At 37.2% G+C, this 1,148,409-nt stretch overlaps 4 protein-coding genes, 2 long non-coding RNA genes, 1 other non-coding gene and 1 pseudogene across 13 annotated transcripts; 4 read left to right on the top strand and 4 right to left on the bottom strand.

Annotated features, from left to right (window-relative positions):
• The first annotated feature begins 126,951 nt into the window (after window positions 1–126,951).
• Window positions 126,952–149,956, top strand: SERPINA7 (serpin family A member 7). 4 transcript variants are annotated; one of them, XM_016942643.3, is made up of 5 exons: window positions 126,952–127,021; window positions 128,643–129,281; window positions 130,333–130,606; window positions 131,336–131,483; window positions 149,644–149,956. In XM_016942643.3, the coding sequence occupies exons 2-5, from the start codon at window positions 128,660–128,662 to the stop codon at window positions 149,662–149,664; spliced, it is 1,065 nt and encodes a 354-aa protein (XP_016798132.1). In that variant the 5' UTR covers window positions 126,952–127,021; window positions 128,643–128,659; the 3' UTR covers window positions 149,665–149,956.
• A 5,882-nt stretch (window positions 149,957–155,838) lies between these two features.
• Window positions 155,839–157,406, bottom strand: LOC107971101 (uncharacterized). 2 transcript variants are annotated; one of them, XR_001714020.2, is made up of 4 exons: window positions 157,278–157,406; window positions 157,018–157,194; window positions 156,330–156,382; window positions 155,839–156,175 (listed from the first exon to the last, which is right to left on the bottom strand). It is a non-coding gene; the product is annotated as an uncharacterized LOC107971101 (long non-coding RNA). The 2 variants fall into 2 exon arrangements; XR_002941580.2 differs by lacking the exon at window positions 156,330–156,382.
• A 272-nt stretch (window positions 157,407–157,678) lies between these two features.
• On the top strand, window positions 157,679–208,848 carry LOC107971167 (uncharacterized). The gene is made up of 2 exons (XR_001714111.3): window positions 157,679–157,763; window positions 208,745–208,848. It is a non-coding gene; the product is annotated as an uncharacterized LOC107971167 (long non-coding RNA).
• Window positions 201,503–337,115, bottom strand: NRK (Nik related kinase). 3 transcript variants are annotated; one of them, XM_016943992.3, is made up of 29 exons: window positions 336,762–337,115; window positions 328,530–328,595; window positions 279,417–279,473; window positions 277,894–277,965; window positions 271,238–271,363; window positions 265,713–265,823; window positions 264,136–264,226; window positions 260,946–261,076; window positions 259,007–259,061; window positions 254,336–254,414; window positions 253,090–253,265; window positions 251,384–251,447; window positions 249,805–250,960; window positions 246,932–247,039; window positions 243,883–243,950; window positions 242,011–242,105; window positions 237,636–237,733; window positions 236,217–236,581; window positions 234,666–235,002; window positions 225,238–225,424; window positions 224,357–224,512; window positions 222,203–222,346; window positions 219,755–219,913; window positions 215,754–215,858; window positions 213,784–213,926; window positions 213,335–213,484; window positions 210,371–210,530; window positions 206,942–207,081; window positions 204,418–204,611 (listed from the first exon to the last, which is right to left on the bottom strand). In XM_016943992.3, the coding sequence occupies exons 1-29, from the start codon at window positions 336,816–336,818 to the stop codon at window positions 204,516–204,518; spliced, it is 4,752 nt and encodes a 1,583-aa protein (XP_016799481.1). In that variant the 5' UTR covers window positions 336,819–337,115; the 3' UTR covers window positions 204,418–204,515. The 3 variants fall into 3 exon arrangements, with proteins under 3 accessions (XP_016799480.1, XP_016799479.1, XP_016799481.1); XM_016943991.4 differs by lacking the exon at window positions 213,784–213,926 and having other exon boundaries at window positions 201,503–204,611; window positions 210,371–210,506; window positions 215,758–215,858; XM_016943990.4 differs by lacking the exon at window positions 213,784–213,926 and having other exon boundaries at window positions 202,839–204,611; window positions 215,758–215,858.
• Window positions 337,116–391,229: 54,114 nt separating this feature from the next.
• Window positions 391,230–960,482, bottom strand: IL1RAPL2 (interleukin 1 receptor accessory protein like 2). Its single transcript, XM_001139071.5, has 9 exons — window positions 960,215–960,482; window positions 921,967–922,153; window positions 888,356–888,509; window positions 676,171–676,245; window positions 442,529–442,658; window positions 419,234–419,379; window positions 410,803–410,946; window positions 404,844–405,014; window positions 391,230–393,218 (listed from the first exon to the last, which is right to left on the bottom strand). The coding sequence occupies exons 1-9, from the start codon at window positions 960,445–960,447 to the stop codon at window positions 392,521–392,523; spliced, it is 1,938 nt and encodes a 645-aa protein (XP_001139071.4). The 5' UTR covers window positions 960,448–960,482; the 3' UTR covers window positions 391,230–392,520.
• LOC112207115 (U6 spliceosomal RNA) lies at window positions 483,621–483,727 on the top strand. Its single transcript, XR_002941586.1, has one exon. It is a non-coding gene; the product is annotated as a U6 spliceosomal RNA (small nuclear RNA).
• On the bottom strand, window positions 747,652–758,413 carry LOC738228 (BTB/POZ domain-containing protein KCTD9-like; annotated as a pseudogene).
• Window positions 935,012–937,032, top strand: TEX13A (testis expressed 13A). Its single transcript, XM_003317605.5, has 3 exons — window positions 935,012–935,366; window positions 935,558–935,998; window positions 936,203–937,032. The coding sequence occupies exons 2-3, from the start codon at window positions 935,564–935,566 to the stop codon at window positions 936,995–936,997; spliced, it is 1,230 nt and encodes a 409-aa protein (XP_003317653.1). The 5' UTR covers window positions 935,012–935,366; window positions 935,558–935,563; the 3' UTR covers window positions 936,998–937,032.
• Window positions 960,483–1,148,409: the final 187,927 nt, after the last annotated feature.

The raw sequence follows: 1,148,409 nt of genomic DNA, 5'->3' as shown, positions 1-1,148,409 counted from the left end.
TATATTTTTTCTGATCCTCTTTTGTACTTTATTTCTGGTAAATTTAAGACCTACTGGCCAAACTTCACAAAAAAAATACGCTAAGTATTTTGATTTGGATTACAGTGAATTAATACTTTATTTTAGGTAGAATTAATTCTTTACAATTTTGAATCTGAACCTGGGACATAATATATCTCTCCTTTTATTCAAGTTTCTTATACTTCTTTCCTTAGGTCATTTCCAAAGAAAAATCCTCAGACAAAATCTGATTATACTGAAATCGAAAAAAAAAATGTATTAAGCGTAAAATCACCATAGGCCAAGTTAAAAAATCAGCCGCAAACTTAGGAGTGCTTTTCAAGTGCTTTTGTTTGTCCATATGATTAGATAAACAAAAATATACCCAAGCTAGTTCTTTCATTTCAATAAGAAAGAAATGAACAACAAAGTAGAGAAAGGGGCAAAGAACACAAGCAGAGAATTCCCAACGTCCTTCCCTATTCCTGATATTTACTTCACTGTGAAGAAAGCTCAAAGCAGTGTAACTTGAAGGCTCTCTGCGTCTTCTAGACTAGAGAAATATGCTTCTAGGCTGATGGATAGTTTTCCTTAAGTCTGGAGTTCTGTTAGTCTCATTTCACTCTCACAAGCAAAGTCCTGCAATTTATCTTCCCCTCTTAATAAAGCTGACAATTTTGGTTTCATCTGCTATTCAATTTATTTTTACCACATTTTCTTCATTATTTTTAAGATATGACAATTGTAAACTTTTTGTACCCACGAGATTACCTCAAAATGTATAATAATGCAAAAATGGATAGAAATACATTATTGGGCAAGTAAGAAAAATTTGATTAGCTCTCATAGAAGTAAAAGGAACTGGTGGTCAGTGCCTCCTCCTGAGGCTCTTTTACCTACAAAGTACTTTGATCTCTCCCAGATTAATGTCTGTTTATTTTGGTCTTGGAATGTGATTTTTTTGTACAACTGACAAAAATTATATATATTCAAGATGGGTAATGTGATGATTTGATATATGTGTACACTGTGAAATGATTACCACAATCAAGCCAAGTAACATATCCATCACCTCACATAGTTACCATTTCGTGTGAGATGAGAACGCTTTAGATCTACCTTCTTAGCAAATTTCAAATATACATTACATATTATTAACTACAGTCACCTTTTCATGTACCTTTTGACCATTTGCACGTTTTCATTGGAAAAAATAACTACCCAGTGTCTTTTACTCATTTTTAAAATCAGGTTACTTGCTAGTTTTTTCTTGACATTGAGTTTTATAAGTTTCTTATTGTGGGTATTAATTTTATAAGTTTCTAATTGTGGATATTGACTCCTTATTGGATGCATGGTTTGCAAATATTTTCTCCCATTCCATGGGTTACCTTTTCATTCTGTTGATTATTTTCTTTGTTGTGCAGAAACTTTAGTTTGATGTAGTCCCACTTGTTTATTCATGTGATTTCTAATAGCAAGTTATCTCAAAAGCTCTGATATAATTTCAAAGCTCAAAGCTTCTCAGTATTGCAACTCTATAAAAACCGCTTCTGTTCATGAAACATTCTGCAAAATTGTGGGACAAATTCTGCTAATGTGTAACAAGGACATAATACTAAGAATAATAGTTTATTGAAATATAACAACATCAAGAACAGAGAACTGATAAACTGTGTTCTATAAAGTCACAAGACCTTGAGAAACATTGCTATTCAGAATGAAAAGACTCTAAAGTGTCTCTTTTTTATTATTGTTGACATTAGTTTTATTTTCTTTGGTATTAAAAAGTGCTCTAAAAAACCAGTGGTTGCACCAGTTAGAATGGCAATCATTAAAAAGTCAGGAAACAACAGGTGCTGGAGAGGATGTGGAGAAATAGGAACACTTTTACACTGTTGGTGGGACTGTAAACTAGTTCAACCATTGTGGAAGTCAGTGTGGCGATTGCTCAGGGGTCTAGAACTAGAAATACCATTTGACCCAGCCATCCCATTACTGGGTATATACCCAAAGAACTCTAAATCATGCTGCTATAAAGACACATGCACACGTATATTTATTGCGGCATTATTCACAATAGCAAAGACTTGGAACCAACCCAAATGTCCAACAATGATAGGCTGGATTAAGAAAATGTGGCACATATACCCCATGGAATACTATGCAGCCATAAAAAATGATGAGTTCATGTCCTTTGTAGGGACATGGATGAAACTGGAAAGCATCATTCTCAGTAAACTATCGCAAGAACAAAAAACCAAACACCGCATATTCTCACTCATAGGTGGGAATTGAACAATGAGATCACATGGATACAGGAAGGGGAATATCACACTCTGGGGCCTGTTGTGGGGTGGGGGGAGAGGGGAGGGATAGCATTGGGAGATATACCTAATGCTAGATGACGAGTTACTGGGTGCAGCGCACCAGCATGGCACATGTATACATATGTAACTAACCTGCACAATGTGCACATGTACCCTAAAACTTAAAGTATAATAAAAAAATAAAAATAATAAAAAATAAAAAATAAAAAAAAAACAGTGGTTGTAGAACATAAACATACCAAAGTATAAAATGTTGAAAATACCAAATATTGGTAAGGATAAGGAGCAATTGGAAGGTTCATACACTTTTTACAGAAATGTAAATTGGAACTCACATTTTGGGAACTGTTTTGGCACTATTTGCCTAAAGCTGAGCATTATAGAGGTTAAGAGAGAACCATTTAGTGCTTTAAGTAGCAGAGTGGAATATCTAAATTGGTAATAGAGAAATGGTCTCCACAGAGATCTATGGGTACCCAGATGATCCAGTGGGACATAGAAAGTAAATGTTTAAAATTCAATTTGATTTATTTTATAAGCTTCTACTTATAAATATGTTAAATGCACATAATAAATACTATAATGTATTACATATTTTATAAAAATATCGAACAATTGGGAGGTGTCAAATTTTTTTTACAATGGTGATAAAAATATATGTGGACATCTCTGCTTTATGGCACTCACACCCCACATAGCCTTCCCACTTGTCCTTTCCCAAACCATTTGCATGGTTTGGGATTATTTTCTCATAAAAGACTAATTAAGCTGAACTTGCTAAATTTCCTGTATACTGTTTTCACTGCTCAGGTAAGCTAACGTTACTCTCATTAAATGTTTAAGGTAATCATGAGAAACTGAATTACAGTAAGCCATGTCTTTGCAAAATGATTGGTTCTCTCAAACTTCAGGTAAAGCCACAAAATATGTGGGTATACAGTTATTCTATTTGGACTATGTAAGTGTTTTCACTGTAATATTATAAAGCCAAAATTCTTTGTTTTAAGTTCAAGGGTACAAGTGCAGGATGTGCAGGTTTGTTACATAGGTAAATGTGTGCCATTGTGGTTTGCTGCACCTGTCAAACTATCACCTAGGTATTGAGCCCGGCTTGCATAAAACCAAAATTCTAATACCAACAGTGATTGCATTTTTCTTTAACGTCAACCTAAATTTAATTTCTTAGTTCTGTAATTGACTTTGAGACCTTGAAAATAATGAGTAAATTTTTTTGGATATCTGGACAATTCCTAAGAAAATCAGAATTCATAAACACAAAGCATCAAACATACCAAATTCCAACTAACAATTTTTATTTAGATTCTTACTTACATATAAAAGTATTTTTATAAAGCTCAAAATAAAACAGTAAAATCAATATTGTATGTGTATCATCTACTAATATGTTGAGAGGTTAATTGTATTTTAAAGCTCATATTTACACCTTTCTATGATATGTGTTTATGTGTGTGTATTTGGGTCTGTGTTTAAATATACGCATATAATGGTACATTAATTTAAATAAGAGTAGTTTAGGACCAATAGAGAGGATTAAATTAAAATGAATAATGATTTTAGAACATGTAATCTGACCTCAAAATGAGATTATATAAACTTATTATTATTATTTTATTTATTTATTTATTTATTTATTGAGACAGAGTTTCCCTCTGTTGCCCAGGCTGGAGTGCAATGGCGCTTTCTCAGCGCACTGCAACCTCCGCTTCCCTGGCTCAAGTCCTCAGCCTCCTGAGTAGCTGGGATTACAGGCATGCACCATCATGCCCGGCGTTTTGTATTTTCGGTAGAGACGGGGTTTCGCCATGTTGACCAGGGTAGTCTCTAACTCCCGACCTCTAGTGATTCACCTGCCTTGGCCTCCCAAAGTGCTGGGATTACAGATGTGAGCCACCGCGCCCGGCATAAACTTATTATTTACATTTCATATATTCTATCATGATAGCAAGATATTTAATATGCCTCACCTTCATGTACATTTTCAATCCACACGAGGTTATTCATATTCTTTTGTGCTACCTCTTGTGCTCACAAAGTCTTCATTTCAGGAAGAGCTAAATTTTTATTTATTGTTGTGCTTCTTTTTGTTATGTTTATTTTAAATATTGCATTGTCACTATAGTTAATGAGATATCCATGGATAAAACTGTTTCTTCCTCTTAGGTGTGTATTTTCTAATTTTAATTAAGCAGCTGATTTCCTCTAGTAGCCTCTTTAGTTATTTTCTTCCCCCAAATTTTATCTTTAATTAATTAATTACCAATTTATTTTTTGTAGAGACGGGATCTCACTATGTCAGCCAGGTTGGTCTCAGACTCCTGGCCTCAGGCAATCCTCCCTCCTCAGCCTCCCAAAGTGCTGGGATTAGAGGCATGAGCCACCACGCCTGGCCTAACCCTAAACTGTCTTTAACCCTAAATTGTTCCATTGTCTTATACACCCAAATCATCTTTGGCAGTTTTCAGATGGCTAGAAAATAATACAAAAGGCATACTCCCTCACCTAATAAAAGAAGGGATGAAAATATACTTAGGTATATTTGGCATGCTATTTTATAAGTAGATTTAGTGTTAGAAGAACGACTATCTCTTTTTAGACACACATTTTGGAAAAACTGCCAAATCAAAAAAAGAAAATCAGCCTCTCCTAGATTAATTTTGTATAGGTAAAGGGCTATTGATATAAATGTTTCACTGACTGTATCTTTTTCAGATAGACATAAGCATGCTCTTATTCATGTGTACATGCTGACACAATAACATTTTACAAATTGATGTACATTATAAGATTTCATTCCTAGGTTCTTATTCCTTGCTTTTTAGTGACAATTGTGGTCCACACTTTATAGGAAGGTTTATAAAGTAGATTTGCCAATCACAGTCCATAAAACATAGACTGACTGACTTACACTTACTTATGGTAATTGTTACCTAAATTCTTTTTTTTTTCAATTTTTGGAAATTTTTTTTAATTTTATTATTATTACACTTTAAGTTTTAGGGTACATGTGCACAATGTGCAGGTTTGTTACATATGTATACATGTGCCATGTTGGTGTGCTGCACCCATTAACTCGTCATTTAACATTAGGTATATCTCCTAATGCTATCCCTCCCCCCTCCCCCCACCCCACAACAGTCCCCGGAGTGTGATGTTCCCCTTCCTGTATCCATGTGTTCTCATTGTTCAATTCCCACCTATGAGTGAGAACATGCAGTGTTTGGTTTTTTGTCCTTAAGAAAAGGTCATGGTTAGGTCCGTATATGTATTATACCCAATAGGGAAATCCATGCTCCTCTATCTGATATATTCAATTGCTCTACTAAATCAACCCAAACCTGTCAGTCTTGCAACTTTCATTGTGACAGTCACAAAGGCATGTGTCACAAATTACAGATCAAAGATTGGGTATTATGAAAGACGGGTCTAAGAAAGTTAGCCTTAGAGCCACAATGAAATGCACTGTACAAAGGACCCAAGATTCAAAATTTCCCAGACTATGTCAGCCCAGAAGCAGGGGACTTCAGGAGGTAGATCACGATTCCAAAACAAATGGAACAAGAATTTGTTACATGAGACTAAGGGAGGGCTGAATGAATGGAGGGGAAAGTCTAATTATGATTATTTTCATGGGGATGTTTTAGATACTGTGTTTATAGGTATTCTCTATTCTGACGGTCTTATGCCATAGTGTTTTTTTTCTTTCTCCCTCTCCTTTTCCTTCTCTTTCTCCTTCTCCTCCTCTTCCTTTTATATTTTAACTCTCCACATCACAGCATACCAGAAATATCTCAGTCTTTAAGGTAAATTTCTTGATCTTTATTCTCTAACTTTGGAGAAAGTAAGTTCATTAAATTGGTAAAGAGCATTTCTGGAGTAATTGGGACTTTTTAAAATAGAGCTTTGGATTTTTTCACAATCTTCGGAGAAACAGTTATCAGGGCTTGGTAGTTTCTCACCATGAAAGGGTTGGCAACAATATAACGAGGTGTGGGTATGTTCAGTAACACATAATGCACTTATGTAAATATATCAAGATATGTAAACAAAATACTCTAAAAGCCCAGGTGAATTGACAAATTAATTTGTTACCATTAAGATTTATTTACTTGGTTATTTAATTTGGAAATTGCTCCAAGATGTTGGAAACTGAGTTAAATGATTAATATAAATAAGTACAAACCTTGCTGATAATCATGGTTCTAATAACAGTGTATAAAGAAAGACTATGTCTAAGTTTCACTATATTGAAAAATTATAACAAACAATCAAACAACATGTTAAAATGTGAATGATTATTGCCTTTTGGAAGAGGAGACCAGAAAAATAGACAGTCAAAAGGAAAAAAAATATTGCCAAGCTAAGAAATGGGCAAACTATATATTCTACATATTTATTCTCGGATTGAAAGAAAATCACTGGCAATAACTTGCTTTTTGGTGTTCTGCTTCCTATCTCTATTGACTTGATTTCAGGCCTTCTTGTTAGATGTCCCTATTCTACACTGTTGCTGGAGGATGAAAACTTTTAATCTCAAGCAGATAAATTCTGAACATTTGCTGCTTAAATACAAATGTTTTTTTTTGTTTGTTTGTTTTCTGACTGATAGCATGTACTGAAGGTGCTTTTTATTTTCTGACTGATGGTCAGTATGAAGTGTACTGCCACAAGCTTCCTTTGTAACATCAGGAAAGGACATTATGTCTTTTAAGACTTTATGAAAGGACACTGTCTTCATTATTATGAAAACCTACTTGTTTATGTAAGCATTCTTAGTTTCCAAATTTTTAATCATTCAATTTCAAAGCCCTTTCCTACCTGGCATGCTCTCTTTTAAATGTTTCTGTTGTTTTGCTGGTTCCCTTGCTGGTAAATTAACAAAATTTGACACATGGTAGAAATAAATTTGTCCAAAGCAAATTTGTATCAGGTGATATACAAAGTATATAACAATTCCGAAGGCATAGACTTTCACCTATCTAACATGCTATGAACAAACAGTATGTAAGAATGCCAGCCAGCCGTGGTGGCTCATGCCTGTAATCCCAGCACTTTGGGAGGCTGAGGCGGGCGGATCACGAGGTCAGGAGTTAAAGACCAGCCTGGCCAATGTGGCGAAACCTCATCTCTACTAAAAATACAAAAATTAGCCAGGCGTCGTGGCGCGCACCTGTAGTCCCAGCAACTCAGGAGGCTGAGGCAGAAGAATCGCTTGAACCCCGGAGAGGGAGGTTGCGGTGAGCCGAGATTGCGCCACTGCACTCCAGCCTGAGCAACAGAGCGAGACTCCGTCTCAAAAAAAAAAAAAAAAAATGCCTACTGGCTGAATGTCTTGCCACCTTAAGCACAAGAGCAAGAAAAGAATGTACTGGAGTTGAGCTTGTGGATACTGAGAAAGGCAAACCAGTCAATCACTGCTAGGGCCAAAGGAGCCTGAGAAATCTCTGGGCAAATGTGTGGGAACAGGGTGGAGAGGGAAAAAGTGCTTCCAGTGAAGAGAGATGAGCTCCCACAAAGAATCTGCTGACACATGACCCACAGGAATATAAGTTTGAGTTTGCCATATTTGGGAATTTTTGTGTTTCTGAGTCAATATGTAAAACCTGCACATTGCCAATGGCTAATAATAATATGAGTTAGACTGCTTAGGTTAATATTATACTAAGATTTTAAAACAAAGTGCTAAGGTTTCTGAAGACCTGACAACTACCTCATCACAGTGTACACATAATTACAAAAAACAAACAATCCTAGCTCTTGCCACACTCTGAGATCACATGTTAGAGAGACAGAGCTTCAGTGAGAAGCAACTCTTCTTGGGATTGACAAGCAAAGAGCAGGACCTTCTGTGATCAATCTTGGTGATTCTAAAGCAAGAAAGAGCCATCTTATTGTCTAGGGGATCCATAAAAGAAGGGCCATCCTGGACCAGAATTATTCCTGTATCTATTCTGCATGAAAGTCATTAACATTTTCTAGTGAGGATATTTGGAGACTATTCACAAGGTGAGCTGTTTAGCTTTAATAAATTGTCAGGGATGCATATACCCAGATGGTTACATTTTTGATTTCTCAATATTACAGGCAGTCTGATAGATATGAATTTATTTCCCAGCTCTACCACTTGTCATGTCATCTTAAGTTTCTTAATTTCTGTGTACCTCAGTTTCCTCATCTATAAAATGTAATTTTAATATCTAACTCAAGTTGATAGAAGTAATCAATACTGTAGTTCACCTGAAATAAAAACATGTGGGAATGTACAGGAAACTTTTGAAAAATAAGTGTAAGTAGGGAAAACTAACACTGCCATATATAAAGCCATATAAGCGAAATTACAATAATTAAAAGTTTTTTGTACTACTAACCCTACCTAGGCATGGAGCAAGCAACTGATGAAGACATAGCGAGAATGGGAGAAAGGGAAAAAGAAATCCAAATGAATCGTAGAGCATCTGAAGATATACATGGTCTGTTGATGTACAGTCATGCATTGCTCAATGACAGGAATACATCCTGAGAAACGCATCATTAGGCAATTTCTTAGTTGTGTGAACATCATAAAGTGTACTTACACAAACCTAGATGGTATAGCCTACTATACTCCTATGCTATAAACCTGTACATGTTACCATATACTATAGGCAGTTGTAACACAATGGTAAGTATTTGTGTGTGTAAACATATCTAAACATATAAAAGGTACTTTTAAATAAAGTATAAAAGATAAAATATGGTATACCTATGTAGGGCATGTACCATGAATGGAGCTTTCAGGACTGGAAGTTGCTCTTGGCGAGTCAGTGAGTGAGTAGTGAGTGACTGTGAAGGCCTAGGACATTACTGTACACTACTGTAGATTTTATAAACACTGGAAACTTAAATTAATTAAAATTATTTTTCTTCAATAATAAACAGCTTACTATAACTGTTTTACTTTATAAACTTTTTAATTTTTTAACTTTTGATTATTTTGTAATAACATTTAGCTTAAAACACAAACACATTGTATAGTTCTACAAAAATATTTTCTTCTTTTATATCCTGATTCTATAAGCTCTTTCCTATTTTTAAAATTTTTTTTTAACTTTTAAAACTTTTAAAAAATAACTAAAACACAAACACATTAGCCTAGGCCTATACAGGGTCAAGATCATCAATTTCACTGTCTTCCAGCTCCACAACTTGTTTCATTGGAAGGTCTTCAGGGGCGATAACAGGCATGGAGCTGTCATCTCCTATGATAACAAGCCTTCTTCTGGAATACCTCCTGTAGGAACTGCCTGAGGCTGTTTTACAGTTAACTGTTTTAATAAGTTGAAGAAATACGCTATAAAATAACAATAAAATGTATAGTAAATGCATAAATGAATAGCATAGTCACTAATTATTATCAAATATTATTTACTGCACATAATTGTATGTGTTAAATTATGCTTTTATACAACTGGAAGTGCAGTAGGTTTGTTTTCACCAGAATCACCACAAGCAGATGAATAATGCTACGACAGCTACTGTGGACTTCACTCAGCCATGGGAACTTTTTAGCTCCATTATAATCTATGGGACCACTTTTGCATATGTTGTTTGTCGTCGACCAAACCATCATTATTCAGTGCATGACTTTACATAAATATAGACTAGAAATCTGTCATAAATTATTTGCATCCTGGGAAAATCCTTGGGATATTGACATGTTTTAAATTCCTGGTTCTCTACTAACGTGAGGCTTTTAATATGGCTCTTTTGTTTTAGGATTACTAACTGATACCAACTTTGGTGCCCTCATCTTTTCCTCCTAAAACTGCAAAGGGGTTTAAACACTTGTTTTGAGTGGGCAATACTTGAAGATACTGGATTAAGTACAAGACAGAAAAGGAGAATCAGAAAAAAAGAGTCATATCAGAAAAAGAATCTTGTCAATGAAGATGCAGTAGAGATATGAGAATAAAAAGAGTGGGGATCATACAGAGGAGATCTCATACATGGAATATATGTTAAAAAAGAACTATAAGAGTACTATCATAACACCCTAAGACCAATATATTCTTATTATTGTTCATTTATTTTAAGTTGTGAGTATATTTGTACTCATGTGTGACAGCAACACTGATGTTACAGAAGCCCACTTGCTCAAAGTCACCTGCCACTTTTGTCATCGGAGCCAAAGCCCATGAGTGCCCTGAAGCTATAGGGATCAAAATATACAAGTGCTGTGCTTCCAAGCCTGCTACAACTCCCACTGCCTCTGTCAGAGCCAGAGCTAGGAGCACACTGCTGCATAGGCTGCCAGACCATCTGTGACACCACAGCCAGGACCATTCTGCCTGAGCAGGAACCCAGGAGACTACATTTCTACTGGGGAACCCACACTCCTGCTGAGGAGTCTACCTCCCCACTCCTACTACTGCAATTATAGGAAACTTATATTGCCAAAAAAAAGAGAGAAAAAAAGAACAATGGCTTCTCTCCTTCTTCCACCTTCCCAATTTCCTACCAGTTTCTCCCATTTACATAATCTAACAGATATCAAGGTAGCAAGGCAGTCTGGGCGAAGTAGTCTATGGGCTTCCATTACTTATAATACAGAAGAATGGAAAAAGAACTGAGAGAATCAGATACAATAGGATTATAATGTCTTTATTGTCAATATTTCTCTGTAAAATAATTATATATGCTCATAGAAAATATAAAAATGCAAAAATACAAGATATATAAGGAAGACAGTATAACACACCAGAGATGCCTACTGTTAATATTTGTGGTTTTTATCCTTCATAAATTTTCACACATATATATGTGAATATTATTTGATACTATGGTTTTTAAATTCAACGATATATTTAAATATTTTTAAATCAAAAGTATTATTTTCATCATTTAAAAGATTATTTTGAACAATACATTCTTTATATTTCTAAAATATCTCATTTTTCTGGTAGCAAAACTCATGTAAATTTTTAAAGAAAAATCGAACCCGGAGAATGTTATAATATAGATGTTGATATAATCCTGTATCTCCATCACCCCTGGTCCGTGCCTGCTTATCCAGCTATGCTCTATTAATTATTGGCATATATTTTATAGATTTTTTTACATACTGTTCAAAAACATGTATTCTGCTTCGAAAATGGGGCCATATGAAACATTCCATTCTGCATTTTGCCTTTTTAAAAACATAACATGACATTTCTATGTCACTACATATATAGCAACTTCATTGTTTTTAGAAACAACATACTGTAAAATCTTGTGGATAGGCTGTCTACTATGGTTTGAAAGTATGTTCCTCCAGAATTCATATGTTGGAACCTAAACCCTAAGGTGATGGTATTAAGAGGTGGGTCCTTTAAGGAAGTGATTAAGTCAGAAATTCTCTGCCCTTGTGAATGGGATGGGTGCCCTTAAAAAGAGGCTTCAGTAAACTGCCTGGCCCTTCCATATCTTCTGCCATGTGAGGACACAGTGTTTCTCCCTTTTGCCCCTTCTGCCATGTGAAGATGCAGCAAGAAGGTGCAAGCCCTCCTCAGACACTGAGTCTGCTGGCACTTTGATCTTGGGCTTCCTAGCCTCGAGAACTGTGGGAAATATTTGTATTATTTATAAATTACCCAGTCTAAGGAGTTTCTGCTATAGCATCAGGAAAGGACTAAGACACCTTACTTACTGTTTAATAACCTGCTTTTTCTTTAAACTGCTTTATTGAGGTATAATTGACCTAAAATAAACCACATGTATTTAAATTACATAACTTAATATGTTTTGACATATGTATAAACTGTTAAACTATCACCACAATCAGCATAACATCTTTTCCTTGCACCCCTTTTTAATCACCCCCCACTCAGTCCCTATCCCTAGTCAACCACTAATCTGCTTTCTGTCACTATAGATTTGTTTTTCCAGAATTTTATATACATACACTTGTACAGTGAGTCACCTTCTTTATCAGCTTCTTTTACTCAGAATAATTATTTTGAGATTCATTCTTCTTGTTATATGTATCAATAGCTTATTCCTTATTATTGCTGATTAGTAGTCCATTGAATTTACACACAATGGATTTTTTAGCCACTCACCTATTAACGGGCAATTTGGTTATTTCCAGTTTGGGGCTGTTACAAATAAAGCTGCTACAAAATTCATGTAAAAGCCTTTGTGTAGTCATATTTTTTTTGCATAAATACCTAATGGTGGAATGATTGGATCATATAGTAGATGTACGCTTAACATTTTAAGAAACTGCCAAGCTGTTTCAAAGTAACTGCATCATTTTACATTCCCATCGAAAATATATGAGAGTTCAGTTCTCCACATTTTCACCAACACTAGGTATACACAATTTTTAACTGGTCTATTAAGTGTGCAGTTGCTTCCTTATTATGATGTTGAACAACTTTCATGTGCTTATTTGCCATTCATATATCTTCCTGAGTGAAGTGTCGATTCAAATATATTCCCTATTTTTATTTGGTAATTTGTTTTCATGTTATTTAATCTTGAGAGTTCTGTATACATTCTGTATAGAAGTCCTTTATCTGATATATCATTTTTAAAAATTTTTCTTGTGGTTTATGAAGTCTTTTCATCCTCTTATAGCTCTTCAAAGAGCACAACTTTTAAATTTTCTTGAAGTCTGATTTATTATTTTATTCCCTTAAGGATTATGCAATGCTGTCATATATAAGAAGTCTCTGCCTAACTGAAAGCCATCAAGGTTTTCTTCTATTTGTTTACAATGTTTTGTGGTTTTATACTTCACATTTAGTTCTATGGTTTAATTTTTTGAACACAATGTGAGATTTTTATGTGTATATTCAATTGTTCCTGTGTCATTTGTTGAAAAGAATGTTTCTTCTTCTGAATTGCCTTTGCATCTTTGTAAAATATCATATCAATTGTTCATGTATGTGTAATATATTTCTGAACTTTCTCTTCTATTTCATTGCTCTATTGTTTATTTTTACAATAGCACTACACTATTTTGATTAACGCACCTTTGCAAGAAGTCAGGAAGTATGTTCTCCAACTTTGTTCCTTATCAAAGTTGTTTTGGCTATTCAATCTTCTTTGCATTTTCATGTGAATTTTAGAATCTCCTAGTTAATTTCTACAAAGAGACTGCTGGGATATTGATTGGAATTGTAGTGACTCTAGTGATCAATTTAAGTGGAATTGAGACCTTAAAAATTGAGTGTCCTGATACATAAACACTAATTATGTCTCTAAAATCTATATTGTTGTATATCAATATAGTCATTCCAGCTTCCTTTTGATTACTGTTATCATGGTATATTGTTTCCATCCTTTCACTTTTACTTTTTGGTGTGTCTTAATAACTACAGTGGGTTTCTTGCGAGCAGCCTATAGTTTAGTCTTGCTTTTTTACCCAACCTTACATTTAGGTTGTTTAGACTGTTTATATTAGATATGGTTGTTGATGTGATTGGGTTAAAACCTACCATCTTGCTATTTTTTTTTGTTTGTTTATTTTACTTTAAGCTATGGGATACATGTGCAAAATGTGCAGGTTTGTTACATAGGTATACATGTGCCATGGTGGTTTGCTGAACCTATCAACCTGTCATCTAGGTTTTAAGCCCCGCATGCATTAGGTATTTGTCCTAATGCTCTCCCTCCCCTTGCCCCCTACACCCTGACAGGCCCCGGTGTGTGATGTTCCTCTCCCTGAATCCATGTGTTCCCATTGTTCAACTCCCACTTATGAGTGAGAACATGAGGTGTTTGGTTTTCTGTTCCTGTGTTAGTTTGCTGAGAATTATGGCTTCCAGCTTCATCCATGTCCTTGCAAAGGACATGAACTCATTCTTTTTTATGGCTGCATAGTATTCCATGGTGTATATGTGCCACATTTTCTTTATCCAGTCTATCATTGATGGGCATTTGGGTTGGTTCCAAGTCTTTGCTATTGTAAATAGTGCTGCAGTAAACATACGTGTGCATGTGTCTTTATAGTAGCATGATTTATGATCCTTTGGGTATATACCCAGTAGTGGGATTGCTGGGTCAAATGGTATTTCTAGTTCTAGATCCTTGAGGAATCGCCACACTGACTTCCACAATGGTTGAACTAATTTACACTCCCACCAACAGTGTAAAAGCATTCCTATTTTTCCACAGCCTCACCAGCATCAGTTGTTTCCTGCCTTTTTAATAACCATTATCCTGACTGGCATGAGATGGTATCTCATTGTGGTTTTGATTTGCATTTCTCTAATGACCAGGGATGTTGAGGTTTTTTTCACATGTTGTTGGCCACATAAATATCTTCTTATGAGAAGTGTCTGTTCATATCCTTTGCCCACTTTTTGATCAGGTTGTTTGTTTTTCTCTTGTCAATTTGTTTAAGTTCCTTGTAGATTCCGGATATCAGATCTTTGTCAGATGGGTAGCTTGCAAAAATTTTCTCCCATTCTGCAGGTTGCCTGTTCACTCTAATGATAGTTTCTTTTGCTGTGCAGAAGCTGTTTAATTTGATTAGATCCAATTTGTCAATTTTGGCTTTTGTTGCAATTGCTTTTGGTGTTTTAGTCATGAATTTTTTGCCCATGCCTATGTCCTGAATGGTATTGCCTAGGTTTTCTTCTAGGGTTGTTATGGTTTGGGGTTTTACATTTAAGTCTTTAATCCATCTTGAGTTGCCTTTTGTATAAGGTGTGAGGAAGGGGTCCACTTTCTGTTTTCTGTATATGGCTATCCAGTTATCCCAGCACCATTTATTAAATAGGGAATCTTTTCTCCATTGCTTGTTTTTGTTCGGTTTGCTGAAGATCAGATGGTTGAAGATGTGTGGTGTTATTTCTGAGGTCTCTCTTCTGTTCCATTGGTCTATATATCTGTTTTGGTACCAACACGATGCTGTTTTGGTTACTGTAGTCTTGTACTATAATTTGAAGTCAGGTAGCGTGATGCCTACAGCTTTGTTCTTTTTTGCTTAGAATTGTCTTGGCTAAATGGGCTTTTTTTGGTTCCATATGAAATTTAAAGTAGTTTTTTTTCTAATTCTGCGAAGAAAGTCAATGGTAGCTTGATGGGAATAGCACTGAATCTATAAATTACTTTGGGCAGTATGGCCATTTTCACGATATTGATTCTTTCTATCCATGAGCAGGGAATGTTTTTCCATTTGTTTGTGTCCTCTCTTATTTCCCTTAGCAGTGGTTTGCAGTTCTCCTTGAAGAGGTTCTCCATGTCCCTTGTAAGTTGTACTCCTAAGTATTTTATTGTCTTTGTAGTAATTGTGAATAGGAGTTCACTCATGATTTGGCTCTCTGCTTGTCTATTGTTGGTGTATAGGAATGCTTGTGATTTTTGCATATTGATTTTGTATCCTGAGACTTTGCTGAAGTTGCTTATCAGCTTCAGGAGTTTTTGCGCTGAGACGAAAGGATGCCTTCTCTCACCACTCCTATTCAACATAGTATTGGAAGTTCTGGCCAGGGCAATCAGGCAAGAGAAAGAAATAAAGGGTATTCAAGGAGGAAGAGAGAAAGTCAAATTGTCTCTGTTTGCCGATGACATTTCCATTTGCCCCAACTTCTCTTTGTTCCTCTTTTCCTCTTGTTCTGCCTTCTTATGAATTAATTGAATATGTTTCATGATTCCATTTTAAATATGTCTTTAACTTATGACAGTGTATCTTCAAGTTATATTATACAATTTCATGCCTTAAGAATCTTTCCACAGTATACTTTTATTTCTCCATCCCCGAACTTTGTGCTATTGTTGTCATACATTTTACTTATACATATGTTTTTAAATCCACAGTATCTTGATAGCATTTAAATAGTCAATTTTGAAGACATTTAAGAAAAAATCTGTTTGATTTATTCATGTGGTTACCATCTCCAGTACACTTGCATTACTTTGTGTAGCCAGATTTTATCTGAAATCATATTCTGTTTCCCTGAAGGACTTCCTGTAACCTATCTTGTAGCAGAATTTTGCTGGTGACAACCACTTTCAGCTTTGTATGTCTGAAAACCTATGTATTTCCCATTTCATTTTGAAAGCTATTTTCACTGAGTTAGGTATTCAGGTTAATTTTTTCTTAAAGATGTAGTTACAATGTCATCTAACTTTTATTGTTTCCAATGAGAAATTGGAGATCATCATTTCCTTGGTACTCTGCACACAATGTGCTTTTTTTCTTGCTTTTAAAATTTACTCCATCACTAGTTTTGAGCAATTTGATTTTGACATAACTTGCTAAATTATCCCTCAATCCATTAGTCATCCTTTTCCTCTTTTTTTCTCTGTTCATTTTGGATAGATAGTTCTATCACTCTGTTGTCAAGGTCACTAATCTTTTCATCTGTACTGCATAATTTGCTATTAATCCAATCTAATGTATCTTCAATCCCACAAACTGTAGTTTTCTTCTATTGAAGTTGGATTTGCACCTTTTTATATCATTCATGGGTATCCTTGACAGATCCAATTCTTTCTCTAGTTTTTGGCACATCTTAATCCATTTTCCAGCACTTATAACAGAATACCTGAAACTGGATAATTTATAAAGAAAAGGAATTTATTTCTTGCAGTTCTAGAGGCTGAGAAGTACAAGGTTGAGAGGCTGCATCTGGCGAAAGCTTTCTTTTTGGTAGGGACTCTTCACAGTCCCAAGTTGGTACAGAGCATAACATACTAAGCATGCTAACAGGGTCACTTAGGTCTCTCTTTCTCGACTTAAAGTGACCTTTTTAGGTGCTCAATATTGAATTGCTATAAATATTCTTGTGGTTTGTTCTGAAATGTGGTTATAGTTTTTGAAAAGAGTTTGATCCTCTCAGGTCCTATTTTTAAACTCTTTAAAACTGAAACCAAAGCAGGGTTTAATCTAGAACTAGCTTTCCCTACACAGGCAAAACTTTCTGAGTATTCTCACTGGATGCCTGTAAATTATGAGGTTTCCCACTCTAACTCACGGGAACAGAAATCATTCCTTGTCCTGTTTGAGCTGTGGGAACAGATCTTTTCCTTTCCTTCCTTCCTCTTTCCTTCCTTCCTTCCTTCCTTCCTTCCTTCCTTCCTTCCTTCCTTTCTCCCTCCCTCCCTCCCTCCCCCCTTTCTCTCTTTCTTTTCTTTTCTTTTGTCTCACTCTGTTTTCCAGGCTGGAGTGCAGTCATGAGATCATGCCTCACTGCAGCCTCAAATTCCCAGGCTCAAGCAATCCTCCAACCTCAGTCTCCTGAATAGCTGGGACTACAGGCACACACCACCAAGGCTGGGTAATTTTTTTTTTTTTTTTTTTTGAGGCAGAGTTTCACCATGTTGCCAAGGCTGGTCTCGAGCTCATGGGCTCAAGTGATCTTCCCACTTCCATATCCAAAGTGCTGGAATTACAGGCATGAGCCACTGTGCCTGGGCCCAAGTGATTCTTTCCTCTGCCAGGGGGAACATGCTCACACACTTGCTGATCATTACTCAGCTAAAGAGTATAATAAGACTATGGCAGGTATGTGGAGTTGTCTCTTTGCAATTGGCTCTTCCCCATAACTCTGCTCTCCCAACTCTAGCCTTTCACATCTGATTCTGTCTTCTTAACTCAGGGAGATTACTAGGATCTACTTGGGTACCTGCCTGCCATACAGGCCTGAAAACTTTCCAGACTGTAAGTTGGAGTAATCTTAGGGCTCACATAATTTATTTCCTATATCTCAAGGATTGATGTCTTTTTTTTTATCCAATAGCCAATGTCTTAAAAAGCATTTATTCATATTTTTTCTGGTTTTATAGGTGTTTCAGGAGAAAGGGTACTCCAAGTCACTATTACTCAATTCTTATCCAAAGTGTAAGTTGCCACATACTTTTTCTAAGTAAACTTTTTGATTTCAAGATAATTGTAGGTTCATATGCAGTTGTAAGAAATCTTATGCACCCACTACCCAGTTTCCCAATTGGTAACATCTTGCAAAAATATAGTACAACATTACAATCATGATATTGACATTTGATACCACCAAAATATATAACAGCTCCATCAGTACAAAGATCCCTCATGATGTCCCTTTTCTAGCCACGCCCAACTCGCTATCCCATCCCATTCTTGACTCCCTGATCACGGGCAATCACTAAATTGTTCTCAATTTTTCATAATTTGGTCATTTCAAGAATGTTACATAAATGGAATTATACAGTTTAAAATATTTTAGGATTGGCTTTTTTTTTCCAGTCAGTACAATTCCCTGGAGATTCATCCAAGATTTTGTGTATATCAATAGTTACTTCTTTTTTATTGACAAGTAATATTTCATGGTGGGGGTATGCTACATTTGTTAAACATCTGCCCATTGAAGGATATCTGGGTTATTTTCAATTTTTGGTATGTTATATATTTGGTATGTTAATTCGTTAAGTAAAGATGCTATAAGGCATGTACAGATGATTTTGTTAATATAAGTTTTGTCTGAGACAAATTCCCAAGAGTATAATTGATGGGTTATGATAGTTGAATATTTAGTGTTATAAGAACTGCCAAACTTTTCCAGAGTGGCTATAACATTTTACATTCCTGGTAGCAATATATCCAGTTTATCTGCATCCTCACCAGCATTTGGTATTATTGCTTAAAAAATTAGCTATTCTGATATACAGATAATGATATCACATTGTGGTTTTAATTTGCCTTTCTCCAATGATCAATCTTCTCATATGCTTATTTGCCATTTCAAATCCTATTCAGTGAAATACCTGCTTATTTTCTAATTGGATTGCTTGTTTGTTACTATTAAATTTTGAGAGTCCTTTATATATTCTAAATATTAGTCCATTATAATATGGGCGTGTGCAAATATATTCTTGTAGTGTATAGTTTATTCTTTCATCCTCTTAACATGACTTTGTCAGAACCAAAGTGTTTAATTTTGACAAGTTCGAATTCTTTGTTTTTTGTTTTTATGAATAGTGGCATTGGTTTCAAGTCTAACAATTGCTTAGCACTAAATACTGAAGATTTTTCCTAAAAGTTGTATAGATTTACATGTCAGACTTAAGATCATGATGCACTTTGAGTTAATTTTCATATAAGGTGTGAAGTTTAAGGTGGATTTTGCTTCTTTGCCTATGGATGTCCAATAGCTCCAGGACCCTTTGTTGAAAAAGATTATCCTTCTCCCCTTAAATTGCTTTTGCTTGTCAAAACTTGATTAAGCATATTTGTTTGGGACTATTTCTGGGTTCTCCATTCTGTCCCATTGATCCTTGTGTCTATGTCATTGCAAATACCACATTTTGATTGTTTTGATTACTGTGCTGTATATTAAGTACTAATGTCAGTAGAGTAATTCAGCTACTTTAGTTCCCTTGCCTTTCCATACAAATTTGAAAATAAGCTTGTCTATGCCTGCAAAAACATGCTGGGATTTTGATAGGAAATCAATTAAATCTAAGATCCATTTGGGGATAACTGATATCTTTATTGAGACTTTCAATCCATGAACACAATTTCCAATACTTTCCAAGCTTTCAGGTCTTCTTTGATTTCTTTAAGCAGCATTTTGTAATCCTCAGCATACAGAATCTACACATGTTCTGTTAAATATATACCTATGTATTTCATTTACTTTGGAGGGGTTGTAAATTATGTTGGCTTTTTAAATTTTTGGCCTCTGCATGTTTGTTGTTAGCATGTAGAAATATTATTATGTTTTGCATGTTGATCTTTTATCTTGAAACATTGCCAAACTCACTGATTAGTTTTAGGAGTTTTAGTAGACTAATTGGAAATTTCTACTTAGATAATTATGTTATCTGTGAACAAGGCCAGTTTTATTTCTTCCTTTGCAATATGTATGTCTTTTGTATCTTTTCCTTGCTTCATTGTAGTGGCTTGAATTTCCAGTACTATGTTGAATAAGAATGGTGAGAGCAGACACCCTTGGCTTGTCCCTAATCTTGGAGCAAAAGCGTTGTCTTTCACCACTAAATATGATGTTAGTTATAAGTTTTTTAATAGATCTCTTTATCAAATTAATTTCCTTGTATTCCAATTTGCTGAATTTATTATGATTGGATGATGGGTTTTATCAAATGCATTTTTGCATTGATTGATATGATCATATGATTTTTCTTCTTTTGTTTATTGATATGGTAAATTATATTAATTTTCAAATGTTGAATGAGCCCTGTATAATTTGAATAAATTCCACTTGATTATTTTTAATAAAGCTTTTTAACGTATTGTTGGATTCAGTTTGCTAATATTGTATTGAGAATTTTTGAACCTAAGTTCATGAGAAATATTGGTTTGTGTTTTCTGTGTCTACTGTGTTTGGTTTTCATAGTAGGGTAATACTAGTTATATAAAACCAACTGGAACGTATTTTCCTCCTTTTCTTTTTTGAGAAAATATTATGTAATATTGGTTTTAATTATTCATTAAATGTTTGATTAAATTATCCAGCTTGGCTTAGATATTTCTTTCTCTTGTATCACTTAACTTTATTTTATTGAAATTTAAAATACACAGCCTTTATTTTCTATTTTATTTTATTTTTTAACTTTTAAGTTTAGGGATACATGTGTATGTTTGTCATATAGCTAAACTTGCATCGTAGAGGTTTGTTGTACCAATTATTTCATCACCCAGGTATTAAGCCTAGTATCCACTGGCTATTTTTCTTGATTTTCTCCCTCCTCCCAACCTCCACCTTCTGGTAGGTCCCGGTGTCTGTTGTTCCCCTCTATGTGTCCATGTGTCCTCATCATTTAGCTCGCACTTACAAGTGAGAACATGTAGTATTTGGTTTTCTGTTCCTTCATTAATTTACTAAGTATAATAACCTCGATTATCCTTAGTAATTGTCCTCTAGCTCCATCCATGTTCCTGCAAAGGACATGATCTCAGTCTTTTTGATGTCTGCATAGTATTTCATCGTGCATATATACCACATTTTCTTTATCCAGTCTACCATTAATGGGCATTTAGATTGATTCTATGTCTTTGCTGGTATGAATAGTGCTGTAATCAACATACACGTGCATGTGTCTTTATGATAGAATGATTTATATTCCTTTGGTTATATACCCAAAAATGAGATTGCTGGGTTGAACGGCAATTCTGCTTTTAGCTCCTTGAAGAATAATTACATTACTTTCCACCATGGTTGAACTAATTTACGCTCTCGTCAGCAGTGTATAATTTATTTTTCTCCACAACTGTGCCAGCATCTGTTATTTTTTGACTTTTTAATAATAGCCATTCTGACCGGTGTGAGATGGTATCTCATGGTTTTGATTTGCATTTCTCTAATGACTGGTGATGTTGAGCTTTTCTTTATATGCTTGTTGGCTGCATGTATATCTTCTTTTGAAAGTGTTCGTGTCTTTTGCCCACTTTTTAATGGGGTTGTTTAGTTTTTGCTTGTAAATTTGTTGAGGTTTTTTGCTGGTCACATTTTATTTACCAAGTAAATATTTGTTAAATAAAAAATTAATGCTATGTTTTCATATACAATCACCATTATAAAACATAAATGACCTTAAGGCAGCACAGTTCTGTGGGGAAAAGCTGTGACTGTGAAGTCAGTCCCACCTGAGTTTGAATGCAAGCGCTAACATTTATTCATTTGTAATCTTGGAAGATTTCCTAACACTCTCAGCCTTCAGTTTCCTCCTCCGCAAAATGAATGTGATAATAAGCTCCCAAATGTTATGTTTAGGTTCAAAAAAAATAGTGGATGTAAAATTCCTGGTATTTACAGGGTGCTCAATACATAGTCTATTTCCATTTGCTGATGAATTTGGTTTTTTTAACTATTGTTTTAACTTTTATTTTAAGTTCAGGGATACATGTGCTGGTTTGTTATATAGGTAAACTTGTGTCATAGGGGTTTGTTGTACAGATTATTTTGTCACACAGGTAATGGTGCTGTAGTCTCAGCAATGCAGCAAGATGTAGCAGTCTCTTGTCTGAGATAATGCCCAGAGTTCTTTGTCCTACCTCCAAGAAGATTAAGGAGTGCAGACACAAAGGTGAGGTTAGAGTGAAAGTTTAATAAATGAAAGAAGAAAGCTCTCTGCCAGCAGAGAGGGGGGCCCAAAAGGGGCAGCTCCTATGATGCTGGGGTCCAGGATTATTATGGACTGGGAAGGGGAAGGAATGTGCTTATTCTGTGGGCTGTCTTGGAGAACAGTGTGATCAGCTTGGCACACGGACTTGGCCCAGAACCAATTGGGTGCTGAAATGATTAATAGTTGCTGCTTAGCTTGGCCCAGGGACTATCAGAAGCTGAAGTGAAAGCTTGGTCTGTGACCTTGGCCCGGGACCAATCAGGTGCTGAAGTGATGATTCTTAGAAGCTGGAACACACCAAGCCCACTGTGCCCATGCCCACAAAGGAAGAAATATTTTTCCTGGGAGCCCACTGACTATACAAAGGACAAAGGCATTTCTGTGTCAGGCCTTGTTCCCTTATCCGAGTAAGCTGGAGGTTTGTGCAAGTTTTTATCCAAATGGGCCAGAAGTTTTTCTATCTGTGCAGCCTGGGCATGTCTCCAGGCACAACACCCTGTGCTAGTTCTCTTATCAGTGCCTGCAGCTTGAATTTTTTTCCCAGGCTGCTTTTTATGTTATGTGGGGATGAAGCACTGACCCAAAGGCTGGAGGCTCTCCAGGAACCCTTCCCTTGTTATCTACCTAAGGCAAGCTAACTAACTCCTTTCAATAAGCCTAGTACCCATCAGTTATTTTTCTTGAATCTCTCCTTCCTCCCATTCTCCACCCTCCAGTAGGCCCTAGTGTCTGTCGTTCCCCTCTATGTGTCCATGTATTCTCGCCATTTAGCTCCCACTTATAAGTGAGAACATGTGGTATTTGGTTTTCTGTTCCTATGTTAGTTTGATAAGAATAACGGCCTTCAGCTCCATCGGTGTTTCTGCAAAGGATATGATTTCAGTCTTTTTAATGACTGCATAGTATTCCATTGTGTGTATGTACCTCATATTCCTTATCTGGTCTAATGGATAAAGAATTAAGGGACATTTAGGTGGATTCTATGTCTTTGCTACTATGAAGAGTGCTGCAATGGACATACACCTGCATTTGTCTTTATGATAGAATGATTTATATTCCTTGGGTTATATACCCATGTATTAGTCTGTTTTCATGCTGCTGATAAAGATCTACCCAAGAATGGGTAATTTATAAAGAAAAAGAGGTTTAATGAACTCACAGTTCCATGTAGCTGGGGAGGCCTCACAATCACTGTGGAAGGCAAAAGGCACATCTTACATGGTGGCAGGCAAGAGAGAATGAGAACCAAGTGAAAGGGGTTTCCCCGTATAAAACCATCAGATCTCATGAGACTTATTCACTACCACGGGAACAATATAGGGGAAACAGCCCCCATGATTCAAATATCTCCCACTGGGTCCCTCCCACAACACTTGGGAATTATGGGAGCTACAATTCAAAATGAGATTTGGGTGGGGACACAGCCAAACCATATCAACACAGTAATGAGATTACTGGGTCGATTGGCAGTTCTGTTTTTAGCTCTTTCAGGAATCGCCATACTGTTTTCCACAATAGTTGAAATAAATTACATTCCCATCAACAATGTATAACCACACCAGCATATGTTATTTTTTTGACTTTTTAATAATAGCTATTCTGACTGGTGTCAGATGGTATCTAATTGTGGTTTTGATTTGCATTTCTCTAATGATCAGTGATGTTGAGCAGTTGTTCATATGCTTCCTTGTTGGCCAGCTGTATGCTTTCTTTTGAAAAGTGTGTATTCACGTCTTTTGTCCACTTTTTAATGGGATTGTTCATTTTTCTTGTAAATTTGTTTAAGTTCCTTATAGATGCTGGATATTAGACCTTTGTCAGATGCATAATTTGCAAAAATGTTCTCCCATTCTGTAGGTTGTCTGTTCACTCTGTTGATAGTTTCCTTTGCTGTGCAGAAGCTCTTTAGTTTAATTAGGTCTCATTTGTCAATTTTTGCTTTTGTTGCATTTGCTTTTGGTGTCTTCCTCATGAAATCTTTGCCTGTTCCTATGTCCAGAATGACATTGCCTAGGTTGTCTTCCAGGGTTTTTATAGTTTTGGGTTTTACATTTAAGGCTTTATCTTGAGTTGATTTTTGTATATGGTGAAAGGAAAGGGTTCAGTTTCTATCTTCTGCATATGGCTTGCCAGTTATCACAGCACCATTTGTTGAATGAAGAGTCAATTTCCCATTGCTTGCTTTTGTCAGCTTTGTCAAAGATCATATGGTTGTAGGTGTGAGGCCTTATTTCTGGGCTCTCTATTTTGTTTCATTGGTCTATATGTCTGTTTCTGTACCAGTACCATGCTATATTGGTTACTGTAGCCCTGTAATATAGTTGGAAATTGGGTAATGTGATGCCTCCAAATTTGTTCTTTTTGCTTAGGATTGCCTTAGCTATTCAGAATTTTTTTTTGCTTCTGTATTAATTTTAAAATGGTTTTCTGTAGTTCTGTGAAGAATGTCATTGGTAGTTTGATAGGAATAGTATTGAATCTGTAAACTGCTTTGGACAATATGGCCTTTTTAACACTATTGATCCTTCCTATTCATGAGCATGGAATGTTTTTTCATTTATTTATGACATCTCTGATTTCCTTGAGCAGTGTTTTGTAGTTCTTGTGGTAGAGATCTTTCACCTCCCTTGTTAGCTGTGTTTCTAGGAATTTTATTCTTTTTGTGGCAATTGTTAATGGGATTGCATTCCTGATTTGGCTCTTGGCTTGACTTTTGTTGATGTATAGGAATGCTACTGATTTTTGTATGTTGATTTTGAATCCTGAGACTTTGCTGAAGTTGTTTATCAGCTAATGAGCTTTGGGGGCAAGATATAGAATCATGTTGTTTGAAAACAGGGATAGTTTGATTTCCTCTCTTCCTGTTTGCATGGCTTTTATTTCTTTCTCTTGACTGATTATTCTGGCCAAGACTTCCAATACTATGTTAAGTAGGAGTGGTGAGAGAGGTTGTTCTTGTTTTGTGCCAGTTTTCAAGACTAATCCTTCCAGCTTTTGCCCATTGAATATGATGTTGGCTGTGGGTTTATCATAGATCTCTCTTATTATTTTGAGGTAGATTCCTTCTATACCTAGTTTATTGAGAGTTTTTAACATGAAGGGGTGCTGAATTTAACGATAGCCTTTTCTATATCCATTGAAATAATCATGTGGCTTTTGTCTTTAGTTCTGTTTATGTGATTAATCACATTTATTGATGAGCCCATGTTGCAATGACCTTGCATCCCAGGGATGAAGCCTACTTGATCATGTGCATTAGCTTTTTGATGTGCTGCTGCATTCAGTGTGCCAGTATTTTGTTGAGGATTTTTGCACTGATGTTCATCAAAGATATTGCTATGGTTTTCTTTTTTCTTGTGTCTCTGCCAGGTTTTGGTATCAGTATAACGCTGGCTTCATAGAATGAGTTGGGGAGGAGTCTTTCCTCCTCATTTTTTAGAAATAGTTTCAGTAGCAATGGTACCAGCTGTTCTTTGTACATCTGGTAGAAATCAGCTGTGAATCCATCCAGTCCTGGGCTTTTTTTCTTTAATTGGGCAGCTACTTATTACTGATTCAATTACAGAGCTTGTAATTGATCTGTTCAGGGATTCAATTTCTTTCTGGTTCTGTCTTGGCAGTGGATATGTGTCCAGGAATTTATCAATTTCTTTTAGGATTTTTATTTTGTGTGCATAGAGGTGTTAATAATATTCTCTGACGGTTATGTATATTTCTGTGGAGTTAGTTGTAATATCCCCTTTGTCCTTTTTGTGTTTATTTGGATCTTTTCTCTTTATTAGTGTAGCTAGTGGTCTATCCATTATTTTTTTTTTCAAAAAGACAACTCCTGGACACATCGATCTTTTTATTGGTTTTTCGTGTCTCAATCTTCTTCATTTCAGCTCTGATTTTGGCTATTTCTTGTCTTCTGCTAGCTTTGGGGTTGGTTTGCTCCTTGTTCTATAGTTATTTTAGTTGTGATGTTAGGTTGTTAAATTGAGATCTTTCTAACCTTTTGATGTGGGTGCTTAGTGCTATAAATTTCCCTCTTAACGCTGCCTTAGCTGTGTCCCAGAGATTCTGGTATGTTGTATCTTTGTTCTCATTACAACTTCTTGATTTCTGCCTTAATTTCATGATTTACCCACAAGTCATTCAGGAGCTCACTGTTTAATTTCCATGCAATCGTATGGTTTTGAGTGATTTTCTTAGTCTTGGTTTCTAATTTCATTGTGCTGTGGTCTAAGAGAGTGGTTGTTATGATTTCAGTTCTTTTGCATTTGCTGAGAAATATTTTATGTCTAATTGTGTGGTCAGTTTTAGAGTATGTGCCATGTGGCTGTGTGAAGAATGTATATCCTGTTGTTTTGGGGTGGAGAGTTCTGTAGATGTCTATCAAGTCTATTTGACCCAGTGCTGAGTTCAGGTTCTGAATATCTTTGTTAATGTTTGCCTCGATGATCTGTCTAATATTGTCAGTGGTGTATTGAAGTCTCCCACTATGATTGTGTGGGAGTCTAAGTCTCTTTGAAGGTCTCTAAGAACTTGCTTTATGAATCTGGGTGCTCCTGTGTGGGGTACATACATATTTAGGATAGTTAGTTCTTATTGTTCAATTGAACCCTTTACCATTATGTAATGCCCTTCTTTGTCTTTTTGATTTTTGTTGCTTTAAAGTAGTTTTGCCTGAAGTTAGGATTGTAACCCCTGCTTTTTTCTGATTTCCCTTTGCCCAATAGATTTTTCTCCATCCCCTTATTTTGAGCCTATGGGTGTCACTGTATGTGAGAAGGGTCTTTTGAAGACAGCATGACATTGGGTCTTGCTTCTTCATCCAGCTTGCCACTGTGTGCCTTTCAATAGGGGACATTTAACTCATTTACATTCAAGGTTAGTATTTATAGAGCGGATTTGATCCTGTCATGATGTTAGCTGATTGTTAGCTGATTTTTCTGCAGACCTGTTTGTATGGTTGCTTTATAGTGTTACCAGTCTGTTTCCCTATGTGTGTTTTTGAAGTGTCTGGTAATCATTGTTCCTTTCCATATTTAGTGCTTCCTTTAGCAGTTCTTGTAAGGTGGGTCTGCATTTCCTCAGCATTTGCTTGTCTGAAAAGGATCTTATTTCTCCTTTGCTTATGAGGCTTGGTTTGCCCAGATATGAAATTCTTGTTTAGAATTTCTTTTATTTAAGAATGTTGAATACAGGACCCCAATTTCTTCTTGCTTGTAGGGTTTCTGCTGAGAGTTCTGCTCTTAGTCTGATGGGCTTCCTTTTGTAGGTGCCCTCTCCTTTCTCTTTAGCTGCCTTTAACATGATTTCTTTCATAAAGATCTTGGAAAATCTGATAATTATATGACTTGGGGTTCATCTTCTTGTGAAGTATCTTACCAGGTTTCTCTGCATTTCCTGAATTCGAATGTTGGCCTCTCTAGGTAGGTTGGGGGAAATTCTCATGGATGATATCCTGAAATATGTTTTCCAAGTTGTTTCCATCCTCCCTGTTTCCTTTCAGGGACAACAATGAGTCACAGATTTGGTCTCTTTACATAATCCGATATGCCTCAGAGGTTTTGTTCATTCCTTTTTATTCTTCTTTCTCTATTCTTGTCTATTTTATTTCAGAAAGCCAGTCTGCAAGCTCTAAGATTCTTTCCTCACCTTAGTCTATTCTGCTATTAATACTTGAGATTGCATTATGAAATTCTTGTAGTGTATTCTTCAGCTCTTTCAGGTCAGTTACATTCTTTTCTATATTGGCTATTTTGTCTGTCTGTTCCCATATCATTTCATTGTGATTCTTAACTTCCTTGGCTTGGGTTTCAATGTACTCTTGCATCTCAATGATCTTCATTCCTATTTATATTCTGAATTCTATTCCTTTCATTTCAGCCATCTCAGCCTGATTCAGAATCCTTGCTGGAGAACTAGGGTGGTCATGTGGAGGAAAGAAGGCATTCTAGCTTTCTGAGTTTTCAGATGGGTTGAAGTTCCTTTAATCTTTGAAGTTGCTGTCCTTTGGATGTTTTTTTTTTATCCTATTTGATGACCTTGAGGGTTTGATTGTAGTATAAGGTGGGGTTCAAACGTTTACTGACTTTGTTACTGGAAGATTTTAGGGGGCCAAGGCTCATCTCCCAACTACTGGACTGCATCCCCTAACACTGGGGGACTTGTATCAGGCCCCAAATCTGTTATCCGGCTCCTCAAAGTTAGGAATGCACTGCACTGGCAGGGGGCTGAGTGCTCCTCGACTGCTTGTTACTACACTGCAATGTGTGTTGCCAGCCAGAGCATTTCATAGGGCAATGGCAGCAGGATCCGTCCTTATTCACACATGCCAGAAGCAGTGGCTATAGCAGTGCTTCTGGGTGCATGCTTGTTGGCTGTGGCAGGGGGCAAGTGGGTGCTGGCCTCCATGCAGGCATTCACAACAGTGGAGGCAGGATGCTCAGGGGGGCAAGGGAGCTCCCACTGGTGACTGTGTGCACAGATGCACTGGTGGTGGTGGTGGTGTTAACATAGGGGCTGGGAGCTGGCAGGCGCAAGTCTGTGTGCACCCTCTGTGAACATTCAGGGTTCACCAGACCACTCAGGGTGAGGGAGGATCCGCTGTTCTCCGTGAATAGTTTCACTCCACCAGCAGTGTTGGCACAGGAGTAAGGCATTGGCATGGGCAGGGCTGGTGGACTCTGTGCCCACCAAGGTTCTGACTGCAACGGTGGTATGGTGGGGGGGTGAGGGAGGGGGCAGAGTGCACTCGGGCCAGCAGCAATGGCAAGGCAGGGTCCATGCACACACACACACACACACATACACACACACTGGTTGAGCATGGAATACAAGATCCACCTACACGTACACCCACTGGCAAGGCAATATGGGGGGTGGTGGCCATGGGCCCAGGAAAACTGCAATCTTGGGAGGGCGTGGGCAGATTGGTGCATGTCTTCAGGGACTGTTCTTCTGGAGCTCTCTGCCAGTGAGTTGCATTATGCCAGTGTAGGAGCTGTGATGTGGGCCCCCAGGGCACCAGAGGCTGCACTACAAGCAGGCACAACCAGGCTGGGGTCCCTGGAGAGGCCTGTAGACTGAGGTGTGCTCAGGCCGGACTGGCCTTGTTTGATGGGCAAGACCACCCACCCTTCAGAGTTCAGGTCCAACAGTTTCTCTAGGGCTAAAGTATACTATGGGAGCAAGTCGATCGTAAAAGGGATGGACATCCCTGGTCATGATCCAGTACAAATGCTCCCGCACCAAACCCTCTGGGCTCCACATCAACTGAAGTGCTGCCCCTAACATTTCTTTAAGCAGCTCTCCCTTCCAACTCAAGTGTCCATGGTGGTCAGGGGGTCTCCTCCTGCCAGAATTTCTTTCTTTCTTCCTTTCTTTCTTTTCTTTCTTTCCTTTTCTTTTTTCTTTCTTTCTTTTTCTCTTTCTTTCTTTCTTTCTTCTTTCTTTCTTTCTTTCTCTTTCTTTTTCTTTCCTTTCTTTCTTTCTTTCTTCTTTCTTTCTTTCTTTCTTTTTCTTTCCTTTCTTTCTCTTTCTTTTTCTTTCCTTTCTTTCTTTCTTTCTTTCTTTTTCTTTCTTTCTTTCTTTCTTTCTTTCTTTCTTTCTTTCTTTGTTTTTTTGAGACAGAGTTTCACTCTTTTGCTCAGGCTGGTGTGCAATGGTGCTATCTTGGCTCACTGCAACCTCTGCCTCCCGGGTTCAAGCGATTCTCCTGCCTCAGCCTCCCAAGTAGCTGGGACTACAGGCACGCACCACCAAGCCCAGCTAATTTTTGTATTTTTAGTAGAGACGGGATTTCACCATGTTGGCCAGGCTGGTCTCAAACTCCTGACCTCAGGGATCTGCCCATCTCAGCTTCCCAAAGTGCTGGGATTACAGGCATGAGCCACTGCTCCCGGCCCTTGCCAGAATTTCAGAGGCCCATGATGAGAGCTGGTTGCTCCTTGCCAGTGCAACTTACTTGTTCCCCCAGAACCACTGGTGGCCAGGAATGAGTCCTAGTGGGAGCCCTGTGCAGGGTTCTCAGCTTCCTCCCCATTCAGCCTAGCTTCTGTGTCTTCGTGCAGTCCACTCTCAGTGCTTTCCCTCTGAAGATCTGTTAGAAGTGCACCAGTTGTACTGGCCCCTCAGTGGCAGCTGTTCCACTTGGCTGTGCCTAGTTGGCCATCTTACCCTGCTCCTATTTTTTACTTTTTATCTCCTCAATGTTTTCTTGAATAAACACCATTTATAGTAGCGTGGAAGAATTTCACCTACTATGGGAATAAATCTCAAAAGATTCTCAAGACATACAGGGAAGAAGGTGGCTGGAGGGCAGGTGGGCCCAGCAAACCTAGAAGGCATGAATGAGCCTCTTGACAGGCAGGGCCAGCCTCTAGCACTAACTGCATCCTCTAGGTTTGGTCAACACAGAGCCACTCAGATTCTTTAGGGCTATGCCAGAACCTCGTCTTTTAATTTTAGATACAGTTTATTTAATGTTCATGGGACTATTGTGAGTGCATATTTCATCTTAATTGAGTTTTATTGTTTTGTGTGTTTTTAGGAATTGGTCTGTTTCTTCTAAGTAATCAAATTTATGAGCATAAAATGTTTCATAGTCTTCCCTTGTTATCCCTTAAATGGCTACAGGATCTGTATTGATATCCCAAATTTTTTTCCTGATATTATTGATTTATGTCTTCTCCCTTTTTAATCTTTGTCAGTCTTGCTAGGGAATTATAAATTATATTGATTTTTAAGGAATCTGATTTTTGTTTTACTGATTTTCTCTGTTGTTTACCTATTTTTTATTTCATTGATTCCTGCTCTTATTTTTATTTCCTTCCCTCTGCTCTTTTGGGTTTATTTTGGTCTTTTTATAGTTTACTAAGGTAGAAAATTAGATTATTCATTTGAGAATTTTCCTCTTTTTTACTGAAAGCATTTTAGTGCTATAAATTCCATCTTATCTTTGCCTTAGCTGTGGATAACATATTTTACACATTGTATTTTAATTTTCATTTAGTTTTATCTTTTTATTTCCTTTGAGACTTCTTATTAGATCCAGTGGATTGCTAAGATATATTTTTGCTAGATATCAAAAGATTTGCAGAATTCCCATTGTCATTCTGTTATTGATGTTTAGTTTGATTCCATAATGTTCAGAGAACATACTATATATGATTATAGTTCTTTTTTTGTTGTAGAGATAGCATCCTGCTGTTGCCCAGTTTGGATTGCAGTGGCATGATCATAGTTCATGCAGCATCTTAACTTCTGGGCTCAAAGCATCCTCCTGCCTCGGCCTCCTTAGTAATTGGGACTACACGTGTGTGCCACCACTCCCAGCTAATACATTTTATTTAAGAGATGGGGCCTTGCTCTGTTGCCCAGGCTGGTCTCTGGATCCTGGCCTCAAGTGATTCTTCTACCTCGGTCTCCCAAAGTGCTGGGATTACAGGCATGAGCCACCATGTTTGGCCTGTAATTCTTTTAAATTTGTTGAGATTTGTTTTATGGCCCAGGATATGGTGACTGTTTCATAAACACTTGAAAAAAATGTGTATTCTGCTATTGCTGGGTGGAGTGCTCTATAAATGTTAATTTGATCATGTTGGCATTGTGTTCTTCTGTTCTATGTGCTTGCTGATTTTCTGCTTAGTTTTTCTATCAATAGCTGGGAGTAGAGTACTGAAGTCCCAAAGTATAATTGTCTATTTGTATATTTGTCCTTTCAGCTCTGTCAGTTTTTGCTTCATGTATTATGAGGGTCTATTATTTGGTGTGTACTCATTTAGAATTGTATCTTCCAAGTAATAGTTCTTTTATCATCATGTAAAGTCTTTCTTCATCACCAGTAATTTTCTTTGCTCTGAAGTCTACTGTATCTAATACTTACACAGTTAATGTCTGCTCTTTGTTTATTTATTATTATTATACTTTAAGTTTTAGTGTACGTGTGTACAATGTGCAGGTTAGTTACATATGTATACATGTGCCATGCTGGTGTGCTGCACCCATTAACTCGACATTTAGCATTAGGTATATCTCCTAAAGCTATCCCTCCCCCCTCCCCCCACCCCACAACAGGCCCCAGAGTGTGATGTTCCCCTTCCTGTGTCCATGTGTTCTCATTGTTCAATTCCCACCTATGAGTGAGAATATGCGGTGTTTGGTTTTTTGTTCTTGCGATACTTTACTGAGAATGATGATTTTCAATTTCATCCATGTCCCTACAAAGGACATGAACTCATGATTTTTTATGGCTGCATAGTATTCCATGGGGTATATGTGCCACATTTTCTTAATCCAGTCTATCATTGTTGGACATTTGGGTTGGTTCCAAGTCTTTGCTATTGTGAATAGTGCCGCAATAAACATACGTGTGCATGTGTCTTTATAGAAGCATGATTTATAGTCCTTTGGGTATATACCCAGTAATGGGATGGCTGTGTCAAATGGTATTTCTAGTTCTAGATCCCTGAGGAATCGCCACACTGACTTCCCCAATGGTTGAACTAGTTTACAGTCCCACCAACAGTGTAAAAGTGTTCCTATTTCTCCACATCCTCTCCAGCACCTGTTGTTTCCTGACTTTTTAATGATTGCCATTCTAACTGGTGTGAGATGGTATCTCATTGTGGTTTTGATTTGCATTTCTCTGATAGCCAGTGATGGTGAGCATTTTTTCATGTCTTTTTTGGCTGCATAAATGTCTTCTTTTGAGAAGTGTCTGTTCATGTCCTTTGCCCACTTTTTGATGGGGTTGTTTGTTTTTTTCTTGTAAATTTGTTTGAGTTCATTGTAGATTCTGGATATTAGCCCTTTGTCAGATGAGTAGGTTGCGAAAATTTTCTCCCATTTTGTAGGTTGCCTGTTCACTCTGATGGTAGTTTCTTTTGCTGTGCAGAAGCTCTTTAGTTGAATTAGATCCCATTTGTCAATTTTGGCTTTTGTTGCCATTGCTTTTGGTGTTTTAGACATGAAGTCCTTGCCCACTCCTATGTCCTGAATGGTAATGCCTAGGTTTTCTTCTAGGGTTTTTATGGTTTTAGGTCTAACGTTTAAGTCTTTCATCCATCTTGCATTAATTTTTGTATAAGGTGTAAGGAAGGGATCCAGTTTCAGCTTTCTACATATGGCTAGCCAGATTTCCCAACACCATTTATTAAATAGGGAATCCTTTCCCCATTGCTTGTTTTTCTCAGGTTTGTCAAAGATCAGATAGTTGTAGAAAACTGGCACAAGACAAGGATGCCCTCTCTCACCACTCCTATTCAACATAGTGTTGGAAGTTCTGGCCAGGGCAATTAGGCAGGAGAAGGAAATAAAGGGTATTCAATTAGGAAAAGAGGAAGTCAAATTGTCCCTGTTTGCAGATGACATGATTGTATATCTAGAAAACCCCATCATCTCAGCCCAAAATCTCCTTAAGCTGATAAGCAACTTCAGCAAAGTCTCAGGATACAAAATCAATGTGCAAAAATCACAAGCATTCCTATACACCAATAACAGACAAACAGAGAGCCAAATCATGAGTGAACTCCCATTCACAATTGCTTCAAAGAGAATAAAATACCTAGGAATCCAACTTACAAGGGATGTGAAGGACCTCTTCAAGGAGAACTACAAACCACTGCTCAATGAAATAAAAGAGGATACAAACAAATGGAAGAACATTCCATGCTCATGGGTAGGAAGAATCAATATTGTGAAAATGGCCATACTGCCCAAGGTAATTTATAGATTCAATGCCATCCCCATCAAGCTACCAATGACTTTCTTCACAGAATTGGAAAAAACTACTTTAAACTTCATATGGAACCAAAAAAGAGCCCGCATCACCAAGTCAATCCTAAGCCAAAAGAACAAAGCTGGAGGCATCACGCTACCTGACTTCAAACTATACTACAAGGCTACAGTAACCAAAACAGCATGGTACTGGTACCAAAACAGAGATATAGATCAATAGAACAGAACAGAGCCCTCAGAAATAACGCCACATATCTTTTTTTTTTTTAATTGACAGCATGGTATATCTTTTCCATATCTTTACCTTTCCATGCCAACCTACCATTGTTATTGCATTTGAAATGAGTTTTTTCTTGACAGCATATTGTTAGGTTATATTTTAAAATCCATGGGCCATTATCTGTATTTTAATTTGTATATTTAGGCCCTTTACATTTAAGGAATTATTGTTTTGTTCTGACTTAAGTCTGCCATGTTGTTATTTTCTTTTTGTTTCCTCTGTTTCTTGTTTCTCTACTTCTTCTTTCTTACCTTCCTGTGAGTTATTTTGAACATTTTTGGGGATTCCATCTTGATTTATTTATAGTGTTTTAGAGTATAGTGCTTTGCTTAGTTTTCTTGGTGGACGCTTTAAGTACAACACTATGCATACGTAACTTATTGCAGTTTACTTGTATCAGCATTTTACCACTTTATGTAAAGTGACAAAACCTTACTTTCATTTCGGTCTCCTTACCCTATGCACTTTTAAAGTATTATTTGCTTAAGTATTTATTCTACATATAGTAAGTACCACATCAGATGGAGTTATAATTTGTGCTTCAACTATCAAATATTAATCATCATTTTAACCCTTTTTTACCTACTAAAATGTTTTTTCCTTTGTAAAATTCCAAACCTTTTTGTGCTATCATTTCATTTCTGTTTAGATAACTTTCTTTAGCCATCTTTTATAATCTTAGATTCACGGGGTACATGTCCAGATTTGTTACATGGGTATATCGCATAATGCTTCAGCCATTTTTTAAGGGTCGGCTTCCTAGCATCACATTATTTTAGTTTTCCTTCATCTGAGAATGCCTTTATTTTCCCTTAATTCATAATGTTTATTTCCCCCAGATATAGAATTTGCAACTGAGCATTATTTTCTTTCAGTGTGTGGAAAATATTTCCCACATCTTTTTGGCCTCCATGTTTTCAGATGAAAAAATTTCTGCCATTTTAATTGTATTCTCTTTGGCTGCTTTTAATTTTTTTTCTTTCCAGTTTTCAAAAGTATAATTATGATGTGTCCTAGTACAGATTTCCTGGAGTTTATCGTATTTGGAAGCATTTCAGCTTCTTGAAATTACGGATTTACATATTTTACTAAATTTGGGTAGTTTCCAGATATTATACCTTTAAATACGTTTTCAGTTCCACTGTCCCCTACTTGAACTTTAGTGATATGAATGTTGGATTCTTTGTTATTGTTCCGCAGGTCACTAGATTTTTTTTTCAGTCTATTTTTTCTCTGTTGTTAAGATGGTGTAATTTATTTATTTATTTATTTATTTATTTATTTATTTTTGAGACAGAGTCTCACTCTGTCGCCCAGGCTGGAGTGCAATGGTGTTACCTCAGCTCACTACAACCTCTGCCTCCTGGGTTCAAGTGGTTCTCCTGCCTCAGCTTCCTGAGTAGCTGGGATTACAGGCATGCACCACCACGCCAGGCTAATTTTGTATTTTTAGTAGAGATGAGGTTTCTCCATGTTGGTCAGGCTGGTCTCAAACTCCTGACCTCAGGTGATCCACCCGCCTTGGCCTCCCTAAGTGCTGAGATTACAGGAGTGAGCCACCGCGCCCGGCCAAGATGGTGTAAATTCTATTGAACCATCTGCAAGTTCACTGATTCTATCCTCTATTTTCTTGCCTCTACTATTCAGCCCATTCAATGAGATTTTTATTTCAACTATTGCATTTTTATTTCAAAAATTTCTATTCTGTCTTATTATAGAACTTTTATTTCTTTACTGGGATTATCTTTCTTTTGTTTCAAGATAATTCTTAGTTACTTATTGAAGCATTTTAATGATAACTATGTTAAAATCCTTGTCAGATCATTTCAACATTCGATTCATCTCAATGTTGGCATCTTTTTATTTTCTATTATTATTCATTTTGTATTTTATTCTGGTTCTTGATATAATTTGAATGGTTTTCAGTTGGATTTTGAACATTCTTCATACAATAGTATGAAAGTATCTATCCTATTTAATCTTTTTGTTTTTATTCTGTGGGTACATAGTAGGTATATCTATTTGTGGGGTATATGAGATATTTTGATACAGGCATGCAATCATTGCATAATAATCATGTAATGGAGAATGGGGTATCCATCCCCTTAAGCATTTATCCTTTGTGTTACAAACAATCCAATTATACTCTTTTACTTATTTTAAACGTACAATTAAGTCATTATTGACTCTACTCATCCTGTTGTGCTATGAAGTAGTAGGGCCTACTTATTCTTTCTAACTATTTTTTGTACCCATTAACTATGCCCACCTCCCCACCACCCTCCACTACCCTTCCCAGCCTCTGGTAACCACCCTTCTACTGTCTATGTCTGTGAATTCAATTGTTTAGATTTTTAGATCCCACAAGTAAGTGAGGACATGCAATGTTTGTCTTTCTGTGCCTGGTCTATTTCACTTAACATAGTGATATCCAGTTCCATGCATGTTGTTACAAATGACTGAATCTCATTCTTTTTATGGCTGAATAGTATTCCATTGTATGTATGTACCACATTGTCTCTATCCATCTGCTGATGAACATTTGGGTTGCTTCCAAATCTTGTCTACTGTGAACAGAATTGCAGCAAACAAGGGAGTGAAGATATCTCTTTGATATGCTGATCTGCACTCCCTTGTTTTTTGGGTATATACCCAGCAGTGGGATTGCTGGGTCATATGGTAGCTCTATTTTTAGGGTTTTTTTTTTTTTTTTGAGAAACCTCCAAAGCATTCTCTGCAGTGTTTGTACTAATTTACATTCCCACCAACAGTGTTCGAGGGTTCCCTTTTCTCTACAACCTTGCCAACATTTGTTATTGTCTGTCTTTTGGATATAAGCCATCTTAATTGGGGTAAGATTGTATCTCACTGTAGTTTTGATTTGCATTTCTCTGATGAACAGTGACGCTGAGCACCTTTTCATATGCCTGTTTGCCATTTTTATGTCTTCTCTTGGAGAAATATCTATTCAGAACTTCCACCCAGGCTTTTATGATTATTAAATTTTTTTCATATAGAGTTATTTGAGCTGCTTATATTTGCTGGTTATTAATTCTTTGTCAGATGATTACTTACATATTGTGGTGATTAACCCCTTGTCAGATGGGTAGTTTGCAAATATTTTCTCCCATTCAGTGGGTTGTCTCTTCACTTTGTTGACTGTATCTTTTGCTGTGCAGAAGCTTTTTAACTTGATGTGATTCAATTTGTCCATTTTTCCTTTGGTTGTCTGTGCTTTTGAGTTATTGCTCTCCCTGTTGAGGTATAATGCAAGGCCCAAGTGAGCACGTATGTTTAGTGTCTATCTTGACTTTACCAACACCACCTGAGCAAAAGTAGGGCACTACTTCATAGGGGAGACATGGAAGCTCAGCTCAACAGTGGGCTCCACTGACACCAGGGAGAAGAACAGGATTGCCAACTAGCCCTTCTTTGCACCTCCTTGTTCACTCTTGTCACTGGTAGGTGGATGTGGATGTTCAGCTATCTACTGGACTTCACTGACACCAGTGGTAGGGAGGATAACCGCTTACCACCCCTGACTTGCTGCACCTTGTTCAGTGTTATTCATGCCAAAATGGGATGGCGACTCAGCTCTATACTTCGCCTCATTGTCAGTGTACCCTGGCAGATGAATTCATGCCAGGAGGTGGAAGATCAACTTCTTGCTAGTCCCTCTGTCACCCATCTAAGAAATAACACTGTTTCTTGCTTTTGCCAAGTTGAGCATAGGTTAGTTTCCAGATCAGCTCCATTGACATCACCAGGTGGGAAAATTGTAGTGTGCAGCTGCTTTCAAGTCATGGTGTGTGGAGTGGATGATCTGCCTCCTGCTTGGCCCCACTGGAGAGGAGTGCAGTTTTTCCATTGGTGTTTCACTGGAGTAGGGAAGGTATTGTCAAAAAGATCTTCTGTTGTTAGGCTATGCTTTACTAGTACCTGACCAGGAGAAATAGGTTTTACTGGAGCTTTTAGTTTACTTTATTTTTTATCTGTACCTGTTGGCATTTCTGAGTTGGAGGCTTCTGCAGTGCACTGCCCAGGACATTTGGGAGGTAATAAGGAAACAAAGAGCCAAGTCACTACTATGTTCTTTATGTCCCAAGGTTCCCTAGTCAATCTGCCTTCTCTCTTCCATCTTTCAGAGTTGCCTTTGTTTTTTACTATCTTACGTCCTAGGTTTTACAGTTGTATGCATAGAGGGGGATGATAATCATCATTAAATGTCTTAATATTCATATGCAAAAATATGTTAAACTATTTTTTGTCAATCATTTTGTTAACATTAAAAGTAAACCTAATATTCTAACCTAGCTAAGGTATGTAGGAAAAGGTACACTCTTGGTGGTATTATAGATTGCTACAATGATTTCTTAGGAAGTCTCTGTCAACACTTAGGGGTATTCAATGTTTAGAAGTATCTTTCATATTTATCATTATTATAATGATTTTCTCCCAGTAATAATTTTATTACTATAGATGTTTTTATATATTACTTTTATTTCATTCTATTCTGCATTTAACAGCTTTAAAGAGAAGAAAAATTAAGGTATTTGTATCTAATGATTGACCCATATGTATATATGGAATGTATTGGTTTTAAAATCAGTAGTTTTATCTTTTTAACTTGTTTTTTCAATTGTGCTTCACTTTTTCAGTTGAGGCATACTTTTCATAAACTATACAAATATTAATTGTACAGACCAATTTTATTTGATATAGATATACACCCCTCTAATACCACATAGTTCAATATATAGACAATTTTCCCTGGTTTTTGTTTATCTTTCCAGTCAGGAGCTACCACTCCTGAGCCAACAACATTTCTGACATGTACCAACATAAATTAGTTTTGTCTGGTCTTGAAGTTTATAAATGGAATTATACAGCATGTATCCCTGTGTGTATGGTTTCCATCATTAAGTATTATCTGTGAGATTCAACCATGTTGAGTTTATTAGTAGTTCCTTCTTTTGTCTTGCTGCATAGTATTCCATTGCATGATTCTAACACAAAGTTCAAAAGGATTAAAATTGCTTTTTGATATATTTGCATGATGGCTCCATTAAAATCCTTGTTAAACAGTTTTAAAATTTAATCTTCATGGTTTTGGCATCATTTGATTATCTTTTCTCAGTCAGTTTGTGGTTTCTTGGTATGATGATTTTAAATTTTATTCTGGAGATTTTTTTAGTATAATGAAATTGGTGATCCTGTTTAATCTTCTTTTATCATAGAAATACCCTTATTGAAGTACAGCATGTGGGCTGGCTAGAATGCTGGTTTACATTGCCTCATTGCAAATGAGTGGGGTAAATGTTCAATTCTCTCTGCAACCTTGTTTATGCTTTTCTGACCAAATTGTGGCCAAAAAGCACATGATAAGATGATCAACATCCTTAGTCTTTAGAGAAATGCAAATCGAAACCACAATGGGATATCACTTCAAACCCACTATAATGCCTACAGTCAAGATTGTAGAAAACAAGGGTCAACAAGAACATAGATAAATTGGAATTCCCTAATACAAATGTATAATAGTGTAGCTGCTGTGGCACATTTTGCTGATTCCTGAAAATATTAAACATCGAATTATCATATAATTCAGCAATTTCACTGCTACATACATATCCAATAGAATTGAAAACAGGTAGCCAAATAAAACTTGCACACAAATGTTTATAGCAGTCTTATCATAGCCAAAAAGTGTAAACAATCCAAATGTCCATCAGCTGATAAATGGGTAAGAAAATGTATTATATTCATACAATGGAATATTATTTAGTCATAAAAAGAATGAAGTACTGATACATGGTATAACATGGATGAACCTTGAAACATTACACTGAGTAAAAGCAGCCACATGCATGTTTCTATTTTATATGAAATGTCCAGAACAGTCAAATCCATACAGACAGAAAACAGACTACTGATTGCCAGGGGCAGGGGGTAGGGAAAAACGGGGAATGACTGCTTAATGGATATGAGGTTTTCTTTGGGGGTGATGAAAATTTTCTGGAACTAGATAATGGTAATGGTTGAACAACACTGTAAGTGTACTAAAACTCACCGAATTATACACTATAAAATGATTTAAATGGTGAATTTAATATTGTATGAATTTTAACCCCCTCTAAAAAAATTCTCATTCCTTTATGCTTTGTAACTCTGCTGCTATTGCATTTTGGCTGAAAAAAGACATGCCTATTAAAAAATTAGGCTGAATTTCCGCAATCAAAAGCCTTACTAGATTCTTAGAAAGTAAAATCCCTCATTCCTTATGCCCATGTAGATTTAAAATATACAGGAGAGACTGGCCTAGCCTCCCAGCCTACATCTTTCTTCCTTGCTGGATGCTTCCTGCCCTCGAACATCGGGCTCCAAGTGCTTCAGTTTTGGGACTCAGACTGGCTCTCCTTGCTCCTCAGCCTGAAGACACCCTATTGTAGGACCCTGTGATCATCCTAAATGAGGTCGCTTCCAAGGTGGCTGAATAGGAACAGCTCTGGTCTACAGCTCTCAGCAAGATTGATGCAGGAGATGGGTGATTTCTGCATTTCCAACAGAAGTATCTGGTTCATCTCATTGGGGCTGGTTGGACAGTGGGTGCAGCCCACAGAGGGTGAGCTGAAGCAGGTGGGGCATTGCCTCACCCAGGAAGCACAAGGGGTTGGGGGATTTCCCTTTCCTAGCCAAGGGAAGCCGTGATATATTGTATGTGGAGAAATGGTACACTCCTGACCAAATACTGCACTATTCCCACAGTCTTAGCAACCAGCAGACCAGAAGATACCCTCCCATGCATGGTTCAGTGGGCATTCTATGCTCATGGATAGGAAGAATCAATATTGTGAAAATGGCCATACTGCCCAAAAGTAATTTATAGATTCAATGCTATCCCCACCAAGCTACCAATGACTTTCTTCACAGATTGGAAAAAACTACTTTAAAGTTCATATGGAATCAAAAAAGAGCCCACATGGCCAAGACAATCCTAAGCAAAAAGAACAAAGCTGGAGGCATCATGCTACCTGACTTCAAATTATACTACAAGGCTATAGTAACCAAAACAGCATGGTACTGGTACCAAAACAGATATATAGACCAATGGAACAGAACAGAGGCCTCAGAAATAACACCACACATCTACAACCATATGATCTTTGACAAACAAGACAAAAACAAACAATGGGGAAAGGATTCCCTATTTAATAAATGGTGCTGAGAAAACTGGCTAGCCAGACGTAGAAAACTGAAACTGGATCCCTTCCTTACAGTGTATACAAAAATTAACTCAAGATGGATTAAAGACTTAAATGTAAGACCTGACAACATGAAAACCCTAGAAGAAAACCTAGGCAGTACCATTCAGGACATAGGCATGGGCAAGAACTTCATGACTAAACACCAAAAGCAATGGCAACAAAAGCCAAAATAGACAAATGGGATCTAATTAAACTAAAGAGCTTCTGTACAGCAAAAGAAACTATCATCAGAGTGAACAGGCAACCTACAGAATGGGAGAAAAGTTTTGCAATCTACTGATCTGACAAAGGGCTAATATCCAGAATCTACAAAGAAATACACAAATTTACAAGAAAAAACAAACAACCCCATCAAAAAGTGGGCAAAGGATATGAACAGACACTTCTCAAAAAAAGACATTTATGCAGTCAACAGACATATGCAAAAATGCTCATCATCACTGATCATCAGAGAAACGCACATCAAAACCACAATGAGATAGCATCTCATGCCAGGTAGAATGGCGATCATTAAAAAGTCAGGAAACAACAGATGCCGGAGAGGATGTGGAGAACTAGGAACACTTTTACACTGTTGGTGGGAGTGTAAATTAGTTCAACCATTGTGGAAGACAGTGTGGCAATTCCTCAAGGATCTAGAAGCAGAAATATCATTTGACCCAGCCATCCCATTACTGGGTATATACCCAAAGGATTATAAATCATTCTACAATAAAGACACATGAACACGTATGTTTATTGTGGCACTATTCACAATAGCAAAGACTTGGAACCAACCCAAATGTCCATCAATGATAGACTGGATTAAGAAAATGTGGCACATATACGCCATGGAATACTATGCAGCCATACAAAAGGTTGAGTTCATGTCCTTTGCAGGGACATGGATGAAGCTGGAAATTCTAAGCAAACTATCACATGGACAGAAAACCAAACACCACATGTTCTCACTCATAGGTGGGAGTTGAACAATGAGAACACATGGACACAGGGCGGGGAACATCACACTCCAGGGCTGGTCGGCAGAGTGGGTGGCTGGGGGAGGCATAGCATTAGGAGAAATACCTAATGTAAATGACGAGTTGATGGGTGCAGCAAACCAACATGGCACATGAATACCTATGTAACAAACCTGCATGTTGTGCACATGTACCCTAGAATATAAAGTATAATAATAAAAAAGTAAAAAAATAAATATGGAGGGAAAAATTCTGGTAATGAATTACCCCAAAATAATAGCATTTAACTTTAGTACCAATACCCCAATATAACCATGACTATAGTGTAGCAGTTCCTTTTTTCTCTTCTTTACCCCAATGTCTGAAACTTCTTGCTATTACTTTGACACTTCTTGTGAGCTATAGCCTTTGGAAAAGCAAAGGTCCCATAGAGAAATATTTTCTGAAATTAAGATTTAGCAAATTCTTTTATTGTAATAAAGACTACATTCTTAATATGCCTTTAAAATTCTGATTCTTGGTTGCTGATGTACCTATACTTCACCAGATGAATTTTAGAATAGCTTATCAAATGTTGAAAGTAATAAACCAAAAGAAGGCAAAATACAATGTTAGATGAACTTAAAATCAAAGTTTTTGCACATACAAGACAATGAATGAGTGATAAAACTATAAAAATTGACACAATCATTTTGGTATATTAAGACATACCTTTGTAAGAAGCTAAGATATTACAAACAAAATTATGTAAGAATGCAAATGAGTAGTAAACACAAATATCAAATGTGATTTAATAGAATCATATAGGCTGGAGTGCAGTGGCTCCATCTTGGCTCACTGCAACCTCTGCCTCAGACTCCTGAGTAGCTGGGATTACAGGCGCACACTGCCACACCTGGCTAATTTTTGTATTTTTAGTAGAGATGGGTTTTCATCATGTTGGCCAGGCCAGTCTCGAACTCCTGACCTCAAGTGATCCGCCCACCATGGCTTCCCAAAGTGCTGGGATGACAGGCGGGAGCCACTGTGCCTGGCCAATCCCAGGTCTTTAGATAAACTCAACTAATTGTCAACCAGAAAATGTTTAAATCTACCTATAGCCTGGAAGTCCCCACTTCCAGTTGTCCCACCTTTCTGCACCACACCAATGCATTTCTTAAATGTACTTAATTGAAATCTCATGTTTCCCTAAAATGTATAAAACCAAGCTGTACCCCAACCACTTTGGGCACACGTTCTCAGGACCTCCTGAGGGCCCTGTTACAGGCCATGGTTACTCATATTTGGCTCAGAATAAATCTCTTCAAATATTGTACATAGTTTGACTCTTTGTTGGCAGTAATTTGGCATCCAAATGCTTGGGGCCCCCAAAAAGACTCAAAACCCCAAAAGAGTTCCCCAAACTTGAAGCTAAGGTGCCATCAGGGGCCCATTGAAACCTTCCCAACTTGGAGCTTCTCCTCTGGTAGAACTGTTAAGTCCTCCCTAGCCTGGACCTCCCTTTGGTTGATGGTCCCTGATTTTGGTTGATGGTCCCTAAGCTATTTTTTTCTCTTGTGAAAGGAAAATAAATGTTGGAACCCCAAAATTACTAAGCCAAAGGGAAAAGTCAAGCTGGGAACTGCTTAGGGCAAAACTGCCTCCCATTCTATTCCTAAAAAAAACATAGCTACTAAGATTTAAAATAAAAAGCTACATAACCTCCATCACAAGGAATTTCCTTGTGGACAAAGGACACACAGAACTCAAAAGTCATCCCTCTGCTCACTGAGATTAATGCATATCTAATCACTTCCTTTGGAAAGGCTAATCAGAAACTCAAAAGAATGCAACAATTTGTCTCTTATCTCCCTAATATGTATAAAACCAAGCTGCTCCCCAACCACTTTGGACACATGTTGTGAGGACTGCCTGAGGCTGTGTCACAGGTGTGAGTCCTTAACTTTGACAAAATAAACTTCCTAAACTGAGACCTGTCTCAGATACTTGGGGTTCACACCCCTAGGAAGTTGTTTTTAAGGATCCTACTTCTAGTTTGGAGATGATTTCTAATGGGTCTTCTCCATTGCTTTTCTTCCCAAATTAATCTCGATTTGGCTTGCCTGTGTACATGTATGAGGAACAGAACTGTTGTTTTCATAGGTAAATGAGAGAATGAGTTTCCTCAGCTCTGAAGAGAAAGGGCATTTTGTTCCTTCCAGCTGAAAGGCACTATGGGTGACTGGGGGCCTTGTGGGAGTGTCTGGGGGGGTGGCCCCTCCCATCACGTGCAGTGGCCCCACAGGGAAACCCCAACAAAATTAGTTTAAAAAAGGCTTGTCCAGGAAGTGCATATGGGAGCTGGTCACTCCATGCTTTGAGTCCTCCTGAAAGTGCTAGGTCTCTGGAGGGGGAAACTGAGACATGTAACAGAATGTGGCAACAACTCAGTGGTGACACACTGTGGAGTCTTCCCACTAGCAGCACACTTCAACCCGCTCCACAAAACCCTAGGCCACAGCTCAGTTCATCTGTTTAAGAAAAAAAAGTAGGAAACAAATAATCTAAGAATGAGGAGAAAACAAGAATGGCCCCCTTTCAGGCACTCTGTTGGATTTCTGGCACCTCTACTTGGCCAGTATTTGTGTAAAATGGAAATATTATAGTCTTTTTGTGCACATTTACATCAAGGAAAAAGAGCTGTAAGGTCGACCTGCAAACTATAGAGTTCTTAAGTTTTCTTTTTCTCTATTTTCTTTTCTGCCTGCTTTGAATCTGCTATTACTTTTGTACTACAATAAAAACCACTGTTTGGATCCAACTATGTTTTTTGCAAGCCAGTAAATTTGTATTAATATCTCATAGCTACAGTTCTGAAGTAAAAGCTGTGGGATCTCTCTCTCTCTCTCTGTGTATGTGTATGTATGTGTGTGTGTGTGTGTGTGTGTGTGTGTGTGTGTGTATTTAACAGGCGTTTATGATAGATTTCTAAAGTTTTATATTTAATTGGCAATTATATCAGTTTTAATTTTCCTCTAGTACATTAAGCTTTCTCTATGTACTTTAAGATGTAGATTTTGCTATCAGTTGATTCCTTTAATATGCCAATTTATGGCTATTTAGCTGACAACTGCCCAGGGTAATGAAACAGGTTATCAACAATTTGAAAGGGTAAGATGAAAAAAAGTGGTCTTACGAATCTGTAAGATGTACTTCTATTAGCATGCCTAATAAATGTCTATATTTATGTGTTGTGTACATAATCTTTCACTACTAAAAATATATAAAAGAGCTCTAATTAAGTGGCTTAAAGAAAAGTAAAAGGGCTTAAATAAAATACTTTATCAGAAATAAAAGACTAGTCAAATGATTTTTCAAGTTCGCATGAGTTAAGTAAAATCTTTAGTAAATAGTCTTGGAAATTATTTGTAAAATAATATTATAAATGTCTTAAGAATTACTAGAATTTTTGTTTGCATTTGTTGATCAAGTGGTTTCATGCTTATTCATGCAGAATACTGTAAGATTTGCCATAAGGGTTATAGAACTATAAAACCCATCCCAAGACAGAATGATCTTTGCATCTGTAATTTTGGATAAATAAGACATGAGATATTGTTGGCTTAATGAAAATAGCTAAATACTGAGTTATTGGTAAAAATGCCCTTATTTTTAACCTTAAGTTTCTTACTTAAGAAAACACCTGAAATTCACAGCTATAAAAATGGCTAGCAGGGAAACAACTTTAAATAATGACTACCACAGTTTTCGTGAATAATCTAGGCAAACTATTATTAAATTAATCAGATAAATATAATGGAATAAATGCTTGTAAACTTGTCATAATTTAGGATCTAAGAGTATTAATAGGTATTAAGTATGAGTCATTTACAATTTAAAAATTATAGGAAAATGTTTTTTAAATGTTCTTATTAAAAGGCAAATATCTTTGTCTAATTCAGAACATATTTAAAGGTTATATATAAAACAAAGTAAAAGGAAAGATGTAAAGAAAGTTATGAATATAAATAGGTATTTTTGGTAAAGAAGTTAAAAAGGAAGGTAATTTTATATAAGAAAGAATCTTACATGGTAAATGTTTGTCCTAAACTAAGATAACTGATTGATCAGGAAAGAGGAATATTTAGTACAAAACAGATAGTCCAAGCTTGTTGTGAATAATCTATGTAAGTAGTAATAAGGTTAGTATAAAGAATTTTTTTAAGAAAAAAGGGTTGTATAATTCAGTTGGCTATGACTAAGAAGAAATTATAATAGTCTTTCTAGATATGGGTGTTTGATATTTAAAAAATACACGAATACAAGCCTAATTTGTAAAAACAAGATTTTATTAAAAGATTGACTTATTCTTAATGCAAGAAGTTTTTAATTTTTAAATATGATCTGTCTCTTTGAAATTCTTCAGATCAATATCTAAAAAGTTTAACTCTTTCTCTTTTGAAAAGGCATTGGATGATAGCTCTCTCCATCACCTTTTGTTGGCTCCCATAACTTTTATAAATTATCTAAAGTAAGAGATGGATTTTCAAAAAAAAAAACAGGCAAGTAAAATCTCTTTTGGACCTGCCCTTTTTATTCTGCATGCTTGTTATATCTTTATCTTTATACGTGTCATGTGGAAGTGATATTTCACTACCAAATGACATGAAAGAGCTAATCAATTGATTTAAAAAAACTAAGTGCTTATTAGATTGGTAGAAACTATCTCAGATGCCTTTTAATTCACATAACGTTAGTAATCTTTGGGAAAATTAATTTGGTAAATTTAATCTCAAAATTCTCTTCAGTAGTTTAAAATAATAAAATTGTGTTATGTTAAAACCTCGGTTTTTTCCACTGGGAATTTGGGTTCCTAAGAGTTAAAATAGTAGGTGAATAAAATATGCTTTTGGCAAAGTTTATAAAACACAAGGATGTCAATTTTGCTTAAAAAACAGAAAATGCTTTTTTTCTAGTTAGGAAACAATTTAAGAGTCGCTTTAAAATGAAGAAAAAATTATACAAATAAAACTAAATAGTTTAAAAAAATAAAAACATCAGGCCAGGGCAACAAAAGTTAACTCTAAGACCTGTGGCTACTAAGAAGATAGTCAATGTAGGGGAAGGGCAAAACCAAGTAACTATTAAAACTAGAGGGCATAATGTAAATGAATTGTTCCATTTTGTAGATTGATATCATCAGCTTCCTAAAAAATCTTTACTATAGCGGATTGTAAAAATAACCACTTTAGACAAAATCCTCAATTTTAAATGCTACAAAACGTAAGAGCTTGTTTGGGTTGATGCAGGACCCATAACTCAGTATTGAACAATTACTGATGAGTATATGTAATCCAAAGGCACAGGAGGTTATTCCTGAGAGAACAATCAGCCTAGTGGACCAGATAAACATCACTGTTTGCTCTGTGAAGGGGACTACCCAGCTCTCCCTATAAAATACCAAGTGGAGTACCGCAAGATGAAGCAGTTAATATGCTTCATGCATGAGCTATGTGGGACTGGCTTTATGATGACTAGGATATCCTCCCACAGAATATGCCTATTACCTAGGTCATGGTAAATTTGGGTGCTAAGGGGACCCCTTTTACAGGGATGCCCCTCCCACAAAATCATATGACTGTTTGAGAAGCCTTATCAAATTTGCTATCCCTCATGGGTCTTACAGATGCAACTCTCTGCTGGGAACCCAAACCCTTTTTCACCAGGAAAGGTAAAGTGGTCCAAGGGTAGAACATAAAAATATACAGGTTAATAGAATTATAAAATTTAAGATGTTTAAACAGGCTTTATGATAGTGGCAACCCTTTTACCTAAATGTCTTATAAAAATGGGTATTGTGTCTAACTTGAGGATGTTTCCCCTATCTAGTACTATAAAACTGAAGGCAGGAAATCTCTTTTGAGAAATGTTAATTGGACATGCTAAATGGGAACTAGTAAAATTGCCTGAGCCTACAGAGTACAGGGTAGAAGCTGGCATGTTAGTCAGGACAAATCCTGAACTTCATAGCCCTTTGTGGAGCATTTATTGGTGCTGATGACAAAAGACTGTAAATACTTCCCAATGACAACTACTGGACTAGAGAATTTCCACCTGAGGGGCATTTACTGCTTTACTGTGGAATGTTAGCTAAAACTACCCCTATGCTAATAGAAATAATGATGCCCAAAGGAGTTCCACGATAAAATAAAACTGGTTTACATAGGATCTTGCTACCTGAGGATACAAGGAGGAGATACTTATAAGCAGAGAGCCTCTTTTTGTCCTTAGGACAAATTCTAACTATATGAGGAGCTGATAGATTCTACAGATAGACAGCTCTCAGGAACTGTTTGGCTTATGAATGGCATTTCCAAGGTGAACAAACATTTGTTTGAAAGCTGCTGCTCTAGTTAAAGAAGGAACAAGAAAATCTTTTTATTTTGAGTTACATGGATGAAGTATGTTTTTTGTAAGCAAATTTACCTCTCTGAGTTCTTCAAAATCTGGATTGTGATTTTATGACAATATAGTTATTTGCATAAGTTCAATAAGAGTCTTTTTAAAACAGAACAATTGGAGACACTGGTTATTTTATCAAAACTTTAACTAAAATAGTAAATTTTTAGGTAAAGTTCTAGCAAAGCCAACTTAAAAGGAGCCTATATGACCATTCATTTCTTGCTGCATTTTATGCAAATAATTAGGCCAAGTATAATAAGCCTGAAACTTATTTTGCACACAAATTGGTCTTACTATAATTTCTCTTTAATAGAAAAGGATGGCTAGAGAAAGATAAATTGTTTCAAAGGCAAAGTGTAACACTTAATACTATATTTCAGCCCTTTTTTTGAGTGCAGATTGAATCATTATTTCTTGGCTACAATAATCCTCTAGAGATACCAGACTATAAATTTTCTTCATATTTTTAGTTGGTGCCCTAACAGAATAGGTTCCTTTTTCTGTTCTAACACACAAATACTCTTTTGATTGTCAAAATATAAATGTTATTTATCTCTCCTTGTTTTACTTCCAAGGAAACCCAAATCATGGTATTCTGAAGACCAGAGATATGAGTCTCCCTCATTTGGCATCCCAATGGGCCCCCAATCTGTTTTTCACTGCAAATGCCCTGCTGCTAAAACTATACAAGTACCCTCCTCTAGGCTCAGGGACTGTCACAGGAGAGGTGGGCATGTGAGATTGTAAGGGCCAGTTTTAAGGAATAGAATTAGGTCAAAGTCAGACTCTCCAAATCAAGGAAGGAAACAAAGATGCCTAAACAGCTGGCCAAACAAGCTTCTAAGCTATTATTTGTCAATTTTGCATCCACCTCAACTACAGAGAATTTTCTGCCCCCCATAGAATTAAAAGAAAATATTTACTGACAGGATACTTTGTGACAAAGCCTCCTGGGTATAATATAATACTCCCAGTTATAAGTTGCAAAGATTATATATATATATATAATGCATATATATATGCAATTATATAAGTAATTAAAATTATATATGTAAAAAATTATATATGTAAAATTTTTAAACAATGCTTATGTTTTGTATGGCTAATTGATATAAGTTTGGAACTATAACCAAGTTTACAGTAGCTCAACACATAAAAGTTAAAAATCTGTCAGTTTTATAACTTTGCCTTTTGTTTTTTGTTGGCTTTTTATTTAAAATAATAATAATTTTCAGAGATAATGGATGCCTGTCTACATCCATTCCTATCTGATGTAGAACAATTAATTGGCTATAAGTCTTTTGACTACTAAGTCCCTCGGCCATAGGGAGTCCCATCAAGGGACAGGATGGATGGGGGTCAGGCAGCCATACCAACCTGGCAATGCTATGGGATAAAATAAAGATTTGCTGGCCTTTGATGTTGCCTCTGGCAAATCTTGGCCAGAACAGGGAGAATATAAACCAAAATAAAATTCTAAGTTCCCTCCCAACCATCTGAATGGACTTCCTCCTTGGCCAGGGCACTCTTAGAATTTATCCTTAAACACTAGTTCAGGCCATGATGGGAAGTGATGGTTGGACATACCTCTCCAGCATTAATATCAACACAGACTTTAAGTCTGGAAAGAAACAGTTTACAACGTGTTCTCTCTGGAGCCTACTACCTGAAGGCTTCCTCTGCAAATAAGAACTTTGGTCTCCACAATCCTTTTTCTTAACCCAGACTTTCCCTTTCTTTTGATCCCAGGTCTTTAGATAAACTCAACCAATTGTCAACCAGAAAATTTTTAAATCTACATATAGCCTGGAAGCCCCTGCTTCCAGTTTTCCCGCCTTTCTTATCCACACCAATATATTTCTTAAATGTATTTGATTGAAGTCTCACATCTCCCTAAAATGTATAAAACCAAGCTGCACTCTGACCACCTTGGGCACATGTTTTCAGGACCTCCTGAGGGCTGTGTCATGGGCCATGGTCACTCACTCAGAATAAACCTCTTCAAATATTTCACAGAGTTTGACTTTTTCGTCGACACCATCTTCATAAATTAAATAACACCAGGTCTACTGATTGGATGTCTGACTTGAATCACTAAGAGTCATATCCTCTCATCAATTCCCATACATGAGCCAATTCACCCAAAGCCCCATGAACTAAGAGGAGGCCAGATTCCCTTGAAAAAAGACTCTGCTACCTACCCAAAATAAATATTGTAAATCTTCCTGGCCTTCTATAAAGCAATTTTTATCCATTTGCCAAGTTGACTGTGCACTGGGGAAGGATGGAAATAATTAGACTTTTCAAGGATTACTAGAAACTGACAGTAATGTAGCCCCAATTCCTAGAGATCCAAAATGCCACTGTGGAGTTTAACTCAGGTTAGCGACACATCTCCTGCTTCCCTGCATTGCCTCCGTTATAAAATGCATAAGTGCAATAGACATACTCAAAAACTGAAAGAATGCCCACATTGGTTTGCTGACTCGTAGAATACAGGCTATTATGATAGACAAGGACAAGTGGAAGCCACTAAAACTGCTTCTATCTACCAATATATAAACCATAAGCAATAATGTATTCCTGGAGGAATTTCAGAGATTAACGCCACTATCAAGGACTTGAGATATTCAGAGTGGAGATTTCTCTCTGCAATCACATTCAACTTTCCTATTTGGCGGTTCAGGAGAGAGATGGATTTCAAGAATAATTGATTATTTTTAAAGTAATCAGGTGACTAATCCAAATATACATGCTATTTAAGGTGTGATTTTTGCAGGAAAAAAAAACCCACATCACCAGGTACCTGATATAAAGCTTTTTCCCCCCTCTATATTTGGAAGTAAAGTCCATATGAAATAGTTTGATTTCAGCTGACAGGGCCAGGAAATTACCTTCACTGTCCTACCTCAGGGCTATATCAACTTTCCAGCCTTATGTCAAAATCTAGTCCTCAGGGAGCTTGATCACCTTTTCATTCCACAGGACAACATGATGTCCCATTACATTGATATCATGCTTATTACACACCTTGGTAAATGTACACATGCCAGAGGGTGAAAAATGAACCCAAGAATTCTGGGAATGGCCTCCTTGGTGAATTTTCTACAGGTTCAGAGGTGTAGAATACATTGAAATATCCCTTTTAAGGGAAAGAACAGTTTGCTGCATTTGGCTCCTACTACCATGCACAATAACTAGTGGGCTTTTTATTCTGAAGTTATCCTGTGCCTTATTTGGGAATGTAAAGCATACACTTTTTACACATTTGCACAGCATATCCATTTACCGAGTAACCTAAAAGGCTGCCAGTTTTGAGTGGAGGCCCAGAACAAGAAAAGGCTCTGCAACAGGAGCAGGCTATCATGCAAGCTGCTATGATGCTTGGTCGATAAGGCCCAGCAGACCCAATGGCTCTGGCAGTGGCTGTGGCAAACTGGGATGCTGTATGAAGCACTGTTCAGACTCCTACAGGTGACAGATCTGATTATATTTCCTTCTAATGCTTATGGCAAATGCTTCATTTGGATTGATTCCCTTACCCAGATAATTGTGGCATGGTAGCTGATATACCTCCCACCCCTTTCCTTTTTTTTTTTTTTTCAGAGTGGGCAAATATATTTTCACTCTGAAAATTCCCCATTAATATTTCTCCAAAGTTAGCAATATAACTTTTTTTTTTTCTAATGAAGAGATTAGAATGTCTAGATGCCAGGAGGCACTTTCTGATAGGTTTCCAGCTTCTTTGCAGTTTCCTTGGTCACGGCTCTATGAAAAACTAAACTATAAAAACAAACTGTTTTGTACCCCATCTCAGTCTTCATGTAACAGGGGAGAAAGATCAAACAGGACATTGAAAGTTCAGGCCTAAGCATGGCCAGAGACCTAAGCATGGTTAGAGAAGCAAAGCATTCTTAAGAATTATGCTGATCAGAAAGGGCTCCACAAAGTTGTGCCTGAACCAGCTGATGGCAGTTAGCCTCCAGGCGGCTATTTGCATGAGTAAGTGGTCGTGAATAAGAGGATTTGTGCACAAAATATAGGAAGAAAGCAAGATGTGTGGGGGAGTGGATGCAGTTGAGCATAGGTAGAGAGGCAGGATGGTTGGTGGTTATATAGTTGGTGGTTATACTTTAGCCTTGCCCAGGGATGAGGTCCATTGCTCCAAGCCCTACAGAAAGAGGGGCTATGGGATCAAGCTGAAGAGGCCATTTCCAAACCAAGGGGCAGCATTGTTCCTATGTTTAGGTAACCAAGTGTGACAGGGAGTTAGGAAAGGGAAGAGGCAAGAGAACAAATATTTAAGCTGGACCACCTGTAACTTTTGTAATAGTTGCAGGGATCTTGGCAACAGTTCATCTGGAGGCCTAAGTGCCATGTATAAAATCATCTGAAAGGTTTAAATCAACTAATCTGTTGGAAACAGGCCCCCAAATCTGGCCATAAACTGGCTCCAAAACTGGCCATAAACAAAATCTCTGCAGCACGTGTGACATGTTTGTGATGGCCACGAAGCCCATGCTGGAAGGTTGTGGGTTTACTGGAATGAGGACAAGGAACACCTGGCCCACCCAGGGAGGAAAATGGCTTCAGGCGTTCTTAAACCACAAACAATAGCATAAGTGATATGTGCCATAAGGACATGCTCCTGCTGCAGATAACTAGCCAGACACATCCCTTTATTTCAGCCCATCCCTTTGTTTCCTGTAAGGAACACTTTTAGTTAATCTATAATCTATAGAAACAATGTTTATCACTGGCTTGCTGTCAATAAATACGTGGGTGAATCTCTGTTCAGGGCTCTCAGCTCTGAAGGCTGTGAGACCCCTGATTTCCCACTCCACACTCTATATTTCTGTGTGTGTGTCTTTAATTCCTCTAGCACTGCTTCGTTAGGGTCTCCACGACCAAGCTGGTCTTGGCACTAATCGACTGTTAAATAAAAAATCTTTCCTACCATGAGGAATGTACCTTCTTACCAATCTGAAACCAGAATTGAATTTAGAATACTTGGTGTATTTTAAAGTTTTTTTTCTATTCTTGTTTAGTGTACCAAAGAAATTTAAAAACATAAAGTTGGCCAGGCATGGTGGCTCACGGCTGTAATCCCTGCACTTTGGAAGGCCAAGGTGGGTGGATCACCTGAGGTCAGGAGTTAGAGACCAGCCTGGCCCCATCTCTACTAAAAATACAAAAAATTAGCCAGGTGTGGTAGCGGGTGCCTGTAATCCCAGATACTCAGGAGGCTGAGGCAGGAGAATTGCTTGAACCCAGGAGGCAGAGGTTGCAGTGAGCCAGGAACGCACCACTGCACTCCAGCCTGGGTGACAAGAGTGAAACTCCATCTCAAAAACAAAACAAAACAAAACAACAAAAAGACCCATAAAGTTGTCAGTAACAGGATATATCAGGAATGGTTGGGTGATACTCAGAATACACATCAGATACCTGAGGTTTCCTAAGCTGCCCTCAGCTAAGCCCAGTGTATTAGTTTTCTATTGTTGAATAAGTTACCAAAAGACCTCTACGTAGAAACATTCGGTAAAACAATAGGCTTTCTAAAAAGATGAAAGGTTATTGTCTCTAAGCAGTCTCAGCGGAAGCCCAGGGTGAAAAGAGATTACCTGAAAGAGATTTATGGATGCACATTTTGTATAATGAAGGGAAACCCAATATGATTTATAGAAGGTTCACAAATTAGTTTTTAATTATATTAGCAGAAATCCTACCAGCATTGACCAATCAGAACCAATGTGAAACTCTTCAAATGAAACTACCTGGATAAATTCCTATTTGGACTCTCCTTTCATTTTAAATGGTGACAAAAGGCCCCATGCATTCTGGCTTACAATGTGGCCCTCCATCTTCTGTCTCTCTTAAGTATGAAACACCACCTGATAATATATTTTTAAATGGCAGCACTGTAACCAAAGTATTGTGGACGCATTAAGGTAACTTAACTGTAACAGATATTTATCAAGCACCTACTCAGTGAAAACCTAGTGCTAGGTACTTTAGGAAAGATAAATAAAACACTTTAAGGTCTGAACCATTCAGAAACTTACTCTCTAGAGGATAGTGACATTGATACATTTATGTGAACAATGGTAGTTAAGTCAGAATAGATGTGCTATCATAGAATATGAGAAAAGGTAGTATGTCTAACTAGAGTACCCAGGAAGCCTTACATAAATGTAGGAGGCCTTCTACCCTCAAAGCTCTGTCTCTTACCCTTCTCTCAACCTCTATCCTTTACCCTTCTCTCAACCTCTGTGACTTCATGCTTTTCCTTAAACACATTCTAGTTATTGGGCCAATTTTCTCCCTTTCCTCTTCTAATTTTTTTTTCATTTTGTTAGGAAATATTGCTGTCCTACATAAAGATATAGAGAAAACTTACATACATGTACTCACCCCTCAAGTTAGGCAATATAATATTACAGTTGACACCCACAGTGTGACCTTCCCCAATGGCCTTCCCTCTCTGTCCAAAAGACATAGCCACTATTCTGAAGAAGTATTATTTTCATACGCAACTTTCTGCATGATACATATGCATGTATCACACACATTAATTTTAATACATATATGTATATACCCACAATCAATTTATGGTGATTGTTTCACATGTTTTTAAACCTCATATACATGATATCATAGTGTTTGTTTCCCTCAGGAACTAGCTTTTTTCTTTATCCAGTTTTTCCACTGCCACCACCCAATCTTTGCCTCTCCAGCGAGTCTTTCTCCAGTAAAAATTTATAGTCTTTCTCCAGAAAAAAAAAAAAAAAACCGCTTGAGAGGCAAAGATTTGTTGGTGGCAGTATGTCATCTCCTCCCCAGTCCAGTATTTACCGTCCTGTTCATTTTACCTGAAACAGTCTCAAGTCAGTGATTTAATGCTGGTCCTACCATAAGTGAGTCTGAAAGTTTTCCCTGCATCACTCTAAGCCAGTGGTTCTCAAACCTTATTGAGATTCAAAAATCAACTAGAGGACTTGAAAAAGTTTGACTGCTGGCCCACCTTCAGAATTTCCTATTCAGTAAGTCTGCAGTGGGGTTTGGGAATTTGCATTTCTTACAAATTCCCAGGTGATGCTGATGCTGCTCATCCAGTGCAGCCCAGTAGCACGATCTAGCCTCCAGGAGAGCTGGATCATCCATTGGTTTCTTTCAATGAAAGGCAGTAGAGGCTAGACCTCCATTTCTTTCTTTGCAGAAATTGTTTAAAGTTGATATTTTAATTAATTGGGGGTGTAATAAAATAACTTAAAACATAGTTGAAAGTGATCTCTTTCAATGTCAGTAGTGTGGGCCAAAACATTAAGAAAGGTGCAACAGACTTGAGTCCATATTATTTATCTAAAAAAGCCCTGAAGCTTATTAGTCATTTTGAAACACTTTTATTTTTAACCTGAAGAAATGCTGTCAGATATAGCTTCCCTTAAAATATAGGAGAAAAGTCAAACAACATTAGATATAACTTTTTGGAACAAAACAATAACTGGAAGAAAACCAGTGTTGCTAAAATTCTCATGTGCTACTGAAAATGAGAAAATCTCAAATCCTTGAAGAACAAATTCACTGTTTATCACTTCATCCATATCTTTTTATGCCTCTGAACTATAGAAAAAATAAGAAAAAAATTAACAATCGTGCACCATTAACATGAACCAATTACTCTTTCTAAAATAACTGTGCACCATTAACATGAACCAATGAACTCTTTCCAAAAGTAAGAAAAGAGTCCATCCTATGTTTGTCTGCTGTCTCAATGGGAGAAATCAACACATTTTCCTTTTTAAAACCAGATCATTGGGTATCAGGCAGGGTGTTTGTGCATCGTTTGATCATATCGACCTCATCTCCCTCTTGCCAAACACTAAAAATGCCTGATGCCTGTTTTTTCCCCCTGAGAGACCATTCAGGGAAATAAATAAATAATTTTTCCCTTAAAATCCTGTGCTCTATTTATAAACCATAATTTCTTAATCTCCCAGACCCATAGGTTCCATATCTATAAAATGAGAAACAGAAAAAAGAGGAAAAGAGGATAAATAAAAGTTGAATTAATTAAAAATTCACTGATAACCAAAATCTTATTAGGACTAATTTTATTTTCTTTTGACTATCACATGAAATACAGAAATTGAAAACTGAATGCATGCTTAGGTATCAATCATTAATTATGATCCTACTTGAAATTCTTAACTTTTTACAACTTTTGTAGGTAGTTGCATTCTCAAAGGCATTGTCTCCTAGTTAGTACAAAATACCATATTTCTGTGGCCATCCAATGAAGCAAGCCTAATGTCAAGTGTATGTTCCAACAGCTTTAGCCAAATTGTTCTAGTAACTGTGTTATAAGCAAATATCAGCCTCAGCTACCAGGTCTCATAAATTTCCCACGTATAGAAGACAGTTCAAAGGACTCGTAACTGCAAGAGTGCCTTTTAGAACATGCTGCATTCTGTATTATCTAATATACACATACATTATTAACATAAAACTGGTTTATGAAACTAAATTTTAAAAAATTGGCCGGGCGCAGTGGCTCATGCCTGTAATCCCAGCACTTTGGGAGGCCGAGGCAGGTGGATCATGAGGCCAGCAGTTTAAGACCAGCCTGTCCAAAATGGTGAAACCCTGTCTCTACTAAAAATACAAAAATTAGCCGGGTGTGGTGGTGGGCACCTGTAATCCCAGCTACTCGGGAGTCTGAGGCAGAGAATTACTTGAACCCAGGAGGCGGAGGTTGCAGTGAACCAAGATCGTGCCACTGCACTCCAGCCTGGGCAACAAGAGCGAAACTCCACCTCAAACAAAAACAAAAACAAAAACAAGCATTATGACTTATTCCCCAGTTTTTACCTGAGACCGTTCATGCCAGTAGCAACAGAGGCGGGGCATGGTGGCTCACACCTGTAATCCCAGTAGTTTGGGAGGCTGAGGTAGGTGGATTACTTGAGGTCAGGAGTTCCAGACCAGCCTGGCCAACATGGTGAAACCCTGTCTCTACTGAAAATACAAAAACTAACTGGGTGTGGTGGTGCACACCTGTAATCCCAGCTACACAGGAGACTGAGGCAGGAGAATTGCTTGAACCCAGGAGACAGAGGTTGCAGTGAGCCAAGATTGCACCACTGCACTCCAGCCTGGGTGACAGAGTGAGGACTCCATCTCAAAAAAAAAAAAAAGGAGTGACTGAGCAATGAAACAATTGTATAGCTCAGATGTCATCAGTGGTAAAAGAAGAGAGAAAATCTGGATGTTTTAATGTTATTAAAGGCACTTAGTACAGAAGATATAAAGTTGAAAAGGACCCAGTCAGTGCAGAGATTTGAAGAAGTGTTAAAAACACGAACTGGAAAGTGTTTTATGGACACTGCCAAATTAACATCAAACCTCCAAAGAATGAATACTGAGAGCAAGACACTTCTTAAAGGCAATCCTTATACAGAATTTAAAAGGGCAGCCTTCCCAGGATGATCTGAGTAAACTAAGACTTTCTGTTGCATTCGGCCACACTAAGCCAAAGACCTCAGATGTAAATAATTTTTCAAATTATGGAGAAAGCAGCTTTTCATATTTACATTGAAAAAGAAAATATTTTGTAAATCTGAAAAATATTTTAGAAAAAATGCATAGCAAATGAATTAGGAAATATCACATTTCAGAAAAATAATACCAGTACATTTCTATTATAATTCCAACCAAATTTAGATGATATTAATTTTACCTACTGTCCCACCCCAAGAAGGGAGAACGTTGTCATAAAACATTGATTTAAATATTAAAGAGAATGTAGAAAGGGCAACTAGCCAGACACAGAGAGTCAATGGCCTTGAGTGGATAGGATGTCAGCCTATCTCCACCCCCACCTCCTGCACCCTTGAGCAAAAACATTGCCAAGGACTGAAAGGCAGTTGCCACAGTCTCTGGAAATAAGAATCTCAAGGTCCAGTTGGAGAAAAGACTGAATGTGAAATGGATTCATAACTTAAGCATCTTTATATGGAATCTATCGACTACAAAAACTATGTAGCTGAAAGAATACAGAGGGTTCACAGTGAGTGGGCTTTTCTCAGGAAGGGAAGGAGGACTTAATGTGGACTTTGAAAGATAGACCACAGACCCCTACATGGGGAGCAGTGTTTCCACTTTGTCCCCCTCAAAGTATGCTTATGGTCTGAGAGTGTCATTGTCTTTCTGCTATGGATTGAATGGTTGTGTTTCCTCTAAGATTCCTGTTGAAACTTAATTTGCAAGGCAACAGTATTAACAAGCGGCCTCTCTTGGAGGTGATTAGACCACTAGGGCTCCACCTTCATAAATGGATTAGTACACTATTAAAGGCTTGAGGGATGGTGAGTTTGCCCTTTCCATTTCTTCTGCCATGTGTGGACACAGTGTTCATTCCCTGTAGAGGATGCAGCAAGGAGGCACTATCTTGGAAGTGTAGCAGAGCAAGCCACAGACAAGAACCCCTCAGACACTGAGTTGTGGAAGGAAAGGGCTTTATTCAGCTGGGAGCATTGGCAGACTCACGTCTCCAAAAACCGAGCTCCCCGAGTGAGCAATTCCTGTCCCTTTTAAGGGCTTACAACTCTAAGGGGTTCTGCATGAGAGGGTCGTGATTGATTGAGCAAGCACTGGGTACGTGACTGGGGGCCGCATGCACCGGTAATCAGAACGGAACAGAATAGGACAGGGATTTTCAATGCTTTTCCATACAATGTCTGAAATCTATAGATAACACAAGCAGTTAGGTCAGGGGTTGATTTTTAACTATCAGGCCCAGGGTGCTGTGCTGGGCTATCTGCCTGTGGATTCCATTTCTGCCTTTTAGTTTTTACTTCTTCTTTCTTTGGAGGCAGAAATTGGGCATAAGACAATATGAGGGGTGGTCTCCTCCCTTAGAAGCAGAGAGCCCTCACCAGAATCCAAACCTGTGGTGCCTAGATCTTGAGTTTCTCCATCTCCAGAATTGTAAGAAATAAATTTTTATTGTTTACAAATTACCCACTCTGTGGAATCTTGTTACAGCAGCCCAAACTGACTTAGACACCTTCTCTCTGGATGAAAAGATTTATAATAGAGGTTTGACCTTACCCAACTGTGGGAATGGTTAAAACAATCCAGATTTAGCTGCTTGTTTAGAATCTAGTGCTGACCCTCAATTCATAAGACATGGGGTCAGAAAGGAAAAATGAATATTAACTAGGAAAATGTAAGGAAAAACAACATGCAAACAAGATGGAAACTATGTCTTTCTCTCACTGGAACACATATCAGACGTTCTCCATCTTCAAGCCAGCAAATTTACTGGCATGCATGACCTGCAAGAGAAATGGAACTCTTGCCACAAAGTCCTCCTGAACCTGGACCAGAAATTACTGAAGCTTGAGGAATAGGATCCTGGTAGCTACAGCTGTCGCCTTTGCCAATGAGGTGAACTAGCAGATGCACAAAATCGCTTGTGAGCCACAAGAGGTTTCTTGACCTATGCCATCTGTATTAGTCCATTTTCATGCTGCCAATAAAGACATACCCGAGACTGGGCAATTTACAAAAGAAAAAAGTTTATTGGACTTACAGTTCCATGTGGCTGGGAGGCTTCACAATCATGGCAGAAGGTAAGGGGTAGCAAGCCACATCTTACGTGGATGGCAGCAGGCAAAGAGAGAACTCATGCAGGGGAGCCCCTCTTAATGAAACTACCAGATCTCATGAGACGTATTCACTATCATGAGAACAGCATGGGAAAGACATCAACCCATGACTCAATTATCTCCCACCTGGTTCCTCCCACAACATATTGGAATTCAAGATGAGATTTGGGTTGAGACACAGCCAAACCATACCATACTGCCCCTGGACCCTCTCAAATCTCATGTCCTCACATTTCAAAACCAATCATGCCCTCCCAACAGTCCTCCAAAGTCTTAACTCATTTCAGCATTAACTCAAAATCCACAGTCCCACATCTCATCTGAGACAAGGCAAATCCCTTCTGTCTATGAACCTGTAAAATCAAAAGCAAGTTAGTTACTTCCTAGATACAATGGGGGTACAGGCATTGGATAAATACAGCCATTCCAAATGGGAGATATTGGCCAAAACAAAGAGGCTACAGGCCCCATGGAAGTCTGAGATCCAGTGGGACAGTCAAATCTTAAAGCTCCAAAATGATTTCCTTTGACTCCATGTCTCATATCCAGGTCATGCTGATGCAAGAGATGGGTTCCCATGATCTTGGGCAGCTCTGCCCCTGTGGTTTGCAGGGTACAGCCTCCCTCCCTGCTGCTTTCACAGGCTGGCATTGAGTGTCTGCGGCTTTTCCAGGCACACGGTGCAGGCTGTCGGTGGATCTACTATTCTGGGGTCTGGAGGATGGTGGCCCTCTTCTCACAGCTCCACTAGGTGGTCCCCTGGTAGGGACTCTGTGTGGCGGCTATGACCCCACTTTTCCCTTCCACACCACCCTAACCGAGGTTCTCCATGAGGTCCTCGCCCCTGCAGCAAACTTTTGCCTGGGCATCCAGGCATTTCCATACATCTTCTGAAATCTAGGTGGAGGTTCCCAAACCTCAATTCTTGACTTCAGTGCACCTGCAGGCTCAACACCACGTGGAAGCTGCCAAGGCCTGGGGCTTCCATCCTTTGAAGCAACAGCCCAAGCTATACCTTGGCCCCTTTCAGTTATGGCTGGAGTGGCTGGGACCCGGGACACCAAGTCCCTAGACTGCACATAGCATGGGGACCCTGGGCCCGACCCATAAAACCATTTTCTCCTAGGCCTCTGGGGGCCAGTGATGTGAGGGGCTGCCGTGAAGACCTCTGACAAGCCATGGAGATATTTTACCCATGGTCTTAGTGATTAACATTTGGCTCCTCGTTACTTATGCAAATTTCTGCAGCTGGCTTCAATTTATCATCAGAAAAATGGGGTTTTCTTTTCTATCACATTGTCAGGCTGAAAATTTTCTGAACTTTTATGTTCTGCTTCCCTTGCAAAACTGAGTGCCTTTAACAGGACACAAGTCACCTCTTGAATGCTTTGCTGCTTAGAAATTTCTTCCACCAGATACCCTAAATCATCTCTCTCAAGGTCAAATTCCACAGATCTCTAGGGCAGGGGCAAAAAACCACCAGTCTCTTTGCTAAAACATAAGAAGAGTCACCTTTGCTCCAGTTCCCAGCATTTTCCTCATCTCCATCTAAGACCACCTCAGCCTGGACCTTATTGTCCATATCGCCATCAGGTTTTTGGTCAAAGCCATTCCATAAGTCTCTAGGGAGTTCCCAACTTTCCCACATTTTCCTATCTTTTTCTGAACCCTCCAAACTGTTCCGACCTCTGCCTATTACCCAGTTCCAAAGTCACTTCCACATTTTAGCATATCTTTTCAGCAATGCTCCACTCTACCGGTACCAATTTACTGTATTAGTTTGTTTTCATGCTGCTGATAAAGACATACCTGAAACTGGGCAATTTACAAAATAAAAAGGTTTATTGGACTTATAATTCCACATGGCTGGAGAGGCTTCACAATCATGGTGGAAGGCAAGGAGCAGCAAGTCACATCTTACGTGGATGACAGCAGGCAAAAAAAAAAAAAAGAGTTTGTGCAGGAAAACGCCCCCTTATAATAACCATCAGATCTCGTGAGACTTACTATCATGAGAACAGCATGGGAAAGACCTGCCCCCATGATTCAATTCCCTCCCACCAGTCCCTCCCACAACACGTGGGAATTGAAGATGAGATATGGGCGGGGACACAGCCAAACCCTATCACCATCCTTTGAATAATAAAACATGGTTACTGTTTCATTTCTGCTTTCCAAATAGTAGGACATTTCTATCATGGACCACCCTAACCAGAAGTATACAGAGAAAGATTTCTGGAAAATGTAATTAGGCTTAGTCAAGTTGACACATATATTACAAAGCACTCACATTCCAGCCCTTGTCAACTTGGCACCCACATATACATCTTTATTGCATATTTCACTTCTAACTAAAGAACAGAGCAAAGCCATAGTTCTGTCTCTTATGATGCAACTATCCTATGTACAGCTGAAAACATGTTAAACCTCTCTACAAAAGAGGATAAAAAGTCCCTGCTAAGGTCTGAAAGCTTGTGTCTTCCTGAAAATGTTATGTTAAAATGTAGCACCCCAGATAATGGTATTAGGAGATGGGGCCTTTGGGATGTGATTGCGCCATGGGTGCAGAGGCTTCATGAATTACATTAATACCCTTATAAAAGAAGCCCAAGGAGAGCCCTCATCCTTTCCACTATGTGAGGACACAGAAAAAAAAAAGTGCCTTATATGAACCAGAAAGGATTCCCTCACCAGACACTGAATTTTTTGGCACTTTGATCTTTGGCTTTCTCTGCTTCCAGATCTGTAAAAAAATAAATTTCTGTTGCTTATTAGCCACTCAGTTTATGGTATTTTGTTGTGGTAGCCTGTTTTGGTAGTCCCTTCATCCATCTTTGGCTGACGTTCCTTATTCCTCTGAGCCCACTTTGACATCTCATAACTTGGATACTGTCACACAAAATGAACTACAATGAATAAACGTTATGTAAATAGAAAGGAATATGGGACTAGGACAGTGGAATAAAAATGGTTAATATAAAAATGGAAACAATGATATCAAAGTAAGAAGGAAACACTCACAGCTATTAAAGTCCTGAGTCTTGCAACTGATCAGGTAGCCATAATGTGCTTTTATCTCCCTTCTTTCATTAACCCATTCCATATTCCCTTTGCCCTCAATAAACACTTTACTTGGTTAAGGTTCTTTGCCTGATGAGGTGACCCAAATCTTCATTTCTGGATGGAATGAGCTATTAGCAGTCTTACTTATTTGGATTGCTGTAGTTCTTCATTGACTTTATTCACAATACATGAGAGTAGAAAGAGACATCCCTGGGAACCTCCTGCATTGTAGACCACCATTTTGTATAGCAATGAAATTTCCTCTTGATTTTCAAGATCTACCACCTTAACTAGTACTATAGGCCATTTTTTTCATATCAATGCAGTGGCAATAAATAGTCCAAAGTGGCCAGGTGGCAATCACAACTATAAGCTTAATGGAACTGTTTTCACATCTTTGGTGGAAGCATTCTTCCACTTAAACTAAGATGTCTAGGCCAGGAAAGCCTAGGTCACATAGACTGGAAGCAAGAATTTTGTAGTGGAGTAATAAGGGAATAATGAATGAGGAGCAATAAGGGAATAACGAATGGATACAGATGCGTTTTCACTCCTTGATTCCCTAACCTGTGAATCCAGGCTATTTGAGAAACAACATCACATTTTGGACACAGATTTAAAGCATATCCTCATCATTGAAGATATGATCCAGATATGCAAAATGTGGTCACATAGCTGGCTCTGTAACTGAAGTCGTCAAAGCCATTCCACTCTCTATTAGGCCAGATGCTTCAGGGTGATGGGAAACAAAGTAAAACTAATGAATTTCATGAGTATTGGCCTATTGCCACACTTTGGTGTGAAATTAATTATTTGGTCAAAATGGTCTCTGTATAAAATACCATGATGGTGGAAAAGGCAGTTAGTAAGTCCTCTGATGGTACTTTTGGCACAAGCTTTGCAGGCAAGAAAAGCAAAATCACATTTAGAGTAATTGTGTATTCTCGTGAGAACAAAACAATGCCCCTTCCGTGATGGAGGTGGTCCAATGTATTCAAGTTCAAAATGGGTAGCTTGCCAATCTTTCTGAAGAATAGTGCCATATTGAAATATCAGTTTTGGTATCTGCTGAAGCAGTAGCCAAATCAACATTGGTTCACCGATGTCTGTGTTTCTGAGCCCATACATAAACTTCATCGTGGCTGGCATGGCCACTTTCTTCATGTACCCATCAAGCAAAGACAAGAGTGTCTGTGAAAGAGGTTGACTGACATCTACTGAATAAATCATCTTATCCACCTAATTATTAAACTTCTACTCTGCTAAGGTTGCTCTTTGGTAAGCGTTCACATGGAACACAAATATCTTCACGCACCATGCCCATTTGCAGAGGGTTACAAAAATACGTTTGCCCCAGACCTCTTTATCATCTATTTTCCAATCATGTCTCTTCTATGTCCCTGACCACACAGGCAAAGCATTAACCAATGTCCCTGACACAAAGTAGATGTAAATCTCTTTCCATGCTTCCTTCCAGGGAAAATGAGCAAGCTGATGCCTTGCTTGATGTTCTGGCCACTGGGAAGATTTCCCTTCACCATCGTCCTTTTAAGAACAGCTCTGGTGTGACCCTGAAGTCTGGAAAAAACTGAGTGCTTGACCATGGGCTACCCAAGCAAGTGTGACCTAAATTGCTCACAATGAACTGAATGTTGCTTATGCCACTAAACCAGAGGTGTCACATCTTTTGGCTTCCCTGGGCCACATTGGAAGAATTGTCTTGGGCCACGTATACAATACACTAACAACAATGATAGTTGATAAGCTAAAAAAAACTTGCAAAAAAATCTCATAATGTTTTACAAAACGTTACAAATTTGTGTTGGGCCACATTCAAAAACATCCTGGGCCGCATGTGGCCTGCAGGCCATGGATTGGACAAGCTTGCACTAAATCATAAAGTTGGAGGTGAACAGCAGCATTTCATCAAAAATTCCAGTGGTCTGGAAGACTGGGCTTAAGCAGGATCTGATGAGACAAGAAAGCTTCATAAATATAGTATAATGGGAATATATATTTGGTCTAAAATGCTTAGAATTTCCAGAGTCATAGGAATTATTTTGCCATTCATAACAAATCTCTTTAAATCGTACTTGAGTTTATGCTAATAGAATGGCTAGTGGCTGGCCCCTAGATAGCTTCAGGATAGGGGCAGGCTGCCAGAAAGAGCAAGTCATGATTAAAGGGTTGGAAATTTCATTCACACCTCCTGAACTCCAGGGATGAAAGAGGGGCTAAAGATTGAGTTCTGTCACCAATCTCCAGTAATTTATCAATCATGCCTACCTAATGAAATCTTAATAAAACCGCCTAAATGATGGGGCTCAAGGAGCTTCTAGGTGGTGAACACATCAACATGCTGGGAGGGTGGCATAACTATGAAGGGCATGGAAGTGCCATACACCTCCTTATATCTTACCTTATGCATCTATTCCATTTTGCTGTTCCTGAATTGTACTCTTTATAATAAATCAGTAAATATAAGTAAAGTGTTTTCCTGAATCTTGTGAATAGTTCTAGCAAATTATCAAATCTGAGAGGATGGGATGTGGAAACTCCTGAATTTGTAGTTAGCTGGATAGAAATGTTGGTAGTCTGGGTACCCCATTTGTGGCTGGCATCTGATGGGGGAGACAGTCTTATGGAACTAAGCCTTTAACCTGTGGGGTCTGATGGTAATTCTAGGAGTTAGTATCAGAATTGTATTGAATTGTCAGGCACTCAGTTGGTGTTGAAGAATTAGAGAACTGGAGAAAGTAAAAGGTGGCCAACTAGACACAGCCAGTAGGAACATCTCCCACAGAGGGATTGACGCATCAGGAAGACTCGCACATTCCTACCAGATCTTCAGAGGAAAGGCATCGAGGGCAATTGGAGGGAAGACACAGAGGTTGGGCTGAAGAGGGAGGAAGCTGGGAGCCCTCCAGAGGGATACCACACACCTAGACTTGTTCCTGGACCCCAGTGACTCCTGCGGAGGGGGTAAGTTGAACAGGCAAGGAGCAACCCACTCTCGCTATGGGTATCTGGAATCCCAGCAGGAGGAGACCCCTCCACCACCATGAACACTTAAGTTGGCAAGAAAATTGCTTAGAGAAGTTGCAGGGGTATAAGTCCAGCTGTGGCAGATCACAGAGGGTTTGGTGCAGGAGCATTTGTAGTGGAGCACAGCCAGAAATGCCCATCCCCTTAGGGATGTCCCATGGGAGACTTTAGACCTAGGGAAGCTGTCATACCTGAATGCTGCAGGGTGGTCTTGCCCATCAGACAAGGCCAGTCCAACCTGAGCACCCCTTGGCCTACTGGCCTCTCTTGGGGCCCCAGTCTAGCCCCACCTGCTTGCAGTACAGCCTCCAGGTACCTCCTGAGGGCCTGCATCATAGCTCCAGCACTGGCAGACCACACCTGACCAGCAGAGTGCTCAAGCTGAGAAGCCCCTGCTGACACCCACCAGCCGGCCCAGCCCTCTCTCCACTTCAGCCTTCTCCATGCTGCTTTGCTTGCATGTACTAACTCACAGCTACCCCCACATTGCTTTCCCAGTATGCGTGGGCATACTTACCCTTCTTTCCCCCACCAGCATGAGTGTGCATGTGTACCCTGCAGTGCCACTGCTGCCAGTGTGAGAGCATCCCACCCCCACCGCCCCATGCCTCATTGCCATTGTCCTCAGAGCACTGGCAGCATGCAGCCTACCAGCCACGCCCTTGCCAGTGTGCCACCCTTGTGCTGGGGTGCCAGTGAAAAAGTAGGTAAGGAAAACAGCAAAGCTGCCTTTAGCCCTAAGCGGCCACTGCTGCCAGCGTGAACGTGTATCGAGGGCTCTCACACAGTCCTGTGCTGACCAGTGCCTCACGCCTGTGCTACCACCACCTCTGATGCAAGTGCATGCACAGTCGCTGGTGAGGGCCCCTCACCACTCTGAGCCATACTGCCACTGCTGCTGCTGCAAATGCCTACATGGAGGCAGGTATCCTGGCACCCACTAGCACCCTGCCACAGGCGATGAGTGTGCACCTTGCCATGCTGCCAATGCTGCTGCAGGCAGGCACAAGCAAACAAGGATTAATCCTGCTGCCACCAACCTACAAAGTGTTTTGGCTGGCACCAGCCATCGGAGTGTTGTGACCAGTGGTCCAACAACGTCGGTCTCTACAACACAGCAGGTTTCTATCTTTGAGGAGCCAGACATCAAAGCCAGGGCCTGATAAAAGTCCCCCAGAATAAGAGCAGAGTCCAGGAGTCCTGAATCATAGAGGCCCCTGAGATCTTCCAGTAATGAAGCCAGTTAACTGAACCCACCTTATACTACAATGAAATACCCAAGGTCATCATATAGGATGAAAGAAAAAATACCCATCCAAAGGACAGCAACTTCAAATATTGAAGGAACATCAGTCCACAAAGATGAAAAAGAAGCAGTGCAAGAACTCTGACAACTCAAAAAGCCAGAAAGCCTTCTTTCCTCCATATGACTGGATTAGTTCTCCAGCAAGGGTTCTTTACTGGGCTGAGATGGCTGAATTCAGAATATGGATAGGAATGAAGATCATCCAAGATTTAGAAGAATGTTGAAACCCAATCTAAGGAAGCTAAGAATCACAATAAAACAATACAGGAGCTGACAGACAAAAGGGCCAGTATAGAAAAGAACTTAAGTGATTTGATAGAGCTGACAAGCACTCTACAAGAATTTCATAATACAATCACAAGTATTAGTAGAAGAATAGACCAAGCTGACAAAAACCCTCAAAAGTTGAAAATAAGCTTTCTGAAATAAGACAGATAATGATATAGAAAAAAAAGCAATGAATGAAACCTCCAAGAAATATAGGATTACGTAAAGAGATGAAATCTATGACTCATTGCTGTCCCTAAAAGAGATGGGGACAATGTAAGCAAATCGCAAAACATATTTGAGGATATCGTCAACAAGAACTTACCCAACCTAAATAGGCAGGCCATCATTCAAATTCAGGAAATACAGAGAACCCCTGCAAGATACTTCACAAGAAGATCATCCCCAAGACACATAACCATCTGATTCTCCAAAGTTGAAATGAAAGAAATAATATTGAAGGCAGCTAGAGAGAAAGGCCAGGTAATATACAAAGGGAAGCCCATTGGACTAACAGCAGACATCTCAGCAGAAACCCTACAAGCCGGAAGAGATTTGGGACCTATATTCAATATTCTTAAAGAAAAGAAATTCCAACCAAGAATTTCATGTCTAGCCAAACTAACCTTCATAAACGAAGGAGAAATAAGATCCTTTTTAGACAAGCAAATACTGAGGGAATTTGTTATCATCACACCTGCCTTATAAGAGCTCCTGAAAGAAGCCTAAATAGGGAAAGGAAAGACCATTTCCAGCCACTACAAAATCACACTTGAAGCCTAAATATGGAAAGGAAAGACCATTCCCAGCCACTACAAAAACACACTTAAGTACACAGACCGGTGACACTATAACGCAACCATGAACAAGCTGGAAAAATAAACAACTAACAACATGATGACAGGATTAAATACATATATCTATACTAACCTTGAATATAAATGGGAAAAATGTCCCAGTTAAAAGACATGGAGTGACAAGCTGGATAAATAAGCAAGACCCAATGGTACACTGTCTTCAAGAGACCCATCTCACATGCAACAACACCTGTTTTAGTCTGTTCTCACATTGCTATAAAGAACTACCTGAAACTGAGTAATTTATGAAGAAAAGAGGTTTAATTGACTCACAGTTCTTCAAGCTGTGCAGGAAGCATAGCTGGGAGGCCTCAGGAAAATTACAATCATGGTGAAAGGGCAAAGAGGAAGCAAGCAGGTCTTACCATGGCAAAGCAGGACAGCGAGAGTGAAGGGGAAGTGCTACACATTTTTTTTTTGGTTGTTGTTGTTGTTATTGTTGTTTTTGAGACGGAGTCTCGCTCTGTCGCCCAGGCTGGAGTGCAGTGGCGTGATCTCGGCTCACTGCAAGCTCCACCTTCCCAGTTCACACCATTCTCCTGCCTCAGCCTCCCTATTAGTTGGGACTACAGGCACCCACAACCACGCCCAGCTAATTTTTTTGTATTTTTAGTAGAGACAGGGTTTCACTGTGTTAACCAGGATGGACTCGATCTGCTGATCTCGTGATCCACCTGCCTCGGCCTCCCAGAGTGCTGGGATTACAGGCGTGAGCCACCGCTCCCGGCCGAGTGCTACACATTTTGAAACAAACAGATCTCGTGAGAACTCACTTACTATCAATGAGAATAGCAAGGGAGAAATCCGCCCCCATGATCCAATCACCGTCCACCTGGTCTCTCCCACAACACAGAGGATTACAATTCCACATGAAATTTGAGTGGGGACACAGAGCCAAACCGTATCAACACCCATAGGCTCAAAATAAAGGAATGGAGAAAAATCTACCAAGAAAATAAAAAACAGAAAAAAAGCAGAGGCTGCAATCCTAATTTCAGCAAGACACATTAAATGAACAAAGATTTAAAAAGACAAAGAAGGACATTCCATAGTGGTAAAGGGTTCAATTCAGCAAGAAGATACCTAACTATCCTAAATACATATGTACCCAACACAGGAGCACCCAGATTAATAAAGCATATTCTTAGAGACTTGCAAAGATACTTAGACTCCCATACAATAATAGTGGGAGACTTTAACACCCCACAGACACTATTAGACAGATTATCGAGGCAGAAAATTAACAAAGATATTCAGAACCCAAACTCAACAGTGGAGCAAAAAGATCTTATAAACATACACAAAACTCTCCACACGAAAACAACAGACTATATATTATTCTCATCTGTACATGGCACATATTCTAAAATTAACCACACAATTGGACATTAAACAATCCTCAGCAAATGCAAAAGAACTGAAATCATGCCATCCACTCTCTTGGACCACAGCACAACAAAATTAGAATTCGAGACTAAGAAAATCGCTCAAAACTATATGATTACATGAAAATGACCAGCTCCTGAATGACTTTTGGGTAAATAATGAAATTAAGACAGAAATCAAGAATTCCTTTGAAACTAAAGAGAACAAATTTACAACATGCCAGAATCTCTGGGTCACAGCTGAAGCAGTGTTAAGAGGGAAATTTATAGCACTAAATGCCCACATCAGAAGGGTAGAAGGATCTCAAATCAACATAATATCACAACTAAAAGAACTCGAGAACCAAGAGCAAACCAACCCCACAGCTAGCAGGTGACAGTAAATAACCAAAATCAAAGCTGAAATGAAGGCAATTGAGACATGAAAAACCAATAAAACATCAATAAAGCCAGTATCTGATTTTTCTAAGAAATTAATAAAATAGACTGCTAGCTAGACTAATAAAAAAGAAAAGAGAGAAGATCCAAAAAAAAAACACAGAAAGGACACAGGATATTACTACTGACCCCACAGAAATACAAATAACCATCAGAAACTATTATGAACACCTCTATGCAGACAAACTAGAAAATCTGGAAGAAATAGATAAATTTCTGCACACATACACCCTCCCAAGATTGTACCAGGAAGAAATTGAATCCCTGAACAGCAGACCAATAATGAGTTCAGAAATTATATCAGTAATAAATATCTTAACAATCAAAAAAAAAAAAAAGCCCTGGACCAGACCAATTGATAGCTGAATTCTATCAGATGTGCACAGAAGAGCTGGTATCATTCCTATTGAAACTATTCCAACAAATTGAGAAGGAGGGACTGCTCCCAATTTATTCTAAGAGGCTAGCATTTTCCTGATACCAAAACCTGGCAAAGGCACAACAACAACAACAACAACAAAAACATCATGCCCATATCCCTGATAAACACTGATGCAAAAATCCTCAACAAAATACTAGCAAAACAAATCCAGCAGCACATTAAAAAGCTAATCCACCATTATCAAGTAGGCTTTATCCCTGGGGTACAAGATTGGTTCAACATACACAAATCAAAAATGTAATTCATCACATAAATGGAAGTAAAGACAAAAACCACATGATCATCTCAATAGATATAGAAAAAGCTTTTGATAAAATTTGCTATCCTTTCATGTTAAAAACTCTCAACAAACTAGGTATTGAAGGAATATATCTCAAAATAACGACAGCCATCTATGACACACCCACAGCCAACATCATACTGAATGGGCAAAAGCTGGAAGCAATCCCCTTGAAAACCAGCACAAGACAATGATGCCCTCTCTCACCATTCCCTAATCAAACATAGTATTGGAAGTCCTAGCCAATGCAGTCAGGCAAGAGAAAGAAATAAAGGCATCCAAATAGGAACAGAGGAAGTCAAACTATGCCTGTGTGCAGATGACATGACTATACCTAGATAATCCCGTAGTCTCAGCCAAAAAGCTACTTAAGCTGATAAACTACTTCAGTGAAGTCTCACAATACAAAAATCAATGTAGAAAAATCACTAGCATTTCTATAAACCAACAACAGCCAAGGCAAGAGCCAAATCAGGAACACAATCCCATTCACAATTGGCAACAAAAGAATAAAATAACTAGGAATACAGCTAACCAAGGAGGTGAAAGACCTCTGCAATGAGAACTACAAACGACTCCTCAAAAACATCAGAGATGACACAAACACATAGAAAAACATCCCATGTTCATGTATAAGAAGAATCAAGATTATTAACATGGCCATGTTGTCCACAGCAATTTTCAGATTCAATGCTATTCCTATCAAACTGCCAATGACATCCTTCCTAGAATTAGAAAAAGCTATTTTAAAATTCATATGGAACCAAATGAGCCTGAATAGCCAAGGCTGTACTAAGCAAAAAGAACAAAGCAGGAGGCATCATGCTACCCAACTTCCAACCATATTACATGGATGTGGTAATAAAAACAGCATGGTACTGGTACAAAAACAGACATACACCAATGGAACAGAATAGAGAGCCTAGAAATAAGGCTGCACACCTACAATCATCTGATCCTCCACAAAGCTGACAAAAACAAGCAAAAGGGAAAGGACGTCCTTATTCAATAAATGGTGCTGGGATAACTGGCTAGCCATTTGCTGAAGACTGAAACTGGACCCTTTCCTTTCACCATATACAAAAATCACCTCAAGATGAATTAAAGACTTAAATGTAAAACTCAAAACAATAAAAGCTCTGTGAGATAACCTATGCAATACCATTCTGGACATAGGGATGGGCAAAGATTTCATGAGGAAGACACCAAAAGCAATTGTAACAAAACCAAAAATGAACAAATGGGACCTAATTAAACTAAAGAGCTTCTGCACAGCAAAAGTAACTATCAACAGAGTAAACAGACAACCTACAGGAAGGGAGAAAATTTTTGCAAACTATGTGTGTGACAAAGGTCTAATATTCAGTATCTATAAGGAACTTAAACCAATTTGCAAGAAAAAAAAGCAACCCCATTGAAAAAGTAGGCAAAGGACATGACAGACACTTTTCAAAGGAGGACATACATTTGGACAACAAGCATATGAAAAATAGCTCAATATCACTAATCATTAGATAAATGAAAATCAAAACCACAATGATATGTCATCTGACAGCAGTCAGAATGGCTACTAAAAAGTCAAAAAATAACATATGCTGCTGAATATTACAGAGAAAGGGTAATGCTAATACACTGTTGGTTGTAGTGTAAATTAGTTCAACCATCGTGGAAAGCAGTATTGTGATTCCTCAAATAACTAAAAATGGAACTACCATTCAACCCAGCAATCTCATTACTGGGTATATACCCAAAGCAATATAAATCATTCTATTATAAAGACACATGCACATGTATGTTCATTGCAGCACTATTCATAATGGCAAAGACATGGAATCAACCTAAATGCCCATCAATGGAAGACTGGATAAAGAAAATGTACATATACACCATGGAATACTATGCAGCCATCAAAAAAGGATATCATGTCCTTTCCAGGAACATGAATGGAGCTGGTGGCTATTACCCTTAGCAAACTGACACAGGAACAGGAACAAAATATTCCACTTATAAGTGGAAACTAAATGATGCAAACACGTGGACACAAAGAGGGGAACAGCAGACCCTATTGCCTACCAGAAGCTGGAAAGTGGGAGGAAAGAGAGGCATAGAATAATATAATTAATGGGCACTAGGCTTAATATATGGGTGATGAAATAATCTGTACAAAAAAAATCCCATGACACAAGTTTACATATATACCAAACCTGCACACATATCCCTGAACCTCAAATAAAATTATCAAAAAAAAAACTTTAAAAAAATGGAGAACTAGTGTTGGAAAAGACATAACTTACACGGTGTCAGAAAAAAAAACCTCAAGTGGCCCCGATTCCCCTTGCCCATATTCTTGTTTCATTGGCTTCTTGCTCTCAATCTTCACCTATTGCCTCTTGAGGAGATTCTTATAATGAGTTGAATAAATAAGAAATCTTTGGGCCTGAATGACAAATGATTCTTGACAATATGAGGGCACTACCTAAAGGTAGATGGGTTCAATACTAAAGCACATTTAGGCATCATGAAGCCAGGAAACTCAGAATTGCAGAAAGAATACCTTATATGGACAACATAATAAAGTGCTTGGGTCTGCTTAATCACATCATTAAGTATAATTCATTTCAAAATCATATTTACCAGAGTGGCCAGCTGAAATCTATGCAAATACTTATGCAAGAGGTTTAATAGAAGTGTCATAGTCCCAGATGTCAGTAGACAGTCCCGTGGAAATAAATATTTTTCTACTTTATGCCTGGTAGGTTGACTCAGAACTTCATCCCCCAAATATCTGAACCCTTAATTTCCTTTGCCTTTGCAAGCCATGGTTCCCACAATTTCCCATTTATCATTGTCACAAGGCACAGAAGCATAAAAGAATCTTGGTTTCAGGCATATTCTTCCCTATTCCCATTATGTAACAGCAATCCTAGCTCTGCATTGTAATCAGGTTCAATTTGTCCCATTAGTGTACTAACTCTTTGCCTACTGATCCACTTCCATGAGGACACTGAAGTGATTAGGTTGTAAGCTTTCACTTAGTGTAAGCATTCTCTCCTGGGAAGCAGGATATCTATTCTGGCAGACCCTAAAATTTAATGAATGATAATGATGTGTGAAAGGAGGCAATCCAGTTTTCACCTCTTTGTTGCCAGATTCACGCACACTAGATTTGAGGACATGGCACCAAATACCAGTTTTGGGTTCAGTGCTGGAGGAAAGTGTCACAACTTTGCAGGGTAACCGGGCTAAACTGATAGGTTAGCTAAACTGTTTCACCTGGCTGGGGGAATTAAGTCAAACGTGAAGATGCTAATGACCATACATAGCCTCCCTGTTAAACCTAAATGTATTCTATGGTAAGACTAATTTCATTAAAACCTACTCAAGGGAGTCTAAATAGGTCTATTGATCTATCTTGTTGGCCATAGTAGCTAAAGGTAATGGATAGGTTCCTGACCATTGTCTCTATGGTGAAGACGCTGATTTTAGGGAGTTGTATTCATGCTGCTGTATGAAATCAGAGTCAATGTACCTACTTGGGTAGGACAATTCTCTTTACTTAGTGGTCCACTAAGGGGTCCAGGGGATTGTGTTGCTATCGCTCATTAAAGGTGGTAATAATATAATAAAATGTCATACACATCCCCAATGTAAAGATGTTCTGTAGCCAACTCTACAACATATAAAACATAAAACTCAAGGTGACACAGGACCCTCCAGTTTGAGATTTCATGTTACACTTGATTTGGATCAGCTTTACAGTGATTTGGTTAAGCCACAAAGCCACAATGGCAGTGCTACTGAGTAGATACAACATTGACAGCCATTCATTAAGTACTCCAAGGCTACTAAGACATCAAGAGATAGACGTGAATTCCCTTAGCATGTAGATGGGGATTGCAAAACCAGAAACAGGTCAAATAATCAGCTACTTTTGCTACTTAACTAAAGGGTTGTTTTGCCATGCTGGTGTGCTGAATCCAAGGAAAAAAAATGTTGATTTCTCCCAATCCTTGCACTTCTCAAAGTCACAAAACTCAAATCTAGGTGCCGGGGTGGTTGTTCTCCCTCCATAACCACATAGTCTTTTCGAACTTATTCGGTAGTCATTACTTCTCCCTTCACCCAGCCATCCCCCACCTATATACAAACCTTCCTAGATGGGTCTAGGAAGGGCTAGCATGGTGGCTGGGGCACCATGCTAACATTTCAAGTGCTCCGTAATATCCTCTATTGCTGTTCAAGTGGACTACTGAAAGGTTCACAAATTCCATCAAAATATTATTATCCTAGTGGTCTGTGATGCACCACATACAACACCTGAAACTAAGTGATAGTAGAACCAGTAGATTGGGGTTGTCATACATTATTGTCTAACTGCCACCCTAAGCTACAAAAGTTCTTTTCATTTCTGAAGGATAAGTATTATATCCCCTCTTTTGTTTCTGATTCTAGTAATTTGAGCCTTCTCTTTTTTAATGGTGAATCTATCTAAATTTTTGTCAATTTTATTGATCATTTCAAGAACAGGATTTGGCTACATTTATTTCCTCTACCATTTTTCTATACTGTATTTTATTAATTTCTCCCCTAATCTTTATTATTTCCATTCTTCACCTTGCTCTGGGTTGAGCTTTGCCTTTTTGTTTTCTAGTGTCTTAAAGTGCAAGGTGCAGTAATTGATTTAAGATCTTCCTTCTCTTTTAATAGAGGCATTTACAGCTATAAATTTTCCTCTAAGCACTGCTTTACCGAAAATCAATAAATTTCACTCTGCTGTGTCTTTGTTTTAATTCTTCTTAAAGTATTTTCCAATTTCCTTTTCATCATTTTTGACTCATTAGTTATTTAAGGGTATGCTGTTTACCACATATTTGTGAGTTTTTCGAATTCATTTTGATTACAGATTGCTAATTTCATTCTATTATAGTCAAAGAACATGTTTTGAATTATTTCTTTTACTTTAACTGTATTGAGATTTGTTTTATATCATGTCATATAACATATCCTAAGGAATGTTTACATGTACATTTGAGAAGACTGTGTATTTTACTGTTTGGGGGTGTTTTGTAGATTTCTATTGGGTTAGATTTTCTGTTGTTGTTTCATTACTTATTTCCTTATTCATCTTCTGTCTAGTTTTTCTATCCAGGATTGAAACTCCAATTATTATTGTTAAATCATCTGTTTCTCTTTTCGTTTCTGTCAGTTTCTGCTTTATGTATTTTACTGCTTTATGATCATAATATCTTACTGATGAATTCATCTTTTATTATTGTAAAATGTTTTTTATCTCAAGTAACATTTTGTTTTAAAAACTATTTTGTCTGTTATTAGTATAGCCATTACACCTTTCTTGAGCTTGCTGTTTGCATGATGTATCTTCTTACATCCTTTTATTATCAATCTATTTGTATCTTTAACTCTAAATTGTGTCTTTTGTAGATGGCATATACTTTAATCTTATAGTTTTATCCAGTCTAAGAATCACTGTCTTTTTATTGGAATGCTTAGTGCATTCACACTCTATGTTATTATTAATATATTTATACTTCTATCTACCATTTACCTTCATTTTGTATGTCACATGCAATTTTTGTTTTTCTATTTCCACTTCACTGTCTTCTTTTGCATTAAGTGAATATTTTCTAATGTAACATTTTAAATTTTTTAAATGAGTTTTGTATCAGGAGCTCAGGTGAGTTGGAGACAGTACTGAATTGTCAAGTATCAGAAGAGCTGATTAAGACAACAAGTCAAACTCAAAGTTACTCAAATTAAAGGTCAAGCCCTTAATTGCTTACTGCAAGAGGCTAAACCAGAAAAGTGCTACCCGCCCCCTACATTCCACTTTTCTGTATGGAATGGTACTGGTCAAAGATCAGGTGGATGAGTACACACATGGGGGTCATCTCACTGTTGAGGGAGCTCTGAACTAAAGGTTCCTGCAGTTTTATGGACCTGTGGGTCATGGAAAGGAGGAGAGGGAAGGGATAAGAGTGGAAAAGTACTGATTACTGAGCCAGAGTAGGGGGGGAAATGACTTCAAGTCTCTTCCACTATCCACCCCTCATAATGAGATTTTGGTTCAAAACCAAAGGAAGCCCTTTGCAGAAGATCCCCAATAAAGAGGATTCCAAATGGAGGTGGCTGGACTAGGAATGCAGGTATGTATAAAAGCATGTCCAGTCAGGTAGGCATGAGTCCTTGCTGGCAACTCCTTTCTGAGATTACAATGCATTGGCTATACTCCACATTTGTGTTGGGAAAACAGCTTTTTCCTATGAGGTTGGCCAGGTAAAGCCATTGCGGTGCCTGTGGTCAGGCTTGAAAAATTGTATGTAGGTTTTTAACTAAGATCTGGACTCTTCGACTTCACTCCTTGATTTTTCAGGACATGATTAAGAAACATGGGCTTCCCATCATGGACCTGAATAGGGTAGACTTTGAAGGGCTGTGACAATCACCTGCTAACTGCTCTGAGGCAATATTACCAAGGCCATGATCAAGATCACTTTAAGCAGGATGATCAGGCTTGTATGGAGGAAACATGAGCCTCAACTGTTGTCCTGCCAGAAAAAAATATGTCCCATAGCCCATTAAGGTCCATGTTAGAAAGCCAGGAGGTTTATTTTGAAAATTTCTATATAAAGATTTTTTAAACCTTTGCTGAGGTATCAATTAAGGCACAGCACAATTCTGGCCATTAAATTGAAGCTGACCTGAATCTGAATGGCTTTCAGGGCTGAGGCAGTGTCATGAAAGTCACGGTATGTGCATAAGAAATACAGTCCTAGAAAGTACACATGATATCTTTGAAAATAAAGAGTTCACAATGTTAGGTCATACTAAGTAGGACAAACATTAAGCAGACAATTAGGTTAACAGAGCTTTCAATGCAGCCTTCCATTGCAGGGCGTCTTGCCCAAAGATCCTCAGTCCAGTCTAAATAATTTAGATTAGTTCTTGCTTTTAGAGGTATTTCCTGAGGCAGTCAGTTTTAAAGTTTTGTTTGTCTGTGACCTCAGTTTATCAGCCTCATGAGTGTGGACAACATCTGGAGGTGTCTTTTCTTAGTTAATACTATAGAAGCTACAGTTTTCTTATAGTCAACACTATCAGGTATGATCACACACACACAGTAATCAGTCTGAAGCCAAAGCACTCAAAGTAGCTTGGAAAGGCAGTAGGAAAGTGTTTTGTTCGTTCCTTTTGGTTTTTCAGGAAAAGGGGAAAGCTTTCAGTCGTGATTCTGCAAAATAAATGACGTTAATGCCCTTTTCCATCCTGATCAGCTCCCCAGGTACCAGGGTTAAGTTTTTTCTTCTATTGTTGCCAGGGTGTCTCAAACAGTAAGCAAAACTTTACATTAAAAAAATCATTTTAAAATTTGTATCTGAACATTTTCTCCAGAAGGACTGTATGCAAGAGAAAAAAAGCATTTTTCTAGAAAAATATTTTTATACCATAGCCAGAAAAAAAACCATGTTTAACAATTTGGTAGACAAGGGCAGTGCAAGATGGCTGAATAGAAGCCTTCACCAATCATCATCCCCCACAGGAACACCAATTTAACAACTATCTACACACAAAAAAAGTACCTTCATAAGAACCGAAAATCAGTGAGCAAACACAGTAGCTGATTTTAACTTCATATAGCTGTAAGGAGCACTGAATAGAGTGGGAAGGACTATGTTGAATTGCTGAAGCCACCCCTCCATCATCCACCCCAGCAGAGGCCACATGGAATGGGGAAAATCTGCACTTGGGAGAAGGAAAGCACAGCAATTGTGGGACCCTGCATTGAATTCAGTGTTGCTCTATCGCAGCGGACAGCAAAACCAGGCTAAATTCTGCCAGTGCCTGCTCAAGGAGGGAGCATGTAGACTGGCCATAACCAGAGAGGAATCACCCATCCTGGTCAGAACTTAAGTTTTGGCAAGCCTTGCCACCATGGGCTAAAGTTCTCTGGGTTCCTAATAAACTTGAAAGGTAGTCTAGGCCACAAGGACTGCAATTCCTAGGTAAGTCCTAGTTCTGTGCTGGGTGCAGACCCAGTGGATGTGGGATACCAGATGGGGTGGCTAAGGAAGTGATTGTGCCACCCCTCCCCCAAGCTCAGGCAATGCAGCTCACAGCAAGGGTGAATCATTCCTTCTTTTTGAGGAAAGGAAAGGGACCAGTGAAGAGGACTTTTCCATCCTGGATACCAGCCCATCCACAGTAGGATAGGGCACCGGGCAGAGTTGTGAGGCACTTATTCCAGGCCCCAGCTTTCAAATGACATATCTAGATATACCTGGGCCAGAAGAGAACATACTGCTTTGAAGGAAAAAACCCAATCCTGGGAGGATTTATCACCTGCTGATGAAAGAACCCTTGAGCCCTGAGAACCAGCAGCAATTACCAGGTAGTAAGCTGTGAGCCTTAAGTGAGGCTCTGAGACATACTAGCTTCAGGTTCCAGCTTAGTCACAGTGGAGTAGAGCACAAAGTGGGCTCTTGGGGTCCCTAATTCCAGGCCTTGCCACTTGGATGGCATTCTTAGACCTGCCCTGAAGGGTGAGTCACAGGCTTGGCAGCATTCACCACAAGCTGACTGAAGAGTCCTTGGGCCTTCAGTGAACATCAGTGTTAGCCTAGAAGTACCCCCTGTAGTTCTGTGGTGGTGGCCATGGAAAGAGCCTTCTCTGTCTATGGAAAGGGGAGGGAACCATGAGAAGGACTTTGTCTCATGGTTTGAGCCCCAGGTTAGCTGCAACAGAATAGAGGGCCAAGGAGATTTCTAAGGTTTTTGAATGCTAGTCCCTGGCTCCTGGATGGCATCTCCTGAGCTGCCTCGATCCTGGGGGAACTCACTTCCTTGAACGGAAGGATAGAAGCCTGGCCGGCTTTGCCACTTGGTGATTGCAGAGCCCTAAGGACTTGAGCAAACACAGGCAGTAGATAGTGATTATAGTGGGCTGTGGATAAGACCTAGTGCTATGCTGGCTTCAGGTCTGAGCCAGTGCAGTCCAAGTGGTAGCTACAGGGGATCTCATGTCCTCCCACCCTCAGCTCCAGGCAGTTCAGCACAGAGAGAGACTCCATTTGTTCGGGAGAAAGTAAGGGAAGGGAACAAGAGTCTCTGCCTGGTAATCCAGAGAATTATTTTGGATCTTTTATATATATATATATATATATATATATATATATTTTAAAATTATACTTTAAGTTCTAGAGTACACGTGCACAACGTGCAGATTTGTTACATATGTATACAAGTGCCATGTTGGTGTGCTGCACCCGTAAACTCGTCATTTACATTAGGTTTATCTCCTAATGCTATCCCTCTCCCCTCCCCCCACCCCACAACAGGCCCCAGTGTGTGATGTTCCCCTTCCTGTGTCATTGTTCAATTCCCACCTATGAGTGAGAACATGCGGTGTTTGGTTTTTTGTCCTTGTGATAGTTTGCTGAGAATGATGGCTTCCAGCTTCATCCATGTCCCTACAAAGGACATGAACTCATCCTTTTTTATGGCTGCATGGTATTCCATGGTGTATATGTGCCACATTTTCTTAATCCAGTCTATCCTTATTGGACATTTGGGTTGGTTCCAAGTCTTTGCTATTGTGAGTAGTGCCACAATAAACATATTTGTGCATGTGTCTTTATAGCAGCACGATTTATATTCCTTTGGGTATATACCCAGTAATGGGATGGCTGGGTCAAATGGCATTTCTAGGTCTAGATCCCTGAGGAATCACCACACTGTCTTCCACAATGGTTGAACTAGTTTACAGTTCCACTAACAGTGTAAAAGTGTTCCTATTTCTCCACATCCTCTCCAGCACCTGTTGTTTCCTGACTTTTTAGTGATCGCCATCCTAACTGGTGTGAGATGATATCTTATTGCGGTTTTGATTTGCATTTCTCTGATGGCCAGTGATGATGAGCATTTTTTCATGTGTCTGTTGGCTGCATAAATGTCTTCTTTTGAGAAGTGTCTGTTCATGTCCTTCGCCCACTTTTTGATGGGGCTGTTTGTTTTTTTCTTGTAAATTTGTTGGAGTTCTTTGTAGATTCTGGATATTAGCCCTTTGTCAGATGAATAGCTTGCAAAAATGTTCTCCCATTCTGTAGGTTGCCTGTTCACTCTGATGGTAGTTTCTTTTGCTGTGCAGAAGCTCTTTAGTTTAATTAGATCCTATTTGTCAATTTTGGCTTTTGTTGCCATTGCTTTTGGTGTTTTAGACATGAAGTCCTTGCCCATGACTATGGCCTGAATGGTATTGCCTAGGTTTTCTTCTAGGGTTTTTATGGTTTTAGGTCTAACATTTAAGCCTTTAATCCATCTTGAATTAATTTTTGTATAAGGTGTAAGGAAGGGATCCAGTTTCAGTTTTCCACATATTGCTAGCCAATTTTCCCAGCACCATTTGTTAAATAGGGAATCCTTTCCCCATTTCTTGTTTTTGTCAGGTTTGTCAAAGGTCAGATAGTTGTAGATGTGTGGTATTATTTCTGAGGGCTCTGTTCTGTTCCATTGGTCTATATCTCTGTTTTGGTACCAGTACCATGGTGTTTTGGTTACTGTAGCCTTGTAGTATAGTTTGAATTCAGGTAGCGTGATGTCTCCAGCTTTGTTCTTTTGGCTTAGAATTGACTTGGCAGTGTGGGCTCTTTTTTGGTTCCATATGAAGTTTAAAGTAGTTTTTTCCAATTCTGTGAAGAAAGTCATTGGTAGCTTGATGGGGATGGCATTGAATCTATAAATTACCTTGGGCAGGATGGCCATTTTCACGATATTGATTCTTCCTATCCATGAGCATGGAATGTTCTTCCATTTATTTGTGTCCTCTTTTATTTCGTTGAGCAGTGGTTTGTAGTTCTCCTTGAAGAGGTCCTTCACATCCCTTGTAAGTTGGATTTCTAGGTATTTTATTCTCTTTGAAGCAATTGTGAATGGGAGTTCACTCATGATTTGGCTCTCTGTTTGTCTGTTATTGGTGTATAAGAATGCTTGTGATTTTTGCACATTGATTTTGTATCCTGAGACTTTGCTGAAGTTGCTTATCAGCCTGAGGAGAATTTGGGCTGAGACAATGGGGTTTTCTAGATATATAATCATGTCATCTGCAAATAGGGACAATTTGACTTCCTCTTTTCCTAATTGAATACCCTTTATTTCTTTCTCCTGCCTGATTGCCCTGGCCAGAACTTCCAACACTATGTTGAATAGGAGTGGTGAGAGAGGGCATCCCTGTCTTGTGCCAGTTTTCAAAGGGAATGCTTCCAGTTTTTGCCCATTCAGTATGATATTGGCTGTGGCTTTGTCATAAATAGCTCTTATTATTTTGAGATACGTCCCATCAATACCTAATTTATTGAGAGTTTTTAGCATGAAGGGCTGTTGAATTTTGTTGAAGGCCTTTTCTGCATTCATTGAGGTAATCATGTGGTTTTTGTCTTTGGTTCTGTTTATATGCTGGATTATGTTTATTGATTTGCGTATGTTGAACCAGCCTTGCATCCCAGGGATGAAGCCCACTTGATCATGGTGGATAAGCTTTTTGATGTGCTGCTGGATTCGATTTGCCAGTATTTTATTGAGGATTTTTGCATTGATGTTCATCAGGGATATTGGTCTAAAATTCTCTTTTTTTTTGTTGTGTATCTGCCAGTCTTTGGTATCAGGATAATGCTGGCCTCATAAAATGAGTTAGGGAGGATTCCCTCTTTTTCTATTGATTGGAATAGTTTCAGAAGGAATGGTACCAGCTCCTCCTTGTACCTCTGGTAGAATAGTACCTCTACGAGTCTGCAAGAACCACAGCATTACTGGGCTAGGGGTCTCCCCTAATGCAGATATGGCTTAGATCACAACACCCAAGTCCCCTTGAATACCTGGAAAGCCTTCAAGAAGGATAGGTACAAATAATCGGAGAATGCAAAGACTAAAATAAGTACCTAACTCTTCAATGCCCAGACAATGACAAACATCCGCAAGCATCAAGACTATCCAAGAAAACATGACCTCACCAAATGAATGAAATAAGGCACCAAGAGCCCATCTGGGGAGACAGAGATATGTGACCTTTCAGATAGAGATAAAAAATAGCTGTTCTGAGGAAACTCAAAGAAATTTAAGATCACATGAGAAGGAATTCAGAATTTTATCAGATAAAATTTCACAAACAGATTGAAAAAGAGAATCAAGTGGGAATTCTGGAGTTGAAAAATGCAGCTGACATACTAAAGAATGCATCCGAGTCTCTTAATAGCAGAACTGATAAAGCAGAAGAAAGTATTAGTGAGTTGAAAGACAGGCTCTTTGAAAATACAGTCAGACGAGACAAAAGAAAAAAGAGTAAAAAACAATAAAGCGGCGAGGCATGGTGAAAGAAAGAAAGAAAGCCTACAGGATCTAGAATATAGCCTCAAAAGGCAAATCTAAGAATTATTGGCCTTTAAGAGGAGGTAGAGAAATAAATAGGGGTGGCAAGTTTATTCAAAGGGGCAATAATAGAGAACCTTGCAAACATAGAGAAAGATACTAATATTCAAGTACAAGAAGGTTACAGAACACCAAGCAGATTTAACCCAAAGAAGACTACTTCAAGACATTTAATAATCAAACTTTCAAAGGTCAAGGATAAAGAAAGAATCTTATAAAAGCAAGATAAAAGAAACAAATAACATACAATGGAGCTCCAATATGTCTGGCAGCAGACCCTTCAGTGGAAACTTTACAGGTCAGGATAGAGTGGCATGACATATTTAAAATGCTGAAGGAAAAAAGAAAACTTTTAACCTATTATAGTATATCTGGTGAAAATATCCTTCAAACATGAAGGAGAAATAAAGACTCTTCCAGACAAAGGGTGAGGGGTTTTATCAATGTCATACCTGTCCTACAAGAAATGCTAAAGAGAGTTCTTCAATCAGAAATAAGAGGATGTTAATGAGCAATAAGAAATTATCTGAAGGTACAAAACACACAGGTAATAGTAAGTACCAGAAAAAACACAGAATATTATTACTTTGTAATTGTGGTGTGTAAACTACTCTTAAGTACAAAGATTAAAAGGTGAACAAATCAAAAATAATAACTACAACAACTTTTCAAGACATAGTACGATAAGATATAAATAGAAACAACAGAAAATTTAAAAGCAGGGGGATGAAGTTAACCTGTAGAGTTTTTATTAGTTTTATTTTTTGCTTATTTGTTTATGCAGGGACATGGATGAAGCTGGAAGTCATGGCTACAGCAATCAGACAACAGAAAACAATAAAGGGCATCCAAACTAGAAAGGAAAGTCAAATTATCCTTGTTTGCAGATAATATAATCTTATTTTTGGAAAAACCTATAGACACTGCCCAAAAGCCCTTAAAACTGATAAACAAATTCAGTTAAGTTGCAGGATACAAAATCAACACACAAAAATTAGTAGCATTTCTACCTGTCAACAGCAAAAAAATCTGAAAAATAAAAAATTAATCCCATTTACAATAGGCACAAGTAAAATTAATTACCTAGGAATAAACTTCACCAAAGAAGTGAAAGATCTCCATGGCAAAACTATTAAACACTGATGAAAAAATTAAAGACGATACCCCAAAATGGAAATATATTCCATGTTCATGAACTGGAAGAGGCAATATTGTTAGAATATCCACAGTACCCAAAGCAATCTACAGATTCAATACAATCCCTATCAAAATGCCAATGACATTATTCATAGAAATAGAAAAAACAATTCTAAAATGTATATGGAACCACAAAAGCCCCAGAATAGCCAAGCTATCCTGAGAAAAAAGAACAAAACTGAAGGAATCACATTACTTGGCTTCAAATTATACTACAGGCCTATAGAAACCAAAACATCATAGTACTGGCACATAAACAGACACATAGACCATTGGAACAGAAGAGAGAACCCAGAAACAAATCCATGTGTCTTTAGTGAACTCATTTTTGACAAAGGTGCCAAAAACATGCATTGGGGAAAGGACAGTTTGTTCTAAATGGTGCTGCGTAAACTGGATATCCATATGCAGAAGAATGAAACTAGACTCCTTAAGTCAAATAGATAAAATACTTAAATCTATGACCTCAAAGTATGAAACTACTAAAAAAAAAAAAACTTTGAGGAATCTGTACAGGACACTGGTGTGGGCAAATTTTTTGAGTACTATGCAACAAGCACAAGCAACCAAAGCAAAAGTGGACAAATGGGATCACATCAAGTTAAAAAACTTCTGCACAGCCAAGGAAACAATCAACAAATTGAAAAGACAACTCACAGAGTGGGAGAATGTATTTGCAAAGTATCCATCTGACAAGGGATTAATAACCAGAATGTAAAAGGAGCTCATACAACTCTACAGGAAAAAAAATCTAATAATCTGATCAAAATATGGGCAAAAGATCTGAATAGACATTTCTCAAAAGAAGACATATGAATGGCAAACAGGCATATGAAAACCTGCTCAACATCACTGATCATCAGAGAAAAGCAACTCAGAACTGAAATGAGATAGCATCTCGCCCCAGTTGAAATGGCTTTTATCCAAAAGACAGGCTATAACAATGCTGGTGAAGATGTGGAGAAAAAGAAACCCTGGTACATGGTTGATGGGAGTGTAAATTAGTAAAACCACTATGGAGAACAGTTTAGAGGTTCCTCAAGAAACTAGATAGAGTTACCATGTGATCCAGCCATCCCACTGCTGGGTATAGACCCAAAAGAAAGGAAATCAGTGTATCAAAGATATACCTGCACTCCCATGTTTGTTGCAGCACTGCTTACAATAGCTAAGATTTGGAAGCAACCTAAGTGCCTATCAACAGATGAATGGATAAATAATATGTGGTATATATACAATGGAGTACTATTCAGTCATAAAAATAATGAGATACAATCACTTGCAAAACCATGGATGGAACTGGAAGACATTATGTTAAGTGAAATAAGCCAGGCACAGAAAGACAAAAATTGCATGATCTTACTTATTTGTGGCAGCTAAAAATCAAAACAATTGAACTCGGACATAGAGAGTAGAAAAATGATTACCAGAGGCTGGGAAAGATAGTGGGGGATTTGCAGGGAAGTGGGGATGGCTAATGGGTACAAAAAATTAGAAAGAATGAATAAGACCTACTGTTTGATAGCACAATATGGTGACAATAGTCAATAATAACTTAATTGTATATTTTAAAGTAACTTAAAAAGTGTCATTGGATTTTCTGTAACTCAAAGGATAAACTCTTGAGAAGATGGATACCCCATTCTCCATGATGTGCTTATTTCACATTGCATGCCTGTATCAAAACATCTCATGCACCCCATAAATATATACACCTAATACATATCCACAAATGTATCTATCTATATATTTATTATTGAGACTGAGTCTCTATTCCCCAGGCTGGAGTGCAGTGGCGGATCTTGGCTCAGTGCAACCTCCATCTCCTGGGTTCAAGTGATTCTCATGCCTCAGCCTCCTGAGTAGGTGGAATTACAGGCGCCCACCACCACGTCTGGCTACATTTTGTATTTTTGGTAGAGACGAGGTTTCACCATGTTGGCCAGGCTGGTCTGGAACTACTGACCTCAAGAGATCCACCCGCCTCAGCCTCCCAAAGTGCTGGGATTACAGGCGTGAGCCACTGCTCCCAGCCAAACTTTTTTTTAACACAATAAGAAATAAATAAAGAAAGAATACTGATACTTCCAATATTTAAACCATTTTAATATTATGTATTCCAAAAGGTAATTTCCACTTCAGACTTCACTGTGCTCTACAATCTTTAAGAAGAATGAGTGTGGCCACCTGCTGGGCTTGACGTGGTTACTGTTGCCCTCAGTTTTCTCTAGGAATGAAGTATTCAGCATAATAACTGTGTTTTTAGTTATTTTGCATGGGCTGGAAGTATGTTTATTATGCTCTTGGTTACAGTCAATCTAAAACTCTATGTAATAGTCTTCACAACTAATAGTACCTATACACAATCCTGTGGCACAACTCTCTCTCAAGCCACAAATGCAGTTAATATGCTCTCATAGTGGTTTTTGATGTTGTATAAAAATAGTCTTTAAGGCTACGTGCTTAAAGCTACGTGCGTGAAGCTACCATAAGAGGTTGAAATTTTTATAGCAGTATGTAACCTACTTTTGGGGGAGGCTTTTTAATGGAAGGTATAATTTGTAAAAGTATGATTTGCTTCTCAACTGCATTAACTTGCCACAGGATAAGACTATTTTTGTATAAAGGATTTCAAAGAATGGCATGTTTTCCCTAAAGAGTATTTTGATATTTTGTATGCTTGTGAAGAAAGTATAGTATTGGAAATTAAAGGCAGACAATTGATAACTGAGGAGTATGTCAGCTAATTTTTATGTATATTAATGTTGCATTTTTATAACTTATGTGTACATATAAATGCAGCTTCATTTTAAAATGAATGTTTCAAATAAGGAAGTCATATTAGGCAAACATATAGCTTTTGTATTATTTATTTTAAAGATGAGTTATGCCAATTTTCAGTATATTAATGAAGATTTTAACATTCCATCAAGTTGAGTGTTTTCCTGTTTTATTATATAGGGTGTATGTAGTTAGCATATTGTGTCACTGAATTGTTTTAAAATTTAGCACATAAACCAAACTTGTTTTATGGAAAATTTTTATTCATTAAAAAAATCATGGCAGATTTTCTGCAAGAAACAAACTAAAGCATTTATAATACAGAATACATATTACCAGCAACATGTATGGGTCTTGGGCAGTGCTAGAGGAAGCTATTGGACATTTTTAGAAGGTTTTAGCAGGTTTTTACATAAACTTTTCAGTTCCAAGGTGACTTTTAGTCTCTTTAGTCCCTGACACCTCAGCTGAGCTGGACTGGTTTGTCAGAAAAGGGATACAACAGGGAAATTTAAAGAAAAGCTAGGGAAGCGGCATCCTAGCCACTGCTTAGGGATTTCTGATAATAGGACTAGAAGTGTGGGTGGGGACTACCCAACATGCTAAGTAACTCTACATATATCCTTGGTACCAATAAACATGCTGCGGTGCATCAAGTTGTTGAAACTTCAAGAGAAAAATATAGTTCCCTCCTAGTTTTGTGCAGTATCTCTGAAGAGACCACAGAAACTTAATTACATCCTCTCCAGAGGTACTATTGCTAAAGTTAATAAGGTAGTGTCATGGTGTGGGGTGTGTTACTACAAGCTCCTTTCTTTAGAGTGTCCTCACAGCAGCCATTGCCAGAATAACAGAATGCAATCAGCAAGAGCAACAGCAGCTGTAGCCATGTGGGTGCCATCCCCCTCCAAGGAAGCCCAGGCTCTGGTTGAACAGGCCTGCCTTGCATAGCTTTAGAAGTCCTGGCCAGCAAACAGCCGTCCACTCCAGTCCATAGTTCCACCCACTCTCTGCTCCCTCTCTCCCTAGAAAACTTATGGCCAAATCAAGGCAGGTGGCCCCACTTGGCTCTATACATTGGCAGCCCCTGTGACTCATGCAGGATTTGCTCCCTCCACTCCTCCCTGTAAGCCTGGGGATAGATGAAAAGGCTCAACAGTTTTTGCCCAGACCTCTCAGCTTTAAAAAACAAACAAGACTAGGGATTAAACCAATGTCTCTCTATCCACAGTGAGGCTGGAAGTCTCTATGCCAAGGTTAAGATTCAATTAAAAAGTGAAAAAGTTAAACTTCTTGGCCGTCTAGGTATTGTTTCATAGGTGACTATGGTCCTCACACCTGACACCTGAGAGAAAAGTAGATAATACCTTCCAGTTTGAAGCCTAAAGCTACCACCATAAAGCTCGACTGTAGGTAGGTACCAGTGGGCTCCTACAAATCTGTTTTTATGGACTGCACTACTGAATGTGTTATTGAAATTGATATATATATTGTGTGTATATATATGTGTGTGTAAACACACACACACACACACCTCTGCTAGCATTCACCTCTAGGTTCTTATGGGAATTGCTACTTTAGTGAAAATAGAAAACTGTAAACCTATCTGATTCATGAGTTATAGGTAATGGCATGGTCATTTGATCAGGCTACTAAGAAGTCTCAGACTGGCATATAAAACAAGCTTCCCAGTGAGACCAAGGCATTTAGAGAAAGGTTAGTTCAGCTCCTAATAAACATTTTGTTCCTTATGTAGATATTCAAAAGAAAGGCCTCTAGGCTGATAAGGGAAACACAATCAATGAGCATACTGTGCTTGTCAGCTAAGTGCAGGGACTAAAATGTCCTCTGCTCCAGAGCAAGTAGATGTTTGGTAGATCACCTCCTGGATACACAAGAGGATGACCCATAGGAATTCTGACACTATCCCAGACTTGACCTACACAGATGGATTGTCACTATCATTAGAAAATGATGAAGCAGAATGGAAAATCTCTCCTGCCTGCTAAACCTTGCTCAAGGTTTACCAGTACCCAGGGACAGATACCCCAAGCCAATCAGACAGGAAATTCTCAACAGTTTCATCACATTGGGGCTTTGGGCCCATCTAGAGGGTTTCAATGGATTCTGAGGACAGATGAAACTTAATTTGGAGTTTGTCTTAGCCATCCCTGTCTGCTCCACCGACTTAGGCTAGGCTATCCCGGACCTGGAAAACCACATTTATTTCCTGTTCAGGTTTCCTGAACACATTGCATCTAATAATGGCTTCAGATTTGTGACCAAAGCTATAGTTTTGTGTCCACCAGTGGACACAATCATAAGTATATGATGGACTCTCTGTGCTTCATATCATCCCCAAGCCATAAGGGTGGTTCAGTGATTTAGAGGACAGGCTTAAGCAGCTGGCAAGATGGGACAAGATGCCCCCAGCTTAGACTACATATCTCAGGGAAGCAGTTTGTGGTCTCAGAGCAGCAATTATTTAAAGGGTACTTCTCATTTGTGTTTTGCATTTGATCAGGCTGCCTGCCCACTTTCTCCAATTGTACACCCTTCTTTAATACTATTGACACTTGACTCTCTGTGGTAGATCCTACAAAGGCCTGGCATCCCCTTCTACCTTATTGTAATAACCGAAAGGGGAAATCAAAATGGCTATCAAATAACAAGGAATGAGAGGCTATATAATCAATTTTAAAATCTTATAAATGTCAGAATTTTGTGCTACCCAAATCTTTTTTAATTGGTTCTCTATATTTTTAATTTTTAATATTTGTGGGTACATAGTAGGCATATATAATTATGGGATACATGAAATGTTTTGATACAGGCATGCCATGTGAAATAAGCACATCATGGAGAATGAGGTATCCATCTTCTCAAGCATTTATCCTTTGAGTTACAAACAATCCAATTACACTCTTTGCGTTATTTTAAAATATACAACTAAGTTATTATTGACTATTATCACCCTATTGTGCTATCAAATAGTAGGTCTTATTTATTCTTTCTAATTTCTTGTACCCATTAGCCATCCCCACCTCCCCGCAAATCCCCAACTATCTTTCCCAGCCTCTGGTAATCATTTTTCTACTCTCCATGTCTGAGTTCAATTGTTTTGATTTTTAGCTCCCACAAATAAGTGAGAACATGCAAATTTTTTGTCTTTCTCTGCCTGGCTTATTTCACTTAACATAATTCTTCCATTGCCATCTGTGTAGTTGCAAATGACTGTATCTCATTCTTTTTATAGCTGAATAGTACTCCATCGTGTATACGTACCACATAGTCTTTATCCATTCATCTGTTGATAGGCACTTAGGTTGCTTCCAAATCTTAGCTCTTGTACACAGTGCTGCAACAAACACAGGAGTGCAGATATATCTTTGATACACTGATTTCTTTTCTTTTGGGTATATACCCAGCAGTGGGATTCCTGGATCATATGGTAGCTCTATTTTTAGTTTTTTGAGGAACTTCTAAACTGTTCTCCATAGTTGTTGCACTAATTTACATTCCCTCCAACAGTGTACATATATTCTTATCTATTCTAATAGAGTTCACCTACAGTAGATTACAGAAAAATATACAAATGTACATCTTTCCAAATGAAATTTTCAACGACTAACATTTGAGAATATTTAAAAAACAAATATGCAGCATGCAGGAAAACAAAGCACAAAAATGGCATTCAAATGGGTAATAAAAATTTATTAGGTCCAAAAAACTATGAAGTGCCCCAACTAAAGAGAATACATAATGAACTGCTAATTTAATACAGGTCAAACAGGTTAACAAGGTTATAAAATATAGGGAAAAGAAAACTTACTGGCACTATCTGTTGAAATGACAATTGTAAAGTAACAGAAAAGTAGCTTCAACTCCACTTAGGGCACAAAGCAGATATGAAAATCCAAGTTCATTTTCATCTCTTATTATAAAATCCTGTTTGACTATGGGTCAAATTGCTTGTGGAAAAAATAGAATTTTTAATAAGCTGTAGACATCCTATATATTAAAAAAATACAATAGTTGCACAAGTTCCAAAGACTTCTGTTTGTAGTCTCCTGCTGTATATATTCAATCTGAGATGGATTTTTGTAATCATTATTATTGGACACTGAAGAAGAAAAGCAAGATGGGGTACAAAACACAAAATTTCAATTGTATTGACAATATTTTTATGTTAGTCCAAAAGGGCCCTAACTTCTCTCTTCCTTAAGTGATTTAACAAGTCTTTGTGTTTAATCTGATGACAGCAAGTGATGTAAGTGAAATCTTTCTCTGACATGAAGTCAAATATCTTCATTCAGTTCTACAAGATTCTCCAGAAATGAAATCAATTTAAGTTGTTCATTGGCATTTTAATCTATAAACCGCAATTCTATAGGGATTCCATTAGAAAGCTAATATGCAAATGCTTATGGTGGGTTATTCATTATTTTAGTTTTTGAAAGATCTCTTTCAAGGATATTTAAGTCCTTTATATAGTTTCCTTGTCCACAAACAAAATATTTTCAGAAGGGCTGGTGCCTGACCAGTTACCTAGTCACATTTTCAGGTCTAATATATTCAGTAACTTGTCTGCATATACCTTCTTAGAAGCAGTAGAAACATTGATACCGCTGAGAAATTCATTTCAGCAATTATTCGAAGCATGATCTTAATCTCATATAAACCTGATAAAATCTTAGCATGAACTGGAAAAATAAGTGATACATCTTCTTACTCATTTAGATTGACTGCAGTGTACTAGTGTTTCATTCAGGTCTAAAAATAGGCAGAATTCTGGTGTGCAGCTTTCCTATTTAGTTGTTTTTTTTTTCTTTTTGAAATTCTTTTAACTTGTTTCCTTTTTAAGAAAATTTATTTTAGGTTTGGGGGTACATGTGAAGGTTTGTTACATAGATAATCATGTGTCACAAGGGTTCATTGTACATGTTATATCACCCAGGTACTAAACTCAGTACCCAATAGTTATCTTTTCTGCTTCTCTCCTTCCTCCCACCTTACCCCTCAAGTAGACCCCAGTGGCTGTTGTTTCCTTCTTTGTGTACATAAGTTCTTATCATTTAGTTTCCACTTATAAGTGAGAATGTGCAGTATTTGCTTTTCTGTTCCTGCATTATTTTGTTAAGGATGATAGCCTCCAGCTCTATTCGTGTTTCTGCAAAAGACATTATCTCCTTTTTTATGGCTACATAATATTCCATGGTGTATATGTACCACATTTTCTTTATCCAGTCTGTCATTGATGGGCATTTAGGTTGATTCCATTCCTTTGCTATTGTGAACAGTGCTGGAATGAACATTCATGTGCTTATGTCTTTGTGTAGAATGATGTATATTACTGTGGGTATATATCCAGTAATGGTATTGCCAGGATTGTCGGGTTGAATGGTAGTTCTGCTTTTAGCTCTTTGAGGAATCACCATACTGCTTTCCACAATGTTTGAACTAATTTACCCTCCCACCAACAATGTATAAGGGTTCCCTTTTCTCTACAACTTCACCAGAGTCTGTTATTTTTTTTTACTTTTTAGTAATAGCCATTGTGACTGGTTTAGTAATTAGCCATTGTGACTAGTTTAGTAAATAGCCATTGTGACTGGTTTTAGTAATAGCCATTGTGAGATGGTATCTCATTGTGGTTTTGACTTGCATTTTTCTAATGATCAGTGTTATTGAGCTATTTTTCATATGCTTGTTGATGCATGTACTTCTTCTTTTGAGAAGTGTCTGTTCATGTTCTTTGCCCGCTTTTTAATGGGGTTGAAAAAAACAAGGAATGGGAAAAAGACTCCCTATTCAATAAATGGTGCTGGGATAACTGGCTAGCCATATGCAGAAGATTGAAGCTGGACCCCTTCTTTATGCCATATACACAAATCAACTCAAGATAGATTAAAGACTTAAATGTAAAACCCCAAACTATTAAAATCTGGAAAACAACCTAGGCAATACCATCATGGACATAAGAACAGGCAAAGATTTCATGACAAAGACAGCTAAAGCAACTGCAACAAAAGGAAAAACTGACGAATCGGATCTAATTAAACTTAAACAGCTTCTGCACAGCAAAAGAAACTATCAACAGAATAAATAGACAACCTATAGAATGGGAGAAAATTATTACAAACTATGCATCTGACAGAGGTCAATATTCAGCACCTATAAGAAACTTAAACAAATTTACAAGTTGTTTTTTCTGTTAGTGATGGAACATGCTTGATGACATAATTAGGGTCAAATACTTTCTAGTCTTATTCTTAGGCAGCTTCTGCATGAGCTGATGAATAATCACTGTCTAAGTTATTTGCGTTCAAGGGGTGGGATATCACAATGAACTGTGCCTTCTGCTTCTTCTAAACCATAATTTATTGATAGCCTCCCTTGAACTGCTTGATTTGAAGAAGCTGCTCCATTATTTGATTCTGTCCTACCAGTAGTGATTTCACCCACCGGTTTCATATCAAGTTGTTTTAGTATCTCTTCAGCTTCCACAGCCTGTCCTGGAGAATCTGATCTTGATGTTACATTTTTATTTCCCAGTGAAGAAATAGTTGAAGACAGGAGAAAATATAGTCCCCAGCAATGTAGTCCTTGGGGGACTGCCAGAGGAAGGAGTATCTTCTACTTCTACATTTTGTTTTATGTATTAACTTATCATTTCATAACTACCAGATTTCAAGATATTTGTTAGGCTTTTCTCCTGCTCTAGATGTTGATGTGATCAAATTATTATATATATCATGTCCAATTCTACTCTATTTTGAAAGATTTTCTCTGTCTTGCTCTCTTGGGTGAAGAGAAAAAACTGAAGTCAACAGGCAGTTTCATTCTTTGGTGGTTTTCCTCCTCCTGAAGGCAGGGTATTGTAAACCTGTAAATATTTCCTCTTTTCTGTCAGTACATTGTATTTAGATTTGATTTGATTGCTGAGAACCTTTGTATGTTCTTAGCCTCATCACTGATGGGTGCCTCATATAAAACTAACTGTGGCAACAAAGAAGTGTCCTCAGGCCCTGATGATGATCCTAACTGCTCAATGTGTGTATCTTTTCTGCTTAGCCTGCAGCAGCAACAGAACCAGCTCCCTCAGCCAGTTTTGATTTCTTACCTACTGCCCTGCTGCACCGTATGTACAGGGACCTGAATGCAAAGCCAGCCAATTTCTTTTGACCACTTTTTCCCCAATGTATGCGTATGTATTGCAAGGCCTCAAGTTCCATGTGCTGTCTTGACATCTTTGAGCCTCATAGGACCTCAAAAGTCTAGCCAGAATTTATTTTACTCTTGCCCTATATGTTCCTCCACCTCAGAAGGAAAGCCTCTCCACCAAGCTAGTTTCCCTATCAGCCAGACCAGCTATACTCTTCCCAGTCCTCAGCCTAAAGGGCTTCATTTCCTTGCCAGGCTGCAGATTATTCATACAAACCAATAGCATCTACCTATAAAACTTGGAGTTAGTTACCTCAGTCTGTTTTTACCACAAAGCCTTTCTCCAAAGGCCGTGCTAATTCACTCTTTTCCTGAGTGCAACCTCCATATGGACCTGAATGGCGTGCTATGCCCTCCTTCAGAATTGTATGTTTGATTGATAAACTTCACTTTGATTCCATCTGTCCAGTGTTATGTGTTGTGTGTTTGGCTATCTCTTACTATTTAGGGTGTAGGATCCCTCTCTCACCAATAGAGTGAATAGGAGTAGACTAAAACCAGGGTTAAATTTCCCTGTTTCTTTGCAAGTCTTATAATTTTTTTTTTTGGTGAGAAACTGTACATTTTGTACAATATATTGCAGCAACTCTGGGTATTGGTTCCTCCTCCCAACTTCGGGCCTATTATTGTTATTCACTTTGTGATTTGTATAGTGACTGGTTGTATTATTTAGCTGAAGTCTACTCTCCCTCTTCCAAAGTGTGAAACCCCTGATGTTCCTCCTCAGAGAGTAAAGGCTTGGGTATGCCCACAGTCACTGTGGGATGACAGTGTATTTGCAGGATGACAGTGTATTTGCAGGATTCCTGAGGGGGGCAAGGATCACCTGGTGATCAGGCAGGCCCCAAAGACAAAAACTCCTTATTTGAGGAATTTCAAAGTAATTAGAATTCCCTATTATCTAAAGCACCTGGTTCCAAGCCTTATTTCAACTTAAAATTTCTAAGTAACTATAATTTCTATACATCTCTGGAATGCATGCTTGCCGAAACTATTGTGCAATCCTTGCTGACATTAAGGCACCAAAATGTATAAAAAAGTAATCATTTATCATGCACATTACCCTTCAGCTCCCACTTTAAGGTCCATAAATACCCCTAAGGAAAAAATCCACCACAGTACGCTCAGTCCTCTCCTGCTGAGGCACCCCGTTGCGCTCTTCTACAGTGTTCTTTCTTTCTAATAAAACTTTCCTTTTTCAAGCCTATACTGTTGTCAGTAAATTCTACTTACCAACCAACGAGTTGACCACTTCCCGATGCTGGGGCTCCGACACCTTGCCCTGCAGTTCCTTTGTCTGGTTCCCTGACCACACTCACCTGTTAATCTTCACCAATTGCTGGGTAGGTCATAAATTGCTTAACAGATTGATCCAATTAAATTCAGGCTCCTTGGAGTTAGAGCAAGCCAACTAGAAGCAGCCAGGTGGAAGAGCTGCCACGCAGAGACAAAGACAACTGGTGCATTCCTAACAATTCTTCAGAGAGAAGGCACTGAAAGTGGACAAAGGGAAGACACAGAAGCTGGGCTGAAGGAGGAGGAAGCTGGGAAGCTTGCATGGGGCTGCTGCACACTGGGACTCATTCCTGGCCCACTATGTCTCTGGGAAATGGGTGAATTGAACTAGAAAGGAGTAACCCATTTTTGCTATGGGCCTCTGGTATCCAGGCAGAAGGTGACCCCCCAACAACCACAGACACTTGAGTTGGGAAGAAGAGCTTCTTAGAGAAGTGGTAGGTGCAGCACACCAGCTGGTGTGGAGCCCAGATAGTTTGGTGCAGGAGCATCTGTAGCTGAGCTCAGCTAGGGACGCCCATCCCCTTAAGCTTGACTTCATCCCACAGGAGAGTTTAGCCCTAAGGGAACTGTCGAATCTGAACTCTGCAGGGTGGTCTTGCCCAACAGACAGGAACAGTCCAACCTGAGCAGCTCTTGGTCTGCTGGCCTCTCCCGAAGCCCCAGCCTGACCACATCTGCTTGCAGTGCAGCCTCAGGTGCCTTGGGGGCCCGCATCATAGCACCTGTGCTGGCAGACTGCACCTGAGTGGTGACAAGCTCTAGCAGGGTGGCCTGCAGGACCACATACCAGCCTGCCCACACCCTCCCCACACTGCAGCTTCCCCTGGGCCCACAGTAACCCCACACATCACTTTGCTAGTGCTTGTGTGCATGGGTGGATCTTGCCATCCCTACCTTGCAGCATCCATGTGCACATGCACACTGCCCTGCCTCTACTGCCGGTGGGAATGCAGTTTGTGCCCCTCCCCTGCTGTACAGCCATTGCAGATGGAGCCCTGGTGGGCAGAAACAGTAAACCCCACCCTGCCAGCACCTTGCCCCTGCCCCATTCTTGTGTCAACGCTGTCACCAGAGTAAAACTAGACACAGTGGACCATCCCCCCAACCCTGAGTGGTCAACCCTGCCAACATAAATGCACACAGACCTTTGCCTGTCAGCGGCCAGCCCCTGTGCTAATACCATCACCAGTGCAATTGTGAGCATAGTCACCAGTAAAGGACCCCAGCACACCTGAACTGTGCTGCTGTAAACACCTCCACAAAGGCAGGCACCTGGCACTCACTAGCACCCTGCCGAAACCAACCAGCATGCACCCCACCACACTTCTGCTGCCACTGGCACATGAGAACAAGAATGGATCCAGCCACCACTACTCTATGAAACATTTTGGCTGCCATTACCCATCAGAGTGTAGTGACCAGCAGTCTGGGAGCATTTTGCCCCCCCACCCCTGCCCCACACACACTGCAACAAGTACAGTAGGTTCCTAATATCAAGGATTCAGATAACAAAATAGGGACCAGATACAAGTCCTCCAGTATTAGAGCATGTGATCCAGGAGTTGGGAGTTGAGCCTTGACCCCCTAAATCTTCCAGAAACAGTCAGTTGACTGAACCCATCTTATACCAAAATCGAACCCTCAAAATCATCAAATAGGATAAAGGAAATAAAACCCATTCAAAGAACAGCAACTTCCAGATTGCAGGAACACCAGCCCATAAAGATGAGAAAGAACAAGCGTAAGAACTCTGACAATTCAAAAAGCCAGAATGTCTTCTTTCCTCCAAAGGACTCAGTAGTTCTCCAGCAAGGATTCAGAACTGGGCTAAGATGGCTAAAATTACAGAAATAGAATTCAGAATATGCATAGGAAAAAAGATCATGGAGATGCAGGAGTATGTTGAAACCCAAACCAAGGATGCTAAGAATCACAATAAAATCCAGAAGCTAACAGAAAAATATAGCCCTTATAGAAAAGAATGTAACCAACATGATAGGGTTGGAAAACATACTTCAAGAAGTTTGTAATGTAATCTCAAGTATTGATAGCAGAATAGGCCAGGTGCAGTGACTCACACCTATAATCTCAGCACTTTGGGAGGCCAAGTCGGGTGGATCACTGGAGGTCAGGAGTTTGAGACCAGCCTGGGCAACATGGGGAAACCCCATCTCTATTAAAAATACAAAAATTAGCCAGGCGTGGTGGTGGGCACCTGTAATCCCAGCTATTTGGGAAGCTGAGGCTGCAGAATCGCTTGAATCTGGGAGGCGGAGGTTGCAGTGAGCTGAGATCATGCCATTGCTCTCCAGCCTGGGTGACAATAGCGAAACTCTGTCTCAAAAAATAAATACATAAATAAAATAAAAATAGCAGAATAGACCAAGCTGAGGAAGGAATCTCAGAGCTTGAAGACAAGCTTTCTGAAATAACATAGTCAGATAACAATAGAGAAAAAAGAATGAAAAGCAATGAATTAAACCTCTGAGAAATATGGAATTATGTAAAGAGACCAAATCTACAACCTATTGATGTCCCTGAAAGAGATGGGAAGAATGAAATAAACTTGAAAAACATATTTCAGGATATTATCCATAAGAATTTCCTCAATCTAGCTAGACAGGCCAATATCCAAATTCACAAAATACAGAGAACCCAGTAAGATACTTTACTAGAAGATCATCCCCAAAACCTATAATCTTCAGATTCTCGAAGGTCAAAATGAAAGAAAAAATGTTAAAGGCAGCTAGAGAGAAAGGTCAGATCACCTACAAAGGGAAGCCCATCCAACTAACAGAAGACCAATCAGCAGAAATCCTACAAGCCAGAAGAGATTGAAGGCCAATATTCAACATTCCTAAAGAAAAGAAATTTCAACCAAGAATTTCCTACCTGGCCAAACTAACTTTCATAAGTGGAGGAGAAATAAGACAAGAAAATACTGAGGGAAAATACTTTACAGACAAGTAAAGAAAATACTTTACAGACAAGAAAATACTGAGGGAATTTGTTACACCAGACCTGCCTTATAAGAGCTTCTAAAGGAAGCACTAATTATGGAAAGAAAGGATTGCTACCAGTCACTACAAAAACACACTTACATGTGTAGACCAGTGACACTATAGAGCAACCACACAAACGAGCCTGCATAACAACCAGCTAACATGATGACAGGATCAAATCTGCACATATCAATACTAACCTTTAATATAAATGGGCTAAAAGATCCAGTTGGAAAGGCACAGAGTGGTAAACTAGATAAAAAGCAAGTCCCAATGGTATGCTGTCTTCAAGACACCCATCTCACATGCAATGACACCCAAAAGCTCAAAATAAAAAAGAGATGGAGAAAAATCTACCAAGCAAATGGTAAACAGAAAAAAGCAAAGTTGTAATCCTAATTTCAAACAAAACAGACTTTAAAGCAACAAAGATCAAAAAAGACAAAGAAGGGCATTACATAATAATAAAGGGTTCAGTTCAACAGGAAGACCTAACTATCCTAAATATATATGCACCCAGCACAGGAGCACCGAGTTTCATAAAGCAAGTTCTGAAAGATCTTCAAGGAGACTTGGACTCTTACACAATAATAGTGGGAGGCTTCAATGCCCCAAAGACAGTATTAGACAGATTATCCAGGCACAACATTAACAAAGATATTCAGAACCTAAACTCATCACTGGATCAAATGGACCTAATAGACCTTTACAGAACTCTCCATTCCAAAACAACAGAATATACATTCTTCTCATTGTCACACAGCACGTACTCTAAAATCAACCATGTCATCAAACATAAAACACTCCTTAGCAAATGCAACATAACTGAAATAATAACAACCACTCTCTTGAACCACAGCACAAAAAATTAGAAATCAAGGCTAAGAAAATTGTTCAAAACCATACAATTACATGGAAATTAAATAACCTCCTTCTGCATGACTTTTAGGTAAGTAATGAAATTAAGGCAGAAATCAAGATGTTCTTTGAAATAAACGAGAACAAAGATACAATATACCAGAATCTCTGGAACACAGCTACAGCAGATATACAAGGGAATTTTATAGCACTAAATGCCCACATAAAAAAAGTTAGAAAGATCTCAATTTAACAACCTAACATCACAACTAAAAGAACAAGCAAACCAAGAGCAAACCAACTCCAAAGCTAGCAGAAGAGAAGAAGTAACCAAAATCAGAGCTGAAATGAAGCAGATTGAGACATTCAACCATTCAAAAGATTAATGAATCCAGGAGTTGTCTTTCCAAAAAAAATTAATAAAATAGACCACTAGCTAGACTGATAAAGAAAAGAGAAAAGATACAAATAAACACAATTAGAAATGACAAAGGGGATATCACCACTTACCTCGCAGAAATAGAAATAACCATCAGAAAATATTATGAACACCTCTATGCACACAAGGTAGAAAACCTAGAAGAAATGGATAAATTCCTGTACAAATACACCCTCCCACAATGGAACTAGGAAGAAACTGAATCCATGAACAGATCAATAACAGGTTGTGGAATTGAATCAGTGATAGTTAGCCTATCAAACAAAGAAAGAAAAAAGCCAAGAACTAGATGGATTCACAGCTGAATTCTACCAGATGTACAAAGAAGAGCTGGTACCATTCCTACTGAAACTATTCCAGAAATTTGAGGAGGAGGGACTCCTCAACTCTTCCTGTAGAGTCAGCATTACCCTAATACCAAAACTTGGCAGAGACAAAACAAAAAAAGGAAACTTCTTGCCAATATCCTCGACGAACATAGAGTCAAAAATCCTCAACAAAATACTGACAAAGCAAATCCAGCAGCACATCAAGAACCTTACCCGCAAAAATCAAGTAGGCTTTATCTCTGGGATGCAAGAGAGTTTCAACATACACAAATCAATAAATAAGATTCATCATATAGATATGACTAAAGAAAAATACCACATGATCATCTCAATAGATACAGAAAAGGTTTTCAATACCATTCAACATTTCTTTCAAATCAAAACCATGATGAGATACCATCTCATGTCAATCAGAATGGCGATTATTAAAAAGTCAGGAAACAACAGATGCTGGTGAGGATATGGAGAAAAAGGAACACTTGTATACTGTTGGTGAGAATGTAAATTAGTTCAACCATTGTGGAAGACAATGTGGCGATTTCTCAAAGATCTAGAAGCAGAAATTCCATTTGACCCAGGTATCCCATTACTGGGTATATACCCAATGGAATATAAATCATTCTATTATAAAGATACATGCACATGAATGTTCCTTGCAGCACTACTCACAATAGCAAAGTGCTGGAATCAACCCAAATGATAGACTGGATAAAGAAAATATGGTACGTATATACCACGAAATACTATGCAGCTATTAAAAGGAATGAAATTATGTCCTTTGCAGGGATATGGATGGAGCTGGAAGTTGTTATCCTCAGCAAACTAACACAGGAACAGAAAACCAAACACTGCATGTTCTCACATATGTGGGAGCTGAATGATGAGAACACATGGACACATGGGAGGGGGGACAACACACACTGAGGCCTGGCAGGTTGTGGGGTGCAGGGGGAGGGAGAGCATCAGGAAGAATAGCTAGTGGAGGCTGGGCTTCATAGCTAGGTGATGGGATGATCTGTGCAGCAAACCACCATGGAACATGTTTACCTATGTAACAAACCTGGACATCCTGCACATATACCCCAGAACTTAAAATAAAAGTTGAAGAAAAATTCAACATTTCTTTAGGTTGATAATTCTCAAATAACTAGGTATTGAAGGAACATACCTCAAAATAATAAGAGCCATCTACAACAAACCCACAGCCAACATCATACTGAATGGGCAAAATCTGGAAGTATTCCCCTTGAAAATTGTCACAAGAAAATGATGCCCTCTCTCACAACTCCTATTCAACATAGTATTGGAAGTCCTGGCCAGAACAATCAAGAAAAGAATAAAGGGCATCCAAATAGGAAGAGAAGAAGTCAAACTCTCCCTGTTTGCAGATGACAAGATTCTATATCTATAAAATCCTATAATCTCTACCTATTAGCTCTTTAAGCTAAGAAACACCTTTGGTGAAGTCTCACATTACAAAATCAATGTATAAAAATTACTAGCATTTCTAAAAACCAACAAAAGCCCAGCCAAGAGCCAAATCAGGAATGCAATCCAATTTGCAATTGCATCAAAAAGAATAAAATACCTAGGAATACAGATAACCAGGGAGGTGAAAGATTTCTACAATGAGAATTACAAAACACTGCTCAAAGACATCAGAGATGACACAAATAGAAAAACATTCCATGCTTATGCATAAGAAGAATCAATATCGTTAAAATGGTCATGCTGCCCAATTTATAGATTCAATGCTATTGCTGTAAAACTACCAATGACATTCTTCACAAAACTAGAAAAAAACTATTTCAAACTTCATTTCAAACCAAAAAAGGACCTGAATAGCCAAGGCACTACTAAGCGAAAAGAACAAAGCAGGAGGCATCATGCTTCCCAACTTCCAACTACGCTACGGGGCTACAGTAACCAAAACAGCATGGTACTGGTACAAAAACGGACACATAGACCAGTGGAACAGAATAGAGACCCTAGAAAAAAGGCTGCTCACCTACAACCATCTGATCTTCAACAAAGCTGAGAAAAACAAGCAATGGAGAAAGGACTCCCTATTCAATAAATGGTGCTGGGGTAACAGGCTAGACATATGCAGAAGATTGAAACTGGACCCCTTCCTTACACCATATACAAAAATCAACTCAAGATGGATTAAAGACTTAAGTGTAAACCCCAAAATGAAAAACAACCCTGGAAGACAACCTAGGCAATACCATTTTAGATATAGGAATGCGCAAATATTTCATGAGGAAGGCACCATAAGCACTTGCAACAAAAGAAAAAATGGACAAATGAGACCTCATTAAACTAAAGAGCTCTAGACAGTAAAGGAAACTATCAACAGAGTAAACAGACAACCTACAGAATGGGAGAAAATTTTTGCAAACTATGTACCTGACAAAGGTCTAATATTCAACATCTGTAAGGAATTTAAGCAAATTTTCAAGAATCAAACAACCCCATTAAAAAGTAGGCAAAGTACATGAACAGACACTTCTCAAAAGAAGACATACATGCACCAACAAACATATGAAAAAAAAAGCTGAACATCACTGAGCGTTACAGAAATGCAAATAAAAACCGCAATGATATTCCATCTCACACCAGTCAGAATGACTATTATTAAAAAGTCAAAAAATACCAGATGCTGGTGAAGTTATAGAGAAAAGAGAACAGTTATACACTGTTGGTGGGAGTGTAAATTAGTTTAACCATTGTGTAAAGCAGTGTGGTGAATACTCAAAGACCAAAAAACAGAACTACCATTCAACTCAGCAATTCCATTCCTGGCTATATACTGAAAGAAATTTAAATCATTCTGTCATAAAGACACATGCACGTGTATGTTCATCACAGCACTGTTCACAATAGCTGAAACATGGAATCAACCTAAATGCCTATCAATAGTAGACTGGATAAAAAATGTGGGACATATTCATTCTGGAATACTGTGTTAGCCATGAAAAATAATGAGATCATGTTTTGTTTTGCAGAAACATGGGTTGAGCTGGAGGCCATTATCCTCAGAAAACTAACACAGGAACAGAAGGACAAATAACACATTTTCACTTACAAGTGTGAGCTAATAATGAGAATACATGGACATATAGAGGGGACCAAGAGATACTGGGCCTACCAGAGTGGGAGGGTTGAAAGAGGGAGAGGATTGGGAAAAAATAATTAATGGGTACTAGGCTTAATACCTGAGTGATGAAATAATTTGTACAACAAACCCCCATGACAAAAGTTTACCTATATAACAAGCCTACACATGTACTCATGAACTTAAAATGAAAGTTAAAAAAATAAGTAAGTTCAGGCTCCTTTAAAGGATAGATTTTTAGTCTGTGTTTGAGGTTTGTTCTGACCCTAGGAGGGCTCTTCTTAGTTGTTTCTTTCCCTGGTTCTTTTTGGTAAACTAGCTTGCCTATAGTTAGCTTTTATTCCAATTATTTTACCAAGTTCCTCTTAAATGCTTTTAACCACAGCTCCATTATTTTTGAGAGAGCCATAGGCTTCAGCTTCTTCACACTGTTGCAAATGGACTCATTTCCTTTGAGAAGAGATGCAGAGCTCTCTGTTTTCTGGTCTGCTTTTTCCCCTGAACAAATCTCTGAGCTATGGATTTGTATCTGGAGACAACTGTGTGCTTCTCAGTGAATGACACTTGCTTTAGGAGCTGGGCATTCAGTGGAGGGTGGCAGTAGTCTCAGGTTTTCTTTACTTGCCTCTCCCTGTGTCGAACTGCTTACCCAATTGAAAGCCCAATAGTTTCAGCAGCATTGTGTCCAAGGTAGATCCTTCATCCTATGAATGGAGGCTGCATGGAAAATAAGACCCCACCTCTCCACTGTACTCACCTGGAATTCAGGTTTAGTGAAATGTAGCTGTAAATAGGATGAAAAAATGCTATTGACATACTTTTTCTGGAAAGATTACTCTGGAGCTGAAATGAGAGGGGGTCCCTGTTTTTTTTGACTGCACCAGTCTGAGGTTTCCATTTTAATGACAGAAGGAGGCAGAGAGGATTCAGGTCTTGGTTCAAATACCACAGACTCTTGCTTTTCTTATCAAGTTTCTGTAGATTTTCCTGAATAAATGTTTTTTTCACTTGCTGTGTGTCCTTAGGAACATATCTAGAAAATTTAAGTGGTTGAGTTTTTTTTATTATTATTTTTACCAGTTTCACTGAGGAGAGGATCTACAGAGCTTCTCATGCTATTATGTCAGAAGTGAAACTTCTAACAATCTTCATTACCAATTTTTTAAAAGGCCATTTTACCTCTTGAAAATGCCAGCAGCACAAATGTTAAAAGAAACATGAAATGGTCATTGAAAGCTGTGTCTAGTAGTGTAGCGTTAGTTCTTCATCATAAATAGAATGCCATTGTCTGAATGTAAATCTCCTAGTTACCCAAAAATATGGCAGAGCTTGGACTCAAGAACCAGCATTAAGTGACCAGATTCTGCTGTTGACATAGGAATGGCAACTTCATAGCTGGAGCAAGTTTCAATGCCTGTTAGACACCAGTGGTAACCACAAAATTGAGGCAGAGAATACATGTAGTCCAGTTGTCAGGAATTGGCCCTGCCAATTATTTGAACTATATGTTTTAAGTATTTGTAATACTTTTATGAGGGAAGTCCCAGATGGAGAATACCATGATTGGGACAATGATTAGTGGACATATGGACAACAAGGAGCACATCTGGTTTCTCTAACCTAGTCATGTGGTTAGCATAAACCATCACAAAACACCAAGAGAGAGCCCAAAGGCTCGTGGAGGAAGAAGTAGACAAATATTTAACATGACCCGCCTGTAACATTTGTAAAGTTTGCAGGGTTCAAAGCAAGACTTCGACTGAAGGCCTACATACCATATACTAAATAATTTAGAATGTTTTAATCGACTAATAACTGTAAAATAAAATATTATACATCTCCTTCCATAACAAATACACATTTATAATGACTAGAATGGTCAGGTTTTAATTTAGAATCCCTGAAATGCTCTACCTTCTGCACCATGAGTGTGAGAAGAACTACTACCACCTCTATAGGCCATGGTCCCAGATAATCCTGTTCTTTCCACTTTCTACCCTGGATTTCATCCCTCACCATGAGAGGACTCATCTGTACGTGCATATGGACACCCCAACCCATTCTTTAACTGTTACCCATGTATAGCCACTCCATGGCTAGCTGGGCATATGTAACACCAACAGTGCTGTTAGTCCTCAAAATGACAGACCCAGTGCAGAGGAGCATGTAGGTGATGGAAGCAGGCTTGGGGCCACTGGGGTAAAGAATTCAGGGGTCATAGGTATCTTAAGGATGCACCACAATGGGCAAGAACTCTGAGTGTGTATACATTCTTCTGGACCCACGAACTGGGCTCCTGGTACTATAGGAAGGGCATAGCAAGAAGAAAGCCAAAAGGGGTCTCTAAAGCATGGAGTTCAGAACAAGGGCTTTTCTTGACAGGATATAAGACAAATACTATATTTAACCCTAACTATCAGAAACAAATTGAGGGTCTTCTAATCATACTACATGGGTAGTTGTCTATTTAGCCTGATTTTTCCATTTAAATAATGGTAAAAAAGGGCCCTGTGCCTTCTGTCTCACCATATGGTACTAGCCATAAGGAATAGATACCACATGATAATACATTTTAAAACGTTAACACTGGTGACAAAAAGTGTGTTGTATTTGCATTACATTTATTTCACTTTATTTAATAGGTTGAGCTTCTGAAAAGGAGAAAACAGTGAATTATACTTCAGGAAAGGATAAATAAAACCTTTTATAGTTACAATTATTCAGAATTTCATAACCCATGGGATATTCAAAGGGGTAGAGGAGTAAATGTATAAATTTTAAAATAAAAATGTTAGTTAGAATATTAGTTAGAATATGAGAGCACCTAGGCAGCCTTACATAAATGCAAAATCAAGGTTGTCTACCACCAAATCTCTGGCCTTTATCTTTCTTTGATTCTCTACTAAGGTCAACTGAGACTTCATTTTCCTTAAATGGCTTCTAGATATGAAGCCTATATTCTCCCTTCTCTTTTGATTTTTGTCATTTTTTCTTAGGAAATATTTTAAACCTACATAAAGGTATAAAGGATATGTCAAGTACTTGCCACACTACCTAGGCAATATAATATCACAAGTACAATTGAAGTCCCCTGTATCCTTATAGTAGGTTGAATTTCATTTTCCAAAAAATAAAATGTCAAAAGTTCTCATCACCAGTACTTGTAAATGTGATGTTATTTGGTAGTAGGGTCTTTGTAGATGTAACTTCAGTAACAAACTCAAGAAAAAGTTATGCTGGATTTAAGGTGAGCCCTAAATCCAATAACATGTATCCTCAGAAGAGAAAGGAGAGGGAAAGACACAGGGAAGAAGTTTATATGAAAACAAACACAGAGATTAGAATTTTGCTGCCACAAACCAAGGGCTTTCAGGAGCTACCAGAATCTGGAATAGGCAAGGATTCTCTCCTAGACCTACGGAGGGACATGGCTGTGCTGGCAACTTGATTTCAGACTTGTGGCCTCCAGAACTGTGAGAGTATACCTTTCTGTTGCTTTACATCACCCAGTTTGTGAAACTTTGTTATGACAGATATAGAAAGCTGAGCATCTTCTCCAATTGAATTATATTCCCTCTTTCCACAATACATAGCTATTATCTTCAATAAGATGTTTATCATTCTCATAAATGCATTACACCTTCTACATCTGCATACATCCCTCCTATGCATGGTTTTTACTACATATATGAATTCATAATCAATACATAATTGTTTTGCATGTTTTTGAACTTTGGATACATGGTGTATTAGTCTGTTATCACGCTGTTATGAAGAAATACCCAAGACTGGGTAATTTATAAAGAAAATAGATTTAATTGACTCACATTTCCTCATAGCTGGGGAGGTGTTGGAAAACTTACAATTATGGTGGAAGGCATCTATCTCTTCACAGGGTGGCAGGAGAGACAATGAGTGCCAAGCAAAGGGGAATGCCCCTTATAAAATCATCAGATCTGGTGAGAACTCACTATCATCAGAACAGCATGGGGGAAACTGCCCCCATGGTTCAATTATCCCCACCTGGTCCTGCCCTTGCCACATGGGGATTATTACAATTCAAGGTGAGATTTGGGTGAGGAAACAGAGCCAAACAATATCACATGTGTGATGGTTAATGAATGTCAACTTGATTGGACTGAAGGATGCAATGTATTGATCCTGGGTGTGTCTATTAGGGTGTTGCCAAAAGAGAATAACATTTGAGTCAGTGGGCTGGGAAAGGCAGACCCACCCTTAATCTGGGTGGGCACCATCTAATCAGCTGCCAGTGCAGCCAGAATATTAAAGCAGGCAGAAAAAACATGAAAAGACTAGACTGGCCCAGCCTCCCAGCCTACATCTTTCTTCCATGCTGGATGCTTCCTGCCCTCAAACATCGGACTCCAAGTTCTTCACTTTTGAGACTTGGACTGGCTTTTCTTGCTCCTTAGCTTGCAGACGGCCTATTGTGGGAACTTGGGATCATGTGAGTTAATACTTAATAAACTCCCTCTTCTCCCCTCCTCTCCCCTCCCCTCCCCCCCTCCCCTACCCTCCCCTCCTCTCCTCTCCTCTCCTCTCCTCATTACTTGCATGTTAAAGAAAACAACTCAAGTGAAAATCAGATAGCAAAATATATACCATATGGTAAATAAAGAAAAAGTCTGTTGTGCTAGAGGGAAATTGAAATGGATTAAATTGCCAATTAAACACAAAATTATAGAAATTATAAAGGCCTTTTAAAGATACACACACACACACACACACACACGCACACACAAACACAAAGATTCTATAGCTTTTACTTCAGAACTTTAGCCATGAGATAAATACGAATTCACCGGCTTGTGAAAAGAACCTTTTGGATCCAAACAGTGGTTTTTATCTTAACAGAAAAATAGCAGCAAATTTAAAACAGACAGAAAAGAAAATAGAGAAAAAGAAGACTTAAGAACTCTATAGTTTGCAGGTGGGCCTTAGGGCTCTTTTCCTTAATGTAAATATGCACAAAGACCATATTACTTCCATTTTACATAAACTCTGGCAAGTAAAGTTGCCATAAAACCTATGGAGTGCTCGCAATGGGGTCATTTTCATTGTTTTCTCCTCATTCTTAGATTGTTTTCCACTTTTTATTTTTTTAAAAGGAGGAACTGAGCTATGGCCTAGGGTTTTTGTATTGTGATCGATGTGTGCTGCTTGTGGGCAGGATTCCACAGTGTGTCATCACTGAGTCATTTCCACCCTATTATGTGTCTCAGTTTCTCTCTCCAGAGGTGTATGACCTCTGAGAGGGCTCAAAACGCTGGATAATTAGCCCTTATATTAGTTTCCTGGATGAGCATTCTTTAAAATTAATTTTTGTCGGGGATTTCCCTGTAAGGCTGCTGCACGTCGTGGGGGTTAACCCCCCAGACATTCCCACAAGGCCCCCAGTCACCCAGGGGCACTTTTTGGCTGGGAGGAGCAAAATGCCCTTTCTCTTCAGAGCTCAGAAAACTCAGTATCTCATTTATCTACGAAAACAACAGTTCAGTTCCTCACACAAATGTGCACAGATAGGTTGAATCGAGATTAATTTTGGGAGAAAAAGCAATAAAAAAGACCCTTTAGAAGGCATCTCTGAATTATAACTAGGGCCATTAAACAACAGCTTCCTAGGAGGAAAAAAACCAGCCAAGACTACTTCCTGTAAACTGGGCTCAGCCACCCCTAGTTTGTAGCTCCTGTCCACCATTACACATGCCAAGGTCAAATCCTCTCATGGTCTAAGGTCATCTCTGGCACCCCCAAAGCCAAAGAGGTCAGGTCATGCTATGCAGGAAAACAGAGCTTTAGACCTACAAAGAATCTTCTCATGACTCTTGAAAATCCACAGAGAAAACAGAACACTTCAAAAAGGTGAGTGGCACCTTTGTTCTGAATTCTTTAAAGCGGTTCAAGTCATTAGAAGCCTTCTCTAGATTTTTTGGTACTCCAGATGGCAAACGGGAAAGGGTATCAGGTGGAAGAAAGTAAATGAAAAAAACATTTGTTTTTTAAGACAGGAAGCAAACACAGAAACCAAGCGCATTTTGTTGTTGTTGTTTGTTTTGTTTTGTTTTGTTTTGTTTTTCTTTTCTGCAGCTTTGAGGAATTTTAGCCATATTAAAGAGGTTTTGTTACCCATAATTTGGAATTCTCACTCGGGTTTGATCAAGTCAGGTAGAGTTGGTCAAATCTGATGGGAGAAAGACCAGAACAAACAACAACAAAGAAACCCCAACAATATGATCACTGAGTGCTTAAATGGGAAGGAGAAATTAAGACCAGCTGGTTGTTAAACTTTAGCCAAGGCAAAACCCCAATTCAGCTACTTACCTAGGGATGGGTCTCAGGCTGAAGACTGCTTTCTACCATCCTAGAAGCAGGAAAAACAACTCATACTTGTCTTCCCTGCTGGGAGCAAGCTCAAACTCCATAAAGGAGTTATTTGCCTTCCATCATTATGAAAGCAGGAAATCTTGCCTTCCTTGTTGAAAGCATGTAAAACTCCAAAAAGAAGGGGAGTTGTACAGCAAAATAAACTTTAGATCTCATCCAAATTTTGGGAGATTAGAGATTCTCTGGATGGGGCCCTCCCAGACCTCAGCAAATTGTCCTATTGGTTTGAGCCATAAAGTTAGCTCATGCTGGTACCAAGCACCAATAGGAGATTTGTCAAAGGTCAGGAACATCTCCATTCAGAATCCTTCCATGGTTACGAAGATGTGAACCCCAAATATCTGAGGCAGGTCTCAGTTAATTTAGAAAGTTTAATCTTCCAAGGCTGAGGACAGGTGCCCAGGACACAGCCTCAGGAGGTCCTGATGACATGTGCCCAAGGTGGTAGGGGCACAACTTGGTTTTATACATTTTAGGGGGACATGAGACATCAATCGATATGTGTAAGATGTACATTGGTTCAGTGCGGAAAGGTGGGACAGCTCGAGCTGAAGGCAGGACAACTCAAAACAGAGAAGGGGCTTCCAGGTCATAGGTAGATAAGAGACAAATGGTTGCATTCTTTTGAGTTTCTGATTAGCCTCTCCAAAGGAGGCAATCAGATACGCATTTATCTCAGTGAGCAGCAGGGTGACTTTGAATAGAATGGGAGGCAGTTTGGCCCTATGCAGTTCCCAGCTTGACTTTTCCCTTTAGCTTAGTGATTTGGGGGCCCAAAGATTTATTTTCCTTTCACAGGAGACATGCTTATTCAGAAAAGGAAAATGTTTTCTAACTCTGAAAATGCTCTTTGCAAAAGCATAGTATGACAAATGACTTAATATTACATCTCAGAAAAGTAATACCAATACATTCCTTTCATCACTCCCACCGAATTTGCATTGTTTTCAATTTTGCCACTGGTCCCACCTAAAGAAGGAAGCATGGAATAATCGTAAATTATTGCTTTAAATCTGAAAGGAAGTGTAGAAAATTTCTAATTCAATCTCTTCATAAAAACTTCAAAACTGAATCAGAATCCCAATCTGTAGTCTAGAGTTGGTTTTATCACTTGCTCCTTGATAGGACCTTAGTGTGTCACTTATCATTTCTAGGCTTCACGGTTTTTTTTTGTTTATAACTCAGACATAATTGTACATGTTTATAGGCTACATTGTGATGTTTCAATATATGTATACATTGCATAGTGATCAAATCAGGGTAGTTGACATGTCCCTCACCGCACACCTTTATCATTTCTTCATGGTGATACCTTTCAATGTCCTCTTTTCTAGCTATCTTGAAATAAATAATACATTGTTATTAGCTATAGTCACTCTATTATGTAATAGAACACAACAATTTATTCTTTCTATCTAACTGTAAGTTTGTTCCCATTTACCAACCACTCCCTATCCCCCTTCCTTCTGCAGCCTCTGGTAACTACCGTTCTACTCTCTGCTTCTATGAGATCAAACTTTTTAGATTCCGTATTTGAGGGAAATCATGTGGTATTTGTCTTTCTCTGCCTGATTTTAGTAAACATTCTGTCCTCAAGGTTCATCCATATTGCTGCAAATGACAGAATTTTATTATTTTTTATAGCTGAACAGTAATATATTGTGTTTACATATTACATTTTTTAAATGTTTATTTTAGGTGTAGGGGTACAGATGCAGGTTTGTTATATAGGTAAATTGCATGTCACAGGGGTTTGGTATACAAATTATGTCACCACCCAGGTAATAATTGTAGTATCCAATAGGTAGATTTTTGATCCTCACTCTCTTCCCTCCCTCTACCCTCAAGTAAGCCCCAGGGTCTGTTGTTCTCTTCTTTGTGCCCATGTGTACTCAATACTTAGCTCCCAATGAGGTAGGAGATGGAACTCAACTCCAGAGGTGGAACTCAACTCTGGAGACAGGGCTGAGACACCGAACCAAGTTGAGGACTAGCTAAAACAGGGACAGGGCAGAAGCAGCTTTCCATAAGACATGCCCACTAGTGTGTCATGTCAGTTTATCATTACCCTGGCAACATCCAGAAGTTACCATCCCTTTCCATGGCAACGACCCGACCACCTGGAAGTTATCATCCTTTTTCCAGAAATTTCTGCATAATCCTTACCTTAATTTGCATATAATTAAATGTGGGTATAAATATGACTGCAGAGATCCTTGGAGCTGCTACTCTGGGCACACTGTCTGTGGGGTAGCCCTGCTCTGCAAGGAACAATACCTCTGCTGCTGCTGTACACTGCTGCTTCAATGAAAGTTGCTGCTTAACATCATCAGCTCACCCTTGAATTCTTTCCTGGGTGAAGCCAAGAACTCTCATGGGCTAAGTCCCAGTTTTGGGGCTTGCCTGCCCTGCAACACCACTGACAAGTGAGAACATGTGTATACCATATTTTGCAATCCATTCATCCATTGATGGACACTTAAGTTGGTCCCATATGTTGGCTATTGTGAACATGAGATTGCAGATAGCTCTTCCCCATGCTGATGTCAATTCCTCTAGATATATACTCACCAGTGGAAATGCTGGATCATATGATAGTTCTATTTTTAATTTTTTTTGAAGAATCTTCATACTGTTTTCCATAACAGCTATACTAATTTACATTCCCAGGAAGAGTGTATAAGTTCCCCTTTCTCTGCATGCACGCCAGCGTGTGTGGGTTTTTTTGTGTGTGTGTGTCTTTTTGATAATAGCCATTCTAATTCGGGTGAGGCGATAGCTCATTGTGGTTTTTGTTTGCATATCTTTGATGATTAGTGATACTGAGCATTTTGACATATGCCTGCTGGAAATTTATGCGTCTTCTATTGAGAAATGTCTGTTCAGGTATTTTGCCTATTTTAAAATCAAATTATTGTTATTATTATTTGCTATTGAGTTTCTTATATATTCTGGATATTCTTTGTTGGATGCATAGTTTAAAAATATTTTCTCAAATTTTGTAGATTGCTTTTTCACTCTGTTGTTTCATTTCATGTGCAAAAGCATTTTTTAGTTTGATGTAATCCCATGTGTTTAGTTTTGCTTTTTAGCCTGTGATTTAAGGTTTTACCTAAAAAAATTTTCTGAAGCATTTCCTTAATTTTTTTTCTAGTAATTTCATTGCTTCAGGTCTTAAATTTAAGTCTTTAATTCATTTTGATTTTTGTATATGGTGAGAGACACAAGTCTAATTTCATTATTCTGCATGTGGATACCAATTCTCCCAGCACCATTTATTGAAGAGACTGTTTTTTCCCCAATCTGTGTTCTTGGCACCTTTTTTGATATCAGTTGGCTGTAAATGCATGGATTTATTTCTGGGTTCTCTATTCTATTCCACTGGTTTATGTGTATGTTTTTATGCCTGTGCCATGCAGTTTTAGTTATTATAGCTTTGTACTGTATATTTTGAAGTCAAGTAATGTGATACCCCCAGTTTTCTTCTCTTTACTCAGGACTGCTTTGGCTGTTTGGAGTCTTTTGTGGTTCCATACAAATTTTAGAATTTTTTTCTATTTTTGTAAAGAATGTCATTGGTATTTTGATATGGATTTCATTGAATCTTTAGATAGTTTTGGATAATGTAGACATTTTAATGATATTTATTTTTCTAATCCATGAATACAGGACATTTTTCCATTTATTTGTGTCTTCAATTTGTTTCATCAATGTTTTATAGTTCTCATTGTAGAGATACTTCACCTCTTTGGTTAAATTGATTCCTAGGTGTTTTATGTCCTTTGTTGCTATTATAAACAGGATTGCTTTCTTGATTTCTTTTCTGGACACAAAAATGCTACTGATTTTTGTATGTCTGATTTTATATCTCACAACTTTAATGAATTCATTAGTTCCAAGAGTTTTTTTGTGAAGTCTTTAGGATTTTTTAAAATCTATGATCATATCAGCTGAAAGTGGACAATTTCACTTCCTCCTTACTAATTTGGATGCCCTTTATTTTTTTCTGTTGCCTAATTGCTATGGCTAGGACTTCCAGTACTATGTTGAATAAAAGAGGGGAAAGTGGCCATTCTTGTGTTGTTCCAAATCTGAGAGGAAAAGTTTCAAACTTTCTCCATTCAGTATGATTTTTGTTGTGGGTTTGTCATATATAGCCTTTGTTGTGTTGAGGTTGTTCCTTCTATACTTAATTTGTTAAGAGTTTATCATGCAGGGATGTTGGATATTATTGAATGCTTTTTCTGCATCTATTGAAATGATCATATGGTTATTTATGGTTATTTTCCTTGATTCTGTTAATGTGATGTATCACATTTATTGATTTGAGTATGATAAATCAAACTTGCATCCCTGGGATAAATTCCACTTGATAATTAGGAATGATCTTTTAATGTGTTGTTGTATTTGGTTTGCTAGTATTTTGTTGAGGATTTTTGCATCTATGTTCAGGACTTGGTATTCTCAATTGTCAAGTTAGGGAAACAAATCCTAGCTACCTCACAAGGTTATTCTGACAATCAAATGAGATAATGAGTATGTAAGCACTTTTCATAGTTTGATATGATATACATGTATAAATTATATCAATATTTTTGTCCTGTTAACTAAAAAAAATATTGACACAGAGATCAAAGGAAATAACATTTATTTGGAAGATGAAGAATTGCAATTCCTGTACCCTGAATCAGGGAAGCCCTGAATAGTGTCCCATAAGACAAGCACAGGAGAGCTTTTTTTTTTCAGGGGATTTTCAAAAGAAGGTGATTTTAGAGGCTGTTCATTGGCTAGGCAGAAATCCTAAATTGCTAACCCATTCTGATTGGTTAATTTGGTACACCCTGCTGAGAAATATTGGAGTCTGGTGGATACTGACTTCAGTTGTTTATCCAAGTCTATTGGAATATTCTGTGGTTGACCTTTAGCATGTGTGAGTGCAATCCTCTCAAAATCTCCCGACTCCACTTTAGAAAGCCTTAGCCTTAATTACTTCATTTTCTTTCAGATTTCTGCTTTTTAATCATGATTTTTCTCCAGACACTCACAGATCAATTGACAAGTCTGATTTTGTCCCTTGTCACCACATTTGAGTAACGAAGTGGTTATGAGAGGAGAGGAATCAAGCCTGTTTAGGACCTAAAAAAGTTATCAGAGGGGAGGTGTTTTTTCAATAATATGCATGATTGACCATGTTGATCTTCTAAATGACTGTTACTTTGGTTGTTATTTCTAAGAAATATTGGGTAAGAAGTATCATAGGTAACTTACATATTACAATAATAGCAACAACAACCACACAGTGAGTAACAAGAGTTGAAGACTGGATTTTACTTACTTTCTGACTTTAGAGGGTAGTCAGTTGAAGAGATTTTAAAAAAGGCAAACGTATGGTAGGTACTCTACTTAGCTAATTAGCATGTGCATAGATTTTGTTCAATTCAGGTTCTACTTTGTTAGAAGTATTTATTTAAGTGTAACAGGAGTTATTGGCCACAGTGCAAACACCTCCTTGCTCAGCCAAGATATAATTCAAGGTATTTCTTTTGTGCAAGGCAGTAGAAGTCAAAAACCAAGAGTTTCAAGAAAGCTATATAAAATAAGTTGATCATTTTTAAAAGGGTAGTAATAGCATATCCAGCATGATATTTTCCTTCATCATCTGTTACATAGGATCCATCAGTAAACTATGATAGTTCTCCATTTAGTATAGGAATTTTTTTGTAAATCACCTCCAGGTTTGAGTGGCTGGCCAATTAGATTTAGACAGTCATGAGGTATCCCCTTACCAGGTATGGTAAGAAGGGTTGCTGGATTAAAGTTGTTGCAATGAGAAAGAATTATATGAGGAGAAAGGAAGCAGCAAGATCTCTTAAGAAGTGAGTCTGCTTGCAGAAAGATGTTAAGCATGATGAAAGTTCAGTAAGGCTTCTACAGCATAAGGAACGGAATGTGGGTAATGAGAGGAGAGCCCATGACTATCTCTTCTACAGATTTAGTTAAAGCCATGGAGGCTGTTATCACTCTCATGAAGGGAAGGAATCCCTTAGCTATGGAATGTAATTGCTTGCAATAACAGCCCTGTGTTGATCTATATTTTTTTGTATAAGGATCCCCAATTCATTTCCTTCTCTTTCATGAAAAAGAAAGAAAGAAGAAAGAAAGAAAGAAAGAAGAAAGAAAGAAAGAAAGAAAGAAAGAAAGAAAGAAAGAAAGAAAGAAAGAAGGAAAGAAAGAAAGAGCTCATAATTGGCATACCCTAAGGCAGGAAGACTTAGAAGTCCTTTTATTGATAGAAGCCTATACAGACATTATCTTCCCAGTCCGGGGATGCTGGTTTGTTAAATTTCAGAAGAGCATTTAAGGGTTGAGTTATCAAAGAAAAATCAGATATCCAGTTTTGACAGTACATTGCCAGGCCCCCAAACCCTCATTATTTTCTCAATCTGAGGTTGAGGAAAGTTTAAAATGCTCTAAGGATCTAAGAGAAGTCACTGGTTTGATGTCAAGTGTCCTAAATATTTGACATGAACCTGAGTAAATTGGAGTTTTTCTCTGGAAACGTTAGGCTTTTGTCTGCTACAAGTTTAAGAAGATGAACATTATCGTGTTCACAAGCCTGTTTAGAAGAGGAAAAAAGAAGGTCATCAACACATCAACATACTGCAAGAGAGTCGATCCTTGGGGTATGACTGCTAAATCTGCTTATAGTATTTATGAAAAGTAAGAGGGTCTTTCAGTATGCTTTTGAGGCATTACTGTCCAGATATATTGTTGTCCTTTCCATGTGAAGGCAAATAAAAATTAACTCTCAGGGTCCACAGTAATGCTATAAAAATGCACTACGAAGGTCTATCACTGTAAAAAATTTACTTTCTGTGGGAATGGAAGTTAGGAGGGTATAGGAGTTTGAAAAGGCAGGATGTCAATGAATGACAATGTTATTAATAGCTTTTAGGTCTTGTATAAATTTCCATCTTCATTCATGAGGTTTCTTCACAGGAAGGATAGGAGTTATTTCAGGGGCTAGTGCAAGGCATGATGATTTTTTTTTTTTTTGCTTTGTATTCTTCTATTATTTGTTTAATTCCTACAAAAGTTTAAGGGCTTATGGGGTTTTTTCTGATATTAGTAACAGGCTTCTTTGGGTCAATTTGAATCTCTATTTGGGGAGCCAGGTGGATATGTCCATTGTCTGTTGTGGATTTAGCCCAAAGTTGCTTAGGAACCTCTTTTAAAAGACTTAACACTCAGCATTTTTGTTATTAAGGCTAAAGGCAAAAATGTGCAAGGATGTTGAATAATTTTTACTCTTGTCAGTTAAAGCAGGGGTTGAGTCAATTTCAAGAATTATCTCCCCCTTTTGGGAAAGAAAATGACAGCATGATATTTTTCTAAGAAATCTTTTCTAAGTGAGTAAACTGTGACTAAGGGAACTATTAAAAAAGAATGACTATCCTGGAGAGGACCTATTTGAAAAATCAAGGGTAAATATTTGTAAATTGTTAAAGATGTATTAGAAACTCCCACAATTTGCATTTTTTCAGTACTCCAAGGAATGGTTGCTTGAGGCTGGTGGGGCTAACCACAGAAAGGGTTGCTTCAGTGTCAATAAGGACAGTGAAACCTTCCTCTCCAATCATTAGGGAAGTTTCACTCAAGTGATTAAGAGGCAAGATCTGAAAGATCTCATGTGTTTTCTCAGAACACCCTCAATCCATAAGGAACAAGGAGGGCAGTTTATTAAGGTATCCTTTGGCATGTTTTAATTGTACACAATATTTTCATCAATGTCCAGGTCTTTTTGCTTTGGTGGAAGACCCCTTTAAGATTTGGATTCCTAATGTTAGACTGCCATGTTTTATTATGGGGGTTGAAAATTATTGTAGATTCATTATTTTCTTTTTTATTTATTTGTCTTAGAAATTGGTTGGGCTAATTGGTTGACCAGGTTAACTAAATCAGAGGTGAACATTATTTCCCAAATAAATTGAGTCCCTTTAACTAGAATTACAAGATCTTTATCTAAGACATTTATGAATACAGAATTAAAAGCCACTTTGGTAGATTTGGTATCTGAGTCAAGTCCAGAGTTTTCCTTGAAAACTATTTCAAATCTATGGGAATAATCATGTACAGCCTCACCTTCATTTTGGGTGCAAGCCTGAATCTTGTTACAATCTACTGGTTTAGGGAATGCTAAAGAAATAACTTACTAGAAAATTTTGGCTCTTTCTTGGACGTTTTCCTCTGTTGGAGAATATACTGAATTGGAGGCCCATAAGAGGATTGTTTCAGCCTGCTTTAGCCATCCAATGTGTGCCTGACCTTCTCCAATGAGTGTTAATTGGCAAATAGTAGAGAAATCAGTTTCATCAGTTTAGATAAGAATTTAAAATTCTTCAGCAAATTTATGACAGTCCTCAGTAACCTTGAGGAAATCTTTAGCCATAGCCCTAAATTCGGCTTTTGTTCAGAATACATACGAAATGTTTAAGAGAGTGCCCTCATTATTTGGGCAGAGTTTGAAAGAATAAATTTAGGGAATCAAGGGAAACTTTGGGATCATAAGAATAAAAGGGAAGTTCAGCAAGTGTATGATATAAAAACAGGGGAACAGAAAGAGTCGGGGAATGAGATTTGGTGGAAGAAATTTGAGTCTCAAGGACAATTTCCTTCTCTTTCCATTTTTTATTAGTGAGTTTACAGACTGTTTTGGAGACAGGCAGTTTTAGAGTCCTGAATGCATTCAGATGCCTCTAAATGCCCATTAAAATATGCACCATATTCAGGTTGTTTTGTTTTAGAACCATAGTCTTCTAATTTAGTTTGGAGAAAACCTCATTTTGACATATCAAAGGAACCTCAATTTGGCCACTGCAGTTCTAATGTATCTTTTGTATATAATGTGCACTGTTCCAAATAAATACAAGAGGAGGGCCCATAATTTTTGGACATATTACCAGCTGGAGTCCCAGAAGAAGGAAAATCATTATGAGATTTAGAATTAAAGAATATCACACTTAAGATAATAATACTCACCAATAGGAAAACTCACATTTTGCTTGCACAAATGGAACAACCATCCTCAAATTCCCAAATAAATGTGCTGACCTCAACCAAAGGGAAGGAGGTAGGAGCCTGAGAAGATTTATGAGAGAGGGTGCCTGCAATTCAAGAAAGCAGAGAGCACAAGGAGCTCTGTTCCAGAAAAATGCCAATCTACTCCAACATAAGATCATTTTGAGTTCCACTTCTGACATTAGCTATGTTAACTTTAAAGAAAAAAAAAAAGACTGACACGGAGGTGAAAATAAATAGCATTTATTTTGGAGACAAAGAAGTGTAACTCAGATACTTGGAATCAGGGAAACCCTGAATAATAATAGTATCACATAAGGCAAGGACAGGAGAAGATTTTTTTTTAACAGGGGATTTCCACAAAAAGTTTGTTTTGGAGGCAGTTCATTGGCTAGTCAGAAATCCTATATCCTAAATTAGCCCATTTCGACTAGTTAATTAATTAGAGTACTCCCAGCTGAGAGATGTCAAAAGCCTAATACTGACTTCTGTTGCTTATCCAAGTCTATTGGAACATTCCGTGGTTGACCTTTAGCAGGTGTGAGTGTGCATTCCTCTCAAAAGGATTTCTTGACCCCTCTTTAGAAAGATTTAGCCTTACTTACTTCATTTTCTTTCACAATCTCATTGTTTATTTATTGGAGAGAAGTTACTGATTAGTCTCTCGGGCCTTCAGAATGAATCTTCTAATTTGACTTTGGAGCAATCAATTTTTCCCATGTACATGGGGTTTAAGCAATTATTCCCTGGATAACTGTGTTAAGAATTCATGCCTTCTCTTTAGTCAAGGTTTGAAATAGGATGACATAGGATTGTATTTAGGCTATTCACCACTTGCCTAACAAATATTTCTCCTGGTTTGTTTTTTACATGCTAAAAATATTAATATATCTAAGTACACAGTTTTTCAGTTTTACGTTTCAAAATCTATAAACAGTTTTTTTAATGTGTTCATTTCCTTTATTTATAAACTTCCAAATTATCAAAAGGTAAAATATATCTTATTTTATATTTTCTTCTTATTTGGAAGTTTTCTGAACTTTTCCATTCAACTCCTTTATGCATCTGGAATTAACATTGGCACTTGGTATAAGATTGAAATCTCAGATGATTTAAAAAAAATAATTAACGCACAACACTATTTGTTGAATAATTCTTCTCCTCATCCCTGGTTTGTGGCTATGCACTCCTTTGCATTTTTTATAATGGGAGGGCACATGAGAGAAAAATTTTAGATTCTCTCAGAATGCCAGAGCAGGAATGTGCCTTAGAGATGTCATCTAAGCCCATGCTTTTTCAAATGGAGAAACCGAGGACCAGAGCAGGTAACTGGCTTGCCAAATGTCATGCTAGTTAGTGGTGGAGTCAAGCCTCAAACTAAGATTTTATGACGTTCAATTTGCATTTGAGGCTGTATTCCTTTTTTCTTATCCAGCTTCTGGGGCAGCTTAACAACTTAAGGTTAATTAACCAGCCACAGAGGAACTCAATACCCCCAAGTAGAGGGATACTGAAAGGATCATTTCAGCTTGTCTCTATCCCCCTACCCAGCTCTTGATCACAAACATGGTCAGACTGAGAAGTGGGTGCCACAGTCTCTAGAAATAAGGGGATCAAAGCTGGGGGGAAATGCTGAATATGAAATGGATCCATGATTTAAGCATCTTTACATGTAATACATTGACTAAAAAAAATTGTGTAGCTGAAAGAATCAGGAAGGATCTCAGTGGGTGAGCTTTTCTCAGGAAAGACAGAAGGAGAACTTAAGGTGGATTTCAAAAGATAGGCTAAAGACCTCTGAATTGGGAGCACAGTTTTCACTTTACTCTCCTCAAAATGCACTTGTTGTCTGAGAGCTTCCTTTACTCTCTCTCTCTTTCTCTCTCTCTCTCTCCCTCTGTCTGAAATAAGGGATTTATAATAAAGAAAATGCAAGATATTAGGAGGTGGGGCCTTTGAAAGGTTATTAGGTCAGGGACATAGCCTTCAAAAATGGGATTAGTGCTCTTATAAAAGAAGTCCAAGAGTGAGCTTTCATCCTTTCTACCATGTGAGGACACAGCAAAATGAGCACCCTCTATGAACCAGAAAGCATTTTCTTACCAAACACTGAATTTGTTGGCACCTTGACCTTGGCCTCTTCAGCCTTTAGAACTGTAAGAAATAAATTCCTGTTGTTTATTAAGCCACGAGGTTATGGTATTTTGTTGTGGCAGCCTGAATGGTCTAATACAGTCCCTTTATCCATCTTTGGCTGACATTCCTTATTCCTTTGAGTCCTCTTTGACATCCAGTAACTTGGATACTGTCATATAAAATTAATTACAATTAACACATCTTATGTACATAGGAAGGAATAGAGGAATAGGAAGGTGGAAGCAAAATGATTAATATAAACACAGATATCTTGATATCAACATAAGGAAGTACTCCTAACTATTGTAGTATTGGGTTTTGCAACTAGCCAGAAGATCAAAATTGATGTTTTTAACAACTTTCTTCCTTAACTACCTTCTTCCATTAACCCATTCCATATTGCCTTTGCCCTCAACAAGCACCTTACCTGGTTGAGCTTCCTCGACTGGAGATGTGACCCAATCTTCATTTCTCGAGTGTCTGAGCCATTAAAAGTCCTGTTTGTATGGGTTGCTATAATTTTCCATTGACTTTAGTCACAGAATATGGAAGTACTAAGAGACATCCATGGGGAACACCTGCATTACAGATCCTCATTTTGTGTAGCAATGCAATTTCTTCTTGATATTCAAGATCTACCATAACAGTAAGTACTGTAGCCCCCTTATTTTGCTATTTATTCAGTGGCACAAGTACTCAAAGTCACCAGATGTCAATCTCAGCTATAAATTCATTAGAAGCATTGCTGCAACCTGTGGTGGAATCATTCAACCATTCGAATTAAGGCCTCTAAATCAGGACGACCTAAGTTACAGGGATGAGAAAAGTAATTTTACTAGTGGATCAGTAGGGAAATAATGAGTAGATCTAAAATTAATGTCATTCCTTGATTCCCTAACCTAGGATTCCTGGCTATGGGAGAAACAGCACCACATTTTGGACACTAACTTAGAACATATACCACATTACAGAGGACATGGGCCAACCCTGCAAAATGTCATCTAGCTGGCTCTGTAACGGAGTCATCAAAGGCATTCCACTCTCGATTGGCCAGCTATCAGGGTGATAGGTAACATGGTAAGGTCAGTGAATTTTATGAGTTGGCACATTGCCACACTCTGGTATGAGATCAGTTGTTGGACCAGAAGGGACTCTGTATAAAATACCATGATGGTAGATAAGGCAGCCAGTAAATCCTCAGATGGTAGTTTTGGCACAAGCTTTGCAGGCAAAGTGGTAATGTCACATTTAGAGTCATTGTGTATTCTTGTGAGAACAAAACAATACCCCTTCCAAGATGGAAGTGGTCCAATGTAATCAAGTTCAAAACATGTAGCTTGCAAGTCCTTCTGAGGAATAATGCCATATTGGAATCTTAGTTTTGGTATCCGCTGAAGTTGTAGCCAAATTGACTTTGGTGCATGGAGGTCCATGATTCTGAGCCCACGCACAAGCTTCATCCTGGCTGGTATGACCACTTTCTTCATGAACACATCAAACAAAGACAAGAGTGTCTGAGGAAGAGGCTGCCTGAAATCCACAGAATGCATCATCTTATCCCCCTGATTATTAAACTTCTCTGCTGAGGTTGTTCTTTGGTGAGTATTCACATGAAACCTGAATATCTTTGTATTATATGCCCATTTGCAGAGATAGCCACATATACCTCTTCCCTACACTTGTTTATCACTTATTTTATAATCATGTCCTTTCCAAAGGACTTCCAGCCAAACTATTAACCATTGTCTATGAAGTGGGATAAATTCATACCTCTGTCCCCATGTTTTTCTCCATACAAAATGAGCAAGTTTCTTTGGCATTCCTTTTCATTTTGGGTAAATGTATATCCTTCAATAAGTGTCTTTTATGTTAAGGTTAGCAACAGCAGTTACTGTTGTTTAGAGCCAAGTACTATAACTAATACAGACATTGATAACAGAAATTAGGTTTCATGCAACAAAATTTAAGGAAATTGGGGAATTTTGAAGTTGATTTTCTGCCCCATTAGGGCTAAAGGTAGTTGAAAACTCCATTTGTGTTCTAGAAGGGGAATATGGCAGCCCATGAAATGAAAGAGCGTATCATTTAATTAAGTGGTTCTCTAAAATGTAAAGCCTTTGGAAGGCCTGGCTTTAGAAGACCTCATTGCTGCCATAGAGAAGTCTGAAAAATGTAAGTAGTTAATAGATTGTGAGGTGAAGTGGATGCTTATGATGGCACTAGAAAGCTTTTAAAAAGAAGCCTAAATTCTTGCTCAGAAGCCTAATTTCTTGGCTCAAGTGCTCCAGGAATATATGGAAGACAGGGAACATGTAAATATAATTTCTGGAGAGCTAAGTTAGCCAAATCCTATGCTTGCCATTTGATCCTGTGTATTACCAAATTACAGAATTTGTTGATTTCTCAACATTGATGTCGGTTTTGTCGAAATTAGTCACTGAAATGCAAAGAGTAAAAATTCAAGAATAGGACAGTTGAGAGAGTTAAAAGAACCTCAACTCCAAATCCCCACTGAGCCTCTCTTGCCAGCAAAAGCAGTCTTTCTCTTTGTCCAATGCAGCTGTTTCTCCTTTGCTTACACACCCGGTAATTTCCTTGCCCGTGAGACTTAAATTGCAAAAAGAAGCCAATTTTCCTAATGCCACCATCTCACAACTATTGTTGTCTCCAGACCTGTAAGCAGAGTAAGATCCCATCATTTCTCTCCAGACTAGGGTGGAGGATCAAATATCAAAACAATGAGAAAAGTGTTTACAAACTGAAAGAACTGTGGAACGTTGAACATTTCTAAAATAAAATTTTTGTGGGAATAATTATGAGGGTGTTCATTCAAAAAAGGAGATATGTAATTTTAGATCTGATTGAATTTATTGATATGGTAAAACTTCCTAGAGAGTCTTTATTCAATGTGCTACTCTAGCAGCTTTACACAAGACTGAAATTATTGTGATAAATATAAGTTTGCAAGATCTTACACCTTCTCAATCAATTGCATCTGAAGGAGAATGTATTAGCAGAAAGCAGAAATGAACAGCAGTAGGGGGTAGAGATAAAGCCCAGGGAATATGGAGACTTGAGGTGAGGGAATATATGATAACAGAAGAAAGGGAAGAGAATTATCTGTTTCTGGATCCCCACTTTGTACAGGGCACTATTATAGGAGCTTCTGGACACCACCTCTAAATTTCATTTTATACTCTCATTAACCACATGACATGGGAATCATTATTATTTCCACTTTAGAGGTGAGAAAACTGAGGTTCAAGGATACTAGGTAACTTGTCCCAAATTACACAGTTACAACATAGAGACATGGCAGGGGCACAGGTCTAATGCCTGTGATGCCAGAGCACAGGGCAAGGGAGTCTGCAGAGGGAAGGGTACCTTTCTCTTATGTCGGAGATAAGCCCTGCTAGCAAAGCTCAGCTGAATCAGAAGCAGCAGAAAACAACCTGTGCCATTGTCTGACTATGCCACCAGAGGGCACAGGTTTGGAAGTTTTCTTTTTACACAGTCTTTTGCTGTTTTCTCTGCAGGGACTTGCTGTAGCTGAGAGAGCAATGTGTTATATTACATGGACTAACCTCGCAGTCTAGAGACTTGAGCTTGTCACTCCCTTTCTTTAGGACACATGTACTAGTGACCATCACATTTGTGAGGTGTGCCTTCTTCAATATGGGCAGCGGGTGTCAGGTAGTTAGAAAGACCTCTTGGGTTCAGGACTGATATTTACCAACCAGCTCTGAAACCTCAGTGCTGACTGTGGTTCTTTCCACACAGTGGGAGCTTAGTCTATGTTTTGTTAAGAAGAAATAATGGTACACAGAGTCACCCTCTGTCTATCCCCCAGTGGCTTCCCAGTGCCCTCAAGGTAAAGTCAGTACTATTTGTCCTGGATTATAAGTCCTACCATAGACTGCATCTAGGCTTCGCTCGAACTAGCTCCTCATTCCTTGCCTCCCCTCCCACTACAAATTAACACATAGATTCTTAATGTAGTACTGAAGCTGGCAGGGTCTGGAATCTGATGCTTCACAAAATGTCTGTAGTAAAATGCTTCACATGCCTGTAGTAAATACTCAGAAGCAGGAGTTGCTGTTGCTGCTACTGCTACTGCTACTACTACTACTACTACTACTACTACTACTAGAGCTGGAAACTTTCAGAAGCAGGTTGAACTCAAGTCTCCTGACTGAGTCCAGTTCTTTTTGTTCCCATTGCTTCTTTGCATATAATCAGTACACAATTAATACTGGACAGTGGAATCTTTAATTTCAGTCTCCTTGACGCCTTCTGCATCCTCTTTTGGAGTCCTGTGGCCAGGGGACGGTACAGGGAATTTTAATGACGAGAAGACAGGGCTGGTTTCCCCCTTAGCAGACATATATGTTTGCAGCATCAGAAGTCTAGGGCTGGAAGCTACCTTTGACATCATTTCCTCTGCGAATGCATGTATAATTTCTACAGAACCTATTAGAAAGGATCACCCAGCCTCTGCTTTTGTACAACTTTCCCTTAAAAAACTGCCAATCCCACTGCTGTTTGGCCCAATAGTGAGAACTTTTTCCTGCTGCCTCTTGGTGCTTTTGCCTATGGCCCCTATTCTGCCTGCTGAAGACACTCTTGCCAGCATGGACTTAAACCCCTCCAGCTCTGACAATCCTCTTTCTCTTTTGTTTTACATGAAGGGTCTGGCAGCCAAAGCAATCACTCAAAGTTCAAACCTTATCATTTTTTGCTTTGTTCCTCTTGGCCTTGGTTTTGTACATCAGCTTTGAAAATACCATCCCAGGGTTAATGCTGGGGTTAATTTATAACTAAGAGTGCTCTAGTTTTGCAATACAGGACATGCTATAAAAATGGAAAGATGTTGCTTTCTGAGAGATGCAGGTGGATTCTTGGGCATTTGCTGTAAGTACTTTTTTTCTCTTTGGAAACTTTGAACATCTCTATCAGCAAGTCAGAGTCCCAAATAACCAAGTTGGCAAGTCAGAGTCCCAAACCAAATTCCTGGCTCTAGGGGCGAAGGTCTAAGTGTGGTCATCTAATAATTGACTTTCTACCAGCCTCAGTGACTTTTAAAGAAAGAGGACTCTGATGATGATATGGAGATTGGATAGAGTGGTGAACAAAGGGGGTTGGTATGGAGGATATAGGAGATGGTGTGATCTGTTAGGAGCTGATATAGTAGCTCAGGCCATGAACTGAGAGGCAGAGGCAGCAGGAATGAAGAGAAGGGAGAAGTTTTGAGAGTTATTTAAGAGTTAGTATTCATAAGACATCATGCTTCATTAGATATGGGGAATGAGAATAAAAGGAGGCTACGATTATTCCCAGGTATCTGGCTTAGGTGTCTCTATAGACAGTGATGTGATAAACCGAGATGTGGAATGAAGATGAGGGAGCAAGCTTAAGGTGTAGGGAGATGATATGTTTACATCTGGCAACTTTGAGATTTTCTTATTGAGACTGAGGTCTGTGTGGACCATCCTGGTGGTTATATCAAAAAGAAAGCTGGATAAATGGCTAGGAGCTCAGGAGAGCAATCTGAGAGAGATACAGTTTCTAGCAATTGAGTGCGGAGGGTAAGATCACTCAGGAAGAAGACGGAAGGTGGAGGAAGGATCCTTTTTCTGAGTTCATAGACCTCTTCCTTCTAAGCACACATGTCCACTTTCATTGGATTTCCACACCTGACTTCTTTACTCCATTTCTTTGCACTCTTTCAGGATCAGAAAACCTTACACCTTATCTTTCTGGCTTTCTTTATAATAATTAAAAGTAACATGCATAGGTGTAAGAATAATAGTGTTAAGATGTCTTACAACTTAGAAATGACTGTTTAGATGTTACTAAGATTAATGGTGAAAGAAATGTAAAATTTAGAAAATTATTCTTTCATTTTCTGGTTGTTCGAAAATACCTCTATGGCTTCCATGCATTGCAAAATGCATGAATTTCAGCTCATGACCTTGTACGTGGCTCCATAAACCACCACTCGTCCATTCCAACTAATCATATATTGTACAAATTACTTTCATTTTGTCTTTTAGCCAAATAAGATGCGAGCGTTCTCTCATCTCATAGATTTTATCTTAAGAAAATGCCAGATGAAAAAAAAATCTAAAATTCTAATCTACAATGAATAATGTATACAGAGGGAGTACTAGTTTAACCTAAGAATATCCCCTCTCTCCAAAAGGCTGCCTCTAGTTCAGATAAAAAGTGATTCAATTTCCATAAATTTAATTTACTCACAGCGTTTTTATAATGTTGCTATAACATCTGAATGACAGTCCATGGCATTATTTCCGTGGTTGCAGCAAGCCACTTCTCCTACTCCCTGTCCATATTAGATGCATCTCCTGTTTTTCAAGGGAGAGAAACCCCTGCTCAGCCCCTGATGAGCACATCATCAAATATTTACTATTGTTTTATTAATCAATGTGGGTGGTTATTATGTGTCTCTGGCTCAGGGAGTGTTTCATCCAACTGAGCTCCCTCAGTGGTTGTCTCACTTCATCTCTTATAGATTAACTTCCTTCCAAAATGTCACCATTCCTGTATCTGGTTCTCTTGGTACTTGGGCTTCATGCTACAATCCACTGTGCATCACCTGAAGGCAAAGTAACAGCCTGCCATTCATCCCAACCAAATGCCACTCTCTACAAGATGTCATCCATTAATGCTGACTTTGCATTCAATCTGTACCGGAGGTTCACTGTGGAGACCCCAGATAAGAACATCTTCTTTTCCCCTGTGAGCATTTCTGCAGCTTTGGTTATGCTTTCCTTCGGGGCCTGCTGCAGCACCCAAACTGAGATTGTGGAGACCTTGGGGTTCAACCTCACAGACACTCCAATGGTAGAGATCCAGCATGGCTTCCAGCATCTGATCTGTTCACTGAATTTTCCAAAGAAGGAACTGGAATTGCAGATAGGAAATGCCCTCTTCATTGGCAAGCATCTGAAACCACTGGCAAAGTTCTTGAATGATGTCAAGACCCTCTATGAGACTGAAGTCTTTTCTACCGACTTCTCCAACATTTCTGCAGCCAAGCAGGAGATTAACAGTCATGTGGAGATGCAAACCAAAGGGAAAGTCGTGGGTCTAATTCAAGACCTCAAGCCAAACACCATCATGGTCTTAGTGAACTATATTCACTTTAAAGGTAAGACTTTCAGATGTCAATTTTCAGTCTAGGGCTCAGATACTTGGGTGGAGTGCTGAGGGGAGCTCATGGTCTCTTATTACTGGCATCAGTAGGTGTCCCTCATACCACAGTGATCTGCTCCACTGGACATAGCTGTGAATAGTATTGGATCTTCCAAGATGGACACACAGCTCTGTGAATGAGTCCAGGAAATTTCTAGGGAGAGCGCCCTTTCAGAGAGGTGGGTGACAATGGTATGAACATCTTGCTCATAATTGGCTAAAGATTCATGGTTTCCAAAAGATTTGGTGAGGTGGGACAAGCTTGCACTTGTCAAGTAGACATATTTTTATGTAAAGCCTACTGTGATTCTCACTTGCTGTACATACTTAGGCATGTTACATACATAATTTTACCATGTATTATGCACTCACTGTGTACTAAACACCATCTGACATGTGTGGTATACACACACTGTCTCAATCAATACTCATAAGTGCCCAAGTTTACACAGTTAATAAGTTTTAGAACTGATATTACCAACAAGGTCTGTGTGAGTCTAAAGCTGGTGCTTGTAGAAACAAGAATCATGTGACTATTTCCTAAAGGTACTGTGCTCAAATGATTTCTCCTGGTTCTATAGTATATGTCAGCCACATTTCTTGGAGGAGTAATCAATTGTCGGCCACAAACCACACATAGATAGATTGGCTAAAATTGCAGAACAGATCTGTTTTCTCACTTCTCCCTAGTGTGTTGGATGTCGTTATACCTTTTTATGGAAGAGGAAACTATGGCTCTGATGGGCTTAGTGTGGTATAGTAGTTTTGAATACAGACTGTGGAGCCCAACAGCCCTGGGTATGATTCCTGGCTCTGCCACCTGTTAACTGGGAGACCATGACAAATGACTTTCTCTGCCTGATCCTCAGTCACTTGTAAAACTGGTTGACTGTAGGTACCTAACTCTGTGGTGATCTTAATTTCTAAATGAAATCACTAATGGAAAAGGTCTTGTTGGTACTGATACCGGTTTAAAATAAACACCTCTCTTTTCTTTGTATTTTAAGCCCAGTGGGCAAATCCTTTTGATCCATCCAAGACAGAAGACAGTTCCAGCTTCTTAATAGACAAGACCACCACTGTTCAAGTGCCCATGATGCACCAGATGGAACAATACTATCACCTAGTGGATATGGAATTGAACTGCACAGTTCTGCAAATGGACTACAGCAAGAATGCTCTGGCACTCTTTGTTCTTCCCAAGGAGGGACAGATGGAGTCAGTGGAAGCTGCCATGTCATCTAAAACACTGAAGAAGTGGAACCGCTTACTACAGAAGGGGTAAATGCCTTAGAGGATGTGTGGGTGGAAGGTGGGCATAAAAGTGCAGGTGAGACAGAGTTCAGCAGAAACCCAGAGGCAGAAGAATCACCCTGAACTACCCAACAGCTATGTATGATCACTAGAATATGCCAAGAAAATACTGTCTACCAGGCCCTTGGCTGGGCATTCTACATACTTCATATCATCCAAGCACATCAACAAACCTACAAATGAGGCAGTATAATTGGCATTTTTCAAATTAGGAAGTCTGGTCTTGAAAGATAAGATGAGCTCCCCAAAGTCAGCCTATTAGTAAATTGATGGCTTCCTGTAGACCAACTAGAGCTCAAAGAACAGGTTGGATTTTGATGTTGAAAGGTGATTGGGCAGCCACTCTGTACTGGAAGTGCAAGGCAGAAAACTGTGAAGCTCCTGGGTGCTACCCATTAACCTTCATGCCACTAGCTCCCCAACCTTGGTCGTCACCCCAGGGATATTTTCTCTTGATTATAAAGGAGTTACATCTCCCTACTCCCAGTGCTTCAGTCCAACATTGGCTGTACCTGAGTGCATTCCTTTCAGAATAACTTCTGTGAGTTTGGCGCCATGTATTGACTTACATAATAATGGTTGTCAATACTCAGGGAAGAAGCAGAGTCCAATATAATACCATCATGAGAGAGAGAAGGAGAGAATCATAAGCTTGATATGGTGATTGCCATGTGTTCCCTTCCTCTTTTCCCACAGATGGGTTGACTTGTTTGTTCCAAAGTTTTCCATTTCTGCCACATATGACCTTGGAGCCACACTTTTGAAGATGGGCATTCAGCATGCCTATTCTGAAAATGCTGATTTTTCTGGACTCACAGAGGACAATGGTCTGAAACTTTCCAATGTAAGTTGATAAACTAGAGTTCTTAAATGTATGAACTGGAAGAGCAATTAGGAGTGAATTGATTCAACTTTCTTATTTTACCAATTAGCAATCTGATGCCTAGAGAGGCGGTGTGACTCCTCCTAAGCTAGAATCACTCCAGAGTCATTCCCATTACTCCAAATAAGTAATTGTATCAGTTTCTTCCATCCTTGACCTTTATGTCCCAGAATTACTCTGATAGAACAGCTTAATGATCAGAAGTGACTCTGGTGAGATGCAGTTCTGAAGGAGGTGTGAGGAGGGAATGCTTAAGAGGTGATTCCTGGCGGCAGCAGGCCATAGTGAATGAGGTGTTTCCCAATGGCTGGCCGTAGAATCGCCAGAGAATGATTGACTACATTTAGCAGAGGAAACTTCATATTCTAGCACCATCAACATAGTATAGCAAAGGGGCGGCCCCACCTTTCCTTTCCCTTTCTTACTTCTAGACCTTCCCAAAGACTGTTCCTGTTTCTTCAGAGACCCGCAGGATTTGTTCTCCCCACACAGGCTGCCCATAAGGCTGTGCTGCACATTGGTGAAAAGGGAACTGAAGCTGCAGCTGTCCCTGAAGTTGAACTTTCGGATCAGCCTGAAAACACTTTCCTACACCCTATTATCCAAATTGATAGATCTTTCATGTTGTTGATTTTGGAGAGAAGCACAAGGAGTATTCTCTTTCTAGGGAAAGTTGTGGACCCAACGGAAGCGTAGTTGGGAAAAAGGCCATTGGCTAATTGCACGTGTATATTGCAATGGGAAATAAATAAATAATATAGCCTGGTGTGATTGATGTGAGCTTGGACTTGCATTCCCTTATGATGGGATGAAGATTGAACCCTGGCTGAACTTTGTTGGCTGTGGAAGAGGCCAATCCTATGGCAGAACATTCAGAATGTCAATGAGTAATTCATTATTATCCAAAGCATAGGAAGGCTCTATGTTTGTATATTTCTCTTTGTCAGAATACCCCTCAACTCATTTGCTCTAATAAATTTGACTGGGTTGAAAAATTTTCCCTTTTCTGTCTTCTGGGGAATAGCTAAAAAGCAGGTCAGGTCTTCGTATCCCAGTACTCCAATAAGATCAATGGACATAAAACAATGCAGATGCATTGTCTTATATGTGAACTTCTCAACCCCCTTCCCACTGTCCTATTAGTAGGATTCTCTGAGTTCTTGCCAGATCTGACACTGGTAGGTTGAATAAAGGAACTCCCACTATGGGGATGAGTTACAGACTGAGAGGGATGTAGCTTTTCTTACTGAACAAGCATGGGACAATACAGCAAGAGATAAACTTGCCTGTCCAACCCCACCTTCCCCCCAAGAAAACATACTTCCACCTTGCCAATGTATAAGCTGGGAGTGGAGAAAGAAAGTAATTCATTCATGTCATATCTCATAGACCCTCTTTTTCTGTATCCCAATCAGACTCCTTTCCATATATAGCACCCCTGTCCCACTTGTTTAAGTAGGAATCTCCTTTTTGGCTCTAATTTCACTGAATATTGGTACTTTTGTATCCCTAGATCCTTCAACAACCTTCCCTCTACCTGTACATGCCAACTCATTACCACCTACCAAACTAGATTTTATCTCAGACACTATGTATTTAAAGCTTGAGTATAAATGGCACAGTGAGTGGTAATGATGTAGTATCTGAAATTCTAGCCCTGAGGTAAAACACTTCAGTGACAGGAAAATAGTAAAAAAAATGCATAAGTACTGTTGCAGATGTTGTACTTCCATATTGAAATAAATATTTATGTTTAGAAAAGCATGTGTATTACAAACATTCTAATTTTTTCTGATTAGACCCATTTGCATGGAAGTTTGTTTATTCCTGGTATAGTTCACACTTTGCTTTTGTGTAAGCAATTTTTGAAGCCCAGAGCAGAATCTCTGGTACAAAAATTCATTGTTAACATGGAGTTGTGTTTCACTAAAGTTACATTACAATCCTGGCCCTGCTACTTAGTGTTTGGTGATCTTGGACAAGGCACTTAAACCCTGTACCTTATTTTCTTCATCTGTAAAATGGGAACAATAAGAATATCCATGTCATTGGGATTTTGTGAACCTTCAATGTTGCAAAGCAGGTAGCATGTAATATGCTCATCACAGAGCCTGAGACCTGATAAAAAGCCCTGTAAATATTAGTTGTTTCAATCATGTTGGTCAACACCAGACAGTGGGCTGGTATCAGAACCAGGATTGTAATGTGAGTCTCTTGATTTGCGGGTTTCTGTTCTCTAGCTCAGGCTCTACCTCCAGAGGCCAGAGTAAATGTAAATATCAACTCCTTCCTACCCCCTACCGTCCAAATGAGTTCCATCAGAACTTGTTCTGGAAGGAATATCAGTATCTTCAGAGGGAAGTCAGGGATTAAAAGACATTATCCCTCAAGTAGTTCATGTGTCTCCTTAGAGACTAAACCTCATTCAGTCATTCTTTCCTGTGGTCAGATCATGAAGGGCTATCACTGTTTGTCCTGTGACAAACTAAGAATAGCAAACTAAGAATAGAACATAACTTCCTTAACCTCATGAAATTTACCCACAAAATAACTAGAACATGTATCTCACTTAATAGAGAAAATTTGTAGCAGAATTTTTACTAAATTGGGAATAAGACAAGGATTCTATATATTATTGCTTTTATTTAAAATGATATTGGAGATGTTAGTGCAGTAAAACAAGAAAAATAAATAAACATTAAAAGAATAGAGTGGAAAGGAAGAAAAATCTGTCTACACAGAAAAACCAAGAAAATATATTAACGAATTCTTAGAACAAAAGACAGAAAACTTATCTGGGAACCAGCCACAAGAAAGTAGTGGTATGGATTGCACGGAATTTATCAATTCTGCTTTCCTTTCTACATTGTGATAGAATTATAGACACATGGCTTCCCTGATAAACTACATGTTCTAGCCTCCCTAGCAGTTAGGTGTGGCCTTGTAAGTAAATTCTCAACAATGAAATATGAATGTAGGTGACATATAACATCTATCAACTAGGGAATTTCAATAGTTGAGTACTTCCTCCACTCTTTTTCTGCCTTTGTTAAGCTGGATTGTGGACTTACTTATGATCAAGTTTGACCACAAGCAGGTAAAGAGCTCCTTGGCAGTCTGGTGAAATCTACATACATCTTTTCAGAATAATTCTTTAAATGCTAAGAAAAAGTAGGATTACAATGCTACCGATAATGTAGAAATATAATTATTAAAATAATATTGAAATTACATCAGCAAGATGGCAGAATAGGAAGCCCTGGATCCTCCTCCCCCACTTCCTTGACAAACACCAATTCAACAACAATACACAGACAAATTCCCTTTGTAAGTATACCCATTATGGAAAAGAGTATGGAGGTTCCACAAAATGTTAAAAACAGAACTACCATATTATATAGCAACCCCACTTCTGGATATTTACCAAAAATAATTGACATCAGGATCTCAAATAGACATTTGCACACCAGTGTCCACTGCAGCATTATTCACAATAGGCAAGATATGGAAACAACCTAAATGTCCATCAATAGATGAAAGGATGTGTTTCTACATACAATGGACTATTATTCAGCTTTAAAGAAGAAGGAAATCCTGCCATTTGCAACATAGATGAACCTGGAGGACATTAAGCTAAATAAAATAAGCCAGTCACAGAAATAGAAACCTGTATTATTCCACTTATATGAAGTATCAAAATTAGTAAAACTCCTAAAAGCAGAGGATATAGGACAGTGATTGCTAGAGACTGCAGGAAGGGGGAAATGGAGAGTTGTTATTAAATGTGTATCAAGGTGCTGACAAATTCTGTTTCTAGTGAGGGCTCTTTTCCTGGCTTGAAGATGGCCACCTTCTCATTATGTTCTCATATAGTCTTTCCTTGGTGCATCATACAGGGAAAGAGAGAGAGAGAGAGAGAGAGCAAGAGCTCTCCTGTGTCTCTTCTTGTAAGGACACTAATCTTATCAGATTAGAGCTCCATCCTTATGACCTCACTTAATATTAATTACTACCTTACTCCAAATACAGCCACTCTGGGGATTAGGACCTTAAAATATGAATATTAGGGGTACAGATACATTAAGCCCATAACACTAGCCTTACTCCAAGTAATACAGAAGTTGGTAGTAGTAGTAGTGGGGATGTTGCAGGTTTGATTATCCAGGAAGCAGATCCTGAAGCAGAGTTTATAGTACAGAACATTTGTTAGGGAGGGCCCTTGGGATTGATGCCTATAGAATGGAAGGGAAGGAAGCAAAATTAGGCAGAGGCTGAAGTCAAGCCAACATGCAGGTCCAAATAGCAACAACCTTGGTTGACTGCACAAGGAAATCTGGAGCTAAAATGGCCAGTTAGAGTTGTTCTGTTTTAGGCCAAAATAGCTGGACCCTCACACATCTACCTTGGTCAGTCATTGAATATGAGCTGACCAGAAAAGGTAATGATTGAGGGCAAGACATCTCTGCAACTAAGGCAGCCCTTGAAGGGACTGAAAGCTGAAGCCTGTCGGCTGACAGGACTCCTAAGCATCTAGAACAACAAGTCCTTTCTTGAAGAGAAATCTGTATGGCACACCTCCATGTCCAACACAGTCAATTCCTTGTCTGCTGAAATCTACTTCTTTCTGTAAGTTTTGGAAGTATTTACTCAAGGATTCTGGTGAATCTTTCTTCCTGGAGGAAGCTTAGAAGGAAACATTTGGTAGAATGAACTACAGCTTCTGCTGCTGCAGCTGGTCTCATTGTCACAACTGATAATGCTTCATTCCCCTCCACTATCCATTCTAGATTCTCCTTCCCTTTTAGCTGATCTCCATAGCTCACCTGATGACATTATTAAAAACCACATCCATGACAAGTATTGAGCCACCAGTTACCATAGCATTCTTTGACCAAGATTACTTCATATCTCCACTTCCCATCAAAATTGGGCAAGGAATTATAAAGAGGCACTCATGTGGATCACTTGAATGTCAAACATATTCTACTTGTCCCATTATGTAACAACATATCTTCTTCCTTCTAATGATTGGGATCAATTACCCTTGACTAAATGGTGTAATAAAGAGTCTAACTCCGTTTTCTTAATATTTGACATCTTATAAGTCTTATTTCTACTTCTTTCCTTTATGCCCTACATCTGGGTATGCTGATAAGTAAGCCAGTTCACCCACTTCTTTGGTGCTAGTGAGAATTTCCAGCCAAACAAGCTGCTGCCTATACAAAGAAACCCTCACAGTTGCCTCAACCCCTAACAATCATAAAAGCCCAAGCCTATTTCCTTTCCCTCCTCTCTCAAGCCATTTTTTGACCAGCTTAGGAGGCCTGTCCTGCTTTCCTGGTGTGTGTGTGTGTGTGATGTAATCAGTCTTGACACCTGACCCAAGTTTTGGGTGAGAATCCACCCTTTGTCTGTAGGATGGCCACAGCAAATGATGTGATTCCTTTTCTTGCCTGATATTCCCTGACCATAAAGATCCTGAAGTGTTCAGGCAGCATCCATAGCTTATAGTTCAATGGGACACTTGCTGAATTTCATGGCAGAAGTGTTTTTCCTTTGGTGATCATTACTTGCAACCCTACAAATCCCAGAATTGTAGGGACAGGTTGCAAAGTTCCCCAGTGGGTCATTGAGAGTAATGCGAGTGTGGTCACTCCATTTTCCATCAATTGCTTCCTGACTCATGAATTCTTCCTATTGGGAGCACAACATCATGTAGTGATCTCTGATTAAAGTTAGTATACTGTGCCTTGGAAGAAGGAATCCAGTTTTGTGAAGTATCACCTCTGAGCTTGTGCTTTATGGAAGCCTTCATCACGTCTTTCTGATGCTCTTTTATGACAGCAACTTCCAAGTGTTACTATAAATGGTCCTTGACTTACAATGGTCTGATTTACAATTTTTTAATGGTATGATGGTGTGAAACAATTCTGTTTTTCACATTCAGTACAATATTTAATAAATTACATGAGGTATCCAACACTTTATTATAAAATAGGCTTGTGTTACATGATTTTGCCCAACTGTAAACCAATTTGATATATGATGGAATTGGAGTAAAAAATCTTTGAGGAAGTGATGATTACATCTATACTGGCAGTGTAGAAAAAATTATGAGAACCCTACATTTTGCCACATACTAGAATAAATTCATGATGGATTAGAGATCTAAATGTAAAAAGTAAACTTTAAAAGTATTAATAGCATATCTTATAAAATAATAAATGGGGAAGGAGTTTTGAAATAATAACAAAAGTAAAACATATACAGAAGCATACTGGAAAATTTAACCTCAAGAACTGACAAAATACATCTTAAACAAAGTGAAAATATAATTATAGACAAGAATAAGATATTTGCTATAAGTATACCAGGCACATGATTAGTGATATAATAAATACCAACAAAAGCAATAAGAAAATGGCACATAATCTAAGAGAAAAAATGGGCAAAAATTAGAGAAACCAGTGCTGATGGAAAAAATTATATTGCCCAATAAACCTATGAGAAGTGCTGGTAACTGGACCTCCCAAGGACTAATTGAAACCATATCCCTGGAGGTGGGGCCTGTGCATATGTGTTTATTAGTTGGTTGGTTGTTCTGTTTATCTTAATTTTTATCTCTCTATTGTAGTATACTATGCATACAAAATGTACACAAGTCATAAGTATTTAGCTCAATGAATTTTAACAAAGAGAATATATCCATGTAATCAGCACCCAGATCAAGAAAGAAGCCGCTTTCATGCCACCTTATGCTTAGTAACCTCCCAAGTGTAATTATCCTGATTCCTAACATCACAAATTACTTTGCCTGTTTTTAAATCTTTATATAAATTAAATTGGCCTGGCGCGGTGGCTCACGCCTGTAATCCCAGCACTTTGAGAGGCCGAAGCGGGGGGGGGGGGGGGGTCACAAGGTCAGGAGATCGAGACCATCCTGGTTAACACGGTGAAACCCCATCTCTACTAAAAAATACAAAAAAATTAGCCGGGCATGGTGGTGGGCGCCTGTAGTCCCAGTTACTAGGGAGGCTGAGGCAGGAGAATGGAGTGAACCCGTGAGGCGGAGCTTGCAGTGAGTGGATATTGCGCCACTGCATTCCAGCCTGGGCGACAGAGAGAGACTCCATCTCAAAAATAAATGAATGAATAAATAAATAAATACAAATAAATACAAACAAATTAAATCATATAATTTATACTCTTTTTGTGTTTTTCTGCTTTCCACTCAACACTGGATGATTGCTTATAGTTACAGAGTTTTCAGTCTCATTGTTACATGGTATTTTGTTTTATGAAAACACATTTTGTCTATCCCTTCTAATGTTGATAGATATTTAGGCAATCTCTAGTTTATGAGCTTTGATAAATAATATCTCTCTAAGCATTCTTAAGCAGGTCTCCTAGTGAATAAATGTATGCTTTCCTTATGGGTATAAACCACGGGATGGAATTGCTGAGTGATAGGGTGTGCATATAATCAGCTTCCATAGACATCCCTCTATCTTTGCCTGAATCTGGATTGTCAGCATCTAAGTGCATTCTGGTTGATTGGCAATTTTCCCCTGGGAAAGCTGCTGAAAATTCAGCACTCCCTTTAAGATTTCCAAATCTTTCCATTTGGGTTCTTAGCCACTTTCCCTGAGGTGTCTTTGTCTCCTTACATGATAAGTCTATGTCTCCTAAGACTCTCTGGGGAAGTCTTTGTCTCCACAGAGTCTTAGGAGACAAAAACTTCAGAGTAGCCTTGAGAGAGTATATGGAATTCCATTCTGCTTTTCAGAGGACATTTCTACTTATATTTAGCCTCCAATCCTGTACAGCTTTGGAAATCAGCAAATGCCTTGAGCAAGGTTCTGGTTGTGTGTTTGATTCCCCCCATGTCTTCGAATTTGTCACTCATTTTCCTGTGAACACCAAAAGCCCACCTGGATTATTAATTCCCCAGGTGCTGCCCTTGGCTGGAACTGGCAAAATCTTCCTGGGGTGGTGGTGGTACGGGGGAAGGGGGGGACAACAAATTACAGATACTCAATACAGCTTGGAAAGATTTTATTCTCTGGAATCTTTTTCCCTTTTATCCTAATTGCTTCTGCAGTTTTCAGATACATTTAAAACTAGATTTTAGTAATCTATCTGGCTTTTTTAGGTGTTCTTTATAGGAGCATTGACCTACCACGAACTACTCCATCTACGTGAAATGAGAAATGTTTATGCGTTCTTTAAAATTTTCCGATGTTATTCGAATGTGTAGAACCCGTTGAGAACTACTGTCTTAGAGATACACTTGCAAGTGTATATCTAGAGACATGTGCCAGGAAATTCATGGCAACAACGCTATAAGGGAAAACTGCAAACAACTGAAATATCCATCAATAAAGGAATGGATGACTAAATTGTATAATAGAAATGTTCATATGATGGAATATTGTTTGAGCACCCAAATTGCTAAATTAGAACTACCTGTCTAACAGGTATACAATTGCATTGTATACTATAAATATATATTTATTTGCCAATTTTAATTCAAAAATATTTTTTAAAACAATACCTAAACAATTCATGAATACACATATATGAAGTAAAAGTATAAAAATGTGAACTGGAAATACATGCATCAAATTTATGTTAATGCTTACTTCTAGGGGAAGGCAGGTGGTGATGAGATTGAGTAAAGGAATAAAGAGGAAGTCAACTACATCTATAATTTTTTATTTCATTTTATTTATTTCTTAAGGAGTAAAATAAAATATAAACATTTTTTAGTACTGTGTGATTGGCATCTGGGTGAGGTTATATTATTCTCAGTACTTCTCTGCAGGCTTGAAATTTTTGAGCCTTAAGAAAGACAACTCAGTTTAAATATAACCTTTCTGGTGAATGATTACTGAGTCCCTTGAGAAAACTCAATAACTCTCGTCTAGCTATGCCCACAGGTTTTTCTCCCTGACATTTATTTTTATAGCACTAATCGCAACCTATTTTAATCTATTTGCTCACATGTTGCTACTTCTACATTAAAAATTATATGGGGAACTATCTCACAATAAGGTGAGTAATTTAGGCCGGGTGTAGTGGCTCACGCCTGTAATCCCAACACTTTGGGAGGCCAAGGCGAGTGGATCACCTGAGGTCAGGAGTTTGAGACCAGCCTGGCCAACATGGCAAAAGCCTGTCTCTACTAAAAATACAAAAATTAGCTGGGCATGGTGGCACACGCCTGTAATCCCAGCTACTTGGAAGGCTGAGGCAGGATAATCACTTTTACCCGGGAGGCAGAGGTTGCAGTGAGCCAAGATCGTACCACTGCATTCCAGCCTGGGCGACAGAGTGAGATTCTGTCTCAAAAAAAAGAAAAAAAAAGAAAAAGAAAAAAAAGTGAGTAATTTAAGAGAATTGAATCAGAATAACAAGAGGTAGTGTCCAGGCATGAATATTTTTTAAGCCTCCTAGGTGATTCTAAGGTGCAGCCAGAGCTAAGAACCACAGGTAGTCCTGAAGAGAAAAAATTGGGTTGCCCTTGTTACCTTTTGTGTCTAATACATATTACAAGGAATGGCATAAAGCTAGTTGTTTGTCCTCTGTCATCTTGGAACAGCACCTGTGGTACTCCTGTTACTATTAACTTGCATTCATCCATTTCATAACTTCGTGAAAGCAGCATGCTCCTCTGGAAGGTCATGTAAGTCACAGCTTCCCTCCTTGTTCCAGGGGGCTACATCCTTGAAAGGTCTGTCCTGGTTCTGATCAGAGGTTAGCTGATCATTGCCTGCTTTGCATATAGCATCTGCCTTGGGAAAGGTGATGGATTATAGCATAAAAAACAAATGTGACTGTATTTTCTGCGGCCAAATAACTTTCACATGTAGTTCTTTGAAATTCTTCTCTCTTACGGTGAGTATGTTGGCTAATTTTTTGTCAACTTGACTATGATACTGGTTTTTGTTGTTGTTGTTGTTAAATACCAGTGTAGATGTTGCTGTGAAGTTATTATTTACATGTTATTAACATTTAAATCAGTAGAATTTGAGTACAGCATATTACCCCTCATAACGTGAGTGGGCCTCATCTAATCAGTTGAAGGCCTTAAGAGAAAAGATTGAGGAACTCTTTCCTGGGTCTCCACCTTGCCAGCCCTGCTGAGTTCAGATTTGCCAACCACACAATTGCATAAGGCAATTCTTTAAAATAAATCTCTCTCTCTCCCTTTTTCTCCACATATGTTTGTCTCGAGCAACCTTAGTTTGGGGACATCTCCCTGAAGTAGCTTATGGAAGTTTAAAAAATGTTACTTTATTTTCCTATAACTGCACTGAACTTCGCTCTTGACCACACAACCCTTTTAATAGCATATCAATGTATCTAGTCACTTCAAGGTTAAGTTAGTCATTTACGAACTCTTCCTCTCTCTTTTGGATGATACAGTGTCACATTCAAGGATTTCTCCCACCTTTTTCCTACTTCCCAACCTTCACAATGATTTAAATAACATAGAAGGAGGGGACTTGCTCATGTATTGCCTTCATGTCAGGGGAGAGGCTTTTTGTCCAAAGTGGGTAGCCTCTGTCCACATTGACTTCTGCTGCTATTTCCTTTCCATGCTGGCTGCTACCCATTCCTGCTGGCATTGGCTCAGTTGGTTCCTGTCCTGCCATGATCTTTAATTCATAGAGGCCCCCGTATTGCATTGTCCTGATGCCAATATAAAGTTTTCTTTCAATACTCTGGCTCTCCAACCTTTGAGGAATCCCCTCCCCTAGAGACATGAAGACTGAGAACGGCTGTCCCCATACCACATAGGTATGCCAGCATTTTTATGAGGTTGTTCTAATGTACATGCACCTTAATACTTCTCTCAGCCATTGCTACTCTTTTGAAACACTGTATTGGACATGTGGCTTATCCACACAGGTTTTTAATTTCCAGGATGACATTCTGAAATTAAAACAAGGTCCCTAGACTTATCTGGAGTCTCTTTTGTCCTCTCCACCTGGAACTCAGCCAAGGAAGGTAAAGGAGGCAGGGTAGGAATAAGTTATAGATTTCTTTCTCAAAGAGTGGTGTGTCTGCTAACCTCTGCTGCCCATAGTGGGTGTTACACAAAAGCAATTTATGCATACAGTCTCATGCTTCCTGGAATATGGGAACATATGCTATCCTCAAGAACTGAGATTAAGGAAGACCCTCAGTAGACGCCATGCCTGAGACTCATAACTGAAAGGAGAGCGTCCTTAGATAAAAACAAAGGCTTTTCAAAGATAATAGACCTGTCCTGATAAAAGATGCATTATAGATCATAGTCAATACTGTTGTGTACATGTGCCATAGACACTGAGCTATCAGAGAAGCTACCAGGAGAGTATTTGGATGAAAAACTCAAGGCCTCCTAGGACATTAGGGTAAAGGTGACTTTGGAACTAATAATCAGATCTTGGGTAATTAAGACTAAGGTTCTACAAGAAGGACACAAAAGCTTTACTGTCCACTGGTGGAAGGCCTCTTGGTGTATAGAGAACTCAACCTAAGTTAATGAATGAGGTAATTTATATCCTTTCTGAGGAATCACCTTGACTTGACTTTGTGTGATTCCTTCACAGTGCTTCTGAATCTGGTTCTTAGAAAATGTTTCCAAATTCCTTGACAGGTGGGGTTAATTAAGCAGTCTGAGAAAACGACATACCACGCTGAGGCAAGATCAACCAATGTGGGCAACAAGAGTGTGTTTTGAAAAATATTTCCCAATATTAACCCTTGCCCCCAAGAGTCAAGAACAAAGCATCACAGGAAAAAGGTATAAACAAAGCATCACAGGATAAGAGGTAGTGGGAGAGAAATAGTACAAATGAACAGTAGGAGTGACCAAAATAATAGATGATATGCTATATCAAGGTTTAAGTATGTGCCAGGCACTATGCTAAGCATTTTATATATATTATCTCAATTAATTTTATGAAAACCCTATGGAGGAGTGTGGCAGAGTCAAATAGCTGTCCTGCTCCTACCTCCACAGTGAAGGGTTATCTCTGGAAAGTGGCAGCCCAAGGAGGGGCTACGTTTTCTATCCACATCCATGCAGTTAAATGGAGCAATGTGATTATTTCTTGTGATAGACTGAATAATGGTCCTCATAATTACTTCCTAACCTACAGAACTTGGGAATTTTAATTTACATGCAAAAGAGACCTTGCAGATAAAGAAAGTTAAGTCTCTTTAGATGAGGACGTTATCCTGGATTATCCAAGTGGGTCCTAAATGCAATTACAAGGGTTCCTTTTAAGAGGGATGCAGAGAGAGATTGGAAGATGCTATCTTGCTGGCTTTGAAGATGGAGAAAGAGCCTCAAAGCCAAATAATGCAGAGGATGCAGTACTAGAAGTTGGAAAAGGCAAGGAAATAGATTCTTTCCAGAGCCTGCAGAGAGAGCACAGCCCTGCTGACATCTTGGTTTCAGTCCAGTAAATCTCCTTTGGATTTCTGTCTTCCAGAATTGTAAGAAAAAATACATTTCAGTTGTTGTAAGCCAATAAGTTTGTGGTAATTTGTTACAGCAGCCATCAGAAACTGATACCATTCCCACCCAAAAAAATATGAGCCAAAATATCACAAGGCCCACATAGTGATTTGCAAAGACCCTAGGTATTCTGACTTCATGGCTATTTTCCTCTATAAAGAAACAATATATATTTTTTGAGAGGGAGTTTTGCTCTGTCACCCAGGCTGGAGTGCAGTGGCATGATCTTGGCTCACTGCAACCTCCATCTCCTGGGTTCAAGCCATTCTTCTGCCTCAGCCTCCCGAGTAGCTGGGACTACAGGCATACGCCACCACACCCGGCTAATTTTTGTATTTTTAATAGAGATGGGGTTTCACCATATTGGCCAGGCTGGTCTCAAACTCCTGACCTCAGGTGATCCACATGCCTCGGCCTCCAAAAGTGCTGGGATTACAGGCATGAGCCACCACGCCCATCCCATAAAATATATTTTATGACTACATTGATATACAGATGAATATAATCCTGGCTTAATTCACAATTACATGTTTGTTATTATTATGCTCATATTTTTCTTCTGTTTTTAACAGAAGTTAAAATTAAAACCATTTTTTGTGGGCTGTTAAGACTCTCATGAGTTCTAGGTCTTGTGAACACTGTACCTAATAAGGTAAGTCAGTACTGCATGTCACTTCTGGACCATGGATTTTATGAAGCTAGTGTGTCATCTCCAGTTTCTCTTTCTTGAAAGAGGTCTCTCCTAAGAAAGTCCAACAATGGAGTCCAGCAATTGGTGGCTGTCTTAGTCTGCTCAGGATGCCAGCAGCATGCACAAGATTTTGTTTTCTCTGAATCGTCAGGTGGAAGAAAGTTACCTTCTGTCTGGGAATACCTACATTATATTGTTACATAAGTGAAAAATTAACTTTTGTTGTTCTAAGTGACAGAAATATTGTGGTGTATTTTAAACGACAGCTGACACTATGCTAAGGAATACATAAATTTGGTGTTTTGAAGTGGAATTCACCCATAATTTAAAAACTACATTGTATGGCTTTCCCTTAGTAGTCAATTTGTATGAAGTAAGGAAGCTGACATTGGAAACTGGAGATATGGATACCCAAGTTGTACAGTGACAAATACTGGATGAATTTATTATCCATGATAATTTGGAAATCAGACAAAAGACCTACTAAGACTGAATCTCTAGGAAGAGAGATTGAATAACAGAATGTTAGTAGTGTGTATCAGTTGTTACTTGCGCATTTAGCAAGGTGTGTCAAAAAAGGGATGCATACAAGCAAGAATTACCTAGTTTGAGATTTAAAACAGAAAGCAATACAGATCAGCAATTGTTGGTTGTCTTAATCTGCTCAGGATGCCATAATAAAATATTATAGACTGGGTGGCTTAAACCACACAAATGTATTTTCTCACAGTTCTGGAGGGCTGAAGTCCCAGATCAAGGTCTGACAGGGTTGATCTTTGGTGAGGACTCCTTTCCTGGCTTGCAGACAGCTGCCTTCTCACTGAGTCCCCACATGGCCTTTTATCTGTGCATGTGCATGGAGAGACATAAAAACTTATTTCTTCCTATTTTCATAAGGCCACCAATCCTATTAGATTAGGATCCCATCATTATGACCTCATTTAATCTTAATTACATCCTAAAATCCCTGTCTCCAAATACAGTCACTTTGGGGCTTAGGATTTCAACATATAAATTTTGTGTGGACACAATTTTGTCCATAGTAGTGGCCTTGCATGATTTAAAATACCAACTATTGCTGTACTCAAAATAGAAAGAACTCAGGCTGAAAAGTTATTTAAGCAAAAAGGCTCAGTAAAGCTCATCAGTTAGAGTGAAAATGGGAGAATACATAACTCCAAAGTTGCATGTCTACACAAAGGCAGCTAATAAACTGGCAAAACCTGTCACAACCAATTTTTTCTGAACTCTGAAAACTAACCAAAAACCTGTAGCAACTAGGGGAATGCTTAATCAGGAAAAAAACCAGTTGAATATGAACGGGAAGAGAGAAGTTTTTGGAATTTAAAGTTACCTTGATGCCATATCCCATTGCTTAGCTAGATGGTGCCATCAAAGACAACAACCTACATTCTAAGAAGAGACACTGGTGGTACCAGAGAGAGCAGAACAGATCTTTTTCTCAAAAGATTGTGGCTGTTTGCTTTGACGTGTTTGGTGGCTGCCCAGAAGATAGGCTAAAAGGCTTGCCTAACTCTCCCACTGCTAAGATGACTACCCAAGGAACACTTGTTGAAAACATTTAAAGGCAAACACTTTTCCACTGTTGCCTGAGAAAATGGTTAACTGGTGGAGCAAACAATAAACTAATCAAAAAGCTTGGGAAGAGTCTGGGGAATTACATGCTTTGGGAATAAGGACTTTCAAAACTCTGTTATATTCCTAGGAATACATAAGTCCACACATGTGCCCAGGGTTGGTTACATTCTCAGGAAATTCCTGAGGACCTAAACTTCAGCTCTAGCTGACCATCCAGCTGTGTGCAAGCAGGAAGTGAAAACTAAAGCAGAGTTGTGAATGGCCAGGCTGGGTATTGAAGACAGGCACCAATATACATGGTGAGCTCATTTGCAAACACTTTTTTTTTTCCAAGGCGTATAGAGAAATCTGTGTCCATTTACTAGCTGACTACTAAGCTAATGGAGCAAAGATTTTATTGGTACATGAAAAGAACACAGACTTCACAAAACTAGTTCAGAAAAAGTCATTAAACAAACAAACAATAACAACTACAACAAGCAGCATCTACAAATCATGGAAATTGGAGAATGTATGATGTCTAAAATTGCCATGTTATGATAATTCTCAGGTTTCAACTATATATATATATATATAAACATGTATATATGCATATATATATACATATATATATGTATGGCAATGAAATAATAAAATATAGCCAATATGCTATAGACAAAAGAATTACTAGAAACTCTTATTGTGGAACTCAGGCATTAGAATTACTAGACAAAGACTTTGAAATAACTATTGTAAATATACTCAAAGAGCTAAAGGAAACCACATAATAATAACGAAAGAAAACCAAATGATGTCTCATCAATTAGAGAATATCAGTAAGGATATAGAAATTATAAAGGGAAACCAATTAACATTTTGGAGTCAATAAGTACAGTAACTTAAATGAAATTTGCTAGCAGATTTGAGAAGGCAGAAAAAATGGCAAACTTAAATATAGGTCAATCAAGAATCAGAAAGTAAAATAATGAATAATGAAGAAAGCCTGAGTCTTTTAGTACATTATCAAGTGTACCAAAATATTTATAATGGGAGTCCTAAAAGAGAGGAGGGAGTAAAAGGGGCAGAAAGAATATTTGAAGATATAATGACTGAAAATTCTTCAATATAATGAAAGGTATGACCACACATCTGAAAAGATTAATAAATCCCAAATGGGATAAACTGAAAGAGATCAACAGTGTAATATATTACAGTCAAATTATCAGAAAACAATGACAAAGAGAATCCTGAGAGCAGCATCAGAAAAGCAACTCATCAATTCTAAGGGATCTTCAATAAGAGTGAGAACAGATTTTTTATCAAAAAACATGGAGGTCAGGAGGCAATGTGATGAGAAGTTCAAAATACCAAAAGACAAAAAATGTTTGACAAATAATCTTATATCCAACAAACTATCCTTCAAAGTGAAGTAAAAATTAAGATAGTACCAGAGAAAAAAAAAACCTGAGGGAGTTTGTTATTACTGCACCTGCCATACAAGAAATGCTAAACAGCTCAGGTTGAATTTTAAAAAAACATCAGGCAGTAACCATGAATAAATTAAGAACTATTAAAGGTAACCACAAAGGAAAATTAAAAATTCGGTATTAATGTATTTTTGGTTTGTAACTCTTCTGTTTTCCTATATTATTTAAAAGACAACTGCATAAAACAATATTTATAAATCTATGGTGATGGGCACACAATGTATAAAATAAAGATGCAATATGTGGCAATAGTCTTATAAAATAGGAGACACAGCTATATAGAAATTTTTTTAATTGTAAATATGTTTATATTAATCCAAACTAGATAGTTGTACATTAAGGTGTTAATTGTAATCCCAGCAACCACTAAGAAAACAAATAAAATATATAAAGTAAAATAAATTACCAGAGAATTAAAATGATACACTAGAATATAACTGTTTAGCACAAAATAAGGCAATATATGAGCAATTAAGGAGCTAAAAAGCTATAAGACATATAAAAAACAAAAACCATAATGGCAGATTTAAGTTTTTTCTTATTAGTTATCACATTATATAAATGGATTAAAATCTACAATTGAAAGGTAGAGATGGACAGAATGGGTAAAAAATCATGAGCAATCCTTAGGATGTCTATGAAAGACTCAACTTAGATTCAAATACACACATAGTTTGAAAGTAAAAGGGTGGAAAAAGCATTTCATGTGAATAGTAACCTGAAGAGAGTGGGTATGACTATAGTATTATCAGATAAGTTAGACATTAAAACAAAAGTTGTTACAAGAGAAAAGGGACATTATATAATAATAAATTGTCAATTCATTAAGAAAGTATATCAATTATAAACATATATATGCACTTAACAAAAGAACTCAAAATATATGTGGCAAGAACAGAATTTAAGGAAGAAATAAACAGTTCAACAATAACACTGGAAAGTTTGATACTCCACTTTTAATTCTGAATGAAAGAGCTAGACAAAAGATCAGCAAGTAAATAGAAGATTTTAATAACACTGTAAAGCAGCTAGAACTAACAGACATAAATAGAACACACCACAAAAAACAGCAGAATACACATTCTTCTCAAGCCCTCATACAATATATTCTAGAATAGGTCATGTGTTAAATGACAAGGCAAGTCTCAATAAACTTTAAAAGATTGAAATTATATAAAGTATCTTCTCTGGCCCAGTGGAATAAAATTAGGAATCAATAACAAAGGGAAATGTGAAAATTAAACATCACACTACTTTTTAAATTTTCATCAACAAAAATATTTATTACAAGATAATTGAGGGAGCTTTTCTGTATCATGAGATTAAAATGACGTTGAGCCAAGAGCAAAATCACCAGCGAAATCATTAAACAATCATTAAATCAAAGACATTTTCAGCTTGCCCAAATGGAACCTTTATTTCCCCAGATTATTTCTGAAAATATTGCTTAAGGAATACATGAGCAAACATAGCTTGAAAATCAAGAATTACGTAGGCATGAAGCGGTTACTCAATTAGAACTTCCATATCATCTGAAATTCCCTTTACTATATGAAATAGGTTGTCAACTAATAATCTTTTGAGGAAAATATGTTTTTCCACAGAATTTTCTTTCAGTGAAGTAGAAGACATTTTTAAATTCTTATGATTATAACAGCACAAAACTAGCATGTACATTAGACAGAAAACTTACTTGGGGCATCAGAATTTGGTTTCACATCAATTTGGTTCTGATCAAGGAAGTGGAGCCACTATGTGATATGGAATAAGGTATTTATTAGAGGGTGTAAAATTTTGAAGTTGATTTAAACAAAAAGATTCTCTGGAACCCTATTGCTTCTGTATTTGCAGGAGGGCCTAAAGTTGCTGTAGAAAAGTGGGCTGGTGTCAAGAGAAAAGCCCCAAGTGAAGCAGAGGAGAGTGCAGTCAAAATGGAATCCAAGAAGATAAAATGAAAGCTATATCCTTTGGTCATTCTCTCCAACATCAATAGTGAAGAGTGGACTGTAGTAGCAGGCATTCTTTGCTATGGTGCTATGAAACATCACAGCATTAAACAACCAACTAGTCAAAGCAGAAATCTCAAGAGAAATTAAAAAATATTTTGAGATGGGTGAAAATAAAAAGCACGACATATTAAAATTTATAGGATGCTGCAAAAGCAGTGCTCAGAGTGAAATTTATCAGGCTGTAAACACCATATTGGCAGAATGAGGAATAAAAGCACATTATCATCTCAATGGGTGAAGATAAAGCATTTGACAAAATCCAACAACACCGTCGCATTAAAAATCAGCTAGGAATGAAATGGTATGTTCTCAACCTGATAAGAGGCATTTACTGAAAACCCAAATCTAATACTATGACTAATGATAAAGAACGACAGGATTCCCCATAAGAGCAAGACAAGGATGCCCATTCTCACCACTTCTATTCAACATTTTACTAAAAGTTCTAGCTAAAACAATTAGGCAAGAAAAAAGAAATAAATGGTGTACAGGCTAGAAAGCAAGAAGTAAACTATATTCTTAGATGACATTATCTTATGTTAAAAAAATAACCTAGGGATACAAACACACACACACACACACATACACACACACACACAGAACCCTAGTAGACACCAGAAAGGCTTCAAGATGACTTACTAGTAGTATCTAGTACTCAGTTCCTGTACTAAGAAAAATCAAAATAGTAAATAGAAAATATTACTTTGAATAGATCATACAAGAGAGAATACTAGTGTTCAATAGAAAAGTGACAGGAAATGCCTAAAGCAAAGAAGAGGGAAGTGAGGTAGCCTGCTTGACCAAGATTGGCTCGAACCTGGGATAGACTCCCTAGTCCAGAAAAAAGGTAAGTGAGAGACCCCAGTGGACCACATTCCCACAGTGGAATTGTGCAATCCTAGCCACAGAAGAGTCCCCTTGACCCTTACAGGCCCTGAAACCCTGAAACTAACATAAGGAGTTGCCTAAAGATGGTCCAGTGGCACTGCTCCAGAAAGGGACCTTGCACTGGATCCCACACACTCTCCAAGTCCTAAACAGCCACAGCAAGGGGCCATTTTGAGAGCACACCCCACAACAGACTGCACATTGTCCTGAGGCCCAGCAGTGCTGGGGCTGAGGCATGAGTGAGGTGCTGGCTGCCATTGCTGGGGCTGAGGCATGAACAGAGTCCACATTCCTTACCTGCTGGCCTAGGCTGCCACCACTAAAGGAGTTCCTTGCCTCCCCAACAGCAGGGATACTGCATAGCCACTGCTGTTCCCAACCTGAGCATTCCACTTGGGGCCTGATGATAGTCCCACTCCTGCACCTGCACACAACATTGAAGGGCCTGAGGGTAAGTCAGCCTGGCCTGGCTCCCCACACCCCCAAAGCCAGAGCAAGCAGTCTGGGGTCCTAGGAGCTGCCCACCCCAGTCCACCGCTGCTGGCACCAGAGCAATCCTGGAGGCCTGAGGTTGGGCTTACCCACCTGGCCATTATCACCTCAAGGGCACCTGCCAGCAGGTGCCACACGTGGGCCTGGAGACTGGCCTGCCTAGCACATCACAGCCACTGCCAACACCACCACATACCACTCAGGACCTAGATGATTATCCCACCACTGCTACTGTCATTGCCTACACCATACCAGCTTCCCAAGGGCCCAAGAACCCACCCATCCACCCAGCCCACCACTGCCACTACCAGCATCCAAGAAGTTACAAGTATCATCCCATCTACACTTGGTGATACTGGTGCCAGTATATGCTGCCCTAGGGCCCAAGGACAGGTATGGTCAGTGCACTGTGGCTACCACTGTGGCCTGAAGACTGGCTGTATTAGTTTGTTTTCACACTGCTAATAAAGACATACCTGAAACTGGGCAATTTATAAAGGAAAGAGTTTAATTGACTAACTGTTCAGCATGGCTGGGGAGGCCTCAGGAAACTTAAAATCATGGTGGAAGGGGAAGCAAACATGTTCTTCTTCACATGGTGGAAGCAAGGAGAAGTGCCAAGTAAAAGGGGGGAAAAATCCACTTATAAAACCACCAGATCTTGTGAGAACTCACTCACTATCATGAGAACAGCAGCATGGGGGTAACCTCCCCCATGATTCAATTACCTCTCTGGGTCCCTCCCACAATACGTGGGGATTATGCAATTCAAGATAGATTTGGGTTGGGACACAGTCAAACCATATTATTCTGTCCCTGGTTCCTCCCAAATCTCATGTTCTCACATTTCAAAACACAATTATGCCCTCCAAGAGTCCCCCAAAGTTTTAATTCATTCCAGCATTAACTCAAAAGTCAAGTCCAAAGTCTCATCTGAAACAAGGCAAGTCCCTTTTGCCTATGAGCCTGTAAAATCAAAAGCATGTTAGTTACCTCCTAGATACAATGGAGGTACAGACATTTGGTAAATATGCTCATTCCAAATGGGAGAAATTGGCCAAAACAAAGGGGCTATAGGATTCATGCAAGTTCAAAATCCAATAGGGCAGCCATTAAACCTTAAAGTTCCAAAATGTTCTGTTTTGACTCCATGTCTCACATCCAGGTCATGCTGATGCAAGAATTGGGTTCTGATGGTCTTGGACAGCTCCACTCCTGTGGCTTTGCAGGCTACAACCCCCTCCAGGATGATTTCGTGGGCTGGCATTGAGTGTCTGCGGCTTTTCCAGGCACATGATACATGCTTTCAGTGGATCTGAAGGATGATGGCTCTTTTCTCACAGCTTCACTAGGCAGTGCCCCAGTGGGGGCTCTGTGTGAGGGCTCTGATCCCACATTTCCCTTCTCCACTGCCATAGCAGAGGTTCTCCATGAGGGCTCCACAACATGGCAGAAGTCCAGCAAACTTCTGCCTGGACATCCACGTGTTTCCACACATCCTCTGAAATCAAGGTGGAGGTTCCCACACCTTAATTCTTGTGTTCTGCAGACCCACAAGACAAACACCACATGGGAGCTGCCAAGGCTTGAGGCTTGCACCCTCTGAAGCAATGGCCCAAGCTGTACCTTGGCCCCTTTTAGCCACAGCTGGAGCTGAAGCAGCTGGATCACAAAGCACCATATCCTGAGGCTGCACAGAGTAGGGGGCCCTGGGCCCAGGCCAGGAAACCATTTTTCCCTCCTAGGCCTCTGAGCCTGTGATGGAAGGTGCTGCCACAAAGTTCTCTCACATGCCCTGGAGACGTTTTTCCTCTTGCCTTGGGGATTAACATTCAGCTCCTTGTTACTTATGCAAATTTCTGCAGCAGGCTTCAATTTCTCACCAGAAAACAGGTTTTTATTTTCTAATGCATTGGTAGGCTGCAAATTTTCCATACTTTTATGCTCTGCTTCCTTCTGAATGCATTGCTGCTTAGAAATTTCTTCCCCTAGATACCCTAAATCATCTCTCTCAAGTTCAAAGTTCCACAGATCTCTAGGGCAGGGGCAAATGACACCAGTCTCCTTGCCAAAGCATGAAAAGAGTCACCTTTGCTCCAGTTCCCAACAAGTTCCTCATCTCCATCTGAGACCATCTCAGCCTGGACTTTATTGTCCATATCACTATCAGCATTTTGGTCAAAGCTATTCAACAAGTCTCTAGAATGTTCCAAACTTTCCCACATCTTCCTGTCTTCTTCTGTGCCCTCTAAACTGTTCCAACCTCTGCCTGTTACCCAGTTCCAAAATTGCTTCCACATTTTCAGGCATCTTTACAGCAGCACCCCACTCTGTGGTACAAATTTACTGTGTTAGTCTGTTCTCATGCTGCTAATAAAGACATACCTAATTTATAAAGGAAAGAGGTTTAATTGACTGACAGTTCAGCATGGCTGAGGAGGACTCAAGAAATTTACAATCATAATGGAAGGGGAAGCAACCACGTCCTTCTTCATATGATGGCAGGAAGGAGAGGTACAGAGCTAAAGGGGCCCCTTATAAAACCATCAGATCTTGTGAGAACTCACTCACTATCACAAGAACTGCAGCATGGGGGTACCCTCACCATGATTCCATTACCTCCCACTGGGTCCCTCCCTCAACATGTGGGGATTATGGGAATGACAATTCAAGATGAGATTTGGATGGGGACACAGTCAAACCATATCACTGGCCCACCTGGCATCCCAGTCTTCAGCAGAACTTCACCACAGCCTCCACTATTAAAACAATTGAAGAAATCACAGGTACTAGTAATGCTGTTTACAGCCAAAGTAATCATACAGAGATTACACTACGGCACTCATCCAGAATCAAAGCCAAAGTGCCCTACCCAACCAATAATATCAATACATCTTCAGGAAAAAGCCCTTCCCAAGAAAGCAGATTCAAAATACTGGAATAAGTGACTATTATGCCAGGTACACAGATATCGATATAAGGACACAGAAAATATGAAAGAAATGAGAAAATATGATGCCCTCAAAGGAATATAGTAATTCTCCAGTAACAGACCCCAGTCAAAACAAATCTAAGAAATCCTGGAAAAAGAATTCAAAATATTGATTTTTAGGAAGCTCAGTGAGATACAGGAGAATACTGAAAAACAATACAAAGAAATCAGAAAGACAATTCAAGATATGAATGAGAAATTTATCAAATAGATATCATAAAAAGAAGCAAATAGAAATTCTGAAACTGAATAATTCATTGAATGAAATATAAAATACATTTGAAAGCTTCAACAATAAGGCAGATTAAGCAGAAGAAAGACTCTCAGAACTTTAAGATATGTCAGAGATAAATAAAGAAATATTACAGAGAAAAAATAAAGAAAAAAGGAATGAACAAAGCCTACATGATATGTGGGACTCCAGAAAGCAACCAAATATTCGAATTTTCAGAGTCACACAAAAATTCAAGCTAAATAGAAAATGTTCAGAATGAAATAGTCTGTGAATAAAAAAGGCTTATTAAGACTTGTCAGTTAAAAAGATGGACTTAGTCCTTCAGCAGATATCCGATTAAGGTTCTTTCCTTCTCACTTGATCCAACTGGTTCAAATGGCCTCCATTAAGAAAAGAGAGAGCAATAGGATGAGAAAGCAAAGAAATAAGGCAGACAACAATTTTATCAAGGAAAAAAGTGGGGTTAGGTTACTGGCACACAGAAATGGTTGAATATAAATTAACTGAAAGCTTACTGAATTTGAAATAATTGTACTGCCAAAGAAACCACAAACGTAGTCTACAAGAGCCCACCACTGTATAGTAATGCCCTGGTCTCTAAACCTGAACCAGCAGAAAGATGGCTGTGGAAAATTATGTATCCACTAAGGAGGAAAAGCTCCCCCAAACCCACCTGAGATATAATCATGGAGAGGGATGGACAAGAAAGTTTCCCACAGAGAGAAGAATCAGGATCTAATCAGAGAGTCTCCCCAACCGCCCTGGCAGGCTGTCTTCAGAATGTATCTGACCAGTAAGATTCCGTTATTGCTATGGGCCACCAATCATTGTAACTTTCCTTCTGTTTTTTAATGGGAGTTTTTTACTGGGTTTTTTCTGTATCTATTCCACCATCGTGCATTGAGGATTTGGGGGAGACAGATAACTTTTATCTCAATAGGAGCCTGATAGATACTGAGCTGGATGTAGTAACTAGATAGAACTTTGGCTTATCTCCCTTGGGAAGAGAGTGAGTGTATTCTAAGTATGAGAAGAAATGTGCATACAGATCTTTGGTGGCCAGAGGAGCAAACAAAGATAAACGTCCTCTAAAGATCTATGCCCTGCCCTCCATTGGATAAAATTGTTAAGAAACAGCTGGCTATCCAGGGACTATATTTTCCAGATATTTGACAGATATTTGTGGCTTGTTCTTAAAAATGTAATATGAGTAGAAGTGATCTGTGTTACTATGAGCCAAGAGGCCGATATGCTCTTTCCATTATCTCTTTTCTCCTTTTGCCATTTGGAAGTGGGGTCACTCGAGACCCTGAGGGTATGGAGGAATCACAAGACATAGAAGAGCTGGGACCTCTGAATTACTATGTGGAGGAAATCACATATCTATCACAAACAACTACTTTGGACTCTCGTGAGAATGAAATAAACTTCTGATGTGTTAAGCCATGAAAACATTCAGTTTTATTTGATAAAACAGTAAGTGGGCTGGGCATGATGGCTGATGCCGGTAATCCCAACACTTTGGGAGGCCGAGGTGAGAAGATCACTTGAGGCCAGGAGTTTGAGACCAACCTGGGAAACACAGGGAGACCCCCGTCTCTACAATTCTTTTTTTTTTAATAGCTAGGCATGGTGGCACATACCTACAGTCTCAGCTACTCTGGAGGCTGAGGCGAGAGGATCACTTGAGCCCAGGAGTTCAAGGTTACAGTGAGCCATGGTCGTACCACTGCACTTCAGCCTGGGCAATAGAGGGAGGCCCCATCTCTAAAAAACAAACAAACAAAATAAAAACCAGTTAGCATTACCCTTATCTTAAAATGTACCAATACTTTGTACATATGAGGAAATAAAGGCTCAGGGGGGTAAGGATCTTTTACAGAGGTACATGGCTATTTAGGGGTGAAACCAGGATATTTACCCAGGCTGTCTCACTCTTGGGCCTCTGGTTTTGGCTAGGATCTTACTTGCCTCCTGGAAAACGGTAGGAACAAAGGCAATGAAAGCAGCACTGGCCTCTTTCTTTTTTTCTTTTTTAGACTTAGGATTTCTTTTTTATTAATTTTTATTTTTATTTTAAGTTCTGAGGTACATGTACAGGATGTCCAGGTTTGTTACATAGGTAAACGTGTGCCATGATGGTTTGCTGCACCTGTCCATGCATCACCTAGGTATTAAGCCCACTACGCAAGAACTATTTTTCCTGATACTCTCCCTCCCCTTGCACCCCACAACAGGCCCCAGTGTATGTTGTTCTCCTGTCTATGTTCATGTGTTCTCATTGTTCAGCTCCCACTTATAAGTAAGAACGTGCGGTGTTTGCTTTTCTGTTCCTGCATTAGTTTGCTGAGGATAATGGCTTCCAGCTCCATCCATGTCCCTATAAAGGACATGATCTCATTTCTTTTTATGGCTACAAAGTATTCCATGCTGTATATGTACCACATTTTCTTTATGCAGTCTATCATTTATGGGCATTTGTGTTGATGTTGATTCCATGTCTTTACTACTGTGAATGCACTGGCCTCTTTCTGAAGTTACATCCTGCTGCAGCAGGAAACCGCCTACAAGGTAAATAGTAAACAATAAACGAAAGCAGAAAGTTTTACCAGTTTTTAAGAAGGAGCCACGAGTTTCCAAGAAGCCAGTTGGAAAGTTGAAACTGGATGTTAGAGTCCTAACATCTCCATGACGAGCGGGGCATCACGAATCCTCTCGATGACACATTCATTTATTCACATCCAATAAACATCAATGGAGGGCCTACCATATGCCAGGGTGTGTTCCTGTAAAACAAAACAAAAATCCTCATGGAGCCTACATATTAAGTGAGGGGAGATAGACAGTAAACTAAATAAGTAGAATATACCAGATGTTACAAGGTGATAAGTACTATGGAGAATAATAAAGCAGGGCAGAAAGAAAGTACAGCAGTTCAGCTATAATGGTTCCTTTCTGCAGGCTGGAGAAACAAGGGTTACTCTTTCTGTTTGATGCACCTCACTTCCCAGAACCTAGATGAAACGCCCCCACAAGAGGTCTAAGTTGATTTTTGCTACCCCTATCACTTGTTTGTTTTATGTCCCTGCAAATGATTAACTTTGCAAGGTGAGATTTTGCAAGGGCTTGTCTGAGCATGCATCCTCCTCCCCCCACCCAGTTGTGGCAACTGTCTTATCTGCTTTCCATTTTGCTAATACCTAAACAACAGGCCTTCTCTTTGCTGACTGTGGGCCTACCATAGGAACAACTATCTCTGATGTTGCTCCACCTATTTCCTGACTTCTGTCTCAGTCTCTTCCTATGTTTTCAAGGAGCAAGACTAGCATCACAAGCGTGAGTTTTGGAGTCAAAGGTACCTGAGTTCATACCTTGGTTCTACCACTTACTGGCTATGGGAACTCTGACAAATTACTTAATGCCTGAGTAGTATGAAATGGATATAATGCTAAAGAAACATTCTGGAGTGTGACGTAGATTAAGGAGTTGGCATCAGAATGTAAATCAATGAAACTCTTCTCAGTCAGGACATTCAAGGGATCAGATCTGCCAATAATTAAAGTTTGGGTATACCACTGAGCAATGAACCACTACTGAGATACTGGTGAAAAGAAAAGCAGATATTAAGTGAAGAGTGGAGGAAGGAAGTCATAAATGCTAAATATGACCTCAAGACCTGCTACAGTACTGAGAACTTTGGTCTTCACAAACTTGTCCTTCCTTCATGGTCGTGGATATATACCTATATATTTTAATTAATATGTATTCTATTTTTCCTAATCTGTACATAAGTTGTGATTATGGTGGCTAAATTTAGTCCACAGATTGAAGAGTATCAAAACATAATCACAATGGATCTAGAGGGGGTATGAATATTACCCACAGATCCAGGAATTAAAGCTCAATGAAGTGACCAGTGAGTTATTGGGAAGTGGCAGGATTTGTTTTGGGTTGTCCATGAAATAACTGTATATTTTTAGGCAGGAGCATTTTTCAGAGACAGTCTATGGGAGGAAGGTGTGTAGATAATGGGCAGCTGTAAGCATGGGTTCTAGTTGACATGTATGGCTTTTTAGGAACTGGAGCATCATTTTTTCCCTTTTTAATGGTACTCCAATTTCCTTTTAAATAACTACTCCTTGGCCTTTATATTAAGTCTACTTAAATCAATGGCACTTCTCTTCTGTAACCAGGAGGCAGGCACATGACTTAAGTGAGGATAATGTAATGCTCTGTGGCTAGATTTTGAATTTTAGTCATAGGGATAGAAAGACTAAAAATGTCTAAGGTCCGGGCAATTAATGTGTCAGTGTCCTAATCAGACCAATTGTTCTACAACACCACTTTTGTTCATCACTAACTCAGTTCTCTAGTTTCCCATTGGTTCTCTGAAGCCTTATATCATTATGATAAATTTACTTCTGCTTGAGTTTGTCTGAGTTGTTTATTTTATTTTTCATAACCACTTTCAAGGAGTTTAATAGAAAGGCCACATATAATATAAAAATGTTGTACATGAGTACTAACATCAAAGCAAGTGTTTGAATTCTGGCTCTGCTGCTTATTTATCCTCTCTGGGACTCAGTTGTCTCATTTGGGAAAAGGAGATGATAAAAATGGCACCCGCATCCTGGAATTATTGTTTGATAAGTGTCCAAAAAATCTTAACATTAGTAGTATGTAACAGTTACTTTAAAAAGTTAAGTTTTCCTCCTTCACTATCATGTTAAAGGAAGAATGCCCAATTTCATGGGCAGTACCCAGACATGAGATTTTATTGTGCTTATTGGAATAATGGGTAGAACAGTAAAACTGAAAGACACTAAAAGAATCAGCTCTGTTTATATAGGATAGGGCTAGGAGCTACTCCTGGGGGAAAATAATAAATGTTTAAATTGCTTTTCAATGACTTTTGGCTACTGGCCTGGAGTCTTTTTGTATATAACTAACTTACCAGAGACAACAAGGTTTACTTCATATTTATTAAAATAAGTTAGGTGTGCATGTGAGGTGGAGTATTATCTGATACTGAGAGCTTCAGCTGAAGCATTCTTTCCTCTTCCCCTAATGATTTCTTTTCCAGGAGATGCTGATCAATACTTCCCCTTTCTGGGTCTATTTTCCAAATGTTTCCTGTAATCAAATCTTCATCACCAACACATATATAGTCAAATTTTTGACCTAAATACTTCCTGTAGTTCATCACATTCCCATTGGCCTGCCTCAGAGTTCTAAAGCGTTTTATCAGTATTTTTTAACAAGTGTTTACTTTGATAACACTGAGGACCTTTAAACTTTCCCCATTATCCACTTTCCCTTTTACATCTGGCAACTCCAAGTTTTGCTCCTGACAGGATTCAAAAGCCTCTTTCCCTGGTGCTAGAGCAGGACTACCAGAGAAAAATCTCCACTCTTAGTACAATTAACTAACAATTAGAAGGACATCTTTTCCAATTGCTTATTCTAATGTATTTTTCCAGAATTTGATAAATGTGTGGGAGTCTGGATTTATTATTTGTGTTTTTTTAATTTTTATATTTATATTTTATATATTTATATATTATTATTATTTAAAAAGCCACGAATCTCTTTTTATGAATGCAGTCCTTTTACTCTTCAAAAATGCTGTATTTTTAAAGAGAGGGTTTTTAAATCAACTACATTTTTGACGTGTACATATATATACAAAGCTATTAACAGTAGTTGGCCCTGAGTATTGTTGGGGTGGAGGTGGAGATGTGGACGTTGAGCATTGTATACTTCGTTTTCTTTGAACAAGGAGCATATGAGGTTTTTTACAATTACTCACTTTTTTGAAGCTATAGATCCTTTCTTCTGAAGGCATTTTTAAAGGAAGTTCATTAAAATAGTCTCTATATCTAGGTATTTTATTTCACTTAAGTTCCATGGTCAATCGTTATAATAATTTTCTTGCATATACCCTTGAAACTCTTACCCTTCTCTCATTTTGTCACATTTGCTTGGAAAAGCTGCAACCTTGATCAAATGCAACTGTCTTCCAAGCCTATACCTGAGATTGTAACTGGGGAAAAAGTGCACAATGATAAATTAATGACCACACACTTAAAAGAGGGTTGTAACACTTCAAGAATATCTTATTATTTATTCCTAATCCATTAAATCTTCCATTTCACACCTTCTCTGTCCTCAAACCTCCAATATCACCTCCTTCATCTTCTCTTTCAGGTGATGACTTTGCTTCCCGCTTTGCAGAGAACATTTTTAAAAATTAAAGGAGACTTTCCACAGACTTGTTACCCACTTAGCAGCATCAATACCTGTATACTGTAACTTCCTGCTTCTTACAAAGATGAACTTCCTTTACTCTTCTCTAAAACCATTTTTTTGCACTAGATCACATGTCCTTTAGCCCACTTTTGCCTTCAGCTCCAGCAATTCTCCCTTCTCTCTCTTATATAACTATTTTTATTTTTGTACTGTACTGGGTCATTCCAATAAACATACTGATTTCCTGTTTTCTCCCATCATGAAAGAAAATATTCCTTGATCTCAATTCCCTGTTAAATCATACCATATTCCTTTACTCAAGTTGCACAGCAAAACTTTAAAATGTGTCAACACTTGAGTTCTCCAATTCCCCTCATCCCATTCTCTGTCCCCTGCACCTCTGTATCTCTCTCTCCCTCCATCTCTTTCCCTCATATAAGCACATGCACACATTTCATTATAATTTACAGAGTGAAATAATTATATTGAGAGTGTGCAGTTCAATGAGTTTTCACAAATTTACAGCCACAAAATCCATCTCAAATCAAGGTATGAAATATTTGCATCAATTCAGAGTTTCCTCATGTCCCTTTCCAATCGTCACCACTCTCATATCAAGCAAACATTTTCATTTCCATAACCATAGATTAGTTTAATATGTTTGAACCTAAATGTAAATGGACTCAAGAGTCCATAGATGGATTCTTCTATGTCTAGCTTTTTAAAACTATGCTTTTCTTTTTTTTTCCTTGCAGTTGCAAGATTTAATAGGGTGAAAACAGAGCTCCCATACAAAGGGAGGGGACCCAAAGAGGGTAGCCATTGCCGGCTTGAATGCCTGGGTTTATATCCCAATCATTGTCCCTCCCGCTGTGCTCTCAGGCAATAGATGATTGGCTGTTTCTTTACCTCCTGTTTTTGCCTAATTCGCATTTTAGTGAGCTCTATTTCCTACCTGATTGGTCGGGTGTGAGCTAAGTTGCAAGCCCCGTGTTTAAAGGTGGATGCGATCACCTTGGCTTAGGGATTCTTAGTCAGCCTAGGAAATCCAGCTAGTCCTGTCTCTCAGTACCCCCTCTCAACAGGAAAACCTAAGTGTTGTTGGGGAGGTTGGCCGATGACCGCTTTAACTGCTTCCTGCTGAATTGGGACATAGTAGGGGTTGTGCAGTTGAGATTTCCCCGGGAGGGGTGCCTTCGATGTCATTAACATTGGAGCATGGGCTAGTAGGCCCCCTCCAGGGGGCTGCAGTATATCTTAGTCATGGACTGCATCTGGGACTCCATTTGAAGAACCATTTGTAGTTTTATAGCTTTGATTCTGGAAGAGACAAACTTAACAAGGAGGTTAAAGATACAGGGATTGAAATGTATGGCTTGCAGTGCAGGAGATTATTTCTTTGGCACGCTTTACAGGCCCTGACTAACTGCTTGATAGTTTTGAAAAGGCCTGGTCCAGTAAATAATAATTTGGCCATCTGATGGGTGCTATCAATGCCTAAGTGAAAGGTTTGGTGAAGGGTTTTAAGTAATTTCCATTGGTTAGCTGCAGGCAAAAGCATTTTTCCTTCTTTGGTGGCTAGCCATCCTGAAGGGAGGAAAGTATGTCCTCGTGAGGTTCCCCATTTTATTTCTCCTGCTGAGTACTGGGGATTGCTTTCCTGGAGGGGGTTACCCCACACTAGGGGTCCTTCTATAAGCATTTCTAATGGAGGGTCCTGCCTTGCGGCTCTTTTGGCTTCAATATCTGCTTGGTGGTTCCCTTCTATTTCCCTTTCCTTTTTTTTCTGATGACCCCAGCAGTGTAGGACTGCCACCTCTTTAGGTTTCTGTACCACCAATAATAATCTCCTAATGGCTTCCTGATGTTTGATAGGTGTTCCTTTGGAAGTTAGGAATTCCCTTTCTCTCCATATTGCTGCATGGGCATGAAGGACTAGGTAAGCATACTTATAGTCTGTATATATATTTACCCTTTTCTCTTCTCCTAATTCTAGTGCCCGAGTGAGGGCTATTAGTTCGGCCAGCTCAGCACTAGTTCCTGGAGTGAGGGGATTACTTTCAAGTATTCCATTATCACTGATCACTGCATACCTTACTTTTTGAAGTCCTTTTTCTACAAAGGAACTTCCATCAGTATACAAGTTGAGGTCAGGATCAGTCAAGGGAACTTCTAAAAGGTCCCCTAGAGCGGTGTAGGTTTGAGCAATTACTTGATGACAGTTATGTTCTATCTTTTCTTTATTGTCTGGAAGAAATGTGGCTTGGTTAAGAGTTGCACAAGTGCACAGTCACGGCACTGGCCCTTCACGTAATACAGCCTGATATTTAAGTAAATTGTTGTCTGACAGCCACAAGTCTCCTTTAGCAGTGAGTATGCCATTCACATCATGAGATGTCCACACAGTAAGATCTCTTCCCTGTATTATTTTAACTGCTTTAGATACTAAGACTGCTACTGCCGCCACTACCCATAAACAATGAGGCCAACCCTTTGCCACTACATCAATTTCCTTACTCAGGTGTGGCATGGGTTGCAAGCTCGTCCCTCGGACCTGTGTAAAGACTCCTAGAGCTCTTCCTGTTTTTCCTGTGACATATAAAGAAAAGTCTTGCCCCGTTGGCAAACTTAACACTGGGGCTTGGGTTAAGGCCTTCTTTAGTGCCTGGAAAGCTGCTTCTGCTTCAGGTGTCCATCTTACTAAATGGTATTGGCTTTTGAGTTTCCTTAATTGGTGTATATAATGGTCTGGCTATTTTGCTGTACTTGGGAATCCATATTTGGCAGAAACCTGTTATGCCAAGGAACCCTCTTAGTTGCTTTAGGGTTTTGGGATGAGGATAAGCCAGTATAGGCTGGATACATTCCTCACTGAGGGCCCTGGTGCCTTGGGATAACTGTAGCCCTAAGTATTTAACCTGCTGTGAGAAGAGCTGAGCCTTTGGTTTGGAAACCTTGTAGCCACAGGTAGCGAGGAAATTTAAGAGCACTTGGGTGGCTTGATGGCACAAGGTTTCTGAACGGGTGGCTAAAAGTAAATCATCCACCTACTGAAGGACAAGAGTGTCCAGGTATGAGAATTGGCTCAAGTCTTGGGCTAATGCCTGGCCAAATAGATGTGGGCTATCCCTGAACCCTTGGGGTAAAACAGTCCAGGTGAGGTGAGACATTGAGTTCAAAGGATCTTCAAAGGCAAACAAGAATTGAGACTCAGGATGTACAGGGATGCAGACAAAGGCATCCTTAAGGTCCAGGACTGTAAAACACTCTGCTTCCTCTGGTATTTGGGAAAGCAGAGTATAAGGGTTAGGTACAGCTGGGTATAGAGGGACAATGGCCTCATTGATAATCCTGAGATCTTGCACTAACCTCCACTGTCTGTTGGGTTTCTGTACTCCTAAAAATGGAGTATCACAGGGGCTATTGCATGCTTTTACTAGGCCTTGAGATTTTAGGTCCTTAACAATCTTTTGGAGTCCTTGTTGGGCCTCAGGTCTAAGGGGGTACTGCCTTTGGTAGGGAAAGGAGGTGGAATCCTTTAGTTTAACTTGAACAGGATGGGCATTTTTTGCTCATCCATATTGTCCTTCTGTTGCCCAGACTTTAGGATTAATTCCTTCCTCAAGTAGGGGACAACAAACAGGTGTTCCTTCTCCTATGTTCAGGTGTGTAATGGCCCCTGCTTTTGCTAGAATGTCTCTCCCTAACAAGGGAGTGGGGCTTTCAGGCACAATTAGAAATGCATGTGAAAAGAGTAAAGTTCCTCAGTCACAACTTAGTGGCTGGGAGAAGTATCTAGTGACTGGCTGTCTTAGGATCCCTTGGATAGTGACAGATCAGGAGGACAGTTGTCCGGGACAGGAGAGTAAGACTGAGAAGGCTGCGCCAGTGTCCAGGAGACAGTTAACCTCCTGGCCCTCAATGGTAAAGCATATTCGGGGCTCTGTGAGGGTGATGGCATGGGCTGGCGCTTGCCCCAGGCACCCTCAGTCCTGCTGCTGGATCATCTGGTTAGTGGCTTCTGACTCAGAGGACCTTCGTCCCCTGGGGCAGTGGGCCTTCCAGTGATTCCCTTTTCTACGTGCTGCCTTGACATTTTTGAGCCTCACAGAGCCCCAAATTCTTAGCTGTGAGTTTCCCTGTTCTTGCCGGGTATGCTTCTCATTCAAGCAGGAAAATTCCCCACCTGGTTTGTCCACCTATCAGCTGGAACAGATGCACCTCATCAGCTCCTCAATCTAATGGGATTCATTTCCCTGCCAGCCTGTCAAACTAGTTAAATAAGTCAATCACATCCTCCTGTGGGAGCCAGGGGTTACCCCATCCTATTCTTACTAAAAAGCCTCCCTGCCACAACCTCTTCTGGTTCACTCTGCTCCTAGGTGCAACCCCCCACCATGCACACCCAGGTATACTCCTCCCCCAGACTGTGAGTGTATGTGACTAATAAACTGCTGCCAAATGCATCTGTTAAGTGTCAGGTGTCCTGTGTTTGGCCATTCCCAGAACCTTAGGGCATGACTCCCTCCCTCACTGACAGAGTGAATAGGTGATCATAACAAGCTGAAATTAATGTTTTTGCAAATCATTATATTGTTGCCTGTATTATTAGTTTATTCCTTCTATTGCTGAGTAATATCCCATTGTATGAATATGACATAATTCTCAATCTTCATAATAATTGACCTAGTGACAACATTTAACACACTTGATTACTACCTTTTCATTGATAGACATTTTTTACTTGATTTCCAGGACACGGAACTCTCATGATTTTTCTCCAGCTTCATTGGCAACTCCTTCTCACTGTCCATACTAGTTTCTTCTGTTCTCCCTAAACTGTTAACATTGGCATTCTCCAGGGTACATTCCTTATTCCTCTTCTCTATCCATACTCACTCCCTTAGTTACATCGTCTCATGGCTTTAAATACCATCCACGTGCTGAAGACAAAAAAATTTATATCTTCACCATACCCCTCTTTCAAACTCTGGATTCATATATCCAACTGACTCATTGATATCTCTGCTTGGATGTGTTTTATACACCTCAATTCAACTTACCCAAAGTGGAGTTTTTAGTAAGCTACCTGATACCAGGTGCACCCACAGACTTTCCTATCATAGTTAATAGTAACTCTAAACCAAAAAGTTCATCATTGACTTCTTTATTTCACAGCCCATATCCAATCCATTAGAAAATTCTGTGGCTTTAACTTCAAAACACCCAGAATTCGAACACTTCTTACCACCTAGACTGCTACCACCCTGGTTCAAACAAGCATTTTCTCTTCCTGAATTATGGTTAACCCTTTTATGCCTGAGGTTGCAATTGTTTGAATTTTTGCAGTTGGACTTGGAGATGACCTTGAGCAGTGGGATATAAACTCCCACATGCTTAGCATTCCAAAAATAGAACACTAGACATAAATAGTGGCCTCCTTATTTCTCCCTCCTTCCACTTTTACTCATTCCCCTCTACCATATATACAGCCTAATTTTAACATGACTTCCATGGTGATCTTTCTATACACACACTAGATTGTGTTTGCTTAAAAACCCTCCAATAGATTCACATTTTACTCAGAAAAAAGACAGTTTTTACAATTACCCAAAAAGGCCTTTACCCACAATGGCCTATATATTGTGTTTGCTCCACCCACTATTCTTCATCTGATGTTTTATCTTGGTATTATCCTCTTTACTCTCTCTATTCTGTCCACGTTGGTCTCCTTGATTCCTCAAATATGCTAAGTACACTCTCACTTTTAGGGGCTTGCTCTGGCTCCTCCCTCTGCTGGGAAAGTTTCCCCAAGATACCTGCCTGACTGTCTTTCACCTCCTTCAAATCTTTGTTTAAAAAAATCAGTTTTCAATGAAATTTATCATAACAAACTATTTAACGTTGCAAACTGGTTCCTCAAATTGGCATTTTTTTCCAACTTTTAGGTTCATGGGGTACAGGTGCAAGTTTGTTACATGGATAAATAGCATATTGTGGGGGTTTGATGTACAGATTATTTCATCACCCAGATAATGAGCATAGTAAGTACCTAATAGGTAGTTTTTCCATCCTCCACCTCCTCCCACCCTGCAACCTCAAGTAGGCCCTGGTATCTATTGTTCCCTTCTTTGTGTCCATGTGTACTCAATGTTTAACTCTCACTTATAAGTGAGAATGTGTGGCATTTTATTTTTCATTCCTGCATTAATTTGCTAAGAATAATAGCTTCCATCTCCATCCATGTTCCTGCGAAGGACATGATCTCTTATGGCTCCATATTATTCCATGGTGCATACGTACCATATTTTCTTTATCCAGTCCCCTGTTTATGGGCATCTAGGTTGATTCCATATCTTTGTTATTGTGAACAATGCTGCAATGGACATACATGTACATGTGTCTTTATGGTAGAACAATTTATATTCTTTTAGGTATATACTCAGTAATGGGATTGCTGGATCAAACGGTATTTCTATTTTAAGCTCTTTGAGAAATCTCCAAACGGCTTTCCAAGTGGCTGAACTAACTTACACTACCACCAACAGTGTGTAAGCATTCCCTTTTCTCCACAACCTTGCCAGCTTCTGTTATTTTTTGACTTTTTACTAGTAGCCATTCTAACTGGTGTGAGATGGTATCTCCCTGTGGTTTTGATTTGCATTTCTCTAATGATTAGTAATGTTGAACATTTTTTCACAATGCCTGTTGGCCACGTGTATGTCTTTTGAAAAGTGTCTGTTCACATCCTTTGGCCATATATATATATATATATATATATATTTTTTTTTTTTTTTTTTGAGATGGAGTCTCACTCTGTCACCCAGGCAAGAGTGCAGTGGCGTGATCTCTCGGCTCATTGTAACCTCTGCCTTCTGGGCTCAAGTGATTCTCCTGCCTCAGCCTCCTGAGTAGCTGGGATTATAGGTGCCCAAAACCACGCCCAGCTAATTTTTGTATTTTTAGTAGAGACGGGGTTTCACCATGTTGGCCAGGCTGGTTTCGAACTCCTGACCTCAAATGATCCACCCGCCTCAGCCTCCCAAAGTGCTGAGATTACAGGCATGAGCCACTGCGTCCAGCCCCTTTGGCGATATTTTAATGGGGTTGTTTGTTTTTTCTTGTTCATTTAAGTTTCTTGTAGATGCTAGATATTAGACCTTCAGCAGAATGCACAGTTTGAAAATATTTTCTCCCATTCTGCAGGTTGTCTGTTTCCTCTATTGACAGTTTCCTTTGCTGTGCAGAAGCTCTTTTGTTTAATTAGGTCCCACTTGCCAAGTTTTGTTTTTGTTGCAATTGCTTTTAGCAAGTTTGTCATGAAATCTTTGTCAGGGCCTATATCCAGAATGGTATTTCCTAGGTTTTCTTCTAGGGTTTGCATAGTTTTAGGTTTCACATTTAAGTCTTTAATCCATTTTTTTGTTTTGCTTTGTTTTTATTTTTATTTTTATTTTTTGTTATACTTTAAGTTCTGGGATACATGCGCAGAAAGTGCAAGTTTGTTACATAGGTATACATGTGCCATGGTGGTTAGCTGCACCCATCAACCTGTCATCTACATTAGGTATTTCTCCTAATGCTATACCTCCCCTAGTCCCCCACCCCCAGACAGGACCTGGTGTGTGATGTTCCCCTCCCTTTGCCCATATGTTCTCATTGTTCAACTCCTGCTTATGAGTGAGAACATGCAGTGTTTGGTTTTATGTTCCTGTGGAAGTTTGATGAGAATGATGGTTTCCAGCTTCACTCATGTCCCTGCAAAGGACATGAACTCATTGTTTGTTATGGCTGTGTAGTATTCCATGGTGTATATGTGCCACATTTTCTTTATCCAGTCTATCTTGAAGGGAATTTGGGTTGGTTCCAAGTCTTTGCTATTGTGAATAGTGCTGCAGTAAACATACATGTGAATGTGTCTTTATAGCAGAATGATTTATAATCCTTTGGGTGTATACCAGTAATGGGATTGCTGGGTCAAGTGGTATTTCTTATTCTAGATACTTGAGGAATTGCCACACTGTCTTCCACAATGGTTGACCTAATTTACACTCCCACCAACAGTGAAAAAGCATTCCTATTTCTCCACGTCCTCTCCGCTGTTTCTTGACTTTTTAATGATCACCATTCTAACTGGTGTGAGATGGTATCTCATTGTGGTGTTGATTTGCATTTCTCTAATGACCAGTGATGATGAGCTTTTTTTCATATTGGCCGCATAAATATCTTCTTTTGAGAAGTGTCTGTTCATATCCTTTGCCCACTTTTTGATGTTTTTTTTTCATGTAAATTTGTTTAAGTTCCTCGTAGATTCTGGATATTAGCCCTTTGTCGAATGGATAGATTGCAAAAATTTTCTCCTATTATGTAGGTTCCCTGTTCCTTTAATCCATCTTGAGTTGATTTTTGTATATGGTGAAAGGAAGGGGTCTTCTGCATGTGGCTAGCCAGTAATCACTGCACCATTTATTGAATAGGGAGTCCTTTCCCCATTGCTTCTTTTTGTTGACTTTGTCAAAGATAAGATGGTTGTAGGTACCTGACTTTATTTCTGCATTCTCTAACCTGTTCCATTGGTCTATGTGTTTGTTTTTGTACCAGTACGATGCCATGTTGGTTACTGTAGCCTTGTAGTACACTTTAAAGTTGGATAGTGTGATGCCTCCTGCTTTGATTTTTGCTTAGGATTGCTTTGGCTATTGGGGCTCTTTTCTTGGTTCTATATGACTTTTAGAATAGCTTTTTTTAATTCCACAAAAAAATCATTGGTAGTTTGATAGTAATAACATTGAATTTATAAATTTCTTTGGGCAATATAAACATTTCAACAATATTGATTCTTTCTCTCCATGAACATGGAATATTTTTCCATTTGTTTGTGTCATCTCTGATTTCTTTCAGTATTGTTTTGGAATTCTCATTGTAGAGATTTTTCAACTCCCTGCTTAGCTGTATTTCTAGGTATTTTATTCTTTATTGTGGCAATTGTGAATGGGATTGCCTTTCTGATTTGGCTCTTGGCTTGGCTGTTTTGGTGTGTAGGAATGCTAATGATTTTTGTACGTTGATTTTCCATCCTGAAACGTTGTTGAAATTGTTTATCAAGTCTAGGAGCCTTTGGGAAGAGACTATGGGGTTTTCTAGGTATAGAATCTTATGGTCTGCAAAGAGTGATCATTTAACTTTTTCCCTTCCTATTTGGATGCCTATTCTTTCTCTTGCCTGACTGCTCTGGCTAGGAATTTTGGTACTATGGTGAATAGAAGTGGTGAGAGTGGGGATCCTTGTCTTATTCTGGTTCTCAACAGGAATGCTTCCAGCTTTTGCCCTTTCAGTATGATGCTGTGGGTTTTTCATAGATGGTTCTTATTATTTTGATGTATGTTCCTTTGATGCCTAGTATGCTGAGGGTTTTTAACATGAAGGGATGTTGAATTTTATCAAAAGCTTTTTCTGTGTCTATTGAGATGATCATGTGGTTTTTGTTTTAGTTATGTGATGAACCACATTTATTGATTTGTATATATTGAACAAACCTTGCATCCCAGGACATGATACAACATGGAAGAACCTTGAAAACATTATGCTTTGTGAAATAAGCCAGTCACAAAAAGAGAATTGCTACATAATTCCACTTATGTGAGGTATCTAAAGCAGTCAAACTCTTAGAAACAGAAAGTAAAGTTTTAACTGCCAGGGCCTAGGGGGAGGAGGAAAAGGGGAGTTGTTACAGAATTTCAGTTGGTATAGTTTAAAGGTTGCAAGACGAAAAGGTTGTAGAGATCAGTTGTAAGCAATGTACATATAGTTAATACAACTGTACTGTACATTTATAAATGGCCTGTAATCACAGCACTTTGGGAGGTGAATGCAGGTGGATCGCTTGGCGACAGGAGTTTGAGACCAGCCTGGCCAACATAATGAAACCCCTTCTCTACTAAAAATACAAACAATTAGCCAGGCATGGTGGCATACACCTGTAATCCCAGCTACTCCAGAGGCTGAGGCATGAGAACTGTTTGAACCCAGGAGGCAGAGGTTGCAGTGAACCGAGATCGCACCACTGCACTCCAGCCTGGGTGACAGAGTGAGACTCTGTCTCAAAAAAGAAATTTAAAAAAATGATTAAAATAGTAAATTTAATGTTGTGGTTTTTTTACCACCATAAAAAATAAAGAAAAAAAAGGAGTTATCTTTTTAAAATCTACCAAATTAAAGAGAAAAATGTCAACTTTGACCTCTGGTTTCAACTCTGACATGTAAAAAGCTTAGAAGTCATCATTCTCATACATACAAAAAGAAGAAAGCTGGACAAACCAAAAATGAATTACTGTTCTTGGACTTGTCAGAGACCTTCATTTGTAGGGCAAATGTCACCCTTAAATCTGGAAAGACAGGAGAATCCAGCGAGTTGCAGCCAAGTTCTTGCATGAAGCAGAAGCCACTAGAATCCAGAGAGTCATAGCCAGGCTATCCTTACCTGGAGCAGAAGTCAGTAGAACCATAAACTGGCAGGAACTCATAAATGGTTATTTTGATTGTGCAAAAGTGTGAGAGTGAGAAACTTCTAGAGGGCAACAGTCTTAGGGATGCTCTACACTTTCGAGAGTTTTCCTCCAGGAATCCCATTAGCTTATCAGAGTGCAGATCTGAAAGACTCAGTCTTGAATCTGGCAGAAGGAGAAGGAGGGGGAAAGTAACTATTGTTGAGACCAGGAGAAAAGACTTTACCAGAGCTTTCTCCCACCTTGTGTTGTAAGAGCCTTTGCCCTGCTTCAGCCCCTCTGGCGTTCCTGTCTTACCCAAGGGGAGGAAGGCTAAAAACATTTGTAAAAGTCACAGCTCAGAAATACAGGTACACCAAAATCTGATGTTTAATTATAAGATTATAGAATGCTATTTTTAGTTTATTTTTCTTTGGAAACTCCATACAGTTTTCCATAATGGTTGTACTAATTTACATTCCCATCAACTGTGTACAAGGGTTCCATTTTCTCTTGAAGTCTCACCAACACTTATCTTTTTTATACTAGCCATTCAGACAGGTGTTCAGTCATATCTCATTGTGATTTTAATTTGCCTTTCTCCAATGATTAGTGATATTGAACATTTTTTCATATATCTGTTGGTCATTTGTACCTCTTCTTTTGAGAAATGACTCTTCAGGTCTTTGTACATTTTTAAATCAGGTTGTTTGGGTTTTTTGCTATTAAGTTGTTTGATCTCCTTATGTATTTTGGATATTAACCCCTTGTCAAATGATCCTGACATCCTAATGACTTGAAATCAATATGTCAAAAATACATCTGCACTCCCGTGTTCATTGCAGCATTGTTCACAGTAGCTAAGATACAGAATCAATCAAAGTGTCCCTCAACAGATGAATGAGTAAAGAAAAAATGGTATATATGCATGATGGAGTACTATTCAGCAATAAAAAATAATTCTGTCATTTGTGACAACATAGATGAAACTTGAGGAAATAATGGTAAATGAAATCAGCCAGGCACAGAAGGACAAAAAACACGTCTTCTCACTTATGTGTGGAGTTGTTACAGTGAACTCATAGAAGTGGAGAATAGAATGGTGGTTACCAGAGACTTAGGGGGAAGGATGGGAAGATGCTGGTCAAATTGTAGAAAGGTGCAGTTTGACAGGAGGAATTAAGGATTAGTTAATGTGATGGATATGTTACTTACCTTGATCCAATCATTCCACACTGTACATATTATTATAACATTACTGTGTAACCCATAACTATATGATTATAATTTGTTCAAAAAATAAAAAGTAAATGAAATAAAATATTTCCTAATAACTGAAGAAAAATGATTTTAGAACACTTCTGTTTTCCCACACCTTACCACTGCACTCACAGTACAACCACATAATACAATGGATTATATCTAAAACAGCTGCAAGATGCAGACTGTACCTAAGAAAGAGTTCCTAGGAAAGCCCAAAGGAAAAATGAGAGACAAAAACAAAGACACTGGAGGAGTTTGTAGCTTCAGATATCTACAGGTATTGCATATTAAACACAGCCCAATTCCTAACCAGATTAGCATAAAAAACAGACACTAAAGGCTTATTTATCTTAGTTTTGATTATCTGATATATCATGTCTAGATTTCTATAACAAAAAATTTTACAAGGCACGCGAAAACACACACTATTCAGGGACAGAGCAAGCACCAGAACCAAAATTGGATATGGCACAGATTTTGGAATTATCAAGAAATTTGAAGGAACTGTGATTAATATGTTAAGGACACTAAGGGAAAAAGGAGACAACATGCAAGTACAGATTGGTAATATAAGCAGAGCGATAGAAATTCTAATAAAGAATCAAAAGAAAATGAAGACAGATGGAAATTCTAACAAAGAAATTAAAAGCGCTGTAACAGACATGAAGAATTAGTTTTGATGGGCTCATCAGTAAGCTGGGCACGGCCAAGGAAAGTATCATTGAACTTGAAAATATGTCAATGTAAACTTCCTACACTGAAATGGAAAGAGAAAAAAATGAAATAACATCCAAGAACTATGGAACAATTTCAAAAGATGCAACATATGTGTGTGAACCCCGGATAAATGAGACAGGTGTAAGTTAATTTAGAAAGTTTATTTTACCAAGGTTGAGGATATGCGCCTGTGATAAAGCCTCAGGAGGTCCTGACTACGTGTGCCCAAGGTGGTCAGAGCACAGCTTGGTTTTATACATTTTAGGGAGTCATGAGACATCAATCAACATTTGTAAGATGAGCATTGGTTAGGTCTGGAAAGGGTGGATAAATGGAAGTGGGTAGGGGGCTTCCAGGTCATAGGTAGACAACAGACAAATGGTTACATTCTTTTGAGTTTCTGATTATCCTCTCCAAAGGTGGCAATCAGATAATGCATTTATCTCAGTGAGCAAGGGGTGATTTTGAATAGAATGGGAGGCAGGTTGGCCCTAAGCACTTCCCAGCTCGACTTCTCCATTTAGCTTAGTGATTTTGGGGCCCTAAGATTTATTTTCCTTTACTATTCATAATTGAAATATCAGAAGGCGAAAAAAGAGATAACAGATTGGAAAAATATTTGAAGTAAGAATGTCCCAAAATTTTCAAAACTTAAAGACAGACCACCGACCACAGATCCAGGAATTTCAGAGAACAAGGAAGATGAATAGCAAAAAACTACACTTAGGCATATTGTACTCAAACTGCTGAAAACTAAAGACAGAGAGAAGTTCTTCAAAGGAACAACAGGACAAAAGAGACCTTACCCATAGAAGAACAAAGATAAGACTTACAGTGGGCTTTGCACCCTAAACCATATATGAGAGAACAAAGTCGGGTGAAATATTTGAAGTCTTCAAAAAAACCTACACCAATATAAATTTCTATATCCAGCGAAATTACCCTTTTAAAGTGAAGGAGAAATTAAGCTTCATTCAAACAAACAAAAACTAAGAAATTTCATTGCAGCACATTTACCCTTCAAGGAATGTTAAAATATTTTCTTTAGAGAAAAGAAAATTCTATAGGTCAGAAACTTTGATTCATGTAAAGACAGGAAGAGTGTCAGGGAAAGAATAAATGAAGATAAAATAAAATCTTATTTTTCTTTTTCTTAATTGATCTAAAAGGAAATGGTTTTTTGGAGTAATAATAATAAAATATATGGAGGAATTATAATGTATGGAGACATAAAATGAATGGTACCAATGACATAATAGGACCGAAGAATTGGAAATACTCTATACTTGTGCTACAAGTAGCATAGTGTTATTCAAAGGTAGCTATAGATTAGTTTAGAATGCATATTGCAAATCCTAGGGATACCACTAAATGTTTTTAAAATAAATAAAATTTATATGCTATCAGAGGAGATAAAATGAGAAGCTGAATTAAGGCTAGGCATGGTGGCATGTACTTTCAGCGCTTTGAGAGGATGAGGTGGGAGGATTGCTTAAGCCCAGTAATTCAAGGATACAGTGAGCTATGATGGCACCACTGCACTCCAGCCTGGGTGATAGAGTAAGATCCTATCTCTGAATAAAAGAAAAGAAAAAGTAGCTCAATTAAAATTAATGAATGTTGCAAAAGAGCAGGATAAAATAAAGAACAGGTACAGTGAATAGAAAACAGTAACAAGCATAGTAGATATTAATGTGACTGTATCAATAATCACTTATAAATGTGCAAATACACCAATTAAAATACATAGATGGTCACACTGAATAAAAAATAAGACCTGACCAAGTATTGTCTATAAGAAACCCACTTTAAATATAAAGGCTCAGCTAGGTTAAAAGTTAAGAGTTGATGAAAGATTTATACTAATAAAAAAGCCAGAATAGCTATTAATTTCAGAAAAAGCATATTTCAAGACAAGGAAAGTTATTAGGGATAAAGATGGGCATTGCATATGATACAGGGGTCAATTATCCAAGAAGACATAACACCTTTAATGTATATTCACCTGACAATAAAGCATCAAAATACGTGCAGCAAAACTGATAGAACACAAATAGAAATAGACAATTCACTATTATATTTGCTTGGCTGGACCTGGTGGCTCATGCCTGTAATCCCAGCACCAAGGTGGACGGATAACTTGAGGTCAGGAGTTTGATACCAGCCTGGCCAACATGACGAAACCCCATCTCTACTAAAAATACAAAATGTATCCAGGTGTGGTGGCACGTGCCTGTAATCCCAGCTACTAGGGAGGCTGAGGCAGGAGAATCTCTTGAACCTGGGAGGCAGAGGTTGCAGTGAACCGAGATTGCACCACTGCATTCCAGCCTGGGTAACAGAGCAAGACTCCATCTAAAAAAATAAATAAAATAAAAGTAAATATTTGTAGACCTCATAAAATCCTGTCAACAACTGACAGATCATCTATCAGTTGTAAAACATGGGTCCAAAAGTCTCAGGAAACATTTTAAAATATTTCAAGCTAAGTTAAAATGAAAAGAAATTTTATCAAAGACTTGATATACTGCAAAAGCAGTGCTTGACAGAAATTATGGCATTAAATGCATATATTATAACAGAACTGTAATCTAAGCTTCCACCTTAGGAACTTGATAAAGAAGAGCAACTTAAGCCTAAAGCAAGCAGAAGAAAATAAAAAATAAAAATTTGAGCAGAAATTATTATAAAAATTTGAAAGAGGAATAAAAATAGAAAAAAAAATCAGTGAAACCAAAAGCTGGTTCTTTGAAAAGATGAGTAAAATCAATAAACCTCCAGCCAGGCTAAGCATGAGAAAAAGAGAAAAGGCATAAATTACCAATGCAATGAAATGAGATGAAAAAAATGAAATGAAATGAAGTGAAAGGAAATGAAGTGAGAGGTCATCACTACTGGTCCCATGGACATTTAAAGATAATAATGGAACACTATGAACAACCAATTCTATGCCCACAAATTTGATAACTTAGATGAAATAGGGTAATTTCTTGAAAACCACAAACTAAAAAAGCTCACACAAGGGGAAATAGATTACTTAATAGGCCTGTATCCATTGAAGACACTGAATCAGTAATTAACAACCTTTCCCCCAAAATCACCAAACCCGGGTTGTTCTGTGGTGTATTCTGCCAAACATTTAATGGAGAAATAATACCAATTCTCCACAATATCTTTCAGAAAATAAAAGCAGAGGCCCTTAAATTGATACATACTCCTGCTCCCTCCAATGCATACATTTGCCTCCTTCCAATTTCCTAGAAAGTTGTATGCCTGTTCAGCCCATCTTCTGGAATTGACTTCCACAAATTATAGGGCTACATATACATCAGATTTGGGAACAAGAGCATCCTTCCATTCTGCATCTTCCCATCTCTCAATATACAAATGCTGCCACAGCTATACTCTTATTCAGTGTCCTCATTGTATTAAAAAGTGTTCGACATTTGCTGTTTCTAATTCTTCTCCTCCCATTTCTCTTGAACCAACTCCAATCAGATTTTTGTCCCCAAGATCCCACTGAAAATGCTTTTGTTAATGTTGCTAATTACCTCCATATTGCTGTAGCCAATGGTCAATTCCCATTCTTCATCTTACATTATGTATTAGCATTTGATATAATTCCTCACTCCCTACTCCTGGAAATATTTTTTTGCTTGATTTCCAGGACATTGCTCATTATTGGTTCTTCACCTATAACATGGTCCTCTTTCTTAGTCTTTTTTGTTCCTCCTACTAATTCAAATCTCTACAGATTAGACAGCCCCAGGACTCAATTCCTAGACCACTTTTCTTCTCTATTTACTTCATCCCCATGTAATCTTTCTCACTTTGTGTTTGTATTATGATCTATACAACTCTTCAACTGCCTGCTTGACATTTCCTCTTGGCTGTCTGGTAGACATTTTAAATTTAACACATTTGAAACCAGCTTACTGATCTACCGTTAAAGCAAACAAGAAACAAATTACAGCAACAAAAACCAGACAAACAAATACAATGCTGCATCTTTGATTTTCTTCATCTTAGTTGATAGGATTTTTTTCTTTTTGAGACAGGGTCTCACTCTGTTACTGAGGCTGGAGTGCTGTGGCACAATCGTAGCTCACTAGCGTCGATCTCCCAGGCTCAAGTGCTCTTTCAACTTCAGCTTCCTGAGTAGCTGGGACTACAGGTGCATGCCACTGCAGCCTGCTAATTTGCTAAATTTACTTTTTGTAGAGATAGGATCTTATTATGTTGCCCAAGCTGCTCTTGAACTCCCAGGCAAGCAGTCCTCCCAACTCGGCCTCCCAAAGTGCTGGGATTACAGGTATGAGTGCCCATGTTCCTCCAGTTCATGGCAATTTAATCCCTCTAGTTGCACAGAACACAAACCTTGAAATAATCCTTGACTTATCTCTTTCTTTTGCTCTTTAAATATAATTAATCTGGAAATCCCGTTGACCCTCCCTTCATAAAATATTTCAAACTTCTCACTCCTTCCAATGCTACTACCCTGGTCCAAGCCATCATCATCCCTCAACTTGTTCATTGTAATTATCTTTAACTGATTTTACTCTTACTCTTTTACAGTCTTTTCTCAAAAATCCAGAGTAATCTTTTTAATACCTAAGTCTCTTGTATGTTTCTTCTGCACAAAGTCCTCTAATGACATCCATGTCACTTAGAATAAAAGCCAAAGTCCTTCAAACGGTCTACAAGACCTTGCCTTTCTGACTTCCTCTTGTACTACTTATCAGTTCAATAAGTTATAGCCCCTCCGAGCTCCTTGATCCTTGAATATACTGGACATGGTCCCATCTCATGGTCTTTGTACTTGCTATTTCCTCTCCATAGGATGCTCTACTTCCTCATCTCTTTCAAATCTGTTCTCAAATATCACCTCAGGGTGATTCACTCTGCCCGTCCTATTTAAAATTGCAACCAACTATTCCAGCATTCTTCCTCTGCTTTGGCATGCTTTATATTTTTCATAATATATCTTTAAAATAATGTATAATTTAAGTAGATTAATTTGGTTTCTTCAGTGTCTCACACTTCTAGAAAGTAAGCTTCATAAGGGCAAAGGATTTTGTATCTCTTGATCACTGTTATGTCACCAGCGTCTAGTATTAGAGAGCCTAACAAATAATATATACTCAAAAAAAGTTGGTGAATTTTAAATCATGCTACACCTGGACTGATTTCAGGGCTACTCTTATCTAGACATAGAACACCCCTGAATTCATTCATTTTTACCATTTTTATCTCACTGCCACTGAAGTCAGGTGATTCGTATTGCTAATTGACACTCTCTACCTATAAGTCCCAGTTTCTGCTGCCGTCATTTAGGGCAAACTTGTCCAATGCTCACCTTTATGGATCTCTTATATGTTTGAATGCCACTAGTCATTTCTGCAAACTCGGTGCTACAGACCACAACTCATAGTTTACCATCATAGTGTGCCTCTAAATAATGTATCCCTGCTCCTCCTGTGAGGCTTTCTTTCTTATAATCATGTTTTAGACTTAAGTTTCTAAGGCCTATTAGGAAAAGCTTTTTAATCATATCTGTATGCTACTTTAGAAGGGTCTAATAGTAAATATATAAGGAACTCTTATGCTATAATATCACACATTTAATTTTATTCCTGCAACTATTTCATCTCCTAGGACAAAAAAAAAGTGCTTCTTGGGAGTGGGTTTGGGGTGAACTGAAGACCGTGGACTGAGTATGCCTTAATGTTTTTAGAATGCCACATATTGTACCAATACTTACTCTTCTCTAATCTCAGTCTCTATTGCATGGTTTGACTCATGTTGCTAGATTCTATATTCTACCATGTTCTATTCATTTGCAGGGCAATGAAATCATTTCTGTTGTGCTTTCCTCGTATTATTTGACAGATATGCATCTATGCATAGCATGTAAAGTCTTAGTGTACAGATAAGTCAAGTTATTTTCTAGGAGAGGAATTGCATATAACAAGGGTCTTATAAAGGATGACACTGCTAAGGTCTAGTCAATACAGACAGTCTCCTCCACCTATGTGTCAGATATATCTATGAAAGTGTTTGTGTGACAAAGTGAAAGCAGCTTTATTTTCATGAAGCCAGGATTCTTTTTTCTCAGGAAGATTGTGTCCTAACAGTATAAAAAAATAATGAATTCTGGGGTGTCTCTTCAGCTTTATCTGGGGAAATGTTGTTCAAAAAAAGTCACTATACACTTGCAGACTGGTGGCACTGGGAAAGTAGGGTTCTGGTATAGTCGATAAGCTCTGAGACCTGACTGTATTTCACACCTTTAGTTATCCATCTGAGAAACACTTTATCCTTACAATAGTTAGGATCAGGATCTGCTGCAAGTGAATAAATAATTCAAAATTTCAGTTTCTTAAATACTTGAGATATGTATTTTTCTTTCATGTAAAACTCTGAAGCTTCACAGTTCAGGGGTGACATGTCAGCTCTGATCAATGAAATCCTCAAAAACTTAAGCTTCTCCAGCTCATTATCCACCATGCTGAGTGTGGCCCCCATTCCCAGGTTGGAAGCATCACCTGCATTCCAGGAAGTAGGATAGAGGGAAGGGTGAAGAAAAAGATACAAAGTGTAAACTCCAGCACTTTTAAGGAAAGTTCTCAAAAGTTGTCACATAATGCTTCTACTTTTATCTCATTGTTCAGAAATTAATTACAGACAACATGCAGAGATGTTCAGAAATCTATTCTTTATTTGGGCAGCCTCATTCCTAGCTAAAAATACTATTATTTGGATGATTGACTCCAAGAGCCAGAGCTATGGTTTGAATGACTGTGTCCCCTCTAAAATTTACCTTGAAACTTAACCCCCACCACGACAGTAGTAAGAGGTGGGGCAGTATTAAACGATTAGGCCATGAAGGAGCCCTCATGGATGGTATTAGTGCCATATAAAAAGGGTTGTAGAAAACTAGCTAGGCTCTTTGCCCTTCTGTCTCTTCTGCCATGTGATGACACAGAGTTAGTTCCCTCCAAAGGATGCAGCCAGAAGGCACCATCTTAGAAGGAGAGAGCAGTTCTCACCAGATGCCAAATCTGCTGGTGTCTTGAGCTAGAACTTGCGAGCCTCCAGAACTGTGGGAAATAAATTTTGATTATCTATAAATTACCCAGTCTTTGGTATTTGTTATAGCAGCATGAATAAATTAAGGAAGCAAGTAACACACTTAAGAAGAATGGAGCCTTCTTCTGCCACAGTCCTTCTCAATTAAGCTACTTTTCAGTCATATATATGTGTAAGACAATATCAGTGTGCATGTGTGTGCGTATGTGTGTGTGTCTCTAGTAGCCTTATGAGAGAGGCAGTATCCGATGAGATAATAGCTAAAAGCATGGACTTGATTCTGCTCAATTTTGCTGTGAACTTCAAACTATTCTAAAAATAAAGTCTATTTAAAATTTTTTTAAAGCATAGACTTAAGTCAGCACACCTCAGATTTAAACTCCAATTCTTCCACTTATAAGCTCTTTGACTTTGGGCAAGTTATTTCACCTCCCCAAATCTCAATTTCCCATCTGTGGAGTAGAAATAATACTGCCAGCTCCTGGTGCTAGTGTAATTTTCATCTCAGTAATGTATATAAATTGCTTAAGCACATTGTTTAACATATAGTTCAATAAATAGAAGCATCTATTGGTATTTTATTATATACATGTATGGTTATTCACATAAAAACTTACCCAACTATCCATATAGAAGCTGTTCAAACAAGATAATCAAAATTGGCATACATTTTAGAGATTCGGGCAAGATGGCTGACCACATGCAGCCAGGTGGAACAGCTGCCACCAAGGGACCAAGAAGACTGGCACATTCCTAGCAGATCTTTACAGAGAAGGCACTGAGAGTGGATGGAGGGAAGACACAGAAGCTGGGCTGAATGGGGAGGAAGCTGGGAGCTGCATGGGGCTACCACAAACCATGACTCCTTCTTGGCCCCCCAACAACTCCAGGATAATGGGTGAGGGTGAGTTGAACTGACAGAAGTAACCCACTTTCTCCAAGCGCCTCTGGAATCCAAGCAGAAGGAGACACCTCAACCACCATGGACACTTGAGTGGGCAGGGATAGCTGCTTAGAAAAGTAGTAGGGACAGCACACCAGCCAAGGAAAAGCCCAGAGGGTTTGCCGCGGGAGAGTCTGTAGCTGAGCATGGCCAGAGATGCCCATGCCCCCAGGCTCCACTTGCTCCCACAGGAGACTTTAATCTTAGGGGAACTGTCAGACCTGAACTCTGCAAGGTGGTCTTGACCATCAGAGGAGGCCCATCCAACCTGAGCACCCCTTGGGCTGCTAGCCTCTCCTGGAGTCCCAGTCTAGCCATGCCTACTTGCAGTGCAGCCTCAGATGCTTTGGGGGCTCACATCATATTTCCTGCACTGGTCAGTGGTGCCTGACAGGGCAGAGATACTGCAGCGTGGAGACCAGGGCCTCATACCAGCCCAGCCTCTCCCTCTCCCCACTGCAGCTTCCCCTAGGCCCACCTCCAGCCCCCACAATACTTTGCCAGTGTGTGTGAGTGCGGGTGAATTTTTGCCTTACCTGCCCCACCAGGGCGTATGTGCACATTTCCCCTGCCTTGCCTGTGCTGACGACGGGAATGCACTCTGCCGCATCTCTCTGCCTTACCGCCATTGCAGTCTGAGCCATGACAGGCATAGAGCCCGCCAGCCTGGACCTGCCAGCACCCCGCTTCTGCCTCAACACTGCCGGGCCTGGAGAACAGCAGACCCTCCCCCGTCCTGAGTGGCCAAAGAGGGTACACACAGACCTGAGCTTGCCAGGGCCCTGCCCCTGTGCTAACACCACCACCAGCACACATCCACCAACTGGTTTCCTGCCCCCTTGAGCCATGGTGCCTCTACTGCTGCTGTGAATGCCTGGATGGAGGCAAGCACCCATACCTACTAGCGCTCTCCCGTCGTGCTGCTGTTGCTGCTGCTACTGCTGGCATGTGCAAACGAGGAGAAACTTTGCTGCCAGCGCCCTACAAAATGCTTTGGCTGGCACCATCCATCAGAATGTGGTGACCAGCACTCTGAGAGCATCTTGGGCCCCCAAGTGCAGTGGGTTCCTAACCTTGAGGAGCCAGAGAACAAAGATGGCCCTGATACTAGTCCCTGAAGTTAGAACACACAGTATAGGAGTTGGTAGCTGAGCCTTGGCCCCCTAAAAACTTCCACAAACTAAGCCATTTGACTGAATCCATCTTAAACCACAACCAAACCTCAAGGTCATCAAATAGTATAAAAGAAAAAAAAATTCCAAAGGACAGCAACTTCAAAGATTGAAAGAACACCAGCCCACAAAGATGAGAAAGAACAAGTGCAAGAACTCTGGCAACTCAAAAGCCAGAGTACTTCCCTTCCTTCAAACAATTGCACTAGATCTTTAGCAAAGTTTCTCAACCAGGCTGACATGCCTGAACTGAGAGAAACAGAATTGAGAATATGGATAGAAATGAACATCATGGAGATGCAGGAGTATGTTGAAACCCAACCAAGGAAGTTAAGAATCACAATAAAACGATACAGAAGCTGACAGACAAAATAGCTGATATAGAAAAGAATGTAACTGACATGATAGCGCTGAAAAACAAAATATAAGAATTTCATATGATCACAAATGTTAATAGCAGAAATTGAAGAAAGAATCTCAGAGCTTGAAGACTGCTTTCTGATATAAGACAGTCAGACAAGAATAGAGAGAAAAAAGAAAAGCAATGAATCAAACCTCTGGAAACTATAGGATTATGTAAAGAGACCAAATCTATGACATATTGGTGTCCCTGAAAGAGATGGAGAGAATGGAAGCAACTTGGAAAACATATTTCAGAATATCATCCATGAGAATTTCCCCAATCTAGCTAGAGAGGCCAATATTCAAATTCAGGAAATGCAGAGAACCACACTAAGACACCCCACAAGAAAATCATAGCCAAGATGCATAATCATCAGATTGTCCAAGATTGAAATGAAAGAAAAAATGTTAAGGGCAACTAGAAAGGAAGGTCAGGTCACCTACAAAGGGAAGCCCATCAGACTAACAGTAGACCTCTCAGCAAAAATCCTACAAAGCCAGAAGAGATGGGGGGAAATATTCAACATTCTTAAAGAAAAGAAATTTCAACCCAGAATTTCATATCTGGTCAAACTAAGCTTCATAAGTGAAGGAGAAATAAGATCCTTTTCAGGCAAGCAAATACTGAGGGAATTCCTTACCACCAGACCTGCTTTAAAAGAACTCCCAAAGGAAGCACTAAATATGGAAAGAAAATATCGTTACCAGCCACTACAAAAACATACTTAAGTACACAGACTAGCAACTCTATAAAGCAACCACACAAACAAGTCTGCATGCTAACTAGCTGACAACATGACAACAGAATCAAATCCACACATAATTTGTACAACCCCCCATGACATGAGTTTACCTGTGTAACCTGTACATGTATTCCTGAACTTAAAAGTTTAAAAAATTGGCATTTTATATGATTTTTCAGAGAATGTCAATTTCTGAAATGACCTTAAAGTTAGGAGAGCAGAGTTTTAACTTAGATGTCATTGGGCAATTCACTTGCTACTTTTTTCTTTTTCTTCTTTTCCTTTTCTCCCTTCCTCCCTCCTTCCTTCCCTTGCTCTGTCTCTTTTTCTTTTTTTTCATTCCTTCTTTCTTTTTCCATTTATTACTACTTTGTAGTGAGGTATAAAGATCAAGTACTCCCCTCTTTAGCCTCTACCCACTAGATGCCAGTAGCTCCATCCCCTACCCAGTTGTGACAACCAAAATTGTCTCCAGACATTGCCTAACCCCCTGGAAGGCAAAATTTCCTTCCATTTTCACCACTACTTTTGGCAATAAAATGTTGAAAAATTAAATAGTAGATTTATCAATTATAAATGTGAACCATTTAACAAAAATTGTATTGAAAAACAGGACTACTATAAATTTGAGGCATTTTTTCTTTCCAGTCCCAGAGTGTATAAAGTTACGGTATAAATTTGCAATGATCACAGCAGCATAGAGGGATGACAAATGAAATTCAGAAAGCTAGGATTTTAAATAAAAGGACAACGTTCTATAATGCTGCAATTGTTGTATAATCTATGGTCCTATAATTGTTGTAAATAACATGGTATGAAATGAAATAATGAAACTGAATGGCTTCTATGTATCCCACCCCTTCTAAGTGACCACACCCAACCCTTCAAAATCCCAGGTTCTGAATACTTCTTTAAACAAGGAGGTAAAATTTTAGGAGAAAAATGAAGCTGCAATTTTTCATTATTCTTGGTGAACTCTCAGAACCTCATTATATCTGTTTCCACAAAATAATTGAACTCATGCACACATTTCTCATACTTGAGCCTACAGCTCCACTTAGTGGTTTGTATGGTTCATAAGCAAAGGAAGTTTAAGTGGTTTTAAATTGTCCTTAGCCTAGTAGAAAAATAAATGCTGTTTGTATCTTCTCAATTTGGTAAAACATTTTAAATAATCAAGTGCAGTAGAACTATAATCCAAATATCAAACAGTTTTAGTTTCGTTGATGCTTGGGGAAAAATTATGTTCCCTCTGATACATACAGCATTGAAAGCCTAATCTCAAGTATCCAAGTCAGAGAACTCCTTTTCTCCCTATCCTGCCCTTTCTACTCCGATAGCTGTGATTAGATCACAGTAGAGGAGTCAAAGGAAAAAAAATCAGCTGAAATAATAGGATAAAGAAACGTTGGCGAAAGTTTTGGATGAATGACATCCAAACATTCCATGCAGAGTTTATAAAAGGTATTTTTTAAGGATAGAGGCTTTTATTATTTTATTGTTAATATGTCCACATTACAAGTAAGATGACTATAAAGCAGAAGTAAAATCATGTGTATTCCTATATCTATGTAGATAATCACTTTTAACATTTTGATGTGTCTTTTTTTATGTATATTCTCTATATAATAAACTATTTTTCTACCTAAAACCAATACTTAAACTGAAGATCAGTCAATGGTGTTAAAAGTCAGAATAGTGATTACCTCAATACAAGGGTAAGTATTAAATGGAAAGAAGCTAGAGAGAAATTATTGGAAGCATTGGGAATGTTCAATATCTTGATATGAGTGATGGTTACACACACATGTACACATGCATGTATGCATGAGTGTATGTGAATAACTGATTCATTACAATTAATATCTATAGTGTATGTTACATATCAATAAAAATAAATCTAAGAAAAAATAAATTGAAGATTAATTTCAATCCTAATTGAGAAACAATGCCCATTATTTATTTTTTCATAATTGAAAATTAATACGTGTGCATGACTAAATATTCTAAGAGTGCAAATAAATACAAAATAAAAATTAGATATTCCACCCCAGTCAGTCACTGCTTTCTCTCCTTAGTGGTAATATTTATTAATATTAAAGCTACTGTGTAATATAATAGATAATATAGATAATATAATTCTCAATTATACCGTGTATATTTTTGAACTTCACATTATCTCTATAATAAATCTGAGGGATGTTTCTGTATTGACATACACAGATATGCTCTGTTTTTGTTAATGGCATAGTATTCTACTGGATGGATTCACCATATATTTTAAAACCAATTGTTTATTGATGGAAACTCAGTGTTTTATCTCCTAGTCTGGTGCTTTATTACAATCAATGCTGCAACAAACATTCTTGGGTATATACTTGTACACATGTGTGAATATATCTGTTGTATTTATTTCTGGAAGTAAAATCGCTAGGTCAATGGGAATGTGTGTGCTAAAAGGTATTTTCAAGTTGCCTTGCAATGGGATTGCAACAATAGCATATGTAATAGCACATTACAAATGGTATGATATCAAAATCTGTAACCTTTGCCAATCTGACAGATGAAAAATGCGACCTTTGTTCTCATTCCCATTTATTTTGTTATGAGTGGGCCAAACATGTTTTTGTAAGTTTTTAAGTTATTCTATTTCTTTTGATGATAAGTTTGTTCATATTTTTAGCCTACTTTTTATTGGGTTCGTCTTAGTTTGGGTTCCACTGAAAGCCAAGCCTGCTGCAAGAACTTGGATTCAGATAGTTTATTTGGGATGTAATTTCAGAAAACAGGAGTTGGAGAGTTGTAGAGTGAGATGGAAAGGAAGAAAGGACAGTTAAAGGATACATCATGTGGATCACTGCTATAGGCTAAATTCCACCAGGACCTTCTGAGAAGTGTGTACAATGTCTCCAAGCATTGTCCACCTGAGGGTTCAGAGTTTGAAAATATTTCTTTGTTAGTTTCTGTCCCCCACTGATTGAGCATTACTCACAGGTAGTGTTAAATCTGCCATATATTCAGGCTGTGCTTGCCTCCCACGGTATTGGAAAAGGCTGTGAAACAGAAAGTAGAGATAACTCTCTTTCCCTGATACGCCAGAGACTTCAATCCTGCACTGGGAGATAACCAGGGCAGCCTAGCAACACAAGCAAGGGGGCTCCACTCCAATAATCAACCCAGCCTGGGAAGCTTCTTTTTCTCCATGGGCACGAGACACTCCTTACTTATCCAGAGACACTGGTTGCCTGTGTGGCACCGGGAAGAGGGATTTCAACATCAGAACCATTCAGGCTAAAAGTCTCTATACCTCTATAGTCCTGAGATTCCCCTTTCCCACCGAGAGAGACTAGGGCACCAGTAAATGAATAACCACAATGACAAGAGCCTAGCCAAAGAAGTGCTCTTTATCTTCCACAGTCAGGGAAAAGAATGCCACAGCAACCTCCTTGCCAGGGAAGCCCGTTTACCTTCACGGCCTGAGAATCCCTTGCCCCACCCATCAACACCAGGCACCCAGGCCTAGGGAAACCTCTTCCACTCCACTGACAAGTAGCAGTGGGAGCTGCAGCAGCACCAGATAAACTAAGATCATACTAATACTGCAAAGTCTCTAAAAATTAAGCTGTCATTATAACCACAGACCACAAAAGTTGGCTAGCATCTGCATGCTAAACCCAGGCATGATGACTGCCTGCTCACATAAAAGATATAAATAGGAGTCACAAAACACAATCAACATGACGAGGAAGCAATAAAAAGCCTGTCATATCAAGGACTAGGGAAATCAGTAATCTATTTGGAAAAGACAATCAACAGAAACCAACAGCAAGATGAATCTAATGTTGTAACTGTCTGACAAAGATTTTAAAGCAGTTATGAAATACTTCAATAATTAATTAAATGTAAACCTAGAAAATTTCAGAAAAGAAATAAAGTTATAAAAATAAACAAATGGAAATTATAGAAATTAAATATTAGAAATAAAAGGGAACATGCTGGATTGGCTCAAAGACAGAGTAACGATGACACAAACAGAATTAGTGAACTTGAGAAAAGATCAATAGAATTTATACAATCTGAATAATAAAGATAAAATAGATGCAATAAAAATGAACCAAATCTGAAGGACCTGTGGGAGAATAACAAAAAGCTAACATTTGTGCCATCAGAGTTCCAGAAAAAGAGGTGAGGGAGACAGAGAGAGAGAGAGAGAGAGAGAGAGAGAGAAACTGAGATCATTGAAAACAATTTGAATTCTTAATCAAAGGAGAAGCCAAATGTAAAAATTTGGAAAATTCTCAGACTGGCCATGTAAATAATTTTTAAAAAATAGTATTTAGGAGAGAAAAATCAAGAGTGTGGCCAAGATACCTTTGATGATGAGGTTAGTATGAATAGAAGAAAGCCAGATGCTATCTTTTTTTCCTTCATCTTTTATTTTAAGATCTGGGGTACATGTGCAGTATGTGTAGGTTTGTTACATAAATAAATGTATGCTATGGGTGGTTGCTGTACAGATCAACCTATCATTTTGGTATTAAGCCCAGCAACCATTAGCTATTCTTCCTGATGCTCTCCTTCTCCCTACCTCTGACAGGCCCCAGTATGTGTTGTTTCCCATCCTGTATCCATGTGTTCTCATTGTTCAGCTCCCACTTAAAGAGAGAACATGTAGTGTTTTCTGTTCCTGTGTTAGTTTGCTGAGGATAATGGCTTCCAGGTCCATCCATGTTCCTGGAAAGGACATGATCTGATTCTTTTTTTACGGCTGCATAGTGCTCCCTGGTGTATATGTACGACATTTTCTTTATGCAGTCTATCATTGATGGGCATTTGAATGGATTCCGGGTCTTTGCTATTGTGAATGGTGCTGCAATGAACTTATGTGTGCATGTATCTTTATAATAGAATGATTTACATTCCTTTGGGTATATACCCAGTAATGGGATTGCTGGGTCAAATGATATTTCTGCCTCTAGATCTTTGAGGAATCACCACACTGTCTTCCACAATAGTTGTACTAATTTACATTCCCACCAACAGTGTATAAGGGTTCCTTTTTCTCCACAACCTCACCAGCATCTGTTATTTTGTGACTTTTTAATAATGGCCATCTGACTGGCTTGAGATGCAATCTCATTGTGGTTTTGATTTACATTTCTCTAATGATCAGTGATGTTGAGCTTTTTGTCATATGTTTGCTGGCCACATGAATGTCTTATTTTGAGAAGTGCCTACTTATGTCCTTTGCCCACTTTTTAATGGGGTTGTTTTTCTCTTGTGCCTTATAGACTCTGGATATTAGACTTTTGTCAGATGGACAGATTGCAAAAATTTTCCCCCATTCTGTACATTATCTGTTCACTCTGATGATAGTTTCTTTTGCTGTGCAGAAGCTCCATAGTTTACTTATATCCCATTTGTCCATTTTTGCTTTTATTGCAATTGCTTTTGGCATTTTTGTCATGAAATATTTGCCTGTGCCTATGTCCTGAATGGTATTGCCTAGATTTTCCTCTGGGGTTTTTATACTTTTGGGTTTTACATTGAAGTCTTTGATCCATCTTGAGTTAATTTTTGTATAAGGTGTAAAGAAGGGGCCCAGTTTTAATTTTCTGCATATGACTGGCCAGTTCTTCCAGCATCATTTATTAAATGGGGAATCCTTTCCCCATTGCTTGTTTTTGACAGATTTATAGAAGATCACATGGTTGTAGGTGTGTGGTCTTATTTCTGAGTTCTCTATTCTGTTCCATTGTTCTATGTGTCTGTTTTTGTGCCAGTATCTTGCTGTTTTGGTTACTGTAGCCATGTAGTATAGTTTGAAGTCAGGTAGCATGATGCCTCCAGCTTTGTTCTTTTTGCTTAGGATTGTCTTGGCTATTCAGGTTGCTTTTTGGTTCCATATGAAATTTAAAGTAGTTTTTCTAAGTCTGTGGAGAATGTCAATGTTAGTTTAATGGGGACAGCATTGAATCTATAAATTACTTCAGGCCGTATGGCCATTTTCACGATATTGATATTTACGAAGACAATAGGAAGATGACCCAGAGGCATTTCAGAGATCTTGGAGGCTGCCATGTTCATCACAGGCCCAGAGTGCCAGGGCCTTGAGGGCAGAATGCCTTCTAGGGAGAAGCCCAGGTTGCACGTAGGACCTCAGTGCTCACTTCCTAGGGTTATCTCAAGTCTCTTCACCCTGCATTCATGCACAAAAGTCTTCAAATGCCCCAGCTGGGGCTCAGGAGGGCCCAGCCATGGCTTGGGTGACTACTCTGGAGGGTGCAGGCAGTGAGTCTTGGTGGAGTTCATGTAGTAGTACTAGCTCTGCAGACATACTGAGTACATGAGCTACGGAAGCATGGTTACCTCTACCCAGATTTCAAAAAAATGCAATGGAGAGCTTCAGGATCCAGGCAAAGAACTGCCTCAGGGTCAGGGCCACTGCAGAAAGCTCCCTCTAGGGAAAAACTTAGTGGAGCTGTGAGTTTGGGGCCACCACAGAGAGCCCCCACTAGGGCAATGCTTATTGGAGCCACAAGGGCAGGCCTACCCCAAGACCTGTAGAGCCACCAGGATACAATGCCAGCCTGGGAGAGCCACAGGCACCTGACCAGTCTGTAAGAAGTATGATGTGGCTTGCACCCAAGAAAGCCATGGAGGCTGGATTCCCCAGAGTCCTGAGAACCCAACTCCTACCCTAGTGTGTTTGTAAGGCAGAACATGGAGTCAAATAAGTTTAATCTCAATCCTTAAGATATAATTTTGTTTGCTGTACTGGGTTTTGGACTTAGTTGAGTCCTGCGACCTCTTTCTTCTTGCTTATTTCTCCCATTTGGAATTGGAATGTCTATCCCATGCACGTCACAACACTGTACATTGGAAGCACAAAACTTGTTTGATATTACAGGTTTTCAGCTGGAGGGGAATTTGCCTGAGTATGAATCATACCTTGATTCTCTCCCTTATCTGATTTAGATGAGACTATGGACTTTAGACAAGTTTGCGCTAGAATGAGTTATGAGTTTTGGGGCTATTAGGATAAAATGTATGTATTTTACTTGTAAGAAGGACATGCATTTTGAGGGTCAGGGCCGAAAGTTATTGTCTTAACATGTCCCCCCAAATTCATGTGTTGAACATTAACGGCTGATGTGCAGTCAGGCACGGTGGCCCACACCTGTAATCCCAGCACTTTGGGAGGCTGAGGTGGGCAGATCACCTGAGGTCAGGAGTTCAAGACCATCCTGGCCAATATGGTGAAACCCCGTCCCTACTAAAAATACAAAAATTAGCCAGGCATGGTGATGGGCACCTGTAATCCCAGCTACTCAGGAGGCTGAGGCAGGAGAATCGCTTGAACCCAGGAGGTGGAGGTTACAGTGAGCCGAGATCATGCCACTGCACTCCATCCTGGGCAACAGAGCAGCACTCTGTCTCAAAAAACAAAAGAAAAAAAATCAAAGACACTAAAAGTTAGTTTCTTTTTTGAAATAAACAAGATTGATAAACTGCCCCTAGGGTGTGGGGATACAGCCCAAAGCCAGGAATTGGGCAAAGTATGGTGCGTAGCTCTGTGGGGCCCCATGCCACCACTGCTGGCTGGACTAGCACTGTTGGGCATAGCACAGTCATGGGCAATGGCAGGTGGAGGCTTCAGCCCACACCTGCAACCTGCAACAAGGAAGCACCAGCACAGCCTCCACCCCAAAGACCTCTACTACAAACTACTGGGGGCCTTATAACTGTTTGGGACCTCAACCAGACAATCCTGAACTTTTAATCCTGCCTTCTCTGGAGCCCAGCCCTGTTGACCTCAAAACCTTAAAAACTAAGGTAAGCTGTGCTCCCTCCACCCTCTAAATTTCATTCAAGGCACCATATCCCTGACTGAGGGACCTTAAGAAAGTCTAAAAAAAAATGGCCTCCAGACATAAGTTTCACTCAAAGAAGTTAACCCTGTCACCTGCACGCGCACAAGACCAGAAGGATGACAGATCTTTGCCCTTTGCTTCATTATAATACTAAAATCTCCACCCAAAGATGTGCTCATCTGCCATTTTGTAATCATGTGATATATGTGTTAGCATGACTCCTTACTACACTTGTGCACCCTGTATTCCATCACATCATGTTGTAAAGTTCACTTACCTCATGAATTATGCATGTCACCCTCCTTAAGGCACCACAATGCCCCCCACTTGGGGAGGCAGCTGGATAACTTCAATTCCAGTGCTGGCTCCCTTGTATTTGAACAAAAACCCCTAAAAAAAGCCTTGACTAGGAAACTTGCTGGACTTCGTGTCAATTTCCATTACATGAGAGTGTAAGAACCTGTGGTCTGTAACAGTATTATGGTTTGAATATTTGTGTTCCCTCCAAAATTCATGTTAAAACTTAGTACTCAATGCAACAATATTAAGAGTTGGGGCCTTTAGGAAGTGATTAGACCTTGAGGGCTCTGTCCTCATGAATTGTATTAGTGCCTTATACAGGGGTTTGGGAAGGTGAGTTCACCCTTTCCACCCTATTTTGCCCTTGCATCTCTTCTGCCATGTGAGGTCACAGTGTTCATCCTCTCCAGATGATGCAGCAATGCACAATCTCGGAAGCAGAGAGCAGCCTTCACCAGACAACCAAACCTGCATGCACCTTAATGTTGAACTTTCTGGCCTCCGGAAGTATGAGAAATACATTTCTGTTCTTTATAAGTTACCCAGTCTTAGGTATTTTGTTATAGCATCCCAAATGGACCAAGGAAAGAAGGAATGGTATGGGTCTGCCTATACAGGACAGCAACAAGGAGGCATAATAGGTATTATAATCTGATAGCAATAAATTCAAAGGTGGGGGCTATTAGGGAGAAAGGAGGGACAATGACGTAAGAGGGTACAATTGTTTGGAAGCTGCAATGACACAGAAGAAAGAATAAGGGCACTAAGGAGATTATAGAGATGATAAGAGATGATTAGAAATGTTTGGCCTACCTCATCAATAGCAATAATGTCTCATCTTTTAAAGTTTTAATATCTTTGATTACATTTACTTGAATTTTTTTTCATGTGTAGGTGACAGCATAATTAATTATGGTTTTCATTTGTTCTCACTAAATTTCCCCTTCTCCAATTCATGGAGGGTTCGTCTTAGATGGGTAGAGAGGTTACATAGTAGAACCTAAAGCAAAAGTTTTCTGAAAACCTCCTGCTAGACTTTTTTTTTGCACAATTATATTAGGTCATTCTCAAATGATAAGGGAAAGAGGTAAATGCATTTTGTATTGAATGGAGTGGGACAGAAATACAAGAGCTTAGGGGAGAGAAGGAGATTCACTAGGCATGGGAAAGGATAGCAGGAACTATGGTTTTTAAAGCATCAGGGGCCCATGCCCACTCAGCTCCCATGGAAGTAGTGGGATGATAGTGAATATAACACTAGGTGTCTGGGCTCCCTGTCTTGACAAATATTTCCATGGCCACACATGCCTCAGAGACCACTGTAAGAAACTAAGTGAGCAATAAATGTATCAATGTAGACTAGTGTAAACTATAGGCCAGTAGGGCACCCCTGAATTTTCTGATCCGTAAAAGATACCTGGGACCTTTCTATAACCCTAGTGAATGAAAGAAAAATGATTAAAATTAAATTTCCCCCAGACTTGTGGAATGGGTGTTGGAATCCAAATAACTGTTTTTGTTTGCTTGGATTCTGCACATTCGTTTGTGGAGTAAAACTCATAGTTTTTACAATATCAAATGAAGCCCATACTTTCCCAACTTTTTACATAATTTAAATTTTACCTATGGAGAAAAGCTTTTCCTTTCACATGTAGTTCAATTTGCTTTGAATTTCATTCCATTCATTTCCAACTATTTCAACATGTGAGACTCAACTTTATGGTGTTGCATGTTTACTTTTTAGACTTTTGGATAGATGATCCCATTTGGTATGCATTTTAGAGGTATCTACCTACCTGCAAATCAGACAGACTCTTTCAACTGCAAACAAAACAAAACAAAACAAAAAACAAAACAAAACATGCCTTTAGGGAATGCCTGATATCTAGCTGTTTACAGGAACATAATTAAAAATTTTGGATGGAAAAGTATACTGACAAGCTCTGAATGCCCTTAAATATGTCTCGGGATGATACAACATAAATAGTTGATCTTGAGAAAAACAATCACCTTCAAACCAAATGTCTGCATAAAACAGCCAGTTAAATGGCTTGTTTACTTTTTGTGCTATTATTTTACTAAATGCTGTTTGTCATTATTTATGAGCCTCGAGTAATTACTGAAGGGTTATAGTAGCCCTTATGTGTTGTTATAAAGGTAAGTAAGTAAAATTTAGAAAGACTCAATGTCTATATTGACCTATCCTTTGTTTCACTTCAGGTTTGTGGGGTAAAATCTTTTGAAATTACCAATAATAGGTCGTGACATTTTGGTCACCAGAACACAGATGATACTTTCATGAAACAACAAATGGATTCCTGAGTTTTAAGTGGTTGTAGATACAATAGCACCAAAAACAATCCAGGCAAAGCCAAAAGGGCCCATTTCTGCCCCTCAATTCATGTTTTTATTGAACAGTTTCTGTATGTTAAGCACCAAACAAGACACTTTGAAATATGAGGTGGCAAAACTGTAAGAAATGGTTAATCCATATATTTACAAAGTAGGCTGTGGACTAGCTTCTGAAAATATAAATCCATATAGAATCCATTTTACTCTTTCTTGAACTATTATTTTTAGATCAGTTGAGATGGTTGTGAACAATGTAAAATGTGATATGTGACTATGATATCTAAAACATGTTTGACCTTAATTCATTAGTTCCACCATTCAGTTTTTGGAATTAAAAAGTAGCAATACTCAATGGCTTTATTATCCTTAAGACCCTGAGTATTCATTATTTTATTATTATACTTTAAGTTTTAGCATACATGTGCACAACATGCAGGTTTGTTACATATGTATATTTGTGCCATGTTGGTGTGCTGCACCCAGTAACTCTTCATTTAACATTAGGTATATCTCCTAATGCTATCCCTCCCCCCTCCCCCCACCCCACAACAGGCCTCAGTGTGTGATGTTCACCTTCCTGTGTCCATGTGTTCTCATTGTTCAATTCCCACCTGTGAGTGAGAACATGTGGTGTTTGGTTTTTTGTCCTTGCGATAGTTTGCTGAGAATGATGGTTTCCAGCTTCATCCATGTCCCTACAAAGGACATGAACTCATCCTTTTTTATGGCTGCATAGTATTCCATGGTGTATATGTGCCACATTTTCTTAATTCAGTCTATCATTGTTGGACATTTGGGTTGGTTCCAAGTCTTTGCTATTGTGAGTAGTGCTGCAATAAACATACGTGTGCATGTGTCTTTACAGTAGCATGTTTTATAATCCTTTGGGTATATACCCAGTAATGGGATGGCTGGGTGAAATGGTATTTCTAGTTCTAGATCCCTGAGGAATCGCCACACTGACTTCCACAATGGTTGAACTAGTTTACAGTCCCACCAACAGTGTAAAAGTGTTCCTATTTCTCCACATCCTCTCCAGCAACTGTTGTTTCCTTTTTAATGATTGCCATTCTAACTGGTGTGAGATGGTATCTTATTGTGGTTTTGATTTGCATTTCTCTGATGTCCAGTGATGATGAGCATTTTTTCATGTGTCTTTTGGCTGCATAAATGTCTTCTTTTGAGAAGTGTCTGTTCATGTCCTTTGCCCACTTGTTGATGGGGTTGTTTTTTTCTTGTAAATTTGTTTGAGTTCATTGTAGATTCTGGATACTAGCCCTTTGTCAGATGAGTAGATTGCAAAAATTTTCTCCCATTCTGTAGGTTGCCTGTTCACTCTGATGGTAGTTTCTTTTGCTGTGCAGAAGCTCTTTAGTTTAATTAGATCCCATTTGTCAATTTTGGCTTCTGTTGCCATTGCTTTTGGTGTTTTAGACATGAACTCCTTGTCCATGCCTATGTCCTGAATGGTATTGCCTATGTTTTCTTCTAGGGTTTTTATGGTTTTAGGTCTAACATTTAAGTCTTTAATCCATCTTGAATTAATTTTTGTATAAGATGTAAGGAAGGGATCCAGTTTCAGCTTTCTACATGTGGCTAGCCAGTTTTCCCAGCACCATTTATTAAATAGGAAATCCTTTCCCCATTTCCTGTTTTTGTCAGGTTTCTCAAAGATCAGATAGTTGTAGATATGCAGCATTATTTGTGAGGCCTCTGTTCTGTTCCATTGATCTATATCTCTGTTTTGGTACCAGTACCATGCTGTTTTGGTTACTGCAGCCTTGTAGTATAGTTTGAAGTCAGGTAGCATGATGCCTCCAGCTTTGTTCTTTTGGCTTAGGACTGACTTGGCAACACAGGCTCATTTTTGGTTCCATATGAACTTTAAAGTAGTTTTTTCCAATTCTGTGAAGAAAGTCATTGGTAGCTTTATGGAGATGGCATTGAATCCGTAAATTACCTTGGGCAGTATGGCCATTTTCACAATATTGATTCTTTCTACCCATGAGCATGGAATGTTCTTCCATTTGTTTGTATCCTCTTTTATTTCATTGAGCATTGGTTTGTAGTTCTCCTTGAAGAGGTCCTTCATGTCCCTTGTAAGTTGGATTCCTAGGTATTTTATTTTCTTTGAAGCAATTGTGAATGGGAGTTCACTCATGATTTGGCTGTTTGTCTGTTATTGGTGTATAAGAATGCTTGTGATTTTTGCACATTGATTTTGTATCCTGAGAGTTTGCTGAAGTTGCCTATCAGCTTAAGGAGATTTTGGGCTGAGATGATGGGGTTTTCTAGATATACAATCATGTCATCTGCAAACAGGGACAATTTGACTTCCTCTTTTCCTAATCGAATACCCTTTATTTCTTTCTCCTGCCTAATTGCCCTGGCCAGAACTTCCAACACTGTGTTGAATAGGAGTGGTGAGAGAGGGCATCCCTGTTTTGTGCCAGTTTTCAAAGGGAATGCTTCCAGTTTTTGCCCATTCAGTATGATACTGGCTGTGGGTTTGTCATAAATAGCTCTTATTATTTTGAGATACGTCCCATCCATACCTAATTTATGGAGAGTTTTTAGCTTGAAGGGTTGTTGAATTTTGTCAAAGGCCTTTTCTGCATCTATTGAGATAATCATGTGGTTTTTGTCATTGGTTCTGTTTGTATGCTGGATTATGTTTATTGATTTGCTTATGTTGAACCAGCCTTGCATCCCAGGGATGAAGCCCACTTGATCATGGTGGATAAGCTTTTTGATGTGCTGCTGGATCCGGTTTGCCAGTATTTTATTGAGGATTTTTGCATCGGTGTTCATCAGGGATATTGGTCTAAAATTCTCTTCTTTTTGTTGTATCTCTGCCAGGCTTTGGTATCAGGATAATGCTGGCCTCATAAAATGAGTTAGGGAGGATTCTCTCTTTTTCTATTGATTGGAGTAGTTTCAGAAGGAATGGTACCAACTCCTCCTTGTACCTCTGGTAGAATTCTGCTGGTCTTCGACTTTTTTTGGTTGGTAAGCTATTAATTATTGCCTCAGTTTCAGAGCCTGTTATTGGTCTATTCAGAGATTCAACTTCTTCCTGGTTTAGTCTTGGGAGGGTGTATGTGTCCAGGAATTTATCCATTTCTTCTAGATTTTCTAGTTTATTTGAGTAGAGGTGTTTATAGTATTCTCTGATGGTAGTTTGCATTTCTGTGGGATCGGTGGTGATATCCCCTTTATCATTTTTTATTGTGTCTGTTTGATTCTTCTCTCTTTTCTTCTTTATTAGTCTTGCTAGCGGTCTATCAATTTTGTTGATCTTTTCAACAAATCAGCTCCTGGATTCATTGATTTTTTTGAAGGGTTTTTTGTGTCTCTATTTCCTTCATTTATGCTCTGATCTTAGTTATTTCTTGCCTTCTGCTAGCTTTTTGAATGTGTTTGGTCTTGCTCCTCTAGTTCTTTTAATTGTGATGCTGGGTGTTAATTTCAGATCTTTCCTGCTTTCTCTTGTGGGCATTTAGTGCTATAAATTTCCCTCTACACACTGTTTTGAATGTGTCCCAGAGATTCTGGTATGTTGTGTCTTTGTTCTCATTGGTTTCAAAGACCATCTTTATTTCTGCCTTCATTTTGTTATGTACCCAGTATTCATTCAGGAGCAGGTTGTTCAGTTTCCACGTAGTTGAGCAGTTTTGAGTGAGTTTCTTAATCCTGAGTTCTAGTTTGATTGCACTGTGGTATGAGAGACAGTTTGTTCAACAGAAATTCTACATAATTTCTGTTCTTTTACATTTGCTGAGGAGTGTTTTACTTCCAACTATGTGGTCAGTTTTGGAATAGGTGTGGTGTGGTGCTGAATAGAATGCATATTCTGTTGATTTGGGGTGAAGAGTTCTGTAGATGTCTATTAGGTCTGCTTGGTGCAGAGCTAAGTTCAGTTCCTGGATATCCTTGTTAACTTTCTGTCTCGTTGATCTGTCTAATGTTGACAGTGTGGTGTTAATGTCTCCTATTGTTATTGTGTGGGAGTCTAAGTCTCTTTGTAGGTCTCTATGGACTTGCTTTGTGAATCTGGGTGCTCCTGTATTGGGTGCATATATATTTAGGATAGTTAGCTCTTCTTGTTGAATTGATCCCTTTACCATTATGTAATGGCCTTCTTTGTCTCTTTTGATCTTTGTTGATTTAAAGTCTGTTTTATCAAAGACTAGGATTGCAACCCCTGCCTTTTTTTGTTTTCCATTTGCTTGGTAGATCTTCCTCCATCCTTTTATTTTGAGCCTATGTGTGTCTCTGCACGTGAGATGGGTTTCCTGAATACAGCACACTGATGGGTCTTGACTCTTTATCCAATTTGCCAGTCTGTGTCTTTTAATTGGAGCATTTAGCCCATTTACATTTAAAGTTAATATTGTTACGTGTGAATTTGATCCTGTCATTATGATGTTAGCTGGTTATTTTGCTCGTTAGTTGATGCAGTTTCTTCCTAGTCTCTCTGGTCTTTACAATTTGGCATGTTTTTGCAGTGGCTGGTACCAGTTGTTCCTTTACATGTTTAGTGCTTCCTTCAGGAGCTCTTTTAGAGCAGGCCTGGGGGTGATAAAATCTCTCAGCATTTGCTTGTCTGTAAAGGATTTTATTTCTCCTTCACTTATGAAGCTTTGTTTGGCTGGATATGAAATTCTTGGTTGAAAATTCTTTTCTTTAAGAATGTTGAATATTGTCCCCCACTCTCTTCTGGCTTGTAGAGTTTCTGCCAAGAGATCAGCTGTTAGTCTGATGGGATTCCCTTTGTGGGTAACCTGACCTTTCTCTCTGGCTGCCCTTAACATTTTTTCCTTCATTTCAACTTTGGTGAATCTGACAATTATGTGTCTTGGAGTTGCTCTTCTCGAGGAGTATCTTTGTGGCATTCTCTGTATTTCCTGAATTTGAATGTTGGCCTGCCTTGCTAGATTGGGGAAGTTCTCCTGGATAATATCCTGCAGAGTGTTTTCCAACTTGCTTCCATTCTCCCCGTCACTTTCAGGTACACCAATCAGACGTAGATTTGGTCTTTTCACATAGTCCCATATTTCTTGGAGGCTTTGTTCCTTTCTTTTTATCTTTTTTTCTCTAAACTTCTCTTCTTGCTTCATTTCATTCATTTGATCTTCCATCACTGATACCCTTTCTTCCAGTTGATCGAATCAGCTACTGAGGCTTGTGCATTCATCACGTATTTCTCGTTCCATGGTTTTCAGCTCTATCAGGTCCTTTAAGGACTTCTCTGCATTGGTTATTCTAGTTAGCCATTTGTCTAATTTTTTTTCAAGGTTTTTAACTTCTTTGCCATGGGTTCGAACTTCCTTCTTTAGCTTGGAGTAGTTTGATCATCTGAAGCCTTCTTCTCTGAACTCGTCAAAGTCATTCTCCATCCAGCTTTGTTCCATTGCTGGTGAGGAGCTGCGTTCCTTTGGAGGAGGAGAGGTGCTCTGATTTTTAGAGTTTCCAGTTTTTCTGCTGTGTTTTTTCCCCATGTTTGTGGTTTTATCTACCTTTTGTCTTTGAGGATGGTGATGTACAGATGGGGTTTTGGTGTGGATGTCCCTTCTGTTTGTTAGTTGTCCTTCTAACAGTCAGGACACTCAGCTGCAGGTCTGTTGGAGTTTGCTGGAGGTCCACTCCAGACCCTATTTGCCTGGGTGTTAGCAGCGGAGGCTGCAGAACCGCGGATATTGGTGAACAGCAAATGTTGCTGCCTGATCGTTCCTCTGGAAGTTTTGTCTCAGAGCAGTACCCGGCCATGTGAGGTTTCATTCTGCCCCTACTGGGGGGTGCCTCCCAGTTAGTCTACTCGGGGGTCATGGACCCACTTGATGAGGCAGTCTTTCCATTCTCAGATCTCCAGCTGTGTGCTGGGAGAACCACTACTCTCTTCAAAGCTGTCAGACCGGGACATTTAAGTCTGCAGAGTTTTCTGCTGCCTTTTGTTTGGCTATGCCCTGCCCCCAGAGGTGGAGTCTAGAGAGGCAGGCAGGCCTCCTTGAGCTGAGGTGGGCTCCACCCAGTTTGAGCTTCCTGGCTGCAATGAGCAAGACTCTGTGGGCGTATGACCCTCCGAGCCAGGCACAGGATGTAATCTCCTGGTGTGCCGTTTGCTAAGACCATTGGAAAAGCACAGTATTAGGGTGGGAGTGACCCGATTTTCCAGGTGCCATCTGTCACCCCTTTCTTTGACTAGGAAAGGGAATTCCCTGACCCCTTGCGCTTCCCGGGTGAGGCGATGCCTTGCCCTGCTTCAGCTCATGCTCAGTGCACTGCACCCACTGTCCTGCACCCACTTTCCGACACTCCCTAGTGAGATGAACCCGGTACCTCAGTCGGAAATGCAGAAATCACCCATCTTCTGCCTCACACGCTGGGAGCTGTAGACTGGAGCTGTTCCTATTCAGCCATCTTGGCTCCCTCAGACCCTGAGTATTCTTAAATCAGGGGTAAGGGCTCTATTAAAAAAATGCTATTATATCAGATGGAAATCAGTGTTAAAAAACGATTCAGTCAATAGATTTGCAGCATCAACATCCTTAGACCCCACTGCTCCTGCAAGTTACTAATAGCGAATAGCTAATGACTTCTAGTCATGACCTATCCTGTCCCCATGCTTTGATAAAAAGTCCCCAGAATAATGCCCTCTCTCAGCCTTAGGGACTCACCCTGTCTGAGCTAATTCCAATTTGTGATGATACTTTTATTCCTTTGCTCATAACACTGTCCCCTAAAGTAGCTGAAGTCAGTGTACCCTATAATAAAGTTGAGTAAAACAATTTGATTGTAATGAAACGTTTTGAATTCAGCCCTTAACAACCTGGATAAGCATTATGTGATCCAGGTAGCCCAGCTCCAGAATGCCTGGCCACACATGCCAAATTAGGACAATACCCAACAGGCTCTAATGAGTAAGCCTGATGAACACCTCTCCAAAATGTCCCGAGATGACAGGATGTGCATGGGATTATACTTTTAATACTCCACTGTCAAGACCTGCTGAGGGAAATTCTGTTCTTCTGGTCCTAAAGAAAGGACTAAGCTTCTTTTGAAAACCTGCCATGATTACTCTGTCTTCTGTATTCTGCCATCAGCCTGCACTAAAACCCTTCTTAAATGAAAGATACTCTGTGATAGAGTGCTTCACCTTTCCTCTCCTCTGGACTTGAAAATACTGGGGTGGCATGGGAGAGAAGGCAGCATTGAAACTTGCTTGAGTTTTACCCATACCATGTGAATCTATGCCTATGTGTAAAGTCCTATATATTTAGAGGAAAATTAATCAGCTTCTAATTTCACTACTGTAGCCAGAAGGTATTTTTAAAATCAGATTAATATATCCCTCTTTGGCCAGAATTCCAAATGCAACAACAAGCTGAACCCCTAACATATTCTAATCAGTTCATTATTATATACTTTAAAGAAATGAATATTATTTGAATAAGTCCTAATTCCATGGCATTAGATAAGTATATTTCAATAATGACATCAACCGATGATTTACAAAATTTTATTTTTCAAGGTTGAACAATGATTCATTGTAGGCTTTCAGATGAAACAATTAGCAGTCTTGAAGTACACATTGAATACAAATTAATTTGATTTCAGTAGGCACATTTCTTGGAACAAACTGAAGAGTACTTAAAAGATCCCATTGAATGCATGTGGCATTATTCCTAGTTTACGGATACTGTTTGAACTAAATGAATCTTGGGAGAGGGCAGTTAGTAATTAATGCATTTAGAAACTGATAGCGCTAAAATATTAAAACTTATGCATTCCAATGTTTACATGTGTATGTGTGTGTGCACATGTGATTCTGCTTTGCCTGTTTTACTGTCTTAATGATTATCCCTTCTTACTGTTTCCTCTGAGGATCTTACCTCACTTCTACTGACAGTCAGTCAGAAATTTTCTTATCAGCCCTTTTATCCATCATTTTCTAGTTTTCAAATATTTCCAATAATGCCTTTTATTTTAGACAAGGGCTTTGTTGAAAAACCTAAATTACACCAAAATAAAACCATACTTTATCCCTAGTGCTGCTCATAACCTGCCAGAACTTTCATGCTTCCAATCACAAGGGCTAGGGAAATTGTCTAGTCAGGAGCCCCCCTCCACACTTCTGTGACGGGCTGGGGCTTCCAGGTACTGCTGCTACAAGGTAATGTATAGATATAATTTCTTCTGTCTCTTACAAAATAAACTGACCATGAAATATCATTGTCCCTTCACTTTCTTGTTTCAGCTGGCAAAGGATGTAAAGATTCCAGATGGATTTACATCTAAGTCAGAAATATTCATTACCTATGAGCCACTTTAAATATTTTCTGTCCTTTCTAAATGATTACCTAACATTTCAATCTCCCTTTTTGACATGTGCCCAGCTTCCTTTCTTTATTAACACTTTATCCTTTAAAGCTCGGTTTATCATTTACAATCTCTCTTACTTGGTTACTTTGGGACACCATTGTAGATTCAGGTCACTTTTGCCTATTTTTACCAGAATAACTGCCACAGAGTGCAATGGGAGTTGACTTCCTAAAATAGTTTACTGTCTTACTGTCTTCAAATATGATTTTAAGATAAAACTTATTTTTAAGCTTAACTTTGAGTAAATATTATGAAGAAAAAATGAATTATTAAAAGACTTGATTCTACACACTACGTATATGAGGAAATTTTCTGAAATTAAAACATAGCAAGCTCCATTTGCTCAGCGATGAGGTACTTGCACAAAGTTCCCCATGGCCTTTTGGTGTACAAATTTATAATAATGAAGACTACTTCTAAGAAAAAAAATTTGACATAAAAGTTTGTTTTTTTTTTTTTTAAAAACTACTGCATTCAAAAAGTTGTTTGAGTTGTAAACACTCAAGGATAAGCCAGTTTTAGGATCACATTATTGTGTCACAGTAAAAGAAATGTGAGTCACATTTATTTCCTTAATTAATGGATTCAGGCTTTCCTAAATTCTCAATAATGAGCTACACTACATTCTTGATGTAAGTTGTTAAGAAAATCCAAATCTTCATTTCTAGCACTAAGTGTCAAGAAATGTGCTATTATGAAATCACACATAGTCAGCTGCTTTTGTATTTTGGTTAACCAGGTAGTTTGAAAATTATTTTCCCACTAGCACTGTCCTCAGATTTTAGAAGCAGAACTAGAGGAATTATATTGAGGTATACTTTGTGGCAGTTCTGTTGCTTCTCTATTGCCCCAGAATTTACCATGGTATTGAGGATGGATATGCAGAAATTATGCTCTTCATCAGGTAGCAGTTACCATAGGTGACCAAACATCACCTGTCTATGGCGTCTATAACATATTTGGGTGATGGACTAGCATGACTTTCACTACTCTAATTTTGCAGGCTTATATATATGGTGAAAGTTGTATATTTTGTGAAATCTTTTTTTTAACCTTTAACATTAAGTCGTTACACATGAACTTATCACTGAATATGTTTAGATTAATTTCTGATTTTACAAAAAATGAAATCTGAAAAACACAGATATTAGCAAAGTTTTTTCATAGTTATGTTTAATTCTTTTTGTTTAATACTGGAAGGAAGCTTTTGTGTAGTCTAATCTTGGATTGGGCAAATATTTGATGCTGTCTGATAGTCACACTGTTGGCCAGATAATAATTTTGATAAATCAATCTATCTGCTTTGGGGAGTAGAATTTGACGCCTACGTTAAGGTATTAAAAAATACTCATTCTACAGTACACGTGTATAGGAGTTCAGTCCTGTATTCAGGCTCACAACTGTATTATTTGGTGGTTTGTAACAACAGCTATTGCACATCTTTTGGGGGTTCTGAGAAAAACCAAGCGTCTGGGGCTTTCTTCCTTTCTTCTTATCAGGAGAAAACCAGCTTAAAAATGGGTGAAAAGAACAAAACTGGTCTTTAACTGTAGGCTTAATTGGCATGAATCAGTGAGAAAACGAGTGGTGGCCTTTTCCCCTTTGTCGCCATAGTTTTCTCTGGGCATGCAGGTTGTTCAACCTTAGTCTGGGTTATAATAATCTTTAAGATTTTTGTTTCTTGACTAAACCTTTGGTTCTTTATATAGCTTTGGAAAAATCACACACAGTTTGCCGATGTTTTTCTTTTTCTGAAAAATCTTATCCCAGTGCCGATTCTTTTGAAGGCTGCTTGTAATCTAATTCATAACAGGTTTCTTTACTCCATGTTGTAAAATCTGAATACAGATACTGTCCAAACTGTCCAAAGAGTAATGTTTGAATTCACAGTAACAAAAGTTACAAAGTTTGTGCAAAAGACATTGTACACCATTGGAGTACCTAGAGCTTGCTATAGTTAATTTTATACATAAAGCTGCATTTCTCATTAAAACTATTCTGTGCTACATTAAAAGTAAAGTTTTGGATTTAATCTTTACTAAAAATAAAACTGAATACTCATTTAATCTCTGAAATCTGAAGATGCAGACTGCCTATACATGATGTTTATAATGTGGTAATAAATCACTGGAAACTTTTAGACATCATAATTGCTTTGGAGCTCTTCAAGTTTTCCAAGTGTCATGAAGTAAACCCGGCTGTGGTGATTGCGCAGGGTAGAGGTAAAGAACAGCTTGAAAAAGAAAGAAATACACTGTCAACAGATATTTAATACATTGCAACCAGATATTTCATATAACTATAATTTTATCTGCATCTGCTAATTAAGATATTAAGCCTTACTGTTTTGTGGAATAGTTTGTTTTTCAAATGAAAGAATGAGTTTACATTAGTTTGAAGTCTAACTTATACATTTTTAAAACAACCCTTTTACTATAGTCTACATAATTATAATTTATATGGTTAAATAAAATTAGTAATTTCGTAGGTGGCCTTCATTTGCTGAAGTTCTTGATTATTTTTGGGCAATAATTCTTTGCTTTTTAAAACAATAATCTACTTATATTCCAGTTGGCTTTTCTTTTAATATAAGGAAACAAATTATTTAGGTGTTGTTTACCATTGCTGCTTATATTTAAGAAGCCATTGAAATTTTCTACTTGGTACAATTTTCTTTTTTTTCTTTTCATTATTTTTTAATATTAAAAAATTTAACAGACAGATAATACTGTATGTTTTTATCACATACAAAATGATGTTTTGAAGTCCATATACACTGTGGAATTGTTAAATCTTGTTAATTAACAAATGTATCACCTCACGTGGTTATCATTTTTATGGTGAGAGCACTTAACATCCACTCATGCAATTTTCTATCTCAGCAAAATGGACATCAATAGATTGATAAAATGAGTGAAACCCAGTGGCTTAGAGAGGGACATGTTGTGTAAATGTGGTCTGTACCATAAAGAAAATTATAACAAAATATGCACATAAATATCAAACAAATGTCTCCTTGTTAGGACTAAGGCTTTTGACATCCACAGTGGCTATATTTAGGAGATTTTGTGACATAATGATGATGATAAGATACACTAGGTGTGACAAAGGGAAGCAGGGAGTCTCTAATTTGTGATACTGTGAGCTTACAGTGTATGTAACTGTACATTTTGCTTGATAAAAGATAATATTTGAAATTATTAAAATTTAAATATTAAAAATATTTAATATTATTAGACAAAGACAGCAATCATAGTTACTTCAGTTAGTAGTCATCAAGAAAACAAATAATCTTTTAAGAAAAAATTATATGATTATACTGAGTTAAATAAAATTTGAAATGCCCTCGCTTAACTCTTCTAAGATCTGCTTTATACCCAATTAAATAAAAATCTTCATAAACCTTTACAGAGTTTGCTCTATACAGAGGGGGATGCAGGGCTTTAAGTGTATATGAAAACAGTATTTTACATTTCATAGTAAGTAATTTTACCTCATAATAAAGAGACAACATTGTAATTTTTTTAAAAGATATGCTAGTCATTCTTGACTTAACATATCTGATGTTACAGGCAATCTGTGAGATGCTTACAGATATGACTAGTTGTCACAATTGTTCCCAAAGCAGTTATTAATATTTCTATTTTGGAGATGAAGGAACTAAGGATCAGAAAGATTAATCAAACTTCTCAGGTTCTCTAACCTGGTTAGTCCTGGTTAGAGCCAGGACTGCATTCTAGGTCTCGCTGACCTGAAACACAGGTTTTTGCCATTTCATCTCTTCACATTGTAAATTGGCAACTTTGCTTGACATACAGTGCTTTACCCTGGCTGTTCTGATATTAACTCAAACCCTCTGCAATCTCTTCTCAACATGAATGTTTCCCAATCCTATTAGGACTATTTCTTCACACTATTATTTCCTATAATAGGTAGGAATGGTAATAATCTTACACCATGAAATTTTCCATCTAAACTATTTGAATTGGTTGTTAAAATTGATCAAATTATACAAATAATTGCCAGATCTTGATTTTATTTTTATTTTCTGCAAAATAAACATCATAACACCCACTTGTGAAGATAAATTGAGATAGCTGTTAAAGTATCTAGCACAAGGCCTACTATACAATTAAGTGCTCAGTAAACATAAGTACATTTTCCTTCTGTTATTGAATTATGTTGAAAGCTATAAAAGGCAGATTTGCTCAAGCGTTTTGTTTAAAAATATCATTTTAATATGAACATGAAAGGCACTATGAATCAAAGACAATAAAGGATTTCGAACCAAATAAAATAATGGCTAAGCTTTGCTTAAGACATAACTAGAATTTTTTCTTATTTTTTCAAAATGAACTTCTTTTGAAACCAAATTTCATCACTTACCAAATTAGCATTTCTACTGCAAAATATAAAATTGTTTTTTAATCAATAGTATGCCAGTTTGAAAAAATATACCACAAATATATTTATAGCCAGAAGGAAAAGGACAGAAATTTCTTTTGTTGGTTCATTTTCAATGGTTGCGTTATTTTTGCTGTAACTGGAGGGTGTAAGCTATACCTTGTCACCCCGGGTGCACAGGAATCTCAGCTTCTTAATTGACCTGCGCTTCAGCTCACTTTCCAGAACCCTGGATTGCAAAGAGCGCACTTCAATGGCCTTTTGGCCCCATCCTGTGGTTCGCTGTGTACATTCAAAAGCTACAATACAAATGAAAAAAAATCAGAAAAACACAAAATCTTTCTGGCCATCATAGAAAATTATAACTACAGTCAATGTTTGTTTATTAAGAGGCTCATTGTTACAGTTCAGGTTAGCACATCCTGTTTTTCCCTCCTGTAGTCAGTTGTTTGGCCATTTTGCTGCTCAAGAGTGGTGTTCAAACTGGCTATCTAAAGGCACCATTGTAATCAACATTTAATTACCAGGTCTCAATTATTTAATTCTTGTATTCATATCCTCTAAGACCATAGAAAAAGCTAAGGACTAATTCTATCCCATTTGTAGACATTGTGATCTACTCACAGCCACTCTTCATTTTATAGTCTAAGTGACATACAGCATTCCTAATAAGGGCTCCTAATAAGGGTGTATATTTGTGCTCCAGTGACGTACATGAAAACCTGACTCTCAAAAATTAAAATAGTTAAAAAATGACTTGCTCAAATAATGACTGTAGCAACCCTAATGCAATTCAATAAATTATCATGTTATAAGCAGAACCAAAGCTAATTTGATATTCTTAAGGTTTTTTCCTGCTCAGGAAATATTTATTAAGATTTTAACTTTTTTGACTCTATTTTATAATACTTTGTGAAAAATATAGATTATGACAATAATTGCCTTAAACCTAATTGTGTAAACAGTCAGTCAGCTGGTGCTGCAAGGTATTTTTTGACACAAGGAACAGCACTATTATTACATTTTTAACTTTCAATTTAATATTCTTTATGTACTTCATGGGGAAAAATTCCATAAGTAAATAAAATCCTGACATTTAAAATAATATCAAGATTTTAAACTCAAATTAAAATAGTCTAGGAAACAACAAAATAAGGCATCTTCATTCTCATATTAACATGATTAAAATCAGAATTCAATTAATTACTTTGATTTTTCATTTTTTCTATTATAAAAGGAATAAGTTGACTAAGAAAAATGGTTATCCTGGAAGAAGACTTTATAAGTCAAATTTCAGACTAGAATTAAAATAACTCCAGATATAAGGGAAATAAGGAAAATCAGTCTCCAGAGGGTTGGGAACAAGTAACAGATCTAGTCTATCTAGAGTTGAATTTCTTCACCTATGTGACTACTTTATTAAAAATGATATTTTTGTCAACAAAAACATAGATCAAAAATTCTAAACTTAAAGCACAGGCTTTTTGCTGAGTCCAAGTACATAATTCATATGGCATCGCATAATTTCCACCGTAGTCCCAAAACACCTACATCTGCCACTTAACCTAGCTACTGAGCTAGCTTGCTTTCTGAGATGAAACACAATGATTTGGAAGTGGGAACACTTAGTAATACCTGATGCAATTGTTAAGCCTGTACATATTTGTTTGGAAATGGAGAGCAATGATTTGAACACATTTATTATAACTTCAGAAAACATAAAATTTAAATTGGGGAAATCTGGATCTGAATTAGTTTTAAATAACAAAGCAGTTGTTTGTAGACAGAATAATACAGTAATTGATCTCCTTAATATCAGTGTTATATGACAGTCTTTAGCATACTCTCAAAATATCCTTAATATACAAACTAAAATATCATGTTCTTATAGTACTGTAATTTATTTTACGTGTAGCTGTCTTTCAAATTCTAGCAACTTAAAGTAGCTTTTTTTTGTTTTAGGTCAGAAGTTGTCCTGTCTGAGGACAAGAGCTGCACCAGATGACTTCTCAAGATCCCTTTGACCCTTATGATTGTCTACTGGCATAAATATAAGGGTTTGTTCAGTTTCCTATTTGAACTGAATTTCCTTATAACCATTTCTGATTAGCATATCGATCACAAAAGTACCACTGTAAAGGATAGAACATGAGTCATTATTTTTACTTTCTTTTGCCCCAAATCTGTCAATTACACTGTAAGCATTTATCTTCTGTCACTTAAAGTGGTTTTAAACCCTCTGTGAGTTCTTACTTGTTTGAGGAAATTGGAGCAGGTTTTCAGGACAATCCTTAAACTGACTATATATGAAAAAAAAAAAAGAAGAAGGATTCTGCAGATGCAATGCAAAGTGCCATCATCCCATATAAAAAATGTTCATTAAAAAGCAGTTCTTTCAAAATGGTCCTTAAAGCCACATGAGGATCATATTTAGTCATTTTATAGAGATCTCAGAAGCATCTGCCTTCTCATTTGACAGACCATCTCTCTCTCTCTCTCTCTCTCTCTCTCTGTCTCTATGTTGTCAACAACAACATAGACTAAAAATTCTAAACCTAAAGCAAAGGCTTTGTGCTGAGTCCAAGTACATAGTTCATATGACATCGCATAATTTCCACCTTAGTCCCAAAACACCTACATCTGCCACTTAACCTAGCTACTGAGCTAGCTTGCTTTCTGAGATGGGACACAATGTTTTGGAAATGGGAACACTTAGTAATACCTGATGCAATTGTTAAGTCTCTCTCTCTCTCTCCACACACACACACACACACACACACACACACACACACACACACTGCTGCCTTTTTCCTTTTTCTCCATTAAACTTCTCTTTTCTATAATAGCTATCCTCCAGCTAATCATTCTACTCTCTCTAATATATTTACTTTTTGTATGCATTATGTTCCTTATCTAGAATCACGTCTGGGGTCACTGAGCCTCAGAACATATACAAGAATCTCAAATTATTTGGATTTCTCAGATCAGCAGTCCTGCTTTGGCTAGGAAGAAAAAAATATCCTGGTTTGATGAAGGTGAAAAGGCATTTTTCTTTGTTGCCACGTGGTTGGTACCTAACAAGCACTCCAGTCAGTCATATCTGTCACTTTTCTAAATGATTTGATTCTTCACAGGAATATCACTCACAAAATAGAACTCTACTGACTATAAAAAATAGAAGTATTTGGCTCTTTTATACTAGTTGGCAGTCTCCTAAGATAAAGATAAACCCCACAATCAGTGTGATGAAAAGAAGCATTTCCAATATCTGTGTAAAGTCTGCAAGTAAAGGGAGTTAAAACAAAATTATAGATTTTTGTGGAAAGGAATTAGCTCTCATTTCAGTTATACAATATTGCAAATAACTCAGATAACCAAAATGAGTCTCTTTGTGGTACTCTCACGAATTCATTAAGCATAGGACAAATACAGGCATCATCTTACTAAGAGAATAATTATGCAGAACCCCAAATTAATCTTATGTGTCTTAAGAAAATGTAATAATTCAGGAAATCTTTTCTTAGGACACTTTTTTACCCTTGTAAAGTTTCTCTGGGGTCCTGAAGAAGAAATAAATTGTATACATACCTATAGAAGATGGTATGTCTTTCCACATTTCAAGGATCTTCTTGAAGAGTTGTTCATTTGCTTCCACAGAGAGGGCTTCAGCATTGAAGGTGAGCATCATGCCAATTCCCAAGCAATCAGGTAAAATGATGATATTCTGTGGTATAATGATTTCCAGGGGCTGGAATTATGTTTCATAAAGATTTATATGTCCAATATTTTATCACTACTACTTTAATCGAAGCAGCTTGGCAGAGCAATAAAGACCAAAAGAGGTTAAAAGAGCAAGGAGGAAGAGAAACCTCTATTTCCAAAGTAATAAGCATGCTATCCAATATTTGAAGAGAGCTGCTTTCTTTATGTCATAAATTCATAACTGTTAAATATTCTTCTTTATAATTAGGAGAAAGCCTTATTTTAAAAAAGCAAAGATGTATTTCCAACGCAAAGAGATTTCTTGACATTTCACAAATTATTATGTATCATAATAGAAGAAACACTACTTGTTACAGACTTGGGTTTAAGATAACACATTAATAAATACTTTAGTAATTAATGTACAAATCAAATAACAAATATACAATACTTGCTTATCAGCCAACTCACTCAAATTAGAAATAGAAAACTAATCTAAAAAATAGCTTAAGCTTAAAATGTTTACAAGGGACAGCTTTATAATAGTCTTCACAGCTTGAAATATAACTTTAAGTCATTTCCCCCTTTGCAAAAAAGTTAGAATTTCTTTTCCAATTAATATAATTTCAAATGCACTTAAGATACACATTCAAAGACATATTTGGTGACATAATACGAAAAACTAAGAAATATCTAAGCATTTCTAAATTTCATGATGCACAAAACAATGCAATAAAGTTTTCTTAAACTACAGATATTGTCACATTAACAGTATTTCCCTGCAAATGAAAAATTGTGTTCCTCTATGGTTTCTTCAAACTAGCACATTCAAAAAAAAAAAAAGTCAGAAACTATACTTGCCAAACCCAGCGTACTCAGGCCAGGTGCTTGAGGCCATGTCCCAGCAACAACAATCCTTATAACTAAAATGGGGATCCAGAGACGAAAAGCAATTTTAATGCGTTCCCTGGGCACTTGCATGAGCAATTGAATCAGAAAAAAAAGATAAAGGAAGAGAGTAAAAGAAATTGCAGGAAAGAAGGTTGTCTTAATAAAATCTGTTTAGAAAAAAACTGGACTGCTGCAAATCCGTACAGCCTCAGATGCTTCTCAGATGATTCCTGAAGTAACCAGATATTCTTTAGCACACATGGTTCCCTTGTATCATTACATCTTTTGTAATCTAGCACTCTTGGAAAAATAGTATTTTTATTATATTCTTTCTCAGAAGACACCCCCCTCCCTGATATTAGAGTCCTTTCTCTTTAAATGGGTCAAGACACTAGAGTATTTAGCTAAAAATATTTTTGAATATACACAAGGTATCCTAATTGGGTCAGAAAGTGATTTTTAAGAACTCATCTCTAACTAACAAATTGCTTCAAAAGGAAATAACTTTCCTTGCTTATTAATCATGTGAAACACGCAGGTCAACATTCCTGAATTACTTTTCAAATAAGTGTAAACATGGACCAATGCTGCAAAGTTCAATACTGCACTAGCTTCTTAATAAAAGCTATCTGACGCAACATTTAAAAAAAAAAGAGAGATGCAGGAAGCTACGGAAGACACTCCAACTGAAGAGTACAACAATAGCTATATCAAAATTAACTTGACCTCACGTTTAAGTGGCTTTGGCTAAGATTGGTTCAGTATTTTCTACATTATCAACAGTGTGATTTCTATATAATCATGGGCAACAACTGAGTAATAAGCTAATTATCTTTAATATGACCAAAAGACTTTTACAAAATTGTCCCCACTAATGTCCTGACAATTGGTTTATGTAATTTGTTAGAGACATATGAGACAATTCTGAGAGCTGTTCAAAATATCACACAACTGTAGTAATTTGAAAATACATCAAAGTTTTCTCCTGGACTTTTTGTATAATGTTAAACCGCCAAAACTTTGGTTGTCTAAAAATTGGGAATTTAAATATAGTGAAGCAGAGAACTGTTGGTTTAGGCCTTCCTTTTAAATAAAAATTTCAATAGGACAAACATCATTGCCAACATCAAATTTGAGACACAGTAGAATTATATTTTGTATGGTGTGTGTGAGGGATATTACATTATGTTCAAACTCTTTATGTAAATGATGTGTATAATATTTTTATGACAATCTATATTTTAGATGTTGCACCGTATTTCACAAAATATAAGCATTTAAGAGTTGAGGAGTATCTGCTTTTAAAATGCTGAATCTTTTGATCAGAAATTCTAACTATAATTAACCAGATAAGAGAACATTTTATGATAATTTGCTGTTATGTCACTGTTGAGGTAATATAATAAAGAATAGGAATACACATAATAATGCTGCAATACTGGTGTATTTTTTAAAAATTTGTTAATGCATTGTGAAGTGCAGAAAAACTAAAGCAAGTACTGCAAAATCAAATACACTTTATGGTCAGTTATTATAAATATATAAACATAAATGGGTAGAGAATGTAGAGCATATATCCCATCTAAAAGGAGCTATGAATGAATAAATTCCAATTGATAATGGCTAGATAGTAATGTGGCACTGATGCTATCTAGTCTTCTGATGTAGCAATAGAAGTCCAGAGTTTAAGTGTAAACTTTATTCATTAAAAATAAAAAAAAATTAGGCAAGACAAGCAAAATCAATCTGCAGAATATACTCAGCTTTCTAAACTAAGGAATCATCAGTGTTTTTTGTTTATGCAAGACCACTTTCTGGCACTCTATACTTACCTTTTATGTCTCAGTTCCAGTATAGACATTACTAATCATATTTTTAAACCTTTCAGAGTTTTGACAGTTGGAAAAACTCAAATGGTGGTATACAATAATTTCTAGGAATCTGAAGGTGTTATCTTACATTCTTTGGCAGGGTCACATCAGACATAACCTCAGATTCTGCATCGATGAGGTGATATCCATCTGCTGAGCTGAAGAAAATCTTTAGTCTTTTTTCAGAACCAATAGCCAGATCAACTGTCACTGGCTTATGATCAAGTGTTGGAAATACCTGTGAATATAAAACCAAATATGGCCAAAAGGCCAAAAATGACATTCTAACTAAGGCAAAAATTCCCTCACTCTTTTGTCAGGTTTATAAGTGTACAAAACCCAGGTGGATTTTTAAAATGGCATATTGTATTTAGAGACCTGTGTATTACAGTTTTTCTTAGATCTGTTATTACAACAAAGAAATAATTATGTTCAATAGCTTCAAAATATTGAGTTTCTCTTCAAAGGTCAGATTGGCAATGATCATAAGAGCCTTGTATGGCCCTGCATTCTGTTTGCTGTCTTCAAGTTCCTTGCCTTGAGCTTCAGCAAATGAAGGAGCTCATCTGGTCTCTTAAACCGGTTCGCTGGATCAGCTGCCTGTATTTTTGCCAGTATTCGTATATAGGCTTGATAGGACATGTAGTCTCCTTCAGAGTCTGCTGATTGATCAATGCATACTTGGTAGGGAATGAAAAGGGCCAGACATGTTAACCTACCATATACTGGGTATGTACTATAGGCTCCTATGGTTTCTAGTCCAAAACAAAAGGCCAAACAGGATTCATTGCCAAGATCAGATCACGGTAGAGGACTGAGCATCACAGGATACACCATACTGTAGTTGTGAGGTGGGAGTCAAGAACTGCAGTGAGGACTTGGACAAGAACTGTGTATCAGGCTAGACAGACTGTTGGTACTTATTTCTTCGCTTTCCAGCTCCATACCAGGCAGCTCTGACCAATCAGCAGACACCCAAGAATAAACCCATATCCAAATACTGACAGCTGAACCAAGGCCCAATTTAGGGAGATCAGATCAGGGATGTGATGTGATTTGTCTTAGGGTTGACTCAGACTGTATATACAGTCATCTGTATAATTTATAGAAGAACATAGTTATTATGCAAATAGACATTGGCAGGTAGTCATAAGAATTTGCTCATCTTTATTGTATACATGTGATGTGTTCCCTTACAAAATATACCATGTAAACAGATCCTGACTTAAGATACAAAAGTATTTCATGAATACCTTGCTGCATCTGTCAGGATGGGTCCCTATCAGTGCTTTGTTAAAACCTGTCTATGGATCAACTAGTTAAAAATCACCTGGAACATCTGCTAAAAATATCAATTCCCAGACCCTACTCCAGACCCACTAATTCAGCCTGGTGTTGGGTCTGAGATCTAAACCTTTACCAAATGTTCCAGCTAATTCTGATATACATCCTAGGTTAGAAGCTACTGGACATGATAGAATGCTGCCAGTTCTTTAGTCAACCCTCATTACTATGGAATAAATACAAAATAATTCCATTTAAGTAGAATTCTGGAGCATTATAAGTAAGTTACTCTAGATAAAAACAGTCCCTCATTTTAAGGTTAGTTGTTTAAGACACTCAATTGTTTATTTATGTGGCCTATCCATAGAAGTTCAGCCAAACTGTAATAAAGTTAGAAAGAGTACTGGTAAGCCTAACCACCATGTCTCACAATATTAATAGATATAGAGAGAAATGTGTTTAGAGTTCCAGCTTGGAAAGAATATAGACCCATCCAACCCCTTCCCATACCCACATATTGTGGCCATGGTAACTGGAGCAAAGGCTTTCTTTTCCCTCCTTTTTCCTCCAAGGGTGTTCCCCCTCTATCATTACCATACCTTTCTTTACCTTCCCTCTGCTCTCTATCCCCCACTAAGAGAAAACAGGGACTTTCTCAGCTTCAATTTATTGGGGTGGCACCCAAAGCCTGTGTTTGGGGCTCTGAAAGAGAAGGTCTTCATATTGACTACAGGAATTGGGAGTGAGGCGCTGGTGGGGAGGTCCTATAAGGGGAGGGGCCAGGGATTTCCCTCGCATTCTCCCTTGCTGTGGTGCCTGTGAATTGTCTAAAAAAGGGTTAAACAGTAATTACTGACATGGTATATTCAAGTTACATTAGTGAGACCCCATCTCTACAAAATATTAAAAAATTAACCAGGTGTGATGTATGCCTGTAGTCCTAGCTACTTGGGAGGCTGAGGTGGGAGGATGGCTTGAGCCCAGGAGATCAAGGTTGCAGTGAGCTATGATCATGCCACTGCACTCTAGCTTGGGCCAGAGTGAGAGAGTGAGACCCTGTATCTAAAAAATAAACAAACAAACAAGCAAGCAAACTAACAACAAAATTTCATTAACTATAGAAGAATGGTATATACTTCTGCATCTGTATTCCAAGGTACGATTCTGTTCACAATTTCTTCTCAAAATAAAAAATCATATAATCCAAAGAAAAAGGAGATCACTCACTTTAATAGCAGTGCTTTCATCAAAGGACTTTGGTGCCCATGCATAAAGGTGAATTGATGATTTCAAAGCAATTGCAATATATGTTGTTTCTTCATGTTGGACTATAATGATAAAACACAAAAAAGTAACGATGCCACAGAGTTAACAAGAACACTCAAGTATTTGTATTTGTCATAAAAAATGCCATAATCACAATTTAAGAGCACAGACAGTATATTTTTGGGGAAGCTACTTGGTTACAATTTGATGCCCACAAAAAGGTAACAAAATTACTGTATAGTTTTATGGAGTATACATATTCGCCTTCAAGAGCACTCTAAATTGTACACCAAAACATTGATGAAAGAAATTAAAGAAGACCCAAATAAATGAAAAAAGTTCTCCTGTTCATAGATAGGTAGATTTAACATTGTTGAAATAGCAATATGGTCCAAAATTGTCTCCATAGATTCAATGCAATCCCTATTAAAATCCCAATGGCCTTTTATTGAAGAAATGGAAAAGTTGATCCTATATTTCACGTGGAATCTTAAGAAGCTCCTAATAGCCAAACAATGTTGAAAAAGAAAATCTAAGTTGGAGAACTCACACTTTCCAATTTCAAAGCTTACTGCAAGTTACAGTAATCAAAGCAGTATGGTACTAAATAACATAAGGAGAGACATATAGATCAATGGAATAAAATTGGGAGTTGGCAAATAAACCCATACATCTATGGTCAATGGTGTTATACCATTCAATAGGGAAAAAACAGTCTTTTCAACAAATGGTGCTGGGACAAGCGGATATATCTATGCAAAACAATAAGGTTGGAGTCCAAATTTCACACCATATACAAAATTAACTCAAAATTGATCAAACACCTAAATGTAATAGCTAAAACAATAAAACTCTTGGAAGTAAACATAGGGATAAATCTTGATGACCTTGAATATAGCAATGAATTCTGATATTTGACACCCAAATATAAGGCAAGAAAAGGAAAAAAAAGATAAATTAGGCTTCATCAAAAATTAAAAATTTGGGGCACCAAGGGAAACTATCAAGGAAGTGAAAATACAACATACAGAATAGGAGAAAATATTTGCAAATCATATTCTGATGAGAGTCTAGTATATGGGCCGGGCACAGTGGCTCACGCCTGCAATCCCAGTACTTTGGGAGGCCAGGGTGGGTGGATCACTTGAGGTCAGGAGTTCGATACCAGCCTGGCCAACATGGTGAAACCCCATCTCTACTAAAAAAAAAAATACAAAAAATAGCTGGGTGTGGTGGCAAGCACATGTAATCTCAGCTATTCGGGAGGCTGAGGCAGGAGAATATCTTGAACCTGGGAGGTGGAGGTTGCAGTGATCTGAGATCACTCCACTGCACTCCAGCCTGGGCAACAGAGCGAGACGCTGCCTCAAAAGAAAAAAAGACTCTAGTATATGGAATACTTAAAGAATGTTTACAATTCAACAGCAAAAGGATAAGCAAACCAATTAAAAAACAGGCAAAGGACTTGAATAGACATGTCTCCAAATGGTCAGTAAACATATGAAAAGATACTCAACAACATTACTCATGAGGGAACTGCAAATTGAAACTTTTATGACATCCCACTTTACACCCATGGGGATGGCTAGAATAAAAAGACAGATATTTACAAGTGCTCACAAGGATATAGAGAATATAGAACTCTCATACTTTACAGATAGCAATGTGAAACGGTGCAACCACTTTGAAAAACAGTGTAACGATAGTATCCAAGAGAAAAAAAACCATACATATCCACATATGAAGATGTATGAAATGTTCGTAGTAGCATTATTTTTAATAGCCAAAAAGTGGGAAGAGTGCAAATGTCCATCAACTGATGTATGGATAAACAAAATGTGGTATATCCATACAATGCAATACTACTCAGCAATAAAAAGGAATTGCTGATACATGTTATATATAATATAACATAGACAAACCTTGAAAATATTATGCTAAGTAAAAGTCCGTCATAAAACACAACATAATATATGGTTCCATTTATAGTAAAAGTCCAGAAGAGGCAAATCAATAGAGAAAGAAAGTCCTAGGTAACCATTTATCAGTTTATCAATGGATACCTAGGACTTTGAGTGGTAGAGGGGGAAGTAAAGAAGGATGGAATGGGGGTAACTGTTAATGAATATGGGGTTTCTTTTGGGGATGATAAAAATTAGATCATGGCGATTGTCACACAACTCTATAGACCTCCTAAAACCCATTGAATTGTGCACTTTAAACAAGTGTATTTCATGGTATGTACATTATTTCAATAGGGTTATTTTAAAAGGTAAATTAAAAAGTATAAATAGGTATATGCTTGCTCTTGATTAGCCCTTCTGGTTCTTATGGAATATGTTGTCTTACCCGATAGATTTATACTTTGTGCTATAAAGCCCTTTCTTGGCTGCAATTTCTTCTGCCATCCCTACGCATTCTCTCTCTCTCTCTCTCTTTCTGTCTCTCTCTGGGTCTAGCTTACTCTTGCATTTTCTTTTGCATTGCTCCCAAGTAGGTCAAAGGAGCATGATTACTAATCCTCCAATAATAAAAAATATTCTCTCTTAAGAAAACACTTCCTATATATTTAATATAGGGTAGTAATTGGTGCCAGTTCACTGTCTTGTGGATCTTGGAAGGCTATGAAAATACCAGGCAAGTATGATTTGTTCTTGTCTTCCTATGTGAAGATGCTACTAATTCCACCTGTCAGTGGGACAAATGCTTTTTGCTGTTCTGAGAGCTTAGGTGGACTGGAATGGGGTCAGCCAGGAAAACTAAACTTAACTAGTCCACCCCTCACAAAGAGCACAGATTTGCAATATGAGTAACTTTGTGACTATCTCTTACTGAACTAATATTTTACAAGTTAGGAGGAAGTAGTTTTGCTATATAAACTCCTGAGTTAACATCTGGGGATATCTTCCACCTGTAGGACTATCGCATTTGCATAATATGATTTGGAGGGAAGTAGTGATACCTAAACCTGGAAGAAACTAGTGTATTTATTTAATGCTTAAATTATCTGGGTACTCATTTCCCTCTTTAGTGATGTATGTGTACATATGCACACACATACAAAAACCTACCCTGAGAAAGTCACTTTATATGCAGAACAATAATGGTCAGTCAGGATAGAAATATCCCATTGCAATTTATATAATGTGATTCCAGCTATTTCTCACCTATGCCACCAGTTCTGCCTGAAGAGGCAATTAATGAAGAGGGAAAGAAGCAAAAGAAGGCCGAGAGTACAGGGGGATTTGCTTCAGAAATAGAACAGAATGGGATGACATTAGCTCACGGTTTTTTATAGCCGAGAGCAGGATTCTGAACCCCTAGGGTTGTTACATCCTTTCACAGTGGATGGTTGTGAAGAGACAGGGTATATGAAAACATTCTAATCAGATGGAAAACAATTAGTGATTATATTCATTAATATCAACAGTGGGAGTGAGAGCCAGCAGATCATAGAATTTTCTTTCTGACTCATCGTTAAGTTTCCTGGACAGTATTAGGAGGGATTCAATCTTACTGTTGCTCCAAAGAAAGAGAATATCATATGCATCTCCCCAAGTTTGTGAAGATAAATCAAGACCATTTATATAGCTGAAGCTATATAAAGGCAAGAAAAAAAATCGGTTTATCTGGAATATTCGGGGTGACTGGGAAAGAAAGTAAGGTGAGGAGGTAAACCAAACCTAACATCAATAACTATTTTAGTCAGTCAATGTTTTCTCAAAAAAAAAATCAAGATTGTAACATAGAAGACCTGGAAGATGTGTCAGTGAAATTTACTCTTCTTTGATTTGAAGTTGCTGTCTATAGCCATACCACCCTGAACGTCCCTGATCTTGTCTGTATTTGAAACTGCAAATTGTTTCCTTTCTCTGCTTTGCCTTTCATAATTATGTAGTTCACCAAATGAAAGGATGCAAAATTTATATAGCTGTAGTAAACATGAAATGTGGCTTACGGACACTGAAGTGTTCACAGCCTGTTAACTTATCAATAGCTTTGCAGGCTTCCTCTGTCTTCAGCATTTCTTCTTGCCTTCTTTTACTTTCTGGATCATTATTCAAAATCTTGTTCCTCAACCAGGTCAGATGATACACCCGAAGTCTGTTCTTATGACCTGATAGATAAGAAAAGATACAGTATTTAAAATCAGTCTTTCTTTTCATATATTAGAAGAAAAAAAAGTAAAGATATTTTGCCTTTTAAAAATATTTTTATTAACGTAAAAAGCACCTTAAAAAAAAACTGCATTGCAACAGAATCTCCCATTCAGGATTTGGAAATATGACAGATTATTTTAGTCTCTCAATTCCAAGAGATAGTCAAAGTATCTACCTATGTGCCTCTCAGAGGGGGATCTAAACTTTTTTTGGGACAAGTTAAGCCTTCCACTATGAAGGCAAGATAATTACCATCCATTCATTTGTACCTTGGCTATTCATGAAGTCATGACTCCTCTGGAGTTCAGAGACCTAAAAGCTGTCCCTGGTAGTGTGTTTGTACGAGAGGGGTGGCTGAATATTGACTGTTAAGGTATTCAGGGACAGCAATATGGGTATCTTTGTGTTCTGTCATTCCAGCATGCTTGTAAAATAGTTGAACAGTTTCATTATATTTTCCTCCAACTAAATCTATCGTTAATATTAATTTCCTAATTGTAAATTTCATCAAATTCTTACAATTCAGTCAGGAAACACAGGCCATGAAAAAATCACACATTTCTTTTCCCCTATATAGTGACTTTATAATCATTTTTCTTTGTCATTTTTATGGTTTATTATTACATGATTTCTAGGCCCAACAATAGGATTCTTACTTATATGATTAATCTTTCATATGTTTTTACACAACATTTTTGAAGCAGTGTTAGGGTCCAGATATCTACATCTATGTGATATGGTCTCGAATTTTAATCCAAATAGTAATCCCCATGTGTTGAGTGAGGGACCCAGTGGGAGGTAATTGAACCATGGGGCAGTTACTTTCATGCTTTTCTCATGATATTGAGTTCTCATATGATCTGATGGTTTTATAAGGGGCTTCTCCCCCCTTCGCTCTGCACTTCTCCTTGCTGCTGCCATGTGAAGAAGGACATGTTTGCTTTCCCTTCTGCCATGATTGTAAGTTTCTTGAAGCCTCCCCAGCCATGTGGAACTGTGAGTCAATTAAACCCCTTTCCTTTATAAATTACTCAGTCTCAGGTATGTCCTTATAGCAGCATGAGAATGGACTAAAACACTACCGCTATTCTATTTCTTAAATGGTAAAATGAATTTGTGCTTTAAACTACTGAGTACCTTCTTATACTGATGTTCTCAGTACTGTTTGATGGAAAAATATTCCACATTTGAGAGAAGCTCAAGAACTACAGAAGAACATATTTGGGTTAGAGGAAGTTGGATAAAACGTAAAGAAATCTGTTATACAGATATGTGGTCTATAAGCCACCCAGATGTTTTCAAAAAATAAATATTACTTCTACGTACCTTAAACAATTATAAGCAACTGACTATAAAACATGATTTAAAAAATCATGAAGTCTGAGCATACCTCTAAAGGGATTTCTCCTCTAACCAAAATGTAAAGCCAAGTTAATCATTTTAGGAATAACACAAAATCATTAGTGTGCAACATGGCAATTTGTGCACTAATTATATATAAAGCATGTTATATATAATAAAATATATAAACGCATATAAGTGTCTGTGATTAGCATCATTTTATTCACATAGACAAACCATATTTTCTTACTTTTCCTCCCTTTTGTCAGTCATCTTTTGCCTATAGTCAGCTTTAATGTTGGTGCTTTCCTGATACTAAATGCTGTTTAGTAATCACGATCACTCTTAACACTCATTTACTTGCTTTCTTGTATTCTAAGTTTCAGGCTCTGACTGACCAAAACTAAGAAATTTAACTACTATTTGGAAAAGGTGTAAAGATCTTTAGGGGATCCATTCTTGTTACAAACTCTACCTGTAGGCCCTTGTGATAAGGCTATATACTAAGGACAAGTCTCTTTTGTATCTGATTATTGTTCACTTTGTTCTTTGTTGCTTCTAACACCTCACAAGAACGGGACATGGTGGATGTTGCAGTCCTGTGCATGAATGGATGAAAATTAGAAATCTGAAGTTGTAGGAGGCTGCACTGGAGAGAACATGCAAGGATGCAAATGTTGTGGTTTTTCTTATCAGTAACCTAGGTTAGGTACTTTACAATAAAAGGAAGTTACTTTAAATTGTAAATAGATAAGATAATACAAGTAGGAATGTCTGGTGTCCCAATTAAAGGTTATATTTAAAGTGCTCTTCTAGGAACACTTTAACCTGAGAAAGTCTTTAACCCAGTTTGCAGACTAATTAATCTGCATAATTACTCAGCTAATTTTAGTTCTTAAACAAACCTGAGATGGTAATCAGCAAATTGAGTGGCTCTAAGACTTGAATCTGGCGGAATGGTCTTCGCCTTATAAGTTTAGTAATGTCAGCCTTTCCACTTCTGTCCATCAGATATAGATTAGATCGGGTTCCCAACAGCAAATTGACTCCTGTTCATATATAAAAAGTGCTATATTAGCTCAGATTATTTTTCATAATTGCATCTATATTACTATTTTTGCTATTCTAGTATGCTGATCTATGTAAATATGACTTATCAGTTTAGGCTATAATCACCTCATACTGTGTAACTATGTACTCTCTACCAACAGAACAAATTTCAATGAAATACATAAAACTATAGAACATAATTCCCTCTGGCAGTATTCCACTGGCTGGCATCTCGTATGCCATCTCACAAATGGAAATTTATGGATATATTAGCACCCTTTAGTAGTGTTCTGAACTTTATCAAAATCAATCAACCTTTTTGAAAATTATCATTAAACATTCTTAGTCTAGCACATACAAAGAGTTCAATTCAGCTCATTTCTCATCTCTAAACATAAGTAAATGTTTGAATGATTTTAAAATAATTATATGTAAATAATTGTTTTTAAATTGAATGATTCTATGTTCATGCATATATTAAAAATTTACTGTTGCCAAATGCCTATGAAATTAGTTCCTGCCTTCATGGATCTCAATTTCTACACTCTCTTTTATTTGCTGACTGGCTCTATTTGTTCAAATATAAGCACTGTTTAAAGACCAAATAAGAGGACTGAAATAGAAGACAGAACTAAAGTTAAATTACACTTCAAACTACTATGGGAGCTTTTCACCATAAAGTGACATAGGAAATAAGCAGCCAACTAATGTAACAAGATAAAATTTCACAGTCCTCCTTGCACTTGGAGCATACCTGTGCTCCATGAGCATAAGGAGAAAACTTAAGTGATTTTGCCTTCATTTTCTCACTCTGTCTTTAACCAGTTCTCTAACTCATGGCCAATGGCATGTTTAGGAGCTGCATCTTCTTCTCACAGGGGAATCAGAGAAGGAGGAAGAAGTATAGCCAATTTTTACAATAATCTTTTATTTTTCAAAATATAAAATTACACGTTATAAGAATGGATTATTAGACATTAACTACATTTCTAGGTAGTTGCCAGACTGAAATATTCATGCTATCTTGTTGTTTGACACACTAAATTAGCAGAACTTTGAGATGATTTTTAAAAATTCTTTAATCCATATAATTACAATGTTTATTACCCTTTTCTATTTTTAATTTAAAACCCTGTCCTTTGTTCAATCATACATTAAGCAAAATCTATGAAATTGCAAGACAGAGGTTGGCATTTACTTTGGATTTCTCCCTTTCTTGAATTCATTTATTTTGTTTCATTTGTGATTCAGATTGGCTTGCGGTAAAATATTGTCTCAGCATTGCCAATGTGGTTATAATTCTTCTGAAAAAAAGGATTTTAAAAAGTCTATCAGAGTTAAGACATTATAGAAGGAACTTTCTCTACAAATTTCCAAGGCTTTTTAAAAACAAGATCCTGCAGAAATATTTCTTGGAATACCTCATAAAGTATCACATGTTGAACACTACCCTAAATTAGAAATACGAAACTTAAACTTTCAAACAATCATAAACTAGTCCAGTTGTGTATATATATATATAAAATATAATAAATATAATATATATAGAGAGAGTCTTGCACTGTCACCCGGGCTGAAGTGCAGTGGCGTGATCTCTGCTCACTGCAACCTCCACCTCTCAGGTTCAAGCAATTCTCCTTGCCTCAGTCTCCCAAGTAGCTGGGATTACAGGCACCTGCCACCACACCCAGCTAATTTTTTTGTATTTTTAGTACAAAGTTTCACTATGTTGTCCAGGCTGGTCTCAACTCCTGACCTCGTGATCCACCTGCCATCCAAGTTAACTCAGGTTTAAAAGAAATAGAATACAAAGGTGGGGGCCGTCAATTCAAACATCAAACTGCACTGAGTGAAAAAAAAATCAGCAAAACCAATTCTGAGCAAATTAACTACTATAAATATATTTTTATTGTAATGACTTGGTAAGAGTAAACAAATATTTTATGTCTATGATTTTCACAGGTTTGCTACATAAAAATATATTCTTTAAGAAAACAAAACAAACTCACCCCACAAAGAACCACAGCAGATCTCAGAAGTGAACTCCTTTTCATACATGTGGATTAGTGGTTTTTTACATGCAGGAGAGACATAGAGTGGGTTAACATTGACTTCAGAGGGTTGCTTAGGTGATTCCTCAGGTACTTCTACGAATCCAGCGTATACTGCAAAGATGTAAGGGGAAGATAATAAGAGAAATTAGTAGTTCTGTGCATGATGGAGTTACAGAATTTTTTTTTAAAGAAAAATCTGCACCTGATGGAGTTATAGAAAAATTTTTTTTAAATTACTCCACTGTACAGCTTATATGCTACAGTGCTTCCACAAATGAGACACGACTTAGCCAAATTTATTTTCTTTGGCTAGATGTCGTGGCTCACACCTGTAATCCCAGCTCTTGGGAGGCCAAGGTGGGAGGATCATTAAGAATCAGAGGTTGAGGCTACCATGTACCATGATCATGCCACTGTAATCCAGCCTAAGTGACAGAGCGAGATCTTATTTCAAAATAAAAAAACAAATAAATTTCTTTCCTTTTATTGTATTTTATTTTTTACTGGAAGTATAGTTTCAGTAACTCTGAAACCATCAGATAACACAAATCGTGATGGCTAAAATACATTGTTGAACACGAATATATTTTAAGTTATTGTGATTAGAAAACACACATAAATCCATATAAGGGACTCAATTTCTCAATTGTAGCTCAAATTTAGGTACCATAAAGATTCAGTAAAGAGTAGATGTTTTAAAAGCATATATCAATCTGAATTTATTTCAAGTGAATGTGAGAATAATTTGATTCCTAACAGATCATGAAGCAGTGGTTAAACACTATTTAATATGTGAACAGATAGTAGCATTTAGAGATTATATTGAACACACTCACAGATGGCACTGGCAAAGTTAGCATCAGCAGACATCCCAGAACCTTTGGAAGGAGATGAGTGATTGGCAGAAAAATCTGATTGTGTTGATGATTCTGATATGTCCTTATTGTCACTCTCATGATCAGGTGCTGACGGTGCAGCACCTGAGTCAATGGCATTTGAGGCCTCATTTCCACCACCTGGCTCCTAAAAGAAGTCCAAAAACCAATTTTTATTTCATTAGTAGGTTAACAGTGGGAGAAATATGCCTAGTGAGGGGTCGTTTGAAAAACACAATGCAAGATCTATAACATCTACATTCTTATAAAATCCACATTTACTAGAAAAACTCAACAATGTCATCAGAAGGAGAAAACTAACCTATTATTGAGATGACTGATGGTACAGGAGAAAAGCAAGGAGCTATAGGTTCCCAACTGTACAATTTGAGACCTAACATTTGTGGAATTTTTACCATGTATCAGCTACTGTGCTAAGCATGATATTTAGATATCTTTGTGAATCCTTACCATAGCCCAACAAGTAAGTATAATTATCTCCAATTTACTTATACAAATTTAAAATTTAGAGACAGTAAATAATGTATTCAGTCATAGTACTAGTAAGTAGGGGAAGCAGAGTTTGAAGCCAAAGTCTGTCTGATTCCAAAGCATATATCCAGCTATGCTATGCCAAACAGCCTCTTGAAAAAATATAAAGCACAGTGTAGGGGTGTCTGTTCTACTGCTTTAAGGTATCTTCACAAAACTGAAAGCATGAAAAACCTGCATAAATAATTTTCAAATGATAAAGAAAATGAAGGCAAATCAACCAACACAAATCCAAGAGCGTAAACATGCATCACTGAAAATGTAACTGGCTTCCATTAACTTACAAAGAAGATACTCAAGGATAAAAGCCACGAAATGTGACAATTTATGTGGTATGCCCTGTCCTGTGGGAAAATATGTCAACTATTGTTGGTAAGTTCTTCTGTTGATAAGCTCATCTTTGTGTCTAAACAGTGATTCTTGGCACTGAGAGAGCTGTGCTATTCTGCAAAAGACTGGTTTTTATGACCTTTTCAACCACAAAAACATGGTATGACACCATGTCCTTTTTAAATTAAAATGAAAGGAAGATCCACTTCCTCTATAAATTTCCAAAACATTCCTTGAGATAACTGGAGATAACCAGGGTTGCTATGAAACTTACGTTGGGACATCCTGTTTTAATGTCTTTAATTAAGATAGATAGATAGATAGATAGATAGATAGATAGATAGATAGATAGATGATAGATAGATAGACAGACATAGATATTTTCCCACTGACACTGCTTTCCCATTAGAAACCATCCAGGAAATTTCCTTCCTTCCTTTTTTTCTTTCTTTTCAAACTTTATTGATTTATTCCATAATTACTGTGTGCCTATCATATGCCATGTCCTTGGTTAGACACTGAAGTTGGGTGAGTTGGTAGACAAATAATCATGGAAGGATTAGACATAATTATTTCCTTTAAGAGTTCACAATATAGTGTGAAAGAAAAAAAATAAAATAACTAACAATAATACCATAAGTACTAAATTGGAACTATGGACAAAAGGTTTGTAAGTAGAGAGGAAGGGATATATAACTCTGCCTTGGGAAGTCAAAGTTGATACTTGATTTGGCCCATGAAGGATTACTAATTTACCAAGCAGAGAAGAGGTGAGGGGGCAGCCTTCCAGAGGAAACAGCTTGCACAGGAGCGCTGATTCATGAAAGAGCATGGCATCTCCAAAGCCAGTTTGTGTGACAAGAAAATAGGCTAGGGGAGTAGACTGGCATAATCTTTTTTCTGTCTGGAGTTCCACCTGTGTTTTCAGATATCCAGATACTCCCCATTTCTCAAGAATGAGCTCAAATACCACATGGTTCAGAAAATATTATGTGTGATAATTTCTATTGATGTAGCATCTGTCAACTACTTGAGTATTTTAAACCTATTTATAAAGTCAATAAATGTTTTGTGAATGACAAAATCATTGTCTAAACACAGTATATTTCTTGAATTAAAATTTTATGTTATCAGTTGCTCCAGAAGTTAAGCATAGCCTGATTACATGATATAGCAATGCCTCTCCTAGCTATATACCCCCCAAAAACCTGAAAGCAGGGACTCAAACAGATACTTGTACATCAATGTTCACAGCAGCACTTTTCACAATAACCAAAAGGTGGAAACAACCCAAGTTTCCATCAGTAGATAAATGGATAAACAAAATGTGGTGAATGCATAAGATAAAACATTATTCACCCTTGAAAAGGAATGAAATTCTGATACATGCTGCAATGTGGATAAACTCTGAAAACCTAAAAAGTGAAATAAGCCAGACACAAAAGGACAAATATTGTATGATTCCACTTATATAAGTCACCAAGGAAAAAAAGTAGAATAGAGGTTATCAGGGGTTAGAGGAGGGGGGAAACAAGACTTAATTGTTTAGTTTGTTTGGGATGGTAAAAAAAATAAGTCCTGAAAATGGATAGTGGTGACAATCCCACAACATTCTGAATGTAATAAATCCAACTGGTTTGTACACTTAAAAATGGTTGAAATGGTAAGTTTTATGATATGCATATTTTACTACAATAAAAAAAACTCAGAAAAAATAATCGGTTCCAGTTGGAGTGATGTCAGTAAGATAGCTTATTGGTGGCACCTGGTGCTTGTCCCCCTCACAAAAAAAGGACAAAGAGAATGAATAAACAGAGTTCAACTGGTGTGTCTGAGGGAGAGTGTTGGAGTGCAGTGATGGGGTGGTGAGGTCACTGTGTAGCATGGAATCTCAAAATGGCAGCAAAGAGAGGGAAGTGAGGTACTCTGCTTCTGCTGCCCCATCTCCCCTACCATGATCAGCTCAGAGCCCGGAATAAATTCTCCTTATTGGGAAAAGGTAAGCAGAAGACTCTCATCAGCCCCAATTGCCACCACAGACAACTGTAGTACTTACTACAGGAGAATCTCATAGTCCTCACAAGCCCTGAGTTCATTTTGGGAAGGTGCCTGAAATTCATGTGTCTGCATTGCTCCAGATAAGGAGCAAAAGTTGTGCATTTCCCACCAACCCATGACCTAAGCTGCTGCAGCCTGGTGCCATCTTGAATCTAGAGCCACTGCTGAAATACACTATGTTCTGGGGGCCAGTAAACACTGTGCCTCTCCAGTCTTGCAGCTCCACTGTCATTTCACCAAGCCCCAACTGATGGCTGAAATGCTGTGACCCTGACTGCTCAGATCTTGGGCCCAGGAAAGGTCAGCCATAACTCCAGTACTGCACATTGGCGAAGCCAACTCTAGGCTGGCTTAACTGCTGTGCACTTGCAACCTTGGCCAGAGAAACAGCTCAGCAGCCTTGATCCCAGTAAGCCAGACCCCAAGCTAGCTGTCCCACCCTGTGTGACCACACTCTTGCCCAGAGAAGTAGTCTGATAGCTCAACACTGGAGGGCAAATTCCTGAGCCACCCAACCCACCGCATGTGCACTTTTGCCTCTGGACTGAGAAACAGCCTGGCAAGCCCACCCCTGGCAAAGGTGTGCCACCTCTGCCACAAACTTTTGCAGCCTGGGCCAGTGAGGTACTATCAAACATTGCTAATGTATATTACAGCATAGAGACCACACTGCTGCATCCACCCAGAACCAAAGTCAATGCACCCAACCCAACCAACACCCCAGGACCCATCTATGGACTAAGTCTTTCCTTATGAAAGCTACTCCATAACATTATAAGAAGCAATTGCTCCATCAGATGGACAGATATCAACACAAGGACACAAGAAACATTAACAAATAAGGAAACATGATACCTTCAAAGGAACATAATAATTTTCCAGTAGCAGACCCAACAGAAAAGAAAAAGTGAAGTGCCAGAAAAGGAATTAATAATAATGATCTTAAGGAGATTCAGCAAGATACAAGAGAATACAGATAGACAAATCAATGAAATTTTAAAAAATCATGATCTGAATGAGAAATTCAACAAAGGAATAGGTATCATTAAAAAAGAACCAAACAGAAATATTGAAGATAAAGAATTCAATGAATAATATTAAAAAATACAATACAGAGCTTCAACAGCTGACTAGACCAAGCAGAATAAAGAATTTCTGAACTTGAAGACATGTCTTTTAAAATGATTCAGGCAGAAAAGAAAAAAGAGAAAAAAAAAGAATAAAGAGAGCCTATAGAACTTATGGGACAACATTAGGAGGACGTATTTTTGAATTACGGGGGTTCCAGAAGGATGAAAAGATGTAGAAAACTTATTTAATAAAATAAAAGCTGAAAAATTCCCAAGTCTTGGGAGAGAGATATGAACATCTAGTTTCAGGAAGCTCAAAGGTTATCAAATATATTCAACTCAAAAAGTTCCTCCCAAAGAAAATTACAGTGAAACTGTCAGAAGTCAGTGACAAAGAGAGAATACTAAAAACAGCAAAAGGAGAGTCTTATCACATATAAGGAAATCCTCATTGGACTAACAGCAGATTTCTGAACAGAAACCTTACAAGCCAGGAGAGAATAGGATGATATATTCAAAGTGCTGGAAAAAACCTGATAGCCCAAAATAGTATCACCAGGAAAGCAATCCTTCAGAAATGGAGAAATAAAGCCTCTTCCAGATAAGCAAAAAGCAGAGGAATTCATCACCACTAGAGAGGTCTTACAAGAAATGCTTAAGGGAGTCCTACATCTGAAAGGAAAAACACAATAACAACTATCATGAAAACATGAAATTATAAAACTTGTAAAGCAGGTATAGAAAGGTGAAATAGAAAGGAATCAAACCTTATTACTACAAAAGATTACCTAACAACATAGATTAACAATAAGAGAATAGAAAAAAAAGGATACACAAAACAACCAGAAACAATTAACGAAATGACAGGAGTAAGTGTTCACATATCAATAATAAACTTGACAGTAAACAGACAAAATTCTGTAATTAAACATATAGACTAGTAGAATGGTTAAAAAGTAAAAAAATAAAAATAAAAAAATAAAAATACCCAATTATATGTTGCCTATAAGAAATTCACCTTGCCTGTAATGACACACACTGATTGAAAATGAAGAAATGGAAAAAGATATTCCATGTAAACAGAAATCAAAAGCAAGTGTGAATAGCTACACTTATATCAGATAAAACAGGTGTTAAAAGTCAAAGAATGTAAAAAAGAGAAAAACACGGACATTATATTATGATAATAGGATCAGTTCAGCAAGAGGATATAATAATTATAAATACTTATGGACCAAACACTAGAGTACCCAGATATATAAAGCAAATATTATTGCATCTAAAGGGAGAGATAAACTACAATATAATAATAGTTGAGAATTTCAACACCTCACTCTCTGCATTGGACAGATCATCTACACAGAAATCAACAAAGAAACATTGGATTTAAACTGCAGCATAGACCAAATGAACCTAACAGACATTTATAGAACATTTCATCCAACAGCTGCAGAATATGCATTATTTTCATCAGCACATGAAACATTCTCTAAGACTGACCATATGTTGGGACACAAAACAAGTCTCAAAACATTTTTCTATATCAACATTATTATTGAGTATCCTTTATGACCAAAATAGAATAAACTAGAAATCAATAACCAGAGAAACATTCAAAACTGTAACAATATATGGAAATTAAAAATATATGCTCCTGAACATCAATTAGCCAATAAATAAGAAGGAAATTAAGAAATTATTTGAAGCAAATGAATATAGAAACACAGCACACCAAAACTTATAGGAGACAGCAAAAGCAGTATTAAGAGACAAGTTTATAGCAATAAATGACTACATTAAAAAAGTAGAAAGATTTTGAATAACAATCTAATGATGCACCTCAATGAACTAGAAAAGCAAGAACAAACCAAACCCCAAACAAATAGAAATAAAGAGATAATAAAAATCAGAGCAAAAGTAAATGAAATTGAGACTCAAAAACAACACAGAAGAAATACAACATGAACATTTGGCTTTTTGAAAAGATAAACAAAATGGACAAACCGTTAGCTAGATTAACTAACAAGAAAGTATAAAAGACCCAAATAAAATCAGAAACAAAAAAGCAGACATCACAACTGATACCACAGAAATACAAAGAATCATAAGAGACTATTATGAAAAACTACACAGCAACATATTAGAAAATCTAGAGGAAATGGAGAAATTCCTGGACACATACAACCTAGCAAGATTGTACCAAGAAGAAATAGAAAGCCTAAACAAACCAATAATGAATAATGCGATTGAATCAGCAATAAAAAGTCTCCCAACAAAGAAAAGTCCAGTACCCTATGGCATCAGTGCTGCATTCTACCAAAGATTTAAAGAGGAACTAATGTCGATTCTCAAACTATTCCAAAAAAGTTGAAGGGAAGGGAATTCTTCCAAACTCATTCTGTGAGGTCAATATGACTCTGATCTCAAAACCAGATAAGGACACAACAGTTACAACAAACAAACAAACAAAAACTACAAGCCAAGATCTCTGATGAAGATAGATGCAAAAATAATCAACAAAATACTAGCAAACTGAATCCAATACCATATCAAAAATATTATACACCATGATCGAGTGTGATTTATCCCAGGGATACATGGGAGATTCAACATATGCAAATCAATAAACATGATACATCACATCAATGGACTCAAGGACAAAAATTATATGATCATGTCAAAAGATACCAAAAAAAGCATTTGATAAAATTCTACATTCCCTCGTGATAAAAACTCTCCACAGTTTGGGTATGGAAGTAACATACCTCAAAACAATAAAAACCATATATGAAAAACCCACAGCTAACATCACACTGAATGAGAGAAAGCTGAAATTCTTTCCTCTAAGAACGGGAATAAGACAAAAATATCCACTTTCACCACTCTTATTCAACTTAGTTCTGGAAGTCCTAATCAGAGCAATTTGGCAAGAGAAGGAAATAGAAGACATCCAAATTGGAAAAGAGGAAGTTAAAGAGTGTCTGTTTGCAGATGACATGATCTTATAAATAGAATATCCTTTGACACTACCAAAAAATTCTTAGAATTGATGAACAAATTCAGTAAAGTTGCAAGATACAAAATCAGCATAGAAAAATCTGTAACATTTGTATATACCAACAATAACCTAGCTGAGAAAGAAATCACAAAAAAATCCCATATACAGTAGCTACAAAATAAAATACTTGGAAATAAATTTAACCAATGAGGTGAAAGATCTCTACAAGAAAAACTATAAAACATTGATGAAGGAAACTGAAAAGGACACACACACAAAAGGAGAGGCAACATATGCTCATGGACTAGAAGAATTAATATTGCTAAAATGACCCTACTATCCCAAGCAATATACAGATTCTATGCAATCCTTATGAAAATACCAATGACATTCTTCACAGAAATAGGAAAAAAATCCTAAAATTTGCATGGAACCAAAAAAGACCTAGAATAGCCAAAGCAATCCTGAGGAAAAAGAATAATACTAGAGGCATCACAATATCACATTTCAAAATATACTACAAAACTACAGCAACCAAAAAACAGACACACATACCAATGGAACGGTATAAAGGACCCATAAATAGATCCACATATTCATTTATCTCATTGTGGTTGATTTTTGATAAAGGCATCAAGAATATTCACTGGGGAAAGAACAATGTCTTCAATAAATGGTGCTGGGAGAACTAAATATCCATACGCAAAAGACTGAAATTAGACCCCTATTTCTCACCTTATAAAAAAATCAACTCAAAATAGATTAGAGACTTAAATGTAAGATCTGAAACCATAAAACTACTAGAAAATATAAGAAAATGCTTGTGGACATTGGTTTGGGAAAAAAGAATAGGACCAAAGCACAGGCAACAAAAGCAAAAATAGACAAATAGAATTATATCACACTAAAAATCTTCTGCACAGAAAAGGAAATGATCAACAAAGTGAAGAAACAACCTGAAGAATGAGAGAAAATATTTGCAAACTATTCGTCCAACAAGGGATTAAAATCCTGAATGTAAGAAACTCAAACAACTCAACAGAAAAAAGCAAATAATCCAACATGTATACATATGTAACAAACCTGCACGTTGTGCACATGTACCCTAGAACTTAAAGTATAATAAACAAAATGGGCAAATGATTTGAATAGACATTTCTCAAAAGAAGACTTAGAAATATCCAACAGATAGATGAAAAAAAATTTCAACATAATTAATCATCGGGAAAATGCAAATCAGAACCACAATGAGATATTATCTCATCCTAGTTAGAATGGTTATTATCAAAACACAAAAAATTAATGTTGGTGAAGATGTGGAGAAAAGGGAACTTTTATATACCGTTGGTGGGAATGTAAACTACTACACCCACAATGGAGAATGGTATTGTGGTTCCTTATAAAACTACAAATAGAACTACCATATGATCCAATAATTCCACTACTAGGTACATATCTTAAAAAAAGAGGAAATCAGTGTATCAAAGAGCTATCAGCACCTCCATATTTACTGCAGTACTAATCACAATAGCCAAAATAAGGCATCAGCCTAAGCATCCATCAAGAGATGAATTGATAAAGAAAACATGACATATATACAGAAATAAATGCTATTTAGCCATAAAAAAGAATGAAATCTTGTGATTTGCAGCAACATGGATGAACCTGGACTCAATGTTAAGTGAAATAAACCAGGAACAGAAAGATAAAAACCACATGTTCTTACTCATATGCAAATGCTAAAAAATTGGTCTCAAGTAACTAGAGAGTAAATAGTGGTTTCTAGAGGCTGGGAAGAGGAGTACAGGAGAGTGATAGAGAAAGGCTGGTTAAAGGATCCAAATGCATGACTAGATAGGAGATATAAGTTCTAATATTCTATAGCACTATAGGGTAACTATAATTAACAATAATTCATTACATATTTTCAAATAGCTAGGAGAGAGGATATTGATTGTTCCCAACACACAAAAAAAAATGATGAATGTTTGAGGTGATAGACATGCTAAATACCCTGATGTCATCATTACAAATTGAATATATTAAAATATCACTCTGTACCCCATAAATATATACAATTATTAGGTGTCAATTAATTTTTTAAAATATTTTTAAAAAGTGTGTGTCAAGAGACACTACCTCAAATATGTGATCTGAGTAATAAAGGCAAACAAATAAGAGATTTTTGTCTTTGGAAGTAAATAGGAACCACCCAAATTAGAGGTAATAAGGATCCACCTACAAACCTATAATTAAAAATGTTTAAGGCCTTGGGGTATATGATGAAAATCTATTTGGAATGGCTAGAAATGCTACATGTCCCATGAAGAAACACATTCGCAATGAGAGGAGTTCAATCTGCTTTTCAAATGGTGCATTACCTCCTGTAGATATTCAAAGTCCTGAGACGCAGGTCTCTTCAATCCTGGACCATCTGTCTCTGAGCAATTTTCTTCTCCATTGAGTCCAAGGGCTCCACTCTCTTCACTGGTTCGAACGACTCCCTTACCTCCATCACCCTCACTGCCTCTTCTTTCACTGCCTATATTGGCTGCATGTTCTTCCTGATCTCCAATGGCTGCATTGTCCTCACTGGCTGCACTTCCTCCATGGCTTCTATTGGCTCTATGGCTTCTATAGCCTCTGTAGGCTTCCTCTTTTCCACGACTTCCATCATAACCATCTTGCTTGCAGCTTCCATCTCTGCCATAGCTTGCCCTGACAACAAGCTCCAATTAATGAAAGAAAGTCACGCAATAAAAACACATTTGAAAGTTAGCAAGTAGAACAGAATTAGGATGTGTCTTATACATATCTACCATGCCCAGGCTTGTCTTTGTTCTATGTGAACACTACTGGTATGATAAAGAAAATAAAAATGCCCCTATGTCTTCTCAGTCTTATGTAATGATTAAAGCCATAGCCACCACCAATTTCTCAGATGCATTTGGATGGCAGAGGGAAGAGAACTTGTATTCTTTGTTAGGTGCATGTATTAGGTTAACAGCAAGAATATGTAGTTTTTTTCTTAAATATATACTATTTCATGCATTAGCAACTTCACAGACACATGAATGATTAAGCCTATGTTTTAGCCCAACCACAACATGATTAATTCTTCTTGCAGTATATCTAGTTTGTGTTCATTTCAACATGTGCCTTGATTTTCTAACATGTGTACTGACTGCTTTGCTATAGAACTCCATTGGTCTACTACTCCCACCAAGGAAGTTCAGCAATACATACCCCATGTCTTGTGGAACTAAGTTATTTAATTAATTGCTAAAAATACTAAGCTTAACAAAATGTGTCAATGCTCTCTTTTTGCATAGGAAACAAAATTAAACATGCGTGCCTGTGGTAATTCTAAAAGTAAATTTATTTCATAATGGAATTCTTGATAGACTTTTTTGGTTGGAAAAAATTAAAAGAGCTCTTGGTAATTTCTCCACCAATTAAACAGATAAAGATCATCTTAAATTTCATATATATATATATATATATATATATATATATATATATAGTGATATCACAAAAGTTTGAGAAATGAATAGCTATGTTTGCAAATACCAAGACTTCATCTTATGCTTGTTAAGTTACACACTTTCTTTGTTGTCCTTTCTCATACTCAGTATAGTTTTATAGAGTAGGATGATTCAGTGGCAGTAATTTTAACAGAAGCATCTAGACAATTCCAGTTATAAAGAAACTAATAAATACTTGAATGCTTATTTTAAAATACGCAAATGACACAAAATTAGATGTTCTGCATTAGAACAATTTAAAATACATTATTGACAATCAAACTATTTACTAAAATGCAAGTGAAATTAGGTCACTCTCTTGGTAATAAATTTTGAAAATAAACCAAAAATGCAAATAGCTCTGCAGTCATAAAACATGGAGAGTATAAGTAATTCAAAAAAACCAACCTTGGACAACTAGGCGCCTCATAATAATTATTATTTACATCATCAACAAACTTATTGTTGTCATCATCATGGTCTTTACAAACATCATTAGCCTGATCAACCTGGTTATCCAAGTCATCATTGCCATTGGCATGATCATAGGTATCTTCAAAAGTATCATTAGACTCATCATCATCATCACCATCAGTATCAGCACTGGCATCATAGAGTTCAACATAATCACCATCCTCTTCAGGTGGCTGAATGACAGGTGCAGGAGTTAACCAATCATTCCGGAAGATTTCAGAGAGTGCATTATAGCCTACCCATTCGTTTGTCAAGTATACAGGGGGTGATATTTTTCCTACTTTAAATCCATCTGGAACCTGTGTGCACAAGAAAGGTTAATGTAGCCTCTAGTAGCTTTCATTTTCTTCTAGATTGGAAAGTTTCCAAGCTGACAACATTTTGAAATATATTTTAAACTGAAACAAGTATGTTCACTCATTAGATGGAGCCAAAATTTTAGTGAGGATGAGATGTCAAAACCCAAACATCAGACTGTGATTATTAGTGGCCTTTCTGGATCACATAGGGCAAAATTTACTCACTTAAAAAAAATTACCCATACTTGTCAGCTCAGGAGTGGACACTTGCTTTTGATGCTGGAGAGAACAGGAGATTTGATGCTCCTTAAAAATGGTAACTTTTCCCTTTTGTTTTATCCCCTGACATTGGGATTAACACACAGCTCTTGAAATTGACATGTTAATTTCCCAGCTCTGGTTTTACGTGCCATGGGTTGTCTTAAAGTATCTCAAACACTTCCAAAGTGCAAATTAATCTAAATCCATCTTTTAAGTATGGTATGTATCATTTAACAACTTTTGGGCAATCTGGAAGGGATGTGTGTACGGTAGCATAGAGGTAATTACAAAATTGAAATAGAATAATCTGAAAGCACATTGCATTAGGACAATTTAAAATCTGCATTAGAACAATTTAAACATGTTCACAAAGAGCTGGAAGACTTTTTATTTATGCAGTCAGAGGACACTCTGTTTTTTACTAAATGTTTTATATTTATGCATTGCCTCATCACTCAAGGAATGCTATTAAAAGTTGGACATCTAACCTGTACCCCTCAATCTGAGATTAGGTTTTACAAACAGCTTTTTATCACTACTCTCCCAGACATGTTCTAACTGACACAAGAATGTGAAAATAAAATATTCTCTGATTGATTGTTTTCCCATTTCAATTTTAATTTCTAGATTTTGTGTTCTATGTATTCACAAAGCAATGAGAATCTATCTTTAAAATGTTAATTAAAAAAATAAACTCTTTAACCTTTCCCTCAAGTGAATATGAGAATGTGTAAGTCAAAATAAATAGAAAATAAAAAATAATAGACATTAATGTGTTAAGATGGAAACTTACATGGATGTCAACCAGCAACTTCTGATCAATAGTAGAATAAGGTGGTGATGACTGAGACCTCCTTCCAGTCACAGGACTTTCTTCCTCAGAAGAAGATTCTATGGAATGCCAAAAACACATTAGTAACAATGGTGATTACAGCCATTGCCTTCATATGTATAGTGTATCAGTTAAATCCCTTGGTTTTTTTTCTTTTTTTTTTTTTTTGGTCATTTTTATGATTCCATTCAGGAAGTATCACCTGAAAATTCTCATGGGGCCAGGATCTTAAATTCTCTTTTCAGGGGTATTAGCAGGGGTTCAAGTTTTCTTCCATCTGTAGACCTACATGGCTGCTCTGTTTTCAATATTAAGTGTACACTTACCAAATATCTCTATCTATGTAAGAAGATACATAGTCCAACTGATAGCCAGGTAGATACATTTAAAAAAATGTATCAAGAGTAGGAAGGACTGGGAGTACCACTGGCCTCACATACTGACCAGTAGAAAAAAAAGCCCGAGAGTGTATTTATTAGAAGATGATAGACTAGCCAAAACCCTCAAGAGGAGAGTTCATTCTTCAATCTTTTTTTTTTAATTATACTTTAAGTTTTAGGGTACATGTGCACATTGTGCAGGTTAGTTACATATGTATACATGTGCCATGCTGGTGCACTGCACCCACTAACTCGTCATCTAGTATTAGGTATATCTCCCAATGCTATCCCTCCCCCCTCCCCACACCCCACAACAGTCCCCAGAGTGTGATGTTCCCCTTCCTGTGTCCATGTGATCTCATTGTTCAATTCCCGCCTATGAGTGAGAATATGCGGTGTTTGGTTTTTTGTTCTTGCAATAGTTTACTGAGAATGATGATTTCCAATTTCATCCATGTCCCTACAAAGGACATGAACTCATCATTTTTTATGGCTGCATAGTATTTCATGGTGTATATGTGCCACATTTTCTTAATCCAGTCTATCATTGTTGGACATTTGGCTTGGTTCCAAGTCTTTGCTATTGTGAATAATGCCGCAATAAACATACGTGTGCATGTGTCTTTATAGCAGCATGATTTATAGTCCTTTGGGTATATACCCAGTAATTGGATGGCTGGGTCAAATGGTATTTCCAGTTCTAGATCCCTGAGGAATCGCCACACTGACTTCCACAATGGTTGAACTAGTTTACAGTCCCACCAACAGTGTAAAAGTGTTCCTATTTCTCCACATCCTCTCCAGCACCTGTTGTTTCCTGACTTTTTAATGATCGCCATTCTAACTGGTGTGAGATGGTATCTCATTGTGGTTTTGATTTGCATTTCTCTGATGGCCAGTGATGATGAGCATTTTTTCATGTGTTTTTTGGCTGCATAAATGTCTTCTTTTGAGAAGTGTCTGTTCATGTCCTTCACCCACTTTTTGATGGGGTTGTTTGTTTTTATCTTGTAAATCCAACTTACAAGGGATGTGAAGGACCTCTTCAAGGAGAACTACAAACCACTGCTCAAGGAAATAAAAGAGGATACAAACAAATGGAAGAACATTCCATGCTCATGGGTAGGAAGAATCAATATCGTGAAAATGGCCATACTGCCCAAGGTAATTTATAGATTCAATGCCATCCCCATAAAGCTACCAATGCCTTTCTTCACAAAATTGGAAAAAACTACTTTAAAGTTCATATGGAATCAAAAAAGAGCCCGCATTGCCAAGTCAATCCTAAGCCAAAAGAACAAAGCTGGAGGCATCACACTACCTGACTTCAAACTATACTACAAGGCTACAGTAACCAAAACAGCATGGTACTAGTACCAAAACAGAGATATAGATCAATGGAACAGAACAGAGGCCTCACAAATAATGCTGCATATCTACAACTATCTGATCTTTGACAAACCTGAGAAAAACAAGCAATGGGGAAAGGATTCCCTATTTAATAAATGGTGCTGGGAAAACTGGCTAGCCATATGTAGAAAGCTGAAACTGGATCCCTTCCTTTCACCTTATACAAAAATCAATTCAAGATGGATTAAAGACTTAAACGTTAGACCTAAAACCATAAAAACCCTAGAAGAAAACCTAGGCATTACCATTCAGGACATAGGCATGGGCAAGGACTTCACGTCTAAAACACCAAAAGCAATGGCAACAAAAGACAAAATTGACAAATGGGATCGAATTAAACTAAAGAACTTCTGCACAGTAAAAGAAACTACCATCAGAGCGAACAGGCAACCTACAAAATGGGAGAAAATTTTCGCAACCTACTCATCCGACAAAGGGCTAATATCCAGAATCTACAATGAACTCAAACAAATTTACATTCTTCAATCTTAACCCCCACATATTTCCACCCAATGATATATCCAGATGTAGTTCAATACAGTTGAGGAGTGAACTACTGAAAAGAGATAACACCCGTTTCTATAAAGCTGGGAACCTTTTTATAGCAGCAATGTACAACAAAACTTTCTGCAGTGATAGAAATTTTCTGTATCTGAACTGTCCATTAACAGTGGTCATTAGTCACCCATGACTACTGAGCATTTGAAATGTGGCCAGTGTGCCTGAGAAAGTGACTTTTAAATTTTATTTAATTTTCATTTTACTTTTTATTTTAATAGCTACATGAGGCTAGTTGCCACCACAATGAACAGCTTAATTCTATAGTGTAAATATTTCCATTTAAAATACAAATGTATCTGGTTTGGAGATTAGGTTTTAATATTGAGTTGTGGTATGGTAAATAACCCCTGTGATTAAAATCTGGTGAGAATATTTAACAGGCTCAAAATTCAGGTCTGGGTGAGTGTACTTAGAAAAAGCTTCACTAAGAGAAAACTCAGGTCCCTGTTTAATGTTTTTGTGTGCTTAGATTTTCAAGATAAATACTATTGTCCCTCTTATTTTCAGTCTTGGTATACATAGCCAAAGTATAAATACTCCAACTCCAAAAGACATATATTTGCAAATACTGCTGTCCTTTGAGAACATTACACTGAACACATGCTAAAATTTGTGTCCCCATCGTCTGACACTGTTGTACTTGTGCTTTTTTTTTTTTTTTCAGGAAACCATTTTCTTTTAAGTCTTTTGGTATGTTAGTAGACCAAATAAGTTCAAGTGAGTGCACTAAGATTCTGAGACAAATTTATAGTAAGGTGCTCTGAGATTTCCTCCATAATGAAGCATATAATTTCATGAGAATATCAAATGGTCTATGTAGCATAAACAATAAAATAAAAGAAATTTGGAGCTGAAAAGACATTTAGCTATTATCTGCACAGATGCCTTCTCCCTTCTATCAATGCTATGACTGCTTTGGGATCTAATCCAGAATTTCCTTATTTCAAAAATGTCACATGAATAAACCTTAAATTTTTAGTTGTTTGCCCTGTATTAGCAAAATTAGCCATAGTCAAGCCAGAAAGAAAAGACTCTGGGAAAAAAATTTTAAAAATTTGCTTTTCACTCAGGCTTATCTAATTTTCACAACATAGTATTTGTGTATGAGGAGACAGTGCTATTTAAAAGAACTCTGCCATAATCTGAGTCACTTAAGAAGAATAATGTGTTTTAAGTTTTGATCTTCAAATATTCACTTTTCAAAAAGTGAAGTACATCTGTATCATTTTTATTATTAACATTTTAATAAAATCAGTATACTATATTTTTACATATCAGCAACTCAATCAGCCATTTTTCCCTTGCTTAACTTACCTGGATTGCTTAAAACTGGATAATGCCAGATTGCATGATCCATGGCACAACTTTTGGCTTTGTTTATCCTAATATTCCATAAATCTATAATTCATTTAAACTCTCTCAAAAGCACATCTTAAAATACTTTTTTGAAATTCACATCACAACTTTTGAAGTTATTTTCTATGATTTGATAGATTAATTGTTCATGTATTTTGAGTAAAACCATCACTCTAACATTTAGGGATATTTATGAGATATTGTCCTGTTTTGGAGAGGTGAAGTAACCAACTGATAAATGAAACACACACAACTCCTCCATACAATATTCTAATTGCTACCTATAAATTTTAGCCTGCTGGAGAGGTCTCTCTCAAGTTTCTTTACCATACTTTTCTTACGTGGTATAGAAACCTAATAAAGCTGACTCCCCCCGCCTTCTTAGACACATTCCTAACTACTACCCAACAAAAAGAAGAAAATTCAGAAAAATTATTTTCCATTTCTCAAAGGCCACCACTGACCACCCAATTGCCAAATACAATGGCCTTCAGGTCCTAATCCTACTTGGGCTCCCTGACACTTTTGATTCATTCCTTCTTGAAATTCTTCTTTCTTGACTTCTGAAATATAAATTGTTAAACAGTAGCTCTGTGTTTTGCCTGCTAAAATTTTGTGCTTTGAATCACCTGATGCTGCCAGCCAATTTTGACGATTTTGCGAACTCCTTTGTCTGATGTCAATGGGCTTCTGAGCTTGTTCCAAAAGAGACCGCTGAGGAACGCTAATGAAAAGACAGAAAAGCATGTGCCATGTCCTAACATTCATAAAGGGAATGTACAACTCAACATAAAGTCCAACACAAAGTTTTGTTTAAATATATGGGTACATATCAAACTGAAAAAGAAGTATAACTTGAGTAATAATTTCCAGTTTCCATTTTCCCCCAAACTTGCTATTTTGTCTAGAATAGAGTAACGATTTCCAAAATAAGAAAAATATGTTTTCATAGAGTATATGTTTCCTTTATATATATATTAATTTCTAAAAATTTCTGTAAGCTTTTAAAGCTAACATTCAGACAATATTTTACCTGAGTAACACAGCAATAAACATAACCTTATAGTGTATGTGAGTATTTTAACATAATAAACAAGTTACTGTTATGTCATATATTCTATTGTTATTATCCAGATTTTAAATGCTTGAAATTAATGTTTTTAACGTCCCATTCCGGATTTAGATAGCTACACTGACAGAAAAATAGAGCACTTTCATTCTTACTATTCAAATTTAAAGAATATTTAGAGAGTTTCTTTGGACTAATGCTACTAAATTTTACAGTTATTTTGGTATTTCTATATGGGAAGGACTTTGGTTATTGATTTAGGCCTGGAATAGACAAACTTTTTTCCACGGCCCCAAATTTCCGGAAAGATTTGAGTTTCATTTAAGTTAACTTTTTAAATTTAACTATATTTAAAGGCAACGTATTTGTTATTCATAAATTCAAAATCCTTTTGTAAAGTGAACAGTTACTCTGAGTTTAACACCAAGTATGGATTTTATATATTGGATTTTATTAAAGTCATGTTCCATGATACCAAAACCAACTACTCAAAACTAAACTGGTTTCTTTCCTTTGAGGTCAGATCGACCATGACAATCCATTCATTGAGTGCAGAGAAAAAAAGTTCGCAGTCTTGCTTTACAATTTTTCAAGATTTCTGCACTCCAGTTAAATCTGAAGACATAATTGTATGGGGTTTTTAAAGTAATCAAGCAAGAAAATATATACTACATAACATTAACTGTATGCCATCTGGCCATACTGTCCAATATCTTGAATATAGTGAGTGTTCAATAAATATTTACTGACTAAGTGAATCAATATAGGCTAAGTTCTCTCTATTGTGAGTTGGGGCTGGAGGGGGTGTGACTTTCTTAAAAAATCTACCTTAAAATTTAGTTTTCAAATATAACAGAATGCACACAATATCTGACATATGGAACGTGATCTTTGAAAATTATTGAAGATCACCAATATTACAAAGATTAAAAAATACAGTGACTGGTATGAATATTATATATGATATTTTATTTATATAATATTGAGTTTTAGATTTGATTTTGACTATAGGACATTTTTAGGCTTACCCATTCTGTGGCATTAGCTTCTGAAGTTAAAGACAATTGGTGTGTGTGTTTTATCATGCAGCACATGTGTGAAAATTCACTTGAAATTTCATGTCTTTTTATCATCGACCACTAATTGAATACTGTCAAAGTATTTGTTATTATTGTTTCTTTTTAAAATTGTGAACCTTGCCATCTATTTAGCAAACTAAATATCACAGAGACTGCAGTATGACCAAATACGAAAGATATAGGTAATGGATCATTGCAGTTAAGGTTTTCAATGTGGGCCAATAAAGTCAATGGTGATGATGTTGTCACGGATATTTTAGTTGACTTCACAAAGTGTATTATCAATGAAATAATTTTTAATTTTCCATTTGATAATTATGAATAATTTTAATATAGAAATCAAAGACACATACCTTGAAGAGAACTTGACATGATGTGCATGATCCTGGTTGTTAGGCACAGAAGGAGATCTCTCTCGAACCTTAAAGACACAATGCAATACTTCAGTAGAATTCTTGATCATAAATTGTACTGAGCTATTAATTTGTGGGAAAATGCCTGTCTTCATATATATTTTCCTAAAATCTAACTTATAAAATATGATTTTAATAAACAGATTCTATTTCATAATGACTTACAACATTAGACTTGCTTAACCATAATTTCTGATGGTGTATTTGATCTTTAGTATAGGAACAGATTCTGGAGCTCATATAATCAAAATCTTAATTTATTGTTGAGGAATCTGTAGCCTAAAGAGGGAAAATGACTTTTCTAATAATTTTATGTCAAGTGAAAGGAACGTCTAAAATCAGAATGCAGGTCTCCCAACTTCTAATTTAATGTTCTTTCCATGTTATCACATTGCTTTTTATATCAAGTTTAAACTTCTTACTCAGAATTTAAGTTCTAATTCTTACACACTCATCCTTTTAAGCTAACCCTAGATTTTCAAAAGTTGTCACACACACATACATACATTTCATTAAAATCTCTCTAGTCAAAAGTGTCCCATCTTTAAGAAAGTAAGAAAGTATGTTTTTCTGCTTTACAATTTGACTGTACTATCATAATTAGTGTTCCAAGTACTGTTTCAACTCTAAATAGATTAATTTGCATTTTACTAATCATACAATCATTGAATATAGCCAAATACTCAAGAAAGGGTGCATATAATAAGCCAGCTTCCACCAATGGGGGAATTTTACTTTCTGCCAACATTGGTAGACAGGGCCAGGGAATGTTGCCTTGCCTCACTAAGACTTGTATCAACAGGTTTCTACTCAAAGAAGTTTTAGCTGCCCAAAACATAGGTCATTCTGACATGCAATAAGGCAGTCATACTAGATTCTTTAAAAAGGAAATTTAAGAGTGTTACTTTTTTAATCTAGCATATGCATGCTGATAAACTCATTCTTTACTTTCTAGAAACTAGAGTAGCCTTAGTACACTATTTTTTCTTTATGAAGTGGCTTATCAAGGCTCTCTCTACACTCCGAGAGACAAGTAGGTGAGGGTAAGTATCTGCCTATTTTTTTCCACTTTCATTTCATATAATTGGTATCATATGACCCAGTCGGGGACTTTTGGCTTATGAAGCTGATCTTAGGAAGTTTATTGTCACTACTGGAGGCAAAAATTACTCAAAATAGGTAACGGCCAAAAATAAAAAATATAATTCCTAATATAAATTGGCTGTATTTAATTTCAAAACTGGGGAGAAGAAAATGATTAGTAAGAATAGCATATACTAAGGTAATGATGTATTTGAAATCAGACACAGCTCATTACATTTCCTGCTTAAAGTGTCAGGCTTAAGGTAATAATTATTACCTGTGAGTTTGATTAAAGTCATTTAATAAGGCAAAGAAAAAGACATATTGCCTCTTCTAATTATATAATAAAGTCTGGCTTATGTTCCTTCTGCCAGTGGTTAGTATTTATAAAACCATACTCTTTGTTATTAACTTCAGAGGACTGTTAGTATTAGGGGAATTGTACTTAAAAATGAGAGTTGTCCATAAAAGACTTCATAGTAGACTCCTGTGTAACATCTTGTGCTGATTAGGAGCAACAATGAGGCTCCTGACGCACCATCAATAAGGCAAGAGTTTGAGTTCTTCACACACTCACCTAATCTACTTGATTGTTCAAAACAATCTACAAAAAGATTGTTTTAGATGGCTGGCTATTAGGAATACTGGCTATGATGATGATGCTATCTTTTCTAGACAAGAAAACCTACAACTCCGGCCTCACCAATATATGTTCTAAATAGGATACTATTAATATAGTCATGAAAACAGAAGTCAAAATGGACACTAGGACTAACTTAATTATTCTTATAATTGTAAAACAAAACAAAACCAAACAAAACATAGATTAAATGTCCCAGACCCTGTCACAAACTGCATTCCAGACCAGAGCTAATCAAGGAAAAATATCTGTGTGTTTGTGTTACAAAACGAAACTGCCAGAATTTTTCATGTACAATATTTTTGCTTAAAGAAAGACTGACAAACTATGATTATTTAAACTCTGGGTATTTGGTAGACATTTTATTTTTAATGAATAAAGTAAACCTGTCAATTTAAGGGGAAAAAATGATGCTGCAATTTAGCAATGATAAAATTTGAGCTTGCAAAGGAAAATTAGAATTTTCAAACATATCTCCCACCAAGCACTTGACAACTTAACAACACTCAGTAACTTTTATGATGAACTTGATGGTAACATTAACAAATGCTGTTTTTTGATATTGTATAATGAAACATGTAAATGTCTGGGAAGATCTATATACAAAGTGAACCAGTATTTTCCAACTGATCAATGCATGAAGTTAAAAATCATGCATAAGCAAAACATCTATTCATAGCATAAGATAGATCAATGAGTTTTATTATTAACTGAATATACAACATTTCATTGATATGGTTTTAGATTCCACTTCTCTAGTTTTGGTACATTATTCAATAATTTACTCAATTATCTAAGCAATCTATGAAAATTGACTCTTTCCCACTACCTATATGTGAGAAGCCAGCTTTTATTCGTATACTTCAACCAAAACAACACATGGCAACAGATTGAATGCAGAAGCAGATGTGAGAATCTAGCTGTTTTTCATTAAGCAAGATAGATTTAAGAGACTTACAAAAAAGTAAAACAATGTCAATCTCTCTAAAAGTTTGTTTTGGGAAAATACAGTTTTTTCATTAAAAATGTGTTTCTTATGTTAACATGTAATAGTTTCATTCCTTTTAAATGAATTAATATTTTAAATGTTTTTCAGTTTTAACTTTTAATAAATTAAATATCAAATGATACAACCCATGTAAAAAATGAAAGCTTTTTGAGGTCCTCAATGTTTAAGAGTATAAAGGGACACTGAGACCAAAAAGTTTAAGAACCACTGTTCTGGGTTCTTACTAATGTCACAACAACTCATATTGAAAAATTTACCTCAATTTTTTTAGGATTTGAAATGTATGGCTTCAATGGCTCTATCTGGACTTCAGCCTGAATCGAATGAAATACTTCATCATTGTCTGATGATTCATCTTCTTTGTCCTTTGAAACAAAAAGGAAAGTAATTGTTTTAATTGTTGTTAAAATGCAAGTGATAGGAACAACTTCATCATCTTAATGCTGAGTTGTTTATATGTATTATATAATATATAATTTAAAATAATACACAATTTAAAAGAATAATATCCAAATATTAAAAATGATTTAAACCAGTAGTTTCTAATAGTGTTTGGTTCTGGATCCCTTTCAGAATCTGAGAAATGCTATAGACTGTCCACAGAAAATTGCATATAGACATACCTATTACATATATTTTCTGGTGGATTGCTGACCTCCTGAAGTTCATCTACAGGGTCCAGGTTAAGAATCTCTGTCCTAAAACTTGATTGACTGATAACACCAAACTAACTGTCACATTTACCAAGCTATTATAACCAAAGTTTGGTCTTCCTGAGCAATGGAAGTTCTGTAATACAGTGGTGCAAATATTTCTCCCTAATTGAGATCTAGGACTTTAGGAAACTGTTTTCCCCTTTAATCCAATCAATATTATCTCTTCAACTGAAAGATTAATAAAAATGCATTTTTTGTTTCCTGCTGGTGACTTAAAGCACCCACCTATGTCTCTCAACTCTAATAAAATTTCAGGTATCATGAAGATCTGTGACTTTGACTATATTATCAATAATTTTCTTTTCCTTTATATTTTCTTCAACGACCACATATAAAGATATAAATGCTTGTACAATATCCTAGAGTCATGAGATTGGTAACTATTATTTATTGACTTTTAAAAATTTTAGAATGGCTTTCCACATATATGTTTAAAACAATAAATGACAATAAGTGTGTGCCATGCTGGTATCACTGAATCTTTCAGAGATCAATAAAAGTCTTATTCATAAATGCAAAACCCATTAGATCTAATTGATTACTAGGGTTCATCGAGAATAATCATTAGCATTTTAGATGAGCTAGTTTTTGCCAAATGTCACCATTCTAGACTTAAACCTCCCTTTTCTCCATCTAGTTTCTTGCTCTTTATAGTTCCCTTTTTCTCTGAGAACTAGACATCCATTTTCCCTTTTGGGCCTTGCTTCTCTTGCTGCTCCTACCTTTTCTCATGTTAAACATGTCAACAAATTAGCATTTGTTTAATTGGCTCAATGTGCACAAACTCAAAGAATTCCTTATCTAGATACTCAGATAAAATTCATTTGTAATTATTACAATGATTATTATTGGGTAAATAGATGTGGATAAAAGGGTATAAGTTAGGATCATCACAATGATTCCTTTTACACAAATGGATGTGGGGAGTATTAGAAAACAACTGCTCCCCTAACCTTATCTAACCTCATTAATTTGTTATCAAGCCCATAATTCTTCATTATCACTTTAGAATCCACCAGATTAAATTCAATAACTCCAGTAAAATTATATTCACTTTTTATTAAAGGATTTTTGAAACAATTACGTTTTAGTGACTGTTCTTAGATAAAATGGAGTTTAACACACTGTATTCCACATTTCAAAAGGGTACAGATGAAACCACCCTTATTAACTTATAAAATTAATCACAGAAGAAGAGAGGGGAAGAAACAAAAATATACCAAGCTTGCAGCACGTTTAGCATTAATCCTTAGGTCAGCTTGCTCTCTGACCTCCTTCCTCAATAGATGTTTGTTGCCTATTTTCCTAGAATCACGTAGACCTTGTTGCAACATCATCATTCCCCTTAACTGCTCTGTAGATAACAACTTGAACATTATGAAATGTTGTTTTTCCTTTGAGATATTTCTTCAGGTCTTGCATACCAGTGAAACTATTGTTAATCAACTGGTCTGAAGGACCCCACTGACGCCAACTGGTCTGAAGGACCCCACAAGAGGCTGACTCATCAAAAAATGCAGTTTCCACATCCTGATGATTTCAAGGACCATCAAACTTACCCTGACCAATCAACAACTCCAATTATCCAGCACCTCACCCTCTACAATCCCCTTAAAAACCCCATCCCAGAACTCCTCCAGGAGATGGATTTGAGGGTCTCCTCCCCACCTCCTCACTCCATGCCCTGCTGATCATTAAACTCTTCTGCTGCATTCTTGATGCATGTGTAATTGGTCTGTTACTATGCAGTGGGCATACGAACCTGTTGGTCTTCTAACACAGAGAATAATTTGTAAATTGTTTCACGTTCTGTGAGTCCACATAATTGATTAATTATGTAAAACGGGCAGCAAATTAGTGAAACAAGTCATAAATATGGTAACCATATACAAAATATTTTGGAAACTGCTTTGCCTTCTCATTTTAACCTTGATTTAAACATCCTGTAGTACAAAAATGAGTGTAATTCACTCAAATAGTATAGTTTGGCATTCTATTGGAAGAAAGAATAAACTAACTTAAAGGTTAGAGTAACAAAAGCAAATTTTGTTTTGTGCTTATTTTTGATGAGTTATCTTTGAAATTTTAAGCTATGAAAGTAATTTTTAAAGATCCAAAATAGTAATTTTTAATGTGCATTCGTTGACACTTTATTGGTTAAAGAATAATAGACAGAAAACTAATAATTAAAGCTATATTTCAGTAGAGATACTGAAAAATATTTTTCTCATATTTAGTTACAATTATCTAGAAATTTCATGAAAATTTATTTGAAGTACAAATTATTTAGTATATCTTCTGTAGAACACAAGGAATATTTATTTCATTTGGTTTTACTGAGAAAAAACATCCGCATGAGCTATCACATTTTCTCTTCATTTTTGACTCAGAGTAAAAATATCAAAAATTCTTACTTTATCAACTTGTCTCAATTCTTCCTCATGCTGATTAAAGATATCTTCCCATCTGCGTTGGTGCCTTTGCCTGCGGGCTTCTAAATCCGAGAGTTCAAGCTTTTCAGGTCTCCATGATGACTTTGCCCTGAACCTCTTTGGTGATAGTCTTTTTGCCAGTGCTTGCCTCAGAGTAGAAACTTTTGATTTTTTCTCCCGTGCCTGTTCTGGTTGTGAGTAAAACCTATTTGATGACAGATTTTCCATCAGGGTTTGCAACGGACCAAGTGGCTTTGAGTTATTTGAGTTTGGTGCCCGAAGCAAGTCTCTTGATAGTCCCTCTATCAGTGCTTGAACTGAGCCAATTGCCTGTGGGGGTTCTAGTGTCCAAGCCTGTGCCTGAGGTGATCCTTCAGTTTGCCCCTCTACTGGAATGAGCACCTGAGTATCCAAATGTAGTGGCAACAGCACATGGTGATCTTGTGATAGCAGGGGCAGAAATACCTGGGCATTTACTCGTAATGACTCAGGTTCCTCTGCCTCAGTCTCTGCCTGCGCAGGCTCGGCAGCCTGTTCCTGTACCTCTGGCTGTTCAGGTGCCTGGTTCTGCTCCAGCTCTTGTTCAGGCACCTGGTTGTGCCTCTGCTGTTGTTCAGGGGCCTGGCCCTGCCTTTGTTGTTCGGGTACCTGATCTTGACCCTGAAATTCCTCTGGTACCTGGTCCAGATCTTGTGGTTCTGATGTCTGGGTCTGGGCCTGCTGCTTTTTGGATACCTGGGACTGTACCTGCAGAAGCCTAGGTGCCCTAACCTGTGCCTGTAGTGGCATGAGCACCCTGGCTGCCCTCCGTAGTCGTGGAGGTGCCTTAATCTGCATTTGTAGAGGTTTAGAGGCCTTAGCCTTCACCTGAGCCTGTAGTGGCATGAACACCCGAGCTGCCCCTTGTAGTCGTTGAGGTGCCTGAGCCTGCCCCTTTAGAGGCTTAGGTGCACTGTCCAGAGCCTGCAGTGGCATGAATACCCTGGCTGCTCCCTGTAGCTGCTGAAGTGCCTGGACCTGTGGCTCTTCTCGATCAGGTAGCCACCTTGGCTGAGAGGGTTCCCCATGCAGGACTCTAAGTGGTCTGCATCTGCTGCTGGTTGGCAATCTCAGAAGCTCGTGAGTGCAAGAGGGTCCTCTAAAATAAACACACAAATGATTGGCATACAATTAGAATTTTTAGTGGAATGGAGCCATTCAGGGGCATTGTTTTTACTTTAAAAGATGGACATTTTCTGCAATGAAGATACCTTCAGTAAACCTTTCTGAAATCATTCCCTTGATGTCTGAAATATTCTTCAGGTAACATTTGTATTACTAATGTATTCAATTATTAATGAAATATGATATCTACTTGATCTTCACTTGCCAGATATTAAGGAGTCTTTGGGTAGTAATAAAGAATTCTCACATTTTCACTCAATATCTCTTAAAAACAGAGATTTCTTATTTGTTGTATCAGAAAGAATTAAGTCTTTCTGAACCAAAGGCAACAGTATGGAATCAACGGCCTTATGTGAATTGCTATCATCAAATTATATATGCAATTTGTGGAACGCACCTGAATCTTCTCATGGTGTACTGTTCCTTAATAGCTTCTTCTCTTTCAAAGATCAAAGGTATTCCTTTTTTTACGAAAGAGAAAAACATAATGCATAAACAGTCAGCAGATAAGCATGTTATCCACTTAATCACCTTGTTCCCTCTGCTTCTTAGGATGTGGAGTGAATTACAAGGGCAAGAAGGTAGCCCTTCAAAAGTACTTGGTTTGTGATGTAGACCATATTCTAGTTTCTAGGCCCACTTTTGCAGCACAATATAGCTATTGCATGCAGATTAATTTCTCTGAACAGAGAAAATTTAGCAACTTGATTTCTGCAATTCTAAAGAGGAAGAAGAGAGAATGGGACAAAGGGAGAATGAGACAAGAGAAACTCTAAATAGTGGTGAGCATGGCTTACAGCTGTGGGCTCTAGATGTAAGGACTTTATGGCTTGAGGTTGATATTTGGTCTTTTCAATGAGAAGGCAAATTCTTAATTCTGTGTTTTACACTAAACACATTGAAAACATTCAGCTTCTTTCCTATCATCAGCTGTACTGTGACTACTGAAATATAGAAGATTACAAACAAGAGTTTTATTTTGAATTTCCTATATTAAAATGTTCAGGGCAACTATATTTATATCTTTAGTGTAACTTCCATATAAATGGAACTTTTCCTACAGGTAACATTTTGGAAATTTTGCAATTCTGGAAATTAGCAAATTACCAAATAGATGTGTGGTTTTCCTGAACCCATTTGAAACTGGCTGGCCTCTGTAAAGTTGGCTGAATAACTTCATTACCATAGGTAAATAAATTCTTGCTGCTCCTTGCCTCAAAACATGATACATGTATAGATACAACAAGCCCCACTACAATCAATCCCACAGCTGATCTGAGGATGCCTGCTTTTTCAAGTTTTCCCTTTTACATTCCATTGTTACTCTCAACTCTGCCTATGGTCCGCAAAATCAAATGTGGAATATGTAACATAATATATAAAGTTAGGACTTCCCAGGGGCTTCTTCTGGACTTGGTGAAAATCCATCCTGGCACTTTTATTTTTATTTTTTTGAGGCAGCGTCTTGTTCTGTCACCCGGGCTGGAGTGCAGTGGCACGATCTTGGCTCACTGCAAATCCTGCCATTTTTAATAGAAGTTCACTTTTATTAATAGACAGAAGTTTATGTTTATTTGTATAAATCGGTTCCTTTAATTATATTTTATATTTGGAGTTTAGTACATAAAACAAGCTTTGTATGGTGCACAAATACTACTTCAAAATTAGCAGTGAATAAATGGTTAATTACAAATCCATTTATCTCTTGTAGAGTCAAAATACCAGCTGAAAAAAAAGCAAGATATACATTTTGTTACCTTTTATCTTTTATTTATTTTATTTAGTTAGTTACTTAAAATTGGCATATCACAAAACTTTATTGGATGCTTTCAAGGTCTTCGTAAATATGAACATTTTCCAGGTGTAACTGGCAAGAATTAGTAACTATACACACACACACACACACACACACACACACACACACACACGCAAGAGAAAATTAAATAAGAGCACATGGCATATTATTGGCAAAACTAAATATCAAAGGCCTCAGAAGTTTTATTTTCAATCTAAGTCTTAAACAAATATTACTTTTTCCTGGAAACAATACATGAATAAACTCTGAATATTCGTTTCAGTAAAATAAAACTTAACAGATTCTACCTTTTTTCTGTCTTTTTTTAATGATTCCAGTAAGATGCCTTGTTAATGACTCAACAACATGTCGTTCATTTTTTATATCCCGAACAAATGGGTGTTGAAGCATGTTTGCAGAAGTAGGACGAAACAGGAAATTTTTTATCGTACACTTTTCCATGAAATTGTGGAACTTACGGGACCTAAAAAATGAGTCAAAGAGAGGAAAAAAAAGTGTTCTCAGTCCTGTCAGACCTCTTCCCACCACCACCCACATGCCTCTCTGAAAATCATATTTGGAGAGAGTTGCCTTTAGGTATTATTGTCTTCTCAATTGCCAAATATCCTGCAGTTTGGCAACATACGTTATAAAGTGAGGCCATTTAGACCTCAGAAAAAGAAGCAAGAGTCAATAGCATATTCCATCTAAATTACAGTAGAAGTTTCAATGAGTTAACTGTCTGTACCTGGTAAAAACTCAAGTGCAGATATGATGATTAAATGGTTAATGTGATATATGTAGTCTGCAAGACTAGATTGATCGGCCCACAGCAGTCATACTCTGTATTTTTCATTTGACTATATGCAGTTTTAACTACAGAGGACTGAATATAATGATCCAAAAATAGGATGTTAAAAGCACCAGGACTAACTAATCTTGTAAAATGACCCATGGAAACAGATGTGGCCATAAAAACTGAATCCATGGAAAGGGTTAAATTGAATTCCAATGCAGAATGTTAACAATCAAATCACAGTCACCACTTCTACCAGGGAAAGCAATAAAAACTAATAATAAGCAAGAGTTTCAGGTACAAGATCAACAAGCTTCAGAGAGAAGGATTCCCAAGTTTAGCTGGCATGTAAGTGCCCTGGGAGAACAAGTCTTCTGCTCTAGGTCTGTGTGTGTTTGGTTTAATGTACTAATCAACAGGGCTGCATATAACTGACTGCCTATACAAGCAACACAAGAAACTTCACAAATAGTTGCCATCAGTTCATCCCATTACTGGGGAAACAACTGAACATGCCCATTAATGGCAGTACAGTAATATCATCAGAAAATACTATAGAGGATATTACTTATTTATAGTTGGCTAGCTACCTCTTAATGAAAACTGGTCATTTAGACCTCCCAGTTAAGATATTAGACTTTAGGAAATATTGTCCAACCAGGATGGTGCAGCAGGACTGACCAAATGAATTAAAACTTCTTTGCTAACATAAAAATGTCAAGTCAATGTAATTAGGAGATTAAGACATTCATCTTTACCATCCGCTGGATTTGACTGTGGGAGCAGATTCCCGCAAAATAACGAAGAGAGCTTCCAAGGGTTGAAGGTTACACAGAGCTGCAAAGGGAAATAGATAAATTTAGAAAGAATGAGAAGGGTAACTAAAGAACACACTCCTTATTCCAGAGGGGATTCTCAGTGATCTTTCACATATTATGTTGAGTAGACACTAAGGGACAAATAGATACAAAAGAATGTATTTCAAAAGAAAAAGAAAAGCTCGTTTTAACGCAATGTTGCAATATATAAGATTCTCAAGTTTCACTATCACCAAGTAGGATAAATTAATAATAAACTAGACAAAATATTTGAAATGTATAGTTGATAATTTATATCTAGAAAAGTTAACTGAAAGTGAAACAAGCACACTTCTATGTTTTTGTATTGCAGGTATTTAGTTATAAAATTGGAATATGTAATTACAGACTGAAAAATTCAACCAGACTACTAGCTTAGTACAATAATATTTAAAGAACAATGATTTAGTAGTTTAGAAAGCTTAGAAGAATCTGTTTTGGAAGCTGAGAGTTCTAGAAAAAAAAATAGGTATAGTGCAACTGTTAAGAATACACCCCCTAGAGTAAGATCATCTGGGTTCAAACCTAGCTCTACCTTTGTGACTGGGCAAATTACCTAGCCTATTTGTATCTTGGTTTCTTCATCTGAAAAACAGGAAATGCAGCAGGAGGAATCCCTTCAAAGAATTGTTGTGAGGATTAATTAGAAACTTACAAGTAAAAGTGTATTTACCTCATAAATATATATACCTATTATGTATGCACAAAAATTTTTTAAATAATTTTTAAAATCCCCCCAAAAGTATCTGACATGTAGTAGATGCTAAATAAATATCAGCTATTGATATTATAACAAAGATGTTAACTCTATGGCACTTTGAGACTGTGCCAAATTACTGGACATTCATTCTCTCTTTCATATACACAGGCATAAAAATAAAAACCTATTCCAATATGTGCTATATAAATTAATTACCTCATTGGTTTGGGAATTTTGGTTTTTTCTATAAGTGTTTAAATATGTCTCACTTATTTCCTCTTGTGTTTTGATTAAAGAAAGTTGGCAGTGCAAAAAATCCCCAATGGAGAACCACAGTGTCAATTTCATCTAACATTACAAGTGTGTCATTCTTGTAAGGATAATTTGATATTAATGACTCTTGATAGAGCCATCCTTTCTCTCCCAAAATGCATCCTCAGAAATACCTAAAGTGACAAACTGGCCTTTCATAGTAGTAGACAAAAACTCCACAGAGTGATTTTATTAGGGCTATACAAAGGCAATTGTTTAAAGGCCAAGCTTTGTTTTCAATTACATGGGTATAAATTAATAGAAGATGCATTTTTATAACTGAAGCCAGAATTAGCTCCAAGTACAAAGTATCAGGATCATATTTAACCCTTTTTATTCTTTTACTATGTCCAATCAGTCTCCAGTTTCTGTCCTTTAAACTTATTGTAAGGGAGTTGGTACAATATTAAGCAGTTGTCATTTATTAACATCTGGGCAACAGTTAGTCCACTGACAACATCTTCAGGGGTCAAGAGCTAGGACACAGACTAGGTAAGTTTTCTTTAACGGAAAGGAAAAGTTCACAAAGGAATGGAGCATAGGGTGGGTACAAGAGCTATGTCAACAGTAGCTGTTTATGGTTTCCTATATAGTCTAATTTCAGGAATGTCAGTAACTGCCCCCTCCAACCTATATCTCATAACACTACCTAAATGTTCATCATTAGAGGCTCATTCCTTTGAAACAGCAAGCCTCCCTTAAAAATCACATTATCTCTTGAAGGGTTGGACACATATTAAACTGGGCTTAGTCTGAATTAGGTTAAATAATGTGATTTATTCTTAACACATGTTGAGATCTGAGGGAATCTTCTGAATATTGAAGGAATAGGCCTCTTGATGGGACAGGGGTAGATTTGAGCCACAATGCACTCAGGTAAAGACAGACATGGGGTATGAGAGAGTGACACTACAAGGGATAGAAGTAGGACTATAAAGAAGCATCATTGAGAATATTTAAAATGATCTACAATATCAAGGAGAATGCAAAAATAGGGGAAAATATGGTCCAGGTTAAGGCAAGTTGACTAGTGTACAGCTTTGCCAAGAAAGGGGTGTCAGGGTTAACTGTTGATCCTATCCCGCTTCTCCTCCAGGCACAGATTATCTTTTCTATAAAAGATAGAGACTAAAAACCACATCTATTCAAAATTAACCTATGATACTCTGATGTTTGGATGATTACTATAAATGTTCTGGCCTTGGTATAAAGGTCCCCATATTGTTTGAATTCCTACCCAGAAACTAGGGACTGAAGGGGTTCCTGGTTTACAAGTGTCCAGTTCTCTCTTTCTAGAGCCACTACAACAGTGGTCCCCAAACTTTTTGGCACCAGGGACTAGTTTCGTGGAAGACAATTTTTCCATGGACCTAGGGGTAGGGGGTTGGTTTGGGGATGAAACTGTTCCATCTCAGAACAGCAGGCATGAGTTGGATTCTCATAAGAAATATACCACCTAGATCCCTTGCATGCTTAGTTCACAATAGGGTTCCCACTCCTAGAAGAATCTAATGCCGTTGCTGATCTGACAGGAGTCAGAGCTCAGGTGGTAATGCTTGCTCACTTGCTCGCCGCTCACCTCCTGCTGTGTGGCCCAGGGTTTGGGAACCTATGCCCCATGGCATCCTATCAGGGAGAAGTTATTCTTTCTCTCTCTTTACTTCTCTGGAAAAGACTCACCAAAGGAAGACCAAAGGAAGAGAATTTTGTTATCTGGAACTCAGAGGATATTATCAGATAATTGCCACTTTGGAAGGCCATCCCTTATGAGATAATAATTATCATAACCTGGAAGATTTCTGCAGTTAAACTGATGACAATTATTTCCATACAAAATTAATATTCCAGGCAACAAAGGACACCGGTAAAAGAGAAATGTTTTAGTAGGGAGGCTATTTAGGGCTGCTCTTGACCAAAGTTGTATTACTCCAATTACTGATCCAGGCAGGCCAGCCCTATTTTCTCCCTTTGTGAGTTCCAAATCTCCTGGCCTTCACTTATCTTTTGTAAGAAGCTTGCCATTTGTGTAATCTGTGCAAAACTCCTTCTCTGCACTCCTGTGAGTTTGCTCACCAATACTTTTTCCCGTAACTTAATATTTTGGAATGAAAAAAAAAAGTGAAACAAACAAAGGTGACCCAGGAAGTACAAACTGCAAAACATAGAACGTTGGTTTCCCGGAAAGGCATGGTGAGGAGCATTCAGAAACAATGGAAAAAAGATACTACTCAATGCAGGCATGTATCCTAACCAAATCCATGCATCAATATTAATATGAAATATTAGTTGCTGCTGCTCAATTTAACATAATCTAAGTATGTTTCCAAAACAGAAATAATCAGGAGATGATGAGGAATAGTCCACATCCCCTCAGTATAATTTCAATTTTATATATGTGTCGTATGTAATCTTCTTATTGTTTAACATTTTCCATTATTAATTTTTTATTCACCCAACTTAGCTACTTTGCTGATTTGGGGGCATTCTAATACAGGCAAGAAGCAACATGATCTCCACAGGTGTCCTAGCTTTATCCCAGCCCCTCTTTAATATTCCAAGGGATACCAGGAATTTTCAACAATTATGTTACCATTATTTCTATTTCTTGAAATTCCTCTCATTGGCCTTGAAACAAAATGCTAAGATAGTTCAAGCTCATAAAACTTGATGGGTGGACATTTTGCAGATAGAGCATACAAGAACATGGGAACCTATAGGATCTGCTTTGGAGAGGGGAAAGCAAAGCAACCCTCCCCATACCTCAGAAGGCATTACTTTACACTTCTCATCCAACAATACCAAAGATGCATTGTCATTTATACTTTTGGATTTTAGGTACTAAGGACAGCAAATATGCCATGCTCTGGAGTCACACATTAGATGGTTATCAATCACTTATACCCAGTTTACATTCAATTTTTACTTTCCTATCAGAAAGCAGTGCCTTGAGAGAACAGGATGCTAACAGGTCATTTAAATGATGGGGAGGTAGAGAAAAGAAGATGAAATGGGCACTGAGGCAGCTGAAAGGAGTAAAGAGGGCACAAAGGTAAGTTGAATTGACTCCAGAAGAAAAAAAAAACAGGCTTACTTCTTGACATTAGCTCAATTTCAATGAAATGCTGGAGAATTTTCTCAACTATCACAGCCTGAGGCAGTAGCACTGTGTGACTGTAAATGTTCTGGAATCTAAATATTCCACCAGGAAATATAGACTGGAATGCCAACCAGAATCCTTATTCTGGTTGCTCAGGACTGTCAGGACCAAATACTACTGAGACTAAATGGAAACAACACTCAGTCAATGTAAAATAAGATATTATAAGAAAGAAAAGTACAAGCTGATTTATATACCCACATCTAGCTATTCTGAAGAAAGCATTTGGTAATCACTGAAAAGGCCACCATTCGTAGTTTGGCACATAGTATGACACCTGTGTGGCCAGTGAAAGCTGAGTGGTACCAGTGGCAATCTCATCTTCTTCGACAGAGAGAGATTTGTATGATTTGTACAGTACGTTTCCCTAATCTTTAACAAATATCAAACATTTTTTACTCACGAGGGGCTCCTTCAGCCATTTCAATGGCAGTAATTCCCACAGACCACACATCACTCTGCAAAGACAAAGATGACAAAAAAGTCACTTAAAAATAGGAAATTGGTAGTATTTAGAAACTCAAAACAATGTTTAGCTGGGGGTGTGGATGTCAATGCCAGAGCTCTTTTATGGGTTTCCCATAATGAAGCTTTATTATAGAGTGACATTATAGGAAGACATAATCTGAGCTACTGACCAGCCAGTACCTCACTACACAACAGGTTGATAGGGAATGGAGTTAAGCGCAAGGAAAGTTCATCTTGGATGCATTGATATTATTGTTTTACCTGAAATACCAAAAGAAACTTGCCATAAAGACATTTTATTACATAGACCCACCAGTTGTATCATCTTGGACAAATGTTTTAACTCCCTGTGCCTTAATTCCACTCTAAGTAAAATGGTGATAACAATAGCATACACTTACATAGGACTGATATGTGTGTGTGTGTGTGTGTGTGTGTACTTCAGCAGTTCCTGGAATATACTAAACTAAGGCTAGAAAAAGACTCTAGAAAATTCTCTTCACTACCAACTGTTTAGTACTTTTTTTCTTCAGAGTGTGGAAAGGGCACAGGGCTAGAGATACAACGGCTGGCTAAATGACTCCTAAACAGGTTTACTGAATTCTCTTTTTTTTTCTTCCTTGAGACAGAGTCTCACTCTGTCGCCCAGGCTGGAGTGCGATGGTGTAATCTCGGCTCACTGCAACCTCTGCCTCCTGGGTTCAAGCGATTCTCTTGCCTCAGCCTCCCGAGTAGCTAGGATTATAGGTGCCTGCCACCACGCCTGGCTAATTTTTTGTATTTTTAGTAGAGACAGCATTTCGCCATGTTGGCCAGGTTGGTCTCGAACTCCTGACCTCAGGTGATCTGCGGCCTCGGAGGTTAACTGGATTTTTAGAACCCTAGTTTATAGATTTCTTAGCTTGAGTTGTGATAGTCTATGCTTAAGACTTCTTTCAGTTACATGGTGCTAAAAACTAAAAATAAATAACGAATACAGGTGAAAGTCTTGGAAGACTGCAAAAAGTATACAATTATAAAGCATTATTTATAAAAAGCCACTTGAAGAACATGCTTCCATAGTCTTCGTAGCTCCTAACAGCACCGAACATAATAGACTGTCAGTAAATAATTATTTTGCAGATCATGTAAAGGGCACTTAAGGAAAGGGAAAAGAGATGAATCTTAATCAACTTCAAGTATTGAGTCCTAGGTTCCACTCAGGGAGACCACAATTAATTGTTTGGACTTATGTGGAGAGTGAGTGAGGTTTTTCCAGTCTATAGCAAATGCAGAGTTTTCTTTCCACATCAACCTTTTGAAATGTGTACATGGATATATGTATATTGTTCAAATTGCAGTTTCAGTGGAAATTTTAATAAATAGCATGAATTGTTACTTAATTTGTCTATTACACTGATTTTCTGTGGTTTTGGAAGTGAAACATGCCAAGGATTTTCTCCATTACCCTGAGTAATCAAATTATTTTTTGTCTTTTCTGGAGCTAAGTTACTGTGGGGGTTAATAATTGGCTTTACATTTATTCATTTTTAAGTTTACAATGCCCTTTGCTCCTGGAAGTTAAATTTTTATATACATATAAATCCACATTATATAATATTTTTACCAATAGGTTGCAAGCAACATAAACCACACATTCTGCCTCAAATGCAGGTAACTCTCAGTGGTATATACTTTGTCCACATTCTTAGAAAATATTATTTTATGAATATAATCAAACCACTTACTGAAATAGAGGCTTGTATTTCCTACTAGCATTTAATGTAAAACGTGGAGCTGCCTGCTTTTTATTTTTTGTTTTATCATTAAAAATAAATGTTAATCAGAAATCCTTTCCAAATTGTAATTTCCACTGTCTGAATTCTCACACTCACTCTGTAATCATAGGAGCGTCTTGGGTCCTCATCACAGTCAATCACCTCAGGTGCCATCCAGTATGGTGTCCCAATGAAACTATTCCTTCTTCCATTAGTTCTGCTCACCTGGGCACTCACTCCAAAATCAACTGCCAAAAATCATTATATGTCAAAATAATCAATCAGGAGAAAAAAGCTTAATAAGTTATTGCTTTAACTTGGAAAGCTGATACAAAAGCCACAATGGATAACAGATTTTCATCCCAGCCTAGCAAACTTTACCATGAAGTCTACTCCAGGAATACTGGGTAATAAGCTTTTCCTGCTATTTATTTTGGAATGAGACTCAGCAGTGCTATTATAAATCTACAGTAGGTTTGGCTGAATGTTTACCATGAATATTAAAAATAATGTTCTGTCGGGACACTCTGAACCTCCAAAATGATAACATATGTAGTGTTTGGACCTGGGAACCAAGCTGGAGGAAGACCAGAACTATAAGCAAGATCAAAGAAATCTAAAACTTATTAGCAGTTGATCAGGAAGCCTCACACATGATATGAGAAGGCTCTATCACACTGATAAAGAAAAATGAGTTTTTCTGCTAGAATTTAGTTTAAATTCCTACATAGACCTTTTGAATCAGATGCAGGTATTTACTGTGGTATCTACATCTTAGCTTAGATTATAAAAGTTCAGTCTTCTATTCATCTGTGGGATACATTATAAGAAAATATTTGGTATGGTATCCTCAGAAACAGAAAAAAGGCTGAAGTAGGCTGGGGTTATTTATTCCAGAAAAAATAAAACAGGGATGAAAAATGAAGTAGGTTTTCTAATTTAGAATGGTTTCCAGGAATCCAGAGGATGGCGAACAAAACTGACTAAAAAGAAGCTTCAGGAATTTAGGGGAAGAGAAGAAAAAGGAAAAAGAAAAACCTAAGAGTTTAAGGCAGTTTTAAAGGATCTAACAAGAACGACAACAACAAAAAAATGTCCACAATATTTGTGAAGATCACCATTGGGTGTTGTGCCATGTTTTTATCTAGATTTTTAAAAAGAAACAGGTTAAATAATTGCCCAGCATTCTCACTATCCCTGTGAACTGGCATTAGGGGCCAAGAATTACCTAGGAAGGCCGTAAGTTGCTATATGGCACATATCCAGAGGAGAAAATGAAAGGAGAAAAGACTAGAAGACTGATTAATAGAAGAAAATAAAAAAGAGCAAGAGAAAGAGAAATGAAAGCCAAGACGAGATGAAACCTCAACAATGGCATAATTTAAAGTTTTCTTTCATGACCTTACAGGCTGGAATATGAAGATTATCAAGCAATTGCAACTGCAATATAATCATTTTTCCATCTCTTTCCCTTCTATCAGTTCCTTTGGCTGTCATTAGGTTTGCTTTCTGAAACTTTCTTCTTATACTATGTTGCTTAAAAACAACTATAATCTTAAAATTTTAAAACAAATTGTACAAGAATTAAGTGCAAAATATGTGTGATTAAATTTTATAATGTGTTACTTCAAAATAATGATAATCTGAGAAATCTAGAACAAACTGTACAGGGACTACATGTAAAGTAAATCTGATTAAACTCTAATCCAGCAGTAGAAGGTCTCTCCTCCAGAGGAAGGTACATGAACTTTAGTGCATGGACATTGTGACAGATATTTCAGTGGTTTTTCATTTACGTACAATTTCTCTTTTGTGCTGTAAATGTTTGCGTTGACCAGCAACTTGACCCAAGTATATGACGGTGTTGCTCTATATGCGAACACAGTGTTTAGCCTTGTGATTAACTATCTATCCTGCGTATTTAAATGTGAAATATGTATGCCCTTCATGTATTTTTTACATTTTCATTGTTTATTCATTTATTGTTTAGAGACAAGGTATCTCTCTGCCACCCAGGCTAGAGTGCAGTGGCACAATCATAGTTTACTGCAACCTCAACATCCTAGGCTCAAGTGATCCTCCTGCCTCAGCCTCTCGAGTAGCTGGGACCACAGGTGCACACCACCATGCCCAGCTAATTAAACATTTTTGTTTTGTAGAGATAGGGTCTTGCTATGTTGCCCAGACTCCTCTTGAACTCCTGGTCTCAAGTGATCCTCATGCCTTGACCTCCTAAAATGATGGGATTATAAGTATGAGCTACTGCACCTGGCCTCTCCTTATGTATTTTAAAATTGTGTTTCTAGCTTTATAGCTTTTAGACAGACACAAAAGAAATAATACATTCTCTTGAAACTACTTTCACTTATTCCAAGAATAAACAATTACTACCTCATGCTTCTTCCACAAATGTTCAGTGAAAAATGTTCCTAATGAATGAACAAAATCTCTACTCTTGTTCTATCTGTTTAGCAAGAAAATGGGAAATATCTTAAGGTCATGTTCAGACACATGTTTACAAACTGTTGAAAAATAATGCAAGTGACTTATCCTCTATATCCATGGGATTATCTGCCACTACAATGTACTGACATGATTTTTATGGTATTCTTCTAAAAACTATTGATATTTATTTTACACATTAAAGGGTACAATATATTGTTCCCTATGAGCTTAAGGACAAGAAAATCAGAAAGTATGTGTGGTTATTTTCAAGTAAATTATATAACTCTGAACTCTGGCATAGAAAGCTAGGTACTTCCAGTCTTTTGATTTATAATTCTGAACTTGACTTGCATATTATTGGAGCATCGATTCTGATCAATATCATTTCTTTACATATCTGAAAAAATCCAAAGAAGCAATTCATCCTTACATAATTTAAAAGTTATTTGATATTCTTGAGAAATATGACTCTGTCATGTGAAATAATTTTTTTATTTTTTTAAATCCCTTCCCTTGGCATCGAAATTTGCACATGGTAAATACTCAATTCAATTGTTGAAATAAATATAATAGCTATTTCTAATAGAGGGTAAAGCAATGGCCAAAAAGTAAATCCCCATTATAATTCAAAAGTTGTTTTATCTACATGATTTCAAAGAAGCAGGTATGTGCATCCTCTTTCTTTTGCCCCGCCTCCTCTCCCAAACAAATTTTCAAATTTTGACTGGTTTTGCAGGCACGGAAAACCCAGCTCAAATAAGTAGAGGATATTGGCAGGGACATGATAGAAAGCATAGTTATCTTAAAGGAGCTTTCTCCATTAAGATGTTTTGGACTTAAAATACTATAAGAATAAACTTACCCAGTTTTACTTCAGCATTATGAGTCAGCAGCACATTCTGACCTTTGATGTCCCGGTGAATTACTCGGTGTGCGTGAAGGTGAGCTAAGCCCTGTATATATTTTTTAAAAAGCCACATCAGTATATATTTCTTTCTTTCTTTCTTTCTTTCTTTCTGGTACAGTTCTTAGTATTTTTGGAAAAACTTTTGATAAGAGAAACAGCTTAATTTTGATGTTTCAGACACAATTCTTTCTTTAGGCTGGAATCACTACAACCCGTTCCCAGAAATATGACTTTTGGCTATAAGGAAAGGAAAATAAATCAGGACACCCACGAAAAAAAAGAGCACCAAAAGTAATGTTTGTATACATTGGGCCACTTTACCTTCCTTTTTAGCCTCCGTATTTCCAACTAGCCATAAGAGTAAAGATCTGGACATCTTGAATATCACAGCTCAGCTATAGTTTTGCTCTATTTCTTACCCAACCATTTGTTTAGTCCAAAATATTTTCTAGTCAGCTTTGTAGGCTGAGAATTTAGGGGAATGTGGAAATTCATTTTACAGCATTTGTAATCTGTGTTGGCTTAACACTTTGGCTCTAGCCCATTCACCACTAAAATTTACCCGTGACCTGGCTAACCGATGATGTGGTATGCAATGTTAAGCTGTAGTGAGACTGCCTCAGACACTAACTGGAGATTCATAATAAAGTAACAATAAAACTGCTAACATTTATTGAGCCCTTATTCTTTGCCAAGGATTGTACTAAGTGCTTTACATGGAATAAATTACTAATTCTTCTCAGAAACCCTTTGAGGAAGGTGTTAATATCACCCTTATAATATAGATGAGGAAAGTGAGCCTTGGAAATATTAAGTAACAGATTCCAAGTAATAAAACTTATCCATAGTAAACTAAATGTAAACTCAGCCCAGAGTTTGAACTCTCAACCATTTACACTATTATCACAAGTGAATCCAACCAAAATGACAGGAAGGACATTCTAACATTGTATGAGTAGTACTGTTCAATTCTGTTAATATCCTTCTTGGATGACCCTAAGAACTGAAGTCACAAAAGATGGAATTTGGTAGATCAAGAAGATTGTTGCTCTCATCCAACTGGGTGTGGAAAATAAAGAAATTTAAAATGGGGGCAGTAATCAAAGAAAATGTTTGTCTGCCAAAAGGCTACAGTTGGTTTGAGGCCATTCCATAAAATACTGACTTCTTCTGACTCATCTTCATCTTAATCTATGATGCTTGTGCTATGTTTTTGTTTAAAGAACTCTAAAATAATAACAACATAATAAATAATCCAAGTGGTCATTTCCATGATCCACTGAACACAGTAGTCTTAATCCGACAGAGGTATTAAAGGCCATGATTTCAAAGGAGTTTGTTACCCAGCTTATTTAAAGGCGTCAGCTGCAAATCGGCTTTCTCAAAAGCTTTTTGGCCTTTTCAGATATCCTGATGCACAGGTTATGTTTGGAATACCTAAACTATCTGATGTGAGCAGGTATAAGGTGCATTGTATATATTACTCCCAGGTTCTTAAAAGATCAGAAGAGAATGACTATATGAAGACTCACCTGAAGGATTTCTCGGCAGATATAAGCAATCCAATCTTCTTTTAAACTCTGATTTCTGGTCATTCTCACTACATCAGTGACCGAACCTGCTGCACATAACTCCATCACCATCTGCAGGAAAGCCAGCAAAGTATAAAAAATTAGTGTCCAATTTTCTGAAAATATCTGGAGAGTTTTAGTCCATATGGCTTGTATCTATATGTAATGTTTGGAGATTAAGGCACTGCAAGTACTGCCTCAATTGTCTGATGGAAGACTCCAAAGGCTAGCGAAATTAGAGAGAGTTGGATTAAAACCAAAGATTTGTGGAGGCAGAGAAGCCAGGTATTTCACCAGAGATATTTAACTGGAAGTTGGGGTTTGAGCTATGTCTTGAAGGATAGGTGGTGTTTGTATATGCTTAAAAGGAAGAACATTCCGTTTATGGAAAACTAAATAAACACATGCTTTTAGAAAGAAGTTTGTGCAAGGAACAAACCTAAGTGACGACTGGAATGGGAAGGAAAGGATGGTCAAGGAAACAGTTTAATCAGGGGTGAAGAAGCAAAATATGGAGGGTCTCAAAAGAGTTTACATTTCAACATTAAGGCTAGGTTTGGTTTTTGTTGTTTTGTTTTTATTTTCAAATTCCAAACTATTTTCTCCAAGATACTGGCAAGCTACAACTCCAAGGTGGAATTTGTCAATTGCATTCCTGTGGGATAATTTCATCCAAATGGGATTGCTACTAAGGAAAACCTATTTTAAAACTAATATCTTCAATAATATTTCATTCAGATTTTATTGTATTAATAAACTCAGTTTCTCAGAAAGTTTATTTTTGACACATATAAATTGAGGGCCCAACTAGTAAATTTTCATCCAGGTTATATGAGTTAACTAAAGAGTGATGTACAAGAGCATATAACTATTATAATTATCCTAGCAATATTTTCTTTGAGTACAGGTTTATGTATTACTGCCCACTTCAAAAATACTTTATCAAAAGAGCAAAATGTCTTTTTTTAACTTTATGCAAATTAATTATCACCATAGATGAATGGAAGCAAAAGGATAAACTCAAAATCATGACTATTCAAAAAGTCTACCTTACTTCCTGTGGAATATTAAGATCTTCTTTTCAGAAAACTACTCCCCTAATTTACAGTTATTCACCATTGATATTATTGCATGTCTTTCACCTGAGTACACTTTCACCAAAAAGAAGAAGAGACAGCCAAACAAAACGAAAACAGATAAGCCACAAAAAGTTGATTTTCACGTGGAGAATTAAGCATTGACTATATTGAATGGGCACAACATGTACACTGTGGTAACTCCTCATTTTGAACCATGACAAACCAGAATTAAAGCCATTCAACTAACATAAACCCTGGAAGATCTTGCTTATATTATGTGAGTCAGAAGAGCTCAACTATAAAAGGAATGTAAGACATTCTCAGTAATTTTCCTAACTTTGTAAGCATGGTGCCTGGTACATACACTTCTTTATTAATGGTCATTATTAAGCTATTTACTTACTTCCTATTTGTTTTTCTGATTTATATAGGCCAAAATTTGTGAAGTGTCCCATGAAAATTCTTATCTTCACAAATAATTTATGCATTAAATGTTTATTCATCCTTCAGATCTCAGTTCAAGCTTTTATTCCTCAAGGAAGATTTTCTCATTTCCCCGCTTAATTAAGGTTTGTTATTCACCCACAGACAGCCATGATACTTCTCTTCTGACCAATTATACATTTATGTGTGTGATTATTTGATTGACGCTGGTCTTTGCAAATAGATTGTAAGCACCACTGGGTCAGAAGCATGTCTATTCAGCTTACCATTTTATCCTCAGCATCTAGCACAACACCTGACAAATAGATAGTTTTCAATTGATATATGTTGAATGCCTGAATGAATTGAGTACTAATACATATCCAGTAAGGAGACTGCAAAATTTCTCACACTTTGCTATACTATCAAGATGAAAAAAAACTTGTAAGTGAAAATATATAAAAAAGACAAATGGTATATGCCAAAAAAAATTCCTCAGTAACTAAACTATGCAGCCATATTTACTAAAATCTCAACTGGAATTGTCAGAGAATAGAGGATGCATGTTAACTGGACATTTGAGAGAAAACAGAGTTAAGCTGAAGGTCTATAAATTTGGTGGTTCTCAAAGTGTGGTGATCAGTCCAGCAGTAGCAGCAGTATCACATATGAACTTATTAGGAAGGATAATTTTTTGGACCCACACCCCCAAATCTACTGAATCAGAAATTCTGTGAGTGACGCCCAGAAATAGGTGTTTTATCAGGCTCTCTGGGAGATTCTGATGGCTGCCAAATTTAGAGAACCACTGTTTCAATTCCACCCCTTGTTGAAAACCATTCTATAATGTCCACTGTCCTATTTTCTGAAGTCCATTATTTAGAATGTAATAGAATACTTTATTGTCACTTGAAGATACTGAAAAGCTTTAGTCATTATTTTGAAAAAATACTACTAACTTGGACATGGAATGGAAATGCAGCAAGTATAGAGATCCAAGTGTATACTAACCCCACCTTATATTCTAAATATTCAACTTTTAATAAAGACATCCTTGACCAAAACTGATTTTCTTGTGATTTAACTATTTTTACCACAGTGGAGGGCAGCAAAAATTCTGGTAACTGTGACTTAGGTAGCATAGGTTCCATTTATCCTCTACAATTTATATCTTATTGATCTAGAATTTGTGATACACCAGGCATAATGACTAAGAAAAGGATAAGTCAACTTACCATTTGGAAAAGAGTTTCTTAGGAGTTATGTTTATCCATAAGTGCATATACTTTGCAAAAACTTAAAATGCACCCATATGCTCATGTCAAGTGCTAATTAGAATTTATCCTTATCCAGTCATTATTTATTAGTTCATTGGGTAATTTCTGTAATAGCAACCATAGTAATTACATAAAATATTTGAAAATATTTATGTTGACTATTTCCAGTATTCATTTGAGTCCTCCCCCATCCCACCAGTAATCCCCTTGCCAGGCACTTAAGTTATTTTCCCATATTTTATCACTCTCATCTCCAGGAATCAGAGTATATTTTGCCACATGATATGGTTTGGCTGTTTCTCACCCAAATCTCATCTTGAATTGTAGCTCCCATAATTCCCACATGTCATGGGAGGGACCTGGTGGGAGGTAATTGAATCATGGGGGCAGGTCTTTCCCGTGCTCTTCTAGTGATAGTGAATAAGTGTTACGAGATTTGAGATTAATGGTTTTATAAAGGGGAATGCCCTTGCACATGCTGTCTTGCCTGCCACCATGCAAGACATGACTTTGCTCCTCCTTTGCTTTCCACCATGATTGTGAGCCCTCCCTAACCATGTGGAACTGTGTCAATTAAACCTCTTTCCTTTATAAATTTCCTTTATAAATTATTAAGGCTCAGGTATGTCTTTATGAGCAGCGTGAGAACAGACTAATACAATAAATTAGTGTCAGTAGAGTGGGGCACTGCTGTAAAGATACCTGAAAATATGGAAGCAATTTTGGAACTGGGTAACAGCCAAAGGTTGAAATAGTTTGGAGGGCTCAGAAGGACAGGAAGATGTGGGAAAGTTTGGAACTTCCTAGAAACTTGTTGAATGACCTTGACCAAAGTGCTGATAATGATACGGACAATATGGTTCAGGCTGAGATAGTCTCAGATGGAGATGAGAAATTTGTTGGGAACTGGAGCGAAGGTGACCTTTGTTATGTTTAAGCAAAGAGACTGGCGGCATTTTGCCCCTTCCCTAGAGATATGTGGAACTTTGAACTTGAGAGAGATAATTTAGGGTATCTTCTGGAAGAAATCTCTAAGTAGCAAAGGGTTCAAGAGGAATCAGAGCATAAAAGTTTGGAAAATTTGCAGCCTGATTATGCAATAGAAAAGAAAAACCCGTTTTCTGAGGAGAAATTCAAGCCAAATGCAGAAATTTGCAAAAGTAACAAGGAGCCAAACGTTAATCACCAAGACAATGGGGAAATGTCTCCAGAGCATGTCAGAGATCTTCACAGCAGCCCCTGCCATCACAGGCCCAGAGGCCTAGGAGGAAAAAAAAATGGTTTCATGGGCCAGGCCCAGGGTCCTCTTGCTGTGTGCAGCCTAGGGACTTGTTGCCCTGTGTCCCAGCCACTCCAGCTGTGGCTAAAAGGGGCCAAGGTACAGCTTGGGCTGTTGTTTCAGAGGGTGCAAGCCCCAAGTCTTGGCAGCTTACACATGGTGTTGAGCCTGCTGATGCACAGAAATCAAGACTTGAGGTTTGGGAGCCTCTGCCTAGATTTCAGAAGATGTATGGAAACTCCTGAATGTCCAGGCCGAAGTTTGCTGCAGTGGCCGGGTCCTCGTGGAGAACCTCTGTTAGGGCAGTGTAGAAGGGAAATGCGGGGTTGAAGCTCCCACACAGAGTCACCACTGGGGCACTGCCTGGTGCAGCTGTGAGAAGAGGGCCACTGTCCTCCAGAACCCTGAATGGCAGGTCCACCGACAGCCTGCACCATGTGCCTGGAAAAGCCACAGACACTCAATGTCAACCCGTGAAAGCAGCCAGGAGGGAGGCTGTACCCTGCAAAGCCACAGAGGCAGAGTTGCCCAAGACCATGGGAACCCACCTCTTGCATCTGCATGACCTGGATGTGAGATATGGAGTCAAAGGAGATCATTTTGGAACTTTAAGATTTGACTGCTCTGCTAGATTTTGGACTTGCATGGGGCTTGTAGCCCCTGCGTTTGGGCCAATTTCTCCCATTTGGAGCAGGCATATTTACCCAATGCCTATACCCACATTGTATCTACAGTAACTAACTTGCTTTTGATTTTACAGGTTCATAGATGGAAGGGACTTTGCCTTGTCTCAGATGAGAATTTGTACTGCAGACTTTTGAGTTAATGCTGAAATGAGTTAAGACTTTGGGGAACTGCTGGGAAGGCATGATTGGTTCTGAAACGTGAGGAGATGAGATTTGGGAGGGGCCAGTGATGAAATGATATGGTTCGGCTCTGTGTCCACACCCAAATATCTTGAATTGTAGCTCCCATAATTCCCACATGTCGTGGGAGGTAACTGAATCATGGGGGCAGGTCTTTCCCACGCTGTTCTCATGACAGTGAATAAGTTCACGAGATCTGATGGTTTTATAATGGGGAATTTCCCTGAACATGCTCTCTTGCCTGCCGCCATGCAAGACGTGACTTTGCTCCTCCTTTGCCTTCTGCCGTGATTGTGAGGTCTCCTCAGCCATGTGGAACTGTGAGTCAATGAAATCTCTTTCCTTTATAAATTACCTAGTCTTGGGTATGTCTAATGGCAAAAACCACGATTATTTTGCGCCAACCTAATAGCATTGTGAGACCAGATTAATACACCATACTACCTTAACAGTTGTGTGCTAAGTTTTCCTGTAGATGCACAAAAGTGATAACTCACGAAAACATACATCCTTGGGTAAAACTTATTCTTATAGAATAAGAACAGTGTAATTAAAAACATACCCAAAGTTGGTGCCGCTGACCAGGGGGACTCAGCTTGAAAAATGCACCATAGAAGGACACAATGTTTTTGTGGAAAGAGTACTTCCTCAGAAGGTTGAGTTCAGTCCTGAGATCCTCTTCCTCATCCTATGGAATAAGAATAGACAGCAAAGCTCCTAAGCTGTGCAATCAATGACTATAAGTCCCTAAAGTACAGTATATCAATGAAGGAGAATCCTATGGCAACTAATTATATCCAACAGCAATTTATAATAAAATCTCAACTAAAATTGTCAGTGAATGAAGACCTCTGGTTAACCTGGAGTCTGGGGGAATAAATAGGGTAAACTGAAGATCTTTTAGTTCAGTGGTTCTTAAGGTATGGTCCCTGGACCAGCGGCACTGGCCACTGTATAAAATTTTCACTGAGTGGAGTCATTATATTGTTGTTTCTTTTGTAACAGTTTTATTGAGATATAATTCACATACTATAAAATTCACCCATTTAAAGTGCAAAATGCAATGGTTTTTAGTATATTTATAGAGTTGTGCAATCATCACCACAATCAATTTTAGAACATTTTTATCACTCCAAAAGGAAACCCCATATCCTTTAGTTATCATCCCCCAATTCTGCCACACACACACCCCAACTCTAAGCAATCACTAATCCACTTTATGTCTCCGTAGATTTATCAGTTCTGGACATTTTATATAAATGAAATCATATAACATGGTCTTTTGTGACTAGTTCTTTTCAAAGTTCATCCATATGTAGCATGTAACAATGTTTCATTGCTTTTGGTTTACCATTCATCAGTTGAGGGATGTTTGGGCTATTTCTACCATTTAGCTATTATGAATAATGCTTCTATGAACAGTCATGTCAAGTAACTCTATGTTTAATGTTTTGATGAAATGACAGACTGTCTCCCACATTGGCTTTACCATTTTGCATTACCAAGAGCAATGTATGCAGGGGTTCCACTTTCTCTATACTATCACCAACACTTGCTATTTTCTGTTTTATTATTATAACCATTCTAGTGGGTGTGAAGTGGTGTCTCATTGTGGTTTTAATTTGCAATTCCCTGATGACTAATGATGTTGAGCATCTTTTCCTGTGCCTATTGCCAATATGTTCTTCAAGAAATGTCTAATACAAAATTCTTTGTCCTTTTAAAAACTGGGTTGTCATTTTATTACTGAATTGTAAGAGCTCTTCATATATTCTAGATACAAGTGCCTTATCAGATAGACAACTTGCAAATAATTTCTCTCATACTGTGGATTGTTTTCTCACTGTCTTGATAGTGACCTTTGAAGCACAAAAGTTTTTATTTTAATGAAGCACAATTTATAAATTTGTTGTTTTGTTGCTTGTACTTTTGGTGCCATATATAAGCATCCACTGTCAAATCATAGGTCACAAAGCTTTATCCTTGTTTTCTTCTAAGCATTTTATAGTTTTAGCTCTTATACTTAGGTGTCTGATCCATTTTGAGTTAACTTTAATATAAAGTAAAAGTCCAACCTCATTATTTTGCATGTGGATGGACAGTACCATACTATCTTGATTATTTGGTAATCCTTTACATTTTAAAGGTATTGGTTTGTTCTGTGCTGATCTTTTAAAAATTTTTATTATTTTTTCACATTTTATTTATTTATTTTTATTTTTTTCGATAATTTATTTTTATTAATCACAACAATGGTACATGCATACCAAATATAGAGAAATATACTAATAAAATATGTAAGGGGTCTACTCTCACTGAACATTTTCCCCAAGCAATATTAACGGTTTAGTGTATATTCTTTCAGACATTTGTATATGATAATGCAGTAGCTAGAGCTATGACAGAGATAAATGCATAAGGATATGATCAACACACACACACACACATACACATACACACACACGTATATATATAATTATCAATATATAATATATATAATATAATTATCAATATATAATATATATAATATAATTATATATATAATTATCTGTATATATAATATATAATTATATATATATACATGTGTGTCTGTATGTGTATGTGTGTGTGTTGATCATATCATTATGCATTTATATATATGTGTGTGTGTCATTTAAAAAATCCAAATAAGCTCTTATTATTTTTAATATTCTGCAATTTTCATGTTTTAATCAGTATATAAAGCACATCTTTCCATATCAATAAACAAATGCACTTCCTTCTTATGGCTGCACAAGATTGCACAGAAAGGATATATGGGTCTGGCACTCAGGGGACAAGTCAGGTCTAGAAGTATTGTTTCTGAGAATTATCTATATAGTGATAATTGGAGCCATCTGGTTAGATGAGATCACCGAGGTACAATATATAGCTTCAAGACAGCTCTAGCAGAAGACAGTGTGATGTCAGTCAGAAAAAAACACCTACCATGGGCATTAGGACACCGAGGTTTAGCACTGATAGCCCAGAGTAGGAAATTCACTTAATCTTCCTAAAGTTCAATTTATTTTAAAAGAATGATAGAAGATAGCAGCCATTACCTATCTTCATGGAATGTTAGTGGGACCAAATGGGATAACATAAATAAAGTTCTTTGAAATCTTTGAAAAAAATTATATAAATGCAATGTATTATCACAAAATATCATTGTTACTTGACTTCTTTGAATTACTCCGAGCGCTATCAGAACTATACACTTCCCTCCACTGTTTACCATAATCTACAAACATCAGCCTCCTTCATTCCCAGCATATTAATTATAGTGGAGTGACATGGAAAGCAATTCTCTCAAAGTTTCAGTGATGCCTGCTTGTACCATGATAGCCAAGTGGTTTTGATATTCCTTCTGTAACTCTTATTTCTCAGCCAATCTAGAAAAAACTCTTTGCTTCTTAATAATTTGAAAACAATTACACTTTTGTGTATACAGATGCAATACACTTGAGAAAAATATCTTAAAATGTTAACTTACAAAAAGACAACTTAAATTGTTAAAATTTTCAATGAAAATATAATTGGTTTGTGCATTTAGGTATTATGATCCTAACTTAAAGGAAATTACACATCAGGAAATAAGATTCACATATGTGAATGACACAACCAACGGTGAATACAAAATAGTTGAATACATAATAAAGTTGAAGGTGATGTGAGATGACTCAGGAAGTGATTCTGTACTTGAGAAATGGATTCCTCACTGACCTCCTTTGAATTCATAGTAGCTCTAAATTTTATTTGATTGTAAATTAAAAAGCTCTCCTATTTCATCTATAATAGTTCAATTTATAAAAATTATTAAGAAATATTCTTATTGTTGAAAGTGAAATATATTTGTAGAGTGTAAAGAAAAGAAGACTTTTGGCCTGGCGTGGTGGCTCACACCTGTAATTCCAGCACTCTGGGAGGCTAAGGCAGGTGGATCACTTGAGGTCAGGAGTTTGAGAACAGCCTGGCCAACATGGTGGAACCCCATCTCTACTAAAAGTACAAAAATTAGCCAAGCATGATGGTAGATGCCTATAATCCCAACTACTCGGGAGGCTGAGGCAGGAGAACCACTTGAACCCAGGAGGCCAAGATTGTGCCACTGCACACTAGCCTGGGCAACAGAGTGAGACCTTGTCTCAAAAACAAACAAACAAACAACCAAAATCTTTTGAATTAAAGACTTCCGGTTCTGAAATCCAGTGAAAAAAAGATTTCTTTAACTCTTTTGACAATGACCTAGGAAAGGGACAATTGACATGGAAAATAATTACGGGATTAACCACCAATTTTCTTTAGTTCTCCCCAGCATTTTCCTCAAACTATACTGACTTAATGACTGAAATATAGGGAAATAAGTCTCTTAGCTGAAATGAATTGGTAACTAAACATAACTCAGTTATTACCTTCTCTCTTAGCTAATTCTCTAAGAACCAGCAGGAAAAATAGGCAACTACTTTCTATATTTAGGTATAATGTGGCTAGGCTTTAAAAATACTTATGACATAAATATAAAGCAGTGCACTAGGCTCTGTAGTGTCTCTAAGTTGACTTAACTTTTAGTTATAAATTATCTTTCCTCCCCTAAAATGCCCGGTATTTATATCTCGTAAAAAAAAAAAAAAAAGTTTGCAATGTCAGAGAAAATGGCTGGCAGTTGCAGAACATTCTTTAGTATTTCCCAAGGATTTTCCACTGGATTTACCTATAAACATTCAACTACTGGAAAATAAATCTCTAGACACCTATTTGTCTTATGGGGGAAAAGGATAGGTCCTGATATGTGCAGTTGAAAATCTCAGTGATAGGTTCCCTCTTTCTATTTATTTGTGTAATAAAGTCATGACAACTTGTGGTATGAGAATTGCATGAAAGCTCAGGCTAGAGTCTCATCCCAACCTCCCAGCAAAGTTCAGTTAGTAAGTTCCCTTCAAATTATCTTAATCTGTTTTCTAGAAAGGTAAAAATCCTGTGGCTTTAATTCTTGTCATGTAAGATCCTTAAACTTTCTGCTTCCCCTGTGATGTGGCCCTCCTTTGAAATGGTAACAATACCTGGCACCGCATAAGACTAGCAAACCACAGGGACTAGCTATTATAGAATATTTGTGCGTACGCACTCTCAGTTTCAATTAAGTTGCCAAGGTTCTGCTGAGAGGAATATGAACTCATAAGTAGTGCAATAAATAGGAATGAGAGGATGGTAGGAGGTTAAGAATACAAAGAACAAGTGAAAGAGAAGCAGGGGCAAGACTGAATTCTTTCACTAGTTTGGTAGCTTGATGTTAAGGTGATTCCTTTTCTTTTTGAGTTAGAAAGCTTATGTGTCCCGGAAAGAACAAGAGATGCGCTGGGCTCTGGGCAGCTATGTAGTTGCATTTGTGATGTCTCTTTTTCTATGAGGAACCTGAGACATAGAAAGGTAAACCACTTTCCCAAGCACTTTTTGGCTATTTAGTGGTAGACTTGGGATTTGAACTCATGTTTCTGGACTTACATATTATTGCTATTTCCATAAACCCCTGGCATCTAAGAGATGTGTGTGCAAGTCACATACTTTTTATCCTAAAGGATTCAAGATAATTTAGAGATACTGACTGGATGATTAGCTAGCAGTTATTTTTTCTTACTAAAATACATAATCAGATAATTCAAAGTCCCCAACTAGAAAAACCTTTTAAGAGTGGGTTTCCCACATAAATGTAAACTCCCCCAAAACAAATAAATGAAGATCAGATATGTTTGGGAAGCGTTAGTGTGTTTGCCACTCTGAATTAACAGGAAGCTGAGCTTGTGAGAAACACATAAGTACATTATATCCATCAGACCAAGTGGGTAATTTAAAACTCTCACACATCTTCCAGTAATATGATGCTACAGCATTTCCTGGCTTAGGGCCAGTTGATCACAGACTGGCCTGAATACCCTGCGTTTTGTCAAGAGGAGGCAGCTCAAGGATGCCAGAACTTCCTTTGTAATTTCATCCAATTCTAGAATCAAAATCCTTTTCTCTAAGGAAAGTGTGCCAGAGAGGGTTTGGGACAGGTCTTTAAAAAAGTTTTATTAGCACAAATGTTTGATGAAACCAAAATTAATAAAATAATCATATTTTCCATACCTTATCTTCTGCGGCTTCCTAAGCTACAAAAGCATGATACTATCTGTTTTAGCTGGTCCTCTGGATATGCTTAGTCTCCTAACATGAATTATAGACATAACAGGAGCCTAGTACTTAATAGATGAGTCATGAGGTTGTTTAGTAATATCTTTCTAATATAACTAGAAAGTTTCTGAATGTGATTGTGTTAGTAAAAGGGTTATTTTTAATGTGCCTGAGACATATTTACTAAGTCACAAAATGCTAGAAATATTTGAGTCTCATGTATAGCTGACTGCAGGAGAGAAAAGTAGGAAAAAATATATCAATTCATTATATTGATAAGAGCAAAAATTCAACTTTTGGGCCCATACAATATTTTATAGATCACCAATATCTACTGAAAAAGAGAGATTATCTTTGGTTGGTTTTATTCTGGAGCCAGAGAATTGTTGGTATCAGAAAAACTGCTCTGAAGGTAAGTCAAAAAGCTGCACATAGAAAACATGTTCATATTCTTTCATGTGTTCAAGTATGGTACCAGATGTCTGAAGACCTTGAGGCTAAGTGGTTGGTTTGTTTTCTGCCTGCTATTGCTCTTACAAAAAGCCGGGGGGCGGGGGGGTGGGCGCGTGGGGCATTCCTCATTTGGTACAAACACGATGGTAATGTTTGTTAGAATCACAATGGAGGAAAAGCAATTAGTCCAGAATGTCATGATAAACGTGTGAAAAGGACCTTTCCAAGGCCAATTTTAGGCAAAATTTGCTGTAGATCGCATCACCTCCTTTCTTGTTGCTATTCAGCCAGAGGGTTCTATGCTCTGTAAATTTACGCAATTCCTCACCGACAGTCAATGCATTCCTATTCAAGGGCCCTTTTCTCCTATCTCCTACTCTCTGATATATGCTAGTGCTCATATATGATGATTGAATCTAAGTGAATATATTAAAAGATATAAATATGTTATCACTTTCAGGCAAGAATACTTTTAGTAGCAGTCTTCTAGAGATAATGACACAATGCAAAGGGAGAAGTTAAAAGCTGAAAATGAAAGGAAAGACTACTTGGGTATTAATGAGAACTTTTAGTACTCACGCTGTATCTCCACCCAACAGATTTTTGATATTTATTCACTCTCACTCGCCTTCCTATTTCAGGTAAAGGGGTCTGTAACCAAGAATAAAATGTTATTAGATGTACTGGTACACTCTAAAAATGATTTATGCTTAAGTACTTTAAGCTACGTTAGCACTCAATGGAAAAGTAAGATAACATTATTCCTCTCTCAATTTTCTCCAATAGTTTTAATTTTAAAAACCAAATTCTTATGACATACAGAAATTTGGCAACAAATTCATGGTAGTAGATTTAACTGCTGTAATAATGGGAAAATTACAATTTGTTATTAGTAAAGTGCTTTATCCTCCTTACAAAACCAGTTAATTGACACTAAACTTCCATGGGTTGAACATGATTTTTAAATATTTTAAAAGTCAGAGTATCTGAAATGTAGGTTAAATGTATGTCAAGGTCTCTTAAGTTAAAACAAGAAAATAAGTATTTTAGAGAGTCTCACTCAAAAAGTAGAAGTTTGATTATTTGGAAGCCATGGATTGTAGGGCAAAATAAATCTACAAAACCTCAAAATCCCTCGAAACTCACATTGGTTTGCAACTTTTGACATTTACTGGCAAAACTAAAAGCACACAACTTTTTTTTTAATTCAGCTATCATTTCTTTTTTTATTATTATACTTTAAGTTCTGGGATACATGTGCAGAATGTGCAGATTTGTTACATAGGTATACATGTGCTATGGAAGCACACAACTCTTTAAACAGTTTCAGCAATTCACTTCCTGCACAAATTGGAAAAAGCACAGTTTATGGCCTTGACAACAGTTCAGTGAATGTGTATAGCTTTTCAAACACAAATTTCCCTTTAGGGTATAGTGAAGTAAAATTTTTTTGACCTTTTCTATGTTTATGATAATATTATCTTGAGAAAGTGTGGCACTCACGTTGAAGAAAAAGAACAGAAATCAGTGCTAGCAAATTCTATGCCAATATGTTATGAACCGTGACACAACTTTATGAATGTTACCAGGAACGGTGCCAATTAAACTGTCTCTTTTGCTCATCTGTCAGAAAATACATGAAAAATGTGCATTTCTGATAAGTCTCTTCCTTCTACCTGTCATTGAGAATCTAATGGCCTCAATTATGAGAGGAAATCATTGGAGAGGGAAAATAATATGATGGAACACAGCAGGATTAACCCAATATTAGAAGCAATCTCTTCTTTGCTATCCCTGGAAACAAATAGTCAACTAGAAACAGAGAGGAGTACAGATATATTCCTCAGTGTTATAGAATACCAAAATATGTGGAACTTCTGCTGTGAAACAAGCATTGTTTTATGTGGATATATAATAAAGCAATAGATATAATACACTAATGAATAAAAGTAATATTAAATGATAACTATAATAAATCCAGATTGATGTAATAATTATTATATAAAATAATGATTTAAAAACAAATACAATATTTTCTGAGTTGTGTATCTCAGGAACACAGTCCACTAAGGGAAGAGAATACAGGCAATTTATAATATTACCTTACGAGCGTTCATCACTTTAACAGCTGTAAATGCACCAGTCTTCTCATGAAGTCCCTGAAATACAGGATAGTGATAAATATCAAATGCTGGCTAGGTAATCCAGCTATCAAGAAGCAATCAAAGTAGAAAATATTAAAATTAGTGTCGAATACATTGTATGTTATAAAATATAAAATATATACAAATGAAATATATAGTATTATATAGAAAACAGAAATATTAAATTATCAACATTTTAAAGAAATCACCATCCCACTCAAAACACTCGACGAAGGTTATGGAACAGTTTGGCTGTTTACATCTGTAGTAACTAGTGGACATAATTGCCTATTTAAAGTTATTGCTTACTTAGTGTCTTTAATCTAGGTTTGCATGGCACCAAAGCATTTAATCTAAATGAAAATTTTCATTTAATCTAAGTGAAAATTTTCTATTGAAGATGGCAGAAAAGGAGTTGTTGTACTAAACATTTTTTCAATTGATTATGTGATACTATGCAGACATCTTTCCACTGGACTCTTCTTCAAACACAAAATATTTACCATGTTAGCAAAAATATTAGCCATGCATTATCTCCATAATGATCACTTAGTGTGAGTGATTCATAATTAATTCAACAGCCTCTAAACTGTTTAATATGTCCTGAATCATATGAACCAAAAATATTTATAAAAGGAATAAGTTCTAGAACATTCTCTCTTATTGAAAAGATGATGAGTTATAAGAGCTTAGATCTTACCCTAAATGCAAGTATAAGCTACAGATTTGTAATTTTTAAAGGTGAACACATAGGTTTGGAATCAGATCTCCTATTTTGTGGCTGGTACCTTCTAGATATATTCCAAACTGTAGTCATAGAAAAAATCAGTATAACATTACTATGAGTAATAAATAGAATGCCTTATCTGATATTTCTCAGCAGAAGGTTTGATCTGGGGGCTGTACTTGGTTGAACAGTGTCCCCTCGAAAATTGAGGTTCACCTGGAACCTCAAAATGTGACCTTATTTGGAAACAGGGTCTTTGCAGATGTAATCAAACTATGATGAGGTCATATGGATTTGTTTGGTCAATGTCCGGTTTCTTTATAAGATGAAAGGAAGGGAGATTTGAACGCAGAGACACAGAAAGGGGTGATAGTCATGTAAAAGACAAGAAGAAATTGCAGTGATACAACTACAAGCCAAGAAATGTCAAGGATTGTTGATAACACCAGAAGCCAGGAAGAGACAAGGAACAGTTTCCTCCCTAGAGATTTCAGAGAGAGAATGGCCCAACAGACACCTCAACTCAGAATTCTTATGTCCAAAATTGTGAGGGAATACATTTTGTTTGTTTTAAGCCATCCAGTTTGTAGCAATTTTTTACAGCTGACCTAAGAAACTAGTACACAAGGCAGGAAAGACGGAAACTGAGCAAGGTAATGTGCTTGACTTGGGATAGGGTTCAGAGACTAGTAATCAAGGTACAAGGAAATGTCCAGAATTGGGTGAGCAGTTTAGGGCAGAGCATGCCAGCCACAGAAGACTAGAATTTTTAAAGGAAAGGTTATTGATTTTTAAAGTTACAGGTTATTGATTGATCAGAGAAAAGTAGGAACCCAAGATCAAGACCTGTCTGTTTAACCTAAAGTCTTGGGAAACAAATGCAAAGGCAAAATCAGATTTACATGAGAAGTGGAAATGAGGCAGAGTTTGTAAGGATCAATCCATGAAGTAATACTATCAAGTTCTAGAAACAATTTTCTCTTTTATCAGACAAAAAGCATTATTTTTGCAACCTCCTTAGCTTCTTTTAAATTTTTCAAAAGAACATGAGCTTGTGTTATCTTCTGTCACTTGTCTTAATTGGGGCAGCCTGTTTGGATGGAGTCAGATTACTTTTGCTGGACAGTTATAATAAAACAGTTTTAAACTGTTCTTTTTTGTAGGATTGTAATGACACCTGAACTTAACCGAGTTTATAAAAATTATTGAGTATGTTGGATACCCTTCAGATTTATTTACATCTCTGGGAGGAATTATATATTAATATTTTTATTTATTCAGTCCTTATAACTTAGGAAGCATTGTTTTCATAATTATTCACACAAACACTTGCTAGTAAAATTTTTTCCACATCTGTATGCACAAATACAACATGTTGGAAACTGATTTGCATGCATCCCTTTAAAAAGTTACAATGCTGCCTTCCTTGATTCTAAGAGATTATTTATGAGCCACTGTTATTTTGGGCAATACAAAATATTTATCAGGTTATCAAAAATATTAGCCATACATTATTTAACTGATGATAAGTAAAATACAAAATTTTTGAAGTCTAAAATCAATAGATTATGACATATTAGTGAGACAACTGAATGTCATTAAAAGATTCCAACCATGGCCATAAAACAGAAAAAAAATCAGCGTGGTTCTACCCTCATTATCTGTGATTTATTCACACTTGAAAATTGAATGAAGTTATTTCGTCAGAAAATGTGTCCTAATATTGGGTTTGAAAAATATGCTCACTGAACCTACAGAGGAATAAAACTCCAGGTCTCGGAACCATGTACTGAGTTAATATGCCAAATCATTCTACAAGACTCCATAGAAGTCTGGCATATACAGACAATAGATCATAGAAATGTGCTACTGTTAAGATAGCATTTCAGAAGAGTTCCCCCTGTACCTTGACTCCTCAAAAATTTTATTTTGAAATAATTTTAGACTTATAGAGCAGTTTCAAAGATAGCACAGGGGGTTCCTGTATATCCTTTCCCCAGTTTCTTCCAATGTTAATATCTTAGATGGCCATGCTACAATTGTCAAAATGAAGAAATTAATATTGGTATAATACTCTTAACTAAATTTTAAAATTTATTCTGACTTCCCAGTTTTCTCACTAATGTCCTTTTTCTAGGACCAAACCTGGATCCTACATTCTATTTAGCTATCATGTCTTCTTAAACTTCTCCAGTGTGTGACAAGTCCTCGGTCTTTCCTGTTTTTCATAACTGTGACACTTTTAAAGAGTACTGGTCAAGTATTTCGTAGAATATCCCTCAACTTGGGTTTGGCTGATGTTTTCTTATGATTAGATTGAGGTTATGTGAATTTTTGGGAAGGATATCACAGAAGTGAAATGCCCTTTTCATCACATCATATCAGGGGTACATGATATCTCCATGTTGATCAATGGTGATATTAACCTTGAGCACTTGGTTAAGGTAACAACCTGCCAGGTTTCTCCACTATAAAGTTGTTATTTTTCCCTTTCATACTCTATTCACCAGAAGTGACTGATTAAGTGACTGATGTTCGTTTTGAAGAAGTATAACACTATTCTCGGGCACCTATCTAGAGAACCTAGAAGCCACCTTGAGATAAGCTAATTGTTCAGTGGTGCCATCTTGTGGTTCATTGATTATACAGAAGCTGTTTTGCGATCTTAGCTGAAGGACTTGTCATAAATGAGATGCTGAACTAGGACCTATGAATCCAGTTTTTAGGATGTGCCCTTTTTCAGTTAGAATGTGAGTTTTATGGCAAATTACGTTAAAACAACATTTGTGTTAAACACACAAACGAACACTAAGAAAGGAATTTAGTTTTAGAACGTTAAGAAAGAAATTTAGTTTTAGATTCTACATTGAGTGTTAAATAATCTCACAATTGCCTTTAACCTCAGTGAATATTATTCAGGAAAATCACAAGGACAGTAGTAAATTATAAATGTGGATTTTTTGGGCTGTTTTTCCTATCAGTAATATCTGGAGTATCATACAGGAGCCACTAGCTCCACAAGATTAATAATGCTTCATTAACTAGAGCTTGAGTACAAAGAATGACCTTTACATTTTTAATTGATAAATAAAAATTGTATATATTTATGGTTTATAACAAGGTGGTTTGATATATGAATACATTGTGGAATGGCTAAATTGAGCTAATTAACATATGCATTACACTGCATGCTTATTATTTTTGTGGTGAAAACACTTAAAATTTACTCTTTTAGTAAATATATTTATAACAATATATTGTTATTAACTATAATCACCATGATGTGCAACAGATCTCTTGAACTTATTCTTCTGTCTAACTGAAATTTTGTGTCTTTTGACCAATATCTCCCCAATCCCCTGTCCCCCACCGCCACCAACCTCTGGTAACCACTATTATACTCTCTGCTTCTATGAGTTCAACTTTTTAGAATCCAGATATGTGAGATCATCCATTATTTGTCTTTCTATGTCTGTCTTATCTTACTTAACATAATGTATTCCAGGTTCTTCCATGTTGTCACAAATGACAGCATTTCTTTCTTTTTAAATAATTTTCAAGCATTACAGAGCTAGGAGAAAAAAATTCTCTTAGCTCTCATTCTTATCGTAAAAGCAACTGCTGCTTAAATACTTTGTATAAGTTCATAGGCTCTTTCGTATTTGAGGAACAGAAGACAATAGGTAGTAACAATGCTTTGTAGTCATTCTTGACTCTAGATTCAAGTCTATTGGCATTTAGAATCAAGAAGTCTATCATCTTCACTTAAGAAAACTCTTTGTCTTGTTGTCAAACTCATTCCATGCATTCAAGTTTAGTTATTAATAATAATAATAGTAATAAATAGTTCAGTTATTGATTTGGGGGGCAATAGGTCAACTATTCAAAATACTTCCCGGGTACTCCACAACCTACAACAAGGTATAAAAATTATTTATTAAGTCCTGTCCTCCATGTTATTAAGATAATGAAACTCAATATTAGCTAAGAGAAGGACACATTAATTTGTCACTAACATTTAAGCATGAGTTAGACTATCAGATGAGGTAACTAAAACAGTGGCAATGAACAGTTAAGTACTGATGGAATGAGAAGGTGGAGTAAAGAAAAGGCTGGAGCCTGAGGAGTTCCAGAAGGGGTTGTTCTTCAGCCATATTGAAAGAAGCAGGTTTCTGGAATGGAGAGCAGGGAAACCATGAGACCATGAGTGAGCGGGGAATTTCAAAAAGTGAATGAAGTTTTAAAAAGGGGAAGAGGATGGAGAGTTGGAAAGATAAACTGTTCTATTCACAGTTTATTGGAGAAATTTATAGTTTGTAAGATGTATACACCAGAAACAATTAGAGAATAGAACCAAATGCAAAGTCTAGTTATTAACATAAATTATTGGATCTCAAATACAGTATGTTTAAACAGTTCTAGAGAAAAAATATATGCTACCATGTGAAGGACTTAAATAAAGTCCTAAAAAACTTCCCTGATTAATTTATGCTGACACAACTAAATCTGTTTTCTGGGGTTGCATTCCAAAATATAGTAATTAAGATGAACGTATATTCTTTTTGCAGTATCATTTCAAACTATCCAGGGAGAATACATATCCCTTAATGTGTTGATTTCAATTTGGCAAGGATTTGTGTTCTTAATTAATTAACTTAGATAATCAAATAAGCAGCATCATTTAGTCCACTTCCCCTGGGAAAAACATAGTTTATTATGGTGCTGTTGTTCTTCATGACTCTAAAATTAATATTAGCATTTTAAATCTGTCCTACGAAAAGAATATGTTGCATGTCCCTGAATTTAAGATACTGCTCACATACAGGGCATTGTTAAGAGGTATATGTGCCTGCTTTTAACAAAAACCAATGCAGGAAAATCTTGTTAAACATAACAAAGCAAATAAAGGAACAGTCATAAAACATTTCTACTTTACAAAAGGACTTGCATTCATGCGACACCAAATTCCCCAAATTTAGTTGTATCTCAAAAGTAATGAAGCAAGGTCAATTTTTACACTGGGGACCCAGAATCAAATACAGGTTACCCAATAATTGTAAAGAAGAGTTATGAATTGTCAGTGTCTTGGTCACCTGAGACTTAAATTTGCTGACTTCTAACTGATCAACAAGTCTACCATAGTCTTTAGCCCCTACTTCCTTTGGGCACACAGCATTTGAAGATTTCCACTTTTGTTTTATAAGTCTGTCCTCTGCCTTTGGGCATGCTCGGATAGAGGTAAGTGGTTCTTCCAGTTACTCACTATGATTTCTGTAAGCAGATCTACGAGATAGATGTAGGAGTGTGGGGAGAGATGAGAGAGAAGGGTAGGAGTAGAGCAGAGACCAGGTGATGGCCCTAGGTGGAGCTTAGTCTTCTCAAATCTGGACCACACTGACAGTATTGAGTAAGGTATGTGGACAAATTTATTAAATACAGAAAATGTCAGAAAAAAACCAATAGGGCATTAAAGCGTAGTTATCAAACACATCACTGTATCAAGGATTTAGTCACTCTATCAATAAAATCAGGTGAAACATAAAAGTCCTTAAAGTCTAGTAATATATTTATTTTATCTTGGTATCTCTAGTGCCTAGCATCATAGCTGGTACATAAGGCCCTTTTAATGAGTACTAGTTTAGTGAATGATGAATAGAGTAACTGGGAAGACTTCACAGAAGAGGTAAAATGTCAAATGGACCCTGAAGATGGCATAGCATTTGAACAGATTCAGAAGCAGAGGTTGGGCCCAGTGGATGGGACATTATGAACAAAGGCTATGAGGTAAATGCTGAGCAGGAAGGCACAGACACTAAAGAAGGGAAGAAAGGAAAAAGGGGGAAATGTCATAGAGAGAAGACAGATGAAAAGGAGAGAATGCAAGAGTGCACCTGTTTTTGTCATGCCAGAAATTTCAGTGTAAAATTTTTTTAAATGAAATCTTGTTTAATAGAAGACAGAAGTCATCACTGAGATGAGCCATTAGTAGTTTAGCACTTTATGACTGGGTTTTGTTATTTAATGGTCTGATGCAAAGCCCAGGGTTGTTAAGGCACTGAAAAACCAGCATTGAATTGTAGTAATGATCAATTTCTTGGGGATTACACATTTTAAACCATAACAAATGATTTAAAATAGCAGTTGTGACAGCTGTGTTGGGAAAATCCACCATTCTGCAGCAGTTAATTACCATGTTTTTCTCTGGAAAGAATACAGGACAGTCCTTGATGGCCTTGTAATCTTGATCAGGCTAATTTTTTAAAAAATCATGCAGTTAAAGAAACTGTTGTAGGAAGACTGCTGATCCTTCAGCAGTTCCTACGTAGTCCTTCCCGTTATTTGCTTTGCTTTCTGTTGGCAAATCAAAACCACATAATCCCCCAGGGCATTCTTTCGTTCTTTTCAATCGGTTTTCTGGTGGCAGAAGGCCATGAGGCACTTACTACACTCACGTCCATTCTGTAACCTCGTTTTTCATTCATAGAATTTTGTCCTTCTAGTCATTTGCTTGGGTGCCAGCTTTCTCATAGCAAACAAAGTGACCCTTCGAGGCCACAGAGAATGCGATTGTAAACAGCACCTGGGAGTACTTGATGCTGTTCCAGGGAGGGACAAGACAACACGGCTAACAAGATGGTTTTTGTCAGCATCAGGTCCATGCAGAAAAACAAAGACATGTGGCTAGAAAGGACTTTGAAAGGCTAACGAGTCCTTATCAATGTCTCTAAGCAAGGCCTTTCCTTCACCAGTGCTTGAGATGGGAAGTAATGGTGATTTGGTTAGTATTCGAAAGTTTTCATTTTGCTTCTTCCTTCTTAGTCTGCATCACCATTGTCAAGCTCAACAAGCCCAAAGGGACAGATGGGATCAGAACATTCAGGGTTTGGAGGTGTGGCTGAGATTGGAGTGGATCTACCACAGATTGGTAGTAGTGGTGGGAGGATAGGTTTGGGGACATATAAGGGAACATGGCAATTACTCTCCATCTCACATCTTATCCATCAGGAAGATTTACTTATTACTATAATAACAATTGCCCAAAGAGGAGATGTAGCCTGTTTTTGAGATCCTCAAAGTTATTTTACAGACATCAACTTTAGATTTGTTTTAAGAAGGTTTAAGCAACTCAATGATGTTTAGATGTTTGACAGGCGCTATTTGGTAATTGACAAGATTATTAAGCTTCACACTTATTAACTCCCATAAAGCCTTGTATATACTGCTAGGCCATAGGCTGTACTCATTGCATTAGATTGAGGGACAGTCATTTAGCTGCCAAAGGACACTGAAGAGAGTCTGTTATTTGATATCTGTATAAGCATCCCATCATTACAAAGTTTTGATACACCTAAGTGTATCAAATTTGGGAAATTCTTCTTAGGTGTGATTTTTTCCTTTTGGAGAAAACTCAGAACAGGCAGGAGTAGATATTTCTGACTTTCAGCAGATGGATCCTGGAGTTGAATAAATACTATTTTAACCTTGACACTTTAAGATCAACAAAGGCTTCTATAATCAAGCTGCTACAACTTTCAGGTCAAACATTGCATGTTAATGGGGGAGGAAGAACAGGATCGCCTCTTCCTTCAAGAATAGTAACAAAGAGATTATTACTAGACTTTATAAATATTGCTTATGACACTGCTGTCACTTTTAAACCTCTATGGAGAAATGTCCTATCTTCACATATATCACGAGGGTAAATTTGCACTCAAGCTGTTTTAGCAACATAAATGAAACTTACATGATCAGTTGGCACTTTATATTCCTGAGCCATCTTAAGTTCCTTTTGCCACCGAATCTATTTGCCTATCTATCTCCCCTACTGGATTGGCAGCTCCCTAAGGGTAACTTTCCTCTCTAAATTTAGGGTCTAGCATAGTACCTGGCACATCATAGGCACTCAGCACATATGTGCTGAACTGACCAAGTCAATTGCAACATGGAGCACTAAATAAGGAAGGAGTTGCAAAGGCAGAGGTGTGTGTGTGTGTGTGTGTGTGTGTGTGTTGGTGGGGTGTACAAAGATAATTTATATACCAAACAATATGGGAGAAGAGTTAGAGGGAGCCCAAAGCCCAGTGGGCTCCATGATATGCTGGAATTCCCTGACAAAGGCTGTGAAAGTACTGTGGCTAAGTACTCCAGGAACTCAAGGGCCATTCTTTGTCCATAAGTAAATGGTATTTTCATTGACCCTAGGTTGCACTGTGATGCCATCCAAAATTTTTCACAACTCTATTCAGTCAGAGGGCCTCAATGAAGAAGCTAGTCACGGTCAGAGGGCATGAGCTCACAAAATAATCGAAGTGCCAAGGCTCTTGCCAAATTGACAAAAGTTTGTCAGGTAACATTACTTAATGTTCATCCATGCTTCCCCTAACCTGTGGCTACTACTCTGAAATCTTCACTAAATACTTGCAGTTGATACCCTCTGTAGTTATATCAACTATGGGGACATGTGATAGTGAGAGCTAGCTCTAAGTTCTTTACTTCTACATTTTTTTTTCTTAACATACCCCTAAATTACCCAAACCTTTGCTACATGTAGTCAAAGGATTTGTATGGAAACAGATTTTTGTAGCTAAAAAGCTACAGAATCACCAGAATAATCCAACAGAATTATGTTTTTCCCCTTCCAGAAATCTGGGACAGTCATGGTCATGCTTATTAGAACTGTGAAAGGAGTCGGAAGACAGCCTTCGTAGTTTCAGTGGCTTTGTAGCTTTGAAAGTGCCCTGTAATTTGAGGCAGTTATGTGTGCTTATACAGCAGCTTTGACTGAGTTTTATTGCCCTTGTTATTACTCCTGCAGGGAAACAATAGGTCAAAATACGTAGTAACATCATTTGCACATAGAGCTGCTCTCTATTACGCTATAGCACTCAAATGACGAATTGTACAAAATGGACAATAAAGTTCTGTGTTCTTGGCTGTGGGATACATACAACATTTGCGGGAAATAAATGAATAGCTACTAGTAGGCAACTAAGGAAAGACTGCAATATACTGCTATGTGGCAAGCCAGATCTACAGGGGACAAAAGTACAAAGCCATTGAAGCTTGCTGTTACAAATGGGTGACACCATAAAACCTTCAATGCTGGTCACTAATTCAAATTTAAAGTCACAGGCTATAACTGCACATGCTGAGGAAACTACATAGGAACTCCATGAGACTAGGGCCCACACTATTTCAAACCCTCTGATAACACTTCCAAGCAGCATTGTTTACCAAAGTATATGGAAAGCATGATCAAGTGATTGATGACTATTTAGTTCTCCATGTAAGAAGCTTCCCCACAATGACATTCTCTTTTTTTCCCTCCGAATGACAATACACTACAAAAATAAAAAAGAACTCATCTATTGGAATGACTTACATATTCAGGATTTTTTTTCTTTCAGTTACTATTTTCTCCCACTATGGTAGATTGTATACCTTTTCCTTTTAAGGTTTGTCTGGGCTTAACCATGGGGCAGTGGGTGAGGGTATGGCAAGAGCAACAAAACCCTCCGTAAGCAAACAGGTTTCAGCATACAGCAGATAGTGCTTTATTGCAATGTCACAATGTTTTAACACAGATTGCTTTCTTTATGTAATGCATGAATCAGTTAACACTCATGCAAAATGCATTCCATCTGCTCAGACAGATGTAAGCTGCAGTGTTTCCAATTCTATCAAACAGCACAACTAGTTGAAAGAAAAGCACTGAGACAGATGGGTGATGACTGAGAAGAGGGGTTCAACCAAAAGAAGCAACTTTGTCTTAAAATCTACACAGTCAAAATGGAATTCTCAACTTTTCCAGGTGTGTCCACAGAGGTACAAACACAACAGCCCTTAATATAAAGATAAGGTGAAGAGGATGTTGATGCGTTTTTTAAAAAGTCTTTATAAACTGAATTGTCTCTGCAAACCATAGCAGTAACTAGTAGTACTCAAAGGCACTTTAGAAGCACTGAAGTTGACTGGGATGGCTACTAAGAATAAGGGAAATGCCAAGGAGGAGGGAAAATAGAAAAGGAAAGAATAGAAGAGAAAATGAGAGAAGCAGCAGGGAGTAGAAAAAGACTGGAGAAAGACGATGATGAGGAAAAAAGCATAGTTTACATTTAAGATAGTACAAGGCCCTTAGGGTCTAGTCAATGCTTTTAAACATAGACATGAGAGAGCAAAAGGACATCTTCTGTCAATATCAATTTACCTCTAACTTCCAGGCCCTGCCACCCTCAAAAGGTATGAGTCCTCATTGTAGCCCCTAAGTTGACTGAAAACTACTTTTACATGTAGACTGTTGCCTTGAATTGACCTTTATGGGTAAACTCCATGCCTCACACATTCCCTTCCTCAACATTCCACCCTGCTGTCCCATTCCTTCAGCATCTGGCTTTGGCCTTTGCAAAGCCAAAGCACTAGCTAATCTTCCCGTACTAATGTATTGCAAAGATCTTATCCAGTGACCTCTTTTCTCATCATGGTACAACATGTGCATTTTAACTAGGGCTGTGTGTGTGTTTTTTTTTTAATTACGAACTTGAGTTTTTAAATTTAATGCTTATTTTGAGAGTGTTTTTTAACTCTAAGGAATTACCAAGGCAGTCGGAATTTCAGAACATTTTGGCTACTATAATGCTGGATTTGCCTATGACATGCTGTTTACCTAAAGCCTGCAGAAATGAAATATGAAGAGTGTGAAATCAACTGAAAGTCTCAGAGTTAAACCCCTCAATATATCCCTTACAGTTGTGTGGCGAACAGAGTGGTGGGGGGCGGAGGAAGTGGATGGGGGGAAAGTATGGTGGATATAGCCACTCAAAGAATGCCAAGCTGAAAAATGCAACATGATAAAAGTAGAATGGTACTATTGCACAGAATAATAGAATCCAACTACAGGAAGATTTGAGTTAAGGCTACCCAAACATAAAAGTCACTGAGGTAGGCAAGTGAAATCTAGCGAGGCAATGTGGAAGACTAAGGCAATCGTCTAGATAAAACTACATATTTATAACAATTATCTGGTTGTTTCAATAAATGTGTGTATATGTGTATGCATGCATGTAGGAGGAGTACGTGGAGGGAGCAGTGTGTATGTGTAGCAATGACAATTCCCAGATTTGGAGGAAAGGAAGGAAAGCGATCTAAAGGATCATGGAAGCACGTAGAAACCAACTTTGCCTTGCTCACAACTTTGACTTTTTTCTTTCCTCCTTCAAATAGTTTCACCATTTTTTTCTGCGGAATTCTCCACCACTAATTTTCCAAATTCATTGATTCCCACTGTCCAAAGGCATAGAAGTAGTAGCAGAGGCAAGACTAAGCCCAAGACCCTGGTGCTCTTTAACCCTTTCACACTACCTGCATATGTAAGTATTTATTAAATACTACCTATATGATATGTAGAAAGCAAGGAAATATAAAAATTAGTTATAGTTTTTATTTTTAAGGAATTTTTAATATAGATAATAAAGTTACACAAACCTCCAGAATGCAAGAGACAATGTGGCAATTTTCACAGTAAGAGTACAAGTGAAAATTACAAGGTCTTTGAAAGTATTAGAATGATATTTAAGATTTTCCTATTGAAAATGTTTCACAAATCCAGGTCAGCAGTCTACCAAATTAGAGATATTCTAGTTATTTGAATATTTTCAAATTCTCAGTTTATATTTTAATTCACACATAACAACTACATTTTGTTAGTTCTTAGGTTCTGTATTTTTTCAAATTGATTTCATTGCCATAAATTACTGCTATAATAATAAGCCTCTGGATGGAACCATGATTAAATCCTATGGAACAAACTGCTAATATTTGGGAGATATAAGGAAAATATCTGGTATAACAAGCTGATTGAATTATTTTAATGTTTATGCAAAAGGGAAGAGAGAGCTTCACCTATAAATATCTCTGTGAATTCAAATGCAGGCACAAATGCAGTCTAAATATTATTTTAACCATTTATGTGTTACTCGGACAATGCTCAAACTTATTAAAAGATAAAAATATGTTTGATGAAATTTATTTTCACTTTGGGCTTGTATAAGTCAGGAACTGGGACCTAATTCTTAGTCTGGAATTAGAAGTAAATTTAGATGGTCTATCTATAACCTTAGCAAGTTCACCCTGGCTAATCAGTTTCAAAAACCATGCATCCCCATCTGGCTTAGATGACAGATTATAGAGTCCAGAGAAGATACTTCACCCACATCTGACCGAGGCAAGAGAGAATCTGTGGGATGTGGCTTTGAGATTTACTTTGTCTTTTTGAAAAGATTAACCAATTACGTTATGCTTCGTTTATTTAGCAGTATTATCAGGAAGGTCAATCTGAATTAATTTAAAATCTAAATTGAAGCAACTTCAATATATTCATCCAGGCTGCCTAACAGAGAACCTTAGAGAACCTAGTATATTGATTGAGCAAGAATAATTTTTAATTAACTCATCAAGACTATACCAAGGTATATGTTTTCACTATCCTCTACTGCAACCAATTCAACAAAAATTCACTGAATGCCTGTCTGCAACACACTGTGTTAGGAAGTGTGTGATAGAAAATCTAGGGCTACCAAAGAACTTGAAAAAAAAATGTTGTCCTAAATAGATTAAATAATCTTTTTACAATTTTGTCTATTATATTAATTTGCTCAACAACACTTTTTTAAAAAGCCCCCACAAATATTTATGAATTATTATGCTATTTGTTTAATCTTATCATTTGATATGTGTGAGAGGCCCCAAAAACTATTTTCCTCTTTAATCAAAAGTATTAATGCATTAGATAAATATCCAATAAAGTAAATACATTTTTTGAGTTCACATTAACATTTTCCTTTTCCTATAAATCACTCAGACATGTATGTGTTCAACTTCTAAACACTTAAGGATTTTTGGTTATCATTTTGTTGTTCCTTTCTAAATTGTATTGAATTTTGGTCAGAGAATATGTTCCATAGGATACGGATTCTTTGGTATTTAAGATTTTCTCTACAGCCAAGATTATAATCAATTTTTCAAAATGTCCCTTACGTGCTGGAAAAGAATACAGCACATAAGAAACATTTTATTTTCTAATCTTGATTATTTTTTAGTTTATTCTCTAACTCTTGATTCAGAATTCAATATATTTCCATGGGTCCAAGCTTGCTAATTGCATTCTTATGGAGGTTTTTGCCAACTTGATCTATAACATTCCGAGGCAGATGTTAAAGTCCTCCAGTCTGTGATTATGGAAGTATCAATGTCTTTTGTAATTCTATCAATTTAGCTTCACTTAGTTTTAGGGTATATTTTAGGCATATATGCACAGAAGTTCTGATATTCTAATAGATTTTTAATTTCATTTATGAAATAAACCTCCTCTATCACTAATAAAAATAAATTTAAGGTAAGAAAAAACACTTATTTGAGAATTCATAACAGAGATTAAAACCGATCCATGAAAAAAGTGTACTGACTTTTATGTTTTTTTTTTTGCTTTGTTTTGTTTTATGCACCTGACTTACATTCTTACATTTTTTGAGAGCTATGCCACCTCGAGTGCTCCTGAGGCTAAGCAGTGTTCCTTGGGCTAAACTTTGAACACAAAGTAACTGACTGAACTGGTTTTCCCCTGAGCTGACCGACAAATGGCTGTCTTGGCAGAATCTAAATGAGAAAAAAATTATCTTGATATAGCAATGCCTACAAGGCTGTATGACCAATATCTTCATCCTAAATAAGTCTTTAAGAGATACAGAAATCAAGCTAGAGGCCTGCAAAGAAAGGTGGTAAAGATAGATGGTTTATTTTCTTTCTTTACTCCAATTTTATTTATTAATATACAAAATATAATTCCTTTCAGGCCCAAATTACAATATTTACATAAATAGCAGCTCAGCAGCCTTTGCCACTTGTGTGGGTTTAAATATTTGCTGCACCCCTTAACAGCTGCTGAAACACTGCAGGGTTTCCACTTCAGCAAGACCACTACAAAAAAAGATCTCACTATCTCTCTAAGCCCACACCTGGGAATTCACACAACCAAAGTACTCTGGCTCCAAGGGTCTTTTCTGGTGCTATGGTCATGAGTCACTGTCACTGTGGTAATTTAGAGTTTGTTCTTATTTATTCCTTTGTGAACTATGAGAAGTCAGAAAATGCCTATACTCTTCATGGAGAAGTACCCAAAAGAGTGTGAACTCAGGGGCCTCCTTAAGGAGGATTCTGTTCCTGCCAAAATTAAGGCTTTCCTCTAAGGAATACACTGCTACTCTCCACTACTTCCTCCCCCACTATCCCCAACCCACCACCCCAGGTGCGGGCTTAGGAGATAGTGAGATTGTTTTATAATTGTCTCATCAGAGTGGAACCCCTGCAATACGTTTCAGCAGCTGCTAAGGGGTGCAACAAGTATTTAAATGCAGGAGAGATTCACAGTTTAAAATAAACATCAAAGGCAATCGTGAAGGGAAAATACAATCCCCAACAGGAGCCTGAAGGGGGGCATAAAGAGTTGTGTATATGGCTAGAAGAATAGAACCCTACTTTTCACTGGGTGATATTAAGAGTGCTAAGGTGCTGATTTGCTGTAAGCTGCTTCCAGCCCAAACTGTTGGGGTGGGATAAAAAGAGAAAAGGGGAGAGAAGGGAGAGGAGAGAGAAGAGAGAAGAGAAAAGTTTATTCCCCTGAAAATTCATCTGATTAATCCTTTTTGCCTAAACTCTGTGAAGTTTACCTATTGTCTCTGCAAAATTCAGACACCCTAAATTACCTAGTTATATTCTCCCAAATTAACTGGGACATGACCAAGTCTTGCCTTACAGAAAGCCAAAGGGAAACTAGTTTTTCTCTCCTGACAAGTTTAATCACCAAATTAAATCATAAAATTATTCAAGTATTGAGAACTATACATATGTGTGCGTGTCTGTGTGTGTGTGTGTATGTGTATGTGTTTTACTTAAGATGTCTATATTCATTTAACTTTACAATTTGATCCATCTTTGCTACCAGTTAAAACAAACAGTGATTTTCTGGAAAGATCTGATTTCTTCCTCTACTTGGTGCATTTGATTATTTCAGAGTTTGTTCATTAATTTTTTTTTATTTTAAAAGATTTAGAAATTTCCAGCTCAAACAAGAGGGAGAGATTTTCCTAATAAATAGAGTGAGTCCATTTACAGAATTGGCAAGTTGTAATAGTGAAGTAGCCCACAGATATCTCAAGACCTCTCCCTATGTTTTCAGGGTAACTAGATGTACTATACAATATTGCAGGCCAAATATCTGTGTTTAGTTGGTATCTCATTTAGATTTTTGATACTAAGCAGCACTGAGAGCTGTGAAATCCTTTCTATGAAGATTTATAAGTGTACACTCTGCCTCTCATTATATGAATTAAACTCAGCATATCTCTGCATTATACATTCCAAATAAAGTCATAGCAATAGAAAAAGGTCTTTTAAATCAAATTTTTATGTCTCCATCTGAATTACAACTTTTTATTATTTTCATGCAACTGAATTGCTTTGGATAAGATAAAGCTTGGAAGATTATCCTCTTACAAAAAGTGACTTAAACAAGTCATTCCCATGAGTTGATGGCCAAATTGACTCCAACAGCAAAAGCCTTTGGGAACTGCTTTGGCATAAGCCTTGCTTATAGAATTTTCATAAATTACCACATAAGATGATGGGAAATGACAGTCTGAGAAATGTCAGTGTAAGAAATGGAAGTCTCTTAGATAGAATTCTGAGATTGTCAGGCTCCTTCTCTTATACAAAATGTATAAGAAGTGCAAAATCTCCTGAAGAAACTCCACTTAAGTCAATCTGAGCATTATTACCTTTAAAAGAGAAGAATACTCTTCTACACAGAATAACAGAAATGATTGAAGTAATGGAAAATGAATCTTTCTAGGAAAGTTTGCAGGCATTAGTGTTGTTAAGCTGAGAGAAGAGAAGGCTCAGTGGTAACTTGGAATATTATCTTTGAATATTCAGAAATTTAAGGCTGCTGCTGTGACTACAGAAAACTGATAAAAAGGAAATGGGCTTTAATGAAAGTGGAAAAGATTATTAACTAAACATTGGCAAGGATTCCTTGACAATTAAAATAACACATGGGAATGGGTAACTTCCTTTTCACAGAGACTTTAAAATAGTATGTGTGTGTGTGTGTGTGTGTGTGTGTGTGTGTCTGTTACTATTTAACCTAAAAGTTTGAAGTTTGGCCAGTCTAAATAAAGGGTGTTAAAACAAAACTCTTTATTCTCCAGTAGTAATAGTATTCAATAACACAACTGCCTTCGTACCTTCTGCAACTTCAGCATCCTTAAAACCATCCCTAGTGTCTTCACAGTGGCTTTACTTCTTGCGTTTCAGAAAATGCAATCAATTTGGTGCAAAAGCCTGGGCTGAGGTTTCATAAAAATCATATACCATACCATCCCACAGCTTAAGTATTATTCCTTGTCCACCATTTATACAATATTGGTTTTTGTTTCTCTCAGGCCTGTCTAGAAGATAAATAGTACATAACTTCTCTTGCTACTTTCTAACTTTTTAGTGACTAAAATCTTAATTCTCAAACCAGCCACTCATGATATGGAATATTTAAGAATTGTTAAAAGTATAAATTTGCTAAACTCTATGCAGGGCCTCTTTGCCTCAAGTGTATTGCCCACTGGAAACAAATTTAATCAACTTGCTGAGACCATTAAGAGCACAATAAGCACAAGCCCCGTCACCTTAGTTTTAACATCAGCCACTAATTGTATCCATGGTAAATATTGACTTTGGAAAGTTAAAGTCACAAACACACCCATTTCAAAACCAATATATTCTCTATATAGTTTGTACATCAAATGGTCCATATCATAGTACCAAAATATTTTGTTGTCCATTGCTATTATTTGAAGGAAATCTCTGGATAATCTCAACCAAAATAAAATCATGAGGAAGAAAGAACTTCAGAGACCTGAAAATGTATTTCTTCATTTTGGAAATGGATGATGACTTTCCTATTATTTTTGTTTTTCAAAATGTCTTATGATTAGCTTTAATTTGTGTAGGATAACTTCCTGGCTGGCTTTTTTTTTTCTCATTTGAAATTTTAGTGGCTAACAAGTAAAAAAATTCTTAGATTTCATGGAAGGCAGCCAATGAATGATGACATTTATATATTACCTTATTCAAAACTAGCTCTTGAGTAATCTAGTTCACAGTTAAAGTTAGGCTGTAGTAGAGAATACTAATTTATTATGATAAAGACTCAATTATATTTATTTTCAAAGTAATAAACCATTCACTGTTGCTTCCTTGATGACAAAATTATTTCAATAACTGTTTTACAGCAACTAAGCACAATTTGTATCTTATCACCATCTTGTTTTATGTGAAACTCAAATATAGATAAATAGATAGATAGATAGATAGATAGATAGATAGATAGATAGAGTCTTGCTGTGCCACACAGGCTGGAGTGCAGTGGCGCAATCTCGGCTCACTGCAACCTCTGCCTCCCAGGTTCAAGTGATTCTCCTGTCTCAGCCTCCTGATTAGCTGGGATTACAGGCGCGTGCCACCACGCCCGGCTAATTTTTTTTTTGTATTTTTAGTAGAGATGGGGTTTTATCATGTTGATCAGGCTGGTCTCAAACTCCTGACCTCATGATCTGCCCGCCTTGGCCTCCCAAAGTGCTGGGATTACAGGCATGAGCCACCGTGCCCAGCTGAAATTCAAAAATTTAAATCAAATTCATGGTAAGCACAATTAACAATATTAACCTTTCATAATTTGATGAAAATACATTAAATAAACCCTTACATTTATATTTATGGGCAATTAATCTTTAACAAGAATGTCAAGACAATTCAATGGATAAAGATTAAGTCTTTTAACAAATGGAGCTGGGGCAACCTGCAAAACAAAATAAAGTGTGCCCCTCCCTTCTACCACACACGGAAATTACCTCAAAATGGATCAGCTACCTAACTGTAAGATGTAAAGCTATAAAACTCCTAAAAGAAAACATAGCAGTAAATCTTTGTGACATTGGATTAGGTAATGATTTCTTATATATGATATTAAAGGCCCAAATAACCAAAGAAAACAGATAAACTGGACGTCATCAAAATTAAAGTGAAAAGACAACCCACAGAGTGGGAGAAAATATTTTTAAATCATATATCTTATCAGGGACTTCTACTGGCAAATGATCTGAATGGATTTATCCAAGGAAGACATAAATGCCCAATAAGCAACTGAGATGTTCAGCATTATTAGTTGTCAGGGAAATGTAAATCAAAACCACAGTGAGATACCACTCCACATCCACTAAAATGGCTATAATAATTTTTAAAATTGGAAGAGTGTTTTGGTGCAGGTGGGGAGAAATTGGAACTTCATATACCCTTGGTAAGAATGGAAAATGCTGTGGTAATGGTGGAAAACAGTCTTGCAGCTCCTCAAAAAGTCACACATAGAGTTACCATATGACCCAGCAAATCCGTTTGGAGGTATATACCCAATAGGATTGAAAAGATCCATCCCCACACAAACTTGTATATGAATGGTCATGTCAACATTATTAATAATAGCCACAAAAGCTGAAACAACCTAAATGTCCATCAAAACTGATGAATGAATGGATAAGCAAAATGTGGTATATCAATAACAATGGAATATTATTTAGCTATAAGAAAAAATAATGTCCTGATTCATACTACGACATGAATAAACTGAAAACTATCAGGTTGGTGCAAAAGTAATTGCAGTTTTTGCCAATAAAAGTAATGGCAATTACTTTTGCACCAACCTAATATATGTTAAGAGAAAGTAGTTTGTCATAAAATGTCACACATTGTATGATTCCATTTATGTGAAATGTCCAGAATATGCCATAGAATAAATTAATGGTTGCCAGTGGCTGGGGGCAGGGGGCCTGGGGGATGACTGCTAATGGTTAGAGGGTTTCTTTTGTGGGTAATGAAAATGTTCTGGAATCAAATAGTTATCATGGTTGCACAGTTTTTGTATACACTAAAAACTACTGAGCTGTATACTTTAAAAGGTGATGGTTATATAAATGATATCTTAATAAAGCTGTTATTTTTAAATGAAAATAAGTTAAATAATGACTGTGGAGATGTTAAATATGAATTTCCTCTAGTCTTAAAAAATTTTTTGAAAAGATACATTTTAATAATAATACTCATATATTAAAGGTACAAATTAATGCATGGTCAATCTCTGGACACTGAAGCAAGCTCTGGTATGGTAAAAAAGCATTTTTGTCTTTGAATTCCAGCTGTTTATCATTAGCTAACTCTGTGACTATAAGGCAAGTTACTTGACCTCTCAACTGTAAAAGGGGAATAATGATACCTTCCCTCACAGGATTGTTTTAGAGATTAGAAGAGATAACCTACAAGAAAGAAGTAGCATAGTGCCCGACACATAGCAAGCAATAAAAAAATACAAAGCCAAACAGAGATAATTCATTTAAGGCAGGGTACTGGGTGAGAGCTTCAAAAACAAATTAAGTCAAGGACTTCACCTTCAAGGGGTTCAGGGTCATCTAAGCTATTACAAAATTACCATTGACCGGTTTTATTATTCTTTTCAAGCTTTCTGTATGGCAAGAGACCCCAACTGCACATCTGCCTCCTCAAAAGGCTTCTGCACCCCTTTCTCTCCCTGCCCCAATATACATGTGATTGAGGAGGCATTGCATAAGGTAGTGCAAAGAATTCTATTTATGTGTGGCTATTAAGTGAACACTAAAAAGCAGTCATCTCTCACTGGGGATAGCTGTGATATATTTTCCAAAAGCATTGTATTAATATATTAAAAGCCTGGCTTCCACACACTCTGTTGAGGAACATATTCCAGTGTATTTCTGAGATGTAGATTTCTCAGCTGCTGCTGATTTCTAGGTTCAAGCAGCATATTATGTTAAACACACCCTTTTTGGGTTATGAATCATAAAATCATGCAGATACTGGCTATATACAATAATTTGGCAAGTCATTGGCGTAAGAGTAGTCTAGTTTATCACTGGAGAACCTTATCTGGCAGGTTTCATTTATTGATGCTCCTTGCAGGATGAAAACAACCAAGGTCCATCATAGAACATGGTTTACCTTGGCTCTTATTATTTCTCTTTCAAAATCATCATCTTAGCAATTTTACTATTCTATATAGGTCTGTTTGTGCTTGGAAGTGGAAATTCAGCTCCCCCAAACATAATCAGGTTATGTTATAAAGCACATATCAATATTACTAAACAAATTACTCTTCCCCATTCTGTATTTATGCAATCAATGATCCAGGTTTTTCTCTTTTATCTAACTGAAAGAGATCTATTTGAGCAAGCAATTACAGTAAAGCAAGACAGTAAAATATTTAGAAAATAATACCTACTCTTCTTAGAAGGCAATCTTTACTCTTTTAAGGTGAGTATATTCTCTTACACTGAGATCAACTTTATTAATTAACTTTCCCTCTTCCCCAGCTAGCTCCAAAAAATAACAATTCCCCAGAAATTAAAGAAAGTGAAAAAACCCTAAAAACTGTAAAACTGATAACAGTCTTGTTTTACACTGGCCAAATCATCTTGGGTCAACTAGACACTGATTTTGGCAACCTGATACATCACTTCAACCCAGGTGGCTCCATCTTGACCCAGACACTAATATAGGCGAACAGATGTTTCTCAAATTTCACATGACATTATCCATTCCACCTGTTTTTGTGATAGATGATTTATTTTCTGACACTCAAGCAAATCTGCCTACTTCCCCCTCCTACCCTTCCCCCAAATCAGGCCACCTCACCAGAGGAATTGCCTGAGCTTAATCAGATACTAGTGCAATGCTTTCAGTTTATAGAGGCAGAAACAAATTCCAGAAAGGGAAAGTAACCTTACTGGTGACACTTTGAGAAGAGAGTATAGCTGGCAGTATAAGTGAGCCTGAAATTATACCTCTGGGGTCTAAGTCTCAGTGCTTTTCTATAACTACACAATTCTATCTCTATAGCATTTTGGTTATCTATCCATTCATCCATCCACATATCTTTCAAGTCTCTCCCTTTATAATATAAAAAAGTAAAAATAAAAAACTGGAGATGGCACACATTTTTTTTGGTCAGGTTTACTGAGGTACAATTTACATCAGTAAAATTTGCCCATTTTAGTGTGCATTTCTATGAGTTTTGACAAACACATGCAGTCACATAATCACCACCACAATCAACATGAAGAATAGTCTCACTACCCCAGAAAATCCCATCAGATGGCACTTTATTCTTATTATACTGACTGTGCTGGTAATGGACTTATCAGTTAATGGAAAATTCTATTTGACTAAATGTTTAACTTAACCAAGAGGCATCTAAAACACACTTTTTGCCCTATTTTTTGCTGAAAAGTTTTCTAAAATGCTAGAGTTATTTGCTGCTTTATAGAGAAGATAGAGAAGAGAACAGTAGGATATATCAGCCAGCTTGGTCAATCAGGTAGGGTTCCTCAGGTGACAGGCCTGGGCGATCCAGGGATGCAAGGGATGGATACTAGCAAGCAAACAAACAGCAGAGAGAGAAAGAAGACAAATACAGAGAGAGAGAGAAGGAAAAAAGTGGGAAGGAAGATGAAAAGGAAATCTTGTTTATGCACACATTTTGCAGAGTTAGTTTTAACTATTGATTATAGACACAGAAGATTTGTGAAACCCTGCTGAATATGTGCCCACGTGTCTGCAAATGCCTGGAAATAGCTTTTTAAATTTGTCTGGTTATTTTCTTAGTCATGCTATTAGCTATGTGTGTAACAAAGCCCCCAGTAAATTAAGGGTCCCTTTGAATTGGCTTAACCAATCAAGATCTGACTGCAAAAAAAAAGGGGATTTTTTTCTTTAAGAAATAAGGTTCTCTGCAAATTAATATAAATACTATCATAGGTTTTGGGTATTTGTTTATTTGGCCTCAGATGCCAGGAAAATCTGATCTTTATTATTCAACTGAATTCAGTTTCGCATCTTAGATTCTTGGGATCGTTATCTTTATTCCCCTCCTGATTGGTTTCTGATCTCTCACCTCGATCTCAGCAACGCATATTAACTTTACAAATTGCCTCAAATCTTCTGACAAAAGGTGGGGTTTAATTTATAAATTGTTTGCATCTGGTTGCTGGGTAACTGGCTAAAAGAGTAATGTGGAACATGGATCTGTACCAACCTTTTGCTTCTTAACTGATAGCCCATATTTTAAGAGGAGTGTGATTCTAATCAGAGATTATACAGCAATACTATTTTCTTAATAGTAGAATAGAGCAATAAAAAATAATGATTGTTTAAGAAAGAAAATGAATCAATTGAAATTTCTTCAATATGCTGGTTATTGTCTCAAAATTACTCCAGGACAAAGAGCCATTAGACTCAAGTAACTAATAACAATGATAAATATAAATGCAAAATTGTGGATGACTTATTATGTAACAGGTTCTAGGAACCTCTTACATTGACAAACTCAGTTAACTTTCACAACTATCCCATAGGTCAAAGAGTATCATTGTGCCCACATTGCAGATGAAAAAATTGAGAGGTCACATGCCTGAGGTACTTTAAGTGGCACAATCAGGATACAAATCCAGAAAATCTGACCCCAGATCCCATGTTTTTAAAACATTATACAATACTTCCTTTCACTACATGTTGGGTCAAATAACTTTCTTAACTGACCCTCAAAAACCCGCTCACTGATCAAATCTATTTGATTAGCATCTATTCGAAACATTCTCATATATATGTATAGAGAAGTTTAGATACTGCTGTACCTAAGAAAATCAGGCCCTTTAATCTTTATTAAGTGGTCTTGAGGTCCCTATTTCTGTCCCTAAACAGTCAGCGGTCCTGTGGTAGTGGTATCCTTAGCCTGGTATATTATGTTCTTCTCCTTTACTGAAATTGGAATGACCTACAAGCATACTAAATATTGATATTGCTTTCTGCTGCTGTTGCATCCATAAAGATTCTAAAATAGCATGCACATTGGCAATAACAATATGATGCTATAACATTCAAATGTTATCAAATATTCAGATGTTTAGCATCTTATATACATGAGCACTAACCCTATGACATAATAAACTAAAATGAGATTTTTCATGACATTCAAGGAGCATTAGTGTCACTTTATTACAGACTGTTTACATACCATTGAAGATCAAGTGGCAAAAGTGAAGAACAAACACAGCCCCAAAATTTAGAATTCCTTTAAGGACAAAGATTCTAATGAGAGTTCTTTGTTAGGTACATAGGCACTTCCTCACAGAGCTTTCTCTTAAATGTCTTGGTTGTCAAGTTTGTTGTAAGCAACTGTTAATGTAACTAAATAATATATTTAGATATATTTTCATAAAATATAAATTAAAGGATTTAGCAAAACTGTCAGAAGAGTTTTTTTAATCAAAGAAGGAACGATTACAGGAAACTGATCAATAGAAGCAATAAAAATGTTACAACCACAAATTTTCCTTTTGAGTGTGGTTGATAAACATCAAACTTGAAAAGAAATTGGTAAGGTAAAAATTATTTTCCTTACAGGAAAACTATAACTATTGTTGATTGTCTAAGAACTATAAAGAGACTATCCTACTGATCCTTAGTTTATTTAGAAAATTTGTTGTACACTTAATGTTAGGTACTTTAGAGTGGTTTTAAAAAGTGAAGCATGAGTTGATATCTTACATATTTTATCTTTCACATAATATATGGCATCTACAGTGGTTTAGTGGATCTCATCTTCTTTCTGTCAGTGTCAGAGCAAAATTTAAAATATTACTGTCTCCAAATATCTATAGGTCCCTACTGCCAATAATTTCACTTCATTCTTTTGTTTTATAAATTAGAGATAAAGATAATCATTTATGAGACCATCACCTGAGGAGATAATCAATTATGTATGCTGCAAATGCAGACTTGTCTCCCAGCTAGAGGAGGTGAGAGGCCCTAAGGATAAAGCTTTCAGAAACTGCCTCACCCCGAATCTTCTCAATCAGAATAATTTCAATATGTCTCTCCTTCTTTCTCTCTCACATTCCCACTGTCACTTGTAGCTCCTTAATAAGATTTCTTACAGTATGTATTGTATTACAATTATTTCTTTATGCTCTTCTAGTTCAATTATGAAGTTTCTCCTATTTATCCTAACTCTAGTTTTTACTTCTTCCATTAAAATTATGTACTTCCATCTTACCATTTAGTATTGTTTCCTCTATTGAATAAAAAATCCTTTTGGACTTGTTATTAAATCAGAACACAGAGAGGCAACCTAAGGCCCTTTCCCTCTCTTCCCCTCTGTTCAACATCTTATGTGATATCTATACCCACAGCTCATGATTGACCTGGTAAAGGCAAGCAGGGTACTTCCTCCAGGTCACTGGTGCAACTCCATGTTTATGCCTCTTAACTAAGATTAGATTCTCAAATGCAACTTAAGTCCTTTGCCTGCAAGGGGATAGCTAACATTTACTGAGCATTTCTTATGTACCAGGCACTATGTCCTGTGAGGTAAGTATTATCATGCTTAATTTAATAGATGAGAAAACCTGAGGCTCAGCTAGTTTAAGTAATTTGCCTAAGGTCACACACAAAGTGGCAGAGTTAAAAGTTAAAATCCAGGTCTCAGCGATTCCAAAGCTCATGCTTACGGTAATACACTACTCAGCTTCCCAAGGTAATCTAGGTTTTATTTATTTCAAATAAGAATAAAAGGAGCCAATTACAACTGAGGATTCCCTTGTAAATACTGAAACCCAGCCTCAGAAAGAATAGAAGAACATTTATCACCTGACATATCCACTTGACATGTTATGGACTAGAACACAGCGAACCTGGGTTCAGTCAACTTGGGCTGAGATTAAAAGAAATGTAGGTGAAATATACTAACTTATAAATGTTTGCTTCCTATGACTCAAATAATTATGTTTAATCTGAAGTCCATTGACCAAATATATAAAATTGTATGCAAGTGGCTTGTAGATGTTAATATTTCCTCACTTTCTTAATAGGAATATATCAAACTTAGGCTGTATCTTGAGGCTATGTGTCTTCAGTGAAATAATCAGCCAGTGTTTTAAATAACCAAGAGTTAACTTACAACCTAGTCAAACAACTGGATTGACAAGGTTTATTTATTGTTAAATTGACCAAGTTGACTGGAAGAGACCAGTTAGTCTGTTTGGCAGCAGACTAACAAAGGTCCTCAAATCATCTGCAAAGTATCTCACTACGTAAATTCTATCAGGAGAGGGAATCCTACAACTTTCTACATCACCATCCTTAATTTCTGCCCTTTCTGAGAAATCTTGCCCAGGTTTCCAGATCTGAAAGTTCTGCAGAAACATTTAGCAAATTCTAAGCCATCAGCACTGGGAAATTTACTGCAGAATGCTGTTACAGTACTCCAAACCATTGTACTAAGCTGCCATCACCAACTTGCCAAAAAGGAACTTTGTGAAGGCAGCCCCCAAAATGCTACTCAACTGTGTATTAAGATGTAAGGAACAAATAGCTTAAGTTTCCAGTTCACTAACAGGATACATATGCAAAACAAGGAAAAGTACCTAATTCTATAATCAAAACCAGTTCTACATGTATTTCTAAACTTTTAGGGATTTATGGTGTGGGAGTAGAAGACTCAGGATATTTGCTTATATTAATTTGCGAAGACATGCTTTCATAGTTTACAGTATATTTTCATTGTGAAAGAAAGTCTTAAATACCTTCCTCAAATCTATATATCCTAAGAACTTAATCTGAAGGATAATCTATATAAACTTATATGCCTGACATGGGGAAATTTTGCCCTTTCCTGGGATTCACCCAGTGGGAGAGAGATATGCAGCTCACTATCCCCTTCCTGGAATATTCAAGTAATGATTAATATTTTTATTTCCTAAATTTGTGTGTGTGTGTCTGTGTGTGCTTGCGCGTGTGCACACATGGTTGGTGGGGCAGTGTCAGGAATCAATGTCACCAAACCACCTTGAAACTCCGATGAAAACGTGATTTTCTCATGTTAGTGCCTGGTTCTAAGTGAGGATAATATGCACAATGAAGCAACAAAGGAGCACCTCAAAGGATGGGCTATAACTGAGGCAGTGACTCTTCAATCTGGTGCATGCATCGGAAATACCTAATCTGTTAAAACACAGATTGCCTGCTCCCCCAACCAGTACTCCTACTTGGGTTTGTTTCTGCCTTACTATTTCTGGAGTGGCTCCCAAGAATTTGCATTTCTAACAAGTTTCTGGGTGATACTGACACTGCTAGTCAAGAGGCCAAACTTTGAGAACCACTATGCTAAGGGAATTAACATGTGAAAGTAGAATCTGTGAATCAACCATACCAAAAGGTCATAAAAGAAAGATTAATGAGTCATTCCAAGGACGACAGGGACATGGCACTGAACTTTACAGGAAGAAACTGGTAAGCCAGAGGAGGCGGAAAAAACCTAACTAATTTCATGACTTGGCTGACAGATTTGAAGTTCACGAGAGTGTAATAGGAAATTCAAAAATTTTTTAAAAAGTCACTCCATCCTCCTTTGCCATCAAGACTGTTAAGATATAGGGGGCTTGGGGAGGTTTGAGCAGATTTCCAGTAAATCTATAGTGACTAGATTTTAATTCCACTATATTATCTGCCAAGACTTTTGTTCTGGCTTCTGAGCTTCTTTTAAGAAAGTGGTGCACACTCATGCCACTTCAACTGGCTTCCTTAATTGAAAACATTGGTACTGTTTTAAGGAATGGATGCTAACTTTAAAGGGGGAGGACTAAGAAAGAGAGTTCATGCATTTGGCTTTGTTCAAATCCTGCTGCTTAGATCTGATATGTGCTTTAATCCCTCCATTAGATGGCCAAATATAAAAAAGAAAAAAAATGAAGGCCAAGGCTCAAGTTATCCAACCAAAGAGCAACTGGATAATCCAAAGGCAGATTAATCAAAACCACATTTTTTAAGGGAACACAGTCTCTTAACTATATGCTGCTCTAAGGATATGTGGACAAATGGGCTTTACTGAAATCTAGAGAGATAAAAGGAATAGTAGAATTAGTGGTTGCTAATGTCCCAAGTACCAAAACTTCTTTTATAGCCATGACCAGAACTTTCACCATTTCCCTATTTGCAAGTTAACTTAAAACAGCCAAATCTACATGACTATTTTCCCTATCCCCTCAATCCTCCCTTCAGACTAGGATCCTGTGCTTGCTACCACTTCAACATTCTCAACATATTGAAAGGTTCTGATAATATTTGACCCGAAGTCACTTCTCCTATCCACCAGAGGACTTAGAAGGCTCCACAACTCTGGCTAAGTTTCAGGTGAGCAAACAGAAAATGGCATTTGCAAAAAGATTGAGAAAGTCGTTTCTCCATTTATCTAATATGGTTTAACTGTTTTCCCAAATAAACTCGAACAGTTGCTTTGAATGTACAGTGTGTGCTTTCTCTTCACTGAATGGGCCAAATCAATCAGCTGTTTAATACTGTGTAGCCTAAATGGTAGGATTAAATCCCTCCAGCCTTTCCCCTTTTGTTGCTTTGCATTTAAATGAACCAGGGTCAGTGGAGGGTCATTGTAACCAAGAGAGACTTGATCCTGTAAGAGAGAAAAGCAGCCTCCCTTCATCAAGGGCAATTGGATAACCTCTGGCAGAAGTGTACCTTGCCTTCAACCCCCTCCCCTCCCATGGTGCCCTTAGGGTTCTCTCCTTTTACAGAGGTGCTACATCTCGCTTTGCATTGTTAAGGAACCACTACCCTTGTTACAAAACTCTCCTCTCAACTGTCTCACACTCATCAAAAATAATTTACCTGCCATGTGCCTCATTTCCCTTGGGATTAAGGTGAGACCCACTCTTATCTGTGCTAAAGTATTAATTAGTTGTTTAATGCATTACTTAATTTATAATATAGACTTGAACAGGTGATTTCTAATAAGAAGTCCAAAAGAATGACTCTAATAATTGGAATTTTGAGAAATGTGGAAGGCTGGTCCGTGGAACATATTTTTGGTCTGAGATATCTTTCCTGCAAATCACACCACATTAAGTCCAATCTCTTCCTTCCCAATACATATGCGTAATTTTTTCACCATCTGAGAAAAGTAATAAACCCTTTCTGACATTTCTAGTTTACACATAGAATCTCAAATTCAACTAAGCAGTGGTTCCCAATCCGAATCTTTTAGGGTGGGTCATGAGCATTTTCATTTTCAAATGATTCCTCCAGAAGATTTTGGTGTGCACCCTTACTTAAGAACCACAGAAATACAGAAATAAGGGCATTTTGTTCCATCAGAGGGCAGCAAGACCAGGCCTGCTGCTACCTCTGCTCACAATGTTGCTGACTTTGCTCCAGAATCATGTGGAACTGTAAGTCCAAGTCTAATTAAACCTATTTTTCTTCCCAGTCTTGTGTATGTCTTAATCAGCAGCATGAAAACAGACTACTATTGCAGTAAATTGGTACCAGTAGAGTGGGGCATTGCTGAAAAGATACCCAAAAAGTGACTTTGGAACTGGGTAATAGGCAGAGGTTGGAACAGTTTGGAGGGCTCAGAAAAAGACAGGAAAATGCGGGAAAGTTTGGAACTTCTTACAGACTTGCTGAATGGCTTTTCCCAAAATGCTGACAGTGATATGGACAATGAAGTCCAGGCTGAGGTGGTCTCAGATAGAGATGAGGAACTTGTTGGGAACTGGAGCAAAGGTGACTCTTGTTACATTTTAGCAAAGAGACTGGTGGCATTTTGCCCCTGCCCTAGAGACTTGTGGAACTTTCAACTTGAGGGAGATGATTTAGGGTATCTGGCCAAAGAAACTTCTAAGCAGCAAAGCATTCAAAAGGTGACTTGGGTGCTGTTAAAAACATTCCATTTTAAAAGGGAAACAGAGCACAAAAGTTTGGAAAATTTGCAGCCTGATGATGCAGCAGAGAAGAAAAACCCATTTTTTGAGGAGAAATTCAAGCCGGATGCAGATTTGCATAAGTAACAAGGAGCCAAATGCTAATCACCAAGACAATGGGGAAAATGTCTCCAGGCCATGTCAGAGACCTTCATGGCAACCCCTCTCATCACAGGCCTGGAGGCCCAGGAGGAAAAAGTGGTTTTGTGGACTGGGCCCAGGGTCCCTGTGCTGTGTGCAGCCTAGAGACTTGGTGCCCTGTGTCCCAGCCACTCCAGCTATGGCTTAAAGGGGCCAATGTAGAGCTCAGGCTGTGGCTTCAGAGGGTGCAAGCCCCAAGCCTTTGCATCTTCCACATAGTGTTGAGCCTGCAGGTGCACTGAAGTCAAGAATTGAGGTTTGGGAACCTCCGCCTAGATTTCAGAAGATGTATGGAAATGCCTGGATCACCAGGCAAAGGTTTGCTGCAGGGGTGGGGCCCTCATGGAGAACCTCTGCTAGGGCAGTGCAGAAGGGAAATGTGGGGTTGGAGCCCCCACACAGAGTCCCTACTGGGGCATCACCTAGTGGAGCTATGAGAAGAGGGCCACCATCCTCCAGACCCCAGAATTGTAAACTCACTGACTGCTTGAACCGTGCACCTGGAAAAGTTGCAGACACTCAATGCCAGCCTGTGAAAGCAGCCAGGAGGTAATAAATATGTACCCTGCAAAGCCACAGGGGCAGAGCTGCCCAAGACCATGGGAACCCACGTCTTGCATCATGTGACCTGAATGTGAGACCTGTAGTCAAAGGAGATCATTTTGGAGCTTTAAAATTGACTGGCCCACTGGATTTTGAACTTGCATGGGCCCTGTAACCCCTGTGTTTTGGCCAATTTCTCCCATTTGCAACAGGTGTGTTTACAACAATTCTGGTACCCTCCTTGTATCTAGAAAGTAATTAACTTGCTTTTGATTTTACAGGCTCATAGGCAGAAGGCACTTGCCTTGTCTCAGATGAGATTTTGGACTGTGGACTTTTGAGTTAATACGGGACTACGGACTTTTGGGTTAATGCGGGACTGTTGGGAAGGCATGATTGGTTTTATAATGTGAGGACATGAGATTTGGAGGGGCCAGGGGCGGTATGATATGGTTTGGCTGTCTCTCCACCCAAATATCAACTTGAATTGTATCTCCCAGAATTCCCATATGTTGTGGGAGGGACCCAGGGGGAGGTAATTGAATCATGGGGGCCGGTCTTTCCCATGCTATTCTCATGATAGTGAATAAGTCTCATGAGAGCTGATGGGTTTATCCAGGTTTCTGCTCTTGCTTCTTCCTCGTTTTCTCTTGCCGCCACCATGCAAGAAGTGCCTTTCACCTCCCACCATGATTTGGATGCCTCCCCAGCCATGCAGAACTGTAAGTCCAATTAAACCACTTTTTCTTCCCAATCTTGGGTATGTCTTTATCAGCAGCATGAAAACAGACTAATACACAGGGCCACATAAGGCACAATACAGAGAGATATTTTAAGGCAAGGCAGGAAGGCTAAGCTTTCATTTGATTCAGTGCTTTCAAATGTTCATCACCATCTAATATATCAGGGACAAATTATCAAAATTTTACATAATAATAAAAAGCATATGAAGATAAGAATGGTGGAAACAGATTCTGGAAAATCAACTAATAAATCATTAACATATCTCCAGATTCTGTCCAAAAATATTGAAAAGATTCCTATCAGTCACAGTTGTTAACCACACTGAAATTGTCAGAATCTAAAGCCAGAATGAGGAGGTGAGATGTAAAATTAAAATGAAATAAGAAAAAGAGATGTGAAGTGGGGCTGATGTGAACTGAACATAGAGGGTTCATTTGTGAAAGGCTGCAGTAACTTAAGGCTGATTTATGAGATATTTTTCTCCTTGTATTTTGATGAACATCAATAAGCCTCCTTAACTTAAATTGAATAATATCATTTACTCAGAGTTGTCATTCATAAGATTCTGTAGGTACATCTGAATCATTTCTGATTTGAAAAATATTATAGTTTCACTGTTATAATAAGAATAGCTATTACTATCAATCAGAATTACCACCATTTTAATTATTCACAATCTTATGTGAGAGGGAAAAGTAATGAGATATTTCACCTTCAGATTCCTAGAAAGAAGTAAGATACTTAGAGGATAACTACCGGGAAATTAGAGTATTAGGTAATATCTGGGAAACCTTGAGTGAGTGGGAGTGAGTTAGGGAAGGAGAAGGACGTGGTATTTCTATAGCAAAGGGATGCTCTACATCTTTAGTTATTTGACCTAAAGGAAGTCACTTCCCCTCTCAGGGCTTGAGTTTTGTTATCTATAAATAACGGATTGACCTACGACCTGAATGGAGTCCTATCAGCTCTGTCCTGTGGTAAAGTTTGATTCTTCCTCATCTGCCTCAGCTTCAGAGTAGTGAATATTAAAATAAACTTTGTATTAAAGATATTCATCTACCAATTTGTCCACTTGCAATGCTAATAACATTTTAATACTGGTCTCCATATTGATAAAAAACTTTTGCCTGTTTTTTCATAGGATGATAAGAGATACATTGCATAATGTGTTTTATTGTCCCCATTAGTTTTGTGAAACTGTGGCTTACAGAAGTTAGGCAACTCACTCCCTGGTCACTCACCTCATGGAGCCATGAGTTAAAATCAGATTTATGTGATGCCAAAGCACATGCTCCCACTGTGGCATGGCAGGGGACTAGTATGACATGATTATAGAAAGATGGAAGCTGCATACTCTAAACTTGTGAAAATAAGTCTCTACATGAATTTTTAGCTGATGACCTAGAATGTATTCCATGAACCTAAACTGATACCTTCCTGGTCAGGGCTCTTGTCAAAGCGATTAGTCTTTTAAATGCTTCAACTGTCTAGCTTTTTTGAGAGAAGAACTTTCCCTTTTGAAACTGTGTAGCACAATATCAATAGCATGTCTAATTTATTCCTGTTCTGGTTGGTTCCAAAACCTATATTGTGCACTGGGCATGCTGCTGTTGAAATATTTTACATAAAACTGATTCTGTAATAAAAAGCTAGCTACTAGAAAATTTAATTGAATCTTTCTTAAATATTTACTATTCAGAACAGGCACTTCATGAATTGCTAATTATTTTTTCAAGTAGTTTCTAATATTCCCCATATAACGTGCCATGTAATTTGGCTTTGTCAAATGACTGAAAATATAATTCATTAATTCTCTCTGTTTTCATTAGAAAGTCTCTTTGACACAGACTGGAGGAAAACAATAATGGTACTGGAACTGGGAGAGTTGTAGACATTGGATCCTCATTATAAATGTTCCTTGGGGGCTTGGTGGAACTACCTTCCAGTTCCTCACTGATTTGAGTATATCATGTACAAATGTACTGCTTTTTTAGAACATAACAATTCTCCTGTAGTTTTATATGGCACAGTTAAAAGTGAGGGCTTTACAGGCCAGGGATATCTCATTACAGACCTGGCTCAGACATTTACTGCATGACTTTAGACAAGTTATTTAACTTCACTATGCCTCAGTTACATATACAAAATGAGAATAACATTGATAAAAACTACCTCATGGGATTCCTATGAGGATCAAATGACTTAATGCCTATAAAGCATATAGAATAGTATCTGGTATACAATAAGCTCTTAATTAAAGGTATCTTGAATTGTAATTGGCTAGAATCTAAGACTTATTTATTTTGTATCTATACATTACAGCAAATAGTCTCCCTCACTTTTTAATGAGAAACTAATTTTCCTGAAGAACTAGAAAGAGAGTTGATGATGGTAGAAGGTACAGCAAATGAAGTTCCCAAGGGCTGAGAGATGGTGACACTGTTTCTGGCTCTATCTCTCTCTCCACTAAGACTCTTAGCAAATTCAGAGAGGACATAAATAACAGTGTTACATCACCTGGAGATCTACAGTGTATTGCTGCCTCTTTTGTAATCTTTTTAGGATCTACAGAAGTGTTATTCCTTTGCAGATTGTTATTTATCCTCGAAGAACATTATTTACAAAATGGAAAAAAAAACAGTATATTCTCTGGGCTATGTTAACAGAATTAAGAGCAGGGTGATGTGACAGTTGAATTTAAGCAGTTCTGCCGGCAGTCTGCCTCAATTCCACTCCACACACTGACCATTCATGTCCTACATATCCTTCCTTAAGGTAAATTTCCCAGTACCACAGATAAAATGAGTAATTTAACTTAAAAATCACAGAGATGGACTGCATGCAATGGGGCTCTAAATGACACAAACGGTCTTTCTGTGAGAAATCTATAGATTAAAGCCAGTGATAGCCTGGCCTGTGAAACAGAAGAACATAAGGTCTTTCACCAAAAAAATTAACATCATTGATTGATATTGATTGCAATCACACTAGGGGCTTGGGCCTATATTAGGTATAATAAAACCGGAGAGTGACTAATCAATTCAAGTCACCAGCCCTGAGCCCTTTCCCTTATGGAGTAGGAAAAAATAAACCCAGAGTGACCTTGATTCTCTTCTACAGCCTAGGGGACTGAGCAGGCAAAGGCTCTCCTTGGCATGTCAAGGAGAAAACTCTTCTTTTTTTCTTGACCCAGCCCCTCAATGAGGAGAGAATTACTCACCTGGAGTCAATGATCCCTACAGCTGCCAGCAAAGCCGCATTCCTATGAAGCTCTGAAAGCACTACAAAACATTTGCCAGAAGAAGCAGGGAGGAGTAGCAGCTGTTCTGGGACCAGAAGACCACCTCCTCCCCACCCTTTGGCAGCTTCTTAGATAGGCTGATCTGGGATTCTCTGCCACACCACAGCAGGTGGGAGAGTCAGTTTCTTTCTTGTTTCTTAACATGACGTTGTCAGGTGGCAAATCTGTGATGGGGGTAAAGTTGATTCTGTGTAAGGTTGGCAAATAAAGTACAGAACACGCCCATTTACATTTGAATTTCAAGTAAACTTTTTTTAGTATAACTATATGCTGTTGGGACATACTTACATTAAAAATGTATTTGTTCTTCATCAAAATCAGATTTAACTTGGCATCCTGTATTTTTATTTGCCAAATCTGGCAACCCTAGTTCTAAGGTCTCTTGCATCCTATTTCTCTCTTTCCCCACTTACCAGGCTCTATTCCTTCACCCCTCTATCTGGTCATCATGGCCCTGGAATATAAGATTTGAATAAGGAAAACTACAAAATATAGAATTAACCAACAAAGTTTGATTCAGCACAGTGCTACTGCAGGGAATATAAAAGAAACAATGAATATTATCTAGTCCCTGCCCTCATAGCTTTTTTTAGAACGAAAAAATTTGATTGAGGCTAAGTAAAATTGCTTGGGTCCACATCTCATTCTGCATGTTTCAATGCAAATAGAGGGCAAGTGGCATCATTAGAAACTCAAATGGCTTTTGCTTCCCTATAAACCTAGAGACACATCCTCAGGCACTAAATCTCTGTTACTGTAACTCAATTCACAATACAATTCATGAATTGTAGTTTTCTACCAAGTGCATAATGATATATAAAATGCAAGTAAATGGCAAGATGATTCACAACACCAACAGAACTCAAAAGATATGAGCACTTACAATGGAGCTGGAAGCACATTACTATATACACCAGCTGCTGAGAGGCAGATACTTTGCCTATTTAAAAATCATAAATTCTCCTGTTTTGTAGAGTGAGGAAGGCTTTACAGCTCAGCCTCAATGGAATTATGAAAATAGCTACTTTGCTATTTATTTCTTTAAACAAATTTTCTTGTATACATTAACCAGCCATATGGATTTCTGTAAACCCTCTCCTATGCAACTCACCTATCACTCATACCACTGCCAGATTCAAAAAAGGAGAGGAAATGGGGGGAGGTTTATCTGGAACGTTCTGGCCTCATTCCTAGGTATCCCATCTGAAGGGCCTCAGAGAAGTAGGTTGACAGTGAGTTATACTTCACTAATCTTCCTCCCTTGAATCCAGACATTCAGATCTGCCTGAGAAGTCCCGAAAAGCATTTGGATGTAATGTAAAAGATTCATTTTCCATTTTAGTAAGGCTATGTGTTCCAGATTCCAACAAACATTTTGGTAATTTCCATCAAATAACCAACTAATTCTGTCTGTATATTTTGGGGTGGGGGCAGTAGTGGTGGTGGTGAAGAAATCAGTCAAACCAATTTTCACATTGCACTGGCTGGGATATACACAGACTCTGCTCTCTACCAGTATCATCTCTCTACTTCACACTTCTTTTAAATTAGTAGGCACCTTCCTACTCATGTATGTTCCTCCTTGCTCTTAGTGCAGCAGAGGGGAATATACCACTAACTCTTATAGAGTATAATATTTTGTTAAGTATGAAAGGGCATAAATCAAGCATATACATATGGTGACCAACTGTTCAGACTGGCAGTGGTTTCCTAGGACATGGGACTGAAAAAGCACCCCCACACACAGACACACAGACACACAGACACACACACAGACACACAGACACACACACACACACACACACAGAGTGCAGGACCTGCAAAATAAACATTACTAAAGCTTTTAGAGTTTAACATTTCAAGCCATTAATTTTTTTTTTTTTTTGAAATCTACTAAAATGTAAGGTAGTTAAAAAAAACCATTACAGCAACTGGGAATTGTAGGTAGAAGGCCACAAGAAGCAAGGGCATTTGTAGGCTCTTATTTATATGTGTTTTTCTTTCTAACAGCTGCCAATCCTCCAAGTCAGGAAATATTTACACATGTTCTAGACATCTTCCTGATGGTATGAGACTCTCTTGAAGCCATCCTTATACTTGGCCATGCCAATAACACTACAGCAAACTACACTACCCAGAGAAAAAATATACTCTTTCAAGCTTCCTAAATGACTCATTCAGCAGAAAGTAATAAAAAAGTAAGGCTAATATTTCCATCCTTTGGAAATATTTATCTCTACACAGTGCCACCTTTTTATAGTCAGAATAGAAAGTTACTTAGGTGGTATAATTTTGAAAGGCCGACCTGTCTCCAGCATTGGCTTAACAGGGTGTCATTACTCAGTCCTTTCCATCAAGGCACATCTGCAGAGAGCCCCTGTAAAAATAGTCATTCGGAGGGGTCGGGGTCATTTTTGCACATATCGTTTTAGTTCCAGAAGAAATTGTGTCAAGTACCCATATGTATAAGGTATTGTGCTAGTCCCAAAGAGATCACAAAGGTGATTAAGATAGATTTTTTGGACATAGCCAATGTTTCTCATAACATCTACTTGTAGAATGATAATACTACTAATAAAAGGAGTATATGAGTGTGGGCAACAGAAAATATACAAAACAGTCTGCATTGAAATTTCTGCTTGCCATTTATCCCTTATGCCCTGCTGCCTAATATGTACAATGCACTTTACTAGGTATTCTAAGAGTAGATTTGAAATGAAACAGTCCAGGTTCCTGCCCTTAAAGAAATTCATGAACTAAAGACTAACGAATTCTTAGGCATCCACCCCAAGCTTTGTAACTGGTTTTCTACCGTCATTGAAACACTTTGTTTTGTGGAAAGGTGGGAGGAATTCAGCTGCTTGCAAAATTCTTGTAGAGGTTAACCACCAGGAAAGTCTTAAAGCTGTAATTTCTGTTCAAACCTGCATGCTCATCTGATGAGAACAATATAAGAACAATTTTACTTAAATAGCACACCTTGTATTTACCTCCTCACCTGCAAACCCCTACTGTTTCCATCCACCTGCTTAACTCTCTGCCTCTGCCACCCTCTAACCTTCCAAGCTATAGCCACTTAGACCTACATGTAATTTATTCAGCCCAGACTCTGGGATCTCTGTTCTCAGGCAGGGAACAAATGAGGGTCCCCTAAGTTTTACATATTTTAATATTCACTCATGTTTTCAGAAATACATTCATTAGAAAATACACAAATTGTTTTTTAATGTGTTGATTTTTAAAATTCCTACCAATCAGAAACCAATCATGTACAAGCAAAGCACTAACTTTCATTGATCCTTTGTTGTTTCCCTCTTTTCCAGGGCTCCCAGGAGAAGCAATAAAACAGGAAAAACACCCTTGCCTCAGAGATGGGCCCCTGCCCACAACAAGAGAGTGAAGAGGTTGACAGTAAGTACTTCTCTACCTTCTCATGGCTTCCAGGAGTCTGAGTAGAAATTTAGTCATCAGCTTTGAGTATCCTGTAAAGACTATCTGCTTGTCCACATCCATTTCTGAAATCTATTACGTTCCAGAAAAAGACCCTAAGACTAGACTGTCTTAGTGCCCATCATGAAGGAAACAAATATGTTGGAGGGACACATCATTAAAGATCTTCATTACCGACCTCAGCTCATTAGTTTCTTGTAAATTTTTGCACTTGGGCAGATTGTTTTTTCAATTGGCTAATCTAATTGAATGTTTTTTGACTTTGGTTTATATCTGTTGAGCTAAATATACTATATTATGATTAAGATACAGACCTCGGGCCAAGCAAATTTTGGTTTAAATCCTGACTTTGCAAGGCAATATCTTAGCTTTGTGAACCTATTCAGTAACTCAGGTTCTTGAATCCTGTTTGCTCGTTTGTGAGATGGTAGGATGATGAAAACAATGGTAGCTACCTCATAATGCTCTTATGAGCTGTAAGCACTCAGTAAATGTTATCCATTTTTAGAACATTGAGGTCACTATTTCTAAAGTGACTAATATTTAAATCTCCATCTTTTTCTCACCCAGTTCAAATACTCAATAATTTTATTTATTTTATTTTATTTCTCAGAGTCAAGAAAAGCTGTCTTTCTCTGAGGACTCTTAGACTTCTCCTTTTAGATCATGGTGGTATTTTTGTTTTGTTTTCTCTTCAGAGTTAATGATTTATACAAAATGTTACTGGCAGTGCTTAGAATATAATCAATCTTCTTTCCCTCAGGGGACCCTGAACAATCTAACCTTCTTTCCCTAGTCATAAAGGGACTCTGGCTAAGAAGGACAAACCCAAAAGGAGCTTTCTTAGTTTTCTAACACAAATTACACATAAACTACCGTCATATCATAATTTCTACAATTGAAATAACACAAAATTCCCACTTCATTTTCCCTCTCTTTATGCTCTGGTAGAGGAGGAATTTATTACAACCTGGGTGTAGGTAAGCAGGAAAAAATAAAACTGCAGGATAAAAATCTGTTTATGTCTTTTTATATTCTTTGATATTTTAATTTAGTCTTACTGATAAGCTGCTTTTTAGAAGCCTGCCTTCAGAGTAGCCTCAGCATCATAAAATTATAAGAGCTTCCACTTTTCTTTTGACACCCTCAGAGAGCTACAGCAGCACATTAATCTCCAAGTGCGATTTTGGCACCACCCACACAACTACCTTAGACACAGATGCACAAGTATGGTAGAATGTTGGAAGTCCTAAAATCAAGTTAGGACTATTCTTATTTCAAGAGTAACAACTGTTGAAGTGCTATTTTCCAAAGAGTGTTTCATGAAATGTGATGAGGACCTAGTTAACTAGTTTTTAGTGGTCAACTACTAGACGATAAACTAAAGCAAGAACTTGTGATACTTCAACCACCTTAACAGAATTTACTCTGAAAATCTGACCATAATTATATAACTCTCTCTCTCTCTCTATGTATATATATATATATATATACACACACACACAGACACATACATACATATATATACGCAAAAGCAAAATAAAACAAAATTTGCTTCTTGATATATTAAAACGTACATTATTACTTCTAACACTGCCCAACCCACCCTCATCACTCTATAAAGTGGTTTATAAAACATTGTACAGATAAATTTTCCTAGGACTAATATATTAAAAATAGCATTAAATATATAAGCTTAGCAGCAATCAGGCAATTTTGTATGCCTATTTTTAAGGAACTGCATTATTTCGCCATGGAGATTTATACTTACATTTCATAAAGATTTTCATAATTGGGATGTTTTTATTTGGTTGACCAAAGCCACCATGCTATAAAGAATTTATTAGTTTTGGCTTTTGTTTAAAAATGTGTATTTGTCTCCAAATATTTAAATTTATTTTTCCTGCTCCTGGAACAACTTTATAACAATCAACTGGATTAAGCATCTGCAGAAATGACATAATATATTTTGTGTTACCCCAATACACCAAATACATAATTTGAATTACTTCCCAATATATATCTGTGAACATATTAAGCAGATTAGAGTAGTTGTGAAAAATAATTATGACTTCTTGGGAGCAAAAATCCCATGACATTTACTTTCCCCTTTCATACCTGTCAGCTACCAACTGCTTCATCCTCCCTCAAGATTTATTGGGAAGCAAAAGAAAATTTTGGTATAACATAATAAGAAAAAGTAAAGCCTGCAACTCAGAGGCCTGGATTCTATTCCACAGTTGGAGAGTTGTCACGGCCAAGATAGAAATATTCCATTTTTCTCCAAGGCCTGTAAGCCTCAGCAATTTCCACTAATTTGGTCCCCTGAGTCTAAATTTATTTAGCCTATGCTGTTTTTTTCACCCCCATTGCAAATATTCAACCTGTTTTCTTATTGAGGAAAAACTTGTTCTTGGAGTCTCATTCTTTAGAAGCTTCATTAGACTTTCTACATCCAGGAACAAAAACAAAAAAACTATGTCCCAATTTCCTCTTTTCATTTTTTCCAATCTCTCTCACTCCTTTCCATTACCCATCACTCCCTCTTCAAATAAAGCGGTCACGGTCATACAGAAAATACTTCCTTCCTTATCTCTACTAAAACTAACTTAATAAAAATGACTGCTCCTAAAAAATGTATTCTGATCATTCTAACTAGCAACTAGTATGTAACATGGTACTTGGGACATACTGTGCATTCAATAAATGTATTTAAAAAATTTTTATTACAGAATGGTTTACATATTCAAATCAATGTTAATAGGTAAATTTAATGTTTTCTATGCTAGAGCAGCTTGAGGGTTCCTTAAGAAATATCAATCCCTACTTTTGAGGCACATTATCACAATGTCACAGGATGAAGGTGGAACCAAGACATAGCTCTGGACTTGTGGCACTGTACTATGAAGACACAATAGCCTAGTATGCTTGTGGCCTCAACTCAGCTTCAGCTCCTGCTTCAGAAACTTGCAATGTATAATGAAATGCATAGTGCTATGTGCTTTAAGGGTGCTCAAGCATTATTTGTTGGCTGACTTAATTAAGCTATATTTGCAAAATGGCAAGGATGTGAGGAAACTTTTCTACCTAAAAAGAAAGCATTCACAGTGCTAGACATTTGGTAGGCAAATAAACAGTGTAATTTCAGCCTAAAAGGAAAAATACTCAAACCCCCATCCAATAGGCCTAGTGGCTAGGCAACCCAAATGTCAGCACTGTGTTTCTGAAATGTAATTTAAAATATCATAAATTGTATGTCATCAACTTTGAGGACAAAATTCCTTTCCTTCCTTTCCATTCCCATTCCCTGCACCAACTTCAAATCCAGAAAATATAACTAATAAACATAAATCTCAACTGTCTGGTGAGGTTTGCAAATAAAAGCAATGTTGTCAGGCGGTGATTTATAAAACCAAATTTAAGGGTGATGCATTGTTTTGAAACGAAATTTCCATATTTAATTGTATACTTTCAGAGTGCAAACAATTCAGGAATTTGCTCCTGACTGTGACCTTCATATACCTCACTTAATCTACTGACCACCAAGAAGACAGATGACTCCTGTGATCTCTTTCAAGGATGGATGCTCACATATGGCCATGGTCGGTTTTTAGGTGTTAGAACAATAAGAAACTTGGGGTGGTCCCTTTCTTCCACCAGCATTTAACTGAGTTTCAACTAGGCATCAGCGTACATGGCAATTAGGCTGTATGCCCAACTGTAGAAGTTTACTCTATTTCAGGTGAATTTTTCCTTTGCTTGAAATGGTTGCCTTGAATCCTTTCCCATTCCTTTTTCTGTCCTCACCACCTGCAAATGGTAACGTAGGAGTAGGTGATTGATATTAGGGGTGTAGTCAAGACCTCATGAAGGGCCAAGGCAAACTCATTCATTCTGGATATCCAATTCATTGTCTCACCTCACTAGTATTAACCTTAACAAAATGGTGTTAGATAACATATATAATGAAGCATTCCTACCTTCCCAATATACCAGCTACCCAGTTTTACATTCACATTGAGTGTCTTATTAGTTACTGAGCTAAAAATCAGGTCTCACTATCAGGTGGCAAAACAGAAGAAAAGAATAGAAAAACATGTTGAAAATAATTTTATTTGGTAAAAAGTGAAACTACTCCAGCTAATAGCCAATAATCAACTTCTACTGTGTAAGGTGGAGAAGCGACAATAGGATCACTATAATTATGCTGATGACAGTAAGAATAAGAATAGGTTACATTTTACTGAGTGCCAGGCACTGTGCTAGGTGCAATATCTCAGAGCCAGAAGAAAGCCTGGAGATTATAGAGTCTAATACATTTGTTTTATTGTTGAAGAAATGGGCCCAGAAAGTCAAGAAACACGTTTACTCTCAGTTACTGGGAGAGTCAGGTTGCCACCTCCAATTTTGCCACCCTAAAGGTCTTGGTCTCTTTCTTAATACTGTGGTCTTTCTGTGTCTATTGCTTTTGGGGAAATTACTTTTTTAAAAAAGTACCATTAAAAATGAGTTCCAACCTATTTTCTTTTTTCTAATATGGCCTCACATGGTCAAATACTAAACATTCCTCCAATTAAAATGACGACCCATAAACTATGAGACTAGCAGTTAAAGGTGAGGAGAAAACTATATTCTCTAACTCTACGGGGGCAAAAAAGGGAAGACCAGTACTTTCTCTCCTAAAAAGAGAGAAAAATAGAACCCACAATTTCAAGTGAGGCTTGAACTGGCAGGAGGTGGGAGAGGGTGAGAGGATAGGCATCTAATTAGAGGAAAAAGAAGGAAAGGAAGAGGATTACAATAGTAGTGTGAGACTCAGCCTTCATTTCAATGTGCACAGACTTCAGCAGACAGCTGGAAACCTGCCAGGGAATGAAGCCTTGGAAACAAGCTGGAAGACATTGGAGAGACTTTAACCAAAACAAACTCCAGCAGGGGATGTGGTTGGCAGCACTGAAAAAGCAAAGGACTCTATGAGTCACTCTGACATTAATTTTGAATGGTATCATGCTTCTATTTTGCAGTACAGGTTATTTATGCAACATTTGGTACTGTCTAATACACACATATATATAATATGTTAAATATACATACAGATATATATGTTCTGTACTTAAATATTATATTACAGACATTAGAAAAGAAAAAAATCCAATATCTCACTATTCTAATCGTTAATTCACCATTTTTTATCTGCATATTTTAACATAGCTGTAACTGGGGCACAAATATAATAAGGAATACTTTACTTAAGATCTTAAACATAGTTCTATGCTGCTAGATAACTTCATAAATATTGCTTTATAGGACAATGATATATTAGCTGGTTAAAAAGTAATTTACTTCCATCTTTTTAAACTATTGTAATTGAACTTTTAAAAAATAATAGCAACAATAATGATGGCAATAACTGCCGTTTAACAGGTATTTACCATATTCCAAATATTACAAATGTGTACATATATGTATATTGTTTTGATATTTTATAGCACCTCCCAAGGTAGGTATTATTAGCCCCATTTTATAAATAAGGAAACTTAAACTTAGGTTAAGTGACTTGCTCAAGGTTATAGCTAGTTAATGGCTAAGTAAGCACTGAATCAGGTCTGCCTGGTTCAAAGCACGCCCTTTTTTCACCACAATATGCTACTTTTCTTCTGCAATGTATATCTACATGTTTGTCTATTTCTGGGATGTTTATCATATATTTCCAAAAGTTGAATTATTGGTATAAAGAAGATAAACATTTTTAAGTGTTTATTTACATACTCCCAGATTGTTTTCCATGAGGGTATTGTCAGTGGATAGCACCACCATCCCAAATATTTTTATAGTAATTAGAGGTAGAAAAAAAGAGGTAAAGTCAATGAGTGACAGAGGGAAATCATTCTGGTGTAAATGACGTTTTTTTAAGCATCTACCTTCTGTAACAAGGAAGTTTGTACTTGGAAGATCTGATGTTAGAAATTGTTCTCTATCTCTGGATCTGAGTAGGTACACAGAAAATTCTTAGGATTTATAAATGTGTACAGGAGGATCTAGCATATGGTATATTCTTCATGAAGAGTCAGTTAAAAGGAATTAACATGGACTTTTTGCTTTTGATGAGGATGTGAAAGTTGGAAAGTGTGCCACATCCACCCTAACAACAAGAATAAGCTGAATAATCTAGCTAATCGTAACTTTTCTTCAATCTAGAGAGAAGTCTCAAGGCAACCAACTAGGCTGAGGTCTGGAGAAAGACAAGCACCTGCAAAAAGAGATGGGACATGAGCACTAGCTCACCTGTGGCTGTAGAGGGAAGACAAGGTCACAACGGAAGCAGGTATAAAGAATTCAACTAAATTTTTCTTTGTTTTTTAATTTTTGTGGGCACATAATAGGTGTATATATTTATGAGGTGCATGAGATATTTTGGTTGCAAGCATGCAAATTTTTAGTGAATTGCTAAAGAGCAAATGTGGGTTAGCATGAGAGTATAGAACCCTTGGAAGCCATAGACACAGGACAAATTTATACAAACATACAGATTTATGGTACAGATCTGATGGAGATGAGAAGCCACTGCAGTGGGAAAGGTAGGAAACCAGGTCCAGTTCCTTTCCCTTTCATGAATAAAAGTCTTAAGCCCTAGGGGAAAGGCAGCAAAGTGTATTCTCCCCAGGGTAAAGATGAAGACCTACTGCAGCTGGGGAAAGGTAAAAAAAAAAAAAAAGTCCTCCAATTTTGGGGGAAGAGCAAGAATTAGTTGTGGGCCCAAACAATTAGAAGTATCCTACCACTAGAAGAGGGAAAGGATAACTAAGAAAGTCTCACTCCTGTGACACAGAGGCCCAGGATCTTACAAGACTGAGGTTGAAGCAGAAAAACAGAGCATTTCTACCTGCCCACACCACCAGGCCAATGAGAACTTAATAAGAAGCAATAGCAGTATACCATTAGGGGAGGGCAACAGCATGGAGCAAGAACCTCTTTGAAGCACAGATACACAGGGAATATGGAAAGTTGAGAAAAGAACAGGGATATTAAGAAAAACTCTCCAGAAGACCAACCCCCACATATGCACAAGGTATTAGAGGAATCTGAAGCTGGTAGTGAACTGAGAGTAACCATATCAACAATATAACTCAAATATAGTTTATCTTCTTATTAGATTGAGTGAATTCCCATATAAACAACCTAGCTGAAAAAGTGTGCCCATTTCAAGAAATAAATACTATTTACTTTAATTTCTACTGTTCTACATACTACGTCATTTAAACAAAAATTGTGAAATAAAGTAAAATAAAAAACATTCTCAAGAGACAAAGCAATCAACATAACCAGCCTCTCGGAGATGACTTAGATGTTGAATCCATCAGACAGAGAATTTAACATAACTATGATTAATGCATGAAATGCTTTAGTGAAAAATATGAAAAACATGAATAAACAAATAGGGGATTTCAGTACACATGTTAACTATTAAAGAGTCAGGTAGAAATGCTAGAAATGAAAAACAGTAATATAGTTGAAGAATGTCCTTGACTCTCTCATAAGTAGACTTGAAACAGCTGAGAAAGGAATCAATGAAAGTGAAGATAGAAAAAAAATTGATCAAAACTGAAACACAAAGAGAAAAAAAAGAATGAAACACACACAAACACACTCCAAAACAGAACATTTAAGAACTGAGGGATAATATCAAAAGGCCTAACACATATGAAATTGGATTTCCAAAAGAAGAAGAAAGCAAATAGAGTAGAAAAAATATTTGAAAAGATAAAGGCCAAAAATTTCTCCCAAATAATGAAATATGTCAAACCACATGTCCAGGAAGCTAAGAGAACCCCAAAGATCTCTAACCATTATCTCAGATAAATATCCTTTCAACACACACACACACCTCCAGACATTTCATATTTAAACTGCTGAAAAACAAAGACAAAGAGAAAAATCTTAAAGGAAGCCAGAGACAAAATATAAAGGAGCAAAGGTAAGAATTACAGCAGACTTCAGAAACTATGCAAGTCTGAAGACAAATTGGCATGTTTAAACTGCTGAGAGAAAGAAAAAAATAATAACTCTCAATCCACATTTTATACACAGTGTGAATATCTTTCAAAAATGAAAGAGAAATTAAGACTTTTCACACAAAAGCAGATAATTCATTACTCAGAAGCCTTGGACTATAAGAAATATTAGAGGAAGTTTTTCAGGCTTAAGTTGTACACACCAGAGAGAAAGTTGGATCTACACTAAAGAAATGAAGATTCCAGAAATGGTTAAAAGGAAGATAAACATAAAAGACTCTTTCTGACTTTTAATTGCTGTAAAAGATAATTGATTAGCTAAATTTTAAAAATAGTAGTAGTGAAAACAGGGAAAAGAGTAAGTATAGGGAAAGTACAGTAGTTTTGTGGGTTTGTAGCATATGTAAAAGCAAAATGCCTGACAGCCATAACCCTAGAGTACACCAGTTGGGAAACCACACAGTGAAGAGGTAGAATACTCCTTGAATCTAGACTGTGATTAGTTTAAGATGTACATTGAAAATCTTGATTGTGGTGGCAGTTATATGACTGTATGCATTTGTCCAAACTCATAAAGTTGTACACTTAAAAGAGTTAATCTTACCAAATATATATTATATCCCAATAAACCCTGAGTTTTAAAAAAGGATATTCACATGCATAACTTACCTTTTTACCCTCTTACTTTTCTTCTTTTGGTGCCATCACAGTTCATTATCACATGAATGATAATGAGTAGCCATCTTTCTGTGTTGTCTAATTTTAACCTTGCTTCTTACCTTATATGACTCTGAGCTTTTATTTCTCACATCTGGTGGCTCTATACATTTGAATCAGAACAAGTATACACACACACTTACACACACACCCTAAGGAACTAAAATGTGCATACAGCCATGGAGACTGTAAATGTACCATAAATATTTTGTCTATGTATAAGATGTAGGTATCTATGTATAAGATGTAGGTATCTATGTATAAGGTGGCAAAACTGACCTAGATCGCACAAATATTAAATAATCGTTCAGTACAGGATGCAATTGAGGTAGCATAAGCAATATATTTCAGTCTATATCATATCACCCTCTATAGCTTATTAGTTCTGTTAATAGATATGATCAAAATGGTTTGAAAAGATTTGGTCATGAATACTAGCATTCCCTCTGTTCCCTATATTCACCAAGGTTCTTTCTGTTTTTAAGACCTGTCCACATGCTATTTCTACTACTCAGTTTCTATGCTATGGGTGCTTTATTTAGTTTATTATTTTATTATTTTTATTTTTTAAGCGATAAGGTCTTGCTCTGTCACCTATACTGGAGGGCAGTGGTGTAAACATAATCCACTGCAGTCTCAAGCACCTGGGCTCAAGTGATCCTTCTGCCTTAGACTCCTGAGTAGCTAAGACTACAGGCGCACATCCACTGCACCTGGCTAACTTTTTCTTTTTAATTTTTTGTAGAGCTGGGGTCTTGTTTTGTTGCCCAGGATCATCTCAACTCTGGCTTCAAGCAATCCTCCTGCCTTCATCTCTCAAAGTATTGGGATTACAGGAGTGAGCCACAGCACCAGGCCCTATAGGAGCTGTTGTGCAAAGTTTAAAAAGCATCCTCCTTTCCCACCTGGGCAGATGAATAAGAAAAGAAGCCCCTCTGGGTAGATGTAGTCCCAAAGTTGCAAGACTTGGCAAGAAAAAAGGCACCCTTTTCTGAACTAGAAAGAAGCCCCTTCCTCTGGGCTTATACTAGGACACCTCTATACAACCTATATGTGGAGGACCTGTGATCAGTCTGCTGTAAGGATCAGCCTAAGGACAGTAATCTGGTTTTTGAGCAACAGGCCTGGGGAAAAAGAACACTGCAATTATATAGAACATTACACAAGATTGAGAAAATGTCAGTTCCCCATATTAGAGAATAGAAAGGTACCTGATCAGTGTGATACGGCTACTAAAGCACCCCATCCCCAAACCAGCCCTTAACACTGTCCATGCCTCCACCTAGAATGTATTAACATCATCCTCCACAACCACACCTTTTCTTGGTTACCTCATATTTATCCTTCTGATATCAGTTTAACGGTCACTTTCCCTTTCCAGGGAGTGGGAGATCAACACTGACATTTCAATCTAAATTAAGCCCCCTTGCTTTATGCTTTTATATCACTAAGAATTTTCTTACCGATCTTATATTACAGTTGCAATTACAGTCATCCTTCAGTATCTGTGGGGGACTGGATTCAGGGCCTCCCGTGAACACTAAAATCAGGGCATGCTCAAGTCCCTGATATATAATGGCACAGTAGTTTTTTTTTGCATATAACTTACACATATCCTCCAGTATAATTTAAGTGATGACTCGATTACTTATAACATTTAATTCAATGTAAATGCTATATAAATAGTTGTTACACTTTATTGGTTAGGGAATAATGACAAGAACAAAAGTCTGTACATTACGCATTTTTTTAATTTTTGATACAATGTTGGTTGAATCCATGGATGTGGAACGCACAGATACAGAAGTATACAGTTATTTGTGTGCTTACTTATGTAATGTATGGCTCCCCCAACAACCCCAACACATATAACATATACATACTTACTCACATACATTTCTCAACCATAAGCCCCAAAAGAGAAGGGACTTTATCTGCTTTGTTCATCATTTTATTCCCAGAGACTATCACAGCCTCTGCACATACTTAGTGTTTACCATAAGTAATCACTAAATAAATTCAGATTTTTTCTTGTTAGATTCTTTAGCAAATTTTATCACACATGTGCACACTCAAGTACACAGTATGATATAGAATGTTATGAAAACATTCCTTTTAATAACATTCAGTTTTCAGTTGAATGTGAGTATTTAGAATGGTATGGATGTATACTATAAGACAAGTGATATCTTATTTGGGTATATCTTATTTGAATTACTTCAATTTTCCATTGGTGACTTTATTTTCTGCTAATTTTTAGATGTTATGTTTGGTTGGTTGGTACACTATAGATTAGCCAATCCATTACTTTTGTGATAATAAACAGTAATTCTTACAGGTGTCACTGGGCTATCTAATTTGATTTCTCTCTCAAAGTGAAATGCCATATTTTGGCATTATGTGGTTTGCAGTGTCTGACTCACAATCTTTGTTGTCATTAGAAAATGAAGAATGAATAAATAATGTAAGTCAACTTACCAAATAGATTCTGCCGTAAGTACCAAGGCCAATGGTTTTATCTAGTGAGAATATTCCAGTTGGATCCTGCAAAAAAGTAAAATAAAAATTGTTAATCTTCTTAGGAAATTAGGTGAGCATTCAACTATCTTTTTTTAATATATATACTTTAAGTTCTAGGGTACATGTGCACAACATGCAGATTTGTTACATATGTATACATGTGCCATGTTGGTGTGCTGCACCCATTAACTCGTCATTTACATTAGGTATATCTCCTAATGTTATCCCTCCCCCCTCCCCCTACACCACAACAGTCCCCAGTGTGTGATGTTCCCCTTCCTGTGTCCAAGTGTTCTCATTGTTCAATTCCCACCTATGAGTGAAAACATGCGGCATTTGGTTTTTTGTCCTTGCGATAGTTTGCTGAGAATGATGGTTTCCAGCTTCATCCATGTCCCTACAAAGGACATGAACTCAACCTTTTTTATGGCTGCATTCAACTATCTTAAGTGGTATTTCCAATCTGCCTTGTTCTGTTAAAATTTACATGGGAAGAACCTAAATGTCATTTACGAAAATAATAGACATGTCACAATCTCCTTGAACTGACTATACTCATTCATAAAAAAGAATAAGCAGTATGGACATTAAGTAGTCGTGTAATTATTTATCATAAAACTGTAAAATGCACACAATTATGTAAGGCTGAGGCATATTAATGATGTAATTAGAAAGATAAAATAGAAATAAGTTCATTTATTTGCAATGGAAGTACTCTTTTAATATTCTTCTTCTTTTTTTTTTTTTTTTTTTTTTTTGCGACGGAGTTTCACTCTTGTTGCCCAGGCTGGAGTGCAATGGCGTGATCTTGGCTCACTGCAACCTCTGCCTCCCGAATTCAAGTGATTGTCCTGCCTCAGCCTCCCAAGTAGCTGAGCTTATTTTGTATTTTTAGCAGAGATGGGGTTTCTTCATGTTGGTCAGGCTGGTCTTGAACTCCTGACCTCGTGATCCACCCGCCTCAGCTTTCCAAAGTGCTGGGATTACAGGCATGAGCCACTGCGCCCAGCCGATGTTATTCTTTTGAGTGATAACTAGACAAGCAGAAAATTTAACATGCAACAATGATGACTAGATGTTGGATACAAAGTTTAGATTACTTATTTGAATTATAGGTTGATGCAAAAGTAACTGCGGTTTTGGCATTAGAATAGTGGCAAAACCGTAATTACTTTTGCACCAACCTGTAACAGCTCTTAAAAAAGAAATACCATCACTAAATATGAATAACAAAGCGAGATCATGATATTAAAAGAGCATCATTTTAAGAAAATTAGACAATTTTTTAAAAGTTAAACTTTGCATCTGCTAAATACCTGTTCATGGCACAAAGTGACGTTTTCTGTGGCTTAACCCTAAATGTGGCATCATAGGAAACAAAACATAACATGTTTTGGGATAGAGTTATGAGGCTTCCATATTTATCTTCAAGTATTGTTTTCTTACCTTTAAATATGGGTACTCCTTGATTGTTCACCACAAAATATGGTTTCTTGAATTTTATCACTGTTTGAACTTTTAGTCTAGCAGCCTATTTTGCTATTTTAGCAAAACTTATATAAGGCATGAGTAGATGCCAATTTATACACAAAGTGGTAAGAACATTGGCAAATTCCTGGAAATTCACATACCTTATTGAAAGTTTATTTTATATACACAAACGTTGTTTAATCCTGTTTGAAAACATTTTTATTGCTGTGATAAATATAAGCTAAACAGGAAAACTATTGAGCATATGCAACTTAGATGAATGAAATTATAAACTCCTTAAAACTGCCATGATATTTGTGTAATCTAGCAAAACTGTCATAGGAAAATGACACAGCTTTGGGATTACATCATTCAATAAGTATTCAACTGGACAGAGAGTCAGAAGACTTGAATTTTAGCCCCAGCTCTACCATTAATTAACTATATGACTCTGGGTAAGTTATTTACTCTCTCTGGGATTCAGTTTTCACATACATAAAATAAAAGTCTTGTGATAGGTGATCTCCCAGCTCTAAAATTCTACAGATAAAAATCATAGTCTATCAGTCATTCCAAAATCTAGATGTTTCCTCTGAATTGATAAAAGCATTGTTAGATAAAGCAGCAGCCTAGCAGCTTAGTTTTTCAAAATGATCATCAAAGTTAAGATCACAATACACAGTTATCATTTCAAAGAAATAGTTCCAGAAATATACTCCCAACGAACATGTAATTTATCTAAAATGATAATTTTTAGGATCTAAGAAGTAAAAATAGATCATTATATTACCCTTATTATTAAGCATATCACTTTTGTTACAACTCATTGAAAGATTTATGAGAGAAAAGCCAACAAAAAAGTTACTAGGGACTGACTTGAAGACTTTATCACTGTAGCATATTTATGTGATGGATATCATTGAGGGATTTATTTTAGACATTGTTAATTCTGGAGAAACAGTCTTTGGCCATCTGTCAAAATAATCAAACATGTTAGCTGATTCCTATTGGTAAACTATTCTTTGCTATAGTTAAGGCTGCATTTTAGCTGGAAAAGATACCATATATTAGAGAATTATTGTAACATCTGTACAAGCTTTATTTTTGAATCTTTGAGCACAGTCTTAAATTTCTTTATTCCTTTCTCTAGTCCTCAATAACATAAATACTTTACCCTGATTTGAATACAGTTACCTAATTATTCAAAAAAGACACCAAGGAAATGGACTAGAATAAAATGCCCGTCAAAATTCATGGAGGCCTCATATCTATGTTGGGAAACTTGATTTCTGCTCTCGAATGACCAAACCATCTTTCATACTCATGTTTAATAAAAGAACATTTTAAAAATTTCCTCTTAAAGGCAGCTCAACTTAGTATTCATATATTCTAAGACTATATTGTTTTCTTTAGTTCTATATGCTATTTTTGTTCCCCATCTCCATGCTACTCTCTTTCAAGACTAAACGTTAAATTGGGGAAAAGAGGAGAAGGACTATGCTTAATACTAGGTTAACAACGCCAAATTCCTCATATATTTTGCACTTACAGTCAGAGCAACTTTATTCTGGGTTTCCAAGGAAGGAAGAATTGGAAAGGAACAATCTTTTTGGTCACTGTGAAAATAGAAGTTCCACGTCAGAGGGGTTTCCATAATTATTTGGTCCTTTCCTCTGCCCTGCCACCTTGAGATAAGAAAACCAGAAGGTAGATGTTCGTATCTATGACTGCTATACCAATTTGGAGATTATTTGGGGGTTTGGTATGTCTTGATGTCCAATTTGGGTATACAAAATGGTCAGTAAAGAAGAAACTAATTTCTAGTTTGTCTTACAATAAATTACTAAAAATCTAAGTCTTAAAACATTTTTGAACCATAAACTGTTAGACAAACCTGTTGTACTTTCGTTATCTCTTTCTATGCATCTAAATTATCTCCTGCAGTTTAAAAGTCCTAGTCTGGCTGCCCACTGAAATCTCAAATTCTGGGGAGTCGTTTCTGTCTCCTGAATTCAAGGGCAGGGAAGAAAGACCATCTTGATGGCTAATTTTAATAAAAGCCAGGGATGGGAGTAACTGGAAGGAAAAGAGCCAATAGAAAGCAGTGTTAACTGGTCAAGGGAGAGAATTTCAAAGCAGAAGCTGATCCACAGAACCAAATATGGCAGAGACTAAGGAGAAAAAGGAACCAAAAATGGTCAACATGAGTAGCAAGAAATTTCAAATTTAGGATAGTAAAGGAGAGTGAAGAAACACGCTCCAGCAGTCAGGCTGCAAAAAGAAGGAGACTGCACAGTACCTTGAAGGAGACAGCAGAGGCTTTCCTCCTTTTTTTTGTAATATTAGAAACAGCAATTTTATGAAAAGAGTTTATGGAGAGAGAACATGAAAGGGATGGATATGGCAAGATGAGTGCCTGAGTGAGTTTCAGAGATAGTCAGAGGAATGGGCTTCACAATTTACAATGGCATTAAAGGGGAAATCTCTTCATCCAGACCAGTGTTTCTCAAACTGTAGACTGTATAGACTCTCGCTACATGAGAATCATCTGGGTAATACTGTTAAAAATACAGATTCCTTGGAATTACGAAATCAGAATTTTTGATCATGGGTCCCAAAATCTCCAAATTATTCTTGATTTTTGTGCACTGTTCTTGTGCACTACCATATGAAAACCATTGCTCTAGAAACTGGAAAAAAGACTGAGAAAATAAACTGATGTGCAGTGTTATGCAGAGGTGATGCTCTATATATATGTAATTGAGGATTATGCTGAATATTTCAATTATAGTTAACTGAAATGAAGGTAAAACTGCTTCTAAACAGGGGGCTAAGGAACTTGGTAAAGTGGGAAATTTCTCATGACCAAATGTGGATAGCAGGCCTGGTCTGGGTAGAGCTGGCAGTTATATTTAAATATAAGCCTAATGTATTTCAAATATAGTTTTTGGATCATGTGCTATTTCAGATAACCTCTGCCACTACTGTCCCCTCAAGGCCTGTCTAATCCTGACCCCAATATAGATTAGGACTGCACATGGCAGTGTCAAATACCAAGGCCACAGCCGTGAGGAATGTCATTACCATACTGGGCACAGAAGGCAAAGGGGATAGTCATAGTGAAAGACATGACAGATTTGGAGAGGAAGAAATAGTTTCCAGTCTCAAGGACACAGGCATACTAGGAATATATATATATTACATATATATTATATATATATGATAATATATATAATATATTATATATAATGTATATACTATATATTATATATCATATATTATATATATTATCTATTATATATATGATAATATATATCATATATATTATCTATTATATATATGATAATATATATCATATATATTATCTATTATATATGAAATATATACTATCATATATATTATATATAATAATATATTATCACATATATTATTATATATAATATATGATAATATATTATCATATATATATCTTACCATATATATTATCATATATATATCTTACCATATATATATATCACCCAAACATATATATGTGTATATGTGTGTGTGTGTATGTGTATATATATATAGAGAGAGAGAGACGGAGACAGAGAGGCATACACGCACATCCCTAGGTATTGCTGGTGGGCAAGGTGAATATACATACACACATATATTACAAAGATATATATAAAGACATAAAGCTTTGTACTTCTCTTTTCAGAAAGGAAACACAAACCACAAATCTCTGCACTTTCTTTTTTGTTTTTTCACCTATAGAAAATATTTATTCAATAGAAAATCAGAAAATTACAGTAACCCATTAATTAACAAACATAATGGAATTGATCTATTGTAATTACATTGGCTCCCTTATTTTGTCTCTGATTTTAGTGCATTACGTGAAAAAGTTATATCATTGTATAAAAGTGAATGTTTTAATGTTGAAAATTATATAATTTTGTCACCGTTTCTTGTTTCCTAGCTTTCATTCCTGTTTATTCTTTTAGGTTTAAAAATAATATCTATCTAATAACAAAAATACCAAATAACCTACCAATTTCTTCAATTCTCAATTTGTAAAGCAAGTCTATCCTCCCTCAAGGGTCTTTGTCTTGTGGTCATTTAGCTGGCTAGGCCTGCAAAGGACATAATGTATCAATCTTAAACTAGAGTCATATTTATTTATTCTTCCACATTCTGAATGTTTTTTCTCAGTTTGCAACTCCAAGGTTTGAATCTTCCCTCATTGTCTAGCTGTTGCCAAATTGGTATACTTGGTGTTTACAGATGGCAATTTTCTGACCTCCACATATGTCCTATTGAGGATAATTACTGCAAGGGATACCATCATATGAAGGTTTCTTTACTTGCTTTATCAACTCTACTTTGCATCAAAATGCAAACTTCAACACAAGTGATTAAGATGTCTCGTCACCTCTTCATTTGGTTTTATTTCTTCAAAGAGTCAGAAAATAAATCAAATGTAAAGAAACCCCAAATCGCTGAAAAATATAACTCAGTGACCAAAGCAACAATAACTTTTCCATGACTAAAAATTTGATAGTAAAGAAAATTCTAAAGGGCATGCTACTGCTCTTCTGCTAGATTTCTTAGGGTTTGAATCTGGGTGTTTGAGGACAGGGGAGAATTATGCATAATTTGCTCAGAGAGTGAAAACCCACACATGAGACAAAATGGCTAATGTATAAAATTTAGAAATTGTTAGAATCTGAGGACTTTATGAGACTTTCATTAAGTCTGTAAAATGAGGCCAAGCATCAATGTCCTGAAGTTTTGTATCTTCTCGCTACTCCCCTTACATTAAAAACCAATCTTATCTTTCTACGCTCCTCACACACCCACTCCACCAACCTCCAGGAAACTAATATTCCACTGAACTGCAATGTAAAGACTGCAGACTTTCCTCTTATCTCCTGGGCTCCACCAAATTCTTATGTCCCAGGGCCATGACCGGGTCAGGTAGTCTGGGCCATTTCCCCACATTTTTTTTTTTTTTTTTTTTTGTGGCAGTAAAACCTTTTCTTCTTTTTTTCCTTGGGTTTGGAATTCCCTGTCCTATCATTTCTATGAGGTCTTTACCATTCACCCATTTAGTCATATTTAGAAGGGAGTTTATTTCAGTTTGCCCACCTGCCCGCAACAGTTTCACATATCTGCCCTAGTTTGCTTTTTTTCTCTTTTCCCAACCATAGGCAGAGAATGTTGGAGGAAGGGTAACATTTTATTCCTTGGTTTTATACTTTTACTTGGGTGCAAATCTAGTCTGAATATGAAAGTTCTGCTTAGAAAGGAAACCACCAATTGAGGCCTCCATTTTCCGGAAATCTCATGTATGCACACTGAAAGGAAGAAATTCTGGGTGCATGCAGAATGAGAAAAGATTTAATTTTAAAAAGTTCTGTGACATATTTTATGAAGCTGCATAAATAATTGCAACACTAATATCTGTAATTCAAGTTTGCACTGATTTTTTTTAAATGGCAGAGAACAATTTGGTAAAATGTTACCCATGTGTACCACCTTACCTCTCCACATATAGCATCTAATGTAAAATTATATAGGGAAGGCTTTGGGAATGCCCTATTTTTGAGGGAGGCAGGCTTCTGTCATAATCAAAAACACATTCTTTAAGTGCCAAATATGTGTAAAATTAAGTCAATCGACTTTGAATAGTCCTATAACCTTAAGGTTAATATTTAGCTTTTTTCAAAGCAAGCAGGCCACTGCCCTGAACTACAGTTGCCTGGTGATCATTCCAGCGCGGTGCCTGCTTATTCCCTTTCGGAGAATCCAGGGGCCTTTTGCATTCAAGACAGGGTGCGAGTGAAATGCCAATCTAAAAAGGGAACTTGAAACACGGATTTGGGTGGGATCCAATATTAGCCAGAAACCAGATGCCAATGAAATAAACTGCGCTGCCAAAATAATAAGTCTACTAATTACGACGGCGATAATAGCTTACCAATCAATTACAACTCTAGAGGAAAGCTGGGCATTCGGGAAAAGATGAGCCCACAAATGAAAACCACAAGAAAAAGCTAAATCTGGTTGGGTAAGGAACACAATATTAAAAAAAAAAAAATCGAGTGTGCAGAATTCACTCCTTCCCCAAAAGGCGTCGAGTTCTTTCACTCTCACAACACTAAATCAGGAACATTGCCCTGGCAAGAATAAGGTTTTAGAAAGTGTATTAGAAAATAAGAAAAGTGGGACTCAAACGCCTTAATTTTCTAGTCGCTGTCATCTAAAGTAAAGGTCACCCCGCAAGTAAGCATCTCCCATGGCAAAAGAAGCAGCAAACGATGGGGCGGCGGGATAACAGGGAGGAGGAGTACTCTCAGGGAGCCACCCGACGTTGCACTTTTTGACCTCTGTTGGAACGATCGGGCTAGGACAGGTACTGGAGCTCCGCTAGACAAGGCGGGTCACATATTTAAAATGCCCCGCTGTTTAGGGTCCGCAGCACCCCACTGCCATCTCTTTCTCTGTCTCTCCTTCCCACCGCCCCGTGCCTTTGCCTTTCCTTGGAGTTTGGTGCGGTCCCGGTGCCCAGGGGGCGCCTTTTCCGCACGCCGGCTCCCAGGGTCCCCTTCCGCGCCCGCGGGACCCGTCGAAGTCCTGGTCTAGCCCGTTTTGAGGGCGTCCGCTCCCTCCCTCTGGTACGCAGAACCCGCCAAAAGAGAGCATTTCGGGGGGCGACGGGCGTCCTCTACTCACCGGCAGGTGGCCCAGATCCGTGACCTCCCTGTCCCTCCAGCCCCCAGGTCCCGCCATGGCTTCGAGGAGCCGAACGGGAGATGGCGACTGAATTGGGTGCGCGCAGAGTCTGAGGTGGAAGCGGATGAAGAGTTGAAGGGAGGAGAGGGGAAGGAGGAGGGCGGGAGAGAGGAGTTTGGGGATCGGGGTTCGTGGCGTGGGAGATAGAGGAGGGGAAACGTGTAGTGAAAAGAGTTGGGAGTGGAGGGAAACCGGAGTTTGCGAGGCGGGAAAGCAAGTTGGGCTAAGGCGAGAGAGGAGCCTGAGCGTCCGTCCTGGAGACGAAGAAGCTAGAAGGGTGCTCCGTGTCGAGAGCGCTGTGCCTGCCCCGTCAGGGTGCGCCTCTTTCAGGGTGGGGAGGGGGGCGGTGCAAGGAGAGGGGACCCGGGAGCAGCTCGAAAGGGATTGGTGTAGCGTCACGTCGCCAGGTGGGCAGCCGCCCGGCGGGGAGGCAGGCTAGGAGGGCCACCGGCCGAGGGAGGTGCTGAAGGACTATAACGGTTTGCGAGCAGGCCCTTCGCGGCCTCCCCCGGCCCTCCTGCCCCCTCCCACGTCCACTGCTGCGCCAGCCGCCCCTGCCCCCGCCCCCGCTGGCGAGTGTTCCACAGGAAACTTTTTCCAGGCAGCTGCCAGCCCCGGAAAACCGGTCCCGCTCCGCGCCGCTCCCAGTCTGGGCCCCACAGCCCTGCCACAGTCCAAACAACCCGCGCCCTAGACTTCCCAAGAAACACTTCTGACTTTTCTAGTTGGCTGTTTTCTCTTTCTGTCCCTCTGATTTTATCGCTCCATTTCTTGCAAAGACCTACCGAATTACAGAAGGAAATGACTTGCCATGGGTTGGGAATCAGTCCTAGGCGAGCACCTATTTGAACAGAGGAAGGCACCGAGTACGCCCCGGGGCTGTCACAGCTTGGCCTTCAAAGCCATTAGCCGAGGGCAAGAGCAGAATGGACTGAGCCGCTGGGAACTCTTCTCCCGGCAGGCCTTATCTCCTCTGGCCCCAGGCTAGTTCGTGCCAGGTCCCAGTCGTTCACTCAGAACAGCACCTGTTCTCAGGTGCGCAGGGTTGAGTAAAACTGACTGTCGTCTCCAAAGCCCGGCCTGCCCTGGGTCCTAAGTTTTGCATATGCCGTATTCGCAGCGCGCGGAGAAAATTCCTGCTTCCCTTCCAGCCTCCAGCGTTCCGGCCGGGTTTCATTCATTCGCTCATTCATTGCAAAACTTTTCCAAGTGCCCAAGTTGTTTGCTTCCGTTTTCCTTTAAAGCGCTGGGGGACTGACATATGGCTTAAAAGAATCTCACAAACGTGATTCAGCTTTGAGAAAGAGCCCCTTGAAACATTCCTGGGAAGGGGAGTCGGTGCATAAACTAATCGCATTCTAAACTCATGCTCTGCAGAGAGCACTTTAGTAAATGTCCCGACACTGCTTACTTTCTCTGGAGCTCCCAGACGGCATTCTGCGCACCCTAACTCCGGGGTCGGAAAGCGATGTGGGGGGACTTGTTTCCTGTTTCTTTCTTTATTTTTTGATTAATAATTACCTACCTCTTCTAAGAAGATTTATACGAATAATTCTTCCCACTGACCTCGAGCTCTCCATTTCTGACTCATTCTTCTAATTTCTGTAATATCTTTACATATTGGTAGATTTTGTTTATTTCCTGTCTGTTTCAATGCCAGAGTTTGACCTCTTTACATTCCTTAACTTTCAAGTCTCAGTGAGCTGTGTAATGGCCACAGCCTGTGTGAGGAACCGGGTCTCGCTAAATAAAGAAAATTCTCTGTTAACGGTTGCAGAGAAAACCAACCACTACCTTCCCCCAAAAACAAACCCGGGTGTGCTGGATCGAATTTTCTCGATAATTCAAATATGATACATATTTGAAATTACACTTTCAGATATTACACTTTCCAATAATTCAAATCTTGACAATTTTACCACACAAAATAAACCGTTTTAAAACACACTTTAAGAATTCCTGGATGATCAGTAAAACTCTACTGAATCTTCCTAAATGTGAGTCTGAAATTAACATTTCTTAACTAGAGAAGGGCAGGTGAACTAGTTAACAGAAAATTACACTTTTACATACACATTTAGTTTTTAGAAATAAGACACGGAGTCAAAAAATACAACATTTAAAGGAACTCTGAAGAGAATCTTTGCTAAAGGGAAGAGCTGTTCATAAGTCAAAGCTTTTTTTTTTTTTTTTTAACAATACGATTTGCTGAACGTGGGGTGTAGGGGAAAATGCCCCGTGGCCCCTAATGGCAAAGACCGTTTTAGCCTGTCTAAAGGGCAAGTCCAGGCCAGGAAAACAATCCAGGCTAGATCATTGGGCTCACTAGTTGCAAGGCTCTGTGGGAGGCTAGCCACTTGGAGACTCCATAGGGATTAGCCACATGGCTCTTGGGACCGCCCCCCTCCCCAGGTGCGGGGAGGGGAAACTACGTGTTTGACCAGAACTTGACAGGGAACTTACAGATTTTTAAATTTATTGTTATTTTCAAGGGAGAAAGAAGGCATGGAAGAGCATGGAAACTTTACCTTGTAAGCTGGCATTATGGGGATTTTTGTGGCCAGCTTGGGGAAGGTCAGCTCCTCTAGCAGAAGAGAAGGCAAATAGATGGCCTCCAGGCATGGGGCTGTGACCCGAGCACAGCCTTGAAATAGGGCATTTGTTTTCCAACTTCAGGACTTCTTTTCTTTTCACCCTATTAACCATCATCTCCCTGCCTCCTTCCAACATGTTCTTATTTCTCTCTCTCTTTCCTGACTTCAAACTTTATGAAAATAACCCTAATCTGTCCATGGTCTAGGAATTTCTCAGATAGTGTTTTACCCTGAAACGATCTCTCTGCCAACATTACACGTCCCATATTTGTACCATACCCTTCTTCTCCAATCCATTCTGTTATCTTAAGGCCATTAGCCCTTTGGAACTTTTAATTGTTGGTATATTTTAATAGCTAAAATTGATTAAGAGCTTACTGTATGCACCAGACTAAGTGCTTTGCATGTATTATCTCATTTAATTTTGTTGACAATTATTCTAGGTTTTAAATTATTGCCCCCAAGTGTTTAGTCAAGGAAATTGAGGCACAGAGAGATGAAGCAACTTGCCTAAAGCCTCACAGCTAGTAATTGGAAGAGCCTGGCTTCCAACTCAGGCAGTCTGACTCCAGAGTCCACTTGTTGATGACTGTTGAAGGGCCGGTGCGGTGCATATTTTGAGATTGTGTGAAGAGGAGCCAAATGCAAAAAAGCCTCGGGGTAAGAGAGATCAGATGACATTAGCTAGGCCCCTGAGCTATCCAGTTCCCCCTTCCCCCTTTCAGCCCTCAAGCCCTCCTAACAGAAATAACAGGATTTATAAAAAGAAATGGAACCCAGTCATAGCCTAAGAGTAGGTAGTGACTGCTTAAGCAGATATCACCAAGTGGATCACCTCAGAGCGCAAAATCACGGTTTTTCAAGCTAAGAAACTTCCAGAAAGTAAAACAGCAACTTTTAATGCTAAAAAATTAAAATGTATTCCCATTCCTTCCTGTGAGTTTTTTTGGCTGGGAACAAACCATATTCAGTAAGGACTTGAAGGAGGCTGTGTTTGTGAGCAATCGTGCTTAACAGAACTGAGATGTTACATGGCAAGGTTACAGACAGTAGCCCAGTTGGTAGGAGTACCATGGACATAGTGCCAAGGACATGGGTTTGATACCCTAGAGGATCAGGATGCATCTCTCTGCTCTTTGGCCCTTAATAGCACCTCCTGCCTTGCCAATTCGCATCCCTTTTACTGGAAAAACAACTCCAAAGTCAGTACTTCCATCTTTGTACACAAAGAACCACATATTCATTTTGATATGTAAGTTGCTAATCACGTAATCTGAAGAAATTACACTGCAAGGGCATGTGTGTATTATGAAAAATATAGATTCAAAATATTCTTGGTTGTTTCTTTTTTCGTTTACACATTTAAGATTGGCAATATTTACCTTAATAGACACTTATTCAAAAATTTTATTTAAACTTGTTTAAAATCTCATAAAACACTTTATTAAAATTTTCAAGCATATAAAAAGGGTCTGCCATTTACTGGTTTTCCTCTACTTTGACACCTCATATATGAAAATTAGTTCTTCTCTTAGCACAAGCTTGCTGTGTACATCAGAGGGCCCTGGGTGGGAATGGTGACATAAGGTTACATAGCAATCTTTTTGGAAAGAAGAGTCCCACATCTGTGATTCCAAACATTTCAGGTCCAATATCTTCCAATATACTTGTGAGTGGCTGGGTAGCCTCTCTGAAAGATCCTCCTAGTAGAGGGAGGAAACTTTTGGGAACCACTAGGCTAAAGGACCTTCTTGAGGTTTTCTTTCTTCTTTTTGGAGACACCTTTGCAAACTGTAGGATTTCCACCACAGTTCGTAACACTCCTGGCACCATTACTTTTGATTTTTCTTACATGCCACTTCTCTGGGGACAAAGCAACAAGCTACCTAATGTTTCTCAAGCTAGAGGTCATGAAATGTGCCTTCTGACCATAGTTTGAAAAGCTTCTGTTGCTTGTCATGGAATGCTCTTAAGCTCAGCATGATTTGAGCTATGCTTGTTTCTAAAATGAGGCCCTGGAAACCCTCAGCATAGCTGAACACGGGTCTTCTTGCTATTGAAAACCGGAATGCTACTCTAAAAAAAGACAATTGTTTTATGAAGACAACTAAAACAGGGAAATTAAGGCCAAAAGTCAGATAGATTTCTGAAGTTGGAAAGAGGCTTCCTTTTTTTTTTTTCTTAGTGTTTCCTATCTTTGGAGGCCATACCATCCTCTTCCAGGAATTCCCAGCCCAGCAACTTCAGGCTACCCATTCTTCCTCACCTGGCACAGATGCACATGGAAATTTATTTACTGTGACACTAATGAAGCTTAAGCTTCAAGGCCTCTCACTTGCACTTCCAATGCCCTAGGAGTGGCCCTAGTAATTCTGTATTGCTAATTTTATATTCCTTACTTTGATGTGGGCTCCTCAAATTATAAAAGCTTCAGACTCAACAAAATTCAAATCTGTCCCTGAATGCACAACATCTAGAGAACACAGTAAACTTGAATTATGTGTTTGTGTGTGTATAATCTCCATAAATCACTAAGGCTTGACAAAGTAGGAGTTGCAACTAGCAATCCACAACTAGAGAATATGTACTTTTAAAAGAGAAAAAGCCCAGAGTAGCAAAGGAGGAATAGCACTGAATGTTAATAAGTTATCCATCTATGTAGAAAGGAATATATCACTTAAGCAGGATAGATATCCTTTCAATTGAGGATAAAATGGAAAGAGGAAACAAAAGTAATATTGTTATGAGTGTATGTTACAGACTGATGACAAGAACTATATGGGCAATACTTCTTAACTACAGATCACAACACTGTGGAGGAGAAAGTAATAATGATAGAAAGCATATTATATCTTATATTATTTAATTAGAAAAAATTACAAAATAAATATATGTTTATTTTACAAGTCAAAAAAGTCAAAAGTGAATGCAGAAGAAGGTAACAATAGTCTCTACCTTCTCCATCCAATCATATACCACCTGACCAATACTCCCTCGACCAAAATACTCAAATTTTGAAACAGGAAGAAAAGATTCCAGACAGTGTATATCAGCAAATTTGATGTTGCTTTTAGGGGAAATTGTAGCAGAATATTATACAGATGGCTCCTGAAATATGCTTCCCAGGAGCAAGTAGTTGTTCACTAATAATGAGCCATGGCAAACTAGCTCATTTCCTACTTTGATTTTGTTTTGTTTCATTTTGTTTTGTTTTTGTTTGTTTTCGGTTTTTGAGACAGAGTCTCACTCTGTTGCCCAGGCTGGAGTGTAGTGGCGTGATCTCGACTCACTGCAACCACTGTCTCCTGGGTTTAAGCAATTCTCCTGCCTCAGCCTCCCAAGTAGCTGGGATTTCAGGTGCCCATCACCATGCCTGGCTATCATTTCCTATTTTGAGTGGTGATAGCAAATTCAATGTAACCTCCTCGATGTAACCCCCAATGAACCAGTCATCATGTTATTCACTTTGTGTGGTCTCCTCCCACATTGAATCAGGACTGACCCTTTGTGGCCAATAGAATATGGAGGAAGTGATAGTGTTGACTCATAAGGCTAGGTCATAAAAGAAACTGAAACTTCTGGCTAGGTCTTTCAGATAGATTGATTTAGGAGAAATCACTTGCCAAGCCTTGAGGACACTAAGGTAGACCTCTGTTAAGGCCTACGTGGAGAAGAACTGAGGCCCATGCTAAGAGCCAACACCAACTTGCCAGCCACATGAGTCAGCCACTCTAGAAGTAGATTTCTCACTTCCATTGAAACATTAAGATAAAAACATTCCCAGACAACATGTGACTATAACTACATGACAGACCCTGAGTCAAGCCACTCCCAAATTTCGGACCCATAGAAAACCTGAGCTATAAGAGAAGATTATTGTGTTAACCAACTAAATTTTGGGGTGACATGTTAAAAGGCAATAAACACCTAATAAATGGGTTTCTCAACCAGCCTGGGCAACATGGCAAAATCCTGTCTCTACTAAAAATACAAAAGAAAAGATTAGCTGGGAGTGGTGGTACATGCCTGTCCTTCAAGCTACTCGGGAGGCTGAGGTGGGAGGATTGCCTGAGCCTGAGAAGTCGAGGCTGCAGTGAGCCGAGATCATGCCACTGCACTCCAGTCTGGGCGACTGGAGGGAGACCCTGTCTTAAAAAAATGTTTTTTTAAAAAGCATTCTCAGCAATTAGACCAGGGTATTACTGTGGTCAATGTATTTTTATTTCAGCAAAAGATTTTATGATATCCTTTTGGGCAAGATAGAAAAATGTGAGCATGTAAAGCAAAGATAGACATATTCATGACTAGTTGAACAAAACAGTTAACTAATGAATCAATGGCAAAATGAAGAGTACTTGCAATATTGTTATAAGGTTATGCTGGGCATAATCAAATAGAATTTTCTATGGTGGTGAAAATGTTTTATATCTATATCATATATTTATTATAGCCACTAGAACTGTGTGGCTACTTGAAACATGCCATCTTAGGAACTGAATTTTTAATTTTAATCAAAGGAAACTTAAATTTATATAGACATATGGCTAGTGGCTATTGTATTAGTTAGTGCAACCCTGTACAATTTAAAAAATCAGATTCATTAAACTTTAGAGAAAAAAAGAAATAGAAAACCAAGGACAGATACTCTAAAAGGAATGTGGTACAGATTTTCTGTCCTTGGCTCAGTGTTCAACTTACTTATCAATGTTTTATGTGACAACATGAAAGACATGAACATAACTTTTGTTGATGAACCCCAATAGGGAACAATTATTAATTTATATATTGACAGTATTTTTCCCGGGTTTGGCACTCCAAGGTCAGAGCAAGAAGGGAGTTGAGCTAGGGAAGTGATTGGGCTGAAACATAGGTAGTTTTTAGGGTTAGTTCAAAGGAAAGGGTCCCAAGGCCAGAACAGGGTAGAGGAGACAAGCAATAAATTGGGCATATAGGCTTGGGAGGCAGCAAAGCAGACAAGCTGAGAAGATAAAACTAGAGATGAGACTGGAGCTGACAGGAAGCTAGAATGATGAATGAGCAGGGGGTTAGGAAAAGGAGGCAGGGGCCAAACTGACATGGATCAAGGAATAAGCATAGATGAAGGCCAGTTCATGCTTGTTTATGGCTGCCTGGTTCCTCCTGTTGTTTTTGCTTTTGGCTTTTTGCATTCCCTCTGGGCATGGGCTGAAGCATTAAAGAAGCAGATCCATTCTTCAGAGAAACAGATAATGCAGGAGCCTGGAATTGTTAGCCTAAACCAACCAGATGGCATTTTACAGTGATAAGTGTGAAACTCTGCAGCTAAGTTAAAAAAAGAAAAGAAAAGAAAAGAAAAAAAAGCAAGCAATTGATTCTGTAAGCATGGGATGTGAGAAACCTAGCTTAAAAAGTAATGTTAATCTGGTGCTACAGTGACACCAGAGAGACCAGTAAAATATCCAAATCAAGGGCAATCATCTTAACTGCACTCTATACTAGGCAGACATTTGAAGAGGTGTAACTATTTCAGAATATTACATTTCAAACAAATTCAATAGTTTCCAAAGTAGTAGGATGGTGAATAATTCAGAAATCATGACATAATTGGAAAGTTTTGAAGAATGAGTACCATGTAGAGTTTTGGAGGGGAAGGCTTAGGAGACAGAGTAGCTATTTTCACATATTTTTAATGGGAAGTCACAAGGAAGAAGGATCAATGGATAGGGCTTATAAAAAGGTAAAATTCAGAGTAATTAAAGAAGAGTATTATAACAATTATCCCTGTTCAGAGCAATTAAAGGAAAAATATTCTAACAATTATCACAGCTGCTTTCTAAAGGAGAGAGTTCTAACTGGAAATAGTTCATGCATAGACTAGATGATCATCTGCACCAGATTTGCATTAAAAACTCATGGATTAGAAGACAGATAAAACTAAAGCAATTCTAAGTCCTTTCCAATTCTGAGAAATTATGCAACTACTATTCTTTTCAAAGGGCATTGCTCTTCTGTTTCCAACATAGGGGCATGTACTATTCTTAAGTCACACCCAGGAAAGTACGTTTTATATAAGGTCACAGAACAAATGCGACACTTGGTTAGAATGCAAAGGCATAGCTAGCTATTTTTATATGTGGTGCAAGTGCTGAGCAATGCAAACATTGCTACCACTCCTTCCGTCTCCCCTTAGCCCTCTCCCACTCCTATGCATTACCATGCAAAATGCACTATCATTACGGTCTGCAAATATCTACTTCCATCTCCGTTTTTCTCTTTGTGTTATTTAGCATTGAGAAGAGTCTCCAAGGTCAGATAGTGTGTGTGTGTGAGACGGGGGGTGGGTATTGTGTCAATCTCTGGGAATGTATCTGAGAGATTGTGCTACTCACCCAACCATAAGTTATGGGACATATCCAATCAATTACTTCTCTTTTAGTGATTCCAAGGGGAATCTGTGAGAGGGTAGTTCTTGCCCTACATGATATACATTCTCCTCCAAGGAGGATGATGAAATTACAGCAATATTATTCTTTAAGACTTTTTTTCTTTACTGGAATTTTTAACATTACAATAGTTATACAAACTTGTAACAAGTCAAATGATACAAGGATGTGTAAAGAAAAAGTTAATAAATTGCCTCCTCCCATCTCACCCCACTGTTAATGTTAACAGTTTGGGTTTTTATCTTTCCATAGCTTTATATTTGCTAATACAAATATAGGCAAATATACACAAACATATTTCCCCTATTTTTCAAAATAGGAAGAGAGGATCAAACTATACATATCATTCAGCAACTTGCCTTATTTTACTTAATATGTTATGTACATCAGGACATATAGGAGTAAGTTACTCTTTTAAGAGCTACAAACAAAGATTCACAGATTTGATCACATGAAAACTAAAATGAATCAATGAACATGAAAATATATTTGCAACACATATGACCAACAAATGCTTAATATCCCTACTACCCAGGAACACCTACAAATTTATGAACTAACTAATGGAAAAATGGGCAATACCAATGATCAGGCAATTCACAGAAGAAGACATATAAGTAGCCAATAAGTATAAGAAAACTTGTTCAACTTTACTAGTAATCAGGGAAATGCAAACACAAAGAAAAAGCAAATTTTATTAAAAATTACAAAAGTAGTAAAACCTCATTTTATAAACAGGGTAATAGTCAAATAGAGGTGTATAAAGAAAAACTTACTAGTTTACCTTTGCACCTGCTGTCTCATTCCCTGTGAGGTAATCATACTTACTAGCTATGACACAATTTTGTATGATCTTACAAACATATACAAACTCACAATAAAGGTCTTTTAAATAAAAATAAGATCTCCCGGGCGAGGCTGGCAAGATGGCCAAATGGGAACAGCTCTGGTCTGCAGCTTCCAGCAAGAAAAATGCAGAAGGCGGGTGATTTCTGCATTTCCAACTGAGGTACCAGGCTTATCCCATTAGGACTGGTTAGACAGTGGGTGCAGCCCATGGAGGGCAAGCCAAAGCAGGGAGGGGCATCACCTCACCTAGGAAGCACGAGGGGTCAGGGAACTTCCTCCCCTAGCCAAGAGAAAACCTGAGGGACTTTGCCATGAGGAACCATGCATTCCAGCCAGGATACTACTCTTTTCCCATGGTCTTCGCAACCTGCAAACCAGGAGATTCCCTTGGGTGCCTACACCACCAGGGCCCTGGGTTTCAAGCACAAAACTGGGCGGCCATTTGGGCAGACACTGAGCTAGCTGCAGGAGTTTTTTTTTCATACCCCAGTGGCTCCTGGAACGCCATTGAGACAGAACTGTTCACTCCCCTGGAAAGGGGGCTGAAGCCAGGGAGCCAAGTGGCCTAGCTCAGCAGATCCCATCCCCAAGGAGCCCAGCAAGCTAAGATCAACTGGCTTGAAATTCTCGCTGCCAGCACAGCAGTCTGAAGTCGACCTGGGACGCTGGAGTTTGGGGGGTGGGGGCGGAGCATCTGCCATTACTGAGGCTTGAGTAGGTGGTTTTCCCCTCACAGTGTAAACAAAGCCAACGGGACGTTCAAACTGGATGGAGGCCACTGCAGCTCGGCAAAGCTGCTGTAGCCAGACTGCTTCTCTAGATTCCGCCTCTCTGGGCAGGGCATCTCTGAAAGAAAGGCAGCAGCCCCAGTCAGGGGCTTATAGATAAAACTCCCATCTCCCTAGGACAGAGCACCTGGGGAAAAGGGTGGCTGTGGGCACAGCTTCAGCGACTTAAACATTCCTGCTGCCGGCTCTGAAGAGAGCAGTGGATCTCCCATCATAGTGCTCGAGCTCTGCTAAGGGACAGATTGCCTCCTCAAGTGGGTCCCTGACCCCCGTGCCTCCTAACTGGGAGAAACCTCCCAGCAGGGGTCAACAGACACCTCATACAGGAGAGCTCTGGCTGGCATCTGACAGGTGCCCCTCTGGGACGAAGCTTCCAAAGGAAGGAACAGGCAGCAATCTTTGCTATTCTGAAGTCTTCACTGGTGATACCCAGACAAACAAGGTCTGGAGTGGACCTCCAGCGAACTCCACCAGACCTGCAGCAGAGGGGCCTGACTATTAGAAGGAAAACTAACAAACAGAAAGAAATAGCATCAACATCAACAAAAAGGACGTCCATACACACACAAAAAAACTCATCCAAAGGTCACCAACATCAAAGACCAAAGGTAGATAAATCCATGAAGATGAAGAAAAACCAGCTCAAAAAGGCTGAAAAATTTCAAAAACCAGAACACCTCTTCTCCTCCAAAGGATCACAACTCCTTGCCAGCAAGGGAACAAAACTGGATGGAAAATGAGTTTGACAACTTGACAGAAGTAGGCTTCAGAAGGTGGGTAATTACAAACTCCTCTGAACTAAAGGAGCATGTTCTAACCCAATGCAAGGAAGCTAAGAACCTTGAAAAAAGGTTAGAGGAATTGCTAACTAGAATAACCAGTTTAGAGAAGAACATAAATGACCTGATGGAACTGAAAAACACAGCACGAGAACTTCTTGAAGCATACACAAGTATCAATAGCCAAATCAATCAAGTGAAACAAAGGATATCAGAGATTGAAGATCAACTTAATGAAATAGAGTGAAGAAAAGATTATAGAAAAAAGGATGAAAAGGAATTAACAAAGCCTCCAAGAAATATGGGATTATGTGAAAAGACCAAACCTACGTTTGATTGGTGTACCTGAAAGTGATGGGGAGAATGGAACAAAGTTGGAAAACACTCTTCAGGATATTATCCAGGAGAACTTCCCCAACCTAGCAAGACAGGCCAACATTCAAATTCAGGAAATACAGAGAATGCCACAGAGATACTCCTTGAGAAGATCAACCCCAAGAAACATAGTCGTCAGATTCACCAAGGATGAAATGAAGAAAAAAATGTTAAGGGAAGCCAGGGAGAAAGGTCGGGTTACCCACAGAGGGAAGCCCATCAGACTAACAGTGGATCTCTCTGCAGAAACCCTACAAGCCCGAAGAGAGTGGGGACCAATATTCAAAATTCTTAAAAGAAAAGAATATTCAACCCAGAATTTCATATCCAGTGAAACTAAGGTTCATAAGTGAAGGAGAAATAAAATCCTTTACAGAAAAGCAAATGCTGAAGAGATTTTGTTACAACCAGGCCTGCCTTACAAGAGATCCTGAAGGAAGCACTAAATATGGAAAAGAAAAACTGGTACCAGCCACTGCAAAAACATACCAAATTGTAAAGACCATCGACACTATGAAGAAACTGCACCAACTAATGGGCAAAATAACCAGCTAGCATCATAATGACAGGATCAAATTCACACATAACAATATTAACCTTAAGTGTAAATTGGCTAAATGCCGCAATTAAAAGACACAGACTGGCAAAATGAATAAAGGGTCAAGATCCATTGGTGTGCTGTATTCAGGAGACACATCTCAGGTGCAAAGACACACATAGGCTCAAAATAAAGGGATGGAGGAATATTTACCAAGCAAATGGAAAGCAGACAAAAAAAGCAGGGGTTGTAATCTTAGTCTCTAATAAAGCAGACTTTAAACCAACAAAGATTAAAGGCAAAGAAGGGCAAAGGCAAAATGGTAAAGGGATCAATGCAACAAGAAGGGCTAACTATCCTACATATATGCACCCAATACGGGAGCACACAGATTCATAAAGCAAGTGCTTAGAGACCTGCAAAGAGACTTAGACTCCCACACAATAAAAGTGGGAGACTTTCACACCCCACTGTCAATATTACACAGATTGACAAGGCAGAAAATTAACCAGGATATTCAGGACTCGAACTCAGCTCTGGACCAAGCAGACCTAATAGACATCTACAGAACTCTCCACCCCAAATCAATAGAATATACATTCTTCTCAGTATCACATCACATTTATTCTATAATTGACCACATAATTGGAAGTAAAACACTCCTCAGCAAATGCAAAAGAATGAAAATCATAACAAAGAGTCTCTCAGACCACAGTGCAATCAAATTAGAACTCAGGATTAAGAAACTCACTCAAAACCTCACAACTACATGAAAACTGAACACCTGCTCCTGAATGACTACTGGATAAATAACTAAATTAAGGTAGAAATAAATAACAAATTTGCAAGAAAAAAACAAACAACCCCATCAACAAGTGGACAAAGGATATGAACAGACACTTCTCAAAAGAAGACATTTATGCAGCCAAAAGACATGTGAAAAAATGCTCATCATCACTGGCCATCAGAGAAATGCAAATCAAAACCACAATGAGATACCATCTCACACTAGTTAGAATGGTGATCATTAAAAAGTCAGGAAACAACAGGTGCTGGAGAGGATGTGGAGAAATAGGAACACTTTTACACTGTTGGTGGGACTGTAAACTAGTTTAACCATTGTGGAAGTCAGTGTGGCGATTCCTCAGGGATCTAGAACTAGAAATACCATTTGACCCAGCCATCCCATTACTAGGTATATACCCAAAGGATTATAAATCATGCTGCTATAAAGACACGTGCACACATATATTTATTGCGGCACTATTCACAATAGCAAAGACTTGCAACCAACCCAAATGTCCAACAATGATAGACTGGATTAAGAAAATGTGGCACATATACACCATGGAATACTATGCAGCCATAAAAAATGATGAGTTCATGTCCTTTGTAGGGACATGGATTAAGCTGGAAACCATTATTCTCAGCAAACTATCGCAAGGACAAAAAACCAAACACCGCATGTTCTCACTCATAGGTGGGAATTGAACAATGAGAACACATGGACACAGGGAGGGGAATGTCACACACTGGGGTCTGTTGTGGGGTGGGGGGAGGGGGGAGGGATAGCATTGGGAGATATACCTAATGTTAAATGATGAGTTAATGGGTACAGCACACCAACATGGCACATGCATACATATGTAACAAACCTGCACATTGTGCACATGTACCCTAAAACTTAAAGTATAAAAAAAATTGATGACCTAAATAAAAAATAAATAAATAAATAATGAAAAAAAAGAAATAAATAAGTTCTTCAAAACCAATGAGAACAAGGAGACAACATACCAGAATCTCTTGGACACAGCTAAAGCAGCGTTTAAAGGGAAATTCATAGCACCAAATGCCCACAGGAGAAAGCGGGAAAGATCTAAAATCAACACCCTAACATATACATTTAAAGAACTAGAGAAGCAAGAGCAAACAAATTCAAAAGCTAGCAGAAGACAAGAAACAACTAAGATCAGAGCAGAACTGAAGGAGATAGAGACATGAAAAACCCTTCAAAAAATCCATGAATCCAGGAGATGTTTTGAAAAGATTAACAAAATAGATAGACTGCTAGCCAGACTAATAAAGATGAAAAGAGAGAAAAATCAAATAGACACAATAAAAATGATAAAGGGGATATCACCACTGATCCCACAGAAATAAAATTACCATCAGAGAGTACTATAAATACCTCTACACAAATAAACTAGAAAATCTAGAAGAAATGGATAAATTCCTGGACACATACAACCTCCCAAGACTAAACCAGGAAGAAGTCGAATCTCTGAATAGACCAATAACAAGTTCTGAAATGAGGCAGTAATTAATAGCCCAACAACGATAAAAAGCACAGCGCCAGACGGATTCAAAGCCAAATTCTACCAGAGGTACAAAGAGGAGCTGGTACCATCCCTTCTGAAACTATTCCAAACAACAGAATACGAGTGACTCCTCCCTCACTCATTTTATGAGGCCAGCATAATCCTGATACAAAAACCTGGCAGAGGCACAACAACCACCAAAAAAAAAAAAAAAAAAAAAAAGAAGAAAGAAAGAAAAAAAAGAAAATTTTAGGCCAATATGCCTGATGAACATCGATGTGAAAATCCTGAATAAAATATTGGCAAATCGAATCCAGTAGCACATCAAAAAGCATATCCACCATGATCAAGTTGGCTTCATCCCTGGGATGCAAGGCTGGTTCAACATACAGAAATCAATAAACGTAATCCATCACAGAAACAGAACCAATGACAAAAACCACATGAGTATCTCAATAGATGCAGAATAGGCCTTCGATAAAATTCAACACCCCTTCATGTTAAAAACTCTCAATAAACTAGGTATTGACAGAACGTATCTCAAAATAATAAGAGTTATTTATGACCTACCCACGGCCAATATCATACTGAATGGGCAAAAGCTGGAAGCATTCCCTTTGAAAACTGGCACAAGACAAAGATGCCCTCTCTCATCACTTGTATTCAACATAGTATTGGAAGTTCTGGCCAGGGAAATCAGGCAAGAGAAAGAAATGAGGGGTATTAAAATAGGAAGAGAGGAAGTCAAATTGTCTCTGTTTGTAGATGACATGATTGTATATTTAGAAAACCGCATTGTCTCAGCCCAAAATCTCCTTAAGCTGATAAGCAACTTCAGCAAAGTCTCAGGATACAAAATCAATGTGCAAAAATCACAAGCATTCCTATACACCAATAATAGACAAACAGAGACAAATCATGAGTGAACTCCCATTCACAATTGCTACAAAGAGAATAAAATACCTAGGAATCCAACTTACAAGGGATGTGAAGGACTTCTTCAAGGAGAACTACAAACCACTGCTCAAGGAAATCAGAGAGGAAACAAATAAATGGAAAAACATTCCATGCTCATGGATAGGAAGAATCAATATCATGAAAATGGCCATACTGCCCAAAGTAATTTATGGATTCAATATTACCCCCATCAAGCTACCAATGACTTTCTTTGCAGAATTAGAAAAAAAAAAACTACTTTAAATTTCATATGGAACGAAAAAGAGCCTGTAGAGCCAAGACAAACCTAAGCAAAAAGAACAAAGCTGTAGGCATCACGCTACCTGACTTCAAACTATACTACAAGGCTACAGTAACCAAAACAGCATGGTACTGGTACCAAAACAGATATATAGACCAATGGAACAGAACAGAGGCCTCAGAAATAATGCCACACATCTACAACCATCTGATATTTGACAAACCTGACACAAACAAGCCATTGGCAAAGGATTCCCTATTTAATAAATGGTGTTGGGAAAACCGGCTAGCCATATGCACAAAACTGAAACTGGACCCCTTCCTTATACCTTATACAAAAATTAACTCAAGATGGATTAAATACTTAAACATAAGACCTAAAACCATAAAAACTCTAGAAGAAAACCTAGGCAGTACCATTCAGGACATAGGCATGGGCAAAGACTTTATGACTAAAACACCAAAAGCAATGGCAACAAAAGCCAAAATTGACAAATGTGATCTAACTAAACTAAAGAGCTCCTACACAGCAAAAGAAACTATTATCAGAGTGAACAGGCAACCTACAGAGTGGGAGAAAAGTTTTGCAATCTATCAGTCTGACAAAGGGCTAATATCCAGAATCTACAAGGAACTTAAACAAATTTACAAGGAAAAAAAATCAAAAAGTGGGCAAAGGATATGAACAGACACTTCTCATAAGAAGACATTTATGCGGCCAAGAAACATGAAAAAAATCTCATCACCACTGGTAAATAGGGAAATGCCAATCAAAACCACAATGAGATACCATCTCACGTCAGTTAGAATGGCAATCATTGAAAAGTCAGGAAACAAAAGATGCTGGAGAGGATGTGGAGAAATAGGAACGCTTTTACACTGTTGGTGGGAGTGTAAATTAGTTCAACCATTGTGGAAGACAGTGTGGCGATTCCTCAAGAATCTAGAACCAGAAATACCATTTGACACAGCAATCCCATTACTGGGTAGATACCCAAAGGATTATAAATCATTCTATTATAAAGACACATGCACACATATGTTTATTGTGGCACTACTCACAATAGCTAATACTTGGAACCAAACCAAATGCCCATCAATGATAGACTGGATAAAGAAAATGTGGCACATATACACCATGGAATACTATGCAGCCATCAAAAAGGATGAGTTTGTGTCTTTTGCGGGGACATGGATGAAGCTGGAAACCATCATTCTCAGCAAAATAACACAGGAACAGAAAGCCAAATACTGCATGTTCTCACTCATAACTAGGAGTTAAACAATGAGAACACAGGGACACAGGGAGGGGAACATCACACACTGGGGCCTGTTGGGGGTGGGGTTTAGGGGAGGGATAGCATTAGGAGAAATACCTAATGTAGATGACGGGTTGATGGGTGCAGCATACCACCATGGCACGTGTATACCTATGTAACAAACCTGCATGTTCTGCACATGTATCCCAGAACTTAAATTATAATAAATAAAAATGAGATATCCTATATATATTACCTTGCAACCTGCTTTTTTTTCATTTTCCAATTTTCATGGGCATCTTTCCTGATCAACATGCAAAGATCCAGCTCATTGTTTTAAATAACTACCTAATATTCCACAGGCTACATCCTACATCACTATTCATCCAATATATCAGACTTTCAAGTAGTTGCCAGGTTTTAGTTGTTTTATAAATAATACCTCAAAATTATTGTATAGACGTATTCTATGTACTGATGCTTTTATTATCTAGTACAGATTTCCAAAACTGCAATTTCTGGATCAAAAGATATGTGTGCATTTCAAATTTTAATAGCAATTACCAGATTGCTTTCTAAAATGTTTAGTAGGAAACACATTCCGAACAGCAATTTACAAGGATATTCACATATCCATACTTTTGCTCCAACAGATGTTGCCAGTCTTCTTTCTTCTTTCCTTCCTTCCTTTCTCCCTCCTCTCTTCTCTTTCCCCTTCTTTTCTCTTCCCACCTCCCCTCCCTCTCCCCCTCCCTCTTCTCTTCTTCCTCCTCTTCCTCCATTAATTGCAATGGGATTTCCATGCTGCTTGGTTCATGAATTATAAGCCTACTTGATTATGGCGAGTATTTTACAATGTATCAGTTTGGCTTGTTCTTCTGATTTTAAGATAAAGCCAAATAGAAAAGTTACATGTTATTCAACTGCATGTGCTTAAATCATTTTGCATGATCTTGAATCGTTTTATCTTTTTCTTTCAATTGTGTGGGATTATAGGAGGAGGTGATGATGGTGGTAATAATTATTTAAATATAGCAATGTATTATTATACTATGGCCTGTCACTCATTTCATTTTATCTGACTGTAAGATTCTTGTTTCCACCTTATTCTTTGGTGTATAACTTAACCTCAGCCCTCTGGTAGACCGATGAGAAGACTTGCAATTAACACTGCCAATGTGCCAACTAAAATTAAAAGTAGCTATTTTTGCACCCCATCCAGCCAGACTAACATGATAATCATCATCCCTTACAAATTAAATTACCATTGTAGTAGTATGCTTTTATGGAGATCATTGTGAAGATTAGCAGCCTACTGAAAACATGGTCCTAAAGCTAAATTTGGGCTAAAAGAAAGAACAGCAAATAGTGATGTTTTCTCGATTTCAGTGCAGAGCTTCTGGTCAGATGTATCAAAATAAAACCATCAGAACTGCCACCTAGGACTCTTTCATGGTCCATATTTCCCAGCATATGTCTCAAACCTAGAGATTATTTGTAATAGGTTTACTGAATGCGTAAAGCATGACAGGCACTGCGCTAATGTTTTACATTTATTATCTCATGAGGGTACTATTAACATCTCCACTTTTCTGGGAAAATTGAGGCTCACAGAAGTTAAGTAATTTGCTCGAGGCAGAGTGAGGACTTGAACCAAATTCTGTGAAACTTCAAAGCTACTACAGTCTATGACAGAGGTCAGCAAACATTTTCTGTAATGACCAGGTAGCACATATTTTTGGCTTTGTAAGTCACACAGTCTCTGTTGTAACTACCTCACTCTGCCATTGTAGCATAAAAGCAACCAGAGACAATATGTAAACAAATGAACACGGCTGTATTCCAATGAAACTTTATTTGCACTGAAATTTGGATTTTCATGTGTCATGAAATATTATTTTTATTTTGATTTTTTCAATCATTATAAAATTTAAAAATCATTCTTAGCTTGTGGGTCATACAAAAATAGGTGATGGGCCAGATTTGGCATTGTGGGGCCTCAGTTTGCCAATCTCTAATCTGTGCCATCTCAAAGGGTACAGAGCCTATCAGTCACATAATTGAAGGACTTAACCAACCACTCTACTTTCCCTTTAATAACTCAATATGGGTCAGTTATTCAGGCACACGTATGAGCCTTTTTTGGATCTATTTGTCTATTCAGTACCATATATGTATTGATTTTATCTGGCAAAAGTAATCCTTTTCTAAAGATCCATTCAAATATTTTAGCATTCACTGAACAAGCCTGTATTTATTAGATTCTTTTATTTTTTTTTAACCTGGCTCTCCTTTGCTTCACATACAATGCCAAAGATTTGTCTACTTTGCCAACATTTGTTCTATAACATATTCATCCTCCAACAGCTTAGGGGCATCTTCTACACAATAATTAATAACTCTCATAAAAATAACAAATATGCAACTTTTTAAATATTAAGAGTGATTGAAGGATTATACTATTTTCAATGATTTCAACAATGGACAACGTTACTAAAAAGCTCTTAGACATTGCAGTACATTCCAAGGCATGTCCTTTTTTTCTTTCCTGATCCCTTTAAACATTAGTGACAGGGGGATCCATGAGAGCAAAAGTGGTGATCACCAGTGCCTACCACAGTGCCTGACATATAGTAGGTGCTTATCTGTTGAATGACTGAATCATTAGGACTCCTTGCTTAAGGGAGTAAATGTAAATGTGCACGACCATCAGAAATCATGGACCCTGATGATTTTGGTGAGTTACAATATAAGGTAATTAGTCTTCTCTTTTTTATTTTATTTTATTTTATTTTATTATTATTTTTTATTATTATACTTTAAGTTTTAGGGTACATGTGCACATTGTGCAGGTTAGTTACATATGTATACATGTGCCATGCTGGTGCGCTGCACCCACTAACTCGTCATCTAGCATTAGGTATATCTCCCAATGCTATCCCTCCCCCCTCCCCACACCCCACAACAGTCCCCAGAGTGTGATGTTCCCCTTCCTGTGTCCATGTGTTCTCATTGTTCAATTCCCACCTATGAGTGAGAATATGCAGTGTTTGGTTTTTTGTTCTTGCGATAGTTTACTGAGAATGATGATTTCCAATTTCATCCATGTCCCTACAAAGGACATGAACTCATCATTTTTTATGGCTGCATAGTATTCCATGGTGTATATGTGCCACATTTTCTTAATCCAGTCTATCATTGTTGGACATTTGGGTTGGATCCAAGTCTTTGCTATTGTGAATAATGCCACAATAAACATACGTGTGCATGTTTCTTTATAGCAGCATGATTTATAGTCCTTTGGGTGTATACCCAGTAATGGGATGGCTGGGTCAAATGGTATTTCCAGTTCTACATCCCTGAGGAATCGCCACACTGACTTCCACAATGGTTGAACTAGTTTACAGTCCCACCAACAGTGTAAAAGTGTTCCTATTTCTCCACATCCTCTCCAGCACCTGTTGTTTCCTGACTTTTTAATGATTGCCATTCTAACTGGTGTGAGATGGTATCTCATTGTGGTTTTGATTTGCATTTCTCTGATGGCCAGTGATGATGAGCATTTTTTCATATGTTTTTTGGCTGCATAAATGTCTTCTTTTGAGAAGTGTCTGTTCTTGTCCTTCGCCCACTTTTTGATGGGGTTGTTTGTTTTTTTCTTGTAAATTTGTTTGAGTTCATTGTAGATTCTGGATATTAGCCCTTTGTCAGATGAGTAGGTTGTGAAAATTTTCTCCCATTTTGTAGGTTGCCTGTTCACTCTGATGGTAGTTCCTTTTGCTGTGCAGAAGCTCTTTAGTTTAATTAGATCCCATTTGTCAATTTTGGCTTTTGTTGCCATTGCTTTTGGTGTTTTAGACATGAAGTCCTTGCCCATGTTTATGTCCTGAATGGTAATGCCTAGGTTTTCTTCTAGGGTTTTTATGGTTTTAGGTCTAACGTTTAAGTCTTTAATCCATCTTGAATTGATTTTTGTATAAGGTGTAAGGAAGCAATCCAGTTTCAGCTTTCTACATATGGCTAGCCAGTTTTTCCAGCACCATTTATTAAATAGGGAATCCTTTCCCCATTGCTTGTTTTTCTCAGGTTTGTCAAAGATCAGATAGTTGTAGATATACGGCGTTATGTCTGAGGGCTGTGTTCTGTTCCATTGATCTATATCTCTGTTTTGGTACCAGTACTATGCTGTTTTGGTTACTGTAGTCTTGTAGTATAGTTTGAAGTCAGGTAGCGTGATGCCTCCAGCTTTGTTCTTTTGGCTTAGGATTGACTTGGCAATGCGGGCTCTTTTTTGGTTCCATATGAACTTTAAAGTAGTTTTTTCCAATTCTGTGAAGAAAGGCATTGGTAGCTTGATGGGGATGGCATTGAATCTATAAATTACCTTGGGCAGTATGGCCATTTTCACAATATTGATTCTTCCTACCCATGAGCATGGAATGTTCTTCCATTTGTTTGTATCCTCTTTTATTTCCTTGAGTAGTGGTTTGTAGTTCTCCTTGAAGAGGTCCTTCACATCCCTTGTAAGTTGGATTCCTAGGTATTTTATTCTCTTTGAAGCAATTGTGAATGGGAGTTCACTCATGATTTGGCTCTCTGTTTGTCTGTTGTTGGTGTAGAAGAATGCTTGTCATTTTTGCACATTGATTTTGTATCCTGAGACTTTGCTGAAGTTGCTTATCAGCTTAAGGAGATTTTGGGCTGAGACAATGGGGTTTTCTAGATATACAATCATGTCGTCTGCAAACAGGGACAATTTGACTTCCTCTTTTCCTAATTGAATACCCTTTATTTCCTTCTCCTGCCTAATTGCCCTGCCCAGAACTTCCAACACTATGTTGAATAGGAGTGGTGAGAGAGGGCATCCCTGTCTTGTGCCAGTTTTCAAAGGGAATGCTTCCAGTTTTTGCCCACTCAGTATGATATTGGCTGTGGGTTTGTCATAGATAGCTCTTTTTATTTTGAAATATGTCCCATCAATACCTAATTTATTGAGAGTTTTTAGCATGAAGGGTTGTTGAATTTTCTCAAAGGCTTTTTTCTGCATCTATTGAGATAATCATGTGGTTTTTGTCTTTGGCTCTGTTTATATGCTGGATTACATTTTTTTTTTTGGATTACATTTATTGATTTGCGTATATTGAACCAGCCTTGCATCCCAAGGATGAAGCCCACTTGATCATGGTGGATAAGCTTTTTGATGTGCTGCTGGATTCGTTTTGCCAGTATTTCATTGAGGATTTTGCATCAGTGTTCATCAAGGACATTGGTCTAAAATTCTCTTTTTTGGTTGTGTCTCTGCCTGGCTTTGGTATCAGAATGATGCTGGCCTCATAAAATGAGTTAGGGAGGATTCCGTCTTTTTCTATTGATTGGAATAGTTTCAGAAGGAATGGTACCAGTTCCTCCTTGTACCTCTGGTAGAATTCGGCTGTGAATTCATCTGGTCCTGGACTCTTTTTTGTTGGTAAGCTATTGATTATTGCCACAATTTCAGATCCTGTTATTGGTCTATTCAGAGATTCAACTTCTTCCTGGTTTAGTCTTGGGAGAGTGTATGTGTCAAGGAATTTATCCATTTCTTCTAGATTTTCTAGTTTATTTGCGTAGAGGTGTTTGTAGTATTCTCTGATGGTAGTTTGTATTTCTGTGGGATCGGTGGTGATATCCCCTTTATCATTTTTTATTGTGTCTATTTGATTCTTCTCTCTCTTTTTCTTTATTAGTCTTGCTAGTGGTCTATCAATTTTGTTGATCCTTTCAAAAAACCAGCTCCTGGATTCATTAATTTTTGAAGGGGTTTTTTGTGTCTCTATTTCCTTCAGTTCTGCTCTGATTTTGTTATTTCTTGCCTTCTGCTAGCTTTTGAATGTGTTTGCTCTTGCTTTTCTAGTTCTTTTAATTGTGATGGTAGGGTGTCAATTTTGGATCTTTCCTGCTTTCTCTTGTGGGCATTTAGTGCTATAAATTTCCCTCTACACACTGCTTTGAATGCGTCCCAGAGATTCTGGTATGTTGTGTCTTTGTTCTCGTTGGTTTCAAAGAACATCTTTATTTCTGCCTTCATTTCGTTATCTACCCAGTAGTCATTCAGGAGCAGGTTGTTCAGTTTCCATGTAGTTGAGCGGTTTTGAGTGAGATTCTTAATCCTGAGTTCTAGTTTGATTGCACTGTGGTCTGAGAGATAGTTTGTTATAATTTCTGTTCTTTTACATTTGCTGAGGAGAGCTTTACTTCCAAGTATGTGGTCAATTTTGGAATAGGTGTGGTGTGGTGCTGAAAAAAATGTATATTCTGTTGATTTGGGGTGGAGAGTTCTGCAGATGTCTATTAGGTCTGCTTGGTGCAGAGCTGAGTTCAATTCCTGGGTATCCTTGTTGACTTTCTGTCTCGTTGATCTGTCTAATGTTGACAGTGGGGTGTTAAAGTCTCCCATTATTAATGTGTGGGAGTCTAAGTCTCTTTGTAGGTCACTCAGGACTTGCTTTATGAATCTGGGTGCTCCTGTGTTGGGTGCATATATATTTAGGATAGTTAGCTCTTCTTGTTGAATTGATCCCTTTACCATCATGTAATGGCCTTCTTTGTCTCTTTTGATCTTTGTTGGTTTAAAGTCTGTTTTATCAGAGACTAGGATTGCAACCCCTGCCTTTTTTTGTTTTCCATTTGCTTGGTAGATCTTCCTCCATCCTTTTATTTTGAGCCTATGTGTGTCTCTGCATGTGAGATGGGTTTCCTGAATACAGCATACTGATGGGTCTTGACTCTTTATCCAATTTGCCAGTCTGTGTCTTTTAATTGGAGCATTTAGCCCATTTACATTTAAAGTTAATATTGTTATGTGTGAATTTGATCCTGTCATTATGATGTTAGCTGGTTATTTCGCTCGTTAGTTGAGGCAGTTTCTTCCTAGTCTCAATGGTCTTTACATTTTGACATGATTTTGCAGTGGCTGGTACTGGTCGTTCCTTTCCATGTTTAGCGCTTCCTTCAGGAGCTCTTTTAGGGCAGGCCTGGTGGTGACAAAATCTCTCAGCATTTGCTTGTCTGTAAAGTATTTTATTTCTCCTTCACTTATGAAGCTTAGTTTGGCTGGATATGAAATTCTGGGTTGAAAATTCTTTTCTTTAAGAATGTTGAATATTGGCCCTCTCTCTCTTCTGGCTTGTAGGGTTTCTGCCGAGAGATCCGCTGTTAGTCTGATGGGCTTTCCTTTGAGGGTAACCCGACCTTTCTCTCTGGCTGCCCTTAACATTTTTTCCTTCATTTCAACTTTGGTGAATCTGACAATTATGTGTCTTGGAGTTGCTCTTCTCGAGGAGTATCTTTGTGGCGTTCTCTGTATTTCCTCAATCTGAATGTTGGCCTGCCTTGCTAGATTGGGGAAGTTCTCCTGGATAATATCCTGCAGAGTGTTTTCCAACTTGGTTCCATTCTCCCCGTCACTTTCAGGTACACCAATCAGACGTAGATTTGGTCTTTTCACATAGTCCCATATTTCTTGGAGGCTTTGCTCATTTCTTTTTATTCTTTTTTCTCTAAACTTCCCTTCTCGCTTCATTTCTTTCATTTCATCTTCCATTGCTGATACCCTTTCTTCCAGTTGATCGCATCGGCTCCTGAGGCTTCTGCATTCTTCACGTAGTTCTCGAGCCTTGGTTTTCAGCTCCATCAGCTCCTTTAAGCACTTCTCTGTATTGGTTATTCTAGTTATACATTCTTCTAAATTTTTTTTAAAGTTTTCAACTTCTTTGCCTTTGGTTTGAATGTCCTCCCGTAGCTCAGAGTAATTTGATCATCTGAAGCCTTCTTCTCTCAGCTCGTCAAAGTCGTTCTCCATCCAGTTTTGTTCCGTTGCTGGTGAGGAACTGCGTTCCTTTGGAGGAGGAGAGGTGCTCTGCTTTTTAGAGTTTCCAGTTTTTCTGTTCTGTTTTTTCCCCATCTTTGTGGTTTTATCTACTTTTGGTCTTTGATGATGGTGATGTACAGATGGGTTTTTGGTGTGGATGTCCTTTCTGTTTGTTAGTTTGCCTTCTAACAGACAGGACCCTCAGCTGCAGATCTGTTGGAATACCCTGCCGTGTGAGGTGTCAGTGTGCCCCTGCTGGGGGGTGCCTCCCAGTTAGGCTGCTCGGGGGTCAGGGGTCAGGGACCCACTTGAGGAGGCAGTCTGCCCGTTCTCAGATCTCCAGCTGCATGCTGGGAGAACCACTGCTCTCTTCAAAGCTGTCAGACAGGGACATTTCAGTCTGCAGAGGTTACTGCTGTCTTTTTGTTTGTCTGTGCCCTGCCCCCAGAGGTGGAGCCTACAGAGGCAGGCAGGCCTCCTTGAGCTGTGGTGGGCTCCACCCAGTTCGAGCTTCCTGGCTGCTTTGTTTACCTAATCAAGCCTGGGCAATGGCGGGCGCCCCTCCCCCAGCCTGGCTGCCGTCTTGCAGTTTGATCTCAGACTGCTGTGCTAGCAATCAGCGAGACTCCGTGGGCGTAGGACCCTCTGAGCCAGGTGTGGGATATAATCTCGTGGTGCACCGTTTTTTAAGCCCGTGGGAAAAGCGCAGTATTCGGGTGGGAGTGATCCGATTTTCCAGGTGCCTTTCGTCTCCCCTTTCTTTGACTCGGAAAGAGAACTCCCTGACCCCTTGTGCTTCGCAAGTGAGGCAATGCCTCGCCCTGCTTTGGCTCGCGCATGGTGCGCGCACCCACTGACCTGCGCCCACTGTCTGGCACTCCCTAGTGAGACGAACCCGGTACCTCAGATGGAAATGCAGAAATCACCCGTCTTCTGCGTCGCTCACGCTGGGAGCTGTAGACCGGAGCTGTTCCTATTCGGCCATCTTGGCTCTTTCCCCGGTAATTAGTCTTTTCAAAAGTATTTACAGATCACCAAAATACTATAAAATCATGGGTTTTCTAAAGGTTTGGATGAGAGAAAAACAGTGGATGTTTTCCAGATTTTTTTCTTTGTCAGAAGAATCTCTGGGAAGCCAGATAACTACTTAAGAATGGGACTGTCTCATCTTCCACACCTGCTGGTTGCTGATGGGATGAGCCGTCCTTCAAGCTAGTCTATACTTTAAGATCAGGAATTGAGCCAGAATTTCCCTTTGGCGAGGAAAATGGCAAAGCTATTTCTTAGTACCCGTGGGTTTGGCTTTTTAGAGTATATAGCATATACTATATATATATGCTCTATATAATCTAGCATCTGAATAAATGTGTGTGTGGTGGAGGGGGTGGTGGTTAATAAGATCAAAATTATGGGTGTAGTTTCCATGTGGTTCTTTTAGCTTTGTTGTGTTCCAGAATTGTAGGCTTCAGTACTAACCATCATCAACTCTGTGGTGTAAATATGCCTGTTATCATAAGATGGGCAAAAAGAGTGTATGTAAATAGTTCAATACAAACTTCTCAGTACTACCTTAAAATAAGTTCAAAGCCTATGTCTTTCTAGTCATGGTGGGTCCAAAGTGTCCATCACCCTGGAAAATGTTTCCAAAGGTAAATACAAGTAATTGGGGAATCAGGGAAAGTTATTATTTCAGCATGCAAAATAAGGCCACTCTCTGCAATATGTCTAGGCACAGATGTACAAAGACAAATAGAAAAAGGTCACAGATGACATTTTATTTGCTGGGAAAGAAGTAGGATTCATTTATTCAAGCAATATATATATAATATATGGAGCACCAATTATTCGCCAAATAAACAAAAATAAATAAATATTTCTTCTGACAAGTGCCAGAAAAATTATAAAAAGGCTTTGAGAAAGAGAATAATAATAAAGGGGACTGCCCCTATATAAGGTAGCCATATAAAGTCACAATGAAAAGGGGACATTTATCTGAGAATACTGTCTGCTAATTGTACTTCAGTTTGCCAGATTCTAAACACAAATGTTTTATTTGGGTGGAGAGAAACTTCTCTAAATGACAATTTTTTGATTAAAGGAATAATCCTCCTTAGACATTAAAGAGCAGCTGGTTAAATGCAGAAGGGAAGGGAACTGGCATTTATTGAACATTTTCTCTGAACCAGACCCTTTACACATATCATTTCATGTCATTTTATTCTATGTTATTATTTTTGTTTTGTGGCTGGATAGACTGTGATTCGAGAAGGTTAAATAAGTTGCTCAAGGTAACATAAGAGACTGGGATTAAAAATTGAAGTTTTTGCCTCTGAAATCCATGTTCTTATCATTATACCATGATGCTACTCGTCAAGAATACTAATTGCTACCATTAGTGAGGAAATACTATACTAACAGCTTTGGGACCATTGTGTCACTTAATCTTCAATTAGTTACTAACCCACTTTATATATGAAGAAATTAAAGCCTAGGGAGCTTAAGCAACTTGCTCAAGTCACATGGCTTGTCAATTATGGATATCCACATTCAGCACATGATGATTTTGAGGGGTTGATCTGATTTTCAAGTTTTAGAATTATGACTGGACCAGTCAGATGTTTACAAAGTGGTTCTGCCCTGAAGTCAGCTTGAAGGAAATACTAGTTATTCATCTGGATCATAATATTACTTCAGTCCACATCCAGCTTCTCTGGGACCAAAGAGAGGCAGTAAAACAAGGTCACCCCTCAAATGCAAGCAAATGGAATAAGACATGGAATACTGCTTGCATTTCCCTTTTGCCAAAGAAAATGTCATGGAAGCCAGAGGTCACCTGAGCGTCTCATCAGGAGAGATATTTTAACCTACTGTGAGATGTAAAATGCTCACCTCTGATTTCCTTTCTTTTTTAAATATAGCTTTCAATACATTCCTTCTTTTTTTAGATGTATATTTGAACACTTTCATCATGAGGACAGAAGTTTTGCAGTTCCATCCAGTTAACTGATTCTCATAAACCTGATTTGCCTAAGCAGCTAACAAATATCTGAGAAAAGAGGGAAGGGCTGGGCCTTAGCATGGCAAACATGTGTGGTTAAGGAGATATCTTAGGTTCTGTGTTGTTCTTCATGCATTCCTCCCTTCACCTAGACTGGAGGTGCTCCCCTCATCAAATATAATCTCCTCAATATCGTAGGGTCTTCTATGCATTTTTACCTCCTCAAGAACTACCCTGAGGAAAGGAACTGCTAAACTCATCAGAAAATGACTGATAAAGCTAAATATGATATGTTTGCTATCCATGGGTGTGATTAAATTTTAATAATACTAATAGCTAACATATAAAATTGACCCTTAAACACTAGTTTGAACTGCATGAGTTTATTTACATGCGGATTTGTTTCAGTAAAAATTATACCTACTGAGTCTGCCTCTCCTGCCTCCTCTTCCACCTCTTCCACCTCTTCCGTCTCTGCAACCCCTGAGACAGCAAGACCAATCCCTCCTCTTCCTCCTCCCCCTCAGCCTACTCAATGTGATGATGAGGAGGAGGAAGACCTCTATGATGATCTACTTCCACCTAATGACTAGTTAATATATTTTCTCTTCACTGTGATTTCCTTAATAACATTTTCTTTGCTCTAGCTTACTGTATTGTAAGAATACTGTATATAATACCCCTGCATTGTTCAAAGGCCAATGATATAGTGAACTTAGTCTATTCCTGGCACTGTGCTACCTACATTATCTCATTTAATTTTGATAATCCAGTAAGGTGGTATTATTATTAGTATGCTACAATTAGAATATGGTTTGTCCCTACCAAAATTCATGTGGAGGCTTGCTCCCCAATGTGGTGGTGGTGGGAAGTGGTGCCTTTAAGAGGTAATTAGCTCATTAGAATGGATTAATGTCTTTCTCTGGAGTCTGGATTAGTTTCTGAGAGAGCAAGTTGTTGTAAAGTGAGGTTTGGTCTCTTTGCACGTCTCCTTTCCCTTCTGCTTCTCTGCTATGCTTCTTGAACTTCCCAGCCTCCAGTGCTGTGAGCTAAATAAACCTATTTTCTTTATAAATTACCCAGTCTCAGATACTCTGTTATAGCAATACAAAATGTACTAAGATATAATATCACTCTCATTTTATAAATTTTTAGAAAAATTGGCCCAGAGACAGTCAGTAATTTTCCCCAAGGCCACCCAGTTGATTAGTGGTACAAATATGAGTGGAACACAAGTTTCACTGACTTCCAAGCCTGTATTCTTAACCAATTACTATAGTGCCATAAGACAAAAAAGATAAAGTAATAACTGGGAAATTTAAGTATCAGCAAGCTGGATGAGGGAGATTTTGTGGGGGTAATGGGCAAGTGGGAAGGAGACAGATGGTATCTTCATGATATCCCTGTAAAGACACCACAAATTAGACTGCGTATTCCACTCACTGTTCATAATGATAAAGAACAGCTTTTCCAAGCCCAGTGTCTCTCAGTTTATATCATTACTGAATGCGTGTAAATATGATTTTTAAATACTATTCATGAATAATACTGGCTGGTTCAATTGCTAAATCTTCCCTTTTAGGAAAAAGGAGAACAATATTCTTCCCCAGACAATTACTAGCACATGTCTCATGATATTTAAATCTGCATACAACTTGATAATAACTTTTGATTTATTAGCACCATTTGCAAGTGAATAAATATTGCTCAGTGGTGTGGCAGAATCCAAAAGTGTACTCAAGTCTACTTTTCTCGTTTTGTGGATTCTACTTGCTTTGCCATTGTGCCATGATGAGTTTTCATGTGAAAATGAAATAGTCTTAATCACTCCAAAGAAGTATTTAATTCTGAATTGTGTGGTGCAGGCCTGAATTTTGAGAGTTTAAATTGAATTGATCTTGCATCAACAAGGTAAAAAAAATATTGCTCTTTCTTCTCCATGGATCTACTGACAAAGAAATAGATTCATGGGGTAGATCCATATTACAAACTATATTGCTAATATAGTTGCCATTTAATACCCTTACTTTAGGAGACAATAATTTTAACAACTAGTTTCTCTCAAAATCCTGTGTTTATGTCAATGGATTCTTCCAAAAAGAACCTTCACAAGGAGTTCTCCGTCTCTCCCTTTCCCAGTACTTTATTGTAAAACATTCCCAATATTCCCCATTGGATGAGGCAAGTTGGAAAAGGAGGGCCTTAATACATTAATCATATTATACCCTTTGTCTCCTTAATCCCCTTAGCCAAGATCGTGCTCCAGGTCTCATTCACACCATTTGTTAGTCATTTGGAATGGGACTTCTTGTAATCGTTGTTGTTTTTTTTTTAATTTAAAAATATCACCCCTTTCACTTGTGCAAAAGTAAACTTTCTCACAATATTTCTGAGTTTCTCAGGATGGATATATCTATCTCTCTATCTATCTATATATATAGATAGATAGGTAGATATAGATATAGATATATATAATCTCCCTCATCCAGCTTGCTGATACTTAAATTTCCCAGTTATTACTTTATCTTTTTTGTCTTATGGCACTATAGTAATTGGTTTAGAATATATATATATATATATATATATACCTTATGGCACTATAGTAATTGGTTAAGAATATATATATACCTTTTCCTCACCAGATTAGCCTCCATGCTCAAAGCCTGTCCCACAACATCATGACATTATTTCTCAAGTAATGCTGTTCATTGGAGGTTTTCTGATTACCTTTACAAACATACACTCACACAGTGCATTTCCCTTTGGGACAAATTTCAACAATATATATATTTTTTGCACAAGGTTGTCTAACAAACAATTTTTTTAAGGCTTATTGTACTAGGGTTTGGCTTCCTTGGATCTATGCCCTCAGCTTGGAATTCAATTTAAACTATGCAAATGAGGACCTCAACTAATGAACTTTTCTGTTTTGGGCTAAAATTCTTCAAATAGTATTTAAATATTTTAAATTTATAAATTCAAATTTAAAAATTAGGTAATATTATATAATTTTTTTGAGATGGAGTCTCACTCTATTGCCCAGGCTGGAGTGCAGTGGCATGATAGCAGCTCACTGCAACCTCCTGCCTCCCAGGTTCAAGCAATCCTCCTGCTTCAGCCTCCCGAGTAGCTGTGATTACAGGTGCCCACCACCATGCCTGGCTAATTTTTGTATTTTTAGTAGAGGCAGGCTTTCACCATGTTGGCCAGGCTGGTCTTGAACTCCTGACCTCAAGTGATCCGCTTGCCTCAGCCTCCCAAAGTGCTGGGATTACAGGCATGAGCCACCACATCTAGCCTAAATATTTTTAAAGTGTCTTCAAAGCAAACGATTTTGCCATAACAAGAAATCCCTCAAGCTCATTAAGACAAATACTACATTTTATTGATTTCTAAAGGATAAAAAGAACTTTCAGGTCCATTTAATGCAATTTCACTTTGACATATAGCTGTTTGTCTTCTGGTGTCCATGTTATGAACTTTCACTGACATTGAAGAGCCAAGTCTATTATTATATAATATATGTACTATATGGGATCAGGATAAACCAAGTTGCAGTGAAACTGCTCCCTAATCATATGTCTTTTGTTTTTCTCTAAAACATATAAATTGAATATATCACAATGGTGTCTAAACGTTTTCTGAAGACATTCTGATAGAAAAAAAAAGTCACCCTATTAGTTTTTATTTACATCTTAAATTGAGAGCTTTTAACTTTTTTCATTTTTATTTGGCTGTTTGCATTTTGCCACCAATATCACTTTCTATATGAACTATTTGGTCACTTGGCTGTTAGCAGTGTGGTGACAGCAATTTTATGAGGAAATTATGGGTCGTGATAACCCCCATTGTATATGGATACCTACACATGGCTAGTTAGCTGGCCTTGGGAAGTGAAATAAGAGACTTAGGTTTGTCAATGAGAACATCCATTTAAGGATAAGCACATTTATGTAAATGGGTGCTATGTGTTTTCTACATTCTGGTTAATACCCTGGTCCTCTTGGGTAAAGAAGTTTCCCTTAATTTTCAAAGCCTGATTCATTCATTCTTAATTTAGTATCTTGGACTTCTTTGGAATAAATATTATCATTATTGTTTTGTATTTTTATCTAGAAACTCATGCCATATTTTTCTTTCAGTTACCTATGCCTAGTGATAGGGAGATCAGTACTTGAAAGGGTTTGGGTGAGTATAGGTTGAGAAGAGTCAAGTTGAAGGAGCAGTGCTTATATGTTTGATGGCATTCAGACTGGTCTCTGATCTTTAATCTGCCCACTCATAGTTCCTTACTTCTAGATACTCCTTCTGCTCTTTCTCTGCAGGTGCCAAAAAATGAGTTGTCAGGGACAAGAGGTGAAAAATCTGTGTTATTGGGAAAAATCTCTCTCTCTCTCTTTCTCTCTGTCTCTCTCACATCTCTCTTCTCTCTCAAACCCTGAATAATATTGAACCTGTAAGTTCTCACCTAGTGCAGTCCTTAAAATACTATTGTATTATTGTATTTATTTTGTTTTATAGTTTGTCAACTTTAAAATGGCCCTATTTCTCAGCAATGTATACATTCATAGCAGGAACATCACATGTATAGGCCTCTATAATGTGAACTGAAAGGTGTGGAATCCCTCCCTGACCCCAATTTTTCTCTAGTCGGCCTGGGCCAGTTTCTGAAATTCCCACCAACAGATTATCTTTAAATCCTTTGGATTAAGTCTTTTTTGAAATCTTTTGCTAAAATATACCTGGGGGTTAATAAACCATCCTGAGACTTTAATTCTCTAGCTTAACTGAATTTATCAGATTATATCTCATAGAAAACAGGCTACTTAAAGGAATGGAGCATAGGATAAGGAAGTTTTTAACAGTAAAAACTGGAGGAGTGAAATATGTTGAATATTTCTGGGGTTTGGGGAGCAAACTGGAAACCCAGGTTGGATAATCCTAATAATTTTGTCAATTCATTCTAATTCAAATCACACCCAAATAGGCTAATTCTGTTTGTCTGGAAGAATATTGCATTAAAAATTGCCCATCTCAATGGCTTCTACATTATTGATGTTGCTGTTCTTATTTGACATTTTTTTCCTCTATTCTCATTTTGAAAACCATGTTGGGGGTCTTTACTGCTAGATTTTTTCTCCCTCTTCTCAAAAAACTCAGTTGGATTCTCACCTGAAGGCCATTTAAATCTCCCCAAATGGTTTCTAATTTTGTATAGGAAGATCAGGTTGGAATTTGTTTATGGATAGGTTAAGGCACTCAGATAGAAACTGAGAAAACTTATTTTACTCTGTTTTAGAAAGCTACCTTTTGGACATTTTAAAAAGCATTCATGGACTAATAGTGATTCTTAATTTTTTCTTTTCCTCTCAAACAAAAGAAATTTGATCTGTCTGCTAGTCTCTTAATTCACTGAAGTGAAAAGCTATAGGAGAGCTTAACTACCTCTGTTCAAAGGTTAACATTTTCCCCCTAATCAATAGACTTTACAATAATCAGGCTTACATTGTAGTTTCCAATTTCTCACCTTTCAGGTCATGGCAGTCTCCTTCCAAAGCTTCTTGGGTGGCACTTTTAGTGACGGTTGATAAATGAGAGTAAGTGGTCAAAAAGGGGAAGAAGCAAGTTGAAAAACAGAGTGCTAACTAGGAGGGGTACTTTTTACAAGAAATAGAATGTAATATAATGGAAAGAGAGAAGGACATGGACATTCTAGAAATAACTTCTAAAGGATTTTCTATTTAGCTTTGAGTTTATTGTTGGTAATTATATCACTTGACTCATGGGTTATTGTGGGAATTAAAAGAGAATGTATTTAAAAGCATTTTGTAATAAAGAATCACATAAAATTTTTTTTCCTTGAGTCTTTACTGCTCACTTTTTTTATTTTATTGTATTATTATACTTTAAGCTCTAGAGTACATGTGCACAACGTGCAGATTTGTTACATAGGTAAACATGTGTCATGTTGGTTTGCTGCACCCATTAACTCGTCATTTACATTACGTATTTCTCCTAATGCTATCCCTCCCCCAGCCCCCCACCCCATGACAGGCCCCGGTGTATGATGTTCACCACCCTGTGACCAAGTGTTCTCATTGTTCAATTCCTACCTATGAGTGGGAACATGCAGTGTTTGGTTTTCTGTCCTTGTGATAGTTTGCTGAGAATGATGGTTTCCACCTTCATCCATGTCCCTGCAAAGGACATGAACTCATCTTTTTTATGGCTGCATAGTATTCCATGGTATATATGTATCACATTTTCTTAATCCAGTCTATTGATGGACACTTGGGTTGGTTCCAAATCTTTGCTATTGAGAATCACACAAATATTATTCTAAAAGTAAGTCTTTCAGTCTCCTTCCTCTGTCTCTGTCTCTCTCTTTCTCAAGAGGCTAGAGAAAAACTTCATGGTTCTTTCGTTTTGGCTGAGAATTTTTCAGCGTGAGCATTGGTTCTGTAGTCAGGCTGTCTTGGATTTGAATCTGAATTCTGTCACTTTATAGCTGTGTATTATCACTGGACCAGAGATTTAATGTCTGTGGGCCTTAGTTTCTTCTCCCATAAAACAAAGACAATATCTGCCTAACAGGAGTATTAAGAGAATTAAATAAGATGATATATGAAAAGCCATGCACAGTGCTTGAAACATAGTAGGTACTTAATACAGCGTACACTGGTCCCATTATAGGTGACTATTAAAAGCACAAAGAAAACTTTGTCTAAGTAGAACATCTACTTTGTCCTACTTATCAAATCCCATCTTTTCAAAATGGCAAGTTCTCCTAATTACCTTTGTCTGGATTTTATGTTTTGGTTATAATGATGACTACAAAGGCAAGTAAATTTACACTGGAATCTGCAGCGTTGTTAAGTCTTCCTTGTGAGTCACTTGTGAACTGCACACTTGTTGGAAGAAAATGACTTTGACAGTTCTTTGGTTAAGATTATAGGAACTACGGTGCACCCCTATGGAAAGCTTCCAAATAAATGCATTGGAACTTCTGATAACCTTTTCTCGACATGCTGACATTTCTGTTGGCTTTGAATAGCTCTTGATATTTTAATGCATTTAGGCAGAGTTGATAGGCCATTTCCTAGCAAAGTGGGACTTAGCTACAACAAAGCTTGGGGCTTTCCATATGTGGGCCTTAAAATATTAATTATCTTTCAAGGTTTAGTTTTAAAATGCTTGACAGGCACATAAATTTGCTGATATCACCTCACCTGTAATTATAATTCAGAAGTGAGGTTTTCATGTCTTAGTTATATCGTTTTCCAAGTACCCTGTATATACTCAAGATTTCTTGTCTTTTAGAACCCTCACCTATGCTCTGCCAGAATTAAGGAGCTGTCAAAATTCTACTAAAAACATAGTCTTATTACTAATGTGGGGCAAAGAGTAAAGAACACGTCATAGAAGTTATAGGCAAAGCTAAGACTTCTTACATTGTAGCCCAATTATAAACATTTTTCTGTGATGCTTATAAACGTTAGAAATTTATATGTCAATCCAGCTTTCAAAGATAAATTTGAGGGCTTCTGCAAACAACTAAGTGGAGATGGGAAACTTAACATGCAGGAGTATATAGGCAGATTGATTAGGGGGCTTTAAAATTTTTCCCCTTTAAAATGTCCCAAGGAATTTCCAGAGACCTTTATTCTCTAAAAAGGATCCTGTCAGGTTTAACCAGAACTGAGGAATCATTTAGGCCCCAGACCATGCTCACTGGGTACAACAATGGACATATTTTAGGTTGAATGGACTTGATATGGGGGTAAAAGTAACATGAGTGAGGTTTTTTTCATTTTTCCTTCCTTCTGTCACTAGATGTGATGTGTTCCCTACTGTCATAGGAGGGTCATGCAGAGGAAAAAAAAGAATGGGAGGAAGATAAGGCAAAGGAAAGGTAGATAAAATAAGTCAGAGAATGGAGAAAATATCAAGATAGAACTATGCAGGGTGTCACAATGGGATCTGGGAGGCAAAAGGAAATGAAAGTTGGAACCAGGAACCTTAAGAGACCAGAATGGTTTGAAGCATCTAGGTGGCAAGGGGTTAGTTAGTTTAGAAAAGGATCTGGGAATTTGATCTCATTAGAGAACTATAATTTCACTTTCTTTGTGAAAACCAATTTTAAGTACTAGTTTTTGCTATTTGGTTACAGAGATGACTCTAACATTTTACAGGACAAGACTCATGTACCGAAATCATTTTTCTCTTTTCCCAGATGCCCACTCTGCTGAGTCTTTTAGGGCAGCTGTTTAGTTAATCAAGGTCATAGGTATTTCATCGATAGACATTTATTTCTTTCTCATTGCATTTGTCTGTGCAAATTGTCAATGTGTCAGTTTAAATATCCTGATCAGCTTATAGAGAATAAACCCCATTCCACCCCAAGGCAATTGGGATGCATACTATCACTGTACATTTGGGAATAAAAAAGTAAGTCATGTATGCTACTCTCAAATTTACAATCCATCTGATATTCTACCAGTCAATTAGCAGCTTGTAGAATCTCCTTGGTTTCTCAGTTCTTTTTTGGCTAGGTTAGGACATAATAATATGCCAAAATCACAATACTTATACAATGGCTGACATTTATGCAAGATCTCACAATCATCTGCATGGAAGCTTGAGGCACTTGACCCTCATAGAGGTTAGATTAGAGTGATTGACACTCTTCCAGCAGCGTTGTTCCATCCCTTATCTCCTTTCTTCTCTCCATCCAATCTAATTGGTTTTGTAACTCTGAAAATATTACTTAACAGAGACTGAGTCTCAACATCCTAATTTGTATAATGGGGTAATATTATTTACCTTACAGGGTAATGATGATAACTGATGAGACAAATGTATAAAATGTCTTTGGTAGAAACCATGAGTTGTTCTCCAATATTCTGTACTACCTTTATTTCTTAATAGTAAAATGATTAATTTTATCTTGGCCCATGGCCACCTGGAATAAAGACTTTATTTTTCTTGCTCTTTTGCATTTGGGTATGACCAGGCAATTAAGCTCTGACCAATGGATATCAGGTGGCAGAGGCAAGAAACTGGGGGGCAACTCCAAGCAAAGAACTGAATCCTGCCAACTGTTATGTGAGTAAGCTTGGAAGCAGACTGGTCCCCAGCCAAGCCTTCACATGAGACCACGGCCTCAGCCAACACCTTGAATGCAGCCTTGTGAGAGCTTGTGAGACAGAAGATGCAGCTAAGCCATGCTCAGATTCCTGATGCACATAAAAGCTGCTTAATTTTAGAGTACTTTATTACACAGCAATAGGTAATACAGGGATAAATATGGCAGTGGAACATATGACTTTCTGAAAGTGTCCTTCAATAGAAAGGGTGTGCCCTTCTTCTGTTCCTTCCTCTTGATATCTATATTAAGGCTATAATGGCTGGAACCCCAACAGCCATTTTGAACCACAGAGCAGAGCAACAGGTAAAAAGTAACCTGAGTTCCTGAGATTATTATGTACAATACCATCCTGGATCACCTACACCTACCTTTACAACTTTGGGTTTTTTGGTCACTTAAAGACAAGTCTAGTCCTATCTAACAATTGTGTCTAATATTACTGTTAACATCATATAAATATTTTTTAAAACACTAGCTTTCTTTCTACCCCAGCATCATGGAAGAATAAAAACTAATACAAAATATCTTGTGGCATACTCCTTGTATTTCAGGAATATGTAGTCTAATTTCAAAATGCTTTTAATGGTTTAGCTAAATTTTTCTCACTAAACTCCATCTCCAGCAGACTCTCCTTACTTAAATATATGCAATTCTCTAAAGAATGCTGAATTGTTTTTGGTGATGGGAAACATTTATTTTGTGATGGCAATGTTCACTCCTACTTCTATCCATTGGTGAGAAAATTGAAGCTTTATACATTTTTTTCTTTTTAAGTAAGAAATTTACATATATAATAAGTTCTGGTTTTGTTACTGGCAAGTTGTATAAACTTGCCCAAGTTGTTTACTACCTTAGAGCCTCAGTCTCTCAATTGGCAAGAGAGGAATAATTATATTACCTTCCTCCTAGTGTAGGCTAAATGAGATAATACAACAAAAATATTTAACATAGAGCTCTACATAAGTAATTGCTCCATAAATGGTGACTGCAATTATATTTTTGAAATGTTATTATTAATACATTTATCTACAGCAAAGATATCATGTTGATTCTGGCCTTCTTTGGTTCTATTAATATGTTGGCTTTGAAGTTCTCTGGAGATAATGCCTGAACCTGAAAAAAATTAGTTTTAAATTGAAATTCTCAGACACCAAGGCAGACTAAGAGGGTAGATAATTTTTTTTGTCTGGGGGAGGGCCTTTCCAGGCATCCCTCACATTCTTCTCTATGCAGGGAGTGACCTTTATTCTTATATCTGTGGCAGGCTCAATAATGACAACAGTTGATTACCTTCCTTTTCTTGAATAACTTCACAGCTGAATACTCTCCCCACCTACTACAAGTTTCTTCAGTCCTCCATTATGTGATTCTTAGCTGTTCAAGAAGCTCTTCCTTAAGTTTTGATTTGCATAAATGGACTCACAGAAAGACCTAGATACCTGGAAATTTTTTCGCTAGTTGACTGCTAGTATCATTTGCAGCTATACTAGATATATATTAAGGACAAAATGTTGCCCAGACTTTGGTCTGTCCTGTGGATTTTATGCTGCTTTTTGCCAAGGGGGTCATCTGTTGGGATAATTAGTTTGGACAAATGCTTGCTGATCTAGTTTTCTGGAACTCAGGGCTACTCATATACTCCAGTCCCAGGTTCATATGAATTTTTCTATGCTGCTCACCCAGCTGCTTTGGTTTGCCAGAGACTGTTCAATACTAGAATTTTCATACAAAGCTCTGCTCTCTACCCCACCCAAGAAGCTTAGTTCCCTCAGGGATGCGATCAGAATTGAAATCACTGGAAAAATATTGTAGCTCTACTTGATAAAGAAATCCTGAGCTGGCCCCAGGGTTTAGCAAGCTCAGATATTCCATAAAAATGAGCTTTTGGGCTGGGCGCGGTGGCTCACGCCTGTAATCCCAGCACTTTGGGAGAACGAGACAGGCGGATCACGAGGTCAGGAGATGGAGACCCTCCTGGCTAACACGGTGAAACCTCGTCTCTACTAAAAATACAAAAAATTAGCCGGGCGTGGTGGCGGGTGCCTGTAGTCCCAGCTACTCCGGGGGCTGAGGCAGGAGAATGGCGTGAACCCGGGAGGCAGATCTTGCAGTGAGCCGAGATTGCGCCACTGCACTCCAGCCTGGGCAGCAGAGCGAGATTCCGTCTAAAAAATAAAACGAAAAAAAAAAAAAGCAAATAACATCTATAAGCTTTAATGTTAATGAAGAAATACATCTCTCATTGAAGAAAAATATGTTCTAACTTGTCATCATGAGAGTTTAGTGTTTTTTTTTTTTTTTCTACTAGTGTGGTTAGATCATCGAGCTGCACAATTTCACCACTTAGTCTCCTTGTGAACATTTGGGTTAAGGATACATATCTGTGTGTGTGTGTGTGTGTGTGTGTGTAGTGTGTCTGTGTGTGTATAAATAAATACATAGTTTTTTTAAAGGATTATATTTGTGACTTATTGATCATCCTAGTTTTAACCAATGTTGCTAACTGTCCATGGATTTTAAAGCTCTAGGAAGAGAAAAATCAATGTTTTCCAAGTTGATATGATAGCCCAGAAAAGTTGTCTTAAAGTAGATGTTCTCTATTGTATTGTGGAAAATTCTACCTTGTTCACAGACACTAGGATAATCAAAATTTTTAAAAACTAAAAATAACAAGTGTTGGCAAGGATATGAAGAATTTGGAATCTTCATACATTTCTAGTAAGAAAGTAAAATGGTGCAGCCACCGTGAAAGACAGTTGGACAATCCCTCAAAAAGTTGATCATAGAATTAACGTATGACCCAGAAATTCCACTCCTAGGTATGTATCTAAAAGAATTGAAAACAAGTATTCAAACAAAACCTGTATATGAATGTGCATAGCAGCACTATTCACAATAGCCAAAATGTGGAAATAATCCACATGTCCATTAACTGATGAGTGGATAAACAAAATGTGCTATATTCATACAATGGAATACTACCCAGACATAAAAATAAATGGAATACTGACAGAAGCTACCACATTGTGACCCTCAAAATTGTTATGCAAATGAAATAAGCCAGTCATAAATGTCACATATTATATGACTCCATTTATATAAACTATCCAGAATAGGTAAACTCATATAGACAGCAGATTGGTGGTTTCCAAAAGCCTGGGGAAGGAGGGAAGTAGGAGTAACTTCTTAATGGTTGCGTGGTTTTCTTTTGGGTGCTGAAAATATTTTGGAGCTAGATAAAAGTGTTGGTTGTAAAATGTTGCGAATGTACAAAATGCCACTGAGTTGTACACTTTAAAATTATTAATTTTATTTTATGTAAATTTCACCTCAAAAAATGTAAAAAATCTTATTGGTTTAGTAAGGAAGTCTCCTGGCTTCCTTAAAAGGTAGTAGGCAATCACTATTCATGCTGTTTTCATGGAAATCTGTGTTTCAGCCGTGAGGTTGACATTTTGCATTTCTGAGAAAAATTGGGTTTAGAGAGATAATATATAGAAAAAGACCTCTTTAAGGCATATATTTTTGAAAAGTAGTCTTGTCCATTTTTCAGCCCAATATCAAGTTAAAAGATTCCTTGAAGTTCATCTAGGTCAAACTACTCCCTTATGATAACTCTCTTGGGTATCATAGATCATGGCCATTGAAAATCAATGGGTCTAAGTGAAAGATTAAATTTTCTCCATTTAACTTGTTACATGTTATGCTCCAGTAACAATATCCCATTTGTAGTTCCTCAGACATGCATGTTATTTCATTTCTTGATCCGTTTTTATCTTCTGTCTACTTTGCTTGGAATGCCCTTCTTACTCTTGGCTATTTAGCAAACTTCCACTCCTCTTTCATATCCTAAGTCAGTGTCACCTCCTTAAGCTGACTTACTTCTTCCTTCCTCTGTTCTACCTGATATTTTATACATCTGTTTCTTAATGTGTTTAGAACAATTATAACTACATGCTTGCATGTCTATTTTCCCCACTAGACTTTGAGTTTTTGAAGAATAAGATCCATATCAATTTTACTCTTGGCTATGTTTCTAGAGCATAGAAAAGTGCAGAGCCTATAAGATGAACTGAGAAAAGTTTGTTGAGGCACTTAATTATACAAAAGACAGTATAATATTGACTTTCTTGGCATTAGGAGAATAATGAAAAGACCCTCGGAAACCCGGGGATATCTGAGGGTGATTTCAGCTGCCATAGAATTATTTTTGAGAATTTTATCCACAAGGAATCCTGTCTCAAAGCCTCAGTCATTTATCTGTTCCCAAGATATAATGTCTCTACTGTTTTGTTCCCAGCCTCTCCATTTGAGAAAGGTTCCTGATTATTTTTGCTGGCAAAAGTATTTCCTGTAGATGCTCTTAATGTAAAATACAGCATTCTGAGATCATGGGATCTACACTGAAGAATTTTTTTTTTATTTTTACTTGTATCTGCTGCCATGGCTCAATTGTTCTGAAGACTTGGACACTTTTTTGTAACCTGATTTTCTCCAAAAAAGACAACTCCCTCATCCCTAGAGCCCTTGAAAGTCTCTAGAAGCTTTAGCAAGGCAGATGAGTCCGCCAACTTCAGCACTCTGCCAGTTTCCATCATGTACATGTTTTTAACCCTCAGGGTAGAGTGAATGCCTGGAGATATTCTTTCATAACATTTATTTGGCAAGAAAAATAGAAAAAAAAATGATAGCAGCCAAGGGTCACAGTTTCTACATTCTGCAAGAATATCTTTAAGCATATTCTGCTTTTATTTTTGCAGAGTAAAAAGCACATAACTTTGTGACAACGCCTCACATTATCATTTTTTTGCTTTGTTACTGGTCTGGGGCTATCACAGCCATAATTCTAGACTGCTCACATTTTTTCATTTAAAAGTGTTAAATTATATCCCCTACCTTCCTTTTTCCTAAGCATCCCTCTAACTACATTCAGTTTTCAAATTCTGTAAAGGAGATACTTTTAATTTGGGGACCACTTTTAATGGCACCCATAGATGGGCTTCTGAAGATACACAAACCCCTTCAGATTGTGAGCTGAGCAAAATTATGTACATTTTTATATGTGTGCCTTTATTTCTGAAAAATAAGATCTATAAATTTTAGCAGTTCTCAAAGTAGTCCAAAAGTGTGTTCAAAAGTATTATGACATATAAACCTAAGCAGATATGCTTTAAGGGAACTCTTCAGATAATAAAGTAAGGGTCTGTGACTCAAAAAGAATTTTCCTCTTAAGAGGGATGTCTCTTTGTTTAGGGAGTGAGATCTTTGTTTAGGGAATGAGATTCTCATGAAGTGAGATTAGAACTTTCTGGAATGTAAAAATTGGTTTTGGGATTGAACCCTTATACCTTGATATTGAATCTCCTTATTCAAGCTGCTGAAACCTACAGACCACTAGCTGAGCTGTTGGAAGTCACATAAAAATCACCAGTTGTAGCTCCTAAACGAGAAACAGCAAAGGAACTGTTGCTGGACTTATAAATCTTTTTCAAATATTTGAGGTCCAGTTGTTATTTGTAGGTTGCCGGAGAAAATGTTCCAGCATATTAATATCTGTAAATTTATATGTGTAAACCTGTGTACATTTCTTTATCAATCTGCATTTATTCAGCACTCTAAGATGATTTACACCCTCCCAGTCACTGAAAATCCTGAGGACAGAGTGTTACACATACTCTCAATTATTTATGCATAAAAATATGAGGTTTGGCTATTGGACCCACTGACATAGCTAAACATTTTTGGCCTCCTCACAAGGTAAAGAGTGGAGATGTGGTGGTTTGTGGACTTACATTCCATAGTCTGCATTGGTCTGTGGGGGAAGTGAAGAGTGGGGATAAAAAGAGCTCCTTCAACTTCTCAAGGTTGACTGAGAACTAAATTCTCAGAAACAGGGTTTCATCCTTTGAGGCACAATATCAGAATTGGGATATTTTCAGGTTTTGTCAACTTGGAACTCTCATTTCTGCCCTTAAGTAATCTCCTTTCCCAATATTGTTCGCAATACATATGCTTGGTTTGGCTTAATGGGAGGAGGTTACATATGAAGTGCTTATGTTTCCCAGTTGGTATTCTTATATCAACATTCACCATTCACCTATACTTTATAGACTTTCTGCTCTTCTACATTTTATTTCTTGTCTAGCATTACTAAAAGCAGGGGCCATGACTTATACTTTGGAATCGTGCATATCTGGCACAATGCTCAATATATAATATATACTCAATATCTACTGATTATTTTAATTTTCATGTTAACTAGTGATTTCTGGCCTTTAGTGACTTCAAATAATATCTCTAACTCCTAGAGGTGGGGAGGTTGGATTTTCATTTAAAGGTATACAGCCAAAGAAAAGAGTTCATTGGTCAGATGTGGCTTTGGAGAGACAAATTTGGCCATTCTCTTCTTAGTGGTGGTCAACTAAGTTTGGATCTAGTTAGAGTGGACATGACTCTTGTTAGACTGGACAAGATTCTTGTTAGACTGGACAAAACTGGAAGCTTCCAGGACATACTTTTATTTACACAAGCATGACATATGACCCTTCTAATGGGTACATTAAGACACAGAAAAATAATGCAGTTTCCAAAATGGTTCCACGTGGTAAGTTCAGTGTTGTTTAATTCAAGTCCATTTGGGGGTGTGCAAGAAAGTTTTACATAAGGGTAAGTCAGATAAACTCTACTTATGACAAGCTCTTCTCTTCTAGGAGTTTATTTGCCATACATTAGAATGTAATCTCTATAGGGCATGTATTTGTATTTTTTTATTCACTTCAGTACCCCAATAACTAGAACAGTGCCTGGTAGAGAGGGTTCCCAGTAAAACTTTCCAAGTAGACACAATCAATGAATAAGAGCTTACTGAGCAGCAACCATGTGGTTAATAAAGTGGTAAGTTCTCTGAAGATACAAAGAAAACTTTTAAAATGGAGAAGTCATTATTATTCATAAGTTTAGAATCCACCTGAGATGAAATGAACAGATAACAAAGCAATTGCACGCTAAAGTACCCAGACCAAGAATAGAAAGATTTAAGTTCTCTTTCTCACTTTGCTATTAATCAGCTGGGTTAGCTTGGAAAAGTCACTTTTTTAGGAGCATTAATATTTTCTCATTTGGAAAACTGAGTAGACAAACTTAGATACTGAACATATGATAATTCTATGTTTACAAATGCAGAGGAACAATAAACACAGTGGGCTGTAATAGTAAAAGAATGTGACAGGTAAAAGATGGACCAGAACTTATACGTTTTAGAGAACTGGGCAAAATAAGGTTGCCTAAAAGGAGGAGTTCAGGTAGCAGGAGGTACAAAGAGAGAAGAGATTTGGACCCAATGCAGTCAAATATAAAGTGTGTATGTGTGCATAGTGCTTAGAACAGTGACTGGCACACAATCAACTTGATATATGCCTAAACTATGAAATGTGTATGGGGGAGGGGAGTGGGGAGAAAGGAGAGGAGGGAGAGGGGAGAGGAGGAGGGAGAGAAAGGAGAGAGGAGAGGAACAGATAGAAATAAAAGTCAAGTAGAAAGATGGGTCTGACAGTAGTGGTCAGGGTGAATTAGAAGACAAAACAGCTAGATAGATAATTTCAGTGATCTGAGCAGTCAGGAGCTACAATAATATATATGAATTGGAAATATTCTTACATATCAGTTATTTTAGCCTCACACTTAAACTCGAAATCCTTTCTGCATTCTTCCAGTCAGTCTCTGACGGTTTGCAGTGACAAAGTGTAGGTTTTTCAAGGCAGCATATTTGGTTTATGGGTAGTTTGTGTCCTTAGACAGAACTTTCTGATCCTGAGCCTAAATTTGCCTTCTTGGTGAGTTCCATTCATTATCCTGGTTCACCCCTTGGGGCCACACTGATTATGTCTAATTTTACTTTAACGTCACATTTTGGCTAAATTTTCTCTTTTTCAGGAAAAATATTTTCAATTCATTCAATCATTTATTCCATGGCATGATTTCAGATACTTCACCATCTGGACCATCTTCTTCTGAAATCTCTCTAGACTGGTAAAGTTCCTATTAGAATGTGGGTGCCTAGAAATGAACACAGCCTACCAGATGTGGTCTGACTAGTGCCAAGCTCCTCCCTTGAACTGGGCATTGTACTTGTATTGCTCTGTTCTAACACTGCATTTGCTTTCTAGGCAGCTACATCACACTGTTGACTCATTTCAACTTGTAATTGCCTTTAAACCAGAACTATATGATGGCTTGTTAACCTGGTAAACTTCCTCTTTATTATTTTGGCCTTTCAGATCTGATAAGTTCTTTCTGAGTGGAAAATTCAGGGAGCTTGGCAGGTTGAAAAACTACTTATTTCTTTAAAATATATAGGGTTGCTATTATTTTGGGGGACAGGTGAGTGCTGAGGTACAGTCACAACTCACTAATAATTCTGAGAAGTTGGAGGGTCTATTTACTGAATTAGTGAAAAGTCTGAATCACATTCTAATTTGAAAGAGAATGTTCTTTAATATAAACATATTAATTGGAATAAAGACTGTGATGATGTTTTCAAGGAAAAAACATGCTTGACCAGCTATAATGAATAGGCATGATGAGCAGCACCCTTCCTTGTATACATTTCGTGGTTAAAATCCTTTAAAACTGTCCTTGTAATGCTCAATGTTGGGCATTAATTTGTTGAGCCAACTTTTTTTTCCTCTATACAGCAGAGAATACAAATAATAGCTGACACTTTCACAGCATCTACTATATATACAAGGCTCTCTTCTGAGCACTTTATGTACTTAATCTTCTTAATAATCCTATGAAGTAGATGCTACTGTTATCCTCATCTTCCTTATTCCTATTTTACCACTGAGAAAACTGAGACACTGAGAGCTTTAAGTAATTTACCCAAAGTGAAATAGACAGTAAAAATAAGTGCAGAATTTGAATTCAGGAAGTCTGGCTGTAGAGTTGGTGCTCAAAGCACCTCTCATATCCAAACACTCATCATCTTAGTCAGAATAGTAGAATTCAAAAATGTCTCCAACTTGCTTTAGCTAGCAGACCAAATTTAAGGGTGAGTTAAGCTCCCATATTACAGACTAATATATCTTCTCTCCTGCAAATGATAATGATTATGCAGGAAGAGATTTCACAATTGATTCTACTCCCTTTGCATATGTAGTGTATTTGGTTAAGGGTTTGGGACCTTGCAGATAGATCTATGTGACATAAAGATGTTTGAAAGGATTTAACATTTTATGAATTGGCAAGACATTGTCTGCCCTCCACCTGAAAAGGTAGATGGATGGACGAACACTTTAAGAATTGAGTCTGGCCAGGCCCGGTGGCTCCCACCTGAATTCCCAACACTTTGGGAGGCCAAGGCAGGCAAATTGCTTGAGCTCAGGAGATCGAGACCAGCCTGGGAAACATGGTGAAACCTTGTCTTTACAAAAAAGTATAGGCTAATGCAAAAAAATTAGCCTGGCATGAAGGCATGCACCTGTAGCCCCAGCTACTCAGGTGGCTGAGGCTGGAGGATCGCTTGAGCCCAGGAGGTCGAGGCTGCAGTGAGCGAGCCATACTTTTCCCATTGCATGCTAGTCTTGGTGACAGAGGTCTGAACTTTTATTTCCTAAGAGGATATGACCTCAATTAAATGTACAAGGAGTTAAATCTGAAATAATACATGTAAATCTCTTTTTATGTTTATGAAATATTTGCTACCTGCAAACCAACAGAGAAAGTTAACTATAGGAATATGCAAAATTATGTGAGCCATAATCTTGCCATTGCAATCTAGCCTTGGTGACAGAGGGAGACCCTGTCCAAAAAAAAAAAATCCAGTCTATGATGAAGATGAAGATAGTGGAAAGAGTATGGAATCCTGGATTCTAGTTTCGGCTGTCACTAATATGACTTAATATTTCTGAGTCTCAGTTTCCCCACCTTTAAGAGGACTAGATGATCTTTCAGAGCCCTTCCAAATCTAACATTCCATGTTTTAAGAGAGTAAAGGAAACCAATGGTGAAGAAGGAGAGAAAAAGTTTAAAGAACTTTCATGGATGAAGAAATAAATTCAAGCCTTGGCTTTACCATTTTTAATTATCTTTCGATTGTGGCTGAAATTGAAAAGTAAAGAGGGAGATCAATGACCCTCATCCTCCACTACGTGGCTCAGAACTGGGTTTGTGCACATTAGAGGACAGGAAAAGAAAGAAAGAAAAAGAAATCTTTCAAACCGAGAAAGCTAATTTCATGTGAATTGGCATCAGTGCAAAATAAATTAGATGAATAGTTTACAGTATATCTCTCATAATAATCTGGCTTGTCTTGAAACATTGAGCTTTTTAAACAAATTTTACTGCCTGGCCTATGGCTTTGTGGTTCCATCATGTTCAAGAAAAAAATGCTGACAACTTGTTTTCTGTTTCCACTGGCAGCATTACTGTTTTTAAATTGAAATGATAAATGGTTGGTTATGGTGCAATGGCTGAGCTTTGAATTCTATAGTGATATTCTATATTTCTCTTTAATGCACACACTTTTATTTCTAGGTAGATTTCCACTGTGTTAAGAAAATGCTCATCATGTCATAATTGTAATCAGCAACCTATTACATGAATTTTGGTCCTAATATTTAAAAAAAGATACATCCTAATTTAGGCTTCTCTTTATTACCTAGGAGCGCTTTTGAGAAGACCAGAGGACTCTGAGTAGAAAATTCTTCTTTGTTTTTTTCTACTTGGGGAAACCCAGGTGTGCTGAATATTTTCCTCATTTATTTTTATCCATGCCTTTTGAAGCATTTGAGAACAGTTGATTTGTATTTTCTCCACATACCCTTGCCAAAGACAGTGACAGAGACCTGGAAAGACTCACTTTGATCTGAAGGTAGTTTTGCTTGCCATGTGCTTGTGCAATTGAGTAATAGCTGATAATCAAAACCAACTCCCCAAACCTGAGCTTAGTCTTTGACGCCTTATTTGAGGCTTTGGGAAAAAGCCTAAACCTTTATATTTTTATCTGTCAAATGAGCTTATCCAGGTCCCAAAGAACACTATACTCAATGATTTTTAACCACTGTGGAAGATGGGGCAATCACAAACAGTTGCTATTTGTGTTAAAATGTTGCATATATTAACAAAATTATTCAGAGATGAAGCTTAATTAGGATGCCTACGACTCCTCTTGGTGCCTGCCTAACTTCTGCTCCTAACCTCAGCATATTCCTAACATTCCCCATGTGCCAAGTGTGTTTTTGAATTTTTGAATCCCTCCTACTTTCTGTTTCTATCTCCTTCTACCTTTATCAAGACATAACCACGAGTTGCTTCATAATTGTAGGTTTCTGTACTCCATGTCACCATCTGGTATTTGATCAAGTCACTTGGTCTCTGGGCCTCAGGTTTCCTAAAGTAAAATGAAGGAATTGAAATAGATGGCCTTGAAGTTCCCATTCATTTCTAAAATTGCATGAGTTAATATCTACATTAATGTGTTATCTAGAAAATGTGCTTCCCTTCCTGATAGAGTAGTTTGGTGGAATCATAAAGGCTAGATTGTGGCAACTCCATGGGGACATCATGATTTAACCTAATTAATATGATTTTAGTACACTGGTGATAGGCATTTTGGGGACTGCCTTCCTCATGAATTTTGATTTCCTTCAAAATGTGCTCCATAAAAGGCTACCGATTTTGTGTATTCCTATAGTTAACTCTCTCTGTTGGTTTGCAGGTAGCAAATATTTCATAAACATAAAAAGAGATTTACGTGTATTATTTCAGATTTAACTCCTTATACATTTAATTGAGGTCATATCCTCTTAGGAAATAAGCAATATTTCTGAGGAGTTTCTTTAGCAAACTTTCTTTTACTGTTGGTATCATCCCAGCCATACTTTCCCAGAGAATTCATTGTGAGCAACTCTTCCAAGATATTGTCTCACTCTAAAAGCAATCCCCTCTCACAAGCACTACTCAAAGATCAGACGCTTCTTTAAATTAAAAAAAAAAACTCCTCCTGAAATGTAGCTTATGTAGTGATATTATCAAAAAGCTTCCTAATCAACTTGTAGGCATTTTAAACTTCTATAACAAGAAACCAGTTTGATTTTACCCAGGTCGAGGAAAAAGAGAAACTATGGTGGGTTTTTTTTTCTTTTGGCTTCTCTTTCCTTTAAAACAAAGAACAAAACGACAAATCCAAATTTGAGACATCTGGATGTTTCCCATCATGTGGCTTAAACATCTGTATTTTTTCACTTCTCATCCAGATGTTTTGGTCTTATGTAAACCTAGCTAAAGTGAAGCAGAGTATCAAGCAATCATCTGGGGACTTTGATTAACATGGACAACAAATCTGAATAATCCATGTTCTGAGAGTCCTGGTTTTTGTCTAGCTCAGAACACATTACTAATGAGGTTAAAGTTACTGTAGGTTTGTTCCTTGAATGGGGGCAGTTAGCTGTGATCTTTTCCATGGCCACAAAATGCACCTCTAACCTCAGCCAGCTGTCTTGGAAAATGAGTGTCCTCGGTCATACAGGCAGTCATGCAAGAAACCTAACAACCAATCTCTACCAGTTGGAAAGTAAAATAAAATGTATTTCCTGTGGACAGTAGGTCAGCAGTGACATTTTTGTGTAAAATAATAATTGTAACAATAATTCTTACATAGCTCTCACTCTGTGCCAACAGTGTTCTAAGTACTTTTTACATACATTAACTTACAATGTTCACACTCCTGTGTATTATTGGTATACACATTTTACAAATGAGGAAATGGAGGCACAGAAAGGCTAATTTGCCCCACATAAAAATAGATGACATTTTAATCTTTTCTAGGTATTTTGCCACTCTATCAAGAAAGTTAAGGACTCTCAAGCTTTTGGATGCTTAGAAAATACATCAGAGGAGGACAGAAACTCAGATATCTCTGCATCCTGAATTCATTGGTGGAATTGCTACTGTGCCCAGTAAAGTAGGTTAATCTAATCCCTATTCTTTGACCTGATATGATAATTACAGGCATAAATTACCTTTTGAAAAAAAAAAGAAAGGCAATGTTTTTATTGGCAATGTCAGCATATAAAGTATGTATTTAAGAAAAATCACTATGTGGTTAGGAGCAATGAACTATGTTGGGTGGCCTCAAGGAACTAAATTGTATAAATGCTCTGAAGAAGAATGATTTGTGTGACTGGCAGAATGCTTAGGAAACTTTTATCTCCAACCACAAATTGACTTAGAATCCTAAAATGCTAGACCTAGACAGGATGTAGATAGATAATCTAATACACTATTTTCTCTCTTTTTAAAATGTTGCAAACAATAAAAAAGTTGCTTGCTGAAAGAAGCAAATGGAAAAAATAAACTCTCATATTTTTTAAGGATTGTAGGAATTTAAACTTGACCGTGATCCCAAATCCACTTCTCCATTTAATCCACAAATGAGATGTGAGCATCTACTCTGTGACCAGGACTATTACGGACGCTTGGACTATAGTAAGGAGTAAGATGAGACCACTGGTCTTCAGCAACTCTTCATCTATTCTGGCATTTTCCATTTCAGAAAGTAAAGGGGGCTGGGCCAGTGGTGCAGACCTGTAATCCCAGCACTTTGGGAGTCCGAGGCTGACAGGATCACGAGGTCAAGAGTTCGAGAGCAGCCTCACCAACTTGGTGAAACCCCGTCTCTACTAAAAATACAAAACTTAGCCGGGCGTTGTGGCACGTGCCTGTAATCCCAGCTACTCAGGAGGCTGAGGCAGGAGAATCACTTGAAGCCAGGAGGTGGAGGCTGCAGTGAGCTGAGATTACGCCACTGCACTCCAGCCTGTGCCACATGCCACAGAGTGAGACTCCATTTAAAAAAAAAAAAAAGAAGAAGAAAAGAAAAGAAAGAAAGAAGACGTAAAGGCCCTCTTTCCTACAACTTTCCTGCCTAAATTGTGTTTCATCTTCTGGTGTTATGGAAAACAATTGCTCAGCATCTTAGTAACAGAGACTATGTTCATCAAATCCCACATCCTGCCTATTTCTCTCCCTCCTCAGATCTGCCTTTTTCTGAGTATCCAGGTCACCACCCTAGCTACATCATTTCTTACCTCACACCTGAACTATGATAACAGCATCTTAGCTGGTCTCCCTGTCTCCATTATCTCCCCTTATCTACTTTTTCCTGCATCTACTATCAGATGAATGCTTCACCACATTTCTCAGCCTTAGTTCTCTCTCTCTTTCTCTCAACAGGGTCTTGCTCTGTTGCACAGGCTGGAGTGCAGTGGCACGATCTCAGCTCACTGTAACCTCTGCCTCCCAAGCTCAAGTAATTCTCCCACTTCTGCCTCCTGGGTAGCTGAGACTACAAGCACACACCACCACTCCTGGCTAATTTTTGTATTTTTTTGGTGGAGACAGGGTTTTGCCATGTTGCCCAGGCTGTTCGCAAACTCCTGGACTCAAGTGATCAGCCCACCTTGGCCTCCCAAAGTGTTGGGATTTCAGGCATGAGCCACTGCACCTGGCTCTTATTTCTTATTATGTCCTCACACAGAGTCTGCTCTTGCCAACCAAATGTGCTTGCTATCAGCTAAATAAGACCGTCGTCTTATTCTTTGTTGAATCTTTCTTCTCATGTGCTATTCTCTGCACTTGAGAAAATCCTATTCTTCACCACTGTTGGATCTATTCCAAACTTTTATCTTGCTCCAGTCAGCACTGAATTGCCCCACCTCACTTATTAATTTTCCTACACTTAAATGTGTTTTATAAATACCCCCCACTTTCTTCATGTATATGATGTATAAACTGCTTGAGCACAGGGACTTCAATTTTTTAAAGGATTTCTATTATACTTTATGCAGTGGCCAGTTCACAGTGGGCACTCAATAAATGCTGATTTACTTTAATACCATTTGGAGAAAATGTTGAGCAAACAGCAGTGAGCATTTGGAAAGACAAGTTAGATGAGTGTAGGTGACTTTACAAGTTCTGATCTCACAGTAATTAAATGGACTGCTGAATAAGCTTACATTTCCTGTGGCTGAATCCAGTTCTAAACCAAGACAAGTTTGATGTAAGAGTTTGAAGTGAATGATTATTGTTTATCAAACTACTCCATACATTCATCAGAAAGCCTTAATGCTCAACACTGTGATCTCCTATCAGACATAGCAGAACAAAAATGCATGAGTAATAGAGAAATTGAAGCCAGACCATTTTCAACATCAAATTCTGTCCTAGAAAAGAGCAACAACAATTGCAAGTGTTCAAACTTAACTGGTCACTATGGAACTATTTTCTGTCTTGAATCTGGTTTTATCAGCACACTACCTCAACTTGGGAAATGAATATCAGGAGTGTAAAGATTTATATGTGCAATTTTCAGGATATTTCCCTTGGCCATTACTCAATTTTCTAGAAAATACTTGGTAAAAACCAACCAATTTATTTAAAAACAAAATGTCAAATGGCAGTAAATGCTTTATAGCAGTGGTTTCATACTCCCGTAAGCCCTTCAAATATTACATGGGTCAAAGACTCTCCTTCTCTTTCCTGCAAAAATTTTTTTTCCTTCTCACACTTACCATTCTCCAACCTGTTGTGGAAGTTATCCCCAGGATACTACTCATTCCCATGTCCTCTTGGACACCTCTATAAACTTCTCTTTCATAACTGAACTCTGTTTCACCCTCTGATTGCACTGTTTCCTCCAATGCCCTACCATGTTAACCATCAATCCTCAGACAAAATAACCTCTCACATGATGCTATTTTTGGTTCAAGCCTTACCAGAAACCTGCAAATCTGTACTCATATTTTTGAATAGTGATTGAAAGTGGACCAGATTTAGACCTAATTCAATTAAAGCTTAGAGGCAGTGAGGACAGACATCTTCTTTTCAGGTACCATCCAGCCACTTTTTAGAGTTTCCATAGTTATATTGGAGCCCATAGATTATCAATCCCACCATATTTCATATTTTGCCTAATTAAACCCATGTACACATTGCCCATATTCTTGAGCATTGTTTGTTCTCATGCAATTTTAATTTCCTATTTGTCTATGGTTTTGTACATTTCTCATTTGTCTCATCATTTCTTATATTTTCTGAATGTTTCACCTTAAAAATAACCTGTTTTAAAAAGTATACATTCTTGCATACAATAACATAACAATAAATTTGTTATCATCAATATATGATAACTAGTTCTACCAGTGTTTTTCTAGATTTCCAAAATAAATTTCAGTGAAAAATTGAGAAGAAATGTTTTTCCCCTCTGTGAATACAACTAGGAAAATACTTCATGTTCTAGACTAAATACTTATTATACCCTTATGGGCTATATCTTTTAAAAATCTGAGATGAAAATTAAATTTTGAATTGCCATCTAGAAATAAATTTTTATAGATAGTGTACACATTCGTTCCTGAAAATTGTAGAAAAGCTTTCTTGTCAAATTCCCCAGCACAAGTGTGAATGCTCTGTTTTTGAGTACCTACTAGTAGTGAAAGGACACATTGTGGCCAGCCAACTCAAATTGCTACCCACATTTAATCATTGTAAATAGAGTAAGCAGAGAGACTCACGTTATATTTTCAGAACTTACATGCTCAATACAGAACTATTAGTTTAAAAATACCACCAAACATTCATTTGAATTAATCTAGATTTCTGTGAAAAATAATATAATAAAAAATACAATTGGCCACTTAAACTTATATTACATGAGTATATGAGTTCATGCAGATTTTTAACTTAGTAATTACACATAGCATTAAAGAACAACCACAGTAAATACAACTTTATAACACTTGGAAACAGTTCAGAATTGATAAATTTTCATTTTGAAAGACTTACTTACAGATTTTACGGAACAAAATTATCTTTCTCAGTGGAAAAAGTACATCTATAAAACACCGACATGTGTTGAACAGGACTTTTCAAAGGAGCAACTAATTGTCCCGCTGTGAAATGAACATGTAGCACTGCTAAGCTTTCACCTACTGTTGGTGCAGAATGCATTTTCTGAATGGCTGGATACAGAAAAGCAACAGAGAAACAAGCACTTTGAACAAAACTCGTGGATCAGAGAAAATCAATAATGAAAAAAGATCAAAAGAAATAAAGCATATTATCTGGTGTTCTCTTATACATTTGAGAGTCACAATTACAAGGGGTGGGCAAATTATTCATTTTTACACTCTGTGTACATTTGTCCTTGTTTTATGTTTGTCCAAGAACATGATTTAAGAACTATTGCAAAATGCCAAAATTGACCTTGATTAACAAATGATCCTCACAGGCATCTAGGTGGAGAGCACATCTAATTTGATTAATTGGAAAGAACATAAAGTAGTAATCCATAATAAATACTAGAATAGGAGCACATTCCTTACAGCAAAAAGGCAATACTTACTTAGATTATTTACAAGGATTTTCTGGCATGGTACAGTCACAGTCACTATGTGATGATGGAGAAGTTTAGCCTATCAAATATATACTCTTCGAAGCACCAGGAGTAGACATACTTGTGCAGGAGCCTTGCACAGATGGCCATATACTATATATACAGAATAGTCTGTTTTATAACTACATTGCCGATGAGAAACTGTGCAATTGCTGCTCTACCACTAGTAAACATAAATCATTTAGCACTTCATCTGCGAATATTGTTGCAGTACTTCTTTCCAATTGCTGACACTTGCAGTCTATGTATTTAAATTCAAATGTCAACGATGTTGAAAAAAAGCAGGACGATGTCCATATCTTCATATAATACTTATAGCAGGTCAAGGAAAAATTCCAAATGTGAATTTGTTAGCAAACAATGAAATGTGTACTTCAAAATGTGTTTTCAAAGTTGTAAAACTTTTGGAATTAGAAAGCCACAAGGGCTGTTCAAAATCATCCTAAAAGAACTCACAGCCTGTCTATTCATTTGCGTAAGAAATGCATATTGTTTACCTATCTACCAGTTTGCCTACAGAAGATGTGATTCTCTAATAAAACTAAAAGCTGTTATTATGAGCTGTTGATTTAGTCTACAGAAAGTGTCCATTATGTTGAAGAAGTTCTCATTTTTTCTCAACTGATCTTCCTCTACAAACAGTCTTCTAACTGGAGTGCATCAACATTTCTTTCTTGATAATTCCTGAGTTTTCAGAACTCTATAGAAGTCATTTTTCCCCTTAAACTTGGTTCAGAATTTTCAAATTCAATTAAACTGTTTAAATTTTCTTTATTTCAAATACCATGTGAATACTGAAATCTTTTTAAATATGGGCAAGACAGCTCACCTACTAAGCATGCAGTCCATGTGCTATCATAAAAGCTACTCTAAGACAACAGGATTTTAAAATTTTTGTTTTCAGGAAGAAATCAAAACTGTACATTGGAACAAGGTGCCATACTACAAAAGCAGGTCCTTCTTTCCCCCCACTATTCTGGAAATGTAAACAAAAATATTTAAGTATAAAAGCCATTTTTGTACCTTTTTCTTCAAACACTTTTTTAACACAACGTTATTAGGTGTACTTTATGCTTGGTATAGCAGAAATTCTCTATGCTTATCTAGCTGTTCAGAGGAATTCAGATTTTTCACTACCAAATATCACTGGTAAAGCTAAGCTCTTTGGAGGATAAAGGCAGCAAAGAACTGTTCCTATGAAATTCCTGGGTATCTTTCAGGGTGTTATTAAGGGGTAGCTGTCCGTTGAGTAGCGTCAGAGGCAGGTTACAATAAGTATGGTGGTTGCCTAAGGAAGGTACTGGCAAGGTCGTGGCTGGTATCTCATGTTTATAACCTCTGCAACAGTGCCTCATTTGCACTGAATCTGAAGGGTGGAATTCAGGGAGATCAGCTTGAGATGACACCAGAGTGGCTGAAGTACTGGTCATGGCAATAGAGGGTGTAGGCTGGAGTTCTCCAAAAAGTCCTTGTTCTGCGGAGTCCAGAACATGGCACCGAGGTAGCATTTCTTTTTTCTTGATGGGCATTTCATATACTAAGTGCTTCCAAAACTTAGAATTTAATTTGCTGCTTTTGGGTCCCTTCCACTTGATCAGGGACAGAAGTTTGATGCTACGCTTTAGTGATTCCACTTCCTGGCAATTCACTTTCCCTTTTAATTCTGTACACTCAATCAAAATCACTTTGATTTCTCCACTGACTAGCATGTTATGGAGTCTGCTTTCCAGTTCGAAAATACTCCATCCCCGTCTGAGAATATAGTCTGGAGTTAGCACGATAATAAGTCTTCTGCTTTGTTCAACATATCTTGTGAGATCTTCCATGTATGCTACAAATCACAGAAAGAGAGAAAGAGTAAAACAAAGACATTGCCAGTCTCTAAAGCATCAGGTTTGCACACTAGTATAGCAAAGATCCAGTCTCTCACTAAAGTCCATCACATTTTCTTTTCTTGTATGGTACATTCCCCTCCTTAAAACTGAAAAAAAAAAAACTGCTTATAATCGTTATTTTCTTTTCCCTCACCATTACTTACAGTGTTTTGTTGGCTAACATAAACTCTGACTTCTTCAGAGCTTAGGTGTATTTCAGTGATTTTTATTTATGTAATCATTTATTTCAAGTCAGGCTTCCAAGCTAGTACTCTAAGTGAACAACTAATCAAGGAGCCGATGAAAAGAGAAATGGATCCTTTTAATAAATGCAGAGTTACTGTATTTATGGGTTTTGTTTGCTTTTCTTCTTTAATTTTATTTTTATTAATATTATTTATTGTAATTGACAAATACTAACTGTATGTATGGCCCCTAGTTTTCAACTACTAAACAAGGAGGGGGCTATGTATACTAACTACTTGAGAGATAACTGTGATATAGAGATGGTGGAAAATCTCTTTTAGAATCATAGCTTGTTTCTCCGATTATTTCTGTCATTTGCAAACTTAGGTTCTCCATTATGCCCTTCAAACCCAGAGATAGGGAAGTGGTTTGTGCCCATGAGTTTAATTGGAACTGGCTGCTTTTGTTCCAAGGAAGAGTGAAGAGTAGAGTCGGAGGTGGGGGATGGTGTGAAATGAACAGTGAAGGAGTCTACCAACTGAAAAGTAAGTATTTGCCCTACTTTGTGGAGCAATTCTGAAAGTGAGGTGAATATGTTATCTATGGCTTTTACATGGTAGAGAAACACTCAACTAACTCTGGATTTATTTATCACATGAAATAATCCCTTTGGAATCATGCTTCCCAAAGTCTTATCTGCCAAAAATGGAAACACACACATGTGTTAACAAATGGAGACTTAGACACAGGTGCTACACCAGAGAGCTGTCTTTACGAAGCAGAATACAAGGCCTTGTCTAATGTACAGTGCCCTCTAGCAGAAGCAGTGCTTACAGAAAGAAGCATAGCAACATTTGTCAACACAAATCTGCCCAAGGTTACAGACTGCTTTCAAGGAGTCACATTCAGCACATATTGTGGGGCCACCAAACAGCTCAGTACAAGCAATTTGAAAAGAGAAACTTATTTTACAGATGCATATTTTACAGATGATCTCTCTTTTCTAAGGTTTTATTTTCACTACTTGGCAGCAAGAAAACTTTTACAAGTGAAAATGAGCAAACTTTCTTTATACCCTACAGATAAATAAGAAACTTTTAAGAGATACACATAGAATTGCCCATTTAACAATTTGTTGTTACTGTTCTTTGGGTTTTGACTTAATACATTTCAGGATCTTTCTCATGCAGTAGTTACAATGACTGTATCTGTCGGGATAAGGCAGTGTCTAAGAAGAGAGGGAACTTTTAAGAATTTTGATTGTTTTATTTTAGAGATTATGCATTCAGGGGAAAAAATAAGCAGTGAAATCTGCAAAAACAAAATGAAACAAAAAAAAACCACAGAAATAGTAATTGAGAAGTTATCCCTCTGTAATTATCACTTAGAGAACTGGTGAAACAGAAGGGAAGGAAAGGTAGGAAGTTTCAATAGAGTGGAAAAATATTTTCCCAATGTATCAACAGCTCTGACTCTTCATTTTCTTCCTTTCTTTCTGCTCCCAAAAAGAAAGAAGTTATGTGGGAAGCTTCATCATTAGAAGTTGGATCTGTAAGATACAGTAAAATAAACTATCATGCATTTTTCTCATTATTCTTTTCACCTTTCCTCCAAAACAAAACAGAACAAAACCCAAACCCAGAATCATGATATCAGTGCAGGAGTCAATGAAGATATAGTTTTACCCGGTGAATTATGAATTCATTATTAATTTTATAGAATCATTCTTCACAAAATAATTTACCAAGGGGTTACTTTGAGTAGTATTGTTCCCTAATTAATTACAGCTTGTAATTCCATTTAAAAAAATTAAACCTTGTACAAACCTTGTCAGTAACACTCTGTCACATAAAGTGTACCTCTAGGAACAACAGAATTTTTATGTGTTAGTTTTTAGTCTAAATGTACTTTTATTTTATTTTTTTATTTTTTTGAGATAGAGTCTTGCTGTGTTGCCTAAGCTGGAATGCAGTGGCACAAACACAGCTCTCTGCAACCTCGACCTCTTGATTTCAAGCAATCCTCCTGCCTCAGCCTCCTGAGTAGCTAGGACTACAGGTGCCAGCCACCATGCTCAGCTAATTTTTTATTATTATTTTTTATAGAGGTGGGGTCTCACTATGTTGCTCAGGCTGGTCTCAAACTCCTGGCCTTAAACAATCCTCTGTCCTCAGCCTCAAATGCACTTTTAAACTATGCTTTTAGAAACTAAAGCTATATCTATACATGAGTCTATCAACTTAAAGAAAAGAAATTACAACCCAGGTATCCACACTTATAAGAGAAACTGTACGCACATGTAGTAATTCATTTGACTGGGATGTCATGGGCTTTGGCTTTGCTAGCTTCTTTTTGGGATGAGGAAAGGAACAGGGTAACATTTTCCCTCCATAAGTATGGTTCTCCCCTTTCATCCATCTATTATATTTTGCCATCTGACAGTAAAGCAGTATGCAATATTTAGGGTTCTTGGGGCTTCTTAGAGACTTATTAGACAGAATTTACATTTGCCCCCAGAAGGAATGCCTGTCAGTACAGGTCCCACTATACTTAGCTACACGGGGTGTGGGAGTTAAAGGGAACCTTGGAGAGAGGGAGTGGTCCCTGTCTCCTGCATACTCAACTGGCTGTGCTTATTCTGGCAAAGCCTAGTGGAGAGTTGAGGCAACCATCCAGATAATTCCTGCTGAAAACCTCCTGTAGAAGAAAAAAGGTCTAAATTATCCTGGTTTGCCCTATATATACATTAATCATATGCACTAGAGTCAGTCAGTCAGTATATCAAAATTTTCCCTGGGTAGACACAGCCCCAGTGTCCCAAAGAAAACATGAGCCATTTGCTTGGGCCCTGAATCTCGTATTCCATTTCACTTGGTGAAAAACCAAGTGGAAGTTTTCAGATGTGAAGCCCACATTTCACTTCTTGGGATGATGATCAGTGGCTGGGCAGCAACCTCAATGTTTGAAAGCAGCTGGGGAGGTGCCTCTAAGAGCTGACTGGCTCTTAGGAAAAGAAGGCGAGACTGTGCCCTAGCTTCCATATTCTGGCTTGCTCTCTGTTTTTCTCTCTTTTTCTCCCCCATTTCCCCCTCTCTACCTCTGTCTTTATCCCTTTCTTTTTCTGCCCTTTTATTCTCTTTTCTTTTTACTTCTTTGTTTTCTTTCTCGCTCTTTTTACCTATCCCATTCTTCCTCTCTATCCTATCTCCCTCTGCCTCCTTCCTTCTCTTCTTAAGTTTTCTTTTGTTGTCTTTGGGAAAATATAAGAACCTAGCCATCACAGAAAACAAAAGTAAATGAGGAAGAAATCAAATAGGTAGAGTTCATATTTTTTACTTGCTAATCTTTAGCCAGGGAATTGTTGCTGGCTTCTATCAAGCAAGTGCCCCAGTTTCCCCTTCACCCCGGGGTTGTATGTCTGCATCCAATGACTGTGATCTGGAGACTGATACATTAGGCCCATGTCCTGTTTTTGTATGGCTTGTGAGCTAAGAATGATTTATATATTTTTAAAGAGTTGTAAAAGAGAAGAATAAGAAGATATGATGCAACAGAGACCATATATAATCTACGAAACCTAAAATATTTACTATCTAGACCTTTACAAAGAAGTTTTGCCACCCCTGAATTAAAGACCAAGGAGGGTGGTTGGGTTTGGAAAAGTTCCAAATAATCTAAGCAGAAACAGGTATCAAGTTAAGACATCGCCAGCCCATAGTTAGTAGTAGTCCCTGACAGGCAGTGGGGTTTGCCCTCATAGGGTTGTGGTTTTTTGGGAGACATTTTAGAAACCTTCAGAAAATGTTTTTAAAAGCTTGTTACCACGAAGAGATAATAAAGAAACGTTTTTCAAAAAAAAAAATCCCTAAATCCACAGCACATATGAATACTCACTAAATCTTGCCTTGACTTGTTCCGGCAAATTTAGCAACTGAGTAGCAAGAATCCCTTAAAAGACTTTTTCCACATAAAAATATAAGATATCCCTTAAATAAAAGGTCACTAAGTCATTTCTTTGCAAGCTGTGGTTTGATGTAACTTCTGATGACAGAAAAGACCAAAAGGGGCTGTGTCTGATAGCCTTCTGTTTCTCTAGACCAGTCTGTGAAACCACAGCAGATTATCAGACATGAAACAAAGCCAAGTACATTTAACCTTTTCATAATCTTCAACAATTAGAGAAAGAAAAAAGTCTCCTTGAACACAGTTTTGATAGGGTGCTTAAATTGATATAATTAATTTTTTCACATTATAAGTGCAAATGAAATAAAACTTTTTCTTTTGTCTCTGCTGGGAGTTGACAGAGAGTTAGGAAAATATTCTGGAATAAAATGCCTTGCCACTAGACTCTCCTTGGGATATGTACTTATTAGAGAAATGAAAAAAACATCATGCCAGTAGCACCAGTATTTGTAAAAAGCAAAGAAAGTTGCTACCTAAAGCCTTATTAAAAACAAAGCAAATTCAATTTTAAAATATCTTTCAAGGGCCATTGTATAAAACAAAATTCTAGTGCATTTAGAGGAGAAATAGAATTAGATCTAGAAAAGTGACTTAAAAGCAAATTATGCCATTCATTAACGAAGGAAAAAGGCAAACTGAAGGAGGAAATAGAAGCAGGAAGAATGGCAGCCACAAAAGAAATTGCTTCTAATGGGAGACATACACTTTTCCAAAAGAATTCAGTACTTTCTTAATTCTCAGGCCATTGAGTCTACTGCAGATGTAGGCAAGAAGGACATGGGAGAAAAAAATCTATATTCATGAATTTCTATGTGGTCTTACTCCTGCCTACTAACCATCTGATTTCTCAAACTAATCAATTAGCTCCTTATAAATTATTTTTGTGTTGACACCTCCACTAATGTCAAGGTCATTATCAGCAGCATATAGGATATATTTTTTAAGAAGTTAAAAGACAGATACTTAGCCTGTAAACAAAAGCATAATTTATTACTTTCCAGATTCATATAATAGTAATTTGATATGCTTAAATTCACAGTTATGCACAGCAGCTATTATTAGTTAAAAAGACACACCATTAGGGTGAGACAGGATGCATCAAAACAGATAATACTCCACTAATTTTTGGTGAACGTTAGCTAATTTATAGCTATCAACAATATTTATAAAACCTATAGGTTAATATATCAAGACCTAAAATCAAGCCTACATATGTTTCCTATATATCAAAGAAAAATATATTATTCACCACTACATAGTTGGGGAAAATATCACACATTTGCTATAACTAGAGGCTTACAGTGGGTTACCTTATATCACTAAAAATACTATCTGAGTTTTATATAATGATTCTAAATACTAACCTACTGGCATAGTTACACACATTGACTCTATCTTGGCTGATGTTGCTAAAGATTTTAGGTCTTGATTCTGTCTCTGACAGATGTAAGATTCTGTGTCTGTTGTTTGCCATGGAGACTGAGGCTACATAATGTTAAGTTAGCCGTGTGTGTGTGTGTGTGTGTGTGTGTGTGTGTGTATAGGAAGACTTTTTTTTTCTTTTTCTTTTTTTTTTTTTTTGAGACGGAGTCTCGCTCTGTTGCCCAGGCTGGAGTGCAGTGGCGTGATCTTGGCTCACTGCAACCTTCGTCTCCTGGGTTCAAGCAATTCTCCTACCTCAGCCTCCCAGGTAGCTGGGATTACAGGCATCTGCCACCACGCCCAGTTAGTTTTTGCATTTTTAGTAGAGATGGGGTTTCACCACATTGGCCAGGCTGCTCTTGAACTCCTGACCTCAGGAAATCTGCCCGCCTCGGCCTCCCAAAGTGCTGGGATTACAGGCGTGAGCCACCGTACCTGGCTGGGAGCCTTTCTAAATATGTGTGATATTACTTGTCCTACAAAAACCTTTCCTGCCCTCTCCCCTTCCAAATTCTTGGCTTGATAATTCACAGTTAGCTGAGCTAAATTTCTTAGGCAGGAGTTTTGTTCTCTATAGTATGAGGGTCCTAATTAATTTTGATTAATCATTGACTCAGCAGCTAACATGAATTTGCTGAGACCTGATGACTACAGGGAATTGTGTGTATTTACAGTTCTGAGTTTGGAGGCTATATTGCTAGTAATGAATCCTGTACTTTCACATTTCACCTGTGGGTGAGTGGGGAAGCATGACGGTGTGAAGAATCCACTCTGAATGCTGTCCACATTTCTGTCTTCTTTCTCTTCTCTCTTCACCTCTTCACAGAGAGTAGAGGTAGGGAATGGGACACATTTAGAGAAGATTGAAGGAAACATAAAGTGGAGAGTAGCAAAGAAAGCAAACCTGCAAAATACCCTCCACCTCTTTCTTTCTCTCTTCTGAAGCCCTAAAAGCTTGTAGTGTAACTAATTCTCACTGGTGCAGCCTTAATGAATATGGAACAAAGCCACTTACTACTTACAGTCTTTTCTGTGTTTCCTCCAGTACTTAAGACAATCTTATCCTGGTTTTATACTATGTTTTTTTTTTTGTTTGTTTGTTTGTTTAAGATGCCTGTTCTTTGTGCCACCCAAACAGCAGATTTCCTGAATGAAATTCTACATAATCAACTCTAACCTCTACCTCAAACTTTGATGAGAAATATTATTCTATTGACCTCAGTACATTGCTGGACATATTGAAGTACAGTTTTTTCTCTCTTGACTTTAACATGAAGGGGATGATGGACACGTTCAATTTTATTCCATGTGAGTAAAGTTCACACAATATGTTAAATTTCCATGATTGTTCATGTCACCCCTCCCTCAAACTTTTTAGGTCACAGACATCAGATTGTCTGGAAAACGATTTTATTACTCCCCAAAGACAACTTACTTAAATGGTGTCCAATCTGTTCGGCTATTAGAGGAACTAGTGGCAATGAATGCTTACAGATCCATGTACAAAAATGTTTTTTTGCATGCCTCACTTCAGAAGTGACTAGGGATCATCTGACACCAGATGTATTCTCTAGTCATTTGTCATTTCATTGTCAGCACAATCACATGGCTAGTACTAAGCATTAAAGAATTGAAGATTAGTGAGGAAAGGCTACCAAATGCAAGAATGTAATCAGACATTATACTTTTTCCCTTAAATTACTGAAAGTCTTAGGATTCCTTCATGGAAAATTGAGCATAAAGACAAATGAAAAGATAATTCGACACATGAGGCTAAATTCATGAATATAATTTAAAAAGATGTGGCCAATAAACCATAAGCATGATAATATTTTTAGTTTTCTAGTGTATTTCTTGAATGCAATCATGCATGAACAACTCACATAGGGATCCTCATAGTCTTTCTATAAATAGAAAGGGAAATTGAGGTAAAAGCCTTCCAAGGATTTTTTTCTCTTCAAAGTTCACTTAGACATCTGTAGCTTTTTCTAAAGCTTCATCCAAAACTGGTTTAATTTATAATTGTTAATAAATATTGCATATGCACCTTTCAGCACCTTACTTTCTTACTTTTAAAGGGAAACAAAGAGTACAGGATTGGGTTGTTTCTACTTTTAGTTTTAGAATGCTATTTTCTCCATCTGACCAGTGGCCCTCAGCCTGATTCAATAACTTTTTACATTTTTGGTTTTTATTTAATCTCTACAGAAACACTTAGATAAGATAGGCCCAAAAGCATAAATGGTACTCATCCAAAAATGTCCCCAATCTCAGGATCTCAATTGCACAGCTGGGTTCTGTTGGTCACATGTCAGCTTCAGAGCACATCTGTTCATTCCTCAAGGATCCTCTAGGCCCCATGAACACAATGTGCTCTGTGTAGAGTAGTTTATACCACAAAAACCAGCAGCTGCATGGGTGAGAAAAATCTCTACTTCTCAAGTTTGTGTCTCTAGGCAGTTTGAATAGGGTGTTTTCTATCTGGCTTTCTTCTGGTTGCCTGTCACTTCTGACATTCAGATGCCTATTGGCAACAAAGCTGCTTTCGCTATTCTCAGGGACAGATGTTTCTAGTCTGGGAAAAGACAGACCAAACTTTTACTGGAAAGTAAGAATTCTTGCCATATTTAGGCACCCAACCTGAGAAAACATAAGGAAGATCCTGGCCACAGGCTCAAGAATGGAAAGGTAGTCACTGCCAGGAAAATAATGTCCAGATCGGAACACTCAGTTTCAGCACTTAGGAAAAATATTTGCATTAAATCTCCCCATCTCTGCTGGTTCATAATGGCCAAAGGACAACATATTCCTGGTAGGGCATGGGTGGTACAGACACCCCCAGCTCACCTTGGAAAGTGACATCTTTGTAACCAAGGTTTCTGAGAATTCTTGGTTATATGAGATAGAGAGAGAGAGAGAGAGAGAGAGGGAGAGAGAGAGAGAGAGAGATTTTCATGTACTTTCGAAACTGTGTACATTGGAAAGGTTTGTGTGTTGATGAGGTTGAGTTGGAATACCGTGAGAGTAGTACAAAAAGACTGAAGATACATCAAAAGTGAAGACGTTAAATATGAATGGGTTTATGTCATAGATGTCATTAATTTGATTCATAGAAAATTATTGTTGTGGATCAAGAATGATTTTATGAAGTCTGCTTTCATAGTCCTCAAAGGCCTCATTGCTAGTTTTCAGAGGAAGGAGTAGTCTTAGGTCAACATGTTTTAAATGAGATGTGAGGGACAAACACAGCTTATAATACTGTAACTAGGTTTCCCCCCCAACAGGAATGTGTCTGTATTTATATAATATAAGCTGTTAAATCTGTACCAATGGTTGAAAATACAGACCACAGAAGCTTCTTTAATAGCACATATACACCAAGTCCAAAATGTTCTACTCTGTCATTCATGTGTAAATCAAGTATATTATTCATATACTTCATTGACTTCCTGAATGCGTGCTAAAAATGCCAAGGAAAAACTCGTTAATCCTGACATGGTGACTGCTCAGCTAACTCTAAAATGTTGATGGAAAAGAAAAATTGTCAAAGGGCCTTTTTAAGAGCCTCTGCAGGTTACACTCGCAAATCGGAATTCAGAGAACATGAATTTCCTCGTTCAGGAAGGAAGGATTAAAATCAAACACCCTCCAGTGGTTGCATCTAAAAACTGCATAGTTGTCCCAAATGGCTTACTTGTAAAAGGAGTCTTCCTGTGCACCATTGAGGACCCAAGATCCAAGCCCCTACTCAGTCTGATTTTAAAGCATTAAAAGAATTTTCTATGGACTATAAAATCTCTGCCCATCCTGATGACATTTTTCAAACAAAATCAATAAACATCTATGAAGCATCTAATGAGCTCAAGTCTTCTGCTAGATGACTATAGGGATACAAAAATAAATGAGATATAATCCCTGTCCTCATGGAGTTTATAATCTTGCTGGCTAGAAAAGACATAAATAGATGAAAAGCTAGTAAAATTATTTTAAAATGCAAAATGTCACAGGCGTACAAATTTACTGTCAAATAAGTGATTATACACCATGAATTCTACAGCTGGAGAGATTATTATGGACTTTTCACAGAGGCAGTGATATGGAGAAGGATAAGTAGGATTTGCAAAGTCATAGAGGACTAACATGAACAAATGCATTACAGGGACATACAATGTATATCAAAGGCACAGTTTGGCTAGAGTGGAAAGTATGAGTAGAGGAAGTGGTAGGAGACAAATTTAGGAGATAAATCTGGGCTGGCAAAAGATTGTATAAGTGTTTAGCTAAGGGTTATAAATTTTATCCTGTAGTAAATAGTGAATGATTCATTTGTTGAACACAGAAGTGACATGATCGAGGAGATGTACTTGATATTAGTGGGGCTGAATGGATGGGAGGAAAGATAAGGAAGATAGAGGGATAATTAACATTGAAGGAGTTAGATAATTAGGGCCTACACTAGGATGGAAAAATGAGAATGAAAAAAATGCAAGGGACACTGGATTTGGGAGAAAGACACAGAAGAATGAAAAATGACTCTGAGGTACCAGGATGTTCCTTGGAGAAACAACAAATGTAGAATAGTATTTCAAGTCGTAAAAATGGGGTATCAGGATGTTCCTTGGGGAAAAAATAAATATAGGATAGTATGGGGAAAACTGCAGAAAGAAAAGAGTGAAGGACCATGATAAGAAGCTTGGGAAATTCTTACATTTGTGGAGCAGGAAAAAATAAACCAGTAAATATTGCCTTCTTTGTTCCTTTCCATGCATTTCTAAGTGTGCATACTAATGTGCACACATCAACATACACAGACATAAATGAACGCTAAGAAAAGAGATGAACAATCAAAACCCATTTGTTTCCATTTGTCTCCTGTCAGCTTAGTGACCAAGGCAGCCTGCTGGTAATCTGAATAAATGTTATTGAGGAGCAGCATGATCTAGCAGAGTGAGAACCAAAGTCAAATAAATCTAGGTTCCACTGCCAGCTCAACCATTTGCCAACTGTTTGATCTTGGACGATTTTGGGGTTTGCTTCCTCAGCATGAGGATATAAGTACCTACTCTCTCGCAACACAGGGTTACTGTAAAAATGAAATGAAGTAATGTATGTGAAATTATTTTATACACTGTCAAGTACTGGTAATATAAGCTTTTTATTTTGTTATTATCACATGTTGAAATTAACATGTTATGATTTGTAGTTACCAGTTCAATCTTCCCCTCTCAAGGATATTAGTACTTATATGCAAATAAGTTCTAGAACTTATATTTTCCTCAATGGCATTTTAAGCTCTTCGAGAGCAGGGACTATGTCTTAGATTTCTCTGTGTTCCCCTTATACTTTACTGTGTATGTGTATGCACTCTGGATGTTAATGGGAAAAAACTACATATTTTGCCTTGAAACTGAATTTATTCTGAAAGCCTCAATATAGTCTTCAATGTGTAGCATAACTTAAAAATAGCATTCAAGCCTAGCATTCAAGTGTCTTGAAAATAATTTAAGTACACAGTGAGAGTGCTGTACCCAATGGCCTCATATACCTTTTTAAGTGGATTTTTCCATAAATCTGGAAATAAGTGACAAGGCATAATGAATAACAAGGTTGAAAGGCATAGATTCAAAGCCATTAGTAACAATAATTGTAGGTATAAGTAGACCCTCAGTGACAGAAGACCAGCTTTGCAACTGAAATATATTGAAAAGGCTTTAACTAACTTTTACAGATTTTTTTAAAAGATCATAATGCTTTTCAGGATACTAAGGCAATATAATAAAAATGACCATTATGGCACAATTTAGAAATCATACCCAAAATATTAGTGAGAATGCCTTTAAAAATATTCAGATGCTAGAAAGTCAGAACACAGGCATATGGGAAAAATTTGGATTTAAGAAACTCTACTGTGAGAAACAACTGTCTAAATACTTGGCTCTGATGTTTGAAGCCTTCACATAACATCCTAAAAGAAACAGAATGTTTTAAACACAAAATTTGAAAGTACTTACTTCCACTTGGAATCAGGTCTCTTTCTGGGATGAAGAGTTTATATCCATAGTGTTTTTCCAGGACATCTGGCAGTACTTCAAGAGCAAACTGCTCTTCTTCAGGATTGTCACAGTCTAAAGTATCTTGGTCCACTTTTGTGTAAGAGAGATAGGCATCATATTCCTTGTTGTCTTAAACATAAAGAACAACAAAAGGGTTGTAACTATTAACAGGTTCTCTTTGAGTACTAAGAGGCAGGAATAGCACAATAATTAGTGACCGTCTTTAATAATTGGAAAAAAATAAGTCACATGCCATGTTATAGGAAATCTAATCCCTTTCAAAATAACCTAGTCATATATGAATTGAAACTTATGCAATGGGCCACCTATAGTCAGAACAGAATAAAAGAGAGAATTATTATTTGTGACTTTCAGTGACTATATGCATTTGTAATACTCAATGATGTGTGAATGATTAGCTCAGTGTGTTTGAATGCAGGACTAAATAGACCAAAGTCATGGATTTAACCCCTTTATTTTCCAGTTGGCTTGGCTCTGTTACTTGGCCACAGACTATACCTTGTTTGCACAAATATGTGCAAAAGATCCAACAGGGGCTGGGCCCTAGAGTGTGGAAGATTGAAATAATCCAGCCTTGCTCCTGGAGACACTGTTCACAGCACATGCCATAGTTCCAGTTGGTTAGTGTCGTCATCTTCATATACAAAAAGCAGTTCATTACCAAATATTAGAGACAGCAGCTGGGTTTTATACAAGTGTGTTGCCTGTTATTCTTGTTCAGTTCATGGCCAACTAATATGACACAAGCTTCCAAAAGAAGCCTTTGTTTCAAAATATACATCCGTCCAGTATTGCCAAATTAGATTTTCCCTCCACACATTTAGTCAGGGAGTTAACTGTGCTTTGCAAGTGTATTTTTTCCTCTTTTGCTGTATTGGCTCAGAGCCAGTCTCTCCAGAGAGAAAATGTGCATGTATGCATACAATTTTTTTTCCTGCAAAATGTTAATGAACATAGCTACTTGAGGTATTAGTTTCTGAAGGTTTTAGATGGGCCACATCCATACTGAAAAAGTTATAGTGAGATTTTCAAAATTCCCTTATTAAAAAATTTTTTTTAAAGTTAATGTAGTGAGCACAGACTCATGTGAACTATTCGTAAACCCAGTTACTTACAAATAATAAGTGCGAAAGACTGTCAAAAATTTCAGGATTTGTTTCTCAAACACATCAATATTTTCTATTAAAACATACCTAATTAGAACATATCTAAAACCTGACCAAAAGGTAATTTATAAAATGAAGCAGCCACTCATTTACTTCCAGCATAACCCACACCATGATTTCATTCTACATGCTGAAGGAGGAATAAATGATAGACATATGATGTGCTGTAGATACCCTCTTTTAGGAGTAGATGAGACCTCCCTATCTCTGAAGTAGGATTATGTTGTTCTAATTTTAGTAAGATTTTAGCCTTCACCACTCTGAAACAAAAGAAATTCTGGTTATTTATATTAAGATGGTGCCTGAAGGAAGGAGAAAGGGTTAATACTCTTTAGCGTCTTTTCTGGCTGCAAAAGGCTTCCATAAACCTTGGTTGGATTACTTGATTGCCTGGAAGCAGATGTACATGAAGGACTGCCCTGGGTAGTTGAGATCATTTCGCTTACAAGTTGGGCTCATTCCACTGTTGTGCATAAAATTCTGCTTGGAAGTGAGAATGTTCATAAGCAATGCTAATGTAAGAACCTCCTGGTAATCCTAGCACCTCTGCCCTTGTTCCAATCACATGCAGGATACACCTGCAGGCCCCTGACTTTCTCCAGCTATAATTACTCACCTGGGACTCAGGGCTGCCGATGATACACAGCTGGAAGAATAAAATAGGCCAAAGGACAAATAGCTCCATTCACATGAACAGAATATATTTCATTGTTCTTGATAGATAGTGTTGCTGCCTCAAACTCCATAATGTCAGACCAGACCCTGTTACTCTCTCTGACTTTGATAACTTTCCTATTTCACAAACCTCCCTAAATTGAACCACTTATTAATTCATTCAACAATTATTTGTTGAGCATCTGCAATGGCTACTTGACTTCTTTACCCATCTGACCAGACCTTCTAGACTCCTGTCCTATTGCTTGTACTATGGTTATTTGTCTTCCAAACATACTAAACTCACATATTCTTGGTTCTGTCCTTACTGGCTCCACCTATATTCTGATATTGCAGTTCAATGCTACAAAGACTTACCCCTAGAAAGTACTTCTATACTTACATTTTCTAAGATGTGACAAAGAGCATGCATGTCCTTGGTACGTATTAACACCCAACACATCTGGATTATAAATTTTACCTCGCATTCTAGAAGCACACCATTCGTTGAAAAAATGAATGCTTCTGGTTTCATTCGTGTCCCTTTAAGATGAACTAAAGGTGAAGAGCTTATGGTGGCTGGCCAGAGCAGGAAGACAGCTCTCAAAGCCACCATGTCAGATGTCCCAAAAGCTCTAGGATACCAGCTAGTGAGCCAGCAGTGACACGGATGCTACAGTTTAAATAATGCACTTCAGCCTTATGTAGACAGCCAAGAAAACCTCATGAATAGCTGCAGCTGTTGCTCACAAAGAGGAGCAAGATAGATAAAGCAAAATCAACAACATGATGCAAATAAGGTTAACAGCAAGGCCTGAAAATAGTTTCTAAACCAAAAGGCTGTTCAGCAGCACCACTTTTCTAGGCAAGGCTAATGAGCCTTCCTTTGTGCTAAATCATGCTGGCTAAGCTCATCTGAGGAACCAGGAAATAGAGCACAATGCAGACAGAACAGTGTAAGGAAGAGGGCTGGCACAGTGGTTACCATAGGTATGCTGTTCCTAATAAAGAGAGAAGTTATAAGGAAGATAACGAAACGTTTTGTAGAAGAATTTTCCTATTGTTACGTCTGTCCTTTTCTGTTATAAAATCTGATTCGAATCCTGTTCCCTATCAAGAAGCCATTTGTGTTTATAACTCAGTTGTTCCGCAGCTGTGCTAAACAGAGTGCTAAACTCCTAGTTTCTACAGAGCAAATACTGTGTAATCTTGTTGATTATTATATACCTACTACCTACTATAGTACGTGTGTGTGTGTGTGTGACTGCAGTGTTGATCCAGATGAAGAATATAAGTAAATGCATCATGCATAGTCCCTGCCATTTAGTAGACACTTAAATATTTAATGACTGAAAAACTGAAAGGTTAAATAAATGAAGCAATCATTGGTGGGGTGAAATAAAATGAATTAAATTTTAAACATGGCTAATAAGTTAAAGTTTGTTGGATGGATTTTATTTTATACAAAATCAGGCATTTTTATAATAACTTTTAGGAAATACTATTATAGATATTGTCATAGAGCATGAAGAAAAAGCATATGGTTAAAATTAAGTTGTGTCTATGTTATGTCAAAATATTTCAATAGTGAAATGAAAAACTTGATAGATTATCTGGATGACATTTGGCATTCTGTAACTGTAGATTTCCAAAAGGCAGTTAAAATTCATTTATTCATTTTCACCATATACATGTTGACTTTTTAGTATTCCACTGAAGCTAATACAGAGGTTATATACTTAAAGTCCAAGGTTCTATGCAGAAAAATAAAATATTTTAACCATCTTTCCTAATGAAAACACTTGAAGTGCCCTCTCCCCATATTGCATTTCCCCCCAAACAATGAATTTGGAATCGATACATAAAATTATGTAATCAAAATGCTCTATATTACTGGACACCTTTGAAACCATGAGCCACATTGCAGATAAAGATGCAAAGTGGAATATTTAATTCCTGAAAAATTATATCATATCAGCATAAAATTAATCTTACAAATATGTACTACAACTGATCAGTTAGTCTAGGTTATTGGGTATCAGTGATGAAGGTAATTAATTATTGTAGATTAACATAATAAATTGTATAATCTTAGAGATTAACAAACTGCATATTATCAGGACTCAAAACATATTAATCACAGAAGCCTCCCTTTCATATTTTTATTTATTTTATTCTTTTTTCTTTTAGATACAGGGTCTCACTCTGTCGCCCAGGCCGGAGTGCAGTGGTGCGATCATAGCTCACTGCAACCTTGAACTCCTGGGTTCAAGCGATTCTCTTGACTCGGCCCCCACGACTATCTGGTACCAAAGGCATGCACCACCATGCCCAACTAATATTTTTTAAACTAATTTTTGTAGAGATGAGGTCTCCCTATGTTGCGCAAGCTGGTCTTGAACTCCTGGGCTCAAACAATCCTCCTGCTTAGGCCTTCCAAAGGGCTGAGATTTTGTGAGCTACTGTGCCTGGCCCCTTTTATGTTCTTTTACATAGATAATACATCTTTTACCTTCACAATTGGATACTTTAGCCACTTGCTGGCACCTGGGAACCAGGGACATTTCCCTCAGTAACACATTCTCTCTATTTTTTTTTTCTGTGTACAGATAAGAAGTCAAGATTTTTCAATATTAACTGTTGTATAGAGGAAGAACTGAGGGTAATTGATCATATTTCCATATATATTGTCAATGTATACAATAATTATTGGAATAGGCCTTAATTTTTCATTTCTAAGATATGTCTGAATAAGAGTCTGTAGTACTTTTAAACTGGCTGCTGTAATTGCTGAGTAAATGTGTAGATTTGAAAATGAGCAAATGAGCATGCATATGTACTCATCAAAAAGCATTTCACGCCAGGTGCAGTGGCTAACGTCTGTAATCGTTACAGACAAAAGACAAAACAAAACAAAACAAAAAACACACATTGCTTTGCAGTTAACAAAAAAAAAAGAATTTCTGTAATTTACTATGAAAATATGAAAGTCAATTAAAACCCACCCATATGATCATTCACATAATAGTAACAATAAGACCAAAATCAGATTCCTCAAAAATTTTGACATTACATCTATCACTATAAAATTAAAATCAAAACTGTGAATTTCTCTTTTTTGAGGTAAGACCACCAACTCAAAAAAATAAACAAAAGCCTCAACCTTACTTATTTTGGTACAATGAAAACTCAGTTTTAAGTCTGTCTTTTTAAACTAATGTTTTCCAAATTGGACTACTTTCTAAAAAATTTTTGGCTTACCTGTGGCATTCTATACACATTTCCAAGGCTTACAGCAGTTTCGGGATGAGAACTTTATGTATAAGAAGCTACATGCCATGATTTCTTATTGATTTTGATTGGAAACATGGCAGTCTGTACTCTTGAAAAAAATTAAATCATTTTAAATGTTCAAAGAAACAAAGCTCAGTACACTGCTTTATCGATATTTCACTCATAAGATTTTCAAAATTCATAAACAGCAAATATAAGAAAATTATGAGCTACACTCTGAATTTTTATTCTTTCAGGTCACCTTTGAGAATGGTGCTATAAGCATTCAAAATATGTAGGTACATGTACTTTGAGCTTTAAAAGGATTGTCTCCATAGCTTTCAATCTGTTTCATGCATGATTGCTTGTTTTGTAGATGGCAGCAACGGCTATAAATGATCTGTACTTAAGTTTGCATTTTCTGAAAAAAATTGGAATTGATTCTTAATTTGCTTCTTACTAAGGGGGAGGGATTTGACAGCAATTGTTTTATCTCCTGAGCAACTAATATCTCATTGTTAAACTTTTTATTGGAAATAAAGTCAAATGTATAGGAATATTATTAAAATAAAACTATTTCAAAAAACATACATAGCATTTACTCAGATTTACCTATTGTCAATATATTCTCCTCTTTTCTCTTTTTCTTGGTAAGTCTTCTAAACTATTTAAAGGTAAGTAACTTGCCATAGCCCTTTACCCCTAAATATTTCAGCTTGTACTTTCTAAAAATAGGGAAGTTCTCTTACATAATCACAAATGCATGCCATTTAATGGAATTTGAACAATAGAAGACAGCTTACCATCATTAGTTTCATCAGCTCCAAAGTGCTGCCTGTAGAAGAGCATCAATTCAATGTTGTAGCATTTGTAAATGACCACCAGCAGTACAAGGAGGAGGAAGATTGCTCCCAGGCCCCCTGCAAGCTCAATTTTGTAGATTAAATCTGGAGTGAACAGAATAAACAGGAAAAGGTAATTAAATCAGCAACACTTGGGATCTTCCCATATTTCTAGTATATAAGATGTACTAACATTCTGTTTTCCTTTCCAGAAAATTCTTGCTTAATGCAGTAGCTTTGCTCTTGATACATTTGTATGAATCAAATTTTTGTAAAATAAACTATTTAAAATTTGATTAATTTACTATTAAAAGTGGTAAGTCTATCTGAAAAGGAATAGTTGCTCTCAATTCGTTTTGAATGCATCTAAGATGTCACATATATGCTTTTGCTCTAAATGTATTTCAGGGAACTATTAAAGCTACTTTATTCTGGGTCCAAGGCCAATATTTTCTTATTTCTGTTTAATTATCTTATTGGTTTAGCAAGATTACCATCTAGTACTTCTCAGGCCACAGGCCCTATTCTTTTGCAGAACAACATCATAAAATTACTTTCAGAATCAAATAAAATCTAATGAGTTTGCAGGATTTAACTGTTTCATTTAACCCCAGTAGAACATAATCCAATATAAGGTAAGCAGGTAAAATTAGCTTATCCATTTCCCCTACTTATTTGAATAAATGACTGTAATATATATGTGATATAATATACCCAATGGAGCTAAAACAGAATGAGAAATCCAGGCTAATCACTTGGCCTCTTCAGCCAACACCAGCCTACCTGATAGCAGACTTAGGCTGCTCCAGGGGGGCATCCCTAGAACTCTGAGCATTGGAACAATTAAATCAAAATATAATGGAAGAAGACATAATGTCTCCAAGGCTCAGGGAACAGTGACTTAACCTGTAGTTAATCAGTGATATTAATAAATATAAAGAGTGTATCATCAAAAGACGGTATGGTATCATGAAATTTAGAGAAAATGGGAAGTCAGAGGAGAATTTAGAATGTGAGTTCAGCAATGTCCATAGGAAAAATACTGAATCTGAGAGACATCAGACCAGAGACGTATTTTCCACAGGGACATTATCGGTCTCATTATAATTAGATAAAATTACCTACAAGATTACCTAACCTCCCTTTAACGTAATTACATAATTACCAAGTGACTATTTTATTACTAATTCAGCTTACCATGTAACTGGAAACTGGAAAAGAGAGAGACAATCTAGTTTGTACATCAGTTCCTTGTGAGTTTAGTTGGCATCAGTCAGTCTTCCTGGATGGATCAATTCTGGGGCACTGTCAAAATCAAATTGCTGACCATTGACAGTCTGTCACTCTTGAAAGCCAGACTGTCAACCTTTCTCTAGGAATGTCCCTTATCTCTATACAGGATTATTGCTTAAGAGAAATTACCCAGGCTCAATATAACAATTAAGATCCATTTAGTAGGTTATATTTTATAAAAAAGAATATATATATATGTGTGTATATATATATGTGTATATATGTGTGTGTATATATATGTGTGTGTGTATATATATATATATACACACACACACATATATATACACACACACACACACACACACACACACACACAGAGAGAGAGAGAGAGAGAGAGAGAACAGCCAATCAGGAGAGTCATAGAATGGAAATGTAAGAAACACAAATAAATGTCACTCTTTTTGAGTATGGAGAGAGGGGGAAGGATAGAAAAAGGAAGAGAGTGGGGCTGCTGTGAAGGACAAAATATGCCAACAAGGAATATTGTGAGGGCACACACAATGAATAGGGGTAGGAAATTGGAATCTGTGTCTGTCATGCCTGCTGCAGGAGGTGGTCTTTTAAAAAACTAAGCCACAAAATTTCAGGTAAAAAAAAAAAATTTCACCACATAATTAGCAATGCTTCCTGCCCTCTATGTAAAACGTGGCTCTCCAGGAACCACTACCTTCCTCTGCCTCTGCCTATGTTGGGGATAAAGCAGGCTTTCTTAAGAAATCTCTGTGGGCTGCAAATCACAATTTTTACTTGTTTTCTCACCATCTTATATACACCATCAATTATACATTATTAAAAGCCAATTTTAAATAGAGCAATACAGTTTTCTTTGTTACTCTGAAAACTGACTTCTCTTTCATCTTGGGGCATTAATTGACTTGATTCAAAAGGTTTTTCCTGTTTTAAGATGTTCACTTTATGCTATACATTTTTTGGTCTTTCTGTCTCTCTCTCTGGTCAGAAGAGCTTTCAAATGTTTTAAAAGTCGTGGAATGGGAAGTTTTTCAGCAATTTCTATGTTATTTACAGAGTAGAGTTGCTATTAGGTAGATGGAAAACTTCAGCAGCAGGAACAATTTGTGCTCTCAAGTAGCAGACATTTTTTCAGCAGTAAATTTATGGAAGAAAACCATGGTGAACAAAGTACCTTTGTGATTTTGAGGTCCATTTTATAAAAATGTCTTTGAAAGATATTATGTAATGATGGCTGTTTAAGTTGAAAACTGTGAACCTAGGCCCAGAGACTCAACCAGATTCTTTGATTCAGCCCAGGCAGTCACATCAAAAGGGAAACATCTATCCTATAATCAGAGGGCAGAATTGCCATCACCCTAATGACACCTGGATTTTCTTTTGTCTTCTATTTTCAATTGCAATTTTCAATCTCAGCAGGATCTATACTTCTAGGGACATTTACTGACTAAAAATTGGAAAGTCATTTTAGTTGGGCTGTGTCTTGTATATGCTTCACAAAGAGAGCTGTAGCAAGAACAGCAAATATTTATGGGCTTGTAACTTTTTCTAGGCACCCAAAGTACATGTGTAGCTCTTTTTACCTTCTTAGTTTGAACCCACCTATTTCTTCACTGTGAACACAAAGATCAGATATTATAGAATGGGACAAATAGCAACTGAAGCCAAGGGACTGGAGAGAGGGAATGCAGGGAATGTTTGAGCTTGCTACTCTGACTCACAAGTTGGGAAGCAGGTTAGGAGATCCCACCTGAGGGCTTCTGTCATGGTCTGAATGTTTGTTCAAAATGCATATGTTGTAACCTAACCCCCAAGGTGATTATATAAGAGGGAGGCCTGGCCAGACACAGTGGCTCAAGCCTGTAATCCCAACACTTGGGGAGGCCGGGGCAGGAGGGTCGCTTGAAGCCAGGAGTTTGTGACCAACCAGGTCAACAAAGTGAAGCCCTGTCTCTACAAAAAATTTAAACAATTAGTCGGGCATGGTGGTGTGTCTGTAGTCCCAGCTACTCTGGAGGCTGAGGTGGGAGAATTACTTGGGCTCAGGAGTTTGAGGCTGCAGTGTGCTATGATTGAGCCACTGCATTTCAGCCTGGGCAACAGACTGAGACCCTGCCCTGTTTCTAAAAAAATAAAAAATAAAAAACGAGGGAAGCATGTGAGAGGTGATTAGATCATGAGGGTAGAACTTTCATAAATGGGGCCTGTTATAAGAGATGCCTGAGGAAACCTGTTTGCTGCTACTGCCATGTGAGGACACAAAGAAAGTGCCATCTATGCAAAATGGGTCCTTACCAGATACCAAATCTGTTAGTACCTTGATCTTGGTCTTCCTAGCCTCCAGAACTGTGAACAATCAATTTCTGTTGTTTATATACTATCCAGTCTAAGGTATCTTGTTATAGCAGCCCAAATGGACTAAGACAGAAATTGGTACTGAGAAGTGGGGTGCTGCTGTAACAAATACCTAAAGTTGTGGAACCAGCTTTGGAACTGGGTAATGGATAGAGGGTAGAAGAGATTTGAGGTATATTGCCATGAAAAGAGCCTTAAGGGCAATTCTGGTGAGGGCTTGGAAGAAGAGAGCTGTAGAGAATTCCTCAGTCATCTTAGAGATTGCCTAAATAGTCGTGATCAGAATGTTAGTAGAAATATGAATGGTGAAGGCCATTCTGATATCTCAGACAAAAATGAGGAATAGGCCCCTACCAGACATGAATCTGCTGGTGCCTTGATCTTGGACATCCCAGCCTCTAGGACTGTGAGCACTAAATTTGTAATGTTTAAAAATTACCCAGTCTAAGGTGTTTTGTTATAGCATCCTGAGCAGGCTTAGAAAGTTTTCTATTCAGGTATGGTGGGACAGAGTGAAGCAGCAGCACTGAGAATGAAGAGAGAGAGATTCAATGATATGCCCCTGTTTTATGAGAAAGGAATTATGTGCAGAGAAACAGAAATAATTATCAGAATTTCTTGAACCTAAGTTCAGACTCTTGGCTCACCAAAGAAAAAATTTAGGATGAACTTCTTACTGAAATGCTAGTTGCACTTACTGGCAAATTGTTCACCTGAGAATAAGGAAGTGGTAGGTGCAGACAGAAGACAGATAGGTAAGAAGATGGATAGGTTACAAAACTTGATCCTGTTAATTGGATATATTAGATGTGAGTTTTCATTTTACAAAAGCCCTTTTCACTTAATGAAAGGATGCATCATGTTTCTTCTCCATAATGATCACTTAAGGCATTTTAAATTTTTGACTTACAGCTCATCAAGAAGTTATTGTTCCATAAAACAAGCCATACTAGTATTCCAGGTAGGAATACTACTGCCAATGAGGCCAGGCTATGATGTGATAAAGCTTAAAAGGTCCAACTCCAAAGGAAATATCTTAAGTTTCTCAAAACAAGCCAGAGCTTGTTCTGACTTAAAAAAATTATGACAGTTCCATAAGGATTCTTGCTCTTTCTTGGGTTTCCACTATATTGTCAGAAGCTCCTAAGGAGACCAAGTGAGGGAAGATTAACTGCATACTTTTGTAAAGCACAATGAAATCATTTAACTGCTACCTAGAACGGAGAGTACAAACTGGTATACTATGGGCCAAAAAATTAGTTTTGTTGGATCACACAATGTTTCAAAAATGAATACTAATATTTAAAAATTAAAAGACATCATATCCAGTCTTTCAGCTTCACTTGAAAACTTCAAAGCTCTCATATCCCTGGGCATATATTCCAGCAAAAACAGCAGTAATCTTATAGAACAAAGTAGTTGTTGCCCTTTTAAAGCAAGGCATGTTTTCTCTGGTCTATGTTTTGATTTTGTCTAATATCCAGCCCTCTTCTTAAAAAATTCAGTATTTTCCTGGGACCTGAGGTCTTTTGAGTTTGCGATCCCTGGAAAGTAAACAATACTTGAAAAGAAAAAATGCATTTAGCTAATCCAGGGAAGATATTAGTCATGACAAAATCACAGATCAAATCTTCTTTTTATCAATCCCTGTTATCTATTGCTCACCTGATTGTGCTTGTCCTCTATGAGGAGAATTTTCATTCAAGAAATAGTTTTGAGCACTTATTATGTTTTATGCACTAGAGATACAGCAGTAAATACAGCAAGAAAAGTTCCTGTTCTCCAGTATTCCATATTTTAGTGGGGGGGAAGAAAACAAGAAGCAAACAAATATGTAATATAATATCCAATAGTAATAGACAAAGCGAAAATAAGTAGAGACAGGTTAGAAGAAAAAGAAAATGAAAGGTAATATCATTTTATATAGGATGGACAGAAAATACCTATGAAGAAGGTAACATTTAAGTAGAAATCTGTATGAAGGGAAGGAGGGAGTCATGGAGACAGCTGGAGGCAAGAGTGTTCCAGACAGATGAAACAGCAAGTGCAAAGGACCTGAGGCAGGACTGTGTTTGGTGAACATGAGAAACAGAAAGCAGGCTAGTGTTATAATGTATGAGGAAAATTGTGGTAGAAAATGAGATCAGATGTAAGAACAGATTGTGTAGTGCCTTATAGGACATGGTAAAGATTTGGGATTTCATTCTTAGTGGAAAGGGAAGGAACTGTGAATGGAGGGTTCTGATCAGGGGAATAACATGACCTTACTTACATATTTAAATGATCCTTCTGACTGTTGTGATAAGAATAGACTGTGAGAGGAAAAGGGTGGAAGCAGGGAGACCAGTTAGGCTGTTACCATGATCCAGGTAATTGGTGCTGGTGGCTCAGAAGAGGATGTGGGTAGTGAAGGTGGGAAAAGTGTTCAGAGTCTAAATAGGCCTTGAAAGTTAAGCCATGGGATTTGCTAGTGGAGTAGATATAGGATGTGAGTAGAAAAAAGAGAAAGTGAAGAATGACTCCAAAGATTTTGGCATGAGCAACTAGAACAATGGTCATGGAGATGGAGAAGGGGACTGGAGGATCAGGTTTGTAGGCAGGAGAAATTAGGAATCCTGTTTGGGACAAGCTAAATTTGATATGCCTGCTAGATCTCTAAGAAGAGTTGTTTAGTAGGCAATTGAGTATACAGGTGAGAAGTCCAGGCTAGATATAAATTTGGGAGTTGTTAGCATATAAGTGGTAAGCAAAACCATGAGATGGAGATAGAATGAAATCACCTACTGAATGAGTGAGAAGAGGGGACCTGAACCCTGGGGAACTCCAATATTTAAATATTTGGAAGATGAGAATTAACATTGTCAGTTAACATGATTTAGACCAGTTTTCTTGTAGAAGCCTTGGGTGGTAGCAGAGTATTACAGTGTGTCTTGGTTTGTAGTGTCAAATTTTTAGAAATTTTTAGGGGCTGCCTTGTGTTGCTTTACTTATTAAAGAGAAATGGATTTATTTTAAAACTCAAATAAGGTTATTTCTGTCCACATGGGCTGATTGATAAGACACCCCCCATTATTTTTCCTCATAGCAGGTTTTTAATTATAACACTATGTATCTTTTGCGGAATTTTAAAAAATGTTTAATCTTGGTCTTTCTTTGCATTCTCACTCCTCCAAAGAGTATAAGCTCCAAGAAGACCTGGGTATGTCTATCTTATTCAGCATTCTATTCCCCAGCACCTATCATAGTGCTGGCTATAGCTAAGTCTTCATTAATAAAAGAAAAAATTAGCCATTTATTTGACCAGAATGGGTTCTAAGTGCTTATTACTAGCTAGACACTGCTCAAGTTGATATCTCTGAGGATACAGAGGTATAGCAGCAGGCTCTGATTGGAGGATCTCTAAGCCCGAAATAAGACTGAGATGAACAGAAACAAAGTGATCCTTGCCACAAGGTGTTTGGGCATGATCAATACCTGCCCTTCATGTGGTTCCTAAGTGGTTACCTAGGATAAATTATCCAAGTTCAGTATAATAATAAAGACTGTTTGGTCATGGCATATTTCACACCCATTATATCATTATTATTTGAACCTCAAAGTGACTCTGCAAGGTAGGTATTATTAATCCTATTTTAAAGATAAGAAAACTAAGGTTTAGGGAGTCTAATAAGACAAGTCAGTCCTACTGAACCAGGATCTCCTGAATCTGGGTCTTCTGACTTTACTTTCTCTTTTAGACTTCTTTACACTTAAATATGCCTTTATTTTAAGATAGAATCAAGTCTAATGGAGTACGAAGTGGTGCTAGAGATATAAACACATTATTTTCAGAATAATGATTCCTCTCTGCTTCTTCAAGAGCTGCTGGTCATTGTCAAGTATTAGGGCTGGCTGGAAAATATAAATTCCATCCTGGCCAGGAAGTACAACTAAGTGACCTTGCTGATTGAATCTGTTCTATTATTGCTCTAAAACCTAGGCAACAAGAACACTGATTGAGAACATTTGTTCTGCTACATTTGCAAAGCCTTTGCCAGATGTACATATACAGAAAGTATTTAGCCTTTTGTAGCAATCAAAAGTCATAGCAAGGTAAGAGCCAATTCAGAAGCTACTCTAGCTGCTGAGATTGTTTGTTGTTCGTATATCTGTTTTTTATCTCCTTTATATGTAAATTTAGAGTTTCTTTTCTTTGTTCATTATATACAATTTCCACCCCGTCTGGAACCAACTTGAGAAAGGGATGCCAAAATATTTAGAAATATATGCACCTGATAAAGATCTCTTAATACCAGGTCATATCATAAAATATGGTTTATAATTTTTATGATAACAATTGTAAGAATATTATATGGGATTATTATTTTTTTATTTTTTAGTCAGGGAATAAAAAAGCAACTGTGTTTCTCATCCAATAATAAAATCTCTTGCATTTCATTTAAGCAATATAAGATATAAGAAGGCAAAATATGGAGAAAATATTGAATGTCAAATATATATCAAATTTTATGTAACACTTATAACTAAGGTACAATTTATATCACTGGATTTAACATATGACAATACTTCATTTCATTTATCCACTTCCTAATGGTATTGAAGATCATAGGTATTTTATGCTAATATGCAGAGCAAGAGAAATATCTTTCCTTAAAAAGACAAAATGGTTAATAAAGGTTTACACTACATGATAAAATAAAGCCAGGAAATATCTCTAACTTCAATAGTTGTTGATAGCTAAGCAAACCATAGTTATAGTTATAAAAATAAATACCCTTTTTACGCAGCAAAACACTGGCATGTTTCCGTCCATTTCGGTTTTCAACATGGCAGGTATAATTCGCCAGGTCAGCTTCCACAACTGAGTCAAAGATGAGTGCCAATTCAACTTCTTTTTCTCCAAGATGCTCTTTGAGAAGCCTGAAATAAAGACGGTATTCTTGGCTGAATTGGCTTGATTTGGGGAGAAAGCAGCCATGCAAAGACTACAGATGGTCACACAGCTCACACAGGTCTCTGATGATGGGCGTGGAGAATCCTGGCTGGGTGTATGTGTGGGTGGGACCTTCTACAAGAAAACACAAAAAGTGGCTCTTGACATGAAGATAAGATGGAAAAGAAAAGAAGTGAATAATTCACTTGGCAAAAAGAAATATTATTGCGTCTATTTGATTCTTCTCTCTTTTTTTCTTTATTAGTCTTGCTAGCGGTCTATCAATTTTGTTGATCCTTTCAAAAAAACCAGCTCCTGGATTCATTAATTTTTTGAAGGGTTTTTTGTATCTCTATTTCCTTCAGTTCTGCTCTGATTTTAGTTATTTCTTGCCTTCTGCTAGCTAAAACACATGAAAAAATGCCCATCATCACTGGCCATCAGAGAAATGCAAATCAAAACCACAATGAGATACCATCTCACACCAGTTAGAATGGCAATCATTAAAAAGTCAGGAAACAACATGTGCTGAAGAGGATGTGGAGAAATAGGAACACTTTTACACTGTTGGTGGGACTGTAAACTAGTTCAACCATTGTGGAAGTCAGTGTGGCGATTCCTCAGGGATCTAGAACTAGAAATACCATTTGACCCAGCCATCCCATTACTGGGTATATACCCAAATGACTATAAATCATGCTGCTATAAAGACACATGCACACTTATGTTTATTGCGGCATTATTCACAATAGCAAAGACTTGGATCCAACCCAAATGTCCAACAATGATAGACTGGATTAAGAAAATGTGGCACATATACACCATGGAATACTATGCAGCCATAAAAAATGATGAGTTCACGTCCTTTGTAGGGACATGGATGAAACTGGAAATCATCATTCTCAGTAAACTATCGCAAGAACAAAAAACCAAACACTGCATATTCTCACTCATAGGTAGGAATTGAACAATGAGATCACATGGACACAGGAAGGGGAATATCACACTCTGGGGACTGTTGTGGGGTGGGGGGAGGGGGGAGGGATAGCATTGGGAGATATACCTAATGCTAGATGACGAGTTAGTGGGTGCAGCGCAGCAGCATGGCACATGTATACATATGTAACTAACCTGCACAATGTGCACATGTACCCTAAAACTTAAAGTATAATAAATAAATAAATAAATAAATCGTAAAACATTTCTGGCATTAAAAAAAAAGAAATATTAACATGCCACTAGGCTTTGATAAATAAAGTCAACATGGCTTGTATGGTGAAAAGGAGGAAACACTGGGTTCCATGCTCTAAACTAAGATCATGGAAACTAATTGGATTTTTGCATCATGGCATTAAGGGAAAAAATCTGTAGGAGTATAGGTTTTGTGGTAGAGGTTAGAGTTTTGACAGTAGTGAGGTAAAGGTGTAAAGAAGGGGGCCTTGAATATGGTTGCCTTATGAGAAGCAAATTGAAGATTTTTAGTGGCCTTCTATCTCCATACATTAGTAAGAAGCCTACTCTCTGCTTTTCTCCTGGCTTTTGTCCAATGCAGTAATGTGCTCTGAGCCCTAATCCCCCAATAATGCTAACACCCCCATGACCCTGATTTCTCCAGACACTGCTCCCCATCTGTCCCTCTGCTTTCTGCCCTCACAGGAGAAGCCCTCTGCAACATTTTCTCCTAGCCTTGCTTTTTTTAAAGCTGCAAAGGATCTTGTATGGCCAGGAACAGATGTTCTTTGCAGAGGGGCTGAATTGCTTGGGTTATTTCCTGAAGAGTGCGCCTCCTGTTTCTTTGGAGAGTTATACTCTCAACAACGACCAGCTACCTTCTGGGTGAGATGAAAATGGGTACCCTGTCAACTTTTCTTTTCTTTCTCTTGCCTTTGGCCAAAGAAGGAGCAAATCATGGGTCTACATGGTGACAACCCTGCAGTTTAGCTCCGGAGTAGGTTCTTAAATACATATATTTTTCAATCATGAAATATTTTAGATGGGAAATTGGAGAAGCAGAAGTAATTCTCATCTTCTTTTTGGACACCTGGTTATAAATGCAGGGAATATCCCTATGACTTACTGGCACTCAGCATAAAATTGGAAACATGACTGCTCAGAAAAAAACTGGGCTCTAAGTACCCGCCTCCCAATTACAACAAGCTCAGGCTTGGTCTTTACAAAATCATTAACTCAATGGTGCCTTAATTTAACTCATCTTGAAACTGTAAAATAACTACCATATGTACTTTAACTTTGTTGTAAGGGTAAAATGGGTTAAAGTGATTTGAAAAGTAAATAGCACTATGCATATGTAAAGGTATGTTATTAAACACAAACATTTCATTATCTGAAGGTAGATTGTATTTTAGCTACTCCAAAAATATGTGTATTTACATTTACTGACATTTAAGATTGGCTTGGCTTAACCTCTTCAGCTTCCCATTTGAGAGCAGGAAGGGCTTAAAGTTGGGTTGGTGGAATGGAGTTTCTAAAATCTGAGTCTCTCATACTAAAATCTCAAGCCCTTTACATTTATGTACCATCGCAGAACCAGACAAGTATAAGAATTTTTTTAACTGCATTTGGGAGACCACATCTTATGGTTAGTTTTTCTATAAATTGTTTTTATTTTTCCTGACTAAAGTTGTAGTTTCTCTTTTTCTCTTCTCTCCCAACATGTACCTAACCAAGACAAAATTGGGAATTTACTACTTTCATGGTTTATATTGACTTTTGCTGTTTTTCTCCCTGATGTTGGTAAACAACACCACACTCAATTATTTTAGCTCTGTGTAACCTGCTGTGGAAGAACCCCCTGTAGTTCCAGAAGCTGCGTAGGCACCACAACTTCAGTTTAATTTGAAGCTTCACATGGAGGGCAGCCATAGCCTCTGCCAGGCACAGGGTGGAAAGCTGATCCTGTTCTTCCAAACCAAGCCTTTCCTTCTTCTAATGCAGTTTCCAAAAACAGCTCTTCACAGGCTGCAGAAAGAATCTGGAGAGAGGATTTGAAAAATGATCCTTGGTTCATCTATTAATATATATGAGGTGTCTTAATTATCAGCTCCTGAAAAACCTAGGTGACTTGTGTTTTTTGGAATTAAAGATCAAAATGGTGTTTATGACTACAAATCACTCAACAGAGCAGTCATAATTTTCTAGCAAATATATTATTTTTAATTTTAATTTTAGGTTCAGGGGTACATGTGCAGGTTTGTTTTATAAATTGCCTGTCACAGGGGTTTGGTGTACAGATTATTTTATTACCTAGGTAATAAGCATAGTACCCTCCTGCCACCCTCCGAGACTCTCAAGTAGGCCCTGGTGTTTGTTGTTTCCTTCTTTGTGTTCAAATGTACTCAATATTTAGCTCCCACTTATAAGTGAGAACATGTGGTATTTGGTTTTCTGTTCCTGTGTTAGTTCACTTAGGATAATGGCTTCCAGCTCCATCCATGTTGCTGCAAAGAACATGATCTCATTCTTTTTTATTGCTGTGTACTATTCCATGGTGTATATGTAGCACATTTTCTTTATCCAGTCTACCACTGATGGGCATTTAAGTTGATTCCATGTCTTTGCTATTGTGAATATTGCTGTGGTGAACATAGCCATGCATGCATCTTTATGGTAGAACAATTTATATTCCCTTGGGTATATACCCAATAATCCAATAATGAGATTACTGAGTTGAACGATAATTCTCTTTTAAGTTGTTTGAGAAATTGCCAAACTGCTTTCCACAATGACTGAACTAATTTACATTCCCACCAGCAGTGTACAAGCACTCTCCTTTCTCTGCAACCTCACCAACATCTGCTATTTTTTGACTTTTTAATAATGGCCATTCTGAATGGTGTGAGATGGTATCTTGTTGTGGTTTTGATTATCATTTCTCTAATGCTTAGTGATGTTGAGCATTTTTACATATGCTTGTTTGGCTGCATGTATGTCTTCTTTGGAAAAGTGTCTGTTCATGTTCTTTGCCCACTTTTTTATGGAGTTTTTTTTTGTTTTTAATTTTTTTAAGTTCCTTATGGATTCTGGATATTAGTCCTTTGTCAGATATATAGTTTGCAAATATTTTCTCCCATTCTGTAGGTTGTCTGTTTACTCTGTTGATAGTTTTTTTTTTTTTTCTGTGCAGAAGCTCCTTCATTGAATTAGTCCCATTTTTCGAATTCTGTTTTTGTTGCAATTGCTTTTGGCATCTTTGTCATGAAATCCTTGCCAGATTCTATGTCTATAATGCTATTTCCTAGGTTGTCTTTCAGGATTTTTATAGTTTTTGGTTTTACACTTAAGTATTTAATTCATCTTGAGTTGATCTTTGTATATGGTGTAAGGAGTCCAGTTTCAATCTTCCGTGTATGGCTACCCAATAATCCCAGCACCATTTATTTAATAGGGAGTCCTTTCCTCATTGCTTGTTTTTGTCAACTTTGTCAAAGATCAGATGGTTGTTGATTGGTGGCATTGCTTATTATGTTCCATTGGTCTATGTGTCTGTTTTTGTACCAGTACCATGCTATTTTGGCTACTATATTCTTGTAGTATAGTTTGAAGTCAGGTAATGTGATGTCTCGGGCTTTGTTCTTTTTGCTTAGGATTGCCTTGACTATTCGGACTCTTTTTTGATTCCATATATATTTTTAAATAGTTTTTTCTAATTCTGTGAAGAGTATAACAATCCATAAATGATTCTTTTCCAATATTTAGTAAGTGCCTGGCTCTGGGCTATATATTTGGCATACAAGAAATAGAAACATTAAAAGATGTGGTCCCTTCTTCCATTAAACTTTAAAATTTAAATGAGGAGACACGATGTACACAGTTGCAGAAAATTACAGAAAGAATAAGGCAAAGCAGGGTGGTATACTCATGCTTACAACAGTATGTCTGTTGACTAAGTTATCCAAAAAATGCTTAAGAAAATTCTCACTAAATGAAAAGAAGGGAGGGTTTTCCAGAATAGAAGACAAGAGTAGGTTTTTGCAGAATGTGTGAAAGAGAGGTATTAAAGAGACTGGTTTCAGAGTAGAGGTTATAAGGGAGGAATCCTGGGATATATTTCATATGACCTTAGAAGTATCTCATTCCAAGTATTGATATTATGTGGGAGGGTAAGAACCACATACATTTTAAACTGATTATTGAAACAATAGATATACAAAAAACTCACTTATTTAATATATACAACTTGATGAGTTTGCACATATGCATGCATCCATGGCAAGTGAGGGAGGGGTAGTAACCAGAGGGGTCTAAATATTAACATTAAAGGCAAGTTATAGTAGCAGTGAACACTGGTACAATAGAAAGTAACCAGTTCAGGTGACAGACATCACTATATTCCAAAATTTTATTTAGATTGGTACTATTAGTACAAATTAATACTATAAAGAGTTTGGAAATTGTTCCTCTCATTCTCACAAAAAGAAAAAAGTGAACAAACTGAAAATTATCAACTTTTCTTAAATCCCTCAAATAACAAGTCACAGGGCAAACTTCTGCCCCAGAAAGTTGAGAGAAAGGCAAATGCAGAGAATCACAGCATACTGGAATGAGATCCCCAGGAGCAAAGCCAGTACCACCACAAACACTTATAATGTAATAGATAAATTCCTGGAGACCCACCATGAACTATCTTGAGAGTTAAAAACACCATGAGACCTATATTTAGGGGGACCCCACAATTTTGTGAGTTTTGCCTACATAAGCGCTACTAAGTTCTTACTGTGAAGGTTGGAAAAAGGTTCCCTTATGCTTCTGGCAGGGGGAAAGGGAAAAGTGACCATTTTAAAATGAGCCCAGAGCACTTTGTCCTCCTTTTAAAAATGCTTGTTGACTCAATGTAGTGGTTCATGCCTATAATTCTAGGCCTTGGGAGGCCAAGGCTAGAGGATCACTTGAGGCCAGGAGTTCAAGACCAGCCTGGGAAACATAGCAAGACCCCATATCTACAAATAATAATTTTAAAAAATTAGCCAGGCTTGATGGTGTGCACCTGTATTCCCAGTGAGGCTGAGGTGGGAGAATCACTTGAACCTTGGAGTTAGAGTTTGCAGTGAGCTATGATTGTGCCACCGTACACCAGCCTGGGTGACAGAGCAAGATCCTGTTTCTTTTCTTTTCTTTTTTTTAAAGCTTGCTCTCAAGGGAAACCACTTTATCATGACCTAAACTACTTAGGTTTTACCAAAGCCTAGCCCACCTGGGAGAAGGGAAATGACTACTCTAGCTTTCCTCTCACCTAAAGGGATGGGGGAAGCTAAGAAACACTTATGAAGGTAACATACCAGGGGCACAAGCTCACTAAAGGCAGTGACATCATAGAATTTTGAAATATTTTCCACAACATCAATCAGGCTCCTGTATAATAATAAGGGATTTTATTTGAAAAAAAAAACCTGCAAAGCTCAGGCCCTATTTAAGAAGTAATCTCGAGGAAAATTCAAACAAGACAGTGGAGACAAGAACAAAAACACTAGAGGCAATTTCAGCCTCTGACACCTATAGCTATACCAAAGAGTAAACACAGTCTAACTTTTAGTCAGATAAACATAAAATCTCACATTAAAAGCCTATTTACTTCAGTTACTTTTACCCAATACATCATATCTGGCTTTCAACAAAAAAGTAACAAGGCATATTAAAAAGCAAAGCAAAGCAAAACAAAACAAAAAATCCCCACAGTTTGAAGAGACAAAGCAAACATTCAGAACCAGACTCAGATATGGCAGAGATTTTGAAATTACCAAACTGGAAATATAAGATAACTATGATTAATATATTAAGGGCTCCAATGAAAAAAGTGGACAACATATATCAACAAATTAGTAAGGTAACCAGAGATGGAAACTCTAAGAAAAAAATCAAAAGGAAACTCTAGAAATCAAAATATGTTGACAGCCAACGAAAGAATCAATGCATTTGAAGATATGTCAATAGAAACCTCCTAAACTGAAATTCAAAGAGAAAAAAGGACAAAAAATAATGTAAAAAGTGTCCAAGAGTTTAGGAACAATTACAAAAGAAGTAATATGCATATAATAAATACCAGAAATAAAAGAAAGGAACAGTAGAAATATTTAATTAATAAGCTTGGAAAATTTTCTAAAATTATTAACAGACACCAAACTACAAATGAAGGAAGCTCCAAGAACACAAAGCAGAATAAATACCAAAAAACCTACACCTAGGCATATCATTTTCTAACTGCATAAAATTAAAGACAAAATCTCGAAAGAAGCCAGAGGGGTAAAAAGAAATACCCACCACACCTATAGATAAACAAGAATAGGAAATTCATCAGACTTCTCTGTAAAAATCATGCAAGCAAGAAGAGAGTGGGGTGAAATATTTAAAGTGTTGAAATAAAACAATTACAAACCTAGAATGTGATATTCAGTTAAATTATCCTTCAAGAGTGATGGATAAATAAAGACTTTCTCAGACAAACTAAAACAGGGAATTTGTCACCAGTCAACCTGTGTTGGAAAAACTGTTAAAAGATTTTCAGAGAAAATGAAAGTGATATATATCAGAAATTTGGATCCACATAAAGAATAGTGTTAGAGCAGGGATAAATCAAAATAAAATATTTTATTTTATTATTCTTATTCCGTATCTAACAGGCAACAGTTTGTTCAAAATAATAGCAATCATGTATTTGGTAATTATAGCTTATAAATAGGCAAATTAATGACAGAAATGTTAAAAAATGGTGGAATTGGAAATACTCCATTATCATGCACCAGCACTACTTGTGACATGGTATAGTGTTATTTGGAAGTGGACTTAGATTAGTTAGAAATGTATTTTGCAAACTCTAGAGATACAATTAAAAATTTGAAAATATAATTGAGATGCTGTTTGAGTTCATTCTCACATTGTTATAAAGAAATATCAGAGACTGGGTAAAATTAATAAGAAAAGTTTTATTGGCTCACTGTTCCACAGGCTGTACAGAAGCATCTGCTTCTGGGGAGCCCTCAGGCAGCTTTTACTCACAGGGAATGGCAAACACAGAGCAAGGCATCCTCACATAGCAGGAGTAGGAGGAAGAGAGGGGTGGGGAGGTGCACACTACACACTTTAAACAACCAGATCTCACAATAACTCACTCACTATCATGAGAACAGCACAAAAGGGATGGTGCTAAGCCATTCATGAAGGACCACTCCCATGATCCAATCACCTCCCACCAGCCCCACCTCCAACAATGGGGATTACAATTCCACATGAGATTTGGTGAGTACAAAGAAGCAAACCATATAACATGCTAAGAGAGAAGAAAAAATAGAATAATATAAAATGCTCAATTAAAACCAGAGAAGGCAGAAAAAGCATGGAGAACAAAAAAGGAAACAAATAATAAGAGCAATGAATAAAAAAACCGTTATAAATATAGTAAATGTTTAACCAGCTATATCAATAATCACTTTATTTTCTATTAATACATAATATTTTTAATTTATGTTGTACATTTAATATTTTGTTACATATACAGAATGTGCAATAATCAACTGAGGGTATTTAGGATATCCATCACCTTGAGCATTTATCATTTCAGTGTGTTGAGAATATTTCAAGTCCTCACTTTCAGCTATTTTGAAACATATAATTCATTGTTGTTAACTACAGTCACCCTTCTCTACTACTGAACATCAGAACTTATTCCTTCTATCTAACTATATGTTTGTTTCCATTAACCAACCTCTCTTCCTCCCCCAAGCCCCACACTCACATCCTTCCCAGGCTCTGGTAATCATCATTCTAATCTCTACCTTCATGAAATCAATTTTTTTTACTTCCTACATATAAGTGAGTACAGGGCTTATTTCACTTAACATAATGACTTCGAGTTCCATCCATGTTGCTGCAAATGACATAATTTCATTCTTTTTATGGCAGAATAGGATTCCACTGTGCAAATATACTACATTTTCTTTATCCATTCACTCATTGATGGACACTTAGGTTGATTCCATATTATTGCTATTGTCAATAGTGCTTCAATAAACATGGGGGTTCAGGTATGCCTTTGAGATACTAATTTCATTTTCTTTAGATAAATACCCAGTAGTGGGATTGATGGATCATATGGTACTTCTCTTTTTGTTTTTTTAAGAAGTCTTTATACTGTTTTCTTTGTTGGGAGACATTACTGATTCAATCTCATTACTTGCTATTGGTCTGTTCGGGTTCACTTTCTTTTTTATTCAATCGTGGTAGGTTATATTTATCCATGAGTTTATCCATTTCCCCTAGGTTTTCGGGTTCATTAGTACATAGTTGTTCATAGTAGTTTCTGATAATCTTTTGTATTTCTGTGGTATCAGTTGTAATGTCTCCTTTTTCATCTCTAATTTTGTTTATTTGGGTATTCTTTCTTTTATTCTTGGTTAGTCTAGCTAGTGGTTTATCAAATTTGTTTATTTTTTCAAAATAACTTTTCATTTTGTTGATCCTTTGTAGTTTTTGAGTGTCTATTTTGTTTAGTTCTACTCTGATCTCTACTCTTTCGTTCTACTAATTTGGGGTTTGGCTTGTTCTTGCTTTTCCAGTTCCTTGAGGTGCATTGTTAGGTGGTTTGTTTCAAATCTTTCTACTTTTTGATGTAAGCATAAACTTTTAACTGTATTTACTACAAATTTATACCTATAAACAAGTAATGCTTTTGCTGTATCCCACAGGTTTTGGTATGTTTTGTTTCCATTTTCATTTGTTGTTTCTAGACTTTTTAAATTTATTTCTTAATTTCTTCATTGACTCAGTCATTGTGCAGGGACATGTTGATTAATTTCCATGTATTCCTACAGATTTCAAAGCTCCTCTTGTTATTGATTTCTAGTTTTAGTCCATTGTGGTCTGAGAAGATACTTGATATGATTTCAATTTTAAAAAATTTGTTGAGACTTGTTTTGTGTCCTAACATATGGTCTATTCTTGAGAATGTTGATGTGCTGATGAGAAGAATGTATATTCTGCAGCTGCTGGATGAAACATTCTGCAATTGTCTATTAGATCCACTAGGTCTAAGGTGCAGTTTAAATCTAACGTTTCTTTGTTGTTTTCTGTCTAGATAATTTATTTATTTTTGAGAGTGGAGTGCTGAAGTCCCCAGATATTATTTTATTGATGTCTATCTCTCCTTTTAGATCTAAAAATATTTGCTTTATATATCTGGGTGCTCCTGTGTTAGGTGCACAAATGTTTGCCATTGCTATATCCCTTACCAAATTGATCACTTTATCATTATATAATGACCTTCTTTGTCTCTTTTTACTGTTTTTGACTTAAAGTCTGTTTTATCTGATATACATGTAGCCACTTTTGCTTACTGTTCATTTCCTTTTCCATGGAATATTTTTTTCCATCCCTTTACTTTTAGTCTATATGTGTCTCTACAGGTGAAATGTGTTTCTTTTAGGCAGAATATATTTAGGTTACTTTTAAAATTCATTCAGCCAATCTATATCTTTTAAGTGGGATATTTAATTTGTTTACATTCAAGGTTATTATTAATATGTAAGGACTTATTCCTGTCATCTTGTAATTACTTTCTGGTTGTTTTGTATTTCCTTCCTTCCTTCCCTCCCTCCCTCCCTCCCTCCTTCCTTCCTTCCTTCCTTCCGTCCTTCCTTCCTTCCTTTGTCTCTTGCTTTTTTATATTGTGGTTTGGTGGTTTTCTGTTTTCTGTACTGGTAATATTTGTGTTCTTTCTCTTTCTCATTTGTGTGTTTGCTGATAAAATTTTAGACACAACGACAAAAATGTAGTCCATGAAAAAAACAATTGATAAGTTGGACTTTATTAAAATTATAAACATCTGTTTTGTGAAAAAACAGTTGAAAGAATAAATAGCTAAGCCATAAAATGGGAGAAAATATATGCAAAACATATACCGATTAAGAAACTTCTACATGGAATTCACAAAAACCTCTTAAAACTCAACCATAAAAAAACTAACAACCTAATTTAAAAATGGGCAAAAGTTCTGAACAGACACCTAATCAAAGAAGATACACAGATAACAAATAAGCATCTGAATATATGCTCAATGTCATATGTCATTAGGGAATTTTAAATTTAGACAATGACATACACTACACACCTATTAGAATGACTGAAACCCAGTATTACTGACAACATCAAATTTTGGCAAGGATGTGAAGCAATAGAAATTATCATCCATTGCTGGTGGGAATGCAAAATGGTACAGCCACTTTGAAAGATATTTTGGCAGTTACTTAAAAAGCTAAACATTGTCTTACAGTATGATGCATTAATCATACTTTTTATAGCTACACGAAAACTTGCACAAGTGTTTATAGCAGCTTCATTCATAATTGCCAAAACTTGGAAATAACCAATATGTCAATCAGTAGGTAAACGGGTAAACAATTGTGGTACATCCACACAATAAAATATTATTCATTGATAAAAAGAAATTAACCATCAAGCCACAGAACTACATGGAAAAACCTTAAATGCATATACTAAGTGAAAGAAGTCAGTCTGAAAAGGCTACATACTGTAGGATTCCAAACGTATGACATTTTGGAAAAGGCAAAACTATAAAGACTATAAAGACTAAAAAGATCATTGGTTACCAAGAGTTTTTGAGGAGAAAGGGAGAGATGAATAGACAAAGCTCTGGGATATTTAGGACAGTGAAACTATTCTGTATGATACAGTAATGGTGGATACATGATATTTTACATTTGTCAAAAACCATAGAACTGTATAACACAAAGAATGAACTCTACTGTCAACCATGGACTTTAACAATAATGTATAGTGTTTCATTAATTGTAATAAATGTGCCACACTAAGTCAAGACATTAACAAAATGGGAAACTGGGAGAGGCAAAGGGGCTATATGAGAGTTCTCTGTACTTTCTGCTCAACTCTTCAAAAAAAAAATGTATCCTCTTATCTGTTAACTTCTTTGTAACCCTAAAGCTATTTGTGAAAAATAAAGCTTATTAAATAAATAAATCTCCTTTGCCTCTTCAAAAGGTGTTTTACTGGAACTACTTGTTTAGGGTGTGCTGTAGCTTTAATTTTTGTACCACTAGCAACTAGCATGGTGCTGGTAGCATTAAGAAAACTCAACAAAGGCACATTGAATAAATGAATGCATTTTTTAAAGTATTTTGTCATGAAAAGACATGTAGGAACCTTAAATGCATATTACTAAGTGAAAGAAGCCACTCTGAAAAGGCTATATACTGTGTGGTTTCAACTATTGAAATTTCGGAGAAGGCAACATTTCGGAGACAGTAAAAAGATAAGGAGTTGCCAGGAGTTTTGGGAGAGGGAGAGATAAATAAAGTGGAACACAGAAGATTTTTAGGGCAGTGAAACTCATCTGTATGATACTGTAATGGTGGATACATGTCATCATACATCTGTTGAAACCCATAGATGGTACAACATTAGGAGTGAAATCTAAATGTAAACTATAGATGTTGGGTGATCAGGATGTGTCAATATAGGTTCATGGATTACAACAAATGCACCACTGTGGTGCTGGACATTGATAGTGGGGGGAGTCTTGTGGGTAATATGGGAACTCTGTACTTTCCACTCAATTTTGTTGTGAACTTAAATCTGCTCTAAAAATTACAGTGTGTGTGTAATGCTAGCAAGACACTATATTAACACATTTTAGTACAATTCAATGCCATTAAACAGATGTTTTAAAAGTTATATATGCCTGGCAATGTGGTAAGCTGGGAAGTATTAATAAACAAATACCGTCTCAAACTACTGTGCATTATTTCTCATTATTGACTTCCTCTAATAAATTTAACTAAGGCAATAAAAGGAGAAAGTAAACAAGTAAATACTTTATTAGCAGGCAGATTCCAAATTACTTTCCGGTTTCTTCCAGGGGACATGCTACTTTGAATTTTTTATAAAGATGTTGAACTGCCACCAGAGAGTTTATACTCTTCAATATCTGCCCATATCATCAATATCACTACTAGCACTTCTGCTGTCCTCATTATCAAAAAGTACTTATTTGTAAACAGCAATCTGCTCTACCAGACATTGTACTAATATTTACATGTAGGTGCTCCCTGCTGTCCTAAAGATCATAAACTAAAATAAGCAATGCTGAAGGGAATGATAACATAACATTCAGATAAGAACACAAATGCAATGAAATTTTAGTGAAATCTTGGTTAGTGGAATTGCTCAGGGATGGAAATTCTGGCTAATTGAATTTTCTGTTCACCTGAAATTTAAATAGAAAGTCCTGTTGGTTTCTTAATTGAGGTAAATAATTATAAAATGTCTAAGACCAATTTTCATTCATCGTAAATGGTCCCTTGAACTATTCTGAGTCCTCCTTTGATGGCTAGGTATCTTGCAGAGTTTCTGGGTCATTATCCTGAGTATGAGTAATCATTGTCCAGGAATGATGATTGATAAAATTAAGGATGGGAGGTATGTTTAAAAAAATTAAAATGTTCAATTAAACAAGATCTCTTTCTTGGTGTTATTTGCTCCCCCCCGCCATTAAAGCATTATTACTCCAAGTCCAGCATCATGCCCAGAGTCTGACAAAATCAGATTTATTGGCTCAATGCATTGAGGGAGGGGCATTCTAGAGGAACTATGGATTAATCCTTGATTGAAGGAAGGAAGAAAGTTTTGTAATGTTTACATTTACAGTGAAAGATTCTGATGAGGTTTTAGGGAAGCAGGGGTAAATCCTGGATTGGTTGGAGTTTCTGAGGCAGGATTGGAAAAAATGGGGGTTAACTAGGGACTGGGTTCTCTTATGGGGCAAGGATAGCTTAGCAGTTGGGTATCCCTGGTAGTTAATGTAAGCAGCAAAGCAGGTTTGGGGCATCACTGGTAAGAAAGCAGTAGTCACTCAAAGGAGGAGGGGGTCATTATGGCATTTTACAACTGCTGCATGACCTTGGGAGAAACAGTGTTTTCTGCTAACTTTGCAGCTGGCTTTATCTGTCTGTCCTCCCAGCCTGATTAATAGCAGGGCTGCTTATTCTCAGTCCACACTGATTTTCACTCTTTCAGTCCCCGACAGATTTTGACTTTTTATAGTCTAAATCTGGAGTACAACAAAACATTCTGGACAATTGAGGATTCTTGCTAGCTTTGATGAATTCAGTCTAGCCCTATAGGAACCCTCAATCACTAAAGGGCAGCAGCTCTTCCTCAGTCTCTAAACTTCAGTTTCTTTATCTGCAAAATAAAGCTAATAGTATTTATCTCAGATGGTTATTATGAGTATCCAATATGTTTTAAGATGTGAAATGCTTTTGCAATATGCAGTGTACTATAAAAGGATGAACTGGGATTATTATTATTATTATTTACTAATTATAGGTTTTTGTCTAGAGTAGCTTACAACCCAACACAACATAGTTGAGACTGAGCATCTAAAATCTGCTCAATAAATGAAGAGAAACAACAAACATGTTTTAGGTAGGCTTTTAGTATTTTATGCATAGATCAAGGATAAGACCAACCCTGGAATCATGAATAGTATTCACCACTCCTTCAAAAATGTACCTTTAGTTAACTAGAAATTAAGGACGGCCCTAGGTAAAACTATGCTGTTTATAATGTGTACATTCACATACAGGTGTGATGAGATTTGAAACCTATTTAAATTAAAGCAAAGTGATTGATCTGTATTTCTTCTTCCAGTAGGATGAGCTGAGAGTAGAAGAAAGGAAAATACTTTTTTGAAGCTCAACTTTGGGAAAACCAAGGACATGTGGGGTCCTTCAAGACATTAAAAATTGTGTGAGAAGTTGCCAAAATACATCTCATCATTTTCCCTAGGACTGCCTGGGAGTCCAATTATTTCCTCTGTATTTTAGGGACAAACAACATATTCACAGCTCCATATTGCTTTTTAAAAAGAGTGGGTCTGCACCAGCATGGCACATGTATACATATGTAACTAACCTGCACAATGTGCACATGTACCCTAAAACTTAAAGTATAATAAAAAATAAAAAAAAAAAGAAAAAAAGAAAAGAAAAAAAGAGTGGGTCATTATTAGGTTAGTTTTGGTCTTTAAGATAGACTCACCTTATTTTAAGAATAAAAATTTTCATGCTTATATCACCTTCCCTCTTTATTAGAGCATTTCAGTCATGCAAGGAGAGGATGTTAAGGTAAAGGAATGAAACAGAAGACCAGAAAGTGGTAAAAAGCAGCAGTGAAGAAACCAAAACTAAAACAAACCAGCAAAGACCATATTCAGCTCACAGCCTTTCAGGAACTGAAGGTAAATAAAATTATTTGCATTTTAGTAAGCTTTTCTGAAAACCTTAAGATAAATTGAATATGTTTTTCAGGTCAAGACTTAGAAAAGATTTGGTAAACTGTTTTATAGTATTGCCTGAGGAAGAAAACATTAGGTATTGATAGGGCGATTTGTAAAGTGAGATTTATAATTGAAAATGACTCTCTGTTGGGACAAAGCAATTGTCTTGAAATTCGTGGAGTCTTTTTTGACAATCAGATGCAATGCGTAACCCTGTAGGCAATCTATAATACTATTATTTCTTATTTAATAGGACTGGTTCAATTTTTCTGACTTTTAAAATTAGCTATGTAGAATACATACCTCACTAGCAAATTCTTTAAAACAAAATTCTCAAGCCTCTTGTAAGATTGATTAGAAGGAAGTTCTGTAGTGGTACAGGACTGAGGTGGCCTTCCTAGAATCATTATCCCCAAAGGACATTGTGCGGGTACTCTCTGATCCTCCTTTGCAGCAGTTCCCATTAAGCTTTAACAGAAGGACAGAAAGTAAGAAGTCTTCCCCTTATGATTCCTACTAGGTTTCCTCGAAATAATTATTTGACTTCTCTGAATAAACATGGTAGAGCTTGGCAGAGAGCAGATTGTTGGAATGATTTTAAAATTGTAGAAATAAATAACCAAACTTGTACAATTACATCTTATGTTACTGCACACATAAAATTATTTTACCATCTCTATAAATTATATCTTCTGGAGTTAGTGAAAGGGTTGTGATGCAGTTGTGTGGGATAGATTAGCAGTTGTGAATGGTTACCACATTTGGGTTCAGATTTCCTTGTGGCTTAGTCTCTTAGCAACATCAGAGGCATGGGAGAACTGTGCCAATCTCTGCTTAAAGGGAGATAAAGGGGTATCTGTATGCCCAAAGTGGGGTCTAAGTGCTTTGGCAGTGGGCTGAAAATCAGGAGAGGCTCGGGACCACAGTGGTGAAACTGACCCAGAGAGCAAACAAATGGGAACTCCAAAATGTTAGACAGGATTTGATCTAAAATGCTATTCAAGCAGCAGGGGAAATGCTGAGTACAGACGTTATACTTACTGAAGTCCAAGTGACATTATCTCATCAAGCTCTCAGTAAATATCTAAGCTTTTTTTACTAGGTATTGTTTTAAGTCCTCTATTCCTCTGTGGCAAACTAAGAAATAAAAAGTTGTAACACACATTTCTAGGATCAAGCTGCTGCACAGGAAATTGAGAACCTAGGCAGAGGGGCTAGTTCTCCTGCCAGACCCAGTGCCTCTGGGGAAGCTTCTCCACAAGTCAACTGCCTGAGAGCTATTTATTTACATCCTCACTGCTTGGTTATATTACACAATGCAATTTTGAAATGTGTGCACAACACAAGAGCTATGATTCAATTTTTAAATGGGCCCAAAGCAATGCCCTTGCTATGGTCTAAATGTTTGTGGTCTCCCAAAAATCATATGCTATCACCTAATATCCATCGTGATAGTATTAAGAGGTGGGGCCTTTGAGAAGTGATTAAATCATGAAGGCTCCCCACTCATGAATGGGATTAGTGCCCTTATAAAAGAAGCATGAATGAGTTCCCTTGCCCTTGTTGCCATGTGAGGACACACAGAAGGTTCCATCCACGAGGAACAGGCCCTCACCAGACACTTAATCTGCCAGCACATTGATCTTGGACTTCCCAGCCTTGAGAACTGTGGGCTATAAATTTTTGTTGTTTTTAAATTACCCATTTAAGGTATCTTGTTATAGAATCCCAAATGGACTAAGACAAAAATTGGTGCTGACAGTGGGGTGCTCTGGTTAAAAAAAATACCAAAAAATGTGGAATGGCTTTGGAACTTTGTAATGAACAGAGGCTGGAATAGTTTGGAGGAGCAGGCTAGAAAAAGCCTATATCAACATGAACTAACTGTAAGGAGCAATTCTGGTGAGGGTTCAATAGAAGAGGAGAACTGTAGAGGAAGCTTCAATCTTCTCAGCGATTACTTAAGTGGTCATGATCAGAATATTGATAGAAATATGGACAGTAAAGGCCATTTTTATGTGGGCTCAGACTTACATGAGAAACACGTTATTGAAAACTGAAGTGAAGGCCATCCTCGTTATAAAGTGGCAAAGAACTTGGCTGAATTTTCTTCATGTCCTAGTGCTTTGTGGAAGGTAGAACGTGTGAATGGTGCAATAGGATATTTAGTGAAAGAAATTGCTAAGCAAAGTACTGAGGGTGTGGCATGGCTTCTCTTGATTGCCTATGGTAAAATGAGAGAAGAAAATGAATTAAAGATGAAATTTATAATCAAAAGGGAAGCAGAATTTAAAGATTTGGGACATTCTCAGCCCAGCCATGTTGCAAAGAATGAAAGAGTGTGTTAAATAGGGAACACCAAGAACGTGGCCAAGAAAACATTTGATAAGATTAGTATAGATATAAGGAAGCCAGAGGGTATTCATTAGGACGATAGAAGAAGGAATTCTAGAGATTTTCAGGGCTACCCCAGCCATCACAGGCCCTTTCCAGACACTGGATCTACAGGCATCTTGATCTTGACTTCCCAGCCTCCAGAACTTTGACTAATACATTTCTGTTGTTTATAAATTACCCCAGTCTAAGGTATTTTTTAACAATGTCCTGTACAGACAGAGACAGCACTGAATAAGGGCCATGCATCCAGAAATAAATTTTGTTTCTAGAAATGCCTTTGAGAGGAATCCCCTAATGAAAAATTCTCAGTATCCTGCCGTCAGAACTCTTCCTTATGGAGAAAATATATGGGTTATGAAAAAATGTGAATCTTCTCTTGGTTCACCTAAACAGTATGATTAGCAATTTTTTTCTATTAAAATGCTGGATTTGTTCTAATTTGCTGTGCTGTATAAAATCTTGTATGCTTTGTTTCAAGGACTTTGGAGGCTAGAAGACATGGTTAATTAGTTCCTGTATTAGCATAAATGGCTCTAGACTGAAAGAATTATAGAAACCACACAAGCTTCCAAATAGATCATGGATCACACAAGACATATGAAGTGGAATGATGACATTTTAGTCAATGATATATTGCATATACAAAGGTAGCCCCATAAGATTATAACACTGTATTTTACTGTACCTTTCCTTTGTTTAGATATATTTACATACACAAATATTACCATTGTGTTACAGTTGCCTACAGTATTCAGTACAATAATATGCTGTACAGGTTTGTAGCCTAGGAGCAATAGGCTATATCATGTAGATTAGGTGTGTAGTAGGCTATAATATAGGTTTGTATATGTACACTCGATGATGTTTGCACAATAATGAAATCACCTAATAATGTATTACATAGAACGTATCCCCATCATTAGGCAACTCATGACTATATTACAAAATGAGTGACTGTATCTTAGCCAGGCATGGTGGTATGTGCCTGTAGTCCCAGGCTGGGAATTTCTGCCTTTTTGTTGGCACTTCTATGAAGGTGACTTTAGTTAGCTAGTAGGGTCTTGTGAAATTTTCAAAATAAATTTCCTGGAACTTTCCGTCACTGCTAATATAGTTATTTTACTGGGGGATTTGGTGGAGAAACAGGATGTAACAAAATCAGTTAAACAATGTCATTTTGCAAGTCCTGAAAGGTTGTCTTCCTATAACATTTCCTAGCTGGTTGACTCATTTGGCCCCTAATATGGTGGCTTGTTCACAATTTATCCAACTCATGTATATATGTTTTGTCTCCCACCAACTCTAATCATTTGCTGCTGGAGAGAGTAGCAGTGCCTCACTTTTCTTTTGTAAAATTATAACCAGTTTGGAATACAGTTAGGCAGATTCTTAAAAAGTTAAATAATCCTGCAGAACAAAAGGGATAGTACGCAAAAACTAAAGAAAGGTGTGTAAAGAAATGTCTTTAGTTAATAACAATGTATTAATTTTGATTTTTTTTTTGAGATGGAGTTTCACTCTTGTCACCCGGGCTATAGTGCAATAGCATGATCTCAGCTTACTGCAACCCCTGCTTCCTGGGTTCAAGCAATTCTCCTGTCTTAGCCTCCCGAGTAGCTGGGATTACAGGTGCCTGCCACCATGCCCAGCTAATTTTTGTATTTTTAGTAGAGACGGGGTTTCACCATGTTGGCCAGGCTGGCCTTGAACTCCTGACCTCAGGTGATCCACCCACCTCGGCCTCCCAAAGTGCTAGGATTACAGTCATGAGCCACCGCTCCTGGCCCATTCCTTTTTTATTGCCAAGTATATTCCATTATATGACTATACAACAATTTGCTCATCTATTCACCTGTTGATGGACATTGGATTGTTTCCAATTTGGATGATTATGAAGAAAGCTGCTATGACCATTCATATACTTGTCTTTGTATGCACATATATTTCCTTTTCTCTTGCCTGAATACCTAGACATGAGCAGTATTCTTATGGTACAAAGGTACCATAAGAACCTAAGATGTCGATAATTGGGGAAACGGGGTATGGGGTATATAGGAACTCTATATACTATCCTCATGATTTTCCTATAAATCAAAAATTATTCTAAAAAAGTTTGTTTAAAAATGATTTAAATTTTATTTAAAGAATAAATTAAAAATTAAATTTATGTCTACTATATAATTCAAGTACACCATGTCTAGCTATTCAGGCAAGAGAAAATAAAATATATGTGCATACAAAGATATGTATATGAATGTTCCTAGCAGATTTCTTCATAATAGTCCTAATTGGAAACAACCCAAATGTCGTCCATCAACAGGTGAATAGAAGAGTAATTTTTGTATAATCACATAATGGAATACTATTTGGCAATAAAAATAGTATGAACTATTGACACATATAACAAGATGGGAGAAATCTCAAAATAATTGTGCTACATGAAATAATCCAGAGCAAAACAAGTGCCTATTGTATGATTCTGCTTATATAAAATTCTAGACAAGGCAGACTGATTTATAGTGATAGAAGATCCCTGTTGTTGAAGGGCAGGAGGGAGGGATTTCAAAGGGGCACCAGGAAACATGGGGGTGATTAATATGTTATCTTCATTGTGGTGATGGTTTCACAGGTGTACACATATATCAATCCACCCTTACAAATTGCATACTTTAAATTGTGTGATTTATTATATGTCAATTATACTCCGATAAAGCTGTTTATTTTAAAAGTTACATGCAGTCACACATACAAAAAGGGAGATTATTACCTTAGGCTCATATAATTAGTACCTTTGATCACAAAACATATCTCTGAGCTTTTTGGTGATGGAACTTCTGCTACTAACTATATACTAGTGTACCCATCACATATCCATTTTGGGACCAGTTTCTTGTTCTGTAGAATGAAAAGTGACCCTTAAGGTCTTTTATACACAGATACGTTGACAGTAATCCTAAATATGTATCTTCTATAACAATTTAAAATGAATTCAGTTGTATTGATTTCAAATAAATATTAAATTAAAATTGCCTAATAAAGTGTTACTAATTACAAACTTCAAAGTACAAATGGCAATTAATACTTTAGAATCATTTGTAATATATCCATTATTTATTTCTGAAAATCTGTTCTGTGTCAGGCAATTAATTTCAAGGGTTTTTTTTTTTAAGAAAAACAGCTTTATTGAGATAAAATGTATATGCCACATAATCTATCCATTAAAAGTATACAATTCTTTGTTTTCTAGAATATTCACAGATGTGAAACTATCACTATGGTCAATTTTATAATATTTTCATTATCTTATAAAGAAGCCCCAGACTGCTTGATGGGTACAACGTTTCCTTTTAGAGTGATGAAAATGTTCTGGTACTATAAAGTGGTGGTGGTTGTATGAATTCTGAATGTACTGAATGCCATTAAATTGTGAATTTTAAAATGATGAATTTTATATTATGTTGTGTTCTATCACACACACAAAAACACACCCATACACTTTAGCTATCACATCTATATTCCATTCCTCCCCACTGGCGCTAAGCACCCAGTAATCTACTTTCTGTTTCTATAAAGTTGCTTATTGTGGACATCTTATATAAATTGAATCATATAATATGTGTTTTTTTTTTGTTTCTGGCTTCTTACACTGAGAACATTTTCAAGGTTCATTCAGGTTGTAGTATATGCCGATATTTCGTTTTTTATGGTTAAATAATATTCACTGTATGAATGTACCACATTTTATTTATTCATTCCTTAGTTGATAGACATGATAGGTGGTTTTCATTTTTGTCTATTATGAGCAATGCTGCTATGAACATTCATGGACCAGTTTTTTGTAGATATATGTTTTGATTTACTTTGTTTATATCCCTAGGAGGGCTATTCCTACCAGCAGTATATGAGGTTTCCCATTTCTTCATATCCTTACCAACATTTGTTATAATCTGACTTTTTTTTCTGAGACAAGGTCTTGCTCTGTCACCCAGGCTGGAGTGTAGTAGAACAATCATGACTCACTGCAACCTCAACATCCTGGGCTCAAGTGATGTGCCCACCTCAGCCTCCCAAGTAGCAAGTAGCTGGGACTACAGGCACATAGCACAATGCCTGGCTAAGATTTGTACATATATATGTATTTTTTCTTGGCAGGGAAGCGGGGAGAGACAGGGTTTTATCATATTGCTCAGGCTAGTCTCAAACTCCTGAGCTCAAGCAATCCACCCACCTTGGCCTCCCAAAGTGCTGGGATTATAGGCCTGAATAACTGTGCTCAGCCTATAATCTGACTTTTTAAATTATAGCCATCCTAGTGCATCCTAGTGAGTATAAAGTGGTATCATGTGGTTTTGGTTTGCATTTCCTTGATTACTAAACATGTCAAACACCTTTTCATGTGTATTTTGCCTAGAAATATGCTCCTATAGTAAATATTTTGCATAGACTCTTAAGGGGTTCACAGACCTTCAAAGTTATGAACCCCTAGAAAAGAGTTATTGGGTGGACACAGAGAGAGAAACTGTCATGAGAGTAATTATAAATAACATTTAAACATAGTAAATAATACAAAGCATACTTGTCTCATTTATGCTGCTCTATATTCAATAAGAAAACTGAAGGAATAAACTTTAACATTAGTTATACTGAAATTTTAGATTAATTTTCACTGCATGATTCTTAATGGGAGTGAAGAGGGAAGAATCCCAATTCCTATCAGAATCAGGAACATCTACACATCATCATCTCTGAAACCAAAGAGAAACCTCACAAACTGAGTGAGGCGAGAAAGGTTACCTATATTTTTATATCTTTTTTGTACAAATGAGAAAGTACTAAATAGAATTAGAAAACCAATAGAATTGGTATCTATAAACCAGAGAATTATTTGTGTAACAGGAGAGTGAAAAGAGGTCTAAACATGTACTAAATTGAAGGATCAGTCTTTTCAGGATAAGTATTAGATGTTGAGAAAAATAAACAGTATTCAACAAGAGTTAACAGTTATTTTGGCTGAAGACCAGCTTACCATTGCCACTGCAGTTTTACACTTATGACATATGAAGGTTGTCTGTTCCCAGGTAGAAAATAAACAATTTGCCCAGTGGTCTGAGGAGTCACCTTCAAAGACTGGACCTTTGCTGTGACTGTTGGAGTACCAGTGGTTTTAGCTTTAGAAACTCAAAGGAATTTGCTTAGGCAGCTTTTGGAGGGTCATTATACCCTGGTGACATAATCTTTAAATGGGAGAAAGATCTACTTATGTTAGAAGCTTACACATTGGCATTTCTTAAGGCAGTCATCCTTGGTCTCTCCATAAGATCAGCTTTTAGAGAATGGAATGATTTGGAGTTGCAATTAAAATCCTGAGCAGAATCCCGTAAGACAGCAAAGAAAGATAAGCAATTCAAGCTCTCTACCTTATTTCACCTTCTCTAATGTGACCTGCCAGTTCTTCAATAAACTTTTCTCCTTTCATCCAGTAGATCATTGGCCCAGACTCTCCACTGAATCCGAAGAATGCTTTGCAGGGGATGTTCAGAGGCTTACCTGAGAATGAGAGAAAAAGAAATGAGCAAATGACTCCTGATTATCAGTGGGAGACAGGAAGCGACCATTTAACATCCAAAGGAAAACTCAGAGGTGACCCAATTTTCAACTCTTTTTCTAGTCATCTTATCATTGTACCTGGGAAAAATTTTAAATAGTTATGAGGGCTTCTAGAAAAAAACTTAAATTCAAAGTATAATCAAAAGTGGGAATATAAAGTTACTCAGCTTTCTGTTTGTTTGTTTGTTTGTTTGTTTGTTTTTGAGAAGGGGTCTGACTCTGTCACCCAGGCTGGAGTGCAGTGGCACAACCACAGCTCACTGCAGCCTTAACCTCCCTGGCTCAAGTGATCCTCCCACCTCAGCCTTCCAAGTAGCTGGGACCACACAGGGTCTCCCTATGTTCCCAAAGCTGTTTGTTACACAGGTTTTAAAACTGTTTATTTTTGCTGCCTCCTTCTTATGAAATAATACAAAAAAATCAAATGAAAAGACTATCTTTTTTGTTTATTTTTGAGAATATTAAGCACTGCTAACTTGAACTTGCCCTTGAAACTAACATTAATCAAAAGTATAAGTTAATTTTTGGTTGGTGAGAAGACATATCATAATATACTCTCCACTGTTATTAAGATTACACAGAAATTTGTTTATTCTGATTTTTACATGTCTTAAGAAAAATTAGGTAATATAAACTATAATGGTTATTTTTAGGTGTCAAATTGACTGGATTAAGAAATATTAATACCTAGATAGCTGGTAATGCATTATTTCTGGGTATGTCTGTCTGGGGTTTCCAGGAAAGATTGGTATTTGAGTTTGGTGGCTGAGTGGCAAGATCCACTTCAGTGTGAATGGGAAGCATCCAAGTGGCTGGGGGCCTGGATAGAACAAGAAGTCAGAATGCAGGCACTGTGTAAAATGGGGCCTCCTTGAGGTGGTCTATCAAAAAATGACTGCTCTTTTCTTGGCACTACACATAAGGTACTGACTATTGCTGCAATTTCTCCTGGGAGGAATGTTTTTACTCTCCCATTAAACAGGTTCTTGTTAAATAAACACAAGAGACAGATATTTTTGTAAAGGCCACAGATAACCATCACTGCCCTTTTCTTGACAAACAATTTTTCTCCATTCTGTTTTTCTCTTTAAACAATTTTCAACCTCTTTTAAAGTCTCTTTTAAATTGTCCTATTATCTCTACTTCTTGGTATGCAGTTTTTTTTTCCATTGTGTCAAGGGAAGCGACATCATGGTGGTTAATTTTCTTATGAGGTTTATAATTTCATTGCTGTATTTTCATCTACAGCAGGGATTGTTTTCTGTGGTAGTCCCAGATGCTGAGGGTTATAGAGGAATTCCCTTAGAGAAGTTCCAAGGTTGCTTCTACCAAGGCCCTACAAGTTTCACTGGTTTGGAACCAGTTTTTCTGTCAATTTCTTTGCTTGGGGGCTTGTGTCATATATGAGTTATGTGAATTTAGAGTCCACACCCATGCTTGGTACAGGTTTAGAGTTCCAGTTTCTCTTAAATGTTTCCTTGGATTCATAGCTATGGCCCTGGAGTGAATGTGAATTTTCTGTACACTTTCCTGAATCAATAAGCAGAGTTTTCTAGGCCCCATTTAATAGATTTCAGGGTTTATAAATCATTCAGTTTTCTAGATTTTTGCTGGGATCTGCTCTAACTCCATACTTCACATAGATCCTAAACTCAAGCCCATGTACCCTGAATATCCACATTTGGTTTTGATATCTCCAGGAGATCTTCAATTTCAATTTATACTCCTTTCTCTTACTTTGAGCTCCCTATTTATCACTAAGGCCTGAGAATTTCCCTTACTTGCTTTCCAGCTGGGCTAAGCATGTAAATTATTTGCCTTATTTTGACCAGCATTTCTCTGTAGTTAGAACAAGAGGTGATCTTTACCATTTCAATTCATTCTACCTTATTGACTAGGTGCCTGAAATTCTACCACAAAAATCTATAAATTGTGTATCTTTGTCCTATGTAATCAAGTTAATTTTAATTTCACCAGTCTTACCAAGGAGTTAAACATAGAGTTTATATTAATGTTACTGTTAATGTATCCTTTCTTCCCTGGGCCCACACTTTGATATGGCCTTTCAATATAAGATAAAAAGAAGAATGGATAGTTGTGATGCCAATGTGAAAACTAATCACCTTCCTGCTGTGCTTTATGTATTTAACTTTGTAGCTTCACCTTTCAAGAGGTTTATTTCTTCCTTAAGATAATCCACAATCAGGGCACAAATCTTTTATCTGTATTTGTGAGAGTGCCCTGAACCACATGCTCCAGTCTAGCAGGCCAGTGTCAGAACACATGGAACACTGGAGCATGCTACTTTCAGTTGTAAGACATATTTTAAGAAGATTGTTGCTAATGTAATAATGAAGTTAATGAATTAGTTATTTAAAAATTTACAGGAGAGCTGAAGTCACCATTATATTATGTCACTCTTACACATATGCATTCCAGTATACTTCTTTTTGAATGGGAGTTAAGGGGTAAAGTCATAACTTGTATATGAGACATGTTTCATTGTTATGGTTTGAATGTCCCCACCAAAACTCATATTGAAATTCAATTGCCAATGTAACAGTGTTGAGAAGTAAGACCTTTGGAAGATAATTAGGTCATGAGGGCTTTGCCCTTATGAATGGAGTAATGTTATTGTGGAACTGGGTTAGTTTTTCTGAGAGTGGGCTTCTGAGAAAAGGATGAGTTGAGCTGGATTTCCTCTCTCTGTCTCATATGTGTGCCTTCTGCCATGGGATGACCCTCACCTAATGCCAACAGGTGCTGATGCTCTTGGACTTCTCAGCATCTAGAACTGAGAGCCAAATAAATCTCTTTTCCTTACAAATTGCACCATCTGTGGTCTTCTGTTATAGCAGCAGAAAATGGACTAAGACAGAAAAATTGGTACTGAGAGTGGGGTTGTTGCTATAACAAATACCTGAAGATGTGGGAGTGGCTTTGGAACTGGGTAATGAGCAGAGGCTGAAGGAATCTGGAGGAAAAGGCTAGAAAAATCTTGTACTGATGTGGACAGACCATAAAGAGAATTCTGGCAAGGGCTCAGGAGAAGAGGAGAGCTGTAGGGAAAGTCTGATCTTTTTAGAGATTACTTAAGGGGTTATGACCAGAATGTTGGTAGGAATATGGACAGTAAAGGCAACTGTGATGAGGTATCAGAAAGAAATGAGAAACAAGGTACTGAAAACTGGAGTAAAGGCTATCCTTTTTATAAAGTGGCAAAGAAGGTGATGAAATTGTGTCTGTGTCCAGGGCTTATGGAATGCAGAGCTTAAAAGTGATAAACTAGGGCATCTGGTACAAGAAATATCAACGCAGCAAGGTATTCAGGCTACTGTATGGCTACTTTTCATTGTATATAGGGAGATATGAGAGCAAAGAGATGGCTTAAAGATGGAATTAATACTTAAAAAGGGAAGCAGAATAGAAAAATTTTGAAAATTTGCAAGCTGGCAAGGTAAAGAGTGAAAAGGCATCTTTAGAAAAGAATACAAAAAGTGTGGCCAAGCAACCATTTGTTAAAGGAATTAATATGCATAGAAACAAGCCAGGTGCCATCCATCAAGACAAGGGACAAAAGACCCCAAAGGCATTTTGAAGATCTTTGAGACAGCCTCTCCCATCACAAGCTCAGGGGCTCTGGCAGGGCAGAATTGTTTGGGGTAACAGGCCTGAGGTATCCTCCATGGGCTCTGATATGGTTTGGCTCTGTGTTTCCACCCAAATCTCATCGCAAATTGTAATTGCCATGTGTCCAGGGATGCACCTGGTGGGGGATGATTGGATCATGGAGGCAGTTTCCCCCATGCTGTTCTCATGACAGTGAGGGAGTTCTCATGAGATCTGATGTTTTTAAAATGTGTCAGAGTGTGCAAGCCCCAAGCCTTGGCAGCTTCCACATGGTGTTGGGCCTGCAGGTGTACAGAATACAAGAATTGAGCTTTGGGACCCTCCGCCTAGATTTCAGAGGATGTATGGAAATGCCTGGATGTCCAGGCAGAAGTCTGCTGTAGGAGTGGAACCCTCATGGAGAACCTCTGCTAGAGCAGTGTGGAAGGGAAATGTGGGGTCAGAGCCCTGACAGAGAGTCCCCACTGGGCCACTACCTAGCAGATCTGTGAGAAGAGGACCACCATCCTCCAGACCCCAGAAATATAGATCCACTGACATCTTGCATCATGCACCTGAAAAGGCTAAAAGCACTCAACACCAGCCCATGAAGGCAGCCACAGGGGCTGTACCTTGCAAATCCACAGGGGCAGAGCTGCCCAAGGCCATGGGAGCACACCCCTTGTAATAGCATGCTCTGGATGTGAGACATGGAGTCAAAGGAGATTTTGGAGCTTTAAGATTTAATGATGGCCTGGCCAGGTTTCAGACTTGCCTGGGGCCTGTGGCTTCTTTGTTTTGGCCATTTTCTCCCATTTGGAATGGGAACATTTACCCAATGCCTGTACCCCCATTGTATCTTGGAAGTAACTAACTTTCTTTTGATTTTACAGACTCATAGGTGGAACGGAGTTGCCTTTCCTCGGATGAGACTTTGGACTTGAACTTTTGAGTTAATGCTGGAATGAGTTAAGACTTTGGGGGACTATTGGGAAGGCATCACCACATGTTGAAAGGGAGGGACCAGGTTGGAGGTGATTGTATCATGGGGGCAGTTTTCCCCATGCTATTCTCATGATAATGAGGGAGTTTTCATGAGATCTGATGGTTTTAAAAGTGGCAGTTTCCACTGTGCACTCTCTATCTCCTGCCACCATGTAAGATGTGCCTTGCTTTCCCTTCACCTTCCACCATAATTGTTAGTTTCCTGAGGCCTCCCCAGCCAAGCAGAACTGTGAGTCAATTAAACCTCTTTCCATTATAAATTACCCAATCTCAGGTAGTGTCTTTATAGCAGTGTGGGAATGAACTGATACAGGCTCACTGCTCAGGGCCACCTTAGGACTCCTCCCTGAATCCCAGCGTAGCACCCCTCAGCCACCCAGCCATGGCTCAAGAGGGCCCAGATGTAGCTAGACTTGCCAAAATGGAAGGTATAATCTATAAGTCTTGATGGAGTTAAGTCTGCAGGCTTGCAAAATGCAAGAGTTGTGTGTGCATGGATGCTGTTGATAGCCTAGGGCCCTAGGGTAAAACCAGCCATGGGGCTAGAGCTACCACAGACAGTTCCCACTAGGGGAATGCCTGGTGTGGCTGTAGGAGTGGGGTCACCTCAGAGACCCCAGAACTATAGGGCCACAAGCATATAACACCAGCCTCCAAAAGCTACAGGCATGAGACTACAACCTGTGAGAATTGCTGGGTAGACTGAATCCAGAAAAGCCCCAGGGTTAGGGCTGCCAAAGGGTTTGAGGGTTTGAGGACCCAGCCACATACCCCAGTGTACCCAGGATATGGGACAGGGAGGCAAAGCAAATTATTCTCCAGTTTTAAGATTAAATGTTGTATTCCATTTTGGGTTTTGGACTTACTTGAAACCAGTTATCCATTTTGGTATGGGAATGTCTATTGTATGCCTGTCCCACTATTGTATTTTGGAAGTAGATACCTTCTTCAATTTCACAGGCTCACAGATGGAGGAATTTGCCCCAGGATGCATCATACCTTAAATCTCATCTATGTCTGATTTAGATAAGACTTCAGACTTTAGACTTTTGAGATTATGTTGTAATGAGTTAAGACTTTGGGGCTATTGGTATGGAAGGAATGTATTTTGCATTGTGAGAAGGATATAAGTTTTGAGGGACCAAGAGCAGAATGTCTCCTCCAAAGCTCATGTTGAAATTCAATTGCCAATGTAACAGTGTTGAGAGGCAGGATCTTTAAGAGGTGATTAGGTAATAAGGGCTCTGCTGTCACAAATCAATTAATGCCATTATCACAGGATTAGTGCCATTATTGAGAGAGAGTGGATTCCTAGTAAAAGGATGAATTCAGCTGGATTTCATCTCTCTGACTTGCACACTCATGTTCTTGCCATGTGATGCCTTCTATTACAGGATGACCCTCACTAGATGTTGGTGCCATCTCTTAGATTTCTCAGTCTCCAGAACTGTGAGCCAAATAAATCTTTTTCTATATTGTCCACTCTGTTGTATTCTGTTATAGCAGTAGAAAATGGACTAAGAGACCCATTAATAGTTTTTCTTACAGTACGTATCATCTGTTCTATATGTTAAGAAGGAAAAATCTGAAAGCCAGTGATCCCCGGGTGTAGCTTCACTGAGAGGGAGAGAAACATATATTCTCTCATTTTGAAAATAAAATTCCTATATATTTACATATATGTATATATGTATATGTATGTGTATGTATATATATACACATACATATGCACACATATATATAAATATATATATTTATATGTATATCAGTGTAATTTAATCACAAGGTAGTTCATCATTCCTCACACTGGCCTTTTCTATCAGTCATCCAATATATCAAGTACCCACTTGCAGCCAATGTCGTACTGGTAAAAATACCAAGGTCCTTTCTTTCTCTGAGATTATTATCTCAAACAAACTGAATGAATCATTGAGATTTAGAAACAGGCTGAGATAGGAATTAACTGACTTTTTTGAGGTCAAATTATGAACCAGCTTTGATGTTGTTTTACAGAAATTAATGTCTTCCAATATGTAGTACAGTGTTTAATCTACTAAAAAAAAGAAGTTTGACATTTCAGAGTGATTTTATAAAGCCCTTTTAAATTCTTTATTCTAAAGAAGAGCCCTCTCCCCATCATTTCTAAATTAAATGAAACAGTCACAGAGGTAAATTCTAAATTATAGTTGAGATAAAGCTATTATGCAGCTAAAGGAAGGAAGAAAGAATTTATTTCTTCCAGTAAGATACAAGGGAGATGAAAAGTTGATGAGGCAGAAAGACATGAGTTAGTTATCCCAGATGGTGGAAACTGAAAAAAGAAAAAAAAAAAAGTAGGATTTTCTACCCAGACAACAGTGACCATGAGATAAGACAGTGGCTACCAAAGCTAATTAATCTGAGAAGGAAGAAGACCAGGAGAAAATACTTGAGTAACCTTAGAATAGAATAATGATTTGGGAGAGAGAAAGAGATAGACAAAGAGAGACTGAGACCCATAAACTTTCTACCATTTCTGGTTTCAAAGAATGTATGTGTGAAGCCAGGTAATGTTTCTTGGGGATGGTGGGGAATATGTTCATAGTTATTTGCCTGTGCTAGAGGGAAGTATCACAGCAGCAGACCTCAAAGTAAGATGAGACAGAGCACTGTTTTCTTGGTTAAACGAGTATTGTTGTTGTTGTTATTGTTGTTATTGTTTTGGTACACAATTGGCTCAATCAGATAAGAGTTACAAAGTCCACTGGATGAGGAATTGTTTAGAGTTATAGGACTTACATAGTTGTGTCACCAAGTTGCCCCAGTCCCAATAGAAGTTTCTGTTACTGAATTTTATCTAGGTTGAATGAATAAAACCCCCATTGTTACTACATATCCCCCCCATTAACTTTGCTTACTTTTTCCTTTTTCATTTCCTTTGGACAAGGAGTGTGGCTCAGAGTCTTAAGATCCTAGTTTTCTCAGTCATATCTCACATTTAAGGGTACCAAATGTAGGCAAGGCAAAGACATTTCATGTAAAGAGTTAGTGTTAGGACGTCAACGTTATAGCCCCAGCCCTTCCACTATACTGCTTTGATTTTTTTGACAAGCCCATTCCTCTGATAAGCCACACTTTCTTCCTCTAAAAATTATAGGGTCAACTGAGAGAATCTCTAAGGAGTCTTTCAGGTCTGATGTTCTCATATTTTGTAGCTGGCCTAGAGTGTTAGAATTTTCCAAGTGGGATGAACTGTGTCACTTTTAGTCCTAGCTCTCGAGTGCCAGTCATTAGTTCCTTCTGCAAAATAAAAAGCACGTAAATCTCTGTGCCTCAGGTAGCTTTTAACTTTAGCGTCAAGGTCCCTGGGCCATTTGGTTTTTGGCCTGAATCAGCTTGCTTTCTGTGCCTGGAATCCCAGTTCCTGTGTATCCCTTAACCTCTGTTTACTTCATAGTGGGTTTCCTGCCTATAAACCCTACCTTGCCTTGAACCCTAGGTTCTCTCCACCTAACCTGACCCTGGCTGCTTCTGTTGGCTCTGCTGATCTTGGCTTATGACCCTGCTTTCTTTGACCCAGTGTTTTTCATATCTCAGCTTGACAAAGGAATTTTTAAAAGCTCCCTATGGAAAAGACAAAATCCTTGGATATTAACTCACTATACTAGCAAGTCCAAATTATACTCAGCAAATTGAGATGTCAGGAGAGTTGAAGCAAGCAAATATGTTGTATGTGTGTATTCAAATGTGCACATAGTTGCAAAATAATTCATTTGGATTGAATTAATAGTTCAAAATTAAATACACATGATTCTTTATATTGTGTTAGGTGAAGGAAAGAAACTAAAAATTCCCATATTGATTTAGAAATCTAGGTTTGTAGAGTAGCCAACCTATACAATCATATCAATTGAAAAATGGTTTCAGTCCATATTAAATTCATATTTAAAGTTGTTATTTTCATTTGTTTCAAAAGTTATTTACTTGGCTCTACACTACATGGAATTAAGTGTTAAAGCTTACAAAGTTAGGTCTATTCTAGCAGCTAGACAAGAGAGTAGTAAAAATAGAACACAGAGTAACCATTACTTCCCAAAAAAGAGGTCACCTTTGTCATTTGAGAACATCTGATTGGAAACAGAAATCTTTTTCACTTTCCCAACTTCTGTATCATCAAAAGTACTTATGAATCCCTTACTAATAAGATCACAACTTTTGGTACTAGGAATGACTTGCTAGTTAAATCCTGCTGTACAAGTTTGGAAAAAAAATGAATCAATACAAACATGGCAATTCTTATTGTATATCTGAAGATTGATCCAGGTATTATATGGTGACTGAAGAAAATACTGATGTGTTTTCTGGACATTATTGTGAGATTTAAAACATAGCTGTGGAAAGTTTTTAAAATATCCTCAAAAAATAAATGAATAATACGTGTCTGTGGTTTTAACATAGGTCCCATTCACTTTGATAAGTCTTGTTGGCTGTCTGCACACCGTGACTCTAGAAATGATGTTCAAAATAATCCCACAAGGATCCTTTAATCCTTTAGAAAATGGAAATATCAAGGTTTAATGCCTAGTTGAGAAAATGAAACGCAAAGCTGTCCACATATTACTGATCAGATTCATGTCACAGTATTGATTTTCTGAAGTATTATAAGGGTTCTTTTAGACTATTAATTTCCTTTGACGACAAATCCCTCTGGTCTTGCCATTCATTATACTCTATTTTGTAGCCTACGTGATTGGCATGCCTTTACCCTCCACTTTTGCTCACTTAAAGCCTCATCCATCAAAATATAGCTCAAGTGCCACCTATACCATGAAGCCATCCCTGACTTCCTTAATGCACACTCTGCTTTCTCTGAATCCCATTTTTATACACGTCACAGGAAGTTAAAAGTTTAGCTGCACTTTGCTTTATATAATTATTACAACAAAATAAGCTAAGTGCTTAATGTATTCTGACCAAATTAATCATCACAGAAACCCAGGGAGTAAGGTATTATTATTCTCAGTTCACAATGAGCAGAGAAAAGTAGAAAGAAGTTAACTTGTTTGAAGCCACAAACATTGTAAGTGGGAGAAATATAAAAGCAGACAGCTAGACTCTAGAACCAAAGATCCTAAACACTCCTCCATACTGCATTTCACAGGTGTTTGCCTCCTCTTCCCAAATAAATGTTACAGTCTTTAAGGATGGAAACCATATCTTATGTTTCACTTTCATTTCCTTAGAGGAACTAGCATGCTGCAAGGCATATGGTTGTGCTCAATAGTACTTGTTTGATTCTCAAACGCTTAGTTCAAATCAACTAATTTTTCTTATTTTTAAATTGGTTTTCTCTTGCAGCATTAAATGTATCTTTGCCGGTCTTCACCAATCCATTTTGGAATGAACCAGGGTACAAATAATAAATAATTGCCTTGAAGTTCAAGTTTTCCCCTTCATTTGCTAACCCTTTTAAAGAAGGAGGAGGGAGAAAGGAAAGGGAAGAGGAGCCGAACTGATCTGAGTTGCCTTTTCAAAAATTCTTGCAAGGCAGAGTCAACAACAAAATGGGAGAAAAGAACCTCAATGTTTATATGCCTGTGGAAATCATTCTGAGTGCTGTATTCAGGTGATACCAATCTACGATTGTCACCATCTCTTTTTGCTTGAAATTTGGATTTTATCTTGAATTGTATGTAATCTTTCTTTCCCCATGTCCATAAGTTCCTGAAGAGAGAAGGAAATGAGTTCAATGTATCCACTATGGGAGAGTGTAGCAGTTATATGCCATTTAATAAGTTTGAATATTTTTGTTCTGTTCTTTGAAGACAGGAGGTTACATAAATGACAGAAAATAAAGGATATTAAAGCTAATTATTGCAGTTAGCAATATCATAATAAAGAAGTCACCTCTCCTGCTGCCTCTGCTGAAGGGCATAATTTAAAAAAGTAAATACCCATCATTGCTCACAAGAAAAGTCAGAAGTCAGCTTCTGAGTCTTAGGCAGGAATGGCCTGAATGTAATTCACAAAGTTGGTGAGGTTCTCTTGTATCCTCCAGGGCTTTATCCCCATTCCTTGAGCCATGTACTCTCCAGCTCTGGGTCTTTACATTACTCCTCCTGTAAAACTGAGCCAGCCATCCTGCTAGGAATGGATTCCCAACTCCATCATTGTTCTTGCCTTTCCTATGAGTATCCTTGACTGCCTCTATTCTAGTCACTCAGCCTTGCTAGTTTACACAACCCTTCCTCACTGTAACTTTCCACTACTCTTTGTTTCTTCCTTGGTAAAACAATTGGCTAGTCTCATCAAATAATGCCCAATCATTTTCCAGTATGGGATAAAGCTAATAAGGAAGTTCTCCATTCTTTACCATGTAATGTGCATTTTTTTCTTTGAAAATTAATGTGTATCTTTAGCAGTTTCTCAAATAGTGGGAAAATTGTTAAGCAATAAGAATTGCTTAACGGCGGAGATTTCTAAAATTCCTCACTACTCATCTACTGACTCAAAGTCCTTAAAGCAGTTGCTCAACAATCCTTTCTCTCTCTCCTTCAAAATTCTCTTCCAAATTCACAGGGAACTATCCTGTCTCCTCAGTCATCCCTACTCTTCCTCTCCTCTGGATCTAGTTCTGTCTTCAATAAGTTGTTCCCTGCCCTTTCCTTTATAAGCTTCTATAAAGCTGTAATTTTTTAATATGAAAATACTAAATGCTATAAAATTAAATCACACACTACAACCTTCCAGTCACACTATTAATTACTTCATAAGTATCTTGCATATAGGCTTCTGAAAACAGTGATCTCTCTATTTTGTATTTCTAAGCTTTTATATTTTGTTCCATAAGCATGCCACTTCATTTCAACAAACATATAACAAGTATCTACAATGGGCAAGATCCCTTCTTAGGTGTTTGGGGATATGTTAAATATGTCAGTCTCTGCCTTCAAGGATTGTTGTGTCACTAAGAATAATTTATCAAAGATAGCTTCATAGCATGTCTTAGATTGGTAGTTTTCTTATCACTTGTTTTTGTTCAGTCTTCTGAACTTTTATAAACTTCCTAGGGCCAGGACTGTGCCTTATACTGTTCCATATTTCCCACAGTATGAAGGTTGTAAAATAAATAGACCAGGAGTGACATAGCTGGGGAAAATATCTCAAAGTCAATTGTTCTGTTACACCCATCTCTCTACTTGACTGGAACCAACAGGGACCTCAATATTCTTCCACTTTGGTCCATTTCTCACACTGTCTTTTATTTAATTCTGTAGTCAAAAATCTGATTAAAAACAGCCTCTTTCCCCTGAAGCTCTCAAGTTAAAAAGACACTCACAGTTTAGTTTTCTGCACAAACTGTACAACAAATTCCTGAGTAACTGCGATTTTTCTGTATTTTTTTCTCTTTGGCCTACATATACAGGTACACACACATACACACACATATATATCTACTAGTACAGATATTTTATTTTCTATCTATCTGTATCCCTCTATCTATTCATCTATCATCTATCTATTTATTAGTCATCCCCCCCACCCCGAATGACATGGCATTCTCTCCCTGAATTAATTACATCAGTCTTTACCACAGCCCTCTTACATAGTGTATGTGTGCACATGAGTATGTAGTAGGTAAATCAAAAATTATCTCAGATATAATCTGTTGACCAAAGTTGTACATTTGCTATGTATTTGGCTCTGCTAATCACCTGAAGAGACAGCAAGAAGGAACACCATAGAAAACAGCTCAACGGGAAAAATGTTCTTACAGAATTTGCACTTGGTTACATGGTATATAGTAAAACTTTAACATTAAAATTAGAAAACAGCTCAACGGGAAAAATGTTCTTACAGAATTTGCACTTGGTTACATGGTATATAGTAAAACTTTAACATTAAAATTGCTGCCTCTCCTGCTGGTGGGTGGGGTGGTGGGAGGGAGAGCATTAGGAAAAATAGCTAATGCATGCTGGGCTTAATACCTAGGTGATGGGTTGATAGGTGCAGCAAACCACCATGGCACATGTTTACCTATGTAACAAACCTGCACATCCTGCACATGTGCCCCAGAACTAAAAATAAATAAAATTTAAAAGAAAAGAAAATTGCTGCTTCTTTAGAACAAAGATTCCCAAAGCAAGGGACAAAATAGCATAGACAAGATTTTTTAAAGTATATTTAATATTTTAAATACTTTAAAAAGGAGAATTATTACAAGTTCTTTAAAACAACCATTTAAATATAAGCAATTTGCTTGATGCCAACCATTTTTGTCTACTTGTTAAGGCTCCACTGGCAAATGAGGTTAGCCTATGTATGGTACCATTACAATTCAGTTATATATTACGCAGATATCTTAGTTGAGTTGATGGATAATTGTTTAGCTTGTATTTTTTCTTACTCAAATATTTTAGCAACTCAGTGAAAAAGCTGTGTATGTGTTTTAAATATATATTTGATTATTTTAAAACCTGGATTTAAGCTGTATTCTACATGACTAAGCAATCTAAAAATCAGCCTGTTGTTGTATATAAGACTTGCACATACAATTTGTTTGGAATGTACAACATTCTGCTTTGTATTATCGTTGTGTATATTGCTAACCTCCCTTACTATACTGTAAGCTCTTTGGCAGGTCACATAACTAATCCATCTTGGTAACCTCTGAAAAGCCTAGCAGAGTGTTTTGCACATTGTGTGCTTTCAGTACATGCTAAATTAATGAACTAAACTAGCTTCCAAGAGACCTCGCCTAAGCAATACTTCAACATCTATGTTCTAAGTACTTCATGTACTTGAAAGTAATATAACTACATGTCTTTAAAATGCATTTCGTAATTCATATTTTTCACTATTTCTGACTTGTCATTTCATCCAACTTAATCTGAGACAGTGAGGTTATGCTGTTTATCTTTACACAGAGAAATCAAACACACATTTGATACCCACCAAGATTCTTTCAAAAGACATATGGAGAAGAATGAATGCAGATAAAGTTAGTTACAGCATTGCATATCTTTCTCTAATGCAGTTAGAAGGGAACTTTGAGATCATCGTCTCATCCTCTCATCTTCTCACTCTAGATGAGAAATAGAGGGCACAGTTTTAAATGACTTGTCCAAGAACACACACTGACTGTTGGCAGAGCTTGCAATGTAGTCCAAGTGCCTGCCTCTAAGTTTAATGCTTTTTCCAATATAGCAGCTATCTGTGGCCCTTACATTGTGGGACCCCTGTCATATCTTCCTGAGGGGCTTTTTCTTGGCTTTCAACCTCTTCCCTTTTCCATTTTTTTTTCTGTAGAATTTTGCCATATTTGTTTTCCCTAAGCATAGGTATATTCATTACACAACTTTGCTTCAAAATATGAAAAGGTCCCCATAATCTACCAATTTAAATGGCTCTCAATAGGGGGAAGTTGTGCCCCAGAGGGAGCATTTGGTAATATCTGGGACATATTTACTTCTCAAAACTGAGGGATGTGGTGTTATGGGCATCTGGTGGTATAGACCAGGCATTCTTCTAACCATCTTACAGTGCATAGGACATCCCCCACAACAAAGAATAATCTAGTCCCAAATGTCAATAGTGCTGAGATTAAGAAAACCTATTCTAGAATTAGAGGATTTTCAGGTCCTGATCTTAACTTTCTTTTCCAGAATTATTTCCTACAACCTTCCCACACTTAGAAACATTGATTGAAGTGCTTTCTATTTTTTATAGATGTGCTATACTTTCCTATTGCCCTGATTTTGCTTAGCTTGAAATGGTTTTCCTCATCTGTCTACATTTTTCTTATTTGTTAAAGACTGAAGTATATAACCTGCTCCATAAAAACCTTCTTTGATCCTTACAACCAGATCATCTTTTCTCTTTTCAAGGCTCATAGAAATGTGAATGCAGACCGTTTTTATTTTTGAAAATCTTATATATTATTTTGCCAAAGTCTGATTGTTCGACTCTGAAGCATCTGTGAGAAAACGTACACTAAGTTTGGAGTCCAAAGACTTCTAACTCCACCATTTACTAAATATGTTTAACCTTGCACATGTCATTTCACCCCAGTGGGCCTCATACTTTTCATCACTGAAATGGGACTAATAATGCCTACTTCCTAAAGGTGGTCAGAGGATGAAGTAAAATTTTATGAATAAAAGTGCTTTGTAAGTTTTAAAGCACTATGCCAATATGAGGGGTTGTTATTTTTATTGCAAGGGGAGCTAGCTCTTGAAAGGCAGTTAAAGCTTCTATTTTACCTCGTGTAGGGAATAAGCAATGCCTGTGACCATACTGCACATTTTCTGGCTGGCCTTGTGTGAGGGCAGGACATATGCTTAAGTCAACTTTAATTTTCCCCATGAAGAATACAGTGTGTTCTTTGTGCCTTGCATCTACCCAGTATGGTGGTAAGGAAAACACGTCCTTTTTCTGGAGAAGAAAGAGAACAGGGGAGTGCACCAACCGATTATTCACAACAGGAATGCCAGGGGCAACAAGAGGCCTGCAAAACATTTTTTTCTGCAGTCAAATACACCCAGCTCATAAAGAATGCCATAATTTACTTCTAGTTCCTTGCAAAGACATTTTTGGAAGTGTTGCCTTTGCCATCCCAGAATCCCCAGAATGCAGCTGTACCTTGTTAGCCAAAGTTTAAGAATAAAATATATGAGTAGTAATAAGAAAAAACCTGACTTGGAGTTTTTATTCTTAGATGATAACTTGCCATATTTGTGGAGGTCTTGCTAATTATATTTTGTATAACACAAATACCTATGGAAATTAAGGCTGGATAAGAGGCCCTGGAGCTTGAGATAATAACTATACAGATGTTTCACACTAGAGGTCACTCTTGCAATCTAAGAACAAAATTCTGAAAAGAGGAAAACACAGCAAAACAAAAGAAAAAGCAAACAACCATCAACAACAACACAACAATGCACATGATATCAATGCAAAAAACAAGGATATAGTTTTTCCTTTGAAATCTATGAAGATGCTCTTAAAATGATCAAATAAATTGGTAAGGAATCGAACTGTCATTATGGAGTATGAGAGAGCTAAAAAGTAACAATTGCTCTACTTGGCAGGCAGGCAGGCAGGCAGGTAGGTAAGTGGCCAGTTCCTCCCTGGCTTGGGACATCAATCTACAGCTGCCCTGAAGTGATTAGCTTGATATAGATCTAAGTAGACTGGAATGACATACACATTTTAAACCAACTGAGAAGCTGGTAAGAGGAATTGCAGGAATTCAATGTCGCAATATAGTAAAAAATAAATATTCTTTGTACCTGTTTGTTTAATGAACAGTAGCTGTTATAGTGAAAATTCATTTCTTAAACAGATGGAAAATGTCTAAATGAGTGGACTTAAAATCACCCTTGAGTTGTCTCAAGGGTAGGCACGTATTTGTGCATTATAGATCACTATCTATGTGTTTTATGATGTAAAGGTTTGAACTCTACTCTTACATCTCCATACCCTTCATTCCTTCTGCAAACCTAATTGGCCTGCATAGTGCCTGAAATTCCATCTATCATTCCTTTCTCAGGTTAATGCATTTTACTTTCAGTTGTCCTTTATTAAAATTTTTAAACTCCCAGGGGAAGAGGAATAGCAGATAGTTTTTCCCATCATTCAAACCTCAATTCATTTTTAAGATCCTCATTAGGGCACCTGCCATGAAGTCCCAAAGGGAGATAGGACATGTGACCCTGGAGGAAATATTGATGAGGTCCAGAGGAGCAGGAGGAGAGTTATGGGTGGTAAACCTGAAGCACCACTGGGGAGCACTTGAGTAGAGAGGGGAGCATTGAAAAGAACATCTGGATAATAAAGTTTTCAAATTTTGTCAACCTAGTAGTATGAGATAGATTTAAAAATTTTAGCCTTTCATCTGCTTATCAAATCAACATGATCATTAAGAGATCTTTATCATATTTCTCTATGAAATAAAGGGGTAGTAAAATAATGAATGTTATTACTAAACAGAGTCTAATAAACAAGTTCTAGACCAATAATAAAGCAAAGAAATACTGAAGCAGTAAGTTTGATCTTTCTGACGTATCTTTTTTCTTAATGACATGTTTAAAACAAAAACAATGCCATAGAAGTAGGCTTTGGTTTCACAACCTAGGATGTTTTGTTTACCAAGACACATTAGCAAAATGTCACCATGAAGTCCCACTGAGACTTAAGTGCTTTTCAAGAATTTCAACCCCCATTGCCTGGGAGAATGACAGACAGCTATGTTGGAATGAAGGGAATAAAATTACAGGATTGAGTTTGGAAGACTAGGCAAGTTATTTAGGGAAATTGTTTTTACAATGTACATCTTTGAAGAAAATCAGATGATGTCTAAGCTTCTGTCTAAACATAGAGAATGAAGTGGTTACATGACTCAATTATCTCCAATAATTTAAGCTTAAAATAGACCTCTTTTGCCTCAGTTTTTCAGATTCAGTTCTCTGCCAAATTTATATAGGAAATTGATTTCACCACTCACTTTTCTCTGAATGCAGTGATGGAGCCGAAAGTAATGCAGAAAAAGTGACTCTTACTGAACAACTTAGCCCTCACCAATTTATACTGCTGTTTTTACTGTGTTCTATATCCTTGGGAGAATTTACCCTTTCTTATTAACACCAACCACTTCCACAATTAATGAAAAGTGGAAGAAATTGCCAGCCAGAAAAACTCTGTTGGTAAACAAAAAACAAAACTCAGAATATATTTAAAACAAAACAACAGATACTCCTGAGAAAAATTCAGCAGCTGCTGGAAGACATTTGAAAGGAGTAATTTATTCGCTTTTACCTAGAAGGCAAAAATTGATGGCTAAGAATCTGTTCTCTGCAACATGAGCTGACTGCAACTTGGAAACTCAAAAAAATCTAAGCAGTGACCTAGAGAAAAGGACAAAAAGGCACAGCAAGTTTTATGTTCAGGGTGTGTTTCATCCAAAAGAGATAAAATTGGGCCATGTTAAAAATAAGTAAGCCTCTCTAAGAATTGCATCTAGCTTTGTACTAGGACTCTTGAGAAGGTCACAGGGAAAGCAGAGATGTGTCCAAGCCTAGAAGATGATGGATTACAAATCCCATCCCACAGAGGAATGTGGAAGATGAAGCAAGAGCCATGTAAATTAAGATAATCAAAGAAAGAGAATTTAACTGGAGGGAAAACACCTGGGTTCTAGTCCAAGATTATTTACTCATTTTACATCATATGACACAGAATAAATAACAACTTATCTATATACCTTGTTATAATGTCACTAGAATGTAGATCTAGGAAGGCAAGGATTTTTATGTGTGAAGTTCATCGCTACATCCCTAGAGCATGGAAGAGTAATTGACACGTAGTAGGCTCTCATAAACATTTGCTGAAAGACTGAATGAGTGAGGTGCATCTCTCTAATCTGTAAAGTATAATTTGTCTGGGAATATTGTGGCAGTTGGGTGACAGAATGCATGTACAGGGATTAATCCAGGTTTTGTGTGTCTAAAGTTTATACAAGTCAAGGGGGACTGTCTTAAGAAGAATGCAAGATTACAAATACAAAATTAAGTATAAAATTGATTATTTTTAGGATGAGAAAATAAACTGGTATATGTAACACATTTTAAAAGCTGATAAATGCCACAAACATCAAAAAATCCAGAAAAAAACCCTACATATTTCCATGAATTAACTGCCTGACATACTTCAATAATAACTTTTATAACTTATATTTTTATTGCATATACTTTGTTTTTCTCTTCATATGACAACTTCGTAATATTTTCTATAAACAGAATGGAAAGGTAATTCAATAGTTCCTCTAGCATGGTTGATTGAGATTTGTTTTTTATTAATAAGTTTAGGAATTTTCTTCAGGTTTATAATTGTTATTGCTAATGTCGTGTAAAGTTTGAGAATTGCTGTCAAATTTGGGGAACACCTACCCATTTTAAAAATCAGTTTTCTCTCAATTTTCTTTTAGATATAAAGTATTTTTTCACAGACTGATTTTAGCTCTATATATTTCAAAGCTTATTTCTCTTACATTCACTTCTACTTCTGTTGCCAATCACTTTAGGACATGTTATTATCCTGAAATGACTTCTGGTTCTGTGGCCTCTGGCCCTTGGTTTAGTCAGCACAGTGGGTGGCAGGATGATTTCTTGGAAGTCATTTGATACTGGGGTGGCTAGCATAATCTAACTATATACAGAGGTGACTGTGCACTGAAAATGTCCTACTAAACCCAAATTAAATATTTCACCAACTCAAATTTTACTTAACTAAAGCCCTAAAATTTTCATGGTCACTCCAATGCTACCAGACAAGAGAAAAAGTGTCTAAGTTAAGTTTAGTTAAAATATCTTCGGAAAGCTTTACAAAAACATATAGTCAGATAAAAGCATTGCTAAAGCTACTCTAGGAGGTTTGGAGGGGGTTTGTAAGGCTTATGCCTCATTAGCTTCATTGCAAATCGACCTCTGAAGATAAGAGCACTTTGCAAAGTGCAGAGTGTTATACAAATACAGATAATAATAATGATGATAATGATAGTGGCAATGACAACAATGATGATGATTGTGTAATGTAAAAGATCTTAAATATTGTAGAAGATGACAAGTTATGGCAGAAGCAACACTTGGAGTCAGTCTGATGCTGTGTCTACTCCCCTCCCTTAAACATCTCTGATAGGAACCAAATCCTTATTGTCTGATCTGAATCTCAGGAAGCAGGAGGGAAAACGGTTGGCTTATATAACTACATAATTAATGTAGTGATTCCATAGAAAAGGGCCTCTAAATTCTGGTCCTAACAATGTCAAGAATTCCCTGGATTACCACTCTTATTTTTACTATGCAATTTTGAAGAAAAATATATAATGAGAAAAATAGCTACTAATTCACTAATGCTTTAACATAAATTGGTATTTTATTCATCATAACAGCATTTGTACACAAACATGCCAGTGGTGTATATATGAATAAGACATAATATTGATTCAATCTTCAGGTGTACTTATATGCATGTGCCATAATATGCCTTTGCAGTTTCTAAGCCAATTCTGACTTCAGCAAACAGTACATTAGAACAGTCCATCCTATCCATGGGTGGGTCTGGAATTCATCTTCCTGTCTTGATATTCTTTAAGCTACCATGTCCACTATAGTTCCCAAGCAGTCAGCTGGCATCATATAAACAAAAGGGTCAATCAATCTCTCTCCGTACACATCGCAGCCCTAAATAGCTTGCTTCTACCCACTCTGAGCACTGCCTAATCAACTGCTGATTCCTCTGCCACTTAATGTCATTATTCTTTCTCCCACTTATAGTCCTGCTTCAAACTTCAGGATTGGCATTTAATAATGCATTTTTACCAAGAACTTTGCCTTCCTTCCTTGACTGAAATTTTGGTGTTTTTTTTTTTTTTTTGAGCTATGTTGGTTTAGGCCACTGATATAGTTTGGATGTTTGTCCCCTCTAAATCTCATGTTGATATGTGAACCCCAAGGTTGAAAGTGGGGCCTAGTGGGAGTTGCTTGTGTCATGGGGACAGAACCCTTATGAAGGGCTTGGTGTCATTCTCGTGGTAATGAGCTCTCGAGAGCTCTATTAGTTCATGTAAGAACTGGCTATTTAAAGAGGCTGACATTTCCCCCCTTTTTCTCCTTCCTCTCTCACCACAGGACAAACCTACTCCCCTACTTCCCCTTCACCTTCCTCCATGAGTAAAAGCTTCCTAAGTCCTCATCAGGAGCCTAGTAGATGTGGGTGCTATGCTTTTACAGCCTGCAGAACCATGAGCCAAATAAACTTATTTTCTCAATAAATTACTTAGTCTCAGGTAGTCCTTTATAGTAATGCAAAGTGGACTAACACAGCCACCTAAAGTAAATACCCTGTTTTAGCTACACCTGGCTCCCAGAAACCCGTATCCAGGGGTATCTGGCTAGGTTTTTCCTGGTCCCCGGAGAGGAAACCAGATAACAGGGCTAGCCTATGTTATCCTTAAGGTGAGCCCTAGGTATTCACATGTGCCCTAAGTCACAGTCTTCTCCCTGCCATGTTTACAAAATTCTTACAAATTCCCTCATGGATGGATTTGAACTCCAGTCCATTTGGCCAGGACCATGACACTCTAATTTTTTCTAGTCCCTCAATTTTATTACTTTTGTGGGGGGGGGGGTGGATGTGGTGTCCTATATTTATTCATCGTCAATAAACACATTGTTAGCGCTTCATCTGCTTTGAAGTATTACCAGTCCTAAACACCAGATTGGTGCTCCTTGGCTATTTACCATAGTCCAGATCAACCACATCCCTTCAGATAGCACATCTCTTTAAATAAGACACACTGGAATGATCGCTAGCCATCCAGAATCATGCCCTCCAGCTGTGCCAGGCCCCCTCACCCTAGTCCTGGGCTGACCTATCCTTTCTGCTTTACTGATTTATGTGGCTAAAGCCCCACATGTCTCAAAATTTTAAAATGACCAATTTGATACTGTTTTTATTCAGTCATCTATGATTCTCGTTATTTAATGTGTTATCCTTAATGTCTCTACCTAGATTATGAACTCCTTCAAGAAGGGAACCATTCCTTGTTCTTACATCTTTCCACATTCCTAGTACATACTGAATATTCGCAGGCTGCATTTAAATTTTCCAGAGCAGAGTCAGGATACATGAGGTGGGGAATTAAAAGGATTGGGAGAGAAGTCACAGTTAAGTGGGAATCTATTTCCCAGTCCTCTAACTGTCCTCCTGGCCTTAGATGAAACATCATTAGAGAATATTGTATGCAGACATTGCAGCACAGGTGAAAGAGCAATTGACTAAGAACATGGCATTTGAGTTAGGCAGAAAAGGATTTGATCTCTGGATTCAATTTCCAGCTTTCTCACTTTCTAGTTGTGCGTATTTGGTCAAGACACTTATTCTATTCACCTTAATTTCTTCATTTATACAATTGTGAAGGTAGTAGTATCTATTGTACAATGTTTTGTGATGACTAAATGATATGGTACGTTAAAATGCCTAACACAATGTCTGAGTCATAGTAATGCTCCATAAAGGGTATCTTTTATGTTGTTACTATAGCTACTTTTTTGTAACTTGAGGCCTAAACACACCATGAGTTTCTATGCATGGATAATACATACCAAGGAAGCAGCTGCAATTCTATTTTTAGATTATTTTCTGTAAATTTCCAATTATAATAATAATAGCAACCAGCATTTATTGAACACTTATCCTATATTGGCTAGATTTCCTACCGTAGGAAAAAGTCCATAGGCTAATATCATCTAGCTGTAAGCCTCATGCGAATAATATTCATGCTCTAAAAGACATGATCTTCTGTATTTGGTGGCATGAGGATTTCCAATCTGAAAGTTTCCTTTGGATCTGACACATTTTTCCCTGAAAATATGATACCTCTTTTTGTTGCTTAACTACCTCATGTATCCATTGATTTATAAAATGTTACAGTCCTTGTCTACAATGATTAGACAAAAAATTAGAATAAGTTTTTTACATGGAAATTCAAAGTAGGATCATTTAGAAGCAGTTTTTTGATAACTTTAAGAATGGCACCTACCATATTTGTCTTTGCAATTTTCAAGATACCATGTGGGGAGATATGTACACTGTTGCTAAGGAAACTAGCTACATGATATAATAGCTCTTAAGAAACAAAGCTAACCTTTCTCAACTTTCGGTGTTCGTTGATTCCTCAGCTCACTAATGATTCACAAGGAGATAAAGAGGAACTAGTCTCATTTCCAGGGGAAAAATGCCTTAAAGGTCATTTTTCCTTTACAAATCACAGCCTCCCAAATGAAATCTTAATCAGTTCATCATATTATGTCTAGTGTTCTATTGATGTGATTACTAAAAAGTGGCTTATTTGGATCTGCCTTTTTATTATTAGTTTCTCCTTTGATTTTTCTATATTAGCTGACATGGAAGGTGTTGATATTGCTGTACCAGTTACATAAAGTCACAAGAACAGAAGTGAACAAGGGTACCCATTCCAGATGGAAGAGTAAGTGGCGGCATATGTCCATTAATATGAGATCTCAGGAGGGGATGAGGAAGGGGAAGGGATATGTAAGCAACATAGTCCAACCATAAGAAAAGATCAGGGGTCAGGAATCTTATGTTCTAGTTCAAGCTATGGGACATCAAGCAAATGATTTAACCTCTCTGGGCTTCAGTTTCCTCTTCTGCTAAAGGTAGATGATAATGTTTACTTAACTTCACAGGTTTGATGTGAGGATCAAATATGTTTCATCTTCCTCACCCTCTGCATTCAATTAATCATCAAATTTTGATGGTTTTACCTACTAAGTATGTTTTGAAATTCTCCATTCCTTACCATCCATCCTATAGCACCTTAAAGTCCTTTTCATGTCTTACCTGCGTTACTCTAATTGCCCCCTAACTTGTTGCAGTGCATTTTAAGAGGCAACAACTTCTTTATAGGTCTTCCAGTCAAGAGATGAATTCTATTTTCCTATCCCTGAATCTGGGCTGGCCTTATGACTTGCTTTGACCAACAGAACAGGGCAAAAGTAACACTGTGCAACTACTGAGCAAGGCCTCAGGAGGCTTGTAGCTTCTGCTTTTATTTAATCTCTTGTTGCCCTGAGAATGCCATGTGTATTAGTTTCCTATTGCTGTTATAAAAGACAAAAGCCACAAACTTAGTAGGTTAAAATAACACAAATTTATCTTATAGTTCTAAAAGTCAGAAGCCCAAAACTGCTCTCAGTGGATTCGTCAAAGTGTCATGAGGGCTGCTTTCCTCCTGGAAGCTTAGGGGGAGAATGTTTCCTTACATTTTCCAGCTTCAGTAGGCTGCCTCAGTTCCTTGGTTCATGGCCCAGCTTCCTCGAGCTTCAAAGCCATCATTGTAGCATATTTAAATCTCTCTCCAACTCTTTCACCTCTGCTTCTGTCATCCCATCTCCTTTTATGACTCTGATCCTTCTGCCTCTCTCTTATAAGGACTGTTGTGATTGGATTGGGCCCACCCAGATAATCTAGAATAATCTCTTCAACTCAAGGTCTGTGTTAGTCTGTTTTATGTTGCTATAAAGAAATACCTGAGGCTGGGTAATTTTGAAGAAAAGAGGTTTATTTGGCTCATGGTTCTGCCAACTGTACAAGCATGGACCAGCATCTGCTTCTGATGTGGGCCTCAGGAAGCTTTCATTCATCAGGGAAGATGAAGAGGGAACAGGCATATCACATGGTGAGAGAAGGAGCAAGAGAGAAGGAAGCAAGAGAGATGTCAAGCTCTTTTAAACAACCAGCACTCTTGTGAACTAATAGAGCAACAACTCACTCATTACTATGAGGATGGCACCAAGACCGTCACAAGGGATTCGCCCCCATGACCCAAGTACCTGCCACCAGGCCCACCTCCAACATTGGCAATCACATTTCAACATGAGATTTGGAGGGGACAAAAATCTAAATCATATCAAGATCCTTATCTTAATCACATTTGCAATGTCTCTTTTACCACATAAAATAATATATTCCCAAATTCTGGGGATTAGGACATGAACACCTTTGGGGAGCCATTATTCTGTTTGCCATACCATGTAAAGAAGAATACGCTACCCTTTTAAGGTGAAAACCCATGGGTATAGAGAGGACCAGGAAAGAGCTAGCACAAATGATCAGACTTCTGGATGAGGCCCAGGAGAGAACAGCAGAGGAATAGTCCAGCTGAGCACAGCCCAAATTGCTGATCCACAGAAGAATCTTAAATAAATAGTTCACTACGTTTTGAGGGTTTTGTATTTTTATTATCAGATAACTGATATATTGTTCTCTTGGGATATAGGCTTACTGTCTGTTTAATTCTTTTTCCATACTGCTACTAGAGCAATCTATCTAAAATGGAATCCTGATTATGTCACTTCCCTGCTTAATACCCTACGATAGCTCCCTCTGGCCTTCAGGATAAAGTCAAAGTTGCTTAGCATGGTATTCAAGGCCCTCACCAACCTCAATCCTGCCCACCTCTCCCACCTTTTTTTTTTTTCATTCAGCATTCATTTCTTTGAAATGTGTGCCCCTGCATCATTTAATGCTAGCTTTTGTTATTGAATATTGCTTTGTAATTATCTGAGTACATGTCTGTCTCCATCCCTAGACTGGGAACTCAAAGCCAAGGATGTTGCTTCATTTACATATATACTTCAGGTGCTTAGCACAGCACCTGGGCTATAGTGTTCCTCAGTTAACAATTTCAGGAAATTTAGCTTCTGCATTTTGTAGATCATATTAATCAACTTATTAAAATCCAGGTGAGAGTCTCCAAATAGCTAGCTGACATCTCAGTGGACTAGCTATCAACATTTGCTAGCTCTGTAAGCATGGACAGATTATTTCAGTTATCTGTGTCTTCGTTTATTTGCCTGTAACATGGAGATAATATTAGTGCCTATCTCAGAGTTGTGGGGAATAAGTGAATTAATGTATGTAAAGTGCTATGCAGACTAAGAATCGTTGTAACGATTGTTGTGGTAGTGGTCATAGTAATGGTGATGTTTGTTAACTCTACTATCTATGAGGGTATGTTAACTCAGTTGAAGATTAACCTGTACAAAACCATATTAGGAATGGAATCTGAAATATTCCCAATAAAACTCATTATAAAATATATTCTAAAATAGTTCCAAATTATTTCTATTTGTAGAAAAAATACTGTGTTTCAGTAGAAATCTATTTTTCAGTGGAAAACTTGTGCCCTGTTTAATTCTAGATCTGTTCATTTTCTTTCAGCTATGTTATAACTGGAATTTTTAAAGTCTGTGCTACTGGGTGGAGAATTAATTGACTTTTCTTCACCCCATGCCACCCTTCTTCATAAAAAAAATCAGTTTTGTTTCCATTTGCATTTCATCTCATTACTACTTTATTCTATATACATTTGTGATTTTTTGACTTTAAAAACCAGTTAAAACATATGTCTGGCTTCTTTAATAATATATGAGTAAAATCTTTAGGATATGTTTATTTTTATATCTGTATGAGAGCCATGATTTTACCTTTTTCTGAAAATTATCTTTTAACAGTTTAATCCAAGCATGTCTTTACTTGGCTCTAAGAAGGTGAATCCAAAGTGGCAACAGAACTATGCTGACACTGTTTTTGTAATATTTATTTTGCACTCTACTAATTTTGTTTTGGTTTATGGCCAATAAGTTGCTTCCCATTGAGAATTTGGTCTTGTGGTATGACTATTTAGTGATCTCTGTAAGTGGATTAATGGTTTTTAGTGATCTTTGTTGGCTGAGGGACAATAGAAAATCCGATTTGTTAGTCTTTTCTGCTTGTTTGTTTGTCTATTTTAAGCTCAAGTTCAATTAAGAATTGAAGAATGGGAAGAGACCATCTGATTGATTTGGACCAATGAGTTATATACTTCTGAGTTTACTCTTGGCTCCTGGCTGATATTTTAGAATTGATGCCATAAGCTCTTACTGTGTCTGCATGTCTAAGTGTCTGTACTTCATAAGGAACTTTACTTCTTTTTTTGTAAGGATATGCCATGGACTGAATTGTGTCCCACCAAAATTCATATGTTGAAGCCCTAACCCTCAATGTGACTGCATTGGAGGTAGGTTCTTTTGGAGGAAATTAAGGTTAAATAAGGTCATATGGGTGGCGCCCTGATCTGATAGGACTGTGACCAAAGAAGAGGTCATGTGCACCACAGCAAGATGGCAGCTACCTACAAGTCAAGAGAAGAGACCTTCAGAATAAAACCTATCTTGCTGGCACCTTGATCTTGGACTTCTCAGCCTCCAGAACTGTGAGGAAAAAATTTTTGTTGATTAAGCCACCCAGTTTATGGTGCTTTGTTGATAGCCTGAGTAAACTAAGACAGGGTATAATATTTTGCTATGTTTGGGTGATATTAATAAATTAGAATATAAAGTATCTTAGAGGATTCGCTTATAGAGATGATTAAATTCTTATGTAATTAGAATATTCCTAAAATTCTCAGAAAATAAGGAAATTGAATTTCTAATGTTTTTGGTATGTTAGATTTTAAAACTATTCTCACAGAATTCAGAAACCAATTCAAAACATTTTAAGAATTCGAGTTCACATAATGTAGGTAAGTGCTTGGTGAATGAGACTAGCTTAATATTTTGGCTTAATAAAAGACCTATGTCTTTTCTGATTTATCATTATTAAGTAGAAGTGTAGATTTTATTATACTTCGGCATGTTCTTCCTAAAGTTGTACAGATTTACTGAGGGAATAAGCTAATATTGCATCTACTTAAGGTTGAAGATTATGAAGAATGTACATTTGTGTTTAATCAAACAGAATAATTATTCTGGCAAACTTTATTTAACCAGTAATTATGTTTTATAGTATGTCAGCTTGAAGATAATTTCCAAGATCTTTAGATAACTTAAAACGTTAAGTTGATAACATTTTTAAAATTTTTTTATTTTTATTAAAAAAAATTTTTTTATTATACTTTAAGTTCTAGGGTACATGTGCACAACATGCAGGTTCGATACATAGGTATACATGTGCCATGTTGGTTTGCTGCACCCATCGACTCATCATTTGCATTAGGTATTTCTCCTAATGCTATCCCTCCCCAAGCCCCCCATCCTCCAACAGGCCCTGATGTGTCATGTTCCCTGACCCGTGTCCAAGTGATCTCATTGTTCAATTCCCACCTACGAGTGAGAACATGCAGCGTTTGGTTTTCTGTCCTTGTAACAGTTTGCTGAGAATGAGGGTTTCCAGCTTCATCCATGTCCCTGCAAAGGACATAAACTCATCCCTTTTTATGGCTGCATAATATTCCATGGTGTATATGTGCCACATTTTCTTAATCCAGTCTATCATTGATGGACATTTGGGTTGGTTTCAAGTCTTTGCTATTGTGAATAGTGCCGAAGTAAACATACGTGTGCATGTGTCTTTACAGTAGCATAATTTGTAATCCTTTGGGTATATACCCAGTAATGGGATTGCTGGGTCAAATGGTAATTCTAGTTCTAGATCCTAGAGGAATTGCCACACTATCTTCCACAATGGTTGAACTAGTTTACACTCCCACCAACAGTGTAAAAGTGTTCCTATTTCTCCACATCCTCTTCAGTATCTGTTGTTTCCTGTCTTTTTAATGATTGCCATTCTAACTGGCGTGAGATGGTATCTCACTGTGGTTTTGATTTGCATTTCTCTGATGACCAGTGATGATGAGCAGTTTTTCATGCGTCTGTTGGCTGCATAAATGTCTTTTTTGAGAAGTGTCTGTTCATATCCTTTGTCCACTTTTTGATGGGGTTTTGTTTTTCTTGTAAATTTGTTTGAGTTCTTTGTAGATTCTGGATATTAGCCCTTTGTCAGATGGGTAGATTGTAAAAATTTTCTCCCATTTTATAGGTTGCCTGTTCACTCTGATGGTAGTTTCTTTTGCCATGCAGAAGCTCTTTAGTTTAATTAGATCCCATTTGTCAATTTTGGCTTTTGTTGCCATTGCTTTTGGTGTTTTAGTCATGAAGTTCTCCCCATGCCTATGTCCTGAATGGTATTGCCTAGGTTTTCTTCTAGGGTTTTTATGGTTTTAGGTCTAATATTTAAGTCTTTAATCCATCTTGAATTAATTTTTGTATAAGGTTTAAGGAAGGGATCCAGTTTCAGCTTTCTACATATGACTAGCCAGTTTTCCCAGCACCATTTATTACACAGGGAATCATTTCCCCCTTTCTTGTTTTTGTCAGGTTTGTCAAAGATCAGATTGTTATAGATGTGTGATGTTATTTCTGAGGCCTCTGTTCTGCTCCACTGGTCTATAAATCTGTTTTGGTACCAGTACTATGCTGTTTTGGTTACTGTAGCCTTGTAGTACAGTTTGAAGTCAGGTAGCGTGATACCTCCAGTTTTGTTCTTTTTGCTTAGGATTGTCCTGGCAATGCAGGCTCTTTTTTGGTTCCATATGAACTTTAAAGTAGTTTTTTCCAATTCTGTGAAGAAAGTCATTGGTAGCTTGATGGGGTTGGCATTGAATCTATAAATTACTTTGGGCAGCATGGCCATTTTCATGATATTGATTCTTCCTCTTCATGAGCATGGAATGTTCTTCCATTTGTTTGTGTCCTCTTTTATTTCGTTGAGCAGTGGTTAGTAGTTCTCCTTGAAGAGGTCCTTCACATCCCTTGTAAGTTGGATTCCTAGGTATTTTATTCTCTTTGAAGCCATTGTGAATGGGAGTTCACACATAATTTGGCTCTCTGTTTGTCTGTTATTGGTGTATAGGAAAGCTTGTGATTTTTGCACATTGATTTTGTATCCTGAGACTTTGCTGAAGTTGCTTATCAGCTTAAGGAGATTTTGGGCTGTGACGATGGGGTTTTCTAAATATAAAATCATGTCATCTGCAAACAGGGACAATTTGACTTCCTCATTTCCTAATTGAATGCCCTTTATTTCTTTCTCTTGCCTGACTGCCCTTGCCAGAACTTCCAACACTATGTTGAATAGGAGTGGTGAGAGAGGGCATCCTTGTCTTGTGCCAGTTTTCAAAGGGAATGCTTCTAGTTTTTGCGCATTCAGTATGATATTGGCTATGGGTTTGTCATAAATAGCTCTTATTATTTTGAGATAGGTTCCATCAATACCTAGTTTATTGAGAGTTTTTAGCATGAAGGGCTGCTGAATTTTGTTGAAGGCCTTTCTGCATCTATTGAGATAATCATGTGGTTTTTGTTGTTGGTTCTGTGTATGTGATGGATTACATTTATTGATTGGCATATGTTGAACCAGGCTTGCATCCCAGGGATGAGGCCTACTTCATTGTGGTGGACATGCTTTTTGATGTGCTGCGGGATTTGGTTTGCCAGTTTTTATTGAGGATTTTCGCATCAATGTTCATCAGGGATACTGGTCTAAATTCTCTTTTTTTGTTGTGTCTCTGCCAGGCTTTGGTATCAGGATGATGTTGGCCTCATAAACTGAGTAAGGGAGGATTCCCTCTTTTTCTATTGATTGGAATAGTTTCAGAAGGAATGATACCAGCTCCTCTTTGTAACTCTGGTAGTATTTGGCTGTGTATTTGATTCTTCTCTCTTTTCTTCTTTATTTGTCTTGCTAGCGGTCTATCAATTTTGTTGATCTTTCCAAAAAACCAGCTCCTGGATTCATTGATTTTTTGAAGGGTTTTTTTTTTTGTGTCTCTATCTCTTTCATTTCTGCTCTGATCTTAGTTATTTCTTGCCTTCTGCTAGCTTTTGAATTTGTTTGCTTTTGCTTCTCTAGTTCTTTTGATTGTGATGTTAGGGTGTCAATTTTAGATCTTTCCTGCTTTCTCTTGTGGGCATTTAGTGCTATAAATTTCCCTCTACATACTGCTTTAAATGTGTCCCAGAGATTCTGGTACATTGTGTCTTTGTTCTCACTGGTTTCAAAGAACATCTTTATTTCTGCCTTCATTTTGTTATTTTCCCAGTAGTCATTCAGGAGCAGGTTGTTCAGTTTCCATGTAGTTGTGTGGTTTTGAGTGAGTTTCTTAATCTTGAGTTCTAATTTGATTGCACTGTGGTCTCAGAGACTGTTTGTTGTGATTTCTGTTCTTTTACATTTGCTGAGGAGTGCTTTACTTCCAATTATGCAGTCAATTTTAGAATAAGTGCGATGAGGTGCTGAAAAGAACGTATATTCTGTTGATTTGGGGTGGAGAGTTCTGTAGATGTCTATTAGGTCTGCTTGTTGCAGAGCTGAGTTCAGGTCCTGGATATCCTTGTTAACATTCTGTCTCGTTGATCTGTCTAATACTGACAGTGGGGTGTTAAAGTCTCCCATTATTATTGTGTGGGCATCTAAGTCTCTTTGTAAGTCTCTAAGGACTTGCTTTATGAATCTGGGTGCTCCTGTATTGGGTGCATATATATATTTAGGATAGTTAGCTCTTCTTGTTGAATTGATCCCTTTACCATTATGTAATGGCCTTCTTTGTCTCTTTTGATCTTTGTTGGTTTAAAGTCTGTTTTATCAGAGACTAGGATTGCAGCCCCTGCTTTTTATTTATTTTTTTTTTTTTTTGCTTTCCATTTGCTTGGTAGATCTTCCTCCATCCCTTTATTTTGAGCCTATGTGTGTCTTTGCATGTGAGATGGGTCTCCTGAATACAGCATACTGATGGGTCTTGACTCTTTATCAAATTTGCCAGTTGGTGTCTTTTAATTGGGGCATTTAGCCAATTTACATTTAAGGTTAATATTGTTATGTGTGAATTTGATCCTGTCATTATGATGTTTGCTGGTTATTTTGCCCGTTAATTGATGCAGTTTCTTCATAGCATCGATGGTCTTTATAATTTGTCATATTTTTGCAGTGTCTGGTACTGGTTGCTTCTTTCCATGTTTAGTGCTTCCTTCAGAAGCTCTTGTAAGGCAGGCCTGGTGGTGACAAAATCTCTCAGCATTTGCTTGTCTGTAAAGGATTTTGTTTCTCCTTCACTTATGAACCTTAGTTTGGCTGGATATGAAATTTTGGGTTGAAAATTCTTTTCTTTTAAGAATGTTGAATGTTGGCCCCCACTCTCTTCTGGCTTGTAGGGTTTCTGCTGAGAGATTCACTGTTAGTCTGATGGGCTTCCCTCTGTGGCTAACTCGACCTTCCTCTCTGGCTGCCCTTAACACTTTTTCCCTCATTTCAACCTTGGTTAATCTGACAATTATGTGTCTTGGGGTTGCTCTTCTCGAGGAGTATCTTTGTGGAGTTGTCTGTATTTCCTGAATTTGAATGTTGGCCTGCCTTGCTAGGTTGGGGAAGTTCTCCTGGATAATATCCTGAAGAGTGTTTTCCAACTTGGTTCCGTTCTCCCCATCACGTTCAGGTACACCAATCAAATGTAGATTTGGTCTCTTCACATAGTCCCATATTTCTTGGAGGTTTTGTTCATTTCTTTTTACTCTTTTTCTCTAACCCTGTCTTCTCATTTTATTTCATTAATTTGATCTTCAATCACTGATACCCTTTCTTCTGATTGAATCGGCTATTGAAACTTCCGCATGCATCATGAAATCCTCATGCCATGGTTTTCAGCTCCATCAGGTCATTTACGATCTTCTCTACACTGTTTATTCTAATTAGCCATTCCTCTAATCTTTTTTCAAGGTTTTTAGCTTCCTTACAATGGGTTCAAACATCCTGCTTTCACTTGGAGATGTTTGTTATTACCGACCTTCTGAAGCCTACTTCTGTCGACTCGTCAAAGTCATTCTCCATCCAGCTTTGTTCTGTTGCTGGTGAGGAGCTGCGATCCTTTGGAGGAGAAGAGGTGCTCTGATTTTTCGAATTTTCAGCTTTTCTCCTCTGGTTTCTCCCCATCTTTGTGGTTTTATATACCTTTGGTCTTTGATGTTGGTGACCTACAGATGGGGTTTTGGTGTAGATGACCTTTTTGTTGATGTTGATGCTATTCCTTTCTGTTTGTTAGTTTTCCTTCTAACAGTCAGGTCCCTCAGCTGCAGGTCTGTTGGAGTGTGCTGGAGTTCCACTCCAGACCCTGTTTGCCTGGGTATCACCAGCAGAGGCTGCAGAACAGCAAATATTGCACAATAGCAAATATTGCTGCCTGATCCTTCCTCTGGAAGCTTCATCCCAGAGGGGCAGCTGCCTATATGAGGTGTCTGTCAGCCCCTACTGGGAGGTGTCTCCCAGTTAGGCTACTCGTGGGTCAGGGATCCACTTGAGGAGGCAGTCTGTCCGTTCTCAGAGCTCAAATGCCATGCTGGGGGAACCACTGCTCTCTTCAGAGCTGTCAGACAGGGATGTTTAAGTCTGCAGAAGTTGTCTGCTGCCTTTTGTTCAGCTATGCCCTGCCCACAGAGGTGGAGTCTAGAGGCAGTAGGCCTTGTTGATGTGCGGTGGGCTCCACCCAGTTCGAGCTTCCCAGCCGCTTTGTTCACCTACTCAAGCCTCAGCAATGGCAGACGCCCCTCCCCGAGCCAGGCTGCTGCCTCGCAGTTCAAACTCAGACTGCTGCACTAGCAGTGAGCAAGGCTCCATGGGCATGGGACCCACTGAGCCAGGCACAGGAGAGAATCTCCTTGTCTGCCAGTTGCTAAGACCTTGGGAAAAGTGCAGTATTTGGGCGGGAATGTCCCATTTTTCCAGGTAATCTGTCACAGCTTCCCTTGGCTAGGAAAGGGAAATCCCCCAACCCCTTGCGCTTCCCCGGGTGAGGCGATGCCCTGCCCTGCTTCAGCTCGCCCTCTGTAGGCTGCACCCACTGTCCAACCAGTCCCAATGAGATGAACCAAGTACCTCAGTTGGAAATGCACAAACCACCCATATTCTGTGTCGATCATGCTGGGAGCTGCAGACTGGAGCTGTTCCTATTCGGCCATCTTGGAATGATCACCCCAGTTGATATCCTTTTGGGTTAATTAATAGATAGTCATTGGATATCTAGATCATTTCTAAGTAGGATAGAATGCCAAAATATTGATTACTAATCATAATATTAAGCTTATATACTTTTGCTTCTTATTTGTATATGCTACAGAGAGATGATATATTTGGGTCTGTTAATGAACACGTTCATTTTGCAACTTTGAGAAATCATATAAAGTATGACTGTAGAAAGTTGTATTATGTGTATTCATGAGCTCTGCTAGATTGCAAGGATGCACTGCAAGGAAGTTTACTCTGTGAAGTAGAAATTGCTTTGGTTAAAATTAATATATGTGAATGAGACTATGTAGGAGTAATAGTTTCAGAGAATTACAACTGTGTTTGATGTATTTTTATTTTCCATGGAAAGGAGTAGTTTCTTCCTAAAGGAGTTTTTTTTTTATTCTGTTTTTTCACTCTTCAAATCTCTTTGTGCACTTAAAGCTTATTGAGGACCCCATAGAGGTTTTTTTTTGTAGGTTCTATTGATACTTACTATATTGGAAATTGAAACTGGGGAATTTTTAAAATGCACACTTATTGATGAATTCAAAGATAGCAACAATGAACACATTGAATGTTACTAATAATATTATGAAATTAATTCTGACCTTGTGGACATCCTGATATGGGTCCTAGAGTAAACTGTCAGTTTATTCCAGAATATGAAGGAGTATAATGATAGACAAAAGGTAGAAATACATTTTACTTCCCTTGCTTTATAATACCTGAGTTTGAAAAGTTATGAACTGTGTTAAAAACCTTAGCAGAGTTTGCTTAAATTGATAGGCCTGTCTCCTTGGTTCATTGCCTTCACCTACTATAAGAAAGGTTATTTTTTATTGTTGTAATTGTTGTTGTTTCCCGTTAATCTGCTTAGATAACAAAGATTTGTGTCATACCACAATAAGATTCTATGGTTTATGTTGTCTGTATAATGTCCTTGGTCATTCAAGAAAACAAAGTTTCCCCACAAAAACAAACATTCATTACAATCACGTTATCTTCTAAGTTTTCTTTTAATGTTTTATTGACATTTTGAAATGAATAACCAAGTATTATTTCTCAAGCACCTATGATCCAATTTGTATCTTAAATGTTCAAATACCATGACATTTTTTATTTTTGCCTTCCCCAAGTCTAATCCTGCATATAAAAAAATAAAATAAAGCTTTCACCTTATCTTTTACAACTAAAATTACCTTTTAAGGCCCTGTGCAATGGCACAAAGATTTTTTCCTTCATCTAGTAAAATGAGAGGTGCTAAAAATAATTAGGTTTATTGATATGTTACTGCTGATGAATTCTATGAGAACAGTTTTCAAATCAGAAAAGATGCTGAGCCTTCTGTAAGTTAAATTAGTGTGGCTAAAATATTATTGGTATAAATATTTCAGAAATGGTATACTGCTAGGGAAATTTCAAGAAATTTGTCAAAGCCCTTGCTGTCCATGATATATATTTTTATTTATCAGCGTGCTAGTGGTGTTTTGTCTGATATTAGATGACAGCAGTATAGTGTTATCAGTCATAATTTCAGTTATTTTAAAAAATATTAACTTGGTTACAACTTTGCTACTTTAAATTGAAAATGGCATCTTCTAGGCCACTAGATTTCAAATAGGAATTCACATCACTTAACTATGGAGTTTTATTAATATACAGATGTTTGTGGTGTATTCCATACTTACTGAATCTTTTTACTTAATATTGACATATTTTTGGCATATTCTTACTATATGCTTAGTATATTTATTGCATATTATTTCAGACTTATATATCTCAAGATTTTTTCTCTGTAAAGGATATATTCATCTATTTTTATAATTTAGATGTAATCTTCACTATCTTCTTTAATAATAGATTTAATCACTGTTTATAATTATTTTGTCTAAAACTTTTTTCGGCAGGCTTAACTATCTTGCTTTGCATGTCAAAGAAAAAAACAAATTTTATTGTCAGCTGCATTTTTCTTACAACAAATGCTCATTAGACCTTTCACTTTTGAAAGCTATCAGTAATAACTAACCATAGTCTTTTGTCTTAGATTTTTTTTTGTTTGTTTTACTCTGATCCTTTCTTGAAAGCATATGCAATCAACTACAGTCCTCAGTGCTTCGTCATTAAAAAAGGATGACTGTCTCAGAGCCTCATGGAAAAGGATTACGACAGGTACTTTTGGGTATAGGCTTCTGCTAATACAAGATCTTATGGAGCAAGAATAATTATATAAGACTGAATGATATGATATAATTTTTTTTTTTTTTTGAGACAGTTTCACTCTTCCGCCCAGGCTGGAGTAAAATGGTGCCATGTTGGCTCACTGCAACCTCTGCCCCCTGGATTCAAGCAATTATCTGGCCTCAGCCTCTTGAGTAGTTGGGATTATAGGCACCTGCCACCACACCCAACTAATTTTTGCATTTTTAGTAGAGACAGGGTTTCGTCACATTGGCCAGGCTAGTCTGGAACCCCTGACCTCAGGTGATCTACCCGCCTTGGCCTCCCAAAGTGCTAGGATTATAGGCGTGCACCACCGTGCCTGGCCTATGATGTAAATTTTTAAATAATATTGTTGATGTTTTAATGTTTTCTTTTCAAGATGTATGAGGAAGTCCTTTGTCTTTTATGCTATTGTTGGGGCTCAGAACATGATACCCCGAAGTATGGCACCCTGGCATACTGAATACTTTGAACTGAAGGAAACTAGAAAGGCCTCAGAAGCAAGGTCTTTCTGATCTTTCTTACATTCTCCTATCTCCTCCTCCTTGTTCTCCCCCAAAGCAAGTCATGGAAACCAGAATTCCTCTTCTCCAAAGAGGGTCATGAAAACTAGAACCCCTCTCCCCAAAAGCAAGCCATTAAACCTAGAAAGGTAACTCTCTCCCTGTTCCCCTTTCCCTTGAAGACCTTCATTCCAGAGAGGTCGTGTATCATACTGAGGAAGAAGGAATGCTACACAGAGAAGTCAACCGGTCTCTGAACAGATAGGCCTTGCTGGATCCCCCCACGCAATCTATTACCATTAGGTCATACTCTTTTGTCTAATCACATTTCTACGTGGCTATCCATTCTTTATTGAACCTAAGTATATAGATGGTTTCCTCTAGGTTTTGGGGGTCCTCATTTCCGAAGGCTGCTGTGTCATGTAAAATTTTGATTAAATAAATTTGTCATGCTTGTCTCTTGTTAATCTATCTTTTGTTATAGGAGTCTTGGCTGTTACCCTTATGATTGGTGAGGAAAGGTATCACACTTTTGTACTTTTACACTATCTACAACTTATAATAATTTAGTAGACTCTGCTTTTATAAACTGAAATGAAATATTTATAAATGATATTTTATTCTCCTTGTTGACCCCTTCAGAATTCAGAAACTCTTATCGAACATTTTTATTTTCATAGCAATGTAGTGATTTGCATAGTTGCAGTAAGAATGTATTCTTTTACTGGAGAATAATTGGAAACATTGGTTATACAACCAAGGACTTGCCTAGGATGTTATATGTGAAAATTATGCTTATTCAATTAGATATGAACAGATACTTTTAAGGCACCAAAGCTGACTTTATAAAGCCAATGCTTACAAAGTAAACTTGGGAAAACTGGCATGGTATCTGGCTTCCAGGGTTCTCAGACTTACAGATGAGTAAGGAAGGTCACTTCCTGGCAAGCCAGGGACTTTAGGACATTTTGAGAACCTTAAAAAGAAAGAAATTCAGGCCAGGTGCGGTGGCTCATGCCTGTAATCCCAACACTTTGGGAGGACGAGGCGGGCGGACCACGAGGTCAGGAGATCTAGACCATCCTGGCTAACATGGTGAAACACCGTCTCTACTTAAAATAGAAAAAGTTAGCCGGGCATGGTGGCTCATGCCTGTAGTCCCAGTTACTTGGGAGGCTGAGGAGGAGAATCGCTTGAACCCGGGAGGCGGAGGCTGCAGTGAGCCGAGATCGCACCACTGCACTCCAGCATGGGTGACAGAGCGAGACTCCATCTCAAAAAATAAAAAAAGAAAGAAAGAAATTCACCCACATTTGTAGATACTATTGGCAAAATCCTTGTTTCCTAGCCTCAGGTCCACACATAATAAAGAGCTTTTAAAAGTCCAATCTGAGATTCTTTATGAAAACATCCATCAAAATAAACTTAAGAAGGTCCATATGGCAAATTAGCACACTTGCTGCACTTTCATAAATAATTAGGTCCAGTCTGATGATATGTCTTATTTTTTGATCAAGATAACTTTTCAGGCTTTTCTGATCAAAAAGGAGGGGAATTTTAGTAAAAATTGATATGTTTTGGTGGGAAATGATACATCATCTCTAGCCTTTAGGCCTGATTTAAGCAAAATCATTGTTCTGTTCATTGTTCATTGTTCCTTGTCTGAATTATTTTGCAACTTCTTGTAAGTTGAAGGTAACTGATATATAAATTCTACTCTGTCTGTTAGACATTTGGTTCCTCCACTTCACCTTGGAAAAACCAGTTTTGTCTCCATTTGTCAACATTCCTTTACTCCATAAAAATTTTAGCTCTTTTGACTTTTATTTTGAACCAGTTATAATATCTGCCTGGTTCCCTCATACCATATGAATAAAATAAATCCTTAATCAATTTTTGTGTCTGTATGAAAGTCATGATTTTACCTTGTTCTGAAAGTGAACTTTTAACAAGATATTTAATTCCTGGTTACCTTTCTGAGTTTAAATCATAGAGCTAGTTATGTTCCCCCTAGTAAGGAACTTTATGATTTAACAAAAAGTATTTACAAAAGAAGTGCTTGATCTGCCATGACATATAACTTGGATTATAACTTAAGTAGAGCCTCAAGTGTAGTATCATAGCTTGTTGTTCATGCATCTTTCATTATGATTCCATATAGCAAACAAGTCTAGGGGATTAGAAGCTGTGAAAAGTAATTAAGAAATGACTTTGTCTATCACATGATAGTAAAAAAAAAAAAAAAAAAAAAAGAGAAACTTTTCTGCAAGCCATTCCTTGACATATTTGGAGGCTGTAATCCATCCCCTAACCAAATAATATCTTGCCTTTTTCATTTATGCATTTTTTTATTGTGCATACATATTTTAAAACTAATGTTTCTGCTTGTTATAGAAAATTATAATATGTTTTAGTTATATGCAATATAAATTAGCCTTTGTTACTCTCTAGTTTGCCAAAGAAAGAAAAGAGAATTGTTGCTCTCTGATAAGACCTGGTATCTCCTTAGGGCTCTCCACAGGGATTGGGTGGGGGTTGCAATTTCAAGTATCAGAGACTTTTGATCTTAAACTTTGGCTATTACCCTATTGACTCCTAGTATCAACTATTCAGAAGTCAGGAAAAGACAAAAAAAATCAGTGGCAATAGACTTCATAACCTGAAGAACAGCTATGAGCACCAGGTCTCCTATAAAATGCATTGTGAGTGTCTATATGTTCCATTAAATTTACTGTTCATCTGAGCAGAAGGGTGGTTTACAGAGGCTAGGAAGGGTAATGAGGGTTGGGGGGGATGGGAATGGTTAATGGATACAAAAAGTAGTTAGAAATAATAGATAAGACCTAGTATTTGATAACACAACAGGGTGATTACAAACAAAAATAATTTATTGTACATTTAAAAATAACTAAATGAGTATAACTGGATTGTTTGTAACACAAAGGAAATATGCTCGAGGGGATGAATACCCCATTTTTGATGATTTGATTATTAGGCATTGCATGCCTGTATCAAAACATCTCATGTACCCCATAATACAACACCTACTATGTACTCACAAGATTTTTTAAAAAGTTTATTGCTCATGTGTTACTCATATTTTGTCAGTACTGAATCTTACAGACTAATATTTATGTATTGTTTGTGTTTTCTCTCTTTTTTTATTATTCACCTCTATTCTCTATACATTTGTCAACATCTCTTGGTTTTAGTTACTAGGCACAGGATAATGTAACCATACTTTTGATATCAGGCAAAGAATTGGAGCTTCAGGAGGTCACATAAACTCCCTATTGGCACTTAACTACAAATGGGCAGGGGATACAGCTTTCTTCTCAGGAAATGTTCTTCTGGAATAGCTTCACTTCACTAATAGGCTAATATGTGGTAGAATTTGACTACACTGCAATCTCCATTAGAACATTATTTAACTTCCATTTAATATTTTTTTAGAGGATACATACTAGGGACAATTTTGGCCCCCTAGGGTACATTTGGTAATGTCTGGAGCCATTTTGGGTTGTCACAACTGGTGGGAAATGCTACTGACATTTAGCTGGTAAAGGCCAGTGGTGTACTACTAAACAGCAGAGGACAGCCCCTTCTTCCACCAAAAAAATCTTTCAGATCCTAAATGTCAACAGTACTGAGATTGAGAGAGCTTGGATTAGTGTGTCAACAATGCTGTTTGCCTGCTATTGAAATGCTTCATTTCAAATAAGGATTACCAAGAAAAAAATACTTTCTGACTTTTGTAAAATCAGATTGTTAAAGTTGTCTGCAACTTAATGCAAGTATTTCTCTTTGTTTGTTCTATAGAGCCTGGTGATTAGGAGTAGAGGAAATTACAGAAGTTTAAATAACACAGAATGAGAAAAGTAATGTGAGCTTTAGAATGTGCAGTATATATAGATGCTTATTGAATAAAATCAAGTTAAAGAAGTTTTACTTGTACTGTGGGATCCAATGCTTACATTTCATTCAAAGAGGGTCAATTTCTCAGCAACTGTTAGAACTAGTGACATTTTCTTTGATCTGGCAGTGTTCAATGACAATTTTCCCTTGTAATCTAAGTTATCAACTTGAAAATATCTTCAACACACAGCTGGAAACAGGAAGACAAAACTATACTAAATTATTTACATTATCCAATGAAAGAGTAACATGTCTTTTAAATGTAACAGAAGTGTTAATAAACACTTTTAATAAACAAAAACAAGAATAATAACAACCACAAGAGACACTGGAAACTTTAAAAAATTGGAGGTTTACTTCACATAGCAAACAGCAGAAAATGATGAAATTACTATGTATCTTGTTAAATATAATTTAAGAAGAAATTTCATGTCATACCTGATCATTTAGTAAATAAATATGTCATCACTAAAGCATTATGATTTAGTATAACTGTTTCTCTGATATAATAGCACTAGTTGAGGAAAACAAAAATACTATGTAATTGAGTTTTGACAAGGTGTCATGTAGTTACACATTCAGTTGTTACTATGTAATTATTGAAGAAGACATTTATCTAACACTTTTGCACCTTGGGAAGCAGCCCATGCAATGTGGTATCAAGCAAAATCTAATGGTAAAACCAATTTCCCAATATTTGTAGCAGTAACCTTTAGCAGGTTCCTTTAGAGACATAGATGTTCAAGTGACAGAGATTCCCTTTTGCCAAAGGGGGATCATCAGGTACAAGAGAATACCTTTTTCCTACATTATTTTAGTTAGCCCCATCTTGCTTTCCTGTGTATAGTCCCTAAGCGGATTCTATTGAGTCTGATGCCATCAAGGAAAAGACAAGTTTTCTGTGGTCTCTTCATAATCAGCTCAGTCCACCTAGGGAGACTGAAAAGCTCTCCTGCCTTCCAGCTAACCAATCAAGGAGAAATTGTGTCTAGAAAAATATTTATCATTACCAACAGACTGCATCAAACTACGATGAGATGGAAGCTACTGTGAATGAGCTCTAGTCTGGCCTGTGATGTTTCAGTGAATGAGCTCTAGTCTGGCCTGTGATGTTTCAGTGATCTTAAATGAGCTCATTACTTTCTACCAGTGGAAGAGGTACCCAGGTGGACACAATTCTTATTTTTAAAAATCGTTTTAGAAGCCTTATGCTGTGCTCACTTCGATAGCACATATAATAAAATTGGTACAATACAGAGAAGATTAGCATGGCCCCTGCACAAGGATGTCACGCAAATTCATGAAGTGTTCCATATTTTTAGCTAGACTAATAAAGAAGAAAACAGAGAAGAATCAAACAGACACAATAAAAAATGAAAAAGTGGATATCACCACTGACCCACAGAAATATAAACAACCATCAGATAATACTACAAATAGATCTATGCAAATAAAGTAAAAAATCTAAAGAAAACAGATAAATTCCTGGACACATACACCCTCCCAAGACTGAACCAGGAATAGGTTGAATCCCTCAATAGACCAATAATAAGTTCCAAAATTAAAGCAATCATAAATAGCTTACCAACCAAAGAAAGCCCAAGACCAGTTGGATTTACAACTGAATTCTACCATAAATATAAAGAGGAGCTGATACCATTTCTTCTGAAACTACTCCAAATAATTGAAAAGGAAGGACTCCTCCCTAACTCATTCTATGAGGCCAGCATCATCCTGATACCAAAACCTGGGAGAGATACAACAAAAAAAGAAAACTTCAGGCCAATATCCCTGATGAACATTGATGCAAAAATTCTCAATAAAATACGGCAAACCGAATGCAGCAGTGCATCATGAAACTTATCCACCACGATCAAATTGGCTTCATTCCCAGGATGCAAGTCTTGTTCAACATATGCAAATCAATAAACGTAATTCATCACATAAATAGATCTAAAGACAAAAACCACATGATTATCTCAATAGATGCAGAAAAGGCCTTCAATAAAATCCAACATCCCTTCATGTCAAAAACTCTCAGTAAACTAGGTATTGAAGGAACATACTTCAAAATCATAAGAGCCACTTATGACAAACCCACAGCCAATAACATATTGAATGGGCAAAAGCTGGAAACATTCCTCTTGAAAACTGGCACAAGACAAAGATGCCCTTTCTCACCACTGCTATTCAACATAGTATTGTAAGTTCTGGCCAGGGCAACCAGGCAGGAGAAATAAATAAAGGGTATTCAAATCGGAAGGGAGAAAATCAAAATGTCCTTGTTTGCAGATGACATGATCCTATATCTAGAAAACCCCATCGTCTCAGCGCCAAAGCTTCTTAAGCTGATAAGCAACTTCAGCAAAGTCTCAGGATACAAAGTCAATGTGCAGAAGTCACAAGCACTCCTATACACCAACAACAGGCAAGCAGAGAGCCAAATCATGAAGGAACCCCCATTCGCAATTGCTACAAAGAGAATAAAATACCTAGGAATACAGCTAACAAGGGAAATGAAGTTCCTTTTCAAGGAGAACTACAAACCACTGTTCAAGGAAACCAGAGAGGACACAAACAAATGAAAAAATATTCCATGCTCATGGATAGGAAGAACCAATATCATGAAAATGACCATATTGCCCAAAGTAATTTATAGATTCAATGCTATTCCCATTAAACTACCATTGACATTCTTCACAGAATTAGAAAAAAACTAATTTTTTTATGGAACCAAAAAGAGCCCATATAGCCATGACAATCCTAAGCAAAAAGAACAATGCTGGAGGCATCATGCTACCAGACTTTAAACTATACCATAAGGCTACAATAACCAAAACAGCATGGTAATGGTGCAAAAACACACACAGACCAATGGAACAGAAAAGAACTCAGAAATAAGATTGCGCATGTACAACCATCTGATCTTTGACAAATTTCACCAAAAGAAGCAATGGGGAAATAATCCCTCATTTAATAAATGGTGCTGGGAGAACTGGCTATCCGTTTGTTCAAAATTGAGACTGGACCCCTTCCTCATACCTTATTAAAAAATTAACTCAAGATGGCTTAAAGGCTTAAATGTAAAACCCAAAACTATAAAAACCCTAGAAGAAAATCTACACAATAACATTCAGGACATAGGTATGGGCAAAGATGTCATGATGAAATAACCATAAGCGATTGCAATAAAAGCAAAAATTGATAAATGGGATCTAATTAAACTAAGGAGCTCTGCACAGAAAAAGAAACTATCATTAGAATGAACAGGCAACCTACAGAGTGGGAGAAAATTTTTTCAATTTATCAGTTTGACAAAGATCTAATATCCAGAATCTACAAGGAACTCAAACACATTTTTGAGGTAAAAACAAACAACCCCATTAAAAAGCAGGCAAAGAACATGAACAGACACTTCTCAAAAGAAGACATTCATACAGCCCACAAACATATGAAAAAAAGATCAACATCACTGATCATTAGAGAAATACAAATCAAAACCACAATGAGATATCATCTCACACCAGTCAGAACAGCCATTATTAAAAAGTCAAGAAACAACAGATACTGGCGAGGCTGCAGAGAAAGAGGAACACTTTTACACTGTTGGTGGGAATGTAAATTAGTTCAACCATTGTGGAAGACGGTGTGGCAATTCCTCAAAGATCTAGAACCAGAAATACCATTTGACCCAGCAATCCCATTACTGGGTAGATACCCAAAGAAATAAAAATGATTCTATTACAAAGATACATGCATGTGTATGTTCATTGCAGCACTATTCACAATAACAAAGACATGAAATCAACCCAAATGTCCATCAATGGTAGACTGGATAAAGAAATTGTGGTATATATATACCATGGAATACTATGCAGCCATAAAAAGGAATGAGATCATGTCCTTTGCAGGGACTTGGATGAAGCTGGAAGCCATAATCCTCAGCAAACTAATGCAGGAACAGAAAACCAAACACCAAATGTTCTCATTTATAAGTAGTAGCAGAACAATGAGAACACATGGACACAGGGAGGGGAACAACACACTGGGGCCTGTCAGCGAGTGGGATGGGGGTAGGGAGAGTATTAGGACAAATAGCTAATGCATGCTGGGCTTAATACCTAGATGATGGGTTGATAGGTCCAGCAAACCATCATGGCACACGTTTACCTATGTTACAAACCTTCACATACTGCACATGTACCCCAGAACTAAAACTAAAAATAGAAATAAAGCCTTATGCTTCTGGGAAGATAGAGTTGCTATAATATCTCCTATTTTTCCCACGAGGTACAACTAAGCTGTCTGGATATTATGTGTAAAGCAAACATAAGATGATGCTGAAAAACAGGGAGAAGAAGGCAGACAGGCTAAGGACTACAGGACACAAGGAATGACACAGTGGTTAGGTCCCTGGGTCTTCTTTGTGTCTCATATACACCAGACTTGTTACTGAACAAGCCAGAAACCCAGAAATGGCAACAGTCGCAGACATAAAAAGCCCAACAAAGATCTGCTCTTCCTATCTAAAAGACTAAAAAAGGGGAAGCCTAGAAAGATAGAAAGCCTTTGGATAATAATTATTATAGTCCAACCAAACATCACAGAAAAAAATATGGTACCATCCCTGCCCATGCCAGCAAAGGATAACTGGAGAGCCTAGACATTCACTCTTAGGATGCTGTAACAAGTTGTCTAGCATGCCATTGGGATGGTATCAGAGATGGCCAAATAGAAAGCTAAGACTTAATCCCTGCCTGTTGTTAATGAGAATCACACTCCTCTTGCCCCTTTGCAGTATCTATGTGAGACACCATGTGAGAAGTCTGGACTTCTACCCCGACTCAGCTGTAATGAGACATCCCTCTACCCCCTACAGGGGTTCTGTCGGAGGAGGCCTTTCACAATTGCCAAGTAATAATAAAGCCACCTCCACCAAGGTATCAGTGGAGACCGTGGAAGAACCTGGAACTCTCACCTATGTAGTAGTAGTTAGGAGACTCTCACTTTGGCTGTCAGTGGAAGCTGAGTGGGGAACCTGGGCTTCTACCTTCACCTAGCAACAATGAGCTAATTTCCCTATTTTCCTTGATGGAGCAGTATTAGAGAAAGACAGCTAAAATAGAAGATTTAAATAAGAACATAGTACAAAACGTCTAGGTTTACATTGGAAGCTAGTAGTTATACCAAAAATAGGAAAATCTCAAAAAAAAATGAACAAAGATAATGGATACCAACACCAAGATGACAGACATGTTAAAATTATGTGGCAATTATTTAAACAGTCATAATAAAAAAACTCCAGCAAACAATTATGAAGATACATGAATCAAGTTTAAAAATAGGAAGCCTCAGTATAGTAATAGAAAGTCCCAGCAAAGAATTAGAAATATAAAGAACGAAATGAAAATTCCAGAATTAAAAAGTACAATAATTGAAATAGAAAGCTCAATAGATGGGCTCAAAAACAGAATGGAGGGGATAGATGAAATAAACCATCGAACTGAAAATAGAACAGTAATTACTCATTCTGGACAGTAGAGAAAAAATAGACTAGAAAAAAAATGAATAGATAGTCTAGGACCTGTGTGACTATAACAAAAGGTTTCACATTCAAGCCATTGGAGTCCTGGGGAGAAAAGGAGATGATGTTGGTACTCAAATAAATAATGCCTAAAAATGTCCCATACATGGTATAAATATAAACCTATAGATTTAAAAAGTTGGGTGCACCTCTAACAGGGTAAACACAAAGAAATCCATACCAAGACACATTATATTTAAACTTCTAGAAACTAAACACAAAGACAAATTTTTGAAAGCAGACAGAGCCAAATGACCCCTTATCAACAGCTGAAAATCACTGCTCTTAGTCAATACGTTGCTGGAAGTTCTAGCCAGTGCAATAAAGCAAAACAATAAAATAAAAGACATGCAAATTGGAAATAAAGAAATAAAACTGACTCTAATTCCAGATGACATAATGTCTATGTTGAAAATCCTAGGGAATCTATAAAAAAATAAAAAACAACTCCTAGAATAAGAAAGTTTAGCAATGTTTCAGGATATAATATAAACATACAAGAATCAATTGTATTTTTATAAACTAAGCAATCAATTCATAGACACCAATTAAAAATATAAAAACCAGCCAGGCGTGGTGGCTCATGCCTTTAATCCTAGCCCTTTGGGAGGCCAAGGCCGGTGGATCACCTGAGGTCAGGAGTTTGAGAGCACCTTGGCCCACATGGCGAAACACCATCTCTACTAAAAATACAAAAATTAGCAGGGCGTGGTGGTGGGTGCCTGTAATCCCAGCTACTCGGGAGCTGAGGCAGGAGAATCGCTTGAACCTGGGAGGTGGAGGTTGCAGTGAGCTGAGATCACACAGTTGCACTCCAGCCTGGGTGAAGGAGTGAAACTCTCTCTCAAAATAAATAAATAAATAATAAATATTATATATTATATATTATGTATATATGTATGGTATATATATAATATATATACACGCACACACACACCAAAAAATATTTTAAATATAGTGTCATTTACAATCATTGAAAAAATAAAGTACTTAGGTGTAAATCTAACAAAACATGTGCTGGACTTGTATGTCAAAAATATGGAACACTGAATAAATGAATCATAAAGGATCTAAATAAATAGACACAGTGTGTTCGTGAATTGGATGACTCATCATAGTACAGATGTCAATTTACCCCAAATTGTTATAATGGTTTAATGCATTACTATCAACATTCCAGTTAGATTTTTTTTTTAGATATAGACAAGATTGGCCGGGCGCGGTGGCTCACGCCTGTAATCCCGGCACTTTGGGAGGCTGAGGCGGGGGCATCACGAGATCAGGAGATCGAGACCATCCTGGCTAACACTGTGAAACCCCGTCTCTACTGAAAATACAAAAAATTAGCCAGGCGCGGTGGCGGGCTCCTGCAGTCCCAGCTACCAGGAGGCTGAGGCAGGAAAATGGCATGAACCCGAGAGGCAGAGCTTGCAGTGAGCCAAGATCGTGCCACTGAACTCCAGCCTGGGTGACAGAGCGAGACTCCGTCTCAAAAAAAAAAAAAAGATATAGACAAGATTACACTAAATTTATGTGAAAAGTCAAAGAACTTAGAATAGCTAAAACAGTATTGCAAAAAAAAAAAAGTAGGAAAAATCAGTCCATTTGATTTCAAGATTTATTATATAGCTATAGTCATCAAGACTGTGTGGTCTGGTGGAGATATATATATATATATATATATATATATATATATATATATATACAGGAAACCCAGAAATAGAGCCACACAAATATTCCCAGCTGATTTTTTACAAAAATGTAAAAGTACTTCAAGTACTTCAATGGAGGAAAGACAGGCTTTTCAACAAATGGTGCTAGAAAAACTGGACATCCATAGGCAAAAAATAATGAACCGTGAACTAAGTCTCACAAGTTATATAATAAAAATAATTCAAAATGGACTGAGGACTTAAATGTAAAATGTAGCACTGTAAAAGTTTTAGAAAAATAAACAAATTCAACATTCTCAAAGTAACGTAATTACAGAGATGGAGAGAAGTTTAGTGGTTGCCAGGAGTTAAATAGGGGATAGTGGTGGGAGAGAAATGGATGTTACTATAGAAGTGCAACATGAAGGATTTCTGTCAGGATAGAACTGTTCTGTGTTATGATACTGTATCAATGTTAGTGTCTTGGTTGTCAGATTGTGCTATAGTTCCAGAAGAGTTTACCACTGGGGAAAACTGGGTAAAGAGTATATGGGATCTTTCTGAATTATTTATTACACCTGCATGTGATTGTAAAATGGTCATCTCAAAATTTAAAAATTAATTAGAAAAATTGCTTTGGGTGGAAAAAGAAGAGAAGAATGCAGCAAGACCAGGACAATGTGATGCTTGAGTTTATCTTCTAAGAAATGAAGTCTCAGGTATTTGGCTATGGGGTACCAAGGTGAAATTGTGGGTGGGACGAGCCAGGATTTTCTATACATAATTAATATAAAATGTTTACCCCTTTCACATCCTTTGGGGATATTAAGCACATGTGCAGAAGACGGAGAAAACTTGAACCAATGAATCCCAGAAAGCGTACTGAATGAGAAATAATCAACATGGGAAATCTTTTATTGCTTTTTTGTACAAGGTTAAGAAACACCCACCCTACTTTTTACTCTAACTTATTTTGGAATCCACATAACTCACAAAAATAAGTAATCTTATTTTTATTTAAATATTGTTGAAAACATGGTAAAGATCACAAAGAGATCAACTAATTGTGAGCTGCAGCTTGCTATTAAAATAATGTTAGATAATTTTAAAATGAGATCCTTCTACCCTCTTTAACCCCACAGACTGTTAAAACTATACATATTGGGCCTATATTCCTTTTCCTCCTCTTACTCGAGCCATGACATGGATGGATGCTCCTTTTGAGGTCTATGTTAATGACGGTATTTGGATGCCTGGTTCTGTAGATGATCCTTGTCCTGCCCAACCTTCAGAAGAAGGAACCTCTTTCAATATCGCTTTAGGTTTTAGGTATCCACCTTTGTGCCTGGGACCCACTAATGGATGTCTCTTATTAGATATTCAAACATGGGTGGTCACACTACCGTCTGGTCACTCTGTCCCTCCTTTAGGACACTTGGTATCAGGGCTCTCATTAAAACCTCTAAGGCAGATCAAAACAGGAATCACTGATTATATTCACACATCCCAATATAAGCCTTTAGGACCTGCGTGTCCTCTCAACTTGTCTTCAAATGCTGGCAAATTAATATGGAAGGATTGTGTTAGTTCAGAAGGAACTGTGTTATTTAATTCTTCTCACTACACCATTGTTGATTGGGCTCCCAAAGGTCATATTACTAATGATTGCTCTCAAGGTCACAGAGATTGTCAACATTTTCTCTATGATATTACTTATCAAAAAAGTAGTGACAACCCTCCCCTATTGTAGATTTAACTCCTTTTTTCCTCTTAAGTGGAAAGGGGCAGGGGTTGCCCCTCCAAAGCCAAGGCTCGTTGTTCCCCACTTAGGACCTGAACATTCAGAATTATGGAGATTAACCATAGCTATGACTGGTATGAGAGTTTGGTCTGGAGAAAGTGTTATAAGTAAATCCACCTTGTCACCTCAAAAACTAAGACAACAGATTGATTTACACTACTATTTCCATACAGCCAAAAATATCACTATGGCAATTGTCAAAAGGTCAATTCAAAGATGGGACAGTAAAGATTATAAGGACTTATACCCCCTCGTTCTAATATCCCCCCACCACCTCTCATACAACCCATTCCCCCCACCCCACATTCACAAAAAGGAGTACCATCCCAAAATATATATACTATCTATATGGAGTCCAACAAAACTATACCACTTAAAAGTTGTGTTAAACCACCATATATGTTATTATAGGAAAGATGCATGTTAGTTCAAAAACCAACATAATTACCTGTGTTAATTGTTACTTGTATACTTGTATTGACTCATCCTTTAATCAATATCATAGTATTTTAATAGTCAGAGCCAGAGAAGGTATTTGGCTCCCTGTAGCCTTACACAGGCCTTGGGAATCTTCCCCTTCTATCCATGTTATTAATAATATTCTACAGAAAACTCTTAAAAGGAGTAAACAATTTATTTTTACATTAATTGCAGTAATAATGGGCTTGATTGCTGTTACTGTGAATGCTGCTACTGCTGGAGTTGCATTACATCAATCTATTCAAACTGTTCATTTTGTGGATAAATGGCAAAAAAATTCTACTTGGATGTGGAATTCTCAGTCAGGTATTGATCAAAAATTGGCCAATCAAATTAATGATCTAAGACAAACTGTTATATGGATGGGAGATAGAATTGAGTTTAGAACATAGATTATAAATGCAATGTGATTGGAATACTTCTGATTTTTGTATAACTCTGTTTCAATATAATGAGTCTGTTCACAATTGGGAATCAGTAAAACGCCATTTACAAAGAAGTGAAGACAATTTAAGTTTAGACATAAGCAAGCTAAAACAACAGATTTTTGAGGCCTCTCAAGCACACTTAACTGCTTTACCCGGTCCTGAAGTTTTAGACGGTATCTCTGAGGGGTTATCTAACCTCAACCCCATTCAATGGGTAAAATCTTTGGGAGGATCCACTATCGTTAATTTTGTTCTGTGTATAATTTGTGCTATTGGTTTATTGTTCATATGTAAAATTGGAAAAAAATATTCTTCAGTCGTGATCAGTGCCAAGCTATGATTGCTATGGTTCATTTAAATCAGAGAAAAGGGGGAGATGTAGGGAGACCCCCTGAAACTATTGCTACGGAATAAAAGATGAAATGCTCCTGATTATTGTAAATACAAAGTTGCATGCAGGATTGTGTAAAGACAATGCCAGGTTGGACTGCCAGAATGAGCCAACAGCGCGTGATGTGCTTCCCCCTACAGAGAGCCTATGAATGGACGTGCAGTCAGGGAGGTTTCACATCACCAAGATTCCTGTCCCAGAAAAGCAGATGTTCATAGCTCTGGGAATGGAATGCGACCCTTGTGGAGAGCCTATAAATGGACACATGAGGGGCGCCTGTCCATATGGATAAGATAGAGCTATAAATGCCCTCATCTTGCCATGGCTCTTCTAGGCTTCTTTAGGGTTAAGGCATACTGCCTTCTGAGAATTTCCGGTCTAACTGGTTGTCTAGCTTCAAGTCCTGTTTCTATGGATTGTTTGTAACCAGCTTTTGCTGCAACTGTTACTGCTGATTAATATCTTGCTAATCATAGGTTATGGAAAGACTGTTTTCTGTTTTACGGCTCTGTTAGAAATTACCGATGCACACACTATATTGTAAATTCCTTTCTCTGTATACTGTACTTCTGCATACAGATGTTATGTTAAAGAATTACTTCATCCCCATGTGACCATCTCACCTCATAATCAAATGACACTAAATCCCTCACTAACCTACCCCCGCCCTCACTAAACTTAATAATAAATGCTGGTATATTCAGTGCATTGTTGGCATCACGGGACCAGAAGGCAGTGACCCCCCTGGACCCAGCTTTCACTATCTTGTGTGTGTCTATTATTTCTCGACCTGCCTATCCACCTGGGAACAAAGAGAGAGCCCCGTTGCATTGTGGGCTGCTGGCCAGATCCCGCAATAGATTATAAAGCTATGTGGGTTTTTTATTAGTTTTTGAGTTGGGGAAAGTAAAAATTTCTGTATTTTGTACTTCATGTTTGCTCAAAACAGCAAAAAAAAAAAAACCCATTTTTAAAAACTATTACGGCCGGGCGCGGTGGCTCACGCCTGTAATCCCAGCACTTTGGGAGGCTGAGACGGGCGGATCACGAGGTCAGGAGATCGAGACCATCCTGGTTAACACGGTGAAACCCCGTCTCTACAAAAAATACAAAAAATTAGCCGGGCGTGGTGGTGGGCGCCTGTAGTCCCAGCTACTCGGGAGGCTGAGGCAGGAGAATGGCGTGAACTCGGGAGGCGGAGCTTGCAGTGAGCCGAGATCGCGCCACTGCACTCCAGCCTGGGCGACAGAGCGAGACTCCATCTCGGAAAACAACAACAACAACAACAACAACAAAAAAAAAACCAAAAAAAAAAAAAACAAAAATAAAAACTATTAAAAGGACAAAAAGATAAATCCAGTTCCATAAACACATACTCAGCTAGTGAATTAATATTGTATTTCAGTCACTCAGCAAACAATTTACAGTGAAATTTAATTTCTTCTAATCTGTCAAAATGAAAGAAAACATCTTGTTATTTGTCTTTTTCAGAAAAACAAGTAATGTTAAATAATATTATGGTGAATATAGTTTTCAAAAGATCAAGTGTTTTAAAATTCCATCCATAAAGAGGTAACAGGTTTTCTCCTGTAAGTTGTCTTTTTGTCCTCCCAAATGATAGGAGGAAAAACAGTACAACAAGATGCTTTGTTAAGGTGGCTTAAATTACACACACACACACACACACACACACACACGCGCGCGCGCATAAAATAAAGGCTCATAAAATTTCCTTTTATGTAAGGCTGAGCTCCTTGGGCTATAACTACTCAAGACAAGGGTGAAAGTATGAAAATCCACTATGCTTGATGGCTTGACTGATTATCAACTACAGTTGGACCTTGAACAATGCAGGGGTTAGGGCCGCTAATCCCCCGCCCACACGCAGGTAGAAATCCACATATAATTTTGACTCATCTAAAACTTACTTCTAATAGCCTACTGTTGCCTGGTCCCTTATCAGTAGCATACTTAATCAGTTAGCACATATTTTATATGCTACATGCATTATATACTGTATTCTGATAATTTAAGCTAGAGAAAAAATGTTATTAAGAAAATCATAAGAAAGAGAAATCTTGTTCATCATTTCCTTGATTGGTTCTCTCACAAATTCTGTGAAGTTATGCACAATATCTGGACACAGTTTTCTCCAGCAGGAGTTTATTGTTTTGGGCTTGATTGTTTTCAGGTTTTTTCTATAACAAAGACAGCATCTTTAATGGTGTGATCCTTCCAGATTTCCCTGACACCCTCTTTATTGAGGAGGTTTTCTTCCATAGCATTGACAATCTTTTCCACAGAGTATTGTATGTAATCAGCCTTAAAGGTTGTTATGGCCCTCTGATCCAGAGGCTAGATTGGAGACATTCTGTTTTGGGGAAAGTAGACCACTATGATGCCTGTGGTGTTGAACTCACAGGGGCATCTGGGTAGTCAGGGGCATTGTTCAATATCAAAAGAACTTTAAAAGGCAGTCTCTTACTGACAAGGTGCTTCTTGACTTCAGCATCGATGGAACCAATCCAGGAAAAGGGTTCTCACTGATTGTCCAGGCCTTCTTGTTGTACAATCAACAGACTGGCAACTGGTGTTTATCTTTTCCTTTAAAGGTTCAGGGGTTACCAGCTTTATAAATAGGAGCAATCCTATCATAAACCTGACTGCATTTACACAAAAGAGTAGAATTCACCTATCTCTTCCTGCCTTTAATCCTGGTGCTTGCTTCTCTTCCTTACCAACAAATGTTCTTTGTGGCACTTTTCCCCAGAATATGGCACTTTCATTTGCATTAAAAACCTGTTCAGGAAGATATCCTTTCTCCTCAATGATTTTCTTAATGGCATCTGGAAACTTGTGCTGCCTCTTTGGTTGTCAAAAGCTGCTTCTCCTGTTATCTTGACATTTTTAAAGCCAAACCTCTTTCTAAAATTACCAAACCATCCTTTGCTGGCATTAAATTCTTCAACTTTGTATGCTTCCTCTTGTTTTAAGTTATCATATATTGACTTGACTTTTGCTTAAATCATGTTAGATTTTATAGGTATGCCTTTCTTATAGCAATCCTGCACTTACCTAAAAGCTGCATTTTCAATACTAAATAAAAAGGCATTTTTCAAAAAGTGCAACATTTTTGGTAACTGCAGCAATGGCTTCACAAATTTTCTTTTCTTTTTTTTTTTTTTTTTTTTACAATAATCTTCAAGCTGGATTCTTTTACCTTGAAATGGCAGGCAACTGCAGCTGCAGACCTCAATCTATGGTACATAACAAGCAATTCAGCTTTTTCCTGTCATGTCAAGACTTTTCTCTGCTTCTTGGGGACACTTCCAGCATCACTTGTGGCAATTCATATGGGTTCTCATGGTATTATCCAAAGCTTATGGTATTGCCCTAAAATCAATGAAAACTACATGAATAACACCAGAGGTCACTTTTTTTCTGTGATACTCAATTTACGGGAGAGAGGAATTGCTCACATGAAGATGATTGGCAGCACACAGCATTTTAAGTGGATATTCGCAATACCTGAGCTCACTGCAATAACAACAGGAGGTAGCTACAAAATTATTATAGTAGTATAGTATGGACTACAGTTAATTTTATGCAGTTATAGTTTGATACTGCATATTTACATTTGTTTACATTTCTCTCAACTGGGAATGGCACCATGTATGATCTGTGTTTGTATAAGTTTTGATAAATTTAAACTTTTTTGATACAGTGTCTTTAATTTTAACTTTTCATAATATACTTTTGTATATTTGTGTAAATGATAAAGTAGACTAGGATGTACATATATTTTGTGCATTCATTACATAACTTTTTCTTATTGTTTTGATATTTCTAGGTTAAGCAATTCATCTCCTAGTTTTTACGAATTGTCACAACTCTCCAAAAATTTTCTGATATATTTGTGGAGAAAGACCCACATGTAAGTGAACCAACAGAGTTCAAACACATGTTGTTTTAAGGGTCAACTGTATAGGTAAGTATCATATAGAAAATCCCCTTTACCATTTTTGAAAGATGTGATAGGCTAATTGTTAAAACCTATGAATATCCTGTTACCTATTTCTATGTAACAAATTACCCTAAAACTTAGCGACTTAAAATAATCAACATTTATTATTTCACAGTTTCTGTTTGTCAGATATTTGTGTATGGCTTAGCTGGTTCTGTTCAGTATCTCCTAGGAGGTTGAAGTCTTGACTAGGTCTTCAGGATCCACTTCAAGATGGCTCACTTACATGGCTGTTAGCAGGAAGTCTCAGTTTCTCACCACGGTAGGCCTCTCCATAGGATACCTAAATGTCCTCATGACATGGCTGTAAATTTCCCTCTGCGCAAACGACCTGAGAGAGAGCCAGTGAGGAGGAAGACACAGTACCTTTTATGATCGAATCGCCAAGGTGACACACACCTGCCTTTGTTTTACTCTATTTGTTAGAAGTGCATTAAGGTCAGCCCATACTCTAAGAGAGAGGAACTAGTCTCCACCTCTTGAGGGGAGGAGTTTCAAATAATGTGTGTATATTTTTCAAAAGCACTACCATGGCTAACTTGTTTATTTTGGGCATCTTTCCTTGTATCAGTTGATGATACTCACATTAGTCACACATCCAATAAGAGATTGGGTACACAAAACGCAAGCCATATAACATAAAGGTCAGTGTAAAAATCTAAGATTTTACAAAGGGAGATTCTGAGAGTTCTGTCTAAGATGTGGAATCAGCTCATAAAGAGATGCCATGCTAACAAAGCTTTTCAGATGCTATTCCCACTCATAAGCATGAGCATTCTGTAAGTATCACTGGAAGAGCTTCTGATGTACAGAAAAAAAAAAGCATGAGAGCAGTGAAAATTCTGGCTTTGGTGGAAGATAAAGTAGGAAGAGTGTAGAAGAAAAGGAATGAGAGATAAACACTGATTGAAGATTTTGCTAAGATAGGGAAAGTTTCTGTGAGTGACAATAAAGGAGGTATGCTTTAGATTTCACAGTGTAATTAGACAACTGGCTAATGATTTAATAATCTATTTCTATTGCTGCCATTTTATCTGAAGTTTGTAATGGAATGGATCTAGCTCAGGATTGCCAAATCTACTTTGCAGTAAAGAAGAAAATAGACTTTGAAAGTAAGTCCATATCTTTAGTAAATAAAAGAAAGAAAAGATGAAAAATATTGCATTTATTTTATGGAATACTTTTTAACTAGTTTTAAAGGGAACCCTCTGCAGCAACTCCAGTGTCAACTGGGAAGTAGAAAAAGAATGCAGAATGGCTTTCAAGCTCTTTCTCTTTTGAAAGTAGTAAGCTACTCTGTGAATCAGCGGACAGAAATTAGAAACTGATAAGTATTAGACAGCTACAATATTTGAGATTCTCAGACCGGCCTCCATGTATTTTTATAGTTCCCCAAATTCCTCTTGTTATTGATTTCTAGTTTTATCCCATTATGGTCAGAAAAGATTCTGAATATAATTTCAACTTTTTTGAATGTTTTAAGACTTGTTTTTTGGCTCAACATATGGTCTATCCTCGAGAATGGTCTATGTGCTGCAGATAATAAATTGTATTCTGCAGCCATTGGATGAAATGTTCTGTAAATATCCAGTAAATTCATTTGGTCTATAGTACAGATTAAATTCAATGTTTCTTTGTTGATTTTCTCTCTGGAAGGCCTGTCCAAGGCTGACAGTGATGTGTCGAAGTCTCCAGATATTATTGCATTAGGCTGTATCTCTGTTTATCTCTAGTAATATTTGCTTTGCATATCTGGGAGATCCATTGTTGTGTTCATATATAATTGTTATATCCCCTTGCTGAATTGACTCCTTTATCATTATATAATGATCTTGTCTCTTCTTACAATTTTTGCTTGAAATCTATTTTTTCTGATATAAAGATAGCTACTCCTGCTCTTTTTTGTTTTCCATTGGCATGAAATATCTTTCTCCATCCCTTTATTTTTAGTCTTTGTGTGTTTTTATAGCTAAAGTGTGTTTCATGTAGGCAATATATCACTGGATCTTGTTTTTTTTAAAATCTATCCAACCACTGAACATCTTTTGATTGGAGAGTTTAGTCCATTTACATTCAATGTTATTATTGATAAGTAAGGATTTACTCCTGCCATTTTGTTATTTGTCTTTTTATTGTTTCATGGTCTTCTCTTCCTTTTTTCCTTCCTTCCTGTCTTCCTTTTAGTGAAGGCAATTTTCTTCAGTGATGTGTTTTAATTTATTGCTTTTTATTTTTTATATATCTGTTTTATGTTGTTTTGAGGTTACCGTGAGTCTCACAAATGATATCTTATACCCTGTTATTTAAAACTGATAATAATTTAACACTGGTTGCATAAACAAACATGCAAAATGAAAACTACTAAAAACTCTACACTTTAACTGTGTCCCTCTGCTTCTTAACTTTTTTAAATTTCTATTTATATCTTACTGTACTATGTCTTGGAAAGTTGTTATGGTTATTATTTTTTTATTTCTTCATCTTTTCATCTTCCTACTCAAGATATGAGTAGTTAACATACCACAATTCCAGCATTGTAATATTCTGTGTTTTTCTGGGTACTTACTATTAGCAGTGAGTTTTGTACCCTCAGATGATTTTTTATTGCTTGTTAATGTCCTTTCCTTTCAGATTAAATAACTCTCTTTAGCATTTCTTGTAGGATAGGTCTGGTGGTGATGAAATCTCTCAGCTTTTGTTTGTCTGGGAAAGTATTAATCCTTCATGTTTGAAGGACATTTGCACTGGATATACTATTCTAGGATACAGTTTTTTTTCTTTAGCACTTGAAATATATCATACCACTCTCTCCTGGCCTGTAAGGTTTCCACTGAGAATCTGATTCCAGAACATATTGAAGCTCTTTTACATGTTATTTCTTTTCTCTTGCTGCTCTTAGGATCATTTCTTCATCCTTGACCTTTGGGAGTTTGATTAATAAATGCCTTGAGGTGTCTTCTTTGGGTTCAATCTACCTGGTGTTCTATAACCTTTTTGTAATTGAATATTTATATCTTCTTCTAGGTTTGGGAAGTTCTCTGTCATTAAATCTTTGAATAAACTTTCTACCCCAATATCTCTCTCTCTTTCCTCTTTAAGGCCAATAAGTCTTAGATTTACCCTTTGAGGATATTTTCTACATCTTGCAGGTATGCTTCATTGTTTTTTATTCTTTTTCTTTTGTCTCCTTTGAGTATTTATTTTCGAATAGCCTGTCTTCAAGCTCACTAAATCTTTCTTCTGCTTGATCAGTTCTGCTGTTAAGAGAATGTGATACATTCTTCTGTATGTCAATTACATTTTTCAGCTCCAGAATTTTTTTTATTCTTTTATTTATTTATTTTTTATTTTATTTATTTTTTTTGAGACAGAGTCTCACTCTGTCGCCCAGGCTGGAGTGCAGTGATGCAATCTCGGCTCACTCCAAGCTCTGCCTCCCGGGTTCACGCCATTCTCCTGCCTCAGCCTCCCGAGTGGCTGGGACTACAGGCGCCCGCCACCACGCCCAGCTAATTTTTTGTATTTTTAGTAGAGACGGGGTTTCACCGTTTTAGCCAGGATGGTCTCGATCTGCTGACCTCCTGATCCGCCCGCCTCGGCCTCCCAAAGTGCTAGGATTACAGGCCTGAGCCACCGCGCCCGTCCCTATTCTTTTTAATTACTTCAATCTCTTTGTTATGTTTATCTGATAGGACTCTGCATTCCTTCTCTGTGTTATCTTGGATTCAAAAAACAGTTATTTTGAATTCTCCATCTGAAAGGTCTCTATCTATGTCTCTCCTGGATTGGTCTTTGGTGCCTTATTTAGTGCATTTGTTGAGTTTATGTGTTCCCGGGTGGTGCTGGTGGTTTTTTGTTGTTGCTGTTGTTTGTTTTCTTTTTGTTTTGTTTTTTGAGACAGAGTCTCACTCTGTTGCCCCGGCTGGAGCACAATGGCATGATCTCAGCTCACCGCAACCTCTACTTACCAAGTTCATGTGATTCTCATGCCTCAGCCGCCCACATAGCTGGGACTATAGGCACGTGCCACCACACCTAATTTTTTTTTTTTTTTTTCAGACGGGGTCTTGCTCTGTCACCCAGGCTGGAGTGCAGTGGCGTGACCTTGGCTCACTGCAACCTCCGCCTGCCAAGTTCAAGAAATCCTGGCCGGGCGCGGTGGCTCACGCCTGTAATCCTAGCACTTTGGGAGGCCGAGACGGGCGGATCACGAGGTCAGGAGATGGAGACCATCTTGGCTAACACGGTGAAACCCCGTTTCTACTAAAATTACAAAAAATTAGCCGGGCGTGTTGGCGGGCGCCTGTAGTCCCAGCTACTTGGGAGGCTGAGGCAGGAGAATGGCGTGAACCCGGGAGGCGGAGCTTGCAGTGAGCCGAGATCGCGCCACTGCACTCCAACCTGGGAGACACAGCGAGACTCCATCTCAAAAAAAAAAAAAAAAAAAAAAAAAGAAATCCTCCTGCCTCAGCCTCCCAAGTAGCTGGGACTAAAGGCACGTGCCACCATGCCTGGCTAATTTTTTTTTTTTGTATTTTTAGTACAGATGGGGTTTCACCATGCTGGCCAGGCTGGTCTCGAACTCCTGACCTCATGATCTGCCCACCTCCCAAAGTGCTGGGGTTACAGGCGTGAGGCACCACACCTCGGCAATTTTTTTGTATTTTTAGTAGAGACAGGGTTTCACCCTGTTGGCCAGTCTGGTCTTGAACTCCTGGCCTCAAGTGATCCAGCTGCTTTGGCCTCCCAAATTGCTGGGATTACAGGTGTGAGCCACTGTGCCTATCCTCTGGGGGTTCTTGATGCTTGTGGATGTTAGTCAGTGTCTGGATATTAAAGAGTTATTTATTTTAGTGTTTGCAATCTTAGCTTGTTTGTGTCCACCCTTCTTGAGAAAGCTTTCCAGGCATTTAAAGGATGTGGGTGTTGCAATGCAAGATTTTTGTAACTATAGTCATATCTGCTTTAGGGGGCACCCAAAGCCCAGTTATACTGTGGCTCTTGCGTACTTGTGGAGGTATTGCTTTTGTGGTCTTGGGCATTTCCCTGGATCACCAAGCAGAGACTCTTGTTCTCTTCCCTTACTTTCCCCTAAACAAATGGAGTCACTCTCTCCACACTGAACTGTGTGTAACTGGAGGAGGGGCGAGTTAATTATTTTTTTTCTAACTTCTTAGTCTATGCAGCTTTCTGTGAGAAGGATGGGTCTTATACATTATTAATGTACTTTAATAGTTCACATAGACTAATAGTATTATACTCTAAGGTCCAGTTGGCCAGCCACGTTATAATAATCTTATTAATCAGACTGTGATCTATTTAAGTAGATTTTAGAAAGTCCTTTTTTTTTTTATTTGGTGCTTCCAAACATGATAGATAGCTACTATAATAGGCCATTGGATTAATGATGATAGGCTGGTTGCGGTGGCTGACGCCTGTAATCCCAGCACTTTGGGAGGCCGAGGTGGGTGGATCACCTGAGGTCAGGAGTTCAAGACCAGCCTGGCCAACATGGTGAAACCCCATCTCTACTAAAAATACAAAAAATTAGCCGGGTGTGGAGGTGGGCGCCTGTAATCCCAGGTAGTCAGGAGGCTGAGGCACAAGAATCGCTTGAACCGGGAGGCGGAGGTTGCAGTGAGCCAAGATCGTGCCATTGCACTCCAGCCTGGGCAAAAAGGGCGAAACTCCATCTCAACAAAAGAAGAATGATAATGACTGTGTTGATTCAGGTCTTTTAGTACACCACTACATGCTGAACTCTCTAGTGGGAGATAGAAGCAAAGTAAGACATACCTCTCAAGTCTAAGAAAGTATAGCTCTGAGTAAGGTACATGTTCACAATATCAAGATACAGATGGATGAGAAAACACAAAGTTGGTCACCAAATTATCTGAGACATCCCAAAGAGATGAATTTCCTTAGAAATAATGTTATGAAAATTACACAGAACACTTATACTTCCCACTGTAGGTAGTAGACACACAGAGTTTGATATACCAACTGATGGAAATGGCTGAAAGTACAAGTACAATTAGGTTCAAGGAGAATTTAGAATAAATTTCTAAATGACAGGCTCATAATAAATTAAAGATGGCTAGGAATACATAGGGATGTCTTCAATTTTTTATTTTGACATCACAGATAACATCATTCTACCACTATATATCTTCATGCTCTTTTCAGGAATAGCATGAGTGTGCAGGGTATGTGTTCATGCGTGTGTATGTAGTAGTAGTAATAGGAGTAGTCAGAGTCAGAGTCATAGTAGTAGTGTGATCATAGATTTTGTAGGGCCTATAAATGTGACACGGAGGAAATGGACTCTATTTGCAAAGGTAAAAAGAAATCTAAAATAGTTTGTCATGGTCAAAGATATTAATGGAAAGTTATATGTAACCTATGTGTGATCCATGAGTCTAGAGAAAGTCAGAAGTAGAATAAACAATATTCTGAACAATGAGTTATTGCTTTCTTTAGAACAGAGAATATGTGCTTCTTGTGCAGCTAAAACCAAGACTCTTGATTTGAGAGACAGAGGAACCTGTGATATTCTTTGCAAAATTTGTCAACTGTACACCCTGTGAAAAGAGAGAAGAGAACCAAAAGACCTCTCGAGCAAAAAATATTGCCACAAAGTCCTCCAGAAACCATACCACTTCTTGACAGGTACCCAAATGAGTGATTGGTTAGGGTTTATGGTCTCTTGCTTTGCAGGAAAATAAAACAAAGGTAAAGTGTGTACTAAAAAATGATACAACTACTGGACAATACATTCTTTGGAGGGATATAGTCTGTATCTCAGTTATTTTTGGTCTCCTAGAGCACATTATGTGGTACTTCTCACAAAATACGTGCTCAATAAATATGTTCTTTCTTGTTGAATAGTAGTAAAAAAAAATAACCAAACAGGTTGTGATATGAAGACTTGCTATTATGCAATGGCAATTATTTTCCTTTCACGTATCTACTCCAAAACAAAGATAATACAAATAATGGGGGTATGCATATGTAGAACTCACTTGCTTCTCTTTTCTCCCATCACCTGCTAACCTCTACAACAATAAAAGATTTTTAAAATGGGAAATTAAAATTAAAAGGTACATGACAATCTCCCAATATTTCAATTCCGACAAGAACCTGTTAACTAAAACAATTGAACTCATGGACATAGAGAATGGAAGGTTGGTTACCAGAGGCTGAGAATAGTAGTGGGGGGTTGGGAGGGAGGTAGGGATGGTTGATGGGTACCAAAAAATAGAATGAATAAGGCCTACTGTTTGATAACACAATAGGGTGAATATAGTTAATAATAATTTAACCATACATTTTAAAATAACTTACAGAGTGTAATTGGATTATTTGTAACTCAAAGGATAAGTGCATAAGGGGATGGATACCTCATTTTCCATGATGTACTTATTTCACATTGCATGCCTGTATAAAAACATCTCATTTACTCCATAAATATACATACCTCCTATGTACCCACAAAAATTAAACAAAAAATGTATAAAAGCAAAGACAAGAAAACCTGATAACTGCAATGATAAAGGAAGGGTGCTGTCAGATATACCATGTTGATGCCAATGGTCTAATTCCTTAATCAACAAAATATCACTTTTAGAAGGACTGAAAACCAAAATGAAGAGTGATATAATTGTGACCCATTCTCCTGTCTGATTCATGCTTTTTCAAAGATCCAGGTTTATGGCTAAAATGTTAAATGAATTCTCTTCATCAAAAATGTGTTTTACTTGTACTCTGACATTCAAGTAATACAGATAATTGCAAAATAGGCTAAGACTGTTTATAACATTTTTGCAGCCGAACAAGTCCATTGGAACATAAGAAGAGCAACAGATTACAGAGCTTAATAAGCCAAAAGTCACTAAATAATTGGCAATACAGAAAACAATTTCAGAAATAGAAATGATTATTTTGTAATTAAAGAAATTATATATGTGTACAGAATGAGATGGGTTGGGATGAGATGGGATGGGATGTTATATGGTGGGAGAGATGGGGTGCCCCATAAGTTTCCACTGTCACAGACTAAAGATTGGTACTTTGTGCCTGGGTCCTGATTTAGAGCCCAAATAGATGTTTGCTTCCAGCACAGAAAAGTGATACTTGGACACTTTTTAGGAACAGATCAAGTGTATGACCTAATATCACTTATGTTAGGCTTACGGCAGAAAGAAACATCCAAAGTTTTAAAGTACCAAATGAAAAGGTGTCAGCCAGCATGGCCATATTGAAGAAGCTTCACTCTCAGAACCACAAGAGGATTTTCCACCATTTCAACCAAATCTAAAATTTCTTGAAAAATTCACACTTCCCGGGGGCTTCTGCCTACCCTTGCTCCAGGGATTGTCTGTCAATGGGATAAGTGGGAAGAGCAGGGAGGGAGAATTAAACTGGAGAGTGATCTGTACCTAGGTCTCACAGATTTTCCAAATTCATTTTCTTTCAGCCCAAATTCTGATGACAGGAGAACAAGTTGATGTGTATCTGAAAGCCATAGTGGTGTGTTCTGAAAAGCAAAGAAGGGAAACTATTCTAAAACAGGAAGTCAATAAATGCCAGAAACATGACTTTGGTTGCAGTATTAAAATGGAGCTTATTTGCAGAAAAGCAAATAAAATAAGATGTTTTTAGCCTGTTTGGTAATAGATATTGGTACACAAGCAATGGAGGACTAGAAAGGAAGGCTGAGGACTTTTAAATATTTAATTTAAAATATTCTGACTGAAAATAGTCAAATAGGACCATATTTGATACAGTTTTGAAGGCAAGCCACTTAGCAACTTCTCAAATTACTATAGCCATAATCCATATTATTACTGAATATTGATTATAAACTTTATTCAAAATATCAAAGAAACATCTCATCAATCCAGATTTAAACCTTCATGTTTCACAGGCTAAGGTAAGAGATTAAAGGGGATAAAAGAAAAGTAGAAGTTGAGCCTATGGAGTGTTGACCTAGAGAGGAGCTAAGTGGCCTAAAAGAAAAATTAGCTCTTATTCCTCCATTTGGGTAGAGGAGAGGGAGACCTAATTTCTATCTTCTGCTGGCCTCCAGAAATATTGACAGGAGTTTACAATATTTCACAAAGTTCTTCTGGAGTGTGGAGTTTAAAAGATTTAAGCATTCAGTTTCAGCCATCACCTCAAAGGTCAAAGTATGAGTAACTCACAGCCAAGCCGCTGGAATCTCCAGGGCTTGCTTTTGAGATTTCTGTGGCTTCTTTTTCATCCTTGGATCAAGTTGGGCACTTTTGAAGTATGTTACTTGTAGCAAGTCAATTCTCTAACATAAGGGGTGTGTGCGTGTGTGTGTGTGTTTGTGTGTGTGCACATACACAGACACACACACACAACCACACTTTGTATACATACTTTGACAATCACAAAGGAGACTCAAAACCAGTTTATAAAGAAGACTGATACTCAGCCTCCTGACTGATCCTCCTGCCAAATATATGTACAAGCAAAAACACATACACAAAAAACAGTGGATGGCCCTGGTTCTTTTAAGTCAAAACAATTTAATCTCTGAGAGGAAGGAGTATTTATCTTGAGAAATTTTAAAGATATACCTTCAAGTTAAACTTCATATGAGTAATGCTTGCTTGAGTGTGAGGAAGGGAACATGTTTTTCACTTTTTTCCTAGGGTTTAAAATTGTTCTACTTACAGGGAAAAAATAACACTACTGTCTACTGCATTAAAAGAAAAAGTCTCAGCAAGAAGGAAGAAAGGAAGAAAAAAAGGAAGGGAGGAAGGAAGGAAGGAAAGGAGGGAAGGAGGAAGGGAGGGAAGAAGGGAGGGAGGAAAAATGACCACACAGTCTCAGATGCATAAAATATCATTGCTATATCAGATATAGTTTAAATTTCTTTGCCTGGATTCTTACACTAATTGAGTTTCAAAAATGTTCAATTTTATAATACATCTGTGATGCCATTACTATGCCAAACAATGGGTCGAGGTTCCATTTTTCAGCATCACAAATTCTTTCTCTTATTTTGATGTGTCACATTCTCATGCATTTTTATGTGCAGAATTAAAGGAGGAAATTCAAGTTTCTGAAGAAAACTGAAATTTCCTAAGGAAACTGAAAAAGGAGGATATATTTTAGGGATTTCAGAAGCTATATTTTCCGTATTCCATTACTATATCATGCTGCTCAGTTCAGCACCATGTTGGTATTGTTTCTTTTGGTTTGTTTGGCTTTTGTTTTGTCTTCCTATCTATATTGTGAACAAAAGCAGTATTTTCCCCTTCTCTTTTATCCCTCATAGATTACAGCACAGTATTTGTATACAGTAGATGCCCAATAAGTATTAGTTAATGAAGCGATAACATACCATTGATGCCACAAGGTGCAACTTGACCTGATCCTGGTCACCCTTCCCATCCACTTGTCCCTCTTTTTTTCCCATCCTTCCATACAGTACTATGTTTATTGTGGGTTTATTACATATTTTGCATTTACACTACTATAAAAATTAGTATAAGCCACAGTTCTTCCCTTCAAGTCTTACAGTTTACTCATGGAAATAATATTATGAGAGAAACTGTGAAGTAAGATTAATAAGTGGTAAAGATAATAAGTATTATCCATTCAGAGAAGGGGGCATTACTGGAGTTCAACTGGTTTAAAAAGGTCTCTTGGAAGAGAAGCTATTAGAAATGAACTCTGAACAATAATCTGTATCACATAGTGTCCTTGCAAATACTAAGTGCGATAATGAATTTGAAGGCTTATCACAGTGTCTTAACGTGGTCAGCCACCAACAAGTAGTATCTATGATGACAATGATAATAATTTCAGTAAAATGAAGAGAAAGAAGATTGGATAATTGGAGAGGATGGTAATTTTCAGGTAATAGAAAGCATCTGAGCAAGCAGTGGATTTTAGGATAAGCATAACATGATAGGAACAGTTTAGTTAGAAAAGAGGACACATTCTGAGGAATCAAAATAGCAGAGGAAGGTTCATGTCAAGATTAAGAACCTTGAGTGTGAGGTTGATGAATTAAGAATTTTGTATAGGCAGTGAGGAGCCTCTGGCATTTGATGGGTTCTTGCTAGAATCAAATGGATCTGTAGGTTCTTTTACCAAGACAGGCATATAACATACCTACATGTCAGCCAACACAACTGAGTACAAAGAAAGATTCAGGCAATCAAATGATAATTTTAATCTAAAGTTGCCAATTAAGTGGATTGACAGTTTCTCTTTCTAGCTGAAGCCACCTACCCCCTGCCTTAAAATTACTGAACCAAATGGTTATTTTGACATAGACACTGCAAATGTGGCTCTAAAGGCATATACTCGGTGAAGGTCAAGTGAAAAGTTTATAGATTATATGAGAATATCATTGTGTGGGATCACATTTTCTCATACTGCATTACATTTTGAAATTATAAAACAATAATTAGTTATTAAATTGGCTTAAAACACTAATTGTGCTAAATACTGTGCAAAGCGTGCACCTGCTTTCAGGAGGTCTTCACAGGGGAGTAAACACATGACTGAAAAGTGAGAGAATTAACAAAAGGAGAAAATACAGTATTGGAAAATAGAAGAACAGTGAGGCAGAGTTGCAGTTTTCAACAATCCAAGAGGGTACAAAAGTCACATAATAAATTTCCATAACTAGGAATAACAGAAATTGAAACCCCATTAAGTGAAAATATAATGCAAAAAGCACATTGTAAAATGAGCACCTTGGGGGACATAGTGCAAATAATATATAAAGATACAGATTTCACAGAATTATAGAACTAAGAAGAATCTTGAGATATCATTTTGTCCATTCTCTTGATCTTCATGCAAAACCTCACCTCAGCCATCTCACACAAGACAGAATCTATCCTGTTTGAAACCAAAATGTAAAACAGCCCAGAGGTAATTGTATAATCTCTAAAGTAATGTATTCTTGATGTTTGACATCCTTCATTGCCAGTAAATTCTTCCTTAAGCTTTCTCCTGCTATAGTGTCATTTCCTGTGTCTCCACCCTCTCTGCAGATGGGGAGCATCTGGTCCTAATGATTGTCTTTCAGGTCCTAGAAGACCATTACTAAGTCACCTCTTAGCCAGCTCTTCTACGGGCTGAACAATCTTAATTCCCCTTGGTTTTCATTCTTCGGCTGATTTTCCTGCTGTTTATCATGTCTGTGTGGGATAGCTTTATAATAAGAAAAACAGTCTTGCTGTCTTTCATGCCAAATAGTCACACAATTAAAGCTCTAACTGTTTTAAAAAAGAGCATATATCCGCCTAGGTTCCTAAGGCCAAGAATATTTTAAAAACTAGCTTCTTTTCCTTTTCTCAATGACAAATGCCAGTGGAAAATCTTACTTCACCTAAAAAACAGTATTTCTCTAAGGAGTTGAACTGTGCAGAAGAATTATTTCTGGCGTGGACAAAAATCAACCTTTTTTTCTGTCTTCATGGGTAAATTGCATAGTTACATAAAGGGAGAATTTACTCAAAGTGTCACTGACACAGGAAGCTTTACCAACTTACATAGCCTCAGGCAAAGGTTATGTTCCTGAACTCTGAACCCGCCTTTCCTAGCTCTCCTCGGTAACCCAAATAGAGCTAATGATAGAGGGAAAAATCCCAGGCCTTCAAATGATAAAGTAACATTTTCCCAAAATGTAAGGGACAAAGACTAACTGTCAGAGGGTTTAGAAAGTCATAACCAATTCAAGGTAAAATGCCATGTTTCTTTAAGAAGAGAAGTACAGTGCTATATCTAGAAAGAGAAGATTTGGGGAAATGTCACATTTTTCAAAAAATATCAAGCATTTTCCCCAGCCCCACCAATTTGATTTGGTAAAAATTTGAAGAATATGAGTCCCAGGAACCCTGGTCACAAGCAAACAAACAAAAACACGTAAATAACTTTGGTCTTATTCCCTAGTAGAGTAATAGCTGGAACTCAACCACGCTGTGAAAGTGCCATCGTCCTCCATTACCATAAGGGTATGTCTTCAAATGTCCCTATAAACCAGTGGCTCTCTGTTAGGGGCAATTTTGACTTCCAGAGACCATTTGGCAATGTCTGGAGTCATTTTTGGTTGTCATAACTGGGGATATTGGTGTTACTAGCATTCAGTGGGTCAAAGCTTGGGATGCTGCTAAACAACCTATAGTGCACAAGATGGCCCTCCAGAGCAAAGAATTGTCCAGCCTGAAATGTCAAGAGTGCTGAGGTTAAGAAATCTTGGCCTAAAGAGTGCCCCTTGACCAACACCACTAATTAGGGGAGGACAGCTCCTATTGGCCCCTATGTCATAATCTGCTGTACTCGGAATGCTGGTCTTTTACCAGTGTTCTGCGTGCTTGGCCCTACTACCTCTCTCCTCCTCCTTACTTTCTGAAGGATGGAAAGACCTCAGAAGACTTGAGATATCTTTTCTCTCCTCCTTGGGAAGACAATGCCCAATTGCACCCCTAAGTGCAGTATATTTCCTGTTACATGTCTTTCAATCTCTTGTCTTATGGGAAATTCCAGAGAAAGCATATGACCTTTCCCTTGACATGACAGGAATGTTCCTCTGTAGTTTACAGAGGACAAAGCTTCTTTGCCCCATTCCTTAAACATTTCCATTTCTACCCACAGGCAGATTTCCTACACTCCTTGGGTCTGACCTCTGCCTCTCTGTAGCTTCCATATGCACTCAACTCAAGTATTTGTTGAGAAGTTACCTACATTGTGATTTGAGCCTGGCCAATATGTTTTCAAGTTTGTAGTGACTATTATTTAGTATTGGAAATAATAGAGTCATTCTGGTTAATCAAAGTCTCTAGTTAACTGTGAGTCATTAGAAATACCATAATAGACTAACTGTTTTATCAAGAAGTTGGAAAGAAACCAAATACACTAAATGCTAAAACTATAGCGAACATCATGTAATCTTTACTTGACAATTTAAATGGCTCCTTAGGATCTTTTATTGCCTGTGGGTCATGGTTAGCAGTCTTTCTCTATTTGCCTCTTTTTGCTTGACTGATGCTGGCTAAAGGATTTAGTTCAATTAACAAATTCTGGAAAACAGAATTGGGCCCTGAGTGAATATATTGGCAGACTAAAGAAAGAGGATAAAGGTGACCATGTTATGGAAATTTATTGTCGAAATCTTGACACATTTCTTTTTATCTAGAAACATAGAAAATATGCAAAGCACAAAGTTAAAAATAATGATATAGTGCCCTCAGTTGCATATTGGATGTATAATAACTTTCAGTTGTAGCTTCCTATTATCATCTACCATTAACACAGAAAATGGTACTTAGGCAATCTGAAAGGCTTTAACCCCAGCTTTAAATAGCCTACAGACTCTTCTTACCCTCAGGGACCACTAGGTGTACTGTATTCTTCTTTGCCTTCAGCCTAGGGCTCTGCGACCACACTGACACTTGGGATTGAGTGCACTGGTAACCTTGCCCTGTTATTCCTTCCCTGACCTTTTCAGTGGCTTCACAGAAATTCCCTACACTAGGGCAAGTATGTGAAATTAGTGATCAGCTTGCCTGTGCCTTTTGCCAAAGGAAGAATCACAGTTTTGTTGCCTTGGAAAACAGAATACATTACAATAGCTCAGTGCCAACTACGTTAAACACCTAACAGCTTCTTCCTTAGTATAGCAAACTCTACAATGTAATAGTGATGCAGCCCTGAGGGAAGGAGAATCTGTCCTTTCTTTTCTATTTTTGTGAAGAAAGCACTTCACTTTGTGAAGTGCTCTGCTGATTACTTACAGTATCACAGACCTGGTGAAGTTGTTGAGGGTAGTTAAGCATATCCATTTGATTATTAAGTTGCATCTAGAACTTGAAATTCATTCTTGCTCTCTATTTCAGTTTTTATCTTGTTTTTAAAAATTCTAATTCCATATCAGCCTGAGACAACCTGCAGAAAAGAAACTGGACATATTCCTAGCAAGTTAAGCCACAGGCAGAATTTCCAGGAGCCCAGACCCCTGTATTGAACATGTTCTACTGCTCATGATTTCTATCATAAAAGAACAATACAATTCTGGGTACTAGAAAAATTCCTGATTCCCTTTTGTATATTATCTAGCAGTTTTCTTAATGAGAAAAGGCTGTCATTCATTTAAGAAGCTGCTTCATAAGAACTGCCATTAGTAGGACAGTTATCTTCTCATTAATATGAATGAATGTATCAAGTTCTTACCATGTTATTGAGATTTTGCCTACATTATCATAATTCTTCCCAACAACACTGCAAGATATAGCAAAGGCTTAGAGAACTGAAGTAATAATTGCATGTTCTTTTTCTTACATTGTGCTATGGCTACTGAGTCACTGGACTGCTCATCAGGTTTAACTTGTGACCAAGCAACATTGGCAAGTCAAAGTATAGAGTTGTATGATATATTGGTTCAAGTCCACTAACAAGCAGATGTCATGGCAAGATCAGACCTGCAAGAGATTTGCTGAGGGCTAAAGAACCCGTGAGGGAAAATGGGGAGAGAGACAAAGGAGCCTGGCAGAGCCAAAATATTGTGATACTGTTGTGACTATTGAGGAGAAAGGGAAGAATGGAGAGTTAGTTAATGAGTCTTAAACTGCAGAACAATTCTTAAAAAGTTTTGGCAAAGCCAATGGGAAGTCCTAGAGTAAAAGCCATCCATCAGAGGAGTCCTGCTGAGAGACAGGACTAGCTGGATTTCCTAGGCTAAGAATTCCTAAGCCTAGCTGCTGAAGGTGACTGCACCCACCTTTAAACACGGGGTTTGTAACTCAGCTCACACCTGACGCATCAGGTAGTAAAGGGAGCTCACTAAAATACCAATTAGGCTAAAAGCAGGAGGTAAAGAAATAATCAAATCATCTAAGCCTGAGAGTACAGGGGGAGGGACAATGATCGGGATATAAACCCAGGCATTTCGAGCCGGTAGAGGGAACCCCCTTTAGGTCCCCTCCCGTTGTATGGGAGCTCTGTTTCCACTCTATTAAATCTTGCAACTGCATACTCTTCTGGTCCGTGTTTTTTTCTGGCTCCAGCTGAGCTTTCGCTCACTGTCCACCACTGCTGATCACTGTTGTCACAGACCCATCGCTGGCTTCCACCCCTCCGGATCTGGCAGGGTGTCCGCTACGCTTCTGATCCAGCGAGGCACCCATTGCCACTCCCGATCAGGCTAGAGGCTTGCTATTGTTCCTGTGCAGCTAAGTGCCCGGGAGCTAAACACTAGTCGCTGGGTTCCACAGTTCTCTTCCGTGAGCCACGGCTTCTAATAGAGCTATAATACTCACCGCATGGCCCAAGATTCCATTCCTTGGAATCCCTGAGGCCAAGAACCCCAAGTTAGAGAACAAAAGGCTTGCCGCCATCTTGGGAGCGGCCCACCACCATCTTGGGAGCTTTGGGAGCAAAGGCTGGCTGGTAACACTGCATCTCCCAGAAATGGGCCTGTCCTAGTGTCCTTAGTCACTGGCTGGGAGCAGCCTGTGAAAAGTATGGCCCCTAATGCAGTGGCAGATTCAGAACTTAGCAGCTGGGGCTGTCACTCAAGTACACTCCTCACAGTAAGAGAACTGAGAGGCAGATTTTCATTGCTGTCATGGGGATATAGGCTGGGATAGATTAAGGGTTTGAGGCTTTTGACCTAATTCAGAAAGTACACTTATCCACGTTGTACTAACCAAACTATTTTGAAGGTAGGGCTTTTGCCTTACCTGTTTTTATATCTTCCACTGCACCTGATTGATTAGGTAAAAAAATAGGTATTCAGTGATTGATGTTGACTCAATAGGCTTGACCAACAGCAGTCCGCCTTCCCACAAAGTAATATAAATGGTTTGATGACACTTTGCAAAAATGGGATAATTTCTTTAAATGGCTCGTAAAACGGCTATCTCTAAAAAAGCAAAACTGGCAAATACAGCCAATTGCTATTACAACCATTAAGAAAAAGAATATTAATTATAAGCCTTTGCCGTTCCTAATCCAACCCCTCTTCAGAGAATGAAAAGCCTCAGGGTTTGAACTATTGGACAAAGCTACACAAAATCACTGACAAATCAATGCACACAAATCCAGACAGAGACACACATATGCACACACACTTGCCCTCCCACCAATTGCTATGATGTAATTTCAGCTTCATGTAATACAACCCTGCCTTTACTCTGGAGTGCTAAGCAGCTCTGAACACAACGAAGAGCTTCCTTCAACCCCAGGTTCACCACTAAAGCAAAAAGAACAGCTTAGGAAAGCTTCTGGGTACCGAGTATGGGATCAGGTCCATGTCATGGGCATGATAGGAAAAAAAATCTGGAGTGGGAGACAAGGTGTCTGGGAAACTTGAAGTAAAGAAGGGCAAGGGAGAGCACAAGGGGAGAGAGAATAAAGTTGAACATATGCTGGAGATAGTAGCACAACTGTAATAATGATCTTGGGAGTGATGAGTCAGGCCAAGGCCACAGATTACCCATGCCAGCGACCACAGACATAATAATTCACATGTTTGGGCAATTAACCTGATAAATGCCAACCATAGTATTAGCTACCATGTATTGAATACTCATTATGTGTCAGGCACTGTGAAAAGCACTTTACCTGAGATACCTTTAAAAACTTGTTTAATAAAACTGTGTGGGGTAGCAATAGATATACCCCATTTTCAGATGAAGCAACCAAACCTTCAGAGATATCAACTACCTTGAGGAAGGTCACACAGCTAATAAATGGCAGAACTCAAATGGGAACCAAATACTGTCAGATGCATTTATCCTCCACACTATTTTGTTTCCATACCTATCAAGACTATTCATATTACTTATTTACATATATTGTCTGATCACATTGCATTTGAGACTTTTGGCCCATAGCTAAGATTAGACATGGTCCCTGCTATCAAGGACTACAGATTTTACTATTTGATTAGAGGAAGTACACTCAACTCCTCAAAATATACACAAAAGCAACCCAGGAATACAAAATGACAGTGTATTGGGAGAAGGAAATTGTTATGGCAGGTTGGAGGCTGGGCCCATTGGACAAAGCTTCCTAGGGATATGGCAGCCTTGAACTACACAATCAAAGAGGGAAAAAATACAGCATGATGGGACGTTTAGGACAGAAATTTGCCAGCATGTCATGAGAATAAATGACACAGGACTTGCTGCATGGCTGCCTAGAAAAGGAGTGCTGAAAACACAAACATCAAACCTGAGAATTGTTTCTGAAGCTACAGGTGTGATGGAAAAGCTTGCTTGAGGCACTGTTCACAATAGCAAAGACTTGGAACCAACCCAAATGCCCATCAATGATAGACTGGATAAAGAAAATGTGGCACATATACACCATGGAATACTATGCAGCCATAAAAAACAGTGAGTTCATGTCCTTTGCAGGAACATGAAGCTGGAAACCATCATTCTCAGCAAACTAAAACAAGAACAGAAAACCAAACGCTGCATGTTCTCACTCATAAGTGGGAGTTGAACAGTGAGAACACATGGACATAGGGAGGGGAACATCACACACCGAGGCCTGTTGGGGGGGCATGGGAGGCTGGGGAAGGGATAGCATTAGGAGAAATACCTAATGTAGATGATGGGTTGATGGGTGCAGCAAACCACCATGGCACATGTATACCTATGTAACAAACCTGCGCGTTCTGCACATGTACCCCAGAACTTAAAGTATAATTAAAAAAAATAAGAAAATAACAAGAACTTGAAGAATAACAGTAGAAACTAGCCAAAAAGGAGTTCAGACAGAACAATATAAGGGTCTTGCTTTCACTTAGAAGTTAGTGGGCATTTTGTCCCTACTTCTTTACCAGAAAATTTAGCAGAAACGATTCCTGAATGAGGTTGCTGTGGCTTGCTTGACAAACCTTATGATGTTATTTATCAATTTTTACTTTTAATTTTATGGGGGTTTGGGAGAAAAGGAAATCTTGATTGTCTTAAAAATCTTATCTCTGATATCAGAGAGATCAACTTCTGAGCTGCCATCCTCATGACCTTTTTCCCCTTGCTAATGCCTGACACACCCTTAGTATTGATTTTCTCATCAAAATAAACACCAAAACCCAAGTAATGAGAGTTCTGACATTTTCAAATCATGTGCTCTTGGCCAGACTCAGTGGCTCACGCCTGTAATCCCAGCAATTTGGGAGACCGAGGCAGGCAGATCATAAGGTCAGGAGATCGAGACCATCCTGGCTAACACGGTGAAACCCTGTCTCTACTAAAAATACAAAAAATTAGCCAGGCGTGATGGCACGCGCCTGTAGTCCCAGCTACTCAGGAGGCTGAGGCATGAGAATCACTTGAACCTGGGAGGCGGAGGTTGCAGTGAGCCGAGATCGTGCCACTGCACTCCAGCCTGAGGGACAGAGTGAGACTCTGTCTCAAAAATAAAGAAAGAAAGAAAGAAAAAAAAAAGCTTGCTTTAATATATGCTATTGAACCATAAGACAACAATGTCAATATGAGCCAGACAAGTCATCATCAGAAAGTGTTCCCACTGGGTGGGATCAGATCACCAGCATACATGGCACTCTCTTGAGGGGTTTCAACAGAGGTGCCAAGGACTGACTGGACATGAAAGGTGGCAAATGAACAGTGCCAACAGGAGCTTGCCCAGCCGCTGACACTGTGTAAAACTTTGTCCAGTTGTGAAACTTATTCTAGGCCTGAGCAGATAAAATTCTGGGACCATCAGCTTGCATCTGATTCTTGCAAAGAAGCAGAGAGCCAAAAGCATGATCCAGGGAGGGTACTCATTTGACTTGTTTTCTATCAGCCTGTGGTATTGTTTCTGTCCCTGTCACTAGTCCTTTAAATGGATCTGGATCATCTCTGTAATATGCTAAAGGCAACATGCAAAAGCCCAGGTTCAGGAACAGAATTCTGCCTTGGGTCTTTGCTCTCCTGCTTGCCCGTTTCAACCAGATCTCTTTTCTGACTTTCAGATCCAAATGGTTCTAAACTCTGGTTCTAATGCTTGCCTTAGGCACTTTTTTATTCAACAGTCTATTTAGACTTATTTCTCTGGTTTATTTACCTCAGCTCTCTGTATACAATTTTCAACTTTCAACTTTGTACACACCATCACCATTACAAACACCTGCAGCTGTAGGTGATAGACAGTCCTATCACCCACCTCAGCCCTGTAGGGCCCACACCAGTTATGCCAGCTTACATGGAATCCTTGCCAAGATAAGAGATGAGACACCTGGCATAGAGGAATATTTATCCATTGAAAAGTCAGTTTGAAAAATACAAAAGTTGTATTTGGTTGCACGCTGAGGCTTCTAAAAGCCCAAAGGGAAATTATGGAGGACAGAGCTTTGTCAGTCAAGATAATTAATTCTAAGGTATGTAAGGAGACTATGTTTTGAGCAAAGCATATGATGGCAGCATGCCCACAGAAGCAATTGTTACATAGTAAGAAGAAAACTGGCTTAGGTGTCAGGAGACTTGGGTTCCAGCTATAATCAGCTACGAATAGTTGTGTGAGCTTGGGTCAGTCCTGTCATCTCTCTGGGTTTTGGTTTTCTTTTTTAACAAGAAGGTATGGGTTAAATAACCTTCTGTAGTCAATTCCATTTCTCATCTTCTAGGATTCACTGATTGCTTAACAGGCAGTTACAAGTGAATAGAGTAGAAATTAGTCTTTGTGGACGCCCTGAAGCCTGATTGCCAATGAGGGTTTTACTGGGAAATAAGAGCAATAAATTACAAAGCTGAATAAGAGAGATCAGGAATTAAATGCTGGTTATGTGTTGTGGGTCTGAGGGAAGGAAATGCAGTTGGTGAGGGATAATTCATTTGAAACAAAGACTTCAGGTTGATTAAAAGTCCAAAAGTAGGGTTGTTAAATAACTGAATTATATGTGTGTAATGATGTTTAATGATGTTGTTTAAGAAACACTGAAGGAACCCAATTGACACCAAGTGCTTCTCTGATATTCTACAATTCCACTTGCAATTCCTACATTCTTTGCATCTGTATATTACTTGGGAAGTATGATGCACAAAACCAGAATTGGTCACTTAGGTCTGAGTACAAACTAATTTATTTAGATTAGCCAACCACCTAGCAGGGCTGTGAGGGAATGAGTTGCAGGATAGGTAAATGTTGATGGGGCAGGAGTGAGGGCAGGAGTGGGGGGCTGTGCAGGGAATATGGGGGAAAAGGATCCAGACCATTGGGGGCTATTTAGGAGTAGAGATCTGGTAACATGTTTTCCCCTTCTTCGTCAGTAGGGATCCCTAGGCAGTCAGTGAATACTGTGAGGGAATAAGGAACTTGAAGAAACCTTGCGAGGTTAAAAAGGGACAATACTCAAAAAGGGTCAGAAAGTGAAAGCAGAGGCATAGGCTTTGTAAACATCAGTTATAGGATCACAGTCAAACATCAAGGTCCATGCCTTTCTCTTGAGCTCCACACCCATGTTTTCAATTACATACTGGATGTCCATATATGGGTGATCCACCAAGCACCTCAAAACCAAAATATGAACAAAGAATCAGGTATTACCAATATGTATAAATATATTCCTTCTGTACATATCATCTTGGTTGATGTAACTATCTTCTAATTACCTTGCTGTCCCAGTCAGTCAACAGAAGTCCTTCTGGAGTCTTTCCTTTTCCTCATCACTCCACCTCTATCATCAAGTCCTTAGATTCTAGAGGTTTTCTTTCTTTTAAATAATAATTCAAATATTTGTTACTCCTCTCTCCATTATCTCTGTCATTACCTTAGTTCACATTCACTTTGCTTATTGTCTAGATTACTGAAGTAGCCTCCCAACAAATCTGCCTGTATCCAGCCTTTCCCCGTGTTATGGAGGATCTGCTGTCAGTTATAGTCGTTGTTGAATATCAAGATTGTCTAGTCATGTTTCTGGTTTCTACTATTAATAGATGTGAGCTCCCCAGACAAGGGCTACATCTTATTCTTCTCTGTACCCCTTACCTAGCAGAGTGCCTGGCATAGAGAAAATTTGCTGAGTGAATAAATGAATGAACAAATAAACTCATAGATTTTACTTAAAAATGAATTGTTAGATCCCATATTCTAACCAGCAAAAATAAAATAAAATAAAAAGCCCTCAAGCACAAATTAAGTACTTTTGTGGGTTGACATATCAACTCAAGAAAATCTATTTTCCCAATGGCCTCACGTTTTCATTTGCTGAATAAATTTCAAAACCTTTCTCAGGTCCCCCAATCGTAAGTATTTATACTCTAAATCTAGCTAATTTGTGCTTAATTTTTTGTATGTTTACCATCTACTTTCAATACCATATTTACTCAGTCATCAATTCCCTTTATAAAGAACTACCCAATTAGGACTCCCACAGTGCTTACACTGGCTTTGTTGCAGTTGTCAATCAGTTCCAGCCATTAATAGATTAGTTGGGAAACACAAGAGCCTGGACTTACTGGAGGAGAGGAAAACCCACAAATGGGCAAACCTGTTTGGCACTCTCTCTCGGTCTCTCTCTATATCTATATCTATATCTATATCTATATCTATATCTATATCTATATATCTATATCTATAGATAGATATGTGTGTGTATATATATGTATATATACACACATACATAATTTGTGTACTTTAATGATCAATGCTTGCACTAGTTTTTAAAAACTTTTGGGACTTTTAGGCAAATAGCTTGTTAATCAACCCCAGTCTTTTTTGGTCATATCTGTGCACAGTGAAAACAAACGATCTCAACAGTTTAATATTCAAACACAAAACTCTGTCCTAGAGGATCCTCTTGCAACTGGGCCTCAATGGCTGTGGGTATTTTGAGCCTGTTGCAACATTATTTGTAGCTCCCACACGAAAGAAAATAGACTGAAATAGCAAGAAAATTTTTGTCATGGCTCATACAGAGATGGAAGAAGGGTCCTAGGGTAGGTGTTTGGAAGTAAATGTGTGACTGGTCCCTGCTGATGGTAGGCATTCCTGAGAAGCCAGGCCACTAACTTTTTTGCTAATTCATTTTTTTTTCAAGTGAATTGTCTCTAATTCAAATTCCCAACACAAACCTAAATGAGTTTAGATATGAGTTATAGCAACAGTAACAGCTACTAAATTTCCCTCCTATATATTTCAAAAAACACAAGCAATTCCTATAGTCTTCAGTTAGATAGAAAAAATAATAGATAGATAGATAGATAGATAGATATGCAGATAGGTAGAGTTTTGGATTTTCACAGAATATCTTTGGAGCTTTAGTAGATATTAATATAAATAATGGTAAGAGGCAGACTCCAAGTTTGACATGACTTGACTGGCTGTAATGAGAAACCAATGACCTCACAGAGGACCATGAAAAATAGGAGACCATACGGTACTTGTCATTTCTGCCAATAGGCTTCATGTCTTGGGTATTTAAAATGCATGGCTTTTGGCTTTTTTGTGTGAATGTGTTTTTTGTTTCCTTTTTCCTTTCTTTCTTTTTTTGGTGCAGGGAGGAAAGGAAAGGTAAGGGGAGTAGCATAATAAGGGGATTTTAGTTAGTAAAAATAAAGTTGAGAATGGATGGTTATTCTAAAATAAAGATGAGGAGTGATGATTATTTCTGTAAAGGTAAATGAAATTATAAAATTAAAACCTTTTGTGGAGAGTAATTAATTCCAGTTTTCTACAAGGGTTCATCATTTTTTAGGCTCTCCATTTTTATAAAGTATTATATTTAATTCGAAGCACAGAGCTCCTCTGCTTTCAGATGTGTACTAGATCATCTATTACTTACCCTTTTAGAATTTCTTTTCAGTATCACCTTAATGGTGACATTCTGAATGCTGCACTGATGTTCACATCTTACTTGTGCCTGATTTCACAAGAGCAAGATTTAGCTTGGCTCTGTACAGAAAATGCCCAGTGGAGAGTTATAGCAGGTTGTGTCCCATGCAATATGGTGAGTTCCTGATGGCTCTTAGGTAAGGATTAAAAATTATACAATAATGGTATAAGATCAATTTAAGAAATAAGTGATTTCAAATAGTAAATTGATAAGGCATGGAGATATGCAGAGTGACTTAAATTTGAAATATTTACTGACTTTTCTCCTCAGCACAAACCTGACAACATCCATAGTAGGTCTTAGTATGTAATACCAAAGTGGTTATAACTTAATACTAACTGGGAAATACTCGCATAAAAAACAAAATTAAGGCTCCCCTAATAGAACTTATATTTCTACTTAGAGTTCCTCTATGGCTAAATTATTACACATTCTATGTGCCAGTTAAGATTTAGAGATGAAATACTAATTTGATCATTAATGTAATTTTTTCTCTATTCTTTTTCCACTGGGCATAACTCCTGGATGATTCTGGGAAAAGAATAAGAAAAAAATATAACCCAGGTCAACATAAAAGCCTGAGATGGATCAAGTGAATCCCAGCATATGAATTAAAGAAATCTGTTCTTTTCAGAATAACATCTACCCTGCACCATACATGGTGCCCACAAATGTACAAAATTCCTGATACCAAAACTGAAATTCTTTCATTTTTTTCACAAGATTTAACTCAATTGCAATTTAATTTTCTCCAACAGTTTTAATTTCTTAGAATGTTAATGCCTTCTTTTTCCTTTTCTCTTGAATAGCCATATTTGAAGCAGTGGTTCCTTTCAAATGCTTTCATGTTGATTAGAATTATGATTCTTCCACACCATTAAAGGAATCTCTAAAAGGAGTCCGTCCCTGGTAGAAGAAAAAACTTTCCGCATTGCAGGGCTAATGTGGACCTGAGGTCACCTGAAAATCAGAGAGTAAAATCATATAATTTTTGAGGTAAAAGATTTTCTTCCTCCTTCAGACTGGTAAACCATCCAGGATAAATGGCTTTCTCTTTACCCCTTCAAATTGTCTTTAATAATCATGTGGTCTTTTATGAACAACCCATCTGCCCAAACAGCAAGAATAACATCAAACAAACAAGTAAAAAAAGAAAAAAGAAAAAAAAGAAAAGAAGAAACTTTAAAAATGTTCCATAATGTCTTCTAGTACTGCCAGTCTCAGTGTTGTAGCTATATGATGCTCTTCCTTATGTCTAACTGCAGTCTTTCCTGCTTCAATGTATGGTTATTCCCATTTGCTAAGGAAAGGAATATGAGAGGTAAATTTAAAAGGCAATTTGTTCAAGTTGAGTCTTTGCTATAGTATGTCTGAGTCTGCAAATGAATGGAAATGAGGAGGGGGTGTGGCAAATAATTTAATATTAAGAACAGACAATTGTCATTCAGATTTTCGTCAGAGGCTCAGTGTTATGCCTGGACAGAGGAATGCAACAGAATGTGTCTGATCAGATCGAGGGAGTCACTTCAAAATTTCCTCTGTAAAATTTAAATTTAGTTTTTGATTTCTTAGAGTGACTATTCCAGATGGGCCAAGTGGCTGAGATAAAATAGAAACTGACCTACAATCAGTCTTCCAGCTTCAAGGGAAGGAGAAATAGCGCTTGGTTGAGGTTGTTTTTCCTTATGTCTAACCATAGTCTTTCCTGCTTCAATGTATGGTTATTCCCATTTGCTAAGGAAAGGAACATGAGAGGTAAATTTAAAAGGCAATTAGTTCAAGTTGAGTCTTTGCTATAGTATGTCTGAGTCTGCAAATTAATGGAAATGGGGGGGGCAAATAATTTAATACTAAGAACAGACAATTGTCATTCAGATTTTCGTCAGAGGCTCAGTGTTATGCCTGGACAGAGGAATGCAACAGAATGTGTCTGACCAGATTGAGGGAGTCACTTCAAAATTTCCTCTGTAAAATTTAAATTTAGTTTTCGATTTCCTAGAGTGACTATTCCAGATGGGCCAAGTGGCTCAGATAAAATAGAAACTGACCTACAATCAGTCTTCCAGTTTCAAGAGAAGGAGAAATAGAGCTTGGTTGAAGTTGTTTTTCATTTCTAAATGTCTCTGCACTGAGGTGAGATATATTCACTGCCCTTTTCATGTGGAAAAAGACCCAAGAATAAAGATTGAAACAAAACAATATGAGTGGTGTATATGCAGAGAGAAGGCTTTCTTCCCAGCAGGCAGAAAGATCTAATAAAGAGGTAGCTATTCCTTCCTTCCTTCTTCTAGCTCCTCTCCACTTTCCCTTTCCACTTTCTTACTTTCCCAACCCTGGAAAAGAGAAGGCTATTTATTCAGATTGTAATCTGGAACCTATAGCCCTCATCTTCTCCTATGACCCAATAGCCCAGAGGTTAGACTTAGTGCCATTGTATACTCCCCCCCACCTAAGACTTTTGGCTCAGTGACCTTGATGTCAGACACTGAGGATGAAGCCAGGATAGTGAGTTGCAGCTGTTGCCTGTAATGTGACACCTGGGGGAATTCCTGGCCCTTTTTGCAGATCCCTATAAAAGCAACAGTACAAGGTCAAAACTCATCTCAAATATCACCTCCTTTGGGAAGCCTTCCCTGAACCCCGCCCACTGCCTCCTTATGTAGTTCAACAGTGTTTCATGGTTTTTACCTCAATCACAGCATTCATCAAGCTGTATTATACTGTGTTGATTTCTCTGCCTCATCCACTAGGCTGTGAGATCTTTGGGGATGTGAACTCTGTCCTTTATTTCTGTATCCCCAGTGTGTAGCACAGAACCTGGCATATAGCTGACTTTCAGTAAATGTTTGCTGAGTGAATGACAGTTTCACACTAACATCTGTCTGTATCTAAGGGTCACCTGGGGTGGGGGGTTGTAAATTTTTTCTCTGTTTCCAACATTTCTGTGAAAATTCAACTATCAGAGAGATAAAACATATTTATTATATCATTATCTAATACCCTGGCACCTTAATTCATTCATTACTTATAATTCCTAATTAATTATATTTAGTGTTTCAGTCATCTCACATTTTAAATATTATATTTTTATGAGTAACAGTCCATGTAATATATACCAAGTATAATAAGTAATTATACTTAGGCAACTAAGGTGCTTACTGAATCAGACACATTTTGATGAGATCAGGGAGAGGAGAAAAGGTTAAGAACGTGGGTTACCTAATAAATGTCTTTCTTCTTTCTAATTTGAACCTTCCCCCTTGTCCTCTGAATCTTATTCCTCCTTTCTCTGCCACATTCCTGTTCCATAAATTATGCCCTTTCTCCCTCTCCACTGGCTACTCTTCAGTCAACAATAGGTTCATTCCTCGCCTATTAAAAGAAACTTCCCTTGACTCTTCTATCCCCTCAGGCTACCCACTCCCATTGTTTACCTTTCTTTGCCACTCTCTCTAAACTATAGACAGAATAAGTTGATAGCCATAACCTCCACTGTCTTACCACCCACTCATTTCACAATCATTCTAATATCTGTCCTCTCCCTTCTGGTCAATCTGTGCTCTCTGACTCTTACCCTTATTACTCTGCCAAAAACCTCTCTCTCAAGGGTGAACTCCTGGTAAATAAAAATGAAATGGAAATAGATCTTAGAGATTAAGAACATAAGCTTCAGAGTTAAACAGATTTAGGTTTAAGTCCAGGCTGTGCCTCTTAACTAGCTATGAGGTCTTGATCAAGTTTTTTAAGTTCTATAAATTTCAGTTTCCTCATCTTTAAAATCGGGAAAATAACAGTCCCTACCTCACAAGTGGTTCTGAAGTTTAGGTAGACAATTGCTGTTGTAAAGTGCTTAGCATAGTACCAGAAGCATAGAAAGTGATCAATAACTGGTAGCAAGCTAATCGACTATAAATCCTGATTCTCTTCAATTTTTATAGCATTGACTAAAGTAGGAACTAAACACCTTCTTCTGGCACCCTGACCTTCCGTGGCACCCACCATACTGTCAACCTCTGGTCTTCTTAATATTCTAACTGCTTTGTTTACATTTACATAACTGATGGCTCTTCCTCTTCCTACCCCATCAGTGTGATCATGTCCTAAAATTCTGTTCTTGGCCTATTCGTTCTTTCTCAATGAAGATGAAAATATTGGTGTGAAATTCAGGAGCAAGGTTATTGCATGTGTCAGCCATGCTCATCGTCTTTCCTTCTAAACTGGTTTTCCTCCTTACTTGGCTGTTTCTGTCACTAGCACCACAAATTTTGCTTTGCTCCAGGGAAACTATACCATTTGCAATCCTCTAAACATGCCACATATGCTTTACAACCTATACAGTTTTGCTGGTATTGGTCCTTTTATTTTCCTGTTAAAATCCAACACATTCTTCAAAGACCATCTTAAATGTTGTCTCTTTTGTGAAGTCTTTATCAACACAAGCTCTGGAATAATTCTAGTTCCACTACTTTCTAGTTGTGTGACCATGGGAAAGTTACTAAATTTCTCAGCTTCAGTTTCCTCATAAAGAACATGAGGATAATCATGATCCCTAATGGATCAAGTTTGTATGAGGATTAAATTAAATAAGAAAATTCTTACAAAAGTGCTTTGCATGGCATCTGACATATGATAAGCCTCAATAGATAATAGTAATAATTACTGTTGTTGTTACTACTATTATGACTACTAGTGACATAACTTCTTCACTTGGAACTCCAGAGCAATTAAGTTCTGCCTCTTTTATTGCATTTTCAACTCTAACTTTTGTAAGGATTATTATGTACATACTTGACATCTGTCATTAACCCCCTCCAACTATTAGAATATGAGGGCAAGAACCATTTCTGCTTTATCTGACTGTGTATGGACTCAATATGTTTTTGTTGAATTTAAGTACATCAAATCCTATTTGACAAAGGGACAATCCTGCTTGTCCCTTTTGGCATTTTTCTTTGTTTTTTTCCTTTTTTATTTGGTTCCCAAGGAAGCAGTAGTGATTACTGTAAGAATGTAAGGTACTTCATTGTAACATTTTCTCTCTACATTTGAATAGATTCTGGCATTTCTTTGCGTGGTTTCTCATGGCAAATTGTTTACTTAGGGATTGTGGTGACTGGAGGTAAGTGGGCAGGGGGCTTAGTCTTAGAGTTAATGAGAGCAATTGTAGGCCTGATTATTAGAATGGGAAAATGTACCTTTCCTTTTTGTACTCTTTTCAGATACTATCACTTATCTTTCTCTTTTTGAACTAGGAAAGTCAGTCAATATGATTAATTGATTTATTTCAGTGTACAGACACGTAGACACTGAAAGGCAAATAAGGGAAGTAGAAGACACACTCTCAACCCTAAAATGAGCTCAGTTGAGGCCCATAGTCTTTTTCCTTAGCTCTCAGGGAGAACATTAGAAGATGAAGGAAAGGAAACAAAATCAGAGTAAAAAAGACTTCTGTTGGTGGCATTCTTAGAGTGAAATCTAGGCAAAATCATAAAATAAAGGTATTGGTTATGTATTCATATACTTGCCCCCTGATCTCTCCATGTAACCCCTTCTGTGAGCCTCTTCAGGTGCTGGGCACCAAATATTTTCTCCCTAGGCTCAAATCCAAAACCAAGTATCTACCTCTCATTCACACTTAGGGATAAATCACTAAGAACAGCTTAGGGAGTTTTAGTGGGTGCATGAGTGTGTGTATATATATGTGCATTACATTATATAAACACTAATCAAAACTTTAATGGTGAGATTTTAAGCATTAGCCAATAGTGGAAGTGGTGCGAGAACCCTTAAGTGATAAAGAAGCTTTCCTAGGGCTTTTAAGTCCACATCGCATAGGTCAACTGCTCTGCCTACATAAAAGGTCTATCCTAGTAAACCTGTTGTCAAGTAGGTATAAGGCTCAATAACAGAACTATTAGTGTTGACCTTTCATTTTTAAATTTTCGAGACTCAAGCAGTTGTTTCTGTATTTATATTCTTTGAAGATCAATAAACAAGGGTGGGAAATCAGTATGCAATTAGACAAACTCAACAAAGATGATAATTATTTTATCACTTTGGGTTTATTGTATCTCCCTTGGGAAAAAATAGAGCAAAGAACGATGATCAAAAATCACCTTAAGTAAGAACTTATGGAATTATGGATGGTCATTCTCTAATAGGTTCATAACATGCTGCATAACCTAGCTAAATTAGTTTTTGGTTGCCCCCTTTATCTAAAAGATCTCTTGATCTAAACGACTATATAACAGTAAAGAAATGTTTACCAACGAATGAAACAATAAAAATGGGAATGTAGAAGCAGCATCTCAAGGCTCAATGCACTTGATCTATCTTCATGCTTGGCCTACAGCCCATATTTCTCTTTTCTCTCTGAGAGGCGGGAGAGGAAGCTTCCCTAACTGGGAGGAAAGTGAAATGAATTAATGTGTTGACAGTGTACCTTCACACATGAGCACTAAGAAAAAGTTCTTTACCAAATTCCTTTCCTCTAGGCAGCAAAGAAGATAAACTGGGTTTTGTGTAAAACTTGCACAACTGGGTATGGCTGAAACTCACCTCGTTGAGAACTGGCATGCATGATTAGATTTGTCTTAAATGTTGACTTTCCCAGTTGAGCAAGTTGACCATCTTGATTTGTTATATTTGGAGTCATTTCCCCAATAATGACAAGTTTTACACAAGTTAGATTATATGGCCTCAGTGAAAGTACATTATAATGAAAGGGTAGAAGAGCCCACAGCCTATCAGAACTCTAGTATTAAAACTTCTGTTCTATTCAGCAGAAATAAAACTGAGCTAACATCTTGTTTAAGATTTGAAATCATTTCCTAAAAGTGAGGTGTCTGTATGGGGGCAAAAGAGAAGAGTGATTGCTGCCAAGAATTGTTAATAGAATAAGTTCCTCCAACTTCTTGCTCCACCACCTTCAATAAAAAATGACAACTTTGACTTTCCTCTTGATGCTGTCAACAAATCTCATTCAATACTGATAGAAGAGGAACATTTAAAAAATCTATGGTCTCTCAAGCAGGCCAAATTCTGAGTCCCCATGTCAATGTCAAAACTCTGTCAGCTGTCGAAAGACAAAATGTCTTATTCCCAGAAACACATGGAAGCCTAGAAGAGTGATTCACCCATTACATTTAACTAAAAAGAGTTTATTGACCATTTGCACAGTATCCAGCCCTAGATTCAGTGGAGAATATAAAAGCATGTTGCAGGGACTTTCATCTCAGAGAGTTTATGAGGATCACATGGGACCATCCTGAAGGTCAGGGTCCAGTGTCTTCTTTAGTTTTTTGTGGCTGTCAGCCGAGTTAAGCCATAGTGAGTTCAGACAGGCTTAAGGCATAGGCAGAAAAGAAAAAAAAAAGGGAAAGGAATAAGAGAGGACTGGGGAGAGTAAGGGAAGACAAAGGAAAGATTGTATGAGAATCAAAGAGAAGAGTAAGATACAAAAGAGGAGGGGGTGAGGGAGCACTAATGAGGAAGAGGGAAGACTGTTCTGGGGATCTAAACTTTGGGTTGTCTCCCTTCTTTAATTAATATCCACACTGATTTTAAAACTGCTGGATTCGTTAAGTCAAAAGCCAGAGTCCACAGGTAGATTAGTTGTGGTTTCGTGCTAAGGCAACTCAAGGAAGGAAAAAGGACAAGGATTTTTGATATGCTTGAATTCTTTCCTATCACTCCTACCTATCACAATGTGAAGGCCATGGAAGTGCCAAATCTTGCACTGAGACCGGATCTTACCTTCTCATTTCATAAGGCATTGAAGCTTGAATGGTGCCAGGCCATCTTGCCTTTTATAGAGAGGCTACATTTCCAGTCAATAGGTGACTGGGCTACTATATTGCCCCTTGCAGAAGCAAAGGCTGGGTTTGTTTGTTTATTCGTTTCTGAAAATGGAGGGGATCCTGGTAGAAAGATGGGTTGTGTTCTGAGAAAATTAGAGTCTGTCAGGGCAGCATGCCCTCACCATTTCTCTCCATTTTCTATGAAGAAGGACCAGATGGGATGATGGATGGTTGGGGTGTTTATATCTATTAAATATGCCTAATCTGCATTCTCGGCAATTAGTGCTATTCAGCTTTAACCCTTTGGCTGGGCTATTCATTTCACCAGATGTACCAGATGTACTGACTAAATCTATCTTTACTTCTCTGGCATCTCCTATTTGCCTGAAAACGTTCCCTAACTTACAATGTGTCATTTTAAAGGATACCGTAGACACATTTCAAAGGATAGTTGTGGAATGCACCATTTTTTTTTCTCCCTATCACAATTAGATTTATGTGCAAAAGGGCTATGCAAATTCCCTGGCTGATTTTCTGGAGATTCACATTTCTTTAAGGAATTCTACCCCACAATTGGATCAGATCCTTGCATGAAATCCTCCCATTCAGATTCCATTCTTAAATTCCAGTGGTGAATGTAAAATAGCCTCAAGTTATTATATAATCATGGAATCGCAGCGAGGGAACTTGCAACCATTTAGTTATCCTCATCACTTAAAAAATGAGGAAACCTAGACCCAGAGAAGAAATAGGTTTTGCCCAAAATCACATAGCAATTTATGGCAGAAATAGGGCCTCTGACTTGAACAGAAGTGAATAAATAGGATAATAAAATGGGTCATACTTGATATCTCTGTTCTATTTTTTAGGTGATTTATTCTTCTCATACTTCACCTTTCAATTTTTTGACACTTAATTCACTCAATTGACAATTAATTCTTACTTTTCAGACCATTTTCATTTTTTTTCCCTAGCACCCAGATGAATAATCCGTTCTCCACTTTGTTGAAAACCTTTAAGGGCACAGATTGAATCTTCAACATTTTATTCTCCCTAGCGCCTTTCACTGTTTGCACATAACTCTGATAATTATATGGAGAAGCAACACCCTTTAGTTTAAAAAAAAAAAAAAAGCTCTGAATTTGAAGCCAGACAGACTCAATTTGCATCTTAGCACTGATGCTTACTAGCTATGTTTCCTTGAGTAAACTCTTTGCCATACTGGAGCCTCACTTCTGCATCTATAAAATTGAATGAATAATGGTATCTACCTCTGGGGTTGTTGTGATAATTGAAGTAATACATATAGAGTGCCTAGTAGGGTGCCTGCACTAGTAAGTACTCAATAAATGGTGTCCATTTATATTACTGAATAAAAGTGTGAGTGAATACTTGAATGTTAGAGAGATTTACTCTCAATAGGAAGGTCACAGGGAAGAGGTAAACAGAGGGCCAAGAGGGGAAACTGAATAGCTTCCCAAAATCCCTTTGGGTTTGGGTTTGAGTTTGAGTTTGGATTGCTTATTTGATTTACTGTTGGATTAAAGCCAATCTCTGGAATATTCTGGAATTGTCAGAGCTGAAGGGGGCTTTAGAGATCACTTTGTTCAAATCTCTCATTTTACAGAATTGGAAAATGAGGCTGAAAGGTAAACTGAATTCAACTTGGTCACAAACCTAGTTGAAGTAGGACCATAATTTCAGTCTCAAAGCATTCCTCTCCAGTACTCCAATGCCTGCTTTTATAAGGCACATCTAATTTCAAACATCAGCACACACACAAAACATACTCCAAAGTCCACTACATCATTTGGGCATTATCTAGCATTTTGGATTAGCCATTCCTCTGCTCCGTTTCTTTAGCATGAATAATTTAACAGATGGATACATAATTTGGGGGAAAACATGAAGATTTAATTCTTAAGTGGTGTGTGTATGATACATGTGTTTATGTGGGGTTTTTTGTGTGTATCCCTGTGTACATGCTCAGTGAATGAAATGTACAGAAGAGAAAAATTGAAACCATATCAAATAGAAGACTGAAAGCAAGTTCATCAACTCAAAAGCAAACTGTTGTGGCAAGTTGGCTTCATGGAATGGGAGAGAGTAGCACCTTGGATTACTCCCTTTCTTTGAGGAAAGGGAATAGGCAGTGGAAACTGAATGAGATGAAGGGACTTTTTAACTTCTGGAGTTTTTTTGAAATCTCTACATCACTAATCTCTTCTTCTGTCTCCTTGCCATCACATTGCAACTGTCATAGAACCAAATGGCCATTTCAAAGGATCAAAAACAAAAACAAGAGCCTGACAGGAGGCTGAAGGCATCCTAAAACATGACTCAAGAAATATTTTTCTAAGTTGGCCAGTTCAGGCATACAAGGATCAAGGAGACCTGGCAACAGGGAACCTACTGCTTCTAAGCCCACTGGTTAGTCTCATCAAGACCTGGGCTGTTTTCCCAAATGTAGTGTAGAGAAAAAAAAATTGAATGGAAAGCTATACATGGTTTAGATCACAACCCTTCAAGTTATCTGATTCTAGTCTTTCACTGTCTTTGAGCAATTTTACAACTCTCTAAACTGTGGAAAACTGAGAGCAATGCAGAGTGATTCTTGTCCACAGACATGTAAACTTCCAGTAAATGTTCAAACCCCTGCTCAACTTTTTTTTTTTTTGAGATGAAGTCTCATTCTGTTGCCCAGGCTGGAGTGCAGTGGCACAATCTCAGCTCACTGCATCCTTTGCCTCCTGGGTACAAGTGATTCACCTGCTACAGCCTCCCAAGTAGCTGGGACTACAAGAGTGTGCCACCACGCCCAACTAATTTTTCTATTTTTAGCAGAGATGGGGATTTACCATGTTGGCCAGGCTAGTTTTGAACTCCTGACCTCAAGTGATCCACCTGCCTTGGCCTCCCAAAGTACTGGGATTACAGGCGTGAGCCACCATGCGTGGTCCCCTGCTCAACTTTGAAAGAAGCCAGTTTGCTCCCATTTGCACATTCATTTCAATCTTTCTAATTTATAAATGTGTCTTTCTTTTTTCTTGGGAATTCTCCCTTTGACTGTTTATAACACCCCACACGTTTCCTCATTATTGAGTTAAACAAAATCTTTAGTGTTTGTTCATTTTTATATCTGTATGACAGTCTTAATTTTACAATTTTTTTTGTAAAATTATCTTTTAACAACAGCCATGCCAAGGATACAAAGGCCCCTGTCTATTTGGTATCTAGACAACATACACAGCAGACAGCAGACTGTAAAAGTTAGGAAGGATTTGGCAAGTCATGATTTTCCCAAGCTTCATTGACTAATCTCTTTTTTGAGCTACGGTAAGCAAGCTGGGTCTCTTCATTTTTGAACATATTTAACTAACCTGCACGTTGTGCACATGTACCCTAAAACTTAAAGTATAATAAAAAAAGAAAAAGAAAAAAAATGAAATGGGTACAATACCAATGCACCATGGCATAAAAGCAGCTCCCCCAGGGCAGCCTGCAAGTCTATTTGCAAAAGGAGCAAAAGGCACACTTAGCACCTGGAGAATACTCCTCCCATCCCCACCTCATCCCACCTCCTCCCTCCCCAGACACACAAACTGCAGCAAAATAAAGGAATTCTGCTGACATGGTCTGGCCTGAACAGAGAAAGTAAACTTTCACAGAGATTCTGTACTCGATGGTTTCAGCAATTTAGGTGTCATTCCTGAACCTGCCATATGTAGAATGGCCAAAGAAAGCTGACTTTGTGAAGCCACCTAGCTTCTTTAATTATGAGTGGGATCCTGGGACGCATGCTCAGTGCTCAGTGCACACCTTTGGGCCTATTCACACCCAAGTCACAAAATGATAAGATAAAACTGTTTTCATTAGGGCCAGGAATAGATCTGATATCAAATGGTGATCAGCACAACTTCATGGCATTAAGAGATCAACTTTCTGACATTTCACAAATTTTTAGTAACAACATAAATTCTTAAGGAACATATGTAACTATGGGAAAGGAACTTCAGGATGAAGTAGATGAGGTAGGGTAGGTAGGGATAAGGGGAAATGAAAGTTGGCAGAGTGAGGTAGGGAAACAGTTTAGTATCTGTGGCTCAAATGACAATTCCTAAAAACTCCCATCTATATTTTCTAGTTTGAAAGCAGCGCTGCCTAACAGAATACTGCATTGTGATTCCGAAAATATAGATTCTCACCTTCTCTCTTCGGTGGTTCCTGTGTGACTTTAGGCTAATCACTTAACTTCTCTGCATTTTTTAATTCTACTTGTAATAGAGTTATATTTGTAAAATGGATAACGCTTTTTCGGAATTGGGAAATAAATCTATAATCATAATAAAAGAAGGATCTTCATTAGAAGATAGTATTTAAATATAAGCCATTATGAACTATATAATAATTAGTTATTGTTTTGTTGTTTGATAAAGCAATAAATGCAAGTCTGGCCAAAATTGCAGTTATAAGATTTTCCAAAGGCCATGTAAGCTCCTACTAAAGAAAGAAAGCCTTTTAAAATATAGGACCAGTTTGCTTTTTAATTCAATTCCATTACAGACAATAATAAATACAGTTTTTAAGATGAAATGAAAAGCTTTTTTCCTGTTATTATTGCACTAGGTTTTCCTGACCTGCAGATCCCTGGGCCACACCACATACCAACTGAATCAGAATCTCTGAGGGGGGAGCAAGAATCTGCAGGCTATACAATTTCTCCAGGTGTTTCTGATGTACACTGAAGTTGGAGAAATGCTAGGCCAAGGAGATAGGACTAATTTTAAGGAAAGGTAGAAAATAATATCTCAATGGATTTTAAATGACTAGCTTCGATAACTTTTCAATTATTTATGTTTTTTTGAAATCTAATAAAAATTATCACCTTTTTACAATGTACACTATTTGGGTGATGGTTACACTAAAATCCCAGACTTCACCATTACACAATATATCCATGTAACAAAATTGCACTTGTACCCACTAAATCTATAAAAATTTAAAAAATAAACTTATCACCTCTAAGCACATTTGCCATTGACCATGTTTATATTTAAAATCTTCCATACAAACCAAAGGGTCTAAAACTTCCATTCATCATACTTAGGAGTAAGAAGTACCCGGAAAACCACCATCAGATTTATCTTCCTCTGTTTTCCATCTCTCTAGGCTAGAGAGGGAATTTTGGGTGTGTTAGTACAAGTTCCTCCTGGGACCATTCTGAACTCAGATAATAGATTTACTTCAAAATGGGTTGTTGACCTTCTTCCAACTCATTAATGCCTTACAGCAGCAATCCTCATTTCTCACTCCCCATCAGCTTCTTTCCAAACATACCTTCTTGTGACATTTCTCTGACATAAAATGTGTGTGCACCTCAAAAATTCAAAACACCCTTTTCAAAGGTTCATCTAACAAAAAGCAAGGCTTCAAAGAATTTCATTGCATCCCTGTTTTTTTCTTATGTCAGGTTCCTCCTATGCTGAAATGTATACAGCTTTGAGAATCTGTTTGTCTATTGTCTTCACTAATACATGCTTAGCCTACCTGTCTTTGGACCAGCTAGGAATATTACAACTAAGATTTTTAACAGAATTTAAATAAGGCACTCCTAGATCAATGTGCTATAAATTCAGATTAACAAGCATTGGGAGAGATACTGTTACACTGAACTTGTTTTTCTCTTTTGAGTTATTATGCAGTGGAGAATATTTAAATGAATCTCTAAATATTTGTATGTAGGCAGTTTTTAAAAGCCTGAACTGCTGTTTGAATCTGCCGGAACATTGATTTTTTTTTTTTCTAATTCTTCCAACTCACCCTGAGCTCTCTTCTCTGAACATATTCAGAGGCAGCTCCGTAGTAAATAGTAGTTTATTGTTGGGGGTCTTTTCACTCTCAACTGTCTGGACTTCAGGCACCTTGAGGGTGGGGACAAATAATCTGCTTCTCCTTTATCCCTCACAAGCCCTAGCACAGAGTGGATAGTAAGGAAAGACTTGATTGATTGTTCTGAGAAAAATAAGCTCCAAATAAGAATGAGTTCAGCAGTTAGAAGATAAAATGCAATTTTTAAGTTGCTGTGAAGCAAGTGAGTCTGGAAATGTTAGCATGCATACTAAAGTCAGATACACATAATAAAAGGGCTAGTTGTTGTGACCACATCCACAGGCAGATTTCATTTCTTCCTCTGTGCTCCCACCAAACACCTGAGCCTGTCTTTTAATATAGTTAGTTCCACACATATCTGTCATACCCTTTGGGCAATGAACTTCTTGCGGATATGGATTATGCTTAGTAATATCTGTATCTCCAGGACCTAGCACAGAACGTGGCACAAAGAGATTAATTAGCATTTTGCTACCTGTATGAATGAATGTCTGCATGTGTTGTATATGTTTCAGGATTAGGAACCTTTATCACTATTTCTACTAAAAGGTTGAGGATAAAAATAGTTTTCTAAGGCTCCTTTCAGATGCTAGTACTATGGTTCCATAAAAATACTGTAGAATTGAGGTTAGTAAAACCCAAACAATATATCTATGTCCAAGTATAATATAACATAAATGAAATAAATTTGGATGTGAAGGATCACCCTATGGTGACTTTGTAGAAAAGAAACACTCTGTTGTATATCATAAAGAAATAAATTTATCATTTATTTAGTATCTACTGCCCATCAGGCATTGTGCCAGGTTCTTTCCCACATATTAAGTATCTTAATTTAATTCTCACAACCATCTTTTTAGATAAGTATCATTAGTTTCACATTTCAAATGCAGAAACTGAGGCTGAGAGGTTAACTTATTTGTTTAAGGTCACAGATAATTAGTAGCAGAGTTAATCCATAGTTATGAAATCATGCCATGTCAGTGTGACTCCAGAGCTCAACTTTGAGGCTTGATGTTATCGTTACTGGCAGAAAAAAGGCGGCACGTGGCTATAATAATTACCAACCCTACTCTCAGTATATAGATTCCAGTCCCATATCTAGGGGTGAATGCTACTTGTGCAAATCACACTGAATAGCCTTTTCTTCAATACTTATGTATAGATGATCTCTGATTATAAACAATATCTGGGGAAGACGCGAGGGCACAAACTAGGCACAAAATGGTAACCTGAGGTGGGAGTTGTAGATGTAGATAACAGGTTAGTGGTGATATTAATAAGAAGGTTTTATCAGTATTTATAGGCTAATTGCATGTTAGTATATAAGCCTCAGGTGAGTTATAACAGCAACTGGTGGAGTCTCTGGAGTCTCCTTGCTGTATGCTTTTGAGCTGCCTCCTCTCAAGATACCATCCAAAACACCGACTACAATTCTGCAACATTGTTCTGCTTACTCCTAATAGCAGCATCAGTTCAGCGCAATCACCTGGTGCTATGTAGCTCCAGCCTAATCTTCCAACTTCATTTAGAGTCATTCTGGTTCCCCTTCACTATTTCTCAGCCACAATGGCCTTCTTTTTCTTTTAGGTCCTTGACCAGGTAAAGTTCTTCTTCTCTTCCGGGCCTTCAAAATATTTTTAAATCCTTCTCGAATGCTGTATCCCAACATTTTCCTTGGCTAACTTCAATTCACCCTTTGAGTCTCTGATTTATTTCCATGGACAAGCTTTTCCTTAGCCACCCACTGGCCCAATTTTAGAATAACTTCCCTGTGCTATTGTTTCTTATTACATCCTATTATTTTCCTTCAAAATGCCTTACTATTAGTAATCATACGTGTATTGTTGTGTTTATTTGTTTAATGTCTGTCTTTCACCTGGATTCTAGGCTCCGTGAAGACAGGAGCTATATCTCTTTGGTCATGATCTATTGTATCCACAACAGATGACACCATGCCTAATTTTTAGCAGTGCTCAAATAAATGTTGGATAAATGAATGGGTCACTATAACTTAGGGAAGGTCCTTCATGTGGCCATCAAAGACAAGAGGATTTACTTACATACATCTAGTCCACAACAGATGACACTGTGCCTAATTTGTAGTAGTGCTCAATAAATGTTGGATAAATGAATGGGTCACTATATCTTAGGGGAGGATCTTCATGTGGGCATCACAGACAGAAGGATTTACTTAGATTCATCTAGTCTACAAAGTGTCCAAATGAAACCTGGTCCCAGAACTGAAAAAAACTGCCCCTCTAAGATTATTTGATTACATCTGTAGTATCAGGCCTAAATTAAAAATTTAGGATTTTTAAAAACAGTTTTTCCATTTTTCAAATATATGCATTTATATATGTGTGTGTATATATATATATATATATATATATATATATATACGTGTGTGTGTGTGTTACCTCATTTAATAAAGGTAGTACAGCATAGTGATTAAAGGTCAAGACTCTAGAGCCAGACTGCCTGGGTTCAAATCCTTACTCTGCCACCAATTAGTTATGTGACCTTGAATAAATGTTTATTGCCTCAATATTCTTGTGTATAAATTGGGAAAATAATAATAGCAACTACCTCATAGGACTGTTATTAAAATTAAATGAGTTAATATGTGTAATACACGTAGAATAATGTTTGACCAATAATATTAAAAAAAGGATTATCTGTCAATTTAATTCTCATAAGATCTCATGAGGTTGAAATAACTTCCCCCATTTTACAGGTCACATAATAAGCATCCAGTACTTGAACTAGGTCTATGTAGTCACAAAGACAGAAGGTTTTAAAACAGACTCACATGAGGGACAGACAAACAGATGAGGGAACTAGAGGTTTGAAAACTTGAGAAGAGATTAGTGGGGGTGAGGGCGGTCATTGGTGGGTGGACAGTGGTAGATGTATTCAAAAATGTCTATAGTCATCATGTAGAAAAGGATTAGATTTACCCAATATGACTCAAGAGAGTAAATACATTAGTGATGGTTAATTATAAGGAAAGAGATTTTACCTAACACAGAAATACTTTAAGTCAAACACCTTTTCTAAAACTCAGCACTTTTCAACAACAGAACAGTCTGCTTTTTAAGAATGAGGTTCCTGTCACTGGACACATTCAGTCTAAATGGCTGCTGTGAATATTATTAAAAGGATAACTTTATTGGGAGAGAAGCTGGAAGAGATAACCTCAAAGAATCCTATGTACTCTCAGACTCTATAATTGAAAGATAATAACTGAAATACAACAACACATACCATTTATAACACCCAGAATGAAAATGACAGAAGACAGAAAAATTCCTGCTGAGAAACACATTCTAGCTCCTGTCTGACAACTCCTATGTACTTAGATGTACACTTGCCCGCAGGACATGATGTTTGGCTGAACTGGTAGTTTGAAAATCCTAGGCAGTCTCTGATGCTTCTATTATTATTATTATTTTTTATTGACTTTTAATTCAGCTTATAAAAATGAACCTTATTTATTGTGCTTCTACTGAATACATATTTAATATAAATATAAAGCTCCTAAATACTTTAAAACATTTAATTGTCATGCTAATGTCAAATTTGGTATAATTGTCGTATGATTAAAAAGGCAGGTGACTTGAAATGAGTCAAATGGCATCTTCCAATCTGGAGCACTCTCAAAGTATACATACTAGGAGCATTTCAATTTACTTGATAGTGATGACAGAAGAGGAGTAAGTGCCACTGAACTGAACCATCGTTACTTCCCCATCCCCCCATATACACACACACACATTTAGGTGAGAAGTAATATTTAGATGTATCTTCGTAGCATTACCCTGAGGGAATGTGGTGAGCTACACACATGGGTCAGCTTAATGTCCCCATCACTAGTACCTGAGGTGTACAGTAATAGCTACAGAGAATAAAGGCTTTCTCCTCTCTGGGGAAATAATCATAGCTCAGTATTCACACTCCCTTAAAATATTTTAAGTCAAACACCTAAAATCAGTGACTGGCAACAGCTTAAAATAACAAAACCAAGTAGATACAGATTCTATACATATCCCCCTTCCCTTTTGACTAACACATGCCTGCCTTGTGAAAAGCTTTAGACTTTATTTTCATCTATTCAATATTCACCAAATTCTGTACTGAGCCCTTCAGAACTGTGTTTTTGAAAGGATCACAGGCAATAAGATTTGTTTTACCTTGGGCTTGAGCCTTATTCCAGAGGACAGCCTCACTACATCAAGGAGAAATATCTGGTTTAAAAACAACAAGCTTGTCGCAGTGCCTTAAAATTCACACTACTGAACACTGTTTTGCCTTGAGATATTGAAATCTCATTTATTAAATCAACAAATAATTGTGTCTAGTAAGTTTCAGACTCTGTGCTAAGTGTTGGAGAAAATCAAGCAGATCAATTAAATATCTTAAAAACCTCCAGAGATAAATTTGTCCATCGTAAGTTCTACACACAAGCCTCTTTCAAAATGTCCAAAAACAATTTGGTGTCCCCAGAGCAACTGTTAACATGTTGTGGATAATGCCTGTTAAGATTAGATATATTTATGACATGTTTAGAAACCTCTTCCTTGGGAGCCGAAAGAATGAGTGATAGAAGAAGAGAAACTACAGGTATACTTATATGTTGATGTTATGTTGAGGGATATAGGAACCAATCAAATAAATCTCCTCAGCTTTAGAACATCTCCTGGGCTTCTCATGACTAAGAGAAGAATCTTCAAGTCCACTAAGTGCTTGAGAATTCTGTCCTCAGAAGCCAAGGCCATGGGTCCAATCTTATGTTGGTTGGTGATGTTCACTCTGTTTCATGGTCATAAAACATTTAGATTTAGAAGCAAGATTAGATTCATATTTTTACCATTGCTTATTTAAAGATGACCGCTTTAAAAAGTAATTCAAAAGATGCTTTCCCAATGTCTTGTTGATTTTTAATAATCACCTTGAACTTATTTCCAATGAAATTTATTTTCTTAATACCAATCATTTTTAATGTTATGCTTTCCATCTGCTTGTCATTTGGGGAGATTTATATCACCTTCTAGGGGAATTTTTTTTTCCTGTTCTACTCAGCTAAGGCCAGAGGAGATGAAAGTTCTTGATTCAGACAAATGTGTATTTGAAACCCCACTCTGTCACTCATGAGCTATAAGATTTTGGCTAAGTTACTTAGCATCTCTAAGGACAGGTTTTATCATCTTTAAAATAGGGATAATAAGTAGATTTTTATTAGAATGAGATAAGCCATACAAAGCACTTTATCTCAGGACTTGGACCTACTAGGTGATCCATTAATGGCTGCTATTACTGGGTATTATCATGCACTGCAAGTGGAGGTTAAACGTGGAGGAAATCAACTCCATAATTTACTAACTGTGTAATCTGGATAAAATTGCTTCACTTCCCTGAACCTTGGTTTCTTCATCTGTGACATCAGGATAATAGTAGTGTTCATTTACATGTGTTAAGGATTAAAGATAATATAATGCATACAAATTCCTTAGCACATAGTAGGAACTCTGTAATTATTAGGTTAAAGTATGCAATAGCACAACCAAAAATCCCTTCATTTTAATGAGGACTCTTTCTAAATGGTCTGGTTGCTGGATTTAAGTCATACAGTCAATGAAGTGTTGACTCCTACGCTATTATAGGAGTGAAATTAACAAACACTGTTCTCCATAACTAAGTGACAGAGAACTGGCTTCCCATATTCTAGGGACATGATCTCATCTAGTCCCATGTCCTCATACAGATTATTCCTAAATCTACACTTTTGCCCTTATTTCTCCTCTGAGTTCCAACCTCATATATCTACCTATCTCCTTTAAATTTCTACCTGGATGTCTATTAGGCATCTCAAAATTAATATGGCCTAAAAAAAATCTTCACTACATACCTTGCCAAAAACCTATGGCATATCATTTACTCCATTCTTTCTCTCATCCTAGAGTCCTATTGAATCTACATCCAAAGCATATTCTCAATATATGTACCTATTTTTCTCTGTCTCAACTGGCACTATTCTAGGCCAAGTGTCCATCATCTCTCTCCTGGACAACTACTGGAGCAACTTAACTTTTCTCCCGGCTTTTATGCTGGGCCTTCATATCTTGGCCTCAATCACGTATTAAATGTGGGCCTCTGATAGGGTTAAGGACATGCCATCCCAAAATATAACTGTTGGAGACCAGAATATGCCACTCCAAATTATGCCTCTTTTGCATAAGGATTATTGAGCTGGTTATTTTCAGAAACTGCAGACACAGGAGAAGCTCTGCAAAGTTACCATTTTGTAAGAGAAATTTATATCTATAAAGGAAATCTTATTTTGTAATGGTGTCTCCCTCTTTGTGCCAAGAAGAAAGGGATGACCACATCACTAGAGACTCTTGATCAGTGGAGAAGGCATGGACTCAAATCTGCATAATCAATCTTACCTTTATTTAACAGTGCTTTTTTTTTTTTTTTTATTTGGCCTTCTGGTCTTAACCAGGCCTTTTCCATACCCTTTTTTCCCTGTTTCAGAGAACTGCTGTATTTAAGCCTTAGGTCTAAGACAACTCTTTAAAATTTACTAATTTCTGTTTTTTTTTTTCTCATGTATACGTGAAATATATAAGTTAATAAACTTGTGTTTGCTTTCCTTTTGTTAGTCTGTCTTTCATTACAGGAGTCTGTCCCGACTAAGAACTCTAGAGGGTAAAGAGAAAATTATTTTTCCTCCCTTATACCTCCATGGGAAGAGCATAAGGCAGCTCTTGTGCAGGTGAAGCAGTCTCAGGAGGTTAAAGCTGAAGGCTATCTGCTTACCACACTTCCAGTAACAGGGACAATAAGTCTTTTGTTGAAGGGGAATCTGGATCGCGCAACTCTGTGCTCATAACAACAGATATCCTAATTGAAAGCTCTTACCTGGGTAGTTCCAGGACATAAATTTATAATTCTCTGATATTCCCTTACAGAATTATAGAATATTTAAATGTCACAGGACACTTAGATTTTACAAATATTTTATGGTTTTATTCCAATTATTTCAATGGCTCTGTAACATAAGCATTTCTATACTGATTTTTCACATGAGGAAATTGTGAATCAGAGAGATTATGACTCAAGGTCACACATATAGTAACTGGTGTAAAGGGAACTTAATCCTCTGTTTTGACTCTAAACTCCAGTATTCTTTCTACTATGCTTCACTACCTCCCTAACCAGATAGTTGAGTTGAGCAGAAAACTTCATTTCCAACCATACTTCTTAACTGAAACGTTTTTTTTTTAAATTTAACTTTTATTTTAAGTTTAGGGGTACATGCACAGGTTTGTTATATAGGTAAACTCGTGTCATGGGGGTTTGTTGTACAGATTATTTCATCACACAGGTTTTAAGCCTAGTGCCCATTAGTTATTTTTCCTGATGTTCTCCCTCCTCCTACACTCCACCCTGCAATATACCCCAGTGTCTGTTGTTCCCCTCTGTGTGGGAGCTAAATGATGAGAACTGAAGACTCATATACTCTTTTTTCCCTCTGTTTGTTCTTTCTGCCTAAGGGTGTATAATGTGTGCATGTGATTGTGTGTGTGTGTGTGTGTGAGTGAGAGAGAGAGAGAGAGATACAGAGAGCGAGTATCTTTATTACTGGAAGTGTGGGTAAAATGGACACATACATTAAGAAAATGTGGTCTCCAAATAATCAGGTTAAGGCCTTCTTGGAAAGACTTCTCTGGTTAATAATATGTTTTGAATAGTATCTTTTAAAAATTACTTGTTCTTTATGAAAATTATTTAATGATAATGCTCTAAGTAGGTGTTTATCTATGGGACAGGAGTTAAAATTGCATCTAATCCCTGTCAGATAATCCCTTAAAGAGAGCGTCAAGATATCTTTGAATGCTGAAGCACATGATGAAGACAAACTTCTACATGCAGCAACTCTGCATTTATTATTCACATATAGCAGGTAAGAATGGTAACTAAGCTTCAAAGAACTTTTTCAGTGTCAAAGCCCAAAGCCTTGCCAACTGATTTGAGAGGGTGGTCAAACCTTGTTAATTAGTCAGCCTGTCAGCCTGTCAGAAAAATTATGTGAAATTGTAGGTAACAACTCATAAGCAAGAAATAGCTATTGTTAATTATGACAAGGTCAGGAAAGTAAGAGCTTTCTGAATTTGAGAGGATATTAAAAATAATAAGGAAAATGTCTTAGAGTAGAATAAGACCCAAAATCAAATACAGGAAACCATGTCTGAAGAAATGGGGCTTGATGGTATCCTATGAGTTATGTGATGCCCTGGGACCAAAGAAGCAAGTCCCCAGAATTGAGTAGCTGCTGCTTGAGGTTGTCAGTGGCCACTCAGGGCTCTGTTCACTGGCCCATATGCTCTCCCTTCTTTTCAGGGGAGTATCATCTTGAGTAGCTCATTAAAATTCAAAGTATGTTAGAATCATTTCGTTACACTTCCCTCATCGAGTTGGCCATTCAATATCTGTAGAGAAATTTTCTTGGTTGCCTGAGTAAGTTGGGAGAGCTAAAAAGAGAGGAGATTTTAGAAAGATAAGGTCCCAAAGACAAACATTTGCAAATAACAACAGCTACTGTTTAATAAGTGTTTGCTATGTACCAAGAACATCATTAAGTATTGTATGTATGTTATCTAGTTTGTTCCTCAAAGCAGTTCTGGAAGGTAGGTAATAAAATTATCCCCATTTTATGTATGGGGAAACTGAGAAACAAAGATGTTAGGTCACTTGCCCAGGGTCACGGTAGTGCCACTAGATTAAGTGGTTGTGTCACTAGAACTCAGATCTGAGTAACTCTCAAGTCCATTCTCTTAATAACTCAACATAATAATAATAATGACATTATTATTTCTTAACATAATTTCTTAGAGCCAAAAAATTTGGATCATAAAAAGAAAATTGATGAACTGGACTTTATCGAAAGTAAAAATTTCTATTATTCAAAAGACAATATTGTGAAGATGAAAAGGAAAGCCGTAGATCAGGACAAAATATCTGCCACACCCATATTTGACAAAAAACTGTCATTAAGTATACATAACAAACTCCTTCAACATAATAAAAAGAAAATCACCCAATAAAAATGGGAAAAAAGACTTGTATGTATATTTTACAAAAGAAGATATAGGGATGCCTAAGAAGCACATGAAAGATGCTCAACTTCATTAGTCATCAGAGAAATGCAAATTAAAACCACAATGACATACCACTTTACACATTTATAATGGCTAAAATTTAAAACATTGATCATACCAAGTGTTGGTAGGGAAGTAGAGCAACTGTAATTCTCATCCACTGCTGGTGGAATTATAAAATGGTAAAATTATGTGAATTATTTTTACTTTCTATTTAGAAATAATTTTAAACTTTACAAATAAGTTGAAAATAATAAAAATAGTACCAAGAACACCCATATACTCCTAATCCATATTAATCTATTGCTAGCATTTTATCCTTTTTGCTTCATCATTCGCACTCTTGCTCATGCATATTATTTTTGCCTGAACCATTTGAGAATATTTCATTCACCAAGGCTTTTAGCTCCTAAAGCCTTAGTATGTATTTCTTAAGAATGAGAATATTCTCTTATGTGATTGCAGTACTGTTATCAACTTCATTGAATTTAACATTGATAAGATATAGTTATATAATCTTCCTTTTGTATTCCAATTGTGCTTTTTAAAGTGTTTCATGTGCTTTTTTCACTTTTAATTTAATTTTAATTTTTGTGGGTACATAGTAGGTGCATATATTTTGGACTACATGAGATGTTTTGATACAGGCATGCAATGCATAATAATCACATCATGGAGAATGGGGTATCCATCCCCTCAAGCATTTATCCTTTGCATTACAAACAATCCAACGATACTCTTTTAGTTATTTTTAAATATACAACTAAATTATTTTTTTACTACAGTCACCCTGTTGTGCTAGCAAATACTAGGTCTTATTTATTATTTTAAACTATTTTTGTATCCATTAGCTATCCCTCCAACCCCTCACTACGTTTCTCAGACTCTGGTGACCATCCTTCCACCCTCTAGCTCTATAAGTCCAGCTGTTTTGATGTTTAGCTCCCACAAATAAGTGAACACATGCAAAGTGAATCTTTTTGTGCCTGGCTTATTTCACTTAACATAATGACATCCAGTTATATCTATGTTGGTGCAAATAACAAGATCTCATTATTTTTGATGGCTGAAGAGTATTTCATTGTATATACGTACCACATTTTCTTTATTCATTTATCTGTTGATGGACACTTAGGTTGCTTCCAAATCTTGGCCATTGTGAATAGTGCTATGGGGAGTGCAGATACCTCTTTGATATACTGATTTTATTTCTCTTGGTTCTGTACACAGCAGTGGGATTGTTGGATCATATGGTAGCTCTATTTTTAGCTTATTGAGAAACCCCCGAACTGTTCTTCATAGTGGTTGTACTAATGTACATTCCCACCAACAGTGGACGAGAGTTCCTTTTCCTCCATGTCCTCGCCAGCATTTGTTATTGGCTGTCTTTTGGATAAAAGTCATTTTAACTGGGGTGAGATGATATCTTATTGTAGTTCTGATATGCATTCCTCTGATAATCAATGATGCTAAGCAGCTTTTCATATACCCATGTGCCATTTGTATATCTTCTTTTGAGAAATGTGTATTCATATCTTTTGTCCAATTTTAGTCAGATTATTAGATTTTTTTCTATAGAATTGTTTGGGCTCCTTATATATTCTGGTTATTAATCCCTTGTCAGATGGGTAGTTTGCAAATATTTTCTCCCATTCTACGTGCTGTCTCTTCACTTTGTTGATTGTTTCTTTTGCTGTGCCGAAGTTTTTTAACTTGATGTGATACCATTTGTCCATTTTTCCTTTAGTTGCCTGTGTTTGTGGGGTATTACTCAAGAAATCTTTGCCTATTCCCATGTCCTAGAGTTTCTCTAATGTTTCCTTTTAGTAGTTTTAAAGTTGAGACCTTTGATTTAAGTCTTTAATCCAGTTTTATTTGATTTTTGTATAAGGAGAGAGATATGGGTCCAGTTTCTTCCTTCTGCATATGAACATTTATGTTTCCCAGTATCATTTATTGAAGAGACTGCCCTTTCCCCATGGTAGGTTCTTGGCACCTAAGTCCAAATTGAGTTCACTGTAGATGTATGGATTTAGATGTGTGGATGTAAATTTCTGGGTCCTCTATTCTGGTCCACTGATCTATGAGTCCGTTTTTATGCCAGTACCATCCTGTTTTGATTACTATAGTTCTGAATTATAAATTAAAATCAGATAATGTGACTCCTGCTTTATGATAGTTTTGACTATTCTGGACCTTTTATGGTTTTATATACATTTTATAATTTTCTTTTCTATTTCTGTGAAGAATGTCATTGGTATTTTCCAAGAGTTTGTGTTAAATTTGTAGATTGCTTTGGGTAGTATAGACATTTTAACAACATCGAGTCTTTCAATCCATAAACATGGAATATCCTTCTTTTTTTGTGTGTCCTCTTCAACTTCTTGCATCAATGTTTTATAGTTTCCATTACAGAGATATTTCATTCTTTTGTTAAATTTACTCCTAGGTATTTAGTTTTATTGTTTGCTATTGTAAATGGGATTACTTTCTTGGTTTCTTGTTCAGATTATTTGCTGTTGGTATGTAGAAATGCTACTGATTTTTGCATGTTGATTTTGTATCCTGCAACTTGACTGAATTTGATTATCAGAAAGGTGGTCAAGGTAGCCAGGCTTTTGTTATTCCTGTCAGGGTGGCAAAGCTCTCTCAGGCCCCATGCATGCCCAGAGGTGTCATTCAGAAGCCAGGAACCAGAGAAAAAAAACCTCAGAAGTCTGTCTGTTGTTCTATTTACTGCAGATGAGGTCGCACTCAAACCTTGAGACACAGTCCTTCCTACTCTTCCCTCCCCTTTCTGCAGGCAAAGGAGTTTCACCCCATGGCTACCACCACCACAGGCCCATGGTGAGTACTACGAGGCTACTGCCAATGTTCCCTTAAGGCCCGAGGACTCTTTAATGAGCTTGTGGTGGATGGGGCCTGGCCTGGGACTCTCCTTTTAGGGCCTTGGTCTCCCCTCTGGCGCACAGCAGGTCTAGCAATGCCATCCAAGAGCCAAGGTCTGGAACCATGAACCAGGAACCCTAAGTGCCCACTTGGTGCTCTATCCCACTGTGGCTGAGGTGGTATCTAAGGTGCAAGACAAAGTGCTCTTTACTTTTCCTCAACTTTTTCCAAGCATAAAGAGTCTCTTCCCATAACCACCCCAGCTGCGAATATGCTGAATCTCACTTGAAGCCAGCTAGTCTCAGAGTCTCACTGAAGGCCCATGGCATACTAACTGGGTATCGCTGCTGATTATTCAGGGCCTAACGGCTTTTTAGTCAGCCAGTGATAGGTCCTACCTGGACCGTGTCCTTCCCTTCAAGGCACTGGGTTCTCTTCTGGCTCAGAGTATGTCTAGAAATGTTGTCCAGGAGAGATGGCCTGGAAATGGGCCCTACCCTGCTGTGGCTGAGCCGGTATCCAAGATGGAAGACAAAATCCTCTTCACTCTTCCTTCTCCTCTCCTCAAGTAGTCAAAAGGTATCTTTTTTGGAACCACAAGCTGTTCAGCCTGGGGTTTGGGTAGGGGTGGTATAAGCACTCTCTTAGCCACCTTGGCTGGTATCTCAATAGCTCTCCTGGCCCCCAAGATGCCTAGATCTGAGCTCCATTCAGCACTAGAACTTGCCTACGAGTTGCAGTCCAGGTGGCCTAGACTGCCTTTTAAGCTTATTTAGAGCCCCAGAGCACTTTAGCCCATGGTGGCGAGGCTTGCCAAAGCTCAAGTTCTAACCACTGGGATGGGTGATTCCCCTCTAGCAAAGGCTGGTTTAAATGTTCCCTCCATGGGAGGGCATTAGCAGAGTTCAGCCTGGTTTTGCTTTCTGCCGAGACAGGGCAGCACTGAGTTCAATCCAATGTCTCACAATTCCTGCGCTTTCAAGTGCATGCCACATGACTGCTGTCAGGGGATGGGGGAGGGGTGGCATCAATGATTCAAGACCGTATTTCCTGCCTTCTTCCAGTGCCTCTTTCAGAGATATGAAGTTAAAAGCAGGTACTGTAAGTACTCACTTGATTTTTGTTTTTTATGAAGGTGCTTTTTCTGTGTGTAGACAAATGTTAAATTAGTGTCCTTGAAGGAGGGACAATTGGTGGAGCCATCTATTTGGCCACCTTGCTCCACCCCTTCCACAATTATGTTTTAAAACAGTTTGGTTAGGCCAGGCACAGTGGCTCGCACCTGCAATCCCAGCACTTTGGGAGGCCAAAGCAGTGGATCACTTGAGACCAGGAGTTCAAAACCAGCCTAGGCAACTTGGCAAAACTCTGTCTCTCCAAAAAATAAAAAAAATTAGCTAAGCATGGTGGCATGCACCTGTAGTCCCAACGACTCAGAGCCTAAGGGAGGAGAATCAATTGAGTCTGGGTGGTTGAGGCTGCAGAGAGCCATGATCACAACATCACATTCCAGCCTGGGTGACAGAGCGAGACCCTGTCTTAAAAACAAAAAACAAACAAACAAACAAAAAAACAAAAAACAATGTTTGGTTGTTTCTTATAAAGGTAACTATACCTATATGACCGAGAAATTCCACTCTTTGGTATTTACCCAAGAAATATAATAACATATGCCCACAGAAAGACTTGTATGCAAAGGCTCATAGCCACATAATTATAATAGACCCAAACTAGAGAATACCCAAATGCCCATAAGCTGTTAAACTGATAAAATCTGTGTTATAGTCACACCATAATAAAAAAAGAAAAGCTGCTGATACACACAAAAACATGGATAAAGTTCAGACTTTATGCTGAGCAAAATAAGCCAAACACTAAGGAGAATATTCTACAAGATTCCATGTACATGAAGGTCTAAAATACAGTTATGTGTTGCTTAATGATGGGGATATGTTCTGAGAAATGAGTTGTTAGGTGATTTTGTCTGGGAATTTCAGAGGGTACTTACACACACCTAGATTGTATAGACTACTATATACCTAAGCCATACTGTACAGCCTATTGCTCCTAAGCTACAAACCTATACAGCATATTACTGTACTGAATACTGTAGGCAATTGTAACACCAATTGCAAATATTTGTATATCTAAACGGAAAAGGTAAAGTAAAAATATGACATAAAAGATAAAAAATGGTACACCTGTATAGGGCATTTACCATGAATAGAACTTAAATAGAGCAAGTTGTCTTGGATGTGTCAGAGAGTGGTCAGTAAATGTGAAAGCCTACAACATTATTGTATACTTCTATAGACTTTATGAACACTGTATACTTAGGGTAAACTAAATTCATTTAAAAAATTATTTAACAGTAAATTAACCATAGCTTACTATAACTTTTTTATTTTATAAAATTTTTAAATTATTTGACTTTTTTGTAATAACACTTAGCTTAAAATGTAAACACATTGTATAGCTGTACAAAAATATTTTCATTGTTTATATCCTCATTCTATAAGCTTTTTTCTGTTTTCAAATTTTTAGTTGTTTTTTAACTTTTAAACTTTTTTGTTAAAAACGAAGACACAAACACACATATTAGCCTAGGTCTACACAGGATTATGGTCAGGATAATCAATATTACTGCCTTCCACCTCCACATCTTATCCCACTGGAAGGTCTTCAAGTGCAACAACACATGTGAAGCTTTCACTTCCTATGATAACAATGCCTTCTTATGAAATACCTCCAGAAAGACCTGCCTGAGGCTGTTTTACAATTAACCATTTTTTGTGTATTAGGAGTACACGCCAAAATAACAATTAAAAGTATAGAATAAGTAAATACAAGAAACAGTAACATAGTTGTTTATTATCATTATCAAGTAGTATATACTATACATGATTGTATATGCTATATTTTTATATGACTGGTAGCACAGTCGGTTTGTTTACAACAGTATCACCACAAACATATGAGTAATATGTTATGCTATGATTTTACGATGGCTGTGATGTGACTAGGCAATAGGAATTTTTCAGCTTTGTTATAATCTTATGGAACAACTGTTGTACATGTGGTCTGTCACTGATTGAATCATTGTTATATAGTGCATGACTTATATACAAAACAAATCTATATTTTAAAAAGATAGCAAGAAAAAACTCAGTGGTTGCCTGGGGCAGGAATGGGGGAGGTGCTGGAGATTGCCTACAGAAGGGCACAAAGGAAATGTTTCAACCTTAATTTGGTTGGTAGTTTTATGAGTTACATTTGTCCAACCTCATCAATCTGTACACTTAAAATGTATATTTCCTTGTATATAAAGTATACTTCATTAATGAATGACTTTACAAATTTTATAAAGAGAAAATGGTTTTAAAAGATACCCTGACTGAAGGAAACTCTGGCTCAGTAAAATAAGTGAACAAAATAAGTCACTGTTATTGAAATGGTTTCCAAGAATCAATCTTCTATCCTAAAAACCAAATCCAACCTGCCAACTAGGGAAGTACTTAATGCATAAAGATGGATATGCATTCTTGGCTGTTACACCTACGGATGGTAGCTTTACATTTCCCAGTAAGAGATATTCCCAAATGGGAGACACAGGCAAGCAGACAGCCTCTTTTCCGTTCACATATATTCTCTATTAAAAATAACTCCATGAATTTGATGGCTAGATGGAATGAATCTATCAAAGAAAACATCATAAGGCAAAAAATACCTGAAGTAAAATGAACACCTACTGCAATAAATTAGACCGTTATCTATTCTAATTAGCTTAATCAGATCCCCAATCTAATTGGAACTCACTTTGAATCATACCAGCTTTGAAAATTTGCCCTAGGTCTTGGCCTGGGCACAAGTGCTGTTTGTTGCCTGCCTGATCTGTTGGCTCTGATTGAGAGTGTGGGGCATCAGAGCTTGGCATGAGGCTGGTCACTTTAGGCACTGAAACCTCTTCATCACTCACTCGCTAACTATAATTATTCTCTGATAAAACCGTATCTATTCCTGACTCACAGGCTTTTTCACTTCAGTTTAAACTTCTGGTATTTTTCCTGGACTGAGGATGGAACAGAAACATCTTCGCCATACTCAGGTTCCACGCACTTAAAAAGGAAAAACTAAAACTTAACAAAGCTGGAAATATATAGGATGTATTTTTCTATGAGGAAAATATCTCCTTTGAGGAAACTCTCTATAATTACCCCAACTCTCTCTCTCTCTCTCTCTCATGCACTATTTTTTTAATTGTAAAATATAGATAACACAAAATTTACCATTGTAACCATTTTAAGTGTACAATTCAGCGCCATTAAGTACATTCACAATGTTGTATGACTATCATCACTATCCATTTCCAGAACGTTTTCTTCATCCCCAAATACCTCTTTTAATGAATAATATTACCAATATTTATCTCCTTGCTTAAAAACTTGTAATTTCTGCATAAGCTATTTGCTCCCTACAATTAACTGATTTAAAAGAGAGTTCACCATCAGGCTTCTTTCCCATATTTTTTTTCTTTCTAAAATCTTTAAAATATTTTGAGCATAAAGAACCAACCCATTTTAAGCAGTGGCTCAAAATAGCAGTTTACTCACAAAGAGATTATGGCACAAGGGGTGTGAAATTCTTCCATCTTTCAGAGGATGAAGTTTAAGAACAGATCCTAGAGAGGAGTTGAGTTTCTCCCTACTGAACTCTGCCTTTATTTCCGGAAGTTGCCACCGTGTAATTTGTGGTGAATCATCAAGCTAGAATAGCAGGCATGGCAGTTTGGATTTTCTTAGACATAGACAAACCAAGAAAAAACTGGTACAGTCCACACTATATGCTCACTAATATTTATCTTTAAAGTTATTTTAAGTATAATAAATTCCTTAAAGTTAGTAAATAATTAGGTTAGCCATGCAATTCCACATAGAACAAGTGGGAAACAACAGATATCTGTGAAGGTTTTCTAATTTGTGCTTTATGTATCCTATTTCTCTCAACAGGCTGTCCAATCATTTTAAAAAGAACTCTGGTTTTATCTATCCCAGATTAATCACAGTTTTAAAACAATTACATTTCATGGTTTAAAATGTTCCATTGACACTTTCTTGCTCTTTACTAAAAGTGAGTAGCAGTGAAGTCACAAACATATACTCTCTGCTTTTTTGTTGGATAAAATATTTAATTTCTGCCTAGGTTTTAACTTGAAGTTCTGCTTTGCTTGCCCACTTACTCTTTCCTTCACTATGAGTTTCCAAGCTGCCTTTTAAACTAAAGGTATGTCTGTCCTTAATGGTTTTAAAAATTCTCTCAGAATTGCTTTCTTTTGGTGAATGAAAAATCTTTATTTGACATTTTAAAGCTTGATTACTTAAAAGAGCCACATTGCACCATTTTGTAACAAAGACTACCTTGGCTTGAATTAAATTACATGGGAAGATATCTGCACCTAATGAATATTGGATTTATTTTAACTCACCTGATTCTTAAAAAATATAAGATAAAAAATAATACAAATATAAATTAAATAAACATATAAGAGGTTTCTCCTCCTGAACCCATGAATCAGAGTATTCCCTTAAATTAACCCATCCTATCATTCCTTCACAGTTTAGCAGTTCCCTTATAAAGCTTCTTCTGACTAATCCAGATTGCAGAGCTCTCTTCTTTCTCTGAATACCTACAGCAGTTCCATAAGCTCTTTATACCATCTTCACACTTCTGCCAAAGACAGCTGATTATATTATTCCCCTACTCAAAAGCCTTCAGTAACTCTCCTCTGCTTCAAGAATAATTCCAGAATCTTTTAACAAAGCAATGAAAGACCCTTATATAATATGCCCCAATCTTCTTCTCTGCCCTCAAAACCCACCCTGGACTACTATATGAACTGTCCTCTAGTGATACAACACAGCTGAGAGTCCTTAAATATGCCATACAATTGATTTCATACCTCTGTGTATTGGCCCATGTTTCTTCTAACTGGAATGCCTTATTTCCTTTTTTTTTTTTTTTTTTTTTTTTTTTGTCTGCTGAATGCCCATGTATCTTTTAATACCTGGTCAAGAGTCACTTTCTTTGTGAAAAACTATCTGACACTCATAAGCAAAACTAACATACTATAAAGTTATCATAATTAAAAGAACATGGTGCTGGCTTAGAAATAGACAAATATATCAATGAAACATAACAGAGTTCCAAAACAGACACATATATACATTAGAATTTAATGTATTGGAAAGCAGAAATTTCAATTAAAGAATGCTGATACAATTGACCATTTGTTATGAAATAAATGAAAAAAAGCAAAAACAATCCATACCACGTACCACTAAAAAAAGCCAAACTGATTCTTAAAAATGAATCATAAAATATTATTGCATAAAAATAGAACTGATTAAACTATCTGTATGGCTTTTTAGTAGGGGACAAAGCTTTTTTTAAAACAAGTGAACAAAATACTTCAATAAAAATATTGATCACTTTTTTAAATTGACAAATAATTGTACATTTATGGAGTACAGAGTGATATTTTGGTACACACAATGTGCAATGATCAAATCAGGATAATTAGCATATCCATCACCTCAAACTTTTATCATTTTTTGTGCTAGAAACATTCAAATTCCTCTTTTCTAGCTATTTCAAAATATGGAGTAAATACACAGCTATTTCAAAAATATGAAACATTAGAACTTTATTTCTCCTATATAGTTGTAGGTTTGTATGCTTTAACCAACCTCTCCCTATTCAGCTCTCCCTTATACCCTTCCAAGCCTCTAGTAACTACTATTCTACTCTCTACTTGTAGGAAATCAATTATTTTAACTTCCACATATGAGTGAGAACATACTGTATTTATATTTCTGTGCCTGGCTTATTTCACTTAACATATTTATCTCCAGTTACATCCATGTAGCCGCAAATGACAAGATATAATTCTTTTTATGGCAGAATAGATTCTTTTCTGTATATATGTGATATTATCTATTCATATGTTGTTGGACACAACGTTGATGCAATATCTTGGTTATTGTGAATTGTGCTGCAATAAACATGGGGGTGTAAATATCTGTTTGATACATTGATTTCCTTTCCTTTGGATATATATCCTGTAGGGGAATTGATGAATTATATAGTGGTTCTATTTTTAATTTTTTTGAGGAACCTCCATACTGTTCTCCATAATGGCTTTACTAATTAGATTCCCACCCTCAGTGTATAGTGTTCCTTTTTCTCCACATCCTCACAAGCATTTATTCTTTTACTCTTTTTGATAATAGCCATTCCAACTAGAGTGAGATGATATCTTATTGTGGTTTTGCTTTGCATTCCCTTGATGATCAGTGATGTTGAGCACTTTTTCATATACTGGCTGGCCATTTGTGTGTCTTCTTTTGAGAAATGTCTATTCAGATCATTAGCCCATTTTTAATGGAATTATTGGTTTCTGTGCTAAGTTTTGAGTTCTTTGTATATTCTGCATATTAATTACTTGTCAGGTTAATGGTGTGCAAATATTTCTCCCCATTTTGCAAGTTGTCTCTTCATTCTATTAATTGTTTCATTTGCTGTGCAGCTTTTTAATTTGGTATAATCTCATTTACCTAATTTTGCTTTTGTTCTCAGACCAATGTCCTGAGGTATTTCCTCTATGCATTTTTCTAGTCGTTTTATGGTTTGAAGTTTGATGTTTGTCTTTAATCTATTTTGAGATTATTTTTGTATTTGGTGAAAGATAGAGGTTGAGTTTCATCTTTCTGCATATGAATATACAGTTTTTCCATCACCATTTATTGAAGAGACTGTCTTTCCCCAATGTATGTTCTTGGCACCTCTATTGAAAATCATTTGGCTGTAAATACATGGATTTGCTTCTAAGTTCTCCATTCTGTTCTATTTGTCTATGTGTCTGTTTTTATGCTGGCACCATGCTGTTTTGGTTACTATAGCTTTGTAGCATAATTTGAATTCAGGTAGTGCACTGCCTCCAACTTTGTTCTTTTTGTTCAAGACTGCTTTGGCTATTTGGGGTATCTTTTCTGGTTCCAAACAAATGTTACAATTTTAAAAAATATTTCTGTGAAGAACTTCATTGGTATTTTGATAGGGATTGTATTGAATCTATAGATTATTTTGGGTAGTACATTATTTTAACAGTATTGATTCTTCTAATTCCATGAGTATAAGATGACTTTTCATTTTTTGTGTATTCTTCGATTTCATTCATCAGTGTTTTGAAGGTTTTATTGCAGAGAACTTTCACCTCCTTTGTTAAATTTATTCCCAGGTGTTTTATTTTTTAGCTCTTGTAAATGGAATTGCTTTCTTAATTTCTTTTCCTGCTAGTTCATTATTGGTGTATAGAAATGATATTGATTTTTGTAAGTTGATATTGTATCCTGCAATTTTACTGAATTTGTCTATCAATTCTAAAAGTTTTTTTGGTGGAGTCCTTAGGTATTTATATATGTATAAGATCATGTCAACTGCAAACTGGTACAATTTGATTTTGCTCCTTTCCTATTTGGATGCCCTTTCTTTCTTTCTCTTGCCTAATTGCTCTGGGTAGGACTTCCAAAAATATACTGAATAAGAGTGTTGAAAGTGGATATCCTTGTCTCATTTATGATGTTAGGGGTAGGTTTGTCATATATGGCCTTTATTGTATTGAGGTGCATTCTTTCTATGCATACTTTGTAGGGAGTGTTTTTTTTTTATCATGAAGACATGTCAAATTTTATCAAATGCTTTTTCTGCACCTACTGAGGTGATCATATGGTTTTTGTTCTTCATTCTGTCAAAGGAACATATAACATTTATTGAATTGTTATGCTGAACCATCTTTGTGACCATGTCTTCTTTATAGGCTTTTTGATGTGCTATTGGATTTGGTTTGCTTGTATTTGGGGATTTTTGCTTGTATGCTCATCTGTAGTATTGGCTTGTGGTTTTCTTTGTGTGTACGTGCATGCGTCCTTGTCTGGTTTTGGTTTCAGAGTAATGCTGGCTTCATAAAATGAGTTTGGAATAATTCCCTTAAATGCTTTGGAATAGTTTGAGAAGAATAGATATTCCTCTATGAAAGTTTGGTAAAATTCAGCAGTAAAGCCATCTGGTTCTGGGCTTTTCTTTTTTTTTGGCATACTTCTTTTTAATCACTGATTTGGTCTTTTTGCTCTTTATTGTTCTGTTCAGGTTTCCTATTTCTTCCTGGTTCAATCTTAGTATGTTGTATGTGTCCAGGAATTAATCCATGTCCTCTAGGTTTGTCAACTTGTTGACATATTGCTGTTGATAATTGTTGCTAATAATCTTTTGCATTTGTGTGGTATAAGTTTTAATGCCTTATTTTTCATTTTTTATTTATTTGTGTCTTCTCTCTTTTTTTCTTAGTCTAGCTAATGGTTTGTTGATTTTGTTCATGTTTTGAAAGAAAAACTTTTCAGGTTGTTAATATTTTGTATTGTTTTTTACATCTCTATTTTGTTTATTTCTGTTCTGATATTATTTATTTTCTTCTACTAATTTTGAATTGTGTTTGTTATTGCTTGTCTGGTTCCTTGAGGTGCATTGTAGGGTTGTTTATTTGAAATCTTTCTACTTTTTTTTCATGTAGGTGTTTATTCTTATGAACTTCCCTCTTAGTAGTTTTCACTGTATCCCATAGGTTTTAATATGCTGTGTTTCTATTTATATTTGTTTCAATGCATTTTTACTTCCTTCTAAATATTTTCATTGACTCAATGTTGTTAAGTAGAATACTGTTTAATTTCTATTTGTTTATACAATTTCCAAAGTTTTTCTTGTTAGTTATTTCTAACTTTATTCCATTGTGGCCTGAAAAGAAACTTGTGATTTCAATTTTAAAAAATTTGTATTGTGGTCTAACATATGGTCTATACTGGATAATGTTACATGTTCTGATAAGAAGAATATGTATTCTGTATCTGTTAATGTTCTGTAAATGTCTGTTAGATCCATTTGGTCTATATTGTAATTTAAGACTGATGTCTCTTTGTTGATTTTCTATCTAGATCTGTCCAATGCTCAGAATGGGTTGTTGAAGTCCTCAACTATTATTATATTGGGTTCTGCCTCTCTCTTTATATCTAATAATATTTGCTTTTGATATCTGGGTGCTCTGGTGTTGAGGGCATACATACTTATAATTGTGATACATTCTTGCTGAATTGATCCTTTTTTCATTATGTAATGACCTTGTATGGTTGTTTTTACAGTTTTTGACTTAAAGTCTATTTTATCTTATGTAAATATAGCTACTCCTGCTCATTTTTGGTTTCCATTTTTGTAAAATATCATGTTACATCCCTTCACTTTCAGTGTATGTGTGCCTTTACTGGTTAAGTGAATTTCTTATAGGTGTCATATGACTGGGTCTTGTCTTTTTTTTTTTTTTTTTGATCCATTCAGTCAGTCTACATCTTTTAATTGGGGATTTAATATATTTACACTCAGTGTTATTATTAATAAGTGATGATTTACTCTTGCCATTTTGCTATTTTTTTCTGGTTGTTTTGCATTTCTTTCATTCCTTTCTTACTCTCTTATTTATCTTTGTGGATTGGTGGTTTTCTTTAGTGATAATTTTTTATTCCTTTTTTCTTTCTCATATGTGTATCTGCTCTATCAGTGAGTTGTATATGTTCACATGCTTTCATAATGGTAGTTCTCATCATTTTGCTTCCAGATGTAGGGGTCTTTAAAGCATTTCTTGTAGGCCTAGTATAGTGGTGATGAATTCCTTCATTTTTTGCTTGTCTGAGAAATACTTTATTTCTTAATTTTTGCAGGATAGCTTTGCTGGGTATAGTGCTACTGGCTAACAGGTTTTTTTTTTTTCTTTTGGTACTTTAAATATATCACCCCTTTCTCTTCTGGCCTCTAAGTTTTCTGCTAAGAAATTTCTAGTTAGTCTGATGGGAATTTCCTTATATATGACTTGACACTTTTCTCTTGCTCTTTTTATATTTCTCTCTTTGTCTCTGATTTTTGACATTTGAGTATAAAGTGCTTAGAAGACCTGTTTTGGTTGAATCTATTTGGGAATTTTTGAGCCCCCTTGATCTGAATATTCACATCTTGCCTTAGACTTATCATGTATTAAACTATCATTTCATTGAATAGGTTTTCTATGCCTTTTCCCATGTCTTCATCTTCTGGACTTTTCATAATGCAAAAATTTGTGCACTTCATGGTGTCCTATCTGTCCAGGAGGCTTTCTTAATTCTTTCTTATTCTTTTTTTTTCTTACTGGTTTATTTTAAAAGACCTAATTTTAAATTCAGAAATTCTTTCTACAGGGTGCCATGTGAGCTAGTGCTTGGTCACTGGGGGACATGCACAGAGTGCAGTGTCTCTGCTGCTGTAGGGGGTGGGGTTGCCAGTGGTGGTAGGTGCAGTGTCTCTGCTGCTGTAGGGGGTGGGGTTGCCAGTGGTGGTAGGTCAGAAGGATCAATTATTGGTCCTTGGGGAGTTTGTGCAGTATGCAGAAACTTTACCACTGGAGGTGCTAGGGTCAGTAGCAGTAGTGGACATTGGATGAGCCAGTCATTGGTCACTAGGGAGCTCATGTGGCACACAGCAGCTCTGCGGCTGGAGGAGGGGGAGTGGTGATGGAAGCAGGCACCTGGCAGGCAAGCCCTCAGCTTCTAGGGAGTGTACACATGGGCTCCCTTGGTACTGTGGGCAGCCTCCCTGCTATGCTGGATTACGTTCTACTTGGGGTGTAGGATGCTATGTGGTCTTGTGTGCCAGAATTATGGCTGTACTGCTGGGTCCAGGTGGTGTTGTGGTGTTGCAGCCTTCTGTGTGGGCTCAGTGTGATAATTGAGGGGTCACAGGATGTGGTGATGCATGGGCTATTAAAGTACAGGGAAGAATGTGGTCTGGTAGTGGCTCCTCTCTCAAAATGGTGCCATGCCATAGTAGCCTAGCTCCCAAGGGGCTGAGAGGGGACTTAATGTGAAGTCCTTCCCTGAAGCAATGTAGCTACATGGACTTAAGGCAGCTGCCTATACTTACCTCACAGCTTGGAGGATTGTGGAGTTCCCCTTTAGCTAGGATTGCAGGCATCCACAGCGGCAATAGGTGCTGCTGAGAGCCTCTTGCTTACTTTTTCCCTACAATAGGGAGGGGAGTCTATCATTGGCTCCAAGTGAATCCTGGCTGGGTGCTTCATTTCTGTCTGTATGCTGCCATCTCAAGCTTTTGTGTCTCAGAGAGTCTGTCATTTTCTTGCTGAATTCCAGTGTACTCTCACAGACATTCTACTCAATTTGCCGTTATCTACTTGTTTTGGTCCTTCTTTGTGAAGGAGGTGAGCATTGGGCACTTCTGGACAAATATATTGATGATGTATTCAGATCGTTAAATTTAACTTCCTCAAAATTTTAAACCCCTCTATGACAAGATACTCTAAACAAAAAGCAGTAGACAAGGTATAGTAAGTTAAATTATTTGCAATATACCAGATAACATATTAGTATCCATAATACATAAATAACTCCTGGAATTCAATTAAAAAAAAACAAAATTACCTAATGTACATATGGACAAAATATATGAAAATGCACTTCATAGAACAGGATATACAAATGCCCCATAAATATATTAAAAAGATGCCCATTCTCAAGTAAGAAAATGCGAAAAGAACAGCAATGAAATAACATTTTAAACCATCAGATTTCATTCAGATTGGCAAATAATGAATTAGTTTGATGATATCATATGTTAATGAGAGTGGTAAAACATGTACTGTCTTACCCTTCTAGTGGAACCATCAATTGGAATGGTCATTAAGGCAATTAAACACTAAAAATTTAAATGAAATCAGTGTTCATATCCTATAAAATCCAGCAATTCTACTTCTTAGTAGCTAAATTAGAAAATGGCTAAAACTATGTGTAGATATACCTATATAAATATTATTCATTATCAATTAAATTAATTAAATATTATTCTGTTATCAAATATTATTAATCAAATTAACTAAATTATAATTTCTTTATAAAATATTTATAAAATTATTTATAAGAAGTTTATTGGTGTTTTTATAAATTTATTTATAAAAATGATTAATTATAATTATTTCATTAAATATTATTCATTATTAATTAAATTAATTATTAAATACTCATTATTAATTGATAGTTAAGATTAATAAATAATGAATTCGTTTGATATAATATGTCAATGGTGGTGTGGTAAAACAAGTACTGTCATGCCCTTCTAGTGAGACCATCAATTGGAATGGCCACTAAGGCAGTTAAACATTAACAATTTAAATGAAATCAGGGTTCATATCCTATAAAATTCAGCAATTCTACTTCTCAGTAGCTAAATTAGAAAAAAAACTACGTGCAGGTATAAAAATGTTCACTGAAGCACTGTGTATAATATTGATAAACTGTAAACAACTCAATAAATATCAACGGGGGGACTAAATGAACAAACTGCAGTATATCCATATTATGAAACTCTATGCAATAATTTACAATGATGAGGCATTGATAAGGCATAGTGTTGAATGAAACAAAAGCCAACTTGTAGATATGTTTGTATATCAAGATACCAGTTTCATAAAAAAAGAAAAAAATTACTATCATATGTATTCTATACATACATACCTATGCATACAAATGCTTAGAAAAATTCTAGTTTTAAAGGGGTGCTAACCTTACCAATAATATACCTATATACTATGTATGTAATTAAGAATTAAAAACAAAGAGCAATAAATAGATTAGGTTTCTTTGTATTTGAACATTATTCACTATGGATTTTTTTTTACCAAGACTAAAGGGCCATTTCCTCAATATCACAGTTTATAACTGAATATTCAAGGCAAGGACTACGCCAAAGTTACTTCACTTATTACCTTGTTTAACTTCCTTAACATTCAGGGCCAGGATTAGAGGGGGCCAAGGGAAGCCAAGTCATCCACATGCAGAATTTGATCTTGTCTTTATTTTAAAAATTGATGTTTTCTGCTTTGTGGAGTTCTGCATTAAATTTGATTTTTTTTAAAAAAAGATTGAAATATAATATTATTTGTCTTGATTACTAAGTTCTTTGGTGCCTCCTATATTGTGCACCCAAGGTTAATGTTCCACACACTTCACAGTGCAAGCTTTGTGTAACACTTTGAGTCTGGTATATTACACTCAATTCACAGGTGAGGAAGTTAGTCTAAGGCCACACAGCTAGAAAACTAGTAAATAATAGAGCCAGGTTTCAAACTCAGGTCTATTAGACTCAAAACCCATATTTACCATGTCTTTGAGTTTCTGTGCAATTTAATTTTGTTTTGTTTCATGAAATCAATGGAGCTGTGCTTACTCCCAATGATAATATGCTTCATATATCTTCTATGTAGCTGTGCTTCACACCCTATTAGGCAATTCAGTCTGTCTTGCCACAAAATTTGTGGAAGTGCTTTGTACTTTGCATTGCTCACTATCTGCCAGTGAAATATGGAAAAAATCTAATTAGAAATAATATATGAATTATGTAGGACATAAGTGGCTTGACCCATACTCTTCAAGGTAAGAATCATAAACCTGTGTAGACTTGAATGTAGACTTATTGGTTTCACCTCATTTTGACAAAGTGGTACTTAAAAGGTAAATCAATGATTGCTTATTGTGAATTTTCATGCCTACTCTGGGCAACAATCAATGAACATGTATTTACTGAACACTCACTTAGTTCTCTTCTCAGTGGTTCTTAACAAAGAGCAGTAGATCCCCCACAGGGGAATTTGGAAATGTGTGTGGATGCTTTGGTTGTCCATAATAAGTTCAAAGGGATTATTTGACACAATTTCAAAGAAGAGAGAAAATATATCTCTGATGATGATTAGGTGAGGAGATGTGGGGAATCAGGAACGATTTTGTGGAGGAGGTTACATTGCAGGTAGGTCTTTTGCATGTTTGGGTATGGGGATAAAGGCATTTCAGGCAGAGAGAAGAACTTGAGAAAATAACAAAAACAACTCATATGCACTGACTATTCACTATGTTCCAGACACTGCTATAAGTGTTTTAAAGTTTTGTTACTATTATTTTACTATGTAAAGTTAAGGTGTATAAAATGATGTTTTCATAGATATATACACAGTGAAATGCTTGGTACAGGTTAACAATTTAGCATATCCATCACCTCACATAGTTTCCTTTTTTCAATAAGAGCACCTAAAATCTACCCCTTAGAAAGTTTCCAGTATACAATATATTATTAATTATAGTCCTCATGCTATACTTTAGATCTCTAGATTTATTCATCCTACCAGCTGCTATTTTGCAACCTTTGACCTACATCTTCTCATTTCCCCACTTCCATCTAGTGACCACTGCCCTCTTCTGTTTCTATGTGTTTGACTTTTTGTGTGTGTGTGTGTTTTCACTTATAAGATTTATCATGCAGCATTTTTCTTTCTGTGGCTTATTTTGCTTAATATAATGTCCTCTAGCTGCATCTAGCTTGTAAATGGCAGGATTTTGTTCTTCTTCTTTTTAAAGTTAAATGCTATTATGATCTCCGTATCTATATATTTATCTTTATTCAGCCATTTGCCAATGGACATTTAGTTTGTTTTTATATCTTGGCTATTGTAAATAATGTTTCAATGAACATGGGGGTACATATATGTTTATGAGGTGCTGATTTCATTTACTCAGGTGTATACCCAGAAGAGGAATTGTTGGGTCATATGGTAGTTCTATTTTTAATTTTTTTGAAAAAAAATGTCCATACTGTTCCCTGATTGCTATACCAATTTACATTTCTGCCAACAGTGTATGAAGGATTCCTTTTCTCCACACCCTCACCAACACTTGATGTCTTGCCTTTTTGGCATTAGCCATCTGATATGGTTTGGATCTGTGTCCTCACCCAAATCACATCTTCAACTGTAATCCCCAGTGTTGGAGGTGGGGTCTGGTGGGAGGTGATTGAATCATAGGGGTGGATTTCTCATATATGGTTTAGCATCATCCCTCTTGGTACTATCCTCATGACGTCTGGTCATTTAAAAAAGTAAGTTCTCATGAGATCTGGTCACTTCAAAGTGTGTAGCACCTCCCCCCTCCTCGCTCTCTGGCTCTTGCTTTCACTATGTGACATGCCTACTCCCCCTTTACCTTTTGCCATGATTGTAAGTTTCCTGAGGCTTCCCCAAGCAGCCAAGCAGATGCCACCATCATTCTTCCTGTACAGTCTGAAGAACTGTGAGCCAATTAAATCTTTTCTCTTTATAATTACCTAGTCTCAGGTATTTCTTTACAGCAATGCAAGAAAGGACTAAAACTCCATCCTAACAGGTGTGAGGTGATACTTCATTGTGATTTTGATTTGCATTTCCTGATGATTTGTGATTTTGAGCATTTTCTTCACATATGTGTTTGCCATTTTTATGTCTTCTTTGTAGAAATGTCTATTCAGGTACACTGCCCATTTTTATTCTGATTATTTGTGTTTTTGCCATTGTGTTAGTTACTAATATATTTTTGATATCAACCTCTTATCAGATATATAATTCACAAATCTGTGCTCTTAATCCATAGGCTACTTTTGCATTTTGTTGATTTGTCCCTTTTTTGTGCAGAAGCTTTTTAGTTTGATGTAGTTCCACTTGCTTACTTTTGCTTTTATTGCCTGTGCTTTTGGTGTCCTATCCAAAAAATCATTGCCAAGATCAATGTCAAAGGGCTTTTCTCTTATGTTTTCTTCCAGGAATTTTATAATCTCAGGACTTACTTTTAGGTCTTTAATGCATTTGGAGTTTATTTTTGTGTATGGTGTAAGATAAGGGTCCAGTTCATTAATACCTCCCTTCAACAATGGGTGGATCATCCAGACAGAATATCCATTCTCTGGACTTGAACATTCAACTTGAGCTACATTAGTTATGTAGTTATGCCAAATGAACCTAACAGGCATATACATAACATTCCATCCAGCAGCAGTAGAATGAACATTCTTCTCAAGCACACGTGGAGCATTCTCCAGAACAGATCACATTTTAGGCCACAAAACATGTCTTAACTAATTTAAGAAGATTGAAATAGTATCAAGTATCTTTTCTGACCACTGTGGTATGAAACTAGAAATCAATAACAAGAGGAAAACTGGAAAATTCACAATTACATGTAAATTAAACAAAATGCTTCTGAACAACCAATGGTCAAAAAAGAAATCAAAAGGGAAATTAAAAAATATCTTGAGACAAACAAAAATCTTGAGACAAGACAAAAAAAAATAATGTACCAACATGTTTGGGATACAGCAGACCCAGTTTTAAGAAAGCATTTTATAGTGATGCATACCTACATTAAAAAAACAAATATTTCAAATAAAAAAACAAATATTACCCCTCAAGGAACTAGAAAAAGAATAGCAAAAGTAAAAGAACCAGCTACACCCAAAGTTAGCAGAAGGAAGGCAATATTAAAAATCAGAGAAGAAATAAAGCAACGAAAAATACAAAAACAATACAAAAAAATCAAGAAAACCTGGTTTTTAAAAATATAAAATCAACAGGCCCTTAGCTAGACTAACTAAAAAAAGAGAAGACTCAAATAAATAAAGAGATGAAAGCGGAGATATTAAAATGGTTGCGTATGAAAAGAAAAAGGATCGGAAAGACTATCATAAACAAATTGAGTGAGCTAGAGGAAATGGATAAATTCCTAGAAACATACAACCTACCAAAATTGCATCAAGAAGAAATAGAAATCCTTAACAGACCAATAATATATAAGGAGATTGAAGTAGTAATTAAAAATATCCCAACAAAGAAAATCCCAGGACTAAGATGGCTTTATGGCTGAATTTTATCAAGCATTCAAAGAATTAATACCAATTCTCCCTAAACTCTTTGAGAAGATACAACTAGAGGGAACACTTCCAAACTCATTTTATAAGGACAGCATCACCCTCTTAGCAAAGCTAGAAAAAGACACTGCAAGAAAAACAAACAAACAAACAAACAAACAACAACAACAAAAAACACTACAGGCCAATACCTCCGATGAAAATAGACGTAAAAATCCTCAATAAAATATTTTATGGGTTTTAACTCACTTATTTTTCAAAGCAACTCTATGACATTATGTTAAGGCCATGGAAAACCCTGGTTGTCAGGGCAAAAATTTGGGAAGGGCTGCTGACTTTATTCCTATATTGGGCAGCCTCAATAATATGATCATTAGGATATTAAAGTTTCAGAGAAATTCCAGTGGTAAAATTCTTATTTAATATTGTTTAACCCAGACTCTTACAAACTTGTTTGGTGGAAGAAATATTTTTTATTAATAAACTTCCGTCTACATTAGTGTTTCAACTAAATACATCCTACAAAACTTTGAAGATAATGGGAAATTAAAATAGTTGTAGGGGAAATGGAAAGGAAGATAAAATCTGGGATATAATTTGAAGTTTTTAATGATCAAAAAAGTCCTTTCTTCTACAAGGTAATCAAAAACTCTGTGCTATTGTTATGGTGTTAAAATGGTAAAGAAGTAACATGATATGAAGAAGAATTATTCACCTAATTTTACCCAATTAATTATCAATCTCAGAATGAGTGTGTTACATGGGTATATTGTGTGATGCTAAGGTTTGGGGTGTAAATGATCCTGTCACGCAGGTAGTGAGCATAGTACCCTTTAGGTAGTGTTTCAGCCCATACTCCCCACCTTCTCTCTCCCCTCTTGTATTCTGCTGTGTCTACTGTTCCCATTTTTACATCCATGTGTACCCAATGCTTAGTTCCCATTTATAAGTGAAAATGTGTGATACCTGATTTTCTGCTCCAGTGTTAATTCACTTAGGATAATGGCCTTCAGCTGCATCCATGTTGCTGCAAAGAACATGATTTCATGGATTTCCTTTATCCAATTCACTGTCAATGGACACTTACCCTGATTCCATGTCTTTGCTATTGTGAATAGTTAAGCATAAATTTTTTTAACTTGAAAATCATTCTATATTTCATTTATAGGAATAAACTACAAGGAATAGTTCACACCATTAAAAAAATAAGAATAATAATACTTGTCCTACCAGATGCTAAAATTAACTATTAAGGTAAAACAAAGAGAAGAGTGTGGTATTAGTATGAGAAGTATCAATAGCTGAGACAGATAACCCAGAAACCTACCAAAACATATTTAACAACTGGATTATTTTATAGGTTACATGATAAAATACTAAGACACAGTCATGCCAATTATTCTGCTAATGGTTATGGAGTTATGCCATTTAGATATACATAAATCAAAAAGTTAGATTCTAAACCAAACCTATGCTTTATAACAAAATAAATTCCAGATGGCTTGGAAATGCTAAATGAAGGTAGGAAATCACAGAAATCTAGAAAAGATAAAGGTGAATATTATCAAATTATGATAAAAAGCAAATGTTCTGAGCATAGAAAATGGGGAAACAACAAAGAGGTAAATATATTTTATGCTCTCTTTAGAACTATCAATAGTAAAAATCTCACTGTGCAATCAAAAAACCTAAATTTTTCTCAGGCAGAGATTTTATTAAAATATTGATCATATGCCAGACCATAAAGCAAGATGTAACAAATTTTAAAGAGTAGGTATCATACTGACAATATTCTCTGTCCATAGTACAATTAAGGTAGATGTTAGTAATACAAATAAAATAAATACAAATATAACAGGCTGCTGCTTGTATGTGCACACAAGCACAGCCACTGCCCCAAGAAAGTACTTTGGCTAGACCCCTCATCAGAGGATTGTTGCCAGGAGACTGGGAACACCTCAGTCCTGCCAGTGCAGCAGGTTCCTAACCATAAGGGGCCAGAGAACAAAGCTGGGGACCCAATACCAGAACCCCAAAGATAGACCCCATAGCCCAGGAGTGATGAGTTGAGCCTTGGACCCCTGAAATTTTCCAGAAATGAAGCCAGTCAAATGAACCCACCTTATATCAAACCCACAATGGTATCAAAGAATATAAAAGCGAAAAAAAAATCCATCCAAAGGACAGCAACTTCAAAGATTAAAGGAATATCAGCCCAGGCAGATGAGACAAAACCATTATAAGAACTCTGGCAACTCAGAAAGCCAGAATGTCTTCTTTGTTTCCAACTTCCTCAGCAATGCTTCATAACCAGGCTGAAATGGCTGGAAAGACAGACATGGAATTCAGGATCTGGATAGGAATGAAAATTATCAAAATTCTGGAGAAAGTCAAAATCCAATTCAAGCAATCTAAGGAATGAATCCAATAAAATGATACTAGTGGAAAGACAAAATAGCCATTTTAAAAAAGAACCAAACTAATTTGATAGAAAAACTCACTACAATAATTTCATAATACAGTCACAAATATTAACAGCAGAAGAGACCAAGATGAGGAAAGAATCTCAGAGCTCAAAGACTGGTTCTTCGAATCAACTCAGTCAGAAAAAAATAAAGAGAAAAGAACAAAAAAAGAACGAACAAGACTTCCAATAAACATCAGATTATATAAAGAGGCCAAATCTACGAATTGTTGGCATCCCTGAAAGAGAAGGAGACAAAGCAAGTAACCTAGAAAATATATTTGAGGAAATCATCCAATAAAATTTCCCCAACCTCATTAGAGAGGCCAAGATTTAAATTCAAGAAATGCAGAGAATCCTTGTGAGATACTATACAAGAGGACCATCCCCAGGACAAATAGTCATCAGATTCTCCAAGGTCAACATGAAAGAAAAATGTTAAAGGCAGCTAGAGAGATGGGGCAATTCACTTACAAAGGGAACCCCATCAGGCTAACAGTAGAACTTTCAGCACAAACCCTAGAAGCCAGAAGAGATTGAGGTTCTATATTCAACATTCTTAAAGAAAAGACATGCCAAACAAGAATTCCACATCCAGCCAAACTAAACTTCATAAATGAAGAAGAAATAAGATCCTTTTCATGCAAGCAAATGGTAAGGAAATTTGTTACCACCAGACCTGCCTTACAAGAGATCTTTAAGGGAGTGCTAGATATGGAAAGGATAGATCATTACCAGCCACCATAAAAACACTTTTAAGTACATAGACCATCGACACAGTATTAAGCAACTACACAATCAAGTCTGCATAATAACCAGCTAACAACATGATGACAGGACCAAAACCACACATATCAATATTAACCTTGAACAAGAATGAGATAAATGCCCCACAACAAAAGGCACAGAGTGGCAAGTTGGATAAAAAAGCAAGACCTAGCTTATGCTATCTTCAAGACATGTATCTCACAGGCAATGACACCCATAGACTCAAAGTAAAAGGATGGAGAGAAATCTACAAAGTAAATGGACAACAAAACAACAACAACAAAAAATTGACGGTTGCTATTGTAACTTCACACAAAACAGACCTTAAACCAAAAATGATCAAAAAAAAATAAAGAAAGGCATTACATAATGGTAAAGGATTCAATTCAACAAGAAGACATAAAGATCCTAAATTTGTTTCCATCCAACACAGGAGCACCCAGACTGATAAAAGAAGTTCTTAGAGACCAATTAAGAGACTTAAATAACCACACAATAACAGTGGGAGACTTCAACACCCCACTGACAGTATTATATAGATCATCAAGGCAGAAAACTAACAAAGATATTTGGTACCTGAACTCGACCCTTGACTAAAGAGACATAACAGACATCTACAGAACTCTCCACCCAAAACAACAAAATATTCACTCTTCTCATCTGCACATGGCACACACTCTAAAATCAACCACACAAATGGCCATAAAAAATTCTCAGCAAATTTTAAAAAATGATATCATACCACCTACAATCTCAGACCACAGTGCAGTAAAAATAGAAATCAGTACAAAGAAGATTGCTCAAAATCATACAATTTACATGAAAATTAAACAACCTTCTCCTGAATGACTTTTGAGTTAACAATGAAATTAAGGCAGAAATCAAGAAATTATTTGAAACTAATGAAAATAAATTTACAACATACCAGAATCTCTGGGACACAGCTAAAGCAGCGTTAAGAGGAAAGTTTATAGCACTAAACACCCACATAAAAAGTTAGAAAGATCTTAAGCTAACGACCAGTATCACACCAGCAGGAAATAGAAAAACAAGAGGAAACCAACCCCACAGCTAGCAGAAGATAAAAAACAACCATAATGAGACCTGAACTTAATGACATTAAGAGGTCAATAGCCACACAAAAAATCGAAGACACCAGAAGTAGGCTCTTCGAAAAAGTAAATAAGATTGATAGATCCCAAGCTAGACTAATGAAGAAAAAAAGAGAGAACATCCAAATAAACATAATCAGAAATGACAAAGGAAACATTACCACCAACCCCACAGAAATTAAAAAAAAAAAAAACCTTGGAGACTATCACAAACACCTCTATGCACATAAAGTGGAAAATCTACAGGAAATGGATAAATTCCTGGAAACTTGAAGTCTCTCAAGATTGAACCAGGAAGAAATTGAAACCCTGAAAAGACCAGTAACAAATTTCAAAATTGAATCGTAATAAAAAGCCTAACAACGAGAGAAAGTCCTGGACCAGAGGAATTCACAGCCAAATTCTACCAGATGTGTAAAGAAGACCTAGTACAATTCCTACAGAAACTACTCCAAAAAATTCATGATCAGGGACTCCTCCTAACTCATTCTATGAGGCCAATCTCATTCTGACACCAAAATCTAGCAGAGATACACACACACACACACACACACACACACAAACACACACACACACACAAATTCAGGCCAATCTGTTTCCTTGAGAAAAACAGATGCAAACATTTTCAACAAGGAAACTGAATCCAGTATAGCACATGAAAAATCTAATCCACCACAATCAAGTAGGCTTTATACCTGGGATGCAAGATTGGGTCAGCCTGCACAATCAATAAAGGTGATTCATCACATAAAAATAACTAAAATAAGAAACCACATGGTCATCTCAATAGATGCAGAAAAAGCTTTTGAAAAAATGAATATTGCTTCATCTTAAAAACTAGGCATTGAATGAATAAACCTCCAAATAATAAATGTAATCTATGACAAATTCATAGCCAACATCATATTGAATGGGCAAAAGCTAGAATCATTCCCCTTGAGAACTGGAACAAGACAAGGATGCCCTCTCTAAGCACTCATATTCAATATAGTACTGGAAATCCTATTTAGAGCAATCAGACAAAAAAAATGCATCCAAATAGGAAAAGAGGAAATCAAACTATCTCTGTTTGCAGATAATATGATTTTATACTTAGAAAACCACATGGTCTCTGCCCCAAATATCCTAGATTTCATAAAAAAACAACAACAACAAAGTTTCAGGATACTAAATCAATGTACAAAATCAGTGGCATTTCTGTAAACCAAAAACATCCAAGGTGAGATCAAAATCAAAACACAATCCCATTCACAATAGCCACAAAAGAATAAAATACCTAGTAATACAGCTAACTAGAGAGTCAAAATATATCTACAATGAGAATTATAAAACACTGCTCAAAGAAATCATACATGACACAGACAAATGGAAAAACATCCCACGCTCATGGATAGGAATAATCAATATTGTTAAAGTGGCCATATTGCTCAAAGCAATTTATAGATTCACTGCTATTCTTATCAAACTACCAAGAACACTTTTTACAAAATCAGAAAAAAAGTATTCTAAAATTCATGAAACCAAAAAGAGCTTAAATAGCTAAAGCAATCCTAAGCAAACAGAGCAAAGCTGAAGGCATAATATTACCCATCTTCAAACTATACTCCAAGGCTACAATAACCAACAGAGCATGGTACAGGTGCAAAAACAGACATATAGACCAAAGGAACAGAATAGAGGTCCCAGAAATAAAGCTGCATACCTACAACTCTCTGATCTTTGACAAAGTTCACAACAACAGGCAATAGGGAAAAACTCCCTATTCAAAAAATGCTGCTGGGATAACTTAGCTAGCCATATAGAAAAGATTGAAACTGGACCCCTTCTTTTCACCATATAAAAACTTTCAACTAAAAATGGATTAAAGACTTAAATATAAAACCCAAAACTATGAAAAACCCTAGGAGAAAACCTAAAAAATACCATTCTGAATGTAGGCCCTGGCAACAATTTCATGACAAAAGCAATTGCAACAAAAACAAAAATTGACAAGTGGTGCCTAATTAAACTAAGGAGCTTCTGCACAGCAAAAGAAACCATCAATAGAATAAACAGACAACCTACAGGATAGGAGAAAATTTTTGCCAACTAAGAAACCACCGACAAAGGTCTAATATCTAACATCTATAAGGAACTTAAACAAATTTACAAGAAAAAAAATAACCCCATTAAAAAGTGAGCAAAGGACATGAACAGATACTTTTCAAAAGAAAACATACATATGGCCAACAAATATATGAAAAAAATGCTCAACATCACTAATAATTAGAGAAATGCAAATCAAAACCACAATGAGATATCATCTCACTCCACTTGGAATGGCTATTATCAAAAAGTCAAAAATTAACAGATGTTGGCAAGGTTGTGGAGAAAAAAGAACACTTATGCACTGCTGGTGGGAATGTAAATTCAATCTCTGTGGAAAGCAGTTTTGTGATATCTCAAAGAACTTAAAACAGAACTACAATTTGACACAGCAATCCTATTATTGGGTATTAATACCCAAAGGTATATAAATTGTTCTACTATAAAGACACATGTATGCATGTTCATTGCAACACTATTCACAATAGCAAAGACATGGAATCAACCTAAATGCTCATCAATAGTAGACTGGATTTAAAAAATGTGGTACATATATACCATGGAATATTATGCAGCCATAAGAAAAAATGAGATCATGTCATTTGCAGCAACGTGGATGGAGCTAGATGCCATCATCCTAAATGAATTAACACAGGAACAGAAAACAAAATACTGCATGTTCTCACTTACATATAAGAGGTAAACATTGACTACACATGGACACAAAAAAGGGAACAATAGAAACTGGGCATTTTTTAGGGTGCAGGTTGGGGAGGAGGATGAAAATGAAAGAACAGCATATCAGATACTATTCTCATTAGCTGGGTGATAAAATAATCAGTACACCAAACCCCAGTGATGTGCAATTTGCCTGGATAACAAACCTGCACATGCATCCCTGAACCTCAAATAAAAGTTCAAAAATTAAAATTAAAAATTAAAATATATTTTGTCTTTATCTAAGAATCAACTTTTAAAGTTTTTTATCACAGTTTTAATTTTGAGATATAGATTCACATGCAATTGCAAGGAATAATACACGGTGATCTTGTATACTTTCTACACAGTTTCCTCCCATAGTAACATCTTGCAGAAACTATAGTACAATACTACAACAAGGATATTAACATTGATACAATCAAGATGCAGAACATTAAAATAATAATGAAAAAATAAATTAATTAGAATAATAAATAAGATATAAAATAAATAAGTATAACATCATCCATATATATGGAATTTTTCTTTTTTAAAATTGTAATTAATTAATATTTTGAGACAGTCTCACTCTGTTGCTCAGGCTGGAGTGCAGTGGTGTAAGGACGGCCCAATGCAGCTTCAACCTCCTGAGCTCAAGCAATCCTCTTGCCTTAGCCTCCTGAGCAGCTGCGACTACAGGCATGCGCCACTGTGCCCAGGTATTTTTTAAAATTTTTGTAGAGATAGAGTCTCATTCTGTTGCCTAGGCTGGTCTCAAACTCCTAGACTCAAGCCATCCTCACACCTCAGCCTCCCAAAGTGCTGGGATTACAGGTGTGAGCCTCCACGTCTGGCCTGGAAATTTTTAAAAAACATATTTTCAGGATCAAGTTAGAAATTATAATGGAATTGTAAAAATACTAAAAATTGGGTGATAATGACAACATCACATACCAAAATTTGTGGGGTTCAGTAAAAGCTCTATTTCAATCTAAATTTATAGTGTAAGTGCTTGTATTACAAAAATAATAAAGGAAGAACATTAAAGTTCAACTAATAAAGTAGAAAAGAAACAACAGAATAAACTAAGAGAAAGCAGAAGATAGTAAACTATTAAAAATTGAAGAAAGTAAAAATAATATTAGAAAATAGTAACAATAACAGAAAAGTCAAGTAAACAGAAAAAACAAATAAAAGGCTCAAAGAAAGCAAATTTGTTTCATTGAACAGTCTAACAAACAATACAGAACTTTGGAAAGACTAGTCAAGGAAACAAAAAGTCACATATATATTTCTTATAAATAGAAAAGTAGACCTAACTATAGAAAAGCAGAATTAAAAGATAAAGATAAAATTATTAATTAGCTTATCAATAAATTAGAAGAAATGGAAAAATTTATAGAAAAGTATATATTAATTTTGATTCAAGAAGGAATACAGGACTACTACTATTGTCCATGATAAAGTAATAGGGCCAGATTTAACTTCCTGCCTTAAATACAGGGAGGACTGTAGAAAATATATGCCCTGAGAGTTTTCATATATTTTACAAGAGACAGAACAGGGTAATGATCTCTGGGAAAATAAGTGAAATTAGATGAGCCTTATAATTGTCCAGCTTCCTGCCTGAGGAGAGCATCCAGGTTGAGAAACAAGGAAAGGGAACCCCAAGAGAGATCAGTACTTTCTCTAAATTGAGGAACCAGAATTCAGAATTTGAGGAGGCCAAGGCATATATAATTTTTTATTTAAATACCAGAGAAGAGAGAGCTGCACACACAAAGACATGTGCACATGCACAGAATTCTAGAGGTTTGTAGGCGGTTCCTCTCAAGTTTTTGGCCAAGCACTGGTCTATGCATGCATGGAAGGAAACTATATGAAGCAAAAAAAGAACCAACCACCAAAATGGAGCAGGCAGAAAAGTCTTTGCCGCATACACTAGGCTGGATATAGTGTGTGTTCCTATGAGCCAGAATGGAAATTCCTGCTCACCTATGTATCATCAGATAGAGTTCTCAGGAGGGTATTGCCTTAATCACAGGTACAGATTAAACCTAGGCAAAAGCTTCTCTGGGCATAAACCAAAATTTCAAGATTAATCCTGAAAAGAAGGGTACTGACTCCAAGTTAAAACTGCATCCCTCTACTTCTAAATCTTTGAGGAATCCCCATACTGTCTTCAACAATGGCTAAGCTAATTTACATTCTCACCAACAGTGTAAAAGTGTTCCTATTTCTCTGTAACCTCCCCAGCATTTATTGCTTCTTGACTTTTTAAAAATTGCCATTCTGACTGGTGTGAGATGGTATCTCACTGTGGTTTATATTTGCATTTCTCTAATGATCAGTGATGCTGAGCTTTTTTTTTCTGTTTGTTGGCCACATAAATGTCTTCTTTTGGGAAATGTCTGTTCATGTCCTTTGCCCACTTTTTAATGGGGTGGTTTGCTTTTTTCTTATAAATTTGCTTAAGTTCCTTGTATATTCTGGATATTAGACCTTTGTCATATGGGTAGAATGCAAAAATTTTCTCCCATTCTGTATGTTGTTTGTTCACTTTGATGGTAGTTTCTTTTGCTGTGCAGAAGCTCTTTAGTTTAATTAGATCCCATTTATTAATTTTTATTTTTGTTGCAATTGCTTTTGGCGATTTCATTATAAAATCTTTGCTCAATGCTTATGTCCTGAATGGTATTGCAAAGATTTTCTACCCAGAAATCCCATTACTGGGTGTATACCCAAAGGAATATAAATCATACTATTATAAAGATACACACATGCATATGTTCATTGCAGCACTATTCACAATAGCAAAGACATAAAATCAACCAAAATGCCCATAAATGATAGACTGGGTAAAGAAAATGTGGTACATATACACCATGGAATACTGTGCAGCCATAAAAAGGAATGAGATCATGTCTTTTGCAGGGACATGGATGAAGCTGGAAGCTATTATCCTCAGCAAACTAATGCCGGAATGGAACGCCAAACACCACATTTCTCACTTATAAGTGGGAGTTGAACAATGAGAACACTTGGACACAGGGAGGGGAACAACACATACTGGGGGCTGTTGTGGGACAGCAGGTGGGGGAGAGCATTAGGAAAAGAGCTAACACATGCTGGGCTTAATACTTAGGTGATGGGTTGACAGGTGCAGCAAACCACCATGGCACACGTTTACCTATGTAACAAACCTGCACATCCTGCACATGTAGTCCAGAACTTAAATTAAAAAAAAAGTAATAAAAAAACTGCATCCCTCAACTGAGTCTGACAACATGCAAAAGAAACAACAAACTCTAGTACCTAGGAACATAAAATTCACAATCAACAACATCAAAAGAAGTAAAAAAAATGAGCATAACCACAAGAAAAATCAATCAATAGAAACATATTAAAATCCAAATTATAGAATTAACACACAAGGACAGTAAAGCTGTTATTATAAAAATATTCAATATATTTAAAATCATAAAACATGAACATGAGGAAAGACAGGAGATATGTAAAAAGATACAAGCAGAATCTCCAGGAATTAAAAATACAATATCTGAAATGAAATTGTATTATTTAGGATGAGTTTACCAGTAGATTAAACACTCCAAAGGAAAAAAAATAGTGATCTAAAAGGAATCATACAGAAGGACGAAAGACTGAAAAAGGTAAATGTGTTGGTGTGATGATATAAAAAATGCTATATACATTTCATTTAATTGGAGCTCCAGAAGAGGAAAGAATGAGGGAATAAAAAACATTGAAAAAAAATGATGATTGAAGATTTCCACATTTCTCAAAACCTTTAGTCATATTGCTGAACACCAGTGATCAAGACTCTCAAAAGAAGATAAAAAAGACATAATATTCAGAAATTATGCAAGACACAATATGGTAGAGCATATTTTAGCTGCTGATAAAAAGGCTGTCAACCTAGAATTTTATAGTCAGCAAAATGGTAAATATTTGCATAAATTCCAGGTTTTCTTTCCTCCTATTTAATGCTTTTGAAGACAATTGACTATACAAAGCAGAAACGACAACATATCAAGTGAGACAAGAAAAAAAAAAACAGAAACAACTATGTACTGTCTTCAGGAAACATGTTACACATAAAGAAATAAAGCTTGAAAATAAAAGGATGAAACGAGACATACCATAAAACACAAATTTTGAAAAAGCTGCAATGATAATATTAGTATCACACAAAATAGGTTTCAGAGCAAGGAATATTATCAGCGATAAAGGAGGGCATTTCATGATGATAATATAATCATTTCATTAAGGGAACATAACAAGTCTAACCTTCATTCACTAAATAATAGAGCTACAAAACAGAAAGTAGAAACTAACAGAATGGAAAAGAGAGATAGACAAATCCACCATTTCAGATGGAGATTTCACACTCTTCTCTCAGATAAATAGAACAAGTAGACAAAAAATCAGAAAAAAAATAGAAGACTTGAACAACGTATTCAACTAACTTCATCCAGCTGATATTTTAAAATTTCTCCACACAACAGCAGCACCTTCTTTTCAAGTGCAGATGGAATAGTCACCAAAAGGACCATATTTAGAACTGTAACAACATACTTCTAAATAATCTATGGGGCAAAGGAGAAATCATAAGACAAATTAGAGAGTATCTTCACCTGACCTGAATTAAAATGAAAAACATGTCAAGGTTTGTATGATACAGCAAAAGCAGTACTTAGAGTGAAATTTACATATTAAACGATTATATTATGCAGAGTTCTCAAATCAATGATTTAAGCTTCCATCTTGAGAAACTAGTAAAAGAAAAATAAAGTAAACCCCAAGTAAGAACAAGGAATGAAAGAATGAAGAGCAGAAATAAATGAAACAGAAATCAAGAAAATAAATTAGTAAAACAAATTTTTGAAAAGATAAATGTAATTCATAAAACTCTAGACATACTGAAAAGGAAAAAGAAGAAGAAACATAATTTATATGAAACAAGAAAGAGGAGATATCACTACATAGTCAACAGGCACTAAAAGGATGGGATGTTATAAACAACTTTATGCTAATAAATAACAACTTAGATAAAATAGTCAAATTCTCTGAAAGATGCAAACTAACAAGGCTTATGCAGAAAAACCAGATAACCTGAGTATCCTTGCATCAATTTAAAAAATTGAATTCTTGGCCGGGCGCCGTAGCTCACGCCTGTAATCTTAGCACTTTGGGAGGCCGAGGCAGGGGGATCACGAGGTGAGGAGATCGAGACCATCCTGGCTAACACGGTGAAACCCCGTCTCTACTAAAAATGCAAAAAATTAGCCGGGAGTGGTGTCACGCACCAGTAGTCCCAGCTACTCGGGAGGCTGAGGCAGGAGAATCGCTTGAACCTGGGAGACGGAGGTTGCAGAGAGCCGAGATCACACCACTGCACTACAGCCTGGGCGACAGAGCGACATTCCGTCTCAAAAAAAAAAAAAAATTTGAATTCTTAGTTAAAACCTTCCCACAAAGAAACCTTCATACCTAATATGGCTCCATTGGTTAATTTCCCTAAAATTTAAGAAAAAATAATACCAATTATGTTCAAATTCTTCCAAAAATAGAAGAGAAACGAGAACTTCCCAACTTATGAAGTCCGTATCACTGAATTTCAAATCCAGAAGGAGATATTTCAAGAAATAAAAAGTACATATCAATATTGCTTATGATCATACACACATAATTTAACAAAATGAATTAAAAGTGTATTAAAATGATATCTCATGACCACGTGGGATTTATGCCATGCAGTGTTATTACAACACTGTGAAAATCAATAAGAAATTCACTATAAGAACAGACCAAAATATATTAAAAAATTAATATATACATAAAGTCATTTAATACAATTTAATACCCTAATGATTTAAAAAATAAAACACCTCTCAGCAAACTGGGAAACTTCCTCAACCTGATAAATGGCATATATAAAAAATCTACAGCTAACCTTATACTTGACAGTAAAAAGCTGAAGGCTTCTCCCCTAAGAAATGATATTTTCAGTAGCATAAAAATATAAAATAATTAGAAATATATTTAATAAAACATGTTATTTTATATACTGAAAACTATAAAACAGAGCAATTAAAGATTATTCAAATAAATGGAGAAATATATCTTGTTCTTGGAGTGGAAGAGTTACTGTTAACAGGTCAATTCTCCCCAAATGGATCTATAGATTCAATGCAATTCCAGCCAAATTTCAAGTAGGTTTTTTAATTGTAGAAATTGACAAGCTGATTCTAGAATTTGTAGGAAATACAAAAGACTTAGAAGAGCAAAACAAAATTTTGAAATAAATTGGAAGACATAAAATATTATATTTTAAGTTACTCTATAAAGTTACAGCATTCAAGACAGTGTGATATTTACATCAAGACAATATTGATTTTAGTGATGGTTACACAACTGACCATTATCAGAACTTATCTAAGTTTATACTTAAATACGTGAATTTTATTGTGTGTAAATTATTCCTCAAAGAAGCTGGGGTAAAATTTGCAACAAATATGGCAGATGAAGGGATTATATCCTTGACATATACAGAAATAGTATAAATTAATAATGCAAAAATTAACACCCCAAATCAAAAGCTGGCAAAGTAACTGAGTAGACAACTCAAGAAAAAACACCAGTATCATCCTATCAAACTAAATCTTAACCCAAATCAAATAAATAAAATGATAATAATTGGAATCCTATTTTCAATTTAAAATATTCACATACATGTATGTTCTAGATCTTGGATTATATGGTGAGATAAACAATTTTATATACTGCTTGGATGGTTGTAAGATTATACAGACTTTCTGGAAAGCAGTATAACAATGTCATCAAGAGGCTTAACAAATATACTCTCATTATTATCATAATATTCATATTTTAGACCCTACTTCAAGGAAATAGCAGAGGTGTAGTTTGAAATTTATATACAATAATAATCATTATGTTATTGAAAAATTAGACACAGCCTAAATGTCCAAGAAAAGTGGAAAGATTAAATAAATTATGGTATATTCAAGTGGTTAAAGAACACACATTATCCAGTTTGCTTGTGAAGGATGTTTAACTACATGGAAAATGTTCATAATAAACTATTAAATGAAATAGGAATAAAAGATTAAATATACAGTTAAATCTCAAGTTCATGATCTGTATTTATAATTACATATGAAAACTGTCCAAAAATATAATGAAATATTAACATCTACTGTCTTTAAATTCTAGAAGCATAGGTAATTTTTAATTTCTTCTTCATTATTGATATACCTTCTAAATTTTCTATAAAGAACACTTGTGATTTTTATAATTAGCATATACATAACTATCAATATCATTTTTAAAGTGCAGAAATGAACCTAATTTTTAGTGTGATGTTTAGGCTGTGGAAAGAGAAATTGCATGAGTGTAGCAATACAGTCAAGCCCAGAATAACTGTGTGAAGTTAATCCCCTTTATAGTTTATCTACAGCAGATGGTACATCCTAGATTCTGGGTTAAGCCCTTGCTTCTAGGTTCTCTTCACTATGCCAGTTGGTGTGTATCCAGGGACTTCCAACTACTTCAGATATTAGTCTGAACAAAAACTAAGGTGAGTCCACAGAAGAAAAAAATATTACAGAATGTGTTTCCAAGCCGAATGTAAATTACTTAGAATTATGCCTAAGCCCCTTTAAATTATGTTACTCTTCTCCCTCCTACTCAGCATGGGAAATTAAGAGATTTTCTAAATTTATTTTTTAAAATTTCCGTACAGTGTTTTAAGTTTTATAAAATTGGCCCAGTGAGGCCGAGCAGAATTCATTCTAAAGCAATCAAATTAAAAGAGCTGCCAATGCCTCCTAGGGATTCTTTCTCTGCTGTACTCTCTGAGCATCCTTTCCTGGAGGAGCCTCAAGGTCTTGGTTTGATAATTCTTTGGTTTGACAGATTTGTTTGTTTGTCCTGTCCTGCAGAGCCATTAGGTACTAATGTGAAATCTGCTGCTGGCTCTTAGAATTCAGGCTATTCTGTTATTGTTGTAAATGATCCTGCATTAGCAAAATCCCCAGCTGTCCCTAGGGTTGAAAAGTGAGTCAAGGTGACTGCCCTGGGTCCCTGGTTAAGGTAAATGGGGGATACATGTTGTTGGCAGCTGTACAGTCATTCAGCTGGTGGACACAAAGGAAGTGGCCTTCACCAAAGTATGCAAAAAAAAAAAAAAACACGTGAGGTTCACTTAACATCAGTTTTCAGCCTTCCTCCTCCCACTAGCACCAAGGCATAAACACGGCCTAGGAATATATTTCTCCAAGTCTATTTCTTTATATATAACGGAGGCTGCCCATTGAAAATCTCTTTTCCATTTCTTTGAGCCTGATTTCACTCGATGCAAATGTGCGATTTGGGGCAGGAAAGCACACAAGATGATTTGTTATCAATGCTCCACTGAATAGCCTTAACAATATCACAGATTTATCTACCAACACATCTACTGAGTGTGGAGTGTAAAGATGGTTTTACCTGAACAATTTACTCGCAATAAAGAAGTTGTGAAAGCAATTTGTGCTACAGTGTTTCAGACAGACAGCAATACGGGTCCTGTTCATTGGTGTGCATGGTAAGACAAAAGAATAAGAACTGGGCTACAAGGACTATCTTGGCCTCTTAGCTACCAATGTCTGTTGGGATATGACAGCCATCCCAAATCATGTATCTTGGGCTTAGAAAGGGAGTCTAACATTTTGTTTTGAAGCATTTTATCATCCTATTGATGTTCTGGGGCAATATGGACTAATGGATAATAGGTGGTATTATATAGAGCCAGAATTGAGTACTGGCTTCATATCTTCATACTTACGTGATCTTGAGCAAGTTAGTGTTACTCTTTGGGCCTTGGTTCTTTATCTGTTATATGGAGTAGGAATACCTATTGCACAGATTTCTTGTGAAGAATAAATGTGATAATAGAAGGCAATTAGCTTAGTATCTGTCTCATAATAAAGTCTCAGTGGTTGTTAGTAGTAGTGTAAATGGTAAAAGCAGTAGTAGAATTGTTATTGTTTATTAATAACAACAATAAATTTAGTATTATTTATTCTCAGCCTGATAAATCAGTGATCACTAAATACAGATTACTGAATCCATGGTAGAGCACAGCTTGCTAATGTTGCATATAAAGAAAATATGTTGCATATGTTTATATATTGCATATAAAGAAAAATGTTGCATATAAAAGAAAATATGCTTGGTTTTATATATTTTTCTAATTTAAGACACTTTTAAAACTTTTAACCATGATCTTTATTTAAAGTTTTGTTTTCCTCATGTAAATTTAATTTTACAGGTTGCAAAATCACCATAGGGTTGATCTTTTTTTCTTGAAAGTGAAACTAAAGTCACTGGTATGACAATACAGACAGAAAAATTTAGTTGCAGGGAAAAATATCACTCTATTTAGCACTGATATTCCCAAAGGTAAAGCGTAAATGTAAGTAGGTAGCACTGATATTCCCAAAGGTCAAGTGTAAATGTAAGTAGGGAGTAGAGCTTTTTCCAGCAAAGGAAAGCTCATGCACAAGACATGCAAGCCAAACAAAAGTCAGGAATCTAGCAATACCAAGTCTACCTCTAACATTATTCCCAGGGGAGATGGCTGAATACTTCAGTAGCTAGAGTTTCCATCCAATATGATTCAATTCCTGAAGAGAAAGAAAGCTGTCAACATAAAATGGATCTCAATTACAAGATAGCTTCACAACATGGACCTTGAGGGCAACATAGACTCATTATTTTATTCATTTATTCAACAAATATTTATTGATCGCATGGCTTTAGAAAAGCATTAAGGCAGGGGTCCAGTCTATCTACTATGGAAATCACTAATAGATTTTCAGAGTATCTTATTAATCCTACTGATAGGAACAGTATGAGCTTGTGTGATAAGTATTGGCACTAGAGTTTAGTCTCTGTTCCCTTTGTAATTATTAGTGGTGCACTTTCAAGGGGCCAAGAGCTTTAAAGGCATCTTACCATACACTGAGCTCCAAAAACACTTGCGTCAGGGTTTTCTTGGTTTCTCTGTCTCCTTATCTTTGGTATTCAGAGTTTTAGGAGGTAAATTTAAAAAGTAAATAATCCTATCCCATTGAGGCATTTCTTCAGAAAAAATATTAGTCACAGTGATTTAAAGGGATTTAAAGCATAATTAAAGGTACTTGTAGAAAAATGTCAATTTAAATATTAAAATAACAGACCAAGCTGAGCAGTCATGATCCTTGTCTTATATAACCCTTATGTTTGACATATCACTTAACTTTGAACACAGTAAGTGACCCCCTCCTCCAAAATCTGTAGTTTGTTTTACAAACTATCCCCAATGTGAGACAATACTGTATATTTATTGATCTATAAGCATGTGCATGGAAGCTAGTCAAAAGAACTTACAGCCTTTTTGCTGTTACAAATGATTATAAAGTATGCATTGGACAAAAGACCAAACACCGCATGTTCTCACTCATAGATGGGAATTGAACAATGAGAACACATGGACACAGGAAGGGGAATATCACACTCTGGGGACTGTTGTGGGGTGGGGGGAGGGGAGAGGGATAGTATTAGGAGATATACCTAATGCTAAATGACGAGTTAATGGGTGTAGCACACCAGCATGGCACATGTATACATATGTAACTAACCTGCACATTGTACACATGTACCCTAAAACTTAAAGTATAATAATAAAAAGAAAGTGAAAATTTTCCTACAAATGGGAACATCTTGAACTCTTCAAGGCTCACATAACTTCAGAACAATAGAAACCACATTTTTGACCACGTAAGTACTACCAAAGAAAGGGAAAGAGATGGGATTTGGTGAGGTGAGTGGCAAAGTGTGGTAAGTAAGGGGAGAAACTATTATATTCCAGGACTTTACACTTCTTCAATATAGGGTAATGGGTGAGGGTTGTAGGAGGGTGAGGGCATGCTTTCTCATGGATCAGTATAGTCTGGAAAATATGCTGTCAATTTTGGCTGAGGGAAAATATGTCTAATATTTAAAAAAGAAACTAAGCTATCAATCAAATTAATCACAACAATATTATTGAGTGTCTACTAATTGGGAGGAAAAAGAAAGCCAAAGAGATAGATTCTCTTTGATACAACTATAACCTTGATGCGGTGGCAGAACATACACAGTCTTTGGTAAATCTTGTAACATACTGTGTTAGTGCCATTATCATTTAGCACGAAGGCAAAGATGTGACTTTAGAGTTATAAGGGAAGAAATTATCTGGTTCAATCCTTTTACAAATTGCTCCAACAAGCAATATTCAATGACAATATTAAGGTAAATTTTAGGAATGCTTTTACTGGCAATTATTTCTGGAAGTAATTTTCCGGTAGTATCATATAGGCCCATTTTTAAAAGATGGTGAAATTTTTAGTTTTCAGATCCATTATCAGCTACTAAAATATTCAGCTGTTTCTCCCAGGAATAATGTTAGAGGTGGACTCTTGGTATTGTCAGCTGTCTGATTTTTACTTGGCTTGCATGTCTTGTGGATAAGCTTTTAATTGTGGGAAAAAGTCCTACTCCCTAGTTATAATAACACTTGACATTTGGGAATATCAATGATAAAATAGAGTAATTTTTTTCCCTGCAACTAACTTTTCATGTCAGTCTTGTCATACCAATGACTTTAGTTTCACTTTTAAGAAAAAAGTGCAAACTTTATGGTGATTTTTCAACTCCTAAAATACACTTACATGAGGGAAACATGAAATCCTCTGCCTATACTAGGGACCTGATAGAATTTTGATGAATAAATGAATTTCTGATAGTTGTATTCTCTAATCATATAGTTGGCTTATATATTCTGCAATATTTTCACATGATCTGCTACTTCTGCAGCATTCCTGCAGTTTTTCCTATTAACCCTAACACTGACCAGGTAGTAGGGTCATGTAGGTGTTGCACATAAGTGTTCTTTCATATAACTATGTCTTAGTTCCCTAGAAGAATATAAGTTCTTCAAAGAAAATGACTGGGCAAAGCGTTCTGAATACCCCCAAGGTGACCAGTATGGGGATGTGCTTGTAGAGCATGAGAACACTATATACTGCTGACCTATTGACTTACTAAAAGTTCGGCACATGCACACCTACAACCCTCTGATCATTGACAAAGATAACAAAAATAAGCAATGGGTAAAGGACTCCCTATACAATAAATGATGCTGGGATAACTGGCTAGCCATATGCAGAAGATTGAAACTTGACCCCTTCTTTACACCATTCACAAAAATCAACTCAAGATGGATCAAAGACTTAAATGTAAAATCCAAAATAATAAAAACCCTAGAAGACAACCTACACAATACCATTCTAGATATAGGAATGAGCAAAGATTTCATGAGGAAGGTGCCAAAATCAATTGCAACAAAAGCAAAAACTGACAATGGGATCTAAAAGAGCTTCTGCCCAGCAAAAGAAACTATCAACAGAGTAAACTGACAACCTTCAATATAAGATAAAATATTTGCAAACTATGGATCTCACAGAGGTCTAATATCCAGTATGTATAAGGAACTTAAATTTATAAGCAAAAAACAACCCCATTAAAAAGTGGGCAAATGACATGAACACATGAACAGATACTTTTCTAAAGAAGACATACATGTGGCCAACAAACATGAAAAAAAAGCTTAATATCACTAATCGTTAGGAAAAATGCAAATCAAAAACCACAACGAGGTACCATCTCACACAAGTCAGAATGGCTGTTATTAAAAAGTCAAAAATAGCAGATACTAGCAGGTTGTGGAGAAAAGGAAACACTTATACACTGCTGGTGGAAATGTAAATTAGTTCAGTCATTGTGGAAAACAATGTAGCAATTCCTCAAATAACTAAAAATAGAACTACCATTCCACCCAGCAATCCCATTACTGGGTATATACCCAAGGTAATATAAATTGCTGTACCATAAAGACACGTGCATGTGTATGTTCACTGCAGCACTATTCACAATAGCAAAGACATGGAATTAACCTAAATGCCCATCAATGACTGACTGGACAAAGAAAATGTGGTACATATACACCATGGAATACTATGCAGCCATAAAGGAGAATGAGATCATGTCTTTTGTGGGAGCATGGACGGAGCTGGAGGCCATTATCCTAAGTAAATTAATACAGAAACAGAAAACCAAATACTGCATGTTCTCACTTATAAGCTAAATGATGAGAACACATGGACACATAGAGGTGAACAACACACAATGGAACCCATTAGAAGGTGGAGGGTGGGAGGAGGGAGAGGATCGAAAAAATAACCAATGACTACTAGGCTTAATACCAGGGTGACAAAATAATCTGTACACCAAGCCCCCATGACACAAGTTTACCTATATAACAAACCTGTACTCCTGAAATTAAAAATAAAAATTAAAAAAGTAAATTAAAAAATTAAAAGTAAGAAGAGAGACTCACAGCTTTTACTGTTGGAACTGCAGGTTTATTTCAGGTGATGACAATATTTTGGATGAAATAATATACTGACTTATGACACAAATAAATAATTTTGCAAAAAATAAGTTTGGCATATATATTCAGAAGATTTAGTAATGCTTGATTGATTCCTCACCTACTTACATATCTTTAATTCTAACTTTTCACTAATGGGTGATTTGCTTAATATCTCTAAGAGTTAGAAAATGTTTTAATAAGTTATACCCATTAGCATGTTGTATAGAATGCTGCTTTTTCCCACCACATATCTGGCAATGTATACTGCTGCAATCTCACAAAATCATACCATCTGCTATAGAGAAAAAAAAAGGTCAGGTTTCTACCAAGTCTACGTAACACTATTATCTTACTTCTCTAAACACAGCATTAACATAGAGCTGACTGTGTATTCAAGTGCTGTCACAGACAGCAAAAGGACCATTCAACACTCCACAAAACCACTTGCTATCTAGCTTCCCACTGGACCTCCAGTGATTTCTGCCTGATGGAAAAGAAAATTAAAACATGTTCCTCTTAGTTGATCCTACTAAAGAAAGACAGCTCTGGGAAAGCTAGTGTCATTGAGCTGTGAATCACATTCTCAGACATGTGATTATCATCTAAAGTCCAAATGTCAGCTCTTTTTGGAATAGCCTGGCTGACAGTGACCTGAGAGACTAAAGATGGGACTGTCCCATACAGAGCTTGCTTGGCCTGATAGCCTGGAGCTGCAGTGGGTCTCCTCCTATATCTTCTTCCTCTCCCCTGCAGATTCCCTCCCCTTAGCATAATAAACACAAGCAATTCTTTCCTATCCTCAAGAAACACTCCCTTAAGAGTTCCTCTAACTAGTACCTTCTCCAGTCTTTGACAGAAATATTACTTGAAAGATTAGCTTATATTTACTGTTTCCTTTGCCATCCTCCCCAGTCACTGCTTTCACTAAGGTCACGAGTGAACTCAGTATTTACAAACCCGATGAATAATCTGTCATGATATTTCTTTATAACTTGATCTCTCTTAGACATTTGACATTCCCTCTTAAAATTTTATTTTCTCTTAGCTTTCGTGATGATTCTAACTTGTTTTCTTTTTAACTTACTCATGGGCAACTCCTTTTCAATATCCTTGGTTGTCTTCCCATTCTTCTTCATGGGCTTCCTCTGCTATTGTATAAATACTGGTGTTCCTCCTGTGCTCATCCTTGCCTTCTATTGTTCTTAGTCTATAGAGTTCTTCTGAATGATTTATTCTAAAACACAGCCTAAATTGCTAGTTATATAAGATAACTTTCAAGTCTATATCCTTGCCTCATAACTCTTAATTTTGTTTCAGATATATGTATTCTACTTGCCTAAAAAATATTTCTACCTGGATGTGTCACAAGCATATCATATTCAATAGCTATGAAACTGAACCAATCTTATTTCCCTAAAATTTTTCCCCCTTTCCTATATTCCCCCTCTCTGAGAATGGTACCACTACCCATTTGGTTTTTTAAGTCAGAAATCTGAAAGTCATCTCACACTCCTCCCCTTCCCTACCAACATCCATTCACCCATTCACAAAATCACATTGCTTCTTCTTTCTTGGTAACATTAGCATGAGTTTCCTTCAACTTCAATCTTTCTTTATTCTTACCATCTAAATTCAGACATTCATAATTTCTTTCCTGCATAACAATACTTTCCTAATTGATCTCTGTCCAATCCATCTGCCACACTGATATCAGAGGGAATCATGTAAGTCCACTGAATTAAAAAACCCTCCAGTCAGGTACAGTGGTTCACACCTGTAATCCCAGTACTTTGGGAGGCTGAAGCAGGTGAATCACTTGAGCCCAGGAATTTGAAACCAGCCTAGGAAGCATGGCAAGACCCTGCTTCTTCAAAAAATACAAAAATTAGCTGGGTTTGTTGGTGCATGCCTGTGGTCCCAGCTACTCATGAGACTGGGGTAGGAGGATTGCTTGAGCCCAGGAAGTTGAGGCTGTAGTGAGCCGTGATCACACCATTGCACTCCAGCCTGGGTGACAGGAGTGAGACCTTGTCTCGAAAACAAACAAATAAATAGACAAACAAACCAACCTTCCATGGTTTCTCACTACTCTCAGGATAAAGTTTAAACTCAGCTAAGTGTACAAATCTCTTCATGATATGACCTCTCTCCACTCCACTAGGTTCATCTCTACCACTTCTTCACATCTAAACTTTTCTTCAACAATATCAAAATATGTTCAATTACCGCAAAATAAATAAATTGATGTAATATGAATAACATTTTGATGCACTGTAGTATAGGTCAGCACACTTTTTTTGTAAAGGGCCAAATAGTAAATAATTTATACTTTGCAGGTCATACAAATAGAACTGTTACAACACTGCCATTGTAGTGCAAAAATGGTCATAAATAATCCATAAACTAGATGAATGTGCATAACTGTGTTCAAATAAAACTTTATTTACAAAAACAAAGACTGATCATACTGGTTCCTTAGGTCATCATTTGCTGACTCTTGAACTAAAAGACTATATGCTATGTTAAGGAATTCTGCTTTGAATCCTTTTATAGAACTAAGCACTAATCTTGGTTCTTGTGTCAATTAGAATTTTTCAAAGTTGAGTTTACTTAAAATAAGTTATACCTGTACTTAAGATAATATATAAAAGTCATCACCATCCTCAGAAGGATCTAAAACCAAATAGTAATTAATTTTCATCCATGAACTATCTTCCTGGCCACAAAACTGATTTAGGCTTTCGTATGCATTCCATAAATCTATACTTTCACTTAGAAAATAAACAATCTTCTAGGAATTCTTTGCTTCATTGGATTTGACAGTTTCACCCACTCTTGCAGACCTTTTCTTTTCCCTGATGCTAAAGTTTCTTGTAAATAATTTTCTATCTGTTTCTGGGTGTTTGTGGTTCCAGAGCATGGAGGGGTATTCAGAATTTAATACATATTGGACATGTCGGGGAAAAATTGATGTCACTAAATCTCTATTACCTATTATATAATTAGGTACACAGACTGAGTGTCTTTACTCTGAAGAAGAAGTGAAAATGGACATATTTGGAACATCTTCGTTTCTATTAATAGTTGTAAAATTTACAAAAACCTGACATTGAAATCTGATCTAGACACTGATCATTAAGGAAGGCTTTTTTTTTCTCTTTAGTAGAAGAGAGAAAATTAGAGGCAAAGCAGGGTTTTAATCCTATACATAATTTTGAGTAGGTATCTTTGGATTAGTTCTTGTGGGCCTCTTCCAGGCCTCCCCTACCATACCATCAAATTACCAATTAGTAGACATGTTTTATCATCAATGCTCTTATCTCTCAATGCTCTCATGTACAGAAACAGATCTGATAGGCTTAGTGTGTTAATTATTTTAGGTAACATTCCATTTGAACTAAGGCAATGTTCTTCAAGAATAAGTCAAGTAAAAATAAATTATTATCAAGAAGGGATCACACATGAAGCCATTATCACCCATATCTCAACCACAGTATGAGATTATCAACCATAATATGAGATTATTACCCTCATGTGGATGAGGGCAACAGAGGACAGTGGAGCCACAAGAAGAGAAGGAGCCTAGATCCTTCACAACATGGATTGACTGTATCAGCTCTGGACTACTTACATATTGACTAACATGAGGGGAAATATATGTTTCAATCTTGTTTAAGACACTAGGCATTTAGTTTTCTTTGTTATCACAGCCCAACCTCCTATGTCATAACTAATTGGAATAATTTATAATCATCATTATCATTTATCAATATAAAAAGGACCTAGCTTATGTTTCAAGCTATCAAAAAGACTTATAATTTAGAAACTTGGCTATGAAATACTTTTAGGATTTTATTAAATAGATAGCCATATGTATATGTCTGGGAAATATAGATGGTTATGTATAAACTGAGCCAGTTCTCTTCTTACTGGGTCTCAGTTTCTTCATCTATAAGATAGGGAATTAAACCACATGATTTCTAAAGCTCCTTCCATCTATAAAGGTTATGATTCTAAGGTTCTATAGGCTTTTCTGTATTTTTGGATTTGAATGATTTGGTAAGATCAATCAAGGAAAAAGAATGGGTTTTGCATTTACTTCTATCTTGTCAGAGTGAATTTTTGGTTCTAAAGTGGTGCTGAAGATAAGTATTCTCCCTCCCCAATTCCTACACATTCTCCTCCCTTTTCCTCTTTCATAGATGATACCTGAAGTGCACTTAAGCTCAATAGGGCAAGGCCATCTCCAAATGCATGGCATTGTGATCACTGCCATGTTCTTCTCCTCTACTTCAATTCACAATCTTCCTCTTTCATATCAAATATCTTCCTTTCTGATGCAAACATGTATAAAGGGGGAATAGAAAGTGCTAACCTGCTTAAAAGTGGGAGGTAGAATGGTTGGTCTCATGACATTGCTTCAAGCCTTGAATCTATGATTAGTCTATCACTACTACACTTAAAGAGAATAGGCCACTGATAATTTAAAAATAACAAAAAATAGATGTTGGTGTGGATGTGGTGAAAAGGGAACACTTTATACTGCTGGTGGGAATGTAAACTAGAACAACCACTGTGGAAAACAGTATGGAGATTCCTTAAATAAATAAAAGTAGAACTACCATTCAATCCAGAAGTCCCACTAGTGGGTATCTACCCAAAGGAAAAGAAGTCATTATATGAAAAAGTCACATACACATACGTATTTATAGCAGCACAATTCACAAATGTAAAAATATGGACCAACCTAAGTGCCTATTAACCAACGAGTGGATATACATCATGGAATATTACTTAGCCATAAAATGGAACAAAATAATGGCCTTTGCAGCCATTTGGATGGAGATGGAGGCCATTATTCTGAGGAAGTAACTCAGGAATGGAAAAGCAAACATTGTATGTTCTCACTTATAAGTGAGAGCTAAGCTATGAGGATGCAAAGGCATAAGAATGTTATAATGAACTTTGGGGACTCAGGGGAAGGTGGGAGAGGAGCGAGGGATAAAAGACTACAAGTTGGGTACAGTGTACACTGCTCAGGTGAAGGGTACACCAAAATTTCAGAAATCACCACTAAAGAACTAATCCATGTAACCAAAAACTACCTGTACTCCAAAAACTACTGAAATAAAATTTAAAAAAGAAGCAGAATAGGCCACTGACACTCCTTTTAGGATAGCTACCAAATTCAAAATGCTTCAGTCTGAGAGTGGTCACAAAGTATTACTAATGTGGCTGTGCAAAAATGGTATTGACTCCAGAGGAACAAGGTTTACAGATATGAAGCTATGAGGAAGACATACTTAAATGATAATATACTGGTTGTTCCCATAGAAAGAGTGTATCTATAAGTCAGAATGGGCTAGGTTATGCCATAACAACAAAAATTATGTGAATTTCATTGGCTTAAAACAACAAAGGTTTATTTCTTGTATAGTTTTCATGTTCAGTGTAGGGTATTGGTTTGGAGGCTCTGTCTATGGTAATCACTCAAAGACCCAAGTGAGGGAGGATCCATTTTGAAATATGCTTCCATATCACTACAGAAAGACAAACAAAAGTCTGGAGCTGAGCACTGGCAATTAAATGCTCCCATCAAGAAATTACAGGAGTCACTTCTGTTCACATTTCAATAGCTAAAGCAAGCCATATGACTACCTCTAACTTTAAAGGGGCAGGGAAGTATAATCCTATCATATGGCTGCAAGGGAAACTGAAATAGTTGTGAATACCTTATTGACTACAACAGGGTGTAAGACTGCAAGTCATGAGACCAGGGTTACAGTTTTAATTTTACCATTAGGCATGTGACCTACAGCATTCAAACTCAGTGGGCCTCATAATATTCCACAATGGTTTGTTGTGAGAATCAAAGTAATAATAAAGGGAAAGTATAAATCATTAATTAAATAAAAGGTAATGGTTTAATTATCCATACTTTATAATGAACTTTTAAATCTAAAAATATGGGCATGGCTGTTTCTTTTGTTGGCAGGATGTAATAATTCAATTTGTGGAGATTTGGGACGGCATTCGTAAAATGGCAACCATTCAGCAATAAATTACTATTTATAAAAAAGTATATACACATTACTTTCTTGAGATGGTGTGATATTTGACCTTTCATAAAAAATAAAAATGGTGCCAGTGTATCTCTGGTGTGAGTGATGGTACTCCAGAAATCAGGGTCTATGTTCTGCAAGAGCTCTAGATGCTATGTCAATTATTTTGTGCATTCAAGAAAGGTTGCAACTACTCTTACATTCAGCTAACTTATTTTTTAAAGCCAGCATTCCACATAATCCAGTAATGGAAAGTGAGAATTCAATGAATTGCCACAATTAAAACTGGCCTCATTTGAAACTTACCCAGTTGATATTTTCCACATTGAGATGTATTGGAAAAGGGATGAAGAGTTTAACAAGGAAAGAACAAAAAATTCCCTCTCCTTGTTTCTCCGAAGGAGCCAAGTAACCACCAATCTTTACAACATGTTAAGCTTCAGGGATACATTGCATAAAGTGTTGTTACAAATACATATAAGTCATACCCCATTGCCAGGACAGCCTAATCTGGGTTTTATGACACCCTTCATTTCCCATCAGCTACACCAGGGGTGCTTTCTGTTACCTCTAAAAGTGTCACAATTTTCTAAATAAGAATGTTAAAGTAAAGGGAAGTTAACTGTCTTCTGATTTTCTTTTCTTTTTGAAATAACTCTAGATAGATAGATAGAGATATATTTCACATACCTGATTTTTAAAAATAAATCCATGTTATGTGGTACATCTAGGAGAAGCAGAGAGTATCACAAAATCCAAGTTGTAGTGATAGGGGATGATACTGCTTGAAGAAAGAAGAACAGTATCACCACTCAAGATCTTTTTGAGCAAGACTGTTCTTTCTGAGCAGTCAGCTCTAACATAAAATGATGTGGCTGCTGTGTTGATGGCTGTTATTTGTATGCCTCTGTCTTTCACGTCTTTGACTCTGTCTCCATCTCTGTCTTACACACACACACACACACACACACACACACACACACACACCTGCATGCACACACATAGAGTTTTGACAGTTCAATTATCTCTCCTATTTAAATTATATTAATATGCTCTGGGGCCTGGTGGCAGAAGGTACCCTTTGTAAAATCTAATAAATGAGTGAAAGCACTAAAAGAGAAGTAACTCCATGAAGGCAACTCTCTGGTCTTTTTTTCCTTTTTAGGGCTTTATATTCCTTTGAAGAAAACTCTCTGCAAATCCCTAGATAAATGCCACAGGCCAGACATATTTAGCAAAAATTCCTGCAAAAAATCATGTGAAATTTCTAAGGCACCAATAATATTATATTTAATAAAGTCCATAAATTTTCCAGGCCAGAAAATCCAAGACAAATTGACAAATGTGATTTTATATATCAGTCTTCCAGATCCACCCACAAATAATGGTATGGTCGAAGATACCAGATAATTCAGAATGACATTGCAATGGAATTAAGAATTTAAATGTAAATGGACTCTTTAGAAGAAAGGGAAAATGGATGACTCATTAATCACAGATCTATGCCTTTGTTAAAATGCTATTTCATGTAGCTGGAAGTCCTCTGGTCCTCTTATACTCATCTGACAAAATTCACCACTAATAGTCTGGCTCATCTCTAATCATTCATTAAAATTATTCTGATTCTCTGCTAGAACTATGGTTTAGCAATTAACATATGTGTATTGTTTGTATATAAATACCTCCCTGCTTGTATGTCAGAGTATGGAGAACATTCATGCCTTTCACAGTCCATGGGCCTCCAATCTAAGCTACTTTCCCCATAAATCTACAGCCTTAGCCTTGAGGGAGTGTACTTCTCTGGATTCATGCTTAGTAAACTGTTTGATTCATTGTTTTGCATCTGTCTGTATCACTCCCTTTGGTAGCTTCTTTTATCTTGGATGGATAAACAAGTATGTTCTAAGTTCTAGCTCTTAGATGCATTTCTTTTTCTAACAGGAACTGGCCTTAAAGACATAAAAAATACATTCAAAATTAAAATAAGAATTTTTTCCTTCTGATCTCTATCTCCATTTCTAGAGCCATCAGGGTTAGATAAGTTCAATGACCTGCTGTACCGTTTCCCTAAATGCATCTGCTCAGCCAGATCAATGAGACCATAGTTCCTCTGGGGATATCTGGGGCAGAACAAAAGGACATTTGCAGAACAGATGCTCAGAGGTATCATCTAATCCTGGCCCCTCCCTTCTGGTTGGTGTCTAAATTATTCAGGTCTCAGGATTGTCATATCTCTCCTTGAAGATTTCCTCAGTTTCTGTATAGTTTTGCATTCTAGTCTGTTTCCCTAGAACAGTTAAAATTGCCTTCCTATGCCCCACTGAAATGTTCTTTATTAAAATTTTATCCCTTGTGCTTATTTACTCTTCTGCCTAGATATAAATGAAAAGTTTAAAAGTCTCCTCTAAAATATCTTTCTTATACTTGAAGACATCAACTCGATCACTCTCCAAGCCACAGCTCCTCAGGCTGTGTGGGTTTTCAGACGTCCTTAATGTGTTGTGTGCTAAATCTCACAAACCTCTCTGCAAACTTCTCGTCGAGTAATTATTTGAGTAAGAGAGGAAGGGCAGCCAATGATGAAGAAAGAGAAGGTGAAGAAATAGAGCAGATGGCTTGGGAGGGTGTATACATTTCCAGCAATACCATTCACCCATTAGTCAAAATCAGAAACCTGGATATCAGCCTCTACTCCTTCCTCTCCTTCATGCTACACATGCCATCAGTTACCAAGTCCTGCCATTTACACTCCTAAATATCTCAGAAACCAAGTCCTTCAGTCCTCTTCCACCAACTCTTGTAAGACTCTCTCTCACACACACTGTTTCTCCCTTTCTTTTTTCTCTCTCTCTCTTTTCCTGGGTTGCTGCCAATAAGAAAAGAATACACATGTTCCAGTTGTGGAGTTAGCAATGGTTTTATTTCTCTGAGGAGATTTCTGTAATTAAAGCACTTTGTTTTGTTTTCCTTATATCTGGCCTTCACCCATACTAGCTCCCCCTCCCTCCATCCCCTCGTGAATCACTATAAGCCAAGTTAGGATGGCAACTCTCTGATTCTGAAGCTGACATGACACTCTGAAGATCTTCACCAGCCAAATTACTCTCCATAGATTGCTTAACTCATGGAACATGTTCCACAATCACATTTTTCTCCTGACTACCCTAGAACCTTTTCTTCTCCTTATTTCTTTGCCCCATTTCCTTTCCTTTGCCGACAGCAGGTGGTCAGTGGTGTCTTGGAAAGAGAATCTGGCACCAATTCAATGCAAAACAACAGAATCTGTGCTTCAATTAACTATTATTTGCCAAGTATAGACTTTGATGGAAGAGTAGGCTTGTCCATACTGACTACATAGGTACACAGGGCTAAAGATGGAGGTGCGGTGTGGGAAAGTGATACGGAGAAAATAGCATTCAGCTATGCGACCATTGCCTGTCAGTCCACTGAAAGTTAACTCAATTATTTTGTACTTTGGTTATAAATTGTAATTAGAATTCCTAGAAGACAGTGGCTCTGAAGGCTTATTGTTAAAATGACACTACACATATTTTACAAATGGGCCACTGGTGGTAGATGTCACAGAGGTGATCTACCTTATAGTTCCTTATAGAAAAATTAGAAAATCCATGGTAGAATAGAATTTATTGGTTTCTAGGTAATCAAAGCCTAGGTACTTGCCAAAACCTCCCTTAAAATCAACTTTATTTATAATATTTTGTTGCTATTCAACTTCCAGTTGTAATTCAGTTTTCAAAAGACATTGGGTTATAAGACTATCTCCTGGCTCTATAGAGCCAAAGGAGAATTTCAATGATTTCTATGGTCTAGAGAGCATTCTAAAAAAAAAAGACTACATTTTCCTTTTAAAACACCAATTTTCCCAACACCTAGTGAATTTCCAAACACCTAGTTCTCAAAGATGTATACTGAATTCTTGAAAGTTGGAATGAAACAATAGCCACTGTAATAGCATTTTTAAAGCTGAAAAAAATGGAGGTTTAAACGAGTTACCTGAAGAATACAAATGACGGAGCTGGCTAGCCTCCCACCCTGGGTCTCTCTCAGCTTCCCTTTGCAGGGAGCCACCAAACACTCTGTTAAAGACAGAACAGGTAAGTGTCTTTGCTGCTTTGTTTGTTTTGTTGTCTAATATTCAGAAAAAATCAAAGCTTTGACCATGTGTGGGAAGAAAAAGGAAGGGAATGAAAAGGAAAGGCAAGGCAAGGCAGAGCAGGCATGGGGTGAGAGGCATATTTTCTGCTCATCCAGAATAATGAATGGGTGAGTCAACCTCATCCCACAGTGATCTGACCACATCCTGGCTTTTCTACACCACACAGAGGCTACAGCGTAAGAAAAGCAATGCGCCATTTGGCTTTCTTTGCTAACACTTCTCATCAGACTATTATTTTGACATTCCCACAGTGTTACTACTATACTATTAAAAAGGGAAAAATTGGCAGGCAAGGCATATCTAAAGTTATTTCATTAAGGCTGACAGCTTTAAACTATGCTTCTGAGGGGGAAAAATCCTTGTTATCAAACAACTACATGCTAGCCTTCAAATATTAAATGGTTCATAAATTTTCTTTCATGTCTTTACGAAGTTTATGTTCCTTGCTTTACTGTAGTAGCTGATTCAAAGACAGTAGCAGTTATAAGAAGATGATGCACTACTCAAGGGCTATTCACATGTAAACACCAGGTCTCACTGAAAAACTACACATGCCAATTCCTGAAATCACAAAATCACAGAAATTCTCAAGAATCCACCTAACTTGGTGCTATGGTCTAAATGTTTATGTACCCCCTCAAATTCACATGTTGAAACCTAATCTTCAATATAATAGTATTAAGAGGAGGAGCCTTTAGGATATGGAGCCCTTATGAATGGGATTAGTGTCATTATAAAATAGGCCTGAGAGAACTTGTTTGCCTCTTCTGCCCTGTGAGGATGAAGTGAGAATGCACCATCTATGAAGCAGAGAACAACCCCTACCCAAACAATCTGTTGGTGCCTTGATCTTGGACTTCCAAGCCTCTAGAACTATAAGAAAGAAATTTCTGTTGTTTATTAGCTATTCAGTTTACATTATTTCTGTTATAGCAGCCCAAATAGACTAAGACTATTAGTGTCAGAGAAGAGATTGAGAATGAAGGTGCCATTGAAAGTTCTTTATGCCATTTAAGCCACTATCAGTCCTCTGGCCCTCTGAACCTATTAAGTCTTTACTTTGAGGTCTCTCCTTTCATTTTTTTCTCCATGTATTTTGCTCTGGATTTCCTTGTCTTTCTTTTTCTTCTCCCTGGAGACAGCACAGCATATTAGAAAGAGCATAAACTTTGGTGACAGACTAACTCAAATTCATAATATTGATCCTTTGTTCCCATGAGACTTTGGGCAATTCGTGTAACCACTTTGTTACCTCAGTTTTCTCATCTGCAAAATAACTATCTGTCTGACTACCTCATATTTTTGTTGGGAGAATTAAATGAGACTCTATGTGTAACATAGCTACATATAGAAAGTACTTGAATATTAGTCATTTCATCCCCCTTTCTAAGGGCTTTCTGTTAGGTACCTCCATAACTCTGCTTCAATGATTGCTTCTTTTTGCATAGGTCTGTTAGTGCCTCACAGGACTAAAGAGAAAATGTGCATATCTCCCTGCCTGTAAGCAGAATCAAAAATGCCAAGTATTATAGTGACTACAAGGATGGGATTTGATGCTAGACTGGTTGAGTTCAAACTCTAGCTCTTTCCCTTACTAGTTATGTTTCCTTGGACAAGTTAACTTCTCTTGTGCCCAATTTCCCCATTTGTAAAACAAACATAATAATGATCCTACCTCACAGGATTTTGGTGAAGATAAAATGAATTAATTCACATGGCTGGCACATGATAGGCGCTCAATAAATGTGTATTGTTAAAAATCAAATGTTACCTTCTCAGAGAGATCTCCCACGACTACCCTATTTAAAAGCAGTAGTCATCACCCTTACTGTCTTTTACCTTACCCTGCTTCATTTTTATTCTTAACAATTACTACTGTCTGACAAAATGTGTATTTATCTGTACTTGGTTATTTTTGTCTTGCTTCCTCTACCACTAGAACAGTACTTCCATGAAAGTAAGAACTTTTATTTTCTATAATCCCCAACACCCAGAATAGAATCTGAAACAAAGTAGGCACTAAATATACATTAATTGACTGGATGAATTAACTATGTGTAAAGTATTCCAGTGGGAGGGGAACTTCAGATCTTTCAGATTGAGGGAAGTTATTACTTGAGTATGGGAGCCTCCCTACTGTCTATTGATCCTCTGTCTAGGCAGAGCATTCTGAAAGCCAAGCTAAGCCTTCTGGCAAGCCCTCTGAGTGACTGCAGTACTTGACTACTTCTCTTAAGTATGTGCCTAAACTCCTGCTTACCTAGCATTCTGGCTATTAGACCTGTAATTAAGTTCCCTAAGACATTCCATATTATGTGGTGTGTGTGTGTGTGTGTGTGTGTGTGTGTGTGTTTATTTTCAATTCACAAATAATTGTATATATGGGGTACAATGTGATGTTTTGGTATGTGTATACATTTTGGAATGATCAAATCAGACTAGTTAATATATCTATCACCTCACATACTTATCATTTCCCTGTGGTGAGAACATTTGAAGTCCATTCTTTTAGCTATTTTGAAATATATAATACAATAATGTATTTCATAACAATGTATTATATTGTAATGTATTATATTAACTAAAGTCACCATGCTCTGCAACAGCATTTTCTGTGCATTTTTTATTTTTTACAATTTTACTTCCTTTAAATTTTCTTTTCAGGTCATAAAATATTTGTTAAGTGGTTTATTACCTTAATACAATAACTCTGGCTCTCAAATCTTGCCTGTTCCATTTTAGTAATCAACATCAAGGCATATATAACACGGGTCAGTGACAGTCAGAACAATTCTATGTATAATGGGAATGGGAAGCAAGAAGGGTTCAAGCCAAGTGCCTCCAGGTATCTTCATTGCCCATATCTACTTGTAAATCACAGGAACACTGAAGTGCTACTCCTCACAGTCAGCTTGTTTTCTACTCTAATCCTGAGATCCTCTGTTGACTTTGTACCTAGCTGGGTATTGTCCACTTGGTATTTGTGAAATCTATTTCCCTTTTCTATGCAAAACCCTGCACTGTCCACAAAGCTTCCCTGCTTTTTTTCTGCATAGCCGTATTATTTTTAAGAAATATATTGTAGCAAAGGTCAAGAGACAAGAAGGGATTAAACATTTGCTCAGGGAATAAGCCAGGCTATTGTGCAGTGGTAAAATGAAGCATAGGCACTGTATCTACCTAATTGTGAGAGGAAATAGCTCTGAGGTTTGGCATTACTCATATATGCTTTATATGCATGACCTTCAAATGGCAGTAATGAATATCACTTTTTCTGTTGATAAATATTGATTCCTCTGTGCTGGTGGGAATCTCACGTTCATTTAGATTTGATAACTACCAGCTGTGACTTATTTAGAGCCTACATGGCCCTCAGCACGTATGGCTGCTTAGGTAATACCTGTTCTTACCCACTTACCAAGTCTAGGTCTGGGCTTTCAAAGAAAATATAGATCAAATAAGATTTCTGCCAGTTCAACAGCAGACAGGTGCTAATAATTTTTTTTTAAAGATTTCTTCAAGTGCTTCTTTACTTTAGACCTAGCTCCCAAGGTGAAGGGGAAACTTACTAGCTTCTGAAGGTGAGCTGTCAGCATTATTTGTTTGGCAACGTCTTTATTAATGGTTAGCATCCACATCTCAGTGAACTTATGGTATAAGTGTGTCCCATCTCTCAGAGTACTGCAATACCCCAAAACTGTTCTAGGAGTCCAGGTTGTGGGTCATTTTATGGGTAAGACATTCTGCTACTGACATTTTTCTAAAGAATAGAATCTCTTTCTAGTGTCTAAAACTGACTTGGTTTAGGAATGATGGATTCTTTGTCTCAAGCAAATTATGATGCGCTAACTTTCATAACGTAATATCCTCCATGTTCATCCACATTGCTGTGAACGACAGGAATTTGTTCTTTTTATGGTTGAATAGTATTCCAGTATATACATATATATATATAAAATATTCCAGTGTATATATAATATGAACATATTTTTAAATATACATAAAATGTACATATAAAATATATATGTATTATATATATATAAGTTTTTACCCATTCATTTGTTGATAAACAATATGTCACTGTACTCCATAAACATGTATAATTATTATTTGTCAATTACAAATTTTATAAAAGCCTACATGAGGCAGGCACAGGGACTCATGCCTGTAATTCCAGCACTTTGGGAGGAGGCTGAGGTGGGCGGATCACCTGAGGTAGAAGTTTGGGAACAGCCTGCCCAACATGGCGAAACCCCATCTCTACTAGAAATACAAAAAGTTAGCCAGGCGTGGTGGCAGGCACCTGTAATCCCAGCTACTCAGGAGTCTGAGTCAGGAGAATCACTTGAACCCGGGTGGCAGAGGTTCCAGTGAGCCAAGATTGCGCCACTGCACTACAGCCTGGGTGACAAGAGTGAAACTCCCTCTAAACAAAAATAAATAAATAAATAAAAACCCTACATGAAAAGAGATATCTTTGGGAGTAAAGTCCAGGCATCTAGCCAACAGTTAAAGAAAGAGAGGGGTGCAAGATGTCGCCCACAAGTAGGCATTAGTATTCTCTCTGTTCCCTTGAAATCTTGCCATAGAATATATCTTATTTGAGCTTCTAAGTTGGCCTAGCTCAGAACAACAGAGTCTTCACACAGACCCTTGAGGAGGTTACCTTCTTTAAAGGTGTAGTAGAGATCTCAGCTTGCACCTTGTTATGTCCACTGCTAGAGTTCAGGCAAGTTGGGATGGCAATGGTGCATTGGTAGAGTTAGTTTGCATGATGGCTGAAGGAAGAGAGAGGTTTTTGTCTAATTTTTTCAAAGGTTCCTGAGGCAATAAAGGGAGATGGAGAGGTCAAGACAGTGTCTGGTGCTCCACCCAGTCTCAAAGATTGGGATCGAAGCCCTATGGAGAGCAAAGTTGAAGGCAGAAGCCAAATAAGCTATTTTTACAAGAGCAATAGAGAAAGACAATGACACAAGCAATGCTGCTTCAGTGCCCAGGTGACAAAATGCTATAAATAGGGGGCAGAATGGCATCCTCCCCATTTTTACCCAGAGTGGCACTGACACAGTGAAACCTAAAAAGATCGTGTTGTTTTGGCTCCTTACAAGGTATGTTACTTTGAAGAGTACAATAAAAGATTACCCCAAGCAAGAAATTATAGTCCCCCAAAATGGCATGGCAGCAGTGACAGCAGCCAAGTGATATTTTCAAGTGTCTTCTTGTGGACTGACATCAGCAAAGGCCCAAAGTAGATGAATATAAGAATACTGTTTGTGAGCACATGTGGGGTACCTCCAGAGATTCCCCTATATAACTGGGTGACACTTTGGGGGAAGAGAATAAAGAGATCTTGAAATATGTGAGTGGAAATAACATGAGTAGAAATAAGAAGACAGTGATATTGGCATTTTTATAGCTAATGTGACCTTATTTGTAACCACAGCCTGAGGAAGTCTGAGGTATTCATACTGTATAACAAAGGTTAAGTCTCCTGATTCAGAACTTGTCAGATATGTATATGAGTGGGTTTATTTTATTGTATGTTTTTGTTTGTTTAGCAATAGAGATGGCTTTCTGATTAAAAATCCACAAACTCTCAATGAATCTCCCTTTTGGTCAAAAGTATACATTTGTGGCTATCCTAGTGGAAAAACATAAAGAATCACACCTGCAGCATTGGCCTCATTAATATGTTCCAACCATCTGAATTAACTGGCCATAATCCTGGGAAATAGTTTCCTTCTGAACTCTAGAAACCCAAAAGTCTCAGTAACATGATAAAAATAAGTTGGTTTACGAATAAAAATTAGAAGACTTTCTGAGTCAATGGCCCTAGGCTTAGAGGAGGCAATGTAAATTAAAGATAAATTTCTGCTCTGGGCAGGGATTAAAACTGTACCAAGACATAGAGTGGAATCTATGCCAAGGGAATGAAAAATGTAACAAAACTTGAGGTAAACAGATTTAATTAAAACACAAACTTCCCAAATCTATTTTGTGTGATTATTTGTTATTATTCTTAGGAGCTGATTAAGCAGTAGCAGATGTCACTAATACACAAATCTCATTACACATGTAAAATGTGTTCAGTATATAGAAGACCTTGATTAGAAAATTTCTGAAAGGTACTGCTAACTACTTCCTACTTGATTTGCAAGGAAAATTTTAATTTAGGTTTTAGAAAGTACACAAAGTTTGAGTCAAAAGTTGGGTCACTTTCTGGAAAATCATGAAACCAAATTGAGCTTGTCCTTTTTATTCAGATAGATAAATATTTATTGAGTGTCTACATGGTCACAGAATTCAGAATAGAAAAATAATTATTTAACCAAGTTGGTCCTTGCCTTAAAGAACAAAAGGGGCTAAAAGATGAGAGTGGACTAAAGGAAGTCCTTCCCTTCTGGACAATCAAGAAGTTGCTTCACATAAACAACATTTGAGAATGAAGATAGTAGGAAAAGAAGATTGTGAGATATGTGCCTTCTGCTGTGGGGCACTTCTAGTATATTGCTTACATCTGAGTAGTGCTTATGTGCCACTCATGCTAAGGACTTTGAATGTGTTTACTTGTTACAACAACCCTGAAAGATATGTACTACTATTATCTCCATTTTACACGAAAAGATTTTGAGACACAAAAAGTCACATTACTTGCCTAAGGTCACAGGACCAACAAGTGATAGAAAGAACTGTGCCTTGAATCTAGCCAGTTTGACCCCAGAATCCACATTTTACCACCACACTATACTGTCTTTCAATATACCCAAGTATACTTGGGCTATGAGTTCTTAAATATTCAGAATTACCAGTTTGAATGAGCAAATGCCTTTTTTTAAAACCAGTTTGAAGGAGCAAATCCCTTTACTAAGTATATGTATTAAATAAAATATAAAGCATCCCAAAGAAGGTGTTATGCGTGCTTCATTCTTAACTTCTGAGACAAATGACAAAATAAAGGAGTGCAGATTTTTAGCAAGTCAACAGTTTTCTAGAATGCACAGCAATTTCCTATGAAAACATAACACATTTTTTTTCTACTGTCATGAAGTATTCAAAATTATATGAATTGCCAATTAGAATTTTTTGTCTCTGGATTGGGGAGGGTGACTCTCCCTCTTACTCAGCATCGAGCTACAATTTAAATAAGCTTCAATGACATGGAAGTAGAGGCAATTACTGTTAATGTTTGGAGTTGTGCTCCACGATGGAATAAGGAAGGGAGATTTTTTTGTATTGGTCCCCTTCTATTTCAAGGAAAGTGAATTGCATGAAGACTGAAAAGGAACAGTATAATTTGTTGCCCAAATTAAATGGTACTCACAAGACATAATTTTTGAATTAATGGAGACATAAGTATCAAGAACTTGCTTTCATTCCCTCTAAAACTACTATCATTTGTTTTTATTTGGAAATATGTAGATTCGAGGTATTTCTTTCAGGGTGTGGCAGAATGTAATATTTGTGTCAAAGACCATTACTTCTTTTAGATTCTCCACACACACAAAAAAAGTTACTGGCTAGGATTACATTGTATTATTCCTGTGTCTCTCTTTATTTCATTTAATAGACTTTGGGGCAATGGTCTCTAATCTTTCGAGAAATATGACATCTCACCACTAATAGAAATGCAGAGAAAGAGGGGGATTGTGAACAGAGGGATCCAAAGTTATAACATCTGCAGGATGGCTCTCTGAATCTTCTCTAACCCATAGTGCACAGTATGATATAATTCGCTTTTCTAAAATGTTATGAAAAGACTTTCGACTTCAAACAACCAGACAATAGACAAACTTATTTCCATATGAGAGATCAAAAGGAAATGTATAGCCCTATGCTTTGTAGCAATATAGCAGAAAAGCCATATGAAGCAGACCACTATGTTGTGTATTTTCCAGATTTTCTAAAGTAAGGAATGATTTACTAGTAAATAAGGATTTTTGCTGTCTCATGTTTCCTTATATTAGTTTATTTTTTTGTATTTGTTTCTATAATATTCAGTTACTGACTAAATTATTTCAAACATATTTTTGATATCTATAAAAGAACAGGGTAAATCTTCCACTAAACATTAATAAAATGTGGTGAGCAAATTAAAACTAAAAACAGAACCTTTCCTAGAAAATGCTGATTACTAAGCCAGTCACATATGTGTCCTCAATTTTAAACCACAGTTGAGATTATTATTAATACTTAAAATTATTTTTGTATGCCACAGTGTTTATCAATAGAGACTACTATTCAACCAGTGTAATAAGGGAGTCTAAGGCAATGTAGTAATTTATATTCAACTTACATGGTATGATGGTATTGACAGTGGTATGATGGTGTTGGGGATGGTATGATGGTGTTGAGTATAGGCTGTGTTATTTTCATGAAGAATCTCAGGAGAAAAAAGCAGTTTGGCTTAAAGGCTCAAAAGATGGAGTTTTGTGTTCTAATTCCATTTTGTGGTTGGTGGATGACTCTGAATAAATGTCTTATTTCTTGGATCTCAGTTTCCCTGTGGGAAAATAACATTAAATGGTGGTACTACCAAGTAGTTGTGGGTAAATAAGTCATTTAATAAAATTACTAAAATAAAACTTTGCAAGTATGCATCAAAAGCCTTACAAAATAATTTTAGAAAGGCCAAGGGAATAGCAGGTATACAAAGCTTCTCGTACTGTCCCCCTATGACACAGCAAAATTTGACAGTGATAGTCATTTATTTCATTAGCTCTTTCATGTAAGGCACAATCCTAAATTAGGGTGAGAGTGGACAGTAAATAATGCCTCTGGATTAAAGAAGGATAAACTAAATGACTAACATAATCTTGGCCTGTTTAATCACTTTTTCAAAGGCTTCTGAAGTCCAAATGATTTTACTGATCACTGGCCACTAAAGGCACATCATGCAAATGAGAGATGAATAAAATAAGACCTGCATTTCAAGTTCACAAAGGGCTGAGGCATGCTCTTTAAAAGAGGAGAAAAAGGTCTTGTTCTCTGTCTGAAACTCCCAATAATCTTTCAGACAAAAGGACAACTCACAAATGTTTAGTTGCCCAGTGATGACAACCTAACATACCTCTCATTTGAAGCTGTAATCTCAAAAGCTTTTCTCCAAAACTAAAGCTCTGAGGTAACCTCATAGAATGATGTGGGTTGGTGTGTACAAAAAGACATTGCAAGACACTTGGAGTTTATCTGGATTTCAACTAACAAGGAACAATTATTGTCTGGAATTCTCTTTGATCAAAATGAGACTGCTAAGAAACTAGAATTTTATCCTAAGACATAGGGGGAAGCCAACTCTGAGGAATGACTGAGACCTTTCAGAAGGACTTCTTAGAACTTCCACTTACAGCCACGAAAGAGTAACTGGTACTGGACTCTCACCATAACCAACTAGGGAAGTGGATGAAAGATATGAAATAATGGTTTTCAAACTGAACAATAGACAACACAGGACTTTGATCCCTGAAAGAAGGGAAATAAGCAAGGCAACCCTGATAGTTACCTTAGCTTTCCACCTGGAGTCATTTTTGAACTTCAGAGCAGTTCAGGAGAACCCAAATAGAGCATGTTAGCCTTGCTGACTTGAAGAGACAGAGATTAAAGTTTGGGGAGGCTGAGGTACCTGAGATATGCAAAGCAGAGTGGTGGAGAAAATGAAGTTACTCAGAGAAATAGAAATAAATCCGCCTGGGAAACTCCTTAATCTTTGTCTTAATATTAAACTGCACTTGCACAGGGTAAAAATCTACAAGGCAAGAAAAAAAAAAAAAACAACTACCAGAGAGCTGTAAACTGAGCAATCCCCAAAGCTTTACACAAGGCTTGAAAATGTTTGAGTTATGATCATCCAGAGTGGAGAGGCCTCCTTGAATGCCCAGGGCAATGAGTAGAGAATGTAGAAGGGTCTATGCTTAGTAATAAATGTCATGCTTACCTAGGAAAAAAAATCAGTCAATAGAAACAGATGTAGAAATCTGATAGAGATGACAGAATTATCATCTAAGAACTTCCAAACAGCTATTATAAGTATGTTCAAGGATTTAAGGGAAAATATGAACATAACAGATATATAAATAGAAGATATAAAAATTAAATATATCTAGACCTTAAAAGATTAAAAATTCACTGGATGGTCAATATAAATTTCAATATGGCAGAAGAAGAGAACAATGAACTTTAAGATTGAGTAATACAGACTATCACAACTGAAAGATATTGAGGAAAAAAAAGCTGAAAAAAATTAAACAGATTATCAGCAACCCGTGGAACAATATCCAGCAGCTTAATATACATGTCATTGAAGCTCCAAAAATGTGGAGGGTGGGAACACTGAAAAATTATGTGAAGACATATTGGCTTAAAGTTTTCCAAATTTGATTAAAAGCATCAAACACAAATTTGAGAGTCAGTGAATCCCATGTAGAATAACCACAAAGAATACCACATCAAGATATATTATAATCAAAATTATAAGCAAAATTATATAAATTAAAAATTATTGTAATCAAAATTATAAGCAAAAAGAAAAAAGAAAAATTTTATAGTAGCCAGAGGGATAAATAAGTTTCCTTGCCTGCAGGGGCATTGTATTTCTAGAATCCTTGGTTAAAATGTAAATACTCTTGAGGACAGAACACATTATATAGTACAAACTGTCCTGTGGAGGAGTTTCAGGATTCCTTAGAAATAGGCCATCTGATGTAGGGCAGGGCCCTATGGAGTGGGGCACAGATTACAGAAATATGAATAGGCCCTGGAGTGTGGGGCAGCTCCAAGTAATGTGTTACAAAGAGGAGAGGTAAGACATGACACCAGACATGTTGTATCAACTATTAAGACTGGACTCAGAATGACTGTGGTATCTTAGGCTAGGGGTCCTGGTTGGGTGGCTCAATGTTGAAGATAATGCTTTTCAAAATTGGGAAAGGACCTGTACAATTACAGAGTTAGATTTGTAAGGTCAGTCCTATTGAGGAAAAATAAGCTTATTTGCCCTTAGGCACTAAGCCTAAAATTTCCAAATCTTGCCCCCAAGTAATCAGTGGTACCTTGGGTTATGGAATATAAACCATCTGGTTGGGGCTGCTACAAGTATTCAAGACTAAGAGAGCAAAAAAAAAAATGAATTTCTCTATACTGTACATGAAACGTTTTGTTTTATAAAAATAAATTATGAAGATAATAGCATAAATATTAATTAACTGAACTCTTAATTTAAGTAAAGATATCATGTAAGGTAATTTTAAAATAAATATATATACCTAAAGACAAATGTTGTCTACGTTTGCTATTTAAACACACAGTGATTACTAATCACCTTGACTAAATTGGACTTTCTTTTATATACCAGGAGGAAAATACATAACTTTAAAAAAGCACTGGGCATTAGCTCAGCCCACTCTAAGTCAGTCATTTGTACTTGTAGAGTTAAAATTCCTTTTAGCTACTTTCTCCTTTTCCCAGTGTTAGTTGTCCTAGTGAGTTTCCTCTTGATTGCTTACTGCAGATCCCAACATGCCCTCCTTCAGGTGGTTTCTGGGGCCTAATATAGATGGCTCTCTGCTTCAAAGCCGCTGCCAACTAATCACAAAGAAACTCCTGAAACATGCAGTCACTCATAATCCTTTGGGCCATGTTTTTCTATGATTATCTATTTTTTCTATCTTTACAACCACCCCACTATGGTTTATTCCCTCTCTAAGGAGACTCCAGATTGAGTGAGAGTTCCTTTTCACACAATAGCTAAAGATCACTTATTCACTGAGCTCTGCCACAGACAGTCTAGGAAAATCTACTAGGAAATTCTAGTTAAAACTTCTTCTTACAATTTTTTTCTTACTGTTAACTTTTCAGAAAACAATTTGGCATATATCAAAGCATTATGATAATATGATATTGGAAAATAAAACTTATTAGAGTATAAAGAATACTTAACACAATTTAAACTTAAAATGACTTTTAAATTAAATGATGTTCCAAATAAATTGTGTGAACTGTAATTGAAATTTTTTTTGTTATTGAACAAGTGCAATAATATGTTGATATTAAGTATTATAGACACGTATCTGTTAAAGTAACTGTATCTGTGGTAGCTGTTAAAACATGAAATCTCAATGGCTTAACACAATAGAAATGCATTTCGCACTTATTCAGAGACCCAGGCTGTGCCACCTTCAGCATATGGGTTCCAAGAATACTCTGGGATTCAACATATAGCCAGCAGATGGAGGAAGACAGAGAGGACAGGATTAGGTGGGAGGTTTTTATGTGTCATGCCTGGAAGTAGCTTACATCATTTCCACTCACATTCCACTGGCCAAAAATTAGTCATATGGCCACATCTAAGTTTAAGGGAGACTCAAGAGTGCATTCTAGTTATGTGTATTCTAGATTTGCGAACGCAAAAAAGGAACAGAGTTTGATGTGTAATTAGACTCTCTCTGCCACAAGGTATAATTTTGGTGGGGAAAATGCAAGTGTGGTTAGTTACCAAGAAATGCTTGTTATACGTTTAAGAATACAACTTAACATATATTTATTAAATGCCTACTATGAGCCAGGCAGTTTGTTAAGCATTAAATTAGAGAGAAACTAGAATCTACTATCTTTCATCTTTTCATGGTACAATGAAGGAAAATACACATAAGCTGATTTTTGCCATTCAGAATGATAAATATTACAAGAGAGATAAGTATAGGGAATCAAAATCTTGTCTCCAAAGGGAAATCTTTTTTTTTTTTTTTTGAAATGGAGTCTGGCTCTGTTGCCCAGGCTGGAGTGCAGTGGCGCGATCTTGGCTCACTACAAGCTCCGCCTCCCAGGTTCATGCCATTCTCCTGCCTCAGCCTCGCGAGTAGCTGGGACTACAGGCGCCTGCCACCACGCCCAGCTAATTTTTTTGTATTTTTAGTAGAGACGGGGTTTCACCGTGTTAGCCAGGATGGTCTCGATCTCCTGACCTTGTGATCCGCCCGCCTCGGCCTCCCAAAGTGCTGGGATTACAGGCGTGAGCCACTGCTCCTGGCATCCAAAGGGAAATCTTCTAATTTACTATTTCCCTATGCTTTAGCCCAGGAGAGTTAACATTTTTCATTGCATATTAATGAAATGTAAGCTGGATAATTAGGGGGAAGATAACTTATAATGTTTATCACTTTCTTGCTGCATTGTGGTCATTTTTATTTGCAGCCCAGCAGCTTTATATACTTTATAGGACTAAATTCTTGCTTATTTAACATTCACTGAACATTCTGCTTTATATGCCTTATCAATATTTTTAAGTACATTTAATAAAAATTTATATTAGCTCCTGAATAGATTTTTTCAGGCTGCTGCTTTGAGAGACATGGAGGCAGCTAGGGGTGGGAAGTTGTTCTACTGAAATGTCCACAGGTGAAAGAAAAATAACATCATAAGTTTAATAAAATCGTTCTTATCAAGAATGGAACATCTGAGGTTCTTAAAGTTAAAGGCCTCATTTACCTTCATTATAAAGGAATGAGGCGTATGTGAAGACTGGGTTCTAATGTGTTTTTTTTGTTGTTGTTGTTGTTTTTTTTGGTAAAGTGCATGGATTCTCTTCCATTCCATTAGCATCAGTGATACTTTTAATGGTAAGTATGTTCAAGACATAATGGGATCCTGAAATTTTGAGTAAAATCTTCCTTCAGGCAATTTCTCCACTGCCCTTTAAAACTACCTTAGAGTTGTAGAAAGAACATTAGGCTGGGTATCAGGAGAAAAATTATTATAGACCTGTTCTACCACTATTCACTGTAAAAACCTGGACAGCATGCCACTTAATTTCATCTGGCTTCACTCTGGTTTCGGAATGTGAAAAGTATACTGAATCATGTTAGTCACATATGTATGTATGTATGTATTTATGTATGTATGGAAATGTAGTATGAGGGTTTTCTAGAATGCATATGTTACTTCTTTTAGCATAAAATTTATCACAAAATTGATATGTTTAATATATAGAATATGGTGATGCCAAATAAAAATTATCTGTAATCCCATTATAGAGACAACCACTCTTTGTGGTATATCCTCCCAGACATTTTGTCCCATGGTAAATACTAACTCTTAGAATCTTTGACAATTTAGTATGCCCTGTGACCACATCTGCATTTAAAAAATCTCTTTTCTGCTCATTGAAATTATATTCCATTTTGGGAAACGACCTACAAGCAACCAGAGGAGTACTTCTTTCATTATCAGTACTAGAGGCATCAGCTATTTTCAGTTGGAAAGACTCTGTGAGTTTGCAACAAAAAGAAAGAGAACACACTGATGACTTCAGGGTAAGGGACAGGGATTGTATGGATAGGGCTGTAAATAATATTAAAGCTAGTGAAATGACCTGGATGGGACAGAAAGATTTATTTCATAGTTTATCTCAACACTCTTGGGAGATAGACAGTGGAATATAGACTTAGTGTTCAATTCCATCCCTTTTTATTGAGTCAGGGGATGTTTAAAAAAATTTATTGAGCCCTTTGAAAGTCAGCATTTTTAATAAGTGGCACTGAGAAAAGATTACACTGAAGAAGATCCAGGTGACAATACAGAACATAAGACATGAGGGAATTTATAACGGCTAAGCTAATTGTGGTGGAGGACACTCAGGAAGGCAGACCCCAGGGAATTATCTGCTCATCTTCCTGACTACTGCCTATTCATCTGCCTCTCCCTCTTTATTAATGGCAATTTCAGAGTTCTCGGGTCCTATCTCCTGGAAAGAAGGTGCAGTGAAAAAGCCTTTGCTTTGTAAAGCAGTGCCATTCCCACACCCAGTAATCACTCCTAACATATAAATATATCTCAGTATAAAGCCTGGCAAGTTTCACAAACTTTGGAAACTAAGAGAATCCCACATTTTAGGGAAGCATCTAGAAAAGCAATAAAAATAATTGAAGAAATGGGAAACTGAACCTATGAAGAAAGATTTAATAAAGAAGTTGGCCAGAATGACTGCAGCCTAAGATTTAGAATTAGAGACGGATTCTAGGTTCAGGTCTCTGAGTAATTCTGGGCTTCGGGAGTTAAGAAATGTTGCAGGTTAGGTTCTGTGGAGTAGATACTGTGATGAAATTTGGCATCCTGGGTTTTTAGGATGTTTATACCTATGAAAGGTAGTGGGAAGGAGCAGGAGTGAACAAGTTGAGAAAAACTACCATGCAGATAAACCACATATGGAGTTCTAGAGTATATATGGCTCATCAGCACATTTCATATTGGACTCAGATGGATGGGCCTCTATACCACCATTACACTTAGTCATTGGATAGGAAGGATAAGCCCATGGGTACAACAGTTCTCTGTAGCCAAGACAAACCGTGAAGGGAGGTGACAACAGGAGGCTGTCTGCTCACAACATTCCATATACGGTCCAACAAGTTCTACCTTTAAGAGGGTTCTGGGCAGCACATCTCTCTGCCCACAGCAACAGGGAAATGAGGGGGAAAAATTAGATGAAGGTTAAGGTTTCTATAATTCCTAACAACTTGTTGATTTAAGAATAATGACATATAACAAATTTCATAACAAATTGGGTCATTTAAAAAATTAATCTTTGTTGCTGAAAGAATAACTGCCATATGACAGATAAAAATATTCCAGTCATTGCTATTAACTTGGGGACTATGATTCAATTAGTGATAAACACATATACACATACACACACCTCATCTGTGCACATCAGGAAATAAATAATATGATATTTCATACTGGGATTTGGAAGATAGCACACTAACTGCGTGTTTACCATACACAGAAAGGACCATATCTAAGGCATTGAGTTTATTTTACATAACGGCATGAAAAACTCAAGTTGAATTTATGGATGATCTTCCTAACAACATATTTGAATCATTCTGGATCATCAAAAGAGGATGCTCAGTTAAAACCCATATGTTTAGAATATATTTGGAAAAGAATGATACAATAAGGTGAAGAGACGTAAAAAAGATTGATAATGCTAATAGCTACCATTTATTTGCCATTTACTATGTGTCTAAGACCGTGTTAATCCATTTACATATGTTATTCTATATAACTCACATAGCAACCTATGAAGTAGCAATTATTATCCCCACTTTACCTATGAAGAAGCAGGACCGAGATCAAACAGTAAGTGGTAGAGTGTGGATACTTATCCAGGTGCTCTGATTCCAGAGCCTACAGTCTTAGCTACATCCTATACTGCTATCACATCAAAGAGGGATTTGGATTTGCTCTCTATGACTTCAAGAAATAAAATGACAAAACTCCAGAAGGCCTTACACAATCTTTTTGCTGCCTATTTCTCCAACACTATTTTATAATGCCTTCCACTTTGTTCACTTTGCTCCAACTATACTGGCTTGGAACAAATGAAGTTCTTTCCACCTCAAGGCTTTTGTCTATGCTGTTTACTCTGCCTGAAATGTTCTTTTCCTCACTCTTCACCTGTCTAATCTTTATGCCACTTCTTCAAGTAAGCATTCCCTGACCTACCTCCTCCAGACTAGTTTGGATGTTCCTGGTATAAGTGTTCATGGTTCCCTTGACTCCTTCAAGGCATATATATATAATTTCAATATATATATATTCAAAATGTATTTGTTTGTTTTCTTATTTATTGTCTGTCTCCCTACAGTAAATTATGAATTTCATGACAGCAAGGATCACATCTGTTTTATTCACTATGTTTTTCTATGCTATTTGGTGCTTAACATAGTAGGTGCTTGTTTGCTGGCTAGCCAGGTAGACAGCTGTGTGCTTGGATGAAAAACTGTCACCAATGAATGCAAGTTACCAGAAGCCAGAGTTGAACTCTGATAAAATAGGCTAATTTAGAAGGCACTAAACTTCTTTTCATCAGAGACGTTCAAACAAAAGATGGATAGCCACAATAACAGAATGTGACAGATTACTTAATAGCCACAAATTTTCCCTTTCCTTGCATGCATTGTGACTTTTCCACTTCTCTCATCAAGAGATAGAATCTATTTCTCCATCTTGAAGCTAGGCTTGGTCATGTGATTTGTTTTGCAAAGAGATATTAACAAACATGACAAGTAGAGACTTACAAAGTATGTGCACATTGAAACTTGCCCTCTCTTGAAACACAGTCCCACCATCTGAAGTTTGAAATAACCTCTTTGAGAATGAGAACCACTTGGGAAGGGATGCAGCCAACAGTCAGTACTAGCCACAGGACATATGAATAAGCCCAGATTAGACAATTACTCGATGGTAGAGCCACCAAATCACTGCAGTCACATGAGTGAGCCCAGGTGAATCCAGAAGAACTGCCTAGCTAAGCCTGGCCCAAATTGGTGACCCACAGAATCATGAGCAAAACGGTGCTGGATGTTTTAAGCCCTATATTTTTGGAAAGTTGGTTAGATAGTAACAGCTGAATTAGGGGATGCTGTAGTGGGTCTTCTAGTAACAAGTAAAGGGGTTTACTAGGTGATCTTAAATGGCTCTTTTAATCTTCAGAATCTATGATTGTAATTCACATCTTTTTCAAACACTCAAATGACATTTGAAATGGCTAACAAGTCCCTTTGTATTAAAAATGTACGATAGAGGTTATTCACCCATTTGTTTGGATTTACTATATATTTCCGAATTAAAGATGCATTTCAGCATTTGATTTGTACTTAAAGTTCACATTATTTTAAATACATTCTCTAAATCCTTCCTAGCAAGCAAAATAACATTTATGCTAAAATCTGCCTCATGGCCTGTTCTATGTCTTCATGTACAGACTGCAGGAGGTATAATTCATCTATAAAAGACAGCTGAAATATGCACTGCTTTGAATTGTTTTAATATTGTGCACGAGGGACTGGAGGAGAAAATTAACTGCCGTATGCTGCCTCATTCAAAGTATCAGATGGATAATAATAAAAGAGAAAATGTATAAAATCATTTAAAGCCATTTTAGGACCATATGTTCAACTTCACTGACAATAATCAACTATAATATATTTCAGAAAATAGAAGTGGTGAGAGTATAATCCTGCTCATTATATTGGGTGTTAGACTTCAAATAATTTGAAAATCTTATGAATATATAGCAAACGTAGTTTGTAACTAGCGATAACTAGGCATCTGATAAAGATGAATTCCATTACTCATGGGGCATGTTTCTCCTCTTTTTGCCATAACTAAAGTCTTTCCTCCTTCAAAGGTCAGGCAACAAACCTGTAGTTTTCAGCAGATCCTCCTAGATATACTACAATTCATCCAGATTCCTCCCTCCCATTATGCCCACCCAGTTCTGTGCTTGTCCCATAGATATATTAATAGGTGGTGATTATTATTTTCTTTAAAAAAATCACCATAGGATTTCTTTAAACAGCAGGAACCCCTAGTGATACCTTTCTTATTTTCCTTCCTCCTTCTCTCCATTTTAATGATCTCATTGTATTGTTTGTGTTTATTTGCATGTCTGTTTTCCTAAATAAATATGGAATTCTCGAGGATGTATGAATAATGTTACTTGGGATATTAGATCGAAAGATGGTACATATTAGGTTCTGAAGAAATTACCCGAATGAAGGAATAAATGTAAACTACTATGTTAATTAGATCATTCTCTTTACATTCAACAAATACCACATGAAAAGCAAGGAACTGCACATCCACTTACTTATTTAGACTAATGGAGTACTTTATTTCTGTAGTTTATTTTAGGTCTGCAATACCTTATCTCCTATATAAAAATTCAGTCACCTAAAAATCAGAGAGACAATGCAGGAGATGGGAATTCTGGCTACAGCTAAGTCAAGTGATTGGCAAGTCCTCTTTCCAAAAATCAATTGTAATGGTGGACGAAATTGACAAAAATAATCAATTAAGCAATCTGGAAATTGGCCAAAGAAATACAACAATTTGAGAATCATGTATTCTTGAAAACCTGATGTGCTTACCCTTGGGTAAGAACAGTAGGAATCTGTGGTATTGCTTCTTCCATTCTTATTCTTTCCCATCGCGCCCCCAACCCCATCTCAGCCAAGGCATAAATTTTATTAGGGTGTGGAAGGCCATGAGAACTGGAAGCTGTTCTGCCACTATCAAAGGGGGCTCACCTGATTTGGAAAAGTGAGCACTGGCAACACCCATGCCCAACCGTGTTGTCAGTGGAAGTGATCATCTTGGACACAAGGTGAGTAAGAAAATCTAACAGTTTTACTAACTAGAGGCTGCAGTCATGGTTGGGATAAACATAACTCTGGAATGGAGGCCCAAGCTAGCTACACACTTCTGGCAAACCCTGAGGCTGCACACATGGTAACATACTTCTCAGAAGCAGATTTTGATAAGATGTGAAAGGGCCCAGAAGAAAGTAAAGTCTGCACAGCCTGCACTTTGAAGAAAAAGGAATCCACATCTAGATATATCATAAGCCAATCACTGAAAACAAAATACAAAGAGAAAATCTTAAAAGCAACAAGAGAAAGAAAAAAACTCATAACATATAGGTGAGCATCAATATAATTAAGGCTGACTTCATAATAAACAATGAAGGCTAGAATTACATATTCAAAGCGATAAAAGAAAAAAATTAGCCAACAGAAGAAGACACATAGACATTGCACTCAGCCCAATTCTCGCATGGCTTCCTTAAAAAGTTTTCCTTTTAAAACCCCTGCCTCTCCCACAAAAAATCAAAGTGATTAATTTGGATAAGAATCTGGCTACTTCCCGTTTACTAGTTTTGGTTAATAAAGTCACTTTCTTTCTACCAGATGTTGCTCTTGTTAATTGCACTCTGCAAGTGGTAAGCATCTGGACCTGCATTTCATTACAAAACTACCAAAACAGAATTCTATATCCAGTGAAACTATCCTTCAAAAATGAAGGCTAAATAAGGATGTTCCCAGATTAATAAAGACTGAGAGAATTTGCTGTTAGCAAATCTACCTTCTAAGAAATACTAAAGGAAGACGTTCAATGCTGAAAGGAAATGACACCAGATCCAGAACTACGGGAAGAAATGTAGAGCAACGGAAAAGGTAAATACGTAGGTTAATAATAAAACACTCTATACTTTTTTTAAAGATTAAGATTACATGAAGCAATAATTACAACACAGCATTTCTAGGTTGGTCATATATAGATACAATATATATGACAGCAACAATACAAAAAAGAGGGAGAACTTACTGTTGCTAAATTGCTATATTTTCCTGAAATTATGTTAGTATTAATCTGAAGGAGGTTCTCGTTAATTAAGATTCATATTGTAATCCCAAGAGCAACCATTAAGAAAATAACTAAAAATTAGCTAAATATCTACAGGGGAATTAAATTGGTGCACACACAAAAAATATTTAACTGAAAAGAATGCAGTGAAGGGAAACAGAAACAACCATCAAAAAAGAAAGAAAGAAAGAGGAAGGAGACATATAAAAAAACAGTAAAATAACAAATGTTAATCCAACCAAATCAGAAATTATCTTAAACATGAATTAGCTAAATTCCCAAATTAAAAGGCAGATATTATCATATTAGGTTTTTTAAAAGCAAGATAGAATGATCTGCTGTTTACAAGAGTGACACCTTAGATTCAAAGACATAAATAGATTGAATATAAAAGGATCTGAAAAGGTACACCATGCAGCCAGTAACCATACTGACTCTGAGATACAGAACAGTGCAAAGTTGTCTGCTTTCGCCACTTCTATTGAACACTGTACAAGAGATCCTAGCTAAGGCAATAAGAAGAAAGAAAAAAAAAGAGAAGAATCAAAAGAAAGAAAGAAGGAAAAAACTTAAGACATTCAGATTGAAAAGGAAGAGGTAAATTTGTCTTTCATCTGCAAATAAACAAATCTAAAAAGAGATATGGAATCTACAAAAATATCTATAACTAATAAATACATTTTAAGTTGTAAGATGCAAAATTAATATACAGAAAAATGTATATCTAAATAATAGCAATGAATAAGCCAAAATTAAAATTAAGAAAACAATTCCATTCATAATATTATCAAAAGAATAAAATACTCAGGTATAAATCTATCAAAAGTAGTACATGACTTAGAAAACTACAAAATGTTGTTGAGAGAAATTAAAGAAAACATATACAAATGGAAACACACTCCATGCTCATGAATTAGAAGACTCAACATTTTCAAAATGGCAATTTTCCCCAAAATGATTTAAAAAGTCAACGCAACCTTTATCAAAATCCCAGTGAGCTTTTTAATAGAAATTGACATGTCTATTCTAAAATTTATACGGAAATGAAAGAGACCCAGAATAGCCAAAACAATCTTGAAAAAGAATACTTTTGGAGGACTCACACTTTCTGATTTCAAAACTTACTATAAAGCCCTAGTGTGGCATTATCACAAGAAAAAACATAGATTTAATGGAACAGAAATGAGAGTCCAGAAATAAACCTTTACATTTATGTTTAGTGAATTTTTGATTAAGGTACCACAAGAAGCACAAAAATTCACTCAAAATGAACTATAGACATATGTGTAAAAGTTAATCTCCCATTCTTTGCTTAACTCACAGTAGGTGTTCTGTCACTGCTGTGGTCTTTCTTGGCTTCAGATGTCTCAGGCTGATTATGCAGAAAAGTTCACAGCCTCAGCCAGCCCTCCAGGTTATGTGAACACCAATGCCATCTAGAAAAGAACTTGTAAAGGACCTCATTGTATCTCACATTCAGTGCATTTCACCACTCCAATGTTCTATGAATGGATGAGGAAGCCACTGTGTGAGGTATAGGGAAAAACAAGCAGCATTCATATTCAGATTTATTCTCCAACTCCATAGGAATCATTTAAATACTTTTTCAACCTATTTGATGCACTGCTTTTGAGTTGTAGATATTTTTAAGTGACCATATTTATTTTCTCTGCTTTCTTACAGGGCTGGGCCATACAGTATGTACTCAAGATTTAGTAGTTAATTGACTGATTGAACTTTATAGGTGAGTTTTCACAGGTTTTACATGAGATAAGATGCCAGGCCACTTCCTTGGAAACATATATACAAAAGGAGCTACTGTGCCATGGTTCTATAAAAGGGCAGTATTTACTTACAGAGAGAGGAGTGTTACAAATTCTTCTCAGAAGTCTGAAGGTGTTTCTCTCCCCAATGAACTAATATACTTATTTCATTAAACAGTGGTAGTTATGTAGTGTAGTATAGTAGTTAAATAGAGGATACTATGGAGCCAGATTGCATGCATTTTAATCTCAACTTCTTCAATTCCTAGATTGAATTTAAATCCTGAGTTCTCTACTCACTCTATGCTTCAGTTACCTCATTTATAAAATAGGCATATAAGAGAATCTATTTTATAGGATTGTTGTGAGGATTAAATGACAAATAGGAGATGTTAAACAAATGTTAGTGATCCCACCCTTTCTCTTCCACTACACCTCTGGGAAAGGGAAAGAAAGGACAAAAAACTGCAAAGAGATTTTCACAGTGTTATCGGTGGTATAGAGATGGTATATAGTCTAGCTTCTTAAAACTAAACATTGAAAGCAATTTGTATAGTCTGTTTTCCATAGAAGCCAAGAGGGGGGTTTATTCTACATTCTTTGAAGAGAGATAACTAGTCTGGCTGACTACAACAGGCTATGTCACACAGTCTACAGTTATTGATTGTGCCACACAGCCCTACATTATTGATCTTTAAATGTAGCATCATATATAAAATAGTATAAAGCTGTGTGTTATTCACCTTTCTATCCTCAGTGGCTAATACAATGCTCTCTTACAATGCTCTCCACAAGAGAAGTACAGATACAATATTACGGAAATTCAGAGGAGAGAAATTACTAACAACTTGAGCAGGTGGAAAAGCATTGAAGCTTGGTGGAGAAGATGGTGGAACTGTGCAGCATTGAGACATGTCCAGTTGGAGAGATATGAAGCTGGGTGAAAGTACTACAAGAGGAGGCAACTGAATGTACAACAGCAAAGAGAAAGAAGAATCAGTGGATGTGCAGAGGAAAGAGTGTGCAGGGAGGTATGATTCATCAAGAGGGAGCTAAAGGATACAAAGACAGCAAACGCAGGTTAAATTTCCTGGTGTGGGGGCGGTGGGAATGATAGTGGCTTGAACTACCCTACTATAAAGTTTGGATTTCATCCTGTGGGTAACAGAATGACTGAAGGTTTTTGGAGAAGGATATGGTGTGATCAGCGCTGTGCTTTAGAAAGATTAAGCTGGTGTAGAAAAAGGTTGAGAGAAGGGAAGGGAAAGAAAAGACTAATTAGGAGGTCGTTTAATCGTCCAGGCAAGAGGTAACTTGGGCTAGAACCAGGGAAGAGGAAGTGGGGAATGCAAAGTAGGGGCAGACCCAAGAGAAATTTCAGGAGGAAGCAGAAAGGAGGATTTGATAATCTCTTACATCCCTCCTCTTCTTAGACTAGGACACAGCTCAGTATTCAATGCTCTCTACAATCTGCCCCAACTACTTTGTCCAGATTTACCTTTCCCTAAGCATGTCATATGCCTCATTCTCCAAACTGCACTGGATCACATTCTTTTCTTCAAAGACAATCTGTACTTTTCCACTTACTCTCCTTTTCTTCAAGGATAATCTGTACTTTTCCACTTACTCTCCTTATCTCCAAATACACAAATCTAACCTACCCTTAAAAGTCCACCTCAAGTGCCATCTCTTCCATCAAATGTTCCTGACTCTCCTCCAGCCATAATTAACTTCTCGCTCCTCTGTTCATCCACTTACGCTTTGTGGGACATGGTAAATACTTCAGCTTTTTCTTCAAGTTCAGTAGAAATCCACTTAAGACTTTTAAGCAGCAGAGTAATATGATTTGATTTACATTTTAAAACAATCATTTCTATTGCTCTTTGGGTAAACTAGGTATAGGAATGTTGAATCAAGACCAGGTAGGAAGCTATTGCCCTAGTTCAAGCAAGAGATGATGGTGACCTGACTAAGCAAATGGCAATATATATGAAGAAAAGAGGGCTGATTTTATATATATATATATAATCTAACATATAATCTATATTTATATATCATATATATGTTTATATATTATATATGATATATAATATATCATATATTATATATGATATATAATATATCATATATATGTATATATTATATATGATATATGTATATATTATATATGATATATAATATATGCTTATATTATATAATATATGTATATATTATATATCATATAATATATGTATATATTATATATCATATATAATATATATATTATATATCATATATAATATATGTATATATTATATATCATATATAATATATGTATATATTATATATCATATATAATATATGTATATATTATATATACATATATGTATATATGTTATATTATATATACATATATGTATATATGTTATATTATATATACATATATGTATATATGTTATATTATATATACATATATGTATATATGTATATATTATATATATTATATATAATATATGTATATATTATATATTATATATAATATATGTATATATTATATATATTATATATAATATATGTATATATTATATATAATATATATAATATATAATATATGTATATATTATATATAATATATGTATATATTATATATAATATATGTATATATTATATATAATATATGTATATATTATATAACTAATATATTTATATTATATATATATATATATATATATTCCAAGAAGCAGACTACTCATGTAGGAGGTAGATTTGGAAAAGCAAAGGTAAGGAGTTTTTTATTTTGAGATACCTATTTATACACAAAATGAAGATGTTAGTGGGCAGTTAGATATGAGTCAGAAATTCAACGGAGCAGAATGAGGTGGAGAAAAATATTTTGGAATCAATGGAATAAAATGATAATCAAAGTCATGGGACTACATGAGATTGCTTAGAGAGAGAATCTCCCTCTTCCCTCTAGTAGTCCCCAGTGTCTATTCTTGCCATCTTTATGTCCACGAGTACCCAATATTCAGCTCCCACTTGTGAGAACATGCAGTAATTGGTTTTCTGCTCCTGCTTTCACTTAGGATAATGGCCTCCAGCTGCATCAATGTTGCTGCAAATGACATGATTTCATTCTTTATGGCTGCATACTATTCCATGGTGTATATATGCCACATTTTATTTATTCGATCCACTGTTGATAGGCACCTAGGTGGATTCCATGTCATTGCTATTGTAAATAATGCTGTGATTAACCTATGAGTGCATGTGTCTTTTTGGTAGAATGATTTATTTTCTTTTGAATATATACCTGATAACAGGATTGCTGGGTCAAATGGTAGTTCTGTTTTAAGTTTATTGAGAAAATCAAAATTGCTTTCCACAGTGGCTAAATTAATTTACATTCCAACTAACAGTATATAAGCATTCCCTTTTCTCTGTGGCCTTGCCAGCATCTGTTGTTTTTTGGCTGGCAGAATGACTATAATAATAGCCATTCTGACTAGTGTGAGATGGTATCTCACAGTGGTATTGTGGTTTTGATTTGCATTTCTCTAATGATTAGTGATGCTGAGCATGTTTTCATGTTTGTTGACCGCTTGTGTGTCTTCTTTTGAGAAGTGTCTGTTCATGTCTTTTGTCCACTTTTTAATGGGATTTTTTGTTTTTTGCTTGTACAATTGTTTAAGTTCATCACACATTCTGGATATTAGAACTTTTTCAGAGGTATAGTTTGCAAATATTTTCTCCCATTGTGTAGATTTTCTGTTTACTGTTAATAGTTTCTTTTGCTGTGCAGAGCTCTTTAGTTTAATTAGATACCACTTGTCAATTTTTGGTTTTGTTGCAATTGCTTTTGGAACCTTTGTCATAAAATCTTTGCCAGGACCTATGTCCAGAATGGTATTTCCTAGGTTTTCTTCTACGATTCTTACTGTTTAAGGTCTTAAATTTAAATCTTTAATCCATCTTGAGTTAATTTTTGTATATGGTGTAAGGAAGGTATCCAGTTTCATTCTTCTGTATGTGGCTAGCCAGCTATCCCAGCGCCATTTATTGAATAAGAGGTCCTTTCCCCATTGCTTATTTTTGTCTACTTTGTCGAATATCAGATGCTGTCAGTATGATTTTCTGGGTTCTCTATTCTGTTGCATTGGTCTATGGGTCTGTTTTTGTACCTATACCATCCTATTTTTGTTACTGTAGCCATATAGTATAGTTTGAAGTCAGGTAATGTGACGCCTCAGGGTTTGTTCTTTTTGTTTAGGATTGCTTTGGATGTTTGGGCTCTTTTTTGGTTCCATATGAATTTTGGAACATTTTTCTGTGAAAAATAACATTGGTAGTTTGATAGGAATAGCACTGCATCTGTACTTTGCTCTGGGGAGTATGGCTGTTTTAATGATAATGATTCTTCCAGTCCATGAGCATGGAATATTTTTCCATTTGTTTGTGTCATCTCTGATTTTTTTTCAGCAGTGTTTTGTAGTTCTTATAGAGATCTTTCACCTCCTTGGTTATCTGTATTCCTAGGTATTTTATTCTTTTTATGGATATTGTAAATGGGATTGAGTTCTTGATTTGGCTCTCAACTTCAACATTATTGGTGTGTAGTAATGCTACTGATTTTTGTACATTGATTTTGTATTCTGAAAGTTTACTGAAGCTGTTTATCAGTTCCAGAAGTCTTTTGGTGGAGTCTTTAGGGTTTTCTGGGAATAAAATTATATTGTCAGTGAAGAGAGAGAGTTTCACTTCTTTTCCTATTTCGGCGCCTAGTATTTCTTTCTCTTGCCTGATTACTCTGGCTAGGACTTCCCATCATGGAAGTTGTTGTTAACTTTATCTGTAATATTTTCAGTTAAGTTCAGGAAAATGAAATCAGCCTGAAGAGGTTTGAAGGGTAAATGGAAGCTTACAAAGGAAAGAAGGTAATGTGAATATATCTTAAAATGAACTTGCCTTTCAAATTTTCTTTTCAGCAGAGAAGTGGAGTGATCATTGCAGTAGATGTGGTTGTAGAAAGTTTGTGTCTTTCTGTAAAATGTATTAGAAAAGTAACAGAGAGGTTTTTTTTTTTTTCTTTTTATAAAATGGGTGACTGGAAAATACTAAGGCAGGTTAATGTTGATGGGAATGATTCAATAAACAAGGGAAAATTGGCCGGGCGCAGTGGCTCATGCCTGTAATCCCAGCACTTTGGGAGGCCAAGGTGGGCAGATCACGAGGTCAGGAGATCGAGACCATCCTGGTTAACACGGTGAAACCCCGTCTCTACTAAAAATACAAAAAATTAGCCGGGCGTGGTGGCGGGTGCCCGTAGTCCCAGCTACTCGGGAGGCTGAGGCAGGAGAATGGCGTGAACCCAGGAGGCGGAGCTTGCAGTGAGCTGAGATTGCGCCACTGCACTCCAGCCTGGGCGACAGAGCCAGACTCTGTCTCAAAAAAAAAAAAAAAAAAAAAAAAAGAAGGGAAAATTAGCATTGCAGAAAAGGGAGAAGCTAACTGAAGAGGCACAATTTTTGAAGAGGAGAAAGAGGATGCAAATTGTGAGTAGATGAAGGGTTTTCCTTTAATAAAAGGGGAGATGGATATACCCTCCTTTGGAAACTGTAAGAAAGGGGAAGAATATGTATGCAGATAAAAAGATAGGATTGTAGATTTGAGGACAGGGAGATAGAGGAGTTTCTAGATGACAATGATGATGATGATGATAGAAAACACTTAAAACTACTTATTATTTGTCACCCATTACACATACACATACACAAAATTTACTCAAAACTATCAGGTAAATGCTATTATCTCCATTTTACAAATTAAGAAACTGAAACACATAAAGGTTGAGAAATTTGCTAAAGGTCCTACTGCTGGTAGGTAGTTGAGCTGGAATTCACACTCAAGCAGTATGGATTGAATGTTCATACTTCTAAACATACACTACTTTTTTGATGAGGTATGGTAATCAGATATAAGCAAAGGTAGAAAAACTTGGATGAGGAAAGAAAACATATAGAATAATCATTTTTATAAGTCGGAAGGTGAGCCTAAAGAGGAATATAGTAGAATTACTGGGTAGTGTTTCATTCCTATTTTAGTTTTGAGACCTTAATTGAAACAGAAGCCAGTCAGCTGTGATTAGCAGAAGGTTCAGAAAAGCCATGTATAGGTCAACGTTCCCCATTAAATTATGGGTTCCTGGAAATGAAAGATAGATATACCAGCTCTTGTCTGTGTATTCACCAGAGCATTCTACAAATAATAGGCACCTAATGTCTGTTTAACTGCATTTGTTTGATCTATTGTTCCCAAATAAAATCATATGAGAGAGGCTTGTTAAAAATATTCATTCTCTAAAGGAAAAGACCTTCTAACTATGATTCAAACTTTAGATGCAATAAAAGATTGATACATTTGATTGCCTAAAAATTTCTACATGGCAAAAAAAATCTACCATAAGCAAAGCAAAAAGTCACAACATGATAAACAAAAATGTTATTTGCAACGTGTATCATAAAAGGGCTAATATCCCTAATATATATAGATCTATACTCTTCAAAATACAGGGAAAATAAAAGATCAAAACTGTGTTAGAAAAATAGGTGAAACACATGAACAGATAGTTTAAAAATATATGCAGTTACTCCTTACATATGTTAAAAAAGATGTTCAACTTTACTTATAAGATAAATGCAAATCAAAACTGCACTGAAATATGATTTTTCATACATCAGTTTGAAAACACTTAAAAGTTTGCTAATACACTGTTGCTGAGGCTGTGGTGAAATAGAAACTCTCATGTGTTGCTGGTAAGAGTGCAAAATAATATGATTCCTTCAAGGGGAATTTAAAAATGTACTATGTTGTGCTGGTAAATGTTTGACAACTGGTTCTCCAGAAAAGAAAAAATCAAAACCACACCCAAAAAGTCCTGATGTGTGGCATTTGCTGATTTTCTTTGTGAAATAGTACCACCATGGCCAATTTCAAGCTATGAAGGTGAAGTCACTGAACACATTTTGGGAAGAGATGCACATTAGCACACTATTGTATAGGTTTTTTCCTTTTTTTTACCATATAAAATCAATTAACATTAATAACTTCAAGAAAACAGATAATAGAAAAATGTAGATAAAAAGAATTAAGAAGTAATGATTTTATTTCTTACCTTAATTTTGTAACTTTTATTATTTTAAGATGACTATTTAATGACATATTGTAACATGAAAAAGCAGATTCCCAAATTATAAGTACAGAATGTCATTCTTTCTGAAAACAAGGCAAGATAGAGGTCTGAAGTTATATTCACCAAGATAACAGCAGTGGTTATCTCTGGGAAACTGGTTTAATTTTTTATAATGAACATGTTTTTATAATAAGGGAAATATTTTTTATTTAAAAACCTCACATATTAAGTTCTTATCAGAACTATATATTTGTAAAAAAAGAACTATATATTGGTAGCTATTACTATTCTACACTGATCTTTTTAGGGTTTTGTATTTTTAATTTTATTTTTAAATTAAGTGAATTTTTAATTTACTGTAAAATTTTTAATTTACTGAATTAAAATACAGTAAGCTGCCTTTTTTGGTGTAAAGTTGTATGAATTTTAACACATAAAAATTAGCATAACCACCACCACAATCAGGATAAGAAGAGTTCTATCACCTTAAAAAAATTCCTTCATGCTACTGCTTTGTAGTCACACCCTCCCCTCACTCCTAACCTCTGGCAGTGGCTTGTCTGTTTTTTATCACTATCAATTTATATTTTTGAGAATGCCATGGAAATGGAAGTATATAACTTTTTGAGACTGGCTTCTTTCACTCAGTCTAGTGCCTATAAGATGAATGCAGGTTGTTGCTTGTTTCTATATTTTGCTCCTTTTCGTTGCCAAGTAGTATGGATGTACCATGGTTTATTTATCCATTCACCTGTTGAAGGACATTTCCAGTTTTCGGAGATTATGAATAGAGCTGCTATGAACATTCATGTGTGTTTATGTGTGAACCTAAGGTTTTATTTCTCTACGGTAAATACCTCACAGTGGGATGGTAGAGTCCTATGACAAGTGTATGTTTAACTTTAAGAGAATCTGCCAAACTTTTTTCCAGAATGGCTGTAACATTTTGCATGTCCATCTGCAATAAATGAGGGTTCTAGTCCTGCTGCATTCTCACTAGCACTCAGTATTGTCAGTTTTCTTTTTCAGTCTTGCCATTCTACTAGGTGAGTCGTGGGTCTCGCGATCACTTTAATGTGCATTTCCCTGATGGCTAATTATAGTGAACATATTGAACTCTTCTTTATGCCTTCTTTATGTTGTTTTCTTATTGTTGAATTCTGAGAAGTCTTTCTGGATAAAGTCCTTTGTGGGATGTGATTTGTGAATATTTTCATACAGTTTATAGCCTGTCCTTTTATTCTCTTAACAGTGTCTTTTGCAGAGCAAACATGAATTTTGATGACATCAACTTGTCTATTTTTCCTTTTATAGATTGTGCTTCTGATGGCATGTTTAAGAACTCTTTGCCTATTCCCAGGTCATGAATATTTTCTCCTATGTTTCTTCTAAAATTTTGATACTTTTATGTTTTTGTTTTTATATTTAGGTCTATGATCCATTTTGAATTAACTACTGTATAAGGTATGAGGTTTAGGTCAAGGTTCATTTTTTATTGTTGTTGTTTTTTGCATATGGATGTCCAACTGTCCCAAGGCCATATGTGAAAAATATTATCCTTTCTACATAGAATTGCCTTTGCACTTTTATCAAAAATCAGCTAGCCATAATTATATAGTCTATTTCCAGACTTTTGACTCTGTTAATTGATCTATGTATCCCTTTGCCAATACAACACCATCTTGATAACTATTGCTGTAGAGTAAGTCTTAAAGTTCAGTAGCGTGATTCTTCCCATTTTTTCAAAAATTTTGGGTATTTTTTTATTTTTAATTTTTGTGGGGTACATGGTGGGTGTATATATTTATGAGGTACATGAGATATTTTGATACAGGCATGCAATGTGTAACAATTACATCATAGAAAATGAGGTATCCATCCACTCAAGCATTTATCCTTTGTCTTAAACAATACAATAATACTCTTTTAGTTATTTAAAAATATACAGTTAAATTATTTTGACTATAATGACCCCCTTATGCTATCAATTACTAAGTATTATTCATTCTTTCTGCTTTTTGGCATTACCTTAATTATAAATATAAATTTTTAAATTGTAAGTTTATGTGATTTAATTCTTACTAATGGTTATGTATAACAACCGGCTTGCAAAATTCCTAAGAGTGTAACAATTGAATTTTGAAAGCCAGTATGAGTCAGCTTTAGCACGCCACTGAAATAGCTGAAAAACTAAATACATGTTTATTCTGACCCAACACTTTCACTTTTGGGAATTTACTTTGAAGATATATCTTTGATAATACAAAAATACATATAAACAAATGATCACTGAATAATTTTTACTAATAACAAAATGTTAGCAATAATCTATATCTCTATACATAGGAAAACTGCACAATGAAGTTCTATGTGGCTGTAAAAATGAATGAGGATGGAGGAACTTGTCATAGCAGCTTTATTCTTTTTGGCTGAAAACCAGAAACTACCTAAATGTCTTCCAGTGGGTGAATGGTTAAATAAACTGTAGCACATCCATTCCACAGAATACTGCTCAGTAACAAAAAGGAACAAACTATTAATATATGCAACAATTTAGATAAACCTCAAAAAATTTTCTGAGTGAAAAAAATCTTATCTCAAAGGTATACATACTGTGTGACTCCATGTATGTAACATTTGTCAAATAATTATAGATACAAAGAACATAATAGTGGTTGTCAGGGATTAGGGATAGTGAAGGAGAAGATGAGTATGGCTATAAAGAGGGACTTTGAGGGAGCCTCGTGTTGATGCTATAGTTGAATACCTTGATTGTGGTGGTAGTTACACAAGGCTATACATGTGATAAAATGGCAAAATCTGCACACACATGAACACAAATGGTACACACACAACTGGTAAAGTCAGAACAATTCTGCGGATTGTTCCAATGTCAAATTTCTTGGGATTTATATTGTACTGTGGTTGTGTAAGATATTAACCTTAGAGGAGGCTGGGGAAAGGGTACATAGGACTTTCTTATACATTTCTTTGCAACCTTCTATAAATCTATAATGATTTCAAAATAAAAATTTAAACAATTAGGTTCTCCATGAATTTATCTGTGGTGATTTCCCAGAAATATTGGCAAATTTATTTATTTTTTATTTTTTTATTTTTTTGAGATGGAGTCTTGCGCTGTCGCCCAGGCTGGAGTGCAGTGGCATGCTCTCTGCTCACTGCAACCTCCGCCTCCCGGGTTCAAGCAATTCTTCTGCCTCAGCCTCCCAAGTAGCTGGGACTACAGGCACGCACCACTACGCCTGGCTAATTTTTGTATTTTTAGTAGAGATGGAGTTTCACCATATTGGCCAGGCTGGTCTCGAAATCCTGACCTCGTGATCCACCCGCCTCGGCCTCCCAAAGTGCTGGGATTACAGGTGTGAGCCACCGCACCTGGTAGCAAATTTAAAAGGGTACAAAAAAGAATTAATCTAATATATATATGTATATCTAGAGGTGTATGTATATATGAAATACCTTGTAATACCTTTCATGAAACAAAAAGTAAGAAATTGGAAAAATATGTAACACATGTTTATTTTTTTCAAAATGTAACAAAGCAATAGTAAGGCAGAGAAATAAATGAAATTGTTTATATAAAGGAAGTAGACAGGCATGAGGTGAAAGGGATAAGGAAAGGTATAAAACTTTTCTGAATTCACTATTTTATAAAGTATTGATTTTTAAAATTATGTTATTTTACATATTTAAATATATTTAAAAAATGGGGGAAACTTTAAAATTGAATACAATCAGAAACTCATATATCTAACTGTACATCAAATAGATAACCCCACAAATGAAAAAAAATCAAAGTAAATTTTAAACAACATACTCTGTGAGTATATTCTAAGGATAAAGGTAAATGATAATAAAATTTTAACTTTAAACAGTTTGTTGTTGATATTGGTATGGGTACAGAAATTCCAAAACTGTTTTGTCTATATGTAGGAGTGAACAATTAGATATATTGGTGCTTTAGAGATTCAGGGTTCACACTTTGGGTGAAGGGAGGTGCAAATATAAAATGCAGGAAGAGAGAAACAAATTGTGGTGTTAGATGAGATTTAGAAGTATCAATATAAACTCATTTACCTGCTGAAAAAGTCTAGAATCAATGACACCAAATTAGCAATGAGCAAAGCTGTTGCCCCTATCCCATGGTTTCAAAATACTGTTTTCCACTAAAATGAGCCAGAGCTCCTTCCAGGGCTGAGACAAGTAGAGTACACAGTGAGTCTGAAACACTGTGTTCCAGAAAGTAAGAAAGTGTTCAACAACTAATGGAGGAATTTCAAAAAACTGGAGGAATCACATTACCTGTCTTTAAATTATACTACAGAGCTGTAGTCACCCAAACAGCATGGTACTGGCACAAAAACAGACACATTGTCCAATGGAACAGAATAGAGAACCCAGAAAGCAATCTAGACACCTACAGTGAACCTGTTGCTGGAAAAGATGCCAAGAACAAACACTGGGGAAAAGCCAGTGTCTTTCAATAAATCGTGCTGGGAAAACTGGATATCCATATGTAGAAGAATGAAATTAGACCCCTATCTGTCACCATATACAAAAATAAAATCAAAATGGATTAAGTATTTAAATCTAAGACCTCAAACTATGAAACTACTTCAAGAAAAAATTGGGAAAAATCACCAGGACATTGGTATAGTTAAAAATTTCTTGAGCAATACCCCACAAGCACAGGCAACCAATGCAAAAATGGACAAATGGGATCACATCAAGTTAAAAAGCTTCTGCATGGCCAAAAAATATATAACCAACAAAGTGAAGAGACAACCCACAGAATGGGAGAAAATATTTACATGCTACCCATCTGGCAAGGGATTAATAACCAAAATATACAGGGAGCTCAAACAATTCTATGGGGAAAAACCTATTAATTCAATCAAAAAATGGGCAGAATATTTGAATGGACATTACTCAAAAGAAGACATACAAATGGAAAACAGGTATATGAAAAGGTGCTCAACATCATTGATTATCAGAGAAATGCAAATCAAAACTGCAATGAGATGTCATCTGACCCCAGTTAAAATGGCTTATATCCAAAATACAGATAATAGGAAATGTTGGCAATGATTTGGAGAAAAGGGAACCCTCATACAGTGTTGGTGGTAACGTAAATTAGGCACCTCAAAAAACTAAAACTAAAGCTACCATATGATCCAGCAATCCCACTGCTGGGAATAAACTCAAAAGAAAGGAAACCAGTATATTGAAGAGATATCTGCACTCCCGTGCTTGTTGCAGCACTGTTCACAATAGCTAAGATTTGGAAGAAGTATCCATCAACAGATGAGTGGATAAAGAAAATATGGTACACATAAACAATAGAGAACTATTCAGCCATCAAAAAGAATGAGATCCTGTCATTTGTAACAACATGGATGGAACTGAATATCATTATGTTAAGTGAAATAAGCCAGACACAGAACGACAAACATCCCATGTTCTCACTTATTTGTGGGATCTAAAAATTAAAGCAATTGCACTCATGTACATAGAGAGTACAAGGATAGTTACCAGAGGCTGGGAAGGGTAGTGGGGTGGGGGCGGGGGGGAAGGGATGGCTAATGTGTACAAAAAATAGAAAGAATGAATAAGACCTACTATATGATAATATAACAAGGTGACTATAGTCAATAACTTAATTGTACATTTTAAAATATCTAAGAGTGCAAATAAATTGTTTATAACACAAAGGATAAATGCTTGAGGAAATGGACAACCCATTATCCATGATGTGATTATTACATATTACATTCCTGTATCAAAGCATCTCATGTACCCCATAGATGTATACACCTACTATGTATCCACACAAAAATTAAAAATTAAAAAATTAAAAGTAAATAAATATAAATAAAAAATAAAATGGAGAAAGGAGTTGAATAGATATTTCTACAAAGAAGGTATACAAATGGCCAATAATCACATGAAAAGATGCTTAACATCACTAATAATTAGAGAAATGGAAAGCAAAATCGCAATGACACACCCACTTCATACACATTCTTACCATTAGGAATAAAAATTTAAAAAAGTAAATAAGTATTTGTGAGGATGTGAATAAATTGGCACCCATGTGCATTGCTGCTAAGGATTATAACAGTTCAGCCACTGTGGAAAACAGTTAAGTGGTTCTTCAAAAAATAAATATATATGTACCATATGTTCCCCCATTCCATTTTCATGTATATACCCAAGAGAATTAAAAGCAGGGACTAGAATAGATATTTGCACACCAATGTTCATAACAGCTTTCCATGTTCATAGCAGCACTATTTACCATAGCTAAAACATGGAAGCATTCCAAGTGCCCACTGAAGAATGAATGGATAAACAATATGTGGTATATCCACACAATTCAGCCTTAAAAGGGAAGGAAATTCTCACACATGCTGCAATGTGGATGAACCTTGAAGACATCCTAAGTAAAATCAGCCACAAAAGGACATGTTGTATGGTTCCATATCTAGAATTGTCAAAAAGTATAAAGATAGAAAGTAGAATGGTGGTTTCTATGGAATAGAGACAGGCGGAATGAAGCTTTACTGTTTAATTGGTACAGTTTCAGTTTGGGAAGAAAAAAAATTCTAGAGATGGATGGTAGTGATGGTTGCACAAAAATGTGAATGTTTTTAATGCCACTGAATTGTATACTTAAAATGGTTAAAATGGTAATAAAATAATTCACTGAGCTGTACACTTAAGATTTGTACATTTCAAAATGGACACATTTGATGAAAAAGAAAGAGTCTAGGAGTCTATAGTAATACTAATGAAGGAGGGGGTAATTCCTTTTCATATAAGAATACCAACTTATATGTGTGGAATGAGTTTAAAATAACCAGGTTGCAACCATCATCATAATCACTGGTTCTGGAAAGAAGCATCAGTGAAATATTTTGAGGAACAGAGTATTCAAATAGTCTCTTTTTTTTTTTTTTTTTTTTTTTAGCATTGCCAACAGATTATTAATTTTATTTATAAAGGATAAAAAATGCTTTTATAGTGATTTAATCTGTCAGATATCTCATTAAGCAAATAGTCAAACTAAGAATAACCAATAAAAGGAAAAAACAGAAATCATGTGCCTCACTGAAAAAGACACAGGATCACCCAAATCATATTCCTGTCAAAAATGTATAATGTGAATCTAATTATGAGCAAACAGATGAATTCAAATTGAAGATAATTTTACACAATAACTAGTCTGGTTATTTCAAAAATGTCAATGTCATGAAATCAATTTAAAATAAACTTAAATTACCTTGAATTTATACAAATTTTTATTTGTTAATTGTCCTCAATAAAGCTGGAAAAAATAAGTACAAATAAAATAAAAGGGCTTGGAAACTGTTCTAATTAAAGGCAACATGAAAATATAATGTGAAAATAAATGGAATGCATGATCTTTGCTTGGATTCCGGATCAGAAAAATATTATTAAGGATATCACTGGGATAATTGGGAAAATTTCAATATAGTATATGTGTTAGACATAGTATCTTATCAATGTTAAACTTTTTGAACATGATAGTTATATTTTGGTTATTTAGGAGAAGGTCTTGATTCTTATGAAACACATGCTAACTAATTTAGGGGTGAATTATCATATCTGCAACAGACTCTCAAGTGGTTTAGAAAAAAATACAGACATACCCGTGTATGTAGACATAGTACAAATGTGGTATAATGTTAACAACTGGTTAATCTAGGTAAAAGGCATATAAGTGTTCATTGTAATTTTCTTGCAATTATTTTGTGGGTTTAAAATTTTTCCAAATAAAATAATGTTGTGAAAAATAAAATAAAAATCTTTAAAAATATTCAGTCTCACCTAAAGGCATCTAATATTCTGGGACTGAAGCTGATATATTTGAAGAAAGAAAGGAATGGCTGGATGGCTAGATAAATAGCTTGGAGTCAAATGCTCTAAATTCTAGTCCAAGTTCTATCATTAACTTGTCATTTTATTTGAGTTTTTTCATGGGTCAAATAAGGGGTGATAATACCTCCTTGCCATGTTTACTTTATGGGGCTGTTGTAGGGATTAAATGAGATAACAGATAAAAAAGTACACTGACAAGGGGAAAAGTGCTATTCAAATTCAGAACACTTATATTGTTATTATCAATCTTAGAATACTTTTACAATGGCCACTACCAAATCCATTGTTGGAAACTCACAAGTATTGATTTGCACATTTTCAATGGTATAAATTCACCCCTTTGCTTCTGTAATTCCTGTATCCTATGACATGGGTATTCCCTGAAATGATTGATAGCCCTTGCAGGCTATCATTAGCAATGAATGAGACCAGTGGCGTCCAAGAGGATTCTCCTACATGCCTGCTTTCTGGGCAGCAGTTCTGCATATTTTCCATTTGAATCAGTGGCAGGAGTTCTTGTTAAATCAAGTGTAATCAGAGAAGATGGTGGGCAAAGGGAGGCTTGTAGAAGGAAAGAGGAAGGAAAGGTGGCAGGGTCACAAAGATACTACTTGATACATTTTAAGGGAGAGGACCAGAAAGTCCTGCCACTGTCACCTAAAGATATCTATCTTCTTGAGGTGTTCTGATTTTTCACTAGAACCACTGCTACCAATTTGCCATGTATTTAGTGGTAAAAAAATGATTCAAAGGTAGATATCTCATATACAGTATTTGGAAATACACAAGTCAATTCTGTTTCAATAATTATAGCACGGGGCAATAATCAATTATTGATTTCATATCCTTGGCACACAAATTGTACCATAGTTGCCCTAAGGGTAACTTTTGGTAAAACAACAACAACATTAAAATCCCTAAACTATTTCGGAAAGGAAACACACACACACACACACACACACACACACACACACACACACACACACAAACACACTCTCACATATACTGCATGTCCTTTTTATCCTGTAGGCTTTGAGGAGCAAGCCACATTTGTGACTTATGATCCACAACTGGCCATTATTTACTTGGTAGAGACACTGATTCACATAGAGACATAAATAGCAGAGACCTAGAAATATAGGTCCATTCAATTGTACCATCTTACAAATAATGGCTATTGATCAATCTTATTTTAAATTATGTCTTCTGTCATTCATTCATTCAATTCTTACAACTCACTCTAGAAACTAGTCTTTTGGATTGTGGTTAGGTGCTCTTTGTCAAATTCTCGTTAATAGAATAACCACGTTAAACAGACTAGGAGGCAGCATATTGCACTTGTCCAGAATTCAAGAGAGTTTTCTTCCTGGACTTTGTGAACTTAGAAAATTAAAATAATAATTTTCTTAGCTTCCTTATCTGTAAAATGAACCTAATACATCTTGCTCAACCATATTGTTATTATGGTAATCAAATCCAGAAATTCATTCAAGATAATCCATAGTATAAAATGTAAACATTATTATTTTGCATCAAACTTTGATATACACGAAATACATGTCTCCTGCCCAGAAAGCACTAAACCAGAAAAAGAACCAGACAATACAAAGACAACTTAGTGTATTTTTCAATTATGACTAAATCAACAGCCAAGATGTCTAATCGCACTCCTAAAATTTCTGTGTAGCCAAGTTGTAAAGCTTAGAAGAAAATTTAGAGCCTGGCAAAGAGTAACTGCCAAAATGCCAGAGTCCTTTTTTCCTGGCAGCATTAATGAAGCCCATAATAGCAAACAGTGACAGCAGTCCTGTCAATAACCACCAACACAGGAACAGTGCTTGTCTAGGCATGATGGAATTCATGCTATTTCTAAATGTGATGCTTTGTTCAATATTAAATATTTGACTCAAGATTTGATATTTGATACATGGGAGAACACAATCAAGGAAGAACAAATTGGGAGAAACGTTGATGAAAGCTGTTATTAAATAATTAGGTGCATTTTCTGTATGGTAAAACAATTTGACAAGTCTGATCTTCTCAATGGCAGAGTTTTAATCTGAGTTCTCCTAGAGGAGATTGAGGTGATTAAATCATGTATTTCTTAAAAACAATAGCCAAGCCTTAAATGGGCAACACACTGATCATACCTGATAAAAATTCAAGGAAGTTACATATCATATTCAGAATTATTAAACATTTTCTAAAACTATGAAAAATAAGAAAACACAAAGGAAACAGATAAAGTTACTCTATGTGGGAAAATTGAGAAAAGATTGGGGCTAGTATTTAATATTACTTGTTTTAGAACCACAGCTGCTGATAGAGTTGATACAGTAGTTATTTTAATTACTATTAATACAATCCATTTCAACTGTGGGATTAAGAAAGCTTTGAGTATAAAGTGCAGCTTCCATGTATGAATCTCAAAATGTCTAACAAACATTATCTACCTTTTGTGAGAGGAGTAAAGTCAGCAATTTTTGCCAGTAGAGAAAGAAAGTTATTAACTTGCCTGCAGATGCAGGGTGCCATGGGACAGGGGCAACTTGTATGAGTTTACAAAGTAGAGGAAATTAATTTCCTTATATTCTTTTCACTCTTGCTAACTTGGGAAGAGGCAGGGAAGAGGGAATAAGAGAAAGAGAGAAGTGTTTTCTATCTTTTGTGCTCCAGAGGGAAGAACTAAGCAAATACAATAAAACTGCATCAAGTAATTAACTGACTAGTCAACTCACAAAGATTCACCAAGCACATATACCCATATCTGTGCCAATCATTTATATAAAGAGTGAAATGAGTCATTATCCTTAATTAATACTGTGATTACAAAAGAAAATGTTGTTATCTTTTAGACATAAACGCTGAAGTATTTAGGGGTGAAACATCATGTTATTTGTAATTACCTTAACGTAAATCTGGAAAAATAAAGAGGGAGTAAACACGGCAAAATGTTCACAGTTGTACAATCTAGGTACTAGATATTTGGACATTCATTATATTATTATTTTTGTTTTTCTGTATATTTTCAAAGCCTTATACTAAAAGGTTAGATTTTTTTTACCAATTCAGAGTAATGAGAAAACGCTAATTTAAATCAGAAAAAAATCTGAAAAACAACATATTTTGAAATGAACTATTTTTACCTTTGATCCTTCATAGCAGCTGAAACTAAACTAGTTTTGCCTTATATTGTATCATTTGTTTGGTTGACTAATATATCCCTTACTCTAAAAAGGATTGATACATTCAGACAATTAACAAAATCAAATAAAATTAAAAATAATAGAAGCATAAGAGAGAATCACAACATGCAAGTGATAAAGTCTTTGCCCTTGTATCGAGTGGGTCACAATGTGAACCCAAACTAGCAGCAACAAGAAAATATCCTAGAATGTTTATTTGGAAAAAAATAAACTAATTACAAGGAAAAAACTCATGATACTATTACAGCTAATATTTGCTAAGCATTTATCAAGTGTTTCAGGCATATTTCTAAGCACTTTTCATATATAAATTCACTGGATTCTCACCACAGGGACTACTTTACCCTCAATTTACAGGTGAAAAAACTGACATTCATAGAAGGTAAGTAACTGACTTGCCAAAGGTCACATAGCCAGGAAGTGACAGAATTGGAATTTAACCACAGGTAGTCCTGATTAAAAAAACCACATTTAAATCTCTAATTAATATTGTCTCTTTTCCTGGTAAGTGCAACATTTTAAAATAATGAGACCAGAAGAAAATATATATTCCATAGGTTTTTGTAGAGCAAATAATGAACAACATCCTCAAAAAACATCTTCACTGTAAACACAGTGACAGGTTTCATTAGGCTAGTCATGATGTTTTGTAATTATCATATCTAGTATTTGCAGTAAATAAGTTCTTAGGTGCTTGAAAATGATGTGTTTTAAGTAGCTTAAACACACCTTCCTATATCTGCTAAACCTGTTAATCTGCCGAGAATAACTGCACCCCCAGCTTTTTTCAGAGTAATATGAGTCGTCACAAATTCTGAATTATTGGAGCCTAAATCTCTGACATGTACAAAGTGGCTAGGTTCATTTAGACTTAATTTATACTTATTTTGGATAATATCATGTATTGAAGACTTCAAATGTTGTGATAGATTGAATAATGAAGTCAAATGGTGGGAAATGAATGATGAGCAGCTTGACCAAATATTAAATTCAGTTATGGTAACATACCATGAATTTGGTCTTGAATAAATCAACCAAATGCCCCAGCACCTGCCTACCTATATCTCCTTTCCTGTATTTCTTGCTCATCTTTTAAGTGAGGCCTTTGAGCCGAGAACTTCTACCTAGAGGATATCTCAATGACTGTGCAATAAAAATGATAAGCAAGATACAAATCTGTTCTTAAACTCTAGAATTATCTGATTAGGTAAGATTCAAACCTGAGATGAGCTGTCATTAAATTACAACATAACTGCACTTAAAAGTCTTGGTTTGCTCATTTCAGAAAGCACTGTTCATTCATATACTGAACTGGGTAGGAGGCAGTGGAAACAGGTGGCCTATTACTAGATCCATTTAACAAGAGACTTATGCATTACATATCCATCTCGAGGCAATTAGGCTGATCATTTTTTTTCTTTTATGGCTTCATTGAAAACTCCTGGCAATAAAGCAATTATAAAATATGTATCCTAGCGTTTATCTATGATATCAAATGCAATGGCCTTCTTATGCATCAGTGGTGGACCCCTATAGACTTTTCTCTGAAGAAATTTAGTATTTCCAAGGCAAATTCACTGTTCAAAAGATATGTAAATATGAGGAGGTCTGGTGTATGAATAGCAAATGGGATGGATGAAACAATTTGTTTCAATTGTCAAATCATTGTTTGTTGATTTTAAAATAAATACCAATTATTACCTGCCAAATTTATTATTATTTAAACACAGATGTGTTTCTAATGTGGATTTGAACACTTAGTATGTACCAGGCTCTGTGAAAAACATGCTACAGGAATTATTTCACTTAATGCTCATAGCCCTAAAAATTATTATCTTTACCTCCATTTTATAGATGTGAAAACTGAGGCTGAGAGAGGTTACTTATGTGATCCAAGGTCACAAAACTAGTAAATGGTGGAACCAGGATTTCAATTCAGACACACTAACAGAACTTGCAATGCTAACTACCATGCTAATCATTTTTGGAAGCAGGATGCCAAAATATTTGTGGAATAAGAAAAAAGCAATCCACAATCATCTAGATACTGATGTTGTACATGAAGTTTTAAGTGGTAGGTTGGGGAAGACTAAACAAGATCAGGACTGAAAGTCTAGTTAGAACCTTAGATTTGGTCAAAGACAGAGATTAGAACATGGTGAAAAAATATGGCATTCTGGAAAATAGCAGACTGGAAAACAAAGAATCAGATTCTAAGTCCTGCTGTTTCTAGCCAAGCAGGGTCAGATGAAGCAAGTGATTGAGTTTTAAGAACAAAAAATTGGTAGGAATCCAAGTAGGAAGGTAATTGATATGAGAGAAATAAGTTTCAGGGACCCAGTCATTGAAAACCTCTGGGGAATGTTTCCCAAACAGGATACTGATTATTGAAGAAGCACTGAGATACCATGGGCAGCATTGTACCAGCAGGTAAATCAACAAGATCATGGTTCTTAACTTTGCCTTCACACTAGAAATAAAATACGTAAACTTTTAAAATATCCTGATGTCCAGGTTATATTCCAAACCAATTACATCAGAACCTATGGATGTAAGATCAAGTCAAGAATACCTTTTAAAGCTCCCCATTGATTATAATGTGTAGCCAAAATTTAGAACCACTGAACTAGGCACCAAGTCACAGAACAACTTGAAATCTTTATAGGTCCCTATGTAGGCAGAGAAAGTATCAAAGAAGCTGGGGTGGGTTTGAAACTACAGGAATGTAATTACTGGTCTCAACTTTAAATGTTACAATAATGTACATGCACAAGCATGTCATTTTACTTGTTTCTAAATAATGACAAATCCCAGATGGGGCTAAATTTCATTGATACATGGTTCTCAACATCCAGATGATAGATCTCATACAGGAAATTCATTCTGATAACTAAATAAAATGTGATTTTTTTCTTAGCTGTGCTGATACATAAAAGTACTAACATAGCCATGAAATTTATCATTATATTGATGCAGATACACTTTATGTCAAATCACCTCCCTCAAACTAAATAATTCCAAAGGGTAAAAGTTTGATAATGCTGCCTATAAGCTTACCATAGTCACAGAATAAAGCCTCCAACTCTTGAGGTCCAGGGTTGGATTCAATTAAAATTCACTGATGGTTCAACGTGTACCAAATTATTGACATCTGCTTTAATATATATTAGGGAAGGCTGTATGTAACAACCAAGTGACAGAGTTATTGAGAGGATCAACCAAAATAATATATATGGAATTGCTGGTTCATAATGCCAGAAAACATTAAAAATTAAAATAGATTTAATAAAATTTTCCCAAGCCATGTATGTATTCTGTGGACCAGTGGGTAGTAGTTATACAGACAGGGTCTCTTATGTTACTTGGCGGTAAGGATTATTTACATCACGGTATTAGTCCATTCTCATACTGGTATAAAGAACTGCCCAAGACTAGGTAATTTATAAAGGACAGAGGTTTAAATGACTCACAGTTCCGCAGGGCTGGGGAAGCCTCAGGAAATGTACAATCATGGTGGAAGGGAAAGCACACATGTCCTTCTTCACATGGTGGCAGGAGAGAGAAGTGCCAAACAAAGGGGGAAGCCCCCATGATTCAATTACCTCTCACCAGGTCCCTCCCATGAAACATGGGGATTATTAAAATTCATGGTGAAATTTGGGTGGGAAAACAGAGCCAAACCATATCAATCACCAAGACAAGTGTAGCTTTATCACATATATCTAAACATCAGATGACTGGCTGTTTTCTCTGAATGTCTTGGTGTCATATAATTTTACTTAGAGATTGCTTGAAAATGATATTAATAAAAGTCACAATCTATTTGTTTTACCCTGATCTCATTTCATTGTCACTGTTGTTGTTTTTCTCTCCAGATCCCCATGTGAGTACATGACCCATTTAATGCAGCTTGCAAAATTCAGATGCCCCAAACTTGAATCCCCATGTTCTTAGAAATAGCTATAGCAGGCCGGGCGCGGTGGCTCATGCCTGTAATCTCAGCACTTTGGCAGGCTGAGGCGGGCAGATCACGAGGTCAGGAGATCGTGACCATCCTGGTTCACACGGTGAAACCCCGTCTCTACTAAAAATACAAAAAAAAAAAAAAAAAAAAAAAAAAAAATTAGCTGGGCTTGGTGGAAGGCGCCTGTAGTCCCAGCTACTCAGGAGGCTGAGGCAGGAGAATGGCGTGAACCAAGGAGGTGGAGCTTGCAGTGCCAAAATCGCGGCACTGCACTCCAGCCTGGGCGCCATAGCAAGACTCTGTCTCAAAAAAAAAAAAAAAAAAAAAGAAAGAAAGAAAGAAAGAAAGAAATAGCTATAATATTGCTTCTAAGCCTTTTGGCTAAGATCAGGTGTAAAAATAGCTATAATAGAAAAAATATCTGGCTTAACATCATGAATCAACTAAATCTAATCTAATGGAGGAGTATAAGCAGTTGCAGTTTTAGCAAGCCACGTATCACAGCCATATCCCTGACTTGTGAGTTTCCCTTTAATTCATTTATGCATACACAATTACCTTTGGACTCATTAAGTCTTTTCTCAGTTAAAGTTCTGCATGACTTGGTAACTCACTATCTATATATAAATGAAGAATTTTTGAAATTGGGTGGGCCATAAACAGTTGCTTGAAGAAGAAAAAAATATATGGCACAATTTTAAGTCAAGAAGAGGAAAAATTCATAGTCTTGACTGTGTAGTTTAAAACTGGATAAAAAGGAATTATGGCTTGGGATAGTTTTCTTATGCAGCTGACAGAACTTAAAATGATCTCATTTTTATAAATTAAATTTGACAGGTGATTAATCTATGATAAGTAGTAATTAAAATGCTTTGAAAAACAATTTCAAAAAGTATTTTAAAACATAGCAGAAAAGAAATATTTGAAAATCACCTGAGTATGTGTATCTCAAAATGCAAATGATGGCACCAGTTTATTGACAAATTAGGTATAAGCAATATAGATACAAAGAAAGATTACTCTGGGTATAAAGTGATAGGAAGGTAATTGGAATGATCCATTCCCAACACTTAATTCTTGCAGCACTAATGGGATTAATGGGTTCTCAACTAAAAGCTTCACAACTTGAGCGGTTCTTATCAGGTCAAGTAACACTTACATAGCATACAATCAAAAGAGCCTTGTCAGACTAGCTAGGGCAGTCATCAGAACAGCTACTGTCGTTGGGTAGCTTCCAATTTAATGTTTGGTAGCTTCCATTTAATGTTTTTAGATAATTCACAACTGATCAACTTCTGAATAGGTTCCAAAGAACTACCTCTTATAAAGAGAACAAAATAGAATGCAGAGTTTTTCAGAGTGTGTTTAAAGTAAAAAATAGGGTTCTGTAGTCAGATAGGTGTTGAAAATGCCTGAGTTAAATAGAGTTAAACAAATGTAACTAATATAGGACTACTCTAAGGCTTTAATATACATTGTGAATTGAGTCCCCACATTGTCAACTTCTACACTCAGCCTGGACACTGAGAACCAAAACCATACCTTAGTGTCTATACTAACATGACTTTGCTATTTCCCTGCTTTCATTAGCGTTTCTTTACTCTTCCCAAACTGTCCTACCCAAACCAATGGTTTCATTGCTCATTACAGGAGATTCCCAAAAGACCCATCAACTCTTCAATGGAGAGTGTTCACAGACTGCTTGAGCCCTAAGATTCTTTGAATCCACCCTTCAAAATCCTCACTTTGCTGCTTCCATCAGTCCTGAGCTATTTTATCATGATTGCCACCCAATCCCAGTCCAGAACCTGCACTGAAATACCTGCCTTACATCAAATTTCCAATTCTTAATAAATTATATTCTTACCATCCCCCCTCTGAAGCACTGTCAAAGCTTTGAGGAGGTGGTGAAGCAATAAACTCTGCTTTGTCTTATCTACAAGTTGTGTTGGAGATATCTGGGGAGACTTCTTGACAGAATCTTCAAGAGGATGGTATAGGATCTTTTATGGTCTAGATTTATTTGATTATTCCCCAACATACACATGTATATATGCATACATGAATATGTGTATGTGTGTATAGCACCTTGCACATTCACACACTTTGAGAAAAGGTTATATGGTGGAAAGGACTTTGGACTAGGATGAGAAGATCTGTGTTCCAACTCTGCCCCTGCTTCTAACTACTTGTGGGTTCTTGGGAAAAACCCTCCCTTTTTCTGGGCCTTACTTTCCTCACCTATAAATGATAGTATAAGACTAGATGATCTCTGAAGATACAGTTGATTCTTTATCTTTTTTCTACCAGGGCACTCATGGTGAAAGATGTATAGATGCTTGGGTGGTAGCATAGGTAAGGCAAGTTATAAATGATTCCTGACATACTAACCTTTCTCTCCCATTCAAGAATTTAGATAAAAATATAAGCCAGTGGATGATGTTATCATAGGGTTATACTTGAATCTACTTACAATTTTTTACTAGTAACCAAGTACTTGAAATGTGTCATTAGTATATGGTAACCTAGAAGCTGAGAAATGCTGGTCTGAAACACTTTGGTTCTATGACTATGATTTCTACAAGTAGTGGTGAGAAAAGCTACACCAATCCTAAAGAGACTCGCAGAAGATAAATCTCTTTTCTTCTTTTACTAAATGTAATAATTGAGTTTCTAAAGCAAGATATGCTGCAAAGCTGTCTAATGGAATACTAGCTGAAAACAAAATCCAATACATAATGATACCTGGTACTGAGCTCAATTCCAGCAGATGCACAGCAAGTCATGACATCTGTAAACTGGATCTCTGCAAACTCATTGTTACTAATATTTCTTTGGACTGATGATTGAATGCCTTCTCATTTGTGGAGCTCTTTTAAATGTTGCTAATTATACTATTTTACATTTGTATAGCACTTTATTTTTGCTAGGGTCTTTTGCTTGTATTCTTATCCCCAGGATATAGGTGAAGGAGGTAATTGTAGGTGTTTCTCTCATTTTTAGAACAGAAAAAGAGTTTCATAGAGGTTATTTGCTTAAAGCTACACAGTAGAAGACCCAGGAGTCTAGTCTATATTTTCAGATTCTAATTCTCTATATTTTCTTCTACCCTCAAAATTTCTCCAAGTCAACACTCTTTCCCCACCAAAGACCTCCTATCCGATAAATCCAATGGCCTCACCATTCATGACTTCTTTCACTTGTTCATTCCTTCTTCATTATTTCATTCATTCAACAGATATTCATTATTTGTGCATTTCTCTTTCTTGATGTTTCTGCCTTACTCATCACCATTAGGCATCCCTTTCTCCTTGTTCTTTATTTTTCAGTTCTTTGCTATCTATCTGTCCTCTTCCCTGGCTCCTTTTCTCCTCAACCCCCTAAGTGTGTTTTCCTAACCTCTGACTTTGACATTCTTCTGTTATATCTCTCTATCTTGCCTTTTAGCAATTTAATTTTAGTGTAAGGTTTCAGTTGTTATCTCTGTATGAATGAGACCCAAATCTGTCTTTCTAGTATGAGAGAAGTACAGAAAAAAATGCTATGAAAGCTCGAGTGAAGTAGCAGTCACTTCCAGGTTTGTTTGTTTTTGTTTTTGTTTTTTTTTTTGAATGACAGAGTGGGAATCAGAAATGTCCTGGCTTTTTAGTGGTTCCTTAAAGTCTGGGATAGGATTTGGATATGCAGAAATGGTAGAAAAGGTGTCCTAATAGGGGAAACAGGATGAACACAGACACATTGGTGTGAAATGATAGAGCAAGTGCAGAAAACAGCAAGCATTCAAATTTGCATTATAGAATGAATAAATGCCTGAAAAGAGTAGTAGCAATGTTCAATGAGATTTTGGGAGGTTCTGAGTGCTAGCCATGAGAATTTTGACTATACTTGAACTAGAGATACTAGCAGGACCACCAAGTTTAAACATCCAGTAAGGAGCTGCATACATAAATTTGAAATTAGGGAAAAACTTCATCACTGTGTTTACAGTAGTATATCTAATTGTTATTTGTATGATTGTCTTTTCTACTAACACTAGACAGTGAGTTTCTTGAGAGAATGATCTGTAGACACTTCATGTTGATTATCTACTCCATTCCACTTAGTGTGGTACCTTGGAGTCAATAAAGGAACAAATAATGCCTACTTAATTACTGGCAACATTGCCTTTCAAAACACACCTGTCTTTTGATTTCTATAAACTTACACAACATATCCTTGCATCTAGTGGAAAAACACCCTGTTCTCAAAATCTGGGGCCTGATTTTAAGTTTCTTACTAATACTATCCTAGCTAGTCCCACAACATCTGATCTCTGCCTTCACTCCTGTTCAGTCCTCCAATCCAAGTTAGCTGCTCCTCCTCTAAAATCGTTTAGGACAGTGCACATCCTTATCACACAGTTACTCACTATGCACTTTATTTATTTGTCTGTATCATCTACTTGGATGTGAGCTCCTTGCAAAAAACGTCTATGAAATTTATTTGTGTAACCCAAGGCATGTGGCTGGCACACAGTAGGTGATAAAAAGTGTTTTAGTGACTGTAGGGATGATTGTTTCAAAGTCTGTCCTAAATATCACCACTCACTCTTGTATTTATTTGTTGTCTCCTATGTGCATGACACTCTAATTGGTATAGTGGGGTATCAAATGGATTCTGTTTTCAAAGAGATTTTCATTTATTAGGGATGTGACCTGCACAAAAATATATATGCAAACTGAAAAGGTCAACCAAACCATTTCTAAGCAGGTGCTTTCACTGCCTTCTAAAAGTAGTTCATTGCATCCACGTGTTTGACATCCTGGATACCCAATACCTGGATGACACCTGATTTCTCCAGATGTCATGCCATCTTGTAATCATGGGCAAATTCTTCCCTGTGTTTTGAGGCTGCTGTCAAAGGCAACCCTGAATAACTTGCTGTGACTTTTTAAAACAGTGCAGCAAGTTCAGAATGATGGATTAAATGAAAATTCCCTGTCCAATGCAAGAAGAATAAAGTTCCTTTTTGCTGAATTACTGCTGTGCAGGTTTATTTGCTGTCTAAGAAAACAATATGCACCTGGTGAAAACATGGTTGGCTGGGGAAAACCATCACAACCAGCTGTTTCCAGAGACTGAATTATACATTCAAAAGGAAATGTTTGAGCTGGTCTTTTATTTATTCATATCCCCTTCTCCTTCCTTCTCCTGACTTGTTGGCTTTGTTCTTCTCTCAGAAACCCATTTTTGCACCTTACAAACTTCTAAACCCTTCTGACAGCCATACAACTTCTTCAGGAATAAATTTTCTGTGAATTCAAGCACAGCCCAGAATCTTCTCATTACATATTGAAGCAAGTCACAAGGATAAAGGTGCACTTCTTATAGGTTTATACAGTATTTTCTCTTTTAATTTTACTCATAATCTAGATCTATTTTCCTGCTGCAAAGCCACAAAGCAGATGTCAAGGGATTCAGGTCATAGCTGTTCCACCCTCAACACTCCCTAGTCACAGGTTCATGGTTTTATTTCCCACCACACCCCTATCTTTGCCTAGTCAAGATAGTCTTATGTAATAAAATGAGAAAGTATTGTCTTCCATCTCTTCTGATTCAAATATTAGGAGCCCAGCTCAGATCCTTGAGACTCACTGAAAATTCCTCAACCACTTTAGCCCCCAGTGAGCTCCCAAAACACTTATCATCAGTTGCATTCCAGTTGTGTCCTATGTTGCCAATCCCTGACCTGACAGTTGGTAAATTTTTTTTTTAAGGTCTAAGTGTCTATGTCAGAAAAAAAAAATACAAAACTTTAGTATCTTCACTGATCCTCCTCCTCAATGGTGAAGCTGGGAAATTAGCATATAAGAAGATATGAGCATAGGGCAATGATAAACAGGTTTGCAGCCTGGGATTCAAGATATCATGAATCACCCGAAATTACATGCAGTTTTCAGTTTATGGATTTTATTTTCTCTACAGAGTTTCTTTAGTTACCATCAGATTCTCAAAAGGATCTGTGATTGCCAGATGATTAAGAACTGTAGTATGAGTGTCTTTTGACCTTATCAGAAAAGTCTTGGTCTGTGGTTCTGTCTTCAGCAAATAGATGTTGTGATCAGTGAACACACTTCCTCTCTGACTTCCCAGGGGCTGTGAAGATGGAAATGGCTACAAACTCATGGATGTCCCTAAAGAAAAGAAACTCTGTGATCAGAGCCTAGGAGTAGCATTATTATCATTACTATTTATTTTCTTCCTGACATGTTCATAGTGCTAGACAATTTACAAAGTTCTTCTTACGCACCACCTTTATTCCTGTTTTAATGTTTTTTGTTGTTTTTTTTCCTCTCTCAGCTCCCCTTTTCAACCCTGATTCAATTGATTTGATCTAGCTGGATCAGCCCTGAAGGCTGACAAAAGTTAATGTTTTAAACAAATTAAAGAAAGTAGAACCTTTGTTTACAGTGGCTTACTGATGCTGCTGGTCCTTAGAAAGTTGGTTAAGTAGAACTGTAAAGCAAAACCTCTATTAACTCTTTGCTTCCCTTTGTTGCTGTCTCCATCCCACTGGGCCACAGTAGTTTCTCCTCATGTGCCTCCTTTTACTGTCCGCTTTTGCTTCTTGGGCTACCTGTATACCTCTGGGAAATTTCTGCTCATATATCTTAGCTACACTTAGTATCGTGGGTTGTAACGTAATGCTTATTTATAAATAACAGTCTATGTCTCTGGACTTTTGTTGTATCTGCTTCAAAGTATTCTACCACATATAAGGTTTTAGTTTTTTATTTTTTGTTTTGTTTTGTTTTGTTTGTTTGCTTGTTTTTAGCCATGCCCTAACAGGCATTCCTCCTGCCCCCATTTGGTAAAAGTATAAACTAAGACACAGAAGGATGTGGCAACTTGCTGAAGATTCAGCAGGGTGAGAAACATGCAGTTTCTTGATGCCCCACCCATGTCTAGATTACATTGGATCATGCTGCTTCTCCTGTACTTGATAAACTCAACATCAGGGTTCCAACGTTTATTGCTTGTAAATCTGAAACTGGGATAGGTAGCTTTTCAGGTTGTAATCTAGCGAGACAGTCTTTGGTTAGTTGGCCAAACACTGAAGGTAGAAAATTAGCCAGACACCAATTTTTCTTAGAAAATACCCATTAATAGTAGACTGACATTTGTTAAAAGCAGGCTGTTTTTAACTCATCATTTTTCTGACAACACACAGACTTGTACTTAGTGAACACAAGCCTTCCCCATTCTGCTGCCATTTCACATGATTTGATAGAAAAACTAAATTAGTTTGCAGAAAACTGAAACTGGACCCCTTCATTACACCTTGTACAAAAATCAACTCAAGATGGATTGAAGACTTAAACGTAAGACTTAAAACCATAAAAATCCTAGAAGAAAACCTAGGAAATACCATTCAGGACATAGGCACGGGCAAATATTTCATGTCTAAAACACCAAAAGCAATGACAACAAAAGCCAAAATTGACAAATGGGATCTAATTAAACTAAAAAGCTTCTGCACAGCAAAAGAAACTAGTATCAGAGTGAACAGGCAGCCCATAGAATGAGATAAAATTTTTGCAATCTATCCATCTGACAAAGTGCTAATATCCTGAATCTACAAAGAACTTATACAAATTTACAAGAAAAAAACAAACAACCCCATCAAAAACTGGGCAAAAGATATGAACAGACACTTCTCAAAAGAAGACATTTATACAGCCAACAAACATATGAAAAACTGCTCATCATCACTGGTCGTTAGAGAAATGCAAATCAAAACTACAATGAGGTACCATCTCACGCCAGTTAGAATGCCGATCATTAAAAAGTCAGGAAACAACAGATGCTAGAGAGGATGTGGAGAAATAGGAACGCTTTTACGCTGTTGGTGGGAGTGTAAATTAGTTCAATCATTGTGGAAGACAGTGTGGCAATTCCTCAAGGATCTAGAACTAGAAATACCATTTGACCCAGCAATTCCATTACTGGGTATATACCCAAAGGATTATAAATAATTCTACTATAAAGACACATGCACACGTATGTTTATTGCGGCATTATTCACAATAGCAAGGACTTGGAACCAACCCAAATGTACATCAATGATAGACTGGATAAAGAAAATGTGGCACATATACACCATGGAATACTATGCAGCCATAAAAAAGGATGAGTTCATGTCCTTTGCAGGGACATGGATCAAGCTGGAAATCATGATTCTCAGCAAACTATCACAAGAACAGAAAACCAAATACTGCATGATCTCACTCGTAAGTGGGAGTTGAACAATGAGAACACATGGACGCAGGGAAGGAACATCACACACCAGGGCATGTTGGGGGTTGGGGGCCTAGGGGAGGGATAGCATTAGGAGAAATACCTAATGTAGGTGATGGGTTGATGTGTGCAGCAAACCACCATGGCACATGTATACCTATGTAAAAAAAACTGCATGTTCTGCACTTGTACCCCAGAACTTAAAGTATAAAAATATATATAGTCATCCGGTTCTTTTGACTATATGTTATTATACAGAAAAAGAAATCTGGCATTGCTGGATTATTTCTCTCGTAATTATTTTCAGATATTATCTGACACTCCTTTGAAGAATTAATTACTCTTATTACTTGAATTTTTCTTGAACTGCCCTCATCTCATGAATTTTTTCTTTTCAGTAAATGTGATATGTTAAATATATAACAAAATGCGATTTTTTACACCTTTGTAAGATTTCCACACAAATAAATTCACAAATTAGGGAAAAGACAATTTAGGTAATCATTCTAATTTTTAGTTCAAGAAATATGGTTACTAATACTTCATGGGATTTTATGAGGCAAATAAAAGAAAAGCCACAGTTGAAGTACCACTTTGTTCTCCATGTTTCCAAAAGATATAGAAAAAGGTTTCCTATCTACAGGAAAACACCAGAGAAATGTCATCTTATGACCCAGAGAGCCAGCTCTGTTGGAACAGAATTCACCAATAGATTCTAGAGCTAGTTCTCACCACTGACCAGAGTTCAATAAGAAACCCCGGAGGAGAGTTGAAGGGCCTGTGTCCAATTACAATACCTATTTTAATTATTGTTCAATTGGAACATATTAATAATCCATAAAAACAAAAGCTGCTTGTGACAGTTTTTCACCCAGAAATGCCATATTTCTGGGTGAAATTAGAGAGAACTGAAATTAGAGAGGACTGAAATTAGAGAGAAAAGACATTAACAGTTTGAAATTCGAGTCGTTAAGTATTCGTATCACACAAAGTATTTTAAGCTTGGCATTACTCAAGTTTTTAGTTCCTCTCTTAGGTATTACTCAAGGAGCCAACCACTTGTAAAAGGACCTGTATAAACGTGGTTCCTAATATATAAATAGAGAGGTGTTCAATTTAAAAAACACAAGATATTTTCTTTTTAAAACATTCAGTTGAGCATTAGATATTAACAGAGTCTCATCCATTTGGTGTTTATTTCAAGATGTTTGATAAATGGGAGAGATAGTCTCCTGCTCAATATTGTGCTAACTAGAAGATGCTAAGACAGTCATTCTCAAAGTTAAAGTAGAAATATTTGTTTTTCCTCTTAGTTCATCTGGCTACTAATGAGGCCAAGTTCACGGGTCCAGTTGTTATAAAGGCCATTCAGCTTCTTTCTGGTCCATGGCCAAAGTCACTGTCCCAGTCTGTCATCTTATGCTGACCAATGAAATGCCAGCTATTTATTATGGAGAGGACACATGTGGGTGGGTGGGTAAATCAGAGAAAATTCTTTGTGGCTAGAAAAAAACTCAAAGTACATGTCATACTGGGGCTAGGTCTATAAGAGCTCTTTTTGTATATATATATAGGACAGCACAAAATAGCCTACAGGAAAGAGACTTCCTAGAAAATTCCTTCCAGCTTTCAAGAAGCAGGACCCAAGAATACTTGCTGCAGAAATGAAATGAGTAAAAATAGACATTATTCATACTTATGATGTCCTTGTGGAGCTCCAAAACTGATGTGATAGAAAATTGTTATGTCAACATGACCAATGACGTTTTCTCGAATCATAAGAGCTGGTTAAACAGAATCAGTAAAAAATATGAAAATCCTGATAAGTGAAATGATTTGCCTGCCTAATAAAGCTTAATTAGATCTTGATTTGCATTCATAATGTAAATATGAGTGGTCAACTTCACTAGTGTATCTCAGTCAATGTAGCTGAGGAAACTACATTTCCTTTGTCATATCAACAAAGTAATCCACTAAATGGACTCTCTATATGGTGTTGGTTCCTCTTTCAGTGCAGTGCATTCCTACTCATAAGATGAAGTCTATTAGTTATCTATTGCTGTGCAAGTTATCACAAAGTTTGTGGCAAAACAACACAAGTTTATTGTTTCACAGTTCTGTACGTCACAAGTCTGGGGCGAAAATCAAGTGTTGGCAGGACTGTATCCCTTTCTCGATACTCTAGGTAACAATCTGTTTTCTTGTTTTATCCAGCTTCCGGTAGCTGCCACAATCCTTGGCTAGTGACCCCTTCCACCATCTTCAAAGTCAGCATCAGTAAGTTCAGTCCTTCTGACATGACATCATATCACTCTGACCTATTCTTCTGCCTCTCTCTTTCACTTTTAAGTACCCTTATAATCCATGCCCACTCAGATAACACAAGGTAATTCCAGCTGCAATGTTAATTCACCTTTGCCGTGAAGGTGATATACTCACAGGTTCCAGGGATTAGACTGTGGACATTTTTTGAGGAGGCATTACTGTATCCACCACATGGGGTAAAGTTCAGTGCTACCAAAGACAGAATCCATTTGGTTTTCACACACATTACCAAAACTCATACCTAGCTTTTCATACAGTGTGCTCAGTGAGATGTTGGTGAATATAACAAACATGGATACAGTACATACATACATGCATGCCACCCCGACAGACACATATACACAAGCACATGTACACACACACACACACATACACATTACCATGTAAAGTATTCCATGTTGAAATACAGAAATGATGAATTAAACAATGTTCAACCAGTTTCTTTATTATATGATACTGCGGAGGCTGTTTTAAATTTAAATTTAAATTTTTTTAGAGACAGGGTCTCATTCTGTCACCCAGGCTAGAGTGGCACCATCACAGCTGACTGCAGCCTCAAACTCCTGGGCTTAAGCATTCCCCTCCTCAGCCTCCCAAGTAGCTGAAACTACAGGTACACATCATGACACCAAGCTAATTTTATTTATTTATTTATTTTTGTAGAGATAGGGGTCTTACTAATTTGCCCAAACTGTTCTCCAACTCCTGGCCTTAAATGATCCTCCATCTTGGCCTCCCAAAATGCTAGGATTACAGGCATGAACCACCATGCCTGGCTGCAGAGATTTGGATGGACCAATATTCAATATAAATGTCTAAGATGAAGAGAGGGTGTAAGCCCTTTCCTAAATTTAGTTGATAATAAAACTCTTGCTTCTAAGTGTGTCTTGCTGGATTAGAGGGAAACACTACCCTAAGGTTTTTGCCACCTAGTTTTGGTTGCTTTTAGAGACCAGTGCTAATAAGGTCAAGTGGATAATAGTCCAATTGGTCTATTCTGTGGCTACAACCTACATCTAATCATTGATCTCCCCTTTGCAATGTTTTTCATTGGTTACTTGCTCAATGCTCACTATGGGAAGGACCTAGCATACATATATGCACTTAACATCTCTTGCCTTATGAAACTGAACATAATTTTTAAATTTTAAAACATTTTAACTCGTGGTAAGCTTCTGTTTATTTTCTGGTAGCCAGAGGCTACCAATGAAGCCAATTTCATGGGTCCAGTTGTTATAAAGGCCAATCATCTTCTCTCAAGTTTATGCCCACATTTGTCCTAGTCTGTAATATTGGCCTTACTGGCCAATGAAAGTCGACCTTTCTCATAAGTTCCTCAAGCTTTTTCCAATGTTGGCTCATTCCTACCCTAGTTCTCAGCCTCAATGTGATGTCTTTAGTAAGATGTTCTCTGATGATCTTATATGAAATAGCCTCACCCAGTTATTTTCTATCATATAATTTAGCTTTTTCTTCATAGAACTTTATTAGAGTCCGTGAACATTTTATATATTTGTTTGTGGTAATAATTGTCTCTCAACTAAAATGTAAGCTCTGTGAGGGCAAACTTTATCAGTCTTTTTAAATGCTATACCTCCAATGCCTAGAATTGTGCCTAACACATATCAAGTGGTCAATAAATATCTGTTAAATGAATGAATCCCTATTTTATGGATTAGAAAGAAAAAGCTGAGTTACAGAGGTAAATGACTTGCCAGTATCACCAACCCTCTTTGTGACACAGCAGGGATCTTATTGTTTGTCTCCTGACACTTAGGGAAGTATTCTTTGCTTTAAGAAGGTAATTTGCTAATTATTTTTCTGTGGTTTTACTGTGATTTAATTCATAGTTACTGGTCAATACTTACCCCACTGCTTTGAGAATGAATCTGTAAATGTCAATGCTTGATCAATGCATAAGGCTCCCAGTGTTGAACATAGAGAGGAATGGATAAGTTCACATTTCTTCCTTTTCAGAAGTCATCAGGAAAAAAAAAAAGCTTTCATTTTTTTTTTATTTTCTGCCAGCTTCTGAAGGGCCTTCTGTGGGTGGCTTCACAACTGTTCTTTCCAACTTCTGATGCCTTAAGTGCATCACCTGAGGACTATTTTTTTTTCAGAGCTGGCAAATATTAACTACTTGAGGTAAACCTTATGATATTCAAGTAGCAGTATGGAGGCAATGTGAAATTCAAACAGTTATGTATTGATTTTGATAAAAAGGGAAAGAATTTAATGATTAAGGCTAAGTGATTTGAATAATCTATCCATACATCTATAACTTATGGCTATGAGCTTTGGTTACTGTTTCCGAAACCAGTTATTTATGCTAATTTTAGCAATATGATCTCTTAAAAGGATCCCAATATTGAAGAGTGAGGTTTGTAAGTAGACTGAAGTACTGAATGGAATCTAACCCATGGGCCTAGTATTGTCAAGGTTGCTATAGTGGGTTTAGAAGAAATTTCAAATAATAATAATAATAACTCTCTTTTGTGCTCAGGGAGATCCTGGGTTTCATTCTTCCTTGGGACAAAATAACAAAGGTTTACTTGGTAGAGGGTCAGTTGCTCTTTTAGGCAGCTATACATTGCAATGGAACAGAGGTTTTCAAAAGCCACTCTGCAGAGCTTTAGGAGATCTATTGCAGTGGCTGGGGCCTAATAGGATGGGGATCTCATTAGGGATTTTCTCCTTCGCTAAAGCTGTTTCCCCTCAATGTGTTTTCATATAGGGCTTTGGTTTTAATTTGCTTTTGTAGACATGGCTCCACTACTAAAAGGAGAAAGCCACTGAAATAGGTAATGATTTTTAACTTTGGTAAAGTTTAAACCCTACAATTATTTTGATTTCTGGATATAAACCGTTCCTCTCCTAAGCATATGCTAAGTGGTTTTTCAATATTAACATCAAAATAAATTAAAATTAAATTTGCAGTTAAAATTTTGGATAATTAGAGATAATCAGAGATCCCTGAGAAAGTTTCAAGAGTAGGATTGATAAATGTAGCACTATCAAACCTATTTGTAAGGTGGATCTAGAGTCTGCCTATACGTAGTATAATTCCTTCTCAAAATGAAGTAAAAAAATAGTACAACTTTAGCCATTATATTATTCATTTCTGCATCATCTTATGCACAGGCTTTTAAATCACATTTGCTTGTGCGTGTATGATGGGAGGGGGAAGGGAGTAATAAGACAGATTTATCCTAATTTTAATCCTTGCTTTGAAAAATAGTCTTATGATACATTATTTTGACCTTCTCAGTATTGTATATTTTGAGTTGATGGCCACGCCACCTCTTTTCCACAGTTCACTGAGGCCGTAAACAAGAGACGTGCAATGGCATACCCTGAAAATTATACGTTGTCGAAAAGGTCAAAATAGTATAGCCAAATGTTGCTATTTGTAATTTACAGAATATATGAGGCATTCAAATTCAAACAACTCATTCTCTTGACAGAGTAAGAATAACATAAAATGGCACAACATGAATCTATTTGGGAAAAAGACACTAGAAATAAAACATAGCCAGAGCCCAATTTCTGTCTTGGTTTCCTAAGATGGTGCTCCATTTACTTATTCTTCTACAGGCATAAGAAACCCATGAGGTTCCCTGGAAATGAGTTATATTTCATTGAAATGTTAGCTTGAAAATGTTGAAAGAAAGAGGGAAATTCAAGAATAGATTACATTTTGTTACATAAAGAGGGAGCAGAAATGTAGTCTGAAAAACACTAGCTGATTTGGGATTACTGTACCTGGGATACTATGTACAAAGCAGATGTATGATCTTAAATAGGTCATGTTTTTCTCTCTGGGCTTGAGTTTTCTCATGTGAAAAACAATGTCGATGGACCAGAAGCTCTCTTAAGAGCTCCTCAGTTTGAAATATTCTGACGTCTCATTTGATCTTACGACTTATAATCTCCGTCTCCTTTCAGACTTTTCCATGGTGATGTATTGTTTCCAAAAATTGCCAACAACCAGTATATGCATTTATCTCCTCCTTTTCAGAGGTGGAACCAATTTCACTTCTCCTTAAATTTGGGCTGGTACTGTGACTTACTTTTACCAACAGAATGCAGTGAAAGTGACACTCATTCCAGGCCTAGTCTTTAAGAGGCCTGGAATCTTCTCACTGTCTTAGAAGAGAGAAATGAAGTAAAGAAGCTTGTACCAGAAGAGTGCATAATAAAATATTGTGTGGAGAGAGAAGCCACATGGAGAAAAAATTAACTGCTTCTGTCAAAGGTCAGCATCAAGGCCCAAGAATGTGAGTTATGGGTTGTTCCAGGCCCAGCCAAGCTCTCAGCTGAATGGAACCGCATGAGTGGCCACAGTCAAAATCATGTGCAGCAAGAGAACCACCTGGACACCCATGGCATCATGAGAAATAATAAATCATTGTTCTTTTAAGCCACCATTTGGGGAGAGGGTATTATAGAGTAATAGGTAACTGAAATAACCACTTTAGTAAGTGTTCTTTACTCACTCAGTTGCTCAGTGACCTGAAAGACTTTCTTACATCTACTCTCTTTCTCACCTACCTGTATCCAATCCATTGCCAAGTCTGCTAGACTACAAGCTTCTTAAAGACAAGAAACATGTCTTTTTGGCTCACTACTGCATTTCCAGCTCTCAATAGAGTGTCCGAGGTATAGTAGGTTAATTTCAGGGAAGTACTATTAATCTTACTTCATCTCAAACAATCACTTTCCATCTCCACCAATACCTTAGACTGAATTGCCTTCAGCTTTTGCCTGAAATACTGCAGTATCCTTTTAACCAGGATCCTCATAAAAATTGGTTGGGTGAAAAGGTATATAGGACATCTCTGTGTTACTTTGGCAACATTTCTGTAAGTCTACAATTATTTCAAGATTAAAAGTTAGAAAGTATAAATGTACATAAATTACATCATGAAACTTCTTTAATTAGAACCCTCCTATGATGTTTGGCATGATAAGACTACTCCTTACCTCTCTGATGTCACTTCACACCACTCCTATCTCCATCTTCACAGATGGCAATGTTTAGCTATACTAGACTTAAATGAAGTATCTCAAATATTCTCAACATTTTTTTCTTTCTGCAAGACCTTAATATATGCTATTCTGCCTAATTGAGGCACATTTTTTCTTAATTTTAACTTGGTGCCTCCTCCTCATCTTTTAACTTTTACCTTATGAACTTTCTAAAACTATGCATTTCTACTCATCCACAATGTAATAGATGTTCTCTCTTATTTTCATTCATAACACTTAACAACAATTTGTAATTTTATATTTATGTAAAATGGTAGGTTAATTTATTTAATCTCTGTCTCCCCTGCTAGACAGTAATCACCATGAGAGAAGAAACCATGTCTGTCTCAAATTTCAGTCTTTATAATGGTGCCTGGTACATCACTAGCACTTGATTAAGTGTTTGTTAAATCAGTTAAATCTCATGGACCTTTGCTTAAATTATCTGTGCGTATGAAGTACTATTTAAAATTTACGGAGATTAGTGTACATTGGTAAAGGCCATATTTGTGGACATGAGGGAGCATACTCAGGTAAGGAAGGGAGGGTAGGGTCATTTTATGGCTCTAGACAGAACAAGAACTAAACCATCCCACATTACCATACCAGCACTAAGGATATAGGAATTACAATAGACTTGTATGCTACACCTCTATTTACTGGGGCATGGTAACATTACACTGATTTATTCAGTATTTTTTGATTGTCTATTATCTGAACTGCCTATTATTTATAGTGACTATACATGGAATCTTCACTGCCATGGATTAGATGCTAGGAGGACATGGGTTGCATTATATGCATAGACTTAAAGAAATCCTGGTGGCATCACCCTTATGCAGGAAGAATCTAGAAACTAAATTTATAATTATCTATAATCTATGTACAAGAAAACAATAGATACATGTCAGCTATTTTGCTCTACTTCCCAAACTACTTATTTTCTTCACAATTTGTTTGGCTAAGGTAAGAAAGAAATATAACTCTGAAATTGTACTTGCTTACTATACCACTTCTGAGATTTGTACATATACCCTTAAGATTATATTGACCAGATTTTGCTCTCCTCGGTATTGTGTTATAATGAAAGAATTTTATTCATTTTTTTTCTGATCTATAAACTGATGTTGCTGCATCAATACAAACTCCATAAACACATCAGGATCTCAGAATTGTCCAGATGATGAGTAAATATTTCTGTCATAAAATGAGTAAGCCCTATGGCCTTAAGATAGGAAAGAAAAAATAATAATACTTCAAATAAGGCCCAATTTTGAAAGAAGCTTCATTTATATGCAGGGATTTCCTCTCTTGCACTTGGTAAGTGAGACTTGTAGATTCAATACACAGGTTACAGCCTATTTTTATATAGGACTTCCCTTTTAAGATCTGCATGAAACCTGGCTATGTGTTTGTCTAATAGTGTATCTTTCCAGGAACTCCAATGATATGAAAACTTAAATATCCAGGCATTCAGATTTTAGCTCAGCAAACTTCTTATTTTGAGACTGAAGGTTTTACTTCTAATCCAGATGTTCACTGTCATACAGATCTTGATGTAAGTAGGTATGGTGCTATGACTTGAATTGAGTTCCCTCCAAAATGTATGTACCTAAACTCCGGATACCTGTGAATGTGACTTTATTTGGAAATAGGGCCTTTGCAGAGTTACAATGAGGTGATACTGGATTAGGGTGAGCCCTATAATCCAATGATTGGTGACCTTACATGAAGAGTGAAATCTGAAGACAAAAGGAGACACAAGGAGAAAATGCCATGTGATGACGAAGATCTGAGTGATGCATCTACCAGTCAAGGCACATCAAGGACTGCTGGCAACTACCAGAAGCTAGAAGAGAAACATGGAACAGATTCTCCCTTTTTGCCTCCAGAAGGAAACAGTACTGCTGACAAATTGATTTCAGATTTCTAGTTTCTGGAACAGTGATACAATAAATTTGTTTTAAGCTACCCATTTGTGGCACTTTGTTACAGCAGCCCTAGGACACTCATGCATGTGGTAAGGGAGGGTATGTTGTAGTCATCCACCTCTTTAGAGTACACCACGGTCTCCTTGAGGTAAATATTTAGAGAGATATTTTATTTCAGTTCAATCAAAACTGCTGTGTACTTTTCACTGTCCAATAAGAAAGCCAGCTTCCTTCTTTTTTCTCTTATTTAGAGAACTGGAAATTCTGGTCTACCAAGACCAAAGCGCATTAATATAAATCAAACATTATGTAATGTGGTAGCCATTCACTGATTAAAGTAGTCCAGTTAATTAACTGGGAACTTTTGGGGAGTACAAATAGGCTAAGAAAATAACTGCATTCACAAAAATTCTGCTCCTTTCATTACGGACTGTTAATCCTGGATTTAAGAGATTGCTTTGACTTATGGGCTTGAGTAGTAATTGATCCAGAATGTTCCTAGAGAGGGAGAATAATATGATGGAAAAGTTATGTTTTCCCATATCTCTGCTTTAATTGTACTAATCATACAATCTTAAGGCTGCTATTATTTATGGTTTCTGTGCTTCTGTGTAATTTAAATTGCTCATTCTGTTTGCAAAATTCCAAGAAAAAATGTGCAGTTCTTAACCACAGAGAGCAGTTAATGAAACGAAACCATTAGCTACTAAAGAGGAAATCAAAAGTTTAAGGCCATCCCCACACCAATGCCACAAACTGATTTAAAAGCCTTTAAATCAGGTATTTGTTGTCATGCAGACAAAAAAAAATATGCTTAGCTAACTACATTTGCATTTTTTTTAAAGCACTGATTTTGGTCAAAGTGGTTTGTGTAGGTGGATAGGACCTAAAACTTGTCAAGAATTTTAAATTATTACTTAGCCCCAGAAATCTAGACACCATTAAGCCTATTTTCTCAGAGGCAAACAAAAAAAAAAAGAATGTATTTTTCACTGACCATGGAAGAAATGATTATGGGGCTCTTTCATGCAGTAATTCCTATGAAAAATGTTTGGGGGGTTAGCTGACCACAAGTTTAAAACACTAGCCAACAGTGTGATGTGGCTGCTGAATAAGCTCACACAATCTCAAATTACATTTATAATAATAACGATACCTTCCATGAGTGTGTTGCTTCATATTGTAAAAAGTGCCTTCACACAGATGATCTCATTTTACATAGTGATTAGAATACAGGAAGTCAATATCCTATTCTGTATGAGTTAGGCCACATCTGGTATATGGTCTCATATTTTAAGAAGTACATTAACACTCTTCATTAAGTATATCCAGAAGAGGGTAGCCATAATAGTGTATAGTTCCTATAAGAAATTTTCAAGAATTGTAAATATTTATCCTAAAGAATATAAGAGGCTGGGGGATCCTGCTAGTTTATTCAAATATTTGAAGGACTATATGGAAGAAAAATAGGTTTACTCTGTCTTGCCACAAGAGTGAGATTATAGTTCAGCATAAAGGGAACTTTCTGATTACAAGAATTATACAATAATTGAATAGGCTGCCTTGTGGAGATAATGTGTTCTCCATTGTCATAGAATGCTTTTGTTTTAGACAATATTCTTAGAGATGCTCCCAGAGGAGCAACATCAAGTAGGAATAGATAAATGCTATTGGGACAGCCAGTGCTCACCCATATCCATGTGTTCCTCTATATTATGCAATCTTCCTTGTAATTAGGTTGGTCATGTGGTGAACTCTGAATAAGATATGGTTGGAAGTAATGTGCGCTACTTTCTGTTCTGGAACCTAAAAACAACATTGCAACCCTCCACATTCTCTCTCTTGGCTAGATAAGTGTGGGGGATCCAGCAGAATGGCAAAGCCACTAGGTAGAAAAAGCTTGAACTGCATAGGAAGTCATATGAATACCCAACTAGATTTTGTATTAGCAAGAAGTAAACTTTTCTTACGTTAAGCCACTGTGATTTTGTGGTTATTTATTATATTGGCTGGAGTTTCCTTGCAATTTTAAGACTCTATGGGTTTGTCGTTGTTGTTGTTGTTGTTTGAAAGAGGGTCTCACTTCGTCATCTAGGCTGGATTGCAGTGATGCGAGTAAGGGTCACTGCAGCCTTGACCTCCAGGACTCAAGTGATCCTCTCAGCTCAGTCTCCTGAGTAGCTGGGATCACAGGCACACACTACCATGCCCAGCTAATTTTTGTATTTTTTGTAGAGTGGGGGTTTCACCATGTTGCTCAGGCTGGTCGTAAACACCTGGCCACACACAATCTGCCCACTTCAGCCTCTCAAAGTGCTAGGATTACAGGCATGAGCCATCGTACAAGGCCAAGATCTTATGGTTCTAGATAGCACTAAATTAAATCACAAGGTTGTTTTCTAAAGTAAAGTTGGATTTGTAAAATATAATGAAATTAATGGGAGGGCTGCAGTGAAGGAAGTTGCCAACCATCTGAAATTTAGTTATCATAGAAATTTATTCACTTGTTTTTTCATTCATTCACATATCTGTAAATTTGTTCATACATACGACTGTGCACACATACATAAAATAGACATTTCCTGAGCATCAGGCACAGTGCTTATTGCTGGAAAAGAAATATTGAAGCAAATACTATCAGTTTTACAGTCTAGTAAGAGATACATACATATCAACAAATGAAGATATAATTAAAAACTATACATGCTGGGACAGGATAATTCATAAGGTATAGTAGAGACATAAAAGGGATACATATTTTCTTCCTGGGATTGCAGCTCAGGGATCAGGAAAGGTATCATTGGGAAGTGATGATAAACTCAACATTGGTGTATAAAAAATGTTTGCCAGGAGGTTGGGAGTGAGAAGGGATATGAGTTCCTGTGTGAACAAAAATAAAACAGTTTGGCATAGCAAGAATGATGAGACTGAAGAAGTAGATGGCAACCAGTAATCAATGTAAGGAATTAGTATTTTCTCTTTTGGGCAAGTAAGGGAGAGTTATGTAAGAGATTAAATCAGGAAAGATGCATAAGATTTACATTTTAACATAGAATTTTTTTCTGGTTATAGTGATGAGAATTTATTAAAGATGAGAAAGAGGAGGCAAAGAGACCGATTCGGAATTGATTGTAATACTTGCCCCAGCAAAAATATGGGATCCTAATTTGAAGTTACTAAAGCAATAATATAGAACAGTCTAAGCAGGAAGATCTCTAAGCATTGTTGGCACATTATATAAGACAAGGTAGAGGGAAGAATATACTTTAAGCCTTAGGTTTCTGAGTTAATAGATCTCTGTTAGAACACTTCTCACCAACTGTTTTGTATTTTTGGTTTTTTTTTTCATTGTAGTAACTAACATATAACATGAAGTCTACCCTCTTAACAAATTTGTAAGTATACAGTATTATTATCTATATATCCATTGTTGTACAGCAGACCTCTAGAGCTTTTTCATCTAGCATGACTGAATCTCTATACCCATTGAACAGCAACTTCCAATTTCTACTTCTACCAGTGCCTGGCAACTATCATTCTACATTCTGCTTCTAAGAGTTTCACTACTTTAAAAACCTCATGTAAACAGAATCATGCAGTATAGGTCTTTCTGTGACCGGCTTATTTCACTAAGCATAATGTCTTCAAGGTTCATTCATGTTGTCGCATATGACAGGATGTCCTTCTTTTTCAAATGTGAATGATATTCCATGGTATGTATAGACCACGTTTTATTTATCCATTAATCTGCTGATGGATGTTTAGGTTGTTTCCACATCTTGGCAAATATTCAGAAGTGAAATTGCTGGATGATATGGTAGTTTTATTTTTAATTTTTTAAGGATTGCCATACTGTTTCCCATTGAGGCTGCACCATTTTACATTCCCACCAATGGTGCACAAGCTTTCTGATTTTGCCATATCCTTACCAGCGCTTATTTTCTCTCTTTTTGTTTTGCTTTTTATAATAATAGCCATCTTAACAGGTGTGAGGTGATAGCTCATTATGGTTTACTTTTATTTCCTTGATGATTAGTGATAATCTTCTCACATACCTGTTGACTATTTGTATGTCTTCTTTGAGAAATGTCTATGCAAAGTTTTTATCTGTAGTCAATCAGTTTATTCTTGCAGGTTATTTGTTATTGAGTTGTAGGAGTTACTCAGATATTTTAGATATTAGACTTTTGTTAAATATATGGTTTGCAAATATTTTCTCCTATTTTGTAGGTTGTCTTTTCATTCTGCTGATTATTTCCTTTGCTGCATAGAAGCGTTTCAGTTTTCTGTAGTCCCACTTGTCTATTTTTTGCTTCTGTTGCCTATACTTTTGGTGTCACATTAAAAAAAGGTCACTGCCAAGACCAGTGTTATGATTTTCCCCTGTGTTTTCTTTTAGGAGTTGTATAGTTTCAGGTCTTATGTTTAATTCTTTAATGCATTTTGGGTTGATTTTTGTGTATGGTATAAGAGAAGGGGCCTGATTTCATTATTTTCCATATTGATATCCAGTTTTCCCAAGATCATCTGTATCCCCAGCATTTTTGGAACCAGGTACCAGTTTTGTGGAAGACAATTTTTCCATGAACAGGGACAGTGTCGGGGGGATTGTTTCAGGATCAAACTCTTCCACCTCAGATCATCAGACATTAGTTAGATTCTCATAAGGAGCACGCAACCTAGATCCCTCACATGCACAGTTCGTAATAGGGTTCATGCTCCTATGAGAATCTAATGTGCCACTGATCTGGCAAGAGGCAGACCTCAGGCAGTAATGCTTGCTTGCCCGCCACTCACCTCCTGCTTTGCAGCTCAGTTCCCAAAAGGCCACAGACCGGTACTGTTCTGTGGCCCCAGGGATCGGGGACCCCTGGTTTAAGGGATTATCCTTTCCTCATTGTTTAGTCCTGGTACATTTGTTGAAGGTAATTTGATCAAATATACATGGGTTTATTTCTATTGTTTTTTTAATTTTGTTCCATTGTTCTACATATCTGTCCTTATGCTAGTATCACACTGCTTTGATTACTGTAGCTTTGTAGTATGTTTTGAAGTCAGAAAGTTTGAGGCCTCAGCTTTGTTGTTCTTTCTTTAAATTGTTTTGGCTATCTGGGGACCTTTGTGCTTCCATATGAATTTTAGGATTGATTTATCTACTGCAAAAAAATATGTCACTGGAATTTTTATAGGGATTGTCTTGAATCTGAAGATCACTTTGGGTAATCATGGACATTGTAACAATACTAAGACTTCTAATCCATAAATGTGAGGTGTCTTTTCATTTATTTGTGCCTTCTTTATCTCAGCAATGTTTTGTGGTTTTTAGTATACAGATCGTTCACCTCCTTAGTTAAGTTTATTCCTAAGTAATTTATTCTTTTCCGTACTATTATAAATGGCATTGTTTTCTCAATTTTATTTGTGGATCATTTATTCTTAGTCTATAAAGATGCATATGATCTTTGAATATTGATTTTGTATTCTGCAATTTGTTGAATTTATTAGTTCTAACTTTTGGTGGAATTGGTAGGTTTTTCTACCTACAAGATTATGCCATTTGTGAGCAGTGATACTTTCACTTCTTTATTTCTGATTTGAATGCCTTTTTTTCTTTTTCTTGCCTGATCGCTCTGGCAATGACTTCCATTACTAAGTTGAATAGAAGTGACAAGAGTGGGCACACTTGCCTTGTCCTTCAACTTACAGGAAAAGCTTTTGATTTTTCATCATCAAATATGATGTTAGCTGTGGACTATTTTCATATATGGCTTTCATTCTGTTGAGTGTTTTTATCATGAAAGGTTGTTGAATTTTGTCACATGCTTTGTATGTATCTATTGAGATATTCATGTGTTCTAAAGATTTTTATCTTTTGTTCTGCTAATGTGGTATATCACATTGATTGATTTTCATATGTTGAAACTTCCTTGCATTCTGGGGTTAAATCTCACTTGGTCATAATGTATGATCCTTTTAATGTGGCGTCGAATTCAGTTTGCTAGTATTTTGTTGAAGACTTTGGCATTTATATTGATCAGAGTTATTAGCCTGTAGTTTTCTTTTCTTTTAGTGTCTTTGTCTGGCCTTAGTATTAAGGTAATGCTGAATGAGTTTGAAAGAATTCCCTCCTCGTCAATTTTCTGGAAGAGTTTAAGAGAAGTTGGAATTAATTCTTCTTTAGTTATTGTTAATGAATTTAATTAACATTTATTATTAGTATTGTCAATTAGTTCTTAATAGAATTATCCAGTAATGCCATCTGGTCCTGGGATCTTCTTTGTTGGGGGGTTTTATTACTGATTCAATATCCTTACTCATTATTTGTCTGTTCAAGTTTTCTACATATTTCTGGTTCAATGATAGGTTGGTAGGTTGTATGTATCTAGGAATTTATCCCTCTCCTCTAGGTTTTCGAATTTGTTGACAAAGTTCTTCAGTTTTTATAATTGTTCATAGTAGTATCTTCTAATCCTCACCAGCATTTGTTATTTTTTGTCCTGCTAATAATAGCCATCCTAACTGAGATGATATGATACTTTATTGTGATTTTGATTTACATTTCACTGGCTAATTGCCTTCATCTGATCACTATAGATTATATGGTTTTAAATGTCATATATACCCAATACATATATTTAAGAATTCTTTGTACATCAAAAGAATATAAAAACTAAAATCACAGGAATCAACATTGAGAACCAAAAAGTAAATGCAAGCAGAGTAGTAATCTGTAAAGTTTAAGAGCTACTTTATATACAAAGTGGTCACTCATGAGAATGGCTATTATTAGGTTAATAAGCAAACCACTTGACTGAGAAAGGAAGTGGAAACACAGACAGAAGTGAGTACACACATCATCCCTGCTATAAATTTTACATATATATAATAGCAGTCATATGTGTACATACATAATAGTAGAGTTACAGAAATTCTGATCTGACTAATAATGATCAGGCTAACAATCATTTATTCACTATTGATCTAGCTGATTCCTCACTAGCATGCTCAATTAAACTGCCTGTGGGTGTCACAAAGAACCTTAATCACTACACGTGTCAATGGTTAATGAATGATATCTTACACTCATCATACTTTACAGAACTACCAAAGAAATTAATTAAATGATGCCTGAAAACATGCTTTGAATGCCTTGGAAATACATACTGCATAAATATGAGGTACTATTGTTAAAGTTAACCCTTCACCTTCCTTAATTATCTTATGTAAAGTTAGCATGATTCTCTTTCTTTCTAAAGAACTTTCATTTTCCCATAATTGAGCTAAGAGAGTGTCAACACAAAGAATCAAACTCTGTAAAACATTTGAAAAGATTTATTCTGAGCCAAATGTAAGTGACCAATGGCCTGTGACACAGCCCTCAGGAAATCCTGAGAACATGTGCCCAAGGTGGGTCAGGGCACAACCTTTATACATTTTAGGAAGACATGAGATATCAATCATGTAAGATACACACTGGTTTGTTCTGGAATGGCAGGATAACTCGAAGCAGGGGACTTCCAGTTTATAGGTAGATTTTAAAATGTTCTGATTGGCAACTGGTTGAAAGTTATTATCAATCACAAAGAATGTGTGGGTCACAATAAGGGGCTATGGAGATCAAAGGTTTATCATGCAGATGAAGCCTCCAGGAAGCAGGCTTCAGAGAGAATAGATTGTATATGTTTCTTATCAGACTTAAGGTCTGTGTTGATGTTAAATGCTGGTCAGCTTTTCCTGAATTCTAAAAGGGAGTAGAGTATAATGAGACATGTCCAGTCCTCCCTTCCTGTCATGGCCTGAACCAGTTTTTCATGCTAACTTTGGAACGCCCTGGCCGAGAGGAGGAGTCCACTCAGATGGTTGTGGTGGGGAGAGACGTCTAGAATTTTATTTTTGGTTTACAGCAGTTTTCAAATTGTACCTTGACACAATTTTCCCTCTCCTTTGTTGTAGGCCCCCTCTTCATCACATGTTCACATTATTTTTGTTCTTTTGCCAACAATCAGCCTTAAGACACACCATGATTATCATCTCACCAAGTTACAATTTCATCAAACAACTTGACAACAAATGTAAAATCATCACTATAGTAACAGATATACAGTCAACACCTTCACAACTAAGGAAAATAAATGAAATTGATACAGGCCCTCAGTGAGTCAGAGCTCCTCTTGTTCTTGGAAAATAAGTGTCTTACAAATGTACACCACATTTCAATATACATAGGCTCTATTCCTAGGTTAATATTGCATTTGTAAACAAAATCAAAGCTTTTATGTGGACTTGATGAATATACTATTACTTCAGTTTTTTTGAAATTCAGATATTGGTAAAGACTAGACTTTTCATTAGAACTGGTATCAGGCCAAGTTTATTTTACATTATACTCTTTTTGAAGGAGTTCCTTTTTTCAGCCAAAGGACTTGCTTTAACTGATCTTAATTGCCAGGTGTGCCCTCTTTTGCATCACTCTAAGACCCAGTTCTTTCAAACTTTACTTTTCAGTGGCTATGTTCACAGTGACAATACCTTTCTCTTGTGGGAATCGAGCAAACTCTTACAGGTTTAGTACTATTGTCTTTGATCTTTCAGTATCCATTTGTTGCCTGATTTGTGATGGCTTTCAGCCTTTGACTTTTCCACCTTGCTAGAAACCCAAGATCAGTTTTTTTTCTGACGTGACTTCTTTGCTTACCACCTTGCCGGGGCTTCTGCAACCTCTAAGCTTCCAAACTCCAAGTTACTACTTTGAACATAAACTACTAGTTGTAGTTTCACAGATCTCTGAGTATTTTTTCCCAGATCTCCTGCCTTGTCCTTATTCTGTGTAGACTCTGTCTCAACGAAAAATGTTAAAAAATACTTCACCAGGCATAGTGATGTGTCCCTGTAGTCCCAGCTACTTAGGAAGCTGAGACAGGAGGATCACTTGAGCCCAGGAGTTTGCGGCTGCAGTGAGCCAGAATCATGCCACTGCACTCTAGCCTGGGTGACAGAGCGAGACCCTGACCCCCCAAAAAGGGACCAAAATTTATATCCCACTCTGATATATCTAAGTAATTTCTGGAAAGAGCTATTATTAAAGGAGCAAAAGATCTTCCAAAGTTTAAGCCAAATTTATTTAAATGAAGTATAGAGGACAATTAATGGAATTGTCTAAATGATACAAAGCTACCCTTCTACCTCAATTATGAGAATACCCTTCTACCTCAATTATGAATAAGCAAGATAATAGCTTACTCAATTTTCTACAAGTTCATCTATAAAATCTGCCTTTATTTACATAAAATTATATAAAATATTTGAATTAAAAGAGATCATAAATAATTCTATTTTTTCCCAGTTCATGTGGCATTTTAGACATAGTCAAAATTTGTAGCGTTATTTTTTTTTCTTTTCCAGATCTTTAAAAAGCATCTATAACCCACTGAATAAGATGGGTTAGAAGATGAAGCTGCTGAGAAGTGCTGCAAAGCTGATGGTATTGATATCAACACAGATATCATATGCTTTTGGGGAACAGTGCACTCAGTTGACACTTATTCCTAATAAATTCAAACAGTGGAGAGTTCTCTAACTTATTTTTAAAGTCTCTTTAATCTATACTTCCTATTGTTGAATGATACAAATTAGTTTCTTGATCTCTGTTCAGATACTGGGTTACATACAATTTTGGGCCATTTAAGTATACTGTAAATCCCTCCAGAAAACTTTCCTATATTGTCTTGTGCTTCACAGCTAGTTTTCAGGCATATGTACTGCTTACAAATTAGTTTGGTATTTAAAAAGGAGTTGTGGCTTGAGTTACAAAGATTTAAAGTTAAAGCAATGCTCTTAATAATTTCTATTTTCTCACTGAATCAATTCACACTAGACACCCCTTTAACTTCCATATACATGATCACTCACATTCTGTCCAAAAATCTATTTTAAGAAAGAGCAGAAGTACAAGAGGACCTTGTAAACAATACTACTAATATTAGTAGTAATACGGCAAGGTTTAAGAGTGACAACTTTAGCTTCACTACTTTCAAGCTGCTTACTAGCTGGGACAAGTTGTATAAATTCTCTGAGCCCATTTTCCTCATTTAAAAAAGGGGCCATAGACATTTTTCCAAAGACATACAAATGGCCAACAAGCACATGAAAAGATGCTCAATATAATTAACCATTAGGGAAATATAAATAAAAAACACAATTTCAACCACAATAGTACCACATACACATTAGAATAATTATGTTAAAAATAAAAAAATAACAAGTGCTTTCAAGAATGTAGAGAAATTGGAACCTCTGCATTACTGATAGGAATGTAAAATGGTACAGTCTCTTTGGAAAGCAGTCTGGTAGTTCCTCAAAAGGTTAGACATAGAATGACCGAATGACCCACCAATTCTACTCCTAGGTATACACAAGAGAAATGGAAACATATGTCCACACATAAATTTGTACATGAATGCTCACAGCAGCATTGTTCATAAGAGCCACAGAATACAAATGATCAAAATGTCAATCAACTAACTAATGAATAAATAAAATGTGGTCGATTATTATTTAGCAATGAAAAGGAGTGAAGTACTTATACATGCAATAACAATGACTGAACCTTGATAACACTATGCTAAATGTAAGAAGCCTATCACAAAAGACCACATGTTACATATTTTATTCATATTAAATATCCAGAATAGGCAAATCTATAGTTACAGATAGTTGATTAATAACTACCTAAAGCTGGGGATGGGGTGAGGCTGAGGGACTGAGGAGTGACTGTCAATGGGTACAGAGTTTCTTTCTGGGGTGTTGAAAATGTTATGAAATTCTGGTGATGCTTGCACAACATCGTGAATAGATCAAAAATCATTGAAATGGATGTTTTAAATTGCCAATTGTACGGTATATGACTAATATAATAATAAAACTGTTAAAATGAGGCAAGTAGTTGGGTTTATCACAAAGAGTTGCTGGGAAAATTAAATAAAATAAGCTATATAAAGTATTTAATATAGTGCCTAGTACCCTGTAAGCAATCAATAAGTGACAGCTCCACCACCACCACCACTGCCACTACTACTACTACTGATATTATCACTACAAATAATAATAATTATTATTAGTAGTAGAATTATTATTAAATAAGATTATAATAATAATTGCTATTCTTAGCAGTACTAGAAATGTTATTAAATTATACTAAGTAGAGTAATAACATTATTATTTGTAATAGTAGAGCTGTTATTAAATAATAATTACTATAGTTGTTAATATTATTTAGCTGTCCTTATTAGAATGATAGTTTTTTCCTAGGATAGAGTTTGGGGTCTAGATAATGTTACCATACCCAGTGTGCTATAATAAAAAGAAAAAACTTTGGAGTGAAACAGATCTTGTTGAAATCCCATCTTTGTCACTTACTAATTATGTAACATCATGTAAGCTATTTCACCTGTCTGTGGTTACGTTTCCTCATCTGCAAAATAATTCAACAATATCTACTACTACTTTGAGCTCTTATGAGTAATAAGACACTGTATGTGCAAATACCCATTTTAGTGCCTAGTACCTAGTAAATTCTCAAATAATTTTGGTTTCAAATATATGAAATAATGGTTTTGGCTTTTTAAAAATATGATGAAACACCATCAAACTTGTATCAGTATCTCAATAAGACATAAGCCTAAGCAATGCCCCCAAACACCAATGTATGCATAGAGGACTGGTTAACAATCATGCTATTTAAGAGATGTTCGTAATCACATTGTTAGATTATAACAGACACTATTTAGTAAACTGTTAACTTTTTTCCCATTTCATTCTTAAAAATCTCAAAACAAGCACAGCTGTTATAGAAACTTAGACAAAGTAAGGGAACCAGTTTCAGTCTCACTCAATACTGCAGCCAACTCTTAAGGAAAAGGCTTGGCCCAGATTTTCCAAAGTTGTAAATAATGCACATGGTATATGATCTGGGCAATAGAATGGTTTTCAGTTTGGGGTAGCTCATGCTAAGCTTGTGTGTGTTATCCTGAATAAATAGGTCTTTTGGAAACAACTCACTAACCCTAGAATGTCTACAAGGGTGAGGAAATTCTGCCATGAACTAGCTCCCATTATGTGTGCCAAGAAAACTGAGTTAGTTCATAATACCCTCCTTCTTACTCTCCAAAGTCTCCATAGTGTTCAGTTATTCAAGATTACGTAAAAGTTTTTAAGGAGTTATTTGAAACTAAGAGGGTAAGAATATGATACAAAAATTTAAAAAATCCCTTGCTTCCACCATTATGCACACAATGCATATACCAAGTTATGACTCCAGCTAATGAAATAACCATGTATTACTATTTGCATTAACAATAATTCTACTTCATCCATGTCCCTACAAAGGACATGAACTCATCCTTTTTTATGGCTGCATAGTATTCCATGGTGTATATGTGCCACATTTTCTTCTTAAAGTATAAAAAAATAAAAAATAAAAAAAAAATACAATAATTCTGGTTTGACATTTAGCTCAGTTGTTGACTTGCTTTGGATTGTTCATTTTATTTTAACTTTAGAAGGAGTTGATTAATTTTGTTAAACTTAATTGATTCAAGGGTATCATAAATTTCCATTTTTAGTATTTGCCACATTAAAGCAAATGGTGGACAATTTATGATTTCAAAAGGTTCTATTCTTGGTAATTCTTAATTATTTTCAGATAAATCTAGTAATTGGGTTGAAGCTACAGAGTTTTGTCATTGTATTTAGTGAAAGCCTAAGCATATAGAACATGAGGTCCTGCCACAAGAAAAATCATTTTCCTTTTTCCCTCTTTTGGCAGTTCTCATATTGCGATGCAATTCTACTTATGCACATCTGTTTCCCCACTAGATTGAGAACTCCTTAAGGCCAAGAAATTCATTTAATTCACCTCTGTATTTTCAGGATCTAATATGCTGGCATCCGGTAAGAACTCAATAAATGTTTTTAGGTAAACAATGTTTTATAAAAAACATAAATTTAGTTGAATAGCTTATTTCCTAATTTGGGATTAAACTGGGTATTTGTTTGCCTTCTAGTCCTGAGTATTGAATTAAATGTTATATTTTGATATATTCTCTTGTAGAGTCTTTTACACTGGTCTCTTAAGGGATCTGATATAATTTTCAGTAGAAACTGATATGCTAGGGAAATCGATTTCTGATGAAGATTAACACTTCTTACATATATAGAGACAGTTTGAGCCAATAGCATATAACACACTCATGAAATATGAATTTGAATAGCCTGTAAAAATAAATTCTGAATGAGAATAGAAAAGAAAAAGAATCTTTTATACTGGATCAGATTTGTCTAGAAATGAACTATTGGCTTTTTGAAACATCAAAAGTAACCCAATTAGCTTGGATGTTCTACTTGTCTGGGTTTTTCTGATCTACCTTAGGCCCCCCAGGCCTCCTTTTTGATTCACACAGAAAGACAAAGTAAATGTTTATATGTATTTTCTGCATAATGCTGTCTAGCTTATTTCAGGTTTTAAAAAACTTCCAAGAAGAAAATTATCGGCCAGGCTCCATGGCTCATGCCTGTAATCCCAGCACTTTGGGAGGCCGAGGCAGGTGGATCACCTGAGTTCAGGAGTTTGAGACCAGCCTGGCCAACACAGCGAAACCCAATGTCTACTAAAAATGCAAAAATTATCTGGGCGTGGTGGCACCTGACTGTGATTCCAGCTGCTTGGGAGGCTGAGACAGGAGAATCACTTGAACCCGGGAGGCGGAGGTTGCAGTGAGTCGAGATCGTGCCACTGCACTCTACCCCGGGTGACAGAGCAAGGCTTCATCTCAAGAAAAAAAAAAGAAAGAAAAAGAAAGAGAGAGAGAGAGAAAGAAAGAAAGAAAGAAAGAAAGAAAGAAAGAAAGAAAGAAAGAAGGAAGGAAGGAAGGAAGGAAGGAAGGAAGGAAAAAGAAAGAAAGAAAGAAAGAGAAAGAGAAAGAAAGAAAGGAAGGAAGGAAGGAAAAGAAAATTATTATCATCAGTCAGAAGAACAGAGCACATTTTGAAACTCACCTTTAATTAAAATTAGATAGCAGATCTCAAATCTTTCATGCAAATTTGTTCATGACTTTTTCAAAACTTCCAGGAGTGTGTTACAGTTTGTAAAGCATGCATTTGGGTCTCATGAAAAGAAGTAGTTTATGAAAAAGGGTCTATCTAGCATGAATATATTTCAAATGGGGCACATGTCCTTATAATATTTTAATAAATTTGTATTAAAGGTGTAAAATAAGTTTATATATTGTAATACAGTGTTGTTTTACTTAGAAAAAATTACTGAAAATATTTTTTTTTCAACTGCTGAGAAAAGAATTAGCCCTGGTATAGTCAAGGTTTATTTCTCGAATTTAAAGCTAAATTTACCTTCAGAGAGAGAAAAAATAAAGGATAACAGGACCAAATTGGAATTTTGCACGTATGTGTTGTACATTGTTTTATCTTTTATATATCATACATTACCACAGGGAACGTTAGTTGCATAGACTTGTTTTGTGAGAGCAATAGTTTTCAGATTATTTTGTTAAGAATGTGTTTATCATCTCAAAATATATGGTTATTTGGTAAAGATTAATCTTCTTTCAGTATTACAATGTGAACACAATTTAGCAACAACCAAACTGTCATCACTAAATCAGCAAAAACGTATCTAAATTTCTAGAACTTTGCAGATGACTAATGGCTTCCACTATAGGAGAAAGTCAAGATGTTTATTTTTCTCTAGAGACATAACAAAATATCTGTACTGATGCCAACTCCATGCATGAAAAGTATTTATTTCTACTGAAATTTTTCATTTAATGAATTCCTTTTAGAAATATTCAGAACTGAGAACAGAGTGTAACCCTCAAATGAACACATAAACACTTATTCCAGACCATGTTTTCTAAAACTACCTTGAAGCTGATACTCAAGTATTTCCTAAAACGTGTCTCATTTTGCATAAAATTGCTGCATGAAATTCTTGTCCATGGGAAAAATAAAATTAATAATGCTCTAGATAAACTGATTAATGTTTTTCAGGTTATCTACTAATTACTTAACAAACTACCCCTAACTTAATGGCAAATGACAATCACTTTACTTTGCTCATGAATTTTGGGGTCATAAATTTGAGAAGAGTTCAGCTCAGTGGTTTGTCTGTGATCTACATGGCATAAGCCAGGGAAGCTAGGGCTGGAGGATCCACTTTCAAGATATCTTCTTCACTTATATTGGTGTCTTGGTGCTAGTTGACCTCTCTCTCCCACCATATTGTGTCTCATCCTCTAGTGCCTCTCTATGTGGCTTAAACTTCAAACAGCATGGTGGTTTCAGAGTGGACCAAAACACTGGGACAGAAGTTGCAAGTTTCTTTTGATTCAGCCTCTAAAATTTCAGAACATCACTTTTGCCACACTCTATTGGTCAAGTGTGTCCCGACGGCCAACCCAGATTCAACGGGAGAAGAATGAAAAATCAAGTTTAGATATTAGGAATAGCCAAAAATCTATGGCCACCTTTAATCTACCATGATGTTGTCTAAAATTTTAAGTAATGTGATTTGGGAAACCCAAAGTTGATAATGTGTTTAGCCATATGGATTGGATTTTCGTATTTCTTGGCAGCTCTAATTTTAGTTCTAGCTTGAGGATGTCCAGAATTGAATGTGTTTGATAAACTTCAGAAACTGAAGGAAAACAATTTCCAGTTTTCATTACCTTACTGAATTCTTCAAGTTTTCCAGACATAGACAGAGATATCCAGTAGTCCCAGTTATCTTTCTCTATCTCTTTTTTACACGTGGTGTTTTCTAATGCCTCATGATTCTGACTGCAGAACTCCCACTCACACGGAGGAGCTCTTTGACATTTATAGTGCTCATAATGTCATCTGACTATTGAGGTATGAGAGCAACTTACAAAAGGATTTCCACTTGTGAATAAATGGTACTAAATAAATCCGTGAAAGAGTTAAAATCACTTAAAATTAATCAGTCATGTGCTCCTTGAAACACCAAAGATCTGGTTTGACTGATTTTGCTTTTCTTTCTCTGAATTATATGGTTGTTTAACATCTCAGAGTAACAGCCTTTCTGGGATGAAAAATAAGCAGGTCTCCATCTTTCTGTCAATAAAGTTGTTTCCAATTGTGTTACAAACTAAAACCCGAAAAGTTCAGCCTTACATCTAATGTAAATTGGAAGTAAATTATTTTAGTAATCTTATAGGATGGTAGTATTTGGTAGGGTATTTTGGCATATATATCTATGTTAGAATACAGGTTTATACAAAGTGCATATCTTGTAGATGTCCTGAACAGTACATACAGGTGTTACACCCAGTGAATCTGAATGGAATGTATCTTCTACAATGGTCCTTCTCCTTGCTTTGGATCAATACTTTTCAAACTTTGCTGTTGTGTGCCTAATAGCAGAGGAGAGTACAGAAGGTATTCCTCCAGGGACCACAAACATAAAATTTACTCACATTTTATTTGTGTATCTTATCAAGTACTATTTTTTTTTTTTTTTGAGATGGAGTCTTGCTCTGTCGCCCAGGCTGGAGTGCAGTGGCATGATCTCAGCTCACTGCAAGCTCCACCTCCAGGGTTCACACCATTCTCCTGCCTCAGCCTCCCGAGTAGCTGGGAATGCAGGTGCCTACCACCATGCCTGGCTACTTTTTTGTATTTTTTGTAGAGACGGGGTTTCACCGTGTTAATCAGGATGGTCTCGATCTCCTGACCTTGTGATCTGCCCTCCTCGGCCTCCCAAAGTGCTGGGATTACAAGCATGAGCCACAGGGCCTGGGCTTATCATGTACATTTTATCATGCAAATTTTGCTTTCTACATATAGATAGATAGATAGATAGATGATAGATAGATAGATAGATAGATAGATAGATATAGATATATAGATATATATGTGGATAAATTGTTTTCATACCAAATGAAATCAATTTATCCACTTGAATTTCCATGTAAACTAATGATACAAGACCGTCATATGGCTCCATGTAACCCCTGGAACCACAAAGTTCCCTTGGAATATTTTTATCCCAGTTCAAGGTAGAGAAATGTAAGTAAAATGTATCATACAGTCAGTAAGGGTATCAGCATATCTATATTTGGCTCTAACAAAATATAATGACTGCAAAACAATATAGGGGACATAACAAGAGCCACAGTCTAATACTTCATTATTTCCAAATATTTACCATTTGCACAGTCCACTCTTGATAACATGTTTATTAATTTCTTTTTGTTTTGTTTAAAATGCTTAACTTTGGTACTCACATTGCTAGGCTTATTTAAAAACTACTATTTGCTATATTTCATTTTGGAAAAGTGAACATTAGGAATATAATTTTCTGTCTCTTATTTTCAAGATATAAATAAGCTTTCAACAATCCCAATTGAATTATAAAGATCAAAAGTTGAGTCAAAACTTCCAAAAACTACAAGGAGGTATCATCTCACCCTAGTTAAAATGGCTTTCATCCAAAAGAGAGGCAATAACAAATGCTGGAGAGGATATGGAGCAAAGGGAACCCAAATGTCCACTGTTAGTGGGAATGTAAATTAGTACAACCACTGTGGAGAATGGTTTGGAGGTTCCTCAGTAAACTAAAAATAGAGCTACCATATGATCCAGCAATCCCACAGCTAGGCATATACCCAAAAGAAAGGAAATCATTATATCAAAAAGATATCTGTACTCCCATGTTTATTACAGCACTATTCACAATAGCCAAGATTTGGAAGCAACCTAAGTGTCCATCAACAGACAGATGGATAAAGAAAATGTGGTACATATACACAATGGAATACTATTCAGTCATAAAAAAGAACGAGGTCCAGTGATTTGCAACAACATGGATGAAACTGGAGGCCATTACATTAAGTGAAATGAACCATGCACAGAAAGACGAATTTCACACGTTCTCACTTATTTTGGGGAACTAAAAAATTAAAACAATTGAACTCATGGAGATAGAGAGTAGAATGATAGCTACCAGAGGCTAGGAAGGGTTTTGGGTGTGGTGGAAGTAGGAATGGTTAATGGGCATGCAAATATAGTTAGAATCAGTAAGATCTAGTATTTAATAGCACAACAGGGTGACTACAGTCAACAGTAATTTATTGTACATCTTAAAATAACTAAAATATTATAACCGGACTGCTTGTAACACAAAGAAAGAATAAATGTTTGAGGTGATGGACACCCCATTTACCCTGATGTGATTATTGTACATTGTATACCTGTATCAAAATATTTCATGTACTCTATAAATATACACACCTACTAGGTACCCACAATAATTAAAAATTAAACAAAAACAAAAACCTTTCTAAATGAGTGAAAATTGGGATCAATTTGTCTTCCCTGGCTGTATAATGGATATAGACCACAATGGTCACAAATATCAATAAATCATATATTCAGTGTAAGCCCAATACATTTCAAGCATATTTACTCAGTTCTCTTGTGGTTCTTCTATTTAGAATTGAAGAAATTTAGAATACTAGAATGAAATCCAAGACAGATGAAATCTCGCAAATGTTAAAGGGCATGATTTAAATTAAAGGCCACAATTTGAAAGAGATCCTAGCAGGCCTCTGAGTTTTTAGCTTACAGTACTTAAAATTACAAGGATTAGCAGTAGGAGCTCTAAAAAGAGGCGTAACACCTTGTGTTCTTATTTGAGTGTGTAAAAAGACAATAGCACTCATAAGTCAACTTGTCACTTTTCCCAACATCATATGATTCATAAATATTCAGGATCCCAACCTAAAAACAAGTTTTAAATGACCCTGGATTGTGATATTGAAAATAATATTATCAAATCATTTTAAAGGCGAAACTGAAGGCCTGTATTTTATTTTAAGAAGTGCTTGGTCTCCAGGAGTTAATGCTGTCCAAATAAAAATTTTGGCTGACATGTATGAAAAGTTTTCTGTACCAATCACCAATGCAAGACACTCATGAATCTATCAATCACAGAATTAAAAAGTTCTGTCATACAGCACACTTAATACCCAGTGTAACTAATTAGTATTACCATTTTTTGATGCAATACAAACTCATTTCCTTAAACTGCTATTGCACTGAACTCCAGGGTTATAAATGAGCAGAACACAAATTGATTTGCATGTAATAACAGTGGCAATAAACCTTTCCTGGTTCATGCAATTTTCCGCATCTGTTAACAGAGGGCAAATTTAGGAAGTGTTATTCCAAGGAGGGGACTTACCCAGCTGGACATCTATAACACTTGGCTGATTCTCCATGGGGAACAATGGCTTGGGAGGCTTGTCTGTGAGTAAAGCTAGAAGAGAAAATGAAAGAAAGTAATGGAAAAATTGAGATAAATTACAGGATGAGAAAGATTCTATCATGTATGATATTTAATGTTTGTAGACTTGATGGTGTGTAAACATTTATTAGACAGTGTTCCTACTTCCTACTTGGGTTGTTACTCTATCCATACAATATCCATTTCCCAGCACATTTAGAGCACCATTGATTCACTGTAAATAGGCCATTTTGACAACTACATTTTCCAACAAGATGAAACAAATGGACTATTTTGGGTGGTTTTTATAAATTTGTAAGTATAAAGAAATATATATTTTAAAAGTATAATCGAGAAATAGTAAATCCTCATATATGCTTGGTAGTGGTATTCTCAATGAAATATTACCCTAACGGACATTTTTAGTGACACGAATCTTCTAAACCTCTGAATTATCCCCCACTCTCCACTGCAACCTCCAAAACAATATAATAAAGCAATGATATCTTCATTAGGATAATTGATCAAAAATACCAATTAAGCATCTTTTGTACTCCAAGTCTTGTGCTAGCTACTAAAGGGAAAGAAAGTAAAGTCTTTATCTTTGCCCTCAATTTATAACACAGGACTATGAACACAGGACTAGCACACCATAATAGAGAATGGAACATAGAATGTAGCATTTGAGCTATAAGGCTATATATAGGTGGTAAAGAAATGGAGAAAGGAGAGGTTAATATTCGCTGGAAGGTTTGGGGAAAGTTTTATGAAGAGAATGGATCTCCATACGAAACTTAAGGGATGGAGAAAATTTGGAAAGGCAGAGAGTGGAGAAGATTTGGAAAGGCAGAGAGTAAAGAAGAAAAGATTCTCAGAAGATTCTCAAAAAGATTTTCAAAAGATTATCAGGAAAGATTAACAACATAAACCAAGGCACAAAAGTAGAACTTCACAAGCATAATATGCTTTGAGGAAAATGAGCCTGATGAGAAGGGGTTTTGTGAGCACCATGAATTAAAAATGAAACTAGATAGATTGGATGGGGCTGAATTCTGGAGGACTCTGAGTAACAGGCAGAGGAATTTGGACATGATGTTCTAGGCTGGAGTGTCATTGTAGATCTTGAAACAAAAAATGACTCAAAGGAAGTGATGTCTAATGATGATTGGCTTGATATGTGGAATGGGCTGAGAGAAGAACAAAAACTAAGAGGTTGAGGAAACAATGCTGCAGTGTGTGGGGATGGGTGGTGGTGAGCAGTCACACCAGGTTGGAGTTTGGGGAATTTTTTTTTTTTTTTTTAATGAGAGGACAAATCTGAGAGGCACCTGGAAGAAAGAAATGAGAGGACTCAGCATGCAGATACATAATGTCATGTGTATTGTTGTCATAAAACAACCCTTACTTATATCAAACTATTGTTTATATCCTGAATTCCCTTTAACTGATTCTGTATTTATGTCTTGCTTCAAGTATCCAACTGAACTCTTACCTACTAAAAAGAAATGTTTTATACTTCTTTATAATTCACAGGAGGAATAGCATAGGATTGTGCTATAATGATTAAGCCACCATTAATTGACTAGCTTAGGAATTCCCTGCCAACATGAGAGAAGATCTCATACTATTTGAAGAATATTTAGAAGCGAAAGAGAGAAATAAAAGTTGATTACAGGACAGGTAAGGTTAGGGAACTATACAAATTTGGAGAGATTCCCAAAATAGTTGTTGATAATAAACAAATGCACCAGAAATATACTTAGGAAAGAGCTTTATGGCACATTAGCTTTCTCTTCCTAATACCTGAGCTGCCTGAAGTGGAAAAATTTCAGTGAATTAATTGCCTTCATTTTTCCAACACATCATTCAAGATGACATACAATATGTATTGTCCTTATGGAATTGAACAACATTTTTGTTTTAATTGACTTTGGCATAATTTAGACCTACTAATATAATGTCTAGTCTTCATTTCATAAATACTACAGTTACTCTTAATAATCTGATTTTTAAATATTATTGGAAACATGAGGGATCTACTTTAAAAAAAATGAATATGTTTGAATTTAAAATCCAGTTATATCAGATGTTCAATTTTGTTGTAGTTTGCTATTATGTGTAATAGTAAAATATTGGAAACAACCTCAATTTCTAATAGTAGGAGCCTTGTTACAATTGTGGTGATTTCATATAATGACATATTATGATACTGCTGTTTAAAATAATTAGGTAAATCTGTAGATTAGATATGAAAATATTTCCAAGACATACTGTTTAATGAAAAAAACAAGGTCCCAAATAGTATGCACAGCATGCTATTTTGAGTATAAAACATACATATGCATATATAAATGTTTGTATATGTATGAAATATTTCTAGATGGATACATGTGCAACTGGTAACAGTGGTGTCCTCTGAAGAGAGGGAGTGGATGGCTGAGTAACTGTGGTGGGTAAGGAAAGGGTGTCATGGGCAGGCAGAAGGAAGATTTAATCTTCACTATATGCCTTTATATTTTGAACCATCCCCATATGCTATGTATTCAAAACATAAATAAAATTAAAATTAAATCCAGCCATTTTTCATTTTATTAATTAAAAACCCATTTTGATTTCTTTATAGAATTATTGTCAATTTACCTTACACATCCAAATTATAGACATTTAGTTTGCTGGAAACTATTCTTGGGCAATCTTATTTTAAAATATTTCCTTCTTCCAAATGAATTAACTGGAATGTGATAGGTGGGAAGCAATTGTAAGGAATGTATTTCATGTATGGAAATGACAATCTTGCTCTGCTTTCAGCAGGATGAGTTTGGGGTCATTGTTTTCCCCTTCCCTTATCTTCCGCCATGGACTATGGATGTATTTACCCTAATTTTGTTATTGTTAAATATCAATTGCTGAAGTGACATTCACTAATATTAATGATAATTTTAAGCATCTTACATTTATAGGTGGTTCATAAGTTTCAAAGTGCTTTCAGATACATTAGCTCATATTATCTTCATGATGACCTTGTAAGGTAAAGAAGACAGTTACAAATGTGGCCAATTTAGATATGAAGTTAAATGAAGCTTATATTGTCTTATTTGGTGTCCCCTTGGGACCAAAAGCCCCCACTTGCAAGATGAATAGGAAAACAGGATATAAGTTGTAGGCAGTAGACAGGTAAAGAGCTCAGTACTGAGTCAGTGGTTTTAGCCTCTTTGACTCTACAATAATTACACTGGGGTTCCTAGTCCAATGGGAATGGCTTTGTGGCAAACAGCCAGTTGAAACATGATCCCTGTAGGACACCCCACACATATACACCTTTTCCCCCTAAACCTGTGAATGGAAAGAGATGAACTGGCACTTAACCCAGCACATCTCAATGGGATATAAGGCTATGGTGCCTCTTTAAATTCCAATATCATGTTTAGGCCTGAGAATTGCTAAGAAGTGCAGAACATTTGTGATGATAAAGCAGCAACTGCGGCAGTTCAATTGGATCCTGACCACCAGCCCAGAGACAAATCTATCAGCACCTTGCATAATTATAGCATTTGCAGATTAGCTAGAGTGCATGCTGCCACAGGGAGGCAAGCTCATTTCTTGTTCATTTTTATTTTTAAATCTCATCTGAAACTCAGTTACTAATTGTGAAAGGAAAGAAAGAACTGTCAATACCAAGTCCCCTAAACAACAGGGCAGAGATTTACAATTTTATTAGGAATTTTATCCTGGACCTCAAGGGGGACTAATTGGGGTCTGAGCTAATCTTTGAATTTGCTGCTTAAGCTTCATGCTTTGATTGAAAGAATGGGAGCAAAGGATACATTTTGTTACTAACGTTTCAATGTACAATTTCTCCAATGCACTTTCCTCAGTAGCTGCTTATATTTAATTATCCTTAAATATAATTGCTCTACTGTGTATACCATGACACTAGTCTTAACGTGTTAGTGAAGCTACTACTATTACTGCCTTCTTCTTCCTAAAACTTGGTTTTATACGTTTGACACTAACTTTCCTGAGAAGAATGCTCAAAATAACTTGTTCTTTTCCATGATAGGCAATGATTTTATCTATATATACAACCAGATCAACTGGTTTGACTGAAATGATTGGTCAATTTCCATGAACTTAGTATAAAAAATAAGTAGACTCATTTGTTTAATTGAATAAATGAATTTGACTACATTGCCCAAGTGTTACCTACTGTTATGACAATTTTCATTGTCCTCTTTTGTTGTTGACTTACCTGTTTAATTAGATTGGCCAGAAAGACCAAGTGGGAGGGAGTAGAAGGACAGAAACTCATTAATTTCTGTGAATGAAGCTATTTTGGAATTTGTATGTTATGGTCAATGAAATGGATCCTCCCAAATCCATTCAGCATACCAGCATTAAAATCACATTCTAACATCACTATTTTCGTCATAACATTTAACCATTCAAAACCTACCAATGTTTCCTACATTTACAGGAGGATAAACTCTGAACTTGTCACCTGGGAACATAAAGGCAGTCATAGTCTAGCCTTAATAACTTTCCTGTCATTATTTTATTTTATTTATTTTATATTTTATTTTATTTTATTATTTTATTTATTTTTTGAGATGTAGTTTCACTCTTGTTGCCCAGGCTGGAGTGCAATGGCAGAATCTCAGCTCATCTTAATCTCTGCCTCCTGGGTTGAAGCGATTCTCCTGCCTCAGCCTCTGGAGTAGCCGGGATTACAGGCATGCACCACCACGCCCGGCTAATTTTGTATTTTTAGTAGAGACAGGGTTTCTCCATGTTGGTCAGGCTGGTCTCGAACTCCCGACCTCAGGTAATCCACCCGCCTCGGCCTTCCAAAGTGCTGGGATTACAGGTGTGAGCCACGGTGTCCAGCCTTTCCTGCCTTTTTACCCACCTATCTTCTATTTTATTGATGCTATAGACAACTTACTTTCCTCATTCACATTGCATTAATTTCCAACTATGCATCTTGGCTTAAACTCTTCCTCTAAGTTTGGTAACAAATAAAAACAGCTACCATAGTTATGATTTACTTAATATCTACTGTTCTAGGCTGTTTCAAGACATTTTATATTACATTTTACAAATAACTTGCCCAAAGTCAAGCAGCTTATTCTTGAATCTAAAGAAGGGACCTGAATTGAGTTCTGTCTGATTTCACCAGGCCCACAACACTCTAAGACCTCCCCCTTTCTTTTTTTCATCCCAAGTCCTAGCTATCCTCCAAAAACTTGTTTAAGTCTTGAATCCTCCAGAAAGCCTTCCTTAATAACAGTCCAAGCTAATCTTTCTCCTCTCTTAAATCCTAAAGCATTGACTACTCCTTTGAACCACCCATTTGGTTCATGACATGTACTACTTTGAATACAAATTAAACCTCACATTACATGGGTATGTCTTGTCTTCCTAACTATATTTTTAAGCTCCTGGAGGATAAAGATCATGTCTCATATAATCCAGCAAAGAAGATAGTATGTGACATTGGGGAACAAATAAACACAATCTCCAAATTAACTTCCCGGTGGTATTCTTTCTCTAAAAAAGTGTGCTTCCCATAGCATTCTTAGATTGCAAGGAACAGAATCAAACTTTTGCTAATTAAAGCCAAAAGGGAATTTATCAGAAGTATATCTCAAGGATGGCCAGGAAGTTTGGGGAACTAGGTTTAATAACAGAAAAGAAACCAGGCCAGGTCTAGGTATGCAAGCAAAAGAGACTATACAATAATTTCATCTTGATCCCCTCATTGAATTGAACTGGTTTTGTTGTTTTTTTTAATATGTTTTCTTTTATTGTGTTGTATCTTGGTTAAATTTTTTGTCCTTGTTTCACTTTGATCAAGATTCAAAATCCCAGAATGACAGGCTGAATGAACAAGTTTTGAGCTCCAGGCCTAGGAAAGATTATATGCAAATCATGAAGAAGAGAAGAATCTCCTAAAAGCAGTTTTTTTCAACCTCAGCGAGATAATATTCACTAACAGCAAATTCTTTGTTGTAGGTGACTGTCCCATGCATTGTTGGATGTTTAGCAGCTTCCCTGGCCTCTACCCAAAGATGCCAGTAGGACCTTCCCCCAGTTGTGAAACTAGAAATGTCTCAAGATATTGGCAAAATGTAATGAGGGCAATAACATTGTACCTGCTTAATAACCACTGTCCTAAAGAAAACTTAGGTTGTGTTAGAAAAAGAAATAAATACTAGATGGCCAAAGGTAACAGGCAATACCATCTCATTGCCCAACTCCAGGGGCACACTTACATCAGTTTCCATGTGAATGGCATTCCTGGGAGCATATAATATTAATGGGATGCCCTGAAGTTGTGCAAAGAAGTGACATTGATCACACACATCCATTAATAAAACACAATTTTATTAATTAAAACAATAATATTTTATGCCAAATACTTCTCAAGTTCTGAAATAGTCACTGGATTTTGTCAATGGGTAGCAACCATTCCATGGGCTCTTTCCTCTTCCAAATCACCTAAGCTCATGAGCTAATTCCAAAAGAGAGCAATAGCAGCCTTATGGCTCTTTGTCCGAAAGTGCCCAGATGTACAAGTATTACAGACTGCCTATTGTTCTGAGGGAATTGAGGATTTTGGGAAGAAAGACTTGGGAATAGCTTTCATGTGAGAAGACAAAATGGAGGTCCTTACTTAGCAAATCAGATTTACGGAGAGCCAGAGATCCTGTTAATACCTTAAAAATTTCCTGTAATCATGAATGGAGATTTGCCAAGCTTAGCCTAAGTAGTTGACTAGTTTGAAGATTTCATAAATTGAACACAGAATGAATGCAGAAATTGCTGAGCTCTGAACACATCATAAGTACTATTATTCTTTGGAATACTTGGCATTTTTTAATTGTGATTAGCTGATAATTGCTTGAGGCAAGGAATCTCTCTTTCTCAATTAACTACATAGTCTTCCTAATCCTGTATTATGATGTACACAATTTACTGGCCACTTAATCTAAAGCTCCATACGATAAAAATATTTTATTTCTAGAATTACCAGGCTGAGAGTCCCGTAATTTAGATGATTATCCAGGAAAAAGTATAGAATAATCATGATTATTCAATATCATCCTTGATGTTCCAAACCTGTAAATTCAAGCAGGACCAGCCTTGGTTACAATATATCTCCTTTGCCCTAATATTCCTAATTTTGTGATCTCTATTTTAGAGAAATTTCTTCTCCATCCTGCTTTTAGGCACACAAAGTTGTGACTCTCTGATCAAAACCTGCTGCAAAAAAGCATCTGCCATTTAAACCTTAATGTGAACTTAAGATACTTGTACCTTCTCTCATAATGCTAGCTGCTTTTGAAGGATTGTCTCTAAATGTGGAATGAAAGACTTTACTCCATTATAGGCACACATTGGGCACCAGGGCCCCTTTCTTGACTTACTATCTTCACATTGATGTTAGCCAACAAACAGGGTGGCCTTCTGCAGAAGCCGATGAAGACAAGTAAAGCTGTTTTCCTCAAGATTCTAACCAGCATTACTATGAGTGAATCTTCTAGTTCATAATAACAACTTGGGAAAAGAGCCCAGGCATATGTTAAATTAAAAAATCAATGTTCATTAATAATCAAGCTTTGCTTTTATTTCAGCTTGTTATTACTTCCATCAACTAACCACTGTAGCAATTAATCTTTTATAATTATTTTCTCTACCAAAATTATAATATTGTCTGTCTTATTTGTAACAGGAGGAAACAGATCAGCATGGACTGTTTATTAACTCAATCTAGAGAGAAGATATATTCTCTAGGTGTCCCAGCTATAATAGAAAATTTGTGATAGGCTCACCACAAAAAACAGAACCAGTGATCCCCAGAATTATTTGAAAATTTGTTTTCAAATCACTGATGGCTCCAACTTCAGATACTTTTACATGTATCTCCCTCATCTCCCTACCTACTACAACCCTTTAAAAATAATTTGCTTCATTAAGTCACTGTTACTGATGACAATGGTTCATGTTCCTCACATGTATATTTGGAAGATAAAATTATTGAGAACTGCTGAGAGTCAAACACATGAAAGTTTATATTCAGAGGATTACATTGCTTTTAAAACACATTCCAGTTTCACTAAAAATATCCCTTCCATTATTTAAAGCCACTGAAGTATTTGCCTTTTATTAGCATAGAACTTAAAGTCAGTTATTGTCTTTAATAAATAAGTGATCCTTTACCAAATAGAGGTTAAACTGCTGGGAAAGTGCTGGGCAACTTACCTGACCATTGCCCCTGCAAAGCTTAGGGCCTCCCTAGCAACTGGCTCAGAGCCTGTGTCCTGCCTTGCAATTCAGTGGATGTGCCCTGAGGGTAGTGAATGGTCAGGGCTGCTGTGAAGTTGCCCTGAGTTTCCCTTTTCTCTAGATCCCACATTTATTTCCACTAATATTTGAGTTTTGAGCAGTGCATGAGCTTTGGGAAAGCTTAAGCATAAGGCAGGGCAATTTCTTCTCAATGCCATTTGACACAAGGCCCTTCTCTGGAGAGAACAATGTTTATTCAGCACAAATCTGCCCAGACATAAAGCAACTTCTTCAAACTTGAAAAGAAAACAACCTTGGGGGAAATGGAAACTTAAACAGTGGTTATGATGGTAGTTTTTTTTTTTTTTTCTTCACAGTTCCTGCTTTTTCTTCACTGTTGCCTTTTTCCCCTCAAGTAAGATTTTTCTTTCTCTCTCTAAAATAGTACTCCCTGGACCCTTATATTGTTGATGTCAAACAAATTCCATATATAGTTATTATCAAAGAAATTTCACAAGATAGTATACTTCCAGGTTTCACACAGAACTTGGGATATAGTTAGTATTAAAATAAGTATGAAAGGTTAAACATGGGAGATGGGTGAATTTTTACCTTGCTTAAAGATCATCATTTGGCTCTGTGATGACTGATCTGTCAGGATCTAGAAATTTGGCCTAGATAGTGATGTCTAAAAATATAATATAATACCCAAGGATGGATAATTTTAGAGCTAGACAAACCCTTAGAGATCTAATTCATCTGGCTATTTTGACAGATGAAGAAACTGAAAGGCAGAAAAGGAGGAATGTACTCAATATCATACTGCAAATTAATAATAAAACAGAAGACCCAAACCCAAGTTTCTTGAATTAAAAGTTCAATATTCTTGCTACTGCACCATGGCTAACATTGATTAAGCAGGGATTTCATGCCAAGCACTTTTACATTTATTCTCTCATTAAATCCTCATGACAATGTATAAAGTAGGTCCTACTATTATTAACATTTGACAGATGAGAAAACTGAGGCTCAATGAGTTTAAATTATTTGTCCAAAGTCACATTGCTGGTAAATACATTTTGGGTCCAAGATTCAACCAAAGTCTATCTCACCCTTGAGTCCAAGGTCATAGCCACTACTCTATACTGTCATATTTCTTCCGTGTTTTTTTTAAAGACTGTTTTTTTTTGTGTGTGTTCAAAATACATCCAAAATATCTCCATATAAGCATCACCAAAAAAAAATAAATAAATAAAAAGGAAAGAAAGAAAGAAACCTAAACACTTCACTAAACTGACACTAAACTGATGAGCTTTGGGGATTAATTGACTGAATACCTCCTTTAGCTGTATCCACAAAATTCCACAGGTCAAAGAATGGGATGAAAATTCGATTTTGGATTACTTGGTGTAATTCATTCTTATAATCAGTTAACAAATGTTTGTAGTTCTATTACAGAAAGGTACTCTACCAAATAGTGTGTATATCTTCGTTGGGGGCAGTAAAGTATAAATTTGAAGAATACACAGAGTCAGATCAAAAGGCTTAATCTAGTAGAAGAAACGGAGGTATAAAATGGCTGTAGTAACTGACAAAAAGTGGTAATTGACTGTTTTAACTTTTATTGCTGCTGGTAAGCTATCACACACTTAGTAGTTTAAAACAACATATTTACTATTATCTTATTGTTTGGGAAGTGAGAAGTCTAATGTGGGTCTCACTGGATTAAAATTAAGGTGTCAGCAGGGCTGCATACCTTTCTGGAGGCCCTGGGAGAAAATCAATTCCTTTTCCTTTTCTACCTTCTAGAGTCTGTCTGCATTCATTGGTGCTTGGCCATTTTTCATCTTCAAAGCCAGCAAGGGCAGGTTGAATCCTTGAGACATTATATTATTCTTTCTTTTCTACCTACCTCTTCTATTTTTAAGGAAACCTGTGATTTCATTGAGCTTACCTGGATAATCCATGATGATTTCCCTATTTTGAGGTCAGGGGATTAGCAACCATAATTCTACTTACAACCTTAATTTGACTTTACTATAGAACCTACCATATTCCTAACAGATTAGATTATGGACATCTTTGGGGTGGAGGGCATTATTCTGCCTACTACCATGCCACAAGAAGTAATCAAATAAAATATAGATAAAATTTGAAGAAGCAGAATATGACATTGCGGCTGTCATATGGAATAACATATTGTCTGTATTGTATTTTTATGAAAATAACTTTTTTACTGGTCTCATTTCAGCCAAATCAGTTTTTGAACATAATCTTTGCATTTCAAACCAAAGTTCATAAAGGCAATTATTTGACTAGATTGGGCAGGTATTGATACTTCTGTTTTCAGTCTAATGGTTTATTTACTTATGGTTTTCAAACTAATTAGGCACTCATAACTTGTTAACATGATGTTTTGCAATACAAAAGAATAAGGAAAAGCAAAATATCACGTAAGTTCAGTTGTTTGGATGTGCTAACAGTCCGTAATGAGGATGACAACCGGATATTAAATAAGCATTTTTTTAAAAATCAAAAGTTTCATGACAGGGATAATTTTCTAATTCACAGAATACTTGTTTGGTAAACATTATTTGTGATGTGATATTTAGAGCTCAGGAAGAAGAGAACCATTCTAACATAAAGACTTACTTAGTTTGGGATCTGAGGTAGAAAATAAAGTGTAAATCACAAGGCATTATCACTTTATCCTCCTCCATGTCAGCTTTACATTACCAGAGAACTTTCCATGATTGTGAGTAACCTATTTGTTTACATGACAACAAGCCAAATGCATGGTCATCAAAAATCTATAAAGTGCAGGGTGTTATTTCCACTTTGCAGATGAGGAAACTGAGGTTCAGACAGGTTAATTTACTCTCCTAAGGACTAACCTCTGGCTACTAAGAGCCAGAACCAAAATGTAAATCCTAATTTCCTGACTCCTATTCTGTAGTCTCCCAGTCTCATTTAATCCTCACAACATTCCTATGAGATGAGTACCACTATTTCCATTTTTTGTTGTTGTGGTTGAGGAAATTAAAGGCCAAAGGGGTTAGGTCACTTGACCAAGGTTACCTTGCTAGCAAAGATGGCAGAGCTATCATTCAAATCTATGTCTGTTTGGCTTTAAAGCTGAGATCTTCCCCCAGAATCATTCAAGGATGAATATGTAATAATATTTCAAATGAACTCAATCATACTAGAGCAGTCTCTGAAAATAAAGTAGTTTTACTTTCCATTTCCATCACTGAAGTCAGGACCTGGCTCTTAGAAATCTTGACTCATTTCCCACATGATGGCAGCTCTCTGGGAGGTTTCCAAGCTTGTTCCCTGTCTTCGTAACACTGATGAGAACTAATTTAATTAATCAAATATAAGCTGATGATCTATGATGTTGAAATTGATTTTCAAATGGAGCCAATTATGACTGCTCATAGTTCCAAGGAAAAAATATAAGCTAGGTGATTTCAAGATGTGATTACTGGATACAGAAGAATTGAGAAAGGAAAAAAAATTACTGAATTTACAAAGCACTTTCTCTTTCCCATGATTATCTCATTAAGTCCAACTCGGAGACTAGGAAAGCAAGAATTGTTGTCTCCAGAAACTGAGATAGGAAATCTTGGGAATTTTTCAAAGTAGGATCCAAATCTCATGAAAAAGGGTGACTTGCCTTTTTGAATCAACTTTTTGAGTAAACTTGCCAGTTAACTGTGGAGCTTTGATGGCCCCATTTTCTCTGATAGAATAAGCATTTAGTCAGCTGTGATTATCATTCATCTCCTGATATAACTTTGTCAAGAAATTGGGTTCGATGTTCAAAGGATATCCTGACCCTCTAAATAATACGTCTTTGAAATACCATAAGGCAAGCTAATTCTTTGACAGGGGAATCAAATTCCACCATAGTGTTTTCTGTACTGGTTTAAATGAAGCAGCTTCCAAGTATAGTCTAATTCACCTAAGGGTCTGTACCACCACCACCCCTCCATCCCACCCCTCACTTCCCCAACCTCATCCCATTATTCCCTAGTCTGGACTGACACTTCCTCTGCAGAACATTCAAGTACAGATGGAAACCCAGGTGTGAAAACTGCTCTGAGCTTATGACAAATTGATCTAGTGCCACTGGATGTTTCTACAGCAAATATGCACTTTCTCTGAGAGTATCTTTAGTCAAAAAGTGGTCAGGTCATTTGTGAGAGAACAAAAGGCTTTTCAGGAAACTCTTGTGGGGGTTATTACCTGAGGTTACAAATCAGGGAAAACACTGCAAATAGATCTTGCTGTGTTAGGTGACTCAGTGTCTACTGCTATGCTTTTAACATGAAGGCTAGTTACTTGTCTGACCAAAACCCAACCCTTTAGGATCTTTGTCTATGGGCTAATGACCCATTAGTGCTTTAGCATCAGCCTGACAGCCAGTGCTCACTAGCATATATCCATTTAATTTCAGAGAGCTTGGGAGAAAAAAAAAAAAGGCACTGCATAGTACGTGAGAAAAGAATTCAGTTCCTGGGACAGCAGAAGCTCCTCATCCCCACCTGTCTTATGTGTATCTAGACCTTGGAAATGTCTGTGATGTTCATTAGCATCAGGCTGATCTCAGTCTAATTCAGAGCAAATGGTTGCTTATGTTTATTATTTTATAGGAAAAGCCTTTCTCAACTTTCAAAAACATCTGCCACCCACTATCTAGATCACAGAACTCTAAGATGTTGTAGTTGAAAGCATAGGTTCTGTGTTAACACCTGAGTCTTAGTTCTGGCTCTAGCACTTACTTTGTGACCTTGGTCATGATTCCTAAGCTCCTCTGGGACTCCATTTCCTTGTTGCATAACTGTGGATAATAATAGTACCCATTTTTTAGGATTATTATGAGGATCAAATAAGATCATGCTTCTAAAGTGCTAGGCAGACGCCTGGTACATAGTTTAGTTCTCAATAAATGGTAGCAAACATTGATTTGCCAATTAAAGAGAACATCGAGCTGTATATTCTCCTAGGGATGGAACCCAATTAATTACCCCACAGTAAATGAATGGCTGTAAATATTTAGGTTGGTGCAAAAGTAATTTCACAATAACTTTCGCACCAACCTAATAGGTACACCAATGAGAGGAAGGTTGAAAGGACAAGGGCCAGGTACCGAAGGGAAGAAGTGAGAGTAGGGTAGATAGAGATACAGAGCATCAGGATCACCAAAGCAAGACTCACTCACTTCAAAAATTCGATTCTGCAATACCACGTGCTATCACAGTACTTGTACAAATAGATACAGATCTAAAACTCACATAGCCAGCTTCTGCCTTGGTAAGAGGACCACATATTCTCCACAAGCTTCAAAATCATCTATAATAATGCATAAAAAATGGATTGAGCTGGCAAGTATATTTCCATAGTGTCTGTGTGGATAATACACTCAGCATAAGTCACTGATTTTATTGACTCCCCCTAACCTATGCAAAGCCAAAAAGGAAATTAAGCTGGGTGGCTGGGTTTTCAGGCTGATGTCAATTTTGCTGCAAAGCAAACAGGCAAGTTACTGGCAAAATAATAGAAGCCACTTCATCAGCCTTATGAAATTTCTTCCACAGACTAGATAGTCTAAAAGCAACTTACTACCCATTTGGTTTATCTCTGAGCTCTGAGCTAGAACTTAAGATACATGGGTTCTGATCCTGGCTCCACTAAAAATTTATAGTGTAACCTTGAACAATTCTGTTACCTTTTCTAACTTTTCTATTGCTTAGATTCCTCAACTTCAAAATGGATATGGTAACTGCCCTGTGTAGTTTTATAGTTAATATGAGGATCAAGTGACCTAAGAAATATAAAAAGCCCTATGAGGTTTTTATAAAATCTCTAAATATATAAGCTGGAAAGCTGGAAATGTCCTCCTAAAGTCACAACTTCCAACATTGCATCCCAGAGATATAGCTGTCTTATGCCATTCTCAGGGTGCCTCTGAAGAATATCTACAGGACCACTTCAGTTTTTTGTTTGTTTCTTTTGGTGTTTTAAAGGATTTTGTCACCATAGCATTCTATTTAATGTCTAGTGTAAATTAATCTAATTGTACTAAAGGCTACATTCATTGAAGAAGAGATAGAAGAATTATCACCAATTATATTTCTGGAAAATAATAATATATAACATTTACAAAATGCTTACTATAAGGACTTCACCAGTATTAATTCATTTAATGCTTTCAGCAACTTTATGTATGGGGTATATACTATTATTATCTCCATTTTATAGGAAAAAACTGAGGCATTAAGAAATTAGGTGACCTACCCAAGATTACATAGGTAATAAGAAACAAAGCTTAAGTTTGAATTTAGGCAGTCTGGCTTCATAGTCCTTTTAAAATATAAGACTAACAAGATCCTGATCAATTTGCATCATTTCAATAGTACTTAGTCTTAGACAGTCATAATTACAAAGACTCTAGTCTTCCTACCTAATACATGAGTTCCCTCCACAGTTCCCAGTATTCAGTCTTTGCTTGATAATTTTTCTGCAATAGGCTCACTGCCTCTTGACATCAATCATTTCAATTTTGGAATAACTTTATTAAAATTTCTTCTTTATGTTCAGCTGTAGTTTGTTTCTTTGTATGTTATACCTCTTGGTCCTATTTCTGGTCTCTGGAACAACACAGAATAAACCCAATACACCTTCTATATATCAATGCTTAAAACATTTGCAGACAGATTTCTTGATCTCTTTCACCCCCTTCCCTTCTAAAAGCTCTTCCCCTTTTCAGGCTAAACACTTAGTTTCCTCAATTGCCCACTGTCTTTCAGGTGACATGTTTTCCAAAACCCTTTTCCATCCTAGACAACCTTTTTTGGACACAATCTAATCTATCAATGGGTTTCTTAGATATGGTACAATAAACTGAACACATAATTTCAGATGTCATCTAAAGTGCAATTAAACCAATACTTCTATTGTTCTGGACCCTACCTTTCTGTGATGCAGACTAAGACTAAATTAGAATTTTTGGCAATCTAGTCCCACTGCTTGTGCTCTCAGCCAAATAAAATTCTAAGACTGCACTTTTGCAGTTGGAGTTTTGGACCTGAATGAAAAGCTTTACATTTTTTTCCTATTAAATGTAATCTGGTTAGTTTCAACCCATCATTCCAAACTACTGAGATATTTTAAAAAAGAAATATGTGCTCCAAAGTATTAACTGTCCCTCCCAACTTCCTCTCATCTGAGAATGTGATAAATATCATTTATATGTCATCTAAGTCACAGATAAAAAATGCAGAACAGGATAGCACTCTGAGAGAAGGCTCTCTGGTGGCCAAGAACATTGGTTCATTAATGAACACTTCTGAAGTACAGTACCTGCTGGCTGCCCAAAGTCCTGAACTGTGCCATATTCCTCTGGCTCTGCCTCACACTCTGGGTCATTCTTTCCTAAGCTGTACCAGTTAAATAGGGTCCAGTTTGTAGGGTCCAGTGCAAAATGAAAAGCATGGCCCCTTGTTCAAAAATTATTAAGAAATTTAAGAGAGTAACATCAGGGCATTCAACCAAATTTGAGGCCCTTCTAAGTTCAGGAACCTGTGTAGCTGCATAGGTCACATGGCCCTGAGGCCAGCCCTGTTCCCAAACTTTACTATACAGAAACTGCTGGCTTTTCAGTAAAACTTGTCTCCTTTCTTTCTGAGCACATACCTATACTACACATTTGCCAGCCTCCCTTGCAGTTAGGTGTGATCATAAGTCTGAGTTTTAGTCAGTGCAATGTAAGTGGAAATGATATGCACCCCTTTCAGGCTTGACTCATAAAAATCTTCCACACAAGATGTTTCATGCCATTTTCTCTTCCATGAGCTTGATACAGGTGATAATGGTGACCTTGGAAGATATATGCTAAAGATGATGAAACTTTAAGAATGAAGGAACCCAGATCCTTAAATTAGGAACACGTGCTAGCGTTTTGTATGAGAAAAAATAAATTTCTGTCATATCTCAACCATTCTACATCTTTCGGTTTGCTTACTACAGCTGCTATCATCACTCTAGATAATACATTGCCTTATTACCAGAATTACCTAGAAGGCTAGTTGAAATTCTCATTTCTAGGTACCGCTACTAGAGAATATAATCCAGTGGATCTGGAATGGAGAGTAGAAATCTGTGTTTTTAATAAGCCCTCCCACAGCTAGTTCTGATGATAAGGCGAGTTTGAGGACTTGCTCTATATTTTTCTTTCCATGTTATTTTCCCTATTACAATGCCCCCTGCTCTATGTTCTATTTCCTCCTGGTTCCTGTTTCCAAGGTGACACTTACCACATGTCTTTAATCCGTTCCATAGAGTACAGACTTTATGTCTAGAGCTCCATAGGCCATCTCGTAAATTTGGGATGGAAATCAGATGCAAACAATAGAGGAGCAGTAAGAAAGTAAAAGTGTAGATCCCTGAGACTTCTTGAAGTCACTATACCAACCCTGGACTGCCTAATTTCTCTTTCTTTTTGCTTGAGAGAACCAATACGTGTATGTTTGAACAACTATAAGCAGGGTTTTCTGTTATATGTAGTAGAATCTAATCCAAAATCACAGTGAATTATGTTGGAATATGGTATTCTTTCAGGGTCCATTATATATATTTCCTTAAGCTGACAGTTGGTCTCTGCTTTCACATAGAACCAGGTCTTCCCTGAGTAACTTTGTATAAGCAATTGAGTGGCATGATGGAGATGATGGAAGTCAGTACTTCATTTTGCTAGTACCTCAAATCAGATTGTTATTTATCTTTGGCTAATAAGAAATGTCTCACAGAATGCCAAACAAATCACTGTTAAAGTTTGAAAATCTCAGAGACAATACCCTGTAGTTGATATTTTTCAGTGAATGAAAGCTTCACCTTATTCCAGTTCATGTACTTCTTAATCTGATTGCTATGGTATTGAATGTGTCCCACAAAAGTTCATGTGTTAGGAACTCAGTCCCCAATACAGTAGTGTTGAGAGGTGAGACCTTTGGGAGAAGATTGGGTTATGAGGGCTCTGCTATCATGAATAAATTAATCCATTTATGGATTAATGGCTTAAGACAGTGAATTAGTTATCGTGATAGTGGGTCTGTTAAAAAAAAAATGGGTTTGGCTGTCTTTTGTGAGCTCCCTAGTCATGGGATGCCCTGCACCACCTTGTTTCCTCATCAACAAAAAGGCCCGCGCCAGATGTGGCCTCTAGACCTTGGGCTTACCAGCCTCCAGAAATGTAAGAAATAAATGTCTTTTCTTTTTTAATTACCCAGTCTCAGATATTCGGTTATAGCAACAGAAAATGGACTAAGGTACCAACAAAGAGTAAATAAGTATGCTTTAGTGAAGCAACAAGATCATTGAGACACTTCATTTGCATCAAGGCAATCTTGAAAATCATGTTTGATAAAGGTTCTTTCATTCTCCTTTCTTTTTCCTCTATTAAAAAGTAAAGAAAGAGTGACAGATGAAGTAGGATGTGATCATCTTTCTTGAAGGGACAGTTGAAGTTTTTGCATACAAATGAAAGCTATCATTCTTGTCAACCTTAAATTGGAGCTCTAAACACTACCTCAGCAGCCAATTAATATTCTATAACCAATCAGAGCACTCATGCAGACTGTTCTGCCATCCTGAAACATAATCCCAGTGCCAAGAATTATTAGCTACAGAAGACAGAGCAGTTTTAACTTGTGATTTCCAACCAATTTGAGTCAATATAATATTCATTTATGCTAAAAACATATGTTTTCCAAAAATATTTTGACTGAATATGTCTTAACAATGAAAAGCAGCCAAAAAAAAGGTTGAAATTATTTGAGATTAGGTATTCTGAAAGGTCATATCACCAAGGGGTCTAATTCCACAAATGTTAGCTTCCTATAAACCATACCATGGAAGGGGACTTACAGAGTTCTGATTTCTGATTCAAGAAACAAAATCACCACTTGACTGGGTAACTTGGACCATCAGTTCTTGCTTTCACTGGTGTCACCTCTATCCCTTGAGAATTCTTGGAATATGCCAATTGGGATGGTTTAGAAGATATACGTGCAACAATAATGTCAGGGATAATGTATGCCCGCCAAGCCTGCTCAAGGGATCTTATGCCCTTAAAAGATAGGAAAACTAGAGAACAATACTTACTGACAGCTAACAAGCAGCCAGAAGAACTTTTAAACTGGAGTGAGACAGAGAAGTATTTGCATAAAGGCCTATTGTCCTTGAACAAAGAGAGAAAGCCCCTTGCACAGAAAAGTCAGGTTAATTTTCCCACTCTAAAATGTTAACAGCCCCTTCTTTGCTGGGCTACCAATCTACCAAGTGGGAAAATTATTATTTTCTTAGTCCTTAAATTTGCTTCCTGAGTATTCAGATTCAGGTTAAAATTCAGGGGTAAGTGAAGCAGTCCTAACCAGAATGAATTGATTAGCTGCCAACAAATCCAGGGTCTGTTTCTATACAAAGTTGAAATTTGAGAAGAATATTAACATCCTAGTACATTTATTTCAATGCCTTTAAGGTAAAAGCAAGTCTGTCTTTAAATAATAACAGAGGAAAATAAATCAACAATAGTTTCTAATAATCTATTATTAAAGGATCTGGCTCTCAAAATCTAAAATTACACATTTCTAGGACTTGATAGTACAAAATGGGAATGTGTCTTCTCCACTCAAAGAGATTCTTGATACTAAGTTCACTTCACTTTCTCAGGAAAGAAGACTTTTCTTAGAGTCAATTTCAAAGAGGAAAAACATAGATACCTTTCAAGGTCGAAGATGGAAAAGGAAGCAAATGCTATGTTGTCTTCTTTCTAGATGAGAGGGGAACTGAAGACTGTGGAATTAGACTATGGATTAGTTCACAGAAAATGATTTTGCTTTAATGCCAAGTAGTCAATACAATAGTGGTTAAAGGGTTTCTAGCTAGACAGGTTTTCAATTCCAAGCTTCATTACAGAAGGTCTTCAAATAATGTTGTTTTGTTCAAAATTGTTTTATGATGTTGATGAGGAAAAATAATCAATTTCCGTTCAGGACCACTGTCTATGTGGAGTTTACACATTCTCCCCATGTCTGTGTGGGTTTTCTTTGGGTACTCTGATTTTTCCCCATATCCCAAAGATGTGCACATTAGGTTAATTGGGGTGTCTAAATTGTCTTAGTCTGAGTTAGTGTATGAGTGTGTGAGTGTGCCATATGATGCAATCATGTCTTGTCCAGGGCTGGTCCCTGCTTTGTGCCCTGAGCTGCCAGGATAGGCTCCAGTTACCCATGACTCTGGAATAAGTGTCATGCTGAGAAATTTTACCTTACCTTAAGTTTCAGTTTAAACTAACATTTGTGATTAAGTCACTTTCAACACGATCTTAGTATCTGTCCTCCCACTTTGGTTTTATATACAGAAAGGAATTTTGGATTTTGGGGTTAATAATTATTTTACTTGTTTTTACTAATGTTTCTTAAATGTATGTATAGCTCGCATTTATTTCAAAGTTTAATATTAGAAGTGTTTTTGTATTCATTTAGAAGTTTGATGATGTTTTTGTGACCAGAAATATGCTGTTGAAATTCTTGTTTAGGATTAGCCTATGGTAAAATTGGTTTCATTCTAGGTTGTTTCACTTAAAGTCACAGTTTCCAAGAACCTATTGATGACATTAAGTGAAGACTTATTGTGCTTATTAGCTATATGACCTTATGGAAACTATTTAACCACTCTGTGCCTCAGTTTCCCCCTAAGTAAGTGAGAATAATAGCATTTATCTTATAGTGTTGTTATAAGAATTAAATGAGATAACATATGTAAAATGCCTGGCACATAGTAAGAACTTGATAAATTGAAGCTGATGTGATTTTATTGCCATATCATATTCTGTTGGTCCAATTTATAATGTTTACAAAATTCAAACAGGAATGCCCAAACATTGGTGTCATCTCTCAATATAATTTCCCAAAGACATCTTTGTCAGAAGATTATGAGAGAATATTATGTGCCTGGCATTGTGCTAGGTACTATAAATAAACAGAAGATTTTGAAGTATCTGCCTTCAAGGAGTGGATAGTCAAATTTTGAGTATGTAAACAAGTTTTGGCAAAAGGTTATAAATGGCATCTGGCAGAAGCCAGAAATACTTAATCTATAATGAGTAGGATATGCCAAGTACTAGAATATCAAACATCCAAAATTACTTTCTGTATGCAAAACCAAAGTGGGAGAACAGATACTAAGATCGTGTTGAAAGTAATTTCATCATATGTTTAGTTTAAACTGAAACTTAAGGTAAGATAACATTACTCAGCAGAACCATTACTCTGTACACATAAGTGATGAAATAAAATTTAAATCTTACCTCCTAGAAGGAGCTTTCTTTGACTCATTATTCTCACTGCTGACTACTTGCTTTATATGTCTTCCACGTGGGCACAAGTGTATGTGTGCATGTGTGTGTGTGTGTGTGTGTGTGGGAGAGAGAGAGAGAGAGAGAGAGAGACAGAGAGAGAGAAGTGTATCTAGCCCAATCCCCTGTTTTCACATAAACAGGAGCCTAAAGAGTTATAAAGAGACTTTGCCTAAATCAAATACTTGATTACTAGCAAACCAGAATTAGAACCCTGAACTCTAACTATTAGCACCTCTCTAGGTCCTGGGAAGATTATCAAATCAATAATACAATTCCTTCAAATGAAGGCAAGAGCTTATCCTTGTCTTTATGAGCAGGGTCCACACTGTTTGCATCCTTTGTCTCAATCCACTCTCCCACTCCTTATTATTCATTGGATAAATGGCATACTAAGGGCTCAATAAATACTTATTAATAAAGGGAAAACTTCATGGCTTGATTCAGCATTGGTGAAAAATCCATGGACTCACCCATTCCATAGAAGGCAAACAATGTTTCTAAAGAAAAAAACTAGTGAAACTTTCTGCGATCCCAAAAATATCAAATTAATAAGATTCTTATCTGTTGTTATATTAAAGAATCAAACTTCACAGAATTAATCATTCAGGTAAGTAGATTATTCAGTGATTTCATGCTAGGGGTTTCATGATATCAGACAGAAAACTGAACTTGTCTTTCTAGCACCTATTAGAGGGAAGAGAAAATGGGGGTAAGGACTGCAGATGGAGATTAGAAGAGTGTTGTTGGGATTTGAACCAAAGATGAGTAGTGTGAAGTGAGTTGGGCAAAAGACCATGTGTGCTGGGGAAGAAGAATTTAACCTCTAATTTTGATTTGGGGCAGAAGAATTATATTAGAAAAGAAAGATGGGAAGATAGTGAGGGGGAGCATTGATGTTAAAAACAACTGGGTTGCCTTTCACAGAGGCCCAGATTTGATGAATTATCAGGTAGAAAATAAATTCATAGATTTGTCTCTGAGAACAAACATTAGGACCCCAAATTTTTCAATAGCCATTTTAACAAACTATTCCTTAAAAGTCCTAAACTGATAGCAAATATGTAAGTAAAAGAAGACACTTTTTTTCTCTCTTCACACAATGGCAAAGTATAATTGAAACAAGCAGCTATCTCAAGTGTCTTTTGTAATAAATAAGGCCAAAACACAATGCTGTTTATATATAAATTCCAAGCATTCCTCATTTTAACTAAAATGACATGGGGAATGCAAATCCATAGCTTCGGCAAATTTTTTTCCTTCTAAAAGTGATTCATCACCATCAGATTACTTTGCAATTTCATGAAATGGGCTTCAGTGGCATTTTGAAAAATTAGGAAGAGGGACTGCAACTAGAATGGAATAAGGAAAATATTACATAACCCCAAGTGAGCTATTAATCTCTATCTAGATGGTCATTGTGCTTTCATTATAAGGAAACAAGGCCTCATGCAGCTCCTTAATAATCCCAATTTTGATGGCACTAAGCAGCCCAGTAATGAGATAATTTGGGGACTATCCCCAGGCTGGAAGAATTAATGACGCAGTATGAAAGTTTTGCATGGTGGCAGGGGATAGCAGGGAGGAAGGATTGTGCAAACCAAGAGTACAGATAATGGTGGATGTTTTCCAGCATCCTCCTTATTCAAGAACCAAAAAAGCAGTATCTTTAACAAGATACATAGTGCTTCATTCCTATGCACTATACCAATTTACAAATTTTATGCCCCCACACACATACAAACATGCTCCTATACACATTTACACACACTACTCTACACACACAACACACATATACCTACGTATGGCTTCTTTCTTCTGTGTGTCACATTAAGCATTTGCATACCTCTTGCCTATAGTTTACCTCACCCTCCTTTCTTTCTATTAAATTATACTCTGCTATTATTCCTCTTTATTTCTATTGCAGTGCATTTTTGACAGGATAGGATTGTTCTCTGAAATGAAAGGAAGTAATTCTGATGGAAGGATCAGTGATTTTTTAAAATACAGATTGCCTAAGAGAAGCTAGAAGCTTACTCTTCAGACAGCCTGAGCCTTTGGGCGGGGAAGAAAAGCAGGCTGAAATTAATGTATGCATATGTGTAGGGATTTGTGTTCAGATTTTTTTTAGGGCAGAATATACTCAATTTGGAAATGGCACTAACCCTTTCAAGCCACTAGGGTAACATTTAGTAAGACAGAAACTCTAAACCAAATAGATTTTGGTGATGATAAAAAGACTTAAAGGAAAAGTGTTCATGGGAGAAAGTCACTAGCACTAGCTTCCTCTTGCCCAAGTCCCTTATCCTATCTATATACACAGTTGAGCTGAAGGGGACTAATGTTCTTCTCTTCCTAGAAGGCACTAAGGGCAACTGATACTACAGAAAGAATCTGCAAAGTGTGGAGTGACTCATTTGGGCATCTACAGGACTTGAGACACTGGAAACTCCTTGAATGTCAGCAGCAGTCAGCAGTAATCACTGAGTGCTTACTATGTGCCAGGCAGTGTTTGATACTTTGCATTTATCATTTCATTTAATCTTCTTCTCCTCAATCACCTCAACATAACATAGGAAATTCACATTTTCTACATAAAAAACTAGCAAATACATAAGAGAGAATAGACTTAAGCTTATGTCTGTCTGACTCAAGTGCCTGTGTTCCTTCAATCATATCTCTAGCAACAAACTAAAGTCACCCATTTTAACTACATTGTCCTTGTGTGTACACAGACGTGGCTTTATCCTGGGTGAATGAGTGAATCATTGTCTGTTGTTTATCTGTTAATAGGTATTTGGATCGATAGGTGACTGTTTTAGCTATACATTTGTGTAAAACTTCGTGATCTGAAATAGGTTTCCCAAGAGATATTTTTTAAATGAAAATGAAAGGACTAGAAAACTTTTCTTGCCTATTGGTAACTAAACATTATCAGATACTTTTGGTATGTTTAGCATTGTAATATTCTAGTGAGATATCCCTGACATTTAATTTCAGAGTGAGGGAAGAGAAAGGGTTACAAGAAGCTCATTACACAGCTTGCTAACCACCATTACTTGGAAAAATTCCCAGATGAACAGCATGCCATTATTTACATGCTTATGTGATTAATACTCCATATTTGAGAGACCCAATGTAAAAAGAAGTGGTTCACATGTGCCTGGAAGGAAAGAAGGATGAGAGGGGGGAAGAACAGGGTAGAGAAAGAAAGAAAAGAATGGGGAGAAGGAAGAATAAAAGAGAGAGAGATGTAGAGAGAGAAGAAGAGTGAGAAGGAAAGAAGGAAGGAGACATGAAAGCATCAGGAGGCACTGTTTTACAATAAGACATACGATAAGATTTTTCAAATTGGGGATGTACTTCCCCTTACAGTTTTTGTCTCCTTCATTAAATAAGGTAGTCTATTCTTAAAACATTTTTGTGGTCACATGGAGAGCCTTGTAAAGAGGTGAGTCGCCTGCTTGTCCATTTATTATGAAAGAAGAAACAAAAGGAACTAAATTAGGGGATGGGCAGGTGCTGAAGACATAACTTTGCCTGCTTCACAATTTTGTCAAGATAGGTGCTGAGCAAGTATGACTGGCTGTTGGACAATCTGCTGGCAAAGGATTATTTAATATTCCAGGAGGAATTGTGGCATCCTGATTTAGCATAGCCAAAATAATTGAAGTACAGGATTATACTGGTAAGTTGGTATAGTCATATTTAGGTTAGTACCAATTTTGCCAACTAATTTTTTCCCCGTGGAAATGTAGTTAGTATATATTTATTTTTCATATAATTGTGAATTTTGATGCTTGGTTTGGATAATGATCCCAGCTAGGGTAGCAAAGCAAATTGGAAAAAATAAATTTAAAGGACTTGGATAATAAAAATTTATTTTTGAACAGAAAACATATTCTCACACACATGCCCCAAATGCTTAATGCTATTAATATTGGATTTGTTTTAGTTTCTACATAAAGAGATGCTAAATATATTTAAATAGATCTTCTATTATTATAGCAACCTGTTTTGTCTCTTAAAGTATGTTGTATTATTATCCTTTGTGTCTTGCTCACATGCTTAAGCCAGAAAGATAAAACCAGGAATATTGCACTGCTGCTACTTAATAAAAGCCAAACACAGATGTATGGATGACAATATAAGGAAAAAGGTAGCTGACCTTTAAAGGAGAACAAGAACAATGTTGTAAAAATAACATTTCTTTGAAATAAATATTCAAGAACCAACACACAGACAGAAGGTTTACAGTCAAAGTAGATGAACACAATAAAAAATGTGTACATATGAGAGAAATATTAATACACAGACACAGGCAGACAGATAAACAGGCAGATGGACGCACATGCACACAGAGACACACACACACACACACATGCACACAAACACACATTCATTCTATGTTGAACTAAAGTGTTTAAGATCATTCATCCAAGAGGGCACTTCTGGAATGTTGGAGTAAGGACTTCAAAAATCAACTCTTCCATAAAAGCAACGAGAACACTGGCAAAAATCTGCCAAAGTCAACTTTTTCAGAACTCTGGAAACAAACTAAAGGCTTGCAACGATACAAGGAATGTTTATTCAAGAAAAGTGGCTGAATTTCAGTAAGAACAATGAGCTTCGTGGTGTTTTAATTGGCCCTAATCCCCAGCTCCCTGGTATCCTTAACAGCCAATAGCCTCACTACTGTGGTATAAAATCCTATAGCCTAGCAGCCATTGGAGGAAGCAGAATGGATTTAGAGCAATCCAGAAGCCTCACACACAGAAAATTGTCTCTATTCGACCTGTCTGAAAGCTTATTGAAAAGCTACATTCTCAGGGCATGATTTCTATGACCAGGTGAACAGTTTTATTCACAGAGAATTAGTCAAAAACGATCAGTGTCAATTGTTTGACTTCACAGATGCCTCGGGTGACACCATCAATGGGAATTGATAAGAGGCTGACTGAAAAACGTAAAAAGGAAATACTGGGTAATGAGATGTCCATAGAGGGCTTTGAAAAGCTTTAAACATTTAGAAGGTCAAACACATGAGCAAAACTGTATACTTGGCCCAGAAGAGACCTTAGAAGATTTACTAATGGGTATGGATTTCTTTTTGAGGTAATGAAAGTATTCCAAAATTGATTCTGGTGATGGTTGCATAATTCTGTGAACATAATACATTAGCATAATATTTTAAGGTTTATCTATGAATTTGCTTCATTCTTCTTTTATTACTGAATAATATGCCATTGTAGTGGTATTGGATTTGCTACAATTTCTCTGATATAGCACTGAAAGAATAGGCAATAAAAGAAAAACTACAAATTAAGAACTTCCGTGCATCAATAAACACTATCAAGAAATCAAAACGACAATTGGAGAACGGGAGAAAATATTTGCAAACCTGGTAATGGTAATATCCAGATATATTTAAAAATAGTCCTACAGATGAACAAAAACATTAAAATACAACCCAATTCAAGAGATGGGCAAAGAAATTCGATAGACATTTATCCAAAGAAGATATAAAAATGGCCAATAAGCACATGAAAAGATGTTCAACATCATTAGTCATTAGGGAAATGCAAATCAAACCCACAATGAGATACTACTTCATACCCATTAGATTGGTTATAATTTAAAGAAAAAGCCCAGAAATTAAATATTGGCAAGGATGTGAAGAAACTGAAAATTTTGTGCATTGTTGGTGGGAATGTAAACTGTGCAGCCACTGTGGAAAACCATTTGGTGGTTTCTCAAAAAGTTAAACATAGAATTACCATATGACCCAGTAATTCCACTCCTAAGCATATGTCCAAAAGAACTGGAAAGAAACTCAAGGAGATATTTCTGCACCAATGTTTATAGCAGCATTATTTACAATAGCCAAAAGATGGAACAATTCAAGAATCCATTAACAGATGAATGTAAAGCCAAAATGTTTTATATATATACATATATATAACATATATATAAAACATACATATATATATAAAACATACATTATATACATGCATATACACAATAGAATATTTTTCAGCCATAAAAAGCAATTAAATTTTTATATATGCTATAACATGATGGAGCTTGAAAATATCATGCTAAGTGAAGTAAGCCAGACACATAAAGACAAATATTGTATGATTACACTTATATGAGGTACCCAGAATAGGCAAATGTACACAGACAAAAAGTAGACTAGAGGATACAAGAGGCTGAGGGGGAATGGAAAATTACGAGTTATTATCTAATGGGTGCAGAGTTCATGTTGGAGATGGTTAAAAATTTGTGGTATAGATAGCAGTGATGGATACACAACATTGTGAATACACTTAGTGCCACCGAATTGTGCATTTATAAATAGTTAAAATGATAAATATTATGTTATGTATATTTACCACCATATAAATAGCAACAAATAATACAATTAATGATTACCTTAAATATAAATGTGATATTCATGACATTTCTTCCATGTGCAACAGGGTGGGTCTAGGCAGGCTGTGGTTCCAGTTCTTTTAAGTAGACTGAAACTGCTCTAGTCTCTTTCAGCAGCTCTGTGTGTGTGTGTGTGTGTGTGTGTGTGTGTGTAACTTTAGATAAATAACCAGCAATTATACAGGAAAACTGAAAATATTATCAATCAATCGTTAAGTGAAATCTACAGAATACTCCACCAACCTTAGAATACACAATTTTAAAGTATGTAAAGGATACTTTAAAATGAGACAGACCATATCTTTCACCGTAGTACAAATGTCTAAAATTAAAAATAATTGAAATCTTACATATTCTGTTATCTAGTCATAGTAGAATCAAACTAGAAAGAAAAAGAATTAAAAATACAAAGAACAGAATATAAATAAACATACAACATATCAATAGATGGGATGTAGCTAAAGAAATACTAGGATGGAAAATTATAGCACTAAATGCTTATATTAGAATCAAGAGAAAATCTGAAATCAATAATCCAAGGTCTTACTTCAAGAAAGTAGAAAGAAAAGAGCAGCATAAACAGGACTAAAGAGAAAAACCACATGATTACCTCAATAGATGCAGAAAAGGCTTTTGATGAAATTCGACACCTCTTCATGTTAAAAACTATCAATAAACTAGGTATTAAGGGAACATACCTCAAAATAATAAGAGCCATCTATGACAAACCCACAGCCAACATCATACTGAATGGGCAAAAGCTGGAGGCATTCCCCTTGAAAACCGGCACTAGACAAGGATGCCCTCTCTCACTACTACTATTCAACATGATGTTGGAAAGCCTGGCCAGGGCAATCTGGTAAGAGAAAGAAATAAAGAGCACCAAATAGGAAGACAGGAAGTCAAACTATCCGTGTTTGCAGATGACATGGTATTATATGTAGAAAATCTCATAGCCTTAGCCCAAAGGCTTCTTGACCTGAAAAACCACTTCATCAAATTCTCAGGATACAAAATCAATGTACAAAAATCACTAACATTTCTATACACCAACAACAAACAGGCTGAGAACCAAATCAGGAATGCAATCCCATTCACAATTGCCACAAAAAGAATACAATACCTAGGAATACAGCTAACCAGAGAAGTAAAATATTTCTATAATGATAGCTACAAAACACTGCTCAAAGAAATCAGAGATGACACAAACAAATGGGAAACATTCCATGCTCATAGATAGGGAAGAATCAATATCATTAAAATGATCACACTGCCCAAAGCAATTTACAGATTCAGTGCTATTTCTATTAAATTACCAATGACATTCTTCGCAGAACTAGATGAAAGTATTTTAAAATTCATATGGAAGCAAAAAAGAGACTGAATAGTCAAGGCAATCCTAAGCAAAAAGAACAAAGCTGGAGGCATCATGTTAACTGACTTCAAACTATACTACAGAGCTACAGCAACCAAAACAGGATGGTACGGGTACAAGAACAGACACATAGACCAATGGAACAGAATAGAGAATGCAGAAATAAGGCCACACACCTACAACTATCTGATCTTTGACAAACCTGACAAAAACAAGCAATGGGGAAAAGATTCCCTGTTCAACAAATGATGCTGGGATAATGGGCTATCCATATGCAGAAGACTGAAACTGGACCCCTACCTTTCACCATATACAAATATAGACACAAGGTGGATTGAAGACTTAAATGTAAAACCTAAAACTATAAAAACCCTGGAAGAAAACCTAGGCAATACCATCTTAGACACAGGAATAGGCAAATATTTCATGATGAGAATGCCAAAAGCAACTGCAATGAAAGCAAAAATTAACAAACAGGTTTAATTAAATTAGAGAGCTTCTGCACAAAGAAGGAAATTACCAACAGAGTGAACAGACAACCTACAGAATGGGAGACAATTTTTGCAAACTATGCAATCTCATTCAGACCATAAATTATTTTCCTAAATTAGTTGAATTGTATCAATATACCTGTATTCTCTTGTGTCTCACTGATATTTCCTTAGGATTATTATTTTAAATTCCTTTTCAGGCAGTTTATATATTTACTTTGCTTTGAGGTCTGTTACAGGATAATTATTGTACTTTTTCCTATATATGTATCTTAAAGTATGAGTAGGGCAGGGTGCTTTGGCTTTAATTCTGGGTGAGTCCCACTAGTGGAGTCTTTGTTGTGATTTATTCATCTGTAATTAATGTCAGTGGTATCCGCTAGTGCTTCAGTAGTCTGGGCTGCGGGCAATTTTTAAGACTGTAGCATGGCTTTGCTGGGGATAGGGGTTGCTGGGGATAGGGGTTGCTGTGTAGGCCAGTTCTGAAGTACTTGGGGGTAGGGCACCAGTTGTGGCAGCTCTACTAGTTACAGAGACAGAAAGCATTGCCAGGGGCAGCTTGTACTGGGTGGGTCAGCCCCTGGCCTCTGGTTGCATGCACAGTGTACAGCAGCTCTGGTTAGATCCGTTTATATAAGCTATATAAGTTAGATAAGATAACCAGCTCTGTTGGTTAAGGGGACAAGGTCACCAGCGGTAGAGGGCATTGAGTAGGTGGTTCTCATGCCCTGGAGAACAAACATGTTGGCTCCTTTGGTTTGGGGAGAAGCCTATACTCTGTGCTGGACTGCCTGTTTTTTGAGGTGTAGGGTACTGTGTAGGCTCAAGTGCTGGTGTCATAACTGTACTCTTGGGTCTATCTGGGGTTGTGACATTATAGCCTTTTGTGTTGGCATGGTGGAATGACAGGTGGGACCAAGGGATATGGAGATACAGGGGCTCTTCGGCCTCAAGGCAGGATGTACTCCAGCATGACTTTGTTCTCAAAATGACACCATATTGTTGCAAGTTATGTCCCAAGGAGTGAGAAACACAGCATTAGTTCTGTCTCTGGAGCAATACAGCTGCATTAACTCTAGACAACTCCCTTTACTGGGATCAGGGCCTGCAAGGACTGTGGGGTTCTCTTGTAGATAGGGTTTCAGGCATCTGCATTAGTAACGGGGGGCTGCTGGAGATCTCCTGCTTACTTTTTTATCCTAATGGGGAGTCTCTCTTGGTTCTGAGCTGATCCCAGTTGGGTGCTTTGCTTTGTATGCTGACATCCCAAGTTTCTGTGCTTCAGAAAATTTTGTCCCTTCCTTGCTGAATTCCAGTGTTCTTCCATAGACACTCTACTTGAATTGCACTTATTTATTCATTGTTCTGGTCCTCCTTTGTGAAGAAGATGAGTGTTGAGCACCTCTAGTCAGGCATCCTGATGACATCTCTCCTGGATGTATAGTTTATATTTTTACAATATCTAATCCTAAACAACTTATACTGTATTTAGCATTTGTTTCTTTCCATGCTAATTTTGCACTATAAGCCCACTTCAGAGCAATTACTGGAGGAGTATCATATATATACACCATGAAGGTAAACAGCAGCATGAAAGAAAATATCCAGGATATGACTGTTTTCCTTGCCCTAGAGGAAGGGAATTGGGAGAATGTAAGATGAAAAGGCACTTATTATTAATTTGCATAAGCCTGTATCTTTACTCCTGGCTGGACTGAATGTTTACCAGTCAATTGTTAAGCAATACATCGCATTGCAAAAAAAGTCTATCAGATTTGATTTTTTGGAAATACAAAATCACTGGGATGAAAATTTTGGGTATACCATGTGATTTGACTTCATAATTAAATAGGACTGAACAAGTGGTTTGCATTATATACTGTGTCAATGGTCAGAAAAAATAAATGAATCTCAGATGACTGATTTGACATGAAGTATACAAAGTTTAACTTATTTTGGAATCCTAAATGTAGAACTCTGGACAAATGTAGCCTTGCACATGGGAGAATATGACTAAAATTAGGCCAAAGAAACCTTTATCCTTACCATTAGCCAATATTTACCAAGAGTTTACCCTGTGTCAAAGATGTGGAAGATTCTGTGTGTGCTGTTGTGTCAATGTGAAGGTATAAGACCTTTGATTGATGGACGTTCACCAAAAATAGATAGGGGGAGTGGGGTGGAGAGATTCTAAACACACACTTAAATTATTTTCCAGTTTCACTTCCCAGTGGAGGTAGGGTACATTGAATATCTCAGTGTTACTCCTGAAAGGCAAGTATCAATACCATTTAAAGACTTTCTACAATGGTCAAATTGTATTTTTATAGTGAATGTGCACCACTAATCATCTTACTATCATTGTCAAGTCACTTCAAATCTTTATTTTGCAGATTAAAAAGAAATATCTTCAAAATGCCAGTAAAATGCCCATTGCAGGGCTAAAGGCATTAAAGTCTAAAATCCAACACCAAATCTGTCAGGATTCTCATTTTTCATTCTTTTGTGGGATGGGCAACTGGTACATGCAAGCTACACATGACAGGTAGAGTTGAATATAGAAAAATCTTTAATTGAGAATTCTGGTTCTTTGAGAGCTTAAGATTATTATTCATAATAATAAGAATCTTTAAGACAATCAATGTCCCCCCCCCTTTTATCTATTGGATGTAAGTGAAAAAGAGAGTTCTCACTCTCCCAGCAGCAACAAAGATAGAGCCCAATAAAAGTACAAGAAATATTTCAGATACATCAACAATACCAGGTCATTCCCACAAGTATCTTTTTATGACTGGCATACAAAAGGTCAAAATATGATTTGTTATATGAAATGTCAATTGCTGAAAATTCATGTTTTTACTATGACTTCACTATGGCTTCCATAGGCAGTGTTCCTAAATTATTAGTTGTGCAATTTTATTCACTAGTTTGGGCAGGAAAACAGATAGGATCACCTCTGAAACTTTCTTGAATCTGAAGTTATTATTTCTGATAACTGTATTCTGTTTTTACCTCATCACTAGAAAAAAAGAAGTTAAAAAAGATAAATGGTCTCAAAAATAAAACATAGTTTTATTTGGTTCTAAAATTGGTCAAAATTGCAGGGGTTTCTTCTTTTGTATATGAACTGGTTTTTCCACCCTTCATTTTAATGTGCACGTAAGTTTAGATCATCACTAGATGATGCAAAACTTTTTCAATGGTAATATTTATAATAAAAGAGAGGACTCAACACTGGAGATTTTGCCAGGGATGAAGCATAGTTTTTTAGTATCTCCTATAGAAAAAGGTACAATTGAAAATGTAGGAAGCATTTAAAAGTGTTATAGAGGGTTTTTTAGGCCACGTGACTATATTTATATTAGTAATTATATATTGGAGGACTTTTCAAAGGGCAATCGGGAGATAGTGTCTATAAGTTCATAATTATAAGTAGGGAAAAAACTCTACCTCTCTCTCTGTTGAATGTGGTTAATGGGTAATTCACCAAATTTCTTTGTATCTTCCATTCAGCACACATGCAAAAGGCAGCATTAATTAGTACTTAATGACATGGATACCTGCAAACAATATGTATGCAGAAGTGATTTTAACTTCTCTTTATAGATATTATGCTTGCACACATACCTCATCTTTTCACAGATGTTATTATGGATAGACTAATCTGGGAAACAAGAATGTTTATGTAATCAAAGCACAGATGTTCATGGAAGAAATGGTGAAACTTGAGGCATGCCTAAAGCCAAGGGGAATTACTAAGAAGGCTAAGAGATACTTACAACTCTATCTTTCCTTTCTCTCATTCTCTTTAACACTTTAATATCTGTCTTATACACAAAAGCTACCGTTTATTGTGTACCAGAAACAATGCCAGGCACTTTTGAAGTAATTATCATTCAATCCTCACAGTCCTTTGAAATAGTAATTATTATCTCCAACTGGCAGACAAGAAAACTAAAAGAAATATAAATCTGACACTTTCTTGGAGGAGGGATAAGTCTAAGCAGGCCATTAGAAAAGTCCATGGGAATAAAAGGAGAGGTCAAGAGATAGAGATGTTTAAAGCCACTCGTACAATGAGAGCAGTTTCTATTTCATTCTAACAGTTCACTATAAACAAAATATAAGAGAAATAAGTGCTGTATTTTAGAGAATAAACTAGAAGTGCTCTAGAAGTTCTGAGAGAGAAGATATCCATAGAAAATATCAGAGTTTTTCATGGAGGAGATAAGCCTAGGAGAAAAGGGAGAGAACATTCTGGACATGAGAGTATACTGTGAAACTATAAGGAGATATAAATTAGTAATGCCATTAATTAATCCATCTCACTGGGGGAAAAAACCCTCATATCAACACTAACAATCATAATTCTAACAGAGCAGTAAACCACACACACACACACACACACACACACACACACACACTCGGACCTAAGACTGAGTTGTGGTCTTCGTTATTTACATCTCTGTTGACAAAGTTCATTAAGTTTCTTCATTTGGAAAACAGAAATAGTAACATCTACTTTCCTCGCAAAGTTGTTGTAGAAATCAAATCCACCAGTATGTGTCAATGTTCTCTGTAGAGATTTACTAAAATGAAAGAGATTATTATTCTATATTACTCAAAGTTGATTTTCTTGCAAACATCAACTTTTGAAAAATCCCCAGAAATACATACTGAAGACTTCAATACAAATAGTTGTACTCCTTCCTCCCAGAGTTCTTCACTGGAACTATTTATTACATGCTCAATGAGGACAACTGAGAGACTGAGGCTAGCCTCAGACAAGCAAAGTCTAAATTTATTACTGGTTTAATGGATTTAAATAGTTGCTGATTGGCTGTTAGACTGAATTAGAAACAATCAAGGATGGCAGAGCAAGATGACAGAATAGAAGCCTACACCATTCCTCCCCAATGCTGAAACATGAAATTTTAACTACTATCTGCACACAGAGAAGCACTGTCACAAGAACCAAAAATCAGGTGGACAATCACAGTACCTGGTGGTAACTTAATATCACCAAAAGACGTATTGAGGAGGGCAGAAAAGGTAATCTCGATTTGCCTATGCCACCACTCCCCCATCTCCCAGAGGGCGAGTGCAGTGACTTGGGGACTTTACATTGAACTCAGTGCTGCCCTGTCACCATGAAGAATAAAGCCATGTTGGGCTTAGCCAGTGACTGTGAATGGAGGGAGCATTTGGACTACCCATAGCCAGAGGGGAATCGCCCATCCCAATGGATGAAACAGTAGAATAGAACATCAGGTGAACTGCTAAGGTTTTTGACTCCAATCTCTGGCTCCCAAATAGCATCTCTGGACATGCCTAGGTCCTTGGGGAACTCACTGCACTAAAGGGAAGGGCCTTGGATGAGGCCCAGTGCTCTGCTGGCTTCAGATCTGACCCATTGCAATCCCAGTGGTGATGGCCATAGGGGTGCTTGCATCACCACACTCTCAATTCTAGGGAGCTCAGCACAGGGAGAAAGACACCATTTGTTTGGGATAAAGTAAGGAAAAGGAACGAGTCTCTGCCCAGTAATCCAGAGAATACTTCAGTATTTGTTTGTTTGTTTGTTTGACGGAATCTCACTCTGTCACCAAGCTGGAGTGCAGTGGCGCAATCTTGGCTCACTGCAACCTCTGACTCTCTGGTTCAAGCGATTCTCCTGCCTCAGCCTCCTGAGTAGCTGGGACTACAGGTGCACACCACCACGCCCAGCTAATTTTTTTTTTTTTTTTTGAGACGGAGTCTCTCTCTGTTGCCCAGGCTGGAGTGCAGTGGCGCGATCTCGGCTCACTGCAAGCTCCGCCTCCCGGGTTCACGCCATTCTCCTGCCTCAGCCTCCCAAGTAGCTGGGACTCTGTAGTCCGCCAACACGCCCGGCTAATTTTTTGTATTTTTAGTAGAGGCGGGGTTTCACCGTGTTAGCCAGGATGGTCTCGATCTCCTGACATCGTGATCTGCCCACCTCAGCCTCCCAAAGGGCTGAGATTACAGTCTTGAGCCACCGCACCCAGCCATACATCTGGATCTTATCCAAGACCACCAAAGCAGTACCTCTGTAAGTCTGCACAAACCACAGTGCCATTGAGCTTGGGGCCCAGGACCCTTTGAATACCTAGAAAGCCTTCCCAAGACAGACACAAAAAAAGCCCAGACTGTGAAGATTACAATAAATACTTAATCTTCATTGCCCAGACACTTACAAACATTTACAAGCATTAACACCATCCAGGAAAACATGACCTCACCAAATAAACTAAATAAGACACCAGGGACCAATCCTGAAGAAACAGAAATATGTGACCTTTCAGACACAGAACTCAAAATAGCTGTTTAGAGGAAACTCAAAGAAATTAAATATAACACAGAGAAGGAATTCAGAATTCTATCAGATAAATTTAACAAAGAAATTGAAATAATTTTTAAAAATGAAGCAGAATTTCTAGAGATGAAAATAAAATTGGCATGCTGAAGAATGCATCCGAATCTTTTAATAGCAGGACTGATCAAGCAGAAGAAAGAACTGGTGAGCTTGAAGACAGGCTATTTGAAAATACACAATCCGATGAGACAAAAGACAAAAACAAAGAAGCACACCTACAGGATCTAGAGAAAAAAGCCTGGAAAGGGCAAATATAAGAGTTATTGACCTTAGGCCGGGCATGAAGGCTCACACCTGTAATCCCAGCACATTGGGAGGCCAAGGAGGGTGGATCACCTAAGGTCAGCAGTTTGAGACCAGCCTGGCCAACATGGTGAAACCCCGTCTCTACTAAAAATACAAAAATTAGCCGGGCATGGTGGTGGGCACCTGTAATCTCAGCTACTGAGGAGGCTGAGGCAGGGGGATCACCTGAACCCGGGAGGCGGAGATTGCAGTAAGGAGAGATTGCACCATCGCACTCTAGCTGGGCAACAAGAGCAAAACTACGTATCCAAAAAAAAAAAAAAGTTATTGGCCTTAAAGAGGAGGTAAACAAAGAGATATGGAGAGAAAGTTTATTCAAAGGGATAATATCAGAGAACCTCCAAAACCTAGAGGAAAACATCAGCATTCAAGTACAAGAAGGTTATAGAACACCCAGCACACTTAACCCAAAGATGTCTACTTCAGGAATTTAATAATCAAACTCCCAAAAGTAAAGGATAAAAGGATCCTAAAAAGAATAAGAGAAAAGAAGCAAATAACATATAATGGATCTTCAATATATATGGCAGCAGACTTTTCAGTGGAAACCACACAAGACAGGAGACATTTGAAATGACATATTTAAAGTGCTGAAGAAAAAAACCTTTTACCGTAGAATAGTATATCTGGTTAAAATTATATATTTATACATTTATATTTTTAATATATATTTATATATTTATATAAATATATATAAATATATAAATATATATATTTATATAAATATATAAATATATATATTTATATATTTATATAAATATATGTTTATATAAATATATATATTTATATATTTATATAAATATATAAATATTTATTTATATTTATATAAATATATAAATATATAAATATATTTATATATACTTATATAAATATATATTTATATTTATATAAATATACATAAATATATTTATATAAATATATAAATATATTTATATAAAAATATATTTATATTTATATAAATATATAATTTATATATATATTGAATTTATTTATATAAATATATAATTTATATATATATTAAATTTATATATATAAATATATATATTTATATTTTTATATATTTATATTTATATAAATATATATAAATATATATATAAATATATATATATTTATATATAAATATATATTTATATTTACATATTGATATAAATATATTTATATATAAATATATATTTATATTTATATATAAATATATTTATATATAAATATATATTTATATTTATATATAAATATATTTATATATAAATATATATTTATATATAAATATATTTATATATAAATATATTTATATATAAATATCTTTTATATTTATATATAAATATAAATTTGTATTTATATATAAATATATATTTATATTTAAATATAAATATATATTTATATATAAATATATATTTATATTTATATATATTTATATATAAATATATATTTATATTTATATATATATATAAATATATATTTATATTTATATATAAATATAAATATATATTTATATATAAATATAAATATATATTTATATATAAATATATTTATATATAAATACAAATTTATATTTATATATTGATATAAATATATTTATATATAAATATATATTTATATTTATATATTGATATAAATATATTTATATATAAATATATGTTTATATTTATATATTGATATAAATATATATTTATATTTATATATTGATATAAATATATTTATATATAAATATATATTTATATTTATATATTGATATTTATATATAAATATATATTTATATTTATATATAGATATAAATATATTTATATATATAAATATATATTTATATTTATATATATTGATATAAAGATATATTTATATTTATATATATTGATATAAATATATATTTATATTGATATAAATATATTTATATAAATATATAAATATATATGATATAAATATATTTATATAAATATATATTTATATTGATATAAATATATTTATATAAATATATAAATATATATATGATATAAATATATTTATATAAATATATAAATATATATATGATATAAATATATTTATATAAATATATAAATATATATTTATATTTATATATATAGATATAAATATATTTATATCAATATATAAATATATATTGATATAAATATATAAATATATATTTATATTTATATATATTGATATAAATATATTTATATTTATATATATTGATATAAATATATATTTATATATTTACATATATTTATATAAATATATATTTAGCAGCTCTCTAATCTGTTGTAATTACTAGCAGTTTACGTTGTCCATAATTATGTTATTAATAATAAGCATTGACACTGATTGTATTAGTCTGTTCTCATGCTGCTAATAAAGAAATAACCTAGACTGAGTAATTTATAAAGAAAAAGAGGTTTAATGGACTCACAGTTCCACATGGCTGGGGAGGCCTCACAATCATGGCAGAAGGCAAAGGGGAAGCCAGACACATCTTACATGGTGGTAGACAAGAGAGCTTGTGCAGGGGAACTCCCATTTATAAAACCATCAGATCTGCTGAGACTTATTCACTACCACAAGAACAGTATGGGGGAACCACCCCCATGATTCAATTATCTCCACCTGGCCCCACCCTTGACATGTGGGAATTATTATAATTCAAGGTGAAATTTTGGTGGAGACACAGCCAATCCATATCACTGATTGAACATTTCATGCCCAGATTTTAGAGAAGGTGTTGTTTCTGAACAAAACTGTTTCTTTAGTCCTATTACTTATGTGAAAATTACAGCAGTTGGTGATATTTTTCTCTGCAGAGCATATTTGGCTCCAGCTGTACAAACCACTTAAGTTACTGTTAGTGGCATATACAAATTTTGCCAGGCATTCAAAACTCCAAAGTTATTTCATATCAGAGCAATGTAGCCTTCAGTTTTGCATCTCTGAAGGATGAGCAACATTACTTTAAATGACATCCTTTTGTCAGAGTTCCGTGGTCTAAAGACAGAATGAATCCACTTGTATAAATTGTGACTTCACTATTGAAGGATTATAAAAATATATTGTGCTTCACTTAAACCTAAAACTATTAATATAGTTAAATTATGCCATCTTTTCACCAGAAAAAAAATATCAAGGGCTTAAAATGCTATCATCAATCACAACTAATTCACTAAATATACAATTGAAGCAGCAATAGAAGAAAGAAAACATTGTTGAGCAGATCATCTGTCACTAAGTCAAACATCTCCATTTTTCATTGGATGAAGTGACTAAAGACTCTCAAGGTCTGTAGTATGGATAATTCAAAATTGAATTCCTTTTCCAAGAGGATAACCCTTCACATACTGTCATTTTGTGGGATGTTTTCTGAGCTGGTATATGAATTTATTTTTAAAAGTAAACCTCCATGACCATTTCTGTCTGAGTCTGTATGTTTCAATTTAGCTGTGAAAGACATTCACCTAGGCATTCCTCACCTCATTTCTTCCATCACAAATAGTTATCAACAGAGAAATATACCTGCGGACTCTTGTTCCTAAAGCCCCAAACTATCTTTTAACTCAGATTTAATTTAGTAGTCGGCCAAGGTCATCAGATGTTTTTCATTACCCGAAATAATCTTCAAATTCAACTTCCTATCCCATTCTCATTGATATTTTCTGTCCTTATTGAGCCTGGCTCCTTTCCAGACATACACATACAAAACATCGCTCTGGGCCAGAGAAATTATCCATCCCATGCAGTGCAATGTGTTTTTCTCTGGCCTGTACCAAAAAATATTTTATAAGAGAAGATGGTTCCTGTAGAATAGACAAAATGTTAAGGAGGTTCTCCTAACTTAATGTCTCCTTAGTATCATTTTTTCTTCCATCCTTTTCCTTACCCCATTTTTTTTTTTTTTTTTTGTACAGCAAAAGTTATATTGTAAAGGGAATGGTCTTGGGCACTTCTGATTGAGCCAATATAGTAGGATTAACAAGAATCATAGTAGAGTCTAAAAAAAATGCCAAACATTTGCCCAAGGGGCAATTTGGACTTGTAGTTGTGCTTTTAGGCTCAAACATACAGGATCAATCAGGATCTGAAGTAAAGCACATGCAGCAAAAAGGAAGTAAATCATAAATACACAAGAGCTGAGCCAACAGCCAAGCCAAGATCACAATCAGAAGAGATAAAGTTCAAGCTCACAAATGGCAACAGGGTAGGAACACTATATTAGTCCATTTTCACACTGCTATAAAGATACTACATGGGAATGGGTAATTTATAAACAAAATGGTTTAACTGACTCACAGTTCCACATGGCTGCAAAGGCCTCAGGAAACTTACAATCATGGCAGAAGGTGAAGGGGAAGCAAGGCATGTCTTACCTGGCAGCAGGAGAGAGAGGGAGTGCCAGGGAAACTGCCACTTTTAAGCCATCAATATTGTGAGAACTCCCTCACTACCACTAAAACAGCATGGGGGAAACCGCCCCCATGATCGAATAACCTTCCACCAGGTCCCTCCCTGACAGCTGAGGATTCCAATTCCACATGAGATTTGGGTGGGCACACACAGCCAAGCAATGTCAAACATACAAGCAGGTTACTAATCAACAGGAAAGAGGAACCTCTACATGAACCTGAGGACTGCATAAATTCCTTATGCTCAGTTATTTGTCTTCTCCTTGAGGTTGTGAAGACTAATGGTAGAGGAGGGATGCCACATAAATACCCTGTAATCTTGCCACTCTGAAGTCTTGAAGAACTCAATTTTAAGTAAAGCCAAATCTGTTGGGCCTCACCACAGACGAGCCCATCTAACAGAAGCGAAAGCCACAATGATGTCAGCTTAGTCTAAATTATGGGCACAAAAAGAGATTCTATATTTCCGTGGTTCTTTTTGTCCAACACGCCACTACTCCCTGATGTATTCATATACCACATCCCTAAGTCATCTTCTAATGTAACCCCAAAACAGAGTTTTATAATACTTTGGGTTATCAAGTTTGGTCTTTTACCTCCTTCTACTATTTCCCTCCTGATTTAATATCCCTGATTCTTTTATCTGGAGCTGGTTGCTTCGGGATCTTATATGTTAGGCTAATTCAAACATCCCCTTGTTTCTAGCCAAAGGCTCCCCTTAATCTTTGGCACATACCCATTATCTGGTACTTAACCAGGTCATTATTTCTCACGTCATCAACCTCTGTGCCATTGCTCAAATCTTCACTCAGTCTGATACATTTCCCTAGTTAGAGGGAACAGGCAGAGGTGGAAGTTGTTCAAAGTTGGGAAGCAGGGCCTAGAATGACTGGATGAATGAAGAGCTGATAACATTAATTTTAAAACACTTAATTATAGCCATTTTATTTTGATGAAATGGGAATATTTAGGCTTGTCATGGTTAAGTTTGATGAGTTATGCTCTTTATTAGGTTGAATCCATTTCTTCAGTGGCTTGACTGGCATCTCTGATATTCTATTATTAATCTCATACTTTTAGCCTATAACAGTAAATTTTGATCAAACCATTCATTTACTTAAGTGTCATGCTAAAAACAAAAACTTCTTCCTCAATCAAAACCATTAAAATTAAAGGTTAATGGCTGTGACTAAATATTCATCCACTCAACTATTTTTTTTAACCCATGGTAACACTTTATATTTTACTGTTGTTCTCCTCAGAGAAAATTCTGGTTTGGATTGCTTTTAAACAGAATTGACCAGTAAGATTGAAACTGGGTACATAGAACCCAAGATTGAGAGTTCCTAGCACCTGTTTCTAAATGGGTAATAATGCCATGTTTTAGTTAATTTTAATAATCCCTATGTTTCTAGTACATCTGACATAGACAGTAGCAAAAAAATAAATACAATTAGGAATATATGCTTTATGTATCCTCAAAGTACACCTGACATATTTTTCAAACTTGACATGAAAATAAAAATCAATATAGATAAAGTATTCCAATTCAGACACATTGTTACCGGGGTCACTTTGAAAAGAACTGCAGCTCCAATTTATTTTGAAACTCTTTATTACTCTCACTGAGATCTAATAAACATGAATTTATATGATAGATGTAGAGACACTTTCTACACTGTTTGTAGCATTGCTTGTAAAGTCTGGTTTACCTGTATTTGATATTAATAAGAATAAAAAAGAAGTAAGCAAATTCTATAGTGCTCAAAACTTCCCCATTCTTGTGCAGGTATACCTCACTTTAAGGAAACCTGACATGTAAATGTAGGTAAAAATAAAGTACTGGGTGACATTTTGCTTTAAAAATACTATAATTTACAAATGAATTCTCACTATTACATAAGTTTTAAAGTGATTTATATGCAACTATAGTTGCTCAGCTCTCAGAAAGTGACAATAAATATGGTATATATATATATATACATTTATATTTTTACAATGAGTTTAGTTTCAGAATTTTGATGTAAAAATCAATCAACTAAATGATTTATTAAGAAGTTAAGATTTCAAGACACTTATTTTTATTGTTCCATGTAAGATTTCCCTTCCTGGTCTGAGCACATTCATCAGTATTTGGGAGTGTTATCTACATTTCTATATATTTGTCTATAGTGCCATATAGACTAAGTGATATTCTTATACAACCTCCAAAATTAAAATTTCAAAGCAAATATATCTTCACTTCAGTAATGTAATGGAGGCTGTTCTGACTCTTTATCCCTACAACTCCTTTATCCTTTGGCTGTTGCTTGGCATCCCACCTACTGTTGGAAATGCGTTATTTTAATTTAAGATTTTGGTAACCTGCTCAAATGAATATGGCCCTACTAGAGGAAACACATGTAGCTATTATCAGTCATTTAAACTTTTCTGTGAATTGGTTATTAAATCATATCCTGAAAACTGAGAGAAAGAACTGAGGAAAGACAATACATAGAAAAGTGTCTCTAATAACATAAAAGTAAAGGAAGCATTTATTGCTAAATTCAAACCTCACTTATTTTTAAATTTTGGCTAGAACCAATTTTAACTGTCAGGATTAATGTGTAATAATTATTTTATTACAATTTTTGGATATATATTTCTACGAGTTTTAACACATGCATAGATGACTGCAATGATCACCACAAACAGGATATAGGACAGTTATAACACCCCAGCATGATTGCCCTCATGCTGGCCTCTGAAGTCAGTCTCTCTCCCTTAACCCCTTGGTAATCACTGATCTCTTCTCTCTCCATATAGTTTTGCTGTTTCCAGAATGTCATCTTAGTGGAAAAAATAAAGTATGTAACTTTTTGGGTCTGGCTTTTTCATTCAGCATCGTGCATTTGAGATTCATCAATACTGTTGCATGTATCAGTGGTTTGTTCCTTTTCTTATTTATTTATTTTTATTTTAAGTTCTGGGATACATGTGCAGACGTGTAGGTTTGTTACATAGGTATACATGTGCCACAGTGGTTTGCTGCACCTATCAACCCATTACCCAGGTATTAAGCCCCGCATGCATTAGCTATTTGTCCTAATGCTCTCTCTGCCCTTGCCCCCACTCTGACAGGCCCCGGTATGTGTTGTTCCCCTCCCTGTGTCCACGTATTCTAATTGTTCAATTGCCACTTATGAGTGAGAACATGCAGTGTTTGGTTTTCTGTTCCTGTCTTAGTTTGCTGAGGATGATGGCTTCCAGCTTCATCCACGTAACTGTAAAGGACATGATCTCATTCCTTTTTGTGGCTGCACAGTATTCCATGGTGTATATGTACCACATTTTCTTTATCCAGTCTATCATTGATGGACATTTGGGTTGGTTCTAGGTCTTTGCTATTGTGAATAATGCTGCAGTAAACATATGTGTGCATGTATTTTTATAATAGAATGATTTATATCCCTTTGTGTATAGACCCAGTAATGGGATTGCTGGGTCAAATGGTATTTCTGGTTCTAGATCCTTGAGGAATCACCACACCATCTGCCACAATGGCTGAACTAATTTACTTTCCAACCAATACTGTAAAAGCATTCCTATTTCTCCTTGCCAGCATCGGTTGTTTCTTGACTTTTTAATAATCACCATTCTGACTGGCATGAGATGGTATCTCATTGTGGTTTTGATTTGCATTTCTCTAACAATCAGTGATGTTGAGTTTTTTTTCATATGTTTGTTGTTCCCACCAAACTACCATTGACATTCTGCACAGAATTAGAAAAAACTACTTTAAATTTCATATGGAACCATAAAAGTGTCCACATAGCCAAGACAATCCTAAGCCAAAAGAACAAAGCTGGAGCATCATGCTACCTAACTTCAAACTATACTACAAGGCTACAGTAACCAAAACAGCATGGTATTGGAACCAAAACAGACATATAGATCAATGGAACAGAATAGAGACCTCAGAAATAAGACCACACATCTACAACCATCTGAACTTCAACAAACCTGACAAAAATAAGCAATGGGAAAACTATTCCCCGTTTAATAAATGGTGCTGGGAAAATTGGCTAGTCATATGCAGAAAACTGAAACTGGACCCCTTCCTTACACCTCATACAAAAATTAACTCAAGATGGATTAAAGGCTTAAATGTGAAACCCAAAACCATAAAAACCCTAGAAGAAAACCTAGGCAATACCATTCAGGACATAGGCATGGGCAAAGATTTTATGATAAAATCACCAAAAGCAATTGCAACAAAAGCTAAATTGACAAATGGGATCTAATTAAACTAAAGAGCTTCTGCACAGCAAAGGAAACTATCATCACAGCGAACAGGCAACCTACAGAATGTGAGAAAATTTTTGCAATCTACCCATCTGACAAAGGTCTAATATCCAGAATTTAGAAGGAACTTAAATTTACAAGAAAAAAACAATCCCATCACAAAGTGGACAAAGATTTCTTCCTTTTCATTGTCAAGTGGCACTTCATTGTGTGGATGCACCACAATTTTTTAAATTCATTCACATGTTGAACAGCATTTAGTCTGTTCCCAGTTTTTGGCAATTATGAATACTGCTGCCGTAAACAGTCATGTATATATTTTTACGCAAATGTGAGTTTTCATTCTGAGATTGCTGGTCAATATGACAAGTACACGTTCAACTTTATAAGAACCTGCCAAACCATTTTCCAGAGCACTGTATCATCTTGCATTTCTACCAGGAATGTATGAGGGCTGTAGTTGCTTCACATCCTTGTCAGCACTTGGTATTGTCAGTATTTTTTAATGTTAACTATTTTAATGAATGTTAATGGTAGCACATTGTGGTCTTAACTTGCTTTTCTCTAATGACTAGAAATATTTAACATCTTTTCATGTGCTTATTTAGCATCTGTATATCTTCTTTGGTCAACTATCTGTTCAATCTATTTTTCATTGTGTTGTTGGTTTTCTTATTATTGAGTCTAAGAGTTCTTTAAATATTATAAATTCGAGTTTGTTAGATCTGCAATTTGCACATATTTCCTCCTAGTCTGTGACTTGTCTTTCTTTATTTCATGAAAGACCAGTGTCTTTCACAGAGCAAAGTTTTAAATTTGATGAAGTGTAATTTATCATTTTTTTTCTTTTATGGATCATGCTTTTGGTGACATATCCATATCATTAACTTTTGCATTTCTGTCTGGTCCATCTACTTGCACACAAGAGGTAGAAGGTGAGTATGAACAGGTTAAGTCAAATTGCTTGGAATTCTGTCCCAGCTCCACAACTGTAATCTCTGGTCACTAAACATCTTTGAGTCTGTGATCCCCTCTTTCTAAAATGGGGACAATAATCACGGGACTGTCTACCTCAGCTTTATATTTTCAAAGCCTAATGACACTGTGGACAATTAGTAGGAACTTAGTAAATATGTAAAGGAATAGGGTAGTTGCAAGTCAATTAAGCTCACATAAGTAAATTAGAGAGTGCTATCACATATAAGGCATTATTGTTATGGAGCCAAATCTAAACATGGATTCATAGATGTTTGCTTGAAGGAATATTAGAGGACATAGCTATGGTACCTTATATTCATCTCACCCAATTTCCTAATTTTATAGATGCCGCAACTAACAGAACCATTTAATTCATTTAGGTTTATTTTGCTTCAGTAAAATAAACTAAGAATTCCTACCATTTGACAAGAAGTTTTAATAAGCTAAGATCAATGGAACTAGCTAAATATTTGATGATTTCCAACTCTCAAAGTGTACAAATGTGAGAAATGTGGGGTTTTTTTCCCACTCCGGGAAAAAACACATATTGATAGTCACTATATTGTGCTCAATAATAGCCATGTGTGTCAATTTCTTAACCAATCATAGCTAGACTAGCATATTAAACTTTGAACTACATGGAAAGTAATAAAAGGATAATAAAAGTGTATCTTCTATACCAATGAGCAAGTCATTTATTAAACGCAAAAATAACCTTGTATATTAAAATTCAAGTTGATCTAAAGATTCATGCTCAGACATGGTCTATAACATTACAAGTGTTAGTTTCCCATCTGCCACCAAGACAAAAAAATCAATTATTATACAGACTGGCAAATAATTGTTTAAATAGAGACAATGACTTGATGAGAGAAAACTTTGGGTTAAAAACAACAAATTGGTCATTCAAATTAGCAATGGGTTCCCTGGGTATGGTAAGTAGATTTTCTAAGGCCTGGCTGGCACTCTGAAATTGGTATCTGTATCCTAGGGTTTGCCCTGAACTCTCTGAATTCTCCCTTATCCCACTCCCCAAATAACCTTGTACAAAAAATAAAATATACATTGTTTGTCTAGAAAGTCTTGAGATGAGTCTTTCAGAATTTTCTAGCATTCTTATCAGAGCCTGATTTCAAAAAACTAAAAGCAAATTGAACCAAACAAAAGCAAAAAAAGGGGGGGCTTAATGATAGTTCTAGATCAAACACTGAGAGAGCCAGCCACATTTTTCCTATCTGTATTTCCACAGCCAACCACAGGGAAGACTTTATGAGTGATCAGTGGCCTATAGGACTGTGATTTCAGTGGCAGTAAGAAAACCTTCTATATCACCTATACCTCTCCCATACTGAAGAATGTTCAGAATAGCTCTCATTAGTCATTTTTTGGACCCAAGACACACTCACCTGGGAAAGGCAACATATTAAGCTTTTCACCCATCATTAACACCTTAGAGCAAATGAGCTCACCCAACATTTTCCAGATGTTTTGATATTCCAAAGAGAGTGGCTGAATGCCTAGGGAGGATATTAAGCACAAGATGTGATTGTTGTGGTGGGAAAATTCCAGAGTGAGAAAAGTGAAAAAAAAAAAAAAAGGCAAATTGAAGACACTGAATCTACTACCCAAATTTTCTGGAAGCTTAGTCCTGTGTACTGAAATCTTAGAACAAGAAGGTTCTTGGTTTGGTAAACTAAGCTTGTCAATAGTTGATAAACCTGGTCACAATTTTGGCCAGAACATGTCCAAAACCCACCTGGATCTCATTTCCTGCAGTATTCAAAGCACCCATTACAGATTTCTCAACCCCACTTTCTTTTGCAAGGCCCCCTTTGCACCAACATTTCTGTTCCACTGTCTCTCTTCTCTCTCTGAAATTTGCACGAGTTGCATGTGCTTCATTCTCATAGATTCACTTATAACCCCTCTTTATTTCCCATATCTTCTTGATAAATGTCAAGTATAGAGAATATCTAGAGTAAACAGTTTCTTATGTGTCTCAAAGACAGACATCAGAACTATAAGGATGGGGAACATATTATTTCTGGAGTTGGGTCTTCCCAGAACCTCTAACAAATGCTCTCTCTTTGCCTAAAGCTGTCGAAAGTTTTGTTGAGCAGCTAGAAGAGATTTTTAATGTTTTAAGGGAAGCAGCTTGGTTAAACATAAACAAACTCAGATCCTGTTATGGAGATTTGGAAATATCAGAGGTCAGATCATGTTCCCCAAGGCATAACAGAAGTCTATAGGAAAAGCCTGGAGAATACCTACAAGGGAGGTTATGGTGCTGAAACACCAGTACTAGATACAGAAGGTTGCCACTATCCATCTGCTTCATTTTGGTGTTTGAGTTTCTATCAAATTTGCTAGGTGAAAAGCTGGGTGTCTAATGGAGATGGCCTCTCAGATCACATGCCAGCTTGCCTATGCTAGAAACTTTGTGGCAAGCCACCTAGTTAGACCGTATTCGTTCTCTGTACTTAACTTTTCATCCTATTCTATTTGAGTTTCAGGTCAAATCCTTCATAACCAATCCTGCCAACAGTAAAACACTTGCTACCACCTCAGTAAATATTTAGATAAAGTCATATTACACATGAACTTTATGTGCCAGGATGGAATTGTAAATGCTTTGAAAATTGCTTTGCTTCATTAAATGCTAATTTTTCTTCAAGTTTTACTAAATAAGTTTTACTGAAATAGCTAGCATATGACTTCATGAGTTTGCAGAGTCGGTAGCATGCTGTGCAAGAGAGTCCATTTAATGCTAGAAACTACATTGTGCTTAGTAAGTGAACATTTTAATTATGCAGCCAAACAATTCTTTAACAGTAAATATTAACCCAAATAGATCTAAAATGCTACTTCAAAGATATGCTATAGTTGCAATGATATCTTTCCAGAAAAGAAACTATAGGTCAATTCAATTTACAGATTGCCAATAATGTCAGTTTATATGGTTTCAAATGCCCTTTAGTTAGGTAACTATTAGCAGAAGTTTTCAGTATACTATCATAGTCATGATGAATATAGACATGATGAATATAGAAATTTTAATGAGAAAAGATGATATACAAACCTGGCAACAAGTGTTTCTAGAATGATCTCAGGGTATAACATGATAAACTAGTCACAGTCCTCAAATTTGATACTAGTATTCTAACAGAAAATGACAACCAATTAAAATGTGTATTATGTAACTCTATTAAGCAAGGCTCATAATTATATGGATTAAGATATAGTAGAAATAATACTATGTGCCTCCAAATAGAATAACCCCAGATAATAAAAATTCTATATAGTAAGGCTAGCTTATTAAGGGATGACACATAATTTTTATCTCACATGACAACTCTAGTCTGATGGTAATGAGTACCTGGAATTCTTGAGAAATACTTCGTGGCCATATAGGCACTCAGAAGGAAAGAGTACTACCGGTGATTGGCAATGTCTACTATGGGTGTTGTGAATTGAAATGGCAGCACAAATGCCAGGTATGTTTTGTCCTTGTTCTATCAAAAGAGCTTGCTCAATCTTCCTGCCCCATATTATTGTCATACTGGGGTTAAGAATCATTAATGCAAATTGTAGAGAAAACATGAGCAGGAGAATGTGTTGGTTAACTACAGACAGGGCTTGGTTAATCCAAGAAGATTTTCTGGAAAATAGGTCATGAGAATTTCCCTTTATTTTGTGTAGACAGCTCAAAAAATTTTGTCCTCTATTTTATTTGGTATTTACAATAGCAAATGGAGCCAGACTCTAAAATCACAGTTGACCAACAGATGCTCCTCTCTACTATAAACCAGATACAAAAAGAAAAACCTGAGATTGAAGGTATTAGGTGCGTAACAAGAGTTAATTCTTTATACCAAGGTTCTGAAAAGTATGCTATCTATAGCCCACGGGTTAAACTCAGGCTAAGGCTTCTTTTTGCATATAAAATGTGATTGGAATACAGTCACTCCCATTCGTTTACGTATTGTCTATTGTTGTTTTCATGCTACAAGGGCAGAGTTGAGTAGCTGTGACAGATCATTTGGTTCACAAAGCAGAAAATATTTTACTATCTGACCCTTTACAGAAAATGTCCGCTGACCCCTGGGTTACTAGAGCATTGTTTGCCAAACATAGTTTGTGGTCAACTAGTTTTATAATTACCTGCCTTGTTTGTTAAAGTGCAGATTCTTGGGTCAACACCAATCCATTGAATGAGACTGTTTTTGGTATTAGCCAAAGAATCTGCGTTTAATCAAGCATGACAGTTGATTCTGAAGCATATTAAATTTTGAAAACCACTGTTTAATGTCACCAAATTTGATAAGTATAGATTCTGAATCAAATCTCTGACAATAAAGGATGCCTGCAGTATCTTTAATCTGCCAGATTGATTGAATATTTTCATGATGCTCCTAGAGCTACATAACAGAAATTCTATTTTTCATCCCTTGAACATTCAGCAGTTTGCCCATGCTGAGGTTCAGCTATGACTTATTAAGAACTTGAAGCTAATTTTCACAATTTTTGATCAATGTACTAATTATGTAATCCCATTTTTATTTAGAATCTGCACAGTATTACACAAAGTGCTAAGTGGTGAACGATTTCTTTGTTAAAAAATTTAGTGTAGGACACTGGGATTCTTATTCTAATCTTATTTTTATATTTCAAAGCTTTCTTCAGTAACGTTTGGCATGGCTTTTGCTTCAGATCAAGATATTTCCGGATATTATTTAGTTTCTGTCTTTGGGGCAGAACGTGTCTCCATCTAATCCAGCAGACTGCCTCTGGGGAAAGGAAAATCACAGGTTTTTCAGATTTAGGGGAAAAAAATACAAGCATAGCCTACCTAATTTTCAAGTCTCTGAACTAAATACAAATTCTCAAGCCACCTGACCTTTGTGCACTCATTTTACGTAAAGCATGGTGCTCTTAGGAGTCAGAAAATAAATGAGGGCTAAGCAGCATGAATGATTAGTTCTATAGGAGGGACATTATATCCTCAAAGCATCCAGATCAGCAAACTATACAAATGTACCACAGGTTTAGTATTGACTAAATCTTGAAAGTCTGCTTTAAATCTTTTCTGCCTTGTCTCTTAATTATGTATGTTGGAAATTGTAAATACCATTGATTGTTTTCATTTGCTAAATGCAAAAAGAAGGTGAACACAACTCCCTCTTTTTGCAGAAGTGAATAAAAGGAGCAGGAGATGCAGGGTGAAGGTGGGCTCAGATGACCCCTAGAGATTTAGGGGGAATCTCAGACAGAGTTGGATGTTGTCGGGAACTCTGACAAAAATGGTTTCTGAGATTGTCAATGCAAATGTCATTTGGACGAAGTATAAAGTCTGAGTTAACAAAATCTTGACCTGGAAATGAGAATAAGTCCAGGAGTTAGTAAAATTTAGTTTCAACAGAGAAAAAGAAAGCTACTATATTTGTTTGTATCCCTTGGAGTCTGGAACTGGGTAGTTTTTACAACTCACACAAATTTTATATTAGTACTGTCTATATGTAAGAAATCTTAGGCCTTTGGAAATACTTGATAGTTCAATTTATTTGGTGCATCAAATATTTTGTAGTTTTTTGTTTTAGATATTATTGTTTTCTTCATTTGATAATACTTTCTGAAAATAAAGCTAGATGTTACTATATGATTCAATTTTACTTTCTTTTGTAACATTAATATATTTTATTCACAATTTCTATTTTATTTTCATTTTTCCCATATAGTGTTTTGAATTTGTATATATTCAAAGCATATTTTTCAATATTTTAAATTAGAATCCTTTTCAGAATATTTCAAACCTCCAACATCTAGTTACAATGAATTGTATACATATTATTTTAGATCCTTTGAATAGAAACTGAATCAGAAACTCAATCACCATTTTGCTAACTGTCCCTTCCTGTTACTGATAGAGGCCAGCAGTTAGTCTTAAACCATAATCTAAATCTCATCTACACATGTTGCCCTCACACAAGGAGTTCCCAAAATGTCAAAGAGATGAAGAAGTTTCCTTCCTAGGAAGACAGTCTTTTTGGATTCTTCTTCCTCTAATGGCATCAATAAGCTTTCAGATTTGATCCAATTTGATTAAACAATAATTACTGAATGTCTACTAAACACAAGGATTGGTGCTAGGAGCTGCAAATCAGCAAGGTCTGTACATAGTACACAAATCTGCTGCATTTATAAACATGACTCCAGAAAGTTAAGAGACATGATATTTACTAGGAAGGATACAGAGACAGAAGCAATATATCCTAAAGTAAATAAAATATATGGGGTAGTTCCATTTGGAAAAATCCTTCTCAGGGCCTAGTTATGTAAACCCCTCTATTGAACACATGTCTGATTCAGGGGCAGAGACAACAGCTGCTGAAGTCATAGGGTGTTAGAGAGTTCCAGAACAGGTGAAGATAAAGAATTTGAGGAGAGTGGGAGACAGTATTGTGCTGGCAGCAGGAGGCCTGATCAGGAGCTTGCACAAGCCCTGTCCCCTAATCCAGGCAAAGAAAGCATGGAGCCCAAATAGCAATTAATCCAAGATGACATGATCAAAATGGCTTACTAGGCCTGGTTGGCCAAGTTCCCAAAGGACTCTGTAGCTCCCATTAGGAAATCTGCTGTTTGTGACAAAAATAACATGGTATATTGTATTGCTGCAACTGTGGTGTATTTACAACAAAAATCCAACTTTGAATCCAAACCACTTTGAGCATAAGAAATGAAAACAAAAATGTTTCCCTTCTTTATATTTCTTCCTTTCAAAATAAATTATTTATATAACCTTAATTTCAAATCATTGAAGTGTAATTGGGACTATCCAGGCTTTCCTAGCCCAAGGTTTTCTCTGGTGGGGTCTGAGGGTACATGGCCATGCCAAAAGTATAAAAACACCAGACCTCAGGATGGCATGTCTGAACAATGAGGCGTGGGAGAAGGAACATTAGCAATTCATTTATTCATTTACTTATTCATTTAATCAGCAAATATTTAATTATCTACTCTGTACCAATGATTGTGTTAGATGTTGGGGATACAGAGTTAAGAAAAAAAAAACATAATCCCAGTCCTTATGAATATAACAATGGGAGGGGGCAGGCAATAAAGAAGTAAATAAATATAGAATTATAAATTACAAAAAATAATCCCTTGAAGGAAAGGAACAATGTAAAATGAGAGAGAATAACAAGGAGTAGAATAGGGGCTAAGGAGAGGCTACTTGGCTACTTGGGATGGCCAAGGAGTTTTCATGTAGGTGCCTTTATAATGAGATCAGAAAGATGAGAAGTTGCCAAGCCAGTAAGAGCATCCCCAAATCCCAGGTAAATGAAATCTCATGTATCACACCCTGAGGTAGGTAGAATATAGTGTGTGAGAGGAGTTCAAAGGTCAGAGGAAGAGTAAATTATGAAGTTGCTGTGGTAGGCAGGGGTCAGATGACATAGTACTTTACAGACTAGTGGTTTGGATCTCTCCTAAAGGCTTGTTCTGTCTGTTCAGTGAGCCTCACCATTCATTCATTCATTCATTCATTCAATCAATCAATCAATGTTTATTGAGTGCCTGCTATGTCTGGGTACTTTCCTAGTTCAGAAATATATATGGTAGGGAGCAAAACAATTAATTAATCAATCCCTGCCCTAATGGATCTGACATTCTACTGGGAGGGAGACAGGCAATACATAAAAAAAAACAGAAAAAATAAACAAGAAAATTACAGATTTTGATACATGTTTTGGCAGAAATAGACAAGTGTTACAGACAGTAACAGGAAGAGGGGGCACCTTTAATCAATTTCATTTCCTGACAGGGGTCTGGGCTTAGTCAGGCTGGTTTGTTGATGTTCTTTTTGTTGGTGTTAGGATGGGGTTTTTTGTAGCATTTTTTTAAAATAAACTAAATTAAATCTGGAAAATTGTTGGTGTCATCAGAGATAGCACAATTTCACTCCTTTATTTTCTAGTTCCCCAACTTAAAAAATAAATCCAAAACTTCATTTCAGTACCTTGTGAAAATAATTAGGAGTTGGAAAAGACAAGGTCAGGACACTCTGTCAGCTCCCCTTTGTTCAGATAATGGGTTTGCTTACACGAATCAGCAAAGGAAAAAAAAAAGGATAACATGAGAGGGAAGTTACACTGAGTCAAAAAACTGGCAAGTGTCATTTAATTTTAAACTTCCTGAGTCCTATGCATAAAAATTGACTTCAGGAAAAAAAAAAGTTAAAAGAGCAGCTGCAGTCCTAACAATTCCTGAGGTGGGGGTGGGGAAGGAGATGTTCCCATTCACCTTAATCAAATTCCTTTCCTTTTTCCTGTATACTCAATTTCCCTTTTCCTGACTTTACTCTCATCATCTTTGTTTCCTCCTCCATATTTTTCTTTTTCTTCCCCTGCCTGTCTTTGCATTAAGTTGGCCAGGTCCTTAATTTAGAAGATGACATTTGGCACCCTCATTGCATTCAGTGCAGAGAGTTGTTGACCTCAAACCCAAGTAATCTCCTTTACTATGTCCATACCCTTCCAAGGTTTAGTCAGAATGCTGTTCTCAGTGAGCGGTCTGGGTTGTGACAGCCTCTTCTCAGCAAGGTAAGATTTAAATTTCTCTCCTCTAATTTGACTGTTCTCTGGAATGAAAGATGCTGGGTTATCTGTCAGGACAGTAGCTGCCCTGGATTTCTTTCAAGTCTGACCCTGCTCTGGTGGCTCAGTTGGATGGAGACCCAGAGTAAAGAGCCTGTACTTCCAAGCCCAGCTGGCAACCAAAATAGGACTCCCCTGGGTGATGTCCCACAGAATTACAAGGCATGGCAGAGGTGTGAACTGAGCTAAGCAAGAGCTAAGCTTACCACCAAGAAGGAAGACAAGGTGGAAAGAAAAGGATTATCAGTACACACTTAATCCCTTTGTTCACTGTTTTTTTTAAATTTTTATTTTTTATTTTATTCATTTTTTTTTTTGAGACATAGTTTCACTCTTGTCACCCAGGCTGGAGTGCAATGGAATGATCTCCACTCACTGCAACCTCCTCCTCCTGGGTTCAGGTGATTCTCCTGCCTCAGCCTCCAGAGTAGCTGGGACTGTTTACTGTTTAACTAGCTTCTCCACAGTACCCCCATCCCCAGATTCAATGTACGTCCTCTGTATCATTCCACTTCCTGCCCCATTTGAGTACTGCGAAAGGAAAATAAATCTTGGGGCCCCAAAATCACTAAGCTAAAGAGAAAAGTCAAGCTGGGAACTGCTTAGGGCAAATCTGCCTCCCATTCTATTCAAAGTCACCCCTCTGTTCACCGAGATAAATGGATATCTGGTTGCCTCCTTTGGAGAGGCTAATCAGAAACTCAAAAGAATGCCACCATTTCTCTCTTATCTACCTATGACCTGGAAGACCATTCTCCACTTTGAGTTGTCCTGCCTTTCCAGACCGAACCAATTTTCATCTTTCATATGTTGATTTATGTCTCATGTCTCTCTAAAATGTATAAAACCAAACTGTGTTCTGACCACCTTAGGCACATGTCATCAGGACCTCCTGAAGCTGTGTCACGGGTGTGCATCCTCAACCTTGGCAAAATAAACTTTCTAAATTAACTGAGGCCTGTTTCAGATTTTTGGGGTTCACATTTTGGTAACCATGAAGGGATTCTGAATAAAGATGCCCCTTCCTTTTGACAAATCTCCTACTGGTGCTTGGTACAAGTATGAACTAACTTTATGGCTCAAACCAATAGGAAAATTTGCTTAGGTCTAGGAGCACCCCCTCCAGATAATCCCTGATCTCCCCAAATTTGGTCAAGATCTAAAGTTTATTTTGCTGTCAACACCCTTTTTTTTTTTTTTTTTACTTGTTTCCAACAAGGAAGGCAAGATTTCCTGTTTCCATGATGATGGAAGGTAGGTAACTCCTTTATGGAGTTTGAGTTCGCTCCCAGTAGGGAAGATGAGTTTGAGGATTTTTTCTCCTGCTTCTAGAATGGTAGAAAGCCATCTTCAGCCTGAGAACCATCCCTAGGTAAGTAGCTGAATTGGGGTTTTGCCTTGGCTAAAGTTTAACAACTAACTTGTCTTAATTTCTCCTTACCATTAGAGTGCTTAGTGATCATACTGTTGGGTTTTTGTTGTTGTTGTTGTTTGTTCCATTCTTTCTCCCATCAGATTTGACCAACTCTACCTGACTGGGTCAAATCTGAGTGAGAATTCCAAATTATGGGTAACAAAGCCTCTCTAATATGGCCAAAATTCCTCACAGCTGCAAAAGAGAAAGGAAAAAGAAATCTCTCAAAGAGTGAAGGTTCTCACTTTTTGTTTGAAATCCTTGAGTTATCACTTTGGTCAAATGAACGACTTATTTTACAATGACCTGTGATATCATGTGTTCTAACTTTTGGATATTTGACAAACTTACCAAAATCAAATTATAAATTATGTCTTTTTCTGACCTAATTAATCCTTTAAGATATTAGGTTTCCTGAAGTCCAAAAATGACAATTTGGTTTATTCGGTATGAAAATTATACAGAAAACACTGTCAAATATGAAATGGCTTTTAGTTTTCTTTGCACCGTGTTTGTATACATATGTTATTGCTATGTGTTCCAAAATAATGGGAAACTCCTATAATTCTGATATGACTTAGTGGACATTATCAGTAATAATTATAATTGTTATGTTAAATTATTAACATAATTTTTTGTGTGCAACAAAGGCAACAAATTTCCTTGTCATTTGTGTCCTTGACTCTGGCTGCCCTAAAACTTTTTGTCATCCACAGACAATTGTTGTCTTGTTTTGGTCCTCTTTAGAAGGTGGTTTTATAATCAGCTATAAAACTCCCACAGGTGCTCTTGAATACAAGTTTCTGATAACTTTGAAGATTGTAACATCAGAACAGAAGTAAAACTTTTAGAACTCATGGAGAACTGAAATGTTCATGAATATCAAGCAGAACAGGAATTAACTACATGGACTGAACTAGTAGAAGACGGAAGTAATCTTTTTGAATTTTTGCTTAAAACGTTGCTGATCCTTTGTTTTGTTTTTCCAGAGTCAAGGAAACTTTTCTTTTGAGCTATTGGCAGCTTTTAACAATTTATTATACTTCTATGAACAAAATTTAGAATATATTTGTTTCTCTCTACCTGAATTCTCCAGTATTTGGAAGCTATTTATGAGTATTCTTAATATTTGTTATTTGCACAAGTGAAATAACAATCTGTTTTCCTCTATAACAGGACACAATTGGAGAAACTGGTTATTTTACTAAGGCTTTGACTGGAATGGTGTGCTTTCCTTTAAGGAATCAAACTTGAATTGTGGAGCCAATAAAAGCCCCTTGGGAAAACTGACTTTATACCTTGTCTACACATTCCCTGTACAGGGGTCCTAACCTGGGGTAAGTAAAGAATGTCACTTTCTGACAGGACCAGGAGCCCCCAGGTTTATCTTGGAACCTCAAGAGAAGAGGAATTCACCCAAATCATAGGCATTTGATGGTATAAATCCAAGGCTGGGCTCAGCTTTAAAAGTCTTATCTGAGACTCCTATGAAACAAAATTCCATCAAAGCCAATTTAAAAGCTTCTGTAAAAAATGTTATTCTTGCTGCACTGTATAAAAATAATCAGGCCAAGTATAATAAAACAAATCAGTCCTACCATAATTTGTCTTTAGTAAAAATGGAAAACTGGAGAGAGAAAAAATATGTTTAAAAAACTGTAGTAAACGTGTTGTTAGATTCTAGTCTTGCCTAATGTTTTTCAATTTTTATTATTTTCTATAGTTTGGAATGAATTCTAATTTTTCTTGGCTATAAGTCTTCAAAATAATGTTTTCAGTTATTTCTCCTTCTCTTTCCCCACATTTTTCTAACTTGGAGTCACTGAAAACTAAGCTGTGCTTTTGTAAAGCCCTGTGAACTGAAGCTAGACAACTTAAACTTCAGAAGAAAATAACAGCAACCTATTTACCTACATAAACCATTTTCATAGCTGCCTACTGATGTATGGACTTCAGAGTAATGTGCCTTATATTGATTTTCCAGGATGAGTAAAGACTCATCCTTTGGTTTGTTGTTGTTTTTCTCCCCTCTTCCCCCTATTTTCTCTTCATAAACATGAGACTTCACAATTTGCTAAAAATGAACTTTCCTAATAACTCAGGACCTACCCATCTAGGAATAAACCATTCTAGCCATGATCTATCAGACGAAACCTGAGATCAGAGACTTATTTTCTTCTAAAATGCTTTCTCCAAAAGATTTTTAAAATGAGAAGGGGGAATGTGTGACAGGAAAATAAATATTGGGGCCCCAAAATCACTAAGCTAAAGGGAAAAGTCAAACTGGGAACTGCTTAGGGAAAATCTGCGTCCTGTTTGATTCAGTTACCCCTCTGCTCACTGAGACAAATGCATATCTGATTGCCTCATTTGGAGAGGAAAATCAGAAACTCAAAAGAATGAAATCTGTTGTCCCTTATCTACCTTTGACCTGGAAGCCCACTCCCCACTTTGAGTTGTCCTGTCTTTGCTTCTACTTGTCCCCCACCTTTCTGAACTGAACCAACGTTCATCTTGCATATGTTGATTGATGTCTCACATGTCTCTAAAATGTATAAAACCAAACTGTGCTCTGACCACCATGGGCACATGTCATCAGGACACCCTAAGGCTGTGTCACAGGTGTGCATTCTCAACCTTGGCAAAATAAACTTTCTAAATTAACTGAGACCTGTCTTAGATTTCTGGGGTTCACAGTACTATTCTTATTCCCAGTGATGTGATTGTCTTGGCACAGGTTTCTCAGATCTGTCTTTCGCTTTTTGAGGAAGTTCAGAAGATGGGGCTCTTTTGGTCTGGAGAAGCCTGAGTGTAAGGTTAAATTCAACTGTAACCCTGATACCTGTAAATAGGCTAGTGGGGCTTGTCAGTCAAATTTCTCACACTTCCCAATACTGAATGAAGTGTTGCTGTCATTTAAGTGGCAAATCTTAATCTTAAATACTCAGCCAACATTTAAGTTATTAGAAGCCATTTCTGAGTGAACAGCTCAATCCAGCATAGCTACTAATTGAGGGACATAAACCTGTGGATATTTTGTTTCATCAATATAAATGTAACTTTTAATGCAATTTTGTTTTTTGATACGCACACTCCTTAGGCCCTGAGACAGAATTGGCTAAGCAAAATAAGGAGTCCCTGATGAACCAAGCACATGTGTGACCATGGAAGGGTCATGTGAAGTTGCTGGACACACAATATTGGGGAGAAGTTTCTAGGATTTGGGGTTAATACATAAAAACTTTCTCTGAACTAGAATTGTCCAACAATGGACTATGCTGCCTTGAGTCAGTGAACAGCCACATTTTAAGGTTTTTGTAAAGAGGATTCCGCATTGAGTAAGGAGTTGAATTAGATCAGTAGTTCTGAATAAGTGCATAGACTTGTTGTGGTGACAGTACTTAGTAGGTAGTTTCAGATTTCCTGAATCAAAATTTCAGAGTGGAGCCTAACACTATATTTTCAAAAAGTACTTTAGGTGCTTTATAATGTGAAAGCAGGTTAGAAAATCAGTGAACCAAAGAACTTCAAAAATCCCTCCCAGGCTAACTTTTCCTTTTATCTGTTGTACTCAAAAGAAAAAAAAAAACCTGGGTTAGTTTTCTTATCTCCAACATTTTTTTTTAATGTGGATGAAACTTCAAAACACTGGATCATACATGCCATCATTTATCAGTAACAAATACGCATTTGTAACTATTTCATCCTTTCACAAATGGTCTCACTTTATAACAAGCTGAAAAATTTTTTGCAGATAACATTTTGTATTATTCAATTTACAGTCTACAAAAAAAGACTGACAAGATGAAGCAATGTCTGATGAAAGAAGATGTAACTGGTTTTTAAACTCCTACTTGACTTCATTTACTGAATCAAATATTATCCATCAGATTGGAGTCGCCTCTGGGTTAGACTTGCTGATTCTGCACTCTAGCAGCTTTGCAGACCAAGCTGTCAGCAAAAGAATATATATAATTGTTGGTACAAATTTGCTGTGATACTTGCATTGCTCCCTTGGTTTGTAATAAATATAGAAGTTTTTTCTTTACATCTGTTGCCTTCTCATGCGGATGTGTTTGTGATCATTTGCTCAAAATATAGTAGCATGCAAGTCTATTTCTGGAAAACAACAAACAACATCCCCATTCTCAATTCAGTAGAATTTGTGCTTTGAAAAAGCCTTCTGGAAATAGTGAGACATGGAATCCTTGGTAGATATAGAATGAAGACAGATATTCAAAGTAACTGTGTATGTGGTGACTGTAAAATATACTTGTTATACTGAATGCTACTTCTATCACAGGTCCATCTAATTTTCCTAGAAAATCAGGAAAATATAAATGTAAACCTTGTGGTTTCAAAAAATATTATTAAGATTATACTTCTAAAGTAATAGTGGATTGATAATACATGCCAAACTCTATGGAAAAACGTACCAGTATGATGAAATTTTTCTTTATAAAATAGATGTTTTCAAGATGTGGCTGTTGGCCAACTTGTTTCAGGATAAATTTTGCCGAAACACTCCCTGAGCAATTGCACGTTATAGATGTTCCCTGGACAATTGTTATAAGTTACCAGGTGTTATTCTAAATTTTCAAAGCACTCAAATATAAAACCAATCTAGTTTTTGTGGTTCTAACTAGGTGATGCAGTGTTTTCACTCTCAAGCCAATGACTGTGGAGATTAAGGAAACTGCTAATGTTTGCAGAGTAAACCAGTGATGCTACTGAGGATGACAAAGCATATGATCCATTAGGGACTTTTGTCAGTTGTTGTTGAGCCATTTTCAAAATACCTCCTTTTATCAGATCTCCAAACAACTGGAAAGCAAAAGTAATTGGGGTCTTTTCTCTTCTTGAGTTTTATAACAATATGATAAATGACAAGTATGCTGGGTATTTTTTTAAAGAACAAATTCCCATGTACATCTTGGGATTAGTGTAGATTCAAACCAATCTTCTCCATTCAACTATGTTTAGTATAATTGCAGTGGTGAGTATATTTTACTGCCTTCTAATTCTGTGAAAATTAGTCCAGGATTATTCCCTGCCAAAGAATTAATCAAAATATGCAATTAATTAGAACATGCAACAATTAGTTATACATGATATTATTATGTTTCAAGTGACAAAATCTCACCTATGGTTAATCTTATTTGTTTTTATACATACATCTGTGCTGGATGCTCACGGAATCTGTCATAACAGGCAACGGTTATGGCAAAGTCAAGAACAGACAGAAGGTACAGGAACTGAAAAAAAAGGAGTGAGACTGAGGCAGGGAGAGCTTTAACCAAAAAGGGGGAATTTGAATTTGGCTCTTGGGACCCTACTATACAAAATAACAATCATATATCGGTTTTTTTCCCACTTCTTTTAGGGTATTTGTCACAATTATTCATTGAGTCATTGATCCATTCATTCATTTTTTTTTTCAGTCAACTATGTGTTGAGCACTAACTATAAGCCAGACACTGTTGTAGGCTCTAGAATTACAAAGATCAATTAGATAAGGTCTCACTCTTTTTGGAGTTCACATTAAAGCTGAAAAAATGATAAGTACTTATGATTTAATGTACTAAGAGCTAAGCGAGGTATATGAAAAATGCTGTAAGTGGGCAGAGGAGAGAGGGATTTGTTCTACATGGGGAAAAGACTCAGAGAAGACTTTACTGATAAGATACTATTAAGAGTTGTACCTTGATAAATGAATACAAGTTCCTAAGTGGAAAAAGAGGAAAGGGTATTCTCAGCAGAAGAAATTATGAAAGAGAGGTGTAAGCATACGTGTCATATTCTCTATGGACTGGGTACATTGGGAAGTAGAGGAGAGAAGAGTCTATAAATGTAGGCTAGAATAAGGATTACTACTACTTATGTACACAAGTGATCCTTTCTAACAGACTAGAAGCTTCTTGAGGATAAGATCTAGGTCTCATCTTTTCATCCTGCCATTTACTCATTCAAAAAATATCTTCAATGCCTTCTACAAGACAGGAACTTGAGCAGATAAACAGTATTACTGAGGCACTGACTTTTCCCCAAAGGAACTCATACTATGTTAATGGAGAAAAATGTAAAAACAAATAATTTTAGTACATGTGATGAATGCTGACCAAATGAATACTCTTTCTTTCAGGATTTTCTAATAATTTCATATAAATCATATAATTTATTTTTTGAGACGAAGGCTCGTTCTGTTGCCCAGGCTGAAGTGCAACAGTGTGATCTTGGCTCGCTGCAACCTCTGCCTCCCTAGTTGAAGTGATTCTCCTGCCTCAGCCTCCCAAGTAGCTGGGATTACAGGCACATGCCACCACACCCAGCTAATTTTTGTATTTTTAGTAGAGATGGGGTTTCACCATGTCGGCCAGGCTGTCTTGAACTCCTGACTTCAGGTAATCCACCTGCCTTGGCCTCCCAAAATGCTGGGATTACAGGCGGGAGCCACTGCGCCCGGCCTACTTCATATAAATCTTATACAAATCTAATTTCCTGTTTGGTGAAAGAAGAGGCAGTATCTCACGATTTTGTTTCTTTAAGAACTCTCCCTCATATCCTGACTCCCTAGCACAGGGCTAGATGATCATTAAATGCTTTATTTCAAATGAAATTAACTAACTACAGAAGAAAGGAGAAAAGGTTGCAATTTACAAAACTGAGCTAGATCTGCAAGACATGGAATAGGGGACAAGAACAAAGTATGAAAAAATACTGTCGCCTAGGTGTGGGACCTGAAGGAAACAGAGGACTTATTAAAGAACCAGCTTTGATGTTCTGCTTTATTTTTAATATGTTGCTTTTGAGGTTTGGATTACATTAGCCAGAGATGCTGCTGTTAACCCCGCAAGTCTCTTTCTTAAGACAATGAGAAGCAAGCGAAACAGAAGCAAAGGTGGGGTGAGAAAATAGCTCTTATCTTTCCTCTTTAATACAGGAAGGCTACGGAGAGAAGGATTATTTAAGAACTGATTTAATAAATATAGAGTATATAGAGGGCTGGCAGTAGAGAAAATAGTAGCAGTAGTATTAATCGTATAATTTAAAGGAGTAAAAATAATAGTTTACATTTATTGCCAAGATTATGCCAAAATACTTTACATGCATTACTTTTCATTTTCATAACAATTCTATGAAGAAGTACCATCATTTTTCCTGCTTTACAGATACAAATACTGAAGGACAGAGACGTTAGGTAACTTACCAAGGCTACACAGCAAATAATGTCGTGAAAAGAACACTTGAACTCAGGCAATCTGATTGGAGATGCGATGATTAGACAAGGCACAGAGGCAGAAGTGGGAGTACTTCAGGTGTTGAGACATTGATAAAATAAGTATGTGTGTATGAGTGGATGGGGAAATAGCAGCAAAAGATAGAGATGTATCTAAGGCAAACACTGTCACATATACAGGAATCACGTAATAAGATTTTTTTTATTGTGGCTTATTAAATGGTATCTTATAATAATGGCACACTTCAATTTTTCAATGCTGTCTCAAGTCTGATTTTATCTATATCTATACCTACATCCATATCCATATCTATCTATAACTAACAAATATAAGCCAAAAGGTTTTAGTTTGCCTTTGGTTCTCCAAATTGGAAATGAGTAGATCAATCTTAATTTTGAAAGCATCATTTCCTGGGTATTATTTTTAAAATATCACATTAAGGCATTTTTATTAAAGGTAGAGGATTGGTTTTGATAACTTTCCCCAATAATAAATTCAGTAACTTCAAAAAGAGATGTTTTAATCTTTGTCTAATATATAGAGAGGATATGCCATAAGGAAAACACAAAAACAAAACCTAGAAAAACAACTTTTCTAACATAAGTAATTTTTTTATTTTGTTCTTTTATAACATTCCTATTTCAATGCAGATTGTAATGTGCTACTAAGTACAAGGAAGGCTTTTGGGCTATTAAAATGCTCATTATAAGGTTAACTTTAAGTCAGAAATTATTGTAGAAAAGGCACATAAGTAGGAAATTTTACTTTAAGATCATTTAAGAAAGGCCGTGCTTGAGCTGACTTTGACAGGGAAAAATAAATTTCTAATTAGAAAAAAATATAAAGAAAGTACAGTGCAATTATACTTATTTATAGCAAGACTGTTGAGCATTACAATGAGGGACACAAATTTCATGTTCCTGTTGCAAAAACTAACAATCTCAAATAGACATATAGCTCTGGACAGCTTCACCTAGAACACAAATAATGCTACTCCCATATTTAAGAGAGTAGGTATAGCAGTAACAAATATTTGCACAGTCTGACTTCCTATTATATGATAACCATTCCTATTATATATAACCATCCTAATGCTAGTTTTGCTTTGCTTTCTCCAACACCTACTCCACCACACTCCATTCCCATTGTGTTCACTACTGTGGATATACATATTATGCCTTAGAGAAGGGAACCCGAGTCACCAGCAAACAATTTAGAAAACTTCCTTTAAGAAGAAATTGGGATATGTCTTTGAAAATAGATCTTTTATTTTAAAGCAATGGAATATAGCTACTTATTGTGTTACTTATTCCCAAATGTTTAAAGACATAAGAGACTGGAAAAAAATCTATTAAAAATTGATGCAAAGCAAAGACTTTAATTTCTTACCTTCTTCCTCCCCCTTATCTTCCTCCTTCTCTTTCTATGACTATTACTATTATTACATCTGTACAGTAAATTATAGCTTATAATGTGTTCACATAAACATTATCTTATTTGATTATTCTACATTAATTTAATATTTACTGAGCATCTGTGCTTTGCCTAATACATAAAGCATACACTGAGCTTATCATTTTCAAAGAGAATTCTAGAAATAAACAAAAACTTTATCATTACATGTTGTGAAAAGTGCCATTAACAAAAATAACAGCATGCTATGAATGAGGCAGCAAAATGTACCTACATTGGGATTCCAGAGAAGGTATACCTGAGTGACACTTGAGCTGAGAGGGAAGGATGAGAGCTTTTCAATCAAATGAATAGTGAAATGAAGAGTTTCCTGGGTCTACTGAACCACACATGGAAAGGCCCTGTGCAGAAACAAGCTTGGCCCATTAGAATGGAGTATAAGAGGCAAAAGATGAGGCTAAAAAGGTACCAGAAGCCAGATGATGCAAGATCTTATAAATTCAAGTTAAGGAATTTGAAGTATATTGCATGTATAGTGGGAAGACATTGAAGGCCTTTAATAAGAAAATGATAGTGTTGGCCTGGCGCAGTGGCTCATGCCTATAATCCCAGCACTTTGGGAGGCTGAGGCAGGCAGATCACAAAGTCAGGAGTGTGAGACCAGCCGGGCCTATATGGTGAAACCCCGTCTCTACTAAAAATACAAACATTAGCTGGGCATGGTGGTGGGCACCTATAGTCCCGGCTACTCGGGAGGCTGAGGCAGAAGAATCGCTTGAATCCGGGAGGTGGCGGTTGCAGTGAGCCGAGATCGCGCCACTGCACTCCAGCCTAGGTGACACAGCAAGACTCTGTCTCAAAAAAAAAAAAAAAAAAAGAAAAGAAAATGATAGTGTCTTATTTGCCTTCTGTATCAGCACTGTGTAATAGAAATACAATGTAAGCCATATAAGTAGCTTTAAGCTTTCCTGTAGACAAATATTTAAAAAGTAACATGAAACAGGGAAAATAAATTTTAGTATTGTATTTTATTTAACCAAACATAGCCCAAATATTATCACTTTGGCATGAAGTCAATATTAAAAATTATTAATGAGCTATTTTACATTTATCATACTAAGTCTTCAAAATCCAGTGTGTATTTTACATATACAGCACATCTCATTTCAGACCAGCCACATTTTATGTGCTCATTTAGCACATGTGGCTAATGGTTATTATACTGGACAATGCAGGCCTATAAAGTTTGTTGTGGCTGCTGAGTAGAGAATAAATTAGATAATAGTAAGTGGAAGTGAGTGTATTTGTTTCCTATGACTACTTAACAAATTACCACAAACGTAATGATTTAAAATAACAAAAATGTATTCCTACAGTTCTATAGATTAGAATTCCAGCATGAGTCCTGATGAGCTAAAAATGAAATTGTAAGTAAGGTTGCATTCTTTCTGGAGACTCTAGGAAAAAATCCATTCCTTTGCCTTTTCCAGCTTCTAGAAGCTACCCACATTCCATGGCTCATGGTCCCATGGCTCCATCTTCAAAGCCAGTAGAGCTGGACTGACTCCCTCTCCTGCTGTCATCTCTCTGATTCTGTCATTTCTGCCTTCTTCTTCTTATAAGGACCTTTCTGATTACACTGGGCCCACCTGGATAGTATAGGATAATCACCCTATCTCAAGGTCAGCTAATTAATAGCCTTACTCCTCCCATTTCCATATAACATAACATACTGATATGTTCCAGTGATTATAATGTGAATATTTTTGAGGGGGACATTATTCTGTTTACCACATGGGGAAAAAAACCCATGTTATCGACATTAGCACAATGTTTTAAAATAATCAATTTGATATTTTATAAAAACAATACGTTCTTATGACAGAAATTCATAAAATATAGAAAAGCACAGAAAATAAATTACATATCTGTAATACAGAATCTTACCACACTGAAACATTCATTATTAACATTTATTAAACATCATTCCAGCCATCTATGTAGAGATATAGATAGAAAATTGGAAAGAAAAATAATTTTTAAAAATAGGGTAACATTCCATATTATATTTTGAATAAACGCATTACTTTCAGTAATTTTCCTTGAATTTAACAAAAATCAAAGTCAATTAGAAGAAATTGCTAAACTCCAAATATATTTTTCTTCATCAGAATAATTTTTATTTTTTATTGACATATTGTAGTTGTACATACTTATGGAGTACAAATCAATGTTTAGATGCATAAATGTTGTATAATAATCAAATCATAGTCTTAGCATATTCATCACATCATGTGTTTATAATTCTTTGCAGTGAGAACATTCAAAAGCTCTCTTCTAGCTCTTTTGTAATACACTATACCTTACTGATAAGCATTGTCACCAGAACTTCTTCCTTCTAATTGTATCTTAGCATGCATTGACCAACTTCGCCACATCCTTCCTTCTTTCTCCCACCTCTGCCTCAGTCTCTGTTTCCCTTATTACCATTGTTCTACTCTACTCTTCTATGATATCAACTTTCTTTTTTTAGATTCCACATATGAGTGAGATGGTATGGTATGTGTCTTTCTGAGTCTGGCTGGCTTCACTTAACATAGTGTCCCCCAGGTCCAACCAAGTTGCTGTAAATGACAAGATTTCATTCTTTTTTATGGCTGAATAGTATTCCATTGTATATATATATATACTACATTTTTTCTTATCACTCATCTGCGTTGGACATGTGGGTTGATTCTATATCTTGGCTATTGTAAATAGTGCTACAATAAATATTGGAGTCAGATACTTCTTCTTTTTTGATGTAGGCATTTATCACTATGAACTTCCCTCTTAGAACTGCTTTTGTTGTGTCCCACAGGTTTTTGTATGATGTGTTTTCTATTGTCATTTGTCCCAATGAATTTTTAAGTTTTCTTTTTAATTTCTTCATTGACTCACTGGTTACTTAGGACTATGTTGTTTAATTCCCATGTATTTGTAAGATTGCCAAAGTTTTTCTTTTTATTGATTTCTAGTTTTATAGCATTTTGATAAGAAGAGATACTTGATGTGCTCTTTTTCTTCCTAAATTTGTCAATATTTGTTTTGTGGCCTAACACATGATCTATCCTGGAGAATGTTCCATGTGAAATTGAGAAGAATGTGTATTCTGCAGTTGTTTATTGGAATGTTCTGTAAATGTTTGTTAGATACATTTGGTCTATGATATAGTTTAAGTTCAACGTTTCTTTGTTGACTTTCTTTCTATTGTTGAAAGTGGGGTGTTGAAGTCCCCTACTATTATTGTTTTGCAGTCTATCTTTCCCTTTAGATCTAATAATATTTTCTTTACGTATTTGGGTGCTCTGGTGCTGGGTGCATATATATTTACAATTGTTATATCGTCTTGTTGAATTGATCCCTTTATCATTATACAATAATCTTTTGGTCTCTTTTTACTGTTTTTGACTTACAGTCTGTTTTATCTGATATGAGTATGGCTATTCCTGCTTACTTTTGGTTTCCATTTGCATGGAATATTATTTTCCATTCTTTCACTTTCAGTCTATGTTTGTCTTTAATAGTGAGGTGAGCCTTTTGTAGGCAGCACATAGTTGGGTTTTGTGGTTTTCTTTAATGCATTCATCTACTCTATATCTTTCACTAAGGAATTTAATCTATTTACATTCAAGGTTATTATTGATAGGTACGAACTTACTTCTGCCAGTTTATTGTTTTCTGGTTGTTTTACAGATCATTTGCTCCTCTCTTCCTCTCTTGCTGTTTACCTTTATGGTTTGGTGGTTTTCTGTGGTGTTAAGTTTTGTTTTCTTTCTCTTTATTATTTCTGCATCTGCTGTGATTTCTTTGTTTGTGGTTATCATGGAACTAACATAATGAATCTTAGAATTACAATAGACTATTTTAAGCTGATAACAACTTAACTTTGGTTTTATAAAAATGCTCTAGATTTTTCTCTCCTCCCACATAATTTGTATTTTATTGCCTTAATTTATAACTTTATCTTTGTTTCTACCTTAGCCACTAATTATAGCTGTTGATGCTTTTGACACTTATAACTTTAAACTTTCATACTAGAGGACTGAAATACTTACATAGCAACATTACAGCACTGGGGTATTCTGAGTGTGATTATGGAATTATCTATACTGATGGGTTTTATACTTTCACATGTTTTCACACTGGTAGATGTCATCCTTTCACTTCCAGATGTATGAATCCCTTAAGCATTTCTTGCAAAGCCAGTATTGTGGTGGTTAATTTTCTCAGTCTTTCCTTCTCTCGGGGGGTTTTTATTCCTACTTCATTTCTGAAGGATAACTTACTTTGCTGGATATAGTATTCTTGGCTGATTTATTTTTTCTTTAAGTACTTTGAGTATCTCTTCCAATTCTCTCCTGGCCTATAAGTACCAAGCCTATCCCAGGAGGGGAAATAGTGTGAAGAAATTTCATTTCCTCACTCTATATCCTCTTCTCAATCAACATTAATTAGGCTTCCTTTACCACCACTCAATAGTCTCCACTTTGCACAGTCTGATAGCCATTTCTCAGCTCTCATCCTCATTATCTTCTCAGTAACATTTGGCATAGTTTACTAATCCCTCCCACTTTAAATGCTCTCTTTCTCTTGGTGTTGCCTCCTCCTATAGTCTCTCTTTATTTTTTTCCTACCTCACCAACCAATACTTCTATTTGCTAACTTCTCCTCCTCTGCTTCATGACTTTATATAACATATAGATACTGATGACTCCCATATATGGATATACTGCCTTGACTTCTACCCAGAAACTCAGGCTTCTCTACGTAACTATCTACCTAACATCTTTATATGGATGGCTAATTAATATATCAAACTTAATAAGACTAAATAGAGTTGTTGATGTTTACTTCTTTGTAACCTACACTTGATTTTCCCTCAAGTCTTCCACTATCTTAATTAATGGCACCTCCATTTATCCAGGTGCTCAAACCAAACCTCTAGGTGGTTTTCCAATTTCTCTTTCCTTTACTGTTCATATTCATCTCACTAACAGGTGCTGTTGACTCTAAATCTTAAGCATACCCCAAATCTATATTGTTTGTTTAAAATATATTTTCCAAACCCCCCCCCACACTCTATCTATCTGTCTGTATGTCTGTCTGTCTGTCTGTCTGTCTATCTATCTATCTATCTATCTATCTATCTATCTATCTATCTATAAATCAAAGCCAATTTGGTCCCTGCCTACCTTTCTGACCTCATTTCCTACCATTCTCTACTTCTCCCACTAAGCTTCAGTCTCACTAATCTTTCAATTTCTTAAACATGCTGAGTTCATTTTTGCTTTGGGCCTTCACATAATATGAGCCTGGAATTTTTTCCCCACTCATCTTCATGTGGTTGGCTCCTTCATGGCATTCAGATCTCTGCTTTCCCTTACTACCTGGTCCATTCCATCTCCTCAATTTCTACCACATCACATATGTTGTTCATCTGGGTGGCACTTACCACTAGCTGATAATTTTTGTATGTTTTGTTTTCTTCTTCACTTTCTCTCTCCCAAAAGAGTATAGTCTTTGTAAGAGCAGAGATGTTATCTGTCACTTTTGTATCACCTGCTTCTAAGACAATGCCTAGAACATAGTAGTGTCTCCAATAAATAATTGTTAGATGTATACAATTTTTTTAAAGAACACCTAACCTATAGCATTTTTCATGGCAATGGTAATTTATCCTGAATTTTACATGTGCTTTCAAAAACTTCAATATATAGAAGTTATTTTGACTGGTTTGGAGGCATAGGTTTGGAAAAATTGATTTGACTGGTTTGGAGGCATAGGTACTCAAAAATTAAAGCTGTGAAAAAATTTAATAAAGGTAAACATCAATGTTTTGTTTGAAATATTAAGCTATATGCTTGTAGACATACCTAAGCATTTCTAAAGAGGGAGATTTGGGAAATAAACCTCCTATCAGCCATAAGAAAAATTTTGATATTGGCTATAACTTACAATGATCTATTGTAACACTGCATTTTACAGATAATGACATTAAAGCTCAGAGACAAAAAAATAGTTTTCCCAAAATCATATAGCAAGTAACTGGTAGAGGTATATCTAAAACCTGGGTTTCACTCTTTTTTTTTTCAACACTTTATATCATTTATTAATGCTGTATACATTAGATCTAAAATCTGCAGTTTCTAAGCACACCATGTTTAGATCTTTCAGATCCTTCTGCAGTTTTAGGTTATTTCTACAGAGGTACCTTTAAGTGAATGAATAACACATTCTATAATTCCTGAAAATATAGTACAGAGTGAAATGATTTAAATATAATTTAGGCATATATTGATTATGAAAATAGATTATCTCTCAATACAATACTTCTCTGTCTTGGTAAAAATAATAAAGCAAAGAAAATAATTCATTTCTGAAGTTGCTTTCCTTCACTTGTAAAGGTCTGATCTCCTCCCACTATGCATATGTACCCTTTACTGTTAAGGAAAGCTTTGCATATGTAGATATAGAAGAATAAGCTACGTAAATACTAAAGATATGTCATTCTCCCAAAGGAGACACAGGTGGTTTTCAATGATTCCTTGCCTCATGTTGATGAGTCTGTAGAATTCAGAACCCATTTGGACACAGCTAATATCCCTGCTCTTGGGGTAGAAAATAAGGACACCAGGTCATTGGTAGGGAGGTACAGGCCCTTCCTCTGCTGCTGCAGAGAGATAATGACTCAAGAAAATTGGGCTAAAATTTGTTTAAAAAAACACAAAAAATATAAGTAAAAGAATCACAGGTGCTGACTGATTGGTATTACATCTTGGACCAGCCAAATGCCTTTATTTTTACTTTACATCTATTTTTTGGTGGCTATAATCAAATGTGTGTTTAAAATTCCTCATTCTCCACTGTAGGGTTCTAGCTGCAATTATATTACATTGCCTTTTAGCAGGCAACTCTACCATATTCACTCATATAAGCTTTGATTGCAGTAGCTCTGGATTTAGTATCTATTTCTAAGCTGGCCCTATGTAAACTATTTGGTATTTGAATTAAATGAATATTAATGATGCACCTTGGCTTTTTGGTTTTGAAGTATTTTCCTATGCTTGTGATGACTGTATGAGAAAACTAAGCTAATAGTGTAAATAGATAGAATTGCTTGGTCTGGTGTTGAGTGGAACTTGCCTAGAATGAAATTCTGAGAAATTCTCATTTATAAGTGTTGTAGTGATAGGTAAATTATTCCTCCATCCGGAGTTCCACTGTACCTTTGGAATGACAGTGAAGTACAACGATGTCTTTCTTTCCACTCTGTCGCAATCAGTAAGAACTGGATATTACTTTAATTTAGCTACTGTTTTGTCCTAACCTAAAAAGTAAACATTATAAAAATGAACCTGAAAAGAGTCTTAGGGAGTCTAATCTCACCATATTCATATGGTATGACAGGTATTTAAAGAGGGGAGGTGTCACTAAAGCTATTTATAAACCTGAACAACCTTTTCCAAGTTTTCATAAAGTTTTAACAATTTAAATATCCATACTGCATCTAGGTATTCAATAAATATAATTGCATATGTTGTGCTTTCCATAAATTAAAATCCTCAAATGCATCTCAAACCAAGATGGTATTTCCACATCATGCCTATTTAAAAGCAAATATAATAGATACTATTCCCGGTCATAAAACCAGGTAAACCCCCCTACCCCGTTCAAAAGGCAGCAATATCTAGTTTCCCTACATCTATTAAATGAGTGCTTTTCTGTTAAAAATCAGAATATGGAAAAAAAGTCAGTTTTTTCCCTTATGCACCGCTCAGAACAAGCATAATCCTCTAAATGTGTTTTTTTTTTAATTTCCTTACAGTGTTATTTCTTCTAGACAACTGAGTGAGTGGAGAAAGAAAAGTGATAAGGAAAACATTTTCATCTTGTACATCTTCCTGAGCCTCTAAAATTCTCATCTGACACTTTGTGACATGTGTAGTGGTGTCAGCATCTCTTCAAACACAGCTCCCTTCACGTTGGACCCTCTCAGGTTGGCTTCTTGAAGATCGCACCCAGATAGATCACAATTCTCTAAATCAGTTCCTGCCAGAGTTGCTCCTCTGAGGTTACAGTTCTTCAACTTTGCATCTTTTAAGGTAGCCACTCTCAGGTTAATTCCTGTCATCTGACTTCCTTCCATATCCACACCTTTCAGATTAGCACCTTCTAAATTGGCTTTAAGACCAGAAGGATCCTCAAAATTACACAGTTTCAGGGATGCTCCTTCTGCATTAGAACAGAGCATCTTGACTCCCTGGAGATTTGCACAGTTAAGTACTGATCCAGAGAGATCAGCTCATTCAAGATTTGCACAGCAAAGATTTGCCTGTGCAAGATTACAGCGGCTTAAATTGGCCATTTTGAAGTTAATGTATCGAAGGTCCAAACGAGAAAGATCAGCACCACTGAAGTTCAAATCCTGGCATCGCAGTTCTGACTTGGTTGGAGTTGCTAGCAAAAAATCGGACAAATTCCTTTCGGGATATTGGTGAATGATCCTCCGGTGGTTGAGAATTCTTTATTGCCACTTCTAGGTGTTAGATCAATGAGACAATACCAAAAAATCTTGCTTCTTCTAACACACCCAATAAATTAATGCCATCATTTACAATGAGCTGTCCATGACGCAAGGAGTTCAAAATGGGTTCAAAGTACTCAGGACTTCAGTCAATTAAGAAAGCGCCTCTATGATATTGCTTATTTCCCCAGACACTTTTGTCCTGAAACATGTGGGCCAGCATACTGTCAGGTTCTTTATTCACTAAAGTGCTCCTTAGAATTCAGGGAAAAAAATTGATTTCTCCATTTGTCTTTATAAACAAACACATTTAAGTCAAGAGTATACTCGATCCCAGCTGCTCTCTCAAAAAGATGCATGCTACAACCTGGTAGGAGTAATGCGTGTAGTTGTAAAGTACCGCCCTCCAACATTTAATGTCAGCCAGTCTGTGTGGAATCCTAACAATCCCTCAGGAGGCTTAGAATCTGTCTGAGGATCAATAAATGACTCTCCTTCACAAACAAACAAAACATCATCATCCCTGATCAAAGCAATATCATCAATCCGTCCACCTTTCCCATTATACACACTGGTGGCTTTTATGCCGAGTTTACTGCTGGCCACAGAAAGCAAATCAGATAAAGTTCCATATACAGCAACCACCTGGCTTACAGCAGGTCTTTGATAAATATTTCTTGAATGCTGAGTGTTGAAGTAGGACACACTTTTGTGTGACAATCAGTCATATTCATTTAAGTCTCTTACACTTTCCGTTCTTAGGGCTGCCTTTCAGGAACAGGGTCACCCGCCTCATCGCGCTGCCCCCGCTGGGTCCTGAGGGAGCCGCCACCCTCCCACCTGGTCCTCCTCCCACCTTTTTCTCCTCTCGCCCTTCCCCTCCCTCCACCCACTCGGATTCGCCTCCCTTTGCCACCTTCCTGCCCTTGGCTAAAACCTGGGATTCACTCTTAATTTTCATTCCGTGTTCCAAGCAAATGCTACACTATGTTATAAAAGGCTCCAAATATATTATATTTTCTGAAGCTTATTAAATTTTCATACAATTATAGGATGTTATTGCAAGATTTTTAATTTTAGTGGTCTCAAGTATTTCTTTCTCTAGAGGAACCAAAATTTATATCACTGTTAATCTTATGTTACCAAATCAAATCAAAGTTAAACCTAAAGATATATAAAGGAAGAATGTTTGAGTATTTATATCAAGTTCTGTACAGACATATGAAAATGCATATAAATTTCATTATCTAACTTATTTTATTATTCTGAACCAAAATGATTTTCATAAGCTTTGAAACTCCAAAAATCAAACTAAACATGTCTACAAAATCAAACCTTAAATATAATACATTGTAAAGACACTTACATGAACCATACATCACTTATCAAAAACAAATCTCTCTCTCTATATATATGTATATAACCATATGTGAGAATAAACACTACTGTCTTAGAATGTTTCAAAACATACAAAAAATCTGCCTGTATAGGAAATACATAAACTTGGTCATAGAATATTTATTGGTTAGGGTAGCATATAACCTAGGTGTCTATGTAGTAGCAAATAAAATCTTGTGAAAGTATGGCGAAATAATATGCATTTATTTCATTCTGTAAATGAGAAGAATCTTTTGTTGAATTTTAGATTGAATGTATACTAAGAGCCTTGCTTTAACTTCTTCTCAAGCTATGAAGAAAAATACCTTTTCAGATGACAAATCATCAGTTCTGGAAACTGTAGGGTCCTGTAGGATCCTTTCCTATATATTTGTTGAACCATTTGAATATAAATATGCAAAATATGGAATTGTAAGTTCAGGAGATCCTGCCATCCCTACCAACCACTACATCTGCTCTCCTTTTTGGGAATAAATGTGCCTCATCCCTCCTGTCCCTGAACAGAATAGGAAAAAAAGGGGAGGGAGAACAGAAAATTTCAAGGAAGAATAAAGTATCATCCTTTAATGAAAATGAATTACATATTAGAAATCATCTGTAATAAAAGCAACAAATACTAACAGTCTAATCCAAGGTGGTGTGATGAGGTAACCTAGGGGCTGGGAAAAGAGGTGAGAACATATCACGGCACTACTCTAGTCTAGTTGATCTGTAAGGCTTAACATGGGAAATGAGAATGTGCTTAACATCAACTAGGCAAAGTCATCTAAACCAGTCTCATGCTCTGACAGACAAGGATGAAGCTGACAGTTTGCTCTCTTTTCTAGTACTTTGTCACTAGGTGGGCTCACATCTCTGTGGTTGGAGGAACAATGAGGCCAGATGAAAAATTCCCTGCTCTATTTATCTTCTAAACACAATGTCTAAGACTAGTTGAGGGACAGGACACAAGGATCAATCAATTAATAAGCCAATGATGAACATCAACTTTATAACTAGCACTGTATAAGGCACTTCGGAAGGGAGAAGCACCAGGCTGTATACCATCTATAAGAAGTTTGCCTTCTAAAACACTGTGCAAACATCAGAGTAGGCAGCAATACATTTTTGTTTCCTAAAGAAAAACTGGTTGGTAAATTATTACGTTAACAAAAGAGGGAAGAAAGAGAATAAGAGCAGTAGGAGTTCAAAATTTAATGGCCGTTTGGAGGTGTGGAGGTTTGGATAAATTGGTTAGGGGAAAATGTGGGGAAAGTCTCAAATTTCACAGGCTGAGAAAGGTAGTAGCCCAAACCTTATCACATGTGAGCCTTCCAGGAGTTTGAACCTGAACCACTCTACAGGGATCTGAAGGTCACATAGCATGGCTCTCAAATACTCCCCAAGACATGAACATTAAACCAAAATGACAAAAACATGATTAATGTGACATCCACCTCATGTGAGTTACCTAATGTTTTTGCTTTTATTTTGGTTCTTTATACAGATTCTGTCTGTTTCCATGAGCTTTTCTATAAATCATGAGCATCTGCAACCAAATTGCACCAGTAAATCTCATAAAACAGCTTCCCTGAGACTAGATTCAAGATGTTAACACAACAAGAAGTGTTCCCTCATTTTATATAATGGCTGGGTGGGTCTTTTATACTTTAGAAAAAAAATAATATTTCAAAATGTCATTTACTTGGTAGAGAAGCACCAGGGAAATGGCATTGTTGAATCTCTTTAATAAACTGTGCATTTATAGTCATTCTTAGAAAGCATTTGGAAACAAAAATGTATCTTCCACCTGTTTCACCGAATCACTGATTATTAAAAAAAATGATGCTATTCTGTTTGCCTAGTTCAACAGGTACTTTGAAATACAGAGCCAATTGGAAGAACTTAGAACCCTCTATTTTTTACATGACTATGTGAAGTTGGTTGCTACAACAAATCATGGGAAGGAAAGAAAACTCATAAATCATGCAGTTCTATATGAACCACACAATGGTTCCATCCTCTCCACTATGTTGCAGCACACTTTAATTAGTGAAGTCTCTCCTTTGACATTTTTAGGATTTTCAAGATTTGCAAAGCTTAGAGTAGAACAGGTAATAAGAGAAAGATAAATAAAATAAGCTAGAAATATGAATAGCTTGAGCCTCTGTTATGAGTTCATAAATGCCTTAAATTAGGAAGAATTACAGTGGGATTTAGAGCTATTGGGATATATTTGCATCTTGAGCTAGTCTTTTATCCATTAAGTAGAACAATTTACTGACTCATTCTTTTGTAGGAAACAAAGGCATACTGTTACCTACTGTAATCTGTTAGCATAAAATATTTTTAACGCACCCTAATGTGAGCACATAGAGTATGAGACATATGTTCAGAACTGGAAACTGTACAAGATTTTAATTTTAATCAAAGCCAAAGCAGCCCATGACTTGGGTCACCGTTTGTCCTTCAGGAACAAAGACAGTGTGTATATTCTCTGTGGTTTTGTTTCATCCTATTTTCATCATATAAGAATACAATTACTATGATGGAGACATAAAAGATATGAACAAAAAGATACCTAAAACAAATCAGTTCAGTAAAAAGCTATAATAATACATTCTTACAAAGTCCCTCCCCTTGACCTTTTAAAAATGTATATGTGCTTTGAAAACAGGCTAGGAAAGTACATTTTCTTGTCATCCTTATCTTGCTGAAAGTGTTGCCAGTATTCAAAGTTGAGATGTATGTTTACAGAAGCTCTGGCTTGTAATCATTAATATTTTGAAATTGAGTCTTTCATAGCAGGGTGGTATAATTTTTGAAAGATCCTTATGATTGAGTGATAATGCCTTGCAACTCTGTATTACTTCAGATGAAATAACTGAAGATTTTAAAAAAGGAGTCAAAATTAATGTTAGGTTATTTTTAAATTTTATTTTCATTTTTGAAAGTTGTATTGACTACTTCTCTATGAAACCTTTAGGGAACATCCCCTGATGTAACATGTCCCATGAACAAAACATAGTAATAGTTTAATTTTAGGAGCATTTTTCTTCAAATGGCAGATTAGGAAAGTGACAATTTTTTTCAAGCACCTAAACTTTGCTAGTTACCTTCAGGATACTTTAAAATGTATGCTAATTAATAGAATAAGTAGTTTTCTGTGTCTCCTCTAATAGGACAAAGATTTTAGTCAGGTTTTGGTTAACTCAAAGAGTTAACTAAATTATTAAGAATTTATATTAATGTTTTAATGTCAATTACTTTATATTAACAGTTACCCTAAGATTTCATAAGAATTAGAGTAAATAATCAGAATTTCATATACTTGGCCAAAGTCTTTCTTTTAAAAAAGCTAATAATCAATCACTGATTGATGATCTCTATCTCTAGATACCTTCATAACTTCTTAATGGCTTCATAAAGAAAATCACCAACCTAAGGGAGTCCTAGCTCTGGACTGCCTCCCAGTTGGAAGAAATTTTACCTAGCCTTACTGAAAAGTATAGATGAATTGTTATCCCTATGAAACTCTGCTTTTCACAGAGCATTACCTGTACAGTGCCTAAAGGTTCAATATCAAAGACTATAATACTCACAGAGGAAATTATTTTTGTTGCATTACTTTAATGCTGAGCACATTCCACAATATCCAGACTTTGTATCCATAAACTTATGGTGAGGCTACATTTCCTGTGAAAATGAAATATATCATTTGTACTCTGCTTAAGGATCCTGAGTGTCAACCAATCTCATATAACCTTTTGGCAATAGAAATGTGATTTTTAATAGCTTTGGACATCATATTTTTAGCTCTGTGATGATTGCTATATTTTGAATGTTCAGCCCCTCCAAAACTCATACTGGAATGTAATTACAATTTTAACAATATGAAAGTGTGGGACCTTCAAGTTGTGATTAGGCCATGAAGGTTTCACCCTCATGAGTGAGATTAATGCCATTATAAAGGAATGAGTTTGTCCTCTTCTTATCTCTTTGATCTTCTGCCTTCTGCCATGTGAATATTAATTGTTCCTCCCCTCTGGAGGACACAGTGCTGAAGGCACCATTTTGGAATCAGAATTACCAAACCTGGTGGTACCTCAGTATCAGATTTCCAGCCTCCAGAATTGTGAGCCAATACATTTCTGTTCATTATAAATTGCCCAGTCTCAGATATTCTGTTATAGCAGCACAAAACAGAGTAAGATAATAGTCAAGACCATATTGTATTCAGTTTTTAATTCCCAGTCCTTACTTACACAGTAGCTGCTTCATAATCTACATTCAGTATATTTTTATTGAATGAGTAAAATGCAGATTGATAAGTGCAGTGAAAAGACAAGTTAACTTAGTAAAGTAGTTGCTATGATGTAGCCAATAAAACCAGGTAATATAACTGCATTTTTTATTTTTCAAATGCATGCACTTGTGTCATCACCAACAGCATTAGGATCAAAGTATTTCCCTTAATATATTCTAAGATTTGGTTTATATCAAGTTTCATGGCTCAGTATATCTTGGGAATCCAGTGTGAATCAAGTACTGGGCTATGGATATTTAAGAGGGATTCAGAAAACAAATATTACACAGTCTCTTGAGTGAAAAGCCATGTATGAAATCATCATAAAAGTATAAAGTAGGATGATATAAGAGCCCGCACAATAAGTATATAAACAGTATAAATTTGTGCTATACAATATGAAAGGTTATTCTGTCTAGACTGAACTAATAAAGGAGTCATCTTGAAGGACATAAGACTTGAACTATACCTGAACAAAAAACAAGATTTGAATCAGTGGAATAGGGTGGTGACTATAATACAAGTAGAGGATAGTATGATTAGAAGTACAAAGACTAAGATTTGTGGTTTTGAAAAAGAACAGAAAGACCAAGAATGTTGTAGGATATGTTTTCTGTTGCTTTTAGAATAAAGACAAAAGCTCATTAACATGGTTTGTAAGGTAATACACGATTTAGCACCTGCTTACTTCTCCAGCTTCATCTCTCCCTTCTGCTGCCTGGGATTCTACTGCACAGGAGACTGTTCTCACTTCCCAGAATATTTTCTTTTGATTTCTACTTAACTAATGCTAATTGTCTTTCAGATCCCAGATTAAGTATCACTTCCTCCTAGATTAGGAAAACTTCCCACCCTGCCCCATTATTAGCCTTTACAGCACTGTGTACCTCTCATTCAAGACACCACAGGTGTAATTTTATACTTATTTGTGTGATAATATGTCTGCCTCCTCCACTGAACTATTAGTTTTATAAAAGTAGGGATAATTTCTATTTTTTTACCATTATATCTACAGTGCTTGGAACATAATAGGTGCTCATAAATAAATGAAGTTGAAAAATTAAAATAGCATCAGATTAATGAAGGCCTTAAAAGTAGACTGGCAAATTTGGCTATATTGGAGCATCATACATTCATTCATCCAACAAATATATATTGAATATTTTATTATATGCCAGACTTTGTGTCAGGTACAGGAGATACAAAAATGGAAGATAGTTTCTGCCTGTGGTTCAATATGGGGGACACAGACAAACATAATAGGCAATTACAATATAGGGTGATCAGTTCTATGATAGAGAAAAGCATATGTTTGGAGTATTAAGGAAGCGACCTCTAAGAAGGATAGGGATGGTAAGGGGAGAGACTGCTTGAGAGGTATAGGTAATGTTTACATTGATTTTGACCTATACACTGCTTATAAGGACAAGTACAAAAAGTAACCAGTCAAGTGGCATTAGTAAATAGTAACAGAGTGTCTTTTAAAGTTTATATTTTTTTTTGAAAAAGCAGAGGAATAAAAAAATGGGTCAATGAATTGGAACCCAAAGCATTGGTGGTGCCAATTAGAGAGCAGACAAATTATGAGGATGATATGCACCAGCTTCCTATTCTTGTGGCCCTTTCAAGGGTATTTCTGAAGATTATAAAATTCACCTCATTGCTTTTCTGAATTTTTGTTCAATATGCATGTGAACTATAATGAGCATCTGTTCCACAGATATAACCTTGTCTCCAGACTTAGACAAGAACCCATTTTCTAAATATAGGGTCGACAGGGATAGTCTGAAGGAGGTTGTAGAGGACAAAATGTTTCTGTAAACTGTCAAGTCAACAAGTATGGACTAAGTTTCCGCTAGTTTCTCTGCACTGTGTTGGGCACTGTAGAGAAAACAGGAGAAGATCAGAAGAACAGTCTTGCCCTAGAGGAAGATTAACATGCTCCTTATAACAGCTGGCATTCTAATTTAACTTTCAGTTGCTGTAGAAAGGCACTGAAAAGGAAATAGCATTTTTTTCTTATATTTAAAATGCATTTCTTTCACAGATAACTATTAGAATGTTTTAAAGCATGTATGGAAAGGTTTAAAACTAAACATCTGAATCTTCCTAAAGCATGTTGGTTCATTTCCAAGGCCGTTCCTAAAATTAGCCATAGAGCCTTACTTTGAAATAAATATAGCAAATTATTACTTTGAAAATTGGGCTCTCAGACATCTCTGCTTCTACTTCAAATGGTCATTCCTAATTACATACACACACACAAAAAAATCAAATATATCTTTAGATCGGATTTTTCTCTTAGGACAAAAATACTTACCCTGCTTCAACCTGTGTATAATATACCCTCTTTTATTGTGAAGCTGCTTATATCATTCAGCAAATGATAGGTCAACAAAGTCAAAACAAAGGAAAATCTATTGAAACAGGCAAGCTACTCTGTTGCATTTGGAATCATCATCAAAAAACTCTAATGACCTTCCCAGTCCAAGAAGCTATGCATCAAGGGTTACTTTCTACTGGAAGAACTGAGCAGGTACAAAAATGGAAAGTTTCTGAGGTTGTAGGGTTAAGAAGGGGCCTGCCAAAAATAAAAATAAAAAAATAAAAGGTTGTATATCAAGTGTCTGCAGCATGTTGGAAAACAACCCTCAAATCCAATCCAATTCTACTTAGTGTGGCTCCACGGGAAGGCAAACAGGAAGGGACGGTATAATTAATGATTCAGCATTACTCTGAGTATAAAAGGTCTAGTCACATCTCAACCTCTCCTGCCTCAGAAAAAGAAACTTTAGGCATTTTTGAGATCTCCTGGAGCAACTGAATACAGTGACAAGAGAAGAGAGCTAAGGATGGAAAATTGGGGAAAAAAAAGAGTAAGTGGGGGAGAGAAGAAGCATCAAAGTAAATCAAGAAATGATCTTAATTCATTCAGCAAAAAATTTTTTGAGCCCTAAACTAGGGACTGAAAAAGACTGTGTCTATTCATTTGAGGGGTTCTCAATTTACTTGGGAGAGGCCAATGCATTAAGAGACAATAAAAATACAATATTTAAAGCAAATACCTCCTACTCTGCTGTGGATCTTATCCCCTCACTTATTCTTTGACATCTTATTCCATCAAGTTCTCTGTTTCTCTATGTATCTTCAAATTTTTCTTCCCAATTCACTTTTTCTTTCAGATTGTAAACATACACAATTATCTTGGTCAATAAAAGAAAATTCCATTGATGTTTTGTCTCAATCTAGCTGTCACTCCCTCTTTCTTTCCTTCCTTTCATAAACTAGTAATAGCTAAAAATTCCATTTATTTATTCCAATTTACTCCTTAATGTACTGCCACCTTCTGTTCTCAAAACTTCCTTGAAGTTGTAATTGCTAAAGACAGTGATCCCCTAACTCAATGACCCCAACCTTTTTGGCACAAGGAACTGGTTTCATGGAAGCCAGTTTTTCTATGGACTGGGGAGGTGGCAGGTTTCAGAATGACTCAAGTGTATTACATTTATTAGGTACTTTATTTCTATTATTATTACATTATAATATGTAATGAAATAATTACACAACCCATCATAATGTAGAATCAGTGGAATCCCTGAGCTTATTTTCCTGCAAGTAGATGGTCCCATCTGGGGGTGATGGGAGACAGTGACAGATCATCAGGCATTAGATTCTCATAAGGAGCATGCAACCTAGATCCCTCACATGTACAGTTCACAATAGGGTTTGTGGTGCTATGAAAATCTAATGCTGCTGCTGATCTGACAGGAGGCAGAGTTCAGGCAGTAACATGAGTGATGGGGAGCAGCTGTAAATACAGATGAAGCTTCGCTCACTCACCTGTCACTCACCTCCTGTTGTGTGGCCTGGTTCTGATACTGGTACATGGCCCAGGGGTTTGGAACTTATGTACTAACTAATATAACTAATTAGCTATCTTACTTGACCTATCTACGGCATTCAACACTATTAGTCTCATTGAAATTCTATCCTCCTCTACCAGCATGATATCAATTTTCTGGTTCTCTCCCTTACTCTTTAACCATTACTCAGGATTCCCTGGAGACCTCCCTTAAGTATTGGTCTTATCAAGGACTTCATCCTTGGTTCTCTTCTCACCCTGAAATGCTTCCTTCCTTGGGAGAGAGGTCAGGCCTGTAGATAAGGATTTTGGAGTCAACAGTATACTAGCTGGTAATAGCTACTGTCTGAATGGATTAAATAACATAAAAGACATAGAGGAAAAGATTTGTCTTTTATGTTATTTAATCCATTCAGACAGTAGCTATTACCAGCTAGTATACTGTTGACTCCAAAATCCTTATCGATAAGCCTGACCTCTCTCCCAAGGTCCAGACTCAAGGAGACAACTGTTTAAAAAAATATTTATACCTGATTACCGTAAAGTCATCTCAACTTTATTAAAAAAAGGAAGGAGGGAAGGAAGGAAGGAAGGGGCATTGATGATTGTTCCCCAAACCCTGATCATTATATTTACTTAGTGTGCAAGACCAGACACCTATCACTCCCTCTTCTTTACCCTGTGCATCCGAATGGTAACATAAATTGATCAATTTTAGCTCTTTAATACCTCACAAATTTATCTTTTCCTCTATGTCTTTTATTATCTTATTTTTTGTATTCTACTAACTAGTTCTGTTACCTTTAATTTTGCTCCCTTACCATCTATCTTCCATACAAATACCAGAATGACCTTTCTAAAATGCATATTCTACTAGGTCATTTTCCTGCTTCAAGCCTCTCAATGACTCCTCATTGCCAGCAGCAATGGCTTTCAAACTTTCTCATGCAAAAAAATCCCCTTGAGGACTTGATAAAACAGAGAGCTGGGCATCATCCCCAGGGCTTCTGATTTAGTAGCTAGTGTTGAACTTTAGAATTTGCATTTCTAACAATTTCCCAGGTTAATTTAGATGCATACTTAGCAGAACCTAGCATTTGGCTGTATAGAGAAGAGAAGAAAAAAGAGAAAGTCAAGGATGACATCTGAATTTTTGACTTAAAAAACTGGGTGGGTGGTGGAACAATCACTGAGAAGGAAGATAAAAATATTTGGGAAGGGGATGACAAATGTGATGAGCTCAATTTTGGACACACTGCGATTTTTTTCAAACCACATCTTTTATTTCCCTACATTCACTTGCCTTGAATCAACTTGAGGTTCCAGCCATATTGTACTATTTATACAACACTGAATGTACTGAAGATATATGATGTCTCTTTTCCAGGGCTCTATACATCTGGAATGTCTTTGTTTCTCACCTTTCTTTCTTACGAAATAAATCATTTCTTCCTCATTATACTCTTCTCAGCCTCTACTCATCTCTAAAATGAGTTTAAGAATATCTTTTCTTTTCTTTTTTTTTTAATTAAAAAAAATTAAGAATATCTCTTTTTCTTTATGATGGCTCCATGAGGATATATGTGAGAACCCTTTCAGCCTCAGAGGAGGCAGACTGGTTTGAGAAGTGGTTTCTGGTTTCAAACTTTGAGTGTTTGAATAAAGCCTATATATATATTTATGAATTTTAAAAAGACACAAAGCATTCTAATCACTATTCCTAATTCCATTTAGTCACATTAGGTAATTTAAAATTCACAGAGTCTCTATACTACTTGGCTAATAAACCAATAAAAATATTTATTTATTTAGTATTTACTAGGTAGTATTCTGCTATACTTTCTGGGGAGTTACAGTTTGGTTACAGAGGTAAAACCAACACATATAAAATAATTAGAAGGCAATTAGTTACTAAAATATATGCCACAATTATAATAGGGTAACCAGAGGAAGGAGAGTTGAGCATCACCTGAAGTAGCAGAGAGGACTTCACAGAGGATTCAGAACTTGAGCTGAATGTTGGTGGTTGGTGAAAATTTGGATACATGAAGAAAAGGAGAAAAAACATCACATGTCAGAGCAATACCAAGAGCAAAATCTTGGATGTAGGAATGAGCATAGCTTCTGTAGAAAACAATGAGAAAATCAGGTTAAGCAGAACAGAAGACTAGGGACACAGTGAAAAAGAGACTAAATAGGTGGATAGGAGTCAGTATTTGAAGATCTTGAAAATACTGCAGAGGGATTGGTCTTGATATGGTAAACAATAGAGATCCTTTACAGGTTCCTGATGAAAGAAGGAGAGTTTTGGTAAGGTAAATTTATAAGTAGCAATTAAATAGGTTAGAAGAAGAGAAAGACTGAACATGGGAGAGTAGTTACTAGGCTGCTACAATGGCCCAAGTAAGAGATAATGAGGGCCTAAACTAATGTAATGCCAGTTGACTCTCAAAGAAGGGTGACTGATTCTCTAAGAATATGAGAAGAAAGGAAAAGTCAGTTCTTTGTAGATTTTAGAAATGGTAAATGATTGAATGAATAAATGAGTTCTCAAACATTCAAAATGCAATAAGGGGCCAGATTAAGACATTTAGAGGCCTTCAGTTCTGAAAAGATCATATGCCCAAACATGTAATTCAAAGTAAACACAACTCTAAAATATAAAATAAGTTTTAGCAAATCCAAAAAGATCTTTTTCTAATGGCTACTTTCATGCTTTAAAAAGATTCACCAAGACTTATAGATATGCTGCGTTGCTAATGCCATAAATGCATGATTAGCCTGCCCATTAGGCAATCCAGCACTACTGGTAAAACTAGACAACAAACAAACTTCTCATGACAGTTCAGAGTATCCAAAGCCATTTCACAAACATCATCTCAATTGCTAAAATGATCAACTGTGAAGCTGGTTATACTCACTTTCTAGGAAAGAACAAAATTATTCAATGACTTGTTAAAGACCTTTGATTAAGATAGGTCATTTTAATTATCTGTGCCTCAGTTTCCTCACTTATGAAATAGGGAGGCTGATAATGGCCTCGGAGTGTAGTCGTGTAAATTAAATGAGAAGAGATATGTCAAAGTGCCTAGCATAGTAATATGTATTTTTTTACACTCAAAAGTATTTATTGATTTGAGGTCTTCATGGGATCACCAGAATCTTAGAAAATTTCTCTTAACTAGGGAAACCATCTTTACAAAATTATGACAGTAAGAGAAATATGACATAGTTTACTCAATCTTGCTTCTAATGTCCAAGCTGCTTTTGGTTATTCCTGGGTGTAGATGAAGCTAACTTTGAAAGTAATTTAGTTTATAGATTAACCTTAAAGCAAGGATGATAACAGCCCTTCCCAAAACTAAACCACCTTCGTAAAACTAACAAAAGGCCACAGGTTAGGCTTATAAGAGGGACCTGAATTCTGCTAAGATATAGGTGTGGTTAAACAACAACAAGCCATTGTTCTGAAGGTCACAAGATTTGTAACTTCCCCAATTACTCCTGTAGATAATATCACTTTTGTAGAACCTATCATGGGTCTTCTGAAATATTTTTCAGACTTTTGCATTCTGGCAAATGACTGACCCCACTCAGAGGTAGAATCATGACTCAGGACTCAACTGTTTTTGTGGCCTCCAACCCAGAAGCCGACTCAGTGCATGAGGACCATTTTCCACACTCCTATGATTGCATTCCCAACCAATCAGCAGCACCCATTCCCTAGCTCCCTGCCCACCAAATTATCCTTGAAAAACCTTAACCTCTGAGCCTTCAGGGGGACTGATTTGAGCAAGAACTTCTTCTCCCGTGTGGCCAGCCTTGTGTCAATTAAACTTTCTTTACTGCATTGCTGCAGTCCTAGTGAATTGATTTTGTCTGTGCAGCAGGCAGAAAGAACTCATTGGTTGATTACGCTAGTACATTAGTTCTAATTATTTTCTAGCAGTTATCCCAATTTTAAAATGGATGCAAAAAAGAATCATAGACTTAAAGAGTAGAGCCAATAGACATTTACTAAGATTTGCTAACCCTGAAAAGGGGGTCTATTAAAGATTTTGAATGTTTGTATCAAAGTCAGAATCTGGAGAAAACACACATACACACTCACACATTCAACAACACTTCAGCACAACCAGTGGGAATACTAAATTTATACATATATCTCCATACCTGAATTTGAGAATATTGCACATTGCCATGGCTGATTTATGAAACCCTTTTTCTATGAGGGATAAATGTATTATTAGGACTACAGAGAATAAGGCTCATAACTCACAAATATGCCACTTGCACCTTAAAAAAATGTCACTGTCAAAGTTCCTCATCTTCTCCTGAGCTCTACGGCATGTTGTACAATGTCTTAAACGTGAAAAAATACTTGATGTATATTTTGGTGACAATTCAGTAATTCAAATACTGTTGAAGTGCCAGGTGATTATACCTGGTCTAGAGCTCGACTTAACTTTTATGCACTGAGGTCAAGATTAGAGTGTATAATTTATTGATTTATTCATTTATTCATTTTGGTGTTTTGTGCTTAGGAGGGAAGAGTAACACAAAGATCTTTCTGTACAACCTCTGCTACCTAAGAATATTTCAGACAGGCCCTATGAACTGGTGCTGATGAGGGGTCCTAAATGGACAACTGATTAAAACCTCACTAGCTTCCAATTGAGCCTATTAAGTATTCAGAATAAGTTGCCAACAGGACCTGGCTAATCTTTTTTTTTTATTTTGTATTATTTTATTTTATTATTATTATACTTTAAGTTTTAGGGTACATGTGCACAATGTGCAGGTTAGTTACATATGTATACATGTGCCATGCTGGTGTGCTGCACCCATTAACTCGTCATTTAGCATTAGGTATATCTCCTAAAGCTATCCCTTCCCCCTCCCCCCACCCCACAACAGTCCCCAGAGTGTGATATTCCCCTTCCTGTGTCCATGTGTTCTCATTGTTCAATTCCCACCTATGAGTGAGAATATGCAGTGTTTGGTTTTTTGTTCTTGCAATAGTTTACTGAGAATGATGATTTCCAATTTCATCCATGTCCCTACAAAGGACATGAACTCATCATTTTTTATGGCTGCATAGTATTCCATGGTGTATATGTGCCACATTTTCTTAATCCAGTCTATCATTGTTGGACATTTGGGTTGGTTCCAAGTCTTTGCTATTGTGAATAGTGCCGCAATAAACATACGTGTGCATGTGTCTTTATAGCAGCATGATTTATAGTCCTTTGGGTATATACCCAGTAATGGGATGGCTGGGTCAAATGGCATTTCTAGTTCTAGATCCCTGAGGAATCGCCACACTGACTTCCACAATGGTTGAACTAGTTTACAGTCCCACCAACAGTGTAAAAGTGTTCCTATTTCTCCACATCCTCTCCAGCACCTGTTGTTTCCTGACTTTTTAATGATTGCCATTCTAACTGGTGTGAGATGGTATCTCATTGTGGTTTTGATTTGCATTTCTCTGATGGCCAGTGATGGTGAGCATTTTTTCATGTGTTTTTTGGCTGCATAAATGTCTTCTTTTGAGAAGTGTCTGTTCATCTTTATCTTGCTAATCTTTAGATACAGCCAGTCTTCTTCAAACCCTAGTGGTTTGGTTTTACAGATCAGCACATTTTAAATAAACCAAAGTTATGCTAAGGACTGCGATTCCTTAGATATCATTAATTTCTTCGGGCACCCTATAACATGATTATTATTCATTCTGAAGTCTCATAAATAAGTGAAGCCTAGTTACACTGGCTGAAATAAACGAACAAAATATCATAAGCTAGTTTCATCATATGCGAAACATGGATAAAAACAACTACCTTGCCTTACCTACTTTACAGAGTCTCTCCCCACAATTCCAAGAATTAAATGAAGAAAATGTCTGTAAAAGTGTTTTGCATGCTATAATGTAAAGCATCATTGTGAGATCTGTGATGGTTATCCCAGGTCTTTATTCCAACATTCATTTTCTTATTAATTTTTATAACTTCCATTTTTATCAGTGGGCCTCTTATTCACTAGATTTATCTGATGAAATCCATCTGGAATGCATATTTACCAGGTTAGCTTTTCACCCTAGATATATAAGAGGCCAAAATGTATGCCACAGATACTTGAACTCTGTGAGGATATTTTTCTCATACGGAATTACAAAGATTGAAATATAGCTAATTAGGCCCTAGGAAATGGTTTTCTATTATTAATACATTAACTTCCCTTAAGCATATTAAAGGTCCTTAAGACAGTGGGGGGAATGTTATGTTATAAAGCAATATCTCTATGCTTTGCCTAAAAAAAAAAAAAGAGCCCAACAATATAGTTAACTCTTAACTAAGCAGATCAAGAGGATAATTGCTGCTATATACTCATTCATATTTTAAATAGATTGCCTTAAATAAAATTTCTCTCAGGGCATTTAACTCTTCAATCATTCCTTTATTCAACATTTATTAAATGCCAATTATACGTCAGGCACCGTGCTAGATGATGGGGCAATTTTCATGTGTAGGTACATTTCTTACTATCTAGGATATAACAATATGAATATTTCTATGTCTTTGGAATGCTACTTTGTGAACAGAAAGAGATTCTCGATTGGCAAAAGGAGGGAGGTAGAGAATGGTGGGATTTGGGGCAGGGGCTGGATCACAAAGTCCATAGTAATGGAAACCCACTGAAGTGTGTTACATAGTAGAGTGATATGATTAGATTTACATTTTAGAAAGAGCATGGTATCTTATCTTTTGTCTGAGAGTCTGACTGTTAAAGAGATACAACAGCAGAGGAGGGAGACATGGAAACATAATGAAAAACCTTGTTTTGACTGATTTGAAGATAGATGAGTAGGGGGATTTTTATTTTTTAAGTAATCCCTGCAGAGGAACACACATCAGTATGTTCAAAGATCCCCTGAGCTATATATGTCTCACAGAACATTTTCTTAGGCTGGGGTGTGAGTGGATGGAGAGGGACAGGGTTGGGAGAAGTGGTGGGGAGGCAAATCTCCATGTTGTCCCAAGGTGACAGACCATGTAATACAGTTTGCCTGGCATAAATCCCCAATTCATGCCAGTTCTCCCAGCATAACAGTTAGTAATAACCTCTTTTGTTCTCAAAAGTTTTCTCATTTGAATAATAAATTATATAAGCACCCTACTTAAAGGTGAAAATTCATTCATCTCATTTAAAAAAGAACTATCCTGGAGATCAAAGCTTCTCATCCAGACAGAGCAAAGTGAACCATCCTCTGTATTTATTCCACCCTAGAAAAACAGAAATACCCCCAGTAAAGAACAACATGAGATGAGTAATTAGTTGTTTATCAAATGTATATCTGACTAGCCTCCAGTTCCTATCCTTAAAAACTGAGCACAATTATTCTGAGGAAATGTTTCTAAAACATTCACAACTCCTAACTGGCATTTGCCTAACAACTGTACATAATCAAGTTAAAACCATCACAACCAGTAGCGTTCGGTAATTAAGAGAGGGAGTCAAATGGGCCAACTTTTACAGAAAATGGCAATTTACAGCCTAGCTTCTGGTTATAGAAGAGAGTGAGGAGACCAATGAATGGCAATATCTTTTCTTGGTTATCTGTAGACCAGGCAAATTAAGTGCCAACTGTTGGTTGGTACTAAAATTATAATTGGTTTCAAAGATAAATGAAAATCAACTCATTCTGGTTATCCACTTTATGTCAAAGAAACTATAGAAATCATTTTCTGAATTGCCAATAACAATATAATTATAAAATTATACTACCATCAAGCAAGTTATATATTTGGAATCCATACTAGGAATGAAGTGGGAAGACATAAAATAATCTTCTACAAAACTAAGAAGGAGAAAAACCATTCCTGTGGGCATATTTTAAAAATACATTACAATTAAAACATAATAATTTATGCTGATAACATATCATGCTAGGAATTCCTTTGTAGGCAATTATTTATAATAAAAATATAAGCTTGCATCTCAAGTTACAAATCTCAATTGACTCTAATAAGGAGTGAATTCCCAAAGATTAGTACCCCTTTTATGTAATAAGACACAAAGCAAATCAAGGCAAAATGATAACAAGATGCTATCAGGTTGTATTATATAAAACTAAACTGTGGATAAGAGAGAGATGCAAAAAACCCCTGATAAATCTAGACATAAGAAAACGCAGGATTTGTCCTAATTAATGGGGTGATTTCAAAGAACTAAAGTAATTGACTGAGAGATTGAGGGATGCAAGCCTTCCAGTATTTTTAAGCATAAACTAGACCGTTACTGAGTAGGCCTCTTCACAGACTGTGGTTATTGCTCTGTCTCTCCTTTTTCTTTTCCAATGGTCAAACTGGCTTTTTCTTATAAACCTGAAGAGGTTAAGCTGTAAATTATAAAGATGTATTCACTAATAGGCATAAATATGCCAAGTTTTAAAATAATGTTTGCAGAAAATTTGTGCTCACAACAATTCATTTTGTCTTGTTCATGGTATTAGTGTTGAATCATCATTAGTAAAAAAAAAAAAAAAAAAAAAAAAAAATCTGCTTTGGTAAAATATTTGGTTTGACCCAAAACATCTTGCTGTATTTCTTAATGTGATCATGTATACTCTATATGCTTTGCTTAGGGAGGCAAAATTGTGGCTGCCGACACAGTCAGAGTTACTAATTCACACTTTCATAGAACAGTTTATTTTATTCAATTATCCTTTTTTTTTTTTTTTTTTTTTTTGAGATGGAGTTTCGCTCTTGTTGCCCAGGCTGGAGTGCAATGGCGAGATCTCTGCTCACTGCAACCTCTGCCTTCCGGGTTCAAGCAATTCTCCTGCCTCAGCCTCCCTAGTAGTTGGGATCACAGGCATGTGCCACCATGCCCAGCTAATTTTGTATTTTTAGTAGAGACGGGGTTTCTCCATGTTGGTCACGCTGGTCTCGAACTCCTGACCTCAGGTGATCCCCCCGCCTCGGTCTCCCAAAGTGCTGGGATTACAGGTGTGAGCCACTGCGCCCGGCCCAATTACCCATTTTCTACAGACGCAAAGCATAATGTAAGCCAATCACTTTCTGTTTTGTAAATTAACCTAAATTCTTTAGAAGCTGAAGGAGTCTTAAGTGTTTAAAGTATATAAATGCCAAGTCTGTTATTCCCTAATTTGAAAAGAAGTATTTATTAAATTATATGTAATGATGAAATAATTACACAATGGAACTACTTGTTTCACTTACAGTACAATTTTATATGTTTCATAGTAAAGAAATGGTCATGTGATTGCATAAATAAAATTCAACAGGACTGTCTACTCATAATCATTAAGTTAGATACATTTTTTAGAAAATGCACATAGGGAGGCCAGGCGCGGTGGCTCATGCCTGTAATCCCAGCACTTTGGGAGGCCGAGGCGGGTGGATGACGAGGTCAAGAGTTCGAGACCAGCCTGACCAACATGGTGAAACCCCGTCTCTACTAAAAATACAAAAATTAGCCGGGCGTGGCGGTGTGCACCTGCAATCCCAGCTACTCAGGAGGCTGAGGCAGGAGAATCACTTGAACCAGGGAGGCAGAGGTTGCAGTGAGTAGAGATTGCGCCACTGCACTCCAGCCTAGGCAACAGAGTAAGACTCCATCTCAAAAAAAAAAAAAAGAAAATGCACATAGGGAAAGTTTTTATGAAGTACATGTAGTTTAACAATATCTTATTACAGGTCCAAAAGAGCAGCAAAAAAAAAAAAAATTCTTTATCATGAATTTTGAGTAACACTCTTCCTTGGCAAATGAACTAATACCCATGGTGTTAAGTAAACATTATATCAGTAAGTGCACATAAGTGCATATACATATATACTGAAATGTGTATCATCCATTCTGAAATTCAAATGTATGGTTGACTTGAAAATCACAAGGAGTCCTAATTAGAGATCATGTGGTTCATCCTGTTTCTTCCTCTCCAATTCCCATTTTATACATGAGAAAAATGAGGTCCAGGGAGGTAAAACACTTTCCTTGAGATTCTATAATAGAATAATGGCAGAGCCAGTTTGAGATCTCATGTCTCCTAAATCCCACATTCATTATATGAACACATAGGCAGGATTAAATTTAGTCATGCTAGGAAAATGTACAAGTTTATAAAGCCACAACAAGACAGTATATTTATCTCCTGCCTTCAGATTAATATTTTTCAAACTAGAGTTTCGGGAGGGTAGGACTTTTCTATAATATTTTTGTGTGTATATGTTTCAAACTTTATGTTTGAATTAAAATAAATTAAGAAAATCGATTTTGGGTATTCTAGGTGATCACCTCATGATGATACTATTACATTATTTAAGTGCCAGCTTTTACATATTCGTTTATGATTATATTGTCACAAAGTAGTACTGTATATAAATGTATACATATAAATGTATATAAATGATGCCTTCATGTCACATGAGAACAAAAATACATCATGGCACACTGCAATCTAAGTGGTGGAGACTTAAAAGCACCTCGTAGCACACAGAAATCCAGCCATGTACAACTCAAACAAACCTGCACTTTTCAGTAGTACATAGTCACATTCCAAACAGTGATTTTTTTCAGTAAAACAAATATAATTAAAATTAATTTTAAATTTATTAGTTTTGTGGTTTTATTTATATTTCATTTGTAAGTTTGTTTTTGTATAAAAGCAATAAATCCAAGAAATTTAAAATAGTTCAATACCTGTTCAGAATTTTATAAAACATATAATAAACATAATTTAGACCACAATCGGGGATCACAGGAAATTTTCTTCCTTTGAAGGCATAATTTGTTAACTGGTTTCTTTTCTGAATGGACTGCATCCTATTATATTTTGATGTTGGTGGAGAAAAGTATGAGGAAGCAAAGAAACATCCTAGCCTGCAAAAAGTTAAAACTAAGGTTGAATTGTATTTCAATAATAATATTACTGGAAAAAGAAAGGAGGAAATGTCTACGTGGTGAAAGCCTTTGCTCCTTCTAGGTTCTATCCTCTCTCTTCATACCTCTCTATGGCCTGCAGACTCTGGACAAAGAGTCTGAAGGGATTTGTCTTCAAATTTGAGTTCAGTCCCATATTTCACTTATTTAATAGTTCCTCTACTTGGACATCTTACCATCAACTTAATATCAGAATGTCAGAAACCAAACTATTTCCCCTCCCAAGACTTTGATCTTAGATTTTTTTTAATGTCACTGCTATAATCACTTTCCTTGTCATTCAAATCTGAGATTTAGTAAATGTTGTTGCCCCTTTCTCTAAAATGCCTATTGCATTCATAGCCTTTTTTCTGTTCTCATTGTTACTACTATAGTTTATACATTTATTTTCTCATACCTGGATTTTTAAAAATAATCAATTACTTATGGTATGATGTACTATGTTGTAAGTACTGTCCTGGTGATTATGACAACAAACTCTGGATACTGTCTGCCTGAACTTTAATCTCAGTTCTGCCCCTTATAAACAGAGGATTCTTGGCAAGTTAATTAACCACTCTGTACCCTAGTTTCTCCCATATAAATAATGAAGACAATAATAATAACAGTGCCTATCTTATAAGGTTGTTCTAAGAATTGAATGCGTAAAGAGTATACTGACTACATGATACAGGCCATATACAACAAACCCACAGCTAACTAAATCATACTAAATGGGGGAAAACTGAGTGCCTTCCCTTTAAGATTTGGAATACGACAAGGATGCAGACTTTTACCACTTTTATTCAACATAGCTATAGAAGTCCAAGCCAGACCAATTAGAAAATAGAAAGAAATAAAGGGCATTCACATTTGAAAGGAAGAAGTCAAATTATTCTTGTTTTTAAATTATATGACCTTATATTAAAAAAAAATCCCTAAAGACTCTACCAAAAAATCTATTAGAACTGATAAACAAATTCAGTAAAGTTGTGGGAAACAAAATCAACATACAAATTCAGTAGCATTTCTGTATGCCAACAGTAAACAATCTGAAAAATAAACCAAGGAAGCAATCCTATTTACAATAGCTACAAAATAATTACCTAAGAATAAATTTAACCAAAGAAGTGAAAGATCTTTACAATGAAAGCTATGAAAAATTGATAAAAAATTTAAACAGCACACACAAAAAATGGACAGCTACCCCATGTTCATGGATTAGAGGAATGAATGTGTTAAAATGTCCATACTACCCAAAGCAGTCTACAGATTCAAATTACCAATGATATTCTTCACAGAAATAGAAAAAAAAATCCTAAAATTTATATGGAACCACAAAAGACCCAGAATAGTCAAAGCAGTCCTGAGTAAAATGAGCAAAGCTAGAGGTATCATAGTCCTTGACTTCAAATTATACTACAAAACTATAGTAACCAAAACAGCATGCTACTGGCATAAAAATAGACACATAGACTAAAATAACAGAATAGGGAAACCAGAAATAAATTGACACAGCTACAGGCAACTTATTTCAAACAAAGGCACCAAAAATAGACATTGGGGAAAGGATCGTCTACTCAAAAAATGGTGCTGGCAAAACTGGATATCCATATGCAAAATAATAAAACTAGGTCCCTATTTCTAGCCAAATACAAAAACCAAATCAAAACAAATTAAAGACAAATGTGGGACCTGAAACTATACAACTGCTAGAAGAAAACTTTGGGGAAATGCTTCAGGACATTGGTCTGGGAAAGGAATTCCTGAGTAAGACCTCAAAAACACAGGCAACCAAAGCAAAAAATGGATGAATGAGATTATATTACACTAAGAAGCTTCTGCACAGCAAAAGAAACAATTGACAATGTAAAGAGGCAACCTACAAAATGGAAAAAAATGTAAACTATTCAACTGAATAGGAATTAATAATCAAACTATATAAAGGACTCGAGCAACTCAATAGCAAAACAACACAAATAATCCAATCTATAAATGGGCAAAAAAATCCTAATAGACATATTTCAAAAGAAGACATATAAATGGCCAACGGGTATACGAAAAAAATTCTCCACATCACCAATCATTAGATAAATGCAAATTAAAACCACAATGAGATATAATCTCACTGCAGTTAAAATAGGCTTTATAAAAAAGACAATAATAGATGCTGGTGAGAAAGTGGAGAAAGGGCAATGTTTCTATACTGTTGGTAGGAATGTAAATTAGTTCAGCCATTATGGAAAACAGTACGGCAGTTCCTGCAAAAACTAAAAATAGAGCTACCATATGATCTAGCAATCTCATTACTGGGCAGATATTCAAAAGAAAGGACATCAGCATATCAAAGAAATACCTGTATATTCCCATGTTTATTGCAGCACTTTTCTCAAGAGCCAAGCTATGGAATCAACCTAAGTGTCTATCAACAGATGAATAGAAGATGAGTAGATAATGTGGTATATATTCAAAATGGAATATTATTCAACTATAAAATGAATGAGATTCTGTCATTTGTAACAAAATGAATAGAACTGGAAGACATTATGTGAAGTGAAATAAGCCAGGAAAAGAAAGACAAATATTGTATGTTCTCACTCATATATGGAGGTTAAAATATGATTTCATGTAGATAGAGAATAGAATGATGGTTACCAGAGGCTCAGAAGGGTAGTGGGAGGGGAGAATAAAGACGGGTTGGTTAATGGGTACAAAAATATAGTTAGATAGTAGGAATAAGATCTAGTGTTTGGTACAAAAATAGAGTAACTATAGTTTTTTTTTTATTTTTGCGTTCATGTGATTTTCTTTTTTTTTATTATACTTTAAGTTTTAGGGTACATGTGCACAACGTGCAGGTTTGTTACGTATGTATACATGTGCCATGTTCGTGTGCTGCACCCAGGAACTCTTCATTTAACATTAGGTGTATCTTCAAATGCTATCCCTCCCCCCTCCCCCCACCCCACAACAGGCCCCAGTGTGTGATGTTCCCCTTTCTGTGCCCATGTGTTGTCATTGTTCAATTCCCACCTATGAGTGAGAACATGTGGTGTTTGGTTTTGTGTCCTTGCGATAGTTTGCTGAGAATGATGGTTTCCAGCTTCATCCATGTCCCTACAAAGGACATGAACTCATCATTTTTTATGGCTGCATAGTATTCCATGGTGTATATGTGCCACATTTTCTTAATCCAGTCTATCATTGTTGGACATTTGGGTTGGTTCCAAGTCTTTGCTATGGTGAATAGTGCAGCAATAAACATACGTGTGCATGTGTCTTTATAGCAGCATGATTTATAATCCTTTGGGTGTATACCCAGTAATGGGATTGCTGGGCCAAATGGTATTTCTACTTCTAGATCCCTGAGGAATCGCCACACTGACTTCCACAATGGTTGAACTAGTTTACAGTCCCACCAACAGTGTAAAAGTGTTCCTATTTCTCCACATCCTCTCCAGCACCTGTTGTTTCCTGACTTTCTAATGATCGCCATTCTAACTGGTGTGAGGTGGTATTTCATTGTGGTTTTGATTTGCATTTCTCTGATGGCCAGTGATGATGAGCATTTTTTCACGTGTCTTTTGGCTGCATAAATGTCTTCTTTTGAGAAGTGTCTGTTCATATCCTTTGCCCACTTTTTGATGGGGTTGTTTGTTTCTTTCTTGTAAATTTGTTTGAGTTCATTGTAGATTCTGGATATTAGCCCTTTGTCAGATGAGTAGATTGCAAAAATTTTCTCCCATTCTGTAGGTTGCCTGTTCACTCTGATGGTAGTTTCTTTTGCTGTGCAGAAGCTCTTTAGTTTAATTAGATCCCATTTGTCAATTTTGGCTTTTGTTGCCATTGCTTTTGGTGTTTTAGACATGAAGTCCTTGCCCATGCCTATGTCCTGAATGGTATTGCCTAGGTTTTCTTCTAGGGTTTTTATGGTTTTAGGTCTAACATTTAAGTCTTTAATCCATCTTGAATTAATTTTTGTATAAGGTGTAAGGAAGGGATCCAGTTTCAGCTTTCTACTTGTGGCTAGCCAGTTTTCCCAGCACCATTTATTAAATAGGGAATCCTTTCCCCATTTCTTGTTTTTGTCAGGTTTGTCAAAGATCAGATGGTTGTAGATATGCGGTAACTCTAGTTAACAATATATTGTTGTATATTTCAAAATAATCAGAAGAATGGATTTGGAATGTTCCCAATACAAAGAAATGATAAGTATTTGAGATGATGTATATCCCAATTCCTCTGATTTGATCATTACACACTTGTATCAAAATATCACTTATACCCCATAAATATGTACAGCTATTATATACACATACAAATTAAATATGAAAAAGTATACTGGTTAACACATAATAAGCAGTCAATAAATTTTGTCTATTATCGTATAACATCTCCTATCTAATCTCCCCAAAGCAAACAGCTTCTGCATAGTGCCCTCTCTGTTTAGTGTGTGAGCAAGCCTACGTACATTTTACTTTATCCACATGAATGTATTTTGCCTCTCTGTCTTTGGTTTAATAACTGCATGTTTTCAGCATTATAACCAAAAGGAAAGATAGATACGAGAGGAAGAGAGTGTTGAGAGGAATGGCAGAAAGAAGCTGTCTGATGAAGTAGCACAGTGGGGAATAAAGCTTGAAAAGAATAATAGAAAAATGTACATTTAGGAGTCAGACAGATCTTACATCAACTTCCAAATTTAATATTCCTAGCTGTGTGACCCTGTGCAAGTAACTTACTAACTCTGTCTCCACTTTCTCATTTGTAAATTGAGAGTACTAACAGTACCAAACTTACAGGGTTGTTGTAAGGTAATCCATACAAAAATACTTAGAATGATAAAATATGAGCTCTATGGGGGTAGGGACTTTTCTCTGTCTTGTTCATTACTCTGTCACTTCCTAGACTAGCATTTCGCCCACAGCAAGCACTCAATAAATATAGATGCCTGAATAACATTCCTGGCCATAGTGGGCACATAGTAAATAATAGCTAATATGATAATTCATCCCCCTATTACCTCTGCACCTGTTGTATTTGTATCAATTCTGCAGAGTGAAATGGAACCCAGAGAATTCACACTATAACATTACAGCCTCAGAGGAAGAGATATTGATCTATATTGTCAAATCAATAAAGAAGCCAATCAATACATAGGAGACCTTTGTATGTCAGCTGTCTGTAAGTCCCTAACTTCATTTTCATTCATCTTCTAACAGTGTTTTCTCTCTTTCACTAGAAAAAGTCAATATTAAAATCAGACCTGAGAAAATGTTTTTTTGGACATTGCGGCAAAATCAAGACAAGATGACTATATTTCTTTGATTCAGAGTACAGAGAGCTATGGAACAGAGTCACAAGACTGGGTTGAAATATTGGTTCTGTTACAAGCTGCTTTTTTAACTTGGCTGATTCATTATCCCTCTTTAGGCCTCAGTTGCCTCATCTCTTTCTCACAGGAGAAAAACACGTCATATCCTCCTTTCAATCAGGTATGTTATATGAAAACAATTTACCCATAAGCTCTCAAAGTCTGAAATTCTCTCTGACCACAACTACCTATCTTTCTAAGCCCCTTAAACCCCCTTTTCCCTTGAATCAGAAAGCATGGTGTAAAATACAGTGCTTCTCAATAGTTTCAGCAACAAAGGAGCATTTTATTTTTCTCTATGTTCTCCCAAGCTGAAAAGAATATCTCCCAGATCAACTGCATTTATGATATAAAATTCGTTTTCCTCATTTCTATTCATCAAAGGCATATATAGCTGCCAATCAGTTTCCCATCAGCATGAGATAGCCAGTATTACCAAAATGAGTTGATATAATTTCAGGCAAAAGCAAAGAAACTTGACATTTTAGTCAGGTTGTGTAATTTATCACGAGTAAATTAATTCTCTCTGTTAGGCTTCTTTCAAATATTGAAAATAACTCATAGATTCTCATTATTACCTTCACAGATGCCCCCCAGGGATAGGGTGTGGGCAGAAAACTCAGGTTAGGAGTCACTCTTGTAATAGAAAGAATACTGGATTCTAATAAATGATTCAGAATCTCAGAGCCTCAGTTTTGACTTTCTGTTGAAAGGAAAGAACAATACCTGACATACTACCTCCTAGCTACCCTTTTTGAGTAAGTTCTATGTGTCAGTCCTTTTGATAACTGCTTTAAATACACGATCTTATTTTAATCTTACAGCCATCTCATGGAGTAGTTGTTATCTCCACTTTACAAATGATGAAACTGAGGTGCAACAGGCTAAGTGACTGTACAAGGTTCTACCACTGGTAAATGTCAGAGCAGGGATAGAAACCCAGGTCTGGTTTAGTCCATGTTAAGAGCATATTCGGCCATGCTCTTAACAGCTCTGTCATACCCTCATATCCTGGATTTTTAACCATTATACAAATGTAAGGGATAGTTGCTATTAGCATTTGTGAAGAAATTCCATTTCTATGACCCCCTCCCTATGTTTCATGTTCATCTCTTTTACTTTTACTTCATTGCTTACAGCTCCAATCTACACTCATTGGCTAGTTCGGAAACAGACTGATAAAAATCCTTCAAAGGCTAACTTTCTACTACTTTTGTTTTGCCACTGACAAATTCTGAGTAATATCCAGGATGGAGAAAGCCCACAATAGGAACAGAGTTGTTCTTATGACCCCTATTTCTGCCTATCAAAACCTAATCCCTCAAGGTCACTCCCTCCATGAAGCTATTAATGGCCTACATCACTTTGTAACTCTCTCTTGAAATTACTGATAACATTCCGCTTTCTTTCATAGTTATTTCTGTAATAGTTTCGACCCCCCATAGAATACTGTAAAGTTTTAGGGGAAACAAATGGTTTTACTCATTAGGTTGGATTACAATATAGCTGAAAAAGACCTCAGACATCATTAAATCCAGGACTTTGGCTCTAAAATGAGAAGTGAATCTCTAGGTCATACAAGTAAGTGGCAAAAATAGGATTAGAAGGCAAGTTTCCTGATTCTAAGACCAGTGGCCTCACTCTTGACTTTGCATCCCATACAATGTCTATTGTGATGCTCCGCACATAGTAGCTATTCAAGAAATATTTGTTAAATAGAATAGAAAGTTGGGGAAAACATTGAAAAGCTGATGCATTTTTTACTTTATTAAATGTGAGAGAACATGCTCCTAGTTAGTGAACATGTTACAGAGAATAGAAGGTAAATGGCTGACTGAAATATTTATTTGGAAGGAAAGGTGTACGTCACTAAATGTTTTTCAGTTTAGGTACAAAATCTGTTTCAGAAAAAATATTTTTTTCTCAATCCCTGCTTTCATCTTAACTGCATGTACTCTATGAAAGCTGCTCATTCATTCTGTTATCACAACACATTTCCTCAAATTCTGAATATCCAACACAGCGTGCTTTTCCCTAAATGTATTTTATTAGCTTTTATCACCATATCATTCTGCTTAAATGATTGTATTAGCACAAGGAAGAATCATACAAGCCTATGACCCACCAAAATATTGGATTCTAATCTATACCTCTTCCATCTTTCATAAGTCCTTAAATTGCTAGCTTAGAAATATAAGCTGAAAGGCGTAAATAAAAGACAGCATTCTTCATAAAGTGAAAATGGTGATCTATGTCTCTCAAACCTTTACCCTCTCAGTTTTCATGTATAATATTTCAAACTTCAAGAATCTACCTTCTACCTCAAACCTCATATATTAACAATTAACTGACATCAGCCTATTCTGCTATTTTTTTCTCCTTTGCTTCTCTGAAGTACAGACTATTTGTTATCATCCAATAGTTTCCATGAAACAAGGAGAATGTCCTTTTGAAAACTAATTAGAGTAGTTATGCTACTGTATCTATACAGTGTAGATAAGCTCATATATGCACACTTTGGAGAGACTGTTATTCCATTTTTTGATGGCAAAATGGCCTTGTTATAGAGAAATATTATTTCAATTTGTAAGATTTTAATTCCAGATTTGCTTACTTTTTATAGTCATTTATCTGGGAGGAAAGCGTTTTCATAGTCTTCAAATGGTCTTCAAGTTTGAGTTTAGGTTAAACCTCAAATATCTCCCAAAAGCAGTCTATTTTCCAAGTGTGGTATTCTTCAACTGGCCTACACACACAGTTTACTGCTATGATGGGAGCCTGCCTATTTATAATGAGTACCTAAGTAAGTTCACATTGGAGTTTCTTTTTCATGGTACTCTATCTCATATGATTCACTAATTATTTTACATGAGTAAACCTGGTCTTCTAAACTACAGAGAAAAATATGTATGGGCAGAAACTTTGTCTTATAACTTTCTTATATCCAATAGTATCTAGCAAAGTGCTGGATGCAGCATAAACCTTCATAAATATGTACAGAATTAAAATTACTGATTTTTTTTCTAACTAGCATGACTTTCAAATACCAAGAAAAAGATCAGATTAACAAACAGGAAATCCAGTCTGTTTGGCAAATTTAGGTATAGAGCAATTAAATACTTAAGATTATCTCAGTATTCATCTCTCTCTCTCTCACACACACACACACACACACACACACACACACACACACAGACACACACACATGCACACATACCCCTAAATATTCATCAATTTGGGGAAGGGTCTGACAAAAATAAATTATGGAATACCCATGTAATGAAATTACAGGCAGCAATTTGAAGAAATGATTAGATCAATCTATGCTAATATGAAATCTCTAAAACACATTACGAAGAGGAGAAAACACAAAATGTAGAACTTAATATCAAGTTTGCCCCCTTTTTGTGTAAAAGAAAAAATGTACAGACAACACAGACACATCCTCTAAGCTTGTGTAACTATAGAAATTTGGGGAAAGTTTATACAAAAAATCTGTTAAGAGTGGTTGCCTCTCAAAGCAGGACTGACAGTGTGGGGCAGAAGATGGAATTACTTTTGTTACCTGCAATGTTTATGCTGCTCAAACATTTTACTCACTGTATATATGCATTTGTTTTTGAATTTATAAAGCTGTTTAACTGAAAAAATTAATAAATTAATGTGTCAAATGATGAATGGCATAGCTGATTTGGTAATTTTGTCCACTGATTGACAATCAACATACAGATTGTTCAATAAGACAAAATTACTTCAAATTTCACTTTAGGAATTTCCTATAGGTTGATATCATTAAAAAGGACAATTAGACCACTTCAAAACCCTCTTTAATCAATAACTAGTTTTCCTTGCATACACCTACTCCTATTATGCTGATATGACTTGGAAAAGAATAACAGAAAGACATATTTATTTAAAATATCCAGACTAGGAACTCAGTGGCTCTTTTAGAATAGTGATAATTTCTGAAAAATAAAAAAAGAGTCTAAGGGTTTATCTTTTACTATGAAGAACAACAAAGTCTCAGATATTTGAGAAATGCTGAGAAGCAGATTTAGAAGCTCCAGAGTAAGGTAGCTGCCATTTTTCAGCCAATCAAAGCAGCAGCAGCAGAAAAAGGGATTTTCCCCAGTAAATATTAAAAAATAGGTTAATATAAAACCTTCATGACCAGAGACAAATTTCATATTTCTTACAGGAGGAAGAGGGAAGAATACTTGCCAGAAGGAAAAGTAAATCTCTCAAAGCAAACATGTAAACCATGACTTGGGGGAGCACTTGGCCTAATTTGTGAATGCCTTGTCAATGGTTCACAAAGAGCATGTTAAGGATACATGCAGAACTCTAAATTTACTGGGACCAACTAGCCTCAATAAGTATATTATCTGTATGAACTGAGATACTCACATCTGAGCAGTAGCATAGGACCTTCAGTTTTTCTGTGTAGCAATGAAGCCTGGCTTTTCTTAATCATCTAATCTTCGTTGCCCAGGCCCCATGTGACAAGTCTTCCTAGAAAGCTAGTTGGGGTTAATGGCACAAACTGGAATGTAAGAATTGACCCAAGCTACACAGCCCACATGCAGATCTTGTTTTGTTAAGAAATAATTATTAAGTGCTTATTGTACGAGATATTGTGAGGAAAGGAAAACCATGAAATAAGTAGAAGACATGGGCTTTGGTTTCGAAAAACTTACGAAACAGTTGGCAGGACAAGACTTGTGCACATGAAAAAACTAGAGAACAATAAATACCATTATGTAATCAAGTTCTGGGTTATAAAGAACATTATGAACGTTATAGTTCAAATCATTGATGGATTTCAACAAACTGAGCCAGCTTCTCATAAATGAAGGCATAGAAAAATATCTTGAAAGCAAGCAATGAGGCAATAAATGTTTAATATATTTTCTTCAAACAAGTTAACCAATTCCCAGAAAGTCAAGTCTAGTTTCAAGTAATGAATTATTACTTTTGCCTTTTTCTGAAACAGCCTGAAAAATATAGCAGGTACAGGGTTTTTTTGTTGTTGTTGATTGTTTGTTTGTTTGTTTTTGAGACAGGTCTCGCTCTGTCGCCCATGCTGGAGTGCAGTAGCGCAATCTCGGCTCACTGCAACCTCCGCCTCCCAGATTCAAGTGATTCTCCTGCCTCAGCCTCCTGAGCAGCTGGGACTACAGGCACGTGCCACCACGTCCAGCTAATTTTTTGTGTTTTTAGTAGAGACGGGGTTTCACCATGTTGGCCAGGCTGGTCTTGATCTCCTGACCTCGTGATCCAGCTGCCTCAGCCTCCCAAAGTGCTGGGATTACAGGTATGAGCCACCATGCCCAGTTCAGATTGTTGTTCTTTAGGACACCTGGCAAAAGTCTGACTGGCCTAGGGACTCTGACTCTGTCAAGATGGAGTACTTTTATAGGGCAGAGCAATTAGGCAAGAGAAAGAAATAAAGAGCATCCAAATAGGAAGAGAGGAAGTTGAACTCTCCCTGTTTGCAGGTGGTATGATTTTATATCTAGAAAACCTTATACACTTAGCCCAAAAGCTCCTTAGGCTGATAACTTCAGTGAAGTCTCGGGGTAAAAAATCACTAGAATTCTTTTTTTTTTTTTTTTTTTTTTTTGAGATGGAGTCTCGCTGTCACCCAGGCTGGAGTGCAGTGGCGCCATCTAGGCTCGCTGCAAGCTCCGTCTACCGGGTTCACGCCATTCTCCTGCCTCAGCCTCCCAAGTAGCTGGGACTACAGGTGCCCACCACTGCGCCCGGCTAATTTTTTGTATTTTTAGTAGAGACAGGGTTTCACCGTGTTAGCCAGGATGGTCTCGATCTCCTGACCTCGTGATCCACCTGCCTTGGCCTCCCAAAGTGCTGGCATTACAGGCATAAGCCACCATGCCTGGCCTAGAATTCTTATACTCCAACAACAACCAAGCCAAAAGCCAAATCAGGAATACAATCTCATTGACAATTGCCGCAAAAGAATAAAATACCTAGGGATACAGCTATCCAGGGAGGTGTAAGATCTCTATAATGAGAACTGCAAAATACTACTCAAACAAATCAGGGATGACACAAAAAAAAACGGAAAACATTCCATGTTCACGGATAGGAAGAATCAATATCATTAAAATGGCCATACTGCCCAAAGCAATCTACAGAGTCAATGCTATTTCTATCAAACTACCAATGATATTCTTCACAGAATTAGAAAAAAAAAACTATTTTAAAACTCATACGAAACCAAAAAAGGGCCCGAATAGCCAAGGAAATCCTAAACAAAAAGAACAAAGCTGGAGACATCACACTACTTGACTTCAAACTATACTACAGGACTACAGTAACCAAAACAGCATGGTACTAGTACAAAACAAGACACATAGACCAGTGAAACAGAATAGAGGCCACACACCTACAGCCATCTGCTCTTTCTTTCTTTCTTTTTTTTTTTTTTTTGACAGTCTTGCTCTTGTTGCCCAGTCTAAAGTGCAGTGGTGTGATCTCGGTTAACTGCAACCTCTGCCTCCCGGGTTCAAGCAATTCTCATACCTCAGCCTCCCAAGTAGCTGGGATTACAGGTGTGTGCTACTACGCCCGGCTAATTTTTCTATTTTTAGTAGAGATGGGGTTTCACCAGGATGGCCAGGCTGGTCTTGAACTCCTGGCCTCAAGTGATCTGCCCACCTCAGCCTCCCAATGTGCTGGGATTATAGGAGTGAGCCACTGCGCCCAGACCAGCCATCTGTTCTTTAACAAAGCTGACAAAAGCAAGCAATGGGGAAAGGACTCCCTACTCATTTATTGTTGACAAATGGTGCTGGGATAACCAGCAAGCCATATGCAGAATATTAAAACTGGACCCCTTCCTTATACTATATACAAAAATCAACTCAAGATGGGTTAAAGACTTAAATAGAAAACCTAAAACTATGAAAACCATGGAAGACAACTTAGGCAATACCATTCTGGACACAGAAACGAGCAAAGATTTCATGACAAAGATGCCAAAAGTAATTGCACCAAAAGAAAAAATTGACAAATGAGATCTAATTAAACTAAAGAGCTTCTTCACAGTGAAAGAAACTATCAACAGAGTAAACAGACAACCTAAGGAATGGGAGAAAATTTTTGCAAACTGTGTATCAAAGAAAAGGCTAATATCCAGCATCTATAAGGAACTTAAACAAATCTGCAAGAAAAAAACAAGCAACCCCATTAAAAAGTGGGCAAAGGACATGGACAGACACTTCTCCAAAGACATACACGCAGCCAACAACTGTATGAAAAAAAAGCTCAGTATCACTGATCATTAGAGAAATGCAGGTCAAAACCACAATGTGATTTCATCTCATACCAGTTAGAATGTCTACTATTAAAAAGTCAAAAAATAACAGATGCTGGCAAGATTATGAAGAAAAAGGAATGCTTATACACCATTGGTGGGAATGTAAATTAGTTTAGCTGTTGTGGAAAACAGTGTGACACTTACTCAAAGACCTAAAAACAGAACTACCATTCATCGCAGCAATCCCATTACTGGGTATATACCCAAAGGAATATAAATTGTTCTATCATAAAGACACATGCAAACATATGTTAATTGCAGCACTATTTGCAATAGCACAGAAATGGAATAAACCTAAATGCCCATCAATGGTAGAAGGGATAAAGCAAATGTGGTACATATATATCATGGAATACTATGCAGCCATATTATGGTACGTATATATCATGGAATACTATGCAGCCATAAAAAAGAATGAAATCATGCTTTACAGGAACATGGATGGAGCTGGAGGCCATTATCCTTAGCAAACTAATGCAGGAACTGAAAACCAAATACCACATGTTCTCACTTATAAGTGGGAGCTAAATAATGAGAACACATGGACATGTGGAGGGGAACAACAGACGCTGGGGCCTACCAGAGGGTGGAGGTTGGGAGCATGGAAAGGATCAGGAAAAATGATGAATGGATATTAGGCTTAATACCTGGGTGAAGAAATAATCCGTACAACAAACCCCATGACACAAGTTTACCTATTAACAAAACTGCACATGTACCCCTGAACTTAAACATTAAAAAGTTTTAGGAACCCACATTTAAGCTGATTAAAAGACTTTTTTTTTTTTTTTGAGATAGGGTCTCACTCTGTCGCCTAGGCTGGAGTGCAGTGGTGCAATCTTGGCTCACTGCAACCTCCGCCTCCTGGGTTCAAGCAATTCTCCTGCCTTGGTCTCTAAAGTAGCTGGGATTACAGGCATGCACCACCATGCCTGGCTAATTTTTATATTTTTAGTAGAGATGGGGTTTCACCACGTTGGCCAGGCTGGTCCCAAACTCCTGGACTCAAGTGATCTGCCCACCTCGGCCTCCCAAAGTGCTGGGATTACAGTCGTGAGCCACTGTGCCTAACCTAAAAGACCTTTTTAATAGTTGGTTAAAAAGGACAGGTTGTATCTTAAGAGGTAATAAGTCTTCTGTTGTTAGAGGCATTCAAGTATGAACTTAAAAACCTGTGAAAATGATGCTATGGAGAGAATTCCAGCTCAGGAGGCATGAAGAGAAATGAATTTATGTGAAGCTTCAAGATTAAGGGGTCATCCTAAATTCAGTACCAATCTATTATACCTTCCTCAACTACTTCCATTCCCTGAACGGGATATCATCTCAGATATCAAGGACCATAAGGATTTTAAATATCCTAGTCTAGACTAGTCTACTTGAATCTTCATCACTGGTTTATTGCACCAAAAATTATAATGGCATATTTGAAGGATCTTTCCATGCAAAGCATTAAAACAAATGGTGTTTGTGTTCATCTCTCAGTTTACTATAAAAGTAACTTAAAATCTCATTCTCTGAACAATCTGTCCTCATTGAAATAAGAAAAATAATAAATAATATTGATCTATCATCATTAGTATAAAAATATTCTAAACATATCTGGTTGGCTGGCTGTTTACATACCTACCTACTGATCTATCTGAAAGAATGAACTGAAAAATATATACCAAATATGAAGTTTGGCTGACTCTGAGTGGTAGGTCTATAGATGGTAATTTTTTGTTCCTTACTTTTGTCTTCTAATTTTTTCAAAATAGGGATAACTGGCTAGCCTTATGCAGTGGATTGAAACTGGACCCATTCCTTTTACGATATATAAAAATCAACTCGAGATGGATTAAATATTTAAATGTAACATCATAAAACTATAAAAACTATAGAAGAAAACCTAGGAAATACCATTCTGGACATCAGCCCTTGCAAAGATTTCATGATGAAGACATCAAAAGCAATTGCAATGAAGATAAAATTTGACAAATGGGACTTAACTAAACTAAAGAACTTCTTCACAGCAAAAGAAACTGTCAATACAATAAAGAGACAACCTACATAATGGGAGGAAGTATTTGCAAACTGTGCATCTGACAAAGGTCTAATGTCCAGAATCTATAAAGAACTTGAATAAATTAACAAAAAACAAGCCCATTAAAAAGTGGGCAAAAGACATGAACAGACATTTTTCAAAAGAAGACATACATGCAGCCAACAAACATAAAAGATGATCAATATCACTAATCATTAGATAAATGTACATCAAAACCACAATAAGATAACATCTCACACCAGTCAGAATGACTATTATTAAAAAGTCAAAAAACAACAGGTGCTTGCAAGGCTGCAGTGAAGAGGGAACACTTATACTCTGCTGGTGGGAATGTAAATCCCATGTGGAAAGCCATGTTCAGCCATGTGGAAAGCAGTTTGGTGATTTCTCAAATAACTTAAAAGAGAACTACCATTTGACCCAGCAATCCCATTATTGGGTATATACCTAAAGAAATATAAATCATTCTGCCATAAAGACACATGCATGTATATGTTCATTGCAGCACTGTTCACAAGAGCAAAGACATGGAATCAACCTAAATACCTATCAATGGTAGACTAGGTAAAGAAAATGTGTTACATATACACCATAGAATACTACACACCCATGAAAAAAGAATTATATCATGTCATTTGCAGGAACATGGATGGGGCTGGAGGCCATTATCCTAAGTAAATTAATACAAGAAAAGAAAACCAAATACCACATGTTCTCACTTACAAGATGGAGCTAAAAATTTAGTACACATGGGCACAAAAAAGGGAACAATAGACACCAGGGCCTATTTGATGGTGGAGGGTGGGAGGAGGGTTAGGATAGAAAAAGTACTTATTGGGTACTTTGCTCATAACCTGGGTGACAAAATAATCTGTACACCAAACCCCCATGATATGCAATTTGCCTATGTAACAAATTTGCATGTGCACCCCTGAACCTAAAAGTCTAAAAAATAAGATAAAATAAATATTTATCTCTTGCAAAATAACAAGAGTTCCCCAGCTTATCTGCTATAGAAGTCAGGCTGGCAATATAATTAAATGAATGGGCCAAGGTGTAAGACAATAGGGAAGAGTAGTGACTTGCATAACCTGGAAAATATATTCCCTTTTGAAAAGGCATGGTTGCTACTCAGTTCTAGATGTTATTGGTATAAGGGAATTAAAGTGAAGCTAAACAGATTTTTATGTTAGTCTTAGCTGCTTAAATGATGGCAACTAGTGAAAATTTTAAAACAGAATAGATATATGGACCTGTATATGGTCAGTTTACCACTTTTGAAATGAATATTCTGCTTGCTCTAACAGGAGAGTGGTCATGCCCCACACATTCTTCCCTGGCTTGTTCCAGCAATAAATCCAGGTTTTCAGACTCTCCATGGAAGTAGATTTGGCACAGATAGAGCATCTCAACTTTTATAGCCCTTACCAGCAACTCACTCCTAAATCAAATAGCTCTAGAAGTTGTTGGGTCTGTGCAGTCCTGAGTCTCCTAAACTATAGAAAACAAAAAGATGACTTTTGAAATTACAAACATTCAGCAGCTATCTCCCCAGGTTCAAAATGAGCAGTCTGATCAAGAATACAGTCATATGTCTCAGACCCTCCACTTTGGTTACGGCAGAATAAATGTGAGATAAAATCTAGCCCCCAGCTTCTCTGCAAGGAAAGGAAAAGCTGGAACACACATCTAACACCCCAACCTCTCCAGCTGTATCCCAAAGGACTGGCTTCAATCTCACCTTACTCAAGGCAATAACATGACTTGACACTGTCTAATTTGGGGGAATCCAATAAGAAGAATAACAGCAGGTTGGACAAGCACAAGGAATTTAGAGGCACTAAGAATCTCTGGGTGGGCTGATTGGTGAGAAATATCTCCTCCATGAGACCAGTCTAATAAGACTGAGAGAGGAGAATTTTTATCTAATTCACAGAAAGTATCAGAGAGTCAAGTAAAATGAAGAAATAGAGAAATGTTTTTCAAATTAATGAACAAGATATATCTCCAAAAGTAGACCTTAATGAAATGGAGATATGTGATTTACCTGACAGGAAAATCAAAAGGATCATCATAAAGATGCTCACTGAATTAAGGAGAGCAATGCATGATCAAATTGAGAACTTTAACAAAAAGACAGAAAATATTAAAAAGTATCAAACATGAATAATTGAGCGAAAGAATATATTAACTAAATGAAACAATCCAACAAGAGGTTCAACATCAGACTTGATCAAGCAGAGGAAGACAGGAAGACAGGTCACTGGTAAATATCCAATCTGAGAAGCAAAAAGGGAAAAGAATAAAAAAGATTAAAGACAGCCCAAGGGATTTATGGGACACCATCATACAGAATATGATACACATTTTCAGTGTACCCGAAGGAGGAGAGAGAGAAAGGAACAGAAAAATACATTCAAAGAAATCATGGCAGAAAACTTCCCAAGTGTGAGGAAGAAAATAGAAATTCAGATTCAGTAAGCTTAACAGTCATCTATAATAGGATGAATTCAAAGAAACTCACACCAAAACACTTAATAATTAAACTGTCGAAGGTTAAAGACAAAGGTAGAATATTGAAAGCTGCAAAGAAAAAGTGAATTGTTATATACAGAGAAACTTCTCTAAGATTACCAGCAGATTTTTTCAACAGAACCCCTGCAGGCCAGAGGGAATAGAATGATATATTCATAAAGCTGAAAGAAAAAATATGCCAACTAACAATACTATACCCAGTGTCTTAATCTATTTAGTGTTGCTATAACCTGAGACTGGGTAATTTATGAAGAAAGTAAGTTTATTTGGTTCACAATTTTGGTGCTTAGAAAGTCCAGAATTGGGTTGTTGAATTTGGTAAGGGCCTCAGGCTGCTTCCACTTATGGCAGAAAGCAGAAATAAAATAGACACATGCAAAGAGATCATATGGCAAGATAGGATGCAAGAGAGAGAAACCAAGGAAGCCAGATTTTTTTTTAATAACCTTCTCTCTTAGGAACTAATCTACTCCTATGAGAGTGAGAACTTCCTGCCAGAGAAGGACATTAATTTATTTAAGAGGGATGTGTCCCCACGACCCAAAAACCTCCCACTGGGCCTTCTTTCTCAACACCAACACATTAGGGATCAAATTTCAACACAAGTTTCAGAGGAGACAAACCCAAACCATAGCACCCTGCAATCTTGTCCTTCAAAAATGAAGGGGAGATAAAAAAAAAACTTTCTCAGACAATCAAAAGCTAAGATAATTTTTCACCACTAGACCACCTCATAAGAAATACTAAAAGAATTCCTTCAAGCCAATGGAAAATGTTGCTAAGTAGCAACATGAAAATATATGAAAAAATAAAACTGACTGGTAAAAGTAAATACATAGTCAAATTAAGAACATTCTTATACTGAAATGATGGTGTGAAAATCAATTATATCTAGTATGAAAGTTAAAAGATAAAACTATTATAAACAACCATAGATACAATCATTTGTTAAGGGATATAAACTATAAAAGATACAAAATGTGTCATGAAAAACAAAGTGTGGGAAGGCATAAAACGTAGAGTGTGTGCAAGTGTTCAAAGTTAAGTTGTCACCAGCTTAAAATATTCTGTTATTAGTATAACATGTTTTAAGATTATTTATATAAGCCCCATGTTAGCCATAATGAAAAATTCTTAGTAGATACACAAAATGCAAAAAGAAATGATTCAAGGTAAACCATTAAAGAAAATCATTAAACCACAAAGGAAGATATCAAGAGAGGAAAAAAAGAACAAAGGATCTGCAAATTAACAAGAAAACAATTAACAAATGCCAATAGGTAAGTAAATAGTAATAGGTAATTATTGATAGGTAAGGACTTAAGTTTAAATGAATTAAATTCTCCAATCAAAAGACACTATGTGACTGAATGGATATAAAAAACAAGAACTAACTACATGCTGCCTACAAGACACTCACTTTATCTCTAAAGACACATATAGACTCAAAGTGAAGGTACTGAAAAGATATTCCATAGAAATAAAAAGCAAAGGGGAGCAGGGTAACTATATTTATATTAGATAATGTGGATGTTAAGTCAAAATCTGTAAAAAGAGATAAAGAAGGTCATTAAATAATAATAAAGGGGTAAATTCATCAAGAAGTCATAACAATTGCAAGTATATATATGTCCAACATCAGGGCAACTAATCAAGCAAATATAGATCTAAATGGAGAGATAAATTACAATTCAATAATAGCAGAAGACTTAAGCACCCCAGTTTCAATTTTGGACAGATCATCTAGACAGATAATCAATAAGAAAACATTGGATTTGAACTAGACTTTAGACAAAAACACCTAATAGATATTTACAGACTAGTTCACCCAACAGGAACAAAATACACGTTCCTCTCAAGTACACATGAAGCATTCCAGGACAGATAATCTGTCAGGCCATAAAACAAATTTTAACAAATTTAAGAAGACTGAAATCATATTGAGTATCTTTTCCGACTACAATGGCATAAAACTAGAAATCAATAAAAGGATGAATCTTAGAAAATGCACACATATGTGGAAATTAGACAACATACTTCTGAACAACCAATGGGTTGAAGAAGAAATAAAAATAAAAATAAAAAATATCTTGAGATAAAGAAAATGAAAACAACACAGCAAGCTTTATGGAATGCAGCAAAAGCAGTTTTAAGAGGGAAGTTCAAAGTGACAAAAACCTGACTTAAAAAAATAAAAATTTTAAATAAACAACCTATGAAATTAGAAAAAATCATACACTAAGCCCAAACTTAGCAGAAAGAAGAAAATAATAAAGATCAGAGAAGAAAAAAAAATAAGAAACTAGAAAAAGAGACCAACAATACTAAAAGTTGTGTTTTTGAAAAGATAAACAAAACTGACATAACTTTAGCTAGACTAACAAAGAAAAAAGAGAAGACACAGGCCGGGCACACTGACTCATGCCCGTAATCCCTGTACTTTAGGAGGCTGAGGTGGGCAGATCACTTGAGGTTAGGAGTTCGAGACCAGCCTGGACAATATTATAAAACCCCATCTCACTAAAAATACAAAAATTAGCCAGGCGTGATGGCAGGCGCCTGTAATCCCAGTTACTTAGGAAGCTGAGGCAGGCGGATTGCTTGAACCCAGGAGGTGGAGGTTGCAGTGAGCTGAGACTGTGCCATTGCACTCCAGCCTGGGCAACAAGAGTGAAACTCTGTTTCAAAAAAAAAAAAAAAGAAATTAGCCAGGTCTGGTGGTGTGCACCTGTAGTCCCAGCTACTCAAGAGGCTGAAGCACGAGAATCGCTTGAACCCAGGAGGCAGAGACTGCAATGAGTCAAGATCATGCCACTGCACTCCAGCCTGGGTGACAGAACAATACTGTCTCAAAAAAGAATTAAAAAAGAGAAAATACAAACAAAATCCTAAATAAAAGAGGAGACATTACAATTGATACCACAAAATAAAAAGGAAGATAATAAACTACTATGACAAACTATACATCAACAAATTAGATAACCTAAAAAGACTGGATGATTTCCTAGAATCATGTACCCTGCTAAGACCATATCAAGAAGAAACAGAATATCTAAAAAGATCATTACTGAGTATGGATATTGAATCACTAATAAAAAATCTCCCATTAAAGAAAAGCCAAGAGTCTGTTGGTTTTGCTGCTGAATTCTACCAAATATTTAGAGAACTAATACCAATCTTTCTCAAACTCTCCCCCAAAAAAATTTAAGAGGAGGGAATACTCCCAAAGTTATTTTATAAGAACACCATCACCCTGATTTCAAAGCCAGACAAGGACACAAGAAAACAAAACTACAGGCCAATATTCCTAATGAACATAGAAGCAAAAAGCCTGAACAATGTAGTAGCAAATTGAACTGAACAGCACATTGAAAAGACCACTCACCATGATCAAGCAGGATCTATCCTAAGAATGCAAGGATACATCAACATATGTAAATCAATAAATGTGATATACTATATTAACAAAATGAAGGACAAAAACCACATGATCATCTCAATAGATGCAGAAAAAGCCTGCAATAAAACTCAACATCTGTTCATAATAAAAACCCTCAGAAAAATTGGTATAGAAGGAATGTACCTCAACACAATAAAGGCCATATATGTCAAGCCTATAGCTAACATCATACTCAACAAGAAAGGTTAAAATCTTTTCTTTGATGAGCAGGAACAAGACAAGGATGTACACTCTTGCCTTTTATATTCTACATAGTATTGGAAGTCCTAGCTAAAGCAATTAGGCAAGAAAAAGAAATAAAATGCATCCATATAGGTAAGGAAAAAGTGAAACTGTCTCTGTTTGCTGATGACATGATGTTATACGTAGAAAAACCCTAAAGATTCCACAAAAAACTATTAGAATCAATAAAGAAATTCAGTAAAGTTGCACATAACCAAATCAACATACAAAATAAGTAGCATTTCTGTACATTAACAATGAGCTATCTGATTTTTTTTAAAACGTCATTTACAAGAACATCAAAAAAGTAATTAGGAGTAAATTTATCCAAGGAGGTGAAGTATCTGTACACTGAAAATTGTAAAACATTGATTAAAAAATTGAGGGAGACACAAATAAATGGAAAAATATACCCTGTACAGATTGAAGGAATATTATTAAAACACCTGTAATACCCAAAGTGATCTAAAGATTCAGTGTAATCCCTATCAAATTTCTAACATCATTTTTTCACAAAAATAGAAAAAACAATACTAAAATTCATATGGAACCAGAAAAAAACCCCAAAGAGCCAAAGCAATCTCTAGCATAAAGAAAAAATCTGGAGGCATCATGCTGCCTGATTTCAAAATATACTATAAAGCTATTGTAATCAAAACAGCATTGTACTGGCATAAAAAGAGATACACTGACCAATGGAAAAGGACAGAAAGCACAGAAATAAAATCAAGTATTTATAGTGAATTAATTTTTGATATAGGTACCAAGAACATACAATGGGGAAGAAGAGTCTCTTCAATAAATTGTGTTGGGAAAACTGAATAGCCACATGTAGAAGAACGAAATTGGACCCCTATCTTCCATCATAAACAAAAATCAAATCAAAATGGATAAAAGACTTAAACGTAAGACCTGTAACTGTAAAGCCGCTATAAGAAAACACAGGGAAAAGCTCCAATGATTTCTTGAATAGAACTACAAAAGCATAGGCAACAAGAGCAAAAATATATTAGATTGCATCAAACTAAAAAGAATTTGCACAGCAAAAGAAACAGAGTGAAGTGATAACCCATGGATTGGGAGAAAATATTTGCAAACAATACATCTGATAAGGGGCTAATATCAAAAACATGTAAGGAACCCAAATAACTCAATAGCAAGGAAACAAATCACCAGGTTTAAAAAATTGGGCAAAGGATCTAAATATATATTTCTTAAAAGAAGAGATATGAATGGCCAAGAGATATATAAAAATATGCTCAAAATTTCTAATTATCAGAGAAATAAAAATTAAATTCATAATGAGGTATCACTTCAAAACTGTTAGAATGGCTATTATCAAAAAGATGAATGCTAACAAGTGTTGGCAAAGATATGGAGAAAAAAGAACCCTTTTATACTGTTGGTAGGAATGTAAATTATTACAGCCATTTTGGAAAGTAGCATAGAGGTTCCTCAAAAAACTAAACTAGAATTACCATATGATACAACAATCTCACTTCTGGGCATACCTCCAAAAAAAATTGTAATCAGTATGTCAAAGCAATATCTGCATTCCCTTGTTCATTGCTGCATTATTTATAATAGCAATGATATGGAAGCAACCTAAGTGTTCATCAATGAATGAATGAAGAATATATATATATATATAATATATATACACACATATATATAAACACACGTATATAACATTTATACACACATATACATAATGCAATACTATACAGCCTTAAAAAAATGAGGATATTCTGTCATTTGTGACAACATAGATTAATCTGGAGGGTATTATTCTAAGTGAAATAAGCCAGACACAAAAAGACAAATACTGCATGCCCTCACTCATATGTGAAATCTAAAAAAGCTAATCTCATAGAAACAGAGAATAGAAAGGTGGTTACCAGAGGGTAAAGGAGAGGGGAGGAAAAGGGATAAGACAAAGGGAGATGTTGCTCAAAGGGTACAAAGTTTCTGTTAGACTGGAAAAATAAGTTTTATTGATCTATTGCACTGCATGATAACCACAGTTAATAATAATGTATATTTCAAAGTTACTAAAACAATAGATTGTTAACATTCTCACCACAAAAACATAAAATGGATACGTTAACTTGATAGACTCTTTCTACAATATACACATAGATCAAAATATCACATTATTCCCTACAAATATATACAATAAAAATAAGTAAATCACACTGATCATTAACTGAACAGAATATTTAGATTTATTTTTGTTTTTCTTTTTTACTGATAGCCTGCCTGTTTTTTAAATACATTTTCTGGAATGTTGAGATTAGAAGGCATAAGCGATATTTTAGTGAAATAACAGACCTGCTTAGTCAGAATATTTTCTCTCACTGATAACACTGTAGGGTCCTTTATTGTTGAGGATAGAACCTGTAGTCTTTGGGGGGCGGGCGTGGAGTTTATAAAACTTCCTACCCCCTCAGGCTGTGAAGGAATAAAAATAGCTAGCCTTCTAGGTAGTATATAATAGTGAAATTGTAAAATATATCTTAAAATTTTATTATCTACCTTATTTGAGAGAATTATATAATTCAATCAATCTCCTGCATGATAAAAGTAGTCCTTTCCCTTTTAAATTAAATGGAACTTTGAACAGTAGCTGTGGGTTTTATCACACTGAATTGTAAAGTAAAATGCATCCATCCACCTTCACATTTTCAAGGATTACAGTGAAGATTGGCAAATGATGAAAATCCTACAGCAGGAACACTATTCTGTTTCACGTGTGCTAAAGGAAAGAAGACAAGTATATGTGTTAATTATAAGTTGAAAAGCTTTAAGGACATTCTGAAGATCAATGAGAATCTTGCCTAATTGTTTTTGAACTGATGATTATGTGTCTGGTGATAAAGGAATTCAGCAAATGACATAATTGTTTAGCAGTCAGTAATTACATACTCAGTAAAGGCCTGAAATGTTCAAAGTGCAAAAGAGTGGATGGGTATCATACAAAAGAGCGTCCCATGTAGAGGATGACAGATCCTATTCCAGAATATTTAGTTTGCTACATTCAAGTAGCTCAAAAGCCAATACAGGTTTCTACACATAAGGAAAGATCTTTCAGCAACCTTAAACAATCACATAACCCATTTATTCTGCTTCTACATAGACTTGAAATTAAGTCCTTTTCAAGAAGTAAAAATCTTTATGAAAGTTAGTACCCCAATTCCCCTGGAGGTTTATCCCATCCTCATGTCTTCCCTTGAGAACTAAGGAATGGTTTGAAACAGAGTTTAGTGGCTTAACACAATACAAGTCTATTATCTCAGTTTCCAGGACTCTTTCAGTTGTTTCTAGAAATCTCAGAGCTAAATGTGTGTTGCCTGTCTCTAACTACGACATACAGTTTAGACATTTATTTTACCCAAACTTGACCTTATCTTATTTCTCCTATTCTTATTATTTCCTCCTGATTTCATCTCTTAGTTTTTGTATTGTGGATTATATACATAGCTTTGCAATCTGCTTCAACTCCTTTTTGGAATAACATGAATATAAATGTTATATCAATAAATATTGAATGAATGCACCAAACTAATTCTCCGTCAGAAAACACTTCCAGGCCTATTCACTTTAAAGTCAAGTTCGCACTTGTCTCTAGGACCATTTTATTCATGCAAATGACTCAAAATATGTCAGTAAAGCTGGATTTTTGGAGTAATTTCCCCCTTATATCAGCATCTTTTGTTTAGCTTGAAAATAAAATGGAGATTAAATCTGTTCTGAATTTGCTCAATTCTATTTATTTTTGTAAATTGCTCAACTATTGACTGAATGCAACCACCCTCCTGCCTCCTGCCACCTTCAAACAATTCTCATGTCATCAGAGGCCACATTCTCTCTTGATTAATTTTCTAATTCGTACCTACCTCCTAAGAGAAAGGGAAGAGCTTAGTCTTTAGAAGGCTATTCCACTGCTTCTTTATAAAAACCTTACATGGAACTGCTATAGATAATCATTAAATAGCCCATCTCATTTATTTCATCCTGATGAGTTGGCTTCAAACACTTTAATATTTTCCCATTGGTCCTGTTCCCTCTTTCATCACATTCCAAATCTGCTCTACAGGGAAATACTTTGGAAACGGCTTTTAAATCTTTTATATCACTGGTGAGTCATTTGGCAAAATATTATAATAACATGTCATTAATTGGATCTTGGTGGCTCTCAAACATGCCAGTCAAGCTCCTACCCCTGGGCTTTCACACTTGCTATTCACTTTCTCTGCCTATAACACTATTCCTCAAAATATCTGTATGGCTTACTTTTCTTCCCACAGGTCTCTACTTTTATATCATCTTATCAAAAAGCCTCTCCTGACCACCCTATCTAAATTATCAGCCCCCTTCCCCACCCTATGCCACTTCCCATTCTCTTCCAGGCTTTAATTTTTTTCCAGAGCACCTATTACTATCTTGAGTTATTATTTATTTATATATTTAGTAGTGAATCAACTGTCTCACTCTCTAGAACGTACACTCTATGAGGACAGGACTTTGCCTTTTTTTCACCATCTAGAACAGTGACGGGCACACAGTAAGACTCAATAAATATTTGTTGTAATAAAGGATGGATGAAGAGTAGGCATGAAACAATGAATAAAATCAATCCAATTGACATAGGCCTAGAGCCTGAAAGAAATCAGGTATAGGCCCATTTTTTTGAGTTCACTGCTTCACTCTCTGGTCTCATATAGTATTCCCATTAGCCATGGGTAGGTATTGCTTCACTTGAGTAAAAATTTTAGACACTGAAGCAGACAGACAAAATTACTTATCCCAAGTTGCTAAGGTGATAAGTAATAGTTAAGTATAGTAATAGCACACAACCATGTGCTCGGTGATGTACAAAGGACTATAAAACATACAAAGAGGTAGGCTTAAAATGTAGTGCTTAAAATCATGGACTTTAGGAGTCAGAGAGACCTGGGTTCTAATGTCAGCTCTGTCACATTCTTGCTATGTGATCGTGGACAATTTCTAAGTTTCAGTTACCTCATACATAAAATAAAAACAATACTACCTTTTTCAGATTTACAGTAAAGACTCAATGCAATAATCCACAGAGAAAGAGTGAGTAAATTTAACATAGTATTGGTGAACGATAACCAATGGTAATTAAAACTACTACTATTACTAAATGTATTATTATTATTATTAAATTACAGTTAATTTCTGAGACAACTAGAGACCAAAACAATAAAGTATGGGACCAAGAACCAGAATGTATCCTATAGACTCTCCATAATCTACTGCCACCATTTGCAAGTGTAATTTTCCATTTTTAGACATATGAACATGGTGTAGCAGAAAAAGCAGTCTTTAGAGCTAGGAAACTTGGATTTGAGTGCCAGCTCTAATACTGTTTTCATGGGTGACTTTGGGCAATTCATAACCATGCTGAGATACATTTTCCTCATATATAAAATGGAAATAATATTTAAATCAAAGGGTTATAACAATTAAATGAGGTACCACATTATGAAAATTCCCAGCACAACATAGTACCTTTACAAAGTAGTAATTCAATAAATATAAGCTGAATTAAAATCTGATTTATTTGCTGTCTCCAGTATAGCCTGTCCTTTCCCATACCATTCCCCACCCAGGAATGCATATATGTCAATTCTCCTCTACATCTACTTAAATTCTATCCAGCCTTTAAAGGGCAGTTCAAGTTGCAATGCCTTATAGTAAATGCTCTGGTGCTTGGTCAAGGGTAGGTTCTTTAGGGCCAATGCACCTATCCCACAACTGTTGAGAATATCAAGTTACCAATCCTTGAAGCTAGAGCCACAACAATGGGAATTGTCCTTGGCTATAAGGAGCTGTATGCCCAAAGGTAACACCTTAGCAGGGAGTGGCGTATGGCCAAAGACTGCCTGATGAAGGAATTCAAAAGCCTAGCCCCCTTGTTTCAATTTGGGATAATCATCCAGAGGCCCATCCTAACTCCAGATCTCCCTGTAAGATCTGCTGAGGCCGTAGGCAACTACATTATCGGTCAGCTTCTACTTCTGCTCAATTTTGTCTTTCACTTTTCTTACTTCCTTACAGAGCCAAAGTCTCATACTTACTCCATTTACTCCCTTAGAATGCGACACACCATAGTTATTCGATGAAGATTCTGGATTGATGCTATTGGTTTGCTAACCACTAACCATAGCATTAAAAAGCAACCCATTTTATTTTTCTTTTTTTTTTTGTTTGTTGTTGTTGTGTTTTTTTTTTTTTTTTTGAGACAGGGTCTCACTCTATTGCCCAGGCTGGAGTGCAGTGGTGTGAACACAGCTCACTGCAGCCTCGACCTCCCAGCTCAAGCAGTCCTTCCACCTCATCGTCTTGAGTAGCTGTGACTACAGGCATGTGGGAAAATGCCCAGCTAATTTTTGTATTTTTTGTAGAGATAAGGTTTTACTATGTTCACCATGCTGGTCTTGAACTCCTGAGCTCAAGTGACCTGCCTGCCTCGGCCTTCCAGAGTGCTGGGATTACAGGCGTGAGCCACTGTGCCCAGTTAGCAGCTCATTTTCAAGAAAAAAAAAAAAAAGACTGAACTTTTTAACAATGCAGTTTTGTTTCCTCCTAGATATCCAGTCATAGCATACTGACATAAAATTTATGAGACAGTAAAAGAAAAACGTGTAGAAAAAAAAAACATATAAGGTGAAATTAGAAAATAAATCTGGAGAACAGCAGATGTATCTTTCTAAAGCCTGCAAATTTGCATTGGCTCAATCTATGGATACCAACAACAATTACCACTTGCCTAAACTTCTGTACTGCACTTTCTTCAACTATTCTCCATTCTCCATTGTGGTCCTAGGCAGCAGCAGGCAGCAAACTTTTTTTTTTTTTTTTTTTTTTTTTTTTCAGAAATAGGATATTGCTCTGTCATCCAGGTGCTGGAGTGCAGTGGTGCAATCATAGCTCACTGCAGCCTCAAACTCTTGGGCTCAAGCAATCCTATCACCTCAGCCTCCTCTAGCTCCTCATGCCTTGGCCTCCCAAATTGCTGGAATTACAGGCATGAGCCACCACACCTAGCCCAAACATTTTAATATTGTGAATGTGTGAGTATATGTATACCTTGTGTGTGTATATGTGTATATATACTTTTAGAAACTAGAGAAGATATCTTGGATTCATGAAAGCGAAAATGTCTGTGAATGAATTTGAAATATGGTTTATCAAAAAAAGCAAAAACAATGCAGCTGTTATATCCATATCTTCTTTTAGCCTGTCCTGATTTTTTTTTAGCAAACTACCAGAGTTAGTACAAATAAATGCTTTAATTTATTCATTTATGAACAATTTGCATAAATTATAAGAGCAACAACCATTCCCTTTATTGATTTAAATACAAAGATATCCCATGTCTATACCAAATATTTTAAGAAATAACAATTACTAAAATTAAGACTAAAAATTTGTGTTCAATAATATGAAAAAGTGTAATTTTTGTCACCATAAGCATTCTACTGAAAATAATTTAATATAAAACTATTATGATAGTGATAATTATAATACTTTTAGATAACAATTATTGAATATTTACTATTTTCAAGACACTTAAGTACATTACATTCTGACAACAATGATAACTACCCTCTACGAATACTTTCTGCCAGGTATTCTTCTAAGTACGATAAATGTATTATCTCATCTAATCTTCACCATCATCTTGTGAGGGTGGTATGAGATGATTTCCTTTTTATAAGAAGAGAAAGAAAGACTCAGTTAAGTTAAGTAACTCTCCTAACGTCTCATAGCTCAAATGGTGAAGTCAGGATTTGAACCCAGGATTTTTTGGCTCTTAAAACTGTGGTTTTAATGTAAATATGGCCACCTAATGATGCAAACAAGCATCAATTTTATAGTCTGCATAGTGTGGCTGAGGGTGACAAAATGTGTATTATTCCCAGCTATTTTTTCTTTCAACAGATATTTATTTAGAGCTTACCGTGAGCCAGATAATAATCCTAGGGCCAAGACATTCTTGATTCTTCCTTCTGTTCCTTCACCCACATCATTCAATCCATTACCAAGGTTTGTTGAGTTTGATATAGCATCATAAATTGGGGAGAGAGGAAACTGCCTTGCACAGGAAAGTCAGAGAAGACTTCTTTGAGGATGGGCACTAATGCTTACCACAATTTCAACTCCTGAACTTAATATGTCTTTTTGGCATTGTCCTCTGACATTTACCTGGCTGTCATTCACATAGGTCACTGTTTCAGTTTGCACTGGACTCAACAAATCCAAATGGTCTCAGCAGGTAATGCCCTTCTAAGTAAGAGGAGTGAGCCAGGCTTGTGGCACATCCTGTAAAATAAATATCACCAGTGCTGATGTTTTGCTCACCTTTTACAAAGAACATTATCCATTTAGGTTGAGTCTATCAAAAACAGAAAAGAAGCTTCCTGCCTTATGAGATATTTTGTTGAACAATTCAGGTATTATGATATATCCAAAGAGACTGATATTAGAGCTCATTATGTGCAATATGAACTATCTATGACTGATGATATTGCTGTATGTTCTGGATGTTGGAAAGAGAATCAATAAACATGAAGTGCAAAAATATATTCTCAATTGAAAAAATCTCCCATTAAGAAAAACTGAACTAACTTTTGGATAAAGTGAAATATTTCAATGTAAATCTATCACCCTACCCATAACTTCATGGAAACTCCAGCTGAGTTCAGCCCCCAAGAAACAAACAAACCACACACACACACACACACACACACACACACACACACACACACACCCCACAGCAGTCAAGGCATCATAAGTCATTTTAAGATTTTTACATTTTTTATTACCTTGAAATGTATCAGAATCCCTATTTGTAAAATCGTATTTAACCTTGATGAAACCATAGAGTATTTCCCAATATAAAGCAGGTATTTTACGGTGGTGGGGGGCACCTTTTAGGCTATAAACAATCAATACTAGTATTAGTCCAAACTTCTTAGATTGTATAGCCTATTTTGTTGTGCTGCATTCTATGTTTATTACAAATATGCACTCTAATTCTTACCCGCGACCCTGTAAGAAAAAAATAGATTATTCATCTATTTATCAAATATTTACCAGCAGCCTATGTGTGTGGTGCTATAAAATGGTAGTAATTATAAAAGACTGCCTTCCACTTATAGGAATTTGTAATAGAATCAAGGAAATACCACAAGTATGAAAGTCTCAACAGTATAAGAGGAAATGTAGTATGATATTTTGATTCATACAGATTACATTTATTGAGTACCTACTATGTGCCAGAGCTGACAGTTTGAATGCAATGGTGAGCAAGATAAAGATGATCCATGGCCTCATGGTTCATATAGTCTAGTTAGAAAGGAAATCAGTTAAACAAGAAATTGCAATATAATGTGGTGAGTGCTATGGTAAAGGAAAGGTACTCTGCTACGGCGCACCCAAACTGAAACTTAGAGCCTTAAGGTATGTTTCCTAGAAGGAAGAGTATTGCAGGCAGTGTAGGCTTCACTCCATAGCATGTGTGAAGATCCAGAGAAGTGAGAGGCAATTAAAATCGGCAAGCAAAAGCATGCAATAGTGAGACAGATGCATTCAAGGAATTGAAATCCAGTACAGCTAAAGCAAAGGACGCAAATTAAAAAGTAGGAAGAGATGAGGCTGGAGAAGTGGGCATGGGTACCACATATCTTGTATTAACATGTTGACATTCTAGGCTTTAATCTGAGGGCTATGGAAAACCACCAAAGGATTTTACAAGGAGCAGTACCAGATTTAAAAGCGGCCGGTAGGTAAAAAATGGATTGCATGGTGGAACAAGCAGACACAGGGTGATCTGTGTAGCAGTTCAGTGGAAGAATTAAAGTGGACATATACAGGATAAATTGGGGAGCTAAAGATGACAGGGCTTTGTGATTAACTCAATATTGATATAGGGAACAGAAAGGAATGACTTCAAGGCCTCCAGCTTGAGCAATTGGGTAGAGGGTAATGTCATTTACTGAAATGGAGAGCATAGGAGGGGGAATAGTCCACAGATGATGACAGCTTGAACAAGACATAATATGCTGATAAGTAGCATCCACATATGGAAGCACAGAAAAGCAAAGGATCCCTTCTGACATTGAGGTATGGTAATAGAGTCAGCACTTGAGCTGGGTGGGATTTTAGGAGAATAGGTAGGGTAATGAACAACTGCAAGGCACATTTAAGGAATGGAAAATGATCATGACTGTTTAGAATATAGGTTTTATTTCTTTTTTTGTATTATACTTTAAGCTTTAGGGTACATGCGCACAATGTGCAGGTTTGTTACATATGTACACATGTGCCGTGTTGGTGTGCTGCACCCATCAACTCGTCATTTAACATTAGCTATATCTCCTAATGCTATCCTTCCCCTCTCCCCCCACCCCACAACAGGCCCTGGTGTGTGATGTTCCCCTTCCTGTGTCCATGTGTTCTCACTGTTCAATTCCCACCTATGAGTGAGAACATGCAGTGTTTGGTTTTTTGTCCTTGGGATAGTTTGCTGAGAATGATGGTTTCCAGCTTCATCCATGTCCCTACAAAGGACATGAACTCATCATTTTTTATGGCTGCATAGTATTCCATGGTGTATATGTGCCACATTTTCTTAATCCAGTCTATCATTGTTGGACATTTGGGTTGGTTCCAAGTCTTTGCTATTGTGAATACTGCCGCAATAAACATACATGTGCATGTGTCTTTATAGCAGCATGATTTATAATCCTTTGGGTATATACCCAGTAACGGGATGGCTGGGTCAAATGGTATTTTTAGGTATTGATGGGACATACCTCAAAATAATAAGAGCTATCTATGACAAACCCACAGCCAATATCATACTGAATGGGCAAAAACTGAAAGCATTCCCTTTGAAAACTGGCACAAGACAGGGATGCCCTCTCTCACCACTCCTATTCAACATAGTGTTGGAAGTTCTGGCCAGGGCAATTAGGCAGGAGAAGGAAATAAAGAGTTTCAATTAGGAAAAGAGGAAGTCAAATTGTCCCTGTTTGCAGATGACATGATTGTATATCTAGAAAACCCCATCGCCTCAGCCCAAAATCTCCTTAAGCTGATAGGCAACTTCAGTAAAGTCTCAGGATACAAAATCGATGTGCAAAAATCACAAGCATTCTTATACACCAATAACAGACAAACAGAGAGCCAAATCATGAGTGAACTCCCATTCACAATTGCTTCAAAGAGAATAAAATACCTAGGAATCCAGCTTACAAGGGATGTGAAGGACCTCTTCAAGGAGATCCACAAACCACTGCTCAATGAAATAAAAGAGGATACAAACAAATGGAAGAACATTCCATGCACATGGATAGGAAGAAGCAATATCGTGAAAATGGCCATACTGCCCAAGGTAATTTATAGATTCAATGCTATCCCCATCAAGCTTCCAATGACTCTCTTCACAGAATTGGAAAAAAACTACTTTAAAGTTCATATGGAACCAAAAAAAAGCCCGTGTTGCCAAGTCAATTCTAAGCCAAAAGAACAAAGCTGGAGGCATCACACTACCTGACTTCAAACTATACTACAAGGCTACAGTAACCAAAACAGCATGGTACTGGTACCAAAACAGATATATAGACCAATGGAACAGAACAGAGCCCTCAGAAATAATGCCGCATATCTACAACTATCTGATCTTTGACAAACCTGACAAAAACAAGAAATGGGGAAAGGATTCCCTATTTAATAAATGGTGCTTGAAAACTGGCTAGCCACATGTAGAAAGCTGAAACTGGATCCCTTCCTTACACCTTATACAAAAATTAATTCAAGATGCATTAAAGACTTAAATGTTAGACCTAAAACCATAAAAACCCTAGAAGAAAACCTAGGCAATACCATTCAGGACATAGGCATGGGCAAGGACTTCATGACAAAAACACCAAAAGCAATGGCAACAGAAGCCAAAATTGACAAATGGGATCTAATTAAACTAAAGAGCTTCTGCACAGCAAAAGAAACTACCATCAGAGTGAACAGGCAACTTACAGAATGGGAGAAAATTTTTGCAATCTACTCATCTGACAAAGGGCTAATATCCAGAATCTACAATGAACTCAAACAAATTTACAAGAAAGAAACAAACAACCCCATCAACAAGTGGGCAAAGGATATGAACAGACACTTCTCAAAAGAAGACATTTATGCAGCCAAAAGACACATGAAAAAATGCTCATCACCACTGGCCATCAGAGAAATGCAAATCAAAACCACAATGAAATACCACCTCACACCAGTTAGAATGGCGATCATTAAAAAGTCAGGAAACAACAGGTGCTGGAGAGGATGTGGAGAAATAGGAACACTTTTACACTGTTGGTGGGACTGTAAACTAGTTCAACCATTGTGGAAGTCAGTGTGGTGATTCCTCAGGGATCTAGAACTAGGTTTTCTTTTAAGATATGCTGATAGTAGAGACGCAAATGCATACTGGGATTTAAGTACAGAGGACTTTGAAATTTATGGTAAAGACTTGAAGCTAATATTAACATTTGTAATGCAGCATTCCCAGTATAAGTATGGCCTTAGGTAAGTCATTTAATCTTTCTTTTTTAAATTTTCTCATTTATGAAATGAGTAGCTTTCAGATTTTGGATTTCATGGATTTGTAAAATTTAAAAAGTTCGGGGTGGCAGCTAGGTGCCATGGCTCATGCCTGTAATCCCAGTACTTTGTAAGGCTGAGGCAGGCAGATCGCTTGAGGTCAGGATTTTGAGACCAGCTTGGGCAACATGGCAAAACCCTGTCTCTAGAAAAAAAAAATTTTTTTTTAAATTAGCTGGATGTGGTGGCATGAGCCTGTAGTCCAAGTGACTTGGGAGGCTGAGGAAGAAGGTTGCAGTGAGCTGAGTTCATGCCACTGCACTCCAGCCTGGACAACAGAGCCAGACCCTGTCTCAGAAAAAATAAAAAATAAAAATAAAAAGTGGGGGATGGGGGACATGAAGCAACAAATGGTTGCCAACTTCATTTTGCCAAGTATGGACATTAAAAACAATAAACAAATAAATTATTATCTATTAATGCTGTCACTATATAAAATAAAAGATATTTCAAAACAAAGTTCAAGATTTTTTTTATTATTATTATACTTTAAGTTCTGGGGTACAAGTGCAGAATGTGCAGGTTTGTTACATAGGTATACATGCGCCATGGTGGTTTGCTGCACCCATCAACCCGTCATCTACATTACATATTTCTCTTAATGCTATCCCTCCCCTAGCCCCCCACCCACTGACAGGCCCCAGTGTGTGATGTTCCCCTCCCTGTGTCCATGTGTTCTCATTTTTCAACTCCCACTTAAGAGTGAGAACATGTGGTGTTTGGTTTTCTGTTCTTGTGTTAGTTTGCTGAGAATGATGGTTTCCAGCTTCATCCATGTCCCTGCGAAGGACATGAACTCATCCTTTTATACACCATTGCATGGTGTATATGTGCCACATTTTCTTTATCCAGTTTATCATTATGGGCATTTGGGTTGGTTCCGAGTCTTTGCTATTGTGAATAGTGTCACAATAAATATATGTGTGCATGTGTCTTTATAGTAGAATGATTTATATTCCTTTGGGTATATACCCAGTAATGAGATTGCTGGGTCAAATCGTATTTCTGGTTCTAGGTCCTTGAGGAATTGCCACACTGTCTTCCACAATGTTCGAAGTAATTTACACTCCCGACAGTGTAAAAGTGTTCCTGTTTCTCCACATCCTCTCTAGCATGTGTTGTTTCCTGACTTTTTAATGATGACCATTCTAACTGGTGTGGGATGGTATCTCATTTTGGTTTTGATTTGCATTTCTCTAATGACCAGTGATGATGAGCTTTTTTCATATGTTTGTTGGCTGCATAAATGTCTTCTTTTGAGAAGTGCCTGTTCATATCCTTCAGCAACTTTTTGATGGGGTTGGTTTTTTTCTTTTAAATTTGTTTAAGTTCTTTGTAGATTCTGGATATTAGCCCTTTGTCAGATGGATAGATTGCAAAACATGTTCTCCCATTCTGTAGTTTGCCTGTTCACTCTGAGGATAGTTTCTTTTCCTCTGCAGAAGTTCTTTAGTTTAATTAGATCCCATTTGTCAATTTTGGCTTTTGTTGCCATTGCTTTTGGTGTTTTAGTCATGAGACAGAGTTTTGCTCTTGTTGCCCAGGCTGGAGTGCAAGGGCATGATCTTGGATCACTGCAACCTCTGCCTCCTGGGTTCAAGCGATTCTCCTGCCTCAGCCTCCCCAGTTAGCTGGGATTATAGGCGTGCACCACCATGCCCGGCTAATTTTGTAATTTTAGTGAAGACGGGGTTTCTCTATGTTGGTCAGGCTGGTCTTGAACTTCCAACCTCAGATGATCCACCCGCCTCGACCTCCCAAAGTGCTGGGATTACAGGCGTGAGCCACCATGCCCAACCTCAAGATACTTTTAAATAATTTTTTTTTTAAATTATACTTTAAGTTTTAGGGTACATGTGCACATTGTGCAGGTTAGTGGAGAAATAGGAACACTTTTACACTGTTGGTGGGACTGTAAACTAGTTCAACCATTGTGGAAGTCAGTGTGGCGATTCCTCAGGGATCTAGAACTAGAAATACCATTTGACCCAGCCATCCCATTACTGGGTATATACCCAAATTACTATAAATCATGCTGCTATAAAGACACATGCACACGTATGTTTATTGCGGCATTATTCACAATAGCAAAGACTTGGAACCAACCCAAATGTCCAACAATGATAGACTGGATTAAGAAAATGTGGCACATATACACCATGGAATACTATGCAGCCATAAATAATTTTTAAAATAAGTAAATTTCATTTTATGGAACACTGACTTCATTGTCCTTATTTTTCTCTTTCCACTGAGGACTAGTGCAAACTTCTGGCAGTTGTCCAGAGACCATAGTTTGGCAACTGGTGAATTATACTTCAGGATTCATTCCAACACTGACATTCTAGCATTTCTATGATTCCCAGGAATTTATTCATCAATCATTAGGGAGCCATTGAAGGTTTTGGTGGAGTGAAATGATACTATCAAAGCTACGTTTCAAGAACTCATACGGGAGGTCTTGGAAGAGAAAAAGCAGTCCAATATGTAGCTATCACCAAAGTTGAGGCATAAACTAATAAAGGCATAAACGAAGGCATTGACAATAGAAATTAAAAATTGAAGTATATTGTGTCCAGTGCCACATATTCTGGTAGGGCTGACAGCATGCTTTGTAAGTCAGACCTTGACTGAAATGTTTGGCTTTTTTTAGCCAAAGCCCTGATTTACCTTAGAAAGTTCATTTGTAGTATCCTTTCATCTAAGAGACTTTTCAAAAAGTGGACTCAAAAACAACATTTTTCTCTGGTTCATCATATCTAAACCACAATTTTGAATGTCTCTGGGAGGAAGATAGTTTATTATTCATATTGTGCTGAAGAGACCAATCAAATGTTTGAATGTGATGAATTATGAAGAGGAAGCATATGTTAATGAGTTGCTTAAAATCAGTACTTGGAGAGGTTACAAATGAAAAACAGTCCTCTCATGCCATAAAATGAAAGCCACAGGACTCAAACAGAAAAACAGAGAAAATAGCTCTTTTTAAAATATCTGAGCTATTTCTGCCCCAAACCTTTCAAAAGAAAATTACAAAACAGAATGAGTGGGTCATCATGTGAAATTTGAATGAAGAGCTGCTGTTCTCTAACATTGTTGGGTTAAATTCTCATACCATTATACTTGTGGGAATTACTAGATTCTGAACTATTAGAGAGAAACATGTACACATGTTTAAAACCTCATGATATTCCCCAGAAATTGCCTTTGTTTTATTTTAGCTTGTTCAAGGAAGAAAACTAAAGGACAGCTATAGACCTTACAAGGCCTGTGGACCTAGAAGATGCTGGGATCTTACACATCCAAAAAGGAAATCACAATTTCTAACTGGATTACAATTTAAAACCTTTCCCCTTTAATTTTGATGAGCCTGGTGCAAAGTTTTCAAACCACAGTGCTGTGGACAACTGCATGTCACAAGTCAGTTACACATGGCTAAGATATTGATCACCTCAGTCCTCAAGTGGTCAGAGCCACCACGATTAACTCCAATTTGCTGAATACATATTTAAAATTTTCAATATGTACCATGAGGTGAAAACGTTGGTAGTCTTCCAGAGCACTTGAAACTGGTCCAATTGTCCAAAAGAACTGATGTTTATAGTCTTTTTGAATAAACACAGAAATTGACCCTCACAGTCTTAAATCTTGAATCTCACATTTGTCTTATCTGAGTTCCTTCCTCAGGAAACCAATCTTCAGGCCTCCCTGATACTATCAAGGAACTGAAACTTACCAGATCACCACATTCAAACAATAAGACACTAGACCCCTCACCCATCGTGATTGCTTCCTTTCTCCTCTCTAATTCTTGTTCTCTTGCACATAGCTGCACTCCTTCCCTGCTATATAAACCCCCACTTTTAGTTTGTTGGAGACACGGATTTGAGATTTATTTCCTGTCTCCTTTGCTGCAGCACCTGAATAAAGCCTTTCCTCCCTGGCAATACACATTGTCTCAGTGATTGGCTCTCTGTGAAGTGAGCAATGGGAGCTACACTGAACCCCTGGCGTTTCATAACATACTAAGATGGGGCTTGCAGTTTAGTTTATGTTATGCTAGTAAAGACACATGGGAGTCTTTATGAGAATAGTAATAATAATAGTTTACACTTACATGGTATTTACCATATGCCAGACAGTGTTATAAGTAAATTTTTATTTATTTAAACCACCAAGTCCCACAACAGCTCTATGAAATAGTGACTGTTAATGTATTCATTTCTTGAATGGAGGAAAATGGAGAGGTTAAAGTCACTAAGCTATTAATTGGAAGAGCTAGGATTCCAACCCAGGATATCTGGCTCTAGAGTCCTCTCATTTCAACTGCCTTTTATAAAAACATTTAAAGGAAAGGCTCTAGCTAGATACCAGTGACCTAGCACTAGGGGTGTGCAGATAAGTGCTGGTAGCTCAAAGCAAAAAACAGTAAGTTGTTAGTTCAGAGATATATTAAGGCCAAGAACCGGCTATCAAAGACTTGCTGGTTTGTAGTAAGGAAAATAGACAAATAAGATTTAGTTTCAAAAATCAAGACAAAAACCAGAGAACTCTGAAAATCTAAAGGAGAATTTAAGATAAAGACCAAGATTACTGGATGAAATGAGTCAAACTAATGAAGAGCAATAGATACATGAATGGTAGATACTTTTCATGGATATTTTTAAGCCAAAGAATACCTAGAGTAGTGGTCCTCGACTGGGAGCAATTTTGCTCCCCAGAGGACATTTTACATTGTCTGGAGACATTTTTGGTTGCATAGCTTGACGACAAAGGTGTGGAGTATGTGTGCTACTGGCATCCAGTATGTAGAAGGTAGGGATGCTGTTAAATGAGCATCCTACAGTAAGTATCCTACAAGGCACAGGCTAACCTCTTCCCACTCCAACCAAGAACTATCCGGCTCAAAATGTCAAGAGTGCTGCTATTTGAGAAACTGTGGCCTAGAGGTATGAGTCTATGACCAACCGTAACCAGGTAGCCCAGGTAGCCTCTATAGGTGATGTTGGCTGATGATGATGATGATGATGATGATGATGATGGAGGAAGAGAGGGAAGAGCGGGAGGAGGAATAAATTACAATACCCCAACAAAAAATGAAAGCAGAATCCAGTATTTTTGAGTGTTTACTAGGCACTGTGCAAAGCTCTTTATTACATTACCTTGCTTAATCCTCCAGGCAAAAAATAATCCTCAAGAGTAGGTGCTATTATTAGCTCCACTTTACATATGTGGAAAACTAGGTTCAGAAAGTTAATTACATTGTTCAGGATCACATAACTGTAAGTGATCCAATCAGGCATCACGCCCAATTCTGCCTGACTCCAGAGACCATTATACTCTATAGTATGTGTGCAATTGGCTTAGGGTATACAGTTGGTTCAAGAGTCAGAAGCAAGAAATGGACACAAAGACAAACCCTTTCCAGGTACCTGGAGGTATGGGTGCATGGGGAAGGTGCTATGAAGAAGAGTTTGAGGAATAAAATGACTGATACAAATCAGTGAATTTTCAAAAAGATTGTACATCACTCAACACGCAGGTCTGTATGCAGTTTTATGAATGGGAGCATTGGGAATCAGTTTATTTCAAACTCAATTCCACATTCACATTTCTTCTGGACTTGACATCAAGCCTTTTTTCTCACCAAGGACAATCTATGTGTTATATCTGCTAAAAGTGAAGAAGGCTGTTTAAAATTGTCCCTTTCAACAGTTCTACCTGAAGAAAAAAATAGCTACATTTACTATTTTTCTCAATGTTAAATTATTACACAATAAAGTCTTTTTTTAAAAATCTGCTTTTAAACTACAGTAGCACCACCACCCCCTTAATACTTAAGCTGCTTCTGATACTCAGAGGCTAGGCTGCATCTTGGAAATATAATAGCCCCGATCAGTCAAAGCCAGCTCTATCCCAGCTAGCTTGTATACTGATGTTAGTCCTGTCCCCGCAAACCTGCATTACAAAGGCCTTACAGCCTTCTTCAAGGCCTTCCAAGTCAGATCCTATGTTGCTGTTGTCACAAAATGAAGCTTCAGTCAGTACAACATCTACTTCCCCATTTGGCAGAAGGCTTTCCAATAACAATGAAAATTAAGGTGATTTATTTTCTGATAGATTCTGGAGCTTACTCATAGGGAGAGCTTTTGTTTCCTCATGAGTTATACTAGTACAGGGAAGTGAGTATCTGAGTATGACAGTAGTTTTCTTTTTTCTTGTTTTTATAACAAAAAAATTACTGCTCATAGAAATCAAAAGTGAAATGCCTGTGTTCATCCACTACATTGTGTGTTCAAAGCTCTCAATAATTTCCAACTCTTTTATTTCATTTTATTTTTCTGGGACACAGAATTGTTGACTCCCGGTTTACGGGAGTTATTAAACTACATTTCCTAATACAATCAGAGTTTATTAGGCTTAAGTGAGAGACAGCCCATTCAAACACCTTGTAGGCTTTACACTCAGTGGTATCCACTTAAGACAATGCTTGTTTTTTTTTAAATTATTTTTACTTTACAGCACTACATAAGTAAAGGACAGTTTAAGAAAAGCTTAGAGTAGGCTTGAGTGATGTCGCAGATATTAGGTAAACTCCTCGTCCAAATAATATCTTCCTCTCTCAAGCCTGCCATAAAGGAGACAATAGATATGCCCTGAGATTCAAATGCCTTTTTATTATACTGTTCATATGATTTTCTTGTTGCTCCCTGGAATGGAAATTTAGACAAATAGCTTAAGTCTATTCCTGTGCTTATGCAATGACTGGCATACACCAGTAGTTGATGTCTTTTAATTTGAGACTTAGAAGTGTAGGCAAACAAAATTTCTAACTACCTCCTGAGGACACATTCCGTTGTATATCCCTGGGCATGAAAAGAAGATGGTAACATCTGGAGGAACGAGGAACAACACTTTGTTTGGTGGATGGCCTAAAAAAATGCCACTATCATGCTCAGAGCAAGAAAAGTTTAATTGGGAAATAATGATTTGGTATCCATTTTACATAGGCTATTGAGTCTCTGAAATGAAAAAAAAACTTTCCAGATAATTAGATGAATATTTACTTGTTTTCTTCAAAGTATTAAAGCATCAGAAGGCTGCCAAACACTGTCCTGGGTCTCAGAAGGGCAGGAGGGCTTCATATTAACAAGACCTCATCTATGTTATATAGTAGAAATACATTATAAGTTACACAGATGAAAATCCTGAGCTTAACTATCCGATGGAAAAAATAATAATTATTCACTGCATGAACTAATTTCTCTGGTGATCCCACACAGTGAGCTTCCCTAGTATGCGTATGTGTTTATACTGGGAAATAAAAAGATACGACGTAGATAATTGAGTAGGCATCTGATAAATGATTTTTAAACTAGGGTGATTATGATAAAGGGCATTGACATATCTATTCAAGAATTTATAGATTATTCTCCAGAATTAAATGTAGGTCTCTAGGTAGATTAGTCATCTAAAAGTATTTTAAAAATGAAACTCGGTTCTCATTTTTATATTTACTAATAGATTGTACCTTATAAATCTTTGGTATATGGAAGAGTAAACAAGATATCCAATTTTGCAATGTTCAATGAAACAAAACAATCAATTTTGCTTCGAGGGGAAAGCCATCTTTGAATGACAGAGAGTTGTACCAAGACATATCTACTTCTACAAATGTTCATAGTCATACTTCATGGCATAATATTTAAGTTCAGTGCCTGTCACAGATAAAATTGTAAGGTACTGTCTTTAAAAGTCTGCCTTGTATTTCCCTCTCATTCAAACCAGAGCTAGTTATGGCATATAACCAGGGCTCTCAGCATATCCTGATTTTTTTCTTCAATTAGACTATTCTGGAGAGCACAGAGAATAACGTATACATATAAGACGGCAGAAGGATCTGAGTTTCAGATGCTCCCTCTTCTAATCACTTCAATTCTTAAGTAAAGTCAAGTATACTTGTCCTATGAATGAACTATACTGGATTGAATTACCAACATTAGAATTTCAGAGAGGGTGGCATGATCTGTATGAGGGATAGGAATTTTGAATTGCTGTCCAGTCCCAAATAACAATGATATTGAACATTTATGGGGTGTTTATTATATACCAGACATTGTTTTCAGCACTTCATGTGGATTAATTTATTAATCCTCAACACAGACATGAGGTCAACAGCTTATGTACCATCATTATCCCAATTTACAGACAGGAAAGCTGAGTCCCAAAGAGGTTACTTGCCTAAGATCACAGAGCTAGTAACTAGCTAAGCAGAAATTCAAACCCAGGAGTCTGCCTCTAAAGCCCGAATTTAAGTCAGAGTGTACTTTACTCTGTCTTTGTCCTATTATAATTTCTCAATTTAAAAAGGAATACATATTCACTGTAGAAAATTTTGACAATAAAGGCCAGGAGCGGTGGCTCACATGCGTAATCCCAGCACTTTGGGAGGCTGAGGTGGGTAGATCACTTGAGGCCAGGGGTTCAAGACCAGCCTGGCCAACATGGCAAAACCCCGTCTCTACTGAAAATAGAAAAATTAGCCAGGTGTGGTGGCATGCACTTGTAATCCCAGCTATTCAGGAGGCTGAGGCAGGGGAATCACTTGAACCTGGGAGATGGAGATTACAGTGAGCCAAGATCACACCACTGCTCTCCAGCCTGGGAAACAGAGTGAGTGAGACTCCATCTCATGAAAAAAAGAAAGAAAGAAAAAAAAAGAAAACTTTGACAATAACGAAAAGTAAAAAAGAAAGAAAAGCAACTATTCATTAGTATTTATTTGTAGACCCAGCAGCAGAAATAATCACTGTTAAATTTTAAGTACCTATGTATCTTTCCAGGCACACACTATACTTTTTGTAAAAACAAAATCAAACTGTAATATAATTCGCTAAAAGAGCTATGTTCTTTGACCCAATGATTTTATTTGTGGGTCTCTGCATTAAAGAAAAAAATCCAGTTATGGAGAAATAACTATGGGGGTACATGCCACCAAATAGTTATTTACTATGGTTCAAGTTGGAAATAATTTAAATGTCCATCATGGTATATTCAAGGGATCATTTTACAGATATTAAAATCATGATTAAGAGAATTTCACAACAGTTTGGAAAAGCTTATGATATAATATTAAGTTTTAAAAAGTACCATACAAAATTGTAAGGACAGTATGATTACAACTATGTAACTTTTATGGATAGAAAAAAAGACTGAAATGAAATACATCAAAATATTAATAAAAGTTTTATAGGAATGGTAGCAGTGGGGTAAATCTTTTTAAACTCATTCTATTTTTACAAATATTTACAATGTAGCTTTCCTAATTGTTTTTCATTTAAAAGACATAAAATAAAGAAATACTGCAAAGAACATATTACCTACATACAAAGTTAGCCTTGCCTTGCTTGATGGAGAGTCAGAATTTCGCTAGCTGTGTCTAATGATTTTCTGAGGACAAATGGGCCTTCCAAGGACTTTGCCTCTTCAACATAGCTACCTGACCAACCTTGTGTAGAATGTTTTCTATGTTCGAGGATTCCTCATTTTTTTTTTTAACAGAATAGCTATGTTAGATCTATCGCCTGGGTTTCAGAATGCAGCCAATTGCTGTCCTTCCCTGTTTTCCTTTTAAGATAAAACATGATATATGAGACCTTGGAAAGAAATAAATGAGGTCTTCCTTATCCTGGAGTAGGAATTTTCAAAATTCATCCCCCAAAGTCATATAGTATCAGACCAAATTGCCAGGGCCTCCTGACTTACAAGTTAAATTTAATTGCAACATGCTTCTTATTTCTCATTAATCAATAAATGGTCTGCTGTGTCTTAATTGAGATTAAATAAATAATAAACAGGTTTAACCTTGCTACAGAATTGATATTTTCAACATTTTGTCCCAGAAAGTTACATCCTGTCTGTTTTGATTAACAGTTTCGTAAATATAGCCTGTTGTCTGGTTCATTAATGGTTAAATCAGAATTAACTGAGTTTGCTCTGAGGTTCTCTCTTCCCTTCAATCCTACACTGCCCTAGGAAGCTATCTAGCGATCTTCCATTCTTCTCAGCACAAGCCTTTGAGGACAATTGTACTAGATGTGGCCACAAGCTTCAGCAGGATGTTCTTGTTGAAAGTTGAAAAAGAAATTTAAGAGAAAACCACAGTTAATGATGGGGGAAAATCAGGTACTTAAAAACATTTGTAATAGTTCAGTATAGACCTTTCTATGAAATTACTAAATTATGTTCCCTGCCTGTAAGATACAGATAACAATTTTTTCTTTTCTTTTATTATTATTATACTTTAAGTTTTAGGGTACATGTGCACAACGTGCAGGTTTGTTACATACATATGTATACATGTGCCACGTTGCTGTGCTGTACCCATTAACTCGTCATTTAGCATTAGGTATATCTCCTAATGCTATGCCTCCCCCCTCCCCCCACCCCACAACAGTCCCCGGTGTGTGATGTTCCCCTTCCTGTGTCCATGTGATCTCGTTGTTCAATTCCCACCTATGAGTGAGAACATGCTGTGTTTGGTTTTTTGTCCTTGCGATAGTTTACTGAGAATGATGGTTTCCAGCTTCATCCATGTCCCTGCAAAGGACATGAACTCATCATTTTTTATGGCTGCATAGTATTCCATGGTGTATATGTGCCACATTTTCTTTTTTGACACAGAGTCTCACTTTGTCACCCAGGCTGGAGTGCAGTGGTGAGATCTTTCGGCTCACAGCAAACTCCGCCTCCCAGGTTCATGCCATTCTCCTGGCTCAGCCTCCGGAGTAGCTGGGATTACAGGCTCCCGCCCCCATGCTTGGCTAATTTTTTGTATTTCTAGTAGAGACAGGGTTTCACCGTGTTAGCCAGGATAGTCTCAATCTCCTGACCTCGTGATCCGCCTGCCTCGGCCTCCCAAAGTGCTGGGATTACAGGCATGAGCCACTGCGCCTGGCCATCAATTCTTAATATTTGTCACATGGCTAGCAGTTCTCATAAGGTTGTATAAAAAAGGTGCTTGATTTATACAGAAAGTTAAGTATGAAAGTACTATCTTGTTTACAGGGCAGTTAGAGATTAAAGGTTTTAAATGCCAGTTAAGAGTTAATTCTGGTAACCTTCCAGGTGATTTCTCTTTTTTGCCTTCCTTTTTTTCTCACTGGAAATATCTAGATGGATGAGAGGGTAGGTAAACAATCATGCTTATTTTTAAAAGTTCTATATTATATAGAACTTTCTAAACAATCTTCAGTAAAAAAAAAAGAAAAGAAAAGAAAATACAAACAATAAAAAGTAAATGTGCAAATGTGTAAGAAGGAATTGCAGTAAGTGACATTCATCAAACCAGGGAAATTCTTACAATATATTCTTCATTTAGACTGGCAGAAAGTAAGCAATTGCAAGTATGTATGAACAAGCACTTACAATTTCTGTCAAGGATTAGGTTGTAATCTAAAGGAAACAATACACAAACATCCACAAATGCTTCAGGGAACAAAAAGTCTGTGTTGAAGTGCCTGGTTGTGATGTGTAGATGTGCCCCATGCCTGGTTTCTCTAATTTCAGTCAGTTAAATTACTTCCATAATTAATAAGATATATATAGTTAAATACAATTCATGTATTCATTCAACAATAATTTATTGAATACATACTATATGCCAGGCAGGAACTATTGAGACACTGGGAATGTGTGAGCAAAAACATACACTTACATTCCAGTGAGGGAAGACAGACAATAAACAGTAAGCAAAATTAATAAGCAAATTTCATGAAAAATTAGAAAGTAACAAATGATATGCATCAAAGAAAAGCCTAGATCAGAGTAAGGTGGATTGAGAGTATGGGGAGGTGGGAGTGGAGTGGGGACAAGTTGCATATTAAACAGGCAGGGCAGGATAAACCTCACTGGGAAGATGATATTGGATCAAAGACCTAGAGACGAGGGAGTACAAAGCATGCAGTTATCAGAGTGGAAGAGCATCACAGGCAGAAGAAACTTCCCCAGGATGCTCAGGTGTGTTTAAGGAACATCAAGGTGGCCAATGTGGCTGAAGTGAAGGGAGTGAAGGAGAGAGGAACAGGAGACGAAGTCACAGTGGTATCCAAGTACCAGATATATATGGCCTTGTGGGCCACTAAAGGAGCCTAAGCTTTTATTCTCAGTTTAGCAGGGAGACCAGCCTGGAAATTTTTGCAGTAAATCAGGCAAGTCATGATGATGATGATGGCTCAGACCAGGATGATAACAGAGAGAGTGGTGAGGAGTCCTCAGATTCTGGAAATATTTCAAAGTTAGAGCCAAGATGATTTCCTGATAGATTGGTTGTGCTGTGGGAGAAAAGAAGAATGAGTCAAGGACGACTCCAAGAATTTTGGTGTGAGCAATCAGAAGGATGAAGACCCCATCAACTGAGATGGGGAAGACTGCAGGTTTTATGGAGATACTAGGAATTCAATTTTGGAAATGTTACATTTGAGGTGTTTATTAGACTTCCACTATGTAGATGTGGAGTTACTAGTTGGATAGATACAGATATTTTAATTTGAGAGTCATCAGCATATAGAAGTTACTTAAAGAGTAAATATAGACAGAAAAGAAAGGTAAATCCAAGGATTAAGCCTGGGCACTCCAAAGTGATAATAATGTGCACACCAAGTCAAACTGATTATTAATCACATTTATTACTGCTTTTATATCTCTACAGACAATGCACTCCTTTATTTCCTGTGCCCGGAGTGGACTGCTTCCGTGGCTCCAGCCTTAGTATGCCACTGATTATATGTTGCATAATCTAGTTTAAAATATAATTAAGTAACCTGGTTTTCGTTCTATGTATATTGTCTACCCTGATTACATCTGATCGTCATCTGCCTCAGTTTCTCTTAATTCTAATTAGACGCCTCCCTCACTAAGTTTCCTTTACGCTTTTGAGCAGACAGGTAGTTTCTGAGATGATATATCTGCTCTGTGCTTAGCCTGGTATAAGCATAAGGGCCTCCTAAGGATAACATTAGATTGTGATTAGAAAAATCAGGGGTTTTGATTTTTTAAAATTGATCCTTCATTTTAATGTTTTAGTTTAAAATGTATCTCCCCTTATCCTCCTACCCATATGTTTCATATATCTTCCCAACTTCTCCATCATCTCCCTGTCTTTAGTTTCTTTCCAAATGCTCCATATATTATTAACTATGAGATTCTGAAAATATATCTGCTGAGAGAGTTCCAACAACTAAAATCTGAGATGAGCTATTAATTTGGAGACTTTATTCATACACGATTCCCTATATGTTTTGGGGAAATCCTAGACTTTCCAAAAAGGAACCTACATGGCATATAACAAAGTACAGCATCCAAGAGAAACCATCAAAAACAACACTAGACTCCTGGGTTTGACAGTGATGGGCTAGATACTAGCACAACATCCCAGTTTGGGGCCACATGTCAGTTTGCTGTACTGCTGTTTTGTTTGTATTTATTTATTTATTTGTTTGTTTGTTTGTTTGAGATGGAGTCTTGCTCTGTCACCCAGGCTGATGTGCAGTGGTGCCATATTGGCTCACTGCAACCTCTGCCTCCTGGGTTCAAGTGATTCTCTTGCCTCAGCCTCCCGAGTAGCTGGGATTACAGGCGCACACCACCACATCTTGCTAATTTTTTTTTTGTATTTTTAGAAGACACAGGGTTTCACCACGTTGGCCAGGCTGGTCTCGAACTCCTGACCTCAGGTGATCCATCCACCTCAGCCTCTAAAAGTGCTGAGATTATAGTCATGAGCTATCGCGCCCAGCCTGTGCTGCTGTTTTAAATGAACAGATATTTAAACTGCTTCTGATGGTCAGTTGTAGGAGGAGGTGGTGGCAGCAAAAGATGCTGAAGGAGAAAAAAAAAAGGATGAAAAAGGTCATCCTTCAAAAGTCTGACTCTTTTCAAATGCAGTATTGCTAGGCCCAGCTGGAGTAGGGTAATTGCAATTTAACTCCCCCTGGCCTCACCATAGAACTAGCCTATATGCAATGCTATGATAATGGAATTGCAAGGACTTTCAAAAATAACAGAGTACAACAGGCTCTGAGGAGGAGAGAATAGTGGAAGAGGGATAGGCAGGAAGTAGGTATAACCTGTGTCTGAGGCTAGATGAAGATTCAGGCTCCAAGAAACAAATATTGCCTTTAGATTCAGCCAGAGGAAATCAAAAGGAATTTAGGAACAGCCTCTATGTTTGTTGCATTATTCTAGGTGCTGTGTCTAATAAAAAAAGTAAGGCATGGTCTTTCCTGCTAAGCTGTTTACAGGCTTACCTCTTCATCAGCAAAGAGTATATGAATAATTCTAGTTACAATCCTGACAGTAACATCAACTAAGGCAAAGTCCTCTAATATATATCACTGTACTGTAGGAGAGAATGTAGGTAATGAAAACATCAAAACAGGGCTTCTGGGCCTGCCTGTAGCATGGACAGCCCAGCCCTATATTTAATCTTTAAATAGATAACAAAGAAGCAAATAATAGGAAGGCATGATTACTTTCCAAGCATCTTTTCCCAAACATTGTGGTTTCTCTTAAAACCCATGTCTTGCCATTCATAAATCTATCAAATGAGTTTGTTGAAAGTTCTAAATATATCTGAAGCTATTGATACTTTTGGAAATGTACTTCTTACCCTTTAGAGTAACACCTCCATTTATCAAGTTTTTGTGTCTGTGTGTGTGTGTGTGTGTGTGAGATGGAGTCTCACTCTCTCTCCCAGTCTGGAGTGCAGTGGCGTGATCTTGGCTCACTGCAAGCTCTGCCTCCTGGGTTCACACCATTCTCCTGCCTTAGCCTCCCGAGTAGCTGGGACTACAGGCGCCCGCCACCACGCCCAGCTAATTTTTTGTATTTTTAGTAGAGACAGGGTTTCACCATGTTAGCCAGGATGGTCTCGATCTCCTGACCTTGTGATCTGCCCGCCTCAGCCTCCCAAAGTGCTGGGATTACAGGCGTGAGCCACTGCACCCAGCCTATCAGTTTTATATTTACTCTTTTCAATCATCACGGGCCCTCCCCCCTTCATTTGTCCCATGGTTTGGAGTTTGAGGGAAATAAGTACCCATTCTCCCTCATTAATCCACAGTATTTGCAATAAAGTCCTTACTTAGGATGTAAACATCAAAATAAAGCAACTTTATTTAATATTTCATAATCTCTATCCACTCTTTAAAGCTCTGATCAAATGTCTTTTCCTCTGTGAATTATTCTCTGGTTACTCCCAAAATGATCTCTCCCTTCTCTCATCACATGAAAAACTAATTGTCTGCTCCACTTTTCTTTTACATTCTTCTTATAGTCTGCCTTTGGTTGTTACTAAATCATTTTACATATATATATTTCATGTTTTCCAGCCAGGTTATAAGCTTTCCGAGGACAAGTCACTCAATTCAAGATACTGCCTAACTATCTATTATATAAAAGGTACTGGCTTAGCACCATTGAAGATACAGCAGAAACATGGTGAACTCGAGAGTATATGTTCATTTTAGAGGATGTTACATTTTTAAAAATAAACACTGCTGTTGAAAGAAACACATATGGCCTGCAGGCTGTCAGTTTGTAATTACTGGTCTAAAATAAGGTATTGGAGGTGGAAATGGAAAAAAGAGAGCTCACAGGAAAGGCAGAATTAGTAGGCTATGAAAGCAGACTCAATATATGTGATAGGAAGGAAAAACGGCATCAGAGATGCCTAGGTTTCTAACATGGAGGACAAGTAATACAGTAGTGACATTTACCAATAAATGATATAAGGAAGAAGGAGCAGGTTTGAAGGTGGAGTTGGCGATTAGGCAGAAGGTATTATGTATCACTTGGATCATGAAGAAGGTATCAACAGAATAGCCATGATGACTTTGCCAGCAGAGCATCTGGAAGTTTGTATTTTGAATTCAGGAGAGAAGCCAGAGGTAGAAATTAGGAGACATAAATGTAGAGATTGTGCTGAATGAGAGATGCTACCCAGGGGGAGTACAGAATAAGAGAAGAAAACATGGACAAAGTCCTGGGAAACACCTACATTTTAGAGGTAAATAAGAGAAAGCAAAGGCTACATCTATGACTAAGGAGCAGAACGAGGGAAATGCAATGTCTTAAGACACAAAGCAGGAAAAAGTTTTAAGGAATAGCACAAACTTGAGAGCCTATCAAAGTGCTTGGCACATAGTAGGCATACAATAAAGTTTTATTGAATGCATGAGTGATGCTTTGAAGGATTCATAGCATAGAAGGCAAGAACATTAGGCCACATTGAGTCCTTTTCAGAAAAACACAAACATCTTAGCTACCATCAGCAACTGGGCATCTCAATTATAACTCTTCAGTGTGTAAGTGATGCTATCATTTTATAACTTTATCTTATGTATTCTATAAGGTTCAACAAACCTCCTGACTGGATGACAATCATCTTCTTTTGAGCCGAATGGCTCTCTGATCACTTATATTTTTAAAGTAGAAAATGTGTGGCTATTCATTGATACTATAACTCAGTCAGTTTCAGTCAGTCTCAACGTTTATGAAGGGATGCAGAAATTTTCTTTATAACAACCATGAAAGTTTCAAATGAGAAACATTTCATCTTAACCAATAACTGTACTCATTTGGGTATGAATTTTTATTGGCAAACATTTCTCTGTGTTAGAACAAAAAGATGTCTCCAGAGGAAAGCTAAGGACATTAATTTCTCTCACCCATGGTTTTTGTTGGGTAGTGAGACCAGAATTCACAATGTAAAATTTACTCAAGAAAGACAATATTAAAGCTTAGTTTGTGCTTTCTAGGTGGAATCCTCTATTTTCAGCCCTTTCACCACCATCTACCCCTTCTGATCCTTACTGAAAGGTAGTTGCACCAAATCAGCCCTACTTTTATTAAAAATGGATCCAACTATTTGAGGTGGTCGACTGGAAAGATTTTCAGCTAAGTTTTTGTATCCAGTATAAATGGGTTTCATATGTATGTGTCTATGCCTTCACATGCTTGGATACCCCAGACATTAATTTAAAATCTCTGTCCTGGGCCTGAACTATGTCCCAGTTCAATACCATAGCTTTTTTTCTAAGTTTGAAATGAGTAGGCCAAGAGCTAGGAGCTAAAGCAATATTGTGGCTGCTAGGAGAAGAAAAAAGTCATCTGAACCGAGGACTCACCTTTTCCTTTGCATCAGAGAGACCCACTGAGGACTGGGTCTATGTGACACAGCTCTATGCTATATTATGGCACCAGTTAGCACTGAGTTAACTCAATCATCAGTTGGCAGAAAGTACCCTCTTACATACGAATGTATATGTGTTAAGGGAAGGTATCTGGCCCTACCCACTGAACAGCTATGGTGTACCTAATCTGGGTAAGAGTTAAAAGCCAAGATAAAGGACAAGGGCATCAAGGGCCAAATTCATGGCAAAGACATCAATATAAGGTAACCAAAATGAGGGCAGCCACATAGAAGTCCTTGGAATATGGGAGGTAGAGAAAAAAGGGTCTGAGCAGAAGGGAAGCCTGAGCAGTCACAGGTTTAGAAGATTGTACCTTTAGGCTTTACTCTACCAAGCTGTACCAAGTCATATCTTTGTCTCAAGAATTCATCTTAGCACATCAAGTTACCTTGCTGAAATATGACAATACTTTCCTTTAAAAAAAAACCTCTATATAAAATATATATTTATTTCTTCCAAATAACTAGTTTTCAAGTTTTGTTGCATGTTTTTTATGTGTGAAGGATGGTATATGTTGTGCACACAAGTACATACAGGATTTCAGTAGTGAGTAAAACACCGAGATTCATCCTAGAAGAGAGAAGACTAAGATGATAATTCGCATACAAAGCTCCCAATTCAATATGTGTGAAAACACAGTTTAGTAAGAGAGAGAGATTTCTCCCAAAAACAGGGTCCAGGAGAGCATTTTTTAAATTTTTATTTTTAATGTTTGTGGGTACATAGTAGGTGTATATATTCATGGGATACATGAGATATTTTGACACAGGTATACAATGCATAATAATCACATCATGGAGCATGGGATATCCATCCTTTCAAGCATTTATCTTTTGTGTTACAATCCAATTATACTCTTAGTTATCTTAAAATGTACAATTAAATTATTATTGACTATAGTCTCCTTGTTGTGTTATCAAATACTAGGCCTTATTCATTCCTTATAACTATATTTTTGTACCCATTAACCATCCCTGCCTCCACACCCCACTACCATTCCAAGCCTCTGGTAACCATCCTTCTACTCTCTATGTCCATGAGTTCAACTGTTTTGACTTTTAGATCCCACAGATAAGTGAGAACATGCAATGCTGTCTTTTTGTGCCTGGCTTATTTTACTGAGTGTCCTCCTGTTCCATCTATGTTGCTGCAAATAATAGGATTTCATTCTTGTTTATGGCTGAATTGTACTCCATTTTGTATATGTACTACATTTTCTTTATCCATTCATCTGTTGATAGATACTGTTTCTAATTCTTAGGTATTGTGAACAGTGCTGCAACAAACACTGGAGTGTAGATATCTCTTTGATATACTGATTTCCTTTCTTTTGGATATATACCAGCAGTGGGATTGCTGGATCATATGGTAGCTCAATTTTTACTTTTTTATAGGAGCTTCCAAATTGGACTCCATAGTGGTTGTACTAATTTACATTCCTACCAACAGTGGACGAGGGTTCCCTTTGCTCTATATTCTTTCCAGCATTTGCTATTGCCTGTCTTTTGGATGAAAGCCATTTGCCATTTTAACTGGGGTGAGAGGATATCTCATTATAGTTTTGAGTTGCATTCCTCTGTTGATCAATGATGTTGAGCACCTTTTCATATGTCTGTTTCCCATTTGTATGTCTTTTTTTGAGAAATGTCTATTCCAATATTTTTGCCCATTTTTTAATCAGATGAGTAGATTTTTTCCTTTAGAGTTGTTTGAACTTGTTATATATTCTGGTTATTAACCCCTTGTCAAATGGCTTGTTTGCAAATATTTCCTCCCATTCTGTGGGTTGTCTCTTCACTTTGTTGGTTGTTTCCTTTGCCATGCAGAAACTTTTTAACTTGATGTGATTCCATTTGTCCATTTTTGCATTGGTTGCCTGTGCTTGTGGGGTATTACTCAGAAAATATTTGCCCAGGCTGATGTCCTGGAGAGTTTTCCCAACGTTTTCTTGTAGTAGTTTACAATTTTGAGGTCTTAGATTTAACCTCTTAATCTATTTTGATTTGATTTTATGTATGGCAAGAGATAGGGGTCTTGTTTCATTCTTCTGCATATGGATATCCAGTTTTCCCAGCACCATTTATTGAAAAGATGGTCTTTCCCCAGTCTATGTTCTTGACAGTTTTGTTGAAAATAAGTTCACTGTAGGCGTGTGGAATTGTTTCTGGGTTCTTTATTCTGTTCCATTGGCCTATGTATCTGTTCTTATGCCAGTACCATGCCATTTTGGTTACTATAGCTCTGTAGTATAATTTGAAGTCGGGTAGTGTGAATCCTCCAGTTTTGTTGGTTTTGCTTAAGATAGCTTTGGATATTCTGGGTCTTTTGTGGTTCCATATAAATTTTAGGGTACTTTTTTTCTATTTCTGTGAAGAATATCATTGGTATTTTGATAGGATTACATTGAATCTGTAGATTGCTTTGAGTAGTATGGACATTCTAACAATATTGATTCTTCTAATCCATGAACATGGAATATTTGTCCAATTTTTGGTGTCCTCTTCAATTTCTTTCATCAGCGTTTTGCAGTTTTCATTACGGAGAACTTTTACTTATTTGGTTAATTCCTAGGTATTTGATTTTATTAATGGCTATTGTAAATTGGACTACTACTTTTTAAAATTTATTTTCCAGTTTGTAACCTGTTGACATTAGAAATGCTACTGATTTTTGTGTGTTGATTTTGTATCCCTCAACTTAACTGAATTTGTTTATTAGTTCTAATAGTTTTTGGTGGTGTCTTTAGGTTTTTCCAAATATAAGATTATATCATCTGCAAACAGGGAGAGTTTTACTTCTTCCTTTCCAGTTTGGATGCCCTTTATATGTTTCTCTTGTCTGATTGCTCTAGCTAGGACTTCCAGTACTATGTTGAGTAACAGTGGTGAAAGTTGGCATCCTTCAGAAAAGTATCATTGAGCACAGAACATTTGAGAAGCAAATAAAATAATGAAAGATGAAAAGAAGAGACAACAGCAAGATAGGCAAAAGAACCAGCACAAGTGACAAGTAGACAGGAAGGAGCAATGCATGTTCACAGAATCATCATAGCAATCCAAGTGAATTATAGCAGAAGGTCCCTGTTGGGGACCAGCAACAAATGCAGGTGAACCAAACTGAAGACTTAGCCCAGTGGTTCTGAAATATTTATGAGCATCTGTATTATTTGGGGTGGCAGGGTACTTGTTAAAAAAATTTTTTTGGACCTATTCCCTGAGATTCTGTTTTATATGTCTGCGATACCTGCATTTGCTTCTGGTCCCCAACAGGAACCTTCTGCTATTATTCATTTGGATTGTTCTGGTGATTCTGTGAATACGCATTGATCCTTCCTGCCTACTTGTTGTCACTTGTGCTGGTTCTTCTGCCTGTCTATCTTGCCATTGTCACTTCTTGAAGAGACAGCGGCAAGAAATTTGGAAGTGTGATAGGTTCCAGCAAGGGAAGCTGATGCAGCTTTTCAGAATGCATACTTAAGGAAACCTTAAGTTAGGAGGTGATATCCTAGTAGAATTCACTATCAGATTTCTATAAATTCCTACTTTGTCCAATGACATTTTGGTAGTATTTTATTTGAAGAAATGCTGTTGAACTATATCTCTTCTAGAATGGAAATATTTTATAAAGACAGTTATGCCTGTTATTCTAATTGGAATTAATTATTTCAATTAAAACAGGAGGAAAACACCAAGCACCAGTGATTTAAAACTTTATATAAACAAGCTGACAAAAATCATTTTTCCCCAGTAGTCAGTATCTGTCTGAAGGTCACAAACAAGTTTTTTTTCCTTTGAGTTTGGATAAATTAGGAGACCACCTGCTGTTCTGTTTACAAAAATTAGCTGTTCATTTCACCATCTGGGAAAGCTTTGGTTACTTTGGTTTAAATGTTCATGGTAACGAAATCTGAAATGTTGCCATACATTCCATTTGAGCAGCATCATCCATTTACCAAATGGAATGTGTAAGCTTCCAGCATTAGATAATCATAGTTTAGGAATGTATTTTAATAAGCAAGCATGGAATATAGGTAAATTTTTGCCATCAAAAAGGAGCCATGAAGGCCAGGAACCAACTTGGGGAAAAATGTGAAGTGGGGTTTTTTTCTGGCACAAAAATAAAGAGTATTCTAGGCAGCACAAACAGTGTGACAGACCATGCATAAGCCATAAAATGTTCTGTGTGTTGTAAGAAACTGATAGGACATTGGTTTCACTAACAAAATAGGTTGAGGTCACATGCTGTAAAGAGCCTTGAATAATAAACATAATATAAGCTAATACCTACATATCACTTACATTGTACCAGGCACTATTCTAAACACTTTATATACATTAATTTATTTAATTATTACAAAAAGCCTTTGACATAGGTGCTATTATTAGCCCCATTTAACAAGGAGACTGAGCTACTCAGAAGCCACCAAAGGATTTTAGGCGTGATCAGATTTGTATTTGAGAAAGGTATTTCTGGTTGCAATGTGGAAGAATGTTTAGAAAGGGGAGATAGTACAGGGATAGAAGACTAGATAGGAGGCTACTATAATAATTCAGGAAAGATTTAATGAAAACTCAGAATTAGAGCAGTATAAGTGGAAAGTAAGAATATATTCCAGAGAGAGATGTGAGGCAGAGTTGACTACTTAAGGGGCTAATTGGATTTCAGGTTTGTGTGAAGACGTGAAAGAAGGATTATTAATTATAACTTCCAGGTCACACTTGGATGTATAGGTAGATGGTACTGATACCCATCAGGACAGGAAATATGAAAATAATCATATTTTTTAGGTAACATGGTGAATTTTGTTCTGGACACTTTGCATTGAGATTCTAGTAGAATAACAGAGGTAAATATAAAACAGACAGTCGGCTGTACTGATGTAGAACCAGGAGAGATATCTGAGCAGAAGGGAGATTGGGGTATTAACAGCATTTGTAACTTTCATATTTGGCCTACTGGAGTTCCCACCTTCATCACTGTTGTCTGATTTATTAGTAAAAACATGTTGGTATACGAGGAGGGTAGAGCTTTTTGAGATCAGAAAACCACTGCACATAAAGGCAGTTTAAAAATCTACCAAAGCTTAAAGCCAGAATGTCGTGGGTTGACCTGGCTCTAAATGTCACATATCAATCAGAAGGGATCCAACAAGTTCTGTGTGGAGAACTAGGAAGTATCTGAACAAGGTGTGCACATGCTTGCTCAGTATATATCAAACTTTAATGTCCATGTAAATTACCCTGGGAATCTTGTTAAAATGCAGATTCAAATTCAGTCAGTTTAGCTTGAGTCATAAAATTCTGCATTAATTTCAAGCACTCAGGAGATGCCAATGCTGCTGGTTCATGGACCATACATTTGGTAGCAACACTCTGGACAGGTGCTATTCAATAGAAATACAATGTGAGCCACACCTGTAATTTTAAATTTTCTAGTAGTCACATTAAAAAGTAAAAATAAATTGGTAAAACTAATTTAATAATATGTATATAATTAACCCAATATATCCAAATAACATAATTTCATTATGTATAATATTTACAGTATTAGTGAAATATTTTACATTCTTTTTTGGTACTAACTCTTTGAAATACAGTGTCTAGTTTACACTTACAACAACTATCTCAGTTTGGACTAGGCACATTTCAAGTGCTTAAAAGCCGTATATGCAGTACAGTGCAAGCCCAGATAGTTCTGCATTAGATGTCTTGAATCAATGATCACTGTCATCCTCATAAAAATAGACCTTAATTCTTCACAATGCATTTGAAAGTTTTTATCCCACCTGTTCATAGCCAATTGTTCTTAGTTTTCAATATGAAATTAAACAGTTGCTTAGCTCAATGTTTACTTTTAATTTCCATGTAAGCTACCCAATATATGATACATTCACTTTAGACTAAGACACTTAAGAAACAGAACAGGAAATAGAATAATCACTGGAATAGGAATCTAGAGATACAAATTCAGGCCCAAAAGAGTTCTGCCTCTTTTTATTTGTTATGTGACTTGGGCCACACAAAGTTTCCTCCATAGTAAAATGTAGGGGGTTGGACCAGATAATCTCTAAGATTTCTCCCAATTCTCATGTTCTACTCATTTGTATTTAACACTATGCATCATGAGTACATTCTAATTACAAGTCAACACTTCATGTAACAAATGGGCACATGCCTACACTTCCAGGTCCTGGGTCATCTCAACAATGTATCAGTTCTGTTGATTAATGAACTTTGAATGAGAATCCATAGAAAAATATTTTCTAATGACTGAAACTATATTAAATCAACAAAGAAAAATAAATAGCCTTTGCTATGGCAGCAGTGACCTGCCAGATATAGAGTTGTGATAAACACCAGTCAGCACAGCCATGCATTGCTTAACAATGAGGATACATTCTAAGAAATGTGTCAGAAAATTTTGTCATTGTGTAAACAACATATAGTGTACTTACACAAACCTAGACTGCATAGCCTACTACATAATTAGACTACATGGCATAGCCTATTACTACTCCTAGGCTACAAACCTATACAGCATGTTACTATGTTGAATACTGTGGGAAAATGAAACACAGTGGTAAATATTTGTGTATCTAAACATAGAAGAAGTCCAGTAAAAATATCGTATTATAATCTTATGGGACCACCATCATACACGTAGTCCATCCTTGTCCAAAATGTTGTTATGCAGCACATGACTGTAAATCTATCATAATTAGTGTCTAACCCCTCAGGTGAATTCTGTAGGGTTTTGCTGCAGGTAAATGCAATGCCAAAGCCAAAATGAAGCAAGCAGATAGAAACCAAGAAGGCATAGAAGGTATGACTACTATGACTACATCCATTCTCATGGCAAAACCTTAACAGGTTAAAACCTCTTCTTAATTTCAAGTTGGTAAAATTTTACTTAATACAATCTACTTAATAGAGCTTCAGACAAATATACTGGGATGGGTTAGAGCCATGAGAATAAAGCTACCCTTAACTAAAATGGAATCAGAGCAGTTGAAATCATACAAAGCAAAGCATAATTTTACTTTAAAATGGTAAGGTTCTCCCATGGCTTTCAAAAAAAACTGATAATATTTTTGAAATGTTAATGACTTTCTTGGAGGGTACAAGGCAATGTGAGGACTGTTACAACTTCCTCCTAGGTTCAGAAAAGAATTTGACAAAGGGATCAGATATACTATCTAGATTACACCAAATTCTTTGCCCTGGAAAGTACTCTTGCTTCTTTCATAGTTGTAACATTGATTTCCTTTTTTCATTTTCCTGATTTAAGAACTTTCTACTTCACAACTTATCTCTTACGTCTGCTGAAGGCTGAAAAGACATCATAATGGAAAGAATGCTGAAATCACATGATAGCTTGGGGATCATTGGTAAGTCACTCCCAACAGAAGATTAATTTTTAGAGATATGAAAAAATGAAAACATAGCTGAGAAAGTATGCTCTCCCAAGGTTTGCTGATTTAAATGTATAATTACTACTTACATAAAAAAGGTAAAATGCCACTGAAGTGCCTATATAGGGAATACATCTTTTCAGTAGCCCCCTACTCTACCTACATGCTGTTTCCAAGGTAATGTTTCTCATCTACTTCTTTAAACTAACCCTTTCTATGACATTCATCTCAATGGGTACAAAGTCCATATCTGAAATGAAGCCTTCCTACCAGCCCCTATGGACTTCCCACTCAGTAAACTCCCATGGTATGAAAGGAGGATGCACACAGATATCTAGAAGGAATCTTATACAAAATCTACATGGATAGTTCCATAGCAGAACTTACTGCTAGAATTTAAATAATCAGTATTGTTGAGGTCAAGTCACATCATCTTGGCTACTTCCTCTAGAAACAACCATGATTCAGCCAAGCACATGAACATAGTGACAGTCTGAATGTAGGAGAATCTATATTGCATAGTATTACAGACATTATAAGACTGAACTTCAAGGAAAATTGATTCTGGGCCAGAATGATCAGATCCTTCTTCTGAAGTTCTCCTGGAGAAAGAAGAATGTTTCTTGGTCATGTATTGTAGCAACTATGAGAATCCAACTCACAGACCTCCAACTACAAGGAATGTAACTGACGAAAGGCTCTAGCTTCTGTGCACTAAAATCCATCACCACACTGGTATTGAGCCCGTGTGTCTCACAGGCTTCCCCCAGCCAATGACTGAGCATGGCAGGGACACAAAGGCAGGTCCATTCTTGGGAAACAGAAAACAATTTGTTGGTTGACTTTGGCTTAAAGATTATCAGCCAAACTGTCCTGTTAAACCTTCTTTAGACTGATGGAAGTCTAGGACAATTCTACCCAACTTGCCTTTCATCTCTCTCACTTGGGGTCAGATTGGCTTTATGTTATGATGACTCTCACAGTCTTTTCTAGATCCTTTTCCATTTTTTCTCACACAGACATTCGCCTATCAAAATCTTAGTAGGCTTTTTTTGGCAAAAATTGACAAGCTAATCCTAAAATCTGTATGAGAAGGCAAATGTTCAAGAACAGCCAGAACAATCTTGGTAAAGAACAAAGAACTTATACTTGCCAAGTTCAAAAAGTACTATAAAGTTACAGTAATTAAGACAGTCTTGTATTGGCATAAGGACAGACGTATAGATCAATGGAATAAAAAAACCCTACATTTATTATTAATATTTTTTACATAGGTACAAAGGCATTTCAATGGGATAAAAAATAGTTTTTAGATGGTGCTAGAACAATGCAAAAAGATTAATTCTAACTTCTACCTGATACCATACACAAGTCTTTACTCAAAATGGACCAAAGACCTACATGTAAGAGCTAAAACTGTAAAACTCTTAGTAGAAAACATTGGAGCAAATCTTTGTAATATTGGGTTAGACAAAGATTTTGTAGGTAAGACAACAACACGCAAGCAACAAGATAAAAATTAGGTCAATTGGACTTCATAAAAAATTTTCAAAAATTGTTGTGCTTCGAAAGTTACCATTAAAAAAAAAGAAGACAGGCCAAGTACCATGGCTCATGCCTGTAATCTCACCATTTTGGGAGTCAGAGGCAGGAGGATTGCTTGAGGCCAGAAGTTCCAGACTAGCCTGGACAACATAGTGAGACTCTGTCTCTATCAAAAAAAAATTTTAAAAATTAGCCAGATGTGGTGGTGCACACCTGTAGTCCCAGCTATCTGCAGGCTGAGGTGGGAGAATTGTTTGAGCCCAAGAGTTGGGGGCTGCAGTGAGCTATGACTGCACCACTGTACTCCAGCCTGGGCAACAGAGTGAGATCCTGTATCTAAAAAACTAATAAAATAAAACATAAAATAAGGAAAATTAACATGAATCACAGACTGGGAGAAAATATTTCCAAATCATACATTTGGTAAAAAACATTCACCTTAAATATATAAAAAGTCATAACTCAAATAATAAAAAGACAAATAACCTGATTTTAAAAAATGGTCAAAGGACCTGAACAGTCATTTCTTCAGAGAAGACATTCAAATGGCCAATAAGCATATGAAAAGATGCCCAACATCATTTAGTCATGAGGGAAATGCAGATCAAAAGCACAATGAGATACCTCTCCACAATTACTAGAATGGTTATAATTAAAAAGACATAATGACAAATGCTGGTGATGATATGGAGAAACAGGAACCCTCATACATTATTAGTGCAAATGTAAAATGGTGCAGTCACTTTGGAAACAGTCTGACAGTTCCTCAAAAAGTTGAACATAGAGCTGTCATATTACCTAGCATTTCCACATACATATATACATATGTGTATATATATATATATAAAACCAAGAGAGATAAAATGAAAACATGTTTATTCAAGAACTTATACACGAATGTTCACAGCAATATTATTTATAAGAGCCCTAAAGTGTAAATAATGCAAATGTCCATCAATTGGTGAATGGGAAAATAAAATATAGTATATCTATACTTTGCAATAAAAATGCAATACCGATACATGCTACAGCATAGATGAACCTTGAAAACACTGTACAAAGTAAAAGAAGCCAGGCACAAAAGAACTCATATTGTATGATTCCTTTTACATAAAATTTCCAGAAAAGGCTAATGTATAGAGACAGAAAAGAGATTAGTGGTAGCCTGGGGCTGAAAAAATGTGAGTTACTGCAAATGGATATGAGGGATCTTTTGGGGATGAAGGAAATATGCTAAAATTGGGCTGTGGTAATAACAGTTCCATAACTTTGTAAATTTACAAAATTTACAAAAACCCACTGAACTGTACACTTAAAACAAATGTTATGGTATTTGAATCATATAGCAATAAAGCTGTTAAAAACGTGCATCAAACATCCATGTTAGAAGAAATATAGGGATATGAAACTCAGTTAGACTCACATTTTCCCATAATTTACTTATGAGAAAGATTATTTACACAGGTTGATCTATCAGATAAGCTAAACAGCATTTTCACTGGACATCTGAAGTGAAGTGGCCAAGACTAGTAACATTTTAAATATCAGCAAATTTTATTTCTGTCACCTTCACAGACATTTTACGTACCTATGCACACAAACAATAATCTGGTGAAAACAAAATAAAAAAGATGTATTAGGTGTGAATTCTGAAAACCTAGACTCAGGCCCTTTCTTTGTTACTTACTAGCAGTAAAGCTTGGGGCTTTGTGAGCCTTGGTCTTTTCATCTGCAACCAAGAGAACACTAAAACAATGTATGTGAAATTGCTTTTTAAACAGAAATTACAATATAAAGTAAGGGAATTTTTAAATCAGTGGTGATAGAGAAGATAAAACATGCATATATATATATAACTATGCTAAACAACAGAAAGTGACTTGTGAGACATGTAGATAGCATGCTACAGGATTTCAGAGGAACGAGAGATTCTTTTTGGTCTGAGTGAACAAAAAGGTTTCATGGGGATGCTGACATTTAAACTGGGCCATGACAGATATTTGCATTTGAGTCAATAGGTTAAGGGAATCCAATCAGAAAAAGCAGGGGAAGGCTGGACCACACATGGAGAATGTGCAGTACATCTATTTACCTGAAGTATGGCTTTCTTGCTTCCTTACCACTTCTGACATCCTAAAGCCTTCCTCCCTCTGTACTCCATTTCTATTCACACACTGCAAATTTCAACTCCTCTGCTGTGCTCTTCTCTGACTCATTACCTTGCCCAGCCCCACCCACACTCCCATTAGATGCTACATGTAATCTGATCTGACCACACTGCTCATACCTCTCATTTGGCATTCTCCTAACTTTGTATCACGTTACAATCTTTGGGTTGTGATTATCTGATACTCCTTAGATTGTAAACTTGAGGCACAGAATTTTGTCCTATTTTTTGTTACAGTTCCTACACACAATACCCTCTAAAAATTATTTTCTGAATCAAAGTGAATTCACTCAATATTTATTGAGGGCTGTGTGTGTGTGTGTGTGTGTGTGTGTCTGTGTGTGTGTGTGAGACAGAGTCTCACTCTGTTGCCCAGACTGGAGTGCAGTGGTGCAATCTCAGCTCGCTGCAACCTCCACCTCCTGAGCGCAAGTGATTCTCCTGCCTCAGCCTCCTGAGTAGCTGGGATTACAGGTACCCACCACCACGCCCAGCTAATTTTTGTATTTTTAGTAGAGACAGAGTTTCACCTGGTTGACACCAGGCTGGTCTCAACCTCCTGACTTCAGGTGATCTACCCCTTGGCCTCCCAAAGTGCTGGGATTATAGGCATGAGCCACCGCGCCTGGCTGAGAGCTTATTTTTGACCCAATATAGTGCTATATAGAATATAACACAAGATCTGATTCCTGTCTCTCAAGTTGCTTACAACCTAGCCAGAAGGTCCAAAATTTAATTATATTCCTGTATGGAATATAATGCGCACAGCACTGATGATTGTCTGTCCCCAACTAATATCCAAATTTTATCTGACTTAACCGCTCCTTGCCATTGGTGGAAATGTTATAGGCAGCCAGATGGGGAAGGACGGTGGAGGCACAGTTACACAAATGTGAAAAATAAAGTAACAATGGTAAATTTAAAAAGAAACGAACACTTTGATAACAAAATCTGTTTGGAAATACCAATTATTCATTGATTTAAAAGAAAATCACACACTAAAAGATATATTTTGAATAAAACTTGAGCCACCTCATCTCAATAAACACCACATGAGATTTCTTTAGTTCCTTGAAAAGACACTGGTTAAATTCTTTCAGAAATAAGTATTTGGTTCTAGATCACTTCTTGCCAGTGTATATTATCTGGTCCATCAGTGGTTCTTAATAGGATTTGGGTCACAGACCTCTCTTGATGAATGCTGCCAACTGGCTCCCGGAAAAAATGAACAGTCACAAAAATTTTTGCATAAAATGTTAGAGTTTTGAATATGTCCCTAAAGTTCTTTCATTAATATTATGGTAGGCAGAATTTTAAGATGGCCTCCAATAATCTTGACCACTGTTGTACATACCTTGTATAATCCCTTCTGTGAATCTGATAGGTTCTCACTCCTGTAATTAAGTTATGCTATACTGCAAAGGTGAAAGAATTTTGCAGATGAAATTAAGGTTCCTAATCAGTTGACTTTAAGTTACCAAAAAAAGAGACTACCCAAATTTAGCCTGACCTAATGAGGCGAAACCTTAAAAAACTGGAGAAGTCAGAAAGATTCTAAGTGGCAGAGATGCTATTCTGTTGACTTGGAGGAAAGCAAATGATTATGTTAGGAGCTGCTGATGGAGAGAGACATGTAACTGGGACATGAGAGCATCCTCTAGGAGTTGAGAATGACCTCCAGGTGACAGCAAGAAAATGGATGCCTCATAACCACAAAGGACTCAATTCTGCCAAGAATCTAAATGAGTTTGGAAAAGGATCCCAAGCTCCAGATGGGAACACAACCCAAACAACAACTTGATTTCAACTATGTGACACCCTGATCAGAGAAACCAGCTACACTGTACCTGCGCTTCTGACCTAAAGAAACTGGGAAAATAAATAAATGGCTTAATAGCCATTAAGTTTGTGGCAATGAATTACACAGCAATAGAAAACTAATACAAACAAATTAAAAACCTGTGGCCTAAAGAGTTTATATGGATCACCAGACAATATTGTATAGCAGATGTGGCTTTTAGAAGTCTTATGGCAACATAAGGATTCCAAATAGTGATTACAGACATTTCAGAAAAGCTTTGATTATTCCTTAGGTCAAACCTTCACCAAGGGAGCAAGCTACATACCAATTCCCTAAACAGACTGGATTTAATCAACTCAGATGATTTATTTGCACCCCAAACTATTTCTTGTTAAATATGCACAGTTGTCCAGTAGGCAACCAATTTTATTTTTCTTTTCCTCCCAGCCCCTTGGCCTGCTAGGGCTGCAAAGCCTCCTCCCCAGTCATGGTTGCTAAGTGTTTAAAATCCATTGTTATTACCAGTCAGAGACCCTGTGTTGGTTACTCAGCAATTGCTTATACTGGATAGCCTTTGTAGCAATCTCAATTTGTGTGCAAAAACTCACATAAAAAATCCAAACACAAATGTCAGTAACCCTATGTATCATGTTCCAGACCTATTTTTCTTCTCTTCTTTCCTACACTTCCATCAAAACATATTTATCTAGTGTCTCACTTTCATAGATTCCTGGCAAATGAGAGGTGTTAATTCAATCCATAAATTCATCCGACAAGTATTTATAGAACGACCTACCACATGCAAGATATAGTAAACACTCTTTGTGGGACAGCGTCAGCTTCACAGGTGTATGATCTGTGCAGTTGCACAGGGCTCTGCATGTAAAAGGGCCCTGTGCTTGGTTTAATGCTCTGCTTTTGCTGTCTTGACATTTCTAATAATTTTTTAACAAAGAGCCTTGCATTTTAATTTTACACTGGGCCATGCAAATTATGTAGCCAGTCTTGTTATGGTAATATAATAAAAAGGGAAACATAACTGGACTGGAAAGATAGTGGGATATCTGCATGCTGGTCTTGGTTCTGTCACTAAAGGATTGTGTGATCCTAGGCCAGTAAATTTCCCCTCTCTGAGCTTCAGTTGTCTCTTCTAAAAAATGAGGGGATAAGATTGGGCCAGTGTTTCCCAAACTTACCTGATAATGAGGATCACCAAGGGTGCTTGTTATTAATACAAACTACAAATTCTAAATGTATACCTCTGATTCTTCCTGTCAGTTTGCTCCCATCTCAGTGTTCCAACACTCCTCTACACCCCAGCACAGATGCCCCACCCCAAGCCCATAGCCAAAGGAGAGGTCACATCTGTTGGAGATAGGGGAAATGAAATCATGGAAGGCTTCATGGAGGAGGCTGCACCTGAGCTGGTCCTTGAGGGATGGCGCTACATTACATTACCCAGTCAGAGACTGGAAAAATTTTCCAGAGAGAGATGGTGTTTATGTGCAAAGCTAGGGATGAAACACTGGTGCAGAGCATGGGCTCACCAGGCATGGGGCAGGGTTCAAATCAGGCCTGGTTCAAACTGACCACCTCTCTCCATGGGCTCCAGCCCTCTTCTGCATCAGTGTAAACTTCACTCACAGGCTTATACACTCATACATCTACACATTCACACATACACACATGCATAAGACACTCAAATATACACACTCACACATAAACACATACACACTTATACAACATGCTCACACATATGCATACACATACACACATTCACATGTACACATACCCACACTCACATATCCTCACACACACAAACACACATACACATACCTGCACATATACACGTACACATATACTCACACAATATACTCACACACACTTCCAGGCAGACAGGCCTTTCTCAACTGTAATTCTCTGTCTCTGGGCAGGCAGGCCCCACTTTTCTGTGAGTGTTACCAATAGTCTTCCTCCTCCCCCCACCTTACTGAATGTGTGCAGTTGCCTAGTAGGCAGCCATTTCTTCTCCTTATTGCCCCTAGACCCAGTTAGTGAAGTAACTACAATCCTCCCTCTGAAACGTGGTTGCCAAGTGGTTAGAATTCACTATTCTGACACTTAAGAAATGTAGTTACTTTGTAGTTGCAACCTCAACACACATTCATAAAGTCAAGGGCTAAATATCAGTTCAATGTAAGAGTTCTGTTCCCAGTTCTATCGTAGCTGCCCAGCCCAGTACCCCCAATCTTCCTCATCAAATACTGATGCTTCCCTATATTTTTTACAGTTTCAGATCCTGTTAGTTAACCATGATTATGTTATTAAACTCCATAACTTTACTCACATATTAGTCTATCTCACCAATCTACCACTGACCTTATATAAGTCTGTACACACATACAGACACACACACACACATACACACACACACTGACTCTTCAGTTCTGCCCCCTTCCATTTTTGAGAATATAACTCGTAAGTGATTTTGGTATTTTGTCAGTAGAAATACGAGCTCTGTCATTTTTGCTGGCATTCTTTTCTATGATCGCCTATTAAAACTGCCAGCTAAGGGTTCTTCTGAATCTATCAAGATCAGACTCCCATGCACTTGTGGGTGTATGAGTGTGCACAGCGTTATTTCCATTTCACGTGCATTTTATTTGTGATGTACTGACATCATTAACACATTTTAGAATATTTGCGTATGTTGTACAAGCAGCAGTAAAATTACCAAATACTAAACAGCACCAATTATATTTGATTTGAGTGACATATAGACTACCATGAAGTAAAATAGGGAATGCAAAATCAGTGGCAAGAAAGCAAGCACAAAAGCACCCTTCTTTAAGTTCCCACTATTTTATAATTGCACGGTACTTTTTAGAATCATCTTGCTTCTTTCGGGAACATATTCCTATCACAATGAGTGAAAATAGCCATGTCAACGCCAATAATTCCAAAGTTATGATGTTCCTGCCCTTGAGCTCAATTTCCTAGACCCACTGCCTAATGCTTCATACCAGGCACAATTTGGATGCCTGAATTTGCAAAAGTGGGCACCGACATTTAATACATTGGGAGTTTTGAACTAGCTTGGATCACTTCATGCAATTCGACAAGCTACGGGCTTCGTGGGTGACCTTGCTGTGGCATTAGAGGAAGCTAATCTTACTGATTCCTACCCTCTCACTGATAGCAGAATAAGCTGTGGGTCAAACTGGAATATTTTTCAGGTTGAAATCTAAACATAGCCAACACAGAAAGAAAAAGCTCATCTCAAAGCTCCTTTACTGGGCTGTGGGAAAGATAGTGCAGCCTCACAATATCTAAGCTCCACAAAGTCCTTATTAAGTATGACAGCAACAGCTGAAGCTGCTAGAACTAGCAGAACATTGAAAGAAACACAGGCCCATTAGGGGAAAAGGTATAATTTGAAATAAATAATGTATCTCTGGGCTGCCAGTGGGCATGAAAATCCCAGCAGCCATGGAGTTTTGTATTGCATTGAAGGCGATAGCTATAATTCCCTTTGGACACCTGGACCTGTATTGTCACATTTCTCCTCATAAACATAAAATATAACAGCACTTTGGAAAGCAAATGCAACTCATGTTCTGCTTGATGGATAACAATAGTGAGAGTACCTGAGACAGGCAGAAATTTGCTTATTCAATAAACAGTTCTAAGGCAGAGAGAAAGCCCTGTGGTTGGCATTCAAGGCCTTCTACATAGCTTACCCTGCCACACCAGGCTTCACTTCACTACTCTCCACCATGACTCTAGTATTGTACCAAGTCAGAGTCCTTTCAATACACACTCTGTTCATTTCTCTCTCTGTGCCTTCACCTTATTCTTGTCTCTGTTTGGAATAACCCATGCTCCTGCCTCCAACTTTAATTGATCTACTTCTTATATTTTTCTCTGAGAGCTAGCTCAGGTTCCAACTCCTCCAAAAAAATTTTTTTTTCTCTGACTGAACAAATCCCAGTAATGTCTTCCTTTTATTTATTTCTATAGCACCTATTGGATGTACCATATAACTTGGCCCTTGCTTCTACACGATCTTGCATAGTTCTCTAACATAAAACTCCTAGAGGAGTGCCGAAGTGTTCTCAGCACACAGTAATTTAGAAAATACTTACTTCTGCCTGGCGCGGTGGCTCACGCCTGTAATCCCAGCACTTTGGGAGGCCGAGGTGGGCGGATCACGAGGTCAGCAGATCCAGACCATCCTGGCTAACGTGGTGAAACCCTGTCTCTACTAAAAAATAGAAAAAATTAGCCAGGCGTGGTGGCGGGCGCCTGTAGTCCCAGCTACTCGGGAGGCTGAGGCAGGAGAATGGCGTGAACCCGGGAGGCGGAGCTTGCAGTGAGCCGAGATCACACCACTGCACTCCAGCCTGGGCGAGAGAGCGAGACTTCGTCTTTAAAAAAAAAAAAAAAGAAGAAGAAAGAAAGAAAATAATTACTTCTTAGTGGTAAAATGTATGAACTTTGAATCCCAACTCTAATGCTACCTGTGTGAATATAGGCAAATTATTTAACTGTACTAAGCCTCAGTTTCCTCATTTGTGAAGTGGAAATAATGGTAGCTACCTCACAGAAGTAGCTCTGTCCTGTTCTCATATTTCACTTTTTCCACCTAAGTTATATTAATGCTTTTTGTTCTCAGGGGGGAAAAAAGAAAAATGCCACTTCAGAGAGTCTTTGAGTCTTTGTTCAGTAAAGAAGGCTGTTGAAGACTGACTGGCCACCAAACAGGATTTCTGACCTTAAATAAGGGTCTAAAAAAGGAGCTTCTTAACCTGGTTCATATCTATCATGAACGATCCTTCATGATCTGGATTATGTTTAGCTCTCCAGAATAATCTTTTATAAGGACACTCTTCTCCCAAGTGTGAATTTCAACAACAAAAAATGACTTATAATTCCTCGAAAATGCCTTGGTTCCTCCAAAATCTCAAGACATACAGATAAAATATTGTGGTTTAGGTTGAAGAAATACAAGAAGCTTCTGAGGGCTTTAAGATAAACTAAGAAGCTGAGAGGAGAAAAAGTGAAAACCCCATGCAAATGGATCATCACTGTCAACACTGTTTCATATTTGCAAACCTCATCAAAAACCAGTGTGAAGTATTAGTGACTATACTTTATAGAGGAATTCAATGCTAGTGATTAAGCCCTTAATAAATATTTGTGTCACACAGAAAGGGTTTTTCCCTTATTTTTACAGGTCCAATAAACAGATATTTGTAAATATTCAAACTAAAAAGTTGCTGAGTTCTATTTCAAAGTGTTTTTAAACATACAGCCTAGTTCTACTTTAAAAAAATTATTATGAGCTAGGCAGAGTGAGATGAGAAAATAGGATTAGAATGGGTAAATTACTAGCCTAAGGTCACCAAAGTGATTACTACTGAACCCTGGATTAGGGCCTTTAGTGATTCCTAATTTAGCTATCTCAAGTTTGGCTTTACAGATATTGGGCTTTTTACCTCAAAAAAAAAATTACTGGAGACCTTCAACCTTGAGTCATGGGTTAAAACTGAATGTTTAAGCAATGTTCCCCCGCTCCCCATCAGTATTTCAAGTGCATCTGGTTTCAGGAGGCACTGAATGGTAGAAGGTGAATTGTGTCATTACACAGTGAAGGCAAAATTGGATTTAATCTGTCATTAAACAGCTCCTTCAGTTTATACCCATTGTCACTCCTATTAACCTCTGCCTCCCAACATGCCCAAACATTTGCACATGGATGAAGTTGAACTTTCTTATGAGTAAGATTCTTCATTCAAGGTTTATTTGATTTTGTTTTCATCAAGTTTTCATGTTACATGGGAGAGTAGTGCTTGTACCACATGGTATCCAATTTTTTTTCTCCTTAAGATGGAAAGCCTACACATGTACTCAAATTTCCTGACCATGCTTTTTCTCTGCCTGGTTTCATCAATAACTGTTTTTGCAATGTCTTTATTTTAACTAAATTGTTCATATATTGTTGCTTCATTTTTCTGGTTAAATCTAGATAACTAACGAGTACACAGTCTTGGCCATCACTCATTTCATGCCTTTTTTCATTGATTAGCAAGCAGATTTTTTTATAATGGCCCATCACCAGCTATATTTATTTATCAATTTATTTATTTTTATTTTTTGAGACGGAGTCTTGCTCTGTCACCCAGGCTGGAGTTCAGTGACTTGATCTCAGCTCACTGCAACCTCAGCCTTCCAGGTTCAAGTGATTCTCTTGCCTCAGCCTCCTGAGCAGCTGAGATTACAGGCATGCACCATCACACCTGGCTAATTTTTGTATTTTTAGTAGAGATGGGGTTTCACCATGTTGGCCAGGCTGGTCTTGAACTCCTGACCTCAGGTGATCCGCCGTCCTTGGCCTCCAAAAGTGCTGGGATTACAGGTGTGAGCCACTGTGCCTGGCCTATATTTATTTTTTAATACCCTTCTTATTACAGCAGACTAATTTGCCCAGTGTTAGTTCCATCTGTTTTTCACCAGCCTCATCAAAAAGCATATAGTCAACAAGGAATGCACAACAGAAAACAAATTAATGGTTGCCAGGGGCTAGGGAGAGAGGGAGATGGAGAGTAACTGCTTAACTTTGCATCCTTCAATCACAAATTAGTGAAAAGGAGAGACTGGCATAGCCTCCCAGCCTACATCTTTCTCTCATGCTGGATGCTTCCTGCCCTCAAACATCAGACTCCAAATTCTTCAATTTTGAGACTCGGGCTGGCTCTCCTTGCTCCTCAAGCTTGCAGACAGCCTACTGTGGGACCTTGTGATCTTGTAAGTTAATACTTAATAAAACCATATATATATATATATATATATATATATATATATATATATATATATATCTCCATCCATTAGTTCTGTCCCTCTAGGGAACCCTGACTAATAAAACAGGTATGGGGTTTTCTTTTGTGATGATGAAAATGTTTTGGAATTAGATACGGGTTATAGTTGCACAATATTGTGAATGGACTAAAGGCCACTGAATCATACACTTTAAAATGATTAATTCTAAATTATGTGATTTTCATCTCATTTTTTTTAAAAAAAGGTAATAAATATTATGTGCCAATAGTATTATTTGAAGGACTGTCTCTTCAAAGTTGCCTTTGCCTGATATTAAGTCAGACTACAGAAGCTAAGAAAACATTACCACTTTCTGTCAGGGTAAAAGTGTTCCTCATCAGAGGTCAAGTTGTTCCCTGTTGATGGACCAGGCTGGTTTGTATGGCCAAAGCTACACAGAATAAGGATATCACTCTGGATGGGGGACTAACATTAATTATCATTTAGAACTTGTATTTCCACAAGTGGATGAAAGCATATATACTTTTGGCTGAAATTCCAATTCTCATTTTGGTCATTGTCCATTTTTAATATGTTAAGAGCCTCTCAATATATCAAGATTAAATAGTGAGGAGAAGAAAACTTCAACTTGATTGCCTATTTTCTACTAAATTATTTCTGTTCCAACAAATGGACTCATTTGACAATTTAAAAAATTATTGCAGTCTTTCAGCTTCTCATCCTTTCCCTCCCTTTTCCAGAGGGACTGATATTCTTCCCTAGAGAACTAGAATAAGATGGCCACTGAAATGTTGTAAACATTAGATACTTTTATGCCCTCCCATCTCACTCCATCCTGACCCCAGTTGCTACAGGCTATGTTTAAAGAGGCTCTTCTGTACCTGCAGCTGAATCATATAGCAGCATGATTTGCATTGGCTTACTGACCTTATCCTGGCTCCATCTTAGCTTACTCACCCTTAGTTTCCTTTTCACCCATTTCCACATATTTTATGTATTTTCATAAAATGACTCAGCCTTTTGGGAAATTAGGTGTGGTATAACATAATAGAAGGAAAAAATGGAGAATGATATAGTAAGTCAAAGGAGAACGCCAGATTGAAAAAAGTGCATCTGCCTCTAATTTGTGGTGTGATCCGACACAGTCTGGCTTAGTCTGTTTGGTCTGCTTGATTGTCCGCAGCTACAGAAACTACCCTGTTGATACATACAAAGAAAGGCTCTTTTAAAAGCCCAGAGTATGTCATGCTGAGCATCATCCTTGAAAACAGCAAGATCGACTAGAGGGTAAGTTCACTCCCAAATACCACCAATATTAGTGATTTTTTTTTTCAAGCAAATGGGAACAAATTGTAGGTCCTGGTCTTGGAAGAAGCCACTAAAGGAGACAGTGGTTTAAGAGATAACATTCCACTTTGCCACAGTTAGAGACATTCATTGTAACATTTACTTTTCTCTTCATCTAAGATAATCTAATTGAGATTCTGAAGGCTTTTAAACCGAAATGATTCATAAAAGATTATGATTTAGTGTATTCAGAAAACTCATTAACAGGGCAATTTAGATAAAGGAAGCACAATGCGTCAGATAGATTTTGATTATAATTTACTTGGGCTAAAATCTACATCTGCAAATGAATTGCTACATAATCCTTGCTGATGCCATAAGAACAAAAGTCCACTGCCATAGGGTTTTCTAAAGTAACCTCTCTTTGATAAGAAGTATGGCATTAAAAATGTGAGTGTATGGTGAGCTCTGTGTTTCCCCACCCCTCCATTCCCGCACTCCCTCATGCCATAAATTTATTTACCTAAACTTTGGTGAGTAACAAAGCAGTTATGTTATTAAACTGTACAGTAAATCATCTACATTCACATGTCCTAAAAAAAATCTGTAAAAAAATCACTGCAAAAGGAGGTTATTGAGACTATTGTGAAAGATCGTTTTTGTGTGTAAAGAATAGTTAACCAAAATGTAATATTACTGGTAGGTACCTCTAGTTGCCCTGTGCATGACATGGAAGAATAAACAAATGGAGGGGGGCACAAAGTGTAACAGTGAGATGCATCTCTTTAGGAACTCAATGGTTTAACTGCAAATGTTCTTACCAAGATGCATCAATAGACCTTACAACTCTAATTTTTCTCTGCTTTCTACTAGGAGAAGAAATGTGGCTAAAAGATGGAAAGGATCAAGTCCTGATGTTTGTCCCTGTTTCTGTTGAGGTCATTCTGTGACCTAAAATCATTTCTGATCACTAGGTTTCACAATTATTGACAGAGAATACCTACTGTACTCTGTTTAATTACTTTATCTGTTAAAATTTCACATCAGTAATAACCCTAACTTTTACAAATTCTAAGCAAGATCTTTGAAATCTTCCCATTTGAGTTCAGGCACATCACTACAGGCTGGTTTTGGGAGATAGCAAAAAAAGAGAAAGAATGAGCTATTCCATTCCCAGGAGTACTGTGTACTGGGTCGGAATGGGGAATTGTATCACTGTATGCTGAACTTTTGGAATGCCCACAGCATAAATTCTGACAATGTCAGTGTATTTGAATGAACACAAATTTCAAAGTTGAGTAGTTTGTTGGATGTGGTGGTCTCTCAGCATTCTACTTTCCCATTATTTTATACCTCTTGTTCATTTAATTGGGAATTAACTGTGGTTTAAATCTATGAAAAATATCTTGGGCATATGGAGAAAGAACAAATGTCCAAAGTTGCCTTTTTAAAAGTGTTTCATTTTTTTAAATTGACACATAAAGTTATATATATCTATCATGTACAACATGATGTTTCGAAATGTATATACATAGTAGAATTCCTAACCCAAGCTAATTAACATGTGCATTACCTTACAGAGATTTTAAGTGTTCTCACCACAAAAAAAACTATATAAGGTTATGCAAAGTTGACTTTTATCTTAACTATTTACCATGTATATAAAAGTATGACAGTATATGTACAAGTCTTAAAGTCCTAAATATCCTTTTAAAAAATGGAAAGATTCCATATAATTCCTGAGCTTTCCTCATGTATATTGCTACACAACTTCAGGAAAAATGTCATACCAACTATTTCTGTATCTAAACAGATTTCCCAACAAAAAGAAAAAAGAGCAAATTGTCTCAGGAACAATGGTAGGACATAAGTTATCTGACTGTATCACTTGGGATTGAAAATTAAAGGCCTGTTTCCATAATGGAACTATTTTGAGGAATTGACATTACTGCCGTAACAACAAATAATTCACAGGTATCTTTAACTGACTCTAAAGCCTCTAGATACTGAATTAGATGATGTACACTTCCAATAAAAGAGAATAGGCTGCATCTTGCTGCTTCAGCTAATTGTGGATTTTTATTTCATGTTTTATTAGAGGGAGTATCATAATCCTTTCTTTCCATCCATTCCATAATCCATCCTTTCCATGTTGGGTCAAATTTTCTTATCCTAACCTGAAATACTGCTTTTGTTTCACACTCTGCCCAGGTATTAAGGGAATAACTAAGATTCAGGTAGTCATTTTACTAGAAAGTCATTTAAATGATGTGTTTTAAAAAGAGGTCACTTACCTAACTTAACCATCACCACAAGTGGAAGAGATGTCTGAATTGGTAACTCCTTTGGCCAATTTTCTTGTAAACAATGTCACACAAATGAATCTGAACACAAATACTGTCTCTATATAAATGTGCTTGTACATATATGCATACACTGACAGCAACTCATGAATTATTAAATTAGCAAGGAACACATTTTTCACCTAAGTTTATTAGTCATCATTTTTTAATGATGCCTCTATACTCACTTGGAGCTACCTCCTGGTCTTACTTTTTTAAAGTTTAAACATTATAACATTGTTTTGGGACTACCATGGATAAAAATAAAATATAAATACAAATAAGTATAAATACAATGTATATAAATTATATATATATGTGTCTGTGTATATATATATGTGTGTGTGTGTGTGTGTGTGTGTATGTATAATTATCCACAAAGGGTGATGGGGGATAAATGAAAACAAACTGTTGCAAAGCAAAGTTTCCATATTTTATAAGTAGAAAAACTAACTCTAAGTAGATTGGAATAAATATACATATTATAATCCCTAATAACACCCCTAAAATGAATGTACAGTACTTAAATGACCATAAAGAGATTAAAATGAAGGACTAAAAAATATTTGATTAACCCAGAAGAAAGCATGAAGGGAAAAACAGAGCAGAAAAAAAAAAACCAGATGGGACAAATTGAAAATACACAGCAAATAGAAGGCATAAACTTAAGCATATCATATATATATATTGAATGTAAAGGGAATAAATAGTTCAATTAAAAGGCTACAATTGTCAAATTGGATAAAAAGCAAGGAACATCTATATGTTGTCTATAAGAGATACATTTTTAAATACAAAACACAGGTTGAGAATAAAAGAATGGAAAAAGCTAAGAAAGAAAGATGGAGTTGCTCTATTAACAGAACAGATTATAAAATAAAGAGTATTCCCAAAGATAAAGAAGGACATTTTGTAATGGCAAAGGGGTCAATTCATCCAGGAGACATAAACAACTATAAATGTATCTACACCTAATAAAAAATCTTCAAAATACATAAGCAAACCCTGACAGAACAAAGAAATACACTAAGCCATAATAAAAGTGAGAAGTCAGAGATTTTTACATTCCTTTTTCTGCATTGGTAGAATGATTAGATTAAAAATAAGACATAAAATATGTCCCAATAAATTACACAATGTGAGCTGTTACAGAGTATGCATGTTCTTTGATCACAGTGGAATTAAGTTAGAAATGAACAACAATAAATTATGTTTAAAAAGCACTAACATATGGAAATTAACACATTTCTAAATATACCATAAACCAAATAATAAATCATAATGGTAACTGGGAAATTATTTCAACTAAATAATGATGAAAATACAGCACATAAAAATTTGTGGGATGTGGCTAAGGGAGTTGGAAAAAATTGTATAATACAAATGTTTATGCTAAAAAATGTTTAAAATAGATTATATAAGTTTCTAACCTTAAAAAGATTTTAAAAGACAAGTAAATTAAACCCAAAGTAGGTAGAAAAAAGGAAGTAATAAAGACAAGAGCATACATAAATAAAATTGAAGGTAGGCAAACACTAGGAAAAATCAATTCAGTCCAGCAGTTGACTATCCGAAGAGATCATTAAAATTGATAATGCTGTAGCAAGACTTATCTCAAAAAAGAAAGATGTAAAAACACAAATTACCAATACCAGAAAGAAAGACAGGATAGCACTACAAATCCTATAGATATAATAAGAATATTAAGGCAATATTATAAACAACTTTGTGCCAGTTTGAAAACTTAGATAAAATAAACAAATGATTTAAAAAATAGTCACTGAAACTGCAACAATATGAAATAGAAACTCTGACTAGCCCTAAATCTATAAAAAAAATTCAATTCCTCTCCAAAAACCTGCTCATAAAAAAGTATATCCAGGCCCAGATGGTTTCACTGTGAATTTCATCAAATGTCTTAAGAAGTAATAGCAATGTTTCAGATAAAAGAGTTGGAGGGATCACTTCCTAACTTGTCTTATAAAACCATCATAATCATGATACTCAAACTAGTTAAAGATACTAGAAGAAAACTACAAATCATATGACTCATTAATAGAGATGCAAAAGGCCTTTATATATAAATATGCACACATACACATATGTATACTTGAAAACAGAAAATATTTGCATAATATTTCTGACCTAGATATAGACTTTTACCTAGAATGTATATTTTTTAGATTTCTTGCAATCCAATAATATACAAACCCCCAAAATTTTAAAAACAGATTTTTTTTTTTTTTTGAGACAGAGTCTCGCCCTGTTGGCCAGGCTGGAGTGCAGTGGCAGGATCTCAGCTCACTGAAACATCCACCTCCCAGGCTCAAGCAATTCTCCTGCCTCAGCCTCCCGAGTGGCTGGGATTACAGGCGTGTGCCACCACGCCCAACTAATTTTTGTATTTTTAGTAGAGATGGGGTTTCACCATGTTGGCCAGGCTGGTCTCAAACTCCTGACCTCAGGTAATCTGCCCACCTTGGCCTCCCAAAGTGCTGGAATTACAGACGTGAGCCACCACGCCCAGCCAAAACCAAAAAATTTTAAAAGATATTCACAAAAGAAGATCTATGAATAACCAATAAGCATAAAACATTTAATATTACTAGTTATCAGGGAAATATAAATTAAAAACAGAATGTGGCCAGGCACGATGGCTCATGCCTGTAATCCTAGCACTTTGGGAGGCCAAGGCAGGCAGATTACTTGAGGTCAGGAGTTTGAGACCAGCCTGGCCAACATGGTGAAACCCCATCTCTACTAGAAATACAAAAAATTAACCAGGCGTGTTGGTGCATACTTATGATCCCAGCTAATTGGGAGGCTGAGGCAAGAGAATCACTTGAACCCGGGAGGCGGAGGTTGCAGTGAGCGGAGATTGTGCCATTGCACTCCAGCCTGGGCGACAAGGGCAAAACTCCATCTCAAAAATAAATAAATTAATTAATTAATTTAATTAAATTAAAACAGAATGAGATACCCTCTTTCCCCCACTAGAATGTAAAATAGATGGATGGGAAAGACTAAGAACACCCAATGTGGGAATGATATAGAGTGACTGGAACTCTCATACATTGCTGGTGGGATATAAAATAATACAAGAACTTTGGCAAAATATTTGACAGTTTAAGTTACACATGCACCTACTTTTTGTCCCAACAATTCAATGTCTTGGTATTTATTCAAGAGAAAGGAAAATATATTTTCATAAAAAGACTTGTGCAAGAGTGTTTATAGCAGCTTTACTCATAATTATCCAAAATTAGAAACAATCTAAATGCTCATCAACAGGACGATGGATCTTTAGTAATAAAGGAGAATGACACATGCAATAACATGAATGGATCTCACAGACACACAAACAAAAACATAGTATATTATTCCATTTTATTAACTTCTAGAATAGGCAAAAACAATTTGTGGGGAAAAATTCAGAATAATGTGTGCCTCTGGAAAGGAGAGAAGGATTGACTTGGAAATGACACAAGAGAACTTTCTGGAGTGATTGAAATGTTCTAAATTTTAACAGGGGTGTGGGTTACATAGGTATATTTATTTGCCAAAATTCATTGAGTCGTATACTTAAGATTTAACAATTTCAAGGCATGTACATTTTACCTCAATAAAAATAAACTGTAAACACATATTGAATTCTACTCATTGGGCTACCTTATCATGGAGGAATGGATTAGCAATTCTAAAACTAGTTTCTGCATATTTTAGTCTTAAACAAATGAGTAAATGTATTGAGAATAATGGGAGCCATGTTTTCCTATTTTAGGAAAAATGTTATGAATATGGAAAGGGAAAGGGGAAAGACTAGAATGTTTTCAGTGGTGGTGGATTGAAACTGGAGGTATGAGTATAAACTCATGGTTTTTAATATATCAACAGATAAATTTCACCCTGTTCACTGAGAAGACCTAGTCACCATGATGAAGCTTGTTGGAATGCAGACATCTAGTGCCCAGATCCTAGTTTCTAAACTATTCCTTATTGAAATGAACAAAAGTTCCATGAGGAAATGGCTGATTTCATGTTCAGAGCAGAGAAAGCATAAAATGAGCTTTGAACAGCTTGTTGCATCATAAAGTAAAGAAGTGCTCAAGGAATAGAGGCATGTTAAAAGGGCACAGGAGCCAGTTTGACAGCATTCGTCCTGGCCAATTCTGAGATAATTTGCACATCAAGAAAAGCATTATAAAGGATTGTAACTCACTGAATAAAAAAGAGTTACAGTATCCTGGTGGATACTACCTTCATCAAGTAATCAAACAATATCATATATATTATATATATTATATATCATATATATATTTTATATTATATATATTATAATTATATATATAATATAAATACATATATATATTATAATATATAATATAAAATATATATATGATATATAATATATATAATATAAAATATATATATGATATATCATATATATAATATAAAATATATATATTATATAATAATATATATAATATAAAAATATATATTATATATAATAATATATATAATATAAAATATATATATTATATATAATAATATAGATAATATAAAATATATATATTATATATAATAATATAGATAATATAAAATATATACATTATATATAATATATATATAATATAAAATATATATATTATATATAATATAGATAATATAAAATATATATTATATATAATAATATATATAATATAAAATATATATTATATATAATATATATATAATATAAAATATATATATCATATATAATATATATAATATAAAATATATATATTATATATAATAATATATATATAATATAAAATATATATACACATATTTAGAGAGAGGGTCATCCTGGATCATCCAGGCTGGAGTGCAGTGGTGCAGTTGTGGCTCATTGCAGCCTTGAACTCCTGGACTCAAGCAATCCTCCCTCCTCAGCTTCCCAAGTAGTTGGGACTATAGGCATGTGTAACCATGCCTAGCTAATTAAAAAAAAAATTTTTTTTTTGGGAGAGATGTGGTCTCACTATGTTGCCAATGCAGTTTGATTCTGTGTCCCGACCCAAATCTCATTGACAATTGTAATCCTCACGTGTTGAGGGAGGGAAGTGATTGGATTATGGGGACAGTTTCTCCCATGCTGTTCTTGTGATAGTGAATGAATTCTCATGAGATCTGATGGTTTTATAAATTGTAGTTTTTTTTCTGCACACTTACACTCACACTCGCACTCACCCTCTCTCTCTTGCATGTGCACGCACGCCTGCCACCGTGTAAGATGTGCCTGCTTCCTCTTCTGACATTATTGTAAGTTTCCTGAGGCTTCCCCAGCCATGCGGAACTGTGAGTTAATTAAACTACTTTCCTTTATAAGTTAACCAGTCTCAAAAATTTCTTTATAGCAGTGTGAAAATGAACTAATATAGTTGTCCAGCCTGGTCTACAATGTCTAGCCTCAAATGATCCTCCCACTTCAGCCTCCTAAAGCACTAGGATTACAGGTGTGAGCCACCACACCCAATCTAACCACACCAACGTTCAGACAAACCCACTTTATATATGCCTCTTAATAAGATGCACTTTTTCGAACACAATCTTCGTTTAAATTGTGTTACTCTCAAAGATGTATGACCTGAATCTAATTAGGAGGAAACATGAGGCAATCAAATTGAAGGACATTCTATAAAATAGTTGATCTATACTTTCTAAAAATTTCAATATCAAGGAACACAGTCTCAAAAACCATTCCAGATTAAAGAAAACTAGAGACATGGTACCTAAGAAATGTGTGATACTAAATTTTATCCTTTACTGAGAAAAAAACTATCTATAAAAGACAAGATTAAGAAAATTACACAAATTTAAAAAGACTTCAGATTAGTTGAAAGTAACATATCACTGTTAAATCTTTAGATTTTGTAAACTATACTGGAGTCTTTGTATGAGAATACTCTCCTTTTCTTGGGAAATACACACTGAAGTCTATATGATGAAAGGGGCATGATATCTCCAACTTTAAGATTTTTCTGAAAAAAATACACATTATGTAGTATATGTTATTAATATATATGTTACAAATTAGATGTCTATCTATACCTATCTATCTAAAATAGGTAAATAAAAAAGCAAATAGGGCAAAATATTTTTTAAAATTGTGAACCTCTGCAATAAAATTTGTGAATCTTCATGAATGGTATTTAGGTGTTTCTTGTATCATGCTTTAAACCTTTCAACACAAAATGAAGTAGTTATAAAATGAAGTATAAGAATTGAACCTGCATAATAATAAGGAATATCATCCAATTCCTTAGACATAAATGGAAAAATATTTAAAATTTTAAAAAACCCTGGATTTTGAAAAATTATTTTCCCATCGTTCTTGATAAATACAATAATGACGGGGAGAAAAGGGAAAAAGAATAGTTCTCTGCCCCGAGCAGATGTCCCTTACAGGTCCACCATTTAATTTTGTATCCTAAGCTCTTATAAAATATTTCTAAATTTTATAAATTAAATTATTTACCCTCCGGTGTGGAATATTAGACATAGTAAAGGCTCAACCTTATTATACAGCAAGAGTAGTTTACAGTTTGTGTTTTCTCATAAATTTGGTGCCTTCACAAATATTTGGGAAGAATTCCCCTTCAGGAGGGAATGCTAAGCATTCGAAAAAAATAGCAAAAACTTTTCAAATGGGAATTTTGGCTTTTCTACTGTAGAGCGAAAGAGAGAAAGTTGGGGGAGGGAAGGAAGAGAGAGATGGGGAGACAGAGAAAGGAGTGGGGAGGAAGAGGAATGAAGGGACATAGAGAGAAAAAAGGAAAAGAACAATGAAAAAAGATATTTTAAAGATGAAAGTGTCATTGACAATGCTTAAGGCATAAAGTATATTGAAAAATAGATCCGTGTGTGTGTGTGTGTGTATGTGTGTGAAGAACACCTAAGATGAGATCTATCCTCTTAGCATATTTCAAAGTGCACAATACTGTACTGTTAACTATGAGTACTGTGTTGTACTGCAGATCTCTAGAACTTATTCATCTCACATAACCCAGACTTTATACCTGATATGGTTTGGATTTGAGTCCCCACTGAAATCTCATGTTAAGATGTAATACTCAATGCTAGAGGTGGGCCTGGAAGGAGGTGATTGGAACATGGGGGTGGCTTCTAATGGTTTAACACCATCTTTCTACTGCTGTTCTCCTGATAAAGTTTTCATGAGATCTGGTCATTTAAAAGTGTGTAGCACCTTCCCTCCCCCTTTCCTCCTGCTCTGGCCATGTAAGACATATCTGCTTCCCCTTCTGCCATGATCGAAAGTTTCCTGAGGCCTCCCCAGAAGCCATCATGCTTCCTGTACAGCCAGCAGAACCGTGAGCCAATTAAACTGCTTTACTTTATAGATTACTCAGTCTCAAGTATTTCTTTATAGCAGTGTAACAACAGACTAACACAATATCCATTGAGCAAAACAAGTACATTTTTGTAGGTAATGGATATATTTAGTACCTCGATGTGGTAATGAAACCATCCCCATAAGGTTGACAAGAATTGCATGTCACGTTCTGGACAGAAATATAGTTATAATTAAGCATTTACCAGGCTGCCTTCTGGCCCACTTCATTGCTGCTAAAAGTCATGTAGCACTAGACACTGATCATTTGTATTGCCCTTGTTTCTATAGGTAGGATTTCTGACATTAGGGTCATAAGACTGTTTAGGAACTGATTTGCATCCCCATTGTTCCTGTAGACAGAATCTGACACAAGAGTTTTAAGACTTTTGTTTAACAATTACTTAAGATGTTTTTCAGACCTCAAATTCCAGCAGTTTGAAGATCCCCACAGAGTAATAGGACTAACATGAGAATGCAATTTCCTCATTTCCCTGTCCCATGACTTCACTCTTCACTCTTCAGCTAATCAATGATCTCCACACTTTGGCTTACTCCAAGGACACTTAAAAAATCCTAGCTCCAAACTCCTTGGAGAGATGGATTGGAGGTTCCCTCCCATCTCCTCATTCAGTGACCCTACAATTAAAGCTCTTTCTCTGCTGCAATCTGGTGTCTCAGTGTATTGACTTGCTGTGTGCATTGGGCAATGAACATATTCTGGCTGCTATTTAGTGGCAACCCCACAAAGGGACACCCCTCATGGTTATGTGGCTGTGGCTTGGTGCTCCCTCACCCATTTCTGTGGCCCAGAGGAAAGCCCAAGTGGATGCCTGTCTTCTTTAAACCAGGGGCTGTCCCTGGAGCCTCACTTGCTGGCAGGGCATTGCATACATTTGCTTGCAGCAGAGAAATGGTTTCTGAATCTGAAAGATGTCTTCTGAATCTGGTGAGTACTTCCAAGTGCAACTGACATCTCCTTTCCATTCTTCTGATCTGTTGGCCTCTTCAGAGGTCTTGTGACCTCTTCGGAGATCCTGTTGACCTTCCCTAACCTATAGGAAGGGCCCTGTTTAAGGGGATTTTCCCCAATTGGAAGGAGAACGAAAGGCACAGTTAGAGGGAAGTACGCCAGGACCCTTCTGGTCACAGTTCTGAAATCTGGTTTCAGAATTTTGACTTGTGAGGCCTTATGTTTGTTTTTGTCTTGCCCCATTTGTGTGTGGGCAAGCTGGAAGGAATCACTAGCAGAATATCAGCAGGCCTGACTGGGAGTAACCATTTTGGTGTTTTGTCTGTTTTGCCTGGTTAAAACTTGGAAACTGAGTAGAATAACAGGTGTTTGTGTCTCTGTTATGTGTATCTTGTAATTTTGTCTCTGCTGATATGGGGAATGTTAATTGGATCCCTTGTGTCTTATAAAATTGAGTGGCTTTCACCTATGAACCCATGAAAATAATGAAAATGGTTTTCCTTAGTAATTAGCGATCAGGGTGGTCAAAACTCTGCTCTTCTGGAAGCTGCAGTTGAAGGAATTCAGGAACCCAAAAAGCCAGTAAAAGGGTAAGAATTCCTTCCCAGTTGGCCTCCTGGCCTCTCTTTTTGTGTGGAATCCAGTTGAATGGACAGTAAAAATCATTGTCTCCTCTGAAAGGTTTTAATTTGCAGGCGCAATTACAGTACCTGGTTTTAAGATCATATTAAGGGAAAAGGCACTAAAGAGGGTATGAAAGACAGTCCTGAATCACCAACCCTCCTCCATGCCCTGGCAGCAACCATGTCAAATGGAGAGAGAATCATGTGGTTTGGGGAGGAGAGTGCAGTGATTGTGGACTTTGCATTGGAATTCAGTGATGCCCTGTCACGGCAGAAAGCAATATAGGGCAGAACTCAGTACCCATGGAAGGGGCATTTATACAAGCCCTAGCCAGGGGCAAATCATCCAACCCAGCGGTCAGAAGCTAAGTCTCAACAAGCCCTGTCACCATGGGCTAAAGTGCTCTGGGGTACAAAATAAACTTTAAAACCAGTTTAGGCCACAAGGACTGCAATTCCTGGGCAAGTCCTGGTTCTGTGCTGAGCTTACAGCCAGTGGACTTAAGGTACTTAAGGTAGTGAGACAATCTAGTGAGAGCGCCCAAGGGAGTGCTTGTGTCACCCCTCTGCCAAACCCAGACAGCATAGCTTGCAGCTCTGGGAGGGACTGCTTCCGTCTGCTTCAGAAGAGAGGGGACATTGAGATGACTTTGTCTTACAACTTGAATATCAACTCAGTCACAGTAGAACAGGGTACCAGGCAGAGTCCTGAGGCCCCCATTCCATGCCCTAGCACACAGATGACATTGCTAAACACACTGTGCACCATGAAAGAATCAGCTTCCTTGAAGGGAAGAACCAAGTCCTGGCAGGATTCATCACTTGCTGACTAAAGAGTCTTTGGGCCCTGAATAATCAGCAGTGTTAGCCAGGCAAGACTCACTGCAGGCCTTGGACAAATGGGTTCACATTAAGTTAAGAAGTGTCTGCACAGCAAAGGAAATAATCAACAAACTGAAAAGCAAGCCCACAGAATCGGAGAAGATATTTGCAAACCATCCATCTGACAAGGGATTAATAACCAGGATATATAAGGAACACAAATAACTCTATAGAAAAAAACCTAATAATCTGATTTTAAAATGGGCAAAAGATCTCAACAGACATTTCTCAAAAGAAGACATACAAATGGCAAAGAAGCATATGAAGAGGTACTCAACATCACTGATCATCAGAGAAATGCAGATCAAAACTACAAGGAGATATCATCTCACCCCAGATAAAATGGCTTATATTCAAAAGACAAGCAATAACAAATGCTGGCAAGGATGTGGAGAAAACAGAACCCTCATCCACTGTTGGTGGAAATGTAAATTAGTACAACCACTACGGAGAACACTTTAGAGGTTCCTTGAAAGGACAAATCTAGAGCTACCATATGATCCAGCAATCCCACTACCCAAAATAAAGGAAATCTGTTTATGGAAAAGATATCTGCACTCTGATGTTTACTGCAATGCTATTCATGATAGCCAAGATTTGGAAGCAACCAAGTGTCCATCAACAGATTAATGGATTTTTTAAAATGTGGTACATATACACAATGGAGTACTATTCAGCCATAAAAAAAGAATGAGATCTAGTCAATTGCAACAACATGGATGGAACGGGAGGTCATCATGTTAAGTGAAATAAGCCAGGCACAGAAAGACGAATGTGGCATGTTCTCATTTATTGTTGGGATCTAAACTTCAAAACAACTGAACTCATGGAGATAGAGAATAGAAGGATGGTTACTAGAGTCTTGGAAAGATAGTGGGAGGGCGGGGGGAAGATGGGGATGGTTAACAGACCTAGTATTGACAGCACAACAGGGGTACTGTAGTCAATAATTTTACATTTTAAAATAACAAAAATAGTATAACTGGATTGTTTGTAACACAAAGGATAAATGCTTGAAGGGATGGATACCCAATTTCCCATGATGTGGTTATTATGAATTGCATGCCTGTGTCAAAATATCTCATATACTGCAGAAATGTATATACCTACCATGTACCTACAAAAAATAAAAATTAAAAATAATTTTAAAAGCCTACATCACCAAAAATTACTCTTGCTGCACTCTATGCAAATAATCAAACCAAATATAATAAGACTCAAACTTATTTTGCCAATAAATTGGTCCTACTGATTTTTATTTGGTAGAAATGAGGCACTGAAGAGAGAAAAATTATGTTTCAAAAGAAACTACAGTACACCTTTTATTAGTATACTGTGTCCATTATTTTGAATTTTTCTTATTTGTCTACAGTTTAGTTTGAATCCTGAATTCTTTTCTAAGCATGTCTCCAAACTTATATTACCAAATTTTTATTCCATTTCTCTGACTTATACTCAATTAAATTGCTACTACTGTTTTCCTGAGTAACTGCAAGCATACTTTGTGATACACAAACTACAGTTTGCCTGCAATGCCATCTCCTGAAATGAGATACAGCTGTTTAATGGAACTGGCCTATTCCAGGAATGGGAGACTGGTTTACTAGGATCCTTTGCCACTCAGCTATTTACTAAATTTTTCCACCAACTCAGCTTTTAATGTGTGAAACTTCTAGGGAAGTTTCAGACAGGGGATGTCGGGGCTCAGAAACCTATACCCCCAAATATGGCATGTTGGCAAGAGATGTATGTCACAAACCCTCTTAACGATCCTTTAGCTGGCTTCTTATGGGAATGGGAAACTGGTTTTGGTCCCTTTTATGGTTCAGATCTGTGTCCCTGCCCAAAATCATACTGAAATATAATCCCCAGTGTTGGAGTTGGGGCCTGGTAGGAGGTAATTGGATCATTGGGGTGAATTTCTCATGAATGGTTTAGCACCATCCTCTTCGTGCTGGTCTCATGATAGTGAGTGAGTTTTTGCAAGATCTGGCTATTTAGAAATATGTAGCACCTCCTCCCTCTCTCTTGCTCCTGCTCCTGTCATATAAGACACCTGCTCCACTTTGCCTTCTGGCATGATTGGAAGCTTCCTGAGGCCTTCCCAAAAGCAAAACCCATTATGCTTCCTGTATAGCCTGCAGAATCATGAGCAAATTAAAACATTTTTTTATACATTATCTAGTCTCACGTATTTTTCCCCCAGGTATTTCTTTATAGCAATGTGAGAATGCCCTAATACAGGCCTCCTTACAAATTCTTTTTATTATAATTATTGTTGTATTTCTTTTCTATTTCCAACAGACAACAAGGACTAGTAACAAGAACTGACATTTTTGCCATGCAGAGTCAAAACTCTAGACTTGGCACTCAAGACCATTTACAGGCCACTGCAAAGCAGTTTTATTCCTCAAATCCTGATTATGGTCCCCATCTGTGCCCCTTGTCAGCAAGACACAGCCAGAGAAGTCATCACCCAATTCCCTCCTTATTGATCACAGCTCAGGATAGAGGATTAACAAGACAAAGCAGAACTGAAATCATTCCTACAGGGTTGACAAGAATTGCATGCCGCGTTCCAAACAGAAATATAGTTAGAGTTAAGCATTTATCAGGCTGCCCTCTTGCTCATTTCCTTGTTGCTAAAAGTCATGTAGCATTAGATAACTGACCATTTGCACCCCATTGTTCCTATAGGTAGGATTTCTGGCATTAGGGTCATAGGAAATTAAAAATTGATTTGTATCCCCATTGTTCCTATAGACAGGATCTCTGACATTAGAATTTTAAGGCTTTTGTTTGAGGATGGCTTAAGATGTTTTTCAAACCTCAAATTCCAGCAACCAGTTTGAAGACCCCCACAGGGGAACAAGATTAGCATGAGAATACAGCTTCCTCATCTTGCTGTCCCATGGCTTCACCCTGTACTCTTTGACCAATCAATGATCTCCACACTTCAGCCCACTCCGAGACACTTAAAAATCCTAGCTCCAAACTCCTTGGGGAGATTAATTTGAGGTTCCTTTCCATTTCCCCATTCAGTGACCCTATGATGAAACCTCTTTCTCTGCTACAACCTGATGTTTCAGTGTACTGACTTGCTGTGTGCATCAGGCAATAAAACTATTATGGTTATAGGAACAGTATCACAGTAGAAGCATGCATATGTCCAAACTCATCAAAATGTCTACATTAAATACATGCAATTTTTTCTATGTCAATTAAACCTCAGTAGAGCTTAAAAACAGATCTAACATATTTTTAGAGATCTTATATGTATTATAACAACAAAAAAGCTTATTTGATTCCCCATATCTTCATTTAGCTAACTCCTCGATTTCTCCATCACAGAAAAATTTCTCATTATAGATTCATTGTCCCCTTTTCCTCATTTTCCCCATCTCTTTACAACCTGCTTCTGTTAGCCTATTTTTTCTACCACATCAAAATTAACTTTTGTCAAGGTGCCCAATGACCTACATGTTGCCAAATGCAATGATCTATTCCTAGTCTTCCACTTATTCAAACTCAGCAGCATTTGCTAGAGTTGATCACTTCCTTCAACTCAAAACAGTATCTTCTTTTGGCTTCAGTGACACCCATACTCCTGGTATTTCTTTCACCTAATTGGCGACTCTTTCTCATTCTCTTTTGTTGACTCTTTTCCTACCCAGTCTGAAAATGTTGAATGATTTCTGAGGTTATCTCATCTAGTAGCATGGCTTTAAGTGTCATTTAAATAGTAAAAGCCCTCAAGATTGCATATCCACTCCTGACTTCTCTCCAAACTCCATATTCATATATATCTTTTACTTCTTCATTTGAAACTGAAATAGACATTTTAAACTTATATCACAAACTGAACTCTTGTTTAAATCTCCAGCCTCAACCCTCAAGCTTATTCCTCCTCATTCTCCCCGTCTTAGTATATGGTATCGCCATCTCCCTCAGTTGATTAGGTGACAAACATAAGAGCCATCTCTAATTCCCGCTTTTCCTACACCTCTGCCATATTCAATTCATTAACAAATCTTGTCCATTCTCCCTCCACATTATATTCCCAATCTATTCACTTCACTCCATCTTCACTGTCACCATTTCAGTCTAATCATTCAACATCTCCTTGCTCGTTAAAGGGTACAAAGTTTCAGTTAGATAAGAGAACTAAGTTCCAGAGATCTATCGTACAGCATGGTGGTTATAGTTAGTAATAATGTATTATATACTTGAAAATTGCTAAAATAATAGATTTTAAATGTTCTCATAACAAAAAATGATAAGGATATGAGGTGATGGATATGTTAATTGGCTTGATTTTATCATTCCACAATGTATGTGTGTGTGTGTAGATACACACACATATATATAAACATGTTTATACCAAAAATACATACAAGTTTTGTCAATTAAAAATAAAATTTTAAAAATTTTTAAAAAGAAAAGACAAAAATCTATTTAGAAACACACACACATAGAGAAAATGATAATCTCTTAAAGGGAATATTTTAGCAGCTTCCTAATTAGTCTCCTGGCCTCCACTCTTGCCATCTATTCTCTACACAACAGCCAGAGCGATCATTTTTAAATGCAAAGTAGGTAGATCATATCACTACCCTATGATATGGTTTGGCTCTGTGTCCCTACCCAAATCTCATCTGGAATTGTAATTACCCAAATCTCATCTGGAATTATAATCCCCAGGTGTGGAGGGAGGAACCAGGTGGAAGGTAATTGGGTCATTGGGGCAGTTTCCCCCACCCTGTTCTTGTGATAGTGAAGGAGTTCTCATGAGATCTGGTTGTTTGATAAGTGTCTGGCGCTTCTCCCCACTCTCACTTGCTCTCTTGCTGCTTTGTGAAAAAAGGTGCCTGCCTCCCCTTCGCCTCCCTGCCATGACTGTAGTTTCCTGAGGCACCCCCCAGCCATGCAGAACTCTGAGTCAATTAAACCTCTTTTCATTATAAATTATCCAGTCCTTGGTAGTATCTTTATAGCAGTGTGAAAACGGACTAAAACACCCCGCTTAAAATCTTCCAGTGGCTTTTCACTGTGCTTAGAATAACATTCTCTTTACTCTGTTGAAAAGGTTTCATATGATCTAGTCCTTTACTACTTTTCTGGCCTCATCTTTTATTACTCAACCTCTTGCTGTCTATGACTCAAGCACACTGACTTTTATTTGTTCCCCCAAAGTGCAAAGCACATTCTGACCTCAGGGCTTTTGCATAGCAGCTCCCTCTGCCTGGTATGCTTTTCTCCCCAAATCTTTCACCTCATACAGATCTCTGCCCAAATGTCACCTCTTCAGAGAGACCTTCCTTGCCAATCTCCATCCCTTTTCCCTGTTTTATTTTTATTTTAGCACTTACCACTATTTTACATTATATATTACATTTTATTTATTTATTATTTGTCTCCACTACCTTAATGTCAGGTCCATGAAAGCATATAGTTAGTTTTGATCATTGCTATATCCCCAGTAAGGACTCAATAAGTATCTGCTGAGTGAATGAAACTGGCACAGTAAATAATCTAAGATGAATGTTTTTAGAGTTAGAAAAAACCTTAAGTTAATCATTTCAGTCCTGTATTTTTAAAGGAGGAGTGCCTTATGCTAAAATAACCAGAGAGATCAAATGGCATATTAAAGGTGACAGAATTTTTTGGTGACAGAGCCAAGACTAGTGTCAACGTCTTCTGATTCCTAGCCCAGTGCTCTTTGCTCTGTTCCATTCTGTCTAATGCTGTCAGTCATACTAAGAAAAATATTGGGAAAATTGTTTGCTGAACTATATAATGTCATTCTGCTTAAATGAAAGAAAAAGACTGAACTGTGTCATGAATTCAGCATTTTCACTGATTTGGCAGCTGCATAGTGACCATCTACCTTTTTCAAAGCACTGTTAACATTGCAGGCATAAACAAGAAGTGACCCTTACTCTCAAGAGTTTATAATCTAGAAAAGGGAATAAACCCAACTAATATAATGCAAGACAGAATGTGATGAGTCTCACATGAATGACAGAAAGTATTATGTGGGTCCAGAGGAGGAACTAATTATGTCCAGCTGAGATGATTATAAAAGTCATGGCCTTAAAGGATGACAAGGGCAATAAGTGGGGATTAGCACGAACAAAGGTATAGTAGAGTGAAAAATGCATATATTCTAGGAAGAGTAAGTAGTACAATTAAGCTGATCTATGGGGTCTCTGTGGTGCTAACATAGTTGGAAATACAGTTTGAGGTAAGAATTAAAAGGAATTTGCATATGTGACTAAACAAAGATTGTGGACTTCATTTCTTAGGTGCTTAACTGAGATTTGCTAAATTAATATTAAATAAATGGATTGAGGACCAGTGCATTTTCTGGACAAAGGTAATGACATGATGTGAGAAATACTCTTAGAAAGACTGATCTGGCAGCTGGGTATAAGATGAATTGGTATGGAAAGACTGAAGGTAAACAGATCACTTTGGGTGGTTAGAAATGGGCCAGGAAAAAGGTAAAGACATCCTGAACTAGGTGGTGGGGTTTTTATCTTAATGTTCAAATCAATCATGCAAGCTTTGACAATTTACATGGCAGGAAAAAGGATTAAGTAATTCAGTGCTATACTCCAGATCAGAGACTTATTTTTTTTACCACAAGCCATAGTAATAAATATATTTTATATCATGAGCCAATGTGCATGTATGCACAGATGTAACACAAACGATTGAAATAATTTTTCACAAACACACTTTTTCTTATCACTCTATAGGCACATTGAAAGTTTCTATTCTATTCAATTTTCTATTTCACTTAAAAAACACTATTTGCAAATTTCAACACTGATTTATAACCTACTAATGGGTCATGTAACTCATGGCTTGAAAAATATTGCCGTAGATTTAGTCTAAGTGATTGGGATGTCTAGGTCACAGGATTCACTTTACACCTGTCTAATCATCTACCAAGAGCTAATCAATTTGACCCAAAGCAAATAATTCAAAGCCTAGAGAAAGTATGCTTTTAGTAGCCTGTTTCTTTTAAATGCTTTTATTTAAAAAGATACTCACCTACCTCACATCAAACTATTTCAATAATCTCAGGTCTAGTCACCCTGCCACCAAATTTACCACTTCCAGAGTAATCTGCCTACAAACATTTTCCATATGTTACTCCTTTTCTGCTCAGAAACCTTTCATGGTTCCGTACTGCCTAGTCCAAAATGCCCAAATTATATGTCCTGGCTTTCAAGGTCCTTCATAACTTAGCTTCACCCTTCCTATCCAATCTCATTTTCCAAAACTCCTTAACACACTTGTTCTTGTTAGATTAATTCTACAAACATATACTGCTTATCCCTTCCTCTATAATGAGCTCATATTGTTGCCTTTGTCTTGACCAATTTTTCTTTTTCTTCACCAATCGAAAAATACCTACTCTAGCCCATCTACCCCATGAGGTATCTGCTGCTAATTACTTGGCTTCACTCTGAATCATGTCAACACCCACACACAGAACTATAGGGTGTTTGACCTTAAGTGTGAATAACAGTACTGACTCTACACCTTCTTCACAAGGTTACTGTGAACATTACATGCAATAACATGTGTAAAGGACCTAGAATAGTGCCTGAAATGTGCTCAACAACTACTTACCCCTGCATGTTCTTTCCCTGGAAACAGGTATTACATCTTATACAATATCTAACATAGGGTTGAGTACATAGTACGCACTTAGTAAAATCTGATTGATTTACTGATTAATCAATTCACTCTTCTCCACTATTGTATTCAAATAAATAAAATTTTCCCAGTCATCAAACACAGTCAGCTAAACAGGTCAACCAGAGACAAAGGTTAAACCATTTACTTTTTCATTTGGCTTACTTTTCAGAAATTAGTTATGGGAGGTTCCAGAGCAAACAGACCATGAAAGGCAGTGCTCTTCCCTGACCATCTTATGTGTTGCTGTGACTCTTCCTCTACCCTTAAAATTTCATTTGTTGTATTCTTCTCTGCTGACTAAATTGCAACAAGGGACTCAAAACACAAATGTCAATTCTGTGGCTGTGGCTATTTTTATAAAATCTTCACATCTATGTTGAATGGGAAGTCCCATTATATTAAGCATGATAGTAACTCTAATACACTCCCATTGTCTTACAGAACAGGCTTATTTCTGAAATCACTCCGATTATTAACCTCAAGGTTTTTGATAAAAGTATAAGGAAATTTCCCCTTGCCTCAGCTCCAAAAAAAGCAGAGCAGAGTAAATGGAAACTGGAAGATCTTGAGGAACTTGTCCACTGAACTGTGGGAAATGGTGACAGATACAGAAATAACGTTCCTCATTGTTTTTCACAAAGGACAGGTAAAGGAAACAGCACATCATTTACATATAGAAATAAATGTTTCTTATTACATTATCATCTATTGTTTGCAAATTGCTTTTGCTCAACTTTCTGCTTTTAGTTAAATCATAGTACAAACAATTCAATTACTATGTTGTAAACATGCTAAGCTAACTTCTTGTATAGCTCAAATGTATCTGTTATTGTTTTGAGACTTAATGTCACAGCTTAAAGGGTCCTTAGAGATTGAGGGGCTTAGCTCAAGGTCATTCCATTCAAAGTTGAAGGTTCACATTATTTTTTTTTTCAGAATTATATTTAGAAATTGAAAGATTATCTGTACCAAGGTGCGAGGGTTCTCTTTAAAGAAGTGAAAACATATGGTTTACAAAAAAGTAAAACATAACCATATTGAATTATATGAAAACATGCTTAACACCAATCATAATAAGATAAACCAAATAAACCTATAATTAGATATAATTTTTTCCCTATATGCTCAGGAAGCAGCAAAAGATTTGAGGGAAAACTGCTGACAAAGATTTGGGGAAACGGGTATTCTCAGTCACTGTTGGTGGGAGCATAAATTGTAGGACAAATTGGCAGTCTTATCAAATTTAAAAAGCATATAACCTTTGATCCAGCAATTCTCCTTTCAGGAATTCTGTATGTGTATACCATGAGATACTATGCAGTCACATAAAAGTGAAATATCTATCATTACTGATATGAAATGATGCTCAAACAATATTAAATCCCAAAAATCAAGTCACAGGACAGTTGCACGCACACTGCCTATGTGTATAAAAATAAATATAGACACATAAACACAAATAGAATGATAGAGAAAATAACCAAATGTACACTTTTTAAAATATATCAGCAGTTTGCCAACATTTTGGTCTCAGGACTGCTTTCACTCTTTTTTTTTTTTTTTTTTTTTTTGGACAGAGTCTTGCTCTGTCGCCTAGGCTGGAGTGCAGTGGCATGATCTCGGCTTACTGCAACTGCAACCTCTGCCTCCTGGGTTCAAGCGATTCTCCTGCCTCAGTCTCCCGAGTAGCTGGGACTACAGGCGCCTGCCACAATGCCCGGATAATTTTTGTATTTTTAGTAGAGATGGAGTTTCACCATATTGGCCAGGCTGGTCTTGAACTCCTGACCTTGTGATCTGCCTGCCTTGGCCTCCCAAAGTGCTGGGATTACAGGTGTGAGCCACTGCACCCGGCCAGGACTGCTTTCACTCTTAAAAATTAAAGAGAATACTAAGAAGCTTTTGTTTATATAGGTTATGTATTTACTATATTAAAAATTAAAACTGAGGGATTTAAAAAATATTTAATAATTTACTTAAAATAATGAATTATAATTATATGATTTTATTACATAACATATTTATCACAGAAACTATATTTTGCAAAAGCAAAAAGGCCATGAGAAGAGTGTTATTGTTTTTATATTTTTGAAAATCTGTTTAATGCCTGGCTTATCAGAAGACAACTAAATTATCATATCTGATTCTACATTCAACCTGTTGTGATATATCGTTTTATTGAAATATATGAAGAAAATCTAGTCCCACAAAGATAAGTAGTCGGAAAATAAGGAAGTATTTTCACAGCCTTTTCAAAAAAGTGTGGATGATCTTCTTCGATACTATACCAAACACAAGTGGCAGTTTCTTAAGGATTAGCTGAAGTGTGGAATCTGAAATCATATCAATTATTGCATCTTGGCCTTTTGGCTAAGATCAAGTGTGAAATCATATCAATTAACTTTGTATACCTTGCTACATTAAAATCCACTGACCCATATTGCTCTTTGAATGGATCTTTTATACATGCATAATTTCATAACAACATACATTGGTTATCTGGAAAATACTACTTCATTGAGTTATGTGGATGTTCTAAATGTTGATACATTTTATGATACCTCAATATCAAAACATCATATATATTAATATCATTATTAATTTCATTAGTACAGTTGTCCCTCAGTATATGAAGGGAATTCATTCCAGGACTGTCCCCTATCTCGCCCTGCATATGCCAAAATCCACACATATTCAAGTCCCACAGTTAGCCCTGAGGAACCAGCTTATTAGAAAAGTTGGTGCTCCATATAAGTGAGTTTCATATTCCACTAATACTGTATTTTCTATTCATGTTTGGTTGAAAAAAATCCATATGTACCTGGACCTGTGCAGTTCAAAATTGTGTTTTTCGAGGGTCAACTGTATTATTAGGAAAATAGCTTTGAACTTGTAGAACCCATGAAAAGGTCTTTGAGGCCCTAGGAGTCCTTGGGCTACACTTTTAGAATCACTATTACATCCAACAGAATATTTATGGAAGGATATCCATGAAACTGAAAAAAATGATTATATCTAGGTAAGGAGTTGGAGGCGGAAAGGAGATTTTTTCAATGTACATATTTTTATTGTTTGGATCTTCTACTGGGTGTGGGTATTACATATTCAAAAACAAATAAAGACTGACATAAATTTTCTTTTCACTTCCTTAATAAAGCTAAGTGACTTCATCAATAATTCTTAACAAAACAAAAAAACTTAACTCTGAACAAAATAACAAACTTTGAGAATTGGTTATCATATTCCTGATGACTTTTGTGATCATTTCATAAATGCCACAAATCCATTATGATTGCTTAAAAAACATTACAATTTAGTTTCTGAGACAAATTGTGAAACACAAATTTCACACTGAAATTTCACTTTTGCTTCCCCTCCCTTTCTCTCAAATAGTTGATTAACAGTAAACAAGTATTTAAAGACAGTACAAAAGACTTTTGTCATTAAAAAGATATATCTCTAATATATCTGTCCTGTAATATTTTCATTTCTGTTTTACAAAGCACAAAATGTTTTACAAAACTTCCAACAAACTCAATTCTCAAACATCCTGTTCTATGGAAGAGATTTTGAGAAGTAGCAATTCAGCACAAAATGTAATAATTTATTACATTTTGAAATGGTTTTGATTTTGATCAAGCCTAGAGGAGGCTTTAAATAGGCAGAAATGGCCTTTATGAGGGGCTAAGGGCCCAGCTGTGGATCTCATTTGATGGCCCTTCAGAGCCATGTGTCTCAGCACTTGACCCATTTTTGCCTTAGCAAAAGAGAAATGTTCCTATTAGAAAAGTGAAATTCCATGAACTTGGTTCACTTAAAAGAAAATCTATCTCCATCAAGTGTAAGTGAGGCACCTAGTTATTTAGTAATCAATCACCTGTCTAGTGTCAGGACACTCAACTCAAAACAAATTTGAGGAAGAGACCTGTACTCCTTCTGAAAGACTCAATACTGTAACTTTGATAACCTAGGAGACTTTAGCATAACTACTAACACAATCATCCAAGCAGAAAATAAAGAAGTTATTTGCTTCACTCCTTCTTTTCTCTTCCCCCTTCCCAATTTGTCACCATCAACTCCTCCAATACAGAAGACCCTGAATTATTATCTGGCCCTTGACTTTCTCTCTAGTCCTTCTTCAACTTGTCCACTTGATAAATTACAATCCACCTTTCAAGATAATGTTCAGATGTTTCAGCTCTGTGAGTATTTCTGGATAAGTTGCACATTTGTTTAGTGGACCTTTACTCATTACTGAAATCCCTGTCCAGTCATCTCCTTTGAAAAGCCTTCTCCCACCACCTCCTACCTACACCCAAGATGAGTTCTGGGTTCCCATAATATTTTGTATGTGTCTCTACTATAGCACTATACATGCTGTATTATCATTGTTAATGCATCTCATCTCTCTACTAGACCATGGATCCCCTAAAGGCAGAGACCATATCTTATTTATCTTTGGGTTTTAGTGTCTAGGACAATGCCTGGCACACAACAGGCTGTTAGTAAATTCTATGTAAAGGAGTGAAGAGATACTCTTAAGGACAAGAACCTGAACAAGCAATGCAGTATAATGAAAGGAACCCAGATTGGATCCTGTCAGATCAAGATCCTGTCAATTAGCAACTACCACGTTTCTAAATAACATGACCAATCAACAGCTTCAACACAGTCCTTCACTCCCATCCTCTTGAGAGCACCATCTTTACTTACTTCCTATTAGTTTTCCCCTTTGCCTGATTGAATACTCCTCCTCAATCTTCCTTACTGTTTCTCTCTTATCTCCCCAGCCTCTAATGCTGGCATGTACCCACAGCTCAGAGCTTGAACCTATTCTATCTACATTCTTCAGTGATATCATAGATTTGCTTACAACTTACATGCTGTTCGCTCCCATATTTATTTCTCCATGGTAGACTTCTCCCTTGAACTCACATATCCAACTGCCCATCCAACATTTCTACTTAGATGTCTAAGAGGCATCTCAAATGTCCAAAACCAAACTCCTGATTCCATCTTCCCCATCTCATTAATCAACAACTCTACACTTCTAGTTATACAGGCCAAAAAATCTGGATTTGCCTGTGACTTATTACTTATTCTAGTACCCCATGTTCAATATATCAGAAAACTTGTTGGTTCTATCTTCAAAATATAACTGGAACTCCACAACTTTTAATTCCTTTCACTGCTAAACCCTGGTTTAAGCCATAATCATCTTCCCTCTGGACTATAGCAATAGCCTCCTGATTGCTCTCCCTGCTCCAGTCCTTGCTCCCTTCAGTCTATGTTCTATCCAATATCCAGAGTTCTCCTTGTAAAATAAACCTGGCCATGCCAAGCCTCTGTTCAAAACCCTTCAATGGCTTTCCATCTAAGAGTGAAAGCCAAACTCTTTACAATGGCCTACATAGCCCTACATGATCTGATCCCCCACCATCACCATCTTTCTGACCTCATCTCCTAATTTTCTCTCCACTACTCTCTCTGCCCCAACCACTCCAGCCTCCTGGTTGTTCCTTAAAGTCTGAACTCTGGTCTACATGGCAAATCCTGAGCCCATTCCTATATACTATCACTGACATACGAAAGTTAAAAAAATTGACAGTTTTAACAAAAAAAAAGAGAGTATCAATACATAATGGTAACGTAGTTAGTGAGGAAATGACTGACTGCCTGTAAATCAAGGCCCATAATTTTGTAGCCCCCACAGATTATCTTTTCAAGAATTCTCTCTGTGAAACCACCACCAAAACAACCCCAAAAAGCATACTAAAACAAGCATGATAAGATCAGTATTTTCTTTATAGCATTAAAGTTGGGATATAAGAATTCTAATTGAAATAAAAGAAAGTGGTTTTCCCCTAATATGTGCTCACAACAATATTCACTGGAGGCCATTAAATGTGAGCCCCACCAAGACAAATTTAATGTCAAAAAGCAGATAGGTGGTTGCCTGGGACTGGGGTGAAGGAGATTTACTGCAACTTTTTAGGGTTACACATATTTTTAGGGTACATATTATACATCAAAACTCATTAATGGGTACATTTTTATTGAATGTAAATTATACCTCAATAAAGTTGATTTAAAATAAAGTATGTGTAAAATATATTTAGAAGTTATATAAATAAAACAATAAAAAAATGGGCACTGCCTTAAAGAAAACTGGCTAGCCATATGCAGAAAGCTGAAACTGGATCCCTTATTGCCTTAAAGAAACTTGAAGAATTAAATGGAAATATATGTGAAAAAATTAGAGAATGCTGTTTTTTTTTCAAAAGTAGATATCAAATGACTCAGTTCATTTAAAGTAGGATTTAATTTACCCCAATGTGATTTACACACCACTTTTCTGAAGCCTATTATATCTTGTAAAGGAAGAGGAACATATGAATAGTTCTGCAAAGATTTTGAAATCAGCCAGTGACATCAGGAATTGTCTCCACTCTCAGCCATGGAATATACAACCAGGTTGCTTATTACACTAAGCAGGAGATGAGGAAGGAAAAAAAAGGACTCTTTCTCTTTCAAAATTTAATGTCTAGTGAACAGGTCTGACAAAATATTGCATACCAAGTCCAAAATAACCCAACTCCACTTTTTTGGCTTCCCCCCACAGTTCTGCAACTCTGCCCATTTGCTAGGTGATTCTCCTCCTCTGGACTTCCATAGCACTCTTGGCATTCCTCTATCAAGCTAGCTCATTGTTGCACTGTAACTACTTGTTGATTTTCTGTACTCCCTTCCCTACTAGACTGTGGGCTTCTTGTAGATAAGAACCATAATTTAGAAATTCCTGAATTTCTAACACCTAACATGGTGCCTGATACATAGTAGCACATATAAAGATTTGTGATTGAATGAACCTTGTCATACCCGGACCTGTCACTAAAAGGTACCACAATCCTTCCAATTAGACAAGCAAGAAACCTAATCATCACTTAAGAGACACTCATCTATTTATCTGATACTCCACATCTAAGCCATCACCAAGTCTTGTTGATTTTACCTTCTAACTAGCCCTAAAATGCATCTACTTTTCTCTATAGTCACAACTTCCACCCTAGTCCAAGTTACTATCACCTCTAGCCTGGACTAGTGCAAGCATAACTATTCAGGCTTCTCTTCAATTCATTCTCCACACTGAAACTATTTGATGATGTCACACCCACACCCTTCCTTAAAATCACTTTTATGTCTTCCTCTTACTGTTAAGATGAAGAGAAAATCTTGAATGTGGCATAGGCTCTGCACTGTCTGTCCCTTACCTACCCCTCTAGCCTAAGCTTATTCTAGTTTCCTCCTTCCTCACTTCACTCCAGCCAGCTGTAGTTGGCCTTATTTTAGCTCCTGGTATTCACCATGATCCCTCTACAGGGCACGCTTGCACATGCTGACCCTTTTGTCCCAAAAGCCTCTCCTTCCCTGTCTTTCCTAGTTAATGCTCACTTACTCTTTATATCTCTGCTTAAGATTTACTTCCTCTAAGAAGCCTTTCCTGATCTCACTGATTAGGTCAAACTCCCCTAACACATGTTATTTTAGTCCATGCATTTCTTTCCGCCATAGCAATTTCACAATTAAAACTTCATATTTATTTGTGTGATGGTTTAAGGGCTGTTTTCTCCACTAGATTTTAAGCTCTTAAAGACAAGAACTGTGCGTGATTTTCTTTACCACTTCATTCCCAGGGCTTAGCACAACGCTTATCATATAATAGGAGCACAGATATTTTTCAATAGGTTAATGAATACACTAATGAAGAAACAATAGCAGCTGAATAATACTTATTTTTACCTTTAGGGATTTTATTTGTTCATTCAACAAATATTCTTTCATCTCCAACTCTATGTCAAGACCTTACTAAAGTGATAGGAATACAAAAGGGCAAAATAGATATGATTCCTGTCCTGATGGAATATACAGAGTGGTTTAATGAAAGGGTTATTCTCTTAATAATTTCATTTGTAAAAATATATTTTCCATAACTTGACTAAGGTACTATCTTTATTCAGTAGGTTGTTTGAACTTTCTGGCTGGCAATGTGTTAATAGAAGTTGTTTTTTAAAAAAAAAAAAGGCTGTTTTGTTCTATCGTTGTCTTACTCTGTCTTAAGTTTTTTCTGCTCTTCAGCTGATTCTCATTTTTTTTGCAGGCTACAAAGTAGATTAATGGTGATAGTAGTAGTATAAAGCATCTTCGTTTTTTTTTTTTTGAGGCTGCAAAGTAGATTAATGGTGGTAGTAGTAGCAGTAGTTCTAATAGTACTAGTAGTAGGAACAGTAAATAATAGTCATAATGACAATAGCAAAGTGGAAATAGCTATCATCTACTCTGTCATCTCAAATTCTCCCAACAGCTCTGTAAGCAAAGATATACAAACAGATGAGGAAGTAGAGGCTCAAAGGGGTTCAATAATCTCCCCAAGGTCATCCAGGGAGTAAATGGTAAGAAAAGAATTTGAAACCATGTCTTTCTGACTTTAAAGCCTGTGCCCTTTTCATTCCATCGTATTTCCTTTCAAGCAAGGGAGACTGCTGGAGTTATTTTCTCAGTTCTGCTTCCTGGTATCTCCCTACTAATAAACTTTAATATTCATAAACTAGTTTGTGGGGTAATATTGTAATGCATACAATCATTAAGGAAGAGTGCATGTTTTGAGGATTAAAACATCTTTGAATTAGAAAACTGATTTATGAACCAACCAAAAAGGAATACATATGGAGTGTGCCAAGGTTAGTTGGAAAATTGTCCTCCTTTGACATATATTCTAAGAGTTATTGAAGAACATAAGCTAATGGCTTCTGGAAAATGTCAGAAATCCTATATACTTTCACAGTTTTGCCTGAGTGACTTTTATAAACCAGATTAGCTGAACTCTCTGAAGGCTTTACATTAATCTGACTTAAATATTTCAATTAAAATGGAACATTGATTAAATTTGTCATAAAAAAGCCTCCTAGGCAAGGCTCAGGACTAAGTCAGAAAGACACTGTGGAGTATTAGAAAATGGCAGAAAGCACCATTGTATTGGAGAAAGTATCAACTTAGTTACTGCCAAGCTGTGTCTTTGGGGGCACATAAATTAATCTCTCCAGGCTTCTGCTACCTCATCTACAGAATGAGGGGAATCAGACTGTATGCTATTCAAAGTCCCTTCTAGTTCTAATCTACATTTTAAGCTACTTATAGTTTGAAAATATTACTGGCTAAATCAAAAGTCTGTGTAGCTAGAATTCCCAGCAAGTAGAAATTAATTAATTAATTTAAAAAGACATCTCCAATCATTAGAGATTATTTGGTTAATAGGACAGGATAAACTTATGCTTTCTCTTGCAGGGGCTCCAAAAAAAGACATTGGCTATTTCTCAAGTATCTTTCTTCCTAGACTTTTCCACCTCACAAACCTATACAGGCCAGTTGGTGTGATTACATTTAACTGCATGCTCCCAACAACCAGTGAAGCAGCAACTAGCATAGTGCCTTGGCAGAGAAAAGATACTCAGAAGATCTTCATTGAGTTGAGTTAAAATGAGAAAATAGGAGAAAGAATGTTATGTGAATCAGCACCAGAGAAGGTAAGTCTCTGAGTTTGCACAGGTGCAAGGAGCAGGTGTTACTCACAGCTGTTAGGGCATTCAGCTTGGAAACAGGTACCTGATGTCCAAAAACTCGAACTTCTTTATCAGTGAGGAAAAATCATAGCTCTTTTGTGGCACATATACCTAAATAGGCTAAGTATATGAATTATTCTTCCTGACATTCAAGGCCCTCCAGTAATTAGACCTACTTTCTCTATCTAACGTTATCTCTTGATATTCTCCAATGACACCCCTGGCTTCACTCAGTCATTAAACTTGAGAAATGCATGAATCTTAAGTTTCAGAATCAGAGAGTGGCCTTCAAATCCCAACTCAGTTCCTCATTAGCTGTGTGACCCGGGCAAGTTACATAACCTTGCTGAGTCTTGATTTCCTCACCAGTAAGATAATAATACATATTTCATAGGGATTTTGAGAAGTCGTCATTGCATAAGATAAAGAAAATTATAATAATATTAGCTATCATTTATTGAGAGCCAACTATGTACCAGGCTTTATTCTCCCTTCATTGTACCACACATAGGGAGTTGCCCTCCTGTTGGTGGTAGACCTCCAACTAAGAATTCAGTATGGTATACAGAGGGTTTGAAGCCAGTTGCTAGTCCAGGCAGGCAGTTAACAAGTGATGGGTATCCCAACAGCAGGCTGTGCATGTGCACCAGACACTTACAGACAGGCTTTTATTCAATAGCAAGGAAATCTAGCAGCAAATGTGCATATCTCAATATTTCTTTCTGTTCCTTGGGTTGTAAGAGACTTTGGAAATTGGAAGAATCCAAAAGGAAATGTAGAGTCACTTTTCCTAATGTGTGGAAATGGAATGGGGAAAAGACCCCCCAAAACTTGCTTTGTTGCCTTGGGCAAGTTGTGTAACTTCTCAAGTTTGAGTTCCTTTATCTATAAATTGGGGCCTGTACTATTCAGTACTGTGGTAAAGATTAGCAATAATGTGTGTAAAATGATTAATATGGCACCCAGCACATATCATAAATAGTGACTGTATTTAGTGTGGCATTAGTTATATTCTTCTAGCTCTAAGGATTCAAATGTCAGCTAAATACAAGATATCATCCCCATATAGCAGAAAAAATATAGGTACAATTATCATGCTTAATATTTAACAATTTGATGAGGTTTCAAAAAATCATGACAAGTAGCTTTCTTATACTGTCACGATTCTGGAGAAAATATGTAACATAGGGCCTAGGAGCTGCAGTTTGCATTGATCTCCTATAGTAATCATCAATTGCCCCACACAATTTAGTACTTTATTGCAGCTCATCCTATATACCATACAGACAGCTCCAAATTTTATATATCTAGTCCAAACTTTTCCCTGAATGCCAGATTCATATATTTAACTGTCTACTCTACATCCTCTCTAGAGTATATAAGTATTTCTAAAACATGGCCAAAACAGAACTTTTGTAACCCCTCACAAAATCTGACCTCCCTCAGTCTTCCTCATTTCAGGAAATAGCACTACTGTCTACCCTATTAGTAAAACCAAAAACCCAGGAATCATCATGAGGAAGTATAGTCATTCTATCTCTATAATATCTCTTAAATCTGTCTACTTTTTACTACCTCTATTACTACCCTTCTGACCCAAGCCACCATCATCTTTCTTTTATAGCTGACACATGCTGTTCCCTCTAAAATATTTTTCACCCGCTCTTCATCTAGATGCCTTTTTCTTAACCATCAGGGTCCAGCCTCAATTTTATTTTGTTCAAGTAGGCCATCCCCAATCTCAATTAGTCTTTGTTATTTTCCTTATAATGATATATTACAATATATAATTATACATGTATCCATATGTTTATTCACTTAATCTCTGTCTATTCTCCCCCCTCTCATTATACTTCAAGCTCACTCAGGACAGACATCATACCTTTTTTAGTTTATCTATTTACCCAGAACAATGAGTATTTGATGAATGTTAAAAGAATATCAAATGTATTACATGTGGAGTGAGGGTGAATAACGGTTTCCACTTCATTAGATATTTTTTCACTTGTCCCAAAATGTCCTTTTTACCTTTCACCTCATATGCTCGCCAGGAGGTAAATTAAATAGCATCATGAAGATAATTTTACTAGCACAAAATGTAAGGATAACAATATCAAAAAATGTTGATTTTAAGAGCAAGGGGGATTGGGTAATTAAACTATGATTTAAAATGCCTTTTATCATAAAAAATTACAGCACAATTATTTTTCATTCAACTATTATGCTACAGTTTATGGTGAGACTATGATGTCTTGACCATCAACATTAAGCAAATAACTAGGGTACTGACCCAGTAGCTTCAAATATCATTATTACTGCCCTTCTATCTCATTTTCCCAGAATATAGCTAGAGAGAGTTATCAGACACTGTAAGATGAGCTCCAATGCAAAGGACTCAAAACACACAAAATATGTAAATTCATTCATTCAACAAACATACTAAGTGACTACTATATGACAGACACAGAAGTGGTTATTCCTCCAGGCCAGTCAGAGAGGATCAAGGCAATGTACCCCAGAAAGGAACCAATCTTCTTTCCCTGCAGACCCATGCCCATGAGACTCATCACGTAGGCCTCTGCATCTGGTGGTTGCCAGTTGCTCTTCAGGATCCCCACTGGAGCCCAGTGACAAATCACGGAGACATTTCTAACTATATAAAGTACTTCCAGTACCAAGAAATGATTTACGGACTTGAACTGATTAATTATTTTCCTATTTGATGCCAAAGGAGGCCATTTAACTGCCTTTATAAACCACCAGGGATTAATCATAATGACATAAGGAAATGCTAGACAGGAAAAGTCCAGTTTCCTCAACATGCTTGTCCTCTGGACTCATTTCCACCTCAGCTTTGTCTTAGCAGCTTTTGCTCTTGGCTCATACATCCCTTAAAATTCTTGCTGGCTGCAAAAACTCATTTATACAGACAACAATACTTTCCCTGACCACCTTAATTGACAAATTATTCCACATGATTGCATCTCCTTGAATAAAATATTTCTGCCTGAAATATTAATACCTATTTATATGACTCTTTGCTTTTTAATAGCCCCCTAGTTAACTTTCTATTTTTTTTCCATTCAAGCTCTGTAAATGAAGCACCCTATTAACAAGAGCAATTTGTCTTAGACCATTTGTCAGACTGCTTTCTTGTCATGAAATGGCCATGAACTCACCTTTGAAAGCTTTCCTGTAATAATAATGATGATGATAATAATACTAATTATAATATAGTCATGAATTGCTTAACAATGGGAATACATTTTGAGAAATGTGTCATTAGGTGATTTCATCATGGTATAAATATCATAGATTGTCCTTACCAAACCTAGATGGTATAGCCTCCTACACACTTAGGCTATACGATATAGCCTATTGCTCCTAGGCTACAAACCTGTACAGCATGTTAGTGTACTGAATACTACAGACAATTGTAACACAATGGTAAGGATTTGTGTATCTAAATATAACTAAACATAGAAAAAGTACACTAAAAATACAGTATTATAATTTTATGGGACCACCGTTTTATATACAGTCCATCATTGACAAAAATATCATTATGCATGCATGACTGCAATTAATATGATGTATTAAGTACCTACTATTTCTCAATCATCATACTAAGTATTTTTTTATGATTATACTTTAAGTTCTGGGGTACATGTGCAGAACGTGCAGTTTTGTTACATAGGTATACACCTGGCATGGTGGTTTGCCACACCCATCAACCCGTTACCTACATTAGGTATTTCTCCTAATGCTATCCCTTCCCTAGCCCCCTACTCCCCAAAAGGCCCCGGTGTGTGATGTTCCCCTCCCTGTGTCCATGTGTTCTCATTGTTCAACTCCCACTTATGAGTGAGAACATGCGGTGTTTGGTTTTCTATTCTTGTGATAATTTGCTGAGAATGATGGTTTCCAGCTTCATCCATGTCCCTGCAAAGGACATGAACTCATCCTTTTTTATGGCTGCATAGTATTCCATGGTGTACATGTGCCACATTTTCTTTATCCAGTCTATCATTGCTGGACATTTGGGTTAGTTCCAAGTATTTGCTATTGTGAAGAGTGCTGCAATAAACATGGGTGCATGTGCCTTTATAGTAGAATGATTTATAATCCTTTGGGTATATACCCAGTAATGGGATGGCTGGGTCAAATGGTATTTCTAGTTCTAGATCCTTGCAGAATCACCACACTGTCTTCCACAATGGTTGAACTAATTTACACTCCCACCAAGAGTGTAAAAGCATTCCTATTTCTCTGCATCCTCTCCAGCATCTGTTGTTTCCAGACTTTTTAATGATCACCATTCTAACTGGTGTGAGATGGTATCTCATTGTGGTTTTGATTTGCATTTCTCTAATGACCAGTGACGATGAACATTTCTTCATATGTCTGTTGGCTGCATAAGTGTCTTCTTTTGAGAAGTGTCTGTTCATATCCTTTGCCAACTTTTTGATGCGTTTTTTTTTTCTTGTAAATTTGTTTAAGTTATTTGTAGATTCTGGATATTAGCCCTTTGTCAGATGGATAGATTGCAAAAATTTTCTCCCATTCCGTAGGTTGCCTGTTCACTCTGATGATATCTTCTTTTGCTGTGCAGAAGCTCTTTAGTTTAATTAGATTCCATTTGTCTATTTTGGCTTTTGTTGCAATTGCTTTTGGTGTTTTAGACATGAAGTCTTTGCCCATGTCTATGTCCTGAATGGTATTGCCCATGTTTGCTTCTAGGACTTTTATGGTCCTAGGTCTTACATTTAAGTCTTTGATCCATCTTGAGTTGATTTTTGTATAAGGTGTAAGGAAGGAGTCCAGTTTCAGTTTTCTGCATGTGGCTAGGCAGTTTTCCCAACACCATTTATTAAATAGGGAATCTTTTCCCCATTGCTTGTTTGCATCAGGTTTGTCAATGATCAGATGATTGTAGATGTGTGGTGTTATTTCTGAGGCCACCGTTCTGTTCCATTGGTCTATATATCTGTTTTGGCACCAGTACCATGCTGTTTTTGTTACTGTAGCCTTGTAGTAGAGTTTGAAGTCAGGTAGCATGATGCCTCCAGCTTTGTTCTTCTCGCCCAGGATTGTCTTGGCTATGCAGGCTCTTTTTTGGTTCCATATGAAGTTTAAATTAGTTTTTTTCCAATTCCTTGAAGAAAGTCAGTGGTAGCTTGATGGGAATAGCCTTGAATCTATAAATTACTTCGGGCAGTATGGCCGTTTTCATGATATTGATTCTTCCTATCCATGAACATGGCAAAAGACAAGAAATAACTAAGATGGGTCAGGCGTGGTGGCTCACGCCTGTAATCCCAGTACTTTGGGAGGCCAAGGCGGGAGGATCAGGAGGTCAAGAGATCGAGACCATCCTGGTCAACATGGTGAAACCCCGTCTTTACTAAAAATACAAAAATTAGCTGGGCATGGTGGTGCACGCCTGTAGTCCCAGCTACTCGGGAGGCTGAGGCAGGAGAGTTTTTTGAACCCAGGAGGCGGAGGTTGCAGTGAGCCGAGATCGCACCACTGCACTCCAGCCTGGTGACAGAGTGACACTCCATCTCAAACAAAACAAAACAAACAAACAAAAAATAATAAAAAAATTGTTCCAGTCAAACCATATCATAGTAATGTGTGCAGCAGATAATTTTATAAGCATTTACTAGTGGGAGGGGCTCAGGCTTTGGAAAAACAACCACCTGAGGCTTTATTCCACCATTATCATTTAGTTGCTGTAGAACATTGAGAAAAAAATTAAATTCCCCAAATTTCAATTTCCACATCTATAAAGCAGGGCTAAAATGACAAACCTTACAGGATTCTGAGCTGATCAAATGAGATGATATTTATGAAACACAGAGCCTAGCTCCTAGTTCCATAATTTTATGTTGTATCTAAATAGTAAGGCAAAGCTTTGCATAGGGAGCAGCAGATCTTGAAGAGCCCTAATGTAATTGGTGCTACAAGATCTACACAAAGAAGATCTCTCATAAATTATTACTATAAATTAGTATCAGGCAATGTGGTGAAAACTTTTGCAAAATTATTGAGGGAATTCAGGAGAAAAAATAGGCGATTATAAGATGAGGTTAGTCTGTGATGGCTTCACGAGGAAATTACGGAAATGTAAAACATGTAGTAGCAAAGAGGAGTGGAAAAAGCATGAAGCAGGCAGGCAAGCAGGAAGGAATAGAACTAGCGACATGTATTGAGCAGGACCCATTCAGGTAATTTGTAACAGGGTGCTTTAAGAGTAATGTTTTGAAATAAACGTGGATTCAAATCCTAGCTCCATCACTTACTATGGTGTGTGATCATAACAAGTAACTTAGCTTCTCTGACTGTTCATTTCTTCCCTTATAAAATATAGGAAATAATCACCAGCCTTTTGAGGTTGTTAGAAGCTTTGACTGATTATAAAGTATAATCCTTGACCTAATAAATGATAGTTCTCTGAGCATCTGCTCTACTCTATTGGATCTAGTTCATGGCTGGTCTCCCTCTGTACCAAGCTCCTAGTTTTCATTCCTATGGAAGGGTGCCTTGATAGAATATTCTCAGCTTGCTCAAACCACTGCTTTCAGGCTGGGAGAGAACAAGGTAACTGAGAGTCCCAAGAATATACATAATGGACCTAGGAAAATCTGCTCCCATGGATCTCAGGAAACTACATAGCTAGGAGTCACAGTGTAACCCCTTCCTAAGAATCCCTTCCCCCAGCACTAACTTGGTGTCAGAGAAGGCAGCCAAGGAGTCAATGGTCACCTTAGGTGATGGACGAGAGCCATTGGAGTAGAACTGGCCTGGATTGCACACGTTTGCCATATACTGCTGTCATGTGCTCTAACTTGTTCAACCCCAGCTATCCAAACTGGTCTCCTGCACAGTTGCTTGCAAAATAAGCCCACAGGAATGAATGCTCTCACAGCCCCTGACTCTACAGAAAAATAAGACTGTCTTTCTTCTTATGGGAAAGTTAATAGTATTTGTTCATCTCCCTGTAGGGCATAGAAACATGATACAAAAACTTTCCTGGGACAAAGACTGGCAATCTCTCCATGGCTGTCATCAATAGGGTTAATAGATAGTCCTGTGTCATAGGTTGGGGCAGAATGAAGGAAATAAGGGAAAGAAAGGAGAGACAAAATAAAAATGCAGAAGAAGGAAAAAAGTCACTCTATGGACTGACATCCAAGGCCCTTTTTTTCAGTGATCCTCAGTAGGATTTTTTTTCTTCTAGTTCCCCAAGGTCATGAATATTGTTGACCTTGTTTCTAGAAGGAACAAGCAGCCACCTGCAGGGTAGATTGTGACACTCTGGGAAATGCCCCCCACAGGCCCTGCAAAGTCCCCAGAAATTCCCACCATTAGTTATGCCTATGAGTTACAGAATTGAAATATCTATTAAATTGCAAATATGTTAGCTGAGAAGAGAAGCACTTTTGGTCTTCATCAGTCATGAATTTTTTAGCTCATTGAGACATTAGATTAACCCCAGGAGAAAGCAAGGATCTAAGGAGATGAGCTGCAGAGAAAACAGGTCATTGAAACATTTAAAAGAGGCAGATAAGAGACAAAGATGTCATCCAGGGTGGGCTGGGTAGGCTAGGAAAGGCCAGGGTCGTCCAGAAAAGGAGAATAAAGCCTAGGAGGAAAGACAAAGAAACTGCTGCAAGCTGGTTTTGGTCATGAGATTTCTGCACTGTGCAAAAGAACAGTCAATTATGAAATGCACAGTCAGTCATGTGAATGTTCCCTTAATGCATCCAAGAACTATTGACTGCTGTGGTTGTTCCTTATTAGGTCACACAAAAGGTACAAATGAGGTACATGTTCATGTGATAATCAGGACACGTACATTCAGATCATGTTAACTGCCTGCTCATAGTGAACATGGAGGAGAGAGAACATATGCCAATGATTTGTTCCCTTCAGTGCTTCACATCACACCGCTTCAGGGCAGCTTTAAGGCGGGTGCTTCATCCCCAGGGCTCTTCCTTTATCTGTAATACTGGACACCAACTTGCTTCATCATCTAAATCACTCACTTTTCTAAGGTGATCCATTTGTCAATACCCGTCCCATAGTATTACATCCATAAATTGTGCCCCTTTCACTCTTGTTGGATCGACTAGTCTACTGGATGGTGTGATTAGGATGGCTTCTGAATGCTGTTCCCAGTTTGTCTTTTAACTGCTCTCCAGGCCACTTCAGGTTTTCTTTCTTTAAATTTTTTTCCACTCACTGCTAGAGATGGAAATAGTGGAACAGAGTCTGAGTCAGTCACACAGTCGGTCGCTTGTTTAATAAAAATCCTACTGAACCAAATCTTCAAAGGCAAAAGCCACAAACATGCAGTCCCCATGTTGAATTTAGCATACAGGCTGTTTTATTTGGTCTACAGAGTGCTTTACAATTTACGGATTTCCACACAAAAATCCAGACTTCAGGTGTCTCTTATAAATCAGAGGGCCTAGTAATATTGGATTCTCGATCTCACATGGCAGCAATCAGCTAGGGTTGAGTCAGTACAGCTAGTACTCTCCAATTTTTCCTTCAGTTGTTGCTTCACACACCTGGTCCACCTCACACTGTGGACATGACCTGCCTGGCTGCTGGAGGCATTTGAATATTATTTTTGTTTTGTTTTGTTTGAGTTGGAGTTACTCTCTTGTTGCCCAGGCTGGAGTGCAATGGCACAATCTCGGCTCACCACAACCTCCAACTCCCAGGTTCAAGCAATTCTCCTGCCTCAGCCTCCCAAGTAGCTGGGACTACAGGCATTCGCCACCACGTCTGGCTAATTTTATATTTTTCTTAGTAGAGATGGGGTTTCTCCATGTTGGTCAGGCTGGTCTCAAACTCCCAACCTCAGGTGATCCGCCCATCCCGGTCTCCCAAAGTGGTGGGATTACAGGCGTGAGCCACCGTGCCTGGCCGCATTTGAGTATTGTTAGCAGCTACCTCTGCTGATTTGGTTTCAGACATCAGTAGTAAATCGTTTTCCTTTTAGAATCAGAAATAGTTATTCCAAAAGACAAAACAATGGATTGGTATACCAACATTTTAAATAAAAGGTTATTTCAGAGATTCTTAGGCCTGAGCTCTGGAGTCACCAACTTTGGAATCCTCCTTGAGTTGCATCTCTTCTTCTGGCCTAGTACCCAGGATTAAGGGACAGCAAACAGAGTAACAGTGGGGCAGAGTAGGAAAAGTGTAACTAGGACTTATAAGATGGGGATTCTAGTCCTAGCTGTGCAATTCACCAGCTTATATCCTAGGGTCATTGTTTTAAACTCTCTCAGCCAAGATTAATAATAATGATACTACATTTGCTGAGAATTCCATAAAGTTCTTGTAACAGAATGAGATCCCAGAAGTGAAAGTGCTTTGAAATTATAAGGTGCTCTACAAACACAAAGTTGTCTTATTTGTACCCAATCAAAACACTTACCAATCAAATAAGCACTCAGCCAAAGCAAGCTACAAATAATTTTTGAATACCTATCATATACTCAGCACTTATAGATGTAGATATTAATTAGTCAACAAATCCATTCCCTTAAGGAGCTTACAGGATGGTTGAAAAAATAAACAATGGAAAAAATAAGTGATAATAATCATAACCTAAATGCCAAATAAGTATTTTATTTCAACTGTTGATGTCATAGGCATTAGCAGGAGGCCAATAGAGCCAGATACTCACTCAATTATTCACTTAGCTTTCCTAAAGTTTGTTCTGTGGAAACTTAACATCCTCAGATGCTTTGGGGGCTGGGAATATTATGTGTTCATACAAGTTTAGGAAATGTCCTAAAAATATATCCCATTCCCCCACCGCTTTTTTTTTTGAGATGGAGTCTCACTCTGTAACCAAGGCTAGAGTGCAATGGCCTGATCTCAGTTCACTGTAACCTCCACCTCCCGAGTTCAAGTTTTTCTCCTGCCTCTGCCTCCCAAGTAGCTGGGACTACAGGTGCACACCACCACAGCCAGCTAATTTTTGTATTTTTAGTAGAGATGGGGTTTCATCATGTTGGTCAGGCTAGTCTTGAACTCCTGACCTCAAGCAATCCACCCACCTCAGCCTCTCAAAGTTCTAGGATTACTGGCATGAGCCACCACACCTGGGCTCCAACCCCCTTTTAGAAAATGAGAGTACACATTAGATATTATGGGCACTAAGGTGCCCTGAGATACCCTGCAAAAAAGATGACTGTTTAACTTTGACCTGGCAGATACACAAATAACTACAGAACCTCTCTTCTCCCTTCCCCACTCTTCTCTCTTCCTCTCCTTTCTTCCTCTCCTCTCCTTTCCTCTTCTTTCTCTCTTGGAAATCTCTCTCTTAACATTTCTTAGAATCAGGGTTCCACAAAATACAATTTGAGAAGCACTATTCTAGTGAATAACTCTCTTTTCACAGGTTCCAAAGGAGAACACACTTCTGTCCCTACCTGTCTGCTTTCAGAACAACATTACAAACTTGGATCCTGAACTTCTTACCGTACACAGTAGGCACTGATTTATGTGTTGATTGATCTTTACCAACTGAGCCAACATTGTTAACTAGACATTCATCCATTGCTTCACTTCCACTAGCTTGAAATCATAGTCATAACTGCAATGAACATCATTGGAATATTCTCAATATAAATTATCATACTAGTAGGGCCATATGGCATCAAAACACAAAATTCAGTAACAATTTACCATGTTTCATGCATTCTTAATTTTTCTGGAGCCTCACTTTTCCTTGCTTTCTTCCTGGCACCATACCACATGCAGATTCAATTATTGGCCCTACTCCTAATGATCTTAACTAAAGTGCTAAGACTAAGGACTAAGTTCAAAATGCCAAGTGTGCTTTTTTTATGGATATCTAAATTCTAATAGGGAATTATTGAAGACCAAATTGTGAATGTCCAAAAAGGATATTATAGTGGAATGATAGACATCGTGTCCAATATTTTGGTTTATGTTCTCTAGGTATGCAATACACATTTGGTGAGTGAAATCATGCAGTTTTTTGCCTGGTGGTGATTAAAAAGCTACATCTGAGAATTGGAAAGACCTAGGTTTATATCTGTGTTCTGCCATTTCCTGAGTATGTGACTTTGGGTACATCATTTCACCTAAGTTTTAGTTTATTTCTCTATAAATTGGGACAATAATAGTAACCACCATAGAGGCCCAGGCAGAAAATTCCCCTTGGCCCTCTGAAGATTTGCTGAAAAATCAACTCACAAAAGGCAGAATAATTGGAGAAAAGCATATACATTTATCTAACATGTATACACTGTATACACAGGAGCCTTCAGAATGAAGACCCAAAGATACAGGGAAAATTGCCCATTTTTATGCTTAGGTTCAGCAAAGAATGGACAGCCATGTAGGCATATGATTTGATAAAAAGACTATGATCTAATGCTAATGAGCTGAGTGGGGAAAACCAGCAAGGCCTGTCTGTCTAGATTCTTCTGGGCTTCTCTGAGCACACATTCCTTCCAGGACCCTCTCTGGAATGGGGACCTTATGACCTATAGTTAAACAAGGTAGGTCAAATAATTTCTTTGTGGCCAGTTTTCACACAGAGAAGTGGAGAGAAAGTTAGAGTAATATTTTTAGGTTTTATGGCTGGCTTTGCAGGAAAGGGGTTCTGGTTTCTATGACCTGCTTTGGGGAAGAGGGATTCCAGTTTCTATGGCTAGCCTCCAGGGAGGGTGGGGAGAATGGGACTGAGAGACAGGAGGGCAGGAAAAGGTCAAAGACAAACTTGCTTATGAGTCCTTCATTTTGAAGTATTGTTTTCTGAGCCCCAACACCACCCTCATATGTTGGTTGTGAGGACTAAATGAGAAAATGAATGAAAATCTCTAAACGCAATGTATGTTGCACAGTGAGCTCTCAATAGATAAAAGCTCTCTGGGAGCCCTTTTTATGATTATTATGGAGTTGCTGGCTTAGAGATTACTTCTGTTATATTATCTTTATTCAGTCAAAATCCCCGCTACTATTTATTTCACCAAATCTCCACCATATTGCCATGTTCCACTGTTTTTTTCTAAACTCACCCTCCCCTGCAAAATCTCAGCATTAACAGTAGAAGGATAAATAAACTAAGAGCCAGGACCACAAAAAGTGTGTTTTCCAGCCTGAATGTGAAATTGCTTCCTCTATGTGTAAATAGCTGCCATTTTCCACACCAGAGGAAAGTTTTTCTAACAAGCTATGTAATCTAAATGACACCTGCAACAAGGCACTACAATTAAACTTTGCAAAGTGGAATTAAAAGCATTTGCTAAAGCCATGCTTTTGAACATATTCACCAAAGACTGATCCCAAATCCTACTTGGTAGTTTTACCCCAAGCTTTATATCCAGATTGCTTTGCTACTATTGCTGAATAGTAATCTAGCAGCAAATCTTTGAAGTATTTTCAAGGAATAAATCCTTCTTGCTATCATATTCAAATGCCAATGGGTTAAGAGATTACCCCTAATGTGTGAAAAGTCTCCAACTAGGGACTCTAGAGCTGTCTACAATAATCAGGAGGAGAGGTGTTGTTTGCATATTCACCAGGAAACAGGTTAGTGGTTTCTTCTAAGTAGCTAATGCTCATGTCTAAAAAGCTGCATAAAAGCATGTATTTCTGAATGATTTGCCAGGTGAATGGTGAACTGCCTTCCAAATAAAGATAATTAGTTCTGGCTTCCTTCTTGTGTCCATTTTGAAGAATCCCTATAAGTAATGTCTGCCTTTGACCTTCTTTTTTTTTATTATACTTTAAGTTTTAGGGTACATGTGCACATTGTGGAGGTTAGTTACATATGTATACATGTGCCATGTTGGTGTGCTGCACCCACTAACTCGTCATCTAGCATTAGGTATATCTCCCAATGCTATCCCTCCCCCCTCCCCTCACCCCACAACAGTCCCCAGAGTGTGATGTTCCCCTTCCTGTGTCCATGTGATCTCACTGTTCAATTCCCACCTATGAGTGAGAATATGCGGTGTTTGGTTTTTTGTTCTTGCGATAGTTTACTGAGAATGATGATTTCCAATTTCATCCCTGTTTGCAGGCGACATGATTGTATATCTAGAAAACCCCATTGTCTCAGCCCAAAATCTCCTTAAGCTGATAAGCAACTTCAGCAAAGTCTCAGGATACAAAATCAATGTACAAAAATCACAAGCATTCTTATACACCAACAACAGACAAACAGAGCGCCAAATTATGTGTGAACTCCCATTCACAATTGCTTCAAAGAGAATAAAATACCTAGGAATTCAACTTACAAGGGACGTGAAGGACCTCTTCAAGGAGAAGTACAAACCACTGCTCGAGGAAATAAAAGAGGATACAAACAAATGGAAGAACATTCCATGCTCATGGGTAGGAAGAATCAATATCGTGAAAATGGCCATACTGCCTTTGACCTTCTTAAGGCAGACTTTCTCTTCTTATCCCTAGAGACTCTATCCCATTATGTTGCTCACTCTCTCCTACTCCTCTTCTCCTTTTTCCATTATCACCTGTACTACAATTCTCACCTTCTTATAACCAACTCTCCTGTCTTACTTTTTCACTTCAATTAGCCCTCCGCACAAATTCAACATGAGAATAAAGAAAAAAACTTTAAAATAGCATATAGTCACCTAAAATATGCTGTGGGAAATAAAACTGTCGCTGTAGGCATCATTAGCAAATGACCTAAACATGCTACTGTGCACGTCTATTTGTTGTTAAACCCTTCCCTATGCATCTGCAGCCTTTGAAGGAATAAAAAGAAATTTCCACAATAATATAACAAAAGTCTGCTACGATTTATATAATAAAAGTGTTCCAGAAAAGTTGCATTTAAATCAAATCCTGTTTTAATGCAGAAAGAAAGCTAACTATTTAAAGAAATACTATGGCATATATGGAGAAATAATTTCATTAAAGCAAATGATAACCTTCTAGTTTATCAGTTTTGAATATCTGGATCTTTTTATATTTGACCTTCTTAAAGCAAATAGCACCTATGTACCTTTAAGAAACACTTGTTTTACTGAAGTTATATTTCTCAGAATCATAAATTTAAAAAGAATAGTCAGAAAATAAGCTTTAGAAATTTGACAATCTTTCAAAATTTGCATAAGGGAAATACACCATTTAAAGAACCTCTATTTACATAATTTTGTAATTAACCACCTCTATTCATGTCATATTGAAATTCTTATCCCATGCTAAACCCAAAACAAGTATGAGTGGTTACTCTTTAAATAATCCTAGCCTTATATTTTGAATTATGAGAAGACAATCTGCTTGTTAATTGTTTTCATATTATTGAGCATACAAAGCATGGTATAAGTTATATAATGTTCCAAAAAAGAATAAACCTTCACAGAGCAAACTCTTGAACTTCCATACCAAGTAGCCATTTTGTTTCTACATCAAGCATAACATTTGAACTGTGTGAATAAATACACAAATATGATACTTTCTTATATGAATGACGACCACTGACCCAAGGATAATCATAAACAAATTTTGAATTATCTTTTCCAGCTCCTAGCTTGTTGCCTGGCATGTAACATGTACTCAGTAAATATTTATTTAAGTGGTAAGTGAATAAATGATTGCTTTCCCTAGTTGAAGTCGCTTTTACCCACACACTACCTTGACACATTTTCCTTGGTTACCATGATCTCTATTTTCATGGCAGTTCCTAGAAATTTAAAGGAAACAAATTGGGGCCTATAAAAATCAGTGTGTGTGTGTGCATGTGTGAACTAACATACTCACAAAATAATCAAACCTATGACTTTGACTTGTTAGCACCATTCTCTTCTCTAGTGTCTCTCAAAAACATGATCCTTGGAAAGCATAAAACAGAATCACCTGGACAAAAAGGTAAATTCCTAGTCTTACTGATATACTAAATTAGAATCTAAGGGAGAAATCTGAGGATCTGTATTTAGAGATCTTCATCTTCATCCTATCTGGGTCCCTTTACATGATTCTGATGCACATTAAATTTTGAGATCCTCTGCGAGGTATTCAAATGAAATTTTAGATCTGTAGTTAAAAGAAGTAAACTAACATCTTATAAAATATACAAAATAAGTAGCTCTAGCTCTCTTTTCCAGAACCTAAAATGAAATGAAAGAAGCAAATGCGTTGTCAACAGAACCCATTTGATGTGAGTGAAAAGGAGGTTTGGTATTTACTTTATTCTGGTTCAACTTGAAACTCAAGCCAAATACTATAATGTTACAAGATTCAGCAAATGATCCAAAATGGAAGTGCTCTGCAAGCCTCTCATAAGGATTAGTGACTGTGGCCAAAGTGATGATGCTGCGACGCTTTGTGCATGGTCAGGTCACTTATTAATAATGTACAACTGCCCATGATTGAATTTTCTGCCATAAATGAGGCAGGGAAGTCTAGTTCATGTTGAAGAAATCAGAAACTAATCAAAAGCAGATCTTTGCTATTTGGAATTGGCCCAATATGGTAGTTATTTTGAAAGCTCATGGGGAAAAGAACATGCAATTCTAATCAAAAGAATTTTTAAACTTTCATAGAAGGCACTCTATAAAATCAAACTAAGAAGTAAAACTATCATTTATTAGTACAGAGAGTGAAGTAATATATATGTATATTATATATTGGTTTATTAAAAATATATATTTTGTGTTCCCTGTGCTAACATTTAGAATTTTGAAAAAGACAAAAACAATGAATCTCAAGGATCAAAAACCCAATTAAATATATGGGTTGTAGCAATGAACTTAACTCAGCAAGTATTAATTAGTTGACTGATTTTAACACTATCTCAAAAAGGTCATCCAGACCTTTTTGAACCTTTTTAAACAAAAATAAAATAGAAGAAAAAATGTATTGCTAACATTAGAAAGAGTATGTTATAAATTAACCAACTGGCTGATGTTGGCATTAGATGGTTAAACAAGTAGTGCCCAAGTACATTAATCATAAGTCAATTAATGCAATCAATATTGCAATTGTCTAGGTAATTTCGAAGTTTATCATGGCTTGGATATTATCCACAATAGAAATATGTATGTGTATACATACAAACACACACACACATACTTTTTAAATTGTTTATATTTAAGGTATACAACAAGATGTTTTTGTTATACATATACATAGCAAACTGATTACTACAGTCAAACAAATTAGCATATCAATCTCCTCATATGTTTATTTTTGTGGTAAGAGCACCTAAAATCTACTCTCTTAGCAAATTTTCAACATGCAATATTATATTTATTTTTCATTTTTGAGACAGAGTCTTGCTCTGTTGCCTAGGCTGGAGTGAAGTGGCGTGATTTCAGCTCACTGCAAACTCTGCCTCCTGTGTCAAGCAACTCTCCTGTCTCAGCCTCCCTAGTAGCTGGGATTACCGGCACATGCCACCACGCCTGACTAATTTTTTTTTTTTTTTTAGTAGAGACAGGGTTTCCCCATGTTGGTCAGGCTGGTCTCAAACTCCTGACCTCAAGTGATCCACCTGCCTTGGCCTCCCAAAGTGCTGGGATTGATTACAGGCATGAACCACTGTGCTGGCCTCAGCATACAATATTATTAACTACATGCTGTACATTAAATCACTAGACTTATTCATCCTATATAACTGCAACTTTGTATGCACCTTTTGACCTACACTCCTTATTCCCCATTCTCTGTCCCGTATCCATTTTTCTACTCTCTTTTGCAACACATTCAACTTTTTTTTAGGTTCCATATATGAGATTATAATACACATGACAGATATAATAATAGGAAAATTAGTCAAGATTTGTTTGTGAGCAATAGTAAGTAGATTTTTTTGTCATACAGTTTCTCAGGTTCCATCACATTCATTGTAAGGGATATCTTTTTGGTATTAGATTCTGTCTTATGTCTCTGAAAATTACTTCCTAAAATTCTCTAACAAGTAAGAATATTCTGAGTTTATCCTTCCACTAGTTTACATTTTGTTTGTACTTCAGATTTAAAACACACATGCATGTTCTTCATTTGGAGTTGCTCTAAGAATCACTAGAAGCTCACAATAACATCACTCACTTATGGAGAATTTTGTATAAATGATATTTTGGATGCAGTCTAAGAAGATTTCATTCCAAAAATCTAACAGACTCTCATTCTAAAATCAGCCTTCACCTACAAGGAGATTCCACAAATGGGTTAAGTCAACATTCTAGAGTGGCTCCACTATATATTTTCTGAGATGTTTAGTAATAATGATACCTTGAAGAGTTCAGAACCTTTCATAAAGACAGAGAACAGACACACAGCAACTAGGCCCTTGTTCTCTAAACTCTTTTTTCATATTCCATATATTGCTTTTACTCAGTACAACTTATTAATAGCAAGTTTCTCAACTATTTGATTTGCAGGCAATTCTAAATTCACAGAAAGTTGACTCTTTGAACAAAACTCTTGCTTCCCAAACCAAATTATACTTAAAATCTCATTTGCTGTAATTTTGTAGAACTGATTCCTACCTGTAACTTTCAATTCAGTTGTTCGTCTTACAAGTTTTCCTTCATATTTAAGTTCACATGTGTAATTTCCTCCATCTTCTTCTTGAACTTCTTGGATCAGAAGAGCATTTCCTTTCTGTATTATTATGCTTCTCCACATTTTTGGCTTGCATTCCTGCAGATAAAATATTTGCAAGTAAGCAAAAAATAGAATTTCACAGACTACATCTCAGTACCAGCAAGTTAGTACTTTTACTTTTTTGTATTATTCTCTTTCGTTTTCAAAATATGTAACTAAGGAGTTAAGTCAATGACCAAGAAAAATCACGAATGTGTCCTATTGTATCCAATTCTAAGATCACAACTATTGCACTACAAATCACTTTAAAGGCCTGACCCCAAGAGCAAGAAGTCTTTAGAGGCATTCTGAAAAAAATAAATAGAATAGCATAGAGGCTCCCCAATTACAAGAGAGGTATAGCAGAACCTTAACAGTCACTAAATATTATTATAATGTCCTGGTTCCTTCTATTTGACAAGGATATTTCCTAAGAGTCCTAAGAGGACATGGTTCATTTAGCCACTTAGTATACTCCAGGGGAGTCTTAGGCATTATTAATCTTTCATAATAGGATTTTATATTGGCAATGAAGTTTACAATTGTTTCATTAATTACTCCTTATTATAAAAACTAATACTAGTACTCCAGAATCTCCCTTCTTGTAATCAAGAAATCCATGTGGGGGTAGAGAGGGAAGGAATATAAAAAATTAAGGACTTCTCTAGAAACATAGCTAGGTAAAATGAGGACACGCTTTGTTATAGTAACAGCCTGGAGAAATCATCCACTTACTTTCTGAGTTCAGTGATATATAACCACAGAACAAGTTTTGGGTTTTGAAGCCAATATCTTACTCTCCTGATAGGAATGTGAGGGAATCTTGCTACCAAGATTGGACTTCTCTAGAAAGGAATGTTTAATACTTTTCCAGAAAGTGACAAGGATATAACAATATCCAAGTATGTAAGAATATTCAGGCAATTATCTTTGTCTTTTAGGAATTTTTTTTCAGACTACTTATTAGATATTGCCCCATTCTGGCTATCATTCGCCTCAAATGTTCTACCAAAGTGGTAGCCGAATGCTGTACAAACATCAGTCAAGGTGTAGGGGATAGCTGTTAGGGAGTGCTGAATATTCAAGGCAAAAAATATTTTATTGCCAGGCACGGTGGCTCACGCCTGTAATCCCAGCACTTTGGGAGGCTGAGGCAGGCGGATCACTTGAGGTCAGGAGTTTGAGACCAGCCTGGCCAACATGGTAAAACCCTGTCTCTACTAAAAATACAAAAATTAGCTGGGCGTGGTGTCACGTGCCTGTAATCCCAGCTACTTGAGAGGCTGAGGCAGAAGAATCTCTTGAATCCAGGAGGCAGAGTTTGCAGTGAGCCGAGATCACGCCACTGCACTCTATTCTGGGTGACAAGAATGAGACTCTGTCTCAAAAAAAAAAAAAAAAAAGTATTTTATCATGTAAATTCTGTCAGTTAAGGCAATAAATAAATTGATTTTGAGGTAGATGATGTGAACAATAGTTGAGAGCACTTTTTACTTTCCCCACTATGGTGTATACAACATCTGCATCTACCACTCCTCACCCCTGCCTCCATACGCATATCTTAAACATTCATGTAAAGTTAGAATCTGTGCTGACTCTCAATCCCCAGCTGTGAGTGCTTGTGTGTTTGTGTTCATGTGTATGTGTGTGTACGTGTGTGTGTGTGTAAGTGATCTGAGACAGCGAGTACCCTTTTCATAACATTTTTTTTCTTTCATGTTAGCAGGAATTTTGACAACAAAACACACAAACTGGTGCTTTAATTCACAAGTATAATATTTAAGAGATATGCTTGCTTTATGTTCAATACAACTACCCACACACATTGTCAGAGAGTAAATAAAAGTAATACTATTGAGGGCATGTAGATATAAGGCTGCTTCACTCCCTAGGGTCTTCCTGAAGAACAGTTAAGGGCCTGTCTGAAATTATATTACATACCATGTCTGGCAAGGTTTATCACCTATCTGAGATTTGCTTCTGAGTTAAACCTTGGGATATAAAGTTTCTGGGAAAATGAAGAAGAAAGTCTGAACACAGAGAAAAAGAAACAGCCCAGCTGCCACTGCCGTCATACAATAATAATCCACAATTATTTTCGCATTGTTTCCAACTCTGATAGCCTCAGATTTCTAAAGAATCATTCTGAAGGTCATTAAACAAAAATATGGTCCCTCTGGGCATTTTGAGAGGAAAGGAAAATGAAAACTGAGCTGCTGCGCTTTCACACAACAGTGGTGGGGGTGGGCAAATAAGCCCACACACTCATTCAAAGACAAATGGTGTCATTTTCTAATGTCATTTTAGGGAAAGTCCATATGCAATTAATTCTAACAATTTTCATTTTCTCTGCTCACTGTTTTGCTTTTTTTCCCCAGGAAGTAAAAACTAAAGAGTGTATAGGAATTAGAAAATAACTCCTGATGAAGAACAGCTTGGAATCTTTATATGTTCTTTGGGAATGATCGAGATAGCCCTATGTGTTTTCCAAGCTGCCATCTAGCCTTATAAAAGGTTCTTTGTATCCAATAGAGGATCTTTATGTTTTTTTAACTGTGGCATAAGAAAATGTTGTCTTCAGGTCACCAACATCCCTCTAGAGACAATGTAGTGTAGATGAAAAGGCAAACTGGCTTTAGGGTAAGACATCTCTAGGTTAAAATGTGGGGCTCCCCCAAGTTCTGTCATCTTCAGCAAATTTGCTTATGGGAATAATATTCACTACCATGTGAGCAGCCAGAATCCAGAGGCTTGCAGGTTTATTCATTACATTCTTGTTGGGCAGCACCATAAGGAGTGGTCATACAACACAGACAATTTCTAAAGGTTCCCATCCTGCCTCCACTAATACGCCTTTTGCAAAGTTACTTTGTTGGCTATTCTACCTCAGTCTGGATGCCTATATAGACTCTCAGAAGTCTTCCAGGCTCTTGGTTCCATTATTGGCACTCTTTCTCCCAGTAAGCTGCTGGCTGCTAGGCTTACTGCTGTCATTACTTCTCTCCTGCTCACTAACTTCCTAATGAACAGACAGTATTGCCATATGTATTAGTCTGTTCTCATGCTGCTATGAAGAAATACCCAAGACTGGGTAATTAATAAAGAAAAGAGGCTTAATTGACTCACAGTTCTGCATGGCTGGGGATGCTTCAGGAAACTTACAATCATGGAGGAAGGCACCTCTTCACAGGGTGGCAGGAGAGAGAATGAGTGCCCAGCAAAAGGAGAAGCCCCTTATAAAACCATCAGATCTCCTGAGAACTCACTCACTATCATGAGAACAGGATGGGGGAAACCACCCCCATGATTCAATTATCTCCACCTGGTCCCTCCCATGACACATGGGGATTATGGGAACTACAATTCAAGATGAGATCTGAGTACAGACACAGCCAAAGAATATCACCATACCCCACTGCTCCAGCTGTGTTTAATTCTAGCAACATACTAGGCAAAGAATTTGAAGTGCATAGGTCAAGTCTCAAGATGGTTGTCTGAGGCCACGACAAACCACCAAAGGCTCAAATTTGAGCAGTTCCCTAATACTGAACTCACTGTGTAATCCCCCTACTATTTATTGTCCCTGGGACTATTAAACCTCATCAACTTGAAAATTTTGCTGAGAGCCCGTCTTGCTAGAGTTGCTTAAGTTCAACAATCAGATCCGTTTTGTGGCCTTGCTATCCCCTCATAGAGTAGTTTGTTGCAGGACATCCTTACCCAGTCAACATAATGTCAACACTTAAAGCCCAGCTTTTTTCCCCTCCCTCCCCACCTTCCTAGGTGGCAAATGTCCCATGCCAGTAGTTGCTGGGTTGAAAGCCCAGAATGCACAACTGAGATATCTGTTTACTAAGAACCCTAAAGTAACCTGTTGCCAGCTACATTTGGATCTTGGAGTTTCCAACCTGAAATATTTACCACTGTACTCATAGTCTACTTCTGAGATATCATCATCATACCTACAGGTGTTTTTTAAATCCATTTGATTTGGTGGTTGTGGTTACTTTAGTGCCATTCAGAGCACATGATTCATTCTTCATGGCAAGAACATCAGGAAGATTGATTTCAATATTTCTTCTGATTCTGAGGTTTAAGCACAAAGCAGCTATGCGACCATAAACTAACCATGTAACCTCTAGTCCTCAAACACCTTTGTTTGAATACCCAACATCCACCCCTTAGGGCAACTTTTCTCCTTTCCCCTGGAGACTGTATTCTCCCACAGGGCATCTAAACATCTGTTTAAAAATCTTTAGGGGGCCAGGCACAGTGGCTCATGCCTGTAATCCTAGCACTTTGGGAGGCCGAGGCGGGTGGATCACATGAGGTCAGGAGTTCGAGACCAGCCTGATCAACATGGAGAAACTCCGTCTCTACTAAAAATACAAAATTACCTGGGTGTGGTGGTGCATGCCTGTAAACCCAGCTACTCGGGAGGCTGAGGCAGGAGAATCGCTTGAACCCAGGAGGCAGAGGTTGCGATGAGCCAAGATTGCACCATTGCACTCCAGCCTGGGCAACAAGAGTGAAACTCCATCTCAAAAGAAAAAAAAAAATCTTTAGGGAAACTGAACTGTCTGCAGTTTAAAGATGGAAGAGACAATTAGGAGTACGATTGCAAATTAGGTATGAACCTTGTCCTTTTCAGCCTATCTCTACTCCAAAGGCCTAGGATAACAAACTACAAGGAGCCCTTCCCTTCCAAGCTCTGTTTCTCCAACTTTCTATCTTCACAGTATTAATGTTGATATTGGTAGCCCACAGTGGTTAAGAATATAAGTTCTAGACTAAACACTTGGATTAGAATTCCAAGTAGTATGTTTTTGAGCATGCTACTAAATCAATCTAAGCTTCAGTTGCTTCACCTATTTAAAAAAAACAGGTGGTGATAATATTTACCAATTGGGGTGATTATAAAGATTAACTGAGGTGATATATGTAAATGCCCTGTAATATAGGGCATCACATGCTAAAACTACTCAATAAATATTAACTATTAGTCTATTATTTTTATTACTTTTAGTACTTTGCTTTCAGGTTATACATGTGTTATGATATATTAATAATCATCAGGAGTTAATGTGACTCAATTTTCTATAGCAGTCTAGAGAAAACACTTTAACCTAAAGTTATCATTCTAAGGCTGAGATTAACTTCTGGTTTCTAGTCTGACATGTAAAGGGCTTAGAAGTCATCACTACTATCCTCACAACAAGAAAAAAGCCAAACAAACTGAACATCAATAACCATTTTCAGATCCATCAGATAACTGAGGTCACAAAGAAAACTACTACCCCAAAAACTGGAGAGACAGGAGAATATAGAGAATCACAGCTCACTGGGAGCAGAAGCAGCTGCACGAGCCAGCAACTGGTATGAACTCTTTACCCTTTTCTAGCTTTTGACATGGAGAAGGAAACTATCCAACTCTAGCTCCTTTTAGCCTTTGAAGTGGAGGAAGAAAAAAAGCCAGCTCTAGCCCTTCTAGCCTTCCTGTCTGAAGTAGTGGGTGGAAGAGAAGCTGAGAAGCACTTGTGGTCACAGTTCAGAGACAAGGTTCACTAAAACACTGAGACCTAGTCATAATATTATATAGCACTTACTCTCACCCTGTATCTTACCAACACATCAATTAGGACTCCTGTCTAATAATAGGGCGTCACAGTTTAAAGAACTGCACAACTCACATCTTATTTAAGAAGTCTCTAGGGAAACCCAAATACAATAGAAGAGTGAAAAACAAGGACACCAGAAAGAACTGTAGCCTCTAACACCAACAGTTATAGAAAACAGTAAAAACAGCCTTACTCTTAGCCAGAAAAATTTAAAAACCTCACACTAAAGGCCTATTTATCTCAGTTCCTTTTTACCCAGTCAGTACATCATGTCTGGGTTTCAACGAAAAATTACAAGGTATACCAAGTCAAAAAACAAAACAAACAAACAAAAAAACAGCCTGAAGAGAGAGCAAGCATCAGAAATAGACTAAGATATGAAGTGGCCAGGATGGCTGACTAGAAGCAGCTAGCATGTGTGGCCCATAGAGGAAAAGAAGGGGCGAGTAAATACAATACCTTCAACTGAAACATCCAGGTACTCACATTGGGACTAATCAAGAAAACAACTTGACCTGTGGAGAATGAAGAAAAGCAAGACAGGATGACGGCCCACCTGGAAGCAACATGGAGCCAGGAGAACCTTCCCTGTGCAGAGAAGTGGTGAGTGAATGTGTGACCACAGGAAACCACGCTTCTCCCACGGATCTTTGCAACCCTCAGATCAGCAGATCTCCATATGAACCCACTCCACCAGGGCCTTCAGTCTAACAGACAGAGCTATGTGGAGCCTTGGCAGAGCAGCCACTCAAGCATGTGAGGAGACCCTGGAGTCTTATATACTTGGGCTTTCCAGAAAGGGTAGCTGCAGCTCTGGCAAAGTGGAAGGTTAGACCTCCAAACATACCCCTAGGAAAGAGGCTGAACCCAGGGGGCTGAGCAGCAATAGCCTTCGGGCCCCATGTCCACAGCACCTAACAGAACAAGACTTGGAATTCCAGCTAGCCACCGGTAGGGGCATTGCACCTCCCTAAAAAGGAGCTCCCAGGGCCGGGGGCAGGGGGAATCTTTGCTGTTTGGGTGACTTAGCCATTCCAGCCTTCAGGCTTTGGAGAGTCTAAGCTGACCAGTGGTGGAAGGGATCTCCCAGCACAGCACAGCTGCTCTACCAAAACGTGGCTAGACTGCTTCTTTAAGTGGATCCCCGATCCTACTCCTCCTCACTGGACGGGACCTCCCAGACTGGGCCTGCAGCCACCCCTGCTGGTATTTTCCAACCAACAGAGATTTGTAACTTTCCCAGGATGGAGATCCAAGAGGGAGGGGTGGGCCACCATCATTGCTGTTTGGGTGACCTAGCCATTTCAACCTTCAGGCTTTGGAGAGTCTGAGCTGACCAGGGGCAGAAGGGATTCCCCAGCAAAAAACAGCTGCTCTACTAAAATGTGGCGAGACTGCTTCTTTCAGTGAGTCCCCAATCCCTTTCCTACTCACTGGGCGGGACCTCCCGAACTGGGCCTCCAGCCACCCCTGTTGGTGTTCTCTGGCTAACAGAGATTTTTAACCTCCCTGGGATGAAGCTCTCAGAAGGAGGGCTGGGCCGTCATCCTTGCTGTTTGGGAAACTTAGCTGTTCCAACTTTGGGGCTTTGGAGTGCACGAGGCAACCAGGGGCTAGAACAGACCCCCAGCACAGCAGAGATGCTCTACCAAAATGTAGCCAGGCCTCTTTTTTAAGCAGGTCCCCAATCCCATTCCTCCTCACTGAGTGGGACCTTCCAACCAGGGTCTCCACCCACCTCCTTCAGGTGACTTTGGGCTAGCAACAGGTCCATACCTCCCTGGGATGAAGCTCCCAGAGGGAGAGGCAGGCTGCCATTTTTGCTGTTTTGTAGCCTCCACTAGTGATACCTCCAGGTACTAGAAAATTCAAGGTGACTACTGACTAAAGCAGGCCTCCAGCATACTACAGCAGCCCTAAGAAAAATTGACCAGACTGTTATGTGGGTGCCTATTCCCATATCTCCTTACCGGGCAGGTCCTCCAGGCAACTTGGCAACTTCCTGGACAGAGTCTCCAAGGACAACTGAAAACCTCTGTGCCACTACCTCTGTAGTGCAACGGCCCTTGCTACCCTCAGACTACGGAGGAAATATCCTAAGTACCTTAACCACACCACCAGCAAGCTGCAGTTGACCCAAGGAGAGGAGGCCAGTCCATCTCCCACAGGTCCCACACATCCCCTACAACTTGTCACCAGACATGGAAGTCCTGGCTTGGACCCACAGCACAGGCCCTTCATCCTGGGCTGATTGCACTAAGCCATTGCTGACCTGCACCTCTCTCGAGTGGAGCTCCCAGGAGACAAGCAAATGATCCTTGGCCACAACCACTACTAAGGTCCCTTCCTCTGCTGCTTCCAAGTTGGGGAAAAAACATAAAACACTGAGATCACCCCAGAGCTACTATGAGAAGCCCAGTAGTGCCAAGTTGCAATCTACAGCCAGCACTCAAAGGAGAGAGGAAGCCACACTTTCAGAGCATTGAGAGGGAACAGGGCTCCAAATGTGAGGAAACATAGGAAAGCCACACAACTGAGCAAGAGTGTACCAACTGACCAATAAGCCTATGTGCCACCTGCTGGATCACACCCTAAATCTTCAACATTAAAAATGCTTCATTAACATATCCGCCCTCTGAAACCAGAGACAGGAAGTAAGCTTCAAATAAAGACCATGCACAAAGCCTCAGCCCAGTGAAAACATCCAGAAACACCTATTGACTGTACTCAATCTACACTGCAGTTAAAGGAACATCCACAGGCAGAGATGAGAAAGAACCAACGCAAGAACTCCAGTAACTCAAATGGCCAGAGTGTTGTATGTCCTACAAACAAATGCATGAGTTCTCCCATAAGAGTTCTTAACCAGGCTGAACTGGCAGGAATGACAGAAATAGAATTCAGAATATGGATAGGAACAAAGATCATTGAGATTGAGGAGGATGAAAAAACCCAATCCAAGGGAAAAAATCACAATAAAACGATACAGGAGCTGAAGGACAAAATAGTTGGTATAAGAATGAACCTAACAGGTATGAGAGAGCTAAATAACACAATACAAGAATTTCATAATGTAATCACAAGTATTAATAGCAGAATAAAGCAAGCTGAGGAAAGAATCTCAGAACTTGAAGACTGATTCTCTGAATTAAGACAGTCAGACAAAAATAAAGAGAATAAAAAGGAATGAACAAAACATGCAAGAAATATGGGATTATGTAAAGAGGCCAAATCTATGAATCACTGGCATCCCTGAAAGAAGAGAGGAGAAAGCAAACAACTTGGAAAACATATTTCAGGATATCCTTCATGAAAACTTCCCCAACTTTGCTAAAGAGGCCAAGAATCAAATTCAGGAAATACAGAAAACTCTTGCAAGATTCTACACAAGAAGATCATCCCCAAGATACATAATTGTCAGATTTTCCAAGGTCAAAGTGAAAGAAAGAATGTTAAAGGCAGCTAGAGAGAAAGGGCAGGTCACCTACAAAGGGAACCCCATCAGCTAACAGCAGACCTCCCAGCTGAAACTCTACAAGCCAGAAGAGATTGGGGGCCTATATTCAACATTCTTAAAGAAAAAAAATCTTCAACCAAGAATTTCATACCCTACCAAATGAAGCTTCCTAAGTGAAGGAGAAATAAGATCCTTTTCAGATAAGCAAATGTTTAGGGAATTCATTACCACCAGAACTGCCTTATAGGAGATCTTGAAAATAACAATAAATATAGAAAGAAAAGACCACTGCCAGCTAATACAAAAACACACTTAAACACACAGACCAGTGTCACTGTAAAGCAACCAGATAAACAAGCCAACATAATAACCAGCCAACAGCACAATGACGGGATCAAATCCACACGTATTAATACTAATCTTGAATGTAGAAGAGCTAAATGCCTTACTTAAAAGGCACAGAGTGGCAAGCTGGATAAAAACGCAAGACCCAATTGTATGCTGTCTTCAAAAGACCCATCTCACATGTAATGATATTCATAGGCTCAAAATAAAGGTGAAGGAAAATCTACCAAGCAAATGGAAAACAGAAAAAAAGCAGGGGTTGCAATTCTAATTTCAGACAAAGCAGATTTCAAACCAACAAAGATTAAAATATAGAAAAGGGTATTACATAACGATGATGGGTTTAATTTAACAAGAAGACCTAACTATCCTAAATATATATGCGCCCACCACGGGGGAACCCAGATTCATAAAGCAAGTTCTTAGAGACCTACAAAGATACATAGACTCCAACACAATAATAGTGGGAGACTTCAACACCCCACTGAGTATTAGACAGATCATCAAAGCAGAAAATTAACAAAGATATTCAAGACCTGAACTTAACATTGGACCAAATGGATCTCATAGACCTTTACAGACCTCTCCACCTGAAAACAACAGAATATATATTCTTCTCATTGGTACACGGCACATACTCTAAAGCCAACCACATAATTGGACATAAAACAATCCTCAACAAATGTAAAAGAACCAAAATCATACCAAACACACCCTCAGATCAGTGTAATAAAAATAGAAGTTAAGACTATGAAAAATCACTTAAAACCATGTAATTACATGGAAATTAAACAACATGCTCTGGAATGACTCGTGGGTAATTTATGAAATAAAGGCAGAAATTAACAAGTTCCTTGAAAATAATGAGAACAAAGATACAATATACCAGAATCTCTGGGACACAGCTAGAGCAGTGTTAAGGGGAGATTCACAGCACTCAATGCCTACATCAAATAGTTAGAAAGATTTCAAATTAACAACTTAACATCAAAACTGAAAGTGAGAAGCAAGAACAAATCAACTCCAACACTAGCAGAAGACAAGAAATAACAAAAATTACAGCTGAACTGAAGGAAATTGAGACACAAAAAACCATTCAAAAGTTTTTTGAAAACATTAATAAGATAGATAGCCCACTAGCTAGACTAATAAAGAAGAAGAGAGAAGATCCAAATAAACACAATTGGATGAAGGAAATGTTACTGCTGACCCCACAGAAATAAAAACCCCCATCAGAAACTACTAGAAACACCTATATGTACACAAATTAGAAAACCTAGAAGTGATGGGTAACTTCCTAGACACATACAACCTTCCATGACTGAGCCAGGAAGAAATTGAATCCCTGGACAAACTAATAATGAGCTTTGAAATTGAATCAATAGGCCAGGCACGGTCACTCACGCTGTAATCCTAGCACTTTGGGAGGCTGAGGCAGGTGGATTGCCTGAGCTCAGGAGTTCGAGAACAGCCTGGGCAACATGGTGAAGCCCCGTCTCTACTAAAATACAAAAAATTAGCTGGGTGCGGTGGCAGGAACCTGTAATCCCAGCTACCCTGGAGGCTGAGATAGGAGAATTGCTTGAATCCAGGAGGCGGAGGTTGAAGCGAGCTGAGATCACACCATTGCTCTCCAGCCTGGGTGACTGAGAGAGACTCCGTCTCAAAAAAAAAAAAAGAAAAAAAAATTGTGTCAATAATAAATAGCCTATCCACCAAAAAGAAAAACAAAGGCCCAGGACTTGATGGATTCATAGCGAAATTCTACCAGACATACCAATAAGAGCTGGTACCATTCCTACAGAAACTATTCCAAAAAATTAGGAGGAGGGACTCCTCCCCAACTCATTCTATGAAACCAGCATTGTTCTAATAATAAAACCTGACAGAGACACAACAACAAACTTCAGGCTGATATCCTTGATGTACTTCGATGCAGAAATCCTCAACAAAATACTTGCAAACAAAATCCAGCAGCACATCTAAAGTTAATACACCATGATCAAGTAGGCTTCATCCCTGAGATGCAAGGTTGGTTCAACATATGCAAATCAATAAATGTGATTCATCACATAAACAGAACTAAAGACAAAAACCACATGATTATCTCAATAGACAAAGCAAAGGCTTTTGGTAAAATTCAACACCCCTTCATGTTAAAAACTATCAATACCCCAGGTATTGAAGAACATATCTGAAAATAATAAGAACCATCTACGGCAAACCCACAGCCAACATCATACTGAATGGGAAAAAGCTGGAAGCATCCCCCTTGAAAACTGGCACAAGACAAGGATGCTCTCTGTCACCACTCCTATTCAATGTAGTATTGGAAGTTCTGGCCAGGGCAATCAGGCAAGATAAAGAAATAAAGGGCATCCAAATAGGAAGAGAAGAAGTCAAACTATCTCTGTTTACAGACAACATGATTCTATATCTAGAAAACCCCATTGTCTCAGCCCAAAAGCTCCTTCAGCTGATAAACAACTTCAGCAAAGTTTCAGCAAAGTTTGATTTATACACTTTTATATTCCTCTGGAATATACCCAGTAATGGGATTGCTGGGTTGAATGGTATGAAATTAAGGCAGACATCAAAAAGTTGAAAATATGAGAAAAATGTTAAATCAATGTATAAAATCACCAGCATTCACATACACCAACAACAGGCAAACTGAGAGCCAAATTGTAAAAGCAGTCCCATTAACAATTGTCACAAAAATAATAAAATACCTAGGTATATAGCTAACCAGAGAGGTGAAAGATCTTTACAATAAGAATTACAAAACACTCCTCAAATAAATCAGAGAAGATGCAAAAAAATGGAAAAACATCCCATGCTTATGGATAGGAAGAATCAATATTATTATAGCCCCACTACCCAAAGCAATTTATAGATTCAATGCTATTCCTATCAAATTACCAATGATATTCTTCACAGGACTTGAAATTCATAAGGAACCAAAAAAGAGCCCAGCCCAAATAGACAAGGCAATTCTGAGCAAACAGAACAAAACTGTAGGCATCACGTTAAATGACTTGAAACTATACTACAGGGGTACAGCAACTAAAATAGCAGGGTGCTAGTACAAAAACAGGCACATAGACTAATGGAAAAGAATAGAGAGCCAGAAATAAGACAACACATCTATAACCATCTGATCTTCGACAAAGCTGCCAAAAACAAGCAATGGGGAAAAGACTCCCTTTTCAATAAATGATGCTGGGACAACTGGCTAGTCATATGCAGAAGATTGAAGGTGAACCCCTTCCTTACATCATATACAAAAATTAACTCAAAATGGTTTAATGAATTAAATGTAGAACCCCAAACTATAAAAACTCTGGAAGATAACCTAGGCAACAGCATTCAAGACATAGACACAGGCAAAACTTTCATGACAAAGACACCAAAAGCAATCACAACAAAAGCAAAAATTGACAAGTAGGGTCTAATTAAACTTAAGAACTTCTGCATAGCAAAAGAAACTTTCAACAATATAAACAGGCAATCTACAGAATGGGAGAAAAATTTTGCAAATTATGCATATGACAAAGGTCTAATATCCAGCATCTATAAGGAACTTAAACAAATCTCCAAGAGAAAAATAAACAACCCCATTAAAAAGTGGGCAAAGGACATGAACATACACTTTTCAAAAGAAGACATACATGTGGCCAACAAACATGTGAAAAAAATGCTCGACATCACTGATCATTAGAGAAATGCAAATCAAAGCCACAGTGAAATACTATCTCATACTAGTCGGATAGCTATTACTAAAAAGTCAAAAAATAACAGATGCTGGTGAGGTTGTGGAGAAAAAGGAACACTTATACACTGTTGGTGGGAATGTAAATTAGTTCAACCATTGTGGAAAGCAGTATGGCGATTCCTCAAAGAGCAAAACAGAAATACCATTTGACCCAGCAATACCATTACTGGGTATATACCCAGAGGAATATAAATCATTAATTCTACCATAAAGACACATACATACAAATGTTCACTGCAGCACTATTCACAATAGCAAAGACATGGAATCAACCTAAATGCCCATCAATGACAGATTGGATAAAGAAAATGTGGTACGTATCACCATGGAACACTATGCAGCCATAAAAAAGAATGACATCAAGTCTTTTATGGGAACATGGATGGAGCTGGAGGCTATTGTCCTTAGCAAACTAATGCAGGGAATGAAAACCACATACCACATGTTCTCACTTATAAGTGGTAGCTAACTGATAAGAACATATGAACACAAAGAAGAAAACAACAGACACTGGGGTCTACTTGAAGGTGGAAGGAGAGGAGCAGAAAAGATAACTATTGGATACTGGGCTTAATACCTAGGTGATGAAATAATCTGTAAAACAAACCCCTGTGACACGTGTTTACCTATGTAACAAACCTTCACATGTACCCCTGAACCTAAAATAAAAGTTAAAAAAAACAGACTCAGATATGGCAGAAATTTTATATTTCCCAGATTGGGAACTTAAAATAAGTATGATTAAAATGTTAATAATTCTGATGGAAAAAGTAGACATCATGTAAGAGTAGATGGGTAATGTAAGCAGAGAGATGGAAGCTCTTAAAAATAATCTCAAGGAAATGCTAGGAATCAACACACTGCAACAGAAATAAAATAATGCCTCTGATGGGCTTATTAATAGACTACATAGCTGAGGAAAGAACCAATGAGTTTGAATATAATGTCAATAGAAACTTCCCAACAAGAAAAGGAAGGAGAGAGAAGAATGGAAAAAAAGTGGAACAGAATATCCAAGAACTGTGGAACTACAAAAGGTGTAAAATAGGCATAATGGGAATACCAGAACAAGAAGAAATAGAGAAAGAAAAAGAAGAAATGTTTAAATTTCAATGCTGAGTCATTCATGTATTGGAGCAGACTGGGTCTGGGCAAGGGGATGGTATGCAGGTGGGCTACTATGAGCATCTGAGCTGAGTTTGAACACCATATAAAAGGCAGGGAGGGTGTAGAAGACAGAAGGAACAACATGTGTAGAAGCACACAGATGTGAAAACACTTGAAGTAGACAAAAAAAGTTCCAAATAATTTTGCTTTTTTGAGAGTGGCTGGATTCAAATGTAAAGAGCCTTAAATTCCATTCTAAGATATTTGCACACCGTCAGGGTTCAAATTCAGCTCTGCCACCGTGTAGCCTATCTCATAAGGCTTCACTAATGATTGAGTCATGTAATGCATGAACATATTTGGCACAATGTTAGGCCCTGCAAACACTCAGTAAAAAGGAGCTGTCATCTAAATGATTTTATAGAATCATTAGAGTTCACTAAGAAGTAGCATCCTATGATCAGATATGTATTTCTAAAAGATCATTCTGCTGGATACATTGAAGATAGACTGCAGGAAAGACATTGCTTAAGAAGCTTTAGTTTGCTTTGAACTGTTTGTATCCCTGGGATGCCATTAAAGATATACTCAAGGACCTTCTAAGCCTAGATTCTTAGAACAATTTGGGAAAGATCAAGAGCAAACTCTTGTTAAATTTTAAAAAGGCATGCCTGTTAAAAGATTACAAAGTTGACAAAAACAAATCATGTTGATAAAGCAAGAAAATATAACGTCAAAACCCAATGCTTGTAACAGTTTTATTCCTAATCAAAAAATGGCAACAATCCAAATGGTCATCAATTAGTGAATGGTTAAACAGTGGTACATCTATACAGTGGAATACTACTCAGCATAAAAAGAAATGAATTATTGATATATGTCATAACATAGATGGGTCTTAAATGCATTATACTAAGTAAAGGAAGACAGACAAAAAAGCTACATATCATATTATTCCATTTATATGACATTCTGGAAAATGGAAAATTATAGGAATAGAAACAAAGGAATTTTTACCAAAGACTAAGGCTGGGACGAGAGGATTGAATACAAAAGGACACAGAAGAACTTGGAGTGACAGAACTGTTCCATATCTTGACTACGGTGTATACATTTGTCAAAACGCATCAAATCAAATTGTACATGTAAAAGGGATGAATTTTGCTATTTGTAAATTATACATAATAATTTGACCTTTAAAAAAACCTCAGCCTTAAATTAGAATCTGAGATGTCTTAGGTAACTATATTTCTGGCTTCCACATAACTTTTCCATTTCTATAGTTGTAGCAAATCTCAAGTAAAGACTTTAATCATTAAACTTTTATAACATGTCTAGGGTATATAACAGCTATTAATTACATATATTTTATATGTGGGGAAATTGAGGTCCAGTGATATTTAATTACTTATCCATGTTAATGGTAGTATGGTGATCAGAATCCAAGTCCTCAAACATGGAGCCCAGTGCTTCTTATACATGCCAAATACCCATTCCTATTGTATTAGCCCACCTATTTTATAATTTACAAACAGTTAAAAAAAAAAAAAACCTCCCCACTTCTAATGCCATATCTAGGAACAAAAAGAAGTACAAATGGATCTTAAATCTTGTGTTGCTGACTATGGTTTCAGGGCACACCAAACTGAAGCCTTCATGAGCTTTGCAACTCATTCCTTCTGGATAAATATGTCTTTGAAAATTCTTGTTACAAGATTAAAAATTCAAGGGTTGCATACAATTTTATGGTTATGACAGAAGGCACAGATTAATTTTATTACACTTCCAAAAGGGATTCAAAATCTCCAAGCATTTTGGGAAACCATTTTTTTTTTTCTTTTAGCAAGCAAGTGTTGATCATTCAGGCTGCGGTATTATGAGGTTTCTAATGACATTTTTTCCACCTTTAGAAAAACAGTCAGAACGTATAACAAGATAAATCAATGTAAAGCTCTTTTCTTTAAAAACTTAACTTATTGAAATAAGTGGTAGCATTTAGAAATGGCCATTCCTAAACCACTATTTTTGTAGATGAAATTAACTCTTTACAATTCATTTAGAATTTTTCTTAAACAGGGTACAAGAGTCAGAGATCTAATTTTTTTCTAAGTAGATATTCAATTATGTCCACACCATATTTAAATAAACCATCATTCTCCCTCCACCTACATTAAAATGAAATGTTACCTTTATTATATTCTACATTCTCATACATAAGTATTTTTATCTGTTTCTGGATTCTCTATTCTACAGGTCAATTATCTTTTCCTTAGCTTACAGTTTCAATTGATGTTGTTTTGTAGTAAATGATAGCAACTCATAGAATATGTCCCCTCTCATGAATGCTTTTTTCCAATATTTTCTTGGCAATTCTGGCATATTCATTTACATTAACTGTGTAATTATGTTGTCCAGTTTCAAATAATTTATATTCTATCAAATTGCATTACTTATACATTTTTAGAAAAGCATATCTTTTATTCTTTGGTATCTTCCCATGCAGAAACATGTTGTCTCTTCATTAATTTGGATCATATTTTATGTCCTATAATAAATTTTGTTTTTTTTCTTAATTAATAGGCTTTATTTTTAGTTTTAGGTTTATAGAAAAAATTGTGCAGAAAGTACAGGGTTTCCACATACCCTCCAAACTCTCACATCAAGTTTTCTACATATTATTAACATTTTTCATTAATGTGATAAATTTGGTCTAATTGATGAACGAATATTTATAGATTGTTATTAAAGGAGGTCCAAAGTTAACATGAGGGTGCACTCTGTGTTTTGTACAATCCAATTGGTTTTGACAAATGAATAATTTCATACATCCATCATTACAGCATCATACAGAATTGTTTGCCATCCTAAAAATTGTTTCCCACCCTAAAAATATTCTGTGATCCATATATTGATTCCTTCCTTCATCTTTCCTCCACAACACCTTGGCAACCACTGATCTTTCTATTCTCTCTATAGTACTACCTTTTCCAGAATGTCATATAGTTCTAAGCATACAGTACGTACCCTTTTCAGACTGGCTTATTTCACCTATGGTTTCACATTTAAGGTTTCTCCATGTCTTTTTATGATTTGATATATCATTTTTTCTCATATCTGAATAATATTTTATTATATGAATGTACCACAGTTTGTTTAGCCATTCACAAAGGATGAAGGACTTACTGGTTGCATACAATTATTGGCAACTGTAAATAAAGATGCTATAAACATTTGTGTGTAGGTTTTTGTGTGGATGAAACTTTTCAACTAATTTTGGTAACTGCCTACAAGTACAGTTGCTGGATGTTATGGTAAGCTTACTTTGAACTTTGTAATGAACTGCCAAACTGTTTTTCAAAAGTGGCTGTATTGTTTTGCATTCCCATTTGCAATGAATAATTCTTCCTGTTGCTACACATCCTTGTTAGCATTGGGTGTCATCTGTGTTTTCGATTTTAGCTTTTCTAATATGTAATAGTACCTCAATGGTATTTTATTTTCATGGGTACATAGTAGGTTATATATTTATGATGACATGAGTTATTTTGATACAGACATCCAATGTGTAATAATCACATCATAGAAAATGGGGTTTCCATTCCCTCAAGCATCTATCTTTTGTGTTACAAACAATCCAACTGTACTTTTTATTTTAAAATGGAAAATTAAATTATTTTTGACTATAGACTCACTGTTGTGCTAGCAAATACTAAGTATTATTCATTTTTCCTAACTATTTTTTGTATCCATTAACCATCCCCACCTCTCTGCAACCCCTCCATACCCTTCCCAGCCTCTGGTAACAATCCTTCTGCTATCTGTGTCTGGGAGTTCAATTGTTTTGATTTTTAGATCCCACAAATAAGTGAGAATATGTGGTGTTTGTCTTTCAGTACCTGGCCTATTTCATTTAACATAATGACCTCTGGTTCCATCCATGTTGTTGCAAATGACAGAATCTCGTTTTTTATGGCTGAATAGTATTCCATTGTGTATATGTACCACATTTTCTTTATCCATTCATCTGTTGATGGACACTTAGGTTGCTTCCAAATTGTGGCTACTGTGCATAGTGCTGCAATAAACATGGAAGTTCAGATATATCTTTGATATACTGATTTACTTTCTTTTGGGTATATACCCAGCTGTGGGATTGCTAGATCATATGGTAGCTCAATTTTTAGTTTTTTGAGGAACCTCCAAACTGTTCTCCATAGGGGTTGTAGTAATTTACATTCCTACCAACAGTGTACAAGGGTTCCCTTTTCTCCGAATCCTCACTAGCATTTGTTATTGTCTGCATTTTGGATATAAGTCACTGTAACTGGAGTGAAATGATATCTCATTGTAGTTTCGATTTGCATTTCTCTGATGATCAATGATATTGAGCACCTTTTCATGTGTCTGTTTCCCATTTGTATGTCTTTTTTTTGAGAAATGTCTATTTAAATATTTTGCTCATTTTTCAAATTAGATTAGGTTTTTTTTCCTACAAAATTATTTGAGATCCTTATATATTCTGGTGATTAATCCCTTGTCCGATTGACGGTTTGCAAATATTAATCTTATTTTCATATAAGCCCCTTTGCATCCTTGTTAAATGTATTCTAATGTGTTTTATAGTGTCATTGTTTAAACAAGATCACTTCATTTTTCACCTTTACATGTCTAACTGGTTATTGTTTGCAAAAACAAAAGCTGTTGAATTTTTGTATATTTTTAGGAAGCTACCATACTGAAGTTTCTCATTAGTTCTATTTTTTGTTGTTGTCGTAGTTGCATCCTTTGGGTTTTCTAGGTATGCAATCATATAATCTGAAAATTAAGATTATTTTGTCTCTTCTTTTCCAATATTTATATAGCATATTTCATTTCATTTTCTTATTGCATCAGCTAGAACCTACAAAACTATAATAGTGACAGAGAGCATTTCCATCTTGTATGTCATGGATGTAAGGAAGCATGTATGTTTACAAGGATGTTCCAACACTGCGGTTATTAAAAACAAAAATAGAAAAAAATGCATAAATATCCATTAGTAGAAGAACTGATTGAATAAAATAAGGTAGTTCTGTCCTGTCAACTATTATGCAGCAAAATGAATTAGACCTGTAGAAGACGTGGAAGGATGTTTCTCATACGGTTGTGTGTGATGGGGAAAGCTGAAGCATGATATGCATAGCATGTTCTCTTTTTTATAAAAAAAAATTAGAGAAGGGAAAATATTTGCATATATGTGTATATATGAAAGTAAGTAAATAATGTGTTTTATATATGTATACACACATACACATATATATACACAAAGAGAGAAGGTGGGGAGAGAGAGAGGAAGAAAATGTTAGCATAGAGGAAAGTGAGGAAGTATTTAACAGTTAGCATTAGTTATTTTGGTGGCTGAAATGGAATGGAAGAGAGGATGAAACTAACTTTATATTAATATACCTCTTCACTGTTCGATTTGTCAAAACAATCAGCTTTTAAATACAGACACACACACACACACACACACACATATATATATACACACACTTCTATTCTATTTAGTGGTCTCTTTTTGTAAAATTTAATGAATGTAAAAAAAGAAAGACATGGGTTTCATTAGACTTAAGCAAGTCACTTAACCTCTTTGGGCTTCAGTTTCCTCATTTGAGTCCCTTTCAACACTCAGAGTCATTAAAGAGTCCTTAGAAAGCATTACAGGATTTGTTTCTGGAGTAACAATTTTGATAGAGAATTCTGTTTATATCAGTGATGTGAGTGATTAAGTGCATAACATATTCATGTAGTGGAGCAATCATAGTGAGATTATGAGAACATTAGATGTCAGAATTTCAGCGTTTGAATCTAATTGGCCACATGTTGGATAAGTGATCCTCTGTGAGTTATTTCAGTTTCCTCATCTGTAAAAAGAAGATAACAACCACCAATAAGCAGACTCACCTCCTTTTGCTAACTGATAGAGTTCAGATAGAGGAGATACAACTCTCTCCCACATATGCCTTGCATTCCCAGGACAATCAAGATTAAATTACTCAGTCATCTTTAGATAAAAAATATATATATTACATTTTATGAAAAGGTAAACCAGAGCTTCCAAACCAGTGGGTCACAGCACTCTGGAGTGCTATGTGAGGGCTACCAGTATATGGGCACATTGATTTTGTGTTGTTCAGCCCCAAATCAGTCAGGAGGGCTGAGAGCAACTGAAGCTCTCAAGGCCAGTCTTCCATTCACTTTGATGTGCCATATTATCACTTTCTATGTGTGCTGTTACATAAAAAGATTTGTAAAATTTAAATCGACCCAGTTGTCCTATATAACTGATGTTTATGGTTTCTTTTGAATAAATGTAGAAACTGCCCCCTTAGTCTTAAAACTTGAGAAAGTCACATTTGTCTTATCTGAGTTCCTTTCTCAGGAAACCAACCATCAGGACTCCCAAATGATATCAAGGAACCAAAACTTAACATATCACTACATCCAGACAAGGAGAAATTCAACCCCTTATCCATCATGATTGTCTAAGCAACTACCTGCTTCCTGTTAGCCAACTCCTATTCCTTACCTCTCCCTAATTTCTGTTTACTTGCATTTGGTTACATTTGTTCCCTGCTATATAAACCCCTGATTTTAGTCCATCAGGGAGATGGATTTGATATTGATTTCCCATTTCCTCAGCTGCAACACCCAATTAAAGCCTTCTTCCCTGGCAATACTCATTGTCTCAGTGATTGGCTTTCTGTGCAGCAAGCTGCAGGACTGAAAGTAAACCCTTGATGTTTAGGTAACAAAAGATTGCTCCGGACTATTATGTACCATGAAAATATTAGCTGATCTTATTTAGTTTTGTAATTTTCCTTTGCAGAGATTCATGTCTGTGATTAAAAACAGGTATGTCTGCTGCCCTTTACTCAAGACAAAGACACTATTGATTACAAGTAGGAGCTGTTCTTTTAGATATTTCAATTGATGTAGTTCCTTCTTGGAGTGTTGAGAAAGAGCTATTTACTTATCTATCTCCCTTCATGAGAAAAGAGAAATGTGTTTATTTTGGTCAGTTCAGTATTCCCAGTTCCTAGCATAGTGCCTTGCACAGGTAGGCACCCAATACATATGTGCTGAATGAATGATCAGTTGTACAAATAAGTTTGTACTGAACTGTCCATCATTCCCAACCAATTCCATTTATAACCAATGTCAAACATCTAAAATTGAGATAGTTGTGACAAGAAAAAGGAGAATTCAAAGTGATAGCCTTGACCTTATTAACACCAGACTTTTACCAACTGAGGTAACTAATCACATAGATGAGTGTTTCACTCCAAAGTGTGTATTTGCATTTTTCTTGCCAATATCCTATCAAAATTAGGACATTTAGAAATCGGATAAAATGACTCCACATTTCTGTGACAACAGGGTGCTCAGTGAATAATTAAGTAGGTTTAGTGTTCTTCTTGGTTCAATTTAAAAAAGAATCCTTATCTCTCATTTGTAAAACGTTTTAAAAACACTAACATTATTGAATATTCTGCTCTAATGTCTAAATCCTATTTATATAGTGTCAGAAGAAACTTCTAAAAGTGTAGCCCCTCTCCTTATCTCAATTTGATAACTGATGCAGTTCAGATAGAGAATATACAGTCCTCTTACACATATCCTTTGTATTCCTCAGATAGGCTGGATTGGCTTACTCAGGCATCTTTATGAACATGCCTCCAGTACCACCTGATTCACCTCTAGCTTCCCATCCAGCTGTGATTACGTGCAGGCACAGAATGATAGTCCTTAAAGGCCTACCATAGCATATTTCAAACAGCCCAGGAAACTCAAAACGGACTATGAGAGTGATACAATATAATTAGTTAATTAAGTAAAACACAGAGACTGATGGAAACGAAAGGAATTTAAAGATTCTGTATATTTGAAAAGACACCTGGAAAACGGATCATGCAAAGCAATAGTTTTCACCATTAAAGCCCTGGAGTTAAGACGTTTGTTAAATCAAGTTTAGCCTAAACTGCCTCCTTACATATTTTAAGTATGACCTAAAGGTTTCTCTGTACATCTTCAAGTACAACAAGTGGTGGTGTAAACAGGCCATAGCCTACTCTTGTGCCAATCACTGGGTTTTGACCAATCAAATGTGGCCAACTTCAAAATGTGTTCAAATAAGACAAATGCTGAGCTGTAACCAATCCAGCTGTTTCTGGACCTCACTTCCATTTTCTGTTCATCACTTTACTTTTTCTGTCCATAAATCTTCTTCTAACACATGGCTGCACTGGAGTCTCTGAACCTACTCTGGCTCAAGAGGCTGACTGATTTGCAAATCGTTCTTTGCTCAATTAAAGTATTTTAAATTTAATTCAGCTGAAGATTTTCTTTTAACAGATGGCACCAGAAGTGGGATCCAAAGTAGAGCTTCTAATGACCCCAAGGAGTATTGAATGACCAAGTGAGGTACCCACCAGACCCACTGTGTCCATTACTCTCTTGCAACAACTGGGGATCGTGGTTAAGTTCTCTCTTGGATTCCGAAGCTCCATGGTTTTCTGTTTTGAGCTCTCTGAGTTTCTTTGAGCAAATTTCTGATCCAAACTAGGTTTGGAAGTCATGGCAGAAAGCGGACTAGGTCCAGGATCAGATTGGATCTGGTAATTAACTGGCTTGGATCCAGTTAGAGGCCTCTTATATCTGATTGGGTCAGAAAGAACCTAGTAGTAAATGGCAATATTGCAGGGGGTATAAAATTTGGCTTTTGGAAATTCACAGAGATTTTTGTGTTCTACCCCTTTGTTTTATTTTTCTTGCATGCTTAAGTAGGAAAAAAAAAACACTGGCTAAGTTGATCAAGCGAATCTGAGAAAAAAGACAATATTTGAGGTAAAAATGGGATCCTTAATTTCTGAAGAACTGAGTTCCTTCTGGCTTATACACGCACAAGTATGAGGCCCCTCAAGCAGCAAAGTCTTATTGAAATCGCAAAATCTCACTAAAGATAAGTTAGAGTGGAACGTTCCAAATGAATGACAATGCACTGAAGTGCATTTGATTGAGGGCTCCCAAATTAGTCTCACCTAGGGATGCCTATTGACATGCAGAAGCTTCTAAAAAGATTTCAATATTTTTATCTAAAGACTTTATAAAAGGCAAATACAAATCTTAAGCAACTAACTGATTTTTAAAAATTAAGTCTGCTAACCTTTTGGCTTAGTTATTTTCCCACCCAAAAGGTGGAAAGAAAGTTATCCTAGATAAGATGTTTATAAAAGTTAGGCCCTCAGGTAAAATAGGCATGCTTCTTTTTACAGATCTATCCATGCTGAGTCTAGGCATACAATGCTTTGTTGGCCCTATTCTTTAGTGGGCTCCACCCATTACCCTGAACTCAGTAATTTTAGCTAAGAAACAGTAGCTATGTTAAAAAGAAAACCCTATTGAACTAAAATACATCTTTCTGGAATTTAATTGACTATCTTAAAACTCTTTTGTAAAAAAAAAAAAATATATATATATATACGTATATATATATGAAATCTCCATTTGTAGGGATATCTGCTTATGTACATTAGAAACTTACCATTTGTATTAGTCTGTTTTCACACTGCCATAAATACCTGAGACTGGGTAATTTATAAAGAAAATAGGTTTAATTGATTCACAGTTCTGGATGGCTGGGGAGGCCCCAGGAAACTTATAATCACGGCAGAAGACGAAGGGGAAAAAAGGCACGTCTTCACAAGGTAACAGGAAAGAGAGAGAGAGAGCAAGGAAGTGCCACACTTTAAAACCATCAGCTCTTGTGAGAACTCACTCACTATCATGAGAATACCATGAGGGAAACCATCTCCATGATTCAATCACCTTCCACCAGGTCCCTCCCTTGACACGTGGGGATTACAATTCCTGATGAGATTTGGGTGGGGATACAGAGCCAAATCATATCACCATTATTATTTTTTTTTTGAGATGAAGTCTCCCTCTGTCACCCAGACTGGAGTGCAGTGGCACAATCTCAGCTCACTGCAACCTCTGCCTCCCAGGTTCAAGTGATTCTCCTGCCTCAGCCTCCCGAGTAGCTGAGATTACAGGCATGCACCACCACGCCCAGCTAATTTTTGTATTTTTAGTAGAGACGGAGTTTCACATGTTGGCCAGGCTGGTCTCGAACTCGTGACCTCAAGTGATCCGCCTGCCTTGGTCTCCCAAAGTGCTGAGGTTATAGGCTTGAGCACCCGGCCCATTCCTTTAAATTTACATAATAAATCATACTTTTGGTTGAGATGCTTTTCTGGCCGTCTTCTCTTGATGGAACTTTCATGAGAGCACTGTTTTGTTTTTGTTTTTGTTTTTGTTTTGCCCCTGGTTTGAGCAAACAATAATATAATTTTTAGGCCAAAATCTTGCTCTCTGCTTATGAGATATAAATTTTTATTTTTTGTGGTTCCACCTAAGAGTTGTCCCTTTAGAAATACAAATTTGTTGCCTAGTCAACAATTGCTTAGTTCAGTGAAACCAGTAATTGGAAGATTGATAGACTGAATAGGAGAAAGAAAAGCTATTTTAAAACTGACAAATGAAAATTCTTACAAGTAATGGATTTTCTTCTGTCTGTATGTCTGTATGTGTTGTGTGAGTGTTGTTTATACGAAAAAGCTCTGATTAATTGGTTTAAAAGGAATAAGTGCTTAAATCAAATATTTTGTCAGAAAAATAAAAACTGTAATGTCTTTTAGTTCACATGACTTTAGTAATCTTTGGGAAATAAACACAGTTTTATAAGATTATTGGTAAAATAAAGATATTTGGTCTAAATTAGGCAGGTCGGATATTAGGTTTGCTAAATGCTTTGATGTCATAAACTGCTCCTTTGACTTTTGAAAATTGTTAGACTTATCTGCTTTAGAGCCATTAGATTCTAGATAAGGCCTAGGGACACATGGAGTTAACCACGCCCCTAGCTATGATGGAAAGAGTTGGACTTTATCTGCACTTCAGTCTGTTGTCCTAGGCCCCACACCTAGTACATAATTAAAATCACTTCCTTACCGGGTTTTTCACTAAAAATAAAAATTGCTAAGAGTTGAGATTCTAACATGTAATTGAGACTACTGAAGAAAGAGTTTTACATGCAAAATGTGTGAGGAAAGTGAAGTATGCTTTTGGTAAAAGATTATAAGAAGGCATGGGAATGTGGATTTTTGTGCCTAGATTAAAGGGTTAAATGATGATTTAGGTTAGATAGGATAAAGCTGAAAGTTGAGCAAGTTGTGGAAGATTGTGAAAAATTAAACTTGTAAGAGAAATTCTACATGTGAACATATTGGCTAAATTTAAAGGGGGTATTGTTCAGTTTTTTTGTAAATTGAACATTGAAATAAAAGCACAAAAGGGTTTTCTTGGAGCACTGATCTACTATTTAACGAAAATTTGTAATGGGTTATAAAAGATTTATGTGAATCTCACCTTATGGTAAAACTGATTAAGATTAGATAGATTTGTCTACTAGGTTTTATTAAAAATTGGGGTTGACATTAACAGTATACTAATGCAAGGATGAAATTTGGCTTTCTTTCTTGAATGAGATTTTCATGTAATATTAAAGAATAATGAAAGATTTTTGTTTGCCTTTTGAATAAACTACAGGAAAAAGAAGGGAAAGACAAGAGACAGATTGTTTGGAAAGCTAAGTCTTTCCTCTATCAATGAGTAAAGGTTTTTACATCTTTAAAATTTTTGAGTCATTATTTTGGCAAAATGAATGATTTATGGTGACATGGAATTCTATTTCATAATATCAAGTGTTTTAAACATTTAACATATTTGACAGGCTTCCCCAAGTCAAATTCCAATTTTGAAATTAAGTCTTTTTTGACCACTAACTTTGGGATGCTACAGAGGGCCCCTGAAGCATCCAAAAGAGAGGTAAACAGGATTATTTGATATATTAAGTTACATGGGAAGCACCGTCAAAATAAGAAATTTTTGTTTGTTTATTTGTTTGTTTTGAGACAGTCTCACTCTGTCACCCAGGCTGGAGCGTAGTGCAGTGGTGCGCTCTCAGCTCACTCACTGCAACCTTTCCCCACCCTCCCCTTGTGTTCAAGCCATTCTCATGCCTCAGCCTCTGGTCTCAAACTCCTGACCTCAAAAGATCCGCCTGCCTCAGCCTCCCAAAGTGTTGGGATGACAGGTGTTAGCTACCACGCCCAGCCAGAAATAATCATTAACCTTCTTTAGGTTATATTTTAATGAATTTCATTAATATATGTTCCAAAATGTTATGGGATTTCTAAAATTCTACTGTCTGAGTATATGATATCAATTATAATTATGGTTATTATGTTAATTTATTGTAGACCACAGAAATAACCAAATTTCCTTGTCAACTGTGTCTTTACTTGAAGTCATTGCTAGTTAATTGCTTAATTCTGATGCAGTTTCTGAAAAATTCACAAGCATGCAAAATCCTAGAAATATGGTGTCTTTTAGAAGGTTGGAAAGGACCCTGAAAAGCACTCTTGAATACAGGTTTCTCATAACTTTAGAGTCATATCATTTGGACTGGGTAAGAATTCCTGGAACTTCAATGAAAAGACTGGTTTATATAACTGCTAACCCAAGTAGAACAAAAATTAATTGAATACCAAGAAGACACTTTGCCAGATTATCATGCTAAATCAGCCAATACCAAAATTGTATAGATACACAATTTGAATGAACTCCATGGTCTAAGTCAAATGACCTATGATAACCCATCAGTTATCAGTGCTATGCACCTAAATTGGAGAAACAATTGGTATTCAAGAGGACATAAGACCAATGTTAAGTATGGACTCATGGAGAACCAGGGCAGCTGCCTTGTCCTTCCTGAGTCCTTAAAGTTTTTGTTATTAAAAGTTCTGCATTCCATGACTCATGAAAAAGATAAAATAATCCAAATTAAATATATATTGTTGTGCTGACTTGTACATTGCTAAAATAGTTTATAACCAATGTTTAATTTGTCAAACCCATATTCCTGGGAAGACACTCAAATCTTCAGATACATTCAGCTACCTGATGGGCCATTTAAACATTTATAGAGGGATTTCATTCAATTGTCATTTTCAATGCATGTTTTCTGGTTGTATCAAAGCTTTTCCTTGCGAGAAGGGTGATGTTATAACAGATTATTACGTCACAATGTATTTTCACCAGGAATAAAAGATTTTTACGGTTCACTAACTGAAGACAATCAACCCCTTCACAATCTAGAACTCAAAGATTGGATCTTCCGAGAACATCAGAGAAGGACTTCCTTTGCCATCCACACTGCAGCAAAGCTAAGGGACATTGAACCTTGGGCTTATAATCTCACAACTGAGGGAGGGTTGCTCCACACTTATGGAACTATACACCCATTAGAACCCTTAAGGTAAAGCTACCCAGGGAAGTTTCTCCCCAGAAAAAAAAATTGCATCCTTGATGTGAACAGCTTTTTCCCAAGATCACGGATCAAGACTTTTCTACTATCATGAGACTCTTATTTTTAATTTTTTACTCGTTTATGCCTCTATAAACAATAGAAGTCAAAAGGGGGTCTGTTGCGTACGCTCATAGAGTATACTTTTATTTAAGAAGGATTTTGCAGCCAGCCTTATACATGGATAACCGTATGCCTTGATAGATGAAAAACGAAGGTCCAATGTAGGTGAATAACTTTAATGGTACATACGTTGCCTGATAGTCAGAAACAGAATGTTGGTTCACTCCTTTTAATCTACATCATGGGTTAAAGACAACATTGCCAGGAGTCCTTCATTCTTCTAGAAAGGCATCATTTATTAAGTCCTTTTTTCCATGGTGTGGAGTAAAAGATGGAATAATTAGAAATGTATCCCTTATGATAGGCTCTATAACTGATTCTACTGTAAAGGCTATGGTTACACAACAGATTTTAAATTCTCTTGTGAAAATTATGCTAAATAATAGAATTGCTCTAGATTACTTACTGGCTAAACAGAGAAGTATCAGAAGTATCTGTGCAACTGCTGGCGCTTGTGGCCTGTGGAGAAATATATCCCATCAGGTATTATAGAGATTCAGTGTAGGAGATTAATGAAGAGACTGCTTAGTTAAAGTGAGTAGACGCTTTAGCTCATTCTTTGATCTATTTGATTTTAGTTGGTTTGGTTCATGGTGACCCTAGGTAAGGGGCATACTCCAAACTCTTGGTATTATCCTCCTGACAATCATAATAGTAGTCCCCTTGGTGTACTGTATTCTCTCAAAAGTTTTAAATGTTTGCATTCAGCCATCTCAAGAATGGCAAATGTTGTCTATTCAATTGGAATGCCAATAGCTGAAGGAAATGTGTGACCATGAGGGCATCATAACCTATGAATGAATTGCTGAGACCTGGAAACCCAAAATGCTGGTAACTGAGAGTGGCACACTCTCACCTAAGTGAGAACCTGACAAAAAGGGGGGAATTTTTAAACAAAATTATGGGAGGCCATTGTTTTGGACTGAGCTCATGTCATGCACTAGGCCCCAACAGACCAGACAAAACCAAAAGGGACTCACTTGTGCTAAATGTAACATAATCAAACTAAGACTTTAAGGAAACACATATATCCTAGAACAGACCAGGTTTTGTCTTTTTCTCCTGTAAACAGGATGTTCCAGACTAAGAAGTTATCCTCTACTCTAACCCTTACAAAAAAAAAAAAAATGACCTGAAGTCCTTGTTCACACCTTACACAACCCACTGTTCTGCTATTTTTCAGTGGGTTTCAAGGCCAAATAAGTACATTTATGATGGTGATAGTGACATCAATGACTAAAGTTTTGGTCAATCTCTCAAAATGAGAGGATGAATAAAAGGGGGAAATTGTTAAATCATGTTTAGCCTAAAGCTGCTTTCTTACATATTTTAAGTTAGGCCTAAAGGTTTCTCTGTACACTGTCAACTATAACAAGTGGAGGTGTAAATAGACCATAGCCTACTCTTGTGCCAATTACTAAGTTTTGACCAATCAAATGTGGCCAACTGTTTGAACCGTGTTCAAATAAGGCACAGAGCTATAACCAATCCAGCTGTTTGTGTTCCTCACTTCCATTTTCTGTACATCACTTTCCTTTTTCTGTCCATAAATATTCTTCTACCACTTGGCTGCACTGGAGTCTCTGAGCTTACTCTGGCTCAGAAGACTGCCTGATTTGTGAATCACTCTTTGCTCAATTAATCTTTTAAATTTAATTTGGCTGAAATTTTTCTTTTAACACACTGGACATTTCTAACTTTGAATGAGCACCAGAATAAACTCTGGACAAATGTATCCTCTTCTTTATATTGCTATAGACAGAGCAAAACTTGCTCAGCCTGGTAGAAAATACAGCTTCTGCACAGCAAAAGAAACCACCATCAGAGTCAACAGGCAACCTACAGAATGGGAGAAAATTTTTGCAATCCACTTATCTGACAAAGGGCTAATATCTAGAATCTACAAAGAACTCAAACAAATTTACAAGAAAAAAACAACCCCATCAACAAGTGGGCGAAGGATATGAACAGACACTTCTCAAAAGAAGACATTTATGCAGCCAAAAGACATGAAAAAATGCTCATCATCACTGGCCATCAGAGAAATGCAAATCAAAACCACAATGAGATACCATCTCACACCAGTTAGAATGGCAATCATTAAAAAGTCAGGAAACAACAGGTGCTGGAGAGAATGTGGAGAAAAAGGAACACTTTTACACTGCTGGTGGGACTATAAACTGGTTCAATCATTGTGGAAGCCAGTGTGGCGATTCCTCAGGGATCTAGAACTAGAAATACCATTTGACCCAGCCAGCCCATTACTGGGTATATACCCAAAGGATTATATATCATGCAGCTATAAAGACACATGCACACCGTATGTTTATTGCAGCACTATTCACAATAGCAAAGACTTGGAACCAACCCAAATGTCCAGCAATGATAGACTGGATTAAGAAAATGTGGGTATACACCATGGAATACTATGCAGCCATAAAAAATGATGAGTTCATGTCTTTTGTAGGGACATGGATGAAGCTGGAAACCATCATTCTCAGCAAACTATTGCAAGGACAAAAAAACCAAACACTGCATGTTCTCACTCATAGGTGGGAATTGAACAATGAGAACACTTGGACACAGGAAGGTGGACATCACACACTGGGTCCTGCTGTGCAGTGGGGGGATGGGGGAGGGATAGCATTAGGAGATACACCTAATGTAAATGATGAGTTAATGGGTGCAGCACACCAACATGGCACATGTATACATATGTAACAAACCTGCATGTTGTGCACATGTACCCTACAACTTAAAGTATAATAATAAAAAATAAAATTTAAAAAATAAAAAAAGAAAATACATGGGCTATAAAGTAGGCAAGGCAGACTATCCAAATACTGACTGAAAAAGAAATATTTTCCTAATATGTTGGTACATTTTCTTCAGGTATTTACTTGAAACCTTGTATGAGAACCAAGAGTTAGCAATACATTCCTGAGCTTCAGGTACTCTTTAACTTCTGATTCTAGTATTTTATCCTAATCCGTTAGTATACTGTAGGGGCTAAGAGTGGGGCTAGTAGCCAAACTGCAAGTCACAAACTACTGTTGACTTTTGCTAACCCACTTAGCTTGTCTGAGTCTCCAGTCACTTCTTCTATAAAATAGAGATAATATTACCTTATATGGTAGTTCTAAGAATTGCATTAATCTATCTCATGCACCTAAAACACAGCTTGCCATACAGTAAGTACTTAAGAAATGTTAGCTAACATTATGATGATCATTTATCAACTGTAAAATATTATAGAAATATTAAATATTATCCAGGCAGAGCTGGAAAGGCCTGTTGCTTCACCATTGTTGGTCCATTTCTAAGGAAGAGTGAGAAGTGGCATTTGCCAAGCAGTAAATTGCTTGAGTATGTAAGGATGATAGTGATGTCTAGAGATATGAGAAAAGGAGAAGAAAGAAGTTAGCAGAAAGTAAGATGAGATAGTAGAATTACTCTTATAAGGGAAAGTTGATTATCTGGATTTCACTCCCAGCTGCTAACTCTTTGGGCAGGTCACCTTCCCTTTCTCAACCATAAAATTAAAATAAAACTTTCTTTTTCTTTCTTTGGCCAGGCTCCACTGCACCAGCATGGCATCTTACAAAAGTTCCCAAGATATGACCAAGGCTGGGTTTAGTCCCAGGCCCATTGCCGGAGAGGGTAGTGATTAAGAAAATGAATTCTGGAGTCACACTGCCTTGAATAGAAAATCAGGCTTTGTTCACTGTGTAACTTTGGATAGGTCACATCTCTCTCAGCCTCAGTGGTTTTGTTCTCCATTAAATTAGGATAATAGCACCTATCACACAGAGTTGCACTGAGATTTAAACAAGATAATGTTGAAATCAAGTTTAGCTACAATGAATGGCACACAATAAGTGCTTAATAAATACAAATGAGGTTGATGATGGCATAAACCCACCAAATTACCTGTAGTCTATATGTTTGTGCATAATAAACATTATGTTCCTTTTTATCTGTCACAATATTGTCTTCATTAAGATAATTCCCATTGAGACCTGGACGTTCTAGTACAGAGTATGTTCTTGGTGTCTATTGGTAAGTTTCCCTAGGCGTGAAAATGGAGAGGCTTCCAAATGTAAAGGCATATGACAGCTGTGGGAGTTAGGGATTAAGCTTCCCTAGGAACTGAGGGTCTGTCAGATCCTATAGAAACAACCTGCTCCACCTTTTATGTGTGTTTGGTTCCAACAGTACACACAGCATCTGTGCAGAAAACCTTCCTGGTCATCTACCATCACATCATAAAACTTCAGTGTGTCAATTGCTGTGGTTCAGAGCTGACAGAAGAGAGTTGACTTAGTTCTGTTACAAGACCGTGGGCCCCAGGTTAGCTGCTAGAATATCATAGCTGGAAGGTTGTGTGGTTATTATCTGCTTCTTCCCCTAGATCCAATTATCCACGCTTGTCTGCTCTACTCTATGCTCAGAAAAGCAGAACACTATTGATTCTATCTCCTGCCTCTGCCCCCTGGCTTCTGTTTCAGTTTGAATGAGGGTGGCAGGAGAGGGAAGCAACTAGCAAATAAACAGAGAGCAGGAGTTATAAATGGTTAGGGTATTTATCCTACCCACTCCCTTCCTATCTGCCACCCTCATATGTTCCTTTAAGCCTGTATCTCTTGGCAGCTTCCTCCACTCTTGCCAGGTTCCAGTGACACTGCTCCTTCCCCTTGACACTGCAGGTCTAGGGGTGATAATCAACAGCTTGCTCCTTTATTGATTTCTTCAAGCCTGCCCAAACCTTTGTAAATAATCCTTTCATTCAACTCTCTTCTTCTTCTTTTTTTTTTTTTTTAGATGGAGTCTCGTTCTGTTGCCCAGGCTGGAGTACAGTGACATGATCTCGGCTCACTGCAACCTCTGCCTCCCACGTTCAAGTGGTTCTCCTGCCTCAGCCTTCCAGGTTGCTGGGATTACAGGTGTGTGCTGCAATGCCCAGCTAATTTTTATATTTTAGTAGAGATGGGGTTTCACCATGTTGGCCAGGCTGGTCTCAAACTCCTGACCTCAGGTGATCTGCCCACCTCAGCCTCCCAAAATGCTGGGATTACAGGCATGAGCCACTGCACCTGGCCACAATTCTCTTCTGTTCAACCTTTGAGTGTGGTTTATTTCCAGCTAAACTTAACCTTAGCAGTGTTTACACATCCTGTACTGGGCCCATTTCTCTCCTCTGCATTCACTGTTGTGGCTTTCACAGAGTAGACCATTATGATAGTTGTTATTCTTTATAAGTACTACTACTTGTAATGGCAGGCCTTTGTTCCCACCAGTAAATAATATTTCTGTGTCCCCCAAATAATTTCTTTCAAGTGTTATTTAAATGTTTACCCTTCTTCCCATTAGTTCTTATATGCTGTCAGGCTGGAGGGAGATTCTACTTTTAGCAGTTGGAGAAAGGCGTATTGCTTCTAACACCTGCATTAAAAACCAGTGATACATAAGAGTCACAGCTCTGAATTATTTAGTTATGGATCTGTTGATTCTTCTCAGTGAAATATCTAATACCAAAAACTAGTAAAAAAATCTCCCTTTCCTCATCCCCAAGACTGCTATTGACTGAGGTAAAATATGAATTTGACACCATGCTGAGTTACCTTATACCACACAACATCAGGCTCCTGATCGGACTTTTTAAAGTCATCCATGTCTGGACAGGAGATCTCCTTTCTTTTAGTGACTTCAGATTTTTCTAAATAGCGGATCCTGCTGTTGTAGCACAGGCCTGATTCATTCTCTGCAACAGTCAAGGACATTGACACCTTCATGCAATATGTTGAGTTTCTGTAGGAACAGAGAAATAACAAAATGGCTTTATTGGGTGTTTACAACTTTGTTTGTGCTCTATATATTTCAAGAGTATTGACTTTTCCATTTAGGACCTTGCCTAGAAATCAGAAAAAAACATCAAAGCAACACAGAGCAGTTTTATGCTGCAACTGACAAGAAGATATGAAACTAACTGCTAATGTGGATATTTGTGGCCATGAGGTAGCCACAGAGCTACATAGAGAAGCTATACTCATCTTCCAAACTGTAAGATAGTCTGACTTCTTTCCCAGCAATAAATATTGCTATGTTGAAAATCTGATAATAAAAACCTGTGAGAAAGTCTCTCTATAACTGGAGCTGTAGCCATTTTTGCTCTGTCCCTGTGGCCAGTCCTTTAACAGTTACTACAGGGATAGTTTAATTTTACTATTGGTTTCTCAGCCAATATTTCCTGATACAGAATATATACTAAAAACCAGATCAACATACAGAGGATATCTGTTAGCTTACAGGTTAATTTACCTGTTAACTATTCAGCTTTTTTTTGAGACGGCGCCTCGCTCTGTCGCCCAGGCTGGAGTGCAGTGGCGCTATCTCTGCTCACTGTAAGCTCTGCCTCCCGGGTTCAAGCCATTCTCCTGCCTCAGCCTCCCGAGTAGCTGGAACTACAGGCACCCGCCACCACGCCCGGCTAATTTTTTTGTATTTTTAGTAGAGACGGGGTTTCACCCTGTTAGCCAGGATGGTCTGGATCTGCTGACCTCGTGATCCGCCCGCCTCGGCCTCCCAAAGTGATTACAGGCGTGAGCCACGGCGCCTGGCCAACTATTCAGCTTTTTAAGGTACTCACTAAGATGTGCCAGGTGTTGAATTTTGGGCTTTTATAAAGAAGAAATCCTACTAGAGTCTGGTCAGTTGGGATTAATTGTATCAACCAGCACTAGCATTATAAAGAATTCTCAACACAGAATGTTATCATAAGGCCACTTTAGAAATTGGGCATTAATTGGCTAACACATTACAGAAGGGTATTTATTGAACAAAAATTCTGTCTTCTTGTACTTTGATTAGCACTTTCTCAATAATGTGAGTTCAATAAACATATTTAATTAATCTAACTAACTACAATAAATATAAATAAATACAAATTCTGCCTTTATTTTTCTATGTATAATCCATGACCTTTCTCTACCCTACCTTATCTGGATTCCAGAAGATGTCAAACACAAAAGAAAATGGAAAAGTGTGAGGAAGAAATCAGAAGCAGCCTGATAACACTATGAAGATCAGCTGTAAATCTTGGAGTATTCAATTTTACTTTATGGAAGATATTTCAGGACCATATCTGTTTTAAACATCAAGGGATACGTGCTGTCAAAACTAAAATTGCCAAGGGCGGCAATTCAAACCAAGTGCTTTATAACTGAGTAGTAACAATCCTAACAGATGGGATTAGCATGCCAACCAATAATTTTCAGACAGTACCAAATGATCGGCACTGTTCATACTGCTTAGTAGTCACTCATTGAAATTTTATATCCCCGACATCATGCAAAACACAGGAATCCAGATGGCTATGCCTCTTGGGTTTACAAACTAAGTTAATAAGAATGACTCCTACTTAGGCTTCTGGTAAAGTTAGTTTCCAGCAAGCACCCCTGACTATGCCCAGGCCTGTGTCATCTGAGAAGGAAACTGTCAAAGCACTCCAATTCTGATGTTTAGATGCAACCCCATCACACTATGTAGATTGTGGGATTTGCTTTTCTTTCTTCCTCTATATGGGTTCCTGGAACACAAAGGTCATAAGATATGCCCACTGGGGATTAAGTGAAAGAAACATTTATGTTCTTGTCAGACATTGGACAGCCTCTTTAAATGCCATGAAGCTAAAGCCACAACAGTAGTAATCTCAGAGAAGAAGGGTAAATCAATTTAGCTCAATCAATTGAGCTCTTTTTCACCATTTTTTAAACACTTCAGTGTTAAATATTTCCAAGTCTCCTTGCTTGATACAAGGCCATACATGATCTAGCTCAACATAACATTCTCCCCTTTACTCATTAGGGTGCAGCCACACTGGCATTTTCTCTGTTCATTGAACACACTAAGCCTATTCAAACAATAGGCCTTTGTACTTGCTCTTATCTGATCTTCTAATATTTGTTTATTTGTTAAAGTATGCACTAAAAAGGGCAAGGAATTTGTTGCTCTTGTTAATTACACCATCCCTGGGATCTAAATGAATAGATAGTAGATGCTTAATAAACGTTAGTTGATTAAATGAATGGGCATCAAAAGGTATCTATTTGAGAGACATGTTATTTTTTTTTCCATTTTTGTATCAGTCCCATATGGTATATATCCCCCTTTCTTCAGATGAAGGTATATGGCTTGTCAAATATTACATTCCTTCAGATGAAGGTATATGGCTTGTCAAATATCACATTCCTTGTATAAGTATGACCCGGATAATTTGCAGGTATTTGTGGATAGACACTAGGAGGAAGATTAGCCAAGTTTTGTGCAGCAGCATATTGGCAAAGAATTAAAAATACCGGCTACATCTGAAAGACAAGAATGACCGGCAGGGGCAGGGGATAGAGGGAAGCTAAATGGTCACAGTTATTTAAAAAGTATCTAACACAGAAGAAAGGTAATCATCTCTGCTGGATATCCAAAGTGTTCTGAACAGTTCTTGATGTTACTGACTTTGATCATATCTGCTTCATGGTGTTCACTCATACAGGTGAAAGAGACATACTTGTTAAAAATTTTTCAATTATTATGTTATACCTCCACAGAAGGAGAAGTGTTGACCAGAGATCTCAATAATAGAAGTAGGTGAAATGTTCAGTGCTCTGAAAGAAGCTAACTATCCCAAATGTATTTATCCCTGGGTAGAAAATAGGGTAGACTAAAGTAGAGGACCAATCTGATATAGTGGTTTCTTTACAAAGCATCATCTTTAAACTAAGCCTCACTAGGCTCAACTAGTTCTGTGACCTTGGACAAATTGTTTAACCTGAGTCTCAGTTTCTTCACCTGAAACATGAGGATAAGAAGCTGTTTATGGTGGCTCCATTGAAGGTGGGAGGAAGGATTTCCTTTCATTATAAAACTATGAGTAAAAACAGGTTTACATTTTTATACCTGACCTGTTCAGATCACTGTAAGTATTAAATAAAATAATGTATGTAAAATACCTAATACAGGATCTATCAAAAAGTAGGTATTCAAACAATTGTATCTCTAATTAGAATTGTAGGTATTGCCAGCATTGTTAAATATATTAAAAGATATATATAATAATTATATGTGTATAATTAATATGTATGTATACATATATAACTAATATGCATATATGTATAATATACATATCTAACATATAATACTTATAATTTACATGTGATATAATAATCATGAACAATAGAAAAACAACACACTGGCAGCAGTGGGTTAAAACAGTCTGCTGGGTTAGAAGTGCTACTTGACAGGAAACAGTCTGGAAGAGGTCAGTTGGGCAAAAGGTCTAATACCAGAGAGCCATGTAGGTCTGAGAGGATCAAAAAGATACACTGACTTAGGCACAAAAAGAAGTGTATCAAGAGAAAGCAGCTAAGGCAGGAAGGAACTTCCAGGCACTCTGAGTACTAACTACTAGGCAGAGGCTAGAACCTTGGAGGTCAAAGAGGTAGTAAAAGCTCCACTTAAAAAGGTTTACTTCTGGCCGGGCACGGTGGCTCACGCCTGTAATCCCAGCACTTTGGGAGGCCTAGGCGGGTGGATCACGAGGTCAGGAGATTGAGACCAGCCTGCCTAACACAATGAAACCCCGTCTGTACTAAAAATACAAAAAATTAGCCAGGCGTGGTGGCACGCGCCTGTAGTCCCAGCTACTCCGGAGGCTGAGGCAGGAAAATCGCTTGAACCCAGGAGGCAGAGGTTGCAGTGAGCTGAGATCGTGCCACTGCACTCCAGCCTGGGCGACAGAGTGAGACTCTGTCTCAAAAAAACAAACAAACAAACAAACAAACAAAAAATTTACTTCTGGGAGCTTCTTAGACAAATGCCTTCTATAACAAAGCCCAGAGACCTCAAAGCCAGGTTTCCAGGCACAAGACAAGAGCCATTCATGTGTTCGTTCCCTGACCTCTCCAAAGTATAAACAACGTAGATGGTGTCAGCAGCATTTGTATTGATTTGGGGTGGTGTTAAAGGCAAGGAAGCCACCCTGGAGATGGCTGATGAGTTGAAGGAGGAAGTGTGTCCTTCCTAATCCTTAGCCACAAACAACTTTAAGCCAGGGCCCAGTATGTATACACTCTCATTGTGGTCACTGACATGTGAATAGATGCTGACATGTGAATAGATGCTGACAAACTGCTTTGTTAACTCATGAACAAGTCCTAGTATGAAGTCGTTGAGGATGACCGAGGTCCCTAGAACTTAAAGACAAGGTCTGATGTGAGTCCTGCTATCACCTCAGGTGACCTGGGGGAGGTATAATCAATGCTGCCTGACAGTCTGAAACTCAGGTTGATTTTTATTAGTTGTGTAATCCAGCCCTGGCACAGTTCGTGCTAACAATCTTGCATTATTTAGATTTTATTTTGAAAAATGCCCCAGGCTGGTTCTATTTAAAATATTTCCTGCAACTGGGACCTAAAAATGTTACTTTCATTAGGTACAATTAGAGCTATGTGAGGCTGAGGAGGCAGACTGACGAGTGTGCAAGAATGGAGATGGTATTTTTTCTCTCCCTACTTCACATCCTGAGGAAGACAAGGAACACATTCAGGCTCAATGTAGGCAAAAGGCCTTTGCAATGATACTGCAGCAACAACTTACAATTAAATATGTTAGTAATCTTTCCAAGTACTTCTATGTGTATTATCTTACTTAATTATCCCAATAACCCTGGAAAATGGGCAGGGTAAGTATCCCTTACAGGAGTAAAACATAGACACAGAGAGGACAAAGAACTTTGTCAAGCTGACGTAGCTGGTCAGTAGTTCAGAACCAAGGTTTATTGGCTGCTAGCCCCTGGATACTCTCAGAACTTGATGCTAACATTGCTCAACAGTCAAACTAACTTGTGGTTATCCATACCAACTTGAGGAAGCTGATAGAAAGAAAAGCAGATGTGTAACATAACATCTAAGGAATAATGTTAATTTGCATAGCACAGAATTAGAAAATTTATAAATAAACCTTGCTTTCTATTCCAAAGGTTTAATGTTAGCTTGTTTAGGTCATAATTAGAACTTTTTACCCAGATGTATTTCTAAGGGAAAATATTGATCAATCTTGGGTTCTCTGGGGAGAAAAGTAAAACTCATAATTTAAAATACACATGAAACATCCAAATTCCTTTTCTAACTCGCATTTATAAAACATGCCCATATTATAAAGTTTTGTTTTAGAGTTTGAGCATATGTGAACTTGTCGTATCACCAGGACTAAGCTGGTGAAAATAATCTAAATAAATTAGGGATCTTTCTTGTACCTAAAATCAAAAGCCCTAGATAAAATGCCTCAGGATATAGTTGAAACTTTCCTAACTGATTTATTCGATTGTCTTATCCTCACTTCAAAATACTTTCCTTGTAAATTTCAGAGACCATCTAATGATAAGGAAACTAAAACAAGCTTTACTGTCTGAAATTTTATAAGGTGAATTGATTTGCTACATATAACATCAATTAATCAATCTACAGTCATTGAATAAGACTGACGTTAAAACATAAGAACTAGCAACTGATACTGTAGCAAATTCAAGGAAGGAAAACAAATGAATAAACAAACAAGATCTCAAGCCCTTTGATAAGTTCTATTTCTCAAAAATCATTAGAAAAATAAGATTTTCTAGTAAAGGGGGATAAGGGGGAAAAAAGAATATACATGTATTTATTACAGCTGAACTGTACATTTAAAATGGTAAGGATGGTAAATTACATATGTATATTTTACCTTATTTAAAAAAGTTTAAATTGCAAATATTAAAAAAAGAAAAGAAAGTTTTATTGAAAAATCTTTTAAGCTTGATTGGAAAGGGGACTTTCAGATGTCTGCATAAATAATTACATAAAACTGCAAACTTGCAATGTTAATGCATTAAAAGACCAAGATGGCCAAAGCCCTGAACTGTGTATTATTATTCTATGAAGACCCACAACCCTTTAGAATCATTCAAATGACATTTAATGGGCACCTGCTATGTGTCATGCTGTTTATATACATTGAAAAGCAGATGTAAACCTAATATAAGGATAAAAATATCTATGCTAATAAGAAGTTTGGGGATACAGGATCTATTGAATGAAATTTTTGTCACTTTTAGTCTTTAAGTAAATCATCTTACTTCTAGGCTTGTACAGTTGTAAAGAGCTCAGGGATTTTTGTTTTATTAAGTTGTTTTTTTAAAATAAAACAAAACAAAACAAAGAATGCCATCATTCATAGATGATATCTCTAGCCTGTAAATATGTCAATATAATAGGTTTTAAGTTTATGTACATTTTTTCCATAAGGTATAAACCTGGTAATTAAACAAACAAGGATTTGTGGGGGCATAAACATATCATAATTATTTTATTTTATTATTATTATACTTTAAGTTTTAGGGTACATGTGCACAATGTGCAGGTTAGTTACATATGTATACATGTGCCATGCTGGTGTGCTGCACCCATTAACTCGTCATTTAGCATTAGGTACATCTCCTAAAGCTATCCCTCCCCCCTCCCCCCACCCCACAACAGTCCCCAGAGTGTGATGTTCCCCTTCCTGTGTTTTTTAACTGTTCTTATCTCCTGCTGACATGAACATTCAGCCTTTGACAGGACACTGGTAATCTGCAACCCAGAATTATTTAAGCATAACTTTCTTATAGTTCATGATGCAGTCAGATAAAAGGTTAATCCAAGGACTTGAGTAGCTTACTGCTTGATAATGCAGCTTTTAGAGTTAGACTTGGGTTCAAATCCCAGCTCTATAATGTCTTATCTATGGATCTTTGCATGGGTGACCAAATCTCAGTTTTTGGTATATGTGGAATGAGAATAATAAAAGCAGCTAACTTAATAGGGTTGTTTTATTATGCAAGTGTTAAGAATGGTAACGGGGGCTGGGCCCAGTGGCTCACACCTGTATTCCCAGCACTTTGGGTGGCCAAGCGGGTGGATCACTTGTGGACAGGAGTTCAAGACCAGCCTGGCCAACGTAACAAAACTCTGTCTCTACTAAAAATACAAAACAAAAAAATAGCTGGCATGGTGGTACGCTCTTGTAATCCCAGCTACTTAGGAGGCTGAGGCACGAGAATCACTTGAACCCAGGAGGCGGAGGTTGCAGTGAGCTGAGATCACACCATTGCACTCCAGCCTGAGCAACAGAGTGAGACTCTGTCTCAAAAAAAAAAAAAAAAAAGGGAAAAGAAAGAATGGCAAAGGGTCTGAAGTTTTACCTTACTTATGCACTAAAAATTTAGCCTGCCAGTTTCATGGAAGCTGGTAGAAGACACCAGAATCCTAGGTCAGAAATAATAAACAGTTAATTGGAGCAATGACAGTAGCCAAAGTATCAGTATTTGTGTTGCTTACACAAACTCAATTCCCATAGGATAATACAAAGAGGATCAGGTGATACTTGTAGAAGTATTGGGTTGTATTACAGAAGAACCCCAAGCTTAAGAAACACAAATTTCTTACAATGGGCCATAAGCATGTCGGCCCTTTGTTCCAGAGGCAGATACTAACTGTATTTTCCAAGGCTATAAGCAAACCTGCCTTTTGCTCTAGAGATAGACACTATTTCTATCTTCTAAGGCTATTCTCTGGCCAGGCACAGTGGCTCACGCCTGTAATCCCAACACTTTGGGAGGCCGAGGCAGGCAGATCACCTGAGGTCAGGAGTTCAAGACCAGCCTGGCCAACATGGTGAAACCCTGTCTCTACAAAAATTAGCCGGGTATGATGGCAGGTGCCTGTAATCCCAGCTACTTGGTAGGCTGAGATGGGAGAATCACTTGAACCTGAGAGGCGGAGGTTGCAGTGAGCCGAGATCGTGCCATTATACTCCAGCCTGGGTGACAGAGGAGACTCTGTCTCAGAAAAAAAATAAAATAAAATAAAATAAAAGTATGTTTTCTATACATACACCTTTGAAAAGATAATCCAGGGCAAAGGATACTCTGCTCACAGACATGTAAAAAATGCAAAAGCCCCATGGAGAATTCTCTCCTCACAATGAGATAGTTCATTTAAAGCTCATAGCACAGTGCCTGGCATATACTAAGTACTCAATAAAAACTAATTTCCTTTAACATTATCACCACTATTATCATGCTATCTACCGATTCCCAACCCAACCCATAAAGTGAATCAAAGATGTTTTGTTTTCTTCTTCTTGTAATTGTTTTTTAAAAAAGTAGCTTGTGGACAAGGTTATAGTAAACATTATGTATATTTTAAAAACTACTCACTCAAAATAAAATTTTTGTCATCAAAATATTCTTCACCTTGAATTCAAAGCAAACTATAATTTATTTGGAGGCTGTACATTAAAGTTAGAAACCTACTCAAGAAAAAAGTATACAGTACATATATATGTAGCAATCCATTTACATATAACTAAGAATTGTGGATCATTCTAGTGGTGAGCTCATGTCACCATTCCTAAGGGAAAGGCAATTGCAATATGCCACCTAAGGGTACAGGCAGCTTGTTCAAAATCTGACTACCAATGATTGAGGATGTGGATAAAGGTAAGGTAATAACGAAGGTAAATTTGAAAGGCTCCCTGACACCACCATTGTCCACATCATAGTATGAGTGATTCCTGCTTTCTTGTTTGGATGAAGACAATTTTAAGAATGGTAATCTGAGACACATCATGCTACAAACAGAAAGGTCTTCTGTTTGTAGAAGATAAATCTTTGGAGAACCCTGATGTTTCTATTAAGAACAAGAACATAACTCTCCTCCAGAAATCCTTCCCCAACCAATTTCACTGACTCTAATAACTATTTCTCACTTCCTCACTCTTTCTCTGTAAATATCAGATTACACTGATATTTTTGCATCTGTCAATATGTTATTTCATAGTTATTATCATAGAATTCACAAAGGTTTGGCCTTATTTCCTGGGTCACAATGCAAAACACAGAGTTTTCTTTACATATGATTACCTTTCTTCATACAGTAAATATCAGATTATTTTCCCCGTCTTTGTGTTGAAAATTGTATAACTTAGTTGTCTCACCAAATAAACTGTCATATCCTATGCTTCCATGATCTATTTTCTGACTCCTGGTGGTAGAATTCTCTACTGTGTCAGAGATCTTGAAAGACTAGTCAGTATTCAAAATTTCTACTTGTTCCTCTAATTTCATTCTGTGATCCCCTATCATCTGGCACCTGCCTCACCATTCTATTGATTTTCATCACTTGAATCACTAAGGATATCTTATTAGCTAAATCTAATGACCTTTTGTTCACCCCTCATCCTATGTAACCTCTGTGCATTATATGAAACCAGTAACACTCTTTTTACCTTCCAAATCTCTCCTTAGGTCCAAAATATCTCCCTTTTTTGATTGTCTACTTCTCTGACTACTCCTACTGCTTGTTCTCCCTTATCCTATCCCTAAAGGTATTTGCTACCCTTTCCAAGACCTCGGGATTCCTTCCTCTGTTTTTCTGTCCTGCTTATTCTCTCCTTCCAACCTTCATCTCCAGCAATTTTATTGAAGCACAAGGTCTTAGCCACAAACTGAGCACTGAAAACACCCAAATTTATAATACATATCTCTAGTTTTGTCCTCTCACCTAACTTCCAGCCCAGTACAGCCATTCAACTATAATTCAATATAACCATCACAAAGGCATTTGTCAATCCAAAACTGCATTTATTATCTCCTCTCTATAGTCTATTTTTCCTCATATCTATTACGATTTGAGGCATCACTTGTCACAAAACCTAGTTTCTCAAGTCAAATGCCTCAAAATCATTTTCCGCTCCAACACCCATATTTATTTCTCATATATTAATACAATTGGTTAACAAGTCATGCTAACTGTATGTCAAAAATCTCTTGTTATCTGACATCTCATCGAGGTCCTGCCACAGTTCAAGCCCTAATCATGTTTTGTCTGCACTGTTGAAGGAACCTCTTAACAGGTTTCTCTGTCTTCACTTTCTCCCTCCTCCAGGCTGCTAAAAGAAACAATTTACTTTTAATTTCCTAAAAGTGTTTATAAGCGGAAGTGGGAGAATGGCAGTATAAAGAGAAAACTAATCACAATCTGAAGTTCATGTTTAAAGTATTATAGAGGGAATAAAAGAGATAAGGTAAAAGATGTTCTGAACTTAGTAGACAAGAACACAAAGGAGTAAGGGGGACAACTATAAAATCACCAATGGTAGCACACAGCTGTAGAAAGGAGGAGATCCATGAAGGCAGGCCACGGTTCTGTCCTCAGCCCTCTACTCTTCTTGCTCCATATTCTGTCCCTGAGTTATTTCAACTGCTGCTGTAAATACAGCTTTCACCTCTCAATACTACATCTTGAGCTCTGATGTCTCTCCTAAGTTCTAGACTCATATATCAAACTGCCTACTAAGTATCTCCACCAGGATGCCCAACAGGTATTTTTTTTTTTTTGAGACTGAGTCTCGCTCTGTTGCCCAGGCTGGAGTGCAGTGGCATGATCTCGGCTCACTGCAACCTCTGCCTCCCAGGTACAAGCTATTCTTGTGCCTCAGCCTCCCAAGTAGCAGGGACTACAGGCGTGTGCCATTACGCCCAGCTAATTTTTGTATTTTTAGTAGACACAGGATTTTGCCATGTTTGCTAGGCTGGTCTCCATCTCCTGACCTCAGGTGATCCACCCACCACAGCCTCCCAAAGTGCTAGGATTACAGGTGTGAGCCACCACACATGGCCCCAACAGGTATTTTAATGTTAATATGTCTAAAGGTGAACTCATCCCAAAAAATTCTTCTTCATTCTCCAACTAAGTCAATAACAGGGCTATCTACTTAGTCCCCTATACCAGAAACCTGGGCATTATCCTCAGCATTCCCTCATCCTTGTCCCTGACATCCCTATGCATTCTATCTACCAAATGGCTCTCTACACTCTTCTCTCCATCCCTATTTCCACTGCTTTAGTTTACTTCTTGAATTGCTTTAGCATCTCCCTAATGGGTCTTCCTGACTCCAGTCTCTCCCCATTTCCTCACCATTCTCTTTTCTACATTATCTTCTGGATGCTCTTTCTATAGAAGTCACTCTAGAATAAGCCAAAACATGAACCCTTTCCACTGATGGCTGATAAATAAAATATACAAGCTGAGAAGGAAAGAAATCACAAAACAGCATCTAAAAACAGCATTTAAATGGTGGGACTTTATGCCTCTGGGGTTTAACTACCTTCTTAGGTAATATTTTAATGCTTGATTTATTGTCTTTTTCCTCTCTAATTATCTGACATAGGACCCTTAGAGAAGAAATATTGTCTTTTTAAATGTAGTTCATAGAATAGAACATAATGCCCATATAATAAAAAATGAATGCTCTTATTTTTCAGAAGGGAAAATAACTTAAAACCCCAAAATCAGTGTATCCCTGTATGGCTTAGTCCCTTAGGTACATAAATGATGGTGGATAACAGAGTGGAGAGAGTTAAATTAGAATGGCATCCTGGGGTGAGATTCTAATGTCAGGACAAGGAGTGTGCCACAAGGATCCATCAAATGATTTTAAGCTTAAGAGAAACATGATCATAGGAAAGATTAGGAAGTGATTAGGGATTATGAAGAAATTAAAGACAGGAAGATTATTTGAGAAGAAACATGGACATTCCCTAAGTGGGCATGGATGTCTTAGAAGTTTCTGAGGTCACAGCAACAAGATTTTGTCTCTTAGTTGACTTGTTTTTAAGGGTCGGTATGAAGGGTAGGTAACTTAAAAATTTGATTTTGAGGTTTCTGTATTGGACAACATAGGAATTTAGGAGGGGAATCATCTCCTGCATATATTAAAATAAGCAAGAGGCCATTAGTCTGAAGCTGTTTCCATACTTTGAGTTCCTATCTAACAAACCGCAAACTAACTTAGCATGTAAACAGACTGAAACTTAACAGAAGCTGTATAAAAGACAGCCTAATTTCAGCCAAACACAACTAGCCAGGCTCCAGCTAATTACAGGCAGTCAAGTGACGAGACCATGTCCAAATAAGGCAAATGCCTTGCTGTAGCCAATCAGGTGATTTTTCTCTTTTGTGTCCAAACTCAGCCTATAAAAATTCACTTCTCATGTTGCTGGGAATAGCTCTCTGAAACTCTTCTGGTTCTGAGTACTGACAAATTCATGACTCGTTTTTTTTTTTTGTTTTTGTTTTTGGTTGTTGTTTATGTGTAAACAAACTGTTAACGTTGTCTAACGTTTTTCTTTTAACAGGGAAAAGGGGGAGTCATATCATGAACATTCTGATTGTATGTGTCTGTAGGACATGTATGAAATGTGAATCTAGATTGGGAGTTTGACATCTACAGGCCAAATCATGTCAACTGCCTGGTTTTATAAATGAACTTTTATTAGAACATGGCCATGGTCATTTCTTCAGGTATTATTTATGGCTGCTTTTGTGCTACAAGTAGTTGGGATAATCTTTTGCCCACAAAGCCTCAAATGCCTGCTATCTTGCCCGTTTCAGAAAAAGGTCACTAACCTGTATACTAGGATTTAGGAGTCTGGAAAATGAACTGCAGAATTTTCATGGGTTGGGGGCTTTTTCATGTTCTAGAACATACCCATTATTCCCCCTTCAACCTCTAAGGGGGTCCCTACTAGCCGTTGGCATGGGACAAACCATTGTCAAGAGGGAGGGATACATGGGACTTTTTTGACTTGATTATAAGGGCTTAATTTTCTTGGTTCTAAGTCTTTTCTGACCACTCCTGTTTCTTCCGACCTTTAAGGGCTCCCAACCATGTGACAGGTTCCCTTACATCCCAATGGAGTGGCAGGGGCCTTCCTCACTCACTCCCTTCCACCCCTGGTATCTCTGGAAATTGGAACAGTCCCAGAGTAAAAGCCAACGTTGGCCCTGAGTCTTCCTTTCCCTGGAACCTTAGGAGGGAGAGAGATCTTCCTCTCTCTTCGGGCGTGTTAAGACAGCGGGGTTGGCCTGTACTTCCTCTGGCCCTGGCTGAAGAGGTGAGGCCTGGTGGGAGGTGTCCTAGGGTAGGACAAGCCGGTCAGGGGGTCATTAGGATGGTCTTGTCAGAGTGGGTAGGGTGGGGACAAGAGGGCGGGAGAAGATGGATGAGGGGAGGGGCTAAGGGGGAGGAAAGGAACCTATTGGCTGCTCCAGCCACACAGGGCTAGTGAAACCGTTAAACCCCTAGGCGATCATGACCTTGAGACCTGAGGACCCCAGTAGCGGGTTCCGGCATAGCAACGTGGTGGCCTTCATCAACGAGAAAATGGCCAGGCACACGAAAGGCCCCAAGTTCTATCTTGAGAATATATCCTTATCCTGGGAGAAGGTGGAAGACAAGCTGAGGGCCATACTGGAGGACAGCAAGGTGCCCAGTGAGGTCAAAGAGGCCTGCACCTGGGGCAGCCTGGCCTTGGGCGTGCGCTTTGCCCACAGGCAGGCACAGCTACAAAGGCACAGGGTGCTGTGGCTGCACGGCTTCGCCAAACTGCACAAATCAGCCGCACAGGACTTGGCATCAGACCTGAAGAAGCTCAGGGAGCAGCAGGAGACGGAACGCAAGGAGGCGGCCTCCCGGCTAAGAATGGCCCAGACCAGCCTCGTGGAGGTGCAGAAAGAGAGAGACAAGGTGAGTTGGAAGCCGCTCCATGCAGTAAGATCCCTCAGCTGGTCCCTGCCCAGTACCACTGCCCTGCCCCATTCCCACCCCTCTCCACCCTGCTCCATGGCTTCGCCCTGCCCCGCCCTTCCTACCTGGTAGCTCCGTCCTACCCTGCTTAGTGCTCCCGCCTTGCCCCCAGAACACACCTCAGCCCTGCCCACTTCTCTCCAGGAGCTGGTGTCTCCCCATGAGTGGGAGCAGGGGGCAGGGTGGCCAGGCCTGGCCACTGCCGGAGGAGTTTGCACAGAAGGAGCAGCTGAGGAGGAAGAAGAGGCGGCGGTGGCTGCTGCTGGTGCTGCTGGAGGAAAAGGAGCAGAAGAAGAGCAGAGGGATGTGGAGGTTGTGGCTGCCCCTGTGGAGGCGATGGCTCCCCCTGTGGAGGCTGGGGCTGCCCCCATGGAGACCCAGTTCCCCCACGTGGAGGCCAGGGCTGCCTCCATGGAGACCACAGAGAAGCTGGAGAGAATCCTCCTGCAGCTCCTTGGAGATGCTGATCAGGAAAAGTACACCTATTTGGGGCAGAAGGAGGGAGATCTCAGGTCGGTCGAAACAGCCACATCTTATTTCTCTGGAACCACGAACCCCTGGTCCAGAGCCTCATCAGAACCTCTTCCTGTCCAGCTCCCTGCCTCATACTCATACTCATACTCAAGCCCTTTTTCCTCCTTCTCAGACATACCCACTATATCCCCTCCACAAGCAACAGTCACAGCACCAGTTCCGCCTCAGCTGCCTTCCGACTGGGAGGCCTTTGATACTAGCCCGTGGTCTGATGGGGGGCCCCACAGAATAGACCATCAGGAGCACCCAAGAGACAGGAGATACTCCGAACCTCATCAGCAAAGACCTCCAATATATCGCAGGCCAGGGGACTGGGACTGCCCTTGGTGTAACGCTGTGAATTTTTCACGGAGGGATACTTGCTTCGACTGTGGGAAGGGAATCTGGCTGCAAAAACCTCATTGAGTGCAGAAATGCAAAATAGAACCGAAGCATGTATATCTCAATGGCGAATTAATTTTCAGAGGGCAGGCTTGTGGTGGCGGGGGCCGGGGTGGTAGGGGAAGAAGGCTGGGAAGAGTGGGGGAAGGAGGTGAGACAATGGTACCTTTACGAATAACTTCAGAGATAGGGGTGGTGACTGGAGGAGGGGGAGGAAAGTAGGGGTTGTGAAAGAGGTGTAGAAGTGGGGCGGTGGCCAGGGGAGGTATAGATTGGGGTGGGGAGAGAGAGACACAGAGAGACAGACATGTTTTGGTGACCCCCTTTGTATTCCAGAGCACTTGCACTCAATACCTCAGAAGTGCTGCAGCTTTTATTTGTGTATGTCTCGCTTGCTCTCTCTCTCCCTGCCCTAGTGTCTGGTAAAAGAGGCAACCATGTGTATAACACCCCACCCTCTACTCGCATCTAGGCCTTAGATGATTGGAGCAGGAGTGGATATTTGGCCCATCCAGAGCCAAATGGATTTTTCATGCTAGACACTCTGAACAGAGAGGCCGATTCCATGATGTTGAGCAATGAAGCTGTAGGCCACTTGGAGTTGGGGCCAGGACTGGAGCCATGGATGCTGAGGCCACTGCTGAGGCTTGGCCCTGGCTGTGGAGGAATAGAACTGGATGCTTTCCAGAGGCAAGTGTCTTTGGGAGTCACTGGTACGTGGTTCCAGGGAGCAGACAGGCACAGAGGAATCATCCTGTGACTCCAGAGAGATGGAGAGAGCAGCAGCACAACCACTTTTCACTTCCTACAGTTGTGCTACGTGAAAATCCCCTTTACACAGAACCTCTTTTCTTTAGCTAACTTGAGTGGGTGGACAGATTTTTTTTTTAAGTTCTGGGATACATGTGCAGAACGTGTAGGTTTGTTACATAGGTATACATGTGCCATGGTGGTTTGCTGTACCTATCAACCCGTCATCTAGGTTTTAAGCTCCGCATGTGTTAGGTATTTGTCCTAATGCTCTCCCTCTCCTCACACCCCATCCCCTGACAGGCCCCAGTGTGTGATGTCCTCCTCCTTGTGTCCATGTGTTCTCATTTTTCACCTCACACTTATGAGTGAGAATATGCAGTGTTTGGTTTTCTGTTCCTGTATTTGCTGAGAATGATGGCTTCCAGCTTCATCCATGTCCCTGCAAAGAACATGAACTCATTCTTTTTATGGCTGCATAGTATTCCATGGTGTATATGTGCCACATTTTCTTAATCCAGTCTATCATTGTTGGACATTTGGGTTGGTTCCAAGTCTCTGCTATTGTGAATAGTGCCACTATAAACATATGTGTGCATGTGTCTTTGTAGCAGCATGTTTTATAATCCTTTGGGTATATACCCAGTAATGGGATGGTTGGGTCAAATGATATTTCTAGTTCTAGATCCCTGAGGAATTGCCACACTGACTTCCACAATGGTTGAACTAGTTTACAGTCCCACCAACAGTGTAAAAGTGTTCCTGTTTCTCCACATCCTCTCCAGCACCTGTTGTTTCCTGACTTTTTAATGATGGCCATTCTAACTGGTGTGAGGTGGTATCTCATTGTGGTTTTGATTTGCATTTCCCTGATGGCCAGTGATGATGAGCATTTTTTCATGTGTTGGCTGCATAAATGTCTTCTTTTGAGAAGTGTCTGTTCATATCCTTTGCCCACTTTTTGATGGAGTTGTTTGTTTTTTTCTTGTAAATTTGTTGGAGTTCATTGTAGATTCTGGATATTAGCCCTTTGTCAGATTAGTAGATTGCAAAAATTTTCTCCCATTCTGTAGGTTGCCTGTTCACTCTGATGGTAGTTTCTTTTGCTGTGCAGAAGCTCTTTAGTTTAATTAGATCCCATTTGTCAATTTTGGCTTTTGTTGCCATTGCTTTTGGTGTTTTAGACATGAAGTCCTTGCCCATGCCTATGTCCTGAATGGTATTGCCTAGGTTTTCTTCTAGGGTTTTTATGGTTTTAGGTCTAACATTTAAGTCTTTAATCCATCTTGAATTAATTTTTGTATAAGGTGTAAGGAAGGGATCCAGTTTCAGTTTTCTGCATATGGCTATCCAGTTTTCCCAGCACCATTTATTAAATAGGGAATTATTTCTCCATTGCTTGTTTTTGTGAGGTTTGTCGAAGATCAGATGGTTGTAGATGTGTGGTGTTATTTCTGAGGTCTCTGTTCCATTCCATTGGTCTATACATCTGCTTAGGTACCAGTACCATGCTGTTTTTGTTACTGTGGCCTTGTAGTATAGTTTGAGGTCAGGTAGTGTGATGCCTCCAGTTTTGTTCTTTTTGCTTAGGATTGTCTTGGCTATGCGGGCCCTTTGTTGGTTCCATATGAAATTTAAAGTAGTTTTTTTTTTTTTTCTAATTCAGTGAAGAAAGTAACTGGTAGCTTGATGGGAATAGCACTGAATCTATAAATTACTTTGGGCAGTATGGCCACTTTCGCAATATTGATTCTTCCTATCCATGAGCATGGAATGTTTTTCCATTTGTGTCTTCTCTTATTCTCTTGAGCAGTGGTTTGTAGATCTCCTTGAAGACGCCCCTTGTAAGTTGTATTCCTAGGTATTTTATTCTCTTTGTAGTCATTGTGAATGGGAGTTCACTCATGATTTGGCTCTCTGCTTGACTATTGTTGGTGTATAGGAAAGCTTGTGATTTTTGCACATTGCTTTTGTATCCTGAGACTTTGCTGAAGTTGCTTATCAGCTTAAGGGGTTTTTGGGCTGAGACGATGGGGTTTTCTAAATGTACAATCATGTCGTCTGCAAACAGAGACAATTTGACTTCCTCTCTTCCTATTAGAATGCGCTTCATTTCTTTCTCTTGCTTGATTGCCCTGGCCAGAACTTCCAACACTGTGTTGAATAGGAGTGGTGAGAGGGCATCCTTGTCTTATGTGAGTTTTCAAAGGGAATGCTTCCAGCTTTTGCCCATTCAGTATGATATTGGTTATGGGTTTGTCATAAATAGCTCTTATTATTTTGAGATATGTTCCATCACCACCTAGTTTATTGAGAGTTTTTATCATGAAGGGGTGTTGAATTTTATTGAAGGACTTTTCTGTGTATATTAAGATAATCATGTGGTTTTTGTCATTGGTTCTGTTTATGTGATGGATTACATTTATTGATTTGCATATGTTGAACCAGGCTTGCATCCCAGGGATAAAGCTGACTTGATCGTGGTGGATAAGCTTTTTGATGTGCTGCTGGATTTTGTTTGCCAGTATTTTCTTGAGGATTTTCACATCGATGTTCTTCAGGGATATTGGCCTGAAATTTTCTCTTTTTGTTGTGTCTCTGCCAGGTTTTGGTATCAGGATGATGCTGCCCTCATAAAATGAGTTAGAGAGGATTCCCTCTTTTTCTATTCATTGGAATAGTTGCAGAAGAAATGGTACCAGCTCCTCTTTGTACCTCTGGTAGAATTCGGCTGTGAATCCGTCTGGTCCTGGGCTTTTTTTGGTTGGTAGACTATTAATTACTGCCTCAATTTCAGAACTTGTTATTGGTCTATTCAGGGATTTGACTTCTTCCTGGTTTAGTCTTGGGAGGGTGTATGTGTCCAGGAATTTATCCATTTCTTCTAGATTTTCTAGTTTATTTGCGTAGAGGTGTTTATAGTATTCTCTGTTGGTAGTTTGCATTTCTGTGGTTTCAGTGGTAATATCCCCTGTATCATTTTTTATTGTGTCTACTTGATTCTTCTCTTTTCTTCTTCATTAGTCCAGCTAGTGGTCCATCTGTTTTGTTAATCTTTTCAAAAAATCAGCTCCTGCATTCATTGATTCTTTGAAGGGTTTTTTGTGTCTCTATCTCCTTCAGTTCTGCTCTGATCTTAGTTATTTCTTGTCTTCTGCTAGCTTTTGAATTTGTTTGCTCTTGCTTCTCTAGTTCTTTTAATTGTGATGTTAGTGTATTGATTTCAGATCTTTCCAGCTTTCTGTTGTGAGCATTTAGTGCTATACATTTCCCTCTTAACACTGCTTCAGCTGTGTCCCAGAGATTCTGGTACATTGTCTCTTTGTTCTCATTGGTTTCAAAGAACTTCTTCATTTCTGCCATAATTTCATTATTTACCCAGGAGAAGGTTGTTCAATTTCCATGTAGTTGTGCGGTTTTAAGTGAGTTTCTTAACCCTGAGTTCTAATTTGATTGCACTGTGGTCCGAGAGACTGTTATGATTTCCATTCTTTTGCATTTGCTAGGGAGTGTTGTACTAGCAATTATGTGGTCAATTTTAGAATATGTGCTATGTGGCACTGAGAAGAATGTATATTCTGTTGATTTGAGGTGGACAGTTCTGTAGATGTCTATTAGGTCCATTTGGTTCAGAGCTGAGTTCAGTTCCTGAATATCTTTGTTAATTTTCTGTCTCATTGATCTGTCTAATATTGATAGTGGGGTGTTAATGTCTCCCACTATTACTGTGTGGAAGTCTAAGTCTCTTTGCAGGTCTTTAAGAACTTGTTTCATGAATCTGTGTGCTCCTATGTTGGGTGCATATATATTTAGGATAGTTAGCTCTTCTTGTTGCATTGATCCCTTTACCATTATGTAATGCCCTTCTTTGTCTTTTTTTTTTATCTTTGTTGGTTTAAACTCTGTTTTATCAGAGACTAGGATTGCAACCCTTGCTTCTTTTTGCTTTCCATTTGCTTAGTAAATATTCCTCCATCCCTTTATTTTGAGCCTATGTGTGTCTTTGCACATGAGATGGGCCTCCTGAATACAGCATACTGATGGGTCTCGACTTTTTATCTAGTTTGCCAGTCTATGTCTTTTAATTGGGGCATTTAGCCCATTTACATTTAAGTTTAGTATTGTTATGTGTGAATTTGATCCTGTCATCATGATGCTGGCCGGTTATTTTGCACATTAGTTGATGCAGTTTATTCATAGAGGTCTTTATATTTTGGTGTGTTTTTGCAGTGGCTGGTACCGGTTTTCCCTTTCCATATTTAGTACTTCCTTCAGGATCTCTTGTAAGGCAGGGCCTGGTGGTGACAAAATCCCTCAGCATTTGCTTGTCTATAAAGGATTTTATTTCTCCTTTGCTTATGAATCTTAGCTTGGCTGGATATGAAATTCTGGGTTGAAAATTCTTTTCTTTAAGAATGTTGAATATTGGCCCCCACTCTCTTCTGGCTTGTAGGGTTTCTGCAGAGAGATCTGCTGTTAGTCTGATGGGCTTCCCTTTGTAGGTAACCTGACCTTTCTCTCTGGCTGCCCTTAATATTTTTTCCGTTTCAACCTTGGAGAATCTGACGATTATGTGTCTTGTGGTTACTCTTCTCGAAGAGTATCTTAGTGGTGTTCTCTATATTTCCTGAACTTGAATGTTGGCCTGTCTTGCTAGGTTGGGGAAGTTCTCCTGGATAATGTCCTGAAGTGTGTTTTCCAACTTGGTTCCATTCTCCCCGTCACTTTCAGGTACACCAATCAATCATAGGTTTGGTCTTTTCACATAGTCCCATATTTGTTGGAGGCTTTGTTCATTCCTTTTTATTCTTTTTTCTCTAATCTTGTCTTCATGCCTTATTTCAGTAAATTGATGTTCAATCTCTCATATCCTTTCTTCTGCTTGATCAGTTTGGCTATTGATACTTGTGTATGCTTCACAAAGTTCTTGTGCTGTGTTTTTCAGCTCCATCAGGTCATTTATGTTCCTCTCTAAACTGGTTATTCTAGTTAGCAGTTTCTGTAACCTTTTATCAGGGTCTTAGCTTATTTGCATTGGGTTAGAACTTGCTCCTTTTGCTCAGAGGAGTTTGTTATTACCCACCTCCTGAAGCCTGCTTCTGTCAATTTGTCAATCTCATTCTCCATCCAGTTTTGTGCCCTTGCTGGAGAGGAGTTGCACTCACTTGGAGAAGAGGAATTCTGGCTTTTGGAATTTTCAGCATTTTTGCACTTATTTTTCCTCATCTCTGTGGATTTATCCACGTTTAATCTTTGAGGTTGATAACTTTTGGATGGGGTGTTTGTGTGGGGCTCCTTGATACTGATGTTGATGTTGTTGGTTTCTGTTTGTTAGTTTTTCTTCTAACGGTCACGTCCCTCTTCTGCAGGTCTGCTGCAGTTTGCTGGAGGTCCACTCCAGACCCTTTTCACCTGGGTATCACCAGTGGAGGCTGCAGGACAGCAAAAATTGCTGCCTGCTCCTTCCTCTGGAGGCTTCATCCCAGAAGGGTACCAACCTGATGCCAGCTGGAGCTCTCCTGTATGAGGTGTCTGTCAACCCTTGTTAGGAGGTTTCTCCCAGTCAGAAGGCATGGGGTTCTGGGACCCACTTGAAGAGGCAGTCTGTCCCTTAGCAGAGCTAGTGTGCTGTGCTGGGAGAGTCCCTCTTGTCAGGATCAGCTGCTCTCTTCAGAGCCGGCAGGCAGGAACAATTAAGTCCACTGAAGCTGCACTCACAGCTGCCCTTTCCCTGAGGTGCTCTGTCCCAGGGAGATGGGGGTTTTGTCTGTAAGTCCCTGACAGGGGCTTTTACTTTTCCCTCAGAGATGCCCTGCCCAGTGAGTAGGAATCTAGAGAAGCAGCCTGGCCACAGCCACTTTGCCACACTGTGGTGAATTCACCCAGTCCATACCTCCCAGCCTCCTTAGCACTGTCAGGGGAAAACTGCCTACTAAAGCCTCAGTAACGGCAAACACCCCTCCGCCAACCAAGCTTGACCATCCCAGGTTGACTTCAGACTGCTGTGCTGGCAGTGAGAATTTCAAGCCAGTGGTTCTTAGCTTGCTGGGCTCTGTGGGAGTGGGACCTGCTAAGCGAGACCACTTGGCTCCCTGGCTTCAGCCCCCTTTCCAGGGGAGTGAGCGGTTCTGTCTTGCTTGGGTTCCAGGTGCCACTGGGGTTTGAAAAAATACTCCTGCAGCTAGCTCAGTGTCTGCCCAAACAGCTGCCCAGTTTTGTGCTTGAAACCCAGGGCTCTGGTGGTGTAGGCACACAAGGGAAATCTCCTGATCTGCAGATTACAAAAACTGTGGGAAAAGCGTAGTAACCCAGCTGGGTAGCATTGTCCCTCACAGCTTCCCTTGGCTTGGGGAGTGAGATCCTGGCCTCTTGCACTTCCTGGGTGAAGTGACGCCTCACCCTGCCTCTGCTCACCCTCCATGGGTTGGACCCACTGCCTAACCAGTCCTGTTGAGATGAACTGGGTACCTCAGTTAGAAATGCAGAAATCACCTGCCTTCTTCATTGTTCTCGCTGGGAGCTGTGGACCAGAGCTGTTCCTATTCGGTCATCTTGGCGCCTCCCCATCAGATTATTTTTATGTCAGAAATTGGTACCAGGGGAGCAGTTGCAAATAAGAGACCATCAAATAATATGTTCGAACCAGCTGGGGAGTTGCATCAGGGTATGGTGAGTAGTGGAGATTCCTGCGTTCCGGGAGTCTCTAGGAATGAACTGGATAGAAAGTTCATTCATGTTCTGAGTGAGTTATATCATGACAAACAATCAAAACAGGCCTGGGGTTAACCCCAGGTTTATGATTGACTCAAATCGACATGGCAGTGCTTTGCTACTCCTGAGGGAATCCTTCAGGGCTACATACAGAGGATGCCAGCACCAGCTCCAGGCGAGGACTACTATGACTCTACAGCCCTCATGACAGGAGAATCCTCCTCAATCCCAAGTGAGCAGAACCAGGGACAGTCAGATTTGAACAGAGAACTCCTGCCACTGCCAAGGAGGTGAGTCAGCAACTGATAGTGCTCAGAGGGTTTCCTGGTTTAGACCATGGGCAAAAGCATGGTGCCATCATCCTGAGGGAATTTCTCTTCCAACCCACCACCATGATAAATGTAGGAGGAAAATCTAGCTACAAAGCTCTTAGTGAATTTAGAAATGTGAAACAGAACAGAAACATATCCCAGTGGGAAATCAACTTTCAGAGGGAGGGGTGAGGTGGGGGAGGATAGGAGTGGGTGGGGTCAAAAGGTGGGTGGCAGGTTGGTCTCCTTCTATCCCTTTGATGACTGTAAGCTGTGTTGATCGGGGGTACATGTATGTTTTAGCTCACAGGTGGAAGGATGGAGAGGAGTTAGACCTGAACCAGATTGAGACACAAATGGAGGAGCCTTGGACATCACCTGGGGCCTGTGGACCTAGTGACTAAGAAGCTGTCATGGCCCTGGGACATCTCTGCAGCAGCTAGATGTGACATTAGTTTGTTTCCTGTTGAATCTATGACAGTCATTCAGGACTTGGGGCCAGTTCCCTAACTAGTTATTAAAGAGTTTGTACTTGTCAAAAATGTTCTTGGGCTTGTTTATATCCTTCTAGGGCAGGGTTTCCCAATATTGGCATGCTTGACATTTGGGGCCATATGCTTTTTTATTTCTGGGGGCCATCCTGTGCATTGTAGGTTGTTTAGCAAAATCCCTAGCCTCAACTAACTGGATGCCCAGTAGTAGTGTACATTTCCCACCCCACCCAAATTGTGACAACGAAAAATCTCTCCAGATATTGCCAAATGTCCACTAGAGGGCAAAATCATTATGAGTTACCTAGGGAGGGTAGGCTCAGGGGTCAAATGATGGTAGGCAGTGGGACATTAGGGTATAGGGTGGAGTGAGGTAGAGTAGGGGGCATGAGATAGAGGGCCTTTACTTCTTTATATTCTTGTGTTTTGTGACAGTAAAGTAATTAAATGTTCACAGAAATACAAAACAATATAAAGAAGTTAATTTACTAGGTGGATGGGTTTGGAAAGGCCACTTCTTCCTCTGGAACAGAAGGGAAAAGGAGAGCAGACACTGTGTGGTAAGGGGGTGGGAACCCAAGGGGTTTCCTGCCTTTGTGTCTGTTAGACAAGGCACCTGAAGGTTAGTAAGAACCTAAGGTCAGGGTGGTGGTGGGACAGTGGTACCTTTAGGAATAACTTAGGGGATGGGGTGGAGACTGGAGGAGGGGGAGGAAAGGATCATCAAGCTGCATAAAAAACACGATTGGGGTAGGGCCCAACTGAAAGAAAATCAAAGGGGAGAGCAGTGGGACCCTAGGAGGGGGCACTAGAAAGGAAGGTGAATAATTCCAGGAAGGGAACCAGACACTTATCTCTCTGGTCCTACAAATTGTTTTCATAACTTTTTTTTTCAGTAAAACATTAAATCAGTTTGCTTGGATTCGGGTTTTATATTTGGCAGGATTATGGAAAGATATTAACATTTTCATGATTTCCTGTGTTATGCCTATTAAAGTTTTTTTCTCTGTAAGTCCAGAGGAAAGGTTTTAATACATAAAAATTAATTCTACTTCCATCACTGAATATCCTCTACAAACCCAGCAGAAGCAATCTGACCTGACCTTTGAGCCCTTGAGTAAGCATGCTTAGTGAGATGGGCAGTTACAGAGGAAGACAGCTTTAAAAACAATGCTGCTGGGAGAAAGGCCCAGCTCTGATGGGTGAGAGAAGGGGATGGATATTTCATGGGGACCAATGCCTTGGTCAAAAACAGTGAGTTTTACCTCTAGAAAAGCTGTAATGGTCCTCTCTGGGCTTGCCATTTGAGATAACAACAAGTGAAGTGGTGAAAGGCAAAAACCAGGGAAGCCTCCATTGACCTCTTTTTTTCTGATCACCCATCCACATGCCAGGAAGTCAAACTTGGCTATACCTGTCTCTAAAATAATGGAAAGTAAAATTAAACTATATTTTATTTAGAAACAGCAGTGATTTTTTTTATCTTTGTTTCATGTCATGTGGGATCAAAGTCAAAATTTGAGCAGAGTATGTATATAGTGACATTACCTAATATAGAAGCTTCCCTAAATGCTTAAAAATCAGAATTTTCTGTGACTTTGTACCCTGCTGTAAAATACTGGCATTGCCAATATTATTATTTGGACTGTCACCTCGTAAAATTGCCTTCCTGTCATCTATTTCTATTGGTAAAACAATATACTAAAAAAAGATTCATGTGAGCAAAATGAAAACGTCCAGACCCTACTGATCTGAGGGTTTCAGCCAATAAGTCAACAATCAGTATGTATGGAAAGGCTGCCCTGTGTGTGGACAGTGTGCATGGTGCTTAAGTGGCAAGCTTTAGATTGAGCTTAAAAGGAGGAGAGATCTCTTGCTCAAGAGTAAAAGATAATAATGTAAATATGAAACATGGTCAAGCCACTTTCCTTGTAGGAAGTAAAGGGAAGGCACTGACGGGATCAGGGTAACAGGAATAAAAAATTAAAAATGTATATACTATATCTCTATACTCAGGTAAGTGTATATTGCCTTAGTGTTGAAGAGTGAGATCTGGTCTGGAAACGAGTGTGTAGATTTGTATTGGCTTGGGTCTTGCTTGAATGTGATCAAGGCCCCAAGGTGGAAATATACATTACCCCTCTCACTTAGCTTTTCTCTGTCTCATATTTATAGATACAGACTATACCCATCAAATATTAATGAGTCATCCTACCAAGGTGGATCACTCTTCGGTGTGGTGAGAGAGTGGGGATGGTTCCATGTGAATTTATCAACACTGTGAGAAAACTGGTTGGAGTACATGCTAAGACTAACAACGCTTTAGTCAGCAGCACTGCCTTTCTTTAATGAAGGTCAGGTCATAGAAGGGAATTTGCCTCCTTTAAATATACATTGTCTCTGTGGAAACATCATCTGCAAAAAAAGTGCCTTATTACCTGACTGCAAGTTAAGGTGCTCATTAGTTGAGTCTTTTAGCTTCTTTTCTAAGAATTGCTCAATGTCTAAAATCTCATGTTTCAAAAACATCTGAAACCTTCATAAAGCAAGTATTATTGTTAGGTTCATACTCAGAAAAAAACGCCTCGATAAATCCAGGTTCCGACCAAATTTACCTCCCTGTTTTTCCCTGTGCATGGCCCATGTTTTACTACCTCCTTGCCCTGGGACATTGTTTTATCTGCCTGGGAAGACCTCTACTATCACCACCTGTTTAGATCCTCAAGAGCCATCTCAAACAAGCACGATTCTATAAGACAAAAGCTATTTTTCCTACTTTTTACTGTACTATTACTTTATCTTTCCTATAGCACATATCACTTTCCCTCATGTATGATGGAACAAAAGCCATCAAGTTAAGTGTTTGCAGCTTTTCCCTTCTTCTTGCCTTCTAAACATAATTCTCTTTTTCACTGCATTGGTCTTTTTAAATGCAACAACTTTTACAAAGATCCTTGGTATGGCAGGTTAGTTCCTGAGATTTTATTGTGCAGAATAGGAGTAATGGGCAGAAAGAGCTGAAGAATTGCAAGAAGCACTGCTAGTTTAATTAAATTACATTGGAAAGGGCAAAAAAGAGCTTCTTGAAAGGAAAAAAGTGCTAGAGGATGAGAAAGGGCAAAAAGAGAAGAAACTTGTAGGGGATGCATTCCAGGAAGAGTTTTTTAGCAGGTAACAAGAGGAGCAATGAGAGAGGTTTCCGGGCAGCTGAAACATACAAGAGATACTAGGAGTGATAGTAATGTCAAACAATGACTTTTGTTGCTGTGGGTTACAAATGGGCTTACCTTTGATATTTTTCAAGGGACTATGTTAAATCTATCCTCAGACTTTAAAAAATATGTTTAGTTGCTAGACTATGTTTTCTAGGATACAATTTAACGATGAACCACATGGGAGTTATGCTTGTTTGAGTGTGATTTGTATACATGTCCTAATTCCCCTTTTAATTTGTTATAAGTCAGGAGCCCTATCATTCACTTTTGCTTTTTTTTAGTACCCTCTGTACAGGAGGTACTCAATAAATATTTGTTTAATGAATAATAAATACCTGAGACCTAAAAGAATATTGGCTGAAAAACATCACTTTTATTAAAAACAAACAAAAACAAAACAAAACTGTAGTTAGGAAGGAATGAGATCTCATTTGTGTTCCACCATGAACATTTTCAACTTTAAGGGGAATGGAGGAAGTAGTGTCATGCAATGAGTTTTTGAAAAAGATAACCATACATTTATGACACCTGATTATATTCATTCTAGCACTTTGTCATGTACTGATGTATATGTTTCTCTAGTTGATTCATCACGAGTCTTATATATTAGAGGTTTTGAAGTCAGAGTAAACAGACAAAAAGAGCCATTTAAGGATATATATGCTTCAAAATTCATCTCTATTCTTTGGTGGAAAACAACTTTTAAGCACTTCTGCATATGTAAACTGAAAAGTGATCACAAAGGATTTTAAACTTGGTAAAACAAGAAGACTAGTTCTCTGAAAATTCTTGCTTTAACTTAATCATCACTTCTCATGAACTTGGAATCTCTATTTCATTGCCTTCTATTATCCATCTTTAATCAATAAAATTCTATCCTCATCACCAGACAATAATGTTCACTGATGAAACTAAAAACACACAGAAGCACAGAACTTTATATAGACAAGAATTAATGTAAATAACCATATCTCATTTGTTGTAATATACAAATACAGATTACTATAAAGAACAGTGAAAACAGATAATAATTGAGAAGACAGTAGAGAAAACTGATAATGTGTATGAGCTCTGGAGTCAAACCTTTCCAAATCCCAGCTCCATCATTTACTACCCATGTGTCCTTGGGCAAGTTCTTCACTTCTCTAAGTATCAGTTTTATCATCTTCAATAATATGACTTACCTCATGAGTTATTCTAAGGATTAGCACAATACTTTCATATAATAAAAGCTAAAAAATTATAGCTAGTAGTAGCAGTGGTGGTGGTAGTAAAAGTAGAAATAAGAGATAATGTATGGAGTGCTTACTCTATGTCAGTATTGGTGATAAGTGCTCATCAACATTCTCTGAGGTAGGTACTATGATCTTTGTTCATCTCCAGGTCTTCTCTCTCAGTTAATAGCACCATGATTCACACAGTTGCTTCAGTCAAAAGCAACAGGAGTCATCCTTTATTCAGCTTTTTCTCACATCCAGGACATCAGTATGTCCTATCAGCTCATCCTTCAATATATATCTGGGATTCATTCACGTCTCCCTATTTTTATAGCTACCACCACAATCCAAGCTACCATCACATCTCTCCTCAACTAATACAATTGCTTCTCAACTTGGTCTTCTTGCTTCTCCCCCTGTAGTCCATTCTCGCCAGGCAACCAAAGTAATCATTTTTTCAATGGAAATTGGATCATGTTACTCTCCAGTTTAACAAAAATAAATACTCATTTTATCTCTGATTACTAATTTAAAAATCAACTTTTTATTCTGGTCCACAATATGCAACAGCATCTGTCCTCTGTTCTCTGCCTGCTTTTCCAGCCTTATCTAGTAGCATTATTCCCCAGCTCACCACACTCCAACCAAACTGCCCTTCTTTAGCACTTTTTTTTTTTTTTTTTTTTTTTTTTTTTACAGAGTCTTGCTCTGTCGCCTAGGCTGGAGTGCCGTGGCACAGTCTCAGCTCACTGCATGCAAACTCCACCTCCCAGGTTCCAGCGATTCTCTTGCTTCAGCTTCCCAAGTAGCTGGGATTGTAGGCGTGCACCACCACACCTGGCTAATTTTTGTAGTTTTAGTAGAGACAGGGGTTACACCACGTTGGCCAGGCTGGTCTTGAACTTCTGACCTCAGGTGATCTGCCCGTCTCAGCCTCCCAAAGTGCCGGGATTACAGGTGTGAGCCACTGCACCCAGCCCTTTCTTTAGCTTTCTCGAATCAAGCCTGTTCCCATTTCATGACCTTTACACATGGTATTCACTTTGACTGGAATACTCTACCCCAAGATTTTCACAAGACTGGCTCCTTCTTGTCATTCAGGTCTCAGTTTGTATGTCACTTTCTCTGTGAAGCCCTTCTTGATCACCTAACTGAAAGTGGCCTCTCAGTCAGTCACTCCCCTAACATGACCCTTCTTCACTCTCACCACTGTAGAATTATGATTACCCAGTGTAGTCTTGTGATTGCATTAGTTATTTATATGTTTTCCCAACTCTAGAATGGAAGCTCCATTACTTTAATCTCTCATTCAATGCATTTACTCAACACCTAATTCAAGTGTTCAAAATATTTTAAGTTGAATAACCAAATGGGTCTTTATTTTCTATGTGAGGAAAAGCAAGGCAAAGGTCACACAGCCATAATATACCATCACTCCCTAGGCTAATGTTGGAGTCAGAACCAATAGTTCAGAGTTTGCAAACTGTGAGTCCCCTGGTTGAACCTGAGTAGTCATATAAATTGCTCAAGGTCACACAATTCGTAAGTAATAAAACTGGGATTTGACTCCAAGCAGTCCAGCTCCAGAGACCATACTCCTAATAGGACACAGTAGTATTAATAGTAATATAGAAGATTGCACCACAGTGTTAGGTATAGAAGAGTCCTAGCTAGTTCAGTAACTCTTAGTAATTCCTCCTTTAGTAACTGCTAAAAGGCGGATGCTGTGTCATAATTTTCTCTTGGGTTCGCCATAGTGATAGGCACAATATTAGTCCATATAAGCATTGAATGGATATTTTCACTGAAGTTACTTTTCATGCCTGGGACTAGAGTTATTGCACATCTTCAGTCCTCTGCCCTTTTAAAGAGTTGCTGTTTGATCATTGACAGGAAGGAAGGTGGAGGAGAAGCACCACTTTATAGCAATAGAATCCTCTTGATAGAATACCTATTTCAGTACACCGTAGCTAGCAATAAGGACCCCTATACTGATCAGTGCATTTTTTTGGAGACTCCAATAGCCACGCAAGGGATTAAGCTGGAATTGAGCCAGTTGCCACAAAAAGGGACACCATATGACTACTACTGAATGCTCAAATGTACTCTAGGGAGAGTGGCGGGTTTCCTTTAATCTATCTTGCCATTGGAGTGTTGATTTTCCTGCTTCACTTTGATACAGATAAAACCTGCTGCAGTCCTACTTTAAGATGACTATACCATCGCTATCTAGGTTAATGTTGGAGTCAGAACCTATTAGTTTAGATTATGAGAACTGAGTTCAATGGTTGAATCTGAGTACGGGCTTTTTTGGGCAGGAGGGTCCCATAAATTTAAAAATTGAGAAATTTCACACAATTATTCAGCTTTCAAAACATCAGAAAAACTGGCAATGTTGGGCCTATATCCCTAGTGCCTTCTAACATTAAGGGGTCAGAAAGAATACGAGGAGCCAGGAAAAGAACTTATGAAAGAGTAACTGATAGAGTATGAGGAAAGCCAAGAGAGTACTATTCTCTGGAAGTCAGGTAAAGAATGCATTATCAAAAAGAAGGGAGTGATCAACTATGCCACATGACATTACAGGTCAAGTAATAGGAGAACTGAAAACTGGCCTGCCCATTGGATTTAGTATTGTTGTGGTCATTGGAGACTTTTATAAGAGCAGGTTTGGAAGAGTTTGAAGGTAAAATTTTGATTGGATGGGTTTACTAGAGAATAAGTGGAGAGGAACTCAAAACTGAATGCAGACAACTCTTTTTTTATAAATAGTTTTATTGAGATATAATTGATACACAAATAACTGCACATATTTAATGGGTACAGTTTGAAGGGTTTGGACTTATATAAACAACCATGATACCATAACCAGATAATTCTTTAAAGTAGCTTTTTCCAAATGGGAGCAAGAAACCGGGAATAGTGGCTGTCAGGAAAGTGGAGTAGAGAGGATTTTTTTTAGATGGCATAAATATTGATCTGTATATATGCTGATGGAAATGATCCAGTAGAAATAGAAAATTTCATGATATGGGAGAGAGAGAGAGGAGAATTGCTCAGGTGATGTTCTTGGGTAAGCAAATAGGGATAGAATCTGGTGTACACATGAAGTGACTTGCCTTACATAGAAGCAAGGCCAGTTCATCTGTGGTAACAGGCTGGAAGGCAGAATATGTAGGTATAGATGCCAGTAGGTGGGCAGATGTAGTGGCAGTTTTTTTCCTGACTACATTTTTTTTTCTCTGTGAAACTGGAAGCAAGGGGGAGGAGATATTGGAGATCTGAGGAGTGGAGATGATATAAAATAGTCATCTAGGCAGATGGGAGACTGAATGGTCTAAGAATATAAAATAAAACTACCTGGTAGCATTAAAGGTCAATTTGAGGTCCATGACAATGAATTTAATGTGAAACCAGTCAACATTATTATATATTTTCCTTCAGCCAAGTTTAGCTGCAAGGATGCAGGCATAGTACAGATGGACAGTTAGGTTTAAACAGTGTTGTGGTTTTCACAAGCGAGTAAGATGAAGGGAGAAAGGGTTAAGAGAATCAAGAGGGTGTATATGGGAGTGATTATAATGATTGATCCACTGAATTGGAACTATGCTAGATGGGAAGAGAACAAGGTACAGTGGAAAACATGTGAGATCAATGAGAAAGATGTTTGGGTGGAATCAATAGATTATTGGAGGTAAGGTATAGAAAAAAATGAGCTAGAAAAATAGGAGGTAGTGGCAATAGAGTAGAATGCATGAAATGAGATTATGGAGGGGATTGCTACAACTTCCAACACTCCAAAATGTTTCAGGTGGCCTGCCACACTCATTACATTACCTTCTTGACCTCTGAAAAGATTTTGAGTTTACAACCCTGCATTAGGTTAAAACCTTGATTCTGAGCAAGATAGCTATAAAACCAAGTCACTTAAGATTGTGTAATTATACAAGGGATTAAACTAAAAAGTTCATATAAATAACAGTGTTAACCAACTCATCAGTGACTATTTGAGATCAATTCTTCTTTTGTGGTTATCAAATATAACCTATTAATTCTTACAAAGCAGGTACTCCTGCTGACTAAACTGTAAGCATCTGCTTCCTTCCAGTAAACAAACTGAATGAAGTTGAAATTACATAGTTAATGTACAATAGTATGGTTATATTTCTAAACATTACAACATATCTAATTTAATGCTAATGAAATGAAAATAAAGTAAAATGGTTACTTCTTTGCTATTTAAAAATTTTCCTATATAATTTTATTAACAAGTAGATTATCAAATTGCCATAAAAATAATGGAATCAGAGACCCCTGCTTATAACCAAAAACAGGTAGAAAAATAACTAATTACATTTCATTTCGGGAACGAAATTCCTGCTGTCTCAAGATCCTGCTACACTTTCTTGATCTTTTCTGAGGTCAATTAATTCTATAAGATCCAGGCTTTCATTTTTCTGACAAGAAACTATCTGCTCTCCTGGAAATTGCTACCTGGGTAACCGACTTGTTGACACTTAACTTCTCACGGATCAATAGTTAAGTTGGAATTGAATTATGAGATATGTTCACTGTCCTTGAAAATCTCTAGGTAACTGCGATGGGAAGTAGGGTAGGAGAGTGGAAGGTGCTAAGAGCCATTTCTTTGTGTCTGATGTAGACTAGAGCATCACTTTCTTTTCTAAAGACACAGGTCTTCTTGCAATATGCCATAAAGTGAGTCCCATGATATGTATTCAATGAATGTTTGTTGACTGAAATAAAAATACTCGCTTATATATGATACCTAGGTATTTATAGGCCAGGATCATTTAAGTGACAATAAAATCAAGTAAAATTACTGTATACTTACATTTATTTCTTCTTTTATTTTGTTATGGACTATTTCAAACATGATAAAAAATACACAGGGCAATATGATGAATCCTCATGTACCCACCATACAGATTCAAAAATTAGCAACATGCTACGCTTTTCGTTTCAAATGTATCCACTCCCTCAACTTTTCTTCTGATGCTGTTTTGCTGGAGTAATAATCATTCAACTGTGAATTGATTATTCACATTTGAAATCAAAGCAATTGTGCCTCCTGGCAAGACATATACTAAGGAACTGTTCAGAAAGATGTTGTGAGGCATTCAGATTTTGAGAACCTCACTTCTTTCAATGACTATTAGAGACCAAAAATATTGGGATTATGCTCCCATTTTATAAGGGAACTCCTTGTTATGTTTACCTCGTTGCAGAGGTAAATGGTCATAATAATTTTGAACCTCTAACTGATTCTCTGCACTCAGCCATAATTATCCCTAAATGTTATGTTTTTACAGATGTTCAATTATATTTAATTTTGTGTGTGTGTGTGTGTGTGTGTGTGGGTGTGAAACGGAGTCTCACTCTGTCACCCAGACTGGAGTGCAGTAGCACAATCTCGGCTTACTGCAACCTCTGCCTCCTGGTTCAAGCAATTCTCGTACCTCAGCCTCTCGAGTAGCTGGGATTACAGATGTGCACCACCACGCCCAGCGAAATTTTGTATTTTTAGTAGAGACCAGGTTTCGCCATACTGGCCAGGCTGGGCTTGAACTCCTGGCCTCATGTGATCCACCTGCCTCAGCCTCCCAAAGTGCTGGGATTATAGGCACGAGCCACCGCACCTGGCCAATCATTCTTTTCAATATCTGTGAATTCAATGCAGGATTATATGACTATATCTATCTTCATTCACAGCTTAAGTCACCCCTTGTTCCAAGTTGTTGAGAAAATGATATGTGAGATTTTGTCAAATAAGATTACCTTTATCATTTTTATCCTATTAATTCATGCCTCCATTGAAAATATTGGTGTGATTCTTCGATTGGCACCGTCTCTCACAATATGATTTAATCCTCTACCATTCTCATATTACCAGCCCATTATTATGCTGGGAAATTCAACTAATCACTCTTGAGTCTAGCCAAGGAAAAATTTAAAAATTATTCATTAGCCAAGTGGCCACTGAAAGGTCACAAACAGTAAATTTTTCTTGCTGTCATTCACATGGGTGGAGAATATTACTAAATATTTCATATCTTCATTTTTAATCACAGTGACATCAGTAGAGTAACTTTTAATGAGATCAATAAAACATAGAAAAGTCATTCGTAATTACCTTAAAGTGGTATCTAAATGGAGATTTTAGGTGAATACTGACATTGTCAAATTAAGAGCCCTTTTCACAATAAATGTCACTCTTGGCAATTGCATAAAATCACCTATATGGATGGAATTTCTCACTTGGCACATAGTAGAAGTCAGTGGCCACTACTAGATATGAAAAACAGGTTCATTATTCACAGACATATGCTAGCTATTTCACTTATATACCTGGAATAGATTTATGTATCTCTGAGTTGATAAAAGCCTGGTTGATTCTATTAGAACAGTGATTTGCAAACATTTTTTCCTTACTAAGGCACACATGAGAGATAATATTCAACAGTTCCACCTATCTCTATCAGTCCCAATAGCTCCCTAAGGCTTGCTGCACAAAAGTTAAAAAGTCACAAGTTATGTTCAAATCTTAGTGGAATTCTTTTATCTTCTATTGGTCTAGATGTGAGTTGAGAACCTCTGACTCAGATGGTATCCAAAATAGACATAAAAAAGGCCAATCTGAAATGTACTTGAAAGAGAGAGCCACCTATAGGAAAGGACTTCAGGGACCTTGGGAAGTTCCACTATCCCTAAAGTACTCCTTCACAATCTATGGCTTTGTTTAAAAGCAAATAGACTGTTAGCTGAGAAGACTTAGAAGCAACAACACCCCAATAGCAATGAGCATACCTAGCAACCAAATCTAGGTTTCTAATGCAATTATCCATTAAAAAAAACAGGACTCCTTGGAAAAATGGCTAATTCTAGAACTGGGGCACAAAATATATAAGATAAACCTGGAGCATCTTTCTACAATGTAAGGAAATGCTAAAAAAAAAAAAAAATACAACCACCACTCCACAATGATAGAATTATATCAAAGGGACAAATGAGCCAACTGAAAGAGCTTCCCACAGGCAAAGGTGGAAGAATTTGAGCAAGAAAATTAAGTAGAATTGCATTACAAGCCGGTGTATAATATAAATAAAAATGAGTCCATACTGATATAAATAAATGATGGAACACATAAGTAAGTGGGGAAAGGGAGAGACAAATTTCCATGCAGAAGAATTTGAAATAATTCATGTAGATATTTCTTCTTAAGTGTGGACTGTGAATAACAACTTTCTTCCAAAGACTACAGTATGGAAAGGAAGAAAAAAAAAGTAACTTTACAATGAAAAATTATAAACATCACCTCAAGCCAGGTGATCAAAGTCAACATCAACAGTTATGAGTCATATTGATACTTTATACCCTTGATACAATGTGATGAGGATGATATTCTACCTTTGTAATCTTCCTCCTCAAAACATATTACCCCAGTCTAACCATGAGAAAAATATCAGATAAATCTCAGTTGAGGACCATTCTACAAACTATCTGACCAGTACACCTCAAACTGTCAAGGTCATCAAAAATGAGGAAAGTCTGAGGAACTGATGCAGCCAAGAAGTGCTTAAGGAGACATGACAACCAAATACAATGCGCTACCAGAGATGGATACTGAAACAGAAAAGAGGCATTAAGGAAAAACTGAAGAAATGTGAAGAATATATGGACTTTAGCTAATAACAATGTACTACTATTGGTTCATTAATTGTAACAAATGTACTATAGTCATGTAAGATGTTAATAAAATGGGAAAGCTGGATATAAAGTGTACAGGAACTCTATATTATCTTTGCAATAACTACGTAAATCGAAGACTTCTTAAAGTTTATTGAAAAGCAAATAGTGGATTTTTATTACAGCACCTTTTGTAGGGACAAAATACTGGAAACAAAGTGTATACTCATCAATAGGGAAATGATTGACTGACTTGTGTTATCATAAAATATTAAGCAACATACAATATTATATATTTAACCATTCAACCCAGCAATCTCATTATTGGGTATATACCCAAAGGAATGTAAATCATTATACCATAAAGACACATGCACATATGTATTTATCGCAGTGCTATTCACAATAGCAAAAACATGGAATTAACCTAAATGCCCATCAACGGTAGACTGGATAAAGAAAATGTGGTACATATATATACACCATGGAATACTATGCAGCTGTAAATAAGAATGTCCTTTGTACCAATGTGGATGGCCATTATCCTTAGTAAAATAAGGAACAGAAAACCAAATATTGCATATTCTCACTTACAAGTGGGAGCTAAACAATGAGAACACATAGGTACAAAGAAGGAAACAACAGAAACTGTGGCCTCCTTGAGGGTGGAGAGTGGGAGGAGGGAGAGAATCAAAAAACTACCTATCAGGTACTATGCTTATTACCTGGATGACAAAATAATCTTTACACCAAACCCCCATGACATGCAGTTTACCTGTATAACAAACCTGCATATATACCCTTGAGCCTAAAATAAAAGTAAAAAAAAAAAAAGCTATCAGTTGACTTGGAGAGATTTATACCATGTATTTTTACTAAGCTAAGAAAATGCAGAGAAATCTGTAACCCTCCTTTCATTTTGTAAAACAATGAGGAGAAAATACCCATGTCAGTATGTTTGTATAATTAAAACAGTAGGGGAAATGCATGTAGGGATCACTAAGTTGTTATTATTGCTAGGAGTAAAGGAATGGGGTTAGAGCGGAGAATGGAAAAGAGGGGAGGTAACAAGACTGAAGACATTAGCAGGCCTGGGGAAGTAGCAATAATTTGTTTAATAATTCATTGTAAGCTTAGCACTTGTACATAGTGGACTGATGCTTTGCAAATAAAACTTTAAATTTGTGAAAACAACAAACAAAAAGCAAATGGTGCAGGGGGAGGAGAAGAGAGATAATTTTGATTGGTGGGTTTTTAATGACAGTGTGGGATGGAGAGGAGATAAGCAAGGAAAGAGTAGCAGCACCCTAGGGAATATAGTGTCAGTCACTAAAGCTGAATTACATCTACTTCTCAATTTTGCCAAGAGCTGCCCAAGTAGGAGAAAATACCGCTTAACACTAAGGGTGTGATCAGAATGACTGCTGTTCTCCCAAGATCCTGAAGATCTTGCCTACCACAAACAGAGACTAAACTCACCATTTGCTCCCCCATCACTCCATTTTCTTCCCCTACACATAAAAGTGATTCTTAGAGCATCCAGAAGGCTCTCTATTTATATACCACCTTGTTCTCCTGGGCTTTTGAACAATGAGACCTCGCCAGGGGCTTCCAAGTGCTTTTGATGAGGAAGTGACATAGCTTTGGCATCAAAGTTCACAGGACACAAAAATAGGAAAGGTCTGCATTTCCAAGGAGTTAAAATCAAATAGTAGAGTGCAGGTCCCTGGTGAGCAAGATCAAAGACTCCCAAAATTGCAGAATTGAAAGGTGGCCTAAAGGTCGTCTCAGCTACCTACTTCAATACCTAATCCAGTCTCTATTTGAGATGCTAGATGCTAGATCCTAGATTCTATCACTGGGGTAGAGGGGGAAGGGAGAACATACTGTAGAATCCCTAAGGGAAAAAACATATTGCTTTTTACTGTAAACTTCTTGCAAGCAAGAATTATGTCTGTGATATCTTTCCACTATAGTACCCAGAAACTCAGGATGACTGTGTATTTACAGAGCTCGATGTTGATTATTTAGACACAGTGGACTCAAACTTGCATTGCAAATTCTATGAAGGATTTCAGCAGTAGTACATTTGCTGAGAAATCTAGACGCATTTGAAACTATTTTTCATCAACAAGAAAGGCAAGACCATGGCCAAAATGATATTTTAGATCATTTTCGTGGCCAGATATCAAGATAATTGAGTCAACTAGCTGTATGCAAAACTAATTGTTAATATAAGACCATGCGGCAGGGGTGGAGTGAGGGAAGAAATGAGTCAGAAAATTTTCTTCTTTTTTTTTTTCTTTTTTGAGATGGAGTCTTGCTCTGTTGCCCAGGCTGGAATGCAGTGGCGCGATCTCGGCTCACTGCAACCTCTGCCTCCCAGGTTCAAGCAATTCTCCTGTCTCAGCCTCCCGAGGAGCTAGGACTACAGGCACCTGCCACCATGCCTGGCTAATTTTTGTATTTTTAGTAGAGACAGGGTTTCACCATATTGGTCAGGCCGGTCTTGAACTCCTGACCTCAGGCGATCCACCCACCTCAGCCTCCCAAAGTGCTGGGATTACAGGTGTGAGCCACTGCGCCCGGCCCGAGTCACAAAATTTTCTAAATTAAATAAGCACACACAGTAAATGGGAATCCTATTTTATGAAAATCTAATAGGAATTTGCTATGTAGTTCTGATAGATAATTAGAACTGGAATTTACTGAAGCTCCACATGTACTGCAACCTTTCAAGAACATATCCATTATACAACATGAGGCATACCTACATGTACTCAAGTCCCACTCAAAAGACTATCAGCCATGTGATTGGGCAATGTTTTCACACAACACTCACCTTAAAACACAAGTGTAGAATCCACTGTCTTGTGCCTCAGCTGAGTGAAACCATATTGAGTCTTCCTCTTTGCTCATCCTGACCTCTGAAAAGATGATGGGCTCTTCCAAATCACCTTTGTTTTTGTACCACATAAGCCTGAGCCCAGTGCTCTGGGCCGTGCTATAGTTGGTACGAATATAACTGTAGAAAAGGGCACATTTCACTCGGACTGGTTCACCTGCCAAAGCCATGTATGTCTTGAGATCCACTGACCAGTCAATGCAGCCATCCACTGAAAGAAAATTAGAAGAGGTATAAGATACAGTGAGCATTGTTGACACTAATAGTGTGAGCAGTAATCATCACCAACATGTCCTAAGTGCTCCACATAGATTACTTCATTCAATCTTCCCAGTAATCCTATGAGATAGACTTGTATCTTGCTTAGACCTTAGTAAGCACAGCCCCTGCTCCAGCCTTGTGCCTTTGGGGTATCTTCCAATATTCTACAGCCACCTTCTGCTTGGGGTAGACCAGATTCTTCAAGGAGCTCCAGAACTCATGCCTATAGGGTTGTCCTGTGGCATCATGGCCAGGTCCTAATTCCAGCAGAGTAGCCAGGCAAATTGTTTGCTTCTGCTATCCATCACATTAGCCTATGAAATTGGACTACTAGAATGATGCTGCTGACATACTGGTTTTAGGTGACTCAAATTGTTTATATAGACAGGAGCCCCACAAAACAAATATTTCCAAGACACCTCTACACAGGAGCCCCACAAAACAAATATTTCCAAGAGACCTCTACACAGCCTAGAAGCGGTCCTGAGATGAAGGCTTTTCTTCTTATTTTACAAATGAAGACACTGAGACAAAAGAAGTTAAATGACTTTGCCCAAGGTCGCACAGCTAATAAGTGGTGGAAGACCAGTCTCTGATTCCAGATTGTGTTCTTAACCTCTACCCTATACTGCCTATGCCTATAATTGTGACAATAACAATTGTGCTATTATTTGCCTTTGAGAAAGTAAATGCTCTGGTTGGAAGTAGTAGGCACCTAAAGTGATTATTTGCTGTTATATACATGCCAGTTTTCTATGGTATGACCTATTAATAGCATATATTTAATCATAGGTCAATTTCTCTTTATACCCTTAGGCCTCCATTTCTGCTTAGCTGCCGAGTGCTCATGGGAATATATTATATTACTGTCAGCTGTAATCAAATAATGTTAGGTAGGCAAATCTACCATTAAAGAAAGACATGTACAGTAAATTCCTTATTTTCCAGAACGGTTAAAAATGAAATGCTGTGGCCAATCTCATATGCTGGTCAATATAATTAGCATAGCTATTTTATTTCCAATTTGCTTATTTTCAAAAAATTTCATCAAAATACGCTGTATCCTTTCACTTTTCTTGATTACCCTTTAAAAAACAATCATCTCAGAGAAATGTATAAACATTGCCATTTTAAAATTATATGTTTCACTTATGATTTTGTGAACTGATCTGCTTCCTTTTTTAGATGTTGAGAACTCTAACCCAGCGTGTTTAATCTTTTAACCTCAGTTGACAGGAAGCTCAGAGCTAAATGCAATGTTTAAGTGTAATGACTATCTTACCTCAGGATTTCACTTTCTCTATATGAGGGATTCTTGAACTAGGGTTCAAGGACACCCAGGGGGAGGATGCTTGCATGGGCTTCAAGGTAGTTGGCAAAACAATGTGCCTATTTGCATAGGTATACTTTTCTGGGGAAATCTTCCATAGCCCTTTTTTTTCAGATTTTCAAAGGGTTTTATGGCCCAAGAAAGATTTTGAACTCTGGTTTCTGATCTCTCTCTCTGACTTTGGCTTTCACTGGCCTGCTGCACGTGGGCTGTTATTACACACTGCCTCAACTCCTCTTATAGTATGTGAAGTATTCATTAGAAATAAACAAACAAACAAATAAATAACTCCCTTTAAATTGATAGTGAAGGGCATCTAAACTTTCTTCGAGGATTCAGAGGTATGAGATTCATCACTATGGATTCTGATGATCACTGTACACTGTTAAAGCCAAGAAGGTACAGTGGTTTAGACTAAATATGTACTGATCACTGGTTGTCTCTCAGGAGTCTTTTAAATTCACTCCTTGCTATTGGATCGTTTACTTGTCATTTGTCACTGCAAAACTTTCAAGAAGGAAAAGAAGGAAACTTGAATTTGCTGAACTTTCTGGATCATTATAAATTACTAGTGATACACCTCTGGATCAAATACAACTTTAATATTTATTGTTTTATCATCTTTAAATGGATTTTATATTATTCTTTTTATAAATTATCTGTGATACTGTTTGCATGCATTAAAACAACTGAGAGGTAATGATATAAGTATGTTAGAAAATAAATATTTTCTCATAGCTTGTTTTTCAAAAGTTGGTTAATAGAAACAAACCCCACGGGAATATTTTTTTAAACTGTTTATTATTTCAGTTTTTGTTTTCCCCTAATCCTAAAATGCACAGCAAATATTTTTGAATTAACAAATTTCGCTTTGCAAAATAGCATCAAACTCTATCATTACCTACTTGATAGAAAAAAAAATTGAAATGCTATTTCAATTTGCTTCCCAAATCTCTTTAGTTATCTCTTCTAAGTCTTCTAAGTGATCTATTGCATAATTCTACACTTCTACAATGTTAACAGTCTGCTTTGGCCCATTTGTGATGGGACATGGTAAGTACTGAAGGTAATCAATGTATCTGCTCCAGAGTCACAGCGAGCATGCTCAATGGCAGTGTAAGACATTTAATTGCCATTACAATTAGTTTTATCATGCAGACCTGGAGCGTACACTGATAATTCATTTCCCTTTAAGGGCCATGTGAGCAATATGTATTTGACTTAATAGATTTATGGTCTCTTTTCTTCTGTTCCCTTGCGCCTTAGGTATCAGAGTATTTGTTATAAGGTAGTCAATAGCCAGAGAACAGCAATACAATAATGGAGAAAATAATTTCTAAACTTTATCCCCATTTATTCTTTTCCCTTAGTATTTGCAGTGTAAGGTTACAACATAAGATATTTCAAGAGATCTCAGGGAATTTTCCCATTAAAATGGACCAGAGGTATGATAACACGGATCTATGAATGCCTACATGCCACCAAATATTTTCCCACACTACACTTTCATCAGTAGAAATCAATTTCCATGAGCTAAGGCATTGTAGCCTTAAACCTAAATTAGAGTATTAGACCCCTACTAGATTCCAACAAGTTGGTATGATTAATTTTTATTGGATTGCTATTCTTAATAAACCAAGAGTGGGACAAAAGGAGGTAGAAAAGGATATAGCACATTTATTTTTAGATTTGGGACTAGGGAAGCAACTAAGAAGTATAGGCTGAGGTAAGAGGCCTGAAAAGTCAGGTGATCAGTCAACATGGAGGGATTGAACACTGACGTTAAGAGGGAAGAGCTTAGAGGTGTCAGAAAGTCACAAAAGGGCAAGAAGAGATGAAAGGTCACATATAACTGAATTTGCCAAGTGCCATTAAAAGTAATGCATGCAAGTCAGATTTCTGTCATCAGGAGTTTGCAATCACATGCCATACTTCCAGAGCCCCTTGCATGTAGACTCTCCATACATATTTGGCAAATACTGAATGAATACATCTGTGATGCAGCTGACAAAGGTGCAGGCTACTGATCAATTGGGGCCACAGTGGAACTGAGTAGCCCATAGAGGGAGCCAACTGGTGCTCTTGATCTCATCTGCACAAGCCTGCAATCCACAGGAGCTATCCAGCCCTATACTGTTCACAATTCCAGTGGCACCTATTTAAGCAAGCTCCTTGCAGGGCTCCTGAGAAGACTGTTGACTAGATAGCTTGGCTTCTCCCACAGGTGATTTGATAACTCTATCTCCCTGACCAGCCACAAATGTGAATGGAGGCATTGAAGGAAGGGAATTTCACTACTTCCCCTGAATAGTGAAACTCTGCAGTTGGACTGAAGCTTGCTACGGAACGAACCCACTGAAAGTATAAGTGAATGTATGTCTGCCCTCTGTTTCACAATCAGTGAGTATGATTATAAATATTCTTGTCCCTGGATTTGAAAACACCTCCTATTCCTATATTATCCTTTCTCTGTTCACTCAAGTCTTATGAATAGCAATTTCAGTATTTAAAAGAACAATTGCAGGTTTTTAAGATTCTCATCACTACTCCCTTGACTTAGATTTCTATAAGGCTCAAAAAGTTATTACTCTTGGTTTAGTCTTGTGGGTACCAATGCTTTAATATCGGCGGGGTGCAGTGGCTCACAGCTGTAATCTCAGCATTCTGGGAGGCTGAGGCGGGCAGATCACCTGAGGTCATGAGTTCAAGACCAGCCTGGCCAATATGGTGAAATCCTGTCTCTACTAAAAATACAAAAATTAGCCAGGCATGTTGGCGCGTGCCTGTAGTCCCAGCTACTTGGGAGGCCAAGACAGAGAATCACTTGAACCTGGGAGGCAGAGGTTGCAGCAAGCTGAGATCGTGCCATTGCACTCCAGCCTGGGCATCACAGTGAGACTCCGTCTCAAAACAAACAAACAAACAAACAAAGTGCTTTAATATCTGAGTTCTCCAAAACAATTATAATGGAGTGAAGAAAGCCACTTCTATAAAACTCGTATCTCTAATTTAATCATTTTCATTCTGATCTGTACAACCAATGTATGTTTAGGGAGTTTGACATAAAGATTCCAAAGAAGGAGCATCTAAAGACTAGAAAGGAACATGCCAGCATATATGCAATTTATTTTGCCAGGAGGAGATTCCTAGGAGTAAAAATTAGTGCAGTCCCCTGCAAAGTGCCCTGGGTGTCCCAAGCAAACTCATTTGGCCTCTTTATAGATAAGCCTCCTACTTCCTCTTCAGTACAACCAGGAAGGCAAATCCTGCCGCATCTATCTGTTGTAAAAACAAAACCCTGTGAAAAGTTTATACATACCTGTAAGAGGATAAGTTGTTATTATCAACAATTATAACATTATTTTAGAAAAAAAGAACATTGAGTGCAATAAAACTAGACTCTAATGACTATGTACAATTATTTATTGGGGGACAGGATATATAACTATGTATAGAATTGCTGATTCTGGATTTTTTTTTCCCCAAATTGGAAATCCCTTGTTAGGTATAATGGCTAATCAGCACTTGAGAAAATATGCAAGCATGTGTACCCTATACTAGCTTATTATGTGTTTGTGATTAACAAATTCATTTGTTAAACCAGGTGTTTCAACTATGTAAACTTAATCCCATTCATTTTTACTATCAGTTTTCCTGTGAGCTAAAAGGGCAATTGTTGGGGGGCAATTCATAAAATTACCACTAGAGGGCGAGCTGTCCAAGTTTTTGTTTTACATGTTTTCCCCACATAAGCTTTAAAACTAAGGATTTATCATTGACCAACTGCTGGTTGCTTGAGAAGAATCACAGCACACCTATGGGGATGCACCATTGTAGGTGACAGAAGCCAAAAGTTGAGAATACAGCTGCGATCTTGCTCAAACTGGGGAACCAGGCTACACCCCCATCCCCCCACCCAGTGAATTACCCAGCACAGAAAGGTGTAACAGCAGCAGCAGCTGTGAGTTTCATTGAGCCCTTAGAATAGAACATCCAAGAACTGTGCTAGGTGTTTTGCACAAATTTTTCTCCTTTCATTCTCATGTCAACTTTGGGAGGGAGGGACTCTTGTTATTTCCGCTTTACTGATAAGAAAAAAAGAAAGCTCAGAGAGTTTAAGTGACTTGCTCAAGGTCACTCAAGTTGTAGTGGCAGAATTCAGACTCTAACCCAAACAAGTTAGACACAGAACTTATAATCTTAGTCATTATGTGTTCTATATCCTGCCTCCTATACTCCTCTTCATCCCAGCCCATGAGCTAGTAAAAGATTAAAATTTGCTTGGTGCTATCCAAATTGTCATATGTATTTCACAGAGTTCATGCCTCTCCAGGAGTAGACATTTCCAGGTGAGGGACATCATATTCCCAAATAATAACCATTGTGGGAAGAATAGCCGTAAGATAATGTATGCTAATTATTTATCTATGAATTATACGCAGTGTTTACAGAGTAATTAATTATTAATAATTCATGTTCTTGATGTAACCTCCAAAGGTCAGATCTAGACCTTGGAAAACTTTATCTGACCCATAACAATTTATTTAAAATTAAGTATCTAGGAATGATTATCCCATCCTACCATTATATTTAAGAATATAGTTGTGTGTGAGCCTGTGCGGTGGCTCACACCTGTGATCTCAGCAATTTGGGAGGCAGAGGCAGGCAGGTCACTTGAGGCCAGGAGTACGAGACGAGTCTGGCCAACACAGTGAAACTCCATCTCTACTAAGAATACAAAAATTAGCGGGGCATGCCTGTAATCCCAGCTACTCTGGAGGGTGAGGCACGAGTCGCTTGGGACCGGGAGGCAGAGGTTGCAGTGAGCAGAGATCGCACCACTGCACACCAGCAGAGGTCGTGCCACTGCACTCCAGCCTGGGCAACAGAGCAAGACTCTGTCTCAAAAATAAATAAATAAATAAAATTCGGTCAATTCCTCTTAAAAAAACAGAAATATGGTTGTGTTTATTTTAACATTTGTGTATATTTTACTTATTGAATACAATGTTGTGCTCTTTTTCCTAATATTTTAATGTGGGAGTTGAATGCCTTCTATTTCTGTCTCAGATATGCCCCCATCTAAGAAAAGTTTCTTCCTGTTTATACCCAGCACAGTGGACTCCGTCTGCCTCAAGTGGGCACTCCACAGGCACAAGCAAGTCAAACTCTCTAAAATGTGAGTGGCCTGTGCCCCTGTTGCTACACCTGTGCCTCTTTTCTCCTAGCCTAGAAGTACAGACAGAGCTTTTGTCATTTTTTTAAAAATAAAGTTCTGTCAGTGGAAAAAAATACTGATTTTTAAAATTTCATCTGTGCATCATTGTCCATCAGTAGAAAGATTTCCCACTCCAGCTCTATATATACAATGAATGATTATTGCCTCAAGTTTTTAAAAATACCTTTTCAGAAATTTCTGTTCAGTTTACATATTTTATGAATTGGATTATATGCTTCCCTTTCACACTTTTACCCCCTACTATTCATCAATGGGAAAGATCTGCCTAAATGAAGTCCTTCATCTCATTGCAACCTAGTTATTACACTTAATAATGGGCTGACAACCATTTTCATTTCCCTCTCATTATAGAATCTGTGCAATGCTTTGTCAAGATCACTCTTTTCATCTTTATCCCATGAATGAGCCTCCAATGCATTCTGAAAGTGAAGCCATGGTGAGGCATTACAACCAACTCCTCAACTTCTGATTTCCTGAGGCCTGATGAGTCTCCTTGGGAATTAGACACTAGCCAAGACAATCAGATGCACTGATGTTAATGCTAATGTGCCTGTGGGAGACAGGGTAGTAGCACTGCCCACCAAACCCTGTAACAGGGTTTCTACTGTCCCTTCAAATCCAGGATGCTCAGCAGTGAGCTTCTCTCCCCTATCAAATCTGCCCCACCTCTCATGTCCACAGTCATCCAAGCCAAAAAGTGTGGAGTCATCCCTGAATCTTGACTTTCTCTTCTCACTGACCACCTCCTACCCTTTCCATAAGACATTAAGCCTTGCCATTTCTGAAGTTACTCAAATCTGTTCCCTTCCTTTCTATTCTTAAAGACACTGAAGACTATCTAAGTGCTTCTCATGTCTTGCTTGGATTATTTCAATATTCTTTTTTTGTCTTTATTAAGTTCTAATTAACAAATAAAATTGTATATATATATATGATATGTGACATGATGTTTCTATGTGTATACATTGTAAAATGATTAAATCAAGCTAATTAACATAACCTTCACCTCACATGAATTTTTTTTTGTAGTGATAACATTTAAGGTCGCCTTTCTTCACAATTTTCAGGTATATATTAACTATAGCTCCTATGCTGTGCAATAGATATCCTGAAATTATTCCTCCTGTTCGACTGAAACTTTGTACCCTTTAACCAATATTATCCCATTCCTCACTTTCCACCCCTGTAACCACCATTCTAGTCTCTGCTTCTGTAAGTTCAACATTTTTAGATCCCACATATAAGTAAGATCATGCGGTATTTGTCTTTCTGTTCTTGGCTTATTTCACTTAACATAATATCCTCCAGGTTCATCCATGTTGAAGCAAATAACAAGATTTTCTACTTTTTAAAGGCTGAATAGTATTCCATTGTGTGTGTGTATACAAATATCCATTCCCACCAATAGTGTGCAAGGGTTCCCTTTCCTCCACAACCTTGCCAACACAATCTGTTTTTTTTTAATAGAAGAATAATTAGATGTATTGAAGTAAGCCAACATGGTGGAATATATTATAAGGCCATTTAAATATTTTTTTAATGATGGGATAATGCTCAAAGGATAATGTCAAATCAAATAAAAAACAGAATGCAAAATTTTGTACAATAAAATCTCTATTGTTTAAATAAAATAGGCCTTAAAAGGCTGGAAGGAAAATAATCAAACAGTTATAATGCTCACATTAGGGTTAAGAGTTTATGGTAATTTTTTTTCTATGCATCAGTGCTTTACAAGTTTTCTAGGTGCATTTCTTAAAAGTCATTTTAGGGTAAGCATAGGCTCCTGGATATTGATTAAGCTGAGTCTAAAGAACCAGATAGAGTTCAGCCAGATGAAGAGGACTGTGGTAGCAGAGGTACAAAGGTGAGGAATAGAGTGTGTACTCAAAACTGTAAGCAGTTAAGGATTGGTGAAGTATAGCATGATGGCAGACAGTCATCAGAGAGGAAGCTGAATAGGGAGGCATGTTCACACTGTGGGGGTTTGCTACATTAAAATTATATACTATGGCCAACACAATCTTTTATCATTTTGGTAATAGCCATTTTAATAGGTGTAAGGTGATGTCTCATTTTGGTTTTAATTTGGATTTCTCTGGTAATTAGTTATGGTGACATTATTTCATATATCTGTTGGTCATTTGTGTGTGTGTTTTCAGAAATGTTTGTTCAGTTATTGCTCATTTTTTAATTGGGTTAGCTAGCATCTAACAAACAGGAATAACAAAATAATTTCTCTGCTACAACTGTACTCCAGAACTCATGATTCCATGCTGAATAGTCAAAATCACAAAGTCTACCACCCACACCCTTTCAAATCAGCCCTATCCTATCGAAGTGTCTGTCTACCACTCTCCAAGAGAAACTTCCTGCTCTAGACAGGCTGACTCCCCTCCCTGTCTCACCTTATCCAACCTTGTCAGAAAGCAGTTATGCTGTGGGCCTTTGCTCAGCCAGCTCTTTCCTGTCTTCATCCTCATACCATTTTTCCCACCTTCCATGCATATCCCAACCAAATCCTAGTCATGCTCTGAGCTTAAGTAGGTGTCAAATGGCATCTTGGTTTTCCTACCTTATTGATTTGCACTTTAGTCAAGGTCAGAGACTCATGTTTTTCTTTCTTTCTTTTTACTCTTCATCTCCCCTCAGTACCTCCGAGATCAGAAACTTAGGAGGTCTTACTGAATTCAGGTTTATAGTCAGCCCTCAGTATCCACAGGGGATTGGTTTCAGGACCCTCTCCCCTACATTAAGATAATAAAATCTTTGAATGCTCAAGACCTTGATATAAAATGGTGTAGTATTTGAAATATGACCTACACGCATCGTTTCACATACTCTAAATTATCTCTAGAGTATTTATAATACCTAATACAATGTAAATAGTTGTTATATTCTATTTTTGTTTGGGTTATTTTTATTGTTATATTGTTTTTTTTTTAATATTTTTGATCCATGCTTAGTTGAATCCATGGATGTGGAACCTGTGGATATACAGTGCTGAATCCATAAATTCTCATCCTGCGATAACTCACATAATTAAGGGCTAGTGGAGTGAACTGCTTTGGTTAACTAATTTTCACATTAGCTGGAAATTAACCTTTGGATTTTCAGAAATCTTTTCTAAAACATCTGAATCCACTTTTCTGTCCCAATAAGTAGAGAATTGTGAAGCGAATAAAATCCTTGTGGCTTGACTGAAGATATGTCAGGCTTTTGAGGTCATCATCCTGGACCCAAATGCCAAGGTACTGAAAATAGTAGAGAGCTGGCTGGAGATCAGAAAATCTGAGTTATCTTTCCACCTCTGCCTCATTAACAAGATACCCAATTTAAGGAAAGCCAGTTTCTACTCCTTAAAGAAATGAAGGTGCTAAACCAGACAAGTTCTAACCCAGTACCGGTAAAATGGATTATCTGAGTTGGTGAGTTTCAAGGTTGGGAAGATAAGCTGCATATGTGATCACTTGGAAAGTCTCCTGGTGATTTTATTATTTTTTAAAATTTCAATGTTAACAGAGATCTAAAATGAATAATATTAAAAATTCTCAGGATTTCATTATTCTAAATTAATAATGTTAACTTTTTTCCAATTCACTTTCAATAGCTTTGTTTTATTAAAGAAATAAAACATTGCAGATATAGCTAATGTCTCCTTTATTCAGCACATACAGTCCTATCCTCATTCCTCATATCAAACCCCTGCCTTGAGATAACCACTATTTATTTCAAGTTTAGGCTCTTATATACATAGATAAGTATCTTGAAAAAAAGATATTAGTGACTAAAAGCTTGTCTTACAAGGGAGAGGGTGTAGGTGGGAATAAATGTCAGTTAACTGAAGGTTCTTCTGAGATGTGTTCCAGTCAACTGACGTCTAAGAGAGTGTACGTAAAGGTGTTCACACACCTGAAAGTACTTAGAACAGGGACTGACACACAGATAATGCTCAGTAAGGCTTTCCTATTCCTACTGCTACCACTACTACTGCTTATGTTAATTATATACTTATTTTGTTAATTATTCTACTGTACCTCTCAAGCCTTTACATATAATACATATGAGTTCAAACTAAATTACTTATATTTCATCTTTATATTAAATTCATTACATTTTTTTTCAAATTTAGGTCATAGGTGAGTCATATTACCTATAAATTTCACTTCATGACAGTAAAAGGGCATTATGAAATATTCTAACCTATATTTTCAAACATATTCATTTTACATAATACTACGAAATAATACATGTATAGTATACAGTAATAATACTATATACCATTATCATATGTATACTTGGTATATGCTACATTATAATAACTTATATTCCAATATTTTACAGATTGTACAACATATTCATATTTTATAAATTATATTATTTAAATGTATTCAATTGCATATTATATTCATAGTTTATAAATGTGTATGTATTTATATCATGTGCTCTTCAAATATTTTATGTTGTTATATAATGTATATAATACATATTGTTATAATTAAATATATATAATTACATTTATATGTCAACTGCAATAGTTTAATTATATGAAATTTTTTTTTTAAGTTAAAAAGGCAAATATTCAGGAAGGATTCAAGATGGCTTACTAGAGGTATCAAACACTCACCTCCTCCACAAAGAAGAACCAAAATAGTACATAATTACACTTCAAAGAGAACACCTAAGAGAGAATGCTGAATTTCAACAAAGAAGTGACAGGAAACACCTAAGAAAAGGATGGAAAGGAAAGTGAGGCCGCTTGCTTGGCTAGGATAGGCTGGAAGCCTGGAGAGACTCTCCAATGTGGGGGAAGGGTAAGTGAGTGACCCCAGCAGTCCACATTCCCACCATGATCTCCTGCAACCCTAGCCATAGGAGAGACCCTGAATCTTCCTGGAACCTGGCACTAATGTAAGGAGCTTCCAGGAGACCATGTGACAGCTTGCTCCACAGAGGGTGCTAGCTAATCCTGGATCCCAGACATCCCCTGAGACCTAAGAAACTGTGCCATGGTGCCATGTTGAGAGCCAGCCCTCAAGAGACTGGATTCTGTGCTGACATTAGTCCCTGCATCTCCAAACCCCTGGAGCCCCAGTTACATCCTGCTGCATTCACCTGGAGAGCTTCAGTGGTGCAATGCCAGCTGGGCCTGGCAGTGTGGCAGGGTTCCCAACATTCTAGCCCCTACAGATTCCTATACTCCAGGAAACGGAGCAGTGTAACATGTCAGGGAGACTGCCCCTGGGACAAAGAGAGCCAAAGCACATGCTCCCTAAAACCTGAGAGCTGCCTATCTGAAGCTGTTGACAGAAACCCTGCCCACACCAGCAGCAGGGCCATTGCACACTAGCATGTGACTTGATGACAAGTTCTCCCCACACACTGCTGCCACCACACCTGTGACTCCTGCCACAACTAGACGTTGAAGCATGTGCTCCCCAGAGCCTGAAAGCCACCCACTTGCCTGGGGATGCTGCCATTGACAGCAACCTCTACCCCCAAAGTAGCATGGCTGCTGTGCACTAACACACCATGAGGACAGGCTTTCCCTGCATACAACTGCTGCTGCTGCTGCCACCAGAGGCCACACCGAATATTCTCCAAAGCCTGAAAGCTGCCCACTGGCTTGGAGTTGCTCCAAGTAACACCAACCATTGCCCCCCTGCCTACTCCCCACCGTCCATCCTACAGCAACAGAACCACTGTGTGCTTCATGCACTCTGACATTAGGCTCTCTGCACCCACCACAGTGGGTCATCCTGCCCTGCCTATCACAATCTGCCCATGTGCACCACTGGGGGACCTAGAGATAGGCCCACCCAGTCTGAAACACCACCCTCCACTCGCCACAGTGCCGAGGATGCCATGCAGGCACCTAGGGACCACCATGCCCAGTCCACCCTTGCTGGCATCTATGCATTCCTACCAGAGACCCGAGGATGAGCCCACCCATCCTGCCACTACCCCCACTACCTGCACCCACCTGCATGCGCCCAGCTGGGGGCTGCAGACTGTCCTCCCATCCTTGCTAACAATAGTGATTGCTGCCAGGGAGCCCAAGTGTTGTCCCATCACCACTACTATTATTGCTGATGCCACACATGCTGGCCAGGAGTCCAAGATCCTATCCATCTGTCTGTCCCACTGCTGCCACTATAGAAAACCAACAAACAGCAATGATAAACAGTAAGAGAGAAACAAAAGACCAAGACACATACAAAACAACCAGAAAACAATTAATAAAATGACAGGAATACTCACTTATCAATAATAACCTTGATTATAAACAAATTAAATTTTCCACTTAAAAGATAAAGACTGGTTGAATGTATAAAAAAATACATGACCCAGCTATGTGCTGCCTACAAGAAACTCACTTCACATATAAAGACATAGACAAAGTAAAAGGATGGAAAAGGTATTCCATGCAAACAGAAACCAAAAGTGAGCAGGAATAGCTGCATTTTCATCATATAAAACAGATTTTAAGTCAAAAACAATAAAAAGAGACAAAGAAGGTCATTATAAAATGATAAAGGGATCAATTCAGTAAAAGGATATAATAATTCTGAATACATATACACCCAACACCAGAGCACCCAGATATACAAAGAAAATATTATTAGATCTAAAGGAAGAGATACACTCCTATATAAGAATGAGGGGGATTTCAACACCCCAATCTCAGCATTAGACAGATCATCTAGACCAAAATATCAACAAAGAAATATTGGATTGAAATAGGACCTTAAACAAATGGATCTAACAAACATTTACAGATGACTTTATCTAACACCTGCAGAATATACATTCTTTTTTTCTTTTTTCTTTTTCTTTTTGACAGAGTCTCGCTCTGTTGCCCAGCCTGGAGTGCAGTGGCGCAATCTTGGCTCACTTCAAGCTCCACCTCCCGGGTTCACGCCATTCTCCTGCCTCAGCCTCCCGAGTAGCTGGGACTACAGGCGCCCGCTACCACACCCAGCTAATTTTTTTTTCTATTTTTAGTAGAGACGTGGTTTCACCTTGTTAGCCAGAATGGTCTCCATCTCCTGACCTCGTGATCCACCCGCCTCGGCCTCCCAAAGTGCTGGGATTACAGGCGTGAGCCACTGCGCCCAGCCAGAATATACATTCTTATCATCACATTGAAAATTCTCCAGGATAGATGGTATGTTAGGCCACAAAACAAAGGCTCAACATATTTTTTTAAAAAATTAAAACCACCTCAAATATCTTCTCAGACCACAATAGAATAAAACAAAAAATAAACAAGAGGAACTTTGGAAGTTGTACAAATGCATGAAGTTGTTCAAATGCTCCTGAACAACCACTGTGTTAGTGAAGAAATTAAGAAGGAAATAAAAAATTTCTTGAAACAAATAAAAATGAAAAGACAACATACCAAAACCTACGGGATACAGCAAAAGAAGTACTAATAAGTTTATAGTAGTAAACACCTACATCAAAAAAGTAGAAAGATGCCAAATGAACAACCTAACAATACACCTCAAGGAACTAAAAAGCAAGAACAAGCCAAGCCCCAAATTAGCAGAAGGAAAGAAATAAAAAGATCAGAACAGAACTAAGTGAAATAGAAACTAAGAAATAATACAAAGGATCAACAAAATGAAAAGTTGGATTTTTGAAAAGATAAACAAAATTGATAAACCACTAGCTATACTAACCAAGAAGAGAGAAAACTCAAAATCAGAAATAAAGTGGGGGACATTACAACTGATACCACAGAAACACAAAAGATCATCAGAGACTATTATGAATAACTGTATGCTCACAAACTGTAAAACCTAGAGGAAATACATAAAGTCCTGGAAACATACAAGCTACCAAGACTAAATCAGGAAGAAATAGAAAACCTGAACAGAACAATAATGTGTAGCACAATTGCATCATTAATAAAAAGTTTCCCAAAAAAGAAAACGCCAGGAACAGATAGATTTGCAGCTGAATTGTATCAAACATACAAAGAAGAACTAATACCAATCCTCCTGAAACTATTCCAAGAAAACCAAAGAGGATGGAATTCTCCCTAACTCATTCTATGAGGCCAGCATCACACTGATAGCAAAACCAGACAAGGACACAACAAAACTACAAGCCAATATATCTGATGAACATAGACATAAAAATCCTCAACAAACTACTAGACAATGAAATCCAACAGCACATCAAAAAGATAATACACTGAGATCAAGTGGGATTTATATCAGGGATGCAAGGATGGTTCAACATATGCAGATCAATACACATGATACAACACATCAACAGACTGAAGGACAAAAGCCATATGATTGTCTCAATAAATGCAGAAAAAAGCATTTGATAAAACTCAACATCTCTTTATGATGAAAAACAGTCAACAAACTAGGCAAAGAAGGAACACATCTCAAATTAATAAAGGTAAAGGCCATATATGACAAAACCACAGTTGACAACATACTGAATGGGGAAAAGTTGAAAGCCTTTCCTCTAAAATCTGGAACAAGACAAGGATACCCACTTTTTTCTTTTTTTCTTTTCTTTTCTTTTTTTGTTTTTTGTTTTTTGAGACGGAGTTTCACTCTTGCAGCCCAAGCTGGAGTGCAATGGTGCAGTCTCAGCTCACTGCAACCTCCACCTCCTGGGTTGAAGTGATTCTCCTGCCTCAGCCTCCCGAGTAGCTGGGATTACAGTTGCCTGCCACCACACCTGGCTAATTTTTGTGTTTTTAGTAGAGATGGGGTTTCACCATGTTGGCCACACTAGTCTCAAACTCCTGACCTCAGGTGATCTGCCAGTCTCAGCCTCCCAAAGTACTGGGATTACAGGTGTAAGCCACTGTGCCCAGCTAGGATGCCCACTTTCACCACTTCTGTTAAACATAGTACTGGACGTCCTAGCCAGAGCAATCAGGCAAGAGAAGAAAAAAAAAAGACATCCAAATTGGAAATGAGGAAGTAAAACTGTCCCTTTTTGCTGATGATAAAATCTAATATCTAAAAAAACCTAAAGACTCCACTAAAACTCTTTGATTTGATCAATTAATCCAGTAAAGTTACAGGTTACATAATCGGTGTGCAAAATTTAGCATTTTTATACATCAATAATGACCTAGGCAAAAAAAAAAAAAAATCAAGAAAGCAATCCCACTCACTATATCTACAAAAAAAAATACCTAGGAATAAATTTAAACAAGGAGGTAAAAGATCTCTACAAGGAAAACTGTAAAACACTGTTGAAAGAAATTGAAGGTGACAGAAACAAATAGATAAACATCCTATGCTCATGGATCAGAGGAATTAATATCCTTAAAATAAACATATTGCCCAAAGCAATCTACAGATTCAATATAATCCTTACCAAAATACTGACATCATTCTTTACAGAATTAGAAAAAACAACCCAAAAACTTATATGAACCCAAAAATGAGCTGAAATAGCCAAAGCAATCCTGAGCAAAAAGAACAAAGCTGCAGGCATCACATTACGTGATTTCAAAATATATTACAAAGCCACAGTAACCAAAACAGCATGACACTGGTATACAAATAGACACACAGACCAATGGAACAGAAGAGAGAACCCAGGAATAAAACTACATATTTAAAGACAAATGATCTTTGACAAAGCCAACAGGAACTTATATTGGGAAAAGAACACCCTCTTCAATAAATGGTGCTGGGAAAATTGGATAGCCACATGCAGAATAAAACTGAATTCCTATCTCTTACCAAATACAAGGAGAAACTCAACAAGGATTAGAGACTTAAATGTAAGACCTGAAACTAAAAATACTAAGAGATGACCTAAGGAAAACTCTCCTGGGCATTAGTCTAGGCAAAGAATTTATGGCTAAGACCTCTAAAACATAGACAATAAGAACAAAAGTAGACAAATAGAACTTGATTAAATTAAAAAACTCCTTCACAGTAGAAGTAATAATCAATAGAGTAAAGAGACAACCTGTTGAATGGGAGAAAATATTTATAAATTATTAATCTGATAGGAGACTAGTTAATCCAGAATACACAAGGAACTCAAACAACTCAGTAAGAAAAAAACATAACTCCATTGAAAAGTGGGCAAAAGACACAAATACACACTTCTCAAAAGAAGACATATAAATGGCTAACAGATATATGAAAAATGCTCAATATCACTAATCATCAGGGAAATGCAAATCAAAACCACAGTGAGATATCATCTTGCCCTAATTAGGATGGCTATCATCAAAAAGAAAAATATAATAGATGCTGGCAAGGATGCAGAGAAAAGGAAACTCTTATACACCGTTGGTAGGAATGTAAGTTAATACAGCCATTATGGAAAACAGTATGGCAATTTACCAAAGAAAAAACACAAAACAAAAAGAAACTAAAAACAGAGCTACCATACAATCTGGCAATCCCACTACTGGTTATTTATCCTAAGGAAAGGGAATCTGTATATTAAAGGGATACTTGCATTGCTATGTAAATTGCAGCACTATTCACAATAGTAAATATATGGAATCAACCTAAGTATTCATCAACAGATGACTGGATAAAGAAAATTTGGTATATATACACAATGAAATACTCTGTGGTCATAAAACGGAATGAAATCCTGTCATTTGCAGAAACATAGATGAAACTGGAGGTCATTAAGTTAAATAAGCCAGTCACAGAATGTCAAACGTCACATGTTCTCACTCCTATTGGGAGCTAAAAGAATTGGTCTCGATGGAGGTAGCAAGTAGAATGATAGTTACCAGAGTTGGGGAAGGGTGTATGTGGGGCGAGGTGAGAGATTGGTTAATAGGTATAAACATATGGTTAGATAGAAGAAACAAGATCTAATTTTTCATAGCAGAATAAGGTGACTATAGCTAAAAACAATGTATTTTGTATTTCAAAATAGCTAGAAGTGTGGACTTAAAACGTGTCCAACACATCAAAATGATAAAAACATGAGGTGATGGATATCCTAAATACCCTGACTTGATCATTACACAGCCTATGCATATAACAAAGTATCACATGTACCCCATAAATACACACAGTTGTTATGTATCAAGAAAGGTAAATTGTTTAGAAAGTTCAAATATTGACAATTTTGTATGATTCATCCTAGTATATTTCTTATATAAAATATTATAAACATAAACATTTCTTATATAAAATTGTAATTATACTTAAAAGAGGGAGTAGAGCCAGATAGGGTTGGGAAAAGCTTTGTTAGTTGGTACGTATTTTTATTATTTGTCACAGAAATTTGTATATTCTAGGGCCATTCAGAGAGTTCATAAAACCAGTAAAGCAGCTTCTAGCCTACAGGCCTTTGCAATGGCTGTGCCCCATGCCTAGTTCTACACAGCAGTCCCCAATTTTTGGCACCAGAGACTGGTTTCATGGAAGACGATTTTTCTAGGGACTGGGGGAGGAGATGGTTTGGGGATGATTCTAGGGCATTACATTTATTGTGCACTTCATTTTTATTATTGTTACATTGTAATATATAATAAAATAATTATACAACTCACCATAATGTAGAATCAGTGGGACCTGAGCTTGTTTTCCTGCAACTAGATGGTCCCATCTGGGGGTGATAGGAGACAGTGACAGATCATCAGGCATTAAATTCTAATAAGGAGCATGCAATCTAGATCCCTGGCATGCACAGTTCACAATAGGGTTTGTGCTCCTATGAGAATCTAATGCTGTCCCTGATCTGACAGGAGGCAGAGCTCAGGCAGTAATGAGAGCAATTGGGGAGTGGCTGTAAATACAAATGAAGCTTCACTGGCTCACCTGCCAGTCACCTCCTGCTGTGTGGCCTGGTTCCTAGCAGGACACAGACTGGTACCAGGCCACAGTCTGTGGTCCAGGAGGTTGAAGACCCCTGCTATACACTGTTCCCTCAGATAGCTACATGACTCACTGATAGCTAGTGTTCTTCATGTATCTGTTCAAATAGGTTGGGAGTGAGGGAAATTTACTGATTCTTGGATTAATTCCAGATCTGATTGGACAAAGGGATCAGTGGGTTAAAACCCCTCCTTCATCATCTCAAGCAGCAGCTCCCAGACCCTGAGCGCTTCCTCCACCCTGCAAATTCATTCACATAGTCCACCTGGTGAACTATGGCCTCACCCAGGTTAATGTTAAGGAGGGGTGGTAATGAAAGAGGGAGGACTCCTCCTTGCTTGCCCCCAGAAGCAGCCCCACCCCCCTTCTCTCCCCACAGGTGGATGGGGTGGTGTTGCTGTGGGGTACCTGGGAGTACATGTCAGTAGGTGCCCTTGAGGAGGAAGTGCTTATGCAACTGGCACAGTGGAGGTGCCAGTTGACAATGACCTTCGGAAGGCAGCATGCTCTGTGGATGAAGGCTGAGGTAAGACTGGGGCTCTCAGGATGCCGGTGATCCTGGAAAGCTTCTCGGGGCCAGGACTGGGGGCATGCATTGGGGTGAATGAGAAGTATGGCATTATGAGGCTGATCAAGGGGCATCACCCATGGCCAAGCTGTCCCAGACTTTCCTGCTGGGAAATGGCCACATATAGCATACTTCCTGAGTATAACTTGTGTCTCTGTAGTGTTAGTGCCCTAATCACTACCCAGTATGCTGGCCTCACCTTTTTCCCTCTGGGAAATGGGTGTAGTTACAGGATATTCCATGTTACTATATGCATTTAGGTTGATGTTAGAGGATTAAATATATTTAACTGTGCCCATGTACTGACTGTCTCTGCAGTGAAAGGGGCCTAATTCTAGTATATCCTTAATACTATTATTGGTGGTTACATTAATATCATAATGTTATAATATTAGTTAACCAGGAAGTACTACCAGGAAGGTTTCTATTACGCTTTACTTTTTGTTAACTGAGTATAATTACTCTGCACCCATTATTATTTGTGTTTATGTTATTATTATACTATTTAATAATTTCACCTTTACAGCATCAATTATTATAATTCAGGTCATAACTAAATGGTCATACCATTAATCGTTATAATCAATATCATTATATATTATGTACTGTTATGTATATCATAATCATTACAAGTATTACAGTAAGTACAGCACAGTTTTAATTAATAATTTACTAATAAATATAGTTAATAACAAATTAGTTATATGCTGTTAAAGGAATCCTGATATTACCCTTTCATCTTGTCAGAATCAGAATAAGTGAGGTAAAATGTTAATGCAGTTATTTGCAGTATTTGAATACAGTATTTTTTTTAAAAAAAACCATAGTAACTGCCATTCCTGGTACTGCTGGTATGGTGTTTTCCACTCTGGGAAATGGCAAAATTATATTACCTAGTTAACGTTATCATTATTATTATTGCTAATGTTATTTTGGTAACTATCCTAATAATGGATACCAATATAAGAATAATTGTTTTATCTGCTCTTACCTGTTAAATTAAGATGATTTTGGAATATCAGTAACATACTCTATTGATAGCATAATCATAATTAATACCACTCCTGATAATCTTGGCATGCATCTGTAAAATGGACATAATTATGAAGCATCACTGTTATTTCTATTATTATTTGCATTTGTTAGTACTATAATTGCAATTAATGCTACTGTGAGGATTGAGATTTGCATTTGTTAGTACTATAATTGCAATTAATGCTACTGTGAGGAATGAGAGATTCTTGTAAATTAGGGAGAAATTTACACCTTACAGGGTTTTTGTCAAGTTTAAGTGATTTATAAGCTGGTAAATAGTAGTAATAATGATAGTAATGATGATAATAATAGTATAGTTTCTTAACTCCTCACTGTGTATTAAGCACTGCTTTAAGTGCTTTACCTTCATTGACTCATTTAATCCTCACAACAACCTTATAAGACAGATGTTATAAATATACCCAATTTAATTTGAGCAAACTGAGACAGAGGTTAAATGCCTTGCTTGAGGTCCCACAACCAGTTTGAGTCCAGGTTCCTTTCTCTTAACCGCTACTACTTTCATGGGTATTGATAGGAATAATTATCACACATAACTAGTATTTTATTCAAGTTATAGCGATCTTATTGTTATATCAGTGAAGAAGAAGAGTTCCCCACTTTCTCATGTGTAAAACAGTCAAAGGCACCAGCAGTGGGTGACATTGAAGGTGCTGATGTTCGGGACTCAGCCAGAGCGTACAGGGTGAGGGTGGGGATTAATTTGTCCCTCCTTATGTTGGCAGCAGACTCAGATGAAATAGCTCAGGCCAAAAGCATCTTGTATAGTGTTGGTACACAATAAATTTTCCTCAAAATTTTTTTTAATCATTCAATATGGCTCTTAGCTTCCTACTAGCCCAGGTAAAAAGAGTAAGCAAAATTTAAAAAGGCAAAAGGGTAAAGAAAGATACTCTTCCTTGTACTCAGTAAGTGGATGACAACAGCCCTTTTCTCTCCAGCTGTGGTACCATCCTCCCAATCTTCATCCACCCTCCCTGCCCTCCCTGCTCAAAGGAAAAATGTCATGTCAACAGCCAGTTGTTTATGTCTGTTTATGCAGCCAATATTCAAGATCAAACAGTGGGTTAAGTCTTCCAGCCTGCATGTGTCCAATATATACTTGGATAAGGTCCAGCTCAACTGATATGGCCTGGAAGATTGCCAAGAGAATGGAGTGAGTCTTCATCCGTGGGGAAGCAGGGAATGGGTTATGAAAGGATGAATGATGATGATGAATGAGGGTGAATGAGGAATTGAGAGAAGGAACAAGGGAGATTTGTTAATGGGGTGGAGATTTGAAAATTTGTCAGCTCCTCATAGGAAAGGATTAGAGGCAGGGGTTCCCTCTAGAAGTGGTAGGAGGGTAAAGATGAGACCTAAAAAAAAGGATTGGTTGGAAGTCTGCTTAAGAAGCAGTTAGAGGCTGGGTGCAGTGACTTACGCCTGTAATCCTAGCACTTTGGGAGGCCGAGACGGGTGGACTGCCTGAGCTCAGGAGTTCAAGACCAGCCTGGGCAACATGGTGAAACCCCATCTCCACTAAAATACAAAAAATTAGCCAGGCATGGTGGCAGGTGCCTGTAATCCCAGCTACTCAGGAGGCTGAGGCACGAAAATTGCAAGAACCTGGGCGGCGGAGGTTGCAGTGAGCCGAGATCATGCCACTGCACTCCAGCCCGGGCAACAAAGTGAAACTCTGTCTCAAACAAGAAAAAAAAAAAAAAAAAAAAAAAAGAAGCAGCAGTTAGAACTCTAGGTATAACACCTCAACATCAACTCCATATGCTAGCAGAAGGCTGGGTGAGAAAGCTCTAGAGGGTAAAACCAAGGGAGTATGGGTTACCAGGGCACAACTACCTAGGCCAGGCCACAGCCTCCTCTTGTTAATTATTTATCTGTCATTGAGCATGGGCATCCTGCAGAAACTTTGACAGTAACACAACCCAGACTGCCAAGGTTAAGAACACTGCTACGAGGAGCTCCAGATTCAGTGTACCTTCCTCCCACCAGACAACAGAGGCCTGGCTACTTTCTTTCCCTTCTCCAAGGAAACTCTCCTCCCTCTAGAAAACCAGAGTTAGATATCAGAGACCTCATTTTCCTGTTGGCTTTCGCATTGCTCCTGGCTCTGTCCTGAACCATCCATGAGCAAACCCGCAGTTGTTATTCATCATATCGCTAGGTTGTTTAATGTGACTGAGACATGAGTGAGCCTGGAGAGACATCAGAAATGTCCCTACCACATAGGTCTTATCATGAAATTCCAAGGCCGGGCGCGGTGGCTCACGCCTGTAATCCCAGCACTTTGGGAGGCTGAGGCGGGCGGATCACGAGGTCAGGAGATTGAGACCACAGTGAAACCCTGTCTCTACTAAAAATACAAAAAATTAGCTGGGCGCAGTGGCGGGCGCCTGTAGTCCCAGCTACTCGGGAGGCTGAGGCAGGAGAATGGCGTGAACCCGGAAGGCGGAGCTTGCAGTGAGCTGAGATCATTCCACTGCACTCCAGCCTGGGCGACAGAGCGAGACTCGGTCTCAAAAAAAAAAAAAAAAAAAAAAAAAAAGAAATTCCAGAGGGGTGAATAATATTCCCATGTAGGTGGCCAGGTGGGGAGGACAGCTCTGCATACTCTGTTTTTAGAAGGCTTGGGGATGGGAAAATCTTAAGTCCCAGAATCTTAAGGACCTTCTGTCCTCACCCCTAGTCATTGTAGTTCAGTTTCTGAGGCCCAACATCACCACCTAGACCACAAATTATTAAGAGATTACCATTAACAGGGTATGCCCATCATCTTATCCCTACGCCTATCTCTCCAACCAAAGTTTAAGGTTCTAGACTATTATTTGGCTAAGAATATGGGGTGAGTCTTTGGAGCTTGGTGATCCTAGTGAAATACTAAGTCCCTGCCCTCCAACTCCATAAACACTCTTGTAGCAGAAATTCTAAAATGACCCCCCAAATGCCCCCATTCTCATCTCCAGAACCTGTGAATAGGATATTACTTCTGTGGTAATGTTACATTATATGGCTCAGTTGACCACAAAATAGGGAGATTATTCAGGTGGGCCTGACCTAATCACATGGGCACTGAAAAGCAGAAAGCTTTCTCGAGTTGCAGAAGAGAGGGAAGTCAGAAAAAATCTTAGGTACAATAGGGACTCTATGTAAAATTGCTAGCTTTGAAGATGGAGGGGGGACACTTGAGAAGGAATGCCAGCAACCTCAACTAGGAATAGAGCATAGCTCCTGGCTAACAGCCAGCAAGGAGACAAGAATCTCAGCAATTCTACCAACAACTTGAATGAGCTTGGTAGCGGAGTCTTCCCCAGAAGCCCTATGTAAGAGCTGAGCCTGGCTGACACTTGACTTTTGAAACCCTAAACAGAGAACTCAGGTGAGCCCTCCTAGACTTCTGACATACAAAACTGTAAGCTAATAAGTGGGTATTATTTAAATCTTCTAAATTTGTGATAATCTGTTATGGCAGTAATAGAAAACTAATATAACTTCTTAATCCCCAACCTCCTTCCCTTTCTCCTCCACAGGTTATCAGGCCCCTGAGGGGGCCCCACATATCAGTTCCTCTCCTCATCCATTCAGGAGGATGATTCGTTTTGTCCATAATGTTCTCAGCCTCTTGCCCTTGCTGCCTTTGCTCTGTTCAAACCCTTTACCCTCATGCCTTCCACACATGCCATGGGGGCATTTTGACCATAGAGTTTCCTCCAAATATACACCCAAGACTGGCCAAGCATAGCTGATTCTTTTCTCACTCCATCTAGAGCCAGAGAAGGGGTTGGATTTAAAGGAATCTATGATTTGACACTGTCACATCGTGACTCCTCTGGAAAGATTTTCTGATGCATGAACTGCCAGTGGTAGAGGTGGACATGGAGGGGCATTCCCTGTTCCACCAGCACTAGTCTCCACTCTTCTGGGTGTATATGTTCTGGGCTGACATAAGCAGGTAAGCGGGCCAGGTAAGGTGAGGTAGAGATTAATGGGAGTGTTGTTTAATAAGGTCTGTCCAGCACCCCCACCCCCGCCACCCTCCCACACACACCCACAACATGCAGAGTTTTTGACTATTTGAGTCCGTGCTGAGTTTAGCAGGCTTGAAGCCTGGACAGGAACAAATGGGGATATTAAGATCAATGTTCCCAGCTGTGCCACATTCTATATGATGGAAGGTAAATCAACTGCCTCCATAGACCTCCAAAATACAGGGCAGGGGGGAAAGACTGCCCTTCAGAATATAAACCTAGCCTTACTCCCTATGCTACAGGGGGATGTGGAGTTGAGAGCCAAAGGGAGCAAGCTGGCCTTGAACGGGGGACCTGCTGTTTCTGTCACCTACCACATACCCCACCTTCTTCCTGATTTCCACAGTCCTATTCTCTCTATCCCTGTGTGTGACCATCTTCAGTGACACATGGCTCTTCTGCATTCACATCCTGGGAAACTTCTCCTACCATGGGCCCCAGAGGTCTCTGTCACAGGTTCTGTAGAGACACTGTGGGGATACCTACTCGAAGTGTTGTCTGCCTCCATAGATACCACAACTCCCAGGATCAAATAGGGCCATTTTCTTTCAATTTTGAGACCAAAATGGTGAATTCTCAAAAGATTTGGACATCCTTTTATTAGCAGAGGTGGGGCCTCATAGAGGGTCTTAGACTCCTCCCAAAACTGAACTTTCTTTTAAAATCCTATTGCATCTTTTATCTCAGTCTGCTGGCTCAACAACTCCATGAAGGAATATAAGCTGAACATCTCCAGGGGAAGTCTACCACCCTTTACCGCTGCCTGTTACCTTCATAATTGGGGGAACCCAGGCACAGGCTCCAATCTCTGGCTGCACCTTGACTAATGTTGTGTGACTTCTGGCCAGTGTCTAAACTTTTCTGAATCCTACTTCAAAAATTAAAAATGAAAGAAGCAGGGCTTCATCGAAATCCTCACGAAGTCTAGTTCTTCTTGAACTTTTTACACTACTCTTTGCCTAATTCTACAGATTCTTAAATGGAGTGAGATACTAGAAAAGGCTAGAAAAGAAATTTCTTGACTGGCAGTATAGCATGGGGTTAAGGACTTGGGTGCTGGAACTAGGTCCACTTACTACTCCTGTGATGGCTTAGCTAAGTTTTCTTGGGGAAGTCATATTAACATTTCTGTGCTTCAGTTTCCATGTCAGCAAAACAAATGACACTTGTGACTACTTCATGGGGTCATTGTATTTAATAATGAATACATGTCAGGTACTTAGAACAAACAGTATCTAACATCATCTAGTTAGCTCTAGTGTATTAGTTATTGTCAATAGTAGTAATAGTAAGTACAATTTGATTTATAACTTTAGCAGTGATTATTCTTATTGGTAATATAATTTATAACATTTGAAATGCTTAATATAAGGAATGATCATCTATATTATTGGAAATAATGTATAATATCAGAAGTGATAATTCAGTTCATACTGGCAACCATAATTTAACTATTCTGATAATCTCATCTTAAGATATTATAAATATTTTTATATGCTCATTTGTATTTTTTTCCTATTATCATGATATTTGCCCACTGTTTTTTAGCTGACAAATACAAATGATTCCAAAGACTCTCTCCCTTTGTTTTACATTTTTTTAGAGGGTCATTATTATCAAGCTGCATGGAAGCTTTTTATAACAAGTTAGAAATTGTGGCTATTTGCTTTTGATCCTTCATGACATTGATTTTAATATTATCAGGTGGCTAGGAGAAGGTACCTGAGATGGACACCTTGCTGATGTCCATTGGCTTTCAAAGCTACAGCATAAAAAGCCTGTTCTTCCTGACTACCTAGGACCAACTCAATTTATAGGAGGAACAAGCAGAACCTACCTCCCCACCCACTCCACCAAATCCCTATCATCCATAAAGTCTAATTCAGTTTGAAAGAATCTGGGCCCAGGAGTGATGGCTCACACCTGTAATCCCAACACTTTGGGAGGCCAAAGCGGGCAGATCATCTGAGGTTGCAAGTTCAAGACCAGCCTGGCCAACATGGTGAAATACTGTCTGTATTAAAAATAAAAAAATTAGCCAGGTGTGGTGGCATGCACCTGTAATCCCAGCTACTTGGGAGGCTGAGGCATGAGAATCGCTTGAACCTGGGAAGTGGATGTTGCAGTGAGCCAAGAAGTGGAGGTTGCAGTGAGCCAAGATCGCACCACTGCACTCCAGCCTGGGTGAAAGAGTCACACTCTGTCTCAAAAAAAAAAAAAAAAAAAAAGAAAGAAAGAAACTGAAAGTTTCTCAACCAAAAGTGCTTTACTTGCTTTGTACCACCTTTTAGAGACTTCAGGGATCATGGTTGTTTTTTTTTTCACTGAATTAGAGTGTCTTGTACTCTAGAAATGACAAAACTCCTAGCAGAGATATTATTATTATGTATTAGCATAGACTATTTTATCAAATTAAGCCAATACCCACTATCATCACCCAGTACAAACCTGCTGAATAAATTGTACTCTGGATAGTGACTTTTAATTGGGTAGAGCTGAAAGAAGGAAAAAGGAAAGGAGTATTTGGCCCATAGGGGCTCTCTGGTCCTTATTAAGTAACATCATTCGACAAAAAGTGGCATGAAGGTTATATGGTATAGTTAAAAGGATAGAAGATTTGAAGATACCTGGGTATAATATGAGTTTCTTATTTGTAAAATAAAGAGTAGCTCTGTTTACAGTGTAGAGTTGTTATAAACATCAAAGAAGGGTACCTGATGGGAGGGATCGTTTGTTAAGTCCTTACCACATATCAAACATCATGTTAGTTGACTGTGATGGTTAATATCATGTGTCAACTTGTCAGGGCCATGGGGTATCCAGCTATTTGGTCAAACATTATTCTGGCGTGTCTATGAGGGTGTGTCTGGATGAGATTACCATCTGAATCAGTAGACTGAGTACAGCAGATTGACCTCCCCATTGTGCGTGAGCCTCATACAATCCATTAAAGGCCTGAATAGAAAAAAAAAAACAGTCAGAGTAAGAGAGAATTCCTTTTGTCTGATTGCTTTAGGGCTGGAACAATCTTTTTTTTTCCTGCCTTCAGATTGAACTGAAACATTGGCTCTTCCTCTGTCTCAAGACTGCTGACATTTGGACTGAAACTTACACCTCTGGCTCTCCAGGGTATCCAGCTGGTTGACTGCAGATTTTAGGACTTGTCAGTCTCCATAATCTTATGAGCCAATACTTTTAATCCATCTCTCTCTCTCTTTCTCTCTCTCTCTCTTCCTCCTTCCCTCCCCCTCTCTCTCTTTACATGCACACACACACACACACACACACACACACACACACACACACACCTCCTATGGTTCTATTTCTCTGGAGAACACTGGCTAATACAATGACTCATTTAATCCTCACCAAAACCTTAGCAAAACATACGAATAGCCTCACATTTAGAGGAAAACACTGACACTCGTAGAAATTAAATTTTGCTGCCCAAATTTTTCATGTAATCGTACACATAAAAAACTATAAAATGTATTGCCTCATTGGGATAAAATGACAAGACTTCTAGCAGACCAATGTGGCTGGCCATCCCAGGCCTGTCTGGCCATCCCAAGGGCTGATGGATCAATGTGTTGGCATCACTGTAGCCGATCTCTGACATAATGGTTGTTAAACTCAGGATTATATTACTTCATTAAGTTCATGTATTTGTTAGAGAAACAGAAGAAAAATGTTAAGAATCAGACATACCAATGTTTGAATTCAGGATCTGCCATTGACTTGGCTGTACGACTTTGAACAATTAAGATAACCTCTCTGTGCTTCAGGTTCCCCACCTATACAAGGGGAATTATAATAGTGCCTTTCTCATGGGTCATTACAGAATGAAATGCAAATTATATAAAAGACTTTAACTTAGATCTTGGCACCTACAAATACTCTGTAAATGCTAATCATGCAACTGATAATAATAACAACCATAATAAAATGGCAAAACAGGGTATCTCTGACTCCAAAGTCCATGTTCTTTCCCTGCCTCTCCTGAAGACACACTTCCCCAGCTTTACAGTTTTGCAATGAAGCTGTGCCACTTCTACTGCAAGTGAAGCCACATGGATGTGGGTATGTGGCGGGGTGGGCGGGGGGAGGAGGCATTGCTATGCTCTCTTAGCTTTACAGCCCTTCCAAAGCTGTTTTCAAAGAACTGCCTTTTTTTGGGAATGGCAGGGAGTCATCTCCTGTTAAAGTGACTCACCAGTAGACTGAATCAACCAAATCGACCAGGTGCTTTGCCATCATTAGCTACAATGCAAAAGTGGTTTTGCAAATGGAACAAGTCCATGATAAACAGGTCTGAAGAAGGAAAAACAAAATTGACCAAGTAAAGGTAAAAATATCTCCTGAAAATCTCATCTCAGCCCATATAGCTGACTCACAGAGTTATGAAATCATTCCTTAGGCAGAAATTCCTTTGGCAGGGCCAGAAAATTGTTGGTCATAAAATGATAAATATTCCCATCTCTTCATCACAGAGTGTTGGGCCAACCCTTTCCCCCATCTCACTATATCTGAATATCAGAGTTCAAACTGCTATCTCACTACTTCAGTTGATGATCTGGGGACTCCTTGATTGTAGGTTCAGATAAGAGATGAGAGAAGTTGGACCATTAATCCAGCTTGCCTAGTTATCTGGTTGAAGAAGGGCAAGATCAAATCCCACAGAGTAGTAACGATGACAAAGAGAAATAGATGAAAGTAATGTAATAATTTATAATAAGGCTGATAACATTTGGTGGCATTATAAAAATGGTCTTGTAGTTAGTTTGAATTAAGTTTTTATTATACAAGAGTTGCCAATCAAATTGATGGCTTTTCCCCACTCCACTTTAAAAACACAACCAAGAAGTCTTCTCCTGTGTAACTGTACAGCCTCAAATGTAAGTCAATTTGTCTCCATTTATGTGAAGCAGAGATGTTCTTCTTACTGTGCTGTCACTCATCTTAGTTCATGTGCTTTCTGATTAATCTGCAATCTGGCAAATTCTCTAAATCATCTCTCCAAGTGTCCAGAATGAGCAGGATGGAGCACAGCTAGCTCCATGATTAAGAAGACTTTTCACCGTTTATTCTTTTGTGATTTGCTAGAATTTCACTTTTGCAATAGGGGACAGTATCACCTTTTGATTATTTTCACAAGGTTTAAAGTGATAGTGAAGGCAAAAACTTCTGGCATTTGAAAATGGAGCCAAGCCTGCATACTTTCCTCCAAATAGCACAGTAGATGTTACAAACGTAAAAATAAGGACCAGCTAAAGTCACTAGTCTCTCCCTCTTGCAGGTATATGAAGCTAAATGGCGCTTGGTGGGTTGGGAAGTTAATTGCTTTTGGAGGGGGAAGGCATTTCAGTTCTCCATTTCTTTATTTCATTTATTTATTCCTTCATTTTTCAACAACATTTATCGAGCACCTATACGTCAGGCACTGGAATAGGCCCTGGGGCTACACTGTCAAATAATATATGGGCCTTTGTCTCAGGAAGCTTACCTTCTAGTGGGATTATTAAATAAGTACTTGTGGTGATGATATTAATAGATAATACAATGGGCTTACCATGCGCCAGGTACTATTCTAAGGACTTTACGTGTATTAACTTATCTAATCCTTGCAAGTAGTTTTTATCAATATGATTTCTCCATATAATAGACAAGGACACTGAGGATTAAGTAACCCATCCAAGGCCACTTTACTGGTAAGTGTGAGAGCCAATATTCAAATTCAAGGATACTGCTCCCAAGGCTATGCTTTTAACCATTAAGCATACCAGAGGTATCTTCAATATACCACGAAAGAAAGAATGAGGTGTCTTGGGAGCTACTGAGCCAGATTGGAAGATCAAAGAGGGATCTGCAGAGGAAGTGGCCCTTGAACTAAATTTTGAAAAATGAGGAGCCAATAGCTAGATGAATACAGAGGACAGGACATCCCAAGCAAAGGAAACTACACTTATGAGGTCATGAAGGCCTGAAACAATGTGACATATTCAGGAAATTACAAGTGGTTCCATATGGCTGGAGCATATGGGTAAATGTTAGAAGATACCAGTGAAGTAAATAGGAGACAGATCATTTAAAGGCCTTGTATAGTAAGTCAAGAAGTTTGGAAATTATCCTGAAAGCCATGTGGAGCCATTGAAGGATCTCTAATGATTAGCTTTTTACAAAGATCATTCTGGTAGTAGCGTGAAACAAAGACTGGAAGAGGTCAAGACTAGAAGCACAGAGATCATTTATGAAATTGTCACCATAGTTGAGATAAAAAAGTGAAGGTGAACCAAGGAAGTAGCAAAGAGAACAGTAGAGTAGATAGGGATATAAGTGATGTGGAGGTAGATCAGACTTGTAAGAGATTGCATGTGGAGAACTATGGAAAGGGCTCATGGCCTTTAGGTTTCTGCTTCAGTGGCAACACTATTAAGCTCCCAAATTTTTATGGAACAGTGGGTGGCACTCAAATGTTTTATAATAAAAGGAAGAATATATAATAAAGAATAAATGAATGGTCAGTGGGGAGTATAAAGGATAATTGCCTGTATGTAGAGGGTGAAGGAAAGAAAAGAATCAAGAATAATCTAAGGTTTGCAGAATAATCTAAGGTAACTTCCTTCCTTCCAGAATAATCTAAGGTAACTTCCTTCCTTCACTGAAAGAGCCAACACAGGAGAAGGAGCAGTCTGGGGACAAGGATGAAGAGTTCAGGTTTAGATACATTGAGCTGGAGGTGCCTATGAGACACCTACACGGTAGTGATATGTGCAAAGAAGAATAAAACAGGATTTAAATATTATAATAGTAGCTAACACTAAGCACATACTATGTTCCAGAAACTGTTCAAAGTGATTTAAAATGACGTGTTTAATCTCTCCCTAAGCCTCACAAGGCAGCTACTGTTGTTAGTAACCTTATTTACAGATGGTGAAATAAAGGCAGAGAGTGTATATAATCTGTTCAAAGTCACTCAGCTTATCAGTGGTAGAGCCAGGATTTAAACCCACACTGTCTGATTCCCAAGGCTGAGGTTTTAAGCACTATGCTATAATGTCAATCCATAGCAGATATAGAGCATGAATTGAAAGTACTTAAAGGAGGATATGGTTAAGTCAGGAGCCCCTGAAGTATGCTAACCATTGCAATAACTTAAGAGAGCTCTTGTTCTTGCCCTGTTCCTTTTGCTTAATAGCATTTCTCACTTCTGTCACTAACTGGTATTTCACCTATCTTATTCACATTTCTTTGCACAGTATCAAGGTTGAGCTATTATTTTATCTCATAGTCCCCCTGGGGTAACCAACTTGTTCCAGTTTCCTTGAGACTGAAGGGTTACCCAGAATGCAGGACTTTCAGTTTTAAATACAGACAGTCTTGGGCAAACTTCAACAGATTGGTCGCCCTCAACACATTGGTCACTCTCAACACATTTAACCATAATTCAATCTGGTAAGTTTTGGGATCAGCTCAGGCCAGTTTCCATCTTACCAACATCTCTCATTCAAAGAAGAATATGAGAACTCAATCAAATCACTGCTTCTGAGACACAGCCCGATTACTGAGCAATCTGCTGTCAGCTCAGAATCAGTGAATTCCAAGATAATACAAGATTTCTGCTTGTTTTTTTTTTCCAAAGGCAATTGAAATCATTTTAGGTTATTTTTTCCTACCTTTAACTGTTGACAAGAACACATGAATGTCTTCAACTCATTAAAATAAATGTCTAATTCGTCAACTGCTGAGATACCTTGTAGAGAGTATTGCTACTGTATAAAGATAACCTTTGGAAGAGTTCTCTTAACTCTCCTCTGTAGTACTCAGGTGGAGTGGAGGGGGTGCAATCAAATGGCAGGTCTTTAGATAAAGTTCAGTGACATGACAGACAAGTTTACACAGGAAAGGACCTTGGGCCAGTCTCTTCCTACTTAGGGCCAAGCCTAACTATAAGTAGCTACTCTCTTTTTTGAGCCTGAAATGACCATCTTCTTAGGAATGGGGTGTTGTTCAGCCATACACTCACAAGACCTAGAGATACAGAAATGACAGGAGCTCCCAGAAACCAAGGTAAAAAGCACAGAATGTATTTGTTGTGGTATCATACTTGCAGATTCTGCTAACTCAATGTAAAATATGCACGACATATTAGCAGAGATATCAAAGGTACTAGAAAATACAGTTCACCTTCCCAAAATACTTGCATGAAAAATAAAATCCTTCCAAACTTTCAAGAAAACTCCATTTAGTGAAGATTATCTACTATTCTTATTGATTATGGGGAAAGTTGGGAAGACAAATGGAAGAAACCAAAAGCAAAACCAGGAGTCATGTCAGTTGACCCTTTTGTATTCTTTCTTTTGGCAAAATAAATAACTACAAACCTGGTGCACATCAAGGGGGAAATGTGCATTTCATTTGAAATGGCAAAAGCGAGGGAGGCTTTTTGAGCAGCCTTTTCGGCAAAGCATAGAACGGGAGTCAGTAAACTTTTTCTGTAAAGGGCCTCACGATAAATATTTTCAGCTTTTTTGGCCATAGTGTGCCATAAATACTCAATTCTACCATGGTAGTGAGAAAGCAGCCATAGACAGTATGTAACAAATTAGCATGACTGTGTTCCAGTAAAACTACAAAACAGCTGGTGAGCCAGATTTAGCCCCTGGGTCATAGTTTTGCAACAGCTGATCTAGAAGTTAAAGGGACCCCAAGACAATTGCTTAACTGTCCCTCTGCTATGGTTTGAATGTTTGCGTCTCTCCAAAATTCATATTTTAAAATTGTAACCCCCAACATGATGGAATTACGAGGTGCGGCCTTTGAGGAGGTGATTAGGAGTTCCTTCTACCACATGAGGACACAACTAGAGGGCACTGTCTATGAGGAATGGGAAGAACAGACCCTCACCAGACACCAAATCTGCTGGTGCCTTGATCTTACTTCTCAGCCTCTAGAACTATGAGAAATAAATGTTTGCTGTTTGCAAGCCACTTAGTCTATGATATTTTTGTTATAGAAGACCTAATGGACTAACACACCCTCCATACATGGTGTTACACAGTATCCACGTTTTCCTAAGTATGTGTACGTAAGTGCGTGTGTATGTATAAATGCTTATAAAAAAGCACTCATTATATTTCTCTTATTAAGCATTTTAAAAATATATAATAATTCAGTTACATGAAATGATGAAACATCTTTGTCCTAACATTATTTGAAACTCAGAAATAAATGCTTAAGGAAAGTTGTGTTTATTTTCTCTTTAGAAGATTGTGGCCACTATACATAACATGCCCTGGAATACTGTGCCTGATTTGAGTGCTTTTTAAGTTCCAAAATTTTCCCTCACCACATATACTCTGAATAATATTGTAAAGCAATTGATTTTCAGTTCAGCAAAAAATTAATACCTTCCATTTCTATGGGGCCTTATTTACAAAGCACTTTCCCATGGCTTTTTGTTTTCTTCCTCACAGCAGTCATGGATGGTAGACAGAGAGTTCACGGTATTACAACTTATATAGGAAACTGAGGCCTAGAGGAGCTATGCAACCTACTTATGTCATACAGTAAGTTACAACTCCATGTTTGACTCTATAACAAGTGCTCTTGCCATTGTAGCGTAAGTATGACAACTAGTTTATATTATTGTGTAACTCTGGAATTACAGTGTCATCTAACAATGGTGAGTGGACATAGACTGGGTTGAAAAACTAGACATTTATTCCTGGGCTAAGAAAATGTATTCCAATCATTAAACTTAGTTCAAGAAGCTATGAAGAGGTAAGTCACCTGAAGTCTCCCATAACACCGCTTTTAGGACCAAAGCCAGGAAAGCCACATCATGAGGAAAAGTATCTTATGCCATCCAGTAACTAAATCCCCTCAGAGAGGGTCCAAGTTATATCCACCTTATAATTAACTCTAATTTATGGCAAATAATATTTTAGTGAGATTCGAGTGGCAGATTTTTCTGTTGCAAGCTCCATAATCTTAAAAACTGTTACAAAATGAAGATTTTGACAGATAGGCGATAGCAAATGAAAAAGTTGCACACAAAATTACCACGTTCCAGTGTAATGATTTTATAATGCAGATTACATTTCCCAATTGCTAATAATTTGCCACTTTCTTATTTAAAATAAAACCATGTGGTCTAGGCAAACTCGTTGAATTTTAACATGAACCATAATAATTTATGAGCAATTATAGAAGCACATGTACACAGCCTCTGAGTAATTTGTCATTCTGCTTGCTGTCAAATAAATAATTTTTGTATCTTGAATCTGCCTGTAATAATTTTGCTATGGCACCATCACCTGGAGCAATTTATACCGTACAGTTGTTGTACCCATTTGCCTCATATCTTGTTACCAAAAATCCAATTTTAAATTCAAGTGAATGAGAAAAAAACACAGTAATTTGTTGATGTACTTTCTAAAACAGATTAGCAATTTAAGTAGTGAGTTATCTTAAGCACACGCAATTATTATTATTATTATTATTATTATTATTATTATTATTTGAGACAGGGTCTCATTCTGTTGCCCAAGTTGGAGTGCAGTGGCACAATGATGGCTCACTGCAACCCTCCGGCTTCAGCTTCTTGAGTAGCTGAGACCACAGGCACATGCTCCCATGCACAGCTTATTGTTTTTTATTTTTTGTAGAGATTGTGTTTTACTATGTTGCCCAGGCTGGTCTCAAACTGCTGGCCTCAAGCAATCCTCCCACCTTGGCCTTCCAAAGTGCTGGGATTACAAGTGTGAGCCAATGTGCCCTGCCACCATGCACAATTCAAAGGAACACTGTCTACCTATCTAGAGATTACAATCCAGATGGACCATTGCAAATATTTTCATGTCTTGACCAGAAGCCCAAATTTTCAATAAGATATTCTGTTTAGTTTTCTTCCTTGTATTTGGAAGAATTAAATGGGTAGACTTGTCCAGTTTAAAAGCAGAGAAAATGAGAAACCTAGATGCCTTTTTGGTGACCTCAGATAAATCACAATAAAAATCAATCAACCTCTCAATCAATACCCCCTTCTTTCTATCTCCTTCCCTCTCCCCTACATTCTCTCTTAGATTTATGGTTTATTTTAAATTCTAGATGATTAGTTTTGGGGAGAATGAAATGAAGTGTAGATGGGTAAACTGTTTTAATATATTTTTTTTTCCAGAGAAACTTTTTCAAGCATTTGCACAATTGAAATGGGGAAGGCCTCTAAATATATGAGCACAATAAAATATATATTACACACAATTCTAAGTCCATTCTCTCATTCTTCTTTTGAGTGCCCCTAAATTGTGCAGGCATCCCTGGATGTAGGAAACATATTTACAAAATTTCATCATATAATATAATAAAAATAACATGGAAGAATGCATCCAGGATGCGAGGACAATTTCCATATCTGCTTGTATTGGGCTGTAGAATAAATGCAGGGATCAATGAGTTCTTAAAGCATGGGCAAGCTCAGAATCATCCACGAGAAACCTGGGATGTAATCACACACCCGTAAACGGACTGCAAAGAAATTCATCAGTTATATGGATTCTCATCAACTTTTGAGGGAAAGAAATCCAGGCAACAAAAGTTGGTAAAGGCTTTCTTTGAGCTCGAGTGTTTATCAAATGTTCAAATCATACAGGCCTCAGATTGGATCACTAGGTCAGGCCCCAATAGATTACGCTTTGTGAAAGCAAATATTTTTGTTACAAACAACCACAAAAAAATGGGGGGGCGGGGGGAGGGGGGGCGGGGGGAGGGGGGTGGGTCTTTAAGTCAGCTGTATCTAATTATTAGCTGAGTAACCGCAAGTCACTTAACCCCTGTAATCTGTTTCCTCTCAGGAAAAAGGCCTGGGCTACACGAATTTTAAATTCCCTTCAAATTCAATGTTTCTACTTTTTTGATGACAAAATAATCACCTATTGTCTGGTATCAGATTAAGCCAAATGTCAGAGAGCATGAAAAGTCTTGCAGAAAGCAGAGTGAACAGCTACCTATGTGGAGTGAAGAGAAGGAGTCAGCCTGAAGTGCTTTACATGTCTGCCCCCAAATGGTTCTTCCACTGTTTCAGTTTGGAGCTTAAAATTCCCCATCTATTAGAGTAATTTGTGTGGAAAGTAATATGTTTCCAGAATGTGTTTGGAAATTTATGAGATTCAGGACCTCTTATCCCATTTCCACCAAGTTAGTGCACATTAGTTCATTTCTATACAAAAAGAGTGTCCCATAGGGGATTTGGTACAGAAAAACCAAGCCATTCCCTATCCTATTTCATATCCCATTTCCTATCCCATTCTTTCTGTCTCCCTGCCTTGTTTCCTGTTTTGGTGGTAGAGGAGGTGGGGAAAGACTTCTGTAGGAATCTTCAGAAACAGATGAGGATTTCCAGTTTGCTTGGCTTCTCAATCTGAATGGGAATAACATCAGCACTTGAAATTTTCCTCATCTCCACTCTTGACCTTTATAGTCAAAACTTCCCTCGAAGCTCCAAGTTCTAGAAAACAGAATGATATTCCTTTTACAAACAGCCTGGAAAAGGCTGATCCACTTCTTATTAGCTTTACAACTTGAGTAAGCTGTTTAATGCATCTAGAGCTTAATTTATTCATCTCCAAAATGGGAATAAAACAATACCTACTTCATATAGTTATGGAGAATTTTAAATTAGATAACGTGCATAAAGCACCTGGTATAATGCTTGGTACACAGTGAGCACCATAAATAGTAGAACTCCCTTTCCCACAGTCACCAGCCTGGAGCACTGGATGCTGTGAAGAGAGGGTCCCTCCAGATGGTCAGTAGAAAGCACAGCAGGGAATTCAGAAGCAAGGTGATGAGGGCAAGTATGGTGCGGAATGCCGAGACAGAAAGAGATCCATTAGAAACCCCTTCATGTTCCAGAGAGGTGAACTGACTTGCCCCAGTTTGCACAGCTAGTTAATAGAAGAAATGGGACCAGAACCCATATGTTATGTGACTCTCTAAAACAGTTCCCTTTTCCTATTCAAGCCACCCCCTGAAAATCTACTTTACGTATTTTATTATGTGGCCCAAAACAAGCCATCACACAGACTATTGCAATAGTCCCAGTAAAAGATGATGATAGCTTTGACTAGCGAGGTAGCAATGGCAAAGATGATAAAATTTGGAATATATTTTCAAGAACTGGATGATGAATTGGATGTGGGGTATGGGAGAAATAGAGAAATAAAAAATAACTCAGGTTTCGTGTCTGCACCAAAATGAATGGAATTGCCATTTGGTGGGGAAAGAAAAGAAGTGACAAGGAGTAGATGAGGGAAAGGTAAGAATCAAAAGTTCAGTTTTGGACATGTGAAGACTGAGATGCATTATTGAGGTCCTTGCCTAGATTTTTTCTTTTTTTTTTGAGACGGAGTCTCGCTCTGTCGCCCAGGCTGGAGTGCAGTGGCGCGATCTCGGCTCACTGCAAGCTCCGCCTCCTGGGTTTACCCGCCATTCTCCTGCCTCAGCCTCCTGAGTAGCTGGGACTACAGGCGCCCGCCACCACACCCAGGTAAGTTTTTTTGTATTTTTAGTAGAGACGGGGTTTCACTGTGTTAGCCAGGGTGGTCTCGATCTCCTGAACTCGTGATCCGCCCGCCTCGTGATCCGCCCGCCTCAGCCTCCCAGAGTGCTGGGATTACAGGCGTGAGCCACGGCGCCCGGCGGGTCCTTGCCTAGATTTTTAAGGTTAAGATGTAAAAAACAGCCTTACTGTAGACGAAGCTTTTCCTCCGTGCCCCATAGTTCTACTTTTTTTTTAAACAAGTTGGTTCTATGAATCCAATGCTCACCTTTTCAAAAAGGAAGCTAAAACTCATACATTCTAAAGATAAATAATAACAGCTTGAAGCATATCTTACTTTTACATTGGAATTTATATTTTAACAATAACAAAACTAAAATCTCTCCTACTTGCTGACTAATTCCTGAAATCCTAACCATTAGAGCACCATCTCTTTTGTCATTCAATAAGAAATAATACTTTTTGATTAACAGAATTTCAGTGATGGAAGATGTATTAGGTGCAATTCAGAGTACCTGTTTATCTGTCTAAGTGCTTTTCTAGAATATAACTTTTGCAATCCTTAACTCTCATTTCAGTTCCAAATGAATCAACCTCCCACCTCCACTGGCCACAACTAATTGGACCATTGTGAACAATTCTTACAAATGCATTCATTCTATAGCCTGACCAGCCAATCTATGTTTTACAAGATCTGGCTTTAAAAAATGAGTTGAGTCAATTATTTTCTCTCTTGAATTTTATAATTGAAAATTGAGAGGATGAGCCTGATAATTGTAGCGGCTGAGTTAGAAGGACATGGGGGACTTGAAGATAGAACTTTTCTGGGCCATATGTAAGCTGAAGATACAAGGAAGTCAGCAGTAGAAAGAGAATATTGCAGATATGTGGGGAAAAGGAGAGAGAGAGAGAGAGAGCTTTGTAGTTAGCCAGATCCTGAGACAAAATAACCTCCAATCCTGATGGCTTTCCTGTCCCCCATTCCAATTTCTATGAGGACTGTGTATGTTGGGGCATAATCTGTCCTTAGTTCCTGAAATTTTCATGGCATATGCTTTTTTTAAAAAAAGGAAAGATCTTTTTTTTTTTTTTTTTTTTTTTGCTAACTCGAAACCAAAATTAATGCTAGCATAGAAGGTGATCTTGTGATCTTGTTCAATACTCTTGCTTTATAGATGGGAGAAAGAGACCCAGGAATGCCAAGTGCCTTGCCTAAGTTCTCAAAGAAATTAAAGGGCAGATCTGGCATTGGAATTCAGGGCTCTAATATAGTCATAGGAGAGAGAGTCCTGCAACAGTTTCCTTTAATGGGAATTACTGTCAAATACATTAAATCTTACCAATTTAAGGTAACGTGTAATTGTATGTTTCTAGAAATTCTGATCAGATACGAATAAAATGTATTTGAGAAGGGTCTCGAGATCAAATAAATATTTTGTTTGTAGAGATATTCTTTTCTCTGAACCTTTATAATATTGGGATCATAAAGCAAACTGTATTTTTCAAGCAATAGCAAATTTCTTCTGAGATGAATAGCTATATAATACACTTGAATAAAAATATTTTGCAAATGAAAAGAAATGAACCAAATTTTAAACAGTTTACAAAATTAAACCAACAAAGTCTGTCATTTGTGCCAATACATTCACTTTGTGTAGTGTTGCTAAAATATGCAGATGGAACTAAAGCTGCATTAGCTATGTAGCAGAGCTTATACCACAGCCAAGAATCTTAAAGTAAACCAACAATTAACAAGCACCTACTGAAACACAAAATATGTGATCGTGATCAGACTCAGTAAACTGCACCGGAAAAGGAAAAGAGACTATGAAGATGGGACATGAAAAGTTTCTATAAGTACCTGAGGCTCAGGTGTGGTAATGTATTTAAACTGTAAGTCTCATCAGCATAATAATGGATAGGAAAGTATACCTGTGAGATAATCAATCCAAGCCCCCTAAGAGGATGAAAGGAAACAATCAAGGAAAATATTTTTAACAACTAGTATGGGTCTAAAACTGGACTAGGTAGGTGGGAATCTAAGGAATAAAGCATGATTTCTGCCCTCAAAACTCTCCTGATCTCTCTCACTGTAGAGGTAAAACATCCTCAAATTAAAAGCTAGTTTAGTAGAAATCATGTATGCTAAGTGCTTACTAAAAGTAGAGTCAATAGGTGTCTAGGAGTTTAGAGCATGCAAAGTCACTGCCAGCTGGAGTGGGCTTTTCCTTAATTCTATTTGAGCATCTATTACAGTCAAAGTGGCTTGCTCACAGTGCTCCTTTGGGACAAGTACTCTTAGAGGAGGAAGCACTGAAGCTTGAAGGATGGGAACATTTTGATACATATTCTCCTGGTCACCCAGAGTCCAACCCTCCCATTTCCTCTCCCAACTGCCTGCAAATTCAGCCTCTCAAGGAAACCTTATCAAATTTCCTTCCATAATGCTTTGCACATCTGCATCCATCTCATCAGTTGTTCTGTCATTCTATTCAAAGCCATCATTAACTCACATCTGAACCCTATTACAACCTCCTAACCAGGCCCCCTCTCTGTAGTCTCTCCTCCCACTAATCTACCCTACACACAGCTGCCAGATTCATCTTCCTGAAATGCCAATTTCATCATGTCTCTACCCATTTTCTACATGATACATTTTTAAATTCCTTTGCCTGGTATCCAAGGATCCCTACAATCAGAGCCCAGACTATATTTTCAACCTCATTTTTCCTACAATAATGGTCCAGCTCAGCCAGGCCTACTAAGTATCCCCAAACTTCTTACATTTCCATCCCAAGCTTCTGTTCACCCAGTTTTCCCCAATCTTAAATGCCCTCCTCAGACCTCTTTATTTATATAAATTCTAAATTCCATCCCCTTCCTAAAGCTTTCCCTGATTATCTCAACCAACAATGACAGCTTGCTCCTCTGATTTCAAACTATTCTATTTCTACTTATTTTAACTTTAATTTATTATAGTTATATTCCTTCTCTCTACCCTCAGGGGAACAGATGATGAGGATATGAAATGGGGAAAGACACTAGGGGGTAAGCACCATGGAAGCCAGGAGACTAGTTAGAAGATTATTATACTATTACAAGCAAGATATAATGAGGCCTGGAAAATATTCAGGCCCTGGGAATACAAAGGAATTAATGGATGAGATATATTACCAAAGAAGGATCAACAGGACTTGATGATTGACAAGATAAAGGAACAAGAAGGTTGAATAACAAATGAGTTGGAAGTTTTAAGGCTGAATCGTGCCATTAAAATTTTAAAGGTAGTGTCAAACTGGTTTGGTAAAGAGGGTGATAAGTTTGTTTTAGGCTAAGTGAGCTCATGGCAGGATATAGTAAATGGTTAGAGAGAAAAGAGCTTATAAAAATGATTACAGCTGGTGATAGAGGTTGGCGAGAAAGCTGCTCAGAGGTATTCACTGGAGCCATGATTATAAATGCATTTATAAAGAGAAAGAATGAAGAAAAAAATAAAAGGGAGAACAAGAAAAGAGGATCCAGTGGAGGAGACACAGGAACAATAGAAAGAAATAATAGAGTGTAACAAACAGAGAGTTAAACACAATAAAGGAGAAAACAAAACAAAACAAACTTGACAACTCTGATTCTATTAGGAGATCAAGATGCCACTATTAAAGACCAAAGCCATCTGCACAGGATATAGCATGCCCTGATGGTAAGGAAATGTAGGAAATAGGTGTTTGGCACCAAGGATAGGAGAGGACAAAATGGGACACAGGCTAAAGGGCACAGAGGATCAACCAACAATTCTGATATAATGGTGCTCTACTATAACATATGGTGGCATTGCTGGGTCATATGATTCAGTGATTGAAAGTGTAGATACTGTAAACCAAAAATAAAATTCTAAGCCCCTCAACTGACTGAAGGGATCCCTCTCTTAGCCAAGGGGATCCCAAAGAAACCTGAAAAACTAGTTCAGGCCATGACAGGAAGTGGGGTCAGACATACCTCATTATAGCCTCCTCCCTTTGGAGTTTAGACACAATTGACCAGCATTAACATTAAAACAGAGATCTTAATACCGATAAAACAGAATATTTGTAGCAATAAGATACCAATTTCTAACCTGACTTTGGTATCACATCACATGACAGATAGCAGGCCCTGAAGGAAATCAAAATATTTTACACCCAAATATACTTCTTTGACCTATTTTGAAATGGCCCTGCGAAGCTGTCTCTTGTGGGGGAAATATGCATTCTGTAGAGAAAGAATCTCTTTCCCTTACTAGGTCATTTTTGGAGAGTCTGACACCCTTTTAAGGTCCCATAAGACAAAATCACCATCTATTCTCTCTGAAGTCTGTTACCTGGAGGCTTCATATACATGACAAGAGCCTTGGCTTCCACAACACCCCTTATCTTCACTGGAGCTGACTTCAACTCTTCAGACAGAGCTTAATTCTCTCAACCAATTGCCAATCAGGAGATCTTTGAATCCACCTATGACCTGGAAGCCCCTGCTTTGGGATGTCATGCCTTTCTGGGACAAACCAATGTATACCTTACATGTATTGATTTATGTCTTTGCCTATAAGTTCCATCTCCCTAAAATGTATAAAGCCAAGCTGTAACCCAACCACCTTGGACACATGTTCTCAGGACCTCCTGAGGCTGTCATGGGCCATGGTCCTTCACTTTGGCAAAATAAGCCTCTATTTAAATTGATTAAAATCTGTCTCGGATATTTTTTGCTTTACAAAACTAAAGTCAGAGTGCTTGAGTCTGTATTACAGGTCTGCCACTTTGAACCTGTGCAAACTTGAGCAATTTATTTAACCACCCTGTGATTCACTTTCCTCATCTATTGGAAATAATGAAAACAATGTCTACCTCACTGAGTTGTTGTCAGAATTAAGTTTATATAGGTCATGTGGCTGTAATATAAAACAAGTTCAATAAATGTTAGCTATGTTAAAATGGTATTTACCATTAGCACATAATCTAGTTCACAAGGTGTCCTTTACAGAGACCTGCTCATTTTCCCAAAAGAACTCCAAGTTGGAAGAACTATTCAAAGTCAATCTGGTATTAATATATGTTGAAAGAGAACTAACACACACACGTCAAATTTGCGGGCAACAGAGCAAAACTTTGTCTCAAGAAAAAAAAAATCTTGCAGTCAGCGTTTAAGCTAAATAAACAAAACAATCAACTGATTGTCTTAGTATGATTGTGCACCCATAACAGAATACCACAGACTGGTAATTTACACTGAACAATAGTGTTTTGGCTCACAGTTCTGGTGAGTAGGAAATTCAAGATCAAGGGGCCAGTATCCGGCAAGGACCTTCTTGCCGTACAATCCAATGACAGAAGAGCAAACAGAGGATGAGAGAGACAAAACAGGGGCAAACTCATGCTTTTATAAGAAGCACATTCTGGTAATAACATACTCACTCCCACTATAATGGTGTTAATCCATCTATGAGGGTAGGGCTGTCATGGCCTAATCACCTTTTACAGGTCCCACCACTCAATATTGTTAAAATGGCAATTAAATCTCAATGTGAATTTCATAGGGGACATTCAAACTCATTAAATTAGATTCGTGATATTCAGGAATTTGAAAGTTTTCTGACTAGACTTTTAAGTGATTTTGAATAAGGCCCATGTAAACTACATATGGATAGTCACAAGATTTTGCATGTAATGCTCACCATGTATGATCTAAATGAATTATAGGGCACATAAAATGTCTCAATTAATTTGATTTGAGAATTTACCAAACAACAAAGGAAGAAGTTGTTGCTATGCAGAGGCAACTTAGAATAATGCAGTATCAAATAATAAAAAGTTTCCTTGTTATTTTTATGGGCCATAGAGCACATTCAGTGCACTACAAATAGAATGAGAGTCAACCACCTGAAAATTCTTTCATAAGAAGAATTGTATGCATTCATGTTCAGCAGTATATACCTGAAAAAATAATTTTTCTGGGAATAAGACTTTTTCGTGTAATCATATTGCCCACTTTTTTATAGTGATACCATAGTTTACTTATTTCCATTTTTCCATAGGTTATTGGGGTACAGGTGGTGTTTGGTTACATGAGTAAGTTCTTTGGTGGTGATTTGTGAGAATTTGGTGTACCCATCACCAGAGCAGTATACACTCCACCGTATTTGTAGTCTTTTATCCCTCACCTCCTTCCCACCCTCTCCCCCAAGTCCCCAAAGTCCATTGTATCATTCTTATGCCTTTGTATCCTCATAGCTTAGTTCAGACATATGAGTGAAAATATGTGATGTTTGGTTTTCCATTCCTGAGTTACTTCACTTAGAATAATAGTCTCCAATCTCATCCAGATTGCTGCAAATGTCATTATTTCATTCCTTTTTATGGCTGACTAGTATTCCATCATATATATATATATATATATATATATATATATATATATATATACACTGTAGTTTTTTTATCCACTTGTTGATTGATGGGCATTTGCATATTGCCCACTTTCTAATGAAAACTGAAAGCCTATGTTGAAACAACATAGGTTCTGGGTACTATCCCAATTTTATTATTTATGTTTGTCATCTTGCTCCCAACTTCAATAGTCAATAAAATAGAGGAAGTGGAGTTTTCCTTTTAGTTGAATTATCTCCTGTCTACTACGATAAATCTCTAGACTAAAACAAACAAACCAAAAAAATGAAAAAACAAAAAAACAAAAAAACCTTCTACATCGTAAATGTGCCCGTAGAGTAGACACCATTTTGGTTAATATAATGTCTTTCTCTCTCTCTACCTCCCTTTTTCTCTCTAATTATTCTAATAGAATAAAATCTTAATCAGCCAGATCACAACTAAAAGAACTCTCAAGTCATGTTTTGAATGTTCCACTTAAAAAAAATGTCAAGTCACATAGAAAAAAATCATGGTAGTAATTTTACTAAAAATACTTCCAAGGAATGAAGTGCTCAATGCAATTCAGCTCAATTTCCTAAACCTTTTACATCTCCATCTATGATCCTAGACATATTTCACTGATGATCAAAGCAGTGGTCCAGAGACACCAAGCACCACAGTTGTACAGTAAAGATGCTCAGGGACACGATGAGATTTCCCAGCATTATAGAAAGATTTATTTAACTTTGATCAACTTTTTATCAAGACAGGGAAGTAGACACAATTTAGAAATATTTCCTAATAACTTGAAAATATATAGCAAACTTTGAAATAGTGACACCTAAACAATCTCCTTGGATTTATAGTTGCTATGCATATTTTCCCTTAAAACTACAGTGGATTTCCTCTATTTCTCCACAAATGCAAAACATTCCTATCACTTGATTTTTTTTTCCATTTCCTCACATTCCAAGACAGGTCAAGGAAATAGTTGGGCAAATGATTTAAGGTCTGTTTGTCACGTGTGGTGATTTACTTCAACATTTGGTTGCTATACTGGTAATACAAGTGTTACTTCTAAGTGCATAAACAGAGGGTAATTTATTAAGATCCGTGACAGATTGCGTGCCAAAGCCTGAGCCGTTTATACACAAACCAACCAACAAGAGAAGTGCTTATTAACCTCCATGAAAGACAAATCACTTAGTTCTTTCCCCTAAGGCTGAGGCAGCCTAAGAACTGTCAGTCCAGTCTAGTCTGAAACAGACAGCAAATCTCCTTTCTACTGAGACAGCTGTTCATTTACACCAAGGAATGAAGATGTTTAACAAGACCAAGAAGCAAAGATACACCAAAAAGAATGCACTGTATAGAGAAAGAAAGGCACCTGTGGGCCCTTTAAACAAGCCATTTCTAGCTCCAGTGAAATATTTGAACAGATAGATTTTTAACCCTCAATGGGCCTAGTGGAAACAGATGTAGCTGAAACTAGGCTTGTACCTCAGGACCTTGAAAGTCGAGGTTGCTCCGCTTTGCTATCACTCCACCTCACTGGCAGACCAAAATTAAAGGTTGAACTCTGACCCAGTACCAAAGAGAATAACCAAAATCAAGTCCTGATGACACAGTGTGTCTTTTGATAATAGTATTTGCATGCTCTAGTTCTTCATTAACTAGTGTTTAGTTTGTTTTGATGTCATGTCCCTGCTTGGCTGATGATTCTATATTGATATTGAACTAATCTGATACATGAGTGTCTTCATCTCATATATGTTACTGTGAAGAAGTAAAGGGAAACAAAAGCCTAAATTTTGAAAGGAACTTGTGTTAACTGACGAAAATTTAAATTCATGTAAATCCAGGCTGCCCCTATACCTCAATCCACATACCATAGGACCTTGCTTTCTTATGATTATTAAAATATAAATCAATTTTAAAATAATTATGTAAACACATATTTGTATTATTTATTTATTTATTTTTGAGATGGAGTCTCGCTCTGTCACCCAGGCTGGAGTGCAGTGGCATGATCTTGGCTCATTGCAATCTCCGCCTCCCGGGTTCAAGCAATTCTCCCTGCCTCAGCCTCCCAAGTAGCTGGGATTACAGATGCCTGTTAACACACCCTGCTAATTTTTGTATTTTTCAGTTGAGATGGGGTTTCGCCATGTTGGCCAGGCTGGTCTTGAACTCCTGACCTCAGGTGATCCACCCACCTCGGCCTCCCAAAGTGCTGGGATTATAGGCATGAACCACCACACCTGGCCATGTCTTACCATTTGTATAGCACCTTAATATACATGTTCTCATTTGATCTCCACAACATCATGAGGTAGGTACTATTATTACTACCCCTACTTACAGACGATGAAACTAAGGCAAAGAATAGTTAAGCAACATATTCATTGTCATATACCTAATAAGCAGCAGACTAGGACTTGAACTAGATGTTAAGTCTGCTGCTCAATTTCCTCTATTCTCGCTATTTTTTATAGATTTTGTAGAACTTTCATTTAAGGGCTTTTATTATGTTACTCTTTCTAGGTCCTCAGGTTACTCAAGTGAAATTTCAGTCTAAGGGGATCATACATATAGATATACCTTAAATTCATGTTGGCATTTAAAAAGATTCCATAGATCCTCTCCCATAAAGAAACCAAAGATAAGAGCATCGTACTACAGGAGCAGCTAATTTTTGTTGTTTTTAAAAGCCTTGTATACAGAGCCAAAGAACATGTGCATCTGGTGACCTCTGTCAGTCCATTTGTGCTGCTATAACAAAATACCACAGGCTGGGTAATTTATAAACAACAGAAAATTATTTCTCACAGTTCTGGGGGCTGGGAAGTCCAAGATCAAGGTGCTGGTAGATTCAGTGTCTGCTGAGGGCTGCTCTCTTCTTTCAAGATGGCACATTCTTGCTGTGTCTTCAAATGGTAGAAAGGATGAACAAGATTCTTTGAGCTTCTTTTATTAGGGTACTAATCCTTATAAAAGAGCTGTCATGGCCTAATCATCTCCCAAAGGCCTCAACTCTTAATTCCAATACTTTGAGGATTAGGCTTCAACATATGAATTTTAGGGGGACACAAATATTGAGATAATAGCAAGACCTATGATAATTTTCTTGCTATTCAAGGAGATTTCCTTTTAAAAATGCCTAAGATTCAGAAAAACAATTTTAAATCCATGAATGGATGTGAAATGGCAACTCAGAAACCCTCTTTAAGGAGAAACTATAAATCACTATATTCCTCACCCTTGCACCTGCCTGTAAGAGATTGCACTTCTATTTCTTGGCACCAAAACAGATTTTCTAAATATCAATAAAATGCTGGAAATTTTTTTAAAACATACAGGTTTCATGAAATCTACTAGATGACAAATTCATAACATACTATTCATAAAATCCAACTAGTAAAGTACATTTTCACATATGTTCCTTTGTATGCTGTCAACCAACCACTGCTCTTCAGGTATAAAATGAAAGTTACGACATTACACTTACCACCAGAATTGTAATATGCACAGGCTCCCGAGAATACAGAATATGTGTCACAGCATGGAGGTGGCCATAGGTCCATTTGTTAATTAGCTCTGTCCATATATGGAGAAAAAAAAATAGCTTCCTAGGAGAAGAGTGTTTCATCACTCACTTTGAAACAGGATGACTAGTAATGCAAATGTCAATATATCATTGACTTTTGATAAACACAAAAAATAAAACAATTACCTCCTGACGTGGGGCTTGTGAACCAATAATGCTCTGCTTTGATTACTCTAAAGACAGGAAAAAAGCAACTCTTTTTAATAATTAGGTTTGTTTACCCTACTGATTTACAAGGTGGGAATGGCAAAGCTTTCCTCCCTCCACCCCCACTAGAGAACATAGTAGATGTTTGTTTTCTATAGCAGTCTCGGGTCTTAATTTTAGAAGTAAATTAGCAATTCTCGCTCTAGGTATATACAAAAAAGAAATAAAATCATATGTCTATATAAAAACTTGTACATGAATATTCATAATGGCATTATTCATAATAGTCAAGAAGTTGAACCAATGTAGATGTCCATAAACAGATGAATGGATAAACAAAACGTGATATAAATATGCATATACATACAATGGAATATTATCAGCCATAAAAAGGAATGAAGTTTTGATACATGCTACAACATGGATGAAACTTGAAAATATTATGCTAAGTGAAAGAAGGCACAAAAGTCCACATATATGATTCCATGTATATGAAATATCCAGAACAGGCATAGAAAGAGAAAGTAGATTCATGGTTGCCAGGAGATTGGAGGGGTGTTGAGAGGAAATGGGTGATGACTGTTAATATAGGCCTGGGTTTCTTTTGGGCATGATGAAAATGTTCCTAAATTGACTGTGGTAATGATTACACAACTGAGACAAGCAGGGACCCCTCTTAGGTTCTTCTTGTCCTCCCCTCATGCATGGAAATAAAGGAAAATCTCTGTACCTTCAAGGGAAATTCTAGGCACCGAGCTAACCCTGAGAAGTAAATGAGCAGCTTGATAAGTGAGAAGGTAATAATAGCTTAAAATAATAGCCAAGGAAGTTAGAGTGACAGAATGTTTGGTTTCCTATAGAAACTAAAGATAACATGTTAACATATGTCTCTGAGTTGTTTTTCAGAAACCCAGACCCCCATCAAATGGAAAATGCCATCCACTGGCACATAGACTTCAGCTCTGGGGAAACTGAGGACTAAACCCTGACATCCCTTCTTTGTTCTAAATGTCTTCCTGAGGGGCCTGGAGAAAGTCATACCCATATGCCAGAGCTCAACATTTCTTTCTGCTGACCCCAAGATTTTAGACAAAACTTTGCCTACTCAACCAATCACAAATCAGAAAACCTTTAAATCCAAAATCTATGACCTATAATACCCTTCTTCAAGATGTCCTGCCTTTTTATGCCAAACCAATGTAGCTCCTATGTAATGATTTATGACTTTGCCTACAACTTCTGCCTCCCCACCTTTAAAAACCCTTACCTGTTTTCAGGTAAGCTAAGGTCTTAAGCATTAGCTGTCTAATTCTCCTTGTTTGGTCTCCTGCAATAAATGTCTCATTTTTTCTCACTGCAAATCCCAATGTCACTGTTTGGTTTTGCTGCACCAGGGGGACAGATGCAAATTTGGTTTGGTAAGATAACTCTGTGAATATACTAAAGATCACTGAAGTGTACACTTTAAATGGCAGAACTGCATGGTATGTGGATTATATCTCAATAAAGTTGCTATATTTTTTAAAAAATTAAGTTACTAGGAAGCCAGAAAGGGTAGCTTCTTTAGTATAAGATACAAATATTTATATTAGCCATATAAGAAAATTTGGTAAACTCTAGGCTACTCAGGTAGAAGGAATGAGTAGGGCTAAAAACCTTTTTCTACCCTCTTATAAACCAGGGCTATAAGATGCTTTCTGAAATTTTCTAAGACTTTCTTTGGCCAGCAGGAATAAGAAGGCAAGGCCCTGGGAAGGTCTAGAATGCAAATTTAGAGCCAGAAGAATATGGCATAAGGTCAGTAGGAATGGGAATAGAACCCCCTGGACCATCCTAGAAAGCAGAGTAGGATATATTTAGTTTGCAGGAAGGGGCAGGTCTTAATCCATTCAAGCTGCTATGACAAAAAATTTTAGTGGCTTATAAACAATAGAAATTTAATTCTCATAGTTCTGGAGGCTGGGAAGTCCAAGATCAAGGCACCAGCAGATTTTGTGTCTGGTGAGGGCTTTCTGCTTCATAGATGGTGCCTTCTCACTGTGACTTCATGTAACAGAAGGGACAAAGAAGCTCCCTGAGGCCTCTTTTATGAGGGCACTTGCCTCATTCATGAGGGCTCCGCCCTTTTGATCTAATAACTTCCCAAAGGCCCACCTTTTAATACTATCACATTGGGGGTTAGGATTTCAACATATGATTTTGGAGGGGACACAAACGTTCAAACCATAGCAGGGTAGAACAGGGTTAATGTCATTCACAGCCGGGATTGGATTTTTTAGGATCTGAGTGAGAGGTACTATATAGTTTTAGTAGTAAAGGAGAGGATTCTGACATTAGTGCAGGCTGGATCACTGTAGTAAACCTAGGCCCCCCAAATAAATGATTCGACATCCACAGGGACATAGAGGGGGACTTCCTATCTCTCTGAAAGACTGGAAAGCAGATTAAAAGTAAGTGGCCATGCTGGGAGTATCTGGTGAATCTGTTAAGTGTTACTTTGAGTCTGCAGGGCCACCTTAGCAGCTGGACAATTTTGAATCTAATAAAGTTAGACCCCTGCTAATGCTATTCTTAGTAAATAATCTCAACTCTGACAGTTCTTAACCAACCTGCCTCCTTCTGTGTACTCAACTACCGATTGCAGGGGAATTCTAGGGTTTTTAGGGACTACAGGAAACAGGGGAAGGAAGAAGTAGGAAAGTACAGGGCCCCAGCCTTAATTGGAAGTGGTCTGAGAAGTTTCATTTGACATGTACAAAACAGATAATAATGCAACTCATCAGTATAACACTGTACGGTTCATAATGAAATTTTACATGCTCTATTTCAGTTTAATATCTAAAATAGTGGTCACTATTCAAAGGACTTAAGAGATCTTCTGGCTTCAGGAGACTGGTTTGGTGTTAGAAGAGCAGAAATTAGGTTTTACTTGCCAAGGGATTTGCTGATTCTTATTCACCAAAATAGGAAATAGGTTCAAGAAACATTTAAGTTCAAAAATCATTTACTGAACATCCGTCCTCAGCCAGGCCCTCTTTCATGTGTTGGGGACACAGCAGAATAAAATATGGTCCTTGCCTTTAGAGAAGCTCACAGCATTACAGTAAGTGTTATAAATGGCGGGGAATATAGGGTGATTTGGGGGCAAGAAGAGGTACCTGACTAGCTCCTTGGACTGGTGAAGAGGGTGTGTGGATATACTCAGTGAAAGAATCCCTGAGAAAAGTTGAGAGATGTACAAAAAACATTCATTCATTCAATCATTCAACCAATACAATTTTAGCAGTTACTATGTACTACTAAAATTGGCAGGCATTGGGGATGGGAGGCAGGACTTGGGGATGGATTATTGGCCAAACAATAAGCAAAAGTATATTCCAGATACAGGAAACACTGTGAACGAAGACACAGAGGCATCAAATCACTTGGGTTACATGGAAAAACTAGAAACAATTCTTCATGACTAAAAAGCAAAGTAAGAAGATGGTGAGTGATAGTCAGAGACAGAAGATAGTTACTAAGGCCTAGTCCTGAACATCTTTACCAGGCTAAGGAGCTACACTTTTATCATGTAAACAACAGGGAGTCACTGAAGGGTTTAAGTAGAAGATTTACATCTTAACTACGAGTTTGAACTGTGATTCAACGGAGTGAAAAGAAAGAACAAAATGTCTTGGCCCAGAATCTTCCCATATTGAAGGTAAGTCTGCTCATTTACCTACCATAGGTAGATGGGAGGAAAAATCATAGTAAAGAATAATCCAAAGAAATAAAGTACTGGGAATGATAAAGTATTGGTGTTAGTAAGTAGCTAGATCCACCAATGGGAGAAGGGAAATCAGCCAAGAGCACAGGAAAGATTGGCAGAAGCAAATGGGGGAAGTGAAAAAACGGAGGAAAGACAATGAATTTACCCCCCTACACACACACACACACACACACACACACACACACACACACACAACCATCTGTTGAAAGGAGACTCTGACTGTAATCTATGGAGTACAAGATGTACACTAGGAGACCTAAGTATTTTTTTTTTATTTTTTGTTTTGTTTTTTATTGTTTTGTTTTGTTTTATTATACTTTAAGTTTTAGGGTACATGTGCACAACATGCAGGTTTGTTCCATATATATACATGTGCCATGTTGGTGTGCTGCACCCATTAACTCGTCGTTTAACGTTAGGTATATCTCCTAATGCTATCCCTCCCCCCTCCCCCCGCCCTACAACAGGCCCCTCTGTGTGATTTTCCCCTTCCTGTGTCCATATGTTCTCATTGTTCAATTCCCACCTATGATGCAGACCTAAGTATTTAATGTTCTAAATTAAAGTGTCTCTGTGAGAAAATAGAGAAGGCCCATATGCTGGAAGCATCTTTCAAAAGTCACAGATTTGTGAATAGTGCTGCAATAAACATACGTGTGCATGTGCCTTTATAGCAGCATGATTTATAATCCTTTGGGTATATACCCAGTAATGGGATGGCTGGGTCAAATGGTATTACTAGTTCTAGATCCTTGAGGAATCGCCACACTGTCTTCCACAATGGTTGAACTAGTTTACAGTCCCACCAACAGCGTAAAAGTGTTCCTATTTCTCCACATCCTCTCCAGCACCTGTTGTTTCCTGACTTTTTAATGATCGCCATTCTAACTGGTGTGAGATGGTATCTCATTGTAGTTTTGATTTGCATTTCTCTGATGGCCAGTGATGATGAGCATTTTTTCATGTGTTTTTTGGCTGCATAAATGTCTTCTTTTGAGAAGTGTCTGTTCATATCCTTTGCCCACTTTTTGATTGGGTTGTTTGTTTTTTTCTTGTGAATTTGTTTGTGTTCATTGTAGATTCTGGATATTAGCCCTTTGTCAGATGAGTAGATTGCAAAAATTTTCTCCCATTCTGTAGGTTGTCTGTTCACTCTGATGGTAGTTTCTTTTGCTGTGCAGAAGCTCTTTAGTTTAATTAGACCCCATTTGTCAATTTATTGTGGCACTGTTCACAATAGCAAAGACTTGGAACCAACCCAAATGTCCAACATTGATAGACTGGATTAAGAAAATGTGGCACATATACACCATGGAATACTATCCAGCCATAAAAAATGATGAGTTCATGTCCTTTGTAGGGACATGGATGAAGCTGGAAACCATCATTCTCAGCAAACTATCGCAAGGACAAAAAGCCAAACCCCGCATGTTCTCACTCATAGGTGGGAATTGAACAATGAGAACACATGGACACAGGAAGGGGAACATCACACACTGGGGACTGTTGTGGGGTGAGGGTAGGGGGGAGGGATGCATTAGGAGATATACCTAATGCTAAATGACGAGTTAATGGGTGCAGCACACCAACATGGCACATGTATACATATGTAACAAACCTGCATGTTACGTGCATGTACCCTAAAACTTAAAGTATAATAATAATAAAAGAAAAAAAAGAATGTGAAAGCTAAAAAAAAAAAAAAAGTCACAGATTTAAAGTATCTTCACTGAAGATATGAAGAAACTACTTCCCCCTGCTTCTCCACCCCTCCCACCGCATGTGCCTAATGGTGGAAAAACCACCGCATCCAGGCAGGGCCTCTCCAGCAAGGAGTGGAAGATGGCAGTGCTTCAGGGACTGTTGGCTAATGAAATGAGCCAAGGTGAATGAAGTGGAGGTTGCTGGAGAAATGAACAGCACAAAACATTATTCCTGTTTAAGTGATGAGGAAAAAATGAGACCCCTGGGAAGTTTTTAAAAATGAGCAGTAAGATCAAACAATGGATAAGAATAAAGATAGTTATATGGGGTACTTTACTGTAAAGTCCCCTTCAAAGGTGCAATTTTTCTTCGCAAAAGTGTTGGACACATATGGGATCATCAGGATGGAGATAAAGACTAAGGAGAAAATCTGAATGTCAGAATGCTTCAGTGATCAACTAAATTCTTATTTTTTTTCAGAGTTGTGGAAAAAGAACATATCTGAGAGAAAATGAAAGCAACTTCAGGGAAAAGAGAATTTGTTCTTCCACTTATGAACTCTATGATGAAAGCAGTCATTTCTCTTATTTTGTGTGATGTGCTGGGTTGTAAAACAAAGAGCTGGTATTTGAGTTTCCATTTGACAGTGTAATAAATGCAGTTATAATCATTTGCATATTAAAGGTATTATTATTACTTCATGGCAAGTATTTCCAACAAGATAGAATTGAAAAAATATTCTTTTAAGCAGGCTACACATGCTTTTGTCAGTTTTGACATAATCTGAAGCCATGCTGTGTCAAACTGTCAATTGCAGGAATCCTCCAAAGCTACCATGGATCTTATTTCAATCTCTTAAGATTCATTTGATGCCACATAATTGAAAATAACTATTGGTTGTGATATGTTAATTTTATGCAAAGAAAATAATAGGGTGCCACTGTTACGCTTGTAGCCAACCACTTTTAGAGGAAAACCGTATTAAATTTTTAGTCTCTATGACAGCTTGCCTTAAGCTGCATGCCCTTTATAATGTCATTTGGGGGCTCTATTTAAAACTAAATATTCTGAAACATGGCATCAAAAATGAGATCTGAGGTTGCCTTTCTCTGGAACACAGTAGTGTGTCTTTAGTGCTACACATAAAAAATTGTAACCAAATTTATTTTGAGTTGCAAATTTAAGATGGAGAAAAGATCTCAGCCCCCAACCCCAGCATTGTAAGCTATGATACCACCAGTTATTTCTGCTTGACATCCCTTAAGTAGCCTATAAAGGTAAACCTCATTCAAAGACTTGCAATGCTTGAAGCTTTCTAAACTAATGTTCACCTGTGGGCTTCAAATACTCCTTCCTTTCTATCTAGGGCATTTTTGTAGAATTACATATAGCCTATAGCTTAAAATCTAAATGAAAGATGCAGCTTAGATTGAACTCTGGAAAATAAAGTAAGCAGTTAATGAGATTTAAATTAGTAACATCTGAAAGCTTCTTTTAACGAAAACGTTGATTTTAAATAACTTACTAATGAAAAAGAATGGCATTCATTTAGGCTTGGCCTGAGACACATTATAGATTCATTTATCAGAATAAATAAGGATGTGAATATCAGGGAAAGGGCTTCTATTCTGGCCAGGTCATTCCCTTGCAACCTCTTTTTGGGATAACGAGGTTGGAAGATTTTCTAGTTGCTGTTTGGGCCCCATGATTTCTGATGCTCCTCCCCACCACTGGCACCTCTTCACCTCTACATATCCACATCCATTTCTCATACCCCTAATACTAATTTATTTCACAATTGGTTTCCTTTAAATGCTTTCGTCTCATGAACATAATTTTATATTACAACCCTGCATTAGCATTTGCTATTGAACATCTGAAATTATTCATTTAATCCTTCAAACACCTAGCTGAAAAATTTTTCCATAAACTCTCCTTAGGGTCTTTGCATTTGCATATTCATTTGCACTCTGGGATTGGCTATTCCATGAGTATTGTATCAACTGGTTTGCATTTGGCTTTGAGTAGTAACAGAAAATGTAATCTCAGCGGCTGATGCAAATGGATGATTTTTTCATCTCACATAACAAAAAAGCCAGAAGTAAACAGCCCAGGGCTGCTTTGTGCCAGAATGCCATTCACGTTCCAGGTTCATTATATCCTTTTATTCTATCTTTGGCATTTGATTGCCAGCTTTGTACTTGTCACTTCATGGTCCCAGGCTGGTTGTTCCACTTCCAGCCTAATGTCTGCATTCTAGTCAAGAAAAGAAGGAAAGCCGGAAGAGGTAGTGCCTAATCTCAGCATATGTCATTGGGCAGAAGTCTGTTACACAGCCACCTTAGGTGTAAGCAAATCTGAGAAGGCAGGTTGCTGCCAACAACAAAATTGGGGTTCTAATAGGAAGGTAAAAGGAGAATGACTATGGAGTATTCAATAACATTTTCTGCTACAGTGTTTTTCACTCATGTTAAATGTAGCCACAACCTATTCTTTAATTGAACTATAAACTTCCTCAGGTCGGAGGTCACCAATTTTATTTCTTTTGTTTCTCTCTCCTCCCCTTAGCATATGTGAACCATTCGATGCCTGATGGTAACTGAATGAACCAAGTAGGCAGCTCTACCACACATCCTCCTCTCCCACTGTGTTAGATGACATCTGTCTGTGTGAATGTGAGTTTAGTTCATAAAAAGGGAGAACAAGCAATATGCATCATGTTTAAAAAGCTGGAGTCGCATTCAATGACGGTTTGGCTACTTGTTTTCTATGGAATAATTTCCAACCTCTAATGGACTGGATGTGTCCCTTAAAAATTCATATGTTGAACATCTAATCCCAATTTGGTAGTAGTTGGAAGTCAGGTCTTTGGAAGATGGCTAGGTCATGAGGGTAGAGCCCTCATGAATGGGATTAGTGCCCTTATGAAAAGAGACATGAGCGCTAGCTCTCTTTCCAACATGTGAGGACACAAGGAGAAGCCAGCAATTTGCAACCTGGAATACAGCCCTCATCAGAACCTTACCATGTTGGCACCCTGATCTCTGGCTTCCAGTGTCCAGAACTGTGAGAAATAAATTTCTATTGTTTAGAAGCCACTCAGTCTCTGGTACTTTGCTTTAGCATCCCAAACTAAGAAAAGCCACTTAGTTGGCATTTCAGACCCTCTTCAACCTAGCCAACTTCCTACCAACTTCTGCAGCATTATGTCCCATTGATCCCTTCCACATTCTCCCCCCTTTTTCAAACTCAATGACTCACTGTTCAGAATTAATCTATATATGATTTATTCTGTGTAATATGCTTGATTGAATAACAAAAAAACAAGCAGTGACAACAACAACAAACTTGGCACTTGAATTTGTCCTTTTACACACAGTGTCTTACCATATTCAATATCTACATTCCTCAGTGTCTTCCATAAAATCTTTCTGATTAGATGAGATAATACATGTGAATGCTGGGAGAAGGAGCAGGAGGAAGTGCTGTGCTCTATAGTTCCTTTCCAATCTTACCCCTTATGTATGGTAAACATTCTTTTTAGCACCCCAAGGCAAAGTTTTACACAATAAATTATCACCATTAGTATGAGAGAGATTTATTTCTCTTTATAGATGCCTCATTATCATGAATCTAAAGGCATGTAACCTTATCTCTGTGGAAGTCTGAAAGAACCAGCATGGATCCAGGAATGATAGTCTCACAGGCTTCCACCATATAGGCCACTAGCATGATGGAGCCAGAACTCTAGGAAGACAGCAGAGAGGTGGAAAGGGGAAGAGGTAAGGTACTCCCAAATGCTGATTTGAGGCTGACTTTCTGCAAGCTACAAAGTCAAGAAATGCTATCCACTACCCACGGGACTCTAAGAATATTCATATATAGCTACTACTAAAAATGGATGATTTCCATAACAGAATGAACCTTTTGAACATGGTGAGGCATAACAGTGGAATTACATCGGCTAAAAACCTGGTATATAGTAGGTACTCAATAGCAGCTCTCCTTCCAGTTTCCCAACCCCAAAGGAGTTCTTTCTTCCTCTAACTTCTTATAACACCTTGCCTTTATCTCTCTTTTTGGTGATTTTTCATTTTCTGCTTTTTTTTTTTTTTTTTGGTAATTATATGTCATTGGATTATAAATACCTTCAGGGCAAAGAGTGACTAATTTAACCTCATAAAGTCCACAAGGCCTGCTGATAGTGCCTCAAAGATGAAAGGTGCTCCATTATTGAATAAAAGACTGAAAAAATAAATGAATGCCTTAATTCCTGTAAGGCAGCATTTGAAACAAATTTGTTCAAGCAAATATAATATTTTCAAATTTATTTGAAATAAATGGATTTTCTTCCTGATCAGTTGAGGTAGCCAGGAATGGTGCAAAGGGAGACTTAATACTAGTGGCTGTCATCTGACCAAGCATAGGCAGGCAGCTTCCTTTTAATTCAATAAGGACTTACTGGGAACAACTGTATCACAATCCTTGCCTATGAATAAATTATATATATATATTTTTTGAGACAGGATCTCACTCGGTCACCCAGGCTGGAGTGCAGTGGCACAATCATGGCTCATTGCAGCCTTGATCTCCTGGGCTCAAGTGATCCTCTCACCTCAGCCTCCCGAGTAGCTGGGACTATAGGCACATGCCACCATGCCTGACTAATTTTTATTTTTTATTGTGTTTGTACAGACGAGGTCCCACTATGTTGCTCAGGCTGGTCTAGAACTCCTGGGCTCAAGCAATCCTCCCATGTTGGCCTCCCAAGTTGTTGAGATTATAGGTGTGAACCACCACACCTGGCCTAGATTATATTTTGAGGGGAGTATGACAACTAGTTTCACATAGGAAATGAGACTAAAATAGATGACAGTTTAACAATTAAGTCATTTAGGTGTCTTTAGTTAAAAACATCAGACCAAATCAACACAAATTTTTAAAAAATGAAGAAGAAACCCTCAATCACCTTCATTGAAATATATGGTCATATTTATTCTTCCAGTGGAAAGCATTACAGAGTTGCATTTTTATTTTCCAGGATGGTGAAATATATACCTATTTGTGATGTTGATTCCCACTTTGATACCATTGGTGTTCCCACTTATTCACCAAAAAATAGTTTTCTGGTTATGTCAGCACTCATAGCTCTCTAGAGACCTCCCAGCCCCCAGTGTGTCAAATAGTTATTTCTGCTCATTGCTCTAGAACAGAGTTGTCCAAGGGAAATTTCTGTGATGGTAGAAATGTTCTATATCTGTGCTACTACAGCAGCAGTTAGCCACATGCAATTATTGAGCATGTTAGATGTGACTACTGAGACTAAGGAAGTGAATTTTTAATTGAATTTAATTTTAGCTTATTTAAATTTAAATAGCCACCTGTAGTTAGTAGCTATTACATTGGACAACACAACTCTATATGTGGAAAGACAGGCCATCCTCTTACAGTGCTGTCTACTCTCTCTACCTGCCTTAGGACATCTGGTATTCTGCCCTCTCCTTTCATCAAGATTCTCTTCTCATAAGTCTTCATTCTCCCATCAGAAAGCACACAATGACTCAGATACCACATTCCTAACTTGGCTTACTTGGCAGGGCATGGGGTGGCTTCTGATAGGGAAATGACTTTATCCATATGAATTTGTATAGCTTTATCTCTGCCCAAGATCTCTTCATGCCAAGGCATAAAAGAATGTAGTAGGGCATTTTAATTTGGCTCTACTGCCTCCTTACACATATCTTTCTCATTTTACAAGCTAACATTGAAATGGACTTCTCCAGAAAATTTCCTCACATTAGTCCTACCCATTCTCTATTCCTGCTCCTCTTATCTCTTGCTATGCAGTATACAAAGTCAGTGATACAATGAAGAGGAGTTAGAAGACAATGGGAAAGTTTGTTGTTACAACCTCCTGTCAACTAAAATATTGAGATAATACTGTAATTTTCTAATGATGGCTTCAGTTCTTCCAAAGAATCTGAATACATATACCATGAGCAAATTATGATAACACTCTTTAGAATTAATTTGTGCATATCAACAAACACTATACTTGAGCACACCCTCTTAATGGTGTGACTCACTATAGTCATCCAAGTGCTCATTTATTTCATAGCATTTGTGCACTGCACACAGCAAAGACTCACGAAAATATGATCACATTTACACGTGCCTTTGTGGAGGATATTTATGGCATCCTTTCGCAACTGTCCAGAAAGGAGGGTTCAGGTGGAACAGGAAATAAAGGTCAAAGTAAGCAAAATTAATACCAGAGAAAATCTAATATAAGCCTGGGTCTTATAATAGCAGTTGGATGCAGAAAAATATATAACCATATTCTGAAGTCAGCTGGATCAATGTGAATAAACACTATCCTAATGAAATTTCCTTTCAATAAAAAAAAATTAACCTAGACGCATATTCAAGTGCAATGAATAATCATCTTTTTAACACTTGAATACATTCGATAATGCACAAAGTCACAAAACACTATCTTCTTTGATGCTTGTGATTAGTCTTCATCCCACACTTTATTGGGCATACATGGAGCTGATTTCATTAAAGCTAATGATACTGCCTGCTTGGCCATCTGTGGAACTCTTCTCTCCCATGTTTCACTGTGATAGTAATCCCAAGTGCCAAAATGCAGAGTTAGTCCCAAATCTACACCTTATGTTTTTAGAACCTCTGCTTAAGGTTTCAGTAGAGCAGAAGGACAACCAGTAATTCAAAACCCTAAATCCCACTTGACACAGTGTGCAAAGGCAGTTGTCTTTGGGGGATCTGGGCATCTGCATAACATATCTCCTTGTGGAAGACTATAAAAGGTGGCTATTTCTCAAACTTCCTTATGAAACCCCTAAGCTAGAGCAGGAACCAATTATCAACATAATTATTTTGGTATTTTTGAATCATGTAATAATTTTTGAGCATTTATGTGCCCATCACTGTGCAGTTACTAGGGTTGGAAAATATGATTTAAGATACAGCTCACATTCTCAAGGACCTTACATTTTAATTCTCCAGTCTCATTCTACCATCATATATTAGTAGTGTCAAATATATTTCATTAGCAATTATCTGTATTATGCTATTGCAAAATGAAGCTTTCCCTATCATGCAGCCTGCAAATGGATAATGAAATGCTTGAATGGCATAAAGATTTGCTTTTGACATTCTGCTTTTATTTTAATCTAGATAAACAGCCAACTAATTTTGATGTTTGGCCAGCCTTTGAAAAATTGAAACTAAATAATAGTTACAAGTTTTTGTGGGAGAATCTTATAAACACACCAGATCATTTAATGGCTGCTCTAACTACTGAACCACCAGTCACCCACTACAATAGTTAGAGAACAAGTGAAGTAAAAGGATGAGGATGAGATTTCTCATGCTAGTATATTCCACAAGGTTTGGCAATGCATACATATTAAATATATTAAATAGTAACTACTATTACCTGAATATGTTTAAGTGTATTACTCAGAAAATGGGATGGACAAATAGCAATGTTGCAAGTGGGCATCTTTTTTTTTTTTTTTTTTTAGCTCTGAATCCAAGTAAGATATGGCTTTTCCAAAGTAGCACTCCTTTGTCATCTTGGTTATCACCGTCAGAACAACTTTGATCCATGTAGTGAGACCACAGAGATAGCAAACTCTAGTTGGAGATGCAGGAATACAGCAATTTCACAGTAATTTCTGGAGTTATGGGCCAACGATTAAGTTATAGAATGAAGGATCTTACAAGAAAAGAAAAAGGCAGAGATCAGACTCTGAGATTAGGTACAAACATAAGGCACACACAAGAAGATCCATAATTGGCCAGGACTAGTACTAGCTCCTTTCTGAGGAACAAATGGAAGCTGATATTAGAATTCATTGTATAGACTTTGTAAAATGTATATAGTCCTTATTATAGAGTTTGGGCCTCCATAATCATCTACTTTTTATTGTTCATAAAGTCTCTCCTCACCCTCAGATATCTGGCTCCTGTAGACAGTAGTATTAAGTACCTGAACTAAATGAACCCTACATGGCTATTAAAACCACAATGTTGATAGAGTAGGAAAAACTAAGTGACTACTCTTGAATAATTCTGTGTGTAAACATACTAAAGAGAGAGATACTTACTATATCTGTAGAACTTAGCACAGTGCTCAACTCATAATTGGCAATGAGTAAATATTCGTTGAATGAATGAATGTGCAACATATTACAATAGTTCAATAACATGGGGTAGGGAAGAAAGCTCATAGTATGGCTGTGTCTACATGATTACTGGTTCTACAACTTTTATTTATTTGATAAGAAATTTCATTTAAACCATTGGCTAATTCTATCAAAAAAGAGGTTGAATTGAATTTGCTCACTGAATTGATCAGATAATTAGCTAATATGACTAAATCAATTTTGAATTGTTCTGGCATCACAAGTAAATGTTTAAAGTTAATAAAAGCAGTCTGTGGCATCAGAAATCACAAAAGCTGAAGAGGTCAAACAGAAAATGGAAATAAAATGCAGTCTGAGATTAGAAAGACAATTTTACAAACACAAAGCTATAATGTATCTTAGTAAAATAGAAAAGTGATAGAATGTCTTATTTTCTGATAAGAAAATATCTGCAGGTCTTTCTGTGATGGTATACTATAAAAATGCTATGGTCCGACTACGGGTGTCCCCTCAAAATTCATATGTTGAAACCTAATCCCTAAAGTAGATGGTGTTAAGAGGTGGAGTCTTTGGGAGGTGATTAGGTCATGAGGGTAAATTCTTCATGAATGAGATTAGTTACCATATACAAGAGGCCTGAGGGAGTTTGCCCCTCCTGCCAGGCAAGGACACATAGAAGTCCCCATATATGAGGAACAGGTCCTCACCAGACACCAAATCTGCTGGTGCCTTGACCTTGGACTTCCCAACCTCCAGAAGTATAAGCAATAAATTTCTGTTGTTTAGTAATTACCCAGTCTAAAGTATTTTGTTATAGCAGCCTGAACTAAAACAAAAATATTATAATATTTGTAATTATCGTTATTGTTGGTTCTGTGAGCAAATTCATTTGAAAGACATTTGGGGTGTGTGCATGTGTGCACACACACACATCAGATGCATTACTTAAATGCTAAAATTAAGAACAGATAAATTGAAGCAGTTATTTATATAAAAATTATTTTTACCATACAGAAAATATTAAAGTTGAATTTCCTTAAGTTGCAAGTACATTTATCTGCTTATAATGTGCCATTTGACAAAAATTAGAAATGAAGAGGGAAAAGAAACAATGCTAAGGTGCTATCAACCATAGTCTATTAAAAATCAATAAAAATAATGTTACATATCTCTCTAAAATTATGAAAATCAGTACAGAAAAAAGAATTTGATTCAGAGGTTATATTTACACAGAATATTTCTAATAATGTGTTAACTGAGAAAAATGAAATCTATCATCTCCACTTCAACATTTTGGTATAATTTTTAGACAGTTATAGATATCATCAGATTTACCAGTGGATGCTATAAAAGAAACAACGGTGGTGATTCCGAATCTCAACTGTTGCCAGTGAAATAGGGAAAGTGATGTTACTTCACAGAAACATTTTTATTGAATACATTTCAACACTGCAAGGAATGCTACACATATCACACTTTTAGCTAATTCAAGTTTCTTCTGTTCAGAACAGCACTTTCTATTTTTTGCTTTTTCTCATATTGATTTCAATTAAGTTCCATCTTTGAGAAACCAAGAAACTTCAAATTGTGCACTTCTCCCCCTAGTAAGTTTGCCCAAAAATGTCTTCTCTCTACTTTAATCACAATATAAAGAATAGAAGAAACAACATAATCTCTTCTGGTAAATAGACTCAGATTTTAATTATTTCTTTCATATACATCCCTAACAAGAATACTTTCCTTGGTTCTCTTATAGGATAACTTTATATAAGGGAACTCATTTGTTTTGGAAAGGAAATAGAGTGGGAAACCATCCAGGCACACTGTCCTCTTTTCTTAGCTATCTTTCTGTTGCAGGTGGTTATCCAAAAGCTGGGCAGTCTGTGAAAATATCATACTGGAATGGTTAAATTTGTTCTTGTGGTTTTTTTCCCCTGAAAACCTATTTTTTGAAAGAACTCTGCATTCAAAGTTTGATCACTATTATTATTATAAGGATCCTCACCTCCTTTTAAATGGTGAAATTATCTTAAATGAACCTTTTTGAGAGGAAGCAGCTTAACCACCATTTTCAATAAAACTTTAAAAGGCTCAATGCATTTGACAACATTCTGGTTGAATTTCCAACTGTGTTTTTTTTAATTAAAATAAATAAATATGTGGTAGAGCATCAACTTTGTCACCTGAGCATTGTTAAAGCCGACATTTGCAAAACAACTATGCTAATATGACATTTTCTTTTTCTTTTTTTTTTTTTCTTGATTCTTTGGGATGATCTGACAATGAACCAAGACAACTTTCATTGAAACCTTTGGTATTTGACCAAGTGCCATCTATACTTCAGTTGCTTTCAAACTATTTTCATTTTCCTGCCTCCCTGCCACGAATTAAAGGAATAGGACATATTAAGACTTCAGCAAATTTCCTATACCCACCAGAGAGTAACACAGAGCATGGCAGCCAATTCACAGAAGGCTTTAAAAGAATTTCAATGCCCTTTTAGTCAAAAAGACTACTATGGCTATCATGAAACAAATTGTTCTATGGTATGCCTACCCCTTGGGCTTTACTTTTCCTCTCTGGAGATTAGAAATAGTTCAGCAAAGCAGATATCCCCACTCATAAGCTAATGTGTATCTCTTTCTGACTGTTACATTTTTCCAGTAAACAAAATTCATGCAATGCCACTAATCCTACCAGTGAACTTTGAATAGCTAACTTGTTTTCTATGTAATGTTCAAGAACTACCTGCTCAACTTGAGGATAAATTATATTAGCATTTGGAAGAACTAAACTAATTTACAGGAGGTGTCAGCAAATTATGGCCATTGAACCAAATCCAGTATGCTGCCTGTTTCTGTATTGGCCTATGAGCAAAAAAAAAAAAAAAAAAAAAAAAAAAAAAAAAAAAAAAATATTTACAGGTTGAAATGGTTTTTAAAAAGTGAAAATAATAATATTTCATGATGTAAAAATTATATTAAATTCTAAATTCAGTGTCCACAACCACCCTCATTTGTTTATATATTAATATATTATATATAATTATATATGGCTGTTTCTATACTATGACAGCAATTGAGCACTTGTGACAAAGACCTTATGGCTCACAAGGTCTAAACTGTTTACTATCTGGCCTTTTACAGAAAATAAAAAGTTTGCTAACCCTGATGTAGAGTCCTATTTACTTAGGAAAAACAGCTGTAATTGTTGCCCTTTCCCCTTAAATACAGCTTAGAAGTACAGATCTCCAACACTGAAGCTAAGATGGAATTAAGGATATGCTTTCAAAACACAACCAACCAACCAACAAGAACAAATAAATAAAAACTCCAACAAGACTAGAATTTGAGTTCCAGCTCTGCCACTAATCCCCTGTGTAAATTTAGTTACACTACCTTCCCATTCTTGCCTGCCTTTTCTTACCTGTAAAATTCAGTTTGAATGAAATTGTTTCTCTGGTCCTTTTCAGATCTAGAAATCTAACATTTGCTTTTCCTCTTTTCAAATTTCGTATTTATATAACAAAAAGAATATCCACTTTATTAGAGGACTCATGACAGGCTTTCTGTTTCTAGTAAGCTCTTCTAGGGTACTTGAGTGTTTGTTTAAGAGGTCATCACTTACTAAGTACTTGACTGACAAAGTTGAAGTGGTAGGCTACAAGAGATCTACTAAAAATAAATAATGGTAGTAACTCTGAAATGATCCTGAAAGTCAATGTGAAAATGGAATTCAAGTGACAGAAAAGATTTGTGTCTGAGTTTTTTTAGGGATATATCTATTTGTATAACACACTACTTAACTGAAATATACCTCATTCTTATGCTAAACTCGCATTTTATCACTAAGGCATGTAGTGTAGGACTTCTACCTCAAGTGTAATCTGTGGACCAATAATATTTGCATCCTCCTGGATGGAAGCTTGTTAGAAATGCAGAAAATCAGGCCCTACCCTAATTCTACTGATTCAGCATCAGCAGGATAATAAGGTCACCAAGTGATTTGATTCATACACATATTAAAATTTGAGAGGCATTGGTACAGAATAGTACTTCTCAAATGGTCGGTGGTAATACATCAGAATCACCTGGAGGTGCTAAGTAAATGCACATATTACTTGGCCCTAAATCTTGATCTACTGAATCCAAATCTCTTGAGTGAGGTCTGAAAATCATGTTTTTCTAAAAGCAGTCAATGGGATTACTGTGCACAATATTTGAGGAGCACTGGAATAGTGGTTAAGAACATGGATTTTTTAGTCAAACATTCCTAGTTCTCTCAATAGCCTTGTGACATCATGTTACATAACTTGTTTGAAGCTTGATTTATCCATTTGTAAAATGGGCATAACAAAAGTACCTGCCTTATAGGGGTTTTGTGAAGATTCAAATACAAAATACATGTGTCTAGTATACAGAAAACACTCAGTAAAACATTAGCTGTTATCATCAGAATTATCATCATTATTAGCACCAGCAGCAGCAACAGAAGTGTTGAAAGATTAAGCTGAATACGTAGGTGGGATGAGAAGAGATGATGTGGGAGTCTTGTTTTCAATATTAATCAACTTGCACTTTAATCTGGATGTTTTGGAGAACCACTGAAGGGTTCTAAGCAGAAGAGTTGCCCAAGCTTTAATGAACTTGGCTTTGGTGGATGGTGAGGGCATCTATACCAAAAAAGGTCAAGAAGGATCACCTATTTCACAATAGGCTTGTGGTATTGGGCTGCATACTAAGGAATTCTTTAATCCCAGCCATCTTCAATATATAAATTAGATGATATATCATTTGAGATACCTCCTGGTTCCAGATATTAGCAGCAGTTGCAGAGTTACCTGAGATTAGGAATGACCCCCGATCTAAAAACCCCTGCAGTCTTTCTATTCTGCCAATAAATCAACCATGTTGCCTAAGAGTCAGCAGGGGGATGAGACAAAAATCAATGATCTGAGAGGGTGCCATATGCTATGGTTTGAATGTATATGTCCCTTCAAAATTTACATGTTGGAACTTAAACCCCAAGGTGATGGTATTAAGAAGTATTGCCTTTGGAAGGTGATTAGGCTATGAGGGCTCTGCCGTCATGAATGAGATTAGTGCCCTTATAAAAGTATTTGAGGTAGCAAGTTTGTCCCTTTTTTCACCTCCTGACATATGAAGATTCAGCAAGAAGTTTCCCTCTATGAGGCTGAGAGCAAGCCATCACCAGACCTGGAATCTTCTGGCAGCCTTGATTTTGGACTTCTCAGCCTCTGGAATTGTGAGACTGGAATTGTGAGAAACAAGTTTCTCTTGTTTATAAATTACCCAGTCTAAGGTATCTTGTTATAGCAGCAGCAATGGACTAAGACAACATAAGTTATTAGAGACTAAAAACTTCACAGAATTAAATATCTTCATAGAAGAGATATACTCTCAGTTGGATTTGGAAAAAATTTAGATGTTTGGCAGAAATAACAACACAACAGAAAAGTTAATTAAGGCTCTGAGATTCTTCTATTCTTCCCTAGTCTAGATTCACAGCTCTAAAACTTCTACTCCACCATGGCCAATTTATCAATCTAACACTCTTACTTTGTGGACACATTTTGTTTTGTACTATAGCTAATATTAGATACGAAACATGTATGTCTTCAAGAAGCTTACAATTCATTCATAGAACTAAGGCCTAAATATAAGAAATCACTAGAGGGCAATGCAAGGAAAACTAGAAGCAAGAGCTAGAAGTAGTGGGTCAGTCAGAGCATAAACTATATAGAATCAGAAGAAAAAGAAAGAACACGGTGGGCCAATAACATTATCAAATGTATGGAGTCAGTAAACACCAGGGAAATGGTTGAATAAATTGTGATATACCCAGAGCTCACAACACTATACATTTTTAATATAATGAGTTATATGTATCATACCAAATGACTTGAAGGAATTTCCAAAATGTACCATTAAGTGAGAGTGCAGAGAAGTGTACATAGCATAATTTCACTTGTGTAAAACAAACAAAATTTCCTGTGTATGCTTATGCATATAGAAAGTTGTGTAGATATACACATCATGTTGTTAATATTGTTTCAAAGTAGTGGAAGGCAAGTAGTTCTGATGTAGGAGGGTAGTAAACGGCAACATAATAGGAAGGGAAAGAATGAAAAAAGTCATAACACAGACCAATTTTTGGGCAAGCACATAAAAAATAAACAACAAATAAGGCTGAGCAATAACAGTCTTAAGGCAAAGAGGAGATATTTCAGCAAAACCTGGCAGGAAGAAGCCCAGGGACATAAAAAAGGAGGATCAAGAGTTCTGTCACGTCCTTTCCTTAGCCACTGCTTAAGGGTTGGTACATGTTACTTAAGCAGAAGGAATTAGAGATAGATAGCAGACTCCTTTGGATTATTACAATTTAGTTGTAAGCATACACACCAAATCACAATGCATTCTCACAAAAATATCTCTGAGTACTATATGTATTATAAAATTTCCCACATTTCTAAATGGAATGAAGTCTAGGAGATTAAACTGAATATGTATGTATACTCTGGCTATTTTCTATTTGTAGTTTTTGCTTACCTATTTTAAAATTCTCAATAAAAATTTTTTTCATTTGTCTGTCTCTTCCAAACTGAAGCATTTTAGTTTGTTTGCATTTTCCTTGTGAAATACTGTTAAAGGTATTAAATAATGACCTACATACAAGAAATCTTTAGTTCAATACAACTTATTTGGCAAGGTTCAGATTTGGTATAAAAACCTGAAGAAATTATTTTGGTGGTCTTTTCCATTATTTTTGGATAAGGACTTCTAACTAGAGTCACATAAAGAGTTCTACCACTGTGTTTCCTATGAACCAGCCATGTGAATTTGGACAAGCCAGTTTGTTCCTTTAAGTGTATAATTTTCCTAGTCTAATATAGTTGGAAACTGAAAAGTTCTGTTTCTTCCAATCCTAAAAATGTGTTATCCTACAAAACTACCACATGCAACTTACACTCATGCTCAAACTAGCCACTGATGGTCCTCAGTCACATGACTTATTCAGGACATAATGCAGATACCTACGCATAAATTAAAATAATAAACCATGATAAATATATTGAACAAATACTTGGTTGACAGCCTTTGGGGAGGTAGCTGGCAATACATTTATTCTTTTGCTGGAATAAGAAAGTGTCTCTAAGCCTGTCAATCTTCCAAATATCGAAACCATTGGTTAGAGAAAAAGTTATTGGTCTCTTGCTGCTTTATAACTTCAAAGATTACCTGTTCTTATCTGAGATCTACTCAAGTGCATTTAGCAATTAAATTCCTTTCCTTGCTTGCTCTTTTAGGAGTCTCTATAGCACACATGTAAAAACTGAAGAATCACCAGACTCAATTTTTCAGAGAGAAAAAAGGAAGCAAAGATGAAGCTTTAGCTGATGCTCATACATTTTTGCTATATTGTAATTGATTTCCAACTCTCAACATTTCTGGGCAAAATATCAAAGGTTATAGAGTGGAGGGCTATGCTTCTTGTAATAAGTGGTGATGCTCTTCTGGCAGAAACTGGAAGCAATGCCCAATCAACTTGGGAAGAATACTGAATATCTGGTATGTTGCCTGATTACATTTGTTACTAAAGAAATGTTTTGTTGGCATTCACAGAAAATAATACAGTTGATGCCTACATTATGACACAAACCTTACTGACCTACACATCTATAATGAGAACTAAGATAAAGAGAAGGGTTTTCGCAACTAATTTCAATGGCGTATTAATTCACCTTGATTCACCTGCTATATTCCAATCACTAAAAACATAATTTAACCTCCTTAGCAAATAGCTAAATGGAAATTTTATTTAATCCTTAACAAAAGAAACTAGCTTGGAACTTATAAGAATTCAGAAAGGAACCTTGTTAAAGTTTGCTTTCCAACATATGTAGGAGGAAAAAAGGAACATACTAAACAAATTACTACATAGGGAATAGCCAGTGTCAATTATGCAGGGATGTTTGCTAGCATGATTTCATATCCACATCCTTATGAGCAATGAGTCATGGGAGGTGATTTCCTAGAGAGAGGGCAGATCAGAGAGAAAGCTGTGGATGTACTCTTTAATCTCCAAATGACTTTTTCCAACTGATTCCTTACTTGAAATTTCCCAGACACCAGGTAGTATAGACTGATATAGAATTACATGATAGATCAATAGCAAATCTGTGACATCCATTTGATATAATCAAATACATAGAGCACTTTCAAATGGAAGAGAAAGTACATTGATTCTGTATGGCTACAGAGGCTTAACTAGGAGCAAGTACAGGAAAATTACAGACAACCAGGATTTGCCTCAGTGTTTAGGAAGAACTTCTCAGCAATGAGATAGACTACCTACAAAAATAGCATGTTCTGCCATTACAGAGGGGTACTGTCTAAGAATTTCTTACACTGGATAAAAACTTGAACTACATAGTTTCTAAGGTCCCTTCTAATTCTGGAATTCTATTTTCTAGGACTATTTTTAACATACTTGAGAGAATTATTTTCATATTTATTTATTTATTGCCTTTATTCTCAGAGAGGATTGATTTTAAGTACAGTTTTCCCTCAGTATACACAGGGGGGATTGGTTCCAGGACCCACTCTACTCGAGTTCCATAGTCAGTTCTGTGGAACCCACATATAGGAAAAGTTGGCTCTTCATATACACAGGGCTCACATCCTGTGAATACTGTATTTTTGATATGAGTTCGTTGAAGAAAAAACCATGTATATGTGGACTCATGCAGTTAAAACCCACATTGTTCAAGGGTCAACTGTATTTTGTAAATATCAACTGAGAAAAAAGTAATAAATTATTACCTATTTCTTAAACATAATCAGAGAACTTCTATTGAAACAGTTTTTATTAGTTTAGTTATAATTTCTGTGCTTGAATGAAATACAGTTTCATTCTTTTAAAAATGTTTTGTTATTTTAACTGGCCTTCCTTCCCTGGGATACCTGTCATTGCAATAGCCATTTAGACAGAATTAGTAAAGAGTTAGCACGTGACTTTGGGAAAAATGGATGAACATTTAAGAAGCTTGTGGGATTAGGATAATTAAATGACTTTTTAAAACATTAAGTTTTTTTCAAGGTATAAGCTCTAATGCCTTATTATACGTTCAACACACATTTATTGAGCACCTTTTTTCTGCCAGGCACTGTGCTAAGTTCTGGGAATATATGTGGTAGAAAATAAAACAGACAACCCCTTTCACTCATGGAAATGATAACATTAACCACTGTACCTTTAACACAGAAATATATTGGAACTTAACAAACAGTATTCTCTTTTTTAAGTGCCTGGAAATCAACAACAAGCAGCTTAAAGAAAGTACCATACACAAATGAAATGTCATTGGAACCAAGAATTTCAGACTATCCTTAGATAAATGTATGATTTTGTAAGGTGTAACATACATTTAAAAAAAACTTTAAATAAAATTGAAAGGAAAAGAAGCAAGGAAGGAAAGAAAGAAAAGAAAGGAGGGAAAGAAAGGAGAAAGAAAATGCATTTGGGAATCATAAAAACATACCAGGAACATTTTATTCAAATTTTATACACTTGTCACTGTGGCTAACTTAATGAACAATCACGTTTTTCAAAGCAGGTGAAAAAAATTTAAAGTGAAATTCAAAGAAATGGAAAAAACAGAAATAGACACCTTCTCTTAATAGTCCTAAAAATATTATAATATGATAGTATCTTTTTATAGAAGTAGTAGAAGAATGTGTTAGTCTAGGACCTCTGAGAAACAAATGCCAAGAAAGGATTGAACATGCAAGAATGTCATTAAGGGAAATTCCTGTAATAGAAAATGAGGAGGGAGTCAAAGAAGACTAGAAAAGCTGGCAGACCACAATGCAAATCTGACCCTGAGTGGAGGAAGTTTAGATGGAAAAATAAAATAAAAATAAAAATAAAAATGTCATAACATTTATGAGCCTATAAATAGGCATATATGGGGCTTACTTCAATTAAATATGTTTTCAAATCATATAATCTTGACGCCATGACTTTGTACTCTGAGGTATATGGATGGGCTTCACAAGTTTACAAATCCCTTGAAAGTGTACACAAAACCATATGTTCATGTATATTTTCTCCTGTGTAGAGATTTCTGTTTTCTCTAGATTCTCAAAAATAGCCTATGACCTACTCTAACCCCCCACCACAAAGTTCAAAAAAACAAAATTAATGTTTTAAAGGTAATATGATGGGACATCAGAAAGGCGAGATGGGCTACTGGCAGCATAAAGGCTATGTAGTACAAGGAGGAATAATGACCAGTTAAGCACTTTAGCAGAGTGCCAGGACTGTTATAAGCCAATTTACAAATGACAGGAAGTCAAGGTTGTGCCTTAAAAACCTCTGAAATTGTTCTGATGATGCTACATTTAGATAGGTGATTAATAAGAGTGAAGTTGATGAGAATTTGCTACCTCCAAAAGGAACCATAATGGATTATAGCATTAAACCAAGCCAGGTTTGAGGCAATTTATCTCTAAATCATTTTGGGAGAGGCCCAGGAACAGATATGTTGATAAGAGTCATGGAGGGTCTTTGTTTAAAAGCCTGTAGGTTTTGAAGGAAGACTGCAGAAGGAGATAAAAAGAGAACGTTGATAAATGTAGTCCTATCTCTAGGTTACTTAAGGGAAGAGAAATACTAGTTCACTTATATACCCAGCACATACAGCTTTGAATATTTAAACACAATTTTAAATAATCCTCTCCCATGTTACCACTGCCATTGGCACCCACAAAAAAAATACTATTTAATATGCTTTGTTCCAAAGGTCTGGCAGAATTCATGGTTCTAACTCATCAACTACATCTCAGATCATCAATCTACCAATTATTCTCATGCCTCACTGATCATACAGAAAGAAGATGTGTTTGATTCATTCTTTTTTTCCAGTAGTGTGGAAAATGTGCAACTGCTTGGGATTTGTGGCTGATATTCGTATCATGACTGGTTGGGGTAAAGGGATGGGATAGATTTAAGCTAACTGGTTCAAATAAGAACTGAATCTTTAACTATGATGCCATCCTAACGTGGGGCTCTCACCAACTAAACTAAGCTACTAGGATATTGCCCTGATATGAAAATAAATTCTTATGTATTTAAAGAATATTGCAGGAATAAAGTTTTCCTAACCCTACCTCCACCCCTACTCCCTATTTTTCCTTCTCTGGCTCTGCCCCTTTTTTCTATCTTTATCTTTTAATTAGGCATCATTGTTTCTCTCCAGTGGGATATAAATACCTCAGGTAAAAGTTTCTTGGCAGAATCTAATCCTATATCCTTTTCACCACACTACAATAAAGTACTATATGGACTTGGGCAAAATGAAAGGAAATTTTTCAAACATTATTTCATTGAAATGAGTATATGTGGTCAATTTCATTTTAGCTCATCAGGATGCTCTTGGGTATAAAGTTTACAATTTCAGGAAAGCCTCATAAATATTTATCTTTGAACCAACATCCAGAGGCAAGGCTAATTAATGGGTCCTGGGCCCTGTACAGAACAGATAACAGGTTTGCCTACTGTCTGCCTTCCCACAACCCCCACACTGTAATATTAGCTTTATGAGAGCACAGACTTCATTTTCCTCACTAACACATCATTTGAAGCTAAAATAATGCCAGGGACATATTAGATGCTCAGCAAATGTTTCTAGACTGCATAAGTAAAAGAATATGGTCCTTGTCCCTTGTAGACTTACCTAAATACATTTTACTAAGAAATTCCATCTGGATTTTTATTTATAAATAAGATACCATGTATTATGTGACTTTTCCACATTGGCAAATTAGGTTCTCTGAATTAATTCAGAAACCAACATGCCAATGTCAAGATTCCCCAGAGAGCAATGGGCATCTGTCTGATGATCATCTTTTGTAATTCTCCAGCCTCTTATGTGGGTCAGTCTTGGTCACTCTATGGATACTGTCTGTCTCTGGTATGGCTTGGGTTTTACTTTAAAACGTTTTTAAATTGTAATATATTTTAAACCCATTTTCTAAGCACTCTCTGTTGTATTGCAAGTATAATTTCTTTCTTTCTTCCTTTTTTCCTCCAAGGCCAAATAGGAGACATTTAAAATTCCCTCTAAGAAGTTGAGTGTTTGACTAGAGCAAACCCTCTTGTAGAACTTGTGTTATTTGTTCAAAACAAAACAAAAATGTAATCTTCTAAAGGTCATCCTGGTTCCAAGAGTTACCAATTTTCCCCTTCTGCAGTTCTAATAAAAGAAATATGCATGTACTATTGAAATAGAGACACTCCAGGGACCAGAAATTAAATAGACTGTCACAAGGTAACCTGGATATAAACAGATGGACAAATGCTGGATCTTCAGCTGCACTATTCCGTGGGGTTTCCTTTAGCCAATTTGAATGTCTCTGTGGAGGAGAGCCTTTACACCTGACACATCTGTGCTCCAGATCCCCTGCCTTTAAAATGACTTTTCTGAGTGCTATTGGAAACAAGAACATTAAGATAATGGCAAGAATGACAGTGAGGCATACACAAGGGAAGTAAAATAAATGAAATCAATTAGTATTATAAATATTGGCTCCTCTTTTACACATCTTTTGTGTCAATTACATACACAACATCCTGAGGCTCCAAGAATTAACCACTTTGCTTTGATCGAATAACAAGAATTAGAAGGAAAAAGAGAAGAGTGCCTTTATTTTGCTATTCTTAATCACTGTTTCTTTCTAACACCACTTGAATTTAGAACAAAACAAAACAAAAATGTCTCCAATACAATCAATTGCTTCTGAAAAATAAAAAAAAAAGTTTATTCAGAAAATAAAATATTGGTTTAAATAAACCTATTTAATAGAAAACCACATGCTCCAATTTACTTGATTTAATGGAAAAACACTCGTAGCCCAGTATAAAAGAAGACAAAATGTGCATAACCAACAGCCCTGTTAAAATGGCAGTAGTAGAGTGTATCATTTTGAGGTCAGCTGTCATTCTGTTTGAATGGGTCCCTTAACAGATCACAGAGCAGATGGAAAAGGCCAGTATGACATGACTCTCTGACTTAATTATAGCATTACTAAGACAGCATATGGACCTTGTATGTACTGGAGAATTTTTATTCAAGTTAATTTATTTGCACATAAATTCGGTGATGTGCTTCATTTGGTTTTACATTACCTTCAATATTTATATTTCTCTTTAATTGAATCATTTTTATCTATGGATTAATAGGTCAGGCTGTTCTACCAATTATAGCTGACGCTTGTTGAAGCCCACATTAAAAAAGAAAGGTGTGGAATTTAGATTTATGTCTTATTCAAGATTTCTCAATTTAGAACACTATTACAGTTCTGCCCATAGCTATCATTCCTGCAAGTAGGGGAAAGGGTCTTAATGCAGCAGGCATTTGACACCTCCCATGGTTTAGAAGGCAGCATCCACCTTTTGCTTTTAAGAAACTGATTAGTCCACCAAATGGTAAAATGCACAGCAGAGGAAAAAAAAAAGACACCAAAGAGAACTCAATCAGTTTTGCAGGAAACACATCACCTTACAACCCATTCCAAGTCAAATCCGTGAGAGCTACTGATCTAATTCATTTAAAAAGGAGTTGGAGAGCTCCAGGATTTTACTGCAAATCTGTCACACTCAATTCTGCATAGACACGGTATGCATCACTGGAAAATAATTTAAAACTTCTGCAGACATCGGGGAGTATAGTCTAAGTGCTAAATTTAGGTGACAGCACAGATAAAACAGGAAGTGAAATATTGCTCAAAGAAACCAGCCCATGACTTGGTCAAAGCCTGAATTTAGATCCTCAGTCCACAATATATCAGCAGCTGTAATTTAACTGGATTCCCAGAAGAGCAATAAAATGGTGGCTTGGGAAGAGGGCAGTAACATCACATACATACCAGTTTTGGCTTCCACTCCAAAGTGCCAGATTTTATTCTCGATAGTTGCTAAAAGGCAGATTTAATTTGAATTCAAATAAATATGAAGGCAAAGAGACAAATGGGTAATGCTCTGATCACGAATATTTAAAGGTTATTTCATTTATCTAAAAGTACTAGAATAACTCAGATGAGAGAGTAATTCTTCTCTTTCCACCCACATAGAGACACAAATATTTCTTGAGATCCTAATCCCTTTCTCCCTGGGTAAAGGATATTGGAGGGACTAAATATATATATCTAGTATGTATCGTACAGGTTTTGCTGGTTTAAATGAATTTTCCTTTTTCTTCACAAAGAAGCTATCTTGCAGCCCCACATTTCACAAATTCATTGTAACAGTGTCAGAATCATCAGTAGAGCATCAAAATTCTAGTGTCAGACTGTCTGGGTTTGAGGCTTGTTCAACCACTTAATGGCCATGTGACCTTGGATAAGTCACTTCTTTGTGCCTAAATTTTCCCATCAGTAAAAACTGGGACAGTAATAATACCTACTCCTTAGGGTTGTTGTGAAGATTAAATAAGTCTATATAATAAGCTTATAAAGAGCTCCATAAATGTAGCTGTTTTAATTACTATACAAAATTACTATAGTAATTTAATTACTATAGTCATTGTTATCATCATTATCATTACAATAATGGATGTATTTGATACATTAGTCATTTCACAGTATCCAACTAACTTTTTAGTTTAAACTACATTGCTTACAGCTGTACATTTTTTGTTAACACTTTTTCCCCCAAACACTGCCTAAGTGGACACACATGCTGGGAGTGAATCAATTGTTGACTGGCAAAAGCCAATCCAATTTTCTTGAAAATTTGAACAAAGAGAAACAAAGACTAAATAGTTCAGAAGTTATTGGGCGCCGAAAGCATTAGGTCAAAAACATTTGGGGCCAGAATAGGTGCAACAACAACCTAAAGCTACAGCTGAGCTGGAGGTGTGGGGAAGTAGAAATTAAGAGCCAGGCAGAGGAAGCCATTTTGTAGAATGCAGGATCGAGCCGCTGTGCAGAAAGAAGCAGAGATGACAGATTGTGTTGCTACAGAGAGCAAGAGATGGAAAGATGAGCTAGCTGCCTGACAATTTCTAATCCCCCATGAGTTGGGGTTCCATAAGACTTCCTTTACCCTAAAATGCATTCTCCTTTACTAGGCTTAACTTGTGAAGATTCCTGTTTTTTGCAATCATATAATCTCTAAGACATGTAAGAATATACTTCAATTTGTATTCAAATCCTTCAATTCAAAAGCTTGCTCCCTCATTTAAAAAAAGTATCTAAGTTCTTTCCAACAAGAGATGTATCTGTTCAAATTGATTTATTGAACTGTACAAAACACAACAGAGCCCTGTTATGATGGAGCTTGTAACTAAAAACCTGGCTACATCACAGGTCAAAGTGTGTCCTGTGAAATGTAACAACTGCACTGAGCCTGGTTTTTCTGCAATACTGGGATCCATAAGGCTTGTCCCCAAGACACTGGCATGGCTAACCACTGTATCAGTAACTTACCTACAAAACCATGAAGTTTAGACCTACATAGTTGCAGTTAACAAACAAAAACCAGAAGCACCCGCCCATTTTAATTTCTGCATCTCATTTTTATTGGGGCTGTGTACCATATGTTTTTTGAGCTATGGCACATGATGAACATTTCAGAATACGCTCACATCTCTTCTTACAGGGTAATAACTATCTGTGCATGAGTTTTCCCAAACAGGAATTGTCAGCTATCATTTAAACATCAAATCTGGAGAAATGAAAAGCAATACATTTCAGAAGAACAACAGAAATTGCTCAAAAGTCCATGGAGATTTTAGATTTTTATAATATGTTTTCCTTTTCCTTTTTTTCTTATTAATTTGCTAGTTTGGTATTCCTAAACTTACCCATAGAGCTGAAGTAACTAAAAATGGCTGGCTTGCTAGGACCACTCAAGTGAGCACCTCTTTGGAATAAATTTAATCCTAACACAAATTGGCCTCAATTTACTTGCACATTTGTGAATGGAGTAAATATGTAACTCACTTGGCGTTACCAGTTGCCTCTGAGCCAAGAATACAGAAGAGTGGCTTCCTGGGGATGTCCTTTCCTCTCATTTGATCAGCCCTAGGACCAGAAGCTCTTTGCATTATTTCCTTTTTTCAGCTATTGGGGCTGATGGCCCTGACCTTTGGAATAACAGATTGACTTCTCTGGTGGTTTTTTGTTTCTGGATCATCAAAGACCACATTTAAATTGCTTGATAATGCCACCTCAAATATTTTCTTGACACAGTCACAGTACATACAGACTATTTTGTTCTCTACACTGGGGTGAAAACTTAGCCACTTTAAACAACTATTTTGGAATTTCCCTTTGAATATTTGTTGAGGTTTATGGGTCCAACATTGACTTCAAGTCTGTCAGGCAACAACTAACAGAGACAGTTTAAAAGAAGAGTTTATTTCTATCTTTATTCTGCCTAGTTCTGGAAGGTAGAAAGTGGGTCACTGTACTTCACGTACCTAAATGATATTAATGATCTCAACAATATCCCTTAAGCTCTGGCTTGTTTATACAGTAGTGTAGCTGGGTTACTCTCACTCAGTCCCTCTTATGAGCAATATGTATTAGTCCGTTCTCATGCTGCTATGGAGAAATACCTGAGATTGGGTAATTTATGAAGAAGTTTAATTGACTCACAGTTGCGCATGGCTAGGAAGGCCTTAGGAACCTTACAGTCATGGTGGAAGAAAAAGGGGAAGAAAGGCACCTTCTTCACAGGGCAGCAGGAAGGAGAAGTGCTGAGCAAAGGGGGGAAAAGCCCCTTATAAAACCATCAGATCTCATGATAACTCACTCGCTATCATGAGAACAGCATGGGAGTAACTGCCCCCATGATTCAGTTACCTGCCACCAGGTCCTTCCCAGGACATGTGGGGATTATGGAAACTACAATTCAAGATAAGATTTGGGTGGGGACACAGCTTCAAGGCCAGAGCCCATTCACTCACCTGTTGAGTGTCTGTGTCAACTCTGGGAAAGCAACTTGTTTGTTTCAGTGGTTAAACCCAAATGATTACTACCTTTCCATTAGAATTAATTTGTTAAGAAAACAATGTTTTAGAGACATTTTCCCCAAAAAAGTCAAAAACCCAAAACCAAAAATTTCCATTCTCTCTGCCACATCAGTATCCTCATTCCATTTCTGATCAAATCCACCGGTTTCTCACAAACAACTGCACAATCCAATCTTGACTATCAGACAATAAATCTTCTCATCTGTGCTGGATTTCTGATAAGAAAAAGTGCTATGTTCTTTTTTAAGACTTTGTACTTTTAAATCACAAAATGTTTTGAATGGTGGTTTTGATGTGAAAGGTACACCAAAAATACACAGTAATGAAGTATGACAGTAATACGTTCACCAAACTGGAAGGTCTAAAATGGTGGCAAATAATATTTCAAGAAGATTTCATTGTACCAGATTGCTCTCTAGGGAAAAACTTAACATTTTAAGAGAGTCTTTCCAAAATATATTGGCAATTATTCTCTGAACCTAGGTGAAACTGAAATTATCCTACCAAATACAATTGTCAGCAACATTAAATTGGCCAAGAACTGGGGTTCCAGATAGGAAATACTTTGTAAGCCTGAAAAGAATGAAAGGCATGAAAACCTTGTCTCTACAAGTCTAATTTCCTACCAAAAAATTAGTTCCATATGGGAAAAAATGTTCTTTGCAAAACAAATACTTTTTTAATCTTCAAAAATATACTTATATTACAAAAGGACGTTTCAAACTTCAGTCACCTCTAAAATATTTACATGTAGGTTTGCTGCTCTATGGATGAGCCACAGAAATTCTTACATTCCCAGAATGCTTGCCTTGGGTCCTGGACTTGCTTCTCAGCTACACTTTTACCAATTCAACCCTTGACTATTCCCATTGATAAATGTGAGCACTGTGGCTGCCAAGCCATACAAGCCAAAGCTATGTCAATCTGCTATGGGAAAAAAAAATGCAGGACACAATCTACAAATCAATTTATACAACTGGATCATGATAATGATAATAGTTGCAATTTACTAAGTACCTACTATGCACCAGGCCCTTCACAGATATTTTCTCTAATTTTTACAACTGTGCAAGCTAATTGTTATTACCTTAATTTTAAAGATCAAACAAGGGAAGTTCAGAAAGGTTGGGTAAATTACCTAAAACTGAGAGGTGACAGCGTGCTGGCAGCCCTTGCAGCCCTCGCTCACTCTCAGTGCCCACTCTGGCCGCACTTGAGGAGCCCTTCAGTCTGCCCCTGCACTGTGGGAGCCCCTTCCTGGGATGGCGGAGGCCAGAGCCGGCTCCCTCCACTTGCAGGGAGGTGTGGAGGGAGAGGCGCAGGCGGGAACCAGGGCTGCGCACGCACTTGCAGGCCAGTGCAAGTTCCGGGTGGGCGTGGGCTCAGCGGCCCCGCACTCAGAGCTGCTGGCTGGCCCACAAGCCCCAGGCAGTGAGGGGCTTAGCACCTGGGCCAGCAGCTGCTGTGCTTGATTTCTCGCCAGGCCTTAGCTGCCTCCCTGCTGGGCAGGGCTTGGGACCTGCAGCCCCCCCATGCCTGAGCCTCCCCACCAACCGCCATGGGCTCCTGCACGGCCCGAGCCTCCCGGACGAGCACCGCTCTCTGCTCCAGGGCGCCCAGTCCCATCAACCGCCCAAGGGCTGAGGAGTGCAGGCGCAAGGCGCATAACTGGCAGGTGGCTCCACCTGCGGCCCGGTGCGGGACCCACTGGGTGAAGCCAGCTGGGCTCCTGAGTCTGGTGGGGACTTGGAGAATCTTTATGTCTAGCTAAGGGATTGTGAATGCACCAATCAGCACTCTGCATCTAGCTCAAGGTTTTTTAAATACACCAATCAGCACTCTGTGTCTAGCTCAGGGTTTGTAAATACACCAATCGACACTCTGTATCTAGCTAATCTAGTGGGGAGATGGAGAACTTTTGTGTCTAGCTCAGGGATTGTAAACCCACCAATCAGCACCCTGTCAAAATGGACCAATCGGCTCTCTGTAAAATGGACCAATCAGTAGGATGTGGGTGGGGCCAGATAAGAGAATAAAGGCAGGCTGCCCAACCTAGCAGTGGCAACCGGTTCTGGTCCCCGTCCACACTGTGGAATCTTTGTTCCTTCGCTCTTTTCAATGAATCTTGCTACTGCTCACTGTTTGGGTCCACACTGCCTTTATGAGCTGTAACACTCACCGCGAAGGTCTGCAGCTTCACTCCTGAGCCAGCGAGACCACGAACCCACCAGAAGGAAGAAACTCCAAATACATCCGAACACCAGAAGGAACAAACCCCAGACACACCACCTTTAAGAACTGTAACACTCACCGTGGGGGTCTGCAGCTTCATTCTTGAAGTCAGTGAGACCAAGAACCCACAAATTCCAGACACAAAACCACATGGCTAATGAGTAATGCTGGATTTTGATTCCTGTATTGTCCATCTGAACTTCTATCACGTGCCAGGTACTATATAAGATAATTGGCATGTGGTATCTCATTTAATCCTCACACTAATCCTAGCTGTTAATAAGACAACTCTTGTGCCTCACTGCTCAAGTTTCCATAGAGAAGAAAAAGAATAGGGGAGGAACAATTCCAAGTCATCCCTCACCACTCCTGCCTAACTGAAGAGGGGAAAAAGCTGCTTGGCAACATTGAAAGAAGGGACTGAGCAGGTATGATTCATTCACTTATGAGTTTTCAGTCTCTCTTTTGGAGAACCTGTAAATTCCCAGCCTAGCCATTAGTAAAGTTTTTGGGGAAGGATTTGCCGTTGTAGGGCAAGACCACAGTTGCGCAGTTCTGTCTATGACTGCCTGGCTGGGTAAGTTTAATTCAAGGTGGATGAGTAGGAAAGTAGTAGCAGTAATCAGTCTCCGGTTTAAATCAACTTTATTAATAATGAAATTGACATTTGTATCTCCATTTGCCTGACTCAAAGAGTGGCTCCTAACTCAGAATATGCAAAGGGGAATAATTTTCAATCCTAAAACTCCAAACAGTAGATATTCTTATTAGACTCATTGCCTTAATCTGTTCAGGCTGCTATAATAAAATACCATAAACTGGGTAGCTCATAAACAACATACATTCATTTCTTACAGTTCGGCAGGTTGGGAAGTCCAAGATCAAGGTGCCAGCAGATTCATTGTCTGATGAGGGCTTCCTCCCCCACAGATAACCATCTTCCCACTGTAACCTCACATGGTGGAAGAGCTTAGGGAACTCTTTGAGGTCTCTGTTTTCAGAGTACCAATCCTATTCATGAGGGCTCAGCCCTTATGACCTAATCACCTTCCAAAGGCTCCACCTCTTCATATCATCACCTTGGGGGTTAGAATCTCAACATATACATTTTAGTGGGGGGAGCATAAACATTTAGTCCTTCACACTCATTTTCCAGAGGAAGTAAACAAGGCTCAGAGAACTTAATATGCCCCAAATCAGTTAACTAGTAAGGGATAGTGATAGGATTTCAGTGTAGAGCTGTGCGACTCTAAAGCCCTCCCTTTTTCCACATTGTGCTTTGAATAAATAGCTTTCATGGGCCCCACGATTATCATAGATAATCAAGAATTGTAGCCATTCCTCAAATCTGAAGTCAGAATATGGAGAAGAAAAAGGAATGACAAGCAACAGCAATAACTGACAAAATCTAGTTGGTTTTCATTTCATATATAATCTACAATAAGATGACTGTCAGAGAGGATTCAGGACAGATAGATGGAGACTTGGGGAGAGGAGTTAGGAATACAAAATGATAGAGAGACTTCAAAGCCAAAGCAAGGTACCATTCAGTGGAGGCACAATGTTCTACTCTGAAAAGGCCTGCTCTGAGACAGAGAGAAGTGGAATATACTTTGGAAAACTGACAACATAAAGAATCTCATTTTGCTACTAATGAACTCTTGGTTAACATCCTTATGAATAATAAAGTGACTAAGATTATTTGGCTAGATTGTCCCACCTCCAAATCTCTCTTCTCTCAATCCTCGAAAGAACACTTGGTCCTACCTCTTTAGAAGGACACCCAAGATCTCATAATGCAGTTATATACAGTATAGGAAGTGAGCAGAGAGTCTGAGAAAAGAATGCCATTTCCACTTAGCATGCGCTGCATAGAAGAGTGCCCAGTAGTGGCACATACCATCATCACTGCTATCCTTAATGGAACTCCCCAGGGGGATAGCTGTGCTCATTCAAGGTAGATAGGCTTATTTCCTGTTTACTAGTCATCAGACCCTGGAAAATGCACTGCTAATAGAGCTCTGGTCTCTAAATAGAGATTTGGTATCCTCCCCTATATAATTACAGCCATTTGTCCCTGTATCAATTGCAACAGAAGCAAAGGTAGCTGCAAAGATGCTTGCTTTTGGTTACCAGAGGTGAGATCTGTACAGACTGCCTTTTTCTTTTATTTAATTCTTAGGAAGGCCTAGCAATCTTTTAAAAGACACTTCTAAAGTAGGCCTGGGACCAATAGGGTCTTTCACTGATAATATGATCCCTTTAGAGGAAAACAATGAAGAGTGAACATACATAATTCCCTGGAGGAATACTTGCTGCCCTTAAGGGCACCAAGAAAGCTACATGCAGAATTAATCTACTTTAGCAGTTTCTTTTGTAACAACTTTGGATTCAGGGGATGCCTGCATTCGCACATGTGTGCAGTGAGGATGGCCGACTTGACCCACACAGACTTATGTTGCATTTGAGGATTTCATGTTCACAAAAATGCAAACTGAAACATAACATCAAAAATGTAAGCTGATACATATATTCAGTGAGATTGTTGTACTTTAGATTAATAGACCACACACCTTACATTTCGTACAATTTGTTATTCACTTTTCTGTTCATTTTTCTATATAATACCTTTATGTGAGACACTGTCATTCGTGCATAGCATAAGTCCAGTACCACAGTTTTGATTATCTTTTTAACTTATAAAGGCCCTACTTTAATTATCCAGAAAACTTATTGAAAGGTCAGTCAAAATTGAGTTAAATATCTGTACATATTTGCATATTTGTGTGTGTGATTTTTTTGAGGAGGAGAGGAGCAAGAAAAATTATGTAGTCAATCAACATTCTTCTCTTTAAGCAAGACTCTCTGGCAATAGAAAAATTTGAAAAGTCCTCAATAATTGTGATACAGTCACTTTAAACAAAATTAATGGTTTTCCTAGAGGCAGATACTCCTGTAGTGAAATTGTCTACTGACTAATTTAACTTATCCCAGGCTGCTGGGTAATAGAATTTCTTATGCTTCAGAAAAGGGTGTTCTCCCAATGCTGTGGATATAGACAGTAAGATTTGGGGCCAGAATCACTAAAATTTAAACATTTACATTTGGCAGAGCTTGAGTTGGTTCATTGGCCCGGGAGGTGTCTCAGTAAAGTACACAGATGCCAGAGATAGAAAGCTCTGGATAATTCTGATCAAAGATGAATTCCTCTTATAATAGTTAAATAACATTATTGTCTTAATTTCTTTCTTTTCATGCATGGGAGCATGAAAAATGAGAACAGCCATTAATTTATGTCATCTACAGAAAGATTCAGAAAGAATGCATTAAATATCTACCATATAATTTCCTTCTTTCATTCTCAGTTTCAAAACAACAACAACCAGAAAAAATGCCCAAGGAAACTTTTAAAGTTAATTAGAAGTCAGAAATCTTTTCCCAAAGACTGTCATTGCCAGGGTACTCATTAAAATGCCTTGGAATAGCCCATGTTATCTAATATTATTAGTAGATCAAGAAACATGAGGCATTCTTTAATGCAGATAATTAACTTATCTGGAGGAATTGTTGTCATTGCTCTGTTCTGCAAATGGTCAATACTACATGACTTTTGGGGTTGATATGAAGCTAAGTCCAGAAAGTTAAAAGGATTCTGCAGACCTGGTTTCTTTGTTAGCATACAGTATATAGGGAAGAAGCAGCCACTCTTTCCTTTTTGTCCTCTAGACATCAAGCTTCCAGGTATTTTCAGTGCCATTAGTATCAATTTACTTGGGGAAAAGTTGTTGCAAACTACAAGAGAAGAGGCCACTGTACCCTAGACTTCTCCAATACAATTTTACTTTAAAGAGGTAGTTTGCAACAAGCAGAGAAAACAAATAGAAAAACATGGAAAATGTTGTTAATTACATCCTATTAAAACCACTAGGCTCAAAAGTAAAGTGAATGATTAAAAAACATTTTCTTTTTTTTTAATTCCTGCAATTTTTGTTACATTCTAACCACAGTGCTGGTATTACAGGCAGGAGCCACCATGCCTGGCCACATTTTTAAACGATTTTAAATTAAAATATTATCCATGTTTATCAACTCTTTTCCAAAGCCAGTGTAATTAGATATAGTAAAAAACCTGTAGGAAAGAAAATTTAAACTTTTATTTTTTAAAAAAGACAAGTAAAGTCACTCCGTGTTTTATTTTTATTTTTATTTATTTATCTACTTATTTTTTTGAGGTGGAGTCTCGCTCTGTTGCCCAGGCTGGAGTGCAGTGGCACAATCTTGGCTCACCACAACCTCTGTCTCCTGGGTTCAAGCGGTTCTCCTGCCTTGGCCTCCCGAGTAGCTGGGACTACAGGTGTACGCTACCATGCCCAGCTAATTTTTGTATTTTTAGTAGAGATGGGGTTTCACTATGTTGGCAAGGCTGGTCTCAAACTCCTGACCTCGTGCCCGCCCACCTTGACCTCCCAAAGTGCTGGGATTACAGGTGTGAGCCACTGTGCCTGCTGTCACTCAGTATTTTTACAAAACAGGTTGCAATTTGCATTCTAAAAGGATCTTTCACCTTGTTTCTTTATTCCAGGATAGTGAATGTTACCTTGATTTGTTTCTAAAGTAAATTTACATTCATTTGAGCCAGTAATGTCTTGCACACAGCCCTGCCAAATGCAAATTGCTCAGGAATTGTGGAGCCTCTCAACTGGGGCTAAAGATGTTTATCATGAAAGGGGTTCCATGTGTGGCTATTGTATTCACACTGTACTGGAAATGTTCATGCTGACTTCAGAGGTAACAGCAGAGAACATTGGATTCTTCCAGATCTAAATACTGGCCAATCCAAAATTTTCAGCAAAAGAACTTGTGGCAGAAAATACAAGTTGCCTCCCAAAGGGTCGTTCTCCCTTTCTTCCTTACTAACAGAAACTATATCTCACAGCTTCCCTTGCAGATAGGGATTACTACTTTGTAAACGGAAGTTGTGAAGGGCTACTGGGAAAACTCTTAAGGAAGCTGACTTGGCTGGGTATCATGGAAAGAACCCTGAAATGAGACTCAGGAGACAAAGGCTTTCGTATATGTCTGGTCACGAATTTGCTGTGCGAACTTGTAGAGTCACTTTCCCTCTGCACCTCCATTTCTCATATGTAGAGTGAGATAGTTGAATTACATAATCTCTGAGGTCCTTTCCAAATTTAGGACCCATGCTTTCTCTTTCAGTTGCCGGTTCCTAAGGAGGTAAAAGCAGTTGCATGAAATAAGTGTGTGCAATTCACGAGATGAAGCTTTACTATTTCTTGTTTCTTTGCTCTCTCGTAAATTAAAAATCACTCAGCATTTTTCTACATTGTCAGATCTATAGTTTATATTATTCTCATTAATTCATTTTAACAGCTTTATTGAGATATAATTCACATATGTAAAATTCACACATTTAAAGTGTACAATTCAGTTGTTTTTATTATACTCACAGAGTTGTACAACCATCACCCCTATGTAATTTTAGAACATTTTCACCATCCCCAAAAGTAATTCCATACTGTTGACAGTCACTTCTCATTTTCCCCTCTTCTCAGCACCTGGCAACCATGAATGTACTTTCTGTCTCTATGGATTTGCCTATTCTGGACTTTTTTTTATTAAATGGAATCATACAATGTGTGATCTTTGGTGACTCACTTCTTTATTATATATTTTCAAGGTTCATTTTTGTTGTATAATGAATCAATACATCATTATTTTTCATGGCTAAATAATATTCCATTGTATAGATATATCACATTTGCTTATGCATTCATCAAGTGGCAGACGTGGGCAGTGTCTACGTTTTGGGTATTATGAATGATGCTGCTTTGGATATTTGTGTAAGAATCATTTTTTAAAGATATCTGCTATGTTCCAGGTATCGTGCTTGGTGAATTAGACAGACACAGTTCTGGCCTTCATGAAACTTAAGAGTCTAATGGAGAAGGAAAACATTAAACAAGTAAGAAAATGGGTTCTTAGAGGGAAAAAGAGAGAGTACAGCTTTCTATGGAACACAAAACAGGTAGACTAAGCTAGCCTGGAGGCAAGGGTTCATTAGGGAAGGCTTCCTGGTGGAAGTGATATTTGAACTGAAATCTGAAATGTAAGAAAGGGAGAGAGAAAGAGAATGCTGAAGCACTGAGACAGGAAGCCCAATATGTTTGTAGAGTGAAGGGGGAGAGCAAATGGGAGTAAGGTACAAGATGAGGTCAGAGATATGGACACAGGTCAGTTCATGCAGGGCCTTATAGAGCATAGTAATTATTTGGGGCTTTATTCTAAGGATAATGGGGATCTATTTTAAAAGTTTTAAACAAGGGCATGAAATTATCTAATTTACGTTTGTAAAATATCATCCAGGCAAATGGCAATAGTATATATGCTGAATTCAGTTAAGAGAATGTTGCAGTGGTCTAGCTCAGACACCACTGAGGCTTAGACTAAGGTGGTGGCAGAGAGGATTAAGAGACTTTAACATAGCCAAAGTATATTTTGGTGTAAAAAATGACAGAACTTGGCTGGTTGCCATGGCTCATGCCTGTAATCCCAGCACTTTAGGAGGCCAATGGAGGCTGATAACCTGAGGTCAGGAATTTGAGGCCAGCCTGGGCAATATGGTGAAACCCTGTCTCTACCAAAAATACAAAAAAAAAAAAAAATCCGGGCATGGTAGCACAGGCCTGTAGTCCCAGCTACTCAGGAGTCTGAGACAGGAGGATCACTTGAGCCCAGGAAATGGAGGTTGCAGTGAGCTGAGACTGTGCCACTGTACTCCAGCCTGGGCAACAGAGTGAGACTCCATCTCAAAAACAAAACCAACAGCAACAACAAAAGCAGAACTTGCTGGTGCATTTGATTTGGGAGGAATGAAGAGGAGTATAGTCAAGTACAGTCAAGGGTATTGCAGAGGGTAGTGAGTTGATAAATTCATCCTGTGACATGTCCAGTTTAACATACCTGTAGGATGTGGACATCCAGATGCAGATGTTGACAAGGCAGTTGGCTATGTGAGTCTGGAGTCCAGCAGAGCTTGATTTGGGGCCCATTTATGTATACATGGTAACTGAATTTAGGGAGGGTAGAGTGGTAAGAATAAAGAGGGTCTAGAAAAAACTGAGCTTTGAGGACCTCTGCCATATAATTTTTAGATAATAGAAGAAGGGCTCAAAAAGGAGACTGAGAAAAAGCACCTGTAAAGTGTATCAGGATAGTGTGTTACAGAAGTCCAAGGAAGTAACTGTATCAAGGAAGACAGAGTGGCCAACTATGGAGAATACTACTAAACAGTCACATAAAATCAGGATTCAGAAGTGACCATTGGTTTCATTGACAATAAAGTCATTGGTGAACTTAGCAAAAGTCAATTTCAGTGACATGATAATGGATGGGAGGATGAGATGCCAGATTTGACCTTTTATTGCTTTCTAAATATTCTCAAAAAGAATGAATTCATTAAAAGCGGTGACCCTCCATTGTTGCCCCAGCCAAAAAGCCATCCTGCACCTACCACTAGCGAATCCTCCTGAAGCACTCAGCTGCTTACTTCTCCAAACTCCCCACTTTATCATTTGGGTTCTCTAGGTGTCAGGAGAAAGCTATGTTAATCACAAAATTGCTTTGATATCTTTTACAGTGAGTTCGTTCATCTTACTGACATTCATTAATTCGTCAGTGTCTTGTGTCTTATACTGAAAAAATGAAAGGCTGAATAACTGGAAAATTATTGAAAGCCAGCTGTTTTCCTATTTTCTAGTTCATTTAATATTCTCAGCTACACAGTTTTTAGGTGACTCATCCAAGGTCAATCAATTTGATCAGTGGCAAAGCCCTGTCTCAAACTCAAGATTTCTGACTTCAAGTCTGGTGCTTTTACCAAAGCCCCATAGCTGCACTCCTTTTTATATCCTTCTCAAGGCACCAACTAAGAGTAAGTACTCCGTAAATGCTTTGTGAATGGTTTTCTCATTAAGATAATGTGTTAAATGTGAGATAAGGAGTGAACTTTTACAACTAGTCCTAAAATGGGCAGCTTAACACCATCTGGTCTTTAACATTCTGTATGCTGAATAGCAATGTGATAAAGAGAAAGAGATACATGATGGCAAATAATGCCTGTGGTTGGAAATGCTTACTGGGAATAGACATATCATTATAATCAGTTGTGTATGAGTCTGTGTTCTCCTAGATTGGATACTCCTTGATGGCAGGGGATGCATCTCATCCATCTGTCAAGTGCCTAGCACACTGCTTGGCCCAGAAGGAGAGATCAATAAATGTGAAATGCATGGTAGAATATAAGGAAATAAATTTTAATTTTATGATCTTTCCCCCATGTAATAAAAACTATTATTACCATTTACTATTATGACAGACATTGTTCTAAGCCTTTTATTGGTGTAATCCCATTTAGTACTTACAGAAACTCTAGGTTGTAGGTATTAGTGTGGATAATATTATTTTCCTCAGCACGACTATTTTATCTTATCCCTTTTCTCAGTGGCTTTGAAATTTAATCTCTCCTACAAAGATTTGCTTTCTGAATGGGGCTACAAATATTAAAAGCTCCTTGTACTTTCAGCACCTTAAACTTAACACATGACACTTGTATATTTCTGAGTAGACTCCAATTCTATATTTCATATTGACAAGAAGGAAAATGACCTAAGAAAAACAGAATACATAATATCATATATAATATATAGTAATATAATATTATCCAACTAGTACTTATTTTATAGATGAGGTAACTGAGGTCCAAAAAGATAAAATGACTCCTCCATGGCTGCCAATCCAGTAGATGGAAGAGCCCGGTTTCCAAAGCAGGTAGAATGGCTCCAGAGGCCATGCTCTTAACCATGAATATGTTCTCTCACCTGAACTTAGCTCTTCTATGTCACATTCTTCATACATTTTTAGGTGACAGCTATAGTAATAAATGAACCAGTGACAAACAGTTGGTGCCGTAACCTTTTTATATTTTCTTATTCTTGTTATTTTTACATTTTCAAACTTAAGAATCATACAAAGATAATTTTAAGAAGAAAATCATGGGACTTTCATGCATTGAGGCTCCTGAAATCCATACTGAATAGGGGGTTGCTTTTTCACTATCTCTGCACTGGTGAAACTTTAGTTATTTCATTCTGCCTACCTGTCTTTATACAGTGTGCTTTTGTTTTCAGTCTTTTGGGCTACTTCTCTTCCACAAATCGTCCAGGAACTTATTTGGGGGACTACAAAGCTGAGGATAGATTTTCAGGATGAGGAGAATTTTGATTCTACTTTGCTCAGGTCATTTTCTTCCTTCTCAATGTGAAATATCGAATTGGGGGCTGCTCAGATATATACAAGTGTCATGTATAAGGTTCAAGTTTCTGAAAGTACAAGGAGCTTTTAATATTTGTGGCCCCATTCAGAAAGGAAACCTTTATAGGAGGGATTAAATTTCAAAGTCACTGAGAAAAGAGATCACATGGTCACGTCAAAGAAAACTGGCCTGGAAGCCAGAAGCCCTAGATCTGGCCTTAGCTCTGTCATAAAAGACTATGTAACCATAAGGAACTAACTGGTTCTAGTTTCCTCCTCTGTACTCAAACCAAACTAACAAGCTCAACTGGTAGTAAAGTAAGTCAGAAACACTGTGTCTGCCTGGCATTCTCCTGTAGAACAGATAAAGGCCATGCGAGCACTCTGGTATAGTGGGTGGAGTGAGCCTAGGTCTTCAAAACAGACATTCAAATTAGTTGTGGACTGTCACCCCCTTGATCTAGAATGAGTAACTTTATCTCTCTGATCCTCATACTCCTCATGTATGTAAAGGGGATAATAATAGTATCTATGTCACAGAGCTGTTGTGAGGATTCAATAACATGATCCACACAGGGAACCTAGCACACTGCCTGACACATAGTAAGCATCCAATAAATCATTATTATTAGTAGTAGTTATATCTTAATAAGATGCTGATTCCCAAATCCAGATCCATTCCAAAGCCTCATATCCTTATCTATAAGATGGGCATAATTGATTTTTGTATTTCACATCTAACAGGGTTAACATGAAGATAATAAAAAATTCATCCATTCAATTGCCTAACAAGTAATTATTGAGCACTGAGAAAGACACTGCAGTGAACAAGACATGTAATTGTGAACAAGACTTGTTATCAGGGGGCTTTCAATGTACTTGGAGAAAACAGAAAATAAATATATTATTTAAGAATTAAATCATTTCAAGTAATTAAAAAATGTTAGAGAGTGACAGGGTCTATCCTTGCCTTGAAGTGGAAAGATTAAATCTCCTTGTGCAATGTCTATTTTATGGTCAGCATTCAATAGCATTTATCACAGCTTTTTATTACTGTATTTTTTTCCTACATATTTGTCCATTTCAGCCACTGGGATGTGAATTCCAGGGGACAGGTCACGTTTGTTTGATTCATCAATGTAGACTGAGGCCCCAATACAGCTCAGAGTGACTAATCAATAAATATTTGTTAAATGAATAAATGAATGAAGAATGAATGAGTTGCTGAGCAAATCTTCCCTCTCTGGTCCCCTAGCACCATTGGCCTTTGCCTAGGGATCAGTGAGTTCTTTCTGTCCCCTGACTGCTCCAGAGTCCAACTAAGAGCTCTAGTCCTAGTTTGGCCATGAGAAGCTGTTCATCTTTACATCCATTGTTCATCCAGTTACACTCACCAGATTTCAATAAATTTGTTCCTTACTTTCCAATTCTTATGTTTTTTAAATTTAATTTTTAGATCTTATACCTTCCTGCCAACACACACATGCACACAAAAAATAACAAAATAACTCTCCACCCCCAACATCTGCTACAAAGCTTCGTCACTAGTGTTTTTTTCTGAAACTTTCTCCAAAACAGAGCACAATAATCAGTGGGAAATTTACCCCTCTTGGTGGAGATAAAACGCTTATAGCTAATGACCCACCTTTAATGGCACAAAATCCTTTTCTGAGACTATAGCTGGTCTGGGGCTCAGAAAGAGCTTGAAGTTCTGCTCAGCCCACAACTCTCAGCTAAACTAGAACCCACTAATGAAGACAGGCCCTGAAGCTCAGACTCCTCTGAACAAAATACTGTTTGCCAGGTTCTCATTATTGTGACTACAGTTATTGGACCTGCTAGTTAACTTCCAGTGATTAACGCCATTGCTTCAGGAAAGGAAGCCACCAGAGTACACTTTTACCCAGGCGTTTGAAAACTGCCTTATACAAAACAATTCATTGTTTCTCTTTTATTATGGGACCAGGAACACCCTTTATCTTCAGCTTACCCTCAGCGCAGCAGAAATAATCTTCATGGATGACTGTGCCTCCTTCAGGTTGTAATGACTAGTCTGTGCTAGTCCTGGTTAGCAAATCCCTGTCAAATATCGTACCCTTAGGGGACACTCATACACATTAACTGCCTTTCTTGGTCCCAGTACCCTAGTTCTACTTTGACCACCATCAAGTTGTAAAGATGGCCAATTTTACATATTTATGTATCCATAGGCCCAGAAGCCCACACATATATACTTTTTAACATTAGTGAACTGTAGGACTTTCTGGCTTTGCTATAAATTGGGGAGGTATTCGAATAACTGCAGGAGAAAATTGGGCAGACCATCTTATTACATGAACATTTGCATACTGAGTTCATCAGTCTAGTCAATGTAATTAGTCTTCTCTGTGACTAATGAAAGATGGCGGCATAGGTTTACAATGTAAGTATTGATGCAAGAAGATTAGTAACAGGCTTCCTAGCTGTTTTTCTTGCTCACAGATGGGAAACCAGAGCAAACAGGGCCTTCTTGACACTCCCAGAAAATAGAAAGTATGTGAGACTAAGTAGAGTTATCTTAGAAAGAGGTCAAAGGAAATCATCAGTTGTGTTTTTAGGCTCACTTAACACCAAATGTGAGAATCAGTTATAATGAAGAAGCAGACTAACTTGGTGAGATGATGTGGTTGTAACTGAGAGGAGGCAGAGAGAACTTAAAGAGTATTAATTCATTCAGTTAAAACTATTTACTGAGTACGGGCCTCATTCTGGGCACTGTTCCAGGCACCAAACACATCTAATTTGTATGTTAATATTGAAAAGGTGGCAAACTGAACATGTTTAAAACTGTGCTCAAAATTTCTCCACCCCCAAAAACCTCTTCCAGGCTTCCTCATTATAGTAAGGAGCAACTTGATCCTTTCCTTTGCTTGGCCATGCTATCATCTTTTACTACTATCTTTCTCTCTTACCCCTCATTCCAACCCATCAGCAAATACTGTTGCCTGTGTTTTTAAAATATATGCGGACTCCAACCACATTTCACCACTTCTATTGCCAGCACCAGGTTCATATCACTGTCAGCTTTCATTTTGGGTTATTGCAATAGCCTATTCTCTAGCTTACAGACAGCAGATTATAGGACTCACCAGCCTCCATAATAATGAGAACCAATACCTTATGATAAATCACTTTATATATCTACACATATATACACACATATGTGTACATACATGTGTTTATGTTTCAATCACAAAGAGACTGAAACATACATTCATGTTCAGATAGCCACAAATGCCCTAACATGTAGTCCATTGGTTATGTAAGTGTGTGTACACATATGTATATACACACATACATACACACACAATTGGTTCTGTTCTCTGGAGAACCCTGATTAATATAAGTGGCTAAATAACTAGTAAGTCAGAGAATATGTGGGTTGTCAGAAACAGAATATTTGTACAGGATGGAGGAGAATGATGTAGCATTTGTGCGGTGTGTTGGGGAGGGTAGAGTCAGAATCAAATCTTTTCAAGAGCTGAGGCAACTGGATGCCATAACTTTATCTGCCTTTATTTACCTCCTGGCCTAGCATACAGCTAAACTGAAATCCTTCAGAGAGCACAATTGGTGTGGGTGAAGGGTTAGACTAGTCAGCTAAACTGGAAGAGGATGACATGAAATCAGACTTGTAACACCTGACTCCTCAGAAACTTGGGCCCAGCTAAATGTATAATTTACCACTTTCTGCATGACTACTCTCGAAAACTAGATGGGACTAAGAATTCCCTATAGGTGTTCTTTAAATAGTGTCTCTCTCCACACTCCACACATTGCGCATTTTAAAATATTTAATTTTTCTATTCCACATCATTTCCTGAATTAGGCATAGGGGTCACAATGGTATGGAGGAGTCAAACGTAAAAAAGCCCTGCTTCCTGCGTTCAGCTAAATGATGACTGCAGGCTGAGTGGCAATAACTGATTTTGAAACCAACCTTTTCTAGAGCATACGTTCTTTGCAAAGCAATTACCCCCAGTTAGACATACATGTTTAGAGGGAACATTTAACAGAAGCAATATCTTTAAATCCCTGATTGTAGAGTTCTCAGAGTATGTAAGTGGAGTGGCAACATATACCTGCCAAAGGGGATACACCATTCCTACAGACGCCCATTTTTTTTTTAACGTCTCCAAATTCTCACAAAGGGAGTGAAACATGCATTCATGCTCAGATGGCTACAAATACACTTACGTATATAGTATATTGGTTACACAAATGACTGAACATGACTAAGATCATTACATTTACAACAGCCCAGACCAAGTAGATACTGGTAAGGGCTTAACATGCAAATAGAATCAGAATGACTCCTCAAAAATGTTATCTCCAAAGGATCTCAAAAAGATTCTACATGCCAATTATTCTAAAATGGAGCTAATTATTAAAATGCGGCATCCTTCCCCATAAAGATGTGCTAGTCAACTGGCATTTGGCATCTGTCTGGCATATATGCTAGATAAACTCTTGTCCTTACTTTAGGGTTTTTCTGCCCTTGCTGATATAAAAAGGCCTTGGTTTTTAAACTTGACTTATCCCAGTTTAATGACAGAGGGCCAAGTAAACTCTATCGAAATTTAAAACCTAATCTTCTGGGAGCCCACTAGAGCTTAGGTCTGTGTTGAAGCCATTTTTTTCGTCACTAAGCCAATTAAATCATGTGCCCATTGGGGAGAGGAATCGGGAGTTGTTCATTCCCTAAGTTGAGTATAATTACACTAAATCGAGTTATGAAAACTGTGAGCACCTTTAGGCTGGGACCCTTGCATCAAATATAAGTAATGTTCCCCTCTATGTGAAATATCCATGGGCAGGCCCACAGAGCTAAGAATAAATTGGCACCAGCAAGTACTATTTCAATGCACATTTAAGGAAAGTGGAATTGGCATTCAGCCATTTTTCTAGGAGTGTTAATCCTTCAGCAAGTTAAACGTCACAGAATCTTATACCTGAAGAGATCTGTTCCAGGTCCCCTGCCTTCAGGCTGGTGATGCCTATATCATCCAGAATGAATAGGACCCTGTTCACTTATAGATGTTCTCTAGCCTCCTTCATTCAATCATCCTGATATTTTTAACACCAAGCAATCCAGAATTATTATTAATAGACATTGAGGCCATCCCCTTGCCAGAGAATTAGGTCTGTTATCAGCCCTACCACCTCTGGAGTTCACTAACAGCCTGTTCTTGATCATCATTATCAACCTGTCTCTGGGCAATGTTCAATGAGGACTAGTTCTCACCAAGTAAAATAAGCATAAAGGAAGCTGAGCTTTGGACTGGGAATGAGCTGCATTACACTATTGAGTGCTTTCTTTGGTTGGGGCACATTGTCTGATACTCTAGACCCCAAACTGAGGTCACCAGACCTCTCACTTTATCCCTGAGAAGGAATCCCTCCATCCATTATTTATTTATGCCCTTAGCCTTCATGTACAGAAGGCCATAGACAGCTTTCTGGATGTTTCCTGGCTTTAGTCTGAATAGTAACTTTAGAGTTATGGAAAAATCCAGCTAGACAAGGTACAGTAGTTCTTCTTTATCTGTGGCTGATACATTCCAAGACCCCCAGTGGATACTTGAAACTGTGGATAGTACCAAACCTTATATATACTATGTTTTTCGTCTACATACAGATCTATGATGAATTGTCATTTATAAATTGGGCACAGTAAGAGATTAACAACAATAACTAATAATAAAATCTATAACAACTATAACAATATACTGTAATAAAAGTTACGTGAATGTATTCTCTTTTTCTCTCTCTCTCAAAATATCTTATTGTACTGTACCATGAATAACTGAAACCATGGAAAGTGAAACACAGATAAGGGATGATGTTTGTCATCATCCAAAAATCCATGAGGTTTGGATGTTTGTCTCCTCCAAACCTCAGGTTGAAATGTAATCCCCAATATTGGAGGTAGGACCTGGTAGGAGGTGTTTGGGTCGTGGGGGTGGATTCCTCATGAATGGCTTGGTGCTGTCCTCATGATAGTGAGTGAGTTCTCACAAGATCTGGTTGTTTAAAAGTGTGTGGCGGCCGGGTGCGGTGGCTCACGCCTGTAGTCCCAGCATTTTGGGAGGCCAAGACTGGCGGATCACAAGGTCAGGAGATCGAGACCATCCTGCCTAACACAGTGAAACCCCGTCTCTACTAAAAATACAAAAAAAATAGCCGGGCGTAGTGGCGGGCGCCTGTAGTCCCAGCTACTAAGGAGGCTGAGGCAGGAGAATGGCGTGAACCCGGGAGGCGGAGCTTGCAGTGAGCCGAGATCGCGCCACTGCACTCCAGCCTGGGCGACAGAGCGAGACTCCATCTCAAAAAAAAAAAAAAAAAAAAAAAAAAAAAAAAAAAAAAAAGTATGTGGCACCTCTCCCACCCCTGTCTCCTGCTCTCGCCAAATGATGTACCTGCTCCCGCTTTACCCCTTGCCATGACTGTAAGCTTCCTGAGACCCTCATTAGAAGCTGACCAGATGTTGGTACCATGCTTGTACAGCCTGCAGGATAAGTCAATTCAATCTCTTTTCTTTGTAAATTACCCAGCCTCAGCTATTTTTTAATAGCAACATGAAAACAGACTGATACAATGGGGAACTACTGTATACTCCTTTGTAGCACTATAAAAAATTGTACTTAATGAATTATGTGTGGGAGTCTTTGTTTAATGTTGCTCTCCCTTGTTAGAAATTTTCTGAACGCACAACATTCTTGTACATAGCTGCACCTCTAGTGCGTTGTACAATGCTTGTCATAGAGTATTTGCTCACCAAATGTTTGCTTAATGACTGTATGTGAAAACTGAAAACAATGCACAGAGAATAAAGTTGGCTTCATCACAGTCTTACCTATACATGTAGGTATGCCTTTCTCCTAAACGATCTCACTCTGATTTATCAGCCTTTTCTTGGAAATAACTTTTGCCAAACCACATCTTCAGCGTGTTAAACTTATCCCATAGATTTTTGCCATAACATGATTTTCTGCCAGTCATTCATTCTGGTCACATAAAAAGAACACAGAACAAACCATAATTGAAAATGGACAACTTCCCAAATCAAACACGACTCTGACCCAAATCAGAAGGGGAAGAAAAAGTCATTCATTCTGGCACCTTAATTAATTATCACACAGATTGCGTATTGATTTTCTTGTATTCAGTCTGATGCTTTGTGAAGCACACTCCTTTCATACAAAGCATGAACAGCATGAAGAAGACCTGCAGATCAAAATATATCCAAATATTTGGGAATACAAGATCAGAGATTTTCCTAAGAGTTATTTTAAATTGTGCCCAGGCAGATACTATGTTACTATTTGAAAATATATTTTCCTTGCTTAGGTGATGAAATTTCTGTGACTCTGAGGCAAGACAAAAATACTTCAGAGTGAATGATGTCCCATGGGGATTTTTCCTGGTAGGTTATGACCAGTAGTAGGATCGAGTGGGAATTCAGCCAAGAATTATGGGTAGAACCGGAGATGAAATGAGTGAAGCCAGAAAGCAAGAGACTGATGAAGAAAAGTAGATCTAGTTATAAAAATCCTGCCTAGAAAGTACAAGTGGAAGAATTATAAGCTGTGCTTTAGCAAGGAGGCCTGAGTCTCCTTGAAGGAGATAATATTAAAATTCAGAATTGGCCAGCTATAAAAAGGACATTTCACCTCTCAGGGATCCTGATGAAGGCATAGACACTTCTTCTACTATATGCTATCTCAGAAGTGTTTTTCACACATCTTTCTTGAATGAGGTTTATGTTCCATTCTTAGAGAAGGTGAGATGGACAAAAGGAATATTATAGAACAGAGCCCTTTTCTTCTATGTGATGGGTATATTTCCCAGCTCCACTCCCCCACGGTTCCAGGCATAAAGTCACATATCTCAAAGATAGACCCAACTAGGAGAGTAGGAGCCTTAATAATTTTAAAACCTTGTGACGTAACGGGTACCCTACTTAAATTGCTTATATTTCTATTAAAGTAGCTTGAATGTGGGCCAGGGGAGGATTATGTTATGGTGAAGCAGTCAGAGTTAGAGGAGAGGAAGGAGGGAGGGGAAAAGATCACTGAAAATTCAGAGAACCATAAAAAATGGGATATTTTTCAATTACAGTTAATTACTGCCACACAAAAAACAGCATATGCATGTCAAACTTTTAAACTTTAATGGTGTACACAACTCAATAAATAGGCTTTTGTGTCATCTTAAGTGAAAAATTTTATAAAGTGGCAGCAGACAGATATACAATTTCAGCTGAAATTTAATGTTGCTTAATCTTGAATCTGCAGTTTCATCTTAGCTAACTTTGGAGATATATCACCACAGTACTCTTTTCTGTACTTCCCCTCCTGGAAATGAGACACCCTTGCTCATTTCTGTTGTAAAGAAAGAAGAAAAGGTTCACACAGTCTGAATTAGCTTGGACCTGGGCCAATACTCTGAGGGGGCCCTGGCATGTTTTGTTTTTTGTTTTTTTTTTGTCTGACACTGAGTCTCGCTCTGTCACCCAGGCTGGAGTGCAGTGGTGCGATGTCGGCTCACTGCAAGCTCCGCCTCCCGGGTTCATGCCATTCTCCTGCCTCAGCCTCCCGGTAGCTGGGACTACAGGCGCCAGTCACCACGCCCGACTAATTTTTTATATTTTTAGTAGGGATGGGGTTTCACAGTGTTAGCCAGGATGGTCTCGATCTCCTGACCTCATGATCCGCCCGCCTCGGCCTCCCAAAGTGCTGGGAGTACAGGCATGAGCCACTGTGCCCTGCCAGCCCTGGCATCTTGAAACTGCTACAGCTTGTGAAAGGCTGGCTGGGCAGCCTAAAGTATCACAGATACACCTGGCAAGAGTTAGGGCAAGTGATAGATTTTTGTATTGTTCGTATTTTTTTCTGACACATATTAATTTTTAATTTTTTTCTCAAAGTGCTTTTTGGATTAAAAATTAACTTTTTTATTAATACATAACTCATAAAACATAAAATTTGTATGTTTAAAGTGTGCAATTCAGTGGCTTTGGCATATTCACGAGATTGTGCAGTTATCACCTCTATTTAATTCCAGAATATTTTCATTACCTCAAAAAGAAACCCATGTCCATTAAATAGTCGCAGCCCATTTCCCCTTTCTCCCAGCCTCTGGCAACCACTAACCTAGTTTTTGTCTCTATGCCTATTCTGGACATTTCATATAAAAGAAATCATACAATATGCGGCCTTTTCTGTCTGATATTTGTCACTTAGCATAATGTTTTCAAGGTTTATCCATGTTATATCATGTATAAATTATTTAATTCCCTTTTTGTGTCAAAATACTCCATTGTGTGGTTATAACACATTTTATTTATACACTCATAAGTTGATGGACATTTGGGATATTTCCACTTTCTGGCTGTTATGAATATGAATAATGCTACTATGAAAATTTATGTAGAAGTGTTTGTATAAATACATGTTTTCATTTTGCTTGGATATATGCCCAAGAGTATAATTGGTGGGCCAGGGTCATATGATAACACTCTAGGCTTAGCTTTTTGAGGAACTGCCAGACTGTTTTCTGCAATGGGTATACATTTTTACCTCCCATCAGCAATGCATGAGGGCCCCAGTTTCTCCACATACTTACCAATACTTCTTTTTCTTTTTTTATTATAGCCATTCCATGTGATATTAAATGATATCTTATTGTCATTTTACTTTGTGTTTCCCTAATGACTGATTATCTTGAGCATCTTTTCATGTGCTTATTGTTGATTTGTAGATCTTTGGAGAAATGGCTATTCAAATCATTTGCCTTTTTAAAAATTTAAAGTGTGTTTTCATTGTTGAGTTATAAGAGCTCATGATATATTCTGGATACTAGACTCTTGCCAGATATATGATCTGTAAATATTTTCTCCCATTCTGTGGGCGATCTTTTCATTTTCTTGCTAGTGTCCTTTGATGCATAAAGGTTGTTAATTTTTATGAAGTCTCATTTATGTATTTTTCTTTGGTTGCTTGTGCTTTAGATGTCATATTTAAGACACCACTGTCCAATCGAAGATCACAAAGATTTATGCCTATGTTTTCTTCTGAGAGTTTTATTGTTTTAGCTCTTATATCTACCTCTTTGAGCTAGTTTATGTTTTTGTATATGGCATGAGAAAGTGGTCCAAATTTATTCTTTTGCATGTGGATATCCAGCTGTTTCAGCACTATTTGTTGAAAAGACTATTGATTTCCCATTGAATGCTTTTGGCATCCTTGTAAAAAAAATTGACATAGATATATGAGTTTATTTCTGCACTCTCAATTCTATTCCACTGAACTTTATGCCTACTCTTATGCCATTACCACACAGTCATAATTACTGTAGCTTTGTAATATTAATAAAAAGGAAAAAAATATGATCACCTCAATAGATGCAGGAAAATAATTTGACAAAATCTGACAACCTTTCATGATAAAAAGCACTCAACAAACTAAGAATAGACAGAAACATCCTCAATCCAATAGAGGTAATCTATTAAAAACACAAAGCTAGAAGCATACTTAGTGGTAAAAGACTGAAATGTTTCCTCCAAACATCAGAAAAAAGTCAGGAATTTCTACTCTCCTCACTTCTATTCAACATTGTACTGGAGGTACAGGGTGACAGGCAAGGGAATTAGGCAAGAAAATGGAATAAAAATGATCCATATTGGAAAAAAAGAAGTAAAACTATCTATTTGCATATAGAAACATCTGGTATATAGAAAATACTCAGGAATCCACAGAAAAGCTATTAGAGCTAACAGTTTAGCAAAGCTGCAAGATACAATATTGGTATACAAAAATATATATTAATAGTAGCATCCAAGGATCTGAAAATGAATTTAAGAAAACAATCCCATTAGTAATAGCATGAAAAAAATACTTAGGAATAAATTTAATCAAGGAGGTGCAAGACCTGCACACTAAGTACTGTAAAACATTACCAAAAGAAATTAAAGACCTAAGTAAGCTGTAAGACATTGTATTCATAGATTGGAAGACTTAATGTTGTCAAGATGGCAATACTCTTTAAAGTGATCTCCAGATTTAATGCAATCCCTATCAAAATTCCAACTGCCTTTTTTTTTGCAGAAATGAACAAGTTAATTTTAAAATTCATGTGGAATTACAAGAGACTCAATGACCAAAACAATCTGAAAAAAAGAACAAAATTGGCAGTATCATACTTCTTGATTTCACAACTTACAAAGCTATAGTAATCAGAACAGTGCAATACTGGCAAAAGGATAGATGCATAGATCAATGGAGTAGAACTGACAGTCTAGAAAACACACACACACATACACATTTATGGTCAATTGATTTCAACTAGGGTGGTGCCACTGTTACTCAAGGAAAGAATTTTTTCAATGTATGTATATATTTTTATACATATACATCTTGTATATATATGCATATGTATGATATGTAGTTTACATAAAAATATTTTATTGGATCTATCTGTTTATGAAGATGCTCTTTCTTTGGTCTCTGGAAACACTGTGGAGCATAAGAAAGCAATATATTGGGATAGGTCCTTTACAGAACTTGCAAGCTATGTGTGCTATTACCCATTTTACAGATAAGGAAACTGAGTCGCAGAGAGGCTAAACATTTTCCTGTAGGTCACATAGCTTGAAAGTAGCATAGCCTGGATTGAAACTTGAATGTATTGACCCCATAATGCAAGATATTTCCATTGTACCAAGTAGGATAACAAAGCTTTACTCACATTTTGCCACATCTGAGGAGGTGGCTCAGCACATGCTCTAGTCATCAGACTTGCACCTCTACCCATTGCCAAGTAAGGATTCCAGGCAATACTGACCTCAAAGACCTGGTAACTGACCTCAGAGATACTGTGCATACATTACCTTATTTAATCTCTTTTAAGGGTCCTAGGAGATGTGTTTTAGTATTAGCATCAATTATACAAGTGAGGAAACTGAGGGTTGGAGAAGCAAAATAATTTTCCTATGGCCACATAGTTAATGGTGGAGTTGGAATTTAAACTCTGGTGTGCCTCGCTCTAAGGTCTGTGCTGTTTCTACTGCTAGCCACTGCAGTAGGTTAGCTATAATTTTGCACTCTTTCTCCTCCATCTAAAAGATAACAAATAAAATGGCTGTACCAAACCCTTTGCCTTCTTTTTCAGTCTTCGCTAGGCTTACTCTGGTTTATCTAAGCTTTGGATGATGTTCCATGTAATGTGGCCCCTTGAATTCTGTTTTCCACTTCTGAATAGGTACAGATTACTTCAGAGCTTCAGAGTATCCCTCCTTCCTTTCTTGTTTCCCTCTCCTGTTATTACTTGTCATTTTTCCACACCCTTCTCCAGTTTCTAGCACACAAATGTATGGGATGGCTGGCTATACTGTGATTGGAGACACAGGGAGACTCTATAACCACAAATCCCTATTATAAATCTCATCAAATGATGTTAATTTCTTTGTCATCATAGTTATTCTATGTTTAAGAAGCTCATATTTAAAAGCAAATGGCCGCAGGAAGGATTTCCAATTTTTATTTAACACATAAAATTGAATTTTTTAGACAGACCATAAAAAATAGGCCCCTTTGTGAGTTGAGGTGTGTGTGTGTGTGTTTCTGTGTGTGTCATGCATGTGTGCACATATGAGGGTATTTATAAGCCCTAGTGCACAAGAGGGGAGGTTGGTAGAGTGGAAGCATACCCTAGACAAACTTTCTACCCACTTTTGTCCACTTTGCACTTTTCCAAGTATGGGCCTATGTTATGGTTCAAGGAATAAAGGAAGGTTCAAATTTGAGAGCTATGAGAGGAAAAAGGTAGATGAGAAAGTAGTACAATTTCTGCCTATTATTTTTTTTTACTTCCAGTTAGGCCTTTCTTTATTCTATGTATAGGGTTATACATTATTTTATAGCACATTAAAACTGCATTGTTTTTCAGGCACACAGGGCACACAATGGAAAATAATAGCATGGGCACTAGAGGGAGGCTGACTAGGGTGTACATGTGCCAGCTGTGCAACTTTTGGCAAGTTGATTGACCTCTCTGCACCTTTCTGTAAGAAAGAATTTAAAATTGCTCCAAAAGAGGTCTGGCCTTTGCCCTCAGCTCCCAGGAGGTAATTTTTATTTGCTTAGGGGCCTTATGATAGACAGATACTAACAATGTGATTTGGAGTAGGAGCTTTGGATTGGATGGTATCAGTCTACCCAGAAACTGAGATCAACTATGTGGGCAAATGATCAGTCATGCCTAGGTAATAGAGTCTCAATAAAAACTCTGAACAACAAGGCTCATGTAAGTTTCCCTGGTTCGTAATACACCATGAGGACTGTCACATAAGGATGCCAGGAGAGTAACATGTCCAGACTCCACAGAGAGAGGAAAATGGAAGCTCTATATTTAGTACTTCTGGATTCTGGTATATGTGCTTCTTCCCTTGGTTGATTTTAATTTGTATCATTTCCCTGCAATAAACCATAACTATGAGTATGATAGCTTTCAGTAAGTTCTATGAGTCTTTCTAGTGATTTATCCTACATAAGAGTGGTTTTGGGAATCATCCAAAGTTGCAGTTGGTGTCAGAAGTGAGTGCAGTCTTGGAGACTGTGCCCTCTAGCCTTGTAGTTGGCCGTAATTCTTTGTAACCTCAATCTTCTAATTTCTAAAATGGGGATAAAATACCAACCTACCTATATGAAGGACGATAACAATGAAATAAAAAAAAAACATTGCAAAGGCCTACCACTGAATAGGTTCCTCAATAAAAGACAGATATTATTATCAAGCACACATCATAAGTACCATCATTAATAATGTTTTGTGTATGGTTTACAAAACATACATTGTCTCTTTTACATACACATTGTCTCAATTCCTCACAACTATTGGAAGTAAGTAATGTCTCCATTATGGATGAGAAAATGGAAAACTAGAGCAGTCGTGACTTATTAATTTATTAATTCAATGGATAAGTGTTGAGTGCCTACTTCTTGTGAGGCATTGTAAGTGTTGGAGTTGTAATGGGGAACAAACAAGATATGACTCTAGCACTCATGAGGCTCACCTTCTAATGAGAAAGACAAACACTAAACAAATAAATATCAAATACAAAATTAAAATTCTGATAAGTATTATGAAAAAACAGAAGACTATATGGTTAACATAATAAGTGACAGTAGTAAGACTTGGGCTCAGACTTTTGAAGACCAGTGTTCTTTCTAATACACCATATAGCCTACATGTACATCTGGTAGGGTGACTAACCATCCTGGTTTGCTTTGGGCTAGGGTTTTTCTCAGAACACAAGATTTTCAGTGTTAATCTTGGAACAATCCTGGGAAAACCAGGATGGTTGATCACCCTAACATCTAATAGCCAATGTCTTGGCTTCTCTTGTTCTAAGGCTAATTCTCATACATGTGGACTTTGTCAGAGATTATTTCTAGTGAGTTAGTAACAGAAGAGAATAAAAAGGCAGATGAATCAGACATTGTTAGCATCAAGACCATTCATCGGAAAATTACTGCCAGGTATACATTTGAGAAGAGGCTGTCTTTGCAAAAAGCTTCAGACCATCTCTTGTAAAGGGTCACTCCAGTTGGAGAAGAAAGCTAGAGTATGATCAGGAAACTGATACAAGATTACTTACTTCAGGTTAGTTTCAGAAGGTATAGCCCTCACTTATCCTTTTACTTAGAATACGAGTTTTTGTTTTAAAACCACCTGCAATTTCAAAAGTAACTAATTTATATAAGTCACATACAAACACAGTTGGGGAACTAAACAGAGCTTTTAACTAGCCAAGGCAATTGCCACCAAAGCAGAGCTCAATAGTTTCCCTAAGTATCTAGGGCCAGCTGGATCCTGAGTCCTCACAGTTCATATTAAAGAAAACAAAAGAAATTTTACATTCAGGGAGCCAGAATCATTCATGGCTGATTAGGAACTTTAGATGAAACCAATAAGACCCCAGAGTGTACCTGGGAGAGAGTACTGGATTTGGAAATGAGAAAGAAGCAAAGGTGTAGTAGCAAATATTTCATGGCATTAGTCTTAGGGCTAGAAGAACTCTCATTCCTGAGATAAGGCCACCCTTTCTGTCATTTGGAGGATGTCCTCAACTTTTATATTGTCCACCCACTAATTAAGCCCTAAGAGAATCATACATATTTGTACTTGATAGGCTCTAAGAGAAGTTGAGGTAACCTCAGAGGCCTGCTATGTCTGTATGTATAGAACTTTTAAGGAAAGTGTCCCACAGTTTTTTTCTCACACAATTTGCTATTATTTATATTGTGTGAAACCAATCCTGCTACCTCAGCCACAAGTGATTGGACCAGGAATTTGTGAGTGGATGGGAAAGGGAGATGGGGAATATATTTGATCCTTGAAAAACATGGGTTTGAACTGTACAGTTCTACTTATACATACTTTTTTCCCCCAGTTAAACATAGAAAATACAGTATTTGCAGGAAGCAAAACCTGTGTATACAGAGGGCCAACTTTTCATATATGTGGGTTCTACAGAGCAGTGACTGTGGGACTTGAATATGCAAGAATTTGGGAATATGTGGGGGTCCTGGAACCAATCCTTGGAGATACTGAGGGACAACTGTATTTATGCCAGTTTCATGGCATTACTGGCCTGCATCTTGTCAAGGAGGATAAGAAGCCTAGACATTATATACTCGGATGTTTGACTAAGGCAAAGTATCCATTCTGGCCTGAAAGTCAGTTCTTCCTCTTTATCCTCCTTCCTTTCTTTTCCTCCCTCTTCCTTACTCTCTCCCGTCCCCCTACTTTAAAAATAAGACAATACAGCAAAGTCCGATAATGAACTACAAATGGTTTAGGAGGGAACAACCATTTTAACTTTTTTCAAAATGCTTTCTGGGATATTAACTCTTACTGCTTTTCCTAAAACTATGTAGGCAGTATAGAGTTTTAGCAGTTAAGAGCTACAACAAACAAACAAGAGTGAGTCCTCTTATTCACTGTGGGACCTTAGACAAGACACTTACTCTTTCTAAGCCTCAATTTTATCATCTGTAAAAGTGAGGATTAAATGAAGTACTGGATGTAAAATGCTTGCAGAGTGCCTGGAGCATAATATAACAGTCATTATACTCATACTGGCTATTAGTTTTCCTTGTTATAGTATGATTCCTCCTACTGCCATTACTACTACTAATAACACTCTTGAAAGACAGCAGGGATCTGATAAAATTGACTCAGAACAAGTAAGTTTTGTGGAGGCAGAGTAGGGGATGGAAAATGAGGTGGGGAAGGGGAGTGCAGGCTTTTTTAGGGCATTGACGTAGAAGACCCTGGGCTACAGAGGAAACTACTGGGTTGGGCATGGTTGGAGACAAAGAAGCATATAGAGTAAGAAGGAAAATAGGGACTCACTTCACTGACCTCACAATTTGTTCTATATGCACACATGTTGGAAATTTTTGCACATTCATTTCTATATATTTCCTATTCTCTTGCTTGGCTGAAAAAGGTTTTGGAGTTGAGGTTGGGGATAATAAGGGACATTTAAACTTCCTCAAAGGGGTCAGTGTCTAATTATGCATGTAGAAATAGTATCATGGCTGAAAATAGGTTGGAGGAGTACAGGGCACTCCTTCCAGTTAAGGAAGAAAACACTAGTAATCTGCTTAAATAAAAATCAATTTTAGTGGCTACTTTATTATACTTTTTATGGTCTGCAAAGTTCCATCCTTTTCATACTGTAGAGTGAATGGTATGTAATTCTATACCAATGAAAAATTTTCCTTTAGAAGAGATGTGAAGGTTTTAACTTTTTAAATAATAATTATTCCCCTATTCAGTATTCAAGGTGTTTAATTTGTAGGGCCATATCTCTAATTCACAAAACTTTAAGTGACACTAATGGGGCTCAGCTATTTTCATTATTAATGTACACCAATGCTAATCTAGTGCTACTCAACTCTAGCCATAGCATTAAGGTTTTTCTTCTCCTTAAAGTGGGATTTAAGATTAGCAATAAAATTTAACTTTTTTTATTATCTACTTTATTGATGTTACATTCATTAAGGATTAACTGGCACCAATAAGTGGGTCTCTATTTAAGCATACACATTTAGTTATGGTATTCTCAGGAGACTGTTCTAATCCCAACATCACGTGTAGAGTGGTATGAAAGGTGAAATTTATAATAGAAAAAAACCAAAGCAATTAAATAAGAGATAGCATAACCGATAGCCTGCCCCAGGTTTTGATCTTTATAGATTTATCATTATAATAAGTCCTCATTAATGTGGACCTAATAAACTCAAGTTTTGTGATCATTTGGACCCAGGCTGGGCTTAAGTTGACCTTGCAATATCTATGAAAGGATATATCTATGAAAGGGTATTGCTAAGAAAATTAATGGAATAAACAGAAATGCTAGAGGAATATTCAAACTACTTAATAGACCAAACTGTGCTTTCAAATACTTTAATTCCACTCCATTATTATAGTGATTACAATTACAAATGAATGATATCTCTCATTAAAGTAGGCCCACCATGAGTCTTACTCATCACCAGCTAGCTAGCACTCCTTTATATATACTGTACTCTTTAGATTTATCAGCAGTTCAGCCTGGACTCTTCCACAATTAGCCTGAATTAATAGTGGTTGACCAATTTAAATGATGTTATGATTTACATAGTATCCTTTTCTGGAAGAGTTTAACAAACATTCTTATGTTAATGTTTAACAACTGCCTTTAAAGAGACTCTGACATTTCCAGTAGATCTTAACGAAAGAGTCATGCAATGGAGTATGTCAAAAGCATGTGGTTCAAATGTGTTACAAAAATACATTACTCTAATCGAACTATGGCAGGATTCATAAACCACATAGGCAGAAGTGCCAACATTTTTTTCAGAGATGAGAAAATTGAAGAAATCAAGAACACAAAAGCAACTCCAGCTCTGAATTTCAGGGAAATAGACTTTACATATTATCTTTCCTCAAAGGTTACAAGACAACATGTAATTAGTACATAATTCTAGACAGCTGAGATAACTGAAAGGTAAGAAAATCTCCGGAACTTCCTTATTACCCCCATTTTATATATGAGAAAACAGAGAGAAAGAGGGTAGGTGACTTTCCCAAGGTCACACAAGTAGTAATTATTAGAACTAGAACTTGAACCACAATCTGATTACAAACCATAGGCATTAGCCAATTAATCTGCAGCAGACCAAACTGCTCCTTGCCTTTATCCTTACATTCAGTGTGGTAGTTCCAGAGACTTCTTTGCCCTTCAATTAGCTCAGCTATCTAGAATTCTGTGATAATAAGCCCTGGCCCACAAGGAATAATGTGTTTGCTTAATTTTGATCTGTTTTAATCTCAGTTAATTTTAATCTGTTTCATGGCCAGTGAAAACATCCCCAACTATAGGTAGTTTTGCCCCAAAGGCAAACTTATTTGATAGGGAAGATGGAAGAGGGGGAAATAACATATGATATATTAAAGTGTATATCCCATTGATGGTGAGAAGTATTGCGAGTCCCATATTATAGGTTTTATAATAAAGAATCAGAGAGGATAGGTGACTTGCCTAATGTCACACAGAGTCCAATAAGTGGCAGGATGAAGATCCAAAATTAGTTTTCTCTATACCAAAACTTATGCCATTTCCAGTTTATCACATGATTTCCCACATGCTTAAACTCAGGGGGTACTTTCTGGAGCTATATTGTCTGAATTTGAGTCCACACTCTAATGCCTTCTGTCTTGGACAACTTTCTAAAATTCTCTATGCCTGAGGGTTTTTTAAAAAATCTGTTAATAATAGGATTGTGAAGATAAAGTGAGATGATGCATCTCCAGTAAAACACTGGTACCCTAGTACCCATAGTTATATTTCTCACACTGTTGCTGTTTTCTAAGTTCCTGGTCCCTACTATTTTGATCTGCACTGCCTAATATGATAGCCAATTGCCATATATGGCTACTAAAACTTAAATTTTATTTATTTTTTAATTATTTATTTTATTATAAACTGACAAATTATAATTGTATATATTTATGGGGTACAATCTGATTATACACACACACACACACACACACACACACATATATATACAATATAGAATGATTAAAGCAAGGTAATTAACATAGCCATAACCTCAAATACTTATCACTTTTTGTGGTAAGAACATTTGAAATTTACTGTCTTAGCAATTTTGAAATAGACATGATTATTAACGATAGCCTTCATGTTGTGTAATAGATCTCAAAAAACTTATTCCTCCTATCTAACTGAAACTTTATACCCTTTGACCAACATCTCCCCATTTCCCATTCCCCACCCCCAGCCATTCTACTCTCTGGCTCTATGAGATCAACTGTTTTAGATTCCATGTATAAGTGAAATTATGCCTTATTTGTCATTCAGTGCATAGCTTATTTCACTTAGCATAATGTCCTCTAGGTTTATTTATGTTGTCACAAAGGATAGGATTTCATTTGCTTTTTAAGGCTGAATAATATTCCACTGTGTATGTGTGTGTGTGTGTATATCACATTTTCTTTATCCATTCTTCCACAGGTAAATACTTAGGTTGATAATACTTGGGTTGATTCCATATATTGGTTATTATGAATAATGCTGCAATGAACATGCAAGTGCAGATATCTCTTTGACATACTGATTTCATGTCCTTTGTAAATACTGTTGACACTGGAACGACATGAGTTTGAACTGTGCAGGTTCACTTATATAGAGATGTTCCTCCAACTCTGCAACCACTGGGAGAGCAAGACCAACCCCCTCCTCTTCCTCCTTCTCCTCAGCCTACTTAATGTAAAGATGACCAGGATGAAAAGCTTTATGATGAACCACTTCCACTTAATGAATAGTAAATATATTTTATCTTTCTTATGATTTTAATAACATTTTATTTTCTCTAGCCTACTTTAAGAATATACTAAATAACACATATAACATATAAAATATGTGTTTAACAACTATGTTATCAGTAAGGCTTCCAATAAAAAGAAAGCTATTAGTAGCAAAGTTTGTGGGGAGTCAAAAGTTATACATGAGCTTTCAACTGCTGTGAGAGTCAGCATCCCTAACTCCCATGTTGTTCAAGGGTTAACTGTATACCCAGGAATGGAATTGCTGGATCATATGGAAGTTCTAGTTTTAGTTTTTTGAGAAACTTTCATATAAGTTTCCATAATGGCTGTGCTTACATGCATTCCCACCAACGATATACAAGAGTTCTCTTTTCTGTACACCCTTGCCAACATTTATCTTTCGCCTTTTTTATAGTAGCCATTCTGACTGGTGTGAGGTGATATCTCATTGTGGTTTTAATTTGCATTTCCCTAATAATTAGCAGTGTTGAGCATTTTTCCATGTATTTACTTGCCATTTGTATGTCTTCTTTTAAGAAATGTCTATTCAAGTCCTTTGCCCATTTTTAATCATGTTGTTTGTTTTCTTGCTATTGAGTTTTTTGAGTTGCTTATATATTTTGGCTATGAGCCCCTTATCAGATGTATGGCTTATAAATATTTTCTTTCAATATAGGTTGTCTCTTCACTCTGTTGTTTCCTTCGCTGTGTAGAAGATTTTTAGATTGATATTTTGTGTATTGTTGCTTTATTTGCTGTATTAGTATATTCTCACACAGCTATAAAGATACTGCCCAAGCCTGTAATTTATAAAGGAAAGAGGTTTAATTGACTCACAGTTCTGCATGACTGTGGAGGCCTCAGGAAACCTACAATTATGGTGGAAGAGAAAGCAGGCACGTCTTACATGGCAGCAGGCAAGAGAAGAGTGTGTGTAGGAGGAAACATCAAACACTTATAAAACCATCAGATCTCATGAGAACTCACTCACTATGATGAGAACAGCCTAGGGAACACTGCCTCCATGATCCAATCATCTCCCAGCTGGTCCCTCCCTCGACATGTGGGGATTATGGGGACTACAACTTGAGATGAGATTTGGATGGAGACACAGAGCCAAACCATATCATTCTGCCTCTGGCCCCTCCCAAATATCATGTACTTTTTATATTTCAAAATCAATCATATCTTCCCAACAGTACCCCAAAGTCTTAACTCATTTCAGCATTAACTCAGAAGTCCACAGTCCGAAGTCTCATCTGAGACAACACTAGTCCCCTCTGCCTATGAGGCTGCAAAACCAAAAGCAAATTAGTTACTTCCTACATATGATAAGATTGCAGGCATTGGGTAAATGGTCCTGTTCTAAATGGGAGAAATTGGCCAAAACAAAGGGGCTACAGGCCCTATGCAAATCCAAAATCAAGTGAGGCACTCACTAAATATTAAAACGCTGAACTGATCTTCTTCGACTCCATGTATCACATCCAGGTCATGCTAATGAAAGAGGTTGGCTTACAGGGACTTGGGCAGCTCTGCCCCAGTGGCTTTGCAAGGTGGGGCACCCCCGGTCCCCAGCTGTTTTCACAGGCTGGTGTTGAGTGCCTGCAGCTTTTCCAGGCACACTGTGCAAGCTGTCAGTGGATCTATCATTCTGGGGTTTGGAGGACAGTGGCCCTCCTCTCCCAGCTCCACTAGGCAGTGCCCCATTGGGGACTCTGTGTGAGGAATCCTACCCTACATCTTTTCCTTCCACACTGCCTTAGCAGAGGTTCTCCATGAGAGCTCTTCCCCTGCAGCAAACTTCTGCCTGGATATCCAAGTGTATCCGTACATCCTCTGAAATCTAGGCAGAGGTTTCTAAACGTCAGTTCTTGACTTCTGTGCTCCCGCAGGCCCAACACCATGTGGAAGTTGTCAAAGCTTGGGACTTGCACCCTCTGAGGCAACAATTGTTATGTGTTAATTGAATCCTGTCTTTATGATGCTAGCTGGTTATTTTGCTTATTAGTTGATGCAGTTTCTTCATAGTGTCGATGGTCTTTACAATTTGGTATGTTTTCGCAGTGGCTGGTACCGGTCTTCTTTTCCATGTTTAGTGCTTCCTTCAGGAGCTCTTCTAAGGCAGGCCTGGTGGGGACAAAATCTCAGCATTTGCTTTTCTGTAAAGGATTCTATTTCTCCTTTGCTTATGAAATTTATTTGGCTGGATATGAAATTCTGGGATGAAAATTATTTTCTTTAAGAATGTTGAATATTGGCTCCCACTCTCTTCTGGCTTGTAGAGTTTCTGCAGAAGGATCCACTGTTAATTTGATGGACTTACCTTTGTGGGTAATCCAACCTTTCTCTCTGGCAGCCCTTAACATTTTTTCCTTCATTTCAACCTTGGGGAATCTGATGATTATGTGTCTTGGGGTTGCTCTACTTGACAAAGTAGATACTTGACAAGTATCTTGTGGTATTCTCTGTATTTCCTGAATTTGAATGTTGGCCTGTCTTGCTAGGTTGGGGAAGTTCTCCTGAATAATATCCTGAAGAGTGTTTTCCAACTTGGTTCCATTCTCCCAGTCACTTTCAGGTACACCAATCAAATGTAGATTTGGTCTTTTCACATAATCCCATATTTCTTAGAGGCTTTATTCATTCCCTTTCATTCTTTTTTCTCTAGCCTTGTCTTCTTGCTTCATTTCATTAAGTTGATATTCAGTCTCTGATATCTTTTCTTCTGCTTGATCGATTCAGCTATTGATAATTGTGTATGCTTCATGAAGTTCTTTTGCTGTGTTTTTCAGCTCCATCAGGTCATTTATGTTCTTCTTTAACCTGGTTATTGTAGTTAGCAATTCGTCTAACATTTTTTCAAGGTTCTTAGCTTCCTTGCATTGGGTTAGAACATGCTCCTTTAGCTTGGAGGAGTTCATTATTACTCACCTTCTGAAGCCTACTTCTGTCAATTCATCAAACTCATTCTCCGTCCAGTTTTGTTTCCTTGCTGGCGAGGAGTTGTGATCCTTTGGAGGAGAAGAGGCATTCTGGTTTTTGGAATTTTCAGCCTTTTTGCGCTGGTCTATCCCCATCTTTGTGGATTTATCTACCTTTGGTCTTTGATGTTGGTGACCTTCGGATGGGGTCTCTGAGTGGACGTACTTTTGTTTATGTTGATGCTATTCCTTTCTGTTTGTTAGTTTTCCTTCTAACAGTCAGGCCCTTCTGCTGCATGTCTGCTGCAGTTTACTGGAGGTCCACTCCAGACCCTGTTTGCCTGGGTATCACTAGAGGAGGCTGCAGAACAGCAAAGATTGCTGCCTGTTCTTTCCTCTGAAAGCTTCATCCCAGAGGGGCACCCGCCAGATGCCAGCCAGAGCTCTCCCATATGAGGTGTCTGTCGGCTCCTACTGGGAGGTATCTCCCATTCAGGATACCCGAGATCATAGACCCACTTGAGGAAGCAGTCTGATCCTTAGTAAAGTTCGAATGCTGTGAACCCAGGACCTGGTTTTTGAAAAGATCAACAAAATAGACCGCTAGCCAGATTAACAAAGAAGAAAATAGAAAAGAATCAACTAGATGCAATAAAAAATGATAAAGAGGATATCACCACCAATCCCACAGAAATACAAACTACCATCAGAGAATACTATGAACACCTCTATGCAAATAAACTAGAAAACCTAGAAGAAATGGATAAATTCCTGGACACAAACACCCTCCCAAGTTTAAACCAGGAAGAAATTGGATCTCCGAATAGAGCAATAACAAGTTCTGAAATTGAGGCAGTAATTAATAGCCTACTGACCAAAAAAAGTCCAGGACCAGACAGATTCACAGCCGAATTCTACCAGAAGTACAAAGAGGAGCTGGTACCATTTCTTCTGCAACTATTCCAACAAATAGAAAAAGAGGGAATCCTCCCTAACTCATTTTAGGAAGCCAGCATCATCCTGATGCCAAAACCTGGCAGAGACATAAAAAAAAGAAAATTTCAGGCCAATATCCCTGATGAACTTTGATGTGAATATCCTCAGTAAAATACTGACAAACTAAATCCAGCAGCACATCAAAAAGCTTATCCAGCACGATCAAGTTGGCTTCATCCCTGGGATGCAAGGCTGGTTCAACATATGCAAATCAATATATATAATCCATCACATAAACAGAACCAATGACAAAAACCACACGATTATCTCAATCGATGCAGGAAATGCCTTCAACAAAACTCAAGAGCCCTTCACGCTAAACATTCTCAACAAACTAGGTATTGATGGAATGTATCTCAAAATAATAAGAACTATTTATGACAAACCCACAGCCAATCATACTGAATGGGACCAAGGAGCTGGGGCTAGCCATCTTGACTTGTTTTATACCTTAGAAAGAATTCTTGAATTATTCAATGGACCTTCGCCGAAAGGGTTGTTGAGGTAAAGCAAGAAACAGAAAATCAATCCCAATGAGAATAATAGATTTTAACTTTTAGTTTAAGGACAAAAGTTGATAATGAAAAGGTTCTGATAATTCAACTCCTGTAGGAAGAAAATAATTATTACCCCAAAGCCCTCAAATATCCCTTACTTTCTTACTGAATGGGCAAAAATTGGAAGCATTCCCTTTGAAAACCAGCAGAAGACAAGGATGCGGTCTCTCACCATTCCTATTCAACATAGTACTGGAAGTTCTGGCCAGGGCAATCAGGTAAGAGAAAGAAATAAAGGGTATTTAAATAGGAAAAGAGGATGTCAAATTGTCTCTGTTTGCAGATGACATGATTGTGTAATTAGAAAACCCCATCATCTCAGCCCAAAATCTCCTCAAGCTGATAAGCAACTTCAGCAAAGTCCCAGGATACAAAATCAGTGTGCAAAAATCACAAGCATTCCTATACACCAAAAACCGACAAACAGAGAGCCAAACCATGAGTTAACTCCCATTCACAATTGCTACAAAGAGAATAAAATACCTAGGAATACAACTTACAAGGGATGTGAAGGACCTCTTCAAGAAGAACTACAAACAACTGCTCAAGGAAATAAGAGAGGAAACAAACAAATGGGAAAACATTCTATGCTCATGGATAGGAGGAATCAATATCATGAAAACGGCCATACTGACCAAAGTAGTTTATAGATTCAATGCTATCCCCATCAAGCTAACACTGACTTTCTCCACAGAATTGGAAAAAACTACTTCAATTTCCTATGGAACCAAAAAAGAGCCCGCATAGCCAAGGCAATCCTAAGCAAAAAGAACAAAGCTTGAGGCATCACACTACCTGACTTCAAACTATACTACAAGGCTACAGTAACCAAAACAGCATGGTACTGGTACCAAAACAGGTATATAGACCAATGGAACAGAACAGAGGCCTCAGAAATAACACCACATATCTGCAACCATCTGATCTTTGACAAACCTGACAAAAACAAGCAATGGGGAAAGGATTCCTTATTTAATAAATGGTGTTGGGAAAACTGGCTAGCCATACACAGAAAACCAACACTGGACTCTTTTCTTACCCCTTATACAAAAATTAACTCATATGGATTAAAGAATTAAACATAAGTCCTAAAACCATAAATACCCTAGAAGAAAACCTAGGCAATACCATTCAGGACATTGGCATGGGCAAAGACTTTATGACTAAAAGACCAAATTCAATGGCAACAAAAGCCAAAATAGACAAATGGGATATATTTAAACTAAAGAGCTTCTGCACAGCAAAAGAAACTATCATCAGAGTGAACAGGCAACCTACAGAATGGTAGAAAATTTTTGCAATCTGTCCATCTGACAAAGGGCTAATATCCGGAATCTACAAAGGGCTAATATCCAGAATCTATAAAGTTAAACAAATTTAAAAGAAAAATAAAACAACGCCATCAAAGATCAGGTGAAGGATATGAACAGACACTTCTCAAAAGATGATATTTATGTGGCCAACCAACATGAATAAAAGCTCATCATCACTGGTCATTAGAGAAATGTAAATCCAAACCACAATGAGATACCATCTCATACCATTTAGAATGGTGATTATTAAAAAGTCAGGAAACAACAGATGCTGGAGAGGATGTGGAGAAATAGGAATGCTTTTATACTGTTGGTGGGAGTGTAAATTAGTTCAACCATTGTGGAAGACAGTGTGACGATTCCTCAAGGATCTAGAACCAGAAATACCATTTGACCCAGCAATCCTATTACTCGGAATATACCCAAAGTATTATAAATCATTCTACTATAAAGACACATGGACACATATGTTTATTGCAGCACTATTCACAATAGCAAAGACTTGGAACCAACCCAAATGCCCATCAGTGATAGACTGGATTAAGAAAATGTGGCACATATACACCATGGAATACTATGCAGCCATAAAAAAGGATGAGTTCATGTACTTTGTAGGGACATGGATGAAGCGGGAAACCATCATTCTCAGCAAACCATCACAAGAACTGGATAAAGAAAACGTGGCCAGTCTATCATTGATGGGCATTTGGGTTGGTTCCAAGTCTTTGCTGTTGTGAATAGTGCAGCCATAAACATATGTGTCCGTCTGCCTTTATAGTAGAATGATTTATAATACTTTGGGTATATTCCCAGTAATAGGATTGCTGGGTCAAATGGTATTTCTAGTTCTAGATCCTTGAGGAATCTCCACACTGTCTTCCCCAATGGTTGAACTAATTTACACTCCCACCAACAGTATAAAAGCATTCCTATTTCTCCACAACCTCTCCAGCATGACTGGATAAAGAAAATGTGGCGAGCTCCAGTCTACAGCTCCCAGCGTGAGAGATGCAGAAGACGGGTGATTTCTGCATTTCCAACTGAGGTACCACATTCATCTCACTGGGGAGTGCTGGACAGTGGGTGCAGGATAGTGGGTGCAGTGCACTGTGTGTGAGCCGAAGCAGGGCGAGGCATCACCTCACCCAGGAAGCACAAGGGGTCAGGGAATTCCCTTTCCTAGTCAAAGAAAGGGGTGACAGAGGGCACCTGGAAAATCGGGTCACTCCCACCCTAATAATGCGCCCTTCCAACGGGCTTAACAAATGGCACACCAGGAGATTATATCCCGCACCTGGCTTGGAGGGTCCTATGCCCATGGAGCCTCGCTCATTGCTAGCACAGCAGTCTGAGATCAAACTGCAAGGTGGCAGCGAGGCTGGGGGAGGGGTGACCGCCATTGCTCAGGCTTGAGTAGGTAAACAAAGCGGCCAGGAAGCTCGAACTGGGTGGAGCCCACCACAGCTCAAGGAGGCCTGCCTGCCTCTGTAGGCTCCACCTCTGGGGGCAGGGCACAGACAAACAAAAGACAGCAATAACGTCTGCAGTCTTAAATGTCCCTGTCTGACAGCTTTGAAGAGAGTAGTGGTTCTCCCAGCATGCAGCTGGAGATCTGAGAACGGGCAGACTGCCTCCTAAAGTGGGTCCCTGACCCCCGAGTAGCCTAACTGGGAGGCACCCCTAAGTAGGGGCAGACTGACACCTCACACGGCCGGGTACTCCTCTGAGACAAAACTTCCAGAGGAACGATCAGGCAGCAGCATTTGCAGTTCACCAATATCCGCTGTTCTGCAGCCACCACTGCTGATACCCAGGCAAACAGGGTCTGGAGTGGACCTCCAGTAAACTCCAACACACCTGCAGCTAAGGGTCCTGACTGTTAGAAGGAAAATTAACAAACAGAAAGGACATCCACACCAAAAACCCATCTATACGTCACCATCATCAAAGATCAAAGGTACATAAAGCCACAAAGATGGGGAAAAAACAGAGCAGAAAAACTGGAAACTCTAAAAATCAGAGTGCCTCTCCTCCTCCAAAGGAAAGCAGCTCCTCACCAGCAACGGAACAAAGCTGGACGGAGAATGACGAGTTGAGAGAGGAAGGCTCCAGAAGATCAAACTACTCCAAGCTAAAGGAGGAAGTTCGAATCAATGGCAAAGAAGTTAAAAACTTCGAAAAAAATTAGATGAATGGATAACTGGAATAACCAATGCAGAGAAGTCCTTAAAGGACCTAATGGAGCTGAAAACCATGGCACGAGAACTACATGATGACTGCACAAGCCTCAGTAACCGATGCAATCAACTGGAAGAAAGGGTATCAGCGATGGAAGACAAATGAAATGAAGCATGAAGAGAAGTTTAGACAAAAAAGAATAAAAAGAAATGAACAAAGCCTCCAAAAAATATGGGACTATGTGAAATGACCAAATCTATGTCTAATTGGGGTACCTGAAAGTGACAGGGAGAATGGAACGAAGTTGGAAAAAACTCTGCAGGATATTATCCAGGAGAATTTCCCCAATCTAGCAAGGCAGGCCAACATTCAAATTCAGGAAATACAGAGAACGCCACAAAGATACTCCTCGAGAAGAGCAACTCCAAGACACATAATTGTCAGATTCACCAAAGTTGAAATGAAGGAAAAAATGTTAAGGGCAGCCAGAGAGAAAGGTCTGGTTACCCACAAAGGGAAGCCCATCAGACTAACAGCTGATCTCTCTGCAGAAACTCTACAAGCCAGAAGAGAGTGGGGGCCAATATTCAACATTCTTAAAGAAAAGAATTTTCAACCCAGAATGTCATATCCAGCCAAACTAAGCTTCATAAGTGAAGGAGAAATAAAATACTTTACAGACAAGCAAATGCTGAGAGATTTTGTCACCACCAGGCCTGCCCTAAAAGAGCTCCTGAAGGAAGCACTAAACATGGAAAGGAACAACTGGTACCAGCAACTGCAAAAACATGCCAAATTGGAAAGACCATCAAGGCTAGGAAGAAACTGCATCAACTAACGAGCAAAATTACCAGCTAACATCATAATGACAGGATGAAATTCACACATAACAATATTAACCTTAAACGTAATTGGGCTAAATGCTCCAATTAAAAGGCACAGACTGGCAAAGTGGATAAAGAGTCAAGACCCATCAGTGTGCTGTATTCAGGAAACCCATCTCACGCGCAGAGACACACATAGACTCAAAATAAAGGAATGGAGGAAGATCTACCAAGGAAATGGAAAACAAAAAAAGGCAGGGGTTGCAATCCTAGTCTCGGATAAAACAGACTTTAAACCAACAAAGATCAAAAGAGACAAAGAAGGCCATTACATAATGGTAAAGGGATCAATTCAACAAGAAGAACTAACTATCCTAAATATATATGCACCCAATACTGGAGCACCCAGATTCATAAAGCAAGTCCTTAGTGACCTACAAAGAGACTTAGACCACCACACAATAATAATGGGAGATTTTAACACCCCACTGTCAACATTAGACAGATCAACGAGACAGAAAGTTAACAAGGATATCCAGGAGTTGAACTCAGCTCTGCACCAAGCAGACCTAATAGACATCTACAGAACTCTCCACCCCAAATCAACAGAATATACACTCTTTTCAGCACCACACCACACCTATTCCAAAATTGAACACATAGTTGGATGTAAAACACTCCTCAGCAAATGTAAAAGAACAGAAATTATAACAAACTGTCTCTCAGACCACAGTGCAATCAAACTAGAACTCAGGATTAAGAAACTCACTCAAAACCACTCAATTACATGGAAACTGAACAACCTGCTCCTGAATGACTACTGGGTACATAACGAAATGAAGGCAGACATAAAGATGTTCTTTGAAACCAACGAGAACAAAGACACAACATACCAGAATCTCTGGGACACATTCAAAGCAGTGTGTAGAGGGAAATTTATAGCACTAAATGCCCACAAGACAAAGGAGGAAAGATCTAAAATTGACACCCTAACATCACAATTAAAAGAACTAGAGAAGGAAGAGCAAACACATTCAAAAGCTAGCAGAAGGCAAGAAATAACTGAGATCAGAGCAGAAATGAAGGAAATAGAGACACAAAGAACCCTTCAAAAAATCAATGAATCCAGGAGCTGGTTTTTTGAAAAGATCAACAAAATTGATAGACCGCTAGCAAGACTAATAAAGAAGAAAAGAGAGAAGAATCAAATAGACACAATGAAAAATGACAAATGGGATATCACCATTGATTCCACAGAAATACAAACTACCATCAGAGAATACCATAAACACCTCTACACAAATAAACTAGAAAATCTACAAGAAATGGATAAATTCCTCGACACATACACTCTCCCAAGACTAAACCAGGATGAAGTTGAATCTCTGAATAGACCAATAACAGGCTGTGAAATTGAGGCAATAATTAATAGCTTACCAACCAAAAAAAGTCCAGGACCAGATGGATTCAAATCCCAATTCTACCAGAGGTACAAGGAGGAGCTGGTACCATTCCTTCTGAAACTATTCCAATCAATAGAAAAAGACGGAATCCTCCCTAACTCATTTTATGAGGCCAGTATCATACTGATACCAAAGCCTGGCAGAGACACAACTAAATCAGAGAATTTTAGACCAATATCCTTGATGAACATTGATGCAAAATCCTCAATAAAATACTGGCAAACCGAATCCAGCAGCACATCAAAAAGCTTATCCACCATGATCAAGTGGGCTTCATCCCTGGGATGCAAGGCTGGTTCAATATATGCAAAACAATAAACATAGTCCAGCATATAAACAGAACCAAAGACAAAAACCACATGATTAACTCAATAGATGCAGAAAAGGCCTTTGACAAAATTCAACAACGCTTCATGCTAAAAACTCTCAAGAAATTAGGTATTGATGGGACATATCTCAAAATAATAAGAGCTATCTATGACAAACCCACAGCCAATATCATACTGAATGGGCAAAAACTGGAAGCATTCCCTTTGAAAACTGGCACAAGACAGGGATGCCCTCTCTCACCACTCCTATTCAATGTAGTGTTGGAAGGTCTGGCCAGGGCAATGAGGCAGGAGAAGGAAATAAAGGGCATTCAATTAGGAAAAGAGGAAGTCAAATTGTCCCTGCTTGCAGATGACATGATTGTATATCTACAAAACCCCATCGTCTCAGCCCAAAATCTCCTCAAGCTGATAAGCAACTTCAGCAAAGTCTCAGGATACAAAATAAATGTGCAAAAATCACAAGCATTCTTATACACCAATAACAGACAAACAGAGAGCCAAATCATGAGTGAACTCCCATTCACAATTGCTTCAAAGAGAATAAAATACCTAGGAATCCAACTTACAAGGGATGTGAAGAACCTCTTCAAGGAGAGCTACGAACCACTGCTCAATGAAATAAAAGAGGATACAAACAAATGGAAGAACATTCCATGCTCATGGGTAGGAAGAATCAATATCGTGAAAATGGCCATACTGCCCAAGGTAATTTACAGATTCAATGCCATCCCCATCAAGCTACCAATGACTTTCTTCACAGAATTGGAAAAAACTACTTTAAAGTTCATATGGAACCAAAAAAGAGCCCGCATTGCCAAGTCAGTCCTAAGCCAAAAGAACAAAGCCAGAGGTATCACGCTACCTGACTTCAAACTATACTGCAAGGCTACACTAACCAAAACAGCATGGTACTGGTACCAAAACAGAGATATAGACCAACGGAACAGAACAGAGCCCTCAGAAAGAATGCCACATATCTACAACCATCTGATCTTTGACAAACCTGACAAAAACAAGAAATGGGGAAAGGATCCCCTATTTAATAAATGGTGCTGGGAAAATGGGCTAGCCATATGTAGAAAGCTGAAACTGGATCCCTTCCTTACACCTTATACAAAAATTTATTCAAGATGGATTGAAGACTTAAATGTTAGACCTAAAACCATAAAAACCCTAGAAGAAAACCTGGGCAATACCATTCAGGACATAGGCATGGGCAAGGACTTCATGTCTAAAACACCAAAAGCAATGACAACAAAAGCCAAAATTGACAAATGGGATCTAATTAAACTAAAGAGCTTCTGCACAGCAAAAGAAACCACCATCAGAGTGAACAGGCAACCTACAGAATGGGAGAGAATTTTTGCAACCTACTCATCTGACAAAGGGCTAATATCCAGAATCTACAATGAACTCCAACAAATTTACAAGAAAAAAAACAAACAACCCCATCAAAAAGTGGGCGAAGGATATGAACAGACACTTCTCAAAAGAAGACATTTATGCAGCCAAAAAAACACATGAAAAAATGCTCATCATCACTGGCCATCAATGCAAATCAAAACCACAATGAGATACCATCTCACACCAGTTAGAATGGCGATCATTAAAATGTCAGGAAACAACAGGTGCTGGAGAGGATGTGGAAAAATAGGAACAGTTTTACACTGTTGGTGGGACTGTAAACTAGTTCAACCATTGTGGAAGTCAGTGTGGCGATTCCTCAGGGATCTAGAACTAGAAATACCATTTGACCCAGCCAGCCCATTACTGGGTATATACCCAAAGGATTATAAATCATGCTGCTATAAAGACACATGCACACATATGTTTATTGCGGCACTGTTCACTATAGCAAAGACCTGGAACCAACCCAAATGTCCAACAATGATAGACTGGATTAAGAAAATGTGGCACATATACACCATGGAATACTATGCAGCCATAAAAAAGGATGAGTTCATGTCCTTTGTAGGGACATGGATGAAGCTGGAAACCATCATTCTCAGCAAACTATCGCAAGGACAAAAAACCAAACACCGCATGTTCTCACTCATAGGTGGGAATTGAACAATGAGAACACATGGACACAGGAAGGGGAACATCACACACCGGGGCCTGTTGTGGGGTGGGGGGAGGGGGGAGGGATAGCATTAGGAGATATACCTAATGCTAAATGATGAGTTAATGGGTACAGCACACCAACATGGCACATGTATACATATGTAACAAACCTGAATATTGTGCACATATGTCCTAAAACTTAAAGCATAATAATAAAAAAAAGAAAAAAAAAGAAAATGTGGCACATATACACCATGGAATACTATGCAGCCATAAAAAAGGATGAGTTCATGACCTTTGCAGGGACATGGATGAAGCTGGAAACCATCATTCTCAGCAAACAACAAGAACAGAAAACCAAACATCACATGTTCTCACTCATAAGTAGGAGCTGAACAATGAGAACACATGGATTCATTGTTCCATGTGTTCAGAGAGGGGAACATCACACACCAGGGCCTGTTGGGGAGTGAGGAGCTAGGGGAGGGATAGCATAGGAAAAATACCTAATGTAGATGACTGGTTGATGGGTGCAGCAAAGCACCATGCCACGTGTATACCTATGTAACAATACTGCACGTCCTCTACATATGCCACAGAACTTAAAGTATAGTAATAATAATAAAAAAAAAGAATAAGAGTGATCTTTTCTCCAATTCCCAATAAGTTCCTCATTTCCGTCTGAGACCACCTCAGCCTGGATTTCGTTGTCCACATCACTATCAAAATTTTGGACAAAACCATTCAGCAAATCTCTAGAAAGTTGCAAACTTTCCCACATCTTCCTGTCTTCTTCTGAGCCCTCCAAACTGTTCCAACTCTGCCTGTCACCGAGTTCCAAAGTCACTTCCACATTTTTTGGTATCTTTATAGCAGTACCCCATTCTTTGTGGTACTAATTTCCTGTTTTAGCCTGATGTCACATTGTTATAAAGATAGTACCCAAGACTGGGTAGTTTATAAAGGAAAGAGGTTTAATTGACTAATGGTTCTGCGGATGGGAAGGCCTCAGGAAACTTACAATCATGGCGGAAAGGGAAGCAGGCATGCATTACATGGCAGCAGGCAAGAAGAGTGTGTGTAGGAGGAACTGTCACTTATAAAACCATCAGATCTCATGAGAACTCCCTCATTTTTATGAGAACAGCTTTGGGGAAACTCCCCTGTGATCCAATCACCTCCCACCCAGTCCCTCCCTTGACATATGGGCATAATGGGAACTACAATTTGAGATGAGATTTGGATGGGGACACAGATCCAAACTATATCAGTTGCCTGTGTTTTTGAAGTCATCTCCAAAACAATCTTTGCTCAGACCAATGTCAAGAAGCTTTTCCCCTGTGTTTTCTTCTAGTATCTTTACAATTTTAGGTCTTATATTTAAGTCTTTGATACATTTTGAGTTGATTTTCATATATGATGTGAGAGTCTAATTTCACTCTTCTGCATGTGGATATCCAGTTTTCCTAACACCACGTATGGAAGAGACTAATCCTTTCCCCATTGCATATTACTAGCACCTGTGTCAAACATCAGTTGGCCATAAATATATTAATTTATTTTTTGGCTCTCTAATCTGTTCCATTGTTCTGTATAAGTGTTCTTATGCTGCTACCATGCTATTTTGGTTACTATAGCTGTGTGGTAAATTTTCAGATCAGGTAGAATGATGCTTCTGGTTTTGTTCTTTTTGCTCAAGATTGTTTTGGCTCTTTGGGATCTTTTGTGATTTCATATGAATTTTAGGATTTTTTTTTGTATATTTCTGTGAAAAATGGCCTTGGAATTTTGATAGGAATTGCGTTGAATCTGTGGATTTCTTTGGGTCCTATGGCTATTTTGACAATATTAATTTTTCAACTCCATGAACATATCCTCCCATGTATTTGTATTTTTCATTTTTTTATTTAAATTTTGATAGTTTGTGGTATAAAGATATTTTACTTCCTTGGTTAAATTTATTCTTAAGTATTTTTTCTATTTTATTTTAAATGGGATTATTTTCTTTATCTTTTTCGGATAGTTTATTGTTTGTACAGACAAATGCTACTGATTTTTCTGTGTTGATTTTGTATCCTGCACTTTTACCGTTTTCATTTTAACAGTTTTTCATGGAGTCTTTAGGGGTTTTCTATGTATATGATCTTGTTGTCTACAGAGAAAATTTCATTTCTTCTTTCCCATTGGGTTGCCAATTAAAAACTTAAATTTAAACAAATTCGAATTACTTAAAATTAAAAATTTAGTCCCTCAGTGACACTAGTCACATTTCAAGTGCTCAGCTGTCCCATGTAGCTACCATATTGCATAGCACAGATTTAGAACACTTTCAACCTTGCAGAAAATTTTAGTGGATGCAAAGAAACATCATATATATTTATGTATACATGTGTATGTAAATGCATAGAAAGGGAACTGGAAAGATGTATATCAGACCATTGAAGATGGGGAAGGAAACAAAGGGGGATTTTCATGTTTTGTTCTGTATACTTTCATATTGTTTAAAAGGTGAACACACACACACACACACACATATATATATATATATATATATTATTTTTATTTTTTGAGACAGAGTCTTACTCTGTTGCCCAGGCTGGAGTGCAGTGGCACAATCTCGGCTCATTGCAACCTCCACCTCCTGGGTTCAAGCAATTCTCCTGCCTCAGCCTCCCGAGTAGCTGGGATTACAGGCACTCACCACCATGCCTGACTAATTTTTGTGTTTTTAGTAGAGACGGGGTTTCACCATGTTGGTCAGGCTGGTCTTGAACCCCTAACCTCAAGTGATCCACCTGCCTCAGCCTCCCGAAGTGCTGGTATTATAAAAGGTGAACATACTCTTTATGGCTTTAGAAATTTGAGAAAACACAGTAACTATTTAGAGAGTAAGCCAATTATGAAAAGAAAAATAGACTGCCTTAAGATATGACGATAAGGAAGACCTTCCTGAGCAAACTAGAGAAGCCTGAAGGGTTGGGGGAAGGTGCCCTTCCTAGTGGAATATCTTCACTTAAGGGATTCTGCTTAGCTGTTGCCTCAGTGTATGGCACACAGAAAACATCTTCTGCCAAATAAAGTATTAATTAGAAAAGGCTCTGCTGGGGCCAGAGGCAGAGTAGCAGATTTTTGGTTTTGCCCAGATAATAAGGAGCCTTATGAGATACTATTCTACAATGAGCAAAATAGTCTCTTCAGCCTGGGCTGCCTAGACCAAGAGATTACCAAGGCATATTCAGAGCAACTCTTGAAATATCAGGTAACAGCCACATCAAGAAAATCAAAAGCCATTCTATGCCCAGCAAAAGAAGCTGTGCTGAGACCTTTCTCACCCAGGCAAGGGACCAAGGAGCTGGGGCTAGCCATCTTGACTTGTTTTATACCTTAGAAAGAATTATTGAATTATTCAATGGATCTTAGCCAAAAGGGTTGTTGAGGTAAAGCAAGAAACAGAAAATCAATCCCAATGAGAATAATAGATTTTAACTTTTAGTTTAAGGACAAAAGTTGATAATGAAAAGGTTCTGATAATTCAACTCCTGTTGGAAGAAAATAATTATTACCCCCAAAGCCCTCAAATATCCCTTACTTTTTTTTCTAAAACAAGACTTTATTTTGTTCTAATCTGATGTAAAGCTAAAATGTTTTTGTTGTATAAAAATGAAATATAGAAATATATAACAAAGATAAAGTTATCTAGAATTTCTAGAATTCCCAGCCCTTGCTCCATACAACATAATGTTCCCATTTCTTTTTCTAAAATATACTACATTATTTTCGTAGAATCAAACTAAAACTGTGTTATAAAACTTGCTTGTTTCATTTAACAACATAATTTGAATTCCTTTCTATGTTGGTAAATAGAAAGAAATTATCTTCAGGCCAGATTTATACAGCCAAATCCAAATGAAGGCTTGCAGAGTTTGGAAAAATTAATATTTTGATTCATTTAATATTTTAAAATTATTATAAATGTAAAGTGGATTTTATTGGGTGGGAATTTAAATGTCCACATAATTATTCATGTAGTCCAGATGACTCTGATTTGCCACTGCCCACTCTGTGGTTGCCCACTCTGTGTGATGTGCTGCCCACTCTGTTTCCAGATGTTATGGCTGTTTAAAAGGTCAGGGAAATCAGGAGAAGCCTCCTTCACTTCCTAACCACCACCCCTATCTTTTTTCTTTCTTGGGCCATTTTCCTTAGGAGGAAGCTCTCCTGACATTGTGCCATCTTGGGGAACAGGCCAGGGAGCAATTTGGCTAAAAGCACAAGGCTCAGTTGTGATCACAACCGTGAGGTGTTCCAGAAACCTGTTCTTCTAACCTTGACAATTTTTTAAGGCACTTCTATTGATTATACGACCATATACAGCTTCAATAGCCTCAAAATGAAAGTATTAAAATGCATGGCAAACAATTTTTTGCTTCCTATCAACCATTTTACGTGTTTTGCAGCATCCCAAATTCTCAGGAATTTTAAGAAGAGTGAAATAGACTACCTTTTTAGAACCTTGGTATAATTGGATGTCAACCTAACACTACTTCTGGTACAATCTATCACTGAGCATGATGCTACCTGACAATGCCTAATGAAAGTTGACAGATTCATTTCTGCTGGGTAAGAGAAGTCAGCTGTCCACCAGAGAGCTCAACATTCTTTCTAACCAATGCTCACTCAGAGATCCCAGGAGATAGGCAGGAACAAATTATTACATCGAAGAAACAAAAGCCATGAGCTTCCTGTCACAATAGTTCTTAACGTATTTATAGACTTTTTATACTGGTAGAGACCTTGGAGAGATTATCTAGGGCAAACGCATCCATTTTACAGATGAAGAAACTAAGGCTTTGAGAGGGGAAAGAACGTAGAACACATTAGTCTCAAGGCTGAGACTGGAACCTAGGTGTTTTTGTATCTATAGTTCTGTCTGATTTAACTTTACTAATAAAAGACTGTGTTGTAAAGGTTGACACATCACTATGGATTAATAAACACAGAATACTGAACTTATGGACTAGTTTTCTGAAGTTTTGGTTGCTGAATTTGCTAGTAATAGATCATATCATTATTATTCCTGGAGTCCATTTTAAGGTCATCAAGTAGACCAGGGTTTTTCTTAATTTATAAAAAGGCAAAAAAGGAAGACCCAATCATATATTTTAATGATATTAATAAACATTCACATGTTATAATATGTTTGACTTGTGTCTTATTGCTCCTTTCTCATCTTCTAGAGTGAAGTTTTACTGGAGAGCCTACTCTTTAGCTATTCATCTTGTTTTCAAAGATATCGAAAGTAAAGATGATTCATGTATTCCTCAGTATTCATAAACCAGACCAAGGTGTCTTCTTTCACTCTGGTTAATGCCACAAGCCTCCAGCGTAGGTGGAAAGGAGATGGAAAGGGTCTCTGTATGTGTATTCATGTGCATGCGTGTATGTGTGTGTGTGCATGCATGCACGCGTGTGTGTGCGTGCGTGTGTGTCTCTGCGGGTATTTTGTCTGAGTTTTAAAGTTTCCTAAATACCCTCAGTTAATCATATGTACTTATTTCACAATGTTCACAGCACTTTAATATACAATTAACTTAATAGTATGTTTCAATGGGACATAGTTTTTGTGTCTTTTTACTTAAGATAGAAGATTATGTGTATCTCTCTTTCGCTTGATCTGCAAAATAGGGATGATGATAATACCTACCTCATAGGGTTGGTATGAGAATTAAATGAGTAGCTATTATAGAATGCTTGGAACAGTGCCTGACAAATAGTACTTGTTAAATAAGTTTGTTGCACAATAAAGCACCTACAGGACATCAAACTCCAGACCAAATTGAAGTGTCTGAGCCAGGGTTTTTTCAGTCTTGGCTGTACATTGGAATGTACTATGGAGCATTTAAAATGCAGATGCTCAGGCTCCACTTCAGATCTACTGAATCCAAGCCTCCAGCGTAGGTGGAAAGGAGATGGAAAGGGTCTCTGTATGTGTATTCATGTGCATGTGTGTATGTGCGCGCACACGTGTGTATGTGTGTGTGCACGTGTGTGTGTCTCTGCAGGTATTTTACCTGAGTTTTAAAGTTTCCTAAATACCCTCAGTTAAGAACAACCAGTCTAGAGACTGATGACTACATGGTAACATCTTCTATGCAGTAGGTCTTACTCAGCGGAACTTGCAAAACAACAATTAAATTAAAACAAAGTGCAGTTTTTAACTTTGTGTGGCATGCTGAAACATAAACTTACCAAATTGGTATTCCTTTCCAATTCACCAGTTCCAACCAATCTGCCCAGCTTAACCGAAGTCTAAAATTCTTAAAGCACCCTACTGACACCACTTCCAGGCCATATTTAAAGAGATGGGGCATTAACTCAGATAACATTTCAAAGAAGATTCTGGGAAGGGAGAGTTTTGGCATTCCTTTTAGAACTCTATTGCCTTGTCTGTCTTAGCTTTAAAGCAAAGTTCACTGTAATATTCCTGATGCTATTTGTTATACTCTGCCCTAATTTGCCTCCTTCATGATGAAGAATAATATTTAATAAAAGTCACTTAAAATATGTGTCGACGGAGAAAGGGGAGCATGGTAACAAAGGGAAGACTACCCACCATCAAAGCATTGATTATTTGAGTGTACAGACTTACTGAGAGTTCCCACAAGCCACATTGGTATTTTTTAAATTCAAGTTGGTACTTGAATTTCACAACTCTGAGACACCTATCAAAAACACATTTTCATGGGGCTAGTAAGTCCAGGCATATATGTAACTGACAAAATACACTTCTCCATCCCTTATAACAATCATATTTGTCAGTCAAAATGTCAGTAGCTGCTCTTAGGACACATTTGAATTTAGTCACTATCACAGTTGGTACTACTGTAGTAGGTTTTGTTTCAAGGAACTGTTACTCAGTAAATCAAGTATAATTTTGGATATAAAGTGGTTAAAATTAATAGGCAACAAGGGTTAGATGTGGTAAGTAGGCAGGATGACTGGGGAAACTGATGAAGATATGTTCTGGGACCAGAACAAAGGCAATTGTCTCCCTGAAGTATTAGGGAGAAGCAAGGAAGAGATTGAATTCTGGGAGTGAGGACAGAAAGGAAAATGTTGGTATAAGTGTTTTGAAACAGAAAGCCTTTCATTTCTGAGCCAATGAGGTTCAGCCTGCTTCCCATTCAGAGTCATCACACCTCCCTTCAGCTATAGCCCGTCTCCCACCACCAGTAACTTGCAGTGTTCAGCTTATTCCAACCTCCCTTTTACCCACTGTGTTAAACCAAGACAGATCTGAAAACCACTTCAAGAATCCCCCTCCAGAGTTGGGAAGTAAGGAATGGGGTAGGGGAAGGGAGAGAGATAAACATACAGATAAACCTAAAAAGAATCATCACCCAACAGCTAGGTATTCTGTCTTGGTTACCAAATTTAATGTAACTCCTGCCTAAGGTGACATCTTCTATGCAGTAGGTCTTACTCAGCGGAACTTGCAAAACAACAATTACATTAAAACAAAGCGTAGTTAGAACCCATTTCTTAAAATAGCATAGGCAACACAACCCCACTGCCAGCACTTTATATAAAAGTGAGAGCTTTTAGGTATTTGAACACTGAAAATATTTTGTACGTTTTGCAATGTTCTTCATACTCATCAGTTCTATCTATTTTCCAAGACTACCAGTAGGTTATTCAATTGAGACTCTATTCCCAATCTTTGATTTTTCTCAAAATCATTTTTGTCCTCATTCCATGTTCCTCTACAACTTGCCCACTTTTTATTCTGTCTGGGATCAGATGGGATGCCTAACCAGAGGGAGAAACTAGTGCTTTTTACGATGAGATGCCAATTATAGTATTTGAGCCTAATAGAAATAAATTAATATAAATAATCTATAAACATGGAATGAAGTCTCAGACCACCCAGGAGACGTTTTTGTAACCACAGGTTGTCAGCAAAACCCATCCAAGAAGATCTATTGTATGTCAAAATAGAAACCAAACAGAACCATTTCCATGTCTGTCATATGAACCCTCAAACAATTACCATGTGGTGGACCCTTCTAGTTATTTAAATTTGACTCAATACTCTTCAGGGGCTAGATATTCCATTAACAGCAAATTTTAGTTTTATTTTTCAATCAAATGCAACTATTATATTTGAGCTGTCAGTTTCAGTCTCATAGCTTTGTTTCCAGAAAACTATATAACATGCAGTCCCCTAAATCAGTTTAAAATTATTTAGTGTCAGTACATATGGTCTGTAGGTTTTAGAAGCTTCACAGATTTGCATTCACTCTGAGTCAAAGGGAACTGATCTTGATCCTGCCCTTGCATTTTTAAGATTTGAAGCTGAGGAGGAGGAGATTTTTTTTCAATGAAAGTTACATTGAGTGTTCCTGCTTCTCCTGCCTCCCCTTCCACCTTCACATCTTTCAATTCTGCAACCCCTAAGATGGCAAGACCAGCCCTTCCCTTTTCCTCCTCCTCAGCCTACTCAACATGAAGACAAGGATGAAGACGTTTATGATGATCCATTTCCATTTAATGATAAATAAATATATTTCTTTTCCTTATGATTTTTGAATGATATTTTCTTTAACTTTATTGTAAGAAGACAGAATGTAACACACATAATGTACAAAATATGTGTTAATCAACTATGTTGTCAACAAGGTTTCCAGATATTAGTGGTTACATTTTGAGTAGCCAAAAGTTATACATTGGAAGAGTTGAAGCAAAATGGCTGAAAAGAAGCCTACAGCAATCATCCCTAACCCAAGGAACATCTAACTGAACAACTATCAACACACACAAAAAAAGCATCTTCGTAACAACCAAAAATCAGATAAGAGGCCACAGTACCTGGTTTTAACATCATAATATGGAAAGAACATTTGTGCCAGCCTGGCAGTACTACCCATAGGCTTGTGGTATTGGTGGCCATGGGTGAGACTTTTCTGCCTGTGGAAGGGGGAGAGAAAAGTGGGAAGGATTGCATCTCATGGTTTGAGTGCCAGCTCTGATGCAGTAAAATAGAACACGAGGTATATTTCTAAGGTTTTTGACTCCACTCCTTGGTTCCCAAATAGCATCTCTGGACCTGCCTGAGTCCTGGGGTAACTTATCACCATGTAGGGAAGAAAAAAGTCCTAGATAGCTTCACCACCTGGTGATTGTAGAGCCCTGGGGCTTTGAGTGAATACCGGTGGTAGCCAGGGAGTGGTTACAGTGAGCCTTGGGCAAGAATCAGTGCTGTGCTGGCTTTAGGTCCGATCCAGTGCAGTCACTGTGGGTGGCCACAGGGATGCTTGTATCACCCCACCCCCACCTCCAGGTGGCTCAGCACAGAGAAGGAGTCTCTGTTTGGGAGAAAGTAAGGGAAGAAAACAAGGCATCTGTTTCTGCCTGGTAATTCAAATAATTTTTCTGGATCTTATCCAAGACCACCAAGGTGGTATCTCTGTGAGTCTTCAAGAACCAAAGCATTACTGGGCTTGGGGTGCCACCTAATGCAGGTATGGCTTAGATTACAACATCCAAGTTTTCAAATACCTGGAAAGCCTTCTCAAGAAGAATGAGTACAAAAGAAACCCAGACTACAATAAATACCTAACTCATCAATTTGCAGACACTGACAAACAACATATTAAGGAAATAAGCATTGACGAGGATAGAAGACAGTCTTGAACCACCTACACCACCCCTACCCCATCCCCTGAGGTGAGCACTTGGCACAGAAAGATAATCTGTGTGCTTGGAGGAAGGAGAGTGAAGTCATTATGTGAGCACAAGCATTCAGATCATCCAGGAAAATATGACCTCACAAAATGAACTAAATAAATAAGGCACTAGGGACCAATCCTGAGAAACAGAGACAAGTGATCTTTCAGACAGAGAATTCAAAATAGCTGTTTTGAGGAAACTCAGAGAAATTCACAATAACACAGAGAAGGAATTCAGAATTTTATCAAATGAACTTAACAAAGAGATTAAAATAATAGAAAAATTCTGGGGCTTGCTTGAATTTTGATGCATTCTTTTAATAGCAGAATTGATCACACAGAAGAAATAATTAGTGAGCTTGAGGAGAGGCTATTGAAAATACAGTCAGAGGAGACAAACGGAAAAAGAATAAAAAACAATAAAGCATGCCTCCAAGATCTAGAAAATAACCTCAAAAGATCAAATCTAAGAGTTATTGGCCTTGAAAAGGGGGTAGAGAACAAAATAGGGCTACGAAGTTTATTCAAAGGGATAACAGACAACTTCCCAAACCTAGAGAAAGATATCAATATTCAAGTACAAGAAGGTTATAGAACACCAAGGAGATCTAACCCAAAGAAAACCACCTCAACACATTTAATAATCAAACTACCAAAAGTTAAATATAAAGAAAGGATCCTAAAAGTAGCAAGAGAAAAGACACAACATACAATGGAGCTTCAATGCATCTGGCAGCAGACTTCTGAGTGGAAACCTTACAGGCTAGGCGAGAGTGGCATGATGTATTTAAAGTGCTGAAGGAAAATAAATACTTTTACCCTAGAATAGTATATCCGGTGAAACTATACTTCAAACACGAAGGTAAAATACTTTCCCAGAAAAACAAAAGCTGAGAGATTTTATTAATACTAGATCTGTCCTACAAGAAATACTAAAGGGAGTTCTTCAGTCAGAAAGATAATGATGTTAATATGCAATAAGTAACCACCTGAAGATACAAAACTCACTGGTAATAGTAAGTACAAAGACACACAGAATATTATAATACTATAAGTGTAGTGTGTAAACTACTCTTACCTTAAATAGCAAGACAAAGAGATGAGACAATCGAAAATAATAACTGCAACAACTTTTCAAGATATAGATAGTACAATAAGATAGAAATAGAAACAACAGAAAGTTAAAAAGCAACGATAAAAAAGGTGTAGAGTTTATAGAACTTTTCTGTTTGTTTGTTTATGCAAACAGCATTAAGTTTTTATCAGCTTAAAATATTCAGCTATTAGATTGTATTTGCAAGTCTTATGGTAGCCTCAAATAAAAAAAATACAGTGGATACACAAAAATAAAAAGCAAGAAATTAAATCACGCTGCCAAAGAAAACCACCTTCACTAAAAGGAAGACAGGAAGGAAGGAAATAAGGAAGAGAAGACTACAAAAAACCCCAGAAAACAAATAACAAAATAGCAGGAGTAAGTCCTTACCTATCAATAACAACATTGATTGTAAATAGACTAAACTCTCCAATCAAAAGATATAGAGTGGCTGTATGAATTAAAAAACAAGACACAATTATCGGCTGCCTACAAGAGACATACATAAAGACACAGACTGAAAATAAAGGGATGGAAAAAGATATTCCATGCCAATGAAAACCAAAAAGAGCAGCAGTATCATTGTATCAGACAAAATAGATTTCAAGACAAAAACTGTAAGAAGAGACAGGTCACTATACAATGATAAAGGGGCTAATTCAGCAAGAGGATATAACAAGTATAAATATATATGCACTCAACACTGGAGCACTCAGATATATAAAGCAAATATTAGAGCTGAAGAGAGAGATAGGTCCCAATGCAATAATATTAATAGCTGGAGATGTCAACAAGGCACTTTCATCATTGTTGATTTTCTTTCTGGAAGATCTGTCTAAAGAAACATTGAACTTAATCTGCACTACAGAACAAATGGATCTGCTATATACAGAAAATTTCATCCAATGGCTGCAGAATATGCATTATTTTTCCTTAGCACATGGATCATTCTCAAGGATAGAACATATGTTAGATCACAAAACAAGTCTTAAAACATTGAAAAACATTGAAATAATATCAAGCATCTTATCTGACTATAAGGGAATAGAACTAGAAATAAATAACATGAGGAATTTTGAAAACTGTACAAACACAAAGAAATTAAACAGTATGCTCCTGAGTGACAAGTGGGTCAATGAAGATATTAAGAAGAAAATATGAAAATTTCTTGAGACAAATGAAAATGGAAACATAACATACCAAAACCTAGGGGATACAGTGAAAGTAGCACTAAGAGGAAGGTTTATAGTAATAAGTTCCTGCATTAAAAAGTTGAAAAACTTCAAATAAACAGCCTAATGTAGCATATTAAGGAACTAGAAAAGCAAGAGCAAACCAAGCCCAAAATTACTAGAAGAAAAGAAATAATAAAGATCACAGCAGAAATAAAATTGAAATGAAAAAATAATACAAAAGACCAATGAAATGAAAAGCTGGCTTTTTGAAAGTAAAAACGGTGTAAACAAACCTTTAATCAGACTAAGAAAAAAAGAGAGGTGAACCAAATGTATAAAATCAGAATTTAAAAAGAAGACATTACAACTGATACTGCAGAAATTTAAAGGAACATTGGGGCCACTATGAGCAACTATATGCCAATAAATTAAAAAATCTAGAAGAAAATGAGACATTTCTAGACACATACAACCTACCAAGATTAAATCATAAAGAAATCCAACATGTGAACAGAGAAGCAACATTTAAGAGGAAATAATATTAATCCTACTCAAACTATTCTGAAAAATAGAGGAGGAGAGAATACTTCCAAACTCATTCTATGAGGCCAGTATTACCCTGATAACAAAACAAGTCAAAGACATATCAAAAAAAAAAAAAAAAAGAAAAGAAAAGAATAGAAAAAAGAAAAGTACAGGCCAATATCCCTAATAAACATTGATGCAAAATTCTCAACAAAATACAGCAAAACAAATTCAACAACACATTAAGAAGATCATACATCATGACCAAGTGGGATTTACCCAAAGGATGCAAGGATGTTTCAGCAAAAGCTAATCAATTAATGAGATACATCATATCAACAGAATGAAGGATAAAACCATACAAGCATTTCAATTGATGCTGAAAAAGCATTTGATAAAATTCAACATTTCTTCATGATAAAAATACTCAAAATACTGGGTATAGATGGAGTATACCTCAACACGATAAGAGCCGTATATGACAGACCCACAGTTAGTACCATATTGAATGGGCAATGATATCATTTGTCTCTGTGTCCCCACCCAAATCTACAATTACATATCATCTAATTCCAGTTAAAATGACTTATATCCAAAACAAGATAATAATGAATGCTGACGAGGATGTGGACAAAAGGGAGCCCTTGAACACTGTTAGCGGGAATGTAAATTAGTACAAGCACTAAGGAGAAGAGTTTGGCAGTTCCTCAAAACACTAAAAATAAAGCTACCATATGATCCAGCAATCCCATTGTTAGGTATACCCAAAAGAAAGGAAATCAATATATCAAAGAGATATCTGCATTCCCACGTTTATTGCAGCACTATTCACAATAGCCAAGATTTGGAAGCAACCTAAGTTTCTGTCAACAAATAAACATATAAAGAAAATGTGGGCTGGGCACGGTGCCTCACACCTGTAATCCCAGCACTTTGGGAGGCAGGAAGGTGGATCACTTGAGGTCAGGAGTTTGAGACCAGCCTTGCCAACATGGTGAAACCCCATCTCTACTAAAAACACAAAAATGCCCTGGGCATGGTGACAGACACCTGTAATCCAAGCTACTCGGGAGGCTGAGGCAGGATAATCACTTGAACCCGGGAGGCAGACGTTGCAGTGAGCCGAGACTGTGCTACTGCACTCCAGCATGGGCAACACAGTGAGATTCCATCTCGAAAAAAGAAAGAAAAGAAAATTTGGCACATCTGGTACATCTACAGAATGAAGTAATATTTAGCCATAAAAGAGAATGTGATCCTGTCATTTGCAACAACATGGATGAAACTGGAGGTCATTATGTTAAGTGAAATAAGTGAGAAACAGAAATACAATTATCATATTTTCTCACTCATCTGTCAGAGCTAAAAATTAAAACAACAGAACTCATGTAGATAGAGAGTAGAATGATGGTTACCAAAAGCTCTGAAGGGTACTGGGGGTGGGGTGGAAGTGGAGATGGTTAATGAGTACAAAATCAGTTAAATAGAATGAATAAGATATAGTATTTGATAGCACAATGGATGACTAGTCAACAGTAATTTATTTTACATCTTAAGATAACTGAAAGAGTATAATTGGATATAATTGGATTGTTTTTAACACAAAGAATAAATGCTTGAGGTGATGGATATTCTGTTTGCCCTGACGTGAATTATTATGCATTGTATGTTAGTATCAAAATATCTCATGTACCCCAAAAATATATACATCTACTGTGTATTCACATTTTTTTAAGTTATACGTGGATTTTTGACTGCAAGGGGTGTCACCGCCCCAACCCTCATGTTGTTCAAGGGTTAACTGTAATTAGGACAAAAACTGCCTTTGTGATTACCCTTATTAATATATTTGGCTTCCATCATGGAAACTGACATGGCATCTTCCTCACTTGGTGCCAAGCCTTGTTCATATTTAACAGAAAATTTTTTTCCTTCCATGTGCATACCTTCTCCATGTTATCAATGATATTATCTGAATTGTTCTAAGTCATACATTCCTTTTTTTTCTGGAGAAAAGGAAAAAAAATCTGTAAAATGGCTCTACCTTTATTTCATAAGTTGCCCTTGTTTCCAACATATTCATTTAACAAATTTAATTGAATCTCTACTATGTGTCTTTACGACAGACATTTGTTATCAAAGATTTGGCTGATTTTCTCTTATTGACATCAGGGGCACAGAAAGGAAGAGGTAAGTTTCCACATATGTTCAGGTAACATGTTGTTTCTTCTTGGCTAAAATTTGTTTGAGAAACCTAATGTAAGACGACTACAAAACTGTCCCCGAAAGAGCAATTATTACTCTACCATCTAAAATAACCAATCAGGCCAGGTGCAGTGGCTCACGCCTGTAATCCCAACACTTTGGGAGGTTGAGGCATGTGGATCACCTGAGGTCAGGAGTTTGAGACCAGCCTGACCAACATGGTGGAACCCTGTCTCTACTAAATACAAAAAATTAGGCTGGACGCGGTGAGTCACACCTGTAATCCCAGCGCTTTAGAAGGCTGAGGCAGGCAGATCACGAGGTCAGGAGATCGAGACCATCCTGGCTAACATGGTGAAACCCCATCTCTACTGAAAATACAAAAAAAATAGCTGGGCGTGGTGGCAGGCGCCTGTAGTCCCAGCTACTCGGGAGGCTGAGGCAGGAGAATGGCGTGAACCCGGGAGGCGGAGCTTGCAGTGAGCCGAGATCGCACCACTGCACTCCAGCCTGGGCGACAGAGTGAGACTCCATCTCAAAAAAAAAAAAAAAAAAAAAATTAGCTGGGTGTGGTGGCGCATGCCTGTAATTCCAGCTACTTGGGAGGCTGAGGCAGAAGAATCCCTTGAACCCAGCAGGTGGAGGTTGCAGTGAACTGAGATCATGCCACCGCACTCCAGCCTGGGCAACAGAGTGAGACTCCATCTCAAAATAAATAAATAAATAAATAAAAATAAAATAACCAGTCAAAAATATTCCATTGTTTAGTTTATTCGTCATTTATTAATCATCTACTATGTGCTAGATACTGTGGTTTGTGGTAGAGATACAAAGATGAACAGCTTCACTTCCTTCCCCACAATAGAGATCCTGCTGTTTCCTTCATTATAAGGGGAATCTGATAGATGGAGGTAGCTAGATTATTGTTTGGCATAGGAAATAAGACCAAAAAAGATAATTCATTAATAAATGTTCCTAGAAATAGGTAAGGAGGCCTCAGGATCATTTACTGGATTAGCTGGGAAACTGTATAATCTGGGTATCATATAGCAATTTCAACTACTTCTGCTAAAGCCTGACCATTCTCACCATAAATAAAGTGCCTTTTCCTTAGCCAAGCATACATATGTCACTGTTCATGCAATTTTGCTCCTTACTAAACATAACAATAAAATCCAAGCAGTTACATCAGTGCAGACATCTAGCCTGGCCAAACATTTCACTTCCTCCAATTAATTAACTAACTTGCTAGTTTAAAGAATACACAGTAAAACCTTGATTAACTAGTATGCTTACAGAATAGGATATTGTAGGTAATTGAATTGTCTAACAAAAGTTGAGCAGAAAGCATTTTTGTTGCTTTCAACTCCTGTTTAAAATTATTTTTAAATGGTCCAGGCAAATTGAGTTGAAGCTCAAGTGAATGCAGTCTAGCACATAGGACTGCATTGTTACTGGGCAATAATGGCCATTCAGAACGTCATGGTCATCACCATGCACATCAATATTCACTCTACAGAGCAGGAGATGAAAAATTATAATGTCTGGGACTGTGTTTTGACCTAAAAACATTTCCTAGAAGTCATTTTTTCATATGAATTCCCGATACTAGCTTGCTTGGGGTTTAGCCTCTTTTTCCTCCAAATTTAATTAATAGTAATATAGTCTAGCTAATTTAGTGTTTTACTGAAGTAGAGTCTGCTAAAGTACTGTATAAATGGCTGCTTAACTTTTGGCAGATAGCAAGAAATTGTACATAGACCTTAGATATGAAAGAAGTTTAATTTCTCTTTACAGAGTAGAAAAACAAAGGTCCAGGGGAAGAGAAAGTGACTTAGACAAAGTCTCACAAATAATCTCAGAGCTGAGACTTACAGCCACATTTTCTCCTTCAGGATTCAGGGTCTGATCTACTACATCCAATGGTAATGGTGAGTTCTCTGTGGTTTAGATGATCTTAACTGTTTCTCCCAATCTTAAAGTTCTTGATTTCTTCAAATTGGTACTGTAATTATCATACCTGTTAAGATGCTTATTTTTTTAAACCAGTTCAGAGGTATGGATTTTATAATGACAAAACATATTTTTGGATTTTACATAATACCTCAAAATAGACAATGCAATACAGGATGCTGAAAATTGTCAGAAGTCCTCTTTTATCTCAGAGGTGCATTGAAATGGATCTTTGAAAGATCATCAGTCTGCTCTGTCCGATTATTGATGTTCTTTGATTGAAATGCAAATTTAGATTTTCCAGAATACCTACTAGCACAAAGAAGACTTCCAGTATATGGAGGTGAGAATATTTGCCTTCTTAATATGACATTTTATTATTTTTAGTTGGAGCTACATATATTCATAAGAAATATATGTAGGAAAATCATTAATTTGTAATATTCACTAGAAGAAAGCTGTCATTTTTTTCTTTCAAAATTATAATAAGTGAGGTATTTGCAATTTCTGTTCTGAATGTTTTCTTAAGCACACAAAGAATAGACATTCGAATTATAGGAAGATGTTGCTTTTTAAAGTCAAATGTTTCTCCTTTCACCTTTGAAAGAAGAAAAGTGGACCTAATTGAATGCAGTAGTGTATTAAGTCATTTTGGTTGCTCTTTTCCTGGCCAACTACCAGAGTAGTCTCTTAATACAGAATTTCCAACTAGGCAAACCCACTGGGCTTTTTCAGAAAAAAGCCAGAGTGATTTAGTGAGACTGGGGGCTTTTCCTACAGTGGTTTCGGAGTTGTGACTGTGGGCAATTCTAAAGAATAAGATTTTGCATTTGACTGTACATCAAATTCACAGACAAATCCAGTCTTTTTACTAAGTACTCACTTTTTAGATTTCAATTTAAATATTAAATCATAAAATAGCCAATAGGATGAGATTAGAGTGACTGTGTGTAGTTCCTATATACAGATAAGTATTCTTGTGTTCCTCATTATTTTATTTTTTGCCAGTCAAAACATTCACTGTGTAATGCTAAAAATAATAAGAACCAACTTATTCTTTATAATGCTAAAAGGGCTAACAGATGCCATGAAGGCTATGTATGTCAGCTGTGTTATATCAGACATTAACTATTGCTATAGACTGAATATTTGTGTTTCCCCCAACATTCGTATGTTGAAACCTAATCCCCAGTTTGATGGTATTAGGAGGTGGGGCTTTTGGGAAGGTGATCAGATAATGAGAATGGAGTCCTCATTAATGGGATTAGTGTCCTTATAAAAGAGGCCCAAAGACCTCCCTTGCTCTTTCTGCCATGTGAGGACACAGCAAGAAGACCACTGTCTACGAACCAGGAAGCAGGACCTCACCAGACACCAAATCTGCCAGTGCCTTGATCTCAACTGTGAGAAATAAATTTCTGTTGTTTGTGAGCCACCCAGTCTATGGGACTTTGTTATAGCAGCCAAAACAGACTAAGACAACTACGTAGAATTGAAATATGTCTGACATGATTTCACCAGTGAACTATTCACATATACATAACAAATAGTGTTATAATGAGGATATCTTAATGGGTTGATAATTTTGGAGATAATATTCAAGGAAAATTCACATTTTTCACTTAAATATTTGTTTACAAATGTGAAATTTATGGGGCAGAATGATAAATTCAGATATCTTCTTTAAGAGGCTGCACCTATTTCTCTTTGGCCATATCTACACAGACAGCCAGACAATTTAGGCTAAAAAGAAATCTAGGTTAGGAGCAGGGTTATCTAGATCAGTACTGTCCAAGAAAATTCTGTGTGGTAATAGCAATGTTTCATATTTGCACTGTTCCATATAGTAGCTACTAGCCACGTGTATCTAATTAACATATGATATGCGACTGTGTGACTGAAAAACTGAGACTTTTAAAAAATTAATTAATTTCAATTTAACTGTACATGTAAATAAGCTGGACATGGTGGTATGCACATGTAGTCCCAGCTACTGGGGAGGCTGAAATGGGAAGATGACTTGAGCTTAGGAGTTCAAGGCCAGCCTGGGCAACATAGTAAGATTCTGTCTTAAGGAAGCAAACAAATAAGTAACTAAAAGTAAACAGACATATGTGGTTAACAGCTACCATATCAGATAGCACAGATCTAGATTTTTCCATATACAATACAGCAGTTTCTTGAACATCAAAGCAACATCATTTTACTCATGATGAAAAAAAAATGCATCCTTGCTAGGGCCACTATCTGTGTGGAGTTTACACATTCTCCCCATATCTATGTGGGTTTTCTCTGGGTACTCTCGCTCCCTCCCGCATCCCAAAGCTGTGCACGTTAGGTGGTCTCAGTGTGAGTGTGTGTGTATGCGTGTGTATGTGTGTGTGTGTGTATTAGTGTGCCATGTGATGGGATGGTGTCTTGTCCACAGAGGGTTCCCACTTTGACCCTTAACTGCCAGAATAGGCTCTGGCCACCTGCCACCCAGGACTGTAATCAGTGGGTAAATAATTACCTTGTTTTTATTTATTTTATTTTATTTTTCGAGACAGAGTCTCACTCTGCTACCCAGGTTGGAGTACAGTAATACAATCATAGCTCAATGTAACCTGGAACTCTTAGGCTTAAGCAATTCTCCCACTTCAGCCTCCAAAATAGCTAGGACTACAGGTGCACACCACCATGCCTGGCTAATTAAATCTTTTAAAAATGTAAGTATTGCTCACATTTATTTCATTGTTTAACATTATAAGTGTTTTGGTTTTGTTTAAAAGGTTGTTGATGTTTTTTTGACCAGACGTATGCTGTGAGAACTTTACTCTATTTGTTTATATCAATTAACCTGTGGTAAAATTGGTTTTGTTATATGTCATTTTGCATAAAGCCACCGTTTCCAAGAATCTATTGATGAACATATTAAGGGAGGACATACTGTAATATCAACCAATCAGGGTGTGTGGGAGGAGGAGGTTCTAGACTCTGTTTTCTTAGGTATAAATTCTATACTCAATCACTTATTAGCTATAAGGATTTGGGCAAGTTATGTAATCTCTGTGGGCTGCAGTTTCCTCATCTATAGTCCTACCTTAACGAGTTGTTCTGAAGACTTAATGACACAATGTAAGTGACACCCATAGCATGGTGCCTGGCATAGAGTAAGCACTCAAAACATAGTGGCTATTATTATTATTACTTGATCAACTCCAAAACTTCAATTAATTTGGGGATGTACAGGCAGCTTTAACATCAGCAGAGGTGTTTTAATGTGTGGCAAAAGAAAAAAGCAAAATGGAAAAGAATAAAATTTTCAGGCATTTCAGAAAAGAACTCAGCTTTTTTTCTCTAAATGATACATTATGCTAGGGTGGAAAATTGGAAAGTAACTTCTTCAGGCAGTACAGGAAGTTTTGATGAGAAACAGCTGAGGGGAGGGGACAAGATGGGCGAATAGAAACAGCTCCGGTCTGCAGCTCCCAGCAAGACCAACACAGAAGGCAGGTGATTTCTGCATTTCCAACTGATTCTTCTAGCCATCATCCTCAGCAAACTTACACGGGAACAGAAAACCAAACAGCAGATGTTTTCACTCATAAGAGGGAGTTGAACAATCAGAACACTTGGACACAGAGAGGGGAACAACACACTGGGGCAATTCGGTAGGTGGGGTCAAGTGGAGCGAAAGCATTAGGACAAATACCTAATGCATATGGGGCTTAAAACCTAGATGACAGGTTGATAGGTGCAGCAAACCACCATGGCACATGTATACCTATGTAACAAACCTGCACATTCTGCACATGTATCCTGGAACTTAAAGTTAAAAAAAGAAAAAAAAAAAAAAGAAACAACTGAAATCCAAGGGATTTAAGGTCTATGAGAGGAACAGGAGTTTTAATATGCTGTGATGAGAGGGGCTCTGAAAAAATACCAAACCAGAAAAAAAAAAAGGTAGTTTAAGTACTTCTTTTGGAAAGCTCTAACAGAATCTTAGTTGCTTTCTTTATTTTTCTAACAACAGCTTCCAGGCTCACGGTATAGTCTTTTGCTGACCATGAGTTCCATTCCAGAGAACAGTATTACACAGACACCTAATTTTCTTTCAATATCCCTTGTGTTCCATTATAACAGAATTCTAAACTTTTAGCTGAACACATGGTCACCCAGCATAAATACTATATTTCCCAGTTTTCTTTATGGCTAGTTGTGGCCAGGAGATAGTCCCAGACAATGGGCTCTAAGTGGAAGCAGAGCATGCAACTCCTGAGAATGTCCTTAAAGGGAGGAGTTTGTCCTTCTCTTCCCTTTACTCCTTGCTGGGTAGAATGCAGACATGATGGCTAGAGGAAGGCCTCTTTGACCATGAGGTATGCCTTAGAATATAGGCTAAGCATGGAAGAGCTGCAAGATCAAAGAGCTAGCCCATACCAGCCATGCTGTGTACCTCTGCACTTGAATGCATGAGAAAAGTAACATACGTTGTATAAGTCACTCTTATTTAAGGTTTTCTGTCAGTCATAACAAGGCTAATTCTTTTTTTTTTTTGTCCCTTCATTTCTTCAAAAACAAAAACAAAAATGGGATACATGTGCAGAAACTGCAGGTTTTTTACATAGGTATATGTGTGCCATGGTGGTTTGCTGTACCTATTGGCCCGTCCTCTTAAGTTCCGATTCCTCATCCTCCACCCTCAACAGGCCCTGGTGTATGTTGTTCCCCTCTCTGTGTTCATGTGTTCTCATTGTTCAACTCCCAGGCTAATTCTAATTAATCATAGTTGTTCTAGCTGAAACTGATGGCAGTGGCTGCTGCCATCACACCGGCTACAGCAGGGAGGCATGGCTGGAGCTGCACACTCCATGCAGCCGGTGGGAGGCCCGCCCTTTCTGAGTTAGGGCAGGAGCTCCCCAGATACAGGGGCAGTCGCCCAAACCGTGGCTGCAGACCCAGGCCTCCTGCTCTTTGGAGCAGACAGGAGCCCTGCCCTCCTGGGCGGGGCTACAGCCACCCAAACTGTGTAGTGGATCCGACCCTCCCTGTGCTCTTGGGGGGATCTGCCCTCTCGGATGCAGCTGCAGCTGGCTGACCAGCAGCTGAAGACCTAGGCTTCCCACTCCATGGACCAGGCAGGAGCCAGGGACAAGCAGGAGCCCCACCCATTCTGAGTTGGCTGAGCAGAAGCTCCCTGGGTGCAGCTGCGGCTGCCCTCCGAGGCACAGGACCTGTGCATCTCTGCAGCCTGCACCCTCAGGGGCAGACATGACCCCCCAGTCCCTGCGGGCTCGGGGTGTCTGCTCCCGCTGCCTGGCCTCTGTCTTCTCCTGGCGCCTGCTCTGATGTGGTAGTGGGGTTGGGGCTGAGCCCAGGGCCATGAATGGCAGCAGGAGGCAGACAGATTCCTGGGCAAAAAGGGGTGGGTCCCCAGTAGGTCCCCACATTCAGGCCAGGGAGGGCCTGAAGGCTGAGGGCCCAGATGCCAGTCCTGCAGACCCACTGGAATGGGGACTTAGTGTGCCTGCTCTGGGCCCACCCATGGCTTCCCTTGGACCAATCAGCACGCACTTCCTCTCCTCCGAGGTCCGTAAAAGCACCCAACTTGGAGCAGGGCAGAGGGCAGAGGACGGACAGACAACTGGATGACCAGCTGCACAAAGGAGCTACCCTCTCTGCTGAGAGCTTCAGAGACCTGCAGAGATGTCTGAACAATCTGCCTGCAGAGAAAAGCCACCCTCTCCAAGGCCTCCTCTCTGCTGAGAGCTGAACACTCAGGGGATGACCTGCCTTCAGAGGATCTAGGTACTGCAGGTCTCCTCTGAGCTGTTCTAACAGTAAAGCTCTTCTTTGACTTCTTTACCCTTTACTTGTCTGTGTACCTCATTCTTCCTGGACCTGGGACACAGGACAAAAACTCAGGCAAAGGTGCACTGGCCACAGAGGTTTTGGGAGGAAAATCGACACCCCAAAGATCTTGTAACAAAAATGTGTAAACATCTATTTCCAGTAAACAAGAGTTCCAAGGCAGACTTCTTTTAGGCTTAACTTTTTAAAAGTAAGGAACACACTGTTAGAGAGTACTTAAATAAGAATTTAGGCTACTTTGAGACTCATCCTACAGAGGATTCAGACAACCAGTCAAAAATCAAATAGACTGCTAAAGTATACATAAAGATAGAATATCAATGAAATGTAAATCTGCGAATGCCATAAAAAATGTAGCATCATCTTATAGCAACTACCTGTAGAATAGCAATAGAAATGAAAAATGGAAAGCTGTACTGAGTCCTACTTCCAAAAAGCATACTTTTTACTCCTTAGATGAGATATTGGAATTCACCATGCTGCACCTATGGACAGAAACAGGATTTTTTCTACCACTTGATGCTAGTTAACCTTTGATAATGACTATCTGCTAGAGAAAATCTATTATTGGACACACAGTGCAAGTATTTTGTGGGAAGCAAAGCATCCAAGAGTCTTCTAACAATTTTATTCAATTAGAATGAAAAAGATTCTTTATAATTATTATTTGAAGGATCAGTCTGTGTTGCATTTTTAGGGAGAAAAGGCCATGAATCAGAACCACTATAAGGACAACTCTGACAGTAGTTTCAGAATTTAACAGATATTTAGTTTACTATTTTTTTTTAATTAAGAACTTGTAGAGTTTTGGGGCAAAGTACTTCCACAGGCCTATAAAAAGAAATCAATAGTTTCCCCCCAATTAATACTGGATTCATTATTCAAAGTGGAAGGAGTACTTAATTTTCAAGAGCTATGTGTGAGTATTGACATTTCAACTACATAGAAGTAACTTTATTTACTGTAATAAAAGCATATTAATGTTGATTTATTTAAACACTTCAGTGAAGTGGCAGTTCAGTTTAATCAAATACCAACCTAATTGGGTTATGTTTGATTTAAAAGTTTCAAAACACTATTATGAGATTTGTTAAGGGCTGAATTTAGAAAAGTTATAATCATTAAGAATTTACATTATGTGCTGAGGCTATACTGAGTTTAGTGGTAAATTTCCAAGCAGCAGACCTTTTAAAAGACTAATTGTCTATGACTATGTAATTCCCTCAGCACTGAACAGGCCTTGCCATTGACTTGCAAATACCAAGTTAGAACAATGCTCAGAGCACCCACAAGAAAAAGAAAATCTGCCTAACATGAAGAAGGGGTAAAAACGAATGTTGCTATATGTTTCCATTTCTCTTCTTTTTAATTTTCAAACCATACATTTTACAATTGTCATAGCGCCAGCTAAGATTATAATATTTTCAAAGATATGTCAGCATTTTCAGAAATCCACTCCTCACCACTCTTTACCAGGTTTGCTATATATTCTAAACACAAGATGCCACAGGTCTCTATGAAACTTGAAAAAAAAAACTATAAGTAGTAAGAAATGCTACCCTCATGACTGAATTTTCAGTACTCTCTCAAACAATTTTGCATCCTGCAGGCAAGACCATGGTAAGGTTTTATTGAGGGGATAGGTGGGAACAAGTTGACAGGGCAAAAGGGGATTTTGGAATGAAATGAAAAAGAAGAAATGTTTGTTTTCATCAAGGATGATACAAATTGCCAGTGATTTAGACATTGTTCTCTAATTTTCAGTTTGGAAGATAAAGGCATTAAGTCTGTAAATCTGTGGTGCCTAACAGAGGAGCCACTAGCCACATATGGTTATTGAGAAGTGGAAATGGGGTTAGTGCAACTGAGGGATTGGAATTTTAGTTTTAATTAATTTAAATTTCTACGTGTTGCTAGTGTTGACTGTGTTGGACAGTTCAGATATAGTGGCTTAATCATATTCTGTTTGTTTTGTTTTCAAGACTACTTCATAGGTAGTGATGCAAAAATGAGTTCCTCTAAACGTACACTGTCCACTATGGCAGCTACTGGCCACGTGTGACTATTGAGCACATGAAATAGGACTAGTCCAAATTGAAATATGCTGTAATTATAAAATATACACTGGGTTTTGAAGTATCAGCATGAAAAAAATGTGCAATATCCCATCAATGATTTTTTACATTGATTAGGTGGTAAAATGGTTATTTTTACTATATTGTGTTAAATTACTAAATTTCATTTTACTTGTTTTATTTTATATTTTTTAGTTTGGTTACCAGAAATTTTAAAATTACATATGTAGTGCACATTATATTTCTGTTGGACAGTGCTGCCCTAAACAAATCAGTCCAGTGATTTAGTTCATTAAGCATGAAAATACATTAAGTAAGTGAAATAATATTGAACTAGTGCTGCAAATTTTTACATCTTTACTACTCCATTGTTAAGTGGACTCTTCCCCTGTCATTTGCATCCTGACACATGTCATGAAAACCTCATTAATATCTTTTGAGGAACCAACTTGTCCCCTCACAGCTGTGGTTCCTCTCTCTCTTTTACCTAGACTGTCACAATGGACACTCCTGCTGCGATGTGATCTCTATTCCTTCTTCCTTTACAGAGCTGCTTCCTTACTTGCTCACTTCTGCATTGGCACTGGTCTCAGTGGTGGTCTGGGAAGTCGTTTCTAAAACAGATACTTCAGGCTGTTGAGTCACCATGCTTTCATTGGGTTTGTTCTATACCTTCCATTTCTTTCTATCTCTCTTCTTTTCCCTCAATCTACTGACTCCCAGAAGGAGTTTCTTTTCCCAGATTAAGTTTTTTCACATGGTTAATCTGGGATTTTCTTTAATGTCATCCAGTTTTTCTTGGTAATAGCAAATAATAGTTGTTCTTCAGTTAGCATTTCCATTTTTCATCACATTATATCTCTTTTCAAAGGTATGAATATTGAATCAGAGGAGACTACCTAGCCTGCTTGCATAATCCTGAAGTGTTCACTCTGAGAAGAATTAAGCTAGAGCAGGCACGTTTTAATGAGCAAAAGCTCTTGTTAGAATAGAAGACAAGCAGGTGAGGAGGTATTCACACTTAATTCCTTCTAAAATCTCCCTAGAGCATAGGAATCCTGCATCATTAACAGCTGGACTGAAAACCATTAACACTCAACCTAACATCAAGAATTCTCAATCCAAAGGAAATAGTTCAGGAAAGTGAACTCCCTTTCTTGCCAAAATAATAGTAAGCGAATAAATAGATAAATCAATTAAAACCAAACAGAAATATTTTCCGTTTTAATTGGCTAAAACAGCATGCCAATTTTACACAGAGTAAAATGGCATACCGAGCATACATAGAGGTTCAAAATTAATAGTTTGAATTAATCTGAAAGAAAAAGCCTGAAGGAAATATGAGTTGCTAAAGCTGTGATGCTTTTTGGAATAATATTTAATGGTGTCTACTAGATATGCATCATCTTTTAAGCCAAATTCAAATATTTAAATTAAGTCTACATTCAAAAATAAAAGAACTCTCTATGTAAGGGGTATATGCAACTCCCTGCATGTGATAAGAAAGAACGTAGCTCAAGCTGAATGGAAATCCAGGGAGTTAAGTTCTGTTAGGCAAGGGAGGGTGAGATAGGTGTGGATATGGGATGCTTTCTTGTATGTGGAAGGAATTTTACTGGAATTTCTAGATATTCAGGAGTGAAGGGAGCGGGCAGAATGGGGTTTAAAATCATGTGAAAAGTTCTATCTGCCAAATGGGAGGAAGGCGGCAGAATAAGGGAGATAGAGAAATGCCTGAGACAAATTGCTTGTGTTGGCCCTTTTACTAGGTCTAGCACCCCCCCAAAAAAAAAAAGGTTAGTGCTTATGTAGGTAAAGTAGGCGATGTAGAGAAAGGACAATGAAAAACAAATGGTGTCTAATAGAATAGCAATTAGTAAGAATACAAGAATTGACACTGTGCTCAAACCTACCAGTAAACAGGACTTACACATAATGCTGATGGTCACCAACCTCTTTTATTTAAAATTATAGCCAAGGTTCTTAGGAAGTCAAGTGTAGTTTAGTTTTTAAATGCATTGCACTGGATATAATGCAGGGACTGGACAAAGAGGAATGAGAGAGAGAAGAATCAGCTCTTAGATTCACTAGGAAGCAAAAGGTAGGTTTAGTCTGGAATTTGATAATTACTGCTAGTGATGTCTGTAAGCACTGGTAAGTGATGTTTTTCAGTAAATGCTAAGAATCAAGCAAAGAGAAGGAAATAAAAGTTTCAATCCAGAGAGAAATTCTGATCAGAAAGCAGAGTGCAGCCACTATTGAAAGATAGGGTAAGAGTCATTCATGGGACATAAAAAGTTCTCTCCTGGGTCAGGCTGACACTATTCATGGTGGTTTTCAATTCCTGGTTACTTCAAGCCATATTTGCTTTCCATCTATTTTTCAGGATTAGCATATATGTGGATGTCATGCAATATCCAAAGTAGAAACAGTCATATATATGTGGCAGAAAGTAAATGCACCAAACTAAATTTAAACTACAGTTCAAACAAACCACATGAGTAGCTTGAGCACTTCATGTACTAGGAAGTCTATGAGGATCTGGAAGTCTTAATGTTTTCTCTTCCTAAGTAATATCTAATTTCATGAAAGAGTGTGAGGTTCAAGCTCTCAGAAGAAACTAGTAATGTTTTGCATAGTCATTACATTTTCAAAATAGGAAAGACCAAAGGTTATTTAGCCAAATTTAATAATTTTTTAAGATTAATTTTTTAATCTAAGTAATAAATGTACATACTTTAAAAAGTCAAGCAGTGCCAGGTGTGGTAGCTCACACCTGTAATCTCAGCACTTTGGGAGGCTGAGGCAGGAGGATTTCTTGAGGCCAGGAGTTCAAGACTAGCCTGGGCAGCATAGCAAGACACCATCTCTGTGAAATACATAGAATAAAAATTTTAAAAAGTTAGCCAAGTCTGGTGGCATGTCCCTGTAATTCCAGCTACTCAGGAGGCTGAGGTGGGAAGATTGCATAAGCCCAGGAGTTCAAGGCTGCAGTGAGCTATGATCACACCACTGCACTCCAACCTGAGTAACAGAGTGAGACCTGTCACTTAAAAATAAATAAACACAATAAAATTCAAGCAGTACTACTAGGCTTGTAATGCAAAGAGCAGTCCCCTGCTCTGTTCTGTCTAACTGCTGATATATTTTCTCCCAAAGTAAACAACATCCAACTCTCTGCTCTTTTTCTTCTGGTGTTTACCTCCACATACACATCTAAATTATACACTTACACTGTTATTTTTTAAAATTCAATATTAGGTAGTACCTGCTGACTTCCTATTATAAGAAGAGAATTCCACTTTCCTAAAAGGCCCCTTCTACCCAACACATACACCATAGTTGGTTAAATCAGTTCAGTGTTTACAATATTGTTGATTATGTCACATTATTTATAGCTGAGCTACTCTATTATGATTACCTTTCTTTGCTTGTATGACATTTTAATTTTTCTGGAGCTCATTAATTGGCTCATTTTTTTCAGTTGCTTAGCTTTCTATATACCAGTAATTAATTCATCACCAAATTCTCTGAATAATTGAAAACCTCCTCTAACTACACATTCAAGTTGTCAGCATGCTATCAGGCTCATGTTCCACTTGGAAGTATTGCTCTTAGAGTTATCTGTCGTCTGGCTCCAATCTATACCATGGTAGAAGTTTAGCTACCTGTTTCTGGAAACTGAGTATGGAAAAAGGGCATTGGGACGTTCATTGTTGACTATGTAGACTTTCCCTTATTTTCCCTGTTTTCAGTGCAAGTCATCTTTGATGTCCTCAGCTGGGCCTACTGTTCCTAAGCCTAGAGCCTGAGTAGTTAAGCCTCCCCAAAGAGTAAACCTTCTGTCTCCAATCAGAATAAGAGTGGAGGATTCAATTATCTGGGAGTACAGAGTGGGAAAGATATCTAGGGGTCTAACTACTTGCTTTAAAGACATTTCATAAGGTCACTTCTTTTCAGTCTCAACCTACTTCCCTGCCTGAAAATTTATTTGATATTTCTAACTTTTGAAACTTTCTGGGGTTCTATGGTGGAAATGGGCTTGCTTCTTGCCTTTGCATCTCCCTCCTCTTCAGGCTTAGGCTTAGCTTTCCCAAGGTCAGCTGAGTCAGTGTAACACTTGTCCATCTGCTTTCCAGCTTCCAAATTTTTGTTACCACCCCCTGTCTGATGTCATTTCCTACTCAGTCTTTTTTTTAATGAGTTATACCCTTTTTATTCCTTTAATGTCATTTCAGTGGGGTTTAGGGATGGAGTAGAGATTCAGGCCTATGTTCAGTTCACCATATCTAACCACATTCGTCTTTAAATACAAAACTATTAACACTTGGGAGGATCTGGTAGGCCTAAGTGCACAATGTTTGCAAATGACAGGAACAAGACTTGAGAGAACCCAGAACTCCTAAGTCTTGGTCCTGTGCTCTTTCCACTTATCCCACTGAATCTCTCAGATGCAAAGACTGTTATCTTCCTGATTGTTTTGACATTCTGATAAGTGTTTCAGGCTTTATACAAGTGTTCTGAGTACAAGGTTTAATGCATTTAGTGGCCTGAGCATTACAACTTGGCTTAGTACTCTAAGACTGTTGTGTTTTCTTTTTGCCAAATTTTAAATAGTCATCAGCCTTAAGTATGATCAGGAATATATAATTAAAATACTGTAATTGATACTCATAAAATCAGACTCAATAATTCTAGAATTTTAGTTTGTTGTTATTATTTAGACTTAGCAACTTTTAAGAGACAAGCCTTTGCTAGTGGTTAGTAAACTGGGGAACTTTTCATGATGAAAAGAACAACCTAAATATGGACCAGGCAAATATTCATTGGTCAATTTATGAAGTTTGTAACAATTGACCATTGCCTCCCTTCAACTCAGACTTGTAAACAGTAGTGGTAAGCTAGATGTGTCCTAGAGAACTAGAAAAATGCCTACCTACCTCCTCAGGATATACTGACGATGGCTCTCTTTCCACATTGTAAGGATCTTGGGAGAAATTGTTTGGATTATTATGTCAAAGCAAAACATGTTTTTTTTTTTTCTGCTTTGAGAAGGGGATGAGGAAAGAGAAAGACGGAAGGGACTTATTTCAGTAGAGCCATAAGAACGTAGTGAAACAGGAGGAATAGAAGAAGGGATTGGGAGTTGGGGGTTGGAGACTGGCTGCCTCCCAAGTCTAAATGAAAAGCACAGTGCTTCCTAACCAGTGTGTTGAAGAACACTAGTATGCCAAGATTTGCTTCCAGGTGAGCCAACATATCTATCCCCCCAGTCCTTGGAGTGGTTTAGCAGGGTCAGAGGTAGCCAGAGCCCCTGGTTAGTCTGCCGTGATATCCAGTGTGCCACACAAATACTCACTTTTTCTTTTTTTTAATTATTATTATACTTTAAGGTTTAGGGTACATGTGCACAATGTGCAGGTTAGTTACATATGTATACATGTGACATGTTGGTGCGCTGCACCCACTAACTCGTCATCTAGCATTAGGTATATCTCCCAATGCTATCCCTCCCCCCTCCCCCCACCCCACAACAGTCCCCAGAGTGTGATGTTCCCCTTCCTGTGTCCATGTGTTCTCATTGTTCAATTCTCACCTATGAGTGAGAATATGCGGTGTTTGGTTTTTTGTCCTTGCGATAGTTTACTGAGAATGATGATTTCCAATTTCATCCATGTCCCTACAAAGGACATGAACTCATCATTTTTTATGGCTGCATAGTATTCCATGGTGTATATGTGCCACATTTTCTTAATTCAGTCTATCATTGTTGGACATTTGGGTTGGTTCCAAGTCTTTGCTATTGTGAATAGTGCCGCAATAAACATACGTGTGTGTGTGTCTTTATAGCAGCATGATTTATAGTCCTTTGGGTATATACTCAGTAATGGGATGGCTGGGTCAAATGGTATTTCTGGGTCTAGATCCCTGAGGAATCGCCACACTGACTTCCACAATGGTTGAACTAGTTTACAGTCCCATCAACAGTGTAAAAGTGTTCCTATTTCTCCACATCCTCTCCAGCACCTGTTGTTTCCTGACTTTTGAATGATTGCCATTCTAACTGGTGTGAGATGATATCTCATTGTGGTTTTGATTTGCATTTCTCTGATGGCCAGTGATGGTGAGCATCTTTTCATGTGTTTTTTGGGGGCATAAATGTCTTCTTTTGAGAAGTGTCTGTTCATATCCTTTGCCCACTTTTTGATGGGGTTGTTTGTTTTTTTCTTGTAAATTTGTTGGAGTTCATTGTAGATTCTGGATATTAGCCCTTTGTCAGATGAGTAGGTTGCAAAAATTTTCTCCCATTCTGTAGGTTGCCTGTTCACTCTGATGGTAGTTTCTTTTGCTGTGCAGAAGCTCTTTAGTTTAAATAGCTCCCATTTGTCAATTTTGGCTTTTGTTGCCATTGCTTTTGGTGTTTTAGACATGAAGTCCTTGCCAATGCCTATGTCCTGAATGGTATTGCCTAGGTTTTCTTCTAGGGTTTTTATGGTTTTAGGTCTAACGTTTAAGTCTTTAATCCATCTTGAATTGATTTTTATATAAGGTGTAAGGAAGGGATCCAGTTTCAGCTTTCTACATATGGCTAGCCAGTTTTCCCAGCACCATTTATTAAATAGGGAATCCTTTCCCCATTTCTTGTTTTTCTCAGGTTTGTCAAAGATCAGATAATTGTAGATATGCGGCATTATTTCTGAGGGCTCTGTTCTGTTCCACTGATCTATATCTCTGTTTTGGTACCTGTACCATGCTGTTTTGGTTACTGTAGCCTTGTAGTATAGTTTGAAGTCAGGTAGTGTGATGCCTCCAGCTTTGTTCTTTTGGCTTAGGATTGACTTGGCGATGCGGGCTCTTTTTTGGTTTCATATGAACTTTAAAGTAGTTTTTTCCAATTCTGTGAAGAAAGTCATTGGTAGCTTGATGGGGATGGCATTGAATCTATAAATTACCTTGGGCAGTATGGCCATTTTCACGATATTGATTCTTCCTAGCCATGAGCATGGAATGTTCTTCCATTTGTTTGTATCCTCTTTTATTTCGTTGAGCAGTGGTTTGTAGTTCTCCTTGAAGAAGTCCTTCACGTCCCTTGGTAGACTCCCACACATTAATAATGGGAGACTTTAACACCCCACTGTCAACATTAGACAGATCAACGAGACAGAAAGTTAACAAGGACACCCAGGAATCAAACTCAGCTCTGCACCAAGCAGACCTAATAGACATCTACAGAACTCTCCACCCCAAATCAACAGAATATACTTTCTTTTCAGCACCACACCACACCTATTCCAAAATTGACCACATACTTGGAAGTAAAGCTCTCCTCAGCAAATGTAAAAGAACAGAAATTATAACAAACTATCTCTCAGACCACAGTGCAATCAAACTAGAACTTAGGATTAAGAAACTCACTCAAAACTGCTCAACTACCTGGAAACTGAACAACCTGCTCCTGAATGACTACTGGGTACATAACGAAATGAAGGCAGAAATAAAGATGTTCTTTGAAACCAACGAGAACAAAGACAACATACCAGAATCTCTGGGACACATTCAAAGCAGTGTGTAAAGGGAAATTTATAGCACTAAATGCCCACAAGAGAAAGCAGGAAAGATCCAAAATTGACACCCTAACATCACAATTAAAAGAACTAGAAAAGCAAGAGCAAACACATTCAAAAGCTAGCAGAAGGCAAGAAATAACTAAAATCAGAGCAGAACTGAAGGAAATAGAGACACAAAAAACCCTTCAAAAAATTAATGAATCCAGGAGCTGGTTTTTTGAAAGGATCAACAAAATTGATAGACCGCTGGCAAGATTAATAAAGAAAAAGAGAGAGAAGAATCAAATAGACACAATAAAAAATGATAAAGGGGATATCACCACCGATCCCACAGAAATACAAACTACCATCAGAGAATACTATAAACACCTCTACGCAAATAAACTAGAAAATGTAGAAGAAGTGGATAAATTCCTCGACAAATACACTCTCCCAGGACTAAACCAGGAAGTAGGTGAATCTCTGAATAGACCCATAACAGGAGCTGAAATTGTGGCAATAATCAATAGCTTACCAACCAAAAAGAGTCCAGGACCAGATGGATTCACAGCCAAATTCTACCAGAGATACAAGGAGGAACTGGTACCATTCCTTCTGAAACTATTCCAATCAATAGAAAAAGAGGGAATCCTCCATAACTCATTATATGAGGCCAGCATCATCCTCATACCAAAGCCTGGCAGAGACACAAGCAAAAAAGAGAATTTTAGACCAATATCCTTCATGAACATTGATGCAAAAATCCTCAGTAAAATACTGGCAATCCGAATCCAGCAGCACATCAAAAAGCTTATCCACCATGATCAAGTGGGCTTCATCCCTGGGATGCAAGGCTGGTTCAACATACACAAATCAATAAATATAATCCAGCATATAAACAGAACCAAAGACAAAAACCACATGATTATCTCAATAGATGCAGAAAAGGCCTTTGACAAAATTCAACAACCCTTCTTGCTAAAAACTCTCAAGAAATTAGGTATTGATGGGTCATATCTCAAAATAATAAGAGCTATCTATGACAAACCCACAGCCAATATCATACTGAATGGGCAAAAACTGGAAGCATTCCCTTTGAAAACTGGCACAAGACAGGGATGCCCTCTCTCACCACTCCTATTCAACATAGTGTTGGAAGTTCTGGCCAGGGCAATTAGGCAGGAGAAGGAAATAAAGGGTACTCAATTAGGAAAAGAGGAAGTCAAATTGTCTCTGTTTGCAGATGACATGATTGTATACCTGGAAAACCTCATCGTCTCAGCCCAAAATCTCCTTAAGCTGATAAGCAACTTCAGCAAAGTCTCAGGATACAAAGTCAATGTACAAAAAATCACAAGCATTCTTATACACCGATAACAGACAGAAAGCCAAATCATGAGTGAACTCCCATTCACAATTGCTTCAAAGAGAATAAAATACCTAGGAATCCACCTTACAAGGGACGTGAAGGACCTCTCTTTTTCTGTATGTTCTCTGAAGTGAAAAAATTAAGTGGGTAATCATTGTCTTTAGAAGATCAAGGAATACCTACAGGCAGAAGTTGACCCAGAACCTATTTATAGGTATGTTGAGAAGCATAGGAACTGTCATCCCAATTAATGTAACACAAGATAGAAAACTAGTGTTCTTACATTTGTGCAGACTTGGAGTTGAGGATGTCACTGATCTTGCATAACAATGATTTGTTTCATCTCACAGAGCTGTTTTCCCTTTATTAGAAAAGCTTCCCTTTGCAGAATATTCCATAGCTCACTCTATTTTTATTCTAATATTTTCATGGCATTCTCTCTGTGTTCTTAAAATTTAACTTCATTATTCTTAGTTACAGCACCTTGTAGCTTGTACTAAGCTAAATCAATATTTTCTCTTGCTAATGTTTGTGCAGTTAGAGATATTTGCAGATCTTTAGACCTCCCTCTAAGCCAAGTTATATGTACTTTGTTCTTTTAATCTTCCCTTATAAATTACCACCTCACAGCCCTTAAACAAGAGAAAGTCCATTTCCTAATTCTACTGAAATATGTCATTTTTCCTTGATATGACAACAGAGCTTATAGGCATTGATATTCCCTTATTGAAACTACCTTTCTGTCCTCTCTAATATGCTACTTTAGTTAAGTAAAAAGTGAATTCAGGAGGATAAATTCCAAAGGGCATAGTCCTGTAGGGATGCAAAATGCAGAAAGAGGGCAGAGGTGCAAAGAAGGAACTAGAAGTTAATGCAATATATAAATAAATAATCCTCTAGCACCAGGAGACAGGGCACTGGAGGTTCAGTCACTAATCATATACCTAGAAAGAGGTTCTGCAGCAGACACCAGGGCTTACTTGAGGATGAAGGCTGGGAAGAAGGTGAGGATCAAAAAATAATCTATAGGGTATTATGCTTATTACATAGGCGATGAAATAATCTGTACCCCAAAACCTCCGAGACATGCAATTCATCTATATAGCAAACCTGCACATATACTCCTGAATCTAAAATCAAAGTTAAAAAAAGAAACAGATTCTACAGCCACTGCTCTTCCACCAAAGTGGTATGATGAGATACCAAACACCATGCACTAGTGTGCATGCTTCCTCTGCCCCAGTGGCCTGCAGTTCAAGATTTAAAAGTCAGAGAAAGAGGAACACATAAAGGAAAGTGGGAATGACTAGACAGTAAACTAGGAGAAAAACAAGAAAGTATGATATCCAGCAATCCAGCAGAAATGGTGGTACAAGAAGACATGGTTAACAGGATCAGATGCTACTGAGAGGTTGAGTATAAAGAGGACAGGGAAGTTACCATTGGATTTTGCAAAATGATGGTCATTGGTGACTCTAACAGGAACTGTTTCAGTTTATTGGAGTGGATAGAGGACAGAATAGAGTGGATTGAAGCCAGAAGTGTGGGCCTGATGCTGTGGGTGGATCTAGGTCTGAGGGGCAGAGTTTGTGCAATTAGTGGGGGATCAAGTACATTTTTAAAAGGTGGAAAACCTTTGACTACTTTCTCTGTCTCACGGTCATGATTCCCCACATCTTATTCTAATATCTTTTCACCATGCTCTTAACAGCCATCATGACAACATAATACTTTTAAAGGATTGGGCTTAATTGGACACTTTGGAATGAGTGTCCCCTCCTACTCCTCCTCTAGTTATGTTCAAAAGTCAGTTAGAGGTGTGGAAATGAAGTGATTGTGAAAAACTCTTTCGAGAAGTTCTGCCATGAAAGGAAGTAGAGAAATGGGGCAGTAGCCAAGTGGGAAAAAGAGGTTGATGAGTTGCATTTGCCTGTTTAATAGAAGAGAGAGCAGAGTATGTTTGAATACCATTGAGAATGTTTCAATAAAAAGAAAAATGGAGGGGATGGGATCTAGAGGACAAATGACAGTGCTAGCCTTTGAAAGGGGTTTGAATTCTTCAGCCATTGTAATAGGAGGGGAAGCAGAGCATGGATATGGAATCAGGGATAAATACCTATTAGAGGGCTGCTGTGAAGATTTCAGCAAGGTAATAATTTGAAGCCTGGCCTATTGACTGGCACATAGAAGGTGCTTAATGAATATTGCTTCCCCGCCCTTCTGCTCATCCTGAGCTCCCTCATTCTCTTGTATCCAGTCCACACTCCCCAGTCTGGCATTGCTGTCCCCCTGTAACTACCCAACCCTTTTTCTATCTTTTCCGTGACAAGAATACTTCACTCTGTTGAGGCCCATTTTCCCCCAACAGTACATATTGTTCAGTTTTCCCAAAAAAATCACTTTCACACTACTCCTCAATTTTCCTGTAGCCTTCTGTCAGGTAATATCACCATCTTCTCCATCATTTCTCCTTTATCTTTCCATTCAACAACCAATTCTGACATCTAGATAATGAGCATCATCCCACCAAGTTTCCACTCAGCCCTCTTAGACAACACTTTTATTTGATCCTCTTACTAATTTTTCCTACTCCCTTTGTTTTCTAAGAGATTCTCAAAAAATTTATGTCTGCAAAATTGTGCATGTTAATATCCACAGAAGAATGACTTCATCTTCTAGATTTCCATGTTTCTTGGAAGCATATGGAGAGTTAACTTGTCAGCTAAGATAGAGTTTCTCCATTTTCTCTAGACAAGTCAATATGGTGAAGATAAAATATATAGTAATTCTGAATAGAAGATCTCATTATGTAGACATCTATGAGCTTTGGTTTTTATCCCTTTGTATTGTATATTATTATCATGTTTTGCTGCAATATCTCCAAAAGCACTGTCATGGCTAATTTTTGTGCATCACTGTTGAGAGTTTAAATTCAATGCCATAAAAGTATTATAGTATGTAACGTTCGTGAAATTTGGGGAATTCTTGAACATGTGGGTTATTGACACCAAGAGACTCTTTCAGGCATTCCATGACATTACAGCAGGTGCAGGACAGACAAGCAAGTCTTCTCTAAAAACCTTATGTGGAAACAAAAACTGTCATTGAATTTTCATAAGAAAAATATTTCTGGAATTTTTATTTTATTTTATTTTAGTAAATGGTCCTGTAAGATATCTCACTGATGCCTTTTTCCAAATGTAGTATATGTTTGGCTTCTGTATATATGTAAGTGTCTGCGTATGTTGTAAGAGGTAGTCATTGGCCTTGGAAACTCTAAAATACCAGAGATTGATCCATGAGCCAGAGAAGCCAAGATGTGGTCAAAAATTTAGATTACTGATTCTACATTGCTATTAACTAGCTGTATGATCTTGATTAAATAAATTAAACTTTCTGTGTTCTCATTTCTAAAATCTTAATGACAGGATTTGGCCTGGATCCATGATTGTCTATGCTCCAGGGTGTTTCAGGGGTCTGTGTTCTTGGGTGCTGGGAGTGGGAAAGGGTCAATGAGGTGACCAGAAATTTAGAATTAAGAAGGGATAAATTCAGGTAAAATGTCTTTCTTGTAGACATTGGTCAAATTTGGGAGGAGGAGTTACTTTTGATTTTGTCTCATTACCAAAATAATGACACTGATACCTCATGATCCTCCATAGAGGCCATGGTTGGTAGAGGGAACCATGTAGACTATGAGAGATACTGGATTAAAAACATAAAAGACTCTTATACAAAAAAAGCAATGCTGTGGAATATTTGTTCAGTGGATGACTGTAGATATTTAACACTGTACTAAGGAGAATAAAGAAAAGATGCTCAGCAAACTTAAGTGGAGGATAAGATGCAAGAAGTCAGATTAAATTAATTTCTCATGGAATAAAAGGTACACATTGCTTCTGGTGTAATCTCTTTAAATATAAATATGCTTTAAATGTAATTGGAGTTATGTGATTTTTTCTCCTTTGACCAGTAAATCATTTTTAATATTTTATTTGTGAGAATAAGTGAGATAATGCAAAAACACTTTGGATTATTTGTTTTAATGAACATTAGTTCCATGGGATATAAATAGGTATTAGGTAAAAAGTGAGTTCCATAGTCAAATAAAGCTACATTAAACCATGTTAATTTTTTTTATTCCCCTGTGGGACCTCTCAGAGATTGTTAGTTTCTTAATGTGAATTGTAGACTCTGGCTTACAGTGTTTCCCCAATTTTTTGAAAGTGATTCCCTTTATGTGAATAATTAGATGTGTCACAGAACACACTGGTGAATGTAGTTTTTAATAAGACACTTAACATAAGAGGGTGGAGCCAAGATGGCCGAATAGGAACAGCTCCAGTCTACAGCTCCTAGCGTGAGTGACACAGCAGACAGGTGATTTTTGCATTTCCATCTGAGGTACCAGGTTCATCTCACTAGGGAGTGCCAGACAGTGGGTGCAGGAGAGTGGGTGCAGCGCACCGTGCATGAGCTGAAGCAGGACAAGGCATTGCCTCACTCGGGAAGTGCAAGGGGTCAGGGAGTTCCCTTTCCTAGTCAAAGAAAGGGGTGACAGACGGCACCTGGAAAATCGGGTCACTCCCACCCTAATACTGCACTTTTCCAACGGGCTTAAAAAACGGCACACCAGGAGATTATATCCTGCACCTGGCTTGGAGGGTCCTATGCCCACAGAGTCTCGCTGATTGCTAGCACAGCAGTCTGAGATCAAACTGCAAGGTGGCAGCGAGGCTGGGGGAGGGGCGCCCACCATTGCCCAGGCTTGATTAGGTAAACAAAGCAGCTGGGAAGCTCGAACTGGGTGGAGCCCACCACAGCTCAAGGAGGCCTGCCTGCCTGCCTCTGTAGGCTCCACCTCAGGGGGCAGGGCACAGACAAACAAAAAGACAGCAGTAACCTCTGCAGACTTAAATGTTCCTGTCTCACAGCTTTGAAGAGAGTAGTGGTTCTCCCAGCATGCAGCTGGAGATCTGAGAACGGGCAGACTGCCTCCTCAAGTGGGCCCCTGACCCCCGAGTAGCCTAACTGGGAGGCACCCCCCAGTAGGGGCAGACTGACACCTCACACGACCGGGTACTCCTCTGAGACAAAACTTCCAGAGGAACAATCAGGCAGCAGCATTTGCAGTTCACCAATATCCGCTGTTCTACAGCCACCGCTGTTCTGCAGCCACCACTGCTGATACCCAGGCAAACAGGGTCTGGAGTGGACCTCTAGCAAACTCCAACAGACCTGCAGCTGAGGGTCCTGTCTGTAAGAAGGAAAACTAACAAACAGAAAGGACATTCACACCAAAAACCCATCTGTACATCACCATCATCAAAGACCAAAAGTAGATAAAACCACAAAGATGGGGAAAAAACAGAGCAGAAAAACTGGAAACTCTAAAAAGCAGAGCACCTCTCCTCCTCCAAAGGAACGCAGCTCCTCACCAGCAACAGAACAAAGCTGGATGGAGAATGACTTTGACAAGTTGAGAGAAGAAGGCTTCAGATGATCAAACTACTCCAAGCTACAGGAGGAAATTCAAACCAATGGCAAAGAAGTTAAAAACTTTGAAAAAAAAGTAGATGAATGGATACCTACAATAACCAACGCAGCGAAGTCCTTAAAGGAACTGATGGAGCTGAAAGCCAAGGCTCAAGAACTACGTGAAGAATGCAGAAGCCTCAGGAGCCGTTGCGATCAACTGGAAGAAAGGGTATCTGTGATGGAAGACGAAATGAATGAAATGAAGCGAGAAGGGAAGTTTAGAGAAAAAAGAATAAAAAGAAATGAACAAAGCCTCCAAGAAATATGGGACTATGTGAAAAGACCAAATCTACGTCTGATTGGTGTACCCGAAAGTGATGGGGAGAATGGAACCAAGTTGGAAAACACTCTGCAGGATATTATCCAGGAGAACTTCCCCAATCTAGCAAGGCAGGTCAACATTCAGATTCAGGAAATACAGAGAACGACACAAAGATACTCCTCGAGAAGAGCAACTCCAAGACACATAATTGTCAGATTCACCAAAGTTGAAATGAAGGAAAAAATGTTAAGGGCAGCCAGAGAGAAAGATTGGGTTACACACAAAGGGAAGCCCATCAGACTAACGGCTGATCTCTCTGCAGAAACACTACAAGCCAGAAGAGAGTGGGGGCCAATATTCGACATTCTTAAAGAAAAGAATTTTCAACCCATAATTTCATATCCAGCCAAACTAAGCTTCATAAGTGAAGGAAAAATAAAATACTTTACAGACAAGCAAATGCTGAGAGATTTTGTCACCACCAGGCCTGCCCTAAAAGAGCTCCTGAAGGAAGCAATAAACACGGAAAGGAACAACCAGTACCAGCCACTGCAAAAACATGCCAAAATGTAAAGACCATCAAGGCCAGGAAGAAACTGCATCAATTAACGAACAAAATAACCAGCTAATGTCATATTGACAGGATCAAATTCACACATAATAATATTAACTTTAAAGGTAAATGGGCTAAATGCTCCAATTAAAAGACACAGACTGGCAAATTGGATAAAGAGTCAAGACCCATCAGTGTGCTGTATTCAGGAAACCCATCTCACGTGCAGAGACACACATAGACACAAAATAAAGGGATAGAGGAAGATCTACCAAGCAAATGGAAAACAAAAAAGGCAGGGGTTGCAATCCTAGTCTCTGATAAAACACTTTAAACCAACAAAGATCAAAAGAGACAAAGAAGGCCATTACATAATGGTAAAGGGATCAATTCAACAAGAAGAACTAACTATCCTAAATATATATGCACCCAATACTGGAGCACCCAGATTCATAAAGCAAGTCCTTAGTGACCTACAAAGAGACTTAGACTCCCACACAATAATAATGGGAGACTTTAACACCCCACTGTCAACATTAGACAGATCAACGAGACAGAAAGTTAACAAGGATATCCAGGAACTGAACTCATCTCTGTACCAAGCGGACCTAATAGACATCTACAGAACTCTCCACCCCAAATCAACAGAATATACATTTTTTTCAGCACCACACCACACCTATTCCAAAATTGAACACATAGTTGGAAGTAAAGCTTTCCTCAGCAAATGTAAAAGAACAGAAATTATAACAAAATGTCTCTCAGACCACAGTGCAATTAAACTAGAACTCAGGATTAAGAAACTTACTCAAAACTGCTCAACTACATGGAAAGTGAACAACCTGCTCCTGAATGAATACGGGGAAATAACGAAATGAAGGCAGAAATAAAGATGTTCTTTGAAACCAATGAGAACAAAGACACAACATACCAGAATGTCTGGGACACATTCAAAGCAGTGTGTAGAGGGAAATTTATAGCACTAAATGCCCACAAGAGAAAGCAGGAAAGATCCAAAATTGACACCCTAACATCACAATTAAAAGAACTAGAAAAGCAAGAGCAAACACATTCAAAAGCTAGCAGAAGGCAAGAAATAACTAAAATCAGAGCAGAACTGAAGGAAATAGAGACACAAAAAACCCTTCAAAAAATTAATGAATCCAGGGGCTGGTGTTTTGAAAAGATCAACAAAATTGATAAACTGCTAGCAAGACTAACAAAGAAGAAAAGAGAGAAGAATCAAATAGATGCAATAAAAAATGATAAAGGGGATATCACCAGCGATCCCACAGAAATACAAACTACCATCAGAGAATACTACAAACACCTCTATGCAAATAAACTAGAACATCTAGAAGAAATGGATAAATTCCTCGACACATACACCCTCCCAAGTCTAAACCAGGAAGAAGTTGAATCTCTGAATAGATCAATAACAGGCTCCGAAATTGTGGCAATAGTCAATAGCTTACCAACCAAAAAAAGTCCAGGACCAGATGGATTCAAAGCCCAATTCTACCAGAAGAGTTTCCTTCTGAAACTATTCCAATCAACTGAAAAAGGGGGAATCCTCCCTTACTCATTTTATGAGGTCAGCATCATCCTGATACCAAAGCCTGGCAGAGATACAACCAAAAAAGAGAATTTTAGACCAATATCATTGATAAACATTGATGAAAAAATCCTCAATAAAATACTGGCAATCCGAATCCAGCAGCACATCAAAAAGCTTATCCACCATGATCAAGTGGGCTTCATCCCTGGGATGTAAGGCTGGTTCAACATACACAAATCAATAAATGTAATCCAGCATATAAAGATAACCAAAGACAAAAACCACATGATTATCTCAATAGATGCAGAAAAGGCCTTTGACAAAATTCAACAACCCTGCATGCTAAAAACTCTCAATAAATTAGGTATTGATGGAACATATCTCAAAATAATAAGAGCTATCTATGACAAACCCACAGCCAATATCATACTGAATGGGCAAAAGCTGGAAGCATTCCCTTTGAAAACTGGCACAAGACAGGGATGCCCTCTCTCACCACTCCTATTCAATGTAGTGTTGGAAGTTCTGGCCAGGGCAATTAGGCAGGAGAAGGAAATAAAGGGTAATCAATTAGGAAAAGAGGAAGTCAAATTGTCCCTATTTGCAGATGACATGATTGTATATCTAGAAACCCCATTCTCTCAGCCCAAAATCTCCTCAAGCTGATAAGCAACTTCAGCAAAGCCTCAGTATATAAAATCAATGTGCAAAAATCACAAGCATTCTTATACACCAATAACAGACAAACAGAGAGCCAAATCATGAGTGAACTCCCATTCACAATTGCTTCAAAGAGAATAAAATACCTAGGAATCCAACTTACAAGGGATGTGAAGGACCTCTTCAAGGAGAACTACTAACCACTGCTCAATGAAATAAAAGAGGATACAAACAAATGGAAGAACATTCCATGCTCATGGGTAGGAAGAATCAATATCGTGAAAATTGCCATACTGCCCAAGGTAATTTATAGATTCAATGCCATCCCTATCAAGCTACCAATGACTTTCTTCACAGAATTGGAAAAAACTATAAAGTTCATATGGAACCAAAAAAGAGCCCACATTTCCAAGTCAATCCTATGCCAAAAGAACAAAGCCAGAGGCATCACTCTACCTGACTTCAAACTACACTACAAGGCTACAGTAACCAAAAAAGCATGGTACTGGTACCAAAACAGAGATATAGATCAATGGAACAGAACAGAGCCCTCAGAAATAATGCTGCATATCTACAACCATCTGATCTTTGACAAACCTGACAAAAACAAGAAATGGGGAAAGCATTCCCTATTCAATAAATGGTGCTGGGAAAACTGGCTAGCCATATGTAGAAAGCTGAAACTGGATCCCTTCTTTAAACCTTATACAAAAATTAATTCAAGATGGATTAAAGACTTACATGTTAGACCTAAAACCATAAAAACCCTAGAAGAAAACCTAGGCAATACCATTCAGGACATAGGCATGGGCAAGGACTTCATGTCTAAAACATCAAAAGCAATGGCAACAAAAGCCAAAATTAACAAATGGGATCTAATTAAACTAAAGAGCTTCTGCACAGCAAAAGAAACTACCATCAGAGTGAACAGGCAACCTACAGAATGGGAGAAAATTTTTGCAACCTACTCATCTGACAAAGGGCCAATATCCAGAATCTACAATGAACTCCAACAAATTTACAAGAAAAAAACAAACAACCCCATCAAAAAGTGGGCAAAGGATATGAACAGACACTTCTCAAAAGAAGACATTTATGCCCCCAAAAAACACCTGAAAAAATGCTCATCATCACTGACCATCAGAGAAATGCAAATCAAAACCACAATGAGATACCATCTCACACCAGTTGGAATGGCAATCATTAAAAAGTCAGGAAACAACAGGTTCTGGAGAGGATGTGGAGAAATAGGAACACTTTTACACTGTTGATGGGACTGTAAACTAGTTCAACCATTGTGGAAGTCAGTGTGGCAATTCCTCAGGGATCTAGAACTAGAAATACCATTTGACACAGCCGTCCCATTAATGGGTATATACCCAAAGGATTATAAATCATGCTGCTATAAAGATACATGCACACGTATGTTTATTGCGGCACTATTCACAATAGCAAAGACTTGGAACCAACCCAAATGTCCAACAATGATAGACTGGATTAAGAAAATGTGGCATATATACACCATGGAATACTATGCAGCCATAAAAAATGATGAGTTCATGTCCTTTGTAGGGACATGGATGAAACTGGAAACCATCATTCTCAGCAAACTATCAGAAGGACAAAAAAACAAACACTGGATGTTCTCACTCATAGGTGGGAATTGAACAATGAGAACACATGGACACAGGAAGGGGAACATCACACTCTGGGGACTGTTGTGGGGTGGGGGGAGGGGGGAGGGATAGCATTTGGAGATATACCTAATGCTAAATGATGAGTTAATGGGTGCAGCACACCAACATGGCACATGTATACATATGTAACAAACCTGCACATTGTGCACATGTACCCTAAAACTTAAAGTATAATAATAATAAAATAAAAATAAATAAATAAAAAATAAAAAATAAAATTAAAAGACCTCAACTAAAAAAAAAAAAGACTCTTAACATAAAATCATGATGTCATTATAATCATTAACTTGAAAATTGAGATATGAGAAAACAAGGAAAGTGTGTCTAGGGCTTGAACAAAGACGTTGAATGATAATTAGACTTCATAAATCTAAGATAAAAATTGGTGCACTCAAGCAAAATACAAAGGTACTGCAAACAGATCTTGAACAGCTTTATTTAAAGACAGCACAACTGACCAAGTACAAGAATGAAAAATATATAAAATCTAAATACATAAGTATTTATAAATTCACCATGCTCCAGGAGCATGTATTTATGCTTGTAACCCCTCATATATACAAATTGAATGTCTCCTACTTCTCTAACGTTCTGGACTTATACTTTCTTTTAATATCTAAAGAAAAGAACTCAAGTCCTTGTTCTTATGTAATTGCAGGTAATCCAGCACTTTCTTTGATATGCCCTTATATTTCTTGGTCATTTTCATTACCTTTATTTCGGAATTCTAGCTTCCCAGTCAATCCTTGATCAACTTCAGCAATCTTGGCATCATTATTACTGATAAGTTCTTTCTCTACACTGACTCACTCCAGATGTTAATACAACCCACTATGCATGACTCCTCATGGTACTACTCACACACTGCTTTTGCATGTACAGGTTGAATGTTCCTAATACAAAAATGCAAAATCTGAAATGCTCCAAAATCCAAAACTTTTTGAAAAATTTAATTTTCAATTTGATTGGGTACATAGTAGGTGTATATACTTACGGGATACATGAGATGTTTTGATATAGCCATGTACTATGAAATAAGCACATCATGGAGAATAGGATATCTATCCCATCAAGCATTAATCTTTTATATTACAAATAAATCTAATTACACTCTTTTAGTTATTTTTAAATGTACAATTAAGTTATTATTGACTATAGTCACTCTGTTGTGCTATCAAATAGTAGGTCTTATTCATTCTTTCTAACTATTTTTTGTACCCATTAACCATCCCCAGCTTCCACCCAGCTCTCCACCACCCTTCCCAGTCTCTGGTAACCGTCCTTCTACTCTCTATGTCCATGAGTTCAGTTGTTTTCATTTTTAGATCCCATAGGTGAGAACACGTGATATTTGTCTTTCTGTGCCTGGCTTATTTTACTTAACATAATGTCCTCCAGTTCCATCCATGTTGCTGCAAATGACTGGATCTCATTCTTTTTGATGGCTGAATAGTGCTCTATTGTGTATATGTGCCACATTTTCTTTATCCATTCACCTGCTGATGGACACTTAAGTTGTTTCCAAATCTTAGCTATTGTAAGCAGTGCTGCAACAAACACAGGTGTGCAGATATCTCTTCAATATACTGATTTCCTTTCTTTTGGGTATGTACCCAGCAGTGAGATTGCTGGATCATATGGTAGCTCAATTTTTAGTTTTTTGAGGAACTTCCCAACTGTTCTTCATAGTGGTTATACTAATATACATTCCCACCAACAGTATACAAGGGTTCCCTTTTCTCCACATCCTCACCAGCATTTGTTATTTCATGTATTTTGGATATAAGCCATTCTAACTGGGGTAAGATGATGTCTCATTGTAGTTTTGATTTGCATTTCTCTGATGATCAATGATGTTGAGCACCTTTTCATATGCCTGTTTCTCATTTGTATGTCTTCTTTTGGGAAATGTCTATTCAAATCATTTGCCTATTTTTTATTAGCTCATATTGTTAGATTTTTTCCCTATAGAGTTGTTTGAAATCCTTTTGTATTGTGGTTATTAATCCTTCTCAGATGGGTAGTTTTAAATTATTTTCTCCCATTCTGTGGATTGTCTCTTCACTTTGACGATTGTTTCCTTTAGTGTGCAGAAGCTTTTTAACTTGACGTGATCCTATTCGTCCATTTTTGCTTTGGTTGCATTTGCTTGTCAGGTATTGCTCAAGAAATTTTTGCCCTGACCAAGGTCCTGGAGATTTTCTCCAATGTTTTCTTGTATCAGTTTCATAGTTTGTGGTCTTAGATTTAAGTCTTTATTCCATTTTGATTTGATTTTTGTATATGGTGAGAGACAGGGGCCTAGTTTCTTTCTTCTGCATATGGATATCGTCTTCCCAGCACCATTTGTTGAAGAGACTGTCTTTTCCCCAGTGTATGCTTTTGGCATCTTTGTCGAAAATGAGTTCACTGTAGGTATGTGGATTTTGTTTTGGGTTCTCTATTCTATTTCATTATTCTATGTATCTGTGTTTATGCCGGTACCATGATGTTTTCGTTACTATTGCTTGGTTATATAATTTGAAGTCAGATAATGTGATTCTTCCATTAGAACAGCTTTGGATATTCTTAGTCTTTTGTGGTTCCATATAAATTTTAGGATTTTTTTTCTATTTCTGTGAAGAATGTCATTGGTATTTTTATAGGGGTTGCATTTAATCTGTATATTGCTTCGGGTAGTATAAACATTTTGACAATATTGATTCTTCTAATCCATGAACATGGAATATCTTTCCATTTTTTGGTGTCCTCTTCAATTTCTTTCATCAGTGTTTTACAGTTTTCATTATGGAGATCTTTCATTTCTTTGGTTAATTCCTAGGTATTTAATTTTATCTGTGGCTATTGTAAACATAATTACTTTTTTATTTCTTTTACAGATTGTTCAATATTGGCATATAGAAATGTTACTGATTTTTTAAAATATTGATTTTGTATCCTGCAGCTTTACTGAATTTATCAGTTCTAATAGTTTTTTGGGGGAGTCTTTAATTTTTTTCAAATATAAGATTATATTATCTGCAAAGCAGTATAATTTTACTTCTTCCAAAATCTGAAACTTTTGAGCACCTGCATGATGCTCAAAGGAAATGCTCATTAGAGCATTTCAGAATTCAGGTTTTCAGATTAAGGATTCAACCAGTAAATATAATGCAAATATTCCAAAATTTTAAAAAATCCAAAATTCAAAACACTTCTGGTCCCAAGCATTTCACATAAAGGGTACCCAAACCTGTAGGCTTTCACTAAAGGTTAGCCTAACTGAGGAAGATTGCTGCACAGAGCAGGTAACAACTAGTAGACATTGACTATCGGGCTTCAGTTCCTCTCATGGTTGTATTCCAGTGCTGGCCAGCTATCATGATTCTGGAGCCCATTCCCCCATCAATGCTTTTCTACAGATTCCTGGTCCCAACCCTTGTCTTTTTTGCTGTCTGGTAGAAAATTCAAAATGTTGTTATCTTCATGGGAAAATCAATTAATTCCCATTTATTTCAACCTCTACCCTATGCTCAGGGCCTTTCCTTCATAACTGAAAGACTCATTAATGTGTTTCCTCAAACAAACCAGATGTCTTTATTCTTCCCACCTGGACTGCAGAAACAGCTGCAGTTACTTAAACAACACTCTTTTCTTCCATAAAATAGTTTTTGTCAAATATAAAAGAATATCATGGTTAATGGATTCCTTAAAAAGGGAAGCACTACAAGAAACACTGACAGGCATTTACAAATGGCTTTTTCTTATAAATAATATATGAACACAGTTTTGCAATGTTATTTTCATGTTTATTTTGCAGTAACATAATATAATAAGTTTTATGTTGAGATCAATGAGGTTCTTTGTGCTTTAAGAAATCAAATAAACTTTACAGCCCCATACCCAAAAAGAGGAAAAAGGGAGTATATTGCAATATTGATGAATGAATAAAAAATGTGTAACAATTTTCAACATTAATCCTATGGGCGTTTAAGATTAATTTGACATTTAGGGGCAGGCCAGAAACACACTGAAGTCAAAGATAAAGTCTAATCAGCTTATACTTTGAGGAGAGTATAGCAGTCTAATTATTTAGAGGGCAGAAGTAATTGTTTCAACTTCAATTCTGTTTTACAAAAAACAAAAAAGCTGGTTCTAACCACATGGTTGCCCAATAAGTAGTGCTATAAGTGTTCAAATAAAATTATATTAAAGGATTTACTTGCGACAAAGTTTTAACTTTCTCCTGTGATAATAAGCAGGGAGAACTAGAAAAAGTATTTTGAAACTTCCCTCTTTTCTTCCTTGATCCTACCTAAGACAAGAAGACTAAAGAATGTGTGAAACTGATAATAGCAGGAACAAAAAAAGGTATCTTAAAAGAGTTTTTGTCTATAATAATCCCCCTACAATACACAGTGGAAAATGTTGTAAGTTCATTTCCAAATGTCACCACAGAGAAAATGGTTCAGAAAGACAAAGCCTGACTTGCTATAAGTAGGCATAGAAAATGTATTTCTATCCAAAAAAACAAAATTAATCAAGAAAACAAAAGAAAATTGTGAAAAACACTGTAACAACTGTACTCATACATCAGAAGTTGGAAAGAAGTTAACAGAAAGATAACAACTAATGAGAATCCCTGGACAAATCTGTAACTGATCCATCTCTGTCAACATAAACATGCTATCTTCTTTTACTGAAGTCTGCCCAACACATCTCCCAGAAGCTATACCTTATAAGGAAGTTAGAGAGTTGTAAAAGCTTTCAGTTATTGGTAACAATTCCTCTTTTCTCTTTTGGTTGGAGAAGTATAACAAATATTCTCTGCTCAACCAGTAAATATTTCAGAGACTGCCACTTGCCCTAAACAACAAAACCAGCAATGTCGAATTTTCACAACCTTTGTTACCATCAGTCCTCACCTGTTTCTGAACCTCTAAGAACAGAACTTCTATGCTCTCTTGGGCTACTTTAAACATTGTAAGAGCCTAAGTTCTTAATTATCTGTGCTTGATAGTTATCATAGCTGAATCCAGAGGGTAGACTTTTGAAAAAGAAAGTGTTGTATACATATGATATAAAGATCACCTGGAAGATGAAAGGACTGTTTCCAGTTTCATATTAAAAGCAGAATTTGGTTCTAAGTCTCCCTATATCACCCATTGCCAGAATGCTTCAAAGCAAAATTGTATGATGGGCAGAAAGCAATTTGTCTAGGAAAAGTGCCAAATGAGAATTTGAATTTGACACAAGGGACTATTCTCGTTAAGTGAACTGTTAGATGCAGAACATACAATAAAACAAGACAAATGATCTTTTTGTTGTAAAATATTATTTCTATCTTTTGAATCATACTTTAAAGAAGTATAATAATTGCCAAATACATGAAGAGGCTCATTTCACAGAGTTTCAGTTAATCATGAGCTACATACAGTTCTTCAACTACATCCTCTATCCTCAGCATGAAGCCACTGTCTTTGAAAATATTTTAGAAAATAAAGATAATTGAAATGGAAAAAATCACTTTTAGGCTCCGAGAGTTTTAACTAGTGAATTAATTCAAATAATACTACCCTTTTGAAATAAACAAGTACTTACGAAAACCACCTGCCCCGATAAGAGTAAAATATAATATACTTATGTTGCCAAAAGGCTTTCTTATTAAATGTCTATTCTACTTTTTTATTCTTCTTACCACTTTATTGACTATTTGGAGCAATTAAACCTAGAATTAAAAGAGATTTTTCTTTCCCTAAGCATCTATGTTTAATATTATCTTCCAAACATATCTGATATTATTTGGAATCCAAATATAACAAAAATTAATGCAGTAAAACTACTTGGAAGAACATCCTCAAGCTCTTGGCACACTCTTCAAAAATATTTTTTGAGATGCTATTTTGTGTTGGACACTCTTCTAGGTACTGGAGATGCAGCAGTACACACGTACACAAGGTTTCTGCCATTAAGAGTATTAGATTATATCAGAGAAGACAGATAATAAACAGAATAAGAATTAATCATATAGTATAACTTCAGATAGTTATAACTGCTAGATAGCAAAATAAAACAAGAGGCTGGAGCATGATGGTGTAATTTTAGATAGGGCGATCAGGGAAGACATCTGATAAGACCTTTGACCAAAATAAAGAATGTTGAGAGAAGATTCGAAAGTTTCAGACCCCTGAAATGACATTCCTTTTTTTTTAACCCAGCATTTGCCGAACATTTATTATATATCAGGCAAGACCTAGGAGCAAGTGATACAAAGCAACTAAAATTGGGGTTCCTACTTTCAAAGGACTCACAGTCAAGTGGAGCAGATAACTTGAGAATGCTAATCCTTATATTGTGATTAGCTCTTTACAGGAAGGCAGTGTCAGACCGACAAAATTATAAAATAGGGAAGGGTTATATTAGGTCACTAACATTCTATCTCCTTTCTACACCAATTTCTCTTTCATCTAGTGCCTTATGTTTTTCATTTTCATGTATATACATCTCTGCTTCACAGCTGCTATCAAAAAGTACCAAGATTCAGCAGCCTTAGAATCTTCCGATCTTAAACTGTAGAAATCCACCTGAAGGCATTTCACAGGTTTTGGACCCTTTCTGAGCCGTTCTCCACAAGAGAAAATCTGCTTGCCCACTAACCATTTCCTCCATGAGACAGAACAGTGTAACGCAGCCCTCTAAGAGCAGATATTTGAAATTTAAATACAGTCTTCCAGAGGCCCCAAAGGAGCCACTGTAATAGGGGAGGGCATCTCTACCTCTGAGGAGGCTGGTGGGAGAAGCTTTCAATGTCTTTCACATCCTATTTAACAAGACAGTCTCATGCCAACTATCTGTGTGGTTAGCACCCATGAAAAATCACAGAGCTGAAAGTCAAGGAGCCTAGGATATCCAAGAAAAGACTCTTCAAACTTCCTCAGTAACCTAGAGTGTTAAGTTTTAAACTTCTTCTGGTTCTTGACCAAACTATTCATTGAGACAGAGGAGAGAAGGATATGTCTTTAAGTCATTTAATACGTGTGACTGTGAATCCTTTAGAAAAGAGGCACTTAAAAATAAAATAGCAGAATCTTCAGAAATTATACAATCTGATTCCTCTTTATTTTCTCTGAGAGCAAAATGAGAATAAGAGAATTGTTTGGAAACAGTCACATTTCTTACATCCCCTCATCCTTCTAAGTGCTAGGCTGCCTAGCTTTACAAGAGTTTCAGTAAACTTAGTCTATAAATATTTCAAATCTGTATGTTAAAAAATAAATTTATCTATAGATATATATAATGTGTGTATATATGTATATACATAATGTATGGGATGCTGCATCTAATTATATATTTTCTTTATATTTTTAAAATTTTTCTCATGGGAAATGAGAACTGACATAAATCTTATGAAGGATAAGAACAATATACAGAGGGTTCAGAAGTATACATTAAGCATTACCTCCATACACTTACCAATTCCTACAATTTATATGGTTGATGTGAATGCTCACACCCTAAATGTATTGTCTAAGGGCAAGGGCTATGCATGCATTGATTGCCATTATGTATCTCCAGCTCTATATTCTGCCTTTCTGTCATATGGTAAGCATATGCTCAAATATTATTTACTATTTGAATAAATGGGGTAAAAAGGAAGGCAGAAAGAAAGGGAAGAAATAAGAAGGTTCAAGTTAGCTTCTCATAGGCAAATACCCACGTATTGTTTTGGGCAGTCCAATCCTAGTCATGATCAAAAACACCTAAAGAACAAGTAAACTTAATAGAGTAGGCGTAGTTATGGCAAATGAAAATGGGTTAACATCATAGATATCTGAGTCTCCTGAAACAATCGATATCCTGAAAATTCCCCTGTACACTAAATAATTACTCAGGGCAGAGATGTTGTCAGTGCTGGCTGGTGTTTTGGGAAGAATTGCACTGCTGATGGACTGAGAAGTGACCCAGTGAGGCAAACAGCAGAGCGGTCTATAATTCTTGAGCTTATATGTATATAAGCCCCACGGCCACCCATAAACTCCGAGCAGCATACCTAAGAATGGGCTTTCCCTCCATCTCACTGATCTCTTTTCGTTCTTCTTTTAACCTGATTTCATGGAGATAAAAATATGTAGGACAATTCCTCAGTGTAATTTTCCCTGACCCACACAGCCCTTCAGATGGCCCTAGAGCCACAGCACCCTAGAACTAATATCCATGCTCCTACTGAAAGAATAATCACTAAAAGATTGAAATGACATTTGTGTTGGAGACCCTGACCTTGCATTACAATTGGATGCAAACCAGAACTTTCACTTAAGTACATCTCAAGGGATTTCTGGAATGTTTACATGGATTCTCTGGAAATAATTCAAGTCTATCTCCTTAAGTTAGATCTGGTAATCAGATTAGAACTGAAGAGAAACCAGATGCCAACTGATTTTGCAGTGTGGCTTTGTCTTAGAAACCTGCTGACACTGTTCAAATAACCGTGATAAATTATGTGAAAATAAATGGATATGCTAAAGCAGGGATGGAATATCTTTAAACGTATGCCTAGGCACCTCATTTAGCATAAAGTCTTCATTCTCCCTTATCTAATATACATTATATAAGAGGTGTCGTTTATTTTTTCAGTCCTCTGTCCACCTTGCTGAGTTACTGTTCAAGTCCATGAGAAGTGTGGGGTTTCCCAAAACACTAGACAATGCTGGGGCATCTCTGTCACCTGATAATTACTAGATTCCCAGAGATAGCAATAAGAGCTAACACATATTGAGAGCCTAGGTGCCAGACACTGTGCCAAAACATAACAATAGTTTCTAACATTCATTGAGCCCTTACTACATACATGCCAGGCACTATGCAGGTTTTACATATATAATCAACTTGCATTTTCATAGCCTTATGTAGTAAGTACTAATGTTATGAATCCTCACTTTATAGATGCTAGATCAATCTGTCTCCATGAAATAAAGACATCAGACTGTCATTCAATGTAAATCCCTGGTCCATCCTGTCCAGAATTCTGTCTGTCACAACAACAGCAGCAGAAGCTGCTAAATGCTTGACTGCACTATTTCCTTTAAACCTTACAATAACACTCTGAGCTAGGAACTATTATTACTTCCATTTTACAGAGAAGGAAATTAAGTTTTAATGAGGTTAAGACATTGCCTAGGTCGGGCCCAGTGATACACGCCTATAATCCTAGCTCTTTTGGAGGCAGAGATGAAAGAATCTTTTGAGGCCAGGAGTTCAAGACTAGCCTAGGAAACATGGTGAGACCCTCCCCGCCCCAATCTCTACAAAAAATTTTAAAAATAGCTGGCTGTAGTGGCACACACCTGCAGTTCTAGCTGCTCAGGAGGCTGAGGCAGAAGAATCACCTGAGCAGAATAGTTTGAGCCACTGCACTCCAGCCTGAGTAACAGGGAAACCCCATCTAAAAACAACAACAACAAAAACACAATCAGTTCCTAGGGCCACACATTGCACATGATGCACATGAGATGGGTAAGGCAGAACTTTAATACTCAGGTTTCAGGTTTCTTTGGCTCCAAAATCTGGGACCTTTCCCCTGATCTCCAGGGTCTCTTATGATTCCTATATTCAGGAGGCAAACCAAATATCCTTTATATGAATTTTATATATGAGTTAGAGAGATTTTAAATTCAAAGTTTATTTTAATCATAACCAGAAATCACTTTAGTTAAAAATGAACAGTTGAGTTCTATAATTACTTTTGAGGGAGTCCCTGAACATTAGGATAAGGTTAGAGAAAAATTGTTGCCAGATTTATTTCTAGCCCAATTTTTAAAAATCAGAACTTCTACTATTACAGTGTAGCTCTTTTTGGGGAATTCTCAAGAGTATTTTTAGCAAGCAATAAGACATTCCTTTGTTATCCTTTAACTGTTATGTTTCAAGAACAGAGTATCTATTACCTACTGATTATGAGGGTTGGATATTTCTCTCATAACAGATGGTCTTTTGTTCATGCCTCAATTCTACTGACTTTCTAATTGCTAATATATGTGTTACTACTAATTATACCTTAGTAATCTCATTCCAGTAAGAAGGCACTTATGGCTGATTTTTATAGAGCTAGTGTTTCAATTTTTGTAGCTTTTTCCATGAACTAGCTTCTAGATATGACATAAACTTCACACAATAGTTGAAGGTATGGTTTTCTTCAGATTTCTGTAAACAAAGGAAGAAAAGAAAAAATATATTCTGCAAGAAAGCAAAACATGCTACTAAAGAATACAGCCATATTCTCCCAGGCTACTCAATTCTGTACTTAAATACTCCCATTGCATGCCTGCCCAGTGACAAACCAACCTTGGTTTATAATTGACTAAAAATAGAGAACCATAAACAAAATACTTGGCCTAGTGCATGGACACATTATAAGTAAGCCCTCAAGAATTGGCAACAACTGTGATTAAGATGACTGGCAATTTCTCAGCCATAGCAACACCTGGTATTTCTTAGCTATCTCACTCTGAGAGGCTCCAATCTCCTTTTAGGTTACTCTTTCTATTTAAACTCAATAGTTACATAGGGAATGTAAGAGATCAATATCTTGGCAGTGCGTGTTGGAAATAGAAAAAAACAAGGGCCTTGGTAATTTGCTGGGAATGAAAAGTGAGTTAGTGCAGGAACCCCAAATAGTATTCAAATTTCTTAACTCCTTTCTTTCGTATTTTTCCATATATTTAGGCTCGAAATATCTGAATGGACTAAGGTAATATCGCATGCATGCATTATTTTATTTAAATCTCTCAATAATACTATTTGTTATCGTTGTTGTTATCCCTGGTTTTTAAATGACAAAACTGAGGCGCAGAGAGGTCAAACTATGTTAAACACAGTACTGCCTTACTAGGTGATTCGTGTGATTATGGAATAAGCATAGTTTGGTTTATGGATATGAAACTGTGGTCTAGAGAGGAACACAAATACTGAAACCACTATTTATAATACATCAACAATACTGCTCAAAGTAAGGCATATGTAAATTGCTATGGAAGTACAAGAGAAGGCAACTGAAATGAGGCTTCACAGAGGAGATGCTTTTTGAGCTGCAGTTGATAGAAAGGTAGGAGGAAGGCATACTGAGCGAAGGAATGCACATAAAAAGGCACAGGATAACAAATAACCATGATGTGTTCATTCATGGCTAGAGTGTAATAAGAAGGTAGGGATTAGGAAGAGATGAGGCTAGACAGTTCAGATCATGCAGTGCTTTGCTCCTCTTGGGTAGCTGGCACATTTAAAAGTATTCTGAAAGACCAATCTATGAAGAGTTTATAGCAGATATTAAAGCTCTATGTATTTTAACCCTTCCAGTCTATTTAAATTGCCCTTTAAGAGATGACTTCTGAAAATGCCAAGCCTTAACTCAAAGAAAGAGTCTAATTGTGGGAATTCCAGGCACACGTAGTGGGGGGAACCACTTTTGGTCAAGAGGCCTCTCTTAGTAACCCTTTGTGTTGCATTCAGTAGCTTACCTAAGAACAGGTGAGAATCAGCTTTGTTAATTGCAGTCCACTATTTGCTGGAACATGTGCAATGCACTGGTGTCAGCAATGTTTTTGCTCTTAGTCACTTTTTTCCAAACTTCCTACCGTAAACAGTCTTCCTCTTACCTTTGTTTTCTATTTTATGGTTTTTTCTTCTTTTTACTTTTATTGCTAGACATGTTTCTACTTGCCCATGGCCTCTCACCTACTAGTTCTATTTTGCTCATACTCAGCTCTTACTCCCTCTCCACTCTCTATTATGTTACTCTCTATTATACTCAATTATGCAACCTCTTTGCATTCTTCTCTATTTTTCAATAATACTATAATTGTACACTGAAAGGTTTTGTGTCCTTAGATGGTTAAGATCTAGAGTTTTTGATGTTTTTAAAAGCTATTCTCTCTCAAAGAACAATTCAGAAACATAAAAGTGTGATAGAAGTGGTCAATAATTTTCCTTTGAGGGACAATCACTCCTTCCCCTTAAAAACAAAATCTGACTTACTTGCATAAGTATTTTTTTAAAATCTCAGAGTTCAAATTTATTAAAGCTATAGTTAATTTTCACTTAATAAAAATGTTTTCTTGTGATAGACAAACATTTGTCCTACAATCCTTAAATAACTAAGATCAGAGCAGAACTGAAGGAGATAGACACAAAAATCTTTCCAAAAATCAATGGATCCAGCAGCTGGTTTTTTTTAAAGATCAACAAATAGATAGACCACTAGACAGACTAATAAAGAAGAAAAGAAAGAAGAATCAAATAGACACAATACAAATGATAAAGGGGATATCACCACTGATCCCAGAGAGATACAAACTACCATCAGAGAATACTATAAACACCTCTACGCAAATAAACTAGAAAATCTAGAAGAAATGAAAAAATTCCTGGACACATACACTCTCCCAAGGAAGAAGTCAAATCCCTGAATAGATGAATAACAATTTCTGAAACTGAGGCAGTAATTAATAGTCTACCAACCAAAAAATGTCCAGGACCGGACAGATTCACAGCCAAATTCTATCTGAGGTACAAGTAGGAGCTGGTACCATTCCTTCTGAAACTATTCCAAACAACAGAAAGAGAGAGAATCCTCCCTAACTCATTTTATGAGGCCAGCATCATCCTGATACCAAAACCTGGCAGAGAGACAACAAAAGAAGAAAATTTCAGGTCAATATCCATGATGAACATTGATGCAAAAATCCTCAATAAAATACTGGCAAACTAAATCCAGCAGCACATCGAAAAGCTTATCCACCACGATCAAGTTGGCTTCATCCCTGGGATGTAAGGCTGGTTCAACATACACAAATCAATAAATATAATCCATCACATAAACAGAACCAAAGACAAAAAGTATATGATTATCTCGATAGATGCAGAAAAGGCATTTGACAAAATTCAACAGCCCTTCATGCTAAAAATTCTCAATATACTAGGTATTCATGGAATGTATCTCAAAATAATAAGAGCTATCTATGACAAACCCACAGGCAATGTCATACTGAATGGGCAAAAACTGGAAGCATTCCCTTTGAAAACTGGCAGAAGGCAAGGATGCCCTCTCTCACCACTCCTATTCAACATAATATTGGATGTTCTGGCTAGGGCAATCAGGCAAGAGAAAGAAATGAAGGGTATTCAATCAGGAAAAGAGGAAGTCAAATTGTCTCTGTTTCCAGATAACATGATTGCATATTTAGAAAACCCCATTGTCTCAGCCCAAAATCTCCTTAACCTGATGAGCAACTTCAGCAAAGTCTCAGGATAATAAATCAATGTGCAAAAATCACAAGCATTCCTATACACCAATAGCAGACAAACAGAGAGCCAGATCATGAGTGAACTCCCATTCACAATTGCTACAAAGAGAATAAAATACCTAGGAATCCAACTTACAAGGGATGTGAAGGACCTCTTCAAGGAGAATTACAAACCACTGCTCAAGGACATAAGAGAGGACACAAACAAATGGAAAAACATTCCATGCTCATGGATAGGAAGAATCAATATCATGAAAATGGCCATACTGATCAAAGTAATTTATAGATTCAATGCTATCCCCATCAAGCTAACACTGACTTTCTTCACAGAATTGGAAAAAACTGCTTTAAATTTCATATGGAATCAAAAAAGAGCCCGCATAGCCAAGACAATCCTAAGCAAAAAGAACAAAGCTGGAGGTATCATGCTACCTGACTTCAAACAGTACTACAAGGCTATAGTAACCAAAATAGCATAGTACTGGTACCAAAACAGATATACAGACAAATGGAACAGAACAGAGCCCTCAGAAATAATACCACACATCTACAACCATCTGATCTTTGACAAACCTGACAAAAACAAGCAATGGGGAAAGGATTCCTTATTTAATAAATGGTGTTGGGAAAACTGGCTAGCCATAGGCACAAAGCTGAAACTAGTTCTCTTCTTTACGCCTTATACAAAAATTAACTCAAGATGGATTGAAGACTTAAATGTAAGACCTAAAACCATAAAAACCCTAGAAGAAAACCTAGGCAATACCATTCAGGACATAGGCATAGGCAAAGACTTCATGACTCAAACACCGAAAGCAGTATGGCAACAAAAGCCAAAATTCACAAACGGGATCTAATTAAACTAAAGAGCTCCTGCACAGCAAAAGATACTATCATCAGATTGAACAGGCAACCTACAGAATGGGAGAAAATTTTTGCAATCTATCCATCTGACAAAGGGCTAATACCTAGAACCTACAAATAACTTAAACAAATTTACAAGGAAAAAAAAACCCCATCAAAAAGTAGGCAAAAGATATGAACAGACACTTCTCAAAAGATGACATTTATGTAACCAAGAAACATATTTTAAAAAGCTCATTATCACTGGTCATTAGGGAAATGCAAATCAAAACCACAGTGAGATACTATCTCATGCCAATTAGAATGGCAATCATTAAAAAGTCAGGAAACAACAGATGCTAGAGAGGATGTGGAGAAATAGGAAGGCTTTTACACTACTGGTGGGAGTGTAAATTAGTTCAACCATTGTGGAAGAGAGTGTGGCAATTCCTCAAGGATCTAGAACCAGAAATACCATTTGACCCAGCAATCGCAGTACTGGGCATGTGCCCAAGGTATTATAAATCATTCTACTATAAAGACACATGCACCCATATGTTTATTGTGGCACTGTTCACAATAGCAAAGACTTGGAACCAACCCAAATGCCCATCAATGATAGACTGGATAAAGAAAATGTGGCACATATACACCATGGAATACTATGCAGCCATAAAAAAGGATTAGTTCATGCCCTTTGCAGGCATATGGATGAAGCTGGAAAACATCATTCTCAGCAAACTAACACAAGAACAGAAAACCAAACACTGCATGTTCTCACTCATAAGTGGGAGTTGAACAATGAGAACACATGGACACAGAGAGGGGAACATCATACACCAGGGCCTGTCGGGGGGTTGTGAGGCTAGGGGAGGGATAGCATTAGGAGAAATACCTACTGTAGATGACGGGTCGATGGGTGCAGCATACCACCATGGCACATGTATAACTATGTAACAAACCTCAACGTTCTGCACATGTATCTCAGAATTTAAAGTATAATATAGAAAAGGAAAAGAAAGAAAGAGAACCTTAGCTTGGAACATATACAGTTTTAAGAAGAGAATTATAATCATTACACATTCTATGCATGCCACAAAACATCACATGTACTCCATAAATATGTGCAAATATTATGTAACAATAAAATATAAATTAAAGTGAAGCTATGTTCCCTGGGGAAAAATATTTTTATAACATCAAGGGCTAAAAAAACCTTAAGAAATCATCCTTTCTCATTTATTCTACTTGTCTCTCCACTTATACTCATGATATAAAAAAGAATCATAAGCCATCCACATTCCAGGTACTTCAGTTCAAGTCACTGAATACGCACTATGTGCCTGGTGCTTATAATGCTAGATTTATTGATTCATATCAAAGGAGTCAGGGCAGTTATGCCCTGTTTACCAGTAGCTTATGAGCCAATTGTGGAGATAAAACAAATACATGTAACACTTTTTATGTAAGGCAATATGTACTGAGCCACTGATTATATGCTATAAAACACAATAGAAGAAAGAGATCAATGTGGAAAAAGAGTCATCGTGAAAAAGTTTGTGAAGGAGACAAGGCTAGACCTAGGCTTTGGATAATGAGGAGGATTTTCAGTAGGCAGAAGGGCAAGAAATTAGGTATTTCAAGGGAAGGAAATTTAAAAATTAGATGATTTCTTCATAGAGAAGGAGAATCGTCAGGACAAAGGGCTGGAGCACTGCTCTCCAGAAGCCTCTCTAGTTTCCTCACCCATACCAGCAAGCAAGGACTAAAACTCTCTTGCCCTCTACAATCTAGGATGTTTCTACTCTAGGATCCTGGTGACATGATACCTCTGTCTCTGGTAGGCAGAAAGTATGAAGACCTTATACTTCCTGCCTATCAGAGTATCGCTACCTCTTTCAATGCGGTTCCTCTACATCCCTCTCTAGTACTTGTGGAACAGTATCAGGATATCTGCTCCCTTCCATCATGACAATAAACCCCGAGGATGCAACTCTTTGATGCTGCGGTTCTGTTGGCATAGCTAGAAGCACAAAAGGAATGGAACTCAAGCCAGAGATCTCACTCAAGGTTTCCAATAACAGTTCTTAATCTTTTCTGGGGTAACAGAGTTGTCCAAGACTCTGATGGAAGCCATAGGACCTCTCACACATATACTCTCTTCTCTTTTCTTTAATTATAGCTTACAATATCCCATTGGTTTACTTCCCACCTGTTACATTTAATAAACAGTTGGAGGTAAAGCAAATATAAGAATATCAAGACTCCACTACAGTGTTCCCAAACCAGTGTGCATCACAGTTACCTAGACAGCGTGATAAAAATGGATATTTGGATGAAGAAAGTTACCTGGCCACACTTTGAGAAACCCTGCTCAACGGCCATCTAACCTTACTAAATCCTTTTCACTTGGCACACTGATAAATGAGTTTTACCACCAGAGATCAAATCAGAATACCTCATTTCCTTTTTATAAAAGATGTGGGTAGGGAAATGATTATAAAGCAGAGAAACTACAATAAAAGAAAATGGAAAAAATCTGACTTCATTGACCGATTAACCTGAGTGCTGCAACCTAACTTACCCTTTGTTGAAATTTTATTGTAACATAAATTAGAACTTGATAATTTTGCATTTTATTATTCTCTCTCTCTCTCTCTCTCTCTGTGTGTGTGTGTGTGTGTGTGTGTGTGAGAGAGAGAGAGAGGGGGGGGGAGAGAGAGAGAGAGAGAGAGAGAGAGAGAAAGTTAGCCTTGCCTGTGCTTTGAGGACTAGTTCTACAAACTAGCACCCAGTTGCTACTAAAATACACATTAATAATAGGCCCGCAATATCTGCATTGATTTATTTTCAGGAACTCAATTATTGCTTAAAGTGAGGGCCATCTGAATATGGTCCCTTATCTGAAAACCTAGAAAGCCCTGATGTCCTTGCTGTACATGAACCACTGTATATCCTTCCTTGCCATAGAATTGTATTTCATTCCATTGACAGGCATGAAAGCATTCATCCTCTCTCCCCCTTCTATTAAGGACTGATTTGTGCATCCCAGGGAAAAAAGGTAGGGATGTCACAAGATCTATCTTCCTTGCTTTGATGCACAGATTCAGACACCATTATTTATACCCTGTATTAATCACTGGTAAATCTTTGCCTTTCTGAGGCATCATATGTCCTATTGACATTCAGATGGGTATCTTACAAAAGTGTAGACAAGACAAAACTTGAGGTGTTTGAAAACCAAAACATTATCTTTTGAATTCTCCCAAAAGTGATGTGCAAAAAGTCTTTAAATGATCTATCCTGTGATTAAAGATGGTTCCCATAGGAATCTTTTAATTTTTTTAAGAGCTAACTGATTTATGTTGTTTTGAGGAATGCTCCTCTAAGGGGCATCTGAAGTTACTTTGTTTTGCCATAGGAATCTATGTAACTGTCTAATTGTCAGGTGAATTATGAAATAGTAGTAAATACTACTATTAATATTAATAATAATACCATCACAATTCCACTCCTAGGTATATACCCAAGAGATAAGAACATGTATATCCACACAAGGACTAGCACACAAATGTTCATAGCAGCATCATTAGCCAAAAAATGGAAACAAACCCACATGCCCATCAACTAATAAATGGATAAACAAAATATGGTATATCCACAAAATGGAATATTATTCAACTATAAAAAGGAACGAAGTACTGATTCATGCTACAACATTGATGAACCTTTCTAACATCTTGATAAGTGAAATAAGCCAAATATTATTTGATTCAATTTACATGAATTGACCAGAATATGCAAATCCATAGGGCCAGAAAGTGGACAGTGGATGCCAAGGACTAGTTGTGATTAAAATGCTCTAACTGGATTATGGTTATGGTTGAAAAACTTGGCAAATTTACTAAAAATCATTTAACTATACAATTAAAATGGGTGGTTTTTATGGTATATAAGTTATGCCTCAATAAATTTTGTTTTTAAAGAAGCAATTAAAAAGCAAGAAGAAAAGCTGAAACATTTTTCAGAGATATTTTAATGAAAGGAGAAACCTGGGGGAATCATGATAAATATTGAGAATTAAATATTAATGCCATTTTCCATTTATTAACATTTAATACATAGCAGGTATTTCACTGTTTGATAATATATTTATATAATTGAATTGTTGGTACCACCTTTACATATGAGGAAGCAGGCTTATAGAAGTTAAGTAAATTGCCCAAAGTCACACAACTAGTAAAGGACAGAGCCAGGATTTGGAGTCAAGTCCACTCTCTTAACCAAAGGCCATAAGTTCCAAGTAAATTTTACCCCTAACTTTCATTCAAGAGCTTACTCTTAAGTTTTCAATATTGCCCCCTCTCCACCCATCCTGTGGCAATGGCCCACATCAGCAGGAGAATAACTTATCCTCAGAGTCTCTGTACTTCCTATAGTCTCTACTATGGAGCTGTAAATAAATTGAGATTTTTTTAAGAAATAATTTAAATGCTATGGTCAGAAATTGCTTTGAAGCTGGGACTTATCCAACACCATAAAACTTTGTTAATTCTAAATTTTCTAGTGTTCTAGAATTATCTCATTATTTCAGCTAATTTCTTTTTAGCTCACCTTTCCTCAGGCCCAGTCCGTGCAGCAAATACCAAGCAGCAGGCCTAGAGCCTTTGGCAAGATTATTTGGCAAAGACCCTCAAAAACATTCATGATGGTATAAGAATGGGTGAATCAAAGACGAAGCTGCACAAATGCATTTTGCTTAGCATTGCTATCTAAAGAAACTTTGCTCTGGAATGCTATTAAGGTGGGGGAAATGGCCAATTACCACAGTGACATTCTATTTCTTCTATTAAACTTTCTAATATATAAACATTAAAAGAAGCAGATAGTCTGTAACTAGCCAACTTAAAAGTCTTGTAGAAGAGAAACAAATGATGATAAAAAGCAAAACTGTATCTGTAAAAAAATTATCGTCTGTTACCACCATAAAAGGCATGCAAATGAAACATTCAGAGTCCATCCCAAAATGAGAGTGAAACCCTTGCACCACAGTAGGTAATAAAATAGGAGGAAATGTGCACATTACCAAGGTGCCAAGCACTATTTTGGGAAAAACTTCTATTTGCACTATGTCAGATTGGCATTTCTGGGTTAATAGAATATACCCTAACCTTCAGGGGAGCAATTCAAATATGCAATTGTTTATTTACTCTTGAGACCTACCTGCTTTTAAAATGGTTTGACTAAAAACAAAAACAAAACTCTACATAAAAGATGACAAAAATCATTTCACAAGATAATACAAAACCCTTACAGACACAAGATAAATGATTAAATATTATACAGTAAATTTTAAAAATAAAAAAATTAATTAAAAAGTTATATACAGATTATTTTCCAGAGAGTTTGTGGATCTCAAAGCTAAGCTTCTTTAAGGTAGTAGGTAGAGATTTCTGCAAAGAATCATAAGAAGTCACACATACTGAGAGGAAAATACTCCATTAAACACACAGTGTTAGAAAGTTACATCTAACAAAACAGTATTACAAAGAGATAAAAACACTATTTTCTTTTCTTTAAATTTTATTATTATTATACTTTAAGTTTTAGGGTACATGTGCACAACATGCAGGTTAGTTACATATGTATATATGTGCCATGTTGGTGTGCTGCACCCATTAACTCGTCATTTAGCATTAGGTATATCTCCTAATGCTATCCCTCCCCCCTCCCCCCACCCCACAACAGGCCCTGGTGTGTGATGTTCCCCTTCCTGTGTCCATGTGTTCTCATTGTTCAATTCCCACCTATGAGTGAGAACATCCAGTGTTTGGTTTTTTGTCCTTGCGATAGTTTGCTGAGAATGATGGTTTTCAGCTTCATCCATGTCCCTACAAAGGACATGAACTCATCATTTTTTATGGCTGCATAGTATTCCATGGTGTATATGTGCCACATTTTCTTAATCCAGTCTATCATTGTTGGACATTTGGGTTGGTTCCAAGTCTTTGCTATTGTGAATAGTGCTGCAATAAACATATATGTGCATGTGTCTTTATAGCAGAATGATTTATAATCCTTTGGGTACATACCCAGTAACGGGATTGCTGGGTCAAATGGTATTTCTAGTTCTAGATCATTGAGGAATCGTCACACTGTCTTCCACAATGGTTGAACTAATTTACACTCCCACCAACAGTGTAAAAGCATTCCTATTTCTCCACATCCTCTCCAGCACCTGTTGTTTCCTGACTTTTTAATACTCGCCATTCTAATTGGCGTGAGATGGTATCTCATTGTGGTTTTGATTTGCATTTCTCTGATGACCAGTGATGATGAGCAGTTTTTCATGTGTTTGTTGGCTGCATAAATGTCTTCTTTTGAGAAGTGTCTGCTAATATCCTTCACCCACTTTTTGATGGGGTTGGTTTTTTTCTTGTAAATTTGTTTGAGTTCTTTGTAGATTCTGGATATTAGCCCTTTGTCAGATGGGTAGATTGCAAACATTTTCTCCCATTCTGTAGGCTGCCTGTTCACTCTGATGGTAGTTTCTTTTGCTGTGCAGAAGCTCTTTAGTTTAAATAGATCCCATTTGTCTATTTTGGCTTTTGTTGCCATTGCTTTTGGTGTTTTAGACATGAAGTCCTTGCCCATGCCTATATCCTGAATGGTATTGCCTAGGTTTTCTTCTAGGGTTTTTATGGTTTTAGGTCTAACATGTAAGTCTTTAATCCATCTTGAATTAATTTTTGTATAAGGTTTAAAGAAAGGATCCAGTTTCAGCTTTCTACATATGGCTAGCCAGTTTTCCCAGCACCATTTATTAAATAGGAAATCCTTTCCCCATTTCTTGTTTTTGTATAATGACATATACATTGAAAAATAATAGCCTATGGTATATGAAACTGAAAAAAAAATTCTCTTTTTGATTAGAAAGTATACTCGTCACTTTGAAAGAGTTGTGTTATAGTTTGAATGTTCACTTAAAAACTCATGTTAAAGCTGGGTTGCCATCATGGCAGTGTTAAGATGTGGGAGGTGACTGGGCCATGAAGGCTCCATCTTCATCATCCTCATGCATGACTTAATACCATTATTGTGGGAGTGAGTGTAGTTAGCACAGAAGTTTGGCTCCCTTTTCCTCTGTATTATGTTCTTTCACCCTCTCACCCTTCCACCTTCTGCTATAGGATGATCCTCACTAGATGCCAACATTATGCTCTTGGATTTCCCAGCCTCCATAACTGTCAGCCAAAATAAACTTTTTTTCTTTATAAGTTACTCAATCTGTAGTATACGGTTGTAGCAGCTGAAAACAGACTAAGACAGATA

Source organism: Pan troglodytes, chromosome X (assembly GCF_028858775.2).
Source record: "Pan troglodytes isolate AG18354 chromosome X, NHGRI_mPanTro3-v2.0_pri, whole genome shotgun sequence".
Taxonomy (NCBI): Eukaryota; Metazoa; Chordata; class Mammalia; order Primates; family Hominidae; genus Pan; species Pan troglodytes.
The sequence above is the reverse complement of the archived record's forward strand: the minus strand, read 5'-3'. Positions and strand labels throughout refer to the sequence as shown.

Excerpts from the sequence above, each read along its gene's own strand:
- SERPINA7 (XM_009439439.5), top strand. The coding sequence starts at position 128,660 with ATGTCACCATTCCTGTATCTGGTTCTCTTGGTACTTGGGCTTCATGCT. Across the intron at positions 130,607-131,335 it reads AACCGCTTACTACAGAAGGG|ATGGGTTGACTTGTTTGTTC; the intron begins GTAAATGCCTTA and ends CTTTTCCCACAG. Across the intron at positions 131,484-131,984 it reads ATGGTCTGAAACTTTCCAAT|AGACCCGCAGGATTTGTTCT; the intron begins GTAAGTTGATAA and ends CTGTTTCTTCAG.
- NRK (XM_016943992.3), bottom strand. The coding sequence starts at position 336,818 with ATGGCGGGACCTGGGGGCTGGAGGGACAGGGAGGTCACGGATCTGGGC. Across the intron at positions 243,951-246,931 it reads CAAATCCTAAAAAAATTGAG|GTTCGAGAGAGATCTCCTTC; the intron begins GTAAATTTTTCA and ends TGTGTCTTTAAG. Across the intron at positions 215,859-219,754 it reads CTGTGAACACTTCAGTGTCC|TCCAACATGAAGAAACAACA; the intron begins GTAAGCCACATT and ends TTATCATTATAG.
- TEX13A (XM_003317605.5), top strand. The coding sequence starts at position 935,564 with ATGACCTTGAGACCTGAGGACCCCAGTAGCGGGTTCCGGCATAGCAAC. Across the intron at positions 935,999-936,202 it reads TGCAGAAAGAGAGAGACAAG|GAGCTGGTGTCTCCCCATGA; the intron begins GTGAGTTGGAAG and ends ACTTCTCTCCAG.
- IL1RAPL2 (XM_001139071.5), bottom strand. The coding sequence starts at position 960,447 with ATGGCTTTGGCAGGTGAACCAGTCCGAGTGAAATGTGCCCTTTTCTAC. Across the intron at positions 410,947-419,233 it reads TGTTTTGCTGCGTAAAAAGG|ATTTAATCTACAAAATTGAG; the intron begins GTATTTATTTTT and ends TGTTCACTCCAG. Across the intron at positions 393,219-404,843 it reads AGACCTGATTCCAAGTGGAA|CATACATGGAAGATCTCACA; the intron begins GTAAGTACTTTC and ends TGTGATTTGTAG.